At 35.4% G+C, this 867,923-nt stretch overlaps 212 protein-coding genes, 1 long non-coding RNA gene, 70 other non-coding genes and 12 pseudogenes across 359 annotated transcripts; 148 read left to right on the plus strand and 147 right to left on the minus strand.

Annotated features, from left to right (window-relative positions):
* Nucleotides 1-6,843: 6,843 nt before the first annotated feature.
* ceh-13 (Homeobox protein ceh-13) lies at nucleotides 6,844-9,225 on the plus strand. The gene is made up of 3 exons (NM_066254.8): nucleotides 6,844-7,157; nucleotides 8,393-8,550; nucleotides 8,777-9,225. The coding sequence occupies exons 1-3, from the start codon at nucleotides 6,845-6,847 to the stop codon at nucleotides 8,912-8,914; spliced, it is 609 nt and encodes a 202-aa protein (NP_498655.1). The 5' UTR covers nucleotide 6,844; the 3' UTR covers nucleotides 8,915-9,225.
* A 4,130-nt stretch (nucleotides 9,226-13,355) lies between these two features.
* lgc-12 (Ligand-Gated ion Channel) lies at nucleotides 13,356-15,742 on the plus strand (the record flags this gene model as incomplete). Its single annotated transcript, NM_066255.4, has 8 exons — nucleotides 13,356-13,559; nucleotides 13,607-13,761; nucleotides 13,866-13,944; nucleotides 13,995-14,135; nucleotides 14,182-14,289; nucleotides 14,346-14,468; nucleotides 15,192-15,288; nucleotides 15,334-15,742. 8 exons carry the CDS (start codon nucleotides 13,356-13,358, stop codon nucleotides 15,711-15,713), a joined length of 1,287 nt encoding a protein of 428 aa, NP_498656.3. The 3' UTR covers nucleotides 15,714-15,742.
* Nucleotides 15,684-16,531, minus strand: ttr-8 (Transthyretin-like family protein). Its single transcript, NM_066256.2, has 2 exons — nucleotides 16,385-16,531; nucleotides 15,684-16,010 (listed from the first exon to the last, which is right to left on the minus strand). The coding sequence occupies exons 1-2, from the start codon at nucleotides 16,527-16,529 to the stop codon at nucleotides 15,739-15,741; spliced, it is 417 nt and encodes a 138-aa protein (NP_498657.1). The 5' UTR covers nucleotides 16,530-16,531; the 3' UTR covers nucleotides 15,684-15,738.
* A 1,063-nt stretch (nucleotides 16,532-17,594) lies between these two features.
* ttr-32 (Transthyretin-like family protein) lies at nucleotides 17,595-18,674 on the plus strand. The gene is made up of 5 exons (NM_066257.2): nucleotides 17,595-17,705; nucleotides 17,756-17,900; nucleotides 18,175-18,248; nucleotides 18,358-18,414; nucleotides 18,469-18,674. Exons 2-5 carry the CDS (start codon nucleotides 17,756-17,758, stop codon nucleotides 18,610-18,612), a joined length of 420 nt encoding a protein of 139 aa, NP_498658.1. The 5' UTR covers nucleotides 17,595-17,705; the 3' UTR covers nucleotides 18,613-18,674.
* On the minus strand, nucleotides 18,659-21,317 carry R13A5.7 (FBA_2 domain-containing protein). Its single transcript, NM_066258.8, has 8 exons — nucleotides 21,257-21,317; nucleotides 20,342-20,508; nucleotides 20,150-20,296; nucleotides 19,980-20,103; nucleotides 19,679-19,870; nucleotides 19,491-19,625; nucleotides 19,176-19,443; nucleotides 18,659-19,126 (listed from the first exon to the last, which is right to left on the minus strand). The coding sequence occupies exons 1-8, from the start codon at nucleotides 21,281-21,283 to the stop codon at nucleotides 19,020-19,022; spliced, it is 1,167 nt and encodes a 388-aa protein (NP_498659.2). The 5' UTR covers nucleotides 21,284-21,317; the 3' UTR covers nucleotides 18,659-19,019.
* A 1,971-nt stretch (nucleotides 21,318-23,288) lies between these two features.
* Nucleotides 23,289-24,015, minus strand: rpl-9 (Large ribosomal subunit protein uL6). Its single transcript, NM_001382918.2, has 3 exons — nucleotides 23,667-24,015; nucleotides 23,483-23,615; nucleotides 23,289-23,432 (listed from the first exon to the last, which is right to left on the minus strand). The coding sequence occupies exons 1-3, from the start codon at nucleotides 23,997-23,999 to the stop codon at nucleotides 23,329-23,331; spliced, it is 570 nt and encodes a 189-aa protein (NP_001370400.1). The 5' UTR covers nucleotides 24,000-24,015; the 3' UTR covers nucleotides 23,289-23,328.
* Nucleotides 24,016-24,304: 289 nt separating this feature from the next.
* On the plus strand, nucleotides 24,305-24,437 carry R13A5.16. The gene has a single exon (NR_052460.1). It is a non-coding gene; the product is annotated as an Unclassified non-coding RNA R13A5.16 (non-coding RNA).
* Nucleotides 24,438-24,533: 96 nt separating this feature from the next.
* lpd-7 (Pescadillo homolog) lies at nucleotides 24,534-26,447 on the plus strand. Its single transcript, NM_066260.7, has 4 exons — nucleotides 24,534-24,660; nucleotides 24,708-24,842; nucleotides 24,888-25,923; nucleotides 26,023-26,447. Exons 1-4 carry the CDS (start codon nucleotides 24,538-24,540, stop codon nucleotides 26,322-26,324), a joined length of 1,596 nt encoding a protein of 531 aa, NP_498661.1. The 5' UTR covers nucleotides 24,534-24,537; the 3' UTR covers nucleotides 26,325-26,447.
* A 20-nt stretch (nucleotides 26,448-26,467) lies between these two features.
* Nucleotides 26,468-30,595, minus strand: mfsd-6 (Major facilitator superfamily associated domain-containing protein). Its single transcript, NM_066261.6, has 10 exons — nucleotides 30,429-30,595; nucleotides 29,964-30,043; nucleotides 29,700-29,806; nucleotides 29,519-29,653; nucleotides 29,378-29,469; nucleotides 28,709-29,215; nucleotides 28,348-28,593; nucleotides 28,017-28,128; nucleotides 27,194-27,496; nucleotides 26,468-26,793 (listed from the first exon to the last, which is right to left on the minus strand). The coding sequence occupies exons 1-10, from the start codon at nucleotides 30,591-30,593 to the stop codon at nucleotides 26,648-26,650; spliced, it is 1,893 nt and encodes a 630-aa protein (NP_498662.1). The 5' UTR covers nucleotides 30,594-30,595; the 3' UTR covers nucleotides 26,468-26,647.
* Nucleotides 30,596-33,216: 2,621 nt separating this feature from the next.
* Nucleotides 33,217-34,183, minus strand: gda-2 (CMP/dCMP-type deaminase domain-containing protein). The gene is made up of 2 exons (NM_066262.4): nucleotides 33,974-34,183; nucleotides 33,217-33,567 (listed from the first exon to the last, which is right to left on the minus strand). Exons 1-2 carry the CDS (start codon nucleotides 34,161-34,163, stop codon nucleotides 33,296-33,298), a joined length of 462 nt encoding a protein of 153 aa, NP_498663.1. The 5' UTR covers nucleotides 34,164-34,183; the 3' UTR covers nucleotides 33,217-33,295.
* Nucleotides 34,184-35,364: 1,181 nt separating this feature from the next.
* cup-5 (Polycystin cation channel PKD1/PKD2 domain-containing protein) lies at nucleotides 35,365-42,765 on the plus strand (the record flags this gene model as incomplete). Of its 5 annotated transcripts, none has more annotated exons than NM_001027550.4 (10): nucleotides 35,365-35,430; nucleotides 35,873-36,325; nucleotides 36,375-36,558; nucleotides 36,603-36,914; nucleotides 37,293-37,564; nucleotides 37,846-37,953; nucleotides 40,613-40,840; nucleotides 40,887-40,988; nucleotides 41,721-41,859; nucleotides 42,407-42,757. In NM_001027550.4, 10 exons carry the CDS (start codon nucleotides 35,365-35,367, stop codon nucleotides 42,430-42,432), a joined length of 1,890 nt encoding a protein of 629 aa, NP_001022721.2. In that variant the 3' UTR covers nucleotides 42,433-42,757. The 5 variants fall into 5 exon arrangements, with proteins under 5 accessions (NP_001022721.2, NP_001254945.1, NP_001022722.2 ...); NM_001268016.4 differs by lacking the exon at nucleotides 35,365-35,430 and adding an exon at nucleotides 42,175-42,265 and having other exon boundaries at nucleotides 35,867-36,325; nucleotides 37,281-37,564; nucleotides 42,407-42,765; NM_001027551.5 differs by lacking the exon at nucleotides 35,365-35,430 and adding an exon at nucleotides 42,175-42,265 and having other exon boundaries at nucleotides 35,867-36,325; nucleotides 42,407-42,759.
* Nucleotides 37,953-39,498, minus strand: R13A5.15 (Serpentine receptor class gamma). The gene is made up of 7 exons (NM_001268017.3): nucleotides 39,308-39,498; nucleotides 39,015-39,150; nucleotides 38,761-38,970; nucleotides 38,553-38,714; nucleotides 38,371-38,505; nucleotides 38,234-38,326; nucleotides 37,953-38,180 (listed from the first exon to the last, which is right to left on the minus strand). Exons 1-7 carry the CDS (start codon nucleotides 39,394-39,396, stop codon nucleotides 37,974-37,976), a joined length of 1,032 nt encoding a protein of 343 aa, NP_001254946.1. The 5' UTR covers nucleotides 39,397-39,498; the 3' UTR covers nucleotides 37,953-37,973.
* On the minus strand, nucleotides 42,754-44,519 carry R13A5.11 (Serine/threonine-protein phosphatase). Its single transcript, NM_001312950.4, has 5 exons — nucleotides 44,300-44,519; nucleotides 43,976-44,252; nucleotides 43,381-43,776; nucleotides 43,243-43,335; nucleotides 42,754-43,199 (listed from the first exon to the last, which is right to left on the minus strand). Exons 1-5 carry the CDS (start codon nucleotides 44,494-44,496, stop codon nucleotides 42,783-42,785), a joined length of 1,380 nt encoding a protein of 459 aa, NP_001299879.1. The 5' UTR covers nucleotides 44,497-44,519; the 3' UTR covers nucleotides 42,754-42,782.
* A 349-nt stretch (nucleotides 44,520-44,868) lies between these two features.
* On the minus strand, nucleotides 44,869-45,766 carry Y80D4G.2 (DUF3955 domain-containing protein). The gene is made up of 2 exons (NM_001377566.1): nucleotides 45,559-45,766; nucleotides 44,869-45,187 (listed from the first exon to the last, which is right to left on the minus strand). Exons 1-2 carry the CDS (start codon nucleotides 45,734-45,736, stop codon nucleotides 45,036-45,038), a joined length of 330 nt encoding a protein of 109 aa, NP_001364562.1. The 5' UTR covers nucleotides 45,737-45,766; the 3' UTR covers nucleotides 44,869-45,035.
* A 6,887-nt stretch (nucleotides 45,767-52,653) lies between these two features.
* Y80D4G.1 lies at nucleotides 52,654-55,508 on the plus strand (annotated as a pseudogene). Its single transcript has 6 exons — nucleotides 52,654-52,776; nucleotides 52,824-52,959; nucleotides 53,006-53,210; nucleotides 54,900-54,968; nucleotides 55,014-55,297; nucleotides 55,346-55,508. Coding segments are annotated over exons 1-6 (980 nt in total).
* Nucleotides 55,509-57,123: 1,615 nt separating this feature from the next.
* Nucleotides 57,124-59,507, minus strand: T04A6.3 (uncharacterized protein). Of its 2 annotated transcripts, NM_001268020.2 has the most exons (9): nucleotides 59,371-59,507; nucleotides 59,144-59,326; nucleotides 58,898-58,985; nucleotides 58,754-58,853; nucleotides 58,620-58,705; nucleotides 58,062-58,203; nucleotides 57,920-58,004; nucleotides 57,384-57,467; nucleotides 57,124-57,316 (listed from the first exon to the last, which is right to left on the minus strand). In NM_001268020.2, exons 1-9 carry the CDS (start codon nucleotides 59,472-59,474, stop codon nucleotides 57,133-57,135), a joined length of 1,056 nt encoding a protein of 351 aa, NP_001254949.1. In that variant the 5' UTR covers nucleotides 59,475-59,507; the 3' UTR covers nucleotides 57,124-57,132. The 2 variants fall into 2 exon arrangements, with proteins under 2 accessions (NP_001254949.1, NP_001254950.1); NM_001268021.2 differs by lacking the exons at nucleotides 57,124-57,316; nucleotides 57,384-57,467; nucleotides 57,920-58,004; nucleotides 58,062-58,203 and having other exon boundaries at nucleotides 58,450-58,705; nucleotides 59,371-59,501.
* Nucleotides 59,508-59,753: 246 nt separating this feature from the next.
* Nucleotides 59,754-60,452, minus strand: nsph-4.3 (Nematode Specific Peptide family; the record flags this gene model as incomplete). The annotated part of the gene is made up of 3 exons (NM_001268022.2): nucleotides 59,754-60,122; nucleotides 60,170-60,253; nucleotides 60,342-60,452. 3 exons carry the CDS (start codon nucleotides 60,450-60,452, stop codon nucleotides 59,754-59,756), a joined length of 564 nt encoding a protein of 187 aa, NP_001254951.2.
* Nucleotides 60,453-63,291: 2,839 nt separating this feature from the next.
* On the plus strand, nucleotides 63,292-64,612 carry linc-116. Its single transcript, NR_101833.1, has 4 exons — nucleotides 63,292-63,513; nucleotides 63,748-63,918; nucleotides 63,999-64,116; nucleotides 64,167-64,612. It is a non-coding gene; the product is annotated as a long non-coding RNA linc-116 (long non-coding RNA).
* A 1,401-nt stretch (nucleotides 64,613-66,013) lies between these two features.
* T04A6.2 (Proton_antipo_M domain-containing protein) lies at nucleotides 66,014-66,883 on the plus strand. Its single transcript, NM_066267.4, has 5 exons — nucleotides 66,014-66,104; nucleotides 66,151-66,223; nucleotides 66,271-66,435; nucleotides 66,566-66,638; nucleotides 66,684-66,883. The coding sequence occupies exons 1-5, from the start codon at nucleotides 66,046-66,048 to the stop codon at nucleotides 66,809-66,811; spliced, it is 498 nt and encodes a 165-aa protein (NP_498668.1). The 5' UTR covers nucleotides 66,014-66,045; the 3' UTR covers nucleotides 66,812-66,883.
* Nucleotides 66,884-67,711: 828 nt separating this feature from the next.
* On the plus strand, nucleotides 67,712-68,778 carry T04A6.1 (Leptin receptor gene-related protein). The gene is made up of 4 exons (NM_171195.4): nucleotides 67,712-67,775; nucleotides 67,892-68,095; nucleotides 68,386-68,596; nucleotides 68,641-68,778. Exons 1-4 carry the CDS (start codon nucleotides 67,755-67,757, stop codon nucleotides 68,730-68,732), a joined length of 528 nt encoding a protein of 175 aa, NP_741229.1. The 5' UTR covers nucleotides 67,712-67,754; the 3' UTR covers nucleotides 68,733-68,778.
* Nucleotides 68,779-75,303: 6,525 nt separating this feature from the next.
* Nucleotides 75,304-75,386, minus strand: T04A6.6. Its single transcript, NR_052461.1, has one exon. It is a non-coding gene; the product is annotated as an Unclassified non-coding RNA T04A6.6 (non-coding RNA).
* Nucleotides 75,387-76,569: 1,183 nt separating this feature from the next.
* fbn-1 (EGF-like domain-containing protein) lies at nucleotides 76,570-92,262 on the plus strand (the record flags this gene model as incomplete). Of its 9 annotated transcripts, none has more annotated exons than NM_001276782.4 (25): nucleotides 76,570-76,645; nucleotides 77,396-77,498; nucleotides 77,980-78,086; nucleotides 78,137-78,474; nucleotides 78,770-79,058; nucleotides 79,273-79,506; nucleotides 79,556-80,170; nucleotides 80,483-82,188; nucleotides 82,238-82,331; nucleotides 82,407-83,013; nucleotides 83,074-83,195; nucleotides 83,393-84,322; nucleotides 84,375-84,788; nucleotides 84,838-85,056; nucleotides 86,002-86,070; nucleotides 87,499-87,657; nucleotides 88,375-88,440; nucleotides 88,540-88,680; nucleotides 88,984-89,411; nucleotides 89,460-89,745; nucleotides 89,798-90,094; nucleotides 90,163-90,353; nucleotides 90,404-90,460; nucleotides 90,512-91,048; nucleotides 91,486-92,258. In NM_001276782.4, 25 exons carry the CDS (start codon nucleotides 76,570-76,572, stop codon nucleotides 91,738-91,740), a joined length of 8,340 nt encoding a protein of 2,779 aa, NP_001263711.1. The 9 variants fall into 9 exon arrangements, with proteins under 9 accessions (NP_001263711.1, NP_001263709.1, NP_001263712.1 ...); NM_001276780.3 differs by having other exon boundaries at nucleotides 80,477-82,188; nucleotides 91,486-91,740; NM_001276783.3 differs by lacking the exon at nucleotides 86,002-86,070 and having other exon boundaries at nucleotides 91,486-92,253.
* T04A6.7 lies at nucleotides 77,126-77,177 on the minus strand. Its single transcript, NR_131442.1, has one exon. It is a non-coding gene; the product is annotated as an Unclassified non-coding RNA T04A6.7 (non-coding RNA).
* upp-1 (Uridine and thymidine phosphorylase) lies at nucleotides 92,218-94,285 on the minus strand. The gene is made up of 4 exons (NM_066270.7): nucleotides 94,138-94,285; nucleotides 93,111-93,254; nucleotides 92,548-93,063; nucleotides 92,218-92,500 (listed from the first exon to the last, which is right to left on the minus strand). The coding sequence occupies exons 1-4, from the start codon at nucleotides 94,273-94,275 to the stop codon at nucleotides 92,411-92,413; spliced, it is 888 nt and encodes a 295-aa protein (NP_498671.2). The 5' UTR covers nucleotides 94,276-94,285; the 3' UTR covers nucleotides 92,218-92,410.
* ZK783.8 lies at nucleotides 93,332-93,415 on the plus strand. The gene has a single exon (NR_052462.1). It is a non-coding gene; the product is annotated as an Unclassified non-coding RNA ZK783.8 (non-coding RNA).
* Nucleotides 93,342-93,413, minus strand: ZK783.t1. Its single transcript has one exon. It is a non-coding gene; the product is annotated as a tRNA-Glu (tRNA).
* A 3,074-nt stretch (nucleotides 94,286-97,359) lies between the features above and the next one.
* On the minus strand, nucleotides 97,360-99,255 carry ZK783.3 (annotated as a pseudogene). The gene is made up of 9 exons: nucleotides 99,143-99,255; nucleotides 98,915-99,005; nucleotides 98,566-98,863; nucleotides 98,419-98,515; nucleotides 98,277-98,372; nucleotides 97,919-98,206; nucleotides 97,670-97,873; nucleotides 97,523-97,624; nucleotides 97,360-97,476 (listed from the first exon to the last, which is right to left on the minus strand). Coding segments are annotated over exons 1-9 (1,406 nt in total).
* A 716-nt stretch (nucleotides 99,256-99,971) lies between these two features.
* On the plus strand, nucleotides 99,972-101,191 carry ZK783.6 (annotated as a pseudogene). Its single transcript has 4 exons — nucleotides 99,972-100,032; nucleotides 100,076-100,673; nucleotides 100,719-100,958; nucleotides 101,007-101,191. Coding segments are annotated over exons 1-4 (1,084 nt in total).
* A 545-nt stretch (nucleotides 101,192-101,736) lies between these two features.
* Nucleotides 101,737-107,216, minus strand: baz-2 (Bromodomain adjacent to zinc finger domain protein 2). The gene is made up of 8 exons (NM_066272.6): nucleotides 106,446-107,216; nucleotides 106,019-106,393; nucleotides 105,324-105,843; nucleotides 105,137-105,275; nucleotides 104,154-105,089; nucleotides 103,347-104,022; nucleotides 102,476-103,077; nucleotides 101,737-102,179 (listed from the first exon to the last, which is right to left on the minus strand). Exons 1-8 carry the CDS (start codon nucleotides 107,187-107,189, stop codon nucleotides 101,999-102,001), a joined length of 4,173 nt encoding a protein of 1,390 aa, NP_498673.3. The 5' UTR covers nucleotides 107,190-107,216; the 3' UTR covers nucleotides 101,737-101,998.
* Nucleotides 107,217-107,902: 686 nt separating this feature from the next.
* ZK783.7 (uncharacterized protein) lies at nucleotides 107,903-108,355 on the plus strand (the record flags this gene model as incomplete). The annotated part of the gene is made up of 2 exons (NM_001268023.1): nucleotides 107,903-107,987; nucleotides 108,192-108,355. The coding sequence occupies 2 exons, from the start codon at nucleotides 107,903-107,905 to the stop codon at nucleotides 108,353-108,355; spliced, it is 249 nt and encodes an 82-aa protein (NP_001254952.1).
* Nucleotides 108,356-110,986: 2,631 nt separating this feature from the next.
* C18H2.7 lies at nucleotides 110,987-111,046 on the minus strand. The gene has a single exon (NR_052463.1). It is a non-coding gene; the product is annotated as an Unclassified non-coding RNA C18H2.7 (non-coding RNA).
* A 978-nt stretch (nucleotides 111,047-112,024) lies between these two features.
* Nucleotides 112,025-112,045, minus strand: 21ur-12815. Its single transcript, NR_052464.1, has one exon.
* Nucleotides 112,046-113,461: 1,416 nt separating this feature from the next.
* lido-18 (WSN domain-containing protein) lies at nucleotides 113,462-118,826 on the plus strand. Its single transcript, NM_001379800.2, has 9 exons — nucleotides 113,462-113,502; nucleotides 113,558-113,723; nucleotides 114,228-116,496; nucleotides 117,066-117,240; nucleotides 117,288-117,402; nucleotides 117,502-117,827; nucleotides 117,875-118,190; nucleotides 118,346-118,485; nucleotides 118,533-118,826. The coding sequence occupies exons 2-9, from the start codon at nucleotides 113,612-113,614 to the stop codon at nucleotides 118,677-118,679; spliced, it is 3,600 nt and encodes a 1,199-aa protein (NP_001367413.1). The 5' UTR covers nucleotides 113,462-113,502; nucleotides 113,558-113,611; the 3' UTR covers nucleotides 118,680-118,826.
* Nucleotides 118,827-119,054: 228 nt separating this feature from the next.
* C18H2.8 lies at nucleotides 119,055-119,849 on the plus strand (annotated as a pseudogene). The gene is made up of 2 exons: nucleotides 119,055-119,075; nucleotides 119,344-119,849. Coding segments are annotated over exons 1-2 (527 nt in total).
* A 1,173-nt stretch (nucleotides 119,850-121,022) lies between these two features.
* On the plus strand, nucleotides 121,023-123,337 carry C18H2.9 (annotated as a pseudogene). Its single transcript has 9 exons — nucleotides 121,023-121,108; nucleotides 121,498-121,627; nucleotides 121,673-122,085; nucleotides 122,303-122,522; nucleotides 122,598-122,799; nucleotides 122,853-122,953; nucleotides 123,001-123,093; nucleotides 123,138-123,237; nucleotides 123,286-123,337. Coding segments are annotated over exons 1-9 (1,397 nt in total).
* A 7,139-nt stretch (nucleotides 123,338-130,476) lies between these two features.
* C18H2.2 lies at nucleotides 130,477-133,476 on the minus strand (annotated as a pseudogene). The gene is made up of 6 exons: nucleotides 133,397-133,476; nucleotides 132,490-133,347; nucleotides 131,829-132,442; nucleotides 131,241-131,780; nucleotides 130,882-131,163; nucleotides 130,477-130,834 (listed from the first exon to the last, which is right to left on the minus strand). Coding segments are annotated over exons 1-6 (2,732 nt in total).
* Nucleotides 133,477-135,540: 2,064 nt separating this feature from the next.
* On the minus strand, nucleotides 135,541-140,101 carry C18H2.3 (annotated as a pseudogene). Its single transcript has 8 exons — nucleotides 139,956-140,101; nucleotides 137,352-139,639; nucleotides 136,933-137,107; nucleotides 136,771-136,885; nucleotides 136,401-136,726; nucleotides 135,958-136,273; nucleotides 135,767-135,906; nucleotides 135,541-135,717 (listed from the first exon to the last, which is right to left on the minus strand). Coding segments are annotated over exons 1-8 (3,683 nt in total).
* A 403-nt stretch (nucleotides 140,102-140,504) lies between these two features.
* Nucleotides 140,505-145,558, minus strand: C18H2.5 (BRCT domain-containing protein). The gene is made up of 9 exons (NM_171197.5): nucleotides 145,543-145,558; nucleotides 145,317-145,496; nucleotides 142,421-144,677; nucleotides 142,150-142,324; nucleotides 141,987-142,101; nucleotides 141,617-141,942; nucleotides 141,251-141,566; nucleotides 140,974-141,113; nucleotides 140,505-140,686 (listed from the first exon to the last, which is right to left on the minus strand). Exons 2-9 carry the CDS (start codon nucleotides 145,426-145,428, stop codon nucleotides 140,540-140,542), a joined length of 3,588 nt encoding a protein of 1,195 aa, NP_741231.2. The 5' UTR covers nucleotides 145,429-145,496; nucleotides 145,543-145,558; the 3' UTR covers nucleotides 140,505-140,539.
* Nucleotides 145,559-145,737: 179 nt separating this feature from the next.
* On the plus strand, nucleotides 145,738-151,565 carry C18H2.4 (annotated as a pseudogene). Its single transcript has 9 exons — nucleotides 145,738-145,761; nucleotides 145,809-145,982; nucleotides 146,484-147,525; nucleotides 147,578-148,763; nucleotides 149,059-149,257; nucleotides 149,303-149,417; nucleotides 149,728-150,110; nucleotides 150,740-151,055; nucleotides 151,230-151,565. Coding segments are annotated over exons 1-9 (3,775 nt in total).
* lin-13 (Zinc finger protein lin-13) lies at nucleotides 151,522-160,675 on the minus strand. Its single transcript, NM_066277.6, has 22 exons — nucleotides 160,576-160,675; nucleotides 160,351-160,532; nucleotides 159,196-159,669; nucleotides 158,935-159,151; nucleotides 158,543-158,887; nucleotides 158,233-158,489; nucleotides 157,776-157,977; nucleotides 157,181-157,728; nucleotides 157,053-157,131; nucleotides 156,521-157,000; nucleotides 155,690-156,418; nucleotides 154,803-155,643; nucleotides 154,405-154,585; nucleotides 154,112-154,355; nucleotides 153,786-154,064; nucleotides 153,552-153,737; nucleotides 153,036-153,506; nucleotides 152,822-152,987; nucleotides 152,489-152,769; nucleotides 152,343-152,441; nucleotides 152,159-152,293; nucleotides 151,522-152,078 (listed from the first exon to the last, which is right to left on the minus strand). The coding sequence occupies exons 1-22, from the start codon at nucleotides 160,654-160,656 to the stop codon at nucleotides 151,809-151,811; spliced, it is 6,747 nt and encodes a 2,248-aa protein (NP_498678.3). The 5' UTR covers nucleotides 160,657-160,675; the 3' UTR covers nucleotides 151,522-151,808.
* Nucleotides 158,046-158,195, minus strand: C03B8.5. The gene has a single exon (NR_003424.2). It is a non-coding gene; the product is annotated as a small nucleolar RNA C03B8.5 (small nucleolar RNA).
* A 2,817-nt stretch (nucleotides 160,676-163,492) lies between the features above and the next one.
* On the plus strand, nucleotides 163,493-168,498 carry C03B8.3 (TMEM65 family protein). Its single transcript, NM_066278.5, has 7 exons — nucleotides 163,493-163,558; nucleotides 163,622-163,732; nucleotides 163,795-163,925; nucleotides 163,972-164,125; nucleotides 167,929-168,045; nucleotides 168,089-168,155; nucleotides 168,329-168,498. Exons 1-7 carry the CDS (start codon nucleotides 163,551-163,553, stop codon nucleotides 168,482-168,484), a joined length of 744 nt encoding a protein of 247 aa, NP_498679.2. The 5' UTR covers nucleotides 163,493-163,550; the 3' UTR covers nucleotides 168,485-168,498.
* Nucleotides 164,136-164,199, minus strand: C03B8.6. Its single transcript, NR_052465.2, has one exon. It is a non-coding gene; the product is annotated as an Unclassified non-coding RNA C03B8.6 (non-coding RNA).
* Nucleotides 166,730-167,511, plus strand: C03B8.2 (annotated as a pseudogene). Its single transcript has 4 exons — nucleotides 166,730-166,792; nucleotides 166,844-167,069; nucleotides 167,121-167,266; nucleotides 167,346-167,511. Coding segments are annotated over exons 1-4 (601 nt in total).
* A 2,414-nt stretch (nucleotides 168,499-170,912) lies between the features above and the next one.
* On the plus strand, nucleotides 170,913-189,289 carry ncl-1 (the record flags this gene model as incomplete). Of its 8 annotated transcripts, none has more annotated exons than NM_001312923.3 (12): nucleotides 170,913-171,000; nucleotides 178,310-178,467; nucleotides 178,954-179,021; nucleotides 182,573-182,721; nucleotides 182,773-183,175; nucleotides 183,226-183,594; nucleotides 184,215-184,301; nucleotides 184,502-184,648; nucleotides 185,833-186,000; nucleotides 186,068-186,967; nucleotides 187,016-187,303; nucleotides 187,359-189,289. In NM_001312923.3, 12 exons carry the CDS (start codon nucleotides 170,975-170,977, stop codon nucleotides 187,533-187,535), a joined length of 2,940 nt encoding a protein of 979 aa, NP_001299852.1. The 8 variants fall into 8 exon arrangements, with proteins under 8 accessions (NP_001299852.1, NP_001299853.1, NP_001299924.1 ...); NM_001312924.2 differs by having other exon boundaries at nucleotides 170,975-171,000; nucleotides 183,217-183,594; nucleotides 187,359-188,896; NM_001312995.3 differs by lacking the exon at nucleotides 170,913-171,000 and having other exon boundaries at nucleotides 178,320-178,467; nucleotides 183,217-183,594; nucleotides 187,359-187,535.
* On the minus strand, nucleotides 180,893-181,195 carry ZK112.4 (uncharacterized protein; the record flags this gene model as incomplete). The annotated part of the gene is made up of 1 exon (NM_066282.1): nucleotides 180,893-181,195. The coding sequence occupies one exon, from the start codon at nucleotides 181,193-181,195 to the stop codon at nucleotides 180,893-180,895; it is 303 nt and encodes a 100-aa protein (NP_498683.1).
* ZK112.14 lies at nucleotides 182,034-182,183 on the minus strand. Its single transcript, NR_052466.1, has one exon. It is a non-coding gene; the product is annotated as an Unclassified non-coding RNA ZK112.14 (non-coding RNA).
* On the minus strand, nucleotides 189,214-191,742 carry acs-25 (AMP-binding domain-containing protein). The gene is made up of 7 exons (NM_066284.7): nucleotides 191,655-191,742; nucleotides 191,235-191,463; nucleotides 191,063-191,188; nucleotides 190,764-191,020; nucleotides 189,838-190,036; nucleotides 189,709-189,771; nucleotides 189,214-189,422 (listed from the first exon to the last, which is right to left on the minus strand). Exons 1-7 carry the CDS (start codon nucleotides 191,723-191,725, stop codon nucleotides 189,282-189,284), a joined length of 1,086 nt encoding a protein of 361 aa, NP_498685.2. The 5' UTR covers nucleotides 191,726-191,742; the 3' UTR covers nucleotides 189,214-189,281.
* A 670-nt stretch (nucleotides 191,743-192,412) lies between these two features.
* Nucleotides 192,413-205,632, minus strand: cdh-3 (Cadherin-3; the record flags this gene model as incomplete). The annotated part of the gene is made up of 22 exons (NM_066286.6): nucleotides 192,413-192,698; nucleotides 192,761-193,396; nucleotides 193,687-195,120; nucleotides 195,193-195,367; nucleotides 195,414-196,366; nucleotides 196,427-196,564; nucleotides 196,612-197,245; nucleotides 197,366-198,245; nucleotides 198,294-199,502; nucleotides 199,662-200,034; nucleotides 200,306-200,834; nucleotides 200,890-201,077; nucleotides 201,125-201,801; nucleotides 201,849-202,156; nucleotides 202,213-202,579; nucleotides 202,629-203,095; nucleotides 203,348-203,484; nucleotides 203,626-203,860; nucleotides 204,414-204,673; nucleotides 204,770-204,913; nucleotides 204,960-205,066; nucleotides 205,518-205,632. The coding sequence occupies 22 exons, from the start codon at nucleotides 205,630-205,632 to the stop codon at nucleotides 192,579-192,581; spliced, it is 10,086 nt and encodes a 3,361-aa protein (NP_498687.2). The 3' UTR covers nucleotides 192,413-192,578.
* Nucleotides 199,899-199,919, plus strand: 21ur-13080. Its single transcript, NR_052467.1, has one exon.
* A 4,454-nt stretch (nucleotides 205,633-210,086) lies between the features above and the next one.
* On the plus strand, nucleotides 210,087-212,446 carry pcp-1 (Putative serine protease pcp-1). Its single transcript, NM_066287.7, has 7 exons — nucleotides 210,087-210,174; nucleotides 210,272-210,390; nucleotides 210,535-210,927; nucleotides 210,972-211,129; nucleotides 211,177-211,678; nucleotides 211,812-211,901; nucleotides 212,024-212,446. Exons 1-7 carry the CDS (start codon nucleotides 210,100-210,102, stop codon nucleotides 212,382-212,384), a joined length of 1,698 nt encoding a protein of 565 aa, NP_498688.1. The 5' UTR covers nucleotides 210,087-210,099; the 3' UTR covers nucleotides 212,385-212,446.
* Nucleotides 212,447-213,160: 714 nt separating this feature from the next.
* mtx-2 (Metaxin-2 homolog) lies at nucleotides 213,161-214,787 on the minus strand (the record flags this gene model as incomplete). Of its 2 annotated transcripts, NM_066288.7 has the most annotated exons (5): nucleotides 213,161-213,503; nucleotides 213,554-213,706; nucleotides 214,302-214,471; nucleotides 214,521-214,640; nucleotides 214,688-214,787. In NM_066288.7, the coding sequence occupies 5 exons, from the start codon at nucleotides 214,785-214,787 to the stop codon at nucleotides 213,264-213,266; spliced, it is 783 nt and encodes a 260-aa protein (NP_498689.2). The 2 variants fall into 2 exon arrangements, with proteins under 2 accessions (NP_498689.2, NP_871672.2); NM_181943.7 differs by lacking the exons at nucleotides 213,161-213,503; nucleotides 213,554-213,706 and having other exon boundaries at nucleotides 214,454-214,471; nucleotides 214,543-214,640.
* Nucleotides 214,788-214,903: 116 nt separating this feature from the next.
* On the minus strand, nucleotides 214,904-217,236 carry ZK686.2 (Putative ATP-dependent RNA helicase ZK686.2). The gene is made up of 7 exons (NM_066289.7): nucleotides 217,183-217,236; nucleotides 217,054-217,128; nucleotides 216,817-216,962; nucleotides 216,396-216,749; nucleotides 215,924-216,347; nucleotides 215,227-215,795; nucleotides 214,904-215,179 (listed from the first exon to the last, which is right to left on the minus strand). Exons 1-7 carry the CDS (start codon nucleotides 217,231-217,233, stop codon nucleotides 215,017-215,019), a joined length of 1,782 nt encoding a protein of 593 aa, NP_498690.2. The 5' UTR covers nucleotides 217,234-217,236; the 3' UTR covers nucleotides 214,904-215,016.
* Nucleotides 217,237-217,572: 336 nt separating this feature from the next.
* Nucleotides 217,573-218,699, minus strand: ZK686.5 (Putative zinc finger protein ZK686.5). Its single transcript, NM_001027859.3, has 5 exons — nucleotides 218,592-218,699; nucleotides 218,447-218,546; nucleotides 218,321-218,399; nucleotides 218,053-218,276; nucleotides 217,573-218,006 (listed from the first exon to the last, which is right to left on the minus strand). Exons 1-5 carry the CDS (start codon nucleotides 218,636-218,638, stop codon nucleotides 217,665-217,667), a joined length of 792 nt encoding a protein of 263 aa, NP_001023030.2. The 5' UTR covers nucleotides 218,639-218,699; the 3' UTR covers nucleotides 217,573-217,664.
* A 57-nt stretch (nucleotides 218,700-218,756) lies between these two features.
* Nucleotides 218,757-220,247, minus strand: ZK686.3 (putative dolichyl-diphosphooligosaccharide--protein glycosyltransferase subunit 3). The gene is made up of 3 exons (NM_066290.7): nucleotides 220,018-220,247; nucleotides 219,213-219,898; nucleotides 218,757-219,105 (listed from the first exon to the last, which is right to left on the minus strand). Exons 1-3 carry the CDS (start codon nucleotides 220,218-220,220, stop codon nucleotides 218,999-219,001), a joined length of 996 nt encoding a protein of 331 aa, NP_498691.1. The 5' UTR covers nucleotides 220,221-220,247; the 3' UTR covers nucleotides 218,757-218,998.
* A 101-nt stretch (nucleotides 220,248-220,348) lies between these two features.
* On the minus strand, nucleotides 220,349-221,304 carry snu-23 (Putative zinc finger matrin-type protein snu-23). Its single transcript, NM_066291.4, has 4 exons — nucleotides 221,200-221,304; nucleotides 221,085-221,152; nucleotides 220,675-221,035; nucleotides 220,349-220,625 (listed from the first exon to the last, which is right to left on the minus strand). The coding sequence occupies exons 2-4, from the start codon at nucleotides 221,148-221,150 to the stop codon at nucleotides 220,399-220,401; spliced, it is 654 nt and encodes a 217-aa protein (NP_498692.2). The 5' UTR covers nucleotides 221,151-221,152; nucleotides 221,200-221,304; the 3' UTR covers nucleotides 220,349-220,398.
* A 1,470-nt stretch (nucleotides 221,305-222,774) lies between these two features.
* Nucleotides 222,775-224,185, minus strand: ZK686.6 (RING-type domain-containing protein; the record flags this gene model as incomplete). The annotated part of the gene is made up of 2 exons (NM_001129278.2): nucleotides 223,276-224,185; nucleotides 222,775-223,227 (listed from the first exon to the last, which is right to left on the minus strand). The coding sequence occupies exons 1-2, from the start codon at nucleotides 223,741-223,743 to the stop codon at nucleotides 222,775-222,777; spliced, it is 921 nt and encodes a 306-aa protein (NP_001122750.1). The 5' UTR covers nucleotides 223,744-224,185.
* Nucleotides 224,186-224,317: 132 nt separating this feature from the next.
* On the plus strand, nucleotides 224,318-225,033 carry ZK686.1 (uncharacterized protein). The gene is made up of 3 exons (NM_001392145.1): nucleotides 224,318-224,390; nucleotides 224,632-224,765; nucleotides 224,810-225,033. Exons 2-3 carry the CDS (start codon nucleotides 224,669-224,671, stop codon nucleotides 224,845-224,847), a joined length of 135 nt encoding a protein of 44 aa, NP_001379638.1. The 5' UTR covers nucleotides 224,318-224,390; nucleotides 224,632-224,668; the 3' UTR covers nucleotides 224,848-225,033.
* An 827-nt stretch (nucleotides 225,034-225,860) lies between these two features.
* Nucleotides 225,861-227,217, minus strand: bath-15. Of its 2 annotated transcripts, none has more exons than NM_001361734.4 (5): nucleotides 227,086-227,217; nucleotides 226,662-227,043; nucleotides 226,463-226,610; nucleotides 226,266-226,417; nucleotides 225,861-226,210 (listed from the first exon to the last, which is right to left on the minus strand). In NM_001361734.4, the coding sequence occupies exons 1-5, from the start codon at nucleotides 227,196-227,198 to the stop codon at nucleotides 226,064-226,066; spliced, it is 942 nt and encodes a 313-aa protein (NP_001348656.1). In that variant the 5' UTR covers nucleotides 227,199-227,217; the 3' UTR covers nucleotides 225,861-226,063. The 2 variants fall into 2 exon arrangements, with proteins under 2 accessions (NP_001348656.1, NP_498694.2); NM_066293.8 differs by having other exon boundaries at nucleotides 225,968-226,210; nucleotides 226,662-227,037; nucleotides 227,086-227,211.
* An 801-nt stretch (nucleotides 227,218-228,018) lies between these two features.
* On the minus strand, nucleotides 228,019-234,638 carry mab-5 (Homeobox protein mab-5). Its single transcript, NM_066294.8, has 5 exons — nucleotides 234,429-234,638; nucleotides 234,077-234,159; nucleotides 233,288-233,391; nucleotides 229,575-229,723; nucleotides 228,019-228,575 (listed from the first exon to the last, which is right to left on the minus strand). Exons 1-5 carry the CDS (start codon nucleotides 234,570-234,572, stop codon nucleotides 228,453-228,455), a joined length of 603 nt encoding a protein of 200 aa, NP_498695.1. The 5' UTR covers nucleotides 234,573-234,638; the 3' UTR covers nucleotides 228,019-228,452.
* A 9,991-nt stretch (nucleotides 234,639-244,629) lies between these two features.
* cyk-7 (Cytokinesis defective protein 7) lies at nucleotides 244,630-246,593 on the minus strand (the record flags this gene model as incomplete). Of its 2 annotated transcripts, none has more annotated exons than NM_001047380.5 (6): nucleotides 244,630-244,952; nucleotides 245,241-245,389; nucleotides 245,450-245,542; nucleotides 245,813-245,940; nucleotides 246,106-246,272; nucleotides 246,368-246,593. In NM_001047380.5, 6 exons carry the CDS (start codon nucleotides 246,520-246,522, stop codon nucleotides 244,841-244,843), a joined length of 804 nt encoding a protein of 267 aa, NP_001040845.2. In that variant the 3' UTR covers nucleotides 244,630-244,840. The 2 variants fall into 2 exon arrangements, with proteins under 2 accessions (NP_001040845.2, NP_001040846.1); NM_001047381.3 differs by having other exon boundaries at nucleotides 244,632-244,952; nucleotides 245,450-245,527; nucleotides 246,368-246,480.
* A 1,792-nt stretch (nucleotides 246,594-248,385) lies between these two features.
* On the plus strand, nucleotides 248,386-248,406 carry 21ur-14402. The gene has a single exon (NR_052468.1).
* A 3,325-nt stretch (nucleotides 248,407-251,731) lies between these two features.
* C08C3.7 lies at nucleotides 251,732-251,879 on the minus strand. Its single transcript, NR_052469.1, has one exon. It is a non-coding gene; the product is annotated as an Unclassified non-coding RNA C08C3.7 (non-coding RNA).
* Nucleotides 251,880-254,470: 2,591 nt separating this feature from the next.
* Nucleotides 254,471-254,619, plus strand: C08C3.6. Its single transcript, NR_052470.1, has one exon. It is a non-coding gene; the product is annotated as an Unclassified non-coding RNA C08C3.6 (non-coding RNA).
* A 3,479-nt stretch (nucleotides 254,620-258,098) lies between these two features.
* On the minus strand, nucleotides 258,099-258,263 carry C08C3.9. The gene has a single exon (NR_052471.1). It is a non-coding gene; the product is annotated as an Unclassified non-coding RNA C08C3.9 (non-coding RNA).
* On the plus strand, nucleotides 258,161-258,263 carry C08C3.8. The gene has a single exon (NR_052472.1). It is a non-coding gene; the product is annotated as an Unclassified non-coding RNA C08C3.8 (non-coding RNA).
* Nucleotides 258,264-262,301: 4,038 nt separating this feature from the next.
* Nucleotides 262,302-262,429, minus strand: C08C3.11. Its single transcript, NR_052473.1, has one exon. It is a non-coding gene; the product is annotated as an Unclassified non-coding RNA C08C3.11 (non-coding RNA).
* A 3,128-nt stretch (nucleotides 262,430-265,557) lies between these two features.
* Nucleotides 265,558-268,325, plus strand: egl-5 (Homeobox protein egl-5). Of its 3 annotated transcripts, none has more exons than NM_001025996.3 (4): nucleotides 265,558-265,756; nucleotides 266,239-266,323; nucleotides 266,377-266,514; nucleotides 267,181-268,325. In NM_001025996.3, the coding sequence occupies exons 1-4, from the start codon at nucleotides 265,655-265,657 to the stop codon at nucleotides 267,522-267,524; spliced, it is 669 nt and encodes a 222-aa protein (NP_001021167.1). In that variant the 5' UTR covers nucleotides 265,558-265,654; the 3' UTR covers nucleotides 267,525-268,325. The 3 variants fall into 3 exon arrangements, with proteins under 3 accessions (NP_001021167.1, NP_498697.3, NP_001021166.1); NM_066296.5 differs by having other exon boundaries at nucleotides 265,564-265,756; nucleotides 266,239-266,326; nucleotides 266,377-266,502; nucleotides 267,181-268,324; NM_001025995.3 differs by having other exon boundaries at nucleotides 265,564-265,756; nucleotides 266,239-266,326; nucleotides 267,181-268,319.
* Nucleotides 265,886-265,975, minus strand: C08C3.10. The gene has a single exon (NR_052474.1). It is a non-coding gene; the product is annotated as an Unclassified non-coding RNA C08C3.10 (non-coding RNA).
* A 2,969-nt stretch (nucleotides 268,326-271,294) lies between the features above and the next one.
* On the plus strand, nucleotides 271,295-271,350 carry C27D11.2. Its single transcript, NR_052475.1, has one exon. It is a non-coding gene; the product is annotated as an Unclassified non-coding RNA C27D11.2 (non-coding RNA).
* Nucleotides 271,295-271,350, minus strand: C27D11.3. Its single transcript, NR_052476.1, has one exon. It is a non-coding gene; the product is annotated as an Unclassified non-coding RNA C27D11.3 (non-coding RNA).
* A 4,210-nt stretch (nucleotides 271,351-275,560) lies between these two features.
* Nucleotides 275,561-279,810, minus strand: egl-45 (Eukaryotic translation initiation factor 3 subunit A). The gene is made up of 7 exons (NM_066297.7): nucleotides 279,662-279,810; nucleotides 279,478-279,609; nucleotides 278,973-279,382; nucleotides 278,804-278,917; nucleotides 277,232-278,707; nucleotides 276,217-276,932; nucleotides 275,561-276,151 (listed from the first exon to the last, which is right to left on the minus strand). The coding sequence occupies exons 1-7, from the start codon at nucleotides 279,770-279,772 to the stop codon at nucleotides 275,880-275,882; spliced, it is 3,231 nt and encodes a 1,076-aa protein (NP_498698.1). The 5' UTR covers nucleotides 279,773-279,810; the 3' UTR covers nucleotides 275,561-275,879.
* Nucleotides 279,811-280,594: 784 nt separating this feature from the next.
* On the plus strand, nucleotides 280,595-283,678 carry kcmf-1 (the record flags this gene model as incomplete). 4 transcript variants are annotated; one of them, NM_001027857.6, is made up of 10 exons in its annotated part: nucleotides 280,595-280,641; nucleotides 280,686-280,877; nucleotides 281,128-281,279; nucleotides 281,338-281,435; nucleotides 281,506-281,642; nucleotides 281,712-281,977; nucleotides 282,412-282,622; nucleotides 282,797-283,021; nucleotides 283,067-283,283; nucleotides 283,375-283,678. In NM_001027857.6, the coding sequence occupies 10 exons, from the start codon at nucleotides 280,611-280,613 to the stop codon at nucleotides 283,502-283,504; spliced, it is 1,659 nt and encodes a 552-aa protein (NP_001023028.2). The 4 variants fall into 4 exon arrangements, 3 of the variants coding, with proteins under 3 accessions (NP_001023028.2, NP_001299933.1, NP_001299934.1); NR_132453.1 differs by having other exon boundaries at nucleotides 280,611-280,641; nucleotides 281,712-282,622; nucleotides 283,375-283,504; NM_001313004.3 differs by lacking the exon at nucleotides 280,595-280,641 and having other exon boundaries at nucleotides 280,847-280,877; nucleotides 283,375-283,504.
* Nucleotides 283,679-290,775: 7,097 nt separating this feature from the next.
* Nucleotides 290,776-292,675, plus strand: ceh-23 (Homeobox protein ceh-23). Its single transcript, NM_066299.4, has 4 exons — nucleotides 290,776-290,850; nucleotides 291,091-291,263; nucleotides 291,317-291,714; nucleotides 292,278-292,675. Exons 1-4 carry the CDS (start codon nucleotides 290,778-290,780, stop codon nucleotides 292,549-292,551), a joined length of 918 nt encoding a protein of 305 aa, NP_498700.1. The 5' UTR covers nucleotides 290,776-290,777; the 3' UTR covers nucleotides 292,552-292,675.
* Nucleotides 292,676-293,318: 643 nt separating this feature from the next.
* Nucleotides 293,319-294,820, minus strand: ZK652.8 (uncharacterized protein; the record flags this gene model as incomplete). The annotated part of the gene is made up of 4 exons (NM_066300.4): nucleotides 293,319-294,014; nucleotides 294,099-294,199; nucleotides 294,394-294,506; nucleotides 294,556-294,820. The coding sequence occupies 4 exons, from the start codon at nucleotides 294,818-294,820 to the stop codon at nucleotides 293,978-293,980; spliced, it is 516 nt and encodes a 171-aa protein (NP_498701.1). The 3' UTR covers nucleotides 293,319-293,977.
* Nucleotides 294,821-299,418: 4,598 nt separating this feature from the next.
* ZK652.15 lies at nucleotides 299,419-299,560 on the minus strand. Its single transcript, NR_052477.1, has one exon. It is a non-coding gene; the product is annotated as an Unclassified non-coding RNA ZK652.15 (non-coding RNA).
* Nucleotides 299,561-306,317: 6,757 nt separating this feature from the next.
* On the plus strand, nucleotides 306,318-306,830 carry rpl-35 (Large ribosomal subunit protein uL29). Its single transcript, NM_001392146.1, has 2 exons — nucleotides 306,318-306,564; nucleotides 306,618-306,830. The coding sequence occupies exons 1-2, from the start codon at nucleotides 306,334-306,336 to the stop codon at nucleotides 306,756-306,758; spliced, it is 372 nt and encodes a 123-aa protein (NP_001379601.1). The 5' UTR covers nucleotides 306,318-306,333; the 3' UTR covers nucleotides 306,759-306,830.
* Nucleotide 306,831: 1 nt separating this feature from the next.
* On the minus strand, nucleotides 306,832-308,426 carry tag-307 (ApaG domain-containing protein; the record flags this gene model as incomplete). The annotated part of the gene is made up of 6 exons (NM_066302.3): nucleotides 306,832-307,144; nucleotides 307,195-307,686; nucleotides 307,873-308,025; nucleotides 308,074-308,159; nucleotides 308,206-308,290; nucleotides 308,335-308,426. The coding sequence occupies 6 exons, from the start codon at nucleotides 308,424-308,426 to the stop codon at nucleotides 307,024-307,026; spliced, it is 1,029 nt and encodes a 342-aa protein (NP_498703.2). The 3' UTR covers nucleotides 306,832-307,023.
* Nucleotides 308,427-308,498: 72 nt separating this feature from the next.
* coq-5 (2-methoxy-6-polyprenyl-1,4-benzoquinol methylase, mitochondrial) lies at nucleotides 308,499-309,641 on the minus strand. Its single transcript, NM_066303.9, has 3 exons — nucleotides 309,472-309,641; nucleotides 309,080-309,342; nucleotides 308,499-309,033 (listed from the first exon to the last, which is right to left on the minus strand). Exons 1-3 carry the CDS (start codon nucleotides 309,638-309,640, stop codon nucleotides 308,608-308,610), a joined length of 858 nt encoding a protein of 285 aa, NP_498704.1. The 5' UTR covers nucleotide 309,641; the 3' UTR covers nucleotides 308,499-308,607.
* Nucleotides 309,642-310,162: 521 nt separating this feature from the next.
* ufm-1 (Ubiquitin-fold modifier 1) lies at nucleotides 310,163-310,696 on the plus strand. Its single transcript, NM_066304.8, has 2 exons — nucleotides 310,163-310,253; nucleotides 310,324-310,696. Exons 1-2 carry the CDS (start codon nucleotides 310,165-310,167, stop codon nucleotides 310,517-310,519), a joined length of 285 nt encoding a protein of 94 aa, NP_498705.1. The 5' UTR covers nucleotides 310,163-310,164; the 3' UTR covers nucleotides 310,520-310,696.
* A 19-nt stretch (nucleotides 310,697-310,715) lies between these two features.
* ZK652.14 lies at nucleotides 310,716-310,862 on the minus strand. The gene has a single exon (NR_052478.1). It is a non-coding gene; the product is annotated as an Unclassified non-coding RNA ZK652.14 (non-coding RNA).
* Nucleotides 310,797-311,343, plus strand: tomm-7 (Mitochondrial import receptor subunit TOM7 homolog; the record flags this gene model as incomplete). The annotated part of the gene is made up of 2 exons (NM_066305.6): nucleotides 310,797-310,934; nucleotides 311,194-311,343. 2 exons carry the CDS (start codon nucleotides 310,797-310,799, stop codon nucleotides 311,230-311,232), a joined length of 177 nt encoding a protein of 58 aa, NP_498706.1. The 3' UTR covers nucleotides 311,233-311,343.
* On the plus strand, nucleotides 311,331-311,440 carry mir-356.1. Its single transcript, NR_002381.2, has one exon. It is a non-coding gene; the product is annotated as a pre-microRNA mir-356.1 (primary transcript).
* mir-356.2 lies at nucleotides 311,351-311,418 on the minus strand. Its single transcript, NR_052479.2, has one exon. It is a non-coding gene; the product is annotated as a pre-microRNA mir-356.2 (primary transcript).
* Nucleotides 311,441-311,649: 209 nt separating the features above from the next.
* Nucleotides 311,650-312,169, minus strand: cuc-1 (Copper transport protein ATOX1). Its single transcript, NM_066306.9, has 3 exons — nucleotides 312,115-312,169; nucleotides 311,963-312,035; nucleotides 311,650-311,916 (listed from the first exon to the last, which is right to left on the minus strand). Exons 1-3 carry the CDS (start codon nucleotides 312,121-312,123, stop codon nucleotides 311,789-311,791), a joined length of 210 nt encoding a protein of 69 aa, NP_498707.1. The 5' UTR covers nucleotides 312,124-312,169; the 3' UTR covers nucleotides 311,650-311,788.
* A 1,084-nt stretch (nucleotides 312,170-313,253) lies between these two features.
* snr-5 (putative small nuclear ribonucleoprotein F) lies at nucleotides 313,254-313,758 on the plus strand. Its single transcript, NM_066307.7, has 3 exons — nucleotides 313,254-313,352; nucleotides 313,403-313,505; nucleotides 313,613-313,758. The coding sequence occupies exons 1-3, from the start codon at nucleotides 313,256-313,258 to the stop codon at nucleotides 313,668-313,670; spliced, it is 258 nt and encodes an 85-aa protein (NP_498708.1). The 5' UTR covers nucleotides 313,254-313,255; the 3' UTR covers nucleotides 313,671-313,758.
* A 5-nt stretch (nucleotides 313,759-313,763) lies between these two features.
* Nucleotides 313,764-316,472, minus strand: slc-17.3 (putative transporter slc-17.3). The gene is made up of 12 exons (NM_066308.5): nucleotides 316,300-316,472; nucleotides 316,039-316,088; nucleotides 315,841-315,984; nucleotides 315,721-315,795; nucleotides 315,442-315,675; nucleotides 315,219-315,396; nucleotides 314,969-315,102; nucleotides 314,643-314,795; nucleotides 314,461-314,593; nucleotides 314,326-314,416; nucleotides 314,124-314,277; nucleotides 313,764-314,071 (listed from the first exon to the last, which is right to left on the minus strand). The coding sequence occupies exons 1-12, from the start codon at nucleotides 316,313-316,315 to the stop codon at nucleotides 313,826-313,828; spliced, it is 1,608 nt and encodes a 535-aa protein (NP_498709.2). The 5' UTR covers nucleotides 316,316-316,472; the 3' UTR covers nucleotides 313,764-313,825.
* A 1,200-nt stretch (nucleotides 316,473-317,672) lies between these two features.
* Nucleotides 317,673-319,921, plus strand: cup-4 (Acetylcholine receptor-like protein cup-4). Its single transcript, NM_066309.6, has 7 exons — nucleotides 317,673-317,864; nucleotides 317,918-318,108; nucleotides 318,421-318,530; nucleotides 318,575-318,819; nucleotides 319,038-319,249; nucleotides 319,401-319,725; nucleotides 319,771-319,921. The coding sequence occupies exons 1-7, from the start codon at nucleotides 317,753-317,755 to the stop codon at nucleotides 319,875-319,877; spliced, it is 1,302 nt and encodes a 433-aa protein (NP_498710.2). The 5' UTR covers nucleotides 317,673-317,752; the 3' UTR covers nucleotides 319,878-319,921.
* A 5,043-nt stretch (nucleotides 319,922-324,964) lies between these two features.
* Nucleotides 324,965-328,378, plus strand: tyr-1 (Putative tyrosinase-like protein tyr-1). Its single transcript, NM_066310.7, has 10 exons — nucleotides 324,965-325,067; nucleotides 325,227-325,411; nucleotides 325,847-325,917; nucleotides 325,968-326,437; nucleotides 326,487-326,677; nucleotides 326,724-326,811; nucleotides 326,952-327,184; nucleotides 327,308-327,406; nucleotides 327,454-327,583; nucleotides 327,805-328,378. The coding sequence occupies exons 1-10, from the start codon at nucleotides 324,971-324,973 to the stop codon at nucleotides 328,044-328,046; spliced, it is 1,806 nt and encodes a 601-aa protein (NP_498711.1). The 5' UTR covers nucleotides 324,965-324,970; the 3' UTR covers nucleotides 328,047-328,378.
* On the minus strand, nucleotides 328,360-330,086 carry sup-18 (Iodotyrosine dehalogenase 1 homolog). The gene is made up of 9 exons (NM_066311.6): nucleotides 330,000-330,086; nucleotides 329,817-329,942; nucleotides 329,675-329,770; nucleotides 329,552-329,629; nucleotides 329,332-329,482; nucleotides 329,163-329,286; nucleotides 328,825-328,924; nucleotides 328,592-328,774; nucleotides 328,360-328,545 (listed from the first exon to the last, which is right to left on the minus strand). The coding sequence occupies exons 1-9, from the start codon at nucleotides 330,021-330,023 to the stop codon at nucleotides 328,450-328,452; spliced, it is 978 nt and encodes a 325-aa protein (NP_498712.3). The 5' UTR covers nucleotides 330,024-330,086; the 3' UTR covers nucleotides 328,360-328,449.
* A 2,210-nt stretch (nucleotides 330,087-332,296) lies between these two features.
* ZK688.9 (TIP41-like protein) lies at nucleotides 332,297-334,184 on the minus strand. Its single transcript, NM_066312.8, has 5 exons — nucleotides 334,009-334,184; nucleotides 333,619-333,900; nucleotides 333,369-333,485; nucleotides 332,705-332,787; nucleotides 332,297-332,622 (listed from the first exon to the last, which is right to left on the minus strand). The coding sequence occupies exons 1-5, from the start codon at nucleotides 334,171-334,173 to the stop codon at nucleotides 332,424-332,426; spliced, it is 846 nt and encodes a 281-aa protein (NP_498713.3). The 5' UTR covers nucleotides 334,174-334,184; the 3' UTR covers nucleotides 332,297-332,423.
* Nucleotides 334,185-334,757: 573 nt separating this feature from the next.
* Nucleotides 334,758-336,147, minus strand: ZK688.11 (uncharacterized protein). The gene is made up of 4 exons (NM_001047431.3): nucleotides 336,103-336,147; nucleotides 335,422-335,526; nucleotides 335,211-335,377; nucleotides 334,758-335,162 (listed from the first exon to the last, which is right to left on the minus strand). The coding sequence occupies exons 1-4, from the start codon at nucleotides 336,136-336,138 to the stop codon at nucleotides 334,964-334,966; spliced, it is 507 nt and encodes a 168-aa protein (NP_001040896.1). The 5' UTR covers nucleotides 336,139-336,147; the 3' UTR covers nucleotides 334,758-334,963.
* A 120-nt stretch (nucleotides 336,148-336,267) lies between these two features.
* Nucleotides 336,268-342,807, minus strand: ZK688.5 (Ubiquitin-like domain-containing protein). 5 transcript variants are annotated; one of them, NM_001382922.1, is made up of 12 exons: nucleotides 342,625-342,805; nucleotides 342,410-342,576; nucleotides 342,105-342,310; nucleotides 341,999-342,057; nucleotides 341,741-341,947; nucleotides 341,378-341,640; nucleotides 338,963-341,331; nucleotides 338,346-338,538; nucleotides 337,608-338,300; nucleotides 337,214-337,447; nucleotides 336,982-337,152; nucleotides 336,269-336,786 (listed from the first exon to the last, which is right to left on the minus strand). In NM_001382922.1, the coding sequence occupies exons 1-4, from the start codon at nucleotides 342,742-342,744 to the stop codon at nucleotides 342,029-342,031; spliced, it is 522 nt and encodes a 173-aa protein (NP_001370894.1). In that variant the 5' UTR covers nucleotides 342,745-342,805; the 3' UTR covers nucleotides 336,269-336,786; nucleotides 336,982-337,152; nucleotides 337,214-337,447; nucleotides 337,608-338,300; nucleotides 338,346-338,538; nucleotides 338,963-341,331; nucleotides 341,378-341,640; nucleotides 341,741-341,947; nucleotides 341,999-342,028. The 5 variants fall into 5 exon arrangements, with proteins under 5 accessions (NP_001366828.1, NP_001368171.1, NP_001370894.1 ...); NM_001379806.2 differs by having other exon boundaries at nucleotides 336,268-336,786; nucleotides 337,214-337,453; nucleotides 341,999-342,310; nucleotides 342,625-342,807; NM_001379808.1 differs by having other exon boundaries at nucleotides 336,268-336,830; nucleotides 337,214-337,453; nucleotides 341,999-342,310.
* Nucleotides 342,808-343,439: 632 nt separating this feature from the next.
* fahd-1 (Oxaloacetate tautomerase fahd-1, mitochondrial) lies at nucleotides 343,440-345,813 on the plus strand. Its single transcript, NM_066314.7, has 4 exons — nucleotides 343,440-343,593; nucleotides 344,953-345,077; nucleotides 345,122-345,229; nucleotides 345,278-345,813. Exons 2-4 carry the CDS (start codon nucleotides 344,955-344,957, stop codon nucleotides 345,689-345,691), a joined length of 645 nt encoding a protein of 214 aa, NP_498715.1. The 5' UTR covers nucleotides 343,440-343,593; nucleotides 344,953-344,954; the 3' UTR covers nucleotides 345,692-345,813.
* Nucleotides 345,814-346,207: 394 nt separating this feature from the next.
* Nucleotides 346,208-346,485, plus strand: ZK688.4 (uncharacterized protein; the record flags this gene model as incomplete). The annotated part of the gene is made up of 2 exons (NM_066315.2): nucleotides 346,208-346,352; nucleotides 346,396-346,485. 2 exons carry the CDS (start codon nucleotides 346,208-346,210, stop codon nucleotides 346,452-346,454), a joined length of 204 nt encoding a protein of 67 aa, NP_498716.1. The 3' UTR covers nucleotides 346,455-346,485.
* A 184-nt stretch (nucleotides 346,486-346,669) lies between these two features.
* On the minus strand, nucleotides 346,670-348,209 carry ZK688.10 (uncharacterized protein). Its single transcript, NM_001038300.3, has 6 exons — nucleotides 348,128-348,209; nucleotides 347,845-348,082; nucleotides 347,577-347,689; nucleotides 347,324-347,530; nucleotides 347,152-347,277; nucleotides 346,670-347,104 (listed from the first exon to the last, which is right to left on the minus strand). Exons 1-6 carry the CDS (start codon nucleotides 348,161-348,163, stop codon nucleotides 347,006-347,008), a joined length of 819 nt encoding a protein of 272 aa, NP_001033389.2. The 5' UTR covers nucleotides 348,164-348,209; the 3' UTR covers nucleotides 346,670-347,005.
* Nucleotides 348,210-352,216: 4,007 nt separating this feature from the next.
* Nucleotides 352,217-355,657, plus strand: best-24 (Bestrophin homolog 24). Its single transcript, NM_066316.8, has 8 exons — nucleotides 352,217-352,397; nucleotides 352,757-352,891; nucleotides 353,325-353,814; nucleotides 353,866-354,158; nucleotides 354,209-354,319; nucleotides 354,370-354,465; nucleotides 354,510-355,001; nucleotides 355,317-355,657. Exons 1-8 carry the CDS (start codon nucleotides 352,219-352,221, stop codon nucleotides 355,417-355,419), a joined length of 1,899 nt encoding a protein of 632 aa, NP_498717.1. The 5' UTR covers nucleotides 352,217-352,218; the 3' UTR covers nucleotides 355,420-355,657.
* A 471-nt stretch (nucleotides 355,658-356,128) lies between these two features.
* On the minus strand, nucleotides 356,129-358,548 carry pcp-5 (Prolyl carboxy peptidase like protein 5; the record flags this gene model as incomplete). The annotated part of the gene is made up of 8 exons (NM_001379810.3): nucleotides 356,129-356,511; nucleotides 356,554-356,936; nucleotides 357,029-357,202; nucleotides 357,249-357,318; nucleotides 357,363-357,466; nucleotides 357,515-357,611; nucleotides 358,132-358,311; nucleotides 358,358-358,548. 8 exons carry the CDS (start codon nucleotides 358,546-358,548, stop codon nucleotides 356,187-356,189), a joined length of 1,524 nt encoding a protein of 507 aa, NP_001367399.1. The 3' UTR covers nucleotides 356,129-356,186.
* A 2,198-nt stretch (nucleotides 358,549-360,746) lies between these two features.
* On the plus strand, nucleotides 360,747-362,031 carry ZK688.1 (uncharacterized protein). Its single transcript, NM_001379811.3, has 4 exons — nucleotides 360,747-360,969; nucleotides 361,379-361,546; nucleotides 361,597-361,797; nucleotides 361,875-362,031. The coding sequence occupies exons 1-4, from the start codon at nucleotides 360,828-360,830 to the stop codon at nucleotides 361,940-361,942; spliced, it is 579 nt and encodes a 192-aa protein (NP_001367396.1). The 5' UTR covers nucleotides 360,747-360,827; the 3' UTR covers nucleotides 361,943-362,031.
* Nucleotides 361,982-362,818, minus strand: ZK688.7 (uncharacterized protein). The gene is made up of 3 exons (NM_066320.5): nucleotides 362,766-362,818; nucleotides 362,373-362,544; nucleotides 361,982-362,268 (listed from the first exon to the last, which is right to left on the minus strand). Exons 1-3 carry the CDS (start codon nucleotides 362,802-362,804, stop codon nucleotides 362,036-362,038), a joined length of 444 nt encoding a protein of 147 aa, NP_498721.2. The 5' UTR covers nucleotides 362,805-362,818; the 3' UTR covers nucleotides 361,982-362,035.
* A 1,063-nt stretch (nucleotides 362,819-363,881) lies between these two features.
* On the minus strand, nucleotides 363,882-365,462 carry ZK688.12 (uncharacterized protein). Its single transcript, NM_001382925.3, has 3 exons — nucleotides 364,675-365,462; nucleotides 364,200-364,457; nucleotides 363,882-364,155 (listed from the first exon to the last, which is right to left on the minus strand). Exons 1-3 carry the CDS (start codon nucleotides 364,741-364,743, stop codon nucleotides 363,961-363,963), a joined length of 522 nt encoding a protein of 173 aa, NP_001370359.1. The 5' UTR covers nucleotides 364,744-365,462; the 3' UTR covers nucleotides 363,882-363,960.
* Nucleotides 365,463-365,494: 32 nt separating this feature from the next.
* gly-3 (Polypeptide N-acetylgalactosaminyltransferase 3) lies at nucleotides 365,495-368,951 on the minus strand. Its single transcript, NM_066321.8, has 6 exons — nucleotides 368,797-368,951; nucleotides 368,594-368,748; nucleotides 368,156-368,541; nucleotides 367,100-367,972; nucleotides 366,176-366,325; nucleotides 365,495-366,063 (listed from the first exon to the last, which is right to left on the minus strand). Exons 1-6 carry the CDS (start codon nucleotides 368,940-368,942, stop codon nucleotides 365,935-365,937), a joined length of 1,839 nt encoding a protein of 612 aa, NP_498722.1. The 5' UTR covers nucleotides 368,943-368,951; the 3' UTR covers nucleotides 365,495-365,934.
* A 219-nt stretch (nucleotides 368,952-369,170) lies between these two features.
* On the minus strand, nucleotides 369,171-376,105 carry tag-250. Of its 2 annotated transcripts, none has more exons than NM_001026017.5 (13): nucleotides 376,006-376,105; nucleotides 375,105-375,228; nucleotides 374,760-374,841; nucleotides 374,386-374,473; nucleotides 373,013-373,101; nucleotides 372,774-372,962; nucleotides 372,281-372,464; nucleotides 371,060-371,187; nucleotides 370,810-371,010; nucleotides 370,571-370,761; nucleotides 370,451-370,515; nucleotides 369,730-369,953; nucleotides 369,171-369,683 (listed from the first exon to the last, which is right to left on the minus strand). In NM_001026017.5, the coding sequence occupies exons 1-13, from the start codon at nucleotides 376,097-376,099 to the stop codon at nucleotides 369,462-369,464; spliced, it is 1,881 nt and encodes a 626-aa protein (NP_001021188.2). In that variant the 5' UTR covers nucleotides 376,100-376,105; the 3' UTR covers nucleotides 369,171-369,461. The 2 variants fall into 2 exon arrangements, with proteins under 2 accessions (NP_001021188.2, NP_001379736.1); NM_001392147.1 differs by adding an exon at nucleotides 373,225-373,307 and having other exon boundaries at nucleotides 369,238-369,683; nucleotides 370,571-371,010.
* C29E4.18 lies at nucleotides 370,135-370,329 on the plus strand. Its single transcript, NR_052482.1, has one exon. It is a non-coding gene; the product is annotated as an Unclassified non-coding RNA C29E4.18 (non-coding RNA).
* Nucleotides 371,307-372,274, plus strand: C29E4.14 (EF-hand domain-containing protein). Its single transcript, NM_001038263.3, has 4 exons — nucleotides 371,307-371,362; nucleotides 371,419-371,480; nucleotides 371,527-371,736; nucleotides 372,121-372,274. Exons 1-4 carry the CDS (start codon nucleotides 371,324-371,326, stop codon nucleotides 372,182-372,184), a joined length of 375 nt encoding a protein of 124 aa, NP_001033352.1. The 5' UTR covers nucleotides 371,307-371,323; the 3' UTR covers nucleotides 372,185-372,274.
* C29E4.17 (Spiroplasma plectrovirus-related protein) lies at nucleotides 373,691-374,203 on the plus strand. The gene is made up of 3 exons (NM_001268024.2): nucleotides 373,691-373,726; nucleotides 373,931-374,033; nucleotides 374,078-374,203. The coding sequence occupies exons 1-3, from the start codon at nucleotides 373,722-373,724 to the stop codon at nucleotides 374,165-374,167; spliced, it is 198 nt and encodes a 65-aa protein (NP_001254953.1). The 5' UTR covers nucleotides 373,691-373,721; the 3' UTR covers nucleotides 374,168-374,203.
* A 2,072-nt stretch (nucleotides 376,106-378,177) lies between the features above and the next one.
* Nucleotides 378,178-379,901, minus strand: C29E4.13 (C2H2-type domain-containing protein; the record flags this gene model as incomplete). Of its 3 annotated transcripts, none has more annotated exons than NM_001392148.1 (10): nucleotides 378,178-378,352; nucleotides 378,401-378,452; nucleotides 378,574-378,683; nucleotides 378,733-378,813; nucleotides 378,860-378,962; nucleotides 379,041-379,131; nucleotides 379,179-379,268; nucleotides 379,349-379,467; nucleotides 379,582-379,645; nucleotides 379,751-379,901. In NM_001392148.1, 7 exons carry the CDS (start codon nucleotides 379,240-379,242, stop codon nucleotides 378,236-378,238), a joined length of 618 nt encoding a protein of 205 aa, NP_001379737.1. The 3 variants fall into 3 exon arrangements, with proteins under 3 accessions (NP_001379737.1, NP_001122679.1, NP_001367582.1); NM_001129207.5 differs by having other exon boundaries at nucleotides 378,183-378,352; nucleotides 379,179-379,272; nucleotides 379,751-379,854; NM_001379812.1 differs by lacking the exon at nucleotides 379,751-379,901 and having other exon boundaries at nucleotides 378,236-378,352; nucleotides 379,179-379,272; nucleotides 379,349-379,645.
* Nucleotides 379,902-380,226: 325 nt separating this feature from the next.
* Nucleotides 380,227-384,239, plus strand: npp-15 (Nuclear pore complex protein 15). The gene is made up of 9 exons (NM_066323.7): nucleotides 380,227-380,318; nucleotides 380,363-380,475; nucleotides 380,522-381,133; nucleotides 381,194-381,512; nucleotides 381,558-382,183; nucleotides 382,231-382,535; nucleotides 382,580-382,738; nucleotides 382,790-383,646; nucleotides 383,694-384,239. Exons 1-9 carry the CDS (start codon nucleotides 380,234-380,236, stop codon nucleotides 384,005-384,007), a joined length of 3,390 nt encoding a protein of 1,129 aa, NP_498724.4. The 5' UTR covers nucleotides 380,227-380,233; the 3' UTR covers nucleotides 384,008-384,239.
* Nucleotides 384,240-384,548: 309 nt separating this feature from the next.
* Nucleotides 384,549-384,569, plus strand: 21ur-11860. Its single transcript, NR_052483.1, has one exon.
* A 149-nt stretch (nucleotides 384,570-384,718) lies between these two features.
* Nucleotides 384,719-388,892, plus strand: ran-2 (Ran GTPase-activating protein 2). 2 transcript variants are annotated; one of them, NM_171884.5, is made up of 11 exons: nucleotides 384,719-384,963; nucleotides 385,009-385,087; nucleotides 385,136-385,414; nucleotides 385,460-385,680; nucleotides 385,728-386,089; nucleotides 386,148-386,308; nucleotides 386,667-387,367; nucleotides 387,411-388,164; nucleotides 388,212-388,315; nucleotides 388,374-388,487; nucleotides 388,535-388,892. In NM_171884.5, exons 1-11 carry the CDS (start codon nucleotides 384,868-384,870, stop codon nucleotides 388,544-388,546), a joined length of 2,883 nt encoding a protein of 960 aa, NP_741233.2. In that variant the 5' UTR covers nucleotides 384,719-384,867; the 3' UTR covers nucleotides 388,547-388,892. The 2 variants fall into 2 exon arrangements, with proteins under 2 accessions (NP_741233.2, NP_741232.1); NM_171198.8 differs by lacking the exon at nucleotides 384,719-384,963 and having other exon boundaries at nucleotides 388,365-388,487; nucleotides 388,535-388,885.
* Nucleotides 388,893-389,031: 139 nt separating this feature from the next.
* On the plus strand, nucleotides 389,032-392,115 carry C29E4.10 (Putative galactocerebrosidase). Its single transcript, NM_066325.5, has 11 exons — nucleotides 389,032-389,169; nucleotides 389,212-389,286; nucleotides 389,394-389,732; nucleotides 390,045-390,175; nucleotides 390,245-390,400; nucleotides 390,444-390,559; nucleotides 390,604-390,731; nucleotides 390,807-391,237; nucleotides 391,517-391,614; nucleotides 391,663-391,910; nucleotides 391,954-392,115. Exons 1-11 carry the CDS (start codon nucleotides 389,041-389,043, stop codon nucleotides 392,038-392,040), a joined length of 1,938 nt encoding a protein of 645 aa, NP_498726.3. The 5' UTR covers nucleotides 389,032-389,040; the 3' UTR covers nucleotides 392,041-392,115.
* A 125-nt stretch (nucleotides 392,116-392,240) lies between these two features.
* C29E4.12 (Protein FMC1 homolog) lies at nucleotides 392,241-392,798 on the plus strand. The gene is made up of 2 exons (NM_171199.7): nucleotides 392,241-392,555; nucleotides 392,610-392,798. The coding sequence occupies exons 1-2, from the start codon at nucleotides 392,338-392,340 to the stop codon at nucleotides 392,716-392,718; spliced, it is 327 nt and encodes a 108-aa protein (NP_741234.1). The 5' UTR covers nucleotides 392,241-392,337; the 3' UTR covers nucleotides 392,719-392,798.
* A 102-nt stretch (nucleotides 392,799-392,900) lies between these two features.
* kle-2 (Condensin-2 complex subunit kle-2) lies at nucleotides 392,901-396,777 on the plus strand. Its single transcript, NM_066326.9, has 7 exons — nucleotides 392,901-393,008; nucleotides 393,083-393,832; nucleotides 393,882-394,407; nucleotides 394,741-395,121; nucleotides 395,172-395,426; nucleotides 395,521-395,705; nucleotides 396,225-396,777. The coding sequence occupies exons 1-7, from the start codon at nucleotides 392,907-392,909 to the stop codon at nucleotides 396,489-396,491; spliced, it is 2,466 nt and encodes an 821-aa protein (NP_498727.2). The 5' UTR covers nucleotides 392,901-392,906; the 3' UTR covers nucleotides 396,492-396,777.
* On the minus strand, nucleotides 396,726-398,202 carry gsto-1 (Glutathione transferase omega-1; the record flags this gene model as incomplete). Its single annotated transcript, NM_066327.3, has 4 exons — nucleotides 396,726-397,038; nucleotides 397,089-397,215; nucleotides 397,754-397,973; nucleotides 398,057-398,202. The coding sequence occupies 4 exons, from the start codon at nucleotides 398,200-398,202 to the stop codon at nucleotides 396,779-396,781; spliced, it is 753 nt and encodes a 250-aa protein (NP_498728.1). The 3' UTR covers nucleotides 396,726-396,778.
* Nucleotides 398,203-400,021: 1,819 nt separating this feature from the next.
* col-90 (Putative cuticle collagen 90) lies at nucleotides 400,022-401,252 on the plus strand. Its single transcript, NM_066328.6, has 2 exons — nucleotides 400,022-400,875; nucleotides 400,976-401,252. Exons 1-2 carry the CDS (start codon nucleotides 400,074-400,076, stop codon nucleotides 401,089-401,091), a joined length of 918 nt encoding a protein of 305 aa, NP_498729.1. The 5' UTR covers nucleotides 400,022-400,073; the 3' UTR covers nucleotides 401,092-401,252.
* On the minus strand, nucleotides 401,159-402,785 carry let-754 (Adenylate kinase). Its single transcript, NM_001382927.2, has 5 exons — nucleotides 402,612-402,785; nucleotides 402,301-402,491; nucleotides 401,931-402,179; nucleotides 401,735-401,857; nucleotides 401,159-401,461 (listed from the first exon to the last, which is right to left on the minus strand). Exons 1-5 carry the CDS (start codon nucleotides 402,781-402,783, stop codon nucleotides 401,441-401,443), a joined length of 756 nt encoding a protein of 251 aa, NP_001370509.1. The 5' UTR covers nucleotides 402,784-402,785; the 3' UTR covers nucleotides 401,159-401,440.
* Nucleotides 402,786-403,806: 1,021 nt separating this feature from the next.
* Nucleotides 403,807-407,009, plus strand: C29E4.15 (DUF2189 domain-containing protein). The gene is made up of 4 exons (NM_001129209.3): nucleotides 403,807-403,921; nucleotides 403,969-404,087; nucleotides 404,137-404,291; nucleotides 406,682-407,009. The coding sequence occupies exons 1-4, from the start codon at nucleotides 403,906-403,908 to the stop codon at nucleotides 406,935-406,937; spliced, it is 546 nt and encodes a 181-aa protein (NP_001122681.1). The 5' UTR covers nucleotides 403,807-403,905; the 3' UTR covers nucleotides 406,938-407,009.
* Nucleotides 406,960-408,249, minus strand: C29E4.9 (C6 domain-containing protein). Its single transcript, NM_001350363.2, has 4 exons — nucleotides 407,682-408,249; nucleotides 407,355-407,427; nucleotides 407,192-407,286; nucleotides 406,960-407,063 (listed from the first exon to the last, which is right to left on the minus strand). The coding sequence occupies exons 1-4, from the start codon at nucleotides 407,894-407,896 to the stop codon at nucleotides 407,012-407,014; spliced, it is 435 nt and encodes a 144-aa protein (NP_001337279.1). The 5' UTR covers nucleotides 407,897-408,249; the 3' UTR covers nucleotides 406,960-407,011.
* Nucleotides 408,250-408,282: 33 nt separating this feature from the next.
* Nucleotides 408,283-409,298, minus strand: C29E4.11 (DUF1752 domain-containing protein). Its single transcript, NM_001350364.5, has 2 exons — nucleotides 409,152-409,298; nucleotides 408,283-409,016 (listed from the first exon to the last, which is right to left on the minus strand). Exons 1-2 carry the CDS (start codon nucleotides 409,287-409,289, stop codon nucleotides 408,528-408,530), a joined length of 627 nt encoding a protein of 208 aa, NP_001337306.1. The 5' UTR covers nucleotides 409,290-409,298; the 3' UTR covers nucleotides 408,283-408,527.
* Nucleotides 409,299-409,856: 558 nt separating this feature from the next.
* Nucleotides 409,857-410,156, minus strand: F54H12.10 (uncharacterized protein; the record flags this gene model as incomplete). Its single annotated transcript, NM_001379814.1, has 1 exon — nucleotides 409,857-410,156. The coding sequence occupies one exon, from the start codon at nucleotides 410,154-410,156 to the stop codon at nucleotides 409,857-409,859; it is 300 nt and encodes a 99-aa protein (NP_001366638.1).
* Nucleotides 410,157-412,779: 2,623 nt separating this feature from the next.
* Nucleotides 412,780-413,925, minus strand: F54H12.4 (uncharacterized protein; the record flags this gene model as incomplete). The annotated part of the gene is made up of 1 exon (NM_001379815.1): nucleotides 412,780-413,925. One exon carries the CDS (start codon nucleotides 413,923-413,925, stop codon nucleotides 412,780-412,782), a length of 1,146 nt encoding a protein of 381 aa, NP_001367455.1.
* A 1,839-nt stretch (nucleotides 413,926-415,764) lies between these two features.
* On the plus strand, nucleotides 415,765-417,024 carry F54H12.2 (uncharacterized protein; the record flags this gene model as incomplete). The annotated part of the gene is made up of 1 exon (NM_066334.1): nucleotides 415,765-417,024. One exon carries the CDS (start codon nucleotides 415,765-415,767, stop codon nucleotides 417,022-417,024), a length of 1,260 nt encoding a protein of 419 aa, NP_498735.1.
* A 756-nt stretch (nucleotides 417,025-417,780) lies between these two features.
* F54H12.8 (Envelope glycoprotein B) lies at nucleotides 417,781-420,405 on the minus strand. Its single transcript, NM_001129230.2, has 11 exons — nucleotides 420,288-420,405; nucleotides 419,764-420,180; nucleotides 419,432-419,698; nucleotides 419,301-419,389; nucleotides 418,955-419,087; nucleotides 418,814-418,887; nucleotides 418,592-418,769; nucleotides 418,371-418,484; nucleotides 418,219-418,315; nucleotides 418,012-418,169; nucleotides 417,781-417,939 (listed from the first exon to the last, which is right to left on the minus strand). The coding sequence occupies exons 1-11, from the start codon at nucleotides 420,357-420,359 to the stop codon at nucleotides 417,826-417,828; spliced, it is 1,713 nt and encodes a 570-aa protein (NP_001122702.1). The 5' UTR covers nucleotides 420,360-420,405; the 3' UTR covers nucleotides 417,781-417,825.
* Nucleotides 420,406-420,531: 126 nt separating this feature from the next.
* F54H12.7 (ADP-ribosylation factor-like protein 6-interacting protein 4) lies at nucleotides 420,532-421,467 on the plus strand. Its single transcript, NM_001038276.4, has 2 exons — nucleotides 420,532-420,688; nucleotides 421,124-421,467. The coding sequence occupies exons 1-2, from the start codon at nucleotides 420,545-420,547 to the stop codon at nucleotides 421,415-421,417; spliced, it is 438 nt and encodes a 145-aa protein (NP_001033365.1). The 5' UTR covers nucleotides 420,532-420,544; the 3' UTR covers nucleotides 421,418-421,467.
* Nucleotides 421,447-423,345, minus strand: F54H12.5 (uncharacterized protein). Its single transcript, NM_066335.4, has 4 exons — nucleotides 423,153-423,345; nucleotides 422,914-423,108; nucleotides 422,036-422,336; nucleotides 421,447-421,992 (listed from the first exon to the last, which is right to left on the minus strand). The coding sequence occupies exons 1-4, from the start codon at nucleotides 423,284-423,286 to the stop codon at nucleotides 421,609-421,611; spliced, it is 1,014 nt and encodes a 337-aa protein (NP_498736.2). The 5' UTR covers nucleotides 423,287-423,345; the 3' UTR covers nucleotides 421,447-421,608.
* Nucleotides 423,346-423,565: 220 nt separating this feature from the next.
* eef-1B.1 (putative elongation factor 1-beta/1-delta 1) lies at nucleotides 423,566-424,570 on the minus strand. Its single transcript, NM_066336.8, has 3 exons — nucleotides 424,378-424,570; nucleotides 423,829-424,259; nucleotides 423,566-423,781 (listed from the first exon to the last, which is right to left on the minus strand). Exons 1-3 carry the CDS (start codon nucleotides 424,452-424,454, stop codon nucleotides 423,648-423,650), a joined length of 642 nt encoding a protein of 213 aa, NP_498737.1. The 5' UTR covers nucleotides 424,455-424,570; the 3' UTR covers nucleotides 423,566-423,647.
* On the plus strand, nucleotides 424,511-424,649 carry F54H12.9. Its single transcript, NR_052484.1, has one exon. It is a non-coding gene; the product is annotated as an Unclassified non-coding RNA F54H12.9 (non-coding RNA).
* A 251-nt stretch (nucleotides 424,650-424,900) lies between these two features.
* Nucleotides 424,901-428,539, plus strand: aco-2 (putative aconitate hydratase, mitochondrial). Of its 2 annotated transcripts, NM_171200.5 has the most exons (6): nucleotides 424,901-424,986; nucleotides 425,031-425,116; nucleotides 425,772-426,030; nucleotides 426,100-427,222; nucleotides 427,282-427,803; nucleotides 427,877-428,539. In NM_171200.5, exons 1-6 carry the CDS (start codon nucleotides 424,909-424,911, stop codon nucleotides 428,140-428,142), a joined length of 2,334 nt encoding a protein of 777 aa, NP_741235.1. In that variant the 5' UTR covers nucleotides 424,901-424,908; the 3' UTR covers nucleotides 428,143-428,539. The 2 variants fall into 2 exon arrangements, with proteins under 2 accessions (NP_741235.1, NP_498738.2); NM_066337.8 differs by lacking the exon at nucleotides 424,901-424,986 and having other exon boundaries at nucleotides 425,025-425,116; nucleotides 427,877-428,413.
* Nucleotides 428,400-428,996, minus strand: C06G4.4 (uncharacterized protein). The gene is made up of 3 exons (NM_066338.4): nucleotides 428,944-428,996; nucleotides 428,551-428,894; nucleotides 428,400-428,496 (listed from the first exon to the last, which is right to left on the minus strand). Exons 2-3 carry the CDS (start codon nucleotides 428,875-428,877, stop codon nucleotides 428,434-428,436), a joined length of 390 nt encoding a protein of 129 aa, NP_498739.1. The 5' UTR covers nucleotides 428,878-428,894; nucleotides 428,944-428,996; the 3' UTR covers nucleotides 428,400-428,433.
* Nucleotides 428,997-429,654: 658 nt separating this feature from the next.
* C06G4.t1 lies at nucleotides 429,655-429,727 on the minus strand. Its single transcript has one exon. It is a non-coding gene; the product is annotated as a tRNA-Phe (tRNA).
* C06G4.7 lies at nucleotides 429,655-429,729 on the plus strand. Its single transcript, NR_052485.1, has one exon. It is a non-coding gene; the product is annotated as an Unclassified non-coding RNA C06G4.7 (non-coding RNA).
* Nucleotides 429,730-432,257: 2,528 nt separating this feature from the next.
* clp-1 (Calpain clp-1) lies at nucleotides 432,258-437,512 on the plus strand (the record flags this gene model as incomplete). 4 transcript variants are annotated; one of them, NM_066340.7, is made up of 14 exons in its annotated part: nucleotides 432,258-432,454; nucleotides 432,549-432,672; nucleotides 432,857-432,994; nucleotides 433,915-434,043; nucleotides 434,091-434,533; nucleotides 434,576-434,734; nucleotides 434,805-435,067; nucleotides 435,128-435,259; nucleotides 435,634-436,103; nucleotides 436,148-436,253; nucleotides 436,302-436,359; nucleotides 436,849-436,938; nucleotides 436,985-437,103; nucleotides 437,207-437,512. In NM_066340.7, the coding sequence occupies 14 exons, from the start codon at nucleotides 432,353-432,355 to the stop codon at nucleotides 437,214-437,216; spliced, it is 2,343 nt and encodes a 780-aa protein (NP_498741.3). In that variant the 3' UTR covers nucleotides 437,217-437,512. The 4 variants fall into 4 exon arrangements, with proteins under 4 accessions (NP_498741.3, NP_498740.2, NP_001367450.1 ...); NM_066339.7 differs by lacking the exon at nucleotides 432,857-432,994 and adding an exon at nucleotides 436,527-436,535 and having other exon boundaries at nucleotides 437,207-437,502; NM_001379816.3 differs by lacking the exon at nucleotides 432,857-432,994 and adding an exon at nucleotides 433,648-433,722 and having other exon boundaries at nucleotides 432,353-432,454; nucleotides 437,207-437,501.
* A 792-nt stretch (nucleotides 437,513-438,304) lies between these two features.
* hrpk-2 (KH domain-containing protein hrpk-2) lies at nucleotides 438,305-441,797 on the plus strand. The gene is made up of 11 exons (NM_066341.6): nucleotides 438,305-438,358; nucleotides 438,404-438,481; nucleotides 438,527-438,613; nucleotides 438,660-439,736; nucleotides 439,788-439,949; nucleotides 440,046-440,153; nucleotides 440,200-440,310; nucleotides 440,357-440,616; nucleotides 440,775-441,131; nucleotides 441,179-441,467; nucleotides 441,549-441,797. Exons 1-11 carry the CDS (start codon nucleotides 438,313-438,315, stop codon nucleotides 441,632-441,634), a joined length of 2,661 nt encoding a protein of 886 aa, NP_498742.1. The 5' UTR covers nucleotides 438,305-438,312; the 3' UTR covers nucleotides 441,635-441,797.
* A 101-nt stretch (nucleotides 441,798-441,898) lies between these two features.
* npr-17 (putative G-protein coupled receptor C06G4.5) lies at nucleotides 441,899-447,637 on the minus strand. The gene is made up of 10 exons (NM_066342.5): nucleotides 447,518-447,637; nucleotides 445,606-445,705; nucleotides 445,328-445,479; nucleotides 444,613-444,793; nucleotides 444,483-444,569; nucleotides 443,927-444,012; nucleotides 443,540-443,632; nucleotides 443,004-443,220; nucleotides 442,811-442,947; nucleotides 441,899-442,227 (listed from the first exon to the last, which is right to left on the minus strand). The coding sequence occupies exons 1-10, from the start codon at nucleotides 447,617-447,619 to the stop codon at nucleotides 442,072-442,074; spliced, it is 1,311 nt and encodes a 436-aa protein (NP_498743.2). The 5' UTR covers nucleotides 447,620-447,637; the 3' UTR covers nucleotides 441,899-442,071.
* Nucleotides 447,638-455,574: 7,937 nt separating this feature from the next.
* Nucleotides 455,575-457,187, plus strand: C06G4.6 (uncharacterized protein). The gene is made up of 5 exons (NM_001038260.2): nucleotides 455,575-455,734; nucleotides 455,784-455,868; nucleotides 456,431-456,488; nucleotides 456,541-456,666; nucleotides 456,822-457,187. Exons 1-5 carry the CDS (start codon nucleotides 455,644-455,646, stop codon nucleotides 457,017-457,019), a joined length of 558 nt encoding a protein of 185 aa, NP_001033349.1. The 5' UTR covers nucleotides 455,575-455,643; the 3' UTR covers nucleotides 457,020-457,187.
* cit-1.1 (Cyclin-T1.1) lies at nucleotides 457,117-461,005 on the minus strand. The gene is made up of 15 exons (NM_001382928.1): nucleotides 460,909-461,005; nucleotides 460,728-460,858; nucleotides 460,591-460,672; nucleotides 460,422-460,541; nucleotides 460,233-460,293; nucleotides 460,125-460,190; nucleotides 460,023-460,074; nucleotides 459,883-459,973; nucleotides 459,696-459,783; nucleotides 459,246-459,311; nucleotides 459,137-459,186; nucleotides 458,975-459,087; nucleotides 458,817-458,900; nucleotides 458,228-458,446; nucleotides 457,117-457,772 (listed from the first exon to the last, which is right to left on the minus strand). The coding sequence occupies exons 1-15, from the start codon at nucleotides 460,984-460,986 to the stop codon at nucleotides 457,667-457,669; spliced, it is 1,407 nt and encodes a 468-aa protein (NP_001370392.1). The 5' UTR covers nucleotides 460,987-461,005; the 3' UTR covers nucleotides 457,117-457,666.
* A 950-nt stretch (nucleotides 461,006-461,955) lies between these two features.
* Nucleotides 461,956-464,958, plus strand: cit-1.2 (Cyclin-T1.2). 2 transcript variants are annotated; one of them, NM_066344.7, is made up of 7 exons: nucleotides 461,962-462,059; nucleotides 462,373-462,497; nucleotides 462,697-462,959; nucleotides 463,035-463,155; nucleotides 463,211-463,894; nucleotides 463,978-464,205; nucleotides 464,310-464,958. In NM_066344.7, exons 1-7 carry the CDS (start codon nucleotides 461,973-461,975, stop codon nucleotides 464,467-464,469), a joined length of 1,668 nt encoding a protein of 555 aa, NP_498745.1. In that variant the 5' UTR covers nucleotides 461,962-461,972; the 3' UTR covers nucleotides 464,470-464,958. The 2 variants fall into 2 exon arrangements, with proteins under 2 accessions (NP_001370391.1, NP_498745.1); NM_001382929.1 differs by having other exon boundaries at nucleotides 461,956-462,059; nucleotides 462,373-462,959; nucleotides 464,310-464,953.
* Nucleotides 464,937-467,722, minus strand: F44B9.5 (Lipid droplet-regulating VLDL assembly factor AUP1 homolog). The gene is made up of 7 exons (NM_066345.8): nucleotides 467,598-467,722; nucleotides 467,383-467,530; nucleotides 466,558-466,827; nucleotides 466,030-466,216; nucleotides 465,830-465,985; nucleotides 465,592-465,780; nucleotides 464,937-465,171 (listed from the first exon to the last, which is right to left on the minus strand). Exons 1-7 carry the CDS (start codon nucleotides 467,719-467,721, stop codon nucleotides 465,073-465,075), a joined length of 1,173 nt encoding a protein of 390 aa, NP_498746.1. The 5' UTR covers nucleotide 467,722; the 3' UTR covers nucleotides 464,937-465,072.
* Nucleotides 467,723-467,831: 109 nt separating this feature from the next.
* On the minus strand, nucleotides 467,832-472,057 carry lin-36. The gene is made up of 10 exons (NM_066346.7): nucleotides 471,956-472,057; nucleotides 471,801-471,899; nucleotides 471,142-471,725; nucleotides 470,920-471,040; nucleotides 470,306-470,844; nucleotides 469,796-470,204; nucleotides 469,268-469,672; nucleotides 468,744-469,201; nucleotides 468,629-468,695; nucleotides 467,832-468,413 (listed from the first exon to the last, which is right to left on the minus strand). Exons 1-10 carry the CDS (start codon nucleotides 472,052-472,054, stop codon nucleotides 468,306-468,308), a joined length of 2,889 nt encoding a protein of 962 aa, NP_498747.2. The 5' UTR covers nucleotides 472,055-472,057; the 3' UTR covers nucleotides 467,832-468,305.
* A 160-nt stretch (nucleotides 472,058-472,217) lies between these two features.
* F44B9.11 lies at nucleotides 472,218-472,291 on the minus strand. Its single transcript, NR_052486.1, has one exon. It is a non-coding gene; the product is annotated as an Unclassified non-coding RNA F44B9.11 (non-coding RNA).
* Nucleotides 472,292-473,646: 1,355 nt separating this feature from the next.
* On the plus strand, nucleotides 473,647-476,379 carry F44B9.2 (uncharacterized protein; the record flags this gene model as incomplete). The annotated part of the gene is made up of 10 exons (NM_066347.6): nucleotides 473,647-474,127; nucleotides 474,303-474,414; nucleotides 474,616-474,711; nucleotides 474,755-474,905; nucleotides 475,171-475,230; nucleotides 475,409-475,588; nucleotides 475,641-475,773; nucleotides 475,909-476,016; nucleotides 476,071-476,168; nucleotides 476,219-476,379. 10 exons carry the CDS (start codon nucleotides 473,647-473,649, stop codon nucleotides 476,309-476,311), a joined length of 1,512 nt encoding a protein of 503 aa, NP_498748.1. The 3' UTR covers nucleotides 476,312-476,379.
* mdt-30 (Glutamine/asparagine-rich protein mdt-30) lies at nucleotides 476,369-479,226 on the minus strand. The gene is made up of 9 exons (NM_066348.7): nucleotides 479,041-479,226; nucleotides 478,538-478,697; nucleotides 477,911-478,136; nucleotides 477,567-477,761; nucleotides 477,144-477,277; nucleotides 476,975-477,097; nucleotides 476,787-476,926; nucleotides 476,623-476,734; nucleotides 476,369-476,576 (listed from the first exon to the last, which is right to left on the minus strand). The coding sequence occupies exons 1-9, from the start codon at nucleotides 479,219-479,221 to the stop codon at nucleotides 476,447-476,449; spliced, it is 1,401 nt and encodes a 466-aa protein (NP_498749.1). The 5' UTR covers nucleotides 479,222-479,226; the 3' UTR covers nucleotides 476,369-476,446.
* A 90-nt stretch (nucleotides 479,227-479,316) lies between these two features.
* F44B9.8 (putative replication factor C subunit 5) lies at nucleotides 479,317-480,833 on the minus strand (the record flags this gene model as incomplete). The annotated part of the gene is made up of 5 exons (NM_066349.8): nucleotides 479,317-480,132; nucleotides 480,193-480,333; nucleotides 480,386-480,560; nucleotides 480,611-480,716; nucleotides 480,783-480,833. 5 exons carry the CDS (start codon nucleotides 480,831-480,833, stop codon nucleotides 479,499-479,501), a joined length of 1,107 nt encoding a protein of 368 aa, NP_498750.2. The 3' UTR covers nucleotides 479,317-479,498.
* Nucleotides 480,834-481,083: 250 nt separating this feature from the next.
* F44B9.9 (uncharacterized protein) lies at nucleotides 481,084-482,247 on the minus strand (the record flags this gene model as incomplete). The annotated part of the gene is made up of 7 exons (NM_001379820.2): nucleotides 481,084-481,144; nucleotides 481,192-481,303; nucleotides 481,350-481,433; nucleotides 481,480-481,600; nucleotides 481,699-481,802; nucleotides 481,848-481,923; nucleotides 482,036-482,247. The coding sequence occupies 7 exons, from the start codon at nucleotides 482,245-482,247 to the stop codon at nucleotides 481,089-481,091; spliced, it is 765 nt and encodes a 254-aa protein (NP_001367454.1). The 3' UTR covers nucleotides 481,084-481,088.
* Nucleotides 482,248-482,596: 349 nt separating this feature from the next.
* Nucleotides 482,597-484,818, minus strand: F44B9.10 (Phospholipase A2). The gene is made up of 2 exons (NM_171202.5): nucleotides 484,557-484,818; nucleotides 482,597-482,881 (listed from the first exon to the last, which is right to left on the minus strand). Exons 1-2 carry the CDS (start codon nucleotides 484,714-484,716, stop codon nucleotides 482,688-482,690), a joined length of 354 nt encoding a protein of 117 aa, NP_741239.1. The 5' UTR covers nucleotides 484,717-484,818; the 3' UTR covers nucleotides 482,597-482,687.
* A 4,606-nt stretch (nucleotides 484,819-489,424) lies between these two features.
* Nucleotides 489,425-492,513, plus strand: dpf-6 (Dipeptidyl peptidase family member 6; the record flags this gene model as incomplete). Of its 3 annotated transcripts, NM_171203.7 has the most annotated exons (8): nucleotides 489,425-489,668; nucleotides 489,725-489,819; nucleotides 489,930-490,297; nucleotides 490,355-490,656; nucleotides 490,714-490,916; nucleotides 491,049-491,560; nucleotides 491,729-492,038; nucleotides 492,104-492,513. In NM_171203.7, 8 exons carry the CDS (start codon nucleotides 489,431-489,433, stop codon nucleotides 492,296-492,298), a joined length of 2,223 nt encoding a protein of 740 aa, NP_741240.1. The 3 variants fall into 3 exon arrangements, with proteins under 3 accessions (NP_741240.1, NP_001370390.1, NP_741242.1); NM_001382930.2 differs by lacking the exons at nucleotides 491,729-492,038; nucleotides 492,104-492,513 and having other exon boundaries at nucleotides 489,431-489,668; nucleotides 491,049-491,564; NM_171205.6 differs by lacking the exons at nucleotides 489,425-489,668; nucleotides 489,725-489,819; nucleotides 489,930-490,297 and having other exon boundaries at nucleotides 490,341-490,656; nucleotides 492,104-492,298.
* A 1,220-nt stretch (nucleotides 492,514-493,733) lies between these two features.
* K12H4.6 (uncharacterized protein) lies at nucleotides 493,734-494,059 on the minus strand (the record flags this gene model as incomplete). Its single annotated transcript, NM_066352.3, has 2 exons — nucleotides 493,734-493,876; nucleotides 493,930-494,059. 2 exons carry the CDS (start codon nucleotides 494,057-494,059, stop codon nucleotides 493,761-493,763), a joined length of 246 nt encoding a protein of 81 aa, NP_498753.2. The 3' UTR covers nucleotides 493,734-493,760.
* Nucleotides 494,060-495,670: 1,611 nt separating this feature from the next.
* Nucleotides 495,671-495,964, plus strand: K12H4.5 (uncharacterized protein; the record flags this gene model as incomplete). Its single annotated transcript, NM_066353.7, has 1 exon — nucleotides 495,671-495,964. The coding sequence occupies one exon, from the start codon at nucleotides 495,671-495,673 to the stop codon at nucleotides 495,962-495,964; it is 294 nt and encodes a 97-aa protein (NP_498754.1).
* A 236-nt stretch (nucleotides 495,965-496,200) lies between these two features.
* spcs-3 (Signal peptidase complex subunit 3) lies at nucleotides 496,201-497,115 on the plus strand. The gene is made up of 4 exons (NM_066354.7): nucleotides 496,201-496,361; nucleotides 496,461-496,611; nucleotides 496,672-496,817; nucleotides 496,866-497,115. Exons 1-4 carry the CDS (start codon nucleotides 496,219-496,221, stop codon nucleotides 496,966-496,968), a joined length of 543 nt encoding a protein of 180 aa, NP_498755.1. The 5' UTR covers nucleotides 496,201-496,218; the 3' UTR covers nucleotides 496,969-497,115.
* A 102-nt stretch (nucleotides 497,116-497,217) lies between these two features.
* On the plus strand, nucleotides 497,218-498,796 carry K12H4.3 (Ribosome biogenesis protein BRX1 homolog). The gene is made up of 5 exons (NM_066355.9): nucleotides 497,218-497,345; nucleotides 497,470-497,922; nucleotides 497,996-498,134; nucleotides 498,188-498,411; nucleotides 498,555-498,796. Exons 1-5 carry the CDS (start codon nucleotides 497,229-497,231, stop codon nucleotides 498,678-498,680), a joined length of 1,059 nt encoding a protein of 352 aa, NP_498756.1. The 5' UTR covers nucleotides 497,218-497,228; the 3' UTR covers nucleotides 498,681-498,796.
* A 99-nt stretch (nucleotides 498,797-498,895) lies between these two features.
* mals-1 (Mitochondrial Assembly of ribosomal Large Subunit) lies at nucleotides 498,896-499,645 on the plus strand. The gene is made up of 3 exons (NM_066356.5): nucleotides 498,896-499,181; nucleotides 499,233-499,394; nucleotides 499,439-499,645. The coding sequence occupies exons 1-3, from the start codon at nucleotides 498,897-498,899 to the stop codon at nucleotides 499,562-499,564; spliced, it is 573 nt and encodes a 190-aa protein (NP_498757.2). The 5' UTR covers nucleotide 498,896; the 3' UTR covers nucleotides 499,565-499,645.
* On the minus strand, nucleotides 499,634-502,265 carry K12H4.7 (Putative serine protease K12H4.7). The gene is made up of 8 exons (NM_066357.6): nucleotides 502,194-502,265; nucleotides 501,574-501,677; nucleotides 501,324-501,525; nucleotides 501,190-501,280; nucleotides 500,909-501,144; nucleotides 500,726-500,861; nucleotides 499,840-500,459; nucleotides 499,634-499,790 (listed from the first exon to the last, which is right to left on the minus strand). Exons 1-8 carry the CDS (start codon nucleotides 502,222-502,224, stop codon nucleotides 499,678-499,680), a joined length of 1,533 nt encoding a protein of 510 aa, NP_498758.2. The 5' UTR covers nucleotides 502,225-502,265; the 3' UTR covers nucleotides 499,634-499,677.
* Nucleotides 502,266-510,362: 8,097 nt separating this feature from the next.
* Nucleotides 510,363-510,509, plus strand: K12H4.11. The gene has a single exon (NR_052487.1). It is a non-coding gene; the product is annotated as an Unclassified non-coding RNA K12H4.11 (non-coding RNA).
* Nucleotides 510,510-518,472: 7,963 nt separating this feature from the next.
* On the plus strand, nucleotides 518,473-522,647 carry pros-1 (Homeobox protein prospero homolog 1). The gene is made up of 10 exons (NM_066359.5): nucleotides 518,473-518,580; nucleotides 518,630-518,780; nucleotides 519,298-519,444; nucleotides 519,511-519,730; nucleotides 520,084-520,268; nucleotides 520,316-520,538; nucleotides 520,700-521,171; nucleotides 521,588-521,732; nucleotides 521,779-521,886; nucleotides 522,135-522,647. The coding sequence occupies exons 1-10, from the start codon at nucleotides 518,522-518,524 to the stop codon at nucleotides 522,207-522,209; spliced, it is 1,785 nt and encodes a 594-aa protein (NP_498760.2). The 5' UTR covers nucleotides 518,473-518,521; the 3' UTR covers nucleotides 522,210-522,647.
* Nucleotides 520,524-520,669, minus strand: K12H4.10. Its single transcript, NR_052488.1, has one exon. It is a non-coding gene; the product is annotated as an Unclassified non-coding RNA K12H4.10 (non-coding RNA).
* On the plus strand, nucleotides 520,589-520,660 carry K12H4.t1. Its single transcript has one exon. It is a non-coding gene; the product is annotated as a tRNA-Pro (tRNA).
* Nucleotides 522,648-523,150: 503 nt separating the features above from the next.
* On the minus strand, nucleotides 523,151-531,465 carry dcr-1 (Death-promoting deoxyribonuclease). The gene is made up of 27 exons (NM_066360.4): nucleotides 531,408-531,465; nucleotides 531,200-531,362; nucleotides 530,972-531,105; nucleotides 530,767-530,926; nucleotides 530,562-530,701; nucleotides 530,138-530,509; nucleotides 529,523-529,705; nucleotides 529,350-529,478; nucleotides 529,063-529,305; nucleotides 528,862-529,016; nucleotides 528,427-528,793; nucleotides 528,139-528,318; nucleotides 528,029-528,097; nucleotides 527,828-527,978; nucleotides 527,380-527,710; nucleotides 526,727-527,319; nucleotides 526,499-526,680; nucleotides 526,144-526,449; nucleotides 525,785-526,100; nucleotides 524,991-525,216; nucleotides 524,748-524,934; nucleotides 524,551-524,697; nucleotides 524,335-524,501; nucleotides 524,030-524,276; nucleotides 523,886-523,981; nucleotides 523,404-523,783; nucleotides 523,151-523,351 (listed from the first exon to the last, which is right to left on the minus strand). The coding sequence occupies exons 1-27, from the start codon at nucleotides 531,456-531,458 to the stop codon at nucleotides 523,294-523,296; spliced, it is 5,733 nt and encodes a 1,910-aa protein (NP_498761.2). The 5' UTR covers nucleotides 531,459-531,465; the 3' UTR covers nucleotides 523,151-523,293.
* A 347-nt stretch (nucleotides 531,466-531,812) lies between these two features.
* apc-2 (Anaphase-promoting complex subunit 2) lies at nucleotides 531,813-534,885 on the plus strand. The gene is made up of 15 exons (NM_066361.7): nucleotides 531,813-531,888; nucleotides 531,932-532,061; nucleotides 532,196-532,328; nucleotides 532,374-532,500; nucleotides 532,544-532,787; nucleotides 532,833-532,980; nucleotides 533,030-533,147; nucleotides 533,194-533,269; nucleotides 533,311-533,449; nucleotides 533,540-533,673; nucleotides 533,718-533,951; nucleotides 533,996-534,093; nucleotides 534,141-534,336; nucleotides 534,381-534,551; nucleotides 534,598-534,885. Exons 1-15 carry the CDS (start codon nucleotides 531,836-531,838, stop codon nucleotides 534,790-534,792), a joined length of 2,196 nt encoding a protein of 731 aa, NP_498762.2. The 5' UTR covers nucleotides 531,813-531,835; the 3' UTR covers nucleotides 534,793-534,885.
* On the minus strand, nucleotides 534,876-536,659 carry K06H7.7 (uncharacterized protein). Its single transcript, NM_066362.6, has 8 exons — nucleotides 536,628-536,659; nucleotides 536,396-536,576; nucleotides 536,030-536,178; nucleotides 535,800-535,979; nucleotides 535,678-535,756; nucleotides 535,497-535,614; nucleotides 535,145-535,444; nucleotides 534,876-535,095 (listed from the first exon to the last, which is right to left on the minus strand). The coding sequence occupies exons 1-8, from the start codon at nucleotides 536,647-536,649 to the stop codon at nucleotides 534,970-534,972; spliced, it is 1,155 nt and encodes a 384-aa protein (NP_498763.2). The 5' UTR covers nucleotides 536,650-536,659; the 3' UTR covers nucleotides 534,876-534,969.
* Nucleotides 536,660-536,888: 229 nt separating this feature from the next.
* On the plus strand, nucleotides 536,889-539,633 carry grp-1 (GTP exchange factor for ARFs 1). The gene is made up of 7 exons (NM_066363.4): nucleotides 536,889-536,953; nucleotides 537,005-537,102; nucleotides 537,420-537,605; nucleotides 537,680-538,024; nucleotides 538,087-538,298; nucleotides 538,873-539,002; nucleotides 539,052-539,633. The coding sequence occupies exons 1-7, from the start codon at nucleotides 536,935-536,937 to the stop codon at nucleotides 539,241-539,243; spliced, it is 1,182 nt and encodes a 393-aa protein (NP_498764.1). The 5' UTR covers nucleotides 536,889-536,934; the 3' UTR covers nucleotides 539,244-539,633.
* Nucleotides 539,634-539,718: 85 nt separating this feature from the next.
* Nucleotides 539,719-542,785, plus strand: vms-1 (tRNA endonuclease vms-1). The gene is made up of 11 exons (NM_066364.8): nucleotides 539,719-539,868; nucleotides 539,918-540,029; nucleotides 540,073-540,152; nucleotides 540,199-540,319; nucleotides 540,712-540,825; nucleotides 540,874-540,999; nucleotides 541,050-541,542; nucleotides 541,745-541,918; nucleotides 541,978-542,217; nucleotides 542,265-542,417; nucleotides 542,559-542,785. The coding sequence occupies exons 1-11, from the start codon at nucleotides 539,724-539,726 to the stop codon at nucleotides 542,655-542,657; spliced, it is 1,857 nt and encodes a 618-aa protein (NP_498765.1). The 5' UTR covers nucleotides 539,719-539,723; the 3' UTR covers nucleotides 542,658-542,785.
* A 106-nt stretch (nucleotides 542,786-542,891) lies between these two features.
* idi-1 (isopentenyl-diphosphate Delta-isomerase) lies at nucleotides 542,892-544,226 on the plus strand. The gene is made up of 4 exons (NM_001392149.1): nucleotides 542,892-543,070; nucleotides 543,121-543,200; nucleotides 543,574-543,904; nucleotides 543,981-544,226. Exons 1-4 carry the CDS (start codon nucleotides 542,896-542,898, stop codon nucleotides 544,103-544,105), a joined length of 711 nt encoding a protein of 236 aa, NP_001379667.1. The 5' UTR covers nucleotides 542,892-542,895; the 3' UTR covers nucleotides 544,106-544,226.
* Nucleotides 544,227-544,752: 526 nt separating this feature from the next.
* Nucleotides 544,753-547,495, plus strand: K06H7.2 (F-box protein). Its single transcript, NM_066366.6, has 7 exons — nucleotides 544,753-544,861; nucleotides 545,453-545,659; nucleotides 545,707-545,943; nucleotides 546,322-546,522; nucleotides 546,601-546,735; nucleotides 546,783-546,913; nucleotides 547,136-547,495. The coding sequence occupies exons 1-7, from the start codon at nucleotides 544,769-544,771 to the stop codon at nucleotides 547,350-547,352; spliced, it is 1,221 nt and encodes a 406-aa protein (NP_498767.1). The 5' UTR covers nucleotides 544,753-544,768; the 3' UTR covers nucleotides 547,353-547,495.
* Nucleotides 547,496-547,864: 369 nt separating this feature from the next.
* Nucleotides 547,865-549,400, minus strand: K06H7.8 (Putative serine/threonine-protein kinase K06H7.1). The gene is made up of 8 exons (NM_066367.2): nucleotides 549,274-549,400; nucleotides 549,024-549,161; nucleotides 548,859-548,977; nucleotides 548,731-548,812; nucleotides 548,638-548,688; nucleotides 548,344-548,595; nucleotides 548,045-548,300; nucleotides 547,865-547,999 (listed from the first exon to the last, which is right to left on the minus strand). Exons 1-8 carry the CDS (start codon nucleotides 549,334-549,336, stop codon nucleotides 547,920-547,922), a joined length of 1,041 nt encoding a protein of 346 aa, NP_498768.1. The 5' UTR covers nucleotides 549,337-549,400; the 3' UTR covers nucleotides 547,865-547,919.
* Nucleotides 549,401-550,505: 1,105 nt separating this feature from the next.
* Nucleotides 550,506-551,910, plus strand: K06H7.1 (uncharacterized protein). The gene is made up of 8 exons (NM_066368.3): nucleotides 550,506-550,585; nucleotides 550,661-550,693; nucleotides 550,743-550,850; nucleotides 550,912-551,043; nucleotides 551,089-551,295; nucleotides 551,342-551,482; nucleotides 551,525-551,634; nucleotides 551,678-551,910. Exons 1-8 carry the CDS (start codon nucleotides 550,511-550,513, stop codon nucleotides 551,820-551,822), a joined length of 951 nt encoding a protein of 316 aa, NP_498769.1. The 5' UTR covers nucleotides 550,506-550,510; the 3' UTR covers nucleotides 551,823-551,910.
* Nucleotides 551,911-552,409: 499 nt separating this feature from the next.
* Nucleotides 552,410-552,499, plus strand: C14B9.15. Its single transcript, NR_101834.1, has one exon. It is a non-coding gene; the product is annotated as an Unclassified non-coding RNA C14B9.15 (non-coding RNA).
* Nucleotides 552,500-552,531: 32 nt separating this feature from the next.
* On the plus strand, nucleotides 552,532-555,253 carry plk-1 (Serine/threonine-protein kinase plk-1; the record flags this gene model as incomplete). The annotated part of the gene is made up of 6 exons (NM_001026002.6): nucleotides 552,532-552,777; nucleotides 552,825-553,424; nucleotides 553,668-553,994; nucleotides 554,041-554,487; nucleotides 554,537-554,650; nucleotides 554,699-555,253. 6 exons carry the CDS (start codon nucleotides 552,532-552,534, stop codon nucleotides 554,909-554,911), a joined length of 1,947 nt encoding a protein of 648 aa, NP_001021173.1. The 3' UTR covers nucleotides 554,912-555,253.
* Nucleotides 555,254-557,835: 2,582 nt separating this feature from the next.
* On the minus strand, nucleotides 557,836-557,921 carry C14B9.14. Its single transcript, NR_052489.1, has one exon. It is a non-coding gene; the product is annotated as an Unclassified non-coding RNA C14B9.14 (non-coding RNA).
* C14B9.t1 lies at nucleotides 557,837-557,909 on the plus strand. Its single transcript has one exon. It is a non-coding gene; the product is annotated as a tRNA-Met (tRNA).
* Nucleotides 557,922-559,973: 2,052 nt separating the features above from the next.
* On the plus strand, nucleotides 559,974-562,397 carry C14B9.3 (uncharacterized protein; the record flags this gene model as incomplete). The annotated part of the gene is made up of 8 exons (NM_066370.5): nucleotides 559,974-560,060; nucleotides 560,119-560,257; nucleotides 560,600-560,700; nucleotides 560,944-561,080; nucleotides 561,127-561,266; nucleotides 561,440-561,540; nucleotides 561,951-562,071; nucleotides 562,120-562,397. The coding sequence occupies 8 exons, from the start codon at nucleotides 559,974-559,976 to the stop codon at nucleotides 562,338-562,340; spliced, it is 1,047 nt and encodes a 348-aa protein (NP_498771.1). The 3' UTR covers nucleotides 562,341-562,397.
* C14B9.13 lies at nucleotides 560,776-560,918 on the minus strand. The gene has a single exon (NR_052490.1). It is a non-coding gene; the product is annotated as an Unclassified non-coding RNA C14B9.13 (non-coding RNA).
* On the plus strand, nucleotides 560,787-560,908 carry C14B9.t2. The gene is made up of 2 exons: nucleotides 560,787-560,824; nucleotides 560,863-560,908. It is a non-coding gene; the product is annotated as a tRNA-Leu (tRNA).
* Nucleotides 562,352-572,416, minus strand: gei-8 (Nuclear receptor corepressor 1). 2 transcript variants are annotated; one of them, NM_066372.8, is made up of 17 exons: nucleotides 572,237-572,416; nucleotides 571,903-571,989; nucleotides 571,200-571,846; nucleotides 570,882-570,954; nucleotides 570,642-570,831; nucleotides 569,227-569,561; nucleotides 567,940-569,180; nucleotides 566,931-567,469; nucleotides 566,647-566,849; nucleotides 566,540-566,594; nucleotides 566,363-566,494; nucleotides 565,709-565,957; nucleotides 565,008-565,274; nucleotides 564,681-564,752; nucleotides 563,436-564,140; nucleotides 563,033-563,387; nucleotides 562,352-562,979 (listed from the first exon to the last, which is right to left on the minus strand). In NM_066372.8, the coding sequence occupies exons 1-17, from the start codon at nucleotides 572,242-572,244 to the stop codon at nucleotides 562,801-562,803; spliced, it is 5,337 nt and encodes a 1,778-aa protein (NP_498773.3). In that variant the 5' UTR covers nucleotides 572,245-572,416; the 3' UTR covers nucleotides 562,352-562,800. The 2 variants fall into 2 exon arrangements, with proteins under 2 accessions (NP_498773.3, NP_741245.3); NM_171207.9 differs by lacking the exon at nucleotides 565,709-565,957.
* An 8,318-nt stretch (nucleotides 572,417-580,734) lies between these two features.
* rpl-21 (Large ribosomal subunit protein eL21) lies at nucleotides 580,735-581,411 on the minus strand. Its single transcript, NM_066373.9, has 2 exons — nucleotides 581,162-581,411; nucleotides 580,735-581,018 (listed from the first exon to the last, which is right to left on the minus strand). The coding sequence occupies exons 1-2, from the start codon at nucleotides 581,401-581,403 to the stop codon at nucleotides 580,775-580,777; spliced, it is 486 nt and encodes a 161-aa protein (NP_498774.1). The 5' UTR covers nucleotides 581,404-581,411; the 3' UTR covers nucleotides 580,735-580,774.
* A 624-nt stretch (nucleotides 581,412-582,035) lies between these two features.
* C14B9.10 (Complex III subunit 9) lies at nucleotides 582,036-583,620 on the plus strand. Its single transcript, NM_001392150.1, has 2 exons — nucleotides 582,036-582,177; nucleotides 583,402-583,620. Exons 1-2 carry the CDS (start codon nucleotides 582,049-582,051, stop codon nucleotides 583,453-583,455), a joined length of 183 nt encoding a protein of 60 aa, NP_001379666.1. The 5' UTR covers nucleotides 582,036-582,048; the 3' UTR covers nucleotides 583,456-583,620.
* Nucleotides 583,621-583,779: 159 nt separating this feature from the next.
* On the minus strand, nucleotides 583,780-583,917 carry C14B9.12. The gene has a single exon (NR_052491.1). It is a non-coding gene; the product is annotated as an Unclassified non-coding RNA C14B9.12 (non-coding RNA).
* A 931-nt stretch (nucleotides 583,918-584,848) lies between these two features.
* On the plus strand, nucleotides 584,849-587,833 carry C14B9.2 (putative protein disulfide-isomerase A4). The gene is made up of 3 exons (NM_066374.10): nucleotides 584,849-585,049; nucleotides 585,417-586,980; nucleotides 587,487-587,833. The coding sequence occupies exons 1-3, from the start codon at nucleotides 584,859-584,861 to the stop codon at nucleotides 587,586-587,588; spliced, it is 1,857 nt and encodes a 618-aa protein (NP_498775.2). The 5' UTR covers nucleotides 584,849-584,858; the 3' UTR covers nucleotides 587,589-587,833.
* On the minus strand, nucleotides 587,672-587,821 carry C14B9.11. Its single transcript, NR_052492.1, has one exon. It is a non-coding gene; the product is annotated as an Unclassified non-coding RNA C14B9.11 (non-coding RNA).
* A 1,427-nt stretch (nucleotides 587,834-589,260) lies between the features above and the next one.
* hsp-12.2 (Heat shock protein Hsp-12.2) lies at nucleotides 589,261-590,815 on the plus strand. The gene is made up of 3 exons (NM_066375.8): nucleotides 589,261-589,382; nucleotides 590,013-590,126; nucleotides 590,534-590,815. Exons 1-3 carry the CDS (start codon nucleotides 589,305-589,307, stop codon nucleotides 590,672-590,674), a joined length of 333 nt encoding a protein of 110 aa, NP_498776.1. The 5' UTR covers nucleotides 589,261-589,304; the 3' UTR covers nucleotides 590,675-590,815.
* Nucleotides 590,805-595,813, minus strand: phka-1 (the record flags this gene model as incomplete). Of its 2 annotated transcripts, none has more annotated exons than NM_066376.7 (14): nucleotides 590,805-591,262; nucleotides 591,378-592,262; nucleotides 592,311-592,503; nucleotides 592,561-592,999; nucleotides 593,053-593,204; nucleotides 593,255-593,358; nucleotides 593,408-593,684; nucleotides 593,730-593,996; nucleotides 594,045-594,319; nucleotides 594,687-594,845; nucleotides 594,891-595,112; nucleotides 595,168-595,462; nucleotides 595,509-595,632; nucleotides 595,677-595,813. In NM_066376.7, 14 exons carry the CDS (start codon nucleotides 595,795-595,797, stop codon nucleotides 591,095-591,097), a joined length of 3,681 nt encoding a protein of 1,226 aa, NP_498777.2. The 2 variants fall into 2 exon arrangements, with proteins under 2 accessions (NP_498777.2, NP_001348739.1); NM_001361735.3 differs by having other exon boundaries at nucleotides 591,095-591,262; nucleotides 592,561-593,008; nucleotides 593,053-593,213; nucleotides 595,677-595,797.
* Nucleotides 595,814-596,198: 385 nt separating this feature from the next.
* Nucleotides 596,199-597,158, plus strand: mrpl-18 (Large ribosomal subunit protein uL18m). The gene is made up of 3 exons (NM_066377.4): nucleotides 596,199-596,329; nucleotides 596,378-596,612; nucleotides 596,890-597,158. The coding sequence occupies exons 1-3, from the start codon at nucleotides 596,202-596,204 to the stop codon at nucleotides 597,037-597,039; spliced, it is 513 nt and encodes a 170-aa protein (NP_498778.1). The 5' UTR covers nucleotides 596,199-596,201; the 3' UTR covers nucleotides 597,040-597,158.
* Nucleotides 597,159-597,398: 240 nt separating this feature from the next.
* Nucleotides 597,399-597,505, plus strand: D2007.6. The gene has a single exon (NR_052493.1). It is a non-coding gene; the product is annotated as an Unclassified non-coding RNA D2007.6 (non-coding RNA).
* A 2,641-nt stretch (nucleotides 597,506-600,146) lies between these two features.
* Nucleotides 600,147-605,812, plus strand: D2007.2 (the record flags this gene model as incomplete). 4 transcript variants are annotated; one of them, NM_001379822.2, is made up of 6 exons in its annotated part: nucleotides 600,147-600,289; nucleotides 603,625-603,766; nucleotides 603,983-604,046; nucleotides 604,668-604,795; nucleotides 604,904-605,001; nucleotides 605,512-605,812. In NM_001379822.2, 5 exons carry the CDS (start codon nucleotides 603,652-603,654, stop codon nucleotides 605,692-605,694), a joined length of 588 nt encoding a protein of 195 aa, NP_001367503.1. The 4 variants fall into 4 exon arrangements, with proteins under 4 accessions (NP_001367503.1, NP_001317873.1, NP_001317874.1 ...); NM_001330932.3 differs by having other exon boundaries at nucleotides 600,158-600,289; nucleotides 605,512-605,694; NM_001330933.3 differs by lacking the exons at nucleotides 600,147-600,289; nucleotides 603,625-603,766 and having other exon boundaries at nucleotides 604,000-604,046; nucleotides 605,512-605,694.
* Nucleotides 605,813-606,649: 837 nt separating this feature from the next.
* On the plus strand, nucleotides 606,650-607,264 carry D2007.1 (uncharacterized protein). Its single transcript, NM_066380.4, has 3 exons — nucleotides 606,650-606,798; nucleotides 606,847-606,956; nucleotides 607,043-607,264. The coding sequence occupies exons 1-3, from the start codon at nucleotides 606,657-606,659 to the stop codon at nucleotides 607,124-607,126; spliced, it is 336 nt and encodes a 111-aa protein (NP_498781.1). The 5' UTR covers nucleotides 606,650-606,656; the 3' UTR covers nucleotides 607,127-607,264.
* On the minus strand, nucleotides 607,131-609,374 carry atg-13 (Autophagy-related protein 13 homolog). Its single transcript, NM_066381.6, has 7 exons — nucleotides 609,278-609,374; nucleotides 608,276-608,790; nucleotides 608,064-608,223; nucleotides 607,801-608,011; nucleotides 607,600-607,757; nucleotides 607,418-607,555; nucleotides 607,131-607,334 (listed from the first exon to the last, which is right to left on the minus strand). Exons 1-7 carry the CDS (start codon nucleotides 609,350-609,352, stop codon nucleotides 607,260-607,262), a joined length of 1,332 nt encoding a protein of 443 aa, NP_498782.1. The 5' UTR covers nucleotides 609,353-609,374; the 3' UTR covers nucleotides 607,131-607,259.
* A 965-nt stretch (nucleotides 609,375-610,339) lies between these two features.
* inpp-5K (Inositol polyphosphate 5-phosphatase) lies at nucleotides 610,340-612,522 on the minus strand. Its single transcript, NM_066382.6, has 6 exons — nucleotides 612,232-612,522; nucleotides 611,952-612,163; nucleotides 611,741-611,838; nucleotides 611,441-611,691; nucleotides 611,243-611,392; nucleotides 610,340-610,802 (listed from the first exon to the last, which is right to left on the minus strand). Exons 1-6 carry the CDS (start codon nucleotides 612,514-612,516, stop codon nucleotides 610,602-610,604), a joined length of 1,197 nt encoding a protein of 398 aa, NP_498783.1. The 5' UTR covers nucleotides 612,517-612,522; the 3' UTR covers nucleotides 610,340-610,601.
* A 116-nt stretch (nucleotides 612,523-612,638) lies between these two features.
* Nucleotides 612,639-614,567, minus strand: bath-42 (BTB and MATH domain-containing protein 42). Its single transcript, NM_066383.7, has 4 exons — nucleotides 614,450-614,567; nucleotides 614,127-614,395; nucleotides 613,512-614,076; nucleotides 612,639-613,387 (listed from the first exon to the last, which is right to left on the minus strand). The coding sequence occupies exons 1-4, from the start codon at nucleotides 614,508-614,510 to the stop codon at nucleotides 613,050-613,052; spliced, it is 1,233 nt and encodes a 410-aa protein (NP_498784.1). The 5' UTR covers nucleotides 614,511-614,567; the 3' UTR covers nucleotides 612,639-613,049.
* Nucleotides 614,568-615,556: 989 nt separating this feature from the next.
* prp-8 (Pre-mRNA-splicing factor 8 homolog) lies at nucleotides 615,557-623,894 on the plus strand. The gene is made up of 10 exons (NM_066384.7): nucleotides 615,557-616,390; nucleotides 616,445-616,682; nucleotides 616,883-617,102; nucleotides 617,175-617,919; nucleotides 617,968-619,384; nucleotides 619,616-620,617; nucleotides 620,670-621,142; nucleotides 621,249-622,896; nucleotides 623,019-623,378; nucleotides 623,425-623,894. Exons 1-10 carry the CDS (start codon nucleotides 615,561-615,563, stop codon nucleotides 623,479-623,481), a joined length of 6,990 nt encoding a protein of 2,329 aa, NP_498785.1. The 5' UTR covers nucleotides 615,557-615,560; the 3' UTR covers nucleotides 623,482-623,894.
* On the plus strand, nucleotides 616,724-616,856 carry C50C3.13. Its single transcript, NR_023958.1, has one exon. It is a non-coding gene; the product is annotated as a small nucleolar RNA C50C3.13 (small nucleolar RNA).
* On the minus strand, nucleotides 619,398-619,543 carry C50C3.18. The gene has a single exon (NR_052494.1). It is a non-coding gene; the product is annotated as an Unclassified non-coding RNA C50C3.18 (non-coding RNA).
* On the plus strand, nucleotides 619,427-619,567 carry C50C3.14. The gene has a single exon (NR_023959.1). It is a non-coding gene; the product is annotated as a small nucleolar RNA C50C3.14 (small nucleolar RNA).
* A 3,854-nt stretch (nucleotides 623,895-627,748) lies between the features above and the next one.
* C50C3.12 (uncharacterized protein) lies at nucleotides 627,749-628,099 on the plus strand (the record flags this gene model as incomplete). Its single annotated transcript, NM_171209.5, has 1 exon — nucleotides 627,749-628,099. One exon carries the CDS (start codon nucleotides 627,749-627,751, stop codon nucleotides 628,097-628,099), a length of 351 nt encoding a protein of 116 aa, NP_741247.1.
* A 2,089-nt stretch (nucleotides 628,100-630,188) lies between these two features.
* C50C3.17 lies at nucleotides 630,189-630,325 on the plus strand. The gene has a single exon (NR_052495.1). It is a non-coding gene; the product is annotated as an Unclassified non-coding RNA C50C3.17 (non-coding RNA).
* Nucleotides 630,189-630,325, minus strand: C50C3.16. The gene has a single exon (NR_052496.1). It is a non-coding gene; the product is annotated as an Unclassified non-coding RNA C50C3.16 (non-coding RNA).
* An 82-nt stretch (nucleotides 630,326-630,407) lies between these two features.
* Nucleotides 630,408-631,733, plus strand: C50C3.5 (putative calcium-binding protein C50C3.5). Its single transcript, NM_066385.4, has 4 exons — nucleotides 630,408-630,591; nucleotides 630,638-630,835; nucleotides 630,881-630,946; nucleotides 631,328-631,733. Exons 1-4 carry the CDS (start codon nucleotides 630,439-630,441, stop codon nucleotides 631,478-631,480), a joined length of 570 nt encoding a protein of 189 aa, NP_498786.3. The 5' UTR covers nucleotides 630,408-630,438; the 3' UTR covers nucleotides 631,481-631,733.
* A 1,331-nt stretch (nucleotides 631,734-633,064) lies between these two features.
* Nucleotides 633,065-640,556, plus strand: spc-2 (SPeCtrin). Its single transcript, NM_066386.5, has 15 exons — nucleotides 633,065-633,161; nucleotides 633,216-633,319; nucleotides 633,370-633,583; nucleotides 633,634-634,473; nucleotides 634,518-635,291; nucleotides 635,340-635,753; nucleotides 635,796-636,102; nucleotides 636,150-637,038; nucleotides 637,088-638,227; nucleotides 638,275-638,569; nucleotides 638,616-639,230; nucleotides 639,275-639,991; nucleotides 640,045-640,160; nucleotides 640,208-640,334; nucleotides 640,384-640,556. The coding sequence occupies exons 1-15, from the start codon at nucleotides 633,117-633,119 to the stop codon at nucleotides 640,495-640,497; spliced, it is 6,711 nt and encodes a 2,236-aa protein (NP_498787.3). The 5' UTR covers nucleotides 633,065-633,116; the 3' UTR covers nucleotides 640,498-640,556.
* Nucleotides 640,557-641,988: 1,432 nt separating this feature from the next.
* On the plus strand, nucleotides 641,989-642,459 carry C50C3.19 (FBA_3 domain-containing protein; the record flags this gene model as incomplete). Its single annotated transcript, NM_001379823.1, has 1 exon — nucleotides 641,989-642,459. The coding sequence occupies one exon, from the start codon at nucleotides 641,989-641,991 to the stop codon at nucleotides 642,457-642,459; it is 471 nt and encodes a 156-aa protein (NP_001368161.1).
* Nucleotides 642,460-643,178: 719 nt separating this feature from the next.
* C50C3.1 (zinc finger CCCH domain-containing protein) lies at nucleotides 643,179-645,029 on the plus strand. Its single transcript, NM_066387.8, has 6 exons — nucleotides 643,179-643,229; nucleotides 643,279-643,393; nucleotides 643,438-643,639; nucleotides 643,693-644,014; nucleotides 644,341-644,478; nucleotides 644,653-645,029. The coding sequence occupies exons 1-6, from the start codon at nucleotides 643,182-643,184 to the stop codon at nucleotides 644,794-644,796; spliced, it is 969 nt and encodes a 322-aa protein (NP_498788.3). The 5' UTR covers nucleotides 643,179-643,181; the 3' UTR covers nucleotides 644,797-645,029.
* unc-36 (Voltage-dependent calcium channel unc-36) lies at nucleotides 645,027-652,401 on the minus strand (the record flags this gene model as incomplete). Of its 3 annotated transcripts, NM_001047386.6 has the most annotated exons (16): nucleotides 645,028-645,313; nucleotides 645,361-645,589; nucleotides 645,933-646,095; nucleotides 646,144-646,258; nucleotides 646,309-647,005; nucleotides 647,076-647,279; nucleotides 647,460-647,965; nucleotides 648,132-648,365; nucleotides 648,671-649,012; nucleotides 649,276-649,407; nucleotides 650,326-650,493; nucleotides 650,621-650,715; nucleotides 650,832-651,083; nucleotides 651,298-651,559; nucleotides 651,981-652,170; nucleotides 652,219-652,390. In NM_001047386.6, 16 exons carry the CDS (start codon nucleotides 652,287-652,289, stop codon nucleotides 645,224-645,226), a joined length of 3,750 nt encoding a protein of 1,249 aa, NP_001040851.1. The 3 variants fall into 3 exon arrangements, with proteins under 3 accessions (NP_001431054.1, NP_001040851.1, NP_001040852.1); NM_001444091.1 differs by lacking the exon at nucleotides 649,276-649,407 and having other exon boundaries at nucleotides 645,027-645,313; nucleotides 652,219-652,401; NM_001047387.4 differs by lacking the exons at nucleotides 645,933-646,095; nucleotides 646,144-646,258; nucleotides 646,309-647,005; ... (9 more) ...; nucleotides 651,981-652,170; nucleotides 652,219-652,390 and having other exon boundaries at nucleotides 645,224-645,313; nucleotides 645,361-645,585.
* A 402-nt stretch (nucleotides 652,402-652,803) lies between these two features.
* On the plus strand, nucleotides 652,804-653,158 carry C50C3.15. The gene has a single exon (NR_052497.1). It is a non-coding gene; the product is annotated as an Unclassified non-coding RNA C50C3.15 (non-coding RNA).
* A 1,079-nt stretch (nucleotides 653,159-654,237) lies between these two features.
* snb-5 (Synaptobrevin-like protein 5) lies at nucleotides 654,238-656,365 on the plus strand. The gene is made up of 4 exons (NM_066389.3): nucleotides 654,238-654,355; nucleotides 654,402-654,480; nucleotides 656,103-656,149; nucleotides 656,197-656,365. Exons 1-4 carry the CDS (start codon nucleotides 654,275-654,277, stop codon nucleotides 656,296-656,298), a joined length of 309 nt encoding a protein of 102 aa, NP_498790.1. The 5' UTR covers nucleotides 654,238-654,274; the 3' UTR covers nucleotides 656,299-656,365.
* Nucleotides 656,308-661,059, minus strand: C30A5.10 (uncharacterized protein). 2 transcript variants are annotated; one of them, NM_066392.6, is made up of 17 exons: nucleotides 660,516-661,052; nucleotides 660,294-660,441; nucleotides 659,948-660,019; nucleotides 659,658-659,900; nucleotides 659,462-659,577; nucleotides 659,303-659,410; nucleotides 659,071-659,158; nucleotides 658,916-659,020; nucleotides 658,686-658,849; nucleotides 658,559-658,635; nucleotides 658,358-658,510; nucleotides 657,372-657,968; nucleotides 657,056-657,270; nucleotides 656,924-657,008; nucleotides 656,747-656,838; nucleotides 656,526-656,697; nucleotides 656,308-656,456 (listed from the first exon to the last, which is right to left on the minus strand). In NM_066392.6, exons 1-17 carry the CDS (start codon nucleotides 661,028-661,030, stop codon nucleotides 656,440-656,442), a joined length of 2,967 nt encoding a protein of 988 aa, NP_498793.3. In that variant the 5' UTR covers nucleotides 661,031-661,052; the 3' UTR covers nucleotides 656,308-656,439. The 2 variants fall into 2 exon arrangements, with proteins under 2 accessions (NP_498793.3, NP_498794.3); NM_066393.7 differs by lacking the exons at nucleotides 656,308-656,456; nucleotides 656,526-656,697; nucleotides 656,747-656,838; nucleotides 656,924-657,008; nucleotides 657,056-657,270 and having other exon boundaries at nucleotides 658,686-659,020; nucleotides 660,516-661,059.
* A 90-nt stretch (nucleotides 661,060-661,149) lies between these two features.
* Nucleotides 661,150-661,236, plus strand: C30A5.14. Its single transcript, NR_052498.1, has one exon. It is a non-coding gene; the product is annotated as an Unclassified non-coding RNA C30A5.14 (non-coding RNA).
* A 1,595-nt stretch (nucleotides 661,237-662,831) lies between these two features.
* C30A5.15 lies at nucleotides 662,832-663,026 on the plus strand. The gene has a single exon (NR_052499.1). It is a non-coding gene; the product is annotated as an Unclassified non-coding RNA C30A5.15 (non-coding RNA).
* An 897-nt stretch (nucleotides 663,027-663,923) lies between these two features.
* Nucleotides 663,924-667,520, minus strand: unc-86 (Transcription factor unc-86; the record flags this gene model as incomplete). 2 transcript variants are annotated; one of them, NM_001026020.7, is made up of 6 exons in its annotated part: nucleotides 663,930-664,412; nucleotides 664,457-664,567; nucleotides 664,691-664,965; nucleotides 665,404-665,755; nucleotides 665,815-665,951; nucleotides 667,427-667,520. In NM_001026020.7, the coding sequence occupies 6 exons, from the start codon at nucleotides 667,478-667,480 to the stop codon at nucleotides 664,268-664,270; spliced, it is 1,074 nt and encodes a 357-aa protein (NP_001021191.2). In that variant the 3' UTR covers nucleotides 663,930-664,267. The 2 variants fall into 2 exon arrangements, with proteins under 2 accessions (NP_001309473.1, NP_001021191.2); NM_001322687.4 differs by lacking the exon at nucleotides 667,427-667,520 and having other exon boundaries at nucleotides 663,924-664,412; nucleotides 665,815-665,837.
* On the plus strand, nucleotides 667,171-667,314 carry C30A5.13. Its single transcript, NR_052500.1, has one exon. It is a non-coding gene; the product is annotated as an Unclassified non-coding RNA C30A5.13 (non-coding RNA).
* C30A5.12 lies at nucleotides 667,171-667,314 on the minus strand. Its single transcript, NR_052501.1, has one exon. It is a non-coding gene; the product is annotated as an Unclassified non-coding RNA C30A5.12 (non-coding RNA).
* Nucleotides 667,521-667,641: 121 nt separating the features above from the next.
* C30A5.11 lies at nucleotides 667,642-667,754 on the plus strand. Its single transcript, NR_052502.1, has one exon. It is a non-coding gene; the product is annotated as an Unclassified non-coding RNA C30A5.11 (non-coding RNA).
* Nucleotides 667,755-669,402: 1,648 nt separating this feature from the next.
* Nucleotides 669,403-670,526, plus strand: C30A5.16 (uncharacterized protein). Its single transcript, NM_001268027.2, has 2 exons — nucleotides 669,403-669,575; nucleotides 670,386-670,526. Exons 1-2 carry the CDS (start codon nucleotides 669,536-669,538, stop codon nucleotides 670,502-670,504), a joined length of 159 nt encoding a protein of 52 aa, NP_001254956.1. The 5' UTR covers nucleotides 669,403-669,535; the 3' UTR covers nucleotides 670,505-670,526.
* Nucleotides 670,527-673,409: 2,883 nt separating this feature from the next.
* C30A5.4 lies at nucleotides 673,410-674,978 on the plus strand (annotated as a pseudogene). The gene is made up of 5 exons: nucleotides 673,410-673,492; nucleotides 673,540-673,816; nucleotides 673,989-674,379; nucleotides 674,425-674,517; nucleotides 674,560-674,978. Coding segments are annotated over exons 1-5 (1,263 nt in total).
* Nucleotides 674,979-676,280: 1,302 nt separating this feature from the next.
* mob-4 (MOB-like protein phocein) lies at nucleotides 676,281-677,564 on the plus strand. Its single transcript, NM_066397.6, has 5 exons — nucleotides 676,281-676,348; nucleotides 676,396-676,522; nucleotides 676,633-676,712; nucleotides 676,757-676,843; nucleotides 676,889-677,564. The coding sequence occupies exons 1-5, from the start codon at nucleotides 676,289-676,291 to the stop codon at nucleotides 677,204-677,206; spliced, it is 672 nt and encodes a 223-aa protein (NP_498798.2). The 5' UTR covers nucleotides 676,281-676,288; the 3' UTR covers nucleotides 677,207-677,564.
* A 97-nt stretch (nucleotides 677,565-677,661) lies between these two features.
* rfs-1 (RAD51-like protein 1) lies at nucleotides 677,662-681,173 on the plus strand. The gene is made up of 5 exons (NM_001382934.2): nucleotides 677,662-677,859; nucleotides 677,954-678,322; nucleotides 678,373-678,492; nucleotides 678,539-678,616; nucleotides 680,974-681,173. The coding sequence occupies exons 1-4, from the start codon at nucleotides 677,686-677,688 to the stop codon at nucleotides 678,611-678,613; spliced, it is 738 nt and encodes a 245-aa protein (NP_001370362.1). The 5' UTR covers nucleotides 677,662-677,685; the 3' UTR covers nucleotides 678,614-678,616; nucleotides 680,974-681,173.
* On the plus strand, nucleotides 679,014-683,844 carry fbxl-1 (F-box/LRR-repeat protein fbxl-1). 2 transcript variants are annotated; one of them, NM_171210.8, is made up of 7 exons: nucleotides 679,014-681,173; nucleotides 681,224-681,306; nucleotides 681,354-681,743; nucleotides 681,791-681,992; nucleotides 682,042-682,542; nucleotides 682,931-683,009; nucleotides 683,296-683,844. In NM_171210.8, exons 1-7 carry the CDS (start codon nucleotides 681,057-681,059, stop codon nucleotides 683,322-683,324), a joined length of 1,401 nt encoding a protein of 466 aa, NP_741248.1. In that variant the 5' UTR covers nucleotides 679,014-681,056; the 3' UTR covers nucleotides 683,325-683,844. The 2 variants fall into 2 exon arrangements, with proteins under 2 accessions (NP_741248.1, NP_001379603.1); NM_001392151.1 differs by having other exon boundaries at nucleotides 680,974-681,173; nucleotides 682,931-683,156; nucleotides 683,296-683,744.
* C02F5.15 lies at nucleotides 679,047-679,229 on the plus strand. Its single transcript, NR_101835.1, has one exon. It is a non-coding gene; the product is annotated as a small nucleolar RNA C02F5.15 (small nucleolar RNA).
* On the plus strand, nucleotides 683,835-685,795 carry henn-1 (Small RNA 2'-O-methyltransferase). Of its 2 annotated transcripts, NM_001322688.3 has the most exons (7): nucleotides 683,835-683,883; nucleotides 684,071-684,522; nucleotides 684,601-684,735; nucleotides 684,786-685,140; nucleotides 685,188-685,301; nucleotides 685,375-685,475; nucleotides 685,526-685,795. In NM_001322688.3, exons 1-7 carry the CDS (start codon nucleotides 683,842-683,844, stop codon nucleotides 685,653-685,655), a joined length of 1,329 nt encoding a protein of 442 aa, NP_001309472.1. In that variant the 5' UTR covers nucleotides 683,835-683,841; the 3' UTR covers nucleotides 685,656-685,795. The 2 variants fall into 2 exon arrangements, 1 of the variants encoding a protein (NP_001309472.1); NR_136348.1 differs by having other exon boundaries at nucleotides 683,842-683,883; nucleotides 685,375-685,655.
* Nucleotides 685,710-686,698, minus strand: C02F5.14 (MBL fold metallo-hydrolase). The gene is made up of 3 exons (NM_001038257.5): nucleotides 686,637-686,698; nucleotides 685,947-686,179; nucleotides 685,710-685,885 (listed from the first exon to the last, which is right to left on the minus strand). Exons 1-3 carry the CDS (start codon nucleotides 686,640-686,642, stop codon nucleotides 685,801-685,803), a joined length of 324 nt encoding a protein of 107 aa, NP_001033346.2. The 5' UTR covers nucleotides 686,643-686,698; the 3' UTR covers nucleotides 685,710-685,800.
* Nucleotides 686,699-687,365: 667 nt separating this feature from the next.
* On the plus strand, nucleotides 687,366-688,092 carry C02F5.5 (uncharacterized protein). Its single transcript, NM_066401.4, has 3 exons — nucleotides 687,366-687,485; nucleotides 687,530-687,844; nucleotides 687,925-688,092. Exons 1-3 carry the CDS (start codon nucleotides 687,396-687,398, stop codon nucleotides 688,039-688,041), a joined length of 522 nt encoding a protein of 173 aa, NP_498802.1. The 5' UTR covers nucleotides 687,366-687,395; the 3' UTR covers nucleotides 688,042-688,092.
* Nucleotides 688,093-688,111: 19 nt separating this feature from the next.
* On the minus strand, nucleotides 688,112-689,119 carry tsp-2 (TetraSPanin family). Its single transcript, NM_066402.2, has 4 exons — nucleotides 688,995-689,119; nucleotides 688,771-688,905; nucleotides 688,460-688,723; nucleotides 688,112-688,410 (listed from the first exon to the last, which is right to left on the minus strand). Exons 1-4 carry the CDS (start codon nucleotides 689,055-689,057, stop codon nucleotides 688,168-688,170), a joined length of 705 nt encoding a protein of 234 aa, NP_498803.1. The 5' UTR covers nucleotides 689,058-689,119; the 3' UTR covers nucleotides 688,112-688,167.
* A 65-nt stretch (nucleotides 689,120-689,184) lies between these two features.
* Nucleotides 689,185-690,607, minus strand: tsp-1 (Tetraspanin-1). The gene is made up of 5 exons (NM_066403.7): nucleotides 690,522-690,607; nucleotides 690,090-690,227; nucleotides 689,680-689,946; nucleotides 689,567-689,632; nucleotides 689,185-689,526 (listed from the first exon to the last, which is right to left on the minus strand). Exons 1-5 carry the CDS (start codon nucleotides 690,579-690,581, stop codon nucleotides 689,323-689,325), a joined length of 735 nt encoding a protein of 244 aa, NP_498804.1. The 5' UTR covers nucleotides 690,582-690,607; the 3' UTR covers nucleotides 689,185-689,322.
* A 1,448-nt stretch (nucleotides 690,608-692,055) lies between these two features.
* C02F5.12 (Putative zinc finger protein C02F5.12) lies at nucleotides 692,056-694,213 on the minus strand. Its single transcript, NM_066404.6, has 4 exons — nucleotides 693,970-694,213; nucleotides 693,264-693,548; nucleotides 692,858-693,214; nucleotides 692,056-692,544 (listed from the first exon to the last, which is right to left on the minus strand). Exons 1-4 carry the CDS (start codon nucleotides 694,051-694,053, stop codon nucleotides 692,128-692,130), a joined length of 1,143 nt encoding a protein of 380 aa, NP_498805.2. The 5' UTR covers nucleotides 694,054-694,213; the 3' UTR covers nucleotides 692,056-692,127.
* Nucleotides 694,214-694,305: 92 nt separating this feature from the next.
* pbs-6 (Proteasome subunit beta type-1) lies at nucleotides 694,306-695,276 on the minus strand (the record flags this gene model as incomplete). The annotated part of the gene is made up of 3 exons (NM_066405.5): nucleotides 694,306-694,523; nucleotides 694,572-694,965; nucleotides 695,011-695,276. 3 exons carry the CDS (start codon nucleotides 695,274-695,276, stop codon nucleotides 694,407-694,409), a joined length of 777 nt encoding a protein of 258 aa, NP_498806.1. The 3' UTR covers nucleotides 694,306-694,406.
* A 352-nt stretch (nucleotides 695,277-695,628) lies between these two features.
* Nucleotides 695,629-696,978, plus strand: cids-1 (CID domain-containing protein 1; the record flags this gene model as incomplete). The annotated part of the gene is made up of 6 exons (NM_066406.7): nucleotides 695,629-695,766; nucleotides 695,810-695,943; nucleotides 695,986-696,169; nucleotides 696,217-696,461; nucleotides 696,514-696,661; nucleotides 696,710-696,978. 6 exons carry the CDS (start codon nucleotides 695,629-695,631, stop codon nucleotides 696,806-696,808), a joined length of 948 nt encoding a protein of 315 aa, NP_498807.2. The 3' UTR covers nucleotides 696,809-696,978.
* A 96-nt stretch (nucleotides 696,979-697,074) lies between these two features.
* Nucleotides 697,075-698,442, plus strand: C02F5.3 (putative GTP-binding protein C02F5.3; the record flags this gene model as incomplete). The annotated part of the gene is made up of 3 exons (NM_066407.6): nucleotides 697,075-697,745; nucleotides 697,808-698,046; nucleotides 698,131-698,442. The coding sequence occupies 3 exons, from the start codon at nucleotides 697,075-697,077 to the stop codon at nucleotides 698,319-698,321; spliced, it is 1,101 nt and encodes a 366-aa protein (NP_498808.2). The 3' UTR covers nucleotides 698,322-698,442.
* Nucleotides 698,443-698,534: 92 nt separating this feature from the next.
* C02F5.13 (TM2 domain-containing protein C02F5.13) lies at nucleotides 698,535-699,998 on the plus strand (the record flags this gene model as incomplete). Its single annotated transcript, NM_001025967.2, has 3 exons — nucleotides 698,535-698,615; nucleotides 698,660-698,997; nucleotides 699,624-699,998. 3 exons carry the CDS (start codon nucleotides 698,535-698,537, stop codon nucleotides 699,835-699,837), a joined length of 633 nt encoding a protein of 210 aa, NP_001021138.1. The 3' UTR covers nucleotides 699,838-699,998.
* On the minus strand, nucleotides 699,862-700,665 carry C02F5.10 (uncharacterized protein). The gene is made up of 4 exons (NM_066408.6): nucleotides 700,527-700,665; nucleotides 700,226-700,320; nucleotides 699,996-700,178; nucleotides 699,862-699,946 (listed from the first exon to the last, which is right to left on the minus strand). The coding sequence occupies exons 1-4, from the start codon at nucleotides 700,654-700,656 to the stop codon at nucleotides 699,917-699,919; spliced, it is 438 nt and encodes a 145-aa protein (NP_498809.2). The 5' UTR covers nucleotides 700,657-700,665; the 3' UTR covers nucleotides 699,862-699,916.
* A 137-nt stretch (nucleotides 700,666-700,802) lies between these two features.
* C02F5.2 (DUF5356 domain-containing protein) lies at nucleotides 700,803-701,381 on the plus strand. Its single transcript, NM_066409.3, has 4 exons — nucleotides 700,803-700,875; nucleotides 700,926-701,032; nucleotides 701,076-701,166; nucleotides 701,213-701,381. The coding sequence occupies exons 1-4, from the start codon at nucleotides 700,821-700,823 to the stop codon at nucleotides 701,344-701,346; spliced, it is 387 nt and encodes a 128-aa protein (NP_498810.2). The 5' UTR covers nucleotides 700,803-700,820; the 3' UTR covers nucleotides 701,347-701,381.
* Nucleotides 701,382-701,815: 434 nt separating this feature from the next.
* Nucleotides 701,816-705,127, plus strand: knl-1 (Outer kinetochore KNL1 complex subunit knl-1; the record flags this gene model as incomplete). The annotated part of the gene is made up of 7 exons (NM_066410.6): nucleotides 701,816-701,965; nucleotides 702,013-702,102; nucleotides 702,155-702,560; nucleotides 702,606-703,331; nucleotides 703,376-703,919; nucleotides 703,964-704,304; nucleotides 704,348-705,127. The coding sequence occupies exons 1-7, from the start codon at nucleotides 701,820-701,822 to the stop codon at nucleotides 705,125-705,127; spliced, it is 3,033 nt and encodes a 1,010-aa protein (NP_498811.1). The 5' UTR covers nucleotides 701,816-701,819.
* Nucleotides 705,128-706,158: 1,031 nt separating this feature from the next.
* On the plus strand, nucleotides 706,159-708,921 carry F09G8.5 (leucine-rich repeat domain-containing protein; the record flags this gene model as incomplete). The annotated part of the gene is made up of 7 exons (NM_066411.3): nucleotides 706,159-706,535; nucleotides 706,612-706,677; nucleotides 707,075-707,304; nucleotides 707,565-707,693; nucleotides 707,741-708,023; nucleotides 708,425-708,527; nucleotides 708,572-708,921. The coding sequence occupies 7 exons, from the start codon at nucleotides 706,159-706,161 to the stop codon at nucleotides 708,767-708,769; spliced, it is 1,386 nt and encodes a 461-aa protein (NP_498812.2). The 3' UTR covers nucleotides 708,770-708,921.
* A 607-nt stretch (nucleotides 708,922-709,528) lies between these two features.
* On the plus strand, nucleotides 709,529-716,989 carry ncr-2 (NPC intracellular cholesterol transporter 1 homolog 2; the record flags this gene model as incomplete). The annotated part of the gene is made up of 19 exons (NM_066412.4): nucleotides 709,529-709,679; nucleotides 709,903-710,393; nucleotides 710,455-710,577; nucleotides 710,709-710,921; nucleotides 710,970-711,136; nucleotides 711,185-711,266; nucleotides 711,313-711,450; nucleotides 711,543-711,755; nucleotides 711,802-711,951; nucleotides 711,998-712,188; nucleotides 712,415-712,814; nucleotides 712,887-713,135; nucleotides 713,178-713,288; nucleotides 713,344-713,527; nucleotides 715,366-715,617; nucleotides 715,942-716,160; nucleotides 716,288-716,382; nucleotides 716,431-716,544; nucleotides 716,591-716,989. The coding sequence occupies 19 exons, from the start codon at nucleotides 709,529-709,531 to the stop codon at nucleotides 716,870-716,872; spliced, it is 3,825 nt and encodes a 1,274-aa protein (NP_498813.1). The 3' UTR covers nucleotides 716,873-716,989.
* On the minus strand, nucleotides 713,539-714,848 carry col-91 (Putative cuticle collagen 91). Its single transcript, NM_066413.7, has 2 exons — nucleotides 714,673-714,848; nucleotides 713,539-714,345 (listed from the first exon to the last, which is right to left on the minus strand). The coding sequence occupies exons 1-2, from the start codon at nucleotides 714,811-714,813 to the stop codon at nucleotides 713,650-713,652; spliced, it is 837 nt and encodes a 278-aa protein (NP_498814.1). The 5' UTR covers nucleotides 714,814-714,848; the 3' UTR covers nucleotides 713,539-713,649.
* A 256-nt stretch (nucleotides 716,990-717,245) lies between the features above and the next one.
* Nucleotides 717,246-719,025, plus strand: mrps-9 (Small ribosomal subunit protein uS9m; the record flags this gene model as incomplete). The annotated part of the gene is made up of 9 exons (NM_066414.6): nucleotides 717,246-717,307; nucleotides 717,359-717,454; nucleotides 717,500-717,583; nucleotides 717,631-717,891; nucleotides 717,938-718,195; nucleotides 718,356-718,463; nucleotides 718,508-718,621; nucleotides 718,673-718,776; nucleotides 718,824-719,025. The coding sequence occupies 9 exons, from the start codon at nucleotides 717,246-717,248 to the stop codon at nucleotides 718,913-718,915; spliced, it is 1,179 nt and encodes a 392-aa protein (NP_498815.1). The 3' UTR covers nucleotides 718,916-719,025.
* Nucleotides 719,026-719,104: 79 nt separating this feature from the next.
* Nucleotides 719,105-719,539, minus strand: F09G8.7 (uncharacterized protein). The gene is made up of 2 exons (NM_066415.4): nucleotides 719,437-719,539; nucleotides 719,105-719,331 (listed from the first exon to the last, which is right to left on the minus strand). The coding sequence occupies exons 1-2, from the start codon at nucleotides 719,536-719,538 to the stop codon at nucleotides 719,131-719,133; spliced, it is 303 nt and encodes a 100-aa protein (NP_498816.1). The 5' UTR covers nucleotide 719,539; the 3' UTR covers nucleotides 719,105-719,130.
* Nucleotides 719,540-719,714: 175 nt separating this feature from the next.
* crn-7 (Cell-death-related nuclease 7) lies at nucleotides 719,715-721,868 on the plus strand. Its single transcript, NM_066416.4, has 6 exons — nucleotides 719,715-719,944; nucleotides 720,010-720,427; nucleotides 720,923-721,103; nucleotides 721,156-721,265; nucleotides 721,311-721,436; nucleotides 721,544-721,868. The coding sequence occupies exons 1-6, from the start codon at nucleotides 719,850-719,852 to the stop codon at nucleotides 721,715-721,717; spliced, it is 1,104 nt and encodes a 367-aa protein (NP_498817.1). The 5' UTR covers nucleotides 719,715-719,849; the 3' UTR covers nucleotides 721,718-721,868.
* A 35-nt stretch (nucleotides 721,869-721,903) lies between these two features.
* Nucleotides 721,904-722,960, minus strand: mps-4 (MinK-related peptide, potassium channel accessory subunit protein 4). The gene is made up of 3 exons (NM_066417.6): nucleotides 722,479-722,960; nucleotides 722,312-722,430; nucleotides 721,904-722,029 (listed from the first exon to the last, which is right to left on the minus strand). The coding sequence occupies exons 1-3, from the start codon at nucleotides 722,577-722,579 to the stop codon at nucleotides 721,974-721,976; spliced, it is 276 nt and encodes a 91-aa protein (NP_498818.1). The 5' UTR covers nucleotides 722,580-722,960; the 3' UTR covers nucleotides 721,904-721,973.
* Nucleotides 722,629-723,359, minus strand: F09G8.10 (uncharacterized protein; the record flags this gene model as incomplete). Its single annotated transcript, NM_001038266.3, has 3 exons — nucleotides 723,228-723,359; nucleotides 723,067-723,179; nucleotides 722,629-722,981 (listed from the first exon to the last, which is right to left on the minus strand). The coding sequence occupies exons 1-3, from the start codon at nucleotides 723,350-723,352 to the stop codon at nucleotides 722,629-722,631; spliced, it is 591 nt and encodes a 196-aa protein (NP_001033355.1). The 5' UTR covers nucleotides 723,353-723,359.
* A 780-nt stretch (nucleotides 723,360-724,139) lies between these two features.
* On the minus strand, nucleotides 724,140-727,155 carry clec-160 (C-type lectin domain-containing protein 160; the record flags this gene model as incomplete). Its single annotated transcript, NM_066418.8, has 12 exons — nucleotides 724,140-724,252; nucleotides 724,513-724,952; nucleotides 725,125-725,323; nucleotides 725,377-725,573; nucleotides 725,617-725,778; nucleotides 725,824-726,023; nucleotides 726,082-726,169; nucleotides 726,215-726,437; nucleotides 726,493-726,570; nucleotides 726,795-726,916; nucleotides 726,959-727,044; nucleotides 727,092-727,155. The coding sequence occupies 12 exons, from the start codon at nucleotides 727,153-727,155 to the stop codon at nucleotides 724,192-724,194; spliced, it is 1,920 nt and encodes a 639-aa protein (NP_498819.2). The 3' UTR covers nucleotides 724,140-724,191.
* A 201-nt stretch (nucleotides 727,156-727,356) lies between these two features.
* F09G8.13 lies at nucleotides 727,357-727,464 on the minus strand. The gene has a single exon (NR_052503.1). It is a non-coding gene; the product is annotated as an Unclassified non-coding RNA F09G8.13 (non-coding RNA).
* Nucleotides 727,465-729,210: 1,746 nt separating this feature from the next.
* Nucleotides 729,211-729,356, minus strand: F09G8.11. The gene has a single exon (NR_052504.1). It is a non-coding gene; the product is annotated as an Unclassified non-coding RNA F09G8.11 (non-coding RNA).
* F09G8.12 lies at nucleotides 729,250-729,396 on the plus strand. The gene has a single exon (NR_052505.1). It is a non-coding gene; the product is annotated as an Unclassified non-coding RNA F09G8.12 (non-coding RNA).
* Nucleotides 729,397-730,291: 895 nt separating this feature from the next.
* mig-10 (Abnormal cell migration protein 10) lies at nucleotides 730,292-757,009 on the plus strand (the record flags this gene model as incomplete). 3 transcript variants are annotated; one of them, NM_001379826.1, is made up of 11 exons in its annotated part: nucleotides 730,292-730,365; nucleotides 733,293-733,542; nucleotides 745,221-745,344; nucleotides 751,534-751,629; nucleotides 751,754-751,914; nucleotides 753,198-753,362; nucleotides 754,329-754,499; nucleotides 754,551-754,635; nucleotides 755,039-755,854; nucleotides 756,311-756,457; nucleotides 756,505-756,755. In NM_001379826.1, the coding sequence occupies 11 exons, from the start codon at nucleotides 730,292-730,294 to the stop codon at nucleotides 756,753-756,755; spliced, it is 2,340 nt and encodes a 779-aa protein (NP_001367746.1). The 3 variants fall into 3 exon arrangements, with proteins under 3 accessions (NP_001367746.1, NP_001370647.1, NP_498821.2); NM_001382935.2 differs by lacking the exons at nucleotides 730,292-730,365; nucleotides 733,293-733,542 and having other exon boundaries at nucleotides 756,505-757,006; NM_066420.6 differs by lacking the exons at nucleotides 730,292-730,365; nucleotides 733,293-733,542; nucleotides 745,221-745,344 and adding an exon at nucleotides 751,376-751,457 and having other exon boundaries at nucleotides 756,505-757,009.
* F10E9.19 lies at nucleotides 730,829-730,920 on the minus strand. The gene has a single exon (NR_052506.1). It is a non-coding gene; the product is annotated as an Unclassified non-coding RNA F10E9.19 (non-coding RNA).
* Nucleotides 731,623-731,759, minus strand: F10E9.17. Its single transcript, NR_052507.1, has one exon. It is a non-coding gene; the product is annotated as an Unclassified non-coding RNA F10E9.17 (non-coding RNA).
* On the plus strand, nucleotides 738,966-739,106 carry F10E9.16. The gene has a single exon (NR_052508.1). It is a non-coding gene; the product is annotated as an Unclassified non-coding RNA F10E9.16 (non-coding RNA).
* Nucleotides 739,007-739,102, plus strand: F10E9.23. Its single transcript, NR_101836.1, has one exon. It is a non-coding gene; the product is annotated as an Unclassified non-coding RNA F10E9.23 (non-coding RNA).
* Nucleotides 739,992-740,140, minus strand: F10E9.20. The gene has a single exon (NR_052509.1). It is a non-coding gene; the product is annotated as an Unclassified non-coding RNA F10E9.20 (non-coding RNA).
* On the plus strand, nucleotides 740,479-740,628 carry F10E9.22. Its single transcript, NR_052510.1, has one exon. It is a non-coding gene; the product is annotated as an Unclassified non-coding RNA F10E9.22 (non-coding RNA).
* F10E9.21 lies at nucleotides 740,513-740,662 on the minus strand. Its single transcript, NR_052511.1, has one exon. It is a non-coding gene; the product is annotated as an Unclassified non-coding RNA F10E9.21 (non-coding RNA).
* Nucleotides 740,874-740,981, minus strand: F10E9.18. Its single transcript, NR_052512.1, has one exon. It is a non-coding gene; the product is annotated as an Unclassified non-coding RNA F10E9.18 (non-coding RNA).
* Nucleotides 741,480-741,625, plus strand: F10E9.14. The gene has a single exon (NR_052513.1). It is a non-coding gene; the product is annotated as an Unclassified non-coding RNA F10E9.14 (non-coding RNA).
* F10E9.15 lies at nucleotides 742,517-742,576 on the plus strand. The gene has a single exon (NR_052514.1). It is a non-coding gene; the product is annotated as an Unclassified non-coding RNA F10E9.15 (non-coding RNA).
* F10E9.13 lies at nucleotides 742,517-742,576 on the minus strand. Its single transcript, NR_052515.1, has one exon. It is a non-coding gene; the product is annotated as an Unclassified non-coding RNA F10E9.13 (non-coding RNA).
* F10E9.7 (uncharacterized protein) lies at nucleotides 756,914-757,539 on the minus strand. The gene is made up of 2 exons (NM_001379828.3): nucleotides 757,365-757,539; nucleotides 756,914-757,312 (listed from the first exon to the last, which is right to left on the minus strand). The coding sequence occupies exons 1-2, from the start codon at nucleotides 757,468-757,470 to the stop codon at nucleotides 757,023-757,025; spliced, it is 396 nt and encodes a 131-aa protein (NP_001367747.1). The 5' UTR covers nucleotides 757,471-757,539; the 3' UTR covers nucleotides 756,914-757,022.
* A 1,236-nt stretch (nucleotides 757,540-758,775) lies between these two features.
* F10E9.5 (uncharacterized protein) lies at nucleotides 758,776-759,632 on the plus strand. Its single transcript, NM_066423.8, has 4 exons — nucleotides 758,776-758,959; nucleotides 759,003-759,197; nucleotides 759,254-759,337; nucleotides 759,391-759,632. Exons 1-4 carry the CDS (start codon nucleotides 758,842-758,844, stop codon nucleotides 759,591-759,593), a joined length of 600 nt encoding a protein of 199 aa, NP_498824.3. The 5' UTR covers nucleotides 758,776-758,841; the 3' UTR covers nucleotides 759,594-759,632.
* Nucleotides 759,633-759,721: 89 nt separating this feature from the next.
* Nucleotides 759,722-760,990, plus strand: F10E9.4 (uncharacterized protein). Its single transcript, NM_066424.4, has 5 exons — nucleotides 759,722-760,077; nucleotides 760,229-760,342; nucleotides 760,434-760,549; nucleotides 760,592-760,697; nucleotides 760,751-760,990. Exons 1-5 carry the CDS (start codon nucleotides 759,734-759,736, stop codon nucleotides 760,857-760,859), a joined length of 789 nt encoding a protein of 262 aa, NP_498825.1. The 5' UTR covers nucleotides 759,722-759,733; the 3' UTR covers nucleotides 760,860-760,990.
* A 1,200-nt stretch (nucleotides 760,991-762,190) lies between these two features.
* F10E9.3 (uncharacterized protein) lies at nucleotides 762,191-763,771 on the plus strand. The gene is made up of 3 exons (NM_066425.6): nucleotides 762,191-762,552; nucleotides 762,794-763,411; nucleotides 763,460-763,771. The coding sequence occupies exons 1-3, from the start codon at nucleotides 762,192-762,194 to the stop codon at nucleotides 763,567-763,569; spliced, it is 1,089 nt and encodes a 362-aa protein (NP_498826.2). The 5' UTR covers nucleotide 762,191; the 3' UTR covers nucleotides 763,570-763,771.
* Nucleotides 763,772-763,876: 105 nt separating this feature from the next.
* On the plus strand, nucleotides 763,877-765,508 carry F10E9.2 (uncharacterized protein). The gene is made up of 7 exons (NM_066426.2): nucleotides 763,877-763,940; nucleotides 763,984-764,056; nucleotides 764,528-764,575; nucleotides 764,630-764,711; nucleotides 764,760-765,038; nucleotides 765,083-765,207; nucleotides 765,255-765,508. Exons 1-7 carry the CDS (start codon nucleotides 763,903-763,905, stop codon nucleotides 765,468-765,470), a joined length of 861 nt encoding a protein of 286 aa, NP_498827.1. The 5' UTR covers nucleotides 763,877-763,902; the 3' UTR covers nucleotides 765,471-765,508.
* Nucleotides 765,509-765,532: 24 nt separating this feature from the next.
* On the minus strand, nucleotides 765,533-769,772 carry sas-4 (Spindle assembly abnormal protein 4). Its single transcript, NM_066427.8, has 10 exons — nucleotides 769,673-769,772; nucleotides 769,529-769,624; nucleotides 769,104-769,448; nucleotides 768,768-768,987; nucleotides 768,193-768,725; nucleotides 767,573-768,016; nucleotides 767,144-767,302; nucleotides 766,910-767,097; nucleotides 766,802-766,861; nucleotides 765,533-766,048 (listed from the first exon to the last, which is right to left on the minus strand). Exons 1-10 carry the CDS (start codon nucleotides 769,763-769,765, stop codon nucleotides 765,760-765,762), a joined length of 2,427 nt encoding a protein of 808 aa, NP_498828.2. The 5' UTR covers nucleotides 769,766-769,772; the 3' UTR covers nucleotides 765,533-765,759.
* Nucleotides 769,773-769,861: 89 nt separating this feature from the next.
* F10E9.11 (rRNA-processing protein FYV7) lies at nucleotides 769,862-770,444 on the minus strand. The gene is made up of 2 exons (NM_066428.4): nucleotides 770,255-770,444; nucleotides 769,862-770,197 (listed from the first exon to the last, which is right to left on the minus strand). The coding sequence occupies exons 1-2, from the start codon at nucleotides 770,320-770,322 to the stop codon at nucleotides 769,930-769,932; spliced, it is 336 nt and encodes a 111-aa protein (NP_498829.1). The 5' UTR covers nucleotides 770,323-770,444; the 3' UTR covers nucleotides 769,862-769,929.
* A 204-nt stretch (nucleotides 770,445-770,648) lies between these two features.
* On the minus strand, nucleotides 770,649-771,467 carry F10E9.10 (uncharacterized protein). The gene is made up of 5 exons (NM_066429.5): nucleotides 771,384-771,467; nucleotides 771,229-771,333; nucleotides 771,077-771,184; nucleotides 770,914-771,030; nucleotides 770,649-770,869 (listed from the first exon to the last, which is right to left on the minus strand). Exons 1-5 carry the CDS (start codon nucleotides 771,462-771,464, stop codon nucleotides 770,813-770,815), a joined length of 468 nt encoding a protein of 155 aa, NP_498830.3. The 5' UTR covers nucleotides 771,465-771,467; the 3' UTR covers nucleotides 770,649-770,812.
* A 2,879-nt stretch (nucleotides 771,468-774,346) lies between these two features.
* F10E9.1 (uncharacterized protein) lies at nucleotides 774,347-775,688 on the plus strand. The gene is made up of 5 exons (NM_066430.3): nucleotides 774,347-774,439; nucleotides 774,483-774,671; nucleotides 774,717-774,841; nucleotides 775,309-775,388; nucleotides 775,434-775,688. Exons 1-5 carry the CDS (start codon nucleotides 774,371-774,373, stop codon nucleotides 775,562-775,564), a joined length of 594 nt encoding a protein of 197 aa, NP_498831.1. The 5' UTR covers nucleotides 774,347-774,370; the 3' UTR covers nucleotides 775,565-775,688.
* A 37-nt stretch (nucleotides 775,689-775,725) lies between these two features.
* F10E9.12 (DUF7107 domain-containing protein) lies at nucleotides 775,726-776,793 on the plus strand. Its single transcript, NM_066431.5, has 2 exons — nucleotides 775,726-776,017; nucleotides 776,321-776,793. Exons 1-2 carry the CDS (start codon nucleotides 776,003-776,005, stop codon nucleotides 776,726-776,728), a joined length of 423 nt encoding a protein of 140 aa, NP_498832.1. The 5' UTR covers nucleotides 775,726-776,002; the 3' UTR covers nucleotides 776,729-776,793.
* Nucleotides 776,794-777,397: 604 nt separating this feature from the next.
* Nucleotides 777,398-777,841, plus strand: ZC262.13 (FIP (Fungus-Induced Protein) Related). The gene is made up of 2 exons (NM_001361736.2): nucleotides 777,398-777,502; nucleotides 777,552-777,841. The coding sequence occupies exons 1-2, from the start codon at nucleotides 777,473-777,475 to the stop codon at nucleotides 777,780-777,782; spliced, it is 261 nt and encodes an 86-aa protein (NP_001348657.1). The 5' UTR covers nucleotides 777,398-777,472; the 3' UTR covers nucleotides 777,783-777,841.
* On the minus strand, nucleotides 777,696-782,131 carry iglr-2 (Immunoglobulin domain and leucine-rich repeat-containing protein 2). Its single transcript, NM_066433.10, has 14 exons — nucleotides 781,914-782,131; nucleotides 781,493-781,630; nucleotides 781,227-781,444; nucleotides 781,081-781,180; nucleotides 780,834-781,032; nucleotides 780,664-780,783; nucleotides 780,483-780,617; nucleotides 779,905-780,129; nucleotides 779,736-779,855; nucleotides 779,324-779,473; nucleotides 778,958-779,273; nucleotides 778,476-778,607; nucleotides 778,251-778,429; nucleotides 777,696-778,199 (listed from the first exon to the last, which is right to left on the minus strand). The coding sequence occupies exons 1-14, from the start codon at nucleotides 782,092-782,094 to the stop codon at nucleotides 778,091-778,093; spliced, it is 2,322 nt and encodes a 773-aa protein (NP_498834.1). The 5' UTR covers nucleotides 782,095-782,131; the 3' UTR covers nucleotides 777,696-778,090.
* mrps-18A (28S ribosomal protein S18a, mitochondrial) lies at nucleotides 782,077-783,103 on the minus strand. Its single transcript, NM_066434.5, has 5 exons — nucleotides 782,966-783,103; nucleotides 782,785-782,914; nucleotides 782,617-782,715; nucleotides 782,406-782,567; nucleotides 782,077-782,358 (listed from the first exon to the last, which is right to left on the minus strand). Exons 1-5 carry the CDS (start codon nucleotides 783,078-783,080, stop codon nucleotides 782,313-782,315), a joined length of 552 nt encoding a protein of 183 aa, NP_498835.1. The 5' UTR covers nucleotides 783,081-783,103; the 3' UTR covers nucleotides 782,077-782,312.
* Nucleotides 783,104-783,245: 142 nt separating this feature from the next.
* Nucleotides 783,246-784,758, plus strand: ZC262.2. 2 transcript variants are annotated; one of them, NM_066435.3, is made up of 7 exons: nucleotides 783,246-783,361; nucleotides 783,407-783,460; nucleotides 783,504-783,624; nucleotides 783,957-784,111; nucleotides 784,162-784,246; nucleotides 784,293-784,448; nucleotides 784,500-784,758. In NM_066435.3, the coding sequence occupies exons 2-7, from the start codon at nucleotides 783,408-783,410 to the stop codon at nucleotides 784,629-784,631; spliced, it is 702 nt and encodes a 233-aa protein (NP_498836.1). In that variant the 5' UTR covers nucleotides 783,246-783,361; nucleotide 783,407; the 3' UTR covers nucleotides 784,632-784,758. The 2 variants fall into 2 exon arrangements, with proteins under 2 accessions (NP_498836.1, NP_001431060.1); NM_001444092.1 differs by lacking the exon at nucleotides 783,246-783,361 and adding an exon at nucleotides 783,770-783,828 and having other exon boundaries at nucleotides 783,874-784,111; nucleotides 784,500-784,747.
* On the minus strand, nucleotides 784,704-785,716 carry ZC262.4 (uncharacterized protein). Its single transcript, NM_066436.5, has 5 exons — nucleotides 785,620-785,716; nucleotides 785,470-785,573; nucleotides 785,262-785,415; nucleotides 784,952-785,215; nucleotides 784,704-784,900 (listed from the first exon to the last, which is right to left on the minus strand). The coding sequence occupies exons 3-5, from the start codon at nucleotides 785,391-785,393 to the stop codon at nucleotides 784,847-784,849; spliced, it is 450 nt and encodes a 149-aa protein (NP_498837.2). The 5' UTR covers nucleotides 785,394-785,415; nucleotides 785,470-785,573; nucleotides 785,620-785,716; the 3' UTR covers nucleotides 784,704-784,846.
* Nucleotides 785,717-788,687: 2,971 nt separating this feature from the next.
* Nucleotides 788,688-789,815, minus strand: clc-30 (Cytochrome C biogenesis protein; the record flags this gene model as incomplete). Its single annotated transcript, NM_001129274.2, has 3 exons — nucleotides 788,688-788,952; nucleotides 789,306-789,397; nucleotides 789,645-789,815. The coding sequence occupies 3 exons, from the start codon at nucleotides 789,813-789,815 to the stop codon at nucleotides 788,688-788,690; spliced, it is 528 nt and encodes a 175-aa protein (NP_001122746.2).
* A 361-nt stretch (nucleotides 789,816-790,176) lies between these two features.
* Nucleotides 790,177-790,656, minus strand: clc-28 (Serpentine Receptor, class M; the record flags this gene model as incomplete). The annotated part of the gene is made up of 2 exons (NM_001379829.1): nucleotides 790,177-790,462; nucleotides 790,601-790,656. 2 exons carry the CDS (start codon nucleotides 790,654-790,656, stop codon nucleotides 790,177-790,179), a joined length of 342 nt encoding a protein of 113 aa, NP_001367750.1.
* Nucleotides 790,657-791,980: 1,324 nt separating this feature from the next.
* ZC262.1 lies at nucleotides 791,981-792,927 on the plus strand (annotated as a pseudogene). Its single transcript has 4 exons — nucleotides 791,981-792,046; nucleotides 792,101-792,249; nucleotides 792,552-792,840; nucleotides 792,887-792,927. Coding segments are annotated over exons 1-4 (545 nt in total).
* Nucleotides 792,928-793,407: 480 nt separating this feature from the next.
* On the minus strand, nucleotides 793,408-793,794 carry ZC262.5 (Putative ATP synthase subunit epsilon, mitochondrial; the record flags this gene model as incomplete). Its single annotated transcript, NM_066438.1, has 2 exons — nucleotides 793,408-793,491; nucleotides 793,714-793,794. The coding sequence occupies 2 exons, from the start codon at nucleotides 793,792-793,794 to the stop codon at nucleotides 793,408-793,410; spliced, it is 165 nt and encodes a 54-aa protein (NP_498839.1).
* Nucleotides 793,795-794,954: 1,160 nt separating this feature from the next.
* On the minus strand, nucleotides 794,955-795,520 carry ZC262.7 (Kinesin motor domain-containing protein; the record flags this gene model as incomplete). The annotated part of the gene is made up of 2 exons (NM_001306707.1): nucleotides 794,955-795,335; nucleotides 795,386-795,520. The coding sequence occupies 2 exons, from the start codon at nucleotides 795,518-795,520 to the stop codon at nucleotides 794,955-794,957; spliced, it is 516 nt and encodes a 171-aa protein (NP_001293636.1).
* A 1,362-nt stretch (nucleotides 795,521-796,882) lies between these two features.
* Nucleotides 796,883-798,010, minus strand: ZC262.10 (Cytochrome C biogenesis protein; the record flags this gene model as incomplete). The annotated part of the gene is made up of 3 exons (NM_001306708.1): nucleotides 796,883-797,147; nucleotides 797,501-797,592; nucleotides 797,840-798,010. The coding sequence occupies 3 exons, from the start codon at nucleotides 798,008-798,010 to the stop codon at nucleotides 796,883-796,885; spliced, it is 528 nt and encodes a 175-aa protein (NP_001293637.1).
* A 361-nt stretch (nucleotides 798,011-798,371) lies between these two features.
* clc-29 (Colicin V production protein) lies at nucleotides 798,372-799,106 on the minus strand (the record flags this gene model as incomplete). The annotated part of the gene is made up of 3 exons (NM_001306706.1): nucleotides 798,372-798,657; nucleotides 798,796-798,887; nucleotides 798,936-799,106. 3 exons carry the CDS (start codon nucleotides 799,104-799,106, stop codon nucleotides 798,372-798,374), a joined length of 549 nt encoding a protein of 182 aa, NP_001293635.1.
* A 1,198-nt stretch (nucleotides 799,107-800,304) lies between these two features.
* R05D3.5 lies at nucleotides 800,305-801,124 on the plus strand (annotated as a pseudogene). Its single transcript has 3 exons — nucleotides 800,305-800,444; nucleotides 800,747-801,035; nucleotides 801,082-801,124. Coding segments are annotated over exons 1-3 (472 nt in total).
* A 478-nt stretch (nucleotides 801,125-801,602) lies between these two features.
* On the minus strand, nucleotides 801,603-801,989 carry R05D3.6 (Putative ATP synthase subunit epsilon, mitochondrial; the record flags this gene model as incomplete). The annotated part of the gene is made up of 2 exons (NM_001392153.1): nucleotides 801,603-801,686; nucleotides 801,909-801,989. 2 exons carry the CDS (start codon nucleotides 801,987-801,989, stop codon nucleotides 801,603-801,605), a joined length of 165 nt encoding a protein of 54 aa, NP_001380031.1.
* Nucleotides 801,990-802,347: 358 nt separating this feature from the next.
* Nucleotides 802,348-806,358, minus strand: unc-116 (Kinesin heavy chain). Its single transcript, NM_001382938.2, has 8 exons — nucleotides 806,241-806,358; nucleotides 806,098-806,193; nucleotides 805,763-805,924; nucleotides 805,232-805,529; nucleotides 804,954-805,183; nucleotides 803,581-804,906; nucleotides 803,239-803,530; nucleotides 802,348-802,995 (listed from the first exon to the last, which is right to left on the minus strand). Exons 1-8 carry the CDS (start codon nucleotides 806,277-806,279, stop codon nucleotides 802,991-802,993), a joined length of 2,448 nt encoding a protein of 815 aa, NP_001370811.1. The 5' UTR covers nucleotides 806,280-806,358; the 3' UTR covers nucleotides 802,348-802,990.
* A 1,712-nt stretch (nucleotides 806,359-808,070) lies between these two features.
* On the minus strand, nucleotides 808,071-809,511 carry R05D3.8 (Putative RNA-binding protein R05D3.8). Its single transcript, NM_066442.7, has 6 exons — nucleotides 809,326-809,511; nucleotides 809,128-809,275; nucleotides 808,783-809,078; nucleotides 808,640-808,729; nucleotides 808,420-808,518; nucleotides 808,071-808,350 (listed from the first exon to the last, which is right to left on the minus strand). Exons 1-6 carry the CDS (start codon nucleotides 809,446-809,448, stop codon nucleotides 808,171-808,173), a joined length of 936 nt encoding a protein of 311 aa, NP_498843.3. The 5' UTR covers nucleotides 809,449-809,511; the 3' UTR covers nucleotides 808,071-808,170.
* Nucleotides 809,512-809,805: 294 nt separating this feature from the next.
* On the plus strand, nucleotides 809,806-813,733 carry rfp-1 (E3 ubiquitin-protein ligase bre-1). 2 transcript variants are annotated; one of them, NM_001027529.6, is made up of 9 exons: nucleotides 809,806-809,936; nucleotides 809,991-810,158; nucleotides 810,208-810,347; nucleotides 810,397-810,880; nucleotides 810,943-811,068; nucleotides 811,160-811,780; nucleotides 811,909-812,297; nucleotides 812,347-812,727; nucleotides 813,194-813,727. In NM_001027529.6, the coding sequence occupies exons 1-9, from the start codon at nucleotides 809,811-809,813 to the stop codon at nucleotides 813,270-813,272; spliced, it is 2,514 nt and encodes an 837-aa protein (NP_001022700.1). In that variant the 5' UTR covers nucleotides 809,806-809,810; the 3' UTR covers nucleotides 813,273-813,727. The 2 variants fall into 2 exon arrangements, with proteins under 2 accessions (NP_001022700.1, NP_001022699.1); NM_001027528.7 differs by having other exon boundaries at nucleotides 809,809-809,936; nucleotides 811,918-812,297; nucleotides 813,194-813,733.
* R05D3.9 (uncharacterized protein) lies at nucleotides 813,592-819,903 on the minus strand. The gene is made up of 15 exons (NM_066444.8): nucleotides 819,793-819,903; nucleotides 819,104-819,191; nucleotides 818,968-819,055; nucleotides 818,752-818,849; nucleotides 818,620-818,705; nucleotides 818,493-818,573; nucleotides 817,973-818,075; nucleotides 817,709-817,919; nucleotides 815,616-815,684; nucleotides 815,409-815,568; nucleotides 815,160-815,360; nucleotides 814,403-814,523; nucleotides 814,036-814,360; nucleotides 813,822-813,943; nucleotides 813,592-813,772 (listed from the first exon to the last, which is right to left on the minus strand). The coding sequence occupies exons 1-15, from the start codon at nucleotides 819,873-819,875 to the stop codon at nucleotides 813,668-813,670; spliced, it is 1,941 nt and encodes a 646-aa protein (NP_498845.2). The 5' UTR covers nucleotides 819,876-819,903; the 3' UTR covers nucleotides 813,592-813,667.
* R05D3.3 (Putative zinc finger protein R05D3.3) lies at nucleotides 815,195-817,734 on the plus strand. Its single transcript, NM_001392155.1, has 7 exons — nucleotides 815,195-815,379; nucleotides 815,830-815,980; nucleotides 816,026-816,213; nucleotides 816,293-816,581; nucleotides 816,631-816,816; nucleotides 816,864-817,028; nucleotides 817,084-817,734. The coding sequence occupies exons 3-7, from the start codon at nucleotides 816,027-816,029 to the stop codon at nucleotides 817,520-817,522; spliced, it is 1,266 nt and encodes a 421-aa protein (NP_001380030.1). The 5' UTR covers nucleotides 815,195-815,379; nucleotides 815,830-815,980; nucleotide 816,026; the 3' UTR covers nucleotides 817,523-817,734.
* Nucleotides 819,904-823,127: 3,224 nt separating the features above from the next.
* Nucleotides 823,128-823,264, minus strand: R05D3.13. The gene has a single exon (NR_052516.1). It is a non-coding gene; the product is annotated as an Unclassified non-coding RNA R05D3.13 (non-coding RNA).
* A 189-nt stretch (nucleotides 823,265-823,453) lies between these two features.
* On the plus strand, nucleotides 823,454-826,404 carry lmbr-1 (LIMR family protein R05D3.2; the record flags this gene model as incomplete). 2 transcript variants are annotated; one of them, NM_066446.7, is made up of 7 exons in its annotated part: nucleotides 823,454-823,663; nucleotides 823,712-823,836; nucleotides 823,884-824,133; nucleotides 824,180-824,967; nucleotides 825,021-825,399; nucleotides 825,451-825,824; nucleotides 825,872-826,404. In NM_066446.7, 7 exons carry the CDS (start codon nucleotides 823,454-823,456, stop codon nucleotides 825,957-825,959), a joined length of 2,214 nt encoding a protein of 737 aa, NP_498847.1. In that variant the 3' UTR covers nucleotides 825,960-826,404. The 2 variants fall into 2 exon arrangements, with proteins under 2 accessions (NP_498847.1, NP_001411903.1); NM_001424973.1 differs by having other exon boundaries at nucleotides 824,174-824,967; nucleotides 825,872-826,359.
* Nucleotides 826,405-826,483: 79 nt separating this feature from the next.
* Nucleotides 826,484-832,047, plus strand: met-2 (Histone-lysine N-methyltransferase met-2; the record flags this gene model as incomplete). Its single annotated transcript, NM_066447.8, has 9 exons — nucleotides 826,484-826,579; nucleotides 826,649-826,936; nucleotides 826,984-827,648; nucleotides 827,717-828,213; nucleotides 828,717-829,330; nucleotides 829,631-830,499; nucleotides 830,551-830,686; nucleotides 830,735-831,261; nucleotides 831,594-832,047. The coding sequence occupies 9 exons, from the start codon at nucleotides 826,484-826,486 to the stop codon at nucleotides 831,814-831,816; spliced, it is 3,915 nt and encodes a 1,304-aa protein (NP_498848.4). The 3' UTR covers nucleotides 831,817-832,047.
* Nucleotides 832,048-832,128: 81 nt separating this feature from the next.
* On the plus strand, nucleotides 832,129-838,711 carry R05D3.12 (the record flags this gene model as incomplete). 4 transcript variants are annotated; one of them, NM_171214.8, is made up of 14 exons in its annotated part: nucleotides 832,129-832,264; nucleotides 832,312-832,564; nucleotides 832,929-833,172; nucleotides 833,226-833,306; nucleotides 833,570-834,118; nucleotides 834,170-834,362; nucleotides 834,653-835,172; nucleotides 835,222-835,416; nucleotides 836,484-836,780; nucleotides 836,834-836,920; nucleotides 837,529-837,754; nucleotides 837,802-838,221; nucleotides 838,270-838,404; nucleotides 838,450-838,711. In NM_171214.8, the coding sequence occupies 14 exons, from the start codon at nucleotides 832,141-832,143 to the stop codon at nucleotides 838,636-838,638; spliced, it is 3,513 nt and encodes a 1,170-aa protein (NP_741252.2). The 4 variants fall into 4 exon arrangements, with proteins under 4 accessions (NP_741252.2, NP_001129839.2, NP_001368211.1 ...); NM_001379830.2 differs by lacking the exons at nucleotides 836,484-836,780; nucleotides 836,834-836,920; nucleotides 837,529-837,754; ... (1 more) ...; nucleotides 838,270-838,404; nucleotides 838,450-838,711 and adding an exon at nucleotides 835,561-835,914 and having other exon boundaries at nucleotides 832,130-832,264; NM_001136367.4 differs by lacking the exons at nucleotides 832,929-833,172; nucleotides 833,226-833,306; nucleotides 833,570-834,118; ... (7 more) ...; nucleotides 838,270-838,404; nucleotides 838,450-838,711 and adding an exon at nucleotides 832,580-832,713 and having other exon boundaries at nucleotides 832,312-832,533.
* Nucleotides 838,712-839,649: 938 nt separating this feature from the next.
* ZK353.4 (uncharacterized protein) lies at nucleotides 839,650-840,823 on the minus strand (the record flags this gene model as incomplete). The annotated part of the gene is made up of 4 exons (NM_066449.3): nucleotides 839,650-839,842; nucleotides 839,893-840,036; nucleotides 840,082-840,379; nucleotides 840,545-840,823. The coding sequence occupies 4 exons, from the start codon at nucleotides 840,821-840,823 to the stop codon at nucleotides 839,691-839,693; spliced, it is 873 nt and encodes a 290-aa protein (NP_498850.2). The 3' UTR covers nucleotides 839,650-839,690.
* Nucleotides 840,824-841,065: 242 nt separating this feature from the next.
* On the minus strand, nucleotides 841,066-845,608 carry ZK353.10 (Cell division protein FtsL). 2 transcript variants are annotated; one of them, NM_001313003.2, is made up of 3 exons: nucleotides 845,505-845,608; nucleotides 841,789-841,906; nucleotides 841,066-841,246 (listed from the first exon to the last, which is right to left on the minus strand). In NM_001313003.2, the coding sequence occupies exons 1-3, from the start codon at nucleotides 845,592-845,594 to the stop codon at nucleotides 841,173-841,175; spliced, it is 282 nt and encodes a 93-aa protein (NP_001299932.1). In that variant the 5' UTR covers nucleotides 845,595-845,608; the 3' UTR covers nucleotides 841,066-841,172. The 2 variants fall into 2 exon arrangements, with proteins under 2 accessions (NP_001299932.1, NP_001040895.1); NM_001047430.3 differs by lacking the exon at nucleotides 845,505-845,608 and having other exon boundaries at nucleotides 841,075-841,246; nucleotides 841,789-841,856.
* Nucleotides 841,403-841,551, minus strand: ZK353.11. Its single transcript, NR_052517.1, has one exon. It is a non-coding gene; the product is annotated as an Unclassified non-coding RNA ZK353.11 (non-coding RNA).
* Nucleotides 845,609-846,315: 707 nt separating the features above from the next.
* Nucleotides 846,316-846,432, plus strand: ZK353.12. Its single transcript, NR_052518.1, has one exon. It is a non-coding gene; the product is annotated as an Unclassified non-coding RNA ZK353.12 (non-coding RNA).
* Nucleotides 846,433-847,168: 736 nt separating this feature from the next.
* Nucleotides 847,169-847,908, plus strand: ZK353.3 (uncharacterized protein). Its single transcript, NM_066451.5, has 4 exons — nucleotides 847,169-847,285; nucleotides 847,331-847,495; nucleotides 847,549-847,725; nucleotides 847,775-847,908. The coding sequence occupies exons 1-4, from the start codon at nucleotides 847,241-847,243 to the stop codon at nucleotides 847,880-847,882; spliced, it is 495 nt and encodes a 164-aa protein (NP_498852.1). The 5' UTR covers nucleotides 847,169-847,240; the 3' UTR covers nucleotides 847,883-847,908.
* Nucleotides 847,909-849,894: 1,986 nt separating this feature from the next.
* ZK353.2 (uncharacterized protein) lies at nucleotides 849,895-850,427 on the plus strand. The gene is made up of 3 exons (NM_066452.2): nucleotides 849,895-850,026; nucleotides 850,074-850,163; nucleotides 850,230-850,427. Exons 1-3 carry the CDS (start codon nucleotides 849,908-849,910, stop codon nucleotides 850,318-850,320), a joined length of 300 nt encoding a protein of 99 aa, NP_498853.1. The 5' UTR covers nucleotides 849,895-849,907; the 3' UTR covers nucleotides 850,321-850,427.
* lap-1 (Leucine aminopeptidase 1) lies at nucleotides 850,376-853,112 on the minus strand. The gene is made up of 6 exons (NM_066453.5): nucleotides 852,952-853,112; nucleotides 851,981-852,300; nucleotides 851,285-851,633; nucleotides 851,110-851,239; nucleotides 850,841-851,063; nucleotides 850,376-850,793 (listed from the first exon to the last, which is right to left on the minus strand). Exons 1-6 carry the CDS (start codon nucleotides 853,091-853,093, stop codon nucleotides 850,482-850,484), a joined length of 1,476 nt encoding a protein of 491 aa, NP_498854.1. The 5' UTR covers nucleotides 853,094-853,112; the 3' UTR covers nucleotides 850,376-850,481.
* Nucleotides 853,113-853,232: 120 nt separating this feature from the next.
* On the minus strand, nucleotides 853,233-854,791 carry cutc-1 (Copper homeostasis protein cutC homolog; the record flags this gene model as incomplete). The annotated part of the gene is made up of 2 exons (NM_066454.6): nucleotides 853,233-854,142; nucleotides 854,475-854,791. 2 exons carry the CDS (start codon nucleotides 854,789-854,791, stop codon nucleotides 853,707-853,709), a joined length of 753 nt encoding a protein of 250 aa, NP_498855.1. The 3' UTR covers nucleotides 853,233-853,706.
* Nucleotides 854,792-854,901: 110 nt separating this feature from the next.
* ubxn-4 (UBX domain-containing protein 4) lies at nucleotides 854,902-856,606 on the minus strand. The gene is made up of 5 exons (NM_001382940.2): nucleotides 856,395-856,606; nucleotides 855,816-856,341; nucleotides 855,664-855,771; nucleotides 855,144-855,618; nucleotides 854,902-855,097 (listed from the first exon to the last, which is right to left on the minus strand). The coding sequence occupies exons 1-5, from the start codon at nucleotides 856,603-856,605 to the stop codon at nucleotides 855,008-855,010; spliced, it is 1,410 nt and encodes a 469-aa protein (NP_001370812.1). The 5' UTR covers nucleotide 856,606; the 3' UTR covers nucleotides 854,902-855,007.
* Nucleotides 856,607-857,057: 451 nt separating this feature from the next.
* On the plus strand, nucleotides 857,058-860,591 carry cyy-1 (Cyclin-Y). Of its 2 annotated transcripts, none has more exons than NM_066457.7 (10): nucleotides 857,058-857,126; nucleotides 857,189-857,290; nucleotides 857,556-857,634; nucleotides 857,682-857,756; nucleotides 857,806-857,922; nucleotides 857,968-858,110; nucleotides 858,165-858,284; nucleotides 858,964-859,130; nucleotides 859,181-859,343; nucleotides 859,920-860,591. In NM_066457.7, the coding sequence occupies exons 2-10, from the start codon at nucleotides 857,192-857,194 to the stop codon at nucleotides 860,022-860,024; spliced, it is 1,068 nt and encodes a 355-aa protein (NP_498858.2). In that variant the 5' UTR covers nucleotides 857,058-857,126; nucleotides 857,189-857,191; the 3' UTR covers nucleotides 860,025-860,591. The 2 variants fall into 2 exon arrangements, with proteins under 2 accessions (NP_498858.2, NP_498857.2); NM_066456.7 differs by having other exon boundaries at nucleotides 857,550-857,634; nucleotides 859,920-860,590.
* Nucleotides 860,592-860,679: 88 nt separating this feature from the next.
* ZK353.9 (PITH domain-containing protein ZK353.9) lies at nucleotides 860,680-863,201 on the plus strand (the record flags this gene model as incomplete). The annotated part of the gene is made up of 4 exons (NM_066458.7): nucleotides 860,680-860,787; nucleotides 861,220-861,293; nucleotides 862,206-862,563; nucleotides 862,949-863,201. 4 exons carry the CDS (start codon nucleotides 860,680-860,682, stop codon nucleotides 863,033-863,035), a joined length of 627 nt encoding a protein of 208 aa, NP_498859.1. The 3' UTR covers nucleotides 863,036-863,201.
* Between the last annotated feature and the right edge of the window lie 4,722 nt (nucleotides 863,202-867,923).

Here is an 867,923-nt window from a genome sequence, read left to right on the forward strand (position 1 = left end):
CCGAGACTTCTGTTGAATTTCCTACTAAAAGACTCCCCTTTCATTTTTAATTCAATATAGCTTGATCTATTTGATCGTCAATCCGAAAAAAAAATCGAAGAGTGACTTCATGTCAAATTGTCACAATGATAATGGATGATGTTTCTCTACAATCCGAAACTTTGTAACTCTTTCTATCTTTTAAATGTCGGTATGTTCAAAAGCTTCTTCCCAGATGCCCTCCGTCTGTTACAAGCCCACGACCATTCTGCCGGTACACACATGACATAATATTATGATAGATGTTCCCATGTCTCTCTGTGGTTGAAAAGGCTTACACAATACATGGGCGGTGCATTTTGGAAGAAGTCGAGCCACCGAACCATCCATCATTTGGGTTGTGGCAACTTACCAACTGTTCCGATTTTTGATACAAAATCGGAGAGAGTGGAAGAGATGAAAAAGAAATTGAACATTTGTTAGAACAAAATTTAGATTTATTTTTAATCGTTTTCGGTTTCATTTTCACATTACCAATTTTTTTAAAAACTTCTTATTTTCGTAGTGAAATCTCATAATTCTTAAAATGGTGTTTGTTTTGGTATTACCAATAACATTATTTTTGCCTTTTTTTTGTGGAAATTTCATGAATTATTTTTTTCAGGTAAAATAAACTCGAACGCCTTCTTAGCGCCGATGAATTTTTGAAAATTTCCGTTAAAAAAAACTGAATAGTAAGCTGCCGATCATTTGAACCCAGTTCTTTGATTTTTTTACATTAAAAAATAGTCAAGGTTAAACAAATATTTTTTGAAGCAAACGAAATCAATAACAATTTTGAAAGTAGAAAATATATTGTACCTAATGATGGTTTACATAAATGAGTATGAGAAATAAGAAAAACAATTGCCTTACAACTTTTAATCGGGTCTAATTGTAAGAGGTTTTAAAGAAACTCTCTTAAAGGGGGAGTAGAGTTTGTGGGGAAATATATATTTCTGGCTCTAATTTTGCCCCTGATGCCGAATATCGATGGGAAAAAATTCAAAAAAATTTCCCTGATTTTATATTAATTTTTAAAATCCGAAAATTCATTGGATGCCTATATGTGAGTTTTCAAACGCTGAATTTTCCCGCCAGAGACGCCCCGCCCACGAAACCGTGCCGCAAGTGTGGGTTTACGAGGTGAATATTTTCCTTCTATTTTTATTTGATTTTATACCGATTTTCGTCGATTTTTCTCATTTTTTCGCTGTTTTATATTGAAATTTTTGTTATTTCTCTTAAATTATGCCTTTCTATTGATAAAATACACAAAATTCCATGAAAAATTCCATTTTCAGCACAAATTCGACGGGAAACAAGGTGGAGGCAACCGTGGTCAATAAATCTATTACTTATTCGTGTGTAATGCTTTTGTTTTTTAGACAAAACAAGTAAATTTATTATAAGACTGTTTATATTCAATAAACTTTACAAAAACAACATTTTTGGGAAAAAAAACTACAAAAATCGAAGATAGTCCTCGGGAGCGCGACGAATCAACGTGTTCCGGATAACTGAAATGTTAAATGTTTGTATTAATGTGGAGAACTTTCGTTATTGAGATTTGTAAAGAGACTATTGATAAGCACTAGGATTAAAATAGGAAGTTTAATTTAATTTATTACGATAGTAATATATTTGCCGAATAAATCGACATACTGATGATTTTTAGGATGTTTTAGGCTTAATTATTTAGCGATTCTTACTTTTCAATTGTTTTTTAAATAATATTTTCTATAAGAAGTACTCACTTTCCAAAAAATCGTCGTGTCTCCGCGATTTTCCTCGTTTCCCGTCGAATTTGTGCTGAAAATGGAATTTTTCATGGAATTTTGTGTATTTTATCAATAGAAAGGCATAATTTGAGAGAAATAACAAAAATTTCAATATAAAACAGCGAAAAAATTTCAATATAAAACAGAAAAAAAATCGACGAAAATCGGTATAAAATCAAATAAAAATAGAAGGAAAATATTCATCTCGTAAACCCACACCTGCGGCACGGTTTCGTGGGCGGGGCGTCTCTGGCGGGAAAATTCAGCGTTTGAAAACTCACATATAGGCATCCAATGAATTTTCGGATTTTAAAAATTAATATAAAATCAGGGAAATTTTTTTGAATTTTTTCACATCGATATTCGGCATCAGGGGCAAAATTAGAGTCAGAAACATATATTTCCCCACAAACTCTACTCCCCCTTTAATAAATAGAAACACTTACCGTACCCCATTTCGACACGGTTTAGAACCAAGCCCAGGAATGGCATCCAAACTCAAATATTCCTATTTCGATAACATCTCTAAAACTTCATGGCAAAAAAATCTTGCGGCAAGATCTACAGTACTCACATCTAACACATTGTCAGGCAAACGATGAGTGATGGGACATGATCAGCGTGATTTTTGTTTAGTGGGAAGAGGTGAGAAAGTAGCAATTACAGTTGAAATAGAGCCATGTTATTGTATAGATTGAGTTTTTGATATGTAGATTTACTTGTAGATACAGTTGATAATTATAAGAACAATGATGAATGGTTTTTTAATAGAATAACAAATATAGAGCAAATTATTTTCTATGATTAGACAGTTGTAAATTTGAATGAAAGACTATATAAGTCAATACTTGACATACACACGCTAGTAAAATTGTTTAATTGAAAAACTTTAAAACCTAACTAATTCTCTCATTATTGGCAGAAAACGTACAAACTAGAATCCAAAATCAGACTGAATACCGTATACCAAATTTGGTACATCACTAATCTAGGGTACGTACTATATGCATCTCTTTTCACACCATTTTCTAGATCCCGGATTAACTTTCAGATCCCTCCACATGTCATTGATACCTTGATATAAAAAATAATTAAATCCAATTTGTTTTGCCTTTTAACTGCCGACAATAAACAAAACAACAATTGACAATGACAGATGATGTGGTGGTGGAAGAGACCCGTGTATGGACGAAACAGTGGCGGTGTAGATGAAAGAGATGGATATTTAAAGAGTGTTCACACATCTTCACTCATTCACTACTCTTTTGGCGGCAAAAGACTTGTGGAGATATGATAGAGTTGATTATTGAAAAAAGGATAAAGATACAATTGAATAGAGACAACAAAATCACAATAGCTCTTTGATGTTCTTTGAGAATACAGCGGTGGCGATTAGATATTGGGTGGCAAGATTTTACAAAAAAAACCTATTTGTCTGCCTATTGTTTTTATTTTTACATACCTAACAATGAATCTCGACTGTTTTTCATTTCAAACAATTCCACAGTTAAGCAGCTGAATATTGACATCAGCTTTTGGACAGGAAAGAAAATGAGACATTTTTTTTACGCATTCATAAAACAACTATAGGAATTTATCCGTTGATTATCCGTCTACCTTTTGATGTAAAATTTTTGAATTACTGTAACACCGTCTTCCGCGATGATGGTCAATATTTTTCAAACTCGACAAAACTGAACTTGTATTTATATAAAAAACATAGCTACATAGTCCTTTAAATGTTTTGTTAGTTTAAAATTTTACGATTTATCTGAAAACCTGTCAAGCTTTTTCCACAATTCCCTAAGATCCAGTAAGACGTGTAGTTATGTAATCCTCGACACTGCTCAAGCCTGTCTTGACAAACGTTGCTTGCACAGTCTACCAGAGAGCATGTCAAAAACCTAAAAGAAAGGTCTGTTCAAACTAAGTTCAGTCCACGCTCGATTGATTTGTAATACAAATTAGGGCCAAAAACCTGCCAATACTTTCTGAAAATTCTGGAAATATTCAGAAAGTATCCCTAAAATATATTTTACCGAAAAAAAGTACTGAGAAATTATTGGTATTATTTTGCACATCTATAAGACAAATATTTGATGTACCGTAACTCATTCATTCTAACTTTACTTTGAATGTAAACTTTTAATTACTGTAGCCCGACACTGATGTTCAGAGTTTTTAAGTTTGAAAGAAGTTAAGTTTTGTAATGAACATATATACTTTAATATTGAGACAATATACTACAGTACCCGATTCCGTTCCATCAAATTGAATCCTTTTTCTTATTCTCAGTTCCGTCTCACTTGTCTTCAGGATTACTTCAGTTGGTTCCATCATCGTTCCCATCTTCTTCATCATCATCATCATCTGACTGTGAAAAGAAAAGAAGCTCACATACAAACTAGAGTCCCTCTCTCTTCCGCCCTCTCTAGTGAATAAAGTATCCAAAATGGAGATGCGAATTTCGCAAAAGAAAACACATCGATCATTGCCACTCCTCCTTTCTTTCTCTCTCTTCCAAACATTTTCGACTCTTCCATCCTTTTTTGCTTCCAATTTTCGAAAACTACAACCAAGGCGCCAAACTGTCGACGGTAGTCTCATAAATTGAGCCGTTTAATGATGATTTGGTTGGATTGGAAGGAGAGAGGGGCTGGGCGTGATTGGCGCATTTCCGGTGCCATGACTGGCGCCTGTAAGGTGTCAAAACGTGAGGGCCAGGTGCTTGAGGTAAAAGGGATGGCTGACACACATTCAGATTTTTGGCGCGTCATATTAAGCACTTTGAATGTTTGGTAGGGCACAATTTGTCTAATTTTTCATATAATGCGTTTCAGAAATAAAACTGCGAGTCTACAAAGTCTATTTATTCGTCGAGTTCCAGAGTGACTCTATTACTATGGTTTTTGAAACATTCTTGCTTACACTAGTTTCCCCTAAACAAAGCATAGTCTGCATTAATCTCTCAAATACAAAGCTTAAATTAAGCTAAATGTAGAAATTCGACTTGCCTTGCTCTCCAATATCATTTGCCATGTGTGCATTGCGATCATAATTGTCAATTTTAATTTCTTCGGGTTCACCTTTAAATATTCCCTTGCACTAACTTGTGAACAAAACTCAACCTTAATACCTTCGGTCAATCCTAGGTTCACTTATATATGTTTTATTACACTTCTAACCATCTGATTGACTAACCTCTAACAACCTCCTCTGCCACCATCATCATCATCATAAATCAACTCCGTGTCCATCTCCTCATAGTCAGTTGATTAACTTAATTTGAAACAAAAACTGAGAGTTAGGCATTTGGAACAAATTTCCATTAACTTGAATAAATATTTTGATTTCAAAATCTTTCCTTAAAACTTAATTATCCAATTAATCTCATGTCAAGTAAGTAGAACTAACACCTGTTCAGACCTCCTCGCTATTCTAAACAACAATAATAATAATGATAATTGGTGTCGGCGGCATCGAACGGAAACGATTTTGAGACTAATGGAGGGCTAAACATGATGATCACTTTTGACAGGTGTTAGACGAGAAATGGAGATGAAGCTGTGTTATGGATACATTTCATATTAGGTAGCTTAAATTTTCCAACAATTTTCAGCAGTGAGTTCGCAATTCATAGTTTCAGAATACTGAATAGATTTACCAATTTGATATGAAAAAAAAACAAAATTGTATGATTCCTTCAATTTTTCTTTTAAATTCTGCTCTGAAAATATTAATATTTAAATAGAACCAAATAAAAAATTACTTTAAAAAATTCCTCAAAATCCTTTTTACTTGAAAATAGAAAATTTCATAAAATGATCAAATTTCGGAAACTTGGCGCTAGTGACAACCAAAGTGACAGAGATCGTAGCGAGACCAATTAAAAAATAAGCGTACCGCTTTAACTGTGACGTTTTATAATTAGGCGGCATGTAAAGAAAACACAATACGCTTAACATGACCTTCTAATCAGATTCGAATAAAAACCATATTTAGATTTCAGAGTAAGCTAGATCAAACTGGTCCCATATGCTAATCAACAAAACTACATTTTTTAAAGCTCAGGCGCCAGCCATCTGCCTCATTTACCTTTCAAATCCTCTTGAAACCCCCCGCACCTACGATATAAGCCCCGCCCTCTGGTCGCGTCTCATTGGTCGATTGGGGGTTCGAGTGCCCGCCCACTTTGGTTAATTCTCGCCATTCGGACCCTCCCGCCTCCTTCTTTTCCCCGTGTCCACCAAAATGATTTATTACTTTTTCCGATTCTCTCTTGATCGGATGGTGTCTCTCTCTACACCATCACCATCAACTTCTCTATCCGATCTGATTTCACCCAAGAAATATGTATCTCTTTTTGTTATAGTTTATCTTTTTATGACTATGTTGAATGATGATGATGAAGATGATTAGGTAAAAATGATTAATTTCTTTGTCGCTTCTGATTCGCTAGGGGCACCTGTCACTTTTTTGGAACCGTGAGGGAATGAATTATGGGTCTACTAGGTAAGCGGGACACCAACTAATTTGTCGTCAGCGCCACGTGCCAGGTAGACTTATTACTGTAGATGAACAACTTAGTAATGCTTCAGGAAGTAGGAAATAATAATTTGCAAAAACCAATTGTTAGCTTGAAAACTAGTTTCCGAGTTTTACTGAAATGCTGTTTTCAAAAAGTGAGATTCTTTCTAAATATCAAATTTGTAACCTATTATTGATAAAGTTATATTTACCATATCTCCGAAAGTTCATATTCCTCCGAACTCAACTTTTTATTTTCCTGTAGATTTTTTGTGAAAGTAGAAATCTTTTTTTATATAAACAAAACTGGAAACATTTTTATTAAATTACATTTCAAAGACACCACAAAATTAGAATGAATCACAAAAATTCCAACTGTCGACATATTTTACCTCTTTTTTTCTCACATTTTAATATTTTTGCAAAGATTTCTTCAAAAATTCAGTTTTTTTTCCATTTTTTCGCGAATCAAACTTTACTAATTTTTGTTATCTTATCAAACAAATATATTTTCCAGCATGAGCTCCACTGAATGTTATGGAGCTCCTCCCCATAACTATTACCAAGATTGGCCAACAACTCATTCTTATTATCCATCAGTTCCTTCTTCGTATTCTCCACTGAATCATCATCCAGCTGATATTTGGGCAGCTCATCCATCCAACTACATTATGGGAAATGGCCACGTATCACCACCGGCAACAGCTTCAGGACTTTCTCCGCCGGCAAGTAGATCCTCGAACTCTTCAGCGGAGCTTCCGACAGGGGTGACAGCATCACAGCATAACACATACAAGTGGATGCATACAAAACGGTCACAAAGACCAGCTGGTTAGTTTTCAAGAGTTTTAATTGTTAAATTTTCCAACGGAAAACTTCTAGTAGACGTTTGCTTGAAATAGACTTCTGATCTCTGTTTTTTTTCGAAAACTAATCCATATGCTTAAAAGAAATCGTATATTTTCTTGAAGTTTTTGAATAACAGAAACAGAAACAATTTCAGTTATAATTTAGACCAAAGTAATTCCAAGGGGGCTGAAATTATTTTTGGAAAGTTTACAAACTGGCGAATGGTATTCCAACTTTTCTTTTAATTGTCAAATTATAGAAACATATTTTATTTATTTGGAAATAGTTTTTATTATGTTTGAACATGTTTAAGACGTTCTCAAGAATGGAGAAAACATGAGAAAATGTTTTTCATTAGCCTTGAATTTTCGTTAACCTCTCTAAACTTTTTTCGAATCAAAATGTGATCTATTTCAATTTAGTCATATAATTTTCTATGATTTGGCACCTAATTTCGATGATAACTGAAAATATAACAGATATACTTCGTTTTTTCATTTAAATATTACCAATATTTCAAAAAAATTTCAATTCGTTTTACCTTTCCTCTCGTATTTTCTCGTAGTAATCGATCGATCATCGTGACTCGTCCGTGTTACTGGACTCTACGAGATAGGCGCATGTCACTTCTTTTCTTTTCACTGTCCTTCTCTCTTTTCAACCACCCCGACAATTTGAAGTCAGGGAGACCCCTTCTTTCAATCTTCCTCTAATTATGCCTCAACCAACATATGTTCCTTTTTTGTATGTACAAGTACATAAGGGGTTCAGTTCCCACCACAATTTGCATGAAACAAGGGAGCAAGAGAGGGTGATGAGGCAATCAATCTTGAGATGTGCCAGTAAAATAAATGACACTGTTTGATATTCAGTTCAACTTGAAAACCATGGGAACTGGTATGTAAGTATTCACGTCGTCTGGAGCTTATAAGCATACCTACCTACCTGCCATAATTTTTGTTTACATTTCATTGATGTACCTGCCTCTGTAGGTACGTGAGTAGGTATAAGATTGGCATGAATTATGAAAGATAAAATGTTTTCAAGGTGATACTCTGTAATTTTCCGTAACTTCTCAAACAAATTTTGCAACTTTAGCGCCAAAAAAGGTAAAAATTAATACTCTTTGAAAACTATGCTAGAATAAACTTTTATAAATATGTTCCAATAATTTGAGCAACAATTAAAACATCTCAAATCAATAGAAAATATTTCAGCCCCAAAAAAGAAGGTGATAGACGAAAATGGAACAAATCGAACCAACTTCACAACACATCAACTGACAGAGCTTGAAAAGGAATTTCACACAGCAAAATATGTCAATCGAACGAGACGAACTGAAATTGCTTCAAATCTGAAACTGCAGGAGGCTCAGGTTAGTAAATTAGCAGAACGCCTAATGTAAAGATTTTTTGTTTTTCAATTCCACTCTCATCAATCATAGCTATGCTAGCTTATAAATTTTAATTTTTTTAATTTTTTGAGTTGCTGTGTTTCTGTTCGAATTCAGCTCGGTGTACCATTAAGTGTACAATTTTGAACTCACCTGATTTAAACAATTCAATTATTTAATTTTAACCTTTCAAACTTCCGAGTTTCAGGTCAAAATCTGGTTTCAAAATCGTCGAATGAAGGAGAAAAAGCGTGAAAAAGAAAAGGCATTCCTGGCCCGTAACACATGGGAATCCAACTCACCGACATCGTCATGCAGTGGAGAAGATGTCAAAAACTTCAAGTAATCCATCCGTCTCCAATCTATTTTTATAATTTTTTTGTTACCTCTCCATACGCTTACTTAGAGCTCGACTTCTAAGCGGGTAAACTTGTCTTGTTTCCAATAATTTTAATTATTCTAATCAGTTTTTAAGACCCATGTTCTCATCGAACAACTTCCCTGAAATTTCGCTTCTTTCTCAATCAAATTTCGAATGTCTTCACTCTTCCACCTCCATCCAAAAATCAATTTCTCAGAAAATATATAACAAATTTTGCGCATTTTTCACATATTTTCATTTCTCCTCAATTAACAATGATAACGTTACATGAAAATCTTACTGTACAGGAAGATGTTCAGAAAACTGTCATTTTGAATTACAATCAAGAGAATTCAACTAAAACTGAGGGGTACTGTAGACGCCTCGCCCCCTTTTTTTGGAAAGACCGGTTCGTCATAGCTGACGTCAATACACATACCCTCAAAAAATGAAATAAAGAAAGAGAATGTTTATCGTTTGGTTTTGGTTTAGTATCCAAGACGGATTTACTAGATATGATATAGTTAAGGATTACGGAAGGGGAAAAGTTTTAAACTTACAAATACAGTTTTACAGATATACATTTGCCTGTTGGCGACGATATCGCATTCTCTACCGTTCTGAAATCAAAATTCAAAAAAATATTAAAAATGTTATCTTCAAAAACCACCACACGTTATATTTTTCTTATTAGTCTTGAGCATAATTTGCTCCACTTTTACTTCTCTTATCTCTGTTGTTTTTGGTTTTATCAACAGATTTTCAACACTTGAAGTACTTGGCAAACATTTTATATACTTTTTATACACTAGCACTCATTTGGTGTTTCATACTTTTCGAAAATCATGTTCAGTTATCATCAAGACAATTGTATGAAATAATATATCAGAAAGAGCATCTATATTCTAAGCGATGGAGTGATTTTCCTAGTAATATTCAAGAGGCGGCAAGACGAAATCCGAAATCATGTCCTTTCATGACTATTTAATCATCTGCCTCCTTCACACTAATAACCCATAATTTAATAATATTTCCTTCATCTCTCTATTATCCTTCCTCCTCCTAATCTTCTCATCCCCTCTCACTTTCTTATAATATTCCCGCATACACACTTTGCAACAGATGAAGATATTCTCAACTGTGGAGCCTGTGGCGGTGGCCTCTCCCATTGTCGGCACCCTTTGATCTACGACAGTTCAGTTGATGGACAAGGCAACGAATACTACATACACACTTCTCGCGCACTCGTTCACTGTGGATCCACTTATTTTTACAACTCTCCACTAAATTATTAAAACGATTGTGGCTGGGGAGAGTCGTTTGTTTCAAAAAATTAATCAATTATCTTCCAGATTAATTCTGGCGAATTTCAGAATTTTCGTGATATAAAAAATAAAACTTGTCCTTTGAAGGTTTCTTCAATGGAATTCAAACTACCGATTCCCAAACTAATTGACAATATTTATTAAATAAAAACTTTAAAAAATTACATTGAAAATAAATATTGAACGTCACCAGTTTAAAAAACTAATTGTTAAAAAATAAGAGAAAAAAGAAAACAATTAAGTTTCAAATAACTTCATCTAATATCTAAGTTTTATCCAAGTCTTACCGTAATCCTATCCTGGTAATTAGACCCGATTACCTGAGGTCATAATCACAAGAAACCGTATGTTTATTTACACTCTCTATTTTTTCTCTTGTTCATCCGACAAAGTTGAGGTAGATATTGGCATTGCGCAAGAGCTCAAAGGAACTCACTGACGGAGACAGGTTACTGTTACTGCGTGTTGATTTACGTAACTTGAGTAGTGATATGAGGGAGACAAGTTCAAAAAAGTTTGCCGACATGGAAAAAGGAATGAGCAAACGGAAGTATAAGATGACATTGCTTGGGATTTTGAATTTTTCTTTCGTTTGAAAAATTTGTTAGCATGGCAGGCATATCTTTAGACTTACATATGTTCCTAGTCTGATCTGAATTTTCCAGCAATTTCTTACCCAAGTCTTGCGAAGTTCTTAAAAAATTTCTAGACAAAAAACATATTCTTAAAATTGATTCCGTATTTTCTGTTCTTGGAATACTGAAAATTTCAATGTACTCCCAAAGTTCGTGTGCACTCAATCATTGTTCCTTTCTCATTTTTTCCCAACAACTCTCATAGTAATCCATCATACCTCCTTCGGTGCTAATTGCAACATGATTATCATCATGTATCACACAAGATGAGATGTGTGCTCTTCGAGGCGATAAGAAGAAGAAGCTTCTTCCTTTGCTTCCAGTTTGATGGACATTGATGGATTATAAGAGTAGAACAGGCGTCTCGAATATCTTGAAAAGCAGTGAAAGAGTTGGCAAACTGATGATAACGGATTGGACGGAAACACATTCCACTGGGAGGCTATATTATGATTACTGTGATTGTCAACATCTCTTTTCTCATGTGTTGATGAAAGAAAAAGATGAAGATGAAGCTGCTTGTTGCTTTCTTGTTCGACGCTGATCGATTGAGATGAAAAATGATGGAAGATGGGGTTAGGGACCAGCAGGTCGGCAGGTTCATATTTTTAATAACAAAGAAACATGTACTGAGTGGTTTACGTAAATCCCAAGTTATCTGAACATCTTTTGAAATTTCTGAGCACTATTTCAAATTACTGACAGTAATCTACAAATGCGAAATTCAATGAAATGAAAGTATAAGGAGAGAACTTAAACACCAGGTTGATGTACAAAATGGTAATGTAATATCTGGTAAAGACAAAATACAATATTTGTAAAGCCGTTTTCTACAATTCAATAGCTAGGCAACATAACTTTTTAAATTCTCCTCATTCAAATATTACCTGCCAGCAAAAAGTTCAAGCGAAGGCTTGGTGGGACACATAACGCATTTTACCAAAAGTCACCGAAGTTTTTGAAAACTTTTTTTGTTTACCTTTCGGAAAATGACAAAAAATGAAATAGGGATATTGGGGTCGAAACATATATTTTCAGAAAGCTGAGAACACGTTATTTACGAATTTCATGTTAATTTTTGATGATTTCTTGTCTGAAAAGACCTGAAATTTAAGCCTGATCCTAAATTCATTCTCACGTGACATTTTTTTCAATAGGGAATCCTATCAGTTCTGAATTGTTTTAAGCTTTTTAAATTTATAAATGTCACGTTAGAATGAAATTAGGTTTAGCCTTTAATTTCAGGTCTTTTCAGAAAAGAAATCATCAAAAATGAACATGATATTCGTAAATAACGTGTTCTCAGCATTCTAAAAATATATATTTCGACCCCAATATCTCAATTTTATTTTTTATCATTTTCCGAAAGGCAAACATCCGATTTCATTTTTTGGAGCGGAGTACGATTTTGGAGGTTAACATTATTTTTGAAAATTTTTTGATGGAACCTGATAGAGCAGTAAAAATGATGATGTTTCGTTCAAATTTCAAGTTTCTGCGTTGGATATGAAGAGAGTTATGAGGGAACCTGAATTTTTTCGAATAACGGTCTGTAACTTGAATGGCAATAACAAAATACTTGAAACTGACAAAAGTGACAATATATTTTTCAATCACTATCCAAAACTTTTTTTTCCGAAACTTAATGGTTTCTTAATAGATTTTTACATATTCAGAAAATTGAATCATAGATTGAAATCTGAAATCAAGTTAACATGAAAATGGCATCTAAATTTGGCTTAACATCCTCAATTTGTAAAACCTTATACAAATTTTAATTCGTTACAAATAGTCAAAAACATCAAATTATAAAAATTTCTAAACTTTTAGACAACATTTTCAATATGGTTTTTAAAATACTAAACTACCTTTACATTTCCACAAAAATATTCTCGATAAAACCAAAATTTGTCAAAATTAAAAGTTACAAAAACATATATTACGCGTTTGAAACAAGCTGGCTGCTACTAAAATAATTATTAGAGCCATACATATAATTAATAATTATTAGAGCCGTGCAGTTTGAATGTTCGCTAAAGAGAGAACTAAAAGCCCATTCAAAAAGTTTCCAACTACTAGACACTCATTAGTGTTTCCATTTTGAGTTGTTTCTCCTCTTTTTTGAACTTCTTTTTCTACACCGTTTCCAAAAAAAGAAAAATGGCTTACGGAAAATTTGAACGAAAAAGCAATTCTGGGTGAGAAGAAGCAAAAATGCAATGAATTTCTAACCAGTCAACTTCTCATTTCTTCTGTTTGCTCTCGTTTTTTCCATTTTTTGCTCAGTCTGTCATTTATATTGAAAAAATGTATGCTCAGCTTATTGTTGTTGCAGTTATAAGTTTCAATTACGTATTATGTGAAAATGGTGAGTTCGATTTTATTTAATTAGAAAAAAATTTTTTTTCAATATTTGTTGTGTTATAGAAATTGAATTGATTAAGGAAATTTTTATTTATTGCGAAAATGCCGATATTAAATAATTTAAACAATATTCAAGAAGAGAACACCAGCAACTTCACTATCGAGATTGAGTATCCTGAAATAAATGAGCGAGAGCTGGTGAAACATCTCATGAAAGATTATTACCAATTTACTCGACCTGTAAAAAATTATTCAAGTATGCTAACAGTGACTATTATGCCTCAGATTTATAATTTAGTAGAAGTGGTAATGTTAAAAAAAAGATCGGGAAAATATCGATAAATTTGATTTAGAACGAACAGAATGAACAAATAAAATTGCTCATCTGGTTTCCTCAAAGTTGGAAGGATGACTATTTGGTATGGGATCCTGATGAATGGGATGGTATCGAAAAAATAACAATTCCAAAATCAATGGTTTGGTTACCGGATGGTTATATTTTTAATACGTAAGTTATGGTAAATAACATACTTTTTTTTTAAATCTGAAACTGTTATTGTTATAAGAATAATGATAGATTTGGAACAAAGTTTGACATATTATTTTTTTCAGAGTAGAAGAAACAGACACTTTGGATAATCACAATGTGCGTGTTCATTACAACGGAAAAGTTGAAGTGGATTTTAATAAGGTAAGTCTAGGTAGGCACATCTTTAAACATTACCTCCTGTGTGCCTTCAGCTAATCGATCTCATATGTCCAATGTCAGTCCTCTCATTTCCATTTGATGTTCAACTATGTGCTCTGCAATTTGGGTCATGGACTTATCAATCTCATGCTTTAAGTTTCAATGTTCTAGAAGCTTCCGTCAACGAGAATAATGTAAAATGCAACTTCCCACCATTATCAATTCAGAGTTATATTACAGAAAAACTCCGAATGGGATATCGTAGCGTTCAATGCAACGAAAAAAGTTTCAAAGTATATGAATTTGATTGGAGGTGATAATGTTTACGAGGAGATTTTCTACTTTTTGGTAAATTTTTCGAGAAATATCTGAAACTTTCAATTGATACTATACGAATTTTTTAGGAAGTCCGCAGAAAACCACTCTACTACATTGTTGTGATTTTAATTCCAACTTTTCTAATCGTAACAGTATCAAACATCGGATTGTTCACTCCACATGGAGTACATGGAGACAGAGAAGAGCATGTAAGTGCACAATAGAAGATAAATTCAAGTCTTATTATTTTGAAATGTATGGGAATTCACAACTTGCAATACCGTTCCAGCATTTTCACAGTTAAAAAATCTGAAAGAAGCATGAATAAATTGGGAGCAAGCTTACCTCTACGCCGCCTGCTTCATTTGAGCTTACCGTATTTCCTCTATTAGTAAGGCATGCAAAACTAATTTTCGGACACCTAATTTGATGCAAAACTAATGGAGGTGCAAAACTAATAGAGGGTGCGAAACTAATTTTCGAACAGGTTTTTTCTCATGTTTTCCATTAAGTTATGGCATAATATCATCAATTTCAATAACAACTTATGAACCAAAATGGACGAATTTTACGACTGATACGCGAAAATTGTCCGAGTTGTACTCATATTTTGCCAGTTTTGACTTGTTATACCAAGTCTGTAAGAGTTTTGATAATTTTTAGAACGATTTTATAATACAAATTTTGAATTCCTAAAAATAGGGAACAAATGAAGGGGAGCAAAACTATTAGAGGTGCAAAACTAATAGAGGGTGCAAAACTAATTTTCGATGAGTGATTTTAGATGCAAAACTAATGGAGGTGCAAAACTAATAGAGGTGCCTAACTAATAGAGATGCCTAACTAATAGAGGAAATACGGTATGTCATTTATGCGATTATAGAGTTGGATAAATGAAAAAACTTCTGAATATTCTATTCTTCTATTTCCAGGTTTCCCTGGGACTTACCACTATGCTTACAATGGCTGTTATTCTAGATATGGTCACTGGACAAATGCCGAAAAGTAGTGAAGGAATTCCCTTACTTGGTTAGAAATGTTTCCAATATTTCATTTTTCAGTTTTACATTTCAGGGATGTATGTTTTAATAGAGTTTGCCCTGTCAATTATGGCCGTTTTGGTGTCAGTACTGATAATATTTGCTCACGAAAGAATGCTCTACATGGATGCAATGCCGCCATTCTGGATTTTCAGATTATTCTCGAAACATAAAAATCAAATCCCACTGGCTGAAATGGAATACGATGATTTACGTTCAAGCCCAGTCGATTTGGCTCAAGAGCTCCGATTTTGTATTGAAAAAGTTAGAAAACACTTGGAAGATTTGGATTCCAAAGATAAGAATGAGTTGATTTGGCAGAGATTTTTCTCGTGTGCAGATATTATTTGTGGTTCATGCTTCTTTTTTGTTAACTGCATTATTACTTTTTACATGTTTATTGAGTATTTTTGACTTTAACAAATAAAATATACAATTTTTAATTCAAACAATCTCTAGTCTCTCCTGAGAATTTACCAGCCAATTGGAGAGTTCCGAAATCGAAAATCTTCTTTGGATCTTTTCCACTTGAGATGTATTGAGATGGAATATAAACTGTGATCTTTCTCTGGCAAGGTTTAATTCCATCATCACAGTCATGGTAGATATTGATTTTTGGTTCAATCGATGTGAATTCATCTGCACTTCCCTTCAAGTCAAATCTTCCCGAGGAATCAGTCTTTCCAGATACCATAAGCTCATCTGGGGACACTGGAAAAATACGTTTTACGTTAAACTAGGAAGTAATTTTTCAGGAAAATTATGATTTTTCTTTAAGATTTACCAAACATGAACATGAATAGGTTTTGAAAACTCAATTTGTTCTTAAAGAAAAAATACAATTTTTCAGTTTTGAATCGGCTTCAAAAAATTGTAGGAACCCCCCCCCCCCCCCCCCCCGCTTTTCGATAATTTCGGATAGGGGTCAGAATGATGTTTGTTGGAAATTTGCAGCTTTCACAGGAAATGAAACTAGGTAATATGTTTTGTTTTTTCAAAAGTTGCGAACCACTTTAGACACTTATAATCTACCAATTATTAGATTTTCGTTGCAATTTCGTTCGAAAAGAAACTCGGTAACTTACGTTTATCTTCATCATAAATTTTAATTTTAACTCCAACAGCTGGTTTATCTTCGCATATAAGCTGTCCTTTGACTCCAACTGATTGCGTTCTTCCCAACGCCAGAATTACTGTAGGAACTGCAAGGAGAATCAAGGCGCGGAGCATCTGAATTCTAGCCATTGGATTAAAATAAATGGGTAAAAAGACAGAAACTATAAAGGTTGACCAATGAGTAAAAAAGTAATGTTGAAGAAGAAGATAAAAATTATAACATTTTTATTTGTCTCTATCTTGACAGTCTTCGTTTTGTCTTTACAAAAGAACAACCTTGACTTTCATTTCGACCACTACACTTTTCATCACTAGACTCCGCCCAGTATTTGAATTTTTTCACAATATCCATGTTATATTGTGATAATTTTGCTGGTTTGTCAAGTGGGTATTCTCAAGATTTTGTCTACATACATAATTTCATGAGAATCCGAAATATATAGCTGCCGACATCTCATGACTCCATTTATGCCAATGGTTACTGGCTTGACCGCAACTTAAACACCACACTAATATATGAAGAAACCAGTGCTAGAACTGCTCAAGCTTTAAAACAAAAAAAAGTGTGAGAAAATTTAGACTAAAATAATGATTTTTTCATACTATATTCTGAATTATTTTTAAAAAATTAACTTAAGAACCATGGAAATTCCAAATTGTCATGAACGAAATGAAAACCGTTTCACATTTAACTTTCTCTCTCGTTTTATAAGAACTACAAACACACCTCCAATTGATGAAATTAGTTGAAAATCACCATAGTAATGAGTCATGTATTCAATTCTTTCAACTTCCACCTGTGTCACTATAACAATGCCATCAATCACATGACAATAACTAGGTGGACCTCCTCTATACAAACTGTTCGCGCGGGAAAAAAAATTCAGAAATGATATTATTTCTATTTGATTTATTATTTGTGTTGTATTTTTTATAATTCAAACTTTTTTTTCCCGGAAACAGTGACTCATTGCTTCTGCGAGCTATTTAAAGAGTTGATACCTTCCGTAATAGAACCGTGTTTACCGAATTGAAGAAGTGATAAGAAGTGATATCAACTGATCATTCTACGTCTTCTTCTTCTACTTCTTTTTTAAAACAACATCTTCTTTGTTTTCTGTTTTACTTCCACATTGCCATTGCCATTGGTCAATTGTAACATTTCGGTTTTAAGGTCATTCACTTTTTCTTTTTCTTCTCATTAGGCTTCTAGTTAGACATTTCATTCTTGATAAATGTCCCTAGTTGAAAGTTATTTCGACGATCCTTGGTTCGACTCCCTTGCTGCTGGTACTTTGTTTCAAGACGATCGTTTCTAAATATGTTCTTTAAAATTTCAGATGAAATTCCTCCTCGTCCTCTTTGCCACTGTTTCATGTACATTTGCAATTGGCTTCAAACAGTCTGTCGCGGTGAAAGGAAAACTGATTTGTAATGATGATCCAGCAAAGGATGTGAGAGTTAAGATGTACGACAAAGATGTTTGTAAGTTTGGATTTATTTATTTTCATTTAGTTCCATTTTACAGTTACAGATTATTTTCTAATTAAATCAATTTTAAGTTTCTCAAAACTGAAGTGTATTCTCAGTGTCTCAATAAATTCAAAGAAACATTTCTAAAGTTTCATATTTCTTGTAAAATATTAACATAATTTGATTAAACCTTTAAAAAATCTAGGTTGTTTCCGTAAAATTTAAAATTTAAAAGTATTATAATCAAATTTCAGTATATTTCAATCAATATAATATCAAATTTCAGTAATGGATACAAAATTGGACGACAAATCGACAGATGGTAATGGAGAATTTTATTTGACTGGTGGAGATTCTGAGGTACATAGATTTTCTTTACCCCACTCAAAGTTATTTTTCACGGCACAATTTTTTCAAATTTTAATGCGATTTTGAAATATTCAATTGATTAACCATTTCAATATTTCAGATTAGCTCCATCGATCCACGTGTAAATATTTATCATGATTGCGACGACGGATGGACGGTAAGTCATTTGTGTCTTTCTAAAACTTTTTGATAATGAGCCAAATATTTTCAGCCTTGCCAACGTCGTCTTACCATTGGTGTACCAGACAAGTACATCACAAATAGTGATAAACCAACTAAAGTTTTCGATCTCGGAACAATTCAATTGGCAGGAAAATGGGTTGGAGAGACAAGAGATTGTATTCACAGACATTAAGAATTTTTTGAAATTTTCAATGTATGATATTCATTACACATAAAGCGCAATTTATCCCAAATTTATTATTTTCATCTGAATTTTTTAATAACCTGTTTTGGAGCAATTGGGGTTATCGACCGTTAAACATAGTACACATAAAACATGAGAAAAATAAATTAAGATTGAAAAATGGTGTTTGGGAAATGACTTCAAGGAAATTAATAAAAATGAATGAATCTATTATGATTACAGCATAAAACACTTTCTAAAAACCGGATTCTATTGGAACTATGCGACGGGATGGAATTTTGAATGGGTGAAAGGGTTTAAAAAAGAACTTTGATATCATTGTCAGATTATGATTTCTAATAGGAAAATAACACGCATCAAATAAACATTTAAAAATGAAATTGCGGGTATTCAAATCAATTGTTTCCCTGATTTCGTGGAGTTGCATAATCTCGGAAGTTTTGTCCTTCAGCATAGTCGAGTCCCAGATAATGTAACTCTTTGGAAACGTCATCTGCGAGGTCTGAAATGTTATGAACTCGTAAATTAAATCTCTAGGAAGCTTTACTTACTTTCGGTACTGAATGGAAGTCTAGAGGGATCACAGTTCACATGTCCTTCAAAATTTTTGGTAATGACTTGGAAGTTGAGCCCACCATAGCTGGTGACGTATAGCTTGGCGCGTTTTCCATCAAAGTTCTTGAGAATCAACTCGGAATTTTCGACGTCGTCCATAATTTTGAGAAAAACTCGGAATACTCCTTTGTTCATGCGGAAAGCCGGATTGTTGTAATAGACTTGAGTGATATGTTTGTATCCTTGAAGACCAATGATCCATCCCTGAATTATTTTCTTTACTTATAAGAAATATTCAAGAGCTAACTAACCTTAATCCATCGGAAAACATGGGCAATCGGAACTGATGTTCTCTGAAGTGATGTGCTTGGAATCATTCTGCGAAGCTCATTGATCAGGGAAAGTGGCATTGTCTCACCAGCCCAGGATTCAGTCTTTCCTTCGAACTGAAAATTAATTATAAAATTTAATATATGTATCAATAAAATATAAAACTTACATAAGTTCTGAAGATTTTTAAGCATTTTCGATGCTGTTCCACGCTGCGAACATTGCCAATGTTCATTTGCTCAACTTTGTCAATATGAGGCATCCAGCGAGATAATACTTCTTCGATGTTATCCTTGGAGCAATCAAAACAGAAAATTTCAATAGATAAGTTCTGTGTTGGGAAGCCTATCTCTAAGCTGTCCTGAAAAAAGTTAGAGTTGATAAGCTGGTTTTTTTTCATAAATGGACACTTGAAAATGTGGTTTTTTAAGACAGGATGAGCCGAAAAATATAAAAAGAGAAAAACTAACCGTCGAAACTTTAAGAAGCATGAGCCGAAATGCATAAGTCTTCAAGATATAGTCAAAGAGCATGCTGGCACAGAAGACGTAGTGCATGTTCGGAAACCCGATGGTATGCTTGAGATGGCTGCATCTGAAAAATATTTGGTTGTGCGCTACTTCTTCTACACTGAACTTACTTTAATGTAGTACAACCAGCTTCGTAATCCAATGTGAACTTGAGAGTAATGTGACAAACTGTGACCAAAACCCAGTCTTCTTCTGTACTTGCAGAATATTCAATGTTTCTTCTTGGTGCAAGACGGCATATGTATTTTGCAAGATTTCTAAAAATATTAAATGTTTAGAAAGAAAAAAAATCTCTTAAATACCTGAAATAGTCGGTCTGCTCGATGAAAATGATGTTGGACATGAGGTTTCGATTCGGATGAGGAACATAGACAAATGTGGGTGTCTGCGTTGAAGTATTGGGCACAAGCTCCAATGGAATCACAATTGGCTTTTCAGCAACAAAGACCGAGTTTGAAGAGGAGATTTCCTGTAATGTTTACAGTTTTCAAATATTCTAGGACATAAAAGTGTTGTCTTGGTGGTACAAACTAGGCATTCCACCCAGTCGAAGCATAATTATGGCGCCTCTTTACTCTTCCTTTTTGAGCTCTACCGAAAACATTAATATTTTCTGTATATAAATTCGTGTTTTTTTTTTGAAATTATGTTCAGTATTCCCATTTTCAAAGGTCTTTTCCGAGCGAGGGAGGAGCAAGCACGAATTGAAACCCTATAGAATACCAAGTACAATTAGTGTTTTCGAAATCTGAAGCTCGGCTTGTGGAAGTTTGAGAAATTTCTGAAGTATTACCTATCGGAAAGTATGCAAATGAATGCTTGCCTGCTTGAAAATGCCCTACGCCTGCCTACTGCCCCCACGTATGCATGTGGCCTAAGCACATGGGCAATTTTAGTTTGAAAAAAAAAATAGGAATAAGATAATGGCCCCAACACTGGGATTCACGCCAGGATACAAAAAAGAGGCAGTAGGCAGTCATAGCCCTATAAATTTGGATCATTGCAGAAACTTTTCTACAGTTACAAAAAGGTCGAATGAACCTGTCAAGAGAAATAGGATAGAATAGACAGAAGGAGAAGTTGACAGTTACAAATATGAGCACAACAGTTTCTAAACTCACTCTATTACCAATATTCCCACTTGGTTTCACTTTTGAACTATTTTTCTGAAACTACCAGAACCCTAATACTATGATTACGGTAGCAATGAGACTCACCTCGACTTGGGTTGGTTTTTCCGACATAAGAAACGGAGGAAGGGCACCAGGAGTGATGCTTCTGCAAAGAGACAAGTAGAAACTGAGAATTATTATCAAAAAATGAAATGATGCGAGAACAGATTGAATGAGGGAATGTGAGAGAAGAAGAGTGGGAAATAAAAGAGCAGATGATGTGGCGAGAGGTGATCGGGCGCTTCCTCAAGCAAGGGTCTCAAGCAGGGTCTACCATAGGTCTAGCACAAGGGTCTAACATCAAAAAAAGACTTCAGACTTAGACAATTAGAGACAAACCAGTGTGCATAGATACAAGATGCTAATGTTCTAGTTTAGAGTATCCAGACATCCGAGGGACTGGGGGAACTACACGCGGTGGTCTGCTGTCTTCTAAGTCTCACTGTCTCTTGCACACTCTCACCGGGCAGTTCACTCTATGTGCAGGCGGGTGACAAGAAGGAGAGACAATTGAATTGCTGGAGGGCAGGTTAAAGATAGCATAGTGCCTTGTCGGTGATCTGCTTGGGATGGTAGGAAGAGAGACAGAGAGAGTCAAAAGAGGCGAACACAACACACACATACACACGATATTCAGAAGGAAGGAAGGCGAGAATAGTGTGTAGATGGGTGGAGTGAAAAGGGCTAGGTGCTGGCACATTTGGGTCGTTGTTGGAGAAAGATAGAAGAGAATATTGAAAGAAAAGAATAATGAAAAGGGATGGTTGTGAGTATGCTAGAATAGTGCAATGTCCCACAGTTTACTTGAGCTCAAACATCAGGAGTTTGAAAGATCTGAATAAGTGTTCTAAATTTGGGAAAAGCTGTAAAGCGACCTACGTCTGTATCGTTCCTGTCCAAGCATAATATCATCAATTTCAATAACAACTATAAACTAAAATGGACGAATTTTAAGACTGATATGCAAAAATTGTCCGAATTGTACTCATATTTTGCCAGTTTTGACTTGTTATACCAAGTCTGTAAAAGTTTTCCTAATTTTTAGAACGACTTTATAATGCAAATTTTTGAATTCCTAAAAATAGGGAACAAATGAAGGGGAGCAAAACTATTAGAGGTGCGAAACTAATAGAGGGTGCAAAACTAATTTTCGATTGGTGATTTTTGATGCAAAACTAATAGAGGCGCCTAACTAACAGAGGAAATACGATATATATATATATATATATATATACATATGTCGGATTGTAATTTTTTTCAAATTGTGCAGTTAGTTCTTGGTCACTGAATTTGGACTTTCTGAGAAATTTCGAGAAGTGTTTCAGGTTTGAGCCACTACAATCGTTTAAAAAAACATGATTGTATTATTAAGAAACACAATTTTCTTGGTCGTCTTCAAAAACTTGCTAGGGGAAAACTGAGTTATTGGAATTTTTGACCGTAACTTAAACATTTTCTAATATATTTTACAGATTTCATCATTTCAGCATCTCCTCAGTGACATCACCACAGAAATACTTTTTTAAAAATATTTTTTTATTGCCAGATCTTCAAATTTCAAAATAGTTTGTAGTAAATTTTCATCCTTGCTATTGAGTTGATTAATTTTTGACATGTGCTCTTAAAGGCGCATGGATTTATTCAAATGGGTCTCACCACGCAACATAGTTATGGTATTATCTTTTGTTTAATTTTTGTGACTGCTTCCTTGTTTACATATTTTCCTTGTACGTTTCAATGAAATTACATTGTTTTTATTTTTTGCATGGAACCGAAACAAGGAAGCAGCCGCAAAAAAAAGGCTACCGTAAACTTTTTGTGTGCCGATACCCATCTGAATAAGTCTATGCGCCTTTAAGACCTACCAAAATCTTGCCAAATTACGATACATTTTCAAACAGCGCTATGGCCATGGAAAGTTTCTCCCGAATTTTGGAAAAAACCCAATATTATCTACAGAACCACAAAATTTGTACAAATAGTCCAGATAATACAATCACCGTCGCTTTCTCTAGTAATGCACTCCATTAGCACCTTTGACCAGATTCGTTGTTCGCTAATTCAAATAAAAACTTCAGATTTTGATAACAAATTCATTAACAAAAAGCGACTAGAAATTAGTCAGTTGGGACGATGGTGGTCTTCTCCGAAACGTAGATTCCGTCGAGGAATTTACGGATATCCTTCTCCTTAACGGCGGTGGATTGTTGGATACGGGCAGCTGCAGAAATAATAATTTAAATGTGAAATAAACAAAATAAGTTTTCTTACCGGCTTGAGATACGAATTGGACATCATTTCCCTCGACTACGATCTCGTCCTTTTGGGCGGTGGAGATGGTGGCGATGACTCCCTCTGGAAGTGGGACACGACGAACGATCTTCTCTCCCAAGAAGTTACGGATCTGAATAATGTGTGAGTTTGAATTATGAAACACATGAATAATTTCACTTACCTCAACAGTTCTGTTTCCATCTTGAAGGGTAACGTTGATGGGGAAATGGGCATATACGGAACGCATCTTGTAGCGGAATCCGACGGTGACTCCCTTGATCATGTTCTTGATGTGGGAGCAGACAGTGCGGATAGCGGCAAGCTCCTTACGAACTCCGAACCACTTGCGGACGCGGAGGGTGCTCTTTCCGATACGCTCCATCTCCATGTGCAAGTGACGGAAATCCTTGCGGATGGTTCCGCGTGGTCCGGTGACATGGACGATGCGGTTCTTGACGGTGAAGGTGACTCCCTCTGGGAACACAACAGTGTCGTTAGACTCGATCAGCTTCATGATCTCCCTGGATTACCTGGAAACGATAAAATGAATTGCAACGCATTAAAAGTAAATATCAAGAATTAAAAATCAACAGAGTTCGGTTCAATACGTTTTACTTAATCGTGAAACATGTAAGAAAAACTGCAATTGAAACGGCACTAACACTTTTGAAATGGAGATTAGTGAACAACGTTAGAAGAAAGATAAAGTCGGGAGAAGGAATATTTTTCAGTGTTGAAATAAGCTCCGTATCGCACATGCTGTATAGCGTCGATACTCAGCGAAATAGAAACCGTGCGGCAGTTGCGTTCTCTGTCTCTTCGAATCTCCTCCTACTTTTCTGTGCCCTCTTCACTTCGACACCAATTTTTCGCCAAATGTGGTCGTTTTCACCATTTTTTATCGCGCATCACTCATATTTACATAGAAAATCAACTATTTATAATTTATCTTAGCAATTCAGTAATATTCAGCTAACTAGTTTTCCTGGTGTCTTGATAGTCTCGTTAATTCCGTCGGAAGCTTCGTCTTATTATTTCGTATTTTCAGCAGAATGAAGGACCGATTCAAACAAAAGTACACAGCCGGAGCTGCCGTGGCATATATGTCACGGAAACAAGCATTGAAGAAGCTTCAACTTACACTGAAGGACTTCCGCCGACTTTGTATTATTAAGGTTAGTACATTAATTTTTAAATTAGTCATCGAATTCAAATTTTTCAGGGAATCTACCCACACGAACCGGCCCACAAGAAGCAAGCAAACAAGGGTTCAACTGCAAATAAGGTGTTCTATTATCGCAAAGACATCAATTTTCTCGCCCACGAACCCATCATCAATAAGTTCAGAGATTATAAGGCAAGTTTATCTTTGTTCAACAAAATAAACTTTGAATGTTTTTAGGTGTTCCTGCGTAAATTGAATCACTTGAAAGCAAAGAAGGAAGAGGATAAACTCAAGAAGTTGTACGAAAACAAGCCAGTCTATAGTCTGGACACTATCGTCAAGGAACGCTTCCCAACATTTGGATCAGCTCTCAGAGATATGGATGACGCCTTGTCCCTTTGCTTCACATTCGCTATGCTTCCACATACTCGTGTTCTCAAAGAAGGAATGATTGACAGTTGCCGAAAACTCACTGCGGAGTTCATGCACTATGTGATTGAATCGCAATCTCTTCGCAATACCTTCATCTCGATCAAGGGAATTTACTATCAAGCGGAGGTACATGGAGAGAAAATCACTTGGGTTGTTCCACACGAGCGTGGTCTTCCACATGTCACCGATGTTGATTTCACAGTCCTCGTGACTTTCGTCGAGTTTTACATTGCCATGTTGGGGTTTGTCAATTTCAAGCTCTATCAAGACATCGGACTCTTCTACCCACCACAGATCGGGCAAGTCGTGAAAACTGATGAAATGGAGACTGAAGAATACAAAGAAAAGGTGTACAGTTTGGCGAAACCATTGGCTAAGAGAAAGGATGTTGAGCAGGCTGAAGACGATGAGCCGTTGGACCTTCTTGGTGAAGACTCTGATGCACTCGCGCAAAAAGTCAGAGAAGCAAAAAGCATCAAGACTATGTTCAAAGGTTGCGTTTTCTACTTGAATCGAGAGTGCCCAAAAGAAGCACTCACTTTTATTATTCGTAATGGAGGTGGAATTGTTGGATGGGAAGGAGGCCCTACAGATCTCAAGGCCGACAGTAAAAATATCAGTCACCACGTTGTCGATCGGCCAATGGACAAGCTGGAGGTGAATAGACTTTATGTACAGCCACAGTGGGTGTTCGATTGTCTGAATGCTCGCAGGAAGCTGCCTACGGAAAGATACATGCCAGGAGTAGCTCTTCCGCCACATTTCTCACCATTTACATCTGAGAAGGCTGGAGACTACATTCCGTTCGAAAGATTGGAAGAACTCAGAAGCATGGGCAAAGGTGTGTTTTGTTTTTACTTTTGTGTAGTATTCTATCTTTTCAATCTGATCTGAAGGAACGAGATATTAAATTCACGTCCTTTAATAAAATATTGTTCAGACGTGTCTGATCTCGAAGCAGCAATTCCGAAGACGATGGACGAGTTGCCAATGCGAAGAAAGGAGGTGAAACCAGAAAAACCAAAGGGTATTCACATTGCTGTTGGTCAAATGCACAAGAAGAGCAAAGAGAAGTTCCACGAGACTGTCGAGAAGGGACAGGAGTTGAAGATGCGCGAATTGATGATTTCCAAGAAGCACCAACGAGTGTACCACAGTATGAAGACCACGTTCAAACGCAATCGCAACGACGCTTTGAAATTGAAGAAGAAGGCCAAGTTGGCAAAGGCAACAGAGGCATAAATCATATGCAAGTTGTGTTCTCTCGTTTTGTTTTGTTGAAATTGTTGATTTTATCTCTTTTAATAATCCATCTTTGTTTTGTTACCATTATTATGCCCATTATCATTGATAAATGACGTTCGGAAATAATTTTACAATTGAAAAACAGTTTTTATTCAAATTCAAAGTGACAAAAAATAAGTTAAATATAAATAGAAATCATGACTTATTGCTTTTTTATAAGTAAAACTAGGTGAGATCTAAGGCGATTTTGTATTGGTTGTCGTGGATTTTGTTGTATTGCTTTTTTGTTATTTTTCAAATACAGCCTAAGCATCTTCGATCTAACGTGTCGTGGATACATATCTATCATAAGCATCCTGTGTTGGATCTTCTTGAGCAATTGCACCATAGTTTGCATTGACTACGGTAGTTGCATTGAAAGCATCTGTGATTTTTCCATCCCGAGCCATCGGGACTCCTTGTGGTGCTAAAATATAAATAATCATCACCCAGACGCGAAATTTTGCGATTTTTGAGCCAAAAATACGGGATCCGGTCTCGACACGACAAATATTTGTTAAATGTGCAAAGATGTGCGCCTTTAAAGAGTACTGTACTTTCAAACTTGTGTTGATGTGGGAATTTTATCGATTTTTTAATGATTAGTTAAGAAATGTGTGTTTTAATTGTTTCACTTTTTAACTAACTAATATAATATTGTTTGAGGAATTTGAAAAAATCGGCGCAGCAACGAAAGTTTGAAGTTACTGTACTTTTTAAAGGCATACATCCGTTCGCATTTAACAAAACACTTGTCGTGCCGAGACCGGTCACCGTATTTCTGGCGCAAAATTTCTCGCCTGGGCAACAGAAAAAGTTCAACTTACCCATAATATCCATATCTTCTTCTTCGAAATTCCCAGCTCCATACTTGATTCCTTCATACTTGAACAGCTTATTCAGACCAAAACTTCCAGCACATGTCGCAAGACAAATCAATCCATAAATCACAAAAGTTGTTCGTGTTCCAATGATCGAGATCACGGATCCACCAATTATTGATCCGAGACCTTTTCCAATTCCGTGATACCCTACTTGAAGAGCATATTGAGCATGTTGTTTGGCGTGTGGTGGAGCAACAAGCGAAATATACGATGATGCGCAAGACCAGACAGTGGCGAGGCAAGCTCCTGAAAACATAATAATTTTTAAATACCTTCGCCTTTACTTGAAGTTTATTAGATCTTTTATCTTAAACGTTGAAATTATTCAAAAAAGTGCACCAGGGTCTTATATAGCACGTGGTGTCAGGCTGTCTCATTGCGGTTTGATCTACGAAAAATGCGGCAATATCGTTCCAGAAAATTGTGACGTCCGCACGTTCTTAACCATGCGAAATCAAATGAGCTGTCTGCGTCTCTTCTCCCGCATTTAATGTAGATCAAACCGAAATGAGACAATCTGACTCCACGCGTGGATCCGGATTCCACGTGCATAGCACGAGGACCAAAATTGGGATTTGATTTGAAATTTCATTTCTCATAGTCAGCAAACAATCAAAATGTTAAAGGTTTTTTGTTAATATGTCGGAAGTTTTGAGACAAATTCCAAGCTTAATTTTTTCATGTTTTTATTGGATTTTAATGTTTCAGGTCATCACTAAAATTTTAAAACGTGTCTAAAACTTGATAAATCTAAAAATTTTCTCACCCTGCAAGATCTGAAGTGGAAGGACCATCCATGGATTATCAAGAATTGAGAGTGCCATGAAACGGAAGAAATTGACAGCCAGACACAGGTACATGACGCGGACATGTCCATACTGGAAATTGTAAACGTCTTGTTTCTCTTCTATACATTATATGTTCTTGCGAAGTGTGGGTTATTTTTAAAACCCACATTATAACTTTGATTCTTTGTATGTACGAGAGAAACCTTCGAGTTACCGTACACTCGAGTTACTTTTATTCTTTACAATTGTCATTTTTGCGAAAAGTCCCCGGAAAATAATTTTGGGCCGAAAAGCGAAAAAAAAACTTACCTTATTAATCAGTTTGAAAACATAGAAATATGTGATAATCTCGGATGCGTGATTGACCACAGATAGAATTCCAAAAAGCACCGGTGATCCTCCAATGTCCTGAAGATGCCAGTAAAGGAAACTGAACACCAAACCAGCTCCACCGCCCATCACAACGACTGATACGAAGAATAGAAGAATATGCATACTTGCAAGAGCCTTCATTGCAAGCAGTAGACTATTTTCACTTCCACCACCACCTTCCGACTGCAAAATTCGAATTTTTAAGGAAAAATCGAGATTTGTTCAAAGTAAGTACCTTGAACAAGATGTAAAATTGATAAATTATAGTACTACTTTTTTTTTTATTCAATCATCATACCTGCGTGATTCTCGCCCTTGCTTTCTCAGCAACAACATGTGAAACTTCAGCTTCTCTCGTATCCATAACCAATCCATGAACCTCTCCGGGTGCGGGAACATCATCATCAAACTTGAATTTACTGGCCAATCCCATGGCAGCCAACATAAATATGACACACATTACGAAACATAACGTATAATTTTTCTCTGTTGTATTTTCAGCAGGACATGGATGATTTCGGAATGTATCCGAATAATCGAGTGCTATTCCCATAATGAACATAGCGAATCCCCAACCAACTGATGCCATCAATCGAATCTTTCCGAATTCGGCTGGATTATCCCGTACCGAGTGTAGAGTTGCTGCGTCTGCTAGAGGTAAAGCAGGAGCTGAGAAGAATTCACAAAGGCAGATAAGAATGAGAAGAAGCATGAAAGCTTGTTCAACTGCTGGTTGACGGTAGACACGAGTTGAGTGAGGAGGTGAGACAAGGATTCCATAGTTGTCTTCGTTGTAGTTGCAAACCTGAAACAGGGCCATAAATTTATATTTTATCAGTAAAACTTTCAACACAGTGACGAACAATTTATGTGTTTTGCTTTTAAAATTGAAATTTTAAAATTAGTTTTTAATAATGATAGTCTGATTTATTTTATGCACAACCTGAGCAATTTCATGAAATCTCACCCTATCCCTTGTGATATACTCCGGTGCAATTCCAGCAACTGTATCTTCTTCACTATCAAATGAGCTCAAATCGATAATTTTTTCCACGAGCGCTGAAATTAAAATAATTTATTTTGAATCTTATCTCTGAATTAATCTTACGACTCTGAGTTTGCCTCCTCTGCCTGGCAGGTCTAGTTGATCCACCAACAAGTGTCTCTTTGAGCATTCCAAGAGCTCCACCTCGAATGATTTTTCCAGCCGGGGCTAACATAGTTTGGCATGTTTTATTGCCTTCTGCAATTTTTCTTTGTTGTGATTATTTTCGCATTAAAAAACCAACCTGGCACGTAGACTATACAATACGGAGTTACTGGTTGAACTAGTCCAATTCCCAAAGTGAAGAGCACTAGGGATCCCAATGAGAACAAAAGCAGAAGCTTTTGCTTTCTGAAATTATAAAAACTTTCATTGATTTCAACGATCCCCAAATTAGACGTATGTTGCAGAAAAAAACAAAAAGTGTCGTAAAATGACGAAAAGGAGAGTAGGAGGAAAATACCTATTAGGTTTCATGTGACGACACTTTTTGAGACCAAACACCTACCTGAAACGACTGGCAAATTGGCTCCAAAATGGTCCAGAAAGGAACTCCACGATGGGTCTTGAGCCGATGAGGAAGCCAGCCTGGAAAGTTACAGATCATTGAAGTTTTAAAATTTTTAGTTGAGGATTATTACTACAGTGTTGACAAAACATGTATGTGTTTTTGATTTTGTGGTAATATTTCAAAATGTTTGAAATAAGCATAAGTTAAAACCCAATCAGTTGTGAAGAAAACTTTTAACAGGCAAGATATTGAGAATTGCTTTTTCTACATTTTGGGTAGTGTTAATTTGTTATCAACTCCACTCTGAATATAGTTGGAGCGGCTGAAAAATCATCAAGAAACCAAACAAAATACTTTTGGCAGACTGTGTATAACAAAAACTTGAAAGCTAAAAAGGCGGTAGGCTGATCTAAAAGACTGGAGGCAGTACCCACCGCAAAAGCATTGAAACAAGTCTCTTACCTGGGCCGCTGTCATTCCCAACTGCTTGAAATAAACTGCTAGAAGTGGGAACAAACTTCCGAAACTGGCGAAAAATGATAAATAAAAAAGACGACATATGAATGCATCCCTCGGGAACACCTTCCCAAATATATTCACCGTCCTCTCACCAACATGGTTCTCCATACCTGAAAAATGGCAAAAAATTTCGAAATCATTGATGTCTTCTGACGTCACTCTTATTCAGAAGACAACCGTTGAACGAAAGGAAAGAAAAAATGGCGAGGGGAAATGGAGAAATGCTCGCGGAGCAAACACACACATACAAGTCATGTAATTATAGACGTGTGCGGAGTAGCCGAAAAAGAGCACAGCTTCTAAGAATAAAGATTTCGAAATTTTAAAGTATATATTATTGTTTAGATATAATCTTTATACGTAAAAATCATAATTGTTGTTATTGGTGTTTGTGGCTTCAGGGAAAAATTCCACCTGACTGAAACTGGTGAAGTAAATTTGAAAAAAAATTTTGAAATTTTTTTTGAAGTATTTGAACACGAATGAATAACAAATCCGTGTTCTCCGGAACTAAAAAAAAGCTAAACGGCGTCTTGGAGAATAATTCATGAATAGAAAAGTTCAGAGTTCTGCAAGTTTTTATTTTCCAATTAGAGTAAACAAAACCGATACTGGATGTTGAGAATTCCTAGGGGAAAATGACGTTTTCAAAGGAAGAAGATATGTGGAATATGGGGAAACTTGAGTAATTGGATTCAACTTTAATAGAGGAATAAGCTTTTTCGAAAAATTGTTGAAGCTAAATTGATGGTATAGAGAGAAATAAAAGAGAATATTACCTGGAAAATAAGTTCACGAGTAGGTTATAGAGTATCGTAAAACTGGGAAAAAATGGCAGAGGATTGTTGAGAATTTCGTCCGAGAAACTTGTTGGACCAGTTGACAGGAGTATTTTGAAACAAGTATTTAGAAGGTTTGCTGTTAATGTTTTCGGTGGGGACCTCATGCTATTTTGAAAACTTGAAACAATAGGGATCTATCAAAATTTTAATTTTTAATATTATACAAGTTAAAAATTTGGCAAATACTTTCACAGGAAAAATAATTGATTTCCAGTTCGTGGTTGAAAATTTAAAAATTTTCGCTAAAGCTCAAAGCATAAAAATTCAATTCTAAAACAGAAATGAATCCGTTGAAATGTGATAGTTGCATTTTCTGTCAATATTTTCCCAGTCCTTTTAACAAGCTGGTTTCTCAGATCTTTAGTTATTTACTATGAAGATGTCAAACGAAGAAACCTGGATTTGAAAGTAGAATTAAATCCGAATTACAGAGAAAAAAAATTCAAAAAAGTCGATAAAGGTACACACTTCTCCCCGTCAACCGCAAATCTATATAAAGCAAAAAAAGACGGAGTAGAGAAAAGAAAAGAGAAGTTGTTGGGAGTGTGTGCATGTGTATGTGCTCTCTATCTCTCTCTTCAAGCCCCCGACAACGTCTCCTCCCGTTAAAAAGAGTGGAGACGTAGAAAAGAGCTTTTCTGTGCTCAAACCCTTCCTCGTCCCAAGCTCCCTACTGACATCTTCTCAGTTTTCCGATGGAGGAATAGAGAAACGAAGCAAAGAAGAAACAGGAGAAAAAATGAAAGAAAAAAAAAGAAAAAGAAGACGTCCTTTTTTGTGGATTTTTTCGTTCTTTTTTCCTTTTTTTCCGGAGAGGATAAAATTGGGGAGTAAGAGAAGAGGGCTAGATTGTCATAGATTACTCATTCAAGAAGTTTCAATATTTCTAGGAATTTGAGGGACTACTTAGTGAGCAAAATTTTCTATAGCCAGTTATTCCATTTTGTCCTTTTATGCGGCTTCTGTAGTAGGTAGGCGTTTTGCTAGGCGTACCTATCTACCGCCTACCCAGCCTCGGTATTTTGGCGTCTACTCCGAGCTTTGGAATTTATGAAATTCGATTTACGGATTGCCTTTTTTCAGTTTCAATTAAATAGTTTAACGCTTAACTAAAAACGGAACCAAATTTTTGTGTAAGAACTAGACAAGCAGGCAGTAAAATTGGAACCAAATAAAATGGTAACCCATAGGTCAAAGCAATCATGATTAATCTGACATTTTGGTATAATAATCCAGACATCGTCATCATCACCAATTCATTCAATGCTCGTTGATGTTTAAATGCAAGAAGACCCAACACTTCACTTGTCACAATTCAAACAAAAACACGAGGAAATAGAGATGATGACTTGGGTGACGGGTCCGAGACCAAAACATAAATTGTGATCAGGGTATTTGAGAATATGTTCCCGATGTGAACCCTGAAAACAAAATAAAAAAGGTATATGATCCATCGTATCCACTAGAAAAACGCGGCAAAGAAAAATAACTTTTGCTTAAATTGAAGAAAAGTTTAAAAAAGAGTTGAGCAATGCGGTGCAACAATAATGGAAGAAAAGTGCTCTACAAAATTTTCTGAAAACATTATTTTCTTACGATTTAAAATTATCTATTCGAACTCATGCTTTCCAAATTTGAAATACCGTATTTACTCTATTAGTCTTATATGCAAGATGTTATGGGACATTGCAAACTTTTTCCAAGATTCTGTTTTTATTTGAAAGGCCTAGTAAAAGTAACTAGATATTTACATTTTTGTATAAATTTTAGTTTTTGATAAGCAAATTACAAGTCAATTAAAACCTTCAAATACAAACGTCATCTACATTCTCCCAACCTTCGTCTTTTTTCCTGTAATCAATTATTCATATTTGCTGCTCCCATATGCTCACACTCCTATACGTTTATTTATAATGCATTACTTTTTTGCAACCAACAAATGACAAAAACCAGAGAATTTGTTTATATTTAATAAAGTTCTTTGTTATCCTTCTTTGACCAAAGTTGGAATGGCTCTAAGTAGTTGTCCACCTTGAATTGTTCCAACTTTCGTTTATCATCCGATTTTGGGTTTTGAAGGAACTCATGGAACTCATGATCTCCAAATCCGATATTCGCGGCGTCTTGTGACGTGGCACCGTAGTAAATTGCATCGACACGAGACCAGAGAGCAGCTCCCATACACATTGGACATGGATAGCAGGAAGTGTAGAGTTGACAACCGGATAGATCAAAGTTGTCTGGATAAATAATAGATATATGGCCAATTTGAATATAATTATATAACAGTAGATAGGATAAATAGGGAAAATAAATTAAGACGCTTCTGATCTTTTAGCAGATCTCAAATTCTCACAAAACCCCTAATAATTAGTATTTCAGTAAAGGCTTGCATGGAATCCAGGAAGTAACTTCTTACCTAAATTAAATTAAAAAGTACAGTGAACCAAATTATAGGCAATCAAAAAAGTCAAAAACCAAACACTGAAGATCAAAGCAGTAAGTGATGTCCAAACAGTGATATCTTGTAAGGAATTTACTAAATAAAAAACAATTGTAAAAAATTATAAATTATTTTCGAAATTTTGGATTCAAGAAACTAATTTTGTTTCCTTTACTAAAGTTAAAAACGAAAGGAATACTTACCGACATTCTTACAAGTATTTCTGATGGCTGTAACTTCGGCGTGTGCTGTTGGATCCTTGGTGACTAAAACCATGTTATGCCCACTACCGATTACCTTCCCATCCTTGACAATTACAGCTCCAAATGGTCCACCGTCTCCCTTCTCCATTCCTTTCTTGGCTTCTTCGATTGCGAGTTTCATGAATTCCATTTTTCTGAATTTTCAAGAAATGTTTCGATTAACCGAGTTTTTTCACGGATGAAAAATTTATTAGAAACAAAAATAAATAAAAAAATATCAAAACTACAAATGAATGAATATGTTGTAAAAACTATAGTTGCCAAAAACTTTCACTTTAACAAAAATTTGACATCGAGAGAGTACGCCAGAGATGAAGAAAAAGAAGGCGTGGGAAAAGAACAAAAAAGGAAAAGAGCGATCGGAAGCCAGTCAACCAAACAAAAAATGATGATGAACTGAATATTGTGGAGGTGTTTTCGATAGTTGCAGACATGGAAACGTATTAGATTTTAAAAATTTGTGTGTGGCAAGAGGAATTTTGATATCGAAGTTCAATAAATAGAAATTCAGAATTTAATATTTTATTGAAATCACAGGAAATTTAAAAATTGCAGAGACTTTTTTCGATATTTGGGGTACGACCAAAAAAAAAGAACAAAAATTGAAGTAGTTGTCAAACGTTGCCTTCTGTAAACTTTCAAAAACGGTACCTACTGTCTCACTGCGCCTTCAAAAAACGACAGTAATCCATTGCCCGTTTGTTAGTTGTGCTCTTCCTTTTCTCACTATTTGTATCTAAAAAGAAACAGATAAAATTATACGACAGAATATGAATATGACTAAAAATTCAAAGAAAAATTTCAATGGTTTACTGTGGTTGTTAAAGGTGCATACCTTTTTTGCGGCGGCTACGATTTGAAAATGTTCGCGCTGTGAACCAGCCCGAAATTTTTGTAATAAATTGAAATCTTTCGCAACTGGGTAATAACTCAAACTTTTTTAACTACAACTTTATAACCTGCAATTTCACTTTTAAAATGTGCGTCATTCTATGCAAATTTCTGAATTTATAATTCTCTCCGAGTTTATCCATATTAACGTCATTGCAAAATACTATGTACATGTGCCCTCAAAAAATTTTCCAATTTCTCTTTACTGAAAGTACTACGCTTTTTATTTTCTTTGTGTGCACCTTTCAAAAGTCATGCTCAATTTTGTATAGATTCCAACCGCTATTTATCTACGGAAGGAAAAAAAAACCCAACACAGAAAAAAACAAATTGACGTGTCTCTAGCTTCCCTGCGCTTCTCTCTCTCAAATGCTCTTTTATCTATCCCATGTTCGCCATTTACATCGGCTCTAAATAACACCTCTAAGCTTTCTTGAAAGATGAGTAGAATATTCAGAAGCCAAGCTTCGAGATCGATGCGGTTAGAGCAAATTCCCCTCGAATCGGTGAGATAATAAATGTATTGTTTTAAGGGTTGAAAACTGCAAAATTGCATGTTTGCATGGTCTTAACCAATTTTTGATTGACTGATAACGATAATTTCTGATAATTTTGGACTTTAGGTGAGTATTTCTTTTTAGTTCTTCGTTTTTTAAAGAGAAAATAAATACCATAAGATTGACCGGCGTCAGATATTGTGCATGGTACGCAAAGACACCGCGCGGTGTACCTCACTAGTAGGATTTACGCGGGCGTTGGTCTCGGAAAATTATTTTTTAATTGTTCAAACAATTATTTGTTTTTGTTTTTTATAAATAGCATGTTAATCATAAAAATATATATTTTTTAAAAATTAGAATTCATATTTTGTACGCTTATATTAACCGCCACTCGCATCGAAATCAATTTTTCATTAATACAACGTTATTTAATATTTCATGATTTCAGATGTCTCGCCGGAGCACAACTGATCGTTCAGACTTCAACGATAATGCTTCGAATGCTTCTTCAAATGCTTCTCGAAGGCCAACAATAAATTTTCAAGAAATAATGGAAGATCTTCCGCACCACGAAAGAGAAACCGGCGAACGTCTTCGCCGTCATCTCCAATTCTTTTTTATGAATCCAATGGAGAAATGGAAAGTCAGACATCAACTGCCCTATAAGTTGGTTCTACAAGTGCTCAAAATAGTTTTCGTTACCATGCAATTAATTTTATTCGCGGAAATGCGCATGTCTCATGTTGATTTTCTCGAAGACACCACAACAGTTATGAGACATCGATTTTTAAAAGAATGGAATGACGACAGAGATGCATTACAATATCCACCAGCTGAAGGAAGATATTCGGTTTATGATGATCAAGGATTATCCGAGCATTTGAGCTTTTTGATTAATTCTGTAAGTCGCTTTGGAGAACTATCTTGTAAAATGATCAATATTGTTTCAGTATTATTCAATTCGCAATGATTCATTTGCTTCATTTTCCTATGACGTTGTAAGTCATCCATCTGGAAATCTTGGCGCTCAAATTAGTTTTGAATCTATTCCACCTATTGAAGTTCTTATCGATCGAATTTCCAACGTAACAGTGAACAATAACACTTATAATTTCGACATTCGTGAAGTGAAAGGTATATAAACATACTATTATGAAATAAAAATAGTTTATTTCTAGACACGAAACGTCTGAATCTAACAGAAACGGAAGTCTTCCAAATCGGACAATCCGATGATGCTGTTCGAGATATTCTCGCCACTCGTGGAATCACATTTCTCCCAGAAGACGCGCTCAAGATATCGACGGTCCAATTCAAATTTCGACTACGAACAATTCATTATTCACCAACAGCCGGAGATCAGAAACCAGAATGCTATAAGATATCAGTTTCTATCAAATTTGATAATTCAAGGCATACAGGACAGGTTCATGTCACTCTATCAACTGTGGTTTCTTATGTGAATGTTTGTAATGGAAGGATCATCAAAGGTGAACACTTCACTTTTTTCAAATTTTCAAAGTAAAGCTAGTAAAAATTATAGATTATGTAATCGAAAATTACCCAATTAACATAGAATTCCAATAATTAATGGTGAAGAATCATCAAATGGGATGCTATTAAATATAACTTCAAATCTTTTATAAAAGTCTTTCTGAAACTTCGTGTTAAAATCTACATAACTTTATTTGCCTAAAAAAGTTCTTCTTGAGAGTAACATTTAGATTTTAGGTATTCAAAAATTTCCCAATTAACTTGAAATATTTAACTTCTAGGTGTACTTCTGTGTTTAAATAAAAATGAATTTTGTAATATTAAAATATCAAAATATAAAAATTCAATCAATCTCGAGTTAGGTCAAGTTTCAGGTGTTGGATGGTCATTTGACACACTTTTAATCGGCGGAACCGATATTTTCGTTCTCATTCTTTGCATTCTATCACTGATTCTCTGCTGCCGAGCCCTCATCAAAGCCCATCTACTTCAAATCAAAACAAGCGACTATTTTGAGAATGTACTCAAAAATAAGATCACCGTTACCGATCAACTCGATTTTCTGAATTTGTGGTATGTGATGATTGTGGTCAACGATGCGCTTATTATCATTGGAACTGTTGCAAAAATATCCATCGAGTTTCAGGTAATTTTTATAAAAATTTAAGTTTAATTCAAATGAAAAATTCCCTCCAATACTCAAACATAAAATATATTAAATTTAGTTCAACAAAAATACTTTTACTACAAGAAATGTGAGTAAAAATTTATATTTCCAATAACTTCCTTTCTGTATCTGTCCGTCCCATTGTTTCCATCAACTTTTCATCCCGGGATTTATCGAAACCAAATTGCCCCTCTGTATTGATTAGAAAATTATTTTCCATTAATTCTTGCATAAAACTAAGATTATTGCTTTCTTTTCAGGATTTCGACAATTCCCTCTTCACGCTAACTTCGATTTTCCTCGGAATGGGAGCTTTGCTGGTATATGTCGGAGTTCTTCGATATTTTGGATTTTTCAGTCAATATAATGTGAGTTGTTTCAAATTGCTTTATTTCATTACAACAACATTTGATCGTGTTGGAATACCAACTCCGGATATGGAATTACTTGTTATTGTAGTCTTATGCGAGTGTACTGTAGTGTAATACATTATCCAAGGTGGGCAACATATGGAAATATCCAGTGCGAATGCACGTAGATCTTGACATGTTTCACGAATGAATGACGAAGTACCAGTGTAGATCATTATCAGAGCCTATAAAAAATTTTTAAAAAAGTAAATACTCCAATAATTCATTATTTCCTTACCTGTAATAAAGCCTGCAGTACCAGTGAAAAACATACCACTAACGCTATAGAAAACATTGCAATTTCTACTCGTCGTGTTCTTTTTCGATGAAACTTAAAATTGATTATGCTTCTAATATAATATTATTCAAACTAACTTCGTTCTGAGTACCACTAGCCGTTTTTACTGTTTGAATTGTCGTTTTGTACTTAACAATTGTTGTGAAATTCGCTGCAACACATATTACGGCGAGAAGAATCGACACAAAACACAGCGCCGTACTGTTTCTAGGCTGTAATTTTATTGATTTTCATATTTTGTGTTTGGTGGAAACCATACCAAAAATCCTATCAACAGTTTCACTCTGTATACCATTTGATAATTGGATCGATTTTCGTATAGTGGTAAGAAATAAGCGTCATAGGTGACTAAGTGCCATGTAGTAATTAATGGAAGAATGTAGACAAGTGCGATTGCACTGCGGACGTTCTTTTGCCAAAACTTTAATTTTTTAGGAGATTCATATTTTTCGGATGGGAAGGCTCACCGAATTACAGTAATACGGGAAAAGTACAGAAGTCATTCGATTGATGCATATTAATGTTATTGAATAAAAGTTCACATAGATCAAGTAATACGAGAGAAAGTAGATTATAGTCATAGGTATTCCTTCTGGGATGTATGAAGGAAGATTTTCAAAAAGACCAGAAATTGGAAGACGTGTAAATAGAAAGTCGATTATAAAAAGTGCAACATTCTGAAAAAGTTTACACTTTTTATCCGAAAGGTCTATGTACTTACAATATAGAAATCATTTGTGAAAATCACATTGAAATAGCTGCTAGTGACGCTTTCCTTCGTCAAAAACGTGCGGCATTTATGATATGCTATAAATGATGGAACAGTGTAGAGTAGATGAATTAGAAGTAGAGGTTGTCTGGAAATCTCGATTACATTTTAGGCGCGAAATGTTGAAATTTTTGCTGGTATATAATAAAAAAAAAGCGGATGAATGTCCAGAATTCGATTAAGCTCCTTATTTTCGTGAAATTTTTTGCTTAATTTACGTTTAAAATATGTTCAAATAAACTTACCTATAATCAAACGCATATGCCACATTTCTAATTTCACCATCAGATACTGAAACTACTGTTTCGTTTCCATGCGAGAAAATGGAACTCATTCGAAAAAATTGTTCGAAATGAAGAAGACAAAGAAAAAGGAAAAGAGCTCAATGGTCTTCAAATTTAATTGAAAAGACCACCGACCAATAGAATGTTGCCCTGCAAACAACAAGTTTTAAACTTGTGAAAATTGGGGAAATTAAGGGGAGTAGATGGAAGGATCCATTTACATTAACAAGCTAAAGCATACTACAAACATTACAAAATTAAGGATTGGCGTATGTATATATATATATTGAAAGCTTCGAACTGGAAAACTTCGACTTGATTAGACGACGTCTAACAACGCGTGATTAAGATTTTGTTGTTCATAGAAACTGAGTTAATTAATCACGCATTGTCTAGAATGATGTCAAAGTGTATTTGATGTGAAAAGTGCAAATGTAAATGAAAATTCTCCAGAGATTAAATATTTCTTTAATTTGATATTGTTTCACTGGTGCCCCCAAAAGTATCACGTTTGAGAGAAGGAAAAGTTTAAAAGAGAAGTCAAAAAGCCGTATCTAAAACCTTGGCACAACTAAAATAAAGAGGGTCTTATGTCAAAACATAAATCAATTTTCATACCTCTTTTGTTTCTTCCTGGTATCTTGAAAATTGGAAACGAGAAAATGATGTCAACAATACCGAATTTTTAAATATTCTTAACTCTTTCTTTTAAGAGAAAATCTTTTTCTGAAAGTTTACAAAAATGAATCCGAATTTTTATTCAAATTTTTGCTGTTGGTGAGAAAAACATGATTAAAATAATTTCAAAAAATGAGAATAATTGCCAAAAAAAAAATTTGATAGTTGCTCTTCGATTATCCGCAAGATATAAATTTGAAAATTCCAAAAAAATTAAAAATTATTTTTAAATGTTGTAGTGAGTAGTTCTAGCTAATTTCCGAAAAAAGGAAAATATAAAATAGAAAAAAAACCATTTTAATTTTATAAAAATTCGGGAAAATTCTTGAAATTTACGTTCTTTAATTTTTCAGATAAAATTTAAAAAGCAAGATCCTATGTTAAATAATTGGCACAATCTAGAACAAGCCAGTTCTAGATTGAGCCAATTATTTAACAAAATCACTCTATAAGTAAAAATAACCGCAATCAAAGAGAAAAGCTAAATATAATGGAATGATTAAAATACTAAAAAAACTTTTAAAAAAGCTTCTGCTGGTTTCAAACGATAAAAGTGAAGGAAAAATGTTTATTTTTGCCATTTTCCAGATCCTCATGCTCACGCTCAAACGATCGGCACCCAATATCATGCGCTTCATGACGTGTGCCATTGTACTTTACGCTGGTTTCTTGATTGCCGGATGGGTTATTATTGGCCCGTACAGTATGAAGTTCCGTACACTGGCAGAATCATCGGAAGCTCTATTTTCGCTTCTCAACGGTGACGATATGTTCGCCACGTTTTACACTATTAATGATTCCAATACAGTTATCAAGGTAAAGATTTTTCTTTTTTTTTTCTAGATTATCTTAAATATTTCAGGTATTTGGGACAGTGTACATCTACCTATTCGTGTCACTCTTTATCTATGTAGTATTATCACTGTTCATTGCAATTATCATGGATGCATATGAAGTCGTCAAGGTAATAATGAACAGAGCAAATGAACATGAAAATGAGAACAAAAAGCTCGAAAAAACAACTGAAGAAAGAGCAATAGACCACGCCAATGGGATGCTGTTTGAGTGTTGATGAAAATTGGAAAAATGAAAACAACAAGAAAGCAATAGCTCTTCATTTTCCTTGCCCATCCATCTATTTTTAATTATTGCGGCGAAAAATGAAAGATGATCAAGTGCTTACTCGCAGCTAAAAATGAAATTCTATGTCAGAAGACAAGGAGACTAGTCAAATGTCAGATTTCGGTGTAACCAATGATTTAGTTTTTGTCTTGCCGAGGTCTGAAAGAGAAAGCATAGACACCACCAGTCTCAAATTATTTTTTTTTTTTGAGAATTCATCATTCTGTAACTAGTGAAACTCGAAATTGGCTCAAAGAAATGAGAACCCACCCTTTTTGACATACGTATTATAGGTTTGCAGAAAATTTGACTTTTGAAATTTAGGTGCAAGTGCGCATCAATCACTTTTCAACTTCACATGCATTTATTTAAAAAAAAAACATAATTTCGACTTGAAAAACTGAAAAAAATAAAAAAAATAACGAAATTTTTTTCAAATTTCTACTGAATTTACGGTCTGGTCAGGGCGGGGAATTTTTTACGCGCCTCCATAATATTAACCATGTTAATGAATTTTTAAATTTAAGAAATAACAAAACGGTAAAAGTTAATAATTATATCTCATTCATTCCAGGATCGCTACTCAGACGGTCTTCGAGCCATCGAAAAACGTGGATGTCTTCGCGATTTCGTGGAATCGAATCCACCGCCGTCGGAACTCGGCTCACCGACGACTCGATCCGCCTACGCACCGTCTAATCTGCTCAATCTGGGTCGGTGCGTGCCTGTTGAAGTGACACGAATCTTTCTCTGTTCAGGCTTTCTACACACTTTTTCATTTTTCTTACATTTATGCACGCCAAACAAACTTGGTTGCTAGTTTTGGTGATGGTGTTGTGACAGCAGCAACTAACAGCGTCGTGTAGTGGTTTGACAGTACTAAAACAATCACAAAAGCATTAAAACAATTAAAATATAGAATAACAGTCTCTAGATTACAGTTAGCATAGTAGCACGTACAAAAAACTAACTAGATATTGCAGTTGTTCATCAGTTCGTTCGAAAACATTCAGTTTCTCTAATTTCAGCGGCTGGCAACGACTCGAGTAGAGCTCTTCGTGCTCTTCATGCCATTGACAATGCTCGCGATTGGCTGAGCAGCTTAAGAGATGGAACTCGGTAATTTTAATTTTAAAAGTGTATTAGGAGGGCTTGTTTCGTTTTGCAAGTTTTCGACTAAAATCTACTAAAAATTTTCGATACTCTATTAACTGAACGAGATAATTTGAAAATTGATAAATAATCCCTCTGGTTTTTCAGTTTTCAATCATTCTCCAACCCGCTGAACGACTCAAATGAAGATGTATTAGCCGACCAAAATGCCAATGGAAACGATCCTCACAATTCTAGGCCATCGAATGTATAGAGTTTCTCAATTTAATTTTCTTTTGTTATCAAAAACAACTTTGTCTGTATTTTTGGTCATCTTCATTCATCTTCCATCCCATCCGTTTCTTTCTCCTTCCTCTTTCATATTTATTCCCCTCTGAACAACCTACTTATCATGTGTATATGTGGTGCTATGTACTTTTGTGATATTCTTCTTCCGTTTTGTTCGTGATTTATAATTTGTGATTTCTTGAGAACTTAATAAATTGTAATTTATTCAAATAATTCAATAACTTTATTCCAAGTATTAATCAATACAATCAATAGAAATATCCCAGACACGATTCTTCTCTTCAATGATCTTCTCGATATTCTCCGATGCTGGAACAAATGCGATCATCTGAATGCCCAACGTCTCGTCAACTTTCAACACACATCCAGCGTTCTTGTAGAAGTTGCAGTACATTGGAGCAGAGAAGATGGTGATAAGCTTCCGTCCACTCAATACCCAATAACCATCGAAACACATTTGGTGAGCACGGATGATAAGCTCGACACCAAGACGTTTACAAACGTCATCAATCACATTTGTTCCGAAGGTGAAACCAGATCCACGGGAACTTGCCTTCCATTCAAAAACAGATGGATCCGGATCAGCCCAGAGCATGTCATTCACAATTCCACGGAATGGGTTGCGAATTGGTTTCGGGTGATTGCGAAGTTCCTGAAATGGAATTTTTAGGAAAAAACGACTTCTGTTAACTAACATCAAGACATGTCAGAGCAGGAGACAATCCACCATGCATGCATAGAATCTTTGTAGCGATCAAAGCGGAGATTGGAAGATTGTTGAAACAACGCTGAAATATTTTTAAATACAGAACGTCTAGAATGAGAACACATACCTGGAACAAAGCCCAAATCTCCTCTCCACACTTTGGAATCGAAGTCACGCATTCTTCATAGAATCCATATTTCTTATTGACTCTTGCAATTTCATGATTTCCACGGAGCAGCACAATATTCTCGGGATAGCAGATCTTATAGGTGAACAAGAGCATTATACACTCTAGACTCATCATTCCTCGATCAACATAATCACCAGTGAAAACATAAACTGTCTCAGGAGGACGTCCCAATAGAATGAACATGTTGATAAGATCGTTGAATTGTCCATGAAGATCTCCAACTACGACACATGGTGGATCGATGTCAACAAGAGCTTTTTCCGATGAGAAGATGGTTTGAGCCTCGTAGATCACATTCTCAAATTCCTCCTTTGTGTATTGAATTTTGTGAACCTGAAAAAATAATTCGTGAAAAATGGTCAGTCAAAAATATTTAAATTCCCTCCAAAAGTTTTGGCCAATTAACGATTTTCTCCGGCCACCCTCGTTGATTGGTTTAAAAATGGGCGGCGCTAAACACGGATCGGTCAGATGTACTCATTTTGGAGAAAATTCAAATTTCAAAATGAAATCCCACTTTCCCCGTACTTACCCCGGCTTGAATTACTTGATAATGTCGATCGAGGAAATCAACAAAATCAATTCTCTCCTGTGTTCGATTTTGTGCAGTCATCTCCGGTCCATGTGCCATTTGTTTTCTTCTCTCAGAGTTTTTCGCCATTTTCTTCGTCAATCGATTCTGAATCTCAACTGCTGCTTTGATTTCAGTATTCTTTTTTGACAGAGCATTTGGCTTATTAATCTCAGTAAGAGAAATAGTTCGACCTGATGGTGGTTGAGTTTTTGCCATTGAACGAACGCTTGATTTTCTATAAAATGTTCATTAATTTAAGAATTATTAAAAAATTAAACTAACTCTTTAATAATACCACCTGGACGCTCATCCTTTTCATTTAATACATGCGACTTATTTTTGCGTTGTCGATTCATTGGAGACATTGCCACGACCCGATCCTTCTTCCCTGATCTTGCTTTAGATCGAGCTTCGTGAGCAGTTTCCACTCCACTTGAAGTTGCTCGACTTGAGACGGGAGTTCGCGATTTTTCCGCCATTTTGTTGCGACAATATTGTGAAATAAATCACTTTCGAGAGTGATATGAACTGTGCAATTTGGAACGTGTAATTAAAAAGAAAATTTCCCCGTAAATTTTACAAGTGGGCAACACGTTTCAAACTAAAAAAGGATACTTTTCAAATAGTAATTCATGAAAAAGTTTAGACGTGAAGTGGGCAGGCAGGCAACCGTGGGCGAGTAGGTGGGTATGTAGGCACATAGGTAGACACGCGGTAGGCGACTAGACGGGTAAGCATAAAGAAATCCTGTAGGGAGGCACGAGATAGACGAGCAGACATGCTGTCAACAGGAAGGTATGCAGAAGGAAAGCGACCCCATTACGTCCCGGATATTTGAATTAACAGATCATATGATTTATTCTGACCATATTCGGATAATTAACGGATAATTAACGGATAATTAACGGATAATTAACGGATAATTAACGGATAATTAACGGATAATTAACGGATAATTAACGGATAATTAACGGATAATTAACGGATAATTAACGGATAATTAACGCAGAGACCCTTATCAAACCGTTTCCATTAATGCATTTTCATTCAATTTCAACTCCTCATCCTTGATTTCTTGAATCTTGTCGAATGATTCTATTGTGTGCTCAACGACACATTTGGAGACGTGGAAGATCAAGACAATCGAGAAGATCAGGTAGATTATTCCACCTAAAAATTATAACTACGCAAGAAATGGTTAGTTTATTATACCGTATTTTGTCTACTAGGGCAATAGAACCAAGGTACCAACTGCCTAATATGGCAAATACGGTTCTTAAATTTTAAAATTTCGAAGTTTAGTTTGAGAATATAAAATCCAATTCAACACCTAGTTATCAATCAGATACAAGAACTGGTTCGGCTATGTATACGACCAAAAAATTTGAAAAAAGGTGTTACAAAAGTTGAAAACAAGAAATTTTGTTTCAAAGTAACAGGAGTTTGCCAAATTGAAAAACAGTTGAGACATGTTCGTGAAAAATGTTCATTAATTAAAAACAACATTTATAAGTTTAGATTTTAGATATTACTGCCCTTACCGTAAATATAATAATGAGCATATCGCAAATCTACAGTAGCCATGAAGAATACAACATCTACTGCAAATTTGATTAAACATGCAGTTATGAAGACGGCAATACCAAACAACGTCATCAGGTAAGCAACTTTATGACGAATAGCTTTTTTCGAATAATTTAATTTCATTTGGAACAACATTTTTGGCTCTAAACTGACGGAAAATTCACAGCGCATGTGGAAAATGTTGAAGTTTAAAAACGTTTTTTTCTGGAGGGGAATGAGAAGAGAAACATGAAAAAAGAACGGATATCTATGGAAATGCCATGACGACAACAAAGTTAGACCATTAGATGAAATTCCAAAATTAGACCATTAGATGAATTTCCAAAGTTAGACCATTAGATGAAATTCCAAAATTAGACCATTAGATGAATTCCCAAAGTTAGACCATTAGATGAAATTCCAAAGTTAGACCATTAGATGAATTCCCAAAGTTAGAACATTAGATGAATTTCCAAAGTTAGACCATTAGATGAAATTCCAAAGTTAGACCATTAGATGAAATTCCAAAGTTAGACCATTAGATGAATTCCCAAAGTTAGACCATTAGATGAATTCCCAAAGTTAGAACATTAGATGAATTCCCAAAGTTAGAACATTAGATGAATTTCCAAAGTTAGACCATTAGATGAATTTCCAAAGTTAGACCATTAGATGAAATTCCAAAGTTAGACCATTAGATGAAATTCCAAAGTTAGACCATTAGATGAATTCCCAAAGTTAGACCATTAGATGAATTCCACCAAAATTAGACCATTAGATGAATTTCCAAAATTAGACCATTAGATGAATTCCCAAAGTTAGACCATTAGATGAATTCCCAAAGTTAGACCATTAGATGAATTCCAAAGTTAGACCATTAGATGAATTCCCAAAGTTAGACCATTAGATGAATTCCCAAAGTTAGACCATTAGATGAATTCCCAAAGTTAGACCATTAGATGAATTCCCAAAGTTAGACCATTAGATGAATTTCCAAAGTTAGACCATTAGATGAATTCCCAAAGTTAGACCATTAGATGAATTTCCAAAGTTAGACCATTAGATGAATTTCCAAAGTTAGACCATTAGATGAATTCCCAAAGTTAGACCATTAGATGAATTCCCAAAGTTAGACCATTAGATGAATTCCCAAAGTTAGACCATTAGATGAATTCCCAAAGTTAGACCATTAGATGAATTCCCAAAGTTAGACCATTAGATGAATTCCCAAAGTTAGACCATTAGATGAATTCCCAAAGTTAGACCATTAGATGAATTCCCAAAGTTAGACCATTAGATGAATTCCCAAAGTTAGACCATTAGATGAATTTCCAAAGTTAGACCATTAGATGAATTTCCAAAGTTAGACCATTAGATGAATTCCCAAAGTTAGACCATTAGATGAATTTCCAAAGTTAGACCATTAGATGAATTCCCAAAGTTAGACCATTAGATGAATTTCCAAAGTTAGACCATTAGATGAATTCCCAAAGTTAGACCATTAGATGAATTCCCAAAGTTAGACCATTAGATGAATTCCCAAAGTTAGACCATTAGATGAATTTCCAAAGTTAGACCATTAGATGAATTCCCAAAGTTAGACCATTAGATGAATTTCCAAAGTTAGACCATTAGCCAAAGTTAGACCATTAAATGAATTCCCAAAGTTAGACCATTAGATGAATTCCCAAAGTTAGACCATTAGATGAATTCCCAAAGTTAGACCATTAGATGAATTTCCAAAGTTAGACCATTAGATGAATTTCCAAAGTTAGACCATTAGATGAATTCCCAAAGTTAGACCATTAGATGAATTTCCAAAGTTAGACCATTAGATGAATTCCCAAAGTTAGACCATTAGATGAATTTCCAAAGTTAGACCATTAGATGAATTCCCAAAGTTAGACCATTAGATGAATTTCCAAAGTTAGACCATTAGATGAATTCCCAAAGTTAGACCATTAGATGAATTTCCAAAGTTAGACCATTAGATGAATTCCCAAAGTTAGACCATTAGATGAATTTCCAAAGTTAGACCATTAGATGAATTCCCAAAGTTAGACCATTAGATGAATTCCCAAAGTTAGACCATTAGATGAATTCCCAAAGTTAGACCATTAGATGAATTTCCAAAGTTAGACCATTAGATGAATTTCCAAAGTTTAGACCATTAGATGAATTCCCAAAGTTTAGACCATTAGATGAATTCCCAAAGTTAGACCATTAGATGAATTCCCAAAGTTAGACCATTAGATGAATTTCCAAAGTTAGACCATTAGATGAATTCCCAAAGTTAGACAATTAGATGAATTTCCAAAGTTAGACCATTAGATGAATTTCCAAAGTTAGACCATTAGATGAATTCCCAAAGTTAGACCATTAGATGAATTCCCAAAGTTAGACCATTAAATGAATTCCCAAAGTTAGACCATTAGATGAATTCCCAAAGTTAGACCATTAGATGAATTTCCAAAGTTAGACCATTAGATGAATTTCCAAAGTTAGACCATTAGATGAATTCCCAAAGTTAGACCATTAGATGAATTTCCAAAGTTAGACCATTAAATGAATTCCCAAAGTTAGACCATTAGATGAATTTCCAAAGTTAGACCATTAGATGAATTCCCAAAGTTAGACCATTAGATGAATTTCCAAAGTTAGACCATTAGATGAATTCCCAAAGTTAGACCATTAGATGAATTTCCAAAGTTAGACCATTAGATGAATTCCCAAAGTTAGACCATTAGATGAATTTCCAAAGTTAGACCATTAGATGAATTCCCAAAGTTAGACCATTAGATGAATTTCCAAAGTTAGACCATTAGATGAATTTCCAAAGTTAGACCATTAGATGAATTCCCAAAGTTAGACAATTAGATGAATTTCCAAAGTTAGACCATTAGAGCCAGGGAGGATGAGGAAATCCTAGGTCCTCGGTGACTGCGACAACAATGTTTGTTTGTTTTTTCTGGACCTTTTTTTTCCTTTTTTTTTTGGGATGAAAAAATTCGCAAAAAATTTTCCCGTGGTGTTCTTTCACTGAATATTACTGAATGTGATGTGGAGAAGATCTTTCTTGCACACGACTATTTCACAAGCTTCAAAGAATATGCTGGAACTCTACAGCCAAGAAAATCTGGAAGTGTAGCTTGTCTCTACGGAAATCCGAAAACATTTACAGTCACTTGTAACTCACTGGGAGCAATATACCCTAATCCTAGTAATATTGACTGTGGGGAGTCAGTACAAGAACGGAAGATTCGGGATACGACAAATGAAATGGTGTCGAGTTGTAAAGTTTGCTTTGGAAGAGGAACAAAAGAATTCAACCAGTTACTAATTCTGATGGCCAGCTTTGTCTGTTTCTAAAAATGTGTTTTAAATTAAAAGAAACTATTATTTGAACCGCTGTGAAACTTACTAGGGAATATTGTTAATAGGGGAATTGCTAGGAAGACAAACTTTAAACGACAGATGAGGTCTTTGGCTACAAAAATCATTTTTTGGAATCTGCTAAACTCTGCCCCAAAGCTGAAATTTTCGGCCTTAAAAAGTAGTCCTCTTTTTGCTCAAATGCCGTTTTTCGTGTGTAGAAGTGGCTACATAAAAGTTTGGCACTGCAGCCGCCGTTCGAATGGCCGATTGGAGAACTCTCGTGCTCATTAATCTAAAGGTCACTGGTTCGTTCCCCACTTGGTATTAATTTTTTTTGAATTTTTCCTCTAGCATGAAATATGCACAAAAACACGGTTTCTTCCGTTTTTTGGTAACTTCGGAATAAATTTTTTGGTTCCTAAGAATCATAAAAGTAATTTGGAAACTTTTTGGAAGTTTTCTTTTTTTGATAAATTTTCACTTTTCTCCCACCTGATGTATGCACATTTTTTTCTTCAAAAATAATTTTTCAAAATTTTTTCAAAAAGTGTTTGGTTTGAAAGAGCAGCATTAGTTTGGATATTTCTACGATTTTGGAGAATCAAATGTCATTTTTAGGAGAAAACCACTGTTGTTTTCTCTGGAGTTTTTCACGAAAAGGACCTACTTTCAAAGACTTCCAGCTCCGTTGACGGGTAAAATTAAAAAAAGTTGTCAACTGCAAAGTTGTTTTAAAAGTACCAATAAACAAATTGTCAGTTGAATCTACTCTGCTAAATTTTTAGTGATGCTTTAACATACTTAATTACTAATGTCCATATCTCTCTACCCATAAAATTTAGCAGAGTAGATTCAACTGACAATTTGTTTATTAGAAAAATTAGAAAATTAAATGATTATGGAAAACATTTTATTGGTTGGCAGATAGCTCAGTCGGTATACCACTAGGTAAACCGCGACATGCGAGCAACTGGTGAATAACGAACGAACAGCCGCTAACACGCGAATATCTGGTCAATTACTGACGAAAAACCGCAAACATGCGAAAAACTGTTCAGTACCGGACGAATGATTTTTGCTTGATTTTGAGAAGAACCGCTTCCGGTGAAGATTGCGCGAAAGTAAGATGAGTGGTTGAAATGGGTGACAAAATATTTTCAGCAAACTTTTTCGAACCGGGACACACGAATTTTCGGTGAATATCCGGCCGCCAACCGACGAGCGTCGGATGAACCCAGTAGTAGCCTACGAAGAAGTTGGGAATAGATACTAACTAGTTCAACTGATGAATCCTTTCTTAGTACAAGTTGAACAAGTCTGTTCGAGTTTTTTTTTGACATTTCACTTTCACGATTTTTTTTTAATTTCACAAGTATGGTACGATTTCAAAGTTCATAAGGGTACCCCCTTATGAAAAAAAAATTTTTGGTATTTTTTGGTATGAAAATTTTTTTCCCAAAATTTTTGAAAATTTCTTGATTGTGTAGAAAATGTATGATTTAGTATTTTCCACAGTTTTTATGACTCAATCACACTTCTGGGCAAAAGAAATACAACAGTCGATTTGGCTTGTTCATAGAAAGTCAGTACTTCCAAAATGTTCTAGCTCCGCAGGCAGCTAAAATATGAAAAACTTGTCAACTAAAAAGTTATTGGGAATGAAGTGATTAACAAGTTACTTATTGTAACTTTTTGTTATCTTGGATGGCTGAGCAGATAGGAGCACCTAATTATAAGCCAAATATCACTAATTATGACTGATGATATCTCCGTACCTTGCACAGAAATCAAGAAACTTTTAAACATAAAACATGTTCCATAACAACTTAAACAAGTTTGTAGTTGACAATTTTTTGATATCTTGCTTGCCCGATGTGGGACATGACTTCGAAAAACTGTCATACTAGGTAGATCAGTTAGAGGAATAGAGGTTTTTACAGTTTCTTAGTTTTCGAAAGCACCACATTTGGAAAGAAAGTACATAGATACAATTAGGAAAACATATTTTTACAATATCTGATGAATATTTGACAACTTTTGAAAAAAAAACATTTTTGGGTTTTCTTGAAAAAAAAATCCATAGGGTCCCCCCTTATGAAAAATTTCTAAAATTTTTTCAAAATTTTTTTTTGAAAACTTTTTATAATTTGATCAGATGTTATAGAAAAATGTAAATTTGATTGTTTTTTTTAGTTTCGATGTTCAGAACACGATTTCAGACAAAAACCTGGGGTTCAGTAGAACCCCTAAGTTCAAAAAACGCATTTCCTTTAGATGCGTATATCTTTGTTGAAAAATTTTTTCTGACAAAGTGATCAACTACAAAGTTGTTAATCTTAATTTAAAGTACACCTTTGTAGTTGATGGTATTTTTTCAAAAAATTTGATGGCCGAGATATGAACAGAAAAAGACGAAGAAAATACAGGCATGAAACTGCCGCAATTAACACAACTTTTCTCGACCATCAAATTTTTTGAAGAAATACCATCAACTACAAAGTTGTACTTTATATTAAAATAAACAACTTTGTAGTTGATCACTTTGTCAGAAAAATTTTTCAACAAAGATATACGCATCCAAAGTAAACAGTTCTATAACATATGAACAAATTAAGAAAAGTTTTCAAAAAAAAATTTTCGAAAAAATTTTAGAAAATTTTCATAAGGGGGGACCCTTTGGATTTTTTATTCAAAAAAATCCAATTTTTTTTTCAAAATTTGTCAAATATTTATCAGATATTGTAAAAATATGTTTCCCTAACTGTATCTATGTACTTTCTTTCAAAATGTGGTGCTTTCGAAAACTAAGAAACTGTAAAAACCTCTATTCCTCTATCAGATCTACCTACTATGACAGTTTTTCGAAGTCATGTCCCACATCGGGCAAGCAAGATATCAAAAAATTGTCAACTACAAACTTTTTCAGTTTGTTATGGAACATGTTTCAGGTTTAATAGTTTATTGCTTTCTGTGCAGAGTACGGAGATATCATCAGTCAAAATTAGTGATATTTGACTCATAATTAGGTGCTCCTACCTGCTCAGCCATCCGAGATCGCAAAAAGTTACAATAAGTAATTTGTCAATCCTGTTATTCCTAACAACTTTTTAGTTGACAAGTTTTTCATATTTCAGCTGCCTGCGGAGCTAGAACATTTTGGAAGTACTGACTTTCTATGAACAAGCCAAATCGACTGTTGTATTTTTTTGCCCAGGAGTATGATTGTGCCATGATAACTGTGGAAAATTCTAAAATATACATTTCCTACACAATCCAGCAGTATTACAATTTTTTGGAAGAAAAAATTTTTCCCAAAATTTTTTCATAAGGGGGTACCCTTATCAAAATTTTAAAATTAGTGGAAAATATTTTTAATTAAATTTTTATTGAACTCAATTTTTTTTCAATTATTTGTTGGTTTCAATCACAAATCACATTTACGACTCAAAGTGATTTTTTCTTTTCTACGGCTTCAAAATAAGAGCGAGAAAGCATTTCAAAAGAAGCTCCAAACGCAGAAGGCAACGACACTCCGAAATAACGGTTGCGCGCCCTCTTTACCGTAAATCCTCCTCATTTTCGAAATTATTTTTTCACGATTTCTTTTTCTTTTTCTTCGATTTTTCATAGTTTTCTTTACCAATTCTTCGATTTTTTGGCAAAAATAATTATTTTCCGTAAATATACTCGTGTTTCAGCATTTCAGACGTTGAAACGACGATTCGTCCGACCTGCAATCCTGTTCCCACACTGTTTTGTCTCCACCGCGGGGAGCTTTAAGCAGTGGCTGCAAGCACCATCAGACGACAAAGGACAAGACGGTATTCACAATTTCAGCATAACAGCAAGAATTATGTATATTTTGCAGGTGAATACAAAGGATTGGAGGACATGGAATTGACTTGGGAACCGGAATTACCGGCAGTAGCGGTGGCCATCCGACTGCTCGCTTTCATGCTGCAATTGAAGACCGGCAATTGCAAGTTGGTGCTCAATTTGTCAATGTAATCAGTTTTTTAAACCATAATTTTAACAAATCGAATTTTTCAGAATCAACAGCACACTCCCATCCAAAGCCCAGAGACTTCTGAAGACGACGATGAGAATCCACCAAAGGCTCAACGCCATTTGTTCACTGGCGCAGTGCCTTGTCGCTTGAACTTTGATAGCGAACAAGATGACGATGAGGAGCAGGCGACCCACTCATCATCCAACGGCCTTCATTCCGAGATGACAAACTTTTAGGGTGGCAAAGGTTCTTTGGGGGCAAAGTATCCAAGGAGACAAAGTATCCAGTAGACAAACTGGGGTGTATCTTGGGGGGCATATCTTTGGTGACAACCTTTTTTTCAACTAGATTTTTATATGTATTTTTCAACTAATTTTTGTTCACATTTTTCTGGAATAAGTTTTTTAATGCAATTTTCAATCGATTTTCGGTTATAATTCCCTCACAATTGAATGTATGAACGATGGTCTTTTGGGAAAAGCTGTAAAACGTCCAACTAACTTGGAATATCGTGAAGCTCTTCCTGATGGTCTGATCCTTCAGCTCCGAAGGATCACATGGGTACCTTCTGATGTTCTGATCCTTCAGATAAGAAGGATCGTAAGGGTACCTCCTGATGGTCTGATCCTTTAGCTCCAAAGGATCACGAGGCTCTTCCTGATGTTCTGATCCTTCAGCTCCGAAGGATCACATGGGTACCTTCTGATGTTCTGATCCTTCAGATAAGAAGGATCGTAAGGGTACCTCCTGATGGTCTGATCCTTTAGCTCCAAAGGATCACGAGGCTCTTCCTGATGTTCTGATCCTTCAGCTCTAAAAGAACATGAGGCTTTAATGCAAATTCTGCATCGAAAAGGACATTACGATGGAAATAATGACGAATTTAATTATAAAACACATTATAAAAAATTTAAAAACATATAATCATGACAAAAAAACAATATCCGGAAAAAATTTGATTAGGCCTAAAATTTATTTTTTATTTTTTTCCATTTATCGATTCAATATTAACATTTTTGAAAAAAATTTCGAGTTTTTTTTCAAAATTTTTTTTTTTCAAATTTTGTCAAAAATCCATATGATCCGTCGAAGCTGAAGGATCAGAACATCAGGAGGTACCCATGTGATCATTCGGCTCTGAAAGATCAGATCATCAGGCAGAGCCTCATGTTCTTTTGGAGCTGAAGGATCAGACCATCAGGAGGTACCCTTACGATCCTTCTTATCTGAAGGATCAGATCATCAGAAGGTACCCATGTGATCCTTCGGATCGGAAGGATCAGATCATCAGGCAGAGCCTCATGTTCTTTTAGAGCTGAAGGATCAGAACATCAGGAAGAGCCTCGTGATCCTTTGGAGCTGAAGGATCAGACCATCAGGAGGTACCCTTACGATCCTTCTTATCTGAAGGATCAGAACATCAGAAGGTATCCATGTGATCCTTCGGAGCTGAAGGTTCAGAACATCAGGAAGAGCCTCGTGATCCTTTGGAGCTGAAGTATCAGACCATCAGGAGGTACCCTTACGATCCTTCTTATCTGAAGGATCAGAACATCAGAAGGTACCCATGTGATCCTTCGGAGCTGAAGGATCAGACCATCAGGAAGAGCTTCACGATATTCCAAGTTAGTTGGACGTTTTACAGCTTTTCCCAAAAGACCATCGTTCATACATTCAATTGTGAGGGAATTATAACCGAAAATCGATTGAAAATTGCATTAAAAAACTTATTCCAGAAAAATGTGAACAAAAATTAGTTGAAAAATACATATAAAAATCTAGTTGAAAAAAGGTTGTCACCAAAGATATGCCCCCCAAGATACACCCCAGTTTGTCTACTGGATACTTTGTCTCCTTGGATACTTTGCCCCCAAAGAACCTTTGCCACCCTAAAAGTTTGTCATCTCGGAATGAAGGCCTCATCCAACTCTTCAGCTATTGAGCCCCAAATGAACCGGAGAGCCCGCCGAGAATGAACGATGTCATTGATAAACTTGGAAAACGGTTGGTTTAAAAAAATATTCGACAAGTTTCGACTACTTTTTTCAGAGAAACTTCAAGATCGGCGTAATCTAACTTCGTCATCGTCAAGTAGCCGCATCATTTGAACCGAAATCGTCTCTGAATCGTTAAAATCATCACACTGGATCTGGAGATGGATTCAGTAATAATTCTCTGATTCCAATTTGAGATCAAGAACACACGGAAAAATATCTCTGCGACTCACCGAGCAACAGTTAGATGGGACAAATCAGAATGATGTGATCGACGAGACTCCACCACCAACACGCTCATGTGTACTGTGACATTTCAACTGGACGATTATTCATCACGTAAGAAAAATAGTTGATACTGAATTAAAAACCTTTTTTTGTTTTCAGCGACTTCAACAGTCACCGGCTCCTGTCACCTTGTCGCTTCGGAAGTCCTGACGCCTCGGAACGTGCCACCTACATCGATCAACCCGTCCCCATCCGAATAATTTTCTTTTTTTTTTCTTTTTTTTAAATTTTATTTTTTCATAAAATAAAAATTTGTATGAACTATCAATTGTTATTAATGAACCGCAAATTTCAAATATATGGCGAATGACGGGTGGCAGCTAGCTGGGCATTCGCAGCGTCCTCATCATTCACCGGTCCGTTTTTCGCGAGTTCTTCATCGAATAGCGGCCCGCGCCTTCACAAAAGCCATGTACCTTTTTCGCGAAATAGCGGCCCGTCACCCGACGAATATTCGCATGTCGCGGTTTACCTGTGTAGTGGTGACTGGATTATCGGCCACAGTCCCCGGCTAGGACGTGGCTTAAATTACAGCCCAGAGGGATCACCACCAGGCAGTGTACCTGAATCCCAGATCCGCAGTGCATAGCACTTGAAGAACGGATCGTCCTTTAATCCTTTAATCCTTTAATCTCTAACAAACATGTAAATGAATTTTGTAGCTGATAAGGAGTTGTTGAACTAAACGAGCATGCTTGAAATTAGTTCCTGAGATCATCATTATTTTGGATTTTTGGGGGAATTGATATGGTAAAAAATTGATAATTTTTTTTTAAATATGAGGGGTACATTTCTGGACCTAGATATTCCATGGTTGGAGTTCTATTTGAACGAGTTGACAATAAAATGAGAAAGGTAACTTCTGAAAAAACAACTTTTATATCTCGATTATTATATTTTCAGGACAAGTTGTGCGGCTCCTGGAAAAAATCGGGACTCCACTGGTAAATAAATTAAAAACTTCAATTCCTGTTATAAAAACCACCATCGGTTTCTGTTTCATGGAAAAAATCTTGACATAATCTAGAATTCAAGACTAGTTGGGAAAATGTGGTATATTTTCAGAGATACTCTCCGCCGTGTTACTGAACATTTGGACTTTGTAATAATACTGTTGCCAATTCTGAAACACCCGACAAATGTTCAATCGATAACTGATATTTACACACCTTATTGCCTTCCAATTGTGACATCATCCCTTGGAACATCATGCGTTCTTGAATACGAAATAAAAGGTATAACGCGTGGTAAAACATTGCAAATTTTTAATTTATTTATTTGGAAGAAGACAAAAAAACAGAAAAACCTAGGAATAAAAGGTAATAAAGTTTATGCCAATTCTCAGCTCCATTGCTCCAACATGGAATGTTTATGGGGACAGTGAATGTGTTCTTTATGATAATTCTGAAAATTCGAAACTATAGAATTTTAATATCTCAAAATACTGGAAAGCTCTATTAAGATAATTCTTTGTGTTGTGGTGGTATATAAATGATGGTTTATAAAATTAAATTCCATAAAAATTGAAAATATGATTAATTGAGAGCTTATCTTATTCCAACGATTGTAATATATATCTGCTGAATAAAAGCAGTTTAAAATGCGATTTTAAAAACTAAAACTCATTAGAGAAAAATAAACTTGAAATAAATCATGTCAATTTTCCATTTTATTTCTTATCCTTTGACCAGTAAATTCCACTTCTTTGAAATCAGTGGATTCATACAAAAAACCTTGAATAGGAGAAATTGCAAAATTTAAATTTCTCGTAGGCGGAAAAACTCAAAGAAAACGAATCTTGTTTCACACGCATCGGTAGGAATTTGGCTAAAAAGTTCTGTCTACAATAGAAGCCTCCTCATAACTACAGAAAAATAAATATCCGTTTATTTATCAAACATTCTACTGGCAAATACAAAAATCATACTCATAAGCATCAAGGTATCAAATGATCTAAATTTAGTTCCATTATTAGTCTTATTCTTCCGGATGTAATCAACTTCAAAATCATCATATCCAATAGCTGGTATGTAATAGATTACGGTAGTTGGACTTGAAGTGGTAGGAATTCTGCAATAAATTTGATAAATTGAGATTTATAAAAATATTATAAGAGAGAGAGTATAAAAACACTTACAAAGTCTGCTCTTCGTAATGAAAGTACGTAGTACTTTCTGCTATGGTGGTAGTTATTTCTGTGCTTGTTGATGGAGGGTTATTTCTGAAAAAAATGCATTTGGTAATTTCCCTACCAAAAATTTAAGCAAGTTGAAAAACAAATTATAATTCCAATTTTTCAAAATTTTCGTATACTGTAACTATTTTACTAGTTTAAAAAAACCAGTTTAAGTTTATTCTGAAAGAATAGTAACTAACAATTCAATAAAAATCTCATCGATTCTCTAGAAACCGGTATACGTTTAGTTCAATTTTTCAATGTAAATAACTTACAATTAGATATTAATATTTTAAATTGACATACTGTATTTTTCCTATTAGACTTGCACTCCCATTGTCCTACTTTAATGGTTTATGTCTCGGTTGCCTTTAGTTTTATCAAAAAAGTTCAAGCCAAATGTAGAGAAATATTTTACACTGTTGAAGTGGTGTAGAACAAGATGGAATACAAGTATAGTAGGGAACTTACGGTAGATCAACTAGAATGAAGAATACCTTTTACAAAATCCAAGGTGTTCACATGTTTTATTGAAAGTCGAATAAATGTTGAGAAAACTTCTAAATGTCGAATTGGGCATATCTGTAATGAATTATTTCTCCAACTGATAAATCAACTAAAATAATGAAATGTTATTACCTTTATAAACAAATCCAATTAATTGTGTACGTTCACCAATGGATAAAATTGGATAACTTTCGTTACCATTAGTTTTTTCATTCTTCAATTCTTCTGGGATATACCAGCACGTGTCGGTGTTATTGACACCACATGGTCCAACCTGAAAATTATAGGGATTGCCTGAATTGATTGATTTTGAATTGATTTAAACGGCTCTTGTGAGAACTTCAATTAATAATGTATATAAAGTATGCGCAAATACACACAATAGTATGCACACTCTTTAATTTAAATGAATTGCGTTAAAAAAAACCAAAATCTGTGCGCGACTTGCTTTGAAACTTGTATCTGTAGGTAACAAGAACTCCTTGCTTATTCTTGACAAGTTAGACTTATAAAAAACTAGAAATTTAAAAATGTTATTTAGTGAAATTATCAGTGTCCAGTTTTCGGCAGATACATTTATTGTGCAGGCCAAATGAAAACCAAATCCTCATTAGTAACTATCCACATTTAAAGGACTGTGATCGATACGAATTCTTCATTAAGAAAATCGTTTTACTGTTAAAAACCAACCCTGCCCTCTGTACGAATTATGTGATCTGAGTCATTTGTCAAGCGATAAGAGTTGACCGATTTGTTGAACCATTTCCAAGAATTGTCTGAAGAACTAATACTTTCGTTCAAATTAAACAATCCATTTCACCAACCGGGGAAACATACGTAAGGAAGATTTATTGGTTTCTCAAACTTTACGACAAGAAAACCTTTTGGGTTTTCTGATTCACATGATCCAAAAAAGTGCGAATCCTGAAAATAAAATGGATTGATTATTTCAGGAGAATGGGTCTTACTCTTATTAATAGATGAACTGAAGTGTCACGCTCTGACGTCATAAAATATATATATAAATCTTCTCTCAATCTTACGTTAGCTTGTTCTCTGAAAAATTTACAAATTTAATATTTTTGGAGGAAATATTTGTTTCATTTTCTGATTCGAAAAATTATTTTTCGCAAACACTTTGAAAATGATTTGGAACTTTTAAAATAGTGAAAACAAATGCATGTTTCAAAAATTCCATAAAAAATTAAACTTACTCGTGACATGTTGATTTATCTAGCTCAACCATCTTTTCTTTGAGAATTGAATGATCAATAATTGCATGAGTACGACTAATCGTTACTGCGCCAAGACCAATTGTTGTAAACGTATTGTACGTCGAACCTCTGCCCAGTACACCATACCAGTCATCTTGTGTATCATTGCCAGATCCAGATTGTCTAAATTTGATAACATTTAATTTTTTACAATTAAATAAACTTACTCCAACCTTTTTCCACAGTTTTCCAATCGAACATCATTGTCATCTGATAGCACGGCTGGGATGACGATAAGTATTACAAAAAGTAAGAATTGAGTTATTTTCATCACAAGACGCAATTCACAATCAACGAAAAACGAAAAAGTAAAATGAAATTTTACATCAACAATTAGGATGTGGAATATTCCACATCCTCACATATAGGCTCGCGGAAAAAGCGTTAAAAAAAACGGAAATTTATAAATGTGATTTGATCATGAAAAAACGTCAAGTATACTTTTAATTCCAATGTTCTTAATTTCTGCATGCTTCCGCTTATTTAATGAACATTTCTTTCAATATTCAATTTATTCAAAACATGTGGGAATTCACAATAAGTGTTCTTTCTATCCCTCGAGTTGGTATCCTGGCAAAGCCTTGCGGCAAAGAATACTGACGCTGGATGCACAAGCTGGTCCACGAGCCGAGTGTTCCTTTCCTTGGTTACCATATCCATAAGACTCGTTACGAACATCGACTTTGGCAAAGATTTGCTTTTCACATGGGAGGTTAACGACTCCAAAAGAGATGTCTCCCTTGTGATTGTTAACGTGCACTGGCTTCCAGATTTTTCCAGCATCGAAGTTGGCAGGTTCTGGGAATGGAATCCATCCATACTCGTGTCCAACAACCTGTGGTCCGAGACGTACAAGCAACTGAATGGAACCAACGCTCTTGCAGTAATCGTTGTTGAACCAAGAGAAGTTGGCTGCAACCTGAAACTTCAAATTTTTAATTTCACAGATTCATAAGATCCACGAACCTTTCCTCCCTCGATATAAATCACGACCCATGGCAGGTTCACCCTGCATGTACCACAAGGCAACATACTGATCGGCGCTAACTCCTGGAAGACGTCAAATATATCCTAGGAGATTTCCTTCCTCTCCTTCCAAAAGATTCGGAAAGAGTCTCCACACCGCACAAGTTGGTACCTGTATGGGAACGAGCACTCGACAACTCCTCCGGTGTTCCAGGAACGTCCATGGATTGGCTTTCCATTTTTGCATCAGAGAGCCAGTTACATATTCTGCTCTCCCATACATTTGACCGGGCTTGGCTGGAAAGGCGATTTAATAGGCTGGAACGCCCATGTGTCTTCTTTTGGGGGCGGGTTGCGCTTCGGCGCCATCGATGATGTTTACGATGGTTGAAGGCGATCGAAGATTGATTTCAATATGAGAAACTATAAGATTTTTAGTTCTTTTATAGGGAGATTATAAGATCTAACCCATTTTTTATTACGGAAAGCTTATCAGAGAGTCACGTTGAAATTTTAATATAGCTCATTAGATATTCCGAATAAAAAAGAAGTTTTTTTTGTTTTTATATTTACATTAGAATAAATTTTTATTGAATAACAACATTTCAAATTAAAAGGAAACAACTCATGAAGTGAAAATTCATTTGTAAAGAGGTAGGGAGAACATTTAGAAAAATCAAAAAAAAAAAAACAAAAATTCGAGATATCGGACACCAAGGAATATTCAAGACAATGTAAGTAAAAGGCTACCAATTTTGCAACAAATGAGGTTCAAGTTGAAATTAGACATTTCACACGACACTCGCTCTCCTTGCGCCTTACCGGTAGCAGGGGTGAGCTCGTGGAATATCTATAGACTCAGAAAACACTATGTAAAATTTAAAAGATTGTTAATTAAACTGGTGAAATTGCTTCGAAAGTTCACATGAAGCCTCTGATAGAACGGATGTCGAAACATTGGCCCCGCGATTTTGTCATCAAAAAGGAAGTAGATTTGGAAGGAATACCAAATGAGCAGTGGGTAGTACATGCAGTGAAGAGCACACTAAAGTAAAAATAAATTGATTTTAGAAAGATGACAGTTACCGCAGTAATTGGTGTTTGAAATGATTTATTCCAAAAGAAAAGAGCTGTTCGCATCCTTGTGTGATTCAGTGTCACTGAGAATACCATTGCGAATTGAAAAGACACAGGAAGGCCCACTATGATTATACGGAGGAGCATTGAATCGAAGAGTTTGGACAGCTGAAACAGGAAAATCGTTGAAGAGAGATAAACACAAAAATGTCTACCTAAGCGCCTACGAGGCAAGTGCGTTGCCTACTTTTCCCCTTGGTAGAATATAAGTTTGTTTTCTTGCCCGGCCTTGTAGGTACAAAAGCAATCATTTTCGTGTCCGTGTGATAAGTTTTTTTTTTGAATATTTAATTTAAACCAGGGATAGAAGTGCTTACTCAATGTAAAAAAAACAAAAAAATGAGCATTGGAGGTTAAAATCAGTAGGCAGGCAATCAGGGGCCGAATCCTGAAGACGTGCCTGTCTCTAATTTCCGACTTTTCGAAATGATTTTGAAGCGAATTTTAGAAAAAAAATAATTAAAAAACTCACAATGACAAATACCCATTCGGCAATTTCTCGTCTCTGCTGCTCAAATACGGTTTCTTTCATTCGCTCCATTTTTCTTTTCTGTACTTCAGGGGGTGCCGGTGTGTGGTAAACGTACCACTCGCCACGTGGTTTTTTTGAATAGTATTTGGGAAAGCCATCAGGTGCAAGGTCATCTTCGTCATCCATCTGAATTAAATGACAAATTGTTCAAAAAATAATTGAAAGAATGTGTTAAATGTAAATGCAAAAAAAAGAGGAAAGAGCGATAAACAATTGTTAACAGAGGGGGCACATATCAAAACGGATGATTGAGAAGGAATCATAAAAAACGGCGAACAAGTGTGGAGAGTGCAGAGATTTAAGCATTGAACGAATGCAAGAACGGTCTCCTCCTTCCGGAATGAGGAAATAATACGAAAAATTAGAGAGACACAGACGTTTGGATGTGACGGTTTTCTATTTCATTCTATTTCCAACCATCTGCTGAGTTTATATTTTTGAGTTGCGGAAATTGATGATTGAACTTTTCTTCTCCGATTTTATACTATTTAAATTATGTCATTTTCAAATTCCATCCGCTAGACGTTACGTTCTTGATTTGAAATTTAGAAGTCTGACTTTATAACTTATATAATATTAATAGCGGAATCTCATAAAGTTTAAACTATTTCATTTTAGCTAATGGTTTACAAAAATTCGGAAACTAAACTTCAAAAATGGCTTCTTACGCCAGCTAAATAATTACAATAACTGTATAACACGACTTAAATTTCAAAAATATACGTATTATTTCTACGCAGCTTGAAAGATTTTTATTGTTTTTAAATGCAATATGGCCTTGATAAAACTTTGGAATACGGTAAATGTTGCGTTTCTAAATCTGACTTAGGTCAGAACTTTTACTTTCTTTCGAACGTATGGCAAAAAGCAAACACTATTTGAATATTTTCTTAAATGTTTAATGTATAATTTCATGTGAGTAACAAAAACCCACATATTATTTTTGGGAAACTTGGAAATTTTACAAAAAGCGCGGTTGTGCATCTGTTTGAAAATGATCGGGTTTTCTGATTTCGGTAAAAGGAAGGTTGAGCAAACACAAATACCACTTGGAGACAAAGGACAATTCTGTTTTTTATCCTTATTTCCCTTCTTTCTTTTTTCGATTTTTTGATGATATTACATTGATGATACAGCGCACAGGCACCAAGAGATACTAAAGATTCAGGGTGGAGTTTTTCGAATGAAGGAAAGAAATCAAAGGAAAAAATTTTGTAGAGTTTCGTAGAAATTTCACTGGAAAATACATATGTATTACATTTTGAAAAATCGGAAATGATCAATTTTTTTCAACAAAAATTTGGAATAAAATTGAAAAAAAATTATAAAAATTATAACATATATACAAAATACTTGTAGGGGCGGAATCAACTCAGAAGTTAACCGCCAAAAAAAGTTTCCGAAAGAGTTATAAAATATATGGGATGAGCTAATATAATACATAGACCGTAAAAATAATGGTGTGCAAATTTACCATCTTTCTCTCAAGTACCATAAAATAATGATAGGTTCAAACGGCGTTGTTAACGAATGACTCGAGCTCACATTGGGCTATCAATAATTTGAAAATTCAGATAAGTCTAATCCAACCTATAAAATGCCGAATAGGAGTGAAAGAGAGACTATTCTTGAACGGATGCAAAGAAGAAACTTCGTAATAGTTAACAGAAAATTGGTTAGTTAATTAACAACACTACAGTCCAAAAAAGGATTGTTGCGAGCGCATCCGCCAGCCTCGCCGCCTATCACCCACAAAATACCTAATTGTAAGAGTATCTATTAGAAATTAAACTTCTTTTGCATAGTGTGCATAGTTCCCATAAAGCTGATTCGGTGATGTTCCTGATGGACACATAGCAAATTTACTGTGCAGTAACTTAATTCAAAAATCAAAACAATATGGTTTCAGATGTTCTTCATACCACTGATATTCTGGCTTCTTATAATCTTGGACGTCTTCAAAGCACATTATGTTAACCAAGTACTCATATTTTTCAATTCTTTTGGCTACATAATCAGCCATCCATCATTCGACTGTATGGGGTTTTACGAAAAGAAATGTATAATTTCAGAGATGAAGGTAGGTTTTTTTTCATTTGGAACATTAGAATGGAATTTTAAATTTTTAAATTTATTTAAAATAATATATTCCATTTCCAGATGATTGTCCAGTTCATTGTACGTGCCAATTGCTTCATGATCGTTCTCAATCATTTCAATCTCGTTTCCTTTGGATTTTCAGATATGGCACAGGTTTTTGGTCCATCTGCCGAATTAAGTAAGCAAAAACCGAAATAAATGATAGCTAATCGGTTGAAGATGTTTCAGTGTTGGAGTTATGGTATCATAACGTTTGCTCGGAAGAATCGCTGAGCAGATAAATGGTTTAACGACAATTGATCTTTGATGACCACTTTTTTCGAATCCCACAACAGTACTACGATAACCAAACATTCATTTAACTGACATTATGGATTTTCAAATATATCTGTGAAATATGGCAGCCCTCTGCATTATTTCCCATTGACTAAAACCCCATTATCCCGAGTAAAAGCAGTGGGGGAAACCAGCGACATCTTTTGAGCAGGTGTGCAGGTCATAACTGCGACGAAATTTGTTTTAGATCTTTATCTCCATGAGCTGCACACCTACTCAACATGGATCGCGGTTCGACCGCTTGCATATTGTAGGTGTTCCCGAAGAGTACATATAAAATACTATGTAAATGTCTGGACACCTATTTAGATGCAATACTAATAAAGAGGTTTCCCGATTGGTCAAACAACTTTATAATGAAATTTTTCGAAACTTCAAATTTAGTGCACAAAGAAGAGCAAAGCTATTTAAAATGTGAATCTACAAGATGAAACACGGTAATAATCAACTTTCTAGTAACATTTCAAACTGAAAATCGTTATATTCCTGGTCCAAATAGTCTTTCGAAATCTTTATCAAATATTTCCAAAACATAAATTGACACATCTAGACATGTATCTCAGATTTTCCTACGCATTATTCATCTTTTGATGTTCAGGCCTTTGATCTTCTTTTTTCATAGCCCACTCTTTTTCCTTTTGAAATACACGTACAAAATATTCCTGAGCTGGCATACAGTGTTGTACCAAGCGCAAAAAATCGTTTCTATACAACTTATGGGATTTTTTATGAGGCCGCTCTTCCCATGGTTTGCATTTTTATTTCAACACGATTCTTCAGCAGTCCATCACTCCATTTTCATTCCCTTCTGGTCTCTCATATCGCACATTGAAATGTCAATTTTTGAGCTTTTTTCATGATGCTGTTCATTTCCATTTGTAAAGAAAATGCCTCTACGTGGCTCTAATAAAATCTTCTTTTTTGTAGTTGAACTTTTATTTTTCTATTGTGGAAAGCCATAAAAAATCAAACATTCTCTGAAAGCTCAAGACAACTGTCTAAATTCGATTAAAAACTTTCCAAAATATATGTGTTTCTTGATAATAATAAAAAATTGTAGAATTTCGTGTCAGCTGCCTGTTGACACAACCTTGGTCATTTCTTCGTTTTCCCATGCTTCTTGTTCCAATATAAAATGATTCATTTCACTAGAATTGTTTACGCCCAGGTGTTAATTTGATGGGAAAAAAAAACGTTTTCGATATTTTAAAAATAATTTATTTCTTGCTATTAGCCAAACGAGAAATACGCGACTCCAATATGCCAAATGGCTTGATAATTAAAAATAATTTCTCACCTCTGCGATCAGGGAAAGCAGGCCTAGTTTGCAATTTTATCTAAAGTTGGCTATTTGTTTCAAAATTATGAACATTTTTTTAAAACATTTTAACATGTTTCATTATGAAATTCATTTATTTCCTGCCAATTGAAAAAAATAACCATAAACTCTACTCTCTCTTCAAAGTAAGAAAAGATACTTCAATGTCGTATATGAGATTTTCAAAACCTATTGAAATATAAGAAATTGAATATATATCATTTTGATAAGAAAAAAATTAACTTTTTCAACACAGAAAAATCCAGAATACAGTAGATTTGTGAATAGTGAAAAATAAATCCCAGCAGTTTTTTGAGAAAAAAGAAATTGAACGTTTGTTGCAAATGCGACAAATCTCAACGTTGTTAATTTAGTTTCCTAGTCAAATCAGGGCCTATTTTTCTACATTCTAATTTTCAATGTTTCAGTAGAACTGAAGTATTTGCCACTGCAATGCCCATTCTCAATAGAATCATGAATTTTTTAAAACTATTAAACATGTTCTGGCCAATGTGAGAAACTATTTCATTTTACAAATGTTTGTATCACATATTCCAGAAACTTCAACCGCGAGGAATACCGAATTGTAACTCAAAAACCATTCAGACGCAACAGAAATCCAATATCTTTGGTAAGTTAGCTTTTTTTTTAAATTTTGTTATACAAGATAATTTTTAGATTACTCACCTCGTTCTGGCTTTAACCATCACTGGACTCCAACTTCACTACGAACTGTTCCAAGGTGGTGAGCTGAAGGAACTCGCTTTCATTTTTATGACAACTGGCAATGCTATTTCATTTCTTTCTGGCAGTGTCAGAGGATTTGATATGATTCTTTTGATTGTGAGATTTTTAAAAAAAGTTATTGGATATACTGAAAATGTCTGTAAAGATGCTGAGTTACTTTTCTTTTCTGGAAATAAGTCACTGTTAAATAAAAATAATTACGACCAAAGAGTTCGTTCTATCTCAGGAATTATTAACTGCTGCTGCAACCGCCTATATCTACGACATGACCCTGTACTACCCAGTCATTATGCTTATGAGTAAGCGTTTTAAATTTTTACAACTGCAAAGATCATCGTTTTCAGTGGCACAAACCTACATACGATTGGAAAATACCATCGAGCTTCCGGAGATTGATGAGGACGATATACATCACGAAAATCATCCGGAGAACTGGAGAAACAACATGCACTCAAGAAATGAAAGAGATTAAGTCAATAGTTGTTTTTTTTTTCATTTTTCGAGTCACAGGGGGCACGGTGCAAATAAAGTTAAATCAGATTTTAAATCCTCGAACTTTGTTTTTAGTGTTTCCGTATTTCAACTAACACAAATAATTATAAATGTTTCTTCATTTAAGTCACCATATTGTAATTATTTTTGAAAAATCTACATTTGATGAATTGGCCTCAAGTGGCTACAAGAACCGCCAAAGAGAACTGAGCTACTAAATTTTTCCAGAAAAGGAATATGACATTATGATCAAAATTTAAAATTTCTTGAAAAAAAAATCGAATTTCAGTTGCTGCCAATGAAAATTTACTCCAAATTCCAAAAAAATTTCCAAAAAAAAAAATTCCAACAAAATTTTTTTTTAAACTGCACCAGTTTACTCACTGATGTCTGTTTAATATTATAAACACGAAAAATCAATCCCAACCGTACAAAGTTTGACTGAAATTTCAGTTTTAGTTTAGTTGCCAATTAATATTTATTCCAAATTCGAAAAAACACCTCACTCAATTTTCGGCTGGTTTCTACCGAACTTTCTCTTTTAATTTTTTTTCCATAATGCATGTATAAATGTAAATGTTCAGTTCAGTTTTTGATCAGCTAAAACATCTCTCCCAAATTGAGAATAACTTTTTATTTTTCAATTTAGATCTCCGAAGTTTTTGATAAATATTTAATGCAACTTTTGCTTCATTTGAAAACCCTTTATAATGTTCCTTTTCCCATTGATATTTCTTTTCATTCCTGACAAATACGAAGAGATACTTTGATGAAAAAAGTGAAGACATGTGCTTTTGAACTATGACTGATGTGATGCACGTGAACAAAAACTTGACACTGGTGCCGCCCATTATTTGGGATGGGAATGAGCAACTGAGCTCATTTGAGTTAAGATATTCTCTCTTGTCATACCAAAGTAAAAGATGACGTTTTGCAAATCTGAGGTAAGTTGAGTTGGGAATATCAGCACTCCAGATTAAAAACAATATTTTTGAAATTCCCAATTCGAGAAATTTCACAATCATTTTGTAATCCAGGGAAGAAACTGAAGAATTTCCAGAGTTTCCGATTTCTCCAGTCTGCTCGTATCTTGGTTATTTCTTATTGTCTTGTTGGTATAATTCTTGATATATACTTCAAATATACTCCTGATCTTCCATGGACTCATTTGATTACTGGAACAAGTCCATCACTTGAGCTCATTGTGATTGGGGCTCTTTTAATGAATTCTTCAACAGGAAATAACATTGCCTATTACGTTTGTGTAAGTTGAAATGTTTTGGGAAGATAAAAGTTTGGTAGCACAAATGTGCTCTACCGATCAGATTAATGTGTTCCTGGTTGTTGTCGCTCTATCCATTAATATCAGTGGATAATTAATTTTTCGTAGAACGTTTCTGATTTGCATGTCTTTTTTTTTGAAATTTCAAGCCGGTTTTAAATATAAACGTGCGCAAAATACCACTTCCTAAGTAAAAAGTATTTAAAAAGTCTCCAAACATTAGATAAATAATTTAAACTCTGCGAATCAAAATATAAATTCCAAATTTTCAGACTGTAGACGTAATCATTGGAATTCTCTGTCTTCTAACTCTTCCAGTAATTTCTGTTGCTGAAAACGCTACTGGTCATCACCTCCGTCTCCCATTTGTATCAACTTTTCACTCCAGTTTCAAATTTCAAGTAACCTCCACACTTGATGTTTTCTACATTACAATCTTCCTTGGATTTGTCTCAACTCTGCTCATTTTGCTTTTCCTTGGATGTAATTTGTTATTTATTAAATTAATTCCTGAATCAATTTTTCAGTGGACATGCTGAAATTTATGCTGCTTCGCAAAATCTGTCGTCATGATCAACTAGTTGCGGAGAAGTTGGTTCAGCAAGCCGAGAGAGTTTAAATTGTTTTGTAAATATGAACCCAATGAAATATGAAATATAAGTTTTAGTGTTAGAGGGAATGTGCTCACTAACAAGAAAAAAGAAAGAGACAGCTGTTCAACTGGATATGACGCGCTCGAAGGTTTCAACAATTGAACTTTTTAGTGGTAAACAAGGTTTGGGAGTTAGCTTTGTTTGAGGGGGCGAGGGTGAAATTATCTGTTTCGAATTGATCTGTTTTTGAACATCGTCAGTTGAGATTTAATCTTAATACAGTAGTCAAAGTTGACCAAATATCACAATAAAACACACCCAACATTTTACTTAATGTCTGTTTTGTTAATTTGCCAATTTTCCAAAAGTTTGGTATTTTTAAATACAAACAATGAAAATTCAACTGGAGTATAGAAGTCGTAGAAAAAATTTTGGAAATTTCCAAACAAGCAATGGGTCTGAACTTCTACAACGCTCAGGAACAATTATATAAAACAAAACTCAAACATCAAATTTGTAGAGAACTATTTTTGGTCGACTTACAGAACTATGCATGAACTGGGTAAGTAAATTAATTTTCTGAAAGTCCTAGTTTTGAATTATCAAAGTATTTATCTCGTTTAATGTAACATTAAATCTATTAGTACGAACTTTGCTCTAAAATAATTATAGTCTACATTGGCAAATTTGGAAACTTAGACTGAAACATCACTGTTAATATTCATTTGATTATCCATAATTTAAAACTTAGATTGTTTGGGTTTTTGTTAGCATTAACCTTCCCCTTGTAACCTGAAAGTTATAAATCCTTGCCCTAGATGTGCCCATCCATTTTCAATCAAACAAAATGATCAAAAGGATTCTTCTTTTCTCGGACCGTTACGGGAGACAACAGACAGCAACCACACCTGAAAACAGAAATAGAAAAAACGTGGAAAGTCAAGAGACCGAGACATAGAAAAAGGGAATCCGTGACCGCATTCTTCCATATCAGTTGGCTAATACGCACGCAAAACACTGCCACCACACTCCTTTTTTGTCCATTTCAGGAGACGATGCAAGATGAGATTTCAGGTCAAGGACTTGTACTGGTACAAATGAAATGCAGAAAGAATTTGAAGATATATTGAAGAGGAAAAGACACATTGACTCATACTTGCACTTTTTTGATTTCAAAATGCTGATATTCGCCAAATGTTGTGGAATTTATTGAGACATTAACAACTACTACTACATGTCGTGAAAATCCTTGAAACTGATATTCGAAACATTCAAACTTGAAAGCTTTCCGACCACATAGTGAACATCATCTGGTCACTTAAAATGTTTTTCTTTTTGTGTATTTCGTTAATAAAATAGAAGAAAGTCCAACAAACTTTGTTTTCGTAAAATTTTAGATTTTACCAAAAAAGAGAAAAAAAGCTTGTATTACTTTAGATTTTCAGATAATTTTTTTGAGTAAATCGGGAATCAAAACGGTAATGTTAACACTTGTTAGTTGCATTTTCATGAAAATTTTAATAAATGCCAATTCGACTTTGTAAGGATTCCTAAAATAAATAAAAACACTCAAAATATATAAAAGACTAGATAACTCACAAGGCGTGACGGAGGCCCTTCTTAAACGCCCGTTATCTATGCTTTACCAGGCTTGTTTGGAATTTGGCATAATTATTTTGTGATTTTTTGATTTAAACTAATTTTTTCAAGTCGTGAAGAGCCTCATCCTCATCCCGCCTCATCATAAATAAATTTTCTCACAGTTTGTTTCCGACAAGCCCGTAATTAATATTTCCTTCAAAGTGAGATAAATAGCGGTTCTTCATTTCCCCCGGTAATAGGTCAACATCTCGAAAGAAAAAACATTTGCGGGTAAGTGGTAATCGTGTGATTTATCTAGAAAAACATTATGTCCGTCACGGGAACGCACTTTTTTCAATATTAAAAAGAAGGGGAGAGTAGGTTACGGACGAACATAATTAATAGGTAATTCTTGTGAAAAGAGCGGAAAATGAAGATGAAGTGGACGAGAGTAAGGTGAAGGGTGGAAGATGATGAGTGAGAGTTTTGAATTGGATTGCATAACGAAAGGAAAACTAATAAAACTAATAGACTTGGTTCAGCTGAAGAAATTGGAATTACTGTAAAAACTGAGAGGGCTCATTTCCAGCGGGAATTCACTTCCAGATTTCCAAATATTTCATTTCGAAGGAGACCTTAAAAATAGGCCCGTACTTTTTACAGCAGGGTATGCAATAAAATGTTGACGAAAATTTGCGTCTATGAGATCCGTCGTGACCACAAATATCTAAACGTATTTTTTCGATGCTCATACTCTAAAAAGCAGAAAAAATGAAACTTTGAAATTATGAGTCTTTTGCCATAGATATTCCTACGCTGTTTAGCAACTTTATGTCTGGTTTAAGGCAAATTAATTTGTTGTGCAAAAGTTCGTCTGTGTTAGTATTTCTTTTGTGAAACAATTTTCGAATTGTGATGAATATATCAACCCTAATCTTCTGAAAGGAATCTCGCAACTTTGCCATTTGATGGTTCAGACCTTTTGCAGTCATAAACAATCAACCTTCACACCTGACTGCCACGTCATAATCTTTTTGTCCTTCCTTCTTGCAATATTTCCATGCCTATCACAATTCCCTCTCTTCCTGTCTTCTACCAGTTCCACTCTCCACGGTCACCATCAAAGACCTCAAACCATCATCATTTCTTGTCATAAACCTCCTTTCTCCCTCTTTTCCATCCCGAATGACCTTTCTCGGAGGATATTGGAAAAGGAACGAGAGTTCAAGACACTCAGGAGGCAATGTGATCAAGCGTGTCAATCTCATATCGTTCGTCTTTCTCACCGCAATCCAATTATCTTCACTTTTTTGCCGCTCATTCGTGTCCATAATGAAATTGAGAGCCCCGTCTTCCGCGGCACAAGTTACGTAATTCGGGAATTTATGAGATTCGAGATTTAAATGCAAATGAATTGGGTAGAAAGGAGAAGGAAGAGGGCATCAAAAGTGGCTATTAGAAAAAAAAAGGAATGGGGATCAATTTATGTTTAGAAGGACCGTAGCCTACTAACAGACTTCTGATTGCATGTTTCGGGAATTAAACTACTACACTTCCGCATATCAGTAAATAATTGAATTCTGCTGCGTATGTTCCACAAGGAAATGCTTTAAACTAAGCTATGAAAAATGCCGCCAAAAATGTATCTTTGGTCTCTCTGAACTTGATGGAAGTCGATCTAAAAATTTAAATATTATTTTTTTTATCCAAATGAAAAGTTGGACAATTATTCGGTGACTACTGTTAATTTTTTAATGGTTTGAAAACGGGATTTTACGTTAAAAATTTCTTTTTAGAAATGATGAGATTGATTAACAGTTTCGGAAAAATCATTTCAAAAAATTTGACAAAATATTCAGATAATTTTCAGAAATTCTCGAGGAGAACTCAACGATTCAAGACAATACTGAAGAATGACCTGACAAAAATTTGAGATCGCCGTTTCACAGTGGTCCGTCGGTGCAATATTTTTGATAACTTATATAAGATTTCTTTGCACATAACTTTCATCCCAGACGTGAGAAGACACATGACTTAGTCGGCAATAATTTTTTATTTCAGGTAGTTTGCGTTTTTGAAAACTGCCAACAATTTCTTGAACTTTCCTGATTTTTTTTCAAACTCTTTCCGAATCCTCTTATAATATTTTTGTTATTGAATATTGTAGAGTTTATTCAATTTTCTTTTTGATAAATTAAATTTTCAAGTTCGCAATCTCAAAAATCACAAATTTCCAATTTTCCTTTTGTCGAAAAATATAGTTTGCCAAATCTCAATATTTAAATTTGGTACTTTCCTTCTCAAATTGAAATTAAAATTCACTGTTCCCAGATGTTAGATACCTATGCTCTATTTGATGATGACATGTTAATTCAGTTGGTTCTTCGGTCAACCTGTCATCCATCCCATTACCGCCTCCTCCAGAATACCCGTTCTCTTTCAGATGGCTATCTCTTTACTGACGTGGCAACTCATCTCATTTCAGACGGATTGGGATTGTTGTCAAGGTTACCACTCTTAGTACCACCACTTTGTCATTTATGCGATACGAATACATAGATATATTATAAATAGAGGGGAGGAACGGAGATGTACTCTTCAGATACCAATGATGGCGGCAAGTCGTCTGTTGAAGTATTAGGCTTTTTGATGAGTTTGTTTTCATAGAAACAAATTTTAGAAAGGGAAAAGTGGAGCCTGAGAGGTCAAACATGTTTTATTTTAATTTTCTCTCAGCCTGTGAGCTCAGAAAAATAACGCAGATAAATTTGTTCAAGAGATGAAAAAATGCAATTGTTTTTTGACAGTGTTAGTTTCAGAATTCAACTTGACACAAAAAAAACAAGAATCACTCTCTCGGAATTCTCCAACCGGCCCCGTCAAATGAATATAACTTCCTAGATGTTGCACCACATTTCTCTGAATATTTCTAACTATATGGAGAATTTTTCAAATTTTAGCTTAAATTCAAAATATTCGATCCGTTGCAATAAATCACACGATATCTTCAGAGGAAAACTTTAAAACACGTTTTTTTTTTCAAACTGAAATAATATCAATATTGTTTTGGTCTGATCTTATCAAGTTCACAATAATATGCACTTTCAGATAAGTCTAAAAATAAAACAAATAGTTTGATAAAATTCCTAAATTCAGGTTTTCACTGTATGAATTTAAAGATTAAAAACTGTTTTTAAAATCAACTTTTAATATGATAATTTTTCAAAATGTTGATAGTCTTTGTTAATGCACTGACTTTTACAATATCCTTTGGAATCTCTTGAATGAATATTTTACTAATTTAATACAATTATTCAAATTTGCAAGTGGTCAAACTGGAATTCCTTTTAATAGTGTTTTAACTTTTTGCACTTCAATTTTTGAAAAAGCACCACTTTATGACTACGTGACCTCTGACCACCGATTGTGATTTGAGCTCAGGTATTTCGAACCCAGTTTTCAGATTTTCAACAGTTAGTTGTAAGCTCAAGAAACAAATCTTCACTAATAAAATTTACAAGTAGGCACACGTGTAGGCACGAGTTTGTGCCTACGTGGAAGGTGCACTTAGAAGTCCGTAGAGGAAATGGGAATTTATTGAAAAATAGTAGAAACTCATTAAATGGGAAAAACATACTAAAATATTGGAAAAGGAAAATTATAAATTGAGCACTTTCAAACTGAAATTCACATCACCTAAATCTAGCTCCGCCCTAGAAGATCATAGCTGCAAAATCAAAATCATGTGATCCTTCAGAACACCAATAACCATCACTTCTCAATCTTCTAACCGTATCTAATCAAACCTAACCTACTTTCGAAATTAACCTAGACCTACTAAATGTTGCCCTTCTTTTCATTTTTCCCGATAGGGAAAAAACGGAGTCGGAATGACACATCCGTCTGTTTTTTTTCTCTCTGTTCAAATCTTTTTCGCATCTTCTCCAGTAGCATGATGTAGTAGTAGTGCATCCCTCAAATGGTCCAGTATCGTCTCGAAGACACTGAGGTGGGCGGGAAGAACCGTCCTTGACCAGCTAAGTATTGCGCATGTTCTTCCTCCCCCGTTTAGCCTCCCTTACCTCCTATCTATGATTCTGAGAAGATTGGATTGTTAGGAAGAAGATGGCTATGTCTTTTCAATCCTTTACCTAATAGTAACCTACTTTCCTCCGCTTTTTTGTTTTCTTTTTTTTGAAATTCCTCATTTTCCCGCCTTCTATGGGAGGAGGAATCGGTCATGGTTTAATTGAGGACTCATTCTCCGACACTCTCGATTCTTTCAATCATTCTTCTTCCGAAATTCATTATTCATTATAAGTTTCATCCTTTTCAATCTTGAGGTTACGTCGTTCGGGATCTCAAGCTATTGTTTACGAAGAAGTAGAGTAGACCCATCCCGAGTTTTTGTTTGTCTAAGATCTCTGAGTTTCTTGATTGAAAAATTGAGTTCCTCAAAGTTTCCCTTTTATTGCTCTGAAGGCATGAGCTAAAATACATCCTGAAGTTGAAATCGAACATTTATACTAGGTTTTCAGATTTTCTCACAATTATTTTTTGATTAGTAAAAAAAACTAAGCATAAACTTCACGGTTGTATGATCTCCCTAGTTGAAGCAATCATACTGTACATGAGAAACCTTCTTTAATTTAGTTTGAAAAAAAACTCCTATATCAAAATGGCAGATTCGAAGCCCAAAGTTTTTAAATAAGGAGGTAGGATATTCCCAATTTAATGCTCAAAGTTTCAAAATTTGGAGCTCAACACTTTTAGATCACATTCACTTATAAAGCTTGAATATTAAATGTACAATTCTAATAATTTATTAGTTCAAGCTTATCTTTGATCCTCTCCGGTGATTAAAAGTTGGTTGCCGGTCGAAACTTAAAAATAATCTCTCTTCCAAAAAAAATTGCACAGTCTAAACTTTTTAATCTTCGTGTTTTGGTTGTTGCGTCTATCCATCCCAGAAAAGATGTGTTTATTCCACTATTTGCACATGCAAAGAAGAATGAGACCGTAACCCCATTAAGCAGTGTAGTCCGTGGAATCCCCCCACATCTACTATTACTACTCAATCTCAAGTGTTTTGAACGGAACCGAACGGAAATGCATGAAGAAAATTTTGAGGCGTGGAGAGAGTTTGGTGCGTGATCCTCGTAGTTTTTGCAACTGAGTTTTGCATGTGTTTTGTTAGTTTAAAAGGTTCAAAAAGAGAAAGATGGTCGGAAAGTGTAAGGGTCAAACAATTCAGTTATATGTACTTGCATCTGTAGGCGTGTGCACTTCGAAAACTTTTATGCTCTAGGCATTATGTTTGAAGATTCAGAACATTTTTTCATCTCAAAATAATTTGACCTAAAATTAATTTTTCTAATGATTTTTTATATGTATCACTAACAATCTGTGACAAATCTACAAAGCCTAATTTAGTGTGAGCTGCCCACTCACAGGTTCTTGATTTTGAACAGCTCATTGGATTAATGAACAAGCTAGTTTTAATGAACTGTAAAAACGATAGAACTGTGTTCTGAAAACTGAGATTAATCTATGTAGATTAAACTCTAGATCGATAGAATTCAAACAAGATCTTTGAATTGTTTTAGGCTTCCAAGATCTTCTGGATGTTTATCGAATGAAAAATTTAATCTTTACTTTGATGCAGAAACGGTAATCAAAGAACCCGGGAAGGCGTTAGATACCATTTTCCGCCTTATTGCTTCACCCTGGCAGCTACTCTTACGGTTCATATCTCGTATTTTTTGTACGTTTCAAATCATGCTCAACAATATGATTATGTGGTTTGATTGGACTCGCAGTTCAAGCCCAGCTCTTGTCCTTATCGGCTCTCGCCCTTATAAAATCTAAAGAAAAGGCGTGTGAAAGACACCTCTATAACGCCTCGACCGGGTAATAATTTGTATAAGAATATTTAAAGACAAAAACGTATGCCTGTCAGATTTTAGTTATCATATCTAGGTCAATTTGCTCTTTGTACTTTTATTTTCATAGACACAGCATACGCACTTACCCATCAAATACCTTATCTCTGCTATTGGAATAATCAGATTCCATTTTTCAACTTTTATCCAATTACAGTTCCATCACCTTTTCGGTAGGTATCACACTCCCATTTACATATATCGTTTTTTAAGTTCTATCTTTTTCTCTCTCCCGTTTCCTTTCGCCGCGTGTTTTTCTAATTGATAGTCATCTTTCTTCTTCGAAAGTGCAATTTGACAGGAAAAAGTGCAGACTTGTTGAAAATTGAATTTTGCAGGAATGTCTACGAGGAGCCGGGGCTCCTGCTCCTCACCATGGTTCATCACCCCGTTGGTGCTACTAGCCCTGTGCAGAGGTATTGGTTTGAAAATATTACATAATACGGGTTTAATACGGGGATAAAAAATTTCTAATTTGGGTCAAGCTTAGCTAAAAACTTGCCAAAAAATCTTGAGCAAAAAGCTACGCTAAGAGCACATTGAACACTAGTATCTGACATTTGGGGATTTAATTCACAGTAAGTGATGCAGATCCAAAAATTAGAACTAGATAACCAACAAATTTTACCAAAAGCTTCATGAACTCGACGTTTTGTTTCAAAATCTTTTACCTTTGATCTACAGCCCACCTAGTAAAACACCATGAAAGCAAACTCATAAAACTGAAACCATATGGCTTCACCTATGGATTTTTACAAATGTGTCATTCAACCGTTTTCTTGATCTTCCGTTTTTACAAGTAGTTGTACCCACTACTTCATCTTCCATCTCACTTTTTCGGTTACTTTTTGGGGCGAGAGCGGAGGTGCCCCGGTGCCGCCTGTATCCAGCCTGCCAAGGTCATCACTGACCCATTTATGACGGCGGGAAACAACATGTTTGATGATTGGAATTGCGGTGGTCTTGTGTGTTGTTGGTTAAGAAAAATGACATGACATGAACAATTGGTATTTGGGAACAGATAGATTAAATGTTGGGAACTTTTACGCAAGCTTTGACACTTCAAAGACTGCCCATGATTCACATTTTACCTAGAGTTAAAAAACATCCAACTTGCTCAGATATAAAATAGAAAACAGTTTCAGTAAAGTTGTTTTTTTTTTCAGGGAGTCATCAAATCGCTAAAAACTTTGTGAACTCATCAACTCCAGATCTTCGACCCACATTTGTTGTAAATTTCGATACATCAACAGTTATTTGTCAGCACAGGTGAGCATTTAGTTATTGAAATTCTTAAACTGATTAAACTAGCAAGTTATATGGATGTGAACATCCAAACTAGATTGTCTGGAAAATTTAAGAGATATCTTGTTTATCAATTCTTTGTTTTCCAAATTTCTAAGTTAAAATTTCTCTTGAATTCTGACAGTAGTGCCCAAAAACAGCCAATTAAAAGAAAACCAAATGGGTCATCAGGCAAGAAAACAGGCGTATCAAAAGAGTGACACAGAGGTGTCATAAACTTTTTTTTGGAACACCGAAGAGTTGTTAACCTTGAGAGAATAGCAACACAAAAAATCAATTTCATGGATGATTGAAAAGAACAAAGTGTCAAATGGGTGGGAGAATATCGAGCAAAGTTGCAAAATTTGAATTTAGAATGATTTTGTGACCTCGAAAAAAGACCAAACTTTGTGGGATCAAGGAGAGAAAAAGGACAAAAAACTGGTTTAAAATTTTGAATTTTCAGCTCCGATCCAACAGACCTGCATATTCATAACATGAGCTCTTTATGCGATGGAAAACAAGATTGTTTTGTGAATCCTGCTATGCACGATGAAGTTTTCCCTTATTGTGGTTAGCCTTTTTTTTTTCAAAGTGCAGGTTTCCAATCAATTTTCTTTCAGAACACAAATGCCAGTCAACATGTAGTGGGAAAGGAGCGTGTCTCTACGATGGAGCCAAACCTCAATGCTATTGTGATTCCGGATTCTCTGGTTCAGCTTGTGAGCTTCAAGATAAGAATGAATGTTTGGAGCATCCTTGCCATATGATGGCTCAATGTCAAAACACGTTGGGATCCTATGAGTGTCGGTGTCTGCCAGGATATGAAGGAAATGGACACGAATGTACTGATATTGATGAATGCTCAGATAAACTTACATCTAGATGCCCAGAACATTCTAAATGTATCAACCTGCCTGGAACTTACTACTGTAATTGCACACAAGGGTTCACACCAAAAGTAGGCTTTTGCCATAATTATCACAAACATAAGAATCTATTTTTAATCTAAAAATTCGAAAAACAAGTACTTGAAAACTTGAGAAATGAGACTTGGAATTCTTCCACTTTAGTCATGCCATATATGTATATATATATATATAAATTCAATTTCATGGATGATTGAAGAGAACAAAGTGTCAAATGGGTGGGAAAGTATCGAGCAAAGTTACAAAATTTGAATTTAGAATGATTTTGTGACTTCGAAAAAAGACCAAACTTTGTGGGATCAAAAAGTATAAAATCCTAATTTCCAGGGAAACCAGGGATCTGGTCTTGACAAATGCGCAGATATCAACGAATGTGAGACTGGAGCCCATAACTGCGACGCAGACGAAATCTGCGAAAACTCAATTGGATCATTCAAATGTGTCAATAAATGCTCTCCCGGGTATGAGCTAATTGATGGAAAGTGTGAAGATGTAAATGAATGTGGATCTGAGAAACTTCATAAATGCGATGTACGTGCTGATTGTGTCAATACTATTGGTGGATATGAATGTGAATGCGAGGAAGGTTTTGAAGGAGATGGAAAGAATTGTCAACGTAAGTGTGGGCATTCCGTCAAACTACCCTGTAAATTTTGAAATATTTTGGTTGTACATTCGTCGCACATTCTTGCACTTCTAGCAACTTTTTAATTTTTGCGAGAACGTGAGGGTAAATACGAAATAAATTTCAGAAAGCTAAGACAAAGAATGAAAAATTATGCGTTTTAACAGCACTGATTTACCTAAATATATAATTTCCACCATTTCAGCAAAATCGTCTTGCCGTAAAAACTCTGCAATCTGTGATAGACACGCATCTTGTCACATTGTCCTAGACATCTGTGACTGTAAAACTGGATACACAGGAGATGGAATCACATGTCACGATATTAATGAATGTGATGCCAAAGATACACCATGCTCAGATGGCGGAAGATGCTTGAATTTGGACGGAGGATACGTTTGTTGCAAAAATGGACAAGATGACGCCACATGTATTAAAGGTGAGTTACATTTTGCCCAAATTACTTTAAGTAAGCTCATAAGTTTCAGACCAGGGAGCATTTTGCTCTGGAGGATGTGGTGACAACGCAATTTGCTCCAATGCAACTTGTGCTTGCATCGATGGTTTCCGTGGAGACCCACACAAAAAATGCGTCGATATCAATGAATGTGTGGAGAATGACTCGGTTTGTGGTGGAGTCGGAGATCGTTGTGTCAATCTATTCGGTGGATTCAAATGTTGCCAACATGGATCTACTGAAGCCGAGTGCACAGATCAGGCGTTTTCATCGGATTCTTCCACTATTTCTAGCCACGGAGCAGACTTCACAACAACCGGAGAACAAATTATTGAAGGTTCCGGATCGATTCAAACTTCATCCGGAGGATCCATCACTGTAACCCGTGGTCTTATTCCCAAAGATGTTGAACTAACAACTTCTGGAAGATTAGCCTGTACTTCTTATTGTCCACCAAACTCTGAATGTGTAGGAGGGTACTGTGAATGTGTCAGTGGATACGGTGGAAATGCATTAGTAGGATGTGAAGATATCGATGAGTGTATCACTGAAATATGTAATATCGAGGCAAATGAATGGTGTGTTAATCTGATCGGAGGATTCGTTTGCTGTAACCCAACGAATGCAACTCATGATGATTGTATAGGTAAGTTAGCGGAAAAATTCAATCTTTTAGCTTTGAATATTCAGTTTTTGCTAATTTATCGTTCAATTGGGTAAACTTGGCGCTTATTATTATAATAGCTGTTCTAATCGATTTTCAGATTTTCTAACAAAAGTTAAGATATACGCTTACATGATTATCATATTTCTATTAAAAGGTACCTACTATTAACAAAAATTGCAATTTTACTATTTTAATAGGGTTCAATATTTCCGTTACTATGTAGCTTCAGATAACTCCTCGCACCTTGGTTTATTTCCAATTTCTGATTTTTTACACATCTTCCAGGTCTAGAAATCACAAAGGAAAAAGGTCTTCATGTTATTGGAGGCAACGAGGAGGATACTGTAGTTGCTACAAGATCAAATCATTCGACATCTGATCAATTGATTACACAAGTTGTTCAACAATCCAGAAACTTCTCAACTGGACAGATCATTTTGACACGTGGAAAAGTGTCTAGTGGGGAAGCTGTCACACAGACAACTGACGCTGATGAGTTTGGCCTTGAAATTTCTGCAGCTGATTTGGCTGGAAGTGGATCGGGAATCACATTACCGACCACTCTTGAACCGAAAATTGAAGGATCAGGAAAGAAAGCATCAGGAGGTGTATGGACTGAAGAAGATGAAGGAGAAGATGAGGATCTTATGGAAGAAGGATCTGGGTCTTGGAGTACGACTATCAATGGAACAGGAATTACTGGATCCCCTAGATCAGAGGGTACAATCAGAGTTAGAATTACAACATTAGGAGAGGATGGTGAACCAGAAACCGCAACAAAGCCAGGAATCAGTGCACCTGACAAAACTGGAGAAGGTTCAAAAACTGAGAGTGACGGAGAAGAGAAATTGACTGTTGAAAAAGATGGGAAAGAGGCACAGTCGTCTGGATCAAGTGCTACATCATCTGGAAAAAAATCCGAAGCGACATCAGGATCTTCTAGCTCTTCTGCAAAATCTGGGACCGGATCGGAAGCTTCTGGATCTTCTGGAGCTAGTTCATCTTCCGGATCAGGAGTTTCGGGAGAGTCTGGATCATCGGTTTCAACAGAGTCTGGAAGCTTTGGAACCTCTTCTAGTGGATCTGTTGGATCAGAAGCAACTGGATCGACAGGAGTTGACGGATCTGAATCAGGGAAGCCATCTAAATCATCAACTGAGGAAAAATTGCCATTTACCAAAAACGGGGAAAAATCTCCAATATCTGGTTCGGATACAACCGGCAAAGAATCCTCAGAAGAAACTACTTCGAGAAAACCTATCGAAGGATCTGATTCGCTTACAGAAGGATCCGGATCTGGAGAATGGTTTGAAACTGGTTCAAAGGGACATTTCGAGTCAGGATCCAAAGTATCAGTTACTTCGGGAAAAGGACCAACTCAATCAGGAGCCGAAGGATCTGGATCGGGACCAAAAGTACCAAAAGGACCAGGTGCTCCCGAAATTACCACTGATGGTGAGGAATCTTCTTCAACATCAACTGGGGATAAGTCTGGTGGCAAGCCAGCAGATAAGTCAGATAATAAGAATGTGCCTAAAACTGGAGATAAGAATCCAGATATCACAACTGACGGTGAGGACTCTACTTCTGAAACCTCTGGAGGTGAACAAGGACCTAAAGGAAAGTCAAAGGGACAGCCCCCTGGTGACAAGGGTTCCGAAGTCAAAAAGCCAACTTCTGAAGTTGATGGACCAGGAAATTTATCAGGAACAAAAGGAAAATCAAACGTTCCACTTAAGCCAACTGATCTTCCAGAGGAAGGATCTGGTATTCTTACAACATCTTCCGGAGGCAAAAACTCTACTTTTGAACATGGAACGAAACTCGAAAGACTGCCACCAAAAACCGAGGATAAATCATCTGAAACTCCACAACTCGGATTGGAAATCAGTGCTGGAAAGAAGCCTGAGCCAGAAGATGGAACTTCTAAGGAAGTTGGTCTAGAAATTCTCTGGGAATCCACAACGCCAGGATCAACAACATTAGATTCTGACAGTGTGAGTATCTACGCTTTGATCGTTGTTTTCAATTTATGTTTCTTTTCAGGTTGGCCTCGAAATTTCGGGATCTGACTTGACTAAAGCCACAAAGAAACCTCATGTTGAGATTGAAGGATCAGGCACAGGAGATGAAGAAATTAGTGAGTTTCATTTATTTTCGTTTATTTTCACAACGACTGCGTTTTATATTAATTTTTAATTGTTTTTATTTCCAGCTGCTACCACCCGTGATGTATCAAAGAGCACTAAGAAACCACGTGTAGAAGTCGATGGAGGTGACAATGGGGAAACTTCTGGAGTTGATGGAAAGCCTACAACTCCCGCTCCGACGCCATCATCTTCCGCAGAATCATCTACCTCTCGAATTCCAACAACTTCTGAAGCTTCCCCTGAAGGTGGGTCTGGAGAAGCTGGTGTTCCTGAGAGTCCAGATGGATCAGGCGAATCTTCTACATCAGCTCCAGATGGAGTTTCTCCAACTTCTTCCGCAACAGCTCCAGAGGTTCCAACTACCTCTGCTTCGTCTACTCCAGATGCGGTAGAAGAATCAGGAATACCTTCCACTTCAAAACCAACTGCTGAGCCATTGGAAACAACTGCACCTTCTACTGAAGTAACAAGCCCAGAAGGATCTGGAACGGAAGAGTCCACTTTGCCTCCAACGGAAGGATCTGGAGAATCAACAACTTCATCTGCTCCAACTGTTGAGCCAGCTACCGTTCTGCCTCCACAAAACCGAAATGAGAAGCCAGAACCAACAAAAGACACATTCGCGTTGCCAACAACAACCACTGGTGCACCACAAGCAAATGATTCTTCTGTGTAAGTTTTGAGATTTAAAAAGTAGAAAAGTCCATGTGAGTTCATTCTGAAAATTTACAGCGAAAATACTAAATGCACGAGCAGTGACGAGTGTGGTCTGGATGCTCTTTGTGAAAGAAGGACTGGAGTTTGTCGATGCGAGCCAGGATTCGAGGGTGCTCCACCAAAGAAATCTTGTGTCGGTGAGTGACTTTGGAAAGTCTGTTCTTGAAGACTCTAGTATATAGAAATATAGTTTTTAAAATAGTGTAACTTTAAACTGAACAGTTAAATAATTTTAGATTCAATTTACATTCAATTGATATTTAAAAGTTCAATAAAAATTGTAGAGTCAATCAAAAGTAAAAGGAAATAAACAAAAGAAAAATTCAAAATTCAGATGTTGATGAATGTGCCACTGGAGATCATAACTGCCACGAATCAGCCCGTTGCCAAAACTACGTCGGTGGATACGCATGCTTCTGTCCTACTGGATTCCGAAAGGCTGATGATGGATCTTGCCAGGATATCGATGAATGCACAGAGCACAACTCCACTTGCTGCGGAGCCAATGCCAAATGTGTTAACAAACCTGGAACCTATTCCTGTGAATGTGAAAATGGATTCCTTGGAGATGGATATCAATGTGTTCCAACCACAAAGAAGCCATGCGATTCTACTCAAAGCTCCAAGAGTCATTGTTCAGAGAGCAATATGTCTTGTGAAGTAGACACTGTTGATGGATCAGTTGAATGTAAAGAATGTATGGGTGGATACAAAAAGAGTGGAAAAGTATGTGAAGATATCAATGAATGTGTTGCTGAAAAAGCACCATGTTCATTAAACGCCAACTGTGTCAATATGAATGGAACGTTCTCTTGCTCCTGTAAGCAAGGCTATCGTGGAGATGGATTCATGTGCACTGATATTAATGAATGTGATGAACGACATCCATGTCATCCACATGCTGAATGCACAAACCTTGAAGGATCGTTCAAATGTGAATGTCATTCTGGATTCGAGGGAGATGGCATCAAGAAGTGTACAAACCCACTTGAGAGAAGCTGCGAAGACGTCGAGAAGTTCTGTGGAAGAGTTGATCATGTCTCGTGCCTATCTGTCAGAATATACAATGGATCATTGTCTTCCGTGTGTGAATGTGAACCAGGATTCCGATTTGAGAAGGAAAGTAATTCATGTGTAGATATTGATGAGTGTGAGGAGAGCAGAAATAACTGTGATCCTGCATCAGCCGTTTGTGTTAACACTGAAGGATCATACCGATGTGAATGTGCTGAGGGTTACGAAGGAGAAGGTGGTGTTTGCACTGGTAAGTCATTTAATAATTCATTTCGTTCAAAGTTTGCAACTCCAATTTTAAGATATCGATGAGTGTGACCGCGGAATGGCTGGATGTGATAGTATGGCAATGTGCATCAATCGAATGGGATCATGTGGATGTAAATGTATGGCTGGATACACTGGCGATGGAGCTACTTGCATCAAGATCGAAGAAGAACCGAAGTCTGATAAAACTGCCTGCACTGACGAATGGTCTCGCCTCTGCGAACTTGAAAAGAAACAGTGTACGGTCGACGAGGAAGAAGTTCCACAGTGTGGAGCTTGTCTTCCAGGACATCATCCAATCAATGGTACCTGCCAATCTCTTCAAATTTCTGGTCTGTGTGCTCAGAAGAATGATTGTAATAAGCATGCAGAATGTATTGATATTCATCCGGATTCTCATTTCTGTAGCTGCCCTGATGGATTTATCGGAGATGGAATGATTTGTGATGGTGAGTTAAATATATAACGATTTTTTAATCCATAAATAACATTTTCCAGATGTCGATGAGTGTAACAACGCTGGAATGTGTGATGATGAGAACACCAAATGCGAAAATACAATTGGATCATTCAACTGTGTATGCTTGGAAGGATTCAAGAAGGTTGACGAAAAGTGCGTTGTCGATGAGAAGAAACAGCCGAATCGCGAAAAGATCGAGATTGACGAAGAGAACTCTTCATCATCAAACTCTGGACAGGAAAAACCAACTACTAAAGGTATTGTGTCTTCCACGTCAGCCACGTCCTCTGAATCCACCACAGCGGAACCACATGTCACCACAAGTATAAGTAGCACCACATCCACCAAAGATATGACGTCTTCCAAATCACCTGAAAATGTGACAATGTCGTCTGAGTCACCAGAAGTGAGCACCTCGTCTTCAAAGTCAACCACGGCTTCTGAGACCACTGTTTCATCTACACCGTCTGAAAGTTCCTCATCAGAGGCACCTCTCACTTCATCACCAGCAACAACCACTGAAGTGATCACTGAGAGTTCTGTAAAATCCACAACACCAAAAGAAGAAAGCTCTTCTGAAATAACTGTCAAATTGTCTTCAAAGTCACCTGAAGTCACTGAATCTTCTGTAAAGTCTTCACCGTCTACACCAAGTACGACGTCGCAAAGTGTTACATCAACTGTCCCTGAAACCTCTAAGTCAACTGTTTTGTCTTCTGAAGCACCTGTGACTTCTACATCTCCAACAGAAGTGCACACATCATCCGAGACCAAGCCATCTCTTAGTGCATCTTCAACCACCGGTACGTTAGAGACAAGCACGCCATCATCTGAGGCAATTGTAAAGTCCACCACAACACCAGATGCAACTTCTGCATCGTCCGAAGCCTCTGTGGAGTCCACGTCCGTGTCTCCTGGAGATGTCACATCTTCAAATACACCGGTGAAAACAAGCACTCTGTCGTCTGTAACTGTGACTACTGTCTCTGATATGTCTACTGAAAGTTCCACAAAATATGTTCCTGTTGAACAAACAACCCCTGTGAAAGTATCTGAAACTTCTGTCGAGTCAACGTCCGAACCACAGTCACATGTAACCACATTATCAACAACTTCGCCAGATTCACCTAGCTCTGAATCAACTACAAACTCAGCAACTATGGCAGAAGTCCAAAAATCAACGAAAACACCAAGTTCTTCAGGAGACACAAATTCCACAACGCCATCAACATCATCTCTAGCATCTGTGAAATCAACGTCTGCACCAGAAGGTACTTCAGCCTCCGTGGCACCTGTAAAGTTATCGTCTCTATCTCCTGATGTTTCACAACCGTCCACTAAAACTTTTGATGCAACAGAATCTAGCACTGTCCAAGCATCAGAAACATCTTCTGGAACATCTGTAAAGTCAACGTCCGAACCAGAGTCCCATGTAACCAAATTGTCCATTACCTCGTCTAATCCATCAAGTTCTGTACCTGTCACAAGTCCAAAAAGTACGCCAACAGTTCCAGAATCAACGGAACAACCGACGTCCACAACGCCTTCTGGTCAGTCTTTAACCCCCATGAATTCAAACTCCGAAGTATTAACAACTTCTGAGCCACATGTGTTGTCATCTTCTTTGTCTCCTGATGTTTCACAATCGTCCACTACACCCAATAATCTGTCAGAATCGAGCACTGTTGAAACACCAAAGACGTCTTCTGAAGTATCTCTAAATTCAGAAGAACCATCCACTACCGAAGCACCAACAACCTTGTCTCCTGATATTCTCTCCACCACAACTAATAATTTGTCCCAATCTAGTACTGTCTCAACCGAGGATCGCTCAGAAATATCTTCTGAGAATTCTGAAAAGCCTACATCTGCACCAGAATTAGTCACATCTTCCGTGACACATGTCGCGTCCTCTTCTCCAGACGTTCCTACCGAATCTTCCGAACCAGACGATCTGACAGGATCTAGCACTGAGAATATACCTGAAGCATCTTCCAAACAAACAATTTCGTCAACACCAACACCTGACACTACAACTGCTTCAGAAGAACCAACAAAATCAACGTCTATGTCACCCGATTTATCTACCACATCAAATGTATTGTCCGAGTCTAGCACAACTCCTGAATCTTCTTCTAAATCACCTGTATCGTCTTCAACAGAAGGGATAAGTGTCGTGACGTCAACCGAGTTCTCAAAAGTCCCCGAGTCCACAATCTCTTCTGTTTTGGAAGAGGATCTCACTAAAACCACTCCTTCACCAATCTTAGAAGAAACAACGACGGCATCAGAAACTTCTGAACCTTTAACTGAAGACTCACTAACTGTGTCTGTAAGAATCCACGAGCTTACAACATCTTCAGAAAACGTCCCCAAAGAATCCGAATCCACAACAACCTCTTCAGAAAGTTCTAAGCCTTCTCAAGAGCCGGCTGGCATACTCACATCAACTGTCGTTGTCCCAACATCTTCTGTGTCGTTGATAACAGCTTCTGAAATTGAAGCTATCACTTCAAACACTCCTTTTAAACAAGGTAGAACACCAATAACCACTTCTCCAAAATCACTTGTCAAGTCTACCACGTCTCCAAGTACTGTCACGTCTTCTGAACCATCAGAATCCACCAGTGAATCGTCGTCAAGTCCTGAACCATCCACGTTACCAAAAGAGAAAGGAAACTTATCAGATAAATCTTCAGAACGTACTACTGTTTCTACAACTGTCTCTACCACAACTCCGACTGAAGAAACGACTACTTCCGAGTCATTGATTCTCACTGCTGCTCCATCCAAGCCAACAGAATCTACAACAGAGTCATCCGAAGCTCCAACTACACCGGCTAAAACATCTGAAACAAGTAAGACCTCTTCTGTCAAATCCACGTCTGCACCAGAAGCAGTTTCATCTTCTGAAACTACTGTCAAACCAACAACCTTGTCTTCTGACGTGTCGTATATTAGTACTGTCACCGCATCCAGTTCTTCAGAGCCTTCAAATGTTTCATCCACATCACGAAAATCTACAGAAAATGTGGAAACATCCACTTCACAATCTGGTTCCTTAGAATCAAGCACCATGTCATCCACCTCCTCCGAACCAGAAACTAATGCACCAGCAGTCACAGTGTCTTCTGAAGCGTCGTCAACAACTCTCGAAGAAAACAGCTCAACATCTTCACCAACGTCTTCAGAAGCATCTGTGAAACTATCGTCCCTATTCCCAGAAAGTATCACTTCTGAAGCCGTCACAGTGTCGTCTAGAGCACCAGCAGAAATTACTATGTCTTCTGAGTCCCACCGTGAAATAAGCACCGTGTCATCTGAACCATCAGAACCTGAAATCCCACTATCCACAACAGTTTCTCCAAATGTTGTCACTGCTTCTTCTATCCCATCTGAAGAGCCCATCCTTTCATCTGTCACGTCATCATCAACTCCACGTGTCCGTCTTATCACCGGTACTCCCGATGATCTCATTGTATCTGTCACTGTGCCATCTCACGGGAATCGTCGTCAAAACATCACCGCGTCTTCTGTCCCTTCAAATTCCACATCGCCAATCATTTTGCCTTCAGAATCTTTGACCACTCCACAGCCACCACCTACCACCACCACAACTGCAAAACCAGCAACCACATCAGGTATGTTGAATGAAATTTTAGAGTTAAAAGTATAAAGTGATTTTGCATGAATTTAATTTGAGAGCATGACAAGTTTTTGAGTATCTAACCAACCTCTAGGCAAACGAGGACCACCAAGCATCCAACCACCAGCAGAAATGTTCACGACTCCAGCTCCACCTCCACCAAGTAATGGAGGTTATGGAGAGGAGACGAATCAAGAAGAAGAGCAAGTAACCTCCACAACAACTACAGAAGCTCGTAAGTTTTGGAATTGGGAGGCATGAAGTTTTTTTTAAGAATTGGTTTATGTTTTTAACTTTTTTAAAGTTATGTTTGATTTAATGTTTTTAATTTGGAAATATTAAATTTAAAAAATGAGTTTGAAGGCATGATGCATCCAATAATTATTTATGGTTTAAAGCATGAAAAAAACATTTATTTGATTTTGAAATGGATTTTTATTCTTCAAATCAACTGATATCATTGAAGAACATCTCCAAGTTAAAAAAATATCCCAATTATTTTTTATTCAAAAAAACGTCTTTACCCTTACATTTTCAGCATCTCTTTGCTCCACAGTCACATGTCACTCATTGGCAACTTGCGAGCAATCTACTGGGGTTTGTATTTGCCGAGATGGTTTCATTGGAGACGGTACAACAGCTTGCTCTAAAAAGAGCACAGCTGATTGTATTTCTCTTCCGTCTCTCTGTGCTGACAAGGCAAAATGCGACAATTCAACAAGATCCTGTGAATGTGATGCTGGATACATTGGAGATGGATACGTGTGCTCACCGCATCCACAGGATTGTGTGCTTCGTGATAACTTGTGCTCGCCAGAAGCTGTCTGCCAGAATAGAAGATGCCAATGTCTTCCAGGATTTACTGGAGATGGAGTCAAGTGTGTTAGTATTCACGAAAGAGCAAGCAACTGTTCCCAATGTGATGCAAATGCTCATTGTGTTGGTGGAACTACCTGCAAGTGTAATGTAAGTTTTCTTTTGAAGTAGATTGATAGAAAACATAAATATTTTCAGCCAGGCTACTTTGGCAACGGTCTCTGCTGTGTACCTGATCCATTAGACTGCGTCCACTTCACTGGAATCTGTCACCCGAACGCAGTATGTAATTCGGAATCCCGTCAATGTCAGTGTTCTTCTGGCTTCTCTGGAAACGGAGTTTCATGTTTCCCACAGAAATCATGTAGAACTGACAAATCAGTGTGTGCGAAGAATGCTATTTGTCTTCCAACTGGAAGTTGTATCTGTCGTCATGGATTTAAGGGAGACCCATTCTATAAATGTTCTTCACTTGTTTCAAAGGGTTTGTTGGTTTTTCCAAATAATTCCAAAACGCATTAACCTTTTAATTTCAGAACCAGCTAACCAACAAGACCTTTCTGATGTGAGCTCGTGTGTCACACCATGCGACTCTTCCACTCAACTCTGCATCTCTGGAGAATGTATTTGTAAATCAGGATTCCGTCGGAACTCGACACTTTCCGGCTCGGAGACGTGTGCAGACATTGATGAATGTGCGGAGAAGTCTCATAAATGTGACCGAGTTGCTACATGTAGAAATACATTTGGATCCCATGTTTGCACATGTCCAGATGGGCACGTTGGAGATGGAATCACTTGTGTTCCACATGTCAATCAAGGAAAACTTTCGGGTCAGTATTGATACCAACTCGAACTTCTTTAAATTAATATCGCAGTTGGTTAATTATCAAATTTTCAGTATACTGTGAAGCTGATGGAATGACATTGGTACTTGGTAACGAGACAGCTGACTTTGAAGGGAAGATATTTGTGAAAGGACAAGCTGAGAATCCATATTGCTCGAAATCGTTCAGCTCATTGTTGAACTCTCGCAAGCCATATGTTTTCAAAGTCGTTTTCCAACATTGTGATGTACAACTTCTCGATAATGTAATTTATTTTGATCTTACTGAAAGCATTTTTCAATATTCATTTTCCAGCATACTATGGCGTCAACAGTGGTTGTACAAAAACATGCAATGTTCTTGACGAATAAGGTAACTTTTATTTATTCAATTGTGTATTTGTAAAAATGAAAAACATTTCAGGCCGACTCCTACGACCTCCGATGCCAATACCCAATTGGTTCCCGTGCTGTTGAATCTCATGTGAATGTTTCTGAACTTGCTACAACCTCCACACTCACAGAAAAGAATTCTACACTTGCTCCAATCTGCAGATTATCAGTTTCAAATGATCAACATTCATCAATCAGTTCAGCGATGGTCGGCGACACTTTGAAGCTTGCTTTGGAAGTTACGCCATCCGAAAACTTTGGCATTTTGCCAAGAAACTGTTTCGCAATCAATATTGAGAGTGGAGAGAGATATACATTGACAGATGACATGGGATGTGCTATTGATGAGTCATTGTTCCCACAATGGTCTGCTGCCACGTCATCAAAAGTGCAGGCAGTATTCAGAACATTCAAATGGCCGGACAGTTCAATGATCAGATTCCAATGTGACTGTAACCCTTGCGTTGGGCAATGTTCTACACCAACATGTATTTCATCAGCAAGATTTAGAAGGCATCAGACGACGTCACCTGTTGTGAACGACGAGATTCGTCAGGAAATGGTTTTGGTATGTTAAAGTAAAGCCAAAAATATTTGCATTGGTTATTCTAATGCCTAGATTCGATCATTAGTGATCGTACACATGTTTTCCAATTAGAATGCTTAAAGATCAACTGTTACCCAGATGCGGAATTTTGGCGCTTTTTGCATCAAAAATATTCTGTTCAAAAAGCGAGAAAGAGCGATAAAAGCTAGAACTTACAGTACTCCTAAAGGCGCACACTATTTTGCACTTTGAAAAATCGGACGCTTAAATCGGACCGAGTACTACAAAACCTAAAAACTTTGCATCCTGGCAATAAATACGCGTGATTTGGCAAAACAGATACTAATGCAGGCACGAGGCAGGCGTAGGTCGTAGTGTAAGCAGATATACATTTTTGCGGCAGTCTTACTAGATCTCATTGTCACTTCAAACATTTCTTCTAAAAACACATTTTCCAGATGTCCGGAGTTGAATCCCTAGCAGTTTCATCTATCATCAATGTCCATGATTCTCATGATATGAATACATCTGATGACGATGACGTCACATCATCCCATGTGGATGCCACGTCAAAGGAATCAAAATCGATTTGTGTGAAAATGGCTCCACTACTCATCGCATTGGGCTCATTTGCAGTTTGCTCAGCGATATTACTGTACTTGTGCTCTAAGAAACCAAAAACAATTGATCTGGAATCAGAACTGAGATTCTAGATTGATTGTTTCAAAATATTGTTTTGGTAATTCATATTTTCGTATTTTCTTATCACTGCACTGATAAGAAATCTTCAATCACTTGCTACATACTTGTTACATTCCAATATTTTTGTTATTTTATTTACCTACTTTTTTATTCTTTAAATCCCCCAAAACTTCTCTGAAATCTCCGACAACACTAACAAATTGCTCAGGGTTTTGATCGAAACCAAACAGAATTTTCTCTTTTGTTTTAAAATTTTATTTGATAATTTCTAATTTTCTAAACTTTTTATTTAATTATCGTATTTATCACATCTCTACAGCTTTTCTCTACCATTACGTGTGCCTCGTTTTCCAATTTTTCTCAATTTTCTTTTAATTTGTGCCTTTCCAAAAAACCCTTGTTTTTGCGTGTTTTTTTCTGTGATTTTTTTTCTGTAAAGTTCTTCAACATGTCTTCCATAAATTATCAAGATAATTTTTTTAAAGAAAGAAAATCAAAACCTTTATTTATTTACATAAACTTTCTTTCATATTTCGACTGAAATGAAACCAAACAGAATCACATTATTCTAGAAGAGAAGGGTTAGTTAGAGAGGGGTGCATTAGAGAAAATATATGAATACTATTCGTGTGGTAAGGAAACATGGAAAGCAATTAGTTGAGAATCTTGATTTTAAGATTATTAGATCCCGGTCTGCTTGCGAATGTAGGCAGTTACAAGGCGGAATGGACGTTCCTCGTATTCAATATATTGCTCTTTGGCGATTTGAACCTATAAATGTTATAATTGAAGACTGTCAATAAGAATCAAAATATTACCTGATCTCCATCCATACGATTCAAAAGAGTGACGCAGACAATAGCAGACTGGAATCCAGCGCGACACGTGAAGCTGGCGAAGCAAGTTGACTCCATCTCAATATTTCGTACTCCAAGAGCATTTAGCTTCCGCAAGAAAGCATACTTGTCTTCTTCTTCGTAATCGCAAAAGTATCCATCAAGACGCATCTGTCCCTCATAGAAATCGTCGGCGCACATGGTTTTTCCAGTTTCAACTGGAATGCTTTTCTCTTTTCCGACTTCGCAAAGAGCCTCGCGGAGTGCGGCATCGAGTTGAGTAGGCCGCTCAATTCTTTTTCCTGCGATGATTTGCACATAGGTATCTCCAAGCTCAGCATTCATGGCTTCAGTTGACACAACAACAGTTCCTGGTGGAACACCGACTCCTCCAGATGTTCCAAGACGAATGAAAGTTGGGTTCTTAACACCAGCATGGTGCATCAACTTGAAAGATTCGACGAGCATGATGCTCAAAGATGGGGTTCCCATTCCATGCTGTAAATTTATTTTTGTCAAATAATTGTCGCCTCAAAATAACATACGTTGATCCAGCAAACTGGTCCAGTTTTGTAAATCACGAAACGGTCAGACCGTGAGAGATTTTCAGAGCATGGAATATTGGCCTCTTTGGCAAACCATTCAGCATACAACTTGAAACGTCCTGGAGATCCTCCAGTGCAGACGAACTGAAATTAACTTAATGATAGTGCAAATTATTATTCACTAAAATGATTCAATTTCGGCACACAACACCTATAAAAACAAAAAAAATCTTCCGTTGCGGGGAATCGAACCCCGGCCTTATGAGTGAGAGCCATAAATCCTAACCACTAGACCACAACGGAGCGTGTTTGACACGTGCAGTAAAGACATAGACATTCCTATGACACGAAGGGCGCTTGTGTAACAATTGGCTAGAAGTATTACCCGCCCTAGGAGAGAGATAAACTTATCAGTGAGGAATATGTAGCTCTTGAAAATTCTAGATTCGTTTTGTGTTGGTATCGATTCAAATTATATTTACCCTCTATTGAAATTGGACACCAGGAGGCGCGTGGCTATGCAAATTTATAATTCAAAAAGAAGAAAACTCGCATGACAACTAACGGGTCAAAAAATTGAAGAAATAAAAGCGCCAAATGAATGAATATATTTTTGTGTTTGTTCTGTTGATCGATATGTATGAATAGAGAAAACTGTTGCATCATTCTACCTGGGAAGTGAAGACATAAATGGATTATTTCTCATATTTTTTGGAACATTATGAATCACCAGCCGTGGACCGCACCTACGGCGCGGCCCCCGACTTCTTTGAGAAAACACATTAGATATACGGTGTCTATCGCGGACCTCGATCGATGCCTGCTGCGCACTTAGCATAAGGTTTCCCAAAATTTCGTTGCTCTGATCAGAGATCAAACTACATAGGGACAGAAGGACACGCGCTTTATATATAGTAAACGATTTTTAAAGTGGAACATTTCTCGAAGATTAGGAGTGAACTAATATTAAAACTAATGAGGGAACTTTTTCACTTATTCAATTTTTTCTAGACTTTGTAGAACCAACCTTGGTATCTCCAAAAACTGCTGGAATATCGAGAGTGTCGACTCCAAAACCAAAGTGATAAAGAAAATCTCTTTTATCCTTGATATCGAAGTACTTGTTTGGCTTCTCCACATTTCCGTTCTTGACAAGTCCGTTCATCTTGATGGATCTGAAAAAATTCCAACTTATAGGAATGAAAAAAAAAACTTCATGAATAAAAGAGAGCAAAACAAAAACAGGAACCAGAATACGCGTGCTAAATGTCGTCAGTATCACATAGAATAAGAAAAGGGCACTCCAAAAGAGACGAGGAGAGAGCAGAGAGAGTAGACGGTTAGAGATGCTTAAAAAGGACTCAAATCCAATTTGGACAACTCGTGAGCTCCAGGCTACGTGATAAATAATAAAAACGAGAAAAACGAGATTCTACCTTTGCTACCAAGACTTTTAGTACACCTCAGAGAAAAATTGAAATTTAAAAGAAAAGTGAAACAATTATTTTTCAATCTGAAATAAGCAAAATCACTCTAATATATAAAGACGAAAAAGAACTCACAAATTTCCAAATGAAAATATTGAGAAAATGAAACTTTTATTCCGTAAAGCAAGTAACCTCGAAACTCCTCCCTTTTTATCTATCTTTTTTTTTGTTTTCGTCGAGAAAATGGGCGGAACGATTGGAAATAGATGGAAAGAAAAATTATTTTGCGGAAAAAAGAAAGCGTGGTGATGTAACAAACAGTTTCTGTGAAGAAGCTTCGACAAGTCAGAAAAATTGAGTAAAAGGACAAAGTTTTGAAATTTGAGTAAAAAAGTCAACAGGAACTGAACTTTCTGAGACAATAAAGACAAACAAAACGATGGTGACGCAGTTTAGAACAGTTTCCACGTGGAAAATCGAAAATCTCCGATTGTTTTCAACGAAGGATTTGCTTTTATTTGATTTAAACTTTTCGCACCAGCAGTTTGTTCAAGCACCACATGATATAAACTTTGGATATTAATAGTAATGAATTATCTTACTGAAAATATGAAGTTTTTAGACTTAAATGGAAGAAATTCGATGATTTCGAAGGAAAAAAATAAATTCGCGAGAGTTTGAAAACACCTGTCGTAAGATGTAGCGTAAGTGTGCAAACACCGACACGTCGACATGCAGACAGATAAAAACGCGCGAACTTTGAATATTACAATTTTGCGAGAATCTTTTTTGTTTCAATTATTATTTTAAAAGTTTGCGGTAAGAATACAGATAATAATAATCATGTCATTCTGATCTCCGCGTTCAATTGTTTCTTATCTGCACAAAAAGTTCTTTCTCCTGATAATGCTGATAATTCTTGCTGCCAACTTTGTTCATTTATAGTTTTATGGTGTTGATTGTTCAAAACTACGCTTTTAGTGTCCCCAGTGTTTCATCTATTTGTCATCGTAAATAAAAGGCTAGTTCCTGAACACATTGACAATAAATTTCAATCATGAAAGATGGCGAGATTATAACAATGATTCTGCGAAAGAGACAGCACGTGGCGCAAGAAGATGACGAAAAAAGACGGAAATGATAAAGTCAACGGGACACAGTTATGAGGGGTGATCTTATCAATTGTTATCATGATTTTTAAGTGACACTGAATATTTGGAAATTCGGTCTACAGTAGTCTCACAACGTCACAAAAATCGGTTGCCGAGTTGCCGAAAAAGGGCATGAGTTTCAAATGCGAAAGATTTTTCGTTTTTATGGGTACTGTAGTTTCCAACTCGTCATTTCTTTCAAAGCTGGCTTCTTCCAGTTTTTTGAAACCTGAACAAAAATTTATTGAGCATCGTTCTCAAATTTTCAAATTTTGACTGCCAACATATTATTGTTAGAATTCAAAAAGAAACGTTGATAATTTCAAAAGATTCAATTTTAAATTTGCAATCTCATCAAAATGCTAAAAATAAAGTTTTTGAAAATTAATTTTATATCCTTTTTTGCTGAAAACTAGTTGTTTTCTTCTAAATGTCCTTCTGGAAAAAAATTGAAGAAATTGCAAACAAACAGGACATGGGTTACTGTATTTCTTAGAGGTGCACATCATTTTGCGACGTCTTGATTTTAAATAGAGAATTCGGAAAATGAAATAATTACATTCGAATGCAACTCTACTGATAGAACTTAGTCGCCAATTTTGTCATGACTTACCCATAGATTATAGACCAGAAAGTTTCAAGGTGAGAAGATCAAATCAGGGCGAATTGAAAATATGAAGGGATCTGTATGTTTCTTTTTATTTTGCCGAAACCTTTTGGCATTGACGGAAAGAAAAAAAAAACATTTATCATTTAGTCCCACGGTTTATCGGACACACTATCTTTTATTCGGTCACACTTCACCCCTTGAATACCTCGCATATCATTTTGCCAGATCTTAGAATAACATGCCGGAAAGTTATTAATTACCGTGGTGTGCGGGGAAGGCATCGTCCCGTGAAGGAAATATAAAACAAATGTGGTGTTTGAATGAGACTTTGAGAGGAAAGTTACGAAAATCGTAAGAATCTGATAGTTTTGAAACTTCAAACTTCGAAAGTTTTTCGACCAGATTCTTGAATAAATATAAAAAAGAAAAGCTTCTTATGGATGTCGGAATGCCAATTCCCACGTGCGGCAAAACTTCAAACAACCCCAGTTTTCAGAGTACCCTAAATTGATCTGGAATTTTTAAGCATAAAAATTGGAAAAATCCACTTCAATTTTTAAATTATTTATCAAAAAATTCCACCGCTGACCCAAATCGACACTCAAATGATGTTTCATACATTGTTCGATTCATGATGGATGTGAACAATAACAAAAACATATTTCATCTTAACATTAGGAAGACCAGAAGACTGTGGCATTTGTATTCCAGGGATTTCTTCTGGGCTGTTCCATCGTTCCATTAGAAAGGATTATTTAAACATTCAGATCATTCTGTTCAATAACAAGAACTGAACTACCTTAACAAAAATAGAGAACACTGAAACTGAAATATTTGCTTACTATATCCAAAATCGTCTCGCTGCGAGACCTATTTGAATAGATCAGCGCGCCTTTAGGTACAACTCTCAAAAAATCGAAATTGCATTTTGAAGTTTTTCAAGCAAATGCCGAGATAGGCGGCAGGCAGGCACGCTTCTCTTAATCAAAGTCAACATTTTAAACCACAACAAGAAAAATCCAAGGATTTATTTATTGTATACAGTCTTCAGCATGATATAGCTAAGTGCTCAAAGGCATCACTTTTGTCGGGGAGCATGCTGGGGAGATCTCGGTGAGCTCATTAATGAATCGCTTGATGTCCTTGTTTACGGGAGCCTTCTTTCCGCCACGTTTGCGCTGAAAATTGAAATAGTTATAGTTTATCTCCAAAATAGTAACTTACCGAAATGTAGTCAAACACAATTGCATAGATACTAGCGTATTGAGCAAAAGATTCGACTCCTCCTGGACGCTGCTGTTTGATATTCTTCATGATCTCGCAAATCTGAAATAAAATTATTGTAAAGCATTCAACTAGGTTTTTAGTTACATTGGGCTCAATTCCATTATTGAGCTGGTTGATTGCGTAGAGAGCACCAATGAAGCTGCACGCACGGCCGCATCCGAACAAGCTGACCACGCAGACTCCAGCGTTTTGTACCTGCTTCTCCGAAAGAAATTGGTGAATCATTTTGATGATCGGAAGAGTTTTTGGTGGTTGCTGCAGATGCTTCCATGGAGCATGATGATGAACCTAAATTTGATTTTTCCTGTTCATGCTATGTTCTTGAGACCATACCTGGCATATGACAGAATCTGAATTTCCTTCGGGCAATACTTCAATCGTATATTCCTTTGGATCTCCAGAAACGTCGGCACGCCGATTGTTGATAAACATCTTTCCAGTGTACTGATAGCCACCATTCTCGTCGTTGAACAAAGAAGTCGTGGTGTTCTTCAGCTTGTCATCCGGGACCATCAAGTAGACAAGATGTATCTGTTCCTGGTAGATCATGTACCAAAAGTCTTCCACGAAACTTTCGTTTTCCATCTGGGGAAGTTGGGCGACGATTAGCTTGTGCTCGAACTGGAAAATGACAAAATGTAGGACAACAAGATGCACCGTAGGCAGGCACGCAAGCCATCCTTCTACTTACATCTTTCAAGGTGATGACACTGGCGTTGATGTAGTTGACATCCTCGTGTCCTGGACGATTCAGTTGAACCCGATTTTCATCGTAGATCTTCGGACACTGAAATTTTTTATATTCAGGAAAACCTTGTTTCCAATCAGCTTACCCCTTCACGATTTCGAACTTTGTTTGCTTCAAAAGCTTCAGTGGTCTTGTTGCAAGCGAGTCGAGGAACCCAAATTCTTCTCGAATCTTTTGGATGTCTGAAATCAAAGTTTATAGATGATCGGTAGACTCCTCCAATAGCTCTTACCATTTTTCTTGTTGCAGAAGTTGAGCGCAGAAGGCATTCCCAGCCACATCTTTGTTTTCTGCTTCGAGTGCTTCATATTTTCAGTATTCTTTTCCGATCGGGAGTCCTTCTTCTCTTCTTTCTTTTCCTCTTTCATCCCTTTCTCTTTCAGCTCTTCCTTTTTGATCTCAGACATTATTGTGTCTGGCGTCTGTGCAGGTGCGTCCTCCTCCGTGTCCACTGTACTCAAAAATGAGCTTTTCGTCTTCCGAACTGACTCCCGAGAAATACTTTTGTTAGTTGGTGCATTGCACTCTTTCTGAAATTATGAAACAATTATCATGAATCCACTGGAGAGCCGAAAGCCTACCGAAATTGAGTTCTTGATTCCTGTGGTGGACTTTTTACGATTCCTGAAAGCTGTCTTGACTCTGGAAGCTTTCGAGGGACCTTCTGCGCCGCTGAAACATCATTTTTTGCAACCATACAAATTCCGAAAACACCTCATTTTGCTATTTTTCTAGCGTACTTCTCTACCTTTCTAGTTTTGAAAATTAGATCAGCGCTAGAAAATTAAATAATTGTTTAAAAAACTCACTCAACAGTCTTCGTCCCTTTCTTCTGATCATTGCTAGCGTCAGTACTTTTGCTCCTCCGCCGAAGTGTCCTCTTCACTTTTTGAATCACTGACTTCTTCTCCTTCTTTTCCATCCTTTGTTACTTTCTTCTCAAATCAAAATTGACTTTGTAATCCAAACTTCTTTGAGATTCTTTACGTATCCCAATAAAAGTGGGAGATTGAGAAATAACAAACTTTGGAAAAGTTGTGTGATGGAATCGACGTGGAACGTAGGCGTGGAGGGAGGAGAAAAACAAGTCGGAGATCGTTGGAAAAGGTCACGTCAATTTTATTGAAATAAATTTTGGGACTTTTTTGTATTTTCTTTTATTTTTTTTTTTTAAATGATAGTCTTGAAAAAATGGATCCCTAGCTGTTAGATCTGCAAAAAAACCTGTGATCCAACCATGTGTGAAGTCATACCTTTGCAAAATTGAAATACCACTTTTTTGTAGGTCAAGCCCGCTGACTATTAATCTTTTTGTCCGTTTTTTTTTCTAAAAAAGTGACGATTGTTTTGGATAATTTTTAATTAATTAATTATTAATTTATTTAAATGTATTATTTTTAACCAATTTACGTGTTATACCGGTAATATGAATAAACCTGATTGCGAGATTTTAATTGGAAAGATTTCAATAAATAAGACAAAATATTTTAAATTCGTGACACCACACTTACCCAGGTTTTTTCCTCCCCCTCCCCTCTTAACTCTTCCGAACAATCAGTCCTCGAAATCGATTCAGCAAAATCAAATTTTGTTTGATTTTTGTCTCCTCAAGTTCGTCAACCTTCGTCCAACCAAACAATGTCGTATGCACAGAGTTTCTACGCCGAACAGAAGAAAATTGAGAAGCCAGAGGAACAAGGTAATTTATTTACTGATTTTTAATTAAATTCCTCCTATTTCAGCGTCTTCTCCTCTCACGGCTGCCTTCCCAGCAACCACCCCAATCGCCGAGGACCCTCTGACCCCAGCTCAAATCCAGGATGCCATTCGTCTCTACCGTTCGGTGCTCTCCTCGACTGCGTCTGCTCCATCATCTCCAGTCCGTCAAGCGGCTCCAATTGCTCCGGAGAAGCCGATTGTACACTCGGACTACTATGGTGGACCATCGGATATTCCGCAGTCCTACCGTGTCAAGTACACCACTGCGCAGGCACCGCCGGCTTCTCTAGATCCAGAGTTCACAGAGCAACAGTTGATGGTTCAGCTTCAAGCTCTTCAGATCCAGCAGCAGCAGGCCCCAGAGTCCGAGCCTGTTCAGCAAATCCAGCAACTTCAGCAAAAGCCACCAGTCGCTCCGAAAGTGTTTCAGAACATGTATGGCGATGAAGAATCGGGTACTGCTTTGCTCGAAATAAGGATGTGGAGCAGGAGGAGGATGTTCCGGAGATTCACGTTGCTGCTCCAGTGACCACTCCGATCCCACAGCCAACTTACTCGGCTCCTCCAGTCAGCTATCAAGCTCCGGTTTCTATTAACAACTACCCGAAGGGAGTCAGTGGGGTTGGTTCATCTTTCAGATATTCAGATATAAATGTTGTTTTCCAGCCATCAGAGTACATTGGAATGTCAAACGATTGCAAGTTCATCTACGACAATCAAAGATCCTTGCCAACGTCATACGCCCAGAAGAATGAGTACACTCTTGTCAATGCAGCTCAAACAGCGGCTCCAGTGATCAACTATCGCCCGGAGGAACAAGAAGAGCACGGTGTTACCACAACCGAAGATGTAACTCAAGTTCCTGCCTCGCCAGCCGTTGTTTCAAGATTCAGAGGTCTCATCAAGGTAATTGACTTAATTTTTTAAAACTTAATTTTAAACAGAATTTTCCAGAATGCTCAAACTCCAGTCCAAGCCACTGCTCCAATTGTTGTCGAACGCATCACTCCCGTTGCCCACAACACTTACAACAGCAACAACTACGGAGCCTTCTTGCCGGTCAACCAAATGTCGATGGAATCGGAATATCAATTGCCAGTTCTCAATGATCTCGCCTCGTGCATCGAGCACTACTAGAAACCGGAATTTGTCAAAAATTGAACCATGTACTTGCTCTGTGTAATTCTTTTATTGTAATGAATTGATTTTTGGAAGATTTATTTTCCCACATCTTTATTTTAAAGTTTCAGTTTGTACATACTCATAAGGATGTATAAAATATAATTGTGCTATTTATGTAGCTTGAACTTTTCTCGTAGGTCTTTGAACCCCCTTTCTCTAGAAGAGAAATGGGGTTGTGGTTAGTGTGGGGATGTTGTCAGGGCTGTAGCAATACGGTAGGGTACTGTAGTAGTCCATCATGCCAAAAGAAGAAGCAGATTTAAAAAGCGAGTGGATTAGTGGTTCAGTGTGAGGATGGTATCGGGGAACGGTAGGATTACTAGAGCCTTGTTAGATACGAACGAGGCATTTTTTGAGATCTACAAGAAAACCACGATCACAAAAACCAATGTTTTCAATATACTGACTAAAGCTTCAGTGAGGCGAATAATTAAACATATTCATCATCTTCAAACTGTGGTTATGAGTTTTTGTCTTCATAATTATGAGTCGCCAGGATTGTTTTGAAAAATTTTTCATTTTTCTTCAAGATTGCAATAAATAATCAGATCAAAGCATGAGAAATCCGTCACGGAAAGAAATGTGATGGGGTATTGATAAATAAATTAAAAAAGAGAAAATGTACAACTGTACATGTGGCACAAATATGCAAAATTATAAAAAACATTAAATAACTACCCGAACATCAATGGGATGATTTTTGTATTTATGAACAGAAAAAGTTAACCGGTTACGGTGAGATGATAATTGATTAAAACATGAAATTAACGATGAAGGCGTCTGAGTCTTTTTGTAAAGTTGTATTTCAGCTGCTTCCAACGTTTTTGGAAAAACTTGTGCAAACTGATTCCAGCACGTCCAATTTCTGAGTGATCAATGTTGAATTGACGACAGTTGGCGAACATGAGCTCTATGTCTTCAGCAAAATCTTCTGGAGTCTCGTATCTGGAAAATATCAAACAGTTTAACTATTTGTTTAAAAGGCAATCGAAGTCACTGTGTTATTTTCATTTTCAGCTTGAGATCAAATATCGCAAAGAAACAAAATTGATATGTCTCGCTGCAAGACTATTTTTCGATTCTTTCATAGGACTAATAGAGGAAACGCCGTATTCAAACAGAGAAATTTGTAAATCTACACTGTTCAATCACCTGACTCTGGAATTGATTTGGAAAAACACAAAATAGGCTTATAGGATAGGCCTGATGACATTCCCACCCTCCTATCAAAAATTACTTACATAAGTTTCTCATTCTTCTGTCGAATTGTCTTCAAGTCCATTGGTTTTGAAATAATCATTTTATATCCAGGAACCAATTTTGGATTGACAGGCTCCAAAAATGGCAAAGCATTTGCTTGGACGACGAGTTCATCCAACATGAGTTGACACAACTCCTTATTCATATTTTTTGGAAGACCACCAATACTTGGAACCTCCAATTTTCTCTTCAGATTTCCTTTGACTCCGTTTTGTTGATTATGAACGCCGATTGCAATTGCTCCATTCATTCCATTCATATGACCATTTTTAGTATTCTCTCCATTTTCTGCATGATTATCATCTTCCAATTCTCGTTCTTCCGATTCACTTCGAAGAATGAGTCGCTTCACAAAACGCATTTGCTTCATTTCTTGACAATGCCCACAGATAAATGTTTCAGGGTTTATAGCCTCTTTTGGGCCATCTTGTGAACATTCTTGATGAACATGGTATGCACAGCGTTGACACTGATGAAGATTTCCAGTCTCACGGCTACAGAACATGCACATTGGTCTTCCAGATTTTTCCTCGCGGCACCGCTGACAGAACCAATCACCTTCAGGTACTTTTGTCATTCGGGGCTGAAATTAACAAGTTGAGAAAATATTGATAGAATGATACAATAGTTTTTTTTCAAAAAAATTCCATTCTTTTTCAATTGTTTGGGGCATTTTCCTTGAAAGTACAAACTTATCGTTATTAAAATTGCCCCCAGTTTTTTTAAACGGTGATAAGAGAAAGGGTATGTTTTATTCGAAACCTTTATCTTATTTCCAGTACATTTCAACTAGAAAAATTTATTTTCTAACTAAATATTATAACTTTTACCAACATTTGAGACACAACTCACCCTAAAACATTCCATATGGCATCCACTCTCACATCCATCACAAACCAACATTTCATCTCCATCCATACTCTTACAAATCTGACAAAGTGCTTCACGAGATGATCTTTCCCACATAATCATTCCTTCGAGAGTTTGAAGAGCTACCATTAACTGACTCGTTGTTTGTGCTTCAGTTGAAACATAAGACTTCCAATCCTCAAATAGTTGGCATGTATCTTGATCCTCCAGTTTTTGAAATTTGGGTCTCCAAAACTTTGGCTGCACCATGTCCGCTGTTTCAATGATTTTTTGTCGGATTATAGTCTCATCGAGTTCTTGTCCATCAACCTCCTCATCTATAACCTTCCATGCCATATCGTCCTTCACAATTTGCGCCAATGCCATTGTAGGAGGCACCACAATAGGCTTCTGGGTCTCGAAAGGCGTGATAGAAGGCAATGGTTTAGACACATCTGACATTTTCAAATGACATTGAAGCTTGTCGATAGCCGTATTTAGTCGAGTCCATCCTTGTCTTCGAACCAGTTCCAGGTCGGATTTCTCACCAACTGGTTCGATTGTGATTGTACCGAATTTGAGTTCATTTAGAAACCATGGTTTAGTGAGTAGACGATGAAGAGCACGTTCACGAATTCCGCGACTGAGCATACAAGAACGAAGGGATTCTACACAGTCTCTGAAAAATTTTAATTTAAAATTTGTACAAAGGAATATGTTTATGCAAAGAAAAACACTGGGTACACTTCTAATTTTAGCTTTAAAATTTCTGATAATTACACAAACTAAACAGAATCCCGCTGCACTGACCTATTCTGCATTGTCCACCATCCTCTCTTCATATGATTTTCAATCCTTCTGTATCTTTTTCGAGTTTTCTTATCAGCTTTGGCTCTTAGCAGAACAACATCATCAACCAAATCCTCAACACAAGCAATAACATCTAAGTCAATCGTCTCACATGCTCCTGGAACACGCTGTTCAAGAGTTGGTGGATCCTTTGATGCATATTCGTTTGCATTGCAGGCTGGGTTGTTCACTGAAGTTGTTGCTAGTGACTCAATGATAACTTTATCAGTGTGAGCCAACATCCAGTAGTTTCGATGAAAACGGTCAGTTCCGAATGGGAAGGATCGGATCTTGAGACCAGTATCATGAATCTTCTGATTGATGTTTTGAGCTTCTTGATGAAGATCTCCGATCAGAGAATCCATTTGTTGAAGACTCATTGATTCTTCTTGTTCTGTTAAAACCTCGCACTGGCCTAATCCTGGAGTGAACTTTCGTTGTTGCTGCTGAGCTGCCGAGACAGGTGAAACAGAAACTACAGTTGGAGGTGCAACCGTGGCTTTCTTCGGAGTATCCGGTCTAGTTGGAGGTTCAGAATCACTCTCATGATTCTGTTCTTCTTTCACAACTACAACTTTCTCGTCATTCTTCTTTTTACTTCTTGCTGATCTCAAAGCTCTAGCTTTTCCCTCTCTCATCCATTTTTCTCCTTTTAATCTTGAAATTTCATCAAGGTTCTTATCAATCTCAGTGACAACATTTCGAGAACAAACTAGCTCATCGCAGAGAAATGCTAAAATCGAAGCTTTTTGTTCTGGAGAAATCGATAAAAAGTTGCAAGTAAGCAGAGGCTGTGATAATTCTTCTCCTCGCTTTCCTTTGTCGATAAGAAAAAGACGCATCACTTCACTGAAGTTTTCACGATCAAGTCCCATTTCTCCTCCACCTTGGCCAAATCTGAAAAATAAAATAAAAATCAAGATCTTATGATATTTCTAAATTACCTTTTCTCATTTCCCATTCCAGGAAATTCAAGTGCTAGTCTTAATAGTTGCCTAGTTAATTGAAGAGTTTGCTCGGCGTGATTAGCATCTCCATCTAATCCTGCGCATAACGACTCTAGTTTTGGGGCGATTTCAAGATCTGAAAATGCTCTTCTTTAAATAACATACTTTAGTTTTAGCAGCTTACCTATTCCTAAAACATGACCAAAGTTTTGTACAAATTCGTGAACCATAAGTGCATCAGCGAATCCTTGTGAACTCAGACATTGATTACCAATTCTAGAAAAATCTGGGAGATGCCGAACATCATTGATATTTACTAGTAGATCATCAGCTTCTCTCTCCCGAATCTTGCATTCATCAACTCCATTTGACATAATCTGACTATGAACTAACTCTTCGGTGAATTCATCGTTAAGCTCCGATGGATCCAATGGCTCGTCGGGTTCTTCAATTTTGGACATTTTGATATCATCCTCGTGAACACCATTGGATGTGGACGCCTGGATCTTTGGAACGAATTTCAGAACATTTAATCTTGTAAGTTCCTTGTTAATGTCATCTTCAGTAAACATTGCAAATTCGCGTTCTTGTTGAGTCTCATCAGCTTCTGTTTGCTTTGGAACAATGAATTCCCCGATAACCAATTTTGTGTTGAAGAGAAAATTGTCACGGGTGATGTAGTGAATCGAATTTTTGGTGAGGTACTGGAAATAGTTGAGATTTCATTTTTTTTTTTTTCAATTTTATAAGTTTACGTTTCAGTAAAATTTAACTTTTTTTAACTGGTTTTTTACAAAATAAGTATACATTTTTTAAACTACAATTCGGTGAAAGTTATGAAACCAATAATTTTGAATTATACACATCAAACGGACTTACCCTAACAACTTCCGAGTATGTGCTCAACTTTTTTCCGCACGGAGCAAAATACGAAACATCTCCTTTAACTCCAGCGGAAGCAATACTTCTGACACATGTTTGACGCCTCCATCCAAGTTGAAGAGGCAATCGAAGCATTGCTTCATTAGTCTTTTTCCCTTCTTCAGGACTGTCCGATTCGAGTGCTGCTCGGTGAGCTGCAAGCACTTTTGCTGCGAGTGCAGCTGCGTCAGCTTGCTTCTTCTCATGCTTTTTCTGATGATTCAGCTGATGTTGAGCCATAAGAAACTTCAAAATCTCCTCTTGTTGCTTATTCTTCACATCTTGCTCTTTCTGTTGTTGTTTGGCAAGCTCTTTCGCTTTTTTCGCTTGATCCTGAAAGTATTCAACATTTTTCTCAAAAATAATATAAAAAGCAATATCTTACCGCCTTTTTCTGAGTATCCTTCTGTTGTTGTTGCTGTTTTTGTTGCATTTGTGCTGCCACCAATTGCCACATCACATTGTTCATCATATTGCTCGCAGCGTTGTTCGCTGCATTGTTATTAGATGATGTAATTGAAGCTGATGATGTGGATGGTGTGGATGAGCTTGTAGATGCTGAACTTGTTGAGGCGACTCCAGCTGGCTTCTTCTTTGCCATATCCATCATTTTCTTGATAGCTTCTTCCATTTGAGATTTCTGTGGAGTCATCATCATTTGTTGGAGAGCTTGCATCTGGATTGCTTGTTGCCATGCTGCGAGCATTTCTGGAGACAATCCAGGAATTGCTGATGCGGAGGAAGTAGACGCTGAGGCTTTTGCTGCGGCGGCGGCAGCTGCTGCTGCAGCCTTTTGCTTCTCCTTTTCTTTTTCCTTTGCCTTATCAGCTGCCGCTTTTTCTTGTTGTTTCTTCTGCGCAGCCATGAGTGCTCCAAACTGGGCCAGCTGCTGAATTTGCTGCATTTTTGCTAAATTTTGCAACTGAGCTGCTTCATTTTGAGATGACGATGTCCCAGAAGTTGACGGGACAGCCGACGTTGATGCTGATGTTCCATTAGTTGATTTCGATGGAGATGATGCAGTGGCCTTCTGGATCTTTGCAAGTTGTTGCTGTAGAAGTTGTTGTTGCTGTTGTTGCTGTGCAGCTGCTAGCAGAAGTAGAAACTGATTAGATGAGTTATCACTCATTTTTGGAAAGAATTTACATGTACAATTCTGAAATTTAGCAATATTAAATGAAAGTTAAAAGGGTCAAGAAGTTGAATAAAAAGTGAGAATTTCGAAAAATGTGTGATGAAGACAAAAATAGTCAGACACCATAAAGGCCTTTGAATCTAGAGGTCTGTGAGCATGAGTGTTCTATGTATTATTAAGGAGTAATATCATTATGTCGCGAGAATATGCATTCGTAAATTGACAACAGTTTTCGCTCATAGCTTAGGTTACGTTCAAGTTTTTAGGTTCAGGTTTGCATGCTTAGTCTTTATTAAGTTTAGTAGAATAGAACTTTGAAAATTATGGAAATTCATATCGAAATTTTAAAGAAAGGTGAGCAAAAATTGTTGTCTATTTAGATGCATGTGACAATTTGAGTTCATGCGGTTCTAGAAAACGTCGCGACTTCAAAAGTTTGTCCCGTGAAACACTTTAACAAAATCGTACCATCAGAAATTGAACGAAGGCAAAGCAGAGAAAGATATGGTGAGGAAGAATATGAAGGAAAACGATTGAACGATGACCAGGACAACACGGAGGGAATGAAAAAGGACAGATGTGTCAATCAGCGAGTATACTGAACCACAGCGAGAGAGGGAAATGGCTACAGCAGCAGGCGGCAGGAGGTACCCTTCTCTCTCACTCACAGTTGGTAAAGAACGATATTTGGAAGACGCAAAAAGTGGATGAAAAGTAAAGAAGAGGACAAGTGGAGGAATAGGAGGACAAATGCGAATGGTGTATGCGGTTACTTGGTGATGAAATATTTTGGTACGTATTGAGAAATTTATGTAGGAGGAAGGGAGGGTTCAGATGCCATATGAGGGAAGCGGTGATTTTGGTAAAATTGTAGATCGAATAAAATTATTTTTAAAAAACACGAGATTAAAAAAATTAAGTTTCTAGACTTAGTTCAATAATTATTGAATTACTCCAATATAGGATATTGTTTACATCAACAAAAAATATTTACAGAGACAATAGACAATAAGAATCACGAAAGACATGGAACATTAAAAATTTATCATGGAAGCCAGCTGTTGCCTTGTACAAACAAAACAATTACTCTTTCATGGTCACCACTACCTCTCCCGTGTGTCTTCACTTTTCTATTTCTTCATGTAATCCCACAGATGTGATTGTGGGTGTACTACATTTCATTAATATGTTGGTTTTGGATATCAATTGTTCTAATAACTATAAAGATTGTTTGAAGCTTAATTTTAACCCAAATATAGAGAGTCAGCAAGGAACTTATTTAAAACCGCTCCTATATTTCTAAAATGCCAAAATAAGTTTTAAAAAATATTTGAACTTTTTTATTTCTCAAAAATGGTGGAAACTCAGTTATCCTGACATAATTTCAAAAGTCGACCAAAAATTGTTTTTGAACAAGTTTTATTTTAATTTTGTTTTACTTGTTCGTTTTTTTAAATTCTAGGGATTCTTGCAGCAATGCTCAAAATTACTCAAAAAGTACAAATTTTTGGAAAGTTTTCCACTTTACCAAAAAAACCAGTGGGGAAACGAGTGCAAAAATCAGAAGCAAATGGAGATTGGAACAAACGACTCTCCTTCTCCTCATTCTATCCGTTTAGGTCAATTCAAGATGACCCCTCCGTGTCATTACTTACTGACCAAATAATGGCGGCAGTTGAATGTATTAAGTACAAAAGAAATGATTCATAGTGCAGATAACGGGGTAATGATCCGAAGAATTTGTCACTGGATGGGAAATGGGAGAAATGTGGCGGAGAGGTAGGTTTCGAAAATAGTGTTAATCCTAAAAGAATAAATCTGGTACCTATCTTTGAAGTTGGGGTCTTCTAGAGTTGGAAAAGCCTCTACAAAAATTTAAAATATAAGTCGCTACTCATCAAATGTGTGATATTTATCATGTGTGGCTAATGAACTAACGAGTTGAACTGCAGTGCCTACTCATTTTGAAAATTGAAATATAACAATAAAAGGCATCGAAGAATTTCGACACTTCAAATAATTTCTATACGAAACGTATTGTAACAAATATGTGATGTGCATGCCAACTGCGTAACCAAAGTCTTGATCAAACCTACGGGGCCCATTACAAAACCCTATCACCTAAAACAATGGGTGTCACGACGGAAACCGCAGAAAACGTGTGTATGGAAGACGGGGAGGAAGGGTAGAATTGAAAAAAAGCAAGAAAAAATAACGGGAAAACGAAGAAGAAGTGTGTATGTATGTGTATGTTTTTGTGTCTGTTAGGAGACGAGTGAGAAGAGCTGAATGGAAGTCTCTAAGCTTTGAAAGAGCTCGTGTGCATGTATTTGTGTGGGTGAAAGCGTGAGTGCCGGTTGGTGGTGGTGGCAGAGGAGAACTTTTTAGAGAGATTAGCAGATTAACAATTTCTTACTTTTTTCGAGAGCCGAGTATAAGGATGAGAGAGTGCGAGGAAGGTGGCAAAAGGATGTCTACTGGAGCAGAAAGGGCAAGAGGTCATGCAAAAAGTCGATTAGCTAACTATTAAAGTTTCATTAAATTTAACCCAATTCATCTAGTCAAAAAAAACGGACCTTGCCTTATTCTTTCACTCGCATTGATCAGCAGTTTAAATCGGTAATGTTTAAGTTGATAAAAAGTATCAAGATATAAAATAAATAACAAAAAGTTCAACCTATTCAATCAGTTAAACAGTTTTGGCAAGTCCACAAACAGTAAAAATATAAACTGTAAAAGTAGATCAATGGAGGTGCAAGACTCAAGACTAATAAAAACAATACGTTCAAGGAAATAGTAAGAACCAAATACATACATATTTTTAATGATGAACAAATGGTTTTTTAATGTTTAAATTGGCAATGTATATTAAGAGACTTTCAGCGGTAAAATGGACCATCTAAAACATAAGATGCCATCCAGTTTTGCTGACAAGAGAAAGAGTTTCAGAATTACTAGGTGAAACTATTTTTGTGAAATTAAAAGTGCATGACGAGAAATAGGGGAAATGATGTGATGAAATTCTCATAAAAACACTTGGAAACATCAAAAGTAAACAATCAAAAAATGGTTGATAGGGAAAGTTTATAAATTGCATCTTCCAGACCAAGTGGTCAAAGAAACTGTGCCATATTTAAGTTTTGGGAAGTTTCAGAAAACAACCTTATTTTTTACCGAAAGTTGAAATTGCGGACCGTGATGAAAATTTAATTTCTGGCTTTTTAAGGCTTTTAAGGCTTTGGAATAGGAGAAATTTTGAAAAAGAGATACTGTAAAAATGTAAAACTTTAGAAAAACAGCGATGAAAAAGGAGAAATGCTGATGACAATGAATCGACTCATACTGGCACACACGGCTCACAAGAGAAACACACATCTCGATAACATTGGTGGACAGAAAGGGTCTCTTGGACACAAGAACACCCTGGCGGCAGCTAAATAGTGCTCTCGCTTGCCTCTTTTTCTCTCTATTTCTTGTAATCTCTCGAACAGCCTACTCCTCACTTTTTGATGTCTCTTCACATCTCACGGTGGGCCTTTAGTGTGTTTCTCTATTCAATGTGTATGAGCGTGTCCCTTCTTCCTCGCTAGGTCATTTGTGCAGACACTGACACTCTCCGTCTAACCATTTCCAACTCTATTCCCGACACCAGGTCCAGACGTTAAGAGGGAAAAGGCTGCTGGCTGCTGTGAGTGAGCGCGCGCTCGCGTTTTTGGTGGTCGGTTGGTTGTCTCCTCTTCTCCATCTTGTCGTCGCAGGACTTCCCGGGGCCGCCGTTTCGCCGCCGCCCTTCGTCGTTGTCATCGTGTCCGGGGCTCGTTTGGCACTCGTTCGACTCGTCTCGTTGAGCTCAACTCCGTGGTTTGACTTTTAGATTCGTTGGATGACTGTGAACAAAGTTATAGGGCAGACAAGTAATCAAACGTTGGAGTTTTGTGGTAAATGAGGAGTCGGGCGCTATGATAGAGAAGATTTGGAACAGGACGACGAGAAACATAAGGAGCTTTTACCTATTGAATATCTTATCCACGTCTTGCAAGAGTGTAGCTCAAAAAAGAAAATCTCAAAACTAAACACAGTAACTTCAAAAAACTACAAAGCTCTGAGAAGTCATCTGTACTGTCTTTTATTTTATTGTTTGTACAAATGTGTAGGTCATACATGTTGTACATATAGGAATTGAAAGAAGTTTAGATGAAAATTTAAAAAAAGATTGAGATGAAATTTCCGGAATGGTATCCAGAAAATAAAATTCTCAGTTCAGTACTCAAATTTTAAATCTTCCAAACGGTTCATCTATTTTCCTGACACAATTCAAAATTATCATTAACTCAAAATCCAAAGCGAGCTTTTCCCACGAGCCAAGAGAAGACATAGAATCCGAGGTTAAACCACCAAAAGGAGTATGCATAACGAAGTGGATTTTAGATGAGAATAGACAAAGACTAATGGAGACAGATGAGTACAACATACACCTGCTTCTCTTTCCATCGAATGTCTCATTTGTTTGGGCTGTGAATCCGAGTATTCTCCATGACAACAATGTTGTTCGAAAGAGTTTTGGGTTGTTGACAAGCTTGTTTTTAATGGCTATGGATGAAGATCATGTGATCTTTTGAACAAAATGTTTTGTAACAATGCTTATGTGGAATGATCAGTGCAATGATTATGCGGAACGATGTGAAATATTATAGCCAATTTTCAGTGGAGAGGAAGTAGCAATTCTATGATAAAAATTGCAGAGAGCTTTATTGATATCTAGGAAGAGCACAACTGCTGAAGTTCGAGTTTAGAGTGTTCTTAGGAACTTAAGATGGAAAAATGCAAGAGAATCCATAAGATTGAAACAAATAACTAGATGGAGAATATAAAAATATAAATATGCGTATGTAACAGTAATTTATTTTAACTATGCAAATCATTACCAGCAAAAAAGAAGATATTTAAAAAAAAGTTAAATAACATTAATATTTTCATAAAACCACAAAACTTTTAAAGGTCTACTAGCTACTTGTAAAGCTAAAAGTCTACAAATAAGTTCTAATTGGTTTATTAGATATTTGTTATGAAGGTTTTTGAATTAACGTTGTAGAATAACTATGCCACCGCTTATGGCTTCTGGAGAAGCTTTACCCTTCCTGGAAGCGCCGTCGGAAGCTTGACCAACCTACCGTAACCCGTTGAATAAGTGACACTTGAAATCAAGGCAAACCTGACTAAAACGACGTCGCCATCTCCAATTCCAACAAGGACACGACGACTAGAAAATAAAAGCGTCGTCCGGGGGCTCACATGCTCCGAGAGCCGTGCTGCCGCCGCCGCCACGGCAAGTGTGTGTCTCATTTTCGACAACGATTGCCCCTTTTTTCTCCCGTCTTCTTCTTTTTTCTTCTTCTTTCCATCTTCCGCACCGCCGCCGTCCCCTTCGCCACCAATAACACTGAGAGGGGAAAAGAGAAAAGTGAGCACACGCACTCCTTTCCAAATGTTTTGTATGAGGAGGATTGTGTGGAGCCAGTAAAAGAAGAAGAAGAGGACTCCGTCCGTATTTTCAATGCCGATTATGGCCCCGTCGAGAAATTGCGGCTCATATGGAATCCTTTTGAAAGCAACATTCGTAGAATCTTCGCGTTCGATAGGGGTAGGAATTAGTGGATTTATGCTTCAGACAGTTTTCTTGGAACATCCTAAGTGAACTCAATTCATAGAATAATGGTTCACTGGATCTTCTTATGATTTCCTTTCAGATAACTTTCAGAAGAGTTTCGAAAGTTTGTTAACTTCAGAGATGCACTGTAAATGCCAAACTTCTTCCGACAAGCCAGAAATCAGACGAAAGACATCTGAAAAATAAATTATATGAAAACCACTGATATATGTATTATAGTACTAACCTAAAAAATGAATTTGCCTGATTTTGGTCTAAGTCTGAAATTTTTGCGTCTGAAAATGTAATATCAAATCTTGTTTTCGGAACTTCGAACATTACTATAAACTGTGGTTGTGATGAGGTTCAGATAAAGGCCTCGGTATGTTAGTAATAATTTTTTCTGTATTCAATTTATTGAGCCGGGATAGAAGTATTGTACATAAATTTGATATTAAAAATAAAAATAATTATTTTAATAAACATTTAATCGTGATCACATTTATTCGTAATCACAATTAATCGTAATCGTGTTCTAGTTCTCTTATCTTTATTCAAAATCTCCCAGTTTCAATATTTCACAAATTCAAAAAAAAATTCAATCATTTCCGATTTGAGCTGTGTGACGCTTGGTATTCAAACAATTCTCAAGAATTTTTTGTAAGTTTCAATTAATTTAAAATTTCAGATTGCTTACAAGTATAACATTTTTCAGATGAGTTTGCGTTGAATATTACAATTTCAAAACAATAACAGTAAAAATCATCAAATGCGGATCATTTTAATTTTCACTCTTCTTGTCATCATTGGGATTTGTGGAGAAGAAAATCATGACGAGTCAAACTTAGATTTGTACTTTGTGGCTAGGAAAAAGGAACCAGGTAATTCAGGAAAAGCTTAAATATACAAGTTATTCGGTATACCTAAATACCACCTCCTGCAGCTGTCGCGCACGATCGGCGATCGCCTATCTTCTTTTTTTGTGAATTTTTGAGCTTGCACATTTTTTGTTTCCGATGAGACGGGGAACCCCGAAGAATACCGAAATGGACAATTGATTGTTACTTACTTACTTACTTAGTTACTTAGGCGATCCGTTCTTCAGGAATTCGTGGTATTTCTGCGGATCACAGCAAGCCATTCTTTTCGGTCCTTGGCTATAGTGGGCCAGTGTGTGATGACTTCTCCGTCTGCGTCCCGAGTGGTGATCTCCTTACGCAGCGAATCAGTCCATCGCATCCCCGAAGAATACCTAAATGAAACAATTGATTGTTATATAACATTTTGCAGAATTTCCAAAAGCGGTCATTTTGGCAAAATAAAAAATATATTTATCAGGAATTTGCAATATGTAGAACTTCTTTAAATTTATTATTTTGTTTCAGCTCCTGCATTGGTACTTGCCTACAACAAACTAGCAATTATCACCCGAGTCACCAACGCCATTGTTCTGCAAGCTGAAGGAATACGAAAACTGGTCAAGGTACGAGATGTAGTTGCTGAGCTTATAAGATCTCCGAACGCCAGCTTCTATGATTTAATGGACGTTGATCCAACGAATATATTCCCAGTGCTCAATGAGATTATTGAGGCGAGTAAAGAAATGTCGCAAAATGTGGATAGCAAGGAAATGCAGGAATTGAATAGTAAAACAGAAATGGTTGAACTAATGATACACAGTATTAAACATGTCAAGACAAGAAAAATCAACGAGAAAGTGATCACTGATTTCTTCGACAGATTCAAAAATGGTTCACTCGATGAAATTTTTATCCCATGTGATACTACCCTATTGGATTTAGTTATCAATTTCACCACCATTGCCAACAAAGCTGACTATCCTAATTCTTTCAAGCCAACCGATGTAATCACTCAGTTGAATTCGAGCAGTGAGAATATTACGGAATGTCTCAAGCATCTAGAGCTCTACAATCAATCCGTGTCCAGTTTAACAACTGATTTTGAAATGTTTCTTCGATTGGGAGAAGGTAGTGATTTGTTCGAAAAATTCCGTTCAATTAGAGAAGAAGCTGTTAGTTTTCTGAGCACTATGGATCTCATTGAGAAGGTTTTTCTCAAAACTAAGAAGTTCTGGAGTATCAAACGAACAAATGAAGTTGGTAGACAAATTAAGACGATTTTTGGCATTATTCATGATATCTTGAATCCAAAGTCTGAACTTAAACTTTCTTTGACACTTGGATTCCCTAATATTGGGGATATTGCAAAAGTTTCAGAAGATTTAAAAAGTTCGTGGTTCAAATCTAAAGTTGCTCACGGTAAGAGTGTAGGTGAGCTTGAAGCTGGACTCGATGATTTTTTCAAATTCGGAAAAATGATCAAAGAAACAGAGCGAAGTTGGGTTGCAGTTCGTCAAAACTTCACAAATTCCAAGAAAACTCTTCTTCAGTTTACAACTGATTTGGAAAAAATTGGAAATTACAAGGGAGGCGATAAAGATGCTGAAGAATTGAAGAATTTGAAGAGAGTTTTTCAACAACAAGACTGGACCGAAACGTTTGGCAAAAACTTCATCAAAAACGCGGATAAATTGCTAGAGGTGAAAGGAAAGCTTGAGATTATGAACAATGTAATGAAATCTTTGCATGTAGTCAGAAGAAATGCCGAAGAAATTCCAAAATCAATTGATACTGCAGCGCTACAAAGTTTATTTACTCAATTAAAAGCTATGCCTTCACAATCTGATGATTCAGAAAGTATAAAAGCTATTGAAAAACTCAATAATTTGAAGTCTCTATTAGAACTTGGCGATAAGTTTAGAATGCTTCATACTTCACAGAAGAATCTTAACGAACGTGTTACTCAGTTGAAAAATATTTCAGATTTTCAAAAATCTGTTCACACGGCCAAAGACATTCTGGTAAAATCATCTCTGGCTAAAAACATAATCGGAATCATGCATTCAGATTTCAACAAGCTTCTTGAAGTGCACAAGTTCTCCAAACGTTTCTACGAGTTTACAAATTATTTTAAAAATAATAAACCAAAGGTGTTCCTAGAATGTGTTTCGAGGCTGAGAAAAACTGCAATTGATGGGGAGAACTTTGTGAAAGATATTCAAAAAACTTACAAGAAAAGTCACAAAACTCTGGAATCAGATTCGAGTCCTGTTCTGAAACTCGAGGATCCTCAGAAAGTTGTACTAACCTTGGGTCGAGGAATGTTCGTTTTGAAGGAAATGACAGAAGCATTGACATACCGTTTACGTTTAATGGCAGTCTTAAACTATACAAGAGTTCATGAAAAAGTTGTGAAGTATAACAAAGACTTGAATGTTCAACAGTTCTTCGAAAATCCAACAACACCAATAAAAACTCTTATCATGGACCTTCAAGGTCTCAACAAGTATGCCGTTCAAGTCAAAAATGATGATCTCCTTGTATTGAAAAATATTCTTGATGAAGCAACAAAAGTCAACGGATTCAGAGAAGTTTTCAAGCCAGCTTATAAGCAATTACTCAAAACTCCAAAACTGTTTCCAAAAGAAATAAGGAACATTGAAAAATTGAGTAAATTGGATTTACATTTTGCTGCGCAAAAAGGACATTTGCATGCTGCATCATTGTCATTCAATGATCTTGAAACATATTTCGATACGATTTTTGGGTTGGATCATAAACACGAGGAAGCTGAGTAAGTATTTATCTGATATTCTTATCTGACAGATTTTGCGCTAGTTTTGTGTAGTATCTTCGCAATTTTATATATTTCGGCGCCATTTCCAGACTTCACGATACAGTTTCAAACATTGTTCAGAAGTTGGCGAAAATTATGTCAAACTTAGCTGAAACTTAGTTAGCACTTAGTTCAGACCGCGCACACGTTATGTCCATGTTTGGTCCAACGACTGTTAATATAAAAATTTGGACTTGATCAAACTTGAGCTAAACTTGGGAGTGGCCTGAACCAAAGTTTTCCAAGTTTCAGCCAGCTTTTGATCTAAACTTACAGTCTCTGTTAAATGTTAGCAGTATCTAGGCGCCAAATTCCGAACATCTACATTTTAAAAATCATTTTCATTGGGCTAAAATGTTGCATTATACTTTTAGATAGTTTGTAAAATTCTGCAAAAAAACTTTTTCAAAAATTCAATCGCGCCTAGAAATTGAAAAAATATATAAAACATAAGGAATAATGAGAGTTGGATGCAAAAATGTTTCAAACTCAGGCGAATCAATTTTCTGAAAATAAACTATTTTCAGAGTTCAAACTGACTATTTACCTGCTATCGGGCTTTGTATCGGGATCTTTATCATTTTATTCATAGTTGTTTTCGTTGTTTATGGACGAACACCTTCCGGACGGCAAAACTTTATAAACTGGTACCTTTACTATTTTGGAAAGGAAGCCGATTTTCAAAAGAGATGGAGATATTCGGTATTTTCTTTGGTTGTTTCTAACAATTGCAACTACGATATTTTCAGTTTTTCACGGACCGGCAAGATGGAAACAATGCACTTGTGGATGCTGCTCAAGACATTAATGCGACAAATGTGCTGAAAGCTGTGAAAAAGGGCGCATACATCGATGTTTACAGCAGTAAGTTTAACTTTTTTATTTTCGAAACAAAACACCATAAAAACACCATAAAATTTTGTACTTTTAATATTCGGCACATCAAAATTGACTTTTTTTCAGAATATGGAAATACTCCTCTTCACGTGGCATCTAAAAGTGGATACCCTGAAATTGTGGAGATTCTCATCAAGAATGGTGCGGACCGAACACTCCTGAATGCACAGAATAAGACGGCTGAGCAGTTGATTCCTCCGAATTATAAGACAACGGATCCCGAAAGCATTGAACGATACGAAAAGATTAAGCTGATTTTTAAGAAATATCAGAAAAAAAAGTTTCGTCGTCGTCTCCCAGATGTGTTTCCAGTCAGTTCATATAAGATTTACATTGACGAACAAGCAATTGATCAGATGTCGAATTCATTTATGGAGCGTTTTATTGCAATTGTGAGTAAACCGGTAAAATATTTAGTTCAAATAGAAATTAATTTCAGACTACCGATGAAACATCCTTATCGATCACACATTTCATTGTTAAAACTGATGAGAACGGAACACTGGTCACTGATGCCTTTCAGCTACTCTCTTGGGTTTTGAGTGGAGTTCTGATAATGAAAAATTCATGGATGAAGGATTGTCTGGGGAATGAGAGTCTGATCAAGAAGGATTATAATTATTTTGTGGAAAATATCAAATTCAAGGGTGCAGTGTATAATACTGTACTCCAATGGTCAGAATCGTTTGCCAAAGGGGAAATGCTTTTTCTTCACGGAGTTTATGCTGTTGTTGTTTCGATTGATTGTTCAAACAGTTAGTTTTTGGTTTTTTTTTTTGCTTGTGAAAATTTATGAAAATTTTCATCAGATTTTCTTGAAAAATAAAAATAACGATGATAACTCAGAATTTTTTGAACCTAAAGATGATAATGAATTTCTTTTACAAATATGTATTTCGATATTTTTCAGTCGGAGCTATTACCGCAATCGTGACAAATAATGGTGGTGTGATGTGTGAAAAGTTTCCAGAAAAGAAGAATTTCAACATTGGAAGTCATCCGTATCTTCATGCTCATCTCGGACCTTTGTTTGTGATTCACGATGGAAAAGTATACTTTTTTGAGTTTGCATTTCTTCAATAGAGCTATATTTTCAGGTTGACCTGAAAACTTATAAAAATGATCCGGATAAGATGTACACATTGTTCACGGAAGATGAATTCATTCATTTTATGCTTAAAAGAAAGATGAACCGAAATAAGAGCCCTAATCCAATTCCTGCCGTTAATGATTTGGAAGATTGATTTGTTCAGGAAATAAAGAATATTAGCTGATAACTTTTGTGTAGACCAATAATTAAAGGGGCATCGCGGTGTAGAGCAATAAGCGTTTTAATCCAATAAAATGTCTAACGAAATACAAATAAAAAACTTTATATTTATTCAACTATTCAACAACACTACGTAAAGAATTTATTTTCCTTTTTTTGGCATTTCTCAAAAAAATTATTTATTTCAAACTCTGAATCTTTGGGTAAGTTCTTCATTTTGAATGTATCTTCTTTTGAATAGAAAACATTTTCAGATAGACAGGAAACGTTTGAATGAAGATTCACATAATTATATTCTTGACGTTGATTCTTCTGATTACACTGAATGGATCGGAGGCTGTTCGGTGCAATGGAGATGATAAGTTTAATGGTTTGTTGGTATATATAGATATAGTTAGAATGCTTATATTAATAACTAGCTGTAAAAGTAGCTATTGGGAAGTATTATTTGTTTCAGCTTTCTCCAGCATGTATGTTTCCATATAATTTGCATATATTCCATAGAACTTTCAATTCCATGCAAAGGTTTTTAAAAAATTCATCTTTGGACCAGCCCTGGAAAACTTTTCTATAATCCTGAGGGTTTTATTTGTGATTTGAAAATTCAATGGTTTCTTTTAACATTTCCATTTTTTCAGCATCTTCTTCTCTCGAGAAAGTACGTGATGTTCTGACCATGGTGGCACGTGTCACAAATGCGATTTCTCTAGAAGCCGGAGCAATTCGGAAGACATTGAAGTTGACGGATGTTGTTTCGGAAGTTCTTGATATTGATCCAGGAAAGTTGGATGAATTATTAAACCTTGATTCTGCGGGATTGAATGCTCATTTGGAGAAGATGATCCATAGATATCAGAAACTTACACAGGACACTGAGCAATTCAAGGATAAATTGACGAAGTTAAAATCATTAGATGAGGAGTTAACAGAAGCAATGAAATTGAATTTCGATGTAAGTGGAGATCAAATCCAACAGTTCTTCAGTGATATGACCGATTCCAAGTCAAAATCAAAAATCAATGTGTGTAGTAGCGACATCGGAATAGTTAAGTCTTTTTCAACCATCATCAATGTGACACGGACAGCAATGATGGAGGATATAGAGAAGGAGGTTATAACGAATATGACAACTATTTTCGTGTAACAATCTATTTTTCGTGTAACAATCTATTTTTCGTGTAACAATCTATTTTTCGTGTAACAATCTATTTTTCGTGTAACAATCTATTTTTCGTGTAACAATCTATTTTTCGTGTAACAATCTATTTTTCGTGTAACAATCTATTTTTCGTGTAACAATCTATTTTTCGTGTAACAATCTATTTTTCGTGTAACAATCTATTTTTCGTGGAACAATCTATTTTTCGTGTAACAATCTATTTTTCGTGCAACAATCTATTTTTCGTGTAACAATCTATTTTTCGTGCAGCAATCTATTTTTCGTGTAACAATCTATTTTTCGTGTATAAATCTATTTTTCGTGTAACAATCTATTTTTCGTGTAACAATCTATTTTTCGTGTAACAATCTATTTTTCGTGTAACAATCTATTTTTCGTGCAACAATCTATTTTTCGTGTAACAATCTATTTTTCGTGTAACAATCTATTTTTCGTGTAACAATCTATTTTTCGTGTAACAATCTATTTTTCGTGTAACAATCTATTTTTCGTGTAACAATCTATTTTTCGTGTAACTGTCGGGTTTTACCCGTTTTCTCTTTTATTTTTTCCCTCAACGCAAGCTCTTTTGTCAATTTGACACGCCAAAACCTCTGATTTCCTGCTCAACAAGTTTCGCGCCTTGCGATCTTGTTGACGCACTTTCGGTGCCTTGCGCACACGGCGACGCGAATCCAAGATTTCTCAGCACTTCTCCCGCAAGAACGGGTGCAAGCCGGTCGATGCCGTAAGGCTCGCCGTTTCTCATAGGTTTTAAGGTTTTAAATTGTTACAAGTTTAAGGTTTTTATTGTTTTTAATTCCAACATTTGGGCGCGGCTTGCGATGCCACGCCCCGTTCTACAAAAGTATATTTCTATTAATTTTCAGCAAAAACAATCCAATCGGTGTTCAAGACGTACAAAGACATTATGCGAAACCGTCTGCATAATGCGATTTTCCAGAAGAAACTGAATGAAGAGGACACGGACCGCGAGCTCACCAAATGGGAATATTATCCATTCATCAAGTACTATCGAGTGAACCTAGCAGACTGGGAGCGAAGAAAGCGAAACATGAATGAAATGAAAGTAGGGAACAAGGAGTCAATTGAGCAAAAGGAGACTGCCGAAGGAGACGATGAGTCTATCAAAAAACGATGGAGGATGGCGAGGATGTTACAATGCCTGCAAAAGAGGATGATATGCAATATGAGCAGGAAGATTACCAACATGAGCCAGTCAAGTAAGTTGATGTTGAATTATCCATCAGGAACTTTTAGAAGACATGATTACAAAATAGGAGAATTATAGTTTGGTTCCTTCCAAATATTCCAAATGGTGGTGGTTTTTTGTCAAATAAATAATCCGCGCTATTTATTTTATTATATTGTGAAAATATTGTTTAAAACGTTCGTGTGATACTAGAATATTTGTTTAGATTAAGTTCTGATCTTTGACCAGAAGAGCTTTCGTATGACATACTTTTACTGAATAAATTAATCAAATAATCGGAGATCCCACTTGTGGTTTGAAGATAACAAATGAGTGCCCATATATGTTTACACATCATATAATAGTGAGAGTGCCACTTGAAAAAAAGCAATTCACTGACTCCTAACCATTATTTTTCAGATACAACCATGATTCACAATACGTGACTGAAACACGGACTGTCATGATTTCTCCAAAGACGCCGGGCGGAGAATATCGATTGGCAAGAGAGACAAGAACTTTTCTGCGAGAGCCTTCAACCCACAGAAATGTAGGACTCCTTGCATTTTTCTTGATTTAAATTGGCAGCATTCAGGTCACAGAAGATGTCGCCGCAACAATTGCAGAAGTTGAGAACGACGTGACTCAGATTGGCCGCAATCACCCGGATCTCAGATAAATCGAACCACGCAGGCGCCGCTCCAAACCACGCAGGTGACTGCCCACCACGCAGGCAACGCGTCAAGACCACGCAGGCAACCAAAAAGCACGCAGGTGACGCCTAGAAACCACGCAGGCGACTCAACGGTGGGCAGCTGTGGGCAGTGGCTGCAAAACCACGCAGGCAACGCCTACAAACCACACAGGCAGATAACAAAGTTCGCGAACAAACATTTCCAGCATCCCAATTTTTAGCACTGTAATTATTCCATATTTTTGCGTTATTCTTGAGATTTTCTGCGTTGAGGAAGAAAGGTACCGCTTCAAATGGATCAGAATTTGTACTATGTAAGTTTTTGCTTTAAAAATGTTCAAATTTTCAGTTAAAAATGAAACAAATTAGGATTACTACGGATATTAATGGGACATTTCAATTAAAAAGTGGATATTATTCGTTTGTCTAATGGGAAAGGAGAAACCCACTTAAAATTTGAACCTACTCATACAATGTTTTAAAGAGAATAATATAATTCTACAAAAATATACAATATTAAAATATTTTCAGTGTGTGCCTAGAAAAAGGAAATCGGCAAAATCAATTATTTCTCGGGCTCAAGAAGAATCTAAACGATCAAAACGACAAGAGAGTGGAAGTAATGACATAGAAAATGGAAATATTGTAGACGGATCAATTGATGATACTATTGAAGATGATGTAGTATCTCCACTTTTGCCGGACAGAAATTACACATATGCAAATACCGACAATGACAGCATCAAATCAGGTAAGTACACAACGATTTTGAGATGAACCGGTCAAATTTATAAATATTTTATAAATATATAATAAATATTTTTAGATGAACGGTGGTCAGCTCTCACAGAAAATTATCTTCATAAAATGGACTTCCTACTTCATTCTACACAATCCAAAACAGCAATTAACGCAAATTTCTCGGCTCACGATATTTCGAATGAGCATGTGATGAGAAGTATTCTGTTTGAAAAAGATTATTTTCACAAAGTACAGGGATGCGACAATTGCAAACGTTTCATCGAACAGTAAAAGATAGCACATGTTATGATTATGAGTATTTTTTTACAAAAATTTTCAGAACAACATAATGTGCAGGAGATCTTCATAGCTGGACTAAAACCAATGAGATGTCCAATCGCAAGATTGATCCAGAACGCGGCAAACTTTTGGGTGGCCGCTGTAAGTTGTGAAATCTCCAGATGTAGTTAAAATAGTTCACTTTTCAGACAATTCCTCCAGAGCTCCTCCACACCTTCAGTATCCCCCCAATTCGGTGAATCATCAGATTTTTCCAGGAAGACTTCTCAATTGGCCTATCAGTAAGCTATTCTCGTCCAATTTGTTTCAAAACAAAAATTTTCAGACGTTCTTTACAATATTCTACATATTGTATCCGGATTCGAAGGACAGTTCCCGAGTGCGGATTTTGGAGATATTTTCTCCCGACAGGTGGACCAAAAATTGTAAACACTGTTTTCTATTTGCGTTACCAAAACTCAAAAATATTCCAGCTTGAACGCACGAAGAAAGATGAGCCAGGAAAAGGAAACACCATCACACTGATCGCTCGAAGGGAAACAACTGTCTTATTCGGCTTCATTCTGCTATTAATTTTTTGTTGTTGTGTTTTTTGAGGTGTTTTTTTGTTAAAATTTCGTTTTCCTTTATCGATTTGTTTTAGGTTTCATTTGTTATTTACTTATTTGTTGGATTTTTTACTCATTCGTTGATTTATTAGGTGATTGTTTCTTATTGTGGTTCTTCTTTCATAATTCTTTTTATTTTTATCCAATTTATTGCTTCTCCTTTCTATTTTGTATATTAACTGCCCATCCTTCCCCAAGATTCTTAAATTTCTTCTAAACCCGTTAATTAAAAAGTAAAAAAAATCACGTTTATATTATTTTCTGGTTCTTGCTCTGTTCTCGTCAAACTCTTTTCGCGTCCAGTGCGCATATTATGCGCACCTCGAGCGCCCCCTTTGCGCATCAGGTGCGCGCGCCAGGCGCATTCCCTTATTTCCGCGCGCCAGGCGCGAAACGTGCGCGCCCCTGGAGGAGCGAACTGCCGAGAACAAAGGTTATTCGACTCAACGCCCGGTTAAACTCACAAAAGTAAGCTTTTATCAACATTTATGACCTTTTTTTTTTCGTTTTTCCATTTTTGTAGCACATGTGCTATAGTATGTATATGCATGGAACGAGAAAAGTAGGAACTTGTAAAATTATCTGTAAATTCATTAATTTCATTGTTCAATTTTTGCAGGCTCTTTCCACATCAACCTGCTTTTGATCATGAACCGAGTGCCGCCCGTATTTATTGGTTTTCAAAGTTTCCCATCCTACTACGTTTCTATAATATATATACATATATGTTGCATCCAATCACCCCCCCCCCCCCCCCCCCAAACTATATTGTAACTAAATCGCCGGTTTCCTTGTTGAAAATGTGTGTGTACGAGACTAGCGATCCCGGAGCTTTTTTTACATTGATCCAGTCTCTCTTTGGATGTCAAAAAATGAATGAAGATTTTTGAATGAAAAGCAAACATAATTTTTTAATAATTTTCGGTTCCAAAAAAAATAATAAAAAAGGCTGAAAAATTTTTAGTTGCTTGAATTGTCTCAAACTGATCCCAAACAACCAAAATTCATGATGTAACTTCCCAAACATATCTCGAAAAAAAAGAAGCGCTTTTTTTGAATTTATCTAAAAAATTGGAAAAAATGATCGACCGAAGAAGAAGCTGGCAGAAGTTCACTAGTTTTTTTTAAAATTTTTAACCGGATTGATATTATTTTTGTAAAGCCTAATAATGAAATTCGGTCGTTTCGGGCGAGTTTTGGATATTTAAACCAGAGAAATACAAATTCTTTAAACGAATGTTTAAAAAAAAATCTAAAAATAGTAACACACCTTGATATACATATTATTAAATGCGTGGTAGCAAACTCAGAGGAAAACAATTGCACATAGGTATTCAAAAAACTCTTGTAGTCATTTTTAAATGTTTTCCAGATTTCGCTAATCCATCTTCAATTTAGCTGAGTGATAATTTTCGTTATTGCAAAATATTATTGAGTCATCTTTCACCTTGGTGAAACATCTACAGTATCCCCAGACCACCTTCAAAATGGTTTAGGTTAATGTATAAAACATAACCTTTTGCCTCTTAGCATTTTCCCATTCTTCTCCTCCGTTTTTCGCGTCCATATAATAATTCGTTTTTGACCCCCCTCACTCATACAGGGCGTCCAACTTCTATAGCACCCCCCCCTCCAATTCGGCCGTTTGGAGCTTTTCAAAATATTTTTTGGAAAAGTGTTAGTGCAGTTCGATAGCAAATGTTGAAAAACCTATGCTCCCCAATTTTTATCATGATATCTCAAAAATCACGGAAATTAGGTCAAAATATCTGAAAAATGGCCGTCCAACTTCTATAGCACCCCCTCTGATTTTTGACAAATTTCTGTAAGTTCGGGGTTTTCTTCGTAGTTAATGAATTTATTTTGTAAATAACTTCACACCAAAATAATCAGGTGGTTTCACTTTCACATTTAAAAAATAAATATAACATTTGAAAACACGTGGAATGCCTGGGATTGTCCTGGAACGTTCTTATTTGCTTCAGAGGCCATATCTCAGCTCCCAATGATTTTCGCAGCACCAAAATTGATCAAAATGTTCTTTTACGTCTATTCATTACTATGTAATTAGTTGTAGAAAACATTTATTCATATGAACCAAATGGTAAAGGGAGCAACTTCAGTGGTTTTTAAAAGGTTCGGTTTAACCATGAAAACGAGCGTTCGGAGGCGCAGAGCTGAAGGTTTTGACTTCGTATTGTACAGAACTTCAGCTCATCCTGCTCAAATGTCTTTGAGGCTTCGATTTTGATTAGAAGTCTTTGAAAATTTATACGGAAAAGATCATGAGACCGCTCAAAAAAGAGGACAAAGGCAAAGCGAAGCCGCAAGTCTTTTTTTCAAGCTAACATGCGAAAATGTTAGACAGAAAAGTAAGATATACCTTTCCGAATGACGATTTTGCTAGTTGTATTTATAACTCAAGTTAAATTTAGCGAATTCGCTCATTGAATCTTTTTTTGGTCAAGTAATGCAAAAGCTACCAGACAAAACATTGAACCTGCGATTGTAGATGTCTGGCATCTGATTTACCCATGGATTTCCACGGATTTGTTGTTCATATAAAATAATTTTTAATTTTTGCTATAATGTAGTAATTTTTAGTCGAAAATGTATTCCCAACCATTATCTCTGCGCCTCCGAACGCTCGTTTTCATGGTTAAATCGAACCTTTTAAAAACCACTGAAGTTGCTCCCTTTACCATTTGGTTCATATGAATAAATGCTTTCTACAACTAATTACATAGTAATGAATAGACGTAGAAGAACATTTTGATCAATTTTGGTGCTGCGAAAATCATTGGGAGCCGAGATATGGCCTCTGAAGCAAATAAGAACGTTCCAGGACAATCCCAGGCATTCCACGTGTTTTCAAATGTTATATTTATTTTTTAAATGTGAAAGTGAAACCACCTGATTATTTTGGTGTGAAGTTATTTACAAAATAAATTCATTAACTACGAAGAAAACCCCGAACTTACAGAAATTTGTCAAAAATCAGAGGGGGTGCTATAGAAGTTGGACGGCCATTTTTCAGATATTTTGACCTAATTTCCGTGATTTTTGAGTTATCATGATAAAAATTAGGGAGCATAGGTTTTTCAACATTTGCTATCGAACTGCACTAACACTTTTCCAACAAATATTTTGAAAAGCTCCAAACGGCCGAATTGGAGGGGGGGTGCTATAGAAGTTGGACGCCCTGTATAATGACAATTTCATCTGTATGGGTGGTATTTTTCGTTTTCAATCGACAAGGTCAGCTGTTTTTTCTTGCTCTTTTCTTGCCCGATCGTAATCGGTAGACGAACATCTCAAATTTTACGGGTGTCTTTGTCGGAGGGCTTCGCGAAAAAAAAATTAGGGAATTAAAAAGAGGGATCTTAAAAATTTTAGTTGAAATCTATAAGCATTATGTGATACGGCTATACTCTATTCTTGACTTATAAAATAATTACGAAATTTTGAAAATGTCGTGGAAAAGTCAAATTTTCAAGACTGATTTTTGTGAGAAAGAACGTTTTTTGCAAAAAAATATTGTTCTTTGCTTCGGAACAATTTTTCAATTTTTAAAGGAGCAGCTGGTAATCCTAAACATTTTTTTGTAATACTGTATCTTTTTTAGTTTCCAGTGTATATCTTTCGAATTAAAAAAATTTTCAAAGTAAAGGAAAACAATTTTCTTTTCGTATAATGTTAAGAATTTTGAAATTTTAAAACAGAAAATTTAGAGGACTTTGAAACCAATTTTTTTTCTTCAAGAATTACAGATGGCTCAAACATATATAAAATACGTTTTTATAATCTAAATGCAACCGATTCAGCTTTGAGCTTATTCTGTGACTTTCAATGTGGAATAAAGTTGGGTTACTGTAGGTTTTTAATTCAATGCTATATTTAAAAAGTTTCAAAAACCAGAATGAAATCATTAATAAAGAATTTTTCAGTACGAATATCCTTGGAATTTCCAGATTTAATTGCAACAAAGTTTTATTAATTTACAGAATTGCTAAGAATAGAATTTGCTAAGAATCCATTTTTGCTCAAATAATTTGTAGGAAAAAAGTAAATAAATATCCAAATAAAATACATTTCAAATTCCTCAAAACCTAGTAGCTAACTAAAAATCCAAAAAAACGGTTAATTGCAACTGGCAACATTTGACCGTGTTACAAAAGGTTCAATTTTTAATCAATTAGAGGTTTTTATCAAGAAATAATTTTTGTACAAACTAAAACCAAGACAAACAGACAAGTCAGGAGCTACAGTATTTCTACAATGTACATCGGATCAAATGTTCAAGTTTTTGTGTGTGTGTGTTAAGCCACTGTTTCAAAATTTCAAAAAGTAGACTGTCAGGAAAGTCAGCCACAAATTGTAGAAGCAAAGATGGAAACAATTTCACATGTTTTTACTGTTTTCAAAAACCCCAAAAAATTATTCAGAATCGACTGAAAGCACCTACCCAAAAGTACAATTTCCTCCAACAAGGGGTCAAGATCGAGCTCCTAGAGCACCGATAGCATTCAAATATAGAAAAGAAAAGGAAAAGAGGGAGTAATAGGCACTCCCCTCCTGTGAAACGGGGCGGGTCCCAGCACGAAAGAGTCGCGGCGACGAAGCGCCGCCTCTTTTTTGGCGACTGATGCCACCCGCGATTGGATAGAAGTCCTCACACGACGATAATTAGAGAACGCCGAACGTGAGAAAACCTGGTGAGAGACGCCAGACAAACATACATCGGGAGGGAGCGGCGCCCCGAGACTATGGCGGTGGAGGGGGACACCGCTATCAGTTCTCGCGACGACATATTTTTCTCTGGCTGACACTCCGCGAATCGTGTGATCTCTGCGTTTTTTGGGGACACCTGTAAGTACGTGTGATCATGGAAAGAGAAGAGACGAGAGAAAATTGCAAACTTTTAGTTTTTTTTTATTTCCTGTAATTCAATTTTTTTAGGTTTTGTTCGAACTTTCATTATCATTCGTTGGGAAGGCTTTTCTAGAATTTTCTGTATTTTAGAAAACTATTAAACATTCCTGGAATGTGACCTACTTTGCCTTAAAGGAAATTGAAACTATGTCTGTGGATCCACAAGTTGGAACCTTGGAGCCTATTTAGAAAGCTTAATTATATTTTTTCGAGGGAGCTGTAGAAAAATTTAGGACTGGAAATTAATAACTGCTCCCATGTGACCTAATTAATATTCATAAGCTAAGTAGTTTCTTTCAGGTTTTACTAGCTTTTTTCATTTCTTCATTTGAATCTTAAACCCCCAACCCAACCACAATCTTTTTTCTGAACACCAGCGTCACCAGTTTCAGACTGATTACATATCTAAGCCTACAGTAATCCAATATTTCTCAATTTCGCCTAATGAGCACCTTCAGATCTTGTGTTCAGTTAGCAGAGAGAGAATGAAAATTGGCAGTTTCAACGCACATATTTGATCTCGACTGTGTCCTCGAAATGAAAAGAAGAAGAAGTGGTAGAAACAAAGTGAGATTGACAAGAAAATTACAGAGGAAAAATTTTTGGTAAAGGTTGATTTGGACCTGAAAATATATTAGGAATGTTTTCGAGATAAGCTACCAAAAACTTTGAAAAGTAATAGTTTTGTTGGAAACAGTCTTACCAACTGTCAAATTTCTAGTGACTCACTATTTAGTCAAACCGTTTTTCAATTACCTAGATTTGGATTTTCAGTCAAAAATTTTTGACCTGCAATGGATAACAATTTTCAATATGACTTTTAAAGTTTCAGAAATTTAAATTTCCCAAATTTTCCCGAACCAAAGATATTTCCAGTTCCACTTTATAAAAGTCGTTAAAAAATTTTAGGTTTGAGAACCAATTTTCTAAAGGAATTTCTGATAAATTTTGACTAAATTCTTGTTTTCAAATGTTGCCGAATGGACTGTATTTACTCAATCTATTTTTCGTGTAACAATCTATTTTTCGTGGAACAATCTATTTTTCGTGTAACAATCTATTTTTCGTGTAACAATCTATTTTTCGTGTAACAATCTATTTTTCGTGTAACAATCTATTTTTCGTGTAACAATCTATTTTTCGTGGAACAATCTATTTTTCGTGTAACAATCTATTTTTCGTGGAACAATCTATTTTTCGTGTAACAATCTATTTTTCGTGTAACAATCTATTTTTCGTGTAACAATCTATTTTTCGTGTAACAATCTATTTTTCGTGTAACAATCTAAACAGTTTGCAAGCTTCGTGAATCTTTTGAGAAAAACTGTAAAGTTCGAGAGAATGAGAAATGTGCTTTTGATGATTTCATCAAGAAGTGCTCATACGTTCAGGTAAATCTACATCTGCTAATAAATAGGCGCGAAATTTTGTTCCAAAATTACAGTGCTCGGTCTCGACACCACAAATTTGTGTTAAATGCGAAAACGTATCACCTTTGGCCTTCATTCCGAGATGACAAACTTTTTGGGTGGCAAAGGTTCTTTGGGGGCATAGTATCCAAGGAGACAAAGTATCCAGTAGACAAACTGGGGTGTATCTTGGGGGGCATATCTTTGGTGACAACCTTTTTTTCAACTAGTTTTTTATATGTATTTTTCAACTAATTTTTGTTCGTATTTCTCTGGAATAAATTTTTTAATGCAATTTTTAATGGATTTTCAGCGTATACGTATAGCTATAGTTCAGCTATAGCTATAGCACTCAATTAACGACAGGTGCAAAGTTCACCAAAAACTTATTTATTGGGAAAATGCTGAGAACTGGTTGAACAATAGAACCCGGTAGAAAAGTGAAAACCGGTGAATAGAAACACGTGAATCATGGATGGCGTTGTGAGACATGGAATGAATTATTGAATTTAAAACAATTGAGTATAACGTAATAAAAAACAATGTAGAAACTCTACAAACAACAAAAACTAGCAATAAAAACAACAATTGAGTATAACGTGATAAAAAACAATGAAGAAACTCTACAAACAACAAAAACTAGCAATAAAAACAACAATGAAATTAAAAATGTAACAAGTAAGAAAAGCTACTAGGTTTTTATAAAAATTTGAGTTTATTGAACTCTATCAAACTTTAGATCAACGTATACGAATTCTACTTTGGCTCTCTTACCACAGGAAGAATTCGGATTATTTGAAGAAAACTGAATCGAATCTGATTCACTTTCATTTCCAAAACTCTTTGTGATCGTTACTTTGACACTACTTCCGGCTTTCAGTATTCCAAAATCCGGTTTAATTGTGATGTAACTTCTGTCATATCCAGCTTCAAATTCCACATCGCAGTTATTCGGATTTCTTAAAACAAGGAACTTTACGCGAATTGATCCAAAAAAATGTAGTGATTTCTCCGATGGAATCAAAGGCTTCGATACTGAATCTGGTGTCGGAGAGTATGGACGAGTTTGCGTTCTGAAAATTTTAAATAAGATAAGGAGAATATAAATAATTTGTTTAACCTTTTTCTACCTGAACTGCGTGAATGTGTGGAAGTGTCAAAAGAAGTCATGCTGGATTCGAATAACTCATCATCTTTGGATGTGACCAGCGCTGAATTTTCATTTTCCACGTTGTCGATGTTTGAGTAATCTGATTGGGGCTCCTCGTTTTCATCGTCAGAATTTTCAGACGTCCTCAATCTTCGACTATCCGTATATTCAGAAATGTCTGATTCGGAATCACCACAGCTGTTGGCAGAATTTGAAGAGTTGTTGACCGTAAGCGCAGTGTCGTTTGCATATCTAAAAATAATAATAGAACCATAAATCCAATTTTAGTATAAATTTGTGGTATATAAAAACGAGAAACGGAAACTAACCCATTTGGCAGACGATCATAATTGTCTTTGGAAAATTTTGTGAATTTTCTCTTGAATCTTCTGGCTTGTCCTCTGGTCTCCCTCAATCTCTCCGTTTTCAGAACTGTGAAGGTTGTTAAATTATCCAGAAGAATTTTTTAAAATAAATCCCTGGTGGATTCATCCAACGATAATAGAGCAGCAACGACGTGGGAGCAAACGTCTGGAACTTTTTTACAAGTCCAGCATTTGAGAAAGTTTTCCTCATGAGAAACTGTGACATAGTCCTTTGTACCGGCTGTTTGGACAAGAAATTCCGAGTCTGATGGACGAGTATGACTACTCGAAGATTTAGAAGGGACGTGAAGTCGATATCATTGAAACAAGACTGAATATTCGGTGGAATTTTCAGAAGTGATGTCACTGCGTCGATCCCCAATACATTGAGTGCTTTCATTTGATCTTTCAACGACGCTGTTTTTAGAGAAGGGTTGAAGTCTTCAAAAATCACAGTCTCATCTTCACCTGTGATTACAGCATTAACCATTGATCTCAATTCGTCTGAAAGGAAACGTTCATAAAGTTGAAAAGCTGAAATATAATAATTACCATCAATAAACTGAATCAATTTCAGGACAGCTGTGTATCCGCACTCTGGTTTTGTAATTGACAGCTTGATGGTACCATTCACACACTCGATACTGTTGGTAGTCACTCTATGGACAAGCATTCCACTTAGCAGCTTTGCTTTCAAAGAGTTTGATTCAAACAAGCTCTCTATTCGCTCACGAATCCAATTTTTCAGTTTAATTCCCAAGTGAGCACATTCCAATCATCGTTTCATGTCGTTGATATTCAACGCCCCGAATACTCCTCTTTTAATATCATTATTTCCATTTTTATTTCCAAAAATCTCCCGAATTTCATCTTGTGTTACTTTCGTGCCGGCGTTTTCTTCAAGATTGTTTCGTCGATGAATATCACATCGAAGGAAAATGGTGTCACTAAAATGGATGCCTTTTTTCATAGCGGAAAAAGCTGCTTCTCCATCAGTGATCATAGCTGGAATTTTTTTGATTTTTTTCGGGTCAAGTTCCTGAAGAATCTCGTTCAGACGGCCAGAAAAATCTTCGAAATGACTCTTGTGTTTGGACGAATGGAACATAAATCCCAAAACTACATGGCGCAGTTTCGATGGAGATGACTTTGTATGTTGATGCGTTCTGAAAACTTCAATTGGTGAAATTGGAAAATAAAAATAATCACTGACCGGAACACTGGAATAAATCCAGTAGTGACAGAGATGTATCCGTTGGAAAGACCGAAAGTTGTATCGAGTTCGATGATAGACGCCACTCGAGTGTCAATACCTCCGCAGGTATACACCTTACAATCCGCCAAGTGTTTGTTTAGATCCGCAGTTCTCCAGTTTTCAATTCCATCCATACGATTTCTATATGTCGTAATTTCCGTGTAAGTTGGGCACGATTTCAGGAATAGTCCAAGCATCGATTTATTGAAATAAATAAACCTGATTGAGTTGCGATGCGATGAGTGATATGCATGAGAAAACATTCGAGAGAGATCGCATAGATCGGCGGGATTTGTGACAGGTCTCGGTCCTCTATTAAGTTTCACAGTTGTCAAAACGTTACGTTGCTGGTTTTTGATTTGACGCTTCGAGTACTTTCCACCGAGCATTTGATATACCATCAACACTGTGCGACCCTCCAACATCTTCCTGATCATCAATGCCTCTTCCTTCGACAATTTTTTTCTTGCAACTTTCAAAGAAGTGTAGTCGATAACATCGTGACTGGACCCCAAGAATAAAATCCAGCAGAGCTTTGTTGCTTCTTCAATAGCCATGTACTTTTTGAAAAGATTGGTGGCAGGAGGTGGCGAACTACAGTTGATTCTTCTAAAAGTCCTTCCATCAACGCTGATGGTGTTTTTCCGCGGTTTCATTTCAGATCCCAGCGAATCTTTCTTTTTCGACCATCGGATACCGTCAGAATTGATAACCTCATCTTCAGTTTTTTCTCCGATGTTGTAACACGCAGATAATTGCAGAAAACTATCGAATTGTGGCGGTGTGTAGTCTTCAATGTGACAGATTACGTTGTACCTGCAAAAAAAAAAGACGTTAAATTTATTAAAGACGAGAAATTGTATACTTTGTGTTGATCAAGGATCGAATCACATTTTCAGTAAACAAGGACACATCCCGTTCGGTGAACTCCTGCCACGAAAACATGCGAATATACCTGAAAATTAATTTTTTTTAAAGAAAATCACAAGAACAAATACAAAGTATTAAAAAAACTGGAAAAATGAGACGAACTCCTTTAAATTTCAAACATATAGCTAAATCCTAAAAAAAAAGATGAAAAAACTCGAATTTTGAACGAAAAATGGAGATGAGGTGTTAAAATTGATCGGAAAATTAAATATTTAAATTTTATAAAAATTATTATGCAAAATCTAAATGAAAATTGAGAAAAAACGGAGAAAATTGTGTAAAATCAAAATGAAAAAGAAATAGGTGGATGTCGTCAATCGTGGCGCCTGCACAGTTGTCGTCAAGTATGGTGTTTGCACCGATTCGCGCAACTTATGTTGTGGCGCATTGTCTTTTTCGCATCATTTCCCTTGTTTTCCACCGAATTTGTATATTTTTTTGTTCACTTTTTGTGTAAAATTATTTCTAAAAACATTTAAAAGAAAAAGAAACCGTTTTCATTTTGGAAATTTCGATAAAAGCTCCGTTTTCGCCCATTTTTACCTTGCCCCCGGTGAACCTTTGTCACCCAAAAGTTTGTCGCCTCGGAGCATTTGAAGAAAAAATTCTAAATTTCTAAATTTTTCGATCAGTTATCCCTTTATACTAATATTCCACTACTATTCTATATTCCTTTTCGTATCCCGAAGTATTCTGCAGATGAGTGAGTTTAAAAAATGTTTTTAACAGGTGAGATTTCAAAGTTCCGCATTTCCACCAGGGTCTACTGTTGGAATTGTCCCTAATCAAACTAGAGACAATTTTTCAGTACGTTTTTGGTGGTGGCAGGAATCTTCTATTTTTTAGATGTGCATTTTCGATTAACAAGGAGAAAAACTGTCATGGGCATAAAAATCAATGTGTTTTTACAGGAGTATAGCAACTTCACAGAACGGTTGGATCATGTCGATGATTTTCGCCGAAAGAACATGAAATTTTTTATAAATATCTGTCTTAAAACAGATGTATCTTTTTGGAGAGTCGAGGAACCAAAAAGTTATCAACTTTAACATTGTCAAGCTCAAAACAAAGAACATTTTAATAGTTGTAAATATATTTTCATCATCATCGAGAACTGAAATGTAGTGAGATGTAGTACCAATGAGGTGATAAGAAGAGTCGTATGCTATTCCAAGTTAGTTGGACGTTTTACAGCTTTTCCCAAAAGACCATCGTTCATACATTCAATTGTGAGGGAATTATAACCGATAATCGATTGAAAATTGCATTAAAAAACTTATTCCAGAAAAATGTGAACAAAAATTAGTTGAAAAATACATATAAAAATCTAGTTGAAAAAAAGGTTGTCACCAAAGATATGCCCCCCAAGATACACCCCAGTTTGTCTACTGGATACTTTGTCTCCTTGGATACTATGCCCCCAAAGAACCTTTGCCACCCAAAAAGTTTGTCATCTCGGAATGAAGGCCATCACCTTTAAACAGTACTGTAGCTTCAAGCTTTTGTCGATTTCAGATTAAAAAAAAATTGTTTAAAAACTGAAAAAAAATTTTTTTTTAGCGCTTTATTAGACTCAAAATTATCTGAAAACACCGAATTTGATAATGAAACGTCTTGAAAACTTCCCAAAAAAAGTTATGACGACTCAAAAAATGACCTAAAATTAGTTAAAATTTGAAATTTGAACTAGTTGTCAATGTCGCAGCTGCTGGAAACAATTTGTTTTGAAATCACCGTTAAATTTTGAGTATAAAATATAATTATCTTGCGTTTTCAACTTCATTTAGGTGTTTTAAATTCGATGGACGGCGAAATTTGGTTTAAAAAAAAATTTAATTTAGGCCATTTTTTGAGCCGTCATAGCTCTTTTTTGATGGAGCACGTGGAGGGCGAGTGAGGAGACGCCCTTTTGAGAATCGACTTATTGATTCATATGTATTTTATAACAAAATTAAATTAAATCTGCACAAACTTCATAGGAGGTGCCAGAAATTTCCAGAAAGTTTTTCAATACAATATTATAGTCAACCTGTTCAAATTTTCAAATTGTGAACAATGTTTTTTTCTGTTTCACATCAGAAATATGTGTTGCATTTATTGATCATAAACATAATTCTAGTTATCATTTTCCGCTGAAGTAGGATTTGGTCTCTTATCCACGTTGATTTCCCTTTTGAGCATGAAGTGCATGAACTCTTCCTCCGTAAGCAAAGTGTACATTTTATCCGGATCATTTTTGTACTTTGTCAGGTCGAACTGAAAGCACTCAATTAAATTTCACAAAAGCGACATAAATAAACATTACAGATCCGTCATGAATGATGAAGAGAGGTCCAAGATGAGCATGAAGATAAGGATGGGATCCAACATTGTAGTTATTCTTTTCCGGAAATTCTGCGAGCATCATACATCCATGTATGGTTACCAGGGCGGTTAATTTGTTCACTGAAATGAGATACATTAAAGTTAGATCAAATTTACACTATGAAACATTACAATTTTCACACTTCTTCATTGAAATTACAACATGTGCACCATAGAGATATGGCATCGTACTTTTTGCCATTGCCTCGGACCATTGAAGTACTGTGTTGTAAACAGTATTCTTGTATTTGACTTTTTCTACCAAATATTCGCAGTCTCGTTTTATCAACTTCTCATTGTCTAAGCAATCCGTCATCCACGACTCTTTCACAAAAATTATTCCGTTTAATATCCAAATCAATAGATCAAGATCATTCGTTTTCAGTGTTCCATCAAATTCTGTTTGGACAATACAATGAGTTGTATTTGGCAGAGGTTCCATGGATGTCTTAAAATGTTATTATAATGTTGTCATTTGGCGACAGTTTCTTGCTGCAACTCTTGCCAAACTCTTACCCAAGTATGACTCAAGAAAAATTATGGGAAAAGTTTGACAAAAGGTGTGCAAGACTTACGATAGATTGGAAAACTAATAGAAATTTATTAGTGACATTGTCATCGGTTTCTTTGTCAATGAAAATATGGAATGAGCTAACTGGAAATATCTCTGGAACTTGAATACGGAACTTCTTCTTTCCATACTTCTTATAAATAAGCCCAATCGTTTCAAATTGTTCCTTCTTATCACCATGAGCTAACTTTGTTTCGGAAACCAATATTTCTTCTGCGGTCTTGTTCTTGGCGTTCAAAAGTGTCAGATCAGCTCCATTCTTGATAAGAATCTCAACAAGTTCTACTTTGCCAAGTTTAGTAGCAGAGTGTAGTAAAGTGTTCCCATGATCTGTAATTTTTATCGTAAGTGCAAGAGATCAAAGAAAATGTTACGATTGTAGGCATTGATGAAAGCTCCTTTTTTGATAAATTTCAAAGCATGTGCTTTATTGCTTTCTCGTACAGCACCAAGCAATCCATTTTCTCCGTCCTTTCTATCCAAAAACAACTGAAAGTTTTCTTTGCAATTGAAAGCTATCACGTATATTAGCTTACCGAATATCTCCATCTATTCTCAAAGTTTTCTGGTTTTCCAAAGTAGTAAAGATACCATATTGCAAAGTTTCTTCGTCCACTGCTGGTTAATCCATAGATAGAAATTATTCCAATGAGAACAATCAAAAAGATGGCAACAGATATTAGAATGACGGTGAGATATGCATTGTTCACTCTGAAATATTGTTAATCAGTTTTTGTAGGATGATAGCAGTCAAGTGAAAAAGTCACAATTAAGACCGTTTTCTCATAACGCAAATTTAAAAACAATCAAATTGTAAGATTAAAAATTAACAAGTTTTTAAAGAAAAAACCCGACGCAAATCTCAAGATTGACTACCAATTTGCAGCCCTTAGTTCTAGCATTTTTTCGCGACCAGGCCTATGTAGTCGCTTAGTCAAAAACTAAAATCACTCACACTTTCTCCGCATCCGTCTTCTTCTTGTTTTTCTGTGGTAATAATCCGAAAATCTCATCAAAATATGCTTTCACTTCTTGAATAACTCCACTAGCCGCATGTAATTCCCCTTGATAACGAACAAAATTCAAATCATATATACGATCGGTAAGATGTTTCGAGTTTTCCACAGCTTCTTTGAAATCCTTCTTCACTGAATTCAACTTCATCAGTTGATTCCAAACCTTCTCGAATACATTCCGCAGAATTTCCGCTGCGTCACGAATCCCATTTATTGTTGCTGATTTTTCGAATATTTGTCTTTGAGTCATCAAGTCTTTATTGAGAATTTCATTTGCAAAATGATTAAGGTTGTCCATTTCTTCAATCATTTTTCTAATGGTTGTCTTGTATTCAGTACTCCAAAATTGTCTCACTTCGTTAGATGGATTATGCTTTGAAATTTCATCATCAACTTCTTTTGAATAGTTTGTCGATTTCAACAATTCAATTTTATTGTTCAATGCGGTTACAATTTGTGCAAGATTGATAACACCCAATCCAAGAATTTTAGAGAGTTTTTGGCCATTCTTTAGTTTGAAGACTGGATTAGTTCTTCCAGTGGAGACATTTGGTTCCGGAATATTTCTTAAGAAAGTTTCAGCTGTTATGAAAGATTGTTTCATTCTTATGTAACCGGAAACTGAAGAATTCAACAATTGCATCGCTATTTTTTCTTTCCAATTCTCTAATGGATGAAATGAATTTCAATAAACCACGAATTACCTCTGAATTTGAATGAGTATCTTTGAGACATTGCAAACTGATGAACAGCGGAGACTTATTCAAGTCATTCCATCTACATTGTCCATGAGCTAAAGTTTCATTCATATTTTTAAAGTTTTCTTCAAATTTATCCTGAAGAGTACGAAGCTCCATAAACGTCTTTGTAAACTCATTGATTTCGTCGAAATTGGGAGTTTTACGAAAAGTTTCCTTCAACTCTTCGAGATTCATTGGGAGCAGATTGATTTTATCAAGTTTCTCCAATGAATCCAAGCCGGCATTAACCAGATCCGTGTCAATTCGACTTGTACCTAGGCACCAATCACGAATTTCATAGAGACTATCAACCATTTCATGAATCATGTGAAGTTGGTTATCCATCTCATCGAATGGTCCATCGATAGTCTTTTCAAACATTGAACAGTTCCTCAGAGTATCCTCCATTTTCTTGATGTTGGTTTCACTTGAATTTACATTTTTGAAGCTTTCAGTAGTAGAAAATAAGGAAGTTATGTTATCAATTTTTGAAAAATTTGCTTCGATTTGTTTGTCAAAATTGAGCCAGGCCTTCTCAAAATTGGATATAATTTCTCCGAGTGTAATGAACTTTTCAAGTGCTTTTTCCAAGAAATCAGTGTTTCTTCCCATAGAAACTTCGTCCTTGAACCATTTTCCTTTAAGGTCATTCTTAATTTTTAAATAGTCTCCACGCGCTGAAAATCCAGTCGAATATACCCAATCATCAAAGTTCGAGCTTTTAGTTTTGTTTCTAGAATCTAGAATCTTATTTATTTCAACGTGAACATTGACTTCCGGGGTCTTCCAGATATTGCGAACCTCCTGGAAAGTTTTTTGAAATGTTTTCACATTGTCTTCCAAGTTGTGCAGTTCTTTTCCTTGAAGTTTCTTCATAACATCTCTCATTGATTTTACTTGTTGAAGCACAAATTTTGGGGAACTCAATAGAGTGGTTATACGACCATAGCTATCTTTGATGGATACCACGCAATTTTGAATATTTGAAATGTTTTCTTTCATTTGCAGAATAGTATCTTTTTGTTGTTCTTCGACAGAACCTGAATGGCCATTCATTACTTTCCAGAATGTTTGAAGTAACATCATGAGATTCACATCACACGGGTTTGAATACTTTTTCAGTTGCGGGTCCAGCACTGTATTGAAAAAATTCACAAATGTTTCATTGGAAAATGAAGATCTAATCCCAATTGTTTTTTCAAACTGCTCGCATATATCGATTAATTTTGGCAAGGTACTGCCGTATTGATTGGTAGCTTCAGTAATAAATGTATACCTATTGAGCATTCTATGAAGATGTGAGTTTATTTGTGATGGATCGTGTTTTGCTATTTCACCCACAACACTCGGTTCCGTTTCCATTATTTCTCCAATGATAGTTCGGAATGGGAAAGTCTTTTGTAGAAGGGCAGCAGTTAGACTGACAGCATTGGTCACACGAGCCAGGACAGCTAAATTTTCGAGAATTGTTCGGAGAGGCAATACAGCTGAAATTGCAATCATTTAGAACTTTGAGAAAATAATTTGTTCGGTATTTAAGCTCATTAAAAGAACAATACATTGCATAAAATTACTCAAGACCGCCCACCAGTCTCCACTCTTCTCTCGCCTTTTCGCCTCGCGCGCCGAAACATTTATTACGCAGCCAGATAGCTTGTTGAAGAAAAGTCAATTTTGAATATTAAGTGTCTGATTTAAATTCGAAAAAAACTCAATTGACAGCCCTACACATTGGGTTTTTAAAACAAACTTGTATGAAAAAACAGCTAAGTCTAATTTTTGTCTTATTTGGCTCCAACTTACAAGTTACATTAGCAGCTCTGCTATTTCGAATACTCTTATCCAAATAACCATCTTGCGATAGTCCACTCAATGCACCAATCAACAGAAACAGAAATGTTGTATGAATCCACATCCAATTGTTTCTTTCTTCTTCTTTATTATTAGCGTTAAAAATTGTTATGCTATTCACACAAGGTACTCTGAAAATTCTATTCAATTTTCCTGAAACTGAAACCAAAATTGATGAACTCACAAACGTCGATTGGTTTTTAAAAACCGACAAAAAGAAATGAATTGTTTTGACCAAAGTGTATTTTTGTTGAATATAAAAACGTGGAAATGAACAACTATTTCCCGTGGATTTTTTTGAAAATAATTGTCAATAATATTTTTATATTGTTTTTTAATTAATCATTTATTGAGATCTTCAAAATGAACCGAGTTATAACCTTTCAAAGTAGAGCGATGAGTTGTAGCGATGCCACAGAATATACGGTATATTAGCACTTTCTTGGAAAAATCTTGTACCAGTGTTGAAACATATATACTCAAATCAACTATTAAAAACGAAATGTCACTCGAAATTTTATTTGATACAAGTAAATCTAGTTATCACCTCCAACGGCCACTGAAATCGGATTGGGATTTCTGTCAATATTGATCTCCCGTTTGAGCATGAAGTTGATGAACTCGGCCTCTGTGAAAAACGTGTACATCTTGTCCGGATCATTCTTGTATTCTTGAAGATTATACTGCAAATAAATAGTTGAAAGTTTTTTAAACTAATCCTAACATGCGCTCACAAACGTTTCCCCGGTGCTAGCTTTACTTCTACCTTCACATTGGTCTTTCTCTCCCCTTCGCCTCTTCCTTTGTATTTTTTTTTCTCTTACTCGAGTTGAACTCTTTTAGGGTTCGTCTCGTTTTATTAGTTTATTTAACAAATTTCTTATGCTGTATTGCTCTTGATTTTTTATTTCTTCTTTTAAGTTAAATAAACACAAATTCAAAAATTCAAACGAAAAAAAAACAATCATACCTGTCCATCGGTTATGATAAAAAGTGGTCCGAGATGTGCATGAAAATATGGATGAGATCCGACATTGTAGTAATTCTTGGTAGGAAATGCGTCCAATAGAGTTCCACCTTGTGAGTTTATAATAGATGTCATGGTGTTCACTGAAAAACTCTCTCTCTCTTGCCTGCCTACCACCTGTGCGTGCGCCTGTCTGTCCATCTCACTATCAGACAATTCTCACGCTGCATGTCCCTGCTCGGTTCACCGCCTCAAATCACACCATCAAAAAAATTCTTACGATTTGCATAATCCCCCAAACAAATTGCAATATACACTCCGTAAAGGTAGGGTGCCGATCCTTTTGACATTGCTTCAGACCATTTGAGAACTGTATTGTAGACAACATTATTATATTTGACATTCTCCACCAAATAGTTATAGTCTTTCGCGATATTTTTCTTGTTTTTCAAGCAATCGGACATCCAACTTTCTTTCACAATTATCGTTCCATTGAAAATCCACAACAATGATTCCAAACTATCCGTTTCCAAAGTTCCATTGCGACTTGTTTTCACAATACAGTGAGTAGTACTTGACTGCGGTTCATTTGATGCCTTAAAAAGTTATATTCAAATTTCATTTACTTTGATATTTGTAAACTTACAATCGATTTGAAAACCTCCATAAATTGATTGGTGAGCTTGTCATCTGTCGATTTGTCGGCGTAGATATGAAACGAGCTGACTGGAAATAGTTCAGGGACACGGATTCGAAACTTCTTGTTCTGATATTTCAGATAAATGTTTTTGATTTTCTCAATTTTCGCCTTCTGATCTGCACGAAGGACATCAAGATCTGTCCCAATTATCTCTTCTGGTTTCTTGTTCTGCACATTTAGAAGTGTTCTATCAGCTCCATTCTTGATAAGAATTTCAACAATATCAGGATACAGGCGTTTTGTTGCTAAATGTAGGGCGGTATTGCCATGCCCTGAAATCAATTTCTAGTACAGTAATTCTTAATTTCAAACTTACGATTGTATGCATTAATAAATGCTCCCTTTTTTACACAATTCGCCACATTTGTTAAATTGACTTCTCTGACTGCTTCAAGAAGTGAGTTTGAATGATCCGTTTTGTCCAGGAAAAGCTTTAAAATTACAGAATAATCATCTAATCAAAGTTTTCAAAAACTAACCGAATATCTCCATCTTTTCTCAAATGCTTCTGGCTTACCAAACCAATAAATCCACCATATCAAGTATTTGTTTCGTCCACTCTCAGTTAATCCATAAGCTATCAAACCACCCAACACTATCGCAAATAAGATTCCAAAGGAAATTATGATGACGCCAAGATAGGAATTTACAAAGCTGAAAAAAATAAATTGAAAAATTCCTAATTATATAATGAACTAATGCGAAAGACTAAAAAAGTTCCCACAGCCAAGACACAGAAAACTAACTCACACTTTTTCACTCTTGTTCACTTTGAAAATCTCATCGAAATATTCTTTGATGTCCTTTATACTTTCTGACGCTGCTCGTAAATCCTGATGGTTAACGGTAAAATCCAGCCAGAGTTCAGCCAAATTTTCAGAGTTCTTCTTTGCCATTTGGAAATTTTTATCCTTCACATCGTATGAATCAAGTTGATCGTGAACATACTCGAATAGCAAATCAACTCCTTTAATCCCACTGACATTCGTTGCAACATCGAATAAAGTTCCAATGGTACCCAAATCACTGCCAATGTATTTCCTTGCTTCCATATTCAGATTGTCCAATTCTCGAACGACGTGTTCCAGTAAGTATCCAGGAGATCCACTCCAAAATTCTTTAACCTGCTTATTCTCGTTGAAATTTGCAATTTTGTCATTCACTCCGTTGTCATAATTTGCCGAGTTTAGAATTTCACTTCGAAGCTTGTATGATTCAATGAGATCTCGAAGACATATCATACCCTTTGCGAGTTTTGTTGCAATTTTCATCGAATGTTTGAACTTCAAAACTGGATTTTGTTTTGTTAATTGCTCATTCTGCTTACTCTGCCTGCGAGTCTCTTCTAAAAACTTTTCCACTGCTACATAGTCCGTTCTCATGTCTGAATAGATTTTAACAGCATCTTTGATCTTTTTATGATCAGACGAATTGCCTATTCTTCTCACTGAAGTTATGAATTCAACTGTTGAATGGATTTTACTTGACTGGAATTCTTTCATTTTCAAGCATTTGAGATTAGCAATCGACTTTGATTTAGTAAGATTGGCTGCTGTTTCTTCCATAACATCCACTAAATTAACCTTGTGCAAAAGTTGGTAATCAGTGTCATACTTTTTCTGGAGTAAGTGAAATCTCAAAAATCTCTCGAAAAAATCGTTCAGATCTTCAAAATTTTGAATTTCTCGTACCTCATTTATCGTCTCTTGTGGATTCAAGTTTTCCAGATTCAAGTTATTTAACGAGTCCAACGCAGTTTCCATGACATCGAAATCATTCTGTTTCACGGTTTCATTGCACCATGCTAGAACTTCAAAAATAGTCGAATTCAAGTCACTCAACGTTTTACTATGTTCATCGAAGCGTGCAAAATCTTCAGTCTGAGCAGAACCTTTCCAACATCCATTATAAATTTTCTTCATGTTTTCAATCGCTCCTTCACCAGACGCAACATCCGAACATTGATTGATACTAGAGTAAAAACTCAATGATTCCAGCAAATTTTTCCGTTCTGCTTTGAAGAATGCTTTGAACTTTATCCAAGTGGTTTCTAACTTCCCAGTGTATTCAGAAAATTTGAAGAAGGCCTCCAGTGAATTTTCCAAGAATTTAATACTCTTTCCATTTGCCACTTTCTCCTTGAACCAAACGCTATTCAAATCTTCTCTGACCATTTTCAAATCTTCAATCAATCCATATCCAACAAGTGAGAGCCAAACTGCCATCGTCTTATTTTGAACCATATCCTTGTGTAGTTGTACTGTCATTGAAACTTCCTTGTAAACATCTACTTGTGGAGCTTCCCAGTCTTTGATAATCTTCTTCGCAATATTTTTCAACTTTTCCAAATCATTGGGAAAGTTCTCATATTCGATCTGTTTTTTCTTGAACAGCTCAACAGTTGCACGCGCCGAAAAAATATTTCGAAAAACTTCTCCCACCTTCGAAATCGGATAAACAAATGAATAGTATTCTTTTATGGAGGTCATACACTGCCGAACTTCTGGAATTCGATTCTTCAAAGTAACGATAGCTATCTTTTTGTCATCTTCATTTGCTGCCTTTTTCTCATTAATCACATTCCAGAATTCAACAATCATTTCCACGTGTGTTTCATTGCATCCTTTCAGTCTGGAGATTGTAGAGTTATTCCCAAGGTGGTCGAAGAAGTCATGAATTTTAGTTTTGTTGACTACATAATCCGACGAAACAGATGTCATCAAATCCTCATTCAACTTCAATATTCTTAGTAAATCATCTTTGTCTCCATTCGTGCTCTCATAGATTCTCTTGTACCTCTCCACAATACCATCCAAATGATTATTGACTGTCAATGGATTATGCGTGATTATTGTACTAAGATTTGCCAGATTCGCCTCGAGTAGTTCACCAAGAGCTGGTCGAAATTTGAATGATTGTTGAATTGCTGCAGCTTCGTAAGCAATGGCGAGAGTCACACGGGATAGTTTGTTAATTGTTTCGTAAGCAAGTTCCAGATGAGATTTAACTGAAAAAGTTATAATTTTACTCCAAAAAAATAATGTTATTTAAGCTCCAAGTTCATCGTTCTCATAGTCAGTCAAACTTGATTTTAGGCTTACGCCTTATTCTCGATGTGCGCATAAAGAATTATTGGCGCAATGACCCCCACGCGATCGAAAACGGGATAATCACGCAACCAATAATTTGTAATGGTCTCGCTATGCCAATGATGCAAGGTTACTGATTCGCACCACACAAATTAAATGTATTATTGTTGCGAAGTTGAAGTTTAGAGAATTATGGCACTAGATACAATTGAAGGGAAATCCTTCTCCACATCTGCGACCTAAGTACCTGCAGTCTTACGCTTCTTCCTACTTTCTACCTGCCAAACGCCTGCCTGCCTCATGCCTGCCTAAGTACTGGAAGAAACATGGAAGAAAGAAGCCAGAACAATCGCTCCGTGGACACTGGAATGCCACACAGTCGGGGATTTTTCGTCGTTAATTCATAATACCCACGTAGTTTATAGAAAAAACACTTAAACGCGCCATACTGTCGTGCCCCGATTATGAGGAATTGCAGTATTCATGGTGCTATCGATCAGTTTTGTGGCACATCAAAGTTTGAAATCACTAAAAAGTATTCCTGAAATTTGAATTACCTGCTCCTCTGGCATCTCGACGAGCCTCAGACACACCCTTTGGATCAATAACACCTTCTCCCTTGGCAAATATGATGAAGGGCAAAAGGAATGGAATTTTATGAAGCTTCATCCAAATAGTTTCTTTTTTTGTTCTTTATTTTTAGCGTTAAATTTGAATGTTTTCCAATTAACGGGACACTGCAACGAATGAGTTGGAGATTGTGAAGAGAAATTAAAAACTTACGACAGTCGCTCAGAGGTGATGATGTAAATAATAATGTAATGAATTGTTTTTCTGTGAAATAAGATCAGACGTTGAGATAAAATATTTTATTTTAATAAATATCCAACAATAATATGTTTTACGTGGAACTCCAATTGTTTAAATTTGTCTTCCTTTTTTGTTTGTTATCTTTTCGAAAATCTAAGAAAACCAATCATTTCTCCATCAACGCTGAAGTAAGTAAGTTCGTTTCAAAAACTAATTCTGAAAATATTAATTTTCTTCAGAAGAACAGTTCCATTACACTTTTTAAAATATTCGAGAAATAAGAAGAAGTAAAAATTCTAAAGCAATGAGATTCCATGCAATTATTCTTCTTATGGTCTTTGTCTGTATTGATGCAGGGAACGATGTGATTAAGGAAACGGATTTTGAGGAATTTGGTGGAGGAAAGGGAAAAGGTAAACATCATTTTGCGTTAGACTTTAAAACTGGGATATTATTTGAAAGCTCATGTTATTTTTCAGGTATTGAGTGAACTTTTTAAAAACTTGCTAAAAATTCTTCTCTTAAAATTTTTTATGTATTCTGTGTTTTTAATATGATTTTTTCCTCATATTCGGCAATACAATCATGAAAAACAACAACAAATATTTTCTTTTTAAGTCCAAATAAATTATTGAAAACGTTCACTGTTTTCTTGGTAATACCAATGGTAATACCAATTCTTGGTAATACCCTATGTTTGGAGGCGGAGCATTTTCAATTGGCCATGGAGCGCGTTTCCACGTCGATTTCAAAACTGTTGTTTGCATACCTATAATATAGCTAGTTTTTCTAAAAATGTAGGCATTTCGGATTTTCTGATTTTTGAGAAAAATTTGGTTTGATTACTTTCAGTCTATTCTACATTATTTCGGGAGAAATCAATCATATAGAAGTAAAATGAAAAATATTTTCAGAATCTGATCTCCAAACAGTCTACTCAAACCTTGCCATAATGTCCCGTATCACAAATGCAATCTCCCTCCAAGCAGCTGCCATTCGGGACTCTGTCAATATTAGAAATGTCATCACTGAGCTTTTGGAAGCCAATACCGTACTATTCTCGGATCTTTTCAATTATGATGAAAAGAATTTGTTGAAGATATTGACTCATATTTCTGAAGAATCAAAGAAATTAGTGAACGCTGTGAGTCGGGAAGATGTTGTGAAGGTGTCGAATGGAACAGAGTGGTTGAATACGTTGAAGGGTCTCGTGAGTACTTTTGAAGACATACATCAAATCAATAAGATAGATATTGTTGTATTCTTGAACGGACTGTACGGTGATTCATTCGCAAAAAAAGCTACTTCTTGTAACGACACTGTCATCGAAACATTTTTAATGTTTTACAAAGTAATAAGGAGCGCTGCCCATAATACAAATGGAACTCTTGTGAAAGAAAGTATCAACACTTTTCTGGACTTGGAAACTGAATTATTCGAATGTCTCGATAATATATCAAGTTACAAAAGTATTTTTATTCCTATTGTAACGCGTCTTAACTTTTTCACAGCTTTGGAAAAAACTATAAAATCTCTAAACTCTAAAATTCCAAATAAAAAGGATGTATTTGAAGTGTTTGATGTTCTTTCCAAAGCTTTTGGATACATCGAAGGAATCTGGAAAAGCTCTTCAAGAAAAACCGATAGAAAGACAAGCGCATTATTCCAGGAGGCTGTTACTAAACTTCAAAACATTTTCGAAAAAAGGAGTGAAGCACCTCCGCTTCTTCTGACAAATGGGTTCCCGAGAAAAGGAGATATGGCTCGAGTGTCTGCAGATATTGACAGTAAATGGTTCAAGGATCATGTTTCAAAAGGGAGTAGCACTGCGAATCTGAAACATGGACTTGGTGGTTTTTTCCGGTTTGCCGAGCTTATGAAGATCTTGGAAGAAAGTTGGATTGCATTTGAAAGAAGTTATCATCAATCGAAACACGTTGGCATAGAACTTTCAAAGTTGGTACACACAATCGAAGAGTATACAGATAATGGTCAGGCTATTCTTCAGATGTATCAGAAATCTTTTGAAAAGTGCTACACTGGAAGTGCTCAACCTGCTAATAGTATACCAAACTCATCAGACAAGTTTTTTCTGACTTGCATCGCAAAAGTAGTGACATTCATGACATTCGGCTTCAATATCAGACTTTCGCTGAAATTGATAAGGAATCAGTTAGAAATGTTATTCAAGAAATCCGTAATAAGAAAGACGGTGATATAAATTTATAGACAAGATCAGCACTTGAATCCTATCCGTCCTTCAAACAGCTTGCCACCTTTTTTGAACAACTTTTCAAATTTAAAGTTCATTTTTCTAATTTAACGGCTTCAAATGATATAGAAGAATCTGTGACTGATATCATAGGTTATTTAACGAATTCGACACTTTACACTTCATCATTATGCCTTCGAACAGATAATTTTGACCCGGAGAAGTTATTGAAAATGCAAGAATTGTTGAAAAGTGTATTCCAAATCAAAAATCAAAATACTACCGAAATTCTGAATGTGATACAACTTTATAAAACGACTAAGCAACACTTGTCGGAGGCGGAAAATTTTGTGAAGAATTTCAAAAAGTTGAAGCCGAAGAGGCAAGCTTCCAACACGAAACATTCAGCAATAAACTCTTCAAATCCAGTTCTCCAGTTGTCAAACCCTCAGGAAGTTTCTTTGAGTTTGGGGAGAGGAATGTTAATTTTAAGAGAAATCACGAAATCCTACCTGTCTATGGATATTTTGAAAGCTTCTATGCATTTTTCGGACAATATCAATAAAAGAATTATCGCAAAAAATCCCGATGACAACGTCAAGAATTTCTGGGGCAATTCGAAGACACACATAATTGAGAGATTTATAAATGAATTAACAATACTCAACAAATATGCTGGAACAGTACAAAACAAGGATGTTCTAACTATGAAGAAAACTCTGGATGAAGCTGTGAAAGTTAAGTGATTCAAAAATGTTTTTCAAAGTATTTATTCACAGTTGAAAGCTGGTACTTCAGTATCTTCTATTCCTCCTAAAGATGCTCAGAACGCTTTGGAAATATCCAAAAAACTCAGTTTGATTGACATGGAATTTTCTGTTCACGAAGGATATTTGCAAGTTGCGTCGCTTAATTTCAAAGAGCTAATGGCTTATTTCGATAGGATTTTTGCGCCAGAGGAAGAGGAAACTCGACATGCTGTGTAAGTTTTTTTTTTTAAAACTCGGGTAGATCTCGACGCAAGGAAAATTGATGGATTGGTTTGTTATGTTAGCTAATATATTAAATTATTGACTAAAACAGCGGGAACCGAAAATCTAAAAAGATGGTGCCCTATTTTTTTCTCGAGGTGGAGCTCAATCACTAAACATCCATGTCTTTTCAAGTGATTTATTGATTTATGAGAATGATTTATGATTATTGAGAGTTATGAGAAGTTAACATGAATTTGTAGTTACAGCTCATTTCAGTAGTATATTTATAATTTATTTTTCCAGAGTCGAGGAGTTGAGTCGAGGAGAGTCGAGGAGTCGAGGAGTTCTATCCATTCTTATCAGTGTTGGAGCTTTTATAATTCTAATAGTTGGTGGAATTGTGATCTACGGGCTCACTCCATCGGGTCGAGCAAAATACAAGAATGTTTATCTTTCCTTTTTTGGAAAACCAGAAGATTTCGAGAAACGCTGGAGATATTCGGTAAGAAATCTTATTGAGCACACGATGAACAAATATTTCGTTTAGTTGTTCATGGATCGAGATGATGGAAAGAATGCTCTTTTGGATGCCGTACGAGAAATTAACGCAACAAATGTTAAGAAAGCTGTGAATCAAGGAGCATATATCAATGTCTTTAACAGTCAGTTTGAAATAATTTATTACAGAAGAAGAAAATTAAAATGTAATCTATCAAAATTTTAAATCCTCCCTATTTGAATTGCCTCCAAAATGAGAACTGCAGCACCATTCACCGAATGGCTCCTCCCACTTCTTAACCAATTAACAAAGGTGGGAGGAGCTAATTGCTGATAGGTCTTGCAGGTTTCGTTTTGGATGAGATTCAAATTAAACAGATTCGGAACATTGATTTTTTTTTTCAAAAGTTTGACTTTGTCGAATGTACCAGCATTTCCCAAGAAACGAATTCCCTGAAAACTTGCTTCCTACAGGATACGGAAACACTGCTTTACACGTGGCAACAAAATGTGGATTCACTGAAATTGTGGAGATTCTCATCAAAAACGGAGCAGATAGAACACTTTTGAATGCACATAACAAGACTGCAGAACAATTGTTAATTCCAAAAGACACTACGAGCACTTTGAAGACACAAGTAACAACGGACACTAGAACACCAACTGACACAATTCCAAAGTCTAAACTGGATTTGGAAACGATGAATAGCGTTAATCAGTTGTTCAGAAAATATCGAAACAAGAAGTTTCGAAATCGAGTTCCCGAGAAGTTTCCAGTCAGCTCATTTCATATTTTTATTGAGGAACGATTTGAAGAAAAGGATTTTGGCAAGTTTATGGATGCATTTCCCTCGATTGTGAGTTATCTGCGAATCGCATTTTCGCCCACTTAAGGCGCTTCCCACTCGCTTTTCGTACGCCGTGCAGGCAGACTTCACTGAAATTGACGATTAAGACAAATTATAGCTTTTTTCGGAGGCGCTTGCCTGGCGGGTGGGCGTATGAAACAGCAAAAAAACAAATTTACGGAGACTTTCTATGGTATAAACTTTACAACATGACACTCTATAATTTATTAAAAGTTTTTTGTTTCGAAAATATTTATTTTAATACGGAGATGCGAGCGCACTCCAACACCAATTGAAAAAGGATCCGCCCCAAGTCGGTGGGTCTCGTTAGGTATTGGCAGCAAACCAGTAAATTCAAGCATTTTCAATTAGTTTTGCCGATTTCGCCATATAAATCACATTAAGAACAAGGTAAACCATAAATATAAAGAACAAAAAAATTGAAAACGTTTCAATTTCTGGTTTTGCCGCCACCTAACGAGACCCATCATTTAGAGGCGCAGCTTTTCATTTGGACGTGAAGCGCGATTGCTCCACGATATCAAAAGAACATTTGTCTTCTTCCTTTTAACGATAATAGGTTTTAACGAAAGGAGCGTTTTTTTTTATAAAAAAAAGAAAAACTGGAAGATTTTCAGACAAACGCAGACGCTTTGCCTACTACAACTCATTGTATTGTAAAGACCGACCCCGATGGAACTTTGGAAACCGATAATATTGATTTATTGATTTGGATTTTCAATGGAGTAATTATTGTAAAAGAGTCTTGGATGACGGATTGCTTGGAAAATAAGAAATTGATTGAAAAAGACAGTGACTATTTGGTGGAAAAAGTGAAATACAAGGGTACTGTCTATGGTACAGTAATTCAATGGTCCGAAGCAATGGCCAAAGGAACTATGCCGTATCTTCATGGAGTTTATGCATCAATTTTAATTGAAGACAAGACTAATTGTGAGTTTTCAGAGATCGTGGTGAGACCCACCCAGAAAGATAGTGTGTGCCTTTAAAGTGATACTTCACTTTTAACGAAATTGCAATATCAATTTTCGAAATCAAATTTGTATATTCGTAATAGTTGCAATAAATAGTTCTGTTGTTGTAAAATTCTGTAAAAATCTTTTTCAGATCCAACACTTGTCTCTATCATAACTACCCACGGAGGAACAATTGTCGTCGATCCTAAAGTACTTTCAAACTTAAATCAGGGATCCCATCCATATCTTCACTCCAATCTCGGATCATTTTTCATTATTCATGACGGTCGACCCGATTTGAGACAGTTCAAGAATGACACTAACAATTTGTTCACATTGTTCACCGAACAAGAATTCGTCCATTTTATGCTGAAACGAGAGATCTGTAAGGATAAGAGACCGAATCCGATCCCTCTAACTACCGATGCTGATGACTGAGCAATATCAATGAAACTTTACTGTCCAGAAGAATAAATGTGTTTAATTTAAAAAGAAAACAGAATAAGTGTAGACAAGTACTGGTATTTTATATTAACTCGAGCCGAAAGAACATTTAAAGAAACCAGTAGGTGAGATCGATCAGATGGCGTCTAATAGTTAGACAGAAAAAATGGAAGTGGATATTGTTTAATTTTGACAAATAACATTAATTTAAGAATAATTGAATCATTTACAGAAAGTGATTGGTTTCGTTTAGAGAGATCAAATAAGAAAATAATTTTTAAAAAGTTTAATCCAGTGTCAGAACTTCGGCTGTATTGTTTGAAGTTTCTGGTTCTCCAATGGCTGCAGCAATAGTTAACAACGCTGCATTTCCACTTCCGGCGCACAAAACTGATGGCTGAGCCGTCTCTCCTGCATTCGAAGCTCTTTGCGAAGAAATACTATTCAAAGATGCCCTTGTAACTGATTTAAGTCCAACGTAATTTTCGTATTCTTGGCCAGTTGTCACGACAAGTTCACCGCGCGTAGAGTGAGATGATTTGACAAGGATGTGGAACTGAAATACGATAAAATATTTGTAACGAATTCGTACATATATATATATATATATATTTCAAAATTGAAACTTGAACTAACCACATGAGCCTTCCTGCAGTGTTCTGCGAATTCTTCTACCGTCTTCGTACCCGTAGTGCACAAGTTACAATGGAAAGTATTACCGTGCATGCTCATTCCATGAGTGTCCAGAATGTGTGCAATCACTTGGTCTTGCTAGAAATATTAAAACTCAAATTTCATTGAAATTTTGATGAAAACTCACATTGACGTCGGCAGGGAATTGTTTCAAGCATTGTCGGCATGACGAACGATAGTCGAGCCCGTGGCGTATGATGTGAGATTGAAGGCAATCCGTGTGCGGCTGAAATTTCAAATAATGAAATAAATTTCAAAATAACTGAAACCAACGTCTTTTGGAAGTGACCACATGCTCAGTGATCCGCAGATCGGACAGCATGAAGCATCGGTACCATTTGAGTCTAGAAATGATGCATGTTCTTGATCGTGCTTCACACACAACGCCTTCGACGCAAATCTGGCGTCACAACATGATGCTTCAAACGGAAGTTCTGCAGCATGTGCTGTTCTCATATGCTTCTCAAATGCTTTCGGTGACTGAAATTCTGGACTTGTGCACGACCGAATTGGACACTTCAAATGAAAAACGTTCGACTTGAAAGAATTGCTCTCTGAAAAATGAATTTGAACAAATGAACGCCTCGAAAAATACTGAAAACTTACGATGTTTGTCGTATGCTGGCTTCAAATGAACTTGGATGTAGTGAAGGAAAAGATCGATTTCAGATTTCGGAGAATGTCCACATTGACGGCAAAACCAAGAAGAATTTGACGAATGCATGGAGTGAAGTTGACGATCAAATTCCGAATGAAGAACTTTATCACAATCCTGAATATATTAAAATAAATGAAAATCCGTTCTTTTAAATAATCAAACCTTGAATTGGCACTTTGTTGTGACTGCCACGTGATTCCTCAGCACATTTGTATTATTTGGTGCAGAATTAGCAATCACTATACGCCTAGGTGGAGCTTGTTGGGGTGGAGCTCTTCTCAAGGTGACATTCATAGAGTTAGGTGGCGAGGGGCGTACAACTCTGCCTCCATTGGTGGTAACAGATCCCATAGAAGATCCGTTGGTTTGAAGAGATGATCTTGGAGCAGCAGTTCTGTATGGTACTTCATGTCGGAATGTTCGTTTGTTAGGTTGTGCTTGTCCATGAGAATGATTAGCTGATCCATGCTTTGCATTTCCGAACTGGGACATACTTAGAGCGTTTCGTTCATTGAGATGGCGTGAAAGTGGGAAATCTCTACGATAGTCATTTGCTAAGTCAACGTTTTTGAACTGTGGGAAACCAGTTTCTTCGCTATGATTGTTGAACGCCATATAGTTGAACCAGGCTTGCTGAAACAATTAATACAATACAAAAATAGTTGAAATTTCACTTACAGTGCAGTGGCAAGTCTTACACGATACCACAGTTTCACATTGTAACAGCATTGATCGATGAGAACAATCAGATGGAGATACTAGTTGAATCGTCTTATTCAAAATTTGTGATCGAAACTCGAGTTCATCTGTCGGATCGTAATTGAGAAGTTGTGCCGGACAGGCACCGAATCTTTGAACGAGAGACTGGAAATGAGATATTCAAATAAACGGTTTATAAATCAAATGTCTTACGTAATTATGTCCATTGTGAATAGAAATGTGTTGAAATACACTATCGGCACTCGTAGATCCAAATCCACAAACTTTGCAGAAATAATACAAGCTGACGCCATGAGCAACGCTCAAGTGATCAAAGAGAGCCAAATCAGATGCAAAGGTACATAGACAAGTTCCACACGAATATCGGACTTTTTTCTCTTCATGAGATTTCATGTGATTTTGAATAGCAGTATGGTTGAATGCAATTCCAGAACAATGAATACAAGTAAGACAAGTGTCTCCGTGAATAGCCTGAGAAAGTGCTTTTACAACCAGGAAATTAATTTCAAGTCACAAACCATATGTTTCTGATATTTTGGTTGATTCTCAAACACTACACAACAATTTCTGCACAGCCACGACGCTTTTGTCACGACAGGAATTCCATAAGTTTCGGTGCACAATTGTGCTCCTGCATCTTGTCGGTGATCTCTCATATGTGACTCGAGAGAACCGTTCGTATAGAATGCCAGTGAACATTTTTGACATTTGAACTTCTTTTCACGTCCAGCAGAAATGCTGGATGGTAGCGTTCCGGTTGAGCTGAAATTATTTGTTTTCTCAAATTCATTTTTAATAAGTTCCAACTCACTTTTCAACCTCAGCAACTACTGCCAACTCATCATCACCATTCTCATCAACCACCTCCTTGACAACTGGCTCACCATAAGGTGATTTTCCTCCTTGTGCAACCTCCAAATCAGTATCATCTTCATCCACGTAACCTGGTTGTTGGGCACCTCCGTATCCAGCTTGACTTGTTTCCACGCGAACTGAAAAATTAAAATTCAACTTGTTTTTCTTAACCATTCATCTTTAAACTTTTACCTGGTCGAAATCTTTTTTCGATTAGAATTTTAGAAAATAATTGTCTTGTTGCTTGAAATTTATCATTAATTTCAAATGACATTATTCAAGTATGTATATGTTGAGAAATGCGAAAATTGAAACTATATAAATAATTTAAAATAAAATTTAAAGTTCACGTACCTTCACAATTTATTGAACTCTCTGGATTAGGAGTTGAAGTGCTACTTCCTTGCGCAACTCCATTTGGTACAGCCTTCTCAAACACAACGCAATCATCATCTTCATCATCGCTGAGCATTATGACGTCACTAGATGACGGTTCGTTCATTCTGGTTGTCACATTTACAACTTTTTGTAATCCACCGCTTCTTGAATCAGAAGCCACTCCTTCAAGAGCTTCCAGCAATGTGCGCGGAGCTTGTGCGTAACTTTTATGACACGACGGAGACACGGTTCCCATGTTGCACATAAGATAATTCATTTGACTACGATCGACATCTTGATAGGATGCTGGTACTGGACCACCTTCAATAAAACGCATGTATCCGCTGTTGTGCTTCGGGAACAGGCACTTCATCAGAATGAAAAGCTTCTTTGTTTGCTCTTTCGGACATCCAGATCTCATATGAGTTTTTCTATGCTTGACCATTCCGTCTTGTGATGGTGCATCGTACGAGCAAAGCTGACACTTGTTTCTAAGAATGTGCACCGAATCAAAATGATCGCAAAACTCGATGGGTGAGTTGAAAAACTTGTTAGGACTGCAAGTACATGAATAGACTCGCCCACCGCCGCTTGCACATTCGTGTTCGTAGTACTCTCCAACACTGACGAAGACTTTGATACAGTATGCACATTGGAAGCGTCGAAGTGTGAGAGCATGTGAACGTTGAATATGAACTCGATTTGCAAGTGGATCATTGGATTTTACCCCGCAAATGGTGCATCGTGATACACGTTTGCATCGGAATAAAATATGGGATGACATAAATCGGTGATGTTCTTGACAGAATGCGCAGCACTGAAAATATTTAATTTAAAACGAACACAAAAAATGAATTTCTTACAGCTTGTCCAGATATCTGCACCACATGTTCTTGAATCAAATGTTTCTGAAGATCGAAATGTGTCGGAGTATTCGCAGCACAGAACGGGCAGTTAGCCCATTTTTCTGGATGATCGTCCATGTGATGCGTGAGCTCATCGTACGAGTCGAACGTCAGTTCGCACATGTAGCACATTAATCGAGGATCAATATTCTTATCTTTTGGAGGACATACAGTAAATGATCCCATAGGTGGATCTCTTGCTGGAAGTCGATTCAATTCAACACCATGAATTGGCAATGCACTGATTTTAACTTGTTTCAATCGATAATCCGGGCTTCTTGGATCAACAACAGATTGCTCGATGGCTCTCAATGATTCATAGCTACGACCATATCCTCCATTCTCTCCATGATTATATCGAATTCCTACATCTCTTGCTGGTGGAAGAAGTTCTCCAGTTGCAAGAACATATTCAATCGTTGAAAAATGTCGATTTAGCATGTGCACAAAAATACGTTCAACTTGATGAATCTCCGGACAAGAAGGGCATTGCCCGCAGAGTGTTGCTCCTCGTCCTTTTATTTCAGCGAATAGTCTGGAGCACACATGGGTCCTTCGTGTATTTTGACTGGAAAATGCTTTTCCACATGATGGGCAAGGATGGGTATGGAAGCGTGTGAGATGATCGACGAACTGGTTGAGGCTTTCATATTCCCGATCACACCACGAACAAGAGTACCAACGAGACTGAAACATTATAAGATTTTTTAATACGAATTGGTGAAAATTTGGTATACAAACAACTATTAATGAATTCAAACGCCTTGAGTATGAAGAATATCAACTTACAGTTCTCGGAACTTTATACGGTTTGATACGTTGTCCTGGTCGGATTGCAGGTGTAAGTGTATATGGACGCATAAGTTCATTGGGTGCAATAATATCTGGTCGTACCAAACTGTACGCAGGTTTGATTTGTTGTGGCTGCTGCCTGATCGGCATGGGACGTGGTTGATCTTTCGCCTCCAATAATCCAGAAAATGGCATGAAGCATTCAATATCGGTGAATCGAGCAAGATATGTTCTTTCGTCGAATTGTAATTGAGTGAAATGTTTTGCCATCAACATAAGCGATCGATCAAATCGATTTTCAGAGAAATTATCGAGTTCACCGGAAACTAATTCAAGCGTTGCTTGCTTGGAATGTACATCACTGAGATGAGTTTTCAAGGATATCACGGAGCATAGGTGAGCTTTGCATTCGGGATCGATGCACCGAACACCTGCGTGTGGACCAGATGCAGCATGATAAACTTCGATAAGATCGTCCTGAAAATATTCATATCCATAACATACTTTATATAAAAATAAAAATTCATACCTCTGTAACTTCGCAGCTCAAGCAATGTACTACTGGATCTTTGGAGAAAATATAGTTGCATTTGGTACAGAAGTAGAAGCTGAAAATGTTAACGATAATTGATAATAACGCAGAATAGATTCTCTTACATTTTGTTAACCAGCAGCAAGTCCTTCAATGGGTCTATACAATTCGATGCAGGAAGTGATATAGTTCGAATGCAACTCATTGCAATATCGTCCGCTAGGGTACTTTGGATTGAATTCAGATGCACCATGCGAGATTCCTCTAGTATTCTCAGCGCTTCTTCAGGATCAAGAAGACGTTCTCTGGACAATAAAACGTGCTTCTTGTATACTTTTTCAATTCGTTTTCTAGCCTCCTTTTCCGATTCGGGCCGCTCGAAAAACTTATTTCTATTAATATGTTCATATCCCAAATCTCCACGAATCTTGATATTTCTTTTCTTCTTTTGTTTGCTTGATGTGAAATCATCACTATCGGAATCAGAATCAGAAGAAGACGAAGATTGATTATCTTGTTCTAGAAGACTTTTCTGAAAATCTTCTTCACCAGAGGACTCTCCCGGTTCGTATGAAAATTCCTTCTCGTTACTATCAGTAATATTACGATTTTCCTTCTTAGTTTTTGCATGCTTCCACCGAAGTAGTTTTTTGCGGATAGTGTACTCATCTGGCTGAAATTTGAATATTTTAGAACTTGAAATGCTTCACTGCACTCTACCTCTACAAATTCACTTTTTTTGTTTTCTGATGCTTCAAGAGCTTGTACTTCTCCGCTAGTGAGTCCTCCGATCGCAGGAATACTCGATCCAAAACCGACATATGGCAAACGTCCAGAACTCGGTGGTGGTTGGTAAGTAGCCGACATTTGTAAATAGTTGGCGAACTGTGCGGTTTGAGTTGTATGTGATTGCGCGTGATGTCTAAAATTTGAAGAAATAAAGAAAAAAGTTTCGAAGCAATTAAAAATAAATATCTTTAAATTGTATTTGTTGTCTGAGTGTCTAAGACCAAAAATTTCATTAAAAAAACATTTTTGGAAAGTAACACTCTGCTTTTATAATTCGCTTCGCGTTTATATTCCACAGTTCTATAATCATCTTATCAATAATTTTCATAAGATTAACTTGAATAGTGGTTGAAACTTCATGAACTATTTTTTTCTAATGAAAACTCACTTCAACATAAACTCGGTTCCAAATGTTTTTCCGCATTTTATACAGGTATGATTAGCCTCGTGTTTTTCTTTGAAATGCTCTTCGATTTCAACAACAGAATGAAATTCTTCAATGTTACATTCAGAACAACTCAGCGGAAGTCCAATGTTTAGTTCAGACATCACTTGAAATTGAATTCGTATTCCTTTCCCTTCATCTTTCAACGGTTTTGGGAAGTAAGCAACGACCGGAACCAACGGTTGACAAGAATGGTTCATCTGTAAAAATAATTGTAATCAGAGAAAAAAATGTATAATCACTCATGACTCACCAATGCAGTTGCAAAATACGTCCATCCTTTCTTTCCTTCGCCTGATGGTTTTACCGACAGCCACAATCCGCACTGAGAACAGCAGAGGTACATGTACGCGGCTTCAAGATGTAAAGTTTGCTGTTTGAAAGTTAATTGACGCAGGTACTCCGCAAACTCTTTGCAATCGTGTTTAGTTAATTCATATCGAGACGGATAAACTCTGTAACAGATATCACATCCGAAAAGGTGAACCACGTCATGATGTCCTAGGTAGTGTTCAATAGTTTCACACATATTTAAGAACAATGGCTGATTTTCACAGCAATTTGGGCGAACAGTTGTCCCGCGCGCAATCGGACTTGGCTGGAAAACTTTTGATTTAGATAAATATCAACAACCGTAAATTTTACCGGATGACGCGGGTCCGTGACCGAGATTTCGGAAAGCGGCATCGGCATATTTTGAACAAAAAGTCTTGAATCGAACACATCCTTCCTTGCAGCATACTCCCAATCACGACGAAACGTTGGAGGCATTGCATTGTATACATGACGAATACTTTTCAATAGGATTTCGTCATGATCTTCATTATTTGCCCCAACGATACAAAGTTTATCGACAGTTTGCCTGAATTTTAAATTGAGAATCTGAACGTTGCTTTAGAAACTAACATTATCGAAAAAATCTGGTTATCACTGAGCCATGCACAAAACCGTCGAAATCCTCCAGAAGCCCTCCGTACAGCAGGTTGTGAATCTAGTCGGAATCCAATTACTCGTTCACCTTCTGCTCGCGCATCTTCTGCTAATGGGACAATCGTTTTAAACACATCTTCTTGTTTTGGAGGTCTTGAATATTGACTAGCATAGGTTGGTAAACCCGGAACTTGAAATTGACGGGATGCGCCTTTTGCATTAGGTTTCTTCTTTCGGCCAGAATTACCCTCATTTTCTTCCATATAATTTTCGTCCAGCTCATCTCGTGTTCTTTTCGGCTTTTTCCGGTTCCCTCGGCTTCCAAAATCGGTAACCAGTGACTGAGCTTGAGCTTCGTCACCTCGTTCAATACTCGCGTAGTTTACTGATCTACGGGGTCGGGAAGAGTGTCCAAATGTGGATAACGGAGCTTTCGATTCAAGAGGATCTCTGAAATATTCAATGTAAGTGTAAATATAATTCCTTTTTGATTTATGGTAATGAAAAAATAAAAATTTAACCAGGTATTTAGATTTCGTTCAGTTAAATGAAAACTCGGTGAAACTCAGTCTAAATTGAATTTAAAAAATTACCTGATGCAAGAAAAATGTGAGGCCCCACGAAAAGGGGAGCAGAACGAAAAGGGGATCTGCAAAAAGGGGATCTGCGAAAAGGGGAGATACGAAAAGGGGAGCTGGCACTGTGCCAAACGCACAAAACGCTTTTTTTATTCTCATTCAACGCACGCATTATTTGTGTATTTTACGCTAAACAACGCGCGATGCGTAATAACGGAGTGTGGTTATAACAAAGTCGTGCGTTGAATGAGAATAAAAAAGCGTTTTGTGCGTTTGGCACTGTGCCAGCTCCCCTTTTCGTTGCTCCCCTTTTCGTATCTCCCCTTTTCGTATCTCCCCTTTTCGCAGATCCCCTTTTTGCAGATCCCCTTTTCGTTCTGCTCCCCTTTTCGTGGGGCCTCAAAAATGTGAATTGCGAATGAGGAAAGTGCGCTCTAGTGGCACAAATTTAAATAAATTCGCACAAATTTAGCAATTTTAACAAATGTTTGACTGTGAATGCTTTCTAAGTGCATTTTTGAAAGTTTCCTTGAATAACTTAAACTTAACCTACTTTTTATATTCTTCTGATCCTCTCTTCCTCTTGACAGCAGGCTCTTTCATATCCTTTTGCATAAAATCAGCAAGCCGTTGTGCCTCCTCTTCTTCTCTCTGTTTGGCAGCTGCTATCTCATGACTGAGATCAGATAATCCTGTACGCAGTGGAGCGCTTTGATTGTTATTCGCTTGCTGAAACTTTCTCTGGGGTAATTTAAACAACTTGATTACTGATTCTCACCTCATCTGGAACTTCTGGCTCCTCCGTTTTAACGAGTGGGGCTGTTTGGTTGAGCTGTTGAAACAGCTCAAACTCATCCATAGTTGTTATTTGGAGAGCTGAAATTTTTTTTGAAAAAGGCAACAGAAAAAAATGAGAGAACTGAACGAAAAGAATGACTGGAGATAAGCTTTATCTCAAAAAAAAACTAAAATATCAATCTACATGAACTTCCAGTTTGAATCAAAGATAATTATTCAAGAATCTATCATATGTTCTCGAAATTAATTTACGCCTAACTTGCGTATTTTTAAACGTTTGTTCGGTTTTTTACGATGTATAGTGAATACCAGTAACTTAATTGTTTCAAATTTGCGCGTGAAATATACTGCAATTCGTTGGCTAACCTCACTACTATGATACAAATTTTATACGGGGCGCGGTTATGTGGGCGTGTCCGACCCATTGAACACACTTATAAGAACTCTTTAAAATGTTTAGGTTTTTTATTAGATAAGTTTATTTCATTGGAGGTCTAATGATTTCAAAAAACCGAACTCTGAACTTTCGTGAGCCCTTTCCCACTAATTACTGATCTCGACACGACTACACGCAGAATCAGCGCACATCCTGTCATACTTCAAACTCAATATATTTTAAAACCCCCGAAAAAATAATATTCTCATTTAAAAAAGCAAAATCCGGAAACGTGTTACGGAATCGACAAAAATTTTGAAACTGCGACAAAAATTTTTACCGATCTTTTGGCGCGCATTGGAATTGAGAATTTGAAGGCTGTGTCATATAGAAAGTACCGCAGAGCGTATATGCCACTCTGCGTCTCTCATATTTATTGGTCAGACGGACAAACGATGGTAGGAAGACTATGAGCAGCGGAGAGGGCGCAGAGAAACGAGACCTATTTCTTTGCCCTGCTGCAGTGTCTACTGCAACGGGGCTAGCAAGGACGAATCGATTGGAGAAAAAAGAAAAGTGAATGGGTTTTGCCCAAAGTGTTTGCGTACATTACGGCGCTATATTTGACGACAGTTTGAAATATTTAAAAATTTAGCTGTGCAACTACAGTAATCCACGGAAACAAATTCAAAAAGGACTGGGGTCTAAAACGGTCAGATGATTCAAAATAAAGAAGGGTATCTGTAAATGGATACTGTACACTGAAAATAATAAAATGTTCTGTCGCGTAAGTACAGACCCCAAAAATTAGGCAGAACTTTCGAAAACTGTGCAAACACACCAACCAGTTTTATTATCGTAATTTCGCAACAAATTTCACTCGTCAGTTTAAAGGCACACGTTGTTTTTCTGAGCGGGTCTCGCCACGATCACAGTCATAGTGATCGCTACAGGTGCCACATTTTTCAGATTTATTCATTTGAAAAAAGTACATTGTTAAATTCTATAGATTTGAACAGTATACAGCTCCGAAATTAGAAAACAGCTAAAGTGGAAATTCGAGCAAGCCCACATTTGAACCCAATGAGCAGGAAAAATAAAATAAAAGCAAGAAAACTTAAAGAAGCGCTCAGTCAAGAACTCTGCAACTATAGTGTGGTCTTGCAGCGATAATTTTACTGTACTCTAAACTATATTTATTTTCTCTAGAAAACAAAATAATATTCAAAAACACACTACACATTTTTCCGGTCCCGTGTGTGTTAATGTTCACCACGGCGCACAATTGCGGACACTTCGCGGCGGTCAATACAATTTTAGGCCACTGCAGGGAAGAGAGAAAGTGGGCGGCGGCAGCCCGCGTAAATAACCAGCCACACACGAAACGAGACTGAATAAATGAAAAACCGCGACGCAGCCGCTGTGCACGATTTCTCGTTTGGGATACCTTCAGAAAATTTACAAAAGTGAGGAACGGGTGGCGTGACCGCGACGCGACCGCAACGCAGAATCAATAACTCCAAAATAGGATTAAAGTTTAAAAATCAGTCAATAAATAACTTTGAGAAGAGAAATTAGGATAGAATTAAGATTCGATATTGATTTGAAAAGTTAATACTGGGCTTAGGAAAAGTTAATACTGGAACTTTGCAATATAAATTAATTTGTAGTGTTACTAAAAGAATTTTAATTTTGAAATTTTAGAAAAAATTAGAAGAACAATAATCAAAAAACTAAACTTTTGGATTTACTGAAAACATTTGAAAAGGGAAATGTAAATAACTGTAGAAACAGGAAAATGTCGAGCAATGCGAATTTCGGTAGAGCGCACTTCCATAATTCGAAAACCGCAACGCGCACGCAACGCACAGGATTTACGGAAACAGGAAAGGAGGAACCAAAAATTCGGTTTCGCGCACGCTTATTTCGCAACCCTCGCGCGTTTTTTTTTCACAGCAAGGTTAGAACATTTTAAGAAAAAAAGCATGCGGGGGTTATGAAAACACACTACCGAAAATAAATAGAATGAATTTCGAAAATTATTTTCACCGATATCATTTGCTACAGCTGTTGAAGCTTCAACTATGAGTACAGTTATGCGGAAAAATACTTTTTAAAAATTAATTTTTGGGACTACAAAGTCTGTATTTTAAACTACCATTGGTACGATGCGGTGCGAATCGGGAGGTGGTCTTCATTAGAGCGCGATTGTTAATTCAACCGCGACGTGCACGCGACGCTCTCAAAAAATGTTCAAAATTTGAAAATAAGAGAGAAAAAAACACGCCAGCTGACAACTGCGTCAGCAAAACTGGTCTTGGTTCACATTGGCAGTGCGTACAACACACCTTATCTTACGCGCAAGTTGGATATGATTTTCCAGGCGAGACCCGACTGAAGATGTACGCTCACGCGAAAAATACGGATTTTATTTGTTTTGATAACTTCGGATGGAAAAAAAAGAAAAAAACCAATTTTGTTAAATTGTAAAAATAGTTAGTATAAAACGCGTAACGATAATTCATTTCTCATTTTTTTCAATTTACAACTACTTGTTTCAAGGCTAGCAAAGATACCGTATGGATAGGTGAGTATCGATAGAATTTCTCGAGTTAAAAAAATTAGTTTAAAAAAATTTAACTTTTATCAGATCAATAGCAAAAATGTTATCAAACCAACAGATTCGCAATTTTTCACGCGGAGTTGGTCACTTACGTAGAAGAGCTGCAAAAAATAACGTGATAAAAGTTAGGCCTGAAGAGTAAGTCTAAATCATTTACCCAATTCTTGTAACTTTCCTGAAAGTCCTATTTGAAAGTTTAGGCTCCGCCCATTTTTCAATCAATATTCTGTTCTTCCGAATGGAATACAAAACGATGCAGATGCAAAGCTTTTTTCCAAGGAGCTCCAACCGGGAGAACGGAAACTTTTATTTGATGCTTTGAGAAAGATCAGTGAGTTCTTGCTAAGCAGCTACCTTAAAATAAAAAAATCTTACAGCCGCCGATCAGTATAATGATCACAAAAAGGTGGTAGAAGTTACTATTGATCATGAAGATTTAGTAAAAGTCTGGTATATAAATTTCATTCCAATGTTCGTTTACGGATGTCTCGATGAAGCATTTTTAATCATTGGCGGTGAAAGCATCAACAAGTAAGCTCGCAGAAAAAAATTTCGACCACGGCAGGATTCGAACCTGCAATCTTCTGCTCCGTAGGCAGACGCGTCACAGGTAAAGCGCGACAGGTTAGTGGCAGCTGAATGGCAGGTTAAAAGCCGCCAGCAGGTTAGTGTCAGCTTAGTATCAGGCTAAAAGTCGCTGTCGGACTAAGAGCAGGTTAGTGTCAGCTTAGTATCAGGCTAAAAGTCGCTGTCGGACTAAGAGCAGGTTAGTGTCAGCTTAGTGATTTTCGCTCAAATTTTCAGAAAAGCGCGTCAGGTGAACGGCGAGTAAGTGTCAGGTGATGGGTCAGACGAGTGAAAATGGAAGTTTCAGAAACTGAGTGAAAGTTCATAAAAATGAGTTATATGTTCATTCGTGTAAATTTCTGAAAATATAATTTCCAGAAATACAGATTCGGGGTTACCGCACCGGATCATGAACCGCGTCAGGCGAGTGTCAGGTTAAGAGCAGGCTAAGAACCGGCAAATGGTAACTGGCAGGTTACTGTCAGGCAAAGTTTTCTTGGCTCAAAAACATTTTTCAGTACGATCTGTTACGTTTTAGGGAAATTTTCGAAAAGTAAAAAATGTCTGAAAATAAATATTTCCAGAAATACAGTTTTTTGGTTACCGCACCGAATAATGAACCGCGTCAGGCGAGTGTCAGGTTAGGAGCAGGCTAAGAGCCGGCAAATGCCAACTGACAGGTTACTGTCAGGCAAAGTTTTGACTGAAACACCAATAATGAATGGATAAAACTGAATGTTAAAAAATATTTTGCTTGGGTAGGAAATGTTTATTTTAGTATTTTCCAAAGTTTTCATGGCTCAATCACACTCCTGACCAAAAAAATATCACTGTCAATTTGGCGTGTTCATAGAAAGTCAGTACTTCCAAATCCGAAGGTCCCCCCTTATGAAAATTTTCTAAAAAATTTTTTCGAAATTTTTTTTTGAAAACTTTTCATAATTTGATCAGATGTTATAGAAAAATGTAAAATTAATTGTTTTTTTCAGCTTCGATGTTCTGAACACGAGTTCAAACAAAAACCTGAGGTATTGTAGAACTCCAACTACAAAGTTGTTTATTTTAATCTAAAGTACAATTTTGTAGTTGAGGATATTTCATCAAAAAATTTCATGGTCGAGATAAAGTTGTGTGAAATGCAGCAACTTCATGCTTGTATTTTCTTCTTCTTTTTCTGTTTGTATCTCGGCCATCAAATTTTTTGATAAAAAACGATTAACTGCAAAATTGTACTTTATATTAAGATAAACAACTTTGTAGTTGATCACTTTGTCATAAAAAATTATTACACGGAGATATCAGCATCCGAAGTGAGTGCGTTTTTTGAACTTAGGAGTTCTACAATACCTCAGGCTTTTGTTTGAACTCGTGTTCAGAACATCGAAGCTAAAAAAACAATTAATTTTACATTTTTCTATAACATTTGATGAAATTATTAAAATTTTCAAAAATTTTTAAATTTTTTTTTGAAAACTTTTCATAAGGGGGGACCCTTTGGATTTTTTTTCAAGAAAATCCAAAAAAAAAATGTTTTTTCAAAAGTTGTCAAATATTTATCAGATATGGTAAAAATATGTTTTCCTAACTGCATCTATGTACTTTCTTGCAAAATGTGGTGCTTTCGAAAACTAAGAAACTGTAAAAACCTCTATTCCTCTAACTCATCTACCTACTATGCCAGTCATTCGAAGTCATGTCCCACATCGGGCAAGCAAGATATCAAAAAACTGTCAACTACAAACTTGATCAGGTTGTTATGGAACATGTTTCATGTTTCATAGTTTCTTGCTTTCTGTGCAGAGTACGGAGATATCATAAGTCAAAAAATAGTAATATTTGATTCATAATTAGGTGCTCCTACCTGCTCAGCCATCCGAGATCGCAAAAAGTTACAATAAGTAATTTGTCAATCCCGTTATTCCTAACAACTTTTTAGTTGACAAGTTTTTCATATTTCAGCTGCCTGCGGAGCTAGAACATTTTGGATGTACTGACTTTCTATGAACAAGCCAAATCGACTGTTGTATTTTTTTTGCCCAGGAGTATGATTGATCCATGAAAACTGTGGAAAATTCTAAAATTTACATTTCCTACACAATCCAGCAGTATTAAATTTTTTTGGAAGAAAAATATTTTCCCAAAACTTTTTCATAAGGGGGGACCCTTATTAATTTTAAAATTAGTGGAAAATATTTTTAATTACATTTTACTGAACTCAATTTTTTTCAATTATTTGTTGGTTTTAATCACAAATCACATTTACGACTCAAAGTGATTTTTTCTTTTCTACGAATTCAATATAAGAGCGAGAAAGCATTTCAAAAGAAGCTCCAAACTCAGATGGCAACGACACTCCGAAATAACGGTAGCGCGCCCTCTTTAGCGTAAATCCTCCTCATTTTCGAAATTATTTGTTCACGATTTTTTCTTCTTTTTCTTCGTTTTTTCTTTGTTTTCTTCATCAATTCTTTGATTTTTCGGCAAAAATAATTATTTCCCGTATATTTATTGGTGTTTCAGCATTTTCGACATTGACGCGAACGATTGGGATGGCACGGAAATAGCTGGATGAGAGAATTACCGGCGGTGGCGACAACATTGCTTCGCGAAAAACTAAAGATGGAAGAAAAGGTTAGAGTTGAACTCAAAAATGAAGTTATTCATAACAATTTATGTTTTCAGAGTCGTGCAGAGTCGTCGCCTCTTCGACATTGACCACAAGCGTCCGCTAAACCACCTCATCCTTCCATTTTGATGAAAATCAACGTAAAAAGGAACTAAAAAATGAAGAAGCTTTGAAGTAGATTCAAAAGAAAGTAGAAGTCCTCGTGGATCTTGCTCTCCCAATGTTCAATATTGATAAAATGCGATTTCAACTGGTTGGAATGACGTCGATGATGATCACAGTGTATGTTCATAATAAAATATTTCAATGTAATGTAAATTTTAAAAAATTTAGAAAATACGACGAAATCTTCCCACCAATCGAGTACCCGACATTATTTTGATGGATTGATTCTTGATTGGAAAGTTCGAATTTGTCGTCGCTAAGCCCACACCATCTTGGCTCGGATCATGCTTTGCAAAGAGAATTAACCTTACAAAGTGAGTTTTAAAATCATAATTTTTTAGCGTTTGGAAAAAACTAGTGATTTCTCTCAACTTTAACGTTAATTTTTTATAGAAAAATGCGGAATGCTGTCAAACTCCTCGAACTGTCGCTGATAGATGATCATTTTCTACGTTACCGCCCATCTGATGCTGCTCAGAATCACAGAATCAACAATTCGACCAAGTGGCTGCTAATGATGGATCCAAGGAATCGGGAATCGAGACGAGGTTTACACTAAGCCGAAATATTAAATAATATTTATGTTTTTTTTTTCCTTTTTTCAGATTTATTTTTTCATTTTTCATGTTCAATAAACAAAATTTTTGGCAATTGTTCTCTTTTTGTATTAACATTTAATAACAAAAAGCAGTATTCCCGGTATATATGGGCCTAATACGGAATCTAAAATAACCTGACACAAACCTGACGTTGACCTGTTGCCGGCCCGCGGCGGCTTAGTGTCAACTTGACAGCGGGTCGCGATTTCACCTGCCAGTTGTTCTCCATTCAGCAGCCAGCGACCTGCTGGCAGGTTGCCACTAACCTGACACGCTTTACCTGTGGTTATCCATTGCGCCACGCGGCCACATTTATTTCTCTCACAAAGGCCACTCATTAATGCTGTGTGCGTACCGAGAGAGTAGCAATGTTTCAGTATCTTCTCGGTGTACAACGGCATGTCAATGCTTGCCTCTGCAGCTGTTGCCAACATCATCTGCAACCTGTTCCTCCAACTGCCTGCTGACAGAATTAATGATGTTCTTGGGTTCAAGTAATTATTTCTGCAGTTGTTGACCTACAGTAACCTTTTTCAGAAAGCCAGTACTTTCTGTAGATCAAATGAATATTCCCGAATATCAATACGCTGCGTTTGGAGCCAAGGTGAGTATGGATCGAGTAGTCATGCAAAAAAGGAAAAGTTAATTATTCGATCGGGTGACGTCACATATTTGTTTCCAGAGGAACTACATTGAAAAATGGTTGTGACGTCACGCTTCCCTTAAACCGGAGATTGCCACGCCTTCAAATAAGACACCCTTAATTCTCTTTTTCAGTTGAGTGGATTATGGATGGGGTTAACACTTGGAATGTTGCCATTATTCTTCATCGATGACAATTTAGACAATCGGGCTTCTGATAATGGAGATTTATTAGTATCTGTGGCTAATACGAACGGAGATGAATATTGTGAACTGTTTTGTGGTGATTAAATGGTTTTGATCTCTTCTTGCTATAATTATATTTATTTCAAAAATCACGAACTTGTTGCCTTGTTTTTCGAAAATCTGCAAGTGCCACACGGTCCTATGGGCGTGGCCAATTCATCTAATCTCTGGAATTCTCCCGTTAGTAATCTTGAATTCTTGATTTCTTGGCATTTTGTCGAAACATTTTTCAAAACATTCTAGAAATTCAAACCAGTAGCTACACTCCAGATTAACATATTTTAGAAAACTTGAAAATTTAACAAAATCTTTGCCTGGAAATTCTGAAAAATCTAAAATGTTTTAGAGCGTGTTATTATGCTATCTGCAAATATTGGACTATTGTAATTTTGTCTATATTAATTCCCACGCTTTTATTTTGAAATTTAGTAATCATTTTCTGAAATTTCAGTAACTTTTATAACATGCTTATAATGTATTTATTGATTTTTATGAATGGAAACCATCACAACCTCTACGGAAGCTCGTTAGGTAGGCGTTACAGTAGCACAAGGCATCATTTTGAATTTCACACATACATACACTTCCTAATAATACTAGAACACATCTTTCATATTTGAAACTACAGATTTTCAATTTTTTCTTATGGTGTGCAATATTTTGGTGACAAACGGGTTACTGTAACTCAGTTGTTGTAACTTTATGTTTTATAACACACTGTGATCTTGGCATGATCACCGAGCCATTTTGTACATTACTGTAGAACTTATTCGATTGTATAGTTCGGCAATTCTGTAATTCTGAGATTATCGAGTTCACAATTAGGAAAAGTGATTTTCGTGGGAGAATTGAAAGTTCACCCATCTCTCTTTTTGAAATTATTACTTTAAAAAATTAATAATGTTTGATAGTCAATAAATTATTATATAAATATCGATAATACGATAATTGCCGAATTTCTTCTTTTTTTTCAAAACGCCCTCTAACCTTCACATAAATTTTCTACAGTAATCTTTTGCACATGAATTTTCAAGAAGTGAAAATTTATATGAATTGTGGATTGCCAAATTAAAATTTGATACGATTACATTTTTATAAACTTTCACAATTGGTTTGTTTTAAAAAAATAAGTTTTTCTTGATTCTCTAACTCCTCTATTAGATCAATGATCTCTTAAAAGTGACCGCCCGTTTTCCACCCCAATTCCTCATTCCCACTCTTCTCCCGCACACGCATACATACCGCCCATCTCTATCTATCACATTCTCTCATTTTGACACACTGTTTCGTATGTTGTTTGTTCCAAAAAGTGTGTGACGGGTGGAAAACTGATGTGGAAATAGTGTCTTTTGCCCCTCTATCTTTTTGAAATGATAATAACTTTTTTCGAGAGTTTTTTGTTTTACTTTTTATTTTTTGAATTTTGATCGATTTGTATAAGTTGTATCTAATCTTGATCTAGATTTAACAACATTCATATTTCCCGCCAAATGAATTTTTAGGCCTAAAATTGTTTCCTTGGCAGCAGAATGTGTAGGCCAAAAAGTTATATAGAAAGATAGAGTTGACTCTAAAAAATTTTTAAAAATTAAAATTGTTGGAAATTATTATAATTCGTTAAACTTCAAACGGCTTCTAAAATTGTCACAATTGTGTGTGGGAAATTTAATGTGTTAGGGAAAACATTTTCCGCGCAAATTTGTCAAGATTAATTTTAGCATTTATTTGAATGATTTGCAGAATTTAAAGTTCGAGCTTCTCCGCTTTGCACTACTGGGCAATTCACTGAGCATAAAACCGCGCTTGCACGGTTGCTCTCCCCTTCCCGCCTCCACGCCTTTAAGAAGGTAGAAAAAAAATATAATCAAAAAAAAATATACAGCAACGGTTCAATATAATTGTAACACCGAACAGCGAGGCGGGCGATAGGAAGGCGAGGAAAAAGGCGCCATGTCGCCTCACCCTGATGGATTGCCAAATGGTAGTCAATGATGTTTGCATAATTTTCTTGATTCGTGGTATTTACCGAACTTGTACATCATACTTCACGCGAATTTTTGAAAATTGGTATCAAGATGGACCCTTCGTAGTTTGTCCCACATTCGTGTAAAACTTTTCTAGAACAAGACAATTTAAATTTCGTCCAAAAACCGAAACTCTGAAACAAATCTACCCAAAAATACGAAGTAAAACCAGTAGGAAATCATCAAAGTTCTGCACTGTTTGCACACAGTTTTCAATTTTTCCTCAATTTCCCTCTGCGTCTCTGACCATCTCTTAACTCTTCTTCTTTTCCCACTGTCACTTGACTTTTGTGATGTGACACACATATTTCCTATACGCTTCCCTCTTTCACCCACAAAAAGTTTGAATTCTGTAAATGATTTTTAGATCTCTTCCGGAACACTTTCAAACCGTCGATTTCAAATAACTGTTTCATACTAAAAGTTGAGGGAAATCTTGATTTAATTTCAGAAGCCTGCTCTACACCTGCTCTTCAGAGGAGATTCCACAGAAAGCCTCATCCAGAAGACAATGATTCCGTATCTAGAAATTTGCAGGTCAGTTGTTTTATTCAAAAATTAAACAATTTTAAACAAAAGGTTCTGACTATTTTCTAGTCTGCGTTTTATTCTAAAGTGTAATGTTTCCTACTTTTCCTAAGTCTCTCATTGTTGAACCTTCTTAATGATTTACTAGCTTCAAAAGAACGAAGCTCAAGGAACTGTTATACACAGTTTCAGAATTAAAAATAATCTAAAAATCGACACGAATTAAATGAGATCCTTCACAAGGAGAATAAACTGTGGGACGTCCGTCACATGTTCTGTTAAAAGTGAATTTTACTGAATTGGATAGATATCGAATCTATAAAAATCAATGTGTTAAACTTTTGCAAGTTTCAGTTTAAAATCAAAAATAAAAAGCTTCTCAAATAACGCTCTGTGGCAATAATAATTTTGAATATTCAAACAATTTCAAGGATAATAGGAACTTATTAAATATAGTTTCCCAGTCTCCTAGTCAAAATACGATTCACCCAATTTCCCTGACCACTTTCATAAAATTAGCCGAAATTGTTGTAGTGTAGGCAGTGATTTTTTCTGCTGCCTCAAAACGTTCAAGGAGTACTGTAGGTTTTTCATTTTCCGTACCGCCTGCTCTGTCAAAAATCCACATTAAGTGTTGATAAAATCGTTTTTATCAACGCGTTTTTTGCTGATTCCAACAAAATATTATGATAGCAAGAATGCTTACTTTTTTTTTCATTTTTCAGTTTAGTTCCTTTTCTTCGGCGAAAATGTAAATTTTGGTAGCTTCTCAAACAATGTTTCTGATAATTTGTACGTAGGGTTCCTACTCGGCAAAACGGCCTAACTTCATAGCATACTCTTGCAACTTCTTAAGAACAATTAGGCATTTTAGCTTTTAAGCAAACTTCTGCAGCTTTTCAGATGACTTTTGCAATTTCTTAGCAGATGTAAAGCTAAATTTCGCTCACAATCCCGTTGGTTTTCGCAACTTCTTGACAGCTTTTTACAAAGTTATATGAATGTTTTTATTAAGTTGCAGGAGTTTGCTATGAAGTTGCGACGTTTTGCCGAGTATAGAGATCATTAGAAGAAATGTGTATTGTATCCATTAATATATATATTTTTAGTTAATCCTCTCTAGTTTCACGAGAAAATCTGCTCAAAAAAAGGTCAAAAAACGGCGGTGATGCAGCCACATGACTTCTCTTCAGTTTTCTCTAGTTTCTCTTTTCGCATGGCTCAACAGAAGCCCATTGGGTCATTTTTTGCGCCTCTCTTTCTCTCCTCCAATCGCCACGCGTCTTTTGTGTCGTTTTCATGTGACTCTGGACGGAGGAGAGCACCGATCCATTTTTTTGATTGGAATAGGGGTGAAGATCTTGTGGTTGGGAGAATCTAGTTTGGTCGCAATGTTTTTTTTTTCAAAAAACTTTTGTGAAGCGTTCTAGAAAGCTTACTTCTGATGTGATGTTTCTATATTTAAAATCATAAAACATAGGTAGCCTGTAATATTTTCATAAATTTATTTTTGATGCAAAATGTCTTTTAACAATTTGAACTTTAAAAAACCCGTTTAAGCGATATATGAAAGCTCTCGCGCCTCCGTGGAACGCCTTGTTTCTAATTACAATTTAAAGCCTCTTTTAAAATAATTGAAAATCACAGCTTCTCCATTTTCCTCCTCAGTTCAATCCAGTTCGCTTCACCACTCCAAAAGTCCAAACTAAATTTGAAAATAGCTTTTGAAACCCAGAGACTCTAGAGAATCCGTCATTTTTTGTCCCATTTTTTTCGCACTTTCTGCCTAGAAGGTGGGTTTCGACCATTCATCATATTGCATAAAACAACTCTCTCTCTCTCTCTTGTTTGTTTGCCATTCCGATGCAAACCGCCCGTTCCTCTCGATGTGACGAACTGAATGAGAGAACGGCATAGTTAGTGTATGTGGCAAACGAAAACGACAATTCTTTTCCCCTTTCTCCAGCATTTTTTTCGCCCAATTCTCCCTCTTCCCTTTTGCCCCGATTGGTCTGATTTTTGATCGGCTCTCTGTTCGTGGTTCTGCGAGTGCATCTAGATGTAAGTTAGATGTAGATGAAAGTGTTTGGTTTTGCACTGTGTAATTTTTATAAATTTTGATTCACGGATGTAATCATCCCTGGTTATACATCATCAATTTACATGATTTTTTTAAAATTTGCACAATTTAGTTTCATCTGTAGAGTATTTTCCACACTGTAACCTATATTTTGCAGTTCTCAATTTTTGGTATATCTGAGAAGATACAAATGCCTAAAGTAAAAAACCTTCCATTTCAAAAATAGCAATATAAACTTTTACTGAATGCGCTAGAGGCTTTTCGGGGGTGCCTCTCACCCTTGTTTTCACGTTTCGCCTTGAAATAGTCAAATTTATCAAAAATTTGAATTTTTAAATTTCAAAGCGGAAAAGTTGTGTTACAATTAGAGAATGTAAAATACGATACTTTTTTTTTGCATAACTATAGCTTTTCAAAATCAAGACACTAAGGCATTTTTATAATCGTAAAACTATGAGTATTATTGTATTTCGAATATTTGCATATGCACAATATTGCGCAAAACTTTAAACAAGTTCCCCCAACATTTATTTTATGTTTTCTGAAACCAAGGCAACGAACTGAAAATCAGAGAACCGGTCTATCTGTTCGTTTTTTAAAATTCGAGTTTCTTCTCCTTAAAACCAATCAATTTTCTCATCTTCTTTTCGTAACGATGGCAGGCAACACAGCGGACAAAAAAACGAACGGAAATGTTGAGAATCGGCACGTTTTCGTTTTCGCCTCTCTAGAGAAATAGCGCTGGATTAGACTAGAGAAATCGGACATGAACCGAAAAAATTCATGGGATGGGCGCCAGAAATATATATATCGATGAATTCTGTCCCCTTTTCCTTTTCGATATGAAAGTTAACGATGGCAGCTGTACCAAAAAAAAGAGGGGAAAAACTGACTTTTCGACGATAAAAAGAGGAAGTTTGGAGGATGGAAAGGGAAATTTGAAGTTTAAATATAATTGAACTGGAATCAAATTTGATTACGATTTTCGATCTCTAATATAAATAAATTCTATAATGACTAAACATCAATAACTAGAAAAATAGAGGCGCCTCTAATTAGGTTCCTAACTCGCTTTCCTTGGGCCCTAGCCATATGCGCAAAAGTCAGAGAATTTTCAGAATCCAAATCTTTTTGTATTTGATCTTGTCTACTTGAGATATTTTTTTAATTTCCTAAATTACCATAAAATATTAAATATTCCAATTTCCGTATTTATCATCAATTCACAAGAGCTCCAAAGATCGAAAAAGGGTCCCAACTTGTTTACCAACTCCACGGAGGTCCTTCGCTCCTTTTCTTTTCCCTCTTCCCATTCAACGTCATCTGATGTCATGTAAAAGGGTCTTGTGGCCCCTGAGATGTGAATAGGAAAGTTTAGAGAGTAGGCGAGAAAAATAAGAAGGCTTCTGTGTATATTCCCATTTTCTCGTATGTTCTAGAAGGTTGACAATTGTTTCTAAATAAGTTTTTGATAGTCTCACAGCTGATTGGTGAGTTCATGAGTCAGTTCAAGCTTGCCAGCTGTATTTTCCAAAAAGACCTGACTTCGCAAATTCGCTGCAGTGCTTTCTTTTTTTTCTGTTGTTTTACCTTTGCATTTGCTGAGATTTCCCTCTCCTGAATTAATGTCGCAATTGTTCCAATTTTATTCATATGATTTTCTATTCAATTGTAATCAAACCTATTCTCGCAGCGATACTAAATTTTGTGAGCTATGCGTGAAAATATAATCAAGAATGCGTAAAACGGAGAAGACGGGCGGAGCACATACACATATATACACAACAACAACGCCCCGAAGGCAATTTGAATTCGTACTAGTTTCCTCTCTCTCTCTCTCGTTCTTTGCAAATTATTGTTGTGAGATGAGAGTTCCGAGACCGAGAGGGCCCCGGGAATTGGGAAGAGGAAGTTACTCGGATTCTGTAGCTCTCTTTCTCTCTTTCTCTATCTTTACTAAACCCATTCTACTAGTTTCACTGGTGTGGGAGGAGGACGTGGAACGAGTTTTATTTCTCGTTTTCAAGGAGGCAATGGTTTTTGGTTTTTTGTGTTCGGCATGAATAGAAGAATTTAGAGAGAGTAGAAGGTTCAGAGACATAGACTACCAAACGAAGAAAAAAAAATGGGCGGTGTAAACAACAACAACAAGATCGGAGTAGAGAGACAGAGAAGTTAAGAAGCTAGAAAATGTTTTCTCATGCCAGCAGAGATGATGCGCTTAAATTGTTACAGCATCCAGAAGAGTGGAGTCGTGCAATGGATATTTTGAGATTTTTTTGATACTTTTATAGAATTCTAGAATTGTTATGATTTTTAATTGAAATATTTTGGTGGTAATCTATGTGAATCATATCCCAATCAAATATCAAAATATCAAAATGATCAAAAGTGACGTATAAGCATCTCACAATGGTCAAAAGCTTATACGTGATTTTTTAACTTTGAGGAATCCATTCTAAAGCTTTACATGATCCCTATTGCCCCAACTAGTCACGTTGTTGAACTTAGAACGTCCTTTTGATATTTGATTATTATTTTTAGTTCATCATTATTTCCTGTACAAAAACCACCCAAAAGTGCATTCTATTTGGTATGCTGGGACGGCTCGTGACTTTTAATGAACGCTTAATCTCCGGAGAAGCGGAAACACGGAACGCAGTTTTTGGATTGAAAGATGAAAAAGATAAAAACGAGAGGAAATGAATGGGCGGCTTTTTTGAAGATTGGGAAATGGAATGGAGACATCAAAGATTATTGCGAAACACATTTCTCTCCCATTGGCTTTTCATCCCCCTATCCAACGAATCAATGTTATTTGAGAAACACAAAGATCCGTGGATGTTCTAGGTTTCCTTGAAACCTGACTCTTCACCTAGTTCTGCCTCTTTTGTTTTCTGTTGACGTAAGTTGAGGAAATCTAGGGTGAGCTAGGCATTCTGAATTCTAAATGCAATGTTTTTCATTTTTCTAGTTAATTTGTTACGATGATTCTAGGAATTTGATACTTCGACTATGATCGTAGAGGACGGAGAATCAGAGTTGTATATTCAAAGTATTTTTTTTAATTTCCAACTTACCTTCTTCCTAGACACAATTTTCCTCTTCAAAATTGACTATTTTTGTTTTGGCGGAAACACACAGTCGTTGCTGGCTACTACTACTACTATTACTTTACTTTTGCTTGTTTTTGAGGTCTTCACAGCTTCTTCTTCTTCTTCGTCGTCGCCGTGTTCTTGTTTTTCGTGCGCTTCTTCTTCTAGCGCGAGTCTCTGAAATTCTTTTACTATTTCTATCAGTGTTCCGTGTTCGTTTTGTCTGCCAGTTGTTTTGACGACGGAGACGATGGCAAAGACGGCGACGACGAAAAAGTAGTTGTTGTACAGCTATCCAAATGGAAATAGGGGATAATGGCAGACGGCGTCGTCACCTAAATATATCAAAGTCTTCCTTTTCCTCTTTTTTGTCCGATTTATAATATTATATCGGTTGAAAACCACATCGTTAGATTTTATCTCATTTCATTTGTCATTGGTCATTTCGTGGTTGCTTTCGGCATGCCTATTATATTAGAGAGATGAACCAACCGGTTCAGGGCACCCGAGCACATAATTAAGACAACATTGTGATTGCGTAAGCTATTGTTCACTTCATTGTGTTGAAAGGTACAGTACCACTAAAAACTCTTTGTTACTCCCAAACGCACACAGTGTTACCGTAACCCTCAAAAAAGTGTACCGCCTGTGTATTATTGTCACGGTTGTTGTTATGTCAGAAGATAGATCAGAAGCAAGAAGGGAGGTGGAGCCTCTTCTTCACTCGGGCGTTCCAAACCGCCTCCCTAACTTCTCTAAAGCTCTCTTTCTTTTGTGATATCTCATCTCCTTCCAGCTCTCCTTCATATTCGTCTTCGTCTTCTACCCAAGGCATGTGCCACTCCCCAGAGTCTTTCACCTTGTTCTTTGTTCACTCTATTCCCTCTACTATCTAACCAACGACGCCCTTCGAGCTTATCCATTTTGGACGGCTACTTCTTGCGTGCTCTTTCTCTCTCTCTCTCATTCCCTTTCCTTCCTCCCATTCTTCTAGGGACCCCTTTTTCTCACTTTCAAGCACACTCCAATTGTACTTTTATTGAACATTTCATTTCGCTCGAGAAATTTTGATTTTATGGTGGAGCTCGTCAGAAACATAAGGGTTACTGTAGGATTGAAATTGTTTGATAATTATGATGTTATTAATTTTGGCTCAAACTCGAGCTCGGACAACTGAATTACATACCAAATGCAAATCTACCGTAGTCAAGAAGTACAGATATCAATTTCGTTATATTTTTACCATCTCATCCACCTGTTTCTCTTTTTTGTCACATTAGGGACTGGTGGTACCAAGTACTCATTATTGAACATGACCATTAGCATTCAACCATATGGGAAAGCGAAGCGTACGCAATTAGTCATAGTCTATGTTGAGTCAGCTAGGGAAGTATCAAGTGACTTTGAGTATGGAAGAATCAAAAAGTTAGTTCCCTTTTTAAATAATCCTAGAATAAAATGATAAAATGTTGACATTTTAAGTTCATCCTCTCACATTTTTGTTTATTTGCTCGAATGGTGCTGGTCACCAGAGGTCCACGATGTAAATAAACATTTAAAGGAAAATGTGGGCGTGGTCTAGAATGTTTAGCTAAGTTTAGATGAACATAAATAAATAAACAAAAAAAATGTATTGAAAACTGATCAGTTTTAAAAGTTGAACTTGAAAAGCTAGAGTGCACCTCGTGCCAGATTTGTAAAATCATGTGACATTTTCATCCCCGGTGGATTAGTGTTGTGTCATCAAAATTCTTCGAATAGAATTTCGAATTTTCAGATCTTTCTAGAATCTTGTTCATCTGTAAATTGATCATTGCAGGGTGTTTAATCATGTTTTTTTTCGGTTTTTCTTCCATTTGCGCCCCCAAAAACATGACACACACCTGTGTAACAACACAGAAATCGTACACACAACACTCGACCGATTTGCCTATTCCTATTTTCTTTCCCACTCTATCCCACTTCTCTATTTTTGTCGCTCTTTTCATATGTTTAATTCGACTTTATAATAAAACGCGGTCAGCGGTGTGGTCAGTGGCGCGTGGTTCAATTATGGCCCCCACAACCACAGCCAACCCAAATGTTCCTTGTGAATCTAAAAAAGATAAAACCATTTATCAAAAATATACAATTTTTGTTTCAGAAAACGTGAAATGAGCGAATCGGAGTCATTGGGTGGGAGCAGTGCGTCAACGACAGCCGGAAGCGACGAATACACCATGTCGCAGATTTTCGGTGCTGCCGGGCGTCCTATTCCACTCTCGACGTTCGGTACAGCAATTCCAAACTCTTGGGGATCAGGTGAGGAGTGTTAATAATCGTGTCAAACTTGTGCATGAGAAAATAACATCTACAACAAACATGAAACGTGGAGATGCAATTTATCTTCAAAATAATTTAAATTCTAACGTGTTTGGAAACGTGAAAACGTGGTCTAATTTGATTCAAAAAGAACAAATAGAGTTCGTTTGTTTGTCTTGAAAATAATGAACAAACCAAATAACGTCCTCTCTAATCGCGTTCAACGCCTCCAGGAAATTTTTGTTCGCCACCTGATGAAAGGTTTGCATTTTTATTTATCTGAATAACATAATTCCGTTAAAATTAAAATTTTGCCACAAAAGATGGATTCCGTGTTTCTGAAAAACAAATTTCACTGTGAAAAAACAAGTACGCATTTGTGCGTACGCTTTGTGCAATTGCGGAGGAGACATCAAACTTGACGCGCAAACATTGCTTCATTTTTTTAAAATTTTAATTCTGAATCCTAAATTTCATATTTTTCAGCCGTATCGCAGCCGATGCTTGCGGGCTCATTTGGCTTGGCACCTACACCTCCACCAGTCATTCAAGAGGTAAGATTTGCCGGTTTTTAGGCTCTAAATTTCGATTTTTCGTCATTCTTCCTTGAGCGGTGAAGTAATTAACTAGTTGATGATTCTCTAAGTCGTGAACAGCTTTTCTCCCTGTTTTCAAAAATTAGACGAATATATTTTCTGCAAAAGTTACCTTCTCGCGTCTTTTTTCTTGAAATTCACAAGGTTCGCCTCGTAAAATGTCTTCTCACACCTGAGTCTCGAGCACACACGGTGCGTTCATTCTTTTATTCGTTTACTCCGCGCGGAAAGAATCTAATACGTTTACTTTATGCATCAGATAGCAAACTACACACACATAAGTCCACGGGAAAACAAATAAAATAACAGTTTTCGTTCATAAACTCGTAAAATTGTATTTTATAGCTTTCTCATGCGCATATTTGTTTTCGGTGTGACACTTTAGTTTTTAGAATTCTCTTTTCGATTCAAAATCGGCAAAAATTATTTTTTTTTCTTAACTAAAAGATAGTTGAAACGCCCACATGATTTAATTAGGCTACTAGGCTACGTTATTGAACTTTTGCCCTAATTTTTATATTTTGTTTTAAAAACCAATTGACCTAAAAATGTTTTGAAAAAATTAGGGCATAATTTCATCCTTTGCTGTGATATTTTTTTAAGGCACTTTCAATGACTTCTGCGTTTTTCGCAAATTAATTTTTAGGCCTAAAATGTGTCCCTTTTCCTATCCACGATTGTCATCCTATGTAGATGCGTTCTTCTCATCTCTCTTTCTCTCTCTCTCTCTCTCTCTTTCTCTTTACTTTTTCCCGCATTTTCTCGTCTTCCAACTTGGCGTTTGCAGTTGCCACCTATGTGTCTGCGTCTTTTAAACTGCGCCCATTCTCTCATTTCTATTTTCTCATCGAACACACTTACATTTCGGAGTGTTATCGAATGTGTTAATGGTTATGACGTGGCATTAGAGAAACTGTTTTTCATCATCCACAACCGAAGATGAAAGAGAAAGTTCTGTGATGACGTCTGTTATCAGTTCATGCTGAATGTTTGGCAAAAATCTTTTGATGCAGTAATTTCAAGTTTTGGTTTTTGATGTCTATCAATTACAGTGAGTCTATCACTTTTCGATTAAAACATCTCGTTTTGCACAACGGAAAATAATTTTACTCATTTTAGATTGCCAGAAATCTACGACGTGATTTTTATTTACTGTAGGGTTCTAGAGTCCACAAAAGAATTTATTGTAGATACTCCACAAAAAGTTTCCGCTCTGTTCAACATGGCTAAAGATAAGTGTGGATTGATCTCCGATCCTTTCCTCTTCAGCTTTTTTCTAATGCGGCGACCAAACCCCGCCCAGGCGTGGTACTAGTAGAGTCTAGGCCTCATTTCGCTCTCGTTCATATAGGATGGCGCGAGATTCATTGGCGTTTTCTTTCCTTCCGTTCGTTTGTTCGTTCGTTCTTCTCGGCGTTTGTATCGTTTGGTTCCATTCAGTGTCTAGACACATAACGATACGTCTCTTTTTCACTTCTTGCGTCGTAGTGTCTTTCCTCCTAACTGGTCATAAATTTCGGCGATCGTTTTTTAGAAGGGCCTGATGGCGTGGTGCGTGGCGGCACTGCCAGTCTCGGGACCTTGGCGCTCGTCCTTTGGTCAACGAACACCATGGGAGTCTGGCTTTTTTCTCTGCGCTTCTGTGGTTCATTTCAATGATCTCATCCAGAAGAGAGAAGCCTCTCATTCTCGATTTTGATGTTGTACAACGTGTTGATGCATCTGCGTCTTAACAGGAGCGCCGTGAATTCTCTTTTCTCCCACCACATCCGCGCTCTGTCCCGCCCGTGTTCTTGCTTTCTTCCCTCGTCTTTGTCATTTTCTTCACTCTAGTCTTCCTCAAACAGTAGAGACACCGAGTCGAGCCGAGAGACGATAGGAAACGGACAGTTGTATTTAGTACCAGGCCCCAAGCGCAATGCCTCTCGCCCTCTCTTTCTCTCAATTCTCCCCCTACAATGTTTCTCGAGACCGCCCAGTTCTATGTGACACTGAGAAAGAGTGAGAAAGAGAGATGAGTCTGTTTCCTTCTGGAAAGCCAGAGAGACAAGTCGGAAGTTCGCGCGCGCGCGAGCGCCCTCCTCCGCGGTCGCCGACCGCTCGGACGTTTCAATAAAATCGTCGGCGGTCATCTTTCGTCTACTTCTCGTGCTGTACGATTTCTTATTTGACACGTGTTCATATTCATGCTGAATCAGTTTAACAGTTTTTAAACCTATTGTATATTTTGATATAGTTCGACAGATGGCTTAAGATATATTTGCGTAAGAATCAACGTTGGAGAGAGAAACATGAGAGCCGTCAGAAACCTTAGCACCACCTGTCCAATGCTCGATCTCCTTACGAGGTGTCTCTACCCGCCTCTGACCCATATTTGACTAGTTTTATGGTTTGCTTAGCTACAACAAGATCACGATGAAAGAAGAAAATTATAAGTATTCATCCATGAAATACTGAAGTTTCACTGATACCAAACAAAAAAAAAGTCGGTACCGATGATAAGCATAGAAAACGCTCACTCAACACTTTTCTTGACTTTATCACTCCTGTATGTGATAATTTCCTTATTTGTACTGCGATGGACAGAAGGAACATGGCGCCACTCTCTCTATCTTTTTTTGTCCGTCATAAACACTTTTTTATGATTTCAATTCCTCGGTGAAAACGCGTGGCAACGAACACACGACTCCGCCTATTCGATGTTTTCTGTTCGTTAGGTACCATCCGTATGCCCTCACTCTCCGCCTCACCCTCCCAGTCCATCAGGCTGTCACCCTTTTTATTCCATTTGAGGCATTTGGAGAGCGATGATCGCATGGGACATATGTATATATATACATATATATATGCCATCTGTCGTTTCCTAGCACTCGCTCAAAATTTCGATTATTTAGATTTGAAATATACAATGACCTTCTATTTTTATTTTTGAATTATTCTTTTCGGGTCAAGATTTACGCATGAGTTGGCCCGAGTACTACGCGTTGTTCACTCATTTTCTCCCATCAAAATAGTCCACGTTGACACAGTGTGTGCGCTTTCACATGACGAAATATTTTTCCCTGCTTTTCGCTAGGCGATTTCATCATGAATACCGGCCCTGCGCTTCAGTCCCAAATCGTGATTCATTCTCTTTCTTGTTTTCAGTTTTTGACCAAAGACTTCCGTGAAGAAAAAATTGGTAGAAATTCGGAATTCGATATTGTGCCTACTCGAGATAAGTGTAATTCTAGAAGGGCACCCATGCATTTTTTTCCTCTTTATTTTTATCTATTTTTCACGCGTAGTACATTTTGTGCTGCTGCTTTTTGGCGCGTACTGAAATGACCTTCTGTAAGGCCATTTTGACGAGGATGACACGAAATTGAGAAATTGCCACCCTCCCCTTTAGTACTGTGACATAGAACCGCACGCGCCGTCCGTTTGTGAAGGTTATTGATCCGATTTCTTAATTCCTTTCGAAACCTCGTTTCTTCTGGTGCTTCCTCACTTTAAATTTATATCTTCAGATCGTCAAGTGCACGCTGTGCCTGGAACCATACCGTGATCCGAAGGTTCTTGCGTGCTTCCACTCGTTTTGCAAAGGTTGTCTGGCAAAACATCTCGAACAGCCGGAGCGCATCATCTGTCCACAGTGCCACATGGAGACTCAGTTAAGGTACAGAAGAATATTTGATAAAATGTAAACTAATTTATTAAAAATTTACAGCGTACAACTCGGTTTAGACTCGTTGCTCACTGACTTCGGGCTCGAGTCAGTAATGAACAAGCAACAACAGTTGTTCGCCAATATGGGACTCTCCGACATTGGAGCTCCAACACCATCAACAGCCATTCCTGTTCCAAATGCCCATCTTCATCCATCGATGGTTGCAGGATCGGATCCTTCAAATCCTGTTGTTGGGTTCGGATTTGGATCACCATCATCAACCACATCCTCATCTCCACCATTGAGTAATTCGCCGACGATTGAGCAACAACAGCATGCTCAACTCACCGCCATGATGCAAGGAATTATGAGCAACAACAATGTAGCAGTCAGCAATGGATCTGGAGTGCAGGTCGCCTCGGTTCCAGCAGTTCACTGCAGTGGGTGCAAGTCCAATGAGACGGTAAGTATTCATGCTGACTTGAAAAGTACAAAATTTCAAAGAAATTACAGGCAACTTCGTTCTGTCAAGACTGCAACGCGAATCTCTGTGACAACTGCACAATGGCCCATAAATTCATGCACTGCTTCGCAGATCATCGTGTTGTCAGTCTCACTACACCTGGAACTGGCTCTTCATCATCGTCAACATCGAGTTCGTCATCAGCATCTTCAACTTCATCACATCAAGTGCCATCACTTGGGGGAAAACAATCACCAGATAGTATGATGCTTGGATCCGGAAAGCGATCAGTACTGTGCCTCCAGCATCGTGCTTCAGAACTCGTCTTCTTCTGTGTGTCGTGCAATTTGGCAATCTGCCGTGATTGTACTGTTTCTGATCATCCATCGGGAACCCATCAGTATGAACTTATTGCTGACGTAAGTTTTGCTTAGTGTTTCTTTTTGAAATCAATGGGGGAAAAGTAAAAGAGAGCTAGTATGATTAATTGGTTGACAATTATTCCTCGGGCTAATGTATTTGATGATCACGCGTGAACGAGTGCTCACGATATCTGCCAGTCCACTCGAAAAATCAATTGTTAGCAACATCAAGAAAAGAGATTTTTGTATTCAAAACCATTATCCTTTCTTTTTGTGGGCGCCAGTAGTCGCTTCAAAACTTCATTAATCGCATTATTTCTCTCGAAATTGAGAACAGAATACGAGGAAGTGGAAATTTTCGAATAGTTTTGTTTTAACAATGGTTTTTGAGAAAAAAAGAACCTAAAACTTGTAATTTTGAAAAATTATTGTTTATTTGTCCAGTAGTTACGTCATCAATCAAGCAGGTGTTAATACACTAACAAAGAGAGATTATTGAAGTAGTCCAAATTAAAGATTGACACTCTTTTGTCACGTTTTCGGGTTGAAACTGGTGCTCATATAATCGATTTTAACATCAAATTAAAAATAATAACTGGAAACGTAAGAGGAGTGCTTCCCAAATATTTCGAATTGCGAGAATTGCAATTTTTGGAACAATAACCTAATGATTTCAGGTCGCCGACAAACAAATGCTCAAAATGGAGCAATTGATTGCAGATGCGCGGAGTAAGCATGCCGATATGCTCGATATGTTCAAGCAGGTAACAATTTAATTTAATGAGTTGGATTTTCTGTGATTTTGGTCGTATTTTTCGTTTTAATGGGGTGACAGGTGTAAAGATGAGGAAGAGAGAAGGATTTAATACATTAGGCAAATATGGTGTTTGATCAACTAAACTGTATGAAAAATTCTACCTAAAAAGGCTTCACGATAACCGTTTGTAATAAATGAAATTTTCAGGTTGACAATAAGCAACAAGTTCTGACAGCCTCGTTGCACAATGCACATGCTCAACTGGAAGAGACCGTTTCGAATTTGATCAATGTTATTCAAGATCAGAAGAAGACTTTGGCAAAGGATATTGATAACGCTTTTGCAGCCAAGCAGGTAATTTATCAAATTTTTGAATTTTAAATTGTTTTGGCTCATGCAATTAGTATGACAGATGGTGACGCGCACAAAAATTGTTAAAATATTTTGCCTAGAAACCGGCGAGATCAAAAGAGATATCCCACTTGGAAACTAGTGTAGGAATGGTGCTAATTACGAGTACATTCTTTTTGCGGAAGATTTTATGAGCCATGTGTTGCCAGAGAAGAGCGGTTCTTCTGATTCGTCGTCCCCACAGTGGCACATTCGAGGTCAGAAGGTGTTTATGGTGGTTTAATGGGGTCGGAGGACCGCATGGATTAAAGAGACACGGAAAAAGTAGAAGAAATTGGAGAAGAAGATGAGGAAATTGGCGGTAAAAGGAGGTCGAATGTTGCCTCCTCGTCAGTGATGCATTGAAAAATGAGTAGCGGTCGACCTTGACGCACACATAGTGAATTTTGGATTTAAAGGTTTAAACGGTGGATTTACTGCTGTTCGAAATTGAACATAAATGCAAGACGGATGGCAAGAGAAGTTAACTTAAGATTCAATTTTGGGGTCGGTTTAACTCATTCCGTTAGTCCGTGTTCAACAGATCATATTTACTCAGACATCATGTACTAAGTCAATGTCATCTCTTGAGACAATGCTACTGTAGTATTAGTACCCCTTAAATGGAACTTTTATTTGGATAAAGAGTGTCTAGCAAGTACACAACACCTTCCTCCGTCATTTCTTATCTGTACAAATTTATGTTTTGGTCATTTATGGTGACGGAACAATGAACAGAAAATTGGCACCTTGCTGATCGTGTCGACAACGATGGTCCTCGAATAATTGAGATGATGACGCAAGATATGCGCATTTATGTCAGGTCAAGTTTTGATGACCTCTCATCAAGGCTCCGTAAGATTGATGGATCGGCGGAGATAGTAGTACGTGGGAAAAGGATTCCGGAAACAACATATTCCTAAGAATAGTTTTTGGTTTCAAGAATTTGACAATTTCGATTGTTATTTAAAATCTTTATTGACAACCTGTCTATCCGAATTTCCGCTGATTTCACTTATTTCTGATAGTCGGCATCATGATCATACAACTTTAATCGACAACGTTGTCAACAGCGCGGTAGATGCTACGCGCTGGATAAACATATCATTTAAAAAAAATGAGGGTCCAAATTTAAATTATCATTTCAGATCCAACTCACCATGGTCGACAAGCGGATTCAATCGATGGCCGACAAACTATCTCAGACAATTGAATTCTCTCGTAGATTGATGTCCTTCGCGTCGCCAGCGGAGGTTATGGTATTCAAACAGCTTCTTGATACCCGTCTCCAATTGTTCCTCGGATTCAACCCTGATGTAAGTCGCTGTTTCTAAATGACACTAGAACGTTTCAAGCTTTGAAGATAAAATTTATTTATTTTAGACCAGTGGAGTTCTGATGACCCCATGTGAGATCGAATATCTTGGAGCTGCTGGACTTTTCAATAACTCGGCATCTACAGTCTCACAACTTCTTGGATCAGTTCACGGAGGAAGTCCAATCAACAATGCCCCAGCAGCAAATGACTTTTTGATGCCCCAAGCCGGACTTGCACCAATCGGACGAGCACAAAGCCGTATCATCCCAATCGAACAAAACCAACTTGCTCGTTCTCCGCCACATCACATTGCTGGTTCTCTTCCAATGAATGCATATTCTGATTCTAATCTTCTTCGTCCAAATAAGGACTTTGGTGGATCCTCGCAATCATTGGGACCATTCAATCCACTTGGAGCGTCTGTTCCAGGTGCTGCTGCTGATCCATTCTCATCTCAGTATGATAAATGGAGCCTTGGAGTTGAACCATCAGTTGGAGGTCTTCTCGAAGGTGGAAACGTTGACGAGGAGAAATTCCAAACTTTGTTCCCACCATCAAGATCTCAGATTAAGCGTCAGAAGATGATCTATCATTGCAAGTTCGGAGAGTTTGGAGTCATGGAAGGACAATTCACTGAGCCATCTGGAGTTGCTGTCAATGGACAGGGCGACATCGTCGTTGCTGACACCAATAATCACCGTATCCAGGTGTTCGACAAGGAAGGTCGTTTTAAGTTCCAATTTGGAGAATGTGGCAAACGCGATGGACAATTGTTGTATCCAAATCGTGTGGCTGTCAACCGTACCACCGGCGACTTTGTTGTCACTGAGAGATCGCCAACTCATCAGATTCAAGTGTACAACCAGTATGGGCAATTCTTGCGTAAATTCGGCGCCAATATCCTCCAACATCCACGTGGAGTGTGTGTTGATAGCAAGGGACGCATCATTGTTGTTGAGTGCAAGGTAAGATTTATCAATTCCTTTTCATCTTTTGATAAAATATATTTCCAGGTCATGCGTGTAATCATTTTCGATATGTTCGGCAACATCTTGCAAAAGTTCTCATGCTCTCGCTATCTCGAGTTCCCCAACGGCGTGTGCACCAACGACAAGAACGAGATTCTGATATCTGATAACCGTGCTCATTGCATCAAGGTGTTCTCCTACGAAGGACAATATCTTCGCCAAATCGGAGGCGAGGGAGTCACCAATTACCCAATTGGGGTTGGAATCAACTCTCTTGGAGAAGTAGTTGTCGCTGATAACCACAACAACTTCAACTTGACTGTCTTCTCTCAGGTAACTTGATAAAATAAGAATGAAACAAGACGTAGTTTATAAACCAAATTTTCAGGATGGAACCATGATTGGAGCTCTTGAGTCACGTGTCAAGCACGCTCAGTGCTTCGATGTTGCTCTTGTTGATGATGGATCAGTTGTACTTGCATCGAAAGACTACCGTCTTTACCTCTACCGCTTCCTTCCGGCCACATCTGGACAGTCAACTTCTTCCGCTTCTAGCCAGATCTAGATATGATTGAAGTTATCTAAGGCAAGAGTAAGACCTGGAGTAACCTCATGGAGCAGCAGGCTGAACCCCCACCCCCACCTTTTTCTTCTTGTAAATGTGAATAGAATTTTCTACTTCTATCTGCCCCGTAAAATGTGATTTTCGGCCCAATATTCCTCTCCGTGCATCCCCTTAAAGGTGTTCTTCTGAGCTCTCGGAGCTTTTCCTTCCAGTTTTTTTCTTTTTGAATTTTTTATTTCCTGGTTTTTCGTTGTTTTTGCTTTCTATTCGTCGTTAAATGTGTATTTTTTAATTGGAGCAGTGCTCCGTTCCCCGTTTTTTATTGTTGATCACCCAAATCAGTTGGGCTCATTTGGCTCTTTCTAAGTTGTGGATTTTCACGACTGTCCTTGTCTAAGTCCCGCCCACGTTTTTATTGCTGAGCCTGGTGCTCGTTCTTGTAAAATGATTTCCCCGTTTTGTAATTTTTAGTCCCTTATGTTATCCCTCCCATCTAAGATCCTTTTTTCTCTTTTTTTCCGGTAATTAGTCTACATGCGTCGGTGTCAATGGTTTTCGTAGGGTTAAGAGAGCGTCTAAGACGAGCTGGTCTCGATCTATTCACCGAAAGCACATGCTCCCCGAGCCATTTTCATCTTCTGCTGTTTTTTATTTATTAAGTTCCCATCGCTGCTTTTTTGTTTGTATGGCGCCTGGAAGCGCATTTTTTATTGCATCCGTATCTATCCACCCCTTGTCAGTAAAAAGTCCCTCACATATGTTATCTTTTTTCCTTCTTATTCTAATTTTCGCTTAAAAATGCACTTCTCTACCCATCCCCCGTCCCAATTCTAACCTTTATCATTTTTTATTTTTCATTCCCCTAAGCTCCTCCCCCTTTACTTTTCCGTAATTTCGAGTAGATTTCTTATTTATATGGGCAGTTTTCTTGTTATGTGTGTTTAAAGGCTCCACTTAAAATTCCCATCCCAACCCCAAAAACATTGGAGCATTCGATACTATTTTTTAGTGGTTTTGTTGTTGATTTTGGTGTCAACCCTACTCGTCCTTAAGCTTTTTAACCGGTTTTGTACCCTCTTAAAATTCCTATTTTCTGTTTTTTTTTTTCATTTTTCATCGTCGTTTTTATGTTGTTTCTTTTTTCTTCATTTCTTCGGCAGGCTGGTTCCTGTTTTTTCCCCAAGCAACTTCATATTATTTTTGGCGAGAGAAACTTGATGTTATTTTCTTTTTTGTTGTATTTTTCTTTTTTATTAGCTTTTTCTTGCTTTTTTCCCACAAAAATCGTCTGTTTCCCATTTACCTTCCACTGAAAATTCCATCTTTTCGTGTAGAAATAAATGAGAATCGGTCCAAACAAATTTTTTTTCAAAAGTCGAATTCAAAAAAAAAAACAACCAATAGATTTTTCTGAACGTACGTAGGAAAAAAACTAGTAACTTGACACCATAAATCGATGGCTTGATCTTTAAAAAAGACTAACCATTCGCACATTTAGAATTGTAAATAGGATTTTTCGCCACCGAAAAAACATTTTTTTCATTAACTTTTTTTCTAATTTTTTTCTCTTTTTTTCGCGTTGATCGCCTTCCATCCCAAGTTTTGTAAAAATTGATGTTTTAGTAGTTTTTTTTCGCAATTTGTTTATTTGATTGTAATCCAACGTTTTTGTATGTCTTTTTGTAATTTTGCGAAAATTCATTATTCAAATGTTTTGTTGTCCATGAAATTGATTCAAATAAATTGTTATCGAGAAATTGTAAGATAATTGGAAATCGATTCAAAATTGGGAAGATCAACAAGTTTCAGCGAAGGAACAGGGAATAATTTGAGATATTCCGGATTTGGGATACTGTAGTTGTAGTCCGAGCCGAGAACAATATCAACCTGGAAAGAAAAAATTTAATTGATTTTTCATATTTTTTCTCTTGATTTGTGAAAATGTATGTGTTTTTGTTATTTTTGAGATTTTTTTAAAGTAAACATTTCTAAATATCGAAAACTATTTTTAAAAACGATGAAAACTTCGAGCAACAAAAGTTCAAAATTGTCGTTTCGAGACCGGAAACCGCAATTTTAAAGGAAAAATCTCAATAATTAGATGCTAGGTAATATATAAAAAAAATTAAACTTTTAGCTTTTAATTAGTTTTTAATTTATGAGAACTTATTACATTGTGCTTTGAAATAATTTGTGCAAGACGAGACGAGTCCGGGTAATTCAAAGGTCCTTCGAACTGAAAAGTTAACAGAACATTTGAATTTGTTTTTACTTGAAAAGGTGCTCCACGGCAGTAACCCACCAATGTTAATGTCTTTCCCATATACCATGGCAGAAGTAAATTGACAATTGTCTCCAAGTCTTGCGGAGCATCCAAAACCAAAACATTCTCGAAAGCCACGTGGTTTTCGTGATACTTGTCGAGAACTCTCGTTTCGAGACCCAATTTTCGAGATTCCAACGATTCGAGTAGCTCCGCTTTGCTCACTGGATGAGCTTTTCTGGAAAAAAAGCGATATTGTTTGCGTTGCGAGGTGTTTTTTCCTTCGTTTTTTCACTGTTCGTTGCGTTTTCACATCGTGTGTGGTCTTAAGGGAGTCTGTATTTGTAAAGAGAATAAGAGACTGTGATTGAGTAAGTGACACAGAGAAAATAGAGAAGCAGTGACTGGCACCGAACGGACAGGCACACCACTATGTGGATAAAAAATAGAGGGAGTGAAAGTTGGAATTGAGATACCGGAAAAGGGAATTTTGAAAATGATCCAGACACTGAGAGTTTGTTTTTTTTTTGGAAGATTTCCAGTCTCGGCACAACCTGAATATTTCCAAATTTGTGACGGCATGTGCGCGTTCAAGGAGTACTGTAGTTTTTACGTTCTATTATTGTGAGTCATGTTTTTGCGAAGTTGTAATAAAGAAATAAACACAAGACTTGGACTTCAACAAAGAATGGGAAATAATGGGAAGTGAGAACTACCGTACTCCATAAAGGCGCACACTTTCGTTCGAAATTATTCAGATCATTAAGGTAAATTTAAAGGAACACACATTTGAAACGGTTTATCGACGAGTGAATGATGTATTTTAAACTTTCCACTTTGCAAAAGTTCAAGGAAAACGCCAATGGAAATATATGTAAACTAAATATGTGTAAAAAACATCAAAAAAGGAGCCGGGAAAAAGATAAAACATTGTTAGATCTTGTTTCAAGTCTAAAGAAACATACCCTTTTTCATCAACCAACTTCATAACAATATCTTCATTCTCCCAATTGAATTCCGAGTCTTCAATTTTCGGATTCATTTCCATTTTAATTTCAGCCATTATAGTACTCCATTCCCAATCTTTCCCATTTCTTAAATCTAAAGTGGTACGATAGGATGGTCTACGTGCCGGATAATGCTTCTTTGGTGGCGGGATTCCATGATTTGGCGCAACATGGCGGATTACTAACAACTGAGATTCGTCCATTCCACAAATATTCTATAACAAACTAGGGCTTCAGTACTCATAAATGGATCTTACCTCAACTTTTGATTTAATTTCAATGAGCTCTTGAGCCTGCCAAACTGCGTCTACAGTAACCACAATTCTTGGTTTTTCACACATTATTATTTTTTCTAAAACTTTATTTTTTGAGACAAGAGGGTCCTGGAATAAGATAAAACTTTAACTGAAACAAAATAGCAAATATTACCATAACAATTCCAATCAAACCAACTCGATATGCTGCTAAAATTGTCAAGGGAAGTTGCATAACTTTTGGAAGAAAAATCAATATTTTCTTGTTTTCAATGCCACCGTTGTCAATAGGAGATGTGGGGAGAACAAGAGCTTTTGCTATTTTTCGAACCAAAATCTCACATGTTTCCCAGTCTACATCACAACAATCATGAACATCTTTGTCATCCCAGTAATTTCCTTCCCTGAAAAACTAACTCGGGTCCTGACAAGAATTAAATTTTTCAAATACCGTATTCGCTAGGTTACGGCAGTTTTGCTTTCGATATTTTACGCCTTTTTGGTAATAATTGAATAGGCAAGTTTTTTACTGGATAAAAGGCAAAAATATTGAATAAATCGAGAAAAACAAGAAAATGAAATAAAAGAGTCTTACCAAATCAATCCAATATCCAAAGGTTTCCGTATATTAGGATCTAAACCAATACACTTTTTCAGCAGTGACATTACGAATGTATTCTGTAGTGAATATATTTATAACTGAATGCACATATGGATACAATTTCAGTATATAATTGGCTGCAATTTGTTGAAGAGATAATAATTCCAATTTTGCCAATAAGAGATGTGGCGAGAACAAGTGCTTTTAAAATTTTTTCGAACCGAAATCATCATAGGAGAAACACGCAAATCTTAATTTTTGTTGGATCAGTAAATCCAGAGTTTCAGAAATGTATTGATTTCAGTTAATTGCAGTGCAGCCACTAGTGCCGTAGTGTTGGTGACTAATAGATCATTAAGTTCCAATTTCCTTGAACATTTCAATATAATTTGACTCATGTTCTGTGATAAAATCACTTGCAATCGTTTTGATTCTTCTTGTGGAAATGGGCTTTTGTACAAAACAATTATTTCAGTATTACGGGAAAACGATTTTAAAACGTTTTGGGAGAGCAAACTCTTCAAACTACTTCTTGCTTCAATGGAAAACGTTTTAATCTCCAATCCATCGAATTCATCACAAATCGTGCTTTTGAAATCTTCATTGGCACTATAGTCAACATAACAGACAATTTTCGTCTGATGTAATATCTCAAGTATGTGATCCAATAAAAAACTACAGTAATCCTAACGTACTCCTATGTTACCAGCTTTCTAAATATATGAATGAGAAGAACTGCAAATTACGAAAAGTAATAATTGTTGTTGGAATGATTGAATGAATTTATATAATAGAACCAGAAATATCTAACCGTTTATAGCACAAAGAAATATAATATTAACAGACTAGAAACATGAAATCATTCAGAGATTTAGGAACCCGTAAAAATGAATCGAAAATGATGAAAATAAAATATCTCTATAAGTAAGCCATATTAATGTGCCCGTCTCTACGGTAAGATGGGGCAGTTGGTGGTTGATAGCGACGTGATGATGAAGATGTGTAGATATGAGTGATGTCATCAGTTGATGTCGATTTCTGAAATATTTCAAAAATTATTAAATACGACTTTAAATTAGCACTTTTTCTGGTTTACTCACCATTCCATAAACAGTTGCCACGTCATAAGTATCGTCATCAGGTGACTTGACCATTGATCGATTGATATGTCCTCTTCTACGTGGCATTACATGCCCCGTCCACCCATTACTTCTTTCAGTTTGTTTTTGATCTCCAGGTGATTTTTGTCTCCATCGTCTTCTGATTGCCAGAAGACAAACGGAAAATCCAATTAAACTGATAAGAGCAAGAGTTATGAGCAGAATGAGTGTAGTTGTATTCGAGAAATTGGAAAACAGTCGGAATCCTCCTGATCCAGATTGAATTGAATCAAATTGACACTCATTTCTAGATGTTCCAGTTGATGATATTTCAAAAAACTTGTTTCTATTAAGAATAGGATGTACGAATTGATTTTGAGCAAGCAAACGTCGGAAACAAAATGCGGCAGGTGTCATCAGTTGTATCTTTTTTGCTGTGAAGAGCATTTGGAGAGGTACACGTGATTTCACTTCTTTTCCACGTCCATTTACTTGAATTGAGATTCGACGTCCATCCTCTGACATTTGAAATAGAAGACGATGCCATCGACCATCATTCACACGTTTTTCAATTCGTGTCTCGATCGGACGAGCGTAGGCGTCGGTGATTGAAAAGGTAAGGGAACCTCCAATGAGCTGAAAATTTAGAAATTTCAAATCCAAAACTGTAGTAGGTGAAAACTGAATTCCCCCGTTTTTTGAACTTGAATAAACACTTTTCGAAGGGCTTTGCTATATAATATTTGTTTATTTTAGAAATATAGAATGATTTGAATGAAATTCCGTGCTACTCCATCTTTAGGGTATGATCTCTTCCATGGAAGTTTGCACCTTCTAAGTTTGGACTTTTCAAACATGTCACACTTAGATTTAGGAAAGTTGACGTCACGTCAAATATATTTAAAGAAAAAATATCATCTACCTACCTCAATAAGAGCGACTTGCTTGCCAAAATCAACTCGAAAAAGTTCACTTTTTTCCAACTGAACAGTTCTGAAGTCGAACTCAATTTTCTGAATATCTCTTCCATCACAATTTTCAGAACATTTCAAAAGATGCGATGTTCCATTTCTAACTGAAATCTCCACACTTCCACCAGTAGACATTGAAAACACGTCATCAGCTCTTTCACAACTGTACATACTCTCGAATCCCTGACCACATCGACAAATTGGTTGAGATGATTCTTCCATGAAGCATTTGCCACGAGGACCACAATCTATGTCATCACAAGTGGTGATAACATTGATTTTTTGAGTTTTTTGAATCGTCTCATTTGTTGTGTCATCATAACAATCGATCCCGCTAGAGCAGAAACACCGGGCAGTCAGTTTTTTCAAGGGCAAGTCAAAAATGACAGAAGAACTTCTGGAGACAAGTCTCGAGGCTGAATCGCCAACCAGAGTTGGTTGACACGTAGAATTCTTCTGAATACACGTAACACCATCACACGGATCTTTGTCGAAATCCACAAAATCCAAGTACCCTGGTCGATGCTTTTTGAGGAATGATGTCAAAGTTTGGCGAGCTTCAGATTCCTCAATAACAACACCATTTCGATCGACAATTACAAATGTGATATGATATTTGATGTCTTCTGAGGTCTGCCACGTGCCGAGGCAATAGATTTTCATGTCGGAATATGTGACACGGAGATCAGTGATGAGACGGGGAATTGACGATTTTTGAGTTATAATTTCCAGGCTAACCGCATTGTTTTCAAGGGATTTGACTGTCTCAGGAGATTCATTGATAATACGAAGGTTCCATGTGGAATTAGCTGGTGACGTCACAACAGGAATAGTTGTGTTGATGACGTCACTATTGAAAAGAAGGCGGCAGTCTTTGGTGATCTCATATAGGTTTTCTTCTGTTCTCGGGAAACACTCCACATCAATTGGAGTTGGAATCTTCAAATTGGACAAAGTGGAGCTTACGACATGGTATTCAATATCCTTAGAGGTGACGTCATCTGCTACATCATCAAGAAGAATTCGTACTATTTCCTTCTTCTCATCTTTTCCAACTACGTTCACTTGATATACACCACTGCTCAACTTTGAAATGTTCTTCCCTGTTCCAGAACCAATTAGACTGAAAGTTCGCTGGTCGGAAGATAAAGAGTATCCAGATGGAAGATGGAATAGGTTAGGAATGTTGTAGTTTCTCGTGGCAAATATCACAGATGGTATATTCCAAGTGGTGAGGTTAGTTGGTGGTATTACGGTAACTACCACGTGGCAAGCCGATCGAATTTTTGAATCGGACTGTGATTTGATCTGAAGGGAAAATTGATAAGTTCCAGGCAGAAGAGGTTTCAAAAAGATCAAGCTGGAACCATTTTGATAGAAGAGGTGCGTCTGAAACGAGTCAAAGTTCATTTATATATTTTAGACATAGCTTTTCTCAAAAATCTAAACTGGAATACAAACCTTATCAAAAATATCAATTTGACATCCTTTAATCTCATCTGAACTCCACCCAAAATTGTGAATTTCTGTTGGATGTTTGGAATCGAGATTTGCAACTGATTCGAAAAAGTAAAAATTCTTCTGGAAAACTGGACAAGCCATTAAGCTCCTGTTTGGAGTGATTGTAAGTGCACTTCTAAAAGATTATGAGTTAGAGTTTACAATTGATATTCCATACAAACCTTTCAAAGTTCTGCCCAAAGATATCTATTTGCATAGTTTCTTCCAATGGAGTCTTCAAAATAAGATTCTTCGATCCATTACTAAAATTGACATTCTTTTGATTTTCCATATACTGAACCGCATTCTCCAGATTTTTCCAAATAATTGTTCCAGTAGGAGAATCAAAAGGTATGTTCAAAATCATTGTTTTTGGAAGTGACATTGATTTTCGAATTGTTGGCTGTCTTGCAAGCGGGAAAGAATTCCTATCAGCATCCAAATTATTAACAACAAGATTAATAATCTTTCGATCCTGTTTTGGCCAAAATCCATCATCGCATTGAATTTTCAAATGAGCCTGATTTCCAGAAAATCCGAAAACAATTAAAGAACCATTTCTAAGAACTTTAAAGTTGTCTGAGTTCCTGGATTCCACTAGAATAAAGTTTTCAAAGCATCCATCAACTTGAAGAGGATACATGGAAATATCGGATGTGATGTTTAATGTTATATTTTCATTTTTAGTGGACTCCATTGCATCAGTCTTCACAAATTCATATATTGTGTCATTTTCAAGAATCCAAAATTGTGTAGCGTTTTTCTTGAGTACTACGTCACCATCACGGGTTACTGTAGCAACGTCAAGTGGGAAAATAGTTGCACCGGAATCTATCTTCTTTCCAATAACATCTCCAACTTTCGTTGTTTCCCGAATTCTTCTCTGTTTAATTTTTCCAAATGAACTTTTATCTACCAAATGGGCCAAAACAGTTTTTTGTAGACGTGGGACACCATGATCCGTTGCAGTTACTTTCAGTGACATCAGAGGCTGAGGAAGTTGTTGTCGGAACCTTGAAAGTACTCCAGTAGACGGTTCAATTTTGAAATACGGTGACGTAACCGAATATCGAATTTTTCCATTGTTTTCGGAATCCATATCACTGGCATGAAATTGACCGATCTCCGCCGAGTTCTGAAAGTGAAATATGTATAAAAATGTCTACAAAACTAACAATAAGAAATACCAACGCACCTCTTCTGAAATAAATAAATATTCTGGTTTTTCGAATATTGGTGCATTATCATTGACGTCTTTGACATTCACAAACAAACTAGTTTCGATTAACCAGGCTCCATCAGTGAGCTTAACTTTTATACGATAACTTTGTTTCTGTAAGAAATGAGACATTCAATTGAGGCATGTTTTTTTTATTTTACCTTTTCGAAATCCAAAGAATCATTCACAAATACCATCCCAGTATTCTCATCAACTCTAAATGGGATACCTTCTCCACCTCCATCCAATTCAAATCTGTGATTCGAGTGCTCATCGGCATCTGAAGCTGATAGCTGAATAACTGGTTCTCCGATTCTTACGTCCTCTGGAACTTCCACGTGGAATATTCTCGAGAATCGTGGAGCATTGTCATCTTCATCCAGAACCGTTACAATAACAGTTGTATTCCCACGTCTTCTAGGTTTTCCATCATCAATAGCTTCAACAATCAAATGATATTCTGATTTTGTCTCTCGATCAAGATCTCGAACTGATTCAATTTGTCCACTCTCTGTGACCATAAATTCGTGATTCGCGTCACCTCCAACTATCTCATAAAATACTCTTGAGCTTCTGTCAATATCCCTTGCAATTACATGACCAATTAATTTTGGACCTGAGTTTTCGGTAACATTAAAACGATACAGTTGCTGGTCGAATCGGGGGCTGTTATCATTGATATCAACTATTTTGATAGTAGCTTTTGTGATAGTGGAGAGTGGTTTATTGTCAAAATAGGTAGTGGCAATAATGAAAACAAGGCATTCCGAATACTCTTCAGCGTCCAAACTTGATCTGTAAAGTTAAATCCATTTTGATTGATATTACTTGGTTCTGAAAAGCTCTGCCGAACTCTTTTCAGAAACATGTGTGCAAAACTTGCTTAAGACATAGCTTAGTTTAAAAAAAACTCACTTTGTTTTCAATATTCCTGTACTTTTCTCCATCTCGAGATGATCACTGCATCTGCTTACAATTGAATACCGAATCGAATCTCCATTAGCTTTGAAAACTGCCAACTCTTGCTCGTCATGCTCCCGAACACTGACTGTATCCAGTTTCTCAACGAAAACGGGGAAATGTTTTCTTGAATGAGGATGAAATAAGTATTCCATAAATGCTACGTGACCTGCATCATCTGAGACAGTAACTCTGACTGGCACGGCCGTCTGTAGTGGTGATTTGAGGGTTATTTCTCCGTTTTCAGATAAGTTTAAATTTGAATTATTTAGGGAAAACTTCAAATGATCAGATTTATCCAAATCATGAACATTTATGACGTGAATGATCTCTACACTTCGTGTAGGATCAGGAACAAATATATCACTGTTCCTATCATTAATCATTGGATGATTATCATTAAAATCTTCCACATGAATTTCAACAATCACTTTTGAGCTTTTTTCTCCATCTGTTACTTTCACAAAGAATCTGAACTCTTCGTTTTCTTCTCGGTTAACTTTCCCAGCAACCGTAATCCAACCGGTGGCCACGTTGATACGAAATGGGATCGTTATCTCATCGTTACTCTCCAGAGAATACTGCAGTTCGGCATCCTTGTCTTTATCGGTTGCCAGAATTCTGATGATTTTGGACCCAATCTTCGAGTTCTCAGAAATTTTTATAAAATACGAAGAGAGCTCAAACTCTGGAGTATTGTCGTTGATGTCGCCCACGTGGATCAAAATTTTGGAGGTCGCTGAAAGTGACGGTATTCCTGCGTCTTTAGCTTCAATAAGAAGCTCATGAAGTGATGATTCTTCACGATCCAAAGGAATCAATGAGAGAATGTCACCTGTAAAATGGGTAAAATTTTTTTCTGGCAGATATTTTCAAGACTAACCTGTCGTAGAATTGACTGCAAACAAACTTGTATTCCCTGAGAGTATACTATACGTCACAAGTCCATTCTGTCCTTCATCCAAATCTTCTGCAATTGAACTTCCAATAATCAGAGGATAGGATACTGTATCCAGCTCTTCTAAAACTTTCAAATTGACAACATCTCCCGTAATGAACCGTGGAGCTTCATCATTTTCATCAGTAACATGAATTATAACTTGACTTGTCGACTTTCCGGCTGTGATGTTAAATCGATAGGTCTTGATATTTTCAAAATCTAACGGAGAGTTTGTGAAAATTGTCCCATCAAATGGAGAAATTGTGAAGTTATAATCATTGTCCTGAATTCGAAATACGCTGCCTTCCAAACCAGCTCCCAATATTACAATTTTTCCAACTTCTGTGAACCTATCGGCAGTCTCAGAGATGTTAAACTCGAATGTTCCATTTGAAAGCACCACATTTTCTACGAATGCAGCTTTGTCGATATGTATCTTTACATCACAAAATCCAACTCGTTCCCCATCATAGGAAATCGCTTGAATTTTCAGTTTAGCGATGTCGCTGGTAGGTTTTGTATTCGGTGTTGATTGAATAATACCAGTAATGGGATCAATTTTAAATGAATCACTTCCAATTTGTGGCACAATTCTCCATGTTACAATTTCCGACGCAATCAACATTCCAACATCTTCGTTTCCAAAGAACATCCAAAATTCAGCATCTTCACATGTCACTGCTCTCAATTTTTGGGTTACTTGAAATTCAATTGTGACATCATCGAAGTGCACCTTGAACGGCGGTCGGTTGTCATATATTCTGATAGTTGCATTGAAGGACTCGTTAGGAATTGAGTTCAGGGATATTACTCCTGAATCTTCAATTTCTAGATTACCAAATACATCACCATCTACAATGGAGAAGCTGACATCTGAGGCAATCGCATCTAAATCTTCCCATTCCAATTTGTAGTTCAGGTCATCGTATACAATTATTCTTCCAGGAGCATTCAGGATCTTTGGCTTGTTATCATTGACGTCAGCAATAAATATTAGTAAATTCCATATTCTATTTTCAGAAGGCTCAATCATTTTTGTTTTGAGAAGTGATGTATTCTCTCGATCGAATACAGTTGTTGTTCTGATTATTCCTTCTTGATCAATCAGAAGGCCGCACGTCGGATCAACCAGCCGATATTTAGTGGTATCCGCTGAAAATATTTGAAGTTTATAATTTTTCTAGTTTCGGAGGAAAATTCTAGATCATTTATTGTTTTCATCAAAACTTTGCAAGCTATTTTTGAATAATGAAATGTATGTGCTTTTCATCAATTTCATTTTTTTAATAAAACTTTTAAATTTAAACTTACAGTTTGGAACAACTCCAACAACGGTTCCAATTGGTGAATTCTCTTCAATTTCAAACATCAGCTCATTCTCTCGAATCTCTCTGCTTTTCATTTTTTCTCCAAAAAATAAGGTCACACTGATTGGTGCACTTAGTTTTCCCTTCTTGACAGTTCCTTTTAAATCGTAAAAATTGGAGTTTGGGATGAAATGCCGTTTTACAAAGATTTCAAAATTTCTAACGTAGAAGTGCTCATCAATTACATCAATTGTGACGTCATCACGATCAATTGGTATTTTACCAATTTTGGATTTTGAGTTGAAGGATGGTGGAGATGGAATGAAAAAATTTGATTGAGGAAGTATCAAACGATCTTCAATAACTTCAATGGTGATCTGAAATTCAAATTTTTAAAACAGAAATGATTGTCTTGGGAACATGGGAACAATAGTAGTAGTATACTTGGGAACAATAGTATCATGACCAAGGGCGTCATTTTCCACTTTTTCGGTTTTTCAGGGAAAATTTAAAAAAAATTTCGATTTTTAGAAAACCGAAAAATCGAAAAACTAACACTCTTGGTCATCATGACAAATAAATTATAAATGTTCGCATAACTTTCAGGGTTTCTTCTAATTCAAAATTTGAACGTATACTCAACCTCACCTTAGCTTTAGCAATTCCTTTTGGAATAACAGCCACAATGAGAATATCATTCAAATTTCTATAAAATCTCTCCTTCAAAATCAGTTCTCCGGTGTCAGCATCAATTGATATCTTGTCAGTTCCAACTATATAATATCGTATTCTATATCCAGATTCTGCAGTCACTCTTCCAAATGATGTTCCAATTGGATGTATTGACGATAGAAGCATTAATACATTATTCGTTGAAAATCGAACATCTTCTGACAAATAATCTTTGATTAAAGTCATCATAAACGGTTTCATGTCCGAGTTCTGAGTAGAAACCAAATCCACGTGATTTATCAGTTCTGATTGTGTGGGAATCAACAAATTGTTCTCGTGGATTTGGAGTGATGTCTTCAGATTTTGAAGTTTCACATTAGAACAGTTGCTTGGAAGAGGTACGGTAGATGGAGGAGATATGAGATGAGCCGGTGAAATGCAGGAGCTCTCGGAGCTTGGAGAAGGGCTCGTGGTGACATGGAGAAGCTTGAATGACTTAGGAGAGCTGAAAATGGTGGTTATACTTGATTCTTGATTCTTATCAAAATTATAAAAATTACCCTTCTTGATCTTCTGATTCCAAAATAATGTAGGCATTGGATACTGTCGCATTTTTCGTCCGCCACAACTTTTTGTGTTCTAAGAAAAAAGTATTGTTCCCCGAATTATTAGCGTTTTCCAAAATAACTCTTGAAATCTTCCAATTTTTCCAATCGTTCATAAGATTCGAAACTTCAGTGGTGTTTTCCTAAAATATGAAATTTTAGATACTACCATTAAAACAATTATTCTCACATTCAGAACTATGTCCATAACTTTTTCTACGTCTTCTGATCGTTCGGAATCAACGAATTCAACTTCAAAATTAACTTTCTCAGTTTTTTCACCATTTTCTGATGTTAAAATGATATCAAATCCCGTTGAAGCTTGCTTAGCATTTCTTCGAATCAGAATTATATTTCCAGACGAATCCACGTGTAATCTTGGATCCAGTGTGCTCCAGTATACCGTTTCAGAAGACGCTATATCTAGGTGACCAACTTTTTCTCCGATCTTGTCATTCTTGAAAATACGAATCAAATTTCCAGAATTCAATTGAACAGCCAATTTGCTCGAGGATGTAACAGTCACCAATAGAAACGTTTTTGATTGTAAAAATCTTTCGGAATCCATATTTACAGCGGATATACTAATATTCAATCTTTGCCAAGTCATAGGTACATCTTGAATTGTTGTAACTTTTCCTGTTTCTTTGTCCAATTGGAAAAAGTCATGATAATTTAGAAGATGATATTGAAGTTTTTGATTTTTGACATCCACATCATTATCATTTGCTTGCACAATCGCTACAGTTTCATTGGATTTACCAGATATTGTGGCAGTATAATATCTGGATCCAAACTTTGGAACATTGTCGTTAACATCTTCTATGAAAATAGTTGCAGGGCAATTTGTCGTTTTTGATGGGGTTCCTGGAAAGGTTTCGATTTTGAAAATAAACATTTTTCAGTTGACTCACCAAGATCTTTTGCTTCATATTCAAAGGTATAACTTCTTTTCTTTTCCGCATCAAATGCTTTCAAACTTCGCAAACTTCCAGATGTTGAATCCAAATGGAAAATTCCATCATAATCATCTGACTTGGTTAAGATTTTATAGGAAACGACACCGCTAAGTCCAGAATCTTCATCACGAGCTTGTATTCTGCCAAATATTGTTCCAATTGGTGCATTTTCCAACACATGAATTTCAGTGATTTGGCAGATTGGGGAATGTTGGTTCAAAGGTTTTACGATTAATGTTATAATGGAAGTTTGGGTAGTATTTCTAGAAAATATTTGATTAGAAATTTCTGGTGATATTTTATACAAAATTTTCCAAACCTGTTCACAAGTGTAACTGGCAATGTAACAAAATCACTGGTTATAGTTTTTCCTACAAAAACTGATCCGTCCGGAAAGACACCTAGCTCCGACACTGTGTCAATTGTTGAGTATATCTGTGCTTTTGGCAGTCTGCCAATTACAGTGCCCAATGAAACGTCTTGCCACGTGGTAAACGTGTAAGCTCGTTTAAGATGGATTGGGCTCTCCGAGCTTCTTATTAAGTTTTTTGGCACAGATTCTTGAATGACTTTCACAAAAACATCAGCTTCCACAAGTTGTGTTGATGGAGGTGGGAGATGGATTCGAATTGGAAGATGATAGCTTGTAACACCTTCCGGAAGAATTGATGATGTAACAATAATACCTAAAACAGATAAAGGGTATTAATGAATAGAGTGAATATAATATATTACCATTGAAAGGATCAATCTTGAAAACATCCGAATTCGCCAGTTCAAAACTACACATATCGGTGCAATTCGTTTCCACGTGTGCTACAAAACTTCCAGGTACTGTATCTTTTTCAACTGTCACATGGGATTCTCGTTCAACATGAATTTGTGTAGATTTTACATACTTTTTGAAAAATATTTTCAGTTCTTTTCTAGTAATTCTATCCGCCGGTGACTGGCCATCATTGGCTCGAAACTCCAAAATGTATTGCTCTTGGTTCGCATTTTCTACGTGTTTCACCGTCAGAATGTTGATGGATTGTCGAGAAATGAGGGAGAAAATTGATTGCTCATTTCCATTTTCAATCCAAATTGTGGAATTTGCGCCCAAGGGACCATCTGAATCGGTAATCGAAAGAATCGCCAAAGTCTTTCCATTCACATCTTCTGGTTGCACAATAATAAATGGATAATCAGATGGGTAGAATCTGAAAAAAGTTCATATTGTGAGCCAGAAAACTGTGTATTTTTAAACACAGAGACATACTAATAAAGATGTTAAATTCTTTAGTTCTCTTTTGCCAGTTTTGAAATGTTTTCCGAAATAAGAATTTTTGAATGAAACATAACATCTGGCTTCCAAAATAGTTTTATTTTCAATCAATAGAGTCGTCTGTGGACAACTCTTGAAATTTAAAACTTATATTATATTTTCTCTTTGCTACATATTTTCAACTAACCTTATATTAATATTTGGTTCATGCTCATTTCCATATTCCATATTAACAACAATATTCAATGTGGTAGACAATGGAGGTACACCAGAATCCCTTGCCTCAACTACAAACTCACATCGTTGCAAACATTCGGTATTATTCTGCAAAGAATTGGGGTCATTTCAAGTAGTGGTCTCTTTTTTATAACAAACTCCATTCATTATTACTATTAATACAAATGATCAAAAACCTACGTATCTCCATGCACAAACCACGAAATTAAACAAATAAAGAAAACTCACTTGAGTGACCAAGATGTTCTCATCGGATATTGAGAACATTTCACTTGTAGGTCCCGATGGAAGTATACGGTAGGTTAAAAGAGAATTCTCGTTGGAGTCCAAATCAGTTGCATTCAAACTGAACAATTTAGTGTTTGGAAGACCATTCCAGTTAAGGGTGAGAGAGCGGATTCCAAAGTTTGGTGGATTGTCGTTAATATCGAGAATCAAGATGTTGAGATGGCAGGATGAACTTCTGAAATTGGCATTAGTTTGAATATCGAGGTTTTAGAGCTTGCTTAGAAGCAATAAAGCTTTTGCTTTTTTTTCCGCAGGTTATTAGTTCGAAAGTTTTTTACAACTTTCCAGAATTGACCTATTTCTCATTGTCTCCAAAATCTTTCTCCTCAAACTTTACAGTCCTTTTCCCCTCCCTCAGAACACAAATTCCCGTTTCAAATCGGTAGTAAACGATGATTCCAGTATAATCCAAAGTCAGGATCTATCCACAATGATTGGCCATAAAACAGAGAAAGACACCTGTCATTCGTCGAAAATCATTTCTTTCGGTTTGTTCCCTATTGTGGGAGTAGAGGAGGAGGATATGCAACATAAACTCATCTTTTTGGCGGAACAACCACATGTCACCACCATGAGCAAATGACCTTGCTGGTGGCTTTTGATTGAAATATGGAAATGGTATGGTGATTTTGAATCACAAGTTCTAGACTTGAAGAATTGATTATGTCAGAAAATTTTTTTTAAAGCAATGTTCGTTTAAAATTTTTAAATTGAATAAAAAGACTTACAGCTCAGGAACTCCTTGATCTATAGCAGTTAGTCTCATTGAGTACAAATCCCTTGTCTCTCTATCCAACTTTCCAGTAACTTCCAAAAATAGAAAACCATCAGATTGAACTATTCCAAAAGGCGACATGGTGTCTACAGTAGCCAAAGAATCCACCAATTCATACTTTCCAATTGTTCCATTTTTGCCCTCATCCGGATCCGTGGCGCCGGATATTTGGACACGCCAACCTATTGGAGCGGTTTCTGGGATTTCGACTCTCTGAAGAAAAGGGAAACGGTTACTAATACCGTATTAATGAAAATACGGAAAATAATGTTGCAAGGTATGAAAATGGAATTTTATAAGTGTTCATACCTGTACATCGATTGGAAAAATCGGTGAATTGTCGTTAACATCCAAAACATCAATAAGAATATGAATAATCGATGGTGGAGATGTGATTATGAGCATATCAATTGCATTTTCTGATTCTCGATCTAACGGAGAAGACACCGAAAGCTGAAAATATCCTTTTTTGTTTACAACAAAAATAAAATAAAATTACCTCCAGTGTCTGCTCATCGAATTTTATTTTTGAATTCCCACGTGATAATCTATAGGTGTATCCAATTTCTGCTTCCAGGTGCCCAATAATCGTGTTAAGTTTGGCATCTGACAATGAGAAGAAATAGTTTTTTTTTTTTTGAAAAACCAACATATATCAGAATTTTTCAGAGAAAAAAGTAATGACCAAGTTACAAATACACTATGGTTTTGCAGATTTTTAAAACCAATCAACCAAACCTTAAATACGAAAATGTAATTTACCGCTTTCCCAGAGACACATATAGGCCTTATATTCCTTCGATTATCCCATTCAAAATGTTTCTTTTGGGTAAAATACTTATTGCCTTTTCGTTTTTTCTTATGTATCTTTCACACCTCATCGACCGCCACTTTTCCGAAATTGATGCCAAATACAAGCAACCTTTCCTGTTTTTTTTCTTTTTTATAATTACCTATTCCCCACACACCCATCCACCAAAGCTTCAAAATAACTGGTCATGTACATAGAAAGGTATAAAGAAATAGAAATATGGAAAAAGAAACAACCGAAAATTACCTTCTGAAACCGAAAACTTGATCGTCTCTTCGGAAAATTGATGGGTAAAGTTGAAGAGGTGAAAAAATATTAGATGATTTAGAAGAAATATAGAGAAAAATATTCGTATTGTCATCTATTCAGCATTGATCTGGAAAATTCAAAAGTTATCAAATAAAGCAAGATAACAAAATTTTTAAAATATAAAAAGCAAAAAATAATACAATTTTTAAGAAATGCATTCACATGGTTGCTACGAAAGACTGTTGAAGATTTACCTACCATTGTTCCCTAGTTGTCTCACAAGAAGATATTCCTCAACTTTGACATCTCATATATTAACATTAATAATTATTGTACATAAAATACATAAAAGATTTAGCCAAAATATTCTTACAGTCAGATCCTTGAAAGTAACATAAAATTGAGGAAAAATGCAATGTATGACAAAAATTAAAGGTCTCAATGTTGTTTCAATTGAAAACTTTCAGTTTTAAGACTCTTGCCAAAACCTATAGGACACAACATTGGTCAGAAGCTAAGAACCTTTTTCGGTAGATCAAATGAAGAATTCATCGAAAAACGAAATGAGGTGAAACGGATGAGACAGAGGGGGAAAAAGAGGAGGAGATTGCATAATTTCAATTCGGAAAGTGTTAGTTCGGGAGACAGAAGTGAGGGGCAACGAATTAGATGGTATCATGGTTATTAAGTGGAACACAAGAAGGAGAGAATGACCCGGTGATTTGAAATATTCGAATATGAAATATTTGAAATTGAAAGTGTTAGATCCGGTAAATAGATTTTAAATGGGGATTTTCAAGTTTGGGATTTCAGATATAACAATAATAATTTAATTTTAAATTTTTATTGAGTTTCTGAAAGTGTTTAGAATTCTCCTTTTTTTCAACTTTGGTATGACCTCAAGATTTTGAAGATCTCAATATTAGAAGAAGGATAAAAAAGAAATTCAAAAAAAGCACCAATTATTTCGAATATCTCGCATCGGACTTTGCATAGCTCTTTCGATTTGATTTTCATTCCATATAGATATTTGATATTATAAAACCAACGAAAATTGAATCGTTAAATAATAAAAAGTTATCATTAAGTCTCAAAAGGTATCAAACATGTACTTGAGCAAACATTTAACACCCATAAGGTGTCTTTCCAAATAAACAGATGGTCCCAAGAAACGCTAAAGAGAAGACGATGCGGTATTCAAACAAATGAGATGACAGGGCCCGAAATACCAGAAAAAAAGTGGTTAGATTAGGTTGAATTGGCGCGCGCGGACAGAGAATGCAAATTAGCATATCAAAAGGACATATTGGATTGGAGGATTGGAGGAAAAAGGACCTGTGACTGACGGAAGGGAAAAGGTGTGAACTATGAGAGGAACAGAAAGAGACCGCCCTTCCGATCTAAGTGGAAAGACAATTGGCACTGTGTGGTGTGAAGGACAATCTCGAAATTGGATATACAAGAGAATCAAGGTAATAAGTTTGAACAGACTTTTCAAGGTTTACATGAGTTTCCGGCAACATCGGAACAGTTGTGGAAAATAGCTTTTATAGAAATCTTTGACTTGGGATCACAATTTTACAGGCTGAAATTCGGTGAGAATAAAACAGGATTGTAATGTGAAAGGTTTATTCATTAAGTTCAAAGAAGTTAGAATAATAAGTATGAAAATTCAAATTGAAAAAAAACTATTTGGTTTCAGCTCCCTGGAGCTTTCACAATAAGTTTTACTATAAAGAAAAGTGTTCCAATAGTTAATATTTCAATTTAAGATTTCTAGATATTATATCACTAGTTACTCCAACTGATCAAGGCGCAAATATAACACACGTACTTTTAACATGGAGCTGTATTTATGTTTCAAATAAAAACAACCTTGATATTAAATCAAAATCAAAACCTAATATCATGAAACCCATAGTTGGCAGTCAGGTGTGTAGGAATAATGTCATGAAGGTCATATGGGATAAGTGGTACGTTCGGAACGTGTATGCTTATGTATCTTTATTATTGAGGTTGTACATGTACATTGACACCCTTACCGTATTGTCACCACACACACTTCCGATATATACACGCTCATTTACACATGTAGGAACACTTGAATTTTTATAGAAACTGAAGAGCGGGGGAAAGGTTGAAAGGCGCTGACTGGTAATTAGAAGGTTTCGAATGGCGGGAATGATGGGCTTTGCAAGATTTCTGTTTTTAGCTGGGCGAAATATGTATGAGCGAAGCAAGACTGTTGACAGCTAGCAGAAGTTCGTTCGTCAAAGACAGCTAACAACTGTAATGGAACAAATAAGCAATTTGAAAAAAGTTATCAAGTTATTTAAAAATGAAAATGTGCCAAAATGTTCAAAAGCCCTTCAATTAAACGCCTAAATAGGAGATAAATTCTAAAAAAAGATATTTTTGAATTATAAAAAAAATATATTTTTTGATATTTTTGGAATTTCTATTACGAAACAATTTTTGGGACATTATTACTATTGAAAAACGGTGAATAAATATACTTCTCTACCTATAAAACTAAAAATTAGTCTACAAAGAAATCACCGAAAGCTTGCTTTCCGTCAGCATCTGTTACCTTCAATTACTGCCCTCATTTTCCTTTTATCCTAAAGCAATAATTTCTCATAGTCCCCCATATTCAGTCCCGCTATTAGCTTGCTTCTGACAACATATTGATTCTTTGTTTGACCTTGAATATGAAACAATTTAGAAATTAATCATAAAACTGCCCGGCTTTGTTATTTAACTTTTATATCAAAATTTTTTTACTAGAAAATTTTTTACTCGTATTTTGAGACAAAATTGACAAGAATATAAGAAAAATTATGCTTGTGTACAAAAATATAAGGTACGGAATCGCTACCATTTCATGAAATATTAAAAATTTAAAAAAGTAGAAATACCCCAATCATTAAGAGTAACATAACACAAGGTTCTTCATCCCAAAAATCGGTCCTAGATTGAACAAAATTAGACATGCATTGGTGCAAGTTGAACAGGCGGGACACGCGCGAACGAACACACAAAAGGCAGGTGGTAGTGTAGTCATAGAGGTCCGAAATGGATTGGAAGCGGGTGATGACGAACAACAACGGCCTCGAGACCTCTAATTGTTTCACAACTTTTTTTGGGACGGTCGGTCCGTTTTGTATAGGGAGGTGACCATCGTCTCGGTGTTTGACAATACGCAAAACCGTAATCAGGACGGAATAAAGAATATGAAAATGAAAATTGAAAAGATGTGAGAAATCTTAGAATACGAGTTATCAAAGAATATAGGCTTAAGGCTGTGGTAGTAGTATCACACTAACAATTTACTAAAACCCCCTTAAATATGTTGACAAGATACATAGAAGTTGTAAAAGTTTGCCAAGAAGTAAGAGAATTTTTTTCAGAACAAGGCAATTTTTTGGTAGCTACATTTCAAATTTCATTAAGTTGTCGTCAAATAAAATTAACAGGAAATATTTGAAATGCAGAAGAATTAATTAAAAACTCATTTCAAAAATTAAAAATCAGATTTCAAATTGACTTAATCAATGTAAACAAAACTCTGCAGTAACCTATCACTAAAAAGACAAAAAATCTAAATTTATAGAAGGAATCCAAACCATTCATTATTCATGACACATAAACATTGGCTACCGTTCGGGTTTTGTGTCAATCTCCGAGGAAGCAGGTGTTCTTATTTCAACTGCTTAAGAAAGAATGGGCAAGTGGGACAGGAACTGTGTGCACCTGCTCCTTCTCAATCATTCTCCGATTTCTGAGATTTGTCAGGTGCCTTTTTATTTGTTTTTTTTTCTGTTTGGGAATCTGAACTTTGTGGAATCTTGATGAAAATGCGGTTTAAATAAGAGGTCAATAAAAACGTTCATTTCAAGAAAAATGCAAACCACTGAAAGAAAAGTCTTGAAAGTACTGAAAAACAAAACGGAAGTATTTTGTTTGATTTGTTGTAATACGAAAATTGTTTTGTTATTCTGTTTTAGATTTAGGAAAGAACATTCTAAACAACACAAATATTTAAGAAATCATTTCCAGGTTTGAAAAATACAGTTTTTAATTAATTACATTGTCCAAATAATTTAAATACTAAATACTTCGAATTGTAATTCACTCAATAAAGTTTTTTGAAAACATTTTCAGAAGGAGGTTTTCGGTGTTCCAGGAAAAACAATTGCTTCTGCTTCTTGAAAAACCAAACTACCTTTATCGTTTGCTTATTTCAGCAACGTATCAAAAAATCTGCCAAAACATAAGTTTGGGACGTTCTGAATTCATTTTTAATGACAACTGCGATAAATCAGTTTGGCATTGACACTCCCTTAATGAACCACTCTGATAACCACATAAAACTCCAGTATTTCATAAACATATTTGACTCATAAAATGTGATTTTTGTCCCGTTCACTCCTTTTCGGCCGCTTTCGCACCGTCCATCCTTATCAATGGCTCTCTCTTCATAATCCAATTTGTCTGCAATCCTACACTTATTCTCTTATCAATTTCAATAATTTTGTGGAAGCGAGCCATTTTCACTTTTTGTTCTATGCCCCGAAACATGCGGTGGTTTTTAGTCCTTCTATTAGTCGCTCTAGTTTCTGTAGAAGCAAGTAGGAGAAGTCGATTATTCAAGGTAAGGACATCATGCTCTAGATGATGAAATGAACACATGTGTGTAGAATACTCATTATATTTTAGAACTCCAAAACAATTCAATTCAAAAATTACAGAAACTCTACCAAAAAGCTTCAAACTATGATGCAGCACCATCAAATGTACAGACTGTCTGGTACAAAAACATGAAATTAGACCACTTCACATGGGGGGACACCAGAACCTTCGATATGAGGTAGGGAATTTCAGTTAAATCTTATAAATTTAGTTTTTGTCGCATTAATTGGATTGTGTCGTTCCAGCTGATAAACTTTATCATAAATTTATGTGCACACCTTTGCCAGTATTTTAAAGTTACATCCGGAATCGTAAATTTCAGAGTAATGTGGAACAACACATTCTACAAACCAGGTGGTCCAATATTCTTCTATACTGGAAATGAAGGAGGTCTTGAATCATTCGTTACTGCAACTGGAATGATGTTCGATTTGGCTCCAATGTTCAATGCATCTATTATTTTTGCGGAACATCGATTCTATGGACAGACTCAACCATTCGGAAATCAATCATATGCATCACTTGCAAATGTTGGATATCTGACAAGTGAACAGGCTCTGGCTGATTATGCAGAATTATTGACTGAACTGAAAAGAGACAATAATCAATTCAAGATGACGTTCCCTGCTGCAACACAAGTTATTTCATTTGGAGGTTCTTATGGAGGAATGTTGTCTGCATGGTTTAGACAGAAGTATCCACATATTGTTAAAGGGTGAGTTGATATCTACAATTGATGGTATTGCTTTAATTTTTCAGAGCTTGGGCAGGATCTGCTCCATTGATTTACATGAACGGAGGTGGTGTTGATCCAGGAGCTTTCGACCATATCACTTCAAGAACTTACATTGACAATGGATGCAATAGGTTTATTCTTGCAAATGCCTGGAATGCTACCCTTAATCTTTCTAGCACTGGTATAAAAAGGAGAAAAATTCGATTGACTGGTACAATTATTTTCCAGATGCTGGTAGACAATGGCTCAACAACAACACCGTGTTCAAACTAGACCCAAGAACTAAAATTAGGAATCAAACAGATGGTTGGAATTTGAATGCGTATTTGAGAGAAGCAATTGAATATATGGCAATGGTTGATTATCCATATCCAACTGGATTCCTAGAACCTCTTCCAGCATGGCCAGTGACAGTTGCATGTGGATATATGAATGCTAATGGAACATCGTTCAGTGATAAAGATTTAGTCAAAGCTGTTGCAAATGCTGCTAATATTTATTACAACTATAACAGAGATCCTAATTTCACATATTGTATTGATTTTTCAATTTGTGGAGATCAAGGAACTGGTGGTCTTGGAGGAGACGAATTGGGATGGCCATGGCAAGAATGTTCAGAGATTATAATGGCAATGTGTGCTAGTGGAGGATCTAATGATGTTTTCTGGAATGAATGTGGAAAGGATATCTACCAAACATTGCAACAAGGATGTGTTTCTATTTTTAAAAGGTTCCAGATTTAAAGATCCTAGGTTTCTTTTTTGAGGCATTTTCCGACTAGGTTTTAATAATATTGAAGCTTTGAAAACATTCATACAGCATATTCTTCAACTCTTTTAAAAATCAAAACAAATAAATTTCAGCATGGGATGGACACCAAAGAACTGGAACATCGACGCAGTGAAAACTCTCTACGGATATGATCTTTCTGGTTCAAGTAACTTGATTTTGACGTAAGGTTTTTTTCACGAAAACTTTTGTTGAAGTTATGGTTTTGAAAACAGAAAAATACTGTTTCTTGCAAATTGTTAGATCATGTTTTTAAAATTGTTTGTTTTTTTTTTTTAATTTTCAGTCAAGGACACCTGGATCCATGGTCCGGAGGTGGCTACAAAGTTGATCAAAACAATGCTGCTCGTGGAATCTATGTATTGGAAATTCCTGGATCTGCTCATCATCTCGATCTCCGTCAACCAAACACCTGTGATCCAAATACAGTTACCAATGCCAGATTCCAAATCATTCAAATCTTGAAGTGCTGGGTCGATCCAAATTGCAACACAATCCCAACAATAAGTCCACTTCCAAGTATTTCCATTCCAAATGGTGATTGTAAAGATGTTGTTGGAGGATATCCATGGGGACAGACGACTGGTGCAACTGTCTCAAACTCTTTTATTCTTGCTATTTTGGCTTCATTGTATGCTATGTTCTAATCAATGTCCCTGTCAATATTTATTTCATTTCTATGAAAACTAATGGAAATAAAGAATCTTTGAAAATGATGAATACGATGCTTATAGGTGTTTGTTCTACCTAGGCATTAATGAAAATATTAAAGGAAAATAGTAAAAAATTCTAAAAAAACATACAAATCGCAAAAAAAAAGTCGATGGGTGTTGTTTCTTTCAATATACATTCTGTATTCGATTATTTTTGCGTTTTTTTCAAATATGAGAAATTTTTCAAACTTGATTTTTCTTGATTTTTCAGGAATAGATTTAGTAATCTATTTATTATGCAAGAAATACTAAATAATTAAAAGATCACCCTCACTAATACAATATTTAAGCTGATTATCAATACAAATGTTGTCTTAATACAACATTTTCTTTCACACTTGTCGATTGATTTCGGTATACTTATGACGCGGTTTCATACATCACTAACAACTTAAAACTCACTAGCTATTACAGTGTGAACATATAGGAGAAGACGGCAATGGCAAAAGTCAAGATAAATAACTTGAAGCTATACAGAGAAACTGTCAAAAGAACAATTATGCCAGCTTGTCAAATGTACAAAAAGAGCCAGAAGTGATGACAACGACATCTATAAACATTGCAACCACAAGAATCATAACCGTAAATTCGAGCTCCACAGAATATAACTATTTTTCTAGTTTTCTTTCATTGGATCTTATATTGAAGCTTTGAAATATTCATGTTTCAAGTTAAAAAAAATTATCGCGTAACTCTAAAAAGTTGTTAAACATATATTATCAAAATTTATTCGTTTTTCTTAAGAACAATCTGAACACACCATAAAATCATAGTTGAACTACTATACACTTCTCAAACGAAAAAATTCTAAAATTACTGCTTGAAATACTGTTGTTCGATTCTTTTCGTGAATTCAATCAAATTGGAGTACTTCTTCAGAATATTTGTGATGTTTGTCAATGGCAATCTGACAGTTATCAATGTGTACATATGTCCAAAGAGTAAAGCATCAGCTTCGGTTGGAAGATCTCCAGTTAGATATTTTTGACTTCCCAGTTGAGCAGAGAGAGCACGGAAAACTTTATCGGCTTGTTCACCGACTTCGTCCATTGTCTGAAAGAAAGGAGTTTTAAGGGAAATTCAAAAATAACCTATTTACATACCTTGGTGTCCCAGTCCTTATCAGACAACTCTTCAAGAATCTTTCGACGCTTAACAAAAGGCAAGACAGACGAAAGTGGCCAGTGATAAACACTTCCGTATCTCAACTTTGTCACCTTATCGTACGTCTCGTCGTGGTTCCAGAGTACAAACTTCTGAAAAAATTCAATTAAAAGTTAAACAGCTATATTAATTTCAATTTATTTCATTTTTAATAGATAATCAAAAACCGAAAATGTTTGATTGTTTCGGAAAAAATCCTAAAAAAATTAGGAAACAGTTTCTAAATTTTTACCAACGTTAGTTTTAACAATAAAATAATTTAACAAAATTCTGAAAATAAGAAAAATAATCGAAATTTCAAGATATATTTCGAGCGGCAATTGTTTTGGGCAAATTTCTATCATTTTTTTAAATTAAAATTTGTATAAAAATATAGAAATTAACATTAATTTTGTCTGAATCATTTGAGAAAGTTCTCGGAAATACCCTGAAAGTTGTCAATTGCCGATTTTGAAGCATTGTTTTTTCTTTGTCCGTCAACTTTTATTCAATTTTTGAGAACATTTTCAAATGTTTCAGCCGAAATGAATAATATTTTCAGATTTTCTATTTTTTGACAGTAATATTCTTTTAGAAAAATAATGGAACCACGTGGCACAATCAGGGATGGGACTTATTTGGTTTTTTTTTTGTTTTTAGTATTTTGACGATAATTGTCTAATATATAAATTTTTCATTGAATATTACCTCGACAGTGGTAAGAAGATGTTCGATCATCGAAATATTAGCTCTCATGTCGGCAACTTGCGTTTCGCTGAGATGTGATGTAAGAGTGACTCCTTTCTTATGCACGAAGTCGACAATGGCGTTGAACCCTGTGATGAGAGTTTTGTTGATTTTCAGAAGTGGGACGACTCCTTAAAATTATATCTGCATTCGAGGATTTCAGTACTTTCAATATCTAACCATCAGGAGAAATAAAATCTACATTCGGTCGTTGACGAACATTGAATGGCAATGAAGTCATTCGAAGGAATGTTTGAACGGCGAGGCAATCAGCAAAATCGTACATGAGAGCTTGGTCATCTGGAAATATTATATAATTTCGCAAAAAAAACACCAAGGCTGCTCACTGAGATAAGGTGTGAAGAGAGATACATCTTCCCAATCCTGAGCTGCATTCATCGACAAGGCATCAGTGACCAATTGGGTTATCACCCCGGAGCTGCTCATCTGAAAAAGAGCAAAAAAGCGTATAATTGATTATTTAGAATTTCCAAAGTATTAAGAAGGTTGTCTAGACCACTCCGTAAAAAATTGAAAAAAAAGTATTGAAAACTTATATTTAAAAAATGAATATTCATGAAAATAAACAACTGTAATTCTTTAAAAAACCAACAATGAAAAAATTGAGTTCAACAATAAAAATAACAAGAAAAAAAGGAAATCAACAAAAATAGAATCACTCGGTCGTCTTCTTTTTGAGCCAAGGCTTCTCTCCGCGAGCATTTGGTCGACTTTTTCTCTTTGCTTCAAATCCGGATCGTTTAGCAATTTGTCTGCTTCCTCCGGTTTTCGCTTGTGACGAGACAGTTGCTTTGAGACTTTCCAAAGCTTTTGAGTATCTGAAAAATGTTGATGATGATTTCAGGTTTAATTTTTAATTTTTTACCTATCCATATCTTTTTCAAAAATGTACTCTTCCATTTGCTCTTCTACAGTATCTCCCCATAAATTTGTAACTTTTAGCATTTTGACGAAAAGTCTCTTTGATTCCTTATCTCCAACACTAATCACATATCCATCTTGTCCAGCTCTTCCAGTTCTTCCTGCTCTGTGCACGAATAGTTTGTCATCGGCAGGCAAATTGTAGTTGATGACACAATCAACCTTGTTCAAATCAGTTCCTCTTGCCAACACGTCCGAGCAGATCAGAACTCGGTTTTCATTTTTATTGAATTTTTCGAGCATTTTGTAACGTCGTTTTCCGAATAACTGAGCCGTGAAATAGTCTACCTCAAACTGATCCTTGCACAATTCTTTAAGAACGTGCGCGAGCCGATTTGATGATGAAACTTCATTGACGAAGATCAAAGTCCTGTTGAATTTATTTCTAGTGATTTGTTGATAAACTGCTAGCGGATGGAACTTTGGATCCGTTACAACGAGGCGATGAGAGATTGAAGAAGGAAGGGCAAGTCTACCAGATACATGATCAACTTGAGGGATTCCAGATGTGATCTGAAAATTGTAAAAAGTAAAATAAACGAAAATATTTTGCATGACGATTTAAAAAAAACGAATTTGGTTCGGTTGAAAATATCAAAATGAATTCTGATGTACTTTTTATAATTTTTAAAAACACTCACATCCTTTACAGAAACTGCTGTTGCTGAAAATAATCTCGGTTTGAACAAATTCCATAGATGAAGCTCTTCCACATCTTTCGATAGTGTTGCAGACAGAACAATTTTCTGAGGAGCTCTTCTTTGTCTAATAATATCTTTTAAACAAGCCACTCGTTCCATTCCACCGCATAAGAATTCTACTAAATCCAACCATTCTTCTCTCATAAGCTTTCCCATTCGATCCGCTTCATCCACAATCAAGAATCTTAATTTTGAAAGGTCAATCGGAGGTGGAATTTTTGAAGTGAGGTGTTGCACAAGTCTCGCTGGAGTTGCCACGATAACATTAGGAGGATCTGATGCCAATTGACGAGCTTCTTTCTCAAAATCGTTTGCTCCACTAAGTGATACTACTTTTGCAACACCACTTTCGTCATTCCATCGTCTTAAAATCAGAATTAAAACATACATTTTAATGTTACTTAATACATACTTGAACTCGTCCACAATTTGTGCAACAAGTGTTTGAACTGGTACTAAAATAACAGCTTGTAGAATTTTGGATGGTTTGCTCCCGACAGCCGCCAGAACTGGGAGCACATAGCAAATTGTCTTTCCACTTCCAGTTGGAGCTGCGATCGCCACGTCACGTGGACGTAGTGGTGGTGGTGATCGGATTTCAAAGAAAAGAGATGGAAGAACGGCATACTGAACTGGAAACCATGTTGAAATTGCAGATGGGACTGTGAGATGCTCAGGAAGCTCAATTTGAGAAAGTTTTTGTGATGTTGAAGAATCGATTGTCGCTGAGAAAGTAGTGGCGTTTTGAACCCAGGAACTCGTTACTCTGCAAATCATCAATTTAGTTACAATTGAATTATTCTATTCAAAATATTTAATTAAATTATTCTCACTTTAGTGCCTCCAAATTCTTCATTTCTTGTTTTCCGAGCACTTTAAATATTTCTCGTTCACCATTTTGCGCAGTTTCTTCAATTTCAACTTCGCCAGAATCTTCTACGTCTTCTGTTTCCATAGGCTCTGCCACATCATTGCCAACCTTCAAAAATTCAAAAAGTCAAAAATTAAACAGGATTTTTTATAAAATTCGCTTTCAATTTCGCCAAGAAAACAAATTGATTAAAACTCACTGATTCATCATCCTCATTTCCGTTTGTTACTCTATTCATTTCTTGTTCAATTCCGTCTCCGTTTGCTGGCTCAATCTGAATATTTAATACAAATAAGTCAAATGTAAACTTTTTGTAAAATGAAAATACCTCATCATCGTTTTCCGTGTCGCTGTCTTCTTTTTGGTTTTTTCTTTTCATTATCTGGAGAAATTAAAATATGAACCAAAAAATGCGTTGAAAAAATAAGGACAGCGGAGAAAAATTAATATATAATAATAAGAACAGCGGAGAAAAATTGGTGTGCATTTACGATAAACAGCGCGCGTTGCGGGATTTCGGAGCGTTGCTATTTTTGCTCGCGATCGATTTTTAGAAAAAAAATTTAATTTATTCAATTGCATTCGTTCGAATATATTATACAAATAATAAATTCCATCGAATTCAATTGTTTTTAATAAATTAATTTTGCATTGTATTGTTTACTTAACTGTCAGTTGTTCAATGGGTTGTGTCTACTGCAGATATCAGAACAAATTTAAAGATATAATTCGAGTTTATTGAATAAAAAACGTATTAGAGTCTGCATAGGTCACAAAAAATTTTACACGAAATAAAAATAATCTACGAGTTCATGCCAATACTGCTTGGTTATCTCCGGAACCATGTGATACATCCCAGTGGGTTCTCAACGATTGCTTGTCCTTGAATTGTCTATCACAGAGCTCACATTGAACATAAATTTTAGCGTTCGGTCCGTAATGAGTTTTCATGTGCCGATTAAATTGAATTGTTTGAGAGAAGAGCTTCATGCATAGATGGCATTCGATATATGGAGTATTGTGAACTTTTCCGCGATGAAGAAGCAACATTTTAGAACTCGAGAAATTCTGCTCACAGAGCTCACAGTAGGTTGTTACAATTGTTTCTGTCACTTTCCGCTTCATCGCCTTCTCTCGATCCTGCTTCTCGTTCTAAAATACAATTTTTAATTTTTTTTTAATTTCAAAATTCACTCACATCAATGCCACAATTTGTTCGAACAATTCCTAAATCCATAAATAATTTTTTCTTAATATTTCTGATCTCTTCTGTATTTTTCCGTTTTCGGTCCTTGTAAGAATATGGTTTTCGAGTACTTGTATTATCTACATTTTTTCGTTTCTTGGCTGCAATATAGGATGATGCACTAGGAAATGATGACGAAGTAGAGCTGCGTACAAATATTCCAGCTACTGCCGCTGCTGAAAAATTTTGAAAATACTTTAAAAAAACTCCTAGACAATACCATTATCACCATCAAATTTCCGATCTGGTTGGATTATTGTGAAATCTGGCATTTCGGGAGCTTTTTCAACTGGGAATTCCTAAAATATTTTTAGGTTCAACGTATCTCCGATGAACAGAAAGAAACCTGGAAACAAGAGCATCCTACAGATTCATGGCTCATTAGTTCACAAAGCTCTTTTGTTGCTTTTAGAGTTTCACGATTCAACAAATATTCATTGTATATGCTGAAAATTCATTTCTCAACCAATCTGAAATCAGATTAAACTCACTGAAGTTTCTTTATATCATCCACAATTTCTATATCCAGATCGGTCATCGTTTCCACCACGACTGTCCATTGTCATTTCTTCACATGAAATCCAACTCATGAAACCACGTGAGATTTTTAGAAAATTCTGAACAAACTAGGGCATTTAGAGTTCACGATAGTATACTGAATAAATTAATATTTATCTTTTCTATTTAACTTAAATTACAATTCAATCCGGAATTTTGAGAGAAAAAGGAAGTACATAATATCACACAAACCCAACAACAAAAAGCTTCTTTGGAGAAGGGGAAAACACCTTCTAGTTTCGGTACAAGTAATTAAAAAACAGTAAACCTTTGGGGAGAGAGAGAGAGGAGATAATACAATAACTTATTAAATATTTAGAAATCTGGCAGGAAGAAACGTTTAGGCGAAGAGGAATGAGTATGGGTATCCACGATATTTGGAGCGGAAGACAGACAGAAGGAACGAGAAGAAGACGCAAATGCACACAAGTCCAGCGATTGCCAAAGCTGAAAATATGATATTATGATAGTTCTGGAACTTGCAATAATTATTACTGTTTGGAAAATACCTATTTATTATCTTCAAATTTTTTTAAAAATTTATTCAAACTTACTGTTTGTAGGGATATTCAACAAGGAAAGTGGGTTCAGCTTCTTTCCAGCATTCTTTCTATCTTTGCTGTTCGACTGGTCGGCTGCTTCATTGACACAAATGAATCCAATAGCGATCAAAGCATACAAAAGTCCGACGATGTAAGTTTCAGCGATGAGTTGGAATTGAGTGGATCCGTGAATGAATGATGGTTCTTTGGTGTTCGGGTTGGTAATCATGAATGGTGGTCCACGAATATGATTCCACATTTGTCCGGACATGAAGATGAAAGTGATAGCGAGGCAGACAAATCCCCACACAGTCCTATTGAAGAGGAAGTCCAAACTGTTTCTCTTCATGTACAACATTCCAAGGAGCAGTGCAACAAAAAGAGCAATTACGACTGGAGCAGTATAGTTTGGTGGGCGGATAACACGAACATGAACTTCTGTCTGATCTGCAACAAATCGTCCAATAGCATCAGCATCGAATCCTTGTCTCTGGAAGTCCATTTGCTCTGGACGCTTCTTGGCACCAAGCTTTGGTCCGAAATGGTAGAGAATAGGAGCTGTGTTGAGGTTCATTTGTTGGAAGATTTGTGGAGCATCTTCATAGTCAACAATTCCAAAGAATACTTTACGACGATCTCCCTCGGAGCTGGTGTAGCGGTGAGAGTTGGCGACAATCATGAATTCATCGTAGGCCGGTCTAGAAAACCAAATAATTAAAATTTGTACGTTGTATTATGAACGTTCTAAATATAATCATTATTTCGGGGAGAAATTTTACTTTAATTGTCCGATTGCTCCAATTAGAAGTTAACTTACTTGCAAATTGGGCATTGAACACCTGGGGAAAGTGCAGTGAACATGACAATCATTGAGTAATTTCTTGGTTGCATTCGAACAAGAGTCTTCCATTTGTCCATATTGAACTTGACTATGGACTGTCTTGAGGTGAGATCGACAAGGTTTTGAACTTTATCCTCGAGGGTTTGCTGCTGAGCCGACTCGTAGACGGCGAGCAGCATGAAGAACAGTAATACCATTGTTCTCATCTGAAAAATTGTGAAAATAAAAACAAGGAACAAATTACAGAGTATTCAGATAATAGTAATGCAGAAAATCGGAACTGCTTTGAAGACATAAATGAAAAAAAAACGTCAATGAATTTTATTATGTATAAAAATGAGATCATATTTTTGATAATCATCGTTTACTGGTGGAAAATCCAGAAAAGCCCATCATTGCGCGAATTTCAGGATCAAGTCCGCTATCGTCTTCGTCGTCGTCTTCTTCTTCATCTTTTCTGGTGTCCCTCTTTCGTTTTCTGTTGTCTGTTTTCTTGTCCTTTTTGAAATCAGCCATTCTCGCCTCTTCTTCTTGAACATCCTCTAGCAACTGTTCCACTTGTGCCTCTTTCTTTTCTCTTTCTTCTGAAACAATGCAAAGTTTAAATGAGCTGATTACTTTTTTTGAACTCACTTTTATCTTTCATTAATTTGAATCGTTCTCTGACATCAGCAACTGTGCTCTTTTTAGTTTTCATAGACATTCCGATGTTTCTTTGATGATTTTTTCCATTAATGTGATCCAAAAAGTTGATGGAATCTTTCACGACGCAATCGCAAACGTCACAATAGAATCCTCCAGTTTCCGCCGACGGCGTTGCCTTAGTGATGACTACAGATTTTCCAACTTTCGAATCCAAGTCGACCTTATATTCTCTCGCTTGTAACATCTCTCGTTTAACCTTCGGTTCATCTTTCTTTTTCTTTCCAAGTCGAATATCTTCAGCTTCCTTCTCATCGAGCAAACGCTGTTGCGCAGCCAAGGAGTATTCTTTCTGAAAATATCGTATTATAGAGGTATTAGGAGTAAATGGAAAAACTCACTTCATCCCATGTTCGTCTGTGATTTGTTCCTGAAGCTTGTGAACCACTTTGACCATAGAAAGACATTTCTGAAAATAATTATTTAAGATACTTGATTTAACGTATTCGTAGTTACTGTAATTAAGCGAATGAATAATCAGCAATGTTTCACGAATAACTTTAAAATAACATATTTAAATCAAAACCTCAACCAACATTTCACTCGAAAAGAACACATTTCCGAATATGACTGACGAGCACGCTCAAATTCGACGTGGCTACTCGGTGTGCAAACACGATTGCTTACCGTAGACTGCGGACATCGCCTAATATTTTACGCGCAACTTGGTTCAGAAGCCATTAATGGCCTCTTCTGCCTCACTAGGGAATGACCAGAATAAGTGGAGCGATATTCAAAAAAAAAATATTGTATCGGAAAGCTGACATTCTCTACTATAAGAATATGACTGAAATTTTTGCCCATTCGGGCTGGAAATCTGAAATTTTTACGTCTGAAATTCTATGTTAACTCTTTTCACTATCCCCAATTAGTACTGCCTGCAACAGCGAGATGGCCGAGTGGATAGAGTGGATGACAAGCATGGTGGGACTCTGGGGTTCAATTCCACCCTAACGTAAAATTTTTCAAAAATTTAAACGTGTTTTTTCGAAACTATATAAAAGCCCAAATTTAATTTTTCTGATCGATATCAGCATGATCAATGTGTCGACCAACACCATAATGATTCATTCAACATCTTTTCCCCTAAAATTTAAACTTTTTTTCTCAAAATTGTAACTACAACCATGGATCCCCTCATATAAACAATTTTATTCATAGCGAATAATATGAAAAAAAATTTTTAAAAAAGTTTAAATTTTAGGGGAAAAGATGTTGAATGAATCATTATGGTGTTGGTCGACACATTGATCATGCTGATATCGATCAGAAAAATTAAATTTGGGCTTTTATATAGTTTCGAAAAAACACGTTTAAATTTTTGAAAAATTTTACGTTAGGGTGGAATTGAACCCCAGAGTCCCACCATGCTTGTCATCCACTCTATCCACTCGGCCATCTCGCTGTTGCAGGGAGTACTAATTGGGGATAGTGAAAAGAGTTAACGTAGAATTTCAGACGTAAAAATTTCAGATTTCCAGCCCGAATGGGCAAAAATTTCAGTCATATTCTTATAGTAGAGAATGTCAGCTTTCCGATACAATATTTTTTTTTTGAATATCGCTCCACTTATTCTGGCCATTCCCTAGTCAGTCTCCTCCGATGGAAATGCACGAGTAGTGTGCCAAGCGGCTGCTGACGTGTTTCTCGTAGCGCCGGCTGGCGCGCTTCGCGTGCGATGATTTTACTTTCTTCATTTTTTCAGTTTTCCCCGTTTCTTTCTTTTTCTATCCTTTTTTCCAGTTTTTTTTCTATTAATCTCTTTCTTCTTCATATTTGAATGTATTCTGACAATAATTTAAGCAAAACACTTGTTAAATGTCGATAATTTCCGTGAAATTTGAAGTATTTCCTGAATAATAGGCTTATCTGCTGTTTATGAGATTTTTGTGTACAATAGAACTTTCTGATGTCTTTTCATTGCTTCCTGATCAATTTCTAGTATTTTTTTCCACAAATTTATTGAAAAACAAAACATTTCGCTAGTAAATAGTAAATAGTTGATCGAACACATTTTCACTGACAGATTGGCTAGTCATCGTTGTCCCAATTTTCTCCGCAATCGAATAGATAATTCAAATTGCCGAAATATTGGCGCATGAGAATGGTTCGAAGCTCAAGATTCTTAACAGTGCTGTATCTCCTCTCGACTTTGTTGAAGAGCGCGTTGAATCCCTCGATGCCCTGCTCGCTCGACTTTCCCCAAGTTTTGTGACGTTTCATGAATGTAACGAGGTGCGCGAACATGATGTGGAGTTTCGGAATCACTCCTAAGTCAGGGTGCACCAATCGAAGATTTCTTTTCAAACTTTGCAAAAGAATTGAGATTTCTTCGATTTCGGCAACTGACAGGATAGCACTCCTAGACCAAGACATCAGTTTACCAAAGTCGAGCATGAGCAGACGCAAGTTTTCGACATCAAAATGATCCTTGAACACGTCGATCAGTTCTTCGATGGTAGCTGGCCGGAAAAGGTTTCGCACCTAAATTAAGTCTATATTGTTTAATTTCTTCAAGCGCTATCCTATTACCTGATTTCCATTTAGTGCCTGATAATAAACGCGTGGATCGCATCCATTTTTAGCCATAACTGCTTCCATCCTCTTCTTTGTTGCTCCTTTAGAAAGCTGCAGTATATCATCTAACTCCTTCTTTTCTGTGCTCAATTCATTCAATGACTCTTCTTCCTCTTTTAATCGTATCCTTATATCTTCAATTGCTTCATCAACATGTGCAACTAGATCATCTACTGTCATAATCTCGCCTTCTCTACAAGGCAGACATTCAGGAGAAGCCTGCGAAGCGTTGTGACGTTGCTCAATGGTGTAGTAGCCTGAGCATACAAAATGACAGGCTGAGCTGCAACCAGGTCGTGAGCAAAAAAAGATATCTTGATCTTGGAATTTCTTTGGAAGTCGATTGATACAGCACTGAGGAGACGAGCATTTCTGAATTCGACTAGATCTTTCCCTTTTTTCGTAAGCTTCTTTAACAACCATCATGAGCCTCCGATTTTTTCAATCCTTTTATGACATTTTTGCAATTTTCTTCTTCTTTATGAATAATGGTTTGGGCCATTTTTTGCTCATTTCTGATCTTCATTCAACTTTTGCTTCTCAATATTCTCATCCAGTTCGACCTTTGTGTTCTTGAATATTTGCTCAATCTCATGTAATTTTGCTCGCAACTGCGTTTCCACTTCACTTTTCAGCTTCACTGTATTTTTTAATGCCAAATTTTCAGCTTCTGAATTGGATATGGAGATTCTCAAATCGACAATTACGCCCTCTATTTCTTTGACTTTTGTCCCTCGAGCTTCAAGTTCCACCTCCAATTCCACGATTCTCTGCTGGCGCTCGGCTTGTTTCTCTTTTTTAATTTCAGGGCCAAGACACCCAGTTTCTCTTCCGGCTGATTTTCTCTTACTTGGAGGAGCCATCTGTAAATAATTGTTTCATCTCAAATTGTTTGGAAATTTCTCTATTCCCTTGCAGCCACATTTATATTTATTTTTATCTTCTCTAGCTTTCTGTGCTCTTTTTTCCTTTCACATCAATATTGTTTCTTATTTACAGAGCGATTATCTACAACGTCTACAGCGGTCACACAGGAATCTTCTCGAAGTGATATAATTTTCAAGTAAAAGGTGAATCCAGCTCACATCACGAATTATTACTGGAACGCAAAATCCTGAAAATGCGTATTCCGCAACATATTTCACGCGCAAAATATCTTGAAGTATTACGGTAGGTATCGCTACGAGATATTTTACGCCTCCGATATGTTGCAAAAGACGCATTCTCGGGGATTTGTGTTCCTGTAATATTTTGTTTAGAGATTATGAAGTTAAACCAAAAATCATTTCTCAAATATCTCTATTATTTCAGGTTCACCAATGCTGAGAACATCAACTTCCGACTCTCCATGGTTATGAAGACAGGACAATACGTCCTTTACGAGCAGAAGCTGAAGTCGCTTCTCAACGAAAATGCCAAGCTTGTCATCAACACTAAGCACCGAGGTAAAAAATTTATTTTAAATATGGCTCATAATTTAACGTTTCAGAATTTTCGAATTGGAAGGATCCGTCATGCTCGTCATAGCTGGAGTTCACCACTACAACGGAAACAAACACAAGCTTGGCACTGCCCTTGGATTTCCGCTATCTCTGCACCTTCACTTTCGAATATCACGGACAATTTTAATATTTTTTCATCATTAATATATTTTAATGTACATAAAGAAGTACCGATGTCCTATTTTTGTCTAATAAATTACTTTGTACTCAGAAGGAAGAATCTCAAATGATTTGGCTTTTTCAAATGGATTTTTTAAATTTATTTAGATTCAGAACCGATCAATACGTTTCGACTATCTGTTGATAAAGTTGTCGTGTTGGTGAATACTGGAAAGTGGGCTAACCTTTCCGAACGGCTTTCCTCCTTCGAGATCGGCCGCGTTGTTTGAAAAAGTAGAGCCTGAAATCCGAGTCATTGAATGTTGTTTCTTCGACAGAATTCACACAAATTTTATAAAAATTAACGAGTTTATAAGGATTTTTTGATTTTTGAGCATTACGAAAGCAAATTGAATCGAATTTGTCTGCAGTTGCATCTTCTTTGAGCATTTTTCCCTATTTCAGAAAACTGTTGGCCAGGCTGTTCCGTGAAATCGTAATGAAACCATAAATTAAGCATTGATATCCATCCGAAATTGACCATATTGTAGCCAGACATGCGAATAACAATTAGAAACTATTTTTACATGCACAGAGCGTTAATAACCGAAAAGAATATAAAAAATAATTTTTTTTTTCTAACTTTCGAGTGTAATTGTTGACAATTTTTGTATCAGCGCGTTCAGTTTTTCATTAAAAATTCCCAAAATGATGCAACAAACAGTTTTTTTCCTGCTTAACATTTGATACCTAAAATGAAAACGTAAAAACACCGTTTCGAAGAGAAATTCAAGTCACAAAAAACCATCATTTTTTTCAGTGCAAAATAATTCATGAAAATAACAAAAATGCAAGTGCGCGCTAATGCAAATTTCCATCGGAGGAGACTGTGCCATTGACCAACTCAGTCAATTTCAATCTTCTAAAACGCATAAAGTTTTTTTATTATGTTTTTACTCCGGAAAATAAGACCAATGTTCAAATATTTGAGCAATATTGACTCCTTAATAAACCTGGTTGACGAATTTTTAAAGATGAGTAAAAGAAAAATACATATATTTTCACAGAGATATTTAGTTAGTACCAGCGAATCAAAGACTAAATCACAATAATATATTAGCGCTAAAACAGGAAAAAAATGATTATACTGAATCAGAAATCGCAGATCGATGAAGAGCCGTGGATTTTTTGAGGAGAGTCGCCAGCACAATCGGGTCCATTTCTTCCGGATTATAAGCCATTGCAGCTTCAATCTCATCGATCGTGTTGATTTTCGAGATACAAACGGTCTGAAAATCAAAATTTATTTTAGTTTTCAGGAATTTTCAAAAAATAAAATTTTACTTTTAAATTCTCCAGCTGATATTGGTTAGCCATTTTTAACAGCTCTCTCATCGATTTCATCGACTTTTCGATCAAAAACTCCTCGCATTTTCGAATTGCCAAGGTAACATCGAGCATGTGGGCAAGTAGAAGAACTCCATCGATGGTACCATCTGAAAATTTAATTATTTTAATTTAAAATCAATTCAATATCTAACCATCAATCGCAGGTTCTCCATATAGAACCTCCAAAAGGCTCTGAAAATCGGTCGGATCGATGTTTTGGAGTGTAACCTCTGATTGATCGGCTTCTTTGAATTTTCCAAGAAAAAGTGCATTGAAATATGAAGAATGAGACGCCAGGAACTGAAAAATATTGAATATTGAATGGAAAATTCGATTGTAAAAAAAACCTACTAGTTTCAAAACATAAAACTTCTCGTCTCCAACTACAAGGATCACATCGGAAAATCTTTTTTCTGATTCATCGAAGCTTCTGAGCACATCTTTCGAGAATCCTGTCATTTTTGTGATCTTCACACATGCTTCAATAGTAAAACTATTATCGTATAGAAAATCTTCTGTCAATGAGTCCCAACTGACAAAATCATTCCATCCCAGTCCAAATCCATCGAAACATCCCTTTTGGAATTTCATTGCATAACTTCCTGATGATGAAGCTATTTTTAAGCTGAATTCGGCGTCGACTGTCCAGGCGACGTTGTCATCTTTCTCATTGTCACAGTGTAGGTACGCTTCCAGTTGATCTTTCGTGCGAATAACCAATATAAACCTGAAACTAAAGATATTTTATGTAATCTATGACTTGGATAAGACTTACCATTCCGCATTGTAATGAATTTCTTCGGGGCTTTTAAAAAAATCGCCATCTTCCAATTGTGAAACATCCTTGAAAGTGTGATGAAACACGAATTCCTTGCTTGCGGCGACCATTTTGAAGAGTTTGCTGAAATTAAACATTTTTAAAACTCAAAAAGTCGAAAAAATCAAATAATTTTTAAATTAAAAGTCATTTGTCCGCTAGAAAAACGATAACTTTGCAAAGTTTGACGAAAAAAAAAAGATTACAAAAAATCTAATGTGCGTAAATTAGAATGCATTATGTTCATTGCGTACTCTCTCATCTACCGTAGTTCGCTGACTATTTGTTCGAAATGCAGCATTTATACTATTTACCATCGATAGATCCTTCTAAAACGCATAAAGTATTTAATTATGTTTCTACTTCGGAAAATAATGCCAATGTTCAAATATTTGAGCAATATTGACTCCTTAATAAAAAAAGGAGTCAATATTGCTCAAATATTTGAACTTGCAAAAGTATATACAAATATTTGAACTTGCAAAAGAATAAACCTGGTTGACGAATTTTTAAAGATGAGTAACAAAAAATACATTTATTTTCACAGAGATATTTAGTTAGTACCAGTGAATCAATGACTAAATTTTAAAAAAATTAAAAAAGCTAATCAACTTTCCGAGAAATTGGACATCTCAAACCTGCAGTTTCTTTGCGAGGTACTGTAGAAAAGATATTTTCAGGTTTATATAATTATTTCTAAAGTTTCAAGTGTTACTAAGGTATTATTTGGAGGCAATCAATGAAGCTTTACTACCAATCATCCAGTACATATTCACACTTTGTGGCCCAGTTTTACAGATTCTTATGTTCATTAGAAATCGACGATATAATTTTTTAGTGTGACGTAACTCAGTTCACTTTTTTATAACTACATGGTATATCAACAATCTTCTTTTGCATCTGGCACAGTGAAATATGTGTCGTTTCACAAATGTCCTTCAATTTGTGAGGTCCTCTGTGAAACATAATGACAGATCAATTTCATCTCCAAAAATCAAAGCAAACAGATATGTTACTGTAGAAAAATTTTCAAGAAAAAAAAATCAAAAAATAGGCTAGCAGTGTGTAAAAAACAATTTTCGAGACAAAGGTTGAGATCATCAAATCCCAAAGAAGCAAAGGAAGAAATTGAGAAATAATCAATAAAAACAAAGACCCGTCGAAAGGGCGTGGAATCCTTTCAGGTCGTTTAAAAGCAATATATCACCGATGAAGAATGCAAAAAATCAAAGGAAAATGACAAAAATGGGAGCAAAACAATGAAAAGCGACCGGAAACGAGGTAAAAAGAAATTCAAATTAGATTCTGACCAAAAAAAGTGAAAATCAAGAAGAATGTTGTTCATTTTGCTCATCTTGATTTGATTCTTCATCTGATTCATTGCTTCCACCTTCTCCTTTTGCCTCTTTTTTGTGTTTCATACGACGATTTTGGAACCAGATTTTTACCTGCAAAAAGTTAATTGTATCTATTAAATACTTATTTATTAAAACAAAACAGATTATTCACGTGGTGTCAGGCTGTCTCATTGCGGTTTGATCTACGAAAAATGCGGGAATATTTTCCCAGAAAAATTGTGACGTCAGCACAGTCTTAACCATGCGAAATCAGATCAGATGTCTGCGTCACTTCTCCCGCATTTTTTCGAAGATCAAAGCAAAATGGGACTTTTTGACTCCACGTGATTATTCTACTTTGCTTTTTTGTTATCTAGATTATCAGTAAGAAACTACAATTTTTGGTTTTAAAATTGTGTTTGCAATAAGAATTTTCGAAAAAACCATTAAAACTTTTTAATAGAAAAATTATTTTAAAAAATTGAAGAATAATTCCCTATTCTTGTTTAAAATAAATCATCATTCATTATGCATTAAATCTGTCGGTAGTTATTACACGTTCTTATGATAATTTAGGCTTGAAAAAATTCGAGCCACCTCAAAAAAATTTTGGAATTTTCTTTTGGAAAAGACTAGAAGTGAACAAACTTTTTGTCAATATTTTGAGTGTATGAAAAATAAAAAAATACTATAATTGTTCTAAAATGTGTTCAGAAGTCTGACCAAGAAATTTTGGTACAACTGTTGTTATTTTGTTTATTGCCATATAAACTAAAATTTAGAGTTGCGTGGGTTTTCCAAATTATACAAAACATTAGTTCAAAATACTGAAATTTAAAATGAGTAACTTTAAATTGGTGTTGATTTTTTCCAAAATGTTTAGTCTTTGGTTTTGGTAAATTGCCAAATTTGTGACAATATTGATTTTTCGAGAAGTTAGAAAATTGTTTGAAAGTGATGCCCAACAATGCTTAAATACAAATAGATTTTTTTTAATCGAATACATTTTTTGGTTTTCTTCCAAAATTATGAAAATTGAGTAATTGCCAAGAAAATATACAAAATTATTTTCCTAAAATAACTTCTGTGAAATCTGGTAGTGAGACTTACTTGTCTTTCAGTCAAATGCAATGTTTCTGAAATTTCTTGCCGACGTTTCCTAGTCAAGTATTTGTGATAATGAAATTCCTTTTCTAATTCCAATGTTTGACTTCTTGAATATGTCTGACGAGTGCGTTTTGATTCTCCACCTTTTGCACCTGAAATATTATAAATTGAAAAATGCTAACTGTCTCAAGATTACATGGTTACAAATCCATTAACACCTAAGAACGAAAGCTGTCAACAAATAATAATAATTAAGAAATAAACCTTCCCCATCAAATACAGTAATCCTATCCCACCCCTGACGCAATTTGATTGGTCGTGGTCAGTTGTTGTTCCCCAGCCATGTCGTATTTCATTATTGCCGCGAATTCTCTTTGTCTTATCGTCGCACCGACTTCATAACAGTTGCTGTTCCGGGCGGTCTATTTCTCGATCATCACACTTTCCAAATGATATCCAAACAATTAATAAATTAACAACGATGGCGTAATGATCGAGAAAGCTTAATTCGCGGAACTTTATGTTCTAATAAAATGTTTCAACAGGGAGAATGAAAATTATCACAAACTCGCTGAAGGTAATAGCTATTACTGTGTATAATATGGAATATAAATTTTTCAAGGACTATCAAGTAATCAGTTTTATATTATATATAGTTAGACATTTTTTCTCTCCCACTTTTCCATTACGATCCTTGAATTTTTAATTTTAAACAGTAGACACTAAGATAATAAGAATTATCGGCATACAGTGAAGGAAGGTTTTTAGGTATAAAGTTGCGACAATGTTACGAGAATAAAAAGGAATAACATTAATTGGGGCCCGCGAGATATAGTTTGCAGAAACAACAAAGGTTCGAAGTTAACATTTTTAAACCAGCTACCGGAAACATATATACACCTACACAAAAATGCAATTGCTCTTAAAAAAAGTGCAATGAGTTTTTATATTTAGGTATATTTTCTTGGATAAATTCTTGTTTTTATTGGATAAAAGATATGGATAAAATAACGGCTGACCAAGTTGTAATTACTCTAATATTAGAAAAATGTTTCAAAACCATAATAATCAATAGGTTAGTATTTTCAAACTACCGTAGTCCGCTCTCTATGTCTGCTCACACTCTCTCTCACTTTTCAATTTCCAATTTTTCTCTTTGCAACACACTCACTCTTTTCTACCCTGGTTCATCTATACCTCATTGAAATTCAACCATCTGTCCTCTTTATCCGGAAAACCCTAAACACACAAGACATATCAAAACTACTGTATTACGGTAGATCCGTGCTCAAACTCCCTTTCATAATAATTTGAACTTCAACAACAAACAATACCACCCAGAAGTACAACGCTTGTTCGATTCAACCTGTTCTCATTTTTTGGGAAATCTTCTATTTTCTGTTAGATTTCAGTTTCGATTAGAAAGTTTTGAGGCACAGAGAGAAAAAACGGGAGGATTACTGTACTTCTCCAATCTGGGCATCAATCAAAAAAAGTTAATGGGGAAAACTGAATGAACGAAAGAAACTAATTGCAAATTAATGACTAACGGAAGAAGAAAAAGACATTGAAAAGAAAATGGTAACATATTGATAATCTTGAAAAATTACATGCAATTTGTGATGTGGTGAAGCTTCATGGTCAATTTTTGACAAAGTTTCCAGTTTAAGAATCAATGTATTTTGATTAGTGCAATAAAATACTGAATTTTAGATGAAATTTGAATCGGAAAATCAGTTTTTTGTAAGTTCGCAATATATCTTTTCAACAATTTAGCTAGATGATCATCGATTGTTTACAATCTATTGAAAAGTTGACACAAAGAGACAAGAAATTTTCTGAGAAATTGTATCAGACTAATAGGAAAAATACGGTGCATGGGTTTAACAAAGAGTACGACTGTAAAAAGCATGTCAAAACGTTATTATCTTATCTTAAACGTTTGGGGTGCTCATGAGTGAAGAAAATAGGCGATGTGCAGGTATGTATATTTTTTGACTTTGAATATTACGGGAAAAATTCCATTTTAAAAATTTACAAGCGAAAATTCCAAGCAACATATTTCTATCAGTCTATCGTATAATATTTTGATAAGACGACAGAAGGGAATTTAGACACGATGCCTCAACTTTACACCGTATGATCCTCCTAATCCGGTGTCGTCTGAACTTGTCAGTCAATTTCGTTTCTTCTTCCCTCTGCTATATATCAAATGAATATCCACCGTAAATCATCGGATTAGAAGAACGTGATGACAAACCGCCCGTGTTTCTGCTCTTTTGCGTGGAGCATCCTGTGAAGCAGCTGTTGCAGCATCAAGTCATAAAACATCCGATGCTCAGGTCATCTCTCTCTGCACACGAACCGCAAACATTTTGACAAGTTGGTGTTGTTGTTCCTAGTACAACTTGTTCTTGTGTTCGGATTGTGGAGGAGGTCAAAAATGAATAAATCAATTGACAATTTACAACTTCGATACGGACCCCCACTTTCTCTTGTGCTTAGGGCTCGAATTCGTGGGTTTTCTGGCACGGCGGCAAACTTCAAAGCACCAAGGAAAATAAATGATTCGGGAAAGACAGAGAGAGTAAAAGAGAGAGAAAGTGAAACAAGACAAAGATTCTCTCGTATTTACGTGTATCTTCCATTTTCTCCGTCTTCTTTTCTCATGCTTTTCTCTGGTTTCGGTCAAAAAATGAAAGAGAACGAAAAAAACTCCGAAGGAAGAGAAAGAGAAATGTAACAGAGAAGCCTGTCTCTCGTGTTTTGAACTGACTGTGAAAAAATTATCGAAATTAAAAGTAACTGAATGAAATCAAACACATTTTTTCAAACTATTATCAATTTGGAAATAATTACAAGAGCATTGAATTTATACTGTGACACCAAAGATTGTATTTTGTATATTTCAAAAATTAAAAAAAAGTATAAAATTTAAGACGTAAAATCAAAATGGACGGCATGTCAGTAAGTTCTGGAAAAAGTTGAACAACCATTTATGAGATGCACTAATCCGGTAATGACATTAAAATTTTTGTACAGTTCAAATCGATATTGTTTTCTGCAGTGTTTTTGAAGTTTCAAATTTTGACTGAGTTTTGGAATATTGGAAATAGAATATTGCATGCAGTTGTTCGAAAAATTCATAACCCAAAAGTTAATCAAAACTTATATTAAAAGGCCGGTAGATTTTTTTTTCTGAAACTTTGAACTTTCAAAACTAAAAACTACCAAAACTTGAGACTTATAACTAGCAACATTAGGCAAACAGTGTTGACTGTAAACCCATTAAAATATAAAACTTTATCCTATTCATGACCATTTCCCCGTTAACCACCCAGCGTGTATCATAAATAAATCAAAAAATTCCGTCCTTTTCCCGCCGCGATTTAGAGAAAAAGGATCCAAAAGAGACACCGACTTGTCGCCATATTTTTTGTTTTTCTCCTTCTTTTTCTCTTTAATATTATACCGCCATGAAAGTCTGAAGATAAGAATCGAAAAAGTGTGCCCCTCTCTCTAGGACCTCCCCTCTTGCGCGCATGTCTATCTTCACACCTATTTGGCGGTCATTACCGAGTAACAACCAATCCGAAATTACATTAAAATGTAGAAGAATGACCCATATGTTTGTCTTGTTTTGACATTTTTATGAGATCAAATAGTGAAAATGGAAATACGAGTTTAAAAGTGAAAATGAGAAACTGTAAACTAACCGCCCATCTTCATCCATGGAAATACTGGTTGCGAGATTGCTGGCATTGAAGTTCTAGTTTCACCAAAATTTGCAGATGTTGCTTGAAGTGGGTTATAGGCGAATCTGAAAATATTTTAAGTTGGATCCTAAATTTTGTGGTAAGTTAATTCGCTTATTTGAATATGGAAAAAAAATATTTCGAATTTCCAAATACTCTTATTCATCATTTTAATATGTTTTTGTTCCTGTCTTCAAGGCGACCTTTGCCTGCCTTGTTGCTCTTCTGCACGCATCCTGCCAAAGTTCCCTTATTCAAAACTTCAATCATTAATTAAAATAAGATAATGAAAAACCTGTGAGAAATTTACAACAATTGAGTTTTCATTTGAAAATGGCTATAGGCTTGATGATCGAAAATTGCTTTTTTTTTATTATGGAAAAATATTAAAGATAAAATATTCATGTTGAAATTCAAATGCATTAGAGAGTGCTTGTAAATAAAATTGGAGTGAACATATTTTTTTAAAGAAATCCGAAATCTTTTAAACATTTCCGAAAGACATATTTTAAAAAAACGAACTCAATGTTTTTGTTGCAATGAAACTATTGATTTTTTGGAAACCGGACTGAGAACTTCTTTCAAAAACTGAAATTTAAATTTTCTTGTTGATTTTTCTTTGAATCAATGTTAAAAAGGAAGTTGTGAAACCTGGAACGCTTAGCAAAAATCTTAAAATTTTACAGCAAACTTTGTTTTATTTCGCAACATTTTTTTCTCGCTCCAAAAATTTTATTTCAAGAAACTTACGGATTTGATGAATTATCCATCCAACCGGCAGCAAGCATATGTTTCATATTGTTCATGTAGGTGTGATTGTAGAGTTCGTAGGTCTGAAAATAGTTTGAAGTTTAGTAATGGGACGTTGCGAAATACTTTCAAAGTTTTTCAAAACAAGGGTGAATATTTCTTGATATTTTTAAATGAATTTTTTATTAATTTTTTAATCTGGAAAATTTGAAAACTATAGAGTATTTTAAAAATTGAAATTCATTTTTGTAGGGTTTTCCCCATATTTTCCGTAATTAATTTTCGACCCAAAATATTTGAACTTATTTCAACTAAAACCTAAAATTTTTCATTTAAACTCTGAAACACACACTTTCAAATTATTGGCAGCAGCAGCAGCGGCAGCACTAGACGATGCTGAAGCAGATGTGCCGGATGATGCGGATTGAGAAGAAGCCGTTGTGCCGGCGCCCGCCCAGTACGAATCGTCGCCTGTCCATCCAGGATACATGCTCATTTGCCGACGGATTGAGTTGAGGGGATGAGTAGATGCGTGATGGAAGACGGCAAAAAGGTGCGGATTTCTGAAATTGAAATGGTAATTGAGGGGTGAGAATATGGGAAGATAGAGAAAAAGTAGGGAGCACGGAAGGAGCATGGAAAGAGCAATGAGAGCAAGATGGAGGAAAAAATGGTGCCATATAGAATACAACTTGAATAATTGAGGAAATAATATATCAGGTTTGTTTCAACGTCATAAGTATAAAGCCCATCTCAGTGAACACTAAATAAGATAATTTTTCAAATCAATAAGCACAATAATATGAAAATTAATTATGACACATTAAGCTGTAGAAGGCAAGTTTTTAAAACTGTTAAAAATAATATATGGTGAACAACTGATTAATATTGTTTTAAAGTTATCAAATGATCAATTTAAAAGCGTTTATTCTATAACTATTTAATACCAAAAGTTGCAATTTAAACTATTTCTGATATTATGAAATATTTTCTATACAGAATGTTTTAACATTACGTTTTTTTCTAAAAGCAACATATTCGACAAAGTCAGTAATACTAAAAATAAAAACAATTACAAGTAAATAAAATGTTTATTTCTAAAGCTAGACATTTGATAAGAAATATCGAGCATATTTAAAGTGAAATAAATTGTCTAATGAAATTTATTTTGTTTTACCTTCACTCTAGAAGTTTATCAATAAAAATGGTAATAATGACTTCCATTAAACCAAATAAGCATTCCAAAACCCCTACAGTACTCCTCATTATTTGATAATCATGAGGTTTGGTCTATAAATATCTTTTAGTGACTAATGTCCATTACATATTACCGTATCAATTTATCATTTGTCACATTATCAATCTTTAATGCCATTACATTAAGCCCTTCTCTCTCTCTTCCAGTTTCTCTTTGGAACCTAATATTATAAAGTATCCAATGAGTCCCGTAACTAAAAACCAATAAACGGGGCATTGACGCATTAATTAAGATATATATTCGAATATAAAGAAGAGAAATCAATCGGAGAATTGAAATATGTTGAGGGCGCCTGATGAAATATTGGTGGGGCCCCCCGGCGGCCGACTGGTCGATGCGAACAACGTGTGAATGGGCGGAGTCTCCGGGCGTTGACGGGAAATGGGGAAACCAATCGGAGAAATTGGGAGGAGCATGAAAAGACTGGGAAGGCAATGATGAGTAGCATTTTATGGTAGAAATCATAATATTTTAGTTATTAAGATTCCAAGTCAAGAGCTTCTATTTAGCATTTGGTTTAGATGTCATTTACAATGGCATTTGAGAGGGCTTATCCTACAGAGATGACATCTTATTGTAGATTTGTGAAAATTGGAAAATATGATTCAAATAATGAGTTCTGGCATTTAATTTTCGAATGAAAATAAAAATTTTACGAAATTAAGCAAAAGTATAAATTAAAAAAATAATTCGATTAGAAGTTGTCATTTTTTCAAAATTAATATGGTTTTTTAAAAAATTTGTTTGATATTATATATTTAAATCTACAATTTAAAACAAAATGCTATATCTGTATTATTCAAGTCCCGAACTTGAAAAAATTGAAGTCTTGCAGAAAATTAGAAAGGTTAGAAAATGACATTTGTATGTTCAATGTATTTGGAACTCTTGAAACAAAGTAATCAAAAGAATCAAATGAAAAGGATCAAAATTTCTAGAACCGATAAAATATTAAAACGTTAAAAAACGTATCTGTTGAATAATAATAGCCCTTCACTATCTGAAAAATTGATTAGTCGTGAAAAGAGGAGATGGGAAAATTATCGGAAAATTAAAATTTCATGAAATGAAAAAATTAAAGTTAAAAAATTTGTGCACCCATCTACCGAAGATGTACCTAGTTAATAGAAAAATCAAAAGAAATAATTAAAATATGCAAAAAAGAGTGAAAATCAAATAACAACTTAACTCCGACCGTTTAATGAGTCATTTGTGATTTGAGTACATAAATATAATTTTAAAACCTTCGTTACCACTTTCAACTTTTTTTCACACACACTTTCTTCCATAAAACATATTGTTTCTAAAGGAGCAGTAGCATTCAAATTCTCCCAGCTCTCACAAATAAAACAAATTCTTACCCACAAAATCATCCCGAATATTGGTTCAGTGGGTTCCGCCTAATTCTCGTGCCCATCAACACCCCACATAATTAGTCTACTTCATCTATTTTTTCGATTGGTTGCGGGTTGGTCGAGAGAGCTCTGCGGCTTGCTTTTTTTCAATCGTCTCAATTGCTAATGCTTGATGCTTTCTGCATAGAACAAAAAACGAGGATTTTTTCGACTTTTCCACACCCACTTCCATTCATTTCAATTGAATGGGAAGTGTGAAAAAAAATGAGATGGTGGTAATAGGAGAAGCAGACTTTGAAATAATCAGAAAAATTAATGTGTTTGCATTTCCAAAGTTATTATAAGTGAACTAGAAACATCAAGAGTTAAATACTAGAAACTCAGTTGTTACACTCACGTTGACAGGAAATCGCGAGAGTTTGCAAAGAAAATGCCAAAACATATTATAATGGTGCGGTACCATCATTCTGATATATTTACATTTTTCAATAAATTCAAAAATAAGGTATAAGTGAATAAAATTGAAGTGAAATAAAATTGACAAGAAGGCGAGATCAAAAATTAAGTTTTATGTTAATCAGAAACTCATTTCTCTAGCTATTAAAAGCAGTTCATATCTTGCCAAAAATCTATGTGAATATAAATTATTTAATTTGAAATTTTACTGTTTGCTGGTGCTACCTAGAATCTCAAAAATACCGAATTTCATTACGATACTTAAAAAAACTATAGTTTCTTAACGGTTGTTCAAAATTATGAAAAAAGGTTAAACTTAACTAAAATCTCCAATATCTCAAAATTATAAAATTTGGGGTTATAGAAAGTTTGTTTAAATCATTTTCAGAGCATGGCCAGTGGCAAATTGCCGCACAGACTAAATAGTTAGAACTTGTCGAACGAAGCCTGATCCGGTATCTCCGTTCTGAACCTACTGAAAGAAAACATCGAAAATGTAATTTTGCAAACACATAAGACCGGTAAGAATATTGTAGGCATTTTATAGGCACATAGGGACACTGACATAAGAACGTCTGCTTTTTAAAGATATATCGACAATTGTTTCGTTAAGTCTAAGCGACGAAGTCTCAAAAAATGTTTTTAATTAGAAAATTAGTGCAACATCATGTAACTCAAAATGTTTGAATTTAAATTTCCTCCTCCCTAAATCTGCTGCACAACAATATTAGCTGCCCTAAAAACCGTTTAATTTCAGATTCGTGATCCATTGAATTTTCCGCCTATTAGTCACCGCATATCCTTTTCATCTCTAACCGACAAAGAAAAAATGAAAAAAGAACGAAAAGGAAGACCACCTGGAATTCAAAAATGCAGTGGTTAGGCCGAGAACGGAATGAGGAAAAACGGGAGGCAAAGAGAGGAGGCAAGGAAAATGAAACGGGCGGCGCCTTTTGAAGTTTCCAAGAATAGAGAAAGAGGATGAGTAAGGCATGGAATATGAACATTCTTTCATTAGTTTTTAGTTGTAAATTTGTGTTTCAACTAAGTTTTCAATATTTTCTAAACCTTGAAATAAGTTGTTCCGTATACCGAAGTTCGGGAACCGAACAACTTTTGCTAAAATGTGTGATATTTTCAAAAATTTGTGGACTGTTTATGATAGTTAATTATAAAAATAGCCCTTTAAATAATGTCATTGCATTCACTGAGTACAATAAAAACTTATCACGTGTGTGACGAGTGCGCCTCCCGCTCGCCCTACCAGTAGAACTATGTGCAATTTTTTTAACGGGTTTCAAACCTTTTCAGTATAACTTTTTGTATTTGGTTTGTCATTTTGTTTCGGGTGTTTTCAGTTGTGTGTTGAAAAATTCTTGTTATTTGATTGAAGAACTGAAATTTTAGTGCCACGAGGAAAGTATTGATGACAATTGATTTTGAGGCCAAATAATATGGCTACTGATAAGCATTGAAAAATAAATGTCCATAGAAAAACAACTATTTTCGCATTCAAGAAAAAAGTAGATTTCCAAAACGATCTCTTTCTGACACTTGCTACCATATTCATTTTTCTTTCAAACTTGGTTTTATCACTCTTATCGCACCTGCTTTTTTGCACATTTTTGTGCCGCTTGTTTTATCGGTTCACTTCAAACAGAACACCGCCTCAAGTTTATTCGACGCTCCGAGAATGCGTGGGGGTACAAACAGAAGTATACGGTAGTAGGTTGAATGGGAAGACACTTTTTGGGCAAAGGAACAGGAAAAACCTAATTTGTAAAAATACTTGAGATTTAAATGTAATGAATTATGAAGGCAGTAACTGCAGTAATAATTAGTTAATTTTGATAACTTTATCATCAACAACTAAAAAGTTTGCAAAGTATTACTCATTATGATATCTACATTTATCTCAAAAGTTGAATTAATAAAACAATCACATCATGAATTTTCATTATCAAGAACTAGTTAAAACAATAATTTCCGAAAACTTGAAAGCCCTTTGGTTCTTTTTAAGTTTTAAGCAATAATAAATATTTCCAAATAAAGGTAGACTTGTAATTATTAAAGTAAAATTCAATTTGAAAAGAGGGTGCACCACATTCCAAAACTTACAATACACTAAATCTGATAAATCTACTTGTCAATAAGAAGATATGAAAAGTCCATTAAAATGGTGTTAATGATCTGCAATCAAATCTCCGACACTCGATACGTAATCCGAAGACAATAAATTCCCAGGTGGGTGGTAGGTAATAAGATGGGCGGTACATAATACGGAGTAGAGTTGTAAAACTGTTATCGGTACTGCAAGAATTTCAATGTCACAAAGTTCTAGGATTGTGTTTTTCTCTTTCAACTGTGAAGATTGGTAAAATTTAACTTTCATCCTTAATCATGAAAAATTTGCAGTGGAAAGCCCATTTTCAGTGTTTTTTGTCAATTTCATGAGTCCTTACCTTTCTAACTCTACGTCAAATATTTCACGAATCGATTTCTGTCGAGCTATCTTTTCAATATATAACTTAATTTTATAGGCTTCAAGTTGGAGAATCAGGGCTTCTATACCTTGCTCAAAATTGTCTAATCTTTCACTCTTGCGGGAGCTTTATCTCCCGGAACATCGTCTTCTTCTCCATTAAACACTAAACACAATCATGAAAAGTGATTGATTTAGTGGTTTCGTGAATCTCTTTGTCTTTGCTTTTTCTTACACTTGCACAGATCATTGTCAAAATGCGTTTACAGGATTGCGTTGAGAGAGGAGCACAAAGAAACGCTTGCTCGGCTGTAAAAAAGTGATGGTTCCCTCATTGTGGTGGTAGAGCATATGGACGGAGTCGGTTTACAAAAGAGTTGCCGATGCATGTAGAAAGAGCATGAATCATAAAGGGTTGGTAGGGAATCCTATTAGGGATGATAAGCTAGAGATACCACCAACTTCTCAAGTTGAACATGTATCTAAAAATCGTAAGTCTAATAAGTTAAATACGACACGCATTAAATACGGTAAATACGGCACGCATAGAGTTGCTCCAGATCTTAAAATTTAAAAACTTGAAATCTTGAAAATCTTTGAACTTTTAGACAGAGACACGTGTTGGCCTAGGTTGTCTTAATGATTTTTGATAGAAGTGCCCATGATCTCAAGACTACAATTTTCTCTCAAATACTTTCATATTTGTCATGTTCAAAATCGAACGCCTATTTTGTCTAGCCTAAGATTCAAAATCAAATTCAAATTTACATTCTACAGTATCCATTCTGCTTCTCTCTCTACTGCTCTCTCCATCTTTTCCCGCATCATCTCCCAATCGGGTGCGCGAGAGTCGGCATAACATCAAAGGGACGGCATAGATAGGCTCTCTCTATGTCTGTCTGTTTTCATTTCTTCGGGAACACGAACTGATTTATAGTGGACAAGACGAAAGGTCCCATCCTCTCTCCGTGTGTTATGGCTGTAAAAGGAGGCAAAAGATGATACATTTACTACCAGCATCCTTTGCCTTTTTACCGCCAACACAAACACATATTTTTCATACAGAACTCACAGGATCGAGGGATCCCTTTTTTTAAAAAGAAAATTCAAATTTTAGTTTGATTTTCAAGTGTTCATGTTCACACTTACAACTGATATTACGCAGAACGATCTCGAAATCAGGTTAATTTCTGTGACGCTAAAAGTCTGCCTGAGCAACGAACAAAGTACTAGAAAGTAAGAGTAGGTGCAGAGAATCAGAAAAGCGAAATAAATCAGAGACAAGACCACCCACTAGTACAAAATGAGCTATAAATTGTGACGGGTCACGATGTACTCGGGTGACAAACAGAACAACAGTGAGAGACAGGGTTGATTTGATTTTGGATGAGGACAAGTACATATTCTTTTTTAAACTTTCCTAGGAATCTTTGGTAATTGGAAAAGGAATTCAAGTTTTAAGAATCACACAGAGACTTCTAAAAAATAGGATGAGTGTTTCTCAGCTAGAACACGTATGTCCATTTCAAAATTGCGTTTTCAGGACATAAATCAATAACTTTTCAACTTATTCGTCCAGTACGTTTTATTTTAGACACTAGTTTGTACAGTTTTCAAGTGGCTGGTGTCCTAGAAAGCATGCGCCGACGTCATGAAATGTTGTTGTTTTTGTATATGGAAGTTAGTTGTGTTCTAATAAAAACTCTGAAAAAAAATATTTCTATTATGAATTTTTATATTTCTAATTCGAGAAAAAGCTCTAACTTCTACATATTCCTTGTATATATGCAATTCTGTTGCCTATTTCAACTGGATGTATACTTACTAACTGCCCGTAATCATTTCAATAATTTGGTGTAGTGATACTTTGTGCTTTTTACAAAATATCTTGAGTTTTTTCAGTGAACAATAGTTATAGAGCTAACTTTTGCAGGGCCCACTTTTTGGGATTTAGACGATTTTTCCTATTCACTTTTCTTTCAAGTTCTGAATTTTTTTAATCGTTGTGAAATATTATTTTTCATTATTATCAGTTATCTTTAGATGACTTCCCCTTCTTCAGTTATTAACCACTGGTTTCCATTATTCGAACTTCCATAGATCTATGAAGTCTCTTCAAAGTTTCAAAGCAAAAATTCTCGAAATTCCAAAAATTCGTACATGTGAATCGTTTCTTATCCATCTCAACATATCAGTTGATTTGAAGAAGAGTGAGTGAGTGAGAGAACATTAAAACGTCATAAATTATCAATTAGAAAGACTGCAAACACCAGAGAGACATCAGAATGATGAAGAAGGGGGTCCCGCATGGGGTACGGTAGTCGACGGCGGGGGTGACGCAATGCATTTGAAATTTGAAGAAAGCGGGGATTACTGTAAATGGAAGCGCTTCTCAGTCGACAGGAGCGTCTAATTGGAGCAAGTCACAAGATAAATGAATGTTATGACAGGTGGGCGCCCTCTTTTTTCAATTCCTTCCTTTAATTTAGTCTTTCAATTGAAGGGCATTTTGAAGAAAAAACGAGTAATTAAAGACTAATGTTGAGAGGAAAAGAGTTGTTTCCGACAGGAAGTTAGTTAGGTTGACAGTAATATGGAAAATTATATTTCGGTTACTTCATGACTCCTTCCACAACAGTACAAAGATAAAATGTAACATGGTTGACAAACAGTGCATATTTGCATTTAGGAGGACTCTGAAATTGTGTTTTTACATTTTTGAGCAAAGTTATACAAGCCAAACGCCGTTGTAAAATTTTTTGTCGTGGCTGATAACCGTGTAGCGCTTGAACGTCTTTGTGACAAAAACCGAGTGACAAAACAGCGGTATGGACAGAATGCAAAAAAAAATCGCACTAAAGATAATTTACGAACTACAACTGTTGAAACTACCCAGAACTTTTTTCTTTAACATTAATATAAGTTTACTCTAGTTAAATTCTAATAAGTTCTTCCAATCAGCCTTGCATCCACGTTATCTCATTTTGACAATTAATACTTTGGCTTATTTTAAGGATGCCAACAATTAAAATTAACACAACTGCAAAGGAATTCACACATAATATATGTTTAGTCAGTTGATAACTTTTGGTAACACAAAATATGTGAAACATTACTTTAAAGGCACATTCAATGCACTAAAATTGACCAAATTTGGAGTTAGGAAACGAGTTCTAGAAATTCTGAAAAACTTTTTTATATCTACACAGTTTTCTTTGAGTTTAAAGACAACTAAAGTTCCTGTCAGTAGCCTAACAATTCTTTAAGATCAGTTCAAATCCATTGCCAAATTGCTGGCAGGAAGTTGCTTAAGATTCTCAAAAACGAAATTTTTGTCAGAAAATTGCAGAAGTTTGGCAGGACGTTGCCTCCAAATGTCGAGCATAATCAGTTAAATATAATATAGTCTCATTTTCAGACAACTATTCAATCTGTTATAAAATCTCAGATTCTTTATTGTAGTCAAAGGAGTCCAGGATATTTAGAATAACAAGCTGTGGATCATTTCTGACCCCATTTATTTAAAAAGCGATTATTCGAAAGAAAAAGTTGCGAAAAGAAATGCAAATGAGCTGATGCTCCGAGAAGACACTGAAGGGGTCCTGAAAACGGCCATAAAAATGGATTTACGAGGGTCTCTCGGACCGCGGAACTTTCAATGGCCGATTCACATGTGTTTCTGTTTCCGAGACCAAGGAACGAGCACAAACACTATTTGCAACCTTCTATTCAATATTTATCTATCAAAATTGCCCTTCAGAACACCTGCTATTTCTTTGAATTGTCAAGCTATTAGGTAATAAAAATGTCGAAAATGGGGGGAGAATTCCAATAAAAATAGGATGAAAAACGATCGAAGCAAATGAAAAAAACAGAGCGGCAATGCTTCCGAAACAATAATATTATTCTTCATCGACTCCATTAACGCCCTGGCGCAATGTGGGCGGGGCTTGTCTTCGGGTACGGTAGGTCGACGTCCAGTCGCCATGGAGAGAAGAAGGAAGGGCGCCGCTTGTTCTTAAGTGAAAAGAAGAAGAAATTATTTATCTAAATTCTTAGAGATTTAAATCTTATTAGCTTTCAGACGCAGACAGGTTTATTCATGAAAATTAAAAGAAAACTGGGTTTCGTTCTGGTAAATTGTTACTTCTAAATCTAGTAAAATCGATAGATATTGATGTTTATGATAAAGAAACCATGATAAAATATGTATAATGGATGTATCGCAATTTCCTGAAAAGTGTACTTAAAGGCGCATCGAATTCTTCGGGTGGGTCTCGCAGCGAAAAATAAAAAGGTCGAATTTTCAATTTCTTTCGAAAATCAAAATTTATAGAAATTTTTAGGAAAGTTTGCCAAATTCCAAATGAAGGGAAACGCGGGCACTGAACATACTGGAAATCATGGACTTTATTCTTGTGGTGAGACACATTAAATCCGTGTGATAAAATAAACATATGAAAAAAATGTTATTCTTCGGAATTATCTAGAAAGTTTTAATATTCAATATTTGCTGTGTACCGGATGCTCCTTTAGTTAGGCTTAACCTTCCACTTCGAACATCAGCCGTCTCCTATGTCTTCTTCAACACAAGGTTTCACTGCTTCTGGTGTCATTTCCATCCACGTCAATCCGCTCCGCGCGTCCGTCGTCTGCTCCTCTGCCACGTCAAAAAATGAAATATGCTCGCTTTCCTGAATCTCTGCGTCTCTGAGCACTTCCCAATTGCGCCGTCCATATTTCATCGTGCACGAACCCGCGGAGCACACGATATGGGCTAGAGAAGAAGAATTCAAAGAATTTTAAGATGATGATGATGACGATGTCTTGAGGGACCTACAGTACTTCTTATCGGAGAAGTACATCGAAAGTTTGAAAACTACCGTATTACAGTAGAAAGTCGATAAATTTTCAAACGAGCGGTCCAGTGACTGTCGACCACCCTGAATCGATGAATTATAGGTCGTTTTTTTCAAGGGCATACCTACATGCAAAGCTTTCTAGAAAACAAAACTTCATCTGATAAAAAATTAGAAAAGAAGTGGTAGGGGGAGTAAGATGAATCAACAATTTTGTACGGCGTTTGTTACCAACCGGGTGTGGGGAGTCTTCTCGTAATTATTATCATTATTAGATAGTATGAGAATAAGAACGGGGGAAACAATAAAACGGTAAAGTGAAATCGGGCATTTTACAGGCAAAATTCTTGGTTTTTAGGCATGCAGTTCGCTGCGGTGATGTTGTTGGTCTCCGCTTGGTGGAAGAATCGACTGATCAGCCTGATTGCGTTGACGACGGCGATTGAACAGAGAGGATGCCCATTGCCTGCAAATATATTAATTAATTAAAATTTATAAATAACCCAATTTCGTTCAAGGATATCTTAAACCTTTTCGTACTGAACTGTGATAAAACTACAGAAGTTGGAACAAAACCATCGTTTTATCTACCTGATTGATTTTTATTGCACGTTTAAAACAACGTACTTAAATTTAAAAAAAAAAGAATAGCCTGATCAACAGTTACTTTCAAGAAAAATCCAAAGTTGTTTTCTAAAGTTAAATACTTAACTTTCAAACTGGGAGCACATTTAGAACGTGTTTTTCAACTTACATGAAGCAACATCCAGCTGCAGTCTCATCACTGGCTCCAGCTTGACGTTGAGCTTTCTTGTCTTTCGTTCTCTGAATCTTCTGAGCATAGACTTCAGCAACTACATCCCCTGGCATTTCGGCGAAGTGCAGACGGGATAGCTCGTCATCCTGGAAATGTTTTGATAAGACAAAATATACTTGGTTAAAATTTTGTTAATTGAGACTTACTTTTATGCCGGCCAACTTGTCGACGAGAACTGACATTGTCGAGCTGTTTGGGTCACATTGAGACATGGCGCATGTCACCTGCAACGGGAAAAACTATGAAAATATGAGGATATAATTATTTATTCAGAGCCGGCTGGCATCATCACACTATTTATCGATTTTTAATGGTAATTAAGTGCGTTCATCATGAAACAATAAAAACTTCAGTAAACAATTTGCATCCCTGAAACTTGGAATCTAGTGTGGAAAATTACCAACAATCCAAATTTTGAAAGAAGCTATTGTAAAGAAATATGGAAATAATCCAATTTTGATATATTAAATCGTTTATTTACATGGCAAAATACGCCACCTTCGTCGTACCTGAAAAAGTTTGGTTTTATCACGGCTGAGCGAAGTGGCATTCTGCGCGATGAAGTTCTCACAACGGGCTTGAACCGGACGCATCTCGAAACGATTGGCGAAAGTCAGAACGAGGGAAACGTTTTTAACTGAAAACATACAAATAAAATTTGTGGCAGGAAATCCTTGTCGGTAATTTTTATATTTCAAATGATTGGTTCACAAATCTCAATTTCCAACTTGTGTCAACATTGGAAATTAAATATCCATGAATTTGCGATAATTGAATTATCATGAAAATTAATTCAAATCACCTGTAAGTGGTTTCCTCATTGGGCAGAAGGTGATGCATCGAAGGAACTCGAGCACCTCATCAGGAGTCGCCTGATCGATCACATATCGTTGAACATTGGGCTTTCTGACGTAGAGCTCATCGGCAAAGTATGGAGACAGTTCGGCGAGCCATCCAGGATTCACAAAGCTAAAATTAGAAATTATAAAGAAAATCAAATTTTAGGCCAATTTTTCAATATCGGATAACAAAACTCTGTCGAACGGGATGAAGAAAATGCTCACAATGACCGATTTCCACACGAAATTTCGAATTTTCGCCATGGAGTTGACTGGGAGAAGTCATCGAAGCTCGAACGGGCAATCACCACATCGTCTGACGTTTCGCGGTTCGTCATGTCCAAAATTCGATGCCACCGCGCCGACAGATTGTCTGACATCTTTATTGTGACAATTTGTAATAAAAATACGGAGAAAAACACGGCAATTTGTGGAAAATGAATGAAAAATTAAAAGAAAAACGTGAAAATTTGGTATTAAATTCGAATTCGCGGAAATTGAAGAAAAGGTTCACGAGAAAAATGCCACTGAAACACTTACTGGCGCATTTCTAGTGCTGGCACACTTTCAGTCCGAAAAAACGCGCGAACTTCAAATTTAATTTAATTTCAGATTTAATTTCAAGGAGTTTCATAAATAAAATAAACGTATTGAGATTGAAACATTAATTATTTTAAATTGAACATGAATGATAGTCACACAGATCAAATATGTTTTCAATACGGCTCTAAAAGCAGCTTTTAAATATTTTCTGACTGTCTTCGTTGAAAATGTTCGTTGAACAGGATAAATCCGGTTTATTTTTCAAAAAATAAAATTCTAATAATCTTTTAAGACGAAACACAAATGCCTTCTATGGTAATCAACTGCAAAAAGACATCTAGGTTGCTATCATTATTACTAGTGTTTTCTACAATTGGAAATGAGAGCTCTATCATTAGCAACTTTCAGAATGGGTGGACTCTCATTGGAAACGGGTTTCCTGTGCTTAGAAACATTTCTGCCTGATAGTATTGCATCGCTATAATTGATGTAAATGCATTGTTTATGATTATCAATCCGCTTTTACACCAGTGATGATGCATTATATAATGTGGCCTTTAGACTAGCTTCAAATTCAATTGCCTGAAAAGTCGCGGAGCATGATTGAAAAAGGGAAAGAAAACTATTGCATTCCAACAAGAGAGATAGTTTTTTTAATTTGCTAATTTATGAATGTGGAATAATTTGGAATTTTTTAAACAAGAAAGGTACTAGAAGAGTAATAAATATCGCATGTTTTTATTCAGACTCAATATTTCTGTCAGATCGCCTTTCTGTAAAAGTTTTATATTCTTTCTTAACCTTTCTCGCTAGAATAAATTCCATTGCTACAATGTTATCAATTATTATTAAACAGAAATGTTGGAAAATTCTAAAAACTCTCGAGTTATTAATACCTCGTTCATAAATTAAATTCAATTCATGCAAATATTGCAGCTTGCTGTTGCAATCTCTTTTTAGGGTTGTTTTTAGTATCAATAAAACCGACAAAACCCTCACCTTATTTGAGGAAACTTTGGAAGGTTTCTTGTGATCCGGAATACATTTCCATAATGACTTTTGCAGCTATTTTCAGTCAAATAACAAATACAGAATATTCAACGAGAAACCAGTTTTGTGCCAACTCATAGTTTCTCGGAGCATTACACGGCTGTCAATAGATTGAGGCTAAGTAGCGGAAAGGTGTTAATTGGTTCTCTCAATCGAGACGAACGACTGAAGACGCCACTTTGAAGTTTAGCCGACACAGAATACGGTAGTTAGAAGAGAGAAGAAGTTCGAAAGATATTGACTCAAGATAACCTACCACCACCATTCATTTCGTCACCTAGTCAAGGTGTTCCTTTCACCACACTTTCCACAATTTCCGAAATCTTTGGATTTTTTATATGAGCATTATGAAGATATAGCCTAATTGTTTGTAGGTCATTCGAATTTCCCAATGTTCTCATTTCTTTTTGTGCTTCCGAATCGACTCCTTTTTCCTAATAACTGAAGTTTAATTGTTCGAAAAATTGTAATTATGATTACCCAATCACAGCGATGACCCATCCAGCTTTGAACCTTCTGTAAAAACAAATAAAAATAACTTTTCCGCTTTTATGGAAGCAAATTTTTTCACATAAAAAATGTCTATGTACAGATCATATTTTTTACCTTTTTAGTGTGTGATTTTGAACAGAAAGTTTCAAATTGAAAAGTTCAGTTAAATGTAGAATTGCCCCGGTAGGGAAGTTGTTGAAAACCACTCCTATATTCTTAAAATGACTGAAATTCATAAATAAACTTTTCAAACTTTTTCTTGAATTTTGTGCTGATTTCACAGTTTTCGCCACCACGATCTTTTTTTTAAATTTTCTATTGCTATTTGCAAAGTCAGACTTTGGAAGTTTATTTCAAGTAAATAACGAAAAACGTTGTCAAGGAAATTTCTGGTTTCTATCAGTTTTTGAAACATTTTTTCAAAAATATTGACATCTTTAAATCAATAATTTCAGAATTTCAGAAGTTATCACAAAGTCTGGATGTCAAAATAAACACGATCATCGTGTTCAACGTGTTTCCAGCATTCTGAATACCGTATTTCTTCTATTAGTATGGCCTCCCTAATAGTCTTGCGTTTACTTTTTATTTTATCGCAAACCGTCTCGCTAATTTCAGAGTTTCAACAACATTTTTTGCCTATTTTGTTACAATTTTTCCCAACATTTCTACGAGATTGAAGTTTTCGAACTTATATATATGTTACATTTAAAATTACAGCTTCTGAATCTTTAAATAAGACTCGAGCTTTTTCGAAAAAAAAAACTAGTAAGCTCAAAGTCAGAAAAATGTTCTGAAATTTAGTATTGCACTCCCTATTAGTATTGCAAGCGGGAAGACCACCGAAAAATAGTATTGCAATACGGTATATAAATTTCGACTCAAAAATCGATATTGCATTTGCTTTTCCATTTTTTGAAGGCAAAGGTCTAGTTTCATATTTCAGTGCGGAGGACGATTTTGGAGATAAGCCAAAATTTTTGAAAAATTGTTTCAAAATCTGATAGAAAACTGAAATGTATTACGTCTCATCAAAAGTTGGAGCAAAAATATTTAAATTGAAGGTAGTTATATGAAAAAATAAAAAGCTTTACAAAATTGTATGTAGTATTTCTGAAACTAGAGATATCCATATGTTTTATAGTTAGAAAATACAACAAAATATATTGCCTGTCACACAAATATATTAAAACATTGTAATCTCAATATGGGAAGGAAAAAAGTTGAATACTTTAGAATCAACTTCCAAAATGTTTCGTCCCCTAACATTATAAGTGAAACTCCAATTTCTGCGTTTTTTTAACCAAAATTTCAGAATTCAAATATCGTGCATTTCACTCTTTAGTCACTTTGTGTATCTCTTTGATGTTCTCTTGATCCACCGCCGCCTCAATATTTATTCGCGATCATCCTCTTTTCGCGCCAAGACGCCGCCACCAATTGGACAGCAAACGGGTGCCTTACACCTTTTTTAATTAAATGACCGGAAGTGGCGAATTAGTAGACTTGTGTCATTTAAGAATTATTACAATTTCCTGATTGGGGTTAGATTTGAATTTCCCGATTTTTCATGTTTGAGAAACCGATGAGTTGATCTGATTAAAATCCAGGAGTTATAAAGTATTAATTCTCAAATCTTGTTGTTTGATTGTAGGAACAAAGAATAAATTTAGAAAGCTTAAACTTTTTATTACTGCTCCTTATTATTCTCTTCAAAGTGAATGTCATTTTTACAGCACGTTTACAGAAAAATACATATTCTGATATCTATGTTTATCATAATAATAAAAATTTTAGAGACATCTTTAAAATTATAGTACAAAAAAACATAGTCAGTAGATTGCAACACAGTATTTCCGGCAGATTCTTGTGAATCATTCTCGTGAAAATCTACATTTTTACAGTTTTATTAACCATCAGTGGAGACGGTTGGAAATAAATAAAATAAATTATGCAAAATATTTGATAATAAAACTACGCGATCATAAAACATCGTTAATTCCGTATCATTATTTAGATTGTTTGTTTCCTTTTTTCTTTCAAAATTTTTCTTGTTTTTTTTTTCTTCACTGTCATACTGAAACATTCAAATTTGCTAAATCTACATAGAAATTTTTAAGTAAAATCCTTCCCGTATATACCCTCCTTTTCATGTTTTAAATTTTTCCCACGTAGGTCTCTCCCACCAACCTTGCGCAATTCTAGATTGCGCAACAATTAGTTGAGAGCCTTCTACCTCCCATGTTGGTCGGATTTTCTCTTTGAAATAAACTTTTCAAAATGATTTGTTTCCACTTTTGTACAAAAAATTCCTTTGTCGGCTCCCGCTCTTTACACTGCCGGGCTGGTAAACCGAACTAAAAAGGGCGCCCGGTCTCTCGTATTACAGTGTTTTTTCGATAACCATTTTTTGGCAATCGTCGTTTTTTTTTCTATTAATGTATCATTTTAATAAATATTTAAGATCTAAACCTCGAAAAGTAAACTGTCCGTTTTACCAAACCAACTGTACCCCGACAACATAAGGTAAAATTTTTTAGTACCAAAGTTTTGAAATTTAACATTTTTCCCAATCCCATTAAATCTCACAGGCTCCGGTACATCAAAAATGTTATTGCCGAAAGGGAAGTGTGACCATATCATTTTCCTTTTTTGATGAGCTCTCCTCATAGTGAATAACATAAAGTGCATAGGTTCAAATGAGAATGGGAACGGACTGTCTCTTTTAATTCAATATGGGAATGTGAAAATTGAGTTGGATTTGAATTTGAAAATCTTGCCCGTGAATTGAGTACTGTAGATATGGGAACTTGTTGTGAGAAAATATATAACTTAAATTTCCAAACTTGGGTCTGAAAAACAAATAAAAAGTTTGTGCACTAGTGGTAACTGCAATTTATAGATTGGAAATAGTATCTAATTTTTTAATTACATAATTCCTTACTTGTGAGATGAAAAAATTGTTACTTACAAAATCAATAGCTTTAAAAGTTGGACTTACATTTAGGGATTATTGGATTAAAATTATTTTTAAAACTTTTTATCTGCTGTTATTGTCAGACTCTTTTTAAATTTGAAGCTTTGGGAGCTACTTATGAAGAACTTGAAAATATTTTCCAAAAAAAAAGAAGATGTTGCTTCAAAGTCAAAACTTCTAGAACTAATTTTGAACAAATTGCACTGCATTTAATTCTAAAATATGCACATACTTTTTAAAAAGTGTATTATAGAATGAAAAAAAATCAACACTCATTATCAGATTATCATTACCAAAAGTTTTTTTATATTTTTCAAAAAATAACCGGCAATTGTTAATCTTAACTTTTTACCAAATTATTCGTCATAATTCCCCCCATTTCTTCCCTAAACATTTGTGGTACTTGACATGAATCTCTTCCTACTTCTCAATTTCTTCCAAATAATTCCCATATCCGGTGCTCTAACAGCAGCATCTGTCCCTCTCTTCTTCACGTTAAGAACCTACGGGTTCATCCGTCACACCAGTTTACGACCTTTTACAGTCGCTTCCTTTTCACCGCCATCTGCCTTGGCAGTGTTCCAGGAGCAGAAGAACAACAACCTGTTAATATTTTTACGAGCCATTGTATTATGGAACCCGGTGTTATTATGATTGTTATTAACAACGGAGAATCATTTTAAATTTTTTGTTGTTGTCTGATTGAGCTCATGGTGCCCCAGTAATTGAGCTGTGCACAACATATGGTTTGGTTGACGGTTTTTTTATGAGATACTCCTTTAAAGTAAAATTTAAAAACAAAAACGAAACTCAAAAATGGAAAGTTTCTACGCCCAGTGAATTAATTTTTTAAATTTCAAACTTATTTTCCAATCTGAAAAAAAATTTTAAATGAGATTACATACTATTTATACAATACAGTTCTAAATTTTTGAGTTGTATAATAATTTGTAATCTTCTTTTATAAAAAGAAGTAATGAACTTGGGGGAAGTTGCTAAAAAAAGTGTAGTACATATTTCAATACTTGGTATCAAAACAAACTGTAGTGATTATGATAACCTCAGCTGTGAGGAATTGTCCCACTATTTTATGGTGTTTCTTTTTCATACATAACCCAATACTTCCCTATATCCCTATATCACCTTGCGCCTTCCATTTACTTTTCAAACTTTTATCAGTTTACCATTTTTCTCATTTTTATGTTCCGGGCACTCCGTTTTTTTCCGTTCCCATCAATAAATCAGAACTTGGCGCGGAGGTAAGTTCGGCCGTCCTTTTCACTGATAAGAAGATTTTTTTTTCGGTTTGCGGGAGAAAAAACTTTTATTATCTTTTGAATTCAATTGGAGGTCATGGGAATGGAACGATATTTCTTGGTTTTTTAGTTGTTTTAGGGGTGCTTAATTTATAGAGGTGTTTAGAAGGTTGGATGAACTATTGATATTTTTAGAACTTTACTTTTTTTTTGTTTGAGGTTCCAAAAGTTGTTGAGTCATGAATTAAATTGGAAATTGCAATATTTTTATTAAAAACTTCCAGAATCATAATTCTTTTAACCTAAATTTTTTGTATTTTTTCACTCAAAGTCGAACTGATTTTACTTTTTTTAATTTATAGTTTTAATAAAACTTTTAATATAAAAAATTTTAAAACTGTAAAATTAGCTGTATTCTAACTAATTTCATCAGATATCCGAAACCTCTGAAATATATAAAATCCCTCACAATTATCCAACTATTCTAATTGAGCGTCTCCAGAAGACAGGTGCTCCTCTTTCTACAACCCCTTGACTTTGAGCCATCATTCTAAAAAAAGCAATGCGAAAATCCAATAAAAAACAGATGCATATCGTCTTTTCACATAAATTAGCGCATTTCATTTTACTCCTCAATTGCTAAGGGCTCACCCAATGAGCTTTTTTTGTAAATAAGTCAAAGGAAGGCGCCGACAAAAGATGAGCAGGCTCCCCTCTCTCATTTGGCGTCGTCTTCATTAGAAATGAAGAGTTCGACCACCCGGTAGTCGTTTTTTTTAGAAGAAGGTGTCAAGGTGAGCAGCCGACATAGAGAATTGCGGGTCAGGCGGAAGTTTACGGAAAGATTTATAGAGTTACGGAAGGCCGGGGGACAAGTACTCGGTCAACTTGTTGGGTGGACAGGTGACAGAGGACATCTTGGCGGTAAGGTGATAATCCGAGAACACCAGAAAGTAGAGTTTTCAAATAACATTCAAGTTCAAGTTAAGTGGGAAGCTGTTGTTTGACTTTGTAAAAAAAAAACTTTTAAAAAACTTTAAATTATCTTAAATTAAAAATTGATCACCAATAACTTTCAGGCGTCTTTAAATTTCCAATCAAAATTATGATAAAAATTATAAAATTTTGAGAACTGGTAGATGTTTAGATCTACTGAAAATGCCAAACTTACGAAAAATTGGTTCTTCAAGCTAAATTTCACAACATAAGTCGAATTAAAAATTCATTTCAAAAAACCTCTTTCTTTTGGGTCAAAATGCCCTTAATAGCGCTACCCCTTTTTTAAGTTTGTATTTTTGCGTGCAGAATTTGAAAAACATCGGGCTTTTCCAACTATAGTTATAACCCCTTCTCAGAAGCTCCCATAGGAACCGATTCCATTCACACTTTCTCTAAGATCCGCTATTTAAGATACGGTATAAATAAGCTTCTTCTCTGATGATTCAAGGAAAAGATAGCCATCACACGATGGGAAGCCCATGGGTAATACATTACCAAAAGATTTTAAGTCACCTCTAACAGACCCTTCAATACTTTTGATGAAACCATCAAGGTCGTTTTGATAAAGTATATCGGAGAAAATTAATATTGAATTCTTTATGATTCTGGAATAATTATCTGTCGATCTGCTTAGACAGTATTCATATGAATATTCTATGAAACCTAGAAAACTTGTTAAATTTCGTGTCCCGTACATTTATTTATTTAAAACTTGCATACAGAACTGTTTGGGCTTTTTTTAACATTTTGAGAACTGGTAGATGTTTAGATATACTGAGAGAGATTCTAGAAGAGTTAAAGATTTAAAAGTGTAAAAATTTCATAGCTAGGAACAAAAAGAAAAGGTGTCGAAAAACTACGACACCATGATGTCCAGTGCTCCTGACAAAAAGTCTCAAAAATGAAAAACCGGAAACGTAACCCTGAACTACACCTTGTAACCGCACACTCAATCTTGTTACCTCTCCGAACGATTCTTCTTCATTTTATCATTTCTCTCAATACTGCTCGGCGGCTGCTCCAGGAGTCTCCTCTCACAATATTGTGTCATCTTTTCTCTTCTCCATACCCAAACTCTAGGGTTGTTCCCCGGCCCGTCTCCCGCCGTCTCTGATTTATTTAGTTCTCGCCATCGACAGGTTCGCCTTTGAAGTGTGCCGACTCGGGCACGCACTCACGGCGACGGCGCGAAACAAGAGAGCAAGGAGGCGGAGTCGTAGGAATGCTCACTGATAGGAGGAAGAAGCTTCTGAATAAGTAGAAGAAGAGGAAAGGGTGAGAAGAAATGAAGGAACGTAACGCCTTCTTTCCCCTTTCCCTTACTTTATGGCTTCGGCTTACCAGAAGACATGGGTTTCCGGTTTGCCCTTCAGTTTCATTTACGAGTATCTTCATGCTTTCCTTTTGTTGTCTAGACCGTCTTACAATATTTGGACTTCTAGAAAACATGCATTGAACAGTTCAATGATATCTTTTTTCTAGTTCATTCATTTTACTTATTTTTTATTTTAACCACGTTATTTTTAGATTTAATAGATTTTTAAAATTTATATGATTTTACTCAACCAGACAATATTTGTGAGAGTCACCACATATTAAAATTGAACCATTTCAGAGATACTAGGTGTATACAGCGAGAGTAGTTTCTACTAACATTTTAGATTGTTTGAGGCATCAATCTATACAGTTGTTTTCTGCTGATACCCCGTATAAGTCTGCCTTATAAGATATGAAAATCCAAAACTCTGTTTGGTTTAAACATAATCAAACCCGCCTTGTTATACAAGTTGTGAATTTGAGGAATCACTGTTCTTGTCTCTAAATTGAATAAGCATATCAAACCCATAGAAACCAACTTTTCGCCAACTTTAGCTTCAGCACAACATTTAGACAGTTTTAGCAATTTATCAAAAAACTCTGTCCATTCAGAAGGGTCCTGACTCTTGATCAAATTATTTGTTCAGATCTCATGGGCACCAAAGTATTGATCTGCCTCAAAAACGTTAGAAATGGGACTCTCACTATCTTTATTTCTGTACAAGATACATATATATTTAAACATCGAAACCCAAGGTCTCAACATAACTTGCTAGTTTTCAGTGTTTATTGAGTGTAGAAAAATCGTAATAATCCAAAATGAATTATTTTCTCAAAGTAGCCCCATCTATTAAAAATTCTCTTCCTGTAAGTATTACCTACAATTGTACTTTTCGGTCTGCTATTGATGCAATTCAAACAGGGATTGTAACTCTAATTTCTGAAAACCCGTTTTGCGTAAATTTCGGGCTCCCATGTGTAAAAAATTGAAAATCAACACTTTTAGAAATCTGTTAAGAAAAAATCTTTAACATTTTGGAAATCAAAAAATCCTTAGATGCTTTAGAGAAAGTATCTTACAAAGCTAACGTGTAACGCAACAGAAACTTTTATGTAAGTTTATTATTAGGGGTTTAAGGTAAATCTTTGTTCTAAATTACTCAAGGATTTTTTATGATTCCGTTCCTGATACAAATCAAAACATATTATAATTTTATTTTGCACACTTTCCACTAGTTTTGGATTTCTTCTTGAAACAGAGACTTTTTAAAACTAATATTTTGATACTGATTTTTCTTCAAGTTAATAGTCACTTTAAACAGATCTATCTACCCGTATATTTCAAAAAAAATTAGTAATTCGCAGCCAACACTTTTTTGTAAGTTTTTGGAACAAACAAACTTTTTCACATGACAGTGATACATTGTTGAGGTTCTTTTTCCAAAACAAATAGTTTTTTTTCATAATTTTCTCAAAATTTATTTTCAATGTTTCTCACAGTCATTGTGGGATATTTTAATTATTTCGCAATGCTTCAATGCTGTCTGAAACTGACTTACAGACAAACGTTTTTTTCTTTTTTGAATCAATTTATTAAACTTGACTAGTTAGTCAGAAAATATCAAATCACGATAGCCAATCAACTTTCCCAATTCGTAAGTTTCCACGTTCCTATATCGTCTGAAAATTGAATCAAAATTTTCCTGTGTGTCACAATCTTATCGATTTTCTTGTCGACTCGTGCCCTCTCTGCTCCTCTTCAATAAATCTGAAGCACTCCCGGAGCATGAGCTCACTTTTTCTTTTTCTCAACTATTTTATCAACACACACATTTCTACTTCATCTTCTTATCACCACTTTTGATCTTGTTAATGATCCTATTGCTATGAGCTATTGGATAACACTGGTGGGTCTAAAGATTTGCAGAAATTGTTGAAAATTGGGTGCATAGTTGAACAGGAATAGGAAAAATAATTATGTTATTTAATGAGGTCTTTTAGAATTCATAATAGTTAATCTAAACAATCATTGTACGATTGATGAAATGATGGGAACTTGCTCTAAAATACTTTTATCCAGAGAACAAATACTTTTTTCTTTTCAATTGTCATTTCTCAACTAATTATTTTAAAAAAAAGTAAGATATTTTAATTTATTTTTGCAATTGAAACTGGTTTTCTCATTAATTTAAAAGTTCCATACTTCAATATTGATAGAATTATGGTAACCTAGAGTCGTCTCCTCTAAATTCAAATGTGGAGTAGCAACAGTGTGGGATTCGGCTAAATAAACGTTTAATTATCCAATAAAAATAATACAACAGTCCAAAATATTGTAAACTTTTCAGAAAAATTAAGTCGAAGCTTTAGAAAATCACCAGTTTCTGCAAAGAATAGAGCCTTATGAAAAATAAAAATAAAAGAAAACGCTGCATGTTCGAAGCTACATAATGTTCAAATTTTCGAACTATAATTAAAGTTTAAATGATTGGTGAAAACATAGTGTTTCCCAGTACTTGACTGTAAGTAATTTTAAAAGTTTCGTCCTACTGTTTCCAACCAGTTACAATAGATTTTAATTTTAGAGCTCCCAATTATTTAATATTTATAATTAAATAAATATTCACTCAATATTTTTTCGCAAGTACAGTTCTGTGGATTCCGGAGCATTGTCTAACTTTTACTTCTCAAAATCTACAAGACGGCACCAAATAGATATGAAGGGAGTAACTAGTTTAACTTTGATTAAATTTTATCCGAAATATTAATATAAACTTTTACAGAAACATTTTTATGGTCTTGCAAGCTCAAAAACATGACCCCTATTCTATATTTTTTGAAAAACAAACATGGCAATCGACCGAGTGAGTCAAGATCTGTTCACTAAGTTTATACAAAGAAAGAACATGGCCTTCGCTGAGAATTTGCATTCAAAAAGACTTGCCTTTCTACCGTAGACAAGCCCTTCTCTGGTACAGAAGGCAGGCATGCGCACCCACCCGTGGAGAGTGCTGGGGTCGTAAAATTGTGTTGAAAGGGGTGAAAAGAGAGGAGAAAGAGGAACAATGCAAATAGATAAGGCGTCTGATGAATTCTGAATGAATTTAGACTACTGGTTCGCAAAATGATCGACAGGTGCTGCTTTTGAAGCAGTATCAAGAACAGAGTTACTAACTTGAAAATCCCGAAATGTGGTCAGCTTCCAATTTAGTTATCCCCTGATTCTAAGCATAGTTCTGGACAGAAATCTCAGCCATGCGTCTAACCATGAACTCCAAATAGAATTCAATTTACTCCCAGACTTCAAAGCTAAAAATGTCTCAAAAATTCTATTTTTCAAAGTATAAGTATTAATTAACTCTAAAACTAAAGCAAACCCCTTCACATCCCAAATGAATCTATAAAAATAAAATCTCAATTTCTACCTATCTATCATCTTCAACCCATTCCATTTTGTGATAATCAAAATGACACGAAATAAAAACAAATGACTAGAAGATGCTCTCATTCCATTTATCTCTAAATTTCCTCAAAATCAATCCACACTTTCTTCGAGGTTGCATTCGTAATCCTCATAAAAATCGTGGAAAATTGGGTGGAAACGAGGAGAGCAGTTAAAAAGTTGTTAAATCTCTACCCGTCTGTTGTTATGTTATGCATCACAGCGAAAAGCTCAGGATCACCTGTGTAGTTGAACATTCAAAATATAAGTCGAAGTTTTTTTTCAACTTGAAATGCTGCTGAATTTCTATTTTTGGAATCTACTTTAAGTCTAACTATAAGTATCACATAGAAAATAATTGAGGTTGGCTTTATGAAATATGTATAATATCTGCAGGGAAGACAATATATTTCGATTATTTTGCTTGACCATTTTGTCGCCTGAAATGAAATTGTTGAAATATATCTCATAGTTTGAATTAAAGAGTATCTGAAAAATGGTAGATCGTTCGAAAAAAAAACATTGTACTGCTTTATCTTCAGGATTTCCTATAATTCGTTGTTCTTGTTGAAATTTCCACACCTAGTTAGAGCGATTCCCTAGTATGCTTCACCTGTAAACCATTTTATTCTTCAAGTCCAAATCATAACCCATTTGTTTTCACTTTTCCGGTCACTCATTTACTCACGTGATACACATAGATAGTCGAAAAACAGGACGAAATCAAATTACTAGGCGAAAAAAAGAGCGGTTTTATGATTCCGGGACACCTTTTATTACCGTCCGGATGTTTGGCGCCGTATGTTCGCGCATCAGGTTACTCTCTTGGTTATGATGATGTGGATGACAAGGTGATGACGTGGCAATGCGGGATTTTCAAGATTTAGGTTAGACTCAGTTACATTATTTGGTAAACTAATAATGTGGTGTGGTAATTACCATGGTAATCAAATATACACATTTTTAATTTCAAATTAAATTTATACCTACTTTTAACATGTTTGACGTGATTAGCTATGTAGTAGTTCGTTAGTAAAGTTTGTATCATTTTCAGAATCAACAACTGTTTTTTAATGTCTCGTTACAAAAATTTAATTCTGGCTTAACAATACAGTACCAGGTCTTGACGCGACATAAAAAATCAGCTGGAACTACAGTAACCTTCAAAGACTCTCCTTCCCTATTTTTTGCTCCGCGCGCTCAGACATTTTCTAAGGTGTAGTATGTATATTATTGCCTCACACTTCTCCATTTTTTTTCCTCACCATATGGTTTCTGGATCCTTTTTCTTTTTTTTCTCATCTTTCTGCTCTGCCCTCCCTCTAAGAAAACTTTAGACCTCCCATACGTTGCACCATCCTGATTTATTGCCCATTATTCGACACTATTTTGTCAGACGGAGAAAAAATGAGGAGAAAATCCAATTGTCGCTGATTTATACTGATTATTATGAACAGAGGAGTGAACAAAAATATCTAGTTAGTGGAAAGAGTTTTCGGAAGGAAAATTGGAAAAAATAATGAATTAGTTTTAAATTAGTTGGCGGGACGGAAGACGGGAGAAGGATAAGGAACATCGGAAACTAATTTGTGGTTTTTTGAGGCAAAGATTTATATTTTGAGAGAAAAATGAAATTGTTTTGAACACTAAAAAAATGTTTAAATATTCTAAGCAGGCACATCTTTAGTCTTGACTTCCTATTTTATCATTCGGGAGTGAGCTCCGATGTTAGGTACTTGCGTTCAGTACGCTTTTGAGAAGACACGAAGGTTACCAGCTCATTTCTCAGCTCATTTTGTCCAGTCCATTAGCTTGACAGAAACTTTTTAAAAAGGATATCTTACAATCTTAACATATATATTTTTTTAAACAATTCACTAACGTTCAAACAATCTTCATATCATACAAAAACAGTGTAACCTTGTAGTTTAAACATTGTTTCATACATCTTTTGATCTTTACTCTTGTTCTAAAAAGTTCTAATTAAAAATGCATCACCCTCCAAATCACCCCTCTCCACCCAAATTCTCTTATCACCAGTTTCCCAACCATTTGTCATAGTTTTTATGAAAACCCCCGAACGTCTTCTTCCCGTTTTTAGAAAACTAATCACCCAATCATTTCTTATCACTTCTTACCTCCTCCTACCGTACCTTTAGCTCCACCTACTCTCTCCCTCTGTCGGCATCTTCAAAGGCGGCCTTCACCTGGTCAAAGTGAGGAGATTGCAACGAGAAAGCAATAATTTATAAAATATGAGCTCACACAACACTACAACTTGCTCTTCGAGAGGGTGTTAGAAATGTCACACCTCTTGGCATCTGTGGGATAAGGTGTTTAACAATATGACTGTGATGGTGTAACTGTTGAGAAAAAAAAGACCGGGTGTCAGGGAGGTATTAAAGTTGATTTGCAATTACTGAGATGATAAACCTAGTTACAACTAAATTTAAATAATTATTGCCTTTGCTTCAATTAGAACTCCAACGAATCAACAGACGTTAAACCTTGCAGCTACCAACTTATAAAAGTTCACTTTTTTAAATTTAAATTTTGAAAATCAACCAACATTTTGATAAATTACCAAATTGACTTTGACTGCAAATTTTTGGAAAATCTAAAAAATTTTGGAGTGTTTTAATATGGTCATTATAAACTGTAATAAGTGTATTTAAAGTAAATCCCCACTGACTACACTCCACCTGGTATCTTCCACGTGAAGATAAAAGATTATAATTGAAATTTCTGCTCAATCGGACATTCATAACAAAAGTGTTTGGCTTACTATTAGTCAAACAATTGATTATTTTGTGCGCCAGTGTAAAAGGAGTATGTTGTGAGAGCAATACAAAAATTGATGACACATCTTGAAAAATGTTTAAACAATAGTTATAACATAAAAACTATTTTGAAATTAGACAAAGGGACAGAGCTGCCATAATTTGAGATATTCTAGAAATTTGCAGAATAAGTTTATTGATACATTATCTTTTATTATTAAAAGTTTTAAATAAATTTCAACAACCAATTACATTGGATACTTGTAGTACCTGAGATGTGCCCATTTAGCTTTTTATCCGATCGAGCGTCGCCCTTTCTACGGCTTTAGTTGCATATGTTAAAACTGTTTGAGCATACATATCTAGGTAACCCTTTACACACTGTTACAATTTTTACCATGAGTACCCGTAAACTGCCTGAAATGAATATATTGTGAATTATTCTCAATTTTTCCCCCACAAATTACCCGTTTTCACCTTTTTTCCCCGTTGCCATCCATAACTGCCACGTGAACCCCTTCTGAAGTAATTTCTTCTGAAGACGTCGTGTGTCATCCTGGTTGCCACCGAGTATATCCAGTTCTTTTCACTTCTTCTTCAGTAGAAAAAAGAAGAACATCATCAAAGTGCGTAGTACAGTGACGAAAGATAGTAATTATCTCCTACTACCTCCCACCGCTACCTCTACTTTTCTTACTTTTTACTCTGCTTTGTTCAGGATTTTATAATTTCTTTAAAACGTAGTATTAGTGACCTGGGTCTGAAAAGATTTAAAGTTTTGGAATACGCTAATGGGAATTGAGCTTAGGTTGTTATATCTCCGGCTATTTCGGAAATACGTGTAGCCTTTTTGGCAAAAGTTTATTTATCTGTTTTTGAAGATCATCCATGAATAATTTCTCGTAGGTGTATTCTTCCAATTTTGAATTACATACAATAATCAAAAAAAATAGTCCAATTTAGGCATTCCACGGGGCGCGGGTCACGCCTTGTCGCCTGAACCTTCTCATGAATCTAGAAGCTTCCAACTTTCTCCAGACGTCACTCGAACTGTAACACCACTTAATTTTCTAACTATGCAGTTTTCAGAATTTTGTTAGAGACTTACTCCAAGTTTTATTTCTGAAAATTGAAAAATCAATATTTCTAAATCTCGCATAAACATAAATCTACCAAACTTGTCGCTCCTCCCAATTTCCGTTAATTCTTCCTCTTCTCAAATAGTCAATTTTCCAACAAAAAAAAGGGTGAGACCGCCCGTGTCGAAAAGTGCTTAAAATGATGACATTTAGATAAAATGGACCCCTCTTGCTTGCCGCCGTTTTTCCTTTCATCTCCTCGCTCTCCACTTCTTTCAAACTTTTTTCCTTCTTCTTGTGTTTTTTAAGGCAATTCAAGGCGGAGAATTAATGAGAAAAACGGAAACAAAGAGTGAAGGAATAGTTTCCAGTTTTGGTGGATTCAGAATCTGCACCACTTCCGAAAGGGTTCCAATGAAATGGAGGTGGAACGGAAGGCAAAAGGTTTATCACACACTTATGTATAATTTTATGGGTCAAATGGGAAATAGAGAAGAGGAGAAAGACGATGGAGGTCTTCATTTTTATTTGTTTCTACAGAGATATGTTAATGTTTTATTTTGATTTGGTACTTAATAATATCAGTTGGTCACTCTCAGTGTTCTTTGTATATCCTGAACTTAGAATTTACTCAACCATTCTCTCAGCTTCTCAGTTTTTGACCATCAAACGAGAAAAACCATCACATCATGAGCTCATAGTTTTTGGCCCGAAATCAAACATTTGAAACGATTAGAAGCAGTTAGGAACCAAGAGTAATGTGTTTCTGAAACTTATATTTTTTTTGTTAATCTTCACCATTCACCACTTGAAAATGTGACTTTCCTGAAAATTTTAGAAATTCCCAGAACATGTTCTGGTCAATATAAGTATCTAAAAATCAACTTTTTGTTTTTATTTCCCGACACTTTTCCACTAAATCGCGTGCTACACCCACCAATTTAAACGTTTTTTTCAAGAAGAATTGTACTAGTTTTGATTAGAAATATTACGGATTTGGCTTAATACCAAGTATTTTTATCAAACTATTTTTTCATGGAAAGTCTTGAATTTGGGTACTTAAGGGAAACGAATGTTCAGTGTACACGCATTCGTTGTTATAACTTTTCTGTGTCATCTATTTAAAAAATTTGTGTTGAGTTTTACCTTTAACTTCCTTTGAAATTATGAACTTGCCCTTACTTTCTTATTATTTCAAAAACATTCTCCGAAACCAATTTTTATCAGTAATCTTCTGGTTAGGATTTTTCCTATTAAACCCATATTAAAATTTTATTGCATAGCCACCAAAATGTAGTGTCGTCACACTTTCTTAGAGTATACCAGCTCAGCATTTTTTTTGGAGAAAAAAAAATTTAAAATTCACACCCTTGATGTGCTCCGTAATATTCTAAAATCAACAAAAATATATTTTCCTTTTTTTCCAATTTCTATATTCTTCACCCTTTCCCTCTTCTTCTCCCGCTCTTGACTGCAACCAATCGCAGCTTCACCCGACTCCGCCCAGTTCTCTCCAGGCCCCGCCCTCATTGGCATCGTCAAGGGAGCGGACGGGGCCTCCTGCAACGCAACGCTGTCCGGGTGCCGCCCCCCGCAAAGCCCATACCACATTTCATGTCTGAGTACCTATTTTCGGTGTCGTTTCATTTTTGATGGTATTGTGGAGAGAGGGGGGTTCACTGATTGAGTTTAATACTTTATTTAATTCAATTATTTTCTCATTTTCATCTCCCTCCTTTCCGACATCGTTTTCATTTCTTTTTATACGTTATTTGATTCTCCGTGTTGTCCCACCTTCTCATTTGAATTTGACGATTATGGGATCCGACGGCGGGGCGCGGGACCTAATGGCCCATTTTATAGGAATGAGAGTTAGAGCAAGCAACATTTGGTGATTAGAATGTGACGTCGTAAATGAGACGACAGAGGGTCTTAATTTTATGATTATAGTTGTTTTTAAGGTGCCAATTTAATGGGGTTGTTAAATGGTTACCGCAAAAGTTATTAGCTTTTTGGAAAAAAGGGAATTTCTTAGCAAACTGTTCCTAGTCTTTATAGTTTTGAATATTATTCAAATAAGGATATGAAATAGTCAACGATTATTGCTTTAAGCTCCCAAGTAGCCTAACAGCTTAAAATAGAACAGATGAGCACATACACAAAGCTTTATATACATTCAGTTTATGTTGAACAATGAAATTCTTCCAAACAGTTTCAGATATTATTTTAGCTGCTAGTCTATAGATACTAGTTAAAAAGTTTATGAAGGAACCATGTATCTTGCCTATAGTAAGACTAAATACATACATTCTAAAACCGTTTAAAAGCTCAAGTTAAAAATGAACGTTTTGAAAATGGCATTACTCCACTGCGGCATCATTATCTTCCTCTCTTTTAAAGAGAAAAACTCGACTGGGAAGTTTTATAAGTAAAAATAATTTGTTTCTCAATTGGCAATACTTTGCTAAAAGAGAAACTGAAATACAGAGACATGGTATCTATAGAAAATATCTGAATTCAAATTTTGATAATGAATTGTTAAAAAGGAAACTTTCAACTCTGATATGCGATTTCGGTACAAAATTCAAAGGCGAATTATTATGGCTGATCTCCTGAAGTAGTTAAATTTGTGTTTAAGAATTTTCCAGTAATATTGTCTTCAAGTCTATTTCAAAACTTGACGTTAAAGCTCACAAAGTTCAACACAAATTGTCAACAAAGAAATTCTTCAATCTTTCAACCAACTCTCAATCAACTCAAAACTTGAATTAATTTCTATTTCGGGACTCTTGAACTAAAATCGTAAAGCTCATTCAACAACTGTAATGGTAAAAAGTGTGAAAATGGGCATTAAATGTGTTCTAATGACTAGTACAAGCTCTCAGAAATTTAGAATCCATTTGAGAAGAAGCTAATTTGGACAGAAAAAAGATTTGACAGAAAATAAAAAGAAAGAAGAAAAGATGAGCCATTGAAGCCACTCTTCTCTTCCTTTTTGGAAAAATTTAGAATTCTCTTTTTTCTTCTTTTTGCTTTGAAATTTTTAGAATTTAGAGAGCCTCGCAATTTAGATGTCTGTATAAAGAATCTTGGGGGGTTTACCCTAGAAAGAATAAAATTTGGAAATTCTGAAAATTCTGAAAATAATATTATATTACAAGAACTTTTGCTATTTCGACAAATTTACAAATCGATCTAGCCACACAAATAAACCAAAAATCCATATAAAAACTCAGAATGTCACCTCCAAATCATAAATGACCTTCCAGTTCTCTCTGTCTTCATTTCCTTTCCGGTTAGCCAGTCACTTTGACGCCATACATATCTGCGTCTCTCTATTTTCCTTATCTATAATTTTTACACTCTCTGCTGCTCCACCCTTGGAGCTCTACTTTCCACTTTCCAATTTCTATTCCATAACCCCATTATTTTTATAATTTGTGAGCTTTTCTCTCTTCGACTCTCTCCAACAAAGTCTCCAGTTGTAGGCCTCTGCTTCCTGACCAATCTACAGAATAGGCTCCGCCTTCTTTCAAATTTTGGAAAGCAGTGAGAGTGAGGGATTACGGTACACACAATGAACACTTCGACGAGTGCATTCGATTTTGGCTCGTCGACAGCTTCATCAGCTGCCACGTCGACAACATCTTCACAACCAGATGCCAATGATCATTTATCGGTGAGATTATTAAATTTAAAAAGTTTTTGAGCATGCAAATTTTTATCCAGTATTTTATTTTAAAACATTCTGGATATTCAAGTTTTATAAAAAGTTTGGCTTAACAAAAAAAATGATCCTTTTTCTAGTCTATGGAGTAGAATTCAAAACTTTCAATTTAACTTCTAACCAACTTCATTTGAGTTTCAGTCAACTGTTGCTATACATTTCTTAAATATTAAGGATGCATTTTTCTTACGTTAGGTTTTCAGCTAGATACCTCAAGTTTATAATATTCAATCATGCAGATATATTTAATACCTTTGAAGTGAGTCCAACTTCAAAAGTGCACAAAATCTAGCTACAACATGCACCTGGTTTCTTTCTTCTTTGGAATATTATGAAACTTTTAGTCGGCAAAATTTCAAACAACAAAAATACCTTAAATGGGGAGGGAGATCACGTTAAATAATATTGTTTTTTTAATAACTCTTAATTTGCAGAGACTTGCCGCCATGACGCAAGGAGTTGGAAAAGAAGATCCAGAAACATCATCAACTCCATCCACAGAAGCCAGTCTTTACCCAGGTAGTTAGTGGCTCCTCCCCTTTTCCACCGAATTCTAACCACACCATTTTCAGTCTCGGCTGCGTACATGCAGAGCTACGGCTGGCCACAGAACTACAACTACTTTGGTCAACCATTGGGCCCTGCCACGTTTCCCGGATGGCCTCAGTGCTATCCGAATACGGCGTGGCCCAACTACGGTGAGTTGTTCGGTCAGTTACTTTTCATTATTTTGTGTGCTTAAAACTATTGAAATTAAATATTTTGAACTGAAATTCAAGCAGAGATCTAGTATAGAATATAATTAAATTAGTCTCCTAGAAATTCATTTAAATTTTCTAAATAATTTTTTTGTTAAAAGTCAGCTTATAGGATTCTTTTTTTTTAACGTTTTCAATAAATTAACGCCACCTTCACGCCTCCTCTCTTGCCCTCGTCTGACCCTATATGCTATCTTACGTTAGATGAGTCGAGTGTGAGTTGCGCCCCGTAGACCGTTTGATACTCAGATATTCATACATGATATTTTTATTTTTATAAAGGGGTTTCACATTATAAACCGACACAACTTATTTTCCCTGCAATTTCTGTTAATTATTAGAATTCTTGAGAACTTGGCATTTTCCGGGGGAATTTATGGTCACTTTTCGCTCTAAACCCCATCCGAAAACTCAAAAGATATATAATAACAATACATATGAAGATAGAGAAATATAAGTAACTTCACTAAAATCTTCAAGTGCTCAAGAAAGTGAATGAAGAGGTGGGGATAAGCACTCACAGCAAGCTTCTGCAAGGAATGCCTAGTCAAATTTTAAAAAAATCTCATAAATAAAAATCAATAAATTCTATTAAACCAATTATATTTTATATTTCAGCATCATCAAAGAAAGGCCGTCAAACGTATCAACGCTATCAAACATCAGTTCTTGAAGCGAAATTCCAACAGTCATCATACGTGTCAAAGAAACAACGTGAAGAGCTCCGCCTGCAGACTCAATTGACAGATCGTCAAATCAAAATCTGGTTCCAAAATCGTCGAATGAAGGCGAAAAAAGAGAAGCAAAGAGTAGATGATCACACGGAACATACTCCACTTCTACCGGCAAATCCACCAAAAGGAATGGGAATGGATATGGATGATGAGAAAAAATGGCAAATGGCTCATTGGCCACCAGCAGCTGCACACAATCCATATCAATACCCGTTGTGTCCACCGTAATCTGTGAAAATTGAGAGTGTTAAGAAATTTAATAATTATTTTGGAAGATATGATTGATGTAAATATAGTTGAAAATAGTTTCACTATTTAGGATTTAGGATTATATTTTACAAAAAAAGAAAAATTCAGATTTAATTCAGTTATCATTATAAGCCAACTTCGAAACTATTTTTCTATTCGGATTGTGAATATTAGGGTAATTAAATAATTGGAAATTCTTGGAATTTCAGTAACTGAACTTATTTTTCAAATCAATTTTTCATGTCTTCCAAACATAATATTATTTAACACAAAAATCAATTGTTTTCATATTTCTCAAGTTTCTCAATGATCCCTCCTCTAATATCTAAACTCCCAAACGATGCTCCGATATATCGGTGGATCAAATAAGGTTTTTTCTTCAAAAAATGCGGTGTTTCTTCCCTATGTTTCTTTTATTCAATTGTTCACAACACCTAGGGTCAACTTTTAAAATACCTTCTTACCCACTACGGGTCGTCTGATTTCCCTTAAAATCTGAAAACTTCCTTCGGATTTTTGTTCATTTTATTTTTCCCAAGTTATCTTTTATCAATTCTTCTTTTCCCAAATGTCCCCATATTAAATTGTTTGTCCTGTGAGACTCCACGGTTCTTTTTTTTTTCAAATTTATTGATTTAGAAATTTCATTTTTCCTTCTCTCTCTCTGTGGTCTTCTAGTCTCCTCTTCCAATCTTCTCCCATCATTTCCCATTTTTAATTTGTTTTTTGTTGGAATTTACCAAACATTTCTCCGTTCAAAATACAATGAATGACATTTTCTTTTCTCTTTCTGTGTTTTGGTTTTAAGCACACTAATTTTAAAACTATAGCTAAACGTATATATTTTTTTTGAAGGAAAACCATTGTAGATATTTAAAAAGAGCTCATTGAGTTTGGATATTTAAACTTTTTGGCTCCTTTTCTAAAATTATAATGAACCTTTAGACCTCATTTTTGAATAATCTCACTTGCCATGAATTAAATCAAAAAATAATTAACAGAAACATTTTTGAATATCGATTTCTATATTTTTAACTATATATAAGTTAACCCCAACTATTCGAGAATTTGACCTAACAAGTTGAAGTTTTTTCAGTGAAAAGATTATGCAATGTAGGAAACATTGCGCGTTTTTGGAAAGTCAGTACTATATTCTTTTCTACAGAATCCATAGATTTCAGAATTAAATTTCAGGTTCCCATTTCTCCAACAACACTCCACTTTGGCCTACTGTAGTTATTTGTTACACCTACCGTAGTCCAGCCTCCAAGCCCATAACCTAGAACCTAAATCACTTTTTTCTGCGACGAGTCGGCAAAATGAAGATCCTTTTTTTTGCTTTGCAAATCTTTGATCTTGCCGATCTTTAGGGAAGTAGTGTGAAAAAAGTGGGTTATGGTATGTAGAATCAGGGGGAACACGAACTGTACATAGGCAAATAATTTGGTTAGGGTACTACAGTTAACAAACAAAATATATTTGTTTGGTGACTAAGATGATAGAGATGATACAGTAACAGATAAGGATGTATAAAAACACATTCTTGAGTTTTAAAAATGAATGGAACTATTGATTGAAACTTTTATAATACTATAGTTAAATGAAATAGTGCAGTGGCCGGCTTAATTATCTAAATACTTTTCAATTTGGTTTTTCTCAAAAACATCACGAATAAGCCTAAATTTTCCAAAAAAAACTGTGAATTTAAAACCCTTGAAAATGTTGGGTAACTGCTAGAAGTGACTTAATTTTGGAGCAATATTGTAATCATTTAGATGTTGTGTCATTTAATTTCATTATTATTGGTTCTGATTGTGAGTTCTTTTAGTTCTTTTTGTAATACCTAGAAATTATTCTTCCCGAATAGAAAGTATCAAAAACCACGCCAAGAGCTATTACAGGCAAAGCGGAAAGTGCCTAAAACAGTCCATATAGGGACCGCATACGGCTCAAAATAAAGGTATACCAAACTGTTTTCAGACACTTAAGATTGTTCAAACACTCAAAATAACAATTTCAAACAATTATTGTTACTTTTAATTAGAGTTTTAGTTGGATAATAAGTCTAAACATGCAATTCAACTTGTTAAATATACCATTTTCATGGAAATTTATAGAAAATGTATTGGAGATAGTTTTCGGAAAACAACTTTTACGAAATTACAAGAGAATCGGTTTACTGTAGGTGAGTAATGCCTACAGTAAACCGGTGGATTATTAAAAGAACATGGAAAAGACATCAGGAGAGAAAACATGGAAAAACGGAAAGTAATGAATATTTTGGTGTCCCTTGCCTGCCTACGGAAATGGAAATGCATATAGGATTTGTTGGAATGGGAATTGGAAATAGTAGGAAAAAGCTGAGAGAGTACAGAGAGAGCAGTATTTCTCGCAAAATTTGTGGAAAGTACATAATTTGGATGAAGTTTGAAATATTTAAGTTAAAGGTAAAATGTTTTGATATATTGCAAAAAATTGTTCTTAATTATTCGAAACATCGATTTGATCATTGTAGATCATTTGAAATTAACCAAGAAATAGGTAGGACAACAGCCATAGATTTTTACTTTTCGAGTTTTCATTCTGAAAACTTTCAAAATTTGAATACCGTACTCGTAATCTAAATCCGGAGCTCTATCTCTACTATCTCCAAGTAGATCTCAAAATTTTTCAAAAAATCCCCGCGACGAATCGTGATGTCTCCCTTGTGTCTGTTCCATCTGACGACCTTCTCGACGTGACGTTTCTTCTATTGGCTTCATCTGAATACATTGTTCACTGAATAAACTGCATTCCCCACTTCTTCCACCCAATTCCTGACAGTTTTATGTGATCAGCAGAAGGAGAAGGGGAATAGGCATCACATTTATGGCCATCTCAACATTATGCGCAGAAAATCGGAAGAAGACGGTTGAGGAGCCGTCTCGGGTTTATCTCAATCTGATTTTTGGAATTCGGAATTTTAAATTTCATTCTAGGGATCCATTAATGAAAATATAACTTTTTTAAGCTGAGCAAAAGGATTCCTAAAGTTTGTGTAATATTTAGGAGAAATTTTGGGAGTCGACCTGAAAACCATTCTTTCTGCGAGTTGCTCGGAACTCAAAAAGTTCATATTGTTGGAAAATTTGGCGGTGTATGAAAACTTTGACTGAACATTTGTATTATTAAGTTAAAAATAAAATTTGGCTGTACCATATTAGATTCCCACCCATCTCCTACTGTGATTCTATTCTATTCTATTCTGCATCCTCTAGATGAATCACCAAAAATTAAAAATTGTTTTCCAGTGGTTAAAAAACACAAAAAAAACGTTCAAACTTATGAAAAACTCGAATAAAAGCAAAAAAAAAATCTAGGCTACCATAACAGTTACAAAGAACAAGGGAGCGCCAGAGCCTGGCTGTTTTAGTTTTGTGCAACCATCCTTTTAATTATGCAAAGACCCTTCGGTAAAACTTGAATTTCTAGTCCCCAGTAGAAAAAAAGTTTTTTTGATATTGTTGACCTACTTTTATATATTTTCCCGCCAGAAAACCCTGTCAAAACCTCAATTTTCCCAGTCTCTTCACGACACCACATAAAAATGTCTCAAACCCAGTTTCCCCACTGCTATCTCCAACCTACCGTAACCTCTGCTTCCCTTTGAAATTCTCATTCCGAAAACCTAAGTGGGCGGAGTCTTTCGTGTTCACAAAATGCAGTTAGATAGTGTGGAACTTTTGGAGAGCTCAGAGAGGCAGAGAGACACACGGTGTAAGTCGCATCCCATTAGGCACGCACATTACGAGCATTTCGAAATGTAGAAGGAATAGGAAACTGGTGTTGGAAATAGTGTGTGGAGGTGTGGAGAGTCGGTTAGACACTGTTTTGTAGTCATTTCTTTTCTTGTTGAAAGTGTGTTGAAGACAAGGAAAAGGGGTAGAAGGAACACTTGGAAACATCACTGAGTATATTCGAACGGGGACTTTTGTATTATAATGCTAACAATAATGCTAACAATAATGCTAACAATAATATGCTAACAATAATGCTAACATAAATTGTGAGTTTTTTTTTCACTCCACCAGCAACGCCGAATACTCATTTCAAACTAACACATTCAATTTTAGAAGAGTAGGTTTTAAAAAATCAGTTTGAAAAATCTTCGATGCAACGATGAGAAAAATAAGATCTTGTAATTGAAAAAAAAACGTATTGCCCAAAAAGTTACATGCAATTTTCTTTAATTCTCGATGTTTGTCTATAAAATCATTCATTTTCCAAATTTCCGCTTCAACTTCTGAGAAAATTTCATTCCTGTGAGTCCTCTATCAGATTCCAAAATAATTTTTCAAAAATGTTGGCTCATCTCCAAAATCGTCGGATGAAAAATCTGTCCAAATATTTTCACGTCAATATATAAAACGAATTATGGTTCAATTAAAAAGCAAAAAAATTATGTAAAACCCTCAAAAAAATGTTCTAAATACTTGTTTCCCGTTCTGAAAATTTTGTATAAAAAAGGCCAAAAGTTAAACCATGTATGGGAACCGAACCCACAAACTTCTGCTCAAGAGGCGAACGCGTTCACCAGTCGACCACCGAACCGATGTTTTCGCCCTTCCATCATTGTGGTGAGACTTCTGTTGGCGCCAGAGACAAAAATCCACTGTTAACCATAGGAAATGCACTGATTTCAGTGTAGAATTTCAGACGTAAAAATTTCAGATTTCCAGCCCGAACGGGCAAAAATTTCAGTCATATTCTTATAGTAGAGAATGTCAGCTTTCCGATACAATATTTTTTTTTGAATATCGCTCCATTTATTCTGGTCATTCCCTAGTTAGAAAATTTGCGAAAAGTCACTGATTTCCCATCAAAAGTAACGTAAAGGACGTGCGCCCATCAACTATTTACTTAAGCAATAACTAAATCTAGATGCGACACGTACAGGATGGCTCAACAGGTAAGATAATGGTTCATAGACTCAACGAAAAGCGACGGACAAGTTCAACTCCCCTCAATGGCAACAAAAGTTCTTCGAGTTATCACAAAACAGTTCTAGAATAGTCGATGAATGCATTTTTAATATTTAGAGACAAATTCGCAATATTTTGAGACAAAATCGCAATATTCTGAGACGAAATCTCAATCTTTGCAGATGAAATCTTAATCTTCGGAGACGAGTTCGCAGTCTTTTGAGACAAATTAGTAATCTTTTGAGATAAAACCGAAGTCTACCTAGAAATTTTCACACTTTCGCAATATTTTGAGATCAAATTGTAATATTTTGAGACAAAATCGAAATCTATTCGAAATTTTTAGTAATATTATATGGACGCACTATTTCTCGTATTTACTACAAAAATATTGCTATTTAATATTTTCATATTAGATTTGAGTTGCCTGAGTATCAGATTCCAAAAGAATTTCTCAAAAATGTTGGCTCATCTCCAAAATCGTCCTTCGCTCTGAAAAACGAAAGTGGACCTTTGCCATCCAAAAAATGGGGGAAAAAATGAAATTGAGCTTGTTGGGTCGAAAAAAAAATGTTTTCAGAATGCTGAGAACACGTTAAACACAAATATCAAGTTCATTTTGAGATCCGGATCCTCTGAATATGTCGAAAATTTAAGCAGAAATTCGTTTTATATATTCAAGTGAAAATGTTTGGACAGGTTTTTCATCCTCTGAATTTTGAGATTCTAAAAAGCTGCAGGAAACTTTCACGTTGAAATTGAAAAATAAATCGATGCTTTTTAAAATCTACTCAGCAAGTTTCGGGCGACTTGCTGAGTTCTTAAAATAAAAAAAAACAAACAAAAAAGCCACGTTCTAAAGTCGCTTGAGCTGACAATGTTAGGCTTTCTTTAGTTCAAGGCATGTTCCAATTTTTATTACCATTATAAGTATCTTGATAGCAAATATTTGACACTAAATTTTTTTTAAATATTATGGGTACATTTCTGGACTTAGATATTCCATCCCAGCCGCGCTAGTGGGGTTTTTGTCTCGAATTCAATTTTAATGGGTATATGCCTTGCAGAAAAAGGGTGGCACAAAAATTTTGGAATTTTGGAAGAATTGAACTTTTGGGAGAATTGAAAAAAAAAAATTATACCATATCGATTCTCCCAAAATTCCAAAATTTTTGTGCCACCCTTTTTTTGCAAGGTATACCATTATGCAAGGTACCCATTAAAATTGAATTCGAGACAAAAACCCCTCTAGCGCGGCTGGGATGGAATATCTAAGTCCAGAAATGTAGCCATAATATTTTTAAAAAATTAGCAATTTTATACCATATCAATTCAATCAGAATTCTAGTGAAATGTTTAGTCTTCATTAGTTCAATTCTCAAATAGAAACTGCACAAATCTCTGACCCCATTTACAAATCAACCTAACTAAAGAGAGTACCCCGTCCCTTCCAAACACAACACCTAGTAATTGAAGCCCATGGCGGCGGGCGCCACAAAGTCGACGCCTAATGGCGTTGAAAAACAAGGTCGAACAGCACATTTCGTGTTAGAGTGAAAGAGAGAAAAAATCACAACGAATAACTACCTGAATCCGAAGTTTTATTCAGTTGGGGGAGAAAGTGAGGGATTTATGGATTACATGTAACGGCTGATTTGTACTAGAACATACGAAAAGTTAACCAAGAGAATTCTGACTTCAAGATAATATTAGCGTCATACGATAGTAGAAAATTTCTGGTGAACCCTAAAAACTCAAAGAACAAAGTTGTTTTACAGTAGGTTGAAAATTATTTAAAAATTAAAAATTGAAGGTCTCAATGTAACCAACAATTATTTGCCATAGACTAAACTGAAAGCCAAAAAGGAAAATTGTTTCTGTTGTGATGGAAACGTCATTTCGTTTGAGACCAACACGACCTGACAAGCCTATAATCAAGAAATTTCTTTTTTCCGGAAAAATGAAAATATGAGTTATATTTTACGTAGTAGGGGATTTCTTTGAAAATGGAGTATAGTCAATTGGAAAATTATTTTAAAAGCTGAAATTTTAAAGGAACAACGAAAAACTCGAGAGAGATCTAAAAACCTTGCTAAACTCCGTGTTCGAATTATTTCTACAATAAGAACTGGAAGACCAATTAGCGAATCGCTCCGCCCACTTTTGAACCAATCAGATTGAGTGGGCAAAGCTCGAAGTCACTGATTGGTCTTGCAGTTATCAGTTTGGAGGTAATTAAAACAGATAAAAATATATTCGGTTTTTTTGTGAATTTTTGTGAATTGTTCACTTTTTGTGGTATAGCTATATTTAAATTTCATGGAATTAGGGTACTTTGAAGAAAAATCCCCTTTGAACTGTACACCATTTTTTAAAATTCGTAAATCTCACAGATTGCTAAGAATGGTACTGTAATTTCAAACTTAAGTTGCTGTGGAATTTTCATTTATTTTTCATATTTCTTTTTAACTTAACATTAATAACACATACATTTTAACGAAGCGTGAAAAGAAACTATCAAAAATCAATGAATATTCCACAGCAGCGAAACTTTCAATCTACAGTAATCTTTAAAGGCGCACACATGTTTGTATTTAACAAAAATTGTCGTGTCGAGACCGGGGACTGTATTTTTGGGAAAAAATCACAAAATTTTGCGTGCGGGTAATAAAAACTTATAATATATCAAAATTGTGTTATATATATATGTTCAAACCATTGGTACGGTTTTACTTAGAAAGAAGGTAAAAGCAGGAAGCACATCCAGGAGAGGTGAATCATGAATACAACTGGTGCCTTCAGAAGTGTATGGGGCCACTGCTTGCTTGCCCCATACCATCTATCCTATTTTATTGTATTACCCCCCGTCTCCTCTCTGTCCACTCATGACGTCTCCGTCTCTACAATCAGCGTGCTCTCAGTGTCTCATTACGTCGTCTAAAGCACCCTCATACAGGTGCCCCAATGTGGCTCGTTTCGATGCGCCTCGGGCACTTTCTAAGTTGCTCTCGGACAAACGACGACACGCCCACTCGTTTAAGTCGTTCAAGTCGTCAGCTACATATGTCTTTATTCATATCATTACTCATAAATACTCAAACAATTGGGGTTTACGGAAAGATGGATGTGAAGAGAATATAGGAATTCTCAATGAGGGTCAACAGGGGATTCGGGGAAATTTAAATAACAACACCAAGAAAGTTAACGAAACAATTGATTATAGATGCGTGTGATTTTATAATTAGAGAGAAAGTGGGGGAAGGATAACCAAAACAGGAAAAAAGACAGAAAAATCAACCAGGATACTAATTTTAAGGACATTCGAGTAATTTCTGAAAATTGGATATGGAATCAGCACAAATTGAGCATGTGTTTATTTTCTCCAACTTCCACTATCGGCATTTCCCGTGTTTCCAGTGTTGTTAGACCGTGGTGGTGGTCCGTCACGACGAGGCAACGAGTTGCGGCCAGTTGGTGGTGGGCCTCGGAGTCCTTGAGCCCGGTCTGGTGGGCTTGTCACATTGGAATTTCCAGATCTAGCAGGAGCGGATTGTTCCTCGGAACCACCTGCTCCACCACCTCCTTGTCTGTTTCGAAGATGGGGTGGCACGAACCTCTTGGGTCCTTCCGATTTCGGTTCAGAAACTGAAAAATGATTATTTTTTTAGGTTTGTAGCGACAAATGTTTGAACAATAAAAACTAATCTTACCTGATGGGGCATCGGTCTTTGGTGGAGAAACGACTGGCTTCACTCCTCGTTCCCACTTATCCCCAGTATCAGCCTTCGATGCTGGACGGGGTGGATCATTGCGGCGAACATCGTCGTTGCGACGGACATCATCGTTGCGCCGGAACTCGTCGCTGCGGCGATCGTCAGGTTTACGAGTTGGTTGAGCAGAACTTCTCCAAGAGTTGTCAGTATCAGCTTTAGAAGATGGCACCTCACGGAATGGCTCTCTAGGTTCACGATCACGATCTCCACGGAATTCTCGAGGTTCACGTGTTGGTCCATCACGCATTGGTCTCGTTTCTCTTGGAGGCAAACTCTCACGTGGTGGGTTACGTCTCCAATCATTGTCTTGCATAGCAACCGAATTCTCCATTTCTCTACGACCACGACCATCATTGTGTTGACGACGTTGTCCTTCGATAACTTGGAGACGGGCACGCTCCTCTTCTTCGCGTTTCTTACGTTCTTCGGCAATCTTCGCCTGAATAGCATCTTCCTTTCGCTTCTTCTTACGATCCTCAGCACGTTCGGCAAGACGATTATTACGAACTGCCTCGAGCTTCGCTTGCCAATCAGACAACTTCTTCTCAAGAGTTTCCTGGTTGTCGATTTTCACCGACTCGACCCAATCAAAAGTAGCGTCTCGCACTTGATCCCACATTCCCCATAGTTTGACGTGTGAGTCATGAGCAGCACTGGAATATTATTTTTTATTACAATGAGAGATCAAAAAAAAGAAAGAAATCACTAATGTTAAAAATAGAAAAATTCTAATTTTCCAAATGAAACAACAAAATTATTAATATATGATCTAAATCGTGTTTATCGCAAAACTTTTGTGCATTTCATAATGCTAAGAACGACGAAAATCCTTCTCAAACTCAAACTTGCAGGAAAAGCAAAACTTAAGAGAAAATTTAAATAGACGCTTTCGGTTTTCTAAAATTTTAGTAGAATTTCAAAAAATTAACATTAATTGAAAAAAAAAACTTACATTTCCTTGGCTATTCTAGCCTCTTCGTATAAATCGTGAAGTTTTGGAGCTTCAGAGAGTCGCATATTCATCACTGCACGACGCTCGTTCAACTCTTCCAAGTGAAGAGCGCGAACATGATGGTCAAAGTTCTTCTCTTGTTGTTGCAACCGACGTTGAGTTTCGGCACGCTCCTTATCCAATCGTTCTCTCTGCTCACGCAGCACTTGCTCGGGATCCATGTCTCTGAATTGCTCGAGACCCTTTTCTTTGATAATTTCTTGGTAGATGGCGTTCTGCTGCATTTTGTAGAGCTGATCTTGCTTAATCTTCTTCTGAATCTCATCCTGTTCTGCTTGCTTTCTTTTCCGTTCGCTCTCCTTGTTCTGCTCATCCAATCTCTTCATCTCCTCAGCACGAGCTGCTTCCTCACGTTTAGCTTGTTCAGTTGCAGCCGCAGCAGTCTTTTCAGCCTTAACACGCTCCCAGTTCTCTTTGTAGTTCTCCAACATCTTCTTGCGACGGTGGATACGCTCGATTTCAGTTGGTCGGTTCTTTTCATAACTAGTGACCTGTCCTTCAATCTTTTTGAGAATCTCTTTGCGTCGTTTTTCGGCATCGAGTCCTTCAACGAGACCACGAAGACGTGTATACATTGCTTCAAGATGATTACGAACACCTTCCACTCCCAATTGAGTATCATCTCCAGTGAATCCTTCGTTGTTATCGCATTCATCGACTCCTCCGGCCAATGTCGCATCGGATGATCCAAAGCGAACACAATCAGCACGATGATCCAATTGAGCTTTCACAATTCTATGTTTGCTTGCTTCAACGACGAGACGCTCCAATGCCAAGTCAGAGTAAAATGGAATAATCTTTCGAATTCGTTCCCAGCTGATAGCTTCGTAGATGACAGATACTTGCTTCAAAGCCTTCACAGCAGCAACTGCTTGAAGAGACTCAACATATTGCAGATGGTCAGGGCGAGTGACAGTATCAAGAACAGATTGAACATCCTTAGCTACTTTTAATGGTGAGAAATTACTCTCAAGAAGCTTGTACAGATCCTTGGCGGTTTGTCCAGCAGCTTCTGGTACTCCAATCCGTGCGGCTTCCTTGAGAATTCCGTTTTTAGTTGGAGCAATTGGAAGACGAAGCAAATTTGAGAGAAGTCTCATGTTGGCTACATGTTGATCCTCAATATCAAGGTTGCGAGACAAATCAGATGGCGAATCTGATCCTTCTGGGATGGAAAGAGTAGCGAGAAGCACTCTAGTAGCCTGTTCTTGTGCTTCATCCTGTGTGAAAGACTTCTTCATATCTTTGTAAATGATGAACTTTTGAAGAAGGGCGGCGGCGTGGAACAAACTGTTTCCTGCTTTCCAGAACACCAATGCAAGTTTGTCATAATAATTGACATAGCTTGCAGGTTTTACCGTTCTCTTGTCTTTGTCTTTTGAAAGCTGCATCATTCCGTGAACGTCTTCTGCGCTTCTGAAAAAATAACATATAAAATTTGATTAAACAATCAATTCACTGGAAAAATAATCCCTCGCACATGAACTTTAAAAAAAAACAAGAAAAACATACTTGTAAGCTTCTTGCCAGAGCTCCATCTGAATCGCAGTATCCAATTGAATCAATCTGGTGTCTTGCATAAGACCTAGAGATTCTGGAGAAGTGAGTTTCACACGGAAAGAGTTTCTGAAAGAACAGAAAATATTTTAATTAGCGTTTACTGAATAGTGTCATCACTTACACATTTGGAGCATATTGGTGTTTTTGTATCTGATTCAGATGCATACGGAGGAGATCGCACAGCTTTCGGAACTCTGTTCTACGTTGATATCTGAGACAGAAAGTGAAAGAGTGGCGAGATATGGTGTGGTAGAGTTGTTCAACTTGGGCGTTGTTTCTCAACAATTCCAGACAATTTCTGTAAGAATCCCAGAGAAAACGGAGCCATGGTGCAAGAACAGTACGATCCATTCGATCTTGAGCAGCTGCTCCAGAAACAACAGCAAGAAGAAGGCGTTCAGGAACATCTCCTTGATCAAGATCTCCAATTTCTTCGACTTTTTCGATCGATTGTTTTTGAGCATCTTCAGTACGCTGCTCTGCGAGTTTCAAAAAATGCACCACAACTGTTTCGAGAGATTTCACATTGATCTGAAAATTAATTAATTAGCATGAATAATTTGCATTACTGTCAGTCAGAATAATAATTTTCTACTCGCAAAAGCAATCGTTAAAAAAAAGATAACCTGTTGAGTTAGAGCCTTGTATTGAAACAAAGCATCTTTTGCCAAGTGTTGTTTCTTCAGATCTACACACAATTCCATGTGCTTAATCATGATTTGTTCGTGAACAGTTGTCCATTGCTTGTGTCGTCTGGCCTACAACAATTGAAAATTCAAAGTTTCAAATTAGGAGCATTCTAAAGCCTACCTTGATAGTATCATGAAGCGTGTCAAGGGCATCGGACTCTTTTCCAACTTGAATGAGTTCTTCGGCGCGTTTCAATGCCGCTTCGGGCTTTTGAAAATAATTCGGAGCCATAGTTGTGCTCGGATTACCGCTGAATTGAGACACGAAGCCTGAAAATTGCGAAATGAAAAGAAGTTTACATTAAGAATCAATATTTTTTTTATAGAGCGTAATTCCAAATTCGAAATGTATTTTTAAAAAAAGATCACAAAAACGGTTCCGAATTTCAATTGGATCGATGTTAATTTGTACATTCACATTTTAATTGATCACTTTTTAACAGTTCGCCAGCAATTTAGCTATTACACTAAATTAAAAACTTCTTTAATATGTATTTACTGTAGAAGCTATGAAAATAGTTCAACTTTGCACATAGTACTTCAATAATCTAGACTTTTTGACTCGTTTTCAATAGAATAACATGTTTTCTTACGAGAAATCGATAAATTTCATCATTTTTGAGAAAAATTTGCACTATCATGAATAGAAAATTGTTTTCTATCATAATTTCACAACAGAAACATCAAAAAATTGCGGAAAACACTAAAAATTCGCAAAAGATGGCTGAGAATCCGACCGATCGGTTGGAAAATGAACGAAAAAAGGCTTTCGCGGCGAGACCTGCACGCGGAGAAAACTCTACGCGCCTTTAAAGCGCGAGTGTTATTTTCATCAGATATCCACAATGTTTACCCTTTCTTGCTAATTTTTTAAAGTTTTTCTTCAAATCAATGTTTAAAATCAATTGAGTTTTCCCAGTTCCACCTAAAATTAAAATTATAATATTTTATTCCACAATCACACTGAGAAAATCCACTTAATATAATCGATTTTTCCTGGCTGGTTTATTTTTTGCTGTTTTACAATACATTTAAACAATTGAATCGTTTTCAGCTTTCATAGTCGATTGATGGTGACTCCTCTTACTGGCACACACGAGGGTAATTGAATCTGAAAAGAATTACTAATATCTCCCTTCATTCAGGTGTATCGTGTGATGGGTGTGCTTTCACCGCGTTTGCTGGAAACCGTTACAAATGCCTACGATGCAGTGATTACGATCTCTGCTTCAGTTGTTTTACCACAAAGAACTACGGAGACCAGCAAACAATAGCTGATATCCCAATACACGACGAGTCCCATCCAATGCAGTTAATTTTGAGCTCTGTGGACTTTGGTAGGATTATAAATATTTACACATAACATTTGGTTTTATAAAAAATTCAAAGCTTTAATTTAATTTTATCGAAAAAAATTAACATTTTGAGTTTTTTTTGTAATAAATAAAATGACAAGTTTCATAGTTTTAACATAATTAAAACATCTATTATAAAAACATGGTGAGAGTGAGGATTTCAGAAAAATTAAAAATATATAATTTTCGTCCCCTAAAAAATTATGTTATCAAATATTAGTATTCTTTACAGACCTCGTATACCAAGGCGACCCTACGCGACATTATGACGAACGGAAAATTGTTTCCTTCACTTGTCCGTATTGTAATATAACAGGATTGACCGAACGGCAATTTGGGACACATGTACTTTCACAACATCCGGAGGCTCCGGGCTACAGTGTGGTAAGAGAAAATGCTAAACATAATATCCTTTAAATAACATTAATTTGTTAACGTCCAGATATGCCCGCTTTGTATTGGAAACACAGAGATGGAGCACATTCAATCGAAAGAAACTGAAAATTTGAGCGTACATTGGACAGAGATTCATCTTCATACGTAAGGCATACAAAAAACTCACATTTCCCAATATTTCTAAATATTTTTGAAAAATCACAAATTGTTACAGAATGGAAAACCTATTTCGTTCAACTGAACCAATAACTACTCGCCCAGTTCAGCGACGTCCAATGTTAGCAAGAAGAGGAAATCGAGCAGGAGTGTCACGAACAGCAGCACAAGGAAGGCCTTTACAGGACGAAATAGGTGCTGAAATGGCTGCTTTACTACGAAACATGGGTCCTGATTCTGTCGAAGATATCAGGCGATTTACAGAGATGATGACCGTACCGTTATTGCCTGGAATTCGAAGTTCGCAACGATTAATGACAAGTACTGGTGACCGACCGACTGTTGTTGTAGAAAGTGCCGTGACACATCAAGATCCGAATGTTCAGCAAGTCATAAGGCCATTGGCAACTATTCCGATTTATCCTCCGACTTCTGACGAATCAGGAGACGAGACTCCTCAGCCAGCAGCAGATTCTGCAGATGAATCAGAAGATGATAATGATATTCAAGAGTTGGATGACATGCAACCTGTGAGTTTTTCTCGAGAAAAATATAGTTTTTTCGTTTACTTGAATTTGTTAAAAATACCGTCAGTCGGGAAATTGCTAGAAACCAATTCGAGCGCTGAAATGAATAAATATAATATAACGTTCATTTAAATTTTCGAGCGAAAAAGCGATAATTAATCAGTTTTTGTAACTCTTAATTTTGAAACTCGACCATCAAGCAAGTTTTTAAAAAAATACTAGGATACCTGGAATGTTTAGATTTTGTTAGTGTATTTAGACACAATCCCCATTGGAACTACATCAATCTGAACAACATCGAAAAAATAAACTTGTAATGTTTATTTTAATCGTTTTCGAAAATATCCCGTTTGACGTCTTAAAATTGAAACTAGGTTAATCGAAGGATTAATCTTTACGAAGATTAAACAAATGCATATTTGACATTTCCAATTAAGATCGTCGAGGATGAAGCTTTAAAAAAGGACGAATTCTGGAAAACACTGAAAACAAGAATAAGCGAGGAAGATGTTGACTTGATACTGGAAACTATGAAATCAACTGCAAAAGTGAAAGAAGATATAGATGATAAGATGCCTGTTTGGACACAGCGTCCCTTAAAACGATTAGCAAATGCTGCTCAAGTGACGACTACGTCTGATTCCGAAGGTGTGTAAATTTATTTAACTACCGTAATCAGTTGTTTTTTTAATATCTGTAAAATGAAACTAGATGTGTTATTAAAGAAGGAATATAGTTGAAATGTTACAAAATGTTGTAAAAATAGAAAGTTCAATGAAATTAATGGAATTAAAGATAATTTTAATTAAATTTGTGCTTTAGGTGATCCGGGTTGGTTGCCACTTTCATTCGAAACAACTCCAATTCGATCAACTGGATGTGGAGGTTATTGGTCTGACAAACGATTTCTTCGACCCAGAAAAATGCAACGTGAGCAATCTGTAGCTAGTTCGAATGCTGAAATTATGGAAAAAGCTGAAATCGCGTTGGCTCTGATACGAGCTTCTTGCCTTCATGAGCCCGTTTTTACTGATCCAACAAAGCCTGGTAACTTATTTTCTGATTTTATGATTCCTATTTTAAAATTTTCAGATATCGCATTAAAGGAGGCTCTCCAGCATCTACGGCTAGGAGAAAAACCGGCAAAAATGATGGAATATCAAGCAGCGGAGGAACTTGTCAATATGCCGGAACGAGACCCAATTACCACTGGAGAAATGGAAGTTGAAATTCCCGATTTTACAGCGAGAGGATATGGACAAATTGTAGACGGAAATATTCCACTTGGTGTCGTTCCAGAGGCTGATGAGTAAGTTTTTAGTTTTTATTTACAATTTTTTGCGAAACATTTTAGTAATTTTTTCTACGTTCTCTTAGATAATGAATAATTTCAATTTCAGGGCCATAACAAATTCTGAAGATGAAGAAATTGTCGGAGGAGAAACATCTGGAGACGACGAGGACGAACAAGAAGACGATGAGAATGACAGTCAGGATAGTTCAGTTCCAGAGGAAATTAACATTGATTGATATCAATTCATAGCCATGTCACTTTTAATTGTATTTAAACTTTTAAAAAATCGAATTCTAGTCACGTATTTTTCTCTTTCCTCAATACATGTTGCACAATTTCTACGCCCATTTTTCTTGATTTTCAACCTTTTTTCTTTTCAACATCGTTCGTGTATTTTTTGCATAAATTTTTTTACATATGTCAAACTTATGTCCCCAACACACAAAAACTCTCATATGAAACCCTTGGAATCCTTTCTTTTCAATAAGTCATCAAGTGATCAATTAATAGAATCCTATAGAAAAAAAAAACGAACATAATGAGGTTATTTTCATGTTTAATCCCATTTTTGTTACGTCTGAAGACATTCAACGAGTTTGACGTATTGAAATTGAAAAGGACACTGGATTAGTCGAACGGATTAATATTGGAAAAATATTAATTCGACATTTTCATTTTGGGTCAATAAAGAGATCTGGAAAAAACACCGAACTGGAGAACTCTTAAAAAAAAGAAAATAACTTTGAAACACAAAAACTGTTTGTACGGACTCGACGGTCTCGACACGATAAATTTTATTTGAAATCGAAATTCGTTGCAACGGAATTTTCATTAATTTTGCATAGTTGTTTTTTCTATAATTTTTTGTATTTTAATAATGTATACTTATTATAATAAATCGTTTTTCACCCAAAACTCAATAAAAATCAGGAAAAATGAAGGGTTAGAAACTACAGTAATTCAGTAATCAATCTTTAAAGGCACACATCCTTTTGAATTTAAGATAAAATTGCCGTGTCGAGACCGGGTGCCGTATTTTTGACACAAAAATCCCAGCATTTTGTGTCAGGATAATAAAATTTTTACAGACTGTCAGACCTGTTCCAAGTCTGTGCACGGTGTATGCTGTTGTATATAGGATCCCGAAGAATGGGAGCTTACCACTGATGATTCTCCTGACGTCGATTGCTTTGAGTGTCGATCCACGACGATGGTTCGCATCGAAAAGGCCACCATTGCTCATCTCGAAAATCAAAAAAATATATTGAGGTAAGAGTTGAGGTTAGACTGTTTATATTTTCTATGAAGCAAGCATTTAAATTTACAGAAAAGCGCAAGCAGAATAAAAACGCCATGGTGCTGACATGTATGCCTGGCAGCAGAACTTCACAGGCAACCACACGCTAAAATTATTGGGAGAAGCTGCAATCCACGACTATCTGGACATTTTTCCTCCTTGTTCAGATCGTGACGGCATCGCAACTTGTCTTATTTCACTTGGGAAATTGCAAAAACAATGCGTTGCCCGAACACTGAGCCACGATGAAATTAGATTAGACAAATGGATCAACACATATTTAACAATGACCCTTTTTCGCCATTATCGTTCGTGTATTTTATTATCGTATTCATATAACATACTCCTTTTATTTTTCTAGTCTCTAATCCACAGCTACCCCGCTAAAATTTGAATTAGCCCAGTTAATTTAGTTGGTGACATTTAGAAGATTTGGGTAATTTTCGTTAAAGTTCAAGTGGTTCTGGAAAAAAAGAAAATATAGTTTTGCTTTTTACTTTTTTTCCATTTTTTGTTTTGCAGGAAAACTTGCAGTGTTTTTAAATAAAAATGTTCATCGTTTAAATTCAATACTGTGTTTTTCTGCTTAATGGTACAACCGATCAAATGAATTAGAAAATTCAAAAGATTGATAATATGATAGTTTCTGAATATATGTTGCATTACTAGTAAAGTTTTCTATCTCAATTCCCCACCGCTACATAAAACTGAAGAACCTTCATTCGTCTAGACATTTCTGTTCGTTCCTTATTAGTCAATTCCAATTATTCCCCCTTTACTGTATTCCATTTTAAGCTCTCATAAGTCCCTCCAGACACAATTCCAATTTCATTGTCTGATGTGGTTTCTGAGTTTGAAACACACACATATGTATATTCAACGAACGTCATCTGAATGAAATATTATTTGAAAATCCAAAATTAGTCTCCAATCACCACCTACTCCTCGATTGACGCAATTTGATATTCCAAATGAAGTCTCCGAAATTGCCAATTTCCGAAATGCACCTGCAACTTTTTCGGGAGTTTGGGAAGGTGTAGTGGACATGGAAAAAATGAAATAGAAATCACAAATCGGGGTGGGTGACTCCGCCTATTTTTTAAAGTTTTTGTCACAAATCTTAATGAATTAGGTTTATCTGAAATCTCTGTAACTTTCTTTAATATTTTGCAAAAAAATAAATATTTGTTTGCCACCAAATTTAGCGATCTACATCACATAGTTTTGCAGGTTCAAGCAAATTCATAAAATCGAACAATTTCAGAAATATTGGAACTTTTTTCCCTACTTCCCTAGGAAATGTAAAACTCTGGCAATTGTCAAAAAAGTTCAACCAAGGGAAATTGCCAAACTTTTCACATTTTTTGGCAATTGTAAAAAAAACTTACTATTGCTGCAAAACATTGGTAGGAGCCAGGGCTCTAAATAAAATGTTGAAAAGTAGTTCATCAATAATATCTTAATATCATCAGTTTTCCTTTTTTTTCCAGGAAAAAAACACTTTGGACTCTTTTTTGCATTCCTTCACAAGTTTTCTATTTTCATCATTCATCTAATTCTATTATCACGTTATCAAGATTAATCTTCTTTTCATTTGGTGACCAATTTCATGTCTCATTTCCCCGTTTTTCAATTGCAGACATTCTATAAATTGGGGTGTTTTGCGTCAGCGAGTTGTGGTTCCGATCGGTTAGATGACCTGTGGATTATTATGGAAAAAGGGATTAGTAGGCTTTTATTGGATTCCAAGGATATTTAGATACATTTATTTAGAAAATATGATCAAAATAGAGTGGAGGTTTTGTTGGTTGTTTCATGGATGCAAACAATTGATCTGTAATTGCTAAAAAATATCGATAAGAAACATGCGTTTTATGCTTTGTAGTTTGACTTTGAAAGTTAGCACCAATGGCACATACGACAAGTGAGATGCGGACAAAAGGGTTATTTTGACGATTTCTGCAATCTTGGGTACATTTTTTCAAGACTATTTCCACAGAAAATTTCAATTGCCAAAAATAGCTCAGGGATAACTTTTTGAATGCGAGTAGTTGCGATTTTTCAATTCCCCCTTGTTGTCATCAATTGAGGAACACCCAAAAGCCAAGTACTTTTATTTTCCTGATCCGCATAAGAAGTTAAAACTATTGTTTGCAATGTGACTTGGTTCGTGGTACTCCTAGACTAAGTTGTTACTTGAAGAAATTTGATGGATTACAAGAAATTGCACCATTCAATTTATCAATATGATCTATACCAAGTGACATACGAAATTTCATTTGTAATTACAAAATCGCACAGGTGTTTCAATAATTTTATTTGTCATTAATATTTGAAACAATTCCGCCGCTCAATTCAACAAATCACCTGCACAAAAATCGGCACTCGAAAAGTTCAATAATCCCGTTAAAGCATTCCGGAATTGGACAAAAATGTCGACTAATCTCCCACCAATTCACCGGCCGAGTGACGCACAAACGGATTTCCAAAGCAGTCTGCAACTTGGTAAACGAGCACCAAATTGGATATTTATTGACCACAATGGATTAATAATCACTATGACAAATGACAATTGAAATGACAATGATGTGAATAGAAAATGACGACTCGAAAAGGAAATGTTCCAAATTAGAAGTTTCCCAGCAGAGAATTGTTTCTTAAATTAGATTGAGTGTTCTTAAAATAGTACAATTGAAATACATAGATTTATCCACGGAAACGGATGTCTTAACTTATCACTGGATTTTCTTGCGCTAAAATGAAACTTTTTAAATTTATTCCTGAAAGTCAGCACAAGTTCAGAATCCTATCTTTCATTAAATTGAACCTCGCCAAAATTCGAAAATCTTCATTTCTAGGTGTGTGGCCGCCCACACGGCAAACTATACGTATTTCAACTCTCGCAAATTTCAAAAGTTGCCCTGTACTTCATTATCATTTGACGTCATTTTCCTCATATTTTTTGGAAAAGATATGACGTGGCGTGGGAGTCTCAAACTTTTTCCATAGAAATCTCACAAACTTGGCATATAATTAGCGCAATTTTTTCAGGATACTGGACTCTTACTATTAGTATTTTGACTGTTCCCATTCATTCTAGTCCGAATTTATTAAGAGTGGATTTACATACATAGAACTTTGCCTACGTGCCTGGGAGTTTCTATTAAATAATTTTAAAGAAGTTCGCCGCATTCTAGAGCAGCCTGACAGTTCTCAAATAAAGCTTTGAAAATATTTTTCCGACGAACAGTTTCCGAACTTTTCAATTTTCCAAAGATACATTTTTCTAAAAAACACCCGAATTATTTGTTCATTAAAACTAATTATTTCGTCACTCGTAATATGAATAAATGGAGTAAAATTAGAGAAAAAAACAGGTGAATGTTCGTAGTTTTTCCTTTAGTAAGCCATGATCTCATAGGTCTCAATCGTAATATTGGATTGAATCAGAAAATTATTCAGTTACTAGTGTGAGAGTGTGTTTTTATTTGGGTGTGTGTATTTAGACATAAAAGTAGTGGCGGCAGGTGGAAAATTGGGATTTGAGAGCAAAAATCTAGATGAAGAAAAAATTATGTTTGCAAGCACACTTTGTTGGAAAAATTCGATTAGGTCTTGATCTACTAGAGCGGAGAAAAGATTTGATAATAAATTAGGCGTTTAAAAACTTTTTGCGTAATATCTACGTAGGTTAAAAAGAATTTAATCAAAAAATGAAATGCCACCAAAGATTGAGAAGAGTTTAGAATTTTATAAAAAATGGCTTTCACACAAGTTTCGTAGAAAAAATTGAAAAAAAAACTGTGGTATTCGGAAAAAAGAACCCAAAATCAACATGAAAATACTCAAAAAATGTCCCCACCGAAAAATTCTATAGTTTATAATATACATTTTAAAATCAAAAATAAATATTAAAGTATTCTTTTTAAAAAAACTTGCATTGCCGGCAATTGCCTAATATAAGGTAATTGTTGAAAAACCCAAAAAAATCTGAAAAACTGACGGAAATTTGTTATTCAATCGCGAATTGTTCGAGGTTCTTAAAACAATATTTTCGAATCAATCAGATATTTTTACATTTACAGAAAATTATCATACCAAAGTGGGCACTTTTGTGGATTTGCCACACCCCTGGTTTTGAATTCAAATATAAAAAACCAATATTTGATGGTTTTACAACTTTGAAACTTAAATCTGAATTTTAAGGATTCATGCATATGTACAGTACATAGCTCATTGCACATTTACACGTCATCATTTCGAATAATTTTTAATCCTTTCAGATCATCCAATTCTTTATCCACTTGTGACTTTTTTTCCCAATCACGTCAAAAAAGTTTTAAGACGCTCCAACTAATTATCGAATCCACTCGGCTCAATCCGGATAATCCTCTCACTCCCCCCGCCCAAAGCGATTATTCGATGAACAAATGATCTTTATCACTATAATCATCGTCAAAGCTATCATCATCAGAAGGTGATAAACTACATAGCTCCGCCTTTTCCGTTTTTAAGCATCTACGCTTTTTTTGCTAGAAAAGGCTAAGAGGGCGGGCTCTCCTTAAAAATTGAGGATATATAAAAGATTGTTTTCTAAAGCTGTGATGTGATCAAATAGTTATGATTGGGTGCATTTTTTGTGTCATAATCTTTGAAAATATTTGTATTTTTTATTTGTTTAGATATTTTCCAATTTCTAGCTCCGACCTTCTGATTTAAATGAAACATGTGACCTGCGAAGAATTTGAATCAGAAGTTTCATAATTCCGGCTTCGGGTCAGAAAACCCACAAATCATATTCTTAGTTTTTTTTGAAGGAAAGTGGTAGGTATTTAATGTTTCTGTATTGATTCTCAGAAAGTTAGTTACATCAGGTTTAGGTACCTACATAATTGTTCAAAATATGATAGTGGCAAGTTTTTAACATGTGTTTCAGTGGAGAAAAGTATGAATTCTTAGAAATTGCATTAAAAATAACAAACCTTGAGATACCATAGTTATGTTAACCTTCAAAACAAGTACCGTATTTCCACTAGTAGTAATGCACTTTACTCTTAAACTTTGGCAGCGTTTGTCGTAGTTTTTGTTCGTTCTATCGAAAAATTGTCAACTGATAAATAATTTGTTTGATTTTTTTTTCTATAGATTCGCAGTTATCTTACAAACGAACAGTGGTACAATCTTTTAAATTTAAGCAGTTTCAAGTGTTTTAATTTTTTGTGGTATTAGACGTTATTAAGAGCAATTTATGTTCATGGCTATTCCCATAAAACCTCAAAATTAGTTTCATTTTTGATCTTCTTTTTTCCAAACATTGAGACTTCCTTGAAAATGACAAATAATTGGCTTCCATTTGCATGTAAAATATGTATAACGTTCGATCATATTTAAACTTTAAAGCACATTAGCCTGTGAGCTTTGATATCTGACTAACAGAAATATGTTAGACACAAAATTCGATTGCTCTCAATTTTATATTTGAAACTTTCGAAATTTTCACCAATTAAAAATTTTACACTTAAAACTCAAATTGTTGAAAATAATCTAATAGGTTGTAGTAAATTGGAGCAGCTGCAGAAATCGAGAAGGAAAATTAAGTTTCAGATTTTTATTTTAAATTCTCACTTTTTCATTTCTGATATGCAAAAATGTGATTAAATAAAATCCTCCAGACATTCATTATCTACGTCTTCCCATCTGATTCCATTCATCTTTCATAATCCGATTAGCAATTTCAACATTTCCTGGAAACACTGATCTTTAAAAATTAATCCTTTTCATTTTTGTTTCGTCTGACTCATTTAATAATATCTACACTGATATACCTGCACAACACACTGACTACTATTATTACTTTTACTACTACTATGACTACTATAATCTACTAATGAGTGGTAAATTTTGAGCTTTGATCATTCGTTCACATCCCTTGGTAATTGGAGAGAAGCAGTGTATTTTCATATTCCCAGACTCACACGTTTTTGAATTTGTCTGCAATAGTGAAAACTTTAGTTTCTATAATTTACCATTCAGGGGTATCAGCATTTTATTGCACCCAGTAATTTTAGATAATTTATGGTTTGAATCTGTTTTTGTCCAACTTGATCTGATAAACTTAGAACAGTAAGTTCTACAATTGCCAAACTTTTAATTTTTTACCTCTTTACATTTTTCAACATTTTTACATTTTTTGATTAATCTTTATTTTCTAGATGGACACCCATCTTCCATTCCAAACTTTGCCAGTTTCAACGCCGCTGCCTGTGTCTTCATCATCTCTAACAGGTAACATCAAATCCATTTTGAAATGTGCTCTTACACAAAGCTCCTTAATATCCAAATCGCATTCCCCCACACCATTTAATGATTTCATGACTGAAAACCATCTGTCAAACACGACAATCATCCGATTTTCATTGCTGATAAGCTGATTTCGGGAATGATGATGATAAGATTTGTTAGACTTATTCAAAAATCGAGAAAGATGAGAAGCTGTATGGCTGACATATCATTTTATGAATTCAGACGTTCTTCAAACAATTGCTGCTTTACAAGCCTGTCCCACATCCTGTATACCTTCAACATCAACTGGAATGCTTTCACCGAATCTTCCCTTCTCGGCTACAATTCCACGTGTCAACTTGTTCCCACCATCACAACCAGCCAATTCTTTAATACTGCCAACAATTCCAGCACAGGTGAATGATTTTCGTATTTTCAAAAAACCTCTTAACCCCTTTTGTATTTTCAGCCTTTTATTCCAAATCCATCTCTCCTGCAAGCCAATCCATCTGCTGTCGAAGCTCTTGCAAATGCACTTTTTGCAACAACAAGCCGTCGGGCTTCTTGCCCAGAACCTCCTGCATCCTCTCAAGCAACCGTCACGCTTCAAGTCCCATCTACGGGTTCTCCAGAACGACGACGTTATTCAGAAACAAATATGGAGGTTCTGCTACGTGAACAACTTGCACAATTGATGCCTCCAACCTCTCAACTACCCGGAATGCCTGGATGTTATTATCAACATGTTCCAGCTGCTGGAACTTCAGGAATTCAAGGATCATTAGATGCGGCGTTAATGGGAGCTGTTCCCTTGGCTATGAATAGTATGGCACATAGTCGGAGAGCAGCAAATCATAGAAAAGCAAGGTAAGGAGAATAAACCAGCAAAATGACACATCTTTGTAGCATACTCTATCAACTTTTTATCAATCTTTAGCACAAAATCTGCAGCTTTTCAGAAAAGAGCTTTTTGACAAATTTTCATTTACATTTCTTTGAAGCTGTGGCGTTTTTTTTCGAGAAGAAGAGCACAATATACTTGTATACTGGCTTCTCGCCTCAAAAATTGAACAAACCAGTTTCAGAAAACTTTCATAAAAAAAGTCAGAAAAATTGTCAACGAATCATAGAACCATCAGGTGACTCATTTAAGATTTTATAAGCTTTATCAAATCCTTTGACGAAATAAACATTTACTTCATTTCCGAAAGGAAGTTTTTTGGCCTCTGACTTGAAGTTTTTAAAAATATAATTTATTTATCTTTAGAAATTCTTAATCAATCTAAAATATAACTTTGACGCAAAACGAAGTTCGTGGGATAATTCATACGTGCCGAATTGAAAAGAAATTGTTGGTTCCCACAGTAAGAAGCTGAAGAAGATTGTTTTAAGATTCTAAACTAAAGATCAAACAAATTCAAAGTTTTCAGAACAATCTACGGTACAACACAAACTCAACAACTGGAAGATATGTTTAAAGGACAAATGTACGTAGTCGGAGCAGAACGAGAAAATCTTGCTCAACGCCTTGGCCTATCACCTTCTCAAGTTAGAATTTGGTTTCAAAACCGGAGAAGCAAACATCGTAGGAAACAACAAGAGGAGCAACAGAGCACGACGTTAGAAGAAAAATCTGAAGAAATTGGAAAAGATGAAGAGGAAGATGATGAAGAAGATGAAGATGATGTAAAAGTTCTGAATTAATTTAATTTTTTTTTTCGTGTTTACTTGTTTATTTCCTGCCATATTCTGTTTTAGAAAATAATTAGAAAAAATGTGTATATTCTTGATTATAAAGCATTAAACAAATAAAGTTTTATGTGAACTTACTTGATAGGTTACGTTATCAGGAAATGGTTCGGTGCTTCAAAGAAAATGTGAAATCTTACAAGAAAGCTTAGCGAATGGCTTCAATTTTTTCTAACTCAATAAATAATCAATATTTTACAAAAAAAGTATTGCGAACAAGAGGTAAAATATTTCTGATCACTTTGTTAGTTGAACATTTGGTTTTTAGACGTGTATTTTTCCAGATACGCCAGTTTGAAGATACGCAATTTAGCGAGTCCTTGAAGTTTTGTGGATATATTTAATTTTGCATACGACCAACTTTTGAAAAAAAAACAGTAAATTCCACTGAACAAACCGTAATTTTCCACATTGAACAACTTATAAATAAAGTCTGTGTGATAAGTTGCCAAAAATTGTGTGTTTAATCGAAATTTCTGATAAAATTCAAGTTATGCCACCAACCAAAAATTGGTTTGAGAAACATCTTGTCTTTGGAATTCTACATTTCAACAAATTTTAAAAATTATACAGATTCTCTTAGACAAGTGTTTTAGAAAAAAATAGCTTTCAATTGCCTCTTGGACGGTTCAAAGTGACAATTTGAGTGTAAAATTTTCAAGTTTTAGCTCCATGTTCCGCCATGATTTTGCCATTTCATGATGGTTTAAAAACCAAAAAAAAACCAACTGAACATTTATTGACTGATTTTGAGTAATATTTTAGAAGAGAATGAAAAAGAAATTAAAAATATGAGAAAGAAAATTTGCTGTGAGGATTTTTGAAAATAAAAAAAGAAACAAAACGGGGAGACTGAAAGATGTCTGGGTCTTCTGAAACATAAGAAAGTATGAGCCGAGAAGAGATGACAAAAATTGGAAACAAACCTCAAGCCATGTATATATTTTAATGAAAGACAGGGACAGGGAAAAATGGGATTAAGTTTAATTGAATGAAGAAAAAACAAACAAAAAAAATAAAAAAGAAAGAGAAGATCTCGTAGATTTCTGGCCTAAAACAGGAAAAGTGGATAAAAAAGGAAGTGGCCAACACTATATCACTATTGAAACAACGGAATGGGAAACCAGCTACTTTTACAGGACGCGGTGGTGGAAGAGTTTAAGCACGGGGATACTAGTTACAGAATTGGAATATGTTGAGTTGATTTGAATATTTTTTAAACATTGATCTAGGTTTAATTTTAAAAAAACATTATAATCAACTATGTTATCCAATTATTCGAAGAACACAGAACAAAGGACTTTGATTTTTGGAACGAGGATAAGTTGAGAAGACGTGGAATGCCTCGAATGGTCATGAAGAAGGATTGCTGCAGTAGATATTACTTGCACGGATTGTTTTGCAGGAATTTCTTCCATCTGCAACAAAACTATTCTACATATGTACATAAAAAGCCAAGCATTTTGATTAATGTAAAATTAATGTAGATTTCGGGCACCTACCTGATTTCATGACGAAGCTCCATTCTTTCGATATCAATGCACGCCAATTGAACATAGGTCTCGTTTTTCTTCACTTCAGATCCTAATCGAATCATTTGGCACTAAAATTATATTAAGTTTCTTCTAGGCGTATACAGTTGGAATCAAATACTGCTTCATTTTGGATACTAATGAACAAATATTTCAGCTACCGAATGTTCCATCCGGTTCCACCCGGCAGCTTTCTTATATCATTTAGTATTTTGGAATTTTACGATTTTTTCGTTTATAAGTCAGTACCCAATGTTTAACTCACATCAATATCAACTCGCTTATCGTGTACATCGTGAAGCTCATTGAGCCAAATCCTGGTCTGTGTTTCCACGTTTTCAATTTCCTTTGACAACTCTTCAAGTTCTTTTTGTTGACCTTTAAATTACTTTTTTAGTCTTATTCCTTCTACAGCTTAAACCCTTACCATTTGCCTTTGCTTCATCCAAAAGCCCTCGAATCTTCTTGTGCTTTTCCTTCAACTCTCCACCGGTAGCCGTCAAAATTGTCATCTGTGCCTCGTTCTGTTTCAGGTCCAAGGAGCAAGCCTCGAGTTGAGCACACAGTTTCTCGTGGCGTACCCAGCTTTTTTTCATTTCCTCTTCGCCCTCGTTTGGCTGAAAATTCCGTGATTTGTCCATACATTTTGATATACAAAAGAAACTTACATGTTTATAAATTGGTAGTGGCATTGTTATCGTTAGGGCGATGGACCTTTCTTGGCTGGTTTACCTGAAAATTTAAATATTTGATTGATAAAAAAAAGAGATTGTGAAGAAAAGGAACGGAAATTGTGAAGTAGGTTACAGGAGCATTTGCAAATGACAAATGAGAACAACCAAATAGATGGAATACCAAAAGGTTCCGAGAAACAATACTCGTTACTTGAAAAAAACGTTCTATGTGTAGTTTGACAAATAAAAAACAAATATTTTCTTGCCTCTATCTCATATCCTATTCTATGGAAAAAGAAAAGTTTCCGGAGATTATGTATATATGGTGATTGAGAAGGTTGTGGGACGAAGGAAGGGTACGTACCAAGACAATTATCATGTTTTTGTGGAAAGGGTCAAGCAATTACCATAGGTTATTATTGTTTTTCTGTGGTGACAAGAGATCAAGGGATCGCGAATCAAAAATCTGCATTAAAGGAAGATTTAGACTTTATATGTAGTAAAAAAGTAACCGAAAGTATTATTTGGAAATCGACTTATTATTTTCTGAATTTTTTCAGAATTATTTTTTACGAAAGTTGAATACAACTATCTATTACTATCGGAATGGACAAAATTATCAAAGACTGCCTTTTTCCCCAAAACTTTTAGTGTCTAACAAATTTAAAGTTTTTTTTGTTCCAAGAAATGGGCTTCAGATAGCCAAAACCCCATTGGTTTTCGCAGGTGAACACAGTTAACAAAATTATTTTTAAAAAGAGAAGATCAAACATTCAGTGCTTACGTATTTCATATTTTATGATTCTTTTTGAATAGTGACCCTTAACGACTTTCCGTATCTTGGAAACTTTGCATGCATCACAAAATTTAACAAAAAAGTGCGCTCTTTGAACTTCATTAACTAATGAAGCTTCGCCCCCGGAATTACAAAAAACGTACAAAACACTCAACAAACGTAATGGGATTAGCTCCAAATTTTGATCTCACTCAACAAATTCATTCTCCAAATTCCTTTTACCAAATTCGGACACTTGGCTTCAGAAAAAATCTAGTACAAACCAATTAGAACCGCCAACAAGAAAGAGGAGGATATCGAAGAACGAGTCTCTCGGGGAGCATATCCGGCTTTCAGTCGCTTTTTGCCATTCTCTAACCCATTTGAGTCGATTGGTGGTGGACACTTGCACTTTTTGGTTTGGTGTCATGTTGTACTGGTTGCAAAAAAAAACGAAAAAGGAACAGATAATTGTTTTGTTATAATAGGAAAAGCTTTGCAAGATATGTTCATAAAAGTCCAGTAAACTAAAATTAGATAATCTCAATTTTGCTGAAATGTCAAATTTAATTTTGAGATTGTTTTGAAAATTTACAAAGGCTTCAAGTTTGAGGACTTTTTCTTGGAATTACCTGCGGTGTTTTACTATTACTGTACATAAATACCGTAACAGTAGGGTCCTGCAATTTATATCGAAAATTTATGCTAAAAATAACGACCAATCAAATTTAATAATCGTTTTGTTCCAACATAATTTCATTCAATTTTCAGGATTTGATTCTAAGCTAGACACAAAAAAAGATTGTTGGTCGAATTATTACACGAATCGCTGATTCCATTAACATCCTTGTGTGGTCGGTTAAACTTTTAGGTTTTTGGAAACTCAACAATCTTTTTAAGGTATTATTACACATTCCAAATTATGTTTCCAAAGCACTTCATAAACTTACATACTGTAGGATTTCATTCACAAAACCTTCCACTTTCCAGCTTTTTCTATTTCTACTAACAGGCGCCCCAAAGACGCAATAAACTCCTCATAAAAAAGAAGGGTGTTAGAACCCGATTATTACACACACCTACACCTAGCAATTTGTACCCTCATCGTCAGAAGAGGAAGCAATGAATGAAGTAGTACTCTTACCTACTTTAGTATAGTGGAACTAGTAGACACCGGGGGCACAAAAAAAGATAGAGACAAAAAAGAATCAAGCAAAAAACAAGCAAGCGGTGGCGGGACTTTGGAAGGGAGGAGAGGGACAGCAAATAGGCCATAAATTTTGAGGTATTATTTAGCAATTGGTTCTGGATTTTTAATATGCTATCTTTATGTGTTGACGTCGCATTGAAAATGATCTGAGAACAATTGAAACCACCAAAAGAGATTGCAACTTTTTGAAAACCTTCCCGATCTTACCCTATCGTAAGAAAACAACTCAAAGAGTTTCAAAGAATGTGCAGTTATAGAGGAGCCGAGATTATGAAAGTTAAATCATTGATTATATATTTTTTGTTCAATTAAAAAAAAATATTAAAACATAAAGAACAAGGCAACTAGACGAAATTAGAAGCATAGGAAAAAATATTTCTTGAATGGAAAAGATGAAGAGAAAAATGGGTGGAGAAGGAAGGAAGAGCAATATGGACATGTGCTCTTTTTGCTAGAAATATGGGTGGGATGTGCTTTGCTCGAATGTTTCAGTCAACATTTGACGATGATGTGTCAGCGTGGGTTTTCTTTTGACCGGAAAAAAACCGTCTATTTTTTGCCATGAAATTGAAAGTTGGACTGTTCGAAAGCTGAGATGAGCTGTGAACAAATGATGCCATTGATATCGTCATTGAGAGTCATTGAGAGGGAAGGAACACAAAGGCAAAAACATAAAACTTAACAGGAAAAATAAAAATAAAAAATACGATTTTCTTGACAAGTCTTGGCAAAGCATCAGACAACTGGTTTGAATGGAAAACATGACAAGAACAAGGTAAACTACATTGAACGAACAGTTGGTAAACCTGTTTTTTCAAGAGTTGGAAGGTGTTATTTTATTACGTTCTTACAGTAAAACTTTTGAATTTTAGGTTTTAGAAAGGTACACAAATGTTGTCCAAAATTATGAACTAGGTTAGGAAGTTAGTAAATATTGTATAAACCCCGTGAACGTCTGACTTTATCAGTAAGATATTGCATAAAAGTTTTGTGTTTCAAAAAAAAAAAATAAAGCTAGTTGCAAGAGTTTTTTTGGTATTCTACCTTTGAAATCTTTTTTAAAAATTACCATCGTCCAGAAACCAAATTTGTTTTGCTTTTTCAACAGAAAAATAGAATTTCAGAAAGAAATCCAGATGATCTCCTCCGTAGGTCGTAAAAATGAACATAAAATTGGATCAGTTCTATCCAAAAGCAGTTTATCAAAAAATGTAGGAAAGGTGATAAAATGATAGATAAGAGAAAAAGGTTTGATTGTCACTATAAATCTTCTCCTTTATCTCTCATTCTAATTTTTTTTAGCTGTTGGCCAACCACTCTTTGACCTTCCATTTGATATATGTGAGTTCTCGAAACATGTTTTTTTTCAACGGGAAACATTTCGACGTAGGAAAAAATTGGTTAAGCTTTAGGCTAAGACGCTTAAAAGGGATGAATTATTAGTTGAAAATTGTGCATTTTTGCACTATGCCTCAGGCTAGAAAAGTGGGCGGAGAATGTTTTTTGAGAAAGATAGTATTGGAGTGTAAGAGGTTGCAAAGTAGGATGTCATTTGCACACACACGTTTGAAAGGCGTGTTTTAAATGGTAATGAACTAAAATAAGAGAAATAGTTTGGGAGATAAAGAGACGTAGACAGTCGTACTTCTGGCTTTATGACTTTTACAAGAAAAAGTCGATGGGAATTAGAAGAAGTTGGTGGGAAAAAGTTGGAAACGTTCGGAAAAATTTATGGTTTAGAAAAATTGGAACACGTGGAACCAATGATGTGGGAAAATTGGTTGCTTCAAAAAAAGTCAGTGCAGCTGTTTTCAGGTGGTTAGGCAAAAATTCAAACAATTACTGCCGATCACTTTGTAAAATATTTAAATTCCACTTGAAACGTTTGAAAATCGTTGATATAACATTATTAATTCATGAGGTATGAATTTCCTACAAACGCGGAAAGAAACAAGAATTTCCATTAATTTAAATATTTTGCTGCCCGAAAAATTTTACGTTTTTCTCATTCTCTACTGTAAGAAGAAAGGCTCGAAAACTCAAGGGCGTGGAGAAAAATAAATTGGATTTCTCCAAAAAAGGAATTACAAGTTTTTTGTGCAAAAACACCAAATCCACTTGTTCCGTCAAGTTTGTAGGTGTGCTTGATCATTTGGAAATTTGAGAATTTTAGAGTGGATTTCAAAACACAAAGTTTAGACTTCCGATTACAACAAAATGTATCAAACTATAATTAAGTATATATATGTGGTTTCAAATGATTAGTATCTCAATGAAAAGCCCCATAATTCAATTAGTTACAATGCTTGGAAATAGTTGAAACACAAGAAACTTAATTACTAAATCGAATGACAACTGTATCTAAAAGTATACGGTAGATGTTTCGAGCAGCAAAATTCCAGACTCAACGGGATGGCAATTTATTTTCTAACAAAAGAGATCTCAACTGAACTTAAAATTAGTAGCAGAATAAAATCGAGCTATGACGTCAGAGTGGTCAAGCCCAACTCAAAATCACTTGGAAATTCCGTACCAAAACTTTTGTTTCTAGTCTTTTTCTGCAAAACTTGACAGTTTTCATCTTTTTATCTCTCTTTTTCTCGAGCTTCTCTCATTGTGGTGGCGGTGCAAAAAGTGAATTAAGAGGCGAAAAGTAACGAAGAGAGACAAGCAAAAAAGACAAAAATTGGACGAGAAAAGGAGCAAAAAGACGAAGAAGCTCTCTCAGCCTTCTTTACTCTCTTCATCGTTCTTCAAGTTGCAATTAAATCGAATGAAATAGCGTTGTGATAGAAAGATACGCAGACAAGCAATTAGTGAGAAAGAGGAGATGAAGGCTTTTAGGATAAAGGATGAAGCCAAGGGCACATCTCAGGATATCCATCTCTACAAGTTTATCACATTCTTATAGGAAACATGAATTTTCAGATCTAGATGTGAGGAGGGTAGGTAGGTTTTGACCACTAGGTTTAACTTGAGCGAAAAGTTATATTTTAAAAAGTTAGAAATTCCGGGGAATCAAGAAGAAAGCTAGCAAAGAACCGGTCATCTATATTTTAAAGTCGGAAATTATGTACCTCGCCTGACATTGATTGTCGTCATTTTCTACCTATAAGATTATGAAGCTGAAAAGATACAGTATCCTCATTGGGGCTTGAGGAGATGTTTTTAAAATCTTTGATGAATTGAAATTCATAATTGAAAACATTTCAAAATGTGTCGATCGAATAATATTTCGGTAGTATTAAAACCCATGCAGACGATATTCTTAGAGCACTTCACTAGAGCACTTCGCCCCGGTTTCCAATTAAAATTTATTTTTATGATTTCAGCGATTGTGGTTATTTCAAATTGGACTCTGAAACTTCTAAACTAGTACTAGTTTACATTCAAAGAGAGGAACACAAAATAATTTCTGGTCGCAAGAGTTGAAAAAGTTTATAGCTTTGAAATAACTGTTATCAAAACTCAAAAATTTAAATAAATAGCTCCTAATATATTATTCTGAAGAAAAATTTAGTGGAAATTTCTTCGCCAACTTTGTCGATAAAATATGAAGAGAGAATTTGATTAAATTAGCAATATAAATCGTACTAAACGAGACTACTGGAACCAAATAACAAACAAACAAAAAAGAGTGGTCAGTAGTAGTAGAAAATGAAAAGAAAAGAACAAAAACATTTAGACGGTGTCAGGTTTCAAAGTAGTAGTGTAAAAAATGACGTCTCTCCAGACATGGGACAGGTGCCAAACCGAATTTTTGGAAAACTTGTGCAACATTAATTTAGTTTTAAAAATAAGTAAAAGTGTTGGTATTGGGAATTGAATCAACATAGTTTTTATGAAAAATATAGTTAAATAGAATGTTGAAACGATGACAACATCTTAACTAGGAATTCCATAAATTCACAGATGGGTAGCCTGGAAGAAACAATCGTGAGCAAGAAAAAATACCAGATATTGTTAAATGTTTCGACTAGGGTCTTGGCATACATTCCTGGAGCTCATCATTTTTCAAATTGTTTTCAATTTTGGGCTCAAAATGTGCAAATTTAGTTATAGTTTTCGGACTTCGAAGAACATAGTTCTGTGCGGACAAAAGAATGCGGAAAGCGAGGAGAAAAACCGATAAAATCTAGTCTTCGGGGGTGGAGACAAAATTTTGTGTCGTCCTCTTCTTTTTTTTGCTCTGTTTCTTGTCTTATTCTCTGTGCCCATTGAAACATTTTTGGAGCAAATTTTTGGGAAAAGGAACAACAAGACGACGAAGTCCTATTTTTTGTATGCGTGCTTTTTTTCTGCGCCAAGATGGGTGAAAATTCTTTGGAGGGGAACGAAAATTCCTTGGGATTACCAAGGAGGAGCACTTTGAGAACTGAAGAAGAATGACTGATTGTGAGGGATTTTGGAAGCAAATTTTGAAGAAGTGGAGTGAAATATGAAAAAGTGGGTGTGAAGGCGTCAATGGAATGCATGGTGTCAGGCAGACGGAAACTTGAAAAATGTCAAAGTTTGATATCTAGGAACTATTGGATTGCGGGACCAGGAAACTTCTACAGTTTCAATAATAGTTACTTCTAACGGTGAATAAATTTTACTTCTGTATTAACCGGTTGAAATCTCTAATGGCAAATTTTTAAACAATTTCCTAAACTCGCCAAATTACATTTCTTCAAACTGGCGTATCTTGAAAAGTACAAGCCTAGAAAACAAATGTTAAACTAACAAAATGATCATAAATATTTATGTTTTTTTTATGCTGCAAAATAATAATTATTCGTTGAGTTACATAGGGTCAAAGACGATTTATCAAAATCCTCCTAAATTTTTGAGAATCGTTCTGTTCTACCAGTCATAACTCAACATCCATTGAATTTAAGAAGAAACATTTTGTTTTAGAGAAATTGAAAAATAATTTACTACATTTTATCAATTTTAAGTTTTCTGATATTTTCATGTTTAACCGAGTTACAGACCGTTTTTCGAAAAAATCCAATTTCGCCCATAAAGCTCTTCATATCCTACGGAAAAACTTAAAATTTGCACGAAATATCATCATTTTCAGTGCTCTACCAGGTTCCATTAAAAAATTTTGAAAAATATCGTTAATCTCGAAAATCGTCCTCCGCTCCGAAAAATGAAATCGGATGTTTGCCTTTCGGAAAATGACAAAAAAAAAATGAAATTGTGATATTGGGGTCGAAAAATATTTTTTTAGAATGCTGAGAACACGTTTTTTACGAATATCATACTCATTTTTGATGAATTCTTCTTCGAAAAGACCTGAAATTAAAACATGAACCTAATTTTCATTCTCACGTGACATTTATTTTCTTAAAACAATTGGAAAACTAATCGAACTACCAATTGTTTTAAATCAAAAAATGTCACGTGATAATTATAATTAGGTTCGTGTTCTAATTTCAGGTCGTTTAAATCGATAATCGATTATTCATCAAAAATTAAGCGGAGGACGATTTTCGAGACTAACGATATTTTTCAAAAATGTTTTTAAAAAACCTGGTAGAGCACTGAAAATGATGATGTTTCGTCTAAATTTCAAATTTCTGCTTAGGATATGAAGAGTTTTATGGGGGAAATTGGATTTTTTCGAAAAACGATCTGTTACTAGGCTGAACATGAAAATATCGAAAAACTTGTAATTGATAGGGTAACATTTGTTTTCTACACATGTATTTTTCAAGATACACCAGTTTGAAGACATGCAATTTAGCGAGTTTTGGAAGTTATTTGGTTGCTCATCGGGTGTTCAAGATCACTTAGAATTCGGAAACAGTAGCACAGATTTTGAATATTGTGGATATAATGAAGATGCACTAAACTGACCAGTTCTCACCCAAAGAAGAGGCGGGAAGGGTCATTTTTAGAGAGCTGAAATTCGATACGGAAGCCTCGAAATGTATAGTTGTTTCTTTTGTTTTTCTTCCTTTTTTGTTCGGATTTTTTCGGTTCCACTTGTGGTTAAATGTATACGAAAAACGTACAAAATAAATAACAATAATAATGGAGCTGGAGGACAGGAAAAATGATATGGGGGAGATGGAAGTAGACATAGTAGCGTGACTGAAAATGATATAAGGTGAGGGAGGAGCTGTGTTTTGACCTTTTTGCTCTTTCCAAGCAAATAAATGATTAGTTGCAAAAAATAGATTCCACCTAGGCATATATTGTAGGCCCGTAGTTTATTGGGATCTAAAACTGGACTAAATAGAACAGTATGCAATATGCAATTCACTGAAAAGCTTTACTTCCTAAAAAATCATGCCGCAGGTTTGAGAAAATTAATATTGAAATAGGGTGCCTGAAAGATTTCAATCGGGTCGTAATAGTCCATTAAATTTTCAGTGTAAAATTCAACTTCTGAAACCAAAGAATTTCATATGAATAATTGAAGTGTATCATTATGAATTCTATTTACACATGTATGAATGATAACTCGGCTTATTATTATTTCAGCCAAAAAGCTTTGGTAACCCTTGGCAACCAACTTCACTGAAAAATAAATATTACGAATTCAGTGAAGAGAAAACAATAATGAAATTCGAATAATATGGTGAATGTATAGTGAGAATGGAATAGGATGGACGCAAAAAAAGAAGAATGGGATAAAGGATATTCCAATGTTTGCTCAGGAGGTATAAAACAAGAAGAGGCTTGCAATATATATAGTGATGATTACTCATTTTATGTAAAAATGAGTGGCACTGAATTTCAATATTCTTCTCGAATAAAATACAAAAAATGATGTCAAAATATTCCAAGATCGGTGTTCAAACTCTTGTGATTTGCGGCCAAAGAATACTGTACCCGGTCTCGACACGATCGAAAGAACCTAAGTTCTTAATTATTTTTGAATGGAAGCTTAGAAAAATAGTATGCGCCTACAAGATGTACAATTAATTTGTAATTTCCTCAACGTTTTTGATTCAATTTTAAATAAATGTAATAATTTTTAGGTATGATTACTAAAAAATAGGAGAATTTTGCGGGACAGCAAGTTGAGCATACTAGTATACTTGGCCGGCCGGGAATTCCTACAGGCAGTGAAACTTTCTGATGACGTGGCAAGAGCAAAGACAATTCCCAAACCGGCTGGCATATTGAATGGGTCGGACATGTGTCCGATTTGTTTCAATTTTCTTGAGTTTACTGGCACGTCGCTTAAACTAAACTCGAGTACTACTTTCTTCTCTTTCTCGGTCATGTCAAATCGAGAGATTTCGATTTGTTCGATGGAAGCACCCTTAAATGGGGTTCAAACTTTGACCAACCATAGCAGCAGCAGCAACAACACAAGTAGACGTCGTGTCGTTTGCAACAAGATTTGTGCGAAAAATGCCACGCATGGCTCCAGGGAATTTTGGCCATTTTTTGCGGGACAAAATTCCAATCGAAACAATGAAAATGAACGATGCAAAAATGTGCGGGGAAAGTTGGTTGGAGAGGAAGAATATGAGTTGAAACAGAAATACAACAAGATAAGTTAGATTGTTAAGATCTTTCCGAGGGGTTCCAGATTCTTCCGAACTTAATCTAGTGCTAGAGAAAGCTATGCCAACAGAAGATAAACTGCCTTGAATCTACTTTACAGACCGCAAATACTGAAATATGTTTCATGATGAATTTTTTTTTTTAATAATTTCGAATTTTGAATTTCAAAACCTTAATTTCCAAATTTAATGCATTTGTCAGTCAGTCAGTCACTGTAAGTATTAAGATCGTGGCGGGACCTTCAGACTTCAAAAAAAAACATGTACCATTCGAAGCTACTCACTGAGAATGTTTAATAGGATTTTTGTTTTACTTTTTCGAGTAACAGTAGAGGTGCTTCAAAATTTTGGCCCTGCACGGTTTTTGATGGTTATAAGGATTTTTCGGAAATGTTTCATGTTTTGAACGAGTTGGGTTTTGAAATTTTCAGATTTTCCAAAAATATACAAACGGGTGAGCGCCTTTAAAGACTACTGTAATTTCAAAATTTCGTTGATATTTAATTTTCATCGATTTTTCAGTTTTTTCTCGATTTTTGAAAATGTATGTGTTTTTAATTGCTTCATATTTTTGACTAAAAACTCTAAAAGTCGATGAAAATTCCACAGGAACGAATATTTGAAATTACAGTAATCTTTAAAGGCGCACTCTCGTTTGTACTTCACAAAAAGCGGGAAGATACTGTGTACGGTTGTTTGGTGTAATAATATTGAAAAAATGCCTGTTAGGTTAAATAAATGAAGACATCAAACATATTTCTTTCAACAAAAATAAATAAAAAAGAAATCTGTCCGTGTTCGGGTTGTCACTCTTTGGTTTCGTATAGCGCGGGTGGGTGCTCTCTTGTCTCTGTTGGCGCCTGCACCAAAGACAAATGGGCCCGAAGAATTGTGGTCCTCTCGAAAATAGGAAAAAAGCATCGAAAAAATAAAAATGAAAAACGATATTCAGTGTCCACTTTGTTTTTATGTTTGACCGTGTACAAAAAATAGACAAAAATGGGAGAAACTCGAGATGTTCTCGGAGCCTCTGTCCACATCGTATAGAACCGCTCTTTGTTTGTGTTGTGCTTTTTTGCGGTCTTTTTTTGTTTTTTTTTCTATTGCTGCCACTTGTACAAGTTGATTGATGGTCATTTCCGAACGGGTGTTGTATATTTTTCAAGATGAAAATACACTTTTTCAAGGAAACAGTTCAAATACTGAAAAAATTCTTAAAATGTTTTCAGTTATTTAGTATGCTTCGGATGTAACTTTCATTTCGTACAATTTATATTCAGAGACAAAGCGTATGAGTAACTTTTCACAGTTTAAATTCAATTTTACTGAAAACTTTATTTACAGAAACTTGCAAAATTAGCGTTTTTGTGCAGATGTTTTATCGATGGCAATTTAAGGCATTTTGGAACACTTTTGAACTGTTCCAAACAAAAAAGCAGGTTGTAAACCTGCAAAAAAATTATGATTCCGTCAAAGCGATAACATTTTTCGGAAATTCCGAAAAAGTTTGATGTGAAAAACTTCCTTTCAAACCGCCGCGCTCATCATACACCTAGGAGCGTGTTTTAGTGAAGTGTATCAGAAGTGTGCGAGACTTGCGAAAGTGGGCCTCGACCACGCCCCCTTTTTCGTGCGCTATGTGTTTCACTGGGAAAATTCCGATTTTTTTCGTTTTTTGCCTCTTTTTCAGTGGTTTTTAAATATTTCTTGAGCATTTTGCGAATATTTTTATACCAAACAATTTTTATTCCAAAAAATGATCGATATTAATGTAAAAAACAGAAAATTCGGTTCACGGAACACCATTTTTAATTTAGGCCAAAAATCGAATTTTTCCGTTTCGTTATTATTTTTGTTGATTTAACGTTGCTTCTCGTTTAACGATCAAAATTCTATTTAACAAGTCTGTCGAAAATATTTCCGCTCTAATATATTTCAAAATAGATTTTTTCCATTCTCTTGTTTTCTTAATATTTTTTTGCAAATAATTTATAATTTTTAAGCAATCTCATTATTCAGGGTTACCACAGTAGTCATGACCAAGCTGAAGTGCAAGTCTCTCCGCGGCGAGAAGAAGGATGCCCTTCAAAAGAAACTCGACGAGCAAAAGACCGAGCTTGCCACTCTCCGTGTCTCGAAGGTCACTGGAGGAGCTGCCTCTAAGCTCTCCAAGATTCGCGTTGTCCGCAAGAACATCGCCAGACTCTTGACTGTCATCAACCAGACCCAAAAGCAAGAGCTCCGCAAGTTCTACGCTGACCACAAGGTTCGTTAACCGTGTATTTAAAAAAAATATATAACTTGTGTAATTATTTTCAGTACAAGCCAATTGATCTTCGCCTCAAGAAGACCCGCGCCATCCGCAGAAGACTGACCGCTCACGAGCTTTCCCTCCGATCTGCCAAGCAACAGGCTAAGTCTCGCAATCAAGCCGTCAGAAAGTTCGCAGTCAAGGCTTAAGTGGCTTGTATTCATTGTTATCCATTCATGGACATTGTTCTGGTTCAATTTCAATGAAAATTGTTGCTTATGTTAGTAATTTTGACATTCATACAAATCAAAAAAAGTTCATTGAAAGATTGTATCTAAGTTCACCTGGAAATACACAAAAATATTTAAAGTTCAAACAAGGGGTTAAGGCACCAGAAACACCAATAGTCATTTTTCCTACAACTGAAGAAAATTTTTGTACATTGCTGTCAGCGTTTAAACAATTATTTATCGATTAAGCTGCGTCCGGAGCTGCAATTGGAGTTTCATTGATTTCTTCCGTTGACTCGAAAACGATTGTAGGAATGTGAACGTCGAAAAGAACGCCGTTCTCCCTTTCCATTTTAAAACGACCCCTCAAAAATAGTGATGATTCGTGACAAAATAAACGAAACTTTTTTCTTACCACATGTGTCCGCCTTTCGTATGTTTCAGTTCAAGTGTACTGCTGAATTGGAAAGCCGGAGTTGCTGCGTTCAATTCAGGTTGCTTTCCCACGACACCATGTCCATGCATTTGATTCATATTGTTTAATGAATATACCTTGAGTGTTCTTTCTCTTAAAATCACCCCGTTTTCTGGTTTTTTATTCTCGATCCTGATGACATATCTCCACATATGCTGCTGCTGTCCACCAACCATATTGGCACCAAGATAGAAAGTCATCACAGTTACTTCTATGTTTTCAGTTCTTTCCCGATAGACGTCACGAGGTCCAAGCCATGATCTGTTTGGATTTGTGTATCTTTCAACAAGTTCTGGCTTCATTGCAATATCATAAAGTCCAATGCCATCGTGAGATGCGTTGAAAATGTGGTCGAAGAGATCGTGGTCAAAATTGACACCTCCGGATGGAGTAAATGGGATAATATCTTCATGTGAGACACAGTCCATACCACTGAAAATAATTTTTGAATTGAAGGAGTTTTTATTATGAAAAAATTTCTTTAAAATATACGAAATCATATTTTTATTTTGATTTTTTAGAAAACTGATTTTGTCGCTTTCAAAAAAGGTGTTGGTGTTGAGGATTGTTCCAATCAATAATATTTTTTAATTATCTCATTTACAAAAATCACCGTACTTGATTAGAGTCAACATTTTTTGTCCGTGTCTTTTATTCTCCATTGGTGCATCTACCAAATACGATGTAATATCTACTGGGAATCCCATATGACTCCAGTCATAGCGATGAATGAGAACTTGGTAGAAATCACGCGTAAGAAGATGCTTTTCGCTAAAAAAAAATTTAAAATCAGAATAGCAGAAATTTATTGCTACTTACTTTTGTTGACTTCTTTTTTCATGTAATCTACATGGAAAAGAGCAAACAACGACTCCTTTGTAAGCAAATGTTTTGTGAATGAAAATCTGCAATTTAATATTTTTGCAAAATAACTGGATTGAGTCAACCAACTTGTCCAGCTTCAAATGTTGGTTTATTAGTTGATGGCAAGAGAAGTCCAATTTCTTTCAATATTGGCGTTGTGGCGCTTCTGAATCTTAAAAATGATGATTATCGAGTCTGAAATCATCTATAAATTACCTTGACAGTAAGACTTTCCCAGCGGAAAAGTTTCTTACACTGTGCTGAATAGCACTTCGAAGTTTCATATCTGAAATTGTTGGAATAAACATGAATTTTTTCAGATTTTTTGAGTAACAACGGGAATAAACCACGGAATCATAGATGTCAGGAAATACAAATATAACAACTTTAATTAAATTTATGCAAAAATTCTACACGAAAAATACTGAATATCACCTAGAAAAATGGAATTAAATGAAATTTTAAAAAGAACAAACAAACAGGAATAAATTATTTTCTTGGTTTCATCCCCTTATGAATCGAGCACACTCCAAATGTCAAATTCTCGTATCGAACATTACTAAAGCCTTCTTCTCTAATTATTCTTGCAAACTCGTCTTGATTCGGGAATTTACGAATACTCTCAACCAAATATTGATAACTGGCACGATCACTGGCAAGAATTTCTCCAAGAACCGGGATCACATTGAAGGAGTATGCATCGTAAATTGGTTTCAGTGCAGAATTCACTTCTGAGAACTCCAAAATAGCAAGTTGACCTCCAGGTTTGAGTACACGAAAAGCTTCACGAACAACCTTTTCAGGGTGTGTACAATTTCTGATTCCGAAGGACATTGTGAACAGATCGTAAGTGTTCGACTCAAATGGCATTTGCTCGGCGTTAGCGCATACCCATTCCGCGCGAGATGGTTGGATCTGAAGTAATACATTAAGGATATGGAATTTTTTCAAAAACAATTACATCTCTCTCCTTCTCCGCTCGTTTTTTTCCAACATCGAGCATTGGTTGATTAATATCGGAAACTGTCACTTTTGCGGTAGGCGAATGTCTGAGAATTCTGAAAGCGATATCCCCGGTTCCTCCTGCCATATCCAGACATTTCGCATTATACGGTACTTGCAGGCCACCAACATAATAGTCTTTCCATAATCGGTGAACTCCCATGCTCATTGCATCATTCATCAAATCGTACTTTTTCGCGACGTTTGCGAAGACGTGGTGAACTAAAAAAAGACATATAGTATCAGTAAATTATATAGATGTGTTGGAAAAGGGCTTATTTTATGTAGAGAACTTTGTGATTATTATTTGTGGCTATCAGCTTTTTTACGTTTCTGAATCGAACAGCTAACCTTTCTGCTCCTTCTCTGCCTCATCAACGTCAGTGAATCCAAAATGTGTTTTCTTTCCGGGCTCTGACCGTTTATTATCTGAATTGACTTGATTCACCGAAAACTGCCGGAAATTTCCAACGTTCGTAGGTTTTCTCATGCTTTTAAATAAGTTTGTTGCTCCTTTCATTCTGAAAATAAATGAGTTTTAATTCGGACAAAAGATGAGAAAATTTTGAGAACTTAATTGCGAAGTTGAATGATAAATTAAGTGATAAAAATCACGATACTCTGAAAGTTCTTGCAAGAAATATTCTACCGCATTTTCCCGTGGAGATTCCTAGGCCATCACTCCATAATGAATTTTGAAGAGACGTATTTCTCGTTTTTGTGGTATTTGTACACTAAATACTAGCGTTCGAACTACAATCTTCATTTAAATTTCACTCGAACTTTAACATATGAAAAATAATTGAATTATATTATAGTTCTTGATCACGCCATCACTGGCCTAGGTTCCGTCAAGTGGCCGAGTTTTGTAAGAGACACTTGGCATTTTTCCAGTTTTTCTCTCCTATTGTTTTTCAGTTTTTCAGGTTATTTTGTGCATTTCTGTTATGTCCTTTTCTTTATCAATTTGTTCGACTTTTTAAAAAACAATTTTTCAAACAAACTGGACGATTATTATTGATTTTATGCGAGAGATTTTCAGGAATGTCGGGTGGAACAGCAGCAACAACTGCCGGTTCCAAGGTGACCTTCAAAATCACTCTAACAAGTGATCCGAAGCTCCCATTCAAGGTGTAAGTTTTTATATTTAAATTTTCGGTTTACTTTTGATTTGGAGTTTTGCGTCATGCATTAATTTTTCAGCCTCTCCGTGCCGGAAAGTACCCCATTCACCGCCGTTCTCAAGTTTGCCGCTGAAGAATTCAAGGTCCCTGCGGCTACATCAGCAATCATTACGAACGACGGAGTTGGCGTCAATCCAGCTCAACCTGCCGGAAACATTTTTTTGAAGCACGGAAGTGAACTTCGTCTGATTCCACGTGATCGCGTCGGCCATTGAGCATAAGCCAATTGTTGTCTACATTCCTGTATTATGACATAATTATTTTTACAAAATGTGATGTCTCTGTGCATTTCTATCCTAAACTCGCTAAGTCAGATTTGAATATCTAAATTCTTCTAAATATTAATTTATTGAAATTCCCCTTTCCAAAGTACGCTATGAAGCTTTTTTCTCAAACTTGTTCAATCAATTTATCAATACTGGTTGCTCTTCCGCATTTTATCTTACTTTTTTAAAACTACTTTACTTTTAGTCTTATATTATTTTATTTAAGATGAAGCTCTCCCCAGCTACCAAGTCTTTCATCGGTAAGACAGTCGATATTTCCACATTTGCAATCCAATGGGGATTCGTGCCGTTTGTGGTCTACCTTGGATTTAAGAAAGGCGCTGAGCCAATGCCAAATGGACAGGTAAAAACTAGAAAAAGAAACATTTAGTTTTAAAATCACGTCTCCGAGAGAGCGTAATAAATAAAAAATGCGTCCCATAATACACAAGATTCAAACATTTATATAGATACCGCATTTTCTTTACAAGTTTCTCGTTGTGTAAATAGAACAATTGCATGCGAGACGCTGCCAATTATTTTTTAATTTATTTGTCAAAAGTTTAAGTTTTACCAAAAACACCTATGCTTTCAATTCAAAGATTTAAGAATTCATATTTCAGATCCTCCCTCTTTCCGCCATGAGTCTTCTCTGGGGATAGTTTATCTACGAAAGCAGCCGGGTGGCCGTTGGATCGTTCTGAATCTCATAGTTTTGTTAGCCTCCACTCATTGTTTTCTTCTTTTATTAATAAACAGTTAAAGTTTCCTTGAGAACAATGTGGTTGAGCAACGCGAACAAATCATCAATGTAAATTTCAGCGGATTCGTTACGACGTGTCTCACCACATCGTTAGTAGGATTTCAGAACACATTAAGTAGAAATCAAGAGACGCGGAATAGTGAAATGAAAATGCGACGTTTACCTTTCTGAGAAGGACGGTTACACCGGATGTACGCGTCGACGCTTTAATCTAATAAGGATAAGGTTCAATGCATGAAAAGGTGTTTACATTTGAAACCTTCTATTTCGGTTAAAAGAACTCGAATGAAATATTGCATCAGAAAATCTATAGTTTAGAAAATGCGTTTATTTTTAGAATAGGACAATTTTACAAGCAAGAGTCATAAATTAATACAAAAATTACAGAAATGTCAAAAAATAACGATATTCACAACCATTCGGATAGAAATTAAAGAGACAATCAAAAGGGTCATTTATTGTAGTTGCTTGATCTCTTTTCCTGTTTTCTTCAGAGCTTCAAGTACATCAGATGCTGGTAAATCAGTTGTAACTGTGATTTTCTTGGTTTCCACGTTAATATCGTCAATTTTGATTTTGTCTTCTGTAGAATAATAGGATTAATTTGATTAACAAAAAGTAAACCAAACCTCCAAGCTTTCCTAGAACTTTTCGCGCAGCATTTGCACAGCCATTGCATGTCATGCCCATTTCGAAAACGTACTGAAAATGTTCAAATTATTTTTTTTTTCACAAATATGAGAATATTTAATTGTAATTTGTAAAAAGTTAAATAATTTACCTGTGTCATGATATTTGTTGAGTCAGAAATCTGGAAACTCTGCTTCTGCTTGCCTGAAAAACGTTAATTTGAATGATTGGAATTAGTACAGTCGAAAAGAAATGAACAAAGAGACGCAAAATGGAGAGACAGTGATAGGGCGACTCGTGGTCAATGCTTTATCTCTGAGAATTTGCATCATTCGACATTTTTTGATCAAGTTTTCAAGAAACTGCGATAATTAAAAAAGGAACTATTGAGATGGGACAACTCGAATGGTTTAAGCAACTTTTAAATGTTTTCCAGTTTTTTTTTTTACTTTTTGGAAAAATTTATGGAAAAATGAGAAAGAAGCTTAGAAACAGGATAAAGACACCAAATGACGTCACAGCTTTGCATTAATGCATCTTCTCTATTTTCTCGGCGTCTCACTCATCTTCTACTTTGAAACGAGCGTTTTTATGGGGTGAGAAAATTATCGATTTTAAGGGTGATCAGTTAAAGAGAAAAATAAAGACGATAACATTTTGATGGAGCCTGTTAAATGTTGTGAATTGGAAGAAATAGAGCCTTATATAAAGAACTGTTTTATCATCTACAGTAGTCCGAAAGCCATTTAGCAGGATATTCGAGGCTGAAGAGAAGTTAACTATATTTAGATAGCATAACTTATTAAAACTCAAAAAGTACAAGGACATTGAAAAAGCGGAAAATACAAATACTCAGTTTAAATTAACTAAAAAACCAAAACCCACATCTTTTTCATGCATGATGCATGGGTATGATTAATTTTATGTCGTCAAGTATGGTGTCGCATACGCAGTCTGCAGTATGTCGTATTATCTGATGCTAGCGCAACTTTCGAAAATTCAAGGTTCTTTTTTCATTTTTATGGAGGATTTCGCAGCGTTTTAACCTTTTTAAATGTGTTTTGTTGAGTTTATGTTTATTAAAACAACTTTGTCACTATTAGAAAATAGATACATCTTTCCATCTCACTGAAAAAACCGTCAGATGGGTTTTAAACTTCTTAAATTGTTCAAACATAACAATTGTGATTCGGAAACGCTTTGAATGTATTTTTATTGCTTAAATTACTTGTGTCCTTCACTATTTTCGATATCCCTCGTTTCAAAATATATTATTTAAAAATATTTCAGAAATGTCCGCAGTTCAACCAGTGAACCCAAAACCGTTCCTCAACAGTCTCACCGGAAAGTTTGTCGTTTGCAAACTGAAGTGGGGAATGGAGTACAAAGGTTTGTATTGACATAATGAAATATTTCACCAAAAGCGCCAAATGTTTAAGGTGTCCTTGTTGCTGTCGACTCCTACATGAATCTGCAGCTGGCTCACGCCGAGGAGTACATTGACGGAAACAGTCAAGGAAATCTCGGAGAGATTCTTATCCGGTTGGTGCATTTTTTAAAAGAAAAAATTCAAGCCGTAGAAACTAAAGTTATTACAATCTTATGCACATTTATATCGTAGTAAATCTTGAAAAATGTTCTAACTTTAGATGCAACAACGTTCTCTACGTGGGAGGCGTGGACGGAGAAAACGAGACGAGTGCCTAAATTCTTCAAACCCTTCTCAACAATTGATCTTATGTTCACAAGTTTTCTGTCTTTTTCGCACATTCTTAATCAATAAATTATAATTATCTTATTAAAGAAGTTTTTAAAATATTTATTAAATGAAAAAAAAAATCATCAGCAAATTATGTAAATTATCAAAGACACAGCGAATCCTCTTTCACCAACGTGGCGCTCATTTCATTTTTGACATCTACTTCTTCAACAACTACAATACCATTCTCAATTGTCTTCAGCTTCTCTTTCTCATTCATCTCCTGATCATCCTCAACTTTAGCCCAATCTTGTAATTCTCCTGATCCGAATAACAAGAATATTGAACCAGAGAAAATATGTGCCAGTGAGCATCCTATGAAGATATTCTGCCACTCCGCAGCGGTTCCCTAAGAATATGGATAGCAAGTAGATTTGTCAAAAATCTCTAAAATAGCTTACGTCTTTTCTGAACATGCTCATGACTGCAGGAGTTGTCAATCTACCAATCATTGCAACAAACATTGAAATTGCAGACATGGTTGCAGTATATTGTGGTGCCAAACTGAGTAGTGATGTGTAAAATCCACTCACAAATGTTCCCATTGAGCTATACCTGAAGACTTTAAATTTGGAAAAGTCGCTGAAAAGTATCGAAACTCACATTAAACAGAAGAAAATAAGGCCAGTTGTTGGATTAGAGCAATCGACAAAGAATGCAAGTAAAATAAGTGAGAAGGAACTCCCAAAACTTGCTGAAATAAATACTATTTCTGGAAACTTGCAAAAATCAACTGACCAACACCATGTGATACCTTTACAGCTTTAGTATTACTGAGAATCTTATTTTCTTTTAATTTATCTATTCCAATACCCCAAACAACTTTGAATATCATATTGAAGATGTTGGGAATTGCAGTAAATGTACCATTCTGAAATGATTACAAATAAAAAATAATATTGAAATGTTGAGTGTCTTACAGCAATAACGCCCAAATGTAGAACTTCTTTGAAATATGAAGGCAAGTAAATTTGAAATAGTGTCATGAAAAGATTGACAAAGAAATGACATTGAAGTTGACCAAGAAATGCAGGAGAAGTTAGAATTTTAGAGTATGGAATCGAACGGGTTTTCTGAAAGTTTCAGAATAACATGATATGATTTTTATTCTAAAACTAGAGTGCTAAAACGTTTTCCTGTATGAGAAGATACTTTAATTTTTTTATTTTGTATTTTGTCTCGAAGTTATTTGGATTTCGAATTATTTACTACGGTAAGTACATTCCCAAAAAAATTTGTTACTCACTTCGGACTTGTGCACTTTCTTTACCACATTTGCCAATAAGTACTCTTTCTCCTTCTTTGTCATCATTTTTACTTTTGCCGGATGACTAGATGCTGTGAAGAACCAGAGAATCGACCATCCAGTAGCAAATATTCCTGGAAATAATTTAATATAATATGAAATCCAGGAAAAGTTGTCTGAATAAAAGTTTGAAGATTATTTAGGTAGAAAAATCCCGACAAAACTTAAGTTTTCAATTCCCTACACATACCAGCAAAATAAAAAGTAGCTGGCCATCCCAAATCAGATGCACAAACCGCTGCTACCATAGGACTTCCTGCAGCTGATGCAATTTGATTACCTAATGTAAAAATTGATAAAGCTGTGCTCTTTTCTGAGCTGGGAAACCAATTCCCAATAATTGCATTGTTCGTAGGAAATACAAAACCCTGGAACTTTCATAAGTATTTATTCTGCAACTGATCACATTGTACCTCTCCTAACCCCATTCCAATTCTTGCCAGGAAAACTGAAAAATATCCGAAATGTGTCGCCAAAAAAGGAGTTATTACGGTAACCAAAATGTAAAGGGCTACAGAAATTTGAAGTACGTGACGTGGAGAAAAGCGCTCAATGAAGAACATTGAAGGGAGTACTGTAATAAGTGATCCCCAAAATGTTCCAGAAAATATAAGATTTTGTTCGTAGCTGTTCCATACCAATTCACCCTGAAATTAGAATATACCAGATTCAAATAAGTAAAACAATTGTACCCCATAATCAACAACAACTTTCTTTTGCCCATCTTCATCCATCAAACCACATTGACCATTAGATCCCAAATTAATCTGAAAACAATACATACAAAATAAATCTGAATTCGTTTCACAAACCTCCTCTATAATAGAAATTTCAGAGACATTTGAATTTCCGGCCAATTTAATTTCATTTTCCACTGCTAAAGCAGTAGAATTAACCATACAAGTCATTGTCAGTGCAAAATGAATTCTCATAAAAGTTGTGCAGAAAAATCCGATCTGGAAAGAAAAAGTTACCAAAATTTTTGGCATATTGGTAAAAGTAATACTCACCATACATAGTAGAACAATATGAAGCCGCCGGGAAAATGGGTGAAATAAAGCTAAAATTGGGTAAAAGGTTTTTGAAGGAAGCATACAATGATTACATACAACTCGGAAGAGTTGTCAATTCATTGGGATATTTGATTGTCGAATTCGACGGGAATAAACTGCTTAATTTTAAAATCAGTTGGAAAAATTTTAGAAAAATTCTCACGAAGGACATTCCTCTTTTCAAAAAACGATCGAATTATGGCAGAAAATACAACTTACGGAATTTTTTTGCCATTTTGAAATGAGATTATAGAATTTATACGAATATTGAGATCAATAGGTTTATAAAAACTTTTTTACGAAATATATAAAATTTTCAACAAAAAACGAGTCAGTCACAACTTTCTCTGACCTGAAACACTCATTCTTCATAAATTCTTCAAATTGATTGTGCTCTTTGTGAGTAAATTCATCATTTTTTGATTATTTAAGAAACTAACGATTATTGTCAATGTAGTTTAAGAAATTTCAGTTCAAATGATAAGAAAATGATTTTTTCAGGTGGCTTGGATGTAGTCGTGTTTTATTATTTTTAAAGATTTTCTTGTATCTTTTGCAGAACAGTTTATTCTGAACCTTAAAAAATCGGGATGTACCTCCTCGTCCTTTCAATTTGTGTAAATCATCGAATGGTTGTAGTGAACAAGTCGATTTTTTCAATTCTCATTTTCTTATCAGCGATCTTTGAACAATGACATGATCAATTCCAAAAGCAGAAACTCTGTCCCGAAAGGAAAACTGAATTGCTTTTTATGATGAGCATTTGTGAACTACTCATGTTATGTAAAGAACGTTGAAAGATATATAATAACTCCCTATATTGTGATCTTTCACAGATGCTGGGAACGGATGGTAGTACCACAAAGATGTGATCGCATAATCGTATGGCCAATTCCACCAATGAATCTTGCATTCAACAGTATTATTCCTGATGATAAACTGACTTTCCACATTGGATTGTTAGAGTTGAAATATACCCATCAAAAAGAGATCGTAAAGAAGTGTGATTTACCAGGATAATTAATCTTGTTTGAAATTAATTTATTGAAAAATAAAGTATGTCGTTCATTGATTCTTGCCGTTTCAACAAAGTACGTAAGCGCACATAGTTTTATAGTTTCATGGTTTCATAATTTCAGCTACATTTCTAGAGCAAACACTTTCCAAAATATTATTGCACACCGTGGGGAACGGCGGAGAAGTGTCTAGATTTTTTGAGGGAAAAAATTTCTTCATACCACAGTAAAAATTAGTTTTTTGCTAATATTTTTTGTGTTTTTTTTTCAAAAATTTCACTCAATAGTTGCCGAAATATCGAATTTCCGATAATTTTCGATCAGCCCTACCCATGCTAGGCATTTCAAATGTTTTTTGAAATACCAATTTTAAAAAGTACAAAAAAACTTTCATGTATATTTTTGATCGATTTCTGGTTCCAGCTTCCACTAGTGTTAATTTCATATCGTCTCTCAGTTTCCAACAAGACCATAAAATTGAGCATCAAGTTACTAAAAGTTGAAATGTGATACTTATCAATTGAACTGAATCAATACATAAACAGTTAATAAACAATGAAAATAATAAACAATTGGAAGCGACACCCACTCAATTCATTCAAACTTATTAGCTGAATACTTTTATTTTTTTTAGAAAAAGTAAAGGTATCAGTGAAATGAAAATTATAATATTTGTTTGTTTTATATTGATTTTTTATCTTCCCATTCAAAAAAAGCATGTGAATTCTCAACAACAAGGAATTGATTCGGATGATGGAGATGCTGAGTGTAAGTTTTTTTTTATTGAAAATATTTTTTCACGAAACTTCCAAATTTTGCAGCGTTTTTCAACAAATCTTACTCCGAGCACCAAAGTGCATTGGAACAGAAAATATTTCGTGGATATAATCCAAAAAATCGTCCAATGAAAAATGCATCATTTCCTACAATTGTTGATGTTCATTGGCATATCATCCACGTGTCAATTAATCAAAGAGAGCAGACAATGACAGTTCATGGACATATTTATATGGTTAGTTAAAGAAAAAAAAAGATTGGTACAAATTGTGTAAATAATCTTTTTAATTGTGTCTGTCTAACTTGAAAGTTTAACGTTTTCGGCAGCTTTTGAAACTTCTTGCTACAAAAATGTGCGCGGTGTGTCAGAAGTTTGAATCTCGCTAATTTGATTTTCGCACTTAAGCAAAAAAAGCAGAATGGTGAATGAAGATTTTGAAAAATTCAAAAAATTGAGTTTTTAATTATGATATTCGGTCATATTATTCCGGTCTGAAAAATTTTCATTCATTCAATAACAACTATCATAGAAAAATAAACATTTCAGAGATGGTTCGACGAATTTCTCGTCTGGGATCCAAAAGATTTCAACAATATTCAATACGCAAGAGTAAAAAAATGGCAGGTATGGCAGCCGAAGATAAAAGTTTCCAACAGGTAATCTACTCGTTATCGATTAAAAATTCAAAAGGCTTTTTCAGTGCATCCGGTCTGGGATCGGCGTTTGATTTCTCCACAAGTGCTCATGTCATAATTCAAATGATGGGGAAAGATAGAGCAAAAGTTGAAATGTATCCAACATTCTCAATCAAAGTCGGATGCGCATTTGATTTTACCGACTATCCATACGATTTGAATAAGTGTGCAATCAATTTGTTTTCAACATCAACAATGGCTGATGTACAACTTCAGAATTTATATGCCATCCCACCAACACTGAGTTTTGGTTCGTGAGATTTTTAGAACAAACAGATCAAAATACTTTTGGGGGGGGGGCTTAAAAAAATTTCCAAAAAACTCTCACAAGACTTGATTTTGGCCGCGACCAAATTGCCTTATACAAGTTTGAAACGAGACAAAAAACAACGCGATTATTTTCATGAGGTTAAAGTGAACAATGTAGTTCCAGAAAAATTCAAACATAATACGGTCTTACAATTTCAGGCTGGGAAGAACAAAAAATGAAGCGAATAATATCGGATTTCAAAATCCAAAACGTCTCAAGCTCAGCACTTTACTACACAAACGGAAACATCACTTCATCGGCCCCAATTACTGGATTTGATCTGGGCTCTACTTGGTCTATGCTGGCAGTTACTGTCAGTTTTGTACGGCATTCCCCTTTGTTTGAAGCGGCAGTTGTGACACCGTGTATAGTAAGTCTTCAAGCTTTTTGGATAATTTTTAAAGGTTTTAAAATAATTAGAAACTTTTGGACCAAACATTTTTGAATTTATTTTTACACTAGATAAAGCTTGAGATATATAAATCCAGAGTTTCCAAATATAATTTTCAAATAAATTTCAGGTAGTAGCATCTCTAATATCCATGACGTTCTTTATCGATTCGCTATCTTCAACATTTCTCTTGATGATGCTTCATTTTTATGTTCAACTGATATTCCTCCATGATCTGGTAGAAAAACTTCCTTTATCGGTTTCTGAAATTCCATTTTGCATTAAATTGATTGGAATTCTTATGTATACAAACGGTTTAACTCTTGTACTCCATTCGTCTTTGCTATGTGGCAGCTATTACAAGTGCCCAGTTCCACAGCAACTCAACAAAATATTTGTGATTGAAGAATACATTCCTAATACGTTCAAGGAAAAGGTTCAGATTAAAAAAGAAGGTGAGTTACTGAAACACTAATTCTCTATAAAAAAATAGTTTGTAGAAAGCAACAAAAGCTGGAGAGATCTCATGAAACTGATCAGACCAATTATTGGGTTCGTTCTAATCATCCTGCTTATTTGTATGTTTTTCGTTTGCCTTTTATTGTGATTTTGGATGAAAATTGAGAATAAACGTTAATAATTTAAAATGAAGTGCGTTCCCGATTTGCGTAACTGTGTGAAGTTTCTGACTAACTCAGAAGATCCGCTGGTAGAACATTAATTCCATGAAACTGCCAAGTGCTATACGTTTTTTTTGGATAAACTTGATAGAATCTGAAATACTCAAGAGTGTTTCTCCATTTCCTCAAACTGTTCCAGATTATCATTCTGGCAGGACAAGTCATGACGTTTAAATCAGTTCAATTCAAAAAGGAAGAAGACACTGACTTGTTTTTTGAAATGTTAGAAGTAAAAATCAGTACGAAAACCAGTTTTATTGATGATGTTCTTCTTGTATTTTTTGATGATCATACCCTCAATTTGGTTGGTGTTTGCCTTTTTATTTTGCTTATTTGATCACATCATTGGCCTTTTCGACACAATTTTGACAAATTCGGAGTTACAGGAAATACACGAAAAAATAAATGAAGATATTACGGGAATGAGACTTTTGATAAACCAGATTTTTTAGAAATTAGCCATGGAATTTGATTGTCAGGAAGAACTTTTCGGCAAGGAATGGCTTTCTGCTTATACCAAACTTGTCATTCTAAATAATAAGTTAACTTTGGCCTAGAAAAATTTATCTGAATAAAAAATTTTTAAAATTTAAATTTCCAAACTGTTCAGAAAATAGTACTCCTGTTAAAACAACACAATCAAAACACAATCAAAACACAAAACAACACAATCAACAACAACAACACAATCACAATCAAAAAACAACACATTTGAACATGACAAATAATTTGTTTCCTCTTGTATTGTTAACCTTGGCCCTAATTATCTGTAAATGAACTATTTTTGGTTTGAAATCGATTACAAGTAAAGTATCAAAAGTTTGTCTTTCTAGATATTTGTAAAACAACTTGATGTTTTCCTGTACTATAGTCATCACAAAACGCTTCAGTTTGACCTCACAGCTGTTTTCAAGCAGGTTTTCAAAAAAGAAAATAACAGTCCAAGAGATCCTTATCTGCGTATTTATCCAAAAATAAGTAGTCTCACATATTGCACGTCAACAATTGTTTGCTATCTCTTGTAAAAGCTATGCATCTTGTGGAAGATTTTTTAAAGCGTAATACTTCTGAATTTTTAAAATGCAATATCCTATCAAAAATTCTGTTGGTCCCACTCTAAAAAGCTTTATAGTTCAAGAATCTGTTCTTTTGACCACAAGAAGCAGTTATCATGGCATTTACCAGCAGCTTTTAACTGTTTCAATGCCACCCAAAGTGTAAAACACTGACCCCTTTTCCTTCTTTCCCGTATCATTTAAAAAATCAGACGAATTTCACGAACCCGTACTATCAATCAAACAACTACTACAGCTTTTTCTCATTTTTATCGTCGGACATTCACCACCAAAAAAAGGTTAGAGACATACTGTTTTCACTCAAATTGGCATAGAAAAACATTTCGAAAACACACACATTTAGATGGGAAAATATTTGATAAAACAAGGGAGAAGCAGGAGACAAGAATGTTACAAAAAACGTAATACAAATACAGTATTACACATTTTTCGAACGAAAAAATACAAAAATATAAATTGCCCCAATTTCAGCCTATTTATTTCGATGGAACAGGCCCCCTTTTTCATTTTGTAAACTTTTTGTTTTGCTTTATGTTGTTTTTACTATTTAAATTGAATTAAAACCTAATTAGTTTTTTATTTCCGTTTTAATGTTTTACCAAATCAAAAAATTTTCTAATTTACTCTAAAATAGTTATTCCAATTTTTTTCGCTACAGCTGATATTTTTCTGCAAACTACCATTATTATAATTATTTCCTGAGCAGTCAGGTTTTTTTTTCGACCAAATTTTGATTGTGAGGTTCATTCTTGAGTGTTTGTAAAGTTTACAAATAAGTTTAAAAAACCTAAAATGATTTTCTACCTCTTCTCATGATAATGTTTGAAATATTGCTTATTTTCAAATGATCTAAAAAAATTTGAAGTTTAGGACAGTTTCATCGAAAAGTTTTCGATTTTTGGGTAGGAAGCATCTGAAAAACTCGATTTTTAAGCTCATTTTTTGAAGGAACTAAATGGAAAAGATATAGTGATTTTGATGAAAAATGAAACTGTCCTAAACTTCAGATATTTAGATCATTTGAAAATTAAAAAAAAAACCGACACCCTTGGTAGTAGTGTTTTTGAGATATTTCCCACAAGTTTTATTTTTAAGATATTTGTTTTAAAATTTTAATTTAAAATAAATCTTGCCCGAACCATGAATCATACATTTTTACTGCTTCTGACAGTTCAAAAGTCACAATTAATTGGCGTGGCATTACTAATTAATTTTTACACAAATATGTTCGCTAGTGGTCCAATTGTGACGGTATGTGAATGTATGTTTACTAAAAATGAGGTTATGAATGAAATTTTAAACTGAAAACAGCAGAAAGACATTTAGGCTTCAATCTGAAAATAGTTATCTATTTCAATTATTCGACACTTTCAGGAACCATCTTTTTTTTGGGAGAACGTCTTTTTGAGGTAAATTAGCATCTCAAATTACTTCAAAACCATTCCTTGGTACTTACACGGAATTTAACTTTTAACATCATGTGACAAGAGAAAAACAGTCTAAAAGTGCACTAGACATACGTTGTCAATTACACAAAAAGATAAGACTCCGCCCACTCTTATAACTGACCTCCAAAGTAGAAGTCAGAGGTCATCAAAATGATAGTGACCCAGCAGTTCTTATTAATTTTTCATTTTTGTCAAGTATCATAGTTTGATTTCAAAACCAAGGGATTTCTAAAAATATTCTTGTTATTTTCTCACTGTCGAAGTTTGTTCGTTTACTGAATTTGTAAAAAAAAAAAGTAAAATGTAGGTGAAGGTTGTGTCGTATCACTAGAAATTGATGCATATCTTTTATCAAACACGAACTTCCGATTTTTCTGCAAAAATGCTATCCTGATTTTGATTTTATCCACATACAAACTTTTTCATGTTCCGTTCAAGATTAAAATTTTGAAAAGCAATCCACAGTAGTTTCCCTTACTCGTTCTGGATGTTTTGTTTTGGTTTAGTTCCGGTTTTCATTGGATAATTTGAACTCCCTCTCTTTTTCCCCACATCGCCATACCACTACATCAACACCCACAATAGTTTTTTGCTTCGAAAACTGAAAGAGTAACCAGGTTTGTAACCGACCGGTTCGAGACCCAGTGGGCATTTCTTTTTTTGCGATTTCATAGATTTTATAAAATACTAATTACTATTCCCAAATGGAATTACTAAAAGGCGAAAGTGGTCATTTTGTCGCTGCCCGATCACCTTGAACTTTGAATTTTATTTGTTTTTCTCAAAATTTCTCGCATTTTTTTCGGCATGTTTTTCTATATAATTCGTGACTTTTGCGGATTGATACTTTAAGACTACAAGGTTAGAAAGAAGAGAAAAATGTTATTTAAAAATCACCTAATTTCCAAAAATCTAACAATAGAGAAAGTTCATGAAAGACTAATTTAGAAGAAGGCTTGATCAGGCTAAATGATAAGGCTCAGGTATGTAATAGTTCAGGTTAAGCTTGAAAACTTGAAAACTTCAAAATAACAAGAAAAGGTTCTAAATTTACACTCAGCCTTCTTGACGAGTCATGTTTTAGTTAACACCTCAAATTTCGATCAGAAATTTTTCAGTACCTGTATGTAGAATTGTTCCAAAATCTTTTTTTTTGTGGGTTTTTGATTTTGTAGGATGCTTAATAATTAGGTGATCATTCTGGAAGTTTTTTTCAATTTTTAATATTCTGAAAAAGTCTGAAAACATTCTTGCACAGCTATTTAAACTTCAGGCTTACATCTTTTTTCCAAAAAAGAAAAGATTTTAAAGAAAATGTTGAGCATAGCATAGCAAAGCTAGTTTTTGACCTAAATAAAATTAAGAGTTGCTCGCGGTACTTTTTCAAATATTTTTGAACTCTGAAAAAAAAAATTCTGAAATTCATATCTGCAAGGTTTCCCTAGTTGACCTACTAGACATTTGACTATTTACTGACTCATTCTATGTAATTGTTTCTAGGCCGTGATCGTCGCGCAATCATCAAATTGACGTCAATCTTTTCACGAATTCTATCCGTTTTTTTCTTCAAATTTTAGGGTTTTCTCGAGGTGATCTTATCATTTTTTTTTTCTCTTGAATCTTTCCTCGCAACCATCATGTGTTCGCCAAACAATTGGCTCCACCCCCTCCGACGCGTGAACTTTCGAAACTGAATTGAATCAACAATTAGCATCTGAACGAGGAATCCCAAAGAAACCGGCAAAATTTAATAAAATAGCGCAAAATTAAGAGAGGGTGGACAGAGAAATGAGCTATTTTTGTAGTTTTGAGGTAGAAGGTGTAAATAAAAAGAATACGCAATCGAGACGCACGAAGGTCAATTCGAATGGAATTTCTTATACTGTCTCCCAATATTGTATACACTCTCGTTTTTCACTTTTAGCTAGAAGAGAAAAGTGGGAGGCAATGGTCAGAATTGGAAATTCTGAATTATTCGGTCACTTTTTCAAATCATGGTAGAAGGTTTTGAGAGATTTTTTTAAAATGAATACCTAAAAATCTAGGACTACTTTCAGCACTTTCAGTAGCATTCTGTCAACTTTTCAACTTCGACTACCAAACTTTTGTGGAACATTGTTTACTTTCAGTCTAACGTTGCCAACTTTCTCTCTAACTTTGAAAGCTTCCCGTCTCTAGTTGTGAACTTTCTGTAGCACATTGCTTAGCCTATTTGAAAGGACAATCGTTTTAGTAGAATATAGTTGAGATATCAAAATGTACAGATAATGATTTTTTAATCAAGTTGTATTTCTTGTTGTCTATTTTCATTCCTTGTCAACATTCTTACATAAAAATCAATCACTAAACATTTTACCAGAAGGTCAAACCAAATTTTCACCAGAAATGATTTTTTGGAGAACATTACCAAGTTCGGATTTTTTATTTGGTTCCTCATGGTCATCCTCGTCATCTATTTTTATTTTATGCTCTCAAAAGATCCCTTTTCAGACAAAAATGGGTCGGCTTCGTGCCTTCCTTTTGTTTTCCGGCACACTGGCAGTTATTAGCACAGTACATGCCGACTTTAATTGCTCACAGGCTCCTGATTCAGGTAGGGTATTCAGAATACTTTTGCAAAAAATAAATTGACTATTTTATAAGTTTCTTAATGTTTCTCACAACTAGGTTTAAAAGTATAAAAAATTTAGAAAACATAAAACAATTACCAATTCCTTTCCTTTTCAAAAAACAAAGAATAAAAAATTTTCAGACATGGTCCAAACATGCCATATGCTCCAAGAATGGGACAGTGCTGCACGGAAGGCAATTAGAAAACGGCAGGCATTCAATGCAGGTGCTCCAGGAGTTCAGGGGTTTTCTCCATCAAATCCACCACGATTTGCTCCATCAGCTCAAGGATGCATGAATATAGCATGCATCTGTCCGTATATGGGGGTTTGTTTGAATGTTACTTTCATTTTTACTACTTGGCATTTGTTTTCAACTTCTTGTCTAGTCTGTCTAGGCTCAAAAAATATTACCTTGATTCCGAAGTTGCTGAAGTTCGTTCAAGCTATCCTCAAGATAAACCTAAGTTTAATCTTACTCTTGTCAAAATTAGTTCCTAAATAATTTTCTTTAGATCAAACTTGGGCAAAATTTAGGTTTGTCTTAAACCTAATTTTGGCAAATTCTGAATCAAGTTAATATTTTTTATACCACTTGTTCAAAAAGTTTGTACCAAGTGCGAAGTAACTGTGCATTTTAAACTATTTAAATCGTACATTCCTCGCGCCATTATACTTCTGGCAATCTAAGATGTTTCCAAGAAGAAATGTTCAAGACAAAATGCTTGAAAAACAAAAATAAAACAAAATTTAAAAATTCTAGGGACGAATGGCAAATGGATGTATCCTACCAAATGGGCAACCTTACTTAATGGCATATAGAAAAGAGTATAGGTATTACATATTTCATCTAATTTACAAAAAATTTACAAACAAAATTTTAGAATGATGTCAGATAACGAACGACAACGGTGGCACAATGCCCTAATACAATTGAAACGTTCAGGAGAATACGATCGTCTTTCAGTAATGCATCGACAAGTTGGCTCAGCCTCCGGAGCTCATTCCGGTCCAGGCTTCCTTGTCTGGCATAGAGAATACATGAAAAGAATGGAAATTGCTCTTAGAATGATTGATCCAGGAATATCTATGCCATATTGGGATTCTGTTCTAGAATCATATCTTCCCGATCCAAGAGACTCTATTATGTTTGGACCACAATTTATGGGAATGACTGATGCTTCTGGTCAATTGGTTAGTGGTCCATTTGCTGGATTCAGAACACTTGAAGGAAGGCCTAATATTATTAGAAGAATGGCTACTGAAGGGAAAATGTTCACTGAACAAAATATTAATAATTTGATGGCACAAAATGATTTGGTTAGCGTAATGGCTTTCACTGCTCCACAAGGAGGTAATCTATTTATTTATCGAATTTTACTTAAAATTTTGAAATATTGCAGGATGCCCATTCCGTCCCTATTTTGGAGCGCTTGAGTATACTCATGCATCAATTCATTTATGGATGGGCGGAGACATGAAACCACCATCAACATCTGCAAATGACCCAGTCTTCTTCCTCCATCACACATTTGTCGATTTTATTTGGGAAATGTGGAGACAAAATCACCAGAATAGATTTGCAAGAGAAAATGTTCGTTAAAGTTATGAAAAATTACTGTAAAAAGATTTATTTTCAGCAATATCCACCAGACATTGCCGCTTGTGCCAATTCTCAACACTTCAGTTATGCTCAAATGAGACCTTGGGATAAAATTAATCGTGATGGTAAGTTTGCTCTATTATGCTGTCTGGAAAGTCTACTGGAAAGTGTGAATTAATTGACTAGCATACTAAAACAACGATTCCAGATTATTTTTAACTTTGTAAAAAATTTGAAAGTGTAAAAAGTTTCCAATTTTCTTCAGGTCTCTCGAATGCCTACACTGATAATTTGTATCACTATGCTCCTCGTCCAACGTGTAACCGTAATAATGCCAACTGCGGATCTCAATATCTGTTCTGTGATACACGTGGCAATCCACATTGCGTGGCAAAGGTGAAGCCAGGTGGTTTGTGCCGTGGATTCGAAGGATTAGATTCTTGTTACATGGGTACATGTGTTGCTGGATGGTGTAGAGGTGGACAACAGTTCCAACAGGTACGACAACTTTTTATGTAGCTTAAGTTTCAGATTTTTTGAACATGAATCCATACTTGATAAAAATTTCAATTATATACTTTTATACCCGTATTAAAAAAACTCAAACATTAATATTTTTAGCCAGCGCAAACCACTGCAGTGGCTACTGTTCAACAACCTCAGCAGCAGCCCCAGCAACAGCAACCACAGCAACAGAGACCAGCCACAACCCCACAATCTGTAAGCTAATCCTCACTGGAACACGTGCAAAATGTCTAATATTTCAGAATTGCTACAACGAAGATCCATGCTGTAATCAGTGGTCTCGTCAGAATGAGTGTCGAACAAATACAGTTTACATGAATAGATATTGTAGGAAATCTTGTGGATTGTGTCAGTCTAATGATAACAATAGAGGTGTGTTTTGAGTAGCAAAAATGGGATATTTTATAAAATCTCAACGAGCAGGTGTATCTAGAAATTCCCAGAGAGGCCTCCCCGTCTACCTAAAATGAAAACCTAGTTTCTAATAGTTAGTCTCAACTGGGTGGAATTACTTGAGTCAATTTTGAAATATTTTGCGTTTTATCATAATAATCGAAAACTTCCTATGTAATTATAAAACCAAATGAGTTCAGGATGTCATGATCGTCACATATCTTGTGCCTACTGGCGTGGACAGAACTTCTGTACCCGCCGTCGTCAATGGATGGCTGAAAATTGTCAAGCAACATGTGGATGGTGCAATATGAACGAAGCTCAATTATGTGCATCAGTTGCTCGTCAATCAAGAAGAGTTCGAAGAAATGCAAAGTTCTGGCTCACTGAGCCAGATGCAGATGACTTTGTTGATGATTTTATGCTTGATTATGGACGATAATCACTTTTCGAAATTTTTTAAAAATCTTTACTGAAAATTGTCATTTTCACCCAACCAATGTGTATCACATTCTCTCTACGTGTCGTTTTCCTTCCCAAAATCCTTCCGAACTTTCTTCAAAACAATTTCACACCTGCCGAAATCACAGTTGATCCGGGTTTTTGTACAAACTGATTTCCAACACCCCCTGCCCCTGATTTGTTTTCTTATTTTCCAAGAAAATTAATAAAATATGTTTGATCTTTTTTTAAAGCTTGTAACCTGCCCTTAATATAAACCAGTGTAACTATTAAAAATCGTACGAGTTTCTAATAAAAATAAACCCTGATTTTATTAAGAAAAATGAATTTCAAATGTTAAAAAATCTGAAAGGAACATGGGAGATGAAAAGTGAATGACAAAATCAATATAGTTTGGTGATATGTTCGACCGGTTTTCTTTTGAGATCTGGAACAAGCACGTCTTCTGACGCATAACCAAGAGGAAGTAGCAGTAGTATCTGCAATTAACCACTTGGATTGTACTATACTCTATCATCTGCTTACACTTTCATTCTCAGGCCTCCTCAATATTCTTGAAATATCGGGTCCTGCATTCAACGGTGACGTCACTACAGTACTCAATCCAACATTCTGAATTGCAGCCAAAAGGATGCCAACAGCAATTGATGTGCTTATTTGATTATAGTGGAATACCCGTTCTGTTTTACTATGCACGTCACGAAATATCTGAAAACCAGATGTTTGAGGATTGATTTTAAGATTGTTTTGAATCAAACCTCATGACAAACAATTAATAGATATGGAGCATCTGTAATGTATGGCCTCCGCCACGTGTCTTGTAATTGTGATACATCAACTACCCAAGAAGCTCCTTTTCTGGAAAGAAGTCTTTTAAAATCAGTTTTCGTAGATGAATTAGCCTCACAGTCCTTTCCCTGTATATTTACGATTTTTTGGCTTTTTTTTTGATTTGACTATTTTTTAAATAAAACCTTTTTATCACTGGACCGAACTTTCTACGTTTTAATAGTTACGGCTTTCATCTTTAAAGCACAACTTTTACCCAAAAATATGAGACTGGTTGAAGACCTGGCAAAGATGAAAAATAACTCACTTTCTAGAGACATAGTTATCCCGTTCGTCCGCTTCTAAGATTTTCCTGATCATTGTTTTAATTGAATCACTTGAAACAACACAAAACGTCCATGGTTGAAGATTTCCAACACTCGGAGATGTGCCTGAAAATGAGTGACTATAATTGTTATCATTTCTTTAGTTCTTACCAGCCGTTTTTAATAAATTTTGAATAACTTTTAATGGTACATCCCTTGAGCTGAACTGTCGACAACTTCTCCTCATCTTCATCTCTTCGTAGAAAATTTGAGAATTCCGAAGAGTGATGTCATCGTTTATCACTGGCATGCGGTATGGAATCTGAAAATAAAAATATTTTTTAGCGCTAAAGCTGAAGATTTCCCCAAATTTCATTAAAACTAAACAAACCATTCTCTCTCTGATGACATTTTCATGAAGATCTGTAAAAACCATTTCATCTCCAACATGTTTATCTGCAACTTCAACCTGAAAACATTCACTGTTTCATATATTAAAAACAAAAATAGTCACTTTTCGTTGTTTTGTTCTACTCTCCAACTGCTTCTCAACTCGTTTGTTCATTCGATGAAGTAGAGAAGCAACTTGGTAGATCACAAATAGAATTACCTGAAATCACAAATTTCAGCACATTATCTGATTTTGAAAAATTTACTCCTAATGTGAACAAGACATTTAGAACAGCTTCTGAAGAGTGTCCTTGATTTCCAAATGAGTTTAGCCATAATTTGATTGATTGTAAATCGATTAAAGGTTCTTTTCCCGTTGAATCTCCATAAGCCTGAATTATATTGCAAGGTTTTAGAGCAGTCTGAGGTTCAACAAAATAATTGAATACCTTATGATGTGTATGCTTCTTCATGCTCTTCTACTCCTGCCCATCGCCTCTTGTTTTTTGTATTTAACAGGGGTTTTCAATGATTCCTGGAAGTAACGAGTTTTATTGAAATTAGATAAAAAATTGCAGATGAAATTTTACTGAATAATATGACCAAGGGATTTAAATTGAACCCAATATGATAAAAACTTTCAATCTAAAAGTACGAGTCAAACGTGAGAGGGAAGAGATAGAACAATTAGAAAATGGGATGTCATTTGTCACTTCTTCTTCCGAAAAGCTATAGTCATGATGAAAAAAGAACGGAATATAATCGGTGCCAGATGTTGTTTGAGCCATGGAGAAACATATGTTGGAAAACTATGGATTACCATTTTTTTTTAATTCAGAAAAAACAATAATATATTGTAACTACACCAAATCTTGAGGCGCGTACACAAATGCATACGAATTTATAAGGATGGGTCTCCTAGTAGAAAAAAGTTTCTGATATCAGATTTTGCTATTTTCGGTGTCAATTAATACTATTAGGGAGTTTCTGTGTTTTTAAAGATTTTTTGTTAAAATAATAATCTCAATTTGACCAAAAAATCAAAACGTTCAAAATTTAAAAAACAACAATTTTTCGCTGTGAGACTTATCCGAATAAGTGAGTATTCGTTTCAGAAAATTGAAAAATTCCGGAAAAAAAAATTAAAATTACAATTTTCTAGGTAGTTTTTCAAATTGGCCGTGAAATATAAAGTTATGATGTTCCCATTAAACTACGAACGAAATGCGTCGAAGATCATTTGGAAGCTTTTGATCTTTTCACTATTTTCTGCACCTACTCTTTCATTTTATAGACATTTTAAAAAGCACTTTCGCACGGGTCTTCAAATAAACTAGAAGGCATGTACCTCTCTGTGCAAGATGAAAGTCTTTGGCCTTAACCTTTCATCGACTTATCAAAATGTATTTAATGTTAATTTCAAGAAAACATATCAGATGCAGTTTTTCTTAAACATAGTATATACGTTAATTCAATAGATTTTCAAAATATGAAAATAATTTTTGCTATTAAAGTGAGAAAATTGGCAAAGAGTACAACCATATGCAATACGAATAAGGCTACATGACCAAGATTTGGGTGGAGCCAACATTTTTTATATTTTTCGACTTCATACATGCATTCAAAATCATTCTGTAATTACCTATAGCTATATATAGGTCTGCTCAGAGTTGTATCATTATTTCAGACTAAACTAGGCTCCGCCCATTTTTTGTTTGAATTTCCATATCTATCAGATTTTTCAGTATTACAAACTCACAAAAATATTTTTGATGGGTACTGTACATAGGTGTGTTGAATAAAGTGACATACCATTGTAGAGGCACAATTTTCAAAAACACAGTAAAAAGGAAAAACGATTGCAGAACAAAAAACTTCCTAAAGTTCAAGTTTAATCTGGATGGAAAGTGTGACAAATTTCAATTGCGAAATCCGGTCAGATGTCAGATAAAAAGCAGATCAACCCAAAAAAAAGGTTTGAAATCGAAACCAATTCAAAAACGATGTTTTTTCTCGATCACCTCCACCGTTTTGAGAGAAAGCGAGGGAGGATGAGTGCAATCTCTCATGCATTCTATTTCACAAGACAACAGCTCAAGGAAGAAGCAGATCAATTGCATTGTAAACTTGGCGCAACGAGTGAGAATCAGCAATGAAGTCGAAGCGGGAAGAAGGAATAAGAAAAAGAAGAGACAGGTGTGATGGAAGAGTGTTGCATCAAGGGCGGGGAGCAAATGTCATTTCGATGGATGAAGTGAGCTCCAGACAAAAGACAACAAAAGAAATGTGTAGATGAGTGTGTGTATGTGTATTTGAAATCTGAGTGGGTTTCGGTTTTTTGCACATTTTACATGAGAAACCAGAGGAAAACATATGCTCTCGCGAAATTTTGCGATTTTACCGTTAAAAATACTGTACCCGGTTTCGACACGACAAATTTTTGTTGAATTCAAAAAGGTGTGCGTCTTTAGACACTTTTAGTGATATTCCGAGTTTTTCAAATTTATGTATTTCTAATGTTGTACATGTGTTGTATATATACATCAGTGTTAACAAATCGTTAGATAAACTATACAGTACTCTTTAAAGGCGCTCCCTTTTTGCATTTCACAAAAATTTGTCGTGTTGAGACCGGGCACCGTATTGTTTAACAAAAATTGCAAATTTGCGCCTGCTTCTAGCTTCTCATAGTTTTTAATTTTTCTCATCGGAGATAGTTTTATGAATTCTAAAACTCCGAAATTTTGACAAACGAACGTAATTTTTATTTCCGAATCGTTAAGCCAGTATCACGAAAATTGAAATAAAACAGGAACAATCGAAATGTTAGTGGAAAAAAGGAGAGATCTATTTGAAAATATTAATGAGACAATTCAAAAAAGGCGTTCACGATCAACTGATACACGATCAAAGTGCTCTTCAACAACTGGAAGATGCATCCATGCTCTGTCTACATCTAATAATTCCTCCGGATCAACGTGACCAAGATTCCCGTACTTTGCTTCTCGAAGTTGCCACTCACGAATGACATGTCCATCGAATTCGTTGCCAACAATTCTGGTGTCACATACTCTGTTAATTGTGTAAATTATTATTCTGTGGTATTTTGAAGCAAATTCTCCTATAGCAGATAAATTTTCTCAAAAAGGCCAACCTGAGAAGAACATTGTCAACTCTCATGTAGAAGCGAAGAAGGACAAAAAAGTATCCGCGCATGACACGAACTCGCGCCAAAAGCTGAAAAATGAATATATTTATACCAGCCGTGGACCGCACCTCCGGCGCGGCGCCCGACTTCTGGAGCTGAAAACCAATTTTTCTGAGACTACCGTAATCATACAGTACTCCTACCGTACCACCATTGTACCACTACAGTACGCCGACTATATCCCTACACTAACCCCAACTCACTATCCCTCCAGAAGCTAAAACTTCGCAGACTACAAAGACTACATAGACTACAAACTATGGACAAACGGAATAAGCGCTTTATATATAGTAAATGATAACCCAGATGCGAAATATTGCGATTTTCGCATTAAAAATACGGTAACCGGTCTTGAAGCGATTCTAGGTTTACTGTAGTTGCCAACTCCTCATTGTCGAGTGATTTTATGAGTTATATTCCTCTTTTTATTTTTTGAAAAATGTGAAAATATAAATACATCAAGTTTTGAAGAAACAGAAAACAATAGGAAAACAACAATAAAATGTTGATAACTACAGTACTCCTTATAGAGAATCGATCGCTTGGAGACCGGCTACCCTACTTTTCGATCGAAAATCGGGACATTTTGCATCTGAATAATATTACAAACCTGAGCGATTCCATGATCTGCCAATTCGTCCTCAAACAATGTGATACTCGATGAAAACAAAATCTCGTCGCGTCTTTTCAGTCGTTCCATATCGATTCGTTCAGTTGTAGGAGTGACCTGGAGAAATTTTCAAATTTTTATTCTGAAATTTTACTTTTCATTTTTTTTCTCCAAATACTTGACACAACTGATTTTTTTAATTTTAACTTGGGGTAATATTAAATATCATATATTTGAAGTAAAAACTAACCTGACACCCAGTCACAGTTCCTTTGTAATGTGTAGTATAGGTCCAGTCAAACGGCTTCTGATGTTCCGATATTTGCTGAATCCGATCTTGTCTTGCAGATTGCCATACTGTCGACGCACCAACTTTTACATCGGGCAGACGATCCGCACAAACCATTTTGAGGGCATCCAGCGCGTTGAATTCGATAGAACCGAGTCGACCGAACTGGATTGTCAGAGAATTTCGTGCGAATACCATTTCCGGGCGCTCTTCAAGTTTCAACTCCCGGTCATATTTGCATTTCTGTTGAATGAACACATTTAGGCAAGAGCATTTTTATTTTGTTGTTAATTAGCAGAAAAGTTGTTTTAGAATTGCGAATAAACTATTCAATCAGAAATTTTCCCCTACCAAACAACTCGGATCCTCTTGATCTTCTGAATGCTTGCAGGAGCTCTCCAAAATGTGTCCAGCCAGTGAAATGAATTTAAAAAATCCCAGATCGAACTTTTCCTCTCGTTTTGCGTTTTTTGCAGCTCGCACCATCACCTCGTCAATGCTTCTCCGATCTGACATTTCTGAAGTGACCTGAAAAAAACTGTTTTTACTGTGAAAATAAAAGTTTATTGCAACAGATTCGGAATGAGCATAATTTTTTCATATCTAAACGTTTTTTACTAAACACTAGAAAATTTAGAATTTTAAAATTCGCGGAAAAATTACGTTTTGCCCAAAAATAAACTCATTTTTTTACTGAATTTGAAGGAAAATCTATTGCAACTTATTTCTGCTTAAATCATTTTTATTCTAGAAAACGAGGAAAAAGTTTCGAAATATTTTGAACAAGAAGCCCAATTTATAGATAAAATTTAGACGTATTTTTCTTTTCTCTGCTCTTATGATCGATTTTCGCAGAGGTTTTTGATTATCCGGTAAATATTACTAGTTATTCTAATTTTTCATTAAAAAATTACATCGAAAATAACGAAAAAACATCGAAAAACGCGAAAGATCAACGAAACCAATTCATGAATTAATTCGAATTTATAATTCAGTACAAAAGCGATTCGGTCGCGGGACTAGATTTTGCAACTTCCTAGGCCATTTCCAATTTGCAGTGCTAATTGGAAAATGCGTCTACAAAAATATCTACAAAAATTGAAAACATGAAACTGAAGAATTTATTTTAAAATTGTTTAGTGTATCACAACTGTAAGAACAGTCTACATTCGGCAAGATCATATGAAAATGGCATTAAGCTAGCTGAACAGAAGGGGAAACAAGTCGATTAATCGATCGATTGTGAAAATTAAAATTAAAGCTTGAATGAATATCACAAAGGAATTTTTTCGAACCATTTCTACCCTTATTGTCTGAAATACGAAGTGATGAAAGGAACAACAAAGATTGCGATAAACATGAAAAGAAATCGATAAAATACATAAGAAGCTGTTATTCCTGCCTCGTTCTTAACTTTTGGTGCTGCTTTTGGAGATTTCCGAACCGGTTCCGATTGGCGTTCTAACGTTCTATTACGAACTGACATGGCAGAAGATTCAGAAGAGCTGAAACGATGAATTTAAGTAAAATTCGAACCTCACTATTTCGCTAACCGCGGCATATTTAATGATTCTTGATCATCATCAAAACTATCTGATTTGTTCATTAAATCGGCAAGAGTTTGTGAATCCCATTGAAGATGCCCTGTTGAATTTGGTTTTTGCATAATTTTTGAAATCATGGAGAACATTTCTTCGTTTTTTGCTCCCATTTGCTCTACCTGTAATAACTAATAGGTTATGGTCGGCTTATAAGTTTTCAGACCTTTTTTTCAACATTTTTCATGGTCATTTCTTGATTTCGACTTCCTATGTTCCTTTTATAGCCACGCATTTTAACAAGATCCGATTCAATTACATCTCGGGTTTTCTGAAATAAACTTTATGAAACTTCTCAGATAAAAGTTTATTAAATAGCCATTCAAAGCGAGTTTGTATAGATTTCAACGAATATAAAACTGCTCATACCTATATTATGAATTTAAATTCGGCTCAACTTTATACAAATTCGATGTGGATCTACTTAAATTTGAGATTTATAAATTTGCCTAGAATGAGAAATTGAGTAGAATTTGTATTCTTAAAAAAATTGGCATTTCTGCTCAAACTGAGTTGAAACCTATACAAATTTGATTTTCATTTGGCTATATTATAAACGGTTTATCTGGGTTATTGGTCCCCGACAATTTCACTCTCTCTGCAGAAAATAATAGTTTCTGGTCAGCTTTTAGTTCATCAAATATATGTGAGTTATAATATATAATTAGTATTGCCTCCTAGACACCTCGTAAATTTTTACGGAAAAAAGTGAAAGTGATTTGCAAATTGAGAAATAGCAATAAATCTTTAGGACCCTTCAATTTGAGAGTAGTTCTTCAGAGTTGAGCGTTTGAACTTTTGGCCAAGAAATGAACAATTTTTGTATATTTACAAATTCAAATGTTACCTTATCAAAAACATCAAGTCTGTTCTTTGCCGACATTGCCAGTAACTGGAAAATTTACTATTTTTCGTAATCTCTGTAAAACTGAAAAAACTCTTTGAAAAGTAGATTGGTATCGTTCAACCTTTTCTTGTTATATTGAAGTAAAAAGTTATCGAAAAAACAAGAATTGGAGTGCTTAACTTTATGAAATTTAAATATAAATAAGAAAAAACAATACAAAACCGATTTTCCAATCATTTACATAAAAACTTGTTAGCTGATAGGAGCACAGATTGAATTGCAAGTCAAACAATTCAAACTACAAATGAACATAGTTAAATAAATAGATATGAACAATTAATTGTAGGTATATTTGAACCTAAACCGTAAAATAACGTTTCTTAGTCTCGAAAACCGGCATTGTTGAGATATCATGAACGAGGCGGCCAATTTTGATTAAAACTAATCCACCGAAGACTGTACTATAACCCGATGATTTCCAATTATATTCCGATACATTTCACTGGATATTGTTTGTAGTTGTTGATGAAGTTGATGGACCTGAAGATCCTGATGAAGTTCGTGTTCCAGAAGATGATGATTGAGAAGTCAACGGAGATGATGTCGACAACGATGTCATCATCGGTGCCACCACATCCACACAGTCATCATTATCCTCGCGACTGCCGTCGTGATTGCGTTTTCCTGGAAGAAACGCCTGATTTGGGTCCAGATGAGGCGACCAAGGCCTGAATATTAGAAAAAAACTAGCACAGGCCAAATCAGTTCAATTTTTTGACACTTTTTATTGTGTCGTTAATGATATAGAATTTACGTTATTTACCATATTCTGCATTCATTCCGAAAAATTTTAAAAGAATTTTCCCACGCTTTACTTACTTGGATTGTTTGTTGAAACAGTATTCAACGAAGAGGAAGATGTAGACGGCTGAGAAGATGTAGATGCAATAGTTGGTAAAAGTTGCCGGGATTCGTTGAGAACTATGTCATTCCAATCGGTTCCAGCACGAACTTTCAAAAGGAATTGATCAAAATTTTCTTCGGAGAAATCTTAAATTAAACAATTATAATTTGTAGAAAAAAGTTGCAATTGAGAGAAAAAAAAACAAACCAGTGTATCTGTTACTCCAATAGTCCATAACTCGATTCCAATTGTCAATAAACACGTTAATACCAGGGCGATCTGTGCTCTCATATCGAATAGTTGCAAAATAATCACTGATTCGTTTCATCTGAATTTTCATTCGCTCCACGTCACGGTCACACATACGATAGAACATTATAAGATTTCGGTAGAGGTAACTGTCGACACTTTGAAGGATGAATCGAACAGCATTACCAGAGTCTGAAACTGGAGAGGCGTTAAAAATTGAACTGCTGGTAAAATTGTTTTAAAAGTTTTGTTAAGTTTTCGCTAGCTGAAAATTTTTTTATTTAGGAAAGTAGTGCAATTATTTTCAAATTTTTTTCAGAAAAAATGTTGTTTTGAAATCGATTAAATTTACCTAGATTTAACTGCGACAATGTTAAAAACGACTTGATGAGAGCAATTTCAATTTGCCGGAACGCCCAAACAACTTCCGCAAAATCATTACGGTCGTATCCAAATGGGAACGAAGTTGGAAGCTGATCGTTTTGAGACATAAATATTGCAAAAAATTGTTCGTTGTTCGCCAAATTCTCAGCGATGCCGTGTAGTTCTGAATTGCTGAGTCCAGTTCTTCCAACCAAATAATTGTCTCGAATGTGTGCTCTGATTTGAGCTTCAAACTCTGACGCAACATTTGTGGCAGTGGTTCGCCTGGCAAGTTGAGCAAAATCATGACGAGTAAGCCGTCCATAGGTGAGCTCAAGGAGAAATCCAAATATGCCAGGTGGACGAGGATTCGAAGAAGATTCCATATAATCTACGAGGTAGGTTAGTAGAGATGCAATTTGTCCGGGAATTAAAACTTCTTGCTCTAAATTGATTCCAGGTGGGAATGGCGAGAAGGCTAATCTTGGATCTGCAGCTTCCTGCACTGGACTACGGTTCATTTGTTCACGAGGAGACGTTTCTGTAGATTGATTTACACTTGTTGTGTTCTGACTTGCGTTGCGAGTTGCACGACTGCCGGGAACACGAGAAATGTGTTCTTTAACCATTCTTAGCAGCTCTGTATGATTTGCTGCTTGATAACCACTGATGTTGTTCATATCTAAATAATCACTACATTATTTTGCATAAAACTCCGTAAACTTACTCATAGTGAACAATGTATCAGCATCAATACAATGAGCAAGTAGACTTCGAATTGCTGTTTTGACAAAAGGCCGAAAGTCTTCCAAATTCCGGAAGGAAAGTAATCCAGACTGCGTTCTTCGAATCGAGTAATTGTAGTCCTCATCTTCATGATGAATTTGAATTGGTCGGCGTTCAATACTTGGAACTAAAGCCTAAAAAATAAGATTACAATATGTTCAGACTTGAAAAAGTACACCAGAGTACCGTAATTTTAAAATTTCGTTGTTGCGGAAATTTCATTTTCAGTTTTTTTTTTGATGATTTGTTAAAATTTATGTTTTTTGTTGCATTGTTTTTTTTTTAAAATAAATACATTTTTATCGAAAAACTATGGAAAATTGATGAAAACTCCACTGTAACGGACCTTTAAAATTACAGTACTCTTTAAAGACGCGTACCTTTTTGCATATATGAAAAACTTGCCGTGTCGAACGCAGTGCCGTAATTTTGGAGCAAAAATCGCAAAATTTTGCGTTTGCTAATATATATAAACTTTTTCTACTATGCTTCTCAGTGAATATATTTTTAATTGAACTGTTTTTTGATGATTATTTGAGTTTTATATTTATCTCCTACCTGAATACGAGCCTCAAATTCTTGATCTGGTTGAAGTGACTGAAGTGTGAATCTGTCCCCATCAGCCATATGAGTAGGTGTCGCAAGTCTATTGATCTCACAGTGACGATTCGTGCAATTCATAAATGGATCGATTGCCACCATTGGCTTTACATGCTGTGTTACTCTCACAGTCCGTCTTCTGGGATCGTTCAATGGAGTTGTTGGACCAGGTGTGACAAATGGGCTTTGTCGTCTTGAATCAGCCAAATCACCGTTGAATGTTGCCGCCAGATGATCAATTCTTGCTCGAGCTACTCTCGCTGCTTGACGAGCCGCAATGGCAGCAGGACTTTCCACGTGACCCGGATTTTGAACATTTGGAGAATCGATATCCATTGATTCTTGACGTGTTGGAGATGATTGCACAGTTGCTGGGGCCGAAGTTGTTCTTGGAGTTGGAGCAGGTGGCGATGGAGTAGATCTGGCTGGTTGATCTGAACTTCCAGATAGATCGAACTCAAAAAGCCCTCGAGTTGTTGGAGTCGGTGAGACAACCTGACGGATCGGCCATCCAGGTGGCCCCGCAGATGTAGATGGAACGTTGGAAGAAGCCATCATCAATGGAAACCCGGCCGGTGCAAATGTGTGAGTTGTTGCAGTGAATGTCAGAGATATATGATTCGGACTTTCTGCCCTAGCAGCTGCAGCAGGATGAACAGTTTCTCTGACAGTTCTTCTATTTGGTCGAGTGCCCAGGGGCAGTCTTCCAGCACGGATATCTGCAGCATCTTCTGAATTAAACGATGGTCCTGGTGGATTTTCAGAAGTTGATGGTGCTGAAGAGGTCGAAGGGATTCTTCCTCGATTTTCCAAAAATTGACGACGGTTTTGTCTTCTTTCTCTTATCGCTCTTAGATCACCACTTTGAGGTTGTGAAATATCTGATGGAACTCGAACTATCATTGAATCAAACTCGTCGCTTTGGGACTCTTCTACACCATCCACAGACTCGTAATCGTTTCTCGAAGATGCAGTTTGATTAGTAGGCATTATCAAACGAGCAACATGTGTTGGAAATTCTCCTCTTCCAAATAGTGACTTTATGCATTCCGCAATAGCTCTGACCAGAACTTCCTCGTCTCGAACCAGGGCCAACATCAAGTCTTTCGATTCATTCACGGTGTTTCCTGCCGAAGTTAGCATTTCCAATGCAATTGCAACACATTCTCTGAGCGTACATAATGGCATATTCTGAATTCGGGTATCCCATGATTCATTATTGAAACGAGTCGTCAAGCTAGAAGCAATACGTTGAAGAGCTTCAGCACGATACCTTGAAGCAATATTCTTCGCGATTCTTTGAAGTTCATTGGGTTCAATTGCAACCGGGAATGGGGCAAGAGTTTCAGTTTCCGCACCACGTGCATCTGGTTGTACATTGAATCTATGAGTGGTAAATCTCCGACTTGTTCCGGGTTGCTGATCAGAACCGGGAGGCGGCAGAGTCTCCACTGGAACACTTGGTGCATCGCCCGTAGTTGCTACGAATCTACGTCCAGGTCTAGCTGTTACTCTAACTCTTCCACCTTCAATTCCTGGTTGCTGAGCAAATAAGTTCTCCACTTGCTCCTGCTGCGCTCTCAATACATCCTGTAGGCTTAAACCACTGATTGGATCGGTTGCTGCCATTAGATTTATGCTTCCACCTTGATTCATTTCTTGAGTGAGAACAAACTGTTGGGGTGTTGGGCGTGCTAGAATTTGTGGTCTTGGTTCAGCTATTCTTCTTGGTTCTTGTAAAACAACTTCCATATGAACACTCGGCGGATGATATGCGAGATATGGATAGTCTCCATTATAACGTCCGCCAACATCAGACAACATTCTTGGTGGCTCAAAAATATGAGTGACCGGAATCGTTAACGGTTGTTCATCACTGCTTTGAAACTTGAATATAACAGTTGCAGGATGTGGAAATGGTACAGTGAGCACATTCACAGCGTACTGAGGTAAAATTCGTTGAGGGAAACTTGGAGTGATAAAGGAAACATCCAAATCAGCAGTCAAATGTGTCATATGAGAAATTTGATGTCGCATTCGTTGAATGTAACAGTAGAACATGGAGAGAGCCTGATATCGGTAATCAACTTCAGTGGTTATATGATCTCTAATGAACTTGACTGCGCCCACTTCATTAAGATCATCCAGGAGATCTTCAAGACGTGTAAACCGTCGTTGTTGTTTTCTGAATTCACGCATAACTCCAATAACATCAATGTCAAGTGCATGTCTCATGTAAAAATGAGGGTTTCGAGGAGTTTCAGGATACTCTTGGATTTTAAGTGCACGGTATTCTTCGGTTTGATTCTTTCGGAAACGAATACGTTCTGAAAATTAGATAAAATGTATTGAAGAAAGAATTACAAAGCTTACCGAAATCCTTCATATGACTCAGCTCTGCCCACTGGTATTCCAAGTGTTTGACTATTTCATCCAATGCTTCAACTCGTTGGTTTCTTGCTTGTTGACTCAAATTCTGATCAAACTGCCTAGTTTTAACCATTTCTAATACATGACGAGTTGCAGCAACAAGACCATCGTGCTCTTCGAGTTTGTCAATAAAACGTGACAAATGGTCAGTCCAGAGGCATAGAAAATCGAGTTTTTCAAGTGCAGGGGATGGAATATGTGGTGAGCTGAAACATGAAAAATGTATGCATGCAATCGTGGGAGTAGGGATTACAATTTCCTCACGGATGGACTTTTTCAACAATTTCTATGAAACAAAAAACTCACACTGGAGGTAACTCAACTGACAGCGATGTACAGTTTTGATTCCATTTCATCGAAACCCCGAGCCTGGTGGAGTCGGATAGAAATGATATATTGTTGATAGTTTCTCTGACAACTTGCTCAAAATGCTCCCTCGGACGGAAGATTAAGTCATCAGCAATATTGACTGTCCATTGAATCACATTCGGTTCCGACGGAAAAGTAACAGTTCTGAAAATTAAAGCATACATGACATCACATTTGACTTTTTTTTTAACTTACTGTGATGCAGCTTGTGGGCGATTCGGTGAGTTAGATGTGCCTCTGTACGGAACAGCTTTCTGTAAGACGCAATCTTCTGAAACTCGAGATGTAAGCACAGGTGTACCAGCAATTGATCCGGGAACACGAATTGGATGAACAACAGTGTGTTGTGTTTGAGATGGAGGCGTAGGAATTTCAACATTTCCAGGTATCATTCTTGCGAATGCTGGTGATTGGAATATAAACCCAGGTGGTGGTAGTCCAGGAATGGCGTTTATAATTCTTGGTCCTGCGACGCGGTCTGGCATCACGTTCGGACGATCATTTTCTCTGAAATTAATATTTAAAATTACTCCAAAAATACCATTATAAATTTTAAAACTAATAAGTCGAGCATTTTTTCACAGAAAATTTTTTTTAATCCCTCACCCGCTCGGTCCTCTGTCAACGAGATGCACAGTTTGTCCATCAGAAATTCCGGCTGCTTGCACCGTTTGTGTTGAGTTCAAAACACGTCCACCAGCAATCACGCGTTGAAATCCTGATTGAATGTTCATTTCCCTACGTCCCAAATCAATAAGTGATTGAATCGTATCCTGAAATGTATTATATTGAATATAAATATAATAAAGTAATGTACTTACTTGAAGGCCGATCGTTACCGTAGCTTCACGATCATCCAATGTTTTAAGTGTAACCCGAATGGTCGTCGGTAAATCGGGCTCCCCGTTTCCAGAAGCTTCTTGCTCCTGTGTCTCCGACATATTTCAAGACAAGAATGACACTAGATCAACTGACTTTGTGATATGAGAGACTGTTCTGAAAATTAGATATAAACATAAGCAGAAAAGATTAGAAATTAAAAAAAGAAATGAATAGTCAAAAATGTAGACTGTGATGATAGAGTATTCCACATTTCATATAAGATCATGCACATAATTAAGTGATGACTCAATATCAGGTTCCTCATACCAGGAAAAATATATTGGTTCAAGCATAAAACGGCTTACTAAAAAGTTAAATTTCTGGAAGATCTCTATGAAAATGATTAAGTTTCACTCATTTCCTCCCACTTCCTCCTGTTCATACAAAAAAAATCAGCACCGGCACAGAAGAGGCGGAAAGCGAGAGGTAGCAAGAAAGTCAGAGAGAACATGAAACGCGTGCAGAGTCCTAAGAAGCAGAGAAAGCGGTGCCGACCACGGAGCGATTCACTCTCTCTCCACGCGGCTGTGGCCGTCCACCAGGGCCAATGGCTCGTAAGAGAAATAGAGAAACAGAGTAAGAACTAGAGACACAGAGACATGGTTTCTCTTTACTTCCAATCAAGTATGTCCTTTTTTCAAGCCGAATTGGAGGACGATCAATGTTACTCGATGTTTGAAGAAAAATAGTATTGAAACATTAGAGATATTCTAGGGATGCTGAAAACTATATTTTTGATAACAAAGTTCAAGGCACAAACCAAGCAGGTCAATTTTTAAGTTATTTAGGTAGGAGGTGGAGACTTTTTGAAGAATTGATGATAAAATGCCAGTGAAACGTATAATTCGCGTCTTTTCCGCATCGAATTCTTCTGATTTCTAACTAATATTATCGAGACAAAATGTCAGGTGAGTGTGACTTTCTGGCACCACGGGCCTAACAACTAATCGATGCTATATGCGTGTTGAAAAACTGACAAATAAGTGAACGTGAACTTGGTCAGTATGTGGAAAGTATGACAAATGTAAATAGAATCCGTTCACTCTCTCATACATAAACTATTTTCTGAAATCTGAGCGCGTGTTCTAGCAATTTAGACAAGCAACTATAGCAACTATAGTAACTCTATAGTATAGTAATATAGTATACTAATAGTAATTTGGGCAAATAAGTCAATAAAATTTGAGTTTTGTCTATTTTTGGGTGTCATTGAGCAATTAATCGGTTCAAATTGTATTCACAGACTTTCACTCGTCTTTAATACAACTAAAACACGAAAAAATATGAAAAATCACGAAAAAATACGAAAAATCGCCTAAAATTGCCGAAAAGCAAGAAATTACTGATTTGATTGTCCGAGAGGAGTACACACGAGGTGCGCTCATTTGCGCGCGGAATTATAATTAGATGGACGAAGAGTATCATTTTCGCACCTTTGAAGGCTCATAACTTCCTTTAGAGAAATTTTTGTGATGTTTCGCTTTTACATATCGACTTGTACGAGCATAGAGAGTGTTTTAAAGTATAGTCTCAAAGTCGACTACACCACCTTTAAACGATTATCAAGCACGGTTAGTAATTCTAAAACATCACAATTTTTAAATAACTGATGTTCATTACCAGTTTCGAGTTTTCAAACTTGTGACTAGGATAATAGTTTGATGTAAGTTATAAATATCTCGTAGCAAATACTACAATTATTTTTCAAATGACTACTGTAGAGCTTGTGTCGATTTACGGGTTCGATTTTCGAAACGAATTTCTGCTCGAATTATGACAACTTTACCCCTGTTTCTTTAGTTGTTTCGTTTTTTTCGTGTTCTGTCATTTTTTTGTTATTTTAAAATGTCATCAATTAATAAATTACTTCCGTAAATCGACACCAGCTCTACAGTAGTCATTGAAAGGATTACTGTAGTTTTCGCTGCGAAATATTTTGCGCGTCAAATATGTCCCGCAATACGCATTCTCAAAATTGTAATAGTAAAAGAGTATTTGCCGAATATGAAGAATAATATATTCTGATAATATTAAGAAATCTCTGCTTCTCTTTTCTTTAAAAAAAATGTCAAAAAATGGCAGACATAAACACGCTTTACTGCGAATTTGTCTGCGTCTCTCATTTTTTTGGCTGCATTATTTCACTCCCTCGCATACACAATCATGGCTTCCCCGCAAAACATTTGTTTTATTCTAATTTTTGTGCATATCTTGTATTTTTCTTATTTAATAATTCTAAATTTGAAACAAAAAAAACTACATTTTAGACATGTCTTCACTCGCTGGATTTCGTAACTTGGCAACAAAGATCGTTTGTGTCGGACGCAACTACAAAGATCACGCTTTAGAATTAGGAAATGCCATCCCAAAGAAACCAATGCTTTTTGTAAAAGTAATATAATTTTTTTAAGAAGTGAAAAATAATTATAATTTCAGACTGTCAACTCATTCATAGTAGAAGGAGAACCAATTGTTGCACCACCCGGTTGCCAGAATCTGCATCAGGAAGTGGAATTAGGAGTTGTCATTAGTAAAAAAGCATCGGTAAGAGACAAAAATAGAATACTAGTACTAAAAAAACAACGATTCCAGCGTATTTCAAAATCAGATGCTATGGATTACATTGGAGGTTACACTGTCGCATTGGACATGACCGCCCGTGATTTCCAAGATGAAGCCAAAAAAGCTGGAGCTCCGTGGTTTCTAGCAAAATCGTTCGATGGATCTTGTCCAATCGGAGGATTTCTTCCGGTTTCGGATATTCCCAATCCACACGACGTGGAACTTTTCTGCAAAATAAACGGAAAAGATCAACAGAGATGTCGTACCGATGTGATGATCTTCGATATCCCAACCCTTTTGGAGTACACAACACAATTCTTCACATTAGAAGTTGGAGATGTCGTTTTGACAGGAACACCAGCAGGAGTTACCAAGATTAATAGTGGAGATGTCATCGAATTTGGATTGACTGATAAATTGAATTCCAAATTTAATGTTCAGTAAACGTTTATTTGATACAGTTGCTTCTTTGTAAATACAAATAGAATTTCGTTCATAAATAGAACACATTTTTACGTGTTTTCTAATGTTCAAATAATTTCAATAAAACTATTTCTAAATTAAATTTTGAAACCATGCATTCATCGAGAGAACACGAAAATCCAATTTATCATTCCGCCCTGAACGATGAACTTACATCTGTTTGCTACTGTTATAGGTGAGCAATAAAACGCACAAAAGGATTAAAATAATTACCTATTATGGAAGCGTAGAAATAATCCGCGGTCATTTGAAGATGCTCCGCATTGTTAATTCGAACGTTGTCAATCAGTTTTGCCGAATCCGCCAGTTTTCAAGCATTTTTCGTATTCTTTAAATTATGTTTTCCTTTGTTTTTAATGATTTTCAACTTCACATGCAGTTTTATTTCCAAATACCTAACGAGACCAATGGTTCGGGGGGCGGAACATTTTAAATTGACCGTGGAGCAGGTTTCCACTTTAAACTCATTTTATGAAAATGCACACTCTGATCTTATTTAGAACCGTTCACTCTGTCTCCAATTTCTACATTTTCTCCAGTACCATTCTGCTTACGTCAGCAGTAATTCTTGCAATATTTTTCTTTTTTGGCGATGGATTTTTCCGAGAAAAGTATCGCAGAGGTATGGTTTCTTATTTAGATTTAAAAATTATTGATTTTTGCAGAGTTCTCCACAAATTCCAAAGAAAAGGACGGAAACAAGAACTTGACCACTGTTGAATAAATATGTTTAAATTATAAATATATTTGCAATATCTACGATAGTTTCATTCTGTTTATTATAATTATTGCAAACAATCACATCATGTTGGAACTTGTCGTTACCGTACCTCTTCTTGTTCTTATACCACTTTCATGGGATGCGCATTTATACAGATGTGTCTCGCAGTTCGGAATTAGTTCGTCTTGAGTATTTAAAGGATTAAAAAATGTTCATTATGCAGCAAAATTGAAATCAATGCGTTTTTTCAAAAATGCATTTAAAGGGATGGGACTCATTCATATATATGCTCATAAAGCTACAGGATAAAAACAGTAATGAGGACCGCTTTGGGAAGAAAAAGCCATTCAGAACTTTCAGAAAAGAGTGGCGGGTTTCAGTGAATACGGTAATTCATATTCGAAAAATCTTCACATTTTTGCTTATCATTCCTTTCTTTATGATTAAAAGTGAATTTGGAAAAGAAACAAATGGGTCATATCAATTATATAATTTCGATATTTTTATTTCAATCAAACTGGAGGATCTTGAAAAAGAGCCCGACGAGAGTTTCTCTACTTTTTTCCATCCTGACTCCAATTGTCATCCATACAGTCTAGTTGGGAATATCCAGGTGGGGGAGTCTCAGTGCATCCGGACTTTGTGGTCAGGCTCTGTAGTGGAAACATGAAATATTTTCAAATAGATAAACACAACTAACCGAATACTTCGGCGGACTATCCACATCAATCACAACGGGCTGCTCCTGTCCATTGAGTTCTATAAGGCGGTTAATAATTCTATTGTTCTGAGCAATAAGTTCTCGACGACGTCTTTCAGCAACAATCTGCAAGGATCACGAAAGTGATAATATTATTTCTGTGTACTATTACCCGTTTTTTGTCAAAATGAGCACAAAGATGAAGCACTGCCAACAAGCAAACTGAGTTGTAGATCAGATACAAAATTGACAGAACGCACATTACAACTGGATCAATTCCAAATACACTATCTCCAAAATCATGAACTCCAAACAAATTGGCACCAATTACCACAATAGTTTGACTCAGAATGATAATATTTGTAACTTTGATAATGATCTGAAAATGCTGAATTTCACAATAAGAGGGAAAGTAAAGAACCCACGAGAATCACGGTATACGGTACGAAAATCTTTTCAATCTCTGAAACAACTGCCAGTAGACCAAATATTTGAGAAATGAGGTAAACGAAGAATATTCCAACCCAAACAGCTTTCACTGAAAATGCTATTTTAGCATCTTAAAATCCTCACCGTTACCTAGGTTTCTGGAACTTCAGCTAAAAGTTTATATTATCGCCGTCTACCAGCATGGACAATCAAATGAATCTATTCTAATTCAGCCGAATAGTCAGCTCGGTACCGGGAACTCACACTCATCGGAAATCCATTGAGTTGGATCTGGAGTTGGTTTCTGAAGATACATAAGTCCACTCAATCCGATACACCACGCAACCAAAAGATAGAGCTTATAGGCTGCAGAGCAAAGAAATATTCTCGAAAAACATTCCTGACAAAACACATGGCAACCGTGAGATATTGATGACACACGTGGCAAATGCTGGTAATTGCGCGGAGGATTTCTAGTAAGTGATTGCTGACGGTAGGGAAGCTGAAAACTTTTTAAATTTTAGAAGCCGCTCCTTTGGAAACTAACGTTAAAGTTAAAATCCGCTTGCATCGAAGACGACATGAAAGAGAATCGAGTAAGTTTACGAGAAAGCGAAACGAGAAATAAATTTAAATTTAACTCCTACGTTATATTTAATACTATAATAAATTAACGTGGAAATACCATTCTTCTCTTTAATGTTTCACAAAATTGCCAAATTTAATTATGTAAATATTGTTCAAGGACTTCTTGAACATACTAAAATGTTGTATTTAAATTCAGAAAAAAAAAACAAAATTTGCAACAATTCGCTATGTGCTATACGCTATGATTTCAGTAGGTCCCGAAGTTTTCAGTTCAATCAGAAAGTCAAGAATTTTCAGGCATATATTTGACGGCACTATTTTAGATGTAATATATATATTATACACCAACTCTTGGAAATTTAAAATTAATTTTTTGCTTCCATCTCTTTGTGTTTAAATACCAATTCCCCATCTCTTCATTCTGTTCTTTGTCAATTCTAAACTTTTTTCCGCACCTCATCATCGTCAACGGCATTGCAAAAATGCAAATTCTTCCAGTCAAACTATCGAAAATTTGAAAAATTGAATATCGTCGACGGGTTTATGTAAATAATTGTCTTCTTTCAATCTCTTTCTGTCAAGTTCGATTTTCGATTTTTGACTACTTTCCCGACTTCTCCTATAACAGACTTTTTCATGGGAAAAGCAAATATATCATTCCTTGCCTATTTTTCTTGTTTTTATTATTGTTTTTATTAATAGCAGGACTCCACAATTTTGAGAAAATTGAGACATGTAATTAGAAAATTCCAAAAGATCGGTTCGTTAATTTATTTGAAACATAACCAACTGTTCTCTAAATTGTTTTTTATCACTTTTTTCATTCCTATCTCATTGCAAATGGTATTCTCCAAAGAAACCTGCGTGCCCGACAATTGATTGTTCTTCGGCGTCTACTTCTTCTTTAACGATATCATTAGAAATATCAGTTGATTCAGATGATCTTTGAATTAGAAGAATGTAAACTGGTTTGATGTCTTCCATGTTTGTACCCAAAAATGTCAGATACTGTAGTCATCACATGGTTTTATCTGGAAAATTTTTATATAAACGTCATTATTTATCTTTTAGACAAAATTAATCCTCTCTGGATTGTGTGTTCAAAATCTAATTTTTTGGATTCAATGTAGAGGAATGAAAGAGTTTCAAAAGTCGTACAACATTGTGTATTTTTGTCATTTTTTAAAAATAAAAAACATTTGCACAAAAACAACTCTGGAAACGCTGCTTGAAAAATATTAGTCAGAAAATATAATATGTTTTCCGTTTGAGCTTGCACCCCCTAGAAAAGTTCTTGATGAAACCAAAAAGCCGAAAAAAATAGGTGAGTTGTCAGTATATCTATAGAACAATTTAAGCAGGGGTGCGCGGCAATTGGAAATATCCGGCAATCGGCAATTTTGGCAATTGTCGAAATTGCCGCAATTGCCGAAATTCGATGGAAGTGCGAGACTATTTGAAAAAATTCGGTCAATAAAAACTGTACAAGTTGAGTAATACAATCAGAAAAGGCTTTGAAAAAAGAAACATAGCTACTCACTTAACATATTTAAAGAAAAGGTGTTTATCATTGTGCTTTTTCTGAATCTCTCAGAATTTTTGCAAAATCAGATTTTTCAAAGATCACTCTTCTTGTCATCGTTAGGAATACTGTAATGATGTGCCTATCTTGTGTATTGTGTCATGTATTCTTTACATTTCTTTTATTTTTTTCAAAAACTAATAGTACTTTTATTAGTGTTTGGGGGTGTGTTCTTGTGTTCTCTGGCGTAGTGGGTGGAAATTCTGTGGTTTTTTTACTTTATAAGAAAAATGATAAAGTCAATCCCAATTTTTACTCTCCCAATATCATTGTCTCTGTTTTTAGATCAACAATTTACATAGAAAATCGTTTGCCTATAACCGGGACTACTGCTGCATTTTTGAGTCTACTATTTGATGAAACATAACTGAAAAGGAGAAATGTGTAATTTTGATGTACCTGAAGTCAGTTGTAAAAAATTTCAACCAAGATTTACGCTTGACAGGTGTGTTGAAAAAAATTAGATCAATCCCATGAAAAATGTGTTATTGACTTTACTCTAATTTTTAGTTCCATCCTTGTATTCAAACTTACGTAAGTTGATAGGCTTCCCCCAGTAATTTCTTCGTTCTCATTGAATAAAAATGACTGACGGGAAATGGCTAATATTTGGTGTGAAGATAGTCTATATTACCAATGCAAATGACAAAAAGAAACAAATTTTTGCAAATTCATTTTTCTTTTCAAAAGGGGGTTTCCCTAGTATTGTAACACAAAAAACGAAACGTGATGTTGTAGTTTGAAATTCTGATCTCAATGACTTTATAAACTTCTTATTCAAACATACACTTTTAGAAAATCATTTGTATTATTTGCACGGTGACTGAATGCCATAGGTGTCTAATTGGACGCCAAATAAAGGATATGTACTGCTCAAACACGTGGCACAATATACGATACAAAACTCAGTTTGTCACATTTTTTGGAAAACATCGAACACCTTGTCATTTCACAGGTTTACTTCAACAGAAAGAAACTTGATTCTTTATTTTATTTAGTGTTTCTTGATTTTTTCTATTTTTGAAGTGAGGAAACATAAGATCAGAATTTAAATTTAAATTCGATTAAAATAAAATGTTTTCGGTAAAAAAATTTCTCAAAAGTACTTTTCTAATCAAGTAATGGGATTGATTGGCAAAATTGGATTACAGTATCTAATTGGTTAGCAATTTTGTAGAAGATTGTCTGATTGTTTTCCGATCTTTGTTATAGAAGACTCCATGTTTTCCGAAAAATAAAAACTAGCAGTAGGCTTTAAAAGTTTTGAAGTATTATTTTCAAGATATGTTTTTATGAAATATTTATGATTTTTTTTTCGAAAAACCCCTCAATGTTCCCAAACAACACTTCAATCAGTCATTTTCTAAAAATATTCTCATCGTTCAACCGTCTAATCATTTCCTGCAAACATCTTAAATTCAAAATAACAAATCACATGTTGATACCATTCTATCACAAATATCTGTATATATCTTTTCCATTATTTTTCTCTGATTCTTTGAAATATCAAACCATCAAAAGTCTTTAGACCGTTGTCAATGAAGAACCGAATAGTGACCGCTGTGAACCTTGATTTCCGCCCAGTTCCTCTCTAGCTCCGCCTTTTCTTGAGGGAGTTTCCCAATAGAATATTAGAAATGGAACAGTTTCAGATCTTTCGAAAATTACTTTGTAGACAATAGAGCTGTGGACCTCTAGGACTTCATGTTAACTATCTTTTCAGACTAACTGGACTAATTGACAATTCGGGTTACTGTATATCCTGAAATTTTTGGAAACATTTCTTGTGAACAACTTTTCAGGTTTTATGTCATTTTGTCAAATTGAATACCCACTTCTCAGAAGTCAGGTCACAAAATCCGAGTAATCTCTATACTTCCTAAAATTAACAGATTCCCGTATTTGAAATGTTTTGAATGACTCGGCAGAGTATGACATCATAGAAGGCATTGCCCAAAGATAACAATTTGACGAATTCAAATTATACAAAAAAGATCAAATAATCATAAAATCCTAATTTTCAAGAAAAAATTGTGACTGAAATTAAATGACTCATGTTCTTTTTTACAACCGAACAAATTTTTTTACATTACATCTTCTCTCTCTTTCTTGAACTTCTTTCTATTATCGTCTTTTTCTAGAGAACTATCAATTTCTTTTTTCTCTTTTTCTCACTGACATCAACTTCATCTTTTGCCGATTCTGAGTGTATTCTGATTGCGGTTGTCTTGTCTCTTGATCACATTGTTTTTTTCGTATTTTCTAGATATTGCGGCAATAAAAAAGGTCTTTGGAACTGTTAATTCAAAATTAAGAAATTGGTATCGGTTTTCAAAGGAATTGTTTGATTTGTTTTTAGTAACTGTCTCTTTTGAAGTTTTTCGATTGTGTACCGAAGCTCTAAATTTTCAAATTGATCTCTTCCATTTAAAAATGTTTTCACACGGATCCAAATCAATTTTTCAGTGATGACAATAAACTACAACTTAGCAGTATCCACTTCAAAACCGTGGACACTGTTCAAGTTGCTGCTCAAATGGCGTGGAAGTATTTGGAAGGCAGTGATATTGGAATTGGCAGTTTGGTTAGTATTATATGGCATACTAAGTGTCATTTATCGAACTGCACTCAATCCTGGGCAGCAGAGGTGAGCGATTTTTTGAGTTTGCTTTAAAGGTGGAGTATTGTCAGTGGAGACTTAGTCTAAATACACTTGTGATATTCCAACATGGCCGAACATCATAATAGAACACTATAAAAGATTTGATTTTCTTCTCAAGACTTTCAGTAAAAGTTTTGTAAATTTCCAAATTTTCCAAAATGTGTTGTTTTTAGTAATTACAATTATTACTGCATCTTCAAGACACCAGAATGTTCAAATTCAAAAAAATTGAAATGCAATTAAATATTGAAATTTATGGAAAAAAAGTTTATATGATTGACATCCAAATTTGTGTGAATGGTTTTATCTAAATCTGTAAGGAAAACAAATAAAGTAAATTTCAGAACATTCGAGCGAATAGTACAGTATTGCGATAGTCGATTATCATATATTCCATTGAATTTTATGTTGGGTTTCTTTGTTACTGCAGTTGTCAACAGATGGACATATTTGTATCAAATTATTGGATTTATTGATAAGTAAGTTCAACTTTTATTCTAGATTTGAAATTTTGAAACATTTTTACTTCTGCTCATTTTTCTTTGTGAAATGTTGGTTAGTTCCAGTCATCTCATTTAAATAATCGGATTATTGGAAATCGAGTGTACTATGACTTGAACTCTGAATGATATGTACCTGAGAACATAGAAAAACACTTCAATGCATACTACAACAAATGAGGAATACTAGAATAAAAGTCAATACTGGAAAAGTGTTGCAACCCATTTGATCCACTTGCACAACTCAACAATTTTTAATGAAACAAAAAAAGAGAAAAAAAGTATTAAAAAATGCAAGTTTCCCCCTAATACATTGACTTCCCCTAATGTATTGAATAGACTTCAAAAAAATATTATGGTGCCAAAATTTATTGCGTAAATTAACATGAATAGCTTATTGATTAATTTTCAGTATTGGTTTAATGGCAGCCGAATATGTCCGTGGACGTACTGAGCAAGCTCGAATGTATCGTCGAAATATCGTTCGATACTGTGAATTGGCTCAAGTTCTAGTATTCCGTGACATCAGTATGCGTACTCGACGTCGATTTCCAACTTTGGATACAGTAGTCGCTGCTGGATTTATGATGCCTCACGAGAAAGATCGATTTGATGAGATTCAATACAAATATTCGAAATACTGGGTTCCATTTCAATGGGCATTTAGTTTGACATATGAAGCACGAAAGAAGGGATTAATTGAAAGTGATTATTATCAAGTTGTCGTGCAGGATGAAATCAAAAAGTTCCGAACGGGTCTTGCCTGGATTTGTAATTATGATTGGGTGCCAATTCCAATTATGTATCCACAATTAGTCTGTCTGGCTGTTCACACATACTTTTTGGTATGTCTTTTGGCAAGACAATATGTGGTTTCAGAACATGCAGATAATAAAACAGAGGTTTGTTACTGTTGAATTTTAATTTTAGAAAAAAATAATATAATTTGTCAGATTGATTTATATTTCCCAATCATGTCAACTCTCCAGTTTATTTTCTACATGGGATGGATGAAAGTTGCCGAAGCGATGCTTAACCCATTCGGAGAAGATGATGATGATTTCGAATGCAATGCTCTTATTGATCGAAATATTACAATGGTCTTGATGATGGTAGATCAAGGATACGATAGAGCTCCAGATCTTAAGAGAGATGACTTCTGGGATGAAGAAGTTGAACCATTGTATTCTGAAGAAACTGCAAAGATACCAAATAATCCATTGAAGGGTTCAGTGTCAGATGTCAAGTGAGTTAATGAGTTATGAAGGAAATTTTGAACACGTTATGGATTTTCAGACTTCCGGAATACGTCCATGAAATCAAAATGGTTCCACATTGTGATGATGCTTCTCCATTAGTTCCGGGAGATGAGATGAGGAGAAGACGAGTTTCAGTTGTTCCAGTCAAGTGAGTTTTGAGCCTGAATAGTTTAGACGACCTTAAAATAAAATATTCAGGCCATCGGACCAACAACACCATCATCATGGCCATCGCACCCGTACTTCATTGGGTAACATCGAAATGTTCAGAAGTTTCAAGAACAAAATCGAGAGGTAGAGATAAGATCCTGGAAAATTCAATGTAAAAATGTTTTCAGGTCATTCTCGAAACCCCATTTACACGACGACCTAGGTCGAAAGACGTTCTCACATGGAATGCTTGAAAACATGGAATTTGAGGGATCAAATACAAATATTGCAGATGGATCCCATGCAAATAACAATTCATTCACAAATTCAGCATTTGTGAATTCAGGAGAAGACCTTTCAAATAAGCGAATTGACACATCATCCAGTCAGCCACAACTGGCAACTGGGAAACGTGGAAGTGAACATCCATTCCAACATCACGTACTTGACGACGTCTTAGAAGACGATGAATCAGATGAGAATCAGTTAACGATTCGGAAGAAATCCTCTGTTTTGCAACCAGCAATTACATTGGTTGAAAGATTTAATGAAGCTACTGGTCAGTTAGAAACTGAAGTAAAAAGAGATGAGAAGAAGAAAAAAGAAGAGGAATTGAGAGAAGAAGGAGACAATGGAAAAGAAGAAAAAGATAATAAAGAGGATAAAAAAGAAGAACAAGAGTAAGAGTTTTGAATTTGAAACTGATAAGCCTACTGTTTTCGTGAGTAACTGCAAACAGGACAGGCTTATAAATCAAAGAAAGTAGGCAGGCACATAGGTAGGCTACGAAATAGGCATATAAGTGAAGGTTTGCCTGCCTGCTATAGAAAAGCTAAAAAATATCATTTCTAATGTAATAATTATTTTCAATAATTTCCTACGTTCCCTTGAAAATCTTACGGACCTCACTTTTTCATACACATATCAAAATGCTAGATTTCCCTAAAATTGAATGAAAATATAATATTAAAACTATAATTTTGATAAATTTTCAGTCGTCCATCCCGACCAACTCGACCATTCTTCATTGGAGTAGTCCGCTCAGAATCTGAAGATCATAGCCATCCGCACCTTCGACCGCCAACAAAATTTGAATAGTCCTTCATTGACCAGAATATAATATCAATTTCATATCAAAAACACATTCTTTAAAGATTTCTACATCATATCCGTAAATCTATTTTTCAGCTTTAATCACTCCCAGACTTCTTTGTTTTTTAGTGAGAAACTACCCGATCCACCCGACCACAAAACATTATTTTGTAGCGACTTTTGATGACATGCTCAATTGTTTTCATTACATTTTTGTGCATTTTCTGTATAAATTTGACAATTTAAATTCAAGATACAAACAGAGTTTCAAGATTATTTTGAGTTCCATAGACGCCAAAAATTGGAAAAATTATACAAATGAGAAATTATTTTGTGGAATGTTTGTCCAATTTTTTTTTCAAAGTTTAGTGTCATAATTTATTTATCCGAAAATAATTTCAATTTTAATTTAACATTGTGAAAAGAGATACTCAAAGTATGCATGAAAATTGCAGTTGCTGATAAAAGTCCGACACATCGAAAAATATTTTTTCTGTTGGAAAAAAATCCGAAATGGGCCATTTTGTCGAATTTCCATAAGTAATGTGTCCGGGGAAAACTAAAAATTAGCAAAATTTTGAAGCCTTTTCCGGCTTATTTTTTTCACATTTCAAGACATGTTCTTCGTTTTAATGCCATAGTAAGTATGGGTACATAAACTTGCCAAAGCTTATGCACCCATACTTACTACGACATTAAAAGATGACATCTCACATTGAATTAATCATTTATTTAATAAAAAACAAATTACAGAAAATCGTGTAGAATCAAATTTAATCATATCTCCAAGAATTTCTCGCCTTCTCCTTGATCCATTTCTTGATTGCCTGCGTCTCCATGGCTCGAACCTTTTTAACTTCTTCGGTATCCTGTGGATGAGCTCCACGTAAATCATAATGATGAGCTCCTTGTTTCAGAATTACACTAATCACTGATCCCTGTACCTTATCGGAATGATCGTAGCCACCACCACTCCATGGATCCAGGTAACCATTCGAGAAGACAATATTGGATGCAGATGGAAGAGAAGTTGCTCCAAATGCAAGGCCACCGGCTAATGGGCGAAGAAGAGTTTTGTTGTAATGGATCGAGGAGAACCTTAAATTAAAATTTCGAATGAATAACGTTATATTTACTTACGTTTGCATGCAGAACTCTGCATATTTCTCTGATGTAAATGGACAATCCTTCCAGAAGAAATCATTTGGATATCCACTTCCACACAGTGGCATAACCATTTCCGTACATGTTTGAAATGGCCATCCCAATGGATCACCTAATGATCCATATGCACTATCACATTTCGCTGCATTTGCACAATGCGTTGACTTGTCTCCTGTGTAATTGTAGTACAGGTTGACAATTTTGTACAGTTGTTCTGCAGATTCTTCTTGTGTTTTTCCTGGTTGACTTGCAGATTTGCAGGCTTCCTTGACTGGCCAGGCAGGAAGAGAGCTCAGGAAAGAAGTTGGATATGGATAGTTTACCATAGCCATTGCTTCCATCGATTCTCTTATGTATTGCTGAAAAAGTGATAAGTTTCTCAAGAAGGAAAATTCATTTATTTGACATTCCGAATTCAAAAAAATTGTCCATTAAACTTATCAACTCTCACCTTCAAAAATCCTATATCATCTTTATTTTCCAACTTTGACTTAGGATCTAATTTATACAGAACATTCAAATACTGTCTTCCACTGTCACTTTTTGCCAATTCATCCAATGCAATCCATCCTTTTTCAATAGCTTTTCTGTTGCATCCAGCATCAAGAAAAGCCCGAGTGACAATCTAAATGCTGGTTTTAATTGGAATTATTTTAGAAATTGAAACTTACAAAATCATAAACATCTTCTGGAATATTGGAGTCTGTGAACCAAAATACTGGAGCTGACGCGGCAATTGCTCTGAACAAATGATCTTTAAAATAACATAATTAAATTTTACAAACCCATCAACTATATGGGGATACTTGATTCTAAACCAAGCTGACAACATTCCACCGTATGATCCTCCAAATGCAATAACTGCCGACTTTTGAGCTCCTTTGATTTTCTGTAATAGCAAGAAGTTAAAATTAAATAAAATTGGGCTATAGATTACCTCATTTTTGAAGAATTGCACAGAAAGGGCAAAATCAGCCAGAGCCTGTTGGGATGAAAGATAACCAAGATGACGAATGTCTGTGTAGCTTTCGTTTCTGAATATTCAAACAATATAGGGCTTTCATGTAGGCACCCTAACATCACCTTACACCTTACAAATGTTATTTGCCTAATGTACCAAGCCATTTTCATCGATGGCTGTGAAATTTAGAACAAAAAGGAGGTTTCTATCAGAGCCTCGCCATTCTCAAAATAAACATTTTTTGAATCTGTCTATATTTATTAGGCAAGGCAGAATTTGCCCAAATATGGACGAATAATAAGTGTTAACTTTGAGCAGACATTAGCAATACTTGGGCTAAATACTTAAGGAAGAAATAATTTAGGATGCTCCAAAGACCAAGGCTTTCCAAGACTGGCCCAAGTTATATCAACTTCTGCTTCAAGTAAATATTTTTGGCCACACTTGGTCAAGAATTTTCTTATTTGGTACGGCGCTTTTATTATTAAGCGGTATCTTGAAATAGTGAAACACTTTACTTTTCACAGATTTTATTGGTTAGTTTCATTACTCAGCTTTGATTACTCAACAACTTTTTTCAAAATCTAACTTACTTGAAAGGTTGAGATTTTCCGTAGAATCGGTGCTCAACAAAAACAACAGCAGCCTTGAGCTCTGGTGCAAGATCCCACATGAATCCTGTGTTTTCGGCAAATGCCTCAAGACTTCCCTCGTTACCAGTGTAAAAGAGTATTGGACCACCAGTCTCGTAATGATCGATATTCAAGAAATATCTGCAATTGAATAGAGCCAAATAATTGATAAGTAGCGGCAACTTACCGTAAATCAAATTCAAGATCATTGGTGAATGCGAAAGGATCAATTGGAGCTTTGAGATATCCTTCTTCATATTTGTATTTTCCAATACTTTTTTCAAATTTTGAAGCACCATTTTGAGTGACAGGATCTCGTAGTAAAGTGAGACAATGCGTTGTGGCAATTAAAATTGCCAAGGAGATGAAAATGTTCATCTGGAAAATTTAATTTAAAAAGTTGTAATGATAATAAACGAGAGTTATTTATTCCTGCTGGAAATTTCAAAGAAAACGTAAAAATCTGCAATTTTTCAAATAAAATGTGAAACCAACTAACAAACCTTGTGTTTTTCTATACAATATAGAGGATTAAACGAATGAAATCGATCGATAAAGTGACAGTTGCTCGATGACCCTTTATTAATTGGTTTTCCCAGAGCCCAACACCTGACACTGGTCACTTCTTTTTATTGAAATGATCTTCAACAACTCGAAAACGTATCTTTATGTATTAATTTGATAGTAAATAAGAGATAAACATAAAATACAAGATTTTTTGAATGAAATAATAAGCCATGGGAATTAATTTTTATGTTGAGTCTTGATCTTGAAATCCACAGCTTTGATGGCTTTCGTTTCGTGAAAAAAAGGCAATGATAACCTGAAAAACCTTCTTGAACTGGATTCTTTGACATACCGTGGACGCTCGCGAATTCTTATTTTGAGAAGGTTTACAGACTCCTCGCGGAAAGGAGATGGTGAGTGAATATCAGAACAACAAGGATGATATTTTTTCATATGGAATTTTCCACGAATTCGTCATGCGCATACACTGGTTTGTTGAATTTTTATGATCTTCTCTAATTTTAATATTCGTAAAAAATATTCCTTAAAGCTAAGACAGTCGAGATATGATCCATTAAGTTAAATCGATGAGGTACAGCACTATTAGAGAAAATACTGTATATTTTCATTTATGGCACTATTAAGATCTCCATATACTTTTCATTACCTATGTAGGTTCAAAAACTAAAAAATTCATATTATTTTTGTCTATGCTCTTAGTGCCGCTCGTTTTTCATCTAGATGGCCCATTTCCGGTGTGGTTTCCCTTCTATTTTTCTCGCTTTTGTTTATGATTTTTTCAGCCATGACGATTATAGTGAATCGTTTTTTGTTGCAAATTCAAATATCTGCAATTTAAAAATATTTTCCCAATTATTTTCATTGTAGACACAATCAATTCGACTAGTTTTCTAAAACTGGCTTTTCCCGTGTTCTCTTATTAAAATACATAAGGTTCTATAGATAAAGTTTTTACCACAACGGAACTCACATTCTCTGAATGTATATTAATAGGAATACTTGGAAAATGCAGTTTTTATGCATGGAAAAATGATGTGTAAGAAAACCACTCAATCCATCACAGTTTCCATTTTTCCAGTAGTGGTTTTTTTGCTGGAAATAAGTATTTTTTCAGGATAAAGCAAATTATGGAATGTGCTTCTGAGGCAGTTTGTCAGCGCAGAGATAAAGAAATTTGCTATCTTGGATGGATTTTGTTGTTTTCTTGGCTTGTTATGGTTATTTATATTACAAAGGTTTGTTTTATAATATTGGAAAAATAATGTTTTAAGTTTTTAAGTTTTTTTAAATGCTTGACATTTGGGCTAGCATCTAACCATAGTTTGGAAAAAAGTTAACTTGAACCAGAAGTTGGCAAACTTGGGAAAACTTTGACAGGTTTGGTTCTGGCTGTGTCCAAGTACAGTTCCAGAAATTATTGTTGGCAACCGCTAATTGGCTTTAGCCTGAAATTAGGCAACTATTCGGCAGCCAGGTTTCTAAAGTTTTGGCACCTTTGAACATATTTTTTGCTGCACTTATATTTTGGTGTGCTTTTGATGTTTGTATCTCTCAGGCTTTTTGAATGCGTTTCTCAGAACAAAATTTTTGAAATTTCTATCAGCTATTTCCAAAGTTGGCAAAAAAATTTACTTGACGTTTGCCACACAGCTTGTTACACTTATGGACAGTCTTATGGAAAGTACATGTAATTGTTTTGGAAATTTCCAACCTATTGTTGAATATTTTCCATTGAATATTTGCTCTTCAAACTTTTTGTCCCTCAACAAAAGAGTCACTTAATTCAGGAGATCTGGTTTGGCGCTCCATTATCCACACCTTCATCCTCAATGGTTTCACTTACACGTGACGTGGCAAAGAAACGGAGAAAACTGTTGGATGATGACGTCATTGAACTGGATTTCATCGGAAACGACAATTAATTCTAGTAGTGCAAGTGCACCGTTGAATATGCAAATTATTATTCTTATAATTAACGGAAACTTCGCGAAATTTCCCCACCGTTTTCAAGTACTTTTCACATATTTTTCATTGAATTCACTTTTTTCAAATTTGAATGTGGACACTTTTTTCCGGTCATTTTTCTAATTTGCATTACCTCAAATAGTTCTGAATAATTTATTCAAAAAATGTTACTTTGTATTCTGTGTATACTGTACTTTTTCACAACTGTTACTCAACAATGTGCACCACATTCACCGAGTCCTTGGACAAAAACAACTCACGTAAATAATCATCATCATCATCAAACTGTTGAGAACTTTTATCTAGGTAAGATTTTTTATACAATTTGTGGATTTCTTTTTGTGTTCTACAATTTTTTTATAATTATTTTTTAAAAATGCATATTTGAGCTATGTAGAACATTCAACAATTATCTAAATTTTTTTCAATTGGCAAATTGCGAAAACTTTGAACTTTTCAATAAATATACACTTTTTGGAGATCCTTAACTCGGCATTTGGCGCCAACTTTTTTCACAAATTTGACCCGAAAAGAATTCCATGGATGAAACGTTGGCGGAACTTAGAAAAAAATATGGTTAAGTTTCATCTCACTCTTGCCGCATATTGAAAAATTAGACTAAACTTGGGCTCCCCCTGAGCAAAATTCAAAAAAAACGCGGGTGAAAAAAACTGGTGCCAAATGCCGTGAAATTTTTCCAATCTCATATTTCCAGACAACCGAACAATTTACCACAAGATTATTGAAATCGAGAAGCGAATTGAAAGGATTGAAGAAAAAGAGAATAATGTTCTACCAGAGCCATCAAAACCTAACAATCCTGTTGTGAATCCACCTGTGAGCCCTATTCAACCGAAAACTGACCCAGAACAATCCGAAAATGGTGAGTAGCATATTCAAAAAGTTCAAAATAGTGTTACCAACAAGTTTCAGATTGCTTGTCATGTCCTTCGCTAATTCCAATTTTGGATAGTTGTGAAAACTGTGTTAGTGTCAAGATATCACCTCCATTTGAATATTATTCATGCAAAGCAGTTGAACTTAAATGTGGAGATGGTGCAAAGAAATTGAAGATTTCGGATGGATTCCAGAAAAATATTCACGAGAATAATTTCAAGTTGATTTGTAAAAATGGTAAGTAATTGAAGCATAAATTACATGCGAAATTATGCGACATGTAATTTTTTTAATTTTTTAATTTTTATTTTCAGGAAGTTGGATGATGATGGCAAATCACGCGGAGCATAAAGTTGAGACGATCACTTGTCTAACAAATTAATTTGAACCTTGGTGATAATTTATTATATTTTTAATAGCTTCTCCTTCTAGGTTAGAAAATCTTGTGCAATTTTTCAAAAAACTTGATAATTATTTATTTGCATCGATAACATAATTTATCCCGTCCTTCTTTGTAAAGCTTGCATCGAAATCCACGTCCACACTTCTCACAGCTGACCGTTTCAATATCATAACTGATTGTATCGAGAACTCGATCAGTCACCACAATTGTTGCTTTACCAGCAACTAATGCAGCTGATGCTCCACCAAGAAATGAACCAACTGCTGTTCCAATACCCGGTAGAATTAGTGTTCCAACAGCGCTGCCTGGAAATTTCATATATTCAACTAAAACTTAAAACTCGGTTTTGAAAAGATTTTGCTCCAAGTACGCTTACAGGGTATATTGAAATTGAATAAAATGATCTTACCAATAGCTCCACCACTCCATCCTCCAAGAAATCCACCCGCTACAGTTGCAGTTGTGCATACTGTATTTCTAGTTGTACTCGTTCCATAATCATTGAAAACACTTCCAGTCACTTTCATTCCATCCCAAACCCATCCAGCTGCTGATCCAACACTTGCTATCCATCCAGAAGACTGAAAAATAATTAAAAATAAACTTATAATAATACTTTTAAAGTGGTATTCTCAATATTTTCGAAGGTATAGGAAAGTTTCCAAATTCAAAAATAAAATATTTCTGCAGACGAAAACTTGTTCACTTATAAAATAAAATGCATTAATGTAATTAATTAATTGAAGTGATATAAAAGTGTATGATTAAATATCTTTTATCGCCCCTATTCTTTCAAACTAACCGATGTGGTACTTGCTGGAATAACATCTGATGACGTCATTTGTAGCTCTGAAATTGAAATACTTTTTTCAAAATTAATTTTTCTGAATAAAAATTAGGGATAAAGGAACCAACAGAAATCAATATAAAAAGAAATGTGACAGAATTTTCAATTGAACATTGAATACAAATTATCTGAAAGACGCAGAAGATTGAGAACGTGTGACAGGTTTGCCTAACTATCTGCGTCTCTTGATTTTCACACATCTCTCCGTTGACCCTGTTGCTGTGCTAATAGTAAGAGGACAATCAACATGGTCAGATGGTCAGAAAAATATCGAATTGTTGTTTTGGGAAAATATCTGAATACTTATTGTTCAATTGTGGTCAGTGCAGTACTTCGATATTTTGATACGACTAAAAAATTGAAAAGACAGACATATGTCGTTAAATTATGGTTGCCCTGAATGAGATCTTTGACTATGCGGCTTTCTTTGATTTTCACATCTAAAATAAAAAATAATGCCAAAATATTATGGCAATCAGTGTAATACAAAAAGTTTCCATTGGAAAACTGATTAAAGGTGTTTAGATTGTGAGAAATGGTTGTCACTCATTTGCAAAGCTTTTACGATTTTTGAGGCAAAAAACCGACGCCTGCTCTCAAAGTATTTCACAATTTTATTCCTCATAATTTTTTTGGTTCCGCTCAATTTTAGATTATACGAAAAAACTATATTTTTTGGAAAGTACGGTTTGTTCTACACTAAGGGAAAACACATAAATTTTGGGGAACGCTTTGTTTATGCTTACAGAGAATCTATAACTAAGTCTAAAAATGGCTACGGTATTTTTAATCATAGGAAGACCTTGCTTTAGTATAAACTTGTAACTTGCGCTAACTTTGGTTAAACCTGTCTGTTTCAGGTAAGTAAAATTTAGTACCTACAGCAATTAAAGTTGGTTAGGAAGCAGGTATGAGAATAGCCAGGCAAGAACATACATAGGTAGGCATGAGTTAGACATAAAGACGCGTAAGTAGGCATGTAAGCATTTAGGTAGCTATAAGGTATGCATGTAGTTGCGTAAGTAGCCATAAGATAGGAATTTCAAAAGAATTTTAAAGCTGAAGTTACATGAAAAGTTAATTCAAACTTTATTCAACAGGAAATGGGTAGATAAGTTCATTCTAGCTAGTTGGTTTTCACTTCTTATTTTTATTTTTTCTCTCCCATATTCTGATTTCGAATTCCCATTTTTTCATTGCTCAGCTTATTCCGTTCTTTTTGCTGTTTCATATCATCTTCTTCCATTTTCTTCATTTCTTGTGTTCGAATTATTTTATTTGGGAATCTGATCAAAACATGCTTACATCCTTCTGATTTTTTGGATGTCCAAATTGAATGAGAGTTCTTAAATGAATTATTACACGATAATTTATTTTTATAAAACTAACCTGGGCCTCCGTATCACATTTAATGTAATACACGGAAAAGTGATGAACATCATTACGTGGCAACAAGATTCCTGGAACATGCAACAATTCAATTTCAATTGATGTTTCCGGATCAATGAATCCTTTGGGAGTCCTGATGTCAAACATATCGTTATTAGTGACTTTTATTTTGTAGGTATATCGATTTTTTGTAGGATTTTTAATGACCAATCTTGCTTCAGTGTAGAACCATCCGATGCGGAAATTCTCGAATGTTATCTGAAAGAAAGCCAGTTTAAGCTATTTTTCCATTCAGTTAATATGTGACGTGTCCATCAGGTGGAAAGACGATGCAAACATTGCCACTACCGCGACTGGCATACAATGTGCGCATTACGAGTGGTCGTTACAAGCAGTTACAGTAATACAGTTATGGCAAGAACGGTTTTGCATCGACGCCTACGTAACAAGTTTTGTGCAAACTCACGAAACTTACCGTTTCTGGTCGCAATACAAGATCAAATTTAGTTGACTCCACATCTCCTTTTCTTTTTCCTGTAGGCATGTTTGCTTGCACTTCTTTCCTATCCGAATCCAATTGTGAAATGATTTGTTTTTTTGTATGTTTTTTGTCAGCACTGTAGACGTGAAGATTGTAATCTTTGTCACGTTGGAAAACAAAAAAAAACACATTGTTATTTTATCCTCAATAATTTCAAATTCTGAATTCAACATGCTAAGCATCGAACCTGGACATATCGCAAATCAACTGTGTTTATACAAAAATGGTCTCGCCGCGCACACTACATTTTTTCTAATCAGTTTTGTATTGTGCGCCTTGAAGATAACTGTACAAAATATTACATGTAGGTCGCAATTTATTCGTCTCATTCACATATCTATTAGTCTTGCTCACAATTTTCTGCATCTGCAAACCTAAATCTGCAATTTTTGCAAAAACTGTACATAAATGTTTTCTAAATGCAGGTCGCATAGAGAGACCATTTTAAAAAATCATGTCCCCTTGAAACGGAAACAGAACAAATGTTATATTTCGGCGAAGTCATCAAATAATGAGCACTACCGAGTTCGTCCCGTATATGGATTTGTCGAGGCAAAAGGAACAATGAAATTTGAGACAATTCGCATCGAAGGTCACAGGTTAAAGATGATAAAAAAACCATGCTTCAATATGCTGAAGTTCCTGCTGATGAGACAGATGCTCAGGGGACCACTCAAAGCTGGTGCTCAACAAGGAGATGTCACGATTCTTATGAAAGCTACCTGAACATTGACTTTTGTAGAATAAACTTTTTTTTAAATTTCAACTTATTATTGAACTCGTAAAAGGAAAAAAAGAGACGTAGTAATAGAGTTTCACAACCAAAACGATTTTGGAATGGATTGAGAATGGAGTGAAATGCAATGAAAATGGATATTTTTGAAGGGAAATGGGGGATCAATAAATAAATTATGCTCGAATCTCAAAGGCTATCACAATTACATAAATTACAATTATTATAGGCCGAAAAAGTTGAATTTTTCTCACAAATTCTCGTTAGAGTGCACTCGCAACTCTAATATGAAGGCACTGGTGGTATGGACGATTTTGAGAGGGAAAATAGGAAAACGATGGACACCGAGAGAGAATTTTGGACTGAAATCAATACTGAAAATGTGGAAAATGGGAGGATATAATGGGAGAAAATAAGAAATTGTGACGTTTTATGAGAATAAAAATAAAATAAAAGATGCTCTAAGGGCTCTGATATCCTTCTAATTGCCACATTTGATCTTTCCGTCCGAGACCACATTCATCCAGTGTCACCCGTTGATCGGCGCCTGTTACACATTTTCCTGTTTTCTTGTGGAGCAATGTACCGGCCTGAAATAGCGGAAAAAAATTTTAGTGTATAGATAAACTAGAAAGTATTTTCCGAATTAAGATAATGTTCTTTACTTGCTGAGCTTAAAATGTAAAATTCTGGTTCTCTTACCTGATCGTCAAACACGAAAACATGTTTAACATTGATTTTGCTCACGGAGCAACGTTCCAATTTGAGCTCTGATCCTATTTGATATACATGTCCAGATGAAAGACATAAGTCATCCGATCGAATTTCTCCTTTTCCAGTCAATGACCATGCCTGGAACTTATTTAATGTTTAATATTAGAATACGAGTTATATAGAGAGGGGAGAGAGAAACGTAGTTTTCACCGGTAAATCCCAAACTTAAATATTTCCCAAAACTTAAAATAAAAACCATCCCAATTCACTCTCTTCACCAAAACCTGATAATTCGCAAGAAACGGAGCCCGTTCATATCTCATATCTCGCTGATCAGATATTATTAGTAGTTTGTGGCCATCAGCAAATTGTATAGTCTGTTAGTTGAAAGTGTTAGTAAAAAGCATTAATAAAAATAACGCGAATTAATGTTTTTAGGAAGGGTACTGTCGTTTTTGGTAAAGAGGAATTTCAAAGATACGAAATTAATTGTTTTGTTATCAGAAGCGAAATTCAGTTATTTTTGCGCCAAAAATACGGTACTCGGTCTCGACACGATCAACTTTAGTTAATTCCAAAAAAGTTTGCGCCTTTTTAGAATACTGTAGTTTTTAACATTTGGTGCCGCGGAATTTTCACCGATTTCAAATTGTTTTTTTAAAGTTATCTGTTTTGATTGTTTTATTTGAGTTTTTCAAGCAGTCAAATATATCGTTATCGAAATTCTATGATAATTTGATGAAGTTTCCGCGTCAAAAAAAGTTTGAAATTACAGTATACTTTGAAGGGGCGTACCCTTTTGCATTTAACGAAAGTTAGTCGTGTCGAGACCGGGTACCGTAGTACCGCAAAAATCAAAAAATCTCGCTTTTGGGTAATACAGTATTTTAACGTCAAATCAAAAGCACAAACCTGATTTCCACCAGCACCATGACATGCTTGAATTCCTGGAGCTTGCCCATCTTTCTTTCCGTTCGTATCAACACATTTTTCAGTAAATCTATTCACAATTGCTCCAAGCGATCGGAAATCTGCAGGCAATGGTGCTTCTGGATAGATGTTCTCCAGATACCACTTGAATGATTTACATTGCAACGTCTCTCGCAACTTCTTTCTTTCGCTAACATCTCCAGCTTCAACGTTACGGGCGGCTGGCACCATTTTGTAGAAGAATGCCTTGTATTCGTCCATCCAAACTTCTGCTGTACGTGCTGCATTATGATGGATGACTTTCGCTGTTCCACCTGGGAAAGTGTATGGAGTCTGTTTGCGGAAAACGTGTCCAACACGAGAACATGGATGAATTTCAAGAGAACCTCCACACATCCAGACTCGGAATGATATCTCCAAGTTTTCTCCACCCCATACTTGCATTCCTTCATCATAACTTCCAATATCATAGAAAAATTGCTTATCAATAGCAAAAAGACCACCGGCAATAGTTGGTGTTTGAATAGGCATTGATCTATCTGATCCTCTTCTATTCAATTCTCTCTTCGGTACAGCATACCATCGGAAGTTCAAATGCCAATTAAATCCACCCCATGTTGTTTCGGAAGCAGTCACATATTCGAAGGTATCATCAGAAATTACATCAATTATAGGAGCAACAACTCGTTTTCTGTCTTCAGCGACTCTTGATACAAGTGGTTCAAGCCATCCATCGGTAACCTCCACATGTGCATCCAGGAAGAGAAGGATCTTTCCCTTCGCCATTTCAGATCCGGTTAAGCGAGCACGGATTAGACCGGATCGATTCTCGAGATGAACCAAGTGGATTGGAATCTGAAAAAAGGTTGTCTGTTTAAGTCTAATATCGAAAAATCGAAAAATTTTCGTTTTATTATTCAAATTTTCTGTGTTCTGGCTATCCCTGAGATGGAAATTTTTTGTCTCCATCCTTTAACGAAGAACTAGGGTTACTGTATTTCGGAAGTCGCAATTTACAATTCAACTTATATAACTTACTGGGAACATTTTGATATAGGAATCCAACGGTTTGACCAAGTAATCTCGATCAGACTTATCGTCCACCAAAATAATTTCTTCCAATAAATGACGTGGCGATCGATTGATAACCGAATGGAGTGTTCTCAATAGTGTTGTCCATGCTTCATTATGGAAAACAATAATAATGGAAGTTTTTGGCATTCCAGCAGTTTTCAAATTATTTCCAGACGTGCGGCATGCATCTGATCGGTAATCCGGTAGAGTTCTATTAACTGAAATCATTTCAGAAGCGACAACATTGAATTGATTCTCCAAGAATCTCTTCTCTTTTATAGTTTTTTTGTCTTCTGGAACTGTGACTCCAGTACCTCCTTGTCCATGGTACCCTGGGCCAAATGCTTGAGCTGAAATACACAATTGTTTAAATATAAATTTTTATATTTTGCAATAGCTCACTTTCCATAAGTTTCCTCAATTGATTTGCAGTTTCTTTGTCAACGGGGTAAACTTGTTTCTCTTGTTTTTCAGGTTGAATAGGATGAGCATCTGGATCTGAATCATGTTGAGCTGCTGGTGGTAGTGGTTCTATCCGTCGAGCACGATTCAAGATTCTTAAAAATGATAACAATTAGTTGATGTAAATAATTTTAATAGAATACCTGTTATCCTCCGGAAATGGCTGTTGTTGTGATGTGGATGGATCGAGATAGTAAAAAAGAATAACAACATCAATGAGCAACCAGACGATGGAAGTGGCAATGACAGCACGACATACTGCCGAACGACCACCGCCCACACTCAGCATTCAATTACTCTGAAATTAGAGAATGATTAAAAATTCAGGGGAAAAAAGAAGATAAATTCCGATCAAAATTATTTAACAAGGCTAAATTTTCTTGAATAGTACTGGAAAATTGAAAACATGATAACTTTTGTGATAGAGAATACAAAAAAATGGTTTTAAAAATTCAAATAAAAATATTAATACGTGTCTATTTGAACACGTTTTATATCAAAACTAATAAACCGTGAACAAATTTTTTAAAATTTTTTAACAATTATTATTCCAACAAGCAAAATATACGAGAAGCACAAAAATAATTAAAAGACAATAAAACTGAAATTATCACAGAATTATGAAACTAGAAAGAATAAAAACTGAAGAGAAAAGTGGAAAACTGAGCAAATATTTTTGAATTTTCAGAGAAAGACTACTAATCGGCAAAACTGAGGAATTATGAAAATATACAATATTCAAAAATTAGAAAAAAATAAAGCACAAAATTGATTAGAAGCTTTGTAATGAAGACGGATCAGAAAATATTCAAATATTTCTGCCAACAATATTAATTGGTGTTGGAACAAAAGTAAGAAGTGACTGTGAATTGGGACTTGGAATTGGTGCATTTATTGGAAGAGCCAAACCACACGCGATGAGCCAGTCACCAATATCTCTACCACAACAAGATAAACGAGCTTCACAGGTTGGAACAGCTGGAGCATTTAATTGTTTCCATTGAGACCATCCAGGCTGAGTTGGTTCAACCTGAAATAATTAATTTGCATTTGAAAGTATTCTTTTCATGACTTACCACAACAGGTTCACCACATGCTGCTTCAAAGAATTCTCGAACAGCTTCATGTGACTCGCGGCTCCAAACTTCTCCTCCAGCAACTGGTTTGATTCCTCCGATTTTACACTTGAACATCAGCATTTTTTTGAATGGTGACGTGGAGTTGAGACGTCGCATTGCTTCTTTTCGCACGTATTGGAAAGCGCCCACATCCAGAAGATATACACAATAGGCTTGTTTGTCTGAAAAAAAAAGATGGACATTTCAAGGAAAAAAGGTATAATACTCAGCAAGATTGTAGATGTTTTGTTTTTTTTTTTGGGAAAAATGTGCGAAAAATTCAGATATACTGAGAAACTCACAATTGTTTTATTTACTTTTTCAAAAGTGCAATTTTGAACAGGATATTTAAATTTTTCCAAAATCACAGTTCAATATTACAAAACTATTTTTGCAATTTTTTTCAAAGTTACGGTATTCGGTCTCGACGCGACAAATTTATGTTGAATGAAAAGATGTGTGCGTCTTAAAGAGTACTGTAATTTCAAACATTTTTACGAAAAACTATAAAAATTCCAAAGTAACGAGATCTTTTGATTTACAGTACTTTTTAAAAGCGCACAGCCTCTTGTATTTAATGAAAATTTGTTGTGTCGAGAACTGGTACAGTAATTTTCGAAAATTTTTTTTTCAAAAATTTCCTGGTACAGTAAATAAAATAATAAATAAATATACCTACCAATTTTACTCGCACGAATACACTGAACACGTTCCCAACGATCATCGATAAAAGCCGCGTAGAATCTAAATTTTCAAATATTTAGCTTAAATTTTTTCAAATCAAAAAAAAAAGTCTCACCCTCCAAAATCAGGAGAACTTTCCAGTTGAGAATCAGGCAGAGCACATTCGTCTTTCAACTTTGCATACATATAATCGGGCATCGGGTCTAATGAAAGTTGCCGTAATGAGATGTCCGTGGGTCCTGCAGCGAAAATTGCATTTGCTGGGAACGCTGACATCGGCATTTGAGCAACGGTCATTGGTTGGATCTGAAAATGTTATTCTAAAATTTCTAAACATCAATAGAAGATATTTACCGTCGCAGGTTTGTCAAAAAGACATGTCAAACTGGATGTTGAAGCAGAAGCCGGAGTAATAGGTGAAGTTGTTTTTGTTGGAGTACTCAATCGAACAACTCCAGATGGTTTTTTAAGAAATTCGGTAATTGATAAGCCATCAGAACTTTGAAGATCTACAACTGGTAAAGATTCGGAGTCTGAGGAGTCAAACTTTGAAAGCTGAAAAAATATTCGTGAGATATTATACTTGTAAATAAATATTACTCACTGTTAGATTTATCGGAACCTGAATTCCATCATCTTTTGTCTCGAATGTTAAATCAACAAATTTATTATTCAACCTCAATGATTCTTCTTCACTGACATCCATACGAACTTCTCGAGCCATTGATCCGACTGAAAATTCATTGAAATTTTAAATTAAACGTGAAATTTATAAATTGATTTCTCATACTTTTTTATATTTTTTTTCTTGGTTAATACACGTTAGCAAAAAAGAAACAAAAATCAAAATTAGTATCACTTTTTGAAGATGTTCAGCGCTCTTTTTCTGTTAGCTCTAGTGGTTTTGGTGAGTTTTTAAATATTTTTTTCAATTATAATTTTTTTATAATCCGACATTTCTAGACCGTTAACGGGTTCGATAGGAAAGTACACAGTTTCGCTTCGGATGATGATTTGAGTATTGAGTGAGTTTGAGATACTTCCTTTTTTGAATTAACCTAACTGTTTTAGACATCTAAAAGATCATTACGGGAACAAGATTGAAATCGAAAAGCACACATCATCGAAAGATCGAAAGTTTTATTATTTTAAAGTTGGTGACACCAATCAGGATAATCATTTGGATGGTGTTGAACTCTTCAAAATGATAACGGAACACTCGGATGAGAAAACTAAAATGGATGTAGAGATGATTGAAGTACAAGCTGATCTAGTTCTCAGGTATTATTAAGACGCACAAAAAGGCGTCTTTATTAGAAATTGAAATGATAGAAATTGAAGTGGAAGCGCGCTACACTGCCAAATAAAAGTGCTCCGCCCACGACCCATAGGTCTCGTTAGGTATAATTTTCAAGCATTATACGCCTGTTTTGTTATGTTTTCCGTTAGCTTTATTGATTTTGAAGTTATAAAAAAACAATAATAAAAACAAATAACTGCTTAAAAATCGGCGAAATTAATTGAAAACGTTTTGCCGTCAAATACCTAACGAAATACGTGGATTGGGGGCGGAGCGTTGTCAATTGACCATACATCTCGTTTCCATGTCGATTACAAAAGGGCTCTCATCATCGATAATGATATTTCAAAAATATACATTTTCAGCGAACTCGATAAAAATGGAGATGGGATGATCAGTTTCAGCGAATATTCAAAGAAGTTCTCATAGACTCGAATATTGCTTTTTAATTTTACTCTATAAATTAACTTTCTACCTATTTTTGTGATTATTTTTAGATTTTAATAAAAATTTAAAAAAACTCACTTGACATTACTGGATGCACAGCAGGTGGTAAGAGTCTTATCGCCGCCACAGGGAATTTCTCACAGACGCCAACATCCACAAAATGGCACATGACTTGTCCGGATTGTGGTGGCTGCTTGGCAATTACACGAAACCATGTTCCATTCGAATCTTGAAGGGCATAAGCTCCACCAGCCACAATTTCCTGTAATTAATGAATACAGTTGTCTCATTTATGTAAAAGTACCAGGGCTGGGCATTTTTTGGATTTTTCGAACCAAAAAGGCAACAAAAAACCACTTTGGAACTCCAAACGTTTTTTGTAGATCTACAAAGTATATTTTACAAGTTTCGGGTTTTTTATAGTTTTTAATTCGTTATCCGAAATATTAGTTTTTGAATTCTTTTATTCATCTTTGTATGTTTATCAAAAAATATTTACGTTTTTTAATTGTTTCAACAACTTCAATTTTTTTCTTTTTTCGTCGGAAGCCAGTTGAGCACATGAACTTACATAAATTGCAACTCGACTATCGAGTGCCGATGGCGGAGTTTCTTGAGCATAAATCTCAGCGAGCGTAGTTCCAATTTTTTCATACTGATCGTCATCCGCGAGAGCTCGAATAAAGAATCTCTTTGGCGAATCTGCATAGACGATTGACACAGTTGATCCTTCTTTTAGAGCGACAGATTGTTGAGAAAGCTGAATATTAAATAAAATTGATCTTAAAAAATTGAATTTAAAAAACATACCGTTTTTGCATGCTCCGTTGGCTCATTCTCTTTTCTTTGTTTAATTTTTTTCAACTCATCCGCAGTTGGTTCTCGATCCGTGGAAATGACTGAATAAGTATTGAATGTTTAAATGTTTCAAAAAGAATACAAAATATTTTTAGAAAACATTTGGTGCAGAACAAAAAACAAATTACGAGTGAGTATATAATTACACAACGATTAGAACTCACTGAAATCGGAATTCAATTCCTCCATATTCGAATTAAGGTTAGAGAAGACAGAGGGGGCGTGGTGTTAATGCGAATTGGGCAAGCTGAAAGTAGGGATTAGATGAAGCATCAGCAGCAGGAGGCTTTGGATGATGGGATCAATTTCATGCAATGAAGGGATAGGCTAAGCAAAGAATAAAGGGGATTGGACAGTAAAGAGGTGATGTTAATTAAGTCGTTGAAATGTGAGTATATATTAGGTTGGGAATACTTATGACCGAGTAAATAAATAGAAGAATTGGCGGGAATTTTTAATTTAATCGTTTGTAATACTGTTTGAACAGGTTCCTTTGATTTAGCAATTATTTACTTCATCACTTTTGAAATAATCAGAATTAATTTCTAGTATATTTTTTTTGAAAAACGTGAACTTCATATTGTAGTAATTTTTTACAACAGTGGTTTGTCAAGGGACGTTTTCCTTTTTTTTTAACAATTTGTGTTTCAAAAAGCTATTGATGAGGTAAGAATTTTGTTTCGACGAATCTAAAATAGTCTTAAATTAAGAAATATCATTTAAAAAATCAAAAAAGAATGAAAAATTATACACACTTTTTAACCTATCAGACAGATTTTTCATTTCTTGTCGATTTTCATCATTTTTTCGTATTTCATGATTATTTTGAGTAATTTTAAGTAAACCCCTCATTTTCCGTTTTTTTTGCAGTTTACCCAATGAAATAATCGAATGGATTTTCTTGGGATCCATCCTGTTGCTCACACTTTTCTCAATAATTATGGGTGGTTATTTGACAATGCGGATTAGGAGGGTATTTTCTTTTTGAATTTATTCAGTTAATTCTAAATATTTTAGATGGGCGGATTCAATCTGAAAATTTCATACAGGCCACCGGATTCTGAAGCAGAAACTAAGAAGAAGAAAAAGCAAAAACTAATTATTTGATTTTTAAATATTTTTCGAATAAAAATAAATTAGTAATTTTACTAGTAACACTTCAAACTAATAATTTAGGTCGAGGGACAAAGAGACATAGAAAGGACAAGAAAAGGACAGTTATTCTGTATGTGTGTCCCCGTTTTCCGACAGCATGTTCACATAATTGTTATTTCTTTTCACTTTTTGAGTGTCTATTTAAATGTATTCAGAATGTATTCATTCACCTCGTACATTTACTGAATTTATGGGTGGTCTTTTGAACGATGATGTGTTTGAGAGACGGACGAACAGTATGGTGATGGGGCCGCGTGTCTGGAAATTGCTTTTTTTGGAATAATTTTTTAGTCTTTATTTCTCGAAAAGTAGCGGTTTTCATGAAAAATTACGATAATGGGTCTCGGGACGATTTGAAATTATTTGCGCTACAATATGTGAAGAGTACTGTAGTTATGACCATTGAAGTCGTTTTTTTTGTTTTTGTTTGTGTCGTACTCGTGTCGTACTCGTGAATGGCGCACACTCTTTTAAGTTTTCAATCGCGTCGAGACCGGGTACCGTAATTTAGGTGATATAATACTTTTGATAGCTTAGAATATACCTGAGCTTCAAACTCTTCTGCAGCAGTGACTTGCTGAATCCAATCTTCGGGAAGTTCACGTCCAAGTCCTTTTGAAACAAATCTGAAAACCAAAAAACTTTTGAATTTTCTAAAAAAAACAGTAATTACTATCAAGAGCGCCATCGAAAATTTTTCGCTTTTTCTAGAAAAATATCGACAAATCGAAAATTTATCAAAAATACATAGATTTTGATATTTTAATGATTAAAAAATAACATGTATTTTTTAGTGGTGAAACGATCCGGAATTATTAAAAATTTGATTTTTTTTTTCGATTTTTCTTTGAAAAAAACATTTTGAAAAATATCTACAAAAAAAACCTACTCCTCATGATATTTTTCCGAAAGATGAGTTGCTGCAACACCCATTGGAAAATTAGTTTTGATCATCTCATATAGAACTTCTCGAATCTCTTCCATTTCTTCCGAAACATCCATGTCCGAGTTAACTGAAACCATTATGATGATGAAATGTGACTTTTGAAAACAACAAAAAAAAAGTAGAAAATCGGAAAAATTTTCGGATTATTTTTGTTTTCTGTTTGAGTGTGTGAGAATTGTGATGTTTTTGTAGTCCGACAGAAAAATCAATTTTTCTGCCGGGAAAGAGAAAAACGAAAAAAATTTATTTAGCTTTTCAATACTTTGTTGATTTTTTCTTTGTGATTGTTAAAATAACAAAATTTTTGCCTATTTATTTTTAAAAAGATTTTTCATTTTGATTTTTCATAGTTTCTCGTTTTCCAAAATTTTCCAACTATTTTTTAATTTTTTTAGGTTTGCTTCAAATTAAAAAAAAATAGACCGTAATTGCCGAATAAGCCTGTTAAAAAATTTAAATTATTTTTCTAAATTTGTTTTTCTTTAATTTTTGGTTTGAAAAACTGATGACAACCTCCCATTTTTGGAAAATTGAACGAAAAAATCGAAAATTCAATGTTTATTAATTTTTTGTTGAAAATCCCTGACATTACTGACAACTTAAACGTTTTTTTTTTCTGAAAATTGAAAAATCTATTTTTAAAAATTCAGGAATTTTTTTTTAATTTTTAAACGTTTTCAATTAACATTTTTTAATAATTTCCTCTGCTGGAAAATGCTTTAAAATTTGTCATATTCACCAGTTTTATTTTTGTAAAATTGAAAAAATCATAAAATAATTTTTTTATCAGTCATATTCGGTCATTACTGTCCATTTTGTATGATTTATAGAAAAAAAAACTTACTTCGATCAAAAATGGTAGACGGCACCAAACCATTAACCGCCGACATGAATTTTGCAGACGAAGATGATGACGTGCCATCTGGCGGTGTTGTCATCTGAAAATTGAAAGAAATATGGAAATAGAGGTATTGCTTGGAGAGAATGCAGAATGCAGAGGCAAGAAATCGAAGCAGTAATTCGAGAAGGAGATGGGGTGAATCAAGTGGGGGATTAGATGGAAAAGAAGAAGAAAAAGGTGGTGAAGACTTGTCACACACTCATACTTTCTTTATGCAATGTGTATCTGGATTGAATTGTGAAACAATAGAACAATTTTATAAATTTTTTACAAAAAAATTGGTATTTTAGCGCCAAAAAATGCAAAAAAAAAATCCTTAGTGTACTTCAAACATTTTACATATTTTCCAAAATATTTTTTTGAGAAATATGTTTTTTAAATGACTTTTTTCTAACAAGTATTTATTTTTGATATATTTTTCAAAGGTTAATTTGCTAGAATAATTACAGTTAGAGCGCAAACTCAAAAATGTTCAAGTATCGAAATAAATCCAAATTTGACTTTTTTTGTTTCTCGAATTTTTCTTGTCTCAGCTTTGATTGTCAGTTAACTTTTCTTAAAAGAAAACAGTAAAAATAAATCAATATAAAAAATTGGGGAAAACACTCAAAAAGTTGAGTTTGTCTTGACGTGGAAATGAACGGAAGGCAAACATGGACACGGCCCTTGTTTGACACTTTCTTTCGCAATTTCTTCGCCTGACTGTTCATTGTGCATTAGAACAAAGGTCGAAGAGTTCATTGATCCAGATCTTTGGCGTTTTTTATTCGCAAAAATATAGAGAAGATTACTGATACTATAGGGTCAAAACCACTTCTATTTCAAAAAATTTAGAATTTAAACAAATCTTCAAAAGCCAAAAAAAAAAAAAAAAAAGAAATACATTTCCTGTGTACCAACTGAAATCACAACACCCTATTCCACGTGTGTGAAAGTTTAACTATAGACCAGGAAAAACTACATCGACACAGACTGTAAAAGGAAGGAATTATATATTCGGTTGCTTGTCTCGTTGTTCCCATTGTTCCAACGAGGAGAGGGAATAAAAAGTGGCAAGAAAGAATGAGATTTGTTATTATTTTATTATTCGAATGTGAAATGTAGGTGGATAAAATAAAAGTGGTGAAATTCAAATATATCTGAATAATTCAGAAAACTAATTTCTAATACCAAGCTGGTCCACTAATCAATGATAAGCAAATAAAGTGAACTGTTAAGACAATACGGACCGCATGGGAAAGTAAGCAAAGCAGAGCTATACTCAGAGAGACGCAGACACATATACAGAACACAGTACATGTAGATGGACACGTCGATTTTCTTTTCCGTTTTGCGCCAAATATTCATCGGATGAGAACGGGTGTTTAGAGGGGAAGACAACGGAAAATATCACAGGGATTTCGGAGGGAGAAGCATTGAAGAATATTGCAAAGAGCTTATGTTTGTACAGGCGGACAGAGACTATTGCAGTTGCATCAGTAGATACAGTGGAAACATTTTGAAATTAAAATCCACGTGGGAAATCTAACAAAAATTAGAAAATATAACTTTTTTCCACTTCCACGATTTTCAAGGAGGTGCATTTATTTTAGAATGGTCTCGCCACGCATTGCGAACTAACCTAACAAATTAAGGCGCGCCTTTAAGATTACTGATTTTGTTAGCAATTCTTTATCGATTTTTCTCGATTTCCAAACATAAAAATTGGATTTTTTCCGATTTTCGATATTTTCGGCTAATATATACAACTAAATCAAAAGAATATAATAAGAAAGAAACCGGCATTTTGTTGGCGATTCTAATCTAAATGTTCGTGCGATTAGGGAAAAGATGTTTTATGAATTTATTGCGTGTAAGAAAGCGGGTAGACAAGGTCGAACAATTTATAGAGGTTCTTCCCTCCGCCACGTTTGGAATTAGTTATGAGTGGAGGTCACTTTAAACTGGAATTGGTTATTTTGAAAAAGAATTATGGAAATCTCGAAAAAGTTAATAAATTCTTTTTCAGATTTTTTTAAAGTTAATAATGAGAAGTAATTGAAAATTGAATAAAGATTAAAATATGAATAATGAAAATCGAAAATCATTATTTCAAGAATTTCAGTAAGTATAAAAATTCAAATTATGAACTTATTTATCAAAAAAAAAAGGACCCGCAAATACATTAAACAATTTAGACACCTCGTCGATTAATGGATAGATCTTGATGTGGAGTTGTGACAGACATCGGACGAAAGTTTATTGCAATATTTTGAAGTTCAGGGCGAGTCTGTGGAATTTGACAGGAATCCTGAAACAAAATTTTTAGAACACAAGTATGACGTTGTAAATACCTTACCAATGAAATATTTTGATATGTGGGCGTTTGCACTTGTCGTGAGTGTGAAGTTCTGAAGTTTCAAAATTAAAATAATAAAAATCAGCTTACTATCAGAATTAAAAGTTTGATGTTTATCAATAATTCCAGAATGTTTTATGCTAAACTTTTCGGCACTTTTTTTGTAAACTCACAATTTTCTGACTAACACGATTGGCCGTTTGAATTTCAAGTTGGCGAACTTCATAACTTCTACTTCTGCTTCTCTCTCCCATTCGTGAACTCGATCTTTAGTTACCTCTGGCTGCAAAATGTTTTTTAACCTTTTCAATTCTCAAAGATAAAATAAATACTCCATCTCTACATATCAGAAAAATTTGTTTGAATGCTTCTCGGGCGGCTGTCTCTTTTTTGGGATCGTATTCCTTGAATAGCTGAAAATATATAAATTTTTAAAAAAATGTTTATATTGCTCCATACCGTAACTTCATCTTTCGGATGTCTTGTACTCAAATGAAAACGACCTTCTTCTTCAGTGTAAAATCCATCTTTTTTACAATGAAAACAACGGTAGGGGCGATATCTTAATGTTTGAAGTTTTATGAATGCTCAAAAATTTTATTTACATATTTAGTTAAATAATTTGAATTGAAATTCTTACTTTAAATGTGTGCAGAGAACGTGATATTCGAATCCCCTCCAAGTTTTAATAATCGCGTTGCAGTGACAACAATAAGGCAATGCTTTGTGTTCTAAAATGCAAATTTTAAATAGTTGAATTGAAAAAAATTAAACTCACGACTCAAAATATCATCTTTTTCATCCAGATATCGATCGCTCAGGTGTGTTGGATGTGCTTGCATTGTTATTGGAACAACAAAATTCGAACCTGACTAAGAAATGCATTTTTCTTTCGTTTTTTTTAGTGGAGTTGGGGAAAATTTTCATCTCAAACTCAATTTTTCTCACCCTGTGTATAGTCTGCATTCCATTTTTCTTTGCAGATTCCGCGACGGCTACCGTCGTTTCTCGACTTGTCCGTAAACGGTTGTTCCGATGATTTTGTGAGTGGAGGTTATGCGTTTTTTCTGTAAAAAAAGCTTTGCAGAATATTCTTCCATTTTTCATTTTTTCTTTTTTTTTTGAGGGAGAATTCGTTTGAATTGTTTCCTGAAAATTTAATTCCAAGAATTCCAGATTACCGTCGTCAACAGGCTTCCAATTTGACATCGATGCTTGCGATGGATCAATTGTTTTGTTGATCATCTGAAATTGTCAGAAATTATGTTTTTATGAGACAGAAGGAGAGAGAAGGCTTAAAATAACAAAAAAAAACGTTTTATTGAAAAATAATTGAAAAAAAACACTCACTATTCCCTCATTTCCAGATTTTAGGTATCGAAAATCTAATCTATCCTCATTCATCTTTCGCTGGGTTAATATAAACAATAAATTGAGCTTTTAATTTTCTAGTTCATGAGACTGAAAATGGCGAGTGCACAGTTCTGATCGAATAGTGCGCCTGCTAAGAAACGCGCCAACACTGGGTGCTTGACACGCAAAATTGTGGGAATTTGAATTTTAACGAAAATATTTTTCAGTTTTGAACTATTTAATTGATTTAAACAAATATTTTGAACGTTTTTTTGGAAATTGGAAACAAAAACAAAAATATTTCATACCGTGTTTTTAAAGGCGCAGAGTTCCCACATTTTGAAGGGTCTCGCATCGAAATTGAATTCAAAATCTGTTTGTGGCGCGAAACTTTTGTTTCGGAACATGTGAACATTTTCATTTTGCAATTTCTTCTCTTTTCTAAATATCGCCCCCTTTTCTAATCACTGAAATTTCAGAATGTCGGGACGAGATCTCGAACTAACTCTCGATAGAGTATCCAGCATAGAATACCCGGCACTGGTGAAAGAGGCCTTTCTGAATAGTGAGTCGAAAAATGATCAAACAGAAATTTCTCAACTGATTTAGATTGGCACGCTTCAGCTCATCGATCCGAGGTGACTTCAAATTGTGCATCACTCAATGACAGGTACTGCTGGGTTCTGTCTCGAAATCAAATTTTCATTTGGGAGCGGGCGAAGGTGAGATTTAAAAAATAACAATTCTCGAATTAAATTGAACTTTCAGTCGAGCCATCGTGCTATAATCCCCACTCAGCTTCCGTTGCCGACCAGTGGCCTTCCTCGCTCAGTAAAGTGCGTTGTTGTATATGATGGAGTCCACCGTGGTGCAAACAAAACCCCGTGTCCAGGAATTCTCGTTGTCTCACCTGAAGGAGTTCTTCGACATTGGACTTCAATTGAATCTCAAACATACATTGAAGAAGTTTTGGATATCAATAACGAGGTTGCTCTGCGGGTGGAATTGACTGATGAGCCGATCGATGGAAAATCAGCTTCTTTCCTACTGACAACTACATCAGGAACTGTCTATTTTTTGAATGGAAAAGGGCAAGATTCGGCAAAAACGGGTGCATTGGAATGCAATAAAGTAGCTGGTCGAGAAGCACATGGATTCAGAAGACGTCTTTCTTCAATAATGTTCGGAGGAGAATCCAAGGAATCTACGTCACTAATTACGAACAGTTTCCAACATCAATCCAAAGATTTACTGGTTGTAACAGTGTCTCCAGATGTTCTGACAGTTTATAATATGTACACACCATGTGAACTTTGGTCACTGAAAACCAAGGAATTTTTCCAACCAAAGATTGCATCGTTTTTCGAAGCGGACTTGAAGGTTTGCATTTTGCAACTTAAAAATAATAAGTGAATTTCTCAAAATATGAGAATGCTTCAGAGAACTCCACTGAAAGTCCGAGCGAGGTTGATTGATGCAGCAGTCTTCCGAGATGGTCTGATGATTCTAATCGGTGGAACTCATGAAGAGTCTCAATCTGTTCACATGTTCATGGTCTGGATGAGTGCTAACTGGCAAACAGAGCAACCCACCGGAGTAGTTTGGTCAGCAAGAGTTCCAATGAATGAGCATCGCGCCCTTTTTTCGAAGATTGACGATTCGATCTACTCTAATCTGACGTTGTGTATTCCCAAGAATACTGCAGAGTCGAAAAAGGCTGATAGAACAGATGGAATCATTATCATCAATCCCTACTTTGGTACTACATAACAAAATTAATTTAATTTTTGATGATATTTTTCAGCGGTATCTCTATACCTTCCATTCGATTTGGCCAAACCGAAAAAACCGGAAAGTCTATACCGTCATGTTTCCATTCCACCCCGAGATCAACTTCTAGGATATGCAATTTGCTCACAATATGTCTATATTATGATGCTAGAATCCGGTGTCTCTACAATTCGTCTTCTACCACGTGGATTTGCAGACAGCTCGATCTATACACATGAGCAAGTCGTCGTACCATCTCTGTCAGTAGGCACTGATGATTGGCCAATTTTAAGCGAACTCTTGTCTGAAATGGTTGCATCTGGACTTCCGAAGACTCCACTTTATCAATCATTGCATCGGGCTTTCGAGCTTTTCGCAGAAAAACATATGGCAGAGTCGGAAGAGGAATTAAAGGCGATTATCAAAATGCCAGATCAGGAAATTGCTCGTATTGTTTCTCAATTTCTCTACGCAATAATTGATTATTCGGATGCTGCCAACAAAACTGACACTGAACTCCACGCGAAGCGAGTGTTGACATCCAGAATCATGCTTTTCCTGAAGCATATGGGAGTGTATGAAAGAATCATAAGCTCACCCCTGGGAATCAGCAGAGGAGGAATCTTATCGCTACGTGTCGGAGGAACAATGCTGGGAGAAGTAAAAATTTACACTTAGAAAAATAAACTTATTTTCTGAATTTTCAGGTCTCCGAACGTGTCGCTGCATCAACGGCCATATGGACGTGGAAAACTTCAAACGAAACAAATTCTGCAGTTTTCGACGCAATCATCGAGAAAGTTTTGAGAATTCCAGAAGTCCAGGATTTAGGTCTGAAAGATAAAGATGCTCTATTCGGTCGATGTGGACTAGTTCATCATATTCCTGTTGTTGCTGCTCAACAATTGGAAAAAAATGTGATCGGAAAGACGAAATCACACAGATTCGAAGTGTTTCACGCTGTATGTGAACTTCTTTCTGGTATCAAAGAAACTATTATCAGTTGGAGAAAGTATGTTTTGATTTGTTAACAGACTTTAACCATTTGTATGAAAGTTGCAGAACGAAAGTTGCTATTCCTAAGTTCCCTATTTGGTGGACTCTCGAAACTTTTGCATCTTGTTATCGTGATGTTGCTGAAAAGATCATTGAGGAATTGAAAAATGGATCATCTACTGATAGTGAGAGAGCAAGACTTTTGATGTATATTTTGAGGTAAGAAAGGAAATTTTCTGCTTCGAATATTTCCAAATTAATAAATTTTAGCATCTACGATTTCTACCTGTCTGAAAGTGACTCTCAACCAGACAACGACAAAGTTTTGCAAGAAATGATCGCTCTTGGAAAGCCAGCAGACGCTATGGAACTGGCAGAGAAACACAAGGACTTTGGAACGTTAGTCAAAAATTATCTAACGACTGATGTTGGCACTCGGCAGAAGACTTTTGAAAGATACAAGAAGATGTTCGAAAAAGACGATTTCGAGATGTATCTATGTGATTATCTGAAAGAGCATGGACGAAATGATGTACTTTTGCAACAAGGTGGAAGTCGAGTGGATGCTTATTTGGATAACTTCAAAGAATTAAGATATTCAAGAGAAATTGCAAATAAACAGTTCGGAAAGGCGGCCCTCACTTTGATGAGTCTTGCTGATGCAGAAACTAAGAGCTTCTCAAAATTTGTCGAGTTTCTAACAAGAGCATATTATTGTGCATGTTCCAGTATCGATGGAACAGATGTTTCAGAGGTTCTCGACTTCTACAAACGACGATATCCGGAGATGAAGCATCGTAAACGTATTCCGACCGAAATATTGAAAATATGCTTCGGCAACGATTTGGATGCGATGATGTCTGTGGAAGATATGCTCGAATGGAATATGGCTGTCCAGCCGAATGATGAAGCTTCGGTTGAAGGGTTCGCAAGAGCATTCCATTTGTTAGCTGATCTTCTTGCTGTGCATCCGGATTCGGATGAATTGAAAAAGAAAATTGATAAGACGTGGAAAGCATTAGTGGATTATGACGAGTGGAACCGGGTTAGAAGCAAAGAAGATGTGGAGAAAAAGACAATTTTCGGAAAATTCTGCAACTATTTGATCAATTCGTATCCTGCTGACAGTAAGTATCAACAGAAAAAAAAACATGAACAAAAATTCATTTTACAGAAGGTGATTCTTTCCCAATTTGGATGCCAATATCTCGTCGTCTGATCTTCCCAACCGATATCGACACAGTTCTCGATGAATGTATCGCGAATACGACTGGAAATCATCTTTCATGGATCAAAGGTCATCTGAAATGGATTGGAGAGCAACTTTGTAAACAGGCTCTTCTACCAAAATCGGCATTCTTCCGTCCGGATATGAAACAAGTTGGATCGATTTCTCAAGCAGCTCTCGAAGCATTCGGTCCGATTTTACAACGAAGAGAACAACGATTTATTGATCAGTTGAATCGTGATTCGATGATGGAGACTTGATTATTTTATATTCTTCATTTTTTGTTTTGTTTTTTATTTTACCATTTTTCCCGATTTGTATATGATCTCCACGGTTGTTATTATTATTATTTTTCAAGTTTTTTTACCTAACTTATTGATTTTTATACATATCTTTAACGTGATGTTTCCCGTATAAAATCAGAGCTCTTTTTTATCTTAAAGTTTTACTAAAACCGAACATCGTAACTTATTCGATGAAAATTTTACTTATTGTTCTCAAATATATTTTCTCAACGAGTAAGTCGGTCTCGAGCAATCAGGTGTTTCATTTTGTTGTTTTTAAGGTCTCTGTGCCAACTGTTTTTGTGATTGTTTACTCAAAAACTACTAAACTTTAGAAGTAAATTTGTTTCAATTTTGGCAAATCCCCGATATCGAGCCCGATTCCTTTTTTAAACTGAAATTGTTTAGATTTCGCAATCACATAGAAATTATTGAAAAATTCGAAATTTCACGAAAAAATGTAATATGCTCACATTTTCCAAAACTTTATTTCCATGTAATTCAAAGTAACTTTTATTTTTCGGGAAAATTCGAAAGAAATTAATTCTGCGAAATTATTTTGTTTTCGAAAATTATCAGAATCTCAACAAACATGTTCAAAAGATTTTTCTGATTTTCCGAATTTAATTTAGTTTTTAGCAGTGAAATTCAATTAAAAAAACTGGTTATTTTCGTAAAAGTTTTCATAATTGTCATTTTCTTATCATCTTCATTATTATTTCTCTATCTTTTACAACCACTGTGTTCTCTCTTCACTTTCATATTCTTATCTAGTTTCTCGCATCTACTTTTTCCCAATTGTCTCTAAGAAAACAGACAAATTCAATTTAATATTTATGCTACCCCGCCTATTTCTCACTATTTTACCAGTTTGCTCACCCAGTATTTCTAATAAAACTTCAAAAAAATTTCGGGATGCTCATGCCAATCATGTTTGTATCCGCATTATGGAATCTCAAAATGTAAATAATCTTCAGGTATTTTTATTCGAGATGGACCTCAACAATACACTCTCCTTTTTTGGAAAGCAACTAAAACTGGATACCGAGGAAGAAAGTAATAAACGTTTTTTTAAAAACAGTAAACTAAATATACTATTTTCAGTTTCGAAAGTAATTGATCAAATCCGAAAACATCTCAACTTGGAGGTTCTTGACTTTCGTGGTAACACGCTCAGTGTTTTGGCTGGAAAATTAATCGCAGAATCACTGAAAACGCGGAGGGAGTTAAAGGAATGCATATGGAGTGATATGTTCACGGGTCGACTGAAAGATGAAATTCCTCTTGTTCTTGATGCTCTTGGAGAGGCATTGACGGCTTCTGGATGTCGTCTTACTACTCTTGATCTATCGGATAATGCTTTTGGAGCTGGATTGTCAACATGTTTATTCAATAAAGTTTAGATTTAATCTCAACTTTTAATTGCAGCTCTCTACAATTTCCTGCAATCACCAGCCTTGTACTCACTAGAAAACCTTATTCTCAATAATAACGGTCTAGGTTTGGCGGGAAAAACAGTCGGAAAAGCTCTTTGCTCACTCATTGATGCATCGAAAAAAGCTGGAACACCACTGAAATTGAAGAAATTTGTTTGTGGAAGAAATCGCCTGGAAGTTGAATCCACGATTGCCCTCTCTGACGCATTTATTGTAAGATAAATAACTTAAACTCATAATAACTCAAAATTATTTTTTAGAAATTGGGGACACTTGAAGAGATTCGCCTTCCTCAAAATGGAATCCGAGATGACGGAATTATTGCACTTGCTGAAGCTTTTCGGATGAATAAGAAATTAAGAATTATTGACATCAATGATAATTTCTGTTGTCCAGAAGGAGCAATTCAAATTTCTGAAGTTCTTTCGGATCTTCAATTTATCGAAGTTTTGGATCTTGGTGATTGTGTCTGCGATGATCCGGGAGTTCTTGCCATCATAGCAGAACTCGACAAAATAAATCGAGATTGTCTGAAGAAAGTCGTTCTCAGTGGAAACAATATCACTTCTGATGTTATTGATGAGATTGGAGCTTGCTTTAATTCTCCTAAAATGTGCCACGTGTAAGCTTTGCATTTAGTAGGAAATTCAAATGTTCTTGAAACATTAAATAATTTTCAGAAAAGTTGACATTTCTGTGAACATGTTTGGTAAAGATTTCGACAGTGCCAAGGCAAGACACGGAAAAGGAAATATTGACTTTGGTAGAAGAGGTGATGATGAATTGTTATCGTCTGATGAAGAAGAAGAACAAGGTGCAGAAGATGCAAGTATGGAAGAAGGTAATTTTATTTTTCATATTGTTGAAACAATTTTTTCTAAAAAAATAGCGGCAAAAGAGAACTTAAAATAAAAAAAACCTTTTTGAAGTTTACTGAAAGCATTTTTACTAGCTTAGATACCTGTAAAACTCGAGTGTTCATTTTTACAATTTTTTAAAAAATTTTTGAGGTACCTACCTTTTTGAGGTGAGTTCTGTAAGTATTTTGGAAAATCGATTTTTGTTTGAAAAATCTAAATTTTTTCACCAAACTTGATTAAGAATTTTTCGAAATTTCCCGAAAAATTACAATTGTGCCAAATAACAGCCCAGCCCAGCGACTTTTAATGGAAAAATGATTATTAAAAAAATATTTTCAGATGCTTTCAACACATCACGTGAAACCGTGATAGATCGTTCGAATTTACACGAAGCTTCTGCTGATGAAATGATGAATGATCTGATGAACAAAGGTTTCGGATGTATGAAGATTGAAGACAATCAGCAAAACAGCAATGGCAATGGAATGGTTTCTTTCTTGGACAAATCATTAAAGCTTGATACTGCAGAAAGTGCTGAGCCTGTGGTTAAAGTGATTGCAGCTGCAAGTTCTATGAAAGCATTGGAATTAAGAGGAAACACCCTTGGAATTGCGGCAGGAAATGTGATTGCAAAAGCTTTAGAGAGTCATCCAGAGCTCGAGAGATGTCTTTGGAGTGATTTGTTCACTGGACGCCTCAAAAACGAAATTCCACCGATTCTAGAAGCTCTTGGAAAGGCTATGATGACTGCTGGATGTAAGATCAAAGAGCTTGACTTGTCTGACAACGCCTTTGGACCAATTGGAGCTGATGCTCTCAAGGATCTTTTGGAATCACCGTCATCATTCTCTTTGGAAGTCTTGAAGCTTAACAACAATGGATTAGGAATAGGAGGAAAACAAATCGCAAAATCATTGACTGAGTGTCTCAGAAAGTCAATTGCTGTGGGAGGCGAGAATCGATTGAGATTGAAAACATTTATTGCTGGAAGAAATCGTTTGGAAAATCCAGGAGCACATGCACTGGCGGCTACTTTTAAGGTATTTATAGTTAAACACTTTAATTTCTAAAACTTATTTTTAGGCTCTTGAAACGGTTGAATGGTTTGATGTTCGTCAAAATGGAATTCATGAAGAAGGAATTCGTGCTCTGGTGGCTGCATTGAAACACAACAGAAATCTTCGATATCTCTGGCTTGAAGACAATACAGTACTCCCCAAGGGTGCAAAGGCTCTTGCAAAAACTCTGGAATCTTGGCCGAAGTTAGAAGTTTTGAATTTGTCAGACTGTTTGATTCGTGACGCTGGATGCAATTACATTATTGATCACTTGAATCCTCAACATCATCGCCATCTTAAAAATGTTTACCTTTGCGGAAACGAGCTCACACCACCCGTCGCTAAGCTCCTGATTCAAAAATGGTCAAAGTTTGATGGTCTTACACCGAAACCAGTGCTTCATATTCATACCAATTCGTTTGGTGATGAATTCTCTGATGTTGCTGGAATGGCACCGGAAAATGTGAATGTTGGAGATGAAGATGATGATTTGGGAAGTTTGGATGGAGATCAAGAGGAGTACAATAGTAAATCGTCAGATTCGGAAGATGCAGATTTGGATGATGACGATGAAGATGATGATGAGGAAGCGGAGATTCAGATTATCGACAATGGAGAATCACAGTTAAAACTTGCAATGGATCGAATTGATCGTCTGGATATCGACTTTGAAAGCAGATTCCAGGAAGACACTGCACGTGTTATTCTTCAACTTTCAGCACCTCTCAAAAGTTGTAAAATGAGTGAGCCAGCTTTGCAAAGAGCTATTGAAGTTGCAGGTAAGAAATATAAAAATATTTTAATATAACTACTTTCAATTTTTAAGAAAATATCGTCCGCCGAGTGGAGTCTGTCAAGCGTAACCCGATTCCGGCCACAACTCAATTAGTTAACAATATTGTTGCTCAATGTGCAGGAACAGGAGTTAAGGTAGGTATTTTTCAAGCTTATTCTAAAAAACGTTTAATATATGAGACAGACTTTACAGGCTGAAACTGATTGGGGATATGGTGCCGATCCACAAGTGATTTCACGTTTGTTCTCGGAACTTGTTGCTCGCGGCCATTTCAAGTTGGAGCTGGCTCTCCTTCAACGCTTTTTCGTAAGTCTCACAACTATATTTTATGGTTATTTTTTTCAATTTTTCAGCCTTCACAATAATCGAGCTTCTCTACACGATATCCCAGTCTTCGCGATTTTTTTACATGATTTCAGATAAGCCGTGGTTATTTTATATTTGGATCTACAATACATGTATTATTCATCGTATCGTGAACAATATATTTCTTCAACTTCCAATGTATACACGAGTTATCAATTTGTTTTAATTTTGTTTCTCTAATTTCCACTAATTTTTAGTTTAATACTTTAAATCTCTTTCTTGTACGTGTAAATGCTTCAATCCGTTTTTCAAGTAAATTTTTGTGAACGAAGTTGTTTTTATGATTACATGTTTTATGTCTTTGTGAACTTTTTTAATTTTGAGATGAATAAAGCATTTTCTACAGTTCCTGTATCGAAACCTCAAATTCAAAAATAATTTTGAGGGGAAATAACATTTAGTAATACGAAAACAGATATCAAATTTCAAATGAGTAAGTTTATATTAATTCATCATTTTTTGTTTATCAACATCATTCCTTCAATCATCCCCAATGTTTTCAATATTTATAAAAATTATCTTGATTTTACCAAGTATTGCAACTAAAACAAATAATATAGACATAAAATCATGGAGATCTGCTCAAACTTTTGATGGATTTGGTGCAGTCAGTGGTGGAGGGGTAGGATTCAGTCCAATTTCAGAGAAATTACGAAAATTTCAGGCGACTTCTAAACTTTTGTTCACATATTTCTCGGAGAAAAGTGATAGAAAACAAGTTTTAGAGAGCCTTTTCAATGTGAGTTATAGTTTATTTTGCGTCTGTAAATTAGATAAATATAATACAGGAGCTTAAATAAAATTTAAAATTAACCTTTACTCTTCCCATTCTTGAATAATTTCCAGAAAGATAATGGTCTACAACTGCTGAAAGTTGAAATGGGTGGTGACGACCAAAGTACTGAAGGCACCGAATCATCACACGAATCCGAAAAAGGAAAGATTTCAAAAAATAATTATGAATTTCAATTAATAAGTGAAGTTCGTGAAATTAATCCGACAATTCCAATTTGTGTACTTCCATGGGCATTTCCTGGATGGATTGGTAATACGCCATATGATAATGTGACAGAAACTGCAGAATATGTTGTGAATTGGTTGAAAATCGGAAGAGACACCTGGAATTTTGATACATTTTGTGTTGGAGTTTGGAATGAGAGAAATTTCTCAGAGAGCTATGTTAAGGTAGATATAACGAAAACTTTTTCAAATTTTGGTTCGCTAAATCCTACGGGGCACCGTCCATCTGTTTGGAATTTAATGAAATATTCACAAAGTTATACCTTAGAGTTATACCGTAATTCCTACAATTACTCAAATCACATATCAAAACTCTCAAATTAATTCACAAAGCCAGATACATCACGATTACAGTAGGGGTGGCAAAAGAAAGTTCTACACTACAGTATCCTAAGAGTAGCACAAGACATATAAGTTTTTGAAAAACACATCTTACTAACACTGCAATCTAGTGTGATATCAAGTTTTGATATTTAGGAACTTCGAAAAATTCTCAATCTCAATGGTTTCAATGAGACTCTGATTGTGGCTGGTGAAGGATTTCGAATGGATGACAGTTATTCAAGACTTCTTGACAAACGATTTATCAATGAATATGACATTATAGGGTATGAAGAAAACCTTGTTATTTCTTTTTCAGCGTTTCAGAGCACACAAAGTAAATATTTTTGATTCAGAGTTCATTACCCAGGCGGTCGAATTCCTGAAAATGTTCAAAAAAGTGGTAAAGTCATTTGGGCAAGCGAAGATTATAGTACAGACAACAGGGACACCGGGGAAGGATGTATGGCGAGAACTATGAATTGGAATTTTATAAATGGAAATATTACTGGGCAAGTTTTGATTGTGAACACACAAAATATAGTGGAAATTCAGAATGATTTCTTGGCATTTAATGTCTGCGTTTTATCCTCAACTCCCTTGGTATAGATGTGGTCTCGCACGGATTGATGAGAATAAGTTTCAAACTGAAAAAGCTTTTCATGTTCTAAGTATGATAATAATGTGCAAAAAAATTGAATCACGACTATTTCAGAATACATTACTTCTCATGTTAAGCGAGGATGGAAGATTTTAAGAGAAAGTAGTGGTAGATTTGATGGTGGAGGAACATATGTCACTTATACAAATGGAAAAGATTCCACCATTTTTGTAGAAACCATGGTAAGACTTTAATATTAATTATGAGAAATTGCTTCAAATGATTTGAGAATAAACATTTAATTCAAAAAATTTCAGAGTTACAAGAAATCTTTATGCGAATATTCATCTCCACGGCCATACCATGTCAAGCCAAGTCAACTTATTCGATTTAAATTCTCTGAAATTCCATCATTTCAAGGATTAAATATGTCATTAAACTTTGGACCTTCAAAGTTCTTTTCAAAATCTGTCAATTCTACAATTACCATTCTTCTTCCTGTTAATTCATTTGGAATACTCACTACACTTCCAGTTTCAACTCCGAAAAGAGTTACTATAAAAACACCATTGGTTCCTTTGAATTATCACGACGACTTTGAAAATTATGAATTCGACGAGGAGCCAAAGTTTTGGATGCCACAAAAAGGATCATGGGTGGTACGAAATGGACGGGCGGTACAGAAAGTGACACGCCCATCAATTAGTTGGTGCACCTCACACATTCGAACTCCATATGCAGTTATGGCGTAAGAATTGATGACTTTGACCTATGAGGAACTACAGTATACCGTATTCCCTCTAATATTTTTACACCTCTTTTCTCAACTTTGGCAGCTCATATCTCAGTAGTAGTTTGTTCTATAGAAAAGTTGTCAACTGATAAAAATTTAGATAGATGTTTTTTCTGTAGTTTGTAGTTTGTTAATTATTTATATGTCCAAAAAGGAGATATGAGGTGTCAAAGTTGAGCAAAGGGGTGCAAAACTAATAGAGGAAATACGGTATACGGTATTCCTTCCATTTAGGTATCGAAAGAAGAATAGTATTCTAAACGCCGAGGTCAATATTCCAAAACACTCAACAGCTAAATCCATCATTCTAGGTATAAGGAGTAATTGTAGTGGTATGTAATTAGTGTTGTGATTCATATTAAAATCTATTACATTTTCAGGATGTGACATAGAAGTAATAAACTGTCGTGGAATATTTGTTGAGATTGAATTTTCAAATAAAAAAGTAACTATATTTTCCGATTTCGTTGACCGTTCAATAATTGCTGAATTCAAAGCACGAAGAAAAGTAGAATTTGGAAAGTTTTATAAATTCTCAATTCATTTACTGGACTCGCATCTCTTCATAAAATTCGGAAATCATCATGTGATGACTTCAGTGGAAATTCCAGAAGAACAATTAAATAAGGTTATTAAAATAATCAATTGAATTTCAAATATAATGTTTTCAGACAAATAATGACACTTTATTCGTGATTGGCACTGGAAATTTTGGCATCTCCGAATGGGATAATATTTCAACAGATTATTTTCACTGAGGCTGATTAATTACATTCAAAAAGTATTTAATATTGCTTGGGCATGTTTCTATTAAAATAAATGTACCATTTTATAATTTACCACATTATTGGAAAATGTCAAAATCAATTGCCACAAAAAACTAGATTCAAACTTCCGCGCAAATGGTACCGCAACGATGCTCCGCGTTTCGCTAAACAACGCGCGCCTCACGCGCGCAGTTTGAATTGAGAACGTTTTCCTGTTTTCTTTTTTTGTCTGAATTGTGTTATTGTGCTATTTATTATCCCTTTTTTGTACATTTTCAAAATTAAAGTATGGCCTCTGCTGTTGGAAAAGGAGTGACCGCTTTCAACACCATCAAAAACATCATTTCGGAACTGAAAAAGGTCGACAAAACATTCTCCCCGAATTCGGCACAATATAAATACCTCATGGAGCAAATGAAAGCCGACCAGGTTACAACAAGAAGATATTCAAAAGCCGAGAACGAGTCAGAGAGCGTTGCAAAACTCTATTTGAGCTATATTAAAGGGTTCGTTTGTTTTATGAGAATAAGAAAGTAATAATCAATATCCATTCATTTTAGAACCCGACAGCTTAATGAACTTCAAGAGAGATATAAGGGTGGCGAGAAGAGTGTTGAAGAGGCTGCTGCTATTGTTGGATTGAAACTTCCAGAACAAAAGAAACTTTAAAATACTTAAAATTGTTATTTCTTTCTCGAATAGATTAGATTCCTGTTTTCTTTTCAATCAAAATAAAATACTTCGTTTTTAAAATACTATTCAGGTTTTTTATAACTTCCTTATGGTTTTCGTACCATTCTATATCTTTTTTATAGTTAATCATCGCCAGAGCATTGGAATTGTTGTTTCAGGTACAAATGACTAGGAATGCTCCTCCAGGTCAAGAATCGACAGATTTAGCATGGCTCGTCACACCCGCAAAAGATCTTGTCGAGAACTTCTCAATCGACGTGTTGAAAGTAAGGATAATTTTTTTTCACGGTTGTATCTTTTCTTTTTCGGTAAATAAAATAAATAATTGCTCGACTTTCAGGCACTCGCCGGATACCTCGAGGTTATCAGACAAGAAAGTGAAGACACAGATAATCAGGTGGATGCAGCGACAACTTACAGATTGTTCGATTTTCAACGAGCATGCCGGATTATTCAAGGATCGTGTGCCGTATATGGTCGAAAAGTAGATCATGTCTATGAACTGACGATTTCAGTTGTGGATTTAGTCGAGAACAAAGGTCAAGATGATGGAAACACCGGCAGTAGACGAGGAGCTGGAAGACGGAAAAATTTTAATTTGGGATCGACGAATTACGACTTGGCTGATATCGACTCACTGAAACAGGAAGCTCTAGCAAATTTTGAGAAGACAGTAAAAGAAGAGAAAAAATCGATTGATGCAGTGAGAATGGTCGAGAATGCTGAAGTTATAGAGTCTCAATATGAGCGAAAAAGCTGTTTAGTAGCAAAGCCAACCCAGTTCATGTTCAAGCTCAATTACGGCCAGCTCAATCGTACTGATGAACAAATTTTGAATGCAAAATCTCGTCCTGATGTTATCGGAAAAGTAAAAGATTTTGAAATTAAAAAGTCGAAAGTTAAACACGATCAACAAATACTCTACTCCCATGATTGTTATCGTGGAAATTTAGACCAATTCACACTACCTGGTGCTCGTTGGATGCCAGATAATAAGGAATTGGCAGCTAATTTTGGTGTTGCTGATTTGGAAGTTGAGTTAGATTTGGAGCAAGAGCATGAGAAGATCAGTGCATATGGACCGTTTAAGGTAAGTGGTAATAATTCGATGAAACATTTTCAAAACTTGATTTCTTCAGGATCCTCTCTCTGGCCGTGAAGTTGTTCCACCTCCTCGTTGGTTCATAGAGCAAGAAGCAGTTCGTCAAAATCAAGAAATTCAATCTCGTGCCACATCGAGAGCCATCACAATTGCAGCTAAAACTCTTCGAGATTCTCAAGGCTTTGGATCTCAACCAACTCGTCTCTCACAACCATTTGTTGAACGACATCGACAGAGTAATCATTTGAATGATTTCTTGTCATTTGTGGAGGGAAGAGTTAATAAGAATCGCCCGAGCACTCATCTTACCACTGGCTTAGTTGATATGTTCGTTGATAACTTTGGATCTGTTATGCAAAACGATGAACCAAACACTAGTAGAAGACCTGATGAGAATTACGCGCCCATGGACTTTGATGATGATTTTGGTGGTGGAGGAGACGATGACGACGATGATTATATTCGAAATTTGTCCAGAAGGGATGAGAAGCGAGCACCGGCACCATGGGACGAGCTGGATAAAAATCATATTATTTGGTACACGGGAGACGAGAATCTGCCAGGTATTTGTTGAATTAATGGGATTCTTTCGGTATTTTTTAGATTATATATATATATGAGCCGTGGACCGCACCTCCGGCGCGGCCCCCGACTTCTGGAGCTGAAAACCAATTTTTCTGAAACTACCGTAATCATACAGTACTCCTACCGTAATCATACAGTACTCCTACCGTACCACCATTGTACCACTACAGTACCCCGACTATATCCCTACACTAACCCCAACTCACTATCCCTCCAGAAGCTAAAACTTCGCAGACTACAAAGACTACATAGACTACAAGCTATGGACAAACGGAATAAGCGCTTTATATATAGTAAATGATATATTTCAGTCGTTAGCAAGCCGGTAAAAAAGATCACGAAATTCCAACCAAAACCCGCTGAAATGTTGGCTAGGAAGCAACGACGTGAGGAAAAGATCAATAAGTCTCGACGAGACGAGTTCATGGAAACTCACGACTATCTGCAGGATTACTACTATTGGAGAAGTGCGGCTCGTATAAATCCGATTAAGGACTGGAAGATAGAATCACTTCGTACTGCTATTCTAGCCGAGAAGAAACGAAGAATCAAGGAAAAGACTGCAAAAATCCGAGAAGCTCGTATCCAGAATATGCAGAGAAAACGGACAGCTCGTGTGATACCCGTGGAGCAATTTGAACCGGTAACAGAGGATATTCCAACGTCTAATAGAAGAACCCTCGGAGCTGAATGTAAGAAATTTCAATTTTATGAAATTTAAACTGAATTATATTTTTTCCAGATGACGACGTAGTCGATGAAGATCTTGCTGCCGAAGTCGAGCTCTCAATGTTTGGAGGTGGGTTCGATGACGACGAAGAAGACGTGCGGCCACGTGGTGAACGGCCTCCTATGGCTCCAAACAACCTAGAATTCGATGCTCTTCAAACAGATTTTGATATTCCGCCTGCTGAATATGTTCCATTAAGATTCGAGGATATTGATGATGCCGAACTGAACAGTGTTATCAATTTACCTGGAAATTTGCTCATCGACAGTAAGTTATTTGCAAAATTTTATAATAAAATTTTAAAATTAATACTTTGAAATTGTACTCTCTCAAGTCTATCAAGTAAATTTTCTATTTACAGAAGCTTTACCATTGCTCAAGAAGTTTGCTGAAAATCGAACAGATCGCGAACAAATGGCTTACGAGATGGCTAAAGCATATGAAGATGTGGATGTTGCCGTGTCAACTCTACAAGAACATGTTGACAAATGGCATTCTCGAATGGAACCAATCCTCGAAGAAGGAGAAACTCGAAAAGAGTATGATGTATGTTTTAGAGTATTTAATCTTAAAGGTGGAGTAGTGCCAGTGGGGATTTTGTCTAAATACACTTATAGTGATTCAAAACAACCGAATATCATAATAAAACACTCCAAAAAGTTTTAGATTTTTCATAATTTCCGGTCAAAGTTTTGGCAAATTGCCAAAATTTTGAAAAATATGAGCTTTTGAGGTTATTTAAAGAAATGTCGTATGTTTCGACCCCTACAATGTTTTAATACAATTAATTTAAACAAAATTAAAACAATAAAAAATGTAATAAATTTTTTTGGTCGACTTCCAAACATATGAGTGGCAAAAACTGAGTAATTGCCAGTTTTTGACAGTAAATAAAAAAATTTTCAAAAGTTTTATCATGATATTTGGTCATTTTGGAACCAAAGGAGTGGTTTTTAACAATTTCCCCACTGGCGCTACTCCACCTTTAATATTCTGGTCAACCACAGTAATTTGAAAAGTCAAAATGTCTAAATGTTTGAATTTCTCAATTATAATAATTTTCAGGTTCACGCAGTTGGTCGTGCTGTCATTGGCCAATACGATATTGAAGGTGGCACGAAACGTTTACTAGATTTGGTTATGGATCGTCCATGGTACGAAATCAGTCGATACTTCCTTTCGTGCCTCTTTATGTGTAATGTCGGAAATGTCATGGTCAGCGAGGACATGGAACTGCCACTCGAGGAAAGAATCAACTCGATGAAAATCACACTACTCAAAAGAGATATGCATTGTGAAATGTTCAAGGAGGCTGGCGCTCTTGATGCCTAATTTATAATTATTGTTTTTTTTGCATTAAATCTCCCGAAAACCATCTTAATTTATTTAAACATTCCTCATTGTCTCTACTTGTATCTCGATTTCTGGCTATACTTTCATTTTACTGTATCAATTAATTAACTTCTAGATGCCAAGTATTTTTCTTCTGTTCGTTATGGTACTTTACTGACTGTACAATAACTTTTTTTCCGACGAATTACCACTATTTCTTTGATTGTTTTTTAATTACGTCCTTCATTTTTTATTCAATCTTAAAAATAAATCGACTGGTTTTAATATCAAAGGCCCAAATCATAATTCAATTCCTGGTGCGTGGCATATGCGTTCATGAATGCAGCGCCATGTTCCAAAGATTGGGTGACGGATTGAACAACATCTGAAGAAATCATTTTCTGGAACCATTTTGTCAATTTAGGATATTCTTCTTCTCCTGGGAATTCAATTGTTGGTAAATCGACAACTCCATCCAAACTAGCTGACCACCAAATTTTCTCAAAAAATGGAAATGATAAGTAGTCTGGATAACCTGGTTGAGATCCTGAATAGTTTGAATTTGGTCAAAAAATTGTATCGATTAATTGAACTCACCAGCATAAAAATCATTGGCCAAGAGATTTTCAGCTTGTTTCAAAACTTCAAAAACTTTTCGCTGCTTTTCATCTTTCAAAGTTCGGTCTCGCATGACGGCGAAGAGCAATGGAACTGCATGGGCTACCTGAATTGCTTATTTAAAACAAAATAGTTTAGAAAATAGAAAAATTCAAGATCATATTTGAATTTCCTCCAAAATGAATAGCCACGCCCACTCTCAAACCAATCAGAGTTTTGGACTCCAAACACTCATCTGATTGGTTGAAAAATGGGCGGAGCGAATAACTGATTTTTTATATTAGAGGAAGTTCAAAAAGGGGATTAGAAACTATGTATGTTTCCTTCCATTTTTAAAGGTATTGGTATCGCTGCGCCTTCAAAACAACTGTAGAGACGTGCAGATCTTTTTTTTTATTTTAAAAGTTTTAGTTAAAGTTCTGGTAAATTGGCAAATTTCGAATAATGTGCTTTTAGTAATTTCGAGCATTTCGGAAAGTGAAATTTAGAACTCGTATAAAACAATCATTTTTTGGACGACTTCCAAAATTAGGATAGAAGGAAACTAATGGTAAATAATTGCCATTGCATTAGTCTTAAACCATGTTTATTGTTTTTATATATAACACTTTTTATTTCTTTTGAAAAACAAAATAAAACCAAACCGCAGTTAACCTGTCCGCTAGCAGCTTTTGTTGCACCTTTTCGTACGGGTCAGTTGGAAGAATACGAGTTTCTGGAAATGCATCATCCAAATATTCAGGAATAAATCCAGACTCAATGACCACTTTTCCATTGTGCTCTACTGCTGGAGCCTTTCCCTGATAATGTTTTGTCCAGTACCATTCAAGTTTGTCAGTTACGTTGAGATTGACTACCTCCGCTCTGAAAATTCAATGGTTTTTTTCTTAAAAAAGTACTTTTCATATGTCTATTTTAGAAACTAATAAAATAAATAAACTACTCACTCAATTCCTTTAGCTGCAACATAAAGCATTGCTCTTTCAGCCCATGGACAGAATCTCATGTTGTAGACACGAAAAGATCCCTTTGATAGCGGAGGTTCCGCATCTCCTTTTCGAATTGCTTTTGATGTTACTCCGGTTAAAACCATCTATAAACATCTACATTTTGAATTTTTCTACAGAAAAATACATTTGGACAGTACAGAACAAATTTCAAGCCAAAAATATATTTTCTACTAGGAAGGGTAATTTGTGTAGAAGGTAGACATTAGAATGGTTATAAATGTATAATTTTAATACTCCAATATTTGAATTCAAACAGCAGTGATCGTGCGGAATAAAAATTGAATAACTAACTGGAAAATGTTGAAAAGCTGAAAAATTGATAAGAAAGAAAATATAGAAAACTGATAAGAATTACAAGAAGTGAAAAATGATCTGATGCAACAAGTAAACACATCAAATTAGGAGTGGAACCGCTATAAAAAAAGTTATAAGAGATCTGGAAATTAGATCATTTATGTCACTTTCAGTCTTTTAAATAGCGGAGCAGCGCCAGTTTTGTATTAGAAAACACTTATAATGGTCCGAAAATGACCTAAATAAATGACCAAATATTGATTTCCAACGTTTTCAGACAACTTTTTAGCAAAGTGCCAAAAAAACATGTGTTCGGTTTCCAAACTTATGTAGTTATCGCAGACTATAATATCACCTTCCAAACAAATGAACATTCCTCAAAACTTGATTTTAGCCCTTTTATCCTACCGAACAATGTGATATATCTGTTATCGAAAGATGAATAAATGAGATATTAAAATTAATCAAAATGTTCGAGTAGAGCTTTTTTAAATCCCAATGCAATATCAATATAAGTTGTGTACTTTAGAAAAAATCAGAATTTTTCGATCTTCGATGCTTTTCCCATTCCAACGTTCAGAGTGTCTTGACGTGACGACCAAGAAGAAGAGAAAGAAAAAAACTCGTTTTTCGCACTTTCTCCTCACTTTTTCAATGTTCAAAAAAGGATAAGGCTACGTAGACAAACTATGAATGGTTTGTGAAAATTATGGAATTTAAGTTAACTTTGGTAGAAGCTCGGTTTGATGGAAAACAAGTTTATATTGGGCTCACTGTTTTTTTAAACAGAAAATGGTTATTTGAAAAAGAATTTTCAAAAGATTATTATTTAACTCATACAAAAAACATTACAAGTAATTAAAGATAATTTCAAAATAAGTTATAATATACAAAACTCACATACAAACAACTGAGTAGGAGAGTCTACATATGAATTTCATATAATTTCATTACTCTGTTCAAATGCATCCTAACTTCATTCAAGTTCCTGAAACATTTTTTAACTGCAAAAGTATCCCATGCTTGCAGGTTTTTTTGGCTCTGGAAACATGCTGAATATTGCTGTTTTAATCGATTTTCAGAAAAAACACGCAAGTTTTAATATTTTGGAATTTTTAAGCTTATGAATTCTCCAGTTTCCACTTACAGGAAGATCAACAAACATCATTTCTCTTTTAAACTTTTTCACTTACATCGAAAATATAAGTTTAACTTCCAGGAAGATAATTCTTGTATTTATGATATTTGTGTATTTCCATGGGGTACTGTAATTGTATAGCACTAAATATTAAATTTCAATTTTTTTAATCTAGAACAAGTTCGTTTCGAAATAAAATCATTTTTCCTGAAATATGAAAATACATTCTAATTCAGAATAATCAGAATAAATCAAATAAATAATTATTCCATATTCCACCACTAATCATCAGTCATATCCATTAATCAACTTCCTTCATCATCATTCCATCCAACTGACGAACAACACAACAATTCGAATTTTTTTTCGGTTTTTTCTTCGATCGGATCAAGTTTTTCGGCGAGTTTTTGCCGCCGCCAAAGGGCGTTTACGAGAGAATGAGTATAAAAAGGATATGTGAGGGTAATTGCATTTATCTGAATTTGAATTCCATTTGGAATCAGCGAATTCTGATTCAAAATCATGTCGACTATTGGTTATATTGGTGCTTCAATTTGTCTTCTTGGAGTTCTTTCATCTCTTTTCTCAATTAGTCATATTGTTAGAGATATTAATTCTCTGCGTGATGAAGTTGAAGGACGTGTTGATGAATTCAAAGTATTAGCTGATGACACGTGGCAACGTCTTCTTGTTCTTCAATCCCCAACTGGAGAAACTGAAAATGTGATGCCATCGATCTTCCGTTCAAAGAGATTCGTCTATCCAGGAATGTGCAATTGTGACAGTAACTCTCAAGGATGCCCAGCTGGACCACCAGGACCACCAGGACTTCCAGGAAAGCGTGGAGATGAAGGAGTTGTTGGAGATCTTGGACGTTCTGGAGCATCTGGAATCTCACTTGCAGCTGTTCATCACATTCCAGGAGGATGCATCAACTGCCCAGCCGGACCAGCTGGACCACCAGGACAACAAGGACCAGTTGGACCACAAGGATTCCCAGGAGTTGTTGGAACATGTGGACCATCGGGAGATGATGGACAACCAGGACCAGCTGGACCACTTGGAGATAAGGGAGCCCAAGGACCAAAAGGATTCGATGGAGCCGATGGACCAGATGGCATGCCAGGAACTGCATACTTCCCAGGAGCTGTTGGACAACCAGGAGAGCCAGGATGGTTGGGACAACCAGGACTTCCAGGAAAACACGGAGAACCAGGACAAGATGGAGAAGAAGGACCAAAGGGAGCACCAGGAACACCAGGATCAAATGGAAGAGATGCTTATCCAGGACAACCAGGAAAGGCTGGAGAGCCAGGAGCTGTTGGTTAGTTATTTTTTATAATCTGAAGAAAATTAATTATTTCAAAAGCTCAATTCTATTTCTAGAAACCAATAAGATCTACTGAAATTTTATATTTTTTCAGGAAAAGACGCCAACTATTGCCCATGCCCGGCTCGTCGCGACTCAAAGACCGAAAGTGTTCACGAGCCACCAGCAGCTTCCCAAAATGGAGGTTACAGAAAGGCCAAGAGACACTAAACGAAGCCACAGTAAATTATTATCTTTTTTATTATCCTGTTTTTCATTCAAAACTTTTAAGAAAATTAAATTCGAAAGAAATTCATTTAAAAAACTTTTTGGTATAGGAATGACGTGGGATTTAGCTAACATTGAACAATTGAAATAAAACACTGGGAAGGAAAATAGGCAATTACGATGAGGAAAACACAGGAAACGGTGGGAAAACACGTCTAAAAGAACTACTGAAAAGTGAAATTTAGAAAAAAAAACAATGAAATGTGACAGTAACTGAGAAAATGTTTAAATACTAAGAGAAAATTGTGACTATTTCATTGGATTCCTATCATTGGGAGCATTTAATGAGCCATTAGACGAATGAGACGCGTTCCTGAAAATTTTCTGGTGTTTTTAAAACTTTTGGAATAATGAATCACATACTCGGCATTTAGTGCCCCTTTTCTCCCACCTTTTTGCCGGAAGGAAACAAATGGCGATAGCTAGGAGGCAAAAAGGTGGGAGGAAGGTGGCAAAAGGATGGACGGAAAGTGGGAAGCCCAAAAAAACAGCGGATCTAAATTCCGAGTAGTGTAAAGAAACGCCTATGATCATATTCCAATTTTCTTCATTTCTAAGATCTTCAATAAATAGTTCAATTCTGTACCTTCTTCTGGGTAAATTTGGCGAAGACTTGATCAATATGAGCCTTCACGTCAGTCATTGGCTTTGCGGCATCAACGGCCACATGAACTCCGTGTTTTTTGTAATAGTCGACGAGAGGAACGGTCTGAAAAGTATTGGTTATATTCGTTCTCTTGGATCAATTTGAAAATACAATTCAAAATGCAACAACTACATACCATTTGGTGATATTGTACAAGTCTCTTTCTAAGAGTCTCCTCGTTATCATCAGAACGGCGAATCAGTGGCTCTCCAGTGAGATCGTCCTTCATTGGAACCTTTGGTGGCTTGAATTCCAAATGGTAGCTTCTTCCGGAAGCAATATGGAACAGACGACCAGTGATACGGCGAACAAGCAAATCATCGGCAATGTTGAACTCGACGACAGTATCCAAAGGTGTCTTCCGACGTTCGAGGATCTCATCAAGCTGAAATAATGCATTTTAGATTTTATAGGCAAATATTTTCAAGAGAACTCATCTAACTTTCATAGAAAATATTAATAAGAATGAGACACGTTGTCTTCTTTAATAAATTAATTTTACCCACCTTCTCCGCTTGTCCACTGGTGCGAGGGAAACCATCCAAAATGAATCCGTACTTGCATTCCGGTTTCTCCAGCTTTTGCTCGATAAGTTTGCAGACCACCTCGTCACTGACTAACTTTCCAGCATCCATTGTTGCTTTCAGCTCCTTTCCAAACTCGGAGCCAGAGGCAACTTCAGCACGGAGCAGATCTCCTAAAATTTTGAAAAATTCATCAAATATCTATTTTGTAAGAAAAAACTCATTAGTCTGGAGTTATTTCTACGAAAAACATTTTTTTTCCGAATAAAAAATTCCTTGACTTGAAAACCTACCAGTTGCCAAATGACACGAGAAATATTTCTGAGCGAAAGCGGGAGCTTGAGTTCCTTTGCCGGATCCTGGTGGCCCAATGAAGATGGCACGAATTCCACGAGCCAAAGTTTCCGTAGGCCCCGCTGATTGAGTAGCTGGCTGAGCACTTTGTTGTGTTTTCGGGACTCCCATAGCTGAAATTATCAAATTAAATTATTTGGAAAAAAACTATTAGAGCCGTGATTGCTTGAAGAGCTTGTAAAAAGCAAAAATCGATAATATGCGAACAATGCAATACCAGTTTAGAATTAATTTTAATTTCAATTTCAAACCATTTTTCAACTAAACAATAATTGATTTTGCTGAAAACTCAGATTTTTTTTAAAATTAATGATAATCGTAGATGTTGTTAATATTGAAATAAAAACCATCAAACTAACGAACTCTTTGGTGTATTCAAAGAACAATCGGTCTTGCGAGTGAACGAGACGGCAATTTCGAGCGAAATGAGTGAAAACTTCGATAGAAATTGATAAACGAGAGAGGTTAACACGCAAGGAAAAAATCAAAAGGAAATGTGATTATTTTTCAAGAAAAAATGGGGCGACGTTAACGTAAAATTGTAGTTATGGAAAATTAAGTCGAGCGGCAGTAATTCAAGTTATTCAAAACCGGGCTTAACATTGTAAATCCGGAAGAAAAAAAAGGACTTTCTAGCGTCTGAAATAGATTATCAACTACATTTATCGTAAAAACGGCTTTCTTATCACTTATTGATGAAAAATAACTGGAGAAATGCAAGGAAAATTAATTTAAAATGGATAAAACTCAAAAGCCTTGGGGCGCAGGTCCCGCCACGATCGTGTTGGCAAAGCTGTGAACTCCTCTCGGAAAATCCATAAAACTAGCGCGAATTCAAAAAAAGACGCTCACGAGGTTGTGAACTCAAATGTTACAAATGTAATTTAAGATTTAGAACGAAACAGGCTTAAATAAGAAGAATTCAATGAAAATTACATGCTTAATTTGTTTAATAAAAATTCAAGCTTTTAAGCATGATACGATACCCCAATTTGCGATTTTAGAGCTTATCCTAAATGCAGAACATTTCAGTATTTTTTTAGGATTATCTCGATAAAAATTTTCTATACCGCCCAAAACGGAGAAAAACTACGCGCGCAAATGAGAGAAAGAGAGAAGAACGGGGTCAAGGAGACATGAGAAAAGACGGTGCGCGTAGAAATTGGTCAGAATTGTGAATTCGTAGTAGGAAAGAGGTTCCATCATTGATTTTTGATTTTCTAGTGACTGGAAATGGCTGGAATACGAGGTTCGTTTCTTTAATTAGAGTAAATCGAATATAATAATATTTTCTAGATCGACTCTCGTGCCAAAATATTCTTAATTTGCTTGTAAGAATCCCCTTGGCAACTTTATCAATTCATTTTTTCTCACATTGGTTGTTCACCAGAGATAGAGCAATTCAATTAATACAGGTCGAACACTTTAATTTTATTTTCATCGAAATTGATAATTTCCTTTCAGATTTTCACAAAAAATCCCATGTTTCATTTGCCCGGTCGTGCAGCTCAGGATTTGAGCACAATTCAGAAAATGGCTCGATTTTGGCCACCTCATAAAGGATATGGAATGGGGGAATTCTCACTGGTATTCACAATTTGTCTCGTTTTGTTTATAAAGTAAGATTTTAGATTTGAAAATTGACTCAAAAGCGAATCAGAAAACGTTAGAAAGGCGCAGTGTATGTGTGTTTGATAATGTAATGTCAATTGTGAAACTCCAAGCACACTTACTGTTGTATATTGATGACAAGAAGGGAAAAAGTTGATTAAGATGAGTGTAGAAAGTAATGAATAGAATGAGAGATCAATAGAATGAGAGAATGAGAGAATCGCGATAAGTTCACGTTGACCCAAAGATCACGTCAGTATTAAAGGCGGAGAATGGACAGTGGAGAAATTATTAAAAACTAAAACTACACTAATCCAACCTGAAAGATCTTAAAACGAAGAGAAAAGGGAACTCAGATAAACGTTTTCGCTTCTATTTAGAAGAAAAAAGCAGATATATTTAGAAATGGCGCTAGCTCCTAACACAACATAATTAGAAATGCTTTTTCATCTAAATAGCAGAGCTTTTTAACTAAATAGGTCTACTCTTTTCTAAATATAAGCGCATTTTTCTTCTAAATATGTCTACTTCTTCTAATTAGAAATACTTTCTTCTTCTAAATAGTTCTACTCTTTTCTAAATATAAGTGCGTTTTGCTTCTATTTAGACTCGGTTTTCGCCTCCTATAGACTCGGAATTTTTAAAAGTGAATTTTTGGAAAATGTGATTTTGGATTCCGGAAAAAAAAAAGATTTTCTATTCTCGTTCAGCTCCCCTGCCGACCCTGTTCGTTCACTTTTCCCACAGGTAGTACAGGACAGTAACCTGTGGAATCTAGACACCTCTTCTAAGCCTGCTACCGTTCTCGGAGAAATTTTCTTGCCATCACCCGGAGTTGAACCCTTGACCTTCTGCTTCACGATCTGAAACCTTACCTGTTTAGCCAACCTTGCGCGTGTGAGAACTAGTTGCGACGCTAATTAAGTAGTTCATCGACTTTTTTGCATTTATTATTCCAGACCAAACGTTTTAGAGGAAATAATCTTTGGATTCCACTGAAGTTTATTATCAAGAAGATTTGAAGTATTGATGAAGCTTGTGCCGACCATTCTCGAAAAGTATGATTGGTCACTTTGATAAATACGTTATGCTCGTCTGATTTATCACTTCGCCCAAAGCGATGATTCTAATAGTTTATGAAAAAGTGGAAAAGAGGAGCATTTAATCTCCTATTTGAGAGAATTCTATCCCTTTCCTTGACTGGAAAGAAAAAACCGCTCTATGCTCCACCCAGCGCCGGAAATCCAAAATTTCTCTCAGCAGAAGCTGCCGTGAATCTCGTACGTTCCCAGAGAAACTGCAAGATCTTGTCCTTTCCTCGATCGATGCTGCCGGACATCTCAATACCCGCGACCGGAGCTGCCGGTCATCGCACTTTTCTTGACACAAGCTGTCGGACCTGTTACTTTCCTCGACATAAGATGTCGGAACACTCACACTTTCCTCGACAGAAACTGTCGGACTAAACTCTTTATCGCAAAAACCTATCTGGTTCAAAAACTATTATCTACTGAAAACTTATGAGACATCGCGCGAGCTTGCACACTAACGGTCGAAATCCCTGACCTAATTAGGTGTCGTCCTCTTCTATTTAGGTCTAAATAGATCTGCCATTTTTACGCTGTTCTAATTAGATCAAACCCTGATCTATTTAGAACTAGTTCTTCTATTTAGCTCTAATTAGTTTTCCGATTCTACCAAATAGGTCTATTCCTTCTAAATAGAAGCTAACACGTTTGTCTGAGAAATAATACGAGCATAAAAAGCCAAAGAATCATCGTTCACGAGGAAAATGTTGTGTGAACGATGCATATGAGCGCACGATCGAAGTTTAAAAAAAAAGCGAAAAAAAAATGATAAACGGTTAAAACAGAATGAAATTACGTCGTTACGCACGAAATCTCTCTTGCCGCAACAAACCAATTGGTTCAGTGCCGGGCGTGGGTCTCGACGCGCTCGCAAGTACTGTAATGGGCGTGGCTTAAGATTGCAAGCACAGAAATAGTTGTACGAGTTATAAAAAGTGTAAAACTGAACGGATTTGAACGGAAAAAAATGTTATAATTATTAGAATAATTATTGAAACAGTAATAATTATTTGATTTGGGTGAGAAATGTGGAAATTTCATAGGAACCCAAATTAGAGACTTCAAAGCTAGCAGGACTGATCCGCATGGGTCAAAATTGTCAACAATATGTTTTTTTTATTGAAATATACATATTCCAACATTTTAGTAGTTTAAACATACGACAAAGATTCAGATTTCTCGAACAGTGGGGCACACTCAGTTTCATCGCTTTTTGAATCGAAATTAAAAACAAAAATCCATTTTGTTTGGGTACAAAACTAATAGAAAAAATTCGGTTTAATAAAAGCTATAAACTTTCAAATTTTCAGATTAATCGACTTCCCTACAGTAACCAAATCAATTTTCGGAATCCGTTGCACATCTCCAATTCTCAATTTCTTAGTGACTCCAATTTACACAACATTCATCCCATTCATTTTACTTTTTCCAATGATGAGACTCTCGGAAATGCACATTTTTGTATTACTTTTGAACTTTATTCATATTCTTGTTTCTTCGTATATTGTCTATGCTTTCTGGTATTTCATGAAAACCGAAAAGGATTGTAAAGAGAAAACGGAGTAACCTTTAATAAAATGTCTATTACAATTTATATCATTCATTTTATTACTTATTAATAAATATATTAGATTTATATATCAACAAGTTCCAATTGTGACTCGACATTCCACAGTAAAATCCGATCTTCCACTGAAAAAAATGAATCTTTAAAAATTGCCAGTCTAAAATGTTAGGGCTAAATATTGTCAATTCCTTGTTTCCTTTGACATAAAACTTCAAGATTATTGAATTTTCCTATATTGTAAATTTGAACTTACTTATAAGTCCAAACATTTCCAGTACTGCAAAGCAAAGCATTTGCCACTGAATTCGCACTTCCACATCCACTTCCCAATGACGTACTCACTGAATCCTCAAAATATAGAACTTATTTAATAGAAGATGGATTTCAAGAAAATCGTGAATTAATTTAAAATTTACCACGATGACATTAATAGCAACAGTTTGCATGCTGCCATCTTCCGGTATACAATTGATTTGTGCAACGTCACACCTGAAAGGTTTTAGTTAGAATAACAAAGTATTATTTTATTTTTTAATCATGGAAAGCATTTTTAAACTTGAATAGAACATGTTTTCACTTTTGACATGTAAAATCTTGGTTTCTTCGGATTTATCAAATACATTTTAACTCGTTAAAAATAAGGTACATTTTTAACAAATATTTTTATAGTTGAATAATTCTTGATACTGAAAAACAGCCGAGATCAGGAAAAAAAGAAGGTTTTGTAAATTGTTAAAACAAACCAGTTGGCCGGATCAACACCTCTCAGAAAATAAGCAGTTCCAGGAGTTTGAGTAGAAGTTGGAGTGAACGAAGAGCCGGAAAGTGTTGAAACATCACAAGATGGACAATTTCGAAGTGCAGGAATACTACCAACTGTTCTTGTAGACATACATCCAAATAAAGATGGAATTATAGAAGTCAGAGACAATATAATTGAATATTTGAAGAAAATCATGACTTTGTGATGGTATCAAATGAATTCATAAAGTGAAATGAAACAGTAAGATCGACAGAGTAAAAGCGGAAAATTACAACAAAAACTGTTGACTATCCAGGTCAATTTATGATAATCGGTGTGGATAATTTCATAATTTAGGGGTGTCTGAATGAAAGTAAAAGTGTTTAGACATCATGAATCTTAACTTTTTATTACTTTTATATATTTAAAAATATATAATTTTAAAATTAAAATGACTGATTATTGTCAAATTTGTTTGACTTACAAAATTATATATGGCTGAAACTGAACAATCTCCACTTCTGTCTGCCTTTTGTGTAAGAACTACCTGCCTTCAGGGTACAATGTCTGCAATGTGACCAGAATTTAAAATTGCTATTTTTCAAAAGGCAAAATATTTATTTTTTATGTTAATTTTTGGAAGCAATAATTATAGCTTAGAAATATAGGATCTAATTATTAAAAACTAGTAAGAGTATGATAATGAACTACACAAAAACATTGTCAACAGTAACCGTCATTTCAATTGCACATAAAAAAAATTTCAACTAATAAAATAGAATTTTGTAAATATATGTATAATCGAAAACTTATTACAAATCTGGAGTTGAAGAAGATTGACAGTTGCTCAGTAATTTCTTGGAATATAAATTGCATCTGTTGGGCTTCCATAAGAAGTTTCAGAACCGGTTGCAGTAGGATTTGGAGATGAAGAATTTGCTCTTCCCAAATAAATTGAAATATCTTCAGATCCATTATCCGACAGTTGTGGTGATCTTGACCTTGATCGTCTTCGTTCCCGTATTCTAAAATTGGAATCCCTCCAATTTGGATATCTTTCTTCAATCCATTTTAATCCATAAATATCATCATCACACTTTTTTGTTGATTGTGCCCATTTCGCCCAAGAGACTCGTGCTGTATTATTTTGTTTTACCCATCCGAATCCACGTTGAGCATAAGCAGCTGGATTCACGACTTCAGTTCCATCAGCAAATTTGTGATAAATTGGAAGCAACTTTTCTGTTGGCGATTTAGGTGTAGTTGGTCGAGGTGGGGTCTGCCGATCATGAATTGTTGGAGAAGATGTTGAAGGAGCTTTTGTTGTGCGTCTGGGCTGAAACTTTTTAATTTTTAAAATTCTGGATTCGTTCTTCTATTTGTAAAAATTCGCAAAGCCTTGCAACAAATGGTCACTTTTTAAAATCGAAAATGTAGTTTAGTTACTCGAAAAAAACTTTTTAATTCTAACCTGAGCTTTCTTGTGATTTTTTCTTGTATCTCCAAAATCTCTATTCAATGGTTCTGGGGGCAATATATGATTTTGTGTCGGATGCAGTTTACTTGGAGACTGAGGTGGTGGTGGAAATATCAAATCAAATAAATCCATTTGTTAATTCTGAAAAATTAATAATTCAAACGATTTGCAAGGAAAATAAGTCGGAATTATAATTATACAAACTGATAAATATAGTTATTTAAACTGAGAAAAATTCATATTGCTCAATTTCAAACCATGTAAATATGTATGTACATAGTATAGAGATTTAGACATGTGGAGGGGGAAAGATGGAAAGAAAGAGAGACGTGTAAAAAAAGAAGAGACGCAGACAACTATGATATCCTACGGGAGAAAAGAGAAGGGTCATTGGTCAAGAAACCAGCAGATCATGAGAATACCTACTTTTTGGCGAATTAAGAATTTAATTTAATAATTGCCTACCTCATGCCTGCCTACGTGCTAACCTTCCCATTTCGTTCAAGCATGCCTGCCTACGAGCGGTTCTAAATTGAAGTGTCAAGCTTCTGGTCATTAACGGGCGTCTGGTTAAGTCCGGCTACTCATCGATTCCTAATTCCAATTTTACAACTGGTATCCAACAAAATCAAATAAGTTCCATCATTTATTACAAAAAAATACAATAATTGAAGAGAACTATAAATTGTCTCTTCAGTTTTACATGGCAATTGATGATCCAGTAGATGCACCAGTACTTGTATCATCACTCTTCTTACTCTTCTTTAATTTCTTGTCCTTCTTTCCCTTCTTAGCTTTCACTTTTCGAACCTTTGGAATATGCTTTGCACGAGCTTTGACAAGATATCTAACCAAACAAACATGAAGAATCAAGCAGAAAATTCCAAAGATCACTCCAAAAATGGCTCCAGCCAACATTGGTTGTGGAATCGATTTTCCATTAATGATTGATTCTTCAGAAGGCGCGTGTGCGGTTGGGGTGGTAGTTGAATTCGACATCTAAAACGTTTTATATGAACATTTGGCAAGCCTTCGTTTTAATTTCAAAATTGCTAGCCTGACATGCTGTTGCTCCTTGAGCATTATGATTGTGTAAAATAAACCCAACAGAGCTTGTATTGCAAAGCAGAAAACCAATTCACTCACCTTTTCAGTTCTCGTATTCAAATAACAACGACAATGAAATCCTATCAATAAAAGATCAATCAATAAACTTTCTGTTCGTATTGTTTTTTATCGTAAGTGTTGGAATATAAAATTTCACATTTGACCCGTGTTATTATTTTAGAGTTAGTAGTGGTAGAGTGGCTTTGTTACCATTTTTTAGAAATTTTTACCGCAGACAGTCATGAATAGTGTGTGAATCGAGAGATTCAGAGAAAAACACGAGAGAGTGAGAGATGTTAGGCATAGAAAGAAAGACTCGATTTTCAAATAGTGTGCGTTTTTGAGAGATTTAGAGAAAGTTAGAGAGATTTCTGATGTTTTTGGTTCTCTCTACCAGGAGACGGTTTTTTAACCAGGATGCTTGCGAGTTTTTAAATAGTGAGAGATTCAGACAGAGATTTTTTTCGAAACTATTTCGAAATTGGGTTACTCAAATGATTATTATTAATTTCATAACATTATGTCGTTTTGTTTTTCCCCGGATTCGAACCCAGGACACGACTCGCCTAAAACAGATGCTTTACCAATACACCAATAGGTGCAGTAACAAACCCAGTAGCATTTGACTCTTTTTATTCTTCGAAACATGTGCCGTTTAGGAGACGTCTTTTTCTCAAACGCGATTTGAATGAATGCAAGTGTTACCGAGATTGATGAAGGAAGGAGGCCCCCCCTCTCCGCGCCCCTAGGGGTTTCAAGAGTAAAAGTTGATGAACAAGATACTTCAATTTACCTGTGCTTTTGAAAAATGATGCATTCAAAGCTATTTGAAGTTTTTCGATAAGGGTTCTCCACCCGTTATCGAAAACTTTAAAAAGCATTCCCTACAAAAAACATGTTTTACATTTATTATTATTTATTCAATTACAGACATAAGCATTAATTTTACATGCGTTACTAACAATTCAAACATTATTATACAATCAATCAAATTTTATAATTTCCAATATTCTTTCGGCATTTCTTACAAACGTCAATTTTCAAAGTTGACCCATCATATTGTGCACCGTCCTGACAATCTGAACAAAACAGGATAGCGGCAAGTGGTTCCATTTTTCGTAAAGCAAACTGGGGTTCCGTTGTCTTGGCAGCCGTGTGTGTCGTTTTAAAAGTTTTCACATTTTTCTTTCCCTTCTTCTCCGACATAGGAATATCAGAAACATTTGATGGCAAAAACTCTGATTCCTGAGACGAGTTTTGAAGAGTTTCAAAATTCCAAAAGACGTTCGCAGGTGAAGGATCAGGATAAGAAAAGTTTGAGAATGAGGACATTATCAAAGAAGTCACTACGTACAACAAAAATTGAGCACAAATGAAGATTGAATTCAGAAAAGTGGGCGGCTCTTGAAATTGGCATGGACAAATCATAAAGTTAATACTCCTGATGCATCAATCCAAGAGTCAAATTCGGCACCATATCCATCCCAACGAACGAGGTGCTGCTTCTTTCCGCGTACTGTACGAGTGGCTAAAATCTTTTCAATTCGGTACTGTGCGTCTGGTTTGTATGTGCATTTAGTCAGTTCTCGAGTGTAGAATATTCCGGCAATTTTTTCTCCATTAGTGTCTACTATATTGTAGGTTACTGGTTTCCTTGCAAACACTTTGGAAATTACATAAACTTCTGTAGTCCATCCTTGTTCGTAGCCCTTGTCAAATTGTCCTCGTTTTGCAGCGATTCTGACGTGATCTCCTACTCTGAATTTGATTTTAACGCTGTCCACAGGCATCGGAGTTGAAAAATCTCCCCGCTCAACGTCTACTGGTTTTTTACCAATTCCACGATTAACACTATTGTTGATACCATTCACAACTTGTTGCAAAACGTCCACATAACGTCGGTTGTACTTTTGAGTCATGTACTTTGCCAATCGAGTTTTCAGAGTCCTGTTTGCCCTCTCCACAATTGCACACTTTATTTCGCTTTTGGGTGAAAATAGATTCACAAAATTCTTGGCCAACAACTCTTTGACATGCGAGTTGTAAAATTCCTTTCCATCATCACTGTAAATTGTCATTGGTGTGACACCAATTTCTTTAAAAACGTCTTGTAGAGCTTCAGCCACTTCTTGTCCTTTTTTAGACTTTAACGTTTTTACAAAAAGCCGTCGAGAGTAAATATCTATACAGACTAGTAGAAAGGTTACTCCATCGTTGTCCTTCTTGTACCGGGACATATCTGCGAGATCAATTTGAAGAGATGCATAAAGACCGGGTGAGACTGTTTTCCGACGTGGGAATCGCGATTGATTCGGGCGGTGAAGCGTAAAAGATTCCAAATCTTCGAGAACCTTTTCGACTTGTTCATACTTTAACGACTTGTATTTTGGCTTCAAATATTTGTAAACGTTTTTAACAGATGAATAGGCGCAAGGTAGTTTTTCGTCTGTATATGCTTCTTTTATGGCAGACTCCATAATAAAAATTTTAAAAATACGACATTTATATACAGATTTTAAAATTTCCATAATCTGCAATAAACTCGTGAACCTGGAGGTGGAGCTGAACCAGATCCGCGAAGAACGCGCCTTTTGGCAGCAGGGATATTTGTACCATTATCTGGGATGGTTGAAGAAATGTTGCGTTTCAAGTTTTGCATCTTGTAAATTTTGTTTGGCCTCACTCTACTCATATTCTTTCTTCTTTTCAAATCAAATTTCTGCCTCTTGTTTAAGTTTTTTGTGGAATCCTGTTGAAATGGTCTCTTTTTGATTGAAATCTCAGTGTTTTGTGGCGTCTCATCAACCATCGGCTCTTCATCTTCATCTTCCTCATCCAGCTGCATTTTATAAAGTTTTCGCGGTTTCACGTTATTCATGCTCTTTCCTCTCTTGAGATCAAACTTTTGCCTCTTGTTTGAAGTGGCGTCTTGCTGAAACGATCGTTTTTTAATTGAAACTGGTGCGGTTTCCTCATTTTTTTCCTCAGGTTTCCTCGGTGGAGCGGCTTGCATATCTTGATCGGGTTCTTCAATTTTCACTTTCACCACACTCTTATTTTCCTTTTTACCCAAAGGTCTACTGAGAGTTCCGTCTTTCTTTTGATTCTTGGACTTTTTTATTTTTCCGGCTGCATGTTTTTGGGGTTCCGTAAAAAGTTCATTTACATTTTGCTCCATATTTATTTCTGGAATTTTTTCGTATTCCATATGATAATCCTCATCCTCGGGCTCTTCTTTGATGTAAACGTTTTTGCGGGGCTTTAAATGATTTATTCCATCATTGCGGTACGGCACGTCATCAAACAATTGTTCATTTTCCGCTTTATAAACAGGAGGATTCGTATAATCTTTTTCTTGATATGATTCTCTCTTTTCAGGAATGACTTCATATTTTAAATTACGCCTCTCTAGCTTCACATTTCTCTTTTGATTGTCATTCTGTTGTTGTAAATTTTCTTGAACAACATCAAATAATTCTTCAGTGACAATTGGTAGTTCAGGGTGGTTACGAATTCGATATAGTACATCTTGATAAAAACGGCATTTTGTAGTTGGATCAACATCTGATGCGGATAGGATATTTTCTAAAAAACGTTTGGCAGATTCATATTCAGACCCATTCTCGTAGGGTATCATGTGATATTTGCGAATCAACTTCATTTCCAGAGATTTGTTGCAATGAGTGAAGGAATAACAAGCGTAGCCAATTGCTTTTTTGAAAGCTTAAATAGTAATTTCCTCGCATTGCTGACATCATTGGTACGTGAAATGGTAATTAGTTGATCGTGTATCGGCTGCAAAATTTGATATTCTTTAGAATTTAACGGAATATTTTTAGAATTTAGCATGTTGTACACAATTTCAACTAGAATATTTATTTCTTTGCTCGAAGCATCTCGAATAGCAATACGATTACGTTTCAAAACAGAATGCAAGAAATCAGTGTGTACAATTAAATGGGCAGCCATTTGTTAGCAAAAGATCAAAATACAATTTATAAATCATTTATATAGGAACATGTGCTATCGGGTATTCGTTTGTAAAGTTTGATAAAATACGCATAGTAGGGAGAGAGAGGGGATCGTTGTTAATTAACAGGGCCTGATATGGTTTCGACATTACATCCTGGTATGCTTCGAAGGCTCCTCTCCATTTGTCTCCAAATTGCTGCATTAGTAGGTGTTTGATTTGAGAGGCGTCCGATAAGTTTCGCATCAAAATAATGTATGTGCTATTGTTTCGGGTTATTGGTGGGAGTGTAAACGCAGACTGGACCAAATTGAAAATTGCACAATTGAGATGATGAGCATAAAGACAAAACAAGTCGTTGAGCAGATGGAGGGATTTTTTATCTCGTGCAAAAAAGTTCATCAAGTCGTCACAAACTAGAATATTATTCTGATGTTTGTGTTGTTTTAAAAGATCAACGTCTGGTAATCCTTCGATTGCATGAAAGTTGTGCAAGTGTCTTGGTATACTAGGTGTATCTACGCCATAAAACCAATATATATTGTCAATTGGTTTTTCAAACGTCTCAGAACAATTTTCCAAAATTTTTCTCAATAGTGTAGTTTTACCAGATTGTGTGGCGCCAATGATTGTAGTCTGAGATGGAAAACGAAATTGAAATCCTAGTCGCGATGACGATCCGTTTGATCGAGACATGGTGTGGTGGAAATTGAAAATGTCAGTATATTTATAGTGAGCAATGAGGCTGTTGGTGGTCGTGGTCCTGGTCCTGGTCGAGTGGTATTGAAACTTGCGATTTCCGACGATATACTCGAGCAGACTGACGTCCGCATTGTTCCAAAACCAAGACGGTTATTGATCCAATTATGAAAAATATTAGCGAAATTATATTAGAATAATCTTCCTTATCAAGTTTAAGAGTAGCCACGTAATCTGGAGCAGCATAAATTGGTAATCTGGAATAAGAATCGGGATCCACCTGTGCCAGCACTTTATTGTTGTATTCTATTGTACCATTTTGAAGTAGAACGGTGCAAACTCCGTCGACAACGTTAAAATCGCGAACATTTGAAATTGATTTCAATGTGATGGTGGAATTTCCAGGCCTAACATGACGTATGTTCCCGTGTAGATAAACATAAAATTGCTTTTGAACATGATCGAATGCAAAGAGTTCTGCATAGTCATAAAACCGTGTAACTGTTTTACCCCGTACGCGGAAAAGTCTACCGTTACAGTGCATTAGCATATCGTCAGAACCAATAATTTCAAATTTGCACTTGTCGTTGGCAACCTGAACACGTAGTCCATCATCAATTATTGAATCTTCCATTTTATAAAACCATCTCAAGTTTGGTTCGCCATTCTCATTGTATCCGCAAAAGTTTACAAATAAATTTGTTTCAAATGGTAAATTTGACAAATCACCATCTAATAGTCTGGAGGGAACCGTCTTTGTGAAAACAGAGACACTTGATGCTAGTGGTAGTAGAATCAAAATCAAAAACATGTCTGTCGGATTTTTCCACAATGCCTGGTACTCAAACCTGTATTCAAAACTCTCGTTGGACTGTTGTAAACTTAAAAAATGCGTTTCAAGCCGAAGGTCCTTGGGAGTTTGTACTGGGCAACAATTCAAGATCTTACCTTAACCTCAAGCGAACCTATCTAGTCTATACCTTTAATATTACTGATCAAAATGGAGCTATTGTGAATATACCTAATCCCATCACTAAAGATAGCTTGGTTTACGCCCCAATCAACAATATAGCTCACTCTATTGTGAAAAACTTTTCTCTTCACATCAACTCCCAACTGGCTTATCATAACTCTTCAAATTATGCTTACAAGGCATATTTCGAAAATGCACTAATGTATGGAAAAGAAATTAAAAACTCTACTCTCACTGCAGCAGGATATTTCCACGAAGATGAAATTGGCACTCCGACAAGTAAGGGATTCCTTAATCGTTGTGGTACCGGAACAACGCAAGTTGCCGCGAACATTTCTCTCGATTTGATGAACCAACCACGGGTTTTGCTAAATTCGTGTAATGTGAAACTGACGGCATACCCAAACAATAGTGAATTTTTGATTGAGGCTTACAATCATGGTCAACAAAAGTTCAAATTCAACGTCACTGATGTTTATGCTCTTGTCAATGAGTTTGATCTAACCGATGGATTGTCAAACGAGTTGGAGGCTGCAATCATTGAACACAAGATGATTCAGTACCCAATGATTTCCTCTCAAGTTCGCAGCTTTTACATTGATGGAGGGCGGTTTGACGCTCCTGCAAATACTCTATTTACAAGTAAAATGCCGAGAAGACTCTTTCTGGGTCTAGTTTCAAGCGAAGCTTATAACGGATCGTTCGGAACAACACCGTTCAATTTCAAACCGTACGGAGTAACAGACGTCCACATTGATTATTGTGGGCAAACAATCCCAGGACGTCCAATGAACCTTGATTTTGAAAACAACAAATTTGTGGAAGCCTACGTTCAACTTCAGGAAACACTTGGTCACACTAGAAACAACTTTAGCTGCAATTCGATCGACATTGGAATGTTTAGATCCAAAGGATATACGATTTTTGGATTCGAGTTGAGCCCTGTGGCTCAGGATAATAATCTGTTCGAACTAGTTCGTCAAACAAACGTTAGCGTACGCCTCAATTTCAAAAAGGAAACTCCACCAGGAGGTCTCTATTGTGTCGTCTACGCCGAATTTGATCAAATATTTTCCCTAGACTTTATGCGTAACCCTATTGTTGATAGTATTGTTTAATTATTATCTTTTGATTGGTTGTATAATAATGTTTGAATTGTTAGTAACGCATGTAAAATTAATGCTTATGTCTGTAATTGAATAAATAATAATAAATGTAAAACATGTTTTTTGTAGGGAAACCTTGCTCTTTAAAGTTTTCGATAACGGGTGGAGAATATCTTTTTATCGAAAAACTTCAAATAGCTTTGAATGCCTCCTTCCTTCATGAATCTCGGTAACACTTGCATTCATTCAAATCGCGTTTGAGAAAAAGACGTCTCCTAAACGGCACATGTTTCGAAGAATAAAAAGAGTCAAATGCTACTGGGTTTGTGACTGCACCTATTGGTGTATTGGTAAAGCATCTGTTTTAGGCGAGTCGTGTCCTGGGTTCGAATCCGGGGAAAAACAAAACGACATAATGTTATGAAATTAATAATAATCATTTGAGTAACCCAATTTCGAAATAGTTTCGAAAAAAATCTCTGTCTGAATCTCTCACTATTTAAAAACTCGCAAGCATCCTGGTTAAAAAACCGTCTCCTGGTTGAGAGAACCAAAAACATCAGAAATCTCTCTAACTTTCTCTAAATCTCTCAAAAACGCACACTATTTGAAAATCGAGTCTTTCTTTCTATGCCTAACATCTCTCACTCTCTCGTGTTTTTGTCTGAATCTCTCGATTCACACACTATTCATGACTGTCTGCGGTAAAAATTTCTAAAAAATGGTAATAAAGCCACTCTACCACTACTAGAGTTCATTAAATAAATTATTTCGATTCAATACTTTATTCAATTAAAAACACAGAAAATAAATTTATTCAACTTTCTTGTTTGCCTGCCGTTTCGATGCCTCCAAAAATGCATGAACTTTTGTCATAACCGACTCAATTACTGGAGAGTATCTTTTAATTTCACGACCAATGTGATGCTGAAAATTATTTTTTTACTCTTCGATTCTAGATTCCTATAGAGTTCGAGCCCTAGAATAAGTATAACCTACCAAATCCTTCATAATACTTATCTCTCGAGCTGGAATCATTTGTACTGTCACGAAAATGAATAAATAGAGCAATGAGCAATAAAAAAGAAGACGAAGCATTGTTGGAATATCAGTATCCTCCCCTTTCTCGATATTAATCATTTGACGGAGTTCATCAGCTGTAAACATGAAATTACGATCTCATGCATCCATTGGATTATTCCTTACTAAAACTTTTGACTGGCACAATGCGCTGTCTTCCCAAAATCATCAAACGTCCATCAATATACTGATCATGAACACAATAAGTTGTCAAACCGGACATCTGAAAGTTTAAAATTTTTTAAATGTATTTTTCAAATGCGAAATTATTTAAATACCTCACTGAACAGCGAATAATAATACCGATAGCGACCATCAGAATTTGAATATCTTGTGACAAGTCCATACTCATCAGCGTGCTCAAAGTTATCAAATTGCAGTTTACCATCAGGCTGAAATATCGTACATTTATAACTTATGTACTTGGGCATTCTACTAGACACGACTCAAGTCTTATAAGTCACCTCCGGGTAGGTTTCTTTATTTGATATTGACTCACAGTTCTCAGATGAAAAACTTTGAAAAACATGTTATGATTGTTCAAATACAATTGATAATTGATTCGATAAATCCATTGAGCCTTATGATGAATTAGAATAAAATCATTTCCTTTTGAATCCGCATAAGAGAAGAACTTGTCAAAACTCAGATAATTTGGCAGCGAAAATCGATTTTCTCTGGAATAATCATTTTGAACAGTTTTTCAAGACAAATATCTTACAAGTATCTTAGTGGTCTACTGTAAATTCCCACAGTAACAAGTTGCTCATTGATTGAAACGCACACAACATTTTGCTGAAAAATAAATACATTCCCGTTTGTCTTCTAATAGAGTTATGCTTGAGAATATTGTGAAACTTACATTCTTTACGTTATAATGGCACGTGTAGGGCGACGTCATTTTTTTCGAAGCGTCTGCCTTTTTTGGTACGCTACTAAACGGGAAAGTGGCGCCATCTGTAGTCATACTGGCTGAGTAGAAGCTGTGATCAATTCTGTAAAAGTAATAATCAGGAAAATATACAATTTTTGGCGTAAGTAGCGCCCCGTGGAATATTTCAATAATTCAATTTATAGCAATAGTAGAAAACTATATTCTACAAAAAGAAAAATTCGTTTTTATCTATTCTAAAGATTTGCGTTGTTTTTAAAACATTAATTTTCATATTTTAACCTAAAAATATTCATTTTTGTTGAAAAAACGCTACGTGTAAATCCGGAAAGCGTTGTCAGGAACGACAAAATAAAAACGTTGTTGCGATTGATCCCAGGCGAGAGTTGCTTGTTTTGAGATAGGCTGAATCATAGAAATAATTGTGATTTTACTTTTCAAACTCACAATATTCATAGGCGTGGTGTAATTTGTTTCTGGAGCTGCTGTAGATTTTGTGAAGAAATTCCAATCAAAAGCCGCAAAGTTGTCAGAAGAAGTTGTTGAATCACTTGAAATTGTTGTAGGATCAGGTGAATTTGTAGTAATATCAGAGTGAGAATATACTGCTGATGGTGTCCCGTGTTTTTCGAAAAATGAAAAACGGAATTGGGTAGGTGGTGTAGATATCATAAACCGAGCATCAAAATTTCGAACGCCAATTACATGGAATATCTGGAAAATATAGGGTAAACTAAAAAATGTTTCTATTGCTTCTATAACATATAAAAAGTACTCACTTCAACTTCTGCTCTCATCTTCTCATCAATAAAACAATGAAAGTCTGGAACATTCATCGAAAATGGAGGAGGATTAGGATTTGATGGTTGATGAGGTTGCCATGGAGGATAATTTGGTTGTCTTGTGATTCGTTTACGTGTTGGGTTTGGAATTGATGGGTCACTTGTTGTAGATGATGCAGTCAAAGAATTTCCAGAATAGCTAGACGATTGTGATCCTGGATCAATTGTTGATGTTTCAGGCAGCATCGAATTTGTAGAAGAATCTGTCGAAGAAGTGATCGATGAGGATTCATTTGTAGAGTCAGACGAGCTTATGGTAGTTTCTGGAGTAGTTGGAGAAGCTCCTGATGAATTGAATCCAATGAATCTTTTTGCAGGATCTTTGGAGTTATTCGGAGAAGTTGGTGCATGTTTCTGAAAGTTTTATATTTTTTGAATAATCTCTCAAAAGTTCTTGATGGCTTTCAAATTTCTAGCGTAAGGCGTCTAATATGCACTGAAAATATGCAACTGAAACTAACCTTCAAATCCACAACGCACACGGTCACAAAGAAGATTGATAACAAAAAACAAGAAAACTGCTTTGAAAACATGGCGGGAAATTTAAATTTAAAAATTCTTCCGCATAAAATTCGTAATAATATTTTTTAAATTATTTATTTATAAATTGTTCTAATTATACAAAAAAAACCACGTCGCCTTTTCGTGGTTTTTTAAAATCAAAAGTTGAACAATCAGTTTCAAAATAATTCATTTCGGTACAATTTCATCGTCAAGAATGGCTGAAAAAAAGGAATCATCAGCTTCATCGAAGAAAAGTGAGAGCAGTGGAAATTCGAGTAGTGGAAGAGAAGATTTGGAAGGATCAGGCAATACTGGAGTTGTCATCAAACCGAGAAAGTCGAAGAAGAAGCAGAAAAAGGTATAGCACTTGGTTGAGTAGACACTAAATTGTTACTCCCATAGTGGGCAAACCGGGTAAAACCGACCTTCCGTTTTTGACCGGATTCTGGGGTTTTCGTATTCGGAGCCGTTTTTGGGTAGGCCATCCGGTTTCTCAAACTATTTCGCATATGATGCACAGGAGAACAGGAACTCGTAAAGCATTTAGGCACTGGGGTAGCCATGTAGGCTGTCATGCTTCAATTAGACACATATGTACACAGTAAAGACATATGTACACAGTAAGAGCATCTGGATTTTCCATTTTCAATTTCTCTCCTTGACTTTGCTCTTTTTACAACCTTAAGAATTATCATCACGATTAATTAATATCTAAGATCTTGGAATTGGAAAATGAGATTTTTCATCTTAAAGACCAAAACTAATTTTTAAAAATACATACATCATCTTTCAGGTTCCGAAAGTATCACCTGCATCACGAAAAGAAGACATTCCTGGATGTGCAACAGTCGAGAAAGTATCCATCAGATCAGGAAGCGAGATTTCTCAATCGGAATGGCTTGACAATCTGGTTCCAGGAACTTTAGCCAAGCCACAATCTCGATGGGAATCAATTACTGGATTTATTGATAACTACAAATATCCGATTATTTCCAGTGTTGTACTTGCTGGTGTTTTAACTTATTTTATTGTTAAAAAGGGAAAAGCTGGAGCAAAATGCCCATTCACTGGAAAGAAAGCTAATTGAAGAACTAGACGATTTTGAAATGCTATGAAGAGAATAAAATGTTTTATTTGATACTGAAACCAATTTTTGAGTTTTTTAACATTACTAACTAAATGAGAAATGTGAAGGAACATCAAAAGTTCGAAAATTATTTTGAGATAGATATTTCAAGAACAGTTATAATTGAGGAATTAGAAAAATGAGTAAATTCATTAAAACCATACAATGAAGTCCAAATATCTGTTTTCTCTTATTCCAATAGATGCAATTTGGCAATCTCCCTCTATGTCCATATAACTGGTACAGTCAATGTTTAAATCTTCTTTTTGATAATTGGATGGTCTTCTTCTGGGATTCCATGGTTTTGCATTCATTCCTTCTAGAACCAAATCAAAGTTCCAGTCTTCAGAAGCCAATATTTCCAGATGTTCCAGACGAGTTTTATTACCCTTCCAGTTGCTAATTAATGATCTTACAGCGTTAATAGCTGAATTCTCTTTCCAATATAATTTTATTGTTTCACAGTCAAGTTGAATCAATTCTTCAATTGGAATGCTTGGTAAACAGATTAATGAGAGATTGTTCACTTTTTTCATCTGTAATTTCCGAATTATTATAAACTAATATTCTAGTACAAACCTTTTCATGTATTTTTGAAACTTCGTCAAAAACTTTGAGATTATCACTGATGTCGTAATAATTCAAGATAGTGTCGATATTGTCCTGATTTCCAGATAAATAATCTCCAAATTCCAAACTTTTCAATTTACTCGGGAGTCTTGCCATGGTGTTATTTAGGAATACTCCAGTGAATCCCACCACATCATAGTGGAGATTTTTGATTTGAAATAAATCCCAAAAATGTTGAAATACGGCAATGATGTCTTCATCGAAGTTTGTTGGAATACAAATTATTCGACTTTCATCGTAATTTTTTGTCCTGGAAACAATTTTTTGAGAGAGATTTCAGAAATCACATGGAGTGGAAATTTCTTCCGTATTATCCAGACACGAAATTCTGCGATTTTTGTGCCAAACCACGGTAACGGTCTCGACACGACAAGTTTTGTTGAAAGCGAGAATGCATGCGCCTTTGAAGAGTACTGTACTATCAAGCTTCCGGTGCTGCGGGATTTTCATCGTTTTCGCATATTAGGCAATAGTTCTTACTGTTGCCTTTCAGTTTCTAAATAAATACATATATTTATATAGAAACGTTATAGAAATTAATTAATTGAAAATTCCGCAGAAACGAAAGTTTCAGGTTACAGTAATCTTTAAAGGCGCAAACATCTCGCGAGAAAACAAAACAAAATTTGTCGGGTCGAGACGGGGTACAGTATTTTTTAGTATTTTGCGTCAGAAAATAATTGTTTTCGAAAATATTAAAGTCACAAAAATTCTGCAGTGTTTTTATTGTGAAAAAATAGCCAGAATCCTCAGATGTTAAGCGAGGACCAACCTAATTGTAACTTGAATGAAATATATGTACATATATTATATGTCCCAACACTTACCATGCGTCATATCGGCTGCCCTTGACTTTTCGTGAACACGCAGAAATATCGACAACAGAATTGAAATCAAACTCTAATGATTTGGATTTTGAGTTTAGTTGAATACGTCGAAAATGAAAATGCAAGGAATCAATTTTTAAGCAGCAAGTTTTCATGTAAATTTCACATTTTTTCGAAGCAAGTGATAGTTCCAACCTGAATTCAAGGTGTTTGTCTTATTATATAAAGTATTAACTTACAAATCAATAAAGTCTATATGAAGAAGTACATTCTTCAAAGCAAGTGTAGGAAGTGATAATAAACGAAAAGGTGACATTTTTTTGAATAACTGGAAATACAAAATGGGGAGAAGAGATCTCGAGATGAACAGCATGCGGGGTCTACTTACTATTAGAAAACATCGATTGGTTTTCCCACAAGGTAAAAATATATGGTCTCGTTGCGAACGGGAATCTGGACTGTATAGTGGTGACCCTGCCCACTTCAGTCTACCCCTTCCAATTATTCTTATATCGTAACTTTGTGCAATTATGAGACTTCATACGATTTTCAGAAGAGAATGAACTGTGCTTCTAATTTAATCATAGTTCTTTAAAAAACAATTTTTTTCGCTTTCGTAGTCGGGAGGATTTCTTATTGATGCTCAGAGTGTTTCTTTCAATGTTGTAACATTTTTTGCAATATATGGGTTCATTTATCTTGATGAAAACATAACAAGAAATATAAAGATTCCTCTAGATCTTGTTGAAGGCGACAATGTCGACGGATTGGACGTGATCCTCGAAGTCTCCGGTGATCTTCTCGATGAGGTCATCAACCGAAACCTTGAGATCCTCGATAACAGTGATGATCTGGAGCTTCTTGATTCCTGAAAGTTTACATAAATTTTAATTGTGTGAATTTCAATCCACTAACCGTATCCAATTGGGATAAGCTTAGCTCCTCCCCAGACAAGTCCGTCCATCTCGATAGAACGAACGAGCTTCTCCATCTCTCCGAGGTCGGTCTCATCGTCCCATGGCTTTACATCAAGAATGACTGAAGATTTAGCAATTGGTCCAGCCTTCTTGGCCTTCTTCTCGGCGTAAGCGGCGAGACGCTCCTCAACGATCTTTGCCTTCTCGGCATCTTCCTCCTCATCGTCGGATCCGAAAAGATCGAAGTCATCTCCATCAGCAGCAGCGGCAGCTGGAGCTGATCCTCCGGCGGAAGCCCAGGTCTTGCGCTCAGCATCAGTGTAAGAAGCTACATTAGCGTACCAACGGGCAACATTTGGATAGGTGGAGGCGTTTGGGGCGGATCCGAGAGCGGCGAAAAGTTGGGCGTCCTCTCCAGACAAGACGAAGCTATAATTTTCAAATTATTTCAATGAATAGACTATCTGAAAAATTTACAAGAGTTGATTACACCTATTTTCTGCATTTTTTCCTAAAAATTGCATAACTTCAGAATTTAAAGACTAACCCAGTGGCAAAAGCCTGCTCGGCGAGAGTAGTGTTGAAAGCAGCAAGTCCAGCTGGGCTCTTGACGTCGGCAACCATCTTTTCAGGAGTGAAACACGAAGGAATGATGCTAAAAGTCCTACAAATAGGTTAGTGAATAAAATCGTTGCGAGACTCAAAGTCTGTCGAAACCCCATGCGCCTTCAAACGAGCATAGCGCCAGTGATCATTCAATGGCGTGTTTGCTGACCGGAGGCGCCCAAGTTTCGCGCTTTCATTTCTCCTCCCATTCATTTTCGGCATGCACGCCGTCTCTGCTGACCGATGCGTTATCATTTTCTTTTCGGTTCGCTGCGGAATCACTTGTTTTCGTTCCGAGGGGTTATTTACTGCAGAGAAAAGCTTTTTAATTGTTCCAAATTAAGTTTTAGGCCTGTGTTTATGAATATTATCCTTTCTTTTAATTTTTTTAAATAGGTTCTATTTCTTTCCCTTTGTCGGACAGGAATTTCTGTGAAAATCTTTCATTGTTCTGTAATTTACAGGAGAAACCATGAATTCTCTTCTTCGGTTGAGCCACTTGGCTGGACCTGCACATTATCGCGCACTTCACTCCTCTTCGTCCATCTGGGTATTCAAACCTAAGCATAATTATTATAAATCTTTTGTTTTCAGAGCAAAGTTGCAATCAGTAAATTCGAGCCGAAGTCGTACCTCCCGTACGAGAAACTATCTCAGACTGTGAAGATTGTGAAAGACAGGTGTGTAAAGTTCAATTTGTTTAGCTTGTCAAGTACAAAGTATCTTCACTGCTTTCTGTTCGTTATCATACAATTAATGATGTTTATGGTGAATAGTCATGTGCGCCACTGACATTACAACACATACAGTTCAGTTATAGGTTCTTTTATGTTATTTCTAACTCTCGAATAGTGAAAGCTCACCCAAATCGCAGTCACAAGCCAAGGGTCGCAGAGAGAAACAAACAGAGTTCCGTTGTAATAAGAAGATGGGTTAGAGCGTCATTGAGAGAACCAAGAAAACGTCGAATCTTTTCCATCTCTGTTCTCTGATTAATGTCAACATGTTGTGAGAGGGCGTTTTGACCATAATACAGTTTCATAAGTGTACATCACTATTCTTTTCAACTTTTGATGATGCAAAATCTAATTTCTGGTGTCATTAATTGTGATGTCACAATAGAAATTATGAAAATTATCTAGTTGAACGTTGCATAGAAATTCATGTGGACCACATTCTCTAGTCTCCAGACTGGTCGAACTTTGAAGCCGAGGTGATATTTGCCGTGTGACAGTACTTTGAACTCATGAAGGAAACATCGTTAAGTCTAACTAAAAACTTTAAAAATAGATTTTAGTTTTTCTACTGATAAAAACAAAAAATATATTGTTTCAGATTGAAACGTCCATTGACGCTTTCCGAAAAGATTCTCTATGGACATTTGGATCAACCAAAAACTCAAGATATTGAGAGAGGAGTTTCATACCTTCGTCTTCGTCCAGATCGTGTTGCTATGCAAGATGCTACCGCTCAAATGGCTATGCTCCAATTCATCAGCTCCGGACTTCCAAAGACAGCTGTTCCATCAACTATTCATTGCGATCATTTGATTGAAGCTCAAAAGGGTGGAGCCCAAGATTTGGCCCGTGCTAAGGTTTGTGATATTTGCGAAAAAATTATTTTACTTAAATTTTCTTCACCCTAAATATATTTCGATTTCTAGGACCTCAACAAAGAAGTCTTCAACTTCCTTGCTACTGCTGGAAGCAAATATGGAGTTGGATTCTGGAAGCCAGGATCTGGAATTATCCATCAAATCATTCTTGAGAACTACGCTTTCCCAGGACTTCTTCTCATCGGAACTGATTCTCACACACCTAACGGAGGAGGACTTGGAGGACTTTGTATTGGAGTTGGTGGAGCCGATGCTGTAGATGTTATGGCTGATATTCCATGGGAGCTCAAGTGCCCGAAGGTCATTGGAATCAAACTCACTGGAAAGCTCAACGGATGGACTTCTGCCAAGGACGTTATCTTGAAGGTTGCTGATATCCTCACTGTCAAAGGAGGAACTGGAGCTATTGTTGAGTATTTCGGCCCAGGAGTGGATTCTATTTCTGCAACTGGAATGGGAACCATCTGCAACATGGGAGCCGAAATCGGAGCTACGACATCTGTCTTCCCATACAACGAGAGCATGTACAAGTATCTGGAAGCTACTGGACGTAAAGAAATCGCCGAAGAAGCCAGAAAGTACAAAGATCTCCTCACTGCTGACGATGGAGCTAACTATGATCAAATCATCGAGATCAACCTCGACACTCTTACTCCACATGTCAACGGACCATTCACTCCAGATCTTGCCTCTTCCATCGACAAACTTGGAGAAAACGCCAAGAAGAACGGATGGCCACTCGATGTAAAGGTCTCACTTATCGGATCATGCACCAACTCTTCATACGAAGACATGACCCGTGCTGCTTCCATTGCCAAACAAGCTCTTGATAAGGGACTCAAGGCTAAGACCATTTTCACCATCACCCCAGGATCCGAGCAAGTCCGTGCCACTATTGAAAGAGACGGACTCTCCAAGATTTTCGCTGATTTCGGAGGAATGGTTCTCGCAAATGCCTGTGGACCATGTATTGGACAATGGGATCGTCAGGATGTGAAGAAGGGAGAAAAAAACACAATTGTCACATCATACAACCGTAACTTCACCGGAAGAAATGATGCGAACCCAGCCACTCACGGTTTCGTTACTTCTCCAGATATCACAACTGCTATGGCCATCTCCGGACGTCTTGACTTCAATCCACTTACTGATGAGCTCACCGCCGCTGATGGTTAGTAACATTTTGAATAGTTATATTTTTTCATTACTCAACCTCGTTTATCATTTCAGGAAGCAAATTCAAACTCCAGGCTCCAACTGGACTCGACCTTCCACCAAAGGGTTACGATCCAGGAGAGGACACATTCCAAGCCCCATCTGGAAGCGGACAGGTTGATGTATCTCCATCTTCTGATCGTCTTCAACTTTTGTCTCCATTCGACAAGTGGGATGGAAAGGACCTCGAAGATATGAAGATCCTCATCAAGGTTACCGGAAAATGTACTACTGATCACATTTCTGCTGCTGGACCATGGCTCAAATATCGTGGACATTTGGACAACATTTCGAATAATCTTTTCCTTACGGCTATCAATGCTGACAACGGAGAGATGAACAAGGTCAAGAACCAAGTTACTGGAGAATATGGAGCCGTTCCAGCCACTGCCCGCAAATACAAGGCTGATGGAGTTAGATGGGTTGCTATCGGAGACGAGAACTACGGAGAGGGTTCATCTCGCGAACATGCTGCTCTTGAGCCACGTCATCTTGGAGGAAGAGCTATCATCGTGAAATCCTTCGCCCGTATTCACGGTCAGTTAGTCTTCAAAATAAATAAAATTTACCTTGCTTATTTCCTCAACGCGCCATAACTTATTTTTTTCAGAGACGAACTTGAAGAAACAAGGAATGCTCCCACTCACATTTGCCAACCCAGCTGACTACGACAAAATCGATCCATCAGACAATGTTTCTATCGTCGGACTCTCCAGTTTTGCTCCAGGAAAGCCACTTACGGCTATTTTCAAGAAGACCAATGGATCAAAGGTGGAAGTGACCTTGAATCACACCTTCAACGAGCAACAAATCGAGTGGTTCAAGGCCGGATCTGCCCTCAACAGAATGAAGGAAGTATTCGCAAAGAGCAAATAAATGTTTCATTGGAAAACTATTTTCTCTTCAAAACCTGTAGTAAATACTCATTTTCAACAAACTGTAATGTAATGTATACTGAATTGAAGTATTTTGAAAATTCATTAGAGAAGTGAAAAACATTTTCTAAATACTTCAGTTCATTCCCAATTTTCCCATAGTAGTCATCACAACCTCCATGAGATTGTTTTTATGTATGAGTAGATATTGTTTTGTTTCGTTTTCGTTTTTTTGTAATTGATTCTTATTTCCATGAAAAGACACAACTATTTATTCTTGTTCATTTATTGATCATTTACGAAGACGGGCGAAGATACTGAGGGCCACCGTGACGATTCCAACGCCAAGAAGAGCCTTTAAAATAAACTGATTGGAGTATACTCAAATGAAAGCTAAATCCAAATTTACCGAGTTATCATAAGTGAATGCACAGATCTTTGATGCCAGAGTGTTTTGTGAAGAATGATCAGTTGTTGTGGTTTCCATTGGATGCGAAGGATCAACCGGTCCGGCTTTTCCACCATCACCATCACTCTTCAGAAGATCATTCAACCAATCATCCTGTGATTCTTCATCACCATTTCCAACAACTTCAACGTCAGAAATATCACTGACAACCACGTCACCAGCTCTATCTTTAATCTTCATTTTGCGAAGTTTCTTAATGCGTCGCTGTTTTGCCACCGCTTTTTTATAATCAGCAGATTTTTCGCTTCTCTTCGGTGCTTCTGACATTATCGAAGTGGATTCAGCTGCAAGTTAGAAAAAATTAGGAAAGAAAAATAAATCCAATAAATTCACCTTTTCAATTAGCTTGTATTGAGTGATAAAAAACGAAGAACTGAATATTTTATGATGAAGTAATTGAACCGAATATTATAAACTTTACGTAGGAAATATACTTTTTCGCGTGATTAATTTTTAAATGTTTGTTTTTATATTCTGCATCTAATCATTGGTGAATTGCAATCTCGAACTCATTCTAGGCTTGATATTTTATTTGACTACGGTACTTTTTAAAGGCACAGACAACATTCGTTCATTGCTATGTTTTCGTTGCGAGACTCGTCGGCCGAAACATTGATTTGATTGTTTGTTTTTTGCGTTTTCTTTGCTAGAAATTTATTGAATTTCAGTATTTATTTCATATTATTTTTAAAAATATTATAATGTTATCAATTTAATTATTTTTTCTAAAGTCGTGCACTTTTTGAAAGAATTTTCTCATGTTTCAATCAAGCCAAATGATCTTTTAAACACTTTTTGTGTTCTCTAATTCTTCTTCCTCCCCTTTTATTTTCCCGCCTTTTCATTTTAAGTTGTAAAGTGTGTTGTGTCCCGTTAGTCGTCAGTGTCTATTTGTTTGTTGCCGCAATCTACCACTCTCAAAAAACTTGACCCAGAATACATGCATTTTTGATTTTATTTAAGATTTGGTAAATAGTTCGCTTGTCATGCGCCTTCCAAAATATTTTGTTCGCCATTAAAAGTTTGAAACATTCCAAAAAGAAATGCCCCGAACCAGGATCGAACTGGTGACCTTACGATCTTCAGTCGTACGCTCTCCCAACTGAGCTATCGAGGCACATTTTTCCCCGCTTCAATTGGCTGTGAAGTAAATTTCGCTTTTAGAAATAAGGAAAAACTGATAAGATATACTGTATACTTGCTTACAATGGAAAACGCTTTTTGTATCAGAATGTCGTTAGGAACTCAAATTAGTCCCACTCATTCGAAAAATTCCCACAAAAATTTAATACTGCTCCCGGAGAGTTTTGAACTTTGAAAAATCATTTGAAAACTTTGCCACAATTTTTCAACCTAACACATACACACATTTTTGTACGGTGAATTCGACGAGTAAACAAGTAACCTTGGCGAGTGCCGGCGCCTTTATTTTCTTGTCTAACCATCTGCATCTCTTCATTCTTTTTCACTGAACTCTCTTATTTTTTCATGATATTTCATCTGCTCGCCAATAAAAAAGGCGATTCTCAGTTGTTTGCTTCCTCTCTTTCTTTCTACCCATGCCAACGAGTTTTGTTTTCTTTTTGATTTTTTAAATTTTTTTGCGATAGGAAATAAGATGATAGTAAATACTGAAAGGTTTATTAGTCGACTGTTGTTTCCCGCTGATGAATAAGGAAATTAAAATTTTTTTTGTTGAAAAATTGTGTTTTTTCGAACAAATGTCGAGATTTTGTTAGAACGTTAAATAAGAATTGCTCCAGCCCAACCAATTACTCCGAAATTCATCGAAAGAAGGAATTTGTAGTGGAAACAATAAATAAAGCTCGTAAAAGTTTTTTGTGGGCTCTTTTTGTCTGAAACACCTCCGTTTCTAAAAATTGCAACTACATTCCCGTATACAAAAGTTCTTTCGACCAAGAACAAAAAAATTTCAGTTGCTTTTCTCCTTTGACAAAAATTAACAAATAAAATGAATATTTTAGGAGCCAAATAAAAAAAATTAAACAAAAAAGAACAGTCCTCATTTGGATTTAGATTTCTGTAATTGTAAGTCGTAAATCCGCAACATCTAGATAATCGTCAAATGGGGCTCAGACAGCTCAAACCCTGGCTTTTTGAATGATTGGCAACCAACGTTGGTGAAATTTTCTCATTTTTAAATCGCTCACCACTTCTTTATTCTAAAGAGTTCTCTGGTCACTCACCTATAAATCCAAAAAAAAGTGCTTCGATACACAAAATTTTATTCTCTTTTCAAAGAAAAAGGGACCTTTTCCTCTATGCTATCGATCACCTGCGAATAGAACCTAACGGAAAACAAAAACAAAAAGAGCAACTGAGCCCCGGAGCCTCACCAAAACCAATTATCAACGGCGCGGAACATCTTTTCCCCTCTATTTCTGCCATCACATTCCGTTTCGAGAAAAAAAAGAGCAACTTTTTCCTGCTCTGAGCCATAGGGTGCTCCTTTATTTCCGGTTGGTCCCTCTAGCTCTCCATTTCTCAAAACGAGCTGCTTGTTGCTCCCTTTTTGAGCTCATTCTGTGCTCGTTTCTCGAGGAGAATTGCCCGGTGCAATGAATGTATTCAATTGTTGTCTTGTTGGTGAGTCAAATTTGTATGAAAAAAAATTCAAGAAATGTATTGTATTGTTGTCTACGTGTGATCCAGAGTATCTTCAGAAGGTGTGGTTTTTTTTCTGAACTCTAAATTAAAAAAAAAACACATTTTCGGCCTGCTCCTGACACTGAGTTGACATGTCCTTCGCTTAGACTCATGGGAATGTAGAATTGGTTTCAAAAGCAAAACACGCAAACTCTGGTCCCCCGCAGCTTTTACATCGATTTCCAAATGTTTTTTGTTCGTTTTCTCGGTTTCAAAAGACAATTTTATCCGTATCAAAAGGTCATACAGGGAAATTTCGGAACAAAATTGAAAGAAAAATCCTTGAATAATTGAAAATCATGTTCAAAAATTACGATTTGCTTAGTTTTATCTGATTTTCTGAGCATATTCTATATTTCGAAACCCATTGAATGTGGCAATTGTTTTTTTGGTGTGTTGTGCCTCACTCCAATACCAATTTCCGTGACGATTAAATTGAAAACAAGACCGAAAAACCAAAAGAGAAACAAAAAAATAAAATCTAGTTTTTTTTTCTCCCCCTGTCACATTGAATTTATATTTTTATCCGTTTCCAATTAGGTTCATCCGTTTTGTTTGCCATCGATAGCTAATTGATGACAATCAAATAAATTAATAGATAAAGTTTCTATTTCCATTAACTCAAATTTCCTTTATTCTGTCAACTAAATTTATGTTGTTTCGTGCTCAGAAAATATGAGAAAAAAAACAGAAAAATGCATGCACAAAAAAGTTGACGCTAATCTTTGTCTCCCCAACTCCGAAGGCTCAAAGAGCACGCAAAGGGCTTATCGATTTTAAGAATTACACATTCCTTAAAAAAAGCTCTAACTCTAAAAATTATTTTATGTTTCCATTCTCAATTGCTGTATCCCCAAGAAGAGGTAAAAATTTGTTTTTTTTTTCTCTATGTTGTGAGCCTGATTGCTCTGCTTCTTCTGACTTTTTCGTTGAACAAAAATCAAATTTTATTTCAAATTCATAGATATTCTGTTTTGCAGACCCCGAAAATCGTGCGGCAGGCTCAAACGAGGAGGAAAACTATCAAAAAAAGACAACAACCGACGGTTTCACAGCAAAAGCCGACGGAATCAAAATGGCTGACGATGAGGAAGAAATTATTCAAAAAGTCGAAGTGAAGCCGGATGAATTCAATGGATTAATTGGATCAATTGCTGGTAACCTGATTAGAGATAAGGTTAGTTTAATTTTTGGTTAGAATATTTTTTTTTTAAATTTGCTACATAGACATGTTGAAATTTAATTGCAACCTAAAACTAATTATCTCACAGGTCGGTGGCGCCGGTGGTGATATCCTTGGAGGCCTTGCCAGTAACTTCTTCGGAGGTGGAGGCGGCGGAGGAGGCGGCGGCGGAGGCGGAGGTTTCGGTGGTGGAAATGGAGGATTCGGTGGAGGTATTTTTATTTTCAAAATTGTCAGACAAAAATTCCCTAAAAATTCAAGTTCCTTTTTTTGTGTTAGAAAACATTTAGATTCACTCAAAACATCACCGTGTGGCTTAGATCAGTGAATTTTTTCTCACACCTTATATGTTGTCCATGTTATCGTAATCCCATTTGCTGCTACAGTAATCCATAGGTTCGAACTACGATCAAGGCGGGAATGGGAACAGCGGAGATCAACAAAAAAGGAAACGAGACATGGCGAAAGACTTGATTGGAGGAATATTCGATAATGTGGTGAATAGGAAAGGAAAGAAGGAGCAGGATAACTATGGTAGCGTTTGTGTTTTTTTTATTTGCTGTTTTGTGCTTTCTATAGATTTGATTATATAATTAGCTTAATCATTTTCTCAAATTTTCTGAACATGGTCTGTAATTTATTATCCTCGGTTTTTTTTCTAGTTTTTCATTCTTGGACGTCTGGGAATGTGAAGCTTCTTTGTCTTTTGTTCCGTAATTGTTCACCAATCTTCAAGCTTTTTTCTTGAAAATAGCGCAATTCCACGCTCATAGCACAAATTCATCAACTTATGTTAAAAATCAGGTGGAGGTCGACAACAGCCGCCACCAAATAACAATTTTGGTGGTGGAGGTGGATCTGGCGGTGGCGGAGGGTTCGGAGACATTCTTGGGGGACTTTTGAGCGGCGGAGGTGGCGGCGGTGGACAAAGAGGCGGCGGAGGGCAAAATTACGGTCTGAGAGTTTGAAAATACAATAAGTTAAGCTTCTACGCACTCACCAACACTCACTTAAATACTAACAACACCACTCATTTCCAAAATTTGATTTGAAAAATATGGCTATTTTGAAAGAAGCTTTAGACTTTTAAATTCTCCTGTTAATTCGCTTTTGACTGATGATTCGTGATTTTCCTTTAAAAATGCAATATTTTGCATGTTTGCTGTGATATTTCGTGTGAAATTTAGGCGGAGGCGGCAGTGGCGGTGGCGGTGGTGGAAACAACATCGGAAGCTTGGTCGGATCACTTATTGGTGGTGGTGGTATGCATTAGGATTGTAGTGTGCATGTAGTATCATAAATGTTGTGTTAATATTTTAATAGTTAATAGAGCTGATGATCAGAACATTTATAGATCTTATTGACACTTATTTATCACATCTAATTGTATTTCATTTCTGAACTATCTACACAAATGTGGCACCCATGAAATTCAAGCTAGAGTAATATTTTAGGCGGAGGTGGTAACTACGGCGGTGGTGGTGGAAATCAAGGAGGCGGCGGAGGCGGTGGCTTTAACTTCAATGATATCGGTGGACTCATCAACAGTATGGGAGGTGGTGGTGGTGGTGGCCAGAGACAAGGTATAGAACATTTATTAATATACTTTGAATAATTTGAAAAATTTTAGGCGGTGGTGGAGGAGGCTTCGGAGATATCCTCGGAGGAATCGGATCTCTCATTGGCGGAGGAGGCGGTGGCCAGTACAATGGTGGAGGTGGAAATGTGAACCCGAATAATCTCAACGGTGGAATGGTGAATGTTATCGGAAATCTCATTGGAGAAGCTGCTCACAGATTCCTCGGCGTTGATCCGGGTACAGGCAGAATCATTGGAGCTGTCGCTGGAAATGTGATTATGGGACTTGGTGGAAAAGATAATTCTCTTGGAAATATCGGAAAAGTTATTCTGGACAATATTATTTCTGGAAAGTTCCGTAGGGATGTTGATCCATTCGTTCGTCCAGGACCAGATCCAGATAGAGGAGGTGGTGGAAGTGGTCCAAGCCCTATTTCACCAAGACCAACTACCGAACCACAAGACTTCTATGAGCTCAGAGATCAATGTCTTGAGGTGAGTGTTCAAAACATATCATTTTTAAAATAATAAATTCAGAGCAAACGACTATTCGAGGATCCACAATTCTTGGCCAATGATAGTTCGTTATTCTTCTCGAAACGTCCACCAAAACGTGTAGAATGGCTTCGTCCTGGAGAAATCACAAGAGAGCCACAACTGATTACAGAGGGTCACTCGAGATTTGATGTTATTCAGGTTAGCTCTTGGATTATTTTCAGAATTTTTAATATTTGAAATGTACTATTAAAATTATATATTCTTTCAGGGAGAACTCGGAGATTGTTGGCTCTTGGCTGCTGCAGCCAATTTAACTCTCAAGGATGAGCTCTTCTATCGTGTGGTTCCACCAGATCAATCTTTCACTGAAAACTACGCTGGAATCTTCCATTTCCAATTCTGGCAGTACGGAAAATGGGTGGATGTTGTTATTGACGACAGATTACCAACGAGTAACGGCGAGCTTCTCTATATGCATTCTGCTAGTAATAATGAGTTCTGGAGTGCACTTTTAGAGAAGGCATATGCAAAGTAAGTTCGGACTTTTGACCGACATTTATGAAGGAATAAACTAGTTAATTAATTTTCAAGATTGTTCGGATCATACGAGGCTCTCAAGGGAGGTACCACATCTGAAGCACTTGAGGACATGACTGGAGGACTCACCGAGTTTATCGACCTCAAAAACCCACCAAGAAACTTGATGCAAATGATGATGAGAGGGTAGGGATTAAAGTCTAATTTACATTATTATCCAAAAACGAGTTGTGCCAAACTACAGTACCCGGTCTCGACGCGACAATTTTTGTTAATTATGAATGTCTGTGCGCCTTTAATGAGTACTGTAGTTTCAAACTTTCGTTGATGCCGAATTTTCATTGATTTTGCATAGTTTTTTGTTAGAAACAGAAATAAAACAATTAAGAACACACAAACTATGAAAAATCGATAAAAAATTCCACAAAAATAAAATCTTGAAAGTAAAGTACTCTTTAAAAGTGATCCCCTATTTATATTCGACAAAAAGTTGTCGTGTCGAGACCGATTACCGTATTTTTTGCGCAAATTTTAGCGTCCATGTATTAACAAAATTTCAGATTCGAGATGGGATCCCTATTCGGTTGCTCCATCGAAGCCGATCCAAATGTTTGGGAAGCAAAAATGTCGAATGGTTTAGTGAAAGGACACGCCTATTCAATTACCGGATGCCGAATTGTTGACGGACCAAATGGACAAACTTGCATTCTTCGAATCCGTAATCCATGGGGAAATGAACAGGAATGGAATGGACCATGGTCAGACAATTCACGCGAATGGCGAAGTGTTCCAGATTCTGTAAAACAAGATATGGGACTGAAATTCGATCATGATGGAGAGTTTTGGATGTCATTTGATGATTTTATGAGGAATTTCGAGAAAATGGAAATTTGCAATCTTGGACCAGATGTTATGGATGAAGTCTATCAAATGACTGGTGTCAAGGCCGCTGGAATGGTTTGGGCTGCAAATACTCATGATGGTGCATGGGTTAGAAATCAAACAGCTGGAGGATGCAGGAATTACATCAGTAAGTAAATATTCATCTACAAATATTTTCAATTTTCAATTCAGACACTTTCGCCAACAATCCACAATTCCGAGTTCAACTTACCGATTCGGATCCTGATGATGATGATGAACTCTGCACTGTAATATTCGCCGTTTTGCAAAAATACAGGTAGCGCCACCAGATAGGGAAATCATTTTTATTTTTCCAATTTTTAAGACGTAATCTGAAACAAGATGGACTTGACAACGTGCCAATTGGATTTGCTGTCTATGACGTGAGACTATTGTTATTTTGAAGAAAAAACAGGATTTGGCCTGAAATTTACGACAATTCTAGAAAACCTCAACTTTAAATAGAATAGTTGGAACATTTGAAAACTTAACTTTCCCCTAAAACTACTAAAAAATTTTTAAACCTTTTAAATACGCTAAAAATTTACAGATGAACAATGTAAGTTGGCTAATTGAAAATCTTGTGAAACCGGTAAAATTGTCCAAATCACGTCGTTTCTAGTTCAAAATAACCCACATTCAGTGAACCTCACCCACTTTGTTTAGTGTGTATTGTTTTATTGTTGAAGTACACGTGCTGATTTTTTGACATTATCTAACCAATATTTATGTTTTGTTGTTTACTATTGGATGTGTGAAACGTATCAAATAACAGAAAAATGCAGTCATTTGAAAGAAAATTGTATTTTCTGTCTCTGTGTTCGTCCGAACCAAAGATTTTTTCAAGCTTTATAAAATTACATACTATTCAGGCCGGAAATAACCGTGGTCGACTGAGTAAACAGTTCTTCGCTGCCAACAAATCCGCGATGAGATCGGCCGCTTTCATCAATTTAAGAGAGGTAATTTTCTATCTTCAAAATTAAATTTTAAAAACCAAATTTTCAGATGACTGGCCGCTTCCGTGTACCCCCGGGCAACTATGTTGTCGTTCCATCAACATTTGAACCAAACGAGGAAGCCGAGTTCATGCTCCGTGTCTACACGAATGGATTTATCGAGTCGGAGTGAGTAGTGAATATCAAGATTTTGTACTTTGTTTTGATTTAACAGAATATATAAGCTGAGCTTCTGCAGGTACTAATAATTCATTGATTCAATATTTTCCAGGGAACTGTAAGCCATTCTACTCACAACTACAACAACAAATAGCAAGATTGGATCTTCCTATACCTATTGTTTTGATCCACTTCGTTATGTATAAATCTCTCTGTCACTCGTTCTATTTTCATCATTAACCCCCCTACCCTCTCTCTCTTTCCTCAATCGTCCCTCTTTTCTCCACTCTTTCTGCCTAATTTCCCGTCGATGTTTGCCGGATCTGCTCTGTAGAATTGTAATATTTTGATATGCTTGTTGTTTCACTGTATTCTTTTTTTTTGCCTTTTCCAGAGTAAATAAATTTTCTAGTTCTGATGAAAGATATCCAAAATTTCCGTCTTTTCAAAAATCAAGCCTGTCAAAAGATTAAGCATACGAAGTATTTTTAAATGAACAAAATTATCTTATATTCTTCAACACTTAAAAAATATTCACAGATTTCATTAGTATTGACTCTGTCGCTACGAATAATACCACATACACTAAACCATTTCTGATCTAGCTTTAAAAATTTCTCTTTTTTTAAAAATCAATTAGGAAAGATAAAAATATATTTACCTCGAGTAGTGGGAGAAACTGTAAAAAATCACGTTTTACGGTGAAGTAATAATACTTTTTTTTAGCAGCTTCGAACAAAAGTCTTTTTTCCAGCCCAATTTTGCATAAAATTTGTTTTTATTAAAATGAGAAAAAATTCATTTCTTTAATCGATTTCCAAAGCTTCGACATTACCGTAATCTTTAAAGGCGCACATTCTATTCTGCAGTAATCGTATCCTTCGTGTCGAGACCGGTCGGTACCGTATACTTTGGACTCACTAACTTTTTTTAATTTTTGGGTTCAATTTCATCGAAAATTTTTCCTAAAAGTTTATTTTGTTCATTTATTTTTCTCACTTAAACATTTGTAAACGCGCACTTCATTGCTTTGATGCGAGGTACGCAGAATGACCCTCACAGATTCCCTCCTTTTCTCTCTCTCGAGAAACCCTTTTGAAACAATTTTTGAAAATACAAACGCTTTTTTGAAGTATCAAAATCCGCGTGTTCTAGAATTCAATTCATATGTTTGTACTTAGAAAATAAACTTAAATAATTCTATTTTCAGAGCGAATCATGGCCAAAACAAAAGACAAATCGATATTTGTATCCAGCGTGGATTGTAGGTTCTTTATTTGCTTTTTAAACAATAATTATAGTTTTTCAGCCGATTCTGATATAGAGGAAATAATTATGCCTCCAAAACCGCCAGTAGAAGTTATTCAGTTGGATGATTCCGATGATGGTGAATTCGTATATTCAAAAACAAGTAAATTTATGATATTTTCAGAGTGTCAAGACATTTGTAAACCTATTTACAATAAAAAAGTTCACAAAGACCCGATAGTGCGTGTTTCTTATAGACAGCGAATTCCAGGTGAGTTGCACACTCTTCAAGCTTCACATACAATTCACTATTTCAGAGTCATACTTCCCTGGAATATCAACATCGTTGATTAATGTCCAGAGAGAACACAACAATCGTAGCAAATATGACACGTGGGGCAGTAATTCATGTTCGGAACCCCGAATTTCTATAAGTAATATTGAACGTTTGGAGAAACCAAGTTATCATGAAGCGCGAAGAGTTCCAGTCTTTGAACGTCTAGAGAGAAGTCGAGAAATCAGCAACGGAAGGAACAACCAGAATCCCATTCGTTTCAACCATAAATTCGTTCCACCCATAAATAGACAAACACCCCTTTTCAACAATCAACAACTTTTGGTAAATGTTCCATTCAACGAACATCATCCTACCTTCTTGGAGCCTAGACCATTTTATCGATCAAATGTAAATGAGTACAATGCAGGTGGACTGAATCGAGGAAGTTTCCGAAAAATGGGACGATTGAATATGGAAATCGTGCGAGATAATGATGATTTCGAAGAACATTTTTTGGCGCCAAACTTTCCTGCAAAATCTGCATCAATTGATCGTAGAGTAGATGACTCACTCAGTAGTAATTCTTATTTGCGATCTGGAATGATCATGGCAAGTTCTGAACGATTGGAGGATCCAAGGTTTTCCGGAAGACTTCCAGTCTTCGCACGTCAAATCAACAATCAGGAAATCAACAACGACAACTTCTACCAAAATTCCATTTGCTACAATCATAATAATTATCCGTCCAATTTGGAATCTAGAGTTTCTTTTCCGTTTGAGGCAAGGCATCATGATGCAGATGGACTGAATCGTGGACGTTATCAAGTAATGGAGCACGTGAATATGGGAATCATGCGTAATAGTGAAGATTTTGAAGATTACGACATCACTCAGACTGATCAAGATAATCATTTCTACAATGATAAAGATTCTGGAAAGCACCACCGTCATCGTCATCGTTCCAAGAATAACAAGAAACATAAAAAACACTATGACCGTAACGAATCTGGAAATTCTTCTGAATGTCGCGAAGAAGATGATTATGAGATAAGCAATCCTTCTGAGAAGCGTCACGAGAGGAAAAAGAGACAGCGTAGCAGTCACAGAAAGGAATCTGGTTAGTTGTGTCGGAGATAATTATTAAACCAAGAATATATGTATATTTCAGCTTGTGTGGACGAAGATAATTATATTCTTGATGAAGATCGTTTTTACCAACAAGAGTCTGATGAGTACCACAATAGTCTTGAAATGGAGAGAGAATATGAACATGGAATGGATGTCGGTGTCAAAAAAGAGCACAGTTACAAGTGCGATGATATTGCACGAAGTGAGTTGGAGTTTTGAAAACTAGGAAGCTAGCATTTATAAGAAAAAGCTTCTAGTTAAAACATTAATTTGAGAAAAATATCTACTTTATTTTCAGATGCAAGAAAACGCGCACGGTTGACCGACGACGATATGGCTCGACGTGAAGAGTTGTTTAAAGAATGGTCATATTCGAAGGAAATAGTTGATGGTGTAACACAGCTCTGTAAGATTTGACATAAGCTGATTTTGTTTTCAATATATATTTTCAGTTGGTGGTCCACCTAGAGAGTCCGAGAGACATCAGAAAAAGCAGAAAGAGCTGGTGTTTGAAGCGGATCGTACGGCCATGCATGCTCTTTCCATTCGCTCTGGAGCTCTCGGTTGGTTTATCTCACTGAATCCAACGTTACAGTTTCTTTTTTTCAGTAAAGGCACGACTGCTTGAGATCCACTATGCAACAGGATGTCATCTTATTTTCCTGGAGGAAGTTAAACGCGGTGGATATACATACGTCGAACTGAAAGGAGATCCCGAGCACATCAAGAATGCTCAAAAAATGATTGATGATATGGTTATTGATGAACACTACATTCATGATGGTCGAGAAAGTATTGTATACTTTTATAATGCTCCCCACGAATTGCGTAATACAAGAGGATTCGATTTGAATTGCAGAAGCATTGAGGTGAGATTTTTTGAGTACATATTATTTAAATTTGGCAATTTTCGATGCAAAGCTTTGGAAACCAATATTTCTTGAAGGCACTTTTCCCTCGTTCGAAAATATTTAGGGCGTCAAAATGTACAATTTCAATATTAGTTCTAGGGGAAAATTTTTTTCAGAAATACTGTGGAATCATCATCGAGAAAATGAGAGAAGTGTTTGGTATCGGCGGATATGTGTCAACCGCACCACTGAAACTTACTGGAAGTGTTAATTCCATTCACATGGCTAGAGAAACGATGCAATCGAAAACAAAGCGTTTCCTCGATGAAGAGAAGTTCAAGGAGACTGTAGAACATTGTACGCCAATAAGTTTCTACCGAAAAATCATTGGACGTTGTGGAGAGAACTTGAAAACTATCGAGAAAGTGACTCGTACTGCCATCGTTTTCAAACGCTCATTTGATAATAATGAGGCGTGCTTTTCAATTCGTGGAAGAACTGATAACATCAAGCAGGCTATCGAGAAAATTGAGGTTTTTAATTTTAATTTTAGACTTTCAGTTTTAGTATCTATTTTCAGGAGATCACGCACGAGAATCAGCCAGCGGATGATGATCCGGGTATCTTCCAAGTTCGTGTTCCAGAAAACATGGTTGCCCGGCTTATTGGAAGGCATGGCGTAGAAATCAACAGAATTCGAAGTGAATCGAAAGCAAAGTGCTACTTGAATGCTATTAGAGGAAATCTCGATGATAAGTTCATGGTTTGTAGTGGTGGAGTTGAAGAAGCTGCCTATGCTGCATATTTAACCAAGGTTAAAATAGGAATTATTGACCCGAAGGTTATTCAATTCAACTCGGATGATTTCAGTGAGTTGACATCATTTAATGTTATTATTTTTTTCTTTTTCAATTTTCGGAAACATTACTAGTTAATTTTTCTTTTTTCAGACAACTTGTCAAAAGTGAAACCGATGGAAGATCCGAGACTCGTTATGCTCAAAAAAAGATACGCAGAAAGAAAAGAATGCAAATAAGTGAATTTTTTAAATAGTTTCAAAGTATTTCTCTTGATTTTGTACTGCATTTTTTATCCATTTTTGTTTTTTCTCCTGTATTTCCCCAATCTTTTTTTACGGTTTTCTTACATACTTTACTGGTTCTCTACTCCCGAATCTCAATAAACGACATGTCATTGTTTTTGGACGGTTGAAGTATATTGTCTGGTACCGTCTGAATGACCATGGTACCTCATTCAGACGTACCATCTGAAAGAACTTTTTTCGCAAAAAATACTTACACTTCACACAAACACTTTATACTTTATTTCAAAAAAAATTATTGTAAAATAGCAAAACCTGACAAATGGGGAAGCAATCACGAAATTGAAATTACATAGAAAAATGAAATAAATATTTCTTTTTAAATTAAATGTGTGATAAATACCCGTTAATTTAAATTATTATTTAAAATTTCAAAGAAAAGTTGGATTATGATTACTCAAAAGTCGAACATCTACAACATCAGTTGCAACATCATCATCAATTGTTGACGTGGCAACAAGTACTTCATTATTTCCAATCGTTTTTGTTGGAGCTGCAGTGGCTATTGAGTTCATTGAGCCATTTACCTGGGAAAATGTGGCTTTTAATTTGTTCCGTATAAGTGTTTTACCCAGAAGCGAAATTTTTACGATTTGACACCAAAAATACGGTAACCGGTCTCGACACGACATTTTATTGTAGAACACAAACAAGTGTGCGCCTTTAAAGTGTACTGTATTTTCAAACTATCCTTGCTGCGAAAATGCCATCGTTTTATTCATCAATTTATTTGTGTTTTATGTTAGTTTTTTTAATAAATCAATACAATTTTATCCAAAAACTATATAAAATCTACAAAACTTCCGCATCAATGAAAGTTAGAAATTACCGTACTCTTTAAACGCGCAAACTTTTCTGTATTTTCCACTAATTTGCCGTGTCAAGACCAGTTACCGTAGATTTAGCACAAAAATTGCAAAATTATATGTCAGAGTAATACTGTCTGCTCGCCAAATATCTTACGAAGACGGCTGAAGATGTGAATTTTCGCCATGCCTAAAAAGGTCTCGTAAATTGACACTGTATTTGCTGTTGTGCGTAAAATATGGCGAAAATATCATTTGAAAACTTCTGACTAGAAAAATTTTACCACAAAAATTTCAGATGTACCTGATAATTAGAGTTAGTATTCAAATTTGTGATTTTCTTTTCCAATAAAGCTGTTGAAGCTGTTGTTGTTGTCGTCTTTTTTGTAGAATTTGAACGATTTGATCGATATCTTTGTTGAAGTTGGCCATTTAGTGCACCTGAGATTGTTTTATGAATTTTACTTTTTATGAAACAGTTTCTAGAAAAACCCTACCGTATAAAATCCAATTAATGGCAGAGTTGGTGAACGGTAGAGCATGAATAAAATACATAATATATACAAAAACTGGTGGAACACTACTCGAATTTGCTGAGTTTTCGAGATAAACTGCGAATAATGTAGCCATCCAGAATGGGGTCCAGCATAAAAAATAGAAACATGCAACTGCTAGAGTGTACAACGAAATGTGCAAAAATGGGATTTGAGAGCTCTGAAAATTTTGGAATTTATTGGGGTTTTGATTCAAACGCAAGAGCAACATATAATACTGATGGTGCCTCAGTTCTCGGTCGAGACGGTAATCTTCTTTGTGTGCTGCTACCGTCATACTATACCCAGGTAATCTTTTAAATATATTTTTTGTACTTTTTCTATGTTTCTTAATTTTTGAATTTTATAAGGCGGATTCCAGGCAAAACAGAAGGAGAGGCAAGCGGACGTGATATGTGACCCTTGAAGTGTATAGTCATAGTTCTTTGTCTTAGATATATTTGTTCTATTTTGTAATCAGAGCGTTCAAAATTTCATACCTTAAACGTCCTTGTGTGTTCACGGAGTTTGCTGAGAAGTTTCGTATAGAAAAAGGCGATGAGAACCAATGGAGTACAATAACAGAGAATGAACTGAAATTTAAAAAAAATGGTAAGTTTTCTTGTATTACAGTAAGCCCAACTGTAGAAATTGGTTTCAAATTTCAAATCTGTTCAACGAAATGTTTTCAACTTTCTTACTTACCAAGTAAGTAAGTTCAATTACTTTGAGTAATTTTATATACCAATTTGTTTCAATCATTCCAAGGTAGAACCGTGTGAAATAATATTTTTATCTCATTTTGAAACTTCAATTCTTTATATACATACATTAAAAAAATAAAATTCAATCATTTTTGTGAATTTTTAAATATTTTTTATAAGTACCTGATAAATCGTGAAAGCTGTGAACATTTGTGAGTCGATATCCACTGTGCATTTCTCAATTTTCATTCTTGTCAGCATTCCGGGTGCTGGAAAATTTCAATTTAAAGTGGTAAACTCCCCCACCAATCTTCCCATATTTTTCTTCATCATTCTGCCTAGAGAGCATTCAATTAATCCCGAAAGTATTAGTGAGAACTAATTGAAAACCAAGTAATACACTAAAGAGAGGGAGGGGAAGAAAATTGAATGTAAAATTTGAAAATAGAATAGAAAAATATTGGTTAACGGCAAAAAGAGATAAATAGATCAATAGGAATGAGAAAGTTTGACAACATTTTAGTGTTTTCTTTGTTTAATAGTTCAAGTAAACGAATAACATTCAAAAATTGTTATTCCAATTTATTGAAATTAAAATTGACATTTGATTTCTGATACCAAAGATTTTTTAGATAGTAGAAAACCATTTTTTGCAGTTAAACTTTGTTAGAAATATATTTTTGTCAAAAAAAATTCTCAAGAACTTATGAATATTTCTAGAAAAGCGTAAATAATGTACCTGTTTCCTTCGCATAAAGTATAATTTCCCGTGCAGTAAAAGACCATAATAACGGGCAGAGTGTGATGAATGCATATACGGCAAGAACTAAACTTTAATTTAGGAACAAATCATTTATGAAAACACTCACCTAAAAGTATAGTAATTGCAAAATTCCTTGATCTCAACCGTTTTCGCTGTGGATGGCAAACTCCGGCGTACCGATCAAAACTCATTGCCGTCAGAATGAGAGCACTCAGGATTTTACCGAAATTCTCGAATACTGCATGAAGTTTACATGGTATTTTGCCAAACATCCAGAAACCGAGAATCTGGAAAATGAAAGATTATGTAAAATAATAATTATTTTTTGAAGTCAACAAACGTTTTCTGACAGCTTTCTTGTTGCATTCACACTACCTACGAATTTCATGTTTCTTTAAAGGTGGAGGCTATGTAAAACTTCTCAGAAAAATTTGGACTTTTTATAAAAATTTACCTGCAAAAGGTGGTGTAATTTCACTGAACTCAATTGTCACCAGGACCAAAAAAAGTTTTCTACAAGTTTAATATTGTAGTTGTGGTTCAATTCATCGTTTAAACATTCTACGGATTTGAACCTGCACAAATGCTCCGAATTACCAAAAAAGTTTATATTTTCAGAAAATATAAAAATTTTAGAGAACGAAGTGTCGAAGTGTATTTAGAATAAATTTCCACTGACAATCCTTCACATTTCAAAACTTTCAGCACTCATAAGTTGTACCATAAAAAATAATTTTCTCCATATATATTCACAAGCGCTTGTACAAGCTACTTATAATTTCTAGAACACTATTTAACTTTCCAAAAACCAATCGATTTACCTGATCAATAACCGTAATTGGAAGTGACAAACAAACTCCGAAGTCGACACAAGAAAGCACAATGACATATATTAATGTGTTATCCAACGTGGCTCGAGACGATCGAATAACATGGTATATTGTAGTTAACACTGCCACATTTCCACAAGTACCTAAAAATTGTTATTTGTCAATCTAGACACACAAATGATTTTAATATACAAATCAAATTTTTTAAAACAATTTATTTGATAAATAAAAATGCCAAAGTCCAAAAACATTGTCACGTAAATACCCACCTAATAAAAATAAAAGAAGGTATGAAACTGCCATTATTACAACATGTAGATCTTCGTGATTGGGAGGAGGTAGAACATCATTCACTATATTGTACTTTTTCTGAAAAATTTTTACAAATTGCTGATGAAAAATTTGTCTGAATCTGGTTTGGGCTCAACCGAACGTCCTGGGTCCGATGTTTTCGGATTCAGGACGTCCGGTAAAATCGTCACAAAATGGAGAGTTTATTTCCAACTGGGTTTTGAATCTAGATCAAATCCCTATCTCAAATGTTTAAATGTTTCTGGCATTCTTTGTGCCGGTTCAAAAATCTTATTTCCAACGTTTTTGTCTCTAAAAGTATCACATTTTTAAATGACTTTTCTATAGCTTGATTTCGTATTTATTCCAATAAAATGTCCTTCTGAATCTCTTTTCTCTAGTCTTCAACACAATGAGCATCAGTACACGAATAGAAAAAATGCACATGGCGATTGGCATAATTGATGGGATTCCCGATTTGGTGGAAGAAATGAGACAATGAGAAACAGGAGATAGAAATGGGGAGAATAATTTGATTTTAGGCGGCGGGAAATAAAATGGAAAAATGAGAATTGAAGGATTTGGCATGGAATCATGTGTTTTTAGATGAAAAGTGCTTTTGTTCCACAACCAAAAAAGTTGAAGAAAGCGGAAGGAAACTAATATGAATTTTAGTCTAGAGGACTTAATTTTAAGTTTCTTATGACATCATTCAAAGGTTGATATAAACCCATGAAAAGTTATTTTTGAACTTTTATGTGGGAAAAGTTTTCAAAAATCCAGTTTCAAAATTATGACAGGCGAAAACATAACAATTACTAATTATTAATTTTTTAAAAAATTTAAAAGTTTTACTCAAATATTTGTATCACTGTGGGTTAACAACTTCTCTACTGATGATACTCCACCTTTAAATATCTCAATCCGTTCCAATAAAAACCATGTATCCGTTCCAATAAAAACCATGTACATGCTAAAGCCTATATTCCGTGCCGAATCAACAGCAAATCGTTGCTCAGAATACTATATTCTAGTAGATGACATTTCAAGGCATAAGATTCTGATGACATTTGTTGCAATATTTTAGAGCGATTGTAGTTTAAATTTTGAGTATACATAATTATTCAAAACATAAATATTGAAGAGAAGCATCTTATGCTACAAGAATTATGAGAGGTTTCTAACACATTTTTTAATTTTCAAATATTTCAAATAACTTGATCATCGACACAAATTGAATGTTAATTGGATATGTTCGGATACTCCCAAAATTCTCAAAGTCATGAAATATCGCTTTTTTTATTACATTTTTTTTAGTTTTTAATTTTCAATAAAGTTGTGATTATAAAAACCAAAACCGATGCGTATCAGGTGAAAATAGCAAACAAACAAAAATAATATCCAATTTAGCAACAGAAAAAGTAATCAAGTTTTATTTATTAAAAAATAACCAACATTTTTTCCAGTCTTAGTTTTGGCAGCTTCAACAAATTACTTTTTTCTTGAACAAGTGCCGGGCCATACAAAATTTTAGGATTTTTGAACATATAAATTTATCGAAGGTCGAGAATCAAGTCCAAAATTTCTGAGCTATAATTTCAAATTGAGTTATCACGGTTGCAAAACAAATGCACAGAGTTTACAGTCACCTAGTTTTCAAATGTAAACCATATTTTCTCTAGTAGTGCTGTACCCCATTGCTCTCGTTGACTTTAGATTTGAAAAAAAATTGTCAACTGAAAAAATAATTTCCAGTTATTTTTTTATAGTTTCGTAAGTAATTTTTGTCGATATCTTCAAAATTAAGCGTTATAAAGTGGAGCAATTTGGTTCAGCACTTATAGAGAAAATACATCAAATTTATTTTTCCAAAAAATCGATAAAACTCACCATATCATACATAATCTGTGTGACTGAATCCAATCCATTTTCTGAATTCATTGATTGATTCAAATACGAATCATCGACATAGTCCACCAAATTTGTAGACATATTTGGTAATCTGCAAAATTAAATGGAAATTAACTATGCCGGAAACATGGGAGCTAAAAGTGAAGAGGGCGTGGTTTCATTAAAGGGGGTAAGCGGATTACGGTAGATTGGGGGAAGAGGAAAACAAGACGACGCGGTTTTTTCAAGAAGACGTGGCAGAAAAATGAAGAGGACGCTCGAGACACGGGGCGACATTGAATTAATTAGAAGTGAATGCAAATGAGAATGATGAAATAAGAGAGTGGAATAGAGGGGAGGTGGAGCCAAATGGAAGACACCTTGAATCTTTAGAGAGCTGTTTTGATTAATTTGTTTGACGACAACTGAGAAATGATGATGATGATGATACTGGTAAAAGGAAGAAGCTAAGAAATTAAGAAGAAGAAAAAGAAAATGAGATGACGTTGAATACGCACCTTTTCTGCAGAATGAAGAGAGAATGTGGAAATTGAGTTTTGAAGAATTTTTGATTTGAGGATATGAGCAACAATTGTTCAGAGTACTTAAGAACTTCGCACTTGGTTTAATGACTTTACCGTGACTCGAATTCATTGTTCATTTGGACTTTGGGTACATCTAGAACAGATCTGAAATCTGACAGGCAGTTATCAAAAACCCCGATTCGGTCAAAAAAGTTCAGTACGTATGAGTTTCGACAATTAAAAAAATATTTAGAAAGATAAATTATGTATTCTAAGTTTTGAAACTAAAAAATAGACTGAAAAACGGAAAACTAGAACACCGAAAGTACCAAATACCCAACTACCATAAGACAAAATGTTCTTTGCCACCATCACCGAACTACGTTCAAAATCTACATGTTTGAAAACTTCTTGCCTCATTTGGCCACTTTAAAAATTCCGATCAGAAAATTGTCAAAAAAAACAAGGATTAAAATTTTTACCGTTGTTTCTGTGTCTACTTTTGCAGTTACACTTGCATGTTACACTGAAAATATTGTATTAATTTATTATTTAAAACTAACTATAAGTTTTACATTTAGACGAAATTAACCAACTAAAATGTATTTATTACTTCGTCCTATATGCGACTGGGATAAAAACTTCCTGGAAACCAAGTTATTTTTGGGAACTTGAATATATCAAATTTCCTGTATGTTTGACTCTCTTCAAGAAAAATGAATGAAAACAGAACCTTCAGAAGTCTGCCAAGAATGTTCAGGAATCATAAAAATCATTTACTATATATAAAGCGCGTGTCCTTCTGTCCCTATGTAGTTTGATCTCTGATCAGAGCAACGAAATTTTGGGAAACCTTATGCTAAATGCGCAGCAGACATCGATCGAGGTGCGCGATAGACACCGTATATCTAATGTGTTTTCTCAAAAAAGTCGGGGGCCGCGCCGTAGGTGCGGTCCACGGCTGGTAAAATTATAAAAAAAGTTCATAACTTCTCAGTATTGTTTTATTTGCAAAAGCCAATGTCAGCGAGTTTATTCTGTTAAACGTTCCCTAATAACCGCACATAATCTCCAATAATTGCACAAAATTATCAGTCATTTATGTTTACAAAATTTTTTAACTAAATACAAACAAAGATGCAAGTGATTCTAAATTTCAAATAATTCATTGCTCATTTCTCTTCCACTCTTGCTCCAATCTTTGATGTTTTGCCCACTTTTGCTGATTGGAAGTATCGGAAGAAGAATCATCAAATGGAATTAATGAACATGACGTCAATGACATAGCAAAATTTAGAGAGTTGAACAATCTCAGAAAGTAGGTAATAGAAACTATTACTATAACTAATAAGATCTCACAAACAAACGTATTAGTTTTGAAGCTTATTAATGTCATGTATATGTTAAAGCCGAAGGAAATGAAATAAATTTTTTTTGCCCACTTAAACATAAAATCTCTATAAATTTTAGCAATATCTAGTTTTTTTCTAAACATTCAAAAAAAAATATTTAAAAAACGACTGAGTTCTCAAAAAATACGTATACGAAAATTTGCAAAGAAACATAAATCTTAAGGTTTTCAAGATTATTTATTATACAAAAGTACATGAAAACTAATTTTTCAAAGCTTACACCTTATAAGAGAATGAAATTAAAATTCATAAGGGATTCAGTACCTGACTGGATTTTGTACACTAATGAGCAAAATTACCAATGTTAAAGGTTCAAAAGATAAGACTGCGTGCTTCTAAGTAAACTGATTAATCATGAAATTCAGAGCTCAGAAATCAAATTATTTGATGAGAAAGGTTTGAAATATTGTGTGATTGCACTAACAGATAAAGGATAAGAAATTCGAGAAACATTTTTTTTAAGTGGGCAAATTCAAATTTCCCCCAAAAATAACCAAGTATTTGTATACTGCTAAAACTATTAAAGTACGTTGAAATTTAAATTTCGGTGATTAGTATTGAAATTAAGTTCCTAAATACACCTAGAAAAAACTAACAAAAAATAATCAAGTGGGCGTGGGAGCTTGTTTCAACTATTGTTTTTGTTAATTTTCCATGCACTTTTACAAAAAACTTTACAGTAATAATTGTGAGCTTCTGTCATTTAATGGGAAATGTGCACAAAAAGTAAATAAGCAAAAAAATGTCAGAAAGGTAATTAAAGAATCTAGAGGTAAACTCTTTTGACTGATACTCAATTCTTAACATTAAATAAACTGTCCTAGTAGAGCAAAACCGGTTTTATTAAATTGAAAAATTAAAATGAAGAGCGCTAAATTTTAAGTTAAAATATATTTTTGATTTTAATTTCCTCTCAAAATCTCTCAGGACTGATTTTATCAAGACTAATTTTCAAAAATAGAAAAATCTGTCTAGCGAAATGCAATATTTTTAGAATAACTCACTTTTAAACTAGATGTTTTTGAATTCATCCTCAATTGAGCATGAATCTTAGGGCAAAAAAAGGGAAATAAATGACATCAGAAGAAGGAATAAAAATAAAAATGAATAGAAATAAGAATCAATTGTGTTTCCAAGGAGAATAATGCAAAGGATATTTGCAACAAAAAAAGAAACAAAATTATTCATTTCTTTTTCAAATTAAAATAGAAAAGCTTAGCCCTTCGGTCATTGGCAATAAATTGTGCATACAATAAATAAAACGAAAAAGTCTTCAACATATTTTTGGAATTCATGTTGCATTTTCTTGAAAAAAAAATGAAATAGAGAAAGTTAACAAAGAAACGAATAGAAAATTATATTAGATAGAAATTATTTTTGAATTAAGAAAAGGAATTAAATAAATTTTAACCTTGTTCGGTCAGTTTTGCCGGTCGGTAGAACAGTCCATTTTCTATAGTTCATATTACTACTTTGAAGTGATTTCAATAGCTTAGTTCTTGTGAATTGTTGCCCAAAAAAAAAGAAGCTGATCTACATTCATTTAAAAATAAATATAGGTAGATTGTCGAGACACAGCACAAACTCCAGACGTATCACAATTAAGAGCGGGCGGCGGTGGCGGGTGAAGTTATAAAAAAACTGGATAAAATGACAAAAAAGGAATAAAAAACGGAAAAGTTCAATTTCGAGACTCGCCGCTCAATTTTAATTAATGAAAAGGAATATAGGAAAGATGAAAAATGAGAAGAGATATATTAATCAAATTCATCATTTATTTTTCTATTGAGAGAATTCTTCGTCATGTTAAATTTTTTTGTATATTTAAAGAAAAAATATGTTTTAAAAACAAAAAAATAAAATTTCGAACAAAACTATGTCACTACAAACAATAGGCGTCCGTAGAGTTCTATATTCTCGGAAAGATTAAATATAATTAAATTACAAACAATAGTTCAGAACGAGAACAAATGGTGCAGTTCGTTTCACTAGAAAAAATTAAATTTCAGAATTTTTATTGAGACTGCCCTTATTTTAATACTTGTGCTGCCTAAAAGTGCCTGGTTCATATTTTCAGAAAAATTTAATTTTTCTCAAAATAACTAGAAAATTTTAATTTATTTCAGACATCGCAATTTTGGATAAAATCTGAAAATTCCCAAATAAATCGAATTGAAAAATACTCATTCGTGTGCATATGGTGGTAAAATAAAAGAAAAGTAATCAAAAATGAATATTAAAAGAGAGAAAAGAAGAAAAACAACACGGAAATAGATCAATTTTTACTTTTTTTAAATTTCATGTATGCACCTCCACTCTCAAGAGGTTTATCTGGACAAAAACATGTTCAAATACAATATGCCCAGATGATTTAAAGTATTTTTTGAAAGTAAAGTTTGCTATTTGTTATGCTTCCATTTTAGTTAATAATTCCGACAAGAAATCCGGAAAAAAAGTACGAAAACTTAAAAATAATGTGGGAATCTCTGAAAATTATGAATATGCATTCAAAACTCACGGAAGTAAACTTTGAGAAACATTTTTGTAAATTCAAGATCTATGAATCATGAAAACGATTTTTGGTAATTAGGGAATGGGAAAGTCAAAAAAGAAAACGTCTAGAGGGTGTTACTTATAAGTGTGGAACGGAGAAAAAACCAAACTAGAAAACGATAAATATTTCATAGTTTTCGAACTTTTGTCGGGAGTTTTCTTTTGGATAAATAAGAATTCTGCTTTGACTTCAATGGTTTTTTTCAAGTATTTTTGTTTTTTTTTCTCTCGAAAATCGAAATAAAAAGTCGAAAAATTAAGCGAATACTTTGAAAATTTAAAAATAATTCGTGAAATACTTGAAATTTCCATTGACAAAAACAAGTATACTATAGACCTTTGGACGCTGGTAACATAACTTTTAAAATTTTGACAGGCGGAGGGCGAGCGTAGCAGACGAATTCTTTTTAAAAAATTTAACTGAAAGTTAATTTTAAATAATCTGAAATGCAATTTAAAATTCCTTTTCTTAGGAAGCATATCTCTTTTTTAGGTTTTCACAATTTTTAGTCAAAGTTTTGGCAAATTTCCAAACTTTTAATTATTAATGAGAAAATATCAAGCATGACTGCTGACAAGAACTACTATAATGTTCAAACAAAACTATTTTAAACATAATTAAAATATATAAAAATCGAAGAAAACTATGTTTTTTGGTCGATTTCCAATATTACGATAGGAAAAAACTGAGCTCTTCACACTCTTCGAGTGGAACTTTGAACATTTTCAAAAAAATGTTTTGGAATAAGGTGAAAGTATGCAGAAGTTTCATAAAATTACAGGTGACCGCTTAAACTCAAAAAAAATATTTTAAGTTTCAACAACATGGTGTCCAAATCTCTAATCCACTTATCCAAATTCCAACTTTCAGGAATATCACGTACAAATCTGCTGTATTATTAGAACAGATCAAGAAGCGAGGGTGAAGAAAATAGGAGAAAATGCTAATCTAAATGTAATCTACTCATCGAAAAGGAAAAAGAGATATTGAAGATTTATAAATCATGCTCAAGTAGGTAAATGTTGGTTATTTCTTTTTCTATTTTTCATCACATTGGATCATGGGATTATGAGTCTGAGATTAAATGTGTTGAAGAAGGAAAATAACCAGATACTCGTGTGAACAAATATTTGATCACTCAACAAATTAAAATCTACGTTTTTTTTTCAAAAAGGTTCCAAAATTCAAGTTTGAAAAGGTCTTAATACAATAGTATTCAAGTATTCAACTTTTAGTAACTGTAAATTTATGTACATATAACCAATAATACACCTGTAAGTGAGGAAAACAATTTTCCAGAGAATAAACTATATCGTCAGTCAAAACTTTAAATCCAACTTTTTAAATTCATCTAAAACTTCATCAAAATGCTTCCTAACGTTAAACAAACAAAAGACTGTCTAGAAAAAAACAGTTATAAAACAGGACAGTTATATATGTAGTCATCACAATGGGTATCATTTCCAAATAAAAACTTATGGGAACTTGTTCCTTATCAAATGATGAGTCATTTATTAGGAAGTTCTGATTTTAATTATATCTGTGGCGAGTTAAAATTTTTTGAATATTTCAAGAAAACCTTGTGGTTCAACATTGCTAACTTATTTAAAAACTGATAATGGTAGGAATTACTTAATGTATCAGAAGTGTGATTACGTTTACATATGGATCTTTATTCCTATCTCATGCATGCGTTTCTGAATGGCTAGTAGGAATTTAATACCATGCCTGCATACGTTTTGGAATACAATGAAGAGATTGTTGTTTGCATACATTTATATTTAAAAACTTCTAATTTTTGTTTATTATAATTTACATAGAAAACCCACTTTCATCAATATTTGTGTAATTTTCAGAAGCTAGCAACGAAAAGTACGTGTTTAGAGTTCTTGATCAATTTGTCATCTATCTTCATATAAATATCCAATTCTCCTAAAAGTGTATGAAAATATAATTAAAAATAAAAACTTGGTTGTGGGTGGACACATCCTCTTTTCCTCGCATTATTTATCATGTAAATGTAAATATATCTATTACTCCCTCCTTCTCTCTTAGCTACTGCCGGTCCCACTTATTTTTCTCCCACACTTAAATATTATCTGAATATTTGATGATATGTAAATTGAATATGAGGAAAGGAGGAAACAAATGAGGAATAAATGAATTTAGAGAAAAGAAAAAGAGGTGAACACGGAGCATTTGATGATTGATTATGAATATTTGCATCTTTAAGATGTTAATGAAGAGCTCAGGTCGACGAGAAAAGAGTTCCATCTTGAAATTTCCAAGTATGAACGAAAAGTAAAGATGAATAAATAAATAAATATTTAAACTGCTAACTTTCTGTACAGTGCTTCAAATTTCAACACACGTACCAGAGTCATGACTGCACTGAAACAATTTATTTTGATTTTGAATTGCCTCACTTCATGGATATATATGAACATTCAATTAATTAACGACCTTCTAGAAATGTTTATCTATCGAAAAAATTAGATTGGATTACTGAAAACCTATTTTACAAGAAGGATTTTTGACTATAACTGACAGTGGAATATAAGAAAAAGACGTGACGGGAAGAAGAGTGTGGAATTTAATTGTGTTGTTTATGGTAGAAAAAAGACTAATTGGAGATAGAATATTTGAATGAATATGACTGGAATAACCATCCAATAAGAACAAAAAAAACACATGAAGAACATGAAGGAGTTAAAAATGAATCAAAAACTCAAACACTTCAAGTTTTTCAGTTTGAAAATCGAGTTTTCGATTTTAAAATACAAGTGGGTTTTACTAGAGAAGAATGGAAATATATTCAAATTTCATATTCAAAAAAATATTTATTTCTTTTTTGGTCCATTACAAAATTTAAACCAGAATTTTAGGCAGGTGAGTTGGCATTTTACAAAATCAATCCACGCTGGTGGTGCCCGAGGTGCAGAGCAGTGCTGTGCAACATCTGGATTTTTTGGAAAACGGAATACACAGTTCGCCGTTTGCGGCACAGCCCTTGTGCAGAGGTGTAAGACACTAGAATATTGTTGGCAGAAGTTTCAGAAGTTTTCGGCGATTTTTAGATGTTTTGAAGAATGTCTGAACCTTCGAGGTATGAATGATCCTGGGTATCCCATTTTGAAAAAACACAAGTTATCTTCTATGCGTCTAAATTTACAAAACTCGTCCAACCTAGTAATAGGTTTTTTTCCAAAATTTTGAATCTCCATAACTTTTTTGAAAAATTTTCAAAACGTCGAAAAAGTCTTCAATTTCTGCTACTCCTCCTTTTAAAAAATTGGAAAACTTTCCGATTTTTTCTGTAGATGCTTTAAAATATATCAACTCTTGGAGCCTACTTGAATATTGAAACTACTGTAATCGTATCAAAATGTACTACATTTGCAAAATGCATTTGATCAATTTAATTTTTTTCGTTCAATTTTCTCCAAAAAAATGGAATAGTAAAAACGTCATAGAGTACATATACAAACATTCCATTCATTCTATACAAAACCAATTGAGGGCCGAGAAATTGAAAAAGCATACAAAAAAGATGCAGGCACTCCTTGATTTCACCATTTACATATCACCTTCGACAATATTCATATTTTCTGAAACTTTTTTATTGGAAAGAGGATAATGATTTATTCAATTGTTTTTGGTATTCTTATTATGATGGAGTCAACCGTTTTAGGATGTCCACCACAGCCAAATGGAAATTGTTATTACGGTAATTGATTAGGTTATTACTGAAATAGCATGAATTAAGCTAATTTTAGGTCAGTACATGCTTTCAAATAGTCAAGGAGGTTTTCAGAATCAGCAGTGCGGGTCGGCGATCAATAGGGATTGGTGTGCAGTATCGTATGTTTTTTTTTGTTAGAAAAAATTGAAAAATGTATAATTGTGTTGTGTTAAGAAAAACTAATTTTTGGTCATTTTTTGGTCGGGTGTACCTGTCTGCTTACCGAATATTGTAGATCTAAGTCAGAAAATTCAAATATATACTTTTAAAAACATGTTTTATTGAATACCACTTTTCCCATAAACTTTGAGCTCTTCACCCTTTTGAAGACTAATTTTGGATACCCCCTCTCACTTGTATGAACTGGTATTCATTATTTGCACACAAACATACAACTCCAGAATGAGGTACTTGATGTCGTTGACTCTACAATTCACTTTCAATTATTCTCATCATTCATTTCAATATGTTTACTCCTTCTTCATACTACAATCAACCATCATTTAATTCGTTTTCTTCAGCCTATCCGAGGTGATTTGGATCATCTTTTTTGATGATAAAACCCAACATTGGGTCAAAAGAGAATTTAATATTTTAGTGAAAACTGAACCAAACTTATATATTCAATAAATATAAAACATTTGGTAGATCACTTTAAAATCCAAATTTATTTTTCTACAGCTACCAACCAGCAACTCAGCAAGCAAACTTTGGGTGTGCATCCAATTTTCCCATAAATGTGAGCACTAAGCTTTTAGTCGGAAAAGTGAGCTACCGTAAAACTATTTTAGGTCGGTGGATCAGTTTGTGGTGAAGGTGCTGGATTTGTGAATCAACAAGGTTGTAGTATGGTCAATACACCAAATGGACCATGTTACTTTTGTTGTTGTAAAGGGGGAAGTTGTAATAATCCTCAGGTACGTTATTTTTTCAGTATGAGAATGGTTATGTATGTAGTGTCTTAAATGGAATTCGAAAAATGTACTGTTAAAAACTACTGAAAATAAGAATTTGATTTTCACTTGCTATAACCCCAAGTTTGAATTTTTCAATTTCCTTATTTTAATTACAGATATTTGCTCGAGAAGCTTCGAAACTTCCAATAAATCAGCAACAAATGCAAACATACAATCCAAATGGATATAATCCATATTCAAGACAAAATTATTATCCAATTCCTTGGTATAATACAGCTTCTCAACCTTCCAATCCATTTTTCCTTATTGTCATTATTCTTATTATATTTTTAATTCTCTCGTATTCTGCTTAAAATCATCGTTTTTTTTTTCTAAAGATCTCTTTTTTTTATTTTATCCCCAAATCTTGATGAGATTCTCCCATTTATTGGTAATTAATTTTCAATTCAATTGTTTTAAAAACCATTCATTATGTACTAAATTTCGATAATGCTACAGTACAGAATGAAGATGAACAGAAAAATTGCAGTTTCAATTGATATAACTCGGAAACAAAACAAATGCCATGCAAATGAGAAAAAAATTTCACAGACAAGTCTCACAGTGAGAGGAGGAAAGAATCAACAAGGGATGATGATGATGATGAAAAATTGAATTTCTCAAGTGAGAAAAACTATTGAAACCGGTGGGTTTTTGTAACTTTCGAGGAATTTTGTGCTTAACGATGGGCGTAAAAAGAATACATTGAAATGCTAGGGAATCGGGGTTTCATAAGCTAAATCTTTTCAAAAACATATTTTAGAAAGTAAACAACAAAAGGAAATAAAAATGAACAGATCAAATAAATTAGCAAAGAAAGAAACGGTAAATGGGGGCAAGGCAGAGATTTTGTGGATTGATATTCAAATATTGAGCCAAAAATAGATAAAAATAAACATCTGTAGCTAGATTTTTGGATAAGAAAGGAGATACAACTAATAAAAATACGAACTAAAAATAATTATTCTAGTTCACCATCTTCCAAATCCATATCTGAATTATCAGCACTTTGGAGCTTTGGAGCAGTTGGTGGTGTAAGCATTGGAGCCACGTCGAATGTTCGAGCACTAAAATTAATTTTAGGTATTTCTAAAGAAATGTATACATTTTTATTTCAAAATAAAATGTTACATTCTCCACCAGCTCATTCGAATCTAAAAAATTTGTGGCAAAGAATCAATATTTTCTGAAGGTTAATAAAACTCAGTTAGGTTTTTAAAAATTTTAAGTATGATTGTTGCCTGATGAATAAATATAAATAAATAAAGTATGGTATGATAATTAAAATAATTTTTTAATTCGAAACAAATGGATCTCGAACAAAATTTTAAATTTGAAATTACGAAAAGTTAGACTTTTGAAAAATAAATCTTCTAACTTAAGCATTTTCTAGCTTTCCCAGGAAATGCCAAGAATCTAGAAAACAGTGATTTTTTAAAGCTGTCTAGGATACAACGTATTTTTTAAACCTATTATTGTATCCGTTTTTTAAAAAATAATATTGCTCTAATGAAATGTGTACCTGGGCACAAACGCTGGCGAAACCGAAGAATTTGTATGATTATTCTCATGATTCTTTCGATTAATCTGATTTTTGTGATTATATCCAGATGACACGATTGGTGGTGGCGGAAAATTAAGCTGTGGAGGTATTGGAGGTGGGGCCAATTTTCCATTTGATGACGATGATGAAGATACGAAATTGTTGGCAAGTGGATCTATTCGAGCACGCTTTTCACTACTGAAAATTCAATTAACAGTTATTTTTAAATGTAATTATTCACAATCTGAACTTTTTTTTTTGTAAATTGTTGATATTATACTAATAAGTATAATATACTTTGAAAAACATTTTTAATTAATAATATTCTGTGATACTTTATTTGTTCTAAAACATTTTCAAACAGTTTTCATTAATTTTCGATTTTTTAAAAAACAATTGACATAAAAATATGGTAACGTAAAATTTTAAATTTTAAAAGGTGAAACGAGATTCTAAACTTCAAAATGACCAATGAAAAAGTCTTGCATGCAATACTAGTTTTAGTAAAATATACTGTATGGTTTTCATTGGAGAATTTTTAAGACCCGTTTTAATATGAAAGCCGAACCTCGTTGAACTGTCAAGTTTTCCAGCCATTCGATCTCGTTCTCGTTTCCGACGTTCTTCTTCCACACCTCGTTCTTTGTTTAATCTGGAAAAATTAAACAAAATTGTTTTATTTTTAATATTCTTAGCTGGCTGTACTTATTTCAAAACAAATCTAACCTTTCAACTGTCAATTCATCTCTCGGAACGTATGCTCTCGGTCGTACATTTACTGTAGAATCAGGTACATGATGAACCATTGGACTATGACTTCTGGCATCTCTCGTACGATCCTGAATACGTTTTTTTGCATTTTCCTCGATATTTCTTAAAACAACTTACTAATTTCCGTACGTCTGGATTCTCCAGCATAGGACGATGTTCACGGAAGTCTGAAACTTTAATTGGAATGCATCAAGACTTAAAATTAATTTTTTTAAAAGTAACTTACTGAATTTGGAAGCATGGTGAAATTGACAGGAATTCCGATATGTTACAAGGAAATCTACTTCCATTTCTGAAAAAAAAACCATTTTTCATAAATATTTTAATAACATGTTGTCTTGCTTAAATAGGGATTTCGCTTTAAAAAAAACCAAAAATCGAACTTTTAAAACTGCTCCTGAGTACGCTCTAAATGATTTTTTTTTTAAATTTAAGCCTATTCTGGCAATTTCAAGCAAAATTCACGATACTCCACCGTAAATTCTATTTTTTTTAACGAAACTTTATACTTAAAAAAAAACTTTAAAATGTATTTTATTTCAAAAACATTCAGGATTTATTTTTACAGCTCAAAAACCTTCTCACTAAAAAATTGATTAAATTTCGAGCATCCATAAATCAAAATTTGATGCACTTTAAATGTCGTTTTTTTTTGTTAAATTCGAATTTTACGAACCTCTCAGCTTCTCGTTCGTCATTGTTTCGTCAAATTTCGCATACCACGGTGAATCTTCATTGATGAAATCGGCAAATAATCGCTCTATCTGAAATTTAGATTAATTGTTAATGATTATTTTACTTTTCAAAAATTTTTGGAAATCTTTCTCTAAGCAATTTTACTACCATTTTTTTCTAAATCTCACCCGGACATTGGCATAGGCTGCCATTAAATGAATAATTACAATAGACATTGACGCTGCAGAATATCGAAGTGACCAGTCTGTTACAGCTATTCTGAAATTTAAAAATTATTACATTTGAATTTATGATTTTGAAAACATACACGTCTGTGGCAAAATAGTAGGCGCAAGATGTCAAAGGTCGATAATGCTCTTCTGAAAATAATGTTCAGTTATTTGTTTTCTTTTCAAAATTAACAATTTACTTTTATCAACTTTTTTCATGATATCCAGAACATAAATATGAGGAAGATGAACGTTGAGATCGAATGCTGAAATTTTTATATTTAAAAGTAATCTGATAAAGTTCTTACCGATTGTCTGTAGAATCATGCTCTCCAGAAGAACAATAATTTGGGCTGCTTCATTCCTAGCCTGAAAAATCACGAAATCGGGTTTCTAAAGTTTGACCCGTGAAATTTGTATTGCAATTGTGCTTTCTAGTGTTTTTAGAAATACAAATAGGGGAAAAAATCTTTAAAAACCTTAATTTCTATACTCACAGTTTCCGTCGTCAATTGTTTTCTATCCTTTCGCTCCCGCCATACACTGATCACATGTGATAATTTTCTTGGACACTCCTGACTTTTACCCGCTAAAAATACACAAGCAGCACCTACGTCCTGAAATGGATTTTTAAAAATTTTTTCAATTTACGGATAAAGGTCTTACTCTATAATCATACTTTTTGAAGCTATGCAAATAATAAAAGCGATGCATATGTGTATGTGCAACGCAAAGACCCGTGTGACCGCTGAAAAAGCATTTTCAAGAACATTTTTTGATAAAGTTTTCGTTGTAAAAGTTACATTTTCATTTTTGGATCTTTAACATTGTTCAATCCATCTATCATTTCTTGGATGAACGCGGCGGCCATTTGTCGGGAGGCTAGTTCTTCTTCTCTGCTCATTCCTTCTTGAATGCTCGCTGTCTTTTTCATCTTAAAAATTCAAAATATTAATTATTGAGTTTTAATTCTAATTTTCGCACCTCCTCTTTGGTGAAGAGCCATTTGGTTGGCGCGGTCCGATGTGCTGGGGAAGCCGCGCCTCGACTCGACACCGACATCGCATTTGAGTTTAATTCTCTAAAAATCTGAATAAATTTCCAGAGTTCCCCAAAAAATTACACATTATTTGATTTTTCACTGTCATAAAATAAAAAATTCCGGTGAAAAGCTTCACAAAAATCCAGTTTTAATGTGAAACCTGGACGACACAAGCGCGCTCAAGCGGACGCGCTGCGTGTCGCGTCGCGGCAGGCAAAGCTTTTTTTCTGAGTCACCTACCCATTTTCAGCCGATTTTCAGTTAAATTTTATCGATTTTCTGTATTTTTCAAGCGTAAGTGTTGCATTATCACGTGCTTTTCAGCTCACATGTATTTTTGACATTGAACATTGAGTGAAAATCCTTTTTTGCATCACTAACACCATTTTTCCTTGTTTTCTGAAAAACACTGTTCATTTTTCGATTTCGCCGAAAAACTCTAACGTTTTTGTGATTTTTTAAGTAATTTAACTTATTTTGAACCAGAAAATCATAGGTTTGCCAAGATTTGCAACGGGTCCCGGGAGAAAATTACGTTTTTCTAGAGTGCTATTGCTAATTTTTATATTCTCGGATTTTCAATTTCTCAATAGCACAATTTGGATGTTCGTGTTTTATATGCGCTAATCAGTGGATCGATCTGTATTCGTGCAAATTCAGCTAGGTATTATCGAATAAAACCGTTCCAGAATTATGAAATATTTCGAAATTTAAGTTTATTCTGCTCATGTGATAGTTGTTTTCTAGTTTCCTTTATGTCTTGACGATTGTTCGGTATCCTGACCGGATATTGCCAGGAGATAATTCTGTAAATGGCCACTACGAATTTTTGTCTTTCCTAGGTAATATCGATTTTTGGACGCTGTCCCGTCGCTTATTCCTCCTTCTCCTCCCTCAGCAATTCCATTTCATTCATCGATTATTTGTATCTATTTATTGTTTTTATCGTGTTTCGTCGTGAACATTTGATATTCTTTTTTATATATTTTTTTCAGCATTGATCAGTATGTCGAATTCGAACAAATTGATCGCAGAGAAGAATGGGTCCAGATATGGCAGAATGATTCATCCTTGGCTCCGAAAAAAGCAAGATGTATGTTTTCTTTTTATTTTTCCAATTTATTGGTAAAAAATTTCCCAATTATCCAGAAAAAGTAAATTTTTGGTGGTTTTTCGTAAAATAATTTTCCGGGTCCTTGTGCTCGTACATAAAAACTCTAACATATATTTTCATCGAATTGTATTTAGTACATGCTGACATTAGAATTTTAGGAGATTCCACCAATCGGGGAACATTTGAAAACGAGCAACACTAAAAAAAATTCACTGATGGTTGTTCAAAATTTTCCAGCATTATTGGGACCTAATCGATAATACCGTTCAGTGTTCAAATGTTTAATTTTTAGATGTTGGCGGACACTCCAAGTCGACGAGAAGGAATGACATACGAGGAGGAGCTGTCAAAACGACAACAAGGAGGAGTCTTCATCTTTGACATTGCCATGCAATTGACACATGGCAAAGGAGAGCAGTGAGTGCAGTGATAGGATAAAGATTTAGAATCGAGTGAATTTCAAGTGAGGCGAATTGTAAAATTTAGGATTTAGATGGGTTCATATAGTTTTACAATTCATAAAAACGCCATCTCTTGTGATCATTTCTTTCGCTTCCTAATCTTTTCGAGACAATGTCTTGATTCTCTCCTCATCGAGCACTGCGATATATTCCAGCGGTCTGAGTGGAGTGGCGGCAACTCTGTTTAACCGATTCTTCAACGTTCACTCGCTCAAACGGTGTGATTTCCGAGACGTGGCGGCAGCATGTGTCTTTTTGGCAGGAAAGAACGAAGATGCACCCAAGAAGCTGAAATATGTGGTTACACAACTGTGGCAGTTCAAATATCCACACAATAAGCAGTTTCAATCAGAGCAACACTTCTTAGATCAGTGTAATGTCGTCACGTTAATAGAGGATGTACTTCTCAAAACCATTTGTAAGTTCTTTATCAATATCCTTCCGAACTGACTTTTCTATTAAAAAATAGTATTTTTTCATTTTGTATTTTCAGCCTTCGATATCAATGTAGATCTACCTCATCAGTATGTTCTAAAATTAATGCGCGATGTCGAGAAAGGTAGAAATGTATACAAGGATATGGTGAAAACTGCATATTACATGGCCACTGATGTGTAAGTTTTCTTTAATTGACTTGAGCCAACTATTACAACTAATATAATTTTTCAGATTAATAATCACCGACTGGAGTGTGCGATACTCATGTGCTTCAATAGCAACTGCTTGCGTAAACATAGCTGCCTTCTTTCATAACATCAACATGGACGATATCGTTCCATTTGAGTTATCTGATAGGTGGTACCGACTAGAAGATCAGTCAATGACTCGTGAAGAAGTTGAGGCCATGACTAAGGAATTCCTAGATATCTTCAGCCGAAATCCACAATTCCACATTGGGTCTCTTAAAAAGATTGATCCACTCGGAAAGGTTAAAATTGTCGGAATGCCGCCACAAGTCTCATCTACAGTAACACCTTCTGGATCGTCGTCTAATCTCAAGAAAATCGATTTGGAGTCATATAAAGGCCGACCGAAGCCACTTTCCAATTCTTCTGATTCGCCTTCAACGCGACCGAGTTTCCTGCCAGATGTAAAGAATCAGAAGGTAGTCGAGCAAGAGTTGATGGAACAAAGGATGAAAGAAGCTGCTCAGCAGAAAATTCATCGTAACGGACACCGTCCCAGCAGCAGTTCTCATCCTCTTCACCACCATTCTACGTCTTCATCAGCTTCAAACAATAGCAATCATCAGAATAGGTCCTCATCCGGTCTATCGGCACACCAACATCAGAAGCCATACAACGAAGATTCTCGATCAGCGAAAAGGTCAATGATGTACGAAGAGACGAATAGGTACGCTTGATAATGTTTTCCCTCCATGAACATACCTCAACAGATCTGAAAAGTCTAAAATGTATAATACTAAACTTTTTCAGTTCGAAAAAACCAAGGATCGATTACAAGATGAGTTTCGTTGCTTCGTCATCAACAACCATAGCTACTATGCACAATGATCATTTTTCGCAAACGACGCACCAGCAAAACATTTCAACATATGCTCGAGGAGTAAACGAAATGATGTTAAATCAAGTCGCTCCGCCTCCTCTCATGTCGGTATCTGCCCAACCTTCCACATATCAAAAAATGTGTATGGAGTATCAACGGTAAGTTAAATTAAAAGCAACACTTATCAGTTTTAACAAGTTAATTGAAAGACGACTTGGAGTTAGCTTGGAAAATGATTAATATAATCTTTCCTCAGTTGCAGAAATCCGGCCGATTCTCGACATACGATGTCATCAACGCAACAAATATCACCTCCTGATGAGCCTTCCCCACCTGTATCACAGATACTACTGCCGCCACCTCCACCGCCGCCAATCTTGCCACCCCGGCTGGATGAGATGGAGGAAGGGGAGCTCGTTTAAGAGCTTCCCTCACTGTTATTTCCGTTTCTTCTACTTTGCTCTTTATTTGGGTTCAATTCCTGATGTACAGTAGGTTTTCTTTCCGCATTTTTATTCAATGTTTCTTTTTTCCTCTTCATTTTTTTTCCTTTTTCCTTCTCTTGTCCTTCCTCGTTCTCACCGGTTTCCACTCTTGTTGTCGACTTTTAGATACTATTCTCACCTTTTTTTCTTTCTTTTCATATTTCTATCTTATCAAATAATGATCTCGATCCTCTCGTTTCGTTTTTTATCAGTTTCACTGTCTTCCTTATTTTTCATTTGATTTGTTTCAACGGTATTATTTTCCTTTTTTGGCAACTAAATCTACGGGATAAACTAAAAAAATACAAAAAAAGTCTTTATCTATCTTGACTCTTCCCGCTTTTCGATGTTTCAGACTTCGTTTCCTTATATATATATATATACTTGTAAACTCTACTTTGTATAATAATAAACGTTTTTTTTTCATTAATAGACAAAGCATATGCAATAAATTAATCGAACAGGCAAAGGAAATGACAAGGCATGATGACTAAAAGGTTTTAAAATCCAAAGAAAAATCGAATAATCTAATTTGAAAATTTAAGAATCGCGGTTCATGTATTTTTGGCGATTAACTTCGATCATCTGCCATTTTCGATTGTCGAATACTCCACGCCACGTACCAGCGTCCAATGTAACCTGAAAATTGTTATTTAGATATTCTTCATATTTAATGTCAAAACTACGATACCTGGGTTCGACACAACAGTTTTTGCTAAATACAAAACGGATGTGCGCCTTTAGAGAGTACTGTAGTTTCAACCTTTTGGTAGCTGAGGTATTTTCATCGATTTGTCATATTTACTCTCACGATTTATTAAAATTTATGTTTTTTATTGTTTTAATTTAGTTTTTCCAATAAATGAATGTATTTGTGTCGAACAACTGAAAATCGATGAAAATTCTGTCAGCTACGAAAGTTTTAAATTACAGTTCTCTTTAAAGACACACGGCGGTTTGTATTTTACAAAAAATTGTCGTGTTGAGACCGGGTACAGTAGTCTTAGGCTTAAAAATCTCAGTATTTCTGGGCAATTCATCGAATTTGTAGTTCCTAACCTTTCCAGTTTGACCATCCGATGCTGATGATGAAATTTTACCAGCTTTCAAATTATTAACAGTTGTAGTTTGACTACGAGTTTTCTCCAAATCACGTCGAATTGCAGATAAATGGAATGATGGAAATGATTGTTTGATTCTCATTGCACATTCGTCCATTTGACGAGGATCCGCAAGTCTAGGTGAAGTCTTGAAAATTTTCATTTTTTAAAGAAAACAAATTATTGGAAACAAATACCTTCTCTCTAACGACAACTTTTTTCGCACGTTCTCTATCTGTTCTAAGCCGTTTTGCTGCTTCTGTTGCGTCCGAAATTCCAAACTTTGACACTGCAATCTTCAAATTTCCAGCCAACGTTTCGGCAACTCGGGCGGTGAATTCTTCGAGTGATTCCTAGAAATAATTGTTTTTATTTGGAAATTCCAATTTTTCTTTACATTCTCTCGTCTTTCCATTTTCGGAAGATATTCGACAGTGATAACAGTAAACGGAAGTGCAAAGAAATAGAAAAGATCAGTCCACCATGAAGAACCCAATACTGAAACTGAAACTTTCCAAGGATACGGACGCCACACACGCACTGAGACGGGTTGAACTACTGAAGACACCTCGAAACACCAAGTACTGAAAATTTAGTAGATTTGGGTTCGAGATTCATGATTTTTGCGCCAAAACTACGGTACCCGGTCTTGACATGACAATTCTTTATCCGACAAAAAGTGTGCGCCTTTAAAGAGTACTGTAATTTAAAATCCTAATTTATGCTGAATTTTCATCGATTTTGCATAGTTTTTCATTAAAAATGTGAATTTTATATTTTATGAAAAAAACTATGAAAAATTGATGAAAATGCGTAAAAAGATTTTTAGATTTTTTTTCACAAATTTGTAGTGACAAACCATATTTTTAGCTGAAAAATCTTGAAATCGAAATCACAAAATATTTGGAAAGTTCAAATGACATACTTAAACTTGATCAATGCCTTTTCTCCACTAGTAATAATTCCTTCTGGAAATGCGAGAAGTGGCATTTGTTCTCTGGTGAGTAGTTGTTTGGCTCTACTGACAAGTTGATCTCTTCCACGTGTTGCTCCCAAATCTACATATCCAAAACACCATCTAATAATCGATGGAATATCCCAAACAGATGGAAGAAGGCATGGAGTAAGAATATCAACTGCTAAATGATCAAGAATTGATACATGATTGGCGCACAAAACTCGAGCTGATTCATCTCTGAAAATCTTTTTTTTTTAATACTAAGAAGTTGTGAATATCTCGGCAAGCAAAAAACATTTTAAGGAATAGTTAGTGACCTTTTTTTTTTAATTTTTTTTAGATACACTAAAAATTACCGAATTTCATTTTGCAAAAAAAGTACAGCACCCGGGTCTTGAAAAACTTTTTTTTTGTAAAATATAAATGGATATATGGAACTTTTGTTGCTGCGGAATTTTTGAAATCAATTTTTCAAAGTTTTTTCGTTAAAATAAATTTTTAAAACTAAAATAACACTTAAAACACATTGATTTTAACAAAAATCGTAAGAAAAACTATGAAAAATCAATGAATCCACAGTAACGAAATTTTAAAGCTACCGTACTCTTTAAAGGCGCACATGTTTTTGTATTTAACAAAAAAATTGTCATTTCGAGACCAGGTACCTCACTTTTGGGACAGAAGTCGCAAAAAAATTTGCGCCTGGGCAATACGGCAAGCTTCCAATTTTTCAGTAACTTGTTTCTATTTTTTTGGAGATATCAAATATTTTTCAAAAAAAAAATCACAAACCTGTGACCAGATTTTTCAACGACAATTCCGAGAATTGAGCACATAATTCGAAGAGTGTGCATTCTCAAAGCAGCAGATTTTCTGAGTAGACATGCAACAATAAATGTGTGGAAACCGAGGAAAACACGAATTAAAAGAATAATTAAACCTGAAATTTTGATTTTTTAAAACTTTTACTTTTTGGAATGTGTCAAAAAATTTGAAAAAAATCTCACCAACTGGAGCATAAATAATCGAAAATATTTTAGCAATCGTATCTTCATTTCGTTTTTGATGGAATAAATCTTCGATACGAAGATCTTCTGTATTTCCAGAAGACGATGCTTCTGGTGATGCCATTCTAAATTTTAGGATTTTTTTAAATTTTTCATGGTTTTTTCAAAATATAATGTTATGGATAATCAGGTAGCCTATAGAAAAAATAATCTGAAAACTCTTTTCAAAAACCTACCAAGCAAAATCATTTATTTATTGACTTTTAGTCATATTTGGCACACAAACGCACATATCTTTCAAACTTGAATGTAATTGAAAACTAGGGAAACGTTTAAATAGACTTTGGCTCATTTTTTGTGAATAATTCAGATTAATTTATGATAGAAAAAGTGTGGTTTTTGGGGAGGGGGCGGGGGCTTATGGAAAGTAAAACAAACTATTAATTTTGGAAAGTAAATTATAGGGGGGAGGGGGGGTAAAAAATGGGAAAAAAGTAAATGTGAAAATCCTAAAAATCTAGACGAAAATCTATCCTAGTCGGAGTTTTTATCAGATTTCAAGAATTTCGAATGAAAGTAAAATGGGATAACTTCTGTGGATATAAAACAGAGATAGTTCACATGAAAGAAATGTGGGGCGATCCTCGAAAGGACAATTGACTTTTGAATCTTGAATTTTGAGGCACTTTCTTTGATAATTAAAAATAATTATTGTTGAGAATCCGATGATCCTTGTCCTGGAAATTGTTCTTGCTGCTGTTGTTGTTGTTGTTGTTGTTGTTGAAGTTCACGCCATTTTGGATCTTTTTTGGTGAGCTGAAAATCATAAGAATGAAACAAACTGATTGATAACGCCAAATAGCGGAGAAAACATGTTTTTAAAATAAATTGTGTTGTGATCAGTGATTTTTGATGTTTCAATCGGAATTTTTTCAAAGCAAATGGTTTCAAATTGAGAACAACATAAATAAAATCTTTTAAAAAACGAAAATTGTTACTAAAATTCAGAATTGAAACTAATAAAAACATACCACTTGTGCTCCATCGTTAGAGTAGAAAATTTGATAATCTTCAGTCCTTTCGCCAAACAGACGAGCTCTGCAAAAAATTAAACGATTTATCAAAGTAGACCTCCCATGGGCTCACCTGGCTCTCGCAGCTTCAATTTGCCGGATGCAATGACGGGAAAGTCTCATGTCAGCGCGCATTTTCGTCACGGTGCGACATTTGATAGCGTCTTCCATTGCTCTGTAGTAATGAGCATCTTTCATCATTTCTTTTGAGATTTCTTCCATATCTTGATCTTTAACTGTTCCACTTGAACCATCCATCTCAAGAGCCTCTGCCAGCGTAAGCATCGGTTGCCTCTCGGAAGATGTTGAAGAAGTGGCAACATCTTCAGACGATGAGTTTCCCATAGAATCAATGACTTCTTCGACCATTTCAACTTCCATATCCGTTGCTGGAATCAGATACTCATCAGAAACAACCACCGGAGAAGATGCTGAGAAGTTTGGCGATGACTCGTGATGGGAGAGTGTTGGTCGTGGAGTTGATGTTTTTTTTCGTGGTGAAAGGATCAGTGGTCTTCGGGAGAGCACACTCTGAAGCAATAAATTAGAAAAAATATCAAAGTCTCCTAATAAATAATTCTAATATATTAAACTTACCGGTCTCTTAGCAGGCCCTTTTTCTTGTGCAACAGCTCCCATAACTCTTTGAGAAAAGATCCCGCCAGGAGAGGATGAAGTTGGTGGTCTTGATATGACTCCAGAAGATAATGAACGTCCTCCACCAAGTGATGCAGTAGCTGTGAACGATTCTAATGGAATCTGATATTTAGCCATCGAAGGACGAACTCCAGCAACAAAAGATCTCGCGAGCATTGATTTTAGAGGGCGTTCTTCCGGCTCTTTTTCTACTGGTGCCGGTTTTGCGACAGGAGTTGCTGGTTTTTCAACTTTTTGAACAGCACTCTCCTTAGTTTTCGATCGTGTATTTCTGGCGATAAATTTTTGACTTGTTGTCGGTTCTGGTGTCTGCTCCGAAGATGTCACTTTGTCTTCTGGCTCCGTCTGAATAAAAAACATTATCCTAGTAATTCGAATTTCAACATGCTACAAAGTAAAAGAGGAATTTCAAAAGTTACAAATTAAGTTCTAATCTATTATTTAATAAATTCAGTAAATAAAACTCACCGAAGAAGTAGCAGCGATCCCTTTGGCCAAATTATAAGCCAAGGCCTTTCTCGGCTTCTTCGTTGCTGCTTCTTGTTTCTTGAATTGTTTGGCATTGATCAATCGCTTAACTTGCTGAGATCTTTTCTGAACCATTTTGGCAAATTGTTCATCTCGTTCCTTCAAACGAAGACGTTCACGTGGATCATTTGGTGAAACTGTTGGTTCTCTCTCTACACTTTCAGGAGTTGGATCGTGTTCTTCTTCGTGTGAAATTTTCCGTTTCTTAGCTGGAGTTGATGGAGCTGTAGCAGGAACTTCGTGTTTTGCCACCTTCTTGATTGGTGAATTTGTAGCGGAAGTTGCGAGACGTGTTGCTTTACGTCGTTCACCAGATCCCATTGGAGCTTGTGGAGACTGATGGGAAGTTCTAAAAAATTTAATTGCTTCTTTGATTTCCATTTAGTAAGATTTTTTAAATTTCGTTACGCAGGATGTTCTCTAACTCGAACATTTTTTGACAAAACTTACAGTTCAGAAACATCGTCTGACTCTTCTTCTGCATGTTTTTTCTGACTGCTCTCTTGCTCCTTCGTTCCTTGAGCCGATTCTTCTGCTTTTGTATTAATCTCTGCTTCTCTTCTCAATTGCAGAAACACTTGTCGCTGCATTACGTTCAGATCATTCACACTTGTACCACCTTCTTTTCCAACAAACGATAATGTCCTCACTGCCTTCTTTCTCTTCTCTTCATCGTGAACCATTTTCGTACGCTCTTCTGGATTTTGCACGTAGGCTTTTTTCGTTGGTGAAGGTGTGAGTACGATTTCATTTGCTGGTGGTTCACAGCCGTGATATGCCACATAAACGTTGCGACGAGTCCAGTTATCCCAGCTTTCCGCTGGATCCAACTCAGTAGCGCGGCAGTTCATTTTAGCGAATTCATATATTCTACGAAGATGACAATGATGAATGGGGCCAGCATTCAAGTGACGACGATATCCAGATATTGTCTTGTAACCATATGTGCATTTTCTACAGAATGGGCACATGAAGCCAGCTTCTGGGACCTGTGAAAAATATTAATTTTTGTTATAAGAATTATGTGATAAAATAAGAGTATTAACTAAAAAGCTTGAACTTACATCCAAAACATTATCTTTTTTCTTGAGCATTTCCTCCGTGTGATTGAGAAGATGTGTCTGAAGCTCGACAACACTGCACGAGTGGAACTCACATACGGTACAGACCCATGGCACTCTGGAACTTTTATAAAATCGTGAAAGAGGATGTTTTAGCCAAAAATCGAGCTAACATATTCATTCACAAGCTTTTTCGTTTCGAGCAGAACCAGCTTTTCTTCTTACCTTTTTTTACTCGGTGTCGTCTTAACGTCTGGTGAAATAGCAACAGGAACTCCAAAAGCTTCGATGGCAGATTTGTTGAAATTGTGATTCCTGAAGCACTCCTCGGCGAAGTGCTCAGTACAAATTGGACCGGCAGCAATTGAAAACGATACAGGACCCATTTTACTGCGAAGAATATCTTTGTATTTGAATCCAAGCAAATTTGCCCAAATTCTGCGCCTATCCAAGTCTGCTGGGAAGTTTAGATGCATCTCTCCCGATTTCATTACTCGATTACAAACTGTACATGGCTTATGAGTCAAATTGGAGTATGGAGAAAACTTCTTGAAATGATCAACAACATATATTCTCAGTCTCCCATTTGACATCCGGTACACTTCTAAATGCTCTCCATCTGGCGGAGTTCGTGTCATTCGGCTTAAAGTCTCCGGAATAACTTGGCACGGAAAACTGGAGTAGACACTTTCGCCTTTGCCGTGGATAATTTCTTCTCTTGGTTGTGACGACGAAGCTTGTTTAGTTGGAGTGACTTGGCTTTCATCAAGAACTTCACCACTTGATGTGACAGTTGGCATTACGGGAATCTGAAAATAAAATGATGTATTCTATTCCGGCCAATGGGCACATGCATTAATACGAGAATGAAAATGTAAACGTACATCGTGTTCGTCCTCATCTTCTCCTATTACGTCAACATCACCCTCAGTTTCCTGCAATGCGTCTACAGTTGAGGATTCTTCACCAGAATGCTGTGAATCCTAAAAATGCATTGATATTCATAAGCGGCGAGAATGTTTCTCAATTATCACCATACCTGTTCAACTGAGTGCACCGTCACGTGTGAGTCTTCTGGTTCTTCAATATCATTATAATCCCTTTTACTGGGTCTAGTACTCAGCAATTCTTCCGACATTTCCTGCAATCAAATATTTTTGGAAAAGCCTTTCTTTTGCAAATTCTACACATTTTGAGCACAAAAACAGAAAATACAGTGAATTTAATTGTTTAAAACGCTCAAGAGATACAAATAATAACGAAAAACATTGATAATAAGTGAAAAATGAGTCGAAAGTGTAAAAATCGATAATTGTCCGGCCAATTTTTGTACAATTCTGGCTCCCACTCATCTGATGTACGCAAACACCGCCACGCGCGGTTGCGTACTTTTTCTATGACGTCTCTCCGTTTGCTACGCTCTCTCGCCGAACAAGCGACTTGGAACTGGAGGGACGTTGAATTGATGATATCAATATGGAGACAGGTCATTTGTATAAATGATTGACACCAATTTATCCAAAATACCACGGAGATAACACCAGGAGTTTGAGAAGTACATATTCGTTAACAATAAGTGATTTAAAGCAGGGGAATTAATTAATTACAACGGGAACATCATAAGCTTGGAACATTTCGTTGCCAAATTAAATCGAACGGAAGACAGTTTTCTCTAGGTTCAGGTATAGTAGAAGCTTGAGCAAACATATGCGTATAGTAAGTGATGTTTACTCAGGTACTCATATTCTATTAGATACCGTACCCCGAAAACTAGAAATAGGATTTCTAGTTTTCGGGGTACGGTATCTAATAGAATGTCTTCCAGAAACGATTATAACAGACACGTAATCTGGGTGGAATGCTGAAAAATAATTCTGATTTTTATTTAGAAAAATTATTTCAGAAGATGCATCTTCCTCTTAAGATGCTCTCAATTTTTCTTCCGTACACAATTAAAAATCATAATCTGGTGACAGCTCATACAGAAGCGCAATTCTTGCCCTGGCTTGTGAAGTGATTACATTTTTCGAAAATTATAATGTATTATTCGTCTGAATACAATACTTAGCACGAGCAAAAGATTTCAAAGATGACAAGTCATTAGACATCTCTTCATAAAAGCGATTACGGTATAACTTCTTATTGGGAGTCGACTTAAACCCCCAAAGACAAGAAACACATTAAAAAACAAATAGTGAAAAATTCTTAAACTCAATAACAAACAATCAGACTACCGTACTCACACAAATGAAAGTTTTCTGCCATCTGTACTTTTAATATCCGGCCTCTCTAGGGAAGCATTTGTAAAAAAATTGTTTCATGGTTTAATCAAGTTACAATAAATTGTAGCTCGCGTAAATGTTCATGCATGAATCTTAAATTTCCAGGTGTCAATTTTCCAAAAACCTATCTTCACTTCTCAAGTCTAAAATCTCTCGGATCCCTTCCTTCTCCTCCCCCGATTTCACTGATCAAGTCCGTGTGCAACTCTGCGTATCTTCATCTTACACACTATTCAGTGTTTAATGCTCACTCAGGCGGGCTCAAAACAGTGTAAAAATGGCCTCTAAACCCTCTTCCGTCGTTCTGCCAATTTCTCTATTGCCAACAAAACAACCAACATGCCATCCATATCACTACTACTACAAGAGTTTTTTTTGAATAAAACCAATCTCGCATACTTTTTCTACTTTATGAAGCATCAAAACTCAGTACAATTTCTATTTTTAGATGGCTGACGATGAAGATGATATAGTTTGGATTCGTGAAGATACAGCTCAATCATCAGTTCCAACATCTCCAACAACTCCAGCAACTATCATTGAAGCTGCACCTGTATTGAGTGATGCATTTGATAAACCAATTCTAAAATCAGTTGAAACTATTTCTGTATCAAATGGACCACCTGAAGTCACAATCAGTGCTCCACCACCAACTCCTCCAGCTGCTCCATTAGCCCCACAGATAACTCCAATGGTGCTTTCAACAGTTCCAGATGCAGCTCCTGCTCAGGATATTCCAGCTTTAATTTTAGCTGCACTTGCACCAGAACCAGTTCCAGAACCCGAACCAGAAGTTGAGGCTAAGCAGAATGTAATAGTGGAAAAAGAAAATGAGATTAAAGATCAACAACAAAATGATCAACTCTCCGCAAAGTTGGATCCAAAAACTCCAAATTCAGTTGATGATAACAGCATGAGTTTTGATATCAGTAAGTGTTATAAAGAAATTACTCTTTATTAATATTATTTCTTCGGAGATCAGTCATGCGAAAGCTGTCCGTAATGAAAACCGTTTACATGGTTACAAAATTGGCTTCTCGTTAATTCGATTCATTAATTTATTTTTCCCATCTTCCAAACAGAATTCTAATTTTCAATTTTCAGGTGAATGTGAGCGAAAATTCAACACCGCCATCCGAGAGGCAAATGATATTCTAGAGGATTTCGATAAAAAATCAAAACAAGTTGCTGAAAATACTAAATTCGTTGCAAAGGAGTAAGTTGTTTGTTTGACAAGCAACAAGACAGTTTAATGAACTTTTCAATTTTAGTAATTTTGAAGAGAAAAAAATCAGGTATAGCTATCTTATAGCCTAAGCTTGAGTTCCAACCATTCCTCTAACTTTAAAGAAGTTTGACAAGATTGTGTAAAACGTTTTCAAAGTTGTTTAGATAGCAAGAAAAAGTCATTTTCAAGATTGGCCGAGCTCGCCGCAGATGCCCCAAGAGTGTTCCAGAAGACAATTGAAGATCATTCTCAAGTTCCAGAGATATCAGAATTACCGAGTGGAGGGTTTGTTCAAACAAATGTCTTTGGTAGAGTTCATGATTTACAGTCTTCCCAAAAATGTCGAATCTGTATTGATTGGGGAAGGGATTTTGGAAGAAATCACAGGAACACTTGTACTTCCAACTGGACAAGTCTTAGTAACAGATGAGCGTGTTGGAATTCTATTATTCAATTTGGAAGGAGATGTTCTGGCTAAGGTAGTATTTTTTATGGTTTTGTAAAATTCACATAGTTTCTATAAGGATAAGGTCATTACAAAATAATCTTCGAGGAATTCTGCAATCCTACAGTAATAGTGAGCTAATTCCAAACATTATTAAGTTTCCAGATCTTGAATTTGATGTTCTGGAAGGTAAACAGACATTAAAAACTAGTTAACAAATATCAGGATTTCGTCTTCGATATGTAATTTCTCAAAAATGAGAACCTTGTCTATCAGATAAATTAAATTCCTAATTACAGATCAACCCAGCAGATTTCCGTAAACTATGGAGTCCAGTTTATCATAAGGAACATATTTTGGTAGGTTTCAGTTTTTGCCCAAAATTTGACACAGTTGCCAATTTTGCAAATGGTAGGTAACGTTCTTGCTATCAATTATTGTCAATTTGGCAAACTAAAAGTTTCTGGAAATTCCGAGCACACATTATGAGAACAAAATAAGCAACAAAAAAACAATCAAAAACATCTTAATATTCAGGTGCTTGCTGATGCAAAAAATGCTGAAAATCATTGGTCCCGTCATGTGATAAAGTTTACTTGCCAATTGGAATATGTTGCAAAAATTGAATGCCCTTCTTGGTTGGCAGAATGTACAATTTTAAGAGAACGTCTGAGTATTGCACATAATGATCATTTATATCTTTGTGTTTGTGGAGAGGTTTGTTATACGAAAGAGGGTTCTTTATATCCTTAAGTTTGACATTATTTAGATATTCTCTGGTATCTACGAACTGACTCCAATTGGACAATGGACTGAGTTGGAATATAAATTATCAGAAGCTTACATCGATATGCTAGCCTTTGCAACAATTGGACCAATTACTCAGCTTCTCGTTGTAGAAGGTAGGCCCTTTCATATGTTTAGAGTTTATTATTTAACCAAGCAGCCCAGATAATGCAGAACATAATTTTAAATATTTATCAACAGCGGCTCAACAACAAGCCCTTGTGACGAGAAATAAAACTAGTAATTTCTAGGCCGTCGAAATTATGTTCTACTGGTTTCTGTACGGGAATCTCGAATTGTAGATAGAAAGCGAATGGCAATTTGTGAACGTCCTGGAGCTTTGGCAAAGGATGAAGCTGGTAAAATTTTCTGGATCATCATTTTTCGGAAATGTACAATTTTGACATTTTTAGGTCGCCTATTCGTATCTAATCGGTTCTCTGCAAGTATCCAGTTAGTTGACACAATGCGTTGGGTATCAGAGAAAAATGTGGCCATTACTGAAGCTTTTGTGAGTTGTAAAAGTTTATCCAAATTCATTTTTCTGAAAATGTTTTCCAGGTCCGCCATTTCACAGCATGTTGGGGACTTTTGGCAATTCCATTGAAAAATGCAGTTCGTCTCCAGAGATATTCTTTCCGTTCCCTTCGATAAACTCCTTAATTTTTAATCATATTTTTTTCAATTTGCCCTGTTTGTAAAAATAAAAACTTCACAACTTCAATCAATTTTACATGACATTTTAAGAAGATAAATTAATGAATTAAAAAAATAATTATATATTGTCTACTAGACTTGATCATCGGTTTTCTTTTTAGAAATCTTCGTCTGATCCACTTTCTTCAAATGTCCCGGACTGGTAACATCGATTTTCCATGCCAACGCTTTCAGTTCAGCCGCCAAGTTTTTAACGATTTCTCTGGAAGTTAGAGAGGATTTGAAATTACAAAAAATTATGTACTCACTTATTTGCCTCAAACTGCATATATTTCTTGTGAAGCTCTTCGGAAATCCATTTTCCCTGATACCATATATGTCCTTCTACTGGTGGTGTTTTAGAGATTACAATCGCGAATCCTGGAAAATTATTCAAATTGTTGTAACTTTGAAAAGTAAGAGAGAAAATTACTTTGCTCCAGCTCTGCTCTTCTTTTCTGTCGTTCTTCATCCATCGGTTTTTTCAATTCTGAGTCATCAAGCATCAATTCAATGTAGTCTTCACCAGTCATTCGTTTCCATGTGGGTTCACGGCGTTTTTCAATTATTTGTCTGAAAAAAAAGATAATTATGACTGGAATAGGTACAATATCAACTAACCGAATGTCACTCATTCTCTGCAAAGCGTTTTTACACTGATCAGCCAAATCATTCGGATTTTCTCCTTGATTCAATGGCTTCCGTTCCATTACTTTTTTGAGTATCGTTGATAAATATGATGTTCTGCAAATAATGTATCAAATGATATATCTTATGATTAATTACTTACTTGACATTGAGATCATTAACCAACTCTCTTCCATATAAACACAATTCTCCCGTTGAATACTTTTCTAAATTAGTTTCTTTTTGCGGCGACTCACGGATGTGTGATTGTGGTTCTGTTTGCTGAGCCATCGTCTCCTGAAATAAGATAATAAAATTCTAACACTAAATAAATGTGCACAGAGTGAATGCTCGACTTCATTCAATAACTTGCACACTACAGAACAAAATGGTCTATAATTTGTATTCAAAGCGTGTTTTGGTGGAAAATTGCATGTTGTGGGGGATAAAATTCGACTTTGAAGTAGTTTCCACGGAACAAAATAAATTTAATAAAATTTAATATAGACTCAAACTAATTTCAGAAGATTAAATACAATATTTTTTTAATCAAATTCGTATTTATCAAATGATTATTTCCACAAACCTGGGCTCTTTGCTGTGAAGAAGCAGATGTTTGTTGTGGTGGATGACCAGTTTGTGGTGGAATTGAAACTGTTGGTGGATTCGCAAAGGCTTGTTCGGCTTGAAGTTGTCCAGCTCTGTTTTGTTGTTGTTGCTGATGTTGTTGAAGCATGTACTCTTGCTGTTGTTGTTGCCGTGCAGCCAGTTCTTGCTCCTGCTGTTAAACGATTTTAGATATTTCGATTCAGAATTTAGATTCTTAAATTTCTGAACAAAACTATGGCGTGATCAGAAAAATTATTAAATTCAAAAATCATAAAATTAAGCTCTTGCTGTCAGAATTAAATTTCAAGTTTTATAACTCACCAATTGAGCATTTCTTGCTTCATTATCCGGTCTCCGAGCAATTGTTTGAGTTGGTGCAGCATGAGGATTAGTGGCTGTAGAATACGTTGTTGGTTGTTGAAGAAGTTGACTGAGATGGGATTGTTGTTGTGGCGGAGCTGGTGGAAGTGGAGCAGAAGAAAGATGTTGAGCAAGAAGAGAAGTTGTCGGATGATGCATTGGTGGAGACGAGAAATCGGGCATGTTTCTGAATATAAACAGTTATGAATGTTTTCTAAATAAATTTTTTTTGCCAGATTCCAGAATCCCTGAAGCGAAACTCTGTGATTTTTGCAAAAAAAATACGGTACTCGGTCTTGGCACGACACATTTTTGTTAAATGAGGAAATATGTGTGCGAAGAATTGTAAAAAAAAGTGTTCAAATTTTTTTAAAAATAAACTAATATATTTTTATTTCAAATTTTGAACTTTGAAAAATTGAGGAAAATTCGGCAGAAATTAGTTTGAAACTACAGTATTCTTTGAAGGCGCACTACTTTTAATATTTACAAAAATTGTCGTGTCTGTGGAGACCTGGTACTATATTTTTGGAGTAAAAAAGTAAAATTTCGTGTTTGGGAAATTATGGAAAAATTGCTGAAACTTACGGATCCATCATTGGAGGCATTCCTTGTGGCATTCCAGGTGGCATCCCATGCATCGGTGGATATCCATATGGATGACTTGAAGGAGGCATCCCAGGCATTCCGGATGGTCCTGCTTGCATTCCGTATCGATTTTCTTGACTCCACATTGGTTCTTGTTTTACTGAATATGCTTCAGGGGATTAGAAAATGTTCTTTTTTTTTTATGGGGAAGGAGATTTGGACTTATTTATATTATGGGATTAGGAGAATGTAAATCTGACTTTGTAAGTGTTTTCTGTGATCCGATCTAACGGAAAGCTTTGCAAAAATGTGGATAATCTATATCTTCAAAGGTTTAGCTTCAAATAAATATAATAATCAAGAAAAACTTGAAAAATGTTTTTCAGGCGCGATTTGCACATTTTATTTCAATTATTTTAAATGCAAATATCAAAATTGCAGCTGTTGGGTGAAATTCCACAAGAGGAATTATTTTTGCATGATATTTCCAGCTAAAGCCTCACTTTGAATTCCCATAAACGGTGGTGGACCGCCTGGAGGCCCCGGTTGAGGATATTGAGGAGACTGTGGAATGTATGGCATCGGCATTCCAGCTTGATACATTGGATAATATGGTGTAGGTGGAAATGGTGGAGGTTGATTTGGGTTGCCAGGCGGGTAATTTGGGGGTTGATTCGGATTCATTGGTGCTGAAGTTTTGGAATTTCATAATTGTTCCGTTTCTGATTCTGATATTGAGAGAGCGATAACTTACTCCACAGTAAAATTAAAATGTAGTAATCAAGTTGCAACCAGTTTATTGGATATTCATACATGTAAGTGTAAAGTCAACTTTTTCACAGATCGAGGATAATAAATGAGGTCACTTAAAAAATATAAAAATATACTGAGAGATCAAACAATTTACTCATTTCGTGAAAAATAGGAATCACCGAGACAGCCAAAGGAGAATAGAATACTCTTAAAATTCCATGTCTTCAATTTCCAAGTTCTTCATCTCTTTCACACACAAACGTTTTGCCTCGAAAAAAGCTGCAACAACAGCTGCAAGCTGTGTTTCATTAGAACATCCAGTTGACAAATTCTCCTCAACTTCTCCTAATCCAGTGATAATAGCTGACATTGCTTCATCTGGGATGTCCAAAGTGAATACAAAATCGTGGAGATGAGTGATGACATCTTGAAGGGCATATCCGTTCTCGAACAATTTCGTTTGAATTGTATTCATACATTTTTTCGATGGATCATTCAGTAGAGTCTTCACAACTTCTTTCATTTCTTTCGGTGTCGGCTGTCCAATACACTGGTAAACTGTATTTTCTGAAACTGTATCGAAACTCATTGCAGTACTTTGAAGTGTGTTGATGACAGTTCTCATGTCACCTTTTGAAACAATCAAAAGTGCATCTTTTCCATCTGGAGTCATTTTCAGTTGTTCCGTCTCCACAATGTATTCCAACCGGGGAACAATCAGTTTTTGATCTAAGGGAGCGAATCGGAAACGAGTACAACGGGATTGAATAGCTGGAACGATTGATGCCAAGTAGTTGCAGATGATGCAGAAACGAACGTTGTCCGTGTACTTTTCAATCACTCTGAAATAAATATTTACATTGTGGATGATTATATTTTGTTCATAATCAGTTTTATCTAACCTTCTCAATGCATTCTGAGCATCCTTTGTCATAGCATCAGCCTCGTCAAGAATCACAAGCTTAAACGGCACAGTGCCTGTGTTGGAAGATGTCGAAAATGCTTGAAGTCCTTTTGTTTGTGCGAAGTTTACGATGGTGTTTCTGAAAATTGCTATAAATTTAAAAACGCCTGATCAATAGTTTATCTATTTACCTCACAACATCAATTCCACGTTCATCTGAAGCGTTCAATTCCAATACCATTGACGCCATTTTCGTCGGGGAATACATTTGTCGCGCTGCTGCTAACACCGTCGTCGTTTTTCCAGTTCCAGGTGGTCCGTAGAAAAGAAGATGAGGCAATGTGCGGTTTTCAATAAATTTCGTCACTAAAATGTCTCGAAGTTAAAATAAAATTTGAAAATTGGAAATAACTCACAAGTTTTTACAATCTGCTCGTGTGCGACAAGTTCGTCCAACTTGCTTGGACGATATTTCTCCACCCATGGCAAATTTGAAGCTGTTGTTGTAGTCATTTTGGTTAGCTAAAATTCAAGAATTAAATTAAAATAATCAAAACGCAGCAAAAATAAAAAAAGGGAATAACAAACATTCAAAAATTGCAGAGAATGTTCTTCTCGAGAACCGGTTCTAGAGCCCATCGCGACATTCGCGGCAAAAATGTTCTCCGAGAGGATTTCACGAGGCTGTCCACTGGTCGCGGCGAGACCCATTCAGTTTACTTTTGGCAGAACCTTTGAAGAATTTTGACATTTTATATATATATATATATATGAGAAGCTTCACTCTTGATGGCAAAGCACATGTAATTTTGCAAAATTTTGGAATAAAAAACGGAGGAAAAAAGTTGAAAAAATAATTTTATTGACATCAATCAATATTCATAGGTGGAGGAGCTAGCTGGGCAAGTTGTTCGAGTTCTTGGAGAGACGCATATTCCGATGATCCAGGGCTGAAAAAGCAAATAGGAATACAAATAAAATAAAAACGGAAACTTACAATTGTGTGACTTCATCTGGAGGAGGAACATTTTCATTGCAAAGTTTGGATTTTTCATGATTGAAATGCTTATTTTCCCGTTTGACGCCACTTTCATGACGGCACCGCTGTTCTGAAAGGAACAAGTGATATTTAAAGAAATTCTAATAGGCACAAACATCGATTTCATTCATGTATCTAGGAGCTGAGAAGATTGTACAAAGCTTTCGATCCGCGAAAAACTTGAACCCAGCTGGCATCATCTGGATGAAAAAATTCGATAATTTTTGTAATAAATTTCAGGTTTACCTGATGTCCTCTAACTATCAATGAAATATTCAAAAGACGGCAGGTTTCGTTTACAGCGGCTTCATTGAAACATACTGAAAGTCCACGCTTATTGTTACGAATGAAGCTTGGCTTTGCTGGACTGAAAATTTCAATCAAATAGTAAAAATGAAACTTTCTCAAATTTACATACGCGTCAAAGTCCTCCCAAAAAGTTCGTGCTAAAATAATGTCAATCACATTTTCAAAACAACAACTGAACAAACTCTAAATCCATATCTGAAATTGATTGCCCGTGTTTCGTGATTTCCTCGCAAAAGAATGTATTGTTTGGGAAAGCATATCTGAAATAAGTTAATAAGGAATGTAAATAGCATGGAAATTATGACCTTTAGCGAGAAAACTAGACATATACAGTCTAACGATTTATAGCCTCGATCCACATAATCTCCAAGGAAAACCCATCTAAAACAAGACTTTAATTGAGCATTTATCTAGTTTAAAAAACTAGAATCATAAAGTCAATGTGCATTTGAAATGTGGATAGAGTACTGTTTTGCGAGAAAAATAAACTCACTTTTTCGTGGAAAATCCATAGATCGGCTTACTCTTGGCATTTTCTGAAGAATTTCGAGTATTCAACAATCTCACGAGATCTTCGAATTGTCCGTGAATATCTCCAACAATTGTCACAGGCGGAGAAATTTCTGCGAGTGTTTTCTCTTTTTTAAATAGTTCAATAACCATATCAAGTAAACAAAAAAGCTCCGTCTTCGAGTAAGTTCTCATTTCGTGTTTCTTCCAATCTTTGACTTGTAAATGCTTTTTACAAAACTGTTGCACATCGAATGGTTTTTTATCAAATGACTGAAAATGGCAAAGTATTCTTTAGGTAAAAGCTAAACTACTTATCATATCAGAAGTTATATAAACTGCTAAATACTTGCTGCTAGAAATTTAGAAAATAAAAATGAATTAATTCATGAATAATTTAGTAATTTATTCACGTTCAATTAAAAACAAATAATACTGTAGTTGTTTCCAAAAAAGTACATTAATCCTGCCATTATCTTTTGATTGGTTTATTTATCGTCAGCTTAATAACACAATTTCAAGATCTAAAACTATTACACCATTTAAAAATTAACGTCAGATTTCAAATTTCCACATTTTTGTTTATAAGAATTATTACTTTATTTCTACACATAAGTTACACTTTAAACAGTTCACTAACCCATCATAGGACAAATGAACAAATTTCCAAAGAGACGAACAAAATTACAATGGGAGGGATATACAATAGATTGGCAAAACGGATTTGAGATTATTGTTGCCAGGCATTCACAGAATTGATTATCACATTCCATTTGTGGAAGTGTACATCCCGCATAACAGAGATCATGGTACATACAACATTGGTTTACTGAAAATTGTTACTTAAAAAGAAAGGAAAATGATCTATTTGTTTAGAAAAATATAAAATTGAAAATTTGATTAAGGAGTTTTATATTGGTGAACGAATTTTAAGGTAATAAAGAATTAAGCCACAATGACATGCCTGCCTTCACGGTTACCTAATAAGGGAAGGCTCTGAACTCGTTATCGGACTTCGTTACGCCATTATATACATTCGATAGAGAATGGTTACAGATGATCAATCCAAAACATTTAGCTGCTTTCAGAGCAGGTTACGACATTTTGAAAGTGCCAAAATACCCCTTTTTAAAAATTCCAAAAAATTAAAAAAAATTTTTTTTCTAAAAGTTGATATAAAATGTTTTCAAATAGTTGAAAATGATGGAAAAATCATACCATACAAGTTTCAGTTCATAATTCTCAAAAAAACCCTTAAATTGATCTACATGAACATCTACTTTTTGGAATTTTTCTCAAGATATGTAGATTAATTTAAGGGTTTTTTTGAGAGTGATGGGCTAAAACTTGTATAATATATGTTTTTAACTATTTTAAATCGATTACAACTATTTTTATCAACTTTCAGAAAAACAATTTTTCAGTGAAAATTTTAGATTTTTTTCAAAGGGGGTGCATCAAGGATTTTTTTTCGGCAACTTCAAAGTGTCGTAACTTGGTCGAACCTGCTCTGAAGCAGCTAAATTTTTAGGAGTGATCATCTGTAACCATTCTCTATCGAATTTATACAGTGGCGTAACGAAGTCCGATAACGAGTTCAGAGCCTTCCCTTGTAAGCATCAAGGCCGTCCATTTCGTGACTCTCAATTTTTTGCACTTTTTGCCAGAATTGTTGATTCTTGAAAAAATTTGCAAGAATATTTGGATTAAAAATTTATCAAAATTATCAGAAATTAGTTTAAAACTCTCACATTTTTTCCAAAAATTATCACAAAATTCTTGATTATTCTTCAAAAAAAAAAGTGAAATTTCAATGAAATCAAGTTGTTTGCAAGAATTTCACATAGAAAAGCCTATCAGTTGTAAAAAACTCAACCAGGTGCGATTACAGTACCAAAACTTCCGGTGTTTGATTAGAAAATACTCATTGTCTCATCTCTCATTGGATTAGTTCGGTCTTATGTAGTTAATAATTTCTTTATTCTAATTTTTCATTTTAGGAATGTTATTTCAGAAAATAGCTAAATTTGTGATTTCTGTAATGTTGCCTGCCAAATTCGTGAAATGCAATAAAAATCTAATATCCCTTAACAGTGCAATCAGTATATTTTTACGTAATAGCTTCTTTGACATCGGCGAGTTTTTGCTTATATGATTTGAGACTAAAAATTGACTATTAATGACAATTTCATGATGTTTAGCCACTTTAGTTGCAAATCTATTGCCTAAACAGATATTCGTGTTTTCAAGAAATTTTTCTCGGTTTTTTTTGGCAAGAATTCTCGTTTCTTGATTCTTGCAAAAATTTTCCCGTTGGACGGCCTTGCTAAGCATGTCCACAAGCGTACATAGTATTTCATTCATGACTCACAATTGATAATTCAAAACGGTATGCTGGCAACCAGGCAGGCAGGCTTGATGAGCTGGCGCAAGAAAGTTCTACTATTGGTCATTCAAGTATATGCATATCCGTTTTTACTTTAAAAAAATCTTTTGGAACTCACATTGAATTTGATCACAAAAATAAGAAGACGTGTAGGAAATTGAAGTCGAAATGGAACCGGATCCACATCGAAATTCCTCATATGGAACTAATTGAGCATACGTTTTAAAACTGAGAAATACTATGAATAAAACAGCATAAATGCATCGAACATTACACATTTGGTGTTAAGATTTCAAAAATTTGACTATAATGATAAGTGATATTCAAATGAAAATTGATAGATTCACCCAAATATTGTTCAATTTTGAAAACGATGGGATGGTTATACCGGTGTCATTGCCTTATTTGCAAGTTAAACACACTCTAAATCTCTCGGTTTCCAGGTATATTTACATTATGATTTTTTTTTTCAATTCGAGAGAGAGAGTCGAGAGTGGGAGTGCAGATGAACTGTGAGATGATGAAGAGCAACCGGATTTTTTTACTGAATTATGATTCATGATGAGTTACATAATCTTCTTTAAAGTTTTTAAAACAGCATGTAAATGAGAGGGAAGTGTTCCAGGTTTAGGAATTTTTTATGATTTGTCAAGGGTCACAAAATATTGTAAAATCACAATGTGACCAAAAATGGTATAAGGTTTTTAAATCTTTAAAAAAAAGAAATTTCAAGCACTGATACTTTTGCAATGTACAATTGTAGAATGTGCATGCTGTCATATTCTCAAAATGTTATTCTCAAAATTTAAAGATGATAGGTTATATCCCTTAGGATCGACATCAAGAATTCATAACTAGGATAACTAAGAGCCATACTAGTAAAAATTGTACTTTTAATGCATTATGGCAAGCTGTCAAGTTCCCTACAGGGTTTTCTGTGATATATATCATGGATCATTAACATTTGTTGCAGGCTATTTACATACTTTAATTTTGAAAATTACTAATAAAACAACCCACATAAAAAAGTTTCTATTTTTTTAATCACTCGCTTGATTTCCGATGTTTTGTTCTCAAATCAGCGGCCTCATTCCCTGTCCTTGTATTGTACCATAAAATTATTTTAGACCAATAAATGAATTATATTGACACCCCACATAAAACAAATAGAAGAAAAACTAAAGATAAAAGATAAAAAATAGAAATTTGAAAATCGTCATTTTAAACTCTGAATGTTTTTCGTCATAGATGTTGACGGAAGGATGGAGAGTAATTTGAAAAATAACTGTGTGGGTGGTGATGAAGTTTGATAAGATTTGGCACATTAGAACACTAAAGCTGAAGCTGGAGCATTTTAAATTCTTTATAAAGTTTGAGGCACCAGGCCCGCCCAATTTTTTGTCATTCGTCACTCTTTTACCAAATTTGATAATATTTTTTTTCTGTTTTTTCAGGATTAGGTACAAAATAATTTTCAGTGAAAACAAGATTTACCGAAAATTTTAAAAAATTTCCAAACTCCCTTCAACTCGAGAACAGAGAAGTTTGAAAATTTTCCGAAAGAGCAGCAAAAAGTGCCTCAAATCTAATCTGGCTTTTCGATCTAGAATATGAAGTTTTTTAATTTAATTTTCTTCAAGTAGTTGAAGGAAATCATTAAAAAATCATGTTTGAAAGTTCTGAATGTAAGAATTTGTTTGAAATTTCCAAAGTATTTTAAACTTTTTTATAAGAAAGATTAGCCAACTATAAACTTGTAAGTTTAAATTCAAAATGATGTTCCTCTCATTCTACAATGTATGAACAACACAGCTACCTTTTAAGTGAACGTCCATTTCGTGAGCGTTCAAAAAAAAAACAATCCGAATACGTTTTTTTTATTTTATTTTGGAAAGTAAATAATGAAGTGTCACATTGTGTGTGTTCTTCTCGTTACTCAATGGTCAGTTGACACACTTACAAAAACGAGAGTAAACATTTGACCACTCGTTGAAAAACGCATTTACAATTTTCTTATTATTTTCTGTGTTCTTGCAAGTTTTTTTTAACTTTCCTGAACATTTCTTGTCAAGATCAAAATGGAACAAAATCAAATGAAGAAGACCGTTTAATGATAAGAAGATACATGGTTGATGACGATTTGGAATTGAAAACCCATTTGGGTGGGTGCAAGGGCTAGGTTTTTTATTTTGTATTTTGCACGATATCTACGAAAAATGACCAGTATCATTTTAAATATGTTTAGTTATAAACCCATATTAAATGAGTACTATATTCTTAAACATTTGTATCTCAGAAAGGAAAGAGATATAAAAAATTGTTATTTTTCTGATTGTTTTTTGGACAGTCACAAAATGAACTTGCACTTAAAAGGTAGTTTTGTTGTTCATACATTGTGAGGAGAACATTATTTTTAATTAAAATTTATAATTTTATACGGTACAAGAACCGGCTAATATTTTCAACAAATATCCTAACTTTTCACTTATCGATTTTTTTTCGAACGCGTTTGTTACTTAAAACTACCGTATATTAAAAACTTTAGAGTTACATACTGTAAACTCAGTTGATAACATTTTGAACTTTTTGCAATTTTCTCGCGCTTTTTTGTGTATTTAGAGTCAATTGGTACCCCAAAAATTACCAAATCAGTGAAATATGACTGTAATTATATAAAAGTTGAAATTTGGATAATTTGATTGCGCTACATTACTTTTAATAATGTTTTGATATTTTGCCATTTTGTCGACACTTCTCAACCAACTGTACCCGCATCTCTACTGCCATTTACGGCAGTGAATAAAGTTGATTGAGAAGTGGCGATGAACTGGCGAATATAAATTGGTTACAAACTTAGTATGTTTCATTTTTGAATCCACAATTGGATTCAAAATTAAACTGACCATGAACTTTTTTGTTCTTACACTATCTTAACGTGATAAATTTAAATTTGATAGCAAAACCAGTTTCAATAATTTGAAATCAGATGTTATGTTCCAAGGTCAAATAGTCTAACATGTAGGTATATTGGCATCAAACGGCAGTTTGGAACTTTCTTTTTTGATTTGATAAGAAGCCATGAAAATGTTGTATTTCAAAAGATAAAAACTCGCGGAAGAATATCACTGTCTACAATATTCAAAAATCGGGAAGGATCGGAAAAAAAAGATCAGACGGTTCAAATTTTTATATGCAGATCAGAGTTTTCTCAAATCAACATTCATCGGTTTAACCCAATTCTTCACACTTTTTTTCAAATTACATCAATTCTAAAAAACGAATTTAACCAAGAAAAAACAGGTCTTAAAACTGAATTAAAAATTTCAATCAGATGTTTCAAAAGACGGTGTTCTTTAGACGGAAACTTTATTCATGTGAAGGTGGTCTGAGAGAACAGGAGAAAAGATAAGATCATCCAGTTTTCAGTTAGTGGTTTGACATTTTTTGATTTGATAAGAGATAATTTGATTAATTGGTAACTGGGTATTCCGTGAGAAAAGTAACGAAAAAAATCTTCAAATTTTTTGGAACATTGAGGAAATTTATAGATTAAAAAGATGATTCCGTTTTCTGTAATATGCCAACGTTTCGGTTTTAAAAAATTGTAGATTTTTTTAAACGCAAGCTTTTCAAAATTGGGGCACCCAATTATACACTCTACTAAAAAAATCATAATTTAAAAATTTAAATTCGTTAAAATTGGAAAATTCTATAAAAACACTACAAAAAATCGCCCCCAATCGACCAAAAGTAAACACTAATATTGACAAATAATAGGCTAAGCCAATAATAGTACGAATTGCATTTTTGGAATTTTTGGAGCAATTGATGCCTATAAATGACACGAGGTCAAATTAGCCTTTTAATTTTTGAAAGCTTTACTTTACAAACAACAAAATATTTTTATTTTTAAATGAAAAAAATAAAGTTTTCGTAGATCATAAGCATATATTTTGTTTTCTTAAATAACGATTCACTAAAAAATCTACCCACCATCATCTAATATTCTTGCACTGACTCAGTCGTTTGTTGAAATTTTGCGAAAATTTTTAGGCGAGGATATACTGTCGAAATGTCAAAAAGTTACAATTGAATTATTGTTTGAATTCCCGTCTAGGGCAAATTAGGAGTCTAATTATTAAATGTGTATTGAATAAGTTCTCAAGAAAATCCTAGGTTTCAAATTTTATTCTAATCTGGCACCACGTACCCTATCATTTCGGCTACTATATTACCATTTCTCAAGAAATTTGGATTCTCTCACAGCTGAATTGAACTCCGCTTTAGTCCTAAAACACAAAAAACACTTCATGAATAGTACAATTTCTTTGCTCCGATACAGTACAAAATGATAGTGTACATAAAGGGTCAAAAGAGGGTGAACAGGCCACTTCTTCCTTCAAAAGTGTGTGTTTATTGTGCGTGCTTTTCGTCGAAATGTGCTCCGTGAGCACATAAACGGACAATATGCTCTCACACATTCATTTTTGTCCGCTCTCGGGCTTCCGGCGCCACTTCATTTGGGTTCTGAAGAACTTGACCAGTCACTGATATTTTTTGATTTTCACACGCATCTCTTTTCGCCGACGTCTTCTCGTTCTCTCTTGTACATGTACAAGAGGCAGGACGGAAGTGATTCTCTCCGCCCAGAAACTTTTGGGGTTTTCTATAAAATTAACCGGTGATTGTATTTTTATTCAGGTGGTAATTAAATTTTTAGTTTCTATGTTTTTGTACCTATTGTGACCTTTTTTAATATAATTTTTGAATTAGAACAACTGATAAAAGTTTGATTTCTTTATGTTTTCCTTTTGATACAAAATAATCTATCAATTTATCACATTGATCATTTATTTTTAGAATTTTTAGAATCTATCTATTTTTCCACCACTTGTTAATTTGATTCCTCTTCTTTTTTTCGTACTTTTCTTTATGATTCCTTTCAAGGTAGCCTACAGATTTTCAAAAATCTTGTTTATTTTTCAGCTCCAAATGCTCTTTCTTCCAATTTTAATCTTAAATCTACTCATCATCACACATGCAATTGATATAATTCCTCGAGAAGTTTTGTTCCAAGATCCAAAATATTCATCAGTTTCATTGAGTCCTGACGCGAAACAAGTTGGATACGTGGCTCCTGATGAAAATGGAATCAGAAATGTATTCACGAGATGCTCATCGTGCTCATATTCAAGACAAGTCACTTTTGAGACTGAACATCCTATTTTGAGTAAGTAGGAATTGAACAAATATATTAGAACTTTTTTGATAAAAATGATATTTCAGATTACGTTTGGACCGCTATTCCAGATGTTATTCTGTTCACTCAAGATAATCATGGAGATGAGAATACTCGCATTTACAAGAAAAATATTTCTGCGGTGAGTCAATCAAAAAACATTTTCTAGAAATAAAGTTGAATCTTCTCAAAAAGTTCAAAAACGTTGTGGAGTTGAATTGTAACATAAAGACTAAGAATTTTCAATTTCAGACAGCCATCGCTGCTGACAAAACCCAACGAGTAGTAATTAGTGAGAAGCCGATGGTGAAAGCAATGATTTTATCAAACAACTTGATTTCGGAGACAGTTCTTATTGGAATGAATGATGAAAATCCAGCACTCCATAATATTTATGCATTCAATTGTCAAACTGATGAATTGAAGTTGGTACTTCAAAATAGAAGATTTTCAATATTTTTCTTTGATAATGATTTGAATGTTCGATTGGCAAGTGAAGAAGGACCAGATGGAGAAATGATTTATTATCGACCAAGAAGCAATGAAGGTGCTAGAACAACTGAACAAAATACTTGGGTGGAGTATTTGAGAATTCAGCATGATGATAAGGCAATCACTATGTAAGTTCAAGAAATACTATATTTATAGCAATTTCTTTACAAAATGTACAATTTCAGGCCCATCACATTCGATAAATCTAACAATTTTATGTACTGGATTATGGGAGACGGCAGTGATTTGGGAAATCTCGTCGTTTTTCCATTTGAAGATCCACAACAGAAAGAGATTCTTTACACTGCACAAAGAGCGCAAATTGGAAATGTTTTGATTCATCCAACTGACAAAACTCTATTGGCTGTAACTGAAGTTTATCATAAGCCAGAGCTTTTTGTGGCAAATGAGACATTTATGGAGGATCTTCAGTATTTGGTCAACATGAAACCTTCTGGATCTATGAATATTGTTAGCATGAGTATTGGTGAGTTTTTCTTTCTTGTTCAAGATTAACATTATATTTCCAATTTTCATTTTCCAGATATGTCAACCTGGTTGGTTACCTATTCCTCATCCGATGAGCCATATGACATTTACTTGTACAGAAGATGGAATAAGAAGGCTGAACTTTTCATGAGCACACGTCCAGAACTCAAGAAGTATACGTTGAACAAGCAAATTGGATTCGATTTCAGAGCAAGAGATGAAATGACCATTCAAGCTTATTTGTCACTTCCACCACAGGTAAATTCATTTGAAAAACAATTCCATAAATTCATAAGAACGTCTTACTTACGAGGCTTTCCATCGTGAGAATGGAACTCCAATAAAACACACATTTAGAAAAATCAATATTTAAAACAACTTTCATTGCAGGCTCCACTACTGAAATCATCACAAGTTCCAGATGGTGATCGTCCTTATGCAAACCTTGGAATGATTCCAGCAGTTCCACAGAAAATGATTGTTTTAGTTCATGGAGGACCAAAAGCTCGTGATCATTATGGATTCTCACCAATGAATGCGTGGTTGACAAACCGTGGATACTCAGTCCTTCAAGTCAATTTCCGTGGATCCACTGGATTTGGAAAAAGACTTACAAACGCTGGAAACGGAGAATGGGGAAGAAAAATGCACTTTGATATTCTGGATGCTGTTGAATTTGCTGTCTCGAAGGGAATTGCAAATAGATCGGAAGTTGCCGTGATGGGGGGAAGTTATGGTGGATATGAGACACTTGTTGCATTAACATTCACTCCACAAACATTTGCATGTGGTGTTGATATTGTTGGTCCATCAAATCTTATTAGTTTGGTACAAGCAATTCCTCCGTATTGGCTTGGATTCAGAAAGGATTTGATCAAGATGGTTGGAGCCGATATTTCTGAGTAAGTGAAAATAATAAGTTTTTTAATACCTAGTATGACTTTAGTCAGTATAGCGTAACATTTATGTCGCACTTTTCTACAGTACAATTACAATTACAAATACATAAGCGGACACCAACTGTTAGATAAAACATTTTTTCCCAGTTCAAGGATAACAATTATTTTCAGTGAGGAAGGCCGACAATCACTTCAATCTCGTTCTCCATTGTTCTTTGCTGACCGCGTGACCAAGCCAATTATGATTATCCAAGGTGCCAACGATCCACGTGTCAAGCAAGCAGAATCCGATCAATTTGTAGCTGCATTGGAAAAGAAACATATTCCAGTTACCTATTTATTGTATCCAGATGAGGGTCATGGAGTAAGAAAACCACAGAATAGTATGGAACAACACGGACATATTGAAACATTCCTTCAGCAATGTTTGGGTGGAGAGACACAACCATTCCAACCTGGACAATACAATTCTTCAGCTATTGTGAGTTTCTTACCAAAATCCCTTTTTTAATAGTTTTAAATTTTCAATAAAAAAATAATTTTCAGATAAAAAAAATCGGTATCGAGGGTGCCGCAATCGCTCGCCAAAATCTCCAAATTGCTCAAAACCAGTTTGCTCAACAATTGCCACGTGGTCCAGTGGCTCCATCAATTTTCTATAGACCGCCTGTCCGTGCTCAACGTGTCATGCTAGCTCCAAATCAAAACGTTATGAACCGAATTTTCCCGGTTCAAGGATAACTTTTCATTCGAATTTTCGAAATCATTTGCTCCCCAGTTGTTTATACATACGTGTCCAAACCTAATTTAAACATTTTCTAAGTTTTTGTTTGCATATTGATTGATTTCATGATAACCATTAGCTTTATCAATGTGTTTTTCATTGTATTTTTAATTTTCTAAATATTGCCGAAAGCTTTAAAATTGCACTTAAAATGAATTTATTTTGATAGATTAGTCATGGTTTAAATATTTTCAATTTTATTTAAAGATGAAAATAGTGATTAGCTGGAATAAATCAGTGGATGAAACAACTCTATACATAAATCCCTTTGCCAAAATGGGCAAATACTGTTATACTACTTGATCTTTTACTACGGAATATCTTTTACTACGTATTGTCCACATAAATATTTTACTACGGGAAAAATATTATTTTACTACCTGGTACTGTGGGAGTAATTAATTGTTTTGCAAAACCACAAATTAGTTTCATACCAAATTTTTTTTTGAACATTTGACTTCAGTTGAAATTTTGAAAATTTTGATCAAAAGACTGTTTTTTTTCTACATTTATTTATTAAATCTTGTTTACAATAATCAGTTTATTATTTTCTATCAATTTGAATGTACATATCACGTTTTTAAATTTGAAAAAAAAAAACGGAGAAAAGTTACCAAAACTTATTGACTCCAGAACAACCTTGAAGTTAAAAACTTTTTGACAAATGAATTGACGACCGATATATGAGTGTTTGAAGTGGGACTATATTCTCAAACGTCATTAGATTTTTCATTTTCAGAAAATTTTTTGAGTTTCAGAACATTTATAGATTATTTTCTAAATGCCATGAATGTTTCTGGATTTTTTACAAGAATTTTACAAGAGAGATGATCATATCGTGTTTTTTTTTTAATTCCTAGAGCCAAATGACCATAATAAACTCTTTTCATTTCATAGTAAACAAATTTCTAGACATTAAAAAAAACCACGATGTAATCTGGAAACTCTTACGCCACCGTACCACTACAGTAACCCAACAGTATCCTTCCACTAACTCCAACTCAGTATCCCATCAAAAGAAAACAACTGAAACTTACTTGCACTACTCGAAAATTATACATAAATTTTTTCATATCTAGAAAAGTCTAGAATATACTAGGACATAATAGAACATATTGAGCTTATTTACAGATGCAGAGGCTTTTTAAGAGGGAAGCAATCACGAAACGTCCTCTTGGAAATCAATGCTGCCGGATTGACAGATCTCAAATTGTAGGCACTGACGGCTCAAAATGCTTAGACATGTTTAAGCTCGATCTTAGCTTGAATCCATGCCAATCAATAGACTTGTTTATACACGTCTGAGATTAAATGCATGACATCAGATCATCTCTCTGATTCAGATGAGAGAGAGCTGACCAAATACACTTCCTTCAATAAGACACCATTTACTATTGATCAAAGATTTATTACCAGTTATCAATGTGAGCAGCAATTGCATCCGCAACCGGTGACGGCTGTGGTTGTCGACGCTCCAGTTGTAGCTCCTCCAATAGTGGCCGTTGTGCTGGATCCAGTTGGGGTCATTGTCGATGCTAAAAAAGAATTTCCGTCCAAACTCAAACTAAAAGAAAATACTGAAATTTACCGGTAGGAGCTGCGGTTGAAACTGCAGCAGGTGGGGCGGTTGCCATGCCAGTTCTGGCCTTAACGAACTTTCCCTTTGAATCGCGCTGACGAGCTCCCTGTCGTTTAAATTGTTGTTTCGATTGAGGCATCGTAAATAGTACTGATTTTATTTGAAAATCGAAAGCGAAATTATTTGCTGATGACCTTTTGAGATAAGAGATAGACCCGGTCAAATTTGGAATGTTTCAGGTGCTTTTTGTTTTGGTGTGGTTTTTTAAAAACTCAACTGTTCTAACGAGGAACAAAATGAAATCGATCCATTAAAAATCGAATAGTAAAATATTTACAGTATCCGTTTAAAGGCACACTATTGAAGCTTTGAATCATTGAATTTCCAATACTTCCTGTCAACAATCTTTCGTAGAGTCTGTATAACTGCGAAGTCTGGCTTATCGGACGGAAACAGGAGTGTGCGGCAACTTGACCTCTATGCCTACTAGGCAACCTGCACCTGTCCATGTGCCTATAAGGCAGCCTACGCATACCTTCTTGTCTACAGGACAACTTTCGGCTACCTACGTTAATTCTGAAAGGACTGGAGAGAAATAAAAAATAGATAAAATTTGAGTGAATAAAGCTTTCAGAATTTAGGCATACCTCCTTGCCTATAATGCAACCTATGCCTGTTTGTGTTCCTACAACTCTGATGAATACTTTTTCATACTTCTATGAGTTTAAGAATAAAATACGGGAATCTGTAAGCATTGTACAAAATTTACATTAATTAATTACTCTATATTTTCTACATATTAGTGATGCATCTCCATTAGTACTTCAGTCTCTAATAATGCGTCTTCCCAAGAGTCACCTCTACAGTTTCGACATTTTGGGTAGGATTTTTTATTTTTTGGCTAAGCCCCCTAAGCAGCCCATATATAGTAAAATATCAAGTAGTGAAACAGTATTTGCCCAAAAAATGTGGTGGCGGTAGCGCGGTGTTATTTAAAAGAACTCTTAATTTGACAATATATAAATAACGAAATGGCTTTGTGTTGGAGCAGGATTATACTAGCCCAACTCGGAGAATAATAAATTATTCGAAATTTTCAAACTATAATTGTTTTTTTAACAAATATTATAAAACACAGAAAATGATAATTGACAATTACGATTCTCGTCCAGCCGTGTTTCCCAATTTCTCTTTCCATGAGGTCTCTCTCTCACGAATCGCTATTCTCTTTTTCGCGATGTCTCAGCTTGCGCATTTCGTGGATAGTTCTACTGACACATTTCTCGTAACTGGCGCATTTCTCGACTCTATTACGCGTATTTATTTTTCGTATTTTGCAACGTTTTCTTATAATTTTAAAGCCATTTGCTTTCAAATTTATGTATTTCAGTCATCGAAAATTATTAGAATATTGTAGCCAAACAGAAATATTATAATCAATCTAAAAATATACGTTTAATTCGTTTGGCTCTTTGAAGGCAGAAGTGACAGAATACAATTAAGTTAAATACGTTTAATCGGATTAAGTTTTCTTCAAAGATTACACTGAATATGTGAAATCATTTATTGATTTAGTAATATCGTTTTGTTTTTGTCTTCTCTGAACAATTAACCCGTTCCACCTCGTATTAAATTAATTAATTTATAATGTGATCCTTTTTTTGGCATGTCGATTCATTATGATATAACTTACTAATTTCCGAGACTTTCTTGCTTTATTTTTGGCATTATTAGAGGATGTTACAGGGTGATGATCAAGTACCACGTGTCGCGAAGCGCCCGACTCTGGGCTTACTGGAGCACCCTGCCACATCGAATGCTCAAGAAATACCCGGAGCAAACTATCTTCTACGCGACTTTCGGAGTAGCCACACTATTGATTGGCGGATATAAAATGAAGAAGTACTTGACAGAAAGTGATAAGCCATTCTACCGCGGATACTACGACGTCGTCCGTTCCAACGACCCAATCGCACAAAATTGGAGAAAACCAGAAGAATATCCAGCACCGTATCTTCTTTCAAGTGTTGAGACAGCTCATTGATCAATCGTCCAAAATAATCAACGAGAAGCCAATAAGTCGTAGACGATTTTCGATTTTCACTGTAAATTGGACACATTCGGTGTTTTATTTTTTAGAAGAGTTTTTAAAATGTAAATGAAAGTTTTCCTTTTTAAAATTTGTTTTCATTTGTCTACTGAAGTGTTTCAGCCACAACAATTATATTTTCTATATGTATTTATATTAATTTTATTTTTCATTTTTATCCAAAGTTTCAGGCTGATTCGAGCTCAAAGATGCACAATCTTCTGTCTCGTGCTAACGCACTCCTAGCGTTCACTCTTTGGGTGATGGCCGCAGTCACAGCAGCTTGTTTCCTGTCAACAGTTTTCCTCGACTACACTGTTCCAACCAAGCTCACTGTCAACGATGTCAAAGTGTAGGTTTTATAAGAGAAATAAAAAAATTGCGAAATTCTTTCAAGCGTTTCTCCGAAAACATTTTAAACGTATTTCTGTAAATCTTATTCCATTTTCAGGAGAAACGTTGTCGACTACGCCACGGATGAGCAACAAGCCGATCTCGCCACACTAAACTTCAATCTGAAAGTCGATTTTTCAAAGATTTTCAACTGGAACGTCAAGCAATTGTTTGTTTATTTGGTTGCAGAATATAAATCGAAAGTCAACGTAAGCTTTGGAAACTTTTATTGAGGATCGAAAAAAACTTCTTTTTTTTTGCAATTGTAGGAGGTTAACCAAGTGGTGCTATGGGACAGAATTGTGGAACGTGCTGACCGTGTGGTTATGGACGAGATCGGTGTCAAGTCAAAGTATTATTTCCTCGACGATGGAACCAATTTGCTTAACCACAAAAATGTCACCTTTGTTTTGAGGTTTGAATTGAAAATTCGATAAATAAAACCAAATATTAAAATATTTAGATACAACGTGATTCCAAACTCTGGCTATCTTCGTCTTGTTCAATCTTCCGATCAAGTTGTTGTTCCGTTCCCAACCACATACACAACTACTCGAAGATCCTAGTTACATCTTATTTTACTTGTTTCATATGAAATACTATGGGTTATGTGTTTCATCCGTAATTTATTTAATTCATCCGATTGTGAGATATTTCTTAACTTATTTTTGATTTTCTTCACCACATTTCATAATAAGATTTAAAAATCCGGGAATTAAATTAATTTTTATTAAATGTCTTGGTTGCTTTCACCCTTTGCATATTTACTTATTTTCGTTTCTCTCTTCCATATTATTTTAAATTACAACCTTCAGGATCAGAAATAATGGGCAAGTTCTCGAAAATCAAGAAAGTTCAAGAGGAGGAATCTGCGCACCAGAAAATGGAATGGGAAGCTGCCGGAGCCAAGGACTCGAGCTCTGATGATTCTTCTGATGAATCGGTAAATCTTTATTAGCTAGTTTAATTTCCAAAAGGTTTTTTTGGAACAAGATTCTAATTGGAAAGTCTAAAAAATTTATTTTCAATATCTAATACCATCTTATTATTAATTGTAACATTTTCAGGACAATGATGATCAGCCAAAACAAGCAACTGAGGAGACCCGTAAACGCGCGGAACTTTGGACAAACCGCGAACGTGTACTTGTGCTCTGTTCCCGCGGAGCCGACGTTCGCACCCGTTATTTGATGAAGGACATCAAGGATTTGTTGCCACATGCAAAAGGAGATTCGAAGCTGGATCAGCAGAAATCTCTGAATGTTCTCAATGAGATTGCTGAAATGAAGAATTGCACAAAAGTAATGTACTTTGAAAGTCGTAAGAGAAAGGACACTTATCTCTGGATGTCAAATGTTGAGAAGGGGCCATCCATCAAATTCTTGGTGCACAATGTGCATACAATGAAGGAACTCAAAATGTCAGGAAATTGTCTGAGAGCTTCAAGACCAGTCCTTTCATTTGACGATGCTTTTGATAAGAAACCACAATTGAAGCTTATCAAGGCCGTGCTTATGCAGGTAATTTTGTAAAAATTGAATTTGAATAAATATTTTGTTAGAAAAAATTATAATTTTCACAAAATAATTTCAGACTCTTGGAACACCACATCATCATCCACGCAGTCAGCCATTTGTGGATCACGTCTTTAATTTTTCTGTTGGAGAAGGTGATAAAATCTGGTTCCGCAATTTTCAAATTGTTGATGAGAGTCTTCAACTTCAGGAAGTTGGTGAGTATATAGTTTGAATACTTTTTATTTACATGCACAACATTTTTCTTCAGGACCACGCTTCGTTTTGGAAATGGTTCGTTTGTTCGCTGGCTCATTCGAAGGAGCCGTACTGTACGACAACCCAAACTACGTCTCTCCAAATGTGATCCGCCGTGAACACCGTAAAGGACAACATTCGTATATCGAGAAACAGTTGGCTGTGAAAGCATCAAATATCAAACAAGCTAAAGTCACAGAAATTCTCGCTGAAAAGACTGTTGATTTGGTTGGAAAGGTACGATTTTGAAAATAAAAAACATGAAATTAAAATCAAATTTGACAAAATACAGTCATAATATTTACTATAAAATTATTATACAATTATTTCCAAGTACCACAATCGATTTGAACGAGTTTTTAATTTATCTTCCTTTCCAGGAATTCGATACACAAAACAATGCCGCTGCTGACTCAGAGGCTGCTGCTCAGATCACTGCTCAAATTGAGAAACGTCGTGTTCGCAAGAAGAAGAGCCAAGCATCAAAGTACACTGGATCCGATTAATTTTTGTTGAATTTATCACATTTTTGTTGTTATTGTTGATTTTTTATCTCAAGCTACTCTGTTGTTTCTTACTCTGATCTTTTTATGCCTTTTTTGAATAAAAAATTATCAAAGCGAAATTCAATTGTTTTTTTCTAAATATGTGTCAAAACCAACTCAAATTTATTATTTTTCTAATTTCTCGAGATGCTTTTGTCAAGAATATGTCGTTTCAGAATGCTTACACGATTCACACGACTTCGTCCAATTCTACAGTTACGATATCTTGCTCAAAATTCGCATATCGAAGAGGAATATTTCGAAGAATTAGAGCCAACTGGAATCATTTCCAGTCACGAAACAAGTCAAGAACCTCCAAAACGGACAGGATTCAGAAGCCAGAATTTGTCAGAAGACGCTGATTTTGTAGAGAATGTGGTCGGAGCTTTGACTGATCAAAGAGCAAAAGATGTATTTGTTGTAAAATCAGAAGAAACAGAAATGACACCGTATACACATAAGGTAATTAATCCTCGTAATTCAGTAAGGAGAAAATTAATCTCATATTTTCAGATAATTTGCTCAGCATTCAATTCGCGACAAGCTTCAGCAATTTCTGAAAATCTTCGATCTCTTCTAAAAATTGACGGAGTGTCGAATGGATCCATGTCACATGCACGAAGGAGCACAAAACGAAGCAATGGATGGTATGTCAGTGAGGTGGAAAGAGTTCAGGTATTACTTCCTACATATTATATTTTTTAATGCCTATACTTCAGGTGCACGTAATGAGTGAAGAATGCCGTGAGAAGTACGATTTGGAAGCAATTTGGGCTGGCGATGATCGGATCTTAGACGAGATTGATGAGGAGAAACAGAAGATTTTGCTGCCACCGAGACGATAATGTTTTCCTTTTGTTATTTATAACATTTAGATTATTGTTATTATTTTTGTAATATCGTTGATATGAAATATTAGAGTCAAATTTTCATTTCTATAACATAAAATCCATAACAATTAATTAGCATGAAGCCATCCATCAAGAACATCCGAGATTCTTTGGCGGGCGTTTGTCAAGTACATACTATCCAAGCTGGATGCTCCGTACATGTCAGCACAATGGGCGGTTCCTGGAATTAATGTAATTATACTATTTTTGTACATAAAGTTCAAGATTACCATTGATCACAACTGGCACAATATTGCTGTTCGAGCTTGTCAATTTTCCAAGTGCATGCCATGGATCAATATCTCCATTTGGTAGAAGAATTCTGTCAGTGTTCAAATTATCTCTTCCTCCATAATATTGATTAGTGTAATCTACAGATGTCTGAACTTCTTGACTATTGTATGCAGCTCCATAGATAGCAGTACATTCATCAATATAATATTGAGCTGGAAGATTGCTTACACCTCCGAACCATGGTCCAGCAGTAGCTGATGAAGTTGATTGATAATATCCGAACTCAGTGCAAGTCTGCCAAACCCATGCTCTGTCAGATTGAGCCTCTCCGAATGTTTCATCTTTCATGAAAGAAATGAAACCATTGTAATCAATATCATTGCATCCGAAATATCCACTGACTTGGTTAAAATAGTCATTGACTTGTTTCAATTTCTGAAGTGGTGTTGATTTAGTGTTAATGTGATAACGGCAAATGGCATGAGAAATTGTGAGTTGAGTGGCAAACGATCCAGCGGCATCACCAGAATATTGAACAACCTCCATGTATGGAGAATATACTGTTTCCCAGAAATACTTGAGTGATTTATCGTCCATTTGAATGTCTTGGCAGAGACTGAAAAATTGTTGCTTATTTTACAATATATATTTCAATTTGACGCATTGAATGAACACGCCAAGTTATACGCACTTCTCAAAACATTTGTGACTAGAATAGCTGACAAAGGAACTATGTAGAGACTGGAACTTCCAGAGAAAAGTTTCAAAAAAGTTAGAGCGGTTAATTCAGTTTGAAACGCGCAGGAATGGGGGGAATACAGAAGGTTCACTCGAGGTTTTTGGCTTTGGCTAACTAGTAAGCATACATCATAATAAACTCACTGGAAAGCAGTTTTCAATTGTTTGCGTCCATCGGAAGTTTGAAGAAGAGAAGCAACCAAGTTGAATCCTTGGGTCACACTGGCGGCACACTCAGTTGAGTTACGGGTAATTGAGTTTTGTACAACCTCAAGATACTCTGAAATAGAAAGTAATTGGAAGTAAATTGCTGCGTATCTTTTTAACCTTTGAAGTCAACCTCGGCTTGAACTGGACCACTGGATCCAACAGCAGCATACACCAATTCTGGATGCTTTGCACGAGTCCATGCGGCCAAAGCTCCAGAGTAGGATCCTCCGAAAGTGACCCACTTGGCATTGGCCAATTGTGGGAACTTGGCGGTCATTGCCTTAATGAAAGCGGCGGCATCCTCAATAGCTTGGGCAGAAGACAAGTATTTCAGGTTTGGTACGGACATGTCGCTGGAAAACATTAATAATAGGGAGTTATTTCGTAAAAAGAAATACCTGGTTGGGTGAGTCTCTCCATAGAATCTGTGCTCAATATCAAAGACCCAGGCTCCTTGTTTGGCAGCCAAGTTGGTGATTTCAAGTCCAGCTTTAAAAATAAAATGTCTTGTATGATAAAAAAGTAAACTAACGATAAGAAACCCAATAACTAGACTCTGGTCCTTCTCCTCCAAGCATCAAGAAAGCTGGTCCTCCAGCCTTGTACCATTGGTTGTTATGATAATATCTCTGCTGGAAAGTCTTTCCGACGGAAGAATCAAAATGATCAAGAGTTTGAGTGAAAGTAGATGAGACTACATTGTCAAAGTTGATCATATGAGAAACGGAAGACATCTGGAATAGACTTTTTTTGTTCTGTACATTGGATGTTTGAACACTTACTGGTGGAGTCTTCTTCATTCCTCCACGTGGACGTCCACGGATCATGTTACGACGAACACGCTGCTCATTGCTTGGAGCAGACAATACCTGGGTCAGCACACATGCTGAAATGTTAAGTTATTCAGTGTGAAACTACAGAAACTATGGTAAACATAGAACTGAACTTAAAATTTATTAATTCGATGGTAAATAATGTTATCAGTTTTGAAACCTTAGTTTTTAGACAGTTGCTCGTCTCGATAAAAATGAATCCACGAATTATAAATTTTGTGTATTTCGTTGTAAAGATTAGTAGAAAATTCTTTTGAAAGATTCAACAATACAACATTTGAGAACATTGGCTAGACTAGATCTAGGTCTAGATAGAGTATATTCCCGTCGAAAACAGTTTCCAGATTCCTTATTTCCAGAAAAATATGTGAGACTTCATAATTTGTTTTTTTAGATTTTGAGTAATAAAAATATGTTCTGGCCATATAGCCTAATGGTCACGAATTTTAGAAAAAAACGACTCATGAAATTTACGGAACTGGCATTGAATCTGGGCAACTTCACTTTTAAGCTCCTCAAAGAGAAAGTAGCTACAGAAATTCTAAAACGATGTTTAAAATTAAATTTACCTGCCAGTAGCACTGCCAAAAGAGTCTTCATGTTTCCACTTTCTAGAATAAAAAGAAAAAGTGAAATAAAGCAAGAGTTTTCAGTTGATAAGCACCCACTTATACACTTTTCCTTATCAAATAATTTATCGCTGATTTGCGAGTTCAATTCCGTTTTCGCTATCACATTTAAATGATGATTTTACTGATTCGTGGCACAACTACATTCGAAATACTAAATCATCTTTTAGACTGACGTACTTGCAAACTGGGTTCTTAGTTTACAGGAATACTGGGCCAAAGTTTGAAAAATAAAATAACAAAGCCAATTTCAGAGAAACTGCAAAGATCAATAAAAAGTTGGAATTCGAAACGTTTAATTGTTTACTGGAACTATCAAATTGAATATAATCTTTTCAAAAATAAAATTTCCATATTCATAACATCATACCTAAGCATTTTCTGTCAGGATATGGAAGAAAATAAAAGGAAAAGTTGGTTGAATAAATAAATTACTAATAGAGGAAATACGGTATTCTTCGAAAAACACTTGCAACAAGCCAGTCATCATTTCAAATTTTTTTAAAATTCCGTTTCTCCATTCCATCATTTTCCATAAATATGTGCACTGAACTGTTTTACCTGCTCTCACTTGACTTCTTCTTCTATTCTACCTTCTTCAATCTTATTTCTTTTCCGTTGTTCGCAAACACTAGCCACATCACGCCTCCCGGTTGAGGAGATGAGAGGTAGGTGCTCATCTATTCAATACTCCGTTTTTCAAGTTTTAAATCGAGACATTTGTTCAAAATTGGTGAATTAAGGTCTCGCTATGTTCTCGCAAGTTCCAATTTTTATTGATTTGATTTCTCATCACGATCGTAGGTGCTAAAAATTTGTCAAGAATTCTCACAGAAATCTAAACTCTAAAAATATTATTTCCCTCTATAATTTGCTAGCTTTCAAACGTTTATTTCTACATATTGAATTTAATTCTAAATTTCCAAATTACGTGAATGCTGCCTAAAGTCTCGATTACGCAATAGTTACATAACCAAAGATGTGTCTTGACACTCCTTCAACTTTTTTTCCCAAAATTCTCGAGGTAAAAAAGTGAAAAAAAGGGCAGTTAGAGACCACCTGGGTGTTGATGCAAGTCTTGCGTTGTGTCTTTTTTATACATTGAAATTTGGAAAAAAAATGCTTGAGAAATGAAATTATGGTAGAATACGGTAGAACTTGTATTTCCAAACTGTGAACGTGATGCATTTCTTGTTGGAATCCTTAGAGAATACGATATATTAGCAAACATCAAGAATCTTCCATTTTCCTTTTTCTTTCAAACTTTCGATTCCGTTAGCCATAACTTGCAATACGAGACAGTTCAAAAAGAGAAAAAACATTGAAAAACCATAGCATCTTCATAAAAAGTGCAATTAAATATATTGAGTAACCGTCTAAATGGTCATCTAGTTTTGTTCCGCCGTCACGCAACTATTAAATTCTCCATCTTTAGCCAATTATTATTATTCTTGGGTGTTATGCAACTTTTCTATTCGTACAGATTTTTCTTCATTTGGTTTTGGTTTTTAATATTCTTTTTTTTTGTTTTTTAACGTGTTAAAAAATTGTGAAAATGATTACAAAATATCAAACTAAATATTTTCCAATTTCGAAAAAATCCACACACATGTATTTATCGAATTCTATTCAAACATAAATTTCCCACTATTTTTTTGTCCAAAACAGAAAGAGTGGAATGTGTAAGATACAACTCAGTTTTTCACAAGTATCCAATCCAATTATGTGCACAGTCTCGAGTTTTAATGGTATGGGAACTTGGGATTTGAGATAATAAAAATAGTTGGTTACGGTGGTTGATGAGAATTTTTATTTGTTGCTGCATTGAGACTAAGAGAGTTGGATATCACGTGATTTCTCAATTTTCATAATTATCTACTATTGTATAAGTTGCTGGAAAATTTTTGACAAAATAATTGTTTTATGAACACTTACCGAAGGGGTTTTTATGGAGATTTGATTTTTCAACTTCTCAATTTCACAAATTTTCAGAAATATGTGTGGCCAAAGTATACATTTTCGGGGTTTCTTTTTTGTAATATTATGTGAGGTTTTGCCGACTGAGCAGTTCAAAAATTGCAGTTTGCGGTTAAATAAAAATAAGTTATCTTTGAACTTTGTTAGGAATTTTCAACGTTTTAGAAAATTATAGAAAAGTTGTGTATTTGCTCATTCAATCAAAAATATCCTAATTTTATTTGATCAGAAACTATTTGAAAATCTGAAAAATCAGAAAGGCTAATAAATTTCAGTTTTTGCACTGTTTCTGCTAATGAAAACGTTTCAATTCTTTTTGTCGGGTGTTGCCATCCCTACACCTGATCATATTTTCTAAGAAAATTCAAACAAAGAAAGAAAAATTGATTTTCCGGTTGACCTGTAGTATCTTCTCTTGTTTAACACATCCTCCTCTCATACCTGTTACAAATGGTAATTAGCTCTTGAGACATGGAGACAATACTGTCGGGATGCATGCTCCCTCTTGTGAATACATAATTATTCTCACTCTTTTCTGAAGGAGCATTGGATCTATTGTACTTGATACGATTAGCTACTTCCGGTCTCGCTTTTGAACTTTTTTCGGCGAAACCATCGGTATTGTCTTGAGAGTTTGATACATTTGAATGGGTCTAGTGGGTTACTGTAGAAAGTTGATTCGTTTGAATGGACCATTTGGCATCGAAAAATGAATATTGCAATATCAGTAAGGAAGTTTAAAAAAAACCAGTGCTAAAATTAGCAAAAATCATTGTAAAAACTTTCACTTCACATATTGTAGTCTTGAACGTAATTTATTTGTTCTTCTTTATATTTTTATTTGGATCAATTATTTGTTTTTAAACATTGTACTTGGCAGCGATGCTTGAAATTATTCAAAAAGTTTAACGTTTTAGGAAATTGGCTGTTCACAAAACTTTGTCTGAAAATTATGAACACATATTGCTCAAAAACATATAACTCAAAATGAATTTCGAATTTCTTTAAAAAATTTATCAAATTTTAAATTAGGCAAACGAGAATAATGCTTCTACATCTTTTTTAACCACGAGACATCTATTTCTCTCGGTGGATAAAATAATCTCATAATTGCTCATTTGATCTTTCCAATAGACAAAGTGTGCATTTTGGTCATTTTTCAAAAACAAAGGAGCAGAAGGTACACCTGTATAAGGGATCAAACAGTTGATATTGGTATTGTGGTAAACTTTTTTAAAAATATTAAAACGGTTGAAAATGGCTGAAGAAGCCACAATACCTCAATAATATCAATTGTTTGACCATTTATACAGGCGTCACAATATTTAGATTATCAACCTTCAAACTAAATTTAAGCGACCGTTAAAATGCAATATTTTTCTGTTAATAGTGAATAAATTATCAACAAGTAAATTACTTTTAAATTTTACAATATGTTGAGTGAAGCTAACCAATTTCAAAAATTGCCTATAATTTACTACATTACTGCCAAAATCAGCAAATAAAGTTTTACATGATACAATAATACGTATTCAAACTCTTAGAAGTTACGGCTAAGAAATAAAGCTTCTGAATTTGATGGCTACCCATCTTCCTTTCTATTTCTCGTCATTTCTTAATTTATTTTGAAGATTATGTTTTCTTTTAATATCTGAGATTGATATTCCTGCAATTGACATCTCCTTATTCTTGTTAATAGTTACAACAGAGGCAAATATTGAATAAAATCTTTTTCTTCTTGGAACTATTTACTAGTTGTTCTTGTATTCTTTAATTTCTTCTGATAATTTTTGAAAGAAAAAACAAAGATTCCTCGAAGTTGGGGACTTAAACTTAACATTTGAATCGGGGAATTTTAATTTGCCTTTTATATATATATTTTTTCGTAGTTTTGTAAAACCTGGTAATTTCTCATTGTTGAAAGTTGAAAACATGCGATGTGCAATAATTTTTACAAATGCACAGTCAATCACTGCTTTTTAGAAACATTTCCTAAAACTGAGTAGATAGTCCCTTTCTAAAATCAAACCGTATTGAATGAATGATGACCTCATATTTGTCTAATGGTTCCTTCTATTTTCCTCATCATTCCTCTTTTTCTCTTTACTCCGTTAGCACATCTGCTTCTCCTCCACAAAGATAAGTCAATATTCGTGTTGTGGGGGTGGTTCTCTCTCTCTCAATCTTTCCATATATTTCCTCACTAAATTCTTGCTAATAAACCGACACTGAGAAAAAGAAGAGAGGTTGAGAGAAATTCAGGGTTACTGTAGTATGCTTCTTTCATTTCTTGTCTCAGATCGGTTGTTGAAAAGATGAAAGAGTAGGATAATTAGGAATATGAAAATGGAAAGACGATTATGATGGATAACTTATTTGAAATGAATAAGTTATCGTGTTGTTTTGGGCCTATTTCCAATCAATTCTTATTTCTTCAAATAGCAAACTAATTTAATAGCTAGACACATTCTAAGTTCTTTTCAATACAATAACTTCTGCCAGGAAAAGGTTCAAGCCAAGGCTCGGTGATTCAAATAACTTCCTAAACTCGCTAAATTGCGTATCTTCAAACCGGTGTATCTTGAAAAGGACATATCTAGAAAACAAATGTTCAACTAACAAAATGGTCAAAAACATTTCTACTTTAGATTGAATTATTTTTCATTGCAAAACTCCCATTATTTGTTCAGTTACCCAGAGTCAAAGGCATTTTACCCAAAGCCACTAAAAATTTTGGGAACTGTTCTGTTGGAGCAGTCATAACTCAACATCCATTGAATTTCAGTAAAAACATTTTGTTAATTTGTAATTGAAAAATATTTTACCACATTTTATCAGTTGCAAGTTTTTAAAAAAATATTTTCATGTTTAGCCAAGTTACAGGCCGTTTTCTGAAAAATCCAGTTTCGCCTATAAAACTCTCCATATCCTACGGAAAAACTTGAAATTTGGACGAAACGTAATCATTTTTAGTGCTCTATTAAGTTCCAACAAAAAATTTTTAGAAATAATGTAGATCTCGAAAATCGTCCTCCGCCCCGAAAAATGAAATTGGACTTTTGCTTTTCGAAATATGACAAAAAAAATGAAATTGGGATATTGGGGTCGAAAAATATATTTTCAGAATGCTGAGAACACGTTATTTACGAAATTCATGTTTATTTTTAATTATTTCCTTTCTGAAAAGACCTGTAATCAAAACATGAACCTAATTTTGATTGTCACGTGACATTTAGTAATTGCTTAAAACCAATTGAAAAAAATCTGATCAAATTCCTTATTAAACGATTGTCACGTGAGAATCTAAATTAGGTTCATGTTTCAATTTCAGGTCTTTTCAGAAAAATCAAAAATAAACATGAAACTCGTAAATAACGTGTTCTCAGCTTTCTGAAAACATATTTTTCCGCCCCAATATCCCAATTTCATTTCAAATTATTCAAACTAAAGAAAAAATATTTCTGATCATTTTGTTAGTTGAACATTTGTTTTCTAGACGTGTAATTTTCAAGATACGCCAGTTTGAAGATACGCAATTTGGCGATTTCTGGAAGTTAAATGGACCACCGAGCCTTGGCTTGCACCTTATCCTAGCAGATATTATTTTATTAGAAGGATTTAGAGTGTGCCATAGTCTAGGTATGGAATTGTACAAACAACTTATATTAATAATTTAGGAGTCATTGAGTACTTGCCTCATAATTCTCTATTGTCCCTGCTTTCACTTCTTGTGAGTAAGACCTACCGTAACTTCACTTTCTTTCCCATTTTCCCTCAAATTTTCCGCTCCATCAACATCATCTTAACCGGAACGCTTTGTTTTTCGGCGAAATTGAAAAACTGAACGCATTCTTCTATAAATAATGTAGCACACATATTTCTACTAACATCTGGCACCTTTTACCCGCACATCGTCTTGTTTTTGTTGTCGTACCCACCTCAAACCTACAGTATACCGTGATTAACTCCAATATCTGAATTCAGAATTCGGAATCCTTGCCTTCAGAATTACTTCAGAATTTTCGAAATTCAAATTGAGAATTCAGAAATCATTCATGTGTACATGCTTGCTCTCAGAAATTGGCTTCCCAAAATGTTTGAAAATGTCAAGTTAAGGGATGAGCAACACCGCATCCATTCAATCTACTAAAGTAACTCGTCTTCCACACAAACATTTCCTTTTTCTTGTCCTAATCAATTATTTAAAACCGATTCACTTTAAAGGGATATTCTTCTAAATTATACTCAAAGAAAGATCGTCATGCTCTTAAATATATAACATGTATAATAATTGCATCAAGTTGCTAAACACTTTACCTAAAATCTATAACAGGAAGAAAAAGTTTATTGAGACATCTGGAGCAACTGTAATTTTTCAAAGTTCGGCTCCAGGAAAATCCTTAAATCCGGCCGGGCCAGATCATGTTTCTTATGTTTTATCTCATTTTCCTGTCTAATATCTCTCGCGAGCAAGTTTAAAAAGCTCGTCGCAAGTCGTTCCAGCAACCGGCAACAGGCGATTGAATGAGTCCGTTGCTATGCGATTCCTGGTGTTATTCATCTAATTTATCATTTGATTACTTTGTTCATGAGACCTGTGACTCTTATATCTCAATTTCTAGTGTTACTAATAGTTCTCTGCGACAGTTTTTCCACACTCCCCAAAGCGTCGATTTTCTGTGGGGAAAATGGGTTCTGAATTGGAAAGCAGCCGACCAATATTTCAAACCGCGATAAATTATGATAAATTTGAAGTAGAGGTTTTTGACACCCTAATTCCAAATACCACAATAGTTTTCCATGAAAATTCTAGATTTTCCAATACTTAAAAAGATCATTTACGAAATATCGTTAACTAGTAATCTTAAGATACTGATCATTACTTGGTAGAATTTGTTTTCACCTCTGATGATTTCAGCCTTGGAAAGCTCTATTTTGCACAGTGTCATACAATTTTCACTGCTATCTGCACCTTTGGAATTCTTAATAGCCGCGTAAAAACTTATTATAAATCAAAGAACAATACCACTAATTCAGCCTTCTCTGTGATTACACCTTTTCTCTCAATTAACAATTGACCGTTCCTTTTTCAAGGTGACAGCCGCTCGACTAACACCCTTGTTTGTTTGGTGGGACACACAATAATTAGAGGCCATGCTTCCCAGAATTCCGATAATTGTGCTACTGCATAGGTGCGCGAGCGCGAGATTTGAACATGTTAGCATGCAGGTTACAATTATACGCCGGAAATCAAGTGAGATACCAAAAAGAAATACTGTTTTAGATATGTCGGTTAAGGTTCCGAAGAATAGATTTTGTGGAGTGAAAAGAAAATACCGTACTGCTTCAATTATCAAGTCACGCTTCAAATATAGATTTAAGAATAAGAGTACCGTATTCCTTTTGTTCTACGCTCCAATTGAGTAAATATGATTTATATTAGATGCCCAGTTATTGGTAGAGGTGCTTGGTTACTGTAATCTTATTTTTTAGAGTTAAATTAAACGAAATCATTAAGATGTTTTAAAATAAAGGTAGAGTAGTGTTCGAGAATTTTTTGTATTACATCATTACCGTCTTGGAATAATTATGAATTTATAACAAGTTTTCAGCTTGTAGAACCGTTATAATGGTCGTCAAGTGTTTTAAAATCACAGAAAATTATTATATTTTTTAGAAGAAAATAGAAGAAAAGCAACAAAAAATCAATTAAATCACCCGTTTGAAAAAATTTAGAAAATTGTTTAAAAAGCTCAAATTTTTTTACAGTTCTGTTCGATAATTTTAGATTATGTTCTATCAGTTTTTTTTGCAAGTAATCCAGTTGTTAGTTTTCTCCCGAGGTACCTATATTTCTTCAAAGTTAGTACTTTCTCAGATGCTCTTTCAATTTGCATACACTCAATCTTCACTTTAACATGTAACTAAGTTATCTACAGTATCTCATGATCCCTTGTTCTCAATTCAAATATCCTCTTGTAATCTCTTCATTTCTACTTGTAATAATCCTCACCTCCTCCTCTTAGTCAATGAACATAACACTTGAACTCTCGGTTGGAATTCCAATGTACTAAAGGTGCAGAAAGAGAAATGAATAAGTAAGTTAGAGCAACCGGAACTCTCTAATATACCTATACACTTCAAATCATTTTCAATTTCCTTGCGACAATTGATACTAAGTGCTACAGGAAATTGAAAAAATTTTTCGCAAAATGTCTTGGTCATAAGATAGAAAACTATGACGAAGATTTCAAGGTTTCTGGACTCTTGATAACGCATTTTTGCATGTTAAGTTTGAGGTGGTCGGATTTTGATCCCCAAAAGTTATTGCGAGAAGAAAAACAATTGCAACTTTCCCTATTCGGGCCCCAAAAATGGAAGAGATACAGGCAAACTTATTACCGATAAATTTATAGAGCATGAATTCAATTTTGCACCATTGACTAAAATGTGTTATCGTCTGTTCATAGACGGTTTTTTTTAGATTAATTGAATCCGTGAAAATTTCTTCTATTCTCAGTTACAAAAATGATATCCAAATAGTCTCCAAATTCTATAGTCTCCAAATGTATTCCCCTCGAAGATATTGTTCCATTTCGAATTCTCAATTTTAATACAAAACCAAAACCAGGTATTTACCTATCTAAATCAAACTAATCGCCTTTGTCTCTCTCTCACCGCTTCTCAAATAAATCCAAAAACTTTCTCGTTTCCCCCAATCCTCCCTCAAACATATCTCATATCCGAAAAAGGGTTGAAAAACGAATGGATAAGTACCAGATTTCCTGTGTCTTCCCATCTCTCTCTTACCAGTCTTTTCACTGCCCGCACAAACTTTCAACCCGATAATAAGTTTTATACAGAGACGCCTCAGCCAAATTGTCATAATAATCGGATACCTGATGTACTGCTGGTTACCGCTACTTTTCTCCTTTCTCTTTTCGGTTTACCTACTAAAAGAGAGAAATAGATGGAGTACGGTAATCATTTGACAAGTGAAATCCGATTGCTTAGAGGCGTATAAAGAAGACTGGTCTTTGAGTGAACTTCCCATTTTCAATGAAAGGGAAAACAAGAATTGAGATGAGCACATGGGGGGAAGAATGACGGAAATATTCTAGAATAAAGTGATAATAACACAACGATAAAAGATCACGCTCCAAATTAGGGCTAGTTAGAGATCCAGTCCTAAAATGTACCCAACGTAGTCTTGCACCATACTGCTCGATTTCGGAAGCCCATTCCTCTATAATAAACTGAATAATAAATTTTCAAAGTGGGAACTGATAGAGGAAATACGGTGTATTCTTGAAAATTTTTATAATTTGGCTCACTGATTCCCAAAACCATTTTTGCAACTCAAAATTTTAATTTTTAAACTCAAACTTCCATTTTTTTTCCATAAAGACCTCAAGCATCTCGAAATATTAAGTTGAAGAAAAGACGGCCTATTATTTATTATTGGAAGTCGTTGGTGATGCTCTCATCTGCTCATCTCAGCTCCCGTCCTCTCATTTTCTCAGTTATATAACTCTCTTCATAATAATTTCCCCTTGGGTAATTATTATCGTCTTCTTTTGTCAACACCTTCATCTTTCTTCATCTTCTCAATTTTCTTTATCTTCTTGAAGTCAACTTCAATTTTTATTTGAAATTAAATGTATGCAAGCCATGTGAGTAGATCACAACTCTTTTCAAAAGAAAATGGAGAGGTAGGATAAATTAGAGAAAGAAACGTAGACACCAGGAAGTGACTCAGTTTATTCTTCTTGAACTTACAGACAAAATTTAAAATAATCAACAAATCATAAGATAAGTTGCACCCTTATTCATCAAGGAAGAGTTTCTGCATGATTTTCAAGGCGTTATGGGATGCCTCTCGCGCCCGGTAGAACTACTTCGTAGGCGTTAGCCAGGCGAGGTATGAGTTCCCTGAAATGCCTAGGGGAATTGTGGTTTTTGAAGTCTTGTGTTCCCAGAACCTTGACGCGTTCCACTCTCCCTACACTTATGTTAGATATCCCTTCAATTGTCAATTGAGCGTTGATGCAACCATTAGCCCATCTCTCGTCTTTTTAGCAACTCAAGGTAAATCATGTAACATAACCCAAATATCCTAACTTGATGCTCTTATATTGCCACCCATCTTCTCGTCACTCTTCATTTCCTCCGAAGTGAGAAACGAGAGAGCGCATGAATTGTGGACGGTGCAGAGAAAGAAGACATCGTCGCCGGGCGCCTCTGATTACTGTAGATGTGTGTAGAGAGTGAGAGATGGAGAAGTGGTGGGATTTGTCAATCCGATACGGTCCAATTCGGGGATAATTTACTCCTTTTTTCCCTCAATTTCTTCGTAATTTGAGTGTATTTGAGTGACAAGGGAACGGAGTAACAAATGGTGCAAGAAAATGAGGAGAATCGGAAAGGAGAAGAAGAAGATTTCCATTTTATGACCCCTCGGCCATAAGGGTCCCTAGATTAGCTTTCGTGGGAGGTATCTCGAAGAAATTTCCGAATTTAAATGAATACTTGTCTTGGTTTCAATATGGAAAATTGTCAAAGTTTTTTATTGTTTATCTGAATTAAACTCTAGGCCCAGGTTTCCCACTCATAATTTCAACATTTTCTCAAGTTAGGTTCAACTATTATTTTAAATTTACTTTCATCTAATCATCTTAAATGGCATCTCAGGAACTTTGTAAAACTTTCAATTTCTGGTGTGTCAAACAAATATGGTATTTCAGACACTTTTTGAAACGAAACAGGATACGAGCAATATGTTCCGGTGCTTTCAAAAATGTCATTTATAGTGCGTTTCTTGCATTTATTTCCCTCCTAAAATTGAAAAGAAAGCTATCATAAGTTTACCTATTCAATTATTTTATGTGAAACAGAAGAAGCGCATCCGAGAAGTGAATCCTTCCCATAACATACGGAATATATACAAATAAATTTCTGAATGGAATTGGATTACTTACCTACATATTTCAGAGTCTTCAAACTTTTAAAGTAAACATTGGCATGTGGCGTCACGGGAATTTCATTCTTAGAGCGATTTTTGCTTACTGTAGATGTTTGAAATTAGAATTGCGCCAGCCTCAATTTTCATAGAGTCCCAGTTAAAGTTTTCATTCAAAGTTCATGACAAAGCTGATACAAAATTTTTCATGCTCGTCGGTGTCTTTTTTTTCAAATAATTTGAATCGGCATCAACGTTTTTTGAGAACTTTTCGAATAAACTCGTTATGAAATTCAGTCATTTGGGAGCATTTTGAGTGTATAGAAGCAAGAACCCCAAACCATTACCCCTTCTTTAAGATCTCCTTAGAAGTTTTCTTAACACTTGTTAGAAACATCAATTTTTGTCTGAATTCTATGACACCATCTCCTCCCACAATTGAGCATTCCTCTGTATAGTCTAATCACTTACTCATTTTATTCTTCGCTCTCAAAAATTTATCACTTTGAAGAAATAAACAAATATTTTTTGTTTCCCCTGAGAGCTAATGAGTGAGAGGAAGACGCTTTTCAATTGGCCTAGAAATGACGGGAGAGAAAGGTGTCACCTGAGAAGCAGTTAGAGATGCAATATGCATAAATAAAAGAGCCCCAAGAAACGAGGAAAAGCATTTGTGGAAAAAAGTTTGATTGAAGAAGAAAAATGAGTGAATCGGGGGAGTTTCAAATGAAGCTACTGGTCCCATGGTTTTGCCTTGCTTATTGAGGTGCGAAAATTCACAAGGATCTGAAGTTTCATATGGCATGGCAGTAAACAGAAGTATGACCCAAATCTAAGATTTTTACTCTCTGATCTCAGAAGCTCTGAGATATCGCTTTCTAAATCTATTAGACACAGATTCACCAATTTATTCTGGAATCCTTTTCTTTTGAAATTTAATTTCGCGATGATTTGTTTATTGATTCACGCTTTCCCCCGGCATCGCTCTTCCTTTGAATAAGCTTGAGAGGAGAGATCTATTTGAATTCTATATGAACAGGTGTGTTATCAAATTACCGTCTAACCATACCTGTCACCTAAACGCTGAGCATCTTTCCTCGGATATCTCAATTTGTTTTTGTGTATGCTAAGATTGATCGGTTCTCGGGTTTGGTTACGGGATGGCACTGAAGAAAAAGCCGGGTGGCAAGAAAATTCTTTAGAAATGCTTATTTCTAGGTTGGGTGTCCCATGGGCTTTAAATAGTGAATTTTCGATATTTGGAGAAGAAATGAATAAGATTAAACAGAGATCTTTGATAGAACAAATTAGGAAAGGTGATATCGAAAGTAACCAACGTCATTTCAGTTTTGGATTTTTGGTAAAAATATAAAGAAAAAATACTTATCAATGAAAAACTATGATTCTTGTTTTCTTAACTTTAAAGACAGAAGGGTTTATGAATTCAATTAAGTAATGTTATATTTTTTCTCAAGACTGTCATCTTTAATTTCTACAGTATCCTTACCTGATTACTATCGGAATACTGTATTTTCCTCCTCACTTCCTTTACTTTGTTAAATGTCTCATTTCTTTGTATTAGTGAGTCTCAAATTGAAATGAAAGCGCATGGATGAACGGTACAAGGTCACATGCTTTGTTTAGCTGCTCACAAACACACAGTACGAGACACTCGCTATTTCTTCTTTTTCCGCTTCTAGGCTTTCGCCTTGCCTTACCTGTAGAATGGGCGGGCTAATCTGTGTCTATTGTAGCGCGAGATGGGGGAGACGATTACTGTAGGAAAGGAGGAGGTGTTGCCGACAGACGGGCGGCACTAATTTGCTGTCAAGCCTTTTTGTTATTTAGCAGTGCTTTTTCTTAGAGAACATAATTGCTCCTTTTTGGCTAGGTACGTCTTTTTATTTGACGACAGGGGCAACTCAATTGGTGAAGCTTAGCTTAAGCTGAGAATAAGATTTTGATTGTAGGTAAGTGAGCATTTTATTTCAAATGATACTTGATGAGCTTTGTGGTTTGGTGGAAAATAATGGTTTTCTCTTTTTCTAGATAAATTCTAAATTCCCTCTGAGCAAGCCCAAACTTCGTTAACATTCACGAACATCAAAATTATAGTTATGAAGTTTGGATTGATGTTGCGATTCAATTGAACAGATAAACCATATCGTAGCTGTCAGAGAAATTTTGAAATCCATAATTTTTATACCATTATTACTCAACTGCGGCATCTCATTTCTCGGTCTATCAATTTAAAAAAAAAACTCATTTTCTAACTTCAAGCATGTTATTTTCTACGTCTTTCAATGAACATTCAGGAAAAATGTTCTGAACAATATTTGTGCTACAAGATTTTACTGAAGCTTCAGTTTGTCCAGAAAATTTAAGTACTACAGCTGCATAAATATTTTAAACGTGAATATGTTGAATTTTTCGAATACGTGTTTCTGCAAATTTTGAAACTTTCCCGAACTCATACATCATCGGTATATTCCCTTGAGCTTTACTAATTTCAAATTGAACCTCAATTTTAAAAAGATTTTCTTCTTTATTCATCAACAAATGGCTTATGATTCACTCTCTTGATATTTGATTTGTTTTCAGATTTTTTTTCTTTTCTTTTCGTCATCTTATTTTGTAATTTCAGATCACATGTTAAGGATTGAAGTGTTTTTCTTCAATATTGATTCAACATGAATTTGAGAACATTTAACTGATTTTAGTTTTACCACCAGTTGATCGTTTCATTTCATTTCTCACAAGTACCGCACAAGGACAATAAGTCGGTTTACCCCCTGAAATTTCAATCTGAAATTGTTTCAGTGCATATTTTTCGCTAATATTAAGTTCGTAGAATTGCGTCAAAAACATTTTCTTGCAGACAAAAAATTCTGATTGAAAAAGCTTGAAGAATGTTTTCTACACAATTTTGAAATCATTAAAAACTAAAATAATCACTTTTGAAGAAATTTTACAGAACTTACTAAAAATAACCAGTTAAAAATACACTGAAAACATTTCAGAACATCTTTTAAGAGGTTTGTAGTTGAGTTTCAAATGATGTTTTCGCTTCCGAAAAACTTGTTTTCTTGTAGCTTTCTAAGAAATTTCTCTGAAAACTTCATTGCTAAATTCTTTTGGTATATCTTTTATTTGTAAAAAGTTCGAAAATCTTAAATTGTTAATAACTTTTCTTTCTGAAAATCTGAAAACATTTTTAGAAGTCATTTCCAATTTCCTGCATTTTGCATCCCATTTCCCCTATGTTCTCTCAGTACTTGGCTGTCCAATCGTCGATTTTCAAAAACTCCGCCTTTTCATCGCTTCGCCCCAACTCTCACTTTCTCTATGTCTCTCTAACCTAAGAAGCAAGCTCCGCCCACTTCTTTTTGTCCGCCCTCTTGGAAGATGATGAGGATTCATAACCAGTACGATACAACCTGCTGAGTCGGATCTACTGATTTATAAGATCTTCTCTTTTCTTAATCATCCCATTTTCTTACCATGATGTCTTAGATGGTAAGGGGATAACTTCTTAGATCATCTAAGAAGCTCTGAGATTCTATAGCATAGATCTTAAGTACTTTAACAGCACTACAGAAACTTATAGGATATGCTTTTGATTTCTGTATTTTCTAAGAAAACTACTTGAATATATTCTTCTGAAAATTCAATGTGCATCTGGAATTCTTTTGACAGTGCAGACTGCGAAAATGCCTCTATGCCTGCGATGCTCAAAACTTCATGAACCCTAGTGTTTGAAAAAGCTTTCACAGTTTGGAAAAAACCACAATTAGGGATCAAAATCAATATTTACAAAAAACCAAAAAGATTCGCTTTCAATGCGACCTACGCCTAGTTTACCACCTAGTTTCCTACGAGTTATGACTTTTAGCAAAAACTCTTCAAAGCACAGGTAGGTAGGTACAAAAATGACTGAAAATGTTAGAGTTTATGCTGACGCGGCCCACCAGGTTGCGTACGTACAGGCGTTATTGCTTCAATGATCCTAAGTATACACAAAGATAAGAATTTAGAAAAACTTAACTGGAAAATAAAAGCTCAGCCATTTTTTCGAGAATTTAATATAAAATTTTAAAAATCAGAAAAAAAATAAGTACAAATCTCAAAATCTTTCTAGAATGTTCTTCGAAAAAAGAAGACGTTGACGAAATTAAGAATTCAATCTTCGTCCATTGTTCTGCCAAGTGCATAAGATTCTTCTCTTCTCTCAAATTTATACGATGAAAAATTAATGTTTCTTCCGATATTCTTCTTTTCACACAATTTCTTTTTCTTATTTATATTCTAAAACGAAAGTGTCAAGGGAGAAGAAACTAAAAAAGGAGAAATGTTTAGGAGTCATGGTGATTTGAAAACTTTGAAGTATACTTCTATATGTCCTCCTGTCCTAGGTCTCCTCTTGTCCCATTAAAACTTCACACATTTTCTTTCCCAAAAACTTTAGTCTTCTTAAGAATGACGTGAAATTTATGGGAGAATTAAAGAATGCTCCTCTCAAATTTCTTTCTGTTTCTCTCAAAAACTACCGTAGTCGTCCCCAATCGTCTCCATTTTCATCTTCTTCAACCTTCTCCAGAGACCCATTACCTAAATTGTTTCTTGTGAGCTACACATATGTGCCTCCTTTTGGCTCCTTTTAGTCACTCAGACAAATCTCTTCCTTTTTGCTTTTCGCAAAAGGAAATTAGTTTTCCACTTAGGTTCTCAGCATTTTCAAATTTTATTGGAAATTTTCCGAAGCTCCATTGGTCTTGAGCGAAGAGTTTTTGTAAAAAATGGTGCTAAGAGAAATCTTAGACTCTCTATAACTTTTAGCGATCTTGATTGAAGTTTTTTCTGATCCCGTAAGATTTAGAGAATTCATACACGACATGACGCCTAAGTACCCTATAGATACTGTAGACGTCTTCCAGTAAAACATCTGAAAGTTGTTTCGGTATGGAAACAGAGATTATGCTAATAAAATAATTCGGCAGAAAGTGGCAAGTCACTTGTCTTCGCCCGTTTCCTTTTTTGCATAATCCTACTTACGACCGTTATGATGTTGATGATGATCGAAAAGATTAGATGTATTTTTGAGTATGACATAACAAAAACTTTCAAGTTGTTACCGTAATCCACCCCCTTCAATTTCAATATGTATATCCTTGGCTCTTGTATATGTGTATGTATATTCTGATTTAATAACATTTCGACTCCCCACTGTGCTTTTCTTGCCTTCTCTTTATTCGTATTCAATTTCAATTCTTTATTTTCTTTCAGGTATTCCAATTCCAATTGTCAAGAATTCAGATAGCTAGTGACGTCATCAATGTCATCTGGATTGCCTTCGATTGCTGCTACCGCACAACCGAGTGCCAACGGATTCAGGTAACAGACTTTTACCCTGGAACTCTTTAAAAAACTAACAAAGTTTTAGCTTTAACAACGGATTCCCACCATTCGGTATTTACTACTCTCAACTTCCCCCTGTTAACTCTAACGGATCCACCCCGAATTCAAGTAACCGATTCAAAGTGAAACGCCATCGACAGAGAGTTGACGCCGGTGAACCAAGAAACACATATCAGGTAGGCAAGAAACATTTTTAAACCGGCAATACAATACTCCGGACTTTTGTCTTGCATCTCCATTTCTCACCTTTCAAAGCTTATCTCTCTCTGAATTTTTGACGAAATCAAAATGCCAAACGCAAAACCAAACGCATATAAGTTTTCAAAGTAGATTTCAGTTAACTCAGTTAATTAGTAGTAGCTTTAGTTAACTGCAACGTAAATGTTGGAAACTTTAAAGTTGACAAAAATGGTCAAAACTAAATTTAACTGTACTGTAAGTTGGTATGTTTTTCTTGGCAAAGTAGTTCAAGGAAAACACAGTTTTCTAACTGAAACGTTTGATAATCCCGACAAAATCGAAAAAATAAATATGCAAATCTACGTGTCATAATCATAAGATAAGTGTCTTCCTGTATTTCGGCGGCGACATATACATTGTTCCTTTACTTTCCCATCAACTAATATATTCATTTCGTGGCGGTTGCTAATCAGCTCATCTCATTCTCTCTTTTACTCCTTCATTTTATTCCAGGGAGCCTCTACATCAGTCTCTTCAAATAGTTCTTCATCATCGTCTACATCAAATACAAATTCAACACCTTCTTCATCTTCAACATCTTCAAAGAAGTCAACGGAAGGGATGACTGAGACGGAAACGATGACAGCTTCAATTGAACAGGTACGAGAAGAGAGAGGAAGAGGGGATAATAAGATTAGCCTAGTTATTTATGATACTTTCTTATAGGAAAAAGTGATTCAAAATGAAGAATCGGAAGCTGGTAAAGATGGAATGGAAGAGCATGATGATGGAATGAATGATTTCGAAATTATTGATGATACAAATGATGAAGTTGAAGAATCAGAAGAACGGGAGAGCCCTGAAAGTAACAGTAGCTCTGCTTCAAAAAGGAAAAGCTTTCAACCACAGAAAATTGGAGAGGAGTTAGGAATTGAATTTGGAGATGGTTAGTTTTATTAATTGATGTATCATATTACCGTTGTTCTTGCATACTTACTTACTTGTTAGGTATTCAGTAAGTCAGTAAGTTTGTTAGCTAGTTAACTACTACTTCACTTTGAAAAAAAAATTCTCACTTCCTTTTAAGCAAATCAATAAATATTACACTACAAAACGATAGTCATAACAAATATTTTGTCAGTTGACAACTTTTGAATAGAATCAACGACCTTTGAAATACATATAAGCTGTCAAATTTGTAGTACAAAAATAATAGAAAACATTAACTTGATCATAAACTTGACTCATAAACTTGACTGTCTTAACTTAAAAGAAAATTTAATAAATTCAATTTTGCAGAAACGGAGCAAATTAATGTTACTGTTGGAGGTACAGAAGAAGCCGAAGAGACTACAGATGAAGCTGAAGGTAGAGAACTCTCGGCTCTTCAAGCTCAGCTTCAAAATGGACATATCGCTGAGCAGCAGAGACGATTTTATGCTGCATTTTTAGATCAGCAACGGAAACAGGTTGCAGCGGCACAGGTATACAATTAAAATGTTCATTAACTTTCTAAACTGAAAATGTTTAGATTTTGCACAATGGAAAGATCAACATCGAACGTCTTGTCTCCTCGGTTAAAGGAGATTTAGTTACCAATTTCATGAAAGATTTGGAAAAGGTGATCCGTGATTGGGCTGCCGATGAAGTATTAAAGCAAGAAGCTGCTGCTCCTCCTCAGATTCCACAACCTCCACCTCAATTCCATCCAATTTTCCCTGCAAACCCATTGTTCCACATGGCGCCTCCACATCGTAAGTTATTTACACAGCTTTTCTATTTGCCCTTTGACCAGAAAAATGTCGGCCGAATGGTCTAGTGGTATGATTCTCGCTTTGGGTGCGAGAGGTCCCGGGTTGAATCCCCGGTTCGGCCCAACATTTTTTGAAAAAATATTTGCTTTTTGCTCTTGTAGATCCAGTTGCTGGAGGTGGAATTTTTCCTCCAAACTTCAATGCATTTAACGCATTCAACGCTCTCCGAAGAAATCTTCAAGACGTAGATACCTCGTCGGAAATGAAAAAGAAGCGAACAAAGGTGGAAATCAAGAAAGAAGACGCAATGAGTAGCCGTGCATCACCATTGAGTGCATCTGCCAGCCCACCACTCTCCAGATTCTTTCCAGCACCAACTATGGTTGGACACTACGGTGGAATGAACTTTGGAGATCGAGAGGACTCACCAACAAATTCCGATGAGCTCAGTGAATGTGGATATGAAGGTGGTGGCTCAAGTTCAATGTTAACACCAATGCACTTGAGAAAGGCAAAGCTGATGTTTTTCTACACACGATATCCAAATTCAAATCTGCTGAAATCGTATTTCCCTGATATCCGATTCAATAAGAATAACACTGCACAATTGGTGAAATGGTTCAGTAACTTCAGGTTGGTTTTAATAATGAAAATTCTTCTCTGGTACTCGCCATTGATTTCTTAACTTCATGGTTATCTCCTGTTGTTTTGTTGTTTGGAGTCATAATGACCTTTCCCATTACAAATACTGCTTCATAATTCGAAAAAGTGATGAGGTGAAAAAGAAAACAAACAAATCCTCGTCTCTCTCAGTCCAACTCGTTTCGTTTCAAACAATGAGAAAAGGGTCTTAAGGTGTGATACGCGTCGTTGGCGAAGAAAAGACATCATCATGTCGACGTCTTCATCATAAAAATGTGGGCAAAAAAAGAAAATGAAGAAGGAGAAGATTATTTATATTTGAATTGGATTCAGGAGATGAAGTTAGGCAATGGGGAGACGAAATCAAATAGGTTCTTCTTATACTGTACCAACTCAAATATTTTCAGAGAGTTCTACTACAATCAGATGGAGAAGTTCGCGAGACAAGCTCTCGCTGAGGGAATTACTGATAGAAATGATATTTTTGTGTCAAAAGACAGTGAACTTTTCAAAGTTTTGAATACACATTATAACAGAAATAATCATATTAAGGTACGGTTTCTTTTCGTAAGCAACACTAAATTTATATAATTTGCAGGCACCAGATCGTCTTGTATTTGTGGTTCAAGAGACTCTTCGTGAGTTTCATGATGCAATCAAACAGGGAAAAGATATTGAACCATCATGGAAGAAAACAATCTATAAGGTAGGTAGGAGTGCCTTCATAACAGAGTTCTAACAATAAGACAGTAGGCACGCGTGTAGGTATGTGATGGGCGTTGCCTACGAGCAGGTCTGCATGAAATGGTAGGCGCACATGTAGGCATGAAACAGGTGCACAAGGCAGGAGTGGCAATTTTTGAGTTTCTCAATTGGTGCTCAAATATTTTGAAAGCTCTAAACTTTTGTGTTTTGCCATATTCCAATAGAAAATCAAACTTACCCTTTTTGCAGGTTATCAATCGATTGGAAGATCAGATTCCCGACTTCTTCAAGGAGCCAAACTTCCTCGAGCGTCTTGAAACATAATCACCATATATTCCCTCTCATTATCAGTTTCTCAATATTTCAGTTTTCCTTGTTTATGTGTTCCATTGTGATTTTAAAACTTTATTGCCCATGTTTTCCCTCATCCCATTCGAATATCAATTACCCCATCCAATTTAACTCTCATTCCTTGACAACTTTCATTCTAAGTCCCCATTTCAAAATGTGCAATTTAATATTTATTTGAGCTCTCTGGAGCTCGTCTTCCTCATTTTCTTTGTCAAACGCTTTTTGTGTTATTGGTTTCAATTGAACATTCAAAAATTCCCAATTTTGCCACATGGCATAATCCTCCAATTCTATTATGGTTTCCATTTTCCCCAAAACTTTCTGTGCCTCCGATTTCTATATTTTCATTCGATGTTTCTTATTGTAATATTGGTATGGAAAATATGGAACATTCAATATCACTTGCGGTCCTATAATTAAAACCAGAAACCTACATGCATCTGGCCCGGAAAAAAACAGTATGCAGACTTCTTATCGGTGTGGCTAATAGTCAGTTTTGCTATTTTTGCTCCTATAACACGGCACACGGTCTCACGATATTTTTATTAAGTTCCAAAAGGTGTGCACCTTTAAAGAGTACTGTAACTTCAAAATCTCGTTGCTGCGAAATGAAAGAAACAGGATAAAAGTGAAAGAAAATTCTGCAGAAATGAATGTTTGAAATTACAGTACTCTTTAAAGCCACACACCTTCTCGCATTTGATAAACATTTGTCGTATCGAGACCGGATACCGTACTTTTGGTACAACATCGCAAAATTTCTCGCCCGTGTAATAATAATCTTTAAATAATGTTAAGGTATACCCCCTCTTGTGTGCAATTCATAAATGGCGGCCGAGTGATAAAAAAAGGAAAAGTTTCCATTTTTTAGTAAGATGTTCCAATTTTGGTTCGAAAATAAAAACAAAAAAGATAACAAGTAAAACTGTATATTTTCAGAATACATATGAAATTCAATAGAAACGAGTAAAAATTGGAGAATTAGGAAAATCAGATCAATAGATCCTAGAAACACATAGCTTAATACTTAGCATATCACAGAAAGTGAAGAGGTAATTTAAACAGTTGTTAATGATGGGCTTTGTCTTCTTTGCTGCTCAATTTGATGGAGGTATCTGCAAAACGTGTTAATTTATGGAGCTTTGAGCATTTTCCATCAAAACTCACTTCAAAGCTCTTTTCGCAGCAGTAGCTTTCGCGATTCGATAGTTCCTTCCCATTCCAGTGAATCTCATGTTATTAACAACCTCGACTGTAACTCGAACTTTTCCACTCTCGAGAATTCGTTCCATTTTACTGAATCGAACTTTGCTCTGCTCGAACTCCATAAGCTCTCGAATCGGTGATCTTGGTGGGTTCGCACAGCACAATTCAATAGTCCCGCGCATCATGTGGAAAATCACTTGCCAAGTGGTATCCAAATTACGTCCAGAGTCGAGATAAATGGCGCCAGCTACTGATTCAAATATGTCACCCATCGCTTTTGGAACTTCAATATCCTCTTCTTGGCCTTCATCTATTTCTTCCTCAGTAGTCACCATATACATCTAAAAATTTAAATTAGTTTTACAGTTTTTAATAAATTGTTCACTTAATATGAACGAATTCCCTTTGCAATTTTCAACAATTTTTGTGAGAGCTTTCCCTACCTCAGCATTGAAATTAGTATCGAAATTGCGCTCCGAGCACAGCTTAACAAATTTCTCAATCATGTGATAAAGCCCTGGGCACATAGCGATGAAGTGCTGAAGTTATGAGAAATGTTAACTAAAGTTAAAATGAAAACTTGGAACCTTTTGAAACTCGAATTTCACTGCTAACGACGCGAAAATTGTATTATTGACGAGAGCTGATCGTAAATCAGTGAGAACACCCGGACTGTATTGACGAGAATCTTCAAACAAATATCTGGTGATCATATAGTCGAGAACAGCGTCTCCGAGGAATTCTAATCTTTGATAGCATCCTGTGACACGATTATTGATGTACGAAGCATGTGTGAAAGCTTGAACAAGATAAGCACGTTCCTTGAAGCGATATCTGTAGAAGGAATTGCATTTTTGGAACTTCTAGCTCAATTAAAAAAATAAAAACAAACCCAATTTTCTCTTCCAATTGTGTAAACTGGAATTGCTGCCACAAATTGTTCAAGAAATTTAGAGAAGCATTCGGATTGGTCGGAGTGTCAATGAATCGTAGAAGAGGTGAAGGTACGTCACTCTTCTGATCTTTTTGAATTACTTTCAGTCCCATCCAATTCATCACCTAAAAATTGAAAATATCAGAATTTATCCGTCAAAAACGAAACAAAAACCTTCAGCGTTGGATTAGGTCCCAACGTCAGCAAATGTACTCCGATCAAAGCTTCGACTGCGTCAGCGATTGATTTATCCGAAATATGCTGTTGGGTGAGCAAGTTGTAAGGAAGTGGAGAGATATCATCATTACCAACACGGGCTTGCTGGAAATATCACGATTTTAATAATTCGTTATAGATTAAACTTTAACTACCTTTGGGAATGTAATAGTCTCTATTCCATCGGTAGTGCTTTTCGAGACATCACCACCAATGTCCCATCCAGTTTTATTTTCAGGTTTCTCTTCAATCACTTGTCCATCCAAAATTCGTTCAATTTCATTATCTTTCTCTTCTGCATCATCAGTGTTAGGAGCTTTGAAGTCGCAAGTTGGAATATAGCTGGAACAAAATAAGATATATGACTACAGAATCACAATTTGAAAAAAAAAACTCACCATGGTGGCAGCCAAGAATCGTGAGCATCGAATTTATTTGCAACAATCAATTGAGGTATTCCCAATTTCTTGCCCAGTCGATACAAATTGCAATTTGAAACTTCTTTACTACGTGCAAACGACAATTTTCCTTCATGTTGATCAAGCAACGTGTGATAGAGATAATCGGTAGTAGCAAACTTCAAGAAAGAGTCTCCGATTGTTTCGAATCTCTCTAATGACATTCCTGAAATTTATATCATTTACTATATATAAAGCGCTTATTCTGTGTGTCCATAGTTTGTAGTCTATGAAGTCTATGTAGTCTGTGAAGTTTTGGCTTCTGTGGGGATAGTGAGTTGGAGTTAGTGTAGGGATATAGTTGGGGTGCTGTAGTGGCTCAAGAGTGGTACGGTAGGAATACTGTAGGGTTACGGTAGTTTCAGAAAAATTAGTTTTCAGCCCCAGAAGTCGGGGGCCGCGCCGGAGGTGCGGTCCACGGCTGGTTAAATATAATATATTTTACTTCGCAGATCATTTGAAGAACTAGAAATTTTCTCGATTTTTTTTTTGGAATTTTGACGAAAGTTTTTAATAATTTTTTTTTCATAGATAATATTTTTTCTTCATTTTCACATTTTTATTTCAAATACTTTCCTATTTTGCAAATATTTTTTTGTTTTGAGCTAAAAATTTGAAGGTTTCGAAATTAATCCAAAATCTACATTTTTGTTTTTTGACACTTTTCGTGTTTTTTTACAATTTCAATTTTATTTTGTTTTTCGATCCAAAAACAATTTTTTGTTAAAACTTACCATCTGCAGCATTGGAAGTAGTAAGAGCAGTTAACAAAAGACATGGAGATACTCCTAATCCAATATCTGAATCAATATGTGACACGTATTCCTCTGATCGTTGTCTTATAAGTCGTCCATTTATTGCTTTACTTTCTTTTTCAAAAGAGAATGAACGAGACTTTTCATTTATAGCAACTGGCAAAACTTCACAGTTTTCCCTTTCGAGTACATCAGTTTTAGCTGCATTGTCGTCTATTTCTTGTTTTTTCCGGGCTCCAATTGACAACTCTTCAATTTCTTCATCTATGGTTTTCGGGAAATTTGTTGGTGTATTCTGAAATTTTTTTTTTTCATTTTTTAAATTATTTATTATTTACCTCATCCTCTTGATTTTCTTGATCATCTCCATAATCTTCTAAATTCACAGTATCCTCCAATCTTCGCGGTTTCTCCATATCTTCTGACATTTCTAGAGCTTCAAGTCGCTCTTTTGCTTGTTTCAGCAAGTCATTTTGAAGTTTCTTAAACTGTTCTTCTTCTTTTGTCAATTGTTTTGGAGGTGAAACTGTCGATTCTTGTACAGTTTGAGAAAGGGAAGACGAAGCAGTAGATGGATCAAAAACTCTTCCGACATCAGCCATCAGTGCCTGCACATTCAAACCACCTGGTCCACCGAGAATTTGCTGGAAAAGACTCTTCGTAGATGGTAAATGTTTTCTAATTGAAACTTACGAAAGGCATGGGACTATTATCTGGTTCAGGTCCATCCCAATCTCCCCATCCGCTTGGAACAATAGACTCAGATCCTGACCATGCACCAATTCCATTTCTGTTAGAAGTGAGCCTGGCTGTGTAATCATGCATTACAAACGGCAGTTCATCGTCTTCATCGGATATATTCCCATCATGAAGTCCTGAAATTCAGATGATTATTAAATTGTTTTACCAAATATGTTCTACCTTGTGTTAGTCCTACAGTATCCTGATCTTCACCGTCCATTCTATCATCTCTTGAACTAATTTCTACACCAATTCTGACTGCCTCTTCTGGATCCCAAACTCCAATATTGAATAACTCCTCACCATCGTCAATCTTATCATTTTCTCTCGTCTCTCTTTCTTGATCTTCAATCGATTTTTGATTTAAATCTCTCAATTGTTGAATTTTCTTAACGATTATCGTTTGTTTCTCTTCATATTCGGTTGCATATGCCAGAGAATTCCATTCAACATTATCATCCAGTTTAGTTTTCTCTTTTCCAAAAGCTTTCACCAAAATTGTTTCTCGAAGTTCATCAGTCAACAATAACTGATTAACACGATAGAAAATACTTGGCAGGGCTGCTATAACATTCCAAAGAGTCGCAGAGATAGGATGAATGTCCATCAATTCCGGTACAAGGATCTGACGTTGTGAAGAGTGTGGAACGGAAGTATTCGACTCTTTTGAATCAGAAGCAGATGCTTGAGGAATATTTGACGTTGAGGAGTTACTCACAGTTCTTGAACGACGTGGTTGATTTTGAATTCGAGGTTGAAGAAGGTTAAGACGACTGAAAAATTTAAATATGAATATTTATGACTTTTTGGACAAGATTGACAAAATAACTTACGTAGATGTGAAATCTACATCCAATAAACTTTGATTCTGATCATAAATCTCTAATTTATATTTCTTGATGAAATACTCGTTAAACGTTTCGAAGTGCGTATCCGGGAATTTCGACGACGGCCTCCATTCTGGTAGAATTTCAGCAACATAGTAGAATACAGGCTGTTCCAGATTTCGATACCACGGCATTACGATCGCATCCTTATAATCTTCAGCGTTGAATTTGTATTGACGACGAACTTCATCTTTTGGAATACGTGGCATATTTTCCATGTTTGCAACTACTTCCGATACATATTTCATGTTGATTGTGTAGGACATATCATCTTTTCCTATAACTTGAGTTCATTTTTATACTGTAGAATTTTTTTTTTTGAAAAAATTATCCTTATAATTTAGTAGACATGCTTTAATTTTGAAGAAATATCTGAATATGACGTAGAACATACGCTTGTTAAGTGGAACAATCAACGTGTTCAATGGTGCATTTGATGTTCCATCGAATTCCAAATTTCCCGTTTTACACATTTGAAGAACTTGTGTGAACAAATAATTATGGAACAGTTGAATCTCTTGAAGCTGAGCAGCGGTTACGGTAGTCTGAAATTTAGGAATTGTAAAAATAGATAAGCTCATTTTCAGGTGAAAACCTTTTTCGGTGCGACAATCAATCGGACTTTCATATTTCCTTGTCGAAGAAACACTGGGAATGGTGGGATCTACAAATAAATATTATTAGCTATCAAACAGAAAAATGTACCTTTGGTATCTCTTTTGCGCTCAGAAATCCGAAGCAATATTCATAATTAAATGGATCTTCAAACTTTCGTCTTTTCGGGTTCAACGTAAGTTCGGCTTCCCGGAAACGTTCCAATTCGAATGCATAGATGAAACATTCCTTATCTGCTTCCACGAAGGATTCATTGAGAGCACGAGCAATCTGTAAATTTTTAATTATTTTTACTTAATTATCACTATTACTTTTCCGATAATTAAATTATTTTCATTGAATTGAGCGACTTTTAGAAAATCGAATATACGAAAATACCTTTTTGTCATATAATTGCTTTCGTTTTGATGATCCAACTTTAGCAGCAATTCCAGGTGCATACTCATCCGGCTCCTCATCAATATGTTCTAATAATTTGGCAATCGACTCTCTTCCTTTTGGAAGTAAATTATCATCGAGTTCTCCTTCTAAATGTAATTGTCGACATGCTTCAAGTGCAACTGCCATCTGTGCAGTCTTCTTATTTGGCATTGGATTTTTGAGCACAATTGCATGTTTGATCGGTGAGTTAATTGGAAGAAGAAGCTCTGCACAGTATTTGGTCACTCCATTCTCTTCAATTGGAATGATTTGATTGTGTGGAACAAGACGAGTGAAGATATCGGAAGGAAGCTTCGAACAATATCTGGAAGATTACCAATTGTTTGTATTTAGCTGTTGGATTAAACTTCTAAAGTGAAATTATTAATATACCTATTAATTAATGCGATAGCAGTTGACATTTTCAATGTTGCACCAGTTTTTTCAACAACATATGGTTCCATTTGAGAATCAACATCAAATTCTTCAAATCTATCCGAATCATCTTCAATAGGATTGTTGACTGTACGATGGCGGCTAAGAAGAATCTTAATATCATTTTTTAAACAATTGAACTGAAGATTCCAATATTACTTTTTCTATTTGCTGGAAATCTTTCAAATCACTATCACACGCCGCAGTATCTTTCTCCTCAACAGTGATAACATATCTTGATCCAGCTCGCCGAGCTCTTCCCTTTGACTGAACGTATGATCTCATGTCAAGTGGTCGATCAAATTTAATCACAAGATTACATTGTTTAACATCTACACCTTCTTCAAGCACTGATGTAGCGATAAGACAATTGATTTCATTTCGATGGAAACGGCGAAGAACCTAAAAATTATATTTAGACAATGATAATTTAAACATAAATTTACTTCAGTTTGTCGTTTATGTAATCCTTGACTATCCGAACTCGCCAAATTTCGTCCGCTGGCTCCAACGACGTAATCCGGGTTCACAAACTTGAACTTAGGCTCCCATGATTTAATATGACGCATCATAAGCTGAAAATTTACAATATATTACCGTAACATTCATATAAACCTACAAGTAACGAATATGCAATGTACCGTTGATCGACAAAAATAATGGCTGATAAATGTTCTGCTTTTTCTAACTTCATTCGTTCTTTTTGAAATTCGGGGTTGAAAGTTTCTAGGATTTCGAAAAGACGTATGACACGTTGAGGAACATATGGACGGAGAGCTTCAATACTTTTGATTTTCTTCATCTAAATTGGAAAAAATTGGTGTAATTAATAGTTGATTGCTTACACTGGAAGTTGGAAAATGCTAACTTGGAGTTCAATATAGAATAGTAATTTTAGATTAAAAGTGTTATTGAGGATCATTCCAAAAATTCAGCTGCGTCCGAGCAGTTTCACCCCTTTTGAAAAAACTTTCAACTTAAAAAAAGTGTTTCCAAATATTCGTAAATTGTTTTTAAAAAACATATAGCATTCAAGCTTCAGCCCATAATTCTCAAAAAGCCATGAATTGAGCTACAATCTTACAATTTGAAATCTTGCTCAAGATTTGTAGCTCTCTTGGTGAGTAGGGAGTTACGAACTTTTTCGAATGATAACACTTTTTTGTCGAAAAATTGCTATACCATAACGATACTTCGAGGTACCATTTTCCAACGTCTCTTGTTAGGTACGCACCTCCGGTTCCAACAATCTTTTAATCGTAATCATAGATGTTTTTGCCATATTCAAAAACCGCAACGTCTTATCCGGTAGCACTTGAGATTTTATAATTTTTCCCAACTCTTTCTCCCAAACTTGAGCCGTTCGCCATGCCGCCCAAGGTCCCAGTTGACGAAAAACAGCTCGCGTCGTCTTGAGAGAATCTTTAATCGGTCTACGAGGATCCAAATCTAGATCTGGATGAAATTCTGTTGTGGTGTTCACAAAGGCTACAGTTTCATCAAATATTTCTATAACTGTGTCGAAATTCGGAATACCCAGGCACCCAATTTCAAAGTCTTTGCAGATGATCACAACTTCATAGGGTTTCGCACCGTATTTCGAGAGCTAAATTAGTTTTATTGGAAACAAGTCTTTGTTTGTCTTTTTTAAATCATACCGAGACTAAATCACTAGCTGTCTCTATAACACTGTCCATCGCAGATTCCAACTTTTTTAACTGTTCCATTAGTTTTTCCGGCGCAACTTTCGCTTTGATAAGACTGGCTGTGAGTCCTAATACACGTGGGACGGGTTTGTCTGAAAAAATATTTCCGTATTTTGAAGCGAATTCGAAGTTTCACCATTAATTCCTCAATACTTACCCTTTTTCAATAACTTATAATCGACCATGATGCTTCTGTATGGATGTTGAGAACCGAGAGCATGATGACATTCGTCAAAGATCAGAACACACATGTCTTCAATTTTCAAGTACGCATGTCGAATCAAATCAAGAAGGCATTGAGCTGTGATCACAACAACCTGAAATATATATGCTCGATAGTTCAGCTTCGTATTCTCACTCACATGGTGCCTCTTCATGAACTGATCACATTGTTCTTTGCTGTCCCATAAACCACTACTTGTCTGTCCGTGGACCTGACCAACTTTGAAACTTGTGTGAACTTCGATGTGGATAGCTTGTTGTTCAACGAGGTTTACTGGAAAAAATGATGTTTTAGAATAAATCTTGTTTTTTTTTGTCAATTATTCACTTTACTGGCCAGCTGGCTTATTTTTAATAGACGAAATTACCTTTCTCTACAACAAAAAACGCTCGTTTTCCACCCTGATCCAATGGTGCAAACAATTGAACTCCATATTCTTTCAGCAGTAGAACTGCAATGAAAGTTTTTCCTGAACCAGTGCCTAGTTGGACGATTGTGTTCTTTTTTGTCGCTTTATCCAAAAGTTCCACCTGAAAATCGATTATTTTTAATTTATTTTGCTACTTAAAAATTACCTGGTAGTCCCTGGGGTTAAAACATTGTAAATCAGCTCTTACCCTGACCATTATTGGTCTGAAAACAGGGAAAATTGATAATGTTCAAAAATTACAATAAAAAATAATTGCCGCTGACTGCCCCGTAGTATGCGCTCTACTGAACCAATGTCTATGTCTCTTTCATGGGAACATTCAAAAGACGGAGGAAAAGTGGAATCGACAGAAATTTGAAAGAAAATACTCTGAAAAATCGTGTGAAAAAAAAGAAACAAACATTTTTTCGTATAATTTTTAAAGGAACATTTATTCGCGGTTTTTGTGGAAATGTAGTTTCCGAGACCCCAACCTTCGTTTTAAGCATGATCCTTTAATATATACAGTTTCTCACACATTTGTCATCGTTCTCTTCTCGTATCCTTGCTGAAATTATTTTAACCATTTCGAAAATGTCCATTTTTGACAGAATGACTACTTCGAAAGAGGCTGCGATGAAGTACAGGTATGGAATTTTTGAAAATGAGTTCCGTAAAGACAGTTTTCAGACAATTTTGCGTCTCAAAGAAAAAAGAAGTCTGGGATGCTCTGATATATCACGCAAAATACGCAAAAAATATTGAAAAAGTTTATGATATGACGACAGTTCTGCAACGAGTACAGCAAGAATGCCTGATGGTGAGTTTTAAAATTTTTAAATCCAATCAAGAACAAATTAGCCTTATTCTCAATTAAATGCTCTGAAAAATCTTCTCCTTATGGAAAACGGTCAGAAAATAGAGGTGTAACAAGCTAATGGAAAATAATTTCAGTTTGCATTGGAAAAAGGCGTTGGTCAACCGGATATTCGCGATGCTGCAGAGCTCATCTTCCCACTGGCCATGCAGAAAGTTGTTATCAAAGTTCTCAGACCTTATTTTATGTCGCACTTCACTAATTACAGACGTATTTTTTTTTCATTCAGCCCCAGTTTCCAATAACATTTTTCAGTTGCCATGTACCTTCCTCATCGAAAAATCGATCATGGAATCGATTTAAACCAAGAGCTGTGGACACCAGAAAAAAAAGAAATATGCGGGCAATATGTTCAAGATTTTAATCCTTTTGTCAATGAATTGTGGGTAAAGCCTGACTTCCTAAATTATATATAACATTTTCAGAAAAACTGGAATTCTCAATGCAAATCGTCACATGAACGCAGCACTTTCAGTGTATATTCGCGAGCTTGCTGCAACATTGGTGATGCACGAGAAAGCGGCTTTTGACAATGAGCTGAGATGTTCAATGTTTCAAGAAATTATGGAGAGTCTGAGGATTTGGTCAGATCAAGTAACAATGCAAGACGCATTCCATTTAATTAGTGACACTATTTACAAAGATGTCTTCCAAATGCTTTCCAAAAACGTGAGTTTTTAAAAAAATTTGGAACCTAAAAAATATTTTTTGTAGGCATATGAAATGATCGCCGTAGATTTTCCAGTAAAATTTCGCAGTCTCATCACAATGAAATATTGCCTTTTGAGAACTAATAATCATGGGAGAGTCGATTTCACAAATTACTTGATAGATCAAGTTAACACAAAACTTCTTGTTGCATGTAAGTTGGTGAGGGGAATTATTTAAAACTTAAATATTTAAAATTTCAGCGGTTGATACAAAAGACATTTTGAAAGCTTATGCGGCGTGCGTAGAATCTCTTCGTGAAATGGACAATAGTTGCGTGGTTATGCATAAAGTTTGTGGAGTTATCAGAGAATATTTGAAGTAAGCTATTTCCTGATTGTTTAATTATATTTAATTTTTTTTTCAGAAGGCGACCTGACACTGTACAACAAATTATCAGTTACATTACTTCTAATAAGAAAAATGAACTGGAAAAAGATATGGTAAGCGTGTACTAAAAAAACGTTTTCTAACACTTTTCAAGAGCTTACAGTCTAAAACTGTTCGATCGGCAATGATGGACGAGGAAGAACTGAAAGGTGTCAACGATGATTTTTTGCCAGAAAATATGGAGACGCTTGGATGGGAAAACTGGATGCCTAACCCAACTGATGCTACTGTTGGTTAGTGATTACAGATAAAAACTCACGGAAGTTCAATGACAATTCTCTCAAATTCAGTAAAAGTTATTAAAATGTTATTCTTATTTTCAGGTGATGGAGCACCCGGGCATCAAGGTGTTGACGTCTTCAATATGCTTGTCTCTGTATATGGATCCAAAGAACTTTTTGTCAAAGAATATAGAAATCTTCTTGCTGAACGACTTTCGAGTTCGGACAACAAAGATGTAAGTACTCTTTTCGTTTTCAACGAAGTCTATATCTTTTTTAGCCTGAATTCGAGAAGCGATACCTGGACTTGCTGAAACTGAGATTCCAATACAGTGAGCTACAACATTGTGAAGTGATGCTTCGGGACGTTATTCATAGTCTCGATATTGATAAAAAGTTTGAAGACATGAGTGAAAGAAGCGCTGGAAATTATGATGTTCCGATTATTCCAATTTCTGCATGTATCATCTCAAGTCATTATTGGCCAAAGTTGGAAACTGAAAAAACAGAAGCGGTGAGAATATTGCAACAATGTTACAATATGAAAAATTATTTCAGTTAATGCCTCAACCATTGCAAGCTGCGATGGACGTTTACCAAGAAACTTATCTGGACGTGAAGCGCGACAGAAAATTAGAATGGTTAAGAAGTGTTGGGTAAGTTTCATTTGTTGAATTATCATGTGAATTTTAACTTTTTAAAGATGTGTAGAGGTTTCTATCAATATCGATGGAGTTGAAGTAGATCGAACAATTCCAAATATGTACGCTCTTCTCCTCTTCTTGTTCCTCGAAAAAGAAACATGGACAACTGCTGAAGTAGTCGAGAAAATGGGAATGTCAGTGGTTGTGACAAGAAAACGATTGGAATGGCTGGTTAAACAAGGATTTATTTGCATGGTAAAATAGAAAATTATTAAGTTATCATATAATTTCATTCTCAGAATCCCATTATCAGTAGCGACACGTGGACATTGACCCGGAATCCAAGTGGAATTTCCATCGTTCGACCAGGCACACCGGACCTTGAAGACGATGAAGATGTGGAACCGGAAGAGAATTCTGATATGGTTGATGCTTTAGAACAATATTGGGGATATACTAGAAATTTCATTGTAAGTAAAACTTAAAATATATAAGAATAAAAAAATCAATTTTCAGGCCAATCATGCACCTAACGGAGAAGTGAAAGCGGAACGGATGCATCGTGTCTACCGTATGTTCGGTTCTCCAACTTCTGCAGGACCCACTCTTGATCATGTTTCCGCGTTTTTGCAAAGAAAAGTTGCGCTGGGACTGCTAACCTGCATTAATGGGTCATATCGTATCATTCAGGAAAAGAAAGACGGCGAATAACTTCTTTCATTTTATAATCTTGAAATTTTTTTTTTCTAAATTTAAACAAAGCTGGTATTTATGATGATCTAATTCTATAAAATATTTCAAAACAATTTATTAAAAAACAACAAAAAATGGCACAGTCGATTTTGAGATTCAAGAGGATCCAAAGAAATAAAAAAATTTAAACAAAAACTATTCGAGATCAAAAATTTGTGCAAAGATGAAGCATCGTCGTTTATTCAACGTTTGACTCTCTTCAATCTTTCGACGTATTACATTTCCGTGATAAAGATGAAGCGACTTGGAGAAGAGAAAATTCTGCAAATCATATTTATATTAATTCAGTCTGAACACTTTTTTTCCGAACCTTCACAAAAATTTTGCACTTATCGAACCATTCTGTGTACATGCGACTTGATTGTCCTCTCATCATTTTTTGATACAAATCGTACATCTTTTCACACGTTCTTCTCGAAAAGTCCAGATCATCTCTATTCGAACTTCTATTCACATTTGATGATATATGTCTTTCCAAGAGATCGTCAGCCAGAAATGACACGTGGATCTGTATATCTTCACTGCATGGTATCGGGATATCAGACAAATCAAGTGGTACTGTAAGGCGAACTTTAACTGCCAAATCAGCACTTCCACAGTCTCGGCAACTCTGAATAAAGAGAATGATAATTGCCAAAAAGAGATCGAAATTGAAATATTACACAATCTTCCTTTAGCATCTCGACAAAATGACCTGGGGCGTGTGATTGGCAGACCTTTGTGAACACAACATATTGAATGTTCTTTTTCGAGTAGTGGTTCCAGTCAAATGTGTACATGCTGAAAATATTATTTGTTTGCAAAGGATTTTAAAAAATCGAATTTTCGCAAAATAAAACTAACTAATCAAGATTCATAATGGAGAACTTTTGTATACTTTTCTGAAACAATGACATCACTTCGACGTATTTCGATTTAACACCTGAAAATAAGAGTGATTTTAAATCAGACAGTCTATAACTGACCACTACTTTTTGATGATGGCTGATTTATATCACTTATTCCTTCATCAATATTCTCTCTTGTCCCTACTCCAGGAATATTCTTATACTTCGATAGTTTTTCTGGGTTATCTCTCTCAGCAGTAACACGAGCCAGGTTGTCGAAGACATTAGAAGCAAATGTTATTTTATCAGAAGGTCGTTCTGAAATATGTCTTTAATTTTTTTAAAACTAATTAAAGTGAAATTGAAACCTTCTGTTCTCTTCCTCTTATCAGTTTGTTCAATATCTCCAGACGTCCTCCGTTTTCTTTCCTTTTTTCGATTAAATCCTAGGCAACTATGAACACTATCCGAAAGTGGAGAGGAACTGAATTCCGTTTGCCTATTTTCTTCATCGGTTCTGGAAAGCTTATTCATTTCATGAGGATTAGGGCTGTGCAGCAACCGGCAATTGCCGAAGTTGCCGAACCCAAAAATTTTCGGCAACCGGCAATTGCCGAAGTTTCCGAACCCTAAAAATTTCGGCAACCGGCAACTTTTGGTTGCCGAAAATTCGGCAACTTGGTTGCCGGTTGCCGCACAGCCCTGATGAGGACCAATATTTCAAAGTGACATACGGTAAAATCTCAAAACTCTGGTCGTTAACCCAACTAGCACAATATGATGCACATTCTGAAGATTCTGGGAGAGCGACTGATGGTTTAGGTATTGCTTTGATTGTTTTCGCAGCTTCGGATGGACTGTTAATTTCACCAAAGAATTTATTGAAATCTTGAGGGTCTCCCGTTGCGGCAGAACCTGAAGTTGAAAGTCTTCAATTTTATATTCATATGTATAACTTTAACTTACTTTCTCCGGCAGAAAACGACATCTCGCACAAGAAAGGAAAAAAGTCTAGGTCCTAGAATTATGTTATAGAGTACTGTAGACAATTGTGTGCAAACACTATGAGGGATGTTGCACAGTAGACACCACATTGTACGACATTTAAGAGTTTTTCTTTTTCTTCAATTAGTTTTTCTTTGCTTGTATTTTTCCTGATTTGTCATTTTCTCTCTTGAGTTGATATTGTTTTAAAGTTTAAAACGTTTAAAATAATTCATTTTTCAGCATTGAAAAAGGAAGTCTGTGTATGCAGCGGAAAAACAAGGGATAAATGTCATCGCGGTATTCAGGTTTGTACACTTGAGTATTAAAGCAAATTTCAACGCTTTTGATAATTTCAGAACGAAATGGACTATCGGAGACGGAGAAGATGACTCTTCCCAAAGTACGCAAGAGGAAGGCACAACTTGTCGATGAAATTGAGGCGCTAAAAAATGAGGTGTGAAAACTAATTAGTTTTAATGAATGTTTTAGCCAAACAAAAATCTTTAGAACGGAAATCTTCACTTTTCTATTTTAAATAATATTTTTCAAAATTATATTAATCAATTCTCTGTGATGCCTTTTACGGTTTTGTTTTTGCATTCTAAAAATTTAGATTTTTGTTATAAATATCGAAGAATATTTCTAATAACTGAAACTTTGATAAGCTATCTTTGATTTCTAAAAAAAACAATAAATTTAAAAAAGCAAAATGACGTTCTCCATGTGTGCTATTTTAAATTCTGTCTATTACGAAATATGTCAACATATTAGGTACGAGAAGTTGACGAAGAACTCGATCAAGTATATTACACCCATCCAAAATCAAAAGAATATCACAAAATAGTGGTGAATGGCCGAAAAAAGTTCAATCAAGACCCATGGAAAGCGTTGGATTGGTTGGCATCAAGAAATGTAGTTGCAAAGGATCCTCAAGCATTGGCGCTCTGGATGAAAGCTGTGAGTTTTCTTATTTTTTAAAACAATTATTTAATAGAAATCTATTTATTATGTTTTCAACTGCAATTTTTCAGGGCGAAGGACTTTCTAAAAGTGCGATCGGCGAAATACTGGGTGATAACCGTCCATTTGCGTTGGAAACCCTTGACAGATTCACAAAAGAACATAAATTGCATGATGTTCCGATTGTTCCAGCTCTTCGTCAATATCTATTTTCCTTCCGGCTACCTGGCGAATCGCAGAAAATTAATCGAATTTTGGAGAAATTTGCAGAAGTTTACGCGAATCAAAATCCATCATATGGAAATGCAGATCAAGCACATACAGTAGCATATTCATGTATTATGGTTAATACATTATTACATAATCCAAACGTTAAAGATAAACCATCACTGGAAAAATATATTGAAATGAATGAGGTTGGTATAGGATGAAAATTGAAGAAAAAACATTTTTAATGAAATTAAATGGAAAATTTCAGCAACTTCTCGAAAAAGGTGCAATTACAATCGAACAGCTCACAGAAGTATATGAATCAGTTAGTGTTACACAATTCAAGATCCCAGATGAAGTATCGACAAGTGGAAAAGGAACTGTGAACGATATTCTATTACATGCTGAACGAGAAGGATGGCTTTTCAAGCAGAGTAGTAATCCATTATTTTCTGGTGCTCTTTCGTGGAAAAAACGATGGTAAGGTTTTGAATATATTTATTAGTAGCATACTTTTTAAAGATGGAACCGTATAACCGAAATATAACTGTTTAAAAAATTATTAGTTTTCTACTAAATATTATGATTTTTTAAATTTTGCAAAAATAGGAAAGGCTAAATTTGAATTCCGTTTTCAGACTAAATTTATTGATTTTGGTGATTTTTTCTCGGATATTCGATTAAAAGCTCGCTTTTCCAATTTTTAAAAAACAATTTCTCCGTTAAAAAACTTGATAACCAGAAAGAATATTGGATTAAAAATCGATTTTTTGATAGTTTTTTTTTTGTAAAAATGTGTGTAAAAATTTAACATTCGGTTTTAACCAGAAAACGCAAAAATGGCGAAAAACTTTTTTCTTTTGCAAAATTGAAAAAATCATTTTAAAATGTTTAAAAAAATTTTATTGCAATTTTTTTAAATAATAAAAATGTTTTTTCGGTCATTGAGGTCAATATGTATCTTTTAAAAGAAACTCCTCATCCGAATATACTACACTTTAAACCATTTTTCACATTGTTTCATGAACACAAATAATCCTTAACTTTATTATAGGTTTGTTCTTTCTGAGAATTGTCTCTACTACTTTGACCAAATGACTGATAAGGAACCAAAGGGAATCATCACATTGGCAAATGTTGGAATACGGAAGGTCGAGGCACCCTCCAGGCCATTCATGTTTGAGGTTTAAATTGCTGAATTAAATTTCAAAGTTAATTTTTCTTGAATTCCAGATATTCTCTCTATCGGATGGACAAATCAAAGCATGCAAAACAGAACAAGATGGGCGGCTTGTCGAAGGACGTCATTCGATTTACAAAATATGTGCAGTAAATGATGAAGATATGAGATCATGGATCAACGCAATATCACGAATGATGGCACCGCAGCAACATTTATTAGCCAGACCAAAAAGTACCCACTGAAACATTTTGAACAATATGATTGCAAATATGAACATTTCTGTAATTTTGTATTCTGAAATTGAGACCGGGAACAATCAAATATTTTATATATTGTTTCTATTCTCGTATTCAGTATCTTAATTTAACTTCTCCATTCAAAAAATACTTCTATAATCTGTTATCCTCCACCAAAACGAGTCATTTTAGGCCTTTCGCACTTATTTCCTTTTTTTTCATACAAAAAAACTCACTTATGTGTACTTTTTCCATAATAACCGTATTCTCAATTTTTCGAAATAATTTCGCCTGAATTAATTATGTAATCATTTAATAATCAGCTTTTTCTCTCTTCATTCTTGTTTTTTCTGTTTTTTTTTAAAGATTCTACAGAAAAAGCGTCCATTTTTCCTTTTTGCCTTTTCTTTTCATCTATCGGTTTGTGACCCACTTGATATTTTTTCGAGACTTCAGTCATAACTTTCATAACTTTTTTCAGAAAATATGGGGTTCACATTGAAAAGTTTAGAATTTTTGCAAGGTGTTGAACCGTTTCGAATCGATGAAAATCATGAAAACGAAGGAGCATCGGAAGAAGAAGAAGTTCTTATTTCTGCCGAAACCGATGCTGGAATGTCGTTAATGTTAGGTCAGTGTGTACTTTTAGAAACCTTAATTTGAAAAATAAATGTCTTTAGAATGGAAAATGCGTTTGTCAGAAGACTCGGACCAGTGTACAACATGTAATTGTCCAGTGGATTTTGGTGATCGAGCTGTTCTTTTAGAGCATTATCAATCACTTTTTCATAGGTATTCTCAGTTTTTACAACTCACATAAATACAATATTTCTAGAACAAATACTCTTCGAAAAGCTAGAAACATGACAGTCTACACTGAAGAAGATTTTGAAGGAATCGAAAATTCAGAAAATGGTATGATCTCCGATATGAATGTAAATTGTAAATTAAGTATTACCAGATCTCACATCTTCACAAACTACAATTGGATTGGAATCTGACGATGAAGAATTTGATGCATTGCTTTTACCTGCAAATCGGTCGTTTTTCATTAAAAATGGCTCCGTTTTTTCGGTTCCAAGGTAAAATCAAAAAAATTCTGAAAGTTAACAAAATTCGTTTTTTAAAATTAAATTTTGTTTAAGAAAAAACACAAGAAAAAAAAATTTTTTCTAAAAAAAAAAATAGCCACACTTTGAAACCATGCTTCAAAAATCGGATTAAAATTACTTTCTCTATAATTCCAATTTTCTATAGTTTCCCTGTCTTTTTCTGTACATTTTTCTACAGTTTTACCAATTTTTAATTTTCGAAAAATCTAAAATGTTTGTTTTTCAATTTTTCCGAGAAACGAAAACGAAAAATGGTTTTTCGCCAAAAACACCAACAAAAAGAAACGAAGAATGAAACTTCTTGTAATTCTGAACCCTGGACACAGTAAATAAATCTTAATAATTTTATCATCCTCTTTCAGGAATATTCTCCACGTGGGTGAGCGAGATGTCTCTTCAGTCACATTCCTTCGTCCATTTGATTGTGCCATTTTTCTTTGGAATGGTGGTCACTTCGCTGCTGCAATGTTTGAAAAGTGAATTCTTTCTTTTCTAATTAATTTTATAAATTCTGATTATTTCAGTGATAAAATGACTGTTCAAAAGTCATTCCATAGATATGTGGCTCGTGCCAAACAAGGAGGAGTCCAATCTCAACATGATTCTGGTGGTAAAGGGGCTGCGAAGAGTGCCGGAGCTCAATTGAGAAGGTATTTCGTGAAAATTTCTAACCTTTTGAATACTTCTATATTTTTTTTAGATACAATGAACAAAAAATGAAGGAGGAAATTCAATCGATTATGTCAAGTTGGAAATCTCGTCTTCAGAAAACTCCATTGCTTTTCATCAGATGTGCTGCCTATCATCGTAATATTTTCTTCGAAGCAGACGCTGGAATTGAGACAAGAGATGATCGGATTCGAACTATTCCATTCGAAACAAAACGTCCAAATATTGATGAAATCTCAGACTGCTGGCAACGGCTTCAACAAGTTTCAGAACATGGAGCAGAGTCTGATTTTCGAGCAGAAATGCTGGAAGTACGAGAAAAACGAAAAAAGTTGGCGAGGAAAGTTGCTGGAAAGAAGAGAAAAGATGGAGGAATGCAGATGATTTGTGAATGGAGTGATGATGATGAAAATGAAGATATTTCAAAAGAGAAAAAAACGCATCATATCAAAGTTAGAACGATAAAGAAACCAGAAGAAACGGTTGTTCAATGGCCAAGGTTAGATGATGAATGGAGACAAAAGGTATCGTTTTAATTTATTTCTAAATATGAAATGTAGTCGTATGGGAATTTTGTTTCAAATCATCGAAAACGGACCGTAATGGCCGGATATAACTTTGAAAAATTGAAAAAAAAATCCAGTGTTTCTGCGAAAAAATCCCATCCCTACTTCACTCTCAGTAGAGTTTTCAATAAAAATTTTATTTAAAAAAAAATTATTTCAGACCTATAACTACGTTCGTCAAGACAGCGTGGAAGCATTGAAGGAACATTTAGCCTCATTAAATGAAGATGTCACGAGTGAAGCTAACGATTATTTGAGAAATGCGAAAATTCCTCCAAATCGATCCACGTTCCTCCATGTTTCTGCTGCAAATGATGCACGAAAATGCTTGAAAGTTAGTTTTCTTTTAATGCCAAAAGGAGGGAAAAATTATACGTTTCGCGTTTTTTTCAGTATTTCCTGGAAGAAGTCAATTGCGATTCCAGCACAAAAGATGGAGCAGGCCTTCCACCGTACTCGTCATCAGCAAATTCTGATGTTAAATCAATTTTTATTGATTATCGCGTCAAAAATGAGACTGCTGGAAATTGGGCACGAACGCATATTCCTGAACCGAAAAAGAAGGTAGAACTAACAGAAGAGCAAGAGAGAGAGCAAGCGGAAAGAAAGAAGGAAAAGAAGGCAAGACAGAAGGTAAGAGATATCGATAAACTAATAATTTCATTGCCATGGTGTTATAGGAAAAGGAAAAATTGAAGAAAGAGATAGCAAAACGAGATGTAGAAGAGATGGAAGAACGACAAAAATATGTAAATATGTCAGAGAGAGAAAAAAGAGCATTAGCTGTTGATAGACGACTTGCTGGTCTTCCACCAATCCTTCGATGTCATCAGGTAAATTATTCACTACAAGTTTTTTGGAATCATCGAAATTCACTTTTCTTCATTCTGAAATTGTGGCCCTAATCAGGTCGCGCTACAATTTTACAACATGCGAATTTCAAAGTTTTGATTTTAATTTTCTGGTTGTTTCAGTGCGGCGTTCAACTTCCTCCAACTCCATTCCAATATTCTCACTACAACTTCTGCTCGACTTCTTGTGTAGCCGAGCATCGGAAGGCCAATCCTCAGTGATTCGTTTTCACTGATCAACTAAAATTTCGTCGTTTGGGTATCTATACTTCCGGTTAATACTTTTGTCCCTTTTTGTTCTTGAATGTGATTTTTACGAATTTACCGAGTTAATTAAAGTTTTTAATTGGAAATTGTGAAGTTTTTAATTACAAAAAAAATCGTTCATTTGACGATTCAGCAATACTTATCGTATACACTGTATGTATTTTTTATTGAATTAAATACAATTTTTAGAAAAATGAAACCCTCACTGCGTGGGCTCTCACAAATTGGAATGGCTCGCCGAGCCGTCGAGCTCTCCAGTTATGATGCTCAACAAGTTGAATATATGAGAGAACAGTGTATAAATGTTGACGAAAATGATCGAATTATTGGAGGAGTTAGTAAAAGAGAAGCACATAGTTCATATCAATGTGAGTGAATAATTTTATGTAAATCAAGAAAAGTGTATTTAAAATTTCAGTGGTTCTTCATCGTGCGTTCTCCGTATTTTCATTCACATCAGATAACAAATTACTAATGCAAAAAAGAAGTGCAGAAAAGGTAATTTGCTCGAAACTGTTTTTAAATACATCAAAACTATTGTTCAAACGCGAAGTTTCGCGGTTTTACACCAAAAATACGGTGCCCGGTCTCGATACGACCAAAATGTGCGCACAGAGTACTGTAGTTTCGAACTTCTGCTGTTGCGGAATTTTCATCGCTTTTTCATAGTTTTCCCGATAAAAAAGAATTTGTTTTTTAAAAACTCAAAAAAAATGAAACATCGATTAAAATTTCGCATAAACGAGAACTTGTAAAATTACAAATATTTTATTAATAAAAATAGTATTGTGTCCAGACCGGTTATCTTTTTTTGGGGCATTTTGGCACAAAATTTCTCAAATCTTTTATAACTATTTAAATTCATTTTCAGATCACATTTCCAAACTTGTGGACCAACACATGCTGTAGTCACCCATTGCATACACAACAAGAAATGGACGGAGTTCCTGGAGCCAAGAGAGCAGCAATCAGAAAACTCGAACACGAATTAGGAATTACTGGAGTGTCACTCAATAAATTTCAAATGGCTGGAAAATATATTTATCGTGCTGAAATGAACAATGCTCCATGGGGAGAGCATGAGTTGGACTATGCGCTTATTTTGAGGGGAATTGGAGCAGAAAATTGTAATATTAATGAAAATGAGGTGGCAGAAGTGAGAGAAGTCGTATTGGATGAGCTCAAATTATGGATGAGAAAAGGTAATAAAATACCTATTTAGGTTTATTTTAAATAATACAAGAACACAATTATTTTTCAAAATTGAATATTTTCCAGAACCAAATTCCTTCACGCCGTGGCTCAAGCTGTTCTCACAAACTGAAACATTTGAAAAATGGTGGACCATAAATAAGAACACTGAAGAATCGATAGAAGATACAAATATCTATAAATTACATTAAAATATTTGATTCTTCTGTTTATCATAGGGTGCTACTTTTACAATTATTTTGTATTTCTAGGTACGGATAGAACGCTGCCATGTCCTGTTATTTGACCTCTTATAAATAAAACTCATGTCTTAAAACTTTTTGATTTATACTCAAATCCACACAATGTAAAAATGTTCTGTTTTTTTCCGACGCAGGGAAGATTTGGAAGAAGTTTTCAAGTTCCGAAACTACAGTTAGCGAGCATCTTTATATTCTCCAAAAGCTCCCGCGCAGCTCATTGCCGTCATGAGAATCTCTGCAAAATTCTATTTGTTTTCACAGCTGTGTCTCCTTTTCTCGTCACATTCGGTCTTCTTATTGTGGTAATGCAAATACGCTCCACTGTGTTTGTATCAGCTGATGATTGATGTTTAATATGCCAATGAAATTTGCATATTCACAGCACTGACGCTTTTTTCCGGAAAACTTTGAAATCAATTATTACTGAACTTCATTTTTTTTTAAATTTGCACTTATTGATCGAGAATTAGAAATGTTCATCAAGTGAAAACTCTGTAAAAAATTTTAATAGTAACAATAATAAATAAGTTTTCAATTATTTCACAGGATCCTTTCAAAATCCCGAAAAATTCTTCTCTTCAATAAGAATAGTAGTATTTCAGAAAATCGATAATGTCAAATGATGGAAGTGACCATAGCGACGACGAGGAAGAAAGTTTCTCAATGGTTCGAGAAGCAACGAATTTTTTTCTGGATAGGAGAAGGGTTAGTAAGACAAAAGATCCATATTTTAGACATGTTTAATATTACCTTGGCACGAAATATGCGATTTTTGAGTTAAAGGTAGCCGGTCTCGACACTACAATTTTCTTGTCTTGTTAATTGAAAAAATCTGTGCTCCTTTAAGGAGTACTGTAATTTCAACCTTTCGTTGCTTCGGATATTTTATCAACTTTTGTGTAGTTTTATCGATATATTTAACCAATATATATTTTGAAAGGTTGATTATAAGTAACAATAAAACACTGAATTTAAACAAATCATGAGAACAACTATGAAAAATAAACTTCCGCAGCAAATAAAGTTTGAAACTACAGTACTATTTAAAGGCTCGCGCGCAGCTTCTGCATTTAACAATAATGTTCGTTTCGAGACTGGGTACCGTATTTTAGACGCAATTGGTCGATGAATCAACTTCTAAATAAGTGTCTAATGTACCAAATGAAACGAACAAGTTCAATCTGCCTTCAGACATTTATCATAAGAAATCAAAATCTATAAATTCTTGTTTTAAAACTTTTGTCATTGTTCGGAAAAATCTTGGTCAAAGGTCAAAATGTATTAATAACTTTTCAGGACGTATACATTAACTCTGTACTCGAACACATAGGAGGCTTTGAGAAATGGTCTCAATTGAATAATGATTGTCAACGAACAGTAGTTAAATTTTTGGATTATAAGTCAAGATGTCAACTTGCAATATGCTCAAAAATCGATTATGACCTCGTTAACTCGGTTCCCATGAACATCCATGGAATAGGATTTTCTGAAGAATATGAACATGTAAGTTAGATTAAAATGTATTTTTAAAATCAATAATGTACTTTCAGCCATCAGTGAAAGTTTGTGTAGAGTTCGAAAAAAACTCAAATAAAAAGTTTGAGTTAATTTTCGAGCAATCATTAAATGATACTGAGATCAAATGGACGAAGTATTCCAATGTTTTGTTACCGGAAAAACATTGTATTGTCATTGAGAATAGCAAATATTATGAAGAATCTGTGAAATTTGTTGAAAAATGGATGAAGAAGTGTTGTTATGGAGTTTCATCTGTCAAAGTTGGAATGGTTAGTTTTTATTTTTGTACTTGATAGATTAAAGCATTAGAAATATTGAAGAAAGTTAGGAGTTCTCTTTGAAGTTATTCCAGAATAATCCGAAATTCCGACGCATCTGAAAATTGTCAAAAAGGGAATTTGAATTATATTCAAAACTTTTTTCCCTCTTTGTGGCAATAATACATTTTGGGCTATTTTTAGTATGTTGTGTCTGAAGTGAGCAAATTGCGCAAGCGGAGCAAATTGCTGATTGGTTTGACAAGTTGTTCTTTTGTAGAATTGAAATAGCTTTCGAATCAAGCATTTCAAATGAGAATGAACTTGAGAAACCCATTTTCCTTTTCGTTGTGGTTTCATTAAACTTTTTTTTAAATCTAAAACTTTCAGGACAACTATCCTCTTGAAACAAGTCATATCAAAGACTTACCCAACTGTAGAGATGTGATGTTAAACTTGAAAAATGAAAATTCTGTGAGATGGTGGCTGAACAAAATGCCACATCACATGCATGACTTACATATTTCACCAGCAACATTTAGAGAACATAATGAAGTCACACTGTCACCAGATATACTCACACTACCACAGGTATTCAATTTTTTCTAATAACAAATTCAAATTTTGAAAAAAAAATGCCTTTTATATTTTTTATTTGACGTTCTTCAGATAACCAACTGCGAGAAATTGTACCTTTACCACAAAACCAATATCTCGAATGAGCAATTTTTTGAATTAAAAGCAAAGAAATGTAGTTTCAATTCTTCAAATATAACGGATGAAGCAATCAACAAATTTATAAAGGTAACTGAATCACTGTTTTCATATTCAAATATGCAATTTTATTTTAGAATTGGATAAACGGGAAATCTGTGGAAGGGTTTAAAGAAGCGTTTTTATGGCAAAGGTCTACTTCAAATACAGAAGAAATTACAAAAGGAATTGAAATCAGACCATGGAATGAACAATTTCAAAGAGAAAAGTTAGTATTTACAAAGTTATCATTGCAGATTTTTTTTTCAAAAATTGGAGCAATATGAAAACTACAGACGTTAAATTTCAATAAGAAGTGTTAAACAATTTCTGTACCGTCTAATAAATTGAGATGTAATACATTCTAATTGTAAACGATTTTGTTTTAAAATTATGGTGCAAAGCCAAAATTCGAAAAGCTATCAGCAACCTATAAAATATTACTTTTCAGTGCAAAATTCTGGTCGGATTTCTCTGAATATTGTTATAGTGGAAGATGTTATCAAATATCAAGTAATATTAATCCATACAATAGTATGACTCTTAATTTCATCAATAACTGCGTTTCGATTCATGTCACTGGATTGGCAAAGAAGAAAAATGGAATGCCTTATACTAAATATGTATCACCAAAATCATATACTTTCTGTAATCCAATACGCTTGTAAGCTGCTCCGATTTTGTAGATTTGCACATTTTAGAAAATGATTTTGTATTAGTTCAATTGTATGTAACTTCCATGAGTTCTGCAAAGAAACGACTTTTGTACTCTGCTTTTAAAGATTTCTACAATAAAAACAGACAGGAGATTTTTAGAAATTTCAGAATCAGAAATCAAATAGATTTGTTTTTGAAATAGGGTAGCTTATACCTTCCGCATGCCTACGTTTCTAACATGTGAAATTTCCTAAACCCCCTAGTTTGACAGTATCGTAAAATGTCGAGAAACTAGGTTACAGACTGATCGCTGTGATACCAACATTCGAATTTATCAATCGTCAATGTCAACTGAAACTGAATTGTATTGGCTCTCTTTCAGGAATATTCAGCAATGAGGAGTGAATAAAAATTATACTCCATTAACATTACAGTATCCCATACAGTGCACTCCTATTCGATTACATTTATCCTACAAAAAAAGTTTTAAATAACCGCCGCTAGTATTTTTTGAGTAGTAAAATAAATCTCATAAATTTTTATTCATTTCAAATACACCAATAAAATCAAGTTCAGTTCTAGAATCCAAGTGGGTTAGTGTTGAAGTCATCCACAGTAAAGAAAGAAGCTTCTGGGAGCTCTCCAGATTCTTTTGTTCCTAAAAATAATCAAAATTAATTTTTGACAATTCAAGCTGTGTTACCTTTCTTTCCCAATCCAAACTTGTTCCCTTGAGATGCTGGATTTTTCTTCTTCTCTGGCTCCCAATGATATGGGTCGGACCATTTATAATTGGCACATTTCATGACATCTTCAAGCAATTTGAATAGCTTCTCATAGTCTGGACGATGATAGAACAGAGTGGAACGAACAGTTTTCACAAAGCTCAGCATTTGAACGGGGCTCTTTGCGAAGAGAACCTCGTCGTGGATTTTTCGCTTCATTTCACCGATTTCCACCTGCAAATCATGGAATTTAACAAAAGATTTTGTATTTTCTAACCTTATCATCAACATCATGCCATGCCAATCGACATCTCATCTCCGCCAAAATGTACACCAAAGCCCACAAGTCATCAACTCTTCCTTGCTCATAACGGTCATGCATCGCCACTGAGCAATAACGGGCGGTTCCACGGAAATATGTTTTCTCACGTGGACGACGCATCTTCAATCCATCGTCTTCGTCGGCAATGTATTGACGGGCCAATCCGAAATCAAGCACGAGAAAATATCTCTCGTCAGCTGAGCCCTTCTGTAAAAAACTTCATTGATGGTTATACATTTCTAGACTCACACAACCCATTGCCACGTTGGCAGGCTTCAAATCCCGATGAAGATATCCAATCTAAATGTTAAAATTTGTTTGATATCATTCAACTTCACCTACGTCATGAACCTGTTTGATTCCGAAAAGGATACAAATACCAATTCTAACTTGAGTGGAAACATTCAGAAAAGGTCCGTGCTTTCTGAAACTCAATTATTTCAATAATTTTTCACTTTTAGACAGCCTACTTAAGAAGTGAATCGAGACTCTCTCCAAGAAGGGTCATAACCATATATGAGTACCTCTCCTTCTTCCCACTAGCCACACATTTTGCAACGTGCTTTTTCGAAATGAGCTGGGAGAGAATCTGAATAACAACGACCTGAGACCCTTAACTATAAGCTAAATCTTACCTGGACTTCCATTTTGAGAATGTTACCAGCATCTTGAGACTTGAACTCAACTTTCAGTGCATAGTGTTGACCCTTCTCCGATGTGTCTTCAACTTTGAAGACCGAGCCACAACCACCTTCACCTAGTTTTTGAACGACCTTAAGTACTCTTATAGATCAACTAAATTTTGACATTTTGATTAATGCCAGTTGGCAGGACCAACTCACTTACTAAACCACCATAATCTACGCGCAAATTCCCGCAACTCACCTTGTATCTTTTCCCGACAACCGCTCCAATTTCTAGCGTCTCTTCACCAACGTCTCCCGGCATTTTGCGCTTGAATTGAAAATACTACTTGATACTACAAAACAGATCAAGTGAATTTTGAAAAATGAATCAAATAGCCAAAAATGTGGACACTTTGTACGTGTGGATTTAATTGAAAGTATAAATTTTGGAATGAAAAGTTCAACACGTCGGTCACAAGGACTTTTTATTGTTAAAGTTTTGGTAAATTGCCAAAATTTTCAAAAATGTTCGAGCCTTTAAAATGTTGAAATACAAAAAATTGGAACGCAATTAAAATATTTTTTTTTTTTGCCCGACTTCCAAATGTTATGACAGGAGAACAATGAGTTTTCACCACTTTATGGCTGAAAATAAAAACATTTCAATAATTTTTTTAATAGTTTACTATGCCATTCGGAAATTTTAGCACTATGAAACTGTGAGGTGCCAGTAGTATAAACTTCCAGTAATTTTGGTTGTCAGAAAGCAAAAAGTTAACTTGCCTGCCTTCGTGCCTACCTTAAATGTTTTAAAGCGTCATTCTTTGAAATTTAAAAAATGGTTCATTTTTTGAACTCACGAACTCTAGACTTTTCCTCTATTAAAAATGTTCCCATATTCCTTATAAACGTGCATTTTTTCATCTCTCTTCCGCCTCTCAAACTCTTTCAATTGGCTTCACTTGTTGTCGGGCGGTCTCTTCAAGCTACTCATTGAGCCATTTATACCTTCATCTGTCTGGACTTTCTCTTCTCTGTTTCATTATTTTCTAAATTTCATTTCCTTCTTTCTCTTTTCTGTTAGAGTTCCTTTTTCCTGCTGCATAATTAGTAGGTTGTCCCACTTCAATTTTCGATATCTCGTGACTCGCCGCGGCGCCGAGGCTTTACGTTTTCAATTTGAATATAAATATTCATTTTTGACTCACAGCTAATATATAATTTGATAGAGATTCATTTTTCAAAATACCACATAATTTTAGTTTTTAACCCAATCTTTCAGATTACCTAGATGTAAATATTTACAACAACTTTCAATAGTTGACGTAACACCCTTCACAGACATGTTTATTTGGATAGTTCTTCCATTGTTTCATCGTTTTTTCTATTCAAATTAATCAAAATCCAATATCCTAAACCCTTCGCCTTTTTTCTTAATCGCCGACCCACTGGTGAACAAACATTCAGATTCATCTCTTTTTGGCACATTTCAGAAAATGTTGCAACCCAATTTTCGTCGGTTTGAACCTTCTTACAGCTGGAAGTCTCGGGAAAAATCTACTGAAAATCGGGTTAGTTAAAAACTTTAATTAATTTAACTTTTTTTAATGGTAGATTTGCTATTCAAGAAAATTTACTTTTTTAAGGGATTTCTATCACGGATGTGTGGAATTAAACAGGTATAGTTTGACTCGATCTTTGCAATAAACTAGAAATTTTTTCATTTAGAAAATGAATAAATACAACTGTCGTGGGAAATATCAAGAGACCAATGACCAGAATTTAATGCAAGATTCAGGATATTCACTGAAAATTATAAGCTCTGGTGATGAACAGGTTTTTAAATTGAAAATAATCACATTCCTCATAATATTTTAATTAAATCATAAATTTTTAGATTACAATTGTATATACAAGTCGACTAGGAAAAATGAAAGATCTCCAAGTTCCGGAGATTGAAATTTCAGGAGTTCTTTTGGAAAGATTGGAAGCTTGTAATTATAGGCTTGACGAGCTTTTTATAGACTTGGTAGTTAAAAAATTAATCTGAATTCCGCGTATTTTGATATTTCAGAAAGCAAGCAAATGTATTTGTAGTTCGAATGAGCTTTTGAACATTCCAAAAATCATCGTTAGAAGGCTTTTTCTAAAAATGGAATCTCTGGAAATGTTGGAGTGGTGGATTGAAAGAGTTGATCCGAACTCTCTAAATGAGCTGTGTATTGCTCCTCATGGAGAATATCCACTTGATATTCCGTCCAAGATATTTGATCTTCCACATGTAAGTATGTTTATTTTTGAATATTTTTGGTACAATACATTTTCAGTTCCAAAATTGCAAAACACTGAGTATTATGGAGCACTGTTCTTTCTCAACCGACCAATTTCTAGCATTGTGTATTGCAATTCCAAATTTTTCTTTTTATTCGGACAGAATTGATGAAAATATAGTTGCTCATGCGATAAAGGTATTGAAAATCATCATGGAATGAAGAATTGTTATTTTTCAGAAACGTCTCAGCTTAAATGATCAATTTGTTGTCCTAGAATGGTTTTTCACTAAACACGTGAATGTTGAAAAAGTCACAGGAGATTTGAAGTGTACGAATTATGATAGAAAGTGAGCAGAAAACTGATGTTAGGCAAACTAGAATTAATTTCAGAGAGCGCTTTGATGTCAAAACTGAGTGCTTCGAGCCAGTTGATGTATACAGTGTTCCAGATGAGAATAACAAGAAAACGTCCTTGCTGGTTTTGAAAGATTCAACTGACAATTTCAAACCGTATAACATTGTTGCGTTTTCATAATTTTATGTTTTGAGATGCCGTCTTGGAAATATAGTGTTTTTGAAGCTAAATATCCTATCTCATGTATTAAATAAAATTGTTATAGTATCTCTTTCCATCCATTTTAATCGTCAAAGAAAGGCGTGTAAACCACGAAAACTTACCACTAATCCAAAAAGAGAAGCTGCCTTCTCTCCAAATGACGGTAAGACGTGGAAGACACGTGGTAAAAATGTATTACGTACGCCATAAAATATACGTATTAATCCATTTAAAATTAATTTTTCTTTTATTAACATCTGGCATCGTTTAACACACGTGCAAATGTTCTGTTACAAGCCCAAAAAGGTTCGTTGCTAATTTTTAAAACATTAATGTACAAAATTATTGCAGAAAGTACATTGAATAATAAATTTTTCAATTTTTAAAACCGTTTTTTAAATCAATGTCTCCGTGATATTTATGTTTGACCAGAAAATGTTTGATCGATGACAGCGCGCTGTTTTGTTTAGCACCCTTTTTCATCGGCGCGTAAATCGACACACGGTTCGCTGCGAGACCTGCGCCCGCCAAGCATCAACATTCGAATTTGCCGTCCGCCATTTTCGTCCTAAAATGACTTTTACCGATTCTTTTTCAAGTTTCCAGCTCGCCTCTTGTCATTTTTAGAAATAAAAACGTTTATTCAATTATTAATACTGAATATTTTAATTTTTGTGTTGCATTTCAGATGAATCGACTTCCCAACATTGCAAAACCCCCACAAAAGTCCAACCAAAGAAAGGAGAAGGCTCCACCAGAGGTTCCCGCTCTCATCGCCGACAAGGATCGTGGGACCTATTATGAGAAAGGACGATTTTTGGGCAAGGGAGGATTCGCTCACTGTTATGAGCTTACGAATCGAGCAACACGCGAGGTTGTCGCTGGAAAAGTGGTTCCGAAGTCGATGCTCGTCAAGCAATACCAGAGAGATAAGGTAGACAATGAACGAATCTTAGTTCAGTGCATATTACGATTTTTCAGATGACACAAGAGGTGCAGATTCATCGAGAGCTTGGACACATCAATATCGTGAAGTTATTCAACTTCTTCGAGGACAATCTCAACGTGTATATCACTTTGGAGTTATGTGCAAGACGGTCGCTGATGGAGTTGCACAAAAGAAGAAAGGCGGTCACCGAACCTGAAGCTCGTTATTTCACTCATCAAATTGTGGATGGCGTGCTGTATTTGCATGATCTGAACATCATTCATCGTGATATGAAGCTTGGAAATCTTTTCCTCAATGATGATCTAGTTGTCAAAATTGGAGATTTCGGATTAGCAACAACGGTCAACGGTGATGAGAGAAAGAAAACGTTGTGTGGAACGCCAAACTACATAGCTCCGGAGGTTTTGAACAAAGCTGGACACTCATTTGAAGTTGACATTTGGGCAGTTGGATGCATTCTGTACATTCTTCTTTTCGGACAACCACCATTCGAGTCTAAATCGCTTGAAGAGACATACTCACGCATTCGCCACAACAACTACACCATTCCGTCGATCGCAACACAACCAGCAGCAAGCCTAATCCGCAAGATGCTTGATCCTGAGCCAACACGTCGTCCGACTGCCAAGCAGGTAATTTCAATAGTTTTGAACTGGAGTGAAAATCATTTTAGTATTATCGGAGATTCGAGTTTCATCATTAGAAAATTTGTACTTTTGAATTTTATCGTGAACTTTTATTGAGAGATAGTTCACGTTCAGTTTGATTGCCCTTCGTTCTAATTAGTAAAGAGATCGAAAACAATTTTTAAAAAATCAGTTCGAATATTTAAATAAGTTATGAAATCTCTTCAACTCGGAATGAAAACCCTACAGGTTCAACGCGATGGCTTCTTCAAGTCAGGATTCATGCCGACTAGACTTCCAGTCTCCTGCCTCACTATGGTGCCAAAGTTCGGAGGACACGAAACTTCGATGATGGAGGAAAATGTTGCTCCAAGAGGGGTTGATGCTCGTTCACAACGCCCATTGAACGGAAGAGCTGGATTGTCTGCCCTCCCACAACACATCGTGTCGAACAATGCCGATCGTGAGCGTGCTCAACAACAAGCTGCAGAGGCGACTTTCCGGGAGCCCGAGGATGCATACCTTTCACAACTTTTCCACCAAGTTGCTGTGCTCTTAGAGCAGCGTATTCCAGGGGTAAGAATAAACAAGAGGTTTTTTTTAAATTAAAAGTTTGTTACAGCTGGAAGAAGAAGAAGCTGCTCTTGATGGTTATCAATCACCAGAGTGCCTCCCGGTTTTCTGGATTTCGAAATGGGTTGACTATTCGGACAAGTATGGCATCGGATATCAACTATGTGACAATTCCGTCGGAGTTCTCTTCAATGACAATTCTCGTATCATGCTTGATCAAGCTGGAAACGAGTTGACCTATATTGAGAAGAGCAACAAAGAGCACTACTTCTCGATGCACTCAGGTGAAATGCCTGGATTGCTCAACAAGAAAGTCACATTGCTTAAGTATTTTCGATCCTACATGAATGACCATTTGGTGAAAGCTGGAGAAGGATCTGAACAAAGAGCTGGTGATGACTTGGCTCGTTTACCAACGCTTCGAGTTTGGTTCAGAACCAAATCAGCAATTGTTTTGCACCTTTCCAATGGAACTGTTCAGATAAATTTCTTCAATGTAAGCAAATTCATAATTTAATGGAAACACCCAACAATATAATTTTCAGGATCATGTCAAGATGATGATGTGCCCATTAATGCAAGCAGTTACATTCATCGATCAAAACAAGCGTATGCTCACCTACAAGCTGAACAATCTTCAGCGCAATGGATGTCCAGAGGTTTGAATCGCCATTTCAGTATCAACAAATATAACGTATAATTTACAGAAATTCCTTCACCGACTGAAGTATGCGAAGACAATGATCGAAAGGTTGATGAGCGATGCTAACGTTGTATCCCAGAATCCAGCTCGTCAACCGGATATGCCACGGTCAATGGCAGCTGCTCGTTCAGCTTCGGCAGGATCACGAGGACCAAATCAAGCTGCATCGCACCTTCCCCAGTCGGCAAGTGGATCCAATATTCACCCACGTCGATAGATCCGTATGTGCTCTTTGCCACTTCCATGAATTTGCTTACATCTCCTGATTAATTCCAAGAAGTATTATTCTATACATTTAACCCGTACTCTTCATTTATTGTTGCTGTTTTTCATCGACCCTTTTAGTCCCATGTTTCAGCATCCAACATGTCTTTATTCCCCGTCCTCGATCTCCCGTAGCTCATTTCATTGTAAATACTGATGAGACCCGCTGTAGCCCTTTTTCATTCGTTTGTATTCATGGGCGAGGCGATTTTTATTTTGCGTTTTTATTTCTTTTTGCTAATTGAATCATCTTTTTTTGGTATTAGTCCCACGAAATAAAACGTACCGATGATTATTAAACTGTATTCTTCATTTTTCCAAACTTTCTCGACAATTTCATTTTTGGTAGATAGCAGCACATTGGGAAAAATCAAGTTGAGCTGCTCATCTGCCTCAACTTTCCATTTCAGAATTTTCGAAAAAGCGTGTATAATATTTACTGATTCCGAGACAATTATTTGAACATGATTGTTACAAAGATCACGGTCGCAAAGTAACAAATGTTCTGTTTAATTACTTGCCACTCTGAACAGTTTCCGTCACTTATTTTATATCCAAACAGGTTCGATTCCAAATAGTCTCAAATTATGCCAATGGGATCTGCTTTACTGTAACAGTTGGACATAAACTGTTATATGAAATCAAAAATACAATAGTTTAAATTGTTTTTGCTCTCTGCTTGAATTTTGGATTTCTAGAGATCTAGAGCAGAGCTGAGCAGCCGGCCAAAAAAATCGGCGATCGCCGATGAAATTTTTTTTTCGGCGATCGCCGATCACAAATTGCCAAAAAAAAATCGGCGATCGCCAATTGCCGATTGCCGATCAGTGTGCGTCTAATTTTTTTCAATTTTAAAATCCTAATTTTAAGAGCTCTTTCAAATAATTTTTTATAAAAACAGGAATATTAGGCAACGAAAAGCACTCCTTGATACCTTAAAATTCGAAAAGTAGTGAAAAATAGTCCGAAAATATACCTTCTTCCTTCTTCAGAGGGGTCTATCTTGGACTATAAAATTTCATCGGCAATCGCCGATCGCCGACCCGTTTTTCCCTTTCGGCGATCGGCGATCGCCGATTGCCGCTCACCCCTGATCTAGAGACCATCGATAGCGCATCATCGTCAGACCTGCCTCTTCACCTATGCGTAGGTAGACCTACGACCACCGTTTGATCAACCACAGATGCGTCTCGTCCACAGTAACTCGTTACTTTGTTATATTCTTTTTGATATAATATTTTCCCGTTTCCTCTCGCCCTTGTTTTGTTGGACCCAATGTCTATTTGTTTTGTTGGTCCCATCCCCTATAAAAGGCTTTCTTGGATGTTTTTCCCACGTTCTTATCTTTTTATCCCTGTTCCCTAAGCCCTTTCCCCTTGTCGTTGTTTCTTGTTGTTCCCCTCATAAATTAATTACTTATATAAGACAACTTTTACTAAGCAAACGCAAAGTTTAAAGATTTTTGCGCCAAAAATACAGTACCCGGTCTTGACACGACATTTTTGTTAAATACAAACGGAAGTGCGCCTTTAAAGAGTACTGTAATTTCTAGCCTTAGTTGCTGTGGGATTTTCTTCGATTCTTCGTGGTTTCTCTCACGATTTTTGTTTAAAAAAATCTAAATATGCGTTTTCAGTTGTTTTATTTTAGTTTTGTAATATATAAAATTTTTTAAATGAGAAAGAAAAAAAAAAAAATTTTTAAATGAGAAAATCGACGAAATTCCGCCGTAACATTCTACTGGTTGCATATGTAATCCTGAATAAAAAGTCAAACATTGAAAAAAAAAACAAGAAATAGGATTGAGAAGGATCTTGTCGATTCCTTTACAATCAGGTGTATAGTTTGATTCTCTCGATTTTCCACTAACATCTACAGTTTGAACTTTATCTTCAAATTCGAGGGGTTTCGGAATGAGGGAACTGAGGGGAACCGGTCTAATTGAGAGATTTCAGAGAATGTTGCATTTCATGTTGAATGACGCTTCTTCTTCTTCCCCTTTTTGAATGAATAACAACTGTTGTCCAAGAAAACGCCGACGGACGACGCAATTGATGGATCGAAGGAGGGTGAATCCGTGTCGCCGCGGAAGACGGTTTGCCATTAGAATTGTCTCCTCTTTTTCTCTCCTCATCATTTTCCATGCATCACCCCCAGCTTTTCGCAACAACGTCTATGTTACCCGTTTCAGATATGACAAGACATAGAGAAAGAGAGAGGAGGGTAAGGTTCTACAGACAGAAATAATTAGAAAACGTTTCACTGAGTCATTAGAAAAGTATACCCGTAATCATTGTTTTGTCACGTCATGACAGTAATATGTGTAATTCGAAGTTTCGTTTTGTTCCTCATCCAAGTTCAATAAAGCAATTTCACAGACAAACTGTAATTTCCATACTGCGTGATTTCAAAGTTTGATATCCAATTTTTACGACTTTGTGAAACTCGTACTTAACGGCGCACGGATTCATTTGGATGGGTCTCGCCACGAAGAAAAGGTTATGGTACCAATTTCTGAGTTTCGCATCGAAACTAGAGATTTCGTGGCGAGACCTATCTGAATATTTATCTGTGCGACTATTACTTAAAGAGTGACTTTAAAGTAGATCTCGGTGAAAAATAACTCTATTTTATTTTACGAGAAAAGCCGAGTTATTTTCTAATTGACAACTCCTATTTTTGGTTGTATTTTGCCAATCAAAAGTTTTAAAGAAACTGCAGGCTACCCAAGCTGATCTGTTATAAATCTTACGCTTGAACTAAACTCTACAAACTCTTCAAAAGCAATGCTCGTTCTCACACTACTCCCTTCCCTCTATGTCTCTCGCTCCTTGGCATGTATTTTTCATGTAGGCCTTTACCAGCACGTTGAGTCGCCGCTTCCGTAGCGCAGTAGGCAGCGCGTCAGTCTCATAATCTGAAGGTCGTGAGTTCGAGCCTCACCGGGAGCAAGTGCTTTTTTGCCCAATCGGAATATGCTATGTTATCTAGATGAGTTTTTGGTTTCACTTTTTCTTGCTTCTCCAATTTTAAGCTAAACCGAGACCGAACACCGAATGTGTAACTCTTTTGACTATTTTATAAGTGAAGCTGGTATCATTTCGATGCATCAGTTTGCAAGTACATACCCATTGCTATGTACATAATAAGATTTACTGGTTACTGACTTGACAGTCATGTCTTCTTTTTGTCGTCGCTTTCTTCTAAGCGCGAATAACAACTCCCTTTGTGTCTACATGTTTGTTTTATTAAATTAATACGAATTTTATTATTGGAAGAAAACTACTCCCCACATAATTTTTACATCTAATAAAATTTTAAAATAATCTTTAACTACCCAATAAAACACCAACAGAAATTTTATTACGACAGTTTTCTTCCAGACTTGTCTTAATTTAGACTAACAAAAAGTTTTCAGAGTTTTGTTTTGAAGTCCGATAACTTTTAGTTACTTTGAGAATAGATTCTTCAATCTTTGCTCATATATTTCAGAAATAATACCCTGATGGTAACCAAGTGATCACATTGACCGGACACTACGATTTCGAAACAAAGCATGATAAGCAGCTAGCTTTCTTGTCTTCTTGTATAACCTGATATATTCATTTCTCGAATCATTCTTCTCTTTTTTCTTCTATTGTTAACCTTTTGTCTACGTCTCATCATCTCTACATATTTTCATTGTTCTCTATTGGATCTCTTTCTAAAAAGTGTCCAAAAAAACTGACTTGGCGGTCACTTTTTGGCGCAAGTACCTGTTTGGTCTCAGTTGTTGTGAAAGTACTTTACAAAATCATTTCAAAATTAAAATTGATCTTCACTTATGCGAGTTTACCTTAAAACTTTTGGAATCATTTCTAAATACACTAGAAAATTTGTTGTGAACATGCAAAAAACCATGAAAAAGGAGGAGTCTATTTGGACGTTTACCTAACTATAAGTTCCGTCATTTTTTATTTTCTTATCAGTGCTCGTTGCTTTTAAGAACTTATATAAAGGTAATACCGTTGAAAAACATCTGCACAATCTTCTCGATTATGTAATTTTCTAAAAAATAAACACCGTTCATATCTTGGTCTTTTCATGTTTTGAAATGTTTTTTGATCTAAGTTTATTTATTTAATTGTTTTAAGATGGATTTAAAATTGACAAATTACATTTCCGGCATTATTCTGCTTCAAACTGTCTTCCACAACAAAAATTACAAAAATTTCATTAACGAAGTTTCATAATTTTTCTCAGAGAATGTTTCTTCTGAAAAGAGCATGCTTACTTTCTTTCAACTTACTTTCAAGGTTCAGTGATCATGCCAATTAATTCAATTTAATTAATTTAAACGATCACTTCAATTAGCTATCCATTATCTTTTTCTTATCTTCCGCACTTTTAACAGAAAAAGTCTAAAAGAAGTCTCTCTCTATCTCACCTGTTTCTCATCAGTTGTTGTTTCATTCAATGTCCATTCCACGGGGAAAACATTAAGTTCTTGTGGTTTTCAAGGTTAGATATTTTTGCTTGAGGATTGTCAAGCTATTTACTCGATAATATGGAATTTTACGTTTTGTATTTAGCCGTTCAGTTATGACCTTTGAAAAGACGGTCTACCTAATGCCAAATAATATTTAGAACTATTAAAAGTGGAGTGCAGGCTTGAACCCCTAGAATGTCTAAATACAAATAATTACAACACAACACAATAGTAGGGGACATATGTTTTTAACCCCATTTTCAGTATTAATTATGCCTCGCCATTTTTTAAACACAAGATTTTCAAAAAAAAAATTAAAATTATTTGGTCATTATGAATGCTTTCAATAATTTCTCCCACTGGCGACACTCCGCCTATTAGAGTGAAATTCGCTAATACTTTTTCCAATCACTGTTTGCAATTCTCCATCGAATTCTTGAAAATCGTCACGGTCTAAAAATGAAGTTTTTTCTATTCAATTCTCCCTTATTCGTGTCACTGTATTCGTTCAACTTTTGTTCAAAAAACGAACACATTTCATTTAAAGATGGCAGTTGTTGCGTCGACATCAGATGATTTCTATGCAAACTACGCATTCGAATCGGCAGATCGAAAAGATGAAAACTCAATTCGGGTAAGTGAATCTTTGAAGAAAGGTCTCATGAATTGAGGGATAAGAAATATAATTATAGGTACCTCGAAGTACAGAAGACAACCGTAGGCTCAAGTATGGACATGCAGAAGATGATAATTCAGATATTGCGTATTTGAATTTTCCAGTTATTGTACCATCACTTGTATTTACAGTTATCTCAATGGGATGTTTTGTGGGTAAGATATTATAAATAAGAATCTCTGAGAAATTTCGTTTAGAACTTTAGGTTATACCTAACAAAAGAAACTAAATCTACGAAAAATGCGAAGCAAACAATAGCTTGGGTTACTGTACCCCTTATAGGCACACACTCTTTTCGCAGGCTTAAATGAAAAGGTTTTGATCGTATCGAAACCGAATAACGTACTTTTGCAGTTTAACCATGGGAATAATTGCACAGAGAATTTGCAAAACTACAATATAAATCTTTAAAATCTTCGAGTTTTGTTGAAATATTTACATGCAACAACTTTTTGAAAAAGAAACAAAAAGACAAAATGCTAGCTGTTTATTTTCAGGAGGAATTTTCACATCCCTAAAATCCGACTACATCCCTGATGAACGAGAATTAATACGAGGATACGTTATAGAATATGGCAGCAGTCGTTTTCGATGTAACGTGAGTCTCCCCTTTCCCCCTACTTTGACTCTCACCCCTTCAACACCCGTGACAAGTGTACGCTCTCGACCGCTGTTACTCTCGAAGCACGGATGGCCGAGTGGTCTAAGGCGCCAGACTCAAGCGTACATTGCTTGCCTCAAGTTCGAGGTTAACTGGGTGTTCTGGTACTCGTATGGGTGCGTGGGTTCGAATCCCACTTCGTGCAGATATTTTTGAAAATTTTCAATTAATTGTTTTCAGACAACAATTCCATTTCCAGCAGATGGGCTTCCATCAATTCTTAATCTTTTTGAATTGAACGTGATAGGAAATGTCCTTTTCCGATATGCAGTCTGTATACCAATAGTAATTAGAGTATTCAATGCACTTACAATAAGGTAATTGGAAAATTAAAGTATTTTTCAAACTCAACGCCTTTTTCAGAAATCTTCTCCGTCATGAGTACGACAAAAAGTTCTCATCATTACATAAGGTTATGGCGGATTCAATGCCAATTTTCACTTTTGTTGAAGCTTTCATGATGTCCCTATTCAGTATTGTTACTGTACATGAGGATTTTCCAGGTAAAATCTGATGCTAAAAAATCCATTTTGTAGTAAATGTTCTATCAGAATAACGATGTTTTTTAAAGGAAATAAAACTTTTTTGAATCGAGAAAAATTAGCAAATAATGGTACTGTATTTGAAAAGTTCCACTCGTTACAGGACCCTTAACCTAAATATCGTTTAATTTCAGAAGCGAATCGTTTCTTTAAAATTGTATTTGCAATGTCATCCGTTGTTAGTATGCTGACCACCACTACGGTTATGTTTGCATTTTCGTCGAATTCTGAAAGTGTGAGTTTTTGATTACAAGACAATTTTCATTTTTATTTGGCATTTGGAAGTCAGAAATCTGATTCAAAAATTTAAAAGGATTACAAAAGGAAAGCTAAATTTTGACGTTTTAATTTGAAATTCACATTTTATCATCCACAAAAACAAAAATAAAGGTCTCACCACGAAATTTTTTCGCATCGTATCCGTACAAAAGTTATGCGTCTCTAAGTACTACAGTAATAAATACACTTTATGACGTCACAAATGTATTAAATTACATGTTTTGGTGGCTTGAATAAAATCTCCAATCTACACTACACTATATACTAAATACACTAATAATCTACACTTTTTTAAACTTTCGAACACTACTAAAATAACCCCATAAAAATTAATATTAATTCAAACTTTCAAATTAAATTTTTCAGAAATGGGATACTGTATCAATGATCATGAAATTAATATCAGTTGTTATTTATGTATATTTAATGCCACAATATATGCAATATCATCAATCTTCTATCACATTTCCAATTTGTCATTCATATAGTAAGTTTTCTTTCTGTCTTATTTTTAATTGAATCAAATTAATTTCAGTGCCCCAACTGTTCGCTTTAATGGAATATTTCATTATTATTGCATATGCAACGTTTCATCTGTCATTCCTAATCGATATTAGAAACATTTCATTCATTTGTTTCCCACGATCGTCCAGTGGAGAGTGTGAACCGATTGATCCAATTAATTTCAAAAAAGGAGCAAAATATGAACACTGCAGAGCTTTTGAATATAATCAACGAAGGATTCTTAGCTTGTAGATTGATGAATTAGTTACAATTATGTTTATTTAATTTTGAATACAGTTTTTTGTTGAATGAGAAAAAAAGAAACAAAAGAATCACCGATTAAACAACCAAATATTTAAAAATAATTTCACAAAAAGCAATTGAAACAGTCAAGACAAAAAAGAATTGAATGAAATCACGCAAACACATATGATATTCAAGAGAAGGAGAGACAGTTGGAGAAACAAGAAAATTGATACTCGTAACTATTTACACGTGCCACTCAACCCAATTGAGAATGGAACACAAATAATACGGTACTTTGTACGCTACAGTAACCCTAGTTTAATGTAAATTATTGAAGGGTATTTGTTAAAAAGGGAAAGCATTGAAGGGAGGAATTTAAATGGATTAAGTGAAAGAAAGAGATTAAGTAAAGAAATAGGAGCAATGAAATGGTATAAGGAAATTTGAATATTGAGGTAGGAAACATCTATTCATCATCCGATAAGTCTTCATAAACAAGATTTTTGCATGGTGGACCGTAATCTTTGATTGGTTGAATCCCGTTTTGAGCTTGAACAACTAAGGGATATTTGACTGGAATCTTCTTGGTAACTGCCACGTGACCGGTTGCCCGTAAATCGATAACTGATCGGAAAGCTGTTTTATCTGGAAAAATTATGATATTTTTTTTGACAAAATTCGTGGGAATAAAAGCTTACCGCCTGGAAGAGGAGGCAATCTGTTGGCTGGCAACTTCTCAGGATTTCGAACATCGTCATCATCTGAAGACACATCTGACACATTTGAGTTGACTGATGATGGTTTACCAGGAATAATAGGCATAACAGGATGATGTACAGCTTGTGGAGTCGGAGGTGCTGTCTGTACACCTACTGAGGGAGATGGCATCGCATGTGGTGTGGAAATTGGAGTTGGTGCAGCAATTGAAGCTGCTGCTGGCGGTTGCAGAAACTGTGGAGCTGATGCGGACGATGAAACTGTAGACGTTGTCGCTTTGTTCAAAAAATGAGAAAACGTTGTTGGGATCGGCCGGACAATTTCCGCATTGGGACGCTGTAAGAAAAGATTCATAGAATTCATTTCAATTTTAAAGATACATACCAAAAGATGGAATTTCTCGTAATGATCAGGCCTGGCTTGCTGCTGCTGTTGCAATTGTTGTGCCGCCTGCAGTTGAGCTTGTTGTTGAGATTTCTGATGAGCACTATGAATTTGATATTGTTGTAGTGCGAGCTTCTCCGCCGCGGAAAGATTTGCATATTGCTGTGGATTCTGTTGCAATTGTTGTAGGAATGCATCTAGTTCTCGTGATGGTTGAAGTACAGAAGTCGATTGGAGCATTCTCTGACAACGTTCCTCGTCTCTCTTGACAACGTCGTTAAAAATATCAAGATACGAAAACTTGGCAGACGGATTCGCGGCGGCAGCAGCTTCGCTACTCGAAATCAATTTAGTCACAATCCGATCAGATGGCGGCGCCTTCGCCTCTTCATACATCATCATTGAAAGACACTCCATAGCTTCATCTTCTGTTTTCACTGGTGGAATGCTCGATCTTCGCTGGTGAGCAGGAACACTTAAAATGCTCTTCATTCGTTGTCCAGAAAGAGTTCTAGGTCCTTCTGTCGGTTGAAGACGTTTTATAGATGCTGGCGTCTTGGGTGGTCCTTGATATACACATTCAATTTCATCTGAATTATTTGTGTTTGCAGGTGACACTGCATTCGAATTCATTGCAGAAGCTTTTGTTTGAAGAAGCTGCGGATGAGTTGGCTTGAAAACTTCATTCATCCTCTCAGCAAGTTCCTAAAAAATCAAATTGTTTAGTTGCAAAATTGAAATGAAACCAATGAAGGCTTCCGATTTTGAGAATGGAAGAACGGCCGTTAAACCTCTAACAATGCCATGTGTCGATTTACGCAGTAATGTGTACTCTCGGAGGTGAAGGAAAAGAGAAGATAGTTAGAAAATTGCTGATTTTTTCTAAAATGCTTCATTTTTGCTTATTATTTTTATATTATACATTCAAATCGGCAATCTTATTTCACAATTGGTTTTTTACAAAAAGCTGTTTTTCAAAATACTGTTTTGTCAGTTTTAAATCATTGGAGTTTCGTTCTGATTTTCGAAAAAAAAAACTAATATACTCGAAAAAATCGCGAAGCATTTTAGTATGCCAAAAGAGAGAAGAATAGAATAAACAATTGCCATCATGTGAATCATTCGCGTTCTGACACATTTTCATTTCAGACAAAAAGACAAACCGTTCTAAGATCAGCGAAAATTGAAAAAAATTGTGAGAAGTGTACACATTTCAAAAAAAAAACAAAAAACTATAGCACAAACCTTGTTGTAATCGGAAGTAGATGAATGTCCCGATGTTCCGGCAGTGATACTACGACCAGCAGCCCCAGAGATCTGAAATTAAAAATTTTAGAAACAGGGTTGTTCTACTTGATTTTGCACTTCATTCCCAATAAATTGAAATTTTTAAGTTATAGAATAAACGAATAGTAGAGGAGGGAAACGTTTGAAGGTTTTGAGAGAAAAATCATGATCATAAATTTTTTGTTTACACAAAGATTTTTTTCTAAAGTCAAAATAGTTTTATTTTAGAAACTTAATATTCCTTCTTTCACTAAGAAGTATTCAAATATGAATAAAGTTACTTACCGTTGGTGCAACACTTCTTGAAGCTGAAAGAGCAGGACTAACACCTCTACCACTTTGAATTCGAGAAGAAGAAGGCCCAGCCAATTGAATATGACGATGAGGTGCACCTTGCATACTTGTGATGCTTTCAATTCCTGATTTTCTCTTTGATTTTTGCTCTGGTTGGGTACCATGATGTTGCTGTTGTTGCTGTAGATGCTGTTGTTGAGCAGCAAAAAGGTATTGATTCAACTGTTGTTCTTGGAGAAGCTTCTCACGATCTTGAGGCTGAAAATGGGAAAATATAGTAATTTATATTCATTTTAGAAAATCATTTTTCTAAATTTGACTTTTTTCAATATAAATATTTTTATCAAAAAACTATTAAAATTCAGGGAAAATATGCAGTAACAATAGTTTGAAGTTACAGTACTCTTCAAAAGTGCGCACCTTTCAGCACTGAAAAAATGTCGTGTCGAGACCGGGTACCGTAGTAACCCAAAAATAGCTTAATTTTGCGTCAGGATAATATAACTGGTTAATGTGCACAATAGATTCAAGACAAACACGCACGAAACTTATGGAGGAAAAAAGATTTTAATTGACATGCAAAATTTTGCATCACGTTTCCATGTCATTTTTTGAATCAGAAACATGATTAAAAGACTGCTCATGCGTTTTCATTCTTCAACACCAAGGGTGCCCACAGTTCTGACACAAACCATCTTATTCTGATAAACAACAGCCAAATTGTGTGGTAGAGTTCCATTTGGATGTTGTGAAAAACGTTGAACAGGAGATGATTGGCTAAGTGCAATACGCTTGACTTGCGGAGTTGCTGAAGATACTGGAGCTTCAAGTTTTCTCTTTTGAGCATCTTGATGCTGCTGTTGTAGTTTCTTGAATGCTTCCTGCTGCTGCTGGTGCTGAATGATGGCCGCTTGATGTGGTGAAGCCTGCAGTGCTGGATACTGCAAAACAAAACAAAAGGGTCACACACGTGGTAAGATGATTCTTCAGGAAGAGAAAGTGAGGTCTTTGTGGGTGAATAGGTGTGTTGAGTGGTTTTACACAAAAAGCATTTCATGCACTAAATGGATCACACTGTCGTGCAAACACATATAACTATAGATTTTGAATAGTTGAAGATTTCAAACAAATATCTGACTTTTAGGTTTACCCTGTTGCGAAAAATTACGGTAATCGGGCTCGACACGACTGGACATTACTCTTTTTATATTTCTTTAAGCGTGAAATTTTCGGTCGTCTCGAGACCGGAAACCGTAATTTTGCGTCAAACATCGATTTTATCGCAACTGGGCAATAGATTTCATAAATATATCGCACTGAAATTTCGAATAATTAAAAATGCCTACCTGAGCTTGACGAATTCCAATATTGTTCTGACGTAATAAATTGTGGAAATCATTTTGCTGCTGTTGAAGTTGATCGGGTTTCTGCTCTGCGGCGTATCGTTGAAGTATTTCATGTAAAGTTTGACGATCAATCTGAAATTTTGATAAATAAATTTATTCTGGAATCAAAATCCCAACCTCATCAAGCTTGAAAACGGAGAAATCGTTGAACTTATTCTGCACTCCATTAATACTGAAATATTTTCGATTCTTAACAAGAATATATCTAATTTCGCGTGACTCACAATTTAGCAGGTTCATCCAATTCCTTCACTATTTCAATTCGTCTTGCAGCAGCTTGCTCATAACGTTGTTTCATCTGGCCGAGAATTTCGGTATTGTATTGCACTCGCGAGGCTTGAATTTGTGCAGTGTAAGTTACAATATTCTCCTCCTCTCGTTTCAAATGTGCATCCTCGGCTATTCTATCGCGAAACAGACGAATTCTCTGAAAATCAACGTTTTCTAGTGAATTCTAGTTTTATTTAAAAAAAATGTTCAGAGAAGAAACGTTTCACTTTGTACTCACCTTGATTAGCTCTTCTTTCAGGGTCCTCAGCTCAGCTTCTTGAACATTAGATCTACCAGCTGGCATCTTACTTCCAACTGTTGTTGCAGCTCGTGGACGATGAGCCGGAGGTGTCGCACTTGCTGATGTTTCAGAGGGAGTCAGCGATTTTTGATGATACGCAGTATTAATTCCTATCGGCATTTGAACACTTGCCGGAATGAGTTGAGGACGATTCATCTGATATTGAGCTTGTGCTTGAGCCTTCAAATGTGCCTGCTGTTGAGTTTGTACTCGAGCCTGAGCATCAGCTTGAGCTTTCGCTTGAGCGGCTTGGGTTTTCAGTTTAGCTTCGGCTTGAGCTTGTGCCTGTGCCTGTGCTGCTTGAGCTGCTTGTGCCTGCGCTGCCTGCGCTGCCTGAGCTTGTGCATGCTGCATGGCTAGTTGCTGCTGCTGAAGAATTAGCTGATGTTGAGCGTTCATGAGCAATGGATTTTGTTGAATAGCTTGTGGAAACTGAGGAAATTGATATTTTGCGTTGAGTAGTGTTCCGAGCATCTCTGAAAAGTTGTACATTAATATAAATATTTCAGCGAAAAGCTATATTACGCTGACGCGAAATCTTGCGCCAATATACGGTAATCGGTCTCGGCACGAAATTTTTTATTGAATACAAGCGGATGTGCACCTTTAAACTATTAAAAGTTAATGCAAATTCGGCAGAAACTAAAGTTTGAAATTACAGTACTCTTTAAAGGCGCACACCCTTTGCGGTTCACAAAAATTTGCCATGTCGAGACCGGACGGATACCGTATTATTTACCTAAAAATCACAAAAATTCGCATACAGATAATCATTATTATAATGCCCTTTTTCTGTTTTTTTTGGAACAACACAAAGATGATGAAGAAAGAAAGAAATTATGAAACAAAGCAAAACCGTGTGCCGTCTGTATTGTCATTCGATAGGAATGTACTCAATAATGCGTTTATAAAATTGAAAGTGATATAAACAAAATCTCAAATTTACCTGGACTAGAAAATAACTTCTGAAGTGCTTCATCTGGTCTTTGCTGTGCTTGAAATGGAGTTCCAGATGTAAGAGATCCTTGAGTTTGAGCTGCCTGTACCTGTGCCTGTTGAACTTGTTGCTGTTGCTGTTGTTGTTGAAGAAGAAGAGCAAGAAACTGAGGATTTATATTTCCAAGTTGTTGCATAAGATTCGATTGTTGTGGCTGTTGTTGTTGCTGCTGTTGTTGCTGCTTGAATAACCCAAGAAATTGATCCATAGAAGGAGTTGACGCCGCAGTCGGTCGAACTGGAGTCGGCGTGAGTATCTGAGCAGGCGTAGAGACTCGTTGCGGTATAAGCTGTTGAGGAATAGGTTGTGCAATTAGAGCTGGTGAATGTGTCGTCTGTTGTTGAGTAAACTGAGGCGCCGCACCAGATATGACAACGACTGGCTGTTGAATGGCAGGAGGCACAATAGTGACCGGCGGAACAGATGTACTTGTTTCAGTTGGTACTAGATGCTGAGAGGCGACAGAGGGTGAGGGCGACGTGGCATTGACGAGTCTCTCGGCTGTTGCAGCAGCGGCTGTAGAGACGGTCACTGGAGGCGCGGCACTCTGTGCCTGTGGCTGCTGCTGCTGTTGTTGTTGGACAAGACCACGCCCACCGAGCTCTCGTTCACTGCCGCCAACACTGCTTGAGCCGATGAGATGGGATGATGAAGAGGTTGGTGTGGGCCTTTTTGCTGGTGGCTCGTCTACATCAATCTCGAGAATGTCATTGTCCTCCTCACCATCATCAGACTCATTTTCCTTTGTATCCATTGGTTCCGGCGGTGGAGGTTGGGACGATGTCGATGGCTTTTGAATTCGGGGTACTGGTGGAAAATCTGGTTTGTGACCCCCAGACAAAATCTTCGGTGATAATAACGTCTTTACAGGTGAATCAATGTCTCTGACAATCACCTCCTCTTCCTCTTCATCTACATCCTGATCTTGATCTTGGTCTTGATCAGCGTCTTGATCCTGTCCTTCAGGTGAATCACCTTCCATATCAGCTGGAGACCCATCTCGATCACTTGGTGCCTTGGAATCCTTCCCTCTACTACCTCTGCTTGCATCCTCATCATTATCTTCAATCTCCATTTCATCAATTTCCTCTCCAAGATCCTCGACGGGTTTTGGCACTGCCTGAGCACGAGTAACAGCTCCGCCTGTTCTACGACCTCCAGCTGAACGAGGAGCCCGAGGTGTTCGCACTCTGTAATAGAAAGTTACTATATTTTCAACTTTTCATATAAACTTACGGTTTTTTAGCATTCCTCGCTAATCCACTTCTTCTGGCAGCAGCGCTTGATGTTGTAGGTGTATTCACCAATGCATCACCTCCTTCTTCCTGACCATTTCCATCTTCTTCATCAACTTCTTCAATCATTGGCTGAGTTTTGACACCATTCATAGCATCATATTGCATTTTGCACTCATTCGGTCGACGATTCATTCCTTCCGAAATGGAAACCCAATCAAGTGTCGGTGATGAGTTAATTAATGTCACAAGTTTTGTCTTTTCATCATCCGTCCAACCAACTTGTCCCTCATAGTTCAAGAGTTCTGCCATTATTGTTTCCTCTTTGTTGTTCACCTGAAAATATTTATTGTTTTTGTTGCTTTTCATATTTTTATTTTCACATTTTAATTTCTCATATCAACGGTGACAGGTACCGTGTTCTCTTTCCCAACCATAAAAGAGCCCATTCTCTCATGGGACTTTACAAATATAATTTTCGACCAACAAAATCGCCTTTATCACTGAGAATGCCGTGCATAGAATATACAACACTTCCTGGTTTAATAGAGTAGGATCGTTCAATTCTGAAGCTTGCTTATTCTCAGCACACTCCTTTCAAGAGATGAATGTGTCAGAATATAAATGAGAAAGATCAATCTCGAGCAAAGCACAATGTTTGGGTTTGAAGAGGGCCCAAAAGTAATAGATTGTCATTCTTGAACAAAACATTTCTAAAAATTTTTTAATCATTAACGTTTTATAAACTGTTGTACCTCAGAATAAATATGTGGAGTTGCTAATTTTCATTTCAAAGTGAAAATTTTAGTCTTACAATAATTGTTATTGGTTTTCAGTGGACTTTAAGCGTACTAGATATCAGTCTCAATACACCGAAAACTGATAAAAATTTCTAGGTTTTTTTTTCAATCGATGTTCCTTTTGCAATTTGACGTATTTAATCGAATTAAAAAAGATACCGGAAGAAAAGCGCGAAAATTTGTCGAAAAATATAATTTTAAAAATTCCCGATAGTAAAAAAATGATAAAACAGAGTGAACGAATATGTTTTATTTTTTATTCGAATGCAAATCAGTCACGAATCACACATGATACTGTACTTTTATGATCTCCCTATTATCCGAAAATAAATGTATGTGCATGAGAGAGAGAGTGTCGTATCAAAAAAGAGGACCACCGCATTCACCCTTTCCAAGTAATTGCATGTTCCTCCGATTATGAGCTCTCACTTTACGACCCTACATCTTGCTCTTTACTACTACATATTTCCTAATCCACAAAGGATGTATTGGTTAAAAGATACAAGAAATCGGGAAATCGTTTTTACAGTACAATTCAGACCCCTCGTTGATAACTTTTTCGGATGTCATATGGTTGTTTTTCAGAATAGTAGATATCCCCGTTTTAACAACTCACATCATTAATCCACCGAGTCAAGGCATTCTTGCATGGAGTACAAAATTTGACAGCAACACGTGTCGATCCGAGTTTATCCATGATGAATGCACGCGTTCTGACTGGAAAGTCGGCGAAATCTAGAGGAATATTCCTATTGACTCGATTTGCTCGTTTCTTCTGATTTGAGCATCGATTACCAAAGCACCGACTGAAAATTATGGTAATTCTAATTATGTTTCAAAGATTTCTACAACTTACTTGTCTTTATATAGTTTTGCAGCTTCTTCACGACAACCCGAACAAACAACTCGATCTTCATCAGGACAGATAGCTGAAATATATATTTATAGATACACACTTCTGACTTCTCAAATTTTTTATTGTAGGGTTGAAAAATGTATTCCTATTTTATTTTTTTCAGATACAAATTTTCACATCGCCTAGAACAAAACGAATCAGAAATTGCAGGGTTCTGCGTCGTTTTCTCTACGTCTGTGAAAAGGTGGAATTCGTCTCAAAAGGGGATATAAAGGGAGATTGAAGATTTTGAAATACAAATTTGAACATTATACTTACCAAAAATTTCATAAGCCTCTTTTGGCATAAATGTTCCATTAAGATCGATTCCGTTGACTGTACGACAGCAAAAATAACACATTAGAGAGTTTTTGGGAAATGAAGAAAAATCCAAAGGAGGCATCATTCGAAAGTATGCAAGCTCTTCAACCGATGGAAATGCTCCAACTTTATATTTTGTGACTCGTTTCTTAGGTTTGAAGTCCTTCTTGTAGTCTTCGGTTTTCTTGTTCATATAGTAAAAAAGCACAAGATCCGATGCGGTTTTATCAACAAAAAACTCGGTTAGTCCATGGAAAATCTTCACATGATCTGCTTGTCGACTCTTAAACAATGATCTCTCTTCAGGGCTCCATTCTTCAAGACGATCCAACACTGATTGTCGATGTTCTTTCTTCATATCTTTCAGAATTGAACCGGGTCGTTCCACAAATTCATCCATTTTTCGTTCACTCTCTGTGAGAAGTCGTGGGATTTTTGCAACACCTAGCCGAATTTTCTTGTCGGCGTGCTCTTTTGCCAGCATACTCTTCTCATCTTCACCGCGGATTCGTTCAGCACGAGCCCATCGTTCTCGATCCTCCCGTTCTCTTTTCAGCTCTGGGAATTCAGATTCTGCTTGAACACGATGAAACTCTGCGTATTCTCTGTAAAAAATGAAATTTAAAACCTAACTTTCTCGGAGAAATTGCTTAAAACTCACTTTCTTTCTGAAGTTTCTTCCCATTTTTGAAGATCATCTTGAAAGGCTTTGAACTTCTCATCATATTCACGGGCGAGCTCTTTGAAGCTGAAAAAAATTGGTTATTTATTAAGTTTTATTAAGTATTAATTAATTAAGAATGAAGTTGGAGTATCGAGAATGGAAATGTTTGTCGTTTTGAAAAATCACATTTTTTAAAACTTGGATATTTAATTCTTTCTGGAGTTTTTAGAAAAATTGGTATTTCTGAATTTTAGACTGAAAAAAAAAATTTTTGAAATAATAAACACAATTGAAGCTACCCCAAGATTTTCCAACTTTAAATTATACAAACCTTTCCATGATTTCTTTGTATCTCTTCGCAGTCTAGTGTCGTCTTTCCCACCGTCCCGATGAAATACAAAGACGACTTTCGACCGGAAGAGCAATTTTCTGATTATTCAATGGTCGTTTTACACCTCTGATATCCTATTCCCTCCTTCCACTTGTGATTATGTGATAAGAGGAATAAAACCTGAAAATCAATAAATAAGAGAAAAGAAAATTTTCAGAACATAGAAAAACATAAACTAAACGAAAAATAAACGGAAGTCAAGCATAAAAAACATAATCCAAAAGTAGGAGGATTAGCTTGGTTTTCATTTAAAGGTTAACATGATTCTAATTGGTATTAAGTGTTTCGAGAATATGAAAAATGACAAATAACTAAATGAAAATTTTAGTTTTCCAAAATTGTTCTTAAAGTCTATTTTTTTCGAAAGTCTCTTCAAAAAATGTTTTAGACTTCTTTTGGCCTACACTGGACAGAGAACACTCCATTTTTCAGAAAATTACCTTATTTTAAGAATAGTTTTACTTCGCGTAAGGCAAAATAGAACTTGAATGTTTGGTTTCTAGAGCATCTAGTTGTGAGCAACATCATAGTATCGCAAATATTGGATTTAAAAAAGAAAATAGAGTACTTCGAAAATGACAGATTAGCCTAGTTAGTATTTTAACAACTAATCAATTTTCTCATAACTTTCTTAAATGAGTTGTGAGAGCAATGATCCAAAAAATGAGACTGAAAAGCGGAAGACAAAAAATAAATCTAGATTCTAATGTCCCCCTTTGCTCTCTTCATCTATTGCTACGCGAACTACATTCCTTATTGCATATTCGTCATTGTCATCAACATCATCAGAATAAAAGAAGAAAATAAAGAAAATAAGAACACGAAAATAGTGAAATAAATGAAGAAAAGGAACATTGCAGATGTTATGAGAAAGAAAGACAAACAACCGAGAAAGTGAAAGAGATAGATAGGAGATTGGATTGAGAGTATAAAAGTTCAGGTGAACTTAATTAGCAGTCGGGGCAAAAACGGGGAAAAAGTAAGCACGGACACTTCCAGGAAGTTTGGATTAATGGAAACGTGCGCTCATATTTTTTTTCTAGTTATTTTCTAGTAACAAACCCATGAGCAATTATCAGAACAAAACGTGTTTTGTTGCGAAAAAGCTGGAAATTCAGAGCAATGGACGCGAATAAAATTTCAAAGAATATCAGAAATTAAATAATAGGAAACGTATCTGGTGACTGCAATATCGTTTTTGGCGAATAACAATTCTTAAAAGATGAATAGAAGTTAGAGATTGGTTGTTTTAAAAATAAGTACACTTATAATTGTGGAAAATAGGGTCTATCAACTTCGACTTGATACTTAAAAAAAAATTGTGAAGGTAAAAGTTGTTTGGAAAAATGAGAAAATAAATATGAATCTTGTCCCATAGTATGTATACCTACGAATTTTACTAAAACTGCAAAAGATTAACAAAGAAGGAAAAATTAAAAGACTATCTTTTATTGAACTATCGTATTTTTCATTTCCAGTAAGAAAGATAAATCCGTATTTATATTCAACAATATATATAATTTAGGATATTTAGTGACATCTAAAAGGGCAACAGCTGCATAAAAAAACCCGGCTTCTCAGGCAGAATAACATAATATTAATAGGAACGTGAAAACTAAAACATCAAATAGACACGGAAATGAGCAAAAGATGAGAAGCTGCAAAAAAGATATGAAAATGAGGAGAAGATGATCGGATGTCTCTCATTTTTTGCTCACACTCATACGGATTGATGCAGATGAAAGTGCCAAAAATGAATGAGAACGACAAGAATGAATCCATCCGATTTTCATCTAACACCTCTCTCTCTCTTTCCATTTTCCTCTCTCCTCTTCCGATAATCAACTTTTTCTTTTTCAGCATCATCAATTGCATTGCTGGCAGAAAAGTGGAAAAACAGAAAACATCGGGTGCAAGCGCGTGAAGTCCAGTGAAATTCTGAATCCGGTGGGAAACAAACTCGGAGTTAAAGAAGAGTGTAGTGCAGAGTTAGGAGAATTGTAGATGATGGGGTTATGATATTAATTAATAATTTTAGAGGTAATTAATAATTACGCATAAAGTTTATGTATTTTCTATGAAAAAGCTAGCGGTCCTTTCTAGAAAATGTTGTGCATTCTGTTTGAAATTTTTGTACATAATCAGTGATTTGATAAAGTCAGAAAACAACAAAAAAATATATGCACAAATGTATTCCAAGAATACAAATGTCGTATGCATCGAAGTAGAATTAGAGTTCTTGAAAATATAACGAACATAATTTTTTTGCGAGTGTTTTCCTAGTTAATATGATTTTGAGAAAACAAAAATTATGCTGCAAGTATAGCTGCCCTCTGCGTCTTTTTTCTTGAGCAGAATCTGATTTTCACTAGAGAAAATTGCATTCGTAAAACTTGGGAAAAATACTGAACTGGAAAAATGTTAAATGTGAGTTTTTAATGAAAACCTTTTTTTTCAAGTTATAAAATTGTTACTCAATTTTTCACTGATGTGGCAGCTAAATACTATATAGGGAAAAAAAACAAGAATGAGCAGTGTAACACCACAAAGTGCGCACTAATCGAGAAAATGGAAAGTATGTAGCTGTCTGTGGATGTGAAATTGGAATACGAGGTGATAGAAAAAACTGATCTTCTAATAGAATACCCCAAAAGACTGAAATTAGCACTGTGATACAACGAAACATTTCACAAAAATTAATGCATCTGTCTGGCTAAGCATAAATGTACGTTTCATAAAAGGCACGAAATTGAACTTAAATTAATTCTACAGCTGAAAATATACTTTTTGAAGTATTCAGTAATGATATTTTGGTTTGAATTCCATTTGAAAATTCAATCGAAGTGAGTATCGTCTCGCAAAAAAACTTGAAACTAGCTGCTCAATATTTAATTGGTATACACTTTCTGTACAGTTTCGTATAAGGAATTTTATAAACTTATTTTTCTATATCAAATAAACACATTTGTGAAATGAAAAGCTTGTAGCGACCACTGAGGCTGAGATCGTGGCGAACCAACTCAGAAAAACAACGTGTTCCTTTAAGCTGAAGTACCAAATTTAAAGAAATTACAATATAGCGGAACATATTCTATTCATATCAAAATATACTTGCAGCAAGCCAACATTTATCAGTCATTCTACTGAGTTAATGTTCATGAGAAAATTATGGCAGATTTGGCAAAAAATCGCATTATAAAAACTTATAATCTACTAGATCTAACCCACTGTTGACCTTTAACGGATTAGTAAATGAGAAATACCCATAATGAAAACACCTAAAAGAAAACTCCATTACATCTAATCAAAATTATACCTCCTCACACACAAACTTCCAGAAGCCCTCTCATTGTTCGTTCGTTCATCATCGCTTTGCTTCTGTTTCCTTATTTTCTTTTTATCTCTCTCTCTCTCTCTCTTTCAAACGGGCCAAAACACAGAGAAAAGAGAAAAATAGAGTGTGCGAATTAAAGAGAATGTTAGAGAAGAGGAGAGATCGAGAGAACACATTTCATTGCGTGCATGTGTGGTTAAGAGGGAGGAAAAATTGAAAGATGAAGACAGTTTGACTGCTTCAAATATTAAAGAACTTTTAGAGAAGAAACAGAACACGAAGCATATGAATGGATAATATCAGAGATAAGATCAGATATTCGAAAATATGAAGTATACAACTACTAATCAGAATCAACTGTAAGTACCAATAATGACTCAAAGTTGAAAGCAAGTTTTTTGAATTTTTTAAATGAAGAAAATGAACTTCAAAAAAAAACTGTTTTTTCCCCCCAAAAAAAACATACACTATGTTGTCGCCAATGACAACGAAGAAAATAAACTGAATAACGATTTCAAAATATTGCAAATTATTTGGCACAACGTCAGAAAAGTTTTCTTGAATTACATGTCGAATAACTTTAATTTTTTTCGAAAAATCGGAATTTTCTCTACTAGAACCATAACAAGATACATTGACAAATTTAGTTACATATGCATGATTAAAATTAGAGAAAAACATCAAGCCTCAATAACACATCAATTGACACGTTTCTTAATAAAATAGTAATTCATTTCAAACAATAGCATAACATAATATTTAATAGCGCAGTCAATTTAAGCTCTTTTGCCTTAAAATAGAATAATATCAACTAGAAGAAAAATAACATCGCAATTTGAGTTACTTATATTAAGATGAAAACAAGGCTTACCCTCCCTCCCACTTCTGAATTACCAAAAAAATCCCAATTTCTCCACTTTTCAGTGGTCGGGCGAGGACACGCAGACACAAAGTAGCAGTTTCTTTGACAAATAAACGCAGAGAGCGGTGGCACATAGAGAGAATGAAGAAACAGGAGTTGCCAGACATTGAGAATGTCTGAGTCTCACTATGTATGGCAGATAGCACACCATTTTGAGGAGACATCAGAGATAAAATTGTAAAAGTTGTAGATTATTATAGCATCATAAAAACTATAAATGTGTTCGCAGTTCATAGCATTCCATGGAGAAGCTTTGCTAAAGTTTCAGGTAGTTTTACATTTCAGCATACTCATGATAATTGTTGTCTTATTAAGATTCTGAATACAACTAATCTTGAGTTCAACCGGAGAAAATCAGACAGAACCAAAAAATTGATTTGACAACAAAGGTTTCAATTATCAGATAAAAACTACAAAACGTTTGCTATAAAATCACATGAGCCGGAAGGCGCAAAAATTACACACTGGGTTATTGGTCAATTCAGTTGAAGATTGCAACAGTTGCACCAACTGATCTCGAACGTGAACTTATTTCAGACAGACCCCTCATCTTTAACCATTCATTTGGAAACTAGATGACAGTGTGTATTAGACGAGAGACAATGAAAATCAAGGAGACGTCAGAGCAGACAGTGGGTGGTCGACTAGGGAGGCAATATAGATACACTGTATTAAAATGAAGATACGCAGAGTTTGAAGACAACGAGAAACTGAGAAAAATGACATTCATATTTGGCGTGCGATTTGTTGGAATAGTATAATTAAAATTAGCTTTTAAAAAATTAGAAAAAAAATATCTCATAAAGAGAAAAAAGGTATGTACCCACCGACGAGACGCTGACAGTTAAAAATAAAAGAGACAGAATAGAAAAGTTGTTGCCCGAAAAACGTGGTAGCCACGTGGCAGTTCGCGTATTTTTTATTAAGACGTGTAGCGAAAAAAACAAAGAAAAATATGAACCCATAACGAGAAAAAAGGTATTTAGTACAAATTGTCATGGTACAGGTGGTGTTTCAAAAAAAAAAGAAGGCAAACCTGCAAGGCTCAAGGAATAAGGAATAGGGTCAGACAGAAGAGGCAGATTATATGTAGATCACTAAAAACGAGATTTCGAAAAAAGACGGATCAAACACTTATTAAAGCGAACTTGCGGAAAAACAAGACATGCTACATATAGAATATTTACAGAATAAAGAGAAATCGTTTTGGAAGTGTGACATCACAATCATCTAGTAGTGCAATTCCGGTATTCAAGAGGTTATGGAAGAGAACACTCTAACGAAACATTCGACTTCACAAAGCTATCAAATATTAGAAAGATATTTCTAACGGACGTTGAAACACAAATTAGCTGGCTCAAAATCAAATTAATAGGTTCAACTAAAACTATGATATAGTTTTGGAATAACTATGGAAAATACCTATTTTCTGAGTACGAGAGTTCTATAATTAAGAAGCTATATCACAGAATCGAGAAATCGAATTCTACATGAATTTGATCAAATCAAAACTTTGATTTCATATCACATGAGGTGACGACAAATCTCTCTTCTCTATCAACTTGTTTGTTCAATCTCAGCAGCCGGACAACGATTTTTAAGTGTGAGATATATAGAACAAAGATATCAGAGAAAAACAAAAAGATGGTCCCTGAAATAGGACAGTACATGAACTTGCAAAGGTCCAATGCGAACACACACACACTCACACACACATTGAATTCGTTGTCGGACGGCGGGACGAGGACGACGAGTAAGCGCTGGGACGAGAGAGCGTCAATAGTGAAGAGAGTACAGAAAATGGCCTGCTGGTGCAGTGAAAAACGCGAGTGAGCGCGCGCAAGATGAGGCCTGCTGCTGAAGGTTGGCGTGCACGGGAATAAGGGGGAGACCTCAATTTGAACGTTACAAAGAGCCACGTACTAATTAAGAAAAATTGTTTGTAATCAGAATAGGTAGGGGTTTTATTAAGTAAGTTAAATATTGGAATATAGCTAAATTGATTTCTGATCATTGAACTTTGAAGAAAAGCCTACGATAGGGAAGGCCTTGGAAGGGAATCTTAAGATTATTTCAAACTCCCCATTTCGTGAAAACTTGAAATTTCATCTACATGACTTCATGCCTTATCGTAGCAACTGAACCTTTTTAAAATTATCACATCGCATTTTTTGGTAACTTATGTAGCGTAAAAATTGATTTTTGTACATTTTCAGTCAATAGGTATTCAAAAACCGCCAAAATTGGACTCTATGGACTGAAAATGTACCAAAATCAACAGAGATGCACACTCCATCTGATTGGTTCAAAAATGGGCCGATCGAATCGCTGATTGGTTGCAGGTCTTATTTTGGAAGAAGTTCAAACATGGGGAATAGCGAGAGTTGGAAACTTTTCAATCATACCTGATTATTTTTTCATTCTTCTTTTGTAGTATTTCAGCCTTTCGGTATCTATCGAGTATTTTTGAGTCAAATTCCCATTTTTCGAACTCCACCTTTACGATAAATTAATTTGGAAAATTACTGTGGTCAAAATAACATTACAATTTATCACCGACAATAATGTTCAATTGGAATACCTTCTAATAATAAGCAAAAATTGTGGCTTGTCCTTTAAAATTCTATCCCTTTTTAATTACATGGCTTCATTGTGAACGTTAATCTGTAAAAATCTAGTTTCAATGTGACGTATGTGATATGATAAACATGAGCCAGCGATTCGTTTTTTGGAATGCAAACACTTGATATTTCACTCGGTATATTATTGACTGTTCTCGTATTTTTTGAAAACATTGTTTCGTTGAGTCGACTGATTAGAAATTAGTTTCAGTATAGGAAATTAGATGCATCATCACAATTTTCGTACTTCAGAGGAACATCATGTTGCTTAATATCTTCTCTTGTTGTTTTTTGCTTTGCTCTACGGAGACCGCTGCTCTCACTTTTCTACAACGTTTAAAGCATTTCTCGTTGGAAAAGAGACACAGATAAACATACACGCCTCGCCAAGGACATTTTCCGCCTGTGTGACTAAAAGGAAAAGAAGAAAATATATCAAAAATGGAAGGAGGGAATGAAGAAACATATGATAATCCTGGAAATCTATGATTTCAGATTGTACTGTTTAAACATTACAATTATAGCGATACGTTTAACAACTTGAGGAATATTTCAGAAACGGTATGAAGCTCATTAAAACCAATGATGCCCCTTATGTCTGAAAATTAAAACTTTCCTGATCCAAAATGACCGAATACCATAATAAAATAATCGAAAATTTTTTAGATTTTATGAAATTTCCAGTCTAAAAACTTCCTGGGACTTTTTCCTAGTTTCGTTTTATATTCTTATTACCGTATTGACACAAAATACTGGGTGTGAAACATATTTGAGGCGCAAAATATCTCGTAGCGAAAACTACAGTACTTATTTAAATGACTACTGTAGCGCTTGTGTAGATTAACGGGATGGATTTTTTAAATGAATTTATTTTAGAATAGTGCCAGCGATATTCCACTTTTCTTCGTTTCTTCGTTTTTTTTTTTGACTAATGTTAATACTCTATCGATGGATCAATGATATTAATTAATTTTGAAAATCAAGCCCGTAAATCGACTCAAGCGCTACAGTAGTCTTTTAAAGAATATCTGTAGTTTTCGCTACGTGATATTTTGCGCAATACGATTCACAGAATTTCGTTTTCCCGAGATGCTAGTTCAAGACAATGAACACACAAGTGATAGGCCACCTTCAAAAAGGTAATTCACGGGGGTCTCTGAAACATACAACGCTTGGAAAATGAATTTTAAAACGCAAAGCATGATAGGATTATTTTCAGAGTTTCTATAACTGTCGGCGAAGACGTCGTATTTTGAGAACCAAGTGTAAGGGTTCATTTTTAGATAAATTCTTAAAAATTATGGGGTTATTCAAGTAGTGTCGGAAAATTAAAAAGTGTAGAAAAATTACGTCACAACCTTATTCAAGTAGATGAAAACATGTATTTAAATACATTTGCGACGTCACAAATGTATTTAAATACATTTTGCTACATTACTTGAATAACCCCATTAGGAAATTGTAAAGAAGCCAAGATTGGTAGAAAAATTATCACTAATTGTTGAGAAACTGAAGTTAGCAAATCACCCTGTTTTTTTCAGAGAAAATTTTACGCATGAATCAAGCAACAACTTTATAACAAACAGTTTATAAACAAGAAATCACGCAACAATCTCGAAACGGAGTGGGGCGAGAAGTTCTGGCTCATTGTTCTGGGTGGTGACGGTGTGAGCTCCTCTAGGGGCGACTGGAAGTCTCTTCAAAGCTGGGACTGGTTGTCCAGCTGACTTAGCGGCCTTTCTCTTCTCGTCATTGGACTTGACACGGTTCAAGAAGTCGGTTCTGCACTTGGATGGCTTGATGTGCTCGATACGGATGTTGATTCTCTTTGGAAGAATGTTTCCGCTGAAAAAATCAGTCATTTCAGTCAAAATGAGTTGGATTAGATTGCTTTTCAAAATTGAAAAAGACTATCATAATTACTTTCGAAAATGAAATTGTCAGCATGCTAGCATTGTTTTAGGTGTCATTCAAACTCAAATACTTACCGGACTCTCTTGTTGACGATGATTCCGACGGCTCCTCTGGTGACGTTGAAGATTCTTCCGGTTCTTCCGTGGTAAGCCTTGAATGGCATACCCTTTTGGAAAGCTCCATTGGTCTTGATATCGACAAGATCTCCGCGCTTGTACTGGGTGTAGTAGGTGGAGAGGTGCTCAACTCCGTGCTTGCGGAAGTCGCGAGCGAACATGTAACGCGTTCCGCGTCTGAGACCCTTGGAGTTAGTCATATTTAACCCTGAAAAAAATTTTTGATAGAGGTGTCAATATAGAGAACTACGAGGAACAAAAATGTAAAACAATTTGCCGAGAAACATTTACAAAAAAAGCACATGAACGAAAAATCGATTTTTTGAACATATTTCAGCAAAAACTAAGGCAGAGTTCGTTAAATACTAGAAAGATTAGCAAGTTTTTACACAGAGGCATAAAAATTGACGAAAATTTCACTATTTTTCACAGTTTTTACGGAAAAAAAGAGAAAAAATCTTTAGGCCAGTAGCATAAAAATTGTTTAAAGGCACACAGTACGGTAACACTCGTTTCAAGTGTGTCGCGCTTCCCATAGATCGCTGCGAGACCAAACCGTCAGACATGCTGCGTCTCCTTAAGAGTTCCGCACGTTTTTTCGTCTCTCGCCTCCATTTTTATTCGGTTTTTTTTTCAGACGGTTTTTCTAATAACAAAGTTTTATTTTAATAACTTTTCCCATTTTTCTCGATCTAGTACTAGCAATTAATCATTGAATTCCTTGAATAAGATCTTTCAAACAGTTTTCTTTTGATTATTTTATTTCCGTGTAGAAATTCCTCAATTTTTGTTGTATTATTTAATGTATGTATTCTACATCTATTGAAAGTAGTGTATATTTCAGAATGTCGCTGGGTACCATCGTCTACAACACCGTTTCTCGCCGTTTCTCCACCATCCTTTTGGCTTCCGCCTTCGGAGCCTACACCTTCAACTACACTTTGGAAGGGCTCACCAACTTCTATTGGGATACTGTGAGTTTTAATTTTTATGAGAAACATGAAAAATACTGAAATTTTTCAATCGAATTTTTGTTTCATATCTGTTCTGATCAATTGGAACCCCCAAGAATTTAACATTTATTCAAATGAAAATCAGATTCCATTTTTGATTTTTTCTTCAGTTTCGATGAGGACTTTTCCGTTGATCTAAAGAAATCATAACCCTTCGAAGACAACCAAAACTTTCATAAGTGTAAGATGACAGAATATAGTGCTTTTCACTCATTTTTTTTTTTGATGAATGAACCTTCCGAAAACTGGAAGTGTAAAAACTATCTCCAATAAAAACGATTCGCTTCGGGTTCATCTCTGAAAATCCTGACAATCGCATTTTTGACATTTTCATGTTTATAAAAATTGTATAGTTGCCAAAACATAAAATTTATATTTTAATTTCCTCCTTACAATTAGTTTACACAGAAATTTTAGTAATTTGGCTATTTGGAAAAACGAGAGAGATGCACAAAATCGTTTTTTTTAACGAAACCGACAAGTTTTTGAAAAAACTCCAAAATAAATTATTCTGGTACCGAATTCAATATGTGTATTTTGGTCTACACACTAATTTATACAAAGTTTTGTTCGATGCACCGTTACATAAATATTGTAAAACCAAAAAACGAAATATTTTGATTTTTCGATTTTCTGAGGTTTTGAAAAACAAAATTTTCTTCTTGTTTTTCGGTTAAAAACCCATAAAAACTAGTTAAAATTCGAAATTTAAAAAAAAGTATATCTGTATTCTATAATTGTGCTTTTTCCCATTTTTCAATTTTGGAAATACTCAAAAACTACTATTTAAAAACTCGATTAATGCAGTTTTCTAATTTTAATTATCTACAATCATCTGAACTTTTCACAAAAATTTAACTCTTTCCAAAAATTTTTTAAATTGAAAAATTGATTTTAAAACTGGAAAAAATCATCCGAAAGGATATACAGTTTAATATCACGTTTTCGACCAGAAAATGAAACACATTTTTCCGTTCTTCTCTGAATGAAAATTTGTCTTTCTGGTTTACCGAGTACAAAAACAGCCATTTTTAATTGAAAAAATAAAAATCCGTTTTTTTCACTACTATATTTATAGTTTTTAGCATTCCTCTATAATAAAAACAAATGAATTTTAACCAAAAAAATTAAAGACTGGAGAAACATATTCAAAATGGTATATTATCCTATTTCGATATTTTTTAGAAAAACTCCAACAAGCAATGGAAGGACATCAAGCAACAATTGGCTCAGGAATAGACTTCAGCAGACGAATGAGCAGGCTCCGTTTCGATGGCGTTTCTAGCAATTTTATAGTCTCCTTTATTTTCTTGTCGAGATAAAATTATCGGTTTTTGAACCGTTTCTTTAAATTTTTGTTGCGAACTTCTGGATATGCCAGATCCAATGAATGATTGTAATATTTTTAAATGTGTCCCTCTTGTCCAATGAGTTTGCAAACTGGCAAGAAATGGTTCCGCATTGTGATGGTGATGCCGCGACGAACAGAGTCTGACTGCAAATATTTACCTCCGGATAAAGCGGTGCCTGATTGAAAAATGGAGGAGAGTGAACGCGGAAAGAGAGTAATTAGAATCGGAGGATCTGACAAAAAGGAGCTGGGCAGGGCAGGTCAACTGTGGGCAAAGGACACGCAAACATCAAAAAAATACTATCAGCCGACACGGAGACGCAGATATGGCTCCGTCGTCGGTGATCTCACAAAATGACAGTATAATATTTGACGAGTGTCGGACCGTACCACGTACTGTGACGGCCAAATAGAGTCGGAGAAATAAGAAGGGAGGGCAGTTACTACTCGAGTATAGGCGACCTCTCTCTCCTTTTCTCATTCACTAGTTTTGTATGGTTTCATCTATCGATTCAATGAATCCTTTCATTTCCTCGTTCGTAAATTCAACATTTTAATTTTAGTTATTACAGGAAATTAGAAAAGTATTTTTTAAAATTCTTTTTACTCTTCAAAATTGTTTTTTAAAGAAAAAATGTATTTAATTTCAACAGGTGCAAACAGACGTCGAGAATATACTTTCAATATTTATATTTATCGGCGTATTACTGAGATCCGGAAGTTTGCGATTGTCGTACAAAAGATATTGCCCGGTCTCGAAGCGACATTATCTCATAAATGTAAAAGAGTGTGTGCCTTTGAAGAGTACTGTAGTTTTCAACTAGTTTGCTGTCGCTGAATTTTTATTTATTGATTTTTCATAACGTTTCTTCCCTTTCCTCGAAGTGTGTAGTTTTTCTATATAATTTAACGAAACAGGAGAAAATAACGATGAGCTGGAAACTACAGTATCCCTAAAAGACGCACACTGTTCGTTTAGTCGTTTCGAGACCGGGAATCGCATTTTTGGGGAAAAATCGCAAAATCTCGCATCTAGATAATATTTAAATTTTGTGCCACACATTTCCACGTCGGAATTTTTTCTTTTTCCCGTACAAACAACCATTTCGGTCTGCGCCTCTCAGTTTAGTACACGTGTATCAGGCATTTCATTATCGTCGCCCTTCGCACAAACTAGCCAACTGGCTATTGACATACTTTTTGTCTAATATACTATCGCTCCCTGTTCGTTTTCTCCCGTACTTTTTATTTTGTTTCTTCCAACAAGTAAATGCTTTTCAGGGTATCAAAAATGATGTTCGACCGGCGCTTCTTCGCACTGGTCGTCCTTCTCTGTGTATCGGCAGTTCGTTCCACGGAAGATGCTTCAGATGATGAGCTGAACTACGAAATGGACGAAGGAGTCGTTGTGCTCACTGACAAGAACTTTGATGCCTTCCTCAAGAAAAATCCAAGTGTTTTAGTGAAGTTCTACGCTCCATGGTGAGTTTTAAAAATCAAGAAAATTGGTTTCAAACTAAAAATTGAATTGAAAAATTCAAATCGATTTTTTATCGTAGACGTCTAAAATGAGATTTTCCGCCATATCGTAGGCGAGTGGGTCTCACCAACAAGCTACATTAACTCATGTTGATTTATGGGCTGCTAACCTAATTATTATTTTAAAATTAAATACAAATAGCAGCCTATGAATCTACACGAGTTGAAGTAGCTCGTTGGAAGCGTGGCGAGATGGCGACTATTCTCATCTTTAGACGCTTCATAATAAAAGTTTAAAACTTTGGAATTTTTTTTTACAAATACATAGATGCAAAATCTCATAATCTTTCACTGATTATCATTTTTGTAGGTGTGGCCACTGCAAGCACTTGGCTCCGGAATACGAGAAAGCATCTTCAAAAGTGTCAATTCCACTGGCCAAAGTCGATGCAACCGTCGAAACAGAACTCGGAAAGAGATTCGAAATTCAAGGATATCCAACTCTCAAATTCTGGAAAGATGGAAAAGGTCCAAACGATTATGATGGAGGTAGAGATGAAGCTGGAATTGTTGAATGGGTTGAGTCGAGAGTTGATCCAAATTATAAGCCACCACCAGAGGAGGTGGTTACTTTGACAACTGAAAATTTCGATGATTTCATTTCCAACAACGAGTTGGTTCTTGTTGAATTCTATGCTCCATGGTGTGGACATTGCAAGAAGTTGGCTCCAGAATATGAGAAGGCTGCCCAAAAGTTGAAGGCTCAAGGATCAAAGGTTAAGCTAGGAAAGGTTGATGCTACAATTGAGAAGGATCTTGGAACCAAGTATGGAGTCAGTGGATACCCAACAATGAAGATCATCAGAAATGGAAGAAGATTTGATTATAACGGACCACGAGAGGCTGCTGGAATCATCAAGTACATGACTGATCAATCGAAGCCAGCTGCTAAGAAATTGCCAAAACTGAAGGATGTCGAACGATTCATGAGCAAAGATGACGTCACTATTATTGGATTCTTTGCCACCGAAGACTCAACTGCATTCGAAGCATTCTCTGATTCCGCTGAAATGCTCCGTGAAGAGTTCAAAACAATGGGACATACATCAGATCCAGCTGCATTCAAGAAGTGGGATGCCAAGCCAAATGACATTATTATCTTCTATCCATCTCTGTTCCACAGCAAATTTGAGCCAAAGAGCAGAACATACAACAAGGCTGCTGCCACATCAGAGGATCTTTTGGCTTTCTTCCGTGAACATTCTGCACCACTTGTTGGAAAAATGACCAAGAAGAACGCAGCAACAAGATACACGAAAAAACCATTGGTTGTTGTATATTATAATGCTGATTTCTCCGTTCAATATAGAGAAGGAAGTGAATACTGGAGATCCAAAGTTTTGAATATTGCTCAGAAATATCAAAAGGACAAGTACAAGTTCGCTGTTGCTGATGAAGAGGAGTTTGCCAAAGAACTTGAAGAGCTTGGACTTGGAGATTCTGGACTTGAGCATAATGTAGTTGTATTTGGTTATGATGGAAAGAAATATCCAATGAATCCAGATGAGTTTGATGGAGAACTTGATGAGAATCTTGAAGCATTCATGAAACAAATCAGTAGTGGAAAGGCCAAGGCTCACGTGAAGAGTGCTCCAGCTCCAAAAGATGATAAGGGACCAGTTAAAACCGTTGTTGGATCCAACTTTGATAAGATTGTCAATGATGAATCAAAGGATGTACTTATTGAGTTTTATGCTCCATGGTGTGGACATTGCAAGAGCTTTGAATCAAAATACGTTGAATTGGCTCAAGCTTTGAAGAAGACCCAGCCAAATGTTGTTCTCGCCAAGATGGACGCCACGATTAACGATGCTCCAAGCCAGTTCGCAGTTGAAGGCTTCCCAACTATCTACTTTGCTCCAGCTGGAAAGAAGGTAAAATATAATTTGAAAAAAAACTCGTTCAGAAGCTATGATTCATATGCTGAATTTTGCGATTATTTTCGTTTCAAGAGTTACGGTACCCGGTCTCAAAGCGACCGATTTTTTTAAACTTAAAAGAGCTTGCGCCTTTAAGGAGTACTGTAGTTACTGAATTTTCATTCATTTTTATACCTTTTTCATCAGAATTGGAAGTATCTGAAATAAGTTTTCAAACAAACAGGTGAAAAAATCCCGAAAATATGAGTATTTGGCAAATACAGTAATCTTTAAATGGGCAAACTTTTTTGCATTTAAGAAAATCGTTCGTTTACCACCCCGACCGAGTACCTTATTTTTGGAGCAAAATTGAAACTTTTCACATGCCGGTAATAATAAATTCCAATCTCATGATATCCCGCCTATACCGTAACCAACGTTTGGAGTACGGTAGGTTACGGTATGATCGCAGTGAGACTTCGGATCCTTGATAGGCCCATTTTAAATAAACTAATTTTCAGAGTGAACCAATCAAATATTCTGGAAATCGTGATTTGGAAGATCTCAAGAAGTTCATGACCAAGCACGGTGTGAAGTCGTTCCAGAAGAAGGACGAGTTGTAAACAATTCAGAAGGAGCAATAATTCTGTGATATTTAAACTAATTTCTCTTTGTTTCTTTGTTATGAGTATTTATTTTTAGTTCTTGTTCATCATGCTTTTTTTGTCACTTTTCCCTCCCCAATCCCATATTCCTCTGCTTTTCTCTCATTTTCGGTTACGTGTATTAATTGAATGTATACGACGACGACAGTCACTAGTTTCGAAATAACTATTTTACGAGGATGAATAAACACACTGATCGCTGAGCGACGCTCCGAGCACTTTTCGAGAAGTTTCTAAGAAGCCACTTGACCGAGAGAGAGGGAGAAAGAAAAGCTTGGCATAGAAATGTGCTTGTGTTTATTTGAACTGTTAAAAGTGTTTGACGGGGGCGAAGTCACTGGGGAAACCTCGAGATCAATAGGACACGTGGCAATTTGAATTTTTGGATAATTGGAAAAGCAGTACCCGACTAAAGATCCGAATTTGATTTTCAGACATTTTACTGCAAACTTGATTACACACGGTAATTTTCCAAAAGTTTTGTGCATTGAATCCCGAAAAACTTCACAAACGCATAATATTACAACCCGATCTATGAGCAAAGTAAATAGAGAGAATCAGGCTGAAAGCTTATTGTGATTAATGAACATTAGGAACAATGCTGATTTCAATTTGAAACATTTTTTTTTCAGATCGAAAATCAGTTTTTTCAGATCGAAAATCACATTGGATCTTGACATTTTCAAGAGAATTATTAAAATTTAAATGGCTATTTGAAAAGTATTGATTTTCTGAAAGATAATAACTACTTACCATCTATGTCGTACCTGACTATGCCAATTATTTTCAACAATTGTTTATTTTAAAAAATTTTTGAAGTAAGCTTAAAACAAACCCAGGACCTCTGAAATGTACCAAGTTTGGAAACTAATTCCAAGTACTGGTAATAACAAAAATTTTGAATTCGAGGCGGATAAGCGCCAGTTGGGAGTTTTCTGATTATAATTATATTAATAGAATTGCCAAAAATCATGATAAACCCCTCCAATCATTTTTTGATTTTCGAAAAAGTTTCAATGTAGGTTTTGGTGAGCTGCGAAGTTTTCCAAAAATGTCTAAAAACTAAATTCATATGGTTCAATTTTTGTCAAAAACGTTCAGCTCATGAGGAGCTTGAAACTAACCAATAAATTTTGGTCATTAAATTGGTCAGTTAAATTGATAATTGAAATTAACCGGATATGTTTGGAAAAATAAATGCAAAAGTTCATGATCATCAGATCAAAAACCAAAAACTTCCCCTACATTTCTATTTCCAAATTGAAGATTTCTTGAAGCCTACAAATAGTACAGTTTACAAATATCTCTCCTTCTTTCTCTCGTCCCTTCTTGCGCATCCTCAGAGCTCGGAGCTCCTATCCGTCAATATAAACAATCATTGTTTCTTTTCTTCTCCTCGTACCTTTTTTCTTCTTCAAATCCATTTTTCCTCCGCCCCCTTATCCTACAGTCCAATTCCTTTCACTCTCCACTTTCTGAGCTTCTTCTCCAACTCGCAAAAGCTTCAAAGCTCACAGAGCATTTTACGATAGTGCATTGTAATGTTCTCCACCCTAGAGTGCATCTCCAACCTGCGCATATGTTTTCGCTCTTTGACATTACATTTTCTTCCGATTCACATTTTATTCATCCACCCGATAAATATATTTTCACACTTTTAATTTTCTAGAGAAAATGTCCGCTATCGAGGTGACCGCTGACGCCGCTTCCACCTGGGATTGGCCACTTCAACACAACGACGGAGTTGTCAAGGTTCGGGATATTTTTTCTCTTTAATAGAAGGCTCTGCAATTTTTATGAGCCAAAATTTAATAAAAACGCTCATTTTTTCTTTTTGGTTAAATTTGGAATATAAACCAACCACGACACTTTAGTAACTTAGACTACCTACTCTTGAAAAAATAAAACAACAATTTTCGAATGACGCTACAGTACCCCTACCTTAACACTACTTCATAGGAAACGTAATTTTTGATATTAATAAGTTCACAAATATATAGTAAATCATCAAATTTATCAATACAGTGAAAAGATGTTGTAATATGTTCAGAAATACCTTAGAAAACTTACTATGATCGCAATAGAAGCTGTATCAAAATTAAAGAAAACTATATTTATTTTGATAGCTTCTATCTGGATTTTCGATAAATTGCATTTGTATACTGGAATGAATAACTAGAATAGATTATGAGTTTTTCATATAAGCATAGTTTCAAATTACACTTGAAAAATCAGCATGTTCTGTAATCATATAGACACACTGTAAAATACAGTACTCTTCGCCTAGAGACGAAGAGTACAGTAGTTTACAGTGTGGAAAAGTACTCTGACAGTCGTAATGTTAACTCGTGTAAATTCTGACTGAATATTCTTAAATTTCAGGTCCACAACACCAAGGAAAAGTTCGAGGTCGGACTTGACGTTCAATTCTTCACTCCAAAGGAAATCGAGGTCAAGGTTTCCGGACAAGAGCTTCTCATCCACTGCCGTCACGAGGTAAGAGTTATAATTGGTATTTATAAAATTAGGAGGCTCCTTTTTCGACTTCAACTCACTGAAACTTACCCATTTTCTGAATTATATAAAATCTAACAAAAGAATGATACCTATGGTAGCATTGAATATTTGTTCCAAAATATCAAATTATAAAACTAAATACAGTAATATCGTCCTTCAAAAATTTCCACTGAACATATGACGTAGTAGTTAAAAGACAACAATATGAACCATATTTTGGGTCTCGCCACGCGGACAATGATTTACAGAATGATTTACAGTAGCTCGTGATGCCGTATCTTCTTTTTCAACTTAAGCAGCACAGATTTGTTTAAAGAAAAATATGCTGAACTAGATAGATAATTCTTATAAATAGAAGATTAATTGTATAACTCTCAACTTTCCAGACCCGCAGTGACAACCATGGAACCGTTGCCCGTGAAATCAACCGTGCCTACAAACTTCCAGATGACGTTGATGTTTCCACCGTCAAATCCCACCTCGCCACCCGCGGAGTTCTCACCATCACTGCTTCCAAGAAGGCTTAAATGTCTAGAACATGATTACAACCAAAAAAAACAATATTTTTCTCAATTGAATAATATCAAATTATTCTTCACTTAAATACTTTACATTTCTTTTTGACTAATCAAATATTGCAATACTTTCAATAAATGTACGACTTTATGTGTTTATGGAAAAATGCTATAAAAAGAAAATCATTTAAAAAAATACAAATTAGAAAAATGGCAAGATGCAAGACTAGACCATTGGTGATGGCTGTGAGAAAAACAAATGATAATAGAACTTTACACGAAAATTGATGATAAATCTCGAAATTTCTAGACTGTAGATTTTTTTCCAAAACGCCTAAACTTATGAGCAAAATTCACAGGAAAATATTAAAAAAAAACAAAGGACGAGAAGATTATGCAGATGATGGAAGAAGTAGGTACATATAATAGAAATCAAGAATACAGTTGCATCAACGCACGAATAATGTAGTGACTGGTGCCATACTCTCCAGCTGGAGCCGAATCATAGAAATGCTTGCAGATATTGCGAGCTCCATCGCATCTCGTATTATTTGGGTTTGATGATGCACAACATTCCATTACAATTGTTTCAAGGTGTTTCTGAAAAATAATTGATTTCTTACTATTTGTAAAACAATTGAAAATTAGTATATAAATTAATTCAGCACATCGAGGGATGATTTTTTCGATAAATACAATAAAAAGAAGAACTCACATTATGATCTACAAAAATTTGATTCGCAACGTGCAAAATGTGATCAACATCCAATGGTCGATCTCTTGGAATATTTGGTTGCTCAAGAAGTACCAACTTTTCCAGTCTTCCCAATAACCACAAAGTCTCTACAACAAGCTCTCGATATTCGGGCTCTGCAATCCTATTTAGAGCTTCTTCAGATTCCAATGCGAATTTAATTTCTTTTCGGGTCATTTCTTGTGTTAATCCCCAATGCAAAACAGTGTCATTGATTTTCACTCCATGTGGCATTTTATGTACAGTATCCCAGAGTATCGCATAGAATCCATTTGGAACTCTATTCAATGCACCATCAATACGTCGATGACGGAGCCAAATTCCAAATTGGAAATCATCTTCATCAGCTTCTTCATCTTCATCTTCCTCCTTTGGTATCTCCAATCCTCCGACACTTCGAGTAGATTTCCGAAGTGACTTTCGTTCCTCGATTTGTCGTCGGAAGGATCCGATTCCAGTTCGTGTCTCTCTGATCGTGTCGCTGTAATGAATTCCATCCTCCGCATATTCTTCTAATAATCGACCAGAGAGAAGCGAGAATATCATTGACTTTAGTTCAAATGGTGAAACTGTAAGTAAAGTTTCAGCTGCTTCAGCTCCAGAAATATTTCGAAGACGTGATAATTCAGAGGCAAGGACTTGGATAATGAGACCGATGCGGAGACGGAACATTTCAAGAAACAGTTTTGGCTCCGTGCGAACCAACGACCCAAGGTATACAATGATCTCTTGAGCGAGTGTGAATGAGTTTGCATCGTCTCCATATGCACGATTCATGATCTTCTCCAATTCTTCATTCGTTTTAGGACATGTTATTACTTCCTCTTTTTTCGAAGCGATTCCCACCTGAAATTTGAAATGGTCATAGATATTTTTACGTTTCTTCAAACTTACAGTGATTTGCTTTTGTCTAACCAAAAGATGAGTAACAGCTTTGCTGAGCTCTTCCAGTTGCTTCTTTAGTAAACCAGCCGTCAGTCTTACAAGAGCCCATTCTCGTGCTTCACATGCTTTCGTGTGAACTTCTTCCATTAACATTCGCACTGTTATGTGTTGACACCCAAGCTCCGTATCGTAGTCCGGACCGCTAAAATATAGGTATATCCAAATCAGGATGCAAAGTTTTTTTGAGTAAAAAACTTACAATTTCATCCAGAGACAATGTACAATGGAAATCTGTTCTTCAAGTACTGTAGTTTCATTCACAAGATCTAACAAATCATCAGCTTTCATTTCATTCATTTGTTCCGCAGTCAAATCTCGATGCGTCGTTTCATTCTCAGCTCCTCGTCTCGTAGTTTTCAATAATTGCTGTCTCAATTCTCCTGAACTGTGTTCCTTGACTAATCCAAGTGGTGTTTGGGTGGGAGGTGGTGATTGATAAGTTGAATCCATATCCTGTAAATCTCTAGGACGAGATTTGTAGGCAAGACGAAGCTTCATAAGATCTGCGTCGTTACTGTCCAGAGCTATCGAACGATGTCTCATCGAAGCTTTATGAACAGCCGTGTAAGCACTCCGATCTTTGACTGATTCTCCACGTCGCAATGTTCTTGGGCCTCGTGGTGTAGTTATTTTTTCATCTGAAGATCCTCAACAAAATTTAACTTTTTGTCCAGGAAATCAGGCCACTTACTTTTAGCTTCTGTAGCATCTTCAGTAAGTAGAGTGAACTGAACCTTTTCGGCTGCAACACTTCTCAATGTGTCTTCAGCACTTTTATCGCGGAATTCCATTTTACTAACAGCGGTTGTCCGGAAAAAATCGGACAAATCCTTCATAACCACTCTACAAACACTTTCAATTCATTAGAAATACTTATTGCAAAGTTTTCGTACCTAGCGCCACTCAAGTATCCTGTATTGATTTTCTTGATGGCTCCTATTACTGTAGATTTCATATGACGATTTAGATGAATGTTTGAAAAGTGTGATAGTCCTTCCTAAAAGTGGAACGTTGAAGATGAAAATTCAAGGACAAATAAAACAAACCGTTGATAACATTCCTTGAGTTATCACGAGAACAACAAGCGGTCTTCCACTGATGCTGACACTATTCCATGAAGCATAAATATATTGAAGTTCACTGCTCCATTCATCTGTCAGGATACGAATATCATACATAAGATGTGATCGACGAGAATCCATAAATTGTGGAGTGAAAATCACAAATTTATTTCCAATTTGATAGAGTCTACTAGTACTCAACAGTCCGATCGGACGATCTAAAGGGCGTCCTGACAAATTTAGTTTTTTTGATTCTCCGATCCTGAAAATATGTTTGTTTCTGTGATATTATAGTCAATATTCCTACTTCGCCAGCAATTGTCCAAGTGCTGAAGCAGGAAGAATTGTGAATACCGGATCAATTTCATCAACACATTGGACATGAATATCATGAGCTCGAAGTTCTCTCTGAACATCTAGTGATTCGGCAAGCACAGTTACTTGAACTTCGCATGGTGGCCTTTTTTCATAAACAGACAATCTTCTGCTCAATGGGTCCAGTTCAGCCGGAAGTAGGAATCCCTCATATAATAAGCAGATGATAACGTAGAGTGATTGAGCCCACAGAAATGGCCTGAAAATGGAAAATAACGATGAATCTATCAAATAATCTTAATCATACGTTGCGCCTCCAGGAACTCGATCCTGAGTGCCAGGATGTGCTTTTTCCGCAGAGACATGCTCTTTGAGCACTACGTATAGCTCTGGAACAAGTCGAAATCCTTTATCGCTGAGCACAAGTACACTTTCCAGCTGTCTCCAGTATGCTTCTACTGCATCATCGTCTTTTGAATACATTGCATCGAGAATTAGATAGCAAAGGAATATTGGCCATTCGCATTCAATGTCTTCGAACTGTTGAAGTTCTGATTTATTATAGTAGAGACGGGATGCATCCTGAAAACAAAAACAAAATGTTTATGAATCAAGGGTGTTGGTTTTCCGATTTCTCACTTACATTTACAATAATTTTTTTAAAACAATTTTCACAAAAAAAGGGAATTGATCGTTTTTCCATTTTCAGAGTAATCGAAAAAGCTGGCAAATTTTCTTCATTTTAGAAGAAAACTTTTTTTCTCAACATAAATGAAATTTGATTTTTGAAAACTTGAATATTATTGTTAATTTAATTTTTTTTTGTTTTTCGCTTTTCTCTGAAAAAATGGAAAAAATTCGATGACACTTTTTTTGTAATGTGATGCACAACCGTACGGAAGGAAACTTTTTAGGCTTGCTTTAATAGTTCAAAAATTATAATTCTAACCTCTAATACAGTTTTATACCCGTCACGCATGAATCTACGACATCCATATTTTCCAAGCAATCGTTGAGTGATAGTTTCCCTTGTCTGTGAAACGAGTTCTGGATCTTCAACACAGAATGCTGGATAACTGATTATTCCAAGAAGTGCAGCATCAGTTTCCTAAATGTTTTATTTGTTCAGGAATTTCTGACAGATTTACCCTACTTTACTAAATGATTCTCTTGGAAGCATACTAGAGAGAACAGCGGAGCATTGTTCTATTTCATCGGGAAGTACGTGAACAACTGATCCTCTTGAACCATCAACAAAAAGATCACCGACATCGTTAAGTGCTTGCAATGCAGCTTTAACCATTCCGATCGATGATGCATTCAATTCTCGAATTCCTTGATTTGTTTTGTCTCCACGCTCCCATACACCATAATCCTGAATAATTGGAAATTTTAATTATTTTATTTTTAAAGGTTTTCGGGAAACATACTGGAGTTCGGTATCCGGTTTCAATATAATAAACCAGATTTTGTATAAATGCAACTTCATCGAAGTTTCGGACTACTTGTAGACCAGAAGCTGTAATTTGAGCGAGGGTGAGAAGATAAAGTGAGATTGCATCCATTTGAAGATGTCCCCAATCAGCATCACCACAAACTGTTCCCTTTGTTCCGACAGCAAACTTTGAGTGTAGAGCATCAAGAGGCCGCTGATATTTTTTGAACAGTTCGACTTTCTCGGCTTGTCGCATTAAACATTCCAATATCGACTGCATCATTTTCACACTGAAACACCCTCCAATGTAGTTTTTTGAGTTTTATAATCTGTTACCATGTGAATCCTAATTCCTTTGCTTTTGTGAGATCTTCGTCAAAATCGGCGCATTTCATATAAGCTCGATAAAGAGCCCATAATGCTTGTGCGATGTAAACATTATCTCGAACCCAAGCATGACCTGAAAATAACAATTTCATCGATTCAATTTGTTTTCTTCAATACCTGGAAAATCTTTCTGATTGGCAAATAATGCTGTTATGGGGTTTTGATGACTGCAAATGGTTTGCTCCACCATGAACAGAATGCGGTCGAGACGGACCCCGGAGCCGCTCCGGGATCGCATTTTCTCCGATTTTTTTCTGGAACGAAAATTTAAATAAAGTGTTACAAACCAATAAATTAAATTTCCACAACAGAAACAAGACTTCGTGAGAGTAAAAGAAAGAAAATGTGGGTGAACAAAAATGTGCGCGTGAGTATTGGCTCTGTCCGAGAGGAGTACACACAGCGCGGCCTGGTTTTCCATAGTTCTCAAATCTAGGCCATCTCAGTTTTTGAGAAAAAAGTTAAAAAAAAAACACTTTTTTTGTTTTAAAACAAATTTCTTGACTAAAAATATTGATTTACCGTCTTTTTTCATTTGAGTTTTATATTTAAGTTATCGATCCATTATCTAACAAAGTGTTGTTTTATCCTTGTTTTTTATTCATTAAACCAATATATCAATATGCTCTATTATTTAACAGAATGGCTGCTCGATTTGCCAGAGGGTTTGTGAATCGAAATCCACGGAACAATGAACTTATGGGAAGACAAGCGCCGAACACAGGTTATCAATTTGAAAAGGACCGTGCTGCTCGAAGTTACATTTATAAGTAAGTTTTCTGTTCTAAAATAAAAAATTTTATGTAATTTGTTTGCAGAGTAGAGCTTGTGGAAGGAAAATCCCATCGTGAAGGCCGCCTTGTACATTATCAAGATGGAGTTGTAATCAGTGCTTCAACAAAAGAACCTTCAATTGCCAGTCAGCTATACAGTAAAACTGATACATCTGCTGCATTGAATATTGGACGAGTTTTGGCCCTTCGTTGTCTTCAATCTGGAATTCACTTTGCTATGCCTGGAGCAACTAAAGAAGCTATCGAGAAGAGCCAACATGTTAGTGTTTCAAATAATCAATTTTATAATACGGATACTGAGGTCCTGATAAATTTAAAATTAACTTCTCTATTGGTTTTTGTCGAAAATAACTTTAAAAACTTGAAATGTTTCGAAAAACGAATAGTGACAGATTTTAGGTTGTTATTAAAAGCTAATTTGTCTACCTTATTACTCGAATTAATTTTCAAAAATCCGTAACTTTCTATGAAAAGATGTGTACCAGGAAGCAAAAATTATTTTTTGCTGTTTGCATTCAACAACAATTATTTTTCAGCAAACACACTTCTTCAAAGCTCTGGAAGAGGAAGGTCTCACACTAAAAGAACCGGCCCACGTGGAACATTCCTATGAGACAGACAAAACATTCACATGGAAGAGGTACCCACAGAAGCCAACACGTCAGGATAAACTCGACGAGCTATAATTATCCTGCACTTCTAAAAAACGTTTTTATTGTAGAAATAGTTTATGACCTTCAATTGTTTTGTTCTCTCCCTTGTTCTTGTTTCGTCTCTTTCAACTTTTATTAGAGTGAAAAAAAAAACTTTTCTCTGACTTTGAACAATTTAGAACTCTATTCACAATCACCCCCTTGAGCGTCGTAAGTACTAGAAGTTTTTTGCCTTTTTGTTTTAACTTCGAGATTTTTTAATCCCGCCTTCTCAAGCTTCGGACTGCAAACGGACATACATCAAACATTCTTCGATGCATCGTTTTGGTGAAATGACGAATGATGTGATGAAAGGAGGCCACCACCACCACCACCAATTCCCCGCACCCTCCTTGTAATATTCATGGGTGCTCGGCGAGCAGAGACGAAAATGGATGGACGAGATATCAGGGGATTCGATCTGACAACACCCCCGGTTTTCTCCCATTTGGGTTCTTTTGAGCACCTTTTTTTGAGTTTAGAAAATCTTTATTTTTAGAGTTTTTGAGCGTACTTTTTTAACTCCTTAGAGGCATTGAAACAAATGTAGTTCTGACTATCTGGTGTTGTATGTAGAGCTCCATGTTTTATGCATATGGATTTAAATTTCAGGACTTAAATTTTCGACGTCACCAAAATTGAAGTTGGTGACATTCCTGAAAAGCTCCGCCCATTTTTTCCAACATACTTCGCTTTTTTTTTGAAAATATAGAAGCGTTCAGAATTCGTAGAAAATATTGGAATACAAGGAATAATAAAAGTGAATTTTTTGTTTCGAGAGCAGCGTTCTTTTTTGAACTTTCTCAAATGTCCCGATGATTCATAGATAAATAACGTTTTTTATTTCATCTTTCACTCAAAATAAATGACACTTAAAGTTAAAAAAATTATACTTTTTTTTTTGAATTTTCTTGGTATTTGGATTTTTGCACTTTATATTTCTACTGCTTAAATGTTCCAAAAACGACCAAATATCGTTGTAAAACTCAAACAGATTTTTTATTTACACACAAATTTATTTACATTCAAAAAGTCGAATATCACAAGTTCACAATTTTGGAAGTTGACCAAATATATTTTTACATGAGTTTTCTATTTTAATTATGTTTTAACTGTTTGCATTTAAACATTTTAGGGTTAAAAGTTGCAATGCTTGAAATTTCTCAGAAAGTCTACTTTTTCAAAAAATTTAGTACTTTACCGAAAACTTTGTCTGAGCTTTTTTATCTAAAATTTTTACAATGTTCATTTATTATATTTGTACAACATCCCCTAGGATTAAGCTCCTTCAATTAAAAAAAAACCTATTAAAAATTAATTGAATTAATAAGTGAGCATACTAGCATAGATACCTTTTCAGATTATTCTACGATTTTTCAATTGTGAAGAATTTATTTATAGTTTGCTGTAAAATGTACCAAATAATAAATTAATATTTATATCTTGCGATTTCTCGTAAAAAGTCATAAATTTGCATGATATTGGAAACCTTTACTGACACAATGATTAATGTAAACTCTTTCGTATTTTTCTTTTGCAAACTTTCTTTCTTTCACCAAGTTTCCCAAATGGATAATCCAAAATTGTTTGTCCAAAAGTCAGAAAGCAAAACAAATTTGTTCAGAAATCTCATCCTTTCTCTCTAACTTGATTATTTTATTTCCCACTGACTTCTATACTAGTGTCCCGATTTACGATTTCTAAACTAACAATAGAATCGAGTAATATATAGTTTCCGATAGAGATTGAATTTTTTAATTAGCTTTGCCAATTCTCTATTGATAAAATTAATTTCTCATCAGAAATACCATCCTTTGGTTATATGAACTTTAAGTTGTTTCATTTTCAGCTTTAAAATTGATAAAACAGTCTGAAATTAATTTCAGATTTTGAAATTATCATCTTTCTGAAAAATCATACCAAAACAATTATATAGATTTCTTGCAAGTCAGAAATTTTCGAATATTGCATCTAGAATAAGTGAAAAATGTTTATAAACTAGTAAATTATAAAATTGAAATAAAAACTGTAAATGCCACATCTCAATACTCAAAAGCCTTTCTACTTTCAAATTCTGCTATACTCCATACCTATCTATCCCTTCCTACTCATTCCATTGACCATTTGACCACTACTTCAAGTCTTTCAAAATCTGATATCTCAGCTCGTTCTTCTCCAAATAACGGACTTCTTGACCACTTTGAAAATCTCAAATTCTCGAAATTTGCTCTCTTTCCCTTCACTGAATCTTCACAAAAAGCACGACTTTTCTCTCGTTTATTTCTCTCTTCTTCATTTGTATTTCTTCCTTGAATTCATGAATAATAACTAAACATGATATGAAATTTATTTTTATTCATTATATTCAATCATTCTTTGGACACAGTGTGAATTAACTTCCTTGTTTAATTATTGTTTTTCAATTTTTTCTTTAGTCTTGGAGACCTGAAAAGATTTAAATAAAACCCTTTTTAAATAAACTATAGTTTATTTTATAGGGACACTAGTCGCTCATAGAAAGTTTAATATTTTTGATTTTTTTTCGAAGGTTGTTTGAAACTTTGAATCTCCAAATAATTTCAAACTAAAAATATCGTTCAATAAGTTGCAATCCCTGATGCATGAAGCGTGCAATTATTTTATGAACCACCAAAGTTCGCATATCCGACACGTGTCTACACTTTATAATAATTTTGTTATTTTTCCGGGAATACCTTCAAATGTGTGTTCATGTTCAACTAAAAATATAAGTGAATTCATGTGAAAACTAGTTGACTTCCGCTGTACCAAAATAAATATAACCATAAAACATCACGATTTGTTTTTTAAGAAGGTATTAATGGTGTCTATTATGTATTAGATTCAAACTTTTGACAGTCATGTTCTAGATTGCTTAAAATTATTTTCGGTTTTGGTAGAATTGTTATGTATTTAAAAATTTGATGAAGTTGTTTTTTCAGTACCTTTGATAGTATACATCAGATAGTATACGATATAGTATACATCGATTTGTAGCAACTCTTTCATCTACATACATAATTACAATTGCCTCTTTTCTCTATCGTTGCACTTTGATCCAAAAAATCCCCATAAAAATTAATGTTCAGGATCAATGGCTGAACACGTGGCTCTTGAAGACATAACAAATTGTCCAATTCATAATATTGATGAAGATAATAATGTTTTTTCAACTACTACAACCCGTCCATCTCGTACCGAACATCGACTCAGAATGCTTGCAAAGGTAAGTCTTGGAGGTTGCAAAAATTAACCATTCCTCTACTTTTTATGAGTGGGCCAGGGATAAAATTTGTTTTTTATACAACTTTTCTAAGTTGCACAATAAATCAACCTGTAAGAAACTACTGCTATATCTGTTTTTTTTTCAAATAGTTTTTAAATGTGCCTATATACATACAATCTCCCTAGATTTCTGAATCCTTTTCCTTCACAAAAAAGAGGAAGGAAAAAGAAATGGAGTTGAAGGAACTCAATTCGATTAACAACGCCAATTATACACCAAAACTCTGTCTTTTAATATTTCTTACTGGAAATTGAAGTGGTTTATTAGATTTTTGAAATTCCGAATCCTGATTCTCATACTTAAAACCGTATTTTTCCCAAGTCTTCTACCCCATTGCTGTACTTTGACAGTTCATCCCTTGGTGGATCTTTGATTTGCCAAAAAAAATAAATAAATTGATTATATATAAGAACCGTCATTTGTAGATTTTTTTTATTAATTGACAGTCACTTCCAGCAGAAAGAGCCGACAAGTTCATGGACTTAACGTTAAGTTAACAAATGGCTGTGTTTTCTTTTTTACCGATCTGTAATTAAATAGAAAAAAGACACATTGATGTGATTGGAAAACAAAATCTTTTACTTCCAACTATTTTTTCAATGTTTTCCACCAGATTTCATTTTACATCCAAAATATTTATATCATTTAACTCAAAGCGATTTTGAACTCCTCTGCTCTAGCTTCTTTCATTTTGAAAAAATGTTATATCTATGAGTATCAGTGGTATAAAAATAAGAGAAGAAAGACGAGAAGCTCACTCTTTAGCTCATTGGCTTTCAAGTGATAAAGCTGGCCACAAACGATGTGAACCCTCTTTTTCATTTTTTCTTCCCATGGGAATCCGCCACATTCACGTGACATCAACCATTTCCTCATTTTACTTTAAAACTTTCTGGACTTGAAATTTAAAATTTAAAATTGAATCTAATTTGTTAACTTTTCACCATGTTTCCCCTGTCTGGTAACAGAAAAAGTAGACCTTTCAATGATAATTTGGAGTTTTTATATAATTTACTGAAGTTGTTATAACCAAAATCTAAAATTTTCTGACTCCAAAGTTCTCCAAGTCAAAAGACAGTTAGGACGTCAAAAGACTCCAAGTTTTTGAATTAATCTAATCCAAATCACATATTCTATAGCTGCACTTTATTCAATATATTTCCCGTTTGATAGCTTTAAATAAAATGTGCACTTTTGTAATTAAAATTGAATAAAATGAGTCATAACTTGTCTGATCTTTTCTTCTTCATTTTCTTTTCATTCCTCCTCCCACACTCGCATTTTAAATTCCCTTGTCACTGGGAGCGGGGGGCACCGCGAATTTTCAAAACTTTTTTGAAGGGACACTGGTTTTCATTTTTTGGGTTTCGGTTTTGAAAAAGTTGATCTTTGTTTTTTTTTGTAATTTTTTCCAGTTTGCAATTGTTCTGGTTTTGGAAAATTAGTTTTAGTTGCAAGTTTTGCAAAACTTCCGGATTGCTCCAAAGTTGCAAAAATAAGTTTTTACTGTTTCCATAGTTTCTAGACAGTTGAGAATCTGAAAATCAAGATTTCAAATTATAAACCGTGAATTTTATTCGTGGTACAACTTTTTGACCTTCGTATAGAAACAACTTCACAGCTTCGATCTTCATGAGTATTTCAAAAATGCAATTAAGACAACCTGAATATAATAAAAAGCATGAAAATATCTTCTAAACTTTCTATAAACTTCATGCCACCCCCACATTGGTTGACCCAACAATCCCGTCCACACACATCTACACATACATACACAACAATCTTCTATCCTTTGTGGTCGTGCCCTAGTCACCGCCGTCATTTTTCGAGCCGCTGAGCAATTATATTATGTCTATTATGAATGTACTGCTGCTCTTCTCTCGCTTTTTTCTACTCATTCGGACCTTTCTCTCTCTCTCAACTAGAAATGATGATGATGTTCGATGAGCACAAAACTTTCTTTTTTGGGCTCTTTTTGGAGCACTTTCGGTGACTCTCACAAAGGTGTAAACACTGGAAGACTTGAATTTTTTTAGTTTGAGAAAAAATTTGAAGATATTAAAAATTAAGATAGGTCTAATTAGACAAAATTTTTTGTTTCGGAATTTCTGACCAACTTACTTTTTTTGGCCAATAAAGAGATATATTCCTTATGCAGTTTCAAAAACTGATAACTTTAAAATAAGAACCGAGAAATCTAATACCCTAAATATACCTTTAATGAATTTTTAATTTTTGGAAATCATTTTTATTTTAAAAATAAACTTTAGGTATCAACTGTTAATTTATCAATTTACCGGGTATCTAAATAGTACAAATTCAATTCCTCTTATTGAAGTTTTCCGTTGTTTCAAAACTCATTTTCTGGTTCTTCATTTTTGAGAAATGCCATTATTTTTTTGCAAATGTCAAACATCTATTTTCATAAAGACCAAACCAATTTCATCTTACATTTTCGTACTTTAATTGTACCCTTCACCTCCCTCGCTCATTCTTTTTTCTTTGTTCGTTCCCAAAACGCCTTCATTTTTTTACCGACTGCTGCTGCTCCCAGCAATTTCCGGAGTGAACATTCGGAGCACTTTCTCTCCTTTTTTAATGTGCTGCTCCTTTTTCTTGTATAAGTGAGCTTGAAGTCTTCCGTTGCCATGAAATATTGTTCTAACACACTTTTTTTTTGGTTAAAACATGCTATAGCTTGAGTTTGAACATTGGAACCGAAAAATTTCACATCTTAAAAAAGTTACAGTGTCTCTTTTTCGTTTGAGCTCTATATCTCGGACAGCTTCATTTTTTGGAAGTGACATTGTTCTGTAGTACAAATTCGGATAATCACCGTACCTGATAATCTTGCTCCAGAGGCAAAACCATGGTAGATGGGAAAACTCTTTTGTCTTTAGACATTCCACTCGATTGGGGTTCTACAGGGCGCTTTTAAACTGTATGGAGACTTCACTAACCTTTATCTCTCTAAAATGTTCAGATATTCTTCACAAATTTTATTAAGAAGGGAAAATTAAGGAAATATGACAGGCTTTCTTATAAAAGTTGCATGTTGATTCTTGTAAGAATCGGTCAACGTTTAAAAATAGAGAAGTGTAAAAACTCCATTAAAACGCCATTCAACATATACATCTCCCATGGATACATCATTGACCTCTTCTTTCCGACCTCCCGTTTCAAAATGTGACGTTTCCATAGAAGTGTCATCTGCAGAACAACCCCAACCAACTCCTTTCAATCTTTTTCTTCTTCAATATTTCATTTTATTTCAGAACTTCAAAGACATCCGCTCATCATCAATGGCTTCTTCAAGTTCAGCTGCTCTTCGTCCTTTTGGGACGGCTCGATTGACACCTGGAAGACAAACTGGAAGACAGACACAACAACAGATTAGTGCTCCAGAACCAATGATAGGTAAGCATTTTTCGAGGCTTAATTTGATACAATTCACAAAGTGCCGGGCTCGCCCAGAATATAAAAAGCTGACTCAAATTTTCAACAAGCTTATCTCACCAAAAAGTCACTTTTCGAGGAGAACAACTTCAGAAAGTTTTCGAAAAGAGTTGCCTCGATTATTTCCCCACTGGTTCAACTCTACCTTTTACAATATTATTAATATTGGATTTTCAGCTATTGCTCTCTCGGATATGGAGTACCTAATGCGGTCGGCTAGATCAAGCAGAAGCTCAGGAAGGTAAGATTTCACACTTAATTTTTTTCAAGAGTTACTTCAAATCTTGAAATAAATGAAAAAACAAAACAGATTTTTTAAAGTTCTCACAATTGGATAATCTTCAAAATTTCTTCCTCAACGAATTCAAAAATGTAGACCACAAACATTAAATTCTCATCATAAAAACGTATTTTTTTCTCCAATTATATACTATTATTACCTTAGAATTTTTCAAACATCCAACATTTTCTCCGGAAAAGACCAGAGCTCGGCGAGCAATTTTCATGTTTTAAATTGTCGCTACAAACTGAATTGAGAGACGAGAGGCCTCTTATTCCGTTTTTATACGAAAAAAGGAAACTATTTCTTCTATTTTGTTCCTGAATTCTAAAAACAATTTCTGATGAATATCTATAATGTGAGACCAGCTTGTCGGATTCCAAGTTTTTCAGTTGACAGGCCACGTTCTGTACTTGACAGTTTTAGGTATGATTATCATTGTTTACTAAGAAACATAAGAAAAATACAACATGAAATGGAATAGTAGTTTAGCTTAGTTTTGAAAATAAACTGGAAAATACATGAAAAATAACATACAATACAATATGTAGAAAAACAGCAAAATAAATCTATAACTTTCAGATCAGAACGCCAGCCAGGATGCACATGCTGCTGCCACATTGCTGCTGGGGTTACTGTAATTCCACGTGTCGCCCGTTTTTCAATCGAAGGAGGACTCTCAACACACACCCTTATGAATCATTCTGATAGTGAGTTTTTTTGAGCTATGGTTTTGAGTAACTCGATTTAGGTTGTAATTTCAAATGAGCAAGCAAAAATTGGGAAAAAATGTCAAAAAACTAATACAAATATTTCAGATCGGATAGCAGTAAAAATCACATGCAGTGACAACAATATGTACAGAGTGACACCTGTATATGCAACTGTTGAGCCTGGACAAAGTCTTCCACTTCATGTAAGTTTTAACACAAAATTTCAATTTTTGAACATTTTTATTTCAATCCCGATTGAACTAAGGTTTTAGGTTTTCAGGTTTCAGGTTTTAGATTAAAAATTTCTAAACTTTTGGAAAATTAGAAGCTAGATAAATTAGCTTAAATTTAAAATATGGATATCGGAAATATAAAAGTATTTTCTATTGTTCTCTCTGTTATTGCATTTTTGTAGCTTCCTGAAACGTTTTTTTTTACATTTTTGAAGTCTGCTTCTCTTTTAGTCGCGCATGTCTGAAAAAAAAAACAAAAAATTCCAAAATCAGTGAAAATACCAAAGTACCAAAAGAAAGTCAAATTGCCAAAATATGCCAAAAGACCACCACCAAAAAAGTCCAGGTTGCGTGGAGTTTCTAGTCGAAAGTCATCGTTTCAGAAAATAGCAAAATTGAAATCTTCAAAGCCTGTTAAATACAAAAATAGAACACGTATACCATACCCACCCCACAACCCACTTGAACATTTGATTACAGATCGCCCGAATTACCAGTGACCTAATCAAACGTGATCGTCTCTGTGTCAATATTCTCGAAGCAGATGGCAATAAGGAAGCTCGCGAAATTTTCAAAAAGAACGCGAATACACGTGCACCAGCTTCAATCAATATGGCCCTTGAGGCAACAAATGACAATCAGAATCATCATCATCAGGAGTAAAGAAACACAAATATGTACATGCAGACAAACAAAACTACCAACTTTCATTCTTTTTATGCCTTTTTTCTTATTTTCTTTGATAAAAACATAATAAAACAATATGAAATGACATCACAAAAACTGCAAAATCACAAAAAAAATGTCAGAAAATCGCAATAAAACGAACGTTTTATTTGCTCAAATGATCAAAGATATTTTCTTGTTAAACTGCATCATGAATCACTTGCCATTTGAACAAAGGATTGTCACAAAATTAGTTTCCAAATTTTTTATGTCAATTCGTCATTTTTTGAAAATTGTGTTATCTTCGAAACTAGGCCAGAATACTTGATTATTTGAACATTTGTATTGATAAAAATCGATTAGTAAGTTGAATTTTTCAGTTCTTAACTGATTCTTTCCATGAAATTTCATTTTGTTTGAAAACTCTACAGAAACGGTTTTTTGAAATTACATAATTTAAAAAAAAACTACCAACCCCTGTTTCAAGTTGAAATTTTGCTCATTTTAAAGGTTCCTATCGTCAGGACCTGATCACAGGATCCTGTCACGAGCGAAACATTTCAGCTACAGTACCCTCAAGTATTGTAGCTATTTTCTTACATAGCTTATTTTTTGAGATTTGTATAATAAATACACGAGGGCACGGTAGAGAAAAAATTTCGATCGTGCCAGGACCCAAGGTAGCGATTTGCGGTCAAACAAAAAATTAATTTTAAGAGTAATCCCTACTTATTATAAGTTATATATCTCTCGCTAAGATGATTAATATTGAAACACTGGTCTCAACACGATTTGCCTGCGTTCTAGGGGAGCTTCTAATCCTCTATCACCTGACATTAATCACTTGCTCATTCTTCTCTCGTTCTCTGTTTCTCTTTCTTCTTCGTTGAAGTCTCTGTTGAATAATTGTCAAACCCATAACACATTTTATTTTTATATTCCAAAAAAATATTTTTAGAATGAAGATCTTATCGTTGATTCTTGTAATTTTGGTGCTTGTGGTGTCAACAGAATCCGCCGCTTCCAACAATATTTTCTCATCAATCTTTTCTTTTGGCAAGAAAAAACCAACAAGTACTCCAACACCTAGTTATTCAAAAGGTTTTTTTTTAGTTCTTTGTTCAAATGATCTTTGGATTTACATTCCAGCTTCCGCTTCCACGAGCCGGTGTGGAGTACAAGCATCACAATGTTCTGCTTATGAATGTTGTAACTTTGATCAGACATGTCTTCGAAACCGCTGCTTCCCAAGACTATCGGTAAACAAGTTCAAAGATAATTAAAAACTTATTGTATACGTTTTTCAAACTGCACAGAGAAACCCATAAACTTTCAAAAGTTTCAGAACTGTCCAGTTACTCGGGACCAATGTGGAAATGCATGTTGCAAGACTTCTGAGCAATGTCGCAATGGAAAGTGTTCCCGATAATTTATATAACTATACATTTATGAATATTCAAAAAACAATATGTGCACAAAAAATTGTGAAACGAGTGTAAACGTGTGAAAAGTGTACATGCGATGTATACAATATGGGAGATTGTAAATTTTCAATAAAAAAGTCACTCATCGGAGAACGAATTGACGTGTTTCAGGAAATTGTTGAAGTTGGCAGTTTGAGAACTTATTTTTTCGAGCTGAAATTTGATTGAAATTTGAATTTGTTAATTAGTTATAGTTTTTGGTTTAAATGCCATTAGCTATTTATTTCCAAACTCACCTCTGTTTTCAAGTCCATGTTACAAATATCAATATCACCGGATTCTGTCATATCGGGAGCAGTTTTCAGCTGCTTCAGATAGTCTCCCAGCTCATTACCAAGACTTGGCGCACCACCGAAATCTGATAGCTGATTAAACTGAAATGAAATAATTAACGACTCGTTGATTAACTAAGGCTTACATGAACAAATGAATCTTCACTCAGCTCCATTGAATCAAGTGGCAACTCTTCATCTTCATCTTCTTCAAATACAACTTCGTCGATTTTAGCGGCACGGAAGCTCTCAGCAACCTTTTCTATCGTTGGCTCTTTGTCTTCTGGAGTTGATTTTGGAGAATCTAGATTTAATAATAAATATTTGAATTATTTTTATATTCTTACTGAGACAAGTAGAAGAAGAGTTTTTCTTGGTTCCATTTGCTGGATTGTATGCCGACTGTAGTAGATTCACGAATGGGAATGAATGATTTCGTAGATCTGCTAGAGATGGTTTGTGATCTTCTTCATAAGAATTTTGAACATCTGAATGTCGAGAGTCTTCACTTGATGTTGATTGTCCAAGAATAAATCTAGGAGCAGCTTCTCGGGAGGTCTTAAATTTTTTAATTCGTTTGACTTTGCATAAAATTTTTTTGAAAACTTACAGAACTTCCAGCACTTGTAGCAGATTCAACACTTCCACTTGCTTTTCTTTTTTTAGCATCAGCAATTGGAACACATTCTGAGACAGTTCTTGTTTGAATATTTTCATCTACAACTGTCTTTTCCCCGTCATCAATTTCCTCTTCTACATCTTCAACAGGTCTGAAATTTAATAATTATTTAAAATCGGAAATTATTCTATTTAATCCCTTACGTTACTGGAGCAATCTCTGGTTCCTCGAAATGCATTGATGTTCGGTAATGTAGGTCAAGACTGATATTTCCAAATTTTGATACAAGTTCTCCAATTTTTCTAGTTTTCTTTCCTTTTCCCATATCAGATGAAATATCATTTTCAAAAACTCTATACATAATTACAAAAGTCTCCAAGTGCTGCTTTTTCACATACAATCGATGCATTGGAGTCATTCTGGCTGATACAATTGCTGATCGAAGCAATGTGCTCATATCATGATAAAGTTCATTTCTTGAACAATCATCAGTTCCTTCTGATGAGCTAAGAATCCACGCTTCAAGTGGTAATAGTTGTCCACTGGGTGTATAGAGTAGAAATTCGAGAGTAAGAGTTCCGACAGGTGGATAACTTTTGATGTTGGATTTAAGATAAGCTGAGATTTCACCGAGTTCGTCAATTCGCATATTGAACCAGTCGACTGCGTTTTCCGAGTACGGTACACATTTTGATTCAATTTCATCGCCGAGGCGAGACTGAAAATTTATGGAATATTAGGAAATTTTGATTTGTTTTTATTGTTTGGTAACTATTGTATGCGAAATTTTTATTTTTTGAGCCACAAATACTGTACCCGGTCTCGACAAATTTTTTGTTAAATGCGAGAATGTTCGCGCCTTGAAAGAGTACTGTAGTTTCCAACTTTGATCGGTGCTGCGGAATTTATGTCTTTACTTCAAAAGATTTCATTGATTTTTCAGAAATTTCACATGTTTCATTTTAGTTTTTTTTTTCGATAAATTAATAGATTTTCATACGAAAACTATGAAAAATCGATGAATATTTAAGCTCAACGAAATTTTGAAACTACAGTACCCATTAAAGTCTCAGACCTGTTTGAATTTTACTTAATTTTACTAAATTATTTTTTACATACAATGGCGCCAATAAATTCGGATTTTCAATAAAACAAATGAGTTTCGGAGCATTAATACTCTTAATTAAAAAAAAAATTATAAATACCTGAATTATAGATTGAACCATTCGCACCGAGAAGAATTTGAGCCATTTGTTGTACGTGTCGTACTCATTTACCATGTTTAAATAATATATTATTGATCTGAAAAACAAGACGATGGTAGTAGTCACATGAGCGTAAAAGAGACGAGATGAGTGATACAATAAACTGGAGAGGTGGTAGAGAGAAAGTGAGATGTTGAAGAATTTGGTGAAAATAGAATGGTTGAAGAGTGTTTTAAATGGAGTTAGAAGAAAAAATCCTAGTTAATACTTTTGAAAACTGAAATAATCCTGCATTGAGAGCGAGTTTTTGAAATTGCTGCTCTACTGGAGAGTTCAAGGATAAAAGGTGCAAGAACGGCAGTACATATTGAGCAGCTGGCTATTTTAACAATGTTTGATAGCAATTTTTAAAAGTGTAAAGATGCTCAATGTGCACAATTGTCATCGGTTCTTGAATCAATAACTGTGGAGTGCTGGGTGCGCCTGCTTCACGTGATGGCCGAGAACTCGAGGACTAGGATTTTTGGGTGCAATACACAGATGTGGCCTCACTGGGAATGGCTCGGAAAAATTATGTTCACAATTTGTTTTGAAGGTAGTTTATTTTAAAGAATAGGTAAAACTGTGGAAACGAAAAACTGCTAATTTTGAATCCATAATATGAATAAAGTTTGAAATAAATCACTTTATTAATAATATTGTACACTAGTTAATATGTTTGGCACAGATATGGACCGGACTATAGTATATGTTTGACTAAATCACAATTAAGTGTTACGAGTTTTGGCAAGTAAATTAAATCCTCCGGTACCGAGGTTAAAATATCGATTTTTTGTACAAAAAATACATATGAAATCTACCGTATTTCTTCTATTAATATGGCTGCAATACTATTTCTCGATGGTCTTCCCGCTTGCAATACTAATAGGGAGTGCAAGACTATTAGGGAGTGCAATACTAATTTTCAGAACATTTTTCTGACTTTGAGCTTACTAGTTTTTTTTCTGAAAAAGCTCGAATCTTATGTGAAAATTCAGAAAACTTGATTTTAATTGTAACATATAAGTTCAAAAACGTTTAATCTCGTAGAACTGTTGTGAAAAACTGTTGCAAAATAAGCAATAAGTGTTATAAAAATCTTTAAATTACTAAAGAGGGTTTGCACCAAAGAAGTAAACGCAAGACTATTAGGGAGTGTAACACTAATAGGGAGTACCATACTAATTTTCGGAAGGTCTCCGAGGGGAAATACTAATAGTGAGTGCAAGTCTAATAGGGAGGCCATATTAATAGAAGATATACGGTATAATATATTATAATACAGCTATGGTTGTTCAACTATTTGAAAGACTTTTGACAATCCAACAAGACAATGAAGATGACAAGAAAAATATCCAAGACGGTAGTTTCCAGCAGGAATATTATTGAATTCACAAGCCAGAAATTTGCTACCTTCAATTACTTGCTCAAAACAAGTGGCAGCATAGATCCAATTTGTGGCAGTGGTACAGTCGTTGATGCTGGACTGAAATGAATCAATAATTTTATAAAAATAATGGGTGTAGTGTCCAATCAATAAAACCAATACGCGAGTTAACCACAAAATTTTGTGATTTTCGTGCCAAGAATATGTTACCCGGTCTCGGCACGACAAATCTTTGTTGAATACCAAGAGGCGAGCGCCTTTAAAGAGAACTGTAACTTCGAATTTTCGCTGTTGGGGAATTTTCTTCCTTTAATACGTTTTTTAAAATAGTTTTTACACGATTTTTAAAAAAAATTAACAAATATACTGTTATATTTAAAAAAAAAACAATAAAAAATCAATGAAAATTCCGCATCAGCAAAAATTCTGCTCATATCTCTTTGCATTTAACAAATTTGCCGCGTCGAGACCAGATATCATATTTTCGCCACGAAAATTCCAAAATATTTTCTGTCTGACTATTAATAATAATGTATTACCGGAAAAACTCCAATCCAATCACGATAACTTCCATTTTCTTTGTAATATAATTCATTCACTTGGAATCTTCCAACTAATGGAATTGATGTGTACCAAGTGGGTAGATGCTCAAAAATTACTTCCCATTGTGGTTTTGGTGCAGCGGGTGCCTGCAATAACATTGATCAATCGATTAATATATTAATTCATTTACGTACAGTAACTCTAAACATTGCAACTACAGGTAGGTGATCACTTGCCACTGCTTTTTTATTGTTAGTATATGACAATCCAGTAATTCCATCTCCTTTGTACAATATTCTATCAGTCCACGATGGAACGCGTTTTCCATCCTGCTCTGTAGTGCCTACAGTAACCCGATAAGTTGGTTCAAATGTAACCGGTTGTTCGTGAAAGCCAATGAATGCATCACGCTCAACTAATGCTCTTTTCAATTGTTCACGTGTATCTGGAAGCTGTGAGGAATGAGTCCACGTCGTTGGAAATATTTATATTACCGAGTAGTTCTAGATGAGTTCCATTTTTGATTTTTCTAATGACTGTATTCACATCCTCTTCTACGCGAAAGTTGAAGTCACCAAACCAGAATGCTGCTCTGAAACAATAAAAAAAGGTCATCTTATTATGGAAATTATGAAGGATCTCAAGTTCCACGACTCGTAGCACAACATTTATCGAACTATTTTCATTTTTCGCGGATCCAATTACCTGACACTCTTATCCTCTGGAAACGAGCAATTTCTATTGGTATGATACTGTTCAACGCGCTTCCCGTAATTCTCGGGGCCATGTATGAAGTGACTATCAACGAATACTATTGAGTAGGGGCTTGCAAGTTGAAGACGTACACCAATTGATCCTTTATGTCCTGTTAACCCACCCATTGTGTTTCTTTGGAAGCGATAATCGATTCGTTTTATCTGAAAGATTGGATAATTCGAGTGAAAATGTTCGAAAAATAAACTACGCCCATTTTATGTTAGCTCACCTGCCCAATAAGTTGTTTCCTTCCGAAAATCAACACTTGATTCGTGGCTTGAAATGTTTTTGCCAGAAGAACCATTCTTCCATTTGTATTCATCCATGAGGCTATGGTCGTTGCCCATGTAAGTACGGCTCCTCCGATTGTCTCAGAGTGAGCTACTTCTTGCAATCCTATTGCAACTAAATGAGTGTGATCATCGATCATTCCATTGAGCATATTATGAACTGCTTCGGAATCCGACGCCTTCATGGCCAGATTGTATGTGAATATTGTTATTTTCCAATCCATTGTTATCTAAGGATAAGTGGTTAGTCTCATTTCTGTGGAGTATCGGGGGTTAGAAACATTAAAAATGGCAAAGCATCCAATACTGTTGCTATATATATAGCTATATTTGAAGCAAACAAGTAAAATCCTTTCATTATTAATAAGGAGCTGAAACGATAATTTAGAAAAAAGGAACCACAGAACGAAATACTCCAGTGATACTATTTTAAAAGAATGAGAAGCGGGATCTGGAAACGGTGTTGAGTGATGAAACAAGTTAAGAATGGATATTATGGATCTTGAGATTTACAGGCAATGACAACGATAATTATGATGGCATTGATCCGTTGATTAAAGAAGGGGCTTTGTGTGACATAGAAACGGGAGGAAAAGAGAGAGGGTGGAGGACAACCACTATTCATGGAAACCCGCAAGTAGTACAGAGAAATGAAAGCACTGCTAAAAACTATACATTTAATGGAAAATGTGGAATTAAAGATTTGAGTTTTGAGTAAAAGGAAAATATGAAAATTTTCTATTGAATCAATTCATTATCACTTTGCACTACGCCGGAGACGTTTCCTCGCTGGTGGTGGAGAGACACTGATTGGAATATTAGATGTTACATCGTCATCGTCTTGATCTGTCGACAGAACAGCCTCCAGAAGTTCATTGGCGAGCTCATGACGACTTTTCTTCAGACTGATCCAATCCTGTGTTTTGATAACCACACGGTGATGTGTCGTCAAAAAGCGAATCACAGCAGACTTCAAGTAATCAGCAGTATATGTATCGGAAAACATGGCAATTTGTGTGACGTTTTTCAGGTTGATTGTTTGTGCGATAAGGCGCTCACATTGGTCTTTGAGCATCAGAACTTCGTATTTGTCAGCTGAAAAAAACAATAAATTGAAAACACTATTTTTCTTCTGAAACTAAACCAGTACACGAAATATATGCAATTTAAAAATTTACTCCGATAAAATTAACCAAATTTTTTTAAATTGTAAACTTACCAATTGCCAATATTTCGTCAATATTTCCTTGAGACTCAAGTGACTCAGTAGCTCCCGTATACATGAACTCGACCATCGCTCGAACCGAATCATATTTGGCGTCTTCAATGTGAATCTCTCCTTTCTGTGCTTCGATCATGTTTGGTGATGAGAACATGCTTTTGAACACTGGCGAGTTTTGGCCCAGAATGCAACGATGGGCTTTTATATGTTTATTGCCAACATGAATCACACAATCGGTGAATAGCTCATCTTCCCACATACTTCGATTATTTGCGCGTACAATTACTTCAGGCATTTCTTCTTGCTCCTCTGTGCTAACATCTTCGTCCACAACTGGCTCAACTGATATTTTTGATCCAGGAGGGAAGTATTCAACTTCACAAATCAAAAAGAGAGTTCCGTCAGATCGAAGTGCCCCAAGCATCTTATCACGCGAAACTTGGAACTTTCCACGCCCTTGTTGGTTTGTGAAATCTTTGGTATCTCTGCATACACTGACTCTTTGATTATTAGCATCGAGAGCATAAATTTGAAATTCTGTCATGATGGGCTCCTCTCCTCTCTGAAAAAGGTTTTTATATTTTATATATAGAAAATATGAATGAAACTTACGGCTAATCCAACTTGTCTCAAGAAAAACGATACATTATTCACATCTTCATCACGCTTTCCATTTGGATACACATGAAGTTCCCAGCAAACTGTTGGCGCATCAGGGACACTAAACATTCTTGAAATAAGATTCGAACCGTTTTTGATTAGTTTCATCAATTTCTCAAATTGTTCGATTTTCCATTCCAATTTTGTAGAAAGTGCCGTCACACGCGTTGCTTGCTTCGAAACTACTTCTAGACGGCGAGGTTGTGGAGGAAGATCGTCAGCTGAAAATGAAAATAATGTTAAACTCTCAAATTAATTGAGCTATTCTCACTAACCTCTGGAACTGATTGTGCGATTAATCTGCTCCGTGGATGACCACGAGGAACGTGAAGACATATTATATTGCGAATAAGTTTTACCTCTGTTGATAAGTTGAGCGAGCAAGAGGTTATTCTGAAAATAAATTCAATTAAAAGAAAGCTATTCCCGATAATCTCGATAAAAATAAAAGAAAATGATTAAATTCAAAAAGACACAACAACTGGGAAACTCCGCGAATGAATTATTTACGAAAAGCAGGAGTTCTTTGTTAGAGTTACGAAATAAGCAATACGATTTTCGAAACCGATCTACGAAAAATTACACATATTAGAAAAGTATTAAAATTACGAAATCGCCGTTTGATATTCGAAAATACTACCTTTTTTTTAAGTTGGACAGTTTTTAAAGTTTTCAAAAGGAGATCTTCATGAACTCGTCTATGAGGAATAAATGTGGTACATTTCAATATAAAATGGGTAACAATGACAGTTTGGAAATAATTTCCTTTTCGAAAAATTGATATTTGTACAAAATTCGGAACAGTTTCGAAAAAATGATATTACCCCAGTCACATGACTTGAAAAAGGAAAAGTTGCAATTCAGAAGCTTTACTCAGATTCTGAGGGCAATAGAAAATGCCAATAAGTTTTCGAAAAATCAATAAATTTTTTCGGGCAGATGTCTTTCCTCGGCGGCGGCGAACGCGAACGCAAATAATGGCTGCCAAGAAGAGGCGGGTCTATTGATCGAAACATTACGCCGAAGAGTGTTTGAATTACCGGGCACCGTAACCTCAAACACCTGCAGATCTAAGTACGACGCTCCACTCGACACAATTGCGCGCGTTGTTTAGATTTAAGGAAATTTAAATTTTACTTTCGAAAATAGAAATTATCGGTTTTTATTCATGATTTTCTGGTTCAGTCTGAATAAATTCCGTTTTTTAATGTAAATTTTGTGCGCTATTAACTGTAATGCACAATTCCAACTATCAATTCATGTGATCTTACAGTCTAAACAAAGACAAATCTCTCTTTCCAGTTTCTCTACAGTAATACTTATTTTTCCTTGCTCGTCAACTCATTGATTAGTTTTAATTCTATTTTTATATAGTGTGTTATAGGTATGGCCAACTACGGCGGTCATCCCCAAACTGAACCACATGCTATCCCGGATTCAATTCTGGAAGAAAAGTCTCGAAAATGGAAACAACTTCAAGGAAAGCGGTATTCGGAGAAAAAGAAGTTTGGAATGTCCGATACGCAGAAAGAAGAAATGCCACCTGAGCACGTCCGAAAAGTTATCAGAGATCATGGTGATATGACTTCTCGCAAATATCGTCATGATAAAAGAGTCTACCTCGGTGCTTTGAAATATATGCCACATGCCGTTTTGAAGCTACTGGAGAACATGCCGATGCCCTGGGAACAAATCAGAGATGTAAAAGTTCTGTATCACATCACCGGTGCGATCACTTTTGTCAACGACATTCCGCGTGTCATCGAGCCGGTCTACATGGCACAATGGGGAACGATGTGGATTATGATGAGAAGAGAAAAACGTGATCGTCGTCATTTCAAGCGAATGAGATTCCCTCCATTTGACGATGAAGAACCGCCTCTCGATTATGCTGATAATATTCTGGATGTCGAGCCTTTAGAGCCAATTCAAATGGAACTAGATCCAGAAGAAGACGGAGCTGTTGCTGAATGGTTCTACGATCACAAGCCTCTTGCAACAACTCGATTTGTGAACGGCCCAACGTACAGAAAATGGGCATTCAGTATTCCACAGATGTCCACATTGTATCGTCTTGCAAATCAGCTGCTTACCGATTTAGTAGATGATAACTACTTCTACTTGTTTGACATGAAAAGTTTCTTCACTGCTAAAGCACTCAACGTTGCAATTCCAGGAGGCCCGAAGTTCGAACCATTGGTAAAAGATTTACATACGTAAGTGAAAAGCTTCCAGTTGTGTTATGACGCATACTATTTTATTATTTTCAGTGATGAAGACTGGAACGAGTTCAATGATATCAATAAAGTTATTATTCGAGCTCCAATTCGTACCGAGTACAGAATTGCATTCCCATTCATGTACAACAATCTGATCAGCTCGCTGCCTGTTCAAGTTTCATGGTATCATACTCCTTCAGTTGTATTTATCAAAACTGAAGACCCAGATCTTCCCGCATTCTACTATGATCCATTGATCAATCCAATCGTTCTCAGCAACTTGAAAGCAGTGAGTTATTTACAAGTTTCAGCAATGTTTTAAAATAAAATGCGGATATTATAAACAGATTCCTATAAATTTACAAGGTAGTCAGTAGCCGAAATTCGCAATATAAATTTTCCATTAAAGGCGAGAAATCATCCTTTTTGTCGGTGATATCTAGAAATAAAACTGGAGACAATTCGTATTGTATGTCAAAACATTTTCAGACTGAAGAAAATCTACCAGAAGGTGAAGAGGAAGACGAGTGGGAGCTGCCTGAAGATGTTCGACCCATTTTTGAAGACGTTCCACTCTACACCGATAACACGGCTAATGGTTTAGCACTTCTATGGGCCCCTCGGCCATTCAATCTTCGATCGGGAAGAACGAGAAGAGCAGTGGATGTACCACTTGTCAAATCGTGGTATAGAGAACATTGTCCAGCAGGTTAGTTTTGTTTCTATTTTTTTCGTTTCGTTTCTCGCATACTAAGCTGAAATAATATATTCAATTTTTCAGGAATGCCCGTGAAAGTTCGTGTTTCTTATCAGAAACTGCTCAAGGTGTTTGTTCTGAACGCTCTCAAACATCGTCCACCGAAGCCCCAGAAGCGTCGTTATCTGTTCCGTTCCTTCAAGGCAACAAAATTCTTCCAAACAACCACCCTGGATTGGGTAGAAGCTGGATTGCAAGTTCTTCGTCAAGGATACAACATGCTCAATTTGCTCATTCACCGAAAGAATCTCAACTATCTTCATCTTGATTACAACTTCAATTTGAAACCAGTTAAAACATTGACAACAAAGGAAAGAAAGAAATCTCGTTTCGGAAATGCATTCCATTTGTGCAGAGAAATCCTTCGTCTCACAAAACTTGTTGTTGATGCCCATGTTCAGTATCGTTTGAACAACGTCGATGCGTACCAACTTGCAGATGGTCTACAATATATCTTTGCTCACGTCGGTCAACTGACCGGAATGTATCGTTACAAGTACAAGCTCATGAGACAAGTCAGAATGTGCAAGGATCTCAAGCATCTCATCTACTATCGTTTCAACACTGGGCCGGTTGGTAAAGGACCTGGATGTGGTTTTTGGGCTCCGGGATGGAGAGTTTGGTTGTTCTTCTTGCGTGGAATCACACCACTGCTCGAGAGATGGCTTGGAAATCTGTTGTCTCGACAATTCGAAGGAAGACATTCAAAGGGAGTGGCCAAGACAGTCACCAAGCAAAGAGTTGAATCTCATTTCGATCTTGAATTACGGTAAGCTTTAAATGGCAAGAAAACGAATTTATTTATTAATATTTTCAGTGCTGCTGTCATGCATGACATTCTGGATATGATGCCGGACGGAATCAAACAAAATAAGGCTCGTGTTATTCTTCAGCATTTGTCAGAGGCGTGGAGATGTTGGAAGGCTAATATTCCATGGAAGGTTCCCGGACTGCCAACTCCAGTTGAAAATATGATTCTACGTTATGTGAAAGCAAAGGCTGATTGGTGGACTAATTCGGCACATTACAACAGAGAACGTGTAAGACGAGGAGCGACAGTAGACAAAACTGTGTGCAAGAAGAACTTGGGTAGATTGACAAGATTATACCTGAAATCAGAGCAAGAAAGACAACACAATTACTTGAAGGACGGACCATATATCTCTGCAGAAGAAGCTGTTGCAATTTACACGACTACAGTACATTGGCTGGAATCAAGAAGATTTTCTCCGATTCCTTTCCCACCACTTTCTTACAAACACGACACAAAACTTCTTATTTTGGCTCTTGAAAGACTGAAGGAAAGTTACAGTGTGAAGAATAGATTGAATCAATCCCAAAGAGAAGAACTGGCTTTAATTGAACAGGCTTATGATAATCCTCACGAAGCTTTGTCTCGTATCAAGAGACACATGCTCACGCAGCGTGCATTCAAAGAAGTCGGAATTGAGTTTATGGATCTCTACACTCATCTTATTCCAGTCTACGATATCGAGCCTCTTGAGAAAGTCACTGACGCTTACCTCGATCAATACCTCTGGTATGAAGCAGACAAGAGAAGATTGTTCCCGGCATGGGTGAAACCAGGAGATACTGAACCACCACCGCTTCTTACATACAAATGGTGTCAAGGTCTCAACAATCTTCAAGATGTTTGGGAGACAAGTGAAGGAGAGTGTAATGTCATCATGGAAACAAAATTGGAGAAAATTGCTGAAAAAATGGATTTGACACTTCTCAATAGATTGCTCAGATTGATTGTGGATCACAATATTGCCGATTACATGACTTCGAAGAACAACGTTCTCATCAACTATAAGGATATGAACCACACCAATTCTTTCGGAATTATTCGTGGTCTACAATTTGCTTCGTTTATTGTTCAATTCTATGGATTAGTTCTTGATCTTCTTGTTCTTGGACTTCGACGAGCTTCCGAAATTGCCGGTCCGCCCCAATGTCCAAACGAGTTCTTGCAATTCCAGGATGTTGCCACAGAAATTGGTCACCCTATTCGTCTCTACTGCCGGTACATCGACCGAGTTTGGATCATGTTCCGTTTCAGTGCTGATGAAGCACGTGATTTGATTCAAAGATACTTGACAGAGCATCCAGATCCGAATAATGAGAATATTGTCGGTTATAACAACAAAAAGTGTTGGCCAAGAGACGCTAGAATGAGATTGATGAAACATGATGTCAATTTGGGTCGTGCTGTCTTCTGGGATATCAAGGTAAATTTTATTTTTAATTATTTTTTTAAAATTTTAACACGAGGTATAAGAAAGCGAGCAATTATTCGATGGCTGCTCGTTGATAATTCCTCGAAAACTAATGGAAATTAAGCGATTATCCGCCTCATGAACAGATCCATCATTTAACTTGAATGATAAGGTCTACTTGACAGGCGTACATTAAAATGTAGAATTTACTATTTTGATTTTTAAATATTTGTTATTTTACAGAACCGTCTCCCACGTTCCATCACAACTGTCGAGTGGGAAAATTCATTCGTATCAGTGTACAGTAAGGATAACCCGAACATGTTGTTCGACATGTCCGGATTCGAGTGTCGTATTCTACCAAAGTGTCGTACGGCTAATGAAGAGTTTGTTCATCGTGATGGTGTATGGAATCTTCAAAACGAAGTGACAAAGGAAAGAACTGCTCAGTGCTTCTTGAAGGTCGATGAGGAGTCATTGTCCAAATTCCATAACAGAATTCGTCAAATTTTGATGTCTTCTGGATCTACAACGTTCACCAAAATTGTCAACAAATGGAATACAGCATTGATCGGATTGATGACCTACTTCAGAGAAGCTGTTGTGAACACTCAAGAACTTTTGGATTTATTGGTGAAATGTGAGAATAAAATTCAAACGAGAATCAAGATTGGACTCAACTCAAAAATGCCCTCAAGATTCCCTCCAGTTGTTTTCTATACGCCAAAAGAAATCGGAGGACTTGGAATGCTATCTATGGGACACGTCTTGATCCCACAGTCTGATCTTCGATGGATGCAACAAACGGAAGCTGGAGGTGTCACTCACTTCCGTTCCGGAATGAGTCACGATGAAGACCAATTGATTCCAAATCTGTACAGATATATTCAACCTTGGGAAGCAGAGTTTGTCGATTCTGTTCGTGTGTGGGCAGAATATGCGCTCAAGAGACAAGAAGCCAACGCTCAAAATAGAAGACTCACTTTGGAAGATCTCGACGATTCATGGGATCGTGGAATTCCGAGAATCAATACTTTGTTCCAAAAAGATCGTCACACATTGGCATACGATAAAGGATGGCGTGTTAGAACCGAATTCAAGGCTTATCAAATTCTGAAGCAAAATCCATTCTGGTGGACACATCAAAGACACGACGGAAAGTTATGGAACTTGAACAACTATAGAACAGACATGATTCAAGCACTTGGAGGAGTAGAAGGAATTTTGGAACATACATTATTCAGGGTAAGTGTTAACAGATATAATTTGCTTTCTTGTCTTATATGTGTATTTTTAGGGAACCTACTTCCCAACATGGGAAGGTTTGTTCTGGGAACGTGCATCTGGATTCGAAGAGTCGATGAAATTCAAGAAACTGACAAACGCCCAACGTTCTGGACTTAATCAAATTCCGAATCGTCGTTTCACTCTCTGGTGGTCTCCAACTATCAACCGTGCTAATGTCTACGTCGGTTTCCAAGTACAACTCGATTTGACTGGAATTTTCATGCACGGAAAGATCCCGACGCTCAAGATTTCTCTCATTCAAATCTTCCGTGCTCACTTGTGGCAAAAGATTCACGAGTCAGTAGTTATGGATCTGTGTCAAGTTTTCGATCAGGAACTCGATGCACTTGAGATTCAAACAGTCCAAAAAGAAACTATCCATCCGAGAAAGTCTTACAAAATGAACAGTTCGTGTGCCGACGTACTTCTCTTTGCTCAATACAAGTGGAATGTGTCTAGGCCTTCTTTGATGGCAGACAGCAAGTGAGTTTATGTGAAATGTTGTTTGAAAATGATATACTTTTAGCAAAGATAATTTTCTCAAAAATTTCTGAACTTTTCTTTTAAATAGTTAATTTTAATTTTTCAGAGATGTCATGGATAACACCACAACTCAGAAATATTGGCTCGATGTGCAGCTTCGTTGGGGAGATTATGATTCTCACGACGTTGAACGATACGCCCGTGCAAAATTCCTTGACTATACCACTGATAACATGTCGATTTATCCTTCACCGACTGGAGTTCTCATCGCAATCGACCTCGCGTACAATCTATATTCTGCGTACGGAAACTGGTTCCCAGGAATGAAACCATTGATTCGACAGGCGATGGCAAAGATCATCAAAGCCAATCCAGCCTTCTATGTGCTGCGTGAACGTATTCGCAAGGGTCTTCAACTCTACTCGTCGGAACCAACTGAACCTTATTTGACAAGTCAAAACTACGGAGAGTTGTTCAGTAACCAAATTATCTGGTTCGTTGATGATACCAATGTCTACCGTGTCACCATTCACAAGACATTCGAAGGTAACCTAACGACCAAGCCAATTAACGGAGCCATCTTCATCTTCAATCCACGTACTGGTCAGCTTTTCCTCAAGATCATTCATACATCCGTATGGGCTGGACAGAAGCGTTTGTCGCAGTTGGCCAAGTGGAAAACAGCAGAAGAAGTTGCTGCCCTCATTCGTTCGCTTCCAGTTGAAGAACAACCACGCCAGATCATTGTAACAAGAAAAGCTATGCTCGATCCATTGGAGGTGCATCTTCTCGATTTCCCGAATATTGTCATCAAGGGATCTGAGCTCATGTTACCATTCCAAGCTATCATGAAGGTTGAAAAATTCGGTGATTTAATTCTCAAGGCCACCGAGCCACAGATGGTGTTGTTCAATCTGTACGATGATTGGCTCAAGACAATTTCTTCATACACTGCTTTCTCTCGTGTCGTTCTTATCATGCGTGGAATGCACATTAATCCAGATAAGACTAAAGTTATCTTGAAACCAGACAAGACTACTATCACCGAGCCTCATCATATTTGGCCCACACTTTCTGACGACGATTGGATCAAGGTTGAATTGGCTCTGAAGGATATGATTCTGGCAGATTATGGAAAGAAGAACAATGTGAATGTTGCTTCATTGACTCAATCTGAAGTCAGAGATATTATTCTTGGAATGGAAATCTCTGCGCCAAGCCAACAACGTCAACAGATTGCGGATATTGAGAAACAAACGAAAGAGCAGAGTCAAGTTACTGCAACGACTACACGAACTGTCAATAAACATGGAGATGAAATTATCACAGCAACTACATCGAATTACGAAACAGCATCGTTTGCTAGTCGTACAGAATGGAGAGTTCGTGCTATTTCATCCACAAATCTTCATCTTCGAACTCAACACATCTATGTCAATTCCGATGATGTCAAGGATACAGGATATACTTATATTCTTCCAAAGAATATCCTCAAGAAGTTCATCACTATCTCGGATCTTCGAACACAGATTGCTGGATTCATGTATGGTGTATCGCCACCTGATAATCCACAAGTAAAGGAGATTCGGTGCATTGTCCTCGTTCCACAGACTGGAAGTCATCAGCAAGTCAATCTTCCAACACAACTTCCGGATCATGAGCTTCTTCGCGATTTTGAGCCACTTGGATGGATGCACACTCAACCAAATGAGTTGCCACAATTGTCTCCACAAGATGTCACAACTCATGCCAAGGTAACATAATTTAGGATATTTGTAGTCAAAAATTATAATTGAACTTGCTACATTTAAAAAAATTATCCCGAAGAAAATATTCTCAAAACGAAATGATAACCTGGATAAATGTAATATTTCAGCTATTGACCGATAACATCAGCTGGGATGGAGAAAAGACAGTGATGATCACGTGCAGTTTCACTCCTGGATCTGTTTCTCTGACTGCATATAAACTTACACCATCGGGATATGAATGGGGTAAAGCGAATACCGACAAAGGAAATAATCCAAAGGGATATATGCCAACTCACTATGAGAAAGTGCAAATGCTTCTATCTGATCGATTCCTTGGATACTTCATGGTTCCATCAAACGGAGTGTGGAACTACAATTTCCAAGGTCAACGTTGGTCGCCTGCAATGAAGTTCGATGTGTGTCTTTCTAATCCAAAGGAGTACTATCATGAAGATCATCGGCCGGTTCACTTCCATAACTTTAAGGTATTCGATCTAGTTCTAAACAATTTTAATATTTCTTTCATTTTAGGCATTCGACGATCCACTTGGAACAGGAAGCGCCGATCGCGAGGATGCATTTGCATAATCATTTTTCTTATTTTATCTAAAAATTTATTATTTTTTCTCTTCTAAGGACCTCCATAATTTATTCTCATTTTGTTGAATTTCATTTTTTGGTTTTTTTAATCACTAATCTATTTCTCTCGTTTTTTCTCTTCCCTTCGAATCTCCTAAGCAACACTGTGTGTATTTTCCCAAACCCCCTCCCAGTCCTTTTCAACCAAATAAGGTTCGTTCTGTCAGAAATTTAATCCTGAAATTTTATCATTAGTCTTGACGTTTTTATTCCTCTTTTTTGTTCTCATGGTCCCTGAAATTGTAAATTGGGAAATGTATGTTTCTCCCACCTTCCTCCACTATTTGTTTTCTATATAAAGTGAAGGTATTTGGTAAAACGTACGAGACATCTCATCATCATGAATCCATTTTTCATTCCGTGTTGTTTCGTGTTCGGGATTAAAACGCGGTCTCCATTAGTTTTCCAAATCTCCGCCCCATTTCTTCTTCCGAGTCCGTAGGTCATCAAGAACCGCGACATTTTGAAAATGATGATCTTGGGCAAACAAAGCGACAAGCTCAAGGAAACGGCCGAAAGTCAGCTGTCGTTTAGAAAAGAAACTAAGCATCATCTCTGGACGAATTGCTTCACTACTACTGCCAGAGAGAGGAAATTCCTTTTTGCTTCGTTCTCACTCTCGGTTTTTTTGTTCTTTGAAGTGTCTGTGTTGACTTCGAAAATATGAGCCATCAATCAAAATTTATAACTGCCAGTGTGCTGGTGTTCGTTTTTTACTCCATAGACTTCCCTGACTGCACAAAAATAAACATCTTTGTGACGAAAAAACGTTGCTGTTTTTCTAACTTAGTATCTATCCAACTTCTTCGCTAGATTTTAGAGCTGCGAATAATGGAGAAGGAGATCCCAAAAACTTTGAATTTTTCATAAAGAAATCGCGCCCGCCTGCACTGTTCAATTTTCAAAAAATAATATCACCCAGAAGCGAAATTTTGCGATTTCAGCGCCAAAAATACGGTACCCGGTCTCGGCACGACATTTTTTCGTTAAATGCGTAAAGGTACGCGCCTTTAAAGAGTACTGTACTTTCTAAGCTTCATCGAATTTAATTTAAAGTTTTTTCGATAAATCTATATTTATTTTTTAAAAAACCCATCTCAAGAAAAACATTATGAAAAAAAATTCCGGAGCAGCAAAAGAACTATAGTAATCTTCAACAGCGCACACCTCTTAGTGTCTAATAAAAATTTGCCTTATTAAGACCGGTTACGGTAATTTAGACGCAAAATTTTAAATCATGTACAGAATTGTTCTGGTAAAAATAGATTTTGTTTCATTTTCATGAAAATTTTTGAAAAACTAGAATACCTTCTCAATTTTCCTTTTTGTTCTACTACAATTTCCATCTGCCATTAAATCCATTCTTTGCACATCTCATGACATTTTTTCTGATTCGTTTTGACAAATATTGTATCCCATTTTCTTTTCTTGAAATTGTTTTTCCTATTTCGCCACGAATGTGCCAAGCACGTGATATTTGTTGATGAAACAGAAGATTTATACTCTAGAACAGTAGCCTATTTATGACAACGTGGCCCATATCTTTAAAGACTCATACTCCTTGGGTCTCGCCACAATTTATTGGATCTTGATCGGTACCTACTACCAATTCGATGCTTCACAAATTTTTTCTATTTCATACATAAACTTAATAATAAAATTTTAATTCAAAATTACGGTTTTGGGTCTGGCAACCAAATATTTGCTTTCTAAAGTTGCATTTTGCATCAAAATTTTGAATACATTAAAAATCAGAGAGAGCCTTTTTGCAACCAGGTATCAGTTCAAATACATTTCTATTTCAGAACCATTTTCAATCAGAACTTTTCGGAACATTTAGAACAAACATAGGAAATTGAATTCTCTATTTTCTCAGAACTTTCAACTTTTTCAACATTTGTTTTCAGAATTTCCATTTATTTTTTTCTGAACTTCTCTAAAAATTGCCTCGAACTAAATGTGAAAATTCAGAGAATTTTTGGTTTAATGACCTTCTCATAAAAATATACTCAAAAAGCAAACAGATATTTTTGCCATTTCAACCATATGTTCAACCCATTTGTCATTTTCGTGCCCTCTTCAAACGACAACCACATAGATTTTTACAAAAGATTGGAAGAAGTTGAATTAGATTGGATTATTAAAATTTATAGTTTTTTGGGTTTTATGACAGTTTTATTTTGGTTTTTTATCTTCTTTTATGAGGCTCCATTTTAGGGTTGAAGAAATCTTTTTTGTTTTGAAAGCGATCAAGATTAATATTTCCCTAGGAACCTGCTGATAAATTACAAGTTTCTTTTTCACCAAAAAAATTTACATAAATTATCGAAACGATGCATAATCACTTGAAGTTTTGGAGAATATGATATTTGAAGTATATTGAGATATCAAGGAACTCAAATCATCAAGACATCTAAAGAAAACATAACAATTTGACGTGATTAATGGTATCATTGAGAAAGCAGTTGAAAGAAAATATTTCGGTGGTCTGAACCACAGTTGTTGCTTTACGATAGTTGATGATTTTTATTGAAAAAAAATGCCGCTTCCTAGTATCTGAAAGTATAACTTCGTTGAAAGTTGTAGAAAAGTGCGTTGATAAATTTTGATCTCACTAACCTACATATAAAGCGATCTCTGAGAAGCACATGATAGAGAGTCTATTCAGACAACTCAAATCATTTTGTATTCCTTTCTAAATATTTGTATTGATGTCAGGTGAATCATTCTGATTCGAGAGAATTTTGTTTTCGAGTGAAGCTTTTGCATACAAAATTACAGAATTTCAGAATTGTATAGTTTAAAATTATTGGAAATTGAAAGTGAAGTGATTAGATATTTAAGGTGCATTTCCAAAAAACAAATTTCCTACTAAAACTAATCTTTACAGTTCAAACTAACGCAATCTATGTTTTGGAGATTGGTATCGGTTGTCAGAACTCAGTAGTTTGTGCCCAAAAAGTCATACATATGAAAACATTTTGTATACCACAATAGAAACAAGACAAATAATGTGGGAATAAAAAATCCTAATTAAAAAATACATGATTTTTCAAATCTAACCAAAACTTGAATGTTCTTAAAAATTGGAACCAATCAGCGAATTGCCCCGCCCACTTCTTACCAATCAGCCCTCTTGAGTTAATTCGTGTAAATGTATACAAAGCTAATAGGTGATTGGTCTTTCAGTTCTGATGGCTGATAACGTTCAGCTTTAGTTTTTTTTCACTTTTTGTCAACTTTTATCTTTTTTATTCCCCCGTTCTAAAATTTTTTGTTATAAATACGTGCATATTTGAGAACCGAATGTTCTCAAGATGTACCCCGAATCTCTGGAGACATTTGAGTTTAAATTGTTCATACTCTAGTAAGTCTATATTTCATATTTCATGTCGGCTCATTGAGGAACTCGTTTCTTTTTGTGTTGCTCTTCCTTCTTTTCCCTTCTGGCTCATTTTCTACCGTATCGCCTGACATAATTGGGTTCACGTCGTGACGAATGACACATCATCTCACAAAATTCCTTCTCAAATTCTCAATTTTCCTCGTTTTTTTCTTCTGGCGCAAATAAAATTAATGCGATTTTTGTGGACGATGTTGTGTGTCCCTGATTTTGGTGTGGGGTTGTGTCAGGAAAGCGAACTAGAGAAGAGAAAAAAAGAAAAAAAACTAAAAACTATGCTGAAAAACAATTCAGAAGTTTGTTGCGGTAGAAAAATATTTAGAAAAAAAAAGAAAAAAGGAAACAGGAACCAAATTACATTGCAGTCCCCTATTTTCCGCTCCGGTTCCCTTATTTCTTCCACTCACTCCCACTCATCCCATTCTTTTTTTTGCAAGTTTCAAGTGCTCCTGACATTGATAGTTCCCATTCCTTTGCTCATGCAAATATATTTTTATTTTCTCAAAAAAAAACGCGTCGAAAAAGGGCGGAGTTCTGAGAGTAAAGAGTTCGATGTGGGCGGAGCTTTGATTGATGTCTAGGAGTGTGGACGGATGAATTGAATTCAAACGGAGGAAGAGAACTTTCTGAGGAAAACGCTTCAAAATGAGTCAGTGTCACCTCGTGGTTTCCATTCTGTACTTTGAAGAGTTTTGATTTACAAGAGGTTGTTTTTTCTTCTAATTGCCGTTCTTCAAGAGTAACAAGGGAATTTCGAGAATTTATTCTCGGGCTTCAGAAGATCTACTATTTTCTGATAAAAGAGTGCTAATTATGATTACTTCAAAAAATTTAGCTACCCCGGCCCAGGTTCGGCTTGTATATGCCGTTTTGAAAGTGTCCAAAAACACCTTTCAAAAAAATTCTAAAAATGTATGCTGTATGCATGTTTTCACTGTTTTCAACTATTTAGAAACGCTCGTATCTACTTTTAGAGATTTTTATTTTTGGAAAATTTTAAATTTTTTGCTAGGGCATTTTTCGGCAAAAGTTTCAAAACGTCATAACTTTGCTGAAATTGTTTTAGAAGCAATCATCGTTAGCTTTCTTCCATCGAAAAATTACTATGGCATGTCGGTGTCTCCGAGACTAAATTTAAAGCTTTTCCTTGTAATCCTATATTAGCTAGCCATTTGGCACTAGCTTCTTGCCCAAGTTTGAAACGAAAAAAAAGTTGCCAACTTCTGATTCAAGTTAATATTTTTTGGGCCGAAATTGTTCAAGAAGCTAGAACCAAATGCCTGAAGAATCCGCAAGAAAAAATGTCGCCGAGAAATTCCGTTTTTTGTACATAAATTCGTTTCCCAGATTTCTGAATTTTGATATTTAATCAACAATGCACGTCATTTTGGTGGGAAATTTATCTGAGAAGTACTTTTTCTTATTTTAAAGTTGGCGTATTTCAATATTGTGAAAATTTTGAAATAACATATTTTGCATACCATATAAAATAATTTCATCGACCAAACTTTTTTCAATTTGAAACTTTTTTTTTGAAACTACAAAATAGTAGACCCACTTTCCCTCACCTGTTCGAAATACGTTTTTCTTGTTTTGTTTTTTTCTCATTTTTTCTTTCAAATCAAATTACCATCCTTTTGGAAAACGTCCAATTTTCTTCGTTTCTTAACCATTTGTTCCATGTTTTGTCTAGAGTTTGCCTCTTCGCCACCCAAAAGGTTTTTGGTTTTTGGTATGCAAATCTTCGAAGGTCCTTTCGGCAGTTTTCGTGACTTTTTCAAAAGGTGACAGAGCACCTTTTTCAGGAAAATGGAATATAAATTGGGTTGATGAAAAGCTTTTAGAGGTGGCAGACTTTTGATGATTTTTGGTTGGTGTGAAGAAGAATAGAATAAGGAAGGAAAGAAAAATGTTCAACAAAAAATTGAATAGGATAAAAGGAGGTAGACATATTTAAATTTAATAACTACATACCTTGAACATTTGAACATAAAACCTAAAAATAACAAATTCAAAAATGGAAATTATATAATCATAGTGATTCAAAAATAATAGTTTTTGCACTACTCATTACTTTTCAATAATTGCTTAACTGATAAGGTAGGCGACCGATCCGAGGTTCACAATCATTTTGGTTTTTTTTAAATTCAAATTATATATTTTTGACTGTCACTGCCAGGGCTGACTTCTTTTTTTCGCAACTTCTCCGACTTTCCAACTTACAACTTTCCAACTTACATTTGCAACTTTTGCGACATTCCTAATATTGCTAAGTTGGGTTAAAAAGATGCGCCAAATTTCCGAGTTAACTGAACTTTCAACAATTTAGTTCAAGTGCATCGAGTCTACACAAAACATAACTTTGGAATTTATAGGTGGGCAGGCAGGCATGGATGCTTGTCTGATTTGGAAGTAATGTTAAAAGCAGGTAACGTCAATTGTTCATTCTTTTTTTGAAAACTGATCTCCAAAATGTTAGACTAAATGTTACCAGTTTTCCAGCTTTCAATTATGAACTCAAAAGTTCAATTTTTATAAAAATGCACCTGTCAAGTTTTATCCCCGATTTAATAGTTCCATTCATTTGACATTTCCGAAAAAGGTCAATTCTTTAATGGACCATTTTATTCCTGAAATAACTTTTCGAATATAATATTTTTTGTTAGAAACAAGAACAAAACAAAACATGAGATGAGGTCATATTTCAAGAAAATGTACTCATGTTCTTTTCGGTTCAAATAATATCGGATTTCTCAAACAATTGTTTTCCATGTTTCAAAAGTTCAGCTTCTTACCGTAGTTGTTTTCTTAAATTTTTGAAATCATTGGAAAATTTATTTTGAAGAATTCAGAGTTAGAGATTCAAAAGGTTTTTGTGACACCCTGACTTTCTACAATTTCCTCATGAATTGAATTTTCCTGGTACTTGTGTATCAGACTATTCCACACCAAACTATTCTAAATCCACTTGAAAACTCAATTTATAAACTGAGCATTCAAATCTAAAATATATGTTTCTTGAAAGAACTTTTCCGGAATCCGTTTGCAAGTTGCCAGATTTTATTCGAAAATTCTTTTGCTAGACAAAAATGAAAAGTTTAGTGTCTCGAACTTCCTGTTTTTCTTTGCCACCCATTTAATAAACCAACCTGAAAAAAAAACTTTCAGCGCTCCCACTTTTCCAACCAAAAACACCTGTATCCGGTTTTCAACCCAGCCTCTTCTTTTTTGAAAACCAATTTTTCGGAGTTTTTGTGTCTTGCTGTTAGACTCCGCCCACCTGTTTGATTTGGGCGCTTGTTCAAATTCAATTTTTCTCGCCTCACTTCATTCTTTTCTCTCTTTTTTATTCATCTTGTTCTCCGTGTGCTCCTTCCGCAGACACGATCATCATTTGCCGTTTCTAGAATATTCTTTTTGTCACCGCCGAATTGTTTTTTTGATTAGAACTCATAATTAATAAACAACTTACAGAAATCAAAAATCCTTGCTTAGTTGAGAAGATGCCCGTGGCAAAAGACAATCAATTTTGGGATGCACTGATGGAAAATAAAGTGGCGAAAAAGTTGATAAAGAAGCATAAATGCAAGGCTAAGTGTGAAAATATTGATGATCTGGCAAATAGATATGAAGTCTCCAAGCAAGAAGTTGAAAAGGTACCTTTCTATAGAAAATATACTCATAGGCTCTAATCTCTTTCAGGTGTTCAAAATTTTCCAATTAATGGATGACGATGGATCAGGTACAATTTCTTCATCTGAAGTTGCCAAAATGTTAAATGAATTGGGTATTGATGTTTCACCAAAAGTTGTTCAAGCTGTAATGAGAAGCAGTGATGTCAGTGGAGATGGACAAATTGATTTTGAAGAATTTCTAGCTGCTGTTACTTCCAAAATTAAGGTTCGTAGTTGGATACAGTTCATGGAATCATTTTCTAATTTTCAGCTTAGTACCGTGAAAGCAGATGTACAGTTGATGCTTTCAAAAATTGATAACAATCCAGAAAAAGTGGTAAGTTGGGGAATGTGGTTTTGTAAAAAGTTTGGAGAGGTTCGAAGAACAAACAAAATATTTTAGTGAACACTTGATGATTATATTCTGTGAAGAGCCACTCAAGTCTTGTTACTATAGTTGGTATTTTTTCGGAGTTTCTAAATTGAACAGACTCGTAGGATGTTTGGGGTTAAAAAACAGGGCTCCTAAATCGTAAAACGTGCGTATTGCGAAAAACTTGTATAGCGTAACTGTTATACATAAAGGTCACAACTAATTTGTGGTTGTGAGACGTATATTTTGGTGAAAAATCTAAAAGTACTAAACTATATACTTTTTTCAGACGAAATTATTGATATATATTTTTTAAAATAAAACTTAACATACAAAACTCTCCAGATCTCGGCTGAAGAACTTGTTGTTGCTTGGAGTGAAACAGTTTCAACAAATATCACCGTCAAAGAAGCATGTGCACTTATTCAACAAGCAGATACACAAGGACGCGGAAAAGCAACAATCCACGAGTTTATCACAATGTGTCAGACTGTATAACTTCCAATATACGCATTATATCTGCTTCATCCTTCATTCTCACTTACCATCTTTAATATTGATCTCATTTATCGTATTTGCTATTTTACCATTCGATTGATTGCATTATTTTTTGAAAAAAATGGGCTTTTGAGAATCTTAGAGCAATGAACCCCTACATAAAGTTTTTGTAACAAAATTCGAATGAAAAATTAGTTGAAAAACTGAAAATTTGAAAATTATATATTTTTTTGTTTTTCCTGGACCGTTTTACTACTTACTAAAAAAGTAATTTTAAAGGTAGAGTAGCGCAAGTGGGGATTTTGTCTAAATGCACTTAAAATGATCCAAAACAACCGAATATCATAATAAAACACTCCAAAAAATTTGAGATATTTCATAATTTCCGGTCAAAGTTTTAGCAAATTGCCAAAAATTTTGAAAAATACGAACTTTTGAGGAAATTGAAAGAAACATCGCACGTTTAGACCCCTACAATGTTTTAATACAAATAATTTAAACAAAATTAAAACATAAAAAATTAAACAATTTTTTTTTGGTCGACTTCCAAAATTAAGAGTGGCAGGAACTGAGTAATTGCCACTTTTTGACAGTAAATAAAAATTTTTCAAAAATTTAGTTTCAAAAAAAGTACATAATTGGAAGTGTTGTTTTTCTTGTGGTACGGTACGGGCCAACTTTTTACTCCGGAATTGTCTATCCAATAGGAATCAGAGAGAACGAGTGCAACTTTTGCTTCGAATTATCCACACTGGATATATGATTAACCATTACGGCCAGAGCATCGGCGAGTGAGGCGAGTGGCGTATCCAACCTGAAATCGCTGTCAAAGGTAGAGTTCTCGTATGGTTCAAAGTCAAAGGTGTCGAATACACTGAGTATGTGTACGTCTGAAACAGAAACAATAATCTGTTGGGCACCAGTTGGATGCGCCACTCGCCTCACTCGCCGATGCTCTGGCCGTAATGCTTAATCATATGTGGATAATTCGAAGCAAAAGTTGCACTATTTCTCAAGGATTCCTATTGGATACAAAGATCGTACTGAAAATGTCGGGTGACATGTTGTTGCATCTGCTCTGGTTAGCGGCATCGACAGTAATCGCAATTGGTGGGGTTACTGTAGTCTTGTATACATCTGGAAAATTGATTGGAAAATACCAGTAATTGAAGCAGGCGCTGATTATCAAGTTTTTATTATTATTGATATTTCAGGACTTGCTCTGACTGCTGGTTGCACAATTATTTGCGGATATTTATGGTTTTAAAAAGAGTAAAAATTTCTATTTTTCAAATTCTACCTGATGGCCGAAGCCTCTTAATGGACGCGAATTAGGAATAATTTTTGTACCGGAATTTCACTAAAAGGCGTGTGACACCAAGTTTCGAAAAAAATAAGGTTGCCATGTGTTTCAAAATTGTCTGTAAGAGAGGTGTTCAAGATGTTTTAAGGTGGTTTAATTAATTGAATTTTCACGTGATATTTTGCAATTTCACGTGAACTGTTGTTTTCAACAAGAACGCAAAACGGGAGAACTTGAACACGTGGTGCCACGTTGCAAAACACACAGGGAAACTTTTGGCATTTCTTCGTTCGTTCTATTGAAAATTAGTTTCAATTTTGGTTTAATCAAGTTATGAAGGCAATTATTCATGATGATACTGTCGTTCGTGAAATCGAGGTACGTTTTTTTCAAATAATTATGATTGAAAAATATCAAAAATTTCGTTTTCAGGGACAGCGTGTGCAGGTGCTTCAAAAGTTTGCCGATTTTGAACTGAAAGCTATTAACAAACGAAGTTCGATCATCCAATCGCGTCAACTGCAAGTCTACCTCAGGTTATTATCATGTCAATCATTGTTTTAAAAATAAAAATGTAAATTTATAGGTCAGCGGCTGAGTTCAAGCAGGTTATCGAGTCACTGATTGAATCATCTGAAGCAGTAGTTACTAGTCAATGTTCTGAAAGTTCCATTCGCGGACAGAAAGTTATTGGGCGTCTACAACAAGAAGCTGATGGAAAGCACAATAATTTGCCAATGTTGGAGAACGAGGCCGCCCGTCTTTTGAAAGAAGGTCACTATGCTTCGGATGAGATTCAGGCAGAGTTCAAAAAATTTAAATACAAATGTTCTAGTATTTTTTTTTTCAGAAGACCTTCAACAATGTTCTATCTCGATGGGAGTATCTGCTGAAGCTTCTCGCTTTGAAATGGCGCCAACTTGAAAAGGAGATTGAATCCATTGAATTCAAAAACAAGTGTGATTCCATTGTTGACTGGATTTTGAAAATAAAAGAATCGGACGAATCTGGAAAAGAAATTTTCGACGAAATTCGGAAGTGTTCCATGGTTTGGAATGAAATATCTGCTACCTTCCAACAAATGCTTGATCCCACTGCAACTGATACGAGCAACTATGAAAAAGTGCATGAAACTTGGTCCAACTTCCAGGAATACATCGATTCTCTACACAAGAAGCTTAGCGAAAATGAGCGCTTCCAAAAGTTTGTTGATAATGCAGAAGATTTGATCAAATGGATGGATGACAAGGAGAAAGAGATTTGTGAGAAGTATTCAAAAATGGATTTTGAAGTTATGATGAAGTATCGGAAAACAGTTGAGATTGAAATGAAGAGTGTAGAGCAACGGATTAAAGATCTCAAGGAACAATTTGTTGGTATGGAAAATGATAATCTTCGGAACATCCCGGATCCGAAGAATCACGTCATCGATGTTGAGCAACGTTTTGAGTCATTCCAAGCTTTCGTTCAAAAGTGGAAAACCGATATAGAGAACTCTGCCGATGCCGACAAATTGATGAAAGAAGCTGAAAACATCTGCTGTTGGTCATCTGAAAAAATTGAAGATTTGAAGATAATGGCGACTTCAGATACGCCGGATTGCGATGAAATTATCATGTGGATTGAAACAAATAATTTTGATTTTAATTCTTGGGATAATGTTGTTGTTCAGTTCCTTGCAAGTTCTCAGGTAAACAGATCCCCAACCTTGTGAAATTAATAATAGTTTTTTAGGAACTTCTAAATAAACAGAACAATGGAAACGTTAAACAAGAAGTTGAAAGAACAACTGAACTTTATGAGTTGGCAAAGAGAACTATGAAGACTTGCAATGAGTTTTTGGAGGATCGTATCCAAACTATCAATATGGAGAAGCTCATCTTTCAAACTCATCAAAAAGCTGTCATTCTTGCATCATTTCTTCAAAATCACGAAGAAAGCCCGGAAGATATGAACGCTGAAGATATTGAAAAGGAGATTCGCGTAATCGATGGCATCACTGTTCGTTGTACTTCCGTTGTTGAGCAGATCGAGAATATTGAGGACGAGCTGCGTCAGAAGCCAGAACAACTCAACCAGCTGAGCGTATACGCGTCGAAACAAGTGAACGATTTAAACGAGATGAAAGAAGTTCTGAAAACGACTGTCAATTCTAGAAAAGCTATCCTACAGCGTCTTCTCGATGTCACGTACTTTCTCGATAACTGTTGTGAAACTAGAAAACACACTGATACCATGCTCAGCAACGTGAAAAGCAGTAGAGTCAAGCTCGAAATCGTGCAACCTATTAAGGATCAGCTGGATTCTTTGAAAGTAGAGATGGTGGATATGATGTTGGATGATCAGCAAAAGAACATGGCGAATGAAGAACTCAGAAAAACTTATGAAAATCTGAAAAAGATTGAAATGGAAGTCGGTAGACAGGCAAGCCAGAAAGAAGCTAGAAAGGCAGCTGACAGAACAGAAGCCTTCGTTGGAAGAGTACAAAATTGGATTGATAACAATCAGGTATTTATATCTTATGAAAGACTAATGAAAATGTATTCTTTTTTTCAGATTCAGGATGATACCGATATCGTTTCTGAAACTGTGAATCTCCGACGTACTACCACTCATTATCAACATCTGTTGTCAATCTGTGCTTCGTATAAGAAATCAATTGATTCAAAACTAGAAGAGTTGGCCAACGTTTATACTGATAATGATCCAAGATGCCTTCTCGAAGGAATTCAGAATTCTGTTGAAAACTTTGAAGTGAAGATTCACCAAAAAGTAGATGATACAAAGAAACTTTTGCACATCACTGAAAACATGAACGAACTGAATTCACAAAACGAATGGATCAGGGCTAAAATCAAGTCGCTAAGTGCGGAACCTCTCTGGGATTCACTGTTAATTGCCCAGAAAATGAGAAGACGCCACGATAACGATTTCGAAGAAATTGCAAATCGTCGAAAACAAATTACTGAGGTCCTAATAATTGTTTGTTTAGTTATAATAAGATTTTTTCAGGTAATCCAGAAGAGTGCGACAACGAAAGATCAACCGATACTTCTTGAGATTGAACAAAATTGGGATCGAATGAAGGATTTGTTTGACGAACGAGGAGGTGTTCTTGAAAGAATTATCAAATTGTACGAATATGATGAAGAGTCATCGACAACATCAGAATGGCTTCGTGAAAAAATGATATGTGCCGATACAATCGAACCTAAAGAAGACGAATCATTCAATGAAGTTATGGTCAAAAAGTTGGAAGCCTTGACTGAGGAAGTTGAGAATTACAAACCTAGAATCGTTGAAACACATGCTCTTCTTGGTACGTTCCCATTTTTGCACAGATGTCTAAGATTATAGTTTTTTCAGAAGACGCACTGGTCACTCCAAACACAAAAGATTCTACCTCTCAGCAAACAATGAAATTGAAAGCTGTACTGGCTCGAAAGCAGGGAGAAATTGAATCTGATTACAAAGCATTGAAGAAACTTGTGGAGAGAAAGCTGAAAACACTCAAAGCAATTCTACAGGATGCAGACATTTCTCATCAAATTGCTGATATAGAGCAGTGGATTGAGGTTGAGCAGAATCAGTTGAACAGATATTTGGCATCCGATTCCGATGAGCTGCCCACAAAGTTAGATGATGTAATGACGAATATTCAAAGAAGACGTTCCAATCTCACCGATATCAAGTGCAATGTAGTTGGACAAGTACAAATGCAAAAGATTGACGACGCATTCGGTATGCTTGATGTTTTCTCGTTTGAAGTCCACCGTATTCGCCAAAAAGCATGCCGTCTCGAGATATTCAAGAAGTTGGAGAGCCAGACTGAAGATGTGATTGACGCCATCCAAATGAAACTTGAAGAAATTAATGTTTCTCAAAGCACTAGTAGAAAGCGACAAGTTGCTGGTGATGATCTGTCGAACCTCGCCGGTGATCTGGAAACACTCAGAAGACGCGTCGTTGAAGCTCTTGACAGATCAAAGGAAGTGAGAGCAGCCAATGCTGATTTGGCTCCACAAGTGTATGACACCGAAGAAAGACTTGAAAAGCAGTGGACGGATGTTAGTAAGGCCTATGAAAATCATAAAAAACGAATGGAGCGCTGTAAAATTCTTTCCGAATTAGACAATGAGATGATCAATATGGAGCAATGGATTGATACGTTCAACGAGGAGGTTACTGTAGTTATTGGAAGTATCCATGATGGTCTTGGAGTACAAGTTGGTTTAGAATCCATTGATACGTGGAGGTAAGATTGATCAGACTTTTTAAAGCATTTCAATTTCAAATTATTTCAGAGAAGAACTATCTCATCGTGTGGATCAACTTGGAGGTGTCAAAAACTCTCTTTCCTCTGTTGGCAATGCAATCACAGAACAAGATAAAATGGATCCTTGGCTCGAGAGAGTGTCTAATATTGAGAATAATCTAGTGAAAGCTCGTGAAACAATCGACACGAAACAGGACGACCTCTGCAGATTCGCGGATATTCTAGGCGCTGAGCGGGATTGTGAACGACTCTATTCGTGGGCTTCTGGCAAAAGACATCAGTTGGAGACAGAAGCAACAATGTGTGATGCAAAGACATTGGTTCGGAGAATGAATGAAGTGGAAAAGATGATGATGAGTAGAATAGGTGAAGTTGATCAATTGCGAGATTTTTTGGATAATCTGAAAGCATCAAAAACGTCCGACACTTTCCAAACAACTGAGCTGGAAAATAAATTCGAACTGTTGGATGTGGAATGGAACCATTTGGAAGAAGAATTGAGAAGGAGAGAAGTAGATTTGAATGATTCCATGTCACAGATTCTAATCGATGAGCAATTTGACACAATTCGACAATGGATTAAGGAACGCACCGAAGCACTAGAAGCTGATGTGGAAGTCTCGAACAAGACAAAGCCTGATGATATTGAAAGAATGCAAAAGAGACACGATGAGCTAGCTTCCGATATCAACGATTATCACACAATCTATGAAGATTTTCTCAACAATGGCCAGGTTGAAGAGGAAAAAGTTCAAGTAATTCGTCACCTATGGAGCAGCCTCATTGAATCGTCAACAACACGCCAGAAATCGCTTGCACAAGAATGTCAAAAAAGCCGCCTTTTTGAACTTCTAGATGGCATGAGCATTTGGCTGATTGATGCTGAAACAGATGTTCACTCCACTACAAACTTCATTGGCTTGTATAACTCTGTAGATGCTGAAAAAGCTTCACGTCTTTTGGTATCTCTAGGAGAGCAAGCTGGAGAAAAGGATGATATCTTGATACGTATTCAATGTGATGAATCTGTGGATGTTATTGTGGAGAAGTTGCGTAACGGAATCTCACAGTTGCAAATGCTAATTAAAGCAAATAATGAAGATTTGGATGTCTGGAAAAGCATGCAAAAAGTTGTCACAGCAATTGATGATGAGATATGTTGGTTCAAGTTAGTTATTATTGTTTTGATCCTCATACTTTATATAACAATTTCAGAGAGATCAATGTAATCTTCTCAAGTACAAACGTTGGTAATGATGTTTCTTCAAATGATGTACTTAAGCGGAAGCATCAACGTCTTCAACTGGAAACGCAGCGTCGAGAACAAAAAGTGGCAAAAGTCGTCTATCTCACAACTGAGCTAGTGTCAAGTCATCGACGTCCATCCCTTGAATATAAATTTGTCGAAATCGATGAGAAAGTGGCTGAATTGACAGAACTACTGGAGAGCAATCGTCAAATTGCGGAGATTCGTACGAACCGGCTCGAAAAGTGGACGGAGTACTTTGTGGTGATTTTAAAAACACTTAATTATTTTTAAACTATATTTTCTTCAGACAATGAATGAAATCCGTGAGAAAGAGCAACTTCTCGATCAAATTCTCGATCTCAAAACAGGCCTACCAGAAACAGTGCTAGCTGATGTTGAACGAAAGCTTCAAGTTTTGGAAACAGTTGGAGATCATATGGACACATTGACGATCAAAGCTGAACAGATGTCAGATGATGAAGTGATTCGAACGAAGGTTGCTGTAACAGCAATCGATCAATTGCGAAAGAAATGGTTGAAAATGAATGAAGAACTGAAGAAAATGCATCAGAAGATCAAGGAGTCAATTGAATTCACAAAGTTTGTTTCTACATGCGACACTGGTATTCAATGCATTCGTGAGCAGGAAGAGAAGATCGGAAATCTGGTCAGGCATCAGAAACCTGCCAGCAATTTTGAAAACACCGCATATCATTCTACCATGACTTTCGTTGAAACCTACACCAAAGATACATTTGAGAAGCTCAAAGTTGTATGCCGTAAGCTTCAAAATTCTACCGATGCCGAAAAGAAGCTGTCACTTGTTTCGGAAAGATTGAATGCACTCAAGAAGCAACTCGATTTACTTGCTGAAAAGATTGCAGTGGATGACAAGTTTAAACTGAAAGTTCAGAACATTCAGGTTTGTAGGAAGTTGGTATTTAGGTAAAACAATAATTTTTACAGGATGAATATTCTAGAACAGCATGTGAACTCGGAAACTGGCTGGAACAGGCTGAAGAGGATGTCTCTGATGTTGTTTGGTTCCAGACAAAAGATTCTTCGGAAGATTGCCGAGAAACACTTCTCGAGATCCTGGGAACACTTCGAAACGAAAAATCGGATCTACTAGGAGAGCTGGAATTACTCGAAGTTGAACTTGCCGAACTGAAAGAAGACGTGAAAACGTTCACTTGGCATTCCTTCAAAACTTTGGCAACCCGAATGGAGCGACTTGATCAAACGATTTCCGACCGTATTAGAATTGCTGATGGAGAGATCAGTCGACACTCCGATAATGAAAAAATCTGCGAACAAGCCGCTTGTACCCTCAAAACGTACCATAATGTCATCGTGGATGTGAAGAAGGAGCTGGAGATTCTTTATAGTTTGAAATTAGAAGATCAGAAGAAGAGCCTTATTAATCTGATTGATAAGGTACAGAAACGTGGAATGATTCAAGATCTGGAAAAGTGGAGAAGTCTTATGGAATCTCGTTACATCTTCAATAACAAATTCTCTTCTGCCACACCACATGGAGTTCTTGTCGAAATGTGTCAATGTCTTGAGCTGATGAGTTCAATGCTGCGATCTGTGGAGCAATCAATTGCAGATAGAAATCACAACGGAGTCACTGAGAAACAGCTTCACGAGTTTGAATTAGCCTTTGATTATTTCGATCGAGTAAGTATTTTGCTAACTTTTTTGATTATATTTTATCCACATCACTATTTCAGGAAAGGAATGGATGGTTGGATTATAAACATTTCGAGTTGTGCCTTAAATCTCAAGGATATAACTTTTCTGCTGAAAATACTCTCAAAGAGACGATGACCCTCTTGGATCCATCCACGTATGAAGTTATGATTTTAATTAAAAACAATTTTACCTATTTTTCAGAACTGGTCATATTCAGAAGCATGACTACGTGCGTTATATGGTGAAGCATGAGACAACAAACATTCTTGACGATCATTCAGCCATTGAAGATGCTTTGAAGAACCTGGATGCTAGGAAGATTTCTGATGTAATTTTATATTTTCATATATATAGTTATAATACATTATGATTTTCAGAGTATGCCTCGAAAAGAAGCTGAATTCTTCATGAGCAAGATTGCAAAGCACGCCGAGACCAGCTCAGACCAAGTTTACCTGGAATATAAGGATTTCGTTAACAGTTTTTATTAAATTATTATATGATCAAATAAAATATATTTTAATGGTCAATTATCAATATTTTTTGTAATAAAGTATGTATTGTTTGTTTTTACAACATTGTTTCAGTGTATCTACTGAAAACGTGTACTCCGAACGCTTCCATACTTGATTAATCTTATCATAAAACTTCATCATCAAAATCACATGAAAAAGGGCGTGAAAAACGTGAAAGCATTTTATTTCCATTTTTTAGAAATCATTATTATTCTTATTGTTCCACGACTACAATGCCATTCGGAGAGACGCCTTTGGAATATCAGGATTGAAGCCAGTAGCAGAAACGAAAGCCACGAGAAAACGGTGCACGGCATTAGCAAACAAAGCTTCAGTAGAGGCTGCAAAAAAAGTAAGTGTTTTTATTTGAAAAAAATACCGGGAATTCAAATTTCAATTAAAAATTTTAAATCAGTTTTTTTAAAGCGAATGTTTTGTTTTTTGAACAAATTTCTCCGTTTTTTAAACAAATTTTCAGCTTTTCGTATATACCGTATTTCCTCTATTAGTTTTGCACCCCTATGCTCAACTTTGACAGCATCTCAGTAGTGGTTCGTACTATAGAAAAGTTGTCAACTGACAAAATTTTTGTAAGATGTTTTTCTATAGTTTGTAGTTTGTTAATTATTTATATGTTCAAAACAAAATAAGATATGAGCTGTCAAAGTTGAGCAAAGGGGTGCAAAACTAATAGAGGAAATACGGTATTTCTAATTTTTCGAGCAAATTTCTCAGTTTTTAAATAACAAATGCTTATTTCTTCAAGCAAGGTTTCAGATTGATTTAACGGCTGGTGCATTATAATGTATATCATCAAAATTACAGAGGAAAGTTGCTCGTCAGCAGACTCCACGTGCAGATCCAGCTCCAGTAGCTGCACAAGGGATGCAATTCGCCGTCATTGGCATTTGCGACACTTATGAACGTGAGTATCAGATATTAATACCGCATTTCCTCTATTAGTATTGCAGTCTCTAATAGTCTTGCACCCTAACGGACCAATTGAAAATTAGTCTTGAAAATTAGGCATGCAAGACTAATAGAGGAAATACAGTAACTTATTTTGTATCTACCCAAAACCTTGCGTGCGTATTTTATCGCCATATTCGATGCGCAAATATCACATGAATACTAGAAATAGTAACCCGGTCGAATCAGTCATATCAAAAAATGGTATTTCCTCGTCGAATATGCCGTCGTTTTTCAAATTTTTGGTGTTTTTTTGAGAAAAAAAAACCGAGAACGAGAATTGGAATGAAAAATAACATTAAAAAGGCGAATTTTAAAAAAAGCGAATGAAAATGCGAATAATTTAGAGAAGTTTCCTTAATTTTTATTTAAATAGAGGAACTAAATTTTTCGAAAATATATTAATCTAAATTTGTTAATTTTGAAAAAAAAACAGTTCAATATAAATTTCAGGACTTGGCTGTAGAGTGTAAGAACAACGCCAAGGTTCCCCATCCCATGCAGTACAAGAGCCACGTTGTTTGCAGTGTTTGCAGTGAGCCGAAGCCGTCGAAATTGCCATTTTTTCATGTGAAATTGGCAAAAGGAAAGTCGTTCACCGACATGGTGCTCCAGAAGCCATGGCAATGTATGGACCACTTGGGAAAATCGGCTATGATCGAGAAGAAGATCATAGCCGACAAGTTCAACTCGAACTTCATATGGTTCCATGTTGACTCTGATGAGGGACGTTGCAAACAAATGAGAATGAAGGACAACCAGGAATTCATCATCTTTGGAGAACATTGTCGGCTGGTCGGCTTTCTGGACGTTAAGATAGTACCCGGAGGCAATCACGTGATTGCTTGGATACAGAATGGCGGAGTCTGGAGCCGGGTTTCGGATCATCACAAGAAGAAATTTTGGAGCACGTCATTCGACATGGACTCATTATACACGATGCCTCTGTTCCTATTCGAGCGCAAATGAGAACTTTTTTTAAAAATTAAATAAATTTTTTTCAATACTGTTTTTTTAGCCGGACAACGTTTTCTTGCCTTGAGGATGGCCCACGAGTGATTTTATTGTTTTAATAAAATATAATCAAAACAAGACAAGGCCAGGACCCTCACGAGTCCGACAAAGAAGGAGAGAAAATAATAGTGAGACCGTGACAAGCGGGGAAAAAAATGAAATAGAGATTACCGAAAAAAAAAAAATATATATATTGTATACATATATATATAAATATATACATTATAGAGTGCGCACTTTTGAGGGGTACTGTAGTTTTTACAAAATCTCGACGCTTTTTCGATTCTCATCCAGACAAAACACTATTCTTTCTGAAATATCATATTTTGAAGCTAAAAATATTTTTAATTTTTTGACATATTTTTCAACTCGTTATTTTAATGTCTTCCATGTCTCTGACAAGTCTGAAATTTTAGAAGAAAAATAATGCAAGTGAGCTCCACCGCTACGCTTTACAGCCGTGTAGTCCTCTCGGAGAAAAACGAAATTTTTTTTTACGCGCAAAGTTAATTTTTATCAAAACTTTCCGTTTCAAACGCAGTTTTATTTATATTTGCAATAATAATTTATGCTATAGCATGCTATCCTGGTTTTAGCGTGACCGTATATTTTTGTTGCTGGATTTGTGTTTTTTAAGAAAGCGTTTCGATCAGTTCAACTTTTGAATTTTTTAGAAAATGTTCAAAATTCGAAAACGTTCGGTTCCGAAAGAAACATTGAAAGGGGTAAGTGTAAAATAATGTTTGCATTCTTAAATCAAAGTATTTTTTGCAGATATTACGGAAATCCCCATCGAAAACATCAAAAGTATCGCAAAAAGTTGGATTTGTTGATGATCACGGAAAACCAATTGCCGAGTACAGAGATTTTCCAGCGGATGAGGGTGATGGTAATTCGAATTCTGTGAATTTGTGAACAATTCAATTTTTTCAGAAGCATCCAGCTCCGATTCCCACTACGAGAAAAAGGCTCCACTTGTGATAAATAGAAGTGGAGATTATCAAATAAATCGAATGAAGTGGGTTGTTTATTCAGTGAAGAACGTGAAGAAACAAAATGATGAGCCGTCCGAAATGAGAATAATGGAAGAAAATCGGCTGACGGAAAATAATATATCGAGAGCACCACTGTTTGGGTAAGAGAATATACTCAAAATTATGAGGTCTGAATTCAAATAATTTTTTTCAGTACCTTTGACGCTCTGGACTCTCCCAATCTAACCACCGACGCAATTATCCGGGCTCGTACGCCTGTTCCGATCATCACTTCTGGATCATCGCCGGACATTCCTCAATGCGTCTCGCCTGTTCAGAATACATATCAGCAGATCTTTGAAAATAACACCGATACTTCGGATGAAGTTCAAGACTTTTCAATTCCACCGCCGCCTTATCCATCCTCATTCCCGGCTCCTACGACACCTCTGTTAGCCTTGATGAGCCAATTGAAACAACGTGGAATAATCTCTGGAGAACAGAATAATCAACCTTTGGATAATGTTAATCCAATGGTACTGAACAATTTTGATTATTTGATAAATAAACTGTCATTTGGAATCGAAATTGGGACGGAAACCCAATTTACAGGATACATTTTCGTAATTTCTGTTATATTTATGACGATCCATTGTTGGTTTGAGTGTAACAGGTTATAGTGTTCCAAAGAACAACAAATTAACATATGTCATAATAGTTTCGATTTATTTATAATCATTATTCTCCAAACGATTAGTTCTGCACTTCAGAGCGTCACTTTGTTTTAAGAACTTATATAATACTTCGGTGATACTTCAGTCATCGACTAAATGATTGGAATCTTGCAACATCTCTATTTCAGCCGCAACAATTCGATCGTCGCCCATCTCGTTGGACCCAAGGCAGTTGGAAAGTCGACAGAATCTGTACATACTACATAAATCGCCCGGATAAATGTACTCGAGGAGATAATTGCCGATTTAAGCACGATGATGTCGAGGTTTTTAAACTGTAGTTTTCATTCTGTGATCTAGTTCAAAATACCCTAGACAACAACAGTAACATTCACTTTTTTGAAGAAGATTACTGTATTTCAACTGTAGAAATCATTTTTGGATTTCTTTCTCAAAATGTTTTTCTAATATTATAACTTCAATAGTTAAAATATTTTCAGAGAGAACACCGTCAAAAAGAAATTCAATCCTCAAGAAATCAAAGCTGGCATCATCGTACTTCTTCACACAAATATTCATCTGAAAATTCCGATCATCGCGGTTATCGACGACATCGTTCCAGAAGCCCACATGCCAGACAATAAATCGTTCATTTTTTCTAATTTTCATCCATCTCGTCTGTTTAATTTCTATTAGTTTCCCCCGCCTCTAGCATGTAATCCGAATTTCTGTATATGTCGTTGCAAAAAAGCCCACTTTTTCAAAAAAAAACGGCCAAATTTACAGATTATAGAAATTAGAGATTCCCTCCCCACTCGAATTTTTAATACATATATAGAGTTTAACTGGTTCAAGTGATAATAAATCCATTTTATGAGGTCATGAAAGCTTTATTAGTGTGTTTCATTATTACTGTGAACAAATTCAAATAATAACCCGTGACAGCCGAAAATTGTGCAAAAAACTGAGATACACTGGAATAAGAAAACAAGAAAATAAGGAAACAAACCGATGAAATATCAAAAATCTATAAAAATCTGGGAATCACTTTTTGAAGAGGACGAAGGGCACTTAAAATATGCAAAAATGAAGGAAAACACCGAAAAGAATTTGGAAAATTGACACGATTGTGGGGCTCGTTGAGCAAGGACGGCGCTCGTTCTGAAACAATTATGATTATAAACATGTTCACTTTATAAAAAATTTACCTCAGAATCATCGTCATCAATTGAATAACAAACATCATTCGCTTTAGATTTTCTTTTTTCATTTTCTTCGCATGTTTCTTCATTTTTAACCTCTTCAAACCCGAATGGTACTTGATTTGAAATCTCCATTGAACATTCTGATTCATCGTAACAATTCTCACTGGCTTTATCCTGTGTAATCCATACCATTACAAGATTTGTTCCATCAACAAATGAGGCTTCCATTTTGCTGAAATTCATTTAATATTTTTTCATCAACTTTAAATAATTGAAACAGTGAGATAACATGTCAGTCCTCACTATTATGGAGATGCAGAAAAAATGCCGTCTGAAATCGAGATGCGGTCCCGCTCCACGGGCAAATGAAAACGCCCCGTCCATAAATGTCGGGTTTCGTTAGGTATTGTCGGCAAAGCCTAACGAGACCCAACATTTGGGGGCGGAGCGTTTTCATTTGGAGTTGGAGTACGATCGCACGTCGATTTCAAAACGTTCATATCATTTTTCCGAAGAGTATTCGCGAGTATTCTAGAAACTATGAAACGGCCCCCGAAAATTATTCAAAAACTTACACAGAACACTTAGCATTCATTTTGCACGGCCTCTCAGAACGATTACCATTAACAAGATGTGTCGTTCCAGGCCGATTCTTTCCGTCTTTATTCGAAAAATAAAATGACGATTGTTTTGGACACGGATAAACATCTGTTCCCTCATGAAAAGACGCGGTGTAGGCTGAAAATGAAAAGAATTATAAAGAAATTATAATTTTGAAATGGTCACCTTCCGTGAATTGAATATTTGGAAGCCATATTAAAAATCCGCCTGATATCTGACTTGCTAATCGAACCATAAAGTTGAAAGTTTGCATCAAGAATCGGAAAATCGGATAGAAAGGCTGAAAATGTTTTTATTTGATATTTCGCCAAATATTACTTTAAAACTTACCCTTAATCTGTTTCCAGATGTAGTGACAACCTTTTCCGCTTTACAAACCGCTTGGTTATCAGTATACGTAAGTTTTGTGTAAAACTTATTTTCAACTAACAACGCCATTGCTCGCTGAGCAATTCGATTGAGTCCTCCAAAATATTGACTAATATGTTTTCCTTTTCCAACAAGATAATCTTCATAGGAAATATCATTTTGATTACTGAAGAAGACGTAGGCATGTTCATCAAGTAGTACACACCATTTCCGATCATCAGAAGCTGGGCATCCATGTTCTGCCATTGTATCAACAACATGATCATATGCAAATTCAAATCCAGATACTCCTAACACTGCTTTATCAAGATAAATCGCTTTGAATGCTTGTCCCAACATTGTCAAATTCTCATTTAATCCATATCCAGTTAATTGAGTTTCTGATTTATACCAAATCTTTGAGTTATTTGAAACATCAAACATAATTGTATCTTTCATACGAACAGCTCGTCTATAGTACCTATCGTCTGTTGATTTACGATTTAAATCTGTGATAAAGTGATTGTATGATTCTTGAGCATGTTCAATTGAAAGTAAATGTCCAATGTGCTCAAAAATGCTCCAATATGGATCAATATAATCGTAGTCTTGAAGTGTCAAATTATAATATCGAATCATTCCAGATGGAGTAGCAAAGAATGCAAGATGAATCAAATTACTGAAATATTTGGTTTTTATAAATAATAGATCTCTCTCTCTAAACAAACTAGATAGCTACAAAAACTCACTTTTTCATGAAATTAAATTGCGTATCCCAACTATCAATCAAATTACTCGTTGCTTCCATATCTAGCAATAGCTTTTCAACTAAATTTCGACGATATTCACATAAAAGTGGAGCTTTTCCTGAATCTGACATTTGTTGAGCGTAGATTTCAAAAGCTTCTTCTTTTGACATATGGGTGTCCGTATCGTTCAGGAAACAGTAACGCCTAGAAAATTATAATACTTTCCAGATGTAAATCGTTTTATATTTGTTGCCAAAGGTTTGGTGATTTTGCAGGACTTTGAGTTTATTTAGAGAATCTCAAAACAAAATACCCACTAGTGGTAATTTTACTTTTATATATTTCCAATCAAAATTTTTGAAAAATTCGAAAAGAAAGACATGCCAGTGAGGATGTAATCTCCATCGTTTATCACCCATCCAATCCATTTTAACTCTTCCAAAATCATATTTCTTTTGCTTTTTCACAACTCGATAATCATCTCCTTTAGCAACAGCCAATCCTAATACAAAATTCGCATGATTGATACATTCTGCATAATAAGTATTTGTTTGAGGATATACTCGATCCAAAAGTTCAGTTGCATAAAGAACATCCAATTGTTGAACATCACTGTTATCACAATCAATTATCATTTTTCGAACTGCTTTTCTCAAATCATCCACACATTCTGCATAATTCGCCCCGGATTCGCAGACTAAATCCGACACGGCTTGTGATTTTTGACTCGATCGAACATTTTGATTTTGTCCAACTTCAAGTTCTAATAAATCCATATTATTGTAATTTTGTTTATGATATTTTGTAAATGGGTCAATTGGTCGAAGCTGAGGATGTGTCATTACAAAACCATTTTGATCAAGCATGAAGAAATAACTTTTTGATCCGATCTGGAAATTATATTGTACTGTGGATAACAGATATTTTTTTGAAAAAGGAAATAAAATCAATGCTTAAAACTGACGTTTAAATTTTCTAATAAAATGTTTATTCCATCTGATGTTAATATTGTGATTTTTTCAAGTACATATATCCAAACATATGACAAAAACTCACATTGGCTGGATGTGATTTCTGTGCAACTTCTGTCAATGGAATATTGACTGCAGCAACACCCATGAATGTTTCGTTAACAATAACTGGATATGAAACTGTTGTCACAAACATTCGACTTCTTGCTTCTGATTTTTGAAGACGAATTTTTCGACGAGACGCCATTTTATTCATAACTGCGAACGATTGGTTGGTGATTGGAACAGGTTCAGCAAAGATTTCTGGACGTGGCAGATACTGAAATGTGCAATTTAAGATTACAACGTAGTAGCGCCAGGAAACAGATGAACATAATAGTTTTCTAGAACTTCTAATTTTGTTCAAACGTTTCTAATTTAATATTGCAGGGACAATTCGATTTTTTGAATAGAACCTAATTTTTTCCGAAATTTGGCAGTTCACCAAAACGATGACATAAATTATTTTAAGTCATGAAAATTTTTTGGAATTGTGTTATTAGGATGTTTTTCAAATAACAATTAATTCAGATAATAAGTTAAAAATAAGACATGGCATTCATTTTTTTTTGATTAAAAACTCACCAATCTTTCTCTGTAAACTCCAGTCCACCAAGATAATTGTCCAGATTCTTTATAATGCCTTCCAACAACTCGTGACATTCTCCGAATATAATGATGAATCTTTTCATCAACATCAGCCATATTTGCAACATGAACCATATAACCTCGATTATTACATGCCATCTCTCGTACTTCATTAAAATCGATTGCTTCATCTCCAACAAGAAATGTGAAAACTCGAACTTTCTTATCAGCGTTATACATATCAAAAATCTTCTTGTAAGCATTTGGAGCTCCATCCGTAATCAACATGATTACATTTTCACACGCTCCTCGATTGTTATCACCGCCACCGTTATTGATCTGGAATTTTGTAGTTTCAAAAGGGATGGAGACTAATTTCTTTCGGGTGACTTTCAAGCAACTTCCAGATTTTGAAAATTCAAAATGAAAAACTTCCGAGGTGAATGTTTGAGTTTGAAAATCTTAGAAATTGCTTAATAGTTCACCCAGATCAACCTGATAGTCATGCTGAAAATATTTAGCTGAAAAAGGACATCACATGTACAATTTCAAATCACAAACGATACAATGCAACAAAGAAAGCGTTTACATGCAAAGCTTACAGAATCAATATATTGCTTTGTGGCAGCTAATACGTGCTCAGGAAGTTCCAAATGAAATTGATATTCGTTCGTTGCATTCGCTGACATCATTGACATTTCTTCTTTTGTGTATAGAGCATATGATCCTTTTAACTGAACAAAGAAAGCCGTGCAAAAGCAAATTATTATCACATTTAACATTGATTGGTTTGAAGACAAAAAGGAAAATGAAAACTCACTTTTCTCGGACACTTAGATTTTTAGATTTTTATATAGAAACGGTGTAAAGTTTCATTAAGAACAGCGGACAAATGTTAATTAAACAATTTTATGAACTTTCCCACTAAAGTTTTTTTACAGTTCAATTTTCAGGTGTCACGGGGTGCCTCTTTTCGCCTTATTCCGCCTCTTCACACACCTTAGCGGCGGTTTTCAACTGACAAAGATGAATAAATTCATTAGAATCTATGTAGTTTAAATACACTTATTATATAAATCTATAGAATTACATATTCAAATATCACGATAAAACCCTTCAAAAATGTGGAATTTTTGAGTAAAGTCGAGCGTTCGAACCCACAAAAATGCATATGAAACGCAATTTAAATTTTAAAAAAGTGTTTTTAAAAAAACTTTTATTATGACCACTTTCAAAATTATGAAAACTTACTTTTTCACTGTAATAAATTTTTTTAAATTTTATTGAAAATTAAAAAAAAAAGATGTTTGGTTATTCAATTAGATTAACGGTTTTCTTAAATTATTTTCTATCCAAGATTGAGTTTCAACATTTTTCATTTTGAATCAAGTTTTCAAAACAAACTCCGATTCCTTTTTCCCTTTTTCCCCAACTCTCCTGCCCACAAATAAGAACAAAAAGGATGGGACTTGTAAGACAATTAAAGCATCAAATTAGTAAGCACAGCCCGTTTTCTCTGCCGTCCCTAAAGCACACGAAGCACATTAAAAGCCAATTTGAATATGTTTTCTTGAAGAGAGAAAGAATGTTTCCTGTTTGTATTTTCTTCTAATGACATCTAAATTGATCGAAAAGAAGAATTGACAACTCACGTCAAGAAGAACACTGAAGGCTAACGGAAGTGCTTTCTCGTATTCAGCTTTTCCTTCACTTTGATATGTGTCCATTTTTCGGCGAAGTGCTTTTTTATTACGCATTGTTGCTTGTAAAAGACCATTTGTACCATTACAACCATCCAAAAGAAACGTGTTTTTTGAAAACTGAAAGAAAACAAATTAGATTCTAAAATTCGGAGTCAATCCTACTAAAACTACTTAAATTTGAAAAGTTAGAAAAACAAAATTTTGAATCATTATGTTTTTTGAATAAAGAAACGTAAGACCTTACAGTCATAATATTGAAGTAGTCATTATGAGATAATGTTTCCAAAATTGCTTCAGTTGTTTGTTTTGCTACTTCGTAACGCTGGCCGAGCATGGAACCTGAACAAGAAATATTTATATAAATGAAACAACTGAGTTTCTCAATTAGCACTAATTGGAAAAAATAATTCAAATTGAGTAAGTCAATTAGATATTCAGGTTGGTAATTAACTTACCAGACATATCCAACATAATCAAAACATTTTTTGAATTAGTCGCAGAATTGATATACCATTCGGTATTTCTACAATCAAAAAGATCCAAATGTTCATCTTGATTGTCCCAAAACCATGAAGCAGCTGGGTAATATCGCATATATCCAGCTTCAGAACAAAATAATTGAAATGCAAGATCTTTTGTTTCTTCACGATTTGTTCGATAAACTGCGTCGATGTCGGACCAATCAATTTTTCGAAGAAGATCCTCATCTGGAAAAGACAAAAATAATTATTTGAACAAAAAAAACAATTGTTTCTAAATCCAAAAAAAAAGTATATAACAAGTTTGTTTTGTATGTTTTTTTCCAGATTGAAAATTTTAGATCATGACTCTTATAATTTTTTTTTGTCTTTTTTCTAAAGTGTATTATTAGAATTGTTTGGAACTAAATTATTAGAATTAAAAATAAAAATAGAGGCTCACTTCTATCATAAAGTGGTGTTGGAATATGAACAGCCGAAGACACTGATGACGTAGGAAGAGTGTAGAAATTTGCATTTTGAGTCAAATTAAAACTTTTTGTTTCATTAACTTTCAGCCTTTTTCCCAGATGATTTGACTCATAAATAGTTGTTCCATCGTTTCCTTGTTTTGCAGACATGAATCGAATAAATGATTTTGATTGTGGATCATTTACAGTTGAATCATTTCGAACCGATCGAGCTTCCAATGAGATTTTTGCTTTCTGAAAATGTAGATTTCCTTATGTTCTTTTATTGCCAGTAGTTTCAGTGTAAATATATAATATATTTATAATGGTAAAAAAGTTTTTTTTTTGGAAAATTTCAGACAAAACTCTGTCTAACAAGCCTAGAATTCGAGATTTGCAAAAAAAAAACGGCAGTTTTGAAAAACTCAGAGCATAGTCGCATGGTTTAAAAAAAACTTATTAAAAAAAATAAATAGAATATGAAAATCTTAAATTAGAAAATAGCCATTTTTGGTTGAATTTCCATAATATAAGTGGCAAAAACTGAGTAACCTATATTTTAAAATTAATACTTTCAGAGAGTTGTCAGCTATTGAAATTCCTATATCTGACAATTTTCCAATGTCATATTTGGAATCAAGTTTTTGTTTCAAAAATTATTTAAAAAGAAACGTACATATGCGAATTGTGACCGAACTTTGAGATAATCCTCAATTCGATGTTTGCTCTTCTTCAACTCGGCTCTTGGATCAAATTGCTCTTCTTCTACCAATTTCTCATAATTTTGTTTTAATATCGTCTCATGTGATATTTTTGAAAACGTCTCTTTCATATGCTCACTTAACACTTTTGCACATTCTTTTATGCTGAAATTAAGCTTTTTGTAAATGTGAGACAAATGTGTTTTATCTTACCTCTCCTTATTAAAACTGCTTGTTGTGGAGACATAAGTGGCGAGCACGACGAGCAGATGAACCACTCGCATTCTCGTTTTACTCTTTGAAATCCGTTTTTAGACATTCATTTCTCCGTTATTATAATTCGATTATTTGGTCCAGATTTCTATACTATACTCAAAAAAGAGATCTGAAAATTAAGATTTTTTTGGTGGATTTTTTTAAAAAGAGACGAAGTTGTTTTTAATTAAAAAAAAACGATTCGAGAACGGGCCAGTTTCACCCCTCACTAACAACTACTTTGCAATTTGTGGTGATAAAACAGTGAAGATTTAGGATTCTTTCAGTTTAATTAATTTTCTATTGGGCTACCGTTTAGGCAGGTATAAGCTGCCTTACAGACAGGAAAGTTTGAATTTGTATGGTCACTTTCAGAGTTTTTTGGTAAGGAGGAATTAAAAAATCTAGAGTAAGTACGTGTATCTTCAAAAGAAACAGAGATCTCAAAATGTTTGAAAATTTAATTTTGTCTATGAATGAAAAAAGCTTTTTGCAAAACTGAATGGAAAAACATTTTGTTGATCGAAAAAATGGAACCAGATGGTGATGGAAGCCAGAAGTATATTTTAAAAAAGAACCCGAGAAAAAGAATGGGAAAAAAGTCAGAATATATACACGGTGGTCATGGATTTCTAAAACAAAATAGTCTGAAGAGAGAAAGAAAAGCACGGAAAACTACCCAACTGCAAACGGGATTCGTTACGAGAGAAAGAAGGAAGAAAAGCTTCACGTTCTCTGCGTCTTCTTCTCTCATCATACTATTTCTTCCAACCCCTGGCGCCAAATCGATGTGACGAAGGGGGGGGGGGGCTAGGAGAGAGAAGAGAAAGGGAGAAGCTGTGCGACCAGCGGAGCAAAGAAGTAATGAGCATGTACACTTTAAGCTGTATAGTGTAAGAAGTCACGAGACGCAGGAATACGGATATCTGGGATGGATTAGAGGTGAAAGATGAGCATTATGAGACAAAGACACATAGAATTAGAGATAACGAACAGGTGTACTTTCGAGAGAACATTAAGCTTATAAACGGGATGTGTGGCTAAATAGATTTGACACCAATTGAATTAGGTTCAGAAGATTCCGTTTAACAGTCATGGTTACGGTAGTTTTAATGTAATTCATCAAGGGAGTGTAAACTGGCTAAATCTGAGTGAGGTAGATATAATTTTGTGACAATTAAATCATTCTTCAGCGGAAACTTTTCTTCAGCGGAAAGTTTTGGCAACCATTCCAAGCATGTTGACTGTATAAGTAATTTCGAGAACGTCTGAAGGTTCCAACTGCTAGAATGTTGAATACGACCAATTTAAGAGCAATTGGAATGGTTTGAAAATACGCAAGTTTGTGAGTTTAGGAAGTAATTTGGTCTGATGAGCGTGATGTACACCTAGAGTCGGTAGGCAAGAGGTAAGATAGTCAATGATTTTGGAGGTAACGAAAATTAAATTGACCTGTCATAAACAAAAATCAAGGAACCGTTTCAATGCCTAGACAGATGCAAAAAGATATAAAAGGTGAAATATCAAGTATCAAAAAGTCAGCAAGCTTTTGACAGAGCCGATAGAAATAAATGAGTATGGTTTAAAAGTTGGAGAGAGCGAGAGATAAGTCGTCACTATCTTTGTTGATGAGCCACTTAAAAATGCAGTAAAGAGCACAGTTCCCGCCACATTTACTGTCATCCACGTACCGGCGCGCAACAAACAAATCGGCACTTAACAAAAAAGATTATTTGGCAAAAATATTGTAGTAGGAACAGCTCTTTGTCCAATTTTTCAAATTTCAAGATGGAGCGGGTGTTATTAGTAAATAAAATGACACAACAATTTCCAGTAAAATATTGAAGATCTAACAAAAAATTTTAACCGAAAATTTAAGTTTCAAATGCTTTAAACTTTAGCCGTGAAACTAGTGTGATTCCGAATTCTATGTACGTGGATTTTGTATTTAGCAATTCAAAAAATCCAGTTTCAAATTTAAAGCAGTTCTGGAATAACGGACACTAATTACTGCATGAATCATCAACCACCACCAGTGAGCCGTATCGGTTGGGACGATCAAAAGATTATGAGAACAAGAAGAGAACTGGATTCGGTTGGTTAATTTTTTGAAAACTGGGACAAATCATGAACATTTTCAGGTGAAGGCCATTATGAAGGAGAATGTGCAAAAAATCATGGAGAGACAGGGAAAACTTGATGATCTTGTTGAAAGAGCTCGTTAGTGTTTTTGAATTATTCGCCAGCTAGAAGTTACAGTATATTCATCCGATTGATTAGGACAAATTAATTGCGACGGAAATTATGTGTGCATTTTCTGATCAGCTTCACTACTCCTTTACGGATACGCGAATTAAAATAGGACGGCGAATAAAGAGCCTGAGACCGGGCGTCCCCGTACGCCTCGGTCAAGTGAAATGAGTACGCCACAATTGTCTAAAGCAACTATTAGGTTGGTCGAAAAGTCTTTGCAAAATTTTGATTTTTTTTTGGAAGTAGTATTTTTTCAAAGCGAACAAGATTCAATGGGTAATATATTTACCATTAATGCCTATGACTTCTTGCCAACACAACGGAAGTTGAACAGTACCCTCCGCCTAGAACTCCTGCGATTAGGAGGCAAAGAAGTCGTCCAACCCCGTTTCGACGACCTTTCGATCATGAAACTTCTGCCCGGCAAGGTGATTCTGGAGTGAGCGGAACAGATGGTAGTCAGTAGGAGCCAAGCCCGGCGAATACGATGGGTAAGATAAAATTTGGATTCCGACTGTCTGGAGCTTCTGGCGGGTCTTAAAAGTTGTATGCGGTCTTGCGTTGTCATGGAGCAGCAACAACTTTGATCCTCTAGGGCGATGTAATCGATGAGCATGGACCATCTTTTCCAATTAAATGCAGTATAGGCCAGCGTTGATTGTAGCAAAGTCTGGAAGAAGCTCTCTGGAAATGACACCCTTACTGTCCCGCCCAATTGAGAGAAGCACTTTTTTCCGTGAAGTTCTAATTTGAGGTCAGGTGTCGCGGTTTCCTCGACCGGGACCCACTCTTTTTTCCTGGTATGGCTAACATACAATACCCATTTATCATTTCCAGTAATGATATCCTTAACCCAGTCCGTTGTTCGTTTCCTAGTGAGCAGCGAAAGAGAGAGGTCACAAAACAATTTTTCTGAGAATCGGGCAAATTGTGAGGAACGAGTTGACCGAACTTTTCTACCCTTCCGGTTTCGTGGAGATGGTTGATGATGGTTTTTTGGGGATGCTTGAGAGTCGCAGAAAGTTCGCGGTTCGTTGCTCTTGGATCATCTTCCAGGGCTCTCGAAATATCCTCGTCGATATTCAAACGAGAGCGATCTTATCTTGGTTTATCATCGAGATCGTAGTTCTTTTTCGTGAACTTTTCGAACCAAAACTTCATGGTATTGTAGGTGACAGAGTTCTTGCCTAACACTGCACACATGTTACGACGAGCTTCGTTGCAATTGCAGATTTGGGGGAACTCGTACAGAAAAACCCATCGGAGGGCGTGACGTTCGGCGAGCAAATTCTCGGTCATTTTGAACAGCACCCAAAAGTTTTTTTAAATATATTAAACATGCACATTACGTACTATGCAAATAAAAAAACAGAATCAGAAAAAAATGAATTAACGCTGAGAAATGAAGAAAAGTACAAATTTTGCAAAGACTTTTCGACCAACCTAATATATCATTAGTACGACCAGGAAAACAGCTTTCCAAAGATTTTTGTCATTTCCCCCCAATTGCATATATATTTCAGTTGATTGGATTTGAAATTTAAAAAAAATTTGTTAACAATTCTTCATAATCAGAAACTAATTTTCAGAGAGGCTCGAGGAGGCATCGGATGTGTACGTCAAATGCGCCGTCAAGGTATTCAAGACTCTAAATTAATTTAGTTTTAATTTGAAAATTTTCAGATAAAACGAGAGATGAGCTGGAAGGCCAATTCTCTTCGCTACGGGATCATTGCTGTGTCAAGTGTCTCCGCATTTGCAGGACTTGCCTATTCGTTCCTATAAATCATTTCTCTATCAAAACAATTTATTGGCATTACGCTTTGTGTGTACAATAAATAATGGAATGTATGATTTAAAAAATAATTATTGGTTGGGTCGCGGAGGAAGTTGAAAGTTCATCTAGAAGTAGTTACTGCAGAGTTCTCAAGGAGTTGGAAGTTCTGAAAATATTTTGGGATCATTTAATTTTAATTATTGGTGTTTCGCATGAAAAATAAATATAAACTAACCATAGCCTTCAGTTCCATAAAGTGATGTATTTCTTCTCAAAGTATCTTCTGATCTCTTTTCAAATTGCATTGTTGACTGAGCATGAGTTGATGCTGTATGATAATTCTTCACTAATGTCATCTGATCTTGTGGGGACTGAACAACATGTTGAAGCCAATTTTCATTAGTTTTCTGAAAAGTGAAATGATCGACTGAAATCAGGGAAAAAATAGAGCATTACCTGCAATGTCCCACCACATTCCGATTCTTTTTTAGCTGAAGATTTTCCAGTATGACTCAGTAGTAGAGCCACAAAAGCAAATATAAGAATAGCTGAAAATATATTTTTTTAATGAAATTTGAAAATTCATATTTTTCTGTCTAGGCGCGCTTAGCTCGGCTTTCCTAAATTGCTTACTTGTTGCCATGACAGTATCACGGGTTTTGTAGGGGATCAATGGGAGAGATACATAGAGAGCAGTTTCAAATAAAATAGCAAGAATCTGAAATTACAAAGTTATCCAAAAATTTAGAAAACTTCAAATCCAACCGAGATCATGAGATGCTGAAGACTCTGGGAATGTTTCAGCGTTGCCAGAGCAAAAATGAAAGATAGAAGAGATAGAAGAGCAATGAGAGAACACGAGAGAAGGATCATTTCTTCAGATGAATCGCCTGGAGAACATCTCCACATGGTTCCATGAAGTGTTGATACGAACTCGGTGGCCGAATCAGAAGCAAGTAAAAGCCATTCTGTTGAAATCACTGAAACTTCAAAAATGTTAAATATCAAAAATATTCACTAAATGTTTTGTTTCTGTACTAAAGGTTCAACAATAAAAAAACAGAATATGAATAAAACTTGCCAGTTTGAATCAAAACAATGCAGAATGCGATGAGAACTGAACTACTTGATGATCCGATTGACTTCCAGATAAGGACAGTTTTCACAAATACCGGTGCAATTGTAATACTGATAGCAATTGGGAATAAAAGTTTTCGTAGTGAGCACGAAATACTGTTGGGAGGAATAATGAATGCAGGAGCACTGATTGATAAAAATGCGAGTCCAAGAAATGTTACAGCTGTCAGATTTCTATATTCACTGACTGATATCACTTTCAAATACATACACATGAGGCATGTTAATGCAGAAAGTACAGAGAATATAGTGAATATCATGATTTCCAAGTCGGTAAGAGCCTTCACAATGGACGGTAACTGTTGCTTAATTGTGCTTTTTGCGAGCTCCTTTGCACATGTTGACTTCGGGCAAGTGGATGACATAAGAAGATAGCTTCCACGTGCAGATGGTGTTGCAGTATCACTACTATCTTGATATGTAAATTGAATTGGATCAACTATTCCAAGTTCTGAGAATTGAAGACGATCTTCCACAAATTGAACTCTGTTGATTCGTAGAGAAATGTCACGAAAACCGGTGCTGTAGTTGAATGAAACAGCTGTAAATGAACGTGGTATTTTTTGATTAATGATTTTTGCACTGAAAATTAGGATTGGTCTTGATTCCGTCCGACAAAAGCGTTCTCATTACAGCTTGCCTCTAATAGCTGCCTTCTCGCTAGCTTCTCACCCAAGTTTGGTTCAAAAAACTTTGGCAAGGTTAGGCTGGGCATAAGTTAAACGCACATTCTATCCAACTCTTGCCAAAGTTTTACACAAGTTTTGCCTAATTTTTGGGCCAAGTTAACATTTTCCAGGTCAAACTTGGATAAGAAGATAGCTTTTTTAAAAAGTTTTTAAAAATTCCTTTCGGTTTTAGATCCGTTTTCTGGGAAAAGGCGTTTGGCGCGCTCTCCTGAAATGTCTAAGTTGTATATCAAAAACTTACGGATGTCACTGAGATGATGTACAAAATCAGAATCTAAAATTGACTGATGAAATCCCACAAACGGGTCATTAACACAATCAGATAAAGAAATTACAAGTGCTCCTGGACAGACACGATCTACAAATGAACGGAATGCAATTCCGATTGCATGAGCTGAAAATTTGATCTTCAATTTTTCAAGAAAAAACATTAGAACAGTACTTGCTAGTGAAATGGAGGCAACATCAACATCTGGAGCAACTTGCGAGATGTTCAATGATTGAGTTGTAGCACATTCTCTGAAATTTAGTAACAGTGGTACTGGAATTCACAAATTCTGGTGATATACCTTGAAAAACTATTCGAACCGCCCATATCTTCATTATCCACGTGGCATTTGAAAGCAGACGACCAGAATTGCTTCAACCAGAGATTCGGAAGCGATAGTTTTGGTATGTTTTCGGTTAGTTTTTTGATTTCCTCTTCATGATTAATTGGTGTTTTTGGAGTTATCTAAAACTTTTTAACTTTTATTGTATCGATTTTATTGTATCGATAAGTATCGATAATTTTTTAAACCGAAATCAAATGTTGCTCAAAAGTCGGCCAACTTTCAATGAACTTCCTTGATGTAGTCCATCGTTGATCTTGCATTGAAATAAATACAAAACGGCCGGCGATAACCTTTAAGTTTTTAGAAATAACATGTTGTGTTCAATTGGAAATCTTTTTACCATCTCCGAGCGTAGCGCTTTAGTCATCTGAATCCACGTGTCTTCTGATAAAAGAGCCACTACAATTCTAGCTTCTGATAGTAGTAATCTTAAAAAACAGGATATGAAGAGGGATGGTAAACTACGCCTTGAACAAGTCAAGAAAAAGAATCATTAAACTTTATTTTAAAACATTCAGTTTGAGTCCCATTATGGCCATAGTTTTTTCACGATTAGAAATTAATTTTCATACCTTCTAACCACCATTTCTGAAACCGTACTGCTTGCATTCTTCACATGAATCGCGACTTCTACGCATATTCCTTCTGTTAGAGCAACTTGCTGGAACTCACTTACGGATCTGAAACGCAGATAACTTTTTTCAAAAGTATGTACAAAGTAACAAACTTACTCTGAATATTTTTCATCAAAAATAATGTTAACACAAGTACTCTGGTAATGACGAAGTGCTGATATAATTGATTGAATTGGGAGAAACATTGATGGCAAAGTTCCAGATGTTTGCACCTAGAAACAACTTTTTGATAGAAATAATTGTTCTTTTCGAACGTTCTCAGTACAACTTCCTCTTTAAAAGAATAACCCACCGCCGATCTCGTTGTGAAAAATGTGTTGACAACTGGTAAATTGAGCTGTCTTATAATCTGTTCAGTATTTGGCATAAATGTTGAATCATCTCGAATAATTGCAATAAGATCACTTTTTTGAATATTTGTCCCCGATAAAAGTTCATAAAGATCAGCAACTGAACGAAGATCCGTTGAACATGAATCAACAATAATTGCTCCAATATCTACACCAATTTCTTTAAGAAGATTTGATTCGTTTATCTGTAAGTTTTTCGTGTTTTTATAAACTCATAATTTCGGTTGTTTACAGTTTTTTGTGCTTCCAAAAATGCAGCCATTCTGACAATTGCGTTCACATCGATTTCTCCGCATTCAAAGTTCTGAACTCGTTTATTAATTATTAAAGTGTAAAGAAATTCAAAATTTTAATATCTACAGAAAAGGAGGTTTCAATAAAACGTTTTGAAATTAATACTTTTATCAAACACAAATTCTGTGAAAATTGGAATTTTTGGTATCACATGTGTAAATTTATCTGCATATTTTGTGATAATTCTGAATATTGTAAAAATTTTTAGAGTGATTTAAAATGCAAACTCAAACTACCAAGATTACCAAGATTTAACCAAGATTTTAATTAAAAAAGGGAAAAACCTGTTGCCCAGAAGATTGATGAATTGGAATAATTGCAAGAATATAAAGTCGTCGAGAAGATGGAATAATCAAAACATCATTTAAAAGTCGATGAGATAACACTGATAACTGGGCGGAGTCAAAAGAAGTTGCTGATGACTTTGAGGATCTGAAAGTACTATGTATTAGAAAAATATTCAATGAGAAAACGTGTTCTAAAATATTACTTAAAATTTAACTAACTTTTGATTCAATTTCGATGGTTTTGGATTCTTCGACAACTTCATTGGAGACTTCGATGTTGTCCATAATGTTTCTGTGTTCTTTTTGACAGATTTTGTTGTAGTTTGATAAGTTGGTGGCATAGTTGTAGTTGAGGTAGTTGTTGAAGCAGTAGTAGTTGATGGAAATGTACTTGGATTCTGATAACTTTGAAATGATATTGTGCTCGCTGCTGGACTTGATGATGGATTTGTAGAAACTGGTGGATTCCATGCTACTTGAGATACTGTAGATTGTGGTTGCTGCCAAAATGCACCTGATGACGCAATGTTAGCCATTGGAAAGTCGACAAAACTATTTGGGGGATTCACAAAAATGTCAGTGTAAGGATTAATTGCAGCTTGAGCTTGACTAATCATTTGTGGATCAATTGTTGGAAGAGCATTATTGATAATTTGACGATAGTTATTTGAACGAAAATCCAATAATTCCACAGATAACACAACTAGTAGAAATAAGAATACCAATCTGATCATCCTGTTCAGGACAACAGACAAAACTTTAAGAATCAAGAAAAGAAGTGCACAACGAAATTGGAGACTATTCGGGAAAAAAGGGGATGAATTCAAAACAATGCTTAGCGGGGGAACGGAAAGGAGGAGTCGCCTGTTTGGTCACTTTTGTGTTTGCGAGGAGTCGCTGCTTCTCGTCAGATTAGGCGGGTTAACAAGCAGGTCGCCACCGGCAAAACCTTCTCAAAATTCAAAACAATGCACATGGCGACAGAGACAAGAAAAAGGTTAAAAACATAAAGAAGACAAAAAATGCTGGGAACTTGATTTAAAAAATTATAGGAGTGCTAAAATGACTAAATATCATTGTAAATCATTTCACAAAATTTTTTATTTTTTTCAAATTTTCCGTTAAAATTGGGAGCTTTTCAGTTGCACCACATAACTTTGGAAGTCGGTCAAAAAAGTAGTTTTTCAAATATTTTAATTATGCTTGAGTTTATTGTATTTAATACTTCACACAATTACAGAAAAAATTCGTATTTGACTTGTTAAAAAATGTTCTCTTCTTTTTTTTGAAAAGATAAACAATTTCTTGAATATACCGCAATACAACTACACAGAACGTCATAAAATCGAGATTAATTTTATGTTTTTTGAATTTTCTACTTCAAGGGGTCTACTCTAGTGATTCTGGAATTTTAAGGATATTTATTCAAACAAAGAAAATAGAAAATCCCAATAAAGTTTTCATATTATAAATTATCTAAATAGTTAGACTAAATGTTTCTTTTCCTGTCTGAATACAGTTTTGGACAGACGTAGGCAAATATTCAACAGTATTATTTTGTTTAAAGCTTCCAACCCACCTGGAACACCAGGGAAAATACTTTTATTCACATTTAAACTTTAATATTTTTCCGTCTAATGCGTTTATTTGTGAGAACAAATATATAAATAATACGCCTGAATCAATTAATCGACCTCCGCTCATCGACTTCATTGTTTTATTTTTTTACGGGATTGCTCTCGGAGCACCTACAACTTTTTTCTCCGCTTCATTGTTTGTTTTTTCTTCTTTTCACACAAAAGTTGTTTCTTTTTTCGGGAGCTTGCAATCTTTTTGGATTATCCTGGAACATATGTACATTTTTGAATTTTTCTATTTTTCAAATACTATGAATTCCGGTTATTATTTGTGTTGTAAAGATGAAAAGGGTGAAAGATCGGCATATTTATCACGCAATTTAAAATTTTAAAACATTTAAATTTTCAAATAAATTTGATTTTGTGCATTTCGTTGAACTAGCAAAGAAATATAATTTTAAAAAAAGTAATGCGTAACTCTACACTATGCAAGCATCAATCGCCGACTTTTGTGCCAGAACCCACAAGTAGGCGGCAGGCAGGCAGACAGGTAACTAATTTATGTTAGAAGTATAACTTAAAATTATAAAATCAACACACTTGAAACTTATAACTTTTGAAAAACAAGTAATTTATTCACATTTTTGTTCCAAAAGAACACTCTATTCGTTTCTTCTTCAATTATTAATTGGCCTATGAAAATTTCATATAATTTTTGACTCGGCCCGCTATTTTTCTCCTTTTTTCTCCCTTCTTGAATAATTCCAATTGAATGTTCAGTACTTATTTCTAAAAATTTCATTTTGAATCGTCGGAAAAAATCATTAAACCTTTTGATGAATAAAATCCTTTCGACAATTTGCTTTAACAATCCAAATCCCCCGGTAGGTAGCCGAGAGCCGAGCCCTGAAGCTTCAAATATCCGATGTATTTTGCACACCATCCTGTCTTCCTCTCTTCCTGGACCATCAAAATAGTATGTAAATTAAAGAGAGTTTAGACATACGACAGAAGGCCGAAGCACTGAAATATTCATCAACCTGTGTGAGGATGGATGCGTGTGTAGGACGAAAAAGAAGAAGAGGCTGTGTGTGTGTGAGAGCAGAAACGACGAAACGATTACGGTAGTTTGTGTTTGAACATCGTTAACTGGTGTTGGGCTTGATGTGAATGAAGAAAACGTCGTCGAAGAAGAGGAAAGAAGAGGAGAAGGACAAGAATTACAAATGAAGAGATACACCATACGATGATGGGTTCACAATGGGACAGATTGAGGTTTCCTGTTTTGATTCTAGGCTTTTATTGGTTTGGATTTGCTGAGTCGTTTTGGTAGTCATTAGAAGAAAAGAACACGTTATCACATTATCATTATTAGGTTGGAGAACAATTTTGGCCCAGAAATTTTGGCACTGAAACAATTTTGGCACTTGTCTTTGAAAAAATCATAGCAGTATGTTATGAGTTGAAAAATTTATATCCGTTTCCGTCCGATAATTATCCTGAATGGAATGGGAAAAGTGCCGAATTAAACGAAGATGCTTTGGTGTTAGTTAATACTAGACAATCTTTAACAGCTACAGTCTGTTCCCGGAGGCGCTTCTCCATCGCCTCTTTACTCGCCCTCTTCGTGCTTCGTCTTCTTTGTTGTCACAGTACTTACACGATATTAAACATTTTTATGTACATAGTTTTGTGTATTTTTCTCGTCTTTCATTCGCACTTCTCACTTTTCCGAAGCAATTTCAGTGGAAGAGGCCGCGAGGTGATGGGAGGTCTCCGAAAAGGGAGGCGGAGAATACATGAATCGCGCATCTGTAGAATGCCACTGATGACTTTCATTTAGGATTAAGCTATAAAAATTGCTAGTTTGAAAATGAAAATAATAAACCCAAAATTTTCTATTTTAAAACTAATAAATTTACTAATTTCATCGATAAAAATAATCTCATAGACGTAGACAATTGGCATCAGCTGAAAATTTGTATTTATAGAAAAGCAATTTTTCAAAGCGAATTGCTAAACCCTTATTTATGAGACCGAAAAACAAATATCTTAGTTTTTTAGAAATGAATTATATTTATTTTACGAGGCATTTCATTGATCTGGAATGATTCGATGTTTGAGAAAAAGTCATGAAAGAATGGAAAACAATACTTCAAAAATAGAGATCTTGTCGCTAAAAATGTTGAGGAACATCGAAAAGGGGAAGAGAGACATCAGAAAGCTCAAATAAAACAATTAAAAAAATAAGAAAAGCTCACTGAATATTTTCAGTGGTCGATCCTCATCATCAGAGAAGGAGAGATTATAAATTCAAAAAAAAAAAGAAATATACCCATTGTGATTAAAACTGAAACTCTAAAAATCGGGGAAAATGTGTTCACGAAAACGAAACTAATCAAAGAATCCAGGTAGCCCATTGTATGTTGTCTGACCCTGTTTCAGATTATTATTTGAATTATTTCCATTTAAAACTGGCATCACACGTGGACCCATTACTGCTGCTGCACTTCTTGCACGGAATTGGGAACGGAAATCTCTGAAATTTTATTTGATAAGTCTTGCTAAAAAATTAAATATTACCTTTTCTGTTTCTGCCGTTGATTGCAAAACCAGACGCGAACAACATTTTTCTTCAAATCCAATCGATCGGCAATTGAGGCAATTCGTTCTCCAGATGGTCTTGGTTGTTGTCTGGAAATATTTGTTTTGATTCGTTGATCTCTAAAGTATTGAGTGAAAAGCAAATTTGTTTAATTTTAACATAATTTTAGCATGTATGATTTTGAATTTATACTCTCCCCTACTCAAACTCACTTGAAAAACTGTTCTAGTTCTCTTTTCTCAGGAGCAGCAATACTAGTTCTCTTCCGTTTCTTATCAGTATTTGGCAAAATTCCATTGATATCTCCAATTGTATCTTTTTGTTTCATAGCCTCTTCAGCTTTCTCCAGCCAGGAATGTAGAATTGGTTTCAGTGCGACCATGTTGTTATGGGAAAGGGTGAGAGATTCGAAGCGGCAGATCGTGGACTGGGATAATGATCCGACACCAGGCATTTTCAGATGAGCAAGTGCTTTTCCAACGTCCGCCTGAAGTATTAAAATTAACTTTTGGACTATTTCTGGATTGCAATCACTTTTATTGGAATATATGTATAACATTCTGAAACTAAAGTTGAACTAACTTACTTTTGTTGTATTTAAAAACATAATTAAAAATGTACATACGTAGCCCTACTTGGCAATTAGTTGTTATTTCTCATCTAATTCTACCTACTTTTCAACAAACTAGCCATTTCTCCGGTGGCTTTTACTGAAATATGTAGATAAATTTAGCAGAATATAAGTTGGTGATAATTGTTTGTAAGGTGGCAGAAGCCTAAGTAGATTGAGAAGTGGCTACGTACTCCCGAACGTTTTTGTTTTTCAAAAAACCTAAAGTTTACTCATAATTAAGATAGATAGATAATTAAGATAATTAAGATAATATAAGAGTTAACACCCAGTTGTCAACCCTTTTATACTAACCTGTGTGACTCCTAATTTTATTCTTCTCTGCTTGAAATGCTCTGCAAACGTCTCCAATTGTCTCGGATCAGTGTCCATATCTGAAGTTGGCGGGGCAATTGGGTAACGAGCAAGATTATTAGAACTGGCAATGGATGTTGTTGAAAATGGATGAGTCATATTGTATTGAAATGGTGGAGGTGCTCCATATGATTGTTGCATTGCCATTACTTGTTGTAAGGGTGTCATTTGATCATCTGAGGATGTTGGCACAACTACAGATGCATCGAATGGTTCTGAAGAGCTTGGGAGTCCTTGGTAGATGTTTGTGGCGGCGGATGTGTCGTGGATTCCCGAAAAGTAGTTGCTATAGCTGAAAATAAATAGAATGAAGTCCTGAAAGATGGTCAGAGTGAAAAAAAAGAAAATTACCTGAACATATCATGTGGTCTCATAAGTGGATTTGTCAACTGCGGCACATTTTTAACATCAATATCAGCGAGGGCAACTTGTGCAGCTCTTGCATTGAGAATTGGGTCATCGAATGATCCAAATAAACTGTTGTTGAACTGAAATTCAAGAATCTTCATGAATTAGGAATAGGGGAGGTGTATCGAAGAGTGTTTTAAACATTTAACCTAAAGTGGGGGAGGAGACAATTTTAAACTCTTTTCGTACGTCAATACTTCATTCTATTTTTAATTTTCACCTGTTATCCTGAACTGAAACACAATGAATATAACACGTAACGACCTAAATGTGTAGTCAATAACTAGGGTGAAATCATTGAGAAATATTCAAATCTCGTTTCTATTTATCTTTAGTGTTTTAAATACGTTTAAAAAATCTTTTATGAATATACTGTTATTGATACTTAGTGTTTTAAATGAACGGCAAAAAATTTCTGATAGAACAATCCATGTGACTATTTCCGTGGTAGAAGCCCTCCTCTTTGAAAAATTAATGGAGGACGGAGTTAATTATTAAACAGGGGGTATTTAGAGTTCAGTCATTTAAAATGAGATTAGATAGTCAAAAAAAACTACTAGCAAACTCTAACAATTAAATAAAGTGCCTCAATATTAATTAGACTAATTAAAAAATATGATTACCATGAAATAGGGCTGCTAGAATTTTTATTTGGAAACTACTCAGAACCAGGTAAACCAGTAATGTTATGACCTACTACTATGCTAACAACTGATAATAAATTACATACAAAGTTGATATATTTTCTGGAGATTTTAAGAAAATCATCGCAAAGCTTAATTTAAAAGTGAAAATATCTTTGAAAATCAATATTCAAAATTGTAGAAATCCATTGAAACTTGACATAAAAATCAGCAAGCAGTGTTGTTCATCAGTAGTAGAAATGACATTTTCTGATTGTTTTAAAAAATCAGCGAAGTTCGAGTGTATCCCTCTTAATGTGGCTGTTTTAGAATATTTATTCATTATTGTACTGTACAAATTAAAATATGTACTTTTATAGAGGAAATAAACGTTTTCGTAAATCTAGGCCAATGAAAAAATGGTTCAGAATTTCCTTTCCAGCAAAACCATAATTTTTTTTTAAAATAATGTGATTGACGTAACGTTATCATATGATTGGATCATTCTAAAGAAAAAGCCTGGTGAAATGTAATTTGAATCAGTGAAACTGACAGTCTACATATGTCGACAATTTACAGTTAAACTAACAAAAAATGAAAAACAGAAAGACGGTTCAAAACAGTGTGAGGAGTAAGTAGATACGTGTGTGGCTCACTGTGAACGAGATGAAGGGAAAGAGAGAGTGACCTACCTAAAAATTCACTTAACTTAATATTCAATAAGGCTTGGCGGGGGACCCCTGCAAGTAGACACACATACAAAGAATGAATATTTGATAAAAACGAGCCGAGTCTCTAATCAACAATTCAATGAATAAATCCGTAACGTATGGAAAGTCAACTGGGAGACTTACTTATTCTAGAGCTCACACTAAACAGTCTAATGGGTTTAGCCATACTTATCAAATCGAACAATGAGATTTATGACTTACAGGTTGCATTTTTGAAGCGGTTGTCGTCGTCGGTACGGGTGCGGTGTTCTGCATGTCCGTGGAAAAGAGGGGGACCTTGAAGCTGGGAGGAGACAGATGTATACGGAAGGGTCGGGGGTCCCCTATGTCTTGGTCTCCACCCCTTTTAGGCAGCTCCCATTGGATGATTTTTCTGGTCCGTTGGAGGGTACTGTGGCTAGTGCACGCCCCATTTTCAGAACCTCTACTGATTTTGGAAGGGCGGAGAAGGGGGTTGAAGAGGGGGGAAGGAAAAAAGAGTTGAATTAAAAATGGAGCGGAGTGATGAAATATTAAAACCGACACAAGGAGAGGGACGGGAAAGAAGGAGCAAAAAGGCAAACGGAATCGATGTGCCTTCTCCATTCATTCAATTTCACTTTTTCATTCGTTTTCAACTTTTCGTTTTAGAAAAAAAAAAAATAATTTTAATGCATTTTCCACAGCTGGAATTCTGAATTCTGCTACTATATTTACCATCAAAACTGAAGTGGTCCATTTTGGAAATAACCAACTTCGATTACTTTTCAAGCTGGCAACTTAAAATTTAAAGTTTTCTTTTTCGTAAATTTTCAGTTTCGTAAATGTCAAACTACAGTGATTCTTTAAAAAATCGTACTGTTATTCTTAAGAAAACATTGAAAACTTAAAACATCATGTTGATAACTTGGATCCTCAACCTTGAAGTTCCTGTAAAATTTGAAATTGACTTTACAAAAATTCGCTGAATTTTCCCCTATTCTTGGCAGTTATTTTTCGAGCTGTTTTCAATACGGTTTGAAATCAGAAAGCTTGAGACTCCCCTGTTGTTAAAATCGTTTATGAGCTTCTATCTGGAGCGGCCAGCTCCACCGTGTCGCATAGCTTCATCTGAAACATAAGTAGGAAGACAAGTAGGCAAGCAGGCACGAGGCAGGCTACGATTGTTCGCTTTTTTTATCATCAAAAAACATCGTTCATGTAATGACGTTAGACGTTAGATTGTAATGACGTCACAAGTTTTACCTACAGTAATCCTTCCAATCGACATTTTATTCTATTCAGTTTTTTTTTTCCAGTAACCCACATCGAGGTTTTTGTTCTTTTTCCCTTTTATTCCATCTTTTTCTTTTTCTTTTTCTTTTTTCTTCCCATACTACCGTATCAAACAAACGAAGGAGGTTAAACGAAAAAGGAAAAGGATGGATGTGAAGAGACACATGAGCTTCGTCGTTGTCGCCCCGCCGATGCCCGAGCAGAAGAGTCATACATTAATAATAAGGTGTGGGAAGAAGAAGAAAGAAAAGAGACTACGATCGGAGACAGAAATTGTCGGATTTTTAAGAAAAATAATGAAAAATAGAAGGGATTGAGAATGTATTTTATTCATGATTGGTCAAAAAAGTTGAGAATGAGATGGGTCCCGTGTTTTCTTATTTCTTGTGTAATAATGGGGTAGTTTATTTTGTATTTATTCGGGGTAGCTTTTCTATTTAGAAAAAAATCAGATTTTAACTGCCGTAATGGGGTTATTCAAGTAGTGTCGGAAAATTAAAAAGTGTAGAAGAATTATTTCACAACTGTATTCAAGTATATAAAAACATGTATTTAAATACATGTTTTTATATACTTGAATAACCCCATAACAGTTAAAATCTTGATAACTGATTGCAAGGTGATTCTACTTCTAAAAATTATAGATACTGACTCGTTAAAGTTCAGAAATTTTGAATGAACTTGTTTTCAAATTCAAATTTTAAATTTAATCATAAGTTTTAGCAGATATGTTTTTTTTGCTCATATTGTTCATTCATTTCAATATTAAATCCATGTGTGCTCTTTTGACACTTTAGTCAATTAGTATCTTTCTTCCTCTTTCCCTTTCTATTGTTCTCACTCAAGTACTGCAAGCTGCACCTTTTCATACGTGTCTCACTCTCTATTCCACTTCTATTCAACTCTATAATCTCTCACGCTTCAGATGAACACTACAATACTGTGCGGGAAAATGAGTGAATGAGCTCATAGTGTCAGGAGCCACGCGCACAACACCAGATGGGTACATTCCGGCTGAGGTATTTCAGTTGGTGAGCAACTGACATTGCACACGACATGACAGCTTCTTCTTCCTCGTTTTCTGGAGTTATTAGTGGTATGATGGTCAAAATGAGAAATATCGTGTGATTTTGCGGAGAATTAGAGAATTAATTTGGAAGATGAGGAATGAGAGAGAGAGACGAGCAACATGTTGCACTCAGTCTTTCTTCATTTCGTGACTGACTCGAATCATAACTTCTGCTTCTTATTCTCCATAAGACATCCTACCAATTTCGGTAGTTCATATGGAAAATATTAAGAAGGATGAGAAAATTGTAGGGAACAAGTATCATCATCTGGTGTTTGAATAAGGAATTAGGAAGAGCAGATTATCGCGGATATACTTAACCGAGCAGATGATACTTCCTAATTTTACTACATGGTCTGAGCAAATACAGTAATACAATAAGCATGACTAAAAGCTAGACTATGGCTTAAACTGTGTTACTAGAAACTAGGGAAATATTATAGGTTGATTTTTTTTACTCAAGGTTCACGTTCTTTGGAATAACTTTCTGCCAACTTTTGGTAACTTCTTGATTTGTAATTTTCTGAAAGCCTTTTGATGCTTAAAAACTGACCTAGCTACTTTAATAGTCTGCCAACAATTTGCCAATTAATTTGAGAAGCTTTAAAAAGATGGATATTGTCAGAGAGTAACCGAGTACCAAAATAATAAAATTGCAGATTTCAAAAGATCTGAGTTACCGTAGTTCTTCCAATAGAAATTTTAATCTTTGGATCACAAACTCTCGTAATTGAAAAAAAGCTTTCTTAGTTTCTTTACAGTTTAACTTAAAATTTAAAAAAAATCAATACAGATTTGACTTGATCTTTACAAGTTTGCTTCAGGTTTTCCATTCAGAACGCAATGATTCCTTTACATCTTTGCACCGACATACTTATCCATTCGCGGCTCCCATCAAACTGTCATTATTCCTTTTCTATCCTTTCCCCCTCCCCATTTCAATTGCAATTGAGTAATAATATTTCATGCGATAGCAATAAACCGTTTGTGGCAACATGTGTTCTCGGTGAATCGTGACATGTGCACGTTTTGGAGTCATTTGTCAGTTTATGAGGTACGAGGCAGGAGAAAAGAGCAAAAGCCGACAATACGGTCAGAGCGGTTGTTCGGAAGGTGTACAAAAGCCTTTTAGAGCAATTAGGAAATGCACAAACAGGGATTTTACAATGAAAACAAGATTATCATTGTTTATTTGTTATTTTCAGTTGGAACACTGTAGGAGTTTTTGCTGAACAAAAAATTGGAAATCCTGAATTATAAGTCGAAAAATGCTAACCCGAAAAAAACATAACCCTAGTGTTTTGTCTTTCCGGAAACTTGCGGATGATCTGAAAAGGAATTTTTACTATTCTTTGGGGCATGTTTTTAAGAGAATTAATAATTTTCATTTGGGGAAATTATACAAGTTTGTTATTATATTATTGATTTTTAAGTTTTAATAGATTTTACTAATTTTTGGTTACCAAAAACTCACTGCTCTACTTTGATAGCTCATATTTTGGCAGTGTTTTGGTTTGCCAAAGCATTTTTAACAGGTAATCTATAAAATAATTTTTTTCCAGATATCAAATATTTGAATATCACAAAAATAACCAATACAAACTGTCAATGTGGAGTTAATAGTAATAAAGAATATCATCAAATTTTAGAACGCCTTTTGATATTTTTTCTAGAATTTTTGAAGATAACTGTTATGTAATCCTCAAACTTGAAATACTATATCTTGAAAACTTCATATATTATATTTTTATGTTGATCTTACCTGTTAATTCCTATACAAACATTTACCTGACAGCTGGAGAAACTGTACCCGATACACACAAGTCGTTACACATACTAACTTGTAATCCAGTTATGAACATCTGTCATTACATGACCTGCATAGCTAATTGATAACAGTATTCTCTAAAGAGGAATCTATGAAGTGCCATGCCGACACCAGACGCTTGACGAGTGCCATGACACGAGTCGGGAGATGCTGCAGAAACAATGATGACAGCCGTCTTTTGATGTCTTCGTGTCTTACGCAACATTACATGCATTCGTTCGGGATATTGAGGTATAATTGACTCAGTTGTGCAGAAACGTTATAGATACGGTTTTTGGGGAGGGGAATTAAAAAATGGATTTACCGAGTTATATTAAAATAAAAGTTAACGCCTGTTAACTTTTACTTGGCCTTTTATTAAGTTTTTTTGAAGTTCGAATCCCGACAACTTTATCAATTTTGAAATTGAAATTTTCTTATTTTTAATACAGAAAGATGGTACTTTTTTGCACTGTTCCTGTGACTTTATTTTGGTCTGAAAATAAAAAATCTTGCACCCACGAAAAACTGCTCGAATTTAATTTGAATTTTCTGAGGTTTCTTTTCATGAGCTGTATTTTTTCTTAAGTCACTTTGAATCGTTATATCTCTGCTTGTTTTGAAGTTATCTATAAACAAATAACTACAAAATTATAGAAAAAAAATATGTTGTCAATTGATAATTTTTCAATAGAACAGACGACTGAGATATAATCTGCCAAAGTTGAACGTTTTTATGTTAATCTAATAATGTTTCTCAATTTCAAAAGTTGGCAGCTATAATCACTTTTTTATCAATGAGCTCGTACATGTTCACTTATCTTTATGCTAATTTAAAATCATTACTAAACCGATTATATACAATAATCCGTAAATTAATTAACCGGCAGTCTAAGAGGGGGTAATCGTTTTCATTCCCATCTTCTTCCGCCTATTAATGCAGTACGGTATGTTTTCGTTTTTCGGTGGAAAAAAGATGGTAGTTATCGACAGGTGTCTTGACTCGCGCATTTGCGGTTCTTTGGAGTAACCTTCCCATTGATGGAGCAACTGAAAGCGCGGAGCATCCGACCGAAAGAAAGCAGGTGACAGCGTGGTAGGAAGCATACACAAAAGGATGAAGGTACGAAGACAATTATGGAAAAGGATGGGAGGATCACGCTTGTCAACATTTCAGGTTTGAAATTCCGAATTTGGAAGTTGGGGATTTATTCACTAGAAACTAGTTGATATGGGAACTCTTCTGAATATATTTATTCAACTTCCAAGATGTTAATTGTATATCCACTGCAAAATTCATTAAAAATGCAGTGACAGTTTACTAGGAGACAAACGTCTTTTGATGGCTTCCGTATAACCAATGATTTTTAAAAGTTTTCTGAAGACATTGAATTGCCGGAGAGAATCTAAAATTGTTGGCTGAAAATTCACGCAAAATTTACAAAATGTTCGGTACGTTGCAACTAGAGAGTGTGCTCTATTTTAATGACTTATATCTCGGCTCTCTATAGAGAAATATTTTGCACTTATCTTGTTAGTTGACAGTTTTTGAATACAACAAAAAAGAACGAATATATTCGCTTTCAAAGTAGAGCAAGGGTGGTGCAAGTCTATTAGGGGAAACACAGTAAATTAATTGTCCCGTTCATTGATGAATTACAATTTTCAGGTGGAATAATATATTTGATTTTCTCGATCTTCCAAGTATCCAAATGTATTCAACAAAATTCCAGAAATCAAGGATAAAACTGAATGAAAATGTGTTAATGGAATCGATTTGATAGGTGTTTCTGCTTTAAGCTTGAAAAAATTAACTTAAAAAATAAAGTTTTAAACGTATTTTTCTACTATTTTTCCGTGGTACCACGAAGAACCATGATAATCTTGTTTTTTTAAACTACTCTCAAAAATAATTTATTTCACATTATTGTCGCAACAAAATGGCGGAGAAATCGCAAGCTCCCGTCTCGAATTGAAAAATTTCAAATGGAGAGGAAACTGCTCACGAAGCTCGATCCAAAGCAAGATCAGGGAAGAAGGATCGGGTCGTGGCAATGTCTCCAATGAATCGACAACGCAAAAATAAGTCGAATGTTTTAAATGAAAAGGATGAGCGTCCAGGTTGTATTATTAAAGAGTTAGTTTAATCTTGTAATAATTCTGAAATTAATGAACATTTTATAGAAAATCAAGCGTTCGTTCGATGGCAAAAACTCAACCAACATCAGGTCGAACTATTTCTCTTAGTGAGATTAATAAGCCTATTGCTTTGTCGAAAAAGAATACTGAAATCAAAGCAGCAGTTGAGATTCAGAATCGATTGACGAAGAAAATGGCGAAAAACTCTGAGAGAAGAAAAAAAATGGCACATGGACCGGAGATGACTGCACAAAACCGAACACAGGAGAGAATTGATTTTGTTGAGTTCCTCGATCGTCATTATCAAGTGATGCAAGCCGGTGTAAGTACGGTAAAAGTGGGATTTCACCTTGAAATTTGAATGTTCTTGCGCTTAGCACCGCCCATTTTAAAATCAATCAGCGAACTTTTGGAGGGAATTTAAATAAACTGAGGAGTTTTTAGGTTTTAGGTTTTTGACTGATCTTTTTCTTTTTCACGAATTCTTTTTCCAGGTTCACAAAATGCACTACACAAAGGAGGAATTTGAGAATGTGATCTACGAGGCTCAAACCATCTTCTCATCGGAAAAAGCTCTTGTTGACATCGATCCACCATGTGTCGTAGTTGGAAATCTTCACGGACAATTCAACGATCTTATCAACATGTTCATTCTATTGGGACGTCCTCCTGAGACAGTTTATGTTTTCACTGGTGATTATGTTGATCGAGGAATGATGAGTCTGTATAATGCTCTTATTCACCTATAAGATCTGCTATCCCGAGAATATTGTGCTGCTCCGTGGAAATCATGAAATTGCAAGAGTCAATAAAAAATATGGATTCTATGAAGAATGCGTGACTTCGATTCCAAAGTGTGGAGAGGAGATTTGGGCTTTGTTCCAGGTATGTGTTCTCATTCTAGACTTTCTATATTTAAAAATATTTCAGCGTTGTTTTAACAATCTTCCAATCTCCGCTTTGATCGCTACAAAGATTCTATGCATGCATGGTGGATTGTCTCCTGCTCTGACATGTCTTGATGTTAGTTAACAGAAGTCGTTTTTCCTAAAAATTCCATTTCAGGAACTTCGCAATCACCCGAAACCAATTCGTAACCCATTTCGTGGAATTGTGAATGACATGCTCTGGGCTGATCCGGATCCATCTGTTTTTGAATGGAAGACAAGTTCACGTGGATCTGGCTTCACCTTCGGAACAAATGTGATTGATGACGTTTGTAAACGTCTTGGTGTCGAGCTTATCATCCGTGCTCACCAAATGTGTTTCGATGGTTATTGGGTATTGAGTGGACGGAAGCTTATCACCATCTTCTCTGCTCCCATGTACTGCAACTTCTACAAGAACACTGGATGTGTGTTGAAAGTAGACGAGACGTTGGGGATTCAGACGGTCGCATTTGTTCCAGAATCGGAGAATATCGAGAAGATCATTGAAGAGATGAATCGTGTCTGGGATATTTCTATTGATTGTATTGAGTAATACTTGGAATAAAGTTATGGAATGATTTCAATAAGTTACAATTTTTTTAAACAATTCTCAAGAAAAATAGTCACACATCCTAGAACACGAGCAAAGCGTTAAAACAAGGTGACACACATGATAAATAGTTTATTCAGAAAAGAATTGTGAGGATCGTTTCCATTGGCATTTTGGTCGTTCAAAGGGCTAGAGAATGATTGGAAACTGAAAAACCATATTTTTGAAATTGTGTAGTTGGCCTGTTGTGTAGAGGCCAACTACACAAGAAATGTTTTATTTATTCTATTGACGTGACCGATGACCTTTGAAGAACTATGAAAATGACATCGACACGTGGCCAAATATTGAACTCGAACTTTCTCTGTATGATGATTTATTCTGGTTTTAAGTTTTACCAATAAACCCTGCTAATATTCAACTCTTCGTGTCTTTGAGACATAACACAAAGGGCTGAGAATGATTGGAAACTGAAAAACCATATTTTTGAAATTTTCAGAATTGTCTACTAATATACTGTTTGATGGAAAATCCAGGTCTTCGCTGTACAGTTTATAATTTGGAATTTTATTCTCTTTTTAGCGGCCACTGTAGCTGAGATCGTGGAGAGACCCATGCAGAGAAACTGCTTGTGCCTTTAAATTAGAGTATCAATTTTTCACGGAATAGCGATAATCGGTTACAGTCCGTTCTATCTAGAGGTCTTTAAACTTTTAGTCAAATTAAGTCTGTGCTCAGGCACAATAAATCTGAAAAGAATTATAACTCGAACCGATTTTATGATAATTTGAAATTATTAAAATTACATCCAATTACAGTACCCTCGTGACAACGAAAAGCGTCTCTTTAAATGACTACACTGATTCTCCGAGTGGTTCTTGCAACGATATCAGTAATAGTGGTCGCTACAAGTGCCAAAATATAATATGTTTAGATTATTTAATAGTATAAATTGAAGTTTTGTATTTCAAATTGCATTTCAAAAAAGGCAAAATTATTGTGTTTCTTATCGTATAAATTTCCTTTTTAAGTTGATTATTGCAACGAAATGAACAGTTTTTTGTTTTTTTTTTCGTACACTCCTGCCACGAATCATTCTATTCTGTAATTTATGAAAGGAAATTACAGAATAGAATGAGTATCTGCCAAAGCCTCGTAATGCTAAACAACGCGCGCTACGACACTCCGTTCCACAAAACAAATTTCAATTTGCCTCTTTCATTTTTCTTGCGCTCGTTTTTCAAACATTTTCAGCTCAAAACACGTGTTATTTTTATAATTTCAAACAATTAATTTTATGTTTTCAGTTTTAAACATGACGGCCGCTACAGAAAATCGAACTGTTCGGCGTAATGGTCCGGGAACAAAACGAGCAGTGAGTTAAACGTTTTGAATTGAAACCAAAAACATTTCGTGTTGCAGGATTGGAATAACTGGTCGCCGCTGGCTTTTGAGGAAATGGATAGTGCTCTGAACATTCAACAGTACATCCAACAGACGATTAAAGCGAATCCAGCTGATGTTGCCACAATTTTAACTCCTCCATTGGGTAAGAAAGCTGAAACTTTATTCAAGAATTAGAAGAATGTTCTTTAAAAATAAGAAGAATTCAGTTTCATCCTGAGTCCACGAATTATTTTCTAAACATCTTTACTTCAGATCAAGATGAAGGAGTGTGGAAGTACGAACATCTTCGTCAATTTTGCATCGAGCTCAATGGCTTAGCTCTTCTCCTCCAAGTTTGTGTTCAATTTTATTACATCTTCAAGTATTGGGTTTTCAGAGAGAATGTATCCCAGAAACCTGCCAACAAATGACCGCCACCGAACAATGGATTTTCCTGTGTGCCGCTCATAAGAACCCAAATGAGGTATTTTTCTAACGAGAAAATGTTTATAAACTTCTTTAATTACAGTGTCCAGCGATCGATTACACACGTCATACACTAGACGGAGCCGCCACCTTGCTCAACTCGAATAAGTATTTTCCAAGCCGAGTCAACATCAAAGAAATTTCAATTTCAAAGCTGGGATCTGTAGCTCGTCGCGTCTATCGCATATTTTCGCACGCATTCTTCCATCATCGTAAGCTGTTCGACGAGTTTGAAAATGAAACTCATCTCTGCAAGCGATTCACCACATACGTGTCGAAGTACAATCTGATGCAACAAGAGCATCTTATTGTTCCCATTCTTCCAAATCAGCAGCAACAACAACAAACAACGGTTCAATAATATACTTGGCTTCTCCAAATTTTCTTGCACAAATCGCTAATCCATGATAATTTAAAAATATTTCTATTCTACCCTACATCTCATTCCTACCGTCATTTTTTTCTCCATTCTCTTTTTTTCCAACACAGCTCCGTTTTCTAACTTTTTCTTCTACATCCAGCTTTCGTTTAGTCACAATCTCTCCGATGGGAAAATGCACATTCTTTCTTCCCTTGTACCATTTCCATCCATGAACTTCCTACTCGATACATTTCTCTCATTCGCTAATGATCCCTATTCGAATCTATCTCAAGTAATACTTGTACGTACCAGATGAGCTACAAAGTAGAAAACTTGCGAATAAATTAATAAATGAGAAGTCACATAATATGATTTTCTGTTGTAAACAGTTGCTTGCTCCTTTATTTATTTATTTTTCATTTTCAGTTTCTCAAATTCTCTGTGCTTTCACACAGGGAACACTAAATTGTTAAACTCCCATGGATCCTTCTGAGAATGTATTCAAATACGAAACTGCCTACGATCTTCTGGTACGTCTTGGAGCAGAAAGACTGTTTTTGAGAACATGCCTTTCAATTCTGGATCCGGTTCTAGAACTTCATCCAGGAAAATGCTACGAAATTGATGGCGATTTAGGAGTTGGTAAAACACAGGTATGAATTCATATATTTTATTTAGAGAATTTTCCATAACATTACTAAAAGTTTTTAAAGACTCCAAATTTTTAATTTATCTTTTTCTCTTCAGATATGCTACTCATTTGCGGCGAAATTTCTTCAAACCAAAAAAACTGCAAAAATGGGCTGGATCGGTGCGACTCCTCTACGAACGGATCACCTTCTTTTACATATTGAACATTTTGGAAATCAAACAAACGAAGATATTCTCGACAGAATCGTGTGCAAAAGAGTAGAGAAAATTGCGGAGCTTCAGGATTCTTTAACTCGATTTTTGGATACAATAAATCTACAATTGGTGATTGTTGAAAACATTGACGCTATTCTCCATGATACTGTTTATCATAAGGAAATGGGAAGATCAATGCAATCTGATGTTGTCGAGAGAATCAGAAAATTGACGAAATTAGAGATTACTGTGATTTTGACAAATCACATTGTAAGAAATATAAGCATTTCTAAATACCTACTCAAACAATTTATTTTCAGACACACTGGCGTGGGTACCCGGCACCGGCTCTCGGAGCATTCTGGTCATCACAAATCAACAATCGATTTTTCATAGAGAAGCGAAACGACGACTCAGATATCAGAATTGTTTCTGCAATGGTTATTGAAAAATTTCGAGTATCGAATTTCAAAGTTTAATTTTCAGAAGGGTGAACAAGATGACGGAATGAATCGAATCGAGTTCAAGATAGGTGATCGAGGACTCAAAGCAGTGGAATGACGGGTACCACTATTGTTGCTCTTTTAATAGTTGTGCTCAATTAAAGTGGAATTTCTATCCATAGTGTTCAGAGTTCCTTCACTCAAACCAATACATCAACACTCACTCACTCACGCAGTTCGCTCACTGCTCTGAGCGTCTTCTCGTCGTTTTGTGCGCGAGCGCCCGAGACAGACACGAGAGAAGCGTCCACTGGCCATCTCCGCAAAACAGGGACGACGAAATAATATGAAGCGTTGTGGAGAAGCTGTAGAAACGCAGAGACGAAACGCCTCGTGATTCGGGTCAGCCCCACCGGTCGAGCCTGCGTCTCAACGGCGTTCGCCGTTTCTCGTAAAGAATGAGTGCCCGCGTCCAGACCGGCGTGTTATATGTCAGCTGATTTTCGTTCAAATCGTCGTTGCCCATTTCGCCGTGTGGAAGAAGAAGATCACACGACGAATCGTTTGATAGGATTCTTCATTTCCTATTCCAATTCTATTTTATGGAATGTGAAGTCTGAATATCTCATCTTATATCCATAGGCTTACTGGGATTACTTACATCCTCGTTAATAGAATTAGAAGCCATCTAAATCTAGACGGAGTACGGTAGTCAGGATGATGTGTTGAAAAATGATTTTTAGAAATGTGCTCTCTTTATACAGATGCTCAAATTATTCATCGTATTTGAATCTGGAAAAATGGTTTAGAATAATATTAAGCTATTCTAAGTCTATTCTAAGTACGAAGTAGGTAAATTGCAAAGTTATAGTTTCTTCTGGGTTACTGTATAATGTTGTTTATCGAGTGCACTCGAGTGCTCTTATTCTTGTTTTTTGCTTGAGCCCACTACAAGACTCCCACTACAACTTTTACTGCTCATTCGACAACCAGATTATGCTTATTTTTGTTTTCTCACTCTCCCGTTCTGTTTTTTTTCACGGGCAGTTACACCACAACAACCAGCAGAGAATGGGCAAAATATACATTTATTTGTCCACAAATAAACAGAACACTCTTCTTTTCGTCGTCTTCAGACACCCGTTTCATTCTTCTGAATATCCTTGAAAAAAAGTAATATGTGACTTTTTGGCCTCTTCCCCCCACTCGCATGATGCTTTATTGGTCTCGCAGCATCTATATATTTCGTAGAGAATGTGAGGTTTTAGGAGTAGACAAGACGAATGTTTTTTATAGTCATGTACTTTGCTCCGGCTGGTACCGACATTTGAGAGAGTCCCCGGAGGCGCCGAACACATTAGACATGCGTGTAGACGAACAATGAATAAAAAGGAATTTATGATGAAGAGCCTCTATACTCGTATATAGAAAATTGAACTAAAAGAAAGTTATTTTTAAAATTTTGCTTCAGCTTTTTCTTTCGTTTCCTTTTATGACGTTAATTTTAAAAGACGAGCCTATAGTCTAGTATCAAGAGTTCGCTCGAAATAGAAACGTTCGTCGTGAGAAAGTTTTGAATCTTCTGAATCCTCTCTTTCCAGTAATCCTAATAGCTAATTTCATTTCATCTTTTTCATGAAGAACCACTAAACTATTTTGTGATTCGAATCTATAACCTATCCTAATTCGTCCTTGGCGTCAAGTTAAACCACCTGGCCAGTTAGGTCTTCCATTATTATCTTTTCTCAACAAATATCTTAATCTATAAACTTCTTTCATTTTTTTCCTCCAAATAAGGAGCGTGCGCCCATCATCACTTAATTCTGAATGTTATATCCGCCATCTGCATTTTATTCAATGCCAAAGTACAAGCCAAGGACTACTGATACTGAAAAAGACAGATGTCGGGGTGGATGACAAAGAAGAGGCGGGTAGAACTATGAAGACGAAGGTCGTTTCAATGGATGTGGTGGTGGCCAGGTGTTCTGTTTAGTGTCAGATTCATTCTCAACCTTTATCGATGTCTTTATTGGTTACGCTTCTGGTTTCTGGGTAACCACCGCTCTCACTGAAGTTCGTTCTGTTTTGCTCGCAGATATTTCAAAACTTCACTGCCAATGACGGAAAAAATATTTTAATGAAATTTTATAATATGTCCCATTTTGACACTGTTGTAAATAGAAAATTTCTGAAAATATTCAAATTTTCTTCGTTTTCGTGGCAAATCTTAAATATTTATCATCTCCTAAATATGTGAGCTAATTGGATTTTTTGAATAAGAGACTAATGAATGATTATATCTGTGCATCCTATTTTTCATCGAATTTCCGCTCTGACGTCAGTAACTGCAGTAAACACGCTCACTTTTCCAGCAACTAGTCGGTGTGCACTCTCTTGCTTTTCCTACTTTTTTCAATTCTTCAGAAAGACATGCGCTTCGTTTATTCATTCTTTTTCCCAGAATATCTTTTATTTCAGATCCATTTTATCCACGAGCAACGAATGTTTTTCTTCTAATTTTCTCCGTCCATCATCTATAGTCTCGTATTGTGTTTGAATCCATGGAGACGGCTGAACGAATAAGTGCTGCGGCATCTGCAGCAAGCTCGAGACGTGCCAAAAGATTGGCTCAACAAGCTCATAAGACTCATCCTGTCATTCAAGCCAAACAAAATCAGGTAAAATTTTAGTGATTTTTATTTTAAACTATAATACATAGTTTTTTTAGATGTACTTGATTACGACGCTTTCACCAGCTCAAGTCGATAATTCTCTAATCAATCGTGTTCTACCAAAGGAAGTTCTGCTCAAGTGAGACATTGATTTATAAAGCTGTTATAATCTTCATCACATTTCAGAGTTTTCTCATTTCTTGACACCAAAGCCCTCTGTCGATCGGCTCAGGTCTGCCGCTCATGGAGCATACTTGCGTTGGATGGATCTAACTGGCAGCGCGTCGACTTATTCACATTTCAAAGAGATGTCAAAACTGCAGTTGTCGAGAACTTGGCACGTCGTTGTGGAGGATTCTTGAAGGAACTTTCATTGAAAGGATGTGAGAATGTGCATGATTCAGCTCTCCGAACATTCACATCGAGATGTCCAAATTTGGAACATTTGAGTCTTTATCGTTGTAAACGGGTTACCGATGCGTCATGCGAAAACCTAGGTCGATACTGTCACAAGTTGAATTACCTCAATTTGGAGAATTGCTCATCAATTACTGATAGAGCAATGAAATATATTGGGTAACTAAACGAAGTTTTTATGCCTTTAAAGTAAATTTAAATTTCAGCGATGGATGTCCAAATTTATCATATCTCAACATTTCATGGTGTGATGCTATTCAGGATCGTGGTGTTCAGATTATTCTCTCAAATTGCAAGTCACTCGATACTCTGATCCTTCGTGGTTGTGAAGGACTTACTGAGAATGTGTTCGGATCTGTCGAAGCTCACATGGGAGCTATCAAGAAACTGAATCTTCTGCAATGCTTCGTAAGCAAACATTTTAAATGAAACAATTTTCGATAATTACTGTTTTCAGCAGCTCACCGATATTACAGTTCAAAATATTGCAAATGGAGCTACCGCTTTGGAATATCTGTGCATGTCAAATTGCAATCAAATATCTGATAGATCATTGGTATCTCTTGGACAACATTCTCATAATTTGAAAGTACTGGAATTATCTGGATGCACACTTCTCGGAGATAATGGATTTATTCCACTTGCCAGAGGATGTCGTCAATTGGAACGACTTGATATGGAAGATTGTTCCCTAATTTCTGATCACACTATCAACTCACTTGCAAACAACTGTACGGCTCTTCGTGAGCTCAGTCTTTCACATTGCGAACTTATTACGGACGAGTCGATTCAGAATTTAGCCTCGAAACACCGTGAAACGTTGAATGTTCTGGAACTTGACAATTGCCCGCAGTTAACTGATTCCACGTTATCTCATCTGAGACATTGCAAAGCTCTCAAGAGAATTGATTTGTATGATTGCCAAAATGTTTCAAAAGAAGCAATCGTTCGATTTCAGGTATGTTATATTTCATATTACAAACTTAAATACGATTTTATTAAAAAATCAAAAACATCTCTGAAATCTATTTTTTTTTTAATATTACCCAGAAAAAATTTGCAATTTTCGGGCAAAAAATACAGTACCCGGTCTCGACACGACAATTTTTTGTTAAATGCAAAGAGGTGTGCGCCTTTAAAGAGTACTGTAATTTCAAACGTTCGTTTCTGCGGAATTTTCGTGGTTTTTCATAGTTTCTCGACGAAAATAAAATAATTTATTTTTAAAACTTAAATATAACAAAAAAAATTAAACGACAGTACAAAGGCGCACACTTTTTGCACATAGCAAAAAATTGTCGTGCCGAGACCGGTTACCGTATTTATTACATGTTCTCCTATTTCAGCATCATCGCCCAAACATCGAAATTCATGCCTATTTTGCACCGGTCACTCCACCAACGGATCAGGTCGTAAACCGCGGTGGTATGTTGTTTTAAAAAAGAGCCCGCGAATATATATATAATATTCGCATGGTAATTATCCATTTTTCTCTCTTCACACAAACACTTTCAACTTGCACACATCTCTTTCAATTTATCGAATACAATCAGGCACACCCGGTCTCAAAAGGTATGTAAAAAGAAACAAACTGAAGGCATGGTGTGGCTGGTTGACACACGAATCTAACAAAATTGCGTGAATCTCTAGACTTAATACTACTTATTAGATTTCAATTCATTCATCTATTGCTCAATTATTTATTTTTCAGGTATATGTAGATGCTGTGTTATCTTATGACTGCATCTATGTGCCCTGTTCTACGCGATCTACAGAAAACTGGTACAAACTGACGAAATTGACGAAGTCTGACATCAACAGGGCACCGTGCGCTCACCGGGTTGAGGCACAACTTTGGTATTCAATTAAAAATGTTCTGAAATTTTGAAGCTTAACTATTCAGTAGATTTATATTGTTTCTTGGAAATTCTTCATCTATTGCCCGCTATTTTTTGTATTCCTTCGTTTCTATCCTGATCCTACTGTAGCTACTGGTAAATTTGTTGAAATTGTTTCCAAAGGGAAATCGGTGTAAACACGCTCCATAGAATTTTATGAATACGTTTTGTTTTTCTTCGGCGTCTGCTTTTCTCATGACTGTACATTTTTTTTCAATTCGAAATTATTTTCTTTTTCTGTCAAGAATAAAATACTTGCCCTCTTTACAAATTCATCAACGCGTCAGTTCTTGTTATTTTCTACACTTTTTATTTCTTCAAATCTGGATTATTCATTGAAATAATATTCCAGATTAGAAATGGCGCACACCAGCGATGGATGGGGAGCTCCATATGATAATGTACGTCAATTGATAGAAGAAAAAGTAAAAAGTTAAACATGATTTGCAAATATTTCGTCACAGAAAAACATATTCGGACCAGAAATTTTTTGTTTTAAGTTTGAAAAAAAAGCATAAGTTTAGATTTTACCAAAAAAAATCCCAATACATTATTCCAATATTACCGACGTAGTTTCCAAATTTTAAGCAAACCTACGTCGAAGCTTACGAACAACTGGAAATTGCACTTTTGGAGCCACTTGATCGTATTCTTGAAACGGCAAATGTTGAAGAGTTTCGTCCAAAGTTCAAAAACCATCAGGATCCAAATGATAGAAAAAATAAGAAAAATAACGATGAAGAATGGAGAGATTCCATTTATAATATCGCAACGGATGAATCGGATACTGATGATCATGAGCAGAGAAAGAACTTTTTTCAACCACCACTTCAAGTTCAAAGAAACTCATTCGTTAAGAATACTCTGATGGAATTCAAAAGATCTTCTCAAATTGATATCAGCCGACTTGCTGTGATGGGATGTGGAGAAATGTCGTTGGAGAAAGGAATATGTGAATATCTTGGATCTTTTGGAACTATCAATGTTCTTTCTGTCGATATTGATGAGCCTTCGTTGTCTATTGGACAACAGTTGCTGGGGTGAGTTGAGCTACATCTCATTTTAGATTTCCCATAAATATATTACTTTTGAAGTAAAGCTGAATCTATTTTTTTAAGAAAACATTTGGAACGTAATGCAGAGATCTTAGCTGTGGAAACAGGACTTCCAGTGCTGATGCGATCATATGTCGGAGATATTCTTGAACCAGATCATCGCTTTGCCGATGTTGATGCGATCGTCTCAATGGAAGTGTGAGAATTTAAAAATTTTCCACCAATCGATAATACGTAAATTATTTCAGCGTTGAACACATCCCTCTTCCAAATGCGAAAAAATTTGTCGAAAATGTTCTGGGGACTTTGATGCCACGCATTTTCATTTTTTCTACGCCAAATCATGAATATAATGCAGTATTTGGAATGGAGCCTGGCGAGTTTCGACATGGCGATCATAAATTTGAGATGAATAGGAAAGAGTTCTCGAATTGGCTGGAAGAGCTTTCAATTCGTTTTCCGCATTATCAAATCGATCCACCACATTACATCGGAATGACACGTGGCTACGAGAATCTCAGTGGTGCTTCTCAGGCTGCAGTATGTCGCCTCCAAGTAGATCTCAACACAACTCTTCCGCAAGAAGTTACACCATACGAAATGGTTCCTAAATTATTAAATATTGTTTAATTAGATTTTTATTTTCTCAGGTTGGGCACTTGCCGTGCAGATTGGGATCCCGATTGATTGCTTATAATCTTGTGAAAGAAGCTTTTTTGGATTGGTTGGAAAAGATTGAGCTTCAAGAGCACGAACCGAGAACGGTAGGTAACAAATTATTCAGATAACTGTAGATATACTATTTTTAAACATTTCACAATATTAGCATAATTTCAGGACGGCTACTCTCCTTATTGGATTTTTAATGTCCAAAACATTCTTCATCATCTGAAAGCGCCGGTCAGCTTTGCTCTCACTATTGATGAAAAAGTAGCAATGCAAGTTTCTTCAGTAATCGGAACAGTTGAATTTTAAATCTTATTTTCAGAAAATACATTCAAGGAATGACCAGTCGCAAAGTTCATGCCGAATATTCACACGGTTTTAATGGTATTGTCATTTTACAAATGCATTCAAAGGAAGAGCTCATCAAAACGGTTCAAGATAATACACTTTAAAATTGCATATTTATTTTCTCCTCATTCATTGATGTTTAACCGCGTATTTTTCATCAGCTTTATGTTTTTTATTATTCACTTCCGAATGCGATGTTCTACATGGATAATACAATTTTAAGTTCATAAATGGGTTATTTAAAATGTGTCACTTCTTATCAGTATCATCATCTCCAAAAAACAAACGGGACGGTAAAAATCGTTCAGCTTTGTTTTCCTTTGCATACGCTTCTCTGAAAATAACCACTGGAATATTTTTTATTGCTCCAAACACTTTTCCAGAATACGACCTACTTCAGAGCTGCAAAATCAATATGGGTTGGAATAATTTTCGTATCCTCTTCAGTCAAGTTTCGTGGAATTTCAGCTCCATTTGCATGATCGATATTTGAAAGATCCAAAATAATAACATCTCCATCTCCTCTTACTTTTGGTACAAATGTGTCACTAATATCATCTTCGAACATATGCTCCAAAGTACAAGATGTTAAGAGAAATGAAGACAGAAGTATGGATGCAGTGATATACTGAATGAATGCTATTATTTACCAAAACGCGAAATTCTACGATTATTCCCTCAAAAGTACGGTATCCGGTCTCGTTACTACTTAATTTTGTTGAAATGCAAGAAAGTACGCGTCTTTGAAGAGTACTGTAATTGTAACTTCCGTTGCAGCGGAAACACATTAATTAGGTCAGAGACTCAAATATGACAATAAAAAGCACACCAATTTTGTAAAAATTGTGCGAAAAGCCATGGAACCCCCATTCAAATTCTGCAGCAGCGAGAGTTTGAGATTACAGTAATCTTATAAGGAACACACTTTTTCGCAATAAACAAAAATTAGTCGTGTCGAGACCCTCCACCGTGTTTTGAGGGCCAAAACTAAAAATTTCTCAAACTCATCGAAATTTAATAATAATAGGTCTAAAACAATCTCTTTGCAACATCTCAATTCTCAATCGAAACAAATTAAAACATACCTTCATTTCTCGGAGATATAAAATACTGGATCGAAACCAATCAAACCGAGACGAAAATTTCTCGTATTTGATATCAGAAATTGTTCGGTTTGCGACGCTTTTTAACAAGGCCAAACAAGTGAAAGTAGGCGGAGTTTATGGTCAAATCACCGGATTTTTGGAAGATTGTTTTCTCTCGGTTTCATCCGACATTTCTCTGCCAAAGATACTGTAGTGATCGAAGTTTTTGAAAACATTTATTTAAATAAATACTTTTTGGCATTTGGTTTTTCTGAACACAGCACATAATCCCGGACGCCTTCTTTTCTTTTCAAGGTCAACGCGTAAACACATAATTCAGAGGACAGGTTCTCAGTTTTTCAAATTTCAGTTTATGTGGCAAACATTTCACGAACCAAGGGTTTTTGGTAAATCACATTTCAAAGACTATAGTCTAGAGACTATTCTGAAAAGTTGAATTTTCTTTCACTTATGACAACACAAATATACAAACAAGTGTTAGAGAAAGTTGGGATTTTTGATTAATAAGAAACCAAAGAAACAAACACTTTTCGAGTTCATATTTTTTAAATTCCAAATTAATACAAATATCAAAAGGATGAACTTTTATTTACAATTTAAAATACACTTGACCTTTTCCTTTTTCACCGTGGCACAAAAAACCTTAGGGTCATTTGTAAGCGTATTTAACCATAGGATTCAAATTGTTTTATTATTCGTAAATCGATCCTCCATTAGCATCTCAAATTCTCTCCATCAATGTCGTATATGGAACAAATCCCACCTTACGAGTACTACAAGTACGTGTTTGGAACCAGATGTGCCGTTCTTGCATGCTCATCTTTTGAGGTTTGTGGTTTACTTATATTTAATTCCAAAGAAAACATTTTCAGCTTATGATGGTGCTCTTAGGTTCACTTGGAGATAGTAATGTTCTTGCAAAACTCTTCTATCTCGTGTTCCTTGGTGCTTCTGCTGCAGTTTCTGGTTTCAATCTTCAACAGAACATCGATGGTCGTGATGAAATTAAAAAGATCACCGGATCCGGAGACAATGAGACTCGTGGAAAAGCAGCTGCTCTTGTCGGGATTCCAGCTCTTGCTGCAGTTTTTGTGTTCCTGTGCGTATCAGGTCATGCATTCTTCTCGTTGTTCGTGTTGGTTCATGTTCTCGCTTCAATCGGACAACTCGGTATTGAAGCTTACGAGGTAATGATTCTAGTTATTTAGATTTCAGGATAACAGCAAGATAATCTACAGGACTGCTCATATCTTGATTATTTTTCCAGGTGAGAAATGGATTCTGTATCAAAGCTCCAGAAAACAAGAAAGCTGTAGCTGATTCGTACGATCAAAATTATCAAATTTTGAATATGGTTCAAGACAGTGTTTTTGACAAGAAGTGATCTCTTTTGTTCCCATGGACTATCTGCATTGAATAAACGTGAAAGTTGCTGATTTTTGTGTATTATCTGTTTTTATCCAAAACATTTTTTAATACTGCTACGTACAGGGCCATTAATGAGAATTTTTTATTCCGAAGATTCCCATGCAGGATTCTCATGTTGTGCTTCTATCTTCCTCAGCACATTTCTGGGTTCAAATACTAAAACCAAGACGGCAGCACCAATGATGACAATTTGAAGTAACAGTACGGGAATCAAGATAATTCCAGAAATCATCATTGTATTATCAACACTATTGAATAGAGCAATATCACATGAAGGAGCATTTGGACATTTCCATTGCCCATCTTGAACTCCACAGCAATTATACTGAAAATGTTTTCGATTTCAGTGGATAATGAGTTATCTACTGGCCTACCGTGTTTTGAATTATGGAAATATCAAAAACAGAGTTTGTCAAATAAATATCATTTGCAAAACGATAAAGAAGACTCCGAAGACTTCCACGCTTCGACCAAAGAGCAATACTTCCACCGAGCTCCATTATAAAGAATATGACTATTAGAACTAGACATGTGGCTAGTACAGGCTTCTTTTGGCTAATTGCTCCAATTAATCCAATTATGGACAGGGGACCGGCTATAATGCAAAGCCCGTAAATGCTCCAGTAGACTGAATAAATCTGAAAAGCTGGCTTTGTTTGTAAATGTTTTATCTGTGATAACTGACCCAAGATCTCATGTCGAATTTATCATCTGCCAAAGGTTGAGATGAATTGTAATTGAAAACTACATCTTTGAGATCACGTTCATACGATTTATCCTCCATCAGAGAACCCCAGATATCTAGTCCGATTGAGCAAAACTGAAAATTAAATAGAGCTCTAGTCGTCACATAGAAACAAATTAAAATCAGAAAGACTTTCAAAAAAGTGAGAAAGTACAGTAACCCACCAGCATTGCAAGACTCAAACAGAATATTGTGATCCTTGAAATAAAGGCAATCCTTGACGTCATTCCGATCTAAATTCTTCCGAGATGTTTTAATATTATCAAAAGGTATACAAAACTCGTCAGTTATATCATTTTGACCGTAAAATACGGGGTGGAGTTATAAAAAAATGATGTTACGAAATAAGATAAGAAATGTTTACTCAATGATTAACCCGTAGATAACAACAAGACTATAATTACAGTAATGAAATTGACATGTAATCAGGACACATTACAACGTGTGGAATGATTCAGAACAAATGAATGACAAGGGTACTGTAGTTCGTCTTTAAAAACGAGTGTCTTCGGTGATGTCCGCAAGTTGGGTTACTCTTGGCTCGTAACTGTACTTGTAGGTTTTCTTCCTTGAAATCAATATGGGAACTGGAAGAATGATAGCAATAGTTTGAAGGATCAGAATAACAAGAAGTATGATTCCAGATATCATCATAGTGTTATCCACACTATCAAACACTGCCACATCACAATGAGGCTGAAAAAATTGAAATATTAAGTTTATGAAAATTCAATACCTTTTGGGACATTGGACCGCAATACATAACGTTGAATAGTGAGTTCTCGATACCGCAACAGTTGTACTGAAAATTAATGCATTATTAAAAATTCCTAATTTTTCAGAGCCCACCTTATCCTGAATAATCTTCAAATCATTGACTGAGTTTGTAGTATACATAGCATCAATCAAACTGTTTGTATTATCATGCAATGAATTTCTTCTTACAAGAACAGCCACTCCACATCCAATTTCTAGTGAAACTAGAACTATGATCAGTACGAGATAAGTTATCATAAATCCCTTTCGTTTTGGCCAAACACTTGAAATCATTCCCAAAACAGCTGTGACAACGGCTCCCAAAGAAAGGCCGATAATGCTCCAGAATACAACGATGAGCTGAGGTTGGTTTAGATATTGACTTATTTATGCTGTTAATTTTTATTCAAACTTTAAAACAAAACTAACTCTACAAAATTGGCTTCCACACGGGACCAAGTTCTTTGCCGGAAAACTATAACCAGACCTAGGTGATAACTTACCCAAACACGAATATTAAATTTAGCATCAGCAAGGCTTTTTGGATCATCATACTTGTATATGACATTCTTTAAATCGGTGTCAAATGAACTGTCATAACCCATCCAAAATCCAACGGCAATCAAAGCAAGTGCTGCTAGCTGAAATAGGGATCCAATTTTGAGTTATACTTATGAGAGAAATTTATTTTCGTTAATGCTAACACTTTTGATTTGAAAACTGTCAATTGTTACATTTAGTAGTTCAAGCTGGCGTAGTCCTTAAAGAAGTAGCTTCTGCCTTATGGGATACACATGCTGGTATTTTTGGACATGTGTGGAATTATATTTTGAGTATTTCCTATTTTGCCATTGTAAATCTAAAAACGCTAATTGTTTCTCTATTTTCCAGTGCGCTTTTCTGAAATTCGCTTCCTGTAAAATAAGTAAACTCACAAGCATTGCTAGATCGAGAAAAAACAAGACGGATCGTATGATAAATTTCCAAGTTGCCATTTTTGATCTTCTGCCGAGATTATTGCCTGAACGAAGTGCCAAAAGTAGAACTGACTCTACCTGTCGTTTTTTTCGAATAAATAAATGTTAAAAAAGGTGTGAGTCAGAGAGTGATATCAGGGACAGATGAGCAAACAAACAAATGAACTTGTGATAAGGAAAGAATGTAATGAAGGTGGAAGAGGTGGAGGAAATCTGTAATTTTCTTTGGTTCTGATGACTTACAAGTTAAATATACAAAAACATTGAAAACAAGTGTTTCGAAATGTTTGCTTGTAGGTTCGTTTCTGCATCCTGTCCTCTATTTACAGTGATGGATCGAAACGGGGAGGACAGGATATGTGCAGCAGTAAACTGATGAAACTTAATTAATTAGCTTAAAAGCCACAAGCCGGGAATCTGCCTCGTACTATTGTACCTTAACAAGACTATAGCCTTGTTTTCTCTTTTTATATACTGTACTTTTCAGTTTGCACATTTTTTAGCGATTGGAAGCAAACAGGCAAGCGCTTTATTTAAATGAAATAAGTGTAGTAAAACTGTATTCAATATTTCGAAATCTCTTTCTGAAAGTAAATTTAAACTCTGTTCTATGGAAAATCAGCATGTAACAAGAAAAGAATACGAGAGAGTAGACGATGAACGCTCAAAGTTAATATTTACTCACAAGTTTATCATATTCAATAAATAGAACCACGCAGAGAAATAGTTGCGAAATGTGCATATTTTGGAGTTAGGTATACGGATTTTGATGTATCAGTGTGACTCTTTCTGGCAACGTGTGGTAATATGAATAATGTGGAGCAGTGAATTTGGTACAGTTATTTTTGTTATTTTTGTCAATTCAAATTCAATTCAATTCAAGATGAAACTTGTTTAAAAACACTATATGTAGTAATCGAACCCGGAAATTCTTTTAATTGTTCAATGTATGTACGTATCAGTTATGCCACAAATATCCTGAAAAATTAATGACCAATTGAGTCACCTCTAACATCATATAATTATCTTTTTAAATATATCATAGACCTTTTGGTCAATTTCTCACGAAACGTTTATGTTGATAAGACAATTGTTGAGCAAACAACTATAGTCAAGTTAGACTTCGATTTTGTGACTTTTTGCTCTCGTTTACTATTTTGATGATATCAAGATTGTGGCAGGCATAAAGCTGACTAATAGTGATGTTTAAAAAACATTTATGCGTACAAATAGAGTGTCTCTAAAAATTTGAAAACCTCTAAAATTTCTAAGGGGCTAGAAGTGGATATAAGCAATGGAGAACCACACATTCCAATTTACTGCGGGTGCGGAATTAGCTGTTCCTAGAAACCAATAGAGTGAGTAATTATATTTTTAAATTTCAGTCATCATCTGAATGATATTTGACAAGTACAGGAAGGTTCTTAGGCGGATTGATGATATGTTGGTTTGAGTATTGAGTAAATTATAAATCTGAATTACTTCTATGCAACTTAAAACTATTTGATGTTTATTCATAGATGCATTTGAAAATTTTACAGATGAATTTATTAATCCCAAAAAATTAAAACATGAAATTCATAGAATTCATTGCCTCTCTGTCCAATTTCCTTCTTTTCGTCATTCTTCTGTACTTCTCCCCCTCCACAAATCCACTAGCTTGCCCAACTAAATGAATACTTTCCGAAAAACAATTGTTCCACAATTCCTTAAGTTCATCATCACTGACTTGTTGGTCAATATCTCCATCGACTCCATCTCCAATTCGACTTGAATCTCCACTCACCAACGCCTTCATACCGTAACCTTCGACACGTTCATTTGGATGAGCTTTTGCATAATGAGAACGCATTCTACGGACATTTGTGCACTCGAAACCACACAGCTTGCAAGGAATTTTTCGATTTGAATGAGTCAGAGCATGATCTAGAAGTCGAAGTTTTCCATATTTTACACGCCAGTTGTATTTGAGACCACATCCCTGAAATTATATTTTTATTATTGAGAGGGATGTGAATCGAGCAGAGACCTTGGGCATTTTCATAGGTGCCTTAATCATGCCTGTCTACATAATGCCTAACTCATGCCTTTTTGTAATTCTTTGGAAGTATACCTAAACATGACTCATGTTTGCTTCAAGCCTGCCTACCTAATACATACCACCAACCTCCATTCTTTTTTGTTCCTACCTACACATGCATCATTCCTGCTTGTATGCCTACCTCAAACCTTCCTGTCTCATACCTGTCTACTCCATGCCTACCTACATGTTCTAGAAGCTCAAGCCAACTCACCGGAAAGTTGCAAGTAATTACATAGTTCGCATGTGAACTTTCCAATTCTTCTCCTAATCCCTTTTTTAGACCTTTTAGCAAACTTGCTTCTTCATTCTTTATCTTGCTTTCAGTAAACATTTGTTGACGAAGAAGATCTTCAATTATATTTCTTTCTTGTTCATTTGCCTGTTCAGAATCATTTAATGAGAAACTTGATGATCCTGAAGTTTGATCTAGTATCTCTTCAGACTCATCTAAAACTTCTTTCTTTGGAACTTTCAACGCGCTTGATGGATCCGATGGAATGTCTGATGATGTTCCGGGAATATCTAAATTTGCAGTGGGATCCCAGTCATCAAATAATCCTTTTAGAACCTGAATTAGTTTTTAATAAACCAATAAATTCCCAATTTTTCCAACTTACAGATGCTGGTCTCTTTCCTCTGCTCATCGCATCTGAATCTCGTGGCTTCAAACCCAGAGTATCGACTAAATTCAATGGTTGAGCAAATCCAAGTTCAGCGGAAATGCTTTTAAATGGTTTTTTGAGAACATTTTGTGATTGTGCAGATATAGATTCTAGACATTTTGGAGATGAAACTAGTTGTGGGGCACATGAGGTTGGTGGAGTTGCCGGTTTTTGAATTTTCTGTGCAGGAGGATGAATTGGAACTTCTGTCACCCACGAATCCGGACAACCAATCGTTTTCTTTAAATATATTTTATTTGGAGGTTTCATTAAATGCAATTTACCAAAAAGTTGACTCAAAATTTATAAACAATTTGAAATTTTAACGTGTTTTCGCTTTTCTAGGCAATTGTAGTGCCTTGGTGCTTTGATTAGTTCAGTTTGTGGAACATCAAAGTGAGTAAGTAGTTTGAGCCACTGGGGATTTTGTAAACACATTAGCTTAAAAGTACTATTCCTAATTTAGAGTTGTTTCCTACAGTAATATCATTCCAAAATTACAATTTTATAAAATACAGTATTTATGATTTTTGATCGACCATTACATAAAGAATAACCTGTCATATTATTTTTATTGCCAAAATAATTATTACTCAAGTTTTTCTAATCTCGGGAATATTTATATAATTAGAAGCTAAATGTTGCCAAAAGCTTGACCTACCAAAATAGATTGCAAATCGAGTCCTCGCATTTTGAGAACTTCCAAAGTTTGATTGTAGATGTTAACTTGAATATAAGTTGACATTTTTCAGTAAATACCAACTTGTCGAGTTGCAAAGCAGGAATGAATCAATGACACAGCTGGGCAGACCACAAAGTAAGAGACTCGAAACGCAGACGGTTCTAAGCAGCGCCGACTCACTCCTTCTTTTGCATTATATCTTGTGTCTCACTCGTGCGTTCTTGCCCTGTGTGTTTTCGCTCTCTGCATTTTTCTCTCTATTTTGTAGTTTGCGTTGGACGCCGAAATGTAGTCATGTTGTAGACTACAACATATAAGTGGAGGAATATTTATCAGATTACCGGGATGGTAAAACAATTTCAGAGGGGAAGAGGATACGAATAAGTTAAAATAAAATGAGATAGATACTGCAATAATTAATCCTCACGAAGTGGCAGGAACTTTACGACGACTGGCTTTCCGGCTTCAGCGATGACCAAGTGAATTTTGTCTCCAGTAGAGATTTCACGCTCAGCAGCACCACGGAACGAATCCTAGAAAAAATAAATGAATTAGGTTAAAATTACGAAATTCAATTATACCTTCATCAATGAGATGGCTCTGTCCAATGTGAGTTCCGGACGCTCATATCCTTCAGAGAGCGTAACGTGCCCGATTTGACAATCCAAGAATGGAATGATCATTGGTTCAGCGGCTCCACTGGCTGAGTATCCAAGACGCTCGATACATCCGATTGGGTCGTAACTGAACACGGCCCCTTTTCCGTGCTCGTCAATTCCGGCAAGAATAGCTCCAGTGTAGTATGGGAAGAACCGACGGTAATAGAGGTTGCGGGAGAGAAGTTCTGCGCAAAGATCCACAGACATGTCAGAGCGATAATCGAAGCGGTACTTGTGGAGACGAGATTGGAGAACTTTCTTCAATTGGAGGACATCTCCATAGAATCCAGAGGTGGTGAGGATGATGTTATCATTCCTGAATTAAGAATTATTATTAAAACAAAGACAAATACTGGCTTACAAAATTTGAATCTTCTCTGCGTCACGTGTAAGAATGTTGATGTCGTTTTGGGTCATTCTAGTATCACTTGCCACGATGGCAAAGTTCTCCCCAGAAATGGCACAGGTTGATCCTCCCTCCATTGAATACGGGTTCCAGCGTTGACGCTCAATTTGTCTGGAACTCATCCACTCTGGATGAGCTGCAACTTCCTTCATTGCCTGCTTGAACATTGCCATTTCATTGGTGGCGTTGGCGACAGCCGTGATTCCAGTGAAGCTTGTCATCTGAAAAAGGCGTATACTTATTTAGTTGAAACAATATAAATATTCAATATGACAAAATTCAATTAATACAGAAAACAAATGCTCGAAATTTGAGAATTCAACATAACAGGAAATGCTGACAATGAGAGACATCGTCATTTACAATGTTTAGTCCGCAGTTTTCTGCGCGTTCAAATGCACATCGCACATCGAACTATACGACACTTTGCTGAAATTTATTGAAACGCGTTTTCCTCTCTTTTTTGAATGAAAATTCATTTTTCCAAGGTATTTTTGAGGACAATTCATCGCTTTATCTACATTTCTGATTAAAATTTTTGTGATTTCTTTTTTTCAATAATTGATATTTCAGATGGCAGATTTCACAGAGCAAACTTTGCGACAGAAGTTAACAAATTTATCAAACCACCCTTCCTCAATTCAGACGACTTCTGCCTGGCTTTTGCAAAATCATAGCAATCGGGAATTGATCATTCGAGTTTGGCTAAAGGTATTTTATTCATATTGTATCATTTTTTAGTGTTGTATTTCAGACAGTAAAGAAAGAAACACACGGCTCAAAAATTGTAAATCTTCTTTATGTGGCGAATGATGTAAGCCAAAATGCGAGAAAGACTTGCCCACAATTCAAGGACGAATTTTTTCCCGCAATAGAAAGTTCTTTCAGGTATTGGCATTTTCAAACGTCTAATCTCAAAATTAATTTCAGGCATGCAATCGAGTTGAAAAATGCAAAAGAAGTGGAACATGCAATTGGTAAACTGATCAATGTATGGAAAGATCGTCAGATATTCACTCCATCACAATGCAAACGGCTTCATGAAGTTCATCAACAAGTTAAGCTATCTGGAAGCTTCCCAACACCCGCAGTTGCGAACAAGGAACATGGAAAGGTGTGTGAATTTAATAAATTCCAAAAGAATGCCAAAATGAGCTTAAGGTCGCTCAACCTAGTCAGTTCGTCGTTGAAGAAGCGAAAAAGAATGCACAAGATGTTTTGCTCAGTTTGAAGCGCCTTCAAAACCCGCCGAGCACGGAAAGAGAAATTCGCACAGAACTTTCAAAATATCCGGATAATATTTCGTGCCCAGAAAAGTTGCAGTCAGTTCGAAGTTCGCAAGAAGCACAGTCTCTGTTGGTCCAAAATGAAGAAGCTCTTCCGATGCTGGAGGAATATGTTAAAAGGTTTGATTGAAACTTTTGTGAATTGATTTTGTACATTAACTTATGCTTTCAGGCTGAAAAACGAGACAAATGAACGCGAAACTCTCGAATCGAACTTGAATATGCTTATAGAAAATGTTAGAATGAGCATTGAACATCACGAGAAATTGTGCAGAGAAGTTAAGCGTAGAGAAGATCGAATCAAGGCAGATTTGTTAGAGGTTTGAAAACTAGAAAATCAGTTTTTGCAGACTTGAATTGAATTTCAGGTTGAAAAAACATTCGAATCGTTGCCAGATTTGGCTGCTGAGATGCCAAATGCACCATTGCCAACACTTGAAGCTTTGTTCGAGAAGAGGAAAAAATAAGTATCATACTACGTCATAATTATAACTTTACGATCTCAGTAGCTTTTACTGTACCCCCATTGTTGTATAATTTTTGTTCACTTTGATCTTTTACAATCGTGATCACCATTACCACATAAGTGCTTTATACGTTTTTCTTCTGAACCACCTTAAATGAATTTATTTTTTCTAAAATTCAAGTTAGTTCTATTATCTGAAAACGGTTCTTAACCAGTGTTTATCTCTGAAAGTTTGAAATTAATTGTTTAAAAGCTGATATTTTACAGATGGGTATTCTGGAGAAAATTGCAGAAATCGAACATGAAATTTCAAGAACCCAAAAGAATAAAGCCACTGAATACCATTTGGGTCTTCTAAAAGCAAAGTTGGCAAAATATCGTCAACAATTGTTAGAACCAACAGGCAAAGGAGGTGCCAAAGGAGAAGGATTCGATGTAATGAAAAGTGGAGATGCGAGAGTTGCAATGGTTGGATTTCCTTCCGTCGGAAAATCGACTCTATTGTCCTCAATGACTTCCACTCACTCAGAAGCTGCTGGATATGAATTCACAACTCTTACGTGCATTCCTGGTGTCATCTCTTACAACGGAGCCAATATTCAATTGCTCGATCTTCCTGGAATCATTGAAGGAGCTTCTCAGGGAAAAGGAAGAGGAAGACAGGTTATCTCAGTTGCAAAAACTGCAGATTTAATTCTTATGATGCTTGATGCAGGAAAGAGTGACCAACAGAAGATGCTTTTGGAGCGAGAATTAGAAGCTGTTGGTATTCGATTAAACAAAAAGCCACCAAATATCTATGTCAAACAAAAGAAAGTTGGAGGCGTGAAATTCACAAATACTGTTCCGTTAACTCATTGTAATGAGAAATTGATTATGACAGTATTGCACGAGTACAAGATTTTCAATGCTGACGTTATTTTCCGCGAGGATTGCACGTATGTTTTTTTTTAATTATCACTGAGCAGAAGTCCCAAATTGATATATTTATTAATTACAGAGTCGATGAGTTTATTGATGTAATTCAAGGAAATCGTGTATACATGACGTGCCTCTATGTCTACAATAAAGTCGATCAAATTTCGATTGAAGAAATTGATCGATTAGCTAGAATGCCTCATCACGTCGTTATTTCATGTGAAATGAACCTCAATATGGACTACCTTTTAGAGAAAATGTGGGAATATTTGGCATTAGTGAGAGTCTACACGAAGAAACCTGGAAACGCACCAGATCTTGGTAATTTTTAACGCTTAAAATTTGTATTTAAAATTCACATTAGGGTTAATCAATTTTCTCTCAATTCAAAAATGAAAATTTCAGGACCCGAAGACGGTATCATTCTCCGTGGTGGAGCCACTATCGAACATTGTTGCCACGCCCTTCATCGTTCAATTGCTGCTCAACTCCGGTATGCCATCGTCTGGGGAACATCGACGAAATTCTCTCCGCAACGTGTCGGTCTTCATCATAAACTCGACCATGAAGATGTGATTCAGATTGTGAAGAAATAATTTTGTTACTACTGTTTAGTTTTTTAATTATTGTCTTCATAATTATTGCAAATTTCCGTTCTTTTTTTCTTGTTGATTTTTCCCAGCTGGCACCATGCGGTGATAAATTTTTATGTGTTTCATTCAACAGTTCATTCGTAATTTTCGGTTTTTTCCTTAAAAAATATTTGTTTTAAAGATATTATCCGAATTAAACTTTACAAAAATATCCAGATGAGAAGATTACCCTGGCTGATCCCATTCTTTCTCGTAAATATTTCAAACGGAAACAACGAATTTCGAATAGAATTTGAAGTAAGCTGAGCAGTTTAATTTTGATTGTGATTTCCCAATTGCAGTATCCAAATAATGAAAAGTCGGAAAAATGCTTTGATTCATCAAAGGAAAATGACTTATTAGATCTTTTCTATGTATCAACAAATCCACTTGGACCTGTCGTCGAATGTCGTTTTCTTGAGAATTCCTTCATTTTATGTGAGGATCCAGTTCCACTCTACGGCCCTGGACAAACGGGACAGCAACCAGCAAATGAGAGTTTTCGAAATGAAGGAAAATGTCTGAAAATGGGTGGATACAGAGCAGAGGACGTTGAGTTCACGAATGTCAAGTGCCGAGTTCTTCCGTGTATTGAATGTCATGGACCAAGAACGTTTACAAAGTCAACACCTTGTATAATGTAAGCTTTTTTTGAAGCGAAACTCAACATTTTATTTTGATTGAAATATAAATAGCTATTAAAACCTGAGTTTCAAAAAAATTCTGGTCACACTGGTCTCGGCACGACAATTTTAGTTAAATGCAAAACGGCGTGCGCCTTTAAAAAGTACTGTAATTTCAAACTATATTTACTGCCGCAAATTTCGCTGCGGAATGTTCACAGTTTTTACGGAGTTTTACTATAAAATTTATGTGAAAGACTAATTATTTATTTTTGAAAACACTTAAATTTTCACAAATCGAAAGAAAATTTTTTTGTTAAAATTAAAGTGTTTTCATGTTATACATGCAAATAAATAAATAAATAAATTTTATTAAATCAGTTTTCACCAAAAATATTTAAAAAATCGATGAAAGTTCCACATCGACGAAATTTTGAAATTACAGTACTCTTTAAATTCGCATTTAACAAAAAAGGCGTGTCGAGACGTGGTACAGTACTCTTGCCGCAAAAGTCGCAAAATTTCGCGTCCGGGGTTTATTTTAAAAAAATTATTTAAAACTGACACAATAAAGATGCTCCTACGAAGAGATTATATGATTTTTGAAGTATATTCAGAAAAAATATAAATTTCATATTTTCAGATACAATGGTCACTACTTTCTCACAACTCTTCTGTATTCCATTTTTCTCGGTGTGGTTGCTGTCGACCGTTTTTGCCTGGGATATTCTGCAATGGCTGTCGGAAAACTAATGACTTTGGGTGGATTTGGAATCTGGTGGATTGTCGATATATTCTTACTGGTACTTGGAGTACTCGGACCCGCGGATGACTCGAGTTGGGAGCCGTACTATTAAAAGAAATTAACTAATACGAGTGGAAAATTAATTGTTTATTGGTCAATATTTACAACCGATCTCATATTGTCAAATCCAATCATTGCGGCAATTGTGTGCTAACTGTCACCTGTAAAATTTGTAATTTCCTTTGTCATTTACTTTATAAAGAAAAATACCTTAATCTTCGAAAGATCACGTCCGTCAATTATCTCACTGAAAATACGACTCATCATTTGAGCCAGCTTATCTGGCCGTTCGTCAATGATTGGAATGACAGGAGGCATTGCTGCTCTGAACTTTTTGATTTTTTCAATGGTTTCTTTGGAACGATAAGGACCACTGAACACGGATACCTTGTTCTGAAATTGGATGATTAGAAGGATTTACTACAAATTTGAATATTTACTGGAGCATTTTTGACGTTCAGAAGTTCAGCTGAGAACGGTTCATCACTGGCATCCCACTCTCCTTCAGTGCATTCTGGCAGCTGTTCGCCCTTATCTGGAAATTAAACTTTGTATTGTCCAGATGCGAAAACTGTAAAATAGCTTGGAGTTGGGTTACTGTAGTCCTTAAAGCCATACGCCTGTTTTCTAACTAAAAACGCTGCCTAAAAATATTTCGGTCGTGTCGAGACCGGGCACCGTACTTCTCAGCGTAAACTAACAAAATTTCGCATCTGTGTAATATTGAAATTTCATCCTTACCATCATCAGTAATTTGAATCTTCGGCAACTGTCGAATAGATTGCTGAACACTTGGTGCTGGTAGTTCCTCTTCTTTTTCGTCTTTTTTATCTTCTTTCTTTTCTTCTTTGCTTGGTTGCTGCTCTGCCATTTTTTGCCTCTTGATTTTGATTTTATCGTTTTGAAGAATAAAATTATTTCCTTTTCAAAAGATGTTTTTTCTTAATTAAAAGATTTCGAAAAAAAAATGCAATACACGTAATTTTGAGTTTTCACTTATGGAAATGTATTTTACAAATCATTTTCAAATACAAGATGGACAACAAAAAGAAGGAAGAAAATCCTAGTAAATCTGATACTTCTATAAGCCGTGAGTAATATATATAACTTTTCGGTTTTTTTTTTAATAAAAAGTTTTAGTTCCACCAAGCTCAACTGGAGAAGCGCTTCAAAATTATACAGAATCGGAATGGAACGCATCAGATGATCCGTATTCTGCAGAACTTCTCAATGTGAAAAAGAAGCCGGTAATTTTTATTTTTACGTAGATTTTCATTAAAACTTTTCCAGAATCGAGTTAATGTGTTCTCAGCAACTGAGAAGAACATGGAAACTATAATTGTCACTGAAGAATCTCCACCACAAACTCCATTGCCTTTAAGTTGAGAAATCACAAAATTCTGGGAACTTAATTTGTATTGGTTTAGAGCCTGTCGTAGAACACCACAATTTGGCTCGATTGATTCAGAAATCATGTCAATTGCTCTTGGATAAAACTACACCAGATGGAACAGAAGTGCAAATAAAATTAGAATTCCCTGACTGGAGAGATACCGCCTGATTCTCTATGTGTTGAATAAAGCTTAACGGTTAAAAAAAAATTAATTGAAATCTGCCTGAAAAAATATCTAAATACAGTACTCACAAGAGAAACTACGGATTTTGAGAATTCGAATTTCGTAGAAAATATTTTTGCAATGTGTATCAGCTGTAATGGTACATATATTTATTTATTAATATTGAATTTTATCTAATTTTTGAAACAATTGGTTTTTTAAACTATTAAAATTGTATTATACTGCCCCAAGTTAAGGAATTACTCGTAGTGTGCGTTCTACGGAACCGGTGGTGTGTCGAGTGCAGCTTCGCTCCATTGTACAAGTTCAATTTCAAACAGAGATTTGCCGCCAAGCAAAACTGCCTTCGTTTACTTTTCACTTTTTTACTTTTCCCATTTAACGAAGTTTATGCTGCCGTTGTTTTGTTATTTTTTTAATCATAATTTATTACCATTTTTAAAACATATTTACAGCCATGTCGATGGAGCCTCGTAAGAAGCGGAACTCGATTCTCAAGGTGCGGCAAGCCGTCGAAACCATCGAGGAAACCGTCATGAACAGTGGGCCTAGTTCCACAACAACTAATCGACGAGTCAGCTTTCATAACGTGAAGCATGTCAAGTCAGTTAGAGTCAGTGAATAATTTATCAATAAAATAATTATTTCAGGCAGTATGACAGGGACCATGGTAAAATTCTTGACGCCACACCAGTTAAGGAGAAGATTACTGACACTATTGGATCAGATGGTATTTTGACGTGAGTTCCATCCTTTAACGTGAAATAATGAATACGTAAAAATCTTTTTAAGACCACGTGGCGGAAACATGGATATTTCCGAATCTCCGGCCTGCACGTCCTCATTTCAAGTGTTCGGCGGTGGTAATCTCGATAAAACTATGGATATGTCTCTCGAAACAACTATCAACGAGAACAACGAAACGGCGAGATTGTTTGAAACCACAAGAGATCCAACACTATTATACGAAAAGATCGTCGAAACCACAACAAAAGTTACCGAGCGAATTGTTAGTATGCCACTGGATGATACCTTAGCAATGTTCAATACAACGAATCAAGAAGATAAGGATATGTCAGTTGATCGTTCAGTTCTTTTCACGATTCCCAAAGTTCCGAAGCATAACGCTACAATGAATAGAACTATACCGATGGACCTCGATGAATCAAAAGCAGCGGGCGGCCAGTGCGATGAAACGGTATGTTGAATTAATAGAAGGAACCAAATTATCTTAATTTTACAGATGAATGTGTTCAATTTCACAAACTTGGAAGCCGCTGAAATGGATACGAGTAAATTAGATGAAAATAATACCATGAATGCTATCCGGATTCCGATTAATTCAAACGTCATGCCTGTAGACATGGACATCACTGAACATCACACTTTAATTGAAGAAAAGAAAAATGATACATTCGGGCCAAGTCAACTGATGGACATTTCGGCGCCACAAGTTCAAGTTAATGATACTTTGGCCATTTTCAACAGTCCGAGAGACATCTGTAATAAGGGTTTGGGTGTTCCTCAGAATCTAATAAATATCGCCTCGAACGTCGTACCTGTGGACATGGACATCACTGATCAGGCCGTATTAAACGCGGAGAAGAAAAATGATCAATTCGAGACAAGTCAGCTTATGGACATTTCTATTCCGAAAGTTCTAGTAAATGACACTATGGCGATGTTCAACAGCCCGAAACACGTCAGTAAGAGCAGCATGGATCTCGAGAAAACGATTGAAGCCGCTGACAAATCAACGAAATACCCGAGTATCGCAGATGAGGTGGAAGATTTAGACATGGATATGGATATCACTGAACAACAACCATGTGAGGCTGGTAATCAGCAGAACGACGGCTTGCAACTTCAAAAGGAGGATTTAATGGACATTTCGGTGATTCGAGATTCACCTGCAGTAAACGACACCATGGCTGTGTTCCAGAGTCCTGCCAGAGTAAAGATCGGAGCGGTAAGTTTTAAGCACACTTTCCAATAAAAATGTATTTCTTTCAGAACAACTCGATCATTGATTCGCAGAAATCTATCGTGTTCGGTGACGAAATGAGCATTGACGAGACACAAAATGATGGAACCTTGACGTTGCCAAAGTCGAATGTAGAAGTGACTACAACTAATGATGTCTACACGTCTCTCGAGCGGCAAGAGGAAAATGCTTCAGAAAACGTATCCATGATAAACGAATCTTCTGTTCATTCGGAAATCGACAAAAAGTCGTTTATGCTCATCGAAGAAGAAAGGGCTTTTATGCACTCCTCCATGATTGATGTAGCACAAAAGTTGGAAGACGATGGTTCGTCGAAGACGCCAGTCATCCTTGCTTCACAGTCAGCTTCTCTTGCCACTAAAGAACCATCAGCCCTTCACAACTCGAGTGCAACTCTCAACAATTCGATGGAATTGGACAACAATACTCTTCTTAAAACTATGCAAATTACAACGTGTGAAGACATTAGCATGGTCCATGAGTCTATTGCTGTTGAACTGAACAGTAACAAAGAGCAGGAGCAATTCGGAGATGAGACTTTGCAGAAAAATGGTAAATTTCGTTTATTCAATAACTCTATTAAAAGTATGTTTTAGATACCTCGAATACTGGCGCGAATTTCACATTCCAAGGCCATAATGAAACATCGCAAATCATGAACAATGTCGACTCGGAAGCAGTGAACACGTCCAAGATTTCAACATATTCGGCTTTCAATTTGAGCATCAACCAGTCTATCTCTAAACGACGTCGATCTCTTCTGAATTCTGCTCGTGAATCTCCTCGTCGTGTTGCGTTGGAGAATTCTATAATGTCGATGAATGGGCAAACAATGGAAGCTCTGACAGAATATCGACAGAATAAAACTATGCAGACGAGTCAAGATTCGATGCCGAGTATGAGTTTGAACGATTCGGGAAGAGATATTCTCGCGATGGTAAGAATATCTCTTTGAGTATTGAATCGAAAATGTCTTTCAGAATACATCAGTCCGCTCTCCTCATCTGAATTCTTCAAAAACTGCTGCCCCAGGAACACCATCATTGATGTCACAAAATGTACAACTTCCACCTCCATCTCCTCAATTCGAAATGCCAGACTTCGATCCAGCTGTGGTCAACGTTGTATATTTAACATCTGAAGATCCGTCCACTGAACAACATCCAGAAGCTCTCAAATTTCAGCGTATTGTTGAAAACGAGAAAATGAAAGTACAACACGAGATTGATTCTCTGAATTCAACCAATCAACTTTCTGCTGAGAAAATTGATATGTTGAAGACTAAGGAGCTCTTGAAGTTTAGTCATGATGAGCGAGAAGCGATTATGATTGCAAGAAAAGACGCGGAAATCAAGTTTTTGGAGCTTCGTCTGAAATTTGCACTCGAGAAAAAAATTGAAAGTGACCAGGAAATTGCTGAACTAGAACAAGGAAATTCGAAAATGGCTGAGCAGCTAAGAGGTCTCGATAAGATGGCTGTCGTTCAAAAAGAACTAGAAAAGCTGAGAAGTCTTCCTCCATCACGCGAAGAGAGCGGGAAAATCCGAAAGGAGTGGATGGAGATGAAGCAATGGGAATTCGACCAGAAAATGAAAGCACTCCGAAATGTACGCTCAAACATGATTGCACTTCGTTCAGAGAAAAATGCTCTCGAAATGAAAGTCGCGGAAGAACACGAGAAGTTTGCCCAGAGGAACGATTTGAAGAAAAGTCGAATGCTGGTGTTCTCTAAGGCTGTTAAGAAAATTGTGAACTTCTAGTGAGTTTAATATCGAAAAATTAACAGTCAAAAATTATAATTTTAGATGCCGCCTTCACCCTTCCCTTGCATCAGGCCTACAATACTTCTGATGCTCATATAATTCTTTACCTAATGTGCCATATATTTTAGTTTTTTTTTCATCTAAAAATACCCATTGTGCATCAACCGCACTTGCTGTATTTCCTTCAAGATGTTTACCTTTTCCCCTATACATTTATGCCTCAGAGCAATCACAAAGTTATGTTTTTATTCCTAGTTCATTCTCAATCAATCTAAAGGAGACTTATGGTTTGAATAGTCAAATGAATAAATATTCCTTGTAACCAAATTTTTTTGTAGCCGTGTTTTTTTTTGTAAAATGAAGTTATTGTGCGTTTAAAAATCGGAGTTTAAAAAATCGGAGCTTCAGTCTCCTCTCTTAAAAATAATTTTAGCTTACTATTTACTACTGTAGTTCCAAATAGAATATACATAATAAGGCGGGTAGGCAAGAGTTTGACACCTCGGGAGGTACATAGGTACGTAGGTGAGCAGTAAGTATACAAATTTTTTAAAGTTTTACTTTGATTTTTTTAAGTTTTACTTTGATTTTTTTAAGTTTTACTTTGATTTTTTTAAGTTTTACTTTGATTTTTTTAAGTTTTACTTTGATTTTTTAAAGTTTTACTTCTTCTCAGTTTTTAATTTTTATGTGGAGGCTTTGAAAAACAAAAATAAAAATTTGCAAGGGCTATTGAATTTGCCAGAAAAAAATGAAAACTCCAAAAAGTGGGCGTGGCCTGATCAGCCATTTGAATTGTCTTGTTGTAAAATTGAGAAAAAATAATATTTTTATAACATTTTGTACAGTTATATTTGGTCATTACGACCTAGTTGTTCCACTGTTAAGAAGAATCTAACATATAGCGCGAGCTTTCTAAATCAACCTAATAATGAAAATCAGAAAATAATTTTTTATGCACTTGAAAACTTCACAAAAAGCTAAAATTCTTAGAGAAGTTCTGAATATGATCATTTATCATGTTTGAAATGGAGCACTTGTTGCTCTTTTTGTCATGCTTGTCCATGTTGGTTTCTATTGCATTCCAAAGTGTGCTTCTTCCTCTTATTCTACATCTCTTCTCTTTTTTTCTTCTTTCTTTTCTTTCTTTCCTCCACTTTCGTTCTTTCTCTGCCAACAATTTCAAACACCACTCCCTTTTTCTCGTTCCCAAAAGAAGGTCCTTCTCCATTTCAGTTTTACCAGCAGCTGCTCCGTCGAGTCCCTCATCTAACTCGTTTCTTTTTCCCTCTTTGTCCCATTACTTTTACTCATTACGGGACACGACTATGGTGAAATTAACTGAATCGGCTGTATATATTCGTACAAAATGTTCACTAGAGAATGTGAAAAAGCTAAATTTATGGTAGGTTGAAAATTTGAATTTTTAACTCAAAGCAATAATTCCAAAAAAAAAAAAGAAAATTAGTATTCTGTTTCAGGGGGTGCGGAATCGATGACATTCAAGTATGTGAGAAAATGAGCCTTCTGGAAGTTTTATCATTGAGGTAGGTTGTGTCTCATATTATGATTTTCAAAAGCTTTTTGAAAATCTAGATTATTAGTTAGATGTTCCTTTTATAGATGGGGAACAGTAAGTGAGGATTTAGTTTAAAAGCACTTATGAAGGCAAACATGGCTGAATATCACAACAAATTTTTTGAATTAAAAAAAATCAGTCATAGTTTTGGTGAATTGCAAAATGTATCTAAAACCAGGAAAACTTTCTGGAATCTTTTTGTTATGCTTTGAAAAATCTGAAAATCATTTCACCAATATACTCCTTTCTGGAGGATTTCTTTGTGGGAATCTTTTTAAAGTTCCTATGATCATTTTAATAAAATAGTCTTCATTTAAAAGTTCCAAAAATTACCTCATAATAGAATTTAAATATAACATTTTCAGTGTTAATGAAGTGAAATCCCTTGCCCCTCTTCAACACTGTAAAAATCTGAAAGAAGTGTACTTACGGAAGAATTGTTTGGAATCGTTAGATGAATTGGAATATCTGAAAGAATTACCGAATCTAAGAACCCTATGGATTGACGAGAATCCTTGTGTTGGAGAAGGTGGTCAAGAGTATCGGAGAAAAGTTATTCGAGTTTTACCAAACCTGACAAAACTTGATGATAAGCGTAAGATTTTAGAATTTGCTTAGTTACACTAATGACCATCGAAAATTATCAAATATCACAATTATACACTCCTAGGAGTTTTCAAATTTAAAAATGTCCAGCTTTGGCGAAGTTCCGAATTTAGGAAATGTTTGGTTTTTTTAAAAAGAATTTTAGATCAGTTTCGCATATTTCAACCTTTTCAATGTATCCAAATATTAAAACCGAAAATGACCTCGAAAGCTGAAGCTCTCCAAAAACTTTAAACTTCAGTTTTTCAGCTGTAACGACAACTGATCATCAGGAAGCCATTGAGGACAGTATTCCAGAATGTGATATGCATAATTCTCATTACAGTGCAAGATCGAACAGATCGAATAGTATTGATTTGATGAGTAGATCTCTCTATGGTGAGTGTCTGTTTGTTTAATGTTTAATCGTCTTTCTTGTATTACAGTAGGCCCAACAGTAGTCGATAGAATTGTTCAACCTCAACTTCTACACTTTGGGGATACTTCAGATGAAGAAAGAACAACATATCCAGCTAGATCATTTTCTGTAGAAGTTCCCGGTTTACCGCTTACAGAAGATCATACAACTGTCTATTTGGATAGTGCTCCACAATCTCACATAGGGTCAAGACACAATTTGATGTCTCAATCTATGTATGGAACACTTTGTGGCACGTTAGCAGAGGAACCAAGTTCAGCTGATGGAGAAGATGATTGGAATGATTTTAGGTATTATTCTGTTTGAAAACTTTTATTATTTTCGTGATCTTTTCAAAAGTGGAGTATGAGAAATTTTGAGAAATGCATTGCTGCCCTAACATGTTCGAATACAAATATTTAAAACATTATAAAAATATAAAAATCACAGAAAAATAATTTAGATTGGTACAATGTATATCTGTACTTTTTTGAGTAGATATAAACCTTTTTTGTTCCTTTTCTAGCTCAATTTTCCAAACACAAAAGTGGTCTCTACCAACCGTTAGGCATGTAGATAGGCCGACGGGCATGAGGTAGGTGTGTTTGACAATGTGCCTACCTACATGGGACCCAAAAAAAACCAAAAAAAAAACGAATCAAAAAACAAAATTTGACTTTAATTTAAATCAATATACATTCTATATTTTTAGCATAGAAGAAGATCGAGTTATGGTTCAAATGCCTCTAGCAGCTTCTCACAGAATGTACCAAAGTATGCATGAGGGAATGGTTATAGAAATGAAACGACCACCTGTAAGTGATTTCCTTTGCTTAATGTGAGCATAAAGTATCTTCAGGTATACGGTAGAAGTGTGAGCATGCCACGCCGGCGAGCAACAAATCTCACAACGCGAGCAAGTTCAATGAGCCCCGCAAGAGAGCAGAGACTCACAAAGATAATGTCAGCAGTTTCGGTTTTACTTGATGAACTTGACACTGATGGTCTTCGGCAGGTTGTTGATGAAGCACAGAGAAGACTCAAGAAGCAAAGATAATTTCACATTATTGTTGAAATAGAAGTTTATGGATTCTATAAATATTTGATTCTTGAAAATTTTCACGAATTGTAAGAAAACTGTTTTAAAACAAACCAATCTGCACAATCCTTTCCCTTTGAACATAAAAGTTTAATAAAAACTACAGAAAAAATTAATTATGAAAAGAACGTTTAATGAAATTTGATTCTTTAAAAAATAAAGTGTGATTAGAAATACAACTTGAAATGTTTCCCTTCTTTACAGACTGAATTCCCATGAAACATATTGCATCTATTGTATATAAAGGTCAAGAAACAATTGTTTCTTTCATTTTAGCTTCATTTCAGCTCCCTCCGATAAGTTTTTCATATGCTACTTCGTTTCATTCTACAGACATAGATCGAGAAAAAAACAGTGCATTTGTCTGTGACTTGTAAACAACGTGACTCACGAGCCTTGTCTCGCGCGTACAAGCAGGAAATACAACATATGTGAATTGTGAATCTAATTGAATCAAATTTATGAGATTTTTTATTTTTATTTTCTTCTTTATTCTATCTTTTTGTGTTCTGCTATAATGTACAGTTCGTAAAAGTAGTTACGTGGAAATTAAATTAATTCTAGGTCACGCGATTCGTGTTCCACAAAACACCACATTTCTCAGCAACTTTCAATCACGTGTTGTCCCTGTCTTTTTATTTTTTATAAATTTAATGTTTGTCTTATAATTTAATTAATCTGATTTAGTATTTAATATTAAATTTCTACATTTCCGGAATGCGTCAAGGAGGAGGAGGAGGCGAGAGAATGGTATCTGTCCTATTCTTATTGCTAATACATTTGGCATTGTGCCAAGCAAAATGTGTGATGACGGAATGTGACGGAGAGGAGGATAGCAACCATCCACCATGCAAGACTAACAAGTCAAGTGAGTTTTTTAGATTTTAGATTTTTCTGTCTTTTGAGTAACTGGAGCCTAGTTGGCAACATCCACTTTTCGTTGTGGAACTTTTTTTTTCAACTTAAGCCCAAATTTGATTCAATATCTTATGGTTTTAGGGAGCTTCAGTAAGTGTGGTGAGTGGTGTAGACTAGGACTTTGAAATAATTTCTAATATTACCGAAAAATGCCTTTAATTAATTTTTTCCAGCATATCTACCAATCACCGTGACACGGTCTCTAAATCCAACTTATATGGCTCGATTCGAAAAGTACTGCTCGTATCTTGTACAGGAAGAGGATAAAGCTCAAGTCTGCTGTACAGAACTGCAATTAAAAGGAATGACTGATCGAATTTCTAATGCTGCTACAATCCTTGGATCTTGTCCCAGTTGCTTCGACAATTTTGCAAAACTCTGGTGTCAATTCACTTGTTCCCCAGATCAATCAAAATTCATGAAGGTAATGGAAACGACTGGTCCGAAAAATGTCGTGGTTAAAATGGAGTTCAAAGTGAATCGAGATTTTGTGGAGGGATTGTACGAGTCATGCCGTCATACGTGGTTTGCCAATGGACTTGCTCTTCGATTGATGTCTCTTGGTGGAAAAGTCTCTTTTGAAAACTTTTATGGATTTATGGGAACGAAGAATCTTGCACAGAGTATTCCAATAAACACCGAGTTTCAGTTTTCTCGAATGAAAGTTAGTCGTTCAAAAAAAAGAAAAAGAAAAGAAGAGTATTTAGTAACGCAGTTGGTTTCAGAACGCAATGAATATTCCAACAACACCATGTCACAAATCAGCTGGCCCCAAAGTTCCAGCTTGTGGAGCTATTGATTGTCCAACAAATGCCCATCAACTTGTAGATATCTCCAAAGTTGAACATGTAAGTAGTGAATCAATTCAGCATATTTAAAGGTTATCAAAGCCTTTCCGTTTCCTCACTCACTCCGTCGGAATGCATAGAGGCGCACTTTGATTCCTCAACCGGATCAAGTGTTATAAAGTAATTTTCAGCTCGGAACGAAAGTGTTCCATCCTCACTTCCCAGACTTTGAATGGTTACTGAAAATCTGCGGATGCCTCGCACTTACAGTCCTCCTGGTCTTCATTCTTAAATATTCTTGTCATAGACGATCAGCGCCTAATGGTGAAGATGGATGTTACGTGGATTTGGGAAAAGGAAATTTGGAAGTTCAATTTGAAGGACTTTGTGCTCGATATGCAAATGTTAGTTAGATCCCCCTAGTAATACAAATAAATTCCAGTAATTGTCAGGCTGTAATTAAACATCCATTGATATTTGTTTCACTTGGACTTATTGTAGCTGCAGCTTGTTGCTCTGGAAATTTCAAATTTCACAGTCTCACGCATTCAGTTGATCAAGTTTCGGCTGCCGATGGAGAAACTAGACGGAACGAGAAAAAATTCATCCATTCTTTCGGGTTAGTTTATATTTTTCCCCATTTTTTTCAAAGATTTTACTAGTTCAGACCTAATCATCGAATTGAGCAAATATTCATCAACTTACCACCTACCACTAAGTCTATGTTCAACATGCCACTTTTTGAAGAAGTGAGCTGTAACTTGATTTATGATATGTTAAATTGTATTATTTCAGATGTTCCAATTGGTTGGGAATATTCAGAATTTGACAGCTTGCTATGGGAATTCGTCAGTGAAGCTTGATGATATATGCTACAAACCTATCGGAAAAAATCACGGGTGTGCAATTATGAGCCCAACCAACTATTTCCAGGTTGGGTTTTCCTTATTTGAGCTCTTAACATTTTCAACATTGTCAATAGAACGGCCACAGCTCATTTACTCCATCAAAAATCAATATTTCAGAACAAGTGGACCAATTTCGAAAACGCGGGACCTCCAACTATTGATGATGAGATCTTTGATGATCAACACTGGGAACATTTGAAGTACTGTATAAGAAATCCTCTTACCGTATCCACATACTCTGAAATGTCATGTTTCGGAGAGTTTTCTGGGCCTATCGATCCGATTCTAGTGTTTGGTGGAAGTAATGAAAGTATCAAGGGTGCTGAAATGGCACGTTGCAAATGATAAATTGTGATTAATAATTTTCTATTTTCAGTACTACACCGCTCGGACTATTATGATAACGGTTTTAATCAGAGGCCCAGAAGATCAAGCTATAGCCTGGGAAACTGCGTTTCTAAACATGATGAGTCGTTATGAAATGAAACACGCAAATTTTACATTCATGACAGAAACGTCTGTTGCGGTTGGTAGAAAATTCATGTAATTTCTTAATTGAGTGTATTTTCCAGGAAGAAATTCATACTGCTGTGGAGACTGATAAAATTGTGTCTGTGATTGCATGTGCTGCTGTTCTTATATGGGTTATTACAATGCTTGGAATTAATCATTGGCCAGAGTCATCCATATTGTCAGCTCTAGTTCATCACAAGCTACTCATTTCGATATCAGCTGTTATGATCAGTGTGATCAGTGTTTGGTGGTATGTCAGATCAAAAATATGTTCAAAGCTTTTGAGATGTTGAGACACCTTTCTGCCAAATTTTGGAAAATTACTGTTGAACTGTGTTTTCTTACGACTTTCTGTCAAGGTTTTGTAACTTTCTTACAACAAGTTGAAAACCGAGGTGCAAGATATGCATAGTATTACAGTTTTCTATAAAATTTTAGTTGACAATTTTCTGACATCACCCTAATCTTGATTTCAGCTCGATTGGTATGTTCTCGCTCTTTGGTGTCCATGCAACAGATAATGCAATTGTTGTTTTATTCTTTGTCATCACTTGTCTTGGAATCAATCGAATCTTTGTCATTATCAGAACATTTCAAGCCAATGGTCACTGCTACGGACTTCCGAATATCTCATATCGAGAAATGAATCACAGAATTTCAAATGTAATGCGTCGAAGTATTCCAATTGTTCTAACAAACTCCCTTATCTGTTCAACATGCCTTTTCTTAGCCGGAGGTGTTCTTCCATATGTATCTGTCAGCATGCCAGCAGTTGAAGTATTTGCAAGACATGCTGGGTTGGCAATTCTTATGGATACTGCATTCTATCTCCTTGTAATGCTACCACTATTTCAATATGATGCGAGAAGAGAAATGGTGAGTACGTTCATTAATACTGCTGATAATGCAATCTTTGTGAGGTGAACACTTTGAAAATAAACATTTCAGTCTGGAAAATGTGAAATCTGGCCGTGGTACGAGCTATCAAACGAGTCAAAAATTAATCTATGCATGGAAGCAGTTGATGGAAATCTTCGAAGCCCAGTGGATTGGTTCAAGCTTGCGATCGCCCCTTTATTGCTCAAAAAGATTTGTAGAATTTGGATAGCTACATTCTTCTTTGTTTCCCTAATTATAGCATGCTACTGTACTCTGTGCCTCGAATTTGGTTTCAATCAAGTTATGGCTTTTTCAGAGGTTTGTATTTTTATTTTTTCCCACTTGAATGGAAGTTTTCAGACAAGTTATCTGACAAAACATTTCCAAAATATGAATGAGAATTTGAACATTGGGCCTCCGTTATGGTTTGTTGTAGAAGGTGATGTCAAATGGCATGATCCGAAAATGCAGGTTCGTTGCTTTTTTTCCGAATTTCTTTGAAAATAAAGTTCTTATAATTTTGCAGAACAAGTTTTGTACATTAGCCGGATGTGATGATAATTCAATGGGAAATAAGATCCGATCATTGGCATACGCTGAGAACTACAAAGGAAACTATCTACACGGCGATGTAAATATTTGGCTGGATTCATATCTTCAGTTCATGCATCCTCGAGGTTCATGCTGCAAAATGGATGGAAAACAATTTTGTAGGTTATTTGCAAGGACAACTAGCGTTCATTCTGATAACTTTGATAAGGGATAAGTTATGAGGTAAAGAAAAGAGAGTTGGGGCATGTACAGATTAGGGGAAAATACAATTTTTCCGAAACTACTGACGAACTGAAGATCTAGCTGGGCATGGGCAATAAGCAGCATCCGGTCCTGGTTGGCCATCATGTCCTTGTTCTCCATCTGGTCCTGGTTGTCCGTTGGCTCCTGGCTGTCCATCGACTCCTGGAGCTCCAGCTGGCCCTGGTGCTCCTGGTGCTCCAGCTGATCCTGGTTGTCCATCAGATCCGACTGGTCCTTGTGGTCCTGGAGCTCCAGCGGCGCCTGGTGTTCCAGTAGATCTTTGTCCGTTTTGTCCTGGTTGTCCATCGTTTCCTGGTGCCCCGGGGGCTCCTGGTGCTCCGGCATCTCCAGCTGGTCCTTCTGGTCCTGCTGGTCCTGGGGCTCCTCCTTGTCCATCAGCTCCTGGCTGTCCGTCTGGTCCGGCTGGCCCAGGTGCTCCTGGGGCTCCTGCTGGACCGGCTTCTCCTGCTGGGCATTGGATGCATGCTCCACCGGCGGCCGAAGCGAATTGAATGGCAACTCCGTCGATTCCAGCGGCTCCAGCGTCTCCGTCTACTCCTGGCTCACCAGCAGCTCCTGGAGCTCCTGGTGGTCCTGGTGGTCCTGGTGGGCAGTTTTTAGCAAGAGCTTGACAGTCTGGAAGAGCGGCTTGACGTCTGGCGCGACCAAGAAGCATTTCCTTTGGTGAACGGGTAGACATCACCATGGTATCCCAGGCATTCTTCTCATTGATCTAAAATATCAGAGATTATGTGCAAGATTTTTAATGCAAAAATATTCCATAAGTTCAAAAGTTTAAATAAATCTAGTAGAATGTTTTTACAGTTTTTTGTTTCAATCTTTACAGATATTCAATAGTTCTCATAGCACTTCCGCGTTTTTCTATTTTCTAAAAAATCGGGTGTATTTTGCCTTGAAAACTAACAGTTTTATGACAACTCGAAAGTTTCAAATTGTTCTTATAAATGTATGAAATTACAAGGGCATAGTATGAAATTACAAGGGCAATGCCATTTCTAATTTTGACCTACGTGCTAAATGTTCGGGCGTTCTAACTAACCTTGAACTCGTCAAAAGTTTCCATAGTCTCGTAGTAAAATCTATTGATATCATTGAAGATGATAGTGGCAGTGAGAAGCGCACCGAGAACGGCAACACCACTGATAGCACTAATAACAGAAATTGTTGAAGCGGACGGCATGATAAGAATAAGAAGAAGACGGAAATAACGGCCTTCAGGCGACTTGTAGTAGGCGTCTTTTATAGTGATCCTCTAGAACGGTGTCAATATCAAAAAATGGGGGGTGTAAACTACTAGGCATAATGGCACAAGGTTGTTGCAGAATAACTATACTTCTATCATTGTCTCTACTTTTCTTTCAACCTCTATTTTCTCTATCTTTTCCTCAAGTATTATTTTCCTGTTAAACTGTTTGTGAGGTTGTCTGAAGGGATTGAAATTGAAAGTTACGGTTTGAAGACAGATAGACACATTTAGTTGTAACCGGGAAGCGAATTTGTTCGGAATAGTAGAAAAAGATTTGATGGATGATAACACATTTGAAAGCAACATGATTTGTGTGTTGGTTAAAGCTTATTGTAAAGGAACAGAGGAATGACGAGGTTGATCAAAAGACCTTTCCACTATATATAGAACAGTCATTCTTTGTTGTCTACCGTAATCTCTTGATATGCAAACTTTGTTCCGTTGGAATTAAATAAGCTAGAAGCAAGTTAATCAAGTTATATTCAGGTGACCCATCAAACGCAACACATTGCTCATCTTGCTCGTCGAGCAGCGTAGCTTCATTGACAACTACAGAATATGAGTTCTACCGTAATTTGCATCACTTCTTGGAGACTCCTCCATCAATCCAATGTGCTCATGGTGGAATGGCTCTGGCAAAACCAGCGATCAATTTGACAAGAAATGGAAAAATTCAATCTGCCTATTTTTCAACATTTTTCAAAAAGTTGAATCTCTCGGACTCTATTCAGCTGTACGGTATGTTTTAAGAATCTCAAAATGCAAATTTACAGAAATTGTTGCGAGACCCATGTAGAAAAACTAAAGTGTGTGTGTGCCTTTAAAGTTGGAATATCTCCAGTTGACTAATGATACCATATGAGTGTGCCAAAATGACCAATGTTTTTATTTCGATTCAAATACATTTTCGCCACTTATATGAGTTTTTAGGTTCTAATTTTTTTAATTTTTCAAATCTTTGTATTTAACCATAATAGGGCTTCAATGATGCAACAATGATTTCAATTTCTTTTCAAAAAATTAAAGGCTTCCACTTACAATTCTGAAAGTATTCATTTTCAGATGCCTGGAGATTCGCGAAATACCTAGCAGACGACATTGAACGTGAACTGGAAATTCCTGGTGTGAAAGTCTACGTGTACAGTACCTTCTTCCCTTATTACGAACAATATCTGACTCTGAGCACAACTGTATATACTCTTGTAGTTCTGGTTCTTTTTGTTGCTTTCGTCACGATTTCCCTATTTTTACGCGTTAATTTGGCTGGAAGTTTAGTCACTGGTGAGTTTTACAGTTACTTTGATATAATTTCAAATGTCTAGATACGTGAAATAGATTATTAATAAAGGAAGAAGGGATATGTAGGGCACATGACGTTGTGTAAGATAGTTGATTTAGACATTTTCAGTATTTGTACTCCTCTCATCATATCTTCACTTGATGGAATGGATGTATCTACTCGGAATCACAGTGAATGTAGTATCAGTTATCAATATGGCAATGGTAAATTCATATTTTGGTAGACACCTATAGGTAATTTAAGATTTTCAGTCTCTTGGAATCGCTGTTGAGTTTTTTGGGCAAATGCTACATGGATTCTATAACTCAAAAAAACCGAAAAGGGAAGAAAGAGCATTCGCTGCACTTGTCAGTAATGGATCTACGGTAACTTTACCAATTGTCTTCATATTCTAGATTCAAATACATTTAGACATTGTCCGGAATCTTCCCTGCTATCATGATCACCGCTGGATGTCTTTCATTTGCTGATTCTCGTGTGCTCATCACATACTTCTGCAATCAACTTGTTGGAATTGGTCTTGTTTGTGCAGTTCATGGAGTTGTTTACATGCCAACACTTTTGGCAATTTTCGGATCGGATTTCTATCAGAATGTGAGCAGTGAAGAAGAATCAACCGATGAAGCAGAACTGCAGGATACTCCTCCATCGACCACATCAAGTACTTCCAGCACTTCTGAAACATCTGTCTGATTCCTTTCATTCTCTTTTGTACATTTTCTAATCATTCCCGTATAGAATGATCTCTATGTTCGTTTACAATGTGTATGAATCCCTCTGAATCATATTTATAATAAAATGTGTTCTATGTGTGCTTTTTATTATAAGATCATTTTTTTAAGGAATTCCTCAATACGAAATAATATGTTTAACACGAATGTAATGTGGCCACTAAAAATTGCAAGAAAAACTGAGTGATGCATTCGCGCTCCATTGACAAACAATTTCTCTTTCACTAAAAATTTTCAAGATGCGAGCTCAATTTTGCATAAATTACTTTATAAATACTAAATTCCGTTATTTTCAAACGTATTTTAATTTATTAATTTATTTATTCCGATTTCAGATGCTCAGAATAGTCTTAGCCCGCTCAAGTAGAGCAATGAGCTCTGCTTCGCCAGCGTCTGCGTAAGTATCATTCGTTTCTCTTATTTCTTTCAATAAATAATCGTGTTTCAGGTCAGATAGCGACACTTCAGTTCGAAAAATTGGTAAAGCACTGGAAACTTATTTGAAACACAGTCAACAACATGTGGCGATGATGGAGAAACACAGGTTTATCGATTTTTGAAGTGAAAATCGTTAATAAAGCATTTTAAGAGCAGAGTTCGAGACAGGACGTCGACATCTTGCCAAAATGATGAGTCTTGACATTCATGAACTCGATCAAGAGGCAATTGACAGGTTTTGTAACAGTGTTTTGTCATATTTATCATAATTGGCATTTTCAGAGCAATCCTATATTTATTTCCTTCTGGATTAACCGACCCAAATGCTCGTCCAGTTATGAGACCACCAGATGAAATTCTTCCAAAATTCCAAAGATTCACATTTGACGAAGAAGGAAAACCAGAAGGATCCCGATTTTTCACATTAAGTCCAAAAATTTACGGGCTTTTGTCGGATATTGGAGTCAAAACGCATTCTGTTATGAAGTTTTATGATGAACATGTTGGAAGTCGATCGGTAAATCGAAGTGATTTGGAACCAGCGTAATTAGTAACCATTTTTTCTACTGAAACATTTATTAATTTTCAGAAATCTGAGCGGTTCTCAATGGGTTACAGCTGACAAATTGAAGAAAAAGCTCTCGGAAAAATTTTCAAAAGAATTGTACGGACAAGTCATCATTGCATTTGAGCATCTTGCTTCATTACCAGGATCAGCTATTGAACAAAAGTTTTTGATGGAATTCAGAGAGCCAATGACCGCTTCAACTGGATCCAAATTGTTCGGTCCTGCGATTCCTGAAGTGCATGTTTGTGCAGTGACCAACAGAAGATATGCAGAAGTGACGTGAGTTGTCCTTCTTTTAAAAGACAGCAGAGAATTTTTGCCAAAAATCTAATGATTTGATAACCTTAAAATTAGTTTTGCCATTAAAAATACTTGTAATTTTTAATTAAACAAATTTTCTCTAATTGTAAACTGAATAATTGAACAGTTTTTTTTTCAGAACACGATGTAAAGATACTCGTGCTACAGTTAAGGTCACAGACGCAGGAAAAGGAAAATTCGATATTGATGGTCTCCAATTGCACGATTTCAGGCATCTTCAAGCCAGGTATATTTTGCGAACATCGAATTTTTCTGATAACATAATTTCAGAGAGATTCTTCTTGCACCAATGATTGTCAGTCAGTCTCTCGGTCGATTTGATGTAACAGCGACAACTTCATGTATTTCTAATACTCTTCCAGAAGCACCAAACAAGGCGCCATTGTGAGACTATTAAAATTTGTTACTCTGCAACAGTATAATCACTTTCTGCAGAATGCGAAGTGGAGGAATGAGTGCTCTACCGCGTGCTGTTCGCCATGGAACTGCACTTTGTGTTGCCGCTTTGCAACCAGAAGCTATCGAACCACTAAGATTATGTAAGGACATTTATTTTGTAAAAAACTTATAAATTCCTAAATTACAGCTGGACTTCTAACACTGGACCCACGGAAAAACGAAAGAAGCAAGGTGAATCAACCGGGTGCTCGTGCTAAATGGATCTGGAAACGTCGTTAATTTATGAATACCCACTTTAATTTTGTTTTTGTTAATTGGTAGGAAGTTTTCAACTAGAATTCTTGTTTTTATTGTTTTTTTAGACTTTTGAAAAATGAAATTTATAAAATAGAAAAGCATACATAACGAGACATCAATTCAAAAATGGGTTTGGTTACTTTTCAGGGAAGGAATGCACTGGGGGGGGGGGGGGGGGAGGTAAAGTGAGTAAGTTTTTAATCAGTATCTACACGTTTCTTGAGGATGCAAAAGTGTCCGCCGATTTGGAACATTTCAATTTGGAAGTCGTCGTATTGAACTTGGATCGTGTGCACTTTTAGATCACGGAGTTCAGTTCCTTGAGTTCGAGTTGCCATTCGCATTGCATTGTAGGCAATTTGACGAGGGTTCTCCGCTTCGAGGAAAGTGCTGTGGGCCTGGAAAATTTTTTAATTAAAATTTCTTACCAAAAAAATGTGTAAATTTATATTTAGAATTGAGCAACAAGTATTTTTTCTAGAAATTATTTTATAAAATCTTACAATTGTATTTCCTTTGCAAATCATGAAAGCGAGGACTCCGGGAATCTGCTGAAGGTTTTCCAATGTGTACTTTGGCTTGGACTTTTTGTTTGATTTGCTCATTCTGGAAAAAAACGTCATTTTTGTATAATTAATCAAGAGCAGATGAGGAAGAATAAAACAGTGCAAAATAAATATGGAGCAAACATGACTCGTGAGCATTTCTGGTCAAAAATACATTAGGCCACGGCCACCACTTTACACTTGAAAAATTTCGGTCAATACATACATCACGGCTGTTTTGGACGAGAAGAGACAGAGATCGTCAAACAGAAAAAAACTGAGAGAAAGAAACGAAGAAAAAATATCGTTTTTTTCAGAAAGTGGGTCGATGATGATGGGAATGAATGAAACAATTCAGTAGGTGGTGAGAGATGCGATTATATTTTGTTCTTATATTTTCTGTGATTTTTACAACTGGAAATGGCAAAATTCAGTGCAAGAATATGCGTGGAAAATCTGTGGACTGGTGAGTATTCTTACTCTTAGGCTTCATGCCTTCAGAAAAATTAATCTGAAACCAAAAAACTTCAGGTTTGTCGTTTATAAACTTCCAAAACTTTCCGGCGCTGGAACATCTGGAAAAGAATTTGTTTATTTCGATGCCGAATCATCAGATTGGACACGTGGAAATGACATAAATGATCCAAATGTTGCTGTGGGAGCAACAGTTTCCCAAGTGTATTCTGCTGATAAATCAAACAATTTTTGGTTCATGTACAGTGATGATGATCCTATAAAGTCAGCTGATTCATATAGAGGACATGCGAAAGGAGTATCACTTTTTGATTCAACTACTGGATTTTGGTTAATTCATAGTGTACCGAATTTTCCACCCATCAAAAGCTTTTCCTATCCGAACACGGCTGAGAAATATGGACAATCATTTTTCTGCGCATCAATGGAAGTTCAACATCTAACAGAGCTCGCAGAGCATTGGAAATATATTCAGGTATGTTTAGAAAAACCTGTTATAAAGTTTTTTAAAGCTACTTTTGAACGAATTTTGACTGCCTGGCTTATAAATCTAAAAGACGCATGAAAAAGTTAACAACAAATTTTTCAACTGATTGTTTATAAAGTTTCCTAGCTTTTCAAACACTAATAAGAAAATAAAATCGACTGATATAATTATATAAAATTCAAAAGATAAACAAAGAAAAAGAACAAGAAAAACCGTTCAAGTAAACGCGCTCCATTGATAATAGAAGCTTATGGTAGTCGGCGTGGCTTAAGATTACAAGCACAGAAATAGTTTTACGAGTATCAAAAAGAGTGAAACTTAACGGATTTGACCGGATTGAGCCAGATGGGTAAATTCTGAAAAAAAAATCAAAAAATAAATAATCGAGTCGCTTAATATAAATTAAATTTTTGGCGAGTAATCGCTTCATTGATAACATTTTAAGCGGAAATTTGAATTTTAGTAACTGTAGCATACTTTCAGGCGACTCCCTACATAATAAATATACCGGAAAAATATGCAACTCGATTCCCTACATTGAAAAATGTTGAAGCTAAACAAAGTCTGCCACGTTCAGCCACTCAATTTTGGATCTCAAAGCCGATTAAAACCGTACAAGGAGTTACATTGATGGCCTACGCCAAACATAAAAAGTTTGATGGAGGTAAATTGGAAAATTATATTTAAAACTGTAATAGGGCTATGAGCTTAAACAGATATTTGGAATGATTTGATATCCCGCCAAAATAAAGTAACACTAGCAGTGGAGAGTTGGTTGAATGGCAGTGGAGACGATATTCATACAACTTGTACGAGTACTAGTCAGGTATGAAATTGATAATTTCAGACGTGAAATAAATCAGAATTTCAGACTCATGACGTCACAGAAATGCGTGTAACCGGGCTGAACTTCGCGAGCTCGAAGGATCATTCGAAATGGGCGGTTTCAAATTCTCAGACCAATCCGATTGTTTGTTTTGGAGATATGAATAGGCAGGTTGGTCACATATCGTTTTTTAAGGATCACAGACTCGCCACGAAAAACATTCAATCATAAACTTGAAGAGTATTCATAAAGTGAAATAGCACACTTTTTGTTTTCAGAAATCACAACTGAAACGTGGCGGTGGAGCATTGTGCATTCAAAATAGAAATCTTTGGCAATTATATCATTCTTTTGTTATTCAAGTTGAACCGTGTAAATCTTCTTCTCATTTTTCCATGTTCCAAACAATTGCCACTCTCCTTTCCGCAGCCGGCCTGGTATCAAAGATTTGAAAAGAAAAATGGCCAAAAAAAGTTGGGCGAAAAATTCCAAACTATTAAGGCCAAGCTTCTTCAAAGTACTCAGTTATCTATATTTCAGAATGTACTCCTCTGAAAATTGAACCTCTTTTTGTTGCTTTAACATAAATTAATTGCGGGTGAATTATAACACTTCTGTTTGACAACAAAACTAACAAATTTTAATTTCTAAAAACTTCATAGTCAGAAAAAAAATTAAAAAATAACTTAAAATAATTATCAAAATCTTCTAGTCTGTTCTCTGCCAAAAATTTGTTCTCGGGTAATAGACACGATGCTTTGGATCTGAAAATTAGTATTTTTTATAAATACCAAGTAATCATGTGTAGTCAGAGTATTCCATAGTTATTTAGCGTCTGAAACATGTGGTAACCTCATTTTTTGGCAGTAGGACGTCTCAGGCCCGTAAATTAACACGGAGTTCGGTAGAGCGTCGCCAACTTTCGCGGTAACGTAATATAGAAAATAAGAAAACAGCGACGTCATAATTCCTAAAAAATGAGGCTGATATGTTTTCCAAAGCCCAGACCAACACTCTATATATAAAATCAAATATATAAAGCTTACCAGGCCGAGAAGAATTCAACAAAACTTCAATCCAAATAAGTAAATATACTAGACAAAGGAACACAAAAGTCATGATGATGACGAGTAGAAAATCAAAGTATTTGGTAGGATAGGAGATGCTGAAATTTGTTTTTTAAATCTTAACAAATAAGAAAAAGAAAAATTACCGATTACATGAGGAGCTCCATTGAAGAAATTCTTCAATTAGGTATTTATAATTGAACGAAGAACTGGCGTAGTTGTTGATATTTTCTTTTGGAAAAGTCATGGTTTTTCAGAAAAGAATATCAAAAAGTAAATTTTATAAAATATTAATTTCAAAATTGTGCACATAACGTGACAATACATAATCCACATTCTCTTTTACAATATGCACATGCTCCTTGTTGCTCTTTTCCTTCTTTATGTATTTTATCCGGAATCGTCACGATTGTTGGCTGAACTGTAATTGGAGCAATTTTCTGAGATGGCAGTTTTGGTTTCTGTGGTTTTGGTGGCGGCGAAGAAGCTGGAAGTTCGGGAGAAGGAAGTGCAAATTTCACTTTCTTTTCAGGTTCCAGATCTTCTTTTGTTGTTTCGGTAGTTGGTTTTCGAACCGGAGATGGTGTTCTTCTATAATTGTCCCCAATTGGACCTCGATCGAAATCAGTTAGAGTTCCTAGTTCAGAGGCTAAAAAGTTAAAAATAAACAAGTTGAAATACAAGACCCATGCTTCTGAGATTGTGGCCGACATATTAAAAGAAATCGATCATACATTTTGGACAACACCAACAAGCATCGGAATTTCTCATCACACAAAATAAATCACCATCTCCATCATCATGAATCTCGAAAACGTGGTTAATCGAGAGTCCATTTGAGAATAACCTGGAAAAGACAGAGTTAATGAACTCATATCATATTAATTCAACTTGCCACTTTATGCACATTTCTTGCATTTCTCCAATTTTCAGCTGATCACCCTTTCTTCCGGGTAACACAATTGCTGTAACTGCTCGGAGCTCTTTTTCATTCATTTGAATAACTCGGCGATGATACATTCTCAAATTAAAATATGAGTTTAAGATCTGATTGAGCTTCAGGAGAGGTTTATTTAATAAAACTCACGATGCAAGACAAAATATTCCAACAGGGTATGTTTTTTTTTTCAGAAAAACCAAAAATTTTAGAAAAAGAAGCACAATGAAAATTTGAATTTTGGCGTCCGGTTATTTTTTTGTTTTTATTTACAATCTCAGTGAGAGTGAGAGAGATTGTAAACACAAAACAAAAAAAACCGGACGTTGCGTGCGTCAGATTTTTCGAACGTCCGGTGTTCCAGCCCTATAGGCTAATTAAAACCTATCAAAAATTCTCAAAAAAAAATTAGTTCAAAACCAAAATTTATTTGTTTTAAAAATGTAAAATCTCTTTTTTAATTACTAGAATAAAATACATACATATATTTAGATTTAGAAATATACATCACATTTCTAAAAAACAATTTTTTTTACTCAACAATTACGAAAAACGTCGAATGGAAATCATAGGCAAAGTTGAAAACATTTTCAGTTTGACCTATAAATCTATAAATCTCCTACCGCTAAGTTACCAAAAAGTAAAAAAAAGAATAGAAAAATCAATAAAACCTATGAGACATTCTTGTGTCAAACAATTGAAAAAAGTTTCGAATGACTCTATCGCCTCAATTCTGTGATTCATAAAAAGTTCATTCATATTCACTGGTGAATATCGAAATACCGACACAAGGCCTTCCCCCTCCTCTCCACAAAAAAACTAGTTTTGTAGAGTATCGAAACATTCTCCTAAAAAAGAGAGTGAAATATGTTACTTTTAAAAATAGTTTATTCTGTTTAAATTCAAATTGAGAATGACATCACTAATTGCTTGAAGGTGCACAGTAGAAATCGGTGTCACATGCTGCTTCTTGACACAGCCCTCTGGAAGAATTTTATACTTAATTTTGGAGGATTTTTATGTTTTTTGTTCAAATTTGTTATACGTTATTCCAAAATATTCAAAAAAGTTATTCCAAAAACCCATGCAAAAGTTTATTATAATTTTTATCTAAAACCTTGAATGATACGGAGAAAAAAGAGAGCAATGGTTATTATAAAGTATTCTTTGTTCAAGTTTCTTAAATTGGGTATCCTTTTTTGGACGGACAAGTTAGAAAGATTTCTCATAAATGAATTCTCACCTTCCATATTCACTTGTACAACTAACAGAGTTCCATCTGAAATCATTTTTCGAGTCTTTCAATAATTTCGCCATCACGCAATCTCCTTGTTTTACATCTGGATGTCCAGTAGCCCAATTTGAATATGGATTATTTGTCACTCCATTCACCCAAATAAACTTTTTCGTAGCTTGATCATAGTAATATCCAATGTCATAGTTTGGATTTTCTTGATTTTCAGGGTACCAGTTATCCATGTAGAATTGATTGAGGAATGTGTTTTTGAGCTCGGAATTTACATAAACTAAATGTCCATTTCCAGTGTGTTCTTTTGAAAGTACCGGACATTCGAATTTAGATGCTGTCCAACTGGCATCAATCTTCGTTGGGAAGAAACATTCTCCGTACTTTCGGTTTTCCAATACCAACTGTTTCCATCCATTTGGGCAATAGCAGTTGACCTGAAAACCTAATAGTTTCACTTTACAATTTTTAAAATTTCAGTATTTTCTCTGATAGAAGTTGTCGTTCTATATACTTTGCCTATTTGTTAGTAACAATTAAAAGTGGCAATATTATATAAGGCGGGCAGATAGGATTTTTAAAATAATTTTTGAAAATCCTTTCAGATACCTGACACAAAGCATCCTCCATTTGTTCAACCAACAAGTCATCTCGAAAAGATGTGAAGTTCATTCTTGGGCTTGCGATTTCTCCAATTTTCATAACCAAATTTGAAGATTCTGGTTCCACAAATGCCACTGTGATGATTGCATAACCTGTCTCTCTGATGTTTGCAGCGATTTGGCGGGCATCGTCGTTTCCTTCGTCACTGAAATTTTATAGAAACTATGGTTTCTCTCTTTCTAAAGTAAAATGACTTACTTGTAACTTGCAGCATATACGACAATAACCTTCCTCACACCATTCCTCATTGAAGCGGTCATTTTTGCAGCCTGTTGAAGCCCCAAGTGCAGATTAACCTCGTCAGATTTTTCATCAACATCTTCAAGACGTGGATCTGACCACAAATCTTCAGTGAACTCATCCTCATTTGTATAATCAGATGGTTTAAAAACAACCTGTAATAATAGTATTTCGGGAATAAAAATAACTTATCTCAACCTCTGCCTTGTCACTGTATTTGATAAGTCCAACTTGAACATGTTTCTGAATATTTGGATCCAGTGACATTTGACCAACTAAAGTATTTATCTCGGCCTTCACCATCATAAGTCCACCTTGTCCCATTCCCTCTGATACGTCGATCACAAATATTATATCAATCTGAAAATTTATGATGCAGGAATAAAAATCCAAAGTTAAAGTTACATATAGACTTTGTGTAGTACAACTACAGTCTTGATAATCTCCGACTGGGAATGGCGGATGTGTAGGTGGAACTGGCTTAGCTGTTGTTGCAGGTTTTCCAGTTACACCTTTTACAGTTGTTACTGTTGTAGTTGTAGTTGGAGCACGTGTTGTTGTGGTGCTCGTGGTGCATATTTCCTGCTTTGGAGTCGTCCAACCTTCTGAAAAATAAAGGTAGTAATTTTCATAGTAATTTTAAAAATTGAAGAAAAAACTAACGATCTAAGAAACAAATCCCATCCTCTGTAATTGTATCGATAATTGATTGTGCAACAACTCCTAACTCAAACCATTGAACGGACACAAACTGAGTAGTTAAAAATCATTATTGTCTGTTCATATGTCTACAAACCTTGTGATAAAAAGTACCCTTATAAACATCCTCACTAACTCCAATTCCAACAATAGTAACGGCATATCCAAGTTGTGCAAACTCTTGTAGTTTACTCTTTGTTGATGCAATATCACTTGCTCCTTTATGAGCCGAAAAGATTATTATTCGTTTTTGAACATTTGCTCGTGGTCCAAAAGTGGCTCTTGGGCCAACATAACGCTCGTCTAGAAATCGGACGGTTCTGAAAAGTTGGGCTATGATTTGAAGAATATGGAAATGATAACTGAAAGACTAACGTATTAAAATCACCACTAAATAGTCCATACTGCATTGCTGCCAATCGGAATGATTGAAGACGTTTTTCGATTAGAGAGCTGGAACGATTAGTAAAATGTACCAGACCGAAAACGTTTCACTAATTTGATTATGATAAACTAAAAAACTAAAATGACAGATAATTAAGGTATTTGGTACATCACCACTTTAAGACTGTAATTTTTTTAAAGAATTTTGAGCGTTTTCTTAATTTTTAACTTTGTAAAAACTTTGATAACAAACATTTTTTTAGTTTGTCTTTGACATATGCAATAAAACGAACCTATCTGTGAAATAGTCCAAACCATTAAACTCATTTCCCAAATAGGCTCCAACCAGAGCCAATCGTACTTTTGCATCATCCAAAGTCCACGAATAAGTTAACTTGGTGATCATATTTATTTCCTGAATCAAAACTCCAAAAACCATACATTTCAGTTAACTAACTTGTGAAACATATGTGCTTGTCTGCATGGAACTAGATCCATCAACAACAATGATGATATCACGTGTGCAAGGTGTTACGTAGCATTCTGAAAAATGATGCAGATCAAATTGCATCTTCATTTGAGTTTCTTACCGTAAGATGTGACAGATAATGGGAGCAAAGTGCATGAAAGTAGAATCCAACTTTTTAAATCCATCTGAATAATTCTTGGGTATTAAAAAAAAGATTTTTGTACCTATTGGTACAAAAAATCGTAAAATCTCGTAATACATGTCATATAATTTTTAAAAAAATTTTACTTAGCTCATCGGGGAGACTGTAAGCCTCTTTGAAAAGCCCAAAAACAAAATAAAAAACTGAAATTTGACCTGAAGAATTGGAACATATTCAAGGCATCAAAAGAATGCAATGAGTTCCTTTCATTCACCTTATCATCACTTTTCTTCTTATCGTTTGGGTAAAATCACTAAAACCCTCTTATTTCTAAAGATTTTGCGAGAACTGTGAGAATTTGACAGTCCAATAAAAAGAAAAAAATGAAATTTGAAAATATGACGGCATCACATTCTAGGTTCTTTTTATGATGATAATGTAGTCCCAAGTGGTGATATTAAAGTATTTGGAATAATTTTATAACTAGGAAGTAAAACTGGATAGGTGCAGGAGAAATGTTGTGAAGGCCAGATTTGTTTGAAAAATCATAGCATAAACTTTAGGTTTTTTGGCACATTTCGGTTTACTATTTGGTGAACCCTTTTGGCCCAACTTCGATCCATAAGAATTCACTTATAAGTCTATAGACTCAGAAGTTGTGCGCGGTCTTGTTCAAGTCTGGTCAAAGTTTGACACAAGTTTTGATAGCTTCTGAGATAAGTTGTTTTTTTCCGCAAAACAAACTGCTGCGAAATTCCTGAAAAGGTTATTTGATATATATTCAGAACTTCCACAATCCGGAATCAGAAAACATTTCCCTACAAGAAAATTACCAACTAACCTATTTATTCCACTCCGGGCAGTACTTTTTTCCCGATGACTCACCGTTCCTCCATTCAAATGCCTACTTTTATAATTTATTCACCTTCTACCTCCTTATAAATATCATAACTATAGTCACTTTCTCAATGGATTTTACATTTTCTGAACGTTTTCTCTTGTTCTTCTGTTCCATCCCAACATGTCCATATTATCCTGTTAGCGAGAAAGAAGGAGGACCAATTAGTTTTCGAAAACGCTGCAGCCGAGACCCCCCGTGATTGAGGTTAGCAAATGACTAATTGGAGTTTCTGGAGCATGGGTCAGCAGCCATTCAATTCTTCATAGGCTTGTTTCTCGGCTCATTTCCCATTTAAATTGCAGCCTGAGCCATAGAGCTTAAGTTTTGAATGGTGTTCAGAATGGTGGAACGTTTCTAAAATGTTAGGTTACTTGAGTCGTTCCGTTGCCAGTTTTTTCTTCCAGTTGTGACCATATTATGTCATTTTTTGTTCAAGACATGCAGAAATGGTCAGCTCTAAATCAGTCTTATTGGTCGAATTTTCAAAACTTGCTTTTGTCCTTTGTCTTAAACGATCATGACTAAATAGTTGAAAAGCAGAACATTTTTATTCAACTCTATCTGTAGAGTAGTCTTACTATGTGTTCATTCCAATTGTGAAAAACCATCAACTCATCTACATAATGGAGGGTGAGTTGAATAAACATTTTTGAAGTACAAATAGCTTTTCGGTTGGAAGTTTTACAAAAATTCTTGCATAAAATACTCATTTATCTTGGCTAAACTTGGCGACGCTAACTGTAATTATTTTCGGGAAATTTGAACTATAGTTTTCTATGGTTTCAGCAGAAACTTCACTTTTTTTTCAAAAAAAAAAAAACTTGAAATTTCCAACTTCAGAATGTGCTCTATACCTTACTTACCTATAACTACCTTACTGCTACCAAGTTTTTCTGAAAACTTTTTTAAAAGTTCTAGTTTTGATTGTCTTGTAATCTTCTTCATTATAGTTTCCTTACCGTATCGTGCCGAGCGACTCAATTATGAATAATCCTCTTATTTTTTATGTCAACTCTTCCAGATTACGCGCGTTCCTTCCATTATTTGCGCACTCTGAACTCTCCTTCTGTTCCATTTTCTCTTCGTTTTTCTATTCAACCAAAATTTGCATATTCTATACTCAATACCATATTGATGGTCCGGTTGTCCCACGAGACTTTATCATAAAAAGGTCATTATATGCTTCTTCTGCTTCTTTTCTCGCGCATTAGTACGTTTTTGCCGCTTTCTTTCCGCGCGGAAGAGATATATGTGTCCCTCTTTGCTGTCCCCGCCTTCTTTTTTATTCTTTCTTGTTGTTGTGCGGGGGAGGGGGGTATCCCTTGACTTGTATCATCGCTTTTGCACTTTGTTAGCAACGATCCCGACAGAGGGAAGGTCAATCACTTTTTTATGCAGATGTTGTTGTTTTTTCGAGGAGACGGAAGAAAATTTGGTGTAGATTATTTAGTGGTCAATTGGGTTTTCCTTCTGTCTTAAAAACTTTAGACCACACACTCAAATTTGGCCTTGCATCACTTTGCTCTACTTTAACAACTCATAAATATCTCGGTCTTCTTATATTTTATTGAGACATTTTAAACTGTAAAAGTAGGTGTCAAATAATTTGCTATATTTGTATAGTTGAACAGTTTTTCGTTGAGCTTAAACCACTGAAATATAAGCCGTCAATGTAGAGTAGTGTGGTTCAAACATAGGAAAATACGGTATTTAGAGAGCGGAAATCTCAATTTTGTTTTTGTTATTGTTTTATTTGGATTAGCTTGACAAGTCGTGTTTTGAATTTTTTCTAGATTGCAAGGGTTCATAATTTTTTAACTTGAGAATAAAAAGATTGTTCTACATACAATACATATTTTTAAGACTAGAAAAAGTGGATTTATTGTGACAATAAACTAGAGAAATCTATGAAAAAAATTCAATAAAAGTCTGTTTCCTGCTGATTGAAAACTAGATATTCAGAATTTAGTATACAAATATTATTTGCGCAAGTTTGGGCAAATACTTTGGATATTTCTAAAAGTCGAAAAACGAGCAATTTTTGATGCTAGATTTTTTGATTTGACGAATTTTTTCAGTTTTTTTTCTTTAAAAAAGGTTTTTGACCCCTTAAAGTTTTCCTTTCCCTTCCAATTTTTTCCTTCTTTCTTATACGACTTCTCAAGTTTCAACTCTAAAACAAAGCTACATGTACATTTCCGGTAAACTTTGTGTCTCAGAAGATCCATTTTCTTTTTGTTACATTTATTCAAGATTGAATTCCAAAATTTCAGCCAATATGGACAGTTGCGAAGAGGAATGCGATCTGGAAGTTGACAGTGACGAAGAAGATCAACTTTTTGGTGAAAAGTGGTGAGTTCTTATTGTGGTAACCAAAGAAATGTCAGTGGTCCGTAAACACTTGACTCCCAAATGGTTTCTCGTAATTACCTTATGCACACTTTTCAAGTGTTTGCCGTTTGATCTTAGCCAATTTGAAACGTTTAGATGTTAAATGGAAAATGGGTAAAGTTTTTTATTTTATAGAAAAAAGGTTTGGAAAAAAATCGAGTCACTGAATAGTTTGAAGAACGGAAAAATAAAACTTTCCAAAAATCATAAAACATTTAGTGTTTCGAAAATTATAGTGTTTTTTTTGTTGGTATGTTTTGACAAAAGCTAAACCATCTTTATTGTAGTTTTGTAAAATGTTCACAAAGATGCGTTTTTTTTTCAAATTTGGCAGGCTATCTTTACATTCACATTTGGATAATTCAAATTTTTCTTATCGCTAACAAATTTTCCTATTTTTCCAATTATTCGTTTTTATAAAGCTTTGGTAGTATGTTGTGTCTATCTTTAGTGGTCATCAGTTGACCGGACCTTCACCCTCATCGAGCAAAAGATTGCTATCTCAACTTGCGTTTTTGTCTGTGACTCACAATTTCCTATAATCTCTAAGCTGGCATGTTCGTACGTCCTTTACGCCTATCTCGTGCATTCAGATAACTTGATTATATGTTCTATTTGTTGGTTTATTGGCGATGCTTCTGAATTGATTACTTTTTCTTGTCGTGTTTCGTAACACTAGTATTAGCAGTAGCTTCAGCCTAATTTCCAGTTAGGCCTTTTTTCCAATGACCTCATTTCCCGTATTCTATACACTTGATTAGTTTTCTTTGGTTACGGTCATTTATCATTCGCAGATGATTTAGTGACAATCCGGCAAAAGAAATAGAACGGAAGGCCATCCAGATGTGATTTTCTATGATCTTTTCTTGTTGGCTGTACGGTTTTCCTTGAAACCTACTGGATTTTCGTTCAGAATTTTTTGTTGGTTTTCCAAAAATATGACTTATAGCTTAGATCGGAATGTAACAAAACTTTTGAATGTGTGTTGAAGTGTTCAGAACTTTTTATTTCATGTAATTTCTCCAAAGAAACCGCAGCCTTTTTAAAAAATTATCTAAATTATTTGGTAGGATACTAGATTACTCAGCCTTACTCAGCCCTAGGAAAAATAATGTCTCCACAACGCAACTCTACTTCCCAAACGACAGACAAAACTCTTTTTTGTGCAATTTTTTCAAGATGTTCTAAAGTTATGAAGCAAAGTTAAGTTACGAATCAATATTATTCAGAAATGTTCCATTTGTGCTCTTTTTCATTTGTTGCAAAGCTCTGAACATACCAGAGCATTGATGAATAAATCATTCGCACTCTTCCTCGTCTCTTTCTGTTCATTTCAATCTGTGCGCGAGCATGTTTCATGGAACATGTGTATGAATTCAAAAGAGACACAGAGAAAAGGAACGACATTCTGAAACAATGGGTTGTCCGTTCTCTTGTCCATTCTTGTTTCTGTGTTGCACTCTATTTCTCTTTTCTTTCACTTTTCTGACTTTTATTGCTGCTCTTGGCCATGAAAGTGAAATTCTCTGAATTTTTAAAGATAGTTGCAAGTGTGGTCTAATTAAGTTTGAAAGTCGGGGAGGTCTAGGAAAAGGTAACCAAGATACTAAGTAAGTTGGAAGAAAAACGGAGAAAATTGGTGAATTTTTTTCAAGAATGACAAGAAAGAAAGAGCTACATAACTTCAAGTCCGCGAAACGATTATTTTTCAATAACCATTAGTAAAATTTCGCAATGGCGTCTAAAAGTTATGAAAGTTTGCCAAAATTGATATCATTTCTCCTGAATCTCTAAATAGATTTTTTAAAAATAATTTTGTACTGTGAAAAATAGAAAAAATAGAAAAAACAACAAAAATATACAAGTCATAGATTAAACATTAACCAGAAAATCATCTATCAAAAAGTTGAAAAAACTTTATATAGCTCACATGGATTTTCAATAACGTTTTCAAGCCCTCTCTACAAAAAACTATCAAAAAATTTCTAATTAACACCATCCAAACCCCAATTTGTTTATGAACTAACTAAAATCCTCGAAAATCCGGCAAATCCTCGTGGCTAGCCAGGTGTTCATCGGTCCGTGTTGTTGCCATGTGTGTTCCATTTCTGATGTTCATTCATCGTTTTTACCGGAGCGTGTCCTTTCCGTCAGTTTCGAATTGCTTCAAACCTTTCAGTTTTGAATCACCAGAAGAGAACAGCCTTGTCATGGTAGAGTATGTTCACTTTCTTGACCCCTTTGACTCTCTCTTTGTCCATCAAAATGCTGTCGTTCACTCTTTGTTTGGGAGCAATTCATCAAAAATGTTGGCAGATTGTTCCCTGTTCCTCTTTCTTTTCTTATGAAGTGCCATCTACTTTTCAATTCTAGAAACTTGAAATATTCTTTCAATTTTAAATGTGAATTCAAAATAGAGAAGTTGATTCAGAAAAGCCCTTTTTTCAATTTTTAAAAAACTTACATTCAATGTTTTGGTAATTTACGAAATGTTCCAAAAATATGGGCATTCTAAGTAATTTCGAGCATTGGTTCGTCCTCAGAATGTTGAAATAGAGCAATATATGCAAATAAAAAAAAAGGCAATTAAAGTATAAAAACTCATAGAAACAAAAATCTGCCACACTTGAAATTATGATAGGTGCAAACTAAGTTTTCACAACACAATTTGAATTAAAAATTCAGACAAGTTTTTTGAAAAGATTTACTATGATATTTGAGTTTTTCCCATTTGGAGAGGTTTCTAACAAAATTACTTTCTAAGAGAAACACAACAAATTTCTAAATTCCATTGATGTGTTCCATTTTTCAAATTGATCCACTTAAAGAATGCATTCTCGTTTATGTAAACATGAAAGCATTCCCAATAAATTCCATTCATTTTACAGCATTTCCCTGCTCTCAAGTCTTCTACCACTTTCCTCGTCCACACTTTTGAGCAACGCTATTAATTTGGAACTCGACGAAGTTGAACGGCCTCCTCCGTTGTTGAACGTGCTCGAAGAGCAACAGTTTCCGAAGGTTTGTGCTAATATTGAAGAGGAGAACGAGTTAGAAGCCGATACAGAAGAGGATATTGCTGAGACGGCAGATGACGAAGAATCTAAAGATCCTGTAGAAAAAACTGAAAATTTCGAGGTGAGTAGATTTGAACTTTTGAAGCTGGAGAGCAAACTTACTCTCACTTTTTCTAAAACCGCATAGTTCATCTCATAGAATATCAATATTAAAAGCCTTTTATTGAATGTTGTTTAAACACTGCTAACTTCAGAAGTAACAAACTTTTATAAAAATTGTTGATGTGCATTTTTTGAAATTAAAACTAAAATTTCAATTGGTCGTAGAATATTTTTCCATTCAAACCGGTTTTTAATATTTTAATTTGACTTTTTTTCTAAAAAATTCTCGGATTCTCAAAAATCTGATTTCCATTTTCCAATCTTTTGTGTAAATTTTTGTCACCTCTTATGCCATTTTCGTTGAAAAGTTGAAAAGCCATGAAGATGAAACCAGTTTCATTTTTCTGCCACTGATCTGAACTAACAGCAGGAAACATATCTATTGGTTGTTGTACATATTGTGTTTTATACAATGTGTATATACATTTCTATCTCTCACTTTTTACCACACATAGTACTTCGGACAGAAGTGAGAGAGCGACAGAGGGACAACTACCTTCTTTTCACATATCATTTACATAATAATTCAATTTTCCCTTCATCGAAGCTACTACTACTTCTCCTCTTTCCCACCACTGATATTCTACCGGCATCTGTTCATTTTCCCTCCTCCCTGTAATTTTTGTCGGCTTCTCCTTCTTCCTTCCAACCCGCCTTCCGCTTGAATGATTGTTTCTGAAGGGAGGTCCCGACCGATTGGGAAAAAGAAGGAAACAGGGGCTTCATTGAATATGTAAATGCTCAATTCTTCCGGGATTTCTTTAAAAACTGGTTTTTCTCTCCGCTAAGGTTTTTGTCGTCGCCTCTTTTTTGTTGCAATTTTGAGTATTCTAGTTGTTTTCTGTCGCTTTTGTTTGGTTTCAAAAAGCTGAGGTTTTTGAGACATTGTTTTTTTACCAGGAAAACAAACCGCTAATGTTTATATTACCAAAGTTTTGAAGGTATAAGTCGCCTTCAGTAGGCATGAGTTGCCATTCCCATAATGGTCCGATGTTAGTTGAAGTTTCATTTTGCATAGTTCTTTACTCTTCTGACCTACCGTAACCACCGTTTCATTCTTCTATGTCCTTCAAAAATCCCATAACATTTGTGTTCTAGCAGTTTCAAAAACAAACCAATTCTCTTCCATCTTGGTTTCTTTCACTTCTTCCAGTTTCATTCGCATTTCCGTTCCCGTCATCATCGTTCCGACCTTCATTTATTCTCCCCGCTTTCCTCATCTTTTTTCTTAATTTATTCTTTCTCTATCATAGATTCATTTTCCAAATGAATGTCTATCCTCCTCCCCTGCAGTTTTTCAATTTGTCGTGCACCTGTTGTGTTGCGTAACAGGAACTGTCTCTATGTGTGACATAGAGAACATCTGCTTGAACACTTCATCATTTCTATCCAGAAGATCCAAATTTCCCCATCAGTCTTGATAGAAACTGATTCCTATTTCCTGAATGTTAATTTTAGAATTCAAATCTGATTTTTGACGCCGCTCAACTCTTGTTACAAATAACAACTTATGAGCATGAATCCCATACAAATAAAATCTCTAATAAAGTCCCAATAACTCTCACTTTTCACCCATTATCAGAATGAATGCCGGTGCATCACAAAAGAAGTACAATATGCAAAAAATGGTTTATTGAGGGCGGAAAGTGCCTGAGCGCGCGCTCTTTTATGACCCCAAACCATCCGTTTTTGAACATTTTCTATCATTTTTGTTCGCTTTTCCGCCCCGGTGCGCTCAAGAAATATCGATTTGCAAGGGTTTTATCTTGTGAATGAGCTACATGGAAATCTCATTAAAAAATCTTTATGAAATTATTCAATCTCGAGTTCCCTAGGAAACTAATCAGATAAGAATCAGGAGCAAACGCTGTACAAAAGTTCTTAACTATTTCTCTAAATGTATTTTTTGCAAAAAAAAGTACAAGTAGCACCTGCCATGCACTTTTTTGGCTGACCTATTTATTTTTTCGATCTGGGTCTAAGTAGGCGGAGCTTGTTTTCAACTATCAACACCTGACAGATTTAGTTATTCTTCTTTTACCATATGAACCTCGTGCCTCGAACATCATCCTATTACGTTTCTGTTTAAACAGTACATTTGACTTTTTCAGTGTTCTCCTGAATTTAAAACTACTAGTTGGAGAACTGTAGCTTTTTCCACCCAAATTAGCCACTGCGACGATGCACACAACCGTACAAAAAACATAAGGCGAGATGTGGAGAACAAGGAAAAATAAACAAAAAACAAAACACCTTGTTCGTCTCGTTCTTTTTCGTCCGTCTTCAAAATAAAATGTACAAAATTTGGTGACAACCACTGTACAATTCTGATCAAAATTTGGATTGTTTTCTGTAAAATAAAAGAGAAAATGTTATTTTTTGTATAGATGGGGTTTTGAGACTAAATTTTTGAAAAACCTGGTTTACAGAAGAATCCTCCTAAAAATTCAAGATTCTCCCTCAAAAAATCAAAAACCAAACTATAAAACAACTGGTACCATTTGTCCATTTCTTTTGCTCTTTCCTTCTATTATCCTAAATGTTTAGCTCCTAATTGTTCACCAATCTGTTCGTCTCTTCCTCTCATACTAATTACCTCCAAAGAGTTGGAGATGCATACATAGTATATATAATAAGCTTATGAGGATACGCAGACACCAAAATTTTGTATACAATTCTTGGTCACATCCTCTTCTCGTGGGAAGCACACCTTTCAAAATTTCTCGATTTTTATGATATCTTTTTGTTCAATAGTTTGAAACACTGTTTTACAATTAACTACTGGGGCCTAAAAGGAAAAGTCAATAATAATTATTGAAGTACTACAAGAACCAAGATATGGGAGGGCTTATTATGGAATTTTTCTTGAGTGAACCCGCGTCTTTTTTTAAAATTAAAATTTAACCTTCTTGGCATTTTTAATTATTTAAACATATTCCACATTATTTTCTATCAAATAAAATAAAATTAAAATTAGCCTAAATCTATCAACAACATGTGTGTCCCACATCTTGATTTTTCATTTTTTGCCTGAAATGTTCTTGTACTTACATAGGTTTTTAAAATTTTCAAAAGCCTCTCCGAAAAATATTGAAAAATTAAGGCTGAAATTATAATTTTTGTTGATTTCAAAAAGTTTTTTACAAATTTTGCTTTCAGTGTAGAATTTTCAAAAAATTTAAACTTACAAAATCGAGTTGACTGCCTGCAGTTCTGAAACCTTTTTAAATATTTTACTATCATTATCGCTCTATAAATAAATTTATAATGCATCTCCTCCTCCTGACCGATTGATATTTCACGGTTTGTCGAGCTTTTTCAATATGATTCAACTTCCTCCCTCTCTTTCCTATTTCACCACTATAACCCATTCTCTCACCATCGGTCATATGGTTATTCATACGTACACAATTGTATGTTCAGCACCCAGCACTGCGTATCTAACTATTATGACCTTGTCTGCCTAAAAGGTTAGAGACACCCCCAGTACAATACTTTTTGAATGGATATGCTTCGCTTCCGGTCCTATCACTCATATTTTTTATGATGGGAAAGTTGTATTCATTGAATTAATTCTGGGTCTATTTTGGCTGTTTACTCAAATTTCCCTCTGATGCTGGATGCACTGATGCAAGCTACAGTCAGAATTCTGAAGAATTTGAAAAATTATTTGAAAAGTTCAAAGTGTCTTAGAGTCTCAAGTAATTTGAAGTGCATCCGTCAATTTCCTGAATGTGTGGTCAAAAGAAGAAGAGCATGAGCACAAAGACATTCCTCTCCTCTTCTATTCGTTTTTCTTTCTCTTTGTCTTCTTTCAATCCAAGCTTCATCATCACCCTCTTGGAATTTCTCATATTTTCTCTATCATGTGCACCAATCATTTGTTCTAACTTCGTTGTTGCATTTTTCGTAAAACATGCGCACGCCATCCCCATTTTCGCCTTCCCACCCAAAAATTTGTTTTCATCAATTTTTAAACACCCTCCTCTGTGTCCCATTTTCTTTTTGTTTTCTTTTTTCTTCTTGGGTGGGCACTAAACGTATATAGTCATTTACACATTTGTATGGGCTTTTTCCTTTTGTGAATTACCTTGTTTTGTTTAGAAAAAACGAAAGTACTGTACCCAGATATTTCAAATTTCCAACTCGAGATTCCTATACAACATTTAGATTCCTATACAACAATCAAAACTATTCATACTACCCATTTATATTTGAGAGCCAAATTTTAAATTTCATTAAAAGACCCAGGAAAACAAACCATTTAATTTTTTTAAAAATTATCAAAGGTTCCAAAAATCGCTGTCTTACGTTAGTTTTTTAATATTCGTTTAGTATTTTTTTTCCATCTTACAATAACAGGGAAAATTCAACATATGGCTGCAACTACGATTTTTAAAATGTGATTCTGCTTCATTTTCCCACCTGAAAAATAACTAAACACATGGAATTTTTGATCCAGCTCATCTAATTTTCATTTCCCATCCACTTCCCAAGTCAGTTGGTGATAAAAACAAAAGTTTGTGTATACACAAACCGAGAGAACCGAAATTAAGTGTTACAGCCAGCCAGTCGTCTGTGAGATTCAATGGGGATAAGTAAGTGACACGATGAGTAGTCGTTTGAATGTAAAACGAACAGTTGTGATCCACCAGTTGGTTCATTCTTTATGACATTTTGATATTGGGGCTCTTGGGGGATCGTTAGATCATAATTTGATGAAAGGGCATACTGCCTGGTACCATCTTTTGAGATTTTTTTAAATCTTTAATTAGTTTAAAACGAAAAAAGTTCAGTGTCCGGCACCGTTTTTTAAAGAATATTTTCAGAATCGAGTACAAGTTACATTGAAATGCACTTCAAATAAATGCCACTAGAGATCAAGCAGCTTCAGTTTTAGTTGTTTTTGTCAAGTTAAAATCTGAAGAAACTAGGCTTCAATCCCAATGAGGACAGACCATATGTTAACTGCTAACTCATCGCCTGTTGCTTTGAGCTTTTGCTCCTGATCTAGATCTAGATCTTGAGTTAGATCTCAAAGCAGGATTAGAATTTAGGATCTCATGTTAAATTTAGTGAGTGTTCCAGTTGAGATAAGAATGGGATGAAGTGTAAACCACCACCAATAATTCTTTCATTGGCACGGCGCCAGGAAGTGTTCGTTTTCTGTTTCGTCGTCTTCTCTCTCTTTCCATCAATCTCCGTCATGACTGGAGCACACACCACGATTCATCTGAGGCGATTGCGGGCGCCGATGAAACATCTTCCATCTTTTTTCTTCAGCTGCCGCCCTGCTCCTTCTTTTTCATTCGACATCGCCACCCTCTCTGATGCTTCTCCCCGTTAACCAAAACCCATTTGATATAGTGTGTAAGAGATGGGCACGCAGAGCACACAACACATACGCGGACCCAAAATGTTTCCGTTTCGCAGAGAGAAACGAAGAAGCGGGAAGATTGGCCGTTGGAATTCAACGAGACCTCTCTCTACCCAACTGGGTCGTTTTTTGTGTCCCTCTTGACCACATGTCTCACAAGAGCCCCCAAGAAAAAATATGAAGAAAGATTTTTTGCATCTGCACTTCCACCACAACACATTGTTGACCGCTTCACTCGTTTTGACACCAGTTTTTCAAATTTAAAGTTTCAAAAATTTCGGATTTTTTTCTCGGTTTTCCGCTTCATTTAACTTTTCCTCTCAACTTTGGTTGGATCTCAGATTAGTTTCGGTTTACACATCTAAAGTATTTGTCTGGAAAAATGTTTATCAAGTTTTGGAATTAATTTTCGAGCATTTTCTGATACAATTGAAAATCTGCAGCTCTTTTACGGGCTCGGGAGAATTTTTGTTTTCCGCAAAAGAATGAGCGTTTTTCTGATGTACAGTTCTAAATTAGTTTTTTTAAAACTATCAGCTTTCAAATATCTCTTTCTCCGATTGCCAATATTAATAAAAATGTATTTTCCATAGCCTCATGTGAAAATTGTCGCAATTTTCTAGTTTCTGAGCTTCACAAATTGTCACGCTCGCAAGTTTTCACTTGATATTTTGCTAAAATATTCGCGGTTTTTTGTTGCAAATTCACATATTTCAAAGGTGTGTCTTGACCACTCGAATACCTCGGAAATCCGCGAAAACTCTGCGGTAAGCGCAAAGAGCTCAAGACCGGAAGCATCTCTCCCGCGCGCTCTTGCGAGAACAAGAGAGATAAAATGATAAAAGAATTTGCCTGAATCTCTCAATATCTGTGCCAACTCTTTCCTTCCAATTGATTGATCATGTTCTCACTCTCATCATTCACACACATTCTCTAATTCTCTTCACTGATTGGAGGCATGCCAAGAAATCCACGAATTTCTCTCACACTTTCTCATTGAGCTTACGATTACTGTTGGAGGACTATTGTCTTCATAGAAAAATGCTTCCGGAGTGTGAGCATGATACCTGAGAGTATGAGACACAAAGTGCACCTTCGTTTTTTTCTTTGAAACTTGATATCTCACCAACCAGTGTGTGTACCTCCGTGAGAGGCGCCATTCTTTTGTAAATATGAGTGTCTTAGGTATGCGTGAGAATTTTTTATTTCTGGAAGATATAGTTATTGGTTGCAAGTTTTTATGCGTACGAGTAGTATTTTTTGATTATAAACTTGATATACTATTTCCATTCACTATTATATATAAGAGGCACAGTTATGAAAAAGATACAGTAGCCGCTTCCAATGAGTTGTAATTTAAAATAAAGCTAAATATTTTTCAGTAACTTAGTCTCTAATTTCTGTATGAAATGTCTAGCTACCTAAAATTTATTCAAAACTCAGCTTTACCGTGTTGGCATAAGCTCGCAAATGTGATAACTCAAACTTTTTTCAATTGTCAACCAAAAAAATAATTTTCTCATTGCCTTGAAATGGTATCACCCACACACACATTCTGTCGATTGTATGTATTTATGCCATAATCCAATTAACGAAGAGATGATGCGCGATAAGCTGTGGCGGTTTATGGGCCGCCTCTCGTAATAGGATTGTAGAAGAAGGAGAAGGAGGAAGAGGATCATCATTCATAGAAAATCATGATGATGATGATTTGCCATATGACCCGTACATTAGCTTGCTTCTCTCTTTTTTTATTTGGACTTTTTGGAGATTGTTTTCTCAACTATTTAATAAATCCGCAACTTCAAGTTTCTGTTTGAAACTCCAAGGAAAGTATTTTTTCTGGGAAAATCATAGCTTTATCAATTTTTAAATGCAAACTTGTACTTATTCAACATAGTTTTTTTGAGTTTTGAAACGATTAAAACTTTTATTTCAGTTGCTTTGATAATTCTACATGATACCACAGTTTGGTCCAAAAAGTTTTCTCATAACTCTTCAAGCTCCAAATTTTTGCACACTTCTTACACTTTCGAATATCTTCGAAGCCAACAATTTCATCCCTTTCCTTAAAAAAACTCATCAGTTGTTTCTAATTTATGATGTCTCAGAAAGGTAATCTCAAACTAATTAACCTCGAACTAAATCGTGTGATTTATGAGCTGGTAATTGATAGTATCTTCCATCTTATTCATTCATTTCTTTCTTTTGGGTGTGCCCTCATCTTATTCCCAAATAGCCCTTTTCATTCGCCCACCTAAAGCCATTCCTTCCCCTTTTTTTCCCATTTCAATCTGATCCGTTTGAATCTGGAAAACAGTATTTTTAATTTCTGTATTTCTTTTTCAAATATCATGATTATAAATCTCTTCGGTTTAAGCTGCCCTGGTATTTCTTAAATTATTTCCAATTTTTTATAGTTTTTTTACAAAAACTGTTGCAAAAACGTAAATCCCTCATTTCTATCCAACCTCCAGATGTTCTCTTTGCACTTTACACCAAGCATTTTTTGTTCATAAATTTATTATCGAGCTTCATCGTAAAATAAAGTGAGCTTATTCTCTCTCGATTAATTTAATATTCATATGGCTCCGATCCGAGCTCAATTGATGACGAATTGTGAAACATTACGAGGTGCGATACCAGGTACCACTTGGTACAACTGGCCTATACATTTTAAACATTTGAATTAGATGGTTTTTTTGTGGAACAAAAAGTTGGTGTAGTTCAACTTTTTTGGTCAGTTTTTGACAAGCAATCCATCATCATCATCTGCATAGAACTTCAAAAATGGGCGAATGTCAAACCACGGTAAGTTTTGTTAAAAGAAGAACATGTTTACTTCATTTTGAGGCTAAAAAGTTATACTAGGACTGGGACCTTCATTGTTGGCAGACAGTCATGTCTTCAGGCGTACGTGCCTGGTTACTGCCTATTTTGTTCTGGCATTTTGCAATGTAAATTTACGCATATTTTACTCACATATGTTTAGCAATTAGGTAGTTTTATATTGAAAAATTAAGAAACTAAACCTACATCTCTACAGTCAGTCATAAAAAACGTTCTACAATTTTTATGTTCCAATTAAAACAAATATTTTGTTTTTAAAGCTTATGAGTTCAAATTTTAAAAAATTTAACTTAATTTAGTTACTTGGCAAGCTTTACACTTTGTTCTCTGTTGAAGTAAACATTGAGCTGATCTGAAACATATATAGATCATAAAACAATCGTAAAATCCCTATAATTTCTAAACATTTCCATATGGATATTCCATTGCGTGTCTATCATTCCTTTGTGACTCATCTCAACTGCAATACGTCACGGAACACTTCCTATGTTCTTTAGAATCCGCCTCAACGGTTTCTTGTTGAGATTACTCATTCATGGGGTTCCATAGAGCAGCAGGCGGCACCTTGGCTCCAGCCTCTTACTCATTTTGCTCTTGTTTCTTGGTTGAGGTGAAATGGAAAACAGGCAGGTCTTTTCGTGTGTGCTTTTGGTATCTATGTCTCTTGAATCTTGGCACTATTCCATTTTCCAAACACAGCACTGTCTCTCACTTTTCCTTAAAAGTGATTGCATTTCAAATGCAAACAAAAAACTTTTGCCTTTCTATTCTTTTCTCCTTCGTTTCTTTTCTTTTTTCATTCCATTTTGATTTGTGCGTAGGCGTGTGATGATTCCCATCTAAAGAATGTGTATCATCATGTTCCATACCGCCCGTCATTAAAATCAAATCACCTGTTGATTATGCAAACAAATGTCCCAATTCGTTTGATATTTCTGCGTCTCTTGTGATTTCATGCATGTTCAACAGATCTTTATCTAATTTGAATATCACGAAATTTTCTATCATCTCAAACCTTTCCTCCCCGCCGCCGATATCTATCTCTCTTAAAAATTTAATATTAACATTATTATCAACATCATTATCCATTATCACTCTTCAATTTTACACGATGTTCACTTCATTCGCAAATATTCAAATAAACTTATGTTTGTCTCGAACATCGACGTCATTTTCAGAATTTTATGATTCAACTGGCCTTATCACTTATCACAGAAATATTCTTCCTACTGACACCGACAGGTTATCAGCAATTTTTATCTATTGATTTTGCAAACAAATTGAGGGTGGAATCAAATTTTAAACGTTTTGGTAACCTTCTAAGTTTTTGGTAAAGTTTATCATGTTAATTCGTGAGTTGATTTTTAATAAGAGTTGATACTTTTTAGTACAATTTTTATTCATAAGCACGGGTTCGGGTCCTAAGAATTGCTGCGTGCAAATTTTATCAGCTACAGTACCAGCCAAAAAATGTGAAAACCTATAGGTCTACAGAAACGCTGTGCAATCGGGCACGGTACACAAGTTTTGCTCATAACAGGGCCCTAGGCTCAGAACTTAGACAAAACCCTCAATTTTTAGCGAATAGTTGATAATATTAACATTGTAGGAGTGGCTTCTACATTTTAACGTAATTTTGACATGCGTAAATAACAACTACAAATCAAAACCGAGACCAAAACAAAATCATTCCACTTTTGTTGGTTTTTCTGTCTTCAATAAATATACACTTATTTTCGTAGCTTCTCCTACTTTTCTTTCGTGTTTTTTCTATTTTTTCTGAGCAAAAGAGAGACACGAACATTCACTTAATGAGAAATAAACTGAAGAAAAATATATTGTTTTTGGGACGTTATTCTCTCTTTGTATGTGTCTATGTAAATGAAATTGTACTAGTATATAGTAATAATAACATTGGGGGGGGGGGGGGGGGGGTCCAAAGAAACGTCGTGTCTATTTCCTAGATTGTTGCCAATTTTCCAAATGCTCCACTCTTCTCCTCATTTCAAGTTCTTTCATTTTTCCTAGTGCATGGGTTCACATTTTCCTGTGGAGCTCTTAAAATATTCTAAAAATTTCACTTTTGGCACTAATATTCAAATAACAATTTCACTGAATCCAGCAAAATTCAAGAAGCTGTAAGAGTACTTAAGAAAACCTCGTTTCTCCGCCTTTTTCAAACAAATCAGCATCTTTTCGCCTTTTCACAGCAACACATTTACGCGGGAAAATGTGTCGAAACGAAAACGAAAAGAAACATATTGTTTTTTTCTTGTCTCTTTCTTCTCCTATCTTGCCGATAGAACGTCAGTCGTCTTTTCTCAGCCGTTCGGTTTCTCGAAAATGTTGTTAGAGGAGTATAGTACTAGTTTATTGTACTAGTTCCTCTTTGGAAGGCGTTGAAAATTCATGCGATGACGTCTAGATTTAGTTTGAAAATATTTAAATGTTAGTTCTAGAACAAATCGTTCAATTTTACCGGATCAATTTGAATTTGGAAAGTCAACTTTCAGATCAAATGGTGCTAGTAGCTGTCTCGGAATTTGAATTTCGAATTTTGCTTTATTGAATGTTTTTAAAATTTTTGAAACAGTTTTGGCTTTAAATTGTCTATTAGAATTTAAAAAAACGGCCTTTACGTCTAAAAAATGAAATATCAATTGCAGTAACCCAACTCCAATTTCCTCTTTCGAATCCTCAGATTTTTTTTTCAATAGGATCTTATTTCTTATGTTTCAACAATCTAAGGTATCACCGAGAACATGATCGGATCAAAAATTGTTTGATTGATCACGTTGCGCCGTTCCTCCTCTTATCATTTTCCTTGTCATCCAGTTGTCATTTCCGCGGTCTCCGGAAGAATCCATTTACCAGAGAAAGAGAGAGAAAGTGAGAGAAACAAATAACGGCTTGCGCAATCCTTCCGTGAATGTTTGAGTTTGGGTGGAAGAGCTTCCGCGCGGAGATGAGCACACAAAAGTACTCAACAGCGTACGTAGACAGAGACTGTTTTATGTTTTACACTACTACTCTACCACTCAATTATTACCTTGTTCATAACTAATTCTCAAAGGTGCCAATTGATGAGACTGTTCAGAAAAACACGATGTTTATGAAAGTGAACATTATATTTTTAGAAAATGATTGCTCCAAACTTTTTAGCATTTAGCTTGTTCAACAAAAATGTATTGATATTTCAGGGAAATGCTCAATTTTATGAACTTGTTACCAGCAAGCTCTAGTTTTCTTCCAATACGCCTCCTCTCTTTATGTTCTCCTAGTTGTTCATAACTAATCAAGTACCCATACCATAATACAAATTGTTTAAGGACCCTCTTGACCTGATGTTCATTTGTCTCCACTTTCTCCTCTGATTTGTGCTCTTTTATGCAAATTATTATTATTTTCAGCCGTCTGTCACCATGGACACTTACGACTTCCCGGATCCTTATCCGGTGCAGATTCGAGCCAGACCACAGGTTCCACCGAAACCACCAATCGACACTGTTAGATATAGTATGAATAATATTAAAGGTTAGTTTAATTTTATTATTGAAAACTTTATACAATGTTAATTTTTGGAAAGTTAGTAGGCAAATTATAAAAAAAACCTGATTGAATCTTTAAAAATTATTTTAAAAAATTTGAATAAATTATGATAACATTCCAGACATTTTCAATAACCATAAAAATTTTAATTGTATAAAAATTTCACTCCAGTTTGGAAATCTTAATAAACTGTCTGCAAACTTTCTCAAAATTTTGTCTTATTGTTTCACAAACAAATGTCTCAAATCTTGCTTGAAATCGGTCCGAAACACCCGCGTTATCCTTCCTGGTAATGGGATTTCAATGTGTTTGTTAGGAATGTACAGTAGTCAATTTTCTTCAAAGGGCGGCTTTTTGTTAAAAGTCAGGGTGTTCCATAGAGACACAGACACTGTATAATGGCGGACTATAATGTGCGAAATGGTGTATTGCCGACGACACCATCTACAACTGTGAAGGTTGTTCCGGATTTCTCATAGACAGATTGTTGTGACCTTAGACCATTTTTTATGACCTAGGATTTAGAATAGAATTGTCATAGAAAACTAATCTATGAAATTTTGGTTTTAAAAGAGGATTCCTATAGTTCTCACTTTCAAAGTTTGGTCATTCAAGAAGAATTTAAACCTTTTTTGTCAACTCAAACTCAAAACGGGATAGAAGAATTTTTCTATAATACATTTGTGCCAGGGTACTTGAAAATCTGTAAAACTACCATATTTGATAATCAGCGTTTTTGATCAAATACTGCTATAGAAGCATATAAAAATATTAGTTTCATTCTTTTCAAAATTAGTTTGGAACTTTCTAAAAGAGCTGAAAGTTGTTATTTGCCAAAAAAAATTGCTCTCGAAAATTTGTCTACAAATCACAATTTTTGGCAGTTTTCCAGAATCTTACGGAAGTTTTCAATAAAAAATTATTTTTATTTTTCAATTAAACGACATGCCGAAGTGGACAGTTTTGTGGATTTTCCGCGCACTTACAAAGCAAGTTACGTCTAGGCTCAGTTCAGATCAATTTTTGCTCAGGCCAAATTCCAAACCCAAAATGTCTCCACCTATTTCTCCGCAAACCTATCTATTCCAATTTCATTTCGATATATTCCCCCTTGTTGACAGCTGTCCTTTTTCATTCCTTTACCTTCTTATTCTCTTCTTCTGTTTTTTCTTGGTATTCACTTTTTACCCTCCAAATTCAATTCTCTTTGACCTAGATCATACTAACAGAGCACCTGTTCCTATATTCCCCGAAACAAAATTTATAGACGTCCCCCTTAATCAAAACGCGCCGACGACTTTAGCTATAAAAAGTGACAAATTATTATTGCAATCGTGTGGCACGAATGTGAGCTTTTGGTGCACGTTGAGTGAAAACTAGGACTCTAGAAAACACTTTCCATTTCACTCTGTTTTCACCTAATTCTAGTTTCTTTGATAGATTACTTGTTATGCTACTGAGAAAAAAATATAGAAAATGGAAATGTGTTTCCGTGTTTTTGAAAACCTGGTAGTGTTTCTTGTGTTGGATTAAGCTTGACTGGATGCTGAGTTTACCTGAAACATATAATCTAAATAATACCAAAAATCAGTTATTTGTTTTTCTATACTTGAATTAGGATTGAACATTTTCTTGAAGTGAAAAATCACCAGTGCCCAATTTTGAATTTTTCAGGCAAAGCATAGGTAAATGCATAGGTAAAAAAAAAGCCAAATTTGTTTGAACATCTAGCTTTTTGAAACGTTTTAAAACTTTAAATTTTGAAACTCGTAGGTTGAACTGTTATTTTTCAAAAAAATTAAAAACTTGTTTGGAATTTTTCATTATGACAATCGGCCTCTCCTGCTCAAATTATTTAAAGCTTTGAGCTTTGGATTATTTTAAATTTAAAAAAAAAAATCCAAAAGAAAACGGTTACTTGTGATCCGTGTGATCCCTTTTGTTTGATCCATTTTGACTAATGTCATTTGATTTCTTTTCTTATTCCCCCATTTTCGTCCACTTTTCGTTCCATTCCGATTCATTTCCAATTTAACTCCTCGTCGGTTTCTTCCTATTTTCCGTAGTGGTCATGCCAAAAGATTTCCGAATAGTTCTTCTCACACTATCCTGTTTCTTTACCTGATATGCAAATATATATAGGATTGAATGGACATTCCGAAATTTCGGAAAATAGTTGAGAATGGAACAATTGGAAAAACATGCAAAAAAAGTCAGCGAGAAAAATCTCTCGCTCTTTTTCACTTTTGATCTATTTTTCTCGGCGCGTCGGTGTGATTTATGAGAATTGGATTCTGAGTAGTAGAATAGTGCGAAACGAGCAAGAAAAAAGAACGAAAAGAAGAGAATGAGGAGCTTTACGAATTTACGAACTCATACTATACTAGCGATTTTTAATTTGTTTAAAATAGGTTTTTTGGGTCAAGTTTTTAACTTATTCGTTGATCTATGAAATATAGAGAAAACATTCTGAAATCATTTTCTATATCTAAATTTTAGGTCAACAATTTTTTCATAATATCATCTGAATAGCAGAGTCTGAATTGGTCACTGTAACGTAAGCGATAACCGCGAGAGCTTTCATCCCTTTACTCTACAAAAACACAAAAAACTTTCGAAATCCCAACTCCCATCCTGACTAAACTCCGTTCCCATCCTCATCTTTAGACTTCTTAATCCCTCTCTTAGTTGCCCTCTTCTTTCTTCTCCAATTTAGCTCCATTTTTAGTTTCATTTTCACGAAGTTCGTCTCAATTTCACTATATATGGTTGAACCCCCCGATTCTTCTTCAAAAGTGTCATATTCATCATAACTTTGCTTAGTATTATCTCGGGTTGTTGGCGCTCCCAAATTTGTCTTTCACTCACACTCTCTTTGAATTCCTGTACAGCTTAGGATGGGAAGCTTCAACAAACAAGGCACGTTGTTCTCGAACCTTATGTGTTGTACACGTGTATATGTGTGTTGACATAACTGTTGGCCGGAAACAATAGACTTTTCAAACTCTTGACATCTTTTATGGTATTCTCATTTCAAATTAGAAATTAATATTTCATTTAGATTTTGCAAAAAATAACCGAATCCAGACTTTAACCCAAGTGTAATAAAATCAAAACTGTCTTGGAATAAGTGTAGCAATTTCAATTATATTTTGGGAAATGCTGGAACTTGCCACAAAAATTATTCTTTATATGGAATTATATTGATAAGTAAGAATTGATTTTTCTGTCGGTAAAATTCCCGTAATCTTTTTATGCTCTGTTTGTTCCTTATCTATTCTATCTTTGCGAAATACTGTATTTTTTCGGATTACGTATTTTGATCAACCTACTCGGTCTTTGCGGCAACTTTTAAGCGATCAAATCCTAGGAAATAAATCTTCTGTTTTTATTCGAATCGTCGTCACAAACAACACTTCCCTGACTTATCTGTTACCTAATAAATCACTACAAAAAACCCGATGATTCATTTGATCAAGTAATTTCTATTTCCGATCAGTACCATTCCCATTAGGAACACTCTCAATTCGTATCAAAAGGTGACAGAAAGTGGTTGTAAATCTAATGTATGCTGGTCATTTGTCGCCTCTTCTTTTTTTTTAAAGGTGCCGATCCGGCCTCATTCTCTCCTATATCTCTCTTTTTTCTCTGGTTCATCAGGTCAAAAGTTCTCGAGTACTAATCCCAAGGCACTTTTGTTCCCAAAAACTTTTAAACATTGTCTCTGAATATAAACTAAAACCTAGGCCTTTTTATAATTTTAAATTGCATCTTTAAAAATTGCAACCCAAAATTTTTAAATAGTTAAGATATTATTTAGACTTAAAAATTAATCCGATTTCGAAACGTATGTCTTGGTATTTTGTTACTTTTCAGAACATTATCAGCTAAAAAAATATTTCAATTTCCGTTGTCCTAAGTTGACGGCTTATTTCTTGGTATTCTTAAGTTTCACCAAAAATGTCAACGTACCCATTACTGTTTTGCCACATGCTCCAAAACTGTACCCATTACGTTATTACCTAATCAGACCGCCAATCATCAGTGTAATACCTCATTAATACTGCTAATCTATAATATAATCAAATACAAATGCATCTGTTAAGAAACCGATTCATCACTTTTTTCCTTCTTCTTTTTTGCCTCAACCCAAACGCAATGATCCCGTGTTACGCAAGCTGTCCTTCCTAGCATCGTTTCCGGCCTTCTTCTTTTTCTTTCCTTTGCTTTATTCTGAATTCTGATGGCAGCTGGCGGTGTTCAGTCCTACCTTCTGCCACGTCATCGCCTTGGTGTACCTATCATTTGTTGCGTAACCGCTTAGAGGTCAGGTATGAGCAATTGAGCCTGACAAATTGTTTCCACTAGGTGAAATAGTCAAGTGTGTGCTTGATCATGAGAACATACATTTGTCGTTGATACATTTCATAGCTCAACGGTAACAAAAAATCAGTTTTCAGTACAAATTAATCGAACACTTTCAAAAATCAAATATTTAATTGCATTTCGTGTTAGTTGATAGGTGAGAGTTGATTGTTAAATTGATAATTCTCTTGTTATCTATTGATTTTTACGATTCTTGGGCTCGGGTCATCGGTTTTCAAGCAAACAGTATTGAGTTTATTGCTTTTTAGGTCAGAAGATTATGTAAATTTTTCTGGCATTGGCTCTAGTCTCTGAAATTTCAAAACTGACTTTTTTTTGTTTCTAAGTAAAGACTTTTGCGGTAGGTAGGCAAGCCTTACATTTGCGCCTACCACATGCCCAGTATGAAGTCTTGTGCTTGGTACAACATAGATTTTTTTAATTGGCATTTTTCTTGAAAATTTAGTAAATTTTGAAAATATTATTACAATTTTGTTGAAAACGGCGGATAACGTTTTGGCAATATCAAAGCTCAAAAAAAAATCAACAAAATTTTGAAAAATAAATTTTTACTGAAAACAGAAGCCTGATCTGGAAATATGATTAATTAGCTTCTTTTAATGACGTGGACGTTCTATCTACAATCTGTCGCAATTCGACCTCATCTATATCGCTTCTGTCCGCCTACTTTTGTGGGCTCTTCCTGCTCTCCCTCTGTCACTCTATTTCTCTCATCGGTCAGCTGTGCACCTGTCTATTATTTGTGTGTCCCCTCCTCTTCCATCATCTCTTACCACTACTTTTCTCTGTTATTCTTCTCAGCTTAATGAGGTTTTCAAATGATGCACAGAGATTAACTTTGTTTTCATTCAAAACCAGTAATTATTGTTATTTTTTCAATACACACCACTCAAAATAATATAGTTATTGGTAAAGTATTCTAGACTCATAGCCATTTTAGGCATCGTAAATATAAGTTACCAGCCGTGGACCGCACCTCCGGCGCGGCCCACGACTTCTGGGGCTGAAAACTAATTTTTCTGAAACTACCGTAATCATACAGTACTCCTACCGTATCACTATTATACCACTACAGTACCCCGACTATGTCCCTTTTTGATAATAATTGACATGCTTTTTGATAAATTGACATTCTTTTTGATAATAATTGACATGTAAATTAGGCAAAGTATAATTTAAAATTAAATATCTATGTTCTAGTTTCTAGTCAATTTGTACAAAAAAAAATATAGTTTTTAGGCACTACTTCTATTTATTTTTTTTCAAAAATAGAAATCCCCTCCTTGTCCAATATACATAATATTTATCACCTGATAACGTTAATGATATTAGTGCCTTGCGTATGTATTATTTGCGTCCTATTGATAATATGATAAGAATTGACGCAAAAACACATAAAATAATAACGAAAAATTGAAAAATCACGGCTAATTTTATGGGTTTCCTTATAATTCTCCAGTTTCTCTCCCTATTTTCTTCCGATGAAAAAATTTTGAAAATTGGAAACAAATTTCGTATCAAATTTCTCTCCATCAATATATGCTTTCTTCTGTTTTATTGTATACACTTCTTCTTTTCACACCTCTTTTTTAAAGACTTGATAAGAAATTTTAAAAAACTTTAAAACTTGAAGCGCACACTCACATCTAAAATGTATCACGATCGACGGCGGACCGGTTTCAGGCAATATGAGACGTATATGAAACAGAAACGTATGAACAATTTTAATATAATAATTATTATATTCAAAGAGTATTATCCTATGATAATAATTGTTTGAATTTTCAGAATCCGCAGATTGGCAGTTGGATGAACTTCTTGAAGAATTGGAAGCTCTTGAAACTCAACTCAACTCTAGTAATGGTGGAGATCAACTTTTACTTGGTAATTTTTATGTTTTGGAATTTTTTTGAACTTCCAACAATTTTATTTAAATTTAAAAATGTGAAACACCAGAAAACCTACGAGATGGCAATTTTTACAAAATTTCAAACTCTAAATTTTTCAGGAGTGTCCGGGATTCCAGCTTCTTCTAGCCGGGAAAATGTGAAGTCAATATCCACACTGCCACCTCCACCACCGGCTCTTTCTTATCACCAAACTCCACAACAACCTCAACTTTTACATCATCACAATAATCATTTGGGTTATCAGAATGGTATTCATCAGGTTTGTGATTTTTTGTTGAAAATTTTGAAAAAATAGTATAAGTGATATATAACGTTTCCTAGTTTTGAAATTTTGGCATCTATTTTTTCAAATTTTAAAGAATGCTCATAACCATAGAAAATGAATTCTTCCAATTTGTTTATACTTGAATCAACATCCTGTTCTTCTGTTCCTCTGAACAGCAGACCTCAGCCCCATCTTTGTATAAAGTGAATACGAACGCCTTTTGCTCACAATCCCCCTCTCCTTTTGCACAAGAAATTTGATTTGTCTTCTGTGGCGAGACTCTGCTTTCCTTCCTGAGCTCCAACTGGTTGCTCTCTCTCTCTTTCTCGAAATTTGATACAAGTCGTCATGATGCTCTCTGATGATGTTGATGATCATGTACAAGAGAGGATTCTTTGTGTACATTTGTGCATATGGTTGGATTGTGAGAAGAAACAGAGAGGATCGGAGGATCATGAATAGAAAACACATGGCATTGCAAAAAGGACAGCATTTATTGTTTGGGATAAGAGGAAAAAGAAGTGACATATTGCATTGAAAGAATAGAAAGGAAATTGATATCCGGACAGAGAGGGGGTACTGTGTCATAAAATAGGTCACACCTAGAACCATTCAATTTGAAATTGTTTAAGATTTTTGTGATATCACGTTGAGATTCACATTTACCCACATACCTTATACTTTATCCGAAAATTTCATCTGATCCAAATGAGCAGACACCTATATCGGAACCATGTACATAAGCTATTTGAGCAAGGGTTGAGCCTCACACCATGTTTATTTACTCAGAAGGAATAAGGGTCACAAAAAGGTCACCACCCTCCTATTCTCATGGCATATAAAGCACTGGTGAAAAGGGTAAGGGAACGAGCAGCAAAATGTTGAATGAGACCTAGAGCATATAGGTTACAGGTATGGGAACAATAGGGTACTGACATTTTAGTGCATTTTGGAACATGTATGGGCTTTTGGAACACAGCTTTTATAACTACAGCACCGGAATTTCTCAGCATTTTGCTTTAAACCTGAAATTGATTCAAGGATCGATAAAGCTTGGACAAAACGTGGTTAAGATTGCAACCAAGTTTAATCTGAGGCAGTCCTAATTTGCCAGCTTCTGAACCAAGTTGTCAGTTGGCAATATTCTTAATGGTAACCATACATGAACTGCCAAACGAGGTGAAAATAATGAAAAATGCTTTAAAAATACTTTTGATAAGCACCTTGAGAAAATTTGAAATATTATGTTTCCAAAACTTTATAATCTTCAATTTCAGATAACCTCCATCAACTCAGCTGCTTCATCATGCTCTTCTCCAGACGGTGATTCTGCATTTGGTGACTCAAGTTCAACTGAATCCTCCAATAACAGATGCCGTAATTCGGCATTCTCATCGAACGACTCGTGCCGCGACTCGCTGAACACTCCGAGCCCCACTCAGGTCAGATTTCGAATAGTATTACACACACTCTTGTGAAGATACTTGTAACTGATGAGAGCAACGACGGATGAATACACAAAACAAGTTGTAGTAGTTGACCCACCGATGTTCTCTCATTAGTTAGTGATTGATGAGTGGTTAAGGGGCACAAAACAGGTGATTAGCGAGGTTGACAAGAGAGTGAAGAACAGTTTACAGAACTTCTAAAAATCAATTTTGATATAATTAAACTCCCTACCGTGGTTTTGATCAAATTAACATCGGCACAAGAGTTGTGCGGCAAATCTTCAAACCTTTCCATTTCGGTTCGATATTCCAAAATAACAAAAGATTTTGTTCAAATGCTCGAAAAGGTTATGCAATTTTTTAGCTGGAAGTTTTGCTCTTACACTAAGAATAATCTTTGTAAAGTAGGTTTTGCCAAATTCCATTCAGTTTTCAGGCCCTGTTCAAAATTTAAAATCAAGCAATACCATATTTATTTTTGTACATAATTCCCCATTTTACCATACCGAAATTTGCAGACGCATGTCCCTGATCGCTACGCCTTTTTTCTGGAACTAGTAAAAACCAAAACAAATATCTTTTGGAATGTGTCACAAACGAACCTATATCACAGACAGATTCTTATTCCACCTCACTGCCGTTGAGCTTTCTCCTTTTCCTCATCAAATAGTGCGGCACGTCTTGAAGGTGTCTAATTCTCTTGTTCTCCCATATTATTTCCCTTGAACGCGCGAATGTTACATCGACAATTGCAGTGTTCAATTAATAATGGACAGGTTAACTCCACCCACAATAGGCGGCTTAAGTGTTTGATGTCTTTGAAGGTAATAGAAACAAAGTTACTCGCAATCAAGAATGAATGTAGATAGTTAGATGAAAACATAACAGTTGAGCGATTTTTTGAGCAGCAGGGAGAATCCACGAAACATATGGCATTTGACCTCACATTACTCATTACAGGTCTCACCAAGAAATGGAGAATTAAATGCAGAAGAAGCAAAAGCTCAGAAGATTCGTCAGGCTCTTGAGAAGATGAAGGAGGCCAAGGTGACCAAGATTTTTGTGAAATTTTTTGTGGAAGACGGAGAAGCACTTCAGTTGCTTATTGATGAACGATGGACTGTTGCAGACGTAAGCGGATTTTTGAAAATATAAAAGAAACTTTAATATGTTGGTTTTCAGACTCTGAAACAGTTGGCTGAGAAGAATCATATTGCATTAATGGAAGACCATTGTATTGTGGAGGAATACCCCGAACTTTATATAAGTATGTTATGATTCATGTTTTACTTTCTGAGTTTTGTCTCAAAAATTAATATAAGCTTCCATGTGCGTGATACATGCCTACCTACACGCTGGCAAATACTTTTCCTGAAAGCGCCCTGCAAATCTAATTTTACACACTTAATAACCTCATTGTTTGGTAATATGACGTCACTCATGGTACTTCACAGGAATTTAACCCTAACATGATTGTGACGTCATATTTCCAAAAATCAGGCTTACCATGTGCTTGAGATATCAATCTAGATGGTTCACTGATAACTAATTGATCTACTTTGTCAACAACAAAATTGCAACCCTTCCCAAATTCTAATTTTTTCACGGCTAGAGAGGCATAAAAATATAAAAAACTTTAGTGGAAGATCTAATGGAAAATTTAATTTTAGAACGAGTGTACGAAGATCACGAGAAGGTTGTTGAGAATATCCAAATGTGGGTTCAAGATTCACCGAACAAGCTTTATTTCATGCGTCGCCCGGACAAGTACGCCTTCATCTCTCGTCCTGAACTCTACCTCCTCACTCCAAAAACTTCTGATCACATGGAAATTCCGTCTGGAGATCAATGGACAATCGATGTGAAACAAAAGTTTGTCAGTGAATATTTCCACCGTGAACCAGTAGTACCACCAGAGATGGAAGGATTTTTATATTTGAAATCAGATGGAAGAAAATCATGGAAAAAACATTATTTCGTGTTAAGACCAAGTGGTTTGTATTATGCACCAAAGAGTAAGAAACCAACAACAAAAGATTTGACATGTCTGATGAATTTACACTCGAATCAAGTTTATACTGGAATCGGATGGGAGAAGAAATACAAATCACCGACTCCTTGGTGTATTTCAATAAAATTGACTGCATTGCAAATGAAGAGAAGTCAATTTATTAAATATATTTGTGCTGAGGATGAGATGACATTCAAGAAATGGCTTGTTGCACTTAGAATAGCTAAGAATGGAGCAGAACTTCTTGAGAACTACGAAAGAGCTTGCCAAATAAGAAGAGAAACTCTTGGACCAGCATCAAGTATGTCTGCTGCTTCATCTTCAACTGCTATTTCTGAAGTTCCACATAGTTTGAGTCATCATCAGCGTACACCTTCTGTTGCTTCATCAATTCAATTGAGTTCTCATATGATGAATAATCCAACGCATCCTTTATCAGTGAATGTCAGGAATCAGTCACCAGCTTCTTTTTCAGGTAAGAATATTTAACTACCGTATTTCTTCTATTAATATGGCCTCCCTATTAGACTTGCACTCCCTATTAGTGTTGCACTCCCTAATAGTCTTGCGTCTACTTTTTTTGGTACAAACCTACCTCACTAATTTTGAGATTTTTACAACATTTTTTGCCTACTTTGCAACAAATTTTTGGTAAAATTTCTATGGAATTGAAGTTATTGTACCTTTTTGTTGCAATTGCAATCAAAATTTCTGAATTTTTACATAAGATACGAGTTTTTTCAGAAAAAAATAGTAAGCTCAAAGTCAGAAAAATGTTCTGAAAATTAGTATTGCACTCCCTAATAGTCTTGCACTCCCTATTAGTATTGCAAGCGGGAAGACCATCGAAAAATAGTATTGCAGCCATATTAATAGAAGAAATACGGTATTTTTTTGGAAATCCTCAAATTTCAATTTGATATAATTTCAGTAAACTCTTGCCAACAATCTCATCCATCTCGAACGTCAGCGAAATTAGAGATTCAATACGATGAGCAACCGACTGGAACAATCAAAAGAGCACCTCTAGATGTGCTCCGTCGAGTATCAAGAGCTTCCACCTCGTCCCCAACGATTCGTAAGTTGTTTTTTATTTAGAATTTCCCCCATAAAATATTATTTCAGCCCAAGAAGAATCGGATTCGGACGAAGAGTTTCCAGCGCCACCTCCAGTTGCCTCTGTGATGAGAATGCCGCCACCAGTGACTCCACCAAAGCCTTGTACTCCATTAACTTCTAAGAAAGCACCTCCACCGCCTCCGAAGAGATCTGACACAACAAAATTGCAATCAGCTTCACCTATGGCCCCGGCGAAAAATGATTTGGAAGCTGCGTTGGCGAGAAGGCGTGAGAAAATGGCAACCATGGAGTGTTAGACAACATTTAGAATACTGGATATTTCATACTCTTTCAAAAATTCTTGTTATTACCGGTGTGCTGGAACCTGAACCTGAAAATTCTTTACATGAACAATTTTTTGTAACTCTCTTTACTACAAACTTCCACCCACCAACTCACATCGCCTTGACACACTTTTACAGAGAAATGCCTTTATTTATTACACTGATAATGTCATGTTATTCTTGAAAATGTTTTTTGTTTGAAAATTAATAAAAAAAATTTGAGCATTGCATTTTTGAAAGTCAATTGTTAAAGTTGATAGAAATCGTTCGAGTTGGGGTATACTTTTCACATTGAATCGAACTGGCTTCAAGCATCTCGAGAATTTTTAATTCTTTTGTTGTTGTCGGCGAGTTCCAGTGCCAAATTTTCGATATTTTCAAATTCAAAATCTTCTCCAAACAGTGACTACAATCGGGAAAACTTGAGGTGTATATGATACAATCCATTCCGTTGTGGGATTTATTTTCCAATTTTTGAAGTGCAACTGATATTCCACAGTTGCATACATTGGAATTTGACGGAAGAAGCTCTGCAATAACATGAATTAATATTATTTAAACATTTTTATAATTCTACAGTACCTCCTGCGTATCCAGACACAATTTGGTAGTGTTCTTGATCTACGATGTAGCATCCATCGGGTCGTTTTACTGTACTCATTTCACTCAGCATTCTTGCCATATACATGTGATGTTGATGCCATGTTATATAATCGAGTCGTTTACCGGTTGGACCGAGGTTTGATTCCAAATTGGCCTGTAAATTTGAAGAAAAATTTGAATTTGAAATTTGAAGAATTAGAATCAGATCGATAATGTCTTGAAATTCATTTAGGGAACGATTTTTGTTTTTTGATTATGTGTTCAAATATTGATTGAATTTTTCAAAATAATATCTATATTTGTTTTCTTGGGCATAATTATGCAACTTTTTTCGAACGAGGACCGAGAAAAAATGCGAAAAATCGGTGTTTGCACACAATACACCGCATTTTACGACATTTTGTACTTGCTTTGTTTTCTTGTGTTTTTCACCGATTTTTCCCGTGATTTCTTATTAAAACTGATAAATAAATATTTTTGTTAATGCTAAAATAATTTCCAGATGAAAAAATTGTGAATTCAGTCGGCAAGTAGCGGTAAAAGTGGTCAATGTAATATGATGGATTACGGGAATAAAAAACCCAAACTTTTTCCCAAACATGACACATATGCTGTTTAGATGCTAAAAGTACCTGATTATCATAACGAGACCGCTGAAAAAGTTTTGAGATTTTCAAAATTCAACTTTTTTTGTGAAAAAGTCGAGATTTTGGCACAAAATGTTGAATTATGAAAATCTCAAAACTTTTTCAGCGGTCTCGTTATGAAAATCAGGTACTTTTAGCATCCAAACAGCATATGTATCATGTTTGGGAAAAAGTTTGGGTTTTTTATTCCCGTAATCCATCATATTACAGTGACCACTTTTACCGCTACTTGCCGACTGAATTCACAATTTTTTCACTTGGAAATTGTTTTAGCATCTGCAAAAAATATTTATTTATTAGTTTTGATAAGAAAAAACGGAAAAAATCGGTGAAAAACGAAAGAAAACACGCAGAAAACAAAGCAAGATAAATGGCCGCTGAAATTTGTCGGGGACTCGGTCATGGCCTAGAAACCTTTTTGCCTCGTCCCTCGTTCGAAAAAAGTTGCAGCATAAAGGAAAAATAAAAGTCGAGTGAAACAATTTCTAATAAATAATACAACAAATATATAATTACCTCTGCAGAAACACTCGGCAACTCGTATCTCACTGTCGGCGACTCAACATTTGACATTTTATGTGTAATCTGAAAAATTAATTTCAAAATAAATATTGAAGAGAAAATGTTTTAACTTATAATTTTAAATCGTAAAAAACTCCGCCATTTTTCTCACACAACGACGCTCCGAAATAACGCGGCCGAATTTTTGTGAAACTTCGGCCACGTTTTGTGTAATCCTCTCGGGAAATAAATATTGTTAATTTCTTTTCGAAAAAAACTTATTTATTTAATACTTTTAATTATTTAAAATGAATAATTTTCTGAAACACAATGATTGGGCAAGAGATCCTGCATTCAATCATTTCTGGAGACACTATGACTTTTCGAATCAATGGATAAAGCAACATACAGATGCATCACGTCAAGGTAATTGGTTAGCTTCTGTTCTTAAAATGTTGTATATTTTCAGTTCAAATGCAAATGGTCCAGAGAGATAATCTTTCGACTGAACAATGTTTTAGTGACTCTGAAGAGCCGGAAGTGATCGAAAGACTTTCTCGGTGTGAAATATATAGTGAAATTGAGAATGAAGAATCAGATATTGAAGAAATGAGTGAAGAGATGAAAGCATTTTTTGCAAAAACACAAGAACATCGTCAAAAGTGTAAGTTTAATCGGAATTAGACGAATATTTGTTTTAAATAACTTTGTTTATTTCAGTAAAAGAACAAAGAGCGGCAGAAAAACGGAAAGAAGGGCAATCAAGTTCAAAAAGTCAAGAGGAATACGTTAACGTTGATAAAAGTAAGAAAATTGGTTTATTTAACGGTTTGATAAATTTTAATGGGCATTTTTAGTTAGTATACGTGGGCGTATAGAGCAATCAACGGATCACCGAAACGCCAGCGCCGAATTCATAGCAAAAAGAGAGAAAGCGAAAAAAGATTACGGAGAATCAGCGACAAAGATTCTAGCAATGGAAAGTACATTGGCAATGAAGTTTGAATCCGAATATTCACAAAATCCTCAGCTCTGGCCTAATATTCCATTCAGATTTTGACTATTCTTTATATGAAGCTAAAAGCATTTTTCGTGTCTACTGTATTTGTTTTTATGCACTGGTTTTCGAGCCGAAAATGTTTACCTGTTTCGTTAATTATTTCATATCAAATGTTTACCAATCTTTACAGAATTGTAAAAATGGGAAAGAAAAAGTTTATCGAGAACGAGGATGGAACTACAGAAGTCCAGGAAACAGAAAGTGAAGCACCAAAGGATAAAAAGGAGAAGAAAGAATATCGATTGAGAACTCTTGGAGCAAACATTAAAACATCAAAGAAAAGTTTCAAAGAACAATTTTTCATGAATTATGAAGATGGACTCAAACTAATCAAAAAGATGCGCGGAAAGGGAAAAGGAGGTCAACTCGTTCAAAAAGTGATGCCACGTCATATCTCCTTACCTTATCACATGTCTGGAAAAGCTGCAATGGAAGAAGCATGTGATTGGATTGCTCAAAATACTGTCGGAAAGTATAGAAAAGAGTAAGTTGATGAGTTAAAATATACAAAGAGTGTTAATTTTTAATTTTTATTCGTTATTCTCAAGAAAAACATTTTTTTGTATAATGATATGAATGCTGAAAACTGAATAACGATTTTATAATTCACAACGAATATTTATTTTTGATTTCAGATACAAAGGAATCGTCGTAGCCGTTGGAAGTGTCGATCTTGCATCTGCGCCACGTGTCATTTCCGACCAATATGCTTTCCATACCGATGTTGCAATTAATCAAATTGTTTTCATGTAAGATTTTGAATTTTCATAGGGAATTCATTTATTTTTAGACTATCAAAAATGATTCTCGTAATTTCAATAGTTTTGAATTAATTTCCAGCCCAAAAATCGGAGATCAATACGAAGCAAAAGTGAAATATGTGCAAGAAGGTCTTATGGTCGGTGTTGTCATGGATATGATCACAATTCACATTAAGCAGAATGACAAGACTTCAGGTAAATGAAAATTAGACTATTTGAAAACGGAGAAATTTTCAGAAGATCAAGTTGCAATTGATGACAAGATTCTAGTGAAATACAGCGGAATCCGAATCAAAAGTTCATTATGTCACTTGAAAGGAGAATATGTGAAAATGATTGAAAAGTGGGTTCACATTGAAGATTATTATTATTAAAAACTAATATTTTATTTTTCAGAGCCGAAATAAAAGAAGAAGAAGAAGTAGAAGATGAAGCCGATGAAGAAACGGATGTGAAGGAAAAAGTAAAAGAAGAAGAAGATGAAGATGAAGACATGGAAGAATAATCTGTCTCTGATTGTTATTCATTATTTGTTCTAGTAATTTTTGTTGATTTTTGTACTCTTTTTTACCTTTTTGTTATTTTTTCTGTTTTGGTTCTGACTTTATTTTTAATCTTTATGAACCTATCAAATTTATTGTCGTATTTTTTCTATAGTTGCTTCAGTTTTTTAATCTTCAAAGATACTTTGGCATTGTGCCAGCCGTTTTTGTTATTCGTCTACGGCTCTCTTTTCTTCAATTTTTATCCGAAAACGAAGAGACTGAGAGAAAAGTAGAAATCAAAACTTTGTGACAAGGATTTTCGTTCTTTATTCAATTTTTGATATTATTATGACTATGTACTTCCTAGGATATTGATCTCAATAGCTCCAATTAAAAAAATTGTTGGATCACTCGAATATGGAAATTTGAATGAGTTATTAGTGTGAAATCTGAACTTTTTTTAAAGTATTAATATCAGGAGAATATTTTAGCTTTTCAGTTATAAGTTTCTAGTTTCCTAGTCGATATCGTCAAATCATGTAAAATTTTCATATAGCCAGTCAGAAATAAGAAATTTCATGCTTCAACATTGAAATCCAACTTATCACAATTGATAGAAACAATCACTCTTCTTCCCATCTATCAGTTTCATCAAATGCTTAAAAATCATAATTCTCCCTGTTTTCCAACCAGTTTTAATCGATACATGGACGCACCTACAGAACCCCAATTTTCTACCGTACCACTCTTATTCGTTGCGAGACACAACCAACAGCCACCGCCTTTAGTCTATGTCTCTACCACCCAAACACTATTTACCGCATCGTTGCCGCGGTTTGTTCGTTTCTTTTTTCACTTGGTTTCAAGTTTGCTTGGATTCATAAGGTTTTCAGCGTTTTAAATTTGTCCCAGATTTGTGAATTTTCTCATACCATTTCGAGAATAGATATAATCTTTAGCCCAATTGATCAATATCTTTGTACTATGCACTCCGATTTATTATCGTTTTCAGCTATCTTAAAATTGAGAAATACTATTTTTAAATATCGAATCTTACCATTTTTATAGTTAATTCTTCAATAAGCCATGAAAAAAGAAAATTAATTGGTTAGGGTCGCTTCAATTCGTTACCATGTTGAGCAAAAATATAAATTTACCACGTTTTGATGAATGTGAAATCAAGTTGAATTTAGTATTTAACAAGTCCATAAAAATAATCTAATGAATTTAAATTTGAAAAATCCGCGATTTCTGTTTTATTACAGCTCTATTTGTTGAGAAAATTTTTTTTTTGTATTTTCTCCTTTTTTGGTTCAAAAATACATAGTATTTATAATGAATTATTTTACAGAATGGCTTCAAAAACCCGGCGCGGTTCAAGCCTCGCGAAAAAAGAAAAGGAAATCAAAAAAGAAATTGAAGAAGATAAAGAAGTTGCACCGATACAAGAAGAAGATGATGATGGTCCACCACCGATTTTAGAGAGAGAAGCCAGTTGTGGAGAGAATGATGATACAGATGGAGATGGAAAAGAAGAAGATGCACAAAAGGAAGATGATATTGATGGAAGTAAAACGAAGAATGAAAGTATTCTTGAAGCATTATCTCAATTTTTCACCGCAGATGATGCTACTGTCAAAAATCGTCGGAATAGTCCACCATCGGAGTCTTCATCAACCAGAAATACACTTGGACTCAATCGTGGAGGGGCAAGTGAGTTGAAAAAAAATCGTATTCTATAAGAAATATTCGATCTTGAGAAAAATTTGATAATTTTATTTTGCATTACCAGTAAGTAAATGTATAAAAATTTAATTTTTTTAATCGAAATATTGTACATTATTAGTTACTAACTTTGAAGTTTAATATAATTTTCTGGAAAATGCCCAGATACATAGCAATTTCCCTATTTTATAATCGACAACCTCCCATTTTTTAAAATTTGAATTTTCAGTTCCAAAGGCTCTTCTTCTGAACAAAAACCTTCGCCCTGTACCTTCAAAGACACCTCCAATTGCTACAACACGTTTTGCATCTCTTCGTCATCTTTCATCAGCCCCTGGTACATCAGCGTCTACTTCCGGATCACCTTCAGTTGGGATTCGCAAGTATGGGGTCCCACCGCCGATGCCTCGATCTCTTCGTAATATTGCGGGAAGCATAAATGTTGTTGGGTCAAATTCGTCGCTCGGGCCTGCCAGACTTCTTGAAAGCCGAAAAAGACATTTCGATAAGGATAAAGATGGGAAGAACCCGAAAAGATCTTCACTGGTAGCCTACAATGGGGGGAGAGCCGGTGAAAACTTCCGAAAAGTGCCGCCTTCCGCAGTGTCACCAGCTCCAGGATCAGGTTCATCTGCATCTTCTGGAACATCAACTTCATCGTCCAATGGTATAATAGATGTGCAATCAATGCTCCGTGATCAGTCGCCAGTCAGAATGCAAGTGATGGTTGGAGGGGATCACGAAACTAATGGAGATTCAATTCAAGAAGCTATGGAATTGGCTAATGCTCAAAAGGAAAGCATAGGAAATATTGCAAGAGCATCCAGCCATCACAATATGCTTCTTGGTTAGTAATTTAATTTGTATAAAAAATTATAATTTGTTAATTTTCCAGGTTCGATGATTATTAATGGTCTCAACACTCTACAATCTCGGGATAAGGATGAATACACTAATTTCTCATCAGACCTCTTTTCCCTTATCACAAGATATAATATTAATTAAATGTATTGATCGTCACTATATCATTTTTTTTTCTCTTTTCCTCAGACTCTCCAAATTGACCCCGTTTTTAAAATCTACTTCATTCCTCGTTTCCAATAATTGTCCCTTCTTGTTTTATCCATGGCATCATTGAATTGAAAAATAACAAAAACATGATTCAAGTCAGAATATTATTTATAATAAATAAATGATATATTTAATAGAACGTGGATGCTTATTGTTAAGATCGAAAGCGTAGATAACAACAACAAAAACTACAGGAACAGGAAAAAAGAAAAAAGTTCCAATTTTCAATCATTTTGTATTTTATCCGATTAAGAATCGATTTTAGTGATGTCGCAAAAGAAAAAAGCGAGTCTCTCTAAAATCCAGTAAGTCGTTTTGATTCAACACTGATAATTGAAATTTGTTCAGTACTGGAATGAATTCCTCATCCAAGCAAGTCCTCTCATCAACTTCTTCAGCAAATGAAAAAACTGAAGATGATGTGAGTTTCGTTTGAATTAAAGGTTTCGAATATTGACAGTTTTCTGGAACGCGAACTTAAACGCACAGAGTAGGTTTTACAGCGAAATAAATTGTCCTGGTAACTTTTCTAATTTAGCGATATTCTTGAATGGTCTTCGTGTTTACGTTAAGATTACGATAAGTTAAGCCTACTGGAGCTGTGGCTATATTACGTAGACGTCTACATAAAAATGAGAATTTCCGTCAACTTACGCGGCAGTGTCTCGCCGCGCGAACAACGAAATACTGTAACTTGTCAATTCTGGGTCGCTATTGCATAATATTTTTATTTGAAAAAAATCTTGGCGCTTCATTGGAAAAAGATATTTAGCGGTCCATAGATCTACACGAGCTACAGTAACCTGCTGTGGCGAGGTATATTTATTTGTGCATGAATTCTGGGCGGCTTTCACTTTAAAATCTGGATATATTGAAAATTAATATTTTTCAGGTCGGAGATGAAATGGATTTTTCATTACAATGTGATGCATGCAAGAAAGTAAGATTGTTTTACAAAATGCAGGTTTTTGAAAGATCAAACCAATTATTCCAGTTAATCATTGGGTTAAACAATTTGGATCGTTTTGATTGTGGGCACTTCTACTGTCTGGTGTGTAGTCCACTTCAGCCAAAAGGTAACAGAAATTGATCAGAAATCTGATAAAAAGAGTTCAATCTTTCAGAAAACCACTCGTCTTGTGCCACTTCGACATCTCCGTCAAATGCTTTTACGCGTGAAGTCTCACCGCAACAAATTGCTGAGCATACTGGAGAATTGTCGAATAATGGAGCTGAACGTGGAAAGATTCGAGGAAGTACTCGTGCTACTCGGAAAGGATCTGTGAACAAATCAAAAAGTGGAAGGACTCGTCGACATAAGAAGGTTCCGGATCAACGTCTTTGGTACTTTTTGTACCTTTCAAAGCCAGTCGTTGTCAGCCTTCCAACGGATGCCACTTATCGTAAGCTTAAGAATCTAAGATTTTTAAACAATTATATCGTTCAGACGATCTGATGGCTCGACTCTACACGCTTCTTGGTGTCAGCGGTAAGACCCATATGATTACTCTGAGAACTCAGAAATCATCGAGTGAAGAAGGCGAAGGCGAGTTTTCTGGTCGAGGTGACCCGGTTAGTTTTTTGATATTCTGAATATAAAAAGATAAGGATGATTGTAGGCTCCTCTTGAAGTCGGCGATTCGAAAACTCGTCTCAGTGATCTAAAGATTACACGTCACAAGATGCTGCTCCTGGATGTAGATGATCAGAAGAAAGATGGAAGTGGTGAGGAGAAGAAAGAGAAGAAAAGTGCGGAAAAAGAAAAGAAAATCTCACACGAAAATGTTCAAAGTTTGAGTCCGTCGAGTCGTGCAGAAGATCCGAGATCATCTTGAAATGTCTCCAGTGTTCCAATAAATCTTTGCAATCTGAATCCCGAATTTTGTGCAGAACATTTAAAGTTAAAATTGTTTATAACAGTCAATAAAATAACCATGAAGATCAATATGAAAGAAATGGGGGAGGGGGCAAGTGAAAATTGAGATAGTAAAAAATGATTGAATTATTTGATATGATTTTACAGGAGGTAGAATTAATTATAATTTTAGAGCACTCAGGAGTGAAAAATAATGTCAATGGAATAGATATACAAACCACAAGTTAAAATAAAGGGGTTGGAATTTCTCATTTTTTCCACTGGAACAAAGTTGTTTTCCGACGTTTATCGCCTATCATCTCTGCAGTTTCCAATGTACCTTCACACGTGGAAAGATTCACTTCAAGTCTCAATGTTTTCTCGCTGCATTCAGGTCGTCCAATGATCTTGAGAATATACTGATTGTTGAGACCAGTCGGATCTCCCTGATACCAACGAAGACGGAATTCTGGCTCAACGAGCTCAAAATCGTTGTAATCAGTGACGAGAACGTAGCGACATTGATTGTCGCGATATGTGTGTGTACCGGGATTGTATCTGAAAATTTGATAGGTTTCAGAGGCAAAAATATTTATAACGGGGTTTTAAACCTGTTTTACTAACTTTTTGAAGAATTGAGGTCATATTCCTAAATTTTGGGTTAGACAAAAATTATAGAAACATGTTTTGTTTGAAAATATATTATTTGCTAAAATATCGTTATACTTATTTGAGTTTTTTTAATGAATAAATTAAAATTCATCGAAAAACTAACTAAGGAAAATCGATGAAAATTCTGTTTCAAATTGAGTTTGAAATTACAGTACTCTTTGAAGGCGCCAAATTTTACAATTTTTTCGTTAAAGGACAGATTTTTAAATGTGAAAATACGTGCGCCTATAAAGACTGTTGTAGTTTGGTTTATTTATCTTTTTTCTAAACTAATAAACATGTTTTTATCAAAAAAAAAAGGGGCAAACAACAATTCGACAGTAACGCGATTTTTAAACTACAGTAATATTTAAAGGCGCACGCCTTTTCCCATTTAACTAAATTTTATCGTGCCGAGACATTTTTTGCCGCAAAATGTCACATCTCTTTTTTTATTTTTGTTTCGTTTTATTTATGTAATTTATTTATGTAACCACTTGTGATGGTTTGTATCTATTAATGTGTGTGTGTTTTTTTTTCTACCTAACGATATCTTCTATCGTAATAAATTAAATTAAATTAAATTAAACATCTGGGTAATAGTTTTGAGATTTTAATGGTTTTTCTGAATAATTAATTGGAAAATGAATAGAGACTCACTTTCTCGAAACTTCTTGATTGCTAAAATCCTTCGTAACATATCTTCCGTCCCTATTGAAGCTGAAATACGAAATTTCCGATGAACTTTAAAAAAGAAAATAATCTTACATTTCAGTTTTATACATTCCGTTTTGATAAATCAAATCAGTTCGAACTTCTCGTCGTTTAATACTTATCAATGTTATGTTATTTCCAGGACGAAGTACTTCAACTTGCCTTTGAAATGTATGAATAATTGAAATATTGTATGTGGGGAGATCAATTCTGACTGTTTTATCAACTGCGGATATGTAGATCTGTAAATTGGTCACTTTAATTGACAAAATTCCAATTAAAACTTACATTAACAGCGTTCTGCCGATTAACCCATCGAAGATCTCCATTGGAATATTCGAAAAGAAGACCGTTAGCTATTGTATCCGTCACTTTAGATGTTTCTCCAAGAGAATCTCTGTAGATCGTGCATTTTCCAAATTTTCCCGGCATTTCTTTGACTGGCATCTTCAAAAAGCATGATTTAAAATTTTTTTTTGACAATTTTCGGTAACTCGAAAACTATTGATTTTTAATTCTGGGAATTTTGAAAAATCGGAACTTTCGGCAAATGCTAATAGTAAGCTGTAAATTTTTAGACTTAAAAAACTATTTTTCAAAAATATTAATTTTTTAGTCGGGAAGAAAAAATAATTTGAAATTTTTTTTGAATTGATTTTTTCAGAGCAATATTCTAAAAACAATTTTAAAAAAACCCTGCTTTGATCTAAATATTACCATCAAAAACTCCTGTGGTACAGCTTCCAATGATTGTTCATTTGGTTCATCTGCCCAACTAACACCTCTTTCTCGATTTGATGTAGATGGTTTTCTAAATGTTGTCAACGAAGATGATGATGGATGTCTAGATGGACCATTTGATGTTATCGAAATTGGAACACTTTGATTCAAAACTGGTGGCACTGGATTCGAAGTTTTTCGATTCATTGCAACCTTCGCGAACATCTCCTTTTCTTTATCGTCGCGTTCTTTTTCAGTACGTAATTGTTTTACGCGCTTTTCTAAAGTCTGTAGAGTGCTCTTTAGCCGGTTTCCGTCTTTCTGAAGCTTCTCGATTTCCTCGTCTTTTTTCTTGAGCTTTTCGTCTCGAACACGTATATCCTGTCGATATTGTGCATTCTTGGTTTCTGATGCTCTTAATTTGTCGCGGAGAGTGGCTATCTGAAATTTGACAAGTTTTGCTGGATTTTAAATTAAAGGTTTTATAATAGAATTTCAACTTTTTAAATTCTCAATTTATTTCAATGAAAATTTTAGATTTTGCTTTGAGAAAAATTTTCAATCGAAATTTCGTGGTTTTTCTCGAATAACTATTTCTTGCTTAAATTCTTAATTACCGTTTCTGTGAATTCTTTATTCCTTTCTCCCGTTCCTTTCTTCAATATCTTCTGATCTCGTTCAAGATCTCGTTGATCCCTCTTCAATTTCTCGTAAAGTTCATCATAATCTTCCTTAATTTTCTCAAACTTCTTCTCAAATTCTTCCTCAACTCCTTTTTTGCATTTCTTAAATTCTTCTATCAGTTCTTTCTTAAAATTATTGACTTCGGAAATTTTTTCTTCGAGCTGTCGTTTTGTGGTGTGCACGGATTCTTCTGCATAATCCAAGTGAGCAATAGTGTCTCTCAGTTGTATGTTCAAGTTACGATGACGTCGAATTTCAATTTCAAGTTTCTGTCGGTCCAGTGATGATCCAGGAACATGTATTGGTTGATCATAAACGTGCTCGGGTCGATTTTCATCTTGAACATTTCCATTCTGTGGATTCTGTCGTGATGAGTTCATCATATCATTTCGTCTCAATGGGGCGGTCACAGTAGGTCTTTCATGGTGTTGTAAAAGGCTTATTCCCGTTTGAGCCTCACTTCGAACTAAAAATCTAATCAATCATGTTTTTTTTGTTATTAACCTACCAAGCTGATTAATTCTATTGCTGCCAAGCGGTCGAGCCTGTGGTGTTTCCAGAGAAATTCCTGATAATTCTTGCATTGAAGACGGCCAATTGTGATTATTTGGGCCAACGCCTAAATCGTTCATAATTGGTGTAGACCGAGTAGGAGGCTCAGAGGAGTTTGATGGTGCACAAGATGATGGCGTTGCCAGTGATGTTGTGATTGTTGAAGCTGATCTCATCTTTAATTTTAATTAATTAAATTTTGAATTAGAGAGTATTCGTAGGTTTTGATTTTTGATACGTAAATCTATTCTATGTAAAATTTCAATTATCATTCTGATTTGGCTGTTCTTACCGAATCCATTCTTCTCTCAAAAGCTTTGAATTCGGCAGCTGCATTTTTATACTTTAAAGCATCATCAGACAATTCATGATCTGAATTAACAAGAGTCGAAGGTTCATCAGGCACAAAAGAAGGCATTGCAGATACTTCATCCGTGTCATTGTCTTCTTCTTCTTCAGCGTGCTGTCCACTGTGGCCATGCTCTTCAGCAACGGAAGGTGCGGGATTTAGACGATTTTCCGGCGAAGATGACAATGATGGTTGATCCATTGGAAGAGATGCGGTGGTTGGTGGACGGGTCTCGTCTTCATTTGATATTCCACTGTCCACGGTTCGGGCAGAGTTCGGGAGAGCATTCTGGAATAATTCTACTTAATATTTATATTTAACTAGTCACCACAGTTTTATAACGTTTGTATTTAAGATATTTTACTTACCGACAGACTAAACCTAGGAACATTAATAGAAGGACTTGAAGCAGATGAAAGTTCCGACGTTGGAGGTGCACCAGCAGATGTTTTGTTGTTTCTAGGCTGAACTTCATATATTATTTCGATAAGCCTTGTATTTGCACAAACTACCATTCTAAATCTTGCTGTTCCTTGTCCTTTTCTCAAAAACGGCCGAGAAGGCTTCTGTTCACCGTCGGCACCGATATTTTCATCGGAAGCCATCTGAAGGCTGAAAAGGTTTTTAATAAATAATTGAATTATATTTCAGAAAATAAAGTATACTATCGGTAAGAAACGAAGAAACGATAAAACTATCGATTTTTAAAAACACAACAATTTCATTTCAACAAAAAAAATCTGAAAATATAAAAGACAAAACAATTAGTTCATTTCTTCTCCTTTTTCTCCTTATCCACTCTTTTCTGTATCCTCTCGAGAAGTACATCCATTTGAGCATTCAGATTTGGTTGTCCTTTTTTATTTCTTTTTGCCAATGCCTGATTCATCTTCTTTCTTGATTTATTTGTCGCTGCAATCGTCTCATTTCGCTTTTCTCGTTCGGCTCGCTCTCGTTGTTTCTCCTCTTCTTTTTCTTGCTTCAGACGAAGATATACGTCTTGTGCTTGTGAAAAGCTCATTTTCTTTTGCTTTTTCCTAAAAATGTTGATGATTTCAGATATATTAGTTTTGAAAATAGGAAAGAAAACTTACGATTTAACTTTTTTGGGTGGTTGCGATGCCACGGCAGTTGCATTGTCTGTCTTTGATCGATTTCCCATCTGAATAAACGATTGAGATTTCTAAGAAGAGATTATGTGAAATTATAAAAGCGTTTTGAAGGGATTAAGGTGGTAAACGGTATAATAACCACAGCGGGGGGTAACGAGAGAGCGTGCAAGACGAAGATGACGCAGACAATTCCCGCCGTCGTGCTAGGGAAAATGCTAGTCCACGGCCATCACAATTCTAGGCCATTTTCAAAGAAAACGGAGGGAGGTTCAAAATTTAATTGTTTTTGTTGAGAAAAAGAGAATTAATTCGAATTGTCCCTCATCATCCGCGCTCGTGACATGAATTTCGAAAATATAATTTATGCCAGTAATGAGTATCAAAATAATATTTACATGAAATGAATTGAGCAAGAGTAAATATCACAGTTCACATAATATTTTTGATTCCTATAAAATGTTTCATATTTGATAAAAACAATGATACAAGTTTTTTCACATCGATTTGAAGAAGATTGGAAATTCAAATATGTTGGAAGGATTATTGAAGTGTGAACGCAATTGTAGCATGTAAAAGGCATAAAAGTATTGAAGATCCCTGAAAATATCGATTTTTAAACAATCGTTGATTGGTAAACCCACAGATGACAGTAACCACTGATCAGTCCATTGAACTTGATTTACTTCAATGGAAAAATGAATTTCTATTACAGAACTAATACCACCAAGTAGAGAACAAAGTACTGCAGATGGCATTTCCTTTAATTTCAATATTTATTTTATTCCTCCTTCCTATAAAACTTACCATAAAATTGAATGTAAGAACACATGAACTACTTGAATAATATATTGCAATTATTAACCAAGAAAACGATATTACCATTATAATCGGAGCTGCTATCACCGGAAAGTACTGAAAGTTATGTCATTTCTTTATGGTACCAAATTGTATGATACCTGTAGTAAGTGCCGAGTACTTCCCCATCGAAATTCCTTCTCAACGACACAGTCATAATTTTTGCAGTAAAGAAGATTCCAGTATAATAAAGAGCAGGAAATAATCTAGAATTATAGGTGTAAACTTGAATTTTCTATTGATTGGTAATTCTTACGATGGAAACAGTGTAGAGGTACAGTGGTAGGCGTGTCCGAGGATATGGAGAACTTATTATTTTTGGTATCACTGTGACCATCCTGAACACATTATTATTATTGTAAGAAGAAAAAAGAAGAAATGAGTTAAATAAGGATGTCAATGGGTAGATACTTGCAGATAACTATTTGTAAAATATAATTTTATAAGTTATAAGTAACGGCCTTGATCGTTTAAAGGATACCGTTTATTTTCAAATGAAACTATTCCCAGAATATCTATTTCAAGAGTATCTGGATTGTCTTAATGAAATTTTCAAACTGGTCGTATTTTGCTAGTTAAACAAATTGATAGAAACTATTCTCGCCAAAATGCCAAATTATCATAGATATATAATTTTTTTAATTGAAATTTTATTGTTCACTGTCAAAAAATATCAGTCCTTATCATAATTTTGGAGGATTCTCTATTAAAAATGAACAAATTATTTCTACGAGTTTTTTTTCGGATTAAAAAAACTAACAACTTTCTAGAAATTAGATTTACATTTATGCTCAAAATTGCTGGGAAAGCCCACATTTTCTTAGAATTTGGCAATTTACCAAAAAGTTGACTGAAAGTTTTGAAACATCTAAAATTTATTTAGGTTTTAGGTTTGAATTACTATTATCCAAAGAATTTTACGTTTTTTTAAACGCAAAGTACCGTATTTCCTCGTCGAAAATCGCAAAATTTCGAATCTAGGTGTACAAAATCTTGGCTTTTTGAAAGTAACAAATCGATAAATTCAAAGCTAATTGATAAATTCAATTTCTGGTAAAACGGAATTTCTGGCGTTTTTCAAATTTCATGTCTTGAAACATGTGTTCTTCAAATAACAATATTTCGGAAATTTTTAAGGTTTTCTGAAGAGGTACGATATTTGTGGCTTATGAGAGTCCTACATCTATAGAGCTTCTGAATTTCTAAAACTGGAAGGCAAGAGGAACGTAATTTAAAACTGGGCAAAGTTAAAACCGAACGTGGAGCACAAAAGTTATGATGATCATAAAAATGAGATGGATATTGAAAGCATATAGTTGAAAGAAGAGAAGGGTCTCTGGTGCATGTAGTTGAATACTTCTTGTGCCTTTTTCTTCCATCTTCTCTTTTTCCTCTTCTCAATGTCTCTCTTTCATCATAAACAAAAGCCTGTGATGACTGACTACTTTGTGCAGTGTCCTTCTGGCCCATTCACAGCCTATTACTCTCACATGGCAAACGGCAAAAAGAACGAAAAAAGGAAGAGAAGCAAGAAAAAGAAAAATGAATTGTGAGATGTATTCATAGCATTCTTATTATTCGGTGACAAAAAACCACAACCAATATCAAAAAAAGAAGACAAATGAGGAGAAGAGCAGAGAGAGTGAAGAGTGAGAGTTAGTATGAGGGAATTATCCCCTCGTCTCTCAGTTAATAATCTTATCCCTTTTTGGCTGGTGATTGTTGACATGTCTTGTGATATGTAGTTGTAGTTTTGGATGAAGAAAAGGGCAAGTAAAGAGCAGCAGTAAATGCTCCTGCAATCTTAGTAATTGGAAAACCGAGGCGAGACAGAAATTCCGAGTGCACATTCGATTGACATCAGTGTTCATTACTTTTTGAAGCAGCACATCGTCATACACGGCTTTTAAAGATTGAAGAACAGAAAAAGAGGTATAGACCAGTAATTTCATAGGGATAGGTGCGATTCACGTCCAGAAAATAGCTCGGAAAAGGGAATGCAAAATATGCAAAATTAAAGGAAAAACACAAAAGTGTATAACAGGCATTTTGTAAATTGACGACATTTGCACCCAAGGTAGGGCACTTGTGGTTGGGCCGCGCCCCGACACGCCACGATAGAATATCTGGATTTTCAGTTTTAGATTAGTTATCACTTTTACTTGAATACTGAATCGTATTCTAGACGGTTCCAGTGGAAAAATTAGTTGTAGGCAAGACTGAAAACTGACAACGATACGTACGCCTACCTCGAGTGCTTACAGTCAAACTACACGAGAACAGTTTTTTCATTCTTTTTGCAATTTTTTGTTTCATGTTCCACAAAATGTTTTAAGTAAGCAATTTATTGAAAAGTAAACAACGGAGTACCCACCGGAATGCAACAAAAATAGGATTTAAACAAATTGAGAAAAATTCAAAAATGTTTCGAAAATTCTAGATGTAATCCTGAAGTGTAATCTCAAAAATTATTTCAAGTACCGTTTGCTCTTGAACATGAAATGCATATACTTCAAGTTGGGGGCTAGATTTTTCCCAAGGAAACACAGAAATTAAATGAGAAAAGGTTATGGTCTATTCAATGCTCACCTACGTGCCCACTCGCCTACGCTTCATCCCTGTCACGCAACTTGATCAAGTTTACCAACGGTCTACCTGGTTATGCCTACTTCATAAATGCTTCGAGATCTTCCCGTCCTGGCTACCTCACTCCTACTTTGTGCACACCCCCTACCTTCGTGCCTTCATATTTACCTATCGCATGTTCTCAAGCATTTTTTTTTATTTGAAAGAAGTATGTTGTAATTACAAATGTTGCCATTCTGTTTTTGTCTTCAATATACTCAAATAACTTGCGCAACTCGTGATTTGCGTTCATTATTTTCATTCTTCGTATGGCTGCTTGCTACACTTTTTGCTCAGCTTGTGATCACCCCTACTACTGTTGCCATAGGGATAACGCGTTTTCAGTCAGAAATGCATTCTCCTCGTCTCGAGATGCCGCTCATTGTATTTTCTCATTTTTGAGGTTTTTGTTATGATTTTTTGTAGTTTTAAGAATTATCTAGAAATATACTTCCTGTAGTTTGTGTCAAATTGTGCCAGCTGAAAAATGCTGTCGGTGGTTGTAGTTTGTAAATCAAAAATAGTTTCGATGAACAATAATTGTATTATCTATCAGTACTGCACCACCGTTCAAAATGCTCATCACCTTTCTGATTTCCTATTCCTCAGGTCGAAACTATGACATTCGAAATATTGGAGTTGCTGGACAAAACAGCCGTGAGGAAGCCACTTCAGAAACAATTAAATGTAAGTGAATATCCACAAAGATTTCTATATCCAAAGGTTTTAGTTCTCCCTCCGATTCCATCAAATCTGCTACGCATGGATCAGTGTCTCTACCATATGGTACATCTTCTTCAGTGCTTGGTTTATTCGCGCAGCAGGATATATCTTTTCTGGAATTACCGTTTCTATTGCATTCCTTCTATCAATCGCATTTTTCTGTGAGGCAGACGGAAAGGGATGGAAGAAGTTTGTGGTGAGTTTTGTAACTTTTCTTCTTGTTCAAGAGACCCGCTTTTAGACTTTGTGCATTATCTGTGCCGCACCACGTCTCTTCTTCACTCCGATCTACGCAGTTGCTAACATTCAGACGTCACATGCAAACAATACAATGGAGTTCATTGAGGAGTTCCATAATTTGGGAATGTAAGGTTTTTCCAATGTTTTTTGCAAAAACAGCTATGATCTCCTAATTAACAATTTTCATCAGAATCGATAGTTTGAGTTTTGTGGAAAAAACGGGTAGTTTTGAGAATTTCTGGAGATTAAAAAAATTTTTGAGAATTTCCACAATAGCCTAACATAAATATTAAAATGTCTGCATATCATCCAGGCCTACGCCTGCCTTCGGATACTTGAAATAAAAGGGAGCAGGAATCGTAGATAGGCCTTTGGTTGGCATTGGTAGGCAGGAGAGGTACGTAGCAGACATGAGGCTGATACGTATGCAGGCAAGTATAGGATAGGTATTACATAGACACTTACATCTGCATATCTTTTGCGGATTCATAATGAATGTCCTACTGGCAAAGTCATACCTACTGACATAGTAACAATGAGGTTTGAAACAATTTTTCAATTGTTTTAACAAATGTTAAATTTTGAATATGCAGAATGGGATTCAAGGACAACAAATATAATGACATTTCGATTATCTGGTTTGTCTACTACTACAACTTCATGCTAGTTTTCTGTATGTTCTAATATTTGTCATTTGTCACAATTTTCATATTTTCAGTGGCGATTCAAAGACTTTTTTGTCGCAAAGCTGTTGAGGAGAAGAAGATGAAAATCTTCGCTGACACCCTGAGAGAAGAACAACAAAAAAGAACAGAAAATGAGGAAGCTGTCGGACCATTGCACATTTAAGAGTCATCTTGAAATAATTGACAAATAATCAAAAAATTCATCACAATCAAACCCTTTTTTATTGTACTTCTAAAAAATGTCTACGTAAAAAAGTATACTGAATAAATGTTCATCCTCCATTTAATTCTTCTTTATTTCTTCCAATAGAACTGTTGAATCACCCGGTTAGAAGCATCGAGAATCTTTTAAACCATTTTATCACATGTTTTCCCACATTTTTTTGAAACTGACTCCTGAAAGAACAGCACGCTCTCTTAAAAATATTCTCCAAGCGATAACAAAATTTATCGTTTTTTTCTCTCTTCAGTTGCCTGTCTATTCATTCCTGTTCTCCGCCCTCTGACACGCATCATTTCTTTTCTGTTTTTTCCCGGGTTTTCCAATTTTCAACTTTTCTCGAATCTACCAAAAAGACAATACTTTGTTGGTCTAGAAGCCATGAATGCATTATGGGTAAGTTTAAAAATTTTACTGTGGTGCCTAACTTATCAATTTTCCAAAATTAAATTAAAGTTTCCACTTTTCTGAAACGTCTACTTGAGAGTTTTGAAACAAGTTCATGAAGCTTATTTGTAGTTTTGATGGTTTTCGCGAAAAAGTTTACAGTATCGAATTTTCAAAAAGCTGATAATCGTTACAAAATCGTTACAAACCATTCAAATTTTCTCCTGGTGAGACCCATCTGAATAAATCCATGCGCCTTTAAATACGAGTTCTAAAATGTTCGATAATAATAATTTCGAAACATAATTGCAGTTACTTCTCGTAGTGTTCTTCACATTTTCTCTTGCTGAAACTGAAGTCAACATAACTTCCTCTGAAGAATCACATAATGAAACTGAATCGGAAATTCACATTCCATCATCCGAAGAGTCTCCAAAAGAAGAAATTGATGATAAGCTACCACTAGAAGCAGTTCTACAAAAATCCAAAGAATTCGATGAAATCCCAACTACTCCGGATAATATTCCATATCTTCCATTAATCCAAAGATGCTCTATTGACACGGACTGCTCATCGGAAACCGCTTGTTACGATGGAAAATGTTTAAATGCGAAACGTTTCCAGCTATTCCCGTATTTATTCCGAAGGTGTGACAGTCAATTGGATTGTCCTTCTGGAAATCAGTGTATTATCAATATGTGTATCCCATTTCGATGGTGAATTATTTTCTTGTTTCTTCTTTTTTTTTCATAATTCTTGTGCATAATAAATCTTTCAACAATTATGTTTCAACTAATAAGGTTACCGTAAGACGCCAAGGTGTACTTCAAATTTCAAAGTTTCAGTTAATTAAAGTAGAGACCTGACGTCCTGAAACGAATAAAAAGTTTCACTTACAGTACCCGCGGAAATTGCTTTTTCTTTTCTATATCACCCAGACGCAAAAATTTAGCGATTTTTATGCCGAAAATACGGCACCGGCCTCGAAACGACAATTTTTCTTAAGTGCAAAATTTTGTGCGCCTCAAAGACTACTGTAATCCCAAACTTTTGTACGTTGGAATTTTTATAGATAACATTTTTTTCATATTTTGTCATAAAAATATGATGATTCATCGAAAAACTGATATAAAAACAATAAGAACTCATAAGTTCATGAAAAAACGTGTGGCTACAGTAGTCTTCAGAGGCCGAATTGCGAAATATCGTACTCTTGAGTACTGTAGCTGGATTATTTCGTTCGCTTCAAGATCAAGTAGCAAATTTGATTCTTAAATTTTTGGGGAGATTTTAAAATTGAGCTAACACAATTTTTAAATTCATCAAATTTCTCACCGAGAGAATCTCTCATTCGGAAAAATGTCTCTATTGTTGTAATATATTTTTTTCTTTTTTTCTAAAGTGTCGATCAACTGATAAGAGCTCTCGTCAGGTGATATTGATTATCTGGCACTTTTCAATTCTATGACTCAATTCCTCAAAATTCTATTTTTGGTGAGTGAGAGGTATGATAACAAATTTCTTATTATTTTGAAGTTTTCAGCTTCTTCTCCTCGTTCCGCTGATATCATCAGCATCCACACGTGGACAATGCTTGACCGATCGGAACTGTGATAGCAATCATAAATGTGTGAATCGACATTGTTTCTATCAGAATGAGCATGTCTTCAAATGTGTCGATGACCTCACTTGTCCGGAATTTCATTCATGCCACAATCGAGTATGTTTGATGCAGAAATCGTCGCCAGAAAAAAGAATACAATCAAAAATTTAATCTCTGAATATGCGTACAGTAAAACTTGAATTAAATGAAAATAAATAAATGAACACATGAAATTTGGAACAAAAAGTGGGAATTGGGGGAGAAGTTTGCATGGATTTCCTGGCATGAAACAATTGAATTGGAAAGATATATTAAAGACACTCTCGAAAAGAAAAAAACAAAGCTCTAGTTGAGAACATTATTCCTGAAGATGGTAAGTAAGTGTTTTAGGACTAATTGCAAAAAGAAATGATAGGTCGGATGATGATGGCACCGATTTTGGAATGGTTATAGACAAACAAACAAAATGATTTAAAGAATTATCTCTTTTCTGGTGGAGAATCTGGCGATCGATGAGCTCCTGATGAGCTCGGAGAAGAGGTACTTGCCTCGTTTGATATTGAAGATGTTGTTGGTTTGGTAGTGAATCTGAAAGTATAGATGAGAAATGTTTTTCATCACTGACAGTGAGACATTAACCTAATGGAAGGCGCATTTGTTGGAATAATTCCCGGTCGTACGTTTCCTTGTTCATCAATAACATATTCAGGAAGACTATGGAATGATGAACTACGCGAGAGGCGAGAAGGAGTGTCCATTGAACCATCAATAGTTGCCAAATCATCAGGAATCTCTAGAGCAGCACGTACTTTTTCTTCCTGAAATTTCAAAAAAATCAATTAATCTAGTTTTCCAGAAACTAACATTCTCCAATTGAACTTCTGGTGATGTTGCTTGCAGTGATTCGAGTAATTTATTAACATAACGTTGCTTCACTTTGTACTGGCGCATCATTTTTAGACGATGTTGTAGACTGAAGGTTCGCATGCGATTCACCTGGAAAAAATTTATAAAAATGTATTTTTTCTTTTTTTCCAAAGTTTGGTCATATTATTTTCAACTTTTGAAGAGAATAACCAAACTATTTAAAACTCATCTTATTATGATAAACAAAATTCGAATTTGATTGTAATTTTTTTTTTAAATCGATTTTTAGATTCTCGTTCTTTAATTTTTCTTTTTGATTAAGATTTTTACACATAGGACATTTTCGATTTTTATTGGAAATTATTTTTAAATTTTGAAATTTTTTGCCAATTTTTCAGAGATTTCAAAAACCTTTTCTGCACATTTTTCATTTAGAAATTTGCATAAATTTTCTTTTTGAAAAAAAAACCCCATTTTACCTGTCGCTCATAGCTCTCCCATAATTGTTCTGCACGTTTTGATCCATATTCTCTGACTCTACCCAATTGATTATTATATCCATCTCTCATTGCATCCAAATGTGAATGTACAGCATCCACTTGAGCTGCTTTATAATTTTGAAATTTCTCTTGTTGTGATGCATACGATACACGAAGTGCTTCAACTTGTTGATGATAATTATCACGAACAATTTGAACGCGTTTCGTGTATTTTTCATGAAGTGACTCCATTTGACGAACACGATATTTTTCCATTGCTTCAACCATTTTTCGGACACGTGACAGGCGTTCGGCTCTAGAAAAATCATAGATTTAATTAATTTATTAATTTAATTAATCTGGTACCTTTGAATCCACCAAAGAGCACTTTTTCGGGTGAGAATCCATGTAATATTGAGCAAGAATGATATGAGACAAACGATTAATGAAGTGGCGAGACCTCCCCAAAATACTGAATTGAACACATCATAGCTGTACCAATCGAGATAATCGAGTCTAAAAACTTTAGTTATTACCTTCGATTATTGAAATTTATGGTAGGTGGAAAACCGATTTTTTTAAGACTAATAATGACAATTTTAGAAAAAGTTGAAAGTCTCCAAAATTGTTAAATTTCCGTCTCGATTAGTTTTTATTTCATTTCTGGATATTTTAGGGGAGAAATTTTAGACCGCCGTAATCATATGTATTTTGAGAAATTTTAAAAAGTTTGGTTGAAGATATAATTTCTCCTTCTTTTACTAATTATTTGAAGTACCTAAAATGATAAATTCCATAATCTTTTCCATATTCATTTTCCACGACACAAACATATCGTTCAACATGTGATCGGTTGGGTGATCGAATTAGAAGAGACCCGCCAGATTGAATTTCATAGCTGAAAATGTAATTATCTGTTATTTAAGTCTATTTTTGATATAAAATACCTTTCTTTCATCGTTTCCGAAACATTTGTATAACTGATTTCATCTGTGATTGGATCATAGGATCCAAGCTTCTCTGCTGGTCTAAATCTCCACCAACTGATTTTTGGAGATGGAACTCCGTAGGAGAAACAAGAAATTGCTGTTGGTTTCTCATATTTTCCATATTGAATTCCAGTATCATTAGCAACAACACCAATCTTACAAGATGCCGATTCAATTTCTTCTCTGAAAATTGAAACATTTTGATTTAAAAAAAATTACCCAAACACCATATTTTGCGCCAGAATAACCGGCCTCGGCACGACAATGTTTTATGTTAATGCTAAAATGTGTGCGCCTTTAAAGATTATTGTACAGCCAAAATTTTGTTTTTTATAGATGTTTTATAGATTTTTCAGTAGTTTTTCACATTATTTGTTAAAATTCATGTATTTAAATAAATATTATCGCGAAGAATTATGAAAAATCGATGAAAATTCTGCAGGAACAAAAGTTTGAAAGTACAGTACTCTTTTCTTTTCGAGACCTGTATTTTCGCCGGCAAAACCGAAAATTTTCGCGACCAGATGATAATTTACCGTGTCAAATTGCAATCTTTTCGAATACTTGTCTGTGCATAAACTGGTAGAGACCATTGCAATAAACATTTATCACAAAGAAGCTGATTCGTAGAGAAATCGAATGAAACCTTTTGCATATGGTTGGTAGATGACCTAAAAATCCCGAATATATTATGAAATTTCGAAAAATATGTCTTACATTGGAATAAAATCAGCTGGAAGAGTTCTCAGCATTGTATCAGTGAAAGCCACATCCGTTACTGTAGAAGGTAAACGACCGGCAATATTTCGAAGCTCCGTTAGATATCGAGCAGAGAACCTGAATTTTTGGAAAAATTAATAATATCCAAATAATGAAAAATCACAAACTTTTTGAGTTTCGGCGTAAGGATTTGATGAAAATTCAAGTATCTTAGTGATGCGCCGTCAATATTAAGAGAATTTAAAAGTGGAGCATCTAATTGAAATCCCGTTTGCAAATCCAATTTGATTGCCGACAAACTACGAAGATTCGGGAACTTCCAATCGTCGAAAGATGGCCATAAGGATAGTTTATTGAAGGAAATATCTGTAAAAATAATTGTTAACTGCGATTATTCTTTTTTCTCGAACAAACCTAAATCTGTCAGCTTCGTCGAAATATTTTCAAAAGAAGTCAGTCTATTGCGTGAAACATTCAAAACTCTGAGGGTATTTGGCACTTCCAGGTGGGAAATCTAGAATTATTTCTTTGAATTGTTTTTTATTGCATAATTGACATACTCTATTCTGACTCAAATCTAGAATTTTTAATTTGGTATTACTCGTGTCGCATTCAAATTTCTCAAAATAATTCTTCGATAGGGATAGACTTTGAATCTTCGGGAAAATGCTCAAAAGGCGACAAACTTCTGAGCTCGATGTCAGCTCTGAATTTTCGATAGAAAGCACTTTGAGAGTTGGATGGATTACAGTTCCATTCAGAGATTCCAAATCACCATCTGAAAATCAAAATTTTGATACTTTTAAAGAAGCAATTCTCGATTTACCTCGGAGAATTATATGTTCTAGTTGCGGAAATGGTGCGAAAATATCGAAATTAAGCTGATCATGTTGCCAATTGTGAAGTTCCAAACGTTGAATATTTGATCCGTAGATTTTTTGAATTTCAAGAAGTTTTGATTCGTCTGTAAATAATGAAATAGTTTTTATTTGAATAGGGGGCCGAGGATGTCAGTTTTTCGATTTTCTCGAACACGTTTTTTGTGTTTTTCCTTATCCACTTTTAGAAAAGTTTTATTTTAATCTTTTATACACTGATGAACTGGGGAAAATTTAAAATTCTAGCTGAAAATAGGTTCTATCCTAAACTTTAAAAAAAAATTTTGGAGCGTTTCAGCTTGACCCTTTCTAATAAAGTACCTTTTGAAAAGTAACATCAAACATTTGTTTAAAAAATTAATTTCTTACCAATAGAAAAGCACTGAATATTTCTTGTAGAATCCCGAACACAACGACATCCGAGAACTTGAGGACATTTTTCAAGTTGAAGATCCAAAAATCCAGATGGCGATGAACTTCTATTTCTTTGTGATGTTGTCGTGTGAATTTGAATAAGAATAGCTACGACGAAAAATACAAATTTTCGCATTTCTTCTTTTCTTTGTATCAAGACATCTGCGATGTTCCTGGAAAAATGAATTGCAATAAAGCGGAAATAACAACAGATAAGAGATATTGAAAATGTTTTAAAACATTTCGAAACAACGATGGAAAGTTCGAGGATCGGAAAAATTCTTTAGAAACAAACAAAACAACAGAATAATATTGAGCTAAAAAAGGATAATATCTAAATAAAATCTAACAATTTCAATTGAGTGGATTCTTGAAGAGTTGTTGATTCTTCGTAGGATATCTGAAAACCAAAAAATAATTTGAATATTAAATTTTTCAGTGCAAAACCTTTTAATATAAAACCATGTTCCATGTCGTTGTTTCGTCTCCAATTGATACATTGACATATCATCTTTCCAGTATCGATTGAATCGTTTATAACCTGCTCTATCCGCTTCTGTGCCATATTTATCACCGAAAAGTCCAGACCAGAATGCTTGCATTACACATCTTCAAATAATTATTTGCATGTAAGCAACAGTTAGTTTCTTTTAATTACCTTTCCATTCTCAATTGTTGTTTCTTACAAAGCCCGGTGAGTTGACGTGGAAGAACAGTTCCATCGTCTCTCATGAATTGTTCCAAGATCAGAACATCTCTGAAACGATTAAAATAACATTTTTCAAATTGCGGAAAGAAAAAACAAGTAATTTTTCAAACAACTTACTTATAAGTGAGCTTAATTGGCACGTTGCATGTGCACAGCGAGCACAACTCGTCATCTTTTCGTGCTCCACGCGAGTCCGTCACCTTTTCCATTGAAATATACGTTGTTCCCTCTTTTTTATCTTCTTTCGCTGAATTATTAAAAGTTATTACATGTTAGCAAATGAACAAAATAAACGAACTCTGAAATTTATGTCCAGCGGCTCCTGATGCTGTCGATTGTAACCGTGAAGCCGTTTCGACAGCTGCTTTTATCTTACCGGCACAATTACTTGCGTAGAGACGAAGCATCTGCATTTATTATTGAATTTTTTATGAATGAAACGAGGTAAAAAAGATTGGAAAAACGTTTTGTTGAATCGAAAAAAAATGTGACCAGGGTACGGTTGACAAATGTACGCAAACACCACTTACGGACAAAACACACAATCTCACGACACATTTGAGAGAACTTTTTTTTACAGCTTCTGATCTGGAGATTCCTTCTCTTATAGAAGTATTATATAAAATTCTAAAAAGTAAACTGAAAAAAATTAAATATTTCATGTCTTTGTAGCCTGCCCGTCCCTCAGTTCTCCGTAACGATGTGGTTTTCCTTAAAACACTAAATTATTGATTTTCAGAATGGGAAAACATACGAAATTCGGCAGCAGTGACGACGAAGGAGAGACTGAGACGTACGTTGTTTCTTTCGAAGTTAACGAAAAAATCATTTTCCAGCAGTGTAGCAAAACGCCAAAAAGACGAGAAAAAGGAGAAGAAGAAGGAAAAACGAGACAGAAGTCGTTCTCCACACAAGGAACGCGAGAGATCTCCTAAACGAGACCGTCATCCAGAAAAGGTATATAATGAAACAATAAGACTCACTAGATAATTTAAATCGTTTCAAAAAATAGTTTGTTCAAATTAGAAAGTGTAAACTGAAATTAAAACAATAAATGACTTGAAATCGTTGCAAACTGAAACTAATATCTTAACGAATTTAGTTTTGTTTGCCGATGTGATCCGGAGTCTGAAACAAGGTGCACACCACATTGGTAGAAAGGTGAGAAAAGTACTGGAGAAACTCGAGAAAAATTTAAATTTTCAGGTTTTCACCCAAATTCATCTAGTGGCATATCTAGTTTTTAAAGCTAAATTTTAGCTTTAAATTCTTCTAAACCTCTTTTTCAGAATGAATCGAGACGTCACGACGATCGCGATCAAGAGAGAAGACGTGATTACGGAAGAAATGATCGGCGAGATGATAGAAGAGGCGACGGTAGCTGGAAAACGGATCGAAACGATCGGAATGATCGGAGAAACGACTTTCAAAGAAGAGATGACAAGTAAATATGGTTGATGTAAATCTGTTTTAAATTAAAAATTGAAATTACAGAAATCGTCTCTCTGCTGAAGAGATTGCTGCTCAACGAAAAGCTCTCTGGGGAAACAAAAAAGTGGCTGGAGAATCATCTTCCTCGGTACAACTGCGTTATTTTCTGCACATTAAAACCTTTTTTTTTTCAGAACACCACTGACACCGCCTCGTCATCTTCTGAACCTGCAACTGGAGGAAAAAACGAAAAATTATGGTCATCAGCCATCGCAGCAACTGGGGTCGATTCATCAAAAGCCAACAAATTCATGCGTTTGATGGGCGTCAAGAATGCACCGAAACCAACGGTGAGAAATATCTTATTTTACCATATAAATTGAATTATTTAACATTTATAGGATGATTCGTCGAGATTGTCAGATGAAAAGAATCGCCAAGATAAAATGCTAAACGATCTCGAGAAACAATATGCAATTGCTAGAGAAACAACTCATATGGGACGTGGAACTGGATTCGGATTTGGACATTGAGTTGCAATTTGACATTCCTTGCAAATATTATTCTAGTTTTCTGTTAATACTTCAAAATTCAATTTAATCCCCAATCAGTAAAACTTTATTGAAATTGAATAAACGGAATAAATGAATACAAATTGTTTATTGCAAAAATACTTAAATCAATTACATAAAATGCGGCTATTTTATAAAAACAAGAAGAGATCTCAAAGAAAAATAATTTAAATTATTTAGCAGGAACTCTCACTCGGGTCAGTAGCCATTGGAGCAGAGGCAGTGAGATTCTGAAAGAAGTTGCATTTCAAGAACCCAACATAGATTCCTGAAAAACTTACAATCTTATGCTCAAGAGCTCTCACACGGGAGAAAAGACATTCGGCAAGAAGATTCCAATCATCCACTGACTCAACAAATCCGTGGAATTTGGCAGCAATCTGACTGAGTTTGTTTGAGTCAACGAAATCCTTCATCATTTGCTCAAAAATGTCCGTTCGAAAATCCTTCTCACCGACAGTACCCAGCATCTCGCCGTACTTCAACCACTTTTCTGCATTTTCTTCGGTTATTGGGAAGATCGTTTTGAGATGCGTAAGAAATGCCTGAAAATCGAATTATTTCTCAAGAGGATAAAATTTTTATGATTACCTCAGTGTAATAATCACGGCATCCTCTGGAATAGAGCTGTTTAGCAATGGAGACGAAATACTCAAAGTCTCTTGAAGAATTGAGTCTCATAAAGTCTGAGATCGTGGTTTCCACAAATTTATCGGCATTCATAATTCTTTCGATAAAGAAGAACCTGCAAAAATACCAGAAAGTAATTGGAAAGTTTTTTCGCGAAGCTTTTCCATACGACAAGCCATCATGTAGAGCGAATGACTTCCAGGAAGTGCAAGCAGAGCATCCACCATGGCGTATCTTCGTTCTTCTCCTCGGAATCCATTGATGGCACCAATCCTGGAAAAATATATATATATTACATAAAAAAATAGCTGAAACTCACCAGACTCGCTCGGGAACTTCTATAATTGGTCGATCTGGATCAAGACGAACCTCAATCAAAGCGTCGGCGAGAGATTTTCCTTCGCTCATCTGAAAATAAATATTTTAAAAAATACATTTAATTAGGTTCTGAAACTCGCTTTAAAATTGAGAAAATGAAAACGTAGTAAGAAAGAGCTATCGAGAGCTGAATGAAATAGACTGTGAAATGACGTGGAAATAGTTGTGGATTGCAAAATAGGGACGTAGGTCACGTCAACGTGAATATATATTTTGTTTCAATTCTTTTGTATTTTAATTTCTCACATTTACAAAATTTATATATAATAATTGGCAAGTAGGCACTAGGCACGTAGGCACGTAGGAACGTAGGCACGTAGGCACGTAGGCACACAGGCACGTAGGCACGTAGCCACGTAGCCACGTAGGCACGTAGGCACGTAGGCACGTAGGCACGTAGGCACGTAGGCACGTAGGCACGTAGGCACACAGGCACGTAGGCACGTAGCCACGTAGGCACGTAGCCACGTAGGCACGTAGCCACGTAGGCACGTAGCCACGTAGCCACGTAGCCACGTAGTGGGTTTTTATTCTGAAAAATTCTGAATTTGTGTGAAAGTTAAAGGTGGGGTACCGAAATTTGAGACTTTGCTTTTTTAGACCCAAAATGGTCCAAAACTACCGAATTTTGTAATGAGACGTTCTGAAAAATTTTCAAAAAAAAGTTATGGCCGCACAAAGTTTTGGAAAAAACGGTCTATTTTTAGCTAAAATCTCAAATTTTGGCAACTTATCGGTGTCGCAGCGGTTGGAACTTAATTTTTATTTAATTATCATACTTTAATGCATGTTGTGGCATTTTATTACGCGTTGTTTCGTTGATTGAGATGGTATGGTTTTTTGGCCAATGGGACGCAAAATTGTATCATATTTGCGTCCCCATTGGCCAAAAAACCATCTCAATCAACGAAACAACGCGTAATAAAATGCCAGAACATGCATTAAAGTATGATCATTACTTATATATAAAAAATAATTCCGTTTGTTCCATAGTTTGTAGTCTATGTAGACTTTGTAGTCTGTGACGTCACACCCAAAGTCACTGAGAATTGTGGGCGGGGTCTGTCATCCTTCGTGGTGAGATCCATCGTGGCGATACCCATCGTGGCGAGACCCATCGTGGCGAGACCCATCGTGGCGAGACCCATCGTGGTGAGACCCATCGTGGTGAGACCCATCGTGGCGAGACCCACCGTGGTGAGATCCATCGTGGCGAGACCCATCGTGGCGAGACCCATCGTGGCGAGACCCATCGTGGCGAGACCCATCGTGGTGAGACCCATCGTGGTGAGACCCATCGTGGCGAGACCCATCGTGGTGAGACCCATCGTGGTGAGACCCATCGTGGTGAGACCCATCGTGGTGAGACCCATCGTGGTGAGACCCATCGTGGCGAGACCCATCGTGGCGAGACCCATCGTGGCGAGACCCATCGTGGCGAGACCCATCGTGGCGAGACCCATCGTGGCGAGACCCACCGTGGTGAGACCCATCGTGGCGAGACCCATCGTGGCGAGACCCACCGTGGTGAAACCCACCGTGGGGAGACCCGTCGTGGTGAGACGCACCGTGGTAAGACCCATCGTGGTAAGACCCATCGTGGTGAGACCAAATTTTGGCGGGAAATTTAAATTTTCTGTGAAAAATATTTTGGAGGGAAATTTAAATTTTCTGTGAAAAATATTTTGGCGGGAAATTTAAATTTTCTGTGAAAAATATTTTGGAGGGAAATTTAAATTTTCTGTGAAAAATATTTTGGCGGGAAATTTAAATTTTCTGAAAAAATATTTTGGCGGGAAATTTAAATTTTCTGTGAAAAATATTTTTGCGGGAATCTTCTCCCTCGGTGTCTTGATTGGCTTGGCATCGAGCAACAAGTACTCTCATGAACTCCTTTTTCAAATTTAGGGAAAATTCTGGAATGTTCCAGAACTTTCTAGAAAAATTGGGAAAAGTCTGGAATGTTCCAGAACTTTCTAGAAAAATTGGGAAAAGTCTGGAAAAAAAGAGGTATTGGGTTAGGAGTCGGTGGAGGATAATGTCAAGGTACTGTAGTGGTATTGTAAGGTTACTGTCTTGGTCAAAAAGTAACAGAAAGTTTTCATACTGTCTGTGAATTTTTGAAACATGCATGTCGTAGAAAAATACATACATGTAACAGTGCCAGTAAACCGCGTTTTAAGTGTTTCAAGTTTTTTTCATGATGAGAAATTTTTTGAGTGATCGAAGGTATGTGTGTCAAATACGTTTAATGGTGCCAGTCGTTGCCCGCGCCGTAGGCGCGGTCAGCGGCTGGTACATATATATAAATATATTTTGACTTTTATGCAAGAACAGCTATAGCTGAAAAAATCTTACCGTAATTTCAGTTCTATAAGGAATAATTCCGAGGGATGATTTAACATCATAGTCAAATTCAATTGAATAAGTAGATGTAACCCATCCAGAAGTAAAAACTCCAACGGTATTCAGAACAAAAGAAACCGATAGAAGAGCTCCGATGAAGAGCACAAGTTTGTCCAAAGGTAACATTTGGAATCAGGCGGCTTTTGCTCTTTCTTCAATGCTTTTTATTTCAATTTTTATCAAATCATTGTTTACTACAAAATGTTTGGGAATTTCACGGTTATGGCATTGTAAAAAACTAATGGTTTACTCTATTCAAATGTGTGAAAGAATGAGATAAAATATGATCGAACTGTGTTTGATAAGCAACTCTTCATTCACAATTTCTTCCTCACTTGAAATGAGTTCCATGAAATGTGAATCATAAAATGAAACTTATTTTGTATGGAGGTTTGCGGCCTGTCAGACCTCAAATGGTTGCAGTTTATTTTAGATTATAGGTACGGGATAAGAACTGTATTCTGATAATATCCAATTAATTATTTTATGAAAGTTCACACAGTTATCCGTGATTTCAATTTTTTTCTTTCAATGTTTATTTAAAATTTAAACCCACAGAAATCAAGATTCAATTTTGTATTCTATATCGGAAAAATATACTATTCAATAAAAACTGTAAGACATAAAAGCAGAAGCTCCAAAAACACCAATCATCAGAATGGATGAGACTACGCACAGCCAAGCCGAATATCCAAGAGAAAGTGATTCCGGAGAAAGTTTGAAAAGAATACTATTTAAACCGACTAGATTCACAGCAATTAAAATAACTGAAATTATGGTAAATAAGAAAATTGTGAGTGACATTGCCGATAGTGCACCGAATCCTGCTCGTATTGCTGGTTGTAGATCATCTTTACGTGCTTTAAAACTGAAATATTTGGAAATAACCTGGGACTCCGAATTTGCCTCTGATTACCAATTTTTATGGGAAAATATATTTTTTTTGTGCACCAACTCACGTACCTATCTTACGCCTATCTCATGCCTATCTACATACATGCCTACTTTAAGTTTACTCTAGGTTCTGCTTGCTCATCAGATTGTAGATTCTAACCTGTTTTATTACGTCCGCTTTACTACCTCTTACCTTCCTAGGCATCTAACCTATGAACACCTGCTGCCGTTCTTAAAGTCTGCCTCATGCCTACTAATGTGTCTATTTCATTATTACCCTTATCTTAGAAAACAAATGCTACCTGAAAAACTAGTGAAACAACAAACCTTAACAATCCATACAGAGGGATAGTCAGAAGAAACAGGACAAATGTCAGGATCATTAGAATTTCAGCGACTCCGAACCAAGGAAACATAGTCTGAAATAATTCAATTTGGCGAAAGTGAATACACACATTCTTTGAAAAATTCGACTGCATTCGTAATAATCTTTAAAAATTCATTTTTTAATAATAAAATCTTCAGACCAATCAGAACCTATTTCCGCCCATCTTTCATCCAATCAGAGGAAGTGAGCTGTACCAAGCGTGCTGATTGGTTCCATGTTTTCATTTCGGTGGGAGTTCAAACAGTCTTTAGGAGACCGTGTTTCTTTTTCAAACTTACCGTGACTTCAGTTCTGTATGGGATAATGCCAAGTGATTTCATATTTTGAAACTCAGCATCAACTGTTAGTGGATATTTAGATGTAACCCATTCATTTGTGAATACTCCAACAGCATTCAAAACAAAAGAAAGAGCCAAGAGAGCTCCGAGAACTATTTTCAAAGCTAACATCTGAAATCAAATGCGTTTTATTTTTTTGCCTTTTATTCCAATTTTTATCAATCCTTTGTTTAGTTTCATATTTAAAACAACTGCACAATTTTAGCATAATAAAAATTGCAAAGTAAATATATTCTATCCACATAGATGAACTAAAAGATCAAAATGATCAAACTCTATAAAACAAAGTTTGATAAGAGACATTATTTTAATTCACAACTTTTTCTACAGTGCCAAATCGTTTTGTAATTTTTATTTCTTTATTGATATCTTCAAAATTACCGAGATGTTACCTTTCAAAGTGAAGTATTGGGTCAGAAACTAGAAAATATACTGTATGCACATTGAAATGTTTATATAAACAAAAAACGTCTTACAAATCGTTATTAAATTTTTGAAAATGCCGAATCTTTTTATATGAAAAGTAGAAAGAAGGGATCATCACAGGAATTAGTAAAACAGCTGAAGAAACAGAAAGCCATGCAGAATAACCAAGACGAAATGAAGTTGGAGTCAGCAATTGATTCATCATTTGAAGATCCGATCCTATTAAAATAACGGATATAAAAATAAAACAAAAAATTAACAGTGAAATTGCTGCAATTATATTAATCCATTTTTGTAGTGATATTGGAAAACCACTTTTGTAGATTTTGACACTGAAAAATATAATTATTCTTATGTATTTTCAATAACTTTTGGAGGTGAGCCAGTGGAAAATTTAACTTTTTCAGGCAAAAAGTTATATTTTGATTTTAAAATTGTTGAGAGTACCAAAAAATAGTTTCCAAACGTACCTAACAATACCATAAACTGGGAAAATAATTATTAAAAATCCAATTGATATAAACATAAGTACACTTGCAACTCCATACCAAGGAAATTGACTCTGAAAAGTTTTGAATTTTTGAAGATTCCTAGGAAACTCTCAACCTACTACAAAATCAGTTCTATATGGAACAATTCCAATTGAGCTTGAGCCATTTAAAACTCCAAAAGTCATTTCTTTTGAAAATACTATCCATTGGGGTGTAAGTACCCCTACTGTGTTCAGAATAAATATTATTGAAATGAGTAAGCCAATAGAAATAATAATAATTATATTCATCAAAGGTTAGAATATGGAACAGTAGTGTCTTCTCCGACAAAAAAATCGGATGAGAAAGCAATAGAGTCTGTACAAAACGCATTCACTAGGCGCCTTTATAGTAGAATCAACAAAAGATATATTAATCCAACTGATAAAGATTACAAAACTGCCATGGAACGTGACGAACTATTCGACCTCCAAACCTTAAGCACGAGACGTAAAATAATTGACAGAATCCAAGTAATCAGAATGAATACTGGTAAAGTAGACTTAAAAACATCTGAGTTCTTTGAGCAACAAGAGACCCACACTCGTTCTAAAAAGAAATATATCTGGAGTACAGATAAATCTAAACTTAGGATTCACTTTTTTGTCAACAGAACACTACCCACAATGAAGCAACACTAATCTAATGTTACCTTATCCTCACTTCTATCCATCATTTATTCTTGCCTTTTATACATCGATATTTGTGTTTTTTGCTTCTTCTCCAATGTAGCCATTATTTTCTTCTCATCTCTTTTTTATTTTTGTTTCGTTTTATTTATGTAATTTATTTATGTAACCACTTGTGATGGTTTGTATCTATTAATGTGTGTTTTTTTTTCTACCTCACGATATCTTACTATCGTAATAAATTAAATTAAATTAAAATCAAAGTCTAGAGGTACAGTACTTCAAGTGGTCCAAAAACCTGAAGATCTTTTTTTGAGGAAACTAGTTTTGAAAGTTTCAGTGCTAGAAAATACACTTTATATCAAAAAACAAATACAAAATGTTTTATTTACTTTTTCTTAATATTGAACGTATATGATCTATGAACTTTTATTGCTTCAATAACTGAAGGCATCTTCTGCCAATAAAAAAGTTTTATAAAACTGTAAAATTAGAAGAATTCAGTATTCCAGGGTATAGATTGAAACAGCTTGCCTGCCTAACAGGCGACAAATGACTGTGGCATGCCTACACTCGTTCCCTCTGTAAAAATCCCGCGTATTGCAATTTTAAAACTAAACGCTTATTTCATTTTACAAAATAAAACGTGAAGGTTCAGTTTTTATATCTGACGTTTGATTGTTGAGGAAATATGACAGTCAAACTCTTATTTCAATTATTTCAACTTTATTTTCTGCTCATTTATAGCAGCTTGGAGGTAAGTAATCTTCAAAGATTTTTCAAACGTTTCAGAATTTGAATCTGTTTTCAGAACTAACAAATGGGTGATAAAAAATCACCGGTTGCTGTTGGTATGACGGTTCTTCCACCAAATCAAGAAAATTTTGTTGATGCTGGATCAACTACATTGATGAATAAACCCGGTGAACCGATTTTCAAATTGGCCATTAATCTGACAAAGTAAGTTACTGAGTCTACATTCGAGGCGACATATACCTGCCATTTGCCTACTTTCGCCTACTGTCAAAATACACAGTTAATTCACGATGTGCGCATGATGCCTCAGTAAGAATCATTCACATATCGCAATCGAGGATCGAGCACATCAAAGCAGCCGTTTGCAAGTGCAGAAAGCAAGCGGCTAACAGGCATGTAGGCAGGCGTAAATCAAGAACGAACTTTAAAAACACATTTTCAACAGTTCTTGAATAGCTTTGTGTTCATTCCTATAAATTCCTGAATAAGACTCAATCTAATTGTAGGTTGAATTCAAGTGCACAGAAGATCGAAAACCAATATCAGTAAACTTGAAGTTGCACAATCCAACGGCTGTAACTGTTTCGTACAAAGTTCGTTGCACGTCTGCAGATATTTTTCGTGTCCAACCTCCACTGGGATTTGTAAAGCCGAGTGAAACAGTTTCAATTGTGATTTGGTATCAGAATCAAGACAAGAAAGATGCAATCTCAAAGAATCACTATTTCGCTTTTTACCATACCAACAGCGATGGAAGAACTGCTCGTGAATTATGGGCAAATTCGAAAGTTGAAGGTTACACTTAAAATTGGAATATCTAGTTTTTAATGTATTATTTCAGGTGTCCGTCGTCTCCCTGCTTCGTTTTTATCGACTAAGTGAACTTTGATCGAATGAAAATATTGTCATTTGTCATTTGTATTATTCAACTACATTAAATTTAGAGTTTAATGGTGCATGAATCATTTTCCAGGACTCGGCGCGATTTTTTATGGAGGCTGAAGTTCTGTATTAATTTAACAACTGTACTTCTTCTTCATTTGAAATATTTTTAAACACTGCCATGCGTTCTAGCACGAGCGAAACTTGTAAGCCACCGTACCAGCACCTACACGAGGTACGGTAACTGAAAACTTTTTCACGTGCCAGGACCCCGTTCCGGGAGTTTGTTTTGTCGGATTTTTATTATTCTGGTCAATACTCATTTTTTCTCACTTTTTCAAACGCTTTCAAACAAAACTAAGAGTTTATTATTGCACACAAATCAATAAAAAATGCGGAAAATGGCATATTGCACCGAACTTGATGAAACCTATTTGTTTATTTTTTTCTCAAATGGAAATGATCAATTATCGAATGAATCTATTGAGACTTGGACACCATCTTTCCATTCTCCCAAGCAGTGGTCTTCAAGGTGGCTTGGGGCTTCTTCACGTTGGCGCCTCCCTGTAATTTTTGATAATTTTTGCGATTTTTCATACTTTGATGTGGGACAAAAATGTGTGAACCTTTAGGAGCCCAGTAATTAATTACCGGTAATTTTCAGAAACATATTACTTAATTGAAACCTATAGGTTATAACTTGAAAAATGATAAACAGAAAATTAACGGAACGGGTTACTGTACCACTTAAAGGGGCATATATTGTTATTTAAGGGTCCAACAAACCTTGGTGCACTGACGAACGACTTGTGCGGCGATTTGTGAATAACGGACGTAGTTGAGTCCAGCAGCTCTCCAGGCGACCATTTTTGATTTTGGGGGAAAGTTATTTAACCTTAATTTATACTATAAAATAATAAAATTTTCAGAAAAAGGAAGTAAATTGAAAGGTATGGAGAACAACCTTTAGACTAGAGAAATCTGTAAAATAAAAAATAAAAACTTTATACAGTCAAAGTTCAACAGGAAACTTGATAATATTCGAAAGTTACTGAATAATAATTAGTTGGTCCAAAATGGAAACAAAACTATCAATAAATATTTAATTACATTAAACTTATTTCTCATAGTTTTCAATGATATTCTCACTCCAGAACACTAATCAGTTAAGCTCATGCGTTTGTTGGTTATTCTTGCTCGTATGTTATTGTAAAATCTTGTTTAAAAAACAGCAAAACGTTTATTTAATAACAGAAAAAATAATAATTTTATTTACTGGAAGAGCAAAAGATACAAAAAAATGAATTACGCAATTGGGATGTGCGGGGATTTGGGGGCCGAATTGTGCAGAAACGAAACAAGTTGATTTCTTATGAAGAATGATAGGGGGATTTAGCAAGCAAGCTTTAAAGACACTCAAACGCATGCAAAAAACAATCATAGGAGTGTTGGTGGGTGACGGGGGGAAGAACCAGACAAAACCTCGTGTCAGATTAGTAAAACTGAAACAGGAAAATCGTATAGAAACAGACTATTAGAACAAAAAGGCGGAAAAAGGCAATTTGGGTGGGGGTGGAGGGAAGCTTTAAATACTTTTAGCTTTTGAAGTTTTGTATTCTACATGGAAGACGAGAAGCCAAGGAACGAAATGGGGAGACACAACCAACCAAATGAAGATATTTTTGTTGAAACTTCCAGAAGCCGCGTAATTGTATAAGTTACTAGATTTTAAAATAAACAGAAAAGCCCATCGAAAGTATATCACAAAGCCGGGAAAAGAAGAGAGATAGAGAAGCATTTGAATGTCAGTCTTCAGTGTATTGATTGGATCAAAGAAGACGATGAGTTGATGTTGTTGTTGGGAGACATTATGCTGAAAAACTTTGATTAGTGAAAAATGGACGGACAAAAGACTGTTAAATTTGATAATACGGTAGGAAGAAAAAGAAACACTCACTCTAATTCTAATTCATAGTATAATTACTTGTGAAAAATTACATGAGCACTAAAGAATTTTTTAAAAAATCTTAAATTTCTGCAATCAACTGTGAAATAGTCATTTTTGATGGTATCTGATTGCGAGATGTTGAAGGTGTAGATGTCTGACTAAACACACCGTTTGAGCCATTTGGAGCTCCTTGTGACATTCCTGCTGACGGAGACGTATACACTTGTCCTGGACGGATTGGCTTCACAATTTGTGGAGCATTCATTCGTCGCATGTTACGTTGTCGAACAGCTTCCTTGATTCGTTCAACTTCTTGTTGATACTTCTTTCGTTCTGCTTGACTACGTTGCTTCGAATCACGAAGAGCAGTTTCTAATATTTTGATGCGATCTTCACGACCACGAAGACGAGCTTCCATCTTTGGCAGTTCAACGCGCAAATCGGCATTGTCGCGAACAAGCTGAAAATTCAAGTTTTAAGATAATCAAAATGAGAATAAAAACGACAAACCTGCTTGTGAACCTTCGTCAACTTGTCCAAATTGTTCTCCAAGAACTGAATTCGTTGCTTTTGAGCTGGTCCACTGAGAGAATCTTCTCCCTCGGTGTCTTGATTGGCTTGGCATCGAGCAACAAGTACTCTCATGAACTCCTTTTTCAAATTTAGGGAAAATTCTGGAATGTTCCAGAACTTTCTAGAAAAATTGGGAAAAGTCTGGAATGTTCCAGAACTTTCTAGAAAAATTGGGAAAAGTCTGGAATGTTCCAGAACTTTCTAGAAAAATTGAGAAAAGTCTGGAATGTTCCAGAACTTTCTAGAAAAATTGGGAAAATTCTGGAATGTTCCAAAACTTTCTAGAAAAATTGGGAAAAGTCTGGAATGTTCCAGAACTTTCTAGAAAAATTGGGAAAAGTCTGGAATGTTCCAGAACTTTCTAGAAAAATTGGGAAAAGTCTGGAATGTTCCAGAACTTTCTAGAAAAATTGGGAAAAGTCTGGAAAAAAAGAGGTATTGGGTTAGGAGTCGGTGGAGGATAATGTCAAGGTACTGTAGTGGTATTGTAAGGTTACTGTCTTGGTCAAAAAGTAACAGAAAGTTTTCATACTGTCTGTGAATTTTTGAAACATGCATGTCGTAGAAAAATACATACATGTAGCAGTGCCAGTAAACCGCGTTTTAAGTGTTTCAAGTTTTTTTCATGATGAGAAATTTTTTGAGTGATCGAAGGTATGTGTGTCAAATACGTTTAATGGTGCCAGTCGTTGCCCGCGCCGTAGGCGCGGTCAGCGGCTGGTACATATATATAAATATATTTTGACTTTTATGCAAGAACAGCTATAGCTGAAAAAATCTTACCGTAATTTCAGTTCTATAAGGAATAATTCCGAGGGATGATTTAACATCATAGTCAAATTCAATTGAATAAGTAGATGTAACCCATCCAGAAGTAAAAACTCCAACGGTATTCAGAACAAAAGAAACCGATAGAAGAGCTCCGATGAAGAGCACAAGTTTGTCCAAAGGTAACATTTGGAATCAGGCGGCTTTTGCTCTTTCTTCAATGCTTTTTATTTCAATTTTTATCAAATCATTGTTTACTACAAAATGTTTGGGAATTTCACGGTTATGGCATTGTAAAAAACTAATGGTTTACTCTATTCAAATGTGTGAAAGAATGAGATAAAATATGATCGAACTGTGTTTGATAAGCAACTCTTCATTCACAATTTCTTCCTCACTTGAAATGAGTTCCATGAAATGTGAATCATAAAATGAAACTTATTTTGTATGGAGGTTTGCGGCCTGTCAGACCTCAAATGGTTGCAGTTTATTTTAGATTATAGGTACGGGATAAGAACTGTATTCTGATAATATCCAATTAATTATTTTATGAAAGTTCACACAGTTATCCGTGATTTCAATTTTTTTCTTTCAATGTTTATTTAAAATTTAAACCCACAGAAATCAAGATTCAATTTTGTATTCTATATCGGAAAAATATACTATTCAATAAAAACTGTAAGACATAAAAGCAGAAGCTCCAAAAACACCAATCATCAGAATGGATGAGACTACGCACAGCCAAGCCGAATATCCAAGAGAAAGTGATTCCGGAGAAAGTTTGAAAAGAATACTATTTAAACCGACTAGATTCACAGCAATTAAAATAACTGAAATTATGGTAAATAAGAAAATTGTGAGTGACATTGCCGATAGTGCACCGAATCCTGCTCGTATTGCTGGTTGTAGATCATCTTTACGTGCTTTAAAACTGAAATATTTGGAAATAACCTGGGACTCCGAATTTGCCTCTGATTACCAATTTTTATGGGAAAATATATTTTTTTTGTGCACCAACTCACGTACCTATCTTACGCCTATCTCATGCCTATCTACATACATGCCTACTTTAAGTTTACTCTAGGTTCTGCTTGCTCATCAGATTGTAGATTCTAACCTGTTTTATTACGTCCGCTTTACTACCTCTTACCTTCCTAGGCATCTAACCTATGAACACCTGCTGCCGTTCTTAAAGTCTGCCTCATGCCTACTAATGTGTCTATTTCATTATTACCCTTATCTTAGAAAACAAATGCTACCTGAAAAACTAGTGAAACAACAAACCTTAACAATCCATACAGAGGGATAGTCAGAAGAAACAGGACAAATGTCAGGATCATTAGAATTTCAGCGACTCCGAACCAAGGAAACATAGTCTGAAATAATTCAATTTGGCGAAAGTGAATACACACATTCTTTGAAAAATTCGACTGCATTCGTAATAATCTTTAAAAATTCATTTTTTAATAATAAAATCTTCAGACCAATCAGAACCTATTTCCGCCCATCTTTCATCCAATCAGAGGAAGTGAGCTGTACCAAGCGTGCTGATTGGTTCCATGTTTTCATTTCGGTGGGAGTTCAAACAGTCTTTAGGAGACCGTGTTTCTTTTTCAAACTTACCGTGACTTCAGTTCTGTATGGGATAATGCCAAGTGATTTCATATTTTGAAACTCAGCATCAACTGTTAGTGGATATTTAGATGTAACCCATTCATTTGTGAATACTCCAACAGCATTCAAAACAAAAGAAAGAGCCAAGAGAGCTCCGAGAACTATTTTCAAAGCTAACATCTGAAATCAAATGCGTTTTATTTTTTTGCCTTTTATTCCAATTTTTATCAATCCTTTGTTTAGTTTCATATTTAAAACAACTGCACAATTTTAGCATAATAAAAATTGCAAAGTAAATATATTCTATCCACATAGATGAACTAAAAGATCAAAATGATCAAACTCTATAAAACAAAGTTTGATAAGAGACATTATTTTAATTCACAACTTTTTCTACAGTGCCAAATCGTTTTGTAATTTTTATTTCTTTATTGATATCTTCAAAATTACCGAGATGTTACCTTTCAAAGTGAAGTATTGGGTCAGAAACTAGAAAATATACTGTATGCACATTGAAATGTTTATATAAACAAAAAACGTCTTACAAATCGTTATTAAATTTTTGAAAATGCCGAATCTTTTTATATGAAAAGTAGAAAGAAGGGATCATCACAGGAATTAGTAAAACAGCTGAAGAAACAGAAAGCCATGCAGAATAACCAAGACGAAATGAAGTTGGAGTCAGCAATTGATTCATCATTTGAAGATCCGATCCTATTAAAATAACGGATATAAAAATAAAACAAAAAATTAACAGTGAAATTGCTGCAATTATATTAATCCATTTTTGTAGTGATATTGGAAAACCACTTTTGTAGATTTTGACACTGAAAAATATAATTATTCTTATGTATTTTCAATAACTTTTGGAGGTGAGCCAGTGGAAAATTTAACTTTTTCAGGCAAAAAGTTATATTTTGATTTTAAAATTGTTGAGAGTACCAAAAAATAGTTTCCAAACGTACCTAACAATACCATAAACTGGGAAAATAATTATTAAAAATCCAATTGATATAAACATAAGTACACTTGCAACTCCATACCAAGGAAATTGACTCTGAAAAGTTTTGAATTTTTGAAGATTCCTAGGAAACTCTCAACCTACTACAAAATCAGTTCTATATGGAACAATTCCAATTGAGCTTGAGCCATTTAAAACTCCAAAAGTCATTTCTTTTGAAAATACTATCCATTGGGGTGTAAGTACCCCTACTGTGTTCAGAATAAATATTATTGAAATGAGTAAGCCAATAGAAATAATAATAATTATATTCATCAAAGGTTAGAATATGGAACAGTAGTGTCTTCTCCGACAAAAAAATCGGATGAGAAAGCAATAGAGTCTGTACAAAACGCATTCACTAGGCGCCTTTATAGTAGAATCAACAAAAGATATATTAATCCAACTGATAAAGATTACAAAACTGCCATGGAACGTGACGAACTATTCGACCTCCAAACCTTAAGCACGAGACGTAAAATAATTGACAGAATCCAAGTAATCAGAATGAATACTGGTAAAGTAGACTTAAAAACATCTGAGTTCTTTGAGCAACAAGAGACCCACACTCGTTCTAAAAAGAAATATATCTGGAGTACAGATAAATCTAAACTTAGGATTCACTTTTTTGTCAACAGAACACTACCCACAATGAAGCAACACTAATCTAATGTTACCTTATCCTCACTTCTATCCATCATTTATTCTTGCCTTTTATACATCGATATTTGTGTTTTTTGCTTCTTCTCCAATGTAGCCATTATTTTCTTCTCATCTCTTTTTTATTTTTGTTTCGTTTTATTTATGTAATTTATTTATGTAACCACTTGTGATGGTTTGTATCTATTAATGTGTGTTTTTTTTTCTACCTCACGATATCTTACTATCGTAATAAATTAAATTAAATTAAAATCAAAGTCTAGAGGTACAGTACTTCAAGTGGTCCAAAAACCTGAAGATCTTTTTTTGAGGAAACTAGTTTTGAAAGTTTCAGTGCTAGAAAATACACTTTATATCAAAAAACAAATACAAAATGTTTTATTTACTTTTTCTTAATATTGAACGTATATGATCTATGAACTTTTATTGCTTCAATAACTGAAGGCATCTTCTGCCAATAAAAAAGTTTTATAAAACTGTAAAATTAGAAGAATTCAGTATTCCAGGGTATAGATTGAAACAGCTTGCCTGCCTAACAGGCGACAAATGACTGTGGCATGCCTACACTCGTTCCCTCTGTAAAAATCCCGCGTATTGCAATTTTAAAACTAAACGCTTATTTCATTTTACAAAATAAAACGTGAAGGTTCAGTTTTTATATCTGACGTTTGATTGTTGAGGAAATATGACAGTCAAACTCTTATTTCAATTATTTCAACTTTATTTTCTGCTCATTTATAGCAGCTTGGAGGTAAGTAATCTTCAAAGATTTTTCAAACGTTTCAGAATTTGAATCTGTTTTCAGAACTAACAAATGGGTGATAAAAAATCACCGGTTGCTGTTGGTATGACGGTTCTTCCACCAAATCAAGAAAATTTTGTTGATGCTGGATCAACTACATTGATGAATAAACCCGGTGAACCGATTTTCAAATTGGCCATTAATCTGACAAAGTAAGTTACTGAGTCTACATTCGAGGCGACATATACCTGCCATTTGCCTACTTTCGCCTACTGTCAAAATACACAGTTAATTCACGATGTGCGCATGATGCCTCAGTAAGAATCATTCACATATCGCAATCGAGGATCGAGCACATCAAAGCAGCCGTTTGCAAGTGCAGAAAGCAAGCGGCTAACAGGCATGTAGGCAGGCGTAAATCAAGAACGAACTTTAAAAACACATTTTCAACAGTTCTTGAATAGCTTTGTGTTCATTCCTATAAATTCCTGAATAAGACTCAATCTAATTGTAGGTTGAATTCAAGTGCACAGAAGATCGAAAACCAATATCAGTAAACTTGAAGTTGCACAATCCAACGGCTGTAACTGTTTCGTACAAAGTTCGTTGCACGTCTGCAGATATTTTTCGTGTCCAACCTCCACTGGGATTTGTAAAGCCGAGTGAAACAGTTTCAATTGTGATTTGGTATCAGAATCAAGACAAGAAAGATGCAATCTCAAAGAATCACTATTTCGCTTTTTACCATACCAACAGCGATGGAAGAACTGCTCGTGAATTATGGGCAAATTCGAAAGTTGAAGGTTACACTTAAAATTGGAATATCTAGTTTTTAATGTATTATTTCAGGTGTCCGTCGTCTCCCTGCTTCGTTTTTATCGACTAAGTGAACTTTGATCGAATGAAAATATTGTCATTTGTCATTTGTATTATTCAACTACATTAAATTTAGAGTTTAATGGTGCATGAATCATTTTCCAGGACTCGGCGCGATTTTTTATGGAGGCTGAAGTTCTGTATTAATTTAACAACTGTACTTCTTCTTCATTTGAAATATTTTTAAACACTGCCATGCGTTCTAGCACGAGCGAAACTTGTAAGCCACCGTACCAGCACCTACACGAGGTACGGTAACTGAAAACTTTTTCACGTGCCAGGACCCCGTTCCGGGAGTTTGTTTTGTCGGATTTTTATTATTCTGGTCAATACTCATTTTTTCTCACTTTTTCAAACGCTTTCAAACAAAACTAAGAGTTTATTATTGCACACAAATCAATAAAAAATGCGGAAAATGGCATATTGCACCGAACTTGATGAAACCTATTTGTTTATTTTTTTCTCAAATGGAAATGATCAATTATCGAATGAATCTATTGAGACTTGGACACCATCTTTCCATTCTCCCAAGCAGTGGTCTTCAAGGTGGCTTGGGGCTTCTTCACGTTGGCGCCTCCCTGTAATTTTTGATAATTTTTGCGATTTTTCATACTTTGATGTGGGACAAAAATGTGTGAACCTTTAGGAGCCCAGTAATTAATTACCGGTAATTTTCAGAAACATATTACTTAATTGAAACCTATAGGTTATAACTTGAAAAATGATAAACAGAAAATTAACGGAACGGGTTACTGTACCACTTAAAGGGGCATATATTGTTATTTAAGGGTCCAACAAACCTTGGTGCACTGACGAACGACTTGTGCGGCGATTTGTGAATAACGGACGTAGTTGAGTCCAGCAGCTCTCCAGGCGACCATTTTTGATTTTGGGGGAAAGTTATTTAACCTTAATTTATACTATAAAATAATAAAATTTTCAGAAAAAGGAAGTAAATTGAAAGGTATGGAGAACAACCTTTAGACTAGAGAAATCTGTAAAATAAAAAATAAAAACTTTATACAGTCAAAGTTCAACAGGAAACTTGATAATATTCGAAAGTTACTGAATAATAATTAGTTGGTCCAAAATGGAAACAAAACTATCAATAAATATTTAATTACATTAAACTTATTTCTCATAGTTTTCAATGATATTCTCACTCCAGAACACTAATCAGTTAAGCTCATGCGTTTGTTGGTTATTCTTGCTCGTATGTTATTGTAAAATCTTGTTTAAAAAACAGCAAAACGTTTATTTAATAACAGAAAAAATAATAATTTTATTTACTGGAAGAGCAAAAGATACAAAAAAATGAATTACGCAATTGGGATGTGCGGGGATTTGGGGGCCGAATTGTGCAGAAACGAAACAAGTTGATTTCTTATGAAGAATGATAGGGGGATTTAGCAAGCAAGCTTTAAAGACACTCAAACGCATGCAAAAAACAATCATAGGAGTGTTGGTGGGTGACGGGGGGAAGAACCAGACAAAACCTCGTGTCAGATTAGTAAAACTGAAACAGGAAAATCGTATAGAAACAGACTATTAGAACAAAAAGGCGGAAAAAGGCAATTTGGGTGGGGGTGGAGGGAAGCTTTAAATACTTTTAGCTTTTGAAGTTTTGTATTCTACATGGAAGACGAGAAGCCAAGGAACGAAATGGGGAGACACAACCAACCAAATGAAGATATTTTTGTTGAAACTTCCAGAAGCCGCGTAATTGTATAAGTTACTAGATTTTAAAATAAACAGAAAAGCCCATCGAAAGTATATCACAAAGCCGGGAAAAGAAGAGAGATAGAGAAGCATTTGAATGTCAGTCTTCAGTGTATTGATTGGATCAAAGAAGACGATGAGTTGATGTTGTTGTTGGGAGACATTATGCTGAAAAACTTTGATTAGTGAAAAATGGACGGACAAAAGACTGTTAAATTTGATAATACGGTAGGAAGAAAAAGAAACACTCACTCTAATTCTAATTCATAGTATAATTACTTGTGAAAAATTACATGAGCACTAAAGAATTTTTAAAAAAATCTTAAATTTCTGCAATCAACTGTGAAATAGTCATTTTTGATGGTATCTGATTGCGAGATGTTGAAGGTGTAGATGTCTGACTAAACACACCGTTTGAGCCATTTGGAGCTCCTTGTGACATTCCTGCTGACGGAGACGTATACACTTGTCCTGGACGGATTGGCTTCACAATTTGTGGAGCATTCATTCGTCGCATGTTACGTTGTCGAACAGCTTCCTTGATTCGTTCAACTTCTTGTTGATACTTCTTTCGTTCTGCTTGACTACGTTGCTTCGAATCACGAAGAGCAGTTTCTAATATTTTGATGCGATCTTCACGACCACGAAGACGAGCTTCCATCTTTGGCAGTTCAACGCGCAAATCGGCATTGTCGCGAACAAGCTGAAAATTCAAGTTTTAAGATAATCAAAATGAGAATAAAAACGACAAACCTGCTTGTGAACCTTCGTCAACTTGTCCAAATTGTTCTCCAAGAACTGAATTCGTTGCTTTTGAGCTGGTCCACTGAGAGAATCTTCTCCCTCGGTGTCTTGATTGGCTTGGCATCGAGCAACAAGTACTCTCATGAACTCCTTTTTCAAATTCTTCAACGTTGTAAGCTCCATATTGACACGATCTGTTAGTGGCTTGATCTCCTTTGCCGCCTGATCCTTCACCAGCAATTGTTTCATTCTACCCGCGTCTTGACCAGATTCAACACGAGCAACATCAGCTGCAAGTTTCGCTTCAGCATCATGCTCGGCAGCTGTACTGCTCTCTTTCGCAGCAGAGTATTCTGAGAAGAGTTTTGAAACTCCGATTCTGACATGGTTCAGAAGATCGTGATCAGGAAGTTGATCATTTTGAGAGGCAATGTCAGCAATGTTGAATTCACGAATAACATTGTAGATTCCTTCTTTGAAATGACGGATTTTTGGACCACATTCGTCAAGATGAGCATTGAGGAGTGATGTTGCTTGGTTCATTCGATCTTCCAAACTCTGGTTATCTTCTTGAACAACTTCCAACTCTCTCTTCAATTTTTCGCATTCTGCTTGTCGAACATCCAAGTTGACAGCAATCTCTTCCAGAGCTGTCATCATTTCCTTTCCTTCTTGCTGCTTGTCTTCAGCTTCTTTTTGGAATCGGTTGTTCTCTTCACGGATCAGCTCCTCGTTTTCACGCATAGTTCCCAAAGCTTCTTCTTGGAGAAGAACTTGTTGTCTAAGCTTCTCAAGCTCTTGCGAAACTTTTTGAATCTCATCATCTTTCTCGTCGAGTTGCTGATACAGTTTGACACGTTCCTCTTCGTACTTCTTCTTCTCTTCGTCAGTGATCGGGCCAGTTGTAGAAGTTAGCATTGGAGGAGCTGGAGCAATCGAACGTTCCATGAGTGGAGTCGACCCACCAGAAACTTCCGACACAGCCATTTGAGCAGAATCTGATAGATTGACCCATTCAACCTCAGACACTGATTCTCCAGCACGCCAGCGTGAAAGTTCCAAAGCCGCTGCCTGGAGAAGGGCGGCCAATCGAGTATTCTTCTCTTTTTCTTTCTCATATCGCCGTTTCCATTCTTCTGCTGTGAGCTCTTCGTTGATTTGTACAACATTCTTGATAGTCTTCGCACGTGCTCCGAACAAAAGTGTGGATTTAGTTTCAGCTTCGTTGAAATGTGACGGAGAAGCACAAATAATAACTGTAGTACGGGAATTTCCTCCTAGAGATTCTTGAAGAATACGAGTCAGTTTGGAATCACGATATGGAACATGAGATTTCTGAAATAAATATTCGTTTTAAGAAGGTCATAATTTAAACAACTCACAGTTCCTTCAGCCAATGCTGAAATAACTATTCCGAGTGCAGTAAGTGACTTGTTGATGTTTTTGGCTTCTTCTAAAACTGTTCCTTGAGCTCCAGTTTTGCTCACTTTCTCAGAACCAGCCAAATCAACAAGATAAAGCTTTCCGGTGAGCTGTTTCTTTGTTGTCTGATGTTCTTGTTTCACAGTAATCAAGAAGACGGAATGAGATCGAGAAGAATGTTCGTTCATGTCTGAAATTTCGTTCACATGTTAATTTGTTTAATTTTAAGTTTACTCACTCGTAACTGCAACCATTCTGTTGGATTTTCCATCTTCGATTGCCTGAAGAACCTCATCGGGTCCTCCAACAAACCGTTCGGTGGCTCCCTTCACGTATGGCACTCGATTTTTATCTTCATGAATGGACAAATTGACCTTCTCGGGGTCTAATAAATCTCGAATCTTCTCGTTGTAAATTTCATAATAGGACACTTTGATGTGAAATTGAAGATTCTCGTCCATACTATAAATGTGGTTAAAGATGTCAGCAACGATACGTGGAATGATTCCCGACAAGCCATTATCACCGATTACTCCCTGTAAAAAATATGAAAATAATTAAATTATATTGTTAATTTCATCGAGCGCCGAATATTTTAAACGTAAAAATTATCAAAAATCTTTCGGGCATTCGATTTCGGAAATAACTGCTGAAAATTAGTTCTCAAACTTTTCTTTTCATTAATCAGTAAAGATTTGCACTGTTGATATTACAACTTGATTGTCTTTGTCGCATTCTACGTAATTATCAAGGTTTTCATAATTCCTACCTCCATTGTATGTGTTTTTCCGGAAGATGTTTGTCCATATGCAAAAACTGTTCCATTATAACCGGATAATACATCCTGTACGATGTGATAAGCGGCTCCTTTGTACACTTGCTCTTGCGTGGTGTTCGGCTTGAACACTTTATCGAACACGTATACTTTTCCCTGAAAAATTCCAACAAATCAATCGATATATATATATATATTCAACTTTGCACTTTTCGTGTACTTTTCAAACAGATGAATGTGTCATGTGAGAGAATTGACACACCTGCATCCCCCGTGCTTCCCGTCCCTGTTGACATAATTGTTCCCTATGACCCCTTTGTATTACTCACCCCAAGCGATATACTGTCCTCGGAAGGGAATTTGGGCAGGAAACGGTCCGCATTCTTCTCCTCGGTCTTATTGAGCGGCCGAATACGACAAAATACCTGAAAACAATATGAAATTGGAAAATCTAGGCGGGGAAAATTAATACCTGGACACCGCATTCTGCTCCGTCTGTCCGCGGCTCCATTTTCAGAGAATAATGATCACCAGTTGGCGGTTTGTAACGGCGCCTATCGTATTAATTACCCGGCTTCTCCTTACAATGCCTGCAATAAGTATAATCAATATGCTGAGTAGAGAACAAGAAAAGATGACGAGATGCAAGAGAAATAGAGAAAGGAGGAAACGGCAAAACATTGCGAAATTTCGGAATATTTCATCACTCGTCTCGTGCGCGATGCACAGAAGCTGCGAGTTTTGTTTGATTGGGCGGCTTTGACAAAAAATAAACTAAAGGCTCATAGATTATGGATAGACAACGGAATGATAACAAAATAACAAAAACTGCAACGTTTGTACTGAATATTCAAAATTTTCACACAGAAAATAGAGAAATAGAAAAAGACTGGCGTCGATCAAACGTGGCACACACAAATTTCACAAATTTATGCATTTTTGGTTAAATTGTTCGAAAAATGAGTTCGGAAAATGTTTTATAATTGAAATAATAGCTTCAAAACAACAGGAAACTTCTGGAAACAATAAAAGTTTTTCCCGCGCGGAAAAATGTTTTAGTTGGCAATTTGTCGTGAAATCTTGGGTTTTTCGAATTACGTACGTTTGCCTATCGTATTTTCGGTCAGATTAATTTTTAATTTCAGTTTTCTTTTTTTTTTCAGCAATGCTTATTTAATTACTTATTTATATTTGACATTTTATGTATATGCGCGAGAATTAAAAATTAAAAACAACTTGCAAAATCTCGTACATTTTCAAAATTTTATACTATAAAATTAACACCATCCAGCAGTGCTCAGTAAACCCGTTCATAATATACCCAGATTTAAACCAAATTAAAACCGTACAAGCCTATATTGTGAATTTATCTGCACAAATTTGGTTTGGATCTACACAAAATCGATTTGGAAATACACAAACCTACACAAATTCAGTTTACATCTACTCAAACTTGCAATCTATGCAAATTAAGTTTGGATCTAGACAATCTTGGTTTACATCTGCCCAAAATTAGAATTTTTCATAATATAGGCTTGTACGGTTTTAATTTGGTTTAAATCTGGGTATATTCTGAACGGGTTTACTGAGTGACAAGAAAGACAAAGTGAAACTGAAATCGCAAATCCAAAAACTAACATTTCTCCACGATACTTGTCTCTTAACTTTTCGGAATGAATATTAGCTTCAATATTATGCAATAACATATGGATAAATGCGGTTTTAAATAAATTTCATAGATAAATACACAAACTAAACAAGATGAGGATATCCGAGGGCAAATAAGGAGACTCAAACCAAATATGGTCATCAAATTGACAATGAGTAATGGCCAATACGACACGATACGGCAGATGGTGAAGGAAGGCGGGGGAGACCGATTCGGATGCGAAAAAGAACGATAAGAGAGAAAAGACACTGCAGGTGGGAGTATTGTGTTCAGTAGATTTTCGTGGTGGGACCTAGAGGATGGTCGGTGCAAAAGCTTCATTGAAAAAGAGTGAAACGAGAGGAGAGACACACTCACAACATTCATTCGTTTGGCGGGAAAAGAGACGAGGGAAGACTTTAGTATTGGGTGGTAGAAAGAGTTGGAGAAAGAAATTCGAAGGGATACAAGGAATGTATTGGCATCGTGAAGAGACACAGAGATACATCCGTGGTTCCCTGTGTTCTCTTCATTTTGTATAATGTTTTATTCTCGGTCAGAGGGACAACGGACGGCCTCTTCAAACACTCACAGAACATTCGCTCACTGCGCTCACTAGTAGAGAATAAAGGAAGTTACGAGAGAATGAAACTTCGAAGATAAATCAATTTTATTTTTTAAAATCAATGTTCGTAAACTTCGAATTAAGTGAAACCGTAATTTGAGATATATGAGTTTTGTTTGATCATCACAGCTACCATTTTCTCGGTCCATAGCCACATTGAGACAATGGATCTGATTCTGGTGGTTGATGATATAGTGGTGCATATCCTGCTGCTGCAGATGGATCATAGTGATTTGATGAAGCAGATGATGAGGCATGTACAGAAGTTACGGGACGTGACGGCGTTAGATAAGCAGTGTGATTTGGAGGCTGAAAATGTAATGCAATATTTTAAAACACGTTTTACAAGATAATTTATTTAAACTTTATAAAACTTACTAGTTGCACGAGGTTTTGTTGTTCCTGCTCTTTTATCTTATGTTCCGCTATTTTAACGGACTCCTTCAATACAGCACGTCGGGTGAACATCAGAACATCCTGAAAAATGTTTCATAACGCGTTATAATACGAGGTTGCAATCAAGTCCTGATGACTACGCCTGATATTGTTTGTTGAAGAATTAGTCGCATCTTTTTTTGAAAGCATTCTATATTCTCACCCTGATGTATATTGACTTGGTTAGAAGAACATCAACAGATCTGGAGTCTGCGAAAGTTATAATGCAGAAGTGAAGCGGCCCTTCTGAATCCTGCAACAATAAAAATTAACATGAAATAAACATACAAATAATTAAAAACTTACACTGACAAATTCTACATCTGTGATTTTTCCGTAGGCTCCAAAATTCATTTTCAGTTCTTTTGAAGTTAATCTGTCTAGTGGAAAATAAGAAACAAAAAGTCGTTTTGATTCTACTTTCAACTTCTTATCATTTTCATCTTTTGCTGGCTCAACAGTGCATTTGGCTCGATCGATTTCATGAATATCTGATTTCATGCAATTTGAATATCCGTTCGAATCAACGAAAGTGATGTAGGCGTAGCCTGCGCTAGTCTTTCTCGGCTCTTTGATAAATGCTTCACCTTCTCCAATTTTTTCTGGAACTCGGCATTTTTACTTTTTTCAAAAGCTTTCGAACTTACGTACTCATGTAACTCTCAAAATCGCCGTGTTTTTCAACATCGTATCGTTCGACATCGAGCTCGTCATCTAATACATCATCATTTTCCACAGGCTCATATCGAATCGATGATCGTGTTGAAATTTTCTCCTCGTCTGGTCCATTGTCGAATACCTATAAAATGAAAATAATGACATTTTCTATCAGAACAAGAGTTTCTGTACCGAATATCTAGGAGGAGGAGGTAGAATGCACTCGTATAAAGTTCCAAATTGTTCAAAATATTTTTTAACTGTCGATTCCGTTGTATAGCTATCCAATCCTTGCACAAAAATCCTTTTTACCATTGTTATTTGGACGAAAGACCGAAATTTGAGGAGAAAAAAACGAATTAAGAATTCGAAAGTCCCGCAAGTCTCGTAAATGCTGTTCGGTCGTAAATCTACCCCATTTCCGTCTCTTGACCGTAGTCACACACTCTCTCACTCAGGTCTCGCAACGAAAAGAGTGCCATTTGAAATGTCTCTTTGGAAATCTTTTTGTAATCACCTTTTTTGCACTCCAAAAACAATAAAATTGTCATCAAATCTGTTCAAAAACATTGATTAAGTATCCGTTAATATGTTTAAAATCTTTTCCTTGTTTTCCCTGCTTTCTACCATCTCTTTAACATTTTGTATACAATATTAGAAACGTATTGATTTCAGGTATGATGAAAAGAAGTAATGAAGGTATAGGAGGAGAAAATTATGCAAGTAGCCCGAGTGACGATGGACAACAAAAACGACGCAAAATTCAATTCGAACCGGTCCGAATGCCCGCTGTTAGCAACGTGGTATGTCTTTCATTTAAAATCGAGGATACTATTAATAATCCCTAACGATTTCAGAACGATATAAGAGCTCGTGCCGTAGTTTATCAGACATCTAAATTAAAGCAGCAATTGTTGTACAAAAATAAGCGAATAGCCGAATTGGAAAAAGAAAATGAACGGTCCAAGAGGCGGCAGCAGACAGACGAAAGCAACTTTCTGAAGGTTTATAATATGTTCTCAGATGTACGTTTTTACTTATTTTCAGATTGCAATTAGTTATTTTCTTTTTCAGATTGAGAAATACATATGTACACAAACTAAGAATGAGTTTGGAGAATACATCGGAGGAGACACTGCACCAACTGGTATAGACGTTCTTGGAATGACTAATGAAACATATAACAAGTTCTTTGATCAGGCAAAGCAGAATTTGTGAGTTTTAAATTATTAAAATTCACTCTTAATTTACATATTTCTATAGACGGAATGCATTCGTATCGTATGCTAAAGCGCGCCACGATCGGGCTCACGAATCCACCATTTTCATCGATAAACTAAAAACATTGATCGATTCTCCTACCTTCAATCCAAATGGTGTCCATAAGGAGCTTACAGCCAAAGCAGCAAGTTTAGCTATACAAAATGAAAAGCTTCAATCCGAAGTTACCAAAGTTCAAAGCGATTGTTACAATTTGGAACGGAAAAAGCGTATTCTAACGGATAAGCTTTCTGTACAAGAGAACAGAGTTCAAGAATTAGAACATCAATTGGAAGATGCCCGATTTGAAACTGACAAACATATGCGTCTTGCTAACAAATTTGAGTACAAACTAGCCACCCTCGTCTCGGAGGGACAGTCTGGAGGGAACGGAGGGGCGACACCGTCTTCGTCGGGTACAACAAATGCTACTGAGAAGAAGATATCAGCTCCAGATATTCCACCAAGTGAAACAGCTGCAAAAGAAGTGAGATTTAAAAATTTTTTATCAATCGAAATGAATAACGCATTTTTAAAAAATAATTTCAGATCGAAAATCTGCGTCTTGAACGAGATGAACAGGAATCCATTGCATCACGACGCCTTCAAGATCTCGAGGAGATGAATAAAAAAGTTCAAACATTAACACAGGAAAATAGCAAGCTAAGACTAGAGGTACCGTTTTGACTATATATTAATTTTTATCCATTACAAAAATATGAAATTTTTACCCGAATTTCTTCTATTACCTCTGAAATAGTTGCAGACACAAACTTTCTTCTCTGTGGATTCAATTGTCAACTCGGAGGAATACAAGAATCTTAAAAAGTACTACTCATTAGCAATTAAAGAATACGAGCGAGTCAGCAAAGATCTTGAAGATATCACAACAGAACGTGATGCTTTCCGCAGTGCAAAGGAAGCTCGTGCAATGCTAATGTCTGAAGAACATCAGAAGACGCTGAAGGAAATTCAATGTCAATCGGATATTCACAATTCTTTCTACAAAGTATCTCATGACAGTGAAGTTCTACGCTGCGAATTCGAAACTGTTAAGGAAGAATATAATAAGACGGTGAAGCAAAGCGAGTGGGATGAAATGAAAGCAACTTTGAATACTCTACGATCTATGAATAGATCGTTAAAATCAGAGAAAATTCGTTTGCGCGAAAAGGATAAGCAATCTCAAAAAGATATCAACACTCTCAAGTCTGAGTTAACTTCACTGAAAGAAGCCCAGGATAAATGTCTACTTGTTCCTCTTGAAGACGTTAGTAATGCTCCACCGGAAGATGTTAATAAAATTCGTCAAGAATACGAATCTTTGTGTAAAGAAGTAAAACGACTGGGAGCAATGGAAAAACAGGAGAAGCAGAAACAAGTCGAAGTAAGTCATTGTACCTTATTTGACAAAAATGTGTTTTCAAAGTACACGTCCTTTCGTTATTTGGTACTTTCAGTAAACTCTAAAACATTATTTCTGCGTCTGTTCATATCTCTACAATCCCGTGTGAGAATTTACAGAAAGAAGTCAATCGTCAAATTGCTGATAAATTGTCCGAATTGGAGACTCTTCGTAAGACCAATGAAATGCTGACTAATGACGAAGAATGCATATCTGATGAGTTAGAAGCCATTGGAACAGCTGTAGAAGAAGAACAAGAACGGAATGCTCAACTGTACATTGAGAAGCGGGAACAGGAGGATCGAAATCTGAAAATGATGAATGATCGAATGATTCAGAATCAGACATTTAATCGATTGCGTGAAAAATTGTCTTGTTTGGAAAGTAAAGCACAAACAGATGCTCAAATAGCAAAAATGCACGAATTTGAGAAGAAAGCAAATGAAGAGTTGGTAACTAAACTGTCGGAATCAGTTCAGTTCAAATCTGCCGAATTAACGTTAGTTTTGAATGTTAAGAAATCCATAAATTAAAATATCATTTTTTAGACGTCTCACAAACTTGATGGAACAACATAGAAAGAACATTCAAGAAGTTGGAATGTCACGAGACGAAAACCAAATTAAAGCGGATCGATGTGAAGGTCAAATGAAGCAAATTCAAGAATTATACGCTGCCAAGGCACGTGAAATCGAAGATTTTAAATTCAAGAGACAACGTGCTGAAGAGGAACTTGAGACGCTTCGAATTAAATATGAACGAGTAAAACGAAATGAGTCTGTACCGGCTCAAAGTGGTGATCAAGTCCTCGAGGAAGCGAATCGACAAATGAAAGAAACACTGACTTGTCCATCATGTAAAACGAGGCCAAAGGATTGTATTATGCTCAAATGCTATCATTTATTCTGTGAAACTTGCATTAAGACTATGTTAGTTTCATTTTTCAAACACTAAAATTGGTTGGTTTGACCTAGACGCAAAAATTTTCAATTTTTAATTAAAAAAAATGTATCGACACGCGTCTTTAGAGAGTACTGTAATTTCAAACTCTTGATGCTACGAAATTTTCATCAATTTTTCATAGTTTCTCGATAAAAAATGTCAACTGAATATGAAATTTAAAAAAAACCCGAATTTTAACAAATTGTGAGAATTTGGTATTACAATACCTATTTCTCACAATCTTTTAACTAATAAAAAAGTGCAACTAGTTATGAAAATTCCGCTAAAACAAAAGTCTGAGACTACAGTACTCTTTGAAGACGCACACCTTTTCCCATTTAACAAAACATTTTGTCGTGTATTTTCAGCTTGAAATTTCGCGTCGGAGTAAAACGAAAAATACATATTCAAGCGATATCTCGCATTTCTAGCTTATGATTCAAAAAATTCCAGGTACGACACTCGTCAACGGAAATGCCCGAAATGCAACAGCAACTTCGGAGCCAATGACTTCCATCGTATTTTCATCTAGAACCGCCATTAAATTATTTAGTAAATTTCCTCATTTTCTCAATCTCTCAGTTCAACATGGGTTTCTGTCCTCCGTTTTCTCTGTTTTGGTCCCTTCCCCTCCCCCCACCTCTCACAGCGCAATTTCTAAGCTTCTATCTTAAACTGTCTCATCCTATCAAGTTATTGAATCACTATCTCTATAGTTAGTCGGCTTATATTATTTGAATTCTGTTCTGATACTCTGAATCTCCGTGATGATGCCACGGCACGCACACATCCACAAGTTTATGAACTTTGTTGAAGTTGATATTGATATAATTTTGAAGTTGTAAATTCTTATGTTTTTTCTCATTTTATTAAAAATGTATAGTAATAGTTATTCTTGTTTCAAAAATTATGCATGATGATAATATATCAAAGTTCTGAATGTTGACTAGATTCTGTTGGTGCTCCACCTCCTTGCATAAATGGGCAACCACCACCACCACCCTCTGTAATTGGTGGATGACGAGAGAATGGCTGAAAATTCAAGAGATTTTATTTGACTGGAAACAAAACTTTTACTTACATCGGAATCCAGGAAAAGTGTGTGATCTGGAAGAACAAGAGTCTCCTCGAATCCGAATACTTCGTTCACTTTTTCAACTTGAAGATATCTTAATGGATGTGGCTCTTTTGTTGAGAGAACTTCTGTAATTTCGGTCTCGGCACGATGAATTCTTTGTTAAATTCAACAAAAATCACGAAACTTCGCGTATGGCTAAGTATCTGGAAAAACTCACGATCCGCTTCAGATGTAATAATCATCTGGAGAATTTTCTGAAGATGATCAGGGCATTTAGGCTTTGAAATTGGAATTCGATGCACTCGATCCTTGTTCAAAAACACAATTATTGATTCGTTCTCCCCAACTCCCAATGCTTTTTTGGTTTTCTTAATCATCTCACTTTCCCCATCAATTTTTGTGAAAATATAGGTTTTCCGAGCATCTTGCCGAGCAGACAACTTCGAGAAAGGCTCAAATTCCCCTGCGCCGCCAATTTGAATAAGAATTGGACGTTTTTGATGAAACAGTAGATCCGTTGTGAAACCATTTGAAATACCAATCTAAAACTTGAAATTTTCTCTTGATATAAAATAGAAACATACAATTGAAGGAATCGAAGATTTTGTGATAAACTCCATCAAAGTGGCTGGATCAAATTTTCCTGAATAATCCGTTCTTTTTTGTTTTTCAGCATGACGATATGTGGTTATGGCCGGTTTTGAGCTGAAAAAAGATTATTATCATTACTCAGCTGGAAAAAAATGGTCTCGACACGATCGGAAATTGTTTTTTGAAGGCTACGAAAAGGAATGTGCGCCTTTGAGGAGTACGGTAGTGCACGTTATTCTCGTTTTTTACTGCTTTTCCACATTTCCACATTTCCAAATTGCAAATTTCTTTAAGACATTATATATTCTCTGGCAAGACGTTTTTTTATAATCGAAACATTAGACAAATTTCGTTATTCAGGATACATATAGGTTTTCGAAGTTTCGGAAAAAAAACTATTTTAAATTCCGCGCGCAAATAAGCGCCCTTCGTGTGTACTCCTCTCGGATAATCAAATAATTAATTTGTCAATTTGTTTTTTCAGCATAATTTTAAGTTATTTTCATATTTTCTCATGATTTTTTCTGCTTTTTTAATTGTGCTAGGGGCAATTGAAAGTCTATGAACACACTTCAAACCAATTGATTGTTCAATAACATCTAAAATTACACAAAACGCGATTTTTTCAATTATTCAGTTATTATTGTTCTTCGAAACAATAATTTTCGATTAAAAAAAACCAACAAAACCTTAAAGGTTTATTTAAAATATATTTGATCGTATCGCGACTACTATCTTAAACCAACTTACTTTTCGTTTATAAAATAAGCTACATAATATTTTCCAGATAACTTCTCAGCGGCAATTTGAAAGTGTTGAAAAGATGTATCCTGATCAGATGGGAATACTCCAATTGTCACTGATGATCGCTTCTTCCCTCCAACAATTCCTTTCTTAAACTCGGAAAGCTTCGATTCATTTGGAAGTCTTTGAATCGCTCCGGATAGTGATCTGGAAGGATTTATCTAAAGTAATATCTAAATTTAAAAATTTACTCACAATTCAACCCAATTTTCGTAAAACTCCACGTCCCCAATATTCTCGGTTTTTCCAGTATTCTGCCCATTTCTATACGAGACAACAGTATGATAGTCTTCAGAGTTGAGGCCCTGACAAAAATCAGCGTTGTCATGACAGGGAACATGTGCCAAAAGAGTGTCTGCAAGTTATAAAATTGCCATTTTTCTCTAAATTTCTATGGAAAACCTTCAGAAATCTTTATCTTGTCGGCTACTCGTGACCAGAGATTGAATGTATGAAGACTGACCATTCTATCTGAAAATTTGGTTAACACTTAAAAAAAACCTTGTATATATTTAACTTTGAAAAATATATTCAAAACTTTCACGTGCTAAATGTTCAATATCACGTCGCATGAAGAATCCAATTTCTCTGCACCTGTCTATATCTTAATTTTCAGTTCTGCGGGTCACCACGTCAAATAGGTCACCATGAGGTCGAAAGTTCAAGTAGGGTCATCCAAGTGCCGAAGACAAACTGTTCCAGATAAATCAGTTCGAGTTTTGTTTATCCAGAACACAGTGATCCAGAACTGCTTACGTCTTCTAAAGGTTTATGGTTTGTTCGGCAAAAGCTAACTGAAATTGTGTTTCCAGAATGGAGTCTCCAAATATGAGAAAACGTCTAATCGAAATGGAATCATCGTTGGAAGTGAAGAAGACAGCTACTACAGTGAAACAAGAACCACTTGAGACTTCATCTCCACTCCTTGCATCCATGATTTCGACTGCACCCAACCCACCACCGACTTCGCCTCATGCTCTGAACTATCTGACTCTTTTGGGTTTGTTGTTTTTTGTCATCAAATTAAATATTTTGATAACTTTCCTTGAAATCTAAAATAAATATGCTTCAATTTTCAGCTGCGTTCCGGCAATTTCTCCACGGATACATCCAAGCTGGTGGAGATGAAAATCTGGCGAACACTCTTGGCAACTACGTCGCTGCTCTTCCAATGCCACCTAATTCTCTGAACCCAATCGGTCCTCTGAATGCTCCAAAATCTCCATTCAAGCAGCAGCAGAAGTTTCACTCTATCATAAAAGCTGTCAAACGGGAACCAGTCTCGGAGCCGGCGCAAAATGCAGGATCCGGTGATTCCTCTGTGACGTTGAGTTCGGCACTCGGAGAAGATGCTGTGCCACAAAATAGGTGTGTTAAACTACCGAAAGACTAAAAAAACCTCAATATTTCATTCCAGAGGTTCATGTACTAGCATGAAGCCCGTGCCCAGATTTGTGATGCTTCCAGTTGTTGCTGCACAGTCTGCTTCGCCATCTGCTTCTGGTCCTACATCTGAGATTCAGCAACTTCGTGAAGCTGCATTCGGAAGATACAAGAACGTGTTGTGTGTGATTTGCAACGAATGGATTTGTTCGAGAAATCGGTTCGTTTTTCCCGAAAGTGATTCGATTAATTATCTGAATATTCCAGAAAGAATCACATCGAAGCTCATCTGAACTACCGTCCATACAAGTGCTCCGCGTGCAGCTATGCCAGACGTCGTGAAATCTTTGTAGATCAACACATCAGAACTCAGCACAAAGGTGTTGAAGGAGTTGTGATGCTTAGTGATGTGGATCTTCATGTTGCCATGGAGTAAGTCATGAAATTTCAAGAAATCTACCGTACTACTACAGTCCAAAATTTTCAGAGTTGATCGCCTTGCTGAAGAATGTGTGACTAGAACACGTAAAATCATCGACACAATGCAAGAAAAGAAAGATGGTGATTTCGGAGAAAACAAGGACTTTGACGAGAAAGCTCTCCAAATGATGCTTGCAGAAGAAGCTGAAAATAAGGTTGTGGTGATCGAGTCTGTGAGCCAAGTCCGTCCGAAAGTTGCCAACTATCATCGAAGACAACGTACAAAGGTTCTCAAGAAAATCTACGATACCGATGTAGCCAAGCAGACCGAGTTGAAAATTGTGAAAGACGAAGAAGGAGGTGTTCCGACGATGTCGATAAAACTGGAGGAAGGATTTGAGATCAATTTAGAGGATTTGATGAAGATGGTTGGAGCTGGAAGTTCGATCACTGATTCAAATGAACCTGGGCCCAGTGAGATCAAGAAGGAACTAGCCGAAGTCTGAAACCATTTATTTCTAAATTTTTGTCTATTTTTCTTTTAAATTCATCCTGTAGTCTTCAATACTCCCATATGAAAGGCCACACATTCCCCAATCTCTTCTTGTATCATTTCCATATTGGACAACTTTTTGTTTTTCCAATTTCACCTCCCATTGTTCAAATAAATATTGTATCAAAAAATGACTCACTGCTATTCCAGAATAAAATGAACACATTTCTGAACTCCTCCAGAAGTTTATCAAATTCTTTTGTTGAATCGATTCTTCTCAAGGAATCTGAGTTCAATTTGAGATTCGCGCCAGTTCGAACCTCTAGAAGTGCAGGCTCCAGAAGTATAAGCTCGTTTGGACCAAATTTTTCCATTGAGATTTTTTGATGGCTTCGTTTTCCACTCAAAGACTGAAATGTGTAAGACGTTAATACTACTGTAGTTTGGAAAGTGAGAAACATACATCCATTTCCTGAACTGTTAAAGCTCTTATATATCCAACTTCTTTTTCAGCTTCAGATGATGCAAATGCAATTAGAGATGATGGAGAATGACGAGAAAATGCACTGGAATTATTTTCTATTTATATGAATGAAAAATCAAAATGACAATGATTTTTGGCTGCTCTCGGAAAATGGTATATCATTTTATCGTACGTGTCTACAGCCTTTTTTCTTAAGGCACGGGTGCCTGTTTAATTTGGAAATTAAGGTGGACCAGGCACGTCCTACCTACACACCTGTCTGGGCGCCTTCCTGTCTGGTTAGGTCTCTGTCCCATTTCCAGGTGCCTAGCTACATATGAGTGTGCTTCCCTCCTGATGCCTACATGCCTACCTACTACCTACGCGTACCCTTCAAGATCTTTTTTCTGTCAAATTAGAAAAAAAAATTCACTGAAAAATGTGAAAGAGCAGTTGATATTTGGAAACAAATAAAACAAATAAAAACTCATATTCCAGATAAAATTAATTGGAAACTCACTCCAAAAGTGCCATTTCAATAGTTCCATCATTTTTCTCATTGAACTTTCGATCGAATGTATACGTAACTGCCCCTTTTTGTCTGGAATTTTAAGATTTGGGTTTTTAGAAAAAGCTTAAGAACTTACTGATCTTCAACAATCAAATAATTCCAAGTTCCTGAAGCAGGATATTCCTGACACCTATAGTGATCTGTAGGAGAAGAGCATTCAATCTGGAAGTTTCACCTTGAAATTACTAATATTTAAAATTCAGCTTACGTTCTCATTTTCCAATGTAAGTCTTGCAGATTTAGCAAGCCTTGTTCGGATATCTTTCAGTACATTCACCACTCTCGAAGAAAATGTCTTCTCTTGAACTGGAATTATAAACAATTAATTATTATTCTATTTTTGGGCTTTTTGAAGTAAAGTGTATTTAGTTTTATTATCAAGGAATAAATATTATTTCGGAAAAAATTGTACCGCAATACTTACCATTTGGAGATCTATAAATATACGTAGATTGAATAAAATGTGGCTCTGGAACAATTCCTGGTGCAGCTGTCTCATCGTAATCCCATCCCTATAATAAATACAAAAGTATTTTTAAAAAATTTCAAAAGTAGATCACCTCATCTCCATCAGGAAATTTACCAGGCGGGCTTGGTCCAGATGGTGGTCCCGGAGGTTTAACTCCCATCATATGAGGACAGTGACATCTGAAAATATGTCATCTAAGAACATTTGAATGAAAAATATTACGGCTCTAAATAAACGTCCACAACGACTAAATATCATAAATAAAAACTTTTTTAGACTGTTCAAAAATTTCAGTCAAAGTTTTGCTAAATTACCAAAATATTCAAAATGTGGGTTTTTTGAGTGATTTTCAAACCTCCAGAATGCTAAAGTTTTAAAACTGGTATCAACATTGAAACATAAAATTTTTAGCCGGCTTCAAAATTATTACAGTAACGTTGAGTTTCCTCATTTTCGAAAAAAAAAAACATTTCAACAAAGTTTTGAAATGTTTTACTGTTATTTGGTCATTTTAGCACCATAGGAGCGGTTTAGAAAAGTTTTCTTGCCCACCAAACTTGACAATTAATCAAAAGAATAATTTTGATTGAATACTCAACTCCGTTGAGCCATATAACTGTAATTTTCAGCTACTATCAGGTTTTCTAAAAATATTCCAATTGAAGCAATCTAGAATTTATATTGTGAACCGGGGCACTCTTCAACTAATCCATCAACTTATTGAATCTAGGTCACTAGTTGAGACAGTTTCTTGATGTCTCCTTTCCCTCAAAAATTTACCTTACAACTCCGATAAATGCCACAAATCCTAGACACCTGATTGAATATTGAAACAATGTAGGACCCCTATTCGACGGCCACATTTTTAAAGAATATAGATGTCAAGAATGACAATAAGAAGTAAGAATGAATGGGCAAACGAAGTCGAGAGATGTCCTTGGGAATGAGATACCGAGAGAAACCGGAGAAAAGAAGACCTTCTTTTGATGACGGGAACGATGGTAAAGTGTGTGTTTGTGTGGTGTGAGGAGGAGAAGGGTTATGGAAATTGATTGGATTTTTCTGATTGACTGGGATGATAACGGAAAAGCTCTTGGTGTTTTTATTGTGTGGAGAATTTTGAGAGAGCAGTGCTGAAAGCAGGCACAAAAGTACCTAAGTCTACAAGGTCTTTCGCTTTGAACTACACTGTTACTCAAGGGTTATTGGAGTACTGTAAGGTGCTATGTTTTTTGAAATGTAAATGAAAATCTATTACTTGACCACTACATTCTGAGAATGCACATTGGAAAACATACCTGACGAATAGAATATCTCGTTGCGAAAACTACATTTATTCTTTATATGACTACTGTAGCACTGGTGTCGATTCACGGGATCTCCATTTTCGAAATGAATTTCTGTTCGAATTCTGACAGCGATATTCAATTTTTCATTTTTCGTAATGCTTTGTATTCTTTTTTTGTGTTTTCTTTTAAAATTTTATCCATTATGAAAATTTACTTCCATAAATCGAAACAAACGCTACAGTAGTCATTCAACGAGTTACTGTAGTTTTCGTTATGAGATATTTTGCGCGGCAAATATGTTGCGCAATATGTATGTACGTATTCTCAGAATTCTGTGTAACGCTGGACTAAATCTCAGCTTTGGAAGATTTAATATTACTTAATTATGTAAGTGTTAGATAAAATATTTTGATTTGTTTCCGTTTTCGAAATCTTCACGACTATCATACTTTTTTTGAAAAATTAGTTCCAAACTTCCCAATTCCATAAGCCTCAGTCTATCAGCTGCAAATTTTCACACACATTTTCTCGCTTTTATTATATCTCAAACGTTTTCAATTATTTTTTTTGCAACGAATTCCCATGGATTCGCAGATATTTCGGGATAAAATAATTGTTTTTGCGTTTTGGTAAGCTTATTTATTTATCATCACAACACATGAATTATCAGAATAAATCTTCCTATCATTCTATTCAGTTATACAACATTCTCTGATTCGCATTACTACTTCCGTTGACGTTAATTTCATACACATCTCGTGATCTGAATGAAAATAACTTTTTTTTTCAAAATGCAATTTTTCTCGTTTTCTGCAAAATTTAAGATATCAAATATGTAACACCTGTTCCTTAGATCATAAACTTTTTTCAAGTTGAAAATAGAAAAAGAGACACGTGGGTGTCTCTGCTTTCTTTGCGTTCAATTCATTGACACTTTGGTAAACATTTATTGAATGGATATTTCGGAAAAAAAAAACTTCGCAAAAACTGACGTTTCGGGAAATAGCTTGGTTGATTTGGAATTTGTAAGTTTGATTGATTGGTCAATAAGCTTTTGTTCTTACTTTCCTGTCAAACCTTCTGATTCAAATTCTTATTTTCCTTTGATGTTTGCCGTCAGAAATCTAGAGATTATTTTCTGAATATTCATCGAAATCTTTGTGTAACATTGAATACAGTTTTTTTTTAATTTTTGTATTTAATAATAAATGCAAATCACTTTCAAATTCAAACTCGCGCCCCCACTCTCCTCTCGGTCTCTCCATTCGACGTGCTCTCTAGCTGCATAGGTCTCACCACGCAGCCTTTGTGAACTCCTCTCGGAGTACTTAAATTTTTTTTAGTTTATTAATTTTAACAGTTATTTCTTTCGTTTTCTTGGGGGTTCCAATGTTATAAAGCACAAAAACTATTATAATAGATTTATTAAATTTAGAAAATTGCTAAAGCGTGATTTTTAACAGAAACACTGTTTTCCTTGCGTGCAGAAGTGATATTGGCTTCCTATAGGCCTTTAAGACTTTAGGGTTTAAGACTGTCTATACAGGTGTAAAACATAAGTTTTAGTTATTGCTATGCGAATAATTTCGATTTTTCTAAAGTTGTGAAATGAACCATCTTATGGTTTCGAAAAAAAAACAATGTTGACATTGTTTTCTGTTCTCTTGAATTGACATCATTTTTAACGCAAAAATAATTAAATACCATAAATTAGAGCTCAACTGATCAATAATACAACCTTTCAGCACGTGAGAGTGCGTGTTTCCTCCTCCTCCAACCAGCCATCTCGATTCGAATCGACACGCTCTTTGTCTTTCTATGTCTCTTATTTCCTCATGCTCTCTCGGTTTTCTTCTTCGACGCGTTCAAATTGTAAGAGTGGTTGCACCACTGAGCGTCCGTGCATGGTTCTGATCCATTTTTATGTTTTTATTTTGTTTTTTTTTTTTCGAATTTTCACGTGAAAAAACCAGTTTCTGTTTCCTTTTCAGTGTCTCTTATCTAATCTTGATTACCCATTTCACATTTCGCCTCACTCTCTTTTCACGCAGCCTTTACACTTTGAACCCTTCTTTTTATGTCGTTGTTTTTCTTTGCAATCACTAAAATCACACAGGAGTTGGAAATTTTTACTTGCGAAATTTAAGTCAACGTCGACCTATTATCTTTATTGACACATATATTTTTCTCGCGTTTCGGATGCTTTTTGTGGCGAAAGAAACCGTAAATTAGTCAAAGGAAGACAAAAAGAATTCCTCCTTGTTTCAATTCACTATCTCGCTCTTTACCACCTGTATAGCTAATCAATTTCGAATTTTTCATATGAAAATGCATGTTTTTTTCAAAACTGTTTTTAGCAATTATTTTAGAATTTCCAAAACCTCCAATAATTTCGATTCAATGCTTTGATAAGTTAACCGCTTTTATAAATGCTCTTTACACGTTGAGTTCTTGAAGTTTTTTCTTTTCACTTGACGAATTTACGAGGTCATGTTGTAACATTGTCCCCGCCGAAATGAAATAGAAAACGCACTCAAAAAACACTCTGACCTCATAACCAATTTTCTATTGGCCGCTATCTATTTTCAAATTGTAAAAAAAAGATTTACCGAAATTCGACTCCACAACAAAGAGCTTCTCCACCGGGACGAAATACGACAATTTCCGGCAACCTGTTTTCAATATGTCACATGTGTTTGTGTCTTTCTAACTAACTTTCAAACACCGATATCTTTTTTCTAAGTTTCTAACCGAACCGATGAGAACAATCTGGGAGATTTTTGAGACTTCCCAGTTCTATTCGGTTATCCACTCGTAGGTTCCAACAATTGAACTTTGTCCTTTTCAATTATATCTGTTAAATTTCATCCCTATCAATGATAACATAGTGACCCTTTATAAGGTCTTCGTGCTTCTACTGTGAATGTTTTGATAAGGTGATACGATTTATCTCTTCCTTCGCATACCAAATTTTTTTAAAAACGAACTGTGCCTCTGTGACAAGGAACATGTGTGCATGAATATAATAAAACGCCTTCACTTTCTTCTTTTAATTTCTGGTATACCCAATTTCTCATTGTGCCTTCAATTTCTTATTTGGCAAGAATTATGAAAAATTTCTCTATTGCTTTTTACAGATTTAATAACACCAAATGGCCCAATACGCCCTGGAGGCGGGTGTCAGCTGGCTGGCCACATCTGTATCAGTGGTGGCCAGCGGAACTTGGCAGTTTGCCAAATGGACACACAAATATGTGATGCAGCAAGCCGAAGAACTGGAAGCAGATGAACCAGAGGAATCGTATTTCCAACAGATGGTTGATAAGGAAAAGGAGTTTCACAATTATGTTCGACAACAAATTGTAAGCTTAATTTTTATTTGCGAAAATGTTCAAATGTCTAACTTACAGATCTGCATGTGGCTATTCATGTTACTATATCTATTTGCATATTGGCTTATATCAAGATTAAAACGAAAAACGGAAAGAGAAGCACTGTATGCTGGAGAGGAAGACTATTTTGTCTACCGAGTATCGTGAGTTTATCATTTTTTGCCTATTAACCCAATAAAATAAATTTCAGTGTATGGATCAGCAGTACAGCAACAGCAACATCAATAGGATCCCTAACACTGTTGCCGTTCTCCGTTATTGGAGTAGAACTACTTCAGCTTTATGATGGAAACTACTACTTACAGTGGTTGTCATATTCGTTGATTGGAGCTCTTTGGAATTACGTTTTCGTTCTTTCCAACGTCTCGTTATTTGTTCTATTGCCATTTTCTTATTTTTTCATCGAATCTCAAGGGTTTTCGACGTCGAAAATTGGAAATGTAGGTTTCTTAGTTTTATTCGTGTTATATATTTTTCTAGTTTCAGGACATGACTCAACGCATCTACGAAGCCATGGCGATTTCTTTTCTGTTCGCATTCGTTCTTCTGTGCCTCGCGGAAGTTGTTTTAACCATCCTCGACTACCCTGTATCATTTCTTTCGATCACTTCTGTCAATCTTCCATTGATCTACTCATGTGTCAGTTTTATCGGAGCGGTTCTTCTCCTGATTTCGACTCCATATGGGTTCGCGAAAATGTTCTCTCTGGCCAGAGATTTTTTGGTTACGGAGGAAACCGCAGACATCGAGGAAGAGAATTCAGAACAATCAGAAGATGTAACAGAGCCGAAAAATTCAAGTTCTGATGAAACGATACATCAAGTTGATCGCAGCGATACTCCACATCTAGAAGACGTGGTCAATGATATAACTGAAAACGTTGATGCAGATGGAGAGTTTAGAAAGGATAGTGATAGCGGAATCGAATCTGGATCAACTGAAGAAATGCGGCTGAACACTGATGACGAAGAGATGGGAATAAATGATTCGGATGATAAGTCAGCGTTTGGTGATGATGGAGATTTAGGAAACTCAACACCCACCAAAAATAAAAAGAAGAGGAGGAAACATGATTATGCTGCGACAACACCTATAGTTCGAAAATGGGATAAAGATGTTCCAAAAAAGCCAAAGAATCCAAATTTCGACTATAGGAATCTGAAAGAGTATGTCAAAGAGGCTCGCCGGCAGAGGTCATCCCTTTCTGAATCTGACGATTATTGGTTTGGGTCACCTCCAAGGAGCTCATTTTCGGCAAATTATTATTCTTCAAGGTATTTAATTTTTGTATGTTTTAAACAGTTTTATTTAACAATGTTGATTTAAGATTTTCTCGCTGGAAACACAATTCCGAAACTGGCCTCAATCCATCCTCATCACTTCTTGTGGATCCTTTTGCTTCTGGAGATTTCCATGAAGCATCTTCGTCTGAGGCATCATCAACACCATTATCACCTGCTCGTCGCACCAAATCCGAGGAAGCCATCTGGAAGCCAGTTCTTCACACAGTAAAATCCTCGAAATTATACAAAAGAGCAATTGAGAAGCAGGGGCGACTTGTGAAACTTTTCATGAGTCTTCGATTCCCAGTAGCGGCCGCTGCTTTGTTAGTTTTGACGACATGCTCTCTAATCATGGTGGCTACAAATACCTTGAAATTGTTATTCGGGTATCGCAGTTTACCTGTCTATGCTCAATACATTGAGGTAAGCTTCGGAGATTTTAAATATAATTTCTAAAAGTACATAATTTTTCAGGTACACACTCGTCATTCATTCGGACTTTTTGGGGCTTGCATCGAAACTCTTCTCATTATTTACGTGATGATCACATCTTTCGTTGGGCTGTACTCCCTTCCGGTTCTTCGTTCTCTTCGACCTGTTCGAAAAGATACTCCAATGCCAACGATAATTATTAATTCTTCAATAGTTCTTGTTGTTGCATCCGCTCTCCCAGTAGCTGTTAACACAGTTGGAATGACAACTTTTGATCTTCTCGGCTCCCACTCATCGCTCCAATGGCTTGGATCATTTCGAGTCGTTGTTGCCTATAATACTCTATTCGTCGTGTTGTCTGTCGCATTTCTCTTCAATCAATTGACTGCTTCAATGAGAAGGCAAATCTGGAAGTGGTAAGCTGTGCAATTTAAAGTTTAAATTCTTATTAATTTTTTTGCAGGATATGTCAACTACGATGTGGAATCAGACGGGAGAGTGATGCGGATGAAACCATTGAGATCCTTAGAGGCGATAAGAAAAGCAATTGAATTTCTTTCCTTTTTCAACACTTCTTACCCATGTTCATCATTTTAATCTTTTCATTACAAAAACAAGGTCCTATTTTTTTTCTCGGGTACTACTCGCCTTTTCTAATAATTCAGAATCATCAATTTTTGCCAACCTCTAGCTTTACATGTCTGTTTTTCATCATTTTCTCTCAAGCATTCTCCTAATATATTATGTTCCCTAGTATTTCCCCTCAGTCAGCAATTTTCTCGTCGTCGAAACCGTTTAGCTTTACTTTCAATCAAAACGTGGAACATTTTTCAAACTATTTGAAGCCAAAAAAAACCAGGGCTTTTGTATATGTACCATATTTTCCCTCTGATTTTCTTTATCGCCTTCTCTTTTCATGTAGAATAACTGAAATACAAACCATTTTAATTTTTTCTTTTAATTATCAATACTGTCCGTATAGGTAAAAATTATTTCTTCAGGTTTGAAAAAATCCGAAATATGTATCTGCAACTCTTCAGGGCATTGCCTCAATTAATTTTTATCTAATATTCAGATGGACCAACAAGAACCATCGAATAACGTAGATACGAGCAGTATTCTTTCGGATGATGGGATGGAAACACAGGAACAAAGTTCATTCGTCACTGCTGTGAGTGAAATTATTTAAAATTTCGCTTCGGAGATTCATTGTCATATAATTCAATTTATCGATTTTCAGACAATTGACCTAACAGTGGACGACTACGATGAAACAGAAATACAGGAGATTCTGGATAATGGAAAAGCAGAAGAAGGAACAGATGAAGATTCTGATTTAGTTGAAGGGATTCTTAACGCTAATTCAGATGTCCAAGCGCTCCTTGATGCGCCATCTGAGCAAGTAGCTCAAGCTCTTAATTCGTTCTTCGGAAATGAGAGTGAACAAGAAGCTGTTGCAGCACAAAGACGGGTTGATGCGGAGAAGACTGCCAAAGATGAAGCTGAACTCAAGCAACAGGAAGAGGCGGTTAGATTGCAATAAAGGAAACAATAATAAAATTATTTTATTTTCAGGAAGATCTTATTATAGAAGATTCGATAGTCAAAACTGATGAAGAAAAACAAGCAGTTCGAAGACTGAAAATCAACGAATTTTTATCGTGGTTCACAAGGCTCCTTCCAGAACAATTTAAAAATTTCGAATTCACAAATCCGAACTATCTGACAGAATCTATCAGCGATTCACCGGTTGTAAATGTCGATAAATGCAAGGAAATTGTCAAATCGTTCAAGGAAAGTGAATCACTTGAGGGACTTTCACAGAAATACGAATTAATTGATGAAGACGTGCTAGTCGCTGCTATTTGTATTGGCGTTCTCGATACCAACAACGAAGAAGATGTCGACTTTAATGTTCTATGTGATGATCGTATCGACGATTGGAGTATAGAAAAATGTGTCACTTTTCTTGATTATCCAAATACTGGATTGAATTCGAAAAATGGACCGTTGAGATTCATGCAGTTTACTGTCACATCACCTGCATCAGCAATTCTCATGCTCACTCTGATTCGATTACGCGAAGAAGGGCATCCGTGTCGATTAGATTTTGATTCAAATCCGACTGATGATTTACTCTTGAATTTCGATCAAGTGGAATTTTCTAATAATATCATTGATACGGCAGTCAAATACTGGGATGATCAGAAGGAAAACGGTGCGCAGGATAAAATTGGCAGGCGAGTATTAATCAAACTCACAACTGTTTTGAAAGTATTTTCATAATTATCACTTAAATACCTTTTAGAGAGCTCAACGACTTCTTCCACGAAATCGAGTCAACATCAGCAGAATTCAAACAACATTTTGAGAACGCCGTTGGCAGCCGTAATGAAATAATTCAACTTGTCAACGAGAAAATTCCCGATTTTGATGGCACTGAGGCTGCTGTGAATGAGAGTTTTACATCCGATCAACGAACCGAAATTATCAACTCTCGTGCAATAATGGAGACATTAAAAGCCGAGATGAAGCTCGCCATCGCCGAAGCTCAGAAAGTTTACGACACCAAGACTGACTTCGAAAAATTCTTCGTTTTGACAGTTGGAGATTTCTGTCTGGCTCGCGCCAATCCTTCTGACGATGCAGAATTAACATACGCCATAGTTCAGGATCGTGTGGATGCAATGACCTATAAGGTTAAATTTATCGACACAAGTCAGATCAGAGAGTGTAACATCAGAGATTTAGCCATGACTACGCAGGGAATGTATGACCCGAGTTTGAATACATTTGGTGATGTTGGTGAGTTTTAAGTTAAAATTGATATTTAATATTACATCTGTTATGTAGAATAAGGGTTTCGGTTTTTCGATTTTATTAGAAAATCGAAAATTTTAGTTTTTGTGTTAAATTTAAAAAAATCAAAATTTGATTCACTATCAAGTCCGTTTTTCTCTTCTCAAAATTGACAAAATTTTGATAATCTAGAATTTTCGTCCCGTATATTTTTCAACGAAAAACCATTTAAAATTTTCCATGATTGGATTTTCGGTTGATCTAGAAAAAAATGGTGCTAAACACTAAATTTGAAAAAGTTTGAAACAAATTCAAATCCAAATATTTCATGAAAAACTTGTAAAATATATTATGTACACAAAAAAACGTTTCAAGTGTAGCAGTTGTTTTTTGTGGTCCCAAAAAAGCAGATGTTTGTCAGAATCCATTAAACAACAAAAAAATCCAAAAACTCAACCTGGCCTAGATATCAGTTTCATGATCGAAGTATCTAAAATCATTGTTTTCAGGTCTTCGAGTTGCCTGTCGCCAAGTTATTTCCTCGAGCCAATTTGGAAAAAAAACAATTTGGCTTACCGGTACAGCTGCCGGACGTCGCAGAGCTCATAGATCCGATTTTCTAATTTTCTTCGACAACGGAACCGATGCATACGTGTCAGCTCCGACAATGCCTGGTGAACCAGGTTATGAAGTTGCTTCTGAAAAGAAAAGTGTATTTTCTCTCAAAGAAATGATTGCGAAGATGAATGCTGCTCAGATTGCTATTATGGTTGGACAGCCAGTAGGAAAGGAAGGAAATCTGGATTATTTTTTGACATTTCATTGGATTCGACAATCTCACAGATCAGCGTATATTCGGGATTTTATGAAAGAATTTCCGGAATGGCCACTTCTCAAGATGCCAGTTGGAATGCGAATCTGTTTGTACAATTCTCTTGTTGATCGACGTAAGAAAATGGTGACAGTGATTGGAACTGATCGAGCTTTTGCTATTGTGAGACACGAAGCACCGAATCCATTGGCTCCTGGGAATAGATGTACAGACTTTCCGTGCAATGATAGAAATCATCAGCATATTGACGAGAAAATCTATAGAGGATCTCATAGATTGGAAGGCGCAGCGGTAAGATTTTATTTGAAAAATTGATACAAAACGAGGATTTTCTAAAATTATTTTATTTTTATTTGATTTGATTTCTTATAATTGATAATCAAGGTTTTTTGGATGTTTTGTTAGAGAAATCGAAAAGGGAAACTTCCAAAAAAAAGCTGTGAAATCAATTTTTGCTTTTAATAATATCCAAGTTTCATCTTCAAAGTTTTTTCTATAAAATGGACACAAACTTTTCAACGTTTTCAAAAAAAAGGTTCCGAAAATATGAAAAAAGGAGAAAGAAATCATGAAAATTTTGTATTATTTCAGCACAAGAAGCACATGATCTCGACAAATAACAATCTGTCGCAACGCAGAAAAGACCAGCTTCAATCACAGTTCGAGCCAACCGACATGATTCGTTCGATGCCAGAGAGGAATCACCAACAAGTCGTTAAAAAGAAAACGACGGGCACCAATCAGAATGTCGCTTCGACAAATGATGCAAAATCGAAGAGAGAAATTGAAATAAGAAAGAAAAATCAATTCTTATTTAACAAGATTATTGTTCCAATACCCGTCCTAACACCATTGGAAAATCTCAAGGCTCATGCTCAATGTGGTCCAGATTGTCTACAGAAAATGGATGCGGATCCGTATGAAGCAAGATTCCATCGAAATTCACCAATACATACTCCTCTTTTGTGTGGTTGGAGACGAATTATGTACACAATGAGTACTGGAAAGAAGCGGGGAGCAGTGAAGAAAAACATTATTTACTTTTCTCCATGCGGAGCCGCTCTTCACCAGATCAGCGACGTCTCTGAATATATTCATGTCACCAGAAGTTTATTGACGATTGATTGTTTTTCATTTGATGCACGAATCGATACTGCCACTTATATTACTGTTGACGATAAATATTTGAAGGTTGCTGATTTTTCGCTTGGAACCGAAGGAATCCCAATTCCACTAGTGAACAGCGTGGATAACGATGAGCCTCCATCATTGGAATATTCGAAACGACGATTCCAATACAATGATCAAGTGGATATATCGAGTGTTAGCCGAGATTTCTGTTCTGGATGCTCTTGTGATGGTGATTGCAGTGACGCATCGAAGTGTGAATGCCAACAATTGTCCATTGAAGCAATGAAACGACTCCCCCATAATTTACAATTCGACGGACACGACGAATTGTATGAGAGTTCAGAAAAACAAAATAAATTTTTAAAACTATTTTTTTTCAGAGTTCCTCACTATCAAAATCGTCTTCTCAGCAGTAAGGTTATCAGTGGACTCTATGAATGCAACGATCAGTGTTCATGCCATCGAAAGTCTTGTTACAACAGAGTTGTTCAGAACAATATCAAGTATCCTATGCATGTGAGTTTATTTAACGATGATACATACCAATTATTGTTTTTTCTTCAGATCTTCAAAACTGCTCAATCCGGATGGGGAGTCCGAGCTTTGACGGATATTCCTCAAAGTACGTTCATTTGCACGTATGTAGGTGCTATACTGACGGATGATTTGGCTGATGAACTAAGAAATGCGGATCAATACTTCGCTGATTTGGACTTGAAGGATACCGTGGAGCTGGAAAAGGGTCGCGAAGATCATGAAACTGATTTTGGTTACGGAGGAGACGAGTCAGATTATGATGACGAAGAAGGAAGTGATGGTGACTCCGGTGATGATGTAATGAACAAAATGGTGAAACGTCAAGACTCTTCGGAGAGTGGTGAAGAAACAAAACGGCTGACAAGACAGAAAAGAAAGCAATCTAAAAAATCCGGTAAAGGAGGAAGTGTGGAGAAAGATGACACCACTCCAAGAGATTCAATGGAAAAGGATAATATTGAAAGTAAAGACGAACCCGTTTTCAATTGGGATAAGTATTTTGAGCCGTTTCCATTGTATGTTATAGATGCAAAACAGAGAGGAAATCTTGGAAGGTAAGATCACAATTTTATTCATTAAAAAAATTTTTTAGAGATTTTGCTTTAAATGATAAAAAATGGACAAACCAACCGTTTGCCTCTTCTTTTGGTTTATCAACCTTTCTCTATGGAAAAAATTCTGAAAAATTAACAAACAGTATTTCACGTTGAAAAGTGAAGAAAAAAGCAAAAAAAGGAAACAAATTTCAAAACGGTTCTACTCCATCTTAAAAAAACTAAAATTCGTAAAAAGTCATTTGGTATGTTTTGGAGACTATAATACAATTGAGAAAATTTGAAAAACCGGCACTCCAAAGATACAATCATAAATTTTCGATAACTTTCAGATTCTTGAATCACTCTTGCGATCCGAATGTGCACGTTCAACACGTCATGTACGATACGCATGATCTTCGTCTTCCATGGGTCGCGTTTTTCACACGAAAATACGTGAAAGCCGGCGATGAGCTAACCTGGGACTATCAATATACTCAAGATCAGACGGCTACCACACAACTCACATGCCACTGCGGAGCTGAAAACTGCACCGGCCGTTTGCTGAAAAGTTAAAGAATTGTTGTTATTTCCTTCCCAGTTATGTTTTCCTTTTTTTTTAAGTATTTATTTATTTATTTAATTTTTATTTTGTTTATTGTTCAATCGTTTAAAATCTCCCTTTGAAAACAGCATCTCATATGTATGATCTAAACACGTATTTACCTCGTAAGGGTTTGCCAAATAGTTTCTTTGGTTTTCATTTTGATTTTCTCTGCGAATAAAATGTTTTAAAAAAGACATTATATTTTTTAATAGTCAGTACAGTTTTGATGTCTCCAATCTATTTCAGTTTACAATTTTAAAATATAGAATATATATATTTAGGTTTCATAAGTTATGCATCGATTACGGGTTCTACGTCACTTGAAGTTCTGCATTTCCACGTCACATAGGACTACTGTAGTTTTAAAAAATACTCGTTCATTTTGTAATAATATTCCTTCTACTAGTTTTGCTTCTGGTAATAATCGAATTTCAAAACTTTAGCTAAAATATTTCTTTTTGAAGAGGCTGCAGCAAAATATGAAAAGAAAAGTCCAACTGAACATGTATTACTTCGACCCGATACATATATTGGAGGTGTCGCCATGCGAGAAGATCAAATTATTTGGCTCAGAGACTCAGAAAATAGAAAAATGATTGCAAAAGAAGTCACTTATCCACCTGGATTATTGAAGATTTTCGATGAGATTCTAGTGAATGCGGCTGATAATAAAGCAAGAGATTCCAGTATGAATCGGTTGGAAGTATGGTTAGATAGGTAAATATATTGCAGGAATTTATGTTCTGCGACAAAGCTACGATACGCTGTCTCGCCACGACAATTGTTTTGGTAAATGCATGAAAATCGACGTGCACCTTTAAATAATACTGTAGTTTTAAATTCTCGTTTCTTCAATTTTTCATAAATGGTTTTCCGATGAATATATGATTTTAAAAAAATCTAAAATTCACATTAATTTATAAGAAACAAAATTCCTCAAAAACGAAAGTTTGGCGATACAGTACTATCTTTTTCACTTTTTCGCATTAAACAAAAATTTGTCGTGTCGAGACCGGGTACCGTTTTTTGTTGCACAAATTCGCGTCTTCGTAATGTATATCCTTAAAAATAAATTTTTAAGAGAAACCGCACGAATATCGGTATGGAATAACGGAAGCGGACTTCCAGTGGAAATTCATCCAACCGAAGGAATTTATGTTCCAACGCTTGTCTTTGGAAATTTATTCACTTCATCAAATTATGATGATTCTGAAATTAAAACAGTTGGTGGAAGAAATGGATATGGTGCAAAACTTTGTAATATTTTCTCAAAGGAATTTATCGTTGAAACAGTGGATACAAGAATAAAACGACGGTTTAGACAGGTTTCTGATAATAAAATCGAGGAATTAATTGAATTAATTTATTAAATTTTTAGAAATGGTATGACAATATGAAAAAGTGTAATGAGGCGGAAGTTGTCGAGATTTTAGATGAAACAGTCAAAGACTACACTAAAGTATGAAGTTTCGATAGGCTCCTCCCCCAAACCATGGGTCTCGCTAGGTATTTGGTGGAAAACAGGAATTTCAGACGTTTTCAATTAGTTTCGCCGATTTTGTCAATTTTCAAACGTTTACCGTTATGTTTTTGATGAAATAAAAAAAATTCTTAAAAACATGCGAAAATAATTAAAAACGTTTAAATTTCCGATTTTGCCGTCAAATACCAAATGAGACCCATAGGATCTCATAATAAAGATAAAAACCATTTTTGTTTCAGGTCGAATTTGTTCCTGATCTTGAACGTTTCCAAATAGATAAACTCTCCGATGACGTCATCGATCTTATCGGAAGACGTGTATTTGAAGTTGCTGCAACTCTTCCACGAGATGTTGATGTTTACCTAAATGGCCAAAAATGTGATGTAGACGGATTCGAAGATTATGTAAAAATGTTCAATGACTCTTCGTCTCTTCTATTTCTTCATCCAACACCTCGATGGCATGTGGGCGTGGCCAAACGGAATAATTTCTTTGGAGAATCTCATGTGGTCCTTCCGAAAATTGTTAGCTTCGTGAATAATATCAACACGGAGAAAGGGGGAAGCCACGTGGATTATGTGATGGATAAAATAGTGAATATTATCAAGCCAATCGTAGATTCAAAGTTAGGAGATCCTACGAAAAGTGTGAAACCAGCAGTTATCAAGAATAATTTGTCTATATTTATCAATTGTCTCATTGAAAATCCATCTTTTGAAAGTCAAACTAAAGAAACTTTGACGACGAAAGCCAAGAATTTTGGATCAATTTTTGAATGTGATGCGAAGGTTAGAAATATAAAATTAGTATATTCAGTACTATTTTTAAAATTTTTTCAGAAAACAGCAGAATGGGCGGAACAGAGTGGATTAATAGAGGATATTGTGGAAGAAGTATTGAATATGAAAAAGAAGAAATTACCAGGAAAACGAGTTTCAGTGTCTTCAGTTCGAGATATTGTCAAGCTAGAAGACGCTGAATGGGCTGGAATTACGGGAACGGCAGAGAAGTGCACATTGATTCTCACAGAAGGTATCATATTAACTAGGTCCCTGCGTCTTTAAAGATTACTGTAATTTCCACCGATTTTCTATAGTTTTCCGTCAAAAATGTATTTATTTATCAAAAAACGATTAAACATTTACTAGGTTTTAATATATATTTTAATAGTTAGGTTGTTTTTAAAGAAAAACTAGAAAATCGGTGGAAATTACAGTACTCCTCAAAGGCGCACATCCGTTTGTATTTCACAGAAAATTGCCGTGTCGAGACCAGTTACCGTATTGAAACTAAGAATTTCTATTCAATAAACACATTTTCAGGTGATTCGGCGAAAGCTTTGGCTCTTGCCGGCTTAGAAGTTCTGGGACGTGAAACTTATGGAGTATTTCCACTGAAAGGAAAACTGTTGAACGTATCAAATCTAGATGACGCCCGTGCATCGAAGAATGAAGAAATTTCGAATCTTCTCCGAATTCTTGGATTGAAATTTGAAGATTCGAACTCAATAACTCGCGAGTCTCTTCGATACGGTCGACTCTTGATTTTGGCGGATCAGGATGAGGATGGCAGTCACATCAAGGGACTAATTGTTAATTTTATTCATAAATTCTGGCCAAGTCTTGTGCATACAGATGGATTCATTCAATCATTCCGAACACCACTACTGAAAGCAAAGAAAGGAGATAAAGTTAGATCATTCTTCTCAATGAATGAATATCGGAAATGGGCAGATGTTGAAGAAGGAGGAAAATGGAAAATTAAATATTATAAAGGACTTGGAACTTCAACTTCGAATGAAGCAAGAGAATATTTCAGTGATTTAGATCATCATACTGTTAAGTAAGTAACTTCCAATACGGAGAAAATATCAAAATTTTATTTTTTTCAGTTTTAAATACACTGGAACAACAGATGATGATGCTATTCGAATGGCTTTTGATAGAGATAAGAGTGACGAGAGAAAAGAATGGATCAGAAGATCAGAAAATGAGATTACGAATGAAGATGATGGTAAAACTGAAATAAGTTATCAAGAATTCGTTGATGGGCAACTTATGCAATTTGGAATGGTCGATTTAAAAAGGTATCCCAAGCAAGGCCGTCCAACGAGAAAATTTTTGCAATTATCAAGAAACGGGAATTCTTGCCAAAAAAAACCAAGAAAAAACTAATTCTTTCGAAAATATTTATTAACATAAAATGAGAATTACATTATTATACTCTTGAGAACAAAAGAAGGCCCGTATGTCGGATGGAGTCGAGGTTCGGCTGGTCTTTGGAGAAGCTGAATTCGTCATCGTCAGCGATCGTCCAGGTTTTTCCGTTCCGAATCCACGCGACTGAATGCCACATCTCCTCCTTATCTCCAGGACTTGCAACGTTTCGAATCTCAACGAATCCAGTGAGAATGAACTTGAATCCGAGAAATTCGTACTCTACACCTGATTTGACACCAGGCTTTTTGTTCGAATTTCCCTTAAGTTCAACCCTTTTTTTAATTTCTAGATCCAAATGGTCATAATAAGTTCTGCTCATTTCATAGTGAATAAATTTCTAGAAATTAATAAAAAACTATACTATATAATCTGAAAATTGTTACTTACACATATACAACTACAGTAACCCAACAGTGTCCCTCCACGTAGTAAAAATGCGTCCGTAGCAAAAGAGTAAAACGTAGTAAAACATCCACGTAGTAAAAGATGAGGTAGTAAAAAAGTATTTTCCGTAGTAAAAGATCTATGTGGTCAAATCGTAGTAAAAGATATCACGTAGTAAAAGAGCTAACTGTAGTAAAAGATCTAGATGCGGAATTCGTAGTAAAAGAGATGTTGTAGTAAAAGAGATACGTAGTAAAAGATCAAGTAGTAAACCAGTATTTGCCTTCTCATTTCCCTCGTTGGCCTTTTCGGTCTTTTCTTTTCTTACGTTCTCGGCAGTAATCATTGTAGATTTTGTTGAAAAACTACTGTAGATTTTGTAGAAACAAAAATATTTGAAAAATGATGGATAGTGAGAAATAATAAATGTGGCTACACGTTTTTAAGAATCAATAATTCTGGCAAAATGTGCAAGAAATCAAGAATCAAGAAATGGACGGCCTTGATCCCAAGGAAGATCAATTTGTCAATTAAATTTATATTTTTGAAGATCAATTCCATCTCTGATTGATGGTTTGAAACCATCTCAACGGAAGATTCTTTGGACACTTTTGAATAATATGGATGAATCGACAGAAATCAAAGTATCTCAGTTGGCTGGAGCAGTTGCACATCGACAATCATATCATCATGGAGAAGAATCACTGGTCAGAACAATCATTCGAATGGGTCAAACATTTTGTGGATCTTCGAATCTTCCACTTCTTCAACCAATTGGACAGTTCGGAACACGTCATGAAGGAGGAAATGATGCAGCTTCTGCCAGATATATTTTTACTGCGCTCGCGTGAGTTATAGGATACGTGCAACAAAAAACAAATTAAGAAAATAGATTTTCAGTCCAACAACTCGTTTGCTTTTCCCACAGGCGGATGATGATCTCCTTCAAAAAAATGTAGAAGAGGGAATGGTTGTGGAACCAACGTGGTATTAAATTTTGTCATTTTTGTGAAAAAAATACGGTACCCGGTCTCGACACGACAAATGCGCCTTTGAAGAGTACTGTAATTTCAAACTTGTGGTACTACTGAATTTTCGATTATTTTATATAATTTTTATCACGATCAGATATTTAAAAATTATGTTGTTCAATAGTTTTCATAATTAAAACAATTTCATCCTAAAAACTGTAGATTTTTTGTGTTTTTACCGGAAATTTTATTTATCGCTTTTTTTCAAAAACAAAAAAAAACGAAAAACGCGACAAATTCTATTGTTCTGAAAAACTCATAAATTTTAAAATTTTACTTTTTTCCAAAAAATACACTCGAAATTTGAAAAAGTGCAATTTTGATCATTATATTCAAAATTATCAACATATTTTTTAGGATACAGCACCGCTGAAAAATATGGAAAATTTATGAAAATTCCGCAGCACCAAAAGTTCGAAATTACAGTACTCTTTAAAGGCGCACACTTTTTGTATTTAACAAAAAAATGTCGTCTCGAGACCAGGTACCGTAGTTTTGACGCAAAATTTTTCGTTTGCGTAATATTAACTTTCAACTTAGAAAACAAATTATAAACTGTTCCAGGTTATGCCCAATCGTCCCTCTTATTCTGATTAATGGAACTGAAGGTATTGGTACTGGATGGTCAACTAAAATTGCAAATCGAAATCCAATCGATATTATTGATATGATTAGGCGAAAAATTGATTCGATCTCGACGGAATATGAAATACCGCCGTTTTATGAAGAGTTCAGAGGAAAACTTGAAGTAGTTACACCCACAAAGTTTATCAGCAGTGGGAAGATTCAAGTACGAAATTTAAAAAAATTGAATTTATGAAAATTAATATTTTTCAGTTGATACGGCCAGAACGAAAGAATGCTTCAACATTTTCCATTGAGATTGTGGAACTACCAATTGGAATCTGGACTTCAAAATACAAGGAGAAGCTGTCGAAAATTGTGGAGACATTACCAGTTTTAGAGTTTTCCGAACGGCATACCGAAAAACGAGTACATTTTCGAATAACTCTTGACAGAAAGAAATCGTCACGATTTCTACAAAAGAGCAACTCGGATCTTCTGAATTATTTCAAACTTCGGACAAGCTTAACAGAAAATCGAGTGTTGTTTGATAGAAATGGAGAATTGAAAGAATTCGGAAATATTTCGGAAATCGCTGCCGAATTTTTTGAAGTTCGCAGAGATCTTTATGAAAAACGGCTGAAAATTCAAAAAGAGGAATGTGAAGCAAAACTGATATATGTTGAAAATCAGGTATCGTTTTCAAATATCTAAAAGAAATCTGAAATCAGAAAATTTCAGCTCAATTTCATCGAAATGGTGACCAATGGAACTATTGAGATACGATCAATGGGACGTAATCAATTGGAAGAAAAACTTCAGGAAATGGGTTTCAGAGTTGATCCTATGGCAACTATTGCTAAGAACTCCAAAAAAGTAAATTTAATCAATTATGAAGACTTTCAATATCTGAATTTTCAGGCAAACTACGGATACCTTCTTGAAATGCCGGTCTCACGACTAACTTCTGATGAAATGAAAAGATTGGAAGAACGAAAATCACGACGGAGAACTGAGCTTGAAGCAGCTGAATCTGCAGATTGGAAATCTGTGTGGCGTTCCGAATTGGACAAGTTGGCAGAGGCAGTTGGAAACAATAGAAAGAGTTAAATATATGTGATTGTTTTTTTTTTGCTCGAGTGTGTTTTTTAGGTTGTGTATTTTGGATAATAAAACTTATAAACTAGATTTTTGTTGGCGATATTATGGACAGCAAACAATGAAACATTCAATTCGTTTAAAAACTCTTCCATAAACTCGAGCATTACCCATCCTTTGGTAACATCAATACGATCCACTTCAGTCTTGTTGGACACAAACAAAATGTGACCAAGAAAACTTATTGCACTGAATCCTTCTAATTTCCAATCTTTCGTACATTGTTTGTAATTTGAATCCAGCCATTTTATTTCGAAACTACCATTGCCACAAAGGCAGAATGTGAAATAGCCTGACAAATCAATCAAAAATCTAACACCTACATGAACCTATGTTTTTATTTTTATTACTTTGCACGATCGAATAAAATTCTTCATTTTATTGGAAACTGCTGACAACATCAATCTGCAAAACATTTAATATATAATAGGAACAAAAAACACTATAAAACTTACTTTCCCAATAGATCCATATGTTTCAGCACTTTTTCTAAAGAATATTCAGGTAGAGAAAGAATAGGAAAAAATGGGACAATCATTTTGGAGCTACAAAACAAATGGTACAAGATGGATGAATTGGCTAGTGGTTGTTACTCTGTTGGCCTTATTCTCGGTGCGCAAGAAAAGACTGCTAATTTAGAATCGATTCTTACCAGGAAAGTATTTGAGCTCTTTCCCGGAACCTTTAGTACATTTAAATAGGAAGATATCACCATCTGGCCTTATTTGTTGACCTACTCTTATTCCATCTCTATTGTCCATTTTGCCAATATACTACTTATTACTTACTTACACTTGATACGACAGAAATTTATGAAAAATTTTATTTAAATGAAATAAACTCCTTACCAGTGTGATGATTGAGTCTGAATTCAGAAAACAATAAAATCTATTCTGAATGCGAAAAGGAAGAACAGTTTTTTACCCAATTGAATTTTTTATTTGGTAATGTGTTATAGAAATTGCACATAATTCATTTTATTCTTAATACACAAACAATTTGAGTTACTTTTTGACTGCAGAAGATGGTGGAATTGACACGGATGTTTCAGAAGATGGTTTCGAGACATGAACCACAGTTGGAGGAGTGTTTGCTGTAGGGATAGCAGTTTGAGCATATGATTCACTAAATGACATTGGCGGAGTTCGACCAGCTTCTGAAATGTTTTAAATTAGTTTTTTTTTCTGGAAATGAATCAGTGAATACCTATCATGTTGTAATTATTCACTTCACTTCGCTTTGATGAGACTATGTAAGTCGAAATATCACTTCCAATCGAGGATTCCATCGCAGATTCTGCACTTGACATTGGTTTTTCAGGAGTTGAAGCTTGAACTGCGGTGGTTGGCTCTGGAATTAAATTATGAGTTGGCAGAAGACATTGGAAATACTTACTCGGAGAAACGATTTCGACAGAAATCTCTCCTGTTCTATTTGCAGAAGAAGAAGTGTTTGCCATTTTTGTTGCTTCATTTTTCAAATCCGTTAGGCTATTCTTTACCGATAATTCTTCCGTACTTGGCTCCTTGGATACCAATTTTTCAGTTTTTGGCGTGGAAGCTTTGGGAATGGGAACTTTCGGCTTTTGTGCACAAGTCTTCGGCTGCTTCTCAGATTTTTCCTTGATGGTCTCATCAACAGTCGTCTTGGAAAAATCGTCTTGTTCCGTTGATTCAGGCGATTGTTTTTTGACCTGAAAGTTAGAGGATAAATCTAAGATTGACAGATTTCTGTAACTAAGAAGAAGCAGCAGAGAATTGGCAATATGCTGGAGTGAGAAGCTGGGAAATTACGCCATTTAGTTTGATCTTTATTTGAAGTAGCACCACAACAAAATACATAGAGAAACCTGGCATACCTTGTTTTCCGAACAACTTCTAGAAGCCAATGAGTTATTAATAACCACCGGATCACGAATACTATTTTCAATCTCAATCCCTCCAGTCTCATCAGCCAACTGATTTTTCTTTCGTTGAGATCTCAGATACACCACAAACATGTATCCAGTGACTATCAAAATGAGCACAACCAAGATGAGTCCGAAGCACCAGGCAGCCCAGTTTGCAGGACTTTTTTCTGAAATTGGAAGGCATTTCAAAACTTCTTTTATAGATAACTCACCTTTGTCTTCTAGCATAACTATACCAATTTAAGTGGATGATGTTTAAAAATGAAGTAAATCGGTGATAATTGTGTTCAATACATAAACACAAATTGGAACTGAGTTTTAATTTTGTTTTTTTCGTTTTTTTTAAATGTTTTTTTTTGGAAGTTCACGTTGCTATGATGCTTTTTAGTTTCGAAATTTCGGCTTGACTGATAACAAAAAAAACTTCTCATATCAATAGCATTTTATAACCATGTTAATGTACACTGCAGTTCGTTTTAAAGTTGTTTATCATATCAATATATACACAAAACAGGAATAAAATTAACCCGAAATGGTTTAACATGAGAAATATGTGCAACAAAACAATTTGAAATGTTCAACTCCTCGTTTCAGTGAGCTCAATTCCATGCACCGAGTAGATTACCATTCGTTCCTCCACTTTTTGTTCAACTGAAAAAAATATTTTTAAGTATAAAATTTCGGTTTTTAGTTTCAAGACATTCCCTTATTTAAGATTCCCAGCTGAGGGCATCATAAGGAACTAAGAGTTATGAAGCGCAAACTTTTTTTTTCTTGCTTCCAATCCAATAAATAACCCCATCTTGACGTCAGGCATCATCATCATCTCGATATTTCATCTTTTCCCACTTGAGCATAAAATGCTCTGTGAAAAGCCACTTCAAATCACGTCATTTATGCAGTTTGAAAAATCAAAAAGAAATTTGAAATGCTCTTCAGATATGGAATATAACAACAAAACAAAAATTCTAGAGTTCTACTGCCTACATACCTGCCTATTGTCTGCATTGTAAGACGATTTATTAGTTAACTTAATGTATGAGTGTTTAACAAGGCAAATAGATCGCCGGAGATATAGGTAGGTAGGCATATTTTAAAAAATAGGTCAAACGGGAAACTTTTCGAAAAAGGAGATTTTAGATTTAGAAATGGGAGAATATTTTCTGATAGCTCAGTAGAAAAGTTCAACGTACCCATCAGATCAATCTTCCTTCCCAATGCTAACGAGAAAGCAACAAGAGCTAATGCGATTAGTGTCATTCCAATTGAAACGAATACGACGACACGTTTCACACGCTTCTGATTGTGTTCCTGGAAATAGAATACTTTTCATTCTTTTTTTGGACTTTTTTTTTGGTAATGTGGGTGGAAGTCTGATTGGGTTCAAGTGTGCTTTCTGAACTTTATTATGTCATGGAAAAATATTTTCGATCCTTAAAATTCTAACCAATGGGTTATTGTAATTCAAGTTTAAAAGTAATAAAATTGTTCTGCTGACAATAAGGGGGTTTTCCTAGTCACATGGTAATAAATATCAATTCTACACAAATTTTCAAATTTCCGATCTTCACATTAAGAAGCTATTTTGTTTCCGGTTTGCAAATTAAAAATCCCAATTGGTGTTAAAACAGAGATCAATTTATTTATTTTTTGTCTGAAAAATTCTGCTTCTTGATGAGTTTTCTTTCTTCTTTTGTGTATGTTTTTTTTGTGTTCTCTCGAGTTATATGTGTTCTTCTTCTTTTTCTTCTCATAATAGAATATCATATTGTTCTGACTTCAGTTGTTTTTGACATCCTCTCGAGAACTCTTTTTTTCTTTTGATTTCTCTAAATCTCTTTTAATTTGCCAACTATTTTCTCATGTAAGAACACGAGAAGAAATGACATAAAATCAGATGGATGAGATGGAAGAAAAATGAATGGAAGTTGAAAATTGTAAAAAGACACATGTATTTTTCATTTTCTCTTTACAATTTCCCCCAACAAATATTTTTCCTAATTTTTTTTTCAATTTTTTGTTTTTTGTCGGAAGAAGGAAAAAATAAATCAAAAGTCAAGCAAAAAGAGGAAATTTGCAGAATTATTCATGGATTAACGGCGATGGACATCGTCATCGACTTAAGCCAATGAGAAAATTCTAATTTATGTGTACACGCAAACAAGTTGAAAAGGGGAAATCTAAATGTCAGAATCTGGAATCCTGTGGTATTCCTAAAGTTCGATATTCTGGAAAACAAATTACAAATTATCGCAGTTTTTCTAGAGAATTAAATTCTAATAATTTTGTGAGCTAAACATGGTGCATCCAAACAGTACAAATGTGCTCAACCGAACAACAATAATGACTCTACAAAATTAGGATCTTTTTTATGGTTACTGTCATTTGATTTTACAAAAACTGAACCACCCGTTTCGGAGAAAAATGAGCCCAAGCGTCAGAGCATATTGTAGCCAGACAATGTACGTCTTTTAGGACATAAATTCAGCACAGATCAAACGTATCGAGTCTATACCGCTGAAAATAACAGAAAATATAGTGCAGGCAAGTAGGTAGGCAGAATATAGCCACCCTGGCAGAAGTTGCTATATAACTTTACCCTTTTTGTTCAGGAACCATCGACTGGCTTTGGTTTTTTTCTGAAAGTGTTGTGATTTTGCAGCTCTCCGAATTGTCCAATGATGTTTTACTCTGCCCTATTGTAGGTCGTCTTCAGGTATATAAAACAGTCACTGGATGCCTGCCTTCGTACTTTTCCAGTAGTAAAGCCTCTAGGACACCCTACTTGAACGACTTAAAGCCATAAATTGGCAATAGGAATAAATATGGAAATTACGAATTCATATTCAGTATTCTGACGTCTTCATATCGAAAAGGGTTATTCTTTGAACTTTAAGTGTATTTCTTTTGTTCAAAAAAAGAATGATCTCCGATCGACTCAATTAGTATCTCATTCCTTTTTTTCTACCCGTGAATCGGTTTCCGATCCTATCGCACACACACACACACTACGAGCATAATCCGAAATAAGGGGAAAAAAGAAAAGACACAAGACCTTTTTCTCATGTGCTCTGCCCCGAGACAAGCTCACCGCCAATTGCATCATTTTGAGCAGTCTCATTTTTTCCCTAGTCATTCGATACGGAGTGGGGATAGATGATACATTTTTCTTGTGAGAGGAGACGAAGAGTTATTTTTTCCCGCGCATACTTGCAAATTTATGCATGTGCATGAAATTTGATGAAGTTATGGATATGAAGTTTAAGGAGACAGAAAATGACACTTCTTCCGTTTTTTTTCTTGCAGGATCATTTTATAAGAAGTCACGGAAAGTTTACGAGTTGGTGTTCTAGAATCTATTTCTGAATAAAGCACTTTCTGGGCAAAAGCTCATGTGGTATTATTTTGACAATTAAAAAACCTCAGGACGAATTAAACATCGGGAGGCAAGATGGGCGCCGGGGACGCCCCGTGATGTCTCATCTAGATCATTTTTTTTTAAATAATAAAATGATTGTTAAAGTTACTAAAACGAGTTCATTCAGTGTTTAATATGGATAAAATTGGGGTTTTATTTTTTTTTAGAAAAATTCCGGCCTAATTTTTTCAGACGGGGTTGTCTCTAATTTTTTGGAAATCATTTGTTGTCTAGTGTCTCTAGTAATTCTAGGCAAATGCAATCAAACTACGAAAATTTTCAGCAAGAAATATACGACCACTCCGAAACATTTTTTTGTACTTTCTCTTAAATCCTCTTCACGAGAAGTTCTTGTAAGAACATTTAGAACGAGACTAATAAAATTCTGAAAAACTCGGTCATAGATTTTTGTGCTTCGCGGCCACGTATCTGCCTGTTTTTTCTCTAAAAAATTGCTTCCAAATTCAAGATTTCTCGTTCCTGTTAATAATTCAAAACGGAAGCCATAATTTGTCTCAGACACAGGGCGCATATTTCAAAAATCAAAACAAAATGTTCTTCTTTTTGTTTTGCAGAAATATTCAACTCTTGCAAAGAAGCCCCCAATTTGAAAACATCTAGAATGTTTTTTCTTTCAATGGAACAATATTTTATGCATACGTAGACACACTACGAATTTAAAAATTCAGTTATTCTAAAATTTACACTGAAAATTTTCCATTCATGTCAAATTATTCCCATGTCTGTGAATGAATCACAATTCGCAGAAGTCTGTCGTCACGGACTTTTTGTCAGGATTTTTGAGCAAAAAACTTCTTGTCAATTTTCCAAAAAATATGTTCTGACAGATCGCAAAAAATTGCACTAGAAAAGAAAAAGAAAAAATAATTCAAAGACCAAAAGTCGACGGAAATGTTCTTTTTCCGATGCTTCCGTTTTTTCAGAATATGTCATGAATCAAACCTACATACAAGGAAGGTATTGGTAGCTTAAAACTCATCAGAAGAACTTGATAAAATTTTCAGAAAATTCCATAAACTCACATTTAGAATCTAAAAAAAATATTTTCGAACAACAACGTGTGGAGAGAAATATTGACTTGTTATGAGCTTTCAAAGAATTTTATATTCTTTATGCAAAAACAAATTTCAGAATTCGACGGAGCTTCACAAGTTTTCAAAGATTCTTTAAAAAAATTACAGCCTCGAACTGAGATAAACCCCAAATTTTCTTTGATTCAAGTAAATTGAACAAAAGTTCAGAACGTTGAGGGTTCAATTTTCCAGTTTAGTCCATTTGGATAAAGATAAACAAAAATCAAGGAAACCTTTCTAAATTACAAATACAATATTAATCCCAAACACTGAATTTTTCATTTTCTTAAAAATTTCCATAGTTTTTCGTTTTTCCCAAATTTTTCCGCTGAACTCCATAAAGTTCAAAATTCCCATTCATGTCAAGTTTTTTGTTTAAAAATCTAATCAAACTAACCTTCAATTGTTGAATCTCAACATCTGTAAGTTCATATTCAGCTCCACCTGACTGAAGTACTTCGAAGTTTGTTGTCTTTTGGAAATCCATTAAAAAATTTAAATCTGAAGACAAGTTAAAAATTGAATAATGTCCAGTTAAAAAACAAGAAAGGAGTTATAAAAGCTCAGTGTGTTGAGAACAATTCTTTGTTAAAATAAGAATAATTGAAACGCACATGATGTTTGAAAATCGTAGAAAAAAAATATTTTGGTAAACTTTCAGAATTAATAAAAACAAGTTGTTATCACCTTTTGACTGTAAAAAAATTTTGAAATATTTTTAAAGTGTTGCACTATGATAACTCAACATTTTAGTACTATAGGAACAATTTTAAGGAAGTTCCCCACTGTCTACAATCTAAAGACCATTTATAGGCCCTTGTAGAACCTAGTTAATCTTCTTAAAATCCTAGAGAAAATTCAGTGAAGTGAACACAATAAAAAAGGAGGAATCTGATATCTGTTGGTGACCCAACAAATAAGCTCACTCTCTATGTGTCGCTTTCCTAAAGAGTCAAAAGGGAGAAAAAGAGAAGCGCAAAACAACCAAGAGGCGGAGTCTGGTAGAAGACCAGGAGAGCGGCTCGGCGGGAAACGGAGACAGCGACACGGAAACGAGGAGCTGAAGAAGAAGAAGAAGAAGCTGACTGGAAGAATAAGAAGACGAAGATGCTCATTTCTCTATGTCTCTCATTATTACACTATCTACCGTTATCATCTTCTACTGCCATCATCATCTTGAAGAGCCGCTCAAAGAGATTCAGACAAAATAGATGAAGAGAGACGTTGTGACGTTACTGAAACATCTTCTTGAATATTCCAAAAGGAATCCAACAAGTTGAATATGCATTGTTATTGTAACTTGAGACTTGTCCATTGGAAGATGTCAAATGGGTTGACACGCATTAAATGCCTAATGAGAATGTAATGACTGTCTGACGATAGACAAATAAAGAAATGCAAAAAAAGGAAAAAGAATAAAAACAAATGAGTGTCTGTAAGGAGAATTAAATGAGACTCAAGGGAACAGGAGATTGGTTTTTTAGATTGCCTAATTCACAATGCTTGTTGACTGAGAAAATTGGTATTTGGGTTGGGAAAAAAGTTTTTGTAAAATGTTAGGAATTGTTTTGTGAGAATACCTTTTCATGGTACAGTTTTTACTGCAACTAACTTCTACCGTAGTCCAAACATTATTTGGATTTAATTTAATGACAAGGTGTTTTGACGGGCATATTCTGAATTTGCAATATGCTGTTCACATCCAAACACTGAATTCAATATTAGATATTGATATTGATCAGAAAATGTGGAGTTGGGCAATTTCGCGCTTTTTCCGTACCTCCAGGAGTTCATTCCACAGGTGACTTTTTTCATTTCCACTGCTTGGGCCACAATAAGGCAGACAGACATTTGCGTGAACCGTAAATTACAATTTAGAAGTTTGAAACTTGAATGCACTAAAAATGTTGGCACTAGTAATTATATTTTTGATAAAAACTTGATGTTTTCCGACGGTTTCTCAGATAAACAAAATTGATTTCTCTTTGAAATGCCTAAAAAACTTTTATCCGTATAAATTAGAAAAAACTTGAACTTTATTCAAATTAAAATCATATTCACATTCATCAATTTTTGAAAGAAACTTCATTATTTTCATATCTACCTCGTTCCAAAATCCAGAAATTTGAAAAAATGGGTATAATTATAAGTCTTGTCGCACCGACTGTTTCCAGTACCGTAAGTTAAGACATTTCATTCAATACATTTTTCTTTTTTTTTCAGATAAGTTCCCGGCTTATGATTGGCCCCGAAAATAATGAAAAGGATGCAAAAAATTCTGACAGAACAAAATATGATAATTTGGCAATGTTGGGACGTTCTCCTGAACAGAAAGAACATGTAAATCCATTTGAAAAGGCTCCCGTCGCTCGTCCTACTAGAAATACGGTAATTCACAATTAATCAGAGACAGCACATATAAAATTTACTGACTTTTGCAGGTGGATTCTCAAATGATGCTTGGTCCTCCTAAGAAGGCAAACGACCAAAGTGCTTCTGATTGTTCAATTTATGATAATCTCGTAGTTCCAATGTCAGAATTGGGCCCAACTCCTGGAAATAAGCCATCTCCAAACCCAATTGAAGGAGCTCCTATGATTCGTCCACCCCAAGATACTGTAGGTTTTAAATCTCAATTTTCTGATGTTGCAATAAATGAGTTTTCAGGTCTCGAGAGCTCCGGATAATTCAATTTATGACACTCTTCAGATGACACCGGAAGTTGATTGGAGCAAGAAAATGACAATGAAGTCAATGAAGAAAACTGGAAAATAAATTATGGAACTTAATGTGTTCCTTAAATTTTGTGCGTAGCTTATCTTCAACCTTCAAGACTAGTTAAATAAGCCGGTTTAAAGGCCAATAGGAAGGTACGTTTGTACTGATCGTGGATTACTTTTCAGCGTTTTTGGACATGGACATCCAAGGCTTGTGATACATTCATATATGCAACCTCCCCAATCTACGGTTTTTTGTAGGCACATTGATGATTTGAAGCAATCTAGCCTACCTACTGCCTATTCCTACAGTATACATGAAACGTTCTTCAAGAAATCGAAATTCTGACTAAAAAACATACAATCAATTGACAATGTTAGGGCGTTTTCCTAGACAAATAAAATGACATGCAAATCCATTTGAAAGGGACCCTGCCCGGCGTCATTGACACGGTAATACACAGATGGCAATAGCATAAAATTATACCTTACTATTTCGTGTTAAATTGTATTGTTAGTCAATTACTAAATGGATTCTTAGTGTGCTAAAATCTTATGTAATTTTAGAATAAATTTAAATTTCTACCCAAAATGAGGAAACATGCACATGAGCAAATAAAAATAGTGTGTCCACTCTACAATTGCTCTCCACACCTCCTCTAAACAAACATTTCCATGTATTTTTTCGTCTTCAGAATTGATTCCAAAAATGATAACAAGTATCCAGGGGAGTGCCCTGACCATTTTGTTGAAAAATTTCAAAAACTCGTTCGAATATTCTGTAAACAAATCTATTTAGAAAGGATGACGATACAGAAAAAATGGGCGGTTTTCAGGCAAAAAGGAGACAACGAAGCGAGAAATTGGTTTTCGAGAATCGAATAGTCATATGGATCATACATTTATGTCGTTGTAGGCAGTATTTGTGTACTTTCTCAATGGAACAACTTTTACTTCTATTTTCATATTACAGAAATTGTTTTGGCATTTTCCATTTGAATATCTATAATTTAAGCATTTTTCTAATGGAATAGAATAGCCTCAAATTAGTTTTATCAAAATTCAACTTCTCATTGATCTAATCTTTTTTTTGTACAGATGAATAAAGCGAGCCTCAAATATCCATAAAGCAAATGAACGAATAAAGTCCTGAAACGGAATAAATTCTTGGGCATTTATCATGTGTCATCTAAACAGTATTTGTGCAAATTGTCCGCCATTCCAATATATTCTTACTCACTTTGTTTACAAAACGTGCGATACTTCAGACTTCAGGAGAGGTCATCTTCCCGACGAAAACAGGCTGTACATATAATAATAGTCGGCTCCAATTGCTCCGTTTTTCGCCCTTTTTATGAGTTTTGGAATGGTTTTGAATTGAAATTTCTTAATTTTTTTACTAAAAAATTTCATTCAAATTTATTTCCAAAGGTACAAAAATTGTTAATTATTGCAATTTAATGAGTCGCTTGTTAAAGGGAGACACAATTTTAGGGCATGAAAATTTCCATTTGAAACTTTACGAAACGCATGATAGTAATACCGAGAGAAGCATACTTCCGCATTTTTACATTACCCAGATGCAAAAATTTGCGATTAAAAAAACGGTATTGGTCTCGACACGACACATTTTTGTTAAATGCAAAAAGTTGTGTGCCTTTGAGGATTACTGTAGTTTCAAACTTTTGTTTGATTTTTCATAGATTTACTTACGATTTTTTAAAAATTTATGTGTTTTTCAAATGTTTGAGATCTTTTTTTTTAAATCGAGATATGGTGAAGAATCAATTAAAATTCCACATAAGTTTTAAATTACAGTACTCCTCAAAGGCACACACCTTTTTTGCATTTAAAACAAATTTTTCGTGTTGAGACCGGTACCGTACACCTATAGCGCAAATTACGCTAAATTTTGCATCTGTTAAATGTGTAATATTTGGGTCCCATCGAGATTTACTGTCTAAATTTCAAACTTTACGAAAAATGTTACATAATGTTCTATTTTTGTACTCTCGTCTCCATGTCCACTAGTTTTACAGGTTACTGTTCCTTTCAAAATCTTTTTTTCTCAGAATAAAAAACAATGTCATACGGATATGGTGGATACGGTAATTGTGGTGGTGGAATACTTGGATCAGTTCTTGGAATGGCTGGTGGAATGGCTGGAGGATACGGTGGATATGGTGGATATGGAGGTTATGGGTTTGTTTATTTTGAGTAGATCATTGTTCAACTCTTCGTTATTCCAGAAGATGTGGAGCAGATAATGTGTTTTATCGTTGGCGTTGTTGTGACTACAGTCCTTATGAATGTTGTATACAATTGGAGACATGGGTTGTGTGAGTTTAACTGTTTTTAAAAAGTTTTCAGAAATGCAAGAACACTTATTTTTGATTGAATTTCAGAGTATTTCTTGTCATATTCATAATTGGATTCTTCGTATGTCTTTGTGCTTGTCTAGCCGGATGTGTGTGGTCAGCTCGTAATCGTGAATAATTCCAATGTTTGACAATCAACTTATTAATTGTGATTTTGAAGGTTTCGATATGTATTTACCTCACCATTTATATGCAGTTTAAAAATAAAATAAGTAAAAACCCAGACATAATACACAGAAATAAACATGACGTATATTGAAATCATTGAATACGGGACAATTACTGTTTGAGCATAGGCACTGAAGTGTACTTTCCAAGAAGAGTCGAGAAAAGAGCTGGACCATATCCTGTACCACGATCTCCAACTTCAGCGGGAGCAGCGATATCAAGATGAAGCCAACGTAGTCCTTCGCCAAAACCAATGTGAGCACCAATAAAGAGGCCAGCGACTGCAGATGGTGGTCCATCCATTTTTCCGAGATTCGAATTTTTCATGTCAGCAATAGAAGATTTCAAGTCACCAAAGAAAAGATCCGGGGCAAAAAGCATTGGGGCAACCAAGTCTCCTGAAGCCTTTCCAGCTTTGATGATCTAAGAATGTAAAAATTAAATTGTTATTCTTTTAATGAATGACCAACTTCGTTCTCCAACTGTTCATCATTTGTCATAGCAGCTCCGTGAAGACGTCCTGAAAGCCACGCTTGTGCACCGGTCAGAGTAGCCATATCGAATATAGTTGTTGCTTTGAGAGTCTCTTTTGCATAGAAAACTCCGTCAGCAAGAATCAAACGACCTTCTGCGTCAGTATTGTTGATTTCGACGGTCTTTCCACTCAACATTTTGATAATATCATCAGGCTTGCTGGAAATTAAATCATAAAGTAAAATTGAATTGAAGTTAAATATACTTTGCAATTGGGCTGACATTATTCTCAACAATACAGAGACAAGCATGGAGAGTTTGTGAAAAACCGTGTTTGACAAGAGCAGAGTAAGCTTCAAGCATTCCAGCGGCACCTCCCATATCTCTTTTCATATCTGAAAAAATCCATTTTCATAAATAATAATTGAAGTTTTTCATACTTGGCATTCCAGTCTTGGTCTTAATTTGCAAGCCTCCAGTGTCGTATACAACTCCTTTTCCGACAAGTGCAATGTGCTCCGTCGATCCAGGAACCTCATGGGACAAGACAACAAACGCAGGTGGTGTTGGACCAGCTTTTCCGACGTGATAGATTCCGCCAAATCCAGCCTTCAACAGTTCTTCCCCACGGATCACTGTTATTTTTGATCCAGTCGCATTTCCAACTTTGACTGCTTCATCAACAAGAGCATCAGTAGTCAGGATATTGGCTGGAGTATCGATGAGTCTTGCGGTTTCACGGACCGATTCTGAGAGATCAGTAAGGAAAACTGCATCCTCGTTGGTGAGCTGCAAAGAAATTGAATGTTTGTTTTTCAATTAAAACAAAACAATTAATTCGGATTTTGAGATTGAGATCTTGAAGGACACATAACTTTCTTATCAACGGAAGTTCATGAAGACCGCCGAATTTTGCAGAAGCTATCAAATGATTCTACTAGTTCCTCTTTTTTAATTTCGTCACACTACGCAATAAACTCTTATCGTATTTCTACATTATCAGCACACAATTCCAGAAAAGAATAGTCTCCAGGCTGACTTTGCAAATAGAAGCAAGCACATGGTGTCTGCTGTCTATCAGTGATGATAAAACTATACAGATCAATATATCAAAATGAAGGATAGTTGTCACATACCTTGTCGCAAACCACATCGATATTCACATTCAGTTCACGAATTCCTGAAGTTTTCATCGAGAACTTGCAGAAGGTCCGAGCAATAGCCGCAACGTGAGAAAGAACATCTGGATATTCAGCAAACAGCACAAAATGAACATTCTTTGTATCCTCAGGATAGTTGATTGGTTTTAACTCCTTATATATCGAATGAGCATTAGTGGGGGTATTTCCACGTGAAGAGGCATCTGGGACAGTGATCAAATGAGCCAGCTCGTAGTGAAGAGGATGACGTCCTGAGGCGGGGATTCGAGAAATCATAGAGTTCCATGAGTCGCCATCTGAAATTATTTTTATATTATGGAAAAGTATGAACCATCTGCAGATGCAAAATGTTGTTCTCTTTACACCAACCATACGGTACCAGGTCTCGACAAGAGACATTTTTGTAAACTACAGGGAGGTGTGGGTCTTTTAGAGTACTGTAATTTCAAAATCTCATTTATTCTGAATGGTTCATGATTTTCCATACATACCTGTGCGGCATTTGGTTTCGGCATTTGAACAAAATGCACTTTTTCATAAATATGAAAATACGTCATACGGCATACGGCATACGGCATTCGCCATACGGCATTTGGGTGCATATCTCGAGCAGGGGTAAACTTTTTTTGAAATTTTTTTGACTGGTGACAAGCCTAAGAGTCAGGCTTCTCATCGTATGCTATTTCATACATATACGTATTTTCATATTTATGAAAAAGTGCATTTTGTTCAAATGCCGAAACCAAATGCCGCACGGGTATGTTTCCATAGTCTCTTCCGCGCTTTGTTAAAATGTATGTGTTTTTATTTAATATATGTTTAATATTTAGTATGTATATAGATATCTCTAGATATATATGAATTTTTTTAAACGAAAGTGACCATGTACCGTAATTTTGGACAAAAATCAAAAAACATCGCGTTTGTGTAATCTACCAAAACCGAACCTGTAACAAACTTTTGTGCGACTTCTTTGAATTTTCCTTCGAAAGTCACATTTTTCAAGACACTCTTCTTTCCAACAATGATTAGGCTAGTCAGGCCATCTCCAACAGCTTGAATCCCGTTACGAACGAGGACTTGTGTCATTTTTAGGTGACACTAATCACTGAAATTAGAAACTTTGAAAACCTTTTGAATTAAAAAAAAACAAAGTTGGAAAGTATAAACTATAGTATTCAGACTAAAAAAGGCAAACTCTTTTTAGAAAAAAGGTGTAAAAATTATTACTCAAATAAACCGTTTATCAGTTCCTCCAGCAGGTAGAGAAAGAGTGACCAGAGAAACATAAATGCGAGAAAAGGATGATAAAAAATGGCGAGAGAAAATGTAGAGCAAAAAAATGAGAAATTGAGAGAAGGAACAAATCTTCAGGGCGCGTGTTTGCATACATTCGTGGTCTAAAATTTGAGAGGTTGTGAAATAATGAGGAGCGAAATTTAAAATTTTAATTAAGTTCAAATCAACTCCTATATTAAAGTTGCCTAGGCATAAATAAATTGATAACCCTCACAATCCCGTAGAGTAAAAAAACATGCTACTTCGAATATCTAATTGATTAGTGAGCTTCTAAAATTAATAAATAACTTTCGGTACAGAAAAATTCTAGCCAACTAATTGCAAAACACAATGAAAATGTTAGAAACTATGATGAAGCATGCAATATAGACTGGAATATGACATGAAAAAGAATTGAACATAATTAAACGGGGGCCAATGTCGCTTTCAACATCCGTACTTCTTCCAAAGAAGTGACACGTGATGGCTGATTGTCCTGTTTTCCCATTGACACCTTATTCAATGGAGCATTTTTCTTGGCAACAGAAGCTGAAGCATGATACCAGTGACATTTAGTCCATTCGACAAGATTCGCGACATTCGAACTGTTCACACCACAACCTGCGAGAACATCGATCTTTCCTTTGTGAAGTTCTTGCATTTCTCGAATGATATAAACTCCGTCGAGTGCTGACGGCTCTTGTCCACTTGTCAAAACAGCTTTGAATCCAACATCAATAGCGTCCTCAAGACAAGTTTTCCAGTCATAGGCGACGTCAATTGCTCGATGAAATGTGACAGGATGTGGACGGGCAGTTTCAATTATTGATTGACATGATGTACGATCCAATGAACCGGCTCTGAAAATTGAAATTTTTTGTGGATCATCCAGAGCAATCAACCGTTATAATTACAAAACTTCTTTCGTAATTTTGCCGCATGTCTATGCATTTTAAATGTTTTTTAAAAACAAGCTTTCCGCATTGTTCAAAAATTAAGTCAGCCTAAAAATAATTATTTAAATGTTATGTAAAATTTTTATTGATAAACTTGATTGAGAATTTATTTGCGGAAAATGGTGAAAAATTCGAAATGAAACAAGAATATGTTTTTCTTTTTTCATTTAAACATGTTGGAAATAAAATTATAATATATTTATTTGTTTCATTCAATTTAAAACTCTCCGACTTACGATGTTAATGCTCCAAAAACGAATCCTGTGGCACCAGCTTTTTTGAGCCATTCAACGTCTTCCATATTCGCTGCCATTTCGTCTTCATTATACACAAAATCGCCTGCCCGTTGGCGAATCATACAATAAAGTGGAATATCGGGATACTTGTAGCTCAGAATAGACACAAATCCGACGGATGGAGTGAGCCCTCCGAGTTGTAAAGCTGAGCAAACTTCCAATCGATCAGCTCCACCGGCAACAGCATTTTCCGCAGATTCCAGATTATCGATGCATATTTCCAGTTTTATTTGCTTCTGGGATTCTGTTTCTGTCATCTTAACACAATAGAGTTTGAGAAAATATGTTTTTAACATTGTAAAGAATAGGTATAAAGTTATGGTTTAAAATCCGAAAACTCAGCAAGAAAACTGAACATATCTGGGATAAATGAAAACTTTTATTCGATTCGAATTATAAACGAGCAAAAAATAAATTATCCATGGCGATGAACTTTTGGTGTTGGAATCACAGGCGACAAGAAATTTACATTATTACATGAACTGAGTAGAATTTCCATTGAAACTGGCTCGCTCTTCAGGATCGTCTTCATTCGGATTTTCAAGCCCTGCGACGTTTCCACGCTGAAAATAATTTCATTATGGAAAGAAAATAACAATGCACACAAACCCGACGAACTTCCGCACTCCTTGGCATCCCGCGTCTTTGTGGTTGTGATCCTGATTGACCCGATGTAGATGGCCCATCGTTTTTCTTAGATTTCGAGTCTTGTTGTTTTCCGGTAGAATTCCAGCCAATCATACCACAGAAAATATTCCAAAAAGCAGTGAGTGGGTATAAAACCCATGTTACAAAGGATACGGTTTGAGTACTGAGCGAGAAAGATCCATAATTTGAAGAGGAACCCGACGATTTTTGAATTACGACAAGTGCGGTAGAGGGTGTTAATTGATTCTCGAGGAATGTTTTCGAATAGTCATCATTTGTAAATATGCGGCGTGGATACGGTTGCTGAATTTCAAAAGTAGTTCCAGCAATAGAGGGCTTTTGACGAATGATCTCTACGAGAGAATTGAGAACATCATTTGAAGGAAATTCTTCTACAAAAGTAGAACCATCAGGAAGTCGAACTTGTAGACGACACCTACAATAAATTCATAAATTATCAGTTATCAATTAATTTTCTAACCTGTCTGATGGCACAGCCTTTCCAACAGTGGTTTCTTGTTTCTTTTCAGTATTCTCCGAAGCGTTTTCAGTGTTCACAAGTTTCCCGAACTTTTTCTGAGCAGCTTCGCTGAAAAATATTTATATTTTAGAAACACTAAATTAAAATCTTACCGATCAGCTTTAATTTGGGCCAAAATTCGTTTCTTATCACTTTCGGCTGCCAATTTTTCCATCTTCCTCTGTTTCGCTGCTTTGACCAACGCTTCAGCATCTCTTTCCTGTTTTGCTTCGCGTGCTTTTGTCATTTCTTCCTTTACATGTTTGTCGGCCTCTCGCTTCTTTTCAGCATCTTTTTGCTTTTTTTGCTCTAGAAGAGCTTTAGCTCTTGCTACCTTCTCTGCAAGTTCACGAGTCATTTCCTGAGAAGTTGATGAAGATTGAATTGGTGCTGTAACAGGTGTTGGGGCTGGGATTGGGGCATCCGTTGACGCTGGTACTTGGACAGGGGCGGGAGAAGGACTAGGTGTTGAAAGTTGATTTGCAGCTGCTGTTGGCATCCCATTGACGAATTGAGCAGTAGCTTTATCAAATTTGGCTCGGAACTGGTCATATGTTTTTCCAACGAGCGGAGTGATGACTTCCAAAGGTTTTCCATTTTGATCGATTAGATATGCTGCTGGCAGAATTGGTGTAGGATCTAAAAAGATAACATTTTGGCTGAACTGCTATAATTTAAACATTCCAACTTACAAATATCAGCAAACTGCTGGGCAGAAGTTTCACCAGCTTTCAGTTTTATTCCCACTACTGCGCATAAAAGATTTGACGAATCGATATGTTGCCAAAACCCATCGAAAATCTGGCCATCTTCCGAATCCGTGGTGATATATACAATGAGAAGAGCTTTGTTCTTACGGGAAATTTGAATCGCAGTCGCTACGTTGCCACCAAACCACTGCATTCTGTAAATTTTAATATAACTTATCGATTCATGTGAAAAGATACGATTTTCAGAAATCGAAGAGTAAACATTTAGTTATTGAGATAAAATAACCTAAAATTTTCTACAGAAAGCGTTCTTAATTGATTTATTCCAGCAAAATAAATAAAAAAGTGGCTAAAAAATTTATAAAAATAAAAAGACGTCGAATAATTCGTGGAGAGAAGAAACCGTGCGGGGGTTGCATTCCGACTCCGCCTCCTGCCATAAACTCCGCCCACCACCGCTCTCTGCGATTTTTACATTGAAGAAATGGATTTTTCTCTGTTTTTCTTCGCTTTTCTCATAGAAAATATTTGTTTTATATTTAATTTGCAAACAATTTATCAATTAACAATTGAATAAACATTACTAGACAGATTTTTTCTTGTGCTCCGTTCCCCACACTTTATCGATTTTCCATTAATTTGCAGGACTCGCTTCCCAAGTTTCTAGTCACTCCTAATGCGATAATTTTGGTTTTTGGAGATTAAACGTGTTCCGTAAGTTGAAATTAGTAACATTGTCTTTGAAACTTTGAATTTAAACCAATAATTGTTTACAGGTGATGGGAAATTCATCGTGTTGTCTGCGAACGAGGTCGTCGAGCGGAGAGGACAAATCGTATAATAATGATGGACAGTATATTAGAACTAATCAAGTGGAGGTATACAAAGTTATTTTTTGAAAAAGTTTGCATAAATGGAAACTTTGATATCGATTGTTGGAATAATTGTTTTTAATTTAAAAAAAAACTATAAAGCTCTGAAAATATACATTTCGAAGAGAATAATATTTTTTATTTACACAAATTTGGTTTAAAGGGCTTTAATAAGCTTCACGAGTACAAGATTATTTAAAATTATATTTTAAAGGTAAAAATATTCGAAAACCTCTTTCTACAAAAACCTAAATTTAAAATTCAGTTCCAGTATGTCAATCAAGTGTTCCCTCGTGATGAAACATCGACAAACTTCCTTCCTCACATAAGTGAACGAGAGGTAACAGAAGGTAATTATATCACTGAAGTATATATTTTTAAATTCATATTTTTTAAGGATACGAGGAAGATCCATCAACGAATCCAACAGCTCGGCCAACATTTATGGAACGAAGTAAAAGTGAAATGAAATGTAAAATTCTTTTTCTTCTAATCCTTGAATCTATTCTTATCAATTCCAGTAAAAGACAATCGTCGTTCATGTTATATGTTGGATGCATTGGCAGCTGGTGGTCATCATCCCGGAATTTTACCCAGAAGCCTGCGTAAATCAAGCAGCTGCAGTACTATTTATATTGGTAATTAAAGATTTCATAAACATTCTCTGATTTCTCAAATTTTAGATGATTCAACAGTCAGTCAACCTCATCTTAAGAATACAATAAAATGCATTTCTCTTGCAATATATTATCATATTTCAAATCGTAAAAATCGTGGACACGAGCGACTAATGGAGATTTTCGAAGAACGACTTCATCCGATTTTCGTAAGTTTTATCAATCAATCCATAAGTTCCATACATTTTTCGAAGATTTTTCAGAGAGATCCTATACCTCCAGAGCAAATGACACGGGATCCTGATCATCGGAATATTTATCGGTTTGTCAGAAATCTGTTTAGTTCTGCGCAGTTGACCGCCGAATGTGCTATTATTACTTTGGTGAGTTTTTTTTTCGGTTAAAATCTTTTTAAATGAATATCATGAGATTTGGCAAAAATGTATTTGTGTAGAAGATTCGCCTTGTTCTATTGAAAAAATATTAAAAAGACACAACGTTTTGCAATTTTTGTGCCAAAAAAGGTTCAAAAATTTTCGTTATTCGATTTTAATGAAAAATTAAAATTTTCGTTTTTCCGACATTAAAAAATCTAATTTTCGAAAAAAAATAACTTATAAATTTTTGGCCATTATTCTTCTTTTTTAAAGATTTTTTCTGAAAAAAAACAAAGTTTTTCTATGAAAAAAAATGGTAATTTCAAATTCTTTCGACTACGGAATTTTCATTGATTTTTCGTATTTTTCCGATGAAAAATATTGATTTGTTAAAAACTACATAAATTTTAACAGATCATGAGAAAATTAGAAAAAAAATTATGAAAATGTCGGGGATCCAAAGTTTGAAATTACAGTAATCTTTAAAGACGCACACCTTTCCGCATTTATCGTGTCGAGACCATGTACTGTATTTGTAGCGCAAAAAATTCACGCACTGGTAATATTTTAACTTTTCGCTATCGTAGTTGAATTACCCAATTTTGATTTTCTGCTGCCGACGCATTTCTCTTTTCTTTAATAAATTTATCAATTTTGTATAAAAACGCGAAAACCATTTTTTCAGGTGTACATCGAACGATTGCTTAATTACGCAGAAATGGATTTGTGTCCTTCAAATTGGCGTCGGGTTGTACTCGGTTCAATCATGTTGGCATCAAAAGTATGGGATGATCAAGCTGTTTGGAATGTTGATTATTGCCAAATTCTTCGAGATACAAATGTTGACGATATGTAAGTATTTTTTTTATTTGGTCAGAAACCCCGTAATTAAATTATTTCAGGAACGAATTAGAACGGCGGTTTTTGGAATGTCTCGACTTTAATATTGAAGTTCCGTCGTCGGTGTATGCCAAGTATTATTTCGATCTTCGAACATTGGCACTTGCAAATGATTTACAATTACCAATTCAACCGTTGTATAAGGAGAGAGCGCAAAGATTAGAGGTAACCTTTTTGACAATTGATTTTCGGGGAAAAAGTTAAAAATTACCAAAAAAAATTATTTTTTTGTTGCATAAACAAAAAGAAATGTCAATTTTTAGATCAAAGGGGTCTCTGATGTTTTTCTGTTTTTTTTGCAATTTTTTTTCAAAATTTAATATTTTAGTCTATTGGAATAATTGAAAAATTTTCATAGAAAAATCGAAAAAAATATTTTCTGAAAATTAACAGAAAAAATGAATTTTTCATCGAATTATGTCTATGTTGATGAGAAGAAAACATAAATTATTTTCAAAAAAGAGCGATAATGGTCAAAATTAAAAAAAAAAATTTGAAAATATAAATCGAAAAAATACGAAAATTTGCGTTTTTTTTTTCTGTGTAAAATCGAAAAACATATAAAAAAAAAGAAAATAAGAACAAAGAAAAATTGTCAAATAGTAATATCCTTTGTATGCAATAAGATTGAAACATGATTTTTAATGTGCTGTTTATTCTCGAAAAAATAATTCTGAAAGTTTCAACATTTGAAAAAAACTTTTTAAATTCTTCCCAATTTCTTATTCAACAATTTTACAGGCTTTGAGCCGTGTCTTCGAGGATAAGATTCAATCATCATCGCTTCCAAAGCGTGCCCGGTCAGCTGAACATCTTGTCTTTGAGCATCCGGCTGTTCTCTCGTAGACATTTTTTTTTCTAATTTAAATATTTTGTTCAGTCAATTTATTGTAATATTTATAATTCTGTAGTTTCAATGGATTTGCCTTCTTTTTGATTTCAAGAATGTTAAAAGAGAAGGTATTTCCAAAACCGCTACAGTTTATTCTCGCATGTAACTTATTTCAACCTGCCCCAGTCAACCCCAATGCATAATAATTTGAAAACGCCATAATGTTTCTTTTGTATGTCTTGTCAACTGTTAATGTTTTTGCTTCTTCCTTTGCTATTCTCTTAATTATTTCTCTGCACACTATCGTTTTATCTTGAATACGGCTAAATTCGTTTCCTTTGACAAACCCCATCTTGTTTTCCTTCTCAAATTGCTTGTATTTTCAAAAAAAGAAGTTTGTTGGCTATTTAATTGACTCAATACCTATCTCAGAAAATCTCATTTTCTCTTTCTTTGTTTTCTTTCGATCCCTCCAGTATTACAAAATATCTGCAAATACTTCTGTATCACCATGATCAACCCATGTCCTCTTTTGAATAGATACATTTGAATCGATTACAGTAAAATTGTTTTCTGAAAAACTTTTTCAGAGTGTTTTAATATTTGATGGTTGAAAAATACCGATACTTGGCATTTATTCAAAAGTAGTTTAAATAGTTTTTTGTCCAGATGTGTTCACATGGTCATTCTCACAATTGTGCCGCAGAGCACATTCCAGAAGTTCCAGGTGATGACGTGTATCGCTACGATATGGTCAGCTATATTGACATGGAAAAGGTAAACATAAAAAACAAAAATGATTGAAATCAGCAAAAACACACTTAAAACGTTCGAATTTAAAGTTTTCCCGAAGATACCTAACGAGACCCAATGTTTGGGGGCGGAGCGTATTTATTTAGTGTTGGAGCGCGCTTGCACCTCTATGCCAAAGAGGCTTTTTTCTACGTACCCATAAATAAATAATTGAAAGATGCATTGTAAGATGAAACATATAAATATTCTGAGTATCGAAAAAAACAGGAATAGTTTTTCAAGAACTAATTAAATATTCTTGTTCGAAATTAAAATAAAAATTAAATTTAAAATGCGTTAACTGTAACTTCTCCCTACAATCTCACAAAATTAGGAAAACGCATCGCGAGAAATGCCATCCGCTGTCAACGTTTTTATTATTCAATTCAGCAATTAAATTGATACCAATTCTCTCAGGTAACTACTCTCAACGAGTCAGTCGACGGCGCCGGAAAGAAGGTTTTCAAGGTGATGGAAAAAAGAGATGACAGGTTAGCTAGTACATGAGGATTACATTTTTATATAGGATTATTCCGACGATAAAACATTCCATTTTAAAGAGTATTGTGGTAATGGGGAGTATTTTGAAAATTATTTATGTCTACGAAATAGTGGCTAATCGGAAAAAGTTGACAACTCTTCAGTATTACTCACAGAAATTGGTATAAACTTAAATTCCCAGACGTGAAAATTTGTAATTTTGGCGACAAGAATACGGTACCCGGTCTCAACACGACAATTATTTTCCAAATGAGAAAAGATGTGCGCATTTACAGAGTACGGTAGAGTTTATAGAGTACTGTAGACTAACGCTCATTTCTGTCGAATTTTTATCAACATAGTTTTTATTTCACGTTTTGTTCAAATTTATGTGTTTATATTTGAGTTATTAAATATATAAATGTATTTACCGAAAAAAACTATGACAAATCTATGAAGATCCGCAATATCGAACGTTCGAAACTACAGTACTCTCTAACTCTTTAAAGACGCACACATTTTCGCATTAAAAATTTAGTCGTGTCGAGACCGTGTACCGTATTTTGTTAAAAATCTCAAAATTCGCGTCCGGGTAATATGGGACTCAGCTTTAATCACATCTCGCAGCGATCTTACAGTAATCTACCGTACCCGCCACGCAGCCACATAATTTAGATTATTTAAAACAAATAAGTCATATGGTAATGTTAAAGTTTTAAAATTAAACTAGGTATTCTGAAGGTTCGCTAAATACTTTTTCGTAATGAAGATAAACTTAAGTACTTATTGTATCAAATTGCTGACAGCTGTCTTTCTATCTGTCAATAGAACAACCTGAACAACTAATCTGTCAACTAATGCCCCAATGTCCAGAGAAAGAAAAGTATACACGTACATATACACTCTTAAAAATCAAATTTCAGATTGGAATACGTAGAAAGTGATTGCGATCACGAGTTGCTATTCAATATTCCATTCACCGGACACGTTCGTCTAACGGGTCTCTCGATAATCGGAGACGAAGATGGATCACATCCAGCCAAAATTCGATTGTTCAAAGATCGAGAGGCAATGTCATTTGATGACTGTAGTATTGAGGCAGATCAGGAAATTGATTTGAAACAAGATCCACAAGGACTCGTGGATTATCCGTTGAAAGCTTCAAAGTTTGGAAATATTCATAATCTATCGATTTTGGTAGATGCAAACTTTGGAGAAGATGAGACAAAGATCTACTATATCGGATTACGTGGAGAATTTCAGCACGAGTTCAGACAAAGGGTAAGGAAAAATTTGAATATTAGCCAGACGCGAAATATTTTTTCACCAATGGGTCTCGACACGACGAATTTGTGAAAGGAGAAAAGATGTGCGTCTTAAAAGAGTACTGTAATTTTTAAATCTTGTTAGATACTGCAGAAAGTTTTATTGATTTTTCTGGATTTAAAATTTTTATTATTGAAAAACTTTTTAAAAAAATTTACATTTTTTTAAACGTCGAAGAAATGAAAGTTTTAAATACCGTACTCTTCAAAGGCGCACACCATTTCACATTTTACAAACAATCGTCGTGTCAAGACCAAGTACTGTATTTTTGGTGTAAAAATTGCACATCTGGCTTTTACAGAATTTTAATTTGTCGCCTCGGAAAAAAACCAATTTTCAGATTGCAATTGCCACATACGAATCAAGAGCTCAACTCAAAGATCATAAAAACGAGATTCCAGATGCTGTTGCCAAGGGACTTTTCTAAAATAATTAATTATTGATTACTTGTGAATTCGTTAGTGTTAATCAATCCACGTGGTTTCATATTGACTACCAGTATTTTCGATTGAAATGTTTAAATTGTAACAATACACGACATTTGTCGGAAAGTATGTCCCTCAAATTCTTCTTTGAAGTAAATTATTTCTCTCAATTGTCTTCCGTCTACCGTAATCCATTCCACGGGCATCTGCATCTTCAATCTTCAACGCCCAGCAGTAACCCTTTGACGACAAAATGACAACCCTCTGGGGGGCACATACGCACACATACACTTCTCTCCTCCCATTTCTTTTTTTCTCTCACAATATATTTATGAACGAATGAATGTGAGCGGGAAACTGAAATAGTGTTTATTGGAGAAGAGACGCAGAAGTGCGCTCCTCTACACTTAAAAAGACGGTGGCCGCGAGGGTGAAAAAAATGGAAGAAGCATACATTTTTTGTTGCGAAATGAATTCAATGGAATGAACAAGGATTGGTCAATTGTGAAGAGACGCAGAACAAAGGCAGAATTGTACAAAACAATACATAAAGGATGCATGAATCATAATAGGAATTTGGTATACTGTAATAATGCCACGTCATTATCTCTTTGGTTGAGAAAGTACGCGTTATCGTTGTATAATATCGTATTGGGTTACGGTAGTTTTTAAAAGACATGTTAAGTTTATCGAAATGTAGCGATGTTGGCCCCAAAAATACTGTACTTGGTCTCGACACGCCATCATTTTGATAAAATAATATACGCACCTTTAAAGTGTACTGTAACTTCAAACTCTCATCGTTGCAGAATTTTCATCGATTGTTACTAGTTCTTCGATCAGAAATATTAATTCATTGAAAACCTCAAAAATAAAGAAGCACGCATTTTCGCAAAAAATTATCGTGTCGAGACTGGGTGTGCTAACATCCGAAAATTCTGAATCTAGGCAGTAGGCAGGCAATTAGGCGTTCAGGCCTTAGGCACACACAAATGCATCCCGGAAAAACCTTAAAGACACTTCTCTATCAGCCGTTTGAAATGATCCATATAAATGTTGTATGTGACATTCGTGATAAGATTTTCATCGAGAAACTAATTATCCCTAAATATCCAAGAACTGACTCGAGAACAACCGAAATCCCAAGTGGCTACTGCGATTGAAAAATATTTGTGGAGACTGTTAGCTAAACGAATCGGAATTTTTTCATTTTGTAGAAGGAACTGAAAGTCTGAAAAACTTTATCAACCTCCGGTTGTGTGTGTTCCAAGACCATTCAAGTCAAATAGCCACTCGTGCTTGGACAATCCCTTTTTTTCCGTCATTCTACCGAAATTTACCGTATCCTACAATACACTCGCGGCGAGATATTTTGCCGGCGTTTTTCATATGGATCCTGAACAATGATATCTTTTGAAAACATCAATGAACCACAATTTCACTTGATAAATTGTACAGTTTCAAGCAATTGGTAGACCCATTGAATTTCAAAAGTCTCGATAGCAACAGTTATTCAGAAATAAAAGCTTAATCTTTCCGAATTAGACTTTTCATATAATTTTTAAAAATAACTCCTTTTAATATAGTTTCATAATCTGTTATTCTAATTACACAGTAAGTAAGTAAAAACTACGATTCAAATATTTACAGTTATGGAATATGTTTTTGTACAGAACGTGCCCTTGTAATCAGAACTTTTGTATCATTCAAGGTTACCGTTGGGTTCCATTTGAAGTAAAGTCCCCTTGTGACTCACAAAGTACTACAAAGTTGTGTACACATACAAAAATTGTGTTCAAATGTCAGCAGTTACACATTTGGAAAAGTTGAGTTTTACGAATTGGGAATTAAAAACTATTTTGATGCCTAATTAGCAGATGACGCGAGGAGCTTATTATGTGAGACACATCTCATCAGCTATATTTAGAGGAGTGCCTTTTTTCTTGCTTATCAAATTTCTGTGATAGTCATCTTGTACATACATACTTTCCGACAACTTACACATCTTTGGAATTAGTTAGAAAGTGTTCCAATTTTCTCAAAACACTTCACAATGGCATTAGATTCGGGGAAAACTTTCTTTCAGATAATTTTTTTTTCAGAAAAATGCTCGTAAACAATTTAAGTCGGACTTTACGGGCCCCTTTGGCCTAGTTTGGAAACATTATTTCAAAATGGCATATCTGTCCAAAACATTGCTTGGAGAAAAAATTCAATTAGATAGAGATGGTGGGAAATGTAACCATAGTGCGTATTTGTTTGTATTTATTTGAACAACTGTTTCTTTTAATATTAACAAAAAGTCTAAAAATATCTAGAGCTTATAACGAATATGTGGAGTGCCAAGCACTGATCCTCCCAAATAAATTGTTGTTAAAGCTAAAACCAGATTTGATATTTTCTAGAGAAAGCATGAAACTGAAAAAATAACATTATATCTGTTTCCAGATACTAAATAAATAGATTACAGAGTTATTCTAAATTCATTATTTCAAAAAAACCTCCAATTGTGTTCTATAAAAGTAAGCTTATTCCTCGATATGCAGCTCTACAATTTTAATCTGAATACACCTAATTTTGAATTAGTGGTGTTGTTATTCCAGCCATATAAGAAGTTACTCACGCATGTAATGGGTAGATCAGGAACAACAAAACCGGGGAATTCTTTATAAACAGCTATATGGTTTTTGATATCTCATGGTTTAATAGAACTACATTTGCTCGTACGTATTTCGGTCTAGATTGATCTCGCTATAAAAACAATCTAATTTAAGAAAACACAAATATGCTGGAATGCATGAATAACTGGACCAAAAACATAGATGAAGGAGCACAAACTGACGTTAAATATCTAGATTTCTCAAAAGCTTTTGATAAAGTATCGCATGACATCCTTCTGGATAAGTTGACTTCAATTAAAATCAACAAACATCTGATACGTTGGCTCGATGTGTTCCTGACTAATAGATCTTTTAAAGTAAAAGTGGGAAACACACTTTCAGAACCTAAAAAAACAGTGTGTGGGGTTCCACAAGGATCTGTTATTTCACCGGTACTTTTCGGCATATTTGTCAACGAAATATCCGCAAATTTGCCTGTAGGAGTATACTGTAAACAATTCGCAGATGATATAAAATTATACGCAGCCATTCCAAAGAATCAATCTCAAATTTCTCTCCAATTAGCAATTGACGTAGTTACCGATTGGGCACTCAATAATAAACTCCTTTTAAATCCCTCAAAAACCTTTCATTTAACCCTAGGAAAATGCAATACAAATTATACCTATTTTTTGAATGGACTTCCTATAAAAAAAGAAGTATTAACAAGGGACCTAGGATTTTTAGTGTCTGAAAAACTCGATTTTACGGACCACTGGAAAAAGACTATCAATCTCACGAAATACCAACTATTCCAAATCTTTAACACATACTCTAGTAAAAGCGTAAAGCTTATGACATTACTCTATAAAACTTTCATAAGGCCTAGACTAGAATATGGCACAGTAATCACTAGTCCAATTAAGAAGAACGACTCAAAAGCTATAGAATCAGTACAAAACGCGTTTACGAGAAGGTTTTACAGTAGAATGAAGGGTAGATACATCAGACCAGATGACAAAGATTACAAATCAGCCTCGGAAAGAAATGAATTATTTAAGCTCTCAACGTCAGAAAATAGAAGATTAGCAATTGATAAAAAACTCATATCCCACATGATGACTGGAAAAATAGGTCTTGAAACGTCTGAATTTTTCAACTTTACTGAAAATACACGTACACGTTCGAAATACAAATTCTCTTGGGGCAAGTGCAAAACTACAATTAGGCGACATTTTGTTATTAATCATACCTTAAGTACGCAACTAAACAATTTCTGACACGATACAACAGATCATAAGCTCATCTTAACTTCTGCTCTTCAAATATCCAGTTTCCCTATCCTCTTCATCTTCACCCCCCTCCCCCCTCCCCTTCCCAAATTTTTTTTTCTTCTATTATTTGTATTTGTCTTCTATTTTTTGTTGTTTTTATATTTATGTAATTGGTTTTCATCACGTATCCGAGAGAGCGTAATAAATAAATAAATAAAACGCTTTCCAATTGTCTTTTGTAGACAGAAATAAAATTGATATAGTCTCCAGAGTGAGGATATGTGCATTTTACCAAGTGGTGACCGGAGGGACACTTGTGAAAACAAGCTACCGTAGTCTTTACAATTGGTTCTCTTCCAAAAGGTCAAAATATCTATCATCTAACTTGGACCTGGTTAATCAAATGTTCTAACTCATATCTTTGTAAATAAATCAAACAATGATTCTGCACAACACTATGGAAAAGCGAATGGCAATTCTTGAACTGTAATTTAAAAGCAGTTATGACAATTAATATAAAATACTCTTCCAAATTTTCTTCTTCAAAGACATCCAGTTCAGAAGAGCTGAAACCTAAAACATACATTCCAGCTTATTACCAGCCACCAGTTTCTATGCCTAAATACTACGTTAACTGGTTGAGAATAAAGTTATCCTTGAATAAACTCAAAGTTAGTTTCTTTGATATTGGTTACCAAGTTGTAACGTATATCGTGCTCTCTTCATCATATCAAACATCATTCAATCTCTCAACGTCATTTACTGATATCGGACACCCGATGAGTCAATTGTTTACGTTTCCCGTCGTAATGAATAATCTTCAGAAGTTAATCTACCGTACTTGTACAGTAAGGGAAAAGTTGCCGATTGCCAACATTTTTTGATGTTCGGCAACTTTGGAAATTGACAATACCAATTTGAAATTTTATTTTATTATGAAAAATATATTCAGAGAGCCTGAAAGAAGCGAACCTTTTTCTCATATTATTTTTCAGAATATAAGGGCAATATATTTG

Source organism: Caenorhabditis elegans, chromosome III (assembly GCF_000002985.6).
Source record: "Caenorhabditis elegans chromosome III".
In the NCBI taxonomy this organism is placed as follows: Eukaryota; Metazoa; Nematoda; class Chromadorea; order Rhabditida; family Rhabditidae; genus Caenorhabditis; species Caenorhabditis elegans.

Coding starts and splice junctions, on each gene's coding strand:
- ceh-13 (NM_066254.8), top strand. CDS start 6,845: ATGAGCTCCACTGAATGTTATGGAGCTCCTCCCCATAACTATTACCAA. Junction 7,158..8,392: donor ACGGTCACAAAGACCAGCTG/GTTAGTTTTCAA, acceptor AAAATATTTCAG/CCCCAAAAAAGAAGGTGATA. Junction 8,551..8,776: donor TGAAACTGCAGGAGGCTCAG/GTTAGTAAATTA, acceptor TCCGAGTTTCAG/GTCAAAATCTGGTTTCAAAA.
- ttr-8 (NM_066256.2), bottom strand. CDS start 16,529: ATGCTCCGCGCCTTGATTCTCCTTGCAGTTCCTACAGTAATTCTGGCG. Junction 16,011..16,384: donor AATTTATGATGAAGATAAAC/GTAAGTTACCGA, acceptor GTATTTTTCCAG/TGTCCCCAGATGAGCTTATG.
- ttr-32 (NM_066257.2), top strand. CDS start 17,756: ATGAAATTCCTCCTCGTCCTCTTTGCCACTGTTTCATGTACATTTGCA. Junction 17,901..18,174: donor GATGTACGACAAAGATGTTT/GTAAGTTTGGAT, acceptor ATCAAATTTCAG/TAATGGATACAAAATTGGAC. Junction 18,415..18,468: donor ATTGCGACGACGGATGGACG/GTAAGTCATTTG, acceptor AAATATTTTCAG/CCTTGCCAACGTCGTCTTAC.
- R13A5.7 (NM_066258.8), bottom strand. CDS start 21,283: ATGTCGGAAAAACCAACCCAAGTCGAG. Junction 20,297..20,341: donor GAGCAGACCGACTATTTCAG/GTATTTAAGAGA, acceptor TAATATTTTTAG/AAATCTTGCAAAATACATAT. Junction 19,444..19,490: donor ATGTTTTCCGATGGATTAAG/GTTAGTTAGCTC, acceptor AAAATAATTCAG/GGATGGATCATTGGTCTTCA.
- rpl-9 (NM_001382918.2), bottom strand. CDS start 23,999: ATGAAGCTGATCGAGTCTAACGACACTGTTGTGTTCCCAGAGGGAGTC. Junction 23,616..23,666: donor ATGGAAACAGAACTGTTGAG/GTAAGTGAAATT, acceptor CACATTATTCAG/ATCCGTAACTTCTTGGGAGA. Junction 23,433..23,482: donor CCAATTCGTATCTCAAGCCG/GTAAGAAAACTT, acceptor TTATTTCTGCAG/CTGCCCGTATCCAACAATCC.
- lpd-7 (NM_066260.7), top strand. CDS start 24,538: ATGAAGGACCGATTCAAACAAAAGTACACAGCCGGAGCTGCCGTGGCA. Junction 24,661..24,707: donor GCCGACTTTGTATTATTAAG/GTTAGTACATTA, acceptor CAAATTTTTCAG/GGAATCTACCCACACGAACC. Junction 25,924..26,022: donor ACTCAGAAGCATGGGCAAAG/GTGTGTTTTGTT, acceptor AATATTGTTCAG/ACGTGTCTGATCTCGAAGCA.
- mfsd-6 (NM_066261.6), bottom strand. CDS start 30,593: ATGGAGAACCATGTTGGTGAGAGGACGGTGAATATATTTGGGAAGGTG. Junction 29,807..29,963: donor CAATTTGCCAGTCGTTTCAG/GTAGGTGTTTGG, acceptor TTATAATTTCAG/AAAGCAAAAGCTTCTGCTTT. Junction 26,794..27,193: donor AGAAGATATGGATATTATGG/GTAAGTTGAACT, acceptor TTTATATTTTAG/CACCACAAGGAGTCCCGATG.
- gda-2 (NM_066262.4), bottom strand. CDS start 34,163: ATGGAATTCATGAAACTCGCAATCGAAGAAGCCAAGAAAGGAATGGAG. Junction 33,568..33,973: donor AAATACTTGTAAGAATGTCG/GTAAGTATTCCT, acceptor TTATTTATCCAG/ACAACTTTGATCTATCCGGT.
- R13A5.15 (NM_001268017.3), bottom strand. CDS start 39,396: ATGAGTTCCATTTTCTCGCATGGAAACGAAACAGTAGTTTCAGTATCT. Junction 38,971..39,014: donor TCACAAATGATTTCTATATT/GTAAGTACATAG, acceptor AAACTTTTTCAG/AATGTTGCACTTTTTATAAT. Junction 38,181..38,233: donor TACTGCAGGCTTTATTACAG/GTAAGGAAATAA, acceptor AATTTTTTATAG/GCTCTGATAATGATCTACAC.
- R13A5.11 (NM_001312950.4), bottom strand. CDS start 44,496: ATGGCGGAAAAATCGCGAACTCCCGTCTCAAGTCGAGCAACTTCAAGT. Junction 43,777..43,975: donor ATCAAGTAATTCAAGCCGGG/GTAAGTACGGGG, acceptor TTATTTTTTCAG/GTTCACAAAATTCAATACAC. Junction 43,336..43,380: donor AGATTTGGGCTTTGTTCCAG/GTATGTGTTCTC, acceptor AAAATATTTCAG/CGTTGTTTCAACAATCTTCC.
- Y80D4G.2 (NM_001377566.1), bottom strand. CDS start 45,736: ATGTTGTTCCAAATGAAATTAAATTATTCGAAAAAAGCTATTCGTCAT. Junction 45,188..45,558: donor TGCTCATTATTATATTTACG/GTAAGGGCAGTA, acceptor TATAATTTTTAG/GTGGAATAATCTACCTGATC.
- T04A6.3 (NM_001268020.2), bottom strand. CDS start 59,474: ATGAAAATAACTCAATTCTTACTTTTTGTAATACTTATCGTCATCCCA. Junction 58,854..58,897: donor CAGTTCATCTATTAATAAGA/GTAAGACCCATT, acceptor TTTTATTTTCAG/GATTCGCACTTTTTTGGATC. Junction 57,317..57,383: donor CATTACGAAGAGCAGACTTT/GTAAGTGTTTTT, acceptor AATTTATTGCAG/AATTCCTACCACTTCAAGTC.
- T04A6.2 (NM_066267.4), top strand. CDS start 66,046: ATGCCCATTCTCAATAGAATCATGAATTTTTTAAAACTATTAAACATG. Junction 66,105..66,150: donor TTAAACATGTTCTGGCCAAT/GTGAGAAACTAT, acceptor CACATATTCCAG/AAACTTCAACCGCGAGGAAT. Junction 66,224..66,270: donor ACAGAAATCCAATATCTTTG/GTAAGTTAGCTT, acceptor GATAATTTTTAG/ATTACTCACCTCGTTCTGGC.
- T04A6.1 (NM_171195.4), top strand. CDS start 67,755: ATGACGTTTTGCAAATCTGAG. Junction 68,096..68,385: donor ACATTGCCTATTACGTTTGT/GTAAGTTGAAAT, acceptor CCAAATTTTCAG/ACTGTAGACGTAATCATTGG. Junction 68,597..68,640: donor CATTTTGCTTTTCCTTGGAT/GTAATTTGTTAT, acceptor TCAATTTTTCAG/TGGACATGCTGAAATTTATG.
- upp-1 (NM_066270.7), bottom strand. CDS start 94,275: ATGAACGGACTTGTCAAGAACGGAAATGTGGAGAAGCCAAACAAGTAC. Junction 93,255..94,137: donor CAGTTTTTGGAGATACCAAG/GTTGGTTCTACA, acceptor AGTTAATTTCAG/TTCGTCTGCACTGGAGGATC. Junction 93,064..93,110: donor GACCAGTTTGCTGGATCAAC/GTATGTTATTTT, acceptor ATAAATTTACAG/CATGGAATGGGAACCCCATC.
- baz-2 (NM_066272.6), bottom strand. CDS start 107,189: ATGAGTGATAACTCATCTAATCAGTTTCTACTTCTGCTAGCAGCTGCA. Junction 106,394..106,445: donor AGGATACTCAGAAAAAGGCG/GTAAGATATTGC, acceptor GAATACTTTCAG/GATCAAGCGAAAAAAGCGAA. Junction 103,078..103,346: donor GCCATATGGAATGTTTTAGG/GTGAGTTGTGTC, acceptor TGTTAATTTCAG/CCCCGAATGACAAAAGTACC.
- lido-18 (NM_001379800.2), top strand. CDS start 113,612: ATGCGGATCATTTTAATTTTCACTCTTCTTGTCATCATTGGGATTTGT. Junction 117,241..117,287: donor AAAAGAGATGGAGATATTCG/GTATTTTCTTTG, acceptor CGATATTTTCAG/TTTTTCACGGACCGGCAAGA. Junction 118,486..118,532: donor TTGTGATTCACGATGGAAAA/GTATACTTTTTT, acceptor CTATATTTTCAG/GTTGACCTGAAAACTTATAA.
- C18H2.5 (NM_171197.5), bottom strand. CDS start 145,428: ATGAAGCTTCATAAAATTCCATTCCTTTTGCCCTTCATCATATTTGCC. Junction 144,678..145,316: donor TCGAGATGCCAGAGGAGCAG/GTAATTCAAATT, acceptor TAACTTTTTCAG/TTAAATCTCATCTGGAACTT. Junction 141,943..141,986: donor ATTTATTAATGCATACAATC/GTAAGTTTGAAA, acceptor AATTGATTTCAG/GGCATGGCAATACCGCCCTA.
- lin-13 (NM_066277.6), bottom strand. CDS start 160,656: ATGGATGAGTTTGAGCTGTTTCAACAGCTCAACCAAACAGCCCCACTC. Junction 158,490..158,542: donor CGTATTTTGCAACTGCATTG/GTGAGTCATGAG, acceptor TTATTTTTACAG/ATGAACCATTCTTGTCAACC. Junction 154,586..154,802: donor GAGTTCAATAAATTGTGAAG/GTACGTGAACTT, acceptor TTAATTTTTCAG/TTCGCGTGGAAACAAGTCAA.
- C03B8.3 (NM_066278.5), top strand. Junction 164,126..167,928: donor GGCGGTGAAAGCATCAACAA/GTAAGCTCGCAG, acceptor GCAATGTTTCAG/TATCTTCTCGGTGTACAACG. Junction 168,046..168,088: donor AATGATGTTCTTGGGTTCAA/GTAATTATTTCT, acceptor AACCTTTTTCAG/AAAGCCAGTACTTTCTGTAG.
- acs-25 (NM_066284.7), bottom strand. CDS start 191,725: ATGTCACTGCTGAAAAAGTGTATTGGTTTAGATCCTAATATACGGAAA. Junction 191,189..191,234: donor GTTTGATTGGAATTGTTATG/GTAATATTTGCT, acceptor ATCTTATTCCAG/GACCCTCTTGTCTCAAAAAA. Junction 190,037..190,763: donor AAGTTGGTTGATGAAAAAGG/GTATGTTTCTTT, acceptor CTTTTTTTCCAG/AAAAGCTCATCCAGTGAGCA.
- pcp-1 (NM_066287.7), top strand. CDS start 210,100: ATGCGGTGGTTTTTAGTCCTTCTATTAGTCGCTCTAGTTTCTGTAGAA. Junction 210,928..210,971: donor TATCCACATATTGTTAAAGG/GTGAGTTGATAT, acceptor TTAATTTTTCAG/AGCTTGGGCAGGATCTGCTC. Junction 211,902..212,023: donor TCAAGTAACTTGATTTTGAC/GTAAGGTTTTTT, acceptor TTTAATTTTCAG/TCAAGGACACCTGGATCCAT.
- ZK686.2 (NM_066289.7), bottom strand. CDS start 217,233: ATGAAAAGAAAAAACCAAAAAGAAGACAGCGACACGGAAAACGATGAT. Junction 216,348..216,395: donor CAAATTGTGGACGAGTTCAA/GTATGTATTAAG, acceptor TCTGATTTTAAG/ACGATGGAATGACGAAAGTG. Junction 215,796..215,923: donor CAGCAGTTTCTGTAAAGGAT/GTGAGTGTTTTT, acceptor TACAATTTTCAG/ATCACATCTGGAATCCCTCA.
- ZK686.5 (NM_001027859.3), bottom strand. CDS start 218,638: ATGACCGATCTGGATATAGAAATTGTGGATGATATAAAGAAACTTCA. Junction 218,547..218,591: donor GATGATATAAAGAAACTTCA/GTGAGTTTAATC, acceptor ATGAATTTTCAG/CATATACAATGAATATTTGT. Junction 218,400..218,446: donor TAGGATGCTCTTGTTTCCAG/GTTTCTTTCTGT, acceptor AAAATATTTTAG/GAATTCCCAGTTGAAAAAGC.
- ZK686.3 (NM_066290.7), bottom strand. CDS start 220,220: ATGCTGCTCGCCGTCTACGAGTCGGCTCAGCAGCAAACCCTCGAGGAT. Junction 219,899..220,017: donor GTTCAATGCCCAATTTGCAA/GTAAGTTAACTT, acceptor TTGGTTTTCTAG/ACCGGCCTACGATGAATTCA. Junction 219,106..219,212: donor GTTGAATATCCCTACAAACA/GTAAGTTTGAAT, acceptor TCATATTTTCAG/CTTTGGCAATCGCTGGACTT.
- snu-23 (NM_066291.4), bottom strand. CDS start 221,150: ATGTCTTTCTATGGTCAAAGTGGTTCACAAGCTTCAGGAACAAATCAC. Junction 221,036..221,084: donor ACAGACGAACATGGGATGAA/GTGAGTTTTTCC, acceptor CGATATTTTCAG/AAAGAATACTCCTTGGCTGC. Junction 220,626..220,674: donor CAAATTAATGAAAGATAAAA/GTGAGTTCAAAA, acceptor GCATTGTTTCAG/AAGAAAGAGAAAAGAAAGAG.
- ZK686.1 (NM_001392145.1), top strand. CDS start 224,669: ATGGTTATGAAGACAGGACAATACGTCCTTTACGAGCAGAAGCTGAAG. Junction 224,766..224,809: donor CATCAACACTAAGCACCGAG/GTAAAAAATTTA, acceptor TTAACGTTTCAG/AATTTTCGAATTGGAAGGAT.
- bath-15 (NM_001361734.4), bottom strand. CDS start 227,198: ATGGTCGCCGCAAGCAAGGAATTCGTGTTTCATCACACTTTCAAGGAT. Junction 226,418..226,462: donor TGGAGAACCTGCGATTGATG/GTTAGATATTGA, acceptor TTAAATTTTCAG/ATGGTACCATCGATGGAGTT. Junction 226,211..226,265: donor ATCAGCTGGAGAATTTAAAA/GTAAAATTTTAT, acceptor TTTGATTTTCAG/ACCGTTTGTATCTCGAAAAT.
- mab-5 (NM_066294.8), bottom strand. CDS start 234,572: ATGAGCATGTATCCTGGATGGACAGGCGACGATTCGTACTGGGCGGGC. Junction 234,160..234,428: donor CTGCTGCCAATAATTTGAAA/GTGTGTGTTTCA, acceptor AACTATTTTCAG/ACCTACGAACTCTACAATCA. Junction 229,724..233,287: donor TCCATGGATGAAGATGGGCG/GTTAGTTTACAG, acceptor ATAATATTTCAG/GTGCAAAAGGTGGAGAATCA.
- egl-5 (NM_001025995.3), top strand. CDS start 265,655: ATGAACACTTCGACGAGTGCATTCGATTTTGGCTCGTCGACAGCTTCA. Junction 266,327..266,376: donor AGCCAGTCTTTACCCAGGTA/GTTAGTGGCTCC, acceptor CACCATTTTCAG/TCTCGGCTGCGTACATGCAG. Junction 266,515..267,180: donor CAACTACGGTGAGTTGTTCG/GTCAGTTACTTT, acceptor TTTATATTTCAG/CATCATCAAAGAAAGGCCGT.
- egl-45 (NM_066297.7), bottom strand. CDS start 279,772: ATGGCTCCGAATTATTTTCAAAAGCCCGAAGCGGCATTGAAACGCGCC. Junction 279,610..279,661: donor CGCTTCATGATACTATCAAG/GTAGGCTTTAGA, acceptor CAATTGTTGTAG/GCCAGACGACACAAGCAATG. Junction 278,918..278,972: donor CACCAATATGCTCCAAATGT/GTAAGTGATGAC, acceptor CTGTTCTTTCAG/AAACTCTTTCCGTGTGAAAC.
- ceh-23 (NM_066299.4), top strand. CDS start 290,778: ATGGACACCCATCTTCCATTCCAAACTTTGCCAGTTTCAACGCCGCTG. Junction 291,264..291,316: donor TGCCAACAATTCCAGCACAG/GTGAATGATTTT, acceptor TTGTATTTTCAG/CCTTTTATTCCAAATCCATC. Junction 291,715..292,277: donor GCAAATCATAGAAAAGCAAG/GTAAGGAGAATA, acceptor CAAAGTTTTCAG/AACAATCTACGGTACAACAC.
- rpl-35 (NM_001392146.1), top strand. CDS start 306,334: ATGACCAAGCTGAAGTGCAAGTCTCTCCGCGGCGAGAAGAAGGATGCC. Junction 306,565..306,617: donor AGTTCTACGCTGACCACAAG/GTTCGTTAACCG, acceptor AATTATTTTCAG/TACAAGCCAATTGATCTTCG.
- coq-5 (NM_066303.9), bottom strand. CDS start 309,640: ATGAAAGGAGCAACAAACTTATTTAAAAGCATGAGAAAACCTACGAAC. Junction 309,343..309,471: donor GGCAGAGAAGGAGCAGAAAG/GTTAGCTGTTCG, acceptor GTCTTTTTTTAG/TTCACCACGTCTTCGCAAAC. Junction 309,034..309,079: donor GAGCGGAGAAGGAGAGAGAT/GTAATTGTTTTT, acceptor GTATTACTTCAG/ATCCAACCATCTCGCGCGGA.
- ufm-1 (NM_066304.8), top strand. CDS start 310,165: ATGTCGGGTGGAACAGCAGCAACAACTGCCGGTTCCAAGGTGACCTTC. Junction 310,254..310,323: donor CCGAAGCTCCCATTCAAGGT/GTAAGTTTTTAT, acceptor TTAATTTTTCAG/CCTCTCCGTGCCGGAAAGTA.
- cuc-1 (NM_066306.9), bottom strand. Junction 311,917..311,962: donor AGTTCTAGGAAAGCTTGGAG/GTTTGGTTTACT, acceptor ATTATTCTACAG/AAGACAAAATCAAAATTGAC.
- snr-5 (NM_066307.7), top strand. CDS start 313,256: ATGTCCGCAGTTCAACCAGTGAACCCAAAACCGTTCCTCAACAGTCTC. Junction 313,353..313,402: donor GTGGGGAATGGAGTACAAAG/GTTTGTATTGAC, acceptor CAAATGTTTAAG/GTGTCCTTGTTGCTGTCGAC. Junction 313,506..313,612: donor CTCGGAGAGATTCTTATCCG/GTTGGTGCATTT, acceptor TTCTAACTTTAG/ATGCAACAACGTTCTCTACG.
- slc-17.3 (NM_066308.5), bottom strand. Junction 314,796..314,968: donor AGAAAGTGCACAAGTCCGAA/GTGAGTAACAAA, acceptor TGAAACTTTCAG/AAAACCCGTTCGATTCCATA. Junction 314,072..314,123: donor TGAGCATGTTCAGAAAAGAC/GTAAGCTATTTT, acceptor CCATATTCTTAG/GGAACCGCTGCGGAGTGGCA.
- cup-4 (NM_066309.6), top strand. CDS start 317,753: ATGAAAATTATAATATTTGTTTGTTTTATATTGATTTTTTATCTTCCC. Junction 317,865..317,917: donor GGATGATGGAGATGCTGAGT/GTAAGTTTTTTT, acceptor CAAATTTTGCAG/CGTTTTTCAACAAATCTTAC. Junction 319,726..319,770: donor GGTTCAGATTAAAAAAGAAG/GTGAGTTACTGA, acceptor AATAGTTTGTAG/AAAGCAACAAAAGCTGGAGA.
- tyr-1 (NM_066310.7), top strand. CDS start 324,971: ATGGGTCGGCTTCGTGCCTTCCTTTTGTTTTCCGGCACACTGGCAGTT. Junction 325,068..325,226: donor CTCACAGGCTCCTGATTCAG/GTAGGGTATTCA, acceptor AAAAATTTTCAG/ACATGGTCCAAACATGCCAT. Junction 325,918..325,967: donor GCATATAGAAAAGAGTATAG/GTATTACATATT, acceptor ACAAAATTTTAG/AATGATGTCAGATAACGAAC.
- sup-18 (NM_066311.6), bottom strand. CDS start 330,023: ATGAAGAAGCATACACATCATAAG. Junction 329,630..329,674: donor GTAGAACAAAACAACGAAAA/GTGACTATTTTT, acceptor GAATGTTTTCAG/GTTGAAGTTGCAGATAAACA. Junction 328,775..328,824: donor TATTAATTGTTTGTCATGAG/GTTTGATTCAAA, acceptor TCTGGTTTTCAG/ATATTTCGTGACGTGCATAG.
- ZK688.9 (NM_066312.8), bottom strand. CDS start 334,173: ATGTCAGATCGGAGAAGCATTGACGAGGTGATGGTGCGAGCTGCAAAA. Junction 333,901..334,008: donor AAGAGGATCCGAGTTGTTTG/GTAGGGGAAAAT, acceptor TTCATTCAACAG/AAATGCAAATATGACCGGGA. Junction 332,623..332,704: donor GTTGACAATGTTCTTCTCAG/GTTGGCCTTTTT, acceptor CACAATTAACAG/AGTATGTGACACCAGAATTG.
- ZK688.11 (NM_001047431.3), bottom strand. CDS start 336,138: ATGTCGGCAAAGAACAGACTTGATGTTTTTGATAAG. Junction 335,527..336,102: donor GACTTGATGTTTTTGATAAG/GTAACATTTGAA, acceptor AGTTTATTTCAG/AAAACCCGAGATGTAATTGA. Junction 335,163..335,210: donor GAATCATTAAATATGCCGCG/GTTAGCGAAATA, acceptor TCATCGTTTCAG/CTCTTCTGAATCTTCTGCCA.
- ZK688.5 (NM_001379806.2), bottom strand. CDS start 342,744: ATGTCGGAGACACAGGAGCAAGAAGCTTCTGGAAACGGGGAGCCCGAT. Junction 338,539..338,962: donor AATTTGAGGCTCGTATTCAG/GTAGGAGATAAA, acceptor CTTATTTTTTAG/GCTTTAGTTCCAAGTATTGA. Junction 338,301..338,345: donor TGATACATTGTTCACTATGA/GTAAGTTTACGG, acceptor GTGATTATTTAG/ATATGAACAACATCAGTGGT.
- fahd-1 (NM_066314.7), top strand. CDS start 344,955: ATGTCTTCACTCGCTGGATTTCGTAACTTGGCAACAAAGATCGTTTGT. Junction 345,078..345,121: donor AACCAATGCTTTTTGTAAAA/GTAATATAATTT, acceptor TTATAATTTCAG/ACTGTCAACTCATTCATAGT. Junction 345,230..345,277: donor TCATTAGTAAAAAAGCATCG/GTAAGAGACAAA, acceptor CAACGATTCCAG/CGTATTTCAAAATCAGATGC.
- ZK688.10 (NM_001038300.3), bottom strand. CDS start 348,163: ATGTCGTCTTCGATGCAAGCGGATTTTAACTTTAAC. Junction 347,531..347,576: donor TACCGTATACCGTGATTCTC/GTGGGTTCTTTA, acceptor CAGCATTTTCAG/ATCATTATCAAAGTTACAAA. Junction 347,105..347,151: donor ATAGTCCGCCGAAGTATTCG/GTTAGTTGTGTT, acceptor TTTCCACTACAG/AGCCTGACCACAAAGTCCGG.
- best-24 (NM_066316.8), top strand. CDS start 352,219: ATGACAATAAACTACAACTTAGCAGTATCCACTTCAAAACCGTGGACA. Junction 352,892..353,324: donor ATTATTGGATTTATTGATAA/GTAAGTTCAACT, acceptor ATTAATTTTCAG/TATTGGTTTAATGGCAGCCG. Junction 355,002..355,316: donor GATAAAAAAGAAGAACAAGA/GTAAGAGTTTTG, acceptor ATAAATTTTCAG/TCGTCCATCCCGACCAACTC.
- ZK688.1 (NM_001379811.3), top strand. CDS start 360,828: ATGTTACTTTGTATTCTGTGTATACTGTACTTTTTCACAACTGTTACT. Junction 361,547..361,596: donor CCCAGAACAATCCGAAAATG/GTGAGTAGCATA, acceptor AACAAGTTTCAG/ATTGCTTGTCATGTCCTTCG. Junction 361,798..361,874: donor CAAGTTGATTTGTAAAAATG/GTAAGTAATTGA, acceptor TTTTATTTTCAG/GAAGTTGGATGATGATGGCA.
- ZK688.7 (NM_066320.5), bottom strand. CDS start 362,804: ATGACGTCATCAGATGTTATTCCAGCAAGTACCACATCG. Junction 362,545..362,765: donor TTCCAGCAAGTACCACATCG/GTTAGTTTGAAA, acceptor ATTATTTTTCAG/TCTTCTGGATGGATAGCAAG. Junction 362,269..362,372: donor ATGGAGTGGTGGAGCTATTG/GTAAGATCATTT, acceptor TGAAATTTCCAG/GCAGCGCTGTTGGAACACTA.
- ZK688.12 (NM_001382925.3), bottom strand. CDS start 364,743: ATGCCTACAGGAAAAAGAAAAGGAGATGTGGAGTCAACTAAATTTGAT. Junction 364,458..364,674: donor TTGTATTGCGACCAGAAACG/GTAAGTTTCGTG, acceptor GCTTTCTTTCAG/ATAACATTCGAGAATTTCCG. Junction 364,156..364,199: donor AATGTGATACGGAGGCCCAG/GTTAGTTTTATA, acceptor AATTCATTTAAG/AACTCTCATTCAATTTGGAC.
- gly-3 (NM_066321.8), bottom strand. CDS start 368,942: ATGCTGAGTGTGGGCGGTGGTCGTTCGGCAGTATGTCGTGCTGTCATT. Junction 367,973..368,155: donor CCTATATCAAAATGTTCCCA/GTAAGTTATATA, acceptor ACCTTTTTTCAG/ATTCCAATCCACTTGGTTCA. Junction 366,326..367,099: donor ATGGTGCTGGTGGAAATCAG/GTTTGTGCTTTT, acceptor AATAAGTTCCAG/GCATGGTCATTGACTGGAAA.
- C29E4.14 (NM_001038263.3), top strand. CDS start 371,324: ATGTTCAGCGCTCTTTTTCTGTTAGCTCTAGTGGTTTTG. Junction 371,363..371,418: donor TGTTAGCTCTAGTGGTTTTG/GTGAGTTTTTAA, acceptor CGACATTTCTAG/ACCGTTAACGGGTTCGATAG. Junction 371,737..372,120: donor CAAGCTGATCTAGTTCTCAG/GTATTATTAAGA, acceptor ATACATTTTCAG/CGAACTCGATAAAAATGGAG.
- C29E4.17 (NM_001268024.2), top strand. Junction 374,034..374,077: donor TGACAATGCGGATTAGGAGG/GTATTTTCTTTT, acceptor TAAATATTTTAG/ATGGGCGGATTCAATCTGAA.
- tag-250 (NM_001026017.5), bottom strand. CDS start 376,099: ATGACAACACCGCCAGATGGCACGTCATCATCTTCGTCTGCAAAATTC. Junction 375,229..376,005: donor GTCTACCATTTTTGATCGAA/GTAAGTTTTTTT, acceptor TAATGGTTTCAG/TTAACTCGGACATGGATGTT. Junction 372,465..372,773: donor ATAGTCGAGTTGCAATTTAT/GTAAGTTCATGT, acceptor CATTAATTACAG/GAAATTGTGGCTGGTGGAGC.
- npp-15 (NM_066323.7), top strand. CDS start 380,234: ATGTCGGGACGAGATCTCGAACTAACTCTCGATAGAGTATCCAGCATA. Junction 380,319..380,362: donor GAAAGAGGCCTTTCTGAATA/GTGAGTCGAAAA, acceptor CAACTGATTTAG/ATTGGCACGCTTCAGCTCAT. Junction 381,513..381,557: donor TATCATCAATCCCTACTTTG/GTACTACATAAC, acceptor GATATTTTTCAG/CGGTATCTCTATACCTTCCA.
- ran-2 (NM_171884.5), top strand. CDS start 384,868: ATGCTACCCCGCCTATTTCTCACTATTTTACCAGTTTGCTCACCCAGT. Junction 387,368..387,410: donor CACTGGCGGCTACTTTTAAG/GTATTTATAGTT, acceptor ACTTATTTTTAG/GCTCTTGAAACGGTTGAATG. Junction 388,316..388,373: donor GTGCAGGAACAGGAGTTAAG/GTAGGTATTTTT, acceptor CAGACTTTACAG/GCTGAAACTGATTGGGGATA.
- C29E4.10 (NM_066325.5), top strand. CDS start 389,041: ATGTTTTCAATATTTATAAAAATTATCTTGATTTTACCAAGTATTGCA. Junction 390,176..390,244: donor AATGAATATGACATTATAGG/GTATGAAGAAAA, acceptor TTTTTGATTCAG/AGTTCATTACCCAGGCGGTC. Junction 391,238..391,516: donor ACTCCATATGCAGTTATGGC/GTAAGAATTGAT, acceptor CCTTCCATTTAG/GTATCGAAAGAAGAATAGTA.
- C29E4.12 (NM_171199.7), top strand. CDS start 392,338: ATGGCCTCTGCTGTTGGAAAAGGAGTGACCGCTTTCAACACCATCAAA. Junction 392,556..392,609: donor TATTTGAGCTATATTAAAGG/GTTCGTTTGTTT, acceptor CATTCATTTTAG/AACCCGACAGCTTAATGAAC.
- kle-2 (NM_066326.9), top strand. CDS start 392,907: ATGACTAGGAATGCTCCTCCAGGTCAAGAATCGACAGATTTAGCATGG. Junction 393,833..393,881: donor GTGCATATGGACCGTTTAAG/GTAAGTGGTAAT, acceptor TGATTTCTTCAG/GATCCTCTCTCTGGCCGTGA. Junction 395,122..395,171: donor AAGAACCCTCGGAGCTGAAT/GTAAGAAATTTC, acceptor TATTTTTTCCAG/ATGACGACGTAGTCGATGAA.
- col-90 (NM_066328.6), top strand. CDS start 400,074: ATGTCGACTATTGGTTATATTGGTGCTTCAATTTGTCTTCTTGGAGTT. Junction 400,876..400,975: donor TGGAGAGCCAGGAGCTGTTG/GTTAGTTATTTT, acceptor ATATTTTTTCAG/GAAAAGACGCCAACTATTGC.
- let-754 (NM_001382927.2), bottom strand. CDS start 402,783: ATGGGAGTCCCGAAAACACAACAAAGTGCTCAGCCAGCTACTCAATCA. Junction 402,492..402,611: donor CTCGTGTCATTTGGCAACTG/GTAGGTTTTCAA, acceptor TCAAAATTTTAG/GAGATCTGCTCCGTGCTGAA. Junction 401,858..401,930: donor TTGTACAATATCACCAAATG/GTATGTAGTTGT, acceptor AATACTTTTCAG/ACCGTTCCTCTCGTCGACTA.
- C29E4.15 (NM_001129209.3), top strand. Junction 404,088..404,136: donor GAGCAATTCAATTAATACAG/GTCGAACACTTT, acceptor ATTTCCTTTCAG/ATTTTCACAAAAAATCCCAT. Junction 404,292..406,681: donor TGTCTCGTTTTGTTTATAAA/GTAAGATTTTAG, acceptor TCAAATTTTCAG/ATTAATCGACTTCCCTACAG.
- C29E4.9 (NM_001350363.2), bottom strand. CDS start 407,896: ATGATTTTCTTCAAATATTCAATTATATTGTCTCTGACTTCTATAATT. Junction 407,287..407,354: donor TTGCTATTAATGTCATCGTG/GTAAATTTTAAA, acceptor CTATATTTTGAG/GATTCAGTGAGTACGTCATT. Junction 407,064..407,191: donor GGAAATGTTTGGACTTATAA/GTAAGTTCAAAT, acceptor CATTTTTTTCAG/TGGAAGATCGGATTTTACTG.
- C29E4.11 (NM_001350364.5), bottom strand. CDS start 409,289: ATGGATTTATTTGATTTGATATTTCCACCACCACCTCAGTCTCCAAGT. Junction 409,017..409,151: donor AAAATCACAAGAAAGCTCAG/GTTAGAATTAAA, acceptor AAAAAGTTTCAG/CCCAGACGCACAACAAAAGC.
- F54H12.8 (NM_001129230.2), bottom strand. CDS start 420,359: ATGTTTTCAAAGCAGTTTTCTTGTTTTTTGTTATCAATCTTCTTTGTG. Junction 419,088..419,300: donor AACGCTTTCCGGATTTACAC/GTAGCGTTTTTT, acceptor TTACTTTTACAG/AATTGATCACAGCTTCTACT. Junction 418,770..418,813: donor AGTAGACCACTAAGATACTT/GTAAGATATTTG, acceptor TGATTATTCCAG/AGAAAATCGATTTTCGCTGC.
- F54H12.7 (NM_001038276.4), top strand. CDS start 420,545: ATGGCTGAAAAAAAGGAATCATCAGCTTCATCGAAGAAAAGTGAGAGC. Junction 420,689..421,123: donor CGAAGAAGAAGCAGAAAAAG/GTATAGCACTTG, acceptor ATCATCTTTCAG/GTTCCGAAAGTATCACCTGC.
- F54H12.5 (NM_066335.4), bottom strand. CDS start 423,286: ATGCTGTTCATCTCGAGATCTCTTCTCCCCATTTTGTATTTCCAGTTA. Junction 423,109..423,152: donor CATATAGACTTTATTGATTT/GTAAGTTAATAC, acceptor CCTTGAATTCAG/GTTGGAACTATCACTTGCTT. Junction 422,337..422,913: donor GGCAGCCGATATGACGCATG/GTAAGTGTTGGG, acceptor AATTGTTTCCAG/GACAAAAAATTACGATGAAA.
- eef-1B.1 (NM_066336.8), bottom strand. CDS start 424,454: ATGGTTGCCGACGTCAAGAGCCCAGCTGGACTTGCTGCTTTCAACACT. Junction 424,260..424,377: donor GAGCAGGCTTTTGCCACTGG/GTTAGTCTTTAA, acceptor TGAAAATTATAG/CTTCGTCTTGTCTGGAGAGG. Junction 423,782..423,828: donor GCTTATCCCAATTGGATACG/GTTAGTGGATTG, acceptor GTAAACTTTCAG/GAATCAAGAAGCTCCAGATC.
- aco-2 (NM_171200.5), top strand. CDS start 424,909: ATGAATTCTCTTCTTCGGTTGAGCCACTTGGCTGGACCTGCACATTAT. Junction 425,117..425,771: donor GTGAAGATTGTGAAAGACAG/GTGTGTAAAGTT, acceptor ATATTGTTTCAG/ATTGAAACGTCCATTGACGC. Junction 427,223..427,281: donor TGAGCTCACCGCCGCTGATG/GTTAGTAACATT, acceptor TTATCATTTCAG/GAAGCAAATTCAAACTCCAG.
- C06G4.4 (NM_066338.4), bottom strand. CDS start 428,877: ATGTCAGAAGCACCGAAGAGAAGCGAAAAATCTGCTGATTATAAAAAA. Junction 428,497..428,550: donor CATTCACTTATGATAACTCG/GTAAATTTGGAT, acceptor TTTATTTTAAAG/GCTCTTCTTGGCGTTGGAAT.
- hrpk-2 (NM_066341.6), top strand. CDS start 438,313: ATGGCCAAAACAAAAGACAAATCGATATTTGTATCCAGCGTGGATT. Junction 438,359..438,403: donor ATTTGTATCCAGCGTGGATT/GTAGGTTCTTTA, acceptor ATAGTTTTTCAG/CCGATTCTGATATAGAGGAA. Junction 439,950..440,045: donor GTGCGATGATATTGCACGAA/GTGAGTTGGAGT, acceptor CTTTATTTTCAG/ATGCAAGAAAACGCGCACGG.
- npr-17 (NM_066342.5), bottom strand. CDS start 447,619: ATGTCTACAAATTTGGTGGACTATGTCGATGATTCGTATTTGAATCAA. Junction 445,480..445,605: donor CCTTCTTTTATTTTTATTAG/GTGGGTATTTAC, acceptor AACAATTTTTAG/GTACTTGTGGAAATGTGGCA. Junction 442,948..443,003: donor CATTAATTGGATTTTATACG/GTAGGGTTTTTC, acceptor AAACAATCTCAG/GTGCACTAAATGGCCAACTT.
- C06G4.6 (NM_001038260.2), top strand. CDS start 455,644: ATGATTTATTCAATTGTTTTTGGTATTCTTATTATGATGGAGTCAACC. Junction 455,735..455,783: donor AAATGGAAATTGTTATTACG/GTAATTGATTAG, acceptor AGCTAATTTTAG/GTCAGTACATGCTTTCAAAT. Junction 456,489..456,540: donor CATCCAATTTTCCCATAAAT/GTGAGCACTAAG, acceptor AAACTATTTTAG/GTCGGTGGATCAGTTTGTGG.
- cit-1.1 (NM_001382928.1), bottom strand. CDS start 460,986: ATGTCGGTGTCGAGTCGAGGCGCGGCTTCCCCAGCACATCGGACCGCG. Junction 460,542..460,590: donor TCAAAAAGTATGATTATAGA/GTAAGACCTTTA, acceptor AATCCATTTCAG/GACGTAGGTGCTGCTTGTGT. Junction 460,075..460,124: donor CATGAAAAAAGTTGATAAAA/GTAAATTGTTAA, acceptor CATTATTTTCAG/AAGAGCATTATCGACCTTTG.
- cit-1.2 (NM_066344.7), top strand. CDS start 461,973: ATGTCGAATTCGAACAAATTGATCGCAGAGAAGAATGGGTCCAGATAT. Junction 462,060..462,372: donor GGCTCCGAAAAAAGCAAGAT/GTATGTTTTCTT, acceptor TTTAATTTTTAG/ATGTTGGCGGACACTCCAAG. Junction 464,206..464,309: donor ATGTGTATGGAGTATCAACG/GTAAGTTAAATT, acceptor CCTCAGTTGCAG/AAATCCGGCCGATTCTCGAC.
- F44B9.5 (NM_066345.8), bottom strand. CDS start 467,721: ATGGCATCACCAGAAGCATCGTCTTCTGGAAATACAGAAGATCTTCGT. Junction 466,217..466,557: donor AAGGCATTGATCAAGTTTAA/GTATGTCATTTG, acceptor CTAAATTTTCAG/TACTTGGTGTTTCGAGGTGT. Junction 465,172..465,591: donor CGGATGGTCAAACTGGAAAG/GTTAGGAACTAC, acceptor AACAATTTTCAG/GTTACATTGGACGCTGGTAC.
- lin-36 (NM_066346.7), bottom strand. CDS start 472,054: ATGTCGGAAGAATTGCTGAGTACTAGACCCAGTAAAAGGGATTATAAT. Junction 471,041..471,141: donor ACGACACCGAGTAAAAAAAG/GTAAGAAGAAAA, acceptor ATTTTATAAAAG/TTCCAGAGTGCCATGGGTCT. Junction 468,414..468,628: donor CTAACGATGGAGCACAAGTG/GTATGTTTTTAT, acceptor TATGATTTTCAG/CTCACCAAAAAAGATCCAAA.
- mdt-30 (NM_066348.7), bottom strand. CDS start 479,221: ATGAATCCGAATCAACCCCCAAATTACCCGCCTGGCAACCCAAATCAA. Junction 478,698..479,040: donor ACCGTTTATGGGAATTCAAA/GTGAGGCTTTAG, acceptor AAGCATATTCAG/TAAAACAAGAACCAATGTGG. Junction 477,098..477,143: donor GTTAATGATCTCAATGTCAA/GTAAGTAATTAA, acceptor CATTATTTGCAG/AACATCATATTTATCAACGA.
- F44B9.10 (NM_171202.5), bottom strand. CDS start 484,716: ATGTGTAATGTTCGATGCATTTATGCTGTTTTATTCATAGTATTTCTC. Junction 482,882..484,556: donor TTTTTGTGATCAAATTCAAT/GTGAGTTCCAAA, acceptor AACAATTTTCAG/TAAACCAATGTTGTATGTAC.
- spcs-3 (NM_066354.7), top strand. CDS start 496,219: ATGCACAATCTTCTGTCTCGTGCTAACGCACTCCTAGCGTTCACTCTT. Junction 496,612..496,671: donor AATATAAATCGAAAGTCAAC/GTAAGCTTTGGA, acceptor TTGCAATTGTAG/GAGGTTAACCAAGTGGTGCT. Junction 496,818..496,865: donor AATGTCACCTTTGTTTTGAG/GTTTGAATTGAA, acceptor TAAAATATTTAG/ATACAACGTGATTCCAAACT.
- K12H4.3 (NM_066355.9), top strand. CDS start 497,229: ATGGGCAAGTTCTCGAAAATCAAGAAAGTTCAAGAGGAGGAATCTGCG. Junction 497,346..497,469: donor ATGATTCTTCTGATGAATCG/GTAAATCTTTAT, acceptor TAACATTTTCAG/GACAATGATGATCAGCCAAA. Junction 498,135..498,187: donor TCTTCAACTTCAGGAAGTTG/GTGAGTATATAG, acceptor ATTTTTCTTCAG/GACCACGCTTCGTTTTGGAA.
- mals-1 (NM_066356.5), top strand. CDS start 498,897: ATGCTTACACGATTCACACGACTTCGTCCAATTCTACAGTTACGATAT. Junction 499,182..499,232: donor TGACACCGTATACACATAAG/GTAATTAATCCT, acceptor TCATATTTTCAG/ATAATTTGCTCAGCATTCAA. Junction 499,395..499,438: donor GTGAGGTGGAAAGAGTTCAG/GTATTACTTCCT, acceptor CCTATACTTCAG/GTGCACGTAATGAGTGAAGA.
- K12H4.7 (NM_066357.6), bottom strand. CDS start 502,224: ATGAAGACTCTTTTGGCAGTGCTACTGGCAG. Junction 501,678..502,193: donor TTTGGCAGTGCTACTGGCAG/GTAAATTTAATT, acceptor TTAACATTTCAG/CATGTGTGCTGACCCAGGTA. Junction 499,791..499,839: donor TGTGCCAGTTGTGATCAATG/GTAATCTTGAAC, acceptor CATTAATTCCAG/GAACCGCCCATTGTGCTGAC.
- pros-1 (NM_066359.5), top strand. CDS start 518,522: ATGTCATCTGGATTGCCTTCGATTGCTGCTACCGCACAACCGAGTGCC. Junction 521,172..521,587: donor AAATGGTTCAGTAACTTCAG/GTTGGTTTTAAT, acceptor AAATATTTTCAG/AGAGTTCTACTACAATCAGA. Junction 521,733..521,778: donor ACAGAAATAATCATATTAAG/GTACGGTTTCTT, acceptor TATAATTTGCAG/GCACCAGATCGTCTTGTATT.
- dcr-1 (NM_066360.4), bottom strand. CDS start 531,458: ATGGTCAGGGTAAGAGCTGATTTACAATGTTTTAACCCCAGGGACTAC. Junction 530,702..530,766: donor TTATAAGTTATTGAAAAAGG/GTAAGTATTGAG, acceptor ATATTTTTTCAG/ACAAACCCGTCCCACGTGTA. Junction 528,319..528,426: donor AGCAATTATATGACAAAAAG/GTATTTTCGTAT, acceptor AAAAATTTACAG/ATTGCTCGTGCTCTCAATGA.
- apc-2 (NM_066361.7), top strand. CDS start 531,836: ATGTCCATTTTTGACAGAATGACTACTTCGAAAGAGGCTGCGATGAAG. Junction 532,788..532,832: donor TCCAAATGCTTTCCAAAAAC/GTGAGTTTTTAA, acceptor TATTTTTTGTAG/GCATATGAAATGATCGCCGT. Junction 532,981..533,029: donor CACAAAACTTCTTGTTGCAT/GTAAGTTGGTGA, acceptor TTAAAATTTCAG/CGGTTGATACAAAAGACATT.
- K06H7.7 (NM_066362.6), bottom strand. CDS start 536,649: ATGTCGTTTTCTGCCGGAGAAA. Junction 536,577..536,627: donor GTCGTTTTCTGCCGGAGAAA/GTAAGTTAAAGT, acceptor TTTCAACTTCAG/GTTCTGCCGCAACGGGAGAC. Junction 535,445..535,496: donor AGATGCTAAAGGAAGATTGT/GTAATATTTCAA, acceptor CTCTTTATTCAG/AGTTGCCGAGACTGTGGAAG.
- grp-1 (NM_066363.4), top strand. Junction 537,103..537,419: donor TTGAGGCGCTAAAAAATGAG/GTGTGAAAACTA, acceptor TCAACATATTAG/GTACGAGAAGTTGACGAAGA. Junction 538,025..538,086: donor AATATATTGAAATGAATGAG/GTTGGTATAGGA, acceptor GGAAAATTTCAG/CAACTTCTCGAAAAAGGTGC.
- vms-1 (NM_066364.8), top strand. CDS start 539,724: ATGGGGTTCACATTGAAAAGTTTAGAATTTTTGCAAGGTGTTGAACCG. Junction 539,869..539,917: donor TGGAATGTCGTTAATGTTAG/GTCAGTGTGTAC, acceptor AAATGTCTTTAG/AATGGAAAATGCGTTTGTCA. Junction 541,000..541,049: donor GCCGGAGCTCAATTGAGAAG/GTATTTCGTGAA, acceptor TATTTTTTTTAG/ATACAATGAACAAAAAATGA.
- idi-1 (NM_001392149.1), top strand. CDS start 542,896: ATGAAACCCTCACTGCGTGGGCTCTCACAAATTGGAATGGCTCGCCGA. Junction 543,071..543,120: donor AGCACATAGTTCATATCAAT/GTGAGTGAATAA, acceptor TTAAAATTTCAG/TGGTTCTTCATCGTGCGTTC. Junction 543,201..543,573: donor AAAAAAGAAGTGCAGAAAAG/GTAATTTGCTCG, acceptor ATTCATTTTCAG/ATCACATTTCCAAACTTGTG.
- K06H7.2 (NM_066366.6), top strand. CDS start 544,769: ATGTCAAATGATGGAAGTGACCATAGCGACGACGAGGAAGAAAGTTTC. Junction 544,862..545,452: donor TTTTTCTGGATAGGAGAAGG/GTTAGTAAGACA, acceptor ATAACTTTTCAG/GACGTATACATTAACTCTGT. Junction 545,944..546,321: donor CATCTGTCAAAGTTGGAATG/GTTAGTTTTTAT, acceptor TAAAACTTTCAG/GACAACTATCCTCTTGAAAC.
- K06H7.8 (NM_066367.2), bottom strand. CDS start 549,336: ATGCCGGGAGACGTTGGTGAAGAGACGCTAGAAATTGGAGCGGTTGTC. Junction 548,978..549,023: donor TTCTCAAAATGGAAGTCCAG/GTAAGATTTAGC, acceptor GTTGTTATTCAG/ATTCTCTCCCAGCTCATTTC. Junction 548,301..548,343: donor GGCATGATGTTGATGATAAG/GTTAGAAAATAC, acceptor CATGATTTGCAG/GTGGAAATCGGTGAAATGAA.
- K06H7.1 (NM_066368.3), top strand. CDS start 550,511: ATGTTGCAACCCAATTTTCGTCGGTTTGAACCTTCTTACAGCTGGAAG. Junction 551,296..551,341: donor AGATATTTGATCTTCCACAT/GTAAGTATGTTT, acceptor ATACATTTTCAG/TTCCAAAATTGCAAAACACT. Junction 551,483..551,524: donor TAGTTGCTCATGCGATAAAG/GTATTGAAAATC, acceptor GTTATTTTTCAG/AAACGTCTCAGCTTAAATGA.
- gei-8 (NM_066372.8), bottom strand. Junction 566,595..566,646: donor TTGGATGAACCTGCTAAATT/GTGAGTCACGCG, acceptor AAAATATTTCAG/TATTAATGGAGTGCAGAATA. Junction 565,958..566,362: donor TTGGAATTCGTCAAGCTCAG/GTAGGCATTTTT, acceptor TTTGTTTTGCAG/TATCCAGCACTGCAGGCTTC.
- rpl-21 (NM_066373.9), bottom strand. CDS start 581,403: ATGACTAACTCCAAGGGTCTCAGACGCGGAACGCGTTACATGTTCGCT. Junction 581,019..581,161: donor ATCGTCAACAAGAGAGTCCG/GTAAGTATTTGA, acceptor TGATTTTTTCAG/CGGAAACATTCTTCCAAAGA.
- C14B9.10 (NM_001392150.1), top strand. CDS start 582,049: ATGTCGCTGGGTACCATCGTCTACAACACCGTTTCTCGCCGTTTCTCC. Junction 582,178..583,401: donor CCAACTTCTATTGGGATACT/GTGAGTTTTAAT, acceptor GATATTTTTTAG/AAAAACTCCAACAAGCAATG.
- C14B9.2 (NM_066374.10), top strand. CDS start 584,859: ATGATGTTCGACCGGCGCTTCTTCGCACTGGTCGTCCTTCTCTGTGTA. Junction 585,050..585,416: donor GTGAAGTTCTACGCTCCATG/GTGAGTTTTAAA, acceptor TCATTTTTGTAG/GTGTGGCCACTGCAAGCACT. Junction 586,981..587,486: donor TTGCTCCAGCTGGAAAGAAG/GTAAAATATAAT, acceptor ACTAATTTTCAG/AGTGAACCAATCAAATATTC.
- hsp-12.2 (NM_066375.8), top strand. CDS start 589,305: ATGTCCGCTATCGAGGTGACCGCTGACGCCGCTTCCACCTGGGATTGG. Junction 589,383..590,012: donor ACAACGACGGAGTTGTCAAG/GTTCGGGATATT, acceptor CTTAAATTTCAG/GTCCACAACACCAAGGAAAA. Junction 590,127..590,533: donor TCATCCACTGCCGTCACGAG/GTAAGAGTTATA, acceptor TCAACTTTCCAG/ACCCGCAGTGACAACCATGG.
- mrpl-18 (NM_066377.4), top strand. CDS start 596,202: ATGGCTGCTCGATTTGCCAGAGGGTTTGTGAATCGAAATCCACGGAAC. Junction 596,330..596,377: donor GCTCGAAGTTACATTTATAA/GTAAGTTTTCTG, acceptor ATTTGTTTGCAG/AGTAGAGCTTGTGGAAGGAA. Junction 596,613..596,889: donor CTATCGAGAAGAGCCAACAT/GTTAGTGTTTCA, acceptor ATTATTTTTCAG/CAAACACACTTCTTCAAAGC.
- D2007.1 (NM_066380.4), top strand. CDS start 606,657: ATGAAGATCTTATCGTTGATTCTTGTAATTTTGGTGCTTGTGGTGTCA. Junction 606,799..606,846: donor AACACCTAGTTATTCAAAAG/GTTTTTTTTTAG, acceptor TTTACATTCCAG/CTTCCGCTTCCACGAGCCGG. Junction 606,957..607,042: donor GCTGCTTCCCAAGACTATCG/GTAAACAAGTTC, acceptor CAAAAGTTTCAG/AACTGTCCAGTTACTCGGGA.
- atg-13 (NM_066381.6), bottom strand. CDS start 609,352: ATGGTAAATGAGTACGACACGTACAACAAATGGCTCAAATTCTTCTCG. Junction 607,758..607,800: donor CTCTTCTTCTACTTGTCTCA/GTAAGAATATAA, acceptor TATTAAATCTAG/ATTCTCCAAAATCAACTCCA. Junction 607,335..607,417: donor ACATGGACTTGAAAACAGAG/GTGAGTTTGGAA, acceptor ATCAAATTTCAG/CTCGAAAAAATAAGTTCTCA.
- inpp-5K (NM_066382.6), bottom strand. CDS start 612,516: ATGGATTGGAAAATAACAATATTCACATACAATCTGGCCATGAAGGCG. Junction 612,164..612,231: donor GGAAACAACTTATTGGGCAG/GTGAGCTAACAT, acceptor CCAATCTTTCAG/ATAAAACGAATCGATTATCG. Junction 611,692..611,740: donor AACTCATCTAGAACTACTCG/GTAATATAAATA, acceptor CACAGCTTCCAG/ATACACGTGAACAATTGAAA.
- bath-42 (NM_066383.7), bottom strand. CDS start 614,510: ATGTCTTCACGTTCCTCGTGGTCATCCACGGAGCAGATTAATCGCACA. Junction 614,396..614,449: donor TCGCACAATCAGTTCCAGAG/GTTAGTGAGAAT, acceptor TTTCATTTTCAG/CTGACGATCTTCCTCCACAA. Junction 614,077..614,126: donor TGAGACAAGTTGGATTAGCC/GTAAGTTTCATT, acceptor AACCTTTTTCAG/AGAGGAGAGGAGCCCATCAT.
- prp-8 (NM_066384.7), top strand. CDS start 615,561: ATGGCCAACTACGGCGGTCATCCCCAAACTGAACCACATGCTATCCCG. Junction 616,683..616,882: donor TTCTCAGCAACTTGAAAGCA/GTGAGTTATTTA, acceptor AAACATTTTCAG/ACTGAAGAAAATCTACCAGA. Junction 622,897..623,018: donor ATGTCACAACTCATGCCAAG/GTAACATAATTT, acceptor GTAATATTTCAG/CTATTGACCGATAACATCAG.
- C50C3.5 (NM_066385.4), top strand. CDS start 630,439: ATGCCCGTGGCAAAAGACAATCAATTTTGGGATGCACTGATGGAAAAT. Junction 630,592..630,637: donor CCAAGCAAGAAGTTGAAAAG/GTACCTTTCTAT, acceptor AATCTCTTTCAG/GTGTTCAAAATTTTCCAATT. Junction 630,836..630,880: donor CTGTTACTTCCAAAATTAAG/GTTCGTAGTTGG, acceptor TCTAATTTTCAG/CTTAGTACCGTGAAAGCAGA.
- spc-2 (NM_066386.5), top strand. CDS start 633,117: ATGAAGGCAATTATTCATGATGATACTGTCGTTCGTGAAATCGAG. Junction 634,474..634,517: donor AGTTCCTTGCAAGTTCTCAG/GTAAACAGATCC, acceptor ATAGTTTTTTAG/GAACTTCTAAATAAACAGAA. Junction 637,039..637,087: donor GAATCCATTGATACGTGGAG/GTAAGATTGATC, acceptor AAATTATTTCAG/AGAAGAACTATCTCATCGTG.
- C50C3.1 (NM_066387.8), top strand. CDS start 643,182: ATGTTCAAAATTCGAAAACGTTCGGTTCCGAAAGAAACATTGAAAGGG. Junction 644,015..644,340: donor TGGATAATGTTAATCCAATG/GTACTGAACAAT, acceptor TCTCTATTTCAG/CCGCAACAATTCGATCGTCG. Junction 644,479..644,652: donor TTAAGCACGATGATGTCGAG/GTTTTTAAACTG, acceptor AAATATTTTCAG/AGAGAACACCGTCAAAAAGA.
- snb-5 (NM_066389.3), top strand. CDS start 654,275: ATGAATCATCAACCACCACCAGTGAGCCGTATCGGTTGGGACGATCAA. Junction 654,356..654,401: donor CAAGAAGAGAACTGGATTCG/GTTGGTTAATTT, acceptor GAACATTTTCAG/GTGAAGGCCATTATGAAGGA. Junction 656,150..656,196: donor ACGTCAAATGCGCCGTCAAG/GTATTCAAGACT, acceptor GAAAATTTTCAG/ATAAAACGAGAGATGAGCTG.
- C30A5.10 (NM_066392.6), bottom strand. CDS start 661,030: ATGATCAGATTGGTATTCTTATTTCTACTAGTTGTGTTATCTGTGGAA. Junction 659,021..659,070: donor AAGCGCTACGCTCGGAGATG/GTAAAAAGATTT, acceptor AAAAACTTAAAG/GTTATCGCCGGCCGTTTTGT. Junction 657,271..657,371: donor CATTGTTTTGATTCAAACTG/GCAAGTTTTATT, acceptor TTGAAGTTTCAG/TGATTTCAACAGAATGGCTT.
- C30A5.16 (NM_001268027.2), top strand. CDS start 669,536: ATGACAGCTTCTTCTTCCTCGTTTTCTGGAGTTATTAGTG. Junction 669,576..670,385: donor GTTTTCTGGAGTTATTAGTG/GTATGATGGTCA, acceptor TTTTCCATTCAG/AACGCAATGATTCCTTTACA.
- mob-4 (NM_066397.6), top strand. CDS start 676,289: ATGACGGCCGCTACAGAAAATCGAACTGTTCGGCGTAATGGTCCGGGA. Junction 676,523..676,632: donor AATTTTAACTCCTCCATTGG/GTAAGAAAGCTG, acceptor TCTTTACTTCAG/ATCAAGATGAAGGAGTGTGG. Junction 676,713..676,756: donor GCTTAGCTCTTCTCCTCCAA/GTTTGTGTTCAA, acceptor TTGGGTTTTCAG/AGAGAATGTATCCCAGAAAC.
- rfs-1 (NM_001382934.2), top strand. CDS start 677,686: ATGGATCCTTCTGAGAATGTATTCAAATACGAAACTGCCTACGATCTT. Junction 678,323..678,372: donor TGATTTTGACAAATCACATT/GTAAGAAATATA, acceptor ATTTATTTTCAG/ACACACTGGCGTGGGTACCC. Junction 678,493..678,538: donor TCAGAATTGTTTCTGCAATG/GTTATTGAAAAA, acceptor TTTAATTTTCAG/AAGGGTGAACAAGATGACGG.
- fbxl-1 (NM_171210.8), top strand. CDS start 681,057: ATGGAGACGGCTGAACGAATAAGTGCTGCGGCATCTGCAGCAAGCTCG. Junction 681,307..681,353: donor CCAAAGGAAGTTCTGCTCAA/GTGAGACATTGA, acceptor ATCACATTTCAG/AGTTTTCTCATTTCTTGACA. Junction 683,010..683,295: donor TCAGGTCGTAAACCGCGGTG/GTATGTTGTTTT, acceptor TTTATTTTTCAG/GTATATGTAGATGCTGTGTT.
- henn-1 (NM_001322688.3), top strand. CDS start 683,842: ATGGCGCACACCAGCGATGGATGGGGAGCTCCATATGATAAT. Junction 683,884..684,070: donor GGGGAGCTCCATATGATAAT/GTACGTCAATTG, acceptor CCAAATTTTAAG/CAAACCTACGTCGAAGCTTA. Junction 684,523..684,600: donor ATTGGACAACAGTTGCTGGG/GTGAGTTGAGCT, acceptor TATTTTTTTAAG/AAAACATTTGGAACGTAATG.
- C02F5.14 (NM_001038257.5), bottom strand. Junction 685,886..685,946: donor ATTGATTTTGCAGCTCTGAA/GTAGGTCGTATT, acceptor GGTTATTTTCAG/AGAAGCGTATGCAAAGGAAA.
- C02F5.5 (NM_066401.4), top strand. CDS start 687,396: ATGTCGTATATGGAACAAATCCCACCTTACGAGTACTACAAGTACGTG. Junction 687,486..687,529: donor TTGCATGCTCATCTTTTGAG/GTTTGTGGTTTA, acceptor AAACATTTTCAG/CTTATGATGGTGCTCTTAGG. Junction 687,845..687,924: donor TCGGTATTGAAGCTTACGAG/GTAATGATTCTA, acceptor TTATTTTTCCAG/GTGAGAAATGGATTCTGTAT.
- tsp-2 (NM_066402.2), bottom strand. CDS start 689,057: ATGACGTCAAGGATTGCCTTTATTTCAAGGATCACAATATTCTGTTTG. Junction 688,906..688,994: donor GTTTGAGTCTTGCAATGCTG/GTGGGTTACTGT, acceptor TTTAATTTTCAG/TTTTGCTCAATCGGACTAGA. Junction 688,411..688,459: donor TTTCCATAATTCAAAACACG/GTAGGCCAGTAG, acceptor AAACATTTTCAG/TATAATTGCTGTGGAGTTCA.
- tsp-1 (NM_066403.7), bottom strand. CDS start 690,581: ATGGCAACTTGGAAATTTATCATACGATCCGTCTTGTTTTTTCTCGAT. Junction 689,633..689,679: donor TGAAGATTATTCAGGATAAG/GTGGGCTCTGAA, acceptor ATTAATTTTCAG/TACAACTGTTGCGGTATCGA. Junction 689,527..689,566: donor GCGGTCCAATGTCCCAAAAG/GTATTGAATTTT, acceptor CAATTTTTTCAG/CCTCATTGTGATGTGGCAGT.
- C02F5.12 (NM_066404.6), bottom strand. CDS start 694,053: ATGTCAACTTATATTCAAGTTAACATCTACAATCAAACTTTGGAAGTT. Junction 693,549..693,969: donor TCGATTTGCAATCTATTTTG/GTAGGTCAAGCT, acceptor ATATATTTAAAG/AAAACGATTGGTTGTCCGGA. Junction 693,215..693,263: donor GAGGAAAGAGACCAGCATCT/GTAAGTTGGAAA, acceptor AAACTAATTCAG/GTTCTAAAAGGATTATTTGA.
- C02F5.10 (NM_066408.6), bottom strand. CDS start 700,656: ATGGCAGAGCAGCAACCAAGCAAAGAAGAAAAGAAAGAAGATAAAAAA. Junction 700,179..700,225: donor TGAACGTCAAAAATGCTCCA/GTAAATATTCAA, acceptor ATCCAATTTCAG/AACAAGGTATCCGTGTTCAG. Junction 699,947..699,995: donor GTGATCTTTCGAAGATTAAG/GTATTTTTCTTT, acceptor CAAATTTTACAG/GTGACAGTTAGCACACAATT.
- C02F5.2 (NM_066409.3), top strand. CDS start 700,821: ATGGACAACAAAAAGAAGGAAGAAAATCCTAGTAAATCTGATACTTCT. Junction 700,876..700,925: donor ATCTGATACTTCTATAAGCC/GTGAGTAATATA, acceptor AAAAAGTTTTAG/TTCCACCAAGCTCAACTGGA. Junction 701,167..701,212: donor ACAAACTCCATTGCCTTTAA/GTTGAGAAATCA, acceptor GTATTGGTTTAG/AGCCTGTCGTAGAACACCAC.
- col-91 (NM_066413.7), bottom strand. CDS start 714,813: ATGCCGTCCGCTTCAACAATTTCTGTTATTAGTGCTATCAGTGGTGTT. Junction 714,346..714,672: donor AAACTTTTGACGAGTTCAAG/GTTAGTTAGAAC, acceptor CTGATATTTTAG/ATCAATGAGAAGAATGCCTG.
- F09G8.7 (NM_066415.4), bottom strand. CDS start 719,538: ATGAGCAAATCAAACAAAAAGTCCAAGCCAAAGTACACATTGGAAAAC. Junction 719,332..719,436: donor TTTGCAAAGGAAATACAATT/GTAAGATTTTAT, acceptor AAAATTTTCCAG/GCCCACAGCACTTTCCTCGA.
- crn-7 (NM_066416.4), top strand. CDS start 719,850: ATGCGATTATATTTTGTTCTTATATTTTCTGTGATTTTTACAACTGGA. Junction 719,945..720,009: donor CGTGGAAAATCTGTGGACTG/GTGAGTATTCTT, acceptor AAAAAACTTCAG/GTTTGTCGTTTATAAACTTC. Junction 720,428..720,922: donor AGCATTGGAAATATATTCAG/GTATGTTTAGAA, acceptor GCATACTTTCAG/GCGACTCCCTACATAATAAA.
- mps-4 (NM_066417.6), bottom strand. CDS start 722,579: ATGACTTTTCCAAAAGAAAATATCAACAACTACGCCAGTTCTTCGTTC. Junction 722,431..722,478: donor TGGAGCTCCTCATGTAATCG/GTAATTTTTCTT, acceptor AACAAATTTCAG/CATCTCCTATCCTACCAAAT. Junction 722,030..722,311: donor GTTGAATTCTTCTCGGCCTG/GTAAGCTTTATA, acceptor ACTAATTTTCAG/ATCCAAAGCATCGTGTCTAT.
- F10E9.7 (NM_001379828.3), bottom strand. CDS start 757,470: ATGTATATGGCAAGAATGCTGAGTGAAATGAGTACAGTAAAACGACCC. Junction 757,313..757,364: donor TGTGTCTGGATACGCAGGAG/GTACTGTAGAAT, acceptor ATGTTATTGCAG/AGCTTCTTCCGTCAAATTCC.
- F10E9.5 (NM_066423.8), top strand. CDS start 758,842: ATGAATAATTTTCTGAAACACAATGATTGGGCAAGAGATCCTGCATTC. Junction 759,198..759,253: donor ACAAGAACATCGTCAAAAGT/GTAAGTTTAATC, acceptor TGTTTATTTCAG/TAAAAGAACAAAGAGCGGCA. Junction 759,338..759,390: donor ATACGTTAACGTTGATAAAA/GTAAGAAAATTG, acceptor GGGCATTTTTAG/TTAGTATACGTGGGCGTATA.
- F10E9.4 (NM_066424.4), top strand. CDS start 759,734: ATGGGAAAGAAAAAGTTTATCGAGAACGAGGATGGAACTACAGAAGTC. Junction 760,078..760,228: donor GTCGGAAAGTATAGAAAAGA/GTAAGTTGATGA, acceptor TTTTGATTTCAG/ATACAAAGGAATCGTCGTAG. Junction 760,343..760,433: donor ATTAATCAAATTGTTTTCAT/GTAAGATTTTGA, acceptor ATTAATTTCCAG/CCCAAAAATCGGAGATCAAT.
- F10E9.3 (NM_066425.6), top strand. CDS start 762,192: ATGGCTTCAAAAACCCGGCGCGGTTCAAGCCTCGCGAAAAAAGAAAAG. Junction 762,553..762,793: donor ACTCAATCGTGGAGGGGCAA/GTGAGTTGAAAA, acceptor TTGAATTTTCAG/TTCCAAAGGCTCTTCTTCTG. Junction 763,412..763,459: donor CCATCACAATATGCTTCTTG/GTTAGTAATTTA, acceptor TTAATTTTCCAG/GTTCGATGATTATTAATGGT.
- F10E9.2 (NM_066426.2), top strand. CDS start 763,903: ATGTCGCAAAAGAAAAAAGCGAGTCTCTCTAAAATCCA. Junction 764,576..764,629: donor AATGTGATGCATGCAAGAAA/GTAAGATTGTTT, acceptor CAATTATTCCAG/TTAATCATTGGGTTAAACAA. Junction 765,208..765,254: donor TTTCTGGTCGAGGTGACCCG/GTTAGTTTTTTG, acceptor GGATGATTGTAG/GCTCCTCTTGAAGTCGGCGA.
- sas-4 (NM_066427.8), bottom strand. CDS start 769,765: ATGGCTTCCGATGAAAATATCGGTGCCGACGGTGAACAGAAGCCTTCT. Junction 768,017..768,192: donor ATAAAGAATTCACAGAAACG/GTAATTAAGAAT, acceptor GTCAAATTTCAG/ATAGCCACTCTCCGCGACAA. Junction 766,049..766,801: donor AATCAAGAAGTTTCGAGAAA/GTGAGTCTCTAT, acceptor TCAAATTTTCAG/ATACAATCCCGGTACACACA.
- F10E9.11 (NM_066428.4), bottom strand. CDS start 770,322: ATGGGAAATCGATCAAAGACAGACAATGCAACTGCCGTGGCATCGCAA. Junction 770,198..770,254: donor CCACCCAAAAAAGTTAAATC/GTAAGTTTTCTT, acceptor CAACATTTTTAG/GAAAAAGCAAAAGAAAATGA.
- F10E9.10 (NM_066429.5), bottom strand. CDS start 771,464: ATGGTCACAGTGATACCAAAAATAATAAGTTCTCCATATCCTCGGACA. Junction 771,334..771,383: donor ACCTCTACACTGTTTCCATC/GTAAGAATTACC, acceptor CTATAATTCTAG/ATTATTTCCTGCTCTTTATT. Junction 771,031..771,076: donor TTCTTACATTCAATTTTATG/GTAAGTTTTATA, acceptor TTGAAATTAAAG/GAAATGCCATCTGCAGTACT.
- F10E9.1 (NM_066430.3), top strand. CDS start 774,371: ATGACATTCGAAATATTGGAGTTGCTGGACAAAACAGCCGTGAGGAAG. Junction 774,672..774,716: donor AGGGATGGAAGAAGTTTGTG/GTGAGTTTTGTA, acceptor ACCCGCTTTTAG/ACTTTGTGCATTATCTGTGC. Junction 775,389..775,433: donor CAACTTCATGCTAGTTTTCT/GTATGTTCTAAT, acceptor TCATATTTTCAG/TGGCGATTCAAAGACTTTTT.
- ZC262.13 (NM_001361736.2), top strand. CDS start 777,473: ATGACTCAATTCCTCAAAATTCTATTTTTG. Junction 777,503..777,551: donor TCCTCAAAATTCTATTTTTG/GTGAGTGAGAGG, acceptor TGAAGTTTTCAG/CTTCTTCTCCTCGTTCCGCT.
- iglr-2 (NM_066433.10), bottom strand. CDS start 782,094: ATGCGAAAATTTGTATTTTTCGTCGTAGCTATTCTTATTCAAATTCAC. Junction 779,856..779,904: donor TCGGAAACGATGAAAGAAAG/GTATTTTATATC, acceptor TTACATTTTCAG/CTATGAAATTCAATCTGGCG. Junction 778,200..778,250: donor ACAAATGCGCCTTCCATTAG/GTTAATGTCTCA, acceptor CTATACTTTCAG/ATTCACTACCAAACCAACAA.
- mrps-18A (NM_066434.5), bottom strand. CDS start 783,080: ATGCAGATGCTTCGTCTCTACGCAAGTAATTGTGCCGGTAAGATAAAA. Junction 782,568..782,616: donor CAACAATTGAGAATGGAAAG/GTAATTAAAAGA, acceptor AATTATTTGAAG/ATGTGTAATGCAAGCATTCT. Junction 782,359..782,405: donor ACATGGTTTTATATTAAAAG/GTTTTGCACTGA, acceptor TTTGGTTTTCAG/ATATCCTACGAAGAATCAAC.
- ZC262.2 (NM_066435.3), top strand. CDS start 783,408: ATGGGAAAACATACGAAATTCGGCAGCAGTGACGACGAAGGAGAGACT. Junction 784,112..784,161: donor TTTCAAAGAAGAGATGACAA/GTAAATATGGTT, acceptor TTGAAATTACAG/AAATCGTCTCTCTGCTGAAG. Junction 784,247..784,292: donor CTGGAGAATCATCTTCCTCG/GTACAACTGCGT, acceptor TTTTTTTTTCAG/AACACCACTGACACCGCCTC.
- ZC262.4 (NM_066436.5), bottom strand. CDS start 785,393: ATGAATGCCGATAAATTTGTGGAAACCACGATCTCAGACTTTATGAGA. Junction 785,216..785,261: donor GCCGTGATTATTACACTGAG/GTAATCATAAAA, acceptor TTCGATTTTCAG/GCATTTCTTACGCATCTCAA. Junction 784,901..784,951: donor GAGCTCTTGAGCATAAGATT/GTAAGTTTTTCA, acceptor AACTTCTTTCAG/AATCTCACTGCCTCTGCTCC.
- unc-116 (NM_001382938.2), bottom strand. CDS start 806,279: ATGGAGCCGCGGACAGACGGAGCAGAATGCGGTGTCCAG. Junction 806,194..806,240: donor GAGCAGAATGCGGTGTCCAG/GTATTAATTTTC, acceptor TATTGTTTTCAG/GTATTTTGTCGTATTCGGCC. Junction 803,531..803,580: donor TGACGAAGGTTCACAAGCAG/GTTTGTCGTTTT, acceptor TTGAATTTTCAG/CTTGTTCGCGACAATGCCGA.
- R05D3.8 (NM_066442.7), bottom strand. CDS start 809,448: ATGGTAAAAAGGATTTTTGTGCAAGGATTGGATAGCTATACAACGGAA. Junction 808,519..808,639: donor CCAAGTCAATATACATCAGG/GTGAGAATATAG, acceptor AACATTTTTCAG/GATGTTCTGATGTTCACCCG. Junction 808,351..808,419: donor AACAAAACCTCGTGCAACTA/GTAAGTTTTATA, acceptor TTACATTTTCAG/CCTCCAAATCACACTGCTTA.
- rfp-1 (NM_001027529.6), top strand. CDS start 809,811: ATGATGAAAAGAAGTAATGAAGGTATAGGAGGAGAAAATTATGCAAGT. Junction 810,159..810,207: donor TTTATAATATGTTCTCAGAT/GTACGTTTTTAC, acceptor TTTCTTTTTCAG/ATTGAGAAATACATATGTAC. Junction 812,298..812,346: donor TTCAAATCTGCCGAATTAAC/GTTAGTTTTGAA, acceptor ATCATTTTTTAG/ACGTCTCACAAACTTGATGG.
- R05D3.3 (NM_001392155.1), top strand. CDS start 816,027: ATGGAGTCTCCAAATATGAGAAAACGTCTAATCGAAATGGAATCATCG. Junction 816,582..816,630: donor GATGCTGTGCCACAAAATAG/GTGTGTTAAACT, acceptor ATTTCATTCCAG/AGGTTCATGTACTAGCATGA. Junction 816,817..816,863: donor TGGATTTGTTCGAGAAATCG/GTTCGTTTTTCC, acceptor TGAATATTCCAG/AAAGAATCACATCGAAGCTC.
- R05D3.9 (NM_066444.8), bottom strand. CDS start 819,875: ATGTGGCCGTCGAATAGGGGTCCTACATTGTTTCAATATTCAATCAGG. Junction 815,361..815,408: donor TACGAAAATTGGGTTGAATT/GTGAGTAAATTT, acceptor AAATCCTTCCAG/ATCACTATCCGGAGCGATTC. Junction 814,524..815,159: donor GCTTATTTTATAAACGAAAA/GTAAGTTGGTTT, acceptor ATCTTTTTTCAG/CTCAAAACCGGCCATAACCA.
- ZK353.10 (NM_001313003.2), bottom strand. CDS start 845,594: ATGGATTTCCAAAAGACAACAAACTTCGAAGTACTTCAGTCAGGTGGA. Junction 841,907..845,504: donor TTGAGATTCAACAATTGAAG/GTTAGTTTGATT, acceptor TTCTATTTCCAG/GAACACAATCAGAAGCGTGT. Junction 841,247..841,788: donor AAGGAAGATTGATCTGATGG/GTACGTTGAACT, acceptor TATTTTTTTCAG/TTGAACAAAAAGTGGAGGAA.
- ZK353.3 (NM_066451.5), top strand. CDS start 847,241: ATGGGTATAATTATAAGTCTTGTCGCACCGACTGTTTCCAGTACC. Junction 847,286..847,330: donor CACCGACTGTTTCCAGTACC/GTAAGTTAAGAC, acceptor TTTTTTTTTCAG/ATAAGTTCCCGGCTTATGAT. Junction 847,726..847,774: donor TTCGTCCACCCCAAGATACT/GTAGGTTTTAAA, acceptor ATGAGTTTTCAG/GTCTCGAGAGCTCCGGATAA.
- ZK353.2 (NM_066452.2), top strand. CDS start 849,908: ATGTCATACGGATATGGTGGATACGGTAATTGTGGTGGTGGAATACTT. Junction 850,027..850,073: donor GGTGGATATGGAGGTTATGG/GTTTGTTTATTT, acceptor TCGTTATTCCAG/AAGATGTGGAGCAGATAATG. Junction 850,164..850,229: donor CAATTGGAGACATGGGTTGT/GTGAGTTTAACT, acceptor ATTGAATTTCAG/AGTATTTCTTGTCATATTCA.
- lap-1 (NM_066453.5), bottom strand. CDS start 853,093: ATGACACAAGTCCTCGTTCGTAACGGGATTCAAGCTGTTGGAGATGGC. Junction 851,240..851,284: donor GACCAAGACTGGAATGCCAA/GTATGAAAAACT, acceptor GGATTTTTTCAG/ATATGAAAAGAGATATGGGA. Junction 850,794..850,840: donor ATGAACAGTTGGAGAACGAA/GTTGGTCATTCA, acceptor TTACATTCTTAG/ATCATCAAAGCTGGAAAGGC.
- ubxn-4 (NM_001382940.2), bottom strand. CDS start 856,605: ATGCAGTGGTTTGGTGGCAACGTAGCGACTGCGATTCAAATTTCCCGT. Junction 856,342..856,394: donor CCAGCAGTTTGCTGATATTT/GTAAGTTGGAAT, acceptor TTATCTTTTTAG/ATCCTACACCAATTCTGCCA. Junction 855,619..855,663: donor AAGGCTGTGCCATCAGACAG/GTTAGAAAATTA, acceptor AATTTATTGTAG/GTGTCGTCTACAAGTTCGAC.
- cyy-1 (NM_066456.7), top strand. CDS start 857,192: ATGGGAAATTCATCGTGTTGTCTGCGAACGAGGTCGTCGAGCGGAGAG. Junction 857,923..857,967: donor CTGCAGTACTATTTATATTG/GTAATTAAAGAT, acceptor CTCAAATTTTAG/ATGATTCAACAGTCAGTCAA. Junction 859,131..859,180: donor GATACAAATGTTGACGATAT/GTAAGTATTTTT, acceptor AAATTATTTCAG/GAACGAATTAGAACGGCGGT.